The sequence below is a fragment of the Ictidomys tridecemlineatus genome, chromosome 11 (assembly GCF_052094955.1).
Source record: "Ictidomys tridecemlineatus isolate mIctTri1 chromosome 11, mIctTri1.hap1, whole genome shotgun sequence".
Classification (NCBI taxonomy): Eukaryota; Metazoa; Chordata; class Mammalia; order Rodentia; family Sciuridae; genus Ictidomys; species Ictidomys tridecemlineatus.
The window spans coordinates 99,529,268-100,543,341 of NC_135487.1; the positions used below are offsets into that span (position 1 = coordinate 99,529,268).

At 37.1% G+C, this 1,014,074-nt stretch overlaps 4 protein-coding genes, 4 long non-coding RNA genes and 10 pseudogenes across 15 annotated transcripts; 6 read left to right on the forward strand and 12 right to left on the reverse strand.

Annotated features, from left to right (window-relative positions):
* Positions 1-12,007: 12,007 nt before the first annotated feature.
* On the reverse strand, positions 12,008-201,514 carry LOC120885679 (protocadherin-15-like). Its single transcript, XM_078027797.1, is given in 23 exon segments — positions 12,008-12,877; positions 13,885-13,993; positions 27,840-27,845; positions 30,219-30,371; positions 31,416-31,424; positions 33,570-33,788; positions 40,905-41,081; positions 58,735-58,787; positions 58,790-58,825; positions 65,800-66,015; positions 70,463-70,500; positions 70,888-71,103; positions 92,982-93,122; positions 94,376-94,421; positions 94,423-94,489; positions 114,784-114,896; positions 123,750-123,890; positions 144,351-144,467; positions 152,769-152,993; positions 155,755-156,060; positions 185,128-185,256; positions 201,259-201,358; positions 201,477-201,514. Coding segments are annotated over 23 exon segments (3,525 nt in total).
* Positions 24,552-27,507, reverse strand: LOC144368181 (protocadherin-15 pseudogene; annotated as a pseudogene).
* Positions 201,515-290,204: 88,690 nt separating the features above from the next.
* On the reverse strand, positions 290,205-729,722 carry LOC120885895 (small ribosomal subunit protein uS5m-like; annotated as a pseudogene). Its single transcript, XR_013427982.1, has 23 exons — positions 729,597-729,722; positions 725,763-725,843; positions 721,545-721,682; positions 720,807-720,932; positions 718,370-718,603; positions 716,740-716,774; positions 714,665-714,755; positions 712,462-712,508; positions 712,156-712,215; positions 711,830-711,892; positions 709,987-710,123; positions 466,355-466,411; positions 412,991-413,107; positions 402,920-402,997; positions 399,506-399,586; positions 398,898-398,933; positions 359,816-359,965; positions 354,481-355,480; positions 345,440-348,622; positions 338,426-338,483; positions 337,440-337,509; positions 336,434-336,542; positions 290,205-292,415 (listed from the first exon to the last, which is right to left on the reverse strand). The product of XR_013427982.1 is annotated as a small ribosomal subunit protein uS5m-like (transcript).
* On the reverse strand, positions 378,300-391,665 carry LOC144368212 (uncharacterized). Its single transcript, XR_013427981.1, has 2 exons — positions 387,863-391,665; positions 378,300-384,463 (listed from the first exon to the last, which is right to left on the reverse strand). It is a non-coding gene; the product is annotated as an uncharacterized LOC144368212 (long non-coding RNA).
* Positions 423,966-424,554, forward strand: LOC144367758 (transmembrane protein 126A pseudogene; annotated as a pseudogene).
* Positions 570,345-608,273, reverse strand: LOC110597406 (uncharacterized). The gene is made up of 3 exons (XR_013427983.1): positions 608,083-608,273; positions 574,475-574,522; positions 570,345-570,644 (listed from the first exon to the last, which is right to left on the reverse strand). It is a non-coding gene; the product is annotated as an uncharacterized LOC110597406 (long non-coding RNA).
* LOC144368213 (mitotic checkpoint serine/threonine-protein kinase BUB1-like) lies at positions 729,691-787,996 on the forward strand. Of its 6 annotated transcripts, none has more exons than XM_078026904.1 (10): positions 729,881-729,980; positions 731,368-731,474; positions 764,157-764,255; positions 765,781-765,933; positions 766,245-766,371; positions 779,633-779,752; positions 779,992-780,153; positions 780,582-780,755; positions 786,234-786,340; positions 787,676-787,996. In XM_078026904.1, the coding sequence occupies exons 4-10, from the start codon at positions 765,893-765,895 to the stop codon at positions 787,869-787,871; spliced, it is 927 nt and encodes a 308-aa protein (XP_077883030.1). In that variant the 5' UTR covers positions 729,881-729,980; positions 731,368-731,474; positions 764,157-764,255; positions 765,781-765,892; the 3' UTR covers positions 787,872-787,996. The 6 variants fall into 6 exon arrangements, with proteins under 6 accessions (XP_077883029.1, XP_077883028.1, XP_077883030.1 ...); XM_078026906.1 differs by having other exon boundaries at positions 765,833-765,933; XM_078026905.1 differs by lacking the exon at positions 729,881-729,980 and adding an exon at positions 754,858-755,371.
* LOC144368215 (uncharacterized) lies at positions 755,258-757,932 on the reverse strand. The gene is made up of 3 exons (XR_013427984.1): positions 757,816-757,932; positions 756,629-756,743; positions 755,258-755,346 (listed from the first exon to the last, which is right to left on the reverse strand). It is a non-coding gene; the product is annotated as an uncharacterized LOC144368215 (long non-coding RNA).
* Positions 787,997-790,687: 2,691 nt separating the features above from the next.
* LOC144368625 (uncharacterized) lies at positions 790,688-806,084 on the reverse strand (annotated as a pseudogene).
* Positions 806,085-814,399: 8,315 nt separating this feature from the next.
* Positions 814,400-817,076, forward strand: LOC144368216 (uncharacterized). The gene is made up of 3 exons (XR_013427985.1): positions 814,400-814,516; positions 815,588-815,702; positions 816,988-817,076. It is a non-coding gene; the product is annotated as an uncharacterized LOC144368216 (long non-coding RNA).
* Positions 817,077-898,112: 81,036 nt separating this feature from the next.
* Positions 898,113-902,871, reverse strand: LOC101975106 (olfactory receptor 4F3/4F16/4F29). Of its 2 annotated transcripts, XM_040289097.2 has the most exons (2): positions 902,862-902,871; positions 898,113-899,041 (listed from the first exon to the last, which is right to left on the reverse strand). In XM_040289097.2, the coding sequence occupies exons 1-2, from the start codon at positions 902,869-902,871 to the stop codon at positions 898,113-898,115; spliced, it is 939 nt and encodes a 312-aa protein (XP_040145031.2). The 2 variants fall into 2 exon arrangements, with proteins under 2 accessions (XP_040145031.2, XP_005342125.2); XM_005342068.2 differs by lacking the exon at positions 902,862-902,871 and having other exon boundaries at positions 898,113-899,051.
* Positions 902,872-932,629: 29,758 nt separating this feature from the next.
* LOC101974824 (olfactory receptor 4F15-like) lies at positions 932,630-933,583 on the reverse strand (annotated as a pseudogene).
* Positions 933,584-957,408: 23,825 nt separating this feature from the next.
* Positions 957,409-958,896, reverse strand: LOC101977361 (vacuolar protein sorting-associated protein 4A pseudogene; annotated as a pseudogene).
* LOC101974540 (olfactory receptor 4F21) lies at positions 958,895-959,833 on the forward strand. The gene has a single exon (XM_005342067.2). The coding sequence runs from the start codon at positions 958,895-958,897 to the stop codon at positions 959,831-959,833; it is 939 nt and encodes a 312-aa protein (XP_005342124.2).
* Positions 959,834-967,130: 7,297 nt separating this feature from the next.
* Positions 967,131-968,083, forward strand: LOC101977081 (olfactory receptor 4F15-like; annotated as a pseudogene).
* A 12,242-nt stretch (positions 968,084-980,325) lies between these two features.
* On the forward strand, positions 980,326-981,383 carry LOC101976806 (olfactory receptor 4F3/4F16/4F29-like; annotated as a pseudogene).
* A 62-nt stretch (positions 981,384-981,445) lies between these two features.
* Positions 981,446-982,476, reverse strand: LOC101976527 (lysosomal cobalamin transport escort protein LMBD1 pseudogene; annotated as a pseudogene).
* An 8,051-nt stretch (positions 982,477-990,527) lies between these two features.
* Positions 990,528-991,372, reverse strand: LOC101976245 (ankyrin repeat domain-containing protein 33B pseudogene; annotated as a pseudogene).
* Positions 991,373-1,014,074: the final 22,702 nt, after the last annotated feature.

The following is a 1,014,074-nucleotide window of genomic DNA, read 5'->3' on the forward strand; positions in this document are numbered from 1 at the left end:
CTAGATTGTGTGGCTTTCTCTGCTAACTCAGGTCACCTCTTCTTCTCCCACACTTACATATTTATTGGAAGTCCCACTGCAAATTTTTCTTCTACCCTATTCCTCCTTGTAACACTTGAACCTTGCCATACTAACCTACTCAAGCCCTAAAGGCTGTGCTCTGCACCTTCTCATCTTTTCTGTGTCATTGCATACAATTCTTGGGTACATGTGAATCTCTTCTCTATAGTGTGCAGTTGCAGGAGCTAACCTTGGGCCTCAGACAGTCTTACAGCTGCTGATTTCACTTTGATAAGTCTGGCCATGCAAACATAAAGCATCCAGAAACAGTCTCCAAATTCTCAAACAAGGACTAGGAAAAGCTCTTGTATTCTAACTTGCTTCACCATTCAGAGACACAGGGACAGGGGTGGGCAATAAGATGCTGTATCAAATTGCAGTTGATACATGTCACTACCTTCTCCTTTTCAAAATCCAGCCACAGGTGAAATAAGCACGTTTCTTTTTTCCTCTTCCTCCCCAGAAGGGACTTATTCCTTAGCTTACCTTTCGTTTTTGTTGTTGTTGTTGTTGTTTGTTTGTTTATTTTTGTTTTTTGCAGTGTGGGGAAGGTATCAAGAATTGAACTCAGGAGCACTCAACCACTGAGCCACATCTCCAGCCCTATTTTGTATTATATTTAGAAGCAAAATCTCACTGAGTTGCTTAGCACCTCGCCATTACTGAGGTTGGCTTTGAACTTGTGATCCTCCTGTGAGCCTCTCGAGCCAGTGAGATTACAGTTGTGCATAAATGTACCTGGTTAGTTTATCCTTCTTAAAATGATTTTTCCCTCTACACACTTCCTTTTATTTCATTTATGTAGTGTGCATAATATGCAGGATGGCTCTAAACACTTAACAGAAATGATCTAATTTAATCCTCACAACAAACCACAAGATAAATACTATTATTATCCTCACATATAAAAGGTTTAGCTAGTAGTGGCACAGCCAGGATTTGGGCCCATGTGATCAAGCTTAAATTGAAGTTTAATCACAAGGCTGAACTTCTTTCTGTTAGTTGGTAAGGTGGAATGACAAAAAAAATGTGAATTATGTATAAATGGTTCATTAGTTTAATATGTTAAAAATATTATTCAACATCCTAACATCCTTTGTTATTAAGGTATTAAAATGAATGAGAGGGTCTGAGAAGACTGTATAAGTCCAGAGTGTGATGAGAAATGAAATAGAGAAAAAAGACCAAGGATAATGTTGCTAATTCAAACAGGAAAAAATAAATAAATTCAGTGAATAACATTGAGAAGTGTTCTCTGACTTTAACAAAAGAAAGGCCCAGTAGTATATTCATTAGTACACTGAAGTTTGAAAAGTTAGAATCTATGCCTTCTTATGTTTTCTCCCCTGTGTTGCTTATAACCTTTTTCTTATGAATTCTCTCTTCCATTTTACATATAAAATCTCCTAAGTGATCTCTCCTATTCAGATTTTTAAAGTGATTGCCCAGGCTGTATATATGATATAGTCACGGTCTAATCTACAGAAATAGATTCATGATTGAGTTCTTGCCTAACATTAGACCTATATTTCTATTTCCTGACTTTACTGCATTTTATGAAAATGTGAAATTACAATATGAGCAATTTTTAGAACATAATTTAATTCTCTTACATTTATGGCCTTTACACAAAGTTACTTTTTACTTGACTGGCATCTTCACCTGGGGACTCCTCTTGGCCTCTCCTCTTCCCTAATTATTCGAAAAATCTTGTCTTTTTGACCACTGACTATTATCCTTCAGTCATCTGTCACTCTATAAAGACTTTCTTGACTTACAGATTAATTTCTGCTGCACTTTTTTGGGGGGAAATAAAAGCGGGTTCTATTAATAATTTCACACAAACAGTGAGTTCACACTGGCTTGTGAGATTCAGTTACTAAATTTTAAAGTTTTGGAAGATGGTTGTTAAGCCATTTACTTGAAATTGACCACAATGTTATATCATACAAATATACAAACATAGCACATCATTTTCTTTTCTTTTCCCTTTTTCTTTTTTTTTTTTGGAGAACTATCTGTTGTTATTCAGACATGAATATAAAACATTAGTATGCTAGGTAAAGCATTAGGCAAGCATTTAAGATGATGTCATGTTTTTCAACTTTTTACCTATCTTATAGGAAACTGTTTTATTGAACTGAAAAATGTTTCCTAGTACCTAGAATTTCAAGCGGGGAAAACACCCCAATCAAATATGTATTCTGAAGAATTAAGTTTGTGCTTTGTACTCCATCATCAACAAACCTCACAGTATAGAGCTGTGAAAATTGCAGACCTTTACAACTTGGTTGTTGATTAATGATTTAATTAAAGTAGGATTAATATAAATCTATTGGCAAGAAAGAATGCTACTGAAAGTTGGAAATATTCTGGCAATCTACCCTTCTAGCAGTCACTGTAGAAGGTGATAATAATAGAGTGACAGTCACCAACTTCAACACTTGAAGATCTTCTGGAGGAAAGGCTGATGTTTGCAAGCTCTGCAAGAATAAATTGAGAAGCAAAGGAATAATTTTTTTTTAAAGAGAGAATGAGAGACAGTGAGAGAAAGGGGGAGAGAGAGAGAATTTTTTTAATATTTATTTTTTAGTTCTCGGCGGACACAACATCTTTGTTGGTATGTGGTGCTGAGGATCGAACCCGGGCCGCACGCATGCCAGGTGAGCGCGCTACCGCTTGAGCCACATCCCCAGCCCCAAAGGAATAATTTTAATGACTACAATGTATCATATAGTGTGCTTTTTTATTGGTTGTTCACAACATTACAAAGCTCTTGACATATCATACTTCGAACAATAGTTTCAAGTGAGTTATGAACTCCCATTTTTACCCCAAATACAGATTGCAGAATCACATAGGTTACACATTCACATTTTTACATAATGCCATACTAGTGACTGATGTATTCTGCTACCTTTCCTATCCTCTACTATCCCCCTCCCCCCCATCTTCTCTTTCTATCCCATCTACTGTAATTCATTTCTCTCCTTATTTTTCTTCCAATTCCCCTCACAACCTTTTTTTATGTAGTTTTTTATAACAACGAGGGTCTCTTTCCATTTCCATGAAATTCCCCTTTTCTCTCTCTTTCCCTCCCATCTCGTGCCTCTGTTTAATGTCAATCTTTTCTTCCTGCTCTTCCTCCCTACTCTATTCTTAGTTGCTCTCATTATATCAAAGAAGACATTTGGTATTTGTTTTTTAGGGATTGGATAGCTTCACTGAGCATAATCTGCTCTAATGCCATCCATTTCCCTGCAAATTCCATGATTTTGTCATTTTTTAGTGCTGCGTAATACTCCATAGTGTATAGTGTGCTTTTTTAATGTGACTCAGGAAAAAATTCTCTCAGATCTTGGCAATATACAAAGTTAAATTCTCTTAAGTAATTGCTTTTTTAACTTTATTTACTCTATGAATGTTGGACCCAATCCTATTTCATTTTTTGATCTGACAGAAGAGAGATCAGAGCTTTATTTGTGTCCTAAATAACTAATGTATGGAAGGATGTATACATAAGTCTGGGTGCTAATCTAAGCCCTCTGTTTACTCTTCTCCCATCTTCATTTCTCTTTCATCACACTCTTTTAACCTAATTTCTCCTCCTGTGGACTATGTATTTTAGTAGCATTCTTGTTTTGTAATGGGTTACAAATAAATAACACAGACAGGAAATGGCACTGACTTGGCTAAAACAGTTGCACATGGAAATCTTAATTGTTTCAAAGGAATACTATGTTCATCATTTCAGTTTCTGCTAAGAAAAGTTTTAGGACACTTATATTAAAACTAATTTTTGTAGTTATGAAAATTGAAACAGAGTTTGAAATCTCAACAGTGTAATCTAGAAACAAAGGAATTATAAAGCTAAGATTTATTCTCAAGTTTTCACTACAGTTACAAACATTAGGAAAGGAATGAATAATGACCTAGTGATGACTCAGAACCCAAATTATTTCAGCCCTGAATATTTCAGCCCTCGTCAAAATTCTTAGCAAGAATATGGTATTAACTGAATGATCCTATTTAGATACTCATTTCTAGTCTACACTTATTACTCACCAGGTAACTTATGAGAATTATATCCCATTACATGTATTGGTATAAGTAAATCTTTAAAATAATTTAAAAAGGCACTTAGTATGCTTATCTTACTTTTACAAGTCATACTTTTATGGCACCTGGAATATATAATTTTAGGTTCTTCTAACTCAAAAAATTAAAACCTGTCTTAATTTTATATTAATTTATATATGTAAATGTATATATACCTCTGAAAACAAAGCACTATCTTATGTGGGAATAGTATGAATAAAATATGTTAGTATTTACATTATGAATAAAATATGTAACTATTGTATGTAAAAACAATATTTTGAGATTGATGCTCTATTATATTCATGAATTTAATATATTACTAAAGTAATGTAAATGTATGTAGACTTTGGTTTTTATCATTCATTTAAGCCTGCCAAAATTATCCTTTTTTCTACCCTCATTATACTATAACTGCTATTTTTGTAAGATTAGAGAATTCTGAATTTCTTGTAGGATATGGCAAGGCAAAGAAATCTTAAAGGGAATAAAAAGTAAATGGGTTAAAGTCAAAAAGAGTCATGAAGATTTGATATTTCCAAAACTTCTGAATGGGCTCATTTATGCAAATGATGCTGTTGCAATTAGGGAGAAAGAACAGCTCAACATTGGCTAAAGTTTGATAAATATCTTGTCTCTTTCATACCAAACCTCAAAAAAAAAATCTTTGTTAACTTGGTACATTATCATCATCATCATCATCATCATCATCATCATCACCATTATTTTTCAGTTCCAGGGACTGAACCCAGGGGTGCCTAAACCACTGAGCCATATCCAAGCCCTTTTTATTTTGAGAGATACAGCATCACTACTTTGCATAGGGCTTTACTAAGTTGCTGTGACTATATTTGAACTTACAATCCTCCTCCTTCATCCTCCTGAGCAGCTGGCAGTACAGGCACGCACCACCACAACTTTAAAGATATATTTAAGGTGTTTAAGTTGAAATGTGTCATATCTGATGACAGGTGTCAAAGCATTCTGCTGGATCACAGATACAAAGTCCCCAAACAGTCCTCCTTGTAGCCTACCTTCTCACAGTGCTTTTTAGCAGTGCTTTTCTTATTTAAAATTGATCAGAGGCATAATGAAGGAGGAGGAGGAGGAGGAGGAGGAGGAGGAGGAGGAGGAGGAGGAGGAGGAGGGCAAGGGGAAGGGGAATGGGGAAGGGGGAGAAGGTAGAAGAGAGGGAGGAGAGGGAGGAGGAGGAAAAAACTATAGGTTCCTTTTATTTCTCTTTAAAGGCATATAACTTTATTAGTCCCATAGAAGAAAAATAATATTTTCTTATAACTTAAATTATCTATTATGTGAATTGGTTAATGAAATCTACATTAGCCATTTAGGTAAAATATAAAAATGTGGGCAAATCTGTGAAAGATAATTCACGGTAAATTTATAACCTTTTCTTTTTATATACCATCAAAGAGCCAGCAAATACATGCTTAGATTAAATATCTGTTTTATTTCTTTGCCTTGGAGATGTCTATATTGCCATTTTCCAATGAGATGAATGTTAAAATGGTTGACACAATAGGACATATTACAAAATGGTAGGGTGAGAACTCAGTCACTCTATTTAATAAAATATTTTTGTTAAATTTATTCAAGGAGGTGTGCTGGCATTGGAAATATATAGGTAAATAAAATTCTGTTCTACAATAGGTAGAACAAAACGGTAAAATGGCAAAAATTCTCTTTGTTTAAAATGATTTAAGATTATTTATTTTAAAAGACAATTGAAATTGTTGTGTCATTAACAGTATTGGGAAAATAGAGCTGCATGTATCCAGTAAGGGAGCTCACATTTCAGACAGATATATATATATATATATATCTTCATCACCTTCTTAATACAGTTATGCTCTCACTTAGAATTTCTGTGAACATAATTGACTGAATGTATGCAGTGTTTACTTGATTATAAAATGTTTCTATGGATAAATAGTGTGTTAGAAAGCACATTCTCACTCTTTCTAGAACTTGGTGGCTTAAGTACATGAGTGAAATGGAAAAAGAATAGAATAGTTAGGAGCTTTAAAATATACTTCTAAACATCATAAGGTAAGAATATACAGAGAAGGGTTTTCTTTTTATTGTGAAACTGATACACAAAACAATGTTTACTGATTTTATCCATCTGACACAATAATGAGGAATCATTTTTTTCAAATGCAAATTTATTTTAGAAACATTGTGTAATGCATTTTTAACTTAAACTTTCTAATCCATGTTCTTTATGTAATAGCATAATATTTGTTAAGGAAGAACCGGTGTTTAGATAAAGAAATTGAGGAAGCAGTGGGTAGGCTAATAATTTTTCAAACTATAGACAATGTTCAATTCTTTCATACATGTACTTAACTTACCATAAACTTAAAATCAGTTATAATGAAAAAAAGTACCAATCCAAAACAAAAGATTGTGATTATAAAGATCAAGGCCAATTAATGAAAAAACACAATTAAAAGGTAAAACAAATTCACATATCATTTGAAAATAGGGAGAAACTATCAATAAAAATAGAGGTCCTCAATACTATTTTGAACCTATCCCTCAGCCTTATCGCTGTGTTATTTGCAGGCACCTATAGGCATCTGCCCTGAGAATAGATTATTAGCACTTTCTGCCTATTTTACTAGTTAATTGAAGTGGTATATAAGACCCACTTATGGTATAAAGTGCAGACGTTGAATGAAGAAGAACAAGAGAAAAAGCAAGAATTATGAAATAACAGAAAAAAAGTATCTTCCTTCAAGAATCAATAGTCAATTATTTCTGACTCTATAATACATAAATGTCATTAACAGTTCTTTAATAGTAACTACCATGACCATCTGGAAGAACCTACTTATGGTAAGTAACATGTTTTAACATCCCTGTTACAATTTGGTTTAATAACATGAGCAATATATAACATAAAATTCAAGGGAAACTTTTTTCATGTATTCAACAAAGATGCTTTTGGCCAACCTATAGTTGCAATTCTATGACAGCTGTCAGGGATATTAATTAATAGAAAAGATAAGTCTAGAAACAAGGTCAACAAATATACTTGATGGTTATTGTGTGACAAATAACTGTGTCACTTTGATCAGATATACTCCTTCTTCCTCACCTATTCTTTAATGCCCATAAGACCTCCTGAAATCAATGGTTTTAGCAATATTGTTCTTATATCAGTCTACTCTCATCAGTGATGATCTGCTATTTCTTTTGCATTATTGAAAGCTGGGCTGATTAAAACTAAAATGAATTCCTATGCCCTTCTAGGAAAAATAACCATAAATTTCCTTATAAATATTTACATAGAAAGGTCATTTATATGAAGTATTCTTAAGATTAAACATACTTGATAATTTCCCCTGTGTTCCACAATTTTAATCCTGAGTCAAGGATTTATAAAATAGTGAGAGTTTTATAAAAGTAACTATCCAAATGGTCCAGATTTATTTAGTTAGTATTAATTTCGCTGCCTTCCATCCTTTCCCCAAAATATACTGACCAAATATTTTATTTGGTTGATCTGTGTAGATACTGCTTATTTTTGCACTATCTCCAGTAAGGTATAGATTAACTTCATGATCAATTTTACTAAAACGATCATTTCAAAAGTGCTGAAATATTTATGATTAAATAGCTTATAATATTTGCCTATTTCCTTGTAAAAAGTATGCCAGAAAATACAATGGCATCTCATTTGTCAGGATATTAGTCTTCTGCCAACATCATATTTCCAGAACAATGTCCAGATTCCAACAGTGATCAAAGAATGCTTCTGAGAATCACACAGCTTTTGCCCAAATCTACATACCTTATCCCTACATCAGACTTAATAAATTTTTAAATAACAGTAAACAAGAATAAAACACAATCTCTCCCACCAGTATATTAGAAATTGCAACTAGAAGAAAATTGTTGAGAAAGGAATAGCAACAAGTTAAATTTTATAGCCAAAATTTGAAGGAAAAAAAATATGTAAAGCTATATGGAGAGAATATTTGGAATACTGGTTGAGATGACCTTGGAACAGAAAACAAAAAATACTAAGTTATATTCAGTAATCTGATTGGGCTCATAGGGAGACAAGATATGCTTAATCTAACTTCTACATAAACTATTTTATAGTAAAAACAATTGTTTTGGTGACTGAACAAGAAAGTCCTGGAGTTCAATAGTACAGATCATTGGTTCACAAAATTCAATGTGCATTCAAATCACCTTAGGATCTTGTGAAAATGTGGATTCTTGTTTGAGAGGCCTGGGGTGGGGGCATGATTCTATATTTCTAACAAGCTTCTATTAATGTTTATAGTTTTTCTAACAAGGGTGTAAAAATGCATTGATTTCCAATTAAATTAGATAAATGAGATATTATTGTATTTGTCTTCAAATACTTTTGAAAATCTGAAATGAAAGCATACTAGTAAAATATGTTGGCACATTTATGTAATACACTTTGGAAATAAGGAAATTGTATTTTAAAGTGTGAAAAAATGTAAGAGGGGTATAAATAATAATGCATTATTCAATCCTTCAACCATACACTAAGCATGCATGAAGTAATGTAAATGAAATCTGTGCAAAATTTGAGGTGAGCTATATCTCTATCATACTAAGTCATAGTCAATAGAATTCTGAATTCTCTTAAACTATATTATTTCATCTTTCTACATCTGGAGGGTATGCAACACACAAGGCAAGTTTTTCTAAAAGAATAATTTATTGTAATTTCTATTAATGGTAAAACTCTGTGCTTTGTTCAGTGGTGAAAAATGAACAACTGTTCCTTAATTTAAAAAAATGCCCAGGCAATAATTTTCTGGCTCTGAACTACAGGCACATAAATATGTGCATCAAAATAGTCTATAAATAAACCAGAGCTGGGAAAAGTTAAATATAATAATGCATTTGAAGTTATGGATTTATAGCCTTTGTAGGCACTTCACATATTATATAAATTTGCGACTCTGCCAAATTCTTTTCTGCTGGGTTCATAAAATATTCATGTCCAGTGACATTAATGTGAGACTTTTCTGGCCTTACCATGACTTCCACACTGAAATTGTGGTTCTAGATGCAATATTGCCTATTTGACCTTTGCCACTTCTCAGTAAGCTTTTACTGAGGGTGAGAGACTGTTTTGTTGCTCCAATTATTTAATTTCCAGTAGGTAAACCAAATGATCTACAAAGTATAATATGGATAATGTATTTTTAGGGGAAACCAAGTAAAATTGTAAATTAAATTTCTTAAAAAAGACATGACCTGAAGTGTTCCATGTTTCTTCAAAGTTGTATATGTGTGTGTGTCTGTGTGTGTGTGTGTGTGTAAAAATCTGTAAAACTTTAAAATGGATAATAATAAAAGTAAACCCATGATTCAGAATAATTTACAGGTGATTTTCACCTTTACTACTTTCATTTAAAAAATAAAAACGGGATAATATAGACAACAATTGTACAAACCTGTTACCTATAAAAATCCTCTAATATTTTCCCCATTTGCCTATAGAAAATAAAATTATATGTACTGAAAAATGTGTTGTGAAGTTAGAAATGAAGCACAATTTGTGTTAATTAACAAAATATGATTCTTAGTAAATTATGTGTTTATTAAAATGAAAAATAATTCAAAAGCCAACAAAATAGCTAAATGTTTGAATGATGTGTTTTTAGTGAATCGATTCTGTCCAAAAAGATTTTCTGGGAAAAACAATTAATTGATACAAATGTGAGTGCAAATCTGTATTTTTTTTAATTTTAAAGCATATTGTTCAAAGTTTTAGCTTTTGTGCATGATGTAAATCCCATACATTGTTTTCTCAGTGACAATAAAAAGCATAGTTCATTAAAAACTGAAGTAAAAATTAAAATAACTTTTAAAAAATCAGTCACAGTTTTGTCATTGGTATATGGAGGTTGTTCCAGGGACCCATCCAAAGCTCTTCATCATCTGACTGTGTGTGGTCACTATGGAATTCCAAAGTCTCCTTGATGTTTTTATTGTCAACCTTGGACTCCTGTTCCACTGGGCTTTTCAGCCTGTTCCCCAATGACTTTGCTGCTCTACTTTCAGTTACCACAGGGCAAGGGGCAAAGGTAACCAGCGTTGGTTTTTGTTCATTTTCTCAGTAGAAAATGGCCCCCTGGACAATGTGTTCAGAGGTACACTCTCCTCGTGTGTCACTGCCAACTTCTCTAATTTCTTAAAGTGCCTCCCCTGAAGGACAGGGGAGGTAACTTTCAAATTATCAGTGAGGCAGACACGGCGGGTTCTCACCACAGAACCATTCTGTGCAATATATATATTGCCATTGATATTACTGTGGATCTTAGCATTGTGAAGACGGTTTCTCTGACATTCCGGAGCACTGTCTTCTCCAGTTGAACTAGTTTCATATTCTCGATCAACAACTAACTTGATCATTCTCTTTCTTGCCCACTGACAAAATAAAAGGAAAAAAAAAAGTGTTAGTCATTATCAAAGGAGTGAAAGAGACAAAGAACACAATGCCTGTGAAACTTTAAAAAGTGTTATGTAGAAAGTTATCAAATGTAAATAAGTCAAGAGGGGTACAAGGAAGCAACTCTTTATTCACCTCAGTTTAGTTTCACAAATGCTTGATTGGCTTCACAACATGATACATTTGAATAAAGTGTTGCTGAGCTAGGAAGCAGACATTCCAGGAAACACATGCTCTTAGATCAAATTACTATTCTACATGAAAAGAAAACTGTATTATTTATATTTAACTTAGGAACTAATCCATTTTTTGTAGTTGCCTTACTATTCAGGAAAGTTAAATTGGAAGCATTGAACAGCAGTAGATTATTCCATTCATGTTAAAGTTTCTATTCCCCATATTTGAAAAATGGTTTTTAAATCCAAAGTTGCTAATTTATTCAATGCCTGCTAATTTATTCAATGCCGTTAGCCAAAATTTTGTATGTTTAATGCATTCATTCACTTGAAATGTCCTGGTTTTCTGGGTCATTCCATTCAGATCTTTGTTAACTTAGAAAATATATTCCCAGATTACATAATTTATTTAGTATTAGTACACAAATTATTCAATAGTACATAAAACTGAAAGCCAATTATTCTAAACTTTCCTTTGGCAAGCAACGGAAACACAATGGAAATTTTCACCAATTATTTGTCTCTTTCCAATTAACATTAGAAAGGGCAAAGGGCAAAGGTTGAACTGGTCTATATCATTTTCTCAAAGAAGCCTTATTACATTTTTGGACTAGGTGAACTATCAATGCTTGGCACTGAGTCAGTCTATTTCAAAATTATTATGTTTACTTGCTCAGATAAAACAATATTATGACTCCTACAATATGGTTTTAAACAATCCAGTTCAGAATAATGATGTTAACATTCGATTTTTCATATGTTATCTTATTTAACTTCTAACATTTGAAAGTGGCAGTTACAAACCATCTCTCCATGTAGCTATTTGATCCATTCCAACAGATTATGTATCAATCTATTCTTATCTCTATATAAAATTCATTCCAACAGAGAGGTGTCACTGAAAACACATAATGCCATATTGCATAATAAAAATCCTGCTGAAAAATAGTAAGCATTGACTAGCTAATTACATGTGTTCCTATTTACTAGTACAGGAAATATTAGTGGGTTTTAATCTACTATAGTGTAATATACCAATTTCTTTGGATATCATGTATCACTTCTCTGGCAAGCTTCTGATCTTAATTCAGATCAAAATCCTGGTCAATTAAGTGCCCTTAAAGAGTCATTTCAGAGAACACACAGAAGGCATTGCACGCAAGAGCACTCATTACTGCAAAAGTCTCACCTACTGTTCTCTCTTCTAAAGGGCTGTGTTGTAACCTTCAGAGTTTGCTCCTGGAGACTTCCTTCAGTTTGCCTTTTTGCTTCTGTCATAGGCTGGCACCTGAGAGCCCCAGGGACCTCCGGACTGACTTTCACTACTACTACTGCTACTACTACTACTACTGCCTACTTCTGATTCCCCTTCACTCTCTATGCCTCCTTCCACAGAAGCTGATTCTGCACTGCCCTCCTCAGTGACATCCTGAGCGTCAAGGTCTGCAGATTCTTCCCCAGGGGCCAGGTCACTTTCTCCTCCGAGGTGTTCCTCCTCCTCTTCTACAGTGAGTTCTTCTTGCTCTTTGGGTGGCTCCTCTCTTCTACCTTTGATTTCCTTGACTTCCTCCACGACAGGCTTCCTTCTTGCAAGCACAATGTTTCTTCTAGCTTTTTCTCCTTCTGACTCTGAGGATTCGGATTCTTCTGATTCTTCAGTGGAACTCTCCTCCTCCTCAGAGGGCGTCTCAGACTCAGATTCTTCTTCTGTGGTCTCGGATTCACTGAACTCAGATTCTTCTTCACTGTACTCAGTTTAATCGCTGGAGGATTCCTCCTCTGATTCTACGGTGCTTTCTGTTGCTTCATCTTGGTCTAGAGTTAGTTTCAGATAATCTTTATCCTCTTCCTCCATGCGTCTTGGCCACTCTTCACCCTCAAGGTCAACGACGCCTCTTTTATCAGCTAGTCCTCTAACTTTCTTAAAGATCATGGGGAATATCCTGGCCCTCTTCCATGTTGTGTATGTGGGCTCCGCTGCAGGTGGCTTTTCAATAGTTACTACCACTTCCTCCTCCTCCTCACTAGGCTCTCTAATTTCAACTTTTGGTTTTGTAATTTTCTTTGGCTTTTCCTGAAAATTGTGAGAAGGCAATTGAAATGTCAGTGTGAGAATAGCTATGGTATGATCTTGTTCCATGTCATGTAGAAAGTAGTAGGAAAGAATATACAGGGAGATAACTTCACCCAAGCAAAATTTCAGAAAGCATCACAAAATTCTCTACCATGTATAGATAGAGGTAGATTAAGTGAGTATAAACTGTTTTACTTTTGGCTATCTAGGAAAATCTAGTGATATGTCATTTTTTTAATTCAAAGTTGTTTTTTTTTTTTTTTTTTTTTTTTTTTGCATTTAGATCAAGAAAGAAATAGCCACTACCTCTTTCCTTTCTATCTCTAGATTTTGGCAGTAGCTTCTTGTGTCTTCCTTTAGCTAAAGATATAAAGAGTCTTTTATAGTCATGAAAATACATTAGTTTATCTAAAAGTTTACATAAAAATTGTCTATTTTTAAAAATTTCGAACAGGTTAGGCCTACTGTGCCATTCATTTGTTATTATTGAGGGGGAGAGGATAAATCTGCCAAATTAATAGTGTAGGCAAAGAATTTGATAAAATTGGTTCATACTAGTTTATGCATGATTACATAATTTCCTCAGATATGTAGGTAGAAATAATTTATCCTTTTCCAATGATTGAAAGATGGAGACTATTTTTCATGATTTTTAGATATGTTAGGCAGTGTAGGTACAAAAGTAGCCATTGTGTTGTATATTTTTAAACACATTTGATTATATATTATGTTCATGGAGCAATATTTACAATTTTAGGAAACAAAATTATTGTAGCTTTTTCCAGATATTTAACACTTTATAGAAGGAAACAGATTAAACTATTAAAATTAATTCCCTCCATAGATAAAGCAATAAAATGACCAGCAATGTTAAATTTCTGTGGAAAACAATTGGTAAATGAATAGGATTTTTTAAAGGTGGAAATAGTCTCTATACTGGTAGTCAAATAGAATTTAAAATGTTGTTCTTCAATATTATCCCACATAATGGAATTATGGTAATTTACCGCTTCCTCCTCATATTCCTCCTCAGCTTCACCAACCACTTCATGGTATTCCTCCTGTCAAGCAGGTGGTAACAATCGATGGCGACTTCCATATTGAGGCATTTCTTACCTGTAAAAGAAACTAAAAACCTTAAGTACTTTTTTCCTGTGGTATATGTATAATCTACCATGAATGATCTCTGTTTTCTTCTTTTTCTTCACCATTCAGTCTACAGATATTGTATAGCATCTATTATGCTCCTTTTAAATTAGCTACAAAACTATAGGGTAAGAACTACTACCTGATGACCAAAGATTTTTGCAATAATGGTACCCTGGAATAACAATAAAGAGAGTTGAGTTATTTTAGATATAAGTTTTGAGAGAATAGAATGAGAACAAAAGGCATAATGCTCCTTAATGAAGTGAATAATGTAGAACACAAAATATGTTCCTTCTGAAAGTATAATAGCTGATTCAGAACGTAAAGTCTACATATTCATACTGAAGGTTTTTTCAAACATGGTTGACAATGGATATACATTCTTCTGTTGCATTCCTTTAAGCAGTGAAGTGTACATGTGGAGAAATAACCTTTGAAATACTTGTTATTGGATTCTTAAGTATGTTTTCCACCTTCTAATCATTTTTGAGCAAAACTTTACCTAGACTGGTTTAAAAAATGTTAAGCATATCACATGAAGATAAAGGTGAATTTAGGAATTGAGCAAATATGTTTGACTTTTATTTCACATTTAAATAAATATGAATAATTTTAATACATTTCTAAAATTACAATATATGCCAAATAGAAAAATGCTTAAAACTTGATTGAAATTAAAGGTAGATACATTACTCATTTTTCAAATATAAAACTAATGAAATGACTTTGAAATAATAAATGCTAGCAAGAAAATCAATAAATGGCTTCCTATTATTTATAAATACTATATAAGATTCTGAATAAAAAAATCTGAAGATGTACCTATGCTCATAACTGTAATAATCTTGTCCATATTCCTGGCCAGGATCAATTCCAGACTCCATGTATAACTCCTATTGTTCAAAAAGAGAAATTGCATTTGAAAACAAATTCTTATCACAGTTCAGCTCGAAGTAAGATTTCCACACCTAGAATTTGATGATTCTGAAAATATTCCTGCCAAAATAACTATAATTAAAAGTGTTATTTAAACACATCCCTTTTTTGTCTGTTTTCTAAGTACTCACAAAAAAATAAGATTGTATAATTAGATTTTACTTAAAGGAAGAGGAAGTAACTTTTTCCTAATTAAAAATATCTTAATATTTTCAAATGAGTATATTCACTTATTCCTGAATGACTTTTAAAATTACAAATAGACGGTTAAACTTAACTATCTTCAATTACATTATTAATAGCCTTTGGAATTGACAAAAATTATAACATTATCTGTAGCATGTTTTCATCTTTCTACCAATGGTTTTCTACTATTCTCCCATTTATTTAAACTATCTAAAATTTTTTGATAATAATAATTTATACTCTAATAGAATCTGAGACTGTGTGATGTCTCCCAAGGATGTTTACATTTTAAGGCACTTAATGCCACTTCTGGATTTAAGACTGTTTTTAAAATATTGTTTTACTTTGAGACAGGGTCTTGCTAAGTTGTCCAAGTAGGCCTCACTTTGACCTCTTCTTGTCTCAGCTTCCTGAATGGGAAGCTAGAATTGCAGGTATGCATTATTACACCTGGAGAAGGCCTTCTTTAAATGAAAGGATCCTGTCAACATTTCTACTTCTAAACTCCAGATTATACTGATTTTTTTCAACTATGTTCTTATAAAAATATTTTTTCCTGAGGAATATATATTAGAATAATTTTCAACAACAATTAAATGTTAAATGTAATTTCCTTAAATTTACTTTTTTAATTCTGTTTTGACATGTTAAGAAATGACTAATCAAATTAAATTTGCAATAGAATAAGAGGATGAAAAAGCATAGCTATCTACAGGAAAATAGGTTGATATTTACTTAAGATTATATGCTATTCCTAAGAATTAATTTCCTTAATCCAAGTGTACTAATGAGATGGGAAAAAATTGCCCTTCTCTGATGCCACAAATACATCACTTAGGAAGTGTGGAAATTAATAGCCTGCAAGATAAGTATAGATAATGACTTTTATTTTGGCTAAGATTGGCCAAACTGATTTAAAAATATTGAATTATTTGCCCTCAACCCTTAGAGAATGCCACCAAAAATATGGGTTTTTATTTTCTCTTGAAAAGCAGAAAGAGGGCAGCACAAATACCATGTTTCTACATGTCAAAGATTTAGATGGTAGTATGGTAACCATATTCTCTCTTGGTTACTATATCATGCCCAACCATATTATTCAACCACACTATGCTACAACTATACTCATTATCATCTTAAATCTGCCACCTGCCTTTGTTTTGCATCTGATAAACTACATTCTCTGGTTCCTACAGTTTTTTAAAGTTTGTGACTATTCTGATCTACTAATAATCTACATAACAACTTTACAGTTTACAAATACTTTGAACCAAATGCAGAGATATTCAATTATGATGTTAAAACTAGATCAGTTTGCCCATCAAAATTACAGAAATCACAAATAATAATAATAAGCAATACTATGTGTTGGGAGGAACATGGGATAACTGGGACCTTTATACAATTCTAGAGAGATGATAAATTGGTAAAATCCTCAGGAAAATGTCAATAATAGTAAAATATATGTATCCATCTTTCAAATAAATTCAATTTATAATTATATACCCAAGTACATATACACTTGTGCACCAAAATGCATTATTCATGACAGCAAAAAGTCAGAACCAATGCAAAAGCCCATGAGCTAAATACACCACAATACAGGTGAATCTCTCAAACAGAATGATCAGCAAAAGAAGTCACATACACATAAAAAACACTGTATTATTCAGCTTGTATGTTCAAAAACAGACTAAGATGTGTGCTACAAGCCAGTTGAGTGATTAGGAGAAGGGAAATCAGTATCTGGATGTCAACATAAAGGAGCTTCTGGAGATCTGGTAAAATGTGTTTGGGCATTCTTAATATGTAACCATATGAAAGGATTTGCACTTCTTTGTAGCTACAGTATTTACTTCAACAACAATAGCAACAAAAAATAAGAAGCAGGAAATGGGATTGGATTAAGAAAGAACAGTAAGGAATTAAAACAAAGTAATAGTGTAGATTTAAGTTGTTCAAATTAAAAAATTGAAAAAAGATAATGGTAACACAATGGTAAACTTACATTTTTGAGTCATCTAACAATGTAATACTTTCATTCTTTTAAAATGCACTAAGACTCAGAATCAATACATTTATACTTCTTGACCAATGTGTCTTTAATGTAATATACATAGATTAAGACTTTCAAGTGGTTTTAAAGTAGAATTTTAATAAATTCTGATAATAATATATGGACATGTTCTTTTTTCCTAGAGAGAGAGAGTAAGGCTCAGCTCTCCATAACAACATTATATATCCAGCATCAATTACTTTGAAAGTGTAATAAAGCAGAGATAGGACTGGCATAGGAGCCCAGGAAACTCAGCAAGAGAGTCTTGACTCAGTCAATCACTCTGCAGTGACTTAGCTGGAAAAAGAGGATAGAAATTAACAGAAAAGAATGACTTGAACTATGCCTTTTGAATGCTTATACAGCTCATGAATGAAGAGTAGAGAAACATCACTTCAAAAAAAGAAACAGAGGGCTGTGCGCTATGGTGCATTCTATTAACACCAGTGAGTCAGAAGGCTGAGGTAGGAGGATCCCAAGTACAAGCATAGACTGGGTAACTTAGCAAGACCCTGTCTTAAAATAAAAATTACAAAATACTAAAGAAGTAGTAGATGTAATAGCATTATCATGCCACTGGGTTTAATCCCTAGTACTGCAAAAACAAAAAGAAGGGGGAGGGGAAGCAAAGGGAAAGAGACAGAGAGAGGAAAAGGGAGGAAATTAAGAAACTGGGGAAGGACCTAGTGACTGGTAAGACCCCTGAATTGACCTAAAAATTCAATGGAATGCTCCTCCTCTTTATGTACCATGCAGTCTCTTTTAGCATCTCTTTAGTTGGGAAATACTGGATTTTAGAAAATCATGCAAAATAATGTACTAAAAAATGATTTTATGGGTAGATCAAACATTTAATTTTATTTTAAAAATTAATATTTGTTGCTGATCAGAGAATATAAAGTTTATTTGGATCTTATTATTATAAACATCTATGTAAACCAAAACAACTATTATAACTATCATTTATTGAATTTCATCCTGCTACATTCCAATTGCTTAACTAGATATCAATATATTGGACATTACTACCAACATTTTTTAGAATATGAAATTGATGTTCAGGAGGATGCATATCTTGCAGGGCTTTTACAGTTAATAATTGGTGTTTAGACTTTAACCTTGAGTTTACTGAGTCTATATTCTGGAAATTATTCTCTTCATGTAAATTTTTGTTAAAAATCTTTAAAACCTGGATATCCCTGCCACCCAATCTCCAGATTATGATGACTAAATTCTAAGCAAGAGATGTCTCTCTTTAGAAAAGGTAGGATTCTGTTCTAAAAGAAAAGGACTAAAATGTTTATAAATGTAGCTTATAAAAAGCTAAATTTATCACAAAGAAAAGTATTTTAAACTAGCACTACATTATTTTTAATTTTGGCAATATATAGACATGCTATTATACATAAATAATATGAATTTATTATATAAACTTGAAAATTTTTTTCAAATTTCAGAAAAAAAAAATATCACAGACACTGTGCAATACACATGTGCCCAAAGACAATATTTTGAATCAGGACAGATGTTAGCATTCTTTCTTTAGATTTTGCCTAATTTAGGTCTGACTTCAAGCATGGATCTGTTGAATCTCTATATATTTAGGTAAATACTGATCAGATTCATGAATTGCTTCATTCAATGATGGCTTATTTTTAATTTTTTTTTAGTTTTTTTATAGACCTTTATTTATTTATATGTGCTGCTGACACTCAGCCCCAGTGCCTCACTCATGCCAGGCAAGTATACTACCACTGAGCCCCAGCCCCAGCCAGATGGCTTATTTTTAATGCAATATTATTTGCCTAATTTCTAGAGAGTGATATTACCCATATGGAATTTGAGTTATCAAATATGTTTAGCATTTCTCTGGAAATGTAGCTTTTCTCTCTCTTGTAAAATTATACCATACTGGCAGCCACCCACTCTGTCTACATGTAAGATGAACATAAAAGTGCTAAAGTCACATAAATATATTGTGAAGGTTTAGTAAGGTTGAAAAGAAAACGAAAATTGATACCTCTGGTTTAAGAAGAGAAGGCCTCAGCAGTTGTTGTTGCTGCCAAAGGAAATTAAAAGAAAAATACTTAGAAAATAATTCAGATGGGAAAAGTAGGTTATGGTTGAGAAGAGAGGGGGGAAAAAAGGCGACAGCTTAAAACTGGTTACTTTGGGATTATGGTTCATTATTTATGTGACAGCTATCAAAAACATTAAATAATATTTTGGCTAATTCTCTATATTGGAACACTAAGTAATAAAGGATTCATTTGTTTAATTTCATAATTGTTTTAATTAACACCAAATTTAATAACCGTAACAAAAAAAATTCTAGAAAGATTTTTTAAGTTTCATAGCACAAAGAACTGTTTATGCTTCTAAGAGCACTTTAAGCATGATATAATTATTTTTAACAAGTTTATATTTGTTTTAAATTGTCCCTCTTTTTTCTCTCCAGTCATATTAAATATAATCAGATTCATTGGGAAGAACAGTAGAACACATAGAATGATACAGTTGTAGTGTATTTGAGATCATATTCAAGACATGATACTCATTCCTTCTGCTTTTTATCAAAAGTCAATGGAGTTTTTATACAAAGTCTTTTGTGAATAGGGAAATCATTCACAAATGGTTAGTTTCATGATAATTTAGACTTTAACAGGATGAGACCAAGACATAAAGTTTAAATTTAGGATTATCAACTCTTAGGGGCTTAATAATTATATCACACATCTTAAAGAAAGCACTGGAAAGGTGAGTAGAAGATTCTGGGAGATAATTCCATGAATGAAACATCTGTTGGACATGAACAATAAAGTAAATATTTAATTGAAGATTGGACATCTTATAATACAACTGTTAGTGAGTTAGTCTAGTTATGGTACTCATTTAAAGGTGAGGGAAGTTTTAGTTTGAGATGCTATAATCATGCCTGAAACCTGATATTCATACAGGCATTCAACTTGATTTCTATATAATATAGGATTTGTGCATCCTAAAGTATAAGCCATTTAGGTCATATACTTATTTCTCTTGACTAAGAAGCTATATGTTAAATTTAACTAGGTTCTCAATAACTTCATTGTTAACATTAATTATAATATAGTGAGCCAAATGCTATTGATCAAAGTGCCAGGTATGTTCTCTGTAGACTGAGTCACAGTAATGCAGCAGAAAACTTAAATGTACTAACAATCAGAATTTAAAATAAATAAGTCAAACTCCATTCCAATATAGTGATAAGAAAAAGTTTTAGATTGGTATAAGACCAAACATTAAGCAATCCCATAATTTCTAAATTAGATTATAATATTAGAAAGATGAATTTAAGGGAGTATGACAATACTGAGTAAGTGTAATTCAGGACAAATAAATTTATCCTTGAAAATGTAAGCAATTGATCTTTGTTTATCCATTGAACCATAGTCTTAAAACCTTAAAGAAGAGAAGCAACATATATAAAAGAAAAGAAGTAGAAAAGTTTATTTGCATGCTTTGGTTGAATTGAAGAAGAATAATCTTGCTTCAAAACAATGTATATTAGTCCTGCCTATTACACAAATAATCGCCCAGGAATCTTGATATAACACCATAAATCCCTTACCTCTGGTGCATAACCTCTCCTGAAAGGCAGAAATAAAGAAAGAAGAATTAAATACCCAGATTTTCAGATTAAATTATCCATAAGGGCCATTTAAAAGAATCTGAGTAAAATAGATAACTTTTACTAAACACTGCCTAAGTGGGAAATATATTTTGTGGCATGAACAAGAAAGGAAGACCAAAGTTTCATGCATGAATTACTAAAAACAGTTATCACCCCAAGCCCTCATTTTGTATGTACAACAGAATATACAAAAACTATTTTATCTAAATAGTGTATAGCAACACACATTTTTTACTCCGTTGTGATCAATTGGGATAATAATAATCCAATGTATCTCTGTTCTATATGAGCCTTGATCTATATAAAAAATATTCAGTGGGAGAAAGATGTGTTTTTTATATATGAAGAATATAGTGGGCACAAGATGAAAAATTATCTCCATAACTAGAGTTTCATCTTCCAAATGATGGCAAGGTATATATATATATATATATATTTGAATATGTCAACTTAGTTATAAGAATAATGAATTCAAAATATAGACTACCTTTTAAGGGTCAATTATATCATTAGCAATAAAGTCAAAATGTTAAATATAATAGCCAAATATTCACTAGTGCATAAATCTTAATAAAGTTCATGGACCACAAATTGGTGTGGTATTTGACCTTACTTGAGAAAGAAAAAAGGGCATAGCATATTCAATGTGAATGTAAGTAATTATAAGAAAGTTATATTTATTATAAACTGAATTATTAATGTAAAGTATTAAATTGATGCTGTTGAACATACTATATGAAATTAACATACTACTATAGTGAAGATTTATTAGGAATTCCAACCAAACAACCTTTGTAAAATATTTTTTAAAAACTCCAAGGTCATCATCAGATTAAAGTCTATTTATCTGAAAGCATCTTAATTTTTTAACACACTGTTTGCTGAAACTGTTGGTGATAAATTTAATTTAATATATTATAAATACTACTTTTTTAAAGAGTTCTATAGTAAATTTTATAGAGTGCCTATATTTGTTTCTGCTAATATTGTGGGAATGATCATCCTTCTAATGCTTTTAAAAATTTAGACCTTTTAAACTTCCTTTCAATTTCTTTTAGAGAAAACTTAGAGAAAACTCATAGCTTGGTTTTAATAATGATAAACGAGCCATGTGAATCACACAAAAATACACAAACAAAAGTAACTGTTATTTTCTATATATTTCAATTTCTATTCATTATCAATGTTTTCCCTAAATAACAGACATAAAAAATACTGTTTTTATTAATCTTTTTGTTGCCTTTCAGGTAGTTATTTATATTGCTTGGTTTAGCTCAAAGGGAGAAATAAAATTGTTACAAAATAAAGTCAATGTTTATAATTCCCTGAATGTTTTCAAACCATAACTATTGATAATTATAAAATCAGTAATATAATATTGATGCATTTTAATTTTAGCATATATTCAATGATATGTATTTTAAATAAGATATCTAATAGCTCCTTATGTGTTAATTGGATCTCAACAAATATAGTATAAAAATATTCCCTTTCTAGAGACTGGTTGTCAGGTCGTAGAGATTAGGTTATTGAGTTTGTATACTCAAATAATATTTATAGGTCTCATATTACAGAAGATATTTTAACTGACATTTATGAGGAACTCAGAGAACTCCAAATGCAATGTGTCAATGAAAGACTATTAAGTATAAAACATGATATGTCAAGAGCTTTGTAATGTTTTGAACAACCAATAAAAAAATAATAAAAAAATAAAACTTGCCTAAAATCTAAAAAAAAAAACAGAATGAATGTTTCATTTGAAAACTATAAAATATTAAAGAATTTAGATTACACAAATATTAAAATATTATAGAAAAGGCAATATAACAATTTAATAATGCTTAGGTCCTTACACAAAAATATTATTTGAATTTGTTATAATATTTTGTTGGTCACTAGTTAGAAATTTCAATATCAAGGAATTCTAAGTTTCACAAAAAGTTATATAAATTAGCTTAAAAATACACACACTCACATTAAATGCTCACATAATTGTGAAAAATACCTTGTCAGAGTCCGCCAACTAGCACAAGTTCTCATGCATATGACCAGCTGCCAACAAAAACTCCAACTGAAGTTTTTCAGTGAAAGAGAGAAAAAAATCAGGTTCAAGAACCCCGAGCAAGAAATTACTCTTGTTTCGGATGAAAAGAATCTGAAGCAGATGAGCTAATGAAAATAATTAAACTTACAGATTTTTTAAAAAATATAACCTTGTTAATTAGTAATGCCAGATCAAATTCTCAAAGAAATGTCACATAATATCAGGGCTGAACAAATCTTTAAGATGGCAAAATGTAGGCCCCTCAAACTATGTGAATATATTTAACTAACTATCAAGCTTAGCTTGAATGGAAGTTTCTGTTATTTCAAAGAAATAAGAGAATCTAGATAACAATCATAGATTATTTGCAATATTTCTGCTGTTTCTTGGAACATACATATAGAGCTAATTTACAAATGTACCTTTCTCTGGGCAGACATATCTTCTAAAATATTAAAATTCCAGAAATAAAAAAATAATTGTGCTTCCATTCAAAAATAGGGATTTCCACTAGATGAAATCCATTCCACATGTTTTATGGGCAAAACAAAGCAATTACTTGATGGTCACATACTATACATTATATACACATATACAGACATGCATATATATCATTATATATAATAATATGTATATGCATGTATAAATATGAAATTGGGCTAAAATATGCTCAGTGAAGAATTTAGGAAGATTTTCCTTAGTTTAACTAATATTTAGGAATTTAACAAGAATAGAGCTCTAAGATATTAACAACTATTTGAACTAAAGAAATATATTTCCATAGTATAAATTTTTATCTTCTTGCTGAAAACAAGGAGCAAAAGGCCTAGATAAAACTGGTGATAGTTCACCAAATATAATACCTCTTGATTTTGTATTTAAATTTAATATTATTTCATTTATTAAACTGCACATAAATATTTTCTTTGAAGGAGAATCTTTAAAATTATAATTAAAGAGATGATATAATAATGTGACAGAGCAAAAATTAAATAGCACTTTAAACACTTGTGGGAACAATGAAATGTCTTACAAAAGTCAACATCTCAAGATTTATTTGCATTATAAAGAAGAGAAGGGAATGCACAATGAGAAATAAATAAGATAGCAATTGAAAAAAGTAAAAGATTTATCAAATTTATGAGCATACTAGTAAGACAAAAGCAAACCAGAGTAAAGGATGTTGTTAAAAGAAAACAGATGACTACATATTATAGCACCTGGGGTTTATTTTGAAACACCTAAGCCTGTCATCCCCTACATTTCTGAGTACTTAGCATATTACTTTGGAAGTATTTCTTCCTACCAAATACATAGGCTTCAAGAGAACAAAACAAAAAAAAGAAAAACAGAATATATGGTATGACTTTTAGCTTATTTTTAATAGGCTATCTTTTCCTGGAACATTCATATGAAATAATGATCAAAAAGTAAAATGAAAGCATCAACATAATAAACAGTCCTTTTTGTGAGGTTGGGTATCTAACTTTCATGCCCATATCTCCCCATCAAAAACAGATTAAAATTACTTACTTTTCAAATAAATGTAGGACAAATAATGCTACTTTGTAGTTAAGAAAATTAAGGTAATTTTCTCTACTACATGAGTTAGTAGTGATAAAGTTAATAATCTTTTAAATTAAAACTATGGAAAAAACAGCATTGCATTGAGTTTTGGGTAAAACAGTAGAATCTTCTTTGATGTTCAAATTTGATGTTCAGCTTGAAGTTATGATCAACAAAAGATTCACAGTTAAAATAGGAAAATCAACATTACAGTGCAGTAGATTGACTGTGCGATTGTTTTTCAATTCCCTCCACGGTATTGTTTGAATTCTCCTGGTTTTGTTCAGATGTGATTCCCATATTTGTTATCTCTGAAGTGCAAGAAGTTTGAAGTTTTGAGATGTTTGTGGGTGGACAGTTCTTTTGTATTTGACTGTACATGTTAGCTATTGATTTTTCAAGTTCTGCTAAGTTTTTAATATGTCTGAGGATGCCTTTTGGTTCTTTTTGAGGGTCTGTCTTACTGATTTTGATGTGTATAGGTGCATTGTAGCAGCTTTGATTTCCTTGGCAGGAGTTATATATGTAGTGCATTTAATATCTGGTATACAAACACCCTCTGTGGATAGAGCTGAAGCTGAAGGAGGCCGTGGGCATGGAAGAGAAGGAGGTGGTGGAGGTAGAGGAGGAAAGGGGGGTAGAGAAAAAGAAGCAGGGGGAAAAACAGTAGGAACAGAAGGAGGAAGAGGGGGAAGAGGAGGAGGACTACAAGGAGGAGAAGAAGGAGGAGGAGGAAAGGAAAAAGAAAAGGGAGTTAGGACAAGAGAAGGAGCAGGGAGAGGAGGAGGAGGAAGAGGTGGAGGAGAAGGAGGGGAAGGAGACAAGTCAGAGATGTTACATGGATGGGGAAGATTTTCAAAAACGTTCCTTTCAGTTTCAATATCCAACATACACGGGGGTGTTTGTCTCTTAAAGACTGAAGAATTTGAAACGCAAGACCTTGCAGGAGAAAGTTCCAAAGAGCATTCAGTAGGAGAAGGGATAACATCAGACTCTGATTTGAGTTCCACACTTCTTGAAATAGTTGGCAAAGTGGAGAAAGAGAGGTGAGACCAAGAAGAAGAAAATGAAGAGTCTGAAGCTAGAGATTTCAATTGTTCTGTTTCTTTCATAGCCAGTGGTTCACCTTGCCTTATTTCTTCTCTCTTGGTCAGATATGTATCTTCGGTTGTAAACAATGGATTACTACTACCATTTTTGTTGGAGTAGGTTCCATTGCTTGTATTTTCAGCTTTTTGCCAGGTGTTCTGCCATTGCATCAGATCTATGGTTTCTGGTCTGTTTGGAACCTTCCGCATCAGTCTCCTAGGTAAGCTGACTGGCTGGTTCCACGTCCTCTCAATCTTTTCTCTTGGGCCCCTCAGGGACTGACTCTTGACTTTTGTTTCCACTAAAAATGGGTCTTCAAAATCTGTTCTCAAGGAAATGTCTGAATGTGTTGATACTGGACCTATCTTTTCCTTATAAAGGGGGTTACAAGCACTTAAGCCGTCCTTATCGGATAGAAATGTGAATTTTCTTGGAGACTTCTGTTGGTTGTTTTTAAGTGATCCATCTACATGAGCTGGCTTGTGAGCCTCAATGGTATTGGAAGAAAAGGGCTTCACAACTTGCTGATTTGTCCTGTCTTCTGAGAGTGAGTTATTTCCCCTGCTTTGTTGAAAATGGTAGAGAAGGAAAAGACTTGAAAGAAAAGAAGATAATGAAATGTAAGGAAACAATTTGTTACAGCTTTCATGAGAAATATGTTTTTATGGTTCTCATTACTATCTCAAAATATAAAATGCCAAACAACACTAATTTACTGAAGCAAAACATTACTTTCAGATTCCTATTCTCAAAAAGATAAGGCAGTAAAATCTTGAGAGTTGGGAGTAGCATAAAAAAATTATTTAAAAAGATGTGTCAGTCTCTAGACTGCTTTTTTCCCCCACCCCAGTTAGTTTGATACAGAAAAGTATCCAGCTCTTCACATAACAGTTCACTCATGTATAAATCATAATGATCCAAATTAAAGACAAGCAACTTGTCTTTAATTTGGAGCATTATGATTCTGTATCCTTGGCCTTGTTTGAGGATGCTCAGAGCTGACAGTTATGCATAAAAGATCCTTGGCTGTATCTGAATCAGTTTATCTCCACTATCCTTCATCTCTATAATTCTGGCCTAGAGGTAAAAGTACTCTGATCTGTGAGAAATTTTGCAAAAGAATACAGAAAGGGATATTTTATTTTTTAGATTATGAGAATTAACAGTCCACAGACACAGAGGGAGACTTCTCACAAAATTCAAAATCACATTTGAATTTATGCTATGATCCTGAAGAGAGATGATTTTCCTGTTTAAATTTTAACTTAATTTTAAAACATTATAAATAATGCCAATTGGCTGAGGAGCTGCTGGTATTTCCTTCATTTAATTTTTAGAAAAGACTTCCCTTATTGAGAATATTTACGTTAAAATTATATGGCTTTAATGTCATTGAAGATTTGCTCCTCTGTAAATGGTAGCTTTGAGATATAAACAAATTTGGAAAAGCCAAAGAACACAAATTAAGTGCCTTTATTGAAAGCTTCGGGACCTTCCTCCAGAAAGTTTGGGTAGTAGACTTTAAATTTGTCTCTAATTAGGGTTTACTCTCCAGTGCAAACAGAATACCAAATTTATCTCAGTAATTTTTTAATATTTACATTCCATTAAAAATGGAAATAAAAGGGGGGATATTTTGAATAAGAAGTAAATAGCCATGTTGAAAAATCAAGGTAATAGTTTAGGCAATAAAATGATGTATAAAGCCAAAGTTGTTAACATGTCATGTGGCAAAAATACACAAGTTCTAAAAAGAATGCTAAGTGATGGACCTAGAGTGTCGCCCCATCTGAGTGATTCAGAAAGTGCTGACCATTTGGAATAATCTGGCAGCCAACACTTTTATGTTTTCTGATATTGGAGAGATATTTTTTAAAGTATGTAAAAATTCATTTAACTGCACATTACTTGGTCATTGCTTTTGTGGACATCTGGTCTTGATTTGCTCTCTCTTGGACAAAATGATCTAAATAATGATATCACATAATTTATAATTTAAGGGAATCTATAAATATTTTTGTATTCAATTAAAAACAAAGATAACTTGAAAGCCAGGCTTGTCACATCGAATATTGGTTTTAAGCTCAGGCATTCCAAGACACCAAAAGTAAATTGGATGTGGAAGATAACGTTTTCCTTTTAAAAGAAAATGATTCTGTGGTAAAAGATGAAGATCACTGTAGTTATAGTAAAATACCATTTAATCTATTCTATCACATCTATTTTCTAATGCCCTTGTATTAGAATGATATTATTTACTTACTTATGCCTATGTATCCACAGGTGAGAAAGAGAAAACATGTGATAGAAAAAAAGAAAGTTTTAACTATAGTTAATTTAAGATGATTATAAAAATACTAACAGGAATTTCTTTAAACATTTAATACTTATATTCAAGAAAAAAATTCATGAGTTTTTAAAGATTTTCTGTGTGTTTATTAAGAATGATATTTAATAATGTCCTAAATAAAATCACATGGTACATATTTGGATGTTTTATCACAAAAAATATATCCAGCAATGTATCTATTATATATATATATTAATATATATTAATATATATATAATATATAATTGGCCTGTATGAAAAATGAATAATTATTATCCTAAAATAGAAATTTTAAATGAGACTACAAATTGCTATGCCTTAACTCTAACAAATAGATTAATGCACACTAATTTATAAAGAAGATACATTTTGTTTGGGAGAAAGTAAAGTACCATGATGTACCATAGAAGTACCATGATGACTATTATAGAACAAATTTTAAACTATGTGAAGTTATTGATTACTTATTGAAGAAATTTACAAAATGAGTTGATATTTTTTATTTTTTAAAATGATTTCAAATAATTCACTTGGAGCCAGTTTATTTTATAGTACCCTATCATTAGAATTCCTATTAAAGTTTTTGAATAGATAAGTTAAAACATTTCCTAAAGATAATTAAATACAAAGAACTTAAAATATTTGACACATATAACTACAAAATATTTTACTAAATCTATTATAATTTTTCTAGTAAATATAGTTCACAAATGTGGCTTCTTGGAAATCACCATTTTGAAACTACTTTGAATTCAGATACCTGTCTTTGTTAAAATTCTCACATACCATTCATTCTTATCATATAGAAACACACTTAACTTTACACATGCTGCTTTTTTTTTTCTTTCTAAAGTTGTTGCTGGCAGAGGTGGTTAAAGAGATTGAAGAGAATCAAATCATATTGGCTCAATTCCTACATTCACCAGTAGTTCAAAAAAAAGACCTTCATTTTCAACTTATAAAAAACAGTGAAAACATGTATTTGAAGCAAACATCCCATATTGTATTATTATTTTAGAGATAAAATGTCACATATTAAACACAATTTTAAATTTAGTTTTAGTCAAAATAGCATTAATAACAATTTTAACATACTGAAACTAGACAGAATCTAGTATAAAATTATAATATAGCAAACAAATAATAATACCTCTGCTTAAACCATTTTTCTAATTAACAGGCGAATTTCATTATTTTTAAGGCTTGCTTTACTCCTACTAGTAAATGCTACAAATTTAGAGATATGTTTCAGTCCCTCTACTTAACCAAATTCTAGTTAATAAAAGGGTTTCTGAATTTAATTTAGCTGTATGCAAACATTTATAAATATGCTTGGTAGTTTTATAGAACATTACAAAGAATTACTCTTGAATTTTAAAAATATAAACAAGTTAAACATAAACAAAAAAATCAGATTATATGAATACAATCATTTGACAGATACAGCTTTTAAGTCTTTTAACACTAAGTTGTCTTTTTTAAAGATATGACTTAATACTGTTTGGAGATTCTAAGTAGTATAGGAGAAATATTGAGCAACCATAGCAATCTATCTATATTTCACCACACATTGTCATATTTTCTGCCAAAGTTTTTGCAAAAAGTGAGATGTGACTACTATGTGAAATTTTTAAGAAAGATTGTGCCAATATTACTTATAAAATCAATATTACTAAACAATGTTTGTTGCAAGATTAGGAAGCTCAGAATACTCTTGAACTTATGTTAATGTGGACTGGTGACCATTCTACAGTTACTCAATGAAATAGAAGTAAGAATAATATAATGAAAAGTATTTTCTGTATGTAGTTGGACATTTAATACATGGATACATTTTATGCAGATCTGAAGATCTTATATAATGGCACCAAATAGTGTCCTATAAAAGGCTATGATTTTAAACTATAGAATTTAGTTTCAATTACAAATTGGGGGTTTGGATTTGATCCCAAATAAGGAATGACTGTTTTAGGATTGTTTAATTTTTCATCTCATGTGTAAAAACTTTTTCCCCAGAATTTTTTAGGGGATGATGTCTGTATGACCGTGGCATCAGAGAGAGTCCATATAATATTAATGTCCTAGGAATACATTTATGATTGTTTTCTCAAGTACTACTTTTCTCTTAGATTTTTTTCTTTTGCTATTACTTTTAAACTTTACTTCTGAACTTTTTTTTCTGTTTATATATAAAAATGAAATAAACGGTCCAATAGACTGAAAATGCATTTCTTCATCTGGTTAGAATTACACACACCACTCTGTATCCAACAAAACCCATTTACTTCTAAAAGTTTCTGAAAGGCTACTTACATTGCACTGTCTCCAAGTTCTTCATAGAGATGTGCCCCTGGAGGTGGTGGGGGTGGCGGAGGCGCTGCCATTGGAGCGGGCGCTGGTGCTGCTGGCTTTGCTGCGGGTAGTGCAGACAGAATTCGTGCTGTCTTGGTGCATTCAGCTTGCCGTCTTGGGTAAAGTAAGATTGTTTTGTAAAATTTTTTTTAGAAATCATATGCTTTTTAGCAAGCTATCTTAATAATGATGTTCAGTTATCAGAGGAGCCCACTTATAATATTTTACATAATTATTTGAACTCATAGAATGATACTGTGAGAGAAGCATCCTCATAAATATCACTGACTTATACTTGTCCTTCAGTTCTTTAAAATATTTGCTCCTTGAAGAAGGGGGAAAATTAATAGGAGTACTTGCAAGATAAATTAAGTAATAATTTTAAAGTTACAGCTAAAGGAAATAAGTTGTAGTATTGTATGATTGCATAGTAGGGTGACTATAGATAACACTAATGCTGTGTATATTTTGAAAAAGTAGAATAAAAAGGATTTTTAATGTTTTTACACAAATAAACTATATGTATTTGAAGATACAGATAAGCTTACCCCGAATTCAACATTACACAATATATGTATATATAAAAACAATAAATGGAACTCCATCAATATGTACAATTTTATATGTCCATTAAAATTTTTAAAATAATTTTAATAACTGTATTGCATAATTAAAAGTTTAATGGATACCTTCATTAAATGAGGCATATAAAAGATATTTTTCATTTATTTTTCATCTATTTTGAGAAAAGTTATTTAAAAACTGTTCAAATACTTTTGACATTACTTCACAGAGGCTGTGAGGTGTGCACATACAGAAGGGAGATTTGGTTAGATGTTGTATTTTTTTTTATTCTTAGGAATACTTGTGATTCTTGTGTTAGAGATGGATCTCTGTTTTTTTTATTATTATGGGCACATATCGCTAAAGGGTACAAATGATTAGAACACTTTATTTCATATTTACTTCAGTTATATCCAATTCTAAAATCAGCTCAATTCCATATATATCAAACCAAAGAGTGCACCACTATTACAAATGCCAGTCAAATAATTAGTACATAGTTTTGAACAGGATGACCACTTGATCAACAGGATATATGGTTTCTATTTTTCTATTACATAAAATCATGTGCAAAATATCCATAATTATACTTACACTTTAAATCTGTTTAGGAAAGCAATGAGTAAGAAAAAAGAGAAAACTACATTAGAGATATTGTGCTCATAATATTTTAACATATAACTTATTCTAAATCATGAATAATTTACTGGTTAAACTCATAGTGACCGTTAATGATATAGTAGGGAGACTAAGGATTTCAATTCAAAAAGTGAAAGTGGGAAGCACTTCATTATTACCATTATAGTTATAAAAGGGGCTAAAACATTCATTACAGGAAAATAAATAAATGAGCTAAATGGAATAGGAAAAACTGGATTAAAACACAGTGACATAAATTTCAATTCTAACAGAAATGAAAAATTGAAGATGATCTGGTCTTTCTAATTGACTTGTTGGTTCACTCAGCTTGAAGAAAATTAAAGGAATGAAGTGAGTCTTACAGGAAGCACTGATTACACTCTTGGCCTTACTTTGAAGCTGAAATTGGAAGGTAGAACTGCAGAGTATCAAATTCATTACAATTTTCATCATATTTGCTTTGTACTTTTTTATACCTAGCAAATTTCAAAGACACATCATAATATAAAAGAATAGCTAGCCATTTTAATCTTATTTACAGGCAAAATTTGAAGGTACAAACATTAGGTCTTTACATGTTAGAATTTTTCTTTGATATATGAGCAGAGCAAAACTCATTTTGTGTGATTCTGTTAATCTACAAAAAAAGTGATAACTGAAATAAATGTGTACTAAAAAGAAAATTAAATAATTATCTATAAAATATTTAAGTATAAGCATCTTATTTTTTTAAATTTCAGACTGCTGATAATACCACATGAATGCTTCACTTTTGATCACTGTATTGCATGTCAAATATAAGAACTTTTCTCACTAATTTTCTTTCCTATCAGGATATAAAATTGCTCCTTTGGGAAAAAGATGGATGAAAAAGGACAAGTAACAATACAGAATAAACTTGAAAATTAATATTGGATTAGTGGATTAATAATCTAAAATAATTTTCCCAGTATCATTTGTTCAGATTTAGTATATCATACCTCCAGATTTAGTATATTGATTGACATATTAAGGAAACATTAAGCTCAAATATATCACCCTAAATATTATGTTGGCAACTTCACATTGTTTTTGTGATGAAAATATTCCTCTAATATCTTCATGTAGATCATAATTTTCCAACTTCAGTTTGAAATCACCTTACCATACTCAATTCAGAAGGAAGTTTTCAGTGTTTGAGAGTTTACTTTTTCAGTAAACATTTTACATAATTAATAACAGCTCTACTACTATTTCTTACTACTTGTTACATCAAGTAATTTATATAATTCATGATGTCTGTTATTTATTTTCTCTTTGTAGCACCCTCAGAGTTACCTAACTTCTTGACCATCTTTCTATTTTTTTTCAGTAGAGATATATTTAAAATGTGTATGCATCAGTCACAAAGTTTCTGATACCTAATATCAAATCAAGGATATTGCTAGTGTGCCTTAACTATATACATTTAAATAGTAATAATTACTTGATTATTTTGAAGGGTCAAATAACTTTTTAAGCACAGATATTATAAATGGAAGAGTTTCACTGTAGGAAATGGAAAATTAAGGCTCTACTCAGTCAAAACATATAACCAGCTATTATAAGACAGCTTAGATCAAGGAAGGAAGAAACCACATGGAGAATTACACGTGATATGCTATTATTTTATTATGATTTTGTTAACACTATCATCATCTGCATGGAGGCAAATTTAGCCATATGGATGAAAATCTATTATGGCAATATGTGAGGTTTCATACCTTTGTTTGGAACTTTGTAAAATGGATATATGGATATAAGATTATATTGTTATATTCTCTAGGATACTTATGAGCTTCTCTCAGGAGGGATTTAATCCAAAGAATGAATAAAACCACAGGAAATAAGCTAATCCTCCTACTGAATGAGATTATATTAGGAGCACAGGGACCTTGAGCTGTACATGAGAAGCTTGTGGAAAGCTTGTAATGTTTTCCTTTTGAGGAAGGTGATTTGGTTCAAAAAAGATAAAGCAATCCCAGAATGGTTGAATTACCAATATTTTTCAACTACAAAGCCACATTACAAGAGATGATTTTCTATAGGTCTTCAAAGAACAATCCATGTTTAGTGTCCTTGAATACTTACTGTCTGTAGCTGACTAAGACCACCAAGATGGCAGGAATATAGCAGAGGATGATGATGAAGGCCAGATCCAACAGAGCTCCTTCTGTGTATCCTAAACTTTCTCCTCGCTTTTTAATGCTGGTCACTGCCTCTGGAGTCCGGATCTGCAGAATGCGCCCTCCTTCCCCAGAATATGGTTGAAAATATTTATTGATATCAAGTAGCTTGCCATCCAAAAATCTTTATGATTAGATAAATAGTAAAATTAATGACACTAGAAAAGAAAGGGCCATTTTAAAATGAAATAATACTATAAAATATTTTATTATCTTTAATTTTAAAACAAACTGAGAGTGTTATGAATAATAAAGGTATTACACTGTGGAGGAGAATCAAGGAATGGAATAATTATCACTTAATGTATAAGAAGAATCAACAATAAAGAAGAGTTAAGTATATATCTGTATAAATCAATGCTGTTAATGATAATGTCCCTTACTTTCAATATCACTAAACCTCCAACATCAAAATAATTGACATCATTAAGGTATTCAGATGGAGTATAATATAATATTCCAAAGTAGACAGCACTGTTTAAAATTATATTCATTCATTTTCTCTTGTGTCTTCAAGATGATCTTGAAGACACACAATACTGATGGACTACAGCCCAGATTCTGACACCATTATGGAAATAAGTCTAAGACTCCAACCTAAATCTTGAGATTCACAATAAACGTTTTCTACCACATCATCTTAAATGCCAACATTCTCAAACCTCAAAGTGAAACAATGTTTTATAGGAAGAACATGAACAAATATTTTTTCTGCCTGGGAAAAAAGATTAAATCAATGATACAGGTAGAAATTATTGTAGTCAGGAAGACAAGAAATAGTGGCCAAGTTAATCCAATTATTCTCGAAAATCTTTCCTCTAAATAACACTATGTTAACTATAGATATTACACTGTCGAGGAGAATCAAGGAATAATTATCACTTAATCTTATTATTTGGCTATATATTTTATACTGTGATTAGCAGGCAGTATATTTTTTCAAAATTCCTGGGTAACTTCTTTACAGTCTTTTATAAATATTAAAATCAGTACACTTATATTCTTAATACTACAGAACCACAAGATGTTTAAGTTATTCTTAATTCTTTAGGATTTTTTTTATTTAAAGTCCAATGTTTTAATATTTAAAATTGGAAAAAATGAAATATTTCAAGTAAAGGAAAATTACACATGGCTCTGTGATGCAAAGCAACTGTACTCACGGCTAAGGTCTAGGTATACTAAAAAATCATTTTTTAATTAAAAATGCTGTTATAAAATTTTGATTATAAAGCATAAAAGAGTAAAAATATTTTAAAATTGTGTTTACTAATACAAAATTACCATCCTTAAGTTGAAAACCATGGAAAACATAAAGACTTGTGAAAAAAAGCTTTAAATGGCTCTAAATTTCATCATCAAAATATAAAATGGTAGTTACCAAAGGCTAGGGAGAGCAGAAAGATGAGAAAATGAGGAAAGGTTGACCACTGAGCCATACCCCTATCCTTATTTTGTGTTACATTTAGAGACAGAGTCTCAATGAGTTGCTTAGAATCTTGCTTTTGCTCAGACTAGCTGTGAACTCTTGATCCTCCTGCCTCAGCCTCCCAAGAGGCTGGGATTATAGGAGTGGCCCCTGGCATCAGGTACAAGTAAAATATTCTAATTATTTCTTGCATAGTAGGATTACCATAAATATTATGGACTTTATATTTCAAAAAGCTTGAAGAAAGGATTCTGAATATTTTCACTATGAGGAAATGATATGTTTAAGATAGGTACGTTTAACTTGATTTAAGCAACATACCGTACATTATAGGAAAACATCCACAATTCCCCAGAACACACATAATTTTCTCTTATATCAAATTTAAAAATAGTCAAATGTCATGTTTTTGCACTTTTACAGTGTATTTATGCCTTTTTGAAACTATTTGTTCTAATTTTCAGCATGACCATGCAAATTTTAAATTTATTTAAAACCCTGTTCAGAACTTTCATATATGAAAACAAGATGCTTGGTATCAGATGAATTCCGATAGCTAGTTTATTAGTCTTCCAATTTAAGAAACCTAATGGCCCAGATAATTCAATTTTGGTTTTAAAGCTACATACTTTCTTAACTTAAATTTTCATACTGAAATATAATACAATTAGGATGCCTTTTAAAAACATATATGGTATTTATAGATGAAAAATAAACCTTGTATAACAATTTTCCTAGATGATTTTTACATGTAGAACAATATAATAAAGTTTTAATCATTTTGTTTGATATTTTTATCAGATAAAGAAATATATTCTCAATGAAGTATAGATTAAGAATTGAATCACAAGAAGTATATATTTTTTTAAACTGGGAAAGATCAGAACCAGAAGATGATCATTACTTGCAGGGATAATCTGCCCCTTTCTAATGGAATTGATTTGACAGATCTCAATTTATTGGACTCTTGTTCAAACCATGTAAGAAGAATTCTTATTCATACAGGTGTTCCCCTTTGAACTGTTATCTAGACTACTGATCTACTTTTTGTACATTTAGAGCAGTTTGACTAGTTAAATATTTTTGAGTCAAAACATTTTTTTTCTTACAACATGGTGAATTTTGTTTTATTGCTCTTTGGAATTTTATCAGGCAAATGAGATGTATTTTATAAAGCCATAAAAGAAAATGAGAAAAAAATAAGCTAATATTTTGATAAACTAGTATGTGTATATTCCTTGTAAGATTAAAGCAACAGAAACCCACAAATAAAGAGGCATTTTTACTCCCTCTGAAACTCTTTTCCATGGATGTATACAAGAGAGATTAGGAACGAGATAAGAGACAAGAGAAAAATTTCATTCATGGTGCAAGAACAGGAAAGAAAGAATCCGTTAAAGCTGTGGCATGGGCAGAAACACGAGGCCATTTCCCAGAAATGATCTCACACGCGTAAACTATCCCCTTCCCTAGAGTTCAGGTGAAGGTGTACGTTTTACTTTTGCGTAAACCAAAATTGACTATACCTAAAAGAGGAACAGTAGGTCCCCTGGGCCTCTTATCTTCTGAAACAGTGCAAAGTAGAGGTTTCATGCTGGTTGGGGAAATACAAAGGACTCACACTTGGCAAAGAAAAACAAAAAAACAAAAAAACCTTATCCAATGCAATGTGTGGCTGTCATAAGATGGAGAGGGCAAAATCTGAAAAACACCAGCCCAATGTCTGAACACAGCTACATAAGGATTAGCTAGATTAGTCTTCCAATATAAGAAATAATGATCCAGATAATTCAATTTTGGTTTTGAAAGTACATATATCCTTAACTTAAATTTTCATACTGCAACATAAGGCAATGGGGATGTCTTTTCTGAAACCTATCTGGTTTTCATAGATGATAATCAAAGGAACCCCCATCCCACACCCATCCTTGGATTAAGATTGGAACCAAGCCACATGGAAGAGAAGCATAATACTGCTAGAGAGAAAAGAGGAAGGGGAGGACTCTCTCCATAGCAGAGGACTGCAGGGACCATTAGCAGGGAAGGGTCAAGGAAGGAGTATGAGAACACCCCAGCACTTTAGTCTCTATTCTAAGAATGTGTCAACCACATTCCACCAGGAGAAAATGTGAACTTTGTAACACACTGAAATTAATGACTGTTCCAAAATATAACTCCTGAATAGATTTACTCAACAGAAAAGGGGATGTGTGCATGTACTGATGTAAACTCCCCATTAGTTCTTACTGTTTTACATATCTGGTAGTCAACCAAATAAAACACAATTAGACTATAAAAGAAAAGAAGCACACTAGTCAAGTAAGAAATAAAATAAGAGAACCAGACACAGATAACCTAGATATTGGAAATACCAGAAAGGAACTTGGATACTACTCTGAAGAATACACAATAGAATTCAGGAGAAAGTGGAAAGCATACATGAACATGGAGAGATTCTGTACAATGTTGGAAACTATAAAAAATAATCTAATGGGAATGCTAAAGATTTCTATTTAAAACAACATTAAGATGAAGAATTTCTTTAATGAACTCATCAATAGGCTTACATAGATGAATCCATAACTTAAAAATAGGGCAAGAAAAAGTATCCAAACTAACTAAAATACAAAGATAACAGTGGGAGGGGTGGAGCACCAGAATAGAGATACAAACAGCATAAGGAAAACTGGATTCTGATTGCAGTCCCAGAAAGGGAATAAAGAGGAAATGGGCTTAACAACTATGTGAAGATCCTCAGTATTACTAGCAACATTTATTGAAAACTGTTCTTTCCCCAAGTCTAAATTATTGTTGTCTTTGTCAAGAAGCAGGTGGATGTAAAGGTGTAGACCTATTTCTGACTCTGTGTTCTGTTCATTGGTCTATGTGTGTTTTGATGGCAGTAGCATGTTTTACAGTATATTTTGAAGCCAGGTAGTGTACTGAGTTTGTTCATTTTGCTTAACATTAATTTGGCTATTCAGATCTTTTCTATTTCCACATGAAATTGGACTCTTTTTTTCCCCATATCTCTGTGAAGAAGGCTATCACTATTTTGAAAGGGATTGTACTCAATCTGCAGATTGGGGTATTATAACCATTTCCACAATACTCATTCTTATCTAAGAGGAGTATTTCAAAAATGGTTCTAGACTGGGCAAATATAATACACAAAAAGTAGATGATGGTTATTTGAGTCCAGTTTGGAGAAATCAAAAATAACAAATAATTTTAATAAATTTCCCTTTTATGTGATAAAATGTTCTCAAATTGATTATGGTAATGGTTGCACAACTCTGAACACTTAAGAACTACTGGATTAAACACCACGTTAAGTGGGTAATTACATGGAATTGCATCTCAAAAATGGTTTAAAAGGTAAGTATTTGAAGAGAAAATTCTGAGGAATATTCTAGAAATAAAAACAATAAAAATACCCAAAATAAAGAAACAAACAAAAATGTGGGTACAATAAGTTCAAAACAAGATAAAAGTGATATATATTTATTACAGAGAATTAATCAACTCACATATCCACAAATACAAAAAAAATCAAAATACCAATAGACTTGCCAAGCAATACAAATCATTTACATGTCATTAAGAATCATTTCAGTCATCTCCATGTCTGTAAAGTGTTTTATTTTTTTGTTTTTGATTAACTTAAATCCATTTTATAATATTAAGGTTAACATACTAAAGTAATTATTATTGTTGATTTTATTATTATTTGTTTCTAATCATATGACCTGAGAATTCCAACATCTTCAGTTACTTAGATTTAAGGAGAAAGAAAAATTGAAAGAATAACCCTATATCCACTGCCCTGGAGATTAGATAACAATTTAATATTCTGGAATACTTGTCCAGTGTTAAAAACTAAATTTTCAGTAACTTTTATTATTAATCATTATTAATGATTATACATGTACATTAGCAGCCTTGGAAATCCTGTGTGTATAAAATTTTATTGTAAAGTATTTCAAGGAACAATTAAAATGTTAAATGAGACCAGTATTTCTCAGATACTGGGGTTCAAGATAAATACTGGTAAGGCTAAATTTTAATAATTCATGGCAACTCTACCCTCTTCTCAGCATAAACTATGTTTTTAAAATTCATCAGTATTCTCTACTGTTTTTTTCCAAATATTGTATCCCTAACGTGTTTGATGGTATAATTCAAATTATAATTCCTATTATTTTTCTTTTTAAAACCAGGCATATGTCCCCCCAAAATAGATTTTTTACACTTAGGAAAATCATTCTAAACTCAATCTATTATCAAATTTTAAGATAAAACAAGTTTACATAGAAAACAGAGAAAAAGGATGAACATTTTTAAAAGAAGAAAAATTCTAATATTTACAACAGAAAGACTTTCTGTAATTTAGCCCCATATAAATTTTTAAAATAATAAAATGCACAAAATTGGCTTTGTAGGTCTAAATGTTACTTCATTTGGAGAGTGATTATATAGCCTGAAGGAGTTACCGCTTCAGTCATCTCTATTTCCACACAGTGATAAGTGTACTGACTTGCATTAAAATCTCTTAAAATAAATTTTTAAATAACAAACTTAATAACAATGGCTTTTTAAAATTACATTGATATCAAATCATTATGTTCTTGCTAAAATAGAAGCAAAGAATTGTTGTTGATGAACAGACTTAAAACTAAACTGAGAGTTTATGGATTTTAGTAAAAATGAATAAGTAGGTACTTTCTAAATAAACAAACGTATGTAGACATATATGATACGTGTAAATTTGAACATGAACATGTTTCTAAGCTGGTTGGTATGTATAGACAAATTTAAATTCTGAAACCATGACTTTGGGAATAAATTTTGTGTAAGTATGTAAATACACAAATAAATATTTTGAATATATGTATATGATCTCATATTCAACATATATTTTAAATTAAAAATGTTTACATTGAACATTGAATTATAGTCCAAGAATCTGTTAGACACTAGATGTCACTAGAGTAAAGCAGAAAAAGATAAATTTTTTTTAAGATTCAACTGCTAGAATAAAATCCAATAGAAAATATGCAGCAGCATTTTATTAGATTCTGACCTCCATTTTTTAAGGATATTTAACTCAAATATTCAAGTTCACTCTAAGGTTACACTGGGATGAAATACACATAGGTATAGTCTTAAATGGGTGTGATTTTTACCTCTGTTCTCCACTCCCAAATCAAGGGGGGAAAATATGTAGTATAAACATGATTTTTGAGTTGTTGACTCAACAGACTTCTTAGAAAGCTAGATTTCATCTTAACAGTCAAATCTACTGAATTGTTGCAGGGAAACTGCTGCTTTAGGAATCTGTATTTTCCTCTCAAACAGGCACAGTCTTAGAGTAAGAATGAGGCCCTAACATGAAGGGAATGTGCGCTGTCTGTCTGTCTGTCTCTCTCTCTCTCTCTCTCTTTTCTTTTTCTTTCTTCTTCTTTTTTTTCTTCTTTTCTGTATTCTGAGGATCAACCCCATTACCTTACACTCTAGGCAAGCACTCTACCATTGAGTTTATGTACCCAGTCCTAAAGTGACCTCAAAGAGTTATTTCTTGCATATAATAGATCCTTTGTTACCCATATATTCTGAAGTCACTGTAGTTCATACTTGGACTTGAAAACTTACTGGTGAGGAACCTAGATTTTCTCTGTGATTTATTACTTGCACTTCACTTGCAACAACATTTTGGTGTGTTTTAAACTTTAAGTACTTATAATTAAATTACAATTACCCAGGGTGCTATCATAACCAGAATGATGAAAAATGATAATAAAATATACTTACTTAAAAAGTTCATTTCTGTCAATGGCTCTGTTGGTTTGGGGATCAATTGCATAGACAGTCAGGTCACATTTGCTGTAATCTTCTAAAGAAAAGGCATCCCCGTGCCGGCGAGCACCAATGGATTCTACCACCACCTTGGCACCAGGAATTTGATCCTGAACATAGCGATCCAAAATCCTATAAATCAAACAAAGTAAAAACATGACATTACGATGGGTTTACTAGGGGAAAAACATCACCCTCAACTTGAAATGACGTTTAGGAAATAAAAAATGATGGCAGCCTGGTTTTTGCTAATGTTTACTGAACATGAACCCTTGAAGGAAAGAACAACAACAAAATAAAAGAGTTTTTTTTTCAGCATTTAACTCCCAGTGATGCTGGAAGTCAAATAAGGTAGAAAAAGGTCATCAATCATGTCCTATTTAAGTCTAGATTTTTGAATTTATGATACCATTTAAGCTTTTATGTGGCTCATGGGAAAGGCCGATATGTTGTACAAATAAAGCTGTCTATGCGTTAAAGGAGCCAAGGGGGTCTTTGGACTCTTGACCTCACATAGTCAATGTCATAAATTACACCTCCCACCTATGTCTGAAATACCTGGAAGAGCTACATGCTATGGTATAGGATTAGAATACCTGATTTTTTTTAAGGGTACAAAGATCCTGAGGGCATTATAGCAATGAGAAAATGTTGACATATTTTGCTGGTAAGTTTACAAGGTTAAGATAAAAAATATTTCATGCAAATATCAGAAACTATTTAGATGAACACAATCAGCTAAGAAATATACCATGTCATATCAGAATAATCATAGAAAAAGCAGATATAATATTAACTAACGGGTAATTTTCTGAAAATTGAAATTCTTCCAATTGTATAACTTGATTTTAATTGAAAATACAATTTACTACTATATAAATATTTGTTTTCTATTTTTCTACATATGGCAATTTCTTGTAGATTAATACTGGAATGCACATAAATTATTTATGAACATTTCAATGTTTAGTGTTTAACTATATGTGACAAATATGTTTACATTGCCTATACATTCAATTCTCCTTGTGGAGTCCAACTGTGAAATATTTTCTTGGGTAGATAACATATTCTAAAATCCTCTAACACATCTGGAAATAACTTTTGCTTAAGATATCAAATTGACCTACTTTCTGCTCTGTTAAAAATAAATTGCCTTAAGAGTTTGGCATGTGCTTGGCTTGCCCTTATTACAGGAACAATCAGGATATTAAACTTTGGAGGAAATGGCTATGCGATTGTATGCCAGGGGACACTGCCAATGGTAGTGAAATGCACTGTCCATTTGTTTTCACATTTTATAGATGAGTTCAGTTGAAAACTGTTCATTCTCCTTTTCTCTCATCATCCCACACTCATGGCTTCTTCATCTCACAGAATTGTTTCTGATGAGATTCTTGAGAAGAATCAAGATGCAAACAGTAGTAACATAGCATTGAAGAGCACAAAGCTTGGATTCAGTTTTCACCTTTTACACATCAATGACATAATCTTAGACAAATAATTGTAAGCTCTTAAAGTCTCAGTTTCCTTAAATACAAAATGAAAACATCATTCCTTATATGAAGTTTTGTGTGCATTCAGTGAACTAAAGATTTTACAAAAATCTTTACACATTTTTCCAGATAGAAAGGAGTTCACAAATTATAATTATTGATATTATGATTGTAGCTAGAAATTTGGTTCTAGTATTTGCATTAACAGGTTTCTTCCTTGAATCTAATTAAAAATATTTAATTAATTTGTAAAACTATTAGTAAAGCATATTACTGGTACAACTGAATCACAAATCAAAATCAAACAAATTTGAGTAGATGATTTAAAAAAAATTGTAAAATGTGGGCTAGCTGTCCCATTCCTTTAGTTTAAGAATTTATATCTTCTGCAGATCCTTTTGGCATTATTTGATATCGTTGGAGGAAATTCCTCATGTATGTATGGATTAACTGTATGCTGTGCTACAATGAAGATACATTTCTGTTAAGTCTGTATTTTCAACTGTGTTTCAGTGCAATACTGCAGAATCACATTAAGAAAAAAATAGATGTAGAATGAAAAATTGCTGTACTAATTCCTTTAAGATTTCAGAGAATTATAAATCAATGAAGTCTAAAATAAATGATAACATTTAAAACATGCAATAATGCCTTCTTCCTGAACATTATTTTCTTGGAACTTTTGGGATGAAATATATCTATGATAAAAAGAATGTATCCTAATTCAAATTCTTCCTAAAGTTTTTTCTTATGGAAACCTGAATTTAATACGTTTTTTTGTACCAGGGATTGAACTCTGAGGCACTCAACCAAAGAGCCACATCCCCAGCCCTATTTTGTAGCATCTCACTGAGCTGCTAAGTGCCTTGCTATTGTTGAGGCTGGCCTTGAATTTGTGATCCTCCTGACTCAGCCTCCCAGCTGCTGGGATTACATGTGTGTGCCATAGGTCCAACTTAATACTTTTTTATAAAAGCACATTTTGTAAAATCCTATCTTCAACCTATTATCCATATTTATTTATTAGGCATTTTCTACATCTATCTTTATTACATATATTGCATATATATAATTTCATTATGTATGCATGTGTTTATTTCACATATGCACACATATCTATGTGGATATGTATATATAAATATATGTAAACATATTTAAAGAGAGATAATGTGAAATGGTCTCTATCTAATCTATAATATTTATATCTTCAGAAACAAAAGAGATGTCTATGAAGATGTTTACACAATGTTAATAATGCTTAGGTTCAGGTGGTATAACTTAAACATTTTTGTGATTTTTCTTATTATTTAGTTTGAATTACTTAGAGTACACATAATAAAAACAATATAGTCATAATTTTTAAAAAATCTTTTAATTATCCATCTCCTCCCCTTCAATTTTTTTTAGGAAAAAATATCCACATGTAAGTCTATATATTCAGAAATTAAAAAAAAATGTAAAACAATTAAGCTGGGTATACAGTTATATAACAAAATTACAGGAAAACTCAGGTAAGAGTTAAGTGGGAAGATTTTACTTATTCATTTATACATTCATTCAATATATTGTATATATATATATATATATATATATATATATATATATATATATATATCTCACATTATTTTACCCACTCATCTTTCTGTGGATGCATTTGTTGATCCTATAATGAGGTTATTGTGAATAACACTGCAATGAACGTGGACATGTAGATATTTTTTCAGCATCCTGATTTCAGCTCTTTTAGATATATACCTAGAAGTGAGGTGCTGGATCATATGGTAATTATATTTTCTAATTTGGAGGAACCTCCATTCTGTTTTCCACTGTGCTTATATGGCCTGATATTTCAGTGTGTAATTGGTCCATTTTCTCCACAACCTTACCAAAACGTTTCTTTTTTCTCTTTTGGTAACATCCATCCTAATAGTTGTAAGGTGATATCTTATTGTGGTTTCTGTTTGTATTCTAATGATAATTAGACATGTTGAGCACTTTTCACATACCTGTTGTCCATTTGCATGTATTCTTTTGAGAAATGTCTAGTCAAGTCCTATGGCCATTTTTGGCAGGGGACAGGGGATGTTGCCCTATACAAAAAGTAACTAAATATGAATTTATAATTGAATATAAGGTCTGAAACCACAAAATCTAGAAAAACACATAGAAGTAAATGTCTTGACCTTGGTTTTGGGGATGCTTTCTTTAGTATGATAACAAAGTCACAGGTAGCAGAAACACAAATATCTAAATGGGAATACTACTAGCTATAAAACTTATGTAGCACAAAAGAAAACTCAGCAAAACAAGAAGGGCACCACCACAGTGAGAGAAAATATTTGCAATCCAAATATCTGAAAAGGGACAATTTCCAAAATACATAGAAAGTTCTTCTATATCTTTTCTCTCCCTTATCATTGATTTTGCATGATAATTATTTTTGGAAGTATTCCTTAGTTTTATAAAGCTTAATTCAAAGGAACCTAGACTATTTTGGGGGGTTGGGACTGGGGATAGGGCCTATATTTTATAATTTTATAATTACTGAGTAATTTATTATCTGACTCAAAAACACACATAATTTTGGTATCTATAAAACAATGGTGTTTCCTGGACACAAAGCAAGGAATATAAATTACTCATGGCATTTTCAGGTAAATGGATGGAGTTAGAAAAGATAATGTTAAATGAAGTTAGCCAGTCCCAAAAAACCAAATGCCGAATGTTTTCTCTAATATAAGGAGGCTGATTCATAGTGGGGTAGGGAGAGGGAGCATGAGACAAATAGATGAACTCTAGATAGGGGAGAGGGGTGGGAGGGGAAGGAAGGGTCATGGGGTTAGAAATGATGGTGGAATGTGATGGACATTATTATCCACAATACGTATATGAAGACATGAATTAGTGTGAATATACTTTGTATACAACCAGAGATATGAAAAATCTCTTGTGCTCTATGGATGTAATAAGAATTGTAATCCATTCTGTTCTCATATATAAAATTTAAAAATTAATTTAAAAAATAGCATGCTTATTAATTACATTTCCTGTAAAATACCAAACTTGGATTCAGGCAAAATTTCCTCTTAGAGCTAACTAGTGAATTTTACCTGTGCCTTGTGTTCCTTGAAAACAGTGATAATTAGGAGTCCTCCTACCCTTCTTTGTTCAGAGAAACCACTGACTGCAAAGAATTCAGCCTTCCTACCATGACTTATATAAGACTCAGGGTGGTCCCTGGTTTATTTATAAGGAAGCCAAACACATTTCAATTCTGTATTTTATGAATGATTAGGTGAATTGTTTTATCACTAATGATTGATAAAATCAAATCAATTTTTTGTTAGCCATACTTTTTAAAAACTTGGTGACTCAGTAGACTTAATGGGTTACATTTTCTCTTTCCTTGATCCCCTTAGGCTGACCCCCAACCCCCACTTACCCCAATCCCCCCATTACACCAATACCTCATACAACCTCTTCTTTAGTTCCCTGATAAAATAGGCTGATGTCTGGGTAAAACATTCTCTAATATATACTTTATTTGATGGTCATCTTACTTTCCCCACACCCAATTCTTTCTAGCCTCATTTACTCCTCCCTGTAAAAGAAAATCCCTTTCTCCCTAAACTTTGAGATATTTGCAGAACTCTTGGTCAGAGAATTCACCATTACAACAGTCCTCCTTCCACTAGCACATTCTTTCACCTTTCCTACAATAATCCTTTTGAATACCATCTCTTCTTGCTTAAATCCAAATTTGTCTTTATTTGACATATAATGCAATTATAGAAATTATTACTCCAATTTTCTCTTTATTCTTCCTATATAAGTCTATGTATCAACAACTAAGACATGTGAAATGCAATGGAGTTTTAGCAAACTCAGTGTGAAGCAAAATAATATTTATTATTCCCTTTTCTGTCCCAATGTGTTATGGACTTCATGTTTGCATCCGTCTAAACTTTACTTGTGAAGGTCCTAATCTCCCACTGTGGCTGTATTTGGATATGAGCTCTCCAGAAAAACAATAAGGTTAAATGAGGTCCTAAGGGTGGAGCCTTGATCTAATGTCTTTAGAAGAAGAGACACCAGGAAGCTCCCTTCTTCCTCCAAAGGAGTACTCAATGAGAGTACTCAACCAAAAGGGAGAGCCCTCACCAGGCATTCACTTTACTGCACCTTGATATTGGACTTCCACAGATCTCTAGAACGGTGAGAAAATAAATCTCTGATGTTAAAGACACCTAGTCTGTAACATTGTCATGGCAGTCTGAGCAGACTAAGATGCAGTGTGAGCCAGCCAAGAGGTCCCCAAATCTCTGATTGTATTTGTTAAATTTCTTTCAGTTAATTTGTGTGAAATCTGGTCAACATTACTTAATTATAATTAAAAACTGTTCAAGCAAACTGTAAAATAATAAGTAATGTCTAAACCATTTCTTTTGCTGCCACTAAAAATAGCAGTAACAAACTCTCTGTATTTTCCTCTTAATTTTACTATGAACCAAAAATTACCCTAAAAACAACAAAAAATCTTTAAAAATTCAGTAAAAATAACCTGCTGATATTAGAAAATAGTAGTGCACCAAAAACATGAGATATTCAAAGTCTGAACAAGATAAATTGGAAAATTGTGTTTAATAAAATGTTCTGGGCAATGGGAGCTTTGAAATGGAAGAAAAGAGCATTTATTATTCGAAAGAATTTTTATTGGTTGTTCAAAACATTACAAAGCTCTTGACACATCATATTTCATACATTAGATTCAAGCTGGTTATGAACTCCCAATTTTACCCCAAATACAGATTGCAGAATCACATCGGTTGTGCAATGGAAGACTTCATCTTCGAAAGAATTTTTGAAGATGAAGTCTTCCATTGCACAATGTGTAGAATACATTTAATGAAATGAATTCTGTGTGAAAGAAAGAGCACGTTGGAAATATCACTCTTAAAAATATGTTTGGAAAAGCCAGGCACAGTTGGGCATGCCTGTAATCCCAGAGACTTGGGAGGCTGAGGCAGGAGCACTGCAAGTTCAAGGCTAGACTTGACAACTTGGTGAGACTGTCTCAAAATTAAAAAAAAAAAAAAGGACTTTGTACATACCTCATGGTTAAGCACCCATGGGTTCAATCCCTAATACAAAAAAAAAAAAAATTGGATATGTGAAAAACAGTTGGGTGTGGAAAATCCCTAGAAATAAATAAGTTAAAATCAGGAACAATGTCATTTAGCATTATTCATTATTTATTATATATATATATATATATATTCTAAATTATATAAGATATATATATATATATATATATATACACAATATGATACTCAGTGTTTATAAGGTACTGGTCTTTGTGGTAGGAATGTAGCAATGAACAATGGCAAAATTATCTTGACTTCAAAAATTTTGTAAGCTTTGCCAGTCGTTTGATACCATTAATTATCCAGTATGGGGTACACAGGACTTATTTTCTTAGTTCTACTGCTTTTATTTTATGCACATACAGGAAGAAACTATGGTATATATACTTTTAAAATAAATGAATTTGCTCAACATAGTAAAAAATCAACAATATTACCTTTTCATCAGCAGGTATAGAGAAAAACACAGTAGTGTGGACTGTGTATTCTACTACTTCTAGGTTATTTAAGTATTATGTAGATTCAGGTAGAAACAAAATAAATGACAACATAACCATTATATTTACTATAAAAGAATAAATTAAAGGTGGCTGACCACCAAAATAATTGCCCTGAATTTACATTGTTGATAGCAACTTATCTATTTCAAACACAAATACTATAGTCAAATATATTACAGAATAGTGTCCAAGTATGGCAAACTTCCTCAGAACAAAAGAACTGGCTTTACTTGACCTCCTAAGAAGTGAAAAACTAGCAAAATAATTAGAATAATTGCAATAATTATTGAATAAAAATCAAATTTTAATTTAGAGTTTCATCATTACACTATGATTTAGAAGATCTACAACATATCCAGAATATTTATATAATTATGTACTATTCAGAAGCATTTTAAAACTGAAAACTTCTAAGGAACTATGTCAGTATAGATAATATAAGCTGTGTTATGGGAACATATTTAGTGTGCTACCATATTCTAAATTATAGAAAATATAAAAGTTTAAGCAGCTTTTTAGAATAAACTTTGAAAAACATGTTAACTTTTTTTCCTAAGAAAATTCCTTTATTTAAAATCAGAACTAAGGTTTTGAATAAAAACTGGCTCTCTTGTTCTTGAACCAAATTATTTTAGGTACCTATCCCTGAATTTAAATTTACAGCATCAACTTAATCAGTTTCATATATACATGCATCTTCAACTGGATTCAGCCATATATTGCATTATACAAAACTAAAGTGTAAGGTCTTAATTGAAATAATTGCATAGCTGAGACAGATATTTACTTTTGGTTGATTTAACTTTCATTTTTTACCCTAAAATTATTATAACATCCATATTCTAAATTACCCATCAGTACTAATGAAAAATGAAGTGAAAGTATCATTTTCATGAGAATTTATGACCTTGCATGGTCAGCTCACTCTAAAGAAAAATAGGTTAAATTTTAAATCAGATTTACCTCCTGAGAAGTAATGCAGCAAAGAGAACTCAGTTTACTGCTGGTCTATAGATACACATTCAAATTAACTTCCACTCTTATCTATCTGCGTGTTTCTAGAAATTACACAATCTCTCAGTTTTAGGGCATACCTCTGCAGAATGGGAACACTACCCACACATAACTTAAAGAGTGTGTAGAAGGAGTTAATTAGAAAACACCTACTAAATACACATAACCCAACAAATAGAGTGCTGTGTTACATACATTTGTGTTAGCTATAGGAATTTTTAAGGTTCCATGATTGTAAACTCTAATGCTTAGACTTTTGCTGAAGTAAATGGTTTATATTTTAGTAGCACTATCTATCTCCACTCCAGGAGCTTGTCAATATTTTTCAAAAGCCTTCCTAAAAGAATCAAGTCACTGGGGACTGCTGGAGGAATACACAATACAGGTTTTACTGTGTTCCTAACTTCTTTGCTTCATTATTATAAACCTATAGGGACTTTCCTCAGATTATAACCCAATTACTACTACTCATAGTCCTTAGCATTTGGTTCATTACATTCTATGGTCAACCCCCCTACCCTAACCCATACGATAACAATATTTTCTCTTAATTTGAAATCAGACTCAGAAATAATTCTGATTTTCTAACAAAAATGGTATTGTTTTGTTACCTTTGCAAATGATTCTATTCTCTTCTTTGTGTGTGTTTGTTTGCTAGTGTCTTTCACTTTTGTCTAGATAAGGTGAAAGGCAAGTTTGTGACCAATTTGATTAGGCCTGCTTGCTTTAATTTCCTTCTTTTGTGTTTGCTTTATTTTTGTGAACTCATTTTCAATGTATTTTATCTTGTTTTACTGCTTGAATCATTGTAAGCTACTTTAGAATAAGGTAGAATATTAATTAATTAATTAATTATCTTTAGAATAAGGTAGAATATTAAGTAAATTTAGCCTCAGATACATGAGACATAAATGAAAATAACTAAAATACATTTATCAAATTAAAAAATACAAATAAAATTTTCTTATATAAACATGTGGTTGAATTTATTTCTCACATTAAAAAACAGCAGCAGTGTCTGAGGTAAATTGCAAATAAATTGGAGAAAGTTAAGAGAAGAATCATAGACATGATTAAGAAAATAGAGGATAAGCACCTTGAGGAACAGCTCAGTGGTAGACCACACTCTCAGCATGTGTGAGGCCCTGGGTTCAATTTCCAGTACCTCAAAAAGAGGGAGGGGGGTGATATGATTGAATTTTGCTGAGTGGAGTGGCAACCCTAGTAAAAGATATATTTATTTATGTTACACTGTATCTTGATTGAATTGTAAACTAATGAGATGTTCTATTGGGCAAACTTATGGATTATAAAAACAATATAATGCTGTATTACTCATTTCATTTAAAACATGGAGAAACAGAGAAAATGAGAGAGAGAGAGAGAGAGAGAGAGAGAGAGAGAGAGAGAGAGAGAGAGAGAGAGTTTCAAAAGAATTAAAGGCCCCACTGTGTTTTTTGGAAATCTCTATAAAACAACTGTTATTTTAAATGTTGTAATAAAACAATATATAAGAATGCTCTATTTTCATATTATGATTTCCAATTATTTTCTATTTGGTGAGAGACAAAGCTCTGGAAACTAACCTGAACTGAATGATGTGATATATAAAGACCATAAAACAGATAAATGTTGGTTAAGTTTACCCACTCTATATCTTTCTGCTTCTCTCCATAATTTCCAGATTTTTTATTAAAGACAAGTACAATAGAGAGCTAGAATAGGTCTTTTTTCATTGTTTTATGATTGAATTTTTCTTACAGAATATTAATAACCACTTCCCCTCAAGTCACAGAAAAAAATATTTCTGCATAATTTCTTTTGTCAATTAGTAAGATAATTTCTAATTTCTTTTAAAATATCAATTGCAAATCCACAATTTAATTGAAAATATCAGTGTCAACATATTTACACCTTTAAGTGTTATTTATGGTATTTATTTTTCTCAATCTATCTCAATCTAGCCTTCTATCTTACTGTTTTCTTAAAATATTCTCTTTACTATTTGTTAATTTTTATATGTTAATAAATATTTTTACAGGGCAAATGTGGATAATGCAAGAATATCTTCATTTTGCTTAAAACTAAAAAAACCAATGTTTTAATTGGATCTTCTATTAAAACATTATTTATATTCTATAATATAAATATATTAAACCTAGTAAAATTCTCCTTATCTTTTATTGAAAATAATAGCAATTGTTCAAAGATTTTAATTTTTGTTAGAATTAAGGGCAAAAACAGAGGGTTCTTGATATAACTATAGGAAATATTTTGTTTATTTTTTTAATTTTTTACCTGTTACTGTGTCCAAAGTTTGAATAAAAAATGAAAAATATAGAGTAGAAATAATAGTAATGCTGATAGAGTATACCATCTATGTATGCCAGTGAAGCCTCATCCTTTATTTTAATCTATTACATTTTTATGTTATTTTAAAAGCTTGGGAAAACAGCACAAATACGATTTTAATTTTTTCCATTATCATATCTTCAGATAGGAAATATTAGTTGAGAAAATTGATTTATTATTCTTCTATACTTTGTTTCTCCCAACATAAACCGGTATGGTTTTAATTATAAGCACTCGAAAATTTGTTAATTAACGGACAACGACTATTTTGGACATCAAAATAAGAAACTATCTGAAACAAATAGGACAGCCTACATGACTCTTTACTAAATGAACATACTAAGGAATCTTTGAAAAACTATTTAATGAGTCATTTGCTTTGGTTACTTCACTTATAGGAAAATATGACAAACTTGGAAAATGCAAGTGACATAAAATAAAAAAGAATTTATCTTAATGTATATAAAATATAATATTTATTAATTACTATTATAACTTTCAGCCATTTTTAACATTTGACTAATCTTTAATATAAATAATTTATTTATGTTAAATTAAAAACTTTAACTCTCAAAAATAACTACTAGAAGTGAAATGTACAGAACATCCTTATTGAAGCCTCCTTTCATTGATGCTGTTAGTTCAATACTAAAGGATCATACATAATTAAGAATACTTTCATATGATACTGAATACTAAGTAGACATTAAATCTGTATAATTTTTTACATCTCAAAGATTTAAGCATTAAAGATACTACTGCAGGGCTGGGGATATAGCTCAGTGGTAGAGTACTTGATTAGCATATGTGAGGGCTAGATTTAATTCCCAGTACCACCTTAAAAAAATACTACTGCAATGTGCATGATTATTTATATACAAATATATATTTAAAATATAATTGGATAGTGGGCTTTTTGTCTAAAAATAATTAGTGTTTCTTATAATGAATTAAAAGTCTTTCTTCTTGCAAGAAGAGATTACTTTTCCTTCTGTACCAAAATAAAACTAAAAGCTAAATATTTCAGAAAAATAAAAAATCAATTACCTTTGTGCTGAAGAATTACCAAGGGTTTAGCTAAAATCAAATTGCATTCATCTTTATAAAAAAGAATAGAGTATTTTATCTTGTATATTAAAATATAGGATTTCATTACATATTAGAATTTGTGTTCTATTTTTATGATTGGCTTTAACATATTTATAACTATTTCATTCCTATTTCAGAAAATATTATTTTTTTCACAAATTGTACTATCAAAATGGCTATATTCCATTATTTGATAAAAATTAGGCCATTTCTAGATAAATAGAATCAAAGGAAGGGAACAGGGGGAAGAAAGAGGGGAGAGAAAGATGAAATACTGGAAACTGAATTAGAGCAAATATTTCATGCTTGTATAATTATATCAAAGTGAGCCCTAATATTATGTATAAATAAAAAGAACCAATAAAACATAACAAACAAATAAATAAAAAGTAAATAGTACAGAAAAAGAGCAAAGGAAAAATAATGTTAGAGTTGTTATAAAAGATAAAATATAAGCATTCCAATATATTATGCTTAAAATCCTTCAATAAAAATATGACTGAATACTAGAAAAAGTTAGACCATTTGTAATAATTCTCTACTGATCATTTCTTTCAATTATCTTTGTGATAAGTTAACTTAGAGAAAATTTGCATGTTGCTGATAACTTACTTAGAAAACACAGCTTATAAGACAAGTTATACAACTAAAGAAACCCTTAAGGTGCCGTGGTTACCATATTGGACATACAAGGACTGTCCATATTAAGCTGAATTTGAAGCTTAATATGGAATTAAGCTTCAAATTCAGCTTAATAATGAATTTTGTCTTCCAAGTGACCTATGAGGTTCTATATAACTTATTTTCTACTTTATTATTTGTATTTTGATTTGCTGAACATACTCTACCTGAGTTTTTATATCTGCATTTCCCTCTTTCTTTGTGGTTATTTGAATCTAATTGCATAGTCATATGACTTTCTTCCTTAGTTTATTCAGTTATCTGACCAGATTTAATCTTATCAAATAGGCTTTCCTTAACTACCCTCCTTAAAGTAGTATAACCTACCTGCCACAATTTTATATTTGCAAGTTATATTTACTTGTGTTTGTTGAAATTGAAGTACCTAACATCATTTATATATTAGCTTATTAATAATGCTATTTCATTCACTGTTTTTTTGCAAGAGAAAATAAACTCCATGTAATCTTTGTTTTCTGTTTTATCTGAGTGCTTACAACTCGTAACTAACTTTTTAATGAGTAAATCACTAGCTTTATGTTATGGATATTAGCACACTTCAACTTATTATCCATGATTTCTTAGCTAATCATTAGTGGGGTGTAGCTTAAGCATAACTCCTTCTAACTCAAACAGAATTTAACATTTCTCTTCAAGACCAAGTCTTTATTATATTGATTTAAGAAAATATAAGTAATGAGATTTATCATTTACTGTTTCATGGATTTGCTTGTCAAAAGACATCTGAATTCTTATCCTAGAAATATGTGTTTTGGCTAGATTTCCAAAAATTCCAGGAACTATAAATTGATTACACAGACACATTTCAGGTGCTCTATAAATATTTCATGGAGATGAGGCTCTAGCGCATTAAATCAATAACTGCTTCAATAAAGTCCTACTAAAATTGAATTTTCATATTGTATTTAGAAAGTAAGAGAAGCACTGGAGCAACTCTGAGACCTAAATTACTGCTTCCAATTTGTATAGTATTTCCAAAATATTTTTTATATAATCTTGGGATTTAAGTTTTAGAACCCCAATCATTATTAATTATTATTAATTTTATTAATTTGGGATTTATAATGAAGAAGAAGAAATGAAGAAGTCAAGAAATAAAAATACATTTTAGTTTCTTTTCTGTATGCTTATTTTTAAGTATTTGTTGATGTTAAATTGTCCCTACTCTTATCCTCCCAGCTGTTGCCCCTATGCCTTAATCTCAAGAACGTTTAAGTAAAAAAAACACAAAGTTCCAAACAGATAAATTCTAAGATCAACCTGAGACAGTGCAGATGTGTAAGGCTATCTATAGGAAGACTAGGATAACATACTTAACACTGAAATTTGTTGAATGCATTAATTTAATTAAAAATAGATGTTTCACCAGGCATTGTGGTGCACACTTGTAATCCCAGTGACTTAAAAGCTGAGACAAGAGGATTGCACATTCAATGTCAATCTCAGCAATTTAGTGAAACCCTGTCTCAAAATAAGAGATAAAAAAGGCTGAGGAGTGCTGGGGTCATGGCTCAGTGGTAGAGCACTCCCCTAGCATGGACCGGACCTGGGTTTGATCCTCAGCACCACATAAAAATAAAAAGGCATTGTGTTGTGTCCATCTACACCAAAAATAAATATCAAAAAACAAATATATTTTTAAAAGGCTGAGGATATAGCTCAGTGGTAAAGAATTCCTGGGTTCAAGCCCCAGTACAAAAACAATAACTAAAAAAAAAAAAAAAGATGTTTTATTACCAATGGGATTTGACCAGTTGTTTAAGCATGACATAACAAAAATGATTTTAAAATTTATTGAAACAATTTAAGCCCATTTGGGGAAATGTGGAACTAATCATTATCACCATTATAGCAGCCAAGATTTACTCTAAGCATTCTAGTTTGCAGGTGCTATGCTGTTAGCTATCAAACTACAGTAGTCTTGTTTGCAAAAACTTTTTCATCACAAAGTGGATATAAGGTTATTAAGTTTTCCTTTCATCAAGTTTCCTGATTCATCATAATTTTAGACTTTCCAAGGAAACTTTGGATTATGTTTTGGCCTTAAATATGGGTCTACCTAAAGGAAAAAAAATAAAAGTGATAATCTCATGGAATTCAAAATGTCCACTTCATTTATAACAGGAGTGTCTCATGGGAAATACAGAAAGTGGCTTTGATGATGAAATGACTTGTCATCTATGAATGTCCACAGGGAATGAACATGTTAATTAGTCTGGTCACTGGAACAATAAATTTTTATATTTAATTAAACTAATTGGTACTCTGTGGTCTACATGGTTTATGTTTATATTTTATTACTCTTTAGTACTGATAGGATGAACATGTAGGGATTCACACTGCTTAATCAGGTCTAAAAGTTCTACTGTTTTCATCAACTAAGGTAACTTTCAAAAAAGTGGTCAATATATTCCTTCTTGAGAAAAATCTAAAATCTGGGGCTAGGATTGTGGCTCAGCGATAGAATGCTTACCTAATACATGCAGGGCACTGGGTTTGATCCTCAGCACCACATTAAATAAATAAATAAATAAATAAATAAATAAATAAATAAATAAAGGTATTGTGTCCAACTACAACTAAAAAAACAACAACAAAAATATTTTTAAAATATACAAAGAGAAATCAGGAATGGAAAGGACCATCCCTTTAACAATCCGTGATAGAAAAACTGAGTATCTACATATAAAAGAATATACCATATATAAAAACTAACTTTAAATAGATTAAAGACCTACAAGTAAGACCTAAAGCTATAAAACCCCAGTAAAGAACATATAAGTATAGTTACATACTATTACATTTGATAATGATTTGTTGAATGGGATACCAAAACCATAGTCCACAAAAGCAACAATAGACAAATGGGATGACATCAAATTTAAAATTTTGTGTTTATTATAGGACCCAACCAAAAGAGCAAAAAGGTAACCTATGGAACCACACAAAAAGCTGCAAATCCGATGTCTGGTGAGGAGTTTATATCAGAATATAGGAAGAATTTCCTTCCCCAGCTTAACTACAAAAAATTCAAATAACTCCTGTGAAAATAGTCAAACAACTCAGACATTGCTTCAAAGATTACACACAAACAGCTAATTGCATATAAAACTATGCTCAATTTTATTACTCACCAGAAAAATTCAAATGCAAACATAACAATGTATGACCTTGAGCCCTTTATGATGGTTACTATCAACAAAATTAAGAGAAAAAGAGATATCTTTGATAGGAATGTGAAGTACTACAAAGCTTTATGTACTTTTGGTGTAAAATGATACAAATATTATAGAACAGTATTATGTACTTTAAAAATATTAATGAAGTAGAACTCCAATATATTCCAAAAATTTCACCTTGGGCATATATACAGAAACATGAAATCAAGGTCTATACAAGATATTTGTACACCTATGTTCATAGAAGCAGTATTCACAATACCCATGAAGTAGAAGGAACCCAAATGTTTTTCAAGGGATGAATGGATAAACAAAATATAGTAGGCACATATAATAGAATAAAATTTAGCCTTAAAATAGGACTAGAACTGGTGACATAAAACACCATGGATGAATACTGATGCTATTACATTAAGTGAAATAAGCCAATTACAAAAGGAGAGATTGTATTATTCTATTTACATGATATATTTAAAGTCATCAAATTTATATATTCAGAAAGTAAAATGGTGGGATAACGAGAGAGGGAGATATGTTACTTAATGTATATAGAATTTCAGTTCCACAAGACAAAAACATTCTGGAAATCTGTTTAAGAGCAATGTATAAAAATTTAACAATAAAAAGTTATAAATTCAAAAATCACTAAAATGATAAAATTTATTACGTGAAATTTTAGCACAATGAGAAAAGGAATGAAGCAAATATGTGTCTTTTTGTTTAATATACTGGAAAAGACATATTTAATACTTTCAAGATTATTAAAAGAGAGCTGTGGGTGTACCTTAGTGCATAGTACTTGCTTAGTGTGTGCAAAGTCCTGGGTTTCATCACCAGTATTAAAAAAAAATTAGCAAAAGATAGATGTCTTTATTCCAATTTTCAAGATAAGAAAGTATAGCCACAAGTATTAACTATCTTGCCCATTTACAATAGAATATCATATGTACTTTTGAATTCATAAACTGTTATTCATTATAGAGTTAAGTTCTTTTATAAAAATGTTCAAAAACATGATATCATTCTATGTAAAGTTGAACTGTCCTTTATATAAAATCCTCTTTATGTAAAAAGTTTAAAATTCATTGTATATTCATAATATTCATTGTGAAGGTATATAATTTAGTTCTCAACAATCTTATAGGCCTTATTAGTTCTTACTGATCAAAGGTGAAACTTAGGTCTGAAACAATCAGTTGTTATAGTCTGTGTTACAAACCAGTCATATGAAGTTGAAGCTCCTTTTGCAATCATACATTTATCTGAAGTTGTAAAACAATTTTTTTCTTCTTCATATGATCACATCCACCATATCCAATAAGGTCATCATGTCTTACAAATCTCTACAAAACTGTACTTTTGTTTTGGATTTTCTATTTCAGTTTAATTAAATATAAAGAAAAGGCATCATGATTTTTTGTGCACAAGACAGTCATTGAATAGAAGTATCAAGTTCCTAATATATAACGACAGTTAGAGCAGTAAAAATAAATTTCCTACCTACATAAAGATTATATTTCAGTGGGAAAATGACATATTTGCCAAAATATTAGATAATGCTTTGAAGAGAAATAAAACAGAATAAAGGGTTAGCGTTTAAAAAGGGTACCATATGAAAGCGCAGAACACACACACAAACACACAAATAAATACAAGATATGATAATTACAAAATATGTTAGGATAGTTTAGAATGAAATAGTGAAGATATTTTAATACTGTGTGATAGTATAAAATTAGAGAATAGCAGCCTAATAAATAATGGCAACTATAACTGAGTCAACAACATATTTGACTATGTAATGTCCAATGTTAACAAAGAATAAGAACATGCTACATGTTTTATATAACTAAGAAGACATATTGTTCAAAATTAGTTTTAATATGGTTTTATAGAATAATCTCTAGAAACTGAGACATACTATTTTTAAAACTAACATTTTCTGGACTAGCTGGATTGCTAACATAATACATTTTATTTTTTATATATTCTAGGACTGCAAATGAAGCATACATTAAACTATGGATATAATTGCCTAAATATTAGCAATTTGCAGTCTTTTGAAGTTTTGTTGCTGTATCAATCAAAGCATTCAGAATAATAAAATCTTCTCAAACCTTTTGTTGATCCTTGAAGGTAGTATCAAAATATTTACATATTTCCAATGAAGCTATATAGAGAAAATAGTAATCTAACTTATCATGAAGAAACTCTTTTAAAAGATAGCTTTAATCTGAATATCATAATGATTAAAATGACTTAATAAAATTAGTCATATGAAAATAAATATATAAGTAAACAAAATCCATTACTCTGTAAGATCTTCTATCTTTTTTTCCACTAAAGTAGGTGGCACATTGGAAACAAAATGACTTGAATATCCAGCTGTTTGACCACAGAGACCTGAAAAACAGAAGAAAAAGAACTCATTTATTTTTACCCAAAAATTCAACACAATCTATAGAGAGAATAATTTTATGTTGCCATCTACTTTTTATATAGGCTCCAACTTCTTTACCATCTATGTTGCACATAGATGCCTTATCAGGGAGTCAGAGTCATATAGTTACAACAATCACTTATTAAATGTGAAGTAGCCACAAGATTATTGGGAGAAGTGCAAGTGTTGCAAATCAGAGTACATACAATTCCTTTGAAGAGCTCAGCTACCATTTAATTCTACTGAATATTACTATTTAGAAAGAAAATTCAGATTTGCTGAATATTTCAATGAAGAGAAAAAAATGCAAACTGTTATGAAAAAATGTTTGCAAACAATTAAAAACATTTCTAACCATTTTTTAGTCTAATACTTCAGGTCTGAAGACTGTATACTAAGCCAGGGATCTGTTGGCTTATCACCTATGCACAACAGTTAACATGGGCAGTGTGACCTCTGTACCTCCAACTCATTATATAACTATCTGGACCCAAATATCTAAGTTTTACTTAAACAGATCAGTCCTGATTCTTTATTTACAAAAAATCACGTAACTTCATTAGAAAAAATTGATTTTCACAGTTTTTATGTAACTTTTTCTTTTCTTATTGGTCCTGGATAAAAAGAACAAAGTTATGTAGAAACATTTTCAAATTACTTTTGAGTATTAGCAGAAAAACACATGAAAAATCTCTAGATGTACATATATAAAACTTATGAAATTCTTTCTTTCCTTCTCTTTCTCTCTCTCTTAATATTAGACCATGAAAAGTCAGAAAAAAATCTAGTGAAAAAGAAATATCCTGGAAAAATAACAATCATAAGACATTATTTAAACAAGAAATATCTTCACCAGAACCTCCTGAACCTCCCATCATATCCTATAACTGTCCTCTCACCTGGACTCAGAAGTTCTGAACTAGTGGCCTCAGGAATGAGGAGCTATCCCAGTGTATTTGAGCAGAAGTACTTCCAACTACTTAGTGGGAGGAGGTTCAGGAGTGATAACATGGTAGTTATTGACAGGCAAAGCAATGAAGAGCATAAGCAGTGTATTGAAGAGATGACAGGGATAATCATTCTTTATTTCCTTTAATGCAGGTTAACATCACTATCCATCCTGTTGGATGTGTTTCTATAGATCTGTCCCTATATCCAAGAAACATGTTTTTCCCTGTCAGCATTTGGGCCCTGCATAAAATGCATGCAAGGCATATTTGGTAAATGCATATTTGATAATATGTAATAAGCACTGGTTAACTGTTCACCCAGCTATTTCTGTTTTCCTAGTGGGATCATTGTAAAAATAGATTTCCCAGACTCCCAGATTGGTTATTACAGACATATGATCAAGTTCTTGCTAATGTAAAGACAGGAAGGGAAAGAATTAATAATATTAGAATTCTTTTATCTGTGAAATCCACCCCCATCTAAATCAAGATGAAGAAGCCATAAAGAAGGGGAGAAATACAAAAGTCTCTGAACTTTTTTGAATAACTATAAAGGACACTAGTCAAACATGTATACTCTCTTGTTATGTCATGTGAGAGAAAAAGAAAATTAGTTTTGTTAAAGTACTAAAATTTTGGACTTTTTATTATATATTTACCCCATCAGCTCAAATATCTAAGTTCTATTACCACAGTTATTGGTAGACTCTTAATAATTTTAGAGCAATAAAAATTAGACTGTTAGTTATATGTGTGTGCAAAGAAGCTATAGACTTTCTGTGCTTGTGTTATGCTATTGAGCAGCTGATTTATAAATAAATATTTAGAATTCAATCAATTTATACAGTAGGGAAGCAAAATTTGGCATTGCAGATATAAGTAACCATCATTGGCCTTTTAAGGACTGCCAATGTTTTTGCTGCATTCCAGAGAAATAACTTATTCAAAAAGATTTTAGGTTTATTAGTGAGCTTTGGAACTAAATTCTGATTGAATCAATGTAAAAAGTAAGTAATATTTTAGGTCCTCAGAAATATGTACAGATTTTTATAAATTTTCAAAAATATTCTTAGATCTTGACAAATTCTGACATGATTTGTATTCTTAGGACATAAGAGGAATATACTGAATGTGGTGGCACACTCCTATAATCCCAGTGATTCAGGGAGCCTGAGGCAAGAGGATCACAAGTTCAAGACCAACCTCAAAAACTTAGACTCTATCTGAAAAAAATAAATGAAGAGCACTTGGGGCCTTAGTGGTTAAGCACCCCTGGCTTCTATCACCAGAACCAAAAAAAGAAAAGAAAGAAAGAAATGAAAAAATATATATGTCTATTTCTGTTAAATTAATAAAAGTCAGGCTACATTTAACTACAAATATATTGTCTTAGTTTACCTCTAAAATTGTTCCTTTCCCATAATAACAATATGAAGATATTTCAGAAATTCATAAGGTTTAATTACACTATAATTTTATATTTTTATGCTTTTTTTGTGTGGTGCTGGGGATTTAGCCTAGGACCACCTTGTTCATGCTAAGCATGTGCTCCACCTCTGAACTATAACAAAATCCTATACCATAATTGTAAAAATATCCTACAAATTTCCTTAATTCAGCTCTGTAGGTTGGTTATAAGTGAAACTTTTCAAAATATAGATTTATATCATTGTAGGTATTGCTTTTGTAATAGGTTAAAATGACTAGGCACAATAAAAAAGAAAATTTATATTTTTGAATCACAGAGTTCTAAAACAGAGGTTTCTAATTTACATATTTTATTTCCAAGCCCTATTATTTCTTCCTCATGAACACACTATCTTTTTATTTCCCTTTCTTGATCCCATAAAAATTAGAGATTGCCATCTAATACAAATACAACACAACTCATAAACAACTGATATATATGGTATTTTCATTTTTATGGTATCCACATTGACAGATAAAAATTTGCAAAATTATTTCAATAATGCTTTTAACCCAATATTTTAAACTTTAATGTTATCCGAATATATATTCAATATAAAAAAATCTTATTAAGGAAATATTTTACATTTTTTTTCATCTTAAGTCTTTGCAATCCAGTGTGCATTAGATACTTACAGCACATCACATCCGATGCTGACCAGGTGAATTTCCAGTGATCAGTAGCTACATTTGACTGAAAGCTAGTGTGTTGGACAATCCAGTTACAGATACATGCATCACTTCCTGCTTGAACTGGTCATTGTTCCTTTTAAATGAACTCTGCTATACACTCACTTTTCATGAAATGAAAGTAATGGTTTTAAATCCTTTTCAAATCATCATGTATTTTATGCTTTGATATTACATTAAAACTCAAGTGATAATTTCTGCAAGGTTAGGTTTGATGTAAAATCTAAAGCCACATTTAGAAACATTTTTAGTAACACTGAAGATTCATTTATCTTTATTGTAATTTGAATTTATCTTTTACCCATGAATGAGTTTTCAATGTCTTTTTCAATCATGTGGAAAATATTAGTTCAGATTTTTGTCAGAGTTTTCAAATGGGACACACTTTGTTATATAATATCAAGAAATGAAATATTATTTACTATTATCATTGATCTCATAAGTTAATCTTTAAGTAAAGAGAAGCTGTCATTTCTTAGTGGCAGATATAAGCTTTCTAATATCCAATTTGTGCTGAAAAGCTTCAATGTTTTCATTAGCAGTAAATACTATCATTTGTTTTCTCAAAATGATGTGATTACAGCACTTACTTTTGTGTAAATATCTACCAAATAGGTTTAAATAGACATATTTTGTCTTTAAGTTAAGGAATTCATTGGAATAAAGCATAGGGAATAAACAAAACTATGAAAGGAAGCAAAGTGTTTTGAATCAGTAAGTCAATTTAGTGGTGGAGTGCTAGTTTTGGCTTTATGAAATAGAATCCTACTCCATTAAATAACAATGAGGATGCAGATAATATACTGGACTATTGGGAACAGATTTTCTAGAATATTGAGAGTGAACACTTCAAGAAATACAGAGTGAATGCTGGAAAATAAAAGTTTATTTAAAATGAAACTAATCATACTACTGTGTTTCTTTTTGGAAGATAAAATTAGCATGGGAAGAGGTATGGAGAAAGTAGAGAGTTGGAATTAACTAGAGTCACAACTTTGCTAAATGCATATATCAGTAAAGGTGGTGTGATTGGCTGTCAACTTCACTGGATTAACAGATGTTTAGATAATTGGTAAAGTGTTATTTCTAAGAGCTTCTGTGAGGATGTTTCTGGAGAAGACTGGAGTGTGGGGTAGTAAACTGAGTGGGTGAGCTGTGCTTTCACTGAAGACTGCACCACACAGTTGGTGGTGGCTCCATAAGTAACAATGTAACACAAGAAAGAAAACATCCTCTCTTTCCTTTTGGCTTTTCCTTTCTAAGTGGTCATATTTTCTCTTCTCCTTGGATATACACTCCAGGTCCTCTGACTTCTGGGAGTTCTAAGCCATCAGTCTTAAATTGCTAGCTACATCATCAGGCTTCCCAGTTGTCAGGCTTCTGGCTTCTTAGACAACCATTCTACCAAGATTCCCTGGTTCTTCAGTTTTCAGATGGATGTTGTGCAATTTTTCAGCCTTATAACTGAACCAGTCTAGTAAATCCACTAGTTCTGTTTTTCTGGAGAACCATAAATAATATAGGAAAAAAGGAAGCTAAATTTTTATATTAACATGTTTATTATAATTGAAAATATGCCATAAAGCTGATAAGCAAGAAAGGAGAACATTAGGAGGTCTCAATAGAAACATGATGGACAGAAAATATATTGTCAGCTAACTGGAATAAAGGTACTAGTGGTGACAAAGAGTGATAAATTTAGTTAGACACATTCAGCATTATAGTCAAAGAGTAAGAGGTTTGAAATGGAAATTATGGAGGTACTGGCAAAGATAATGGCTCTGAATGGTTGAAATGGTGGGGGGGAGTCATGGGAAAGAAGGCATTCAAGGAATGTGAGTTTTGATCACTGAAAAAATCATCATTGCGTATAATGAATGATGTTAAAAAATTAAGTTCAGAGAATTAGCAGAGATAGTGAACAGTAATTCAGGAGCTAAAGTTATATATATGATGGATAGTTATCCATCATATATATGAGAGATCACAGGGAGTAGTGAGTGACAGATGATGAGAATGAAGACTGGACTCTTAGGAGGAAGGTAGGGTTTAGAAGTGATGAGATTGTACACAGAAGATCCTACTCTACCAGTGGGCAATATGAAGACTGTAAGAGACAAAAATGAAAAAGAATCAAACAAAAGCCACCACTAATAAAGCAGCAGTAAAAATGGTGCCATCTCAGGGGAGAACTAGATTCGTACTAAACAAGAAGCCTTCTTCTAAGTTTAATAACCTTCTTTTATCCCAATCTTACTAAAACTTTCCAGTGGCTGCCCACTGTATTTAGGGAAAAGTACCAACATTTTTCATGTGGCTTAAGTCTTTTCTGTGGACCACTTATTTTCATCTCTAGCCTTATTAATTATTCCTGTTCCTTCTCACATTCTTGTCTGCTGAGTAAATAAATTTCTGTGACTTTTTCAAACTTGTCATCTTTTATTTCTCCTTGGTTTTGGCACATATTGTGTCTTGTGCATAGAAGTCATTCCTATTATATCTTACTTTTTTGAACTATAGGATTATGTAATTTTGCTGAGATGGCTTTCCTGATGCTCTTAGTTTGTGTCATAATATAATAATATATGATATGCACTTATACATATAATATTTGATTTATTTGAATTTTTCCTTGTAAATATATTTTAGCATATGCTAAAATTTTCATATATTATTTATAAAGTATAAATTTAAAAAAACATAAATTTCACATTATTTATATATAAATCACATATATACAATATTCACATTATATATATTTTATTTATTTATATATATTTTTTTGTATTTATTTTATCATATTTTGACTATACTTTGTGTAGTGATCTTATTATTTAGTCTTTAAGGTACCCATTATGCATAACTTAAAAAACAGAATAAGAAATGGCATTCTTTTATAACATTTATAGCTCTTAATTTGATCAAAATTCTATATCAACCTTAGTATTTTCTATGTCTAAACTTCTTGGTTGAGATTGTCCTTTCTTTATCCAATTATAGCTTTACAGTTACAATGGAGAGTGTAGCTGGGGGACAATTGGGGCCTTCGTACCCACCAGAATCATGAAAATTGGTCCTCACCATTATCTAAGAAGACAAACCTGATCATTTATGACTGCATGCATATGATGGTTAAGTTTGTCCAGATAACTTAATGAAGATAACTGTGAGAAATTAAGATTTATTATGACAAGAAGAATAATACACAAACTATGCTTTACTCCATCTTTACGTGACAAATATATTCAAGAATAATTATAATTTTTATTAGATTTATCATAAAAAAGTCCAAATAGTCCACACTTCCAACTCAGTAGCAATTGCACAGAATATGTGAATTAGCTTTAAATATATTCAATAAAAACTAATATCAAACTATTCTTGGAAATGATCTACCACTGTACTTGTGCACAGACCAAGAGAAAGTCAGAACAACAATATTACTGATTACAAATTGCTACAAAACATTTTTGTTGTTTTCTAAATAACAAAAGGCTAGATGTTAAAAATGTGGATGAAAATTAATGATATTTATGTTTTAAAAATCTGTTTTAAATTATTCCTAAAAATGTTCTGAGATGAAAATACAATCTGAATAGTATCGAATGCAATTTCTTTCTTTATTTCTTTTTTGGTGTCAGGTATTTAATCACTGAGCCACCTTTCCCAATCATTTTTATATCTTATTTTGAGATAAGGTCCAAGTTGCTTAGGGCCTTGCTAAATTGCTGAGATCATCCTGGCTCACTCTCCTAAATTCATGGGATTAAAAGAATGCACCACTTGCCCAGCTGTGTGTAATTTATACATCTGAAGTTTTCTCTACTTACAAGTACATCAGCTTTTCCACTCAGTCCCTTCCCATTGTTTTCAGTTGCAATAACTTGAAATTTGAAGTAAGATCTTCTCATATTATGGAAGAGCATAGCAGTCTTGATGAGTTCTGTGTATGTTTCCACCACAAACCCTTCTTTTCCCTCTTTAATTGGTGGTATTATGAGTCTGTATGCCATAGCACTATAATTACCAGTATCTTTATCAGTAGCCTAGGAGAGAGGAAAAAATAAGATTATAAATTGACAAGAAAAACTAATCTTTACTGAAGGGACTATTTATGTTTTTAAGGTTGTTGTAATAATACAATAAAGTTGTCCTAAAATTCTTTTTTATTCTGAATATCATGATGTGTATTTATGTACTTTGCATCCATGGTGTTGAATGGTTATTATGAGAATGATTACTGAAATGTGAATACAAAGTACATAGACAATGGAGGAAGAAATAAGTTAATTTTTAACTGATATGCCTGATAAATTTAACTCTGAGTTGTGATTCATAATTTGTTGAAGGGTGGGACTGGCTGGTTACCTGAAGATTGTTTTCATGTTTTGGGAATACTATATGAGTTTTTAAAAATCTAGCATAGAGCCAGAAGTGGATCAACTTAAAGACTGCACAAAATATTAAAATGACAGAAAGGTAAATCAAAGTTAGAGTTTTTAACAAATAAATTTAGGAATGTGTAAAATGATCTCATTGAATTAATGCTATAACCATAAATACAGAAGGTACTACTAATCTAATTTCTTTCTTAATCATTTTGTATCCTGATTTACCAGGTTTTGTTATTGGTGGCAGGTGACTTAAAAAAATCTGTTTAAGTTTCTTATCATTTATAATTTAAAAGGATTTTAATCATTTGCTTAGATTTTTTTCTATTTCTTTAAAAATATAGCTGTGACCATAATATATAAGGTTGGTTCTGTGGCTTCTACTTAATGAAAATTTTTCAGAATGTCATTTTCAAAGTTATTTAAAAGTGAAATGTTTGAAAAAATTGTGGCTAGGAGTGTCTTCAAAAAATTACATCATAAGACTATATATAAAATACTCATGATACTAGATATGTAAGTTGTGTGTTTTCACTTATAATCATCATTATCTTCTATTGTATAGCTAGTCTTATTTTTATTAATTCTATTATTATTAAATATCATAATCTGAAGAAGGTACTGCTTTAATTATATAAATTAGTATTGACTCAATGAACTCTGTTAAATAGAAATGTTCTAAATCTACCCCATGACAGTAGATATTAGCAATGTATGACTACAGCATTCTTGAAATGAGCCTAAGTGGCTAAGCAACTGAAAGTTTAATTTGATATAATTTTAATTAAATTTCAATAGCCAAGGAATAGATAATAAGTGGTAATGTTGGGATATGAATAATGAAAAATAATAATAATAATAATAATAATAGCAAATAATAGCAAAAGTTCATTAAAATACAGCATGAGTTTGACTTAACTTTCAAATTTTGTACACACACATATTTGGATCATTTAAAATATTTCAGCATTTAAAATATTTCAGGATAATCCTATTTACCTGTTAAACAAGGTAACAAATTAAGCAACTCAAATATTTCATTCCGTATCAAATATCTTATGAATTTTCTAGAGAGTTAATATTCTCAGCTTTAGAAGAGGGCTCAGATTACTGGCTTATCTCTTTTTGTTCTATGTGGTTTGCATCGTAGCAGAGTTATTTTGGCCTTGGAGTAATGGTTATTAGATTTCCAATCAGTTCACCTTCTCACTTAAAGGGAACAAAAAAGAGCATAGAGAAAAAAATTGCTAGTTTTTCTTTTTATGCCTTGACCTATAAGTTGTTTTTGTTTTCAATTTAACTATATAATAAGAAATAAAATCATATTCCCAACTAAAATTAAATTCTGATTCTAAATCAAGTCGTCCAAGACATTTCCTATACTAATGAGCGAATTTATTACTAATGCCAAAGCAGCTAAAAATTCAGTGGAATATTAACCTTTTAACCTCTGATTAACATAGGAATTATCCCTAGAGCAAACTATTGATAATGTAAATTCTGAGGTATAAAATGTACCAAAAATTCTGCAAGTTGTGAGTGTACAGCTCAATAGAATTTTACAAAATATGCATCTGTCCAGCATCTGCATCAGGAGATTGAACATCACCAATGTTCAGTATGTGCTCTGAACCATTCCAGGCCTATCCACCTCCCTTTGGTAAACTGCAAGTCTTTCCTTGGGTCATTGACTAATTATGCATATTTTTAAAATTTGTATTAATGGAACCATAGAATATGCTCTGTTTTATGTTCAAATTATTTTTTTAATTTTGTGAGATCTAAGACATTTTATTTTAAAATAAATGCTGCACAACAATGAAATCACATTTAGAAAAGAAAAGATGGTCACCATAAAATCATGGTGATTGTTTGGCACATTAGGCTACTATATACAGTTCCTACTGATTAACTTCCAGTTTCAATAAACAGATTCACTTTGATAATATCCCTAATTCATTAAATTTTGATAACTATACTATAACCATATTTTTTTTTTGGTTCAGCCTTCTTTATTGTCACTACATTTTCAGTCCTACATCTTTGCATCCATTGCATGAGAGTTCATGAAGTTCCTTTCTGCTCCATCCTAGAAGTTATAGCTGGTTAAACAGTTATCATAATTTTATCCTTCCACAAAACCAGGACCTTTATTCTCTTAGATCAATCTTATATCAATTTATTCTTGTGACTGAAGAGTGAAAAGATTAAATAATCAGGCAGACTACTAGTGTTGCTGTAGCTCCAAAAAATCTGAAGTCAACTGTGCCTTTCTTTTATTTAGAAAATCTTTGCTATATCTATATGTGGTAACTCTCCCTTCCACCCCTGCCCAATCCTAAAATTCACTCTTTTCTTTTTTTGGTACTGGAGGTTGAACCCAAGAACACATTACTGAGTCACATCCCAGCTCCTTTTATTAATTTTTTTTAATACAAGATCCTGCTGAGTTGATGAGACTGGCCTTAAATTTGCAATCTTCCTGCCACAGGCTCTGTAGTCACTGTGATTACAAGGTTGCACCACGACAGTTGGCCCTTTTCTTTAATTTTTCTTTCAGTCTCCTCTGGAGATGAGAAAGTTCTAATTTACATAAAAATTGAGGATATTAAGTGTGAAATTTCTTGAATTCTTATCATTTAACTAAAAAACCCTACATTTGTACTTACTCCCACTGCTTTCTTCAAATCCTATAGAAAGAGCTGACACTCCTCTCCTGCTAAAGGCACTTAGGCCTTGATCTGACTCACTCCTAACATGTGATGCTCTATTTATCTTTGTCCTTTTAACATTTTACTCAGAAGACTATAAATACACATGATGCCTTTTCTCATTAAAACAAAATGAAACTACTGTGTACCCTTTTCTGATGATATCCCTACAACTTTCATATCTATTTTTCACTGTTCAGTTTCTCAGAAAATCTCTCTACAATCACTATCTCCAATTCCTTTACTCAATGATCATTTTTTTTAAAAAAAGCAGCCAGACCTCTGCCTCTCCCCACTACTGAAGGCAGTCCTTGAATCTGGCCCAGTCTCAGATTAACCAGTCTTGTGCTGTTTTACAGTATGTGTATAACATTGCTGCTGCTGTTTCTGTTAACATTTATTGAAAATTTAATTTGCCAAGTATCATGTAAAAACTGCACATGCATTATATCATTATCTATTGCATCCTTTCATTTGAGTAGGTTCTATTGTAAGTATTTTACAGGTGGAAGCACATTGAGATTAGTAAATTGCTTATAATCACCCAAATGGCTTATAGCTTCCTTGGGTAGGTCTCACTGTAAACTACCACATTTGTCAGACTAAATACCAAGAATAAAAGTTCAGTGAAAATAGTATCAAATGCTTAATAAACTATTCTAAGAATTCTTCCTAGATTAAATAAGGAGATGATAAGAAAACAGTAAATATGCAGATCAAAAACCAAGTGCTTTAGATTGAATGCTTATGTTCCCCCAAAATTCATATGTTGGATTCTCATCCCAATATAATGTAAAAGGGGTCTACTGTGTGCTTTGAATATAGCCCTTGCTGCTCTGCTACTGCAATTTATTTTTAAAATGGACATGTTTCTTTCTCTTCATCTCTCTTGACTCCTTCCTAAACTTTTTCCCCTCCCTAATCTCAGGGGGAAATGTAATTACCTTTCTTCCCCATCCTAGACCAAGTTATCTGTCCTTGAGTACACACCCACCAAAGGAACAAAGTAATCCAGTCTTTGGGGATGGTACCAGAAGATCTCAGAAATGACTTCAAATTAACAACTGAACTACAATGCCAACAGAGAACACATGGAATTTAGCCTTTGAATCACCTCTTTAAAAGCCTCCTGTTCCTGCTAATGGGCAGAATCACAGCTTCTGGGAAAGGAGGCCCCTGTGTTTCTCCTTTGCTAGCAAGCAATAAACTTTCTTTTTCCTTCTTCTCAAAACTGTGTCCTTGTTATTAGATCGGTATTTAGGACAAGGATGGAGCTTTCACCAACAATGTTGTTTAGTGGTTGGCTCTTTTGGAGATGCTTAGGATATGAGTGAAGAGCTCACATGAATGGCATTAGTGGCCTTATAATTCCGTCCCATAGAGTTTCTTACCTGCTTTTTCCATGCAATGACAAAGCAGAAAGACAACCCTATGAATGAAGGAATACAGTAATCTTAATATTGATGGTGGCTTTTACTTACTTGATTTTTTGTGTGTGAATTGGATGAACTTGAAGTTGATGAACTAGAACTAGTTTTGAGGAGGATCAAGATGTAATAGTGGAAATTAATCAAATAAGATTCACTACCCAGAAAATTAAATTCTCAATATAAGGGTGAAAGAGAAACACATCTCTTTTCCTAACTACTGCTGCTATCATCACCAAACAATTGCAAAGATAGTGGTCTGGCTGAAATCATTACATTGTGTACAGTGCGAACAAAATTTGCTTGAGATTTCACTATTTGAGTCTAAAGCCTTTAATTATAATGATGAATTTGCCTAACCCAAGAAAAAAAAATCATAATATTCTGACTTTTAAAGTCCAAAGTGTTGGTAAAGATGGCGCCCAGACTGCTTCTCTTCCGGGAGCTCAGGTCCATGATGCACTGAATGGCGTGAGAACCTTCACCTCCAATCCCTGTGAATGGTGCTAACTTTGAATGGCGCATCTCCAATCCCTGAAGTGGCTCAACTCTAGGCAAATGAGGAAGTAACAGCCCAGCCCCCTCACCTTGCTCCTCCTCATCCTCTGTTAAGCCCATAAATATCAACACCTTGTTCATGTTCCCTCTCTTACTCTTGCTCTCTTACTCTCTTGCTCTCCCTCTCTCTCTCTCCCCCTCTCCTCTTCTCTCTTTCTTCCCCCCTCCTCCCTCTCTCTCTCTCTCTCTCTCTCTCTCTCTCTCTCTCTCTCTCTCTTTCTCTCTCTCTCTCTCTCTCTCTCTCTCCCCCCACTCCTTCTATTCTGCAACTGACCTCTATGGTCCTGTTGCGAGAGGTAAATGGTTGTTCTGGCTTGTTGAGTTTAAGGAGCTTTTCCATCATCCTTTACACAAAGTTTCTGTGTACTATCTGCTTTAGTCAGCTTTTTTGTTGCTCTGAAGAAAAAAACCTGAGAATAATTATTTTCGAGGAAGAAAAGTTTATTTGGGGCTCATGATTTCAGAGCCTTTAGTCCATAGATGGCCAACTCCATTGCTCTGGGCCAGAGATGAGATAGAACATCATGGCAGAAGAGTGTGGTGGAAGAAAGTGCATCAGGACAAGGCTATCAATAAGTAGAGAGAAAGACTGCCCTCACCAAGGATGAAATATACACCCTGAAGGCACACCTCCATTAACTTATCTCCTCTAGATATATCCTATGTGCCTTTTGTTGGGACCCAGTAAATCCCTAGTAGAGGATTAATGCATTGATTAAGTTAAGGCTCTCATAAGCCAATCATCTTACCTCTAAACTTTTTTGCACTGTCTCACACATGAGCTTTTGGGGGATGGCTCATAGCTAAATGATAGCACTATCTGAATAAATGAACAAACCACACTCAGAATTTAAGAAAAATGATCTTTGAATGACAATAGCCCAGTCACTGATAGTAGAAGTACTTTAAAAATAAACATGTAGACATAGATTATGAAGTAAATAAATTTAATGTTTCAGTAAATTTAATAAACATTTTAAAAACATGAATAAATAAAGAGGAAATAGTTGAGAAGCTAGAAGTGTCTTTTAGATATTAAAATAATATATTTTGAGTTAAAAATTCATAAATTGGGATTATTAGCAGATTAGGAAGAGCTGACTAAAAAATTAGTGAACTGAAACGTAGAGCAAAGGAATTATCCAGAGCCCCCCAAATGAAAACTCACTTAAAGTATTTTAGATATGGAATTGAAGTGAGAAAGTTTGGCAAACATCTGATCATAATGTCAAAAAGAGAAAGAAGAAAACAAACAGAATTTTCCAGGACTAGATTAAAAACAGCTATCTACAGATTTAAGAATGTAATAACCTTCAGGTACGACAAACAACTCACACCTAGAAACTATATAACATATAGAAAGTATAGAACATCGTATACCACAACCTAGCCCCAAAGTGAAGTTTCCAAGGGTCTTAGAAGTAGATTGATATGTTGACTTTTCCACAGCAACATTTAAGGAAGATGATATGAAAAAAAATATCTTCAACCTTCAGAGGGAAAATAACTATAAATTTAGAATTCTAATTAAAATGACTTTAAAGAATAAGGGTAAAATGAACACATTTTCACACATTTAAAGAGTTTGCTATGAAAAGAATCACATGGAGAGGTCTAAATTTTTTATCTGAAATGAAAGGAATATGATTCCAGATGGAAGAGTTTAGATTTAGAAAAAAATTGTAAAAGCAAAGGAAGTGGTATATCTGTGTAAACATGGTCACTGTAGTACAATAATTATGCTATTGTGTGTGGTCAAAAAATAAAACATTCAAATATAATAATGGGTAAATGGGAAAGTGAGTAACTAGAGTTAAATGTTCTAACACTTGTAAAGATACTCAGGATAAAAGGGACTTTAATATTATTAGGAACAACATTTATGTTAATATTTCTAAGTACCCCTTATTTACTGGGAATAGAATGTAAAGTCTTGAAACATACAAGGGAAACATGGAGTAAAAAAAATGCAAAATAATATTTTAAAGAGGAGAGAAAAAGAGATATAAAACAAATGATAAAAGAAAATCAAAATAAAATGATAGGGCATAAGATCTACTTATTATGTCTATCTTTACAAAAAATGTATCAATCCTCCCATTAAAAACCAGGTTAATCATACCTCATAGTCTATACTCTACAGTAAAATACTATCCCTAAAAAAAAAGATATTAGATATATAAAGCAAAATTCATTTATATTTTAATTTAGGATTAATTAATTTTCAGGAAAATTTCACCTCTCTGACTCTCAGAGAGAAAATAAAAATGTTACCTAAAATGTCATCAGTGAATATACTTAGGCATGAATAGAGCAAACAGCCATATTTTTTTTAAAAGTTATAGACCATTATGAATATAACCACATTGCTTTATTAAAATTGGGGAAAACTTATAGAGATAGTCTAGTAAAAGCATAGATAAATAAATATAATAAATCTCTTCTATCATTTTTTTTGATAGTGATAAAGGAGCAATTAACAAGCTTGGCTAAATTCATGCTTAAAAATTAAAACTGACTCATCAGGAAAACCAGATGAATCAAATGTACTAAAGAATCAATGCTATTTTATTTATTATATCAGTTTCTTTATAATAAAATAGTTAATACTGGGCTCATTAATATCTGGGAGAGGTGACCCCAGAATATTTGATTCACTGACTTTTGTGAGTTCCTCCTGGTTAATAAAATCAGGAAAGTTATGTCTAGAGTTGTTTAAAAAGAATAAAAATCAAAAGTGAATATTATAATTATATGTGCTGTAATTATATTTTTAAATGAAAACATATATACAGGCAACCACTTATGAGTTGCTAAGAACTCATCTGGAAATTTTAATGCATACAGGTGCCCAACATTAAGAGGAAATCACCGAATAATTGCCTCTATCATATAGAGGAGTAGGTGAGACCATTAATTTTTTAACAGCCTAAGTAACTGTTCTCCTCTGTTGCCTAAATGAATACTAAGGATGCAGAAATATTAGTGAAATAATTAGTGATGTCCTAAGAACTTCTAAATCCATTAAAACCCAATAATGCTAAGGTTAGCTTCTCAATTAGACCCATTTATTAACAGCACTGAAGTTTCACTTTTCTTCAGATAGAATGAAAATGTTTTAGAATGTAGGGGCAAAAGTGTTCAGACCTCAGACTTCCACCAACTCATGTCTGTACATCAAGCTGCGTTTGCAAGGAGCAAAAAGAAAAGAGCTCTTTGGCTTCTAAGAGCCACTTTAGCTTTACACTCATTTTTTTAAATCACAAAGATAATTTCATTTTAAAGCCTTTAATGATAATATGCCTAGTCTATGAAAAAATGAGTAAGGAAATATCAAGTAGATTTATCTATTTATAAGGTTACTCAAGATTTCTGCTAAAACAAAAGAAGAGAAGAAATCAAATAAAAAACTCCAGTGTTTGATTTTGCTTAGGAATATCAGGAAGGTTACCCCCCATGCAATATTCATACTTCTTAATTTCAGTATATCCATTTACAATTTGTAGAGTTAAGTAAAAGTCTAGTATAATTCTGAGGTATTCTAAAAAGTAAAATACAAGTCAGAGTAGAAACAAAGGGATGTACAATTTGAATTACAGATTCTTACAGGGCTATTTATTTATGGAGTTTCTCAAAATTTAAACAGTGATGCCAAAAATCACAGGACAACATGTGTTTGAAGATTAAAAAAACTGAGCTAAAGAAAAGCAAAGTGTTTGTTCTTTTAAAATATATGCATACTGCAGTATTCTATATTATATAGGCAGTGGCAGTCTAAAATATGTAAGACCTGCATTTATATAACAATGGAGACATTTTAAAGTTTTCTTTTCCATCCTTGCACAGTATTTTGGAGAATAAATATTAGCTAATTAATTATGTTTTTTTGGTTTTCTTCATTATAGCTAATATGAAGACTAATTGTAAATTCTTCCAAGATGCTTTCCAATGTACTCTAAAATCTCTTTTAAATCTAATTTTCAGTCATATCAAAATATAAATTGTGCTGCATTCAATGGATATATTAACAAAAGAAATCACACGTTGAGCGCTCTGTGAGACAGGAGACTAGTTTGAATGTAAATTTTGAATTACAAAATGTCTATTTTTATTGAAAGCTTTGTCTTTCAACTCTGTAGGCAAACTGTACTATTTGCCATAAATTCATAGTTATACATCCATCTTCGGCATCCATAGCAAGTTAAATAATATACTCATTATCTTCAATTCTCTGCTTCATAGTTACATTAAGTTCAATCATTGTAAACCAAATTCAGTTTCTCCCCTATCCTGCAATGTTCTCTTCTGTCTACTATAATTGCTCCTCTTTCTACATTTTCTTTACCTGGGAAGAGGATCACCCTCTCAGGATGGAACTGAACTAAAAATTTCAGCATTCTCTTCATTTGTTTAATCCCACCTCATCAGCAAACTTTCAGCCTTCTAACTGTACTGTATCTCTCACTTCTGATAACTTTCTGCCAAGTTTACACTGCCCAATTCTAGTTCTTCCTGTGTTTCACTAGCAATAGCTTAAAAAAATTGAGAGCTCCAACCTTCTAGAAAATTAATGCTAAGACAATCTCAGGCCAGTATACTATTTCAAATTCTTGCCCTACATTTACTGTATACATATTTCTCCAAAACTACATGATTTATTATACTTTTTCTAATAATCTATTTTCTTTTAAATTTCCAATTCTTGAACACATAGTTTCTTCTACCTTTATAATGAAATATCCCTTGTGTACTAGGCCAAAAGATGTTTGCTCCTGGATATAATATGGAGTAAATATACACACACACATACACACAAAGAAAATATATACAGTGTTGAATAAAGCAATCAAACCTCAGCTCAAATAACCACTTGAAGGTTTTACTAAAGGCTGCTTCTATTTTCATGTTTCAAGTGATATATTTTTTTGTACATAATTTTTACTGCAACATTTTCCATAACATTTTATAATATGTCTTTATTACACATTAGATTTTTTTCTTTTCATGTTTTTGTCTCTAGTATTTTGTCCAGTAAATGGTTAAATATTAATTGACTTAAATGTCTATAGATGAAAATCAAAGTGTTTTAAATATTAATATTGAAATTTGACAGATGTGTGCTCATTTCTATGAATTACTAGTCATATAAATTTGGGTAAATAACTCTCCAGGGCTTATTTCCTCATCTGTAAAATGGGGAAAGTATTGCAAGCAGAATCAATCAGGTGGCAGTGTGCACTCAGATGTTATAATGCTGAAACAAGTTATCTCAATTAAGATTGGTTATTGTGTTTACTGTGGCATTAATATCTCCATGAAGACTTTATTTCCAGTCACTTAGTATACATTGAAAAACACAGACCACTATTTAGTTTGTGCAGTTGGCGGCAAATTTTTGGACAGTACAAGTTTCTGCTTCATTTTTGTATCTCATCAGTCTCACTGGTTAGAAGATTTCAAACAAAAGGTAATTAGGAAATGATTATTGAATGAGTAAATAAGCTAATAAGAAAATATATTTATCAATGTAGTCTTAATGAATGACATATTATTTAGCAGCAGTAAAGCAAAAGTACCTACATAGGAAAACTTTATTGTGCTATTAATTGCAATATGATGCTGATTTATCAGGCATCAAATTTCTAATTTTGAAAAGTTTTATCAAGAAACTACTGCAATATTTAGAAATGCAAATCAAATAAATGTTTTGTTTGTTACATATAATACAGACTTCACAGTTCACATTTTAAAATAGATATCATAGATTTAACCCAACAGCCCAGAAATCACAAGGATTACTTTAGTATATTAAACAATATAATCATTTGACTTAAGGATAAAATTATTTAATAGTTTAAGAACACAAAATTTGTTAAGCAAGCTTGAAACTGATTTTTTTTAATTTTAATTATTCGTAATTTTTTCGTTTTGCAGTTTTTCTGTCACCAGTTGTCTTGACTGATAGGAAAAGCTATTTAAAATTTAAAATTTAAATTTAAAGTAGACTATCTGATATGTTTCAAAAATGAAGATATCTTTTAAATATTAACTCTTTTTAAAGATTAGTTTTATTTTCACTTTCTATCTTTAGATTATGTAACAGTACATTTTGCATTTGTTGCAATTGCTTCACAGAATTTGAGTTTTTTTTTATTTTAAGTACACATAGTACAAATACCTCAGTTATATTTTAAAGCACAGCTAACAATATAAGGAAGGGTAATTTTCATTACTATAAAATATTTTGAAATATGAATAGTGCATAAGAAGTCCATTTATTCTTTAGCTACAGGTATGAGAAAAATCAAAGGGAATCGACAGTAGGGAATTTGATATTAAATTTGAATGTTGAACTTCTATAAATTTTCTGAAAATATTTTATTTCCTCTCTAATAAAAAATCAACAAACACAAAAAGTTTTATTACATAAGAAAAATCTACCAATAATATATTTTTAAATTAATACATTTGCTAAGAAGAAGCAGCTATAATAATAAACAAAAATCACTATGAAATTGTATTTTGTTTTTTTTTCTTTTTTGGTTTTCCTTGGGTATTTTATTATAGCAGTGAAATGTTATTAACACAGATACTCTGTGCTATTAAATAGCCCAGTGGCAATTAAAATATGGGTTCCCAAATTTCCTAGGCAAAAACTTTATGGAAGCCTTTTTTCATAAACAATGAAATACATAACATCTCTGAAATTTAAGAACAACTTAAATTCAATAAGAAAATTTTGTACACAATGCCTGATACTTCTTTCAGTTCATTTTTGCTGGATAAGTATTTGCTGATCAACCACTATGTTCTTAGCATGTAAAACATTGTGATTTTATGATTACCGTTATTAATATTTTCTTTAGTGTGAAAACACTACCTGAAATTCTAGAAATTCTTAGCAACATATAAGATACACTGATAAAAGTTTCTTAGCTTAGGCATCAGAACATCATTGGGTATAACCAAAAATATTTATGCAAATAAATGAAGCAAACTTAAAAAATATAAGTAAGACAGATTTTTTACTTTTAATTTTTTTGTACTAGGGAGTGAATCTAGGAGAACTTAACCACTGAGCACATTCCTAACCCTTTTTCATATTTTATTTAGAGACAGAGTTGTGCTGAATTGCTTAGGTGCTCTCTAAGTTGCCAAGGCTGGGTTTGAACTGCTTCAGCCTCCCCAACTGCTGGGATTACAGGCATGCACCACTGCTCAAGGCTAGACAGTTTATCTTTTGATGTTCATATGTTATTAACTCTATTTTGTCAAATTATTGGACATCCATAACTTTTTTTTAATCTTTGGAAAAATAAGTAATGAAATATTTATGTTCTTAAGCATAATATTTCTAAAACGTGGATAATAGAGCACTTTTTCTAGATATTATATTTCTTTAAGATATAAAATATTTTTATGTGAATTGTATTCATGAAGTGCACTGGAAGCTAAACAAAATATATAAGAGGAAAATTACAGGGATATAATCAAAATGAGCTTAAAATAGTGTGGCAGCACCCATGATCAAAGGCTACAGGGATTTATCTGAAAAGCATTAAATCGGAAGCAACTTAGTATAAAGCAGAGTAATGAATGTTAAAATTAAATATTTGTATTCCCACTTGGTGGCTTGTAAGAAATATGGTCACTTCATGTGAAACATCAATGGAATTGTAACTATCTACTAATAGCAAAATTATATGAATAGCTGTTTTCTTTCCTTTTTAAATAATCCTAAATCATGTACATCTAATTCTTTTTGTTCTTCATTACTTGTGAAGATGAAATGTTGTAAAATTTTAAATAACCAACACTATTTTACAATGTATCTAACATGTAGCCTTTTATTATTTCCTGAGTAATACCATAAAATGCAATGACCTACAGTATATTATAAACTCTACAATTTTGTCAATGTAGAGACATTGTTAACATATGATATTTGGGCTTTTATACGTCTTTGATGCACCTACATATACATAACATACATATGTGTACATGTGTTCTTTTTGTAATCCAGAATCAGACATCCTGAATACTTTGCAGCCTACTATTTTTGGTCATTAACAAACTGTTAAGAATTTCACTTCAACACTTTTCTAAGTCAACCATCACACAACAGAAAGAGTAGTACAAAAATATTATAATAAAGAAAAATAATTTTTAAAAAGCATAACTTTCTGTCATCTTATTGGAATTTTTGTTAAATCTTTTGGTTATTGTTGTTACACTTGTGTGGAGGGCTGCTACTCAATAGATCTTTTTGATGGAGTCCCTCTGATATATAGGAAATCCTGATGCAGAATCAGGGCCTCTGTGAATGGTTTGCCCCAGGTTCTCTGCAAACACATGTTGCATGAAGTCCAAAAGAGATATATTCTTCAATGGACACAAAAAACCAAACAGTTGTAAAACCAACCTAGAGAATGTGAAAATTACTATAGTTTGAAAGATAATTTCTACATTACATTAAAAATAAAATGGATACATTTTTTTAAAAAAGTTTCAATGTTTTGATTTGGGTCAAAAGAAGCATTGGTCAACTTGTTTTCAACCTAATTGTCTGACCAATTTGCTCTAATTCAAACAATTCTTTAGTTCAATATTCAGGGCCTGGCATTGACAACAACTAAGGTGACCGAATGCAGGTTGAACATCGGTGATGAAAAGCAGTTAGGGACAGAAGATTCTATGTGAGGAAGATCTGGGAAAACATAAGAAATCTTAGAGTATACTTAGTGGCCTCTACTGGTCTAAATACTTCTTAATAGGGCATCATTTAATTTTTAACTCCATAGCTATTTTTCATGATGCCATTTCTGAACCACTCAGTGAACCCATACTGCTGATGAGCAGAGTATATAATTCTGACTCCAGGGTTCATCCATGGTTTGCTAATAAACTAATTGTATTGACAGGAGTGTCTGGTGGGCTAAAGATTATTACCAAGTTCTTGTTTCAGAGAGAGAAGACATCTACACTAAATTGATAGATTCCATTAGAAACTGCAATCTAATATTGCTCAATTTCCATTACCACATAGATATTATCAGAGTCCAGGAGGAATTAAAACAAAAAAATAGATTCATCTCTACATGTCTTTTTTAAACACAAAACAGAACACAAACACTGGCAGGAAACGGACCTGCTTATATCCCTATGAGTAATGCTGCTTACATTGAATGGCATATGGAAAGAAAATTCAATGTTTTAATTTCATTTAATGCTAATCAGGCTTCTGTCAATATGAGATACAGATTTTCATTGTGTTCTTTTTCTTTTCTCATTAGATATACCTCATTTTCATGGTTATAATAATAGCATTACATACCATTAATATGCTCAGGGTGTGCCAGAAAAGATTATGCCATGCCATGATTCATTAATGCCAGAGAAAGGACTATTTCATTTATCATTTTTTAAAAAATAATTTATTTTATAATCATGAAAGTCTATTTTCTGATGTTCAGAACTTTCTATTAATACTTTCACTTTAAAAATGGGCAGTTTGGACCATATCTATATATAAGGGAAGATTGAAGAAATCTTGATAAACATTCCTAAATTGGTGGATTTTTCTAGTCTAGGATTATTTTTATATGGATTTAGCTCCTTTCTCATTAAAAAAGTATTTAACAAATTTTAATGTTTTTTTAAATTTTTAATTTTACTTTAAAGAACTTTAACATATTTTTCCACTTATCAGATAAATATTAATTACTATAAAATAATCTTCCTAAATTTTATGGTATTCTATGGTATGATGTGAACAGAGCCAAAAATCTCTAACGTGCCCTTATTTTAAACATTCTTTTTAAAACTCTTCTATGAAAAACATGGTATCTATACACAATGGAATATTATTCAGCATTAAATGAGAATAAAACCATGGCATTTGCAGGTAAATGGATGGAGCTAAAGAGTGTCATGCTAAGTGAAATTAGCCAATCCCAAAAAACCAAATGCTGAATGATTTCTCTGATTTAAGGATTCGAATTCATATATGCCTGGGGCGGTGGGTTGGGTTGGGAGGATTAAATGAACTCTAGAAAGGGCAAAGGGGAAAAGGGGAGGGAGAGGAAGAGAGGGGCATAGGGGTAGGAAGGGAGATTTAATGCAATGGTCATCATTACCCTAAGTACATGTATGAAGACGTGAAGGATGTGACTCTATTTGGTGTACAACCAGAGATATGAAAAATTGTGCTCTGTGTGTGTAATGTGAATTGTAATGCATTCTGTTGTCGTATATAACAAATTAAAATTTTTTAAAATTTTAAAAATTTAATAAAAGAAAAACTCTTCTTTGCTATATTAATAAAAATCTTCCTGAAGATGAAGAGTTTTCCCAGCTATTCTGTTTCAATTTTATTTTAGAACTTTATACCTAATTCATATGGAAATAATTTTTGTACTTAAATTTACCATGGCTTCCTAAATGAAAACTATTAGGCTATGGATAACTATTAAAAAATCTATACATAAATACTTTATAACATATAGTTAAGATAATAATGATAGTCATTTGAAACATGTAAATCTTATAAATTCAAATTTCATCACTGTTCATGTAAAAGGAGCAAACATTTATAGAAAATATAAAATATTTGGAAATGTTGTATTGATTCTCCCTTAATGAATGTTATTTTAGTGAAAATAGTACATTAACGTGCATCTCAAAGATAAAGTCACCTAATCATGACACACTGGATAAAAATGTTTTTATGTTAATTTTCAGATTATAATTATTCATTGTTATCTCTTTAAGATAAAAAAAATTAACAGTCCATGTGGATGCTTACAGAGAACTCTAGAAAGATAGGCCCACTATTTGTTTTCAAGGACAATGATAAAGTACCTGAGCATTTAATAGAATTGTGTTTTTAATAACTTTTATGCTCTGTGCATGCTAAATTTAGAATATAAGATTAGTATTATAGGTAAAAAGAACTGCTTTGATATAATAGTTATTAATGACTGTGAACATTAATTGAGAAGCTTCAGGCAGCCAGGCTCTATTCTCAGAATATACATTTTTTTACTTTTATATTCATAAGAAATTCATTAGATAACATCATGATCACTTTGCAGAACTGATGCTTACAAAAATGAATAAACTTTCAAAGTTTATAAAACCTATTCATGTTAAAAGGATAAAAGTCCAAATTGTCTTCCTATTTAGGCTTGCAGGGAAGTTATGGACTTGAATATCAAAACATTATTTTTATATTCTTTATGTTTTTACTTCATCTACCTTGTTTTCATGATTTTGTGGTTTAGCATATTCTTAATAGTTGATTAAACTTTAATCAAAATTGACATAAATTTTAAAAAGTTTCCTTATTTATCCCTACCATGACTTCATGTCTTGGAGTAAAAACTAATTTTTATTGCAGGCCCACTGGTGTGCCTTTATTCTGCCATCTCTGACCCAAGACACAGTCATACCATACTCTGATCTTATCTCTAAGCCATATTCTAAACCCACAAAGACACCTCCTTCTCTAGAGATTGTTTTAGTAGAACCTGGTCTGGCCCTTTTCACATGCTATTTATCCCTCCAGTGGGTGTGTTCCCAACTCAGCCAGGACTTCCTGGATCTGGAAAGCACACTGTTTATCCTTCCCTAATACATGATCTCAGCTAAATGCATAAATCCTCCCACTCACCTATTCCCAGATTCACAGTTCCCTTTCCCTGGGTCTTCCCACCCAGTTTGAATTCTTCATCAATATGCTACACCATAAAATATCGTAAGGCCTCTGTCTGTGCTCATGCATCTTGCAATAATTTATGGGTCTGTTTCTGACCTGTGGACATCATTAAATAATTTTCAAGTCTACATGTTTACAATCCTGGATTCTGAACCCAAGAACTGGAGTAAAGCTATATCTTTTTTCATACTGACTCTCCTTCTCCCTGGCAGCCCTCATCTTCTAGATCCAATCTACTTTCTATTTATAGGCATCTATCAACCACTGCCACAAACTATAGTGCTTTATTGTCCTAACACTTGCTTTCTTGCTAGAAATCACAAAAGATACTGTGGCTTAATTTCTCCAAGAATTAAAATCGGATATCCTTAATATTAACTAAACAAAGGACAGTAATTAAAAGGAGATGGGGTAAACCATGCAAATTAAAAAAAGTCTCCTGCTTTATAAAATTCTATTGTTATATCTTCTATAAAGCTGTACTTTAAATCACTAAAAAGTTGAATAATCTTGTTTTTGTCTTTTCTGAATTTTAAACCTTTTACACAATTTTAAATTTTTATTTAAATTTTAAAATTGTGTCTCTGGAGCCTGACTCATCTTTGTTCCCACTATACTGTATTATTGTCCTATCAGAGGACCCCAAATTTCTTCTCAGAATTCCTTTGGGTTTATAAACGAAAGTTAAAAAGAGAACACAGGATCTTCAAAAATCAAAAGAGAAATCAAATTCAAGAGAGAGAGAGAGAGAGAGAGAGAGAGAGAGAGAGAGAGAGAGAGAGAGAGAGAGAAAGTCAACAGTCCTAATTTCAGATATGCTGAAATCTGAAATAGGCATTCAGAATTTACTATATAAGAGTTGAAGAAAATAAAAGAATAAATATTAAAAACCCATTCTTTTCTCTACCCCAAACTGCATTCAACCCACCCCTTGTAGTTTTTTCTTATGAAACAAAAACATTTAGCTGGATTACATAAATTCAGACAGAAATTGATCTGACTATTCAATATTGTTCAGCATCGTTCTCTCCAATTGGAACTGTTTATTCAGTTAGATTCTAACATATATATTTTAACCTGTGAAAATTGATCAGTTGATTTTAGCTTTGTATGATAATGAACATATAGGACCAAAATAAGCCAACACAATCCTATAGCCAAAAATAAAAGCAGGAGACATATACTATCAGATATTTTAAAAGCATCCAGATAATATAAGGTAAGGATAGACAAATCGATCAATGAAACAGAATAAAATGTCCACAAACAAGCTTCCATCCATGCTCATCTGATTCAAAACTCAGGGAACCAATGAGTACAGTGGAGAAAAGATGGTCTCTGCAGTAAATGTAGCTGGGCCCATTCAATAAATGATTTTTCCTAGTTCAATGACATTATTTCTAGTAAAATGTTGACTATGTGTTTTACTTTAGCTCTAATAAACAAAGATATTTCTTGATAAAAAAATATTGAAATGGAAAACTTGTTTAAACACTTGATGCTCCTACCTCCCTTTAAGCCCCAAAAGAATCTCCATATGGATTATAAATCTAAAGATAAAAGATGAAATAAAATGCTAAGAAATAAGCATAGGGAAATATATTCATACTTGTCTGTTAGTCAAAGCATTTTTAAACAGGACACAATATTGTCCAACATGAAGAAAAAAACTCTTATCCATTTTTTTTATGAAAAAATAGAGTGAAAATACAAGCTCATATGCTGGGAGAAGATATATGCAATACATCCATGAGGAAAAGATCTCCAATTCAGAGTTTATAAAGAAGTCTAACAATGTAATGAGAAAACTAAACAACAGCCATTCCAAGAAAAATCTGGAATGAGACTGAAATGAGCATTGTATATAGAAGATACAAATACTGGTAAAATATATGAAGAGGCATTAGACCTTATTAGCTGCTAGGAGTTGGTAAAAGAAACCACTAAATGTTCATTGGAATGGTTAAAACCAAAAGTAAAATACCAAATTTTTGAATAACTGGAACATTCAGATATTGCTAAGGAAGTATAAACTGGTATAAGATTTTGGAAAACTATTTGACATTATCTCTTATGTCTTAACATATGCATACCCTCTTACCAAAAATTTTTACTCTAAGTATTTACCCAACATAAATTAACGTGCATGCATGTGTGTGTATGTGTGTGTGTGTGTGTGTGTGTGTGTGTGTATTTCTTAAAAGACATGTACCAATATAGTTCAGTGGTACAGCACATACCTAGTATGCATGAGGCACTGATTTCAATTCTTAGTACCACATATAAATAAATAAAAAGTCCATCAACAATTAAAAAAACATTAAAAAGACATGTACCAATAGATTCATAGAAACAATATTTATAATATCAAAACTCCTAAACCAACCTAAATGACAGCAGTACCTAGGATGCATTAACTGTAATATATATTTGTACAGTGACATCCTAGAGAGCAATGAAAATAAATAAATATTGTTACATATAATCACATGGATGGATCTCACAAACAAATGAATAAAATCTCATAGAAACAAGGCAATCAAATAAAATCAGACAAAATACACATTTTCTAAGTCCAAACAGAAAAAAAAATAATCTAAGTTGCTAGGAGGCAGAATAATTGTTATCTGTGGGTGGGGGTAGACACTAGGCATAGGAACTGATTATGCTGCTTTTTTGAGTACTGGTTATGCTGGGGTGTTTACTATGAAGATTTACTGAATTGTGCATGTAGTATTTGTGCAAATCTATATATGCATATTATTTCCTAATATAAAGTTTATATCAAAATATTTTCTTTGAAATTGGCCTACAGCATGTTTTAGGGTCTATGAACTTTGTATAGTAGTAAAGGTTTCAAATTACTATAAACCTTATTAACTTTTGACTTTTTTTATTAGATTACTGGGATCCTGAAAGACCATGTATGTTTAGAAGGGAAAAAAAATCTGGGAATAAAATGATACACCACAAAATATAGAAATATATTTACCAAAACTAGTGTAGCCACCACATAAAATTTCAATATCTATTTGATGGGAATTCTAGTTTAGATTTTATTATTACTCTTCATAAGATTGCAATTTTGTGAATCCAGACTCTTTTTGCCCATTTAAAAAAATTGTAAAAGGTGTGCAAGTTTCAGCTCTACAGTGACTAATGAACTAATGAATGCAAATTATATTATCCTTATGTATAAAATCTCTCCCCAGGCCTGCTGAATTTCACTAGATAAATTAATTAGAACTGCTATGGAAAATCATTATTCCTTAGAACTTATTTGGAACTAAATTTTCTTCAAAACACATTTTAAGGAACTTTTATACTTTACCCATTTTATTGGAGATATTAATAGACGATTCAAATTAAGACATATTTAGAGAAGTATGAATGAAAACTTATAGTCAAAGCTCAATTTTCTAATGTTTACTAAGATTGGTGTTATAGGTCACCTGTGCAGGGTCAGTATGCCACAAACTTAAATGGAGGTTTGAAAAATAATTAGACATTTTCATACAAAAGAAATACTTCACCGGAATCACACATAGAATTGTGTCTTATAGTGAAGTCTTCAGGTTCAGAAAAAATCTGAGATTTTAAAAGGGGAGAATAAAGTGTTGAAATTCCTGATGAATCTGTGTGAGATGATGGAGGATGTGGTTCTTGAAACATAAGCTAGGAGAGCACACAATTATCATTGCACTGTAACGTAAAATCTCCTAAGAGAAAGCCAAGTTTAACTCAAAAAATAACATCCCATCCCCTTCCCCTGGGTTGTTACACATTTAATCATCTGAACAATATGCAGACATTGAATAAATTTCTCATCTCACCCACGTGCACTCAGAAACAGACAAGCTGCCCATGAGGCGGGGAAGCTAATTGACTTGGCCATTCACTGGATGAACTCCTTTCTCTTCACATATCATGTTCAGTGGCTGAAGAGTCATAAAAGGCTTTCAAACTCTCTACTTTTTAGAAATTTTCCAGTTATAAGAGCTACTTTTCCTCTACTTTCAAATATCTAAGCTTTCTTCATTTTTCAGACAAGCATAGACTGGGAAAATTAGTTTCATTTCTGAGAGAATGAAAACAAAGGCCATTCTGAGTTAAACTACTTTCAAACCAACATGCACAAATTAGGTTTCTGTGAAATGAATGATGATATTAGATTTCCCTTCTGTGGACAATAAGATGATTGACTTGTGTAGAGAGGAGTGAGAGAGCAAAAAAAAAAAGAGTAAAATACACATGCAGAATTATTTTATTGTGGACTCCTTTTCTGTCCACAATGTTAACAGACTTGGTTCTGTCCTCTTGTATTAAAAGCAACATAGCTATAATGTTTTATTTGTTCAGACCATTAAGAAAAAATGCTGTGCATGAGAAAGTGGTGATGGTTTTTCATGGTTCTTATCTTGTACATAGGCAAAATACAGACTTATAATGCCTGAACTACCAAAAGCAATGCAATATTTAAGTTATATAGCAGGAATAAGTTAAAGTGATCTGTTGTACAACATAATGACTAATGAGAACAATGTTCTTTTAAAGAATACAGTGGAGAAAGAGAATAGATTTTAGTAAATGAACTGTTCATGTAAACTCATAGTATTCTGAAATAAGTAAGATTTATTTTGTTTCTAAAATAAATAAAGTTTAACACGATCCACATAGAGAGAAAGATGATAGAAAATAAAGGAAGAATGTTCAAAGGAAAACAAAGAGAAATTAGTATGCTATCACTGGCATTGCACTCATCTTCTAAAATCGGTAAATGTACCAACTATTTTCTTTGGAGAATTTAGTTCATAAACCAACAGAAATATTATCAACTACAATATGGTCTATGGCCATGTTTTAGTCAGCTTTTTCACTACTGTGATTTGAAGACCCGACCATAACAACTGTAGAGGAGGAAAAGCTTATTTTGGGGCTCAAGATTTCAGAGGTCACAGTCCATAGACAGCAGGCTCTGTTCCTCAGGGATTGAGTTGAGGCATAAATCATGACTGAAGAGTGCAGTGAGGGGCAGCATCTCACATGATGATCAGGAAGCAGAGAGAGAGAGAGAGGGAGAGAGATCTCCACTTGCCAAATACAAATACACACCCCAAAGCTACACCCCAAATTCTCCACCTCTTCCATATACACCTTACCTGCCTTCAGTTACCACTCAATTAATCCCATCGGGAGATTATTCCACTGATTGGGTTAAGGCTCTCATAACTCAATTATTTTGCCTCTAAACTTTCTTGCATTGTCTCACATATGAGGTTTTGGGGACATCTCATACCCAAACCATAACATTCCATCCTGGTCCCCAAAAGCTTGTGAAGCTTATGACCATCTTACAATGCAAAGTACATTTGGTTCATTTCCAAAATTTCCCATAGTCTCAACAGTTAGAGGATTGCCCAAATTTCAACTATAAAGTCTCCTCTGAGACTCAGGGCAAGCCCATATCTTGAGCTCCTATAAAAATCAAAACCTATTTACAAATATCCAGTATATAATGGAATAGAGTAAGAATTTCCATTCACAAAAATAGGGTGATAGAAAAAAGGGATGGGACTTTCTTTCATAAAGACAAAAATATTAGCAAATCTAAATTCCTCATTTTTAACAAGAAGTGAAATACCAGAAAGGTCAAGGGTAATGTTACTCTTTGTGCTGTAATTTTGCTTCAAAACATTTTATGTAAAGTATATTTTGCTAACTCAAAAACCAGTAATTTATCAAAAGGAGTGACTTTAAGTAAAAATGAATGAACAAATAAAAAATCATAAACAAAAGTCAGTTTGAAGGGAGAAGCATAACACCTACCTAAATGAAATCTGAATTCTAGTAGGGAAAACAGGCACAAAGACAAGTGATGACAAAATAATGTGTTTTTAACTGCTACACCACACAAACAGTAATTCAATCACAAGGTAATAGTCAAGAAAGCAAGGTACCATTAGTTACCTATACACATTCACTTTGTTGAAAGTACAAACCGTGAAAATTCAGATGCTATGGCAAAATGTGAAGGGATACAACCTTAAGATCTCTTTAGGAAACACCTCTCTCTCTTGAAACAATGGGAGGGGTTTGAATACTTCCTTGCTTCTTCAAACATGACAAAAGTGAATTGCAATTAGTATTTTGTGAGACCCTTATTTCAGACTGGCACTGTTTATAATATATTTTGTGCATAACTAGGGAAAAAATTAGAAATCGGTTTAAAATAACCCAATACCCCACTAGCTTACAGTGACATGATCCACAAGTACTGAGAAACCCATGCTGATGAGCATTTCAGAATTAAGTGTAATGGTTGTCTTAGGGCACTTGGCATTTTAATGATAAATAGCGTACAAACAAGCAAACAATCAGAAAAAACTAAAGACTTTAATGGATACATAGTCTTAAAGCAATGTTAGTGAGAGAAGACATCTGCAGTCTAGTGGAGTGGAATATAACGCCTCAAAAAGAGAAAGGAGCAGACACAGAAAATTATTCAAGTGATTGGCTGCAGATCCTGGCTTCTCTACTGACCAGCTGTAAAATTTAGAAAGGTGACTTACTGTTTCTATAATGCAGTGTTCACATCTGTAAGTTGAAGAGAAGCTACTTGGGGGAACACACACTAACACTTACAAAGGTACAGGGAATGCTCTCCATCAGACCCAGGTGAAAAGGCACAGAGCAGGAAACCACAAGCTCTCAGAAGCCTCTGTCTAGATAGAGTGTACCTAATGTCTGCATTGCCACACTTTAACTTTTCTATAGCCTTTGCCACTGAGAAGATTTGCATCCTCTGACCATCAATGTGACTTTTTTCCTATCAACAGTGTCATTCTGCTAAAATCCCTCATCACCATTTTCTGCTTATTTAGAAAATAAACAGTTGGAATGTAAAAACTGCTTTTTCAACATACTTTCTTCTACTCTATAAATTCCTTAAATCTGACATTTTTAATAATTCACAAATGCATTATTCAAGATCTTTTTGGTTTGAATGGACATGAAATCCACACTGTAATTCATTCTTTTCTGACACTGAGTTTTTCATATTTGTGATTTATAGACAAAGGGATTCTTACTACTTTAGCTTCTAGAAAATATCTTCATAATTGAGATTTTTTAAATTAATCTTCATGATTATTTATCTTTTTCTATATTTGTGTCATATGAAGATATTGTTAAAGTTTAAATAATCTGCAACAAATGAAAAATTATTTATTTGAAAAGATATTTTTACAATCAGATCTTACTTGCTATCTGTTGTGGTTTAGATATGAGGTGTAGGACAATGAAGATTCTGAAATGACTGGGTTATGAGAACCTTAACCTAATCAGTGCATTAATCCACTTGAATGGATTAACTGTGTGGTAACCGTAGGCAATTAGGTTGTAGCTGGAGGAGACAACAGGTCACTGGCGGCATGCCTTTGGGGTCTACATTTTGTCCCTGGTGAGTGGAGCACTCTCTGCTTTCTTGTTGCCATGTCCTGACCTGCTTTTCTTCTTTTGCTGTGATATTCTGCCTCACCTTCAGTCCAAAACAGTGGAGAACTTTGGCACTAACTTTTTGGTCATCTATGGATGGAGAATTTTGAAACTGTGAGCCACAAATCAATTTTTATTCCTCTAAGATTGTTTTTGTCAGGTCTTTTGGTCACAATAGTAAAAAAGCTGACAAAATATTATCTTAATAGAAGGTCACAATTAATAAAGCTTACCTTAACTTAAAAACCAATCAGTAGGCTTGCTAATTACCTTTTGATTTTTTTTGAAGAAAATTAACACGACCTGTTACTATGTGCCAAGATTCTACTTCTCAATTCTCCTGGGAAGCAATATAATGTATAAGTTACAAGAAACTAGCTTGAACTAAGGTTGATATAATTTTGAATTCTGACAACTGGAGATTGGTTGAGGGATATTAGAAAATTTATTAAATTTTACTTATCTTTCTTTTGTTCCCTAAATGATACAATAAGGAATAATTGCACCTTACTCCTAGGTAGACATTTTCATTTATTTTAATTGTTGTATTTCAATAAATTTCATTTTATTTATTGCTTGCTTTATCTTACTTATGTATTAAAATGAATTTTATGACTAAAATAAGTAAATAGCTTTTCACAACTATCAGAAAAATAATCAAGGCAAATAAATTGTTATTATTATATACAGAATAGTTATTGTTATTATATACAGAATAGTCATCCATTAATACACAAAATAAAAGTTAATGGTCAAAGCCCTAGCTTAATCATCCCTATTTTGCACAGAAAATAATGACCAATATTTGAAAATATGATTGATTATTGACTGTGCAGTAGCATTTTTGAAATTTTTTCTATATCTAGATGTTGCTTCTTTAATTTTTTTTTCTTTTTGGTACTGGGGATTGAACTCAGGGGCACTTAATCATGGTAGAGCTAAAGACCACAGGGTAGCTAATTCTGAAGCATAGAAGAACCTTCAGAAAACTAATTAATTAACCTCAATTTACATAATGGTCTTAGTATTTGCATAGCTAATGGGCTAGGGATTGATTGCAGGCCATTAACAGTTATTAGTAAATGAAACTATGTTTGAAAAATATGAGTTTGTATTTCAAGTTTTAGGGGCAAAAGTCAGTTATGAGATGTTAACAAAATTCAGAGCATCAGGCATTAAACAAACTAACATTTAGCTTTATAGACTTCATGCATTTCTGAAAGGATAATTCTGAATGTGCTAATTGATCTCACCTCTATGCATACAGAGGCAGAAACAAATATACATGTATACGTTAGGTAAACTTTCATTAGCCTTACAATTATATTTAAATTACAGTAATGGGAGCTAGTTTTGTTATATTTAACTATAAGAACTTCCTATATCTCTATTCCTAAAAATCACAGGTTTTTCTCAAGAAATGCCACATTCTACAACCTAAATATTCAACAAAATTTTTTTCTAAAGCTTTTCAACTATTTCAAAGGAACATTACAAAATTTTCAACTAATCTTTTCCATTTATTTGTATGTGCAATGTTTTATAATTTAGAGCTACCCTAACATTTTGTCAACTTGTTTAAACAATTCAATTTACAAGCTGAAGCATCCTCTGTATTTATATTTAAAAAATACTGCATGTTAATGATTTTAAAGCTTAAAAAATGTGGTCTGTTATTTTGAAGGAATTTAATTCTGCCAGTATACATTCTGACTGAAAACAATTTGAATCCTTTAATTTCAAAGACACATTGTATATAAGCTGTTTTTTTTTCAAATGATCAGATAGTACTTTCACAAGCAACTATACAGTTCCCTCAACTTGTTCAATAAATAAGGTTTATAATAAATAAAAAAAATTACCTTTATCCAATTATTTGCAACATCTTTTAAATTTTGTGTCAGTGCCTTTCACAAATAGACTTTCACTTGGTTTACTGTGTGGGTCAACTATATTTCACTGAAATGTTGAGAAAAGATTTTAGCTTCACAAAGCAGTCTTAAACTCCAACTCTTCATTTACTGTCATTTTTTTTAAAGTTCCACTGAAACTTTCTTGTGTTTGCAAGATGGGGTTAAAATTTTTTCATTTTATAGAGATGGGTGTGGATTAAATATGATGTTACATGTAATTTGTGATTGTTGTTAGTCACCGATTTAAAAATGTTTTTCCCTTTGCTTTAAGGAAATATGTAAGTACAAGAAACCACCTGGTGGGGCTGGAGTTGTGGCTCAGTCATGGAGCTCTTCCCTAGTATGTATGAGGCACTGGGTTTGATTCTTAGCACCACATATAAGTAAATAAAAGAAAGGTTCATTGACAACTAAAAAATATTAAAACAAAAGAAGCCACATGGTTCAGGCAATGTCTAGTAAATACACATCCATTATAGTTTATGTTTTATATGCTTATCCAGGGTCTCTCCAATGAATTAAGAAAAAGGTTTATTATTTAAAATATACTGATAATAATGGTATGTTAACAATATCACATACATAATTTGACAACAGTATTTTACTGCCTTGACATTTCAAGAGTATGAAACCTCTCACAGAATTGCCATATACTAGCTATTAAAATGAATGATAATCATTTCCAGGTATTAATGATATTCCTTTGTTCTCCACTGAGAAATTTATTTACAAATATATTTAACTAGAATATCAGCAGAAACACTATAAAATTCTTGTCAAGCTCTTAAGTAATATAACTCACTTTTTGAAGGAACTCAGAGATTGGCGAAGACCACTTCCAGGGAATCGGCTTGGACTCGAAGTACATAACTTGTTCTTGTTTCGTAATCCAGGGGGGCAGTCACATAGATGACACCTGTGATGTTATTGATTCCAAACTTACCTAGAATTTAAAATACAGTTACTAGTCATTTCCTTCACATCTGCAAGGGAATAATTCTCTTTAAAAGTTAGTATGGTTTCAAAAACACTTAATTGTAGCAATTATAAAGTGTGAAGTATGAAAGTGATAAGGCACCAGCTTTGGAAACTATATTCCAGCCCTGTAAATAATAGACATCAGTATTTCCCCAAATGATACCTTAAAATTATAATTAATTATGTGTGTTGTTTTGAGATTCTTCTGGATATCAATGCTTCTGTGGTCTTTATGCTTGAAAAGTGGTGTATAATACGCTACTCACCACCACAGGTTCAGATGGTCTTCTACAATAGTAAAACATTTTAGATACGTCTTTTAAAAAGACGTATCTAAAATTTAATTTTGCTTCACCAAATATTTTCTGGTTTTCCTAATAACTATACTTTCAATAATTTAATGGATCTTACTCTATGGATTAGTGGTCTGCTAAGAACTTTAACTTAAAGAACAAATGGGTTATTTAATATGTAGGTTATATTTTCAAATTACTTATGATTCTAATTATCTTAAATATTTTCATCTGATTTCTATATTTTATAAATTTGTATATATGCAAATATATAAATATATTTTTTAAAGTGAAAAACACAGAACATTTTTCAGTTTATAATGCTGCACCTTTTGGATTCTCCACATCCTTTCCTCACTTTTCTCCATATCACTTATGACCATCTAAAATATTACATATTTATACATTTGATAATTTTTATTATCCATCACCTCTCATTGGACTGTTAAATCCTATGAGTGTAGGGATCTATTTTGTTTACTGTTCTATCCCTAGAGGCTGAAAGAAAAATTAGTCCATAATAGATGTATAATAAATATTTGTTGAATGAAATAACAAATGAATTAAATGTAAAACAGTAACTTCGAGGGATAGATGATAATAAATAGAATCACATTGCTATCTTCAAGGGAAAAAAACAGATGGAAGTTGAGAGGAAAAGTGTTGTAACCAATAGAAGGACTACAGCTTTAGTTAGATGCTGGAAGTCCAATAAATAAATGTAAAAATAAATAAATAGGAAGCTAATTTTTTATCTAGGCAGGAGGCATAATGGCATCATATTAGCAAAAAAAAAAAAAAAAGAAATGCAATGAGGAAAGTAAGATGTTGAGCACTGGCTCTAGGGGCAACAGTGTCTAGTAATAGTGAGTCACTGGCAATTTCATTGGTTTCTTGTGAAAACACAAGCTAAAAATCAACTCACCTTCTTCATTTCCTGAAACAATGGAGTACACAATACTTTGATTGATTGATGGCTGCAGCAGAAATTACACCAACTGTGGTCCCCCTGGCTGCAAGTTCACTTACTGGAGGAGGTCTGTAAATTTAGAGATAGCAATTTATTTATTTAAGATTATTTTTTAAAGTTACTTTAGGTTCACAGAAAAATTGAGGGAAACTTAAAAGATTCCACCCATATACCTTCTGCTCCTACATGTACATAGCCTCCTCCATTAACCTCATCCCATGTTACAGTGCTACTTTTGAGACAGTTGATGAAACTGGATTACATGTCATATCCACCTCAAATCAATAGTTTACTTTATGTTTTAATTTTGGTGTTACATATTCTGTGGTTTGGACAAGTGTTTAATGAACAATATACACCATTATAGTATCATACAAAGAATTTTTATTGCCCTCAATACTCTTGGCACTTCACCTATTTGTTCAGTCCCTAACAAACACTTATCTTTTTTGTAGGTCCAGTTTTGCCTTCTCCAGAAACATTATAGAGAAATGGACTCATAAAGTATGGAGACTTTACAATTGAAATCATACTATACAGCCACTATTCAGATTCATAATATGCACTTAGCCTTCTTCTTCATCTTTTCATGGCTTGCTACCTCATTTATTTTACAGCTGAATAATATTATATGAACTAGAAGCACTGAAGTTTATCTCCATATACGAAGAAGCCTTTGTTGCTTCCATGTTTTGACAATTGAGAATAAAGGTGCTATAAAAATCAGTTTACACGGTTTGTATGGCCATAAATTTTCAACCTCTTTGGGTAAACACAGAGGAGTATGACTTCTGGATCATAGGGTAAGATTTGGTTTAGTTTTTAAGAAACTGACCAAGTAGATATACAGATTTTTGTTCTTTTCATTAATGAGAGTTCCTGTTGCTCCTTATTCTTACCAACATTTGTTGTTGTCAGTGTTCAAGATTATGGCCATTCTAAGTGATGTGTAGGAGTATCTATTTATTTGGAGTGATAAGAGTTTTGATATTAATAATAGAGTGTGTGTAATATTATACATGTGCAAGTTTATTTGAGTAATACCACTATCTGGTGCTTCAGAGAAAATACCATATTAAAACTTCAAATCTAAAAATGATGTTCAAAATTATGCAAATGATCCTGGTTAGAATGCCTTATAATATATATTATATTAACTAAAATGAAACATAATATTATTCTATTATCTGCCATATTACATACAAAATTATTTTCAATTTCCAAAGTAACTTCTGGACTGAAACCAATAGTTACATGCATTTGCTAACTCAAATTTTTGAAATAAAATATTGCTCTTGTGTTCATATTTAAGCATATGGGCTTCATATAATTTTTTTCTTATCCTAATCCTGATCTACTATAAATTTTTAACTATATCAAAGTATTTGAATGGATAGCATAACAAAATTCACATTTCCTTTTAATTCACTTATTTTGCTTAACTGTAGACATATTATTTCTCTAGTAATTTGGTATCTATATGACTTCAAAAATATTCATTAATACCTTATTTCATTTTCAAAATATTATTTTATAAATTGGTAATCATAAGTAGGCTATCATAACTATCTTCATAAATTTATACCAAGCAATCATTCTCTATAATTCACAATAATTTAATGTCATCCATTTTTGATAGATTTAAAAAAGGGTTAAGTATAGGTCCTCGCAACATTTCTTCATCTTTTTTCTATCCCATCTGATTTCTGTAAGATTAACCTGTGGCCTCAATCTTTTTTTTATATATGACAGTGGAATGCATTACAATTCTTATTACACATATAAAGCACAATTTTTCATATCTCTGGTTGTATACAGTATATTCACACCAATTCATGTTTTTATACCTCTACTTTGGAAAATAATGATCATCACATTCCACCATTATTAATAACCCTATGCACCTCCCTTCCCTTCCAACCCAACTGCCCTATGCAGAGTTCCTCTATTTCCCCCATGCTCCTTCTCCCTATCCCACTATGAATCAGCCTCCTTATGTCAAAGAAAACATTAGGCATTGGTTTTTTGGGATTGGCTAACTTCACTTAGCATTATCTCTCTAACTGCATCCATTTAATTGCAAATGCTATGATTTTATTCTGTTTTATTGCTGAGTAATATTCCATTGTGTATATATACAACATTTTTTTCTATCCATTTATCTTTTGAAGGGCATCTAGTTTGGTCCCACAGTTTAGCTATTGTGAATTGTGCTGCTATAAACATTGACTCATAGTGGGATAGGGAGTGGGAGCATGGGAGGAATAGAGGAACTCTAGATAGGGCAGAGGGGTTGGAGGGGGAGGGAGGGGGCATGGGGTTATTAATGAGGGTGGAATGTGATGATCATTACTATCTAAAGTACATGTATGAAGACACGAATTGGTGTGAATATACTATGCATACAACCATAGATATTAAAATTGTGCTCTCTCTATATAATAAGAATTGTAAGGCATTATGCTGTCATATATATATATATATATATATATATATATATTAAAATTTTTATATAAAAAAGAAATTGGATGTAAGAAAACTTTTTGAAATCAGATGGGTTATAGTCATAGATTGGAAATTTTTTGAAAAACTGAATTTCTTTTTTGAGGAAGTAGATATTACTTGCTTATTTTGTTAGTGAGATGAGCTAAGTTTGATATATTCTATAGTTAACCTCTTTTTTAGTCTTAATAATATATATACAAATATTTATATATATAATATGACTGCTAATAATCTTTTATCTTTAACATAAAATTTCCATCTCATTTTTCAAATATTAAAAATAATATTTTGTGTTCATTTTTTATCGTAACTTCAAAATGAGGATGCAAATATTGTCATGGGGTGAAGAAACTGGCATAATTTAGAAGGCATTTAAATCCTATGCATACCACTAAGAGCATTTATATTTCTATTTGTTAGTGAATGTTTAAAACAGATTTACTTCTAGACAAAATATCTTCTCATTAACCCTTGTCTTAATTGTTGCAGCACACTTCTTTTTATGAGAATAAAAACATACTATAAAAACACAATTTTCTCCTAGCTAGAATTAAATGAACCTCTCTGATAATGAACATTAGATTGCAAAATCTCAATTCTTTTCTATTTATTGCCAGGAAGACCTATTTTATTATTGTTTTGTGCCCTGGAAAGTATCACTTACATTATTGGGCAAATTACATACTCTACTTGGAGTCACATATAATTTGAATGTAAAATGAAGGAGTTGGTGTAAATCAGGGCTATAAGGTCAGATGAACAGAGGAGGTAGAATCAAAACCAAATGAAATAATGTGGGCTGGGTATAAATGAATAGGGAGAATGAAACTAAGGAATGGGACACTGCATAAGTATTATGAAATAATTGAAGCCCAGTGTGATATTTCCAACTGACAAAGGATACTTAAGTATTTTATATGAATTTTATGAACTATCAAATTTTGGCAATTAATGGACATTTACTTTTTAAAGCATCATGGAACGAAATTTGTTTTATAGGCTGGTAGGTTTTTTTTTTTAAATAAATGTATATACTAACACGTTTTCAGTTCTACCATTTTTTTGACTGATAAAATGTGATTTATCATTCTTTCTTTTCTTTCCAGTGAGTATGATCAAAATCTATTATTTAATTTCAGAAGAAATAATTATGGCCAAATAAGGAGTTTCTCAGAAGACTGAAAAAACAAATATTTCACTATTAATTCATATCCCTGCAATACATTCATTTATAGCATGTAGTGTATCAGTAGCCCTCTTCTAATTTAACTGTTTTTTTTTAAATTTTAATTCATTATATATGACAGAAAATGCATTACAATTCATATTACACATATAGAACACAATTTTTCATATCTTTGGTTGTACACAAAGTAGAGTCACACCATTCATCTCTGCATATATGTACTTAAAGTGATGTCCATCTCATTCCACTGTCTTTTCCTGCCCCCATATCCTCTATTTTCCCCTCCCTCTGGGAAGATTAGATGAATTCTAATTTAACTTTCTAATGCTTGACTCAAAATGAAAAGTTACTGGGTCTCTGAAATTCAAGAATACCAATTTTCAAAACTGAATTTATTGTTGGTAAGACTCACAAAAAGTACACAAAATTAAAGAAGCACTCAAAACAGGGTTCATATGTGCTCACTGAATTGAAATAAGATTTAGTTTATGGAATGTTTTGTCTTCTATTTCTATAAGATTAAAACATCACAAAAAATAAAATAAAAAAATAAAAAATCATAAAAAATAATTTTTAATTGTGAAAAATAAGAGAACTATGGAGCCAAAGATTCAATATATCAAGTAAATGGTATACCAAAGTAAACTGTATGTCTTTAACAGATATGGACATCCAATACTAGAAAGACTAATGGGTTCAGGCCTTCAGGAAGGACCTTCATTATAAGGTCTTTCATAAGACATGCTCTAAATTGGGTGTGATGGCCATGTGCCTTGGAATATCTCGAAGAGAAACATTTCTAACTCCCTAATGGCAGTTCTGTATTTTATTGGCTATTTTAAAACAAGTTGACAGTTTTTCACAAAAATTCTGAAATCACCTTAATTAATTCTTACAGGCAAGCTTAAACAATATTTTTATTATAAAACAAACTATAATAGAAACAAATTTTAAATTTGGTTATCTTGTTCATATTACTATTTGCATTGTATCAGACTCCCTAAATTTCTATGTAAAACAGCCATATATTTTTTTTAATTAATAGGCATTATTTTTGTTTTTGTTATTGAGAAAAATATTAGATAATGATAGTTTCATAATGCCTAGCATTTAACTATTTATAGATCCTTCCAGAAAACCTTGATAGCTACTGAATTATTTTTTATTTCCTTCTTATTATCATTTATATTTTAAATGACAATTAAAAGCACAGGTATTTATGTTGTACAGCATTTGAAATATATACATTGTGTAGTGACAAAATTAAATTAGTTAATATAGGGATAATTTCACATATTTACTTCTGGTGAGAATACTTAAAATCTACTCTAAGTAATTTTCAAGCATATAATACCTTATCATAAACTATAAGTCACCATATTGTACAAAGGATCTCTTTAACTTACTTCTCCTAAGTAAAATTTTGTTATCTCTTGACTAAAATCACTCAATTCTCCCTCACCATCCAGTCCCTGATAACAATCATTCCTTTATGATCTTATGAGTTCAACGTTTTTTAGATTCCATGTATAAATGAGATTATGCCATATTTCTTTCTATGTCTGGCCTATTTCATCAAACATAACATATTCCAGGTTTATCTTTGTTGCAAATGGCAGGGTTTCTGTGTATTTTAGGGCTGAACAACATTCCACTGTATATGCCAAGTTTGATTTCTCCATTCATCCATTAATGGGAACTTAGGTTGATTCATTTCCTGGCTACTATGAATTATGCTCCAATGAAAAGGGTGTGAAGATATCCCTCAACTAACAGTCCAAGTATAAAATGGACAAAGGACTTGAATAAATATTCTAAGACAAAACATAAATGGTATGTGACAAATATCATACAATAAATAATTATAGAAAAAAATACTAACATGAACCTGGCAAAGACATGCAAATTAAAACAGCAATGAACTACCACCTCCTTCCTATTAGCATAGCTATTAACAAACAATGCTTCATATAACTTGTTACACATGGATGTGTTCTGTCTTATCAAGGTCATGCAGCCCAGGATGCAATGGAGAGAAGTCAAGGGACAACTAGGGTGGCATAGTGATGCTCTTTGCTGTCCAGACAAGGGAAGTCCTCCCTTGGGATTAGTTATTAATGAACCTGCCACAGACTAACCTAAAAATCTATTATTTTTTCTCTATTTTTTGTATTGATTTTATTTTTTAAATACATGATGGTGGAATGCATTACAATTCTTATTACATATATAGAGCACAATTTTTCATATCTCTGTATATAAAGTATGTTCACATCAATTCATGTCTTTATACATGTAGTTTGGATAAAGATGTCTATCACATTCCACGATCATTGATAACCCCCTGCCCCCTCCTTTCCCCTCCCACCTGTCTGCCCTATCTAGAGTTCTTCTATTCCTCCCATGCTCCCTGTCCCTACACCATTATGTGTCAGTCACCTTATATAAGAGAAAACATTTAGCATTTGTTTTTTGGGGAATGGCTAACTTCGCTTAGCATTATTTTCTCCAAAGCCATCCATTTACCTGAAAATGGATGGCTTTTTATTCTCTTTTATTGCTGAGTAACATTCCATTGTGTATATATGCCACATTTTTTAATCCATTCATCTACTGAGGGGCATCTAGTTTGGTTCCACAGTTTAGCTATTGTGAATTGTGCTGCTATAAACATTGATGTGGCTTTGTCCTTGTAGTATGCTGTTTTTAAGACCTTTGGGTATAGACTGAGGACAGGGAAAGCTGGGTCAAATGGTGGTTCCATTCCCAGTTTTTCAGGAAATCTCCATACTGCTTTCCATATTGTCTGTAATGCTTTATATTAGACAAAGGCGCCAAAAACATTCATTGGAGAAAAGAAATTCAACAAATGGTGCTGGGAAAACTAGAAATCCATATGCAACAAAATGAAATTAAACCCCCATCTCTCATCATGCACTAAACTCAACTCAAAGTGGATCAAGGACCTAGGAATTAAACCAGAGACTCTGCATCTAATAGAACAAAAAGTAGGTCCTAATCTTCATCATGTGGGATTAGGCCCCAACTTCCTTAATAAGACTCCTATAGTGCAAGAATTAAAACCAAGAATCAATAAATGGGATGGACTCAAACTAAAAAGTTTCTTCTCAGCAAAAGAAACAATCTGTGAGGTGAATAGAGAGCCTACATCTTGGGAGCAAATTTTTACCCCCCACACATCAGATAGAGTATTAATCTCTAGGGTATATAAATAACTCAAAAAGCTAAGTGCCAAAAACTCAAATATCCCAATCAATAAATGGGCCAAGGACATGAACAGACACTTCTCAGAAGAGGATATACAATCAATTAACAAATATATGAAAAAATGTTCATCATCTCTCGCAATTAGAGAAATGCAAATCAAAACTACTCTAAGATAGCATCTCACTCCAGTAAGAATGGCAGCTATTATGAAGACAAACAATAATAAATGTTGGTGAGGATGTGGGGAAAAAGGCACACTCATACATTGCTGGTGGGACTGCAAATTGGTGCAGCCAATATGAAAAATCTACTATTTTTCAGACTACTCCTTCTCTTTTCCTGAACCTCTTGCAATGTCTGTTCACTGTCACTATATTCTTGCATTTTCCAGGATGCCATGCATTTGGAATCACACAGTCTCTTCAGACTAACTTCTTTCCTTATCAATGTTTACATAAATTTTCTCCATGTTTTTATGACATGATATCTCATTTTGCTTTATTGCTGAATAATATTATGTTTTATGTATACATCACAAAGAGCTGGATTTTAGTAAGAAAATTGACCAAAATTAATCAAAACCTCTTGTTTTAAAATACATCTTGTCAATAAATTCATGAACCAGAAAAAATCACCTGCTTTATAATTTATAAGCAAAATATTTCAATTTTTTTTGAAGACATAAATTGCTCTTGTTTAACATTTCAAATTATTATTGAGAACACAGATTTAAAAAAAATCTCTTTCAATTAAATACACTTAACTATATCTGACTCATCTAATGACTATACTAAAATAACACAATTTACATTGTCCAAATGTTAGACCCAGATTTACAGTATAAACATAGATAAAACAATTATTATACAATTTAGAGCCTACTTTTATTATTGTGCTCAAGGAGTAAAAATAAAAGTAAATGTTATACACGTTGCATAAAGCTCCTAATTATTTTAAATGCCATGCAGTTTAGGATATAAAAGTGTTTGTAAATAGATACTATAAAATTTCACTGGGATTCGATCTGGCTCTATTGCTTTCTTTCTACAGAGAGACAAATCTAATTTATTTTGACATGTTTAAATTCAATATATTTGCAAATCAGTACCAATTAAGAAACTTTTTTATCTACTATGAGGGAATTTAATGAAAATGAGAAAAAAATAAACACCTACTGGAACTCTTATTATTTGTAACCTTGGAGTAATTGCATCAGGGTGATCTAATTCAATATATCTAACTAAAAAAAAGTTTTGTTTATATGCTGTTTTTTACATTTTTTCCCTAAGTGTGTTCACTATTAAGAGTTTCACTTTTATTCAGATCCATAAAGCATCCTCTTTTTAAAGACATGACATCAGAAATCTAAATAATTTCTTAAACCATTCTAAAAGTAAACCTCTTATCTGTGGGGGTCTGTATCTATGTTTTACTTTATTACTATTCTCATTTCTTGAGTTATTTGAATCCACCATAGTCAATGTCTCTCAAACTGTCAGAATGTGCTGAAGAAATATCTTGAAATTTTCAAAATGTAATGCTAAAAATGATCTGATTTCAGAAGCCCATTAGGTCAGGCTCAGGAATATGATCTGCACCAAGTGGCTAGATGGTAAAGAGAGTAGGGGGTTTGAAAATCATACTGGTAAAGAAAAATGGGCTTCCTTTCTCTGTTGTCTTTTCCTCCTTCCTATGTCCTCTCTAATTTTCAACTCTCTGAGTGGCTTGCTTTAGTCTTTAAGCTTATAGCCATGGATGATCTTCCAAAACCTAGAGCTAACCAGATAGTGCTGCTTCTGATTCTCATAGATTGCAGTTCTGCCATTGACTAGCTTTGTGACCTAATTGCTTGGCTTCTCTTATTTTACTTCTTTTTCTGTTAAGTGGAGACAATACTTATTTCAGAAGTTTGCTGATTGTACTAAAGGACATTATATGTACAAAAAGTAAACTTTTCCACATGCTGAACACAAATTATGGCTATTAACATCATTATTTTATAACTTCTGCTTCTGGAAGAGTAGCTTGAAGATAAAATTATATGTGTACTTTTTTCTTCTAAACAGTAGGATCACACAAAAAATAAAGTGACTATTTTAATGAGCTAATACTGTAAAATATGTCTTATTCACTGTGATTTTCCCTTTATAGATCTCAGCATACAACAATTGTACATACAAGACAAAGATAATATTTTCCTTTTCTATTTTTATAGTTTTAAATCCATAGATAATTTTTGGCTTCATTCATATACAACTATCATGGGATGATTCTGATAACTAGAGGTGGGCATTGAAAGTTACAAACAATAAAAATAAATCACCAAAATCCGATAGTTTTACTCACATAAGCTTATACTTTCATTCATAAATTCTTTACTGAACACATGCTGTGTCCCTATGATGGATGAGACAATGCAGATACAAAGACCTGAGAGAGGAAGTGGAGGGAGGTTAGAGCCTTGCCAAAAAACCAGTTACAAAAACTCTCAGGGTAAAATTTAGTAAGTGCATTAATATCAGACTCCTAATGAGAAAGATTATATGTTAAGTTCCTAAGGATCTACAAATCTAGCTGTAAATAGAATTAGGGGGCTACAACTTTTGAGGGAATGAGTAGGCCAAGGATGTTCATAACTGAATGACTGATCTACCTACTAAAACAGGCTCTTGTGGGTCTCTATATACCTAGCAGTGAACTCCGAGGAAACAATTTTGTACTTTAGTTCATTTAATTATATAGTGGGAGCTCTTTTCTCTTTTATGGATGAATTTGTATAGTTGGTCTTTTCTAAAGACAGTTAATACATTTTCAAACCAGTCACTTAATGTTTTTATTTGTTAATTTAATAAAGTTTATGCTTCTAGATAAGAAACATAAAAATCATCAATCACTATGGGATCTTAAAGTATATTAGTGTAATCATACAAATAATATTACAATATAAAAAATAAATCTAGATTTAGCATCTGATATTTCTATTCATTCTGCATAAACTACTGACTGTACTTCCTCAAAAAAACACAACAGTTGGGCTGGGGATGTGGCTCAAGTGGTAGCGTGCTCGCCTGGCATGTGTGGGGCGTCGGGTTTGATCCTCAGCACCACGTAAAAATAAAATAAAGATGTTGTGTCCACCGAAAACTAAAAAATAAATATTAAAAAGTTCTCTCTCTCTTTAAAAAAAAACAAAACACAATAGTCATTTAAGAGTCATGAGAATTTTTGAAAAATTAGAAAAAAACGTTATTTCCTAAATTGTTCATAGCCTAGGAAGATTGTGAATGTTTACAATTATGCCATTTAGGAAAAAATATATATAATATAATCAGTATATATTATATAATATAATATATATAATATAATCAGTACTCAGTACCTTAAAGTAGACGAATTCATCACTACTTGAGGAAGTTGAGGTACTAAATTTTCTTCTATATTGTTATTAATGAAGTTACAATTAACATATGATGCTTAGATGTAAATTTTATTATAATTAAGGTAACCATAAACAAATTTCTTCCCTTTTATAATCACTTGCTTTTTAAGCCAATAACAATTATGCCATGAAAGTAATAATTTTCAACATTTCTTTAAATTATTAAAATAATAAAATAACTTCAAGCTTAATTAAAATAAAGAATATGCTCTAACACATACCTGTGCACAGATTTTTGTTTTTGAAATTTTGCTACTAAATAATACATCTATATCATCTCACTTTATTCTTTCATCCACATTGTGTTCATATTTGTTAAATTTTAAAAAACATATTTAAAAATCCTGAGGAATTCTCTTTAACAAACAAGAAATCTTCCCAACAAATATGCTAATTTGTAATTTTGAAATTTTTAGGTTCCAAGTGTCCATTTACTAAAAAACAGATTCATTATTCTTAGTATGTCTGATTAATAACTCGTTTTTTTTCTTTTTCTGCCAACTACTTGGTGTACTGAGAAATTAAAATAAAGAAATAAGTTAACAATCTAAAACTTCCTCATCCCTGAAATTCATTTTAATTGTGTATACAGATGTTATAAAATTAGAAATAATGTACCAAAACTTGAGTAGATTTTTTTAAGTCCCATCATTTTTATGTCATCATTCTTAGTATACCATTTACTTCCACAGAAATTTAACACATTTTAATTTCCTGATATATTTATTCAGGTTAGAAGGTATTGGCATGGTATGTGAATTAAAAATACAAAGTTTTCTTTGCTGTTTCTCCCGTTCAGAACTGTAGTTTGTTTTTCCTTTCCTTGTATCTAATCCCTGCCATGAACTTGTCCAACAAAACAAGATGATAGTGACATTGTTGCTCTCATGAAAATAAGACCTTGTAACTTGCTTTTGCATGTTGTATAGGTGCTCTGAGATTGCATGTGAAGAATATGAGAACAGTCATTTTTTATTATTAAAAAAAAAACACGTTGGCTAAAGCTCAACTCCTCTAGTTGATCTAGCCTAAGGAGAGTGCCCAGCTGAGATTAGACCTTGCAACTCACAGGAGTATCAAAATACATAAATTGTTTTTGTCTTGAGTCACTAAGTTTTGATATAGATAACAGAAATTGTTTCCTGAGAGTGGACTGTTTCCATAGCAAAATATGAAAATATATGGCCCTTATTGTGAACTGGCTGGCAGGCAGTGGCTGGAAAATGAGCAGTAAGGCTGGAGAAAGGGAGAACCATCTGTTAGAGGAAGCTGTAAAGTTGATGAGAAAATAGATGATCAGGGCTAGAAAATGACAATTCTTGCTTAGTAGTTGTGAACCAACTGGCAAAATTGTCACAGTAACTTGGAGGAGATTGCCTTATGAACTAGTGAATTTGGAGATGTTCTTAAGGGAGTTTCTAAAAGGGTCTACTGATTCCTTGTAGTGATTTTTTTTTCTTTGGTACCAGAAATTGAGCCTAGGGATACTTAACCACTCAGCAACACTCCCTTCCCCTATTTATGTTTTATTTTAAGATGAGATCTCCCTTAGTCTCTTAGGGCCTCAGTAAGTTGCTGAGGTTGGCTTTGAACTTGTGATCCTCCTGCCCCAGTCTCCCTAGTCACTGGAATTACAGGCATGCACCACTGCACCTGAACCTTCTAGTGACTTTTGATGATATATATTAAAAATGAGAGGGGAGACAAGAACAGTATGTTATGGTTCTGCTGTTCCATCATTGTGGTTTATGTAAATATCTTGTGTAGTTCACAGATATTTGAATCAAGAGGAATAGTACCCAAAGAACCTTGCCCACATTTGGACTTGACTTAAATGTGATATGATTCTGAATTCAAGACTGATTTTTTAATGGAATAAAATTATTGGAGATCCTAAAGACCCAAATGTTTGTTTTTCTGTATATTTATTTGTTTGTTTATTTTTTTGGTACCTGGGATTGAACCAAGGGGTGCTTTTCCAATGAACCACATCCCTCGCCCTTGTTAAAAAAAAAATCTAGAGACAGTGTCTTGCTAAGTTTCTCAGGGCCTTGGTAACATGATGAGGCTGGCTTTGAACTCACAATACTCTTGCAAATGTTTCCCTAGTAGCTAGGATTACAGGCATGTGCCAAGAAGCCCAGCTGTTGCTTTGCATATGGCGGAAATGTAAATAACGGGGAACAGAAGATAGACTGTGGTGAATATTTTGAACCCATTATACAATATACACATGCATCAAAAGATCACACAGTATCCTGTAAGTATGTTTAATTTTTTATGCCAGTTAAAAACTTTGTTACAAATATTTCTGTTCATCCTATCAGGAAGGAGAATTTACTTTGCTTCTATTTGAATTTAGGGTGGTCCTGTGTGTTGCTTTGATCAAAATAATTTGGGGTATGTGTGTGGTGGGAGTTTTAGACTGGGGGAAGATTGTGTGACTTTCAGCCTTAAACTCTGAGCCCCAAGGCTTCCACTCAGTCCTGAGTAGCAGGTAAAATCACCCAGTCTACCTTTCTTATGCATGGAAGATTAAGGGTACAGAGAGAAACCCAGTCACTTTCTCAAATCGGAACCACCATCCCATCCACAAGCTAAGTATATAGGGACCAAGATAATTTTTAATGTTTTCTCAGCTCCATTACAATTTAAGCAGGTTTCTTCAGCCCCTTTGAGAGGTAAACATTAAAAAAAAAAAGTTCTTTCTAGGTTTATAATTGAGCAATGGCTTTGTCAGTAAGCTGTAGGTCATCCCTTTGGTTTCTCTGGAAGTGTAGGGAAATAACTCTGATGGATTCCTTGCTCTAAGTAGAAAAATCACCTCTAGTCATGAAGATAGGAGGTCATTTGCCTTTCCTTTGGGGTAAGAAAATTAGCAAAGGTGGATGGCCTCCTTTCTGCTCTTAATACTCCCTAGTCATTTGTTTCAGCTGAGTTAAGTTCAGAATAGCTTTGGTCTCTCTCTCTCTAATTGGAATGACCTTTAGTAAATTCTTCCTTGAGGTTTAAATCCACACCAGGAATACTTAGCCATCTCATGAAATTCTAAAAAAATAGAAATTTATTGTTTTACATCATTGGGTTTAGAAGGTAATTTATATGGCAATAAGAAACTGATACACATACAGAAAAAGAAATCTCCATTGAATAAGACACAATTCCCAAACATCAAGTCAGTAGGTCACCAAGCAGTTACAAGTTACCTGTCATGAGTCCAGTACTGTATTTAGAGACACCAATGACCATATGGTTCTGTTTATCAATGCTAGTCCTTGCCCATCACTCTAGACAGAGTGTTTACTCTCCAAATGCCTTGCTTTGGCTGATAAATCATAGAATGTTAACTATCCTAGACCATATGGATATAGTAAGAATACTAGTGCTCTCCCTTAAGAAATATACAATCCATTAGGTGAGAGAAAGCATATACATAATCAGAATTCTGTTTTTAATCATTCATTGTTTGACATTAGCATAGTAATTTCTGCTTTCTCTGCAGTTGCTTGCATGTCTTCTCCTATCATTCTTTCAATGCATGTGATTTTTGTTTCAATGTATTGTCTAATGATATAGAAAGAAAAGTTTAAAAGATATAAAATGCAGTATTAGAAGATTAATTAAATGGCATTGCAGTTTAAAATTGAGGAGATCGGAGATGAAGAACTTCACCATTGTAAACTGATGATAAAAATGTCATGAGCTGGGCATGCTGGTGCACACCTGTAATCCTAGCAGCTCAGGAGGCCGAGGCAGAAGGATCAGGAGTTCAAAACCAGCCTCAGCAAAATCAAGGTGCTAAGCAAGTCCGTGAGACTCTATCTCTAAATAAAACACAAAAGGCCTGGGAATGTGGCTGAGTGCTTGAGTGCCCCTGAGTTCAATCCCTAGTACCCCCACTCCTCCCAAAAAATCATGATTGTGAATCAACATTTAATATATATGAAAATCTGCTTTTATACAAACCATGGAAGTGCAGAGTGACCTTCCTTAAAGAGCCTCTGCATATGCATTTTGAGTGTTCACAACATTCACTGTTTCCAAATTTCTCTGTGTCAGTGAACAAAGTCCTCTGAATGGCTCATAAGTATCTTCTACAATCTGGCTTTAACTACTCCTCTAAACTCATTGCCTTAGGACTCTAACTAGTGTGCTATTTTGCCTCAAAAATATGTCTGCATTAATTAGCAATGAAATAAAATCAATGTACCTCATAATGTGTTCACTTGAAACGAAATATCCATAGATATAATGTAATGAAAGAAGAATGAAATCCTTACAACTATTTATATTAAAACACCAGTCCTAATTTTAAAATGGATTTAAAATGAATTGTTGAAAATTTGCATCCTTTGTTGCTGGAAGACTTGCTTTATTCTGAAACATAAGCAAATGTGAAACCATGCACAACCTTGAATTTGTGACGGAAAATTCAATTCCTCGTGGATTCTGAGAAAGCCTAATGAAAGCTGCAATGAGGATTGTACAGTCATTTTTTGAATAAAGAGGCTACATCTATTATGTTTGTAGAAAGAATTCAACAATGCCATGAAAAGACAGGAAAGATCATCTTCAGGTAACGTCAGCTCTTATATTGGACAATAAATCTGAATTAAAATAGAGAACAACTTTAGTAATCAAGTGATGGTCTCTGCAAATAAACTTATTTTATTTTACATTAATAATTTGCAGGTAGCTTTCTTTTCTCTTTTACAGTCTTTGCAATCACGATCAATGATTCTATGTACATATTGTCTTAGTTGGTTAAAAATTTTAAAATTTCTATGTCCAAATTTGTCATTTAATAAAAATTAATATAAATTTTATAAAAAATATAAATGTTACAATTTTTCTCAATGTAAAGTAGTTTTAATTCTTTTGAATAATGAGATGATAACTAGACCTGCTTGATTATATTTTCTTGGTGATTGTGATTACACTGTTTTTATTTTTCATACTATATTATGTAAAAATTTACCATACTATATTATACCTCTGGATTACAAATTATACTTTCCTCTGGAATGCCACAGAGGGAGGTATACTATTAATTCTTTTAAAAATCTAGTCTGATTTTATTTTTTGGTATAAGGGTTCTAAAGTCTAATTTTAAATATAAAATGCATACCATATTGAATTGTCATTACAAAGTTAATTCATATTATTACAAAATTAATTCATATTAATCAACAATATACAAATTTTGTTTTAACTGCAGTAGGGAAATTGAAATATTTTTAAAGGGTTTTTGATTTTGGAAAATGTCAAGATGTACATATGTATCATATTCTTGCTTTGGATTTGATGTATTAAATTTGAATACTAGAAATTGAAAAACAACCCAGTATTTTCTCTAGGGTTAGCAAAATATCAACTTGTTCAATAAGTTATCCAGAATGCCTCAGGAATATTTGACCTTTCTCCTATTTATATGTACAATAAAACTGTTGAACTTTTGTATTTATGGAAATTATATTTTTAGATACACGAATCTTGAAAAATGAATATAAATATGACCTTAAATGTAAGAAACGATTAATGATAAAAGTTGCTACATTCTCATTTTGAGAGGATGTCAAAGATATGCCTATATAGGTGGCATTTTTTTTCTTTTTTTTTTTTTTGGACTATTTGTAAATGATATCTTTGATTAATTTTTGGATAAATTGTGTAATTGTGGGGTTGGATATTGCATTTCCTACCCCAAATCAATATTCACATCTAGACTGCATGATGTATTTCAGACATGTTGACCTTTCCATGATATTTGCTTCTGAAGCTGATGACAAGTAAATTCCAGTGTGTATAAGACTTAGTCTATCATCCCAAGATGAAGGTCAAATGCCGTTCTTCAGAATGCTAACACATTTGACCTACAGGAGTCCATCTATTCTGAGGAAATATTATTTGTTTAAATATTATTAAAATTTTATGTATCTGTATACATTAATGAGAGATTTATTAAATAATTTACTCTTAATGATATAACTATTTCCCAGAAGATCCCAAGGGATAAAAGATTGGAGTCTCTCATCAAATACAGACATTTGTTGGCAATGAGTATATGCCTTGTAGATGTTCATCTTCAGGGAGCACAGTTGACCAATATCCTAGTTGCTGTGCTTTGAAAGCTGTTGCTGTGTTTGGATGAAACACATATTTGCTATGGGACACTAGCAATTACTAATGGAAAATAGAGATGGTAAAACAGGTTCCTTCCTAGAAGAGAAGTAATTTATCTGATGTTTGTCTATTGCTTGAAGATCACCTTACTGTCTTGTGAAACCACACTTAAATGACACAGTAGTCACTTCAATTACACAGTAGTCAAGGGTGTTTGTGCCTAGTAATTCCTCCTTCTTGGGTTCACAGTATATTCTGGTCTTAAGGTTTTCCTGGTCTTATTTTCCTTCTTTCTCAATTTTCTCAAATGGAGTATCTCCCTAAAGAAATTACTACTTGTCAAATCTCATATTAAAATAACATAGGACATTAAGGAAATTAATACAAGAATTATTTATTTTTCTGTAAAATAATATACATTCTAAAATGATATGTATGTAGTAAGTTTCTAAATATTTAGAAAGTTTCAAGAAAGATTGAAGAGAAAGAAATTTAATGAACATTAATGTAGAAATTTAACATATTATAATATCTTTATATATTTATATGTTAAAATAAACATGAATAAATTGATAAACAATGCATATTTATTCATGTATATGTTACAGAAAAATGACAGAGATGACTAGGTTTACAAAGTTCTCTTTCTTAAGCCCAGTCCTAGTCAAGATAATTGCTAATAAATGATTGGAGAGTATTATTTTCCACACTCTCTTAAGGGTTTTACTTAGTTTCAGTCAAATACTTGAAAGAAGAAGTGAATGCTAAAAATTTGGAAGCTCAGAGAAGATGCATAAAGAATACTTCAAAAGAATAAATGTAGTAATAGTAATATCAATGTAGGGAACAATTTTCCAGCATCCACATTCATCAGAAGATTGAAAGGAACAAGCTCCTCACAACTGTAAGATAAACAAAAACAACAACAACAACAAAGGAGCCCAGTCAACTTTGTGTCAAGACTATTTTCTAAATCAAATAGTAAATTATTAGGTCCACCAAAAAATCTACATGATCTGTTCCATCCATTATGTGATATGAGTTTGAAAACAGAATAAGATTAATCTATTTTTCTCAATTTTAAAGGAAAGCCAAATTGTGAAAAATGGTTTAAACAAAGATATAAGGGTAGGGCTGGGGATTTAGTTCAGTTGGTAGAGTGTTTGCCTTACATGCACAAGGCCATGGGTTCATATTCCAGCACCACAAACAACAACAACAAAAAAATATACGAGGGTAAATATTTTTAAAACTTCTTCATTATTTTAATGCTAACCCATACCTCTTGACATAGGAGTTATTGCTTGAACTTAATTACTGAAAAGATCGAAAAAAAGAAATAAAGAGGAAGAAAGATTTAAGCTGGAGGTGATGTTGAGAAGGACAAAGACAGAGATGTTTGAACAACACAGAATATAAAATGGCATTAACTCTTCAAGACATTTGTTTCAGGCAACAGTAGGAGAGGAAAAATGAAGAGTGATGACATAGGATATAAAAACTTGAAGACAATAATATTATTGACATGTCTTTGTTTGTCCAAATGAGATACTGAGCTGAGTGAAGTGTCACATGCCTGTAATCCCAGTGGTTTAGGAGACGGTGGAAGGAGGTTCTTGAGTTCAAAGTGAGCCTCAGCAAAAGGAAGGGACTAAGCAATTCAGTGAGACCCTGTCTCTAAATAGGCTGTGGCTCAGTGGTTAAGTGCCCTCGAGTTCAATCACTGGTATCCCCCCCAACACACACACACACACACACACACACACACATACACACACACACACACACACACACACAAAGGTAAGATATTAAAGAAGCATAGTTTAAAATATGGATGTCACAAATGACAGGATTTTGTTTTGGTTTATAGGTGAGAGTTATTCCATTGTGCATATGTATCGTACTTTATTTACTCATCAGTTGAGGGGCATTAAGGTTATTTCCATTCCTTGGCTATTGTGCTACAGTGAACATGGGAGGGCAGAGATCTTCAACACACCATTTCTATTTCCTATGTTTGGATGAACTGGAGATCATTATGTTGAGTGACATAACCAGGCACCGGAAGACAAGTTCCAGGTACCTCACTTATATGTGCAATCTTAAAAGCTGATTTCATAGATGCTGCTTTTAATCAGGTGTTTTTTTCATTGCTGTGCCCAAAAGACCTAAGCAGAACAATTTCAGAGGAGGAAAAGTTTGTTTGGGGTTCACAGTTTCAGAAGTCTCAGGCCATAGATGGCCAATTCCACTGCTCTGTGAGATAAGGCAGACGGTTAAGGAAGAAGGGCACAACAGAGGAGGAAAGCAGTTTGGGATGTGGCACCAGGAAGCAGAGAGAGCTAACTCTGCTCTCCAGGAACAAAATATATACTCCAAAGGCATTTTCCCAATGACCCATCTGCTCCCACCACAACCTACCTTCCTACCTGCCAAGAGTTATCACCCAGTTACTCTCTATCAGCATATAATGCACTGATTAGGTTAAATTGTCTTGCATTGTCTTACACATGAGCTTTGGTGGAGGGAGAGTAGAATGATAGTTACCAGAAGTTGGGAAGATTAGGCAGAATGAAGAGATAAATTGATGAATAGGAAATAAGTAACAAATAGGATAAGAAGTCCTGGTGTGCTATTGTCCAGTAGATTGACTATTAATACCAGTGGTGTGTACAATAGGTAGCAATATTTTACTGTACATTTCACAAAGCCAAAAAATGGTTTTGAAAGCTTTTACCATGAATAAGTGCTAAATGCTCTTGAAAATAAATGTTTTATCACTTTCCCTTTTCCTTAATGATGGAAGAAGAATTAATTTAATTATGTAGCATAGAACAACATTTCTCTGGCCTACTATACTTAAGTGTGGACCTGTGTCTGAAATTTCAGAAGAAATGTGAGCACAAATAAAATGTACAATTCCCAACTTTGTTGAAGAAATTTCTGGATGTGAGCATCTGCCTGTCTCCATCTTTCTGCTGACTAAAATCACAATGATTGACATTATTTTTTAAAGAATGTAAGAGATGATAATCCCTGAGTTGGTGTTGCATGACTGCATGGAGGACTGCATATTTCAACTACTGCCAATACCAAGTGTTAACCTTGCACTTTACTGGGAAAAAAATGCATGCTTTTGATTTAAAGAATCTAGCCACTAAAATTTACAAGTTTCCTTTTACAGTGGTCTAACCTAATGTTATAGTTTGGATATAAGTTATCCCCCAAAAGCTCCTGTGTTAATACAGAAGTATTCAGAGGTAAAATGATTTGATTATATGAGAACTCTAAGCAAATCTGACCAATCTATTTTGAATGGACTATCAGGAATGTAACTGTAGGCAGGTGGGGCATGGCTGGAGTTGCTAGGTCACCTGGGGTGTGCCCTGGAAGAGTGTACCTTGCCTGTGGCCCCTTCTTCTACCTCTCTCTGCTTCCTAGCCACCTTGAGTGGAGCAGTGCTCTTCCAACATGACCTTCTCTGAGGAAGTTCTGCCTGATTTTAGCCCAAAAGCAATGAAGTCAAGTGACAATGGACTAAACTTTGAAACAGTGAACCAACATAAATTTTTCCTCCTCTGAATTGTTCTCATCAGGTATTTTGGTTACAGTGACAAAAACCTAGTAACACATCTACCCTAACTAAATGAGTATAATTTGATTATCCTGAAATATAATGATTTGATTGGCTCTTCCAATATAAATAAGACCACAGGGTCATTGTGGGAGGTATATATCAAGAATTCAGCTCAAAATTCTAAGATAATAAATATAAAAATATTTTTTCTAAGGAATTTAAACATCAATACTGGAATGAAGATGTTTCTAAGATATGAAACCCTGAAGACTTTATATATTTAAAAATTTTATAGAAATAAGTACCTATATTCCTCTTGTGTGAACCGTGGAATTTCTCCAGGATGTAAGACAAGAATTTTCACTGTGGCACTGCTGGACATCACAGGCTCACCATCATCAAAAGCAACAACCAACAACTTAAAAAAAAATTCATGTTAAAAATTATAAACATACAATGATACACATATGATTTTAGTGATTGGGCTGCCTGCTTCTAGGAGAGAAAACTGACCCTTATCTTATGGCCATGAGATACTAGGTACTACATGGAATATGCTACATTTTCATTTTGATTTTTCACAATAATATGTCCAGGTAGATGTGATTTTTATTTGTCTGAGAAAACAATCACAAAGAAATTACTAACTCTATAGGTTAAAAAAAGTAGCTATCAGGAAAACAGGCATACAATACTCTATCTCTTTAATTATAAAATCTATTTTTCCATTCCTCTGCTGTGTATGGTAAAAGCATGTGCTTTTATAGCACCACCACAACCATTTAAAAAGTGTTAAATTCAGTCACATCAATGGCAAAAAGCTAATTAGCTTGTTTATAAAAATAAATTAATTTTTCCAGTGAATTAGTTGTCTGCAAGTTTACAGGGCAAAATATTTTACTCTAGAGAACAAAATTGGAAATCTTTATAGTTTAACTCACTTGCTATACAATACTATAAATAAAATCTATAAATTATAACCAAGTTTATACAGTATTGCAGAAATTGTTCAAATAATATGAATTAGATGAAATCATTAGTTTTGTGAATGTGATAACTATGTTATTTATTAATGCAATACTTTTATAATTGAGTATTTACTTCAATAACCTATACTGCACCAAGAAGAACTTTAATGCTTATCTTAAGACATCTTAAACACTTTCCTACTTATGTTTCCCTGGAATACATATCTCCCTGGAAGCTGCAAGTTACTAAAGTAATTCTACCTAGGTCACAGAAGACCATAACCAAGATTATCATGAGAACCACAATTTGCTTTCTGAGTTAATACTAGTTTAAAAACAGAGCGATTATTTCAAACAATGATTAAATGATATGAGACAGGGTGCTCATAGATACTCAGAAGAGTAACTGGAAAAGTCTTTTGTTAATATAGCTTTAAAGACTATATTCTAAGTGTTATTATCCTCAGTAACTATTAAAAATTGAAATTCCCAAACATTTAAGGAATTTATTACTTTTGATAATAGAAAATATATTGTTCAATATTTTCTTGACATGTAGAAACAGGCATTATTTATTGGCTATGTTATAAAAATGTGAAAAAGAAAAGAGGTAATTATATGTTCTATTTCATGAGTATTTCAAGAAGCATGAAATAGAACAAAACCCAAAGAGCTCTAGCAGACATGCAAAGATTTAAAACAATAATATATTACTAATTGGGCATTATGTAAAATTGTGGATGTGTAACCGACGTGATTCTGCAATCTGCATTTGGGGTAAAATTGGGAGTTCATAACCCACTTCAATCTAATGTATGAAATATGATATGTCAAGAGCTTTGTAATTTTGTGAACAACCAATAAAAAAAAACTTAAAAAAAACAATAATATAAAGAGTGCAGTGATCCTATGAAAACGGGTGTTCTTCTAAATGATGGAGAATGTAAAGTGAAGGTAGTTTTCTTTTCAAATTTTCCAGATGCATAAGTTATCAACAATACATGAATTTGATTTAACACTTCTGTTTATGGGTACTTATCTTAAAGAAAAAAGTTAGCAAGTGGCGAATGATTGTCACATAAGTAGTTTCTTTTTTTTTTTTTTTTTTTGCTTTTTTTTTTTATTGATTGTTCAAAACATTACAGAGCTCAAGACATATCATCTTTCATACATTCGACTCAATTGGGTTTTGAACTCCCCAAATACATAATACAGACTCACTTCTGTTACATACTCACATTTTTACATAATGGTATATTAGTGACTGTTGTATTCTGCTACCTTTCCTATCCCCTACTATCCCCCCTCCCCTCCCCTCCCCTCCCATCTTCCCTCTCTACCTCCTCTGCTGTTGTTCAATTCTCTCCCCTTTTTTCCCCCCACCCCCTTGCCCCTCATAACCTCTTATAATTTTGTGTATCACTGAAGGTCTCCTACCATTTCCATATGTTTTCCCTTCTCTCTTCCTTTCTCTCCCCCCATTCGTCTTAGTTTACTGTTAGTCTTTTCCTCATGCTCTTCCTTCCTGTTCTATTCTTAGTGGCTCTCTTTATATCAAAGAAGACATTTGACATTTGTTTTTTAGGGCTTGGCTAGCTTCACTTAGCATAATCTGCTCTAATGCCATCCATTTCCCTGCAAATTCTATGATTTTGTCGTTTCTTAGTGTTGCATAATACTCCATTGTGTATAGCTGCCACAATTTTTTTATCCACTCATCTATTGAAGGGCATCTAGGTTGGTTCCACAGTCTAGCTATTGTGAATTGTGCTGCTATAATCATTGATGTGGCCGTATCCGTATAGTGTGCTCTTTTAAGGTCCTCATGGAATAGTCCAAGAAGGGCAATAGCTGGGTCAAATGGTGGATCCATTCCCAGCTTTCCCAGGAATCTCCATACTGCTTTCCAAATTGGCCTCACCATTTTGCAGTCCCACCAGCAGTGAACAAGTGTGCCCTTTTCCCCACATCCTCGCCAACACTTATTGTTGTTTGACTTCATAATGGCTGCCAATCTTACAGGAGTGAAATGGTATCTTAGGGTGGTTTTGATTTGCATTTCTCTGATTGCTAGAGATGGTGAGCATTTTCTCATGTGCTTGTGGATTGATTGTATGTCCTCCTCTGAGAAGTGTCTGTTCAGGTCCTTGGCCCATTTGTTGATTGGATTATTTGTTATCTTATTGTTTAATTTTTTGAGTTCTTTGTACATTCTGGATATTAGGGCTCTATCTGAGGTGTGAGGGGTAAAAATTTGTTCCCAGGATGTAGGCTCTCTATTTACCTCTTTTACTGTTTCTCTTACTGAGAAAAAACTTTTTAGTTTAAGTAGGTCCCATTTATTTAATCTTGTCATTAACTCTTGGGCTACGGGCGTTCTATTAAGGAATTTGGAGCCCGACCCCACAATATGTAGATCGTAGCCAACTTTTCCTTCTATCAGACGCAGTGTCTCTGTTTTTATATCTAGCTCCTTGATCCATTTTGAGTTAACTTTTGTGGCTGGCGAGAGAAAGGGATTCAATTTCATTTTGTTGCATATGGATTTCCAATTTTCCCAGCACCATTTGTTGAAGATGCTATCCTTCCTCCATTGCATGTTTTTAGCCCCTTTATCAAATATAAGATAGTTGTAACTTTGTGGATTAGTCTCTGTGTCCTCTATTCTGTACCATTGGTCCACCTGCCTGTTTTGGTACCAGTACCATGCTGTTTTCGTTACTATTGCTTTGTAGTACAGTTTGAGCTCTGGTATCGCTATACCTCCAGATTCACACTTCCTGCTTAGAATTGCTTTTTCTATTCTGGGTCTTTTGTTTTTCCATATGAATTTCATGATTGCTTTATCTATTTCTACAAGAAATGTCTTTGGGATTCTGATTGGCATCGCATTAAACCTGTAGAGAACTTTGGGTAATATCGCCATTTTGATGATGTTAGTTCTGCCTATCCATGAACAGGGTACATTTTTCCATCTTCTGAGATCTTCTTCTATCTTTCTCTTTAAGGTTCTGTAGTTTTCATTGTATAAATCTTTCACCTCTTTTGTTAGGTTGATTCCCAAGTATCTTATTTTCTTTGAGGATATTGTGAATGGAGTGGTTTTCCTTATTTCCATTTCAGAGGCTTTGTTGCTGATATACAGGAATGCCTTTGATTTGTGCGTGTTGATTTTATATCCTGCCACTTTGCTGAATTCATTTATTAACTCTAGCAGCTTCTTTGTAGATCCTTTTGGGTCTGTTAAGTAAATTATCATGTCATCTGCAAATAGCGATAATTTAATTTCTTCTTTTCCTATTTTTATGCCTTTAATTTCTTTTGTCTGTCTAATTGCTCTGGCTAGTACTTCGAGAACTAAATTAAATAGAAGTGGTGATAGAGGACATCCCTGTCTTGTTCCAGATTTTAGAGGGAATGCCTTCAGTTTTTCTCCGTTTAGGATGATGCTAGCCTGAGGTTTAGCATATATAGCTTTTACAATGTTGAGGTAAGTTCCTGATATCCCTAGTTTTTCTAATGTTTTGAACATAAAGGGATGTTGTATTTTGTCAAATGCTTTTTCTGCATCTATCGAGATGATCATATGGTTCTTGTCTTTAAGCCTATTGATGTGGTGAATAGCATGTATTGATTTCCGTATATTGAACCAGCCTTGCATCCCAGGGATGAATCCTACTTGATCATGGTGCACAAGTTTTCTGATATGTTTTTGTATTCGATTCGCCAGAATTTTATTGAGAATTTTTGCATCCAAGTTCATTAGAGATATTGGTCTGTAGTTTTCTTTCTTTGAAGTGTCTTTGTCTGGTTTTGGGATCAGGGTGATGTTGGCCTCATAGAATGAATTTGGAAGAGCTCCTTCTTTTTCTATTTCTTGAAATAGTTTGAAAAGTATTGGTATTAGTTCTTCTTTGAAGGTTTTGTAGAACTCCGCTGTATACCCATCAGGTCCAGTGCTTTTCTTGGTTGGTAGTCTTTTGATGGCTTCTTCTATTTCTTCCTTTGTTATTGGTCTGTTTAAATTGTGTGTGTCTTCCTGTCTCAATCTGGGCAAATCATATGCCTTAAGAAATTTATCGATATCCTCGCTATCTTCTATTTTATTAGAATATAGGGTTTCAAAATACTTTCTAATTATCTTCTGTATTTCTGTAGTGTCGGTTGTGATATTGCCTTTTTCATCCCGTATATTAGTAATTTGAGTTCTCTCTCTTCTTCTTTTTGTTAGCATAGCTAAGGGCTTGTCTATCTTATTTATTTTTTCAAAGAACCAACTTTTAGTTTTATCAATTTTTTCAATGGTTTTTTTTGGTTTCAATTTCGTTTATTTCTGCTCTAATTTTAATTATTTCTTGTCTTCTACTACAATTGCTGTTGTTTTGTTCTTCCTTTTCTAGGTTTTTGAGGTGTAGTGTGAGTTCATTTATTTGTTGTTTTTTTCTTTTTTTGATGAAAGAACTCCAGGATATGAATTTCCCTCTTAAAACTGCTTTCATTGTGTCCCATAGATTCCGGTATGTTGTGTCTGTATTATCATTTGACTCTAAGAATTTTTTTATCTCTTCCTTTATGTCTTCTGTAACCCATTGATCATTCAATAACATATTGTTCATTTTCCATGTGGTGTAGGATTTCTCCTTCCTTTTTTTATCATTGATTTCCAATTTCATTCCATTATGGTCAGATATGGTGCATGGTATTATCTCCACACTTTTATATTTACTAAGATTTGCCTTATGGCATAATATATGGTCTATTTTTGAGTAGGATCCATGTGCTGCTGAGAAGAACGTGTATCCACTTGATGATGGTTGGTATATTCTATATATGTCAGTTAGGTCTAGGTTATTGATTGTGCTGTTGAGTTCTATAGTTTCTTTATTCAGTTTTTGTCTAGAGGATCTGTCTAATGGCGAGAGCGGTGTGTTGAAGTCACCCGTAATTATTGTGTTATGGTCTATTTGACTCTTGAACTTGAGGAGCGTTTGTTTTATGTAGATTGCAGCTCCATTGTTTGGTGCATACAAATTGATAATTGTTATGTCTTGTTGGTGGATGGTCCCTTTTAACAGTATATAGTGTCCTTCTTTATCCTTCTTAATTAACTTAGGTTTGAAGTTGATTTTATTTGATATGAGTATGGCCACTCCTGCTTGCTTCCGAGGGCCATGTGAGTGGTATGATTTTTCCCAACCTTTTACCTTCAGCCTGTGTATGTCTTTTCCTATCATATGAGTCTCCTGAAGGCAGCATATTGTTGGATTTGTTTTTTTGATCCAGGTTGCTAGCCTATGTCTCTTGATTGGTGAGTTTAGGCCATTAACATTTAAAGTTACAATTGAAATATGATTTGTACTTCCAGTCATGCTTCTTTATTTATTTATTTTAGTTTGGCTAGTTTTACTTTTTTTGGTTATTTTCCTCCTCCTTTACTGAGATACCTCTTGTTGTTAGTTTTGGGCACTATTTTTCAATTCCTCTTCTTGTAGTATATTGCTCAGAATGCTTTGCAGTGCTGGTTTTCTTGCTGCAAATTCTTTTAGCTTTTGTTTATCGTGAAAGATTTTAATTTCGTTGTCAAATCTGAAGCTCAATTTTGCTGGATACAGTATTCTTGGTTGAAATCCATTATTTTTCAGCGTTTGAAATACATTGTTCCAGGATCTTCTCGCTTTCAAAGTCTGGGCTGAGAAATCAGTCGTTAACCTAATTGGTTTACCCCTGAATGTAATCTGTCTCTTTTCTCTGGTAGCTTTTAATATTCTCTCCTTGTCCTGTATGTTGGCTATCTTCATAATTATGTGTCTTGGAGTTGGTCTATTATAGTTTTGAATGTTTGGGGTCCTGTAGGCTTCCAGGATTTGGCAATCCATTCCATCTTTCATCTCTGGGAAGTTTTCTACAATTATTTCATTTAATATGCTGTCCATTCCTTTGGCTTGAATCTCTGTGCCTTCTTCTATCCCGATGACTCTCAAATTTGGTTTTTTAATGACATCCCATATCTCTTGAATAGATTGCTTGTGGGATTTAAGCATCTTTTCTGTGTTGACTATACTCTTTTCAAGTTGATAAACCTTGTCTTCATTATCTGATGTTCTGACTTCTACTTGATCAAGTCTATTTGTAATATTCTCGTTTGAGTTTTTAATTTGGTTTATAGTTTCCTGCAATTCTAGGATTATAGTTTGATTCTTTTTTAAGATCTCTATCTCCTGGTAGAGCTCGTTCTTTGCCATTTGAATTTGTTTGTTTAATTCATTTTCAAAATATATTTTTATTGCTTGGACTTGCTGTCTCATGTCTTCTCTAATATTCCTTTCCATTTGAGTTAGGTATGCCTTGAGTTCTTTCCCTATCCCTGCTTCTGATGTTTCTATGTCCTCTTGTAGAATTAAGTTGTCTTGCATTGTTTGTACTCCTTTTTTCCCTTGTTTTCTCATGTTGTCCCCGTTGCTTTCCAGCTCTATTTGATTGTCGTGTTTCTACTCTCTTCTATAGATTTGTTTTGGTTCTGTTTTACTCTGATGCCTCTCCTTAGTGTTGTTAAACTATGCCTGCTGACGTGGATTCCACTGTGAAGGAAGATCCGACGTCCCAGCTCCAGTGACGACACTACTTTGCTATGACCGGCCCCAGTTCCTTGCCTGGGTGTCCTGATGAGGTGGTGTGACTGGACTGTCTCTGTTTGATTTCAGCTCCCAGTCACGGCAGGCAGGTGGTCTCTAGCCGCCCAGTATCACAGGCCGCGGGCGGGTGATCGGTCACCTGCAGCCGGGTGTTCTCCTACCGCCCAGCTATGCGGGCAGTGGGTGAACTGTCGCCGGCGGGCCTGCAATTTCCAGCTGCCCAGTCTGGAGGGCCTTGCCGCTAGCTTCCTGGTTTCTCCTGCTAGCCTTCTGTAGCCGCAGGGCAGGCCGCACGAATCAGTGGGCCTGGATCTCCGGGGTCCCACAGTTGACAATTGGGTTCCCAGGCACTCTGTCCTTTGGATTTTCCTGCTTGCCCCTCCCCCAGCTCTAGCTAGACAGGTTTCCTTTTGGCTGCAGATGGGTAGGGGGGGTTGCAGGTCAGGTGCCTCTAGTTCCCCCCTAGTCTTTATGCAGGCTCACTCTGATTCTCCCTCCCCCGGCAAGCCTAGGAGAGAATTTATGCGAGTTCCCAATGTATGGGGGATGGGCTGAGTGCCACACACCTGTTTTGTTGTTGAGATCTGTCGGAGAATGGGTGGATATATCAGCTGTTCAAGATGCTGACTGCTGATTCCCTTGGTGGAGTGTCCGCTGTGGGGGATGGGACTGTACCGCTTCCTTCCCCGTCTAAACTCCCGTACTCAGCCCGGGAGTCAGTGCGGGCTTGGCTGGTGGGATTCCACCTGGTCGCAGCCAAGCCTCTCCCTGCTTGCTAATTAATGGCTTCCCTGGAGCGCCACGCCTTCTGTAGCCGCAGGGCAGGCCGCACGAATCAGTGGGCCTGGATCTCCAGGGTCCCACAGTTGGCAATTGGGATCCCAGGCACTCTGTCCTTTGGATTTTCCTGCTTGCCCCACCCCCAGCTCTAGCCAGACAGGTTTCCTTTTGGCTGCAGATGGGTAGGGGGGTTGCAGGTCAGGTGCCTCTAGTTCCCCCCTAGTCTTTATGCAGGCTCACTCTGATTCTCCCTCCCCGGCAAGCCTAGGAGAGAATTTATGCGAGTTCCCGATGTATGGGGGATGGGCTGAGTGCCACACACCTGTTTTGTTGTTGAGATCTGTTGGAGAATGGGTGGATATATCAGCTGTTCAAGATGCTGACTGCTGATTCCCTTGGTGGAGTGTCCGCTGTGGGGGATGGGACTGTACCGCTTCCTTCCCTGTCTAAACTCCCGTACTCAGCCCCACATAAGTAGTTTCTAAACAGCAGATTTTATTGTTAGAAAATTATTCATAGAAGCCTAATTATCCAACAACACAGTATTAGATTAAAAAAACATAATGTCATTGAGCTAAAAAGCAGCATGAACAATGTAATTGTTATTTTAAAACATAGCTATGTATTTGTATTTATATAGAAAATCATTGTAAGGACAGAGATCAAAATGATAATATCTGCTTACCTCCCAAAAGTAAAATATCAAGTGATTGTTTTTATTTTTATTTGTTCCCCCCGCCCCCGCTAAGTTTCTATGAGAAAAAAAATTGTTTTTGATTAAAAAAAAAACAACTAAAATTTTTTTTGGAAAAATATTGATATCTGTTAAGCCAGACTCTTAATCAAAAGTTAAATGTCACATACACAGCGTGAAGAATATGACACACTGACCTTAAAAATTGTTGTTGGTTCTTCATTAAGATTGACTCGAGTTATTACTCTTTCAGAATCTTCCTCTACATCAAAAATACTGGCAGGGTAAGGAAACTGCAAATCATCTACTCTGTATCTCACACGACTTGCAGGTAACCCCTGAAATGAAATTACATATTATTCATTTATTGTATTAAATGAAAACACAGGATAGTGATAAAGTTAAACTGATTTCCAAAATGAATGGCCTTGTAGAAATGAAGAATTATATTTTATGATTTCATACTTTCAGGGATAAAATGTAGCAGAATCATTATTTCTTTAGGATAACTCAATCTGAATCCATGAAGTGTCTTTACTATAGGCTACTTCAGAAGGATTTTTAACACAGAAAAACATTAATTGCTGCCTCCAGCATCTTTTCTCCCACATTTATTGTAAGAATCACATTTCTCTCCCCAAATACCCAGTGTCTTCCTAATATTTTAACTTCGGAGACAATGATGTTATTTTTAATCATATATATTTTCAATTATAGGTATTGGAAATTTGTGATACTCAGAGAAAGGTGAAGTGTGGAGAACTGTGTTGAAGTGGAGGAATACGCATTGCAGGGAAAGAAACCAAACTGATTTACCATCTACTCTGTGCTAATTTTCATGATAAATATTTACATAAGTCAGACTAAATCTTGCAACAGTCCATTAAGGTAATGTTAATAAGAAATATGACAGTAATAATAGAAAAATAAATGATAGCTAACATTTGTTGAGTTTTAGATGTGCAAAGCCCATCTAAAAGATGTCCTCTACCACCCGTTCTATAGCCAATGAACTTGAGGCTTCATAGTTGATAAAGATCACAACTTTGCCCCTGAGATGAGCCAAGATAAACTAAAGACCAAACCATGCCAAACCAAAACAAAATAAAACATATTTTTTAATGAAAGAAAGTAACATTTGATCAATTTTAAAATGGTATCAAAATAGTCATAATAGGGAACACTCAATATTGTGTTTGATGTCCTTACTTCAATTAGGGCTTAGATCTTTTTTTAAATTTTTAATTATATAGGTTGATAATGGGTTGAACATTATCATCTTTCCAGTGCTTATAGCTTGGAAATCTCTTAAATACTAGAAGTGAGGTAAACAACTCAGGCACCAAATGAACATGTGGTAGAGTTTGACTTCAGACTCAGACAGAAGGGAACCATTAAGTTCCTTAGGAAGATAGACAATTAAAAAAAAATGGGGGGCTGGGTATGGCAGCACATGCTTGTAATGGCAGTAGCTCAGGAGGCTGAGGCAGGAGAACTGTGAGTTGAAATTCAGCCTCACCAACAGCGAGGCACTAAGCAACTCAGTGAGAACCTGTCTCTAAATAAAATACAAAATAAGGCTGGAGATGTGGCTCACTGGCCCCTGAGTTCAATCCCTGGTACCCATCCACCTCCCACACACACAAAAAAACTGAAAAAGTGGACTTGGCATTATGCTCACATAGAAGAAATAGGATATCACGCTCACAGGCCAATTGGACTTAATGACACTTTAGTATAAAGATGGTTTTGAGAATATTATTATTTATAATACTGATCTTCTTTGTGGCTATATTTAAAATCGAAATTGTTAGTAAGTTATGGCCTAAAGAATAGAATACATATTGGATACATATTTTAGCTTAAGGACTTATATAATCGTCCAATTGTTACTTGTTCATTCACATACTATACAGCGCAATTGATCACAATCTCCTTGGACACATACTTTAGTTTTTTAATTCTTCTGCATTTTACCTGAGTGTTCTGTTTCAAACATTTTATTTTCTCCACTTTTTAAGTTTTTCTAATTAGTTATATATGAAAGTAGAATGCATTTTGACAACATCATACATAAATGGAGTATAACTTCTCTTTCTTCTGGTTGTACATGATATAAGATCACACTGGTCATGTAGTCATATATGCACATAAGATATTAATGTTCCATTCATTCTACTATTCTTCCTACCTTCATATCCTCTCCGCTCCCTTCATTCCCCTCTGCCTTCACCAAAGTACCTCTATTCTTCCCTCGCCACCGGACCCCCTCCACCCATTGTGAATTAGCAACCACATATCTAAGAAAACATTAGGCCTTTGTTTTTGGGGGGATTGGCTTATTTCTCTCAGCATATTATCCAGACCTGTCCATTTACCTGGAAATGTGATAATTTCATTCTTCTTTAAGACTGAGTAATATTCCATTGGGTATATATACCACATTTTCTTTTCCAAGGTTCTGTCGCTATCATTTCTATTTTCTACCTCTACCCTAAGCCTCTAGCATGTCTCTCAGTCCCATGACTTTAAATATTTTCTGTTTACTAACAGTTCCCAAATTTTATTTTTCTGGATAAATTTTCAACCTTTAAAAGACATACTAGTGCATAGAATTGTCAACTATATGGTCCATGTTTAAGTGTGACATAACCAAACCAGAATCCTCATTTCCTTTTCCAAATTTGTTCCTCCTATGCTGTAGGGAAATAGTCCTACCTTTAACCAAATTGTATCATCTTAAATCTTAGAAATGATCTCTGATCCCTCTCATCCTCCATGACCAAAGCATTGCCATGTCTTTTTCAAATGCATGTATTCCCATCTTCTCTAGTTACCTGTTCCCTATAGTAGTCTGTTCATTGAGTCTCTGCTTCCACTGTACTGATATTATCTTTCATTTTTTTAAACTTTAATGTTTTCTTGCAAAGAAAATTCACATATAAACCATTCTATTTCACTATAATGATGGGTCATAAAACACTTAATTTTGCAAGAGAACTTGAAAGCCAAATGCAAAAAATCAACATAAACTTATTAATGGGTATGTCATATAAAAATAAACTGTAACATCAGTAACCTAATTCTGAAAAGATATATAAACATACCAAATTTTTATAATAAATTGAAGCTAATTTGTTGTCAGTGTAAAATATAGTGTACACTTTAAGTGATCTTTATAAAGTCTCAATATAAATGACAAAATAAATATCCATAGATTACATTAAGGGAAGTAGGAGAGGAATCAAAGCAAGTCACTATCAAAATCAATGAATAACAAATTAAACCATTAAGTGGGAAAAACAGCTATATGAAATAAAGTAGGAGTAGTGAGTTCTTCACTTTTACAATATATTTGATTAAAAATGCATTATTATAAAAAACAATCAATACAAAAAGCTTGACTAACAGAATTAAATCTTAAAAAAATATAACTGTGTGTAATCTACAGGGGACTCTAAATCTAAGGACACAAACAGACTAAAAGTAAAAGGATATGAGTGTTATACACCAAAATGGCAAAATTATTGTATGCAGAACATAGATTAGAGCAAAAAGTTATATGGATTAAAATAGATTTTAAATAAAAAACAACTTTGAAAAGGGGGCAAAGTGGAATATTATATAAAAATAAAAGGGACATTTCCTTAGGATACGGCAATAAGAGTAGATATACTTGCAACTCACATCATACTTCCCAAATATAGAAAGAAAAGATTAAGAGAATTAAATGAAGATATAGAAAGCAACACTGTAATACTAGGAGACACCAATCCCCCCTTATTCTAAAGAAAAATAAGATCAAACAAAATGGTAATCACAAAACAGAAAACTGAAAAATATTTGAAGCCAATTAGACTTATATACTCAATTTTCTCAATAGCAATACTGAATAGTATTGACTGAAGGAATAAAACAAAGGTTAATGAACATTAAAATATTTAAATTATTTTGTAAACATAGAATAAAATTTGAAGTCAGAGTGGAAGGGGATGTTCAAAAATCCATAAACTTGTGGTGCTTGATTGAATACTCTTAAACATGGTCTTGTTCAAGAATTTAAAAATAAAATTAAAAGGTGTTTATATACCTTGAAGCTATCTGGAGGCTCCATGTAATATTTTTCAAACTTCCAATCTTATTTTTCTCAGAATTATAATAATCTTATTCTAGAAATTGTATGGAATCTCAACATTGTATGAATACCTCAAAATATTCAAAATACAAACAAAATTGAAAGAATACTGTTTCCTGACTATTAGAAGCCATAGTATTCAGTTATTAATACTGATATCAAGTTAGACAAAGAGGCATATGGAATTCTGAGTGAATGTGGTAATAAGCTCTCACATATATGGCAAATTAAGAAATATTTGCACACCAATGTTTGTTATGATATTATTCAAAAGAGCCATCATAGAAGTAAACAAAAGGTCCATTGTGATGAGTGGATGGAGTAATTTGGAATACAGAAACTAGAATTTTTTAAAGTAATAAAAGTTAAGACATTTTGCAAAATGTATAATGACAAATATTAGACATTATATTAACTGAAATAAGTCACTAACAAAAAGACAAATACTGTAGAATTCTACTAATATAAGATATGTAAACTTAAAAAAACCCTTCTGAACAGAAAAGTGAATAGTGTTGATGGTGGGGAAGACAGAATTGAGCCCTATATCTTTCAATAACATGAATCATTTCATGAGTACTGCTTAAAGCCCTCCAAAGCTCTTTAATCACTCATACACAAAATGGCTTAAATTCTTATTATGCACTATCAAATTCTCAGAACATCTTGTTTCTGCTTATCTATTTAACTTTAATGGCTTGCTCATTTCTTGTTCATACATTGTTCCTGCTTCCTCATCTTTTCCTGCTGCACATTTCCAAAATTTTCAGTGACTCAAATTATTCTTTTCTTCAGGTACTCCATAGCACCTGCTTCTAAGCTATTTTTCTCCTGCAACACTACTTGAAATTCTAGTATGCATGCCATCTGTTTACTTTATTCTTTGTCTCCTATGTAATTATACAAGCTTCATAAGGTTAGGAGCTCTATTCGATGATCTTGAATGGTACTTGAACCCTGTAGACACCCAAGGAGCATTTGACTGAACAAACACATGAATTACTGAATGAATTCCCATGTATAAAGTATGCCCAGAAACTCTTAATAAAGTATTTACATATTTTAAGATTTTGAAAATGCAGAATGTTGGGGAATTCTTGATATAATTTTAAGGGACTGTCAGCTCTGAGATAATATTTGTATACAGACTCCAAATTTTACTTAGTGGTAGGTGGAGAGTTCAGACACTGAGGAAATATAGAAAAAGAAACATTTATTAAAAAAACTTTCCCTAGGTACAACAATGTTTCTGTAATAATCATTCAGATGCCATTCATAAGAAAGAAACTTTGCTTGTATTTTAATAACAATATAGACTAGATTTGTAAACTATCAATTGAAATGCTTTGCTACATACCAGAGTATGTGCATTACATGCATTCCCATATTTATACTTAAAAAGAAATCCAGGAGTTCTCATGAACACCTACATTTTACAAAAAAAAAAAAAAAAAGAAAGAAAGAAATCAAAGTTTTAAGAATTAATTCATTTCCTGAAATTTCCCTAGCTAGAAAATGAGAAAGTTATTACATAATCAGGCTTCCTTCATACTAAAACACAGGTCCTTATGTGTTAAATCAGCTTACTATTTATCTATGAAATAGTTCTTAAGTGAGAACAAAAAGGCAATATGATCGAGAAAATTTATTTGGGAAAGATGCTTTAGAATTTAATGCCCTAGTAAACCTCGCCTTAGTACATTGTCCAAGACGTTACACAGCACATACTCCATCTCACCTTTAGATGAGGAGGCAAAGTTGAAAGAGAAAAATTATGGCATAAATTGTTTTAAGAACAATTTTTCAGAGTTTCTGTTATCAGTACTTATTCAGACTGCAGTCACTAACATTACTTTTAACAATCACAAATTGACCATCAAGATATTTAAAATGTTATTTATATTTAGAATGTTGTATTTAATAAAGCCAAGGTATTCGTGAAACATTTGGAATTATGCTTTAATTGATAAAATAAAAGAAGAAAATGTGCTAGAATTGTGGAATATTCTTTCTCCAATGCCTAAAGTATTTGCTGTGAAGAAAATCCTAGAACCAACCTCTATAGCATTTTGAAATTACGATAAAATTGCATGTATACATACCTGAACGTTAAGTCACATGTTAGCTCTATCAACAAATTTTTCTTCTATGATTTTAGTTATTTTGTAGATTATCAGCACATTATCAAGGTATGGCTCTTTCAGAATATTTTTAGCTTATAAGACACATTTTAACAACATCCTCTATAACTCATCAAATCACCACACTTCATTTTATATCACACACTATGATACAAAACTCAGCATCTAAAATGATTGCTTCAAGCATATTCAAAAGTTTATTTTTTCTTTTTACTCTCCCTCTCTTACTGCTATCTGCTCTCTCATTCTTTCCTTTATGTTTTTCTTCCCTCACTTCCTTCCTTCCTTTTATTCTGGTCATAGGCTTTTGTTTTTTTTTTCAAAAAAGTCACCTTAATAATTATATGATTAGGCTATATAATAGGTAAAGGTAATTATCTTTGGGAAATAGTTTTAATTAACATTCCTAACATTGTCTCTGGGACATGTACAACATGAATCAGGTCAAAATTTTGTTTTTTGAAAGTCAAAAATATTATGATTTTATTTTTTTAATGTCATTTTGAAACCTAGAATTCCAAGCACACTTAACAAACAAGATCGTTATAAACTTGATCATGTAAAATTAACATTATCATTTTTTAAACTTCTTCTAATACTTAATTCCAATTAAAATTGTAATAGACATGATCTAAGTATTATAATGTACAAAACCCTCAATAATTATATCTTCAAAGCTAAAATAAAATGGTCCACTGAGTTTATCTATTACATATTTTAATATTTATGATATATGTGATATAAGTGGTCAAATTATCATTTAGATAAATGTTAATTTAACAAATAGTTGTTTTAATTTTAAACTGTACTAAGAACAGAGACACCCATATTTATTTCTATATATTTCCTATAATTTATATGTCTTCTAGTTGAATACATGTAATAGTTAATGATGTTTGTTTTTTAAAATGAACTAAAATATAAAAATACTTAAATTGAGATAAAATACATAATTACCATTTTCTACTTCTCTTATGATACTAGAGTTAGTATGTTACATATATCTCTCTTTGTGTATAGTTACATATATATATATATATGTATATATATATATCAATCTCAATAGAGATTTTCTACCAAAAGAAAAAGTTATCAATGTATTTTTTAAAAATTAAATCTTGTTAATATGGCAATAGACTCTTCCTCTATAGCATTTTGAAATTGTGATAAAATTATTCTACTCCTAACACTAAAATCAGCCCACAGGAATTTATTTCCTGGGGAGTACTGGGGATTAAAATCAGGGGCACTAAACCACTGAGCCACATCCCTAGCCCTATTTTGCATTTTTTTTTTTTAATTTAGACACAGGGTCTCACTGAGTTGCTTAGTGCCTGGGTTTTGCTCAGGGTGGATTTGAACTTGAGATCCTCCTGCCTCAGCCTCCTGAGCTGCTGGGATTATAATCATGCACTACCTCACCTGGTAGCCCAAAGGCGCTTTGATGAAGTTATTACTAACTGAAATAAGACCATGGTTTGATTTATAAATGACAAGTAAATGACTTCTACTGCTTTTTTCTGATGAACCAAATTTATTAGTTTTTATTTAGGTCCAGAAGCAATCTTGCAGTAGACTACAGCATTCAGGTTAAATTTTTAAAGATTTAACAAAAGTAAAACTCATGATCATTTAAGAAGCCCACTGTGTCATTTAAGGACTTTGGCACTAAGGAGACTCTTCTTGGTATCTGAACACTTTACTTGCTTGTAACCAGATCTCTCCCTAAGCAGACACAGAAAACAGCTGTCATTTCATCAGAGCACTGCAACTTTGCATAGCTATGAAGACCAGTCTTTGCCTCTGAGTCCTGCTTTATTAGGATAGCTATTTCCATCTATTTCTGTACCACCCATGGCATACTTTTCTAGTCTTTGTATCTTTTCTTCATACCCTTTTAACTTACAGTTGTTTTGAAAAATACATTCAAAATCTGGATTCAAGAAAATAAAACAGAGTATTTAATTATTCTATGTCACCATCAATGAAACAAGCAATTAGATATCAATTTTATTCTTTACGTTATGGAATCCATTTACATTTTTTTCTTTAATTAATTAGCCTAATTATAACACCTCTTTCTTGCCATGGTATTTTAATATCATGAGATACAATTTAGGTAGCCATTTCAGATAATACAAAACTTCAAATGAAGACTAAAAAATATAGTTTGATTCAACTTTATTTATGGAAAGTTAATAGGCAATCTCATAATCTCTATATATCATCATATAAAAAGGTGAGTATTATTGAAGCCACAAGGGAATTTTATTTTATTGGCATATCAATCATGAAGAACAATTATCAAAATTAAAAAAACACAGAAAGAATTAACCAAAATATAAACATTAATTTAATAGGAAAGTGGTTAAATTTGTGTGCAAGGATTCTCTTTTCAGAACACCATGTTGACTAAAATGGAGTTCATTATGATTCTGCAGCCTGGATTCTTTTGAAGAGTACTTGCAGTAAATTACTTCTTTAATTTCTATGGAAGGTGAAGAAATGTGAGAAGAGTAGCAGAACAGGTTTTTGAAGCTTATGTGACAGCTATTTCTATAACTCTAAATAAACCTATCTAATGGAGTAAATGTTCCCTCAAATAGTCATGTTTTTAAAAGACTGATGGAATGCTGGTATAGTAATCTTTCTTTAGTGTCAACTTCCATTTACCAAAACATTCTTTGACATTTTCCTGGAATTTTCAAATAAATGATACACTGTCTTTGGAACAATATATTTTCCTAAATAAAATGTTCAAAATAGAACCATGGTATTAGTGGAAGCTTAATCATTCAAGAAAGGCACTATAGATACAACAATTGAAATTAATCACTGTTTACAACAGATCCTAAAGCACAATTTGTTTACCATTATATAAAACATAATTATAGTTTAAAATTAGTAAAAAAAACTAAATAATATTATCTATTTCATGTGGCGTATACTTTTAAGATAGAAAGCTAGAACTGTATAAAACAATAGTAACTGAATTTATAAATTATTTACTTTCTACCACTTATCATGCAGCTTGTATATTCATCATATATAAAATTAATTAACTAATTAATTTGTTAATCAATTTAACCCATTTACTGACAAAAAATGGCTGTGATGTGGGAGTACATAAATGAAAAACCTAGTAGAGAAGTGCTCCGGAATAATGTTCACCAAATTATATTTCTATATTATGTCCATGTACTACTGTGTAACAACCAATCCCACCATTATGTATAGTAATAATGCACCAATGAAAATGTGGAAATAAAAAAACTCATAGCTAAATGAGCGACAAAATTAATCTCATATCCCCTCCTTCCTTATTTTTTTAGCAATAATTTACCCATGTTGTCATTATAAAATATCAAGCTCTTTCTTGCCTCAGATCTTTTACATTTGCTTTTGTCTCTGTATTCAATACTCCTGAATGATTAGTACCATCTAACATTCAGTTCTTAGTTGACACCTGTTCTGCATATACCCATCCATAATCCACTCTGAGTTAATACCTTTTATATTTTCTTTATACTATATATCTTCATATGAATTCATGTTATAGATTTACTTGTTCATGGTTTTTCATTTCATTATATCTGTCCATAGATAATTTATCCTTGTAAATTCACATGCATCTCTCAAGAAAGCAGATGTGACAGACAGGGTCTTATAGGCATCACATCTGGTCATGTTACAGAGAGAAACACAATTAGCAACAACATTTCTGATGCAAGTCATGAGGAATAAGCATGTGGTGCTAATGAAGTTCATAGAGGTTGAATTCACATCTTAGGATTTATAGTCAATTAGACTATAACCCTGTGCAGACACTCACATGTCCTGAAAGGTATTGACTTCTTTTTGATTCATAGAGATTTCAACAATAGTGAAGTAATAATGTATACAATAGAGTATACATGGAGTTTGATCTGATTAATTATTTCGCTATTAAAATCATTTCGTGTCAAGAATTTTGGATATTTTTTCTTAAACTCAGTGCTGATGAAAACATACATGTAATAGTATGAAGTGGCATAAATTAAAATATAATTTTATAATCATTATATTAATTTAAACAAAAACTTACTAATTTTTTGGCATGAACTTTGTTAAAATGTGTGCATGTTTTTTATTTGTGGAATTTCAAAGTCTTACTAGCATATTTTCATGAAAAAATCTATTCTCAGTATTATAGTTCTATGGATGACACCAGAATTCATTCATGAGACCAATGATTGATATTGTAAAGTTTAAAATTAAGGATACTATAGGCATTCCACTAAATCAGAGGCAAGTTAAGCATGTTTGTCATTACCTTAGAAATGAGAAAGAAGAGAAAACATTAACATCTTTGTACTGCAGACTAGCTAAACACTTTCATTATTCAGTAAGCACAGGAACAACCCAGCGAAATCAGTCTTATAAATTGTATATGGAAATGAAGTTTGAAGAGGACAAGTAACTGTTGTATGGTACCCTGTTTCCTAGTTAAACACAAGGGGCAACAGTGCCATTCGTCAATAGATGGGAGGGACTTTGGAGGTGTCTGACAAGGCATAATGACTCTCAGGAAGGATATGATTTATATGCCTCTTGATAAAGCAATAACTGTGCTTGTTTATGTATCCTGATTTTACTTCTGAGTATGATTTGAGATATTATGTGATTTATTTGTATACTAAAATGTGAAAGAGATTGTGATATTTTTGTGATTTCCCTTCATCAGCTAAACTTGACGCGTTTAACTTAATATGTACTAGTGCAAACATACTTCTAGAATGGCCTTTTATTTAGTATATGCAGAATGATATGTAATATGGTAAACCAGGATATTGGGGACGTGATAAAAAATGTATGATGATGGTGCTAATATTAGATTTACAAAATCAAAAAGTGATATAGCTCATAGGAATAATAAATGAAAGAGAAAATTATAAATTTGTATCAAGAAAATACAAACTTAAAATTTAATTGTTTTGTTATTTAGCATGTTTTTTACTTTCCATTTCCACTTATATTGTGTTAAACATGGTGTGTTTTGACTTAATGATGGTGAGAATATCATTAATTACTATAGAAGGTAATTTCATACCTATTTGAAAGATGTTACAAACTAGCAAAGATAGGAAATTAATTTAGAGTCAAATGCACCAAAATAATTAAGTTCTTAATATCACCGGGTATCTTGACTTAACCAGTTTTCTTAAATACATAATTATCAAAAAATTATTTACTCAGATCCACATAATTTTCTTCATATTAATGGTAATCTTATTATAGCAGGGAATATTAAATCGTGTTATTATCATTAAAACACAAACATTAAGTAATTTCTTCTCAAGTACACAAAGAGTCTTCTCCCTGACATGGTTTCTAAATTTCTTTCTTCCCACATCTTTGAAAGTAACTTTGATTTATTTTGTAACTGTATCATTCGCACGAACTCTTCCAAGTCTGATTTGGCACCAGAAATTACTTTAAAGTGGTTTGTATTGTTTTGACATTCATAATGACTTTGTCATTTTCTATTGGCTCTAGCAGGATGCTAATGTATCCTTCAAAGAGACCAGGAAGAACTGTACTGTCTAACTATCCAAGTAGCCATTGAGAAGATCTGCTGTATGGTACCCTGTTTCCTAGTTAAACACAAGGGGCAACAATAGTGACAAGTAGCCATTGAGAAGAACTGTGCTTTTCTGTCCACCCCTTCTCCTCCCCCTGTATGACACTGGAGGATATAATATTTTGGTAACTTGTGAGTCAGAACTCCTATTTATGAGTTCTGTGTGCCAGATGTCACTCAATATGTGCACTAAGTCAGTGTCTATAGACATGGTAGCAACATAGCTGTTAAAGAAACCAAGAAACATTTGTTTTAGGATTATTTGCCTATAAATTTATGAGGAAATGCATCTTTAAAAGATAAACTTAAATGTGCAAGACATCAAATAACATAATCCTCTAAAACCTCATTTAGATATGTTTCTTATCACAAAGATAACAGGGGCACACATTCGACCTTCTCTTACAAACCAACTCACATAATAAAAGGAATTTTAAAATATAGTGAACTTGCCCAGAGTTAGGAATCAGTGATCATGTGCCTGCTGCTTTAAAATCCTCCCATTTTTTTTTCTCAGAATAGGAGGACAAGAATTCTAAACACTATCATTGTGATCCACAAGACTCCACAGGATCCAACCCAAGTTTACAACTCTTACACCCTGAAAAAATGGTGTTCTTTTGTTTATTGCAATTTACTGGTCTCCCTTCAATTTTAGGACCTAATTCTCCATCTTGCCACTTTGAGTTTGCACATCTCTGAACTGTAACTCAGACACATTTCCTCCAGAAATTTCCTTGAGTCTCAAGACAAAATCAGGCTCTCTTTTATCTGGTTATATGGCACCCCAAACATTTTTTTATTAGAACTTCTTAGGGTTGTCATATTAAACTTGACACACTTCTTATAAACTTGCAAAGTTTTTAGTTTGAAATTATGAAGCTAAGATTCATAATGGTTTTAATTTAGCCCAGTATCTGTTAAGGAATAAATATTCTTCAAATAATATTGATGTACTCCCATGTATTAAATATTGAGGATTTTCCTTTTTCTTTAGACATAAGGTACAGCTGTTTAAGTTAAATGTAATCTATAGGTTTTGCAACTCTCTTATTGAAGGATCTATAAGATGACTTTATTTACCAATTTCCATATCTCCTCTTATTCTCATACCTCTGACCTATCTCCCTTTCCCACTATAGGGAATCACTCTGATGCAATTAAAGTGTATCTTTTATATAGGCTTTTGATGAATTGTATTAAAGTTCAGCCAGTGTCCACTCCCTTTTCTCCCACTTTATGTTCCATTGATTTAGGACTAGGCCTGTGGCTTGTTCAGGTTCATGGAGAATGAAGGACAGGACCAGAGGATTTACATGGGATCATGTGGTCAGACAAGATTTCCTATGATTCTATACTTTGCCACGTGAAGAGCAGGCCTGGCTAGAAATGAGTCCCTAAAAGAGAAGATAAAGGGGATAGATGTGAACCCAACCTGCATCCTGATACCAAGTTTAGCGAACCCCTAGGTGCTTTACAACCCACAAATAAAAATATCATTCTTTGTTACTGTGAATCAGAGATATTGGTGTTGTTGAACTAAACAGTATTTTAGTAGAAAAACTGGGATAATATTGGGTGCATTAAAAAAACTAAACTTTGTGTAATGGCTTTGCTCTTCTCAGCATTTTTACTGAGTACCTGGTTCTTGCATTTGGACCTTTGCTGTGTTAATCAAATCCTGCTGTGTTAGCAGGTTATAGACTATGTCATCCTAAATAATGTCCACAGCTGTATGGTGTTCTCTCCGATGTGTTATCCCTTAATAGAACAGAAAATGTTCCTGACAAAAATTCTCTTGAATGTTTAGTTTTCTTTCAGTATGCACTAAAGACAGCTGTGGTGTTGGGGAGAGAACAGGGGAGAAGGTCTCTGTGTTATCACAGTGGATGAGAGAGCTAGTTAAGAACCATAGCATATAGCTATGGGCAAATAGGGACCTCAACACAGAATACTCAGCCCTGCTACTTATACTTCAGAAACACACTGAGAATAGATCAAGCAAGGGAAAAAACTTGTTGTCATGGTGATGGTTCAGAAGCCCAGCGACTTCCTCATGCCCACAAACCTTGTACCCCACCCACAGCTCTTGCTGAGGTTAACCAATCGCTAATATTTACAGGCTTTTCAAGAATTCAGAGGAAAAACACAAAGAGAAGGATCACAAACAATAGATACATTTGGCAGATCACAAAAAATAGAAGACAGCTTTCCAGGACACATAGCATGAGAAATATCAGAATAAATATAAAAATGACTATGTGGTAGGTAACAAAGGCTCTGCATAAATGAGATAATTTAATTATTGTGGTAAGAATATGTAACATGAGATCTACCCTGTAAAAAAAGTTAAGTGTGCAAAATTTTATAATAATTTATTGTTAACTATAAACAAAATATTGTCTGTCAGATCTCTAGAATAAGAGCAAAACTCCACCCCTAAATAATTCAACTAAAAATGGGCAAAGGATTTGCATAGATGATTTCTCAAGTTGTACAAATGTTCAATAGATATATGAAAATATGCTCAACATCATACTAATCATTAGCGAAATGAAAATCAACAACAATGAGTTATAACACCTATTAGGATGATCAATGTATAAAAAATGATAATTATTAGCAAGGATATGGAAAACTTGGTAACTAGTATACCATTAGTGAACATAAAATAGTGCTACCACTATGGAATATAGTATGGAGGTTGCTTAAAAATTAAAACTTGAACTAACATTTAATATAACACAGTAATTTCAAACTTTATGAATCCATATAAAGCATCAATTTCTAAAAACAATAAATAGGTGGGGGGATTGGAAAGCCAGTGGAAAAGAGGAGGGGGAACAGTTGTGGGGATAAGGGAAAGGTGGAAAGAGGTGCTTGGCACTGAAATGAAGCAAATTATGTTCCACACATGTGTGATTAGTCAGAATGAACCCCACTATTTTGTATAGTTATAAAGCACTAAAAATAAAAAAAAATTAAAAAAAATAAAACCACTATTTGATACAGCAATGCTGTTTTTGGTAATTTATTCAAAAGATTTTAAGTTGCATCTAAAAGAGATGTTTGGACTGCCATGTAAACTGAGGTATTATCCACAATACCTAAGATGTAGATCACCCTAAAAGCACATATGATAGATGAGTAAAGAAAATGTCACACACACACACACACACACACACACACACACACATTTAATCCTTAAATAAAAAGTAAATCGTGCCATCTGCAAGAACATGGATGAACCTGGAGAGCATTATACTGAGTTAAACAAACCATCTTGGAAAGAAAAATACTGCCAAATTCTACTTATACAAGGACTACACAAGAGAATTAGAGAAGCAGAGAATAGAATATGAGCTGGTAGGGACTATGAGAGAGAGAAACTAGAAGCTGCTATTCATGACATGTATATTTCAATTGTGTGTTTTTTTTCATTTTCTAAATGCAAGAACTAAAGAGCCAAGTGACTAAGTAAATTGCCTAAATTAGGTGGTGTGGGTTTTTGGAGTTGACACCAGATTGTCTAGCTCCAAAACCCATACTCTTGAAGCCACTTAAAACTTTCTTGAGATGATTGATGAATATTTAAGTTTATATCTAAGGGGTTATCATATATCAGGTGTAATTAACATAGAAAATAAGATCTAATTATATGTTAATATTAAATGTAATTTAAAGAAGAGAATCTTTCAATTATATAAAAGCAAAATATCTAAAAGTCAAGAAAAATTAATTTGGTTTCAATCTCTATAATGTTACATAACAGAAAAGAGTGTAATATATTATGTATGGTTGTAAAGTACAAAAATTTGTATCCAAGACACTCACATTGTGTCAATTTGAATGTTATATGTGAAAGCAAACTAAAGTTTCCAATATACAATAGTCACAAATAACATCTCCTCAACAAAATAAAAAAAAAAAAAAACAGATGTGACTAAAGCAAGAGATGGAACAAAATGGAGTACACATGCCTTCTTGCCCAGCTTCTCCACCCTTTTAGTCTTGGTCCTTTAAATGAAGCCAGATCATCCTGGCCTTAAATTAAAACAACTGTGGCAAGCAGGTATCTACCTCAAGTCCTCCTTGTGACCTTGCTTACCTTTGCAAAAAAGATTGTTTCTTTATGTAGCAATTTGCTTCCAGTTTTCTCTCACAGTTAGTTATCATATATTCATTCCTTGGTTTGGGAAACCCGTTAATTCTGGGTAAGAGACAGTCTCTCTACCAGTCCTACACAGGGGTTCCTGGACAGATCTGTTAGTATTCTTTGCTAGCTATGTTCTGACTTAGGTTTCTCATTATCCATGATGAAGGACTGGGGAAGAGTGGAGGTGAGTAGAAATAAGACAATTTCTATTACTCTATAAATACATGAATTTAGATATGCTGAAGTCAATTCAAATTTAATTTGTTCCAAAATTGATGTCATTTATTTATTCTTAAATTAGGTTCTTGTTCTATATATATTATTTCTGTCAACTGTTGTTAATAACTGTCTTTATTGCTTCATATAAAAATTTTTGATTCACTTAAAAAAAACTTTCTTTTTTAGTTGTAGATGGACACAATACCTTTGTTTTATTTCTTTTTATTTTTATGTTGTGCTAAGGATAGAATCCAGTGCCTCACATGTGCTAGGTAAGTACTCCACCACTGAGCTACAAGCCCTAACAGTTTCATGGTGTACTTTCTTTCTAAGTAAGTATTTGAGACCAAAGGGACTCAGGGCTGGGGCTATATCATCTCAGTTTTCACAAGCTGACATTCACTCTGAAAACAGTTCCTGATTATTTCCCTGTTTAGCTTTGATGTGAAGGAAAAGAACCACTGAGCTGTGTACATTTCCTTCTCATGTTCCAGGGTCAGCAATCATAGTTAGTAGATGTTGGTCTTAAAACCAGAATATCTGGTACATTACTAGCAATAACCTGAATCCATACAGTATAACAACACTAGCTGGTCGATGGTGAGTGATGAAAAGTAGGTCAGTTAAGACACCAAAGGAAAAAGATGCAGACAAGCCATACTATTGAGAAATGGCAGTACAGTTTTACAACATTTTGGACCCTGGATAACATCCACTATTTCCCACAAAGCAAGCAAGCAGCAAATTGTGGATAAAGATGATTATTGCTTTTCTCGAGCTGTTGTACTCTCTGCCAATAAGTTTTGACAGGATGACTATTTGAAGGGTTAAGCATTCTTGAGATGACTATAATTAACTGACATTCACTGATGACATCATGACACTTTAATAAAACATAGGTATGCATCATAGAACAAAAACTGGCTATCTTTTTTGCTCTTGGCAAAACTATTCTTGAATGATTGAGATGGGTGTTAAAGACACCTGTGAAAACACATTGCAAATAATTCCTCGTGTAGCTTGTCTGAACTAAGAAAGGCTAAGTGTCAGTAACTCAAAAGATGGAAAGAAAATATCTCACACTTGGAATTATTTTTTTCTTTATAAACACATATTTTTAAATAGTGAGAATACTCATATTTGGGAATGATTTTAAATGCAATTACTATTGAGAACTAAGATGAACTATTTTTATGGCATATATTTACTTCATAAGTCAATATCAAAGCCTAAAAAAAGAAGTCTAAAATTCTACATAATTTTTACAATATGATATTATACAAGTAAGAAATTGAATAGCTTGCTAATATTAAACATGTTTCAATTACTGTCTTATTTAAACAAGAGTCTTAAAAGTTCTTAAAATGCTTCTATGGAAAGAACAGTCTAACAATAAGAAATACAGTCTTTGTGGTTTCAGTTCATTTCTGGTTTGTTTGTTTGTTTGTTTGTTTTTCTTTTCTTTTCTTGTATTGGTACTAGAGATTAAACCCAGGGATGCTTTATCACCATGTTCCACCTCCAGTCATTTTTATTTATTTATTTTATTTTGGGACAGAAAAAAGTAAAAGATCTTTCCAATCTTTAGAAATATACGTGTGCGTCACTGTCTGGCCTGTAGTTCCCTCCTTGAAACTGAGCGAAAAATGAACTTCATTTATTTGAGTCATTCTATGTCTACATATTCAAAAAACGACAATAATCTTCAGGGATTTCACCCTGTCCAATAAATGGAACTCCTATGTGGTAAAGTTTGACCTGAAGTTTCAGAAAAAAATTTAAGAAATTCAAATGGAAATTTCACTTGCAGTTCTGTTTTATGATAGTTTAAAGTAAGAAATCTTTTTAAAATAACTTTATTTATTATTTTTTTATGTGGTGCTGAGGATCAAACCCAAATCATATGTGCTAGGCAAGTTCTCTACCACTGAGCCACAACCCCAAGCCTTAAGAGACAACTCACATCTCATGTGAATTAATGTCCACCCTCTCAAAAAAGCAAACAAGAAAAAGGAACTCCTAACAGCTTTAGTTCAGTGGGGGAAACAAATCCCTGGAACATTTTGTTTTTCTTCTTCTAGAGCACTTTTGTTTTGTACACTATGCATTTTAAAAGGCTTAATTTATATTCAGCAGTAATGCTCTAACTTTGAGACCATACCTAGTTTTTCCATCTGATACTTCAAAAGGTTTTGTTGTTGCTATTACCTAGTTTTAAATGGGTGGTTCTCATTTTGTTCATAAGAAACAGGAGGCTTTGAAAAAAAAATGTGGTCAACCTCTAGAAATGCAAATTATTATTTATGTAGCATTGTGATACCTTAAAATACTTCTTCTGTCTTCCTGCCACAAACATAAAATGAAAAGCATAAAAGTCAATCATAATATTTTTGAAATTATATAATACAGTAGTTATCTTCTGAAAATGTTTTTGGATTTGAATTTTTATTTCAGATTGGTGGGGGTGAAGGCAAATTGTGACTATACCAATTCAAGGGATCCAATTTGCAGAAATGATTCAAAACCTCAATTTTGAATAATGCTTACACTGAAAGATTGTTATTGTTTCAGGGATCTGAACTAAATCTGAGAAATGTATACTTTGTAAGAAGTACACTCAATATTCTGATAGAATGACTTGTATCCACCTTTTATCTATTGAAAAGTCAACATCAGATATTAAGTGTAAAATCTTCCACAGTACGTGGAATGCAAGGATAAACTTTTTCCAGCTTCTTTGACACTGATGGATGTGATCTTGATGGCAAGCCAGGTACAAAAGTAACATGCACCAAAAGGAAAGTAAAGGTTTGTCATCTTTTCTGACTTTGAGATCTGTCCCAAATAGCTGTGTTCTAACTCTATGCCTCCTACTTAATAGTCTGCTATCAAACATTTGAACAATTAAATAGATGAAAAATTTGATGGTTATTTCTATGCTTTCCAGTATTGATAAAATGTTCCAGGTCATCGTAAACTTGGCTTTGTTTTATTCTCAAAACTTCTTAGTTTGGCCACTTTAGGGCTGAAAATTAAATGACATTTAATACAAAAAAAAATCATCACTTGGAGTCACCCATCAATAATGCTACTAATTTTAATTCCAACTTAAACTTTGAATTAATAGTACGTTTTGAGAAATGAGCATGTTAAAATAACATGTTTACTTATACTTGTTTTGTAATAATATGTTATATTTTTTATTTGTAGTTCTGTCTTTCCTGCAAGATTGTCAGTTTCTTGAGAACAAAAACTGGTTAGCACAGAGACAAGTATACAGTTCAAAATATGTGTCAAATAGAACTGAATGCATTTCACTAATTTCAAAGTGTTCTGCATCGATGACAGTTTGCTTTAAAAGCAGATTAAACACCAATTTCCCATTCACCATCTCTATTGGTATGTTCAAGACTATGAATTTGTGCCTATAATATTTCTCTAGATGTGATAAATCAGTTTCAAAGACATTTTAGCATTATCTAGCAAAGGAACTTCTGAGTTAAAGGTCATTGCTTTCATGTTAACATTATTTTTCAAGGCCTTATCGTCATAATAGACTATACGGCTTGTCACAATTGAAGCTGAAAAATATTATGACTGCCATTCACCTTTTATTAAATAGAAAGCATTATAGAAACACTCTTTATATTAACAATAGAAAACAAGGTTATAAGTCGTTTCAATAATTCAGGTTTTCAAATTTTTTCTTTCCAAATATGGTTAATTTGTTACGTATATTTTTAGAATCAGATATTGACTTATAGCATGAGGTAACTCAAAGGAAAAAATTAAATCTTCACCATTCTGCTCTTATGAGAACATAAAATATTTATAAAGTACCCTAGCTGTTTATAGAAATCATTCTTATGCAGGCATTATTAATACTTTTATCTTAACTGCCATAAAGAAATGTAATTGAAGAAAATTTATATCACATCTGCTAATAATTCTAATAATATTTTAGTTGAACACCTTCAGTCTTGAATAATAATTTAAAATACCTTCAAAGAGGTAAAGTTCTATATGATAAAAGAATCTATTAAACATGTTCCAAAAGCAATATTGAGATTTTAGCTTACCAAAACAAACACATTCAGTTTAAGTGTTTATGTTATACATTGATTTTAGAATTTTTTAACAGAATAGTCATGTACATATAAATGAAAAAAAATGAGTCTAAAATCTATTCATACTAAACTAAGCATGCACTGTTCTAAATAAAGGATCCAAATGACAGTGATTTCAAATACAGGCAATTATTTTCACATATATTTTTATTAGAGCAGACAAATAGACATATAATGAATTTTAAAAGTTTGCAAAAAACGCATATCCCTAATTGTCTATATTCAGTAATAATCATTTGAAATATGGTCTGAAACTGTGGATGCAATAAACAAGAGGATATAAATGAATGAGAATGAAACTCTGTTGGACTGTGTTTGCTGTATTGGGAAACAGATCACTCATGGGTGTTAAGAATTTTCTTCCTATAGCTCAGAGAAATCATTGATATCTTCTACTTACAGGAGGGTCTCCATCTTCAGCATAAACTGTAGTGATAGGTGTACCCTTGACTGCATCTGGAGCCACCATCCCTTTGTAGATTCGTTTACTAAATACAGGAGGATAATCATTCATATCCTGGAAAACAAAATTAAGAGTTTAGTGCTTCGGTAGAAATCGGGTTAGGGGCACAGTGACTAGATTGACTCCAGCTCTTCATATCACACACCTCATTTGCCACTGTCAACCTTCTATCCTCTCAAATCCATTACTCTTTTAAGACTGATACCCCAGAGGAAATAGCCAGAGTTCCTTTGCAATATTAATGTGTGTGATACCCATCCAAGGCCATTCCATTGGAGTAAACATTGTGTCACCCCCCCAAAATACATCTTTTAGAGGCTAAAATATGCTTGAAATTTTCTTTAAGATACTTTTCAAAATAGGATGTAATGTTTTAATCTTGGATAACAAGACAAAATCTTATTTCTTATAAAGTAACATCTTATGAGACAGTACAAGTAAAGGTGGTTTTATAATTTGTTTCACTGTTGATTTAAAAAATTCTTTATATGTTTCTGTAGCAACTGTAAATTATTTTATATACTTATTGTAATGTTATAATTATAGCATTTCACAAACTGTGAAATATCTTTTGATTCCCCTCATTTCATTTCTATAAATATAAAATGATATAAAGAAGGATTTTCCTGTAGCACACTCCAATAATGACATTTGAAATTACATATACTTACAGAAAGAAAACTGTTTATTAAAAATTTTCCTAACAATATATATATAAATTTTATTTTCTCAATTTGGTAACACATGGGCCATATTATTCATGTAACATTCCTCATTAAAATATTTATCAAGAGCTTCCCACTTTTATAAGCCAGTCCTTGGGATGCTGTGGTATCTCAAGAAAAATTGTCCCTGTATTTGTATCACTTAACTGACATTTGACAGGTAAACACAATGGTCCACAGATTAGGTTAGTGACTTTGCCTAAATTAATCTATTCTTACATCAGAGCTAAAATAAATAATCAACTCCCATAAATGGAGCCTGACCATTTTTTTTCAGGACCACTTTACAATTTAGAGAGGATTAAATATCATTTTTTCTCAATAAATAATGTTTATTAAAATGAGTGGTTTATTTTTAAATACTTATTATGCATGTAGTGTTTGGGGTATTTTAGGTCAAACAAATTAAGGCACAAAGCTAAAATTATTAATTATCTATTCTTCCTTTCATTTGTTTGCTATTAAATTAAAAAATAGACACTCACTCTACATTCTACATAGTCTTTGATATGTGTCCAGACACAAGGTTTTACTGTATAATATAAATTGGAAACACAAAAAAATAACCAACTGTAAACTTCTTTTTGTGCAAAAAGGTCAAGATAATTATCTCTTACAATCAAACAAGAGATTCCTTTTATGCTCACAACAGAGTCAACTTCTGAGTTGTGAATATGAATAAGCCTGCAGATATTAATAAGAAAGAGATCTTGAATGGTAAGCAAACCTAAAAAATAAGATATCATTTCCTTTTGCCGTGTGGTATTCACAACCTCTTCTATGAAAAAGAAGACTTCCTTTATAAATTATGAAGTATAGAATCTGGGAAAGTAAATGAGCTTAGGAAGCACTGGTTCTCTATAATAAGGATCATATAATGTACTGATCTTGAGTAATCCAAGCAGGGGGCAAATATGTAAAGTATTTACGTTCACACGTTTTTCTTCTTTTTCTAGAGTGCCAATTGATTTAATGAGTATATCTTTTAATTAAGGGTTTGGGAATCCTTTTGCACCCCTCAACAATCATTTTTGAAGGGTCAGAAAAGAAGGAACCCAACACTGCAAATTTTTCTACCTCAATTTCTAAAGCTCAGTAAGCTCAATAGGTTATCGTGAATTTTCTTCTTTATCACCCTCCCCCCAAGGAAATTGAAATTCTTAATGTTACAAGGTACTTTTTGTGAAATTGGATTCTTAAAGGGGAAAAGGTGCCATTTCACTTATATCAATACAGTTGTTTAAAATGTGCAGTGGAGTGGCCTCCCCCGATGGCCCACAGGGAAGTACTCACTAGCTTTACCTTCAAACTGAAAGCACTGTGAACATTTTTGCAATCTGTCGTCATAAACTTATTACACATAAACCAAAAGTTGTAAATTACTGAAAAAGATTGGATTCCCTCCCCTTTATTTTGCCTGCCATGGAAAGAATGAAGAATAAATCAATACAGTTATATTGTAGCAATATTTATTTTTATGGCACATTGTACATATTTTGGGGTTCTAATCTTTTATTGTGGCTAAGATGTGCAGGAGTTGCCCATAGTTCTTCCACAATGCATTATTTCAGATAAGAAAATTTATTGAAATGCATTGCCAACTAACATAATCAATAGTTCATTATGTTTATGCTTCAGGGACATCTAATGAAAAAAATATACATAAATCTGCTCCTGTACAAATGTTCTATTATGCAGTAAATTAAGGATGCACCCAACTCCACAAAACCATGCTCTTTTTTGTACCCCATTATTCCACTAGAGGACAGTATTGACAAAAGGAAACATTTCTTCAATCCTATAGTTAATGTACCATTCAAACACATAAAACTTTGCTTCCTATGATTATATTTGTTGATTTTAACAAAAATTAGTTTTCATGTTTCAAAAGAGTATTCTGAATGACACCATGTTTCTCAACTAGAGCAATACCAAGCTTCTCTTTAAAAAATCTTTTACCACTAAATTTTGTATTTTTTCCCAATATTTCTAGCGAATAAAACTGTATCTGAAGGTACAGTTAGCTTCCAGGAAGAAAATATGAAGTTTATTTATTTATTTTCTAAATTAAAGTCTAAAATAATCACAGAAACCATTTTCACTTTGGTAGACCACAAAGTAGATTTAAGAAATTATTTTAAGAGCAGTCTAGGAAAACAGGAACTAGCTGGTAGGTTTGCAAATTACAGACAAGTTTGAAGTTTTACAAAACAATTAAGAGAGAGAGAGAGAGATGATAAAAATTTTGATTTTCTGAAGCCATGGATAAAAATGGTTCTGCATGAGAGACAGTTTCTTAATAGAAAAGTACTAACTTTTATAGCTTGATAATATTTTTATTTTACTTTCATTTTTAGGTATCAGGGATTGAAACCAGGGTCACTGAACCACATCCCTCACTCTTTTTATTTTTATTTCGAGACAGGGTCTTGCTAAATTGCTTAAGGCCTCACTAAGTTGCTGAGACTGGCTTTGAGCTTGTGATCCTTCTGCCTCAGCCTCCCAAGTCACTAGGATGACAGGTGTGCCCCACCATGCCTGGCTTTATCAACTGTAAAATTGCAGCAAATGCCTACCTCATTTTCTGAACTCTGATGCATATCCAGGGGAGACACAAAGCTATAAAAGTTTCTCTTGCTTTTGTACTGCTGTTCAGTGTCAGCATTACCTGTGCTGGACTGTTGGCTGTCTGTCTTTCAAAATCCTGAGCAGCTAATGAAGTTGATAAGTATTCTTCTTAGGCAGGCTATGCAACTGATTCCTCTTGTGACCAGTATTATTGTCCACTACCACATATTAGCTATTTGCTGTCTCACATATAATCCACCTTCTGCTCTTGCTTTTACCCTTTTGGTTTCTTCATTTGTCTTCTTATCTTTTTTCACTTCTATCTCTTTCTTTGTGCTCCCACACATACTCTTAGAAAAAGTTGCACCTCTAGACAAAAAAAATCTTTTTCTGCTTTGCATAGGGCTTAGATATAAATCAACACCTTCTCTCACATTTTACTTTTTTTTAAAATCAAACTTTACATTGGAAGCTTCTTTCTTACTTGACTAAATTCATTTTTAAGTGCACTTTCTAATTTTTGAGTTTAGAGTCATGGATTCTTGGTGGTAGTATATATGAAATGTAGATGTAATTGAAGTTACATGTTGCTAAAAGCAGAAAAGAATATACAATCTTTCTTTACCACAAATACTGAGGAAGTTTCCACTGTGTATTAGGTAGTGTGTAAAAGTTTGAGATATAGTTGCAATCAAGAAACACAAGGTGCCTCCTGGTATTTACCTTTCAGTTTAGTGTGGAAGCAAAAACTAAACAAATGAGTGTGATGACCATTATTAAATAGGTAGTACAAGGATATGAAGGGAATATATAGCAAATAATTCAACTAAATTTAGCATAATATACATCCCAAGACACTTGAGCAATGGTGCAAGTTGCTCATGTACTGTGATTAGGTAGAATAATCCTTCAAGATTATTACACAGGGAACAGGATTTGATAAAATTTTGTACATTTTTTCCAAGTAATGATATGATTGCCAGTTGGGAAAATATGTGTTTATTTTGAGCATTACTTCAAGCAATTTCTATGTAAAAATATGAGACCATTTCAGACAAATTCTCAAATGGACATAATAGTTGTGAATGTGTGTTTCTGTGTATAGTTTATTTTTATTTTATGCCAGGCATTTTCTAGGCTTGTCAATTGTATCATATCAATAAATGCATCTAAAAGTTTGTCTAAAATACATATTGGCAATTTTTGTTTTCAGTACTGGGGATTGGACTCAGGGTTTTCCACATGCAAAGCAAGCAATCTACCACTGAGTTAAACTCTCAGGCCTTTTTTTATTTTATTTTGAGACAGGGTCTTGCTAAGTCATTCAGGTTAGTCACAAACTTGTGATCCTCCTACCAAATGGCTGATATTATTGGCCTATGCTGGCACCCAGGCCTGTTTGTATTGTTTTGATTATTATTGTTGTTGCTGATATTATTGTTATTACTATTATATTCCTGATTTAAATATATAGACATTGAAGACTAGAGATCACAGGTTGCTTATGCTTATCCAACCCACAAGGGATAGGGACCTGGTTGAATTCTGGTTAGTAGGGCATAATTCTGGTATCTGGAAGTGAGGAAAAGATGTAATGGAAAAATCACCAGAAAAATCTATGTAAGATAACTTGAATAGGATTTTAATTTAAAAACACACATATAACTCATACAATATATATTTCCAAAGGTGTCTTTAAAAGTTTTAAAGCATTCCTCCAACTAGTTACTATAATTTTATTTTGACAAACTGCTTTGCATGAAAACAATCATTTTTCCATGGAATTCCATTTTATAATGGAATTATAGTTGTTAGTGGTATAGAAAATCACATTTTCTTTTCTTGGGATTCTATAAGGCCAGATTTCACATTGTATGTTACTTTTTAAATTTTTTAGAATTGTGCTTTTATATTCCAGAAATTTTCCTGTATTATCTAATTTGTAATCATCCCCAATTCTGTTGGTATTGACATTCAATAAAAACATACAAAAAGAAAGGCCTAATAATGTTCTACAAAAACTTAGCAACAAAATATGTATAATTTATATGATCAACACTGATTTTCTTTTATATCCTTGAAACTAGACACTAAGAAAACTTTTGTAGATTTTTGTGACAAACTTATTTTATTTTTACTGTGCAAATATTCCCCCCATATCTCTTCAATTTTCTCCCAAATATCTCTTTCCAATTTTAAATTTTTGATGAGCTACAAGTTAAACACCTGATCTTTTCTTTTTCTTTTTCTTTTCTTCCTCTTCTTTACAAAAGAAATCATGTCTCTGCTCAAAGAGAAATCTTCAGGATGCTTTCCCCATGGTGACTGTTTTGGGTAAAAATATCTCTTTAGAAAATACCATGCCAATTACGTTATCAGCAAAACAGCCTTTTACAATGGTGACAGTACAGACCAATAGCAGAGAATTTACAAGCTTGGGGAAAATCTGCATTTGTGGAAAAATGAGTCTGTGCTTCATTTTTATCTTAAAAACAAATAATGATAACATTTTTATGGGATTCATTGGTATATAACAGAATTTTAAATTTCTGTTTGTTATACCTGACCTTTAGTTATCAGAGAAAAGGTAAGCAAGTTTCAATCTGCTATTGGGAAAACTTTCTGAAAACTTTATTTTGCTTAAGTCATTTGGAAAGAAACAAAAATATTATCTTAAACATGCATAGAATTGAATAGATTGTTTTGTTTAAAAGTACAATAAATAAAAATTATCTTTACATGAATTAAGCATCCTGATGATGGGAATAGTTAAATTTCTCTAAGATGAAACAACTGACACTATAAAAATCAGACTAGCTTTCTTCCCTGAAGACATGAGCCCCCTGTGAGTCACCCCTTCACAGAGGCTGAAGTAAGCCTCAAGCGATAGCCTTATGTTAAAATAAAGTGAGGGAGGAGTGCCTGGAAACCTGAAGAAATTAAGAGGCTTGAATTCCAGAGAGAACAAGGCTTATATAATGAATAGCTTATCTTTGTAGGTGATACATTTGGATCAAGTTGATTCCATTGATTTTTTTCCACCAAAAACTAATAATAATAATCCAAACAAATGAATGCAAACTGAATTTAGAGTAGCCAACTCAGAATCCAGGAATGTTTACAATTAGCCATTATCAAACATCGTTCTGAGACAGAAGACAAGGCCATTTGAATTTCCGTCTAGGGAGAAACCAAAGGGCAGTAAACACTAACTTTTCTTTGCTTTGCTCCATACCATTAATAAGTAAATATTTTGTCTACTCTTGATTTTTTAATTGTCCAATTCTACCAAACCATTTCGGTAGACAAGGATGATTTAGAGTGAGAGAGCCTTTGTTTTTTTCACCTGATTCAGAAGTTGTTTTGGTATCACTGATCTGTTTACATCACTCTTAGTTTTTTTTTTTTTCTCCCATCTGTTTGCCTATCGTGATGAATTCATCACCATGGTTAGCATCATTTCCCTAGATATTTTTTTTTTGTAAGCAGATTTCTAGATTCTATCACACAACAGTGTGACAAAATAGCATTTCAAAATACAAATTGATCCCCTCCCCACTCTAGGTTTCCTGTGATTTTTGGTGTCCCTTGGTTCTTCTGAAAAAGTTCCTAGAGCAGGAAAAAAATCATCATATAGCAAAAAGGTGCCAAAAGAAAAGCAGACAGTCCAAGGAAAGATTTTGATATTTTGAATTCCCTTTTTCCAAAGAAAACTTGGTTCTAAGTAAAATTTTAACTCTCTGAAATTGATGTTTCCTACTCCTTAAATAGATACAGTGTAAGTAGATACAAAGTGTAAGAAATAAGTATAATACTGTGAACTCCTGAGATAAAGGAAATCCAGATCTTAAGGAAACTCTCCTGACAGCTTAAGGGTATGTAAGAATTGAGGATGGCTTATGGTGTCCTTTCTAGATTATTTTAGAAGTGGCAGCAATAATTCTAGGAAGAAATGGTGTCAGTGTACCTGCCAGCAGATGAGCCTAGGTAAAGTGAAAAGAGGAAAGAGCTAATCCTTGTATCCCACTCTATTATTTCAGAATAATCCTGAAATCATCTAAAAAAAAAGAAAAAGAAAAAGAAGTTCAAACATGCAGATGTTATGGTCAAGGACATTAACCTACAGGAGTGATACACTTGTTATAATTCAGTATTGATAAAACCTTCTATGCTTTCATATTGATATTTTATTCTTTAAGTAAACTCATTGCATGTCTTCTTTTTAAAAAATCAATTCAAAAAAGCCCAAGAAGGCAATGACTTCTTCTTTCATCATATATAAATTTATAGTGCCCTATAAAAATGAAAATTATAAAAAGTTGACATTGACTGCTTACCTTAGAACTAAGATACATATGCTTTTCTATTGGAATTGCCCTTCAAGAACTGTAGTCATCCTGAGAAACTAACTTTCTTTTATTGTAGGAAAAAATGTATTTGCACATTTCTAGAGCTAGTAAGAAGTAATGAATACAAAATCCCTAGTAATGTATCATAATTAAACTCTACTAAACAGATCACCTTAAAAACTTTATGGACTGTAACTGTAGATACCAAAATAGAACAAATTAAAACCTCAATTCCATCTGACTCTGAAGCTTTCTTTATCCCAGACTCTTGAATTTCCGAATAATAGTGTAATTAGTTCTGGGACCTAAGAACACTTAAATATCCAGACTCTATTTTTTTCACTTTTTACTTTATTTTTTAATGAAAAAAATCTGAAGTAAGTTAATATCCATGGTGCTGTGGAATTTGAACTGAACTGTTTTCTAGTTAGATTAGAATTCTACTAAAGTGATACTACTAATACAGACTCAGAAACTAGTCTTTTAATGCATATTGAGTACCTCTTTCAAATTTATCTTTCAAAGATTAAAAAAAAACATGGCAATTTATCAAGTCTTCATAAATACTTTACATAAAAAATACAGCCTATATGCTTGGTTGGCAACATTATGGTTACTATGGTTTACTGACCAAAATATAATAGGTATCATATAAGAATTAGTAGTTACATGTAGAGAGAAAGTAGGCCACTGGAAGTCTCCACAATCTTTACCTTTATAACCACTGTGACAGTAGCAATACCAGGAGGCATTGTTCCATAAATATCAAAGGCCTCCACCAGAAAAGTGATACTTGCTTCCTGGTCTCGAAATGCCTCATAATCCAAACTCCTCAAAAGGGACACCTCTCCTGTAAATGGATGTAGTGCAAAAACGTGGTTCACTTCAGGGCTTCTTATCCGATATGACACATTTGCTCCAAGGTCAACATCTTTGGCCTGTAACAAGTTAAGTAAAAGAATGTTTTGTTTTGTTTAATCAGTGGTATTGCCAAAATAGAGGCAAGCAGAATTGATGATAGTCATGTGTCAGTGTCTGGGACAGCAAGAGTTTAATGATGACCAAAAGACATGTCTGCAAAGGCAGGTAATTTGTTAAGTAATTTATCATTTATCAGGAAAAGGAAGAGGTAGAGTTGGGACAGAGAGAGAGAGGGGAAAGAAGAGTTAGAGTTGGGAGAGAGAGAGAGAGAGAGAGAGAGAGAGAGAGAGAGAGAGAGAGAGAGAGAACGCTATCCATGGGGTTTTACTGTTGATTTTAAGACTATATCTATTTTATTTGGAAGACCACTTGTTAAATGAATCATAGCAAAGTAAAGAAATAAATCATGTCATAAATCATTGTTTTCTTCTGGTTTAATAATCATGAAACTATTATAAATAAAAGTAATTATTGGGTAACTTTCATAAACATAATAGAACACTCACTGTAAGAAAATGAAGGACATAAAAGGAGAAATTTGTTCTCACTGAAATCCTATAATACATTCCTGAAGATCATTCTTTTATAACTTCTTTCCTCTAACCAGTCTCTAGTGGATAGTTATTAGGTACAATGTACTATGGAAAAAAGATGAATCAACCCCCAAATCCTGCATTCTAGGTTATGGCCTCAAAGAAGAAATAATTATACAAGTACACAAATAGAAGGAAAAAAAAAACAATGTTATCTGAAAAGCACTCAGAATTGGGATTTAGATGAAAAGATAGGATTTTTGTTGAAGTGGGACAGCTATTTCATTCAGTAGAATAGACTGGGAAAAGCACCTAAGTTAGAGGAAATAAAACAGCAAGAACAAAAATCAGGATAGTTCGAGTTTGTTGAATGTACATTCATTAATACAAGCACCTTCTTTGTAAGTTTCAGTCTTGTTTTCCTCTAATTACTGGCATCACAACTATAAAGTTATTGTCAAAGCACAGATATTACCGTGTCATATTCCTGCCTACAATTCTCAATATTCATTTCAATTTGCATTAACCACTTTGTTATTTAAAGTTAGAATACTGTGACAAAGTACCTGAGAAAATCAATTTATAAAGGGGGAAAAGTTATTTTTACTCATATGGTTTCTGTCCTGGGTCACATTTCTATTACTTTGGGCCTATGGCAGCACAGTACATTATGGTGGTAACTCCTGACAGAAGAGGCCTATTTGCCTCATGGCAGCCAGGAAGCAAAGTGAGACAGAAAGGGGATGGTTTCTCAATATCCCCTTTAAGGGCACATCCTCAGTAACCTCACTTTCTCTCCCTAGGCTTCACCTCCTAAAGATTCCACATTTTCCCAACAGTGCTATAAGTTAAGGACTAAATTTAAGATACATGGGCCTTATGAGGGCATTCAACATCCAAGTTATGGGAGTGCCAATCCCCTTAACATGATGAGATGGACCACCACCTTTTCTAGTTCTATAGCCCCTCAAACTTCACCCTGTCCTCCAAGATTTTGAGAAGATTTTTTTCCATCATCTTAAATAATCTTTTTTTCTCTCTTTGTTTAGAGACTCTGACTTGCTCCTGAGTTAACAATTTAGAAATAACTTTCATGAGAAAACGTTTTTTGATGCTCAAGCACAGTTTCGGAGTTCCACCTCTGATTTTGTCAGCCACTGGTCTTAAGAATCACTATTTTAATTACCAATCTACTTGTCTTTTTAGTAAACCAGACTGAAAATACCAGAAAAGCAGGAACTCTGTCTTGTTAACTTATTCTTGTATTCTTGATGTCTTCAAGAAAAATTGGCATACAATTAGACACTGAAGATATGTGCTTATTGAATGAAAGGATGGTTGAATAGATGCATGGAGGATAAAATAGAGAGATAATGGTTTTCTATCTGTTTAGTATGTGCCTTAATTAGATTCCTTAATGTTTATTGAATAGTTAAATCTTTGTTGAGTTGAGTTATGGAAGAAATACAGATTCTTGAAAAGAATTCTATCAAAATTCAAGTTATTCTTAGCAGGAGGAATGAATGATTACAATATTTCAAAATGCACTTCATTTTGAAAGATCTCCTATATAAATTGACTGGTTGCTAAAAATGCATATTAATGGGTCAATCTGACCTACTGAACCAAAATGTTCAGTTTCTGGGAATGTTACAGTGAAGGTGTTAAAAGAAATTTGGATATAGAGATGAAATTTTAAAAAAGTAAGTTAGAGTCTTAGAAGATGCTTGTTGTACATGTAAAGTGAAAAAGAATGTACAGTATGATGGATGTAACAATATCTGAAAAATACAGGAGAAGAACACATGTATATCTGTGTATACATATATGCACATACCTACACACATGCATATTTGTGCTAGAACAAAGATTAATGTGAAAAATACACACAACAATTGAATATTGAATATTTAAGTAATAATATTTTTTCTTTATGAGATGTTTTCCAATGTTACAAAAATATACAGCTTAACTTTGTAAATTAAAAAAAATCTGTTAGAAAGTTTATTTTTTCTTACAAATTTGCCTTTTTTCCCATTAATTTTGCAGGATCTCCCAATGAGAGGTTATCACAGAAAATGCAAAATACAATATTTGATATATACTTGTAATATAATTCCTTCATTTTATGTGAAACTAAAATGTAAGTGGGTTAATTGTATTTTTGCTGCTGATTTTGGATATATCACCCTAATTGCAAATCTAATAATTCAGAATTAATAAAACTAATGCTTTTTCCATATACCTCTATTTTAAGGAAGGTGGTCCCAGCTGGCAGATTCTCTTCCACAACAACAGTGTATGTTGAATTGGTGAACACTGGACTATTGTCATCAATATCCAAAACCTTGATGGCCAGTGTTAGAGTCGAATGACGAGGGTATACTGCTCCATCAGTTGCCACCACAACAAGTTCATAGTAGTCCCTGACTTCTCTATTAAGCTTCACTGCAGTGTAAATGCTCCCATTGGATGTGATGCGGAAAAGATTGTTGAAGTTACCCAAACTGTAGTGCACTTGACCATTTATTCCAGCATCAGGGTCTGTTGCCTAAAAGAAATCAAAAACAAAGAATTCACACAGTAGCTTCTGGTATGTTCTGACATATTATGACATTTTCCTAATCAGATATTCTTTTTATATCTAATGAGAAAATTTAAAAGATAATGAAGATGAAATGCACAGTCCAAAACATGAAAAGGAATACACATAATTTAGTTAGCATACTCATTCAAAATGAGCATAACTTACACATTGATAACATCATTAGCATTACAATAAGATATTATGAAAATACATATTATAAAAATACTGAATGTTTCATGTATTATTTTTAATAGATTTTAATGCCAAAGTAAGACAAAAATTTATTTTTTAATTAAAGCAATTTCCTGAGTAATGACTTAAGTGTCTATGTGTTTGCATTCAAATTCTTTTTATATTCATTTTCATATTTAAATATATTTTAGCACTATGTGTTTTTACCTCATTAATTCTCTTGATGTTTTTAGTGAGAAAATATTGGTCCCATTTTGAGACACTTTAGGTCACAAAATCAGTCATTTATGCAATCAGTAATTTAAAATGACACTTGCTTGAGTTATTTTCTATTCATCCACATAATTGAAGGTTTATTGATAAAATATTTCAATTTAATTACTATGGCTGATGTGTGTGTATGTGTGTGTGACTGTGTGAGTGGGTGTATATTTGGAGGGGAGAGTGTTGTGTATGTGTTCCTCTATAAATATCCAGCTGATATCTCCATTAGGACTCCCAAATATAACTATACAAATTTTACTTGACTTACTATTGGATTACATCCTGATCAACCTATTGTATATTGAAAATGTTGTAAGTAAAAATTCATTTAATACATCTAACCTACTGAATTTCATAGCTTAGCAACACAGTACACAGTAGAGCATTGGTTATTTACACTCAAGAAAGCATGACTAAGTGAGAGCTGTTCCTCTCTTGATGCTGCCCAGCATCTTGAAAGAGTATTATACAACATATTGGTAGCCTTGGAAGAGATCAAAATTAAAATTTTGATGGACAGTTTTTATCGAAGAATATGAATTGCTTTTGCACTATGGCCAAATTGGAAAAAAAAAGAAAAAAGACAAATTGAACCATTATACATCAAGGGACTGCCTATATTGGTTTTCTTTTCTTTTTTTTTCCCCTGTATTGGTTTTCTAGTCTGTATCAGGTACTGTAACAAATTACCAGCTTATCAGCTTCTGCAAAACAAGTTTATTATTTTAAAGGTCTGCAGGTAAGTTAAATATGGGTCTCACCTGGTTAAAATCAAAGTATAAGAAAGACTATGTTCTATGGAGTCTCTAAGGGAAAACTAATTTCCTTACTCACTCAAGTTGTGGACAGAACTCAATTGCTTGAGGTTGTAGAACTGAAATCCTCACTGTTTTAGTGGTTGACATGTGAGGACCAATCCCATCCTTTTAGCTGCCATTCACATCCTGTGACTCCTGGCACACTGCCTCATCTATAAGAGCAGCAGTGGTGGCCAATTCCTCGGGAATTTTTTGAATTGCTCTTTTTCCATCTCATCTCTGACTCGTTCTTCAGTCACCCTATTGCATTTACTGGGCTTACATGATTCAGTAGGCTTACGTTGACAATCCAGGGTAATGTTATCATCTCAAAGTCCTTAGTTTTAATCACACTTGTTGCAAATATATAGCAATCTATACTTTCTGATAAGATGATTTTTTGAGAGAAAATATTCAAACAGATAATTGGTAGGAAGACTGAAAATAAATGTTAGATGGGTCATTCTCACAACAGGCTTTTAAAAATCTTTTTTAAATCTCTTAAATTAGCTCAAGTGTAAGTAATATGTCAAGTACACACACACACACACACACACACACACACAGGAAGACTGAGCAGATCTACTACCACTGAATTTACTGGACATCTGGTCTTCATGAAAGGAAGTATATATGATTCTTATAGAACAAAAGACCTTAAAAAATAAAAATAAAGACCTCACTAGACAAAACTTTGAATATTTTCCAGGAAAAAAATTGTCAGATCTTAAACAGTAAGGTTAAAAAGTTAGATATATCAAAAACAACTAATTATTTAAGAATGAAATAAAATAAAGTGATTATATGAGACCATTTATTAAGCAAAGGTTTTCTGAACAACTTATGTGCACCAATTTGTTCTCTTGCTGTTTGAAAGGGAACAAGATATGATATTGATTAAGAATTGAATTCATTCCCTTTCTTGCTCATTATTACTTTATAGTGATCTACTATACAATTGTTCCTAGAAGAAGGAGGAGGAGGAAGAGGAGGAGGAGAAAATGGAACCTCAACTCTGGAATTCCTATACTGTGGATTCCAAATCCTGTAGAAATCTAGAAGCATGTCTATATCAGTGAGATGAATTGGGATAAAACCCCAAACGAGAGCCAGATGCTTGTTCCTCTTCTATTAAGAGGTACCTGGGTAGATAATGTGTTCTGTTTGTCAATGTTTAGTTTCACTTTAAAATACATTTGTACTGGGGCTACAGTAGTAACTCAGTGGTAGTGCACTTGCCTAGCATATGTGAAGCACTGGGTTTGTTCCTCATCACCAGATAAAAATAAATACATAAAATAAAGGTATTGTGTCCTTTTACAACTAAAACATATAAATATTTTTGCATTATTCAGATTATTAGAGAAAAATATTTCTCTTTATTTTAACACAATTTAACTAAAAGACTTATGTAGACAAAAGGAAAATATTAAACTATTAAAAAGTTGTGAACTCTTCTGCACCTCTTAATGAATCCAAGGTGAGTTTGAGCAGGAGCTTCCTCTTATTTGTGCTTCTCCTTGACAGTAAGTAAATTAAAAGGCCATGAACTCCCATTCCCTTCTTACCTCCAAGTGGGAACCATAAAAGACATTGAGTGGAAAGGTCAGGTGAAGTTTGGTAGTGATTTTTGACATTATTAAGGGAAACATATTTTTTTTAAATTTATTATCTGCCAACATCAAAAAATATGCAATAGTTGTTGACTTTAGTTCTTTAAAGAAGTGAATTTATTCAAGCATGGTGTAAAAGGAGAGTAGCAACTAAATGACACAAAATGAGGGTAAGGTTTTCCTCTGTCCTCACAAATGTTTCATATTTAATATTGAAGAATGACAAGTAGACTTATAGACCAAAAGGTAACAAGTTTACTTGAGTTCAAGTCACCAAAACATAAGGGAGTAAATAGGTTTCCTCAAACATTTGAGTGCTCCAATAGTGATTCCCTAGGACACCAGAATATAGATATACAAACTAGTGATTTCTTAAGGGTTTAAGTTCTAATTTTGAAGCACATATCCTTCCCATACTGACTCAATGGCCTTGAGAGAGTCAATCTCTGTAAACTTTCATCCTTCATCTGAAAAAAATATGGTGGTAATGAGTATTTATGTATCTTCTAAGAGGACTACATATTAACAACATACTTGTGTCATATTAAGCTACCCATAAAAAATGGTATCCATGTTTGCCAGGCATGGTGGTTCATGCATGTAATCCCAATGATTTGAAAGGCTGATTCAGGAGAATTACAAGTTCAAGGCCAGACACTCAGCAAATGAGTGAGAGCTGTCTCAAAACAAAAAATAAAAAAAGACTTGGAATGTAGCCCAACATCCTTAGATTCAATTCCCAGTCAGCAAACAAACAACAACAACAAAAAGAAAAAAAAAAACTACCCATCTTTATGTTATTGTGGTTTTCAATATCTACTTGGAATGTATTTTAAAAAGATAAATTCTATCCTTCATTTCTGAAAGAATATTTTTGGTGGAACAAATTAGCCTGTTTTTATTAGTTTATTTATAAGTTTTTGTTTCCTCGGAGTAATTTTTAATCTTGTATAGCAAATTTCTTTGATTCTATTAATATTATTATTGTCAAGATTTTCTGAGAATACTGGTGTATGTCAATTTAAAAAACTCATATGTGAAAGTTTTGTGTCTACACAGTATTTTTAGTGTAAAAAACAAAAACATAAGAAAACTCATGATTTAATTATAAAGAATAAAAAGAGAAAATTACTTTAGTTATTACAAGAAAGATAAATATTAAAAATTCATGTATTATTAGATCAGATACATGATAGAGAAATTTCAACAAAAAAGTTTATTTGATGATTTTATAGATATTGCCATACTGAGGAATATTTGCTATGTGCTCTGAGAAAAAACAAGACCTGAAAAATGCATTCCATTTGAAAGTAGAAGAAAAGAGATAACTTTAAGTTACATTTTAAAGTAATTTCATCATGGTTTGGGAAGCAAATGTACCTGTCAGTGAGTGAGTATTTGTGGTATTGTCATAAATTGTGAGGTTCTTAAATTCATTACAATAATAACTGAAAAAAGCATTAGTGTTATTTAACAGCAAACATTCCCTTGCTTGTTGTCACTACTGCAAGCTGTCTTTCCAAATCTGAAAAAATAAATTCTGCCTACAGAAATCAGTAAATAGTATTTCCACACATAAAATTTTTGTCAGCTGCCCATATTTTTCTCCAAAGCTATGTCTTTTTAGTGTTCTTAAATTCTTTCTATTCTACCGTGGAGAAACTGCAATTAAACTGTCTCTAAGTGCTTAGATATTTCTCTGGATTATGTTCCTGGTTCCACCTCTCTGAGATACTTCCCTTCCACCAGGTTCCCTGTCATTCTGTATTTATTTGACTCTATGACATGGTGTAATTGCCTGGTTATCTGCTTGTCTCCTACACTATACTTCAAGCAACTTGAGGACAAGAAAACTGCACTTTTTAACATTGACTTTCTAATACCAAATCTTCAGAGATGTTCAATAAATTTTTGTTTAATAAATGTTTAATGAATGATTTATTTTCGCTTTATTCAAATTTGCAGATTTTACCAGTATCCAAAAAATTACTTAGTATTTATTATGTAATAAATTGCACTTTATCCTAGCATTTAATTCTGTACATGATCTTGTTGTGGCCTCTCTCTATGCATTTATATTCCACAAATAACTCGCTGACATAAACTGTTTCACTTTTTTTTCTTAAATATGTCACTTTTCAAGCAACTCCTAATCTCAGTGGTTTAAAATCATCAATGTTAATTTATTGTCTCTGCAGAATATATCATGCATTCCTTGCTGCTCTGCTCCATGTCTGCCTCACTTGAGAAAGGAGGTTAAGGGATCAGCTCTTATAGGAACATGTCACTCATGTGACAAATGAAAAATAAGCCACAACACTTAATGCTTCTTCTTGGTAGTGGAACAGATCACCTATATTTCTAGTTCATTGATCAAGGCAAATCACATGACAAGGCTGATGTGGTAGAGAAATATCATCTCAGAGTCAGACAGCAACAAGTCAGAAACAACAGTATAAGCTACCATACTCACTTCCCTTGATATTCACCATGTCCTTTCCCATCTTCCCTTAATAGGCTTCTTTGTAACCTAGACTGAATCTTTCAAAACTGGCTCCAGTTCCGCGAATCTGGGAAGTCTTTCTTTTTATTCAGCCTCTGATCCTTTTTGTACTTATCACAAACAACCTTTTACTGCTATTTTTATATGTTGGACAATGTATAAGGTTTTTGTCACTGTGATCAAAATACCTGACACAAATTACTTTAGAGAAGAAATAGTTTACATTGGGTCATGATTTTAGATGTTTAGTCCATGAACAGCCAACTTTATTGCTGGAGCCTAAGGTGATGCCGAACTTCATGGTGGAAGGGCATGGTAAAAGAAAACTTCATCTCATGAAAGCAAGGAAGCAGAGAGTGAGAGGATCCAGAAACTAAATAATTATAATTTCCAAGGCATTCCTCCATTCTTGTCCCACCCACCTCCAGTTATTACCCAGTTAGTCTAGTCAATTTACTAACCCATCAAATGGATTAATCAACTGGCAAGGTAACAACTCTCATAAGGCTGAAGTGTAATCACTTCACCTCTGAACATTCTTGCATTAACCCAGGAGCTTGTGGGGGACATCTCATATCCAAACAAAAATAGACAACTAAATATTAGCTCTAAAAAGCCACTGCTTATCCATCTATTACATAATGGGAAGTACCATTAGAGAAAAGAATCTGTAAGTAGTTTAGTGTGGTTTGGAAAGTGGGAAGTTGGAGCAAGAATGAAAATATGAAAAATAAGTAAAAGACACAGCAAGAAAATGGAAATAAACTGTCTTCTCAAAAGTAGGTGATATTTAACACATATAAACTGAGGATGTCATAATAAACAAGCACTTTTAAGTTGTTACAAGATAACCTGTATATCTCATAATAATAGAATGTAGGTTAACCTCCAATAATTAAAAAGTAAGCATTACAAAAAAGCCATGAAGTATTGTAGTAAAAGTCCTTACCTGTTCTTGTGTCATATAATGATAAACATTCTGAGATTATTACTTTGATGCTTCAGAGAAAGGGCTATCTGGTTCATATTCACGCCACAAACAAGCAAAAAAAATGTTAATTAAATATCTTTACATTGTTCTGCAGTAGTTCTTTTTTCTCTCAATCATTTTTAACAATGCTGGTAGAAGAAATGAAGACTTTTTTTCTGTGATTTTTGTATTTTCTGTTTCTTGGCATTTGATCATTCTGCACTGTTAGTTTAATGTGTGTTTTCCATTTTGTATGATGGTGGAAACTCAGAGGTTGAAATTTTAATTTGTCTTCACACGTGTTTTTACTTCCATTTCTTCAACTTGAGTCTCATCTTTTTCTTATGGGCAAACATGCTGTAATCTCTAAATCTAAGTACATTTTGCCAAACTAACCAGGCTGTCTTGTGTTTGCTTTGTTCTACCATAAAGTTCTTGTATCTCTTCGTAAGATGTGTATTCTTTAGCCCAAGTGTTATCTAAGAAGCCTCAGAGTAAGGAAAAAGAATTATCTCTGTGTTCCTGAAGCTTACTGTCTATTTCTTTACCAAATGCCTTAATACTATCTTCTGTAATTTTTTTACAACCTCCATGACATTGAATTTTTAATGGCCAGGTGGCTTATTTATGTATCTTTTCTTTTGCTTGCATTGATATATAGTAATTACATAATATTTTCTGTAAAAATTTCTTCTAAAACTGTTTCCATTTAACAATAACCTATCAATTTTCTCTCAACCACCCAATCACATGCAGAAATGAAGAATGTCATTTACTATTGGCTTTTTTTTTTCTTAAAAGTTGTTATGTATTTCCATGTATCAGAAAAAAATTAAAATGATTATATACATTTCCATTTTAGATGAAAATTAAGTGAAAAAAACATCAACAGTTATATTTTCTTCAATTTTGTATCTGTTATTATTCTATTACTTTATTATATTTCATTCGTCAACTAGAATCCTTTAAGATGATCTATTTCTTGTTCGTTTTACAATAAATATAGCACATATGCCTACTTCTTATGGTATTAACAAAACTGTAGTTTAATTTTTTTAAAACTCCTTTCTAGAGTTCTACCTTATTAACAATAATAATGTTGAACCTTATTAATAATAAGATTGAACTCTAGAAAGGAGTTCATTATTAATCTTTTTCATTATTAATCTCTCTCTCTCTCTCTCTCTCTCTCTCTCTCTCTCTCTCTCTCTCTCTCTCTCTCTCGGCAGTGCTAGGGCTTGAACTCAGGGCCTCAAACATCCTAGCAAACACGTACCACTAAGACAATGCCCCAACCCCATTATTAATCTATTCATATTCATACCACAAACAGAGGTTCCTAACACACTGTTCATAAACATCATCATATAAACATTGTTCCTTCAGTACTCCTTATAGTGGCATCACTTTATGAAATATCCACCATATTACTAGACAAGGTAACTCAGAACATGTCCGGAATTATGTTCAATACTCACCACTCTTTCATAATGATGTAAGAGGAAAATACTGTCACTATGGATTGCACTTTATGTGCTAGCACGCTTGGCCTAAGCATTTCTATTTATTTATATTGCTTTTTCTGACACAAATAAGTTTGACACAGATGTTTCACTTTAAAGCAAATATTTAGTTTACTCTATACTTATATCTGATATAATATTGTACTTATTATATGTCTCTGAGATTCTATATACTGTTTAGGTTTTCATTTTATTTTTGTGCAGTGTTCTTTGGTATAAAATATAAACATGTCCATGAATTTCCTAGAAAGCCAACAATCATCTATGCCCCACTTCTTGTCTCTTGTTTCTCACAGAGGTTTTTTGTTTCTCTGCTTTTTAAAAATATCACATTGCTTTAAAAATACTAATAAGAAAAATAATAGCTTGTGTCTGTTATAGAAAAAAATCATAACTGGAAACTTGAAATAATGTGACAGCCAGGCTGGATTCTTTGTGAAATTCTCCATAATGTAATTTCCTTAAGAATATTTATGTTTAGATTAATAAATATGTGTTTAAGACATGAGATATAAATATTATTAGCCATTTAATTAGTGAGAGAAAAAGTTTCATAATTCCTGAATACTATCAATAATCCTTTTATTAGATATATGCTCACATTCTATCCCAAATGACAACCATAAAATTAAAATGGCTTGCTAAATTTTATACATAAACTTTTTTTCACCTACCTGGATAAAACTTCTGAGCCAGAGCAGGATATAGATTAGGATCCCTTAGTTTTATGTTACCATCACTCATTCCTTGAGCAAAGCCTAAACCATGGTAATCTTCAGGTGTATTCCAATACCTTCATCTGGGATGTTGCCAAACAGGTGTTATGGTTTAGATAGGAGGTGTCCCAAAAAGCTTATTAAAGCTGTAGCCTAATCAGTGGGTTAATCCCCTGGTAGGGATTAACTGGGTGGTAACTATAGGCAGGCAGCATGTGGCTGGAGGAGGGAAGTCATTGGGGGTGTGACTTTGGGTACATAATTTATCCATGGTGAAGGGAGTTGTTTTCTGACTCCTGGTAATGTCCTTCGCTGCTTTCCTCAAACATACCTTTCTGCCATGATGTTCTGCGTCACTTCACTTCCTGAGGAAGTTCGCCATTTATAGACTGAGACCTCTGAAATCCTGAGCTCCCAAATAAACTTTTCTTTCTCTACCTTGTTCTTTTCAGGTCTTTCAGTGGGTCACAGAGGCGAAAAAGCTGACTGAAACAATGGGCTTATTTAAAACTGTGTGTTCTACATTCACAACTTTGCCAACAATTGACTGAGGTAAAGAAGGATCACATTTTCTACTATCTTCTATAACCTATCCATTGGCATTAGGGAAACAAATCATTGGAAGAAATGATTAATCTTTCCTTATTATTCTCCGGTACTGCATTCAAGGGTAGAGGAAAAGAGCTAGGATGTACGAAATTTAAATGTACCTTTTGAATCAGAAATCACAATTCAGTTCTGTTGTGCTCCTCCTTTTCTAGTCACCTTCCTTCCAACATACTTCCTCTAAGCAACTTTATTGTGCAAAAATCATAACTGATTTATGATATATATGTGTATATATACATATATATACTAATATGTGTATACTAATGTATGTGTATACTAATATATATATATATATATATATATATAATTTTTTAAGTTGTAGGATTATACAGACTCAGATATTTGATCAACATCCTGAAGCTTTTCTGTTAGAAATAAACCATGCTAAAAATTTAAAAAATGGAGGAAAAATTCAACTGGAAATACATTTTGTTTTATTTTCAGCATACAGTCAATAAGAAGAACATTTTAATGTCCACTGGGCAAATAAAAATCTTCCTTGAGCATAATGAGATTCAGTCTATGAAATGGTATGTTTATGGAACATTATTGCTCCAATGGAAGAGTCTAGTCAGTAGAATTGAATGATATAGAAGAACTGACATCTGGAATAAAAGCAAAAGATAGAAATGGTGAGATTGTTTAAAGTGCATTACTCTGAGAAACTGAAACCCTATAATCTGTGCACCAAGAATCTTTGCAGACAATAAAGAAGAAAGTTATTGACTTATTTCAGACTTAAAGTCTGAAGAATCTAAATGGAGATCCAAGCCACCACCCAACATGAAACGTGTGAGCCACTTTGATTTGGACTGCCCAGAGGAGACATTCCTCCTGCTACTTTCATAAAGACTGATTGCTTTTGACAGAAATCTGCCTGTGCAGACTTCGATGAGTATGATCCCGAGGAGTCATAAAACCATTAGAAAAGAACGTGGGCTCAGAGGAGTTGCTCATAAAAATGTTCAGATAGAAGGAAGAAGACAGTGAAAAAGAGGATGTATTTGCTACATATCCACGTTGTGAATTATGACACACATAGGGAATATTTCCGGTCCTGGGTTTCAGAAATCCCAAATGAAGTAATCTTTCTGAGATATCATAAACTAAATAGTGAGAAAACAGGTCAAAGAAATATTGCCTGTTTTATTTATTTATTTTGCAGACTGCATTTAGATTTTAAAAAAAGCCTCCCATTTTTATTCTTGTACAACTTGTAGAAAAGGATGTATTTTTGTTTTCAGGCTGGGAACTCTGAGAAGTAGTGAGACAGAAATTAATTGCAAGTGCTTCATTGGCATGTGATTTGAAATCAATACCTATGGAAGGCCAAGAGAGCTTGATTGGAGAGGAAAATGTCTGACTGCTACACAAGACCAAATACAGACTTGCATCAAAGGAGTTCTAGAATTTAAATTGCAGGACAGAATTGTTCAAATGGGACCAAAATTGCCAGACATGTAATTTTGAGTGTCTATCAGGATGTGGACTACACAAATAAGGATATGAGCCTGAGCAAGGAAGCCTGGTGACCTGAGGTAACCTTAAAATGGCTGGAAGCTGAAGGACATCTGCCTACATCACTCCCACAAGCTGAGATAATGAGCTGAGCTCTCCAAGTGGAACCTGAGTGGTGCATCTCCTCTCAGTCTTCATCATAAGTCTGCATCTGCAGTTCCTTTTCATTAGCTTATATACTACTTATTTAACAAAAGATACCAAATTCTATACATGAAAATGCACACATAATCATTAAAATATCAATTATTCATTGTTTTCCAATGAAATGACTAGGCTTCTTAGGAACCCCAAAGTTACAAACATCTAGGACTTGAATTATTTTAGTCATATTAATATTGATCTGTTTCCTTCTTTCTATCCAGAATGATGGCTTATATTTTCTTGAGGTTTTTTTTCCCCATTTGAGAATACAATCGTAGATAAGGAGAGCTTTACATATTTTTGTCTTTCAGCTCTTATAAACCCCCAGCAATATAGCTATTATTTTCTAAATTTTGCAGGCAGTGATATTATAGAAAAGCTAAGAAGCTCATACAGATCCCTAGAAATATCAAATAAGAGAACATCGATTCAGAGTTAGGACACTAATATGTTATCTATATGTGACCTTTGTGTAGGGAGGGAGGCTGTTTAACTGGAAGAGTGTTGTGACATATTCTGGCTGCGTGATAGGTGAAAGCCCAAAGATAAACAAACAAAAAAAATGAATAGAAATGATTTAAAATTCACTCTGAAATGGTTTACTTTGCTTAATTACAGAAATTAGGGGTCAAATCACAGAAATAAACACTTTGAAGATTATTATTACATAGCAACTCAGAATTTACATGTATTTATTTGAAAAGCAAAAAGCTAAATTATAGAAAATTAACAGTGTTTCCCTCATGTTTGCTCTTATTCTGTGGCAAGCTAGTCTAAAATGATGTGGTAGTAGAAAGAAAAATAAATGATTCAGAAAATTCAGTGGAAGTCATGCCATGAAATCATGGGAAATACAGTGTGTAATGTACCCAGGCCTCTGAATTTCACTGTTCACTATGAAACATGGAGGCAATCATTTCAAAATAAATTCATGAACCATCCGACATCTGTACCTATCATCTCCATTCTCCAGCTACTGAAATTCTGTAGAACTTTTATCAAAGAATTCCATTCTCTTACCATCCACAGGTAATACTCTTAGAACTATATTGCCTAAGTCATGAGCAATAAAAATTGTCACAGTGCTCTTTATTCTCAATATATGAACTGTCATTTCAGTATTGATTTTGCCAGCATGACTTAAGCATGGAATATTTTCCAGGTGCCATGATGAGTGCTAGGAATTAGAAGCATAAAATACATTCCCTCAAATATTCACCTAATTGTTCTAAAATGTCATAATTATTTACTTTAAAAAAGGAAACTAAATATGACAAATGGTGTCAATCTTTGCTAAATTTGGTTGCTAAATGGCTTCTGTAAATAAAGTTGAATGTAGAGTGCAGATGCTCGTGTAGTGCTACATGCCAATTAGACATAATTATGTGTATGTGTATATATACATAGTAACTGATATTTCTTAGTTTAAAAGCTGCTTTTATGTACATTATCTCATTTAATTATCACATCAAAACTGTAAGAAAGTTATTATGATCACTTTCATTTTACTGATGAGAAAATTGGTATTATAAGAATTTAAATAAATTGATCAGTCTGTATAGTTAGTAACTAGCAGAACTACAACTACAATCAGAACAAGCAATCTTTATGGTGGAAAAATCTGGGTTCCATCAATGCAGATAAATTTTGATAGGCTTTTGAATCTCATATATACTGAAACAGGAAGGAAATCTATTTAAAGAAGCCTTGAAGTAGAGGTACACACTTAATATCAAATATGGTTGAAATCAGAAAATCTGTGCCTAACACACCAAGTTTTTTAAAAAAGAAATCCTGTACTTAAATATATTTGTGAAGGAACAAGCACTGAATGGATAACAGTCTTTCTTTATTTTTTTTGCCTTTCCACAAAGTATGTTATAAAAAACAACATTTTCTCAATGGAGAGCTTGCATAAAACCTGGTTGTGTGAATACCACCAAATGAAACTAAATAAATAAAATTAAACTTAATACAGATATATAAATATATCTACATATCATTTAAAGGTTGAGAGTTAAAATGAATTAATTTCTGTCCTTATCCAATCCCACAACACATTGCACATGACAGCATATCAGTATTTGTGTAATAATTGACATTTATACCTTGGGTATCTATTGAAGGTTCCAAAGGGCAGAAAATGTGGCTTATATAGAACTAGGTTTGTGTCTCCACAAATATCAACTTAATTTTTTGAATAGTGTTATTTTCCCACTCTCATATTAGAAAGGATATGCCAATGCACAAAAATATATAGTACATATGTGATGAACTTGATCTGCTTCAGTTCCACAAGGTTTCATTCATTCATTTACTTATTCTCTTTGTGTTGATTTTGATCTGAACAGAATTTAAAGCTAGGGATGCAGTGAAAACCAAAAGCAATGTACTCTTAAGTCTCATACCATTTGAAATATAGTGGGAAAAGTAGATATTAAACAGTGGTTGCTTTTAAAAAAATTACTACAGCAATAACCTCAAGTAATCAGGTAAAGATGCATTGCACAATAAGGGCATACAAGAGTGCTTCTAACCTGCCCTTCCTGAAGTTATCTTCTAATGAGGAAGACAACTATTAAAAACCAAAGAAGTCACACAGACAAACAAACCTGAGTTTTAGTGAGTATTGTGGAAAACAAATAAGTTAGTGAAATGTGCTAGTATATAAATAGATATGTTTTGTGCAGTATTGTGAGGCCCAGAAGAAATAGTATTCTACTGGCATCCATCTATCATTAAGTGGTAGCATTAGTGAGGTCAGGAAGTTTGGAATCCCCATGTTGACTTCTGTTACTTATACTAAGTACAACTCATTAGGAATTCTGTTCTTTTTGTTTTAGCTATAACATTTATAAATCTGAGAAGTCACAATAGATATAGTGTATCTTGATTTCAGGAAAATTACTGAGATAATTTTTCACTAAATTTTAGTGGTTACAATAGAAAAAGTGTTTCCTGGATAATGATTTAGAGTCAACACTGACTGAAGAATCATCCTCAAGTTGAGTGGCAGACTTGGAGATGTGGATAGCTAGGATAGACTCTTAAAGGGATTAGTCAGATATTTTTATTATAGTTTGAAGGATATGATTTCAAAATATAAAGAAAAAATGAAGGTTAACAAAATGGTTCATATTATGATGAAACTGAGATATAAATAAGTCTTAACACAACTCTTCAGTATATAAAATTCAAGTATATAAAATGCTACTACTGCCACCACTATCGCACTGGCTACTGGACATCTTATTATGCTTGGAGGATTATGAATTCCATTTAAGACTTAAGGAACTCTATGAATTAAACTACTGTTGCCATTTCATAGATGAGGAAACTGAATTTTATGTGGATCAGATAGTTTGCCCAAAAACAGATTTACTAAGTTTTATACCTAAAATTTGAATGAAGATGATCTCATGCTCTTATCCAGAATTTTGAGTTACTTCTGATTAAGGCAAATACAATCCTTTAAGATTTAGCAGCTTCATGCAACTGATTATGTCACTTGCCAGTTACGTGGTCATGAGGAAGTAATTCACTTTTTAGAGCCTGCTATTGTGGAGATAATATTATTATTAAGTATATCAGATTTTGTGAGTCTTGAGAAGACTGGCATATGGAAAGCACTTGGAACAGGGTACAGTAATGACCAACATATATTAGTTAATATTACTAACAGCACTTTTAGATTTTTATAATAAATATCTTCCTACATTGATAGCCAGGACTAAATGTCCACAGACTTGTGTGGATCTAGATAATTCCTAAAAATTTAGGTCTCAGTCATTCATTGTCATTTATTCATTTTTAACAGATCATAACAGGGTCCTGATATTCTTCTATACTCATCCACTCTTATTTCAAAGGTGACAATAAGTCAAACACAGGGAAAAATCAAATTATGAAAGGCTTGATGCCAAGACTCCAAAATATTTTCTCTAGCATTGTTATCTACAACATTACTTTAAAATAAAAATTGAAAGTACCCAATGATCCACACTGTTTGTGGAAGATTTTATACAATTCTGAATATCCCTTGAGCTCATGGGATCTATTATTTTTAATTGTGGGGCAATCAAAGAGAAAATTATATAAGCAAAGCTGCTTGCAAAGTCAGCTAAATTTATGTAAGAGAGAGATATTTTGTTGAGCTATGTTAGTTCATTAAATTTTCTTTCTATGAATAATGTTATTTCAATACAGTAGTATTGATTTTTACTTTCTCCAGGACTTAGACTACCTGCAATATTCAATGAGGCCATAAAACTTATTGTAAAATTTCTAGTTATGTGTATTTCTGTCTGATACATGTCCTATCCATCACAGGATGATACAGTCAAATAATCCAGAATTTTTGGAGAGAAAGTTAGCTTTGTCTTGTTTAGGAATTTATTTTAAAATGACAAAGGAGAGTCTCCTCTTTTTAATCTTACTGACCTCTTATTATATCTGTTTTTCCTTTCTTCCTTCACTCTCAACCTTCCTCTCACCTCTGTGTTTTCTCTTATGCAATCAGCATTAAATTTTTTACTACTTAAAAGTCTTGTAAGGCAGCGGTGAGTACAATGAGTTTGATGAAGGGCTCCATTTACGGAAAGTGAAGCAATATACAAATAACCACGTTTGTGGTGATTTTATTTTACTGTTCAATGTTTAATTTTTATATCTACAATGAAATGGTAAGAAGTACCTGGTGTTGATAGATTTCTCCAAACATCTTTTTAGTAATTCCATGGTTCTGCAGTTTTCCCTTTATTTCATCATTTTTTCCTATTGATTATGTTTCTTTTATATCCCATGCAATGTTCACTGTGTAACTAAATAATAAAGAAAGTCAAAGAAAGAAAAATGTATGATACCCTCATGCGTAGTTCTAGCTACAAAAGTAATAACCAGGTGGTAAACAATCACCACAGATTCTGAACTTTCACAAAGAAAGGCTAAATTCAGAATTGAAGGAACATAAATTTGAGGCACAGTGGAGTACAAAATATAGCAATGTTTCTTTAATATTTTGGGACTGATGGCTAATTGCTATAGGACTTTAATTATTTTTAAATGAATTTAATCAGCTTAATCGCTTTAATCTATTTTTAAATTATTATATCAGCAATATTCAAACTTTTTTTTTCTTACTTAGCTCCTTTGGTTCACCTTACAGTACCATCATTTAAATGAACCCTGGTAATTATTTGGTCAATTTGTTTATACATGCTTAAACATGTTAAGCTTTTTAAAAAATAAACTTTATTAGATATCAAAACCAGGTTGGAGATCCCATGTAAATGATTATAATTTTTTTCTTTCCAAACATACTAAATTGGTGGGAAAATATATATAAGCAAAATTAGGTATTCATTTTTATGTATGAATATGATCAATGCAATACCTTATTATGATTCTTAGGTACAAAAATAGTATTATTGAAATGTAATTTCATATAATCTGGAAAGGACATAGTCAGAAATATAGAAAACAGCATAATATGATAACTCATTAAAAAATTCTTACTGAGAAATGGAATAGTGGATATATTCCTGTATATGGTGTAAGTTAAAAGGCCACTAAATTTAGAAGTCAGTTTGAGTACTTCTTGTAATATGCTATGTATGTGAGTTTTCGTTCTTAGGCTCCTAATTATTGAAATTAAATGATTATTCATGAGAAATTATTTGTATGGCATATTACATTTTTAAGATTTTATAATTTTATGATTTATTTTAGTTTCTGTATTTATATTATTCTAACCTAATGATGATAGAGTGCTGATAGGAGATTTTATGTATGAAATATACATAGAAATCAATTGTACAGCTACAATTTCTTTATCTCTAAGAATTTTTTGATTACCTTCTTTATGTCTTCTGTAACCCCTTGATCATTCAGTAACATATTGTTCATTTTCCATGTGATATAGGATTTTCCCTTCCTTATTTTATCATTGATTTCCAGTTTCATTCCGCTATGATCGGATAAAATGCATGGGATTATCTCCACCCCTTTATATTTACTGAGGGTTGCCCTGTGGCATAATATATGGTCTATTTTTGAGAAGGATCCATGTGCTGCTGAGAAAAATGTATATCCACTTGAAGATGGCTGATATATTCTATATGTCAGTTAAGTCTAGGTTATTAATTGTAATATTGAGTTCTGTAGTTTCTTTATTCAACTTTTGTTTGGAGGATCTGTCCAATGGTGAGAGAGGTGTGTTGAAGTCACCCATAATTATTGTGTTGTGGTCTATTTGATTCTTGAACTTGAGGAGAGTTTGTTTTATGATCATCGCAGCACCATTATTTGGTGCATAAATATTGATAATTGTTATGTCTTGTTGGTGAATGGTTCCTTTTAACAGTATATAATGTCCTTCCTTATCCCTTTTGATTAACTTCATCTTGAAGTCGATTTTATTTGATATGAGGATGGCCACCCCTGCTTGCTTACAAGGACCCTGTGTGTGGTATATTTTTTCCCATCCTTTCACCTTCAGCCTTTCTATGTCTTTTCCAATCAGATGTGTCTCCTGGAGGCAGCATATTGTTGGATTTGTTTTTTTAATCCATGTTACCAGCCTATGTCGCTTTATTGGAGAGTTTAAACCATTAACGTTTAGAGTTACTATTGATGTATGTTTTGTACTTCCAGCCATGTTTGATTATTTATCTCTCTTTTTTTTTTAATTTAGTTTGTTTCTCCATGGTTAGCTTTCCCCCCACTGTCTGTCTTTACTGAGGTACTTCCCACTGTTGGCTTTGGTTATTGTTTTTCATTTCTTCCTCGTGTAGTGTTTTGCTCAAGATGCGTTGCAATGCTGGTTTTCTGGCTGCAAATTCTTTTAGCTTTTGTTTAGCATGAAAGATTTTTATTTCGTTGTCATACCTGAAGCTTAATTTTGCTGGATACAGAATTCTTGGTTGGCATCCATTGTCTTTCAGTGTTTGAAATACGTTGTTCCAGGATCTTCTCGCTTTCAGCATCTGTGATGAAAAATCCGTTATTAACCTTATTGGTTTACCCCTGAATGTAATCTGCCTCCTTTCTTTTGTAGCTTTTAATATTTTCTCTTTGTTATATATATTGGATATCTTCATAACAATGTGTCTTGGCATTGGTCTACTGTGATTTTGTATGCTCGGTGTCCTGTATGCATCTACAATTTGTATATCTGTTTCCTTTTTTATTTCTGGAAAGTTTTCTGTAATTATTTCATTTAGCAGGTTACTCATTCCCTTGGTTTGATTCTCTACCCCTTCCTCTATTCCGATGACTCTTAAATTTGTTTTTTTTATGTTATCACATATCTCTTGGATGTTTCTCTCGTGATTTTTAACCAGCCTATCTGTGTTGGCTAGACTCTTTTCAAGATGATATATTTTGTCTTCATTATCTGATGTTCTGGCTTCTACTTGCTCCACTCTATTAGTGATACTCTCATTTGAGTTTTTAATTTGGTTTATAATTTCCTTCATTTCTAAGATTATTGTTTGATTCTTTTTTATAATCTCTATCTCCTGATAAAGATGTTTAACTTCTTCTTTTATCTGTTTATGTAATTCATTCTCAATGTGTTCTTTCGCTGCTTGAATTTGCTGTCTCGTATCCTCTTTAAGGTTCCATTCCATCTGTCTAAGGTGTTCCATGAGTTCTTTATATAACCATTTTTCTGGTGACACTATATCCTCCTGAATATTTAGGCTGCCCTGCATTGTTTGCACTCCTTTTCTTCCTTGCTTTTTCATGCTGCTCATGTTGCTTCTTGTTCTGTTTGACTGCTGAGTTACTGTTTACTCCTATAAATTTATTTGAAGCTTGGGAGGAAAGGTATTAGAAGGGAAGGGAAGAAGTCATTAAAGAGAATGAGAGTAAGCAGGTAGAATTCAAGGAAGGGGGAATAAGAAAATTGAAAAGAAATGTAAAGACAGAAGAAAAGAAGGAAAGAAAAAAAATAGAAAATTAAAAAGAATTTAAAGAAAAATAATAATAATAAAAATGAAAATTGAAATTAAAAAATAGAATAGAATAAAATAAAATAAAATCGATTAAGATAAAAGAAAAAAAAAGCAAAAAAAAAACAGAAAAAAAAATTTATAAATGCAGTTCTAGGGTTTGATTAACCGTTCTTCCAGTAGATGGAGGTATGCCCACCGGGTCAAGTTTCTCCTCTCAGTAGGCGGGAGCCAATCACTGTGCAGCACCTCTTAGCCACGCCCCCGAAAGCTGGTGCAAGAGACCTCAGTCATCAGCACTGGTGGGAGCTTAGCCGGGAGTTCTGCGCAGTGGGTCCCGTGCCGGGCAGGCGGGGTCGCTCGCTGGGTGGGGCTGTTTGCCGTGTGGGCGGGTCCTTTCGCAGAGCCTGTCCGGAGCTGTTCACATGAGGGGGGTTCGTTTGCAGCACCGGGTTGGCAGGAGCGGGTGGTCGTTTGCAGCTCCGAATTGCCAGAGGCGGTTCACAGAGCCGGGCCAGTGGGGGTCCGGGCAGGCAGCGCCCGTTCCCACACTCACTGCAACGTGTCGGCGGCAGTCACTTGGTGGCAGCCCCTGGCGGTTCACAGATTCAGGCGGGAGGGGGCCCAGGTGTTCAGCGCCCGTTCCTACGTTCGCTGCAACGTGTGGGCAGGCCGGCGGCGGTTCACAGAGCCGGACAGGGTGGGGGCTCAGGCAGGCAGCACCCACTCCTAAGCTCGCTACAACGTGTGGGCAGCGGCCACCCGGCAGCTGCCGGCGGGGGCCCAGGCAGGCAGCGCCCATTCCTAAGTTCGCTGCAACGTGTGCGCAGCAGCCTGCAGTGGTTCACAGAGCCGGGCTGGTGGGGGCCCCCGGCAGGCAGCGCCCGCTCCTAAGCTCGCTGCAACGTGTGGGCAGCGGCCAGCGGCCGGGCCAGAGTGGGCCCAGGCAGGCAGCACCCGTTCCTACATTCGCTGCAACTTGTGGGCAGCTGCCGCTTGGTGGCAGCTGGCGGCAGTTCCCAGAGCTGGCGGGCGGGCCCAGACAGGCAGCGCTGCTCCTATGTTCACTGCAACATGTGGGCAGCAGCCATTTGGCAGTGGCCGGCGGAACTGTGCCCCTGCTCTGCGATGCCAAGATTCAGTCCTCTGGGACAAGGTGACACCTCCAATTAAACTTACTAATTCCCGGCAGGCCTCCTTTCACTGGAATTTTGCTAGAAGTTCCTCAGCAGGTCGCATGTAGGTGTGTTAATGTGTCTCTCTGGTCCCGTTACTGCGGAGGCATTGAAAGTGCTGCCTCATTGCCGGCCGCCATGTTGGGTCCTGTACAGCTAAAATTTCTAAAAATTTTATATATGATCATATTTATATATTATTACATATAATATAGTGTATATGCATATAAAATATGCTATTATGAATGGAATTACTAAAATATGTCTTAATTACCTAGGAAAATCATTAAAGGATTTTTCTCTGAAGTAATCACAGTAAAATATGGTTAAAAAGTGTATCATAAAAAACAGAAATAAAAGTAAATTAAATTTAGTGATCTTATACATACTTATTTGACTTATAGGCGTAGCCATTTATATTTCTTAAAGATGAAAGTTTTAACCTTTAGTAATTTTTTCTTTATTTCCCAAGAATGAGATTAGAAGGTTTTCAATAAAGGCAGTACACTGTGATATAATATAATTGGCTTTAAGAGTAGCAACAACCAAGTTCAAGTAATAGCTTAAAACCAAGTTCAAGTATTAGCTTAATCAAAAAATAGATGTGTACTACTGGGAAAATCATATAAACTTTTCCCAATCCCTTATGTAAAACAGGACAATAATATTGGTGTTACTTCTCTTGCTATACTGTAAAAAATGTGCTAATATTCACTTATTAATCTGCATTAATGTTTTAAAGATTTTTGCCTATCATTATGCATGGTGCAAATAGATGATGGGTGTAGTAGAAATATAAGTATTTTTATAGTACAAATATTAATTAATTTGCAAAAGTATACCTTAAAATATGTAGAATTCTTAGTTTATATAACTAATGGAGGGGAATTATAAATTATACCCAACATTTAAAAACATATTTTCATGAAAAAAATACTAAACTATTATACAGTTGAAAGAAAAGCTATGTTTTCCTCTTTTGAGGCAAGAAAAAGAGGTAAGTGACAGAGAAGAGTCAAAAAGATGGGTTGAGAAAAGGTTTTGTGATTAATTGAGAGTAGAATGAAAAATCTTTAGTGGTAGGATGCACAACAGAATTTGAAGAGGACAGTGGAACAGTGGGAAGCTGTGTACCCTGTTGGTCCCCATCTTCTTCTCCTTTGACTAATATTGTGGACACATTCATGAACTGTTTATATAAATAATGGTAGTGGAAATCAAAAAGGAATTGTTGAGGTTGAATCACTGTGTCTAATTCTCCACTTTATTTCTGTCATTGAAATTTTATCTCTTCCCTTTGCGAGTGACTTTGAAGTAGTTTCTATGAGAGAAGACAGTATATATATATATCCCTGCAACATTAATGCTGGGTTTTACCACGCACTTGCTTAGAAAAAGAAATCAGAAGGCAAGAAATGGAAAGAGAAACTTTATATATACATGCATATTAGGTATGGAATTTTGTCTTCCTGTCCTTCATAAAGAAAACACGTTCTGGCACCAAACACAAATCACAATGATTTGAACAGTACATGCTGTATGCACATATTAAATTATCATACTGTATTTATAATTAAAATAATAAATAATTTACAATAGGTGAAAGAAACCAGGCTCTGCAATAATCACTGGTGCAAAAGGAATGGGACTTTTTGAACAGTCCTGAAGCAAAGCCACATCCTTGAGTCACACATATCTGAGTGGAATTGGAATGAGCCAAACATCAATGACCCCTTATTCTATCTAAAAACTCAAGAGTGAGAAAAAAGAATATTGATTATTATGTGCTACTAAGTTTGGATGTTGTGGTTTCACAGTGGTATTGCAGCATCTAGTGATTACTATAGGGATTAATCAGTGATCAGGATCTCTAAGGAGGAACTTAGAGATAAAAAATAAATTCACCCAACAGACCAAATGAAAGCAGAAATTTTGGGTCCCAATCAATCATTTTTATATATCAAGAAATCTTAGAATGCCAAAAGTTGAACAATTATATTTTTTAAAAAACGTATATTTATATAGAACATTATCTGTAAAAAATAAACCAGTTGTTAAAAAAAAAAGAAAAGGAAGCAAATTTGTGCTTTGTCTTTTCTCAGGGTAAGTCCAGAATTGTCAAAGCAGCAAAGCAGCGGTTTTTTGTTTTTTTAAAATAGATTAACATAGTGAACCAGAAACTTCCCTAGCAAAAAATTCAATGGATCATTTTTGTAATGCAGAGAATAAGAGTTTAATACAAGGAATGAAAGAAAGATATTATGAATTTCTTCAATTACAAATAATCTAGGTAAATTGGAATGTCATAGAGGCCCTGAAAAAGATACTAACTTCTCCAGTAAGGACTTCTGAAAGTTTTCCTGAAGGCTTAACTTCTTGTTGAGAGAGAGAGATACAAAGAGAGAGACTGATAAAGTCACTGGGCCACCAATAATAGAGATCACCTAATGTCACAAAGTAAGTTTAGAGGTTAACTACCAATAGTAGCAAGGAAGTTCTGAGACAGATTCAAATATTGGTTAAAGAACTTCTGGAAATTCATTCATGGTCCTGACACATCTCCCATGTCAACTGAGTGCTGACAGAGAAAGAGAGCGGGGAAGGGCACATCTGATTCAAAGCACCTTAAAATCTTATAGACTGGAAAATTCACCTTCTATTTATTTCTAGAGGAGAATAGCATCACAGCTGGAGATTTTGCAATAACTTTACTTAAGATAGATGCTATGTGAAATGATGCACACCTTCCGTGCATACTCCTTTCCATTGTCTCTGGATAAATAACATAGGTCAAGCTGCAGCATGGTCTAACTGTCCTTGCTATGGGAAGAAAGGAATTACTAACCTACAATGGGATATGGCTAACAAATTATGGCAGAACCTAAAGAACATACCTGAAAGTGGATCTTGATTATGCTGGAAGAAATTAGAAGGAATCAAATTCAGGCCTTAATGTAAGAGAGTTTATTGATATGGAAGTACTTTCTCATGATTGTGGCAATGACAGCTAGAGCTCATCTAGGGCTCTGCTGGGTCATTATCTGGAAAGCTTATAAAAACAATGACATGTAACAAGCAGGGAGCAGGCATTGGAAATGTCTTGACAGAACTAAAGGGATCAACAGTTCAGCAAAGTGAACATGTTAGTGTGACTTTATAATACAAGACTTGAGAAACCATCAGCTAACTGTTCCCCAGAAGCATCAGGAAACAGGCCCTTCTTTGAAACAATACAGAATGATAGAACAAGAGGTGCACTGGCAACATCAAGAAGTTCAGTCATGTCTATACTCTCTAGGGCAGGAAGGAGTATTATGAATGCTGTTTTGTCAATGTTCTGTCCATGTTAATCATAGAGTATTGGTTTCTGGAATTGGAATCCAGGTGGAAGTACTCAAGTATCAGAAGCAAAATAGATAAAATATATCACAAGACAATGATAACTTTCTAAAATTCTGGATTATTTAACTATACCATCTTCTGATTAATAGGATATGTATTTGAGAGAAATTCATATATCTATAATTTTATTGCCTCAATGAAAACTGCAGGTAGCCTAAGACTTGGAGAGAATAAAAATCTACATTGACTTATTACAGGAAGCAGTGGCCATTACATAGTGATATGTTCTTGATAAGGAAAACAGATATAAATGATAATTATGGCCTCAAGAAAAGCAACTCTGCTCTTAACATTATCCTGATAGACTCTTTGGGGAAGAGATACTTCCTGTCCTTGCAAATTTGGACTCTGCTGCAAACAGAAGTTCTGGCAGGAGTGATGCTTTCACTAAGGGGACAAAGTAAGAATCCCACTAAATCTACATTTATGGTTGATTGTTGGATATTCAGGTCAATCAATCACCAACCCAGAAAGGAGCCACAGGTTCAGAAAGGGTACAGAAAAGTGTTGATACAAACTAAAAATAACTTGTAGAAAGGGTGAGAACATATTCTATCACATAACAAGTCTTAATGTAAAATCAGTGTAATTATAATAGTATGCTAAATGGAGTAGTAATTCAATAAAACAGATGGAGAACACGAACAATTCTTCCACATTTAGATGGGCTGTGTAATTAATGTAAATGTGGGTCACTACTTGCTCTTGCATACAGTTCTTGACACAGTTCGTATGAAAAACAATTTGGCAATACAAATAAAATTAGATCTACACATATTCATAACACAGAAACCCAGTCACATGCATGTGAAAAGAAATAACCTATAAGTATTCACAACTGCCTTGCAGGTAGTATTCACAAACTGCAGACCACTCAAATACTTATCAGTGGAGTATAAAAATGAATTATGGCATAGTCATGTACAATAATAGCATGAATTAATAAACAGGCAGATATTTGGATAAATCATAAAAAAGATAAAGATGAATGAAAGATGTCAGATACTAAAACACACATAAGTTTTCATTATTTTTATATACATTTCACAAAACAGACACAACTAAACTATATTGTTTATTGATGCTTATTTGGGTTGTAAATCCATGAAAGAAAACAAGGAAGTAGCATAACAATTAACTACAGTGGAGCAGAGTGAATGTGTCTGAGAAGCAGGCTAGTTCTCCTAAAGAAGCATCATGTACCCATACATACTCTATTCACATTCATGTATGTATTTTAATAATTGTAATGCTGTGATTTATGCTTATATCACCTTCTGTGTATTACATATTGTTCTTAACACTTACAAGATAGGAGCTGGTCTTAATAGAAGCCTTCAGAAATAATTGGACTCCTTCTTATTAAACCAAATATTGCTTCCCAATGTTTTTCCCCAGTTAGGCAGTAAAGTCAATACAAGTAATTGTGGTGAGCTACTGCAATTGTAGAGAAGGAAACTGAATACAACTAAAGTGAATAGGCCATAAATTTTCATAAGTCTATAAAACAGAAGTGCAATTTGTATAAAGTGTGATCTCATAAATATGTAATGTTGCATAAAAATATATAGCAACACGAATGGAAGAGGACAATGTGAGGCAAAAACAGGTTGATATTTCTTCTTCAACAAATGTTAAATAATTTAAGTAGACTATGTATTTAAAGTAGAAAATATGATTTCAAATACATGAGCAAACAGATTGTTAGTAGGTGTTTTACACTTTTCTTCTACATAATCTTTATACCTGGGAAAATCATTATTATGGCCCTGTCCAAGAATGAACAAATAGAAATATTATTTTGTTCTCTACCAACTCTAAATTTTATTTTTTTCTTTGCATTAACACTTTCTTTAAATCAATGCTATATATATATATATATATATATATATATGCATATATATATACATATATATATATTATACATGCTAAGTTCTAGAAATAGATATATATCCAATATTAAAGCTTCTACTGTATTTGTCATGGAACTTATTTACTTATAGGTGCATTTGTACAGTTTGTCAATTATGTGCATTTAGATGTTGACACACTACTTCCACAAAGTTTATGAACTGTCAGTATGAAACTTTGCTTTTAGATAAGTTTAGTCGATTAAAGATAATTTAAGTTAGCTTCCTTTCAAGAGTGAAACACTAGGAAACATAGTGAGGTTTCTAAGATCCATATAGAAGAGTTTCTGTTTTTAAGAAGTTTGAAACAAAGAGATAACATGAATATAATTTAGTACCATCAAAAAATGTGCACAGTATAAAATGTGGTACTATGGGTAAGGGAAAGTTTTATGGAAGAGATTATGTATGACTAGGATTTTCAAGGATAAGTTATCTAAAAAAAAATAGGCAGAAAGAAGAAATTAAAGCAGGGGCATGAACAAAGATCTGGGGAGAGCTTTGAGGACCAATATTACTTGAGTGGTAAATCTGTTAAGATACAAGTTTGGATGACTGGAGATAATGTTCTCAAAGCAATAGTGGGTGGCGAAAGATGTGTCTTCTGTACTGAATGAGGAAAAGGGCCGTCTTCTGGAGATGAACGGTTTGTTAAAGACATCATGCCAGCACTTATATTGAAGATACTCAAGAGGAATCAAGACTTGTATCATGATAATGACCCAAGAGCCATAGCAACTGTTCAAGAAAAATAATAAGAGCCTGATGGAGGGTATTATGAGAAAGAAGGGGAGAAGGGGAGAATGATTGGTAACACGTAAAGTGATCAATATTGGTGATTGACTATTTACGGAGGTAAAGGAAGAAAGAGGAAACTCAGATAGTTCCAGTGCACCTGGCTTGGGGGATGATTAATTGAGATGCAGAATTGAGGAGGAGGAGGAAGCCTTCCTGGGGAGGGTGAAAATAAGAGTTCAATCTTAAACCTGTTGAAATAGAGATGCCTGTAGGGCATTCAAGTGGATTTATTTTACAGGTAAATGTCTATGTGAGATTGTAGCTTAAAGAAGCAGAGGGGCTTAAGGTATAAATGTGGGAGATATCAGCATCTCAATGTAATCATATCTGTGGGATTTAACATGAGTAGGACTTCCTAGAGGAATGCACAGAGTCACAAGGGCAATCCAGAAGATACATCCAAAAGCCAAAATTTATGGAGCAAATAGATAAATGAAGGCAGAAAGTATCAGACATGTTTAAACATAAAAACCAGAATTAAGCACAGATTTGAAATGGATCACTGTATTTGAAATGGATCACAAGAAGGAGAGTGATCCATTTCAAATAGAGCAATGAAACTATTTAGATGAAAATAATGTTTCACAATAAAGAGGCCATTAGTGATCTTGAGTTTAGGGATGGGTGTTATTCATTGTATATCTAAAACTACACAACTATGACTATACATACATACACACATACACAAATAGTTGGTATTATTGCTAAAATTGGTGACAGGGAGGCTATAAATAATTATTGTAAAAATACACTAACAAAATTTTTAAACCTATTTATAAACTGATAATATATAAAAGATCAAACTTCACAAATTATCAATGTCCATTTAAAAATATTTTCAGGCAGCAGTATTAAAAGAGACACCACCAATTTTTCAAATTGTCTGGGTTTTTTCTTTACCCAGCTGAGTTTCTGTGTTTGCCACTTCACCCCAAGCATCTGCAGCCATGCACTCTCATGATTTAGTGTATGAATTTTCCATTTCCATCACTAGTCAGGATAAATAATTCTTATGTACAAGTTTATATCTTTTCTTATATACCCTTTGATACCAAATTCTAGTTATTTTAGTAATAACTGATTTAAAGGATGCTGTTTGCATTATATTGTTTGACTTGACAAGAGAACCCATAAAATTCCCCACTTGTGGCCCACTTAAAAAAGAAGTATTATAGTTTTAGGCACTGTTGCATGTCATGCTGAGCTACAAAAAAATAAAGGAAATGCCATAAAGCTGTCCACCTTCATTTCATTTTTAGAACCCCACACAGGGAGACAACAATTATATTAATCAGAGACAGACTGTTGAGGTTTAGATTTATTTTGTTTAATACTGAATTGTATAGCTGAAGGAAACATCAATTTCTTTTTTAAATGACACCATCACTGCCCTTCTAAACACTGCAGATTACTAATGATTTTAAAATTGCCTTAAGGGTTTAGAATGGGATCACTACTACTACATCACAGCTAAGATTTAGCGTGCAGATCTCACACAGGGAATGCATTTGCTTTTCAGGTTAAATAAATTCAGCGTCTTTTATTTGAGAACTGGGAGAATATTTTGTTGATTCAGGGCTCACTGTTTGTAACCTATGGCTAAAAGAAGTCAATTTAACATGAGAACTGCTACAAGTCTTTAATGGGAAGTTTGTTGGGAAGTGCCTTACTCTATACTTCATACCATGCTAAGAACCTTATTTAAACGTACTTGTTCCCAAGTATGCCTTTTCTGATGCATTTATGCATGCACTTATGCCCAAGATTATTTTGAAAAACAGAGATGAAGTTAGTACTTATTCTGAAGAATTCTGGCACTTAAGAAATTTCTCCATGAAATGCTACTATGAAGCCTAGACACATTTTGTATGAGCTCATACCTTCCTCCTTCCACTCCCCTCCCCAAGCCTCCACTGTGACTATCCACACAAAGAAATGCACCTGAAGCTCCTAGAGCGGAACATGTGCTCAAGCAAAGGCAATCTCATTCTCCTTTATGCTCAATGTTACCTACATGACATGTGTGTATTAATCCTTCCAGTCACTACAGGAAATTCTGTTATCTAAATTCAAAATTCTATTCTACCTCAATTTGTTGATAAAGAAGTCCAGTCCCAGAGAGGCTGCATTACTTATTCACAAAAACAATAATCATTTTGATAACTTAATCTAACTCAGTATGATTCCAGAGCTTGAGATTTAAATACCTGTTGATCAAGGTCTATGTATTATAGGGCCGGACCCTTACACATGGACAATATAAGCCAAGGTGCATAAGTCACACCCTTAGTGATTTTCTTCCTTTAGTCACACCCCACCACCTATAGTTACCACCTAGTGGCCCATTCAAATTAATCCATCCAATGGACCAATACACACTTGAGGTTACAAATCTCATAGTCTAATGATTGTCATCTCTAACCATTGCTACATTGGACATCAAATTTCCAACACAAAGTTCTCAGGGGCCCTTCATATCTAAATTATATTTCCTGGAGAACAGCCTAGAAGTGAGTCTTGAGAGTGCTGGCCAAAGAACATGTATGAAATACAGGACCTTTAATCAATACTAAATATTTGTTTACATGGTCAAGTAAATTCACATGTAAATTCATGTATTTTATGCTTTGAATATTTCTATCTGAACCTAATTATACAGTTCTCTAAAAATATCTTATGTCCAAAAAATAGAAATATATTAAATAAGAATAATCTTACATTAGTCAATGTTAAATTACACAACAATCATAAAATGCAATCTACATGCTTAATAAGTTAAATCTAGATGAATAGGATAAGATTTAAAAAAAAAAACTTGTAGAGTATCCAGCAAAGTCATTTAACAGATTACATTAGCTTCATCTCTTTTCCAAAATTAAAGTGTAAGAAACCATGGATTTTTTTTAGAAACACATTTAAGATATGTACATAATTATTCCACTTACCCTTACTTGACCCACAAAGGCATTGACTTCCTCCTCCACCACAGATAAGTTTCTAGGCAGATATGGATCAAACACTGGAGCATTGTCATTGACATCTGTCACTACCACGTTTACTGTAGCAGTTGAGGTCTTAAGGGGAAAAAAAAGATGATTTGAAGTGAGAGGAGCTATTTTTATTTTACATTGAGCTAAGTTGCCACCCCGGCATTTCTCTATTTGAAAAGCGTCTGATTTCTATTCCTAGTCAGGAAGCAGCAGCCTCAGCCTGAAGTTTTCAGACATCTCAAAAACTGATGGAAAAAGCAAATGATGATATTAAAGGGCAAACATCTTGAAAATGTCAAGTATTTCCTGAAGGCTTACTTTTCAGGAAATGATTTTACCATTATCTTGCTCACATTTTATGAGTGGCAAGTATATATACACATATGTAGCTCTTTATCCCTGAAAGTACCATTCCTATGGTTTTAATCACATAATTTTCACTGTTTAAAAATAAAACCTAAGACATTATAAAATAAAGTGGTATACAAGGAGATATTCTCAAGCATGCTAATACTATTACTATATATCACCTTAGTTATTGTCATGATTTATATCTAAATCAAGAATTTGAGTACCATGTACTTGTTGTGGAATTATTCCTCTATAATCATATAGCCTATGGGAAGGTGAGGATTAGTATGTGCTACCTAGTTTAAAGGTAAATGTTTCACCTTACAACCACAAAATATTATGTTGGTCAATGACTTGGGCACAATCAAGTTTACTTTGTCATGTGTGGCTTGAGCTGGAAACTGCTGTTTAATCAAATCCTGAGTTCAGCACTTGGCCTCTACCTATCTCTACCATAGTGTGGGGTAGTTCACAGAAGGCTAAGGACAAACTCTAAATTAAAAAGTCAAGAGTCCATTATGCTGCAGTATAAAATATTTAATAACATATAAACAAAATGTAGGGAGAAAAAGCAGGTAAAACAGTCATCAGAGATTTGTTCATCTTTTGTTTAAAAACCACAGACACAATTTCTACCAATCTGTAACTGATATAAAGCTAGACTAAAAAGCTGAGTATAGATAAAACAACTAAAGGTGAATGCATCTGAAGAGGATTTGTAGTAGCCATGGGCTGAGGGGTCAAAAACTGGATTTTCTTGCTGCCAAGAAGAGTGGTAATGATAAATATTTGATGCTTTTTGTCAATATCACTGAAGTTCTGATGCATGATGATTATATGATGATTATATCAGGCCTCAGTGAGACTTATACCTCATATCAAGCTCTGAATAGACTAAGCTGAGCTGTCTCTATTTTAAAAGAAGCCAAAGAAAGATCTCTTTTTAGCAACATGGTTTATTCTGAACCTCTATATTTATAACATATAAAATGTTCAGCAGTTATTAAAAAATCACCAGGCATAGCAGGGAAGTTTAGTAATGGATTATTTCTTTATCTTGTATGTCCATGGGCATATCCATTAAAAATTCATATAGCTACTCTTTATGATTTATACATATTTAAAATTCAATAAAAATTTTATTTAAAGACACATATAAAGATGGTCAGAACAGCATTATAGATACAAAATCTGGAAACTACCCAAAATTCCATCAATAATAAATGTTTATATAGTAAGTTTTATTCAAGCAATGTCATAATACATGGTAGTAAGTATGAATAAACTACTTTGAGTAATCATTTGGATAAATTTTATGGAAATAAAGTGAAATGAAAAAAGTCAGAGAAGACTGAATATAAACTATATACTCCATTTAAATTATATAATTCTATTTATATAAATTTCAAAACAAGGAATAATCTCTACATGGTGGAAGAAGTCAAGACAGGGGTCCTTGGAGAAGAAGACAGAATAAGGACTAGTATAATCAAAAGTCTGGGCTTCTGGAGTTCTGATTAATTTCTGTTTCTTAGAATATGTAGTAGATACATAGGTGTGCTCAATATGTGAATTTATAAATCTATACAATTATCATTTGCAGGTTCTTCATTTAAGACATGCACACATACAAACATACACATGTGTTGTGAATATATGTATAAACAAGTTCAAATGTTATGACTAGATGAATTGCAGATATTTTATTGACCCCTCTAACATTTATATTTTTCCCAAGAAAGCTACATGACTTTTATAACAAAAAATATTTTGACAAATATTATTTCTTTAAAAGTTAGGTTAGAGTTGAAACCAGGGTAAGAAATGTGTGTTGTACAGTTTGTCAGAAGGTGAACAAGACGTTAAAACTCTGAGAGTCACCTTAGCAGTTTGCTGGCTTTTCTTCAAACTACCTGATCATCCTATAGGGCAGACTATCTGTACTTCCCAATCAATCTAATCTACCCTGTTCTCATCCTATTCTTTTAGAGTCTCATTCTTGATACTAAAAAGCTGTATGTTTTCAGATTGTTCTCTATCCTCCTTCAAAGACTGTGTCCTGTAGTTGGGTAATGTACAAGAGGACTAGATCACTAAGAAAACTGAAAAATTAAGTAACAACATCATTAAATTTGGGGCCAATAGGGTCTGATATTTATGGACATTTTGGTACATCTCTCCATGAGTTAAGAATTTTACTGAAAATGTAAAAAAAATAAATGTATGCATTCTAGAAATGTAAAGTCATAAACATAAATATACTTACAACTTATATATTTATTGAAAAGTCTGAAGATAGTACTTTCATTAGATTTACTTGGGTAATCAATTTAAACCAAATACTATTTCTTGGCTATACATTAGAACTATTGACTCTATTTTTTGAATCTATAAAAATTATTATAGATTGGTTAACTGTAAAACATGGGATATGAATTTTTGTAGATTGGGTCCTAAAGACAGTAACAATGTGCTTCAATATGGTTCCAAGTGGTATAGCATATTAAGGCCCTTTATTAAGGATAGATTTTTTAAAATAAGATATTAGTAAATTAACATAGAGCATTTAAATTAATGATTTAAAGATAATGTCAGTTAACTTATTTTCACAATTTTAAAAATCAATTTATATTATGCTAATTAAATTTTAAAAATACCAAGCTAATAAACCAAATTAATAATTAATTAATAATTAATTCTACAAAGAGAATATCCTTACTGATCATTTTCTCAAATGTTTTGTGAACTTATAATTCTACTAGCTGAAAATATATGTAATTTAGTATTAAACACCAAAATTGATCACTTTTGTGTTTTAAATCATAGATGTATCCTCAGTATATACATTCTGTGCTCAACAAAGTCATTTAGTTATTTCTGTTGTAGCAGAAAATTTGAATATACATTTATCTTCATAAACTAGTATGGTTATGAAATAAAGACACAGATTAGCATTATTGATTTAGTATAGCATGTCTTACATAAAGTCATGATAAAAGAAAATAATGTACATTCATCTACATTAAAGTATCTTTTCAAATCATAAAAATTTATTTTAATTAAAAATATTTTATAATTGTCCTATCTTTTATACCATATACTTAACGTAACCTACATGTTAATTTTTTAAATTATTAGAAACTAGTTTAAAAGTACAAGATACTTAAGATGTTTAAAATGTATTCATTCTGATTCCTAAGAGAAATTATGATACTTTTCTATTCATATGTATCTAAATGATAATACAATGAATAGAAATACTTATAAATTCACAGTAAGAAGAATGTGTACTTCATGTAATGGAGAAATAGAGAAAGAAATGATGTACCTTCCTTTTATTTTATTTATTTTTTTGTCATTGTTGAAGTGTATCCAGAGACACATTTATACAAATGCTTTTTGAATTTCTGTATAAATCAGTAATATTCAAAATTCAAAAGATCACATCAATTAGATTATAAATTGTGTATGATTATATTAATTGACTAGAGAAGCCTTTAGATTCCATAATATATAGTTATTCTTTTTATGAATAAATTTTAGAGCTCTTTGGAGAGTTTTATAAAATAATTATGGTGTGTACATTTTCACACAGAGCGAACACACAAAAGCACAGAAATATATGTGCATATCTGAATACCAAAGCCAAAAACATAATGTTGCCAATGTAAAATTACTGATATAAAAGAATTCATATTTAATTTAGCCAATGTCACCCATGTTAGCATTACCAAATGTTGATAAAATAATTCTATTTTGAGTAATATAATTTATATAATATTTTAAGCCCAATAAAGCAATGACCGGGCCACTTATTTAAGTGAATTTATTATATGCACCCAAAATGAAAATTTCTCTATCTCAATTACCTTATTTAGGAATCTTAGTGGTTAGCCTGTTCCTATATGGAACAGTAAAGCTGCTCCAAGGACCAGGTGAATCCACTGAAAAGACTGCACACTGGAGAAATGCTGATCTGTGGGAAGTTTAAAGTGCTAGGATGGGGCTAGCCCTTCTCTAGGAACATTGTCTTTCTTAACTTCTAACCTGTCTGTAAAACACAGAGTTTGAACTTTGTTTTTAGGATCTCTTCCATTCCTAACCTTTCACAATTATAAAATTAAAAAAATAATGTTGGTTAGTCCAAATTTAACAAACATACACAAAAGTGTGACATCTAACCCACAGAGATAATTAAAGAGGTGAAGACATCATTAGTAATTGATCATTTTGGCAAAAGTTCCTTTCAAAGCAATAGAGCACATTCTTTTTTCAAAAAAGTTTATACAATTTTGTTTCTTCATACAAATGATGTCATCATAAAATGAAAGTTACGCCTCAGATAATTTTTTCCATCTGTGTAAACAAATAAATATAAAAGAAATAAACCAGCTTCTACCAAGAAGGTCATCATAAATGTATATATATATATATGTATATATATATGTGTATATATATATATATATATATAAAATCATATTTCTTCATTTTATTTATAAAGCTATATAGAAATTCTTAGCATTTTCTTCATCTATGTATTAATCAGAAATTTTAAGGTAATCAATTTTAGCAGTAGGTTTATTTGTCTCTGAAAGTTATTTATAAATTTATAAATGACAGATACATTTTGCTGCTATTTAAGTTGAATGCATGATTGAAAAAATTCATCAAACAATTAATCATAGAATGCATTTTAAAAGTATATTCTGATTCATTTTATTTACTATAATGTTTTCTAGTTCCATCCCTATTGTTATGAACAGAATTTCCTACTCTTTTAAGGTCAGTAGTATTACATTACTATACATACATACATACCTACATTAAATACATATGCCACATCTATTTATCAGTGGATGGACCCTTAGGTTGTCAGCTATTGTGAATAATGCTACAATGAATGAACACAAGAAAGCACACGTCTCTTTGACAGATTGATTTCAGACCCTTTAGATACCTACCCAGAAACAGAATTGCTGAATTATAATGTAATTTTAGGCTTATGAGGAACTACCATACTCTTTTCCATTTAGTTGTACTAATTTACATTTTCACCAACAATGCACCAGTGTTTCTTTTTTTCCACATTCTCACCAACATCCATTATTACTCATCTTTTGGATAATAGTCATTCTAGTAAGTGTACAGTAGTATTATAGTGTTTTCCCTGATGATATGTAATGCAGAATGAACATTTTCTTTTCCATCAGGATGCTAAAAGAGTCCAATTTACAGAACAAGAATACAATCGTGTTTGCAAGGGCTAAAGGAGCTTGTGAATAAGGAAAAGGTATATGATGATTAAACACTACAATGTTTCAGTTAGACAGGAGGAAATAAAGTTTTTTTTCAAAAATTTAATGAATTATTTTTAATACTCTTTCCTTTTAGCATAATGGACATTTAAAGATAGAGTGTAATATTACAAATACAAAAATGATTTTGGAGTTTATGACAGAAAGGAAAAGAGAAGGTGTTCTCATATTATATGTCATCAGAAAAAAAATCTTTTTTATTTTATATTTTAGCTTTTTGTTTTTTATATCTATCTTTTAAAATTTGATGCTATATGAATCCTTAAGTCTATCCCAGCTATCTATATGTCTGTTTTCATGTTTCCTTTATGATTCCCTTTGAAATAGTTTTCTTTATTTAATATTAATCATAAAATGTAGCTAATTTATGATTTTGATGTCCCTGTGGGGAAACTTCAAATGGTTAGGACTTTACATTTTTAAAATAGAAACTTATTCATCTTTGGAATATAAAGTTTAAAAAATACTGTTATCGTCTTCAGTTTCCACAGCATTACTACTTTGTGGTCATAAAATCTTATTCCATGTAAGACTGCAGTTGTTCCTCAAAATACCTAGGAATTCACACATGGCTTTTTTGATTTGGCCTTATATACTGAGTGTTCTAGACACCGAAGTAGTGGCTAGATAATTTTTCAAGTTTTTATTCTCAAAATCATGGGTTAAGTTTGCAGTTCCATTCTTCCAGTAAGTAAAACACACTCAAACAAAATGCCAGAGAGATATCAAGCTCAGTTCTTTAACAAACATATAAGAAGTCAGAGCACCACCTTGATATTGCAGAAGGGAAGCAAATGATCTCTCTGGAACTCAAATAGCTTCCTTCTTTCAATGTCACATTGCTCCCAGTTTTCCCAATAGTTATGATGATAAATATCTCTGATGTTTTCAAAGTGTAAAATAAAATGATGCTTATCTAAACCTTATCTACATTAATTAGAAATTAAAGAATGAACTCATGTTTCAATTTAAGTGTGTGTGACACATGAGATTCCCTTTGAATGATCAGTTTAGTGCTAAATTACTCTTTGTAGAAATGTCCTTGTCATTATGACTAGTTGACGGCTTTAAAGGCATCTAATTAATCCCAGGCTATGCCTGTAAATGGAAATTTCCACCTCAGTGGATTTTACTTAGTAAAAATGTTTAAAATAAATAAATAGTCTCCTGAGCAAGATATCTGAGTTCAGAAATATCCTCCCAGCTCTCATTAACATTCATAGAAAAAAAGTAAAATAATACTACAAACAGCTGAAAGCATTTGATTAGAAGTCTGTTTTCTTGGTTACAGTACAATATTTAACACTAAACAAAAAAAGATTCAAGTTATAAATCATTTCATTTTGAACTTCAGTTTCTGAAAGATTAAAAACTCGCTGAGGATCTCCATTCTCAATACCATATGTTATTGAGTCTCCCTCTCGATCAGTTGCCTTCAGAAAAAAAAATTCAATTATCAACTTATTTATAGAAGATTGAAGCTAACTGCACAAAATATCCATTAGTAATTTTAAAAATAAAGATTAAATCATAGACTAAGAGCAAGATGTAGAATAAAGAATTTTATATTTGATCCTACTATTTCTAAAAGTACACACTGTTATCATTCAGGAAAATGCAGTAATGATTTTCTTAAAGTTTATGTATGTAATTCAATTTAACTAATTTATTTTATTTTAGAGTCTGTCTGTACAATTTTTGTTGAGAGAGAGAGAGAGAGAGAGAGAGAGAGAGAGAGAGAATTTTAATATTTTTATTTTTATTTTTTAGTTTTCAGCAGACACAACATCTTTGTATGTGGTGCTGAGGATCCAACCCGGGCCGCATGCATGCCAGGCGAGCGTGCTACTGCTTGAGCCACATCCCCAGCCCTATCTCTACAATTTAATAAGTGTGTTAAATGACATGTGAAGATTATAGTCTTAAAATATTTAAGCAATTTTTTTCTGCTCAAAGTATATCAAGAAAATATTTAAACCGGTAAAATTTGGGTTAAGAATCCTGAATCAGGAATCAGAGAGTCTGATTTCAAAATTAAGTTCCACTTAGGAATTTTAGGATTGTCTCCCAATTGCAACTGTAATAGAAGGTCTATAACAATAATAATGTTAATAGATTTTTGAGGGGTTTAATTGAAAAAAAAAAATATATATATATATATACACACAAACATACAAATATCAAGGCCTACAGACTAACATCTGGCACCTTGTAAACTTTCAACAAACATTGGCTTTTATTTCCTTCTCTTCCTTACTTAAGTTAAAGAAGATAAAACCTATAGCTTTTATCTTGATGTTGAATTTTGTATTTCCACAGCCAAAATATAAACAAACATCCAATTCTGTAGCAATAGAGTTTAGGGTTTGGCCTTCTAAAGCATTCAATAATTTCTTTTTCAAATAAGCCATTGAAGTCACCTTATGCAGTCATGGATGAAGGTAATCTGGATGATATATGAGGGATGTGAAAGGGATTTGTCTGAGCATGTCCCTAGAGGGAGGAGAAATATCCAATAAATTCTAAATGAATTTTACATATATGTTATTGACCAGGTGGAGATATCACCTCTCCCCTGAAAGACATTTCCCTAAACTTGGCAGGAAATTAGACAGGTTGCTGTGGGAAATTCTTTCAAATTGTTTTGTCTCTGCCCCTAACCAGCTTCAAAATGCAAAGCAGAATAACAGATAAACAAGAATTGTTGCTTTCCTTGCTTCATCATCTTGGTAAAGAGCTGCAACTCCATCCTCATATTTTCTCAGGTTTCCTATTCTCAACCTGAATGCTCCCTCTTATCATCCAATTGAACTCATCAGCAAATTCCCTTGGCTCTGTCTAAAATATGTGAATATGGTTGTATCTGAAATTCTTCCCTAATGCCATCCTCCTTGTGGGCTGTAGTAACAGCCACTCTACTAGCAGCCAAGTTTCCCTTTTCCCTTGTACCCTAACTATGCTCAGTTTTTAATCAAGCAAATAAAAAATAAAAAATAATTATTTCTTGGTATAATTAATTTTTTTCCCAAATGCTATTGCATCCTTGTAGACACACACACACGACAATTTTTTAAAAAAATTACTCAATGGACCTGATAGTAAATTCTTACTATTTCTCTCTTATTTTCTACTCTTAGCAAAAAAAGATAAAGTAGAACTACAAATAATGATACTCAACTAGATTATTTAAAAAAAACACTGGACTATGTTATGTCTAGAGACTGTATTTATCACTAAAAAGTTTAAACTGAATATTTTATGTTACTTTTCCCTTTTACATATATTTAGTTGTTCTGTTACAGTTGTTCTTTTTTGCTTGTTAGTGTATAGATATTTTTTCCCTTGAAGAAAAAATTATCATCTTACGTTTATATGAAAGTCAGAAGAAACACATTCTGAAACAAGATAGTTTTGTGTACACAATTACAAGTCCAGATTTATGTTGAATCTTTGAAAGTGTAAGATCTATTTAAATAAGAAACTTTGTAGAATAAAAGTACTGTGAATTTTATATAATTTGTGTGTGTGTGTGTGTGTGTGTGTGTGTGTGTGTTTATGTCCTTATTTTGCGCTGTTAATGGATTTCAATCCCTGAGGTAAAGTGAAGTGCTTTTTTCAGTTTACCATTTAAGTATCTCAGGCTATTAAGAGTGCATCAACATTATGCATTCTTCATTATTTTTTAAACCCTACAGTATAAATGGTCAATTTGTACTATTATTATTATTATTATTATTATTATTATTATTATTATTATTACTTGAACAGGGGATTGAATCTAGAACACTTCAATACTAAGTTGCATCCTCAGTTCTTTTATTTTTTATTTTGAGACAGGTTCTCACTAAGTTTATGAGGGTCTCATTAAATTACAGAGATAGCTTTGAACTTGTTATCTTCCTGCTTAAGTCTCCCAAGTATTTGGGATTACAGGCATGCAGAACTACACCCATCTATTTTTTAATTATCTTAATGTTTCTGTCAGTGCATTATAATTTTTACATACTAGTGAAGTTCACTTTGGCATATTCATGAATGCATGGAATATAATTTGTTCCATTCTAATTTCCAACACTTCTATTTTCCTTCTCTCCTTCTTCCACTTGTTCCTTTTATTTTCCTTTACTGATCTTCTTACTATTTATTTACTGTTTATGCATGCTTCATTCTTAAATAAAGTTGGGCCCCTAAAAAACATTTAAAAACCCAGGATTTAGAATAAGATTCTTATTTGATGATTTTCTTCCTTTGACTCTGTCAGCAAGTCCTTTATTTTTATTTCAGGGTCTGAAACAAATGATAAAGTAATTAAGAAGAATACATAATTTCTCTGTCAAAAACCTGAAAAGGAGTGGTATGATATACATCTGAGTTTGAAATCTATTATGTACATTAGGTGTTGTGTAAACAATATATATCACTATTTGCTAATATCTGAAGGGGAGAAATAATTCTTAAAAGGAATAATTGGAAGAGGCCACAGAAGCAATGATGCTTAAAGTACTAAAATTTGATTATTTGCACATATGTACCCCAAATATATTTTTCCAAATATTTCAAAATATTTTATTCAAGCTAACCAGCCATCTCAGAATAAATGCATACTATATATCAAACTATATTAAAATTTTACATGCCTTATCTCATTTGAGCCTCATGGTAACTTCATTGGTAAATAGAAAATGCAGAAGTCTTCAATTACCTCACGATTTCTGCCACCATTTCTTTATAGTTTCTGTAATTTATTTATTTGGATAATACATCTTTTGTTAAAACTACAAATAGTAGTAACTGTTTCATCTTCCTTAGTGTAAATGCATTTCCTATCTCTACTTTGCTGAGTGAAGTCAAATCTGATCCCCTTCTTCAAGAATTGAAAAGAGAATAAAAGCACTTGTGTTCTTTGGGCTTATCAGGGAATTTACTGGAGGCTCTGGAGCCAGCTACCCAGGTTCCAGACCTGGTTATACCACCTATTTTTAGGCCAAGTGCCTAACTACAAATGAGTAAAATAACAGTAATACCAAACAGTATGCAGTCATTACTTCAACAAATATTTGTGAGTATCATCCTGTGTAAAACACTGGGACTTCAGCAATGAAGGGCACATATGAAAAGTCTACCCTAGTGCAGCTCACACTGTAGTGGTGGAGAACATCGAATTAACAAATGAAAAATATAGATCCTTATGTGCTGTTAAAATATACAATGATTCAGGAAGAACATATAATGGAGGGCATGGCGATGATTTCCGTTTTATATAAAAGTAATCGGAGCAGGTTTATTGAAAATGTGAACTTTTGTTGATCTTTGAAGTAGCTGAGAGAGAAAGTGATAAGGAAAAGAATAGGCAGAGGACCTAGCAAGGGCAAAGGCCATGTAGTGGGGAAAACTACCTGTGAGTCTGAGGAATTGCAAGGCTGGGATGGCTGCAGAATACACCTACTTGATTTTATTTGTCCATTAGCCTCAGGTTAAAGAACGAGAAATGTTTACTGTGAATCCTTAGAAAGTACTGATAGAGAGCAGGAACATGGGAGGAATAGAGGAACTCTAGATAGGGCAGAGGGGTTGGAGGGGAAGGGAGGGGGCATTGGGTAACTAATGATGGTGGAATGTGATGATCATTACTATCCAATGTACATGTATGAAGGCAAGAATTGGTGTGAGTATACTATGTACACAACCAGAGATTAAAAAATTTTGCTCTATATATGTAATAAGAATTGTAATGCATTCTGTTGTCATATATAAATTAAGAAATTACATTAAAAAAGAGTACTGGAATTTGGACTTTGGTTTACTGATATATGTTTAAGAACATGATTAGGATAAGTTAGATCTTTCTTTCATTATTGCTTGAAGGTTGAAAAATAACTTTAAAAAGCAAAGCACCTTCTCTTTCTAGTCAACTCCATAAGATCATGTAACGAATGTATCTGAATTTGAGTCACCAATTTATCAGAGGAATCAATAGGGACACAAAAGTCGTTATTTAAATAAGCAAATTTCGTAGACACTTAAAGAAATTTTCAAAGGGAGCAAATCCCTAAACTAATTTTCTGTCCATGTTGAAGACAAACACAATCATCAAATGCCATCTGGTAGAGTGGACTGTATGCACACAGAATGATCCTAAGCATTTCATAGGATATTAAGAGAAAGTACTAGCCCTCAGGGATTCCAAAGTAGATGAAAACAAACAGATTCAGATTATTTTTCTTTTCTCATTTAGGCAAACAAGTTCTGTTTTATGTCAATAAATTACTAACAATCAAGAACTGAGGCTTTCAATTCAGGACAGTGTTTCCAAAATCATGTGGATGCCCACCTGGTGCTAAACTGTTGGCTCTTTAATAAAATAATAGTATTTATGAATACATATCAGTATGAATTAATACATATTTTCCATTTATGTAAAGTTGTATTATTTTTCATTATAATTCAATCAAAATTCATTTTCCCAATAAGGTTAAGTAAAACAGTTTATTTAATATTCAAAAATAGTAAATAATAAGATATGTAATATGAAAATATGAGACTTGGAAATGCAGCTAAGTAGATGGATAAAACATAAGTATGCTTCAAAATATCAGAATGTTCAGCACTGAGAAAGGCCATTACTCTCAAACACCTCTTTTCCTTTCATATTTGTACTGATTTATGATCTTTTGCTTAGGAGGTCAAATCAAATGCTTTAAGCTAGGAAAACATAGCAGAGTTTCTGCTCACTGTATTTGAAATGAAGTTTTAAAAATAAGTATATGTTTAGTTAGAAATGAATTCTGGTTAAAAGTGAATATACATTTACTTGTTCCATCCAGGGAGAGTTCTATAAATTAGGAAATTTTTAAAGGAAAAGTATCTAGATTTTGACCAGATTTGGCAGAATCTATGAAAGGTTAAATCTCAAAAATTTTTGTTGTACAAAATTGGTAATATAGAACACCAAGGAATTTAACAAACTCTAAAATGGACCTACAATTCTAATTTTGTATATGACTCCAGTAAGTTTCAACAAAATAAAATTTAAAAGTACTAGAAATATTTAAAATAACCCATTTGAATAGTAATCGTTCAAATATTTATCTCATAATATATCACAAACATTACATATCTCATCTCCATCCTCAAAATAATTTTATCCATCAAGAATTACAATCTTGCCTTTATAGATTATAAAATCTTAAAAGTTAAAGGAGTTACCAAAGTTTGCAAACTACTAAATATAGAAGCATAATCCAAATGCTATACTCTCTGGGGCTCATTTTCTATCTTTAGCAAAGACCCCTATATCCTAAACTCCTGTCAATTATTATTTTGTTTAACAAAAACCAAGCTCTTCATGAAAACATAGGTCTGCTATAATTTTTTTAAGTCTTAAGGAAATTGGAATCCAAGAGCACCTGTAAAAGTTCATTTGACATGAACAAGCAGAATTTATCACAGAGATCTCAGGGAGGCAAAGATGGTTCAACATTCACAAATTAATAAATGTAATATATCACAGCAATAGAATACATGACAAAATTATATCATCATCTAAAAAATGCACAGAAACTATTTGATGAAATTCAGCATCCTTTATGGTAAAATTCCTTAACAAATTAGGTACCAAAGGAAAGTACCTCAACATAACCAAGGCTGCATATGACACAAACCTATAACCGATATCATACCATATGTGGTAAACTGAAAGCATTTCTCATAAGATCTGGAACAAGACAGTTGTATACACTTTTATCACTCTTTTCAACATACAACTAGAAGACTTAACCAGAGCAATTTGCAAGATACAGAAATAAAAGGGATACAAATAGGAAAGTAGGAAGTCAAATTATTCTAGCTTCAATATAATATGATTTTATATAGAGAAAACTAAATATTACAACAAAAATTATTACAGCTGATTAAAAACTAAATAAAGTTGTAGTACACAAAATCTACATACACATATCAGTAGCATTTTACATTCTAGCAATGGACTAGCAAGAAAGAAATGAAAAAATAGTCCCATTCATAATGGCAACAAAACAAAACAAAAACCCCAAACAACAATGACAACAACAAATACCTAGAAATAAATTCACACAGAAGACAGAGGCCCTTTATAATGAAAATTAAAAAAAAACTGATGATATTGAGAAGACAAATAAAATGAAAGACCTCTCTTTGCAGATTGCAAAGTGAAAATGATTATATGTCCTTGCTGCCCAAAGTGATTTACAGATCAATGTGATTGCCATCAAAATAGATAGACATTTTACTCATAAATAGAAATGATAATCCTAAAATTGATATGGAAGCACAAAAGAATCCAAAGAGTCAAAGCAAAGTGAAACAAAAAGAACAAAGCTGGAGGCAATATAATACCTGATTTGAGACATTTTAGAGGGATATAGTAACTAAAACAGCCTAATATTGGCATGAAAAACCACACAGTGACCAGTGGAACAGCATAGAGAGGTTAGAAATAAAGACATAGTTCTCTAGTCAACTGTTTCTTGGTAACAGCATCGAAAATACTGAATAAACATTGAAAAAACATGAAGAAGCCTCTTCAAAAATTGGTACTGGAAAAAAACAAATTTCCAATCCACTCAAAGTGGATCCAAAACCAAAATATAAGACTGGAAACTATGAAAATACTAGTGAAAATTACAGGGTAAATATTTTATAACATTGATAGGGGAAACAATTTTTTTTTGTTTCTTCCCACCCCCATAAAACCTCAAAAGAATACACAACAAAAGTAAAAATAGACAATTGTGATTATATCAAACCAAAAAGCTTTTCACAGCAAAAGAAATAATCAGCAGAGTAGAAGATGATCTATGGAACAGAAGAAAATATTTCAAGAACTATTCATTTGATAAAATATTCATTTCCAGAATGTATAAGGATCTCAAAAAACTCAAAAATAGCTCCTTCACAATCCAATTGCTTTAGTGAGCTTTTTTTGTTCCAGTGACTAAAGGACTGACCAGAACAACTGTAAAGGAGGAAATATTTATTTAAAGGCTCACAGTTTCAGAGGTCTTAGTCCATAGAAGGCTGGCTCTGTTCACAGAGGTTCAAGGTGAGGTAGAACATCAATGAAGAAGAGTATGGCAGAGGGATGCAGCTCATATGATGACCAGAAAGCAGAAAATGATAGAGCTCCACTTGCCAAATACAAATATATACTCTAAAGCTACCCCCCAATTCCCATCTCTTCCAGCCACACCCTACCACTTCAGTTATCAGGCAATCCCTATCAGGGCATTAATTCACTGATTGGGTTGTGACTCTTATAACCCAATTATTTCTCCTCTGAACCTTCTTGCATTTTCTCACACATGAGCTTTTGGGAGATACTTCACATCCAAACCATAACAAAATTTAAAATGTGCAAATAATCTGAATAGATAGTTTTCAAAATAGCAAGCAAATGTACAATAAATATATGAAAAAATGGTGAAAATCACTAGTCATCAAGGAAATGAAAAACCAATCTCCAGTAGATAGCAACTCACTACAGTCAGAATGTCTATTATTGCAGGAGAAAAAATAGCAAATGCTGGCAAAGATTTGGAGAAAAGGTTACTCATATATTACTTGTCAAAATGTAAATTAGTACAGCTATTTTGGAGAACACTATGGAAGTTGTTTAGAAAATTAAATATAGGTCAAAATATGTTCCAGCTATTCCACCTCTTAGTATAAATTCAAAGAAAAAATATATCATAATATCAAAACAATACCTGCATTCCCATGTTTATTATAGTACCATTCACAATAGTCAAGATATGAAATAAAACTCAGTACTCATCTGTGGATAAATAGATATAGAAACCATGATCCATACACACAATAGAACATTATTAAGTCTTAAAAATCTTTGTGGTAAAATGGACAGAACTTGAGGACATTATGCTAAGTAAAATAATTTTTACATAGAAGGCAACTTCATATGTTCTCTCTTAGATATGAAAGTTAAAATTTTGGTCTCAAAGTAGGAGAAAGTGGAGTAATAATTATTAGAGAGAGGGGGGATAGAGGGAGGTTGGATAATAAGTACCAAACACAGTTAAATAAGAGGAATAAGTTCTAGTGTTTCCCAGCACAGTTAGGTGACTACACATCACAAAAGCCTACTATGTATTTATGAAGAATTAGAAGAGTTCAAGGTGTTTTTAAACTACTGGTATCTCCAAATCAAATGGAAATGTATGTCAGTTCATTCATCCACAAAACACACACTATTTCTTAAAAGTAAAAGTGTAAGCGAATAAAATGCTTTTGATTGTTTTGAGAAAAATAGATGTTTGAGCAAGAATGTGTCAGAGTCTAGGTGAGGTTTTCTCCAAATCAGCATATTCCAGTTTCACAGAGTATTTGGGAAATAGTGACCACCAGTGAAGAGGCTGCTAGTACTCACAGACTGATTGCAGCAAGCTTCATAAAGCTGGGCCCCAGCAGTCACCAGGAACAAGGGACTTGCAACACTGACAAGTAGTCTGGGAGGGTGAGGCCAGAACCTGCAGGCATGAAGCAGGTGAATATGAGAGCAGGACCATGTAGAGCAGATGCCATCTACTCTGAGTAAAGAAGGTACCTGACCCCTGACCTTGGGGCCACTGAGTAAAATTCACCCACCTTGAGCTCCCATTTCTTTCTGCAGTGAACTGCCTCATAGTACTGAGAGGAGTAATGGGCTTTGGAATCCCTGTCAGTTTGTTCTTACCAATTTGAATTTGTGTTAGCAACCTCTTTGTGGTAATGTTTACAAAATTTCAGGGTCAAAGCACATGCCATGCAAAGGATTCATATTTATATGAATATGCAGAGATGATTTTTATTTTCAGCCATTTTCATTTATTTCTAATACTTAATTCAGACTTGCTTCTCCTTTAGATGACTATTCTTCTAGGGAGTTTCATCCTTCTGCTTGTTCTGATTCTTATGTTTCTTTTGCATGAAATATTTTATTGAGTAAATGTCATAGTGCAGGCTTTCTGGTTATATGAATTATTTTATATTTAGCATGGAAGGTTTTTATTTCCTTTTCAATTCCGAAGGACAATTTTTGCTGGATTTGTTAATTTTGGTTGGTATATATGATTCCAAGCACTCCCTGCTTTAAGGGTTTGAACTGTGAAGTCATTTGAAACTCTAATTTGCAAAACCACTTGGAATATTTGCACTGCCCTCAAAACATGACTTCCTTTTTCATCCTGAGACTTTCAAAATTCTAACCTCAATCTGTATATTAGGAATTTTTCTTATAATGTGTATTGGAGAGGATCTTTATTAATCCTGTTTGTTTGATGTTCAAATCGGTTTTGTATTTGGATTTTCATCTCATTCTTAAATTTTTTGAAAATTTATTGATATTTATTGAAAAGTTTGTGCACTCCTATATATTGTATTTTGATGCCTTCTTCTATGACAATGATTCTTACCTTTGTTATCTCACATTTCTTGAATATTCTGGTTATTTAACATCATTACTGTTGACAATATTCTTTGTCTTCAAGACCCAAGAATCTGTCTTCAAAGTTGTCTCATTTATTGGTGATGTTTTCCACTTAATTTTTAATTTGATTTTCTGAATCTTTCCAGGATTTCTCTTTTGTCCTTTTTCAGAATATCTATCTCTTTCTTGAAATCATCTTTTACCTCCTGTATTTTTAAAATCCTTACATCTTCTTTTAGTTCACTGAACATTTTAACTATGAAATTTCTAAATTCTCAATATTTTCTGCACTGTGGTGTCAATGAGATCAGTTGTTGAAGTGTTGTGGGTTGTTTGGGGTAGTAGGTTTACATGCTTTTTCATATTATTTCTGTGTGTACCCATCTTCTGAGAGAATGATTACCTTTACTATTGGGTTTTTTTTTTTTTTTTTTTTAACCAAGGATTGAACCCAGGAGCTTAACCAGTGAGCCGCATCCCCAGTCTATTTATTTTTATTTTTTTTTATTTTGAGACAGAGTCTCCCTAAGTTGATTAGCACTCATTGTGTTGCTCAGGTTGGCCTTGAACTTAAGGTCCTTCTGCAAAAACCTCCTGAGCTCCTGGGATTACAGCCATGAGGTTCCAAACCTGGTTTTTACTTATACTTTTAAATAAGAGGCAATTTAGTGAGCTTCTTTGTGTAAGTGCCCTAGGCTGGGTGAATATCCAGGTATTGGTACACCCATTCAACATTTTCATCTGTTATTCCCAAACTCAGCATCACTGAAAGAAGATTCTAAAGCTTAGTACCTTCAGAGCAAACTTCACGCACTAATAAACCTTAGGTCAAGTGGGACTTGATGAAAAAATTTTCAACTCTTCTCATATTCTTGGTATCAAATTGCAGTAACACAATGGAGTAGGTTGGGAAATGAGTTATTACAGATAGTAAAATTACTGTCACATTATGTAGGACATGAAAAGAGGAGTAGAGATTAAATGGAAAGAAAAAAAGAAAGAAAGAAAGAAAGAAAGAAAGAAAGAAAGAAAGAGACAAAATAGAAATGAATAATACAAACTAAGTTAAAAAGAAAATATGGCCTGAGGAATTTGTGTTAGTAGCAGATAATGGTAGAGGGGAAAGTGGGACTAAGAGGAGCAAGTGTACATATGACCTAGGAAAACAAAAATAGAATGGTTTCCAGTGAATCTTTAGAACATTACAAGAATACAATCAAATATCGATGAGGGTATAATATTGATAAAAGATGAACATGTATTGATTCAAAATAAAAAGTAGCATGTAAGATCAAAATTGATATTAGTGCTGTATGTAACAATCCAGGCCAAAGTGGAAAAATTTCTTATTGAGTCTTGCTTGTTTGTATTTCACCAGAATTGGAGACCTTTAGAAAATGCCCACCAATCTTCAGCTTTACATCTATGTTTCTCTGGGTGTGGCAGTACTGGAAAAAAAACTGGGAGGTTCATCTTCCAAGACCTCCACCAACTTCTGGGTGGAAGGGCCCAGTGCTGACTGAGACAGATGGTGGAGCTCCAGAGGCTCTTGACTATGCTGTCCGCTCAGGTGCTGGCCATTACATAGTTGGGCGGGGGTTTCCTGATCCTGAACAGTCAGGAAGCACCTAACCTGATCGGCCAGTCCAGCCACAAGATAAATTCAGCCCTCAGCACAGGGTTCCAAGATGGGCGTGGCTCTTGGAGCTGCGTGTGCTCACTCCTGTCTCTGTTACATAGGGTTGCTTGGCAACCATTCTTCATTTATTAGCTGCTACCTGAGTATTGAGTGGCTCAGCCATGACTAGGTACCTGGTGAGACTAGGTTGGTTATTCTGTGACTGAAAAAAAGTCTTGAAAAGCCCCAGAATATAAGGCTGGGGCCTGTGAGGCCTAATCATGGCCTCTAAATCAGAACCGAGGAGCCTGAGTACAATGGGCTTTCCCTATAAAGCTAACACGAGAATCCACAGAGCGGCGTTAGAGGGAGATGTAGACAAAGTGAACCACATCTTGACTCATGGAGAAGCTGGTGTTGACGACCGAGATAAAAAAAACAGGTAATAATGTCCAGAGGACTAGGCGTCCTAGGGACAGGGTGCTGACCAGGGAAGGCAGGGCCAGTAAGGCAGAAGGCTCCACCTTTCCCACTGGGCCCAGGGCGGCAAGGGGGAAAGGAGGCCAACTCTTCTTTCACCAGGTGCTGGACTTTCCTGTGCTCACAGGCTCCTCAACACCTGGGCTCTATAGACCTTGGAGACATCTCCCATCCAGGAGGTCTTATTGAGCAGCCAAACAAAACAGTTAGCTTGCTTCCCGGCCACTTAAAATTCATCCTATAAAATGCTTGATTGACTATTTAAAAGTGATTTAAACCACAAAATTTTGTACCAGCACTTTGTTTTAATGTACACATTTTTTAAAAATGTTATGTACATTGTAGAAAAGTGCAGCATGAGACAAAATTTTCCCCATAATATAGCAACTTAAGGGCAAAAATAATTCTTTGAACACAATCTGGAATCCATTTGCATCAGTGTAGATGTATATGTATATAAGTTCTCTACCGAGGACCCTTACAAGGACATTTTGAAATCGCAAGATGGCTCCTGTGTTTGTTGCGCAGTGTTGCTTGGTAACCATTCTTCATTTGTTAGCTGCTACCTGAGTATTGAGTGGTAGCAGTGTTTTGTTTCTAATGTTATTTCACACTAGCATATTTGGGGGTACCAATTTCAGTCTTCAAAAGATTTTCCTTATTTCTTGGGTGGTCCACTTGTACCCATCCATCAACTTCTGAAGGCTCACTCGGTGTGGTTTTAAGCAGCCAACCATCTTCATAACCAGATTTGTCCAGAAGTCTGGATTTCCTGCAAGCTTGTACTAATTTTAGGTACTTCCCCTGAGAGAGGATAGCAGTCACTGGGAGATTTCACACTTACTGAAGCCGAAAACACATCATGCTTTTTTGTCACACCTCCAGTTCTGTTTCCAGTACTGCCTTTACCACCTTATATCCCAGACTTCCACCTATCTGGTCGGAGGAGTCCAGGGTTGATTGGAGAGCAGATGGCAGGACTTTCAGGAACCCTTGGCCACACTAGCCACACCGATATTGCTGTTTCGAGCAGGTGGATGGGGTTTCCTGATCATGTGCAGTCAGCACTCTGCTGGACTGGCAGCCTGGATGATCATGAGTGGAGGAGGATCACTGAAGATATCTACAGTGACTTCTTTTAGGCTTGCTGTAAATCCTGAGGTTCTCATGGGAAACAACTGAGCTTTTCAAGACCTCCCTGAATGTCATTGATTCCTGGTCCATCATGATGTATTATATCTTGGAGCTATTCATAGTGTTTACAGGAGAAAACTCCTCTCCAGAGGGCTTGAGTTTCTTTGAGAGCTCAGGTTGAGCACGCGCAGTGTCACTGTCTTTTAGGCTCTGCAAGCTCACTTGTGTTTAGCAGGGTTGTTTGTGAATGATTATTCTGTCCTTGAAGGACACCAGATTTTGGAGCTGCCTTGGTTAGTCGCTGTGGCAGACTAGGTTGGCTCACCTCTTGGATTCAATGGGTGGTGAAAAGTGCTCTATGATCTCCTAATGAATCTTCTTACTTTCCCAGGACCTCTCTCCATTATGCTTGTGCTTTTGGACATTTTTTGGTAACATGCTTATGCTGAGACCAGTGACTGAGACTCCATTTAGCTTGTTTTCTAGGAGTGAGGAAAGAGCAGCTCCCAGTCATGGTCATTGAAGCCAATCTTGTTCAGGAAAGTACATCTTCATAGGATGAAGCTTGAAAGGTCCTGCAGAAGGAGGACATGGGAGTGGAAGCACACAGGAAGGAAGATGTTGAGATATTTGAGGATACAGAAGTACAATTTATTTAAATAGTACTTAGGGAAACAGAGTCCCACGTGCAGTCCTCTACCTCAGAAGCAATCATTCCCACTGAGTGTCTGAGTGTCTTTGGATATTTTGAAGTGCTTTCATGGCCCTGAATAAGGCAGGACTTGTAATGGGAAATTAATTGAATTATATAATTTATAATGTTTTAATGTATCTAAGAAAGGAATTCCCAATAACAACATATGCATTTTTTTCTCTGTGTATCTTCATCTTTCAAACCATTAACATGTTTCAGGGAAATCCCTGTGCTGTTTTTGAGTAAAGGGATGCAATGGGTACATATTGTAAGTGGTTTCCATGCCAAAGCACCAAGGCTACAAAAGATCAAGTTAGCCAACTCTGATCCAGGCAGAGATAAGGGAGAAGGAGTAGTATATCTTTCTACCTCATGCTAGATTATCAGGTTTGTTTCAGTCCAGGCCACAAAGGTTATGTTGGTCACTGATTGGATTCTTCAGTTCAGCCTTCAGGGCAGGAGGTGGTTTCTGAAGATAAATGATTCTCAGACTTGGCTAATATATTGGCTCTCACTGTTTGAAATTGATCTAAGTATGACTCCGCTGAATGATTCATAGAATGGGAAAAGCGAAGGAAGAAAGAGGTAAACAAAAGTTTTCTTAAAATGGAGGTCATATTTTAATCCTCTCAGTCAAAAACCTGATTCTGGGGCTGGGGATGTGGCTCAAGTGATAGCGTGCTGGCCTGGCATGTGTGCTGCACTGGGTTCCATCCTCAGCACCACATGCAAATAAAGATGTTGTGTCCACCAAAAACTAAAAAATAAATATTAAAAAATTCTCTCTCTCTTAAAAAAAAAGAAAAAGAGAAAACCTGATTCAATATAGTGATATCCAAACACTCACCAGATTTTATTACTTTAAAAAACCAGACTCACCCATTTTTGTAATACATTTTGCTCTAAAGATTTGCAGAGGAACCTGGTGCTGGTGATACCAAGCCTACTTCAGAAGAGAGCAACAACAAATCTGACACCAAGGTAAATGCCCTATTGTCAAATTCATTTCTTGATGTGAATTTTGTTTGTGAAGTGTTTAGTCTTTCAATTTAGCAATGCTTTTCTTGTCATTTTATTTGGAAATGTTCCAGGAGAAATTATCTGATAACAATGTGTTGGGGTTTTATTTTTATCTTCGGAAGCATCAATGTTTCATCTGATCCTTTAGGCAAGCAGGGGCTTTTAAAAATCTATAACCACAATCCAATCTACTAATGTAATGTAACTACATTAGTAGAGATTGGGTCAAGGATTATTGGATAAATTCACTGTGACTTTTAAATAAGCTTCCATAATTTTTAATACTCAGGACAAAATAAATCTTTAATGAATAGAATAGATATTTATGAATCATGAAATTTTCCTAATTCCCTTAATTTGAACACTCTGCAGAACACTGCATATAGTTTTTTTTCTTGGCCACTTTGTTTTCATGTCATATACTTTTTATGAGAGCTTTTCCTCGATTTCTATCCTGGGTTCCATATTTACATTTAAACTGTGAGAATTTGTTAAAAAGTAGAAATTTTAAACCTGTTTGTCAATATTTCTATTGTAACGGTATTGTACTTTGGTTTTGAGTCTTTTCCATTAAGAGTATTTAAATCTCTTAATCTAATTAAAGACTAGATGTCTTCGGCAAATAATAAATAGTTCTTGAAGCAGAAAGTCTGAAAAACTATATAGTATGATTTGAACTTCTAAAAACTTTTTCATTGCAGTGTTTTAAAATATACACTCTGAATTTTTATGTCATAGTCTATAATTTCAGGTTCAGAAATTTGTGTACTTAGTTATTTAAGTATTCGTTTTAAAGCTGTGTTGTCACTCTTGAGATACTGCAAGATAGGAAACATGGGTGTGTCTTGGAAAACTGAGAACAGGGTTTGATTTAAAGTCTTTTACATACATTGTGAACCTGAATAAATGGGAAGACAAGAAGATATCTGAAAATGAAGTGTTTTAAGTAATAAGCCTGAGGTAGTTAATCATTAAGACTATTGGATTTCTGAAAATATGACTTTGGTATATATTTTTCTTTGAACTTCAAGAGATAAAAGTTCTGGTGAATTATCAGAAACTAATGTCACAAATAAGAAGCAAACAAAATGAGGAAGTGTCATGAATATAAAATTAGGTAGCAGAATACCCCTTACTTCTTCCATGTTTTAGCTAAGATTAGGAGTTTAGATCAAAATTTCTTAAAATTTTTGATATTCTATCCATATACTATCAAATACATCTTTTTCAGCTGTACCTTCTCATTAGTGTTCTGATTACCAGTTCTCTCTTTCAGAGGCATATTGGGAAAATTTATTTTATCCTACTAAGAATGTTACAAATTTTAAGCCTTTTTTTTCCCTTAGGGCAGATGAAGTAGATTGAGGCTAGTTCAGTTAGGCATTAAGCTGTTAATTAAATATTTATAGGTTTAAATATCATCCATCTAGAGAATTAAGATAGCTTTTAGCTTAATTAAAGTAATTGATTTCTATTCAGTTGATGGTGAGATAAATATTCCTGATTGTAGGAATTAAGTATTGGTACTTTCTTAGAGCTTTGAAGGCTCTTGTTCTAAATTTAACCTAAATCCCTAGCTTAAGATTGATAGCTAAGATATTAGGTGAAGGGAGAGGGTTGATGCAATTATGAGAGTTGGCATGAGAGGATTTATTTTTGTTTTTCGAATTGTCACTTTAGTGTTGTTGGATGATGGAAATAGTGATGTTGAGTAGATAATTCGTATATAGAAATATAAGTTTAATAAGGCTGTTATTGGTATTGATATAGATACATATAATGACATTGCTATTTGATATAAGTTCTTTAATAATAATTCATTTTGGGGGTGAATTTTGTTATTGGGGAAAGTTCACTTAAAGAGATATAAGTACAATAAGTATTATTGAAATTAGTAGAGGAAATATGTTTCATATGTTGGAGAGTGAAAAGGGTGTATGTGTTCCTAAGTCCCTTTGTGGTCGATGGTCACTCAGCTACCTTGTTGCGGGGTTGGGCAGGTAGAGACACGGAATCAACATACAGACTCTGGGAACTGGTGAGAGAACCAGATGAAGACTCACCTCAGGTCGACTTCCAGTAGCTCATTTTATTTTTGGAATGCACACAACTGTTATAGGGTTCAAGTGGGGTGTGGCTGTCAATCATACACAAGCAAGACAATATCCAAAGCCAATCATCTTCTGCCTAATGTAACCACACTGTTGAGGAAACTTTAAATATTGCTGTCATGGTGGAAAGCAATCTGGCCCTTAATGAGTCTGGGGTTTCATGCCATGAAGCCCCTGACTCTCAGTTTCCTAGCCTGGTAATTTGGCAATGCAAACCCAAGTACTGAGGATGTGGTTTCACCCCATCCTCAGGCGCTCCTCTCAGGCCTGAAGGAAGGTGGATATTTTAGGCACTTCCAAGCTGCTCTTAGCTGCTAGTTGTGACTAAAAGTTATTTCAACAAAAGGGTGGTGGTTTTCTTGTTATAATAGAATAATATGAACATGTTGATTGTATGTATAATGTAAATAATCAGATAAAATATATTCAATGTGGGATTCAATGCAATGATTGCTATTATTCAGCCTATGTGGGTGATTGATGAGTAGGCTAGGATTTTTTGTAGATCAGTTTGTTTGAGTCCTCCTCAGCCTCCTCATACATTAGACAGAATTGCTATTATTATCATTGCTATCATTGTCATAAGGACAAATTGATTGAGGGAGCATTTTGAAATATAATGAAGATTGGGGCAATTTTTGACATTGTAGTCAGATTACTGCTGATATAAGTGGAACTCCTAGGGTAACTTTTGGGTCTCATAGGTGAAATGGGGCTAGCCCCATTTTTACTGACAGCACTACAGAAAATATGAGGGGTGAAATTTGGTTGGGTGAGTTGATTAGAGTTCATTTTCCTGAGTGTATAAAACTGGTGATGCTAGAGACTGAATTAATAAATATTTGGATGCATTTTCTGTGTATTGGGGGTTTGCTTTGTTAATTAAAATAGGGGTAATAGCTACTATGCTTATTTCTAGTCCTACTGAGGTAAGTAGTCAGTGGAAACTAAATAGTGCTATTAAATTTCCTGAAAATGAGGTGAAATTGATGGTAGAGGCAATTAGGGGATTATTTAGTACAGGAAGCATATAAACCAACATTTTGGGGGAATAGCCTGACAGCTTATTTACCTGACCTTACTAATAGGACATTATGTGTAAGGTAGCATCAAGAAATTTAGATTCTTAAGGTTAGGTTCAAATTCTATTGTTGTAGAAATAAAAGGGTTTAAACTTCTATTACTTACTCTATGAAAGTAACTCTTTTATCAGACACATTTATTTAGGTTTGAGGGGTACACATGCCATGACAATGGGCAGGGAGATGTGTCATATGCATATAAAGCTGGTGTTATGGGTAAAAAGTGTTTTTTATAATAAGTGTATGAGTTGGTCGTATCAGAGTCATAAGTATGATGCTTGAATTCATAGAAAAGTTGAAATTAGTACAAGGGTTTTTAATGCAAAACTGAATATAAAGATTTCAGGGATTAGTGGGTTGAAGAGTACTCCTATGAAAAAGAGTTGTGGTTAAAGTGTTTATTATAATGATATGAGTGTATTCGGCCAGGAAAAATATGGCAAAGAGGCCCACAGCATATTGTAGATTAAATCCTGATACAAGTTCCTCTTTCCGTTGGTTTGTTTCTGCTACTGTTGAGATGAATCATATTATTGCTATGTTGGTGATAGTGATCCTAAAAATTGTTGAGTTGCAATAAGGGTTGATAAAGTAAATGGCCTGATTATAAGTAGAAATGACAGGAGAATGATGGCCAGAGTTACTTCCTATGAGATTATGCTGCAACTTGTACTGCTGTGATTAGGGCTGTGAATTGGATGCTCATCTCAATCATAAGATTGTACATATGGCTAAGCTTGAGGTTGCAAGGATAAAGCATACTTCCATATGTATGTTGATAAAGAGTCATGGTGTGGGTAGGGGAATTCACATTGTAAATGCCAGGGTAATGGCTAGGGAAGGTGCAATAATAAATAAAATGATAGAAAATGTTAGAGGTTTGTGTGGTTCTTTAATAAATAATTTTGTTGCATCAGCAAATGAAGAATGTTTGGGCCTTTTTGGAGTTATGTGTAACCCAGTATTTTTCATTCAACTAAAGTTAAGAAAGCTATTGCTCTAAAATTAGGACAACCAGGATTAATAATTTTACTAAGAATATGTGTTAAGAAAAGGAGTTGAACCTCAGGTAATAAAGTTTGAAGTGTTATGCAATTGCTGGGCTCTTCCATCTTAATAGACCCTGTTCTAGGGCAGGGTAAGTAATGGTTTACTAAGTTTAGATTATTTCATCCATTATTCTAAGGAAAAAGTGTAGAATTAGCCTTAATTTTGTTGTCCTTCTTAACTGGGAGAATTATTTTAATAGCTAGAAACTGACCTAGATTTCTCTAGTCTGAACTAAGATCATGCAGGACTTTAATTATTGAACAAATCAACCATTAATTGCAGTTACATTCTTTGGATGCCCTGATTCAACCCATGAAGGTCTTAAACCATACTGTTCATATGGACTCTTGAGTAGGATTGCGCTGTTATCCCTAGAGTAACTTGTTCTACTGATTAAATAGTTTGAGTCAATTAATGAGTTTGAATTTAGACAGATGTGTCTGGATTATAATCATTTTGAGGTTGGTTTATACTCTGAGGTCACTCCAGCCAAAATTTTTGGCCTACAGGCAGGATTTTATATCCCAAGTGGATAGTGTCAAGGGTTCATAACTATGGTTATATAATTCAATTTCATTTATGTTAATGAAACTAACTGATTTATTATAGACTTTTTTAGAGGAAGAAATTGTAGTGTAATCAAAATCAGTATTATCAATATTATTTGTTTGGTCCAAATTCTCTGTTTTATTTCTTTCCATGCTCTGCTCTTATTTCTTTCCTTTCTTCTTTGTCTTAAACACATGTTCAATTGACTGGCCATGTTTCCCTTTCTGTTTGTTTCTTTCTCCTCCCTTACCTTTCTAGAAATGTTTTACCCCTAGCCTCAATATTTCCCTCAGCCACCTGTGCCTCCATGGTGGCTTCTTTAATTAATCTTTCTGTTTTCTATTTGTGTGTGCACCTGTCATTCATCCATCATTGCCCTAAAGGATTCATTATTGCCTTTGTCAGATGTAGCCAAATGTATGCAATCACTTCTCTTCAGGTATCTGACATACAGGATAAAAAGACTCTATCCCATCTCAGTTGTAAATTGTCCTCAAAACTGAGCTCAAGAGGGACTTTGTGCAAACAAAAATCATAGGAACATGAGTAGTTACTTTGAATTTCTTAAATGTCAGATTTTGACAAGTATGCTGAGCTACTGATGGATCAAATTTTTACCCAGGATTATTGTGGTCAAGAAAATAATCTATTGCATATCATAGTATCTGTGTAATAACTAACTAGAGGTTAGGGGAGTAATGTTTGTAGATGTCTCTATCATCTCTAATAATTCACAATCTATGTGAAAATGTAGGTCATTAAATGGCAGAATTGTAATTGGAATGTACATCAGAATAATTCAGAAACCTTCTTTCCAATGTATCCTGTAGTAATACTGAATATTATAATTATTTTATCAAATGTTATATTCATTACACATAAAGCCTTTCTTTCTTCCCAGAATATCCCTGAAGGAAAAGGAAGTGTATGTGGAGATGTTCAGCAATCCAAGAAAGATGGTAAGATACTTGAAGTCTGCTCATTCTTGTGCTGTTTATTGACTTGAGATTATAGACATTCTCATGTTTTCATTAACATAGAAGCAAAATGTGAGTTGGAAAAAGCAACAAATGCCATAATTTGCACTTATTCAACTGGAGGGCAATTGGAGAAGTAGTATACACATCTCATAATCATGTAAATGATTCTAATGTGTTCCACAAATGGCATATCCTGTACATTCTAACAGCAGCTTTGACGTTTTACTCACAATTCCTAGGGTTGTGAATTGCTCCTCTGTCTAGGGATCATGTTGTTCTCCACTAAAGTGTGAGCCACATTGTTGTCATTGGAAACATAAACTTGATACTGGAATCTTAACTTTATGTTTCATTAAACCTGTATTTAAACCTGTAAAGGGGACATGAGATTTTTTTTAGTGCCTTAATTGCCTATCAGTAAATTAAATAATATTCACTCAAGAAGAGTCTCCATGAATGGTCCCAAAAGAATACTTTGTAATAAAATATGTCTCATATACTTTTACTATTTCATGTTTTTATACTGTTGATTAATTTTACCCTTTTCTTTAATAACAGATGAAAGTCCTAAAAATGAAACTTTAACCAGGTAGGATTTTATGGATATAAAAATTGTATTTGTTGTTAGGGCTAGGATTGTGGCTCAGCATTAGAGTGCTTGCCTAGCACGTGTGAGTCCCTGGGTTCAATACTCTGCACCACATAAAAATACGCAAATAAAATAAAGGCATTGTGTCCATCTCCACCTAAAAATTATTGAAAAAAATGTATTTGTTAAGTATTTAGAGCATACAGAAAAAAGGAAGGTGTTTTGAGTATTCTTTCCTGAGCTAGAGAACCTATCATGTGCCTGGAATTTGTTCTCATTCTCTCTCTCTCTCTCTTTCTCTCTCTCTCTCTCTCTCTCTCTCTCTCTCTCTCTCTCTCTCTCTCTCTCTCTCTCTCTCTCTCTCTGTTTTACTTTTGGTACCAGGGATTGAGCCCAGGTGTGTTTAACCACTGAGCCCTATACCCAGTTCTTTTTTATTTCTTATTTTGAGAGAGGGTCTTTCTAAGTTGTTTATGACATTGCTAAGATGCTGAGACTAATCTTGAACTTGTGATCCTCCTGCCTCACCTTCCTAGATCACTTGGATTACAGGCTCTGCCACACCCAGGCACTTTTTTTTTTCTTAATAGTAATCACAGCATCTTGAAACTGTGTCTCTCCAACCTACTGTTTACTATTTAAACAGTCATTCAGAGATGTCAACTGATTATTTTATGATTCCCAAACTAATAAGTACTTGGCCTATGATGGCAGATGGATATTTGACCATCTGCCCGCTTGGCTGACTAATCTATACTATCATCTCTGTTCATGGATTGATAGAGACTCATGGAGCATTATGATCCAGATGTAGATCCATACCAGATGAATTCAGAAATTTAACTCTGAGTTATGTGTTCATTTTGATTCAGTCTTTACCTGGGAAGCCAGGATAATACTGAAAGAGTTTGTCTTAATATTTTATAAAGTGGTTTGATAACCAATACCTTTTAACATCAGATCTTTGAGGAAAAATCTCACAATAGCAATAATTATAGGACCAAGGCAAATCTGGGAGAAAAAATATTTTATTGGAAGTGTTTGTATATTGATGTATAGGCCATGTTATATAACATTAATTACATTTGAAATTTTTTTAGAAGATATTTCAATTCATCTCTCTATTTCCTGATTTCTCAATTTGGATTTACCTTCAGGCTACAACCTCTATGTAGTTATATCTAAACACTTTTTTCTACAGAGTCTTGTAATTTTTATGTGAGTATAATAGTGTTATGAGTATTGTCCTGTGTTTTTATTGTTGTCACTTTTTACATTCTCTTTTTACTGTTCTTTGAGTTTCTTTTGCTCTATTAAGTAAATTCTGCCAGCTAAGTATTCCTGTTTCTATATACCACATCAAAAGCACAGAGAATTTCAGGGTTTCAAAGAATCTTATCAACTAGTCAAAGTAGTACTTCCAAATTTGTTTATCATCCTGGGAAAATGGTTGTCATGATCAACAACCTACAACTTAAAGAGTGATTTTCTGGATATAGTAAGTGCCACAGTAAAATCTAAACTCAGGTTCCTAACTATTAGCCCACTATTTTACAATTTTACTACTTCTGTAGGTGGTTTTTGTTGTTGTTGTTTATTTATTTTTCATTGTTTCTTTTTAGTTAAACATGACAGTAGAAATTATATCACATAATTAAAAAAGCATGGAATATATCTGGTTGTAATGCAGTCCCCAGTATGTCTTCTTCCCCTACTTTCATCGACTCCAGGCCCTCCCTTTCTCTACTGATCTTTCTGCCATTTTCCCATAGATACTTTTTAAAATTAAATGATTTCAGGTTTGCCCAATGGTTTCACTATGATATAATCATACATATAAATAGAAAAATTATGTTAGATTAATTCCAGGGTCTGTTCTTTGCTGATTTCCCCCTCCCTTCTCTTGATTCCTGTTTGTCTATTCCACTGAAATTCTATTTTTTAATGCTCCCCACCCATTTATTTTGGATTAGCTTCCACATGTCAAAGAAAATATTCAAACTTTGGTTTTATGGGAATGTCTTATTTCACTTAGCATGATAGTCTCCAGATCCATCGATTTACTAAAAATTTTCATTGTCATTCATTTCTGCTATTTCTCTATTAGGTATATATACCTCATTTTCTTTATCCATTTATCTGTAGAAAGGCACTAAGCTTGGCCCCAAAACTTGGATACTGTGAATTGTTCTTGTATAAACATTGATGTGTCTGCCTCACTATAGTATGCTGACTTTAGATCCTTTGGCCATATACCAAGAAGTTGTATAACTGGGTCAAATGGTGGTTCCATTCCTAGTTTTTAGAGGAATCTCCATACTGCTTTCCAGAGGGATTGTACCAATTTGCAGTTTCACCAACAGTGTATGAGTACACCTTTTCTACCCACATCCTTGCCAACATTTATTGTTACTTGTATTCTTGATAATTGCCATACTGGTTGGAGTGAGAAGAAATCACAGAGTAGTTTTAATTTGCACATAGCTGAGTGTTTTAACAACAGAATAGGAGAGCTTGTCTAGTGAACTCAGCTGAACCCAACTGAAGAAGGTAAAAGTGAAGGTAGTGCATGATTACCATCCTGAGGATCAGAATGGAAGCAATAGAGGAAAGACAAGTTTGAAGAGGAACATACTGAGTTTGGGAGGCATAGGTGTTGAGAAAGAGATCAGAATATTAAGTTTTGTGGCCAATTTGTTAAAAACCAAACAAACTTGAATGACAGAGGATGTTGGGAGCTACCTATAAAGTCATATTTAAAAATTGGTGCCCAAGGGAAGTTGCTGTTGCATGCTTTTCTGCTTTATTGGAGGAATGGGAAAAATCCAAATTTCTGTGGAAATATCTTAAAATTATTTGAGCCACTGGGAAGAGCAGAGAGCAATGTGAGGAAGGGTAGAGTTCCTCAAGCATCATGGGGCTCGAAGTTCCTGAACTTCAATTTTCTATGTCCCTGAACAGATATCTGCTCACATTCATCCAACTCACTGATTCCATTCCTATGTAGGGTTGGGCAAGGTTGTGATTGGGTGGCAGAGCCATCATGAACCTTCAGTTGAGAAGCTGTATAACATGTTCACACTGAGGTCAGTGACTGAAACTCATTTAGCTCGTTTTCCAGGAGCAGGAAGAGAGAGCTCCTAACTTTGTCCTTTGAGACCAACCTTGTGTCAGAAATCTTCATCTTCATAAGTAGGAGATTGCCTTTGAGTCCTGCAGGAGAGGGCCTTTGGAGTGGGAGACCATAGGAAGGAAGTTATTTAGATAGTACTTAGGGAAACAGAGGTACAGCTTCCAGAACTCTACTTTGCCAATAATCTTTCCTCTTGAGTGACTGAATGCCTACAGTATTTTGAATTACTTGGTATTTAATGTGGTACTGAATAAGGTGGGACATATATAAGATCATGAGTTGCATTTTATAATGTATAATGCCTCCATCTTGCAGGGAAAAGTATTCTCAATAACACATTACACATTTGTTTTTTTCTATTGTGAGTTCATCTTTCAAACAATTAAAATGGAACAGGTAACTCCCTATGATATTTCTGGATAAAGGGGAGCAATAGATTCTTTTCAGGAAGTCCTTTCCATGCTGAGAAACTATACATGCCATTTTCAAGTTAATGTGGCTTAGTCTTTGATTCCTGGAGATACAAGGTAGTAGAGACAGTGTATCTGAGGTAGAAGCCTCATCTGGGTTATCAGTTTTTGTTTCAGTTCATGTAATAGCAGTGATTTCTCTGATTAGTTGGATTTTCATTTCACCCTTCAGGACCATTTTTTAAACAGGTTTATTCTTAGGCTCTGTCAACCTAGCCATTATCTTTGAAACAGAACTAAGTATGTCTTCTTTTACTATTCCATTGATTAGAAAAATGGAGTCAAGGGCGGGGGATAATGTTTTTAAAAACAGAGGTCATATGTTAATTACATCAATCTAGAAAAATCATGTAATATAGTGATATCCAGATATTGACCAGCTTTTATTTCTTTGAAAACCTGGGCTCACTCAATCTTGTTTTTTATTTTTGCTCTAATGATTTTCCAGGGAATCTGGTTCTGTTGAAGATGGGCTTACATACAATGTGAGCACCAATAAATCTGATACCAAGGTAAAGTGCACCATTGTGAAATTAATGTTCTTGGTATGAATTTTGTTTTGTGAAGTGTGTACCATTATAATTAGCAGTTATCTTCTGGTTATTTTATGTTGGAATTTTGCAAAATAAACAATGTTATGTGCAGTTGAAATTTTTCTTTATTTTATTTTTATAGTTTTGTACATAGTGATGGTCAGCAAGCACTTAAGGGTGGTAGCAGCTGGAAAATATGTAGTGATACAAGAACTGGATTATGTAGAGCCTTCCAGCTGCAGATAAATAATGAGATTTGGTCAGGGATTTTTGTTTAAATTTATTTACTGTAACCTAAGTCCTACTGATGTGACTAACATGATATTTAGATGTAAATTAATTTTTTATTAATTAGTTTTGGTAATTATCATGGTGACTTTTGTTTGAAAGCTGCACAGCACATTGCCTGTAGTAGTTGTTCTCTGAGCCACTTTATATTTTAGTATCACATAATTTTTGCTAGAGATTTTTCTCCTTTTCAATCTTTGGTTCTAAATTTACACTAGATATTGTTAAGAACTGTGAAAATTGAGAAATTTTAAATCTGTTTTTCAAAATTTATATGACAATGGTATTGCCCCCATGTTTTCTGAGTACTTCCATTAAAAGAGTATTTAAATCTCTTCATCCATCTGAAGGATATATTACAAGTAATAATCAGTTCTAGAAACAAAAACTCTCACCATATTGTACAACATTAATTACAAGATTGTTTTTACATAGTTATGTTTTAACATATTCACTCCAAGACCTCATGTCACATTCTAAGATTCAAATTATAGAAGTTTCTGTACTTATTTATTTTATTTTTGTACCAGGGATTGAAGTCAAGGGCACTCAACTACTGAGCCACATCCCCAGCCCTATTTTCTATTTTATTTAGAGGCAGGGTCTCACTGAGTTGCTTAGCACTCACCATTACTGAGACTGGTTTTGAACTTTTGATCTTCATGTCTCAGCCTTCCTAGCTGTCATTGGAGGTTTGCTAGGGATTGCATAAACTCTGTACCACTTTATGTATGTGAATTTTTTCTCAATATTGTCTGTCTTTTCATGAATATTAGAGGTCTCTATTATCTTGTACAATTTCCTTTTTATAATTGTGCAATTTTCTTTGAATTGTTATGTAATCCCTTAGCTTGGTTAATTCCTATATGTAAATTTATTTCTATTGTGAGTGGAGTTGTTATTGTGATTTTATTCATTTTATTGTATACATATATCATTTATGTTTGCATGTTGATTTTGGTTTTGGCTACTTTGCTAAGTTTGTTTATCCCATCTTAACTTCTTCTGGGAGAGCCATTAAGATCTTCTAAAAGAGGATCACATAATATGTAAAAAGGGATAATTTGACTTCTTACTTTTTATTTGCTTCCCTTGTCTAATTGCTCTGACTAAAATTTCAGGTGCTATTTTGTACACGAGTAGTGAGCATGCAGAGCTTATTCTTGTTTCTCATTTTAGGAGAAATGCCATAGATTTTCACCATTCAGTAATGCCATTGGCTTTGGCTTTGCCTTTGCCATACATGACTGTTGTAATACTATAACAAGTTCTTGCTGTCCTTTGTTTCTTAGGACTTTTCTCATGAGGAATGGCAGAATTATGTCGGAGGCTTTTTTTACTTCTATTGTAACGATCATGAGATTTTTGTCCTCAATTGTGTATGTGGTGTACTGCATTGATTTGCATATGTTGAACCATTTTGCATTCTTCTAAATAATTGAATTTTATGTTGTTCTATGATGATTAAGTGTGTTGTTGAAATTGTCTTCAAGTATTCCATGAGGGTTTTTGGAAATATCTTCCTCAAGTATATAATTAAATAATTTTCTTTCCTTGTTACTTTCTTATTCAGTTTTCCTATAATTTCGCAAATATTATGTGTTTGCCAGTCTCCTTCTTTTCTACCCCATGTAATTTTGGGGGGGTGCATCATTATTAGTTGTCATTTGATGGTCTGGCAGAATTCAGCCATGACTCTCTCTGAGATATGTTTTTATTCTCCTGGTTTCTGGTGTTTTTATTTTAAACTTGTCAGATGCTTTTTCTGCTTCTATTGAGATAGTCATGGGATTCTTGTCTTTTTGTGTCATGATGTGATGAATTACATTGGTTGTTTTCCCTACGATTGGCCAACATTGCATCCCTGGAGTGAAAACCACTTGCTTGTGGTGCATTATCTTATTCATGTGTTTTGGTATGCAATTTCCCAGTATTTTATTAAAAACATTTCCTTTTATGTATATCAGATTTATTGGACTAAATTTTTCTTTCCTTGATATGTCTTTGATTTTGAAATCAGCGTGATTCTAACTTCATAGAAGGAGTTTGGAAGTGTCCCTCTACATTTTTTTCCATAGAATAATTTGGAGAGGATTGATGTTAATTCTTTATTGAAGATATGGTTGAAATAAGTTGAGATTCAATGTGTCCTTGGCTTTTCTTTGTCACTGGGCTTTTGATAATATCTTTTATTTCATTGCTTAAAATTGATCTTTAAATTTTCTATGTTGTCTAGGCTCTGTTTGGGACGGTAATCTTTATGTAGAAATTTCTCAATGTCTTTATGATTTTCTATGTGATTGGAGTATAAGTTTTCAAAATATTTTCTTATTAGCCTCTGTATTTCAATCCAATGTTTTCTGTGGTGATATTTCTGTATACATCATAAATTTAAAAAAAATTGAATTTTTTCCTTCTTTCTCTGATTAGCACAGCTTAAGGTTTATCAATTTTATCTAATTTTTTAAAAGGAACAACTTTTTGTATCATTGTTATATTAGAAACTTTTTTTTGTTTCCATTTCATTGACTTGACTCTGATTTTAATTATTTTTCATCTTGTGCTACACTTAGTGTTAATTTGCTCTTCTTTTTCCCGGGCTATGAGATGTAATCTTAGGTTATTTATTTGGAGAGTTTTTATTTTTTAATGAATGAAATCAGTGCTCTGAGTTCTCCTCATAGAATCACCTTCATAGTGTCTCAGTGTTTTGGATATGTTGAGTGACTATTCTCATTTATTTTATATATCCCTATATTTTATCCATGACATCCTCTGCTATCCTTCAGTCTCATTCAGTAGCATACTATTTAGCTTATAGTTATTAGAGAAGTTTTTATATTTTATTATGTTGTTGCTTTCTAATTTCATTCCATGATGATCTGATGGAATGCAAGGTAATTTTCTAATTTTTTGAATGACTTCGAGATGCTTTGTGGCCTCAGATGTGCTCTATTTTATAAAATGATCTGTGTGTTTCTGAGAAGAACCTGTTTGTAATGCTTGCTCCTTAGATTTATCTTTTTTTTCCCTTCCTAGACTGATTGTGAAGGAAAAGGAGAAGTTAGTAAATATTTTTGGCAATCCAAGAATGATGGTAATCTCTTTGGTGACTTTCCATTCTTGTACTGTTTATTGACTTGAAATTACAGAGAGTTTCATGTGTATTTTACTTTTTTTTTCATGAAAGCAAAACGTGACGAGGACAAGGAAGAAAATGAAGCCTCAAGTGACAACAATGATTCGGATAAAGGAGCAGAATGTATATTTTGGACTACTCCTGCCAGAAGAATCAAAGTCAAGAGCTTGCATGGTACTCCTCCTTCGTCACCTGATATGAAGGTAAGGCTCTTTGTAACAAATTTTTCCCACTCCCCCTTTTTAATATATCATCCTCTATATCATTATAATAGTGATACTGATCCTAAAAAGAAATATAAGGCCCCTAGTAGTTCACAATAGCAAATGAGTGTAGCACCAGGAAAGAATTATTTGCAGGATTGAGATTTGTAGATGTTGGTAGAAGAAAAGATTGTCATGTATGCTGTTGTGGAGGGAAAGAAATAGAAAGAAACCAAATGAATAGCTGAAAGGTGAATTTGAAGGTTAGAAGGCAGAAAAATAGGAAGTAGTCTTTAATGAAGAGCAATATTACTGTGCAGATTGAATAAGAGAGTGAACACAAAGGATGTACTGCAAACAACAGAATTAGTGAAGTTAAGGATAGCAGTAACTGTAGACAAGGGTCTTCTGAAACACTTGAAATTCATTTTAACTAATAGTTGAAAGACATATAAATCACACATATATGGAGTATTCAAATAGTTCCGACATGGAGAAGTGGGTGAGTGGAATTCTGGAATCAGTGAAGGTATTTCCATGCATGACATTTAAGTGGACCCATCAAGGAAGGGATGGGGCCAGCATCATAATGGTCTAGGAGAGGACTATGTTCTCTCCAGAGAAAATACTTGTCTACCATTCATCTCCTCATATTCTGGAGGGATTGGGAATAGAGTGTGAGATAACATCACCATGATAATTTTATGATTGGGAAATATAAGAAGACATTCAAATATATGCCTACACATTTTAGATACTTAATAAATTTCATCACTTCCATTCTTAGTAAGAGTTAAAATAATTATTTCATCTTAGTACTAATGAAAATGATTAAGATAGTTCTAGTTTTGGAACTGTGCACCTTTGTTATACAGAATAGAGGGTTTCACTGTGGCATATTTTCATATGTGTATAAGTTAATGTGAAGCATATCACTCCCAAAATATAGCCTTAGCTTCTCCTCCTCCTTCAGTTTTCTCTCTTCTCCCTTTTCACTAATTGTATTCTCTCAAATTTGGTGATGAACCTTTCCACTAATGACATGTTTCTTTCTGTGACTGGCTTATTTGGTTCAATAGGGTTTTGTCCAGTTCCATCAATTTTTCTACTACATGACACAATTCTTGGACCTGAAAACTAGTCCATTGTGTGTACACTGACTATTGTTTTTCTATAAATAGTGGGGCATGGTATTGCTGGGCCAATTGATATTTGTCTTTTTAGTTTTAGGAGTAACCTCTTGATTCTCATCGTGGGTGTCATAATATGCATCCTCACCAATAATGTTGATGAATTCCTATTCCCCAATCATTATTGGTCTTTATTTCTTGAATTCTTGAATATTGCCTTTCTGAATGGGGTAATATAGACTCTGAATTGAATTTTGATTTGCATGTCCCTGATGGATAAAGACAGTGAATAGCACTTCATATAAAAGCTGAGCAATTATACATTTTCCTTGGTGACCTCTCTGTTTATGTTGCATTGATTAAATGGGTTGTTTGCATTTCCAGTGCTGAATTTCTTACTTGTTTACATATTTAATATACCAATCCTTTATCAAAGATTAGCCAGCAAGGATTGCCCTCTATGCTATAAACTTTCTCCTCACTATATTGGTGGGTCCCTTTAGTCTTATGAAAATTTTATTTTGATGCACTTCTGTTTGTGTCTTTGTACCATTATTTCCTCTGCTTAATATTTCTGTACATAAAGCCTTAGTCTTTGGTATATAATGAGATGTTTCCTTGGATTACCTAGAAGCATTAGCAGCATTTCTATTACTCAATCTTATGTTTTGTATCCATTTTGTGTTGTCTTGTGCATGAGGAGATATAGAGATCTATATCCATTCTTCAACATATGGATATCCATTTTAACCAATACCATGTGTTTTTCTATAAAGTGCCTTATGGTTGAACATGAGTTGAGTTCATTGTGATATAATCATACATGCATTTTGTTTGCACCATTTCAGACCCGAGTTCCTCCCTTTCCTTTCTCTCCTCCCTCACCTTCCTCTCCTCAACTGGATACCCTTCCACTCCTTTATTTTTTAATTTTTTATCAGTACTTATTGAGATACACAAAGGTGGAGGTCACCATAATATACTTACACATGCACGTCGAGTAATTATGTCACATTCATTGCCTATTCCCTCCAGGAATCTAACCTTTCTTCTTCCCCATCAATCATTTTCTACCTCACTAATTTTCCCTTAACTTCGTGATATCCATTCCACTATTGTTTTTCCTAGGTTGCTTTAGCTTTTGCCTATGAGAGAAAACTTTTCTGTGCTTGGTTTTCTCATTTGACTTATTGCATTTTGTATGACATTCCCAATTCCATCTATTTATTGGCTCATATCTAAATCTCACTAGAAAAGACAGAGTAAAACATATATATATATATATATATATATATATATATATATATATATATATATATATATATATATTACATTTATATAGCATTCAGTATGTCTTGGCTACTGTGTGTTATTTTCTATAGATATTGATGTATTTGCATCTCTATTGGTCTGCTGATTTTTCCACTTTGGACATATAACTGATGAGTATATGTCTATATGGTGGTTTCAATCACAGTTTTTTGAGAAATCTCCATTCTTCCTCCAAGAGTGTTTGCACTAACTTGTGGTCCCTCCAACAATGTATGAATGTACCTTTTTCCCACATTCTCACCAACATTTATTGTCTATATTCTTGGTCTTTAACATTTTAACTGAATTCAGAGGAAAATCTCTGTGTAGTTTTGACTTGCATATCCTTGATTAATAGATACTTAGATCATTTTTTCTTACTTATTTGATCTTTTGTGTTTCTTCTTTTGAAAAATGTTTGTTTAGTTCGTATTGACTTAATTGTATGGCATTAAGTGTTTTGTATTGTTTGAATATTCTTATTGATGCCCTCTCAGATGAGTTGTAGACAGATTTTATCCTCTTCTCTAGATTTTTCTCTTTACTCTCTTTATCATTTCTTTTATTGCTTGGTTTTTTTTTTATTAAAGCTTTCTTTTCCCATGCATTTGTTGTTGGCATTTCTGTCCAGGAATAAGATGACTATATATTTGTGGATTTGTATCTGTGTCTTCAGTCAGTTCTGATTGTTTTAATTCCAGGGTCATGTGTTTTCCTATATATTACTCTGTGATATGCTTTGAAATTGTGTACTGTAGTTCATTCTGCATTGCTCTTATGTTTCAAGTTTTCATTTTCAATTTGTGGTCTTTTTTTCAATGATATGAATTTCAGGATAATTTTTCCAGTTCCATGAATATCATCAGAGGTTTGATAGAAATTGCATAAAATCTGTGAACCACTTTCTGAATATAGATATATTCCCAACATTAAATCTGCTTTTTAATAATATTAGATGTTTCTCTAATTCACAATGTCTCTTGTTTTCTTACTGAGAATTCTTCAAATTCATTTTATGATTTTGCCATTTGCCACTTTAGATTGGATTATGCCTATGTATGATTTTGCTTCTATAAATGAAGATGTTATCTTTCAGTCTCAGTGGGGTTGTTTGTATTTGTATTGTATTATGCATGCTTGTATTTTGAAGTTGTTTTCAGAGAGTTTGATAAAGTTCTATATCCCATCTTAACTTCTTCTGGTAGAGCCTTTAGGATCTTCCAAAAGAGGTTAACATGATCTGTACATAGGGAAAATTGACTTCCTTTTTATTTACTTCCCTTGTCTAATTGCTCTGACTATAATTTCAGGGGATCTGGTGAAATGTGAAATCTGGTGAACATGCACACCTAATTTTTATTTCTGATTTTAGAGGAAATGCCGTAGATATTTCTCCATTCAGTTTGCCCTTTACTTTGGATTTGGAATATAGAGAGTTTGTAATACTATAGGAAGTTCTTGCTGTACTCTGTTTGCTAAGACCTCTCATGAAGGACTGTTGAATTTTGTCAGAAGCTTCTTCTATATCTATTGAGGTCATCATGAGACTTTTGTCTTGTGTCTCTGTGGTTTTCTGCAATTATTGATTTGCATGTGTTGAACCATTTTGCATTCTTCTAATTAATCCAATTTTATGTTGTTGTATGATGCTTACAATGTGTTATTCAAATTATTTTCATTAATTCCATGAGGGTTTTGCAAATACCTTTTTCAACAATATTATTAATTTTTTTCCTTTTTTTGTTTTGTTCTTATGCAGTTTTCCTAAAAGAGTGATATTGCCTTCATGATATTGCCCTCCTAGAATGCATTTGCCAGTGTCCTTCATTTCTATCACATGTAATCGTTGGGGGAGTAGCCGTGTTAGTTCTCATCTGATGGTCTGGCAAAATTCAGCCATGAATCTCTCTTGTACTTGCATTTTCTTGAAAGGCTTTTCATAACTGTTTCAATATAATGACATATTATTGGTCTGTTTAAATTTCCAGTTATTTTCTTGAATCAATTTTTGTAAGTCATATATAGAGAGACATTTATCTACTACTTCCACATATTCTAAATTTCATAATGTAAATCATCCTAACATTCTCTGGATTTATTAGCATTTAACTTTTCAATGTAGTCCTTCATGTTCCTCAGGATTTCAGAAAGGTGTGTTGTAAGATCCACTTCTTTTGTCTTAATTTTATTTATTTATATCTTCTCTCTTTTTACTTGGTTTGGTTTGGTGCAGGCTTTATCCATCTTGTTTATCTTTTCAAAAACCAACTCTTGGTTCCATTGATCCTTTTTATTTTTTCAATCATTTTCCATGTTATTAATTTTCATACTAATATTTATCATTCCTTTGTTTCTACTGGAATTGCAGTTGAATTGTTCTTGGTTCCCTAAGTCCTGGAGATTCCACTGTAGTTTATTTAGTTGATATCCCTTGTATTTTTTATGGAATGTAGCCACATTTATAAATTTCCATCTTAGCACTGCTTTCATTGTACCCTATAGATCTGGATTGTGTTTCTCTTTTTAATTATTTTATGGGTCTTTTAATATTTCCCTGACCTGATTTGTGGATGAGCCATACATCAGGTAAAAGTGTATTGCTCATCTCTAAGAAGATGTACTGCTTCTGTGTTTTTCTTGGTCTCAGTTTGAAATATTATTTTAATATCATCAGATGATATGTGAGGAATTGATTTGTGTATATGCTACGAATAGACTTTACAGCCTACTCTGGAACCTGTTTATGAGAAAAATGAATATTATACTATTATTCTACTGAGTATATATTCTGTAGACATTGTAAAGTCCTTTTGATCAAACATACACTTGAAGTCTGTAATTTTTGTTGATTTTTTTTGTCTGGATGACATAGCTATTTGTTAGAGTGATCAATTGAAGTGACCTACACTTATTAAACTGGTATCCATCTGTTTTTTTTTTTACTTTGAGAAATATTTTCCATGAAATTAGGGGCATCGATATCTTTACAGCCATTATATCTTCTTGTTGGATTATTCCTTTTACCGGTAGGTAGTAATCTTCTTGTCATGTCTGGTTCTTTGTGGTTTGAAGTCTGCTTTTGCAAATATGAGAAGAATCAGTGCTCCTTGCATTTGGCTTCCATTTGTATAAAATGGAAATACCATTTTCTATCCTTTCATTCTGAGAGTCTCTTTGAATGTGATGTTTTTTTTTTTCTGACAGAAATGTACAATTGTGTCTTGGTATTTTCCTTCAGTGTACCACTTAATGTCTTTTAATTGAATCGTGAAACCGATTTACATTCGGTGTAAATGGTAGACAGGTATTTATTTTTTTCATGGTACTTTGCTTTCTTTTAACATTGTATTCACTCATAATTCACAGTTGTTACCTACTCTTGTGACATTTATTCTTTCACATGCTCTACTTTTTAAATCTTCTTTTATATGTAGGATTTCTTTGATTACCTTCAGCAGTGCTCGCTTAAATGGTCATGAATTGTTTTAGTTTACTCCCATGAAAGTGATTTATGGGTTTTGATTGTTTCCTGCTAATTTGCTGCATTTGTTCATGAGTTTCAGAAGTTTTCAGGTGCAGTTTCTTGGATCTTGTAAACTGAGAGTCATGTCTTTGCGAAATAGAGCATAGTGTTAGGTCTTCTTTTCCTGGATGTATGCCTCTTCTTTCTCTTCTGTGGATAATAGCTCTGGTTAGAGTGACAAAGGAGTATTTTGAACAGAAGTGGTAAGAGCAGGCATCCTTGAAATTTTCCAGTTTTTAGAAGGAATGCTTTCAGTTTGTCTCTGTATAGAATGAGGTTTGCCTTGGTTTTAGTATAAATATATTTCACAATGTTGAGGTATGTTTTTACTTTTCCTGGTTTCTTGTGTTTTAACATCTATTTTTTAAAATGCTTTTTCTGCTTCTTTTGAGATACTCATGGTATTCTTGTCTTTTTGTGTCATGATGTGGTAAATGATAAGGATTGTTTTCCCTATGTTTAGCCAACATTGCATCCCTAGAGTGCAACCCACTTGCTTGTAGTGGACTATTTTTTTATGTGTTTTACCATGCAATTTACCAGTATTTTTAAAGAACATTTCCTTTTTTAATATATTTTCTATTTAATTGATTTTATTTCTTTAAATACACAACAGCAATAGATATTACTATTCTTATTGCACATATAGAGCACAGTTTTTCATATCTTTGTATATAAAGTATGTTCATGCCAATTCCTGTCTTTATACATGTACTTTGGTTTTTTGTATTATAATTCTTATTATTCATGTATACCATAATTTTTAATATCTCTGTATTAATTGACACCCAATTTGTGTCTTCCTTCATGTACTTTAAATAATATTGTCCATCACATTCCATCATCCTTGCTAATCCCCTGCCTTCTCCCTTTTTCTCCCACCTCTCTTTCCTATCTAGAATGCATCTATTCCACCCAAGGTCCCTCTACCTACCCCACTATGAGTCAGCCTCCTTATATCAGAGAAAACATTCAGCATTTGTTTTTTGGGGATTAGCTAACTTAGTTAACATTACCTTGTCTAATGCCATCCATTTACCTGTAAATGCCATGATTTTATTCTTTAGTTGCTGAGTAATATTCCATTGTGTATGCCACATTTTTTTTTATCCATTCATCCACTGAAGGGCATCAAGGTTGGATCCACAGTTTAGCTATGGTGTATTGTGCTGCTATAAACATTGATGTGGCTGTGTCCCTGTAGTATGTGTTTAAAACAAAACAAAACAAAACAATTTTTATGTACATTAGGATTATTAGCCTGAAGTTTTGTTTCCTTGATGTGTCTTTGTCTGATTTTGGAATCAGCATAATTCTAGCTTCATAGAGGAGTTTGGATGTGTCACCACCATTTTTTTCTTCATAGAATACTTTGAAGAGGACTGATGTTAATTCTTCATTGAAGGTCTGGTTGAAATCCATTGAGATCCCATTGTGTGCTTTTGCTTTTATTTGTGGCTGGGCTTTGAATAATATCTTCTATTTCATAGTTTGAAATTGATCTTTATAATTTTCTATGTTGTCAAGGCTCAGTATGGATAGGTCATCTTTATGTAGAAATTTCTCAATGTCTTTATGATTTTCTATGTGATTGGAGTACAAGTTTTGCAAACATTTTCTGATTAGCCTCTCTATTCCAATCTAAAGTTGTCTGTTTGATATTTACTTATACACCATAAATTTTAGACAATTGTATTTTTTCTTCTTTCTCTAATAAGAATGTCTTAAGGTTTATCCATTTTATCTTATTTTTTAAAGACCAACTTTTTGTATCATTTTGTTTTAGAAACTGTTTTGTTGTTTCCATTTTATGGATCTTGCCTCTGATTTTAATTCTTTCCCATCTTGTGCTGCATTTAATGTTGATTTATTCTTCTTTTTCTATTACTTAGGTTATTTATTTGGTGAGTTTCTATTCTTTTAATGAATGAAATCAGTGTTCTGAGCTCTCCTCATTGAACACCTTCATAATGCCTCTGAGTTTTGGATATGTTGTGTCTCTATTCTCATTTACTTTTAAATGTTATATTTTGTCCATGATGTCTTCTGCTATCCTTTGGTCAATCAGTAGCATGCATTTAGTTTATATTTGTTAGAGAAGCTTTTATTTTTTTATTATGTTGTTGCTTTCTAATTTCATTCTGTGATGATCTGAAGGGATGCAAGGTAAGTTTCCAATTATTTGGATGGACTGAGTGATGCTTTGTGGCCTCAGATGTGGTGTATTTTATAAAATGATCTGTGTGATGCTGAGAAGAACCTTTATGTAATGCTTGCTCATTACACTTATCATGTTTTTTTCTTCCTAGAATGTCTGTGAAGAAAAACAAGAAGTTCATAAATATTTTTGTCAATCCAAGAATGATGGTAATCTCTTTGGTGACTTTCCATTCTTGTGCTGTTTATTCACTTGAAATTACAGAGAGTTTTACGTGTATTTTAATTTTTTTTTCATGAAAGCAAAATGTGATCAGGAGAAGCATGAAAATCAAGACTCAGGTGACAACAGTGATTCTGATAGAGTAGAGGAACATATATTTTGGACTACTCCTGCCATAAGAATCAAAGTCAAGAGCTTGCATGGTACTCCTCCTTCATCACCTGACACAAAGGTAAGGCTCCTTGTAACAAATTTTTCCTACCCCCTTTTTGAACATATCATCTTCAATATCCTCAGAATGGTGACACTGTTTCTACAAAAAAATATAAGGCCACTAGTAGTTCACAAGAGCAAGTGAGTATAGGACTAAGAAAGAATTATGTGCAGGACTGAGATTTGTAGATGTTGGTAGAAGAAAAGATTGTCATGTACGCTGTTGAGGAAGGAAAGATGTAGAAAGAAAACCAAATGAATAGCTGAAAGCTAGGTTAATCTTAAGGTTAGAAGGCAAAAAATTAGGAAGTAGTCTTTAAAGAAGAGCAAGGTAACTGTGTAGATTGAATAAGGGAGTGAAAACAAAGGGTGTACAGCAAACAACAAAATTAGAGAAGTCAAGATTAGCAGAAACTGTAGACAAGAGTCTATTGAAACACTTGAAATTCATTTTAACTAAGAAGTGAAAGAAATATAATTTGTCTTTCTAGTTTTAGGAGTAACCACCCTCCTGATTTCCATAGTGTCTGTAAGAATATTTATCCTCATAGATGAATTCTAGATAGGGCAGAGGAGTGAGAGGGAAAAGGAGAGGGCAGGGGATTAGCAAGGATGGTGGAATGTGATAGACATCATTATCCAAAGTACAAGTATGAAGGCATGAATTGGTGTCAACCTACTTTATATGCAACCAGAGATATGAATAATTGTGCTGTATATGTGTAATAAGAATTGTGATGCATTCTGCTGTCATTTATTTATTTAAAAAATCAACAAAAAATAATATTCATCCTCAACAATAACGTTGAAGAATTCCTATTCCCCATATCATCATTGGTGGAGTTTATTTCTTGTTTTCTTGAATATTGCCTCTTTGAATGGGGTAAGATAGACTCTGGATTGAATTTTGATTTGCATGTCCCTGATGGCTAAAGACAGTGAATAGCACTTCATATAAATGCTGAGCAATTATACATTTTCCTTTGTGACCTCTGTGTTCATGTGCCTTGATTAAATGGGTTGTTTGTATTTCCAGTGCTGAATTTCAGTCTTATTTTATACTTATTATACCAGTCCTTTGTCAAAGATTAACCAGCAAAGATTGTCCTCCATGCAATAAACTTTCTCCTTACTCTGTTAATAGTTTCCTTTGCTCTTCTGAAGATTTTATTTGAGTCCACTTCTGTTTGTGTATTTTTGCTATTATTTCCTTTGCTATAATATTCCTATTCATAAAGCCTTAGTCTAGTTATATGATGAGATGTTTCCCTGGATTATCTAGAAGCATTAGCAGCACATCTACTCTGAATCTATATTTTGTATCTGCTTTGAGTTGTCTTGGGAATGGGGAGATATAGAGATCTACATCATTCTTCAACATATGGATATCCAGTTTAACCAATACCATGTGTTTTTCTATAAAGTGCCTTATGGTTGAACATGAGTTGAGTTCATTGTGATATAATCATACATGCATTTTGTTGGTACCATTTCAGACCCAGGTTCCTCCCTTTCTCCTCCCTTGCCTTCCTCTCCTCTACTAGATACCTTTACACTCCTTTAATTTTTAATTTTTAATCAGTGCTTATCGAGATACATAAAAGTGGAGGTCAACATGATATACTTATGCATGGATGTCAAGTAATTATGTTACATTCATTGTACATTCCCTCTAGGAATCTAATCTTTCTCCTTCCACATCAGTCATTTTCTACTCCACTAATCTTCCCTTAACTTCATGATATCCATTCCACCATTGTTCCTCTTTGGTTGCTTTAGCTTTGCCTATGAGAGAAAATTTTTCTGTGCTTGATTTTCTCATTTCACTTATTGAATTTTGTGTGACATTCTCCAATTTCATCTATTTATTGGCTCACAGAGAAATCTCCTTCAAAAAGACAAGGTAAAACTTTTCTATGTATATATACCGCATTTATATTCCATTCAGTATGTCTTGGCTACTGTGTGTTGTTTTGCTATAGACATTGATGTATTTGTAATCCCCATTGGTCTGCTGATTTTACCACTTTGAACAAACAGAGAGGAGTATATCTCCACATGGTGGTTTCATTCCCAGTTTTTTGAGAAATCTCCATTCTCCCTCCCAGAGTGTTTGCACTAACTTGTCGTCCCACCAAAAATGTGTGAGTGTACCTTTTCTCCAAATTCTCTCCGACATTTATTGTCTATATTCTTGATGTTTAACATTCTAACTGAATTCAGAGGAAAATCTCTGAGTAGATTTGACTTGCATTTCCTTGATTACTAGATATTTTGATCATTTTTTTCTTACATATTTGATCATTTATGTTTCTTGAGAAATGTTTGCTTAGTTCTTATTCATTGACTTAATTGTGTTCATGATATTAAATGTTTTGTATTCTTTATATAATCTTATTTATTCTCTCTCAGGGGAGTTGTAGATAAGATTTCTCCTCTTCTGTATGTTCAATCTTCATTCTCTTTATCATTTCCTTTGTTGCCAGGTCCTTTTTCAAGAAACTTTCTTTTTCCATGTATTTGTTTTTGACATTTCTGTCCAGGAATCAGATGACTGCAAATTTGTGTATGTGTCTTTGTGTTTTCAGTCAGTTCTGGTTTGTTTTAATGCCAGGGTCATGCTGTTTTCCTTACTATTGCTCTGTGTTATACTTTGAAATTGTTTATTATATTGCATTCTGCATTGCTCTTATGTTTCAAGTTTTCATTTTCAATTTTTGGTCTTTTTTCAACCATATGAATTTCAGAATAATTTTTTCAGTTCCTTGAATATCATTGGAGTTTTGGTAGAAATTGCATAAAATCTGTGAATCACTTTCTGAATATAGATATGTTCCCAACATTGTCTGACTTTTCTTGCAAATTAGATGTTATCTATTTTCTGATGACTTCATTTTCTTCTTCTTTTTGCTCTTGAGACTTCTTTAATTTCATTTTATCATTCTGCCATTGCCTCTTTGAATTGTATTACTCATACATATGATTTTGCTTCTACTATAAATGGAGATGTTATCCTAATTTCAGTTTCAGTGAGGTTGTTTCTAGTGTATGGATGTATTCTTCATATTTGTATTTTGAAGTTGTTTTTATTCCTAAAAATGCTAAAATTCTATATCCCATCTTAACTTCTTCTGGTAGAGCCTTGAGAATGTTCCCAAAGAGGATTACATGATGTGTACATAATAATTTAACTTCTTAACTTTTTTTTTTTTACTTTTCCTGTCTAATTGACATCTTACTTTTTATTCACTTACTCTTTCTAATTGCTCTGAATACAATTTCATGGTATGCCTTTAAATGTGAGATCTGGTGTAGAAGCACACCTCATTCTTAGTTCTGAATCTAGAGAAAATGCCATAGATTTTCCACCATTCAATATGCCCTTTACTTTGGATTTGGAATACAAAGACTTTATAATACTATAGCAAGTTTCTGATGTCCTCTGTTTTAAAAACTTCTCATTAAAGACTGTTGAATTTTGTCAGAGGCTCCTTCTGTCCTGTATCTCTGAGGTATCCTGCAATTCTTGATTTCCATTGTTAAATCATTCATGAATTTTATTGTATATAATTATGTAAATATGTTGTTGAAATTGTTTCGCAGAATTTCATGATGGTTTTTGCAAATATCTTCAAAATGAATATTATTAAATCTATTTTTCCTTTTTGTTTTATTATCCAAGTTTCCTGTAAGTGTGATATTACCTCATTGAATGCGTTTGCCAGTTTCTTCCTTTTTATATCCCTTGTTATCTTTGGGGGAGCATCAGTGTTGGTTCTTATTGGAAGGTCTGAAAAATTCATCCATGAAACTCTGTGGTCTTGAGCTTTGTTTTGGAAGGCTGATTATTACTGGTTCAATATAATTGCATGCTGCTTGTCTGTTTAGATTTTCAGTATCCGTTTGATTCTATTTTTATACGTCATACATTTCTAGAACTCTATCCAATTCTTCTACATTTTCTACTTTTTATAATGTAAATTATCCAAATAGTGCTCTGGATTTCCCATTTATTAGCATTTAACTTTTCAGTATACTCCTTAATTGTCTTTGAATTTCAGAAACTTGTTTATTTTAAGATCCATATTTTTGCCTGTAAATTTATTTATTTGTATTTTATTTCTCTTTACTTGGGTTAGTTTGGTTCAGGGTTTATCATTTCTGTCTTTGCAAAGAACCAACTCTTTGTTTCATTGATCAATTGTATTGTTCAATTATTTTCTGTTTTATTAATTTTGGCAATAATACCCTTCATTCCCTTCCCTTTTCTTCTCTTCTCTCCTTTTTCTCCTTTCTTCTTTTTCTTCTTCTTCCTCTTCTTCTTCTCCTTCTTCTTCTCCTCCTCCTCCTCCTCCTCCTCCTCCTCCTCCTCCTCCTCCTCCTTCTCTTCTTCTTATTCTTCCTCTCTCTCTCTCCTGCTCTCTCTCTCTCTCTCTCTCTCTCTCTCTCTCTCTCTCTCTCTCCCTCTCTCTCCCTCTCTCCCCCTCTCTCCCCCTCCCACCCTCCCTCCCTCCATTTCTTTGTTCTAGATTTGGTGTTGGATTGTTCCTTTTTTCCCTAAGAACTCCTGAATCATCTATAGGCTATTTAATTGAGATCCTTCTGATTTTTTTTAAGGTTTGCAGCCACGTTTACAAATTTCCATCTTAGAACTGCTTTCATTGTTTCCCACAGATTCTGGGATTCTTTTCAATTGATTCTAAGGGTCTTTTCATACTTTCTCTGATATCTTTGATGAGCTATGCATCCTGCAAAAGAATATTTCTCATTCTCTTAGTGATGGTACTATTTCTGTAATTTTTCTTGGTGTATATTTGAAATGTTACTTTATTATGATTAGACAATATGCAAGAATTATTTTTATTGCTTTGTGTGTTTGCTAAGAATAACCTATAAGAATATTGTAAGAATGGGTTTACTACTGTTGTCTGAGGAAATATTTCATAGATATATTTAAAGTTTTCTTGATCAAAAGGGCAGTTGATCTCTATAGTAACTGTTGATTTTTTGGTCTGGATGACATAGCTCTTGGTGAGTGTGGTGTATTGAAGTAACCCACATTTATTTTACTTGGGCCCATCTGTTCCTTTTCTTTGAGTAGTTCTTGTTTCATGAAAACTTAGGCAATGATGTTCAGGGCATAACTATTTATACTCATTAGAATTTTTGTAAGCTTATTCCTGTAACCAGTAGGTAGTGATCTTCTTTTAACTAAGAATATCCTTCACCAAGTTATTCCTTTAACCAATAGGTAGTGATCCTCAAAATTGTTTCTGATTATCCTCTATATTTCAATGTTGTCCATGGTGTTATTTCCTTATACACCACGAATTTTAGAAAATTGAGTTATATCCTCCTTTGTTTGGTTAGCATGACTAAGGGTTTATCAATTTTATCATTTTCTAGAGCCAACATTTTATACTACTGTTGTATTAGAAACTTTTTTTGTTTCCATTTCATTTATCTTAGGTCTGATTTTAATTGTTTCCCATCTTGTGCTGCTTTCAGTGTTGATTTGTTCTTCGGTTTCCAGGGCTTTGAGATGTAATGTTTCATTATTTATTTTGAGACTTTCTATTCTTTTAATAAATGAGATTGGTGCTCTGAGCTTTCTGCTTAGAAGCACCTTTATAGTGTCTCAGTGTTTAGATATGTTGTGTCTTTATTCTCACTTTTAAGTATTCTTAGATATCATCCATGCCACTATTATTTACTCTAGAGGTGTTAGAATAGCTATTATTTTTTATTGTATTGTAACTTTCTAATTTCATTCCATTATCTGATGGCATGCCAGGAACCACATCTCATGTTTTTGATGTATTAACTGATGCTTTGTGGCCTCATATGTGGTCTGTTTTAGAAAATGATCTTTGCCCTTCAGAGAAAAAAGTGTATGTAAGATTTGCTCATTACAGTTACCATGTTTTTATCCTTTTTCCCTTTCTAGACTGTCCATGAAGGGAAAGGAAAAGTTCGTAAATATTTTTGGCAATCCAGGAATGATGGTAATATCTTTGAGACTGCTCATTTTTGTGCTGTTTATTAATTTGAAGTTAGAGAGAATTTCATGAGTGTTTTACTTCATTTTTTATCATAAAAGGAAAATATGATCAGAATAAGCAAGGAAATCGAACCTTGCTAGACAGCAGTGAATCTGATAATGAAGGAGAAAATGTAGTTTGGAACACTTGTGCAAAAAATATGAAAGTAAAGAGCTTGCATGGTACTCGTCCTACTTCACGTGGCAAGAAGGTAAGATGCATTGTAAGACTTTTTCCCAGGCCCTGTTAACATATCATCTCCCATATCCTCATAATGGTGACATTGATCCTAGAAAAAAAATAAGGTTCCTACTAGTTCACCATAGCAAATAAGCACAACACCAAGAAAGTCATGTGTGCCAGGACTTTGATTCGTAGAAATTTTGGCATGTAATCAGTGGTTAGGAATGCTCTTTCAGAAGGAAGTAAGTAGAGAGAAAACCAAATGAATACCTAGGTGAATCTGAATGTGAGTAAGGAGAAAAATTGGAATTATTCCTGAAAGAAGAATGGCATAACTATCTAGATTGAGTGAGAGTGTGAAGACAAAGAGTTACTGCAAACACAACATGAAGAGTGAAGTTAAGGATAGCTGGAACTGTAGACTAGATTCATCTGAAACACTTGAAATGCATTTTAATTAAGAAGAGAAAGAAATATAATTCTCACTTCTTTCAAATCTTTGAAATACTTGTGTAGTTCCAATGTGCGGAGTTGTGTGAGTGGAATACTGGAATCAGTGAAGATCTTACCATTTGTAACAATTAAGTGGACAAGTCAGGCAGGGTGAGAGCCAGCCTCATAAAAATGTAGCAGAAGAATATTGTGGACAGAGAGAACATTTGTTTATCATTCTTCTTCTCACATTGTGGAGTGGCAGGATCACAGGTCTTAGAAAACATGACCACAGTCATTTTGTGATTCTAAAGTATACAAACATATGCATAAATATAACTACACATATTAGATACTTAATAAATTTATTCACTTCCCAACTTATTGAGATTTGGAATATTTTTTTTATCTGAGCAGTAATGAATTATAGATTGAAAATGATTAAGATGGTCAAAGTTTTGAGACAGTGCACATTGGTTTTACAGAATAGAGGGTTTCATTGTGGTATACTTGCATACGTGTATATGTTAGTTTGAAGCAGGTCACTCACAAAATATTATTCTATTTGTTTTTTTTAAATATAAGACATCCTAACATGAAACTAGTGAATTTCTCATTCATTGCCAATTAACATTCCTTAGTAGTATCAAGTGGTCCTCTGGATTTCAAAAAAAAAGTTGGTTATAAGAACCACATTTTAGATAGTAAATTATTTCACTTGTATCTTCTGTCTCTCTCCTTTGGTTACTTTGGTTCAGATTTATAAAACTTGTTTCTCTTCTCAAAAACACAACTCTCTTTTTCATTCATATTCTTTTTCATTCCTTTGGTATGAATATGTATCATTTATTCATTTGTCCTGGATTTGCAGTGGGATTGTTCTTGTTTCTCTAAGACCTTGAGATTCATCTCTAGGCTATATAGTTAAGATCCCTCTGATAAGATATGTAGCCTTATAAGATATGTAGCCACGTTTATACTTTTCCTCTTTGACTGCATTCATTGTGTGTAGCAGACACTGCGATGTGTTTTTCTTTTCAGTTGATTCTAATGATCTGTTAATCTATTTGCTGATTTCTTGGAGGACCGATTCTTCATGCCAAAGTGTATATGGCTCATTGTCTTGTGATTGTGCTCTTTCTATCCCTTTTTTTGGTGTGCATTTAAAATATTATTTGACTGGCATCTGACAATATAAAAGGAATTACTTTGATTGTGGGGTGTACTTGCTAAGAATTGTCTTCATGGCCTATGTGGAGTCTGCTTTAGAGCAAATTCCATAAGAAGCCTGAGTACAGCACTTTTTTCTGAGGAAGTAGTCCATAGATACCTGTAAAGTCCTCTGGATCAAAAAGTATAGTTGAATTTTGTAGGAATGTTTGATATTTTGTCTGAGTGAAATACCTCTTAGTGAGTTTGGCAGAGTGAAGTGACCCAAACTTGTGTTACAGGGCCCCTGTGACCCTTTCCTTGGAGGAGTTTGTGGCTGATGTAATTGGGGTCATTGGTGTTCCAGGCACAGTCCTTTACCATTCTTATTGGATTACTCCTTTTTCTAGTAGGTATGATCTTCTTTGTCACCTCTGGCTAATGGAGGGTTGAAGTCTGATGTAGCAAATATGACAATAGCTATTGCTCCTTCCTGTTAGCGTCCATCAGCATGAAATGCAAATACTATTTTCCATACTTGTGATCTCTGCAACTCTGTGCATGTGAAGTACATTTTCTGCCAACAATATGCATTTGGGTCTTGATTTATTCACTTAATATTCCACACAGTGCCTTTAATTGAAGAATCAAGCTCATTTACATTCGGTATGAATGATGAGAGGTACATGTTACTTGGTGGCATTTTGCTTGATTTGAAGTGTTGGAGTCAGTCATAATTCACATTGCTTACATATATTGAAATTTATTCTTTCCCATACTCCACACTGTCTGATTTTAATGTTCTTCTTTCACATGTAGGATTGTCTGAGTACTTTCAGGATTGCTTCATTAGTGCCCCTGTATCGCTTTTAGTTTTCTCTTAGCAATTGAGTGATGGGGGTTAACTTGTATTGTGCTCCTTTTCTCAATTGCTTTCTTTCTTCTAAATTTTTCTGGTGAAGATTTAAAATCTTCTATGTACAGAATCATGTTGTAGTAAAACCACACTAGTTTTAGCTGCTTGTTACCTGTATGAATCCCTGTCTTTCTTTGCTTGGCCTAATAGCACTGGCTAGTGTGACATAGACTGCTTGGAACACAAATGATGAAAGGGGGCATCCCTGTCTCATTTCATGTCTAAGAAACATGCTTGGTGTTGTCTCCATTTCCAATGATGTTGACCTCGCATTCACTATAATAAAAAGTATTTACAAGGTTGAGGTATGTTCCTACTATCCTTTGTTTTTCTTGTGTTTAGAATCCTTATTTTGTGAAATGCTTGTGCTGCCTCTATTGAGATAAACTGGGATTCTGGTCTGTATGTGTGTTGGTATGGTGAATGGCATCTGTTATTTTGCATCTATGGAGCCCAAATTGCATCCCGAGATGAATCGCATGGGATGGTGGTGTCCTGTGTTTTTTTGTGCTTTGTTAAGTGAATTACCCATGTTTTATTAAGATCTTCTGCATTTATTTTCATGAGGATTATTGGCCTCATGTTTTGTTTCCTGATGTGTCTTTATCTGGTTTTGGAATCGGGGTTATGCACCATTCATAGAATGAGTCTGGCCGGGTTCCCTCCATTTCTCCTTAATGGAATTGTTTCAGGGGCTTCCCCATTAACTCTTTTTACAAGGTCTGGTTGAACTGGGCTCAGCTTCCATCAGGTCCTGGTCTTTCCTTTGTTGGTAGGTTTTTGAGCGTATCTTCAATTTCATTGCTTGATTTGGGTCTGTTTAAATTTGTGATGTTCATTTGGGTAGGTAATGATGGTATAAGTTTCCCAAATAGTTTCTGATTATCCTATTTTATTGTGCTCAATAGTGTTCAATAGCCCCCTTTCTTCCAAATGGCTGCATGGGAGATGGGTATATAGGGAGAGGGATTTTCCCTCTTCTAGCTCTAGTGCCCTTGTGGCAACTATGAGTTCAGCTTTTTGGTTGGTGGTATTGGGTGGGAGAGGTTTTGCCGCTATGATGGATGAGAGGGAAATGATAGCATACCCCACTACTTTAACCCCTTCATGTATAAAGGAGCTACCATCTGAGAACCAGACAAGGTCCAAAGAGGGAATGGGTCCCTCAGAAATGGTGGTAGGGCAGGGTAAAATCGTCTCTAATTCCTCCAGGCATCTGTGAATGGGATCTTGTGGGGGAGAAGATGGGAGGAGGGATGCAGGGTTTAATGGAGAGCAGGGCTGAAAAGAGATGGAGGGATTTTCAGGGAGAGACAAGGAGGGAGACAAGTTGAATCCAATGCCCCAGTCAAATAATGATGCAGATGGATTGTGTGGGTATAAAAAACTTCATGAATCAACAATACAGTCAGCCTGCAGAAAGGAAACCTGGAAGAAATGGTTCCCTGGTCAGCCACTAAGAATATGTAGGATAGAATTTGCAATGCCCTATGTCTCCAGGGCCACACATGGACTTCCAAAACTATCCTCAGCTCTACTGATTTTTTTCTCTTTTATCATTTTATTTTATTTTTTAAATTTTTATTTGGTGTTTTTAGATATACATAACAGCAGAGTGTATTTTGACATACTATACATACATGGAGTGTAACCCATTTTGTTAGGATCCAATATTTGTGGTTGTACATAATGTGGAATTACACTGGTCATGTATTCAGTTATAAAAAAAAGGAAAGTTAAGTCCAATTAACTCTATTGACTTTCTCTACTCACTCCCCTTCCTTTGTTTTTATTCCTTTTTTCTAATCCAATGATTTTCTATTCTTCTCTTCTCTACCCTCCTTTGTTGTGGATTAGCATCCACATATCAGAGAGAATATTCGAGCATTTTTTTTTGTTTATACTGATAATCTCTAGTTCTGTCCATTTCACAGAAAGTATGAAAGTTTTAATCATCATTATAGCTGAGTAATATTCAATTGTATGTATATCACATTTTTTGATCCATTCATCTGTTGAAGGGAACCTAGTTTGATTATTTAGCTTGGTGTTTGTGAATTGAGGGGCTAAACATTGATGTGGCTGTGTCACTATAGTATGCTTATTTTAACTCCCTTGGCTATATTCCAGGAAGTAGGCAAACTGGCATAATTGGTAGTTCTATTCCAATTTTTCTAAGATCCATATGGTATTCCATAGAGCTTGCACCAATTCACAGTCCTACCAGCAATGAAGGAGTGAACTTTTCTCCCACATCCTCATGAACATTTACTGTAACTTGTATTCTTGATAATTGCCATTCTGAATGGAATATGATGGATTCTCATTATAGTTTTATTTTAAATTTCTCGAAATGCTGAATATTTTTTATATATTTTTTACCATTGTATTTCTTCTTCCATGAAATATCTTTTCAGTTCCTTTGCCCCCTTATTAATTGGGTTATTGGGTTATATTTCCCCTTTTTTGGTGTTAAGTTCTTTAAGTTGTTTGTGTGTCCTGGAGTTAAATCTACTGACTTTTTTATGTCTCCCTCTCTTCTTCCATGCTGTGTTAACAGAGACAATAGCCATGAGAAGACACATTATTCTTGTTCTAGAAGTTCTCTTTGGAAAGGTTTTAGTTTTCAATAAATCCTTGTTGGCTTTTTAAATACCCTTGATTTCAGTAATGGGAATTTAGATCTCTTCTTAATAAGCAAGAAAGAAATCTTTCTGCAACTCATTATCAATGTTAATTTTACCAGAGTGTTTCTGAGCCTCTTCCTCTGAGCTGTGTTGGCAAGTTTACTGCAGCTGAAGATCAAAGAGGTGAACAGAAAATAAATAAACATAAAGAAGGTAAGAGTTACATGTTCTATACAATTTGCAGGTTGAATGTTTACTTAAAGCATGTACACTAGTATATTCTAATACATGAAGGAAGGCACCTAATAAGTAGTAAGGAAAAAGAAATGAAAGATATATGAGTGGCATATTGGATAAAGGCTCAGCAAGACATTTCATTAGGAGTATCACTAGAAGAGCTGAATTATTGATTACATCTTCAAACACCTTCAGATAGGAAAGTTGAAAAATAAAAAAAAAGAATGTGAGCATTGGGAATGAAGAATAAGAAAGGGAGAAATGACAGAATGCATAAAAGAAAAGAAGGTGGTGCATACACTGGTGGGAGTGAAATTCATGTAATACTTTAGGAAGATGATGGAGAGGCTATTCCCTGTGTGGGGAGAATTTGTGCACTTCCAGTTCTAAAACTTGTCTGAGAAGTGGAAATTCCCAACACTGCCTGTATTCCTCACTATTGGGAAGGCAGCAAGGATTAAAGTAGCTAATCATGCAGAGCTATTTTTTTTCCTTAAATGAATATGAACCTTTGAATATAGGAAGCCATACATGTGTGTAATTTGATGTTATTTTAAAATGTACTCCTAGGAGAGAGCCATGTAGTCTAGCACATGAGAATTAGGAAAAAAATTGTATGATTTTTCTGGAGACATCAGGAAAACCACAGCAGGAAAATGTCCATCAAATAGTCTGTGACTTCTCATACAGCTTCAATTTGGGGTCATGACACTGAGGGTGAGTGCCAAATAGATCAACTATGGGAATTGGAAGCTGATACAGTTCATCAGAGCTTCTGTTGCCTCAAAGAATCATCCAGTCGGCACCATGTTACAAAAGGCACATTCTGTCTGAGCAGAGGAGGTCTGGAATTCTACATTCCCAAAGGCTTCTACATGTATTTTAATTTTTGGTATCCTGACCACATTCTATTTAGCAAGGTATAGACTTCCTTTTAGAAAAATCTGAATGAAGATCTGTTGGATATAAGTTCAAGGATTAACAAGATCCAGGGATGGCTTATATTTTCTTGTTATATCCAAACATGCTTTCTGACAAATATGGAGGACCCAAAAGTTGAAGTGACAGAAAGTATAATTCTTTAATACAATTGCTAAATATGGAGGAAAGAGACAAAGTGGGACTAGTTTGTACAGAGAATGTAACATTGTAAGCATGACAACCACCAATCAAGAGGATACTTTGAAAATGCTGAAATGAAGGGAAATGAGGAAGAAAGGAAGGAAGGAAGGAAGGAAGGAAGGAAGGAAGGAAGGAAGGAAGGAAGGAAGGAAGGAAGGAAAAAAGGAAGGAATGAATGAATTAGCTTGGTAATTTAAGAAATGATGAGGAAACTTGTGAAAATGCATTTTGGAAAGCAAGTGAAACATTGCATTGGAAGCAAAGATTAGATTATTCCTCCTCCAGAGATTATGGGAAGCAGGAGGGTACGTTGGCATGGGAAGACACCTAAGTTATGCATTCTTCCTCTTCCATAATATGCAGGGAGGGGTTATATGTTGTATTGACATCAGTTATTCATAAGAGACGAGGTTTGTTACAGGAACATTGGCTGGACTTTGAAAGATAGGGACTATTTCCCCATGATTCATATTTTCCCTCTGATGTTGGTGCTGGCAACGGGTGCCATGGCCTTGGTCATATAAACAAGACACTCTGTCACTGAGCTACATGCTCAGCCCTAGATAGATAAGGTAGTCATTTCATTAAAATTCTTCAGACTAACAAGTTATACCACAGCAGAATAATGTTGGGAACCAAACACATTCTAGAGTTCAATCTTTGAATACTCAATTTGTTACTTTGAGAATCAACTACATGGATTTTGAAAAGTAAAGGATATTCATATCTAATCATTCATATATATCTGTTTATCTCTCCTTTCTTATTACCAAACTCAAATAATTTGAGTTTCTTCTCCATAATTTTTAGATGATCTTGGTACATCTTCTCACAGAAGTCGATTGAGAACAGCAAACATAGCTCAGCCAGATGATGCAAGAAATGTAGGCACACTGGTGTCCAATGCAGGTATGGAAAAAGATAACTTTTTCAAAATAAACTGTAATTCTAAAGATATATATCTCAGTTGAACAGTTCACAAAGCATTCTTTGATGAGAATTGTGTATTCCACTGGCTTTTATCATAACTTTTCACATACTAAATCACAGGAGAATCTGAGGGATAGGCTCCATCATTGTAATAAATAGGTACAAATAATTCTGGTGTGTCACTGTTAGGAGACACAATGTTACAGTCCTCCTGCAGCTATCTTCTTAGGGCCATGATTTTATCCTGTGGTAAGACTTTCTTTGCATCAATAGGAATATTGCCATTGGAAAATGAACAATGTCCTACTTGATTTCTGGTTATGGAAATCATAATCTAGTTTTGGCAATCTGACTGCATGTTTTGTGAAACCTACATTCTTGGTTGTGTTTTTCTGTGTCACAGTTGGTTTTTTAATTAATCTAATTTTTTTACACAAATGGAGCACAATTTTTCATTGCTCTGGTTGTACATGATGTAGAGTCACATCATACGTGGAATAATACCTTTACATGGGGTAATACTGTCTGTTTCATTCCACAGTCTTTTCCCCAACACACACCTTCTCTCCTTTCCTTCCTGCCTCTGCTCATCCTAAAGTTCCTCCATTCTTCCCTTTCCTCCCCCTGCTCCCATTATGGAGGAATATCCACTTATCAGAGAATACATTTGCCTTTTGGTTTTGTGGGGTAGGCTTACTTCACACAGTATGATATTCTCCAACTCCATCCATTAACCTGTAAATGCCATAATTTCATTCTTCTTTAAAGCTGATCTCTAATATTCCATTGTTTATTCCAGTTTCTTTATCCATCATCTATTGAAGGGCATCTATGTGGGTTCCACAGTTTAGCTATTGTAAATTGAGCTGCTATCTATATTGAGATGGCTTCATGACTATAGAATGCTGATTTGAAGTCTTTTGGGTATATGCTGAGGAATGGGATAGCTGGGTCAAATGGTGGTTCCATTCCAAGTTTTCTAAGGAATCTTCATATTGCTTTCCAAAGTGCTTCTACTATTTTCCAATCCCACCAGCAATGAATGGTATATATTTTCCCAAATACTTGCCAGCACTTATTGTTGCTTAAATTCTTGATAACTGCCATTCTTACTACAGTGAGAAGAAAACTTAGTTTTGATTTGCATTTCTTTAATTGCTAGAGATTTTGAATAGTTTTTCATACATTTGCTGAACAATTGTATATCTTCATCTGTGAAGTCTCTGCTCATTTCCTTAGCCCATTTATTGATTGGGTTGCTTGCTTTTAGGTGTTAAGTGTTGGTGTTAAGTTTTTGTGTTCTTTATATATCCTGATGATTACTTCTCTATTTGATGTGAATGTACTAAAAATATGTTCCTTAAATAGGTTCTTTCTTCACCTCATTGATATTTTCTTTTGCTGAGAAGCAGCATTTTAGTTTGAATACTTTCCATTTATTGATTCTTGGTTTTATTTCTTGCACTTTAGGAATCATATCCTAAGCTGACATGATGAAGATTTGAGCCTGCTTTTTCTTCTATTAGGTGCAGAGTCTGGTCTAATTCCTAGTTCCTTGATCCATTTTGAGCTGAGTCTTGTGCAGGGTGAAAGATAGAGGTTTAATTTCATTTTGCTGCATATGGATTTCTAGTTTTCCTAGCACCACTTTTCTACAATGCATGTTATTGGTGCCTTTGTCTAGTAAGAGATAACTCTATTTATTTAGATTTGTGACTGTGTCCTCTATTCTGTTCCATTGATCTACATATCTATTTTGGTGCCAATACCATGTTGTTTTCATTACTATAGCTCTGTAGTATAGTTTAAGTTCTGATACAGTGATGCCACCTTCTTCACTCTTCTTCCTAAGGTTTGCTTTGGCTATTCTGTGTCTCTTATTTTTCCAAATGAATTTCATGGTTGCTTTTTCTATTTCTATGAGGAATATCTTTGATTTAAATTGGAATTTTATTAAATCTATAAAGTGCTTTTGGTTGTTTGGTCATTTTGACAATATCAATCCTGCTTACCCAAGACTTTCAATTTTTTTCTTTTCTTTTTCCATGTTTGGTGGGAAATTTGAGAAAACTTGGCAAATGCCAATGTTTAGTATCCGTGTTTGAAAAAAAAAGCAATATACAATTACAAAAAAAAAGATCCTAATCTTGAATGTTCCTACACTTATCTTTACACCACTTGAATTCCCAGAAATTTTTAGGGATTTAGAATTTGATGTTTTTAGACTATAATATGTTAGAAAAATTCTCACTGAATTGTTGCTGGATATCAGTGCACATTACAATCTCTTATTCTTGGGGTAAAACAAAAGTTGTCCTTGATTCCATGAGTTAGAGACAAGTTTTAAAATCGAGAGAACAACTTTCCTTAAAAATCAGTCTTAGTACTAACTTGACACCAAGTCTATGCAGATAATATCATTGAACATTAGTTCAACATTGTGTATCTGTTAAGTCAATGCCCTTATTCCCTGACTTGATGGGGTTTGTACTATGAAATCACACCTATTTTATGTTTTTCTCTTTCCTGTACATTATCATCTTGTACTATTTTTTATAGAAGAAAATCAATTATTTCCAGGGTATTTCCTAAGAGCTATAAATTTACAGGTACTTACTTGTACCATTGAATTTAGTGTTCTTAATTCCTTTTGTTCTTTTTAAAGGAAAGGGTTTGAAATCAGGGCCTTTTGCATGCTAAGAAGATGCTCTACAACTGAGCCTCACCCCTACCCTTGTCTTATTCATTGTTGAGCTTGGTAGATCCAAGAATCAGGAAATTATTAACAAAACACCTAAATGAGTGTCCTGGACCTAGGAACATATAAAAGTGAAAACCAACCAAGTAAACACAAGCAACTTACACAGTCCCTGTAATTCACCTCACAAATCATTTGATACTTTTGTAGAGAATTGAGCAGAGAATCATTTACCAGGGAATCACATTTATACTGGTATTCATTGAATAAAAACTTATTTTATAATATTGTTTATATTGAATATTTTTTGTGGGAATTTCTTCATTTCAGGCAGGCAGCTTCTTAATGTTGTGTTATTCCCTTGTACTTGTTCATCTCCTTCCATCTATCCAGATGTGCCTGAAATTCACCATACACATAGCATTTAGAAAAATGTAGCTCCCATTCAATTATGTTCATGAAACACTAAAGGACATGAATGGGCAAGTATTTCAATGTTACCTCTAGTGCTTTCATAACATGACTTTTGCCCAACTCTCTATCATTAGTCCTTTCCTGTCTTCCCTTTCCTCTGTCCTTACTCCTCACTAATTCCTATATTTTGGGGCAAGCACACACCCCATTTAATACTCATCCTTCTCTCTTGCTACTTCCTGTCTTGTTTGTACCCTTTCCTGTACTCTGGCTGGGCTACCCTCACCTCTTAAGTCTCAGCTCAGGAATACCTCCAGAAAAAACATCTCTGGCACCTTTTATTCACACTAGCACTACCAGGAGCTCAATCAACACTTAGAGGGTCCAATGAATAGACAATTTACACCAGATGACCTAAAAGATTATCCTTTCCATTTGAGCAGCAAAAGAGATTGACTTTAAAAAAAAATCATTGATGTCTCTAGTGGTGAAATAATAGTAGGGAAGTTGATGACTTGGTAAAGTAGGCCCAAGGAAAGAAGCCCTCATTAATGTCATCATAAGGAATGATAGCCATAATCAAGTAGGATTTCACAGAGCAAACTGAGTCTCAGGGACAGAAAAGGAATACCACCTCAGATATGAGGAACAGGGAGTTAACTGATAAAGATGTGAGAAGTTATCAGTAATTTTTGAAGCCATTAATGATGAAAAGTAGATGATTCATATTCTCTATCAAGAGGTATAGAAGAGTGTATGGCTTAAATTTTATTTTTTATGGCACTTTCAAATTTAATTTCTGTGGATTTTTTTTCATTTGAGTAGATGAATTTGTGGATTAACATTTGAGATGTTTGTATGCATTAAAGCTGGTGTCCCACCAGGTGTTTTGATGAATTTCGGGATGAATAGAAGCATTTACTAAAGAAATAATCCTAGGTGTGCTGTGGAGCACACTGCATTTCTAGTGACTTGGGTGGCTGATGCAGACTGCTGGTAGGTTTCAGGTCAGTAGGGTGCTGGAGACAGACCCTGTCATGAAATAAACTAAAGAGACCTGTGGAATGACCTCCAAGGTAAAGCAGGTGCCAACCATGTACAAGAACCTGGGTTGAATCTCTAGCAATACACACACACACACACACACACACACACACACACACACACACAGAAACACAGACATAAAATCAAATGAGATGTAAGATAACAAAATAAGAATAAAGGAAGTACATATTTAACTAAAGATTATGGTCCATTAAAATTACTAATTGATAAACTAAAAAGATATTACTATTGTTTTATTAGACTATTGCTTTTTCTGTGCCCTCTATATTGTTTAATAACTGTTTACTTTTCTTCAGCAGCACTACATGGGGAAGTAGAATCAGAGAACCACCAGAAAAGGCTTAACGGCCCAGAAAAGAAACAGCCACATGTGTGTAATTATATAAATATTAATTGGTGGTTTCATAGTGGTTACTATGCTTTAGTAATGTAGAGTAGTTCAAATGCAATTGCCTTTCAGAATTGATTTATAAAACTATACATCATAGTTTAATTTTTAATTTAAAACACTATAAATGACTATGTATCTTAAAATGTGTTTATTTTCCATAGTAAAATGGCAAAACATTTATCCTTTGAAGTGAGGCCACTTTAAGATTATTGAATGTGCTCCCATTTGTATAATATCTATAAATGATAAAGGAAAAATTTGGGTCTTATGAATAAACAATTGAAATTATGAACAAATGTCAAGTTGATGGCAGCTTAATTATACTCATTGTGAAACAGAGTGGTCATTCCCAGTCACTCAAAACTTTTAGTTTAATATGACCAGTGATTAATTGCCATAGTTGAAGAGTTCATTCTGCTTGACTTTGGAGCATATGGAAAGGCAGATAAAAGGATTACAATACAAACACTAATGAAAATGAAGGTCATCATTCCTACCAGAATGGAATCTTTGTTATTAGAGTACAAACACCATTTGCATTCAATGTAGCAATTGGTACACTTCATTAAACACTTTTATCCATCATCTTAAGAGGACAATAAAAAATAAATCTACATATTCAGTTGTTTGGTAGTTATGAAGATTTGGAAGTGTCTTATCAATGCATTGTTCACTCATGTTGCCTTTTTTCCTATGCTGAGGTTTGTGCTTATGTCCAGATAGATTCCTCTTCCACTGTTATAGATAGGTCTTTTACTGAACCACTTTTTCCATGGGGTGGTCACAGGTTACATCCTGGTCACAGGTTACATCTCAGTGTAAAATCCCAAATTTAGTTTCCATACTCATGAATGTCTTTCTCACAGGAGATAACAACCACCAGTCAGTTTGACAACTTAACATGCAAAACATATATATGCTTTAAACAATTCTTTATTGAAAACAACCTCTTTAAACTACCATCTACAATGAAATGGAGTAAAAATAACAATCTAAAAGTAACTGGATAAAGAATTTATCATTAGTAATAAAGAAAGTGTCATTATTCAGAAATTAGAAGAAGAAAAAAGCGTGGGAGGGCAGGGACAGATAAGAACACATGAGGAACCCATCCAAACTCATTCTATGAAGCTAGTCTAGTATCATTCTGATTCCAAAACTGAACAAAGACACACCAAAGAAAGAAAACTTTGGATCAATATTCTTGGTGAACATGGACACTGAAATTCTTAATAAATACTGGCAAATCACATACAAAAATACTTTAAAAAGACAGTGCACAATGATCCAGAGGATTTTATGCAGGGCATGCAAGGCTTTTTCAACATTGGAAGTCAATAAATGTATTTATCACATAAATAGACTCACATGAGTATCACCATAAATGCAAAGAAAGTACTCAATAAAGCACAGCATTCACTCATTTTTAAAGTACTAGAAAAGTTAGGGAAATAAGGAGTATCCCTCACCATGTTATGAGTTATATATGTATGACAAATCCAAGGCCAATGTTATTTTTAATGAAGACAGCATTCCCTCTAAAAACTGGAACAAGACAGGGCTGCCCTTTCACTGTTTCTATTCAACATATTTCTAGAACAACTGGACAGAGCGTTTAGAAAAAAAGAAAGAAAGAAAAGGGATACAAAATTAAAGGGATACAAAAGAAGAGCTAGAAGTATTTATGGTTGCTAATGACATGACATGATCCTGTATTTAGAAGACACAAAATCACCACAAGAAAATATCTAGAGTTCGAAAATGAATTCAGCAAAGTAGCAGGTTACAAAATTAAGAACCAGAAATCAAATACATTCCTATATTTCAATGATGAATCAGCTGATACAGAAATTAAGAAAACTATCTCATTCATATAAGCCTCAAAAATACATGGGAATAAATCTAACAAAGAGATGAAAGACCTCCATAATAAAAACTAGAGAACACTAAAGAAAGAAATTGAAGAAGACCTTAGAAGATGGAAAGATCTCACATGTCCTTGAATAGGCACACTTAATATTATCAAAATGGACATACTGCCAAAAGCATTATACAAATTTAGTGCAATTCCTATTAAAATACAATATCATTATTTATAGAAATAGAAGAAGCAGTCATGAAATTTGTTAGGAGAAATAAGAGGCCTAGAATAGCTGAGGCAAACCTGAACAAAAAAAGTGAATCAGGAAGCATCATAACACAGACATTAAATTATATTACAGAGCTAGAGTAACAAAAAGAGCATGATATTGGCATCAAAACAGGCATGGTGATCAAAGGAATAGAATAGAAGGCACAGAGATAAACACACAAATACAGTAATTTCACACTCGACAAAGGCGCCAAAAATATACACTGAAAAAAAAAACTACTTCAACCAATCGTGCTGGGAAAACTGAAAATGCACAAGTAGAAAAATAAAATGAAACCCTTATCTCTCACACTGCACAAAAGTCAATTCAAGATGTATCAGAAACCTAGGAATTAGACCAGACACTCTTCATAATCTAGAAGAAAAAGTCTGCTTAGGAACCGATTCCTCAACAAGATTCCTAAAGCACAAGAATTAAAAACAAGAATCAATAAAGGGAATGCTATCAAACTAAAAACTTCTTCACAGCAAAGGAAACAATCAAGAATGTGATGAGAGCCTGAAGAATGGGAGAAAACTTTGTCAACCACACCTCAGACAAGGCATTAATTTCCAGGATGTATGAAGAATTAAAAAATCTCAACACCAAAAGAACAAATAACCCCATCAATAAGTGAGCAAAAGAACTAAACCGACATTATCAAAACAAGAATTAGGAAGATCAAAAAATGTATGAAAAAATGTTCAACATCTCTAGAGATTACAGAAATGCAAAATAAAACTATGTTGAGATTATATCTCCAATCAGAATGGCAACTGTCATGACTATAAGTAACAATAAATGTTGGCAAGTATGTGGGTAAAAGGGAACATTTGCACATTGTTGGCTACACTTCAAAATAGTGCAACCACTCTGGAACACAGTACAGAGATTCCTCATGAAGTATCAATTGAGCCACCATTTGACCCAGTTATCTCACTTCTTGTTATATATCCAAAAGACTTAATGTCAGCCTACTACAGTGATGCAACCACATCATTGCATGTACCAGTACAATGCACAATAGCTAAGCTATGGAACCAACCTAGATGCTAATCAATTAATGAATTGATAAAGAAATTGTGAGATATATCCATATATATGTATTTATATAACATTATATATATATATATATATACATATAAAGAAGAGTGACTTTATGATATTTGATGGTAAAGGGATAGATCTGGAGACTGTCATGTTAAGTGAAATAAGCCAATGCCCCAAAACCAAAGGTTGAATGTTCCCTCTGATATGTGAAAGGCAAGAATAAAAGTTCAATGGATTAGAAATGGGAAATGAAGGGAAGGAAGGCGGGTAGAAATAGGAAAGACAGTGGAATTAATCTGACATAGTTTTCCTATGTGCATATGAATACACTACAATGAATCTCACTAACATGTGCATCCACAAGACTGGGATCCTAATTAGAATAAGATATATTTCATGCTTATATTATATCAGTATATCAAAATAGATTCTACTGTAATGTATAACTACAAAGAGCAAAGAAAAATTTCAAAAAACAAAACCTGAGGAGAAAAGGAAATAAAAAAGTAAAAGGATAGGAGTACATTTGAGAATGAGGACAAAGGTACAAATACCAAAGAGATAATGCAAATATTACCTAAACTTAGAAATATGACACATAATGTATGAAAACTGTATCAAAATATTACAGAAAGCAAGATAAAAAAAACATAAAAGTTTAACATTGCTCCTTACTGATGTAATTAAGATACAAAAACATTTTTCTGAGTCTTGTAATTTTATAATCCACCATTGGAAGGAGATTTCATGGGAGTGATTGCATGTCAATATGTTCCTTTCTATCACCAGACTGAATAGGTTAACCCTGGTAGTAAATCAGTGGAGGCTGAGCTCCTCTCTTCCTTCCCTATAGGGCTTACTAAGGAAAAGTTGCCAGTCACAATAGTAATTTCACCTTCCTTTTTTTATAATTGCTAATTTTTATGTATTTATTTATACCTCAGTTGGAGGCATTGCTCTTGTAGGAGCTGGGTGCTCAAATGTTTTGCCTAAGGAGGCTGTGGACCATTCAGTACTACAGACCATTAGTCTTCCAGATTCTGCCTCACTGTTCCTGGACCCTTCTCCCTCAGGATCCAATATACAGTTACTTTTATCCCTGCCATGAAGTTCAAACCACATATTAGAAATGGGCATTGATTTCCTTGACCTCCAATCTACAGACTGTCCATCAAATGGATTGTATTTCCTACCAATTAGAGTTTTCAACATTTCTCTACAACACTCTCTTTTCTTGGCTCAAACTAATTTTCAGAGTGGGGGCCCACCAACCCAGTTAAGAGAGATGACCACTATGTGATGAAGATTTTTCCCCTGCACAAAGCGTCAGCCATGAACCTTTTCCCATTGTGACTACCCCTGAAAAGTCTCTCTGAATCTGTAGGGAGGTGACTAGACCCCCCTTCTTGGTGGAGGTGGCCACACTTCTCCTAATGTCTCAGAATATGGTGGAGTGTCCACATCTGGTAGATCTGGTCTCTGGTGGGGATTGCACTCACCAACATTTTTGGAGAGCTTGTTTGGACATTCTAGCAGGGAAGCAAGCTATCTATGTTGGAAGAATGGTTTTCCTACAAATGTTTAAGGTTGCCTCTTAGATCAAATTGGCACCCTTAGGAAGGACACAGAATGAGCACTTAGGAAGAAAATATGACACAGCCTAGCAAGACAGATCAGGTGAATCAACACTAGGGATCCATGAGGTGGCAGATTTTGCACACAGAAGACTCTCACATCCAAGCCCAGGGTTTCTTGTAGATACAAACTTGATACTCACAGAGCTTGAACAGCATTTAAGTGAAAGTGCCCTGGGATTTTGTCCCTTATGAAAATCACTTGACTGCTCCTCCAACTGCCCAGAGTTCTCAACAGATCTGTGTCTCAATTTCTCTATGGGGCATGATCTGACATGATCTTGAGGTGGGTCTCTGCTCATTCAGTGAATCTGTGTATTAGTTTAATGTTGGAACAATAATTATTAATAATTAGAAGGGTTTCTGATCTACTATGCAGAAGGTGTAGACAAAGGAGCCCTAGTGAGGATGTTTCTCTGTCCAAGCATTACAATCTGTCAGGAAGAACCTGAAGCGCCCCAAATTTCTAGTGCTAGCTCGTGCAGAGTCCAAGTCAGTCTTTGCCTTCATTGTTCATTTGGCCTATAGTAGATTAAATTTTGTTGATATTGATGGGTTTTTCACATTTAGAGGAGTTTCCCCTTTCTAACATCACTGTTTCCTATTCACTCCTGGGATGTTTTCTTTTTATGAGTTCGGTTATTATTCTAAAGTTGTGACCCAGTGCTTACCCACAGATGCCCATCCATGTCCTTGTGCATTTACACAAGAGTCCACTGAGATAGCTTTCAGGAGGTACTGAATGTTTCTACACTGCCTGCTTTCTACATGAGTATATATTTTTAATGTTATTTCTTTTTAAATTTTTTTTTGTAGTTGTAGATGGACAACATGCCTTTATGTTATTTATTTCTTTTTATGTGGTGCTGAGGATCAAACCCAGTGCCTCACCTGTGGTAGGTAAATGCTCCACCATTGCGCTACATACAGCCCCAGCCCTGATGTTCTTTCTTAAATGAAAAAAAAATGTACCCACGGTATCTAAAAGATAAGTACTATTATCTAAGTAAACACAAATTCTTCTCAGTAGTTTATCCATCTCTTTGACTACTTTCTGTTTTTTTAAAAAAAATAAAATGTTTTTTTTAATTCTTGATGAATGTTTATTTATTTTTCTGTGGTGCTGACAATGGAACCCAGTGCCTCACACATGCTAGGCAAGCACTCCACCACTAAGCCATGACCCAGGCCTCAACTACTTTCATTGCAAAAAAAAATTTTGCAAAAAAATATTTAAATTTTCCTAAGCCTTTTTTAACCTAAGTGAAGCAGCTGTGACATATTCTAATTTTAGTCCCACATGACATCCTCTGAAGTCTTGTCGGTTATCTTATTTTAGCACTAAAATAGTCTGTCATTGTAGTATTTTAAATGTTGAATGCTTATATAAAAAGTGTATCTATAAAATTATGGTAAACTATGTAGTTTTTAAAAGTTATTGGTGGGGAATGTAAAGTAGTTAGGCATACTGAAGTTGGTTCTTTGTTGAAACATGACACTGGTTTCTACTTTCTCTGAATATGTTTTCTGTGTTTCCTTCCATGCTCAGTGTTCAGAGCCAGTAGCCATATGAAGACAAAAGTTAGGCTTCATCTTGAGTGCTTATATGAAGTTTCTTTCTTGAAAAGATTTGGTTTTCAATAAATAGTTGTTTTTAACTTTCCTTGATTTCCAAAATGATAATTTAGATGTCTTCTTAGTATGTGAATAGGAAATCTTTATGCAACTCACTATTGACATTCATTCCACCAGAATATTTGTGAGAGTCCTTCACTGAGCTGTGATGGACATCTATCTGCACCTTCAGATCAAAGAGAAAACTGTACAGTAAGTGGTCATATAAAAGGTAAGAACAATATAGTATAACAATTTAGTTCCAAGTTCTTTGAACTAAATGTTTTCTTAAGACATGAGCACTGGCATGTTTTAATAACTGACAAAAAGTGACTATTAAATAGTAAGGAAGAAGAGAAGTGAAATATTACTAAGTGGTATAACTTATTACTTTTCAACTACAGGTTAAGTTGGGAATGTCACTAAAGGAAATTAATTATTAGTTCCTTTTCCAGACATGCTAATCCCAGAGGAAAGTTGGTAAATAAGAAAAAGAAAGAAGAGGAAATGTAGACTAAGAAAGGCAGAAGATAGAGGGAATAAATGAAGGAAAAATGAGCAGGCTGATACAATTGAATTCATTACTACTTTAGAAAGAGCATGAGCAGCATATTAAATGTGGGAAGAATTTGTGAGCTTCTAGAACCAAAACTTGTCCAAGAAGTAGAATAAAATTTTCCCATTCCTCCCATCTCCCTCACTGTTGGAAAAGCATTAGGGATTGAAATACCTGAACACACAAAGCTGTTTAATTTACCACATATAACAGCTATTTGCATCTATAGTTAGGTGTCATTTTAAAGTGTTGCTATTTCCTAGGACAGGATCATATAGTCCAGTACTAGAGAATGGTGAAGAAATTGTAAGATTATTTATGGAAAGACAAGAAAATCACAACCTGATAAAATGTTCATTAGACAGTTTGTGACTTCTTATACAGTTTCAACTTGGGGGATGTGATAGGGAGGAACATGAGGCTAGATTCCCCAAAAAAAGGGAAGTTAGAGGAAGTGAAGGCAGATTCAGTAAAGACCAGAGATTCTCAATCTTTAATGAATCATCTGTATGTGTGTGGGGGGGGACATGTTCAAATTGCACATTGTGAATAATTAGGATGGTGGTTCTACATTTTGAATACATTGTAAGTTGATTTCAGTAGTTCTGGTTTCCAGATCTCATTCTAATTAGCCCCAGTGTACCTTTAAAGAAATCTGGAGGAAGGACCTTGGAATAATAGTTCAAGATACAGTAAGATCAAGACAGAAGAAAAGCTTGCTTTTATATCTATGCATGTTCCTTGTCAAGAGGAAGGGGGAAAAAGATACAGTAGTAGAAGTTATAAGCCTCAGATTCTATTGCTAAATGTACATGGAGGAAGAAAGTAATGGGAATAATCCATAAAAAGAATGTAAAATGGAAAGTATCAAAACAACCAGTCTAGAGATTATTTTTTTAAAAGCAGAATGGCAGCATAAATAAGGAAGGAAAGAAAAAATGTAAGCTAATTAACTTGGAACTTAATTATGAGGAAATTTGATAAAATTTAATTCATATGGCTTCAGTATACTTCTTCCCTTTTAATCCAAATATTAGGTTATGGCTGCTACAGAGATTATAGGAAGCAGGAGGAATTGTTGGGATTGGAGTAATAAGGACATATATTTCATTGATATTAGTTACTCATATGAGACTTATGTTATCATAAGAGCATTGACTGTTTTTGAAATGATAGCTAATTGTTCCCCTAGTATTTTTTACCTCCTTTTTTATTGGGGCTTGGGATGGAAGCCCTGCCATTGGTCTTGATAGGAATGAACACTGTTACTGAGCTACATCCCATCCTTGGTAATATAACCTACTATTTTCTTATAACTTTTAGTTGTGATTGACAAAATATACCTTTTCTTTCTTTCTTTCTTTCTTTCTTTCTTTCTTTCTTTCTTTTTTCTTTCTTTTTTTCTTTCTTTATTTCTTTCCTTATTATTAGGTGCTAAGGATCAAATTCAGTGGCTCACATGTGCTAGGCAACTACTCTACCACTGAGCTACAACCCCAGCCCTATAACCTAATTTTTAATGGGATAGTCATTTTACTAAAATCTTTTAAAGACTGAGAAGATACACCACACCAGAGTAATGCTGGAAACAAAATAAATTAGAGAGCTTATTCTTTGAATACCAAAATTATTACTTTGAATATCAATCATGCTGATTTTGAAATATAAAGGGTATTGATATCTAATTCTATGACTGTATTTACTGCTTTCTTTTTTGATTATCATATTCTAAAATTGTAAGATTACTGTATATAATTTCTTAGGTGAAGTTCCTACATCTTCTTACATGAGTACATCAAGTGGCTTGAACATTTCCATTTATATAAGAAATGTAAATGCATCAGGATCCCCTAAGGGTAAGTAAAATCAAGAATATTTTTTAGTGAACAGTGTTTTTCTCAAAGCAAATAGCTAAACTGATCAATTGAGCAAATTTTCTTTAATGAGAAATGCATATTCATTCCATTAGGCTTTTAGCATACTTTGTACTTCTTAAATTGCAGGACAGTTTGAGGAATATGTTCCATACCTGTAATATAAGTGTATAAAAGTAAACAAATACAAAGTGAAAAAAAGCAACTTAGTCCATGTTATTCGTTTCACATGTCATTTGGTATCTTTTTATAGACTGAGCAGAGTTTCATTTACCAGGGAATCAGATTTATACATGAATTCATTCAATTAAAATGAATTTTACAAAGGACACACAAAATATTTTTATAAGAATTCCTTCATTTCAGGCATGCATCATCTGAATTTTGCACTATTCCCTCAGGCTTGTTCATCTTCTTTCATTTATCCAAATGCCCCTGACATTCACTGTATGCATAGCATTTAGAGAAATGTGTTTATGTAATCTTCTTTCCCTTGCAGTTATGCCCTTGCACTATTCCTTAAACAACATTAATGGGCAAGTGTCAGAAAGTTACCACTAATGCTGTTGTAATATGACTTTTGCCTAACTCTGTCTTTAGCCCTTTCCCCTATCTACACATTCCTCTGGCATTACTATTCACCAGTAACCTATATTTTTAAACAAGCACACAACCTGTTTAATACTTGAATGCCTCTCCTGCTATTGCCTGTCATGCTCTCACACTTTCCTGCACTCTGGCTGGCTACCCTCACCTTGTAAGTCTCAGCTCAGGTATTATCTCTAGAAAAGCCATCCCAGACACCTTTTAGTCACCCTAGCATTTATAAGGAATTCAATAAGCAATTCAATAAAGAAATAAAGACTGTTTATTCATACCAGGTGACACAAAAGATTGTCCCCACAAGTCTAGGTTCAAATAGGATTGACATGTAAATAAATAATTTTTTTCTTCAGATGGTAAAGATATAGTAGAAAAATCAATAAAAAAACCCAATTACCCCAAGGAAAGAAATACCAGTTTTTTGGTGCAAAATCCATAATAATAGAAGAATTTACTTAGCAGACTAACTCTAAAATTTAGAAAAGTAGTTTGTCAGAAAAGTCCACAAAACTATTTCAGAAATAAGGAAGGGGGTGTTTACAAATGAAAGTATAGAAAGTATCAGTAATTTTTGAAAGTATCAATGATGAAAAGTTGAAAGTTGTTAATAAGTTACTCTTATGAGATGTGAGTTAGAAAACAGAGGACAGTGTAAACGTCTATGTTTCTTTGGTATTTTTATATTTTGTCTCTCAGTATTTGATCATTTCTATTGAATGGGTGCATTTGTGGATGAGTCTTTGAAACCACTGTATGCATGGAACCTGGTGACCCCTAGAGCCTGTCCAAGTGATTTCTTTTAGATAAGTAGAATTATTTCCTGGAAAAATCCATATTTGCTTAGTGACTTGGAGCTCACCTGTAATCTCAGCTACTCAGCAGGCTGAGATAGGAAAATGGAAGGTTTGAGGCCAGCCTACACACTGTGGAAAGACAATGTCTCAAAATAAAATTAAAAGGCATGGGATGGAACTCAGTGGCAGAGTACTTGCAAAGCATGTACAAGGCCCTGGGTTCAACCCTGTAGCACATAGGCACACACACATATCAGTGAAAATCAAACCAAATGAGATGAACTGCAACAAAATAAAATAAGATAAAAAGAAGTAGATGTTCAGATAAAGATTAAGCTTCATTTGAATTATTTATTGGGAAAATAAATATAAATTTTTATTATGATGATAATGATGATGATGGTTGGCTTCTTTAATTCCAATTTGATAGAGTATTACATTTTTTGACTGTTACCAGTACATTTTTCAACAGCACCACGTTTAGAAATTACCTCAGATGAAGAGCAAAATACACTTGAAGGATCTGAAAGTAACCAGTTACTGGTATGTAAAACATGTACATTTAAATTCCTGCTCTCATATTGTTTTCTTTGCTTAGTAATTAGTATGTGCCAAATGCAATTACCATTCAGAATATTCTTTCAGAATCAATATATCATATTTTAATATTGATTTTCAAAGTCTTTTAACTTATGATTAATCTTAAAATATGTCTGGTAATGTAGCAACTTATACCTAAATTTTATCCTTAGAAAAGAGGTCAATTTGTCAGAATATTGCATATAGGAAAACATTCTTGACTCTCTGAGTCTGGCTTATTTCATTGAGCATGATATTCTGCAATTCCATCCATTTACCAGCAAATTCCATCATGTCATTATTGCTTATGACTAAGTAAAACTCCATTGTGTATATGTGCCACATTTTTTTTCTTTATCCATTCATCTGTTAATAAGCACCTGGGTGGGGTTCATATTTGGCTACTGAAAATTGTGCTGCTGTAAATTGTGCTGCTATATAACTATAGTATGCTGACTTTAGTTCTTTTGGATAATTATTGAGGGGTGAGATAGCTCGGTCATAGGGTTTTGCATTCCTAGTCTCTTGAGGAATCTCCATATTGTTTTCCAGAGTGATTGTGTTAATTTGAAGTTCCACTAACATTTATTATTGTTTGTATTCTTGATCATTTCTAGGGTTGTTGGACATATTTTCATATCCTTGTTGGCCATTTGCATTTCTTTTTTGAGAATTATAAGTTAAGTTTAGTTATTTTTCCCATTTATTACTTGTTTTTGCTTACATAAGCTTTGTAATTTGATGCTGCCCCAATTAATTGATTATTAATTTCATTCCTTGCCCTTTAGGAGTCTTGTTAAGAAAGTTGTTGCCTCTACCAATTTGTTGGAGTGTTGAGCCTATGATTTCTTCTAGCAGGTGCAAAATTTCTAGTATAATTCCTAGATCTTTGATTCATTTTGAATTGAACTGTGTGCATTGTGAAGATATGGATCTAGTTGCATTCTTCTTTATTTGGTGTGTAGTTTTCCCAATGTTCAGAGCAAATGCTCTGAGTTTTTTCTCCATTCAGTATGACATTGGCTTTGGATTTTCATATTGGCCTTTACAATGTTGAGGTTGTTCCTTTTATCCTAAGTTTCTCCAGTGTTTTAATGTGAATGGGACTTCTCTCTCTTTGATTAGTTTGGTTAAGGGTTTATCACTCTTGTTCATCTTTTTTAAGAATCAACTTTGTTGCATTTATCCTTTGTATTGTTTCTAATTCTCAATTGCATGAATTTAAGCTCCGATCTTAATTATTACCTATCTTCTACTGATTTTGGAATTATATTGTTCTTTTTGATAGTATTAAAATATAATGTTAGATTTTTTTGTTTGGTATTTTTCTTTTATTTTAATGTATAAATGCTATAAATTTTCCACTAGGACTGCCTTCATACAGTCCCAGAGGTCTTGGTATTGTTCTATTCTCATTTGTTTTTAATAATTTAATTTCTTCCCCAATGTCTTCTTTGGCCAATTCCTGATAGAAAAGTGTATTACTTCATTTCAAGGTGTTACAATGGTCTCTAATTTTTATCTGGTTCTTAACTCCTAATTTCATTCCATCATTATCTGATAGAATGCAAAGAATTATCTCTTTTTGTATTTGCTAAGACTTTCTTTGTGCTCCCAAATATTATCTGTTTTAGAGAAAGTTTCATGTACCTTTGAGAGGGTAAAATGAATTCACTTCAATAGATGAAATATTCTATAGATGTCTGTTAAGTTCATTTCATTAATTCTACTTTTTACTCTTGGTTTAGGTTTGGATGACCTATCAAATAATGACATGGTTTGTTGAAATCACCCAGTATTACTGTATTGAGTTCTATTCGATTCTTTTTTTTTTTAAAGAGAGAGTGAGAGAGGAGAGAGAGAGAGAATTTTTAATATTTATTTTTTAGTTCTCGGCGGACACAACATCTTTGTTGGTATGTGGTGCTGAGGATCCAACCCGGGCCGCACACATGCCAGGCGAGCACGCTACCGCTTGAGCCACATCCCCAGCCCCTATTCCATTCTTTATAATATTGAGAAAGGCTTTCTTTTTGTTCATCAGTACACCAATTTTTGGGGCACAAAGACAATCATTTCATCTTATTGTTGGTTGATTCCCTTAATAAGTATAAAATAACTCAGTTTGTCTTTTCTGATTAATTCTGGCTTGATGTCTACTTTGATAGGAAAGTAGCTACCTATAGGCCAGGTAGAAAATTATAGTCTCATTCTGTCTGGTAGCTCTTACTTCACTGCTTCCTTTCTGGACTTTGTAGGGGTGGAGGGCTGCTGCCTGCTCTGCCATCTTCAGTCTCTAAAGGACTTAGAATTCTTTGATTTCCACCGGAAAATTCCTGTAGCCCAGATGAAGGAGGAAGGGTGATGAGAAAGTCAAGAGTTACTCAGGAACAGCACCTTAGTAGGGAGAGTTCAGGGAGGGTATTTGAACCCTGAGGAGGGTGGCTCAGGGTCAGAGCTGGGTGTGAGGAGGGGCTGCCCAGCTGTGCTAGTAGGAGGGCCCCAACTCACTTTGACAGGCCCATGTGTGTCCCTGCCATCCAGTGGAGACCACCTGCTTTTGCTCCTCAGGTCCTTCACATCCACACACTGTCTTGCTTGGTGCATATTGATATTGGCTCTTAAAATGTGTTAACTCCAGAGGAAGAATCAATTTAAAGGAAAACACTCTTTAATTTGAGACGTTATGTACTTGATTTGAGGAAAAAGTTGCTTCTGGAGTGTCTATCCCTGTAGTAATGCAGAAATGTCTAAAACACAAAGAACCCAGTCTTCAAATTCTCTCCTTCTCATATATGCTCTGGGTCCCTAAAACATTCTCACCAGTCATTTGCTAAGATGCATCGAAGGGAAAATAAATTAAAGCCTGAACATAACAAACTAGAAAGTGAACATTCTTCTAACACCGAGGAGGAGAATTTCCATAATAATACAGAAAATTAAAAACTAGAAGTTGTTATAGTTACAATGAGAAAAGACCAAGGATTTGATCTACAAATAAAAGTAACTATGAACATAAGAACTCCTAGTTGGAATTTAAATGCTGGACCCATGCTTAGGGTCTAGTAAGTCAAAGCCATCTTGATTCATATCTTACCTAATCCCAAGAAGTGAATCAAATTACTCAAATAAAAAGGCACAGTATTTATACTGTTAATGACACTTGTAAGAAAACAAAATCAAATCAAATTTTGTCCCAGAATCCATCATGTGATGCAGTGCTATAGCTGTAAGAGCATGGGAACTGAATTAGAAAAGGTGAATTTCTCTCTACCACTTAGTGACAGAATAATAAAAGGATGTCTAAGTGAACACTTACTGCAAAACAAGGGAAGGTTTAGGAATGAGATAGGCATGTCTCAGGTAGAGGTCTTGACATTAGAGAAAGAAAAAGTTCACCTTCAAAATGGGAGAGCTATTCTCTTGTTGCTACTCTTGGTTTTTCTCAGTATCAATTGTAGTCTTATTTCCTGCTTTGAAAAAGCTCATGTATTAAATGGTGTTATCTAAATAAGAAATTCTGTCTAGAAATTTATGCTTTCTTCTTTCTCCATAAAGAGAATTTCAGGAAAATATTCTCATGATCTTTCTTTCTCATCATCTTAAGTCAATCAATCTTACAAGTGGCCTGTGAATTGGGAAAGTAATTTAGACCTATACCATATGACCTTCTGAACCAAGATAAGCATAAAGAAGTTGCTGACACAATGTAATAAGCTTGAGGTGTTTTTTTTTCTCCCTCTTGGTGTAAGATTAATTCATATTTATTTACACATAGACACACACAAACACACAACACACACACAAACACACACACACACACAAAGGAAATGTAAGGGAAAGTTATGGCTGAGATGGAATATATCCTTGTGCCTAGTTTTGAGATATGTTTTCAGACAAACTAATCTGTTTATTGTGCTTTTATCTGTATAAGTTTATCTGTTTTACCAAACCATTGAAACATAATTCTAATATGAGCACTTCAAATATCTTTTACAAGTATATATACGTCTTTTAAAGTCACTTCTGTTAAGTGTTTCTGTTTCAGTCAGCACTTTACTTTAGGTTGTTTTGAAAAATTTGTTAATCTTGGTATGTTTGATCTTATCACATAAAGAAGCATTAAATCTCAGCCCCAAATTTTGTACTTGATTTCAATGTAGAACATGGATGTCTGAAGTTCTAAGTTTTAAATATAGACAAAATCTAGACATATCATTTTAAAAATAAATGTAGTAGCATATGAACTAGGAGGCTTCCCATCTCCCAAGAAGTAATTGGTTTACTTTTTCTGGATAATTTATCTGATGCCGAATTGTGAAATTGTGGTAACTTTCCATGCTACCAAAATGCTAGGTAGTGCCAATTGGGAGTCATTAAAACTTTCTTGGTTTTACTCCCAAGTAGATAATGGGGCTAATGCAGATAACCAGTCTGGGAAGCATCTCATTTTCCAGCATTCCATAGTTACAAGGTAGCAATTTTGTCCTGCTCCTTGTGTTGCAGCAAATTTTTGTTCAAATGTTGCTTTAGTTTATATGTTGCAATGAGCACCTTCACTGTTTTGCTCTTCCTGTATCCAAATGACAAAAGAATTGAACAAGGCAAGGTTGGAGACTAGCTTAATGCAGAAAGGGGAAATCTTCCTCTTTACTGAGGCTTAACAATGACACAGTCCCTGAATTTGGGTGTTTAATGTACAATCCAGGTAGGAAAGACAGAAGAGGACTCCTTTCCTATCCTTTTCTTTTTATGTCTGCCAGAGCTACAGGGAGTGTAAATGCTAGATAGAAAAAATGGCTCAAAATAAAAGCATGGAATAAAAAATTGTTCTATTTGAAATTTTGGAAAACTCTTGTTATTTCCACTCAAACAAAAATGAAGCAGAATTGGCAAAAATTTTCAATGATATTTTATAAAATTAAAGGAAGCTCAAAATATTTTATGGGCTGAAATAATGACAATTAAACTAAAGCAGGAGGTAAAATCAAGGATAAAAGCAGAAAAAAAGAAAACTTTTTTTATTAGAAAGTAGCATGATCATCCTTATCATTCATTAAAGGTAGAAGAAAAAAAGATGAAGCACCCAATTGAAACAAAAGAATCACAAAACCTATGTGAAGGTACTGAAGATATTGATGATAATGATGAACCCATGGAAGAGAGAAAGAGCAGAAAAAATGATCATGAGCCCTTTTCTCTTACAAAGAGTCAAGAACATGATGGGTAAGCATGTGGCAGTACTCCAAAGTAGATAATTGTTATTCTCCTCTAAATCTCATTCTAATTTGGTCTAACATTCATGATTGAGAAACATTAAGCTTTACCTGGGGATATTCAACCTTGCAATGTTTCCAGAAAAAAATGAAAGTAAACAATGAGATACCATTTTAGTATGAATGTATTGATGAATTTTATTTAAAATGTAAGATAGGGAACTATGATGAAGAGAACATTCTCATACAGTGTTTATAAATTAAATTTATCAGCACTTTTGGAAGGGTAATTTAGAGGCATGTACCAAAGATTTAGAATATTATTCGTCAAACCTAACAGCCTCACTTCTATTCCTGGATCCTTCTTGGAATGGAAAATATACTTGTAAATGCATGCCTGCCCACATATATTAAGGACAAATATTATATGATATACATAATGCATATAATATATATGAATATTTCTCATATGCATAACAGGAACATTAAATGCAATATATGTGTTAAGGATACACACACACACACATATATTTATTTATTTATTTAAGGGTATTTATTATAGCACTGTTATATCATTAAGTGAGAATCTAAATTCCTATCAATAAGCAAACAGTTATATTTCCATATCTATAAACTAATGTAGTAAGCAATCATTTAAAAAATGAGGTTGGTTCTATAGCATACTGACAATTTCACATTAAAGTACACTTATGACAGTTGCATGACACCTCTTAAACAAATTTTGTTCTAATTCTTGAGAGTATCATCATGTATAGATATGATTTTGTATGGTACTCTAAAATATCAGGTGTATCAACTTGATAGGTGTTTAGATTCTCAGGAAAATGGAAAGTTTGTTGGTGCACAACAGAAAAGTGAACTATCCACAACCTACTACTAAATATTGCTTTGATATTTTAAAGTATACAAACCTTGCTTCCCCATACCAACAGTGGCATTGAAAATGGATTTTGTGCTCAAGAAGTATTTGTGAAATGCATGAATACACTGTTGGATTATCATACCTGTTGATAAATTTCTTTAGAAAAAAAATCTTTAGTTTACCAAAACTAAACTAGCTTTTAAACTATGTTTTAAAACATATTGGCACAATTCAAAAATTATTATTTATAATTATCACCAGATATGGAATAATAATGTAGATTGATCTGCTATTCTGTGTCTTAAAAACACCAGAAGAGAATTATTATTTTTCATAGTATATTGTGATATACATGTTTAGAACCTGGAATCTATATTTGGGGTTTGCTGCTGACCATTTCTATGCCTTTAAGCAAGTCACTTGGCCTTTCTTTGCCTAGTTTCTTCCTTTATATAATACATTATATGGTATCTGCCTTATGGAATTATGAAGATGATAAAAAGTTGAACCCATGTAGAGTGTTAGAAAAAATGCACAGTAATTGCATTGTAGGTTTTGAAAAATTAACTCATATCATTATACAAAAAGACTTTCCCTTATATAAGGATTTAAGCCATATTTTACTATGAGGTTTGAGTTCTTGGTAAAAATTTGTCTTTTATTTTGATTATAATAGCAGAATCTGCTGCATTTATTTCTATTAAAGAATTCAAGTAACATGATACTTTTCCTTTGGCTGTCAAATAGTGTGATCTAAATTTTATTTTTCTAATATTCTTTATGTAGTATTATTCTTTGTCCCTTAATGTTCCTCTTTCTGTTTATGATTGCAGAAAATGATTGTACTTTAAATAGCCTGTAAAATTTATGAATAGGAGAAATAATAACAAATGTAAATATTTTACATAAGAATATATTATAAATTTTATTAACATATTAATATTTACCTAAAAGGATTTTATGTGTGTGTCTTTTCTTTTATTAGGGCCAGAGAGAAAGCTTCTAACTCAAAGAGAAAGGTATTGTTAAAAATAATAAAAGGTAGTATTTTATTCAAAAACACACTGTGAAAGGTTAAGTGATATAATTTTAAAATTTATATTGTATTGTAAAATGTAACATGAACCAGGAATGGTAGTGCATCCCTGTAATCCCAGAGGCTGGGGAGGCAAAAGCAGGAGGATTGAGAGTTCAAAGCCAGCCTCAGCAAAAGCGAGGTGCTAAGCAACTCAGTGAGACCCTGTCTCTAAATAAAGTACAGAATAGGGTGGAATGTGGCTCAGTGGACAGATGCCCCTGAATTCGATCCCTAGTTCCTTCACCCTGCCCCCAGGAAAAAAAAAAAAACACCATGTAACCTGAAATAATAGAGAATCGTTTTAGGTAAAGGCTTCTACTTTGGGAAAGTGATTAAGAAATAGTCACCATTGATAAAGATATCCTTTTGACAGAAACTAGCTGTTATTTAACAAATACCTGTTTTTTGCACATAAAATAACAGACAGATGTTCCTTCTATGAATTTAGTACATGGTATAAATATTTGAGGGACATTTAGAAATCATTTTTTTTTTACAGGTCAAAACAACGGCCAATGCCATGGAAAACTTTGATAACTTAAGTAAGTCATGTCAAACAGCCTCAGAGGATTGTGAGTTGGCTTACCCTAATGATAAGAAAATTTTACAGTTGATTGAACTACATAAAACATCATGTAAAGGTAGGGCCTTTGCATAAAAATTAGGCCTTTTATGTATATTATAATAATAGATGCATAAACAAGAAATATTATTATGTTATAATAATAATACAATAACATTGCTTAGCAGTGCACCAGGGAGAGGTGATGTTTTACAGCTGTTCCTATCAGAAATATGCGTTATATTAAAATAGACGGAAAACTGGGTTTCACTCTGAGCCAAAGAGCTAGGATAATTCCCACTGCACTTTTCTTTGTGAATGGCACCCTGGCTCCTTTTGTTGGCTGTGTTGCTCTCTTGTGCCTTGATCATGATCTTTGTCTCTTGTGCCTTGATCATGATCATTGTCTCTATCTGAAGTCTGCAGTAACCTTACACCTGTTTTTCCTGCTACCCCACCTCCTAAAACCATGCCCTAGCCTGCAACCATAATTATACATTTTTAAAAATTCAGATATGATCATGTTAAGCCTACCCTTAAAACCTAGCTCTCACATATTTTTGCTATAAGGTGAAAAAGATTTCAGTCCTCTTGCTTATCCTGCATTGATGTGCCCCAACCACTGTCTTAGATGTGTGTCCTTAGAGTACAGCTTTTTTTTAAAAGTTTCAATGTGAGATATTGAAAAATATGATAAACTGCACATATGTAAATTATGCAATTTGACAAGTTTTAACATACAAGTTACACACATTTAAATACCATAATCAAGATGTTCAACATTTCTAGCAATTAGAGAAAATGCAAATTAAAACTGTACTAGAGACTTCATCTCACTCCAGTTAGAATGGCAACAATCAAGAATACAAGCAACAATAAATATTGGTTGAGGATGTGGAGAAAAGGGTACCCTCATACTCGCTGGTGGGACTGCAAATTTGTATAACCACTCTGGAAATCATCATGGAGATTTCTCAGAAAACTTAGAATGGAACCACCATTTGTTCCAGTTATCCCACTCCTTAAAATCAACCTACTGTAGTGACATAGCAAAATCTATGTTTGTAGCAGCTCAATTCACACAATAGTCAAGCTATGGAAACAATCTAATTGTCCTTCAACAGATGAATGTATAAATAAAATGTGGTATATATACAAAATATATAAAGAATGGAGTATTACTCAGCTGTAAAGAAAAAATTAAAATAATGGCACATGTTAGTAAATGGATAGATCTGGAGAATATTATGCTAATTGAAATAAGCCCATTCCCCAAAATGAAAGGTCAAAAGTTCTTTCTGATATATGCTAACCCAAAACAAGGAGGGTGGGGAGGGAAAGAATAGAAATCCATCACTAGATAAAGGGAAATGAGGGAGGGAAGGAGGGGGGGAAGGACAATAGAATTATCAGACATAACTTTCCTAGCCTCGTATTTGAATAAATGACCAGGGTAACTCTGCAGCATGTACCACCACAAGAATAGGATCCTAAATAAAATGAATTATACTCTATGTATGTTAATTTCCAAAAATACATTCTAGTGTCATGTATATTGATAAAGAACAAATTAAAAAAAACAGTTAAGAAACTTATTAATCACAAAATACTCCTCATGCCGCTATATATTCCCTAATTAAGAAATCTCAAACAGCTTTCCAACATATTTCCATATTTTTCAATGCCCATGGTATGAAAGGTCCCATTCTTTCCTATCTTCAATATCAAGTCATATGGTCAATTTTTAATAATTATAACCTTTCTAAGAGGGTGGTCTGCACACATGCACACATCAGAACGGTTTCAATATGCCTTACACTAATGACCAGTAATGTTGAGGATGTTCCATGTGCTTATTATTAATTTGGATGACATTTTTGGTCACTTATCCTTTTAATTCTCTGTTATTTTGTTTGTTATTTTAAATTATTCATTCCAGTAGGATTCATTTTGATAAATTTATACAAGCATGAAATATATTTTATTCTAATCAGGCTTCCAATCTTGTGGATGTACACAATGTTGAGATTCACTGTGGTGTATTCCTGTATTTAGATAGGAAAGTTATGTCAGATTCATTCCACTCTCTCCTCAGGATACCATTCCTTATCAGCTATTTTTTTTGCAAGAAATTTTCACCACTTTGTGTCTTGATATTTTCTCCTCTTAACAGCTATTTTTAAGAGCTTCAGTTTTAAATTTTGATGAACTCTAACTTATGTATTTATGCAAATAACATATTTTGTCATTTGTGTCATAGCATTTTAATTTCTTTTGTAATCCATTTGATTTTAAGCTGACATAGTAGGGGGACATATTGATAGGGCACACTGTGTAATAATAAGAGCAGAGTGATTGAGATATCTCATATCTCATATATCTCTTATCTCTTTTAGAATCATGCAAAATCCTTTCTAGGGAATAGCTATTAAGAAACCAACCTACATGCCCTTCAACAGATGAATGAATAAAAAAAATGGGATATATGTATGCATATACCTATACATATGAAGTAGACACACACTCAATGGAATATTAGTCAGCCAAAAAAAGAATAACTTTGTCATTTGCCAGAAATATTTTGTTGTTGATTTCTGATCATGACTTCATAATCAGGGAACATATTGTGCATGGTTAAATTATTATGACATCTTAAATTACAATTTATTGTCTGATCTTAGCATCTGTTCCATTTTGGTAGAAAATGGTGGTGTTAAGCTTTTCTACATTCTTGCTGACTTTCTGCCTACTTTTTCTACCACTTATTGAGTGAGGAGTTGGGCCACTCAAATGATAATTGTAAATTTGCTTATTACTGTTTGGAGCTCTATCAATTTTTTGCCTCAAGAATTTTGTATCTATATGGTACACAAAAACATTTGTGATCATATAGTTATATCATCTTTTTCATCAATTGAATCTTTTATCACTGTGCAATTACCATGTTTATTGCTGGTAGTGTTTTGTAATATGAAATCTCATCGGGCCTTTATGTAGCCATTCCCATGAAGCCTTCTTTTATCAAGTGTCAGTGTGTTCTATTTTTATATTTTTAACCAATGTGTGTCTAAATTAAAAAATGTATTTCCTGTAGGAGATGGGAAGCACATAGTTGTAGAAAGCACATTTCTTGTAGAAAGCATAGAGTTGAATCAGACTATTTTGATCATACTAACAACCTGCTATGTAATTTGAATTTTTAGAGCTTTTTGTTATGTACATTTGGCCCTTGAACAGTGTTGGTGTCAGGAGTGTCACCCACCTGTGCAATCAAAGAAAATCTGTGTGTATATTTGAATCTGCAAAAATCAGAGGTACTAATAGCCTGCTGTGGATCAAATCTTTCTTTCTAATAGAAACAATTAACATATTTTGTATGTTAAAGGTGTTGAATATGAGGGAAAATGATCATTTTTTACAGTCATAGCCAATTTTCTGGAGACCAACTACTCCCATGGAGATAATTAGCATCATGGGGCCTTTTATGCAGCAGTTCATAACAACTCAGTAACCATAGGAGGTGACTACATAATTATTTGAGCAGTGCAGTTATATACTATGACATCTCCTGACTTCTCTGAAATCTTTCAAATTGTTTATAATTTCCTAAAACAAATAAACAAATCTGTGTATAAGACAACTTCCAGAGTTTAATCCTGTATTGTTCAATGGTTAATGTAGTTGGACTACCCTATCATCATGCTCTTTGATTTCTATCAGTGTTCCTCCCCTCAAGTGTAGTTTGTGTTTCTTTTTTAACCATATCTTTCATCCTCCTCTTCTCCTTCTGAATTTTATTTTGGAAGTGAGTCAGGTTTCTAGTAATGAGCTTGATATCCTTCCCAGTCTTGTTTTTATGACTGTTCAGGTGATCAGCTGGTTGCGAATTCTCCACTACTGGGAGTTGCTGATGACTCTCCACTTATCCTGAGAAATATCTATTTTTCCAGATTGACTGATGGGCAGAGACACCCTTCTTGGCACTCTGTGAACAGGAGATGGTTCCTCTAACCTTAAGCAATGCTTTTTCTTTGGGTCTCAGGTTGCTTCTTGGCACTCCTTTGTCATCCATTAGTCTGCTAAAAATTCAAAGGGGGTCCTCTGCAGATGTCCAAGGTTCTTTCTCTGTAGTACTTTCTCCTCTCCTGTTCTATCCTGTGATGTCTCTGTGTCTTGGTTTTACCAGAATCTCAGCTCCATCACCTCAGCTCAGAGAGGCTGGTAGACTGTCCTTCTGCTTGTTCTTCTTGAATCACCACCTTGAAGCTCTCACAACAGGGAGATGGCACACTTACAAAGCTTACATCATTTGTTTCCTGTCTACTGGGGATCATTTTTCTCATTGTCTGAAGTGTCCATGGTCTTGGGAAATGTGGTTTAATATCTTTGGCCTGTTTTGGTTTGGGTAGTTTCTGGTGGGATCAGGAAGCAGTACCTGTTACTTCCTCTTGGCCAAAAGCAGATTGTCATAGAGCCTCAGTACATGCTGTATGTTGACTGGAATTCTCTTCTTCACCCTCTGCCTAGCTGCTTCCTGATAATTTTCATTTCTCTGGGGAGTCATATTTTCCTCAGGGAAAACTTTCTGTAGCTCTGATTCCATAATGTGATTACAGAACTCTGTTTCCCTACATTATCCATTTATTTGTCTGTCTTCTCCTCTACACTTTAAGCTAAAGAAGAACATGGATCTCATCTAGTAGGTTTTTCTACAGAATATATTATAATGTGCCAAAAGTTGTAGGCACTCTGTGTGCATTTCTTCAGTGCATGAGTGCCTGTGAAAATGTACAGTCCTTCATAATGAAAAATATTCACATATTTGACTTTTATCATGTTTGTTTTAAAATTTATTGTTGTTTGTTTTTAAAAAATAAATTTCTGACTGTTTTTTATTCATTTAAAAAATTTGCATCGCAATCATTGCTTCATGTTTTTTTCCATTATATAGATTCTTTGAGCCTATCCAAAATCAAGGATGCAGTTATTTCATCTCAAAGAACAATGGAACATAGAAAATGTCACTGTTCACAGTATTCACTATTTATAGAAAAACTTACAAAGATGGAAACTAAAGTTTGTGAGCTGAATATAAATCTCTCAGATGCAAAAAAAGTAAATGCCATGCTAGAGCATGAAAAAGCAGAGTGGAAACAGGAACTCTCTAATTTGAGGTATGATATCCTAACTTTAAAGAAATGTTTGAATGATCCATTTTTTGCTGGAAAAAAAATAATTTTGTTAGTTCTTCTTAGTTACACATGAGAGAAAAATCCATTTTGATAAAATTATACAAGCATAGGACATTTTGTATTTCCTGACTTACCTTTTGGCATTTCATAAGGGAGAAAACTTCTAATTCTTCTGGAGTGTGAAAATCTTGAAAATAAAAACAAGTTGGTAGGAATGATTACTTCCATCAAGTGAATTCATATTCTTCCCAATCACAATTCTACTGGATACATAAAAGCCCACTTTACAGGAATCTCAATATTCATTAACAAAGAAAAGTTTTCGACTGTATTTTATTCATTTTAAAAAACTGTATAGCAATCATTGCTTCAAGAAACTTCATTTATAGAAATTGTTTTCTATATATTTATTTTGACTACATCGTTCAAAATACAATTATTTATTTAGAAAAATTTTTAAAATGTATTTAATCAGTATTTCTAAATTGTACTCTAGAAAAATTATGTAAATTTACAATTCCAAGAGAGGATGAGGTGAAATGGGCATTTTCCTCAATGAAGAAACATGTTTTTAAAAATTACACATTTTTTTTCTTCTTGTGCCTGGGATGGAACCCAGGATTTTGTTCAAGAGTATAGGTCTGCTCTTGCTGAGCTATACCCCAGATGCTGTCTTATTCTTAAGACCCATGAAATAAAATATGAGTTAAAAAGTGATTACTATTTTGTTCAATTTATCTCATATATAAATAAAATAAGTTCAAATTTCTCTGGTAAAAAGACCTATACTCTTTATTATTAGATTAAATATAAGGTTCTGTCTTGTTCCAAAACTAATTTTTACATTGTTTATAAAGTACATAATAATCAACAAGATCACTTGAAAGTGTTACCCAAAAAGAAATAATAAAAAGTGTAATTCAAGGAATTATACTCCTTAGATTAGGAGTATAATATAGTAATGTGCTGTTATATGTTGTATGAAAACCTATGAAGGTACTATATTACATTTTGGATGGTTTCAAGGGATATGTTTAATGTTTCATGAAGATAAACCTTATTTCCAGTAAACGTATAAACTGGTTTTTAAACAATAATTTTTAAAAACAACTTTAAATCATATTTAGAATTCAGGAGGAATTCTTAAAGTTAAGTTTCAACTTGTGAATTTACAGAATCATCTCAAAATTTCTTTTGCATAATTTTTACCAGAGTTATTAGTAACAGAATCTTACTGAATGTTCTTTATTATCTTTATATATCTAAATATTTTATTTCTATATATAAATATATCCCCTTTGAGAGTTATTGAAGTAGGAAATAAAATGTGAAAACATGAAGGGAAGTGTATTTGAGAACACAGAATTTGTATTAGGATAATAAATTAACATATGAAGAGCAGTTCATAAAGTGAACTTTTTTCTTTCTAACAAAATAAATTTTAAGATAACTTATTTAACTGCAGATGTGAACTACAAGAAGAAGAGAAGAAAAGAAAAAATGCTGATCATCTTTTGGAAAAAATTAAGCACCAGTTAAGAGAAAAAGAAGAGGATTATAATAAAGAAATGGAAATAAAAAGACAACTTGAAATGGCTCTGAAAACAAGAGATCTGGAACTGAATACTGAAAGAAATAAGTTAAAGCAGGTAAAATGAGTGTCAAATTTCTTACTTTATTTCAACCTTAATTATATTATTTGTATAATTTAATATATGTGGTCATGTTTCACTTCATGATTGGGATAAGATCTGAGAAAGGTGTCTTTCAGTAATTCCATCATCATGCAATCATAAGCTTGAACTTGCACAAACAGAAGATGTCTACCTTGCAATATAATCTTATGAGTCCACTGTTGCATACCAGTCTGTTGTCTAACAAAGCATTGTTATGCCATGCATGACTACATTATTTAGGTTTAAAACAAAAGGCATCTTTTGGCTTTTATGGCTAAAATTTTTTATTGCAATGTTGACATCTAATAGATATTCCACATGATTTCTGAATGTAGTAATGGAAGCTGAGTGGAGTTAACTCACTAACATAATTGTTAATTTGGGCATTTTATGTTATAACACAGGCTAAATTACTTTGAATCTATCAGGAAACTTATTAAATGTTTTGTAAAATATTGTATTTTATGATGCTGTCTCACTCTACTTTTAGGAGATGTTTTTGCTCTGAGAAATTTGTCTGTTATTTATGATATTAAAATTTGAGCTATCCATATGGGATAAAGTTTCATGTGCTTTAATAGCCTCCTTCTTTTTAAAATATTTTTATCAGAGTACCATAATTATACATAGTAATTGGGTTCATTTTATGAAAATCATATGTGCAAGGAATTTGATTTCAAGCCCCATTCCCCCTCTTTTCCTCACTTTCTCCTTCATGTTATCCTCCTCTCTATTAAGCATCCTTCCTTTTCTATATGCATTAAAGTGAAATTGTCTTTGGTATCTTTATATATGAATATATAACATGATTTTGTTAAATTTGTTCCATTTATCTTCCCCTTTTCTTTCTTCCTACCTCTCATTCTCCTACATCTACTTCACTAATCTTTCCTGTATCTTTCTGCTCTCTGATCTCCTCTCCCACTGGCTTCTTTCCCATATTATGCTCTAGCTTCCACTTATGAAAGAAAACATTCAACCTTTGATTTTCAGTTGGGTTTATTTCACTTAGCATGATTTTCCCCATTTCTATCCATTTACTGGCAAATTCCCTTCTAACATTCTATTTTATGGCTGAGTAAAACTCTGTGGTGTATATTTACCACATTTTTTTAAATCTGCTCATCCATTAATGGACATCTGGCCTGGTTCCATAGCTTGGCTACTGTGAACTGTTCTGCAATAAACCTTGAAGTGTATTGCTGTGGTATGCTTATTTTAGATATTTTGGATATTCAAGGAGGAGTTGGAATAGCTGCATCACATGCTGATTCCATTCCTAGTTTTTTGAGTAATCTCCACATTGCTTTTGAGACTGGTTGTACTAGTTTGTAGTCCCAGCCTCAATGTAAAGAGAGTGCCTTTCTCCCACATCCTCATTAGCATTTATCATTATTCATGTTCCTGATCATTGGTATTCTAACTGGAGTGAGATGAAATCTTAGTGTAATTTTGATTTGCATTTCCTTAATTTCTAGAGATGCTGAAGATTTTTCATATATTCTTGTCAATTTGTGTTTCTATTTTTGAGAAGTAGAATGTGTATAGAACATTTTCAGAAATGGAGAACCAAATGAATTTTGGAAAATTTTTATCAGACAAGTATATGTACAGCTAAGGCTCTTACTATGGCTTGGTTCTATATATTAGAATGGAAACATTTTTTTTTAAAACATGGTCACAGCTATTAATCACTGATTCTATGTCTTGGGTCTGTTGTACTTCAGGAAAAGTGTTCTTTAATTCTGAGATTCTTATAAATCATCATTTCTTTTGTACTCTTATAGATTCCCTTTCTTCAGTTAACTTTTTGAACTTCTGGGAATATATGCTTTTATAAGGTGTGAAGTTTAGCTCTAATTTTTCTCCATATATATAAAGTGTTGCAATGAATGGATATCCAACTGGAGAAAAAAAAAAAATATATATATATATATATATATATATATATATATATAATTTTTGGAATTGAGTGCTAGCTAACTATTTCCTTGGTTTTTCTTAGGTCTCTACTAGAAATAAAATGGGAAAAGATCTGTTGGATAAATATCACAGGATAAAGGATATAATTGCTAGGAAAATAATAGAAATAGACACAATAAAACATGAGAACCAAGAAAAGGAAAAGAAATACCTTGATGATTTTGAAATTTTAAAAGGTAAGTATGATGACCTTCAAAAGATAATCAAGCAGAAAGAGGAAACAGCTGGAGCGAATCCATTTCAGGATAATGAACAATTTAATAAGATTAAAGGTGAGATAACAATTCTAAAATTTCAACTGGAGTATAAAAAAGAAAACAGGGAAAGACTGGAAACAGAAGTTAAATCATACCATACCACATTGGCTGCTGCACCCTTCCATCATTATGAAGGCCAGACATCAAGAGAATACCAAGAATTTGCTTTCCATTCAGCCAGAGAGGAATACTTGCGTTCACAGGCCAAAATGAAGTTTGATATCTCTCACCTCAAAGCTCATAGTGAGGTTGTTTCTGAAGAACTTGTTAAGTATGAAGAAAGATTCTGTATCCTAAAAAATAAAGTCCATCAGACAAGACATGCTGTTAAAGAAATGACTTTGAATTTAGAAACTCTACAAAGAGACCTACGGCAAGCACAGTGTCAGATAAAGAAAATTAAATGCACATATCACAATGAACAAACTAAAGTGAATAAATATGATGGGAAGCAGGATTCCATAGAGGAGAGATCACGACCACAGACTGAAAATAAATTGCTTCAACAGCAATTGCACAAACCTCACAATGAATCTGTCAATAAAGACACAGTAATAAGTATCCAACAGCAATGTCATGATATTGTAGAAAAACTTCGAGCTGAGACTAAAAACCACAATCTCGTTCTGGAAAACATAATTAATAAATTAATCAATAAATGTGATCATATTGAAGAAAGACTGAATCAATATGAAAATGAGAAAACAGAAAGAACAGTAAGTATCAAGTATAAAAACATATGAATTACCTTTAATGGAGAATTCAAAGTAATGTTTGCTTATTACTAAATGTTGAATCTAATTGTGTGGAAAAATCCATACATTATAAATGTATTTGCTCTATCAACTCCAAAACAACCTCACTTCTGCCAAATTCACATTTGACCTAATTCCCAACACAAAGAAATAATCCATGTTTGAAGTGATGTCTGCTTATTTCCCTGCTCTGGTCATTATTCATTGTATACATGCTTTGAAATATCACACTGTACCTTATAAATATGTACAATTATGTGGTGATTAAAACTAAAGATTCAGAGGTACCTAGTACTGCATTCAAAATTTACCAAAAAAAATTGAAAATGTTAAATCTGAGATATTTTTACTCAATGCTGTACATTGAGTAAAAAAGGCATTGTGTTTCCTATGAAGCTTGAAGATGTTAATTTACAAATATTTAATATACCTATACTGATATTAAAATGTAGTTATTCACTTGAATTCAAATTTAATTAAGCTTTTAGGTCTTTGGGGTATAGTCTGAGAAGAGGAATAGCTGGGTCAAATGGTGGTTCTATTCCAAGCTTTCCAAGGAATCTCCATACTGCCTTCCAAATTGGCTACACTAATTTGCAGTCCAACCATCAATGTATGAGTGTACCTTTCCCCCCACCCCTCCCCCTGCATCCTCGCCAGCACTTGTTGTTGTTTGGCTTCATAATGGGTGCCATTCTTACTGAAGTGAGATGGTATCTTAGAGTAGTTTTAATTTGCATTTCTCTGATTGCTAGAGATGGTGAGCATTTTTTCCTGTATTTGTTGATTGATTGTACATCCTCTTCTAAGAAGTTTCTATTCAGGTCCTTTGCCAATTTGTTGATTGGGTTATTTGGTTTTTTTGTTATACTCTAGAGATTAGAGCACTATTTGATGTGTGAGGGGTAAAAATTTGTTCCCAGGATGTAGGCTCCCTATTCACCTCACATATTATTTCTCTTGCTGAGAAAAAAAAAGTTAGTTTGAAAAACAGCATACTACAAGGACACAGCCACATCAATGTTTATAGCACCATAATGTACAATAGCTAGACTGTGGAACTAACCTAGATATGCCCTTCAATGGAAGAATGGATAAAAAAATTGGCATATATACACAATGGAATATTACTCAGCACTAAAAACTAACAAGATCATGGCATTTGCAGGGAAATGGATGGCATTAGAGCAGACTATGCTAAGTGAAGTTAGCCAATCCCTAAAAAACAAATGTTTTCCCTGATATAAGGGGGGGGTGTCTCAAAATGGGGTAGGGAGGAAGAGCATGAAAAGAAGATTACCTCTAGATAGGGAAGGTTGGTGGGAGGAAAGGAAGGGAGAAGGGGAACTGCATGGAAAATGTAAAGAGACCCTCATTGTTATACAGAATAGATGTATTATGAAGTGAGGGGAAAAAAAGTTGTCACATTAGATTGGGTAGAGAGAACTGATTGGAGGGGAGAAGAGAGGAAGGGAGGAAAGGAAGGACAACAGAATAAAATAGACATTATAATTGCTGTATGTATATATATGACTGCATGACCAATGTGATTCTGCAACCTGTACCTTCATAAAAATGAGAAATTATTCCCCATCTGATTCAAATATATGATATGTCAAGATCATTGTACTGCCATGTGTAACTAATTAAAACAAATAAAAAATAAAATGCATTCAGGAAAAACAATATTAAATCAAGGTATGAAATAGTTTGCAGGAACATGTCATGCAAGGAAAAACTCCAAACCAAATCAAACAAATGATCCACTTTCACACACAAATAAGCAGCACTAAGAAAAGAAATATAAACTGTTGTAGGTTAGAAGACATAGAAGGTCCACACCAATCAAATATAATGTATGGATCTCTATTGGAATGTAATTAAGCAAACCAATCATGAAAAGATATTTTGATAATCTTTCAATTTCAGACTTACAGAAAGATTGCTAGAGTACCAAGAATTCCCACATACCCTTCATGTGTTAAGGACTTACCATGTTTACTTTATCACTCTCTCTTACACTGCTGGGAATTGAACCCAAGTTCTTGCACAGTCTTAGCATATTCTCTCCCAGTGAACTATGTCCCACCCTTGAATAATATTTGTAATACCTTGATGTTTCCTTGTTTTAAGACCATGATGAAGTCGACAAAAAGAAATGCTCATATGTAGATTGAGTTAATTGGGCTATTTTGACAGATGAGCTGAAGTGTAGATGATATATTTTGTAATAATTCTCCTTCACTAGCATTTTATCTCTTCTGTTTAGTTCTTTTATTCATGGCAGTAGTAGTAGAATTGAAAATCACATCTCAATTTTTTATGACCACTCACCTCTTTCAAAGCATCTACTTTTTGTGAAATCATAATGGGATTAATGGCTGGAAAATCATAGTTGATTTAAGCTACCCATCTTTTCTGTCATTAATCATGCATATTTGCAGACAACTTGTTCAGACTTAACTGTTAGTGTCATAAAGGATACAACTTCATCCAATGCAAAGATAATTATAGCTCTCTGTGGTTCACTAATTGTGCATTGAATCCCCATTTTGAGACTAGCAAAGTGTGGCAGGACTCACGTAAACCAGGTATGGAGTGAGGAGTGGAGCAAGTTTTAGGAGCTGTAGACAGGGAAGTAGGTGGAGGCTAGGTCATCTAGGGTCTCCTTTTTATTCTTAGTTGGGAATCTTTTGGAAAGACTTGAGCAGAGGAGTGAATGTGTGAGGAACTCTGGTGTCAATTTGAGCCTCTAAGAAAAAAGAGGGTAATGTTCTCTGTAGAATTAACCAGCCCTAGTCCAATCCACATACTCAGTATGTTTGAGAATTCAGTAGGTTGTCAAGCATTGCATCAGGGTAGGAACAGATAGAGGGCTGAATCTGTTGTCTAAAGAACATAAAAGTGATCATACTTGAAGACAACACCTTCTGTATCATCAACAGAATCCAGAAATAAGAACGCATCCACAGAAGATAAATTGATGTATGTGGTGATATTTTTCAGAGAACTATGTAAGAGTTAAGTATGGTTAATATTCAGAAATCATAAGGTGATTTATAAAATCATTAATAGAAATATCTTACCAGGTAGCAGTGAGACCACTTCAACAAGAACGGGCTTCACTTGAAGTTTCATCTGATTGTCACCTCAATTTAGAAGAGGAGACACAGGAATTAAGAAGAAACTAGATCAAGTCACAAGTCAAATATGTATGAAATTGGACATTTAAAATCTAAAACCTAAAAATTTTAAACAATAAAAAGCATTTTAGGATACTAATTTCAGTGCCTAGCATTCTTTGGATTTCCATTATACTTGTTTTTTATTATGATTTTATTATTATTCTTTTGATTGAACTTATTTATTTATTTTTTTTGTTTTCAGTACTGGGGATTGAACATGTAAAGAGTGAATATTCTCATAATAATCTTATCATTCTGATGCTACCTGACCATATGAATGTTGAACTGAGGAATGAAGAATGGGGAAACTCAAAGCTCTGTTACTCAGGCACATTGATAATTAACTCAGTGTTCAACAATGGGCAAATTATATTTCAAAGTAATGTTTTAGTAAACTGTGAAATCTTTGAGAGACAGAATATAATAATAATTCATTTTGTTCCATTTGCTATAGAATTTGTACCTGGACTTAATAGAACTTCTGCAAACATTCTAGTAAAAATATCAAGTTATTTTATTATCATTTAAAAAATAGTTTGTACCTTGGGTTTTACTTTTTTTAATTCTGACCTTATATTTTTATTTTATGTTTTTATAAAGCTTCTGTATTTCTGGTTTAACATTTCAAGTTTGCTTTTATTTATGTTTCTACACATTTAGTTTTACATGTTTCTTAGTCATGTTTTTTAAATTATTTCTGCTTTTTTAACTTTATATTTAATGTACTCAGTCTGGTCAATCATTGATTAGTAAACTTATATTATTCATTTTTAGACTTTCAAAAATAAATAGAAGACTATGTTTTCTCTCAGTACAACTTTACTATATCCACTGTAAAATATTTCTTTGTAGCAAAATATGTTGTCATTATTCCAAATTCCTCTTTAATCCAGGGGCTATATAGAAAAATGAATTGTAATTTTTTCCACTCAAGTGGATTTGGAGTTAATTGTTGTTGGTGATAATGGGTATTTCCATGTATATATGGAATACACAAATTCACAAGGTTGAATAAAATTAGCATATATTAAATTTTAAAATTGAATCTTTCTTGGCTCCTACAACTAAATTTGAATTTAGTTGTAGTATGTACCCATTGAATTTTTATGTACTCTCAAACTACCCAAACTATAATATAATTTGGCCAATGTCACTAACACTCCCCGCCCATCCCTACCTCCTGCCCCTAGATCTTTTTCCTTTACTGGTCTCCCTTTTATTTTCATGATTTTGTTCCAACATTTCTTTCCCTTTTTTCTCTCTAGCTTCTGCATGTGAGAGAAAGCATACAACATTTGACCTTCTGAGTTTGATTTATTTTGCTTAACATAATCCATTTTGCTGCAAATGACATAATTTCATTTTTCTTTCTTGCTGAATAGAATTCCATTGTGTATATTCACATTTTCTTCACCTTTTCACCTTTGATGAACACCTAGGCTGTTTCCATAATTTGGCAAGTGTGGATTGTGCTGTTAAAAAGATGGAGATGCATGTGTCACTGTACAAAGATGAGGTTAATTCTTCAGGATAAACACTGGAAGATGGTATTGCTGGGTCATGTGGCAGTTCCATGCCTAGTATGTTGAGAAAACTCCACACTGAGTAGTGGTTGTACTAATTTACCATTCCACCAACAGTACAAGCATTCCTTTTTCTCCACATCCTCGTGTTATTTTATTATATATGTATTCTTGATATCTGTCATTCTGACTGGTTTGAGATGAAATCAGTGTAGTTTTAATTTTAGTTTCCTTTATTGCTAGTGATGTGTGGAACATTTTTCATAAATTTGTTGGCCTCTGTTTACTTTATTTGCCCACTTACTAATTGGGTCATTTGATTTTTTTGTATGTAAAGCATTTGAGGTTTTCATATACTTTATGTATTAATTCTCCATCAGAAGAGTAGCTACCAAAGATTTTCTCCTGTTTTATTGGCTCTGTGTTCACATACCTAGTTATTCCCTTTGCTGTGGAGAAGCTTTTTCATTGGATGTCATCCCATTTATTAATTGCTGGCATTATTTACTAAGCTTAGGGGTCCTAAAATGTTATGTTATATTTTCCCACTACAATGGAATTAGACTTTCTTTTTGGTGATGATAATGTTTCTGTGAATGTGTGCGTTTGTGTGTGTGTATGTGTGAGAGTGTGTGTGTGTGTAATACACAATTTCACAAAGTTGAATAAAGTGAGCACATATTAAGGTAAAAAAAATTAAAAACTTTCTTAGCACCTACAACTAAATTTGAAGTGCAAGTGCACATCAATTTGAGTTTTATGTACTAAAACTTCCCAAATGACAACTGATTAAACACTATCCTAACAACCAAGTGTTGTTAATAACTTTATGGAATTAAATTCACATTATTGATGGCTTACTTTTATTTCCCAATTGTTATTTCTAAATACGTATGTACCTAAGTGTTTAGACAGACATTATTTTGCCACATCAAGACTGTGGCTATAGCAATGTTTTAATGTATTATAATTATTTTAGTGGAGTCAACCTTATATACTTTTTCTAATTTTTCATTTTAAGCATTGACATGTTTTTTTTCCTGATGAGAAAGAATTCTAAAGTCTTAAAATATTTCCCTTTTTGTTTGGTTCTTCAACTTTAATTTTTTGGAAATAATTTTAAAATTAATGTTCCAGGTTCTATTAAAAAGAACTTTGTTTCTCTGAACCATTTGAGTGTAAATTTCTAAGACTTGCCATCACTCATGATTACTAAAATATTACTTCTAAGTCAGAACATGCTCCATAACTTCCATACAACTTTCACAAGAAAAAGTTAATACTAATATACTCTATCAATCACTTAATCCTCAGATTCTTTTGAAGTTTTGTGACTTGATTAATAGTGTCCTTTCTAGCCAAAGGGATTTCATTTGGATATGGAGAATGCACTTAGTATTGTATTCCTTAGATTCCTGAAGTCTCAAACATTTCTCAGTCTTTCCTTAACTTTCATGACATGGAGGGAATCTTTTAAGGACATCGCTTTTAAAATTTATCTCAAGTGGATTTTTTTTTCTGTCTTTTTTTTTATGATTACACTTAGATCACACTTTCTGTGAAGAGTATCAAATAATTTTGTGATTCTCTTCTAATCCTATCATCTATCCTATAAGTTTAATTTTCCCATTAGTGATGATGTTAACCTGGGATCACTAAAAAGGAAATCTTGAGATTTTTCTCTTGTGTAATGTTGTCTTTTCACCTCATAATTATTTCATGTTTTATGGGTATATAATTTGAGACTATATAAATGCTTGTGCTCCTCATGCAACTTTAAATTTATTCATTTATTTTACCCATGTGGATCCAAGGCTTATCTTATTCAGTGTACTATTTGTTAATATCATTTTATATTCATTTTTCTTTTTATAAATGCTCTGGTTTAATAATTTCAGACTTATAGACTTCATAATGCAAAGAATTTCTAAATACTACTTCCCAAATATTAACAGTTTATTATTGTTGCTTTATTCCTTCTCCACTATTCTCGTTTTCTAATTTTTTTTGTAGTTGTAGATGGATAGAATGCCCAGTGCCTCACACATGCGAGACAAATGCTCTGCAACTGAGCTATAATCCCAGCCCTCCATTATTCTCTTTTTGTAAATAAATATAAATGTAGGTATATAACATAGTCTAGTTTCTCTGAAACGTGTGTGTTACACATGATACTGTTTTATTCCTAAATATGAGGGTCTCCTAAAAACAAGGTATTATATAACTGTAATATAATCATCAAAACCAGGAAATTAAAATTGAACTAAGAATATCTAATATATAAACTTCATTTACATTTGCCACTTATCTCAGCAATGCCCTTAACAAACATACTAAATCCAAGATTAGGGATTTTCACAGTGTGTAATTCATTGTGTCCAGAGGTCTTATTTCTTTAGTATTCTTTAATCTGGGACAGGCACTGAGAGTTTCTGTGCTGTTCATGACATATAAAATTTTAAATGGTATAGGTCAGCAGTCTCATGGATTTTTCCTCAGTCTGGGATCAGATGATGTTTTCTGATGTTTGGATTCAGGTTCAGCCATTAAGGCAGAAATGTCCACTAGTGATGTTGAGTTCTTCCCAATGTAGCATATTCAGTCTTCACTGCAAGACCCCTGATTTGATGAAGCAAGCAGTGATGTTGAGGAAACCCACATGGCTGAGAACTATTTACAGCCTCCAGGAAAAGCAAGCATCCTCTAGGACTTAAAGGAAGCTTCTAGTCAAATGAGCAAACAGCTGGTGGCCTCAGTTACACAGTCACAATAAACTATGGAGGCAAGTACTTGGTTTTGTGCCTGGCCAATATTGACTTTGACTATTTGGTTAAGGAGTATCTGCAAGTTTGGTCCATTCTATAGTTTCTGTTTTCCCTTTGTGCTTCATAAACATCTTATGCAGAGATACTTTGAAACTCTGTAGAAATCTGGTTGGTCTCAAAATATCACCCTCTAGATTTAGCATTTCACTGATGGTTCTCGTTTGAATCAAATTATTACCATGATGATTTACCCAATGATGATGTTCTTATTCTTTTATTTAGTCAACATAGACAAATACAACAAAACACAAATGGGAGAGAAGAGTAAGCTTATTGTTTTGGTATTTTGCACACCCCACATTTGGGTAATGGTGGCCATTTCAAGGTAATTCTATATTTGTTGTGTACTCACTCATCTTTGAGTACTTTCTGACTCTCTGGCACAACAACATTTCCCCAGATCATCTTGTATTTTCTCTACTCTGGACCCAGAATTAGTAATTTTTTTTCCCAGAAGCTCTGATTCACATTCGGAGAGAAAGATTTGGGCACTATTTGTTGTAGTTGTGAATATTGCCCTTGGAGTTGTTGTGTTAAGCACATTCATTTTATATTATATATAACATACAAAGCTGAATATATGTTTCATATAGATAAAATGCATAAAGGATATGTAATATATGTGTTAGGAACATTTATACAAATCTATTTCACATATATATACATGTGTTCTAAGTGCATTTATTATAGTATTTAACATATCAAATTGGAGATAATATTATTACTACTCAATAAGAAAACCGTTCTATTTTCATATCCATAAAATAATGTAGTATGCAACCATGTTTAAAATTTTAAACTGTAGAGAATAATAATAGTGTGAAGTATAATTAAAGCACTCTAGATAGATGACACATCTTAAGCAAATTTATTTCAAATACCTGTAACAATTGCTAAATTACAAAAGAAGCTGCCTGCTACTGGCACTGTACCTTGTTACTAGAATAATTATTGGTTGTTATATTTTTGGTTTTTGTTCCCAGTGCATGAATGCTCATATTGAGGGCCATCAAATTAATCTGAATGTCACTAAGGTGCTAAGAGCCACAGCCAAGTAATATGATGCATGGCACTTTTGGTTGTAAGGTGATGCCAGCTAGCCATTGAGATGATATGATTATGTTAAGATTTGCATTCATATGGATATTGGACTCCTGCTGTTCACCTCAGCCTGCTATGGGACTCCTGGAGAGTTCCCATTGGTTGGGGAAGTACAGTAGGAGGGAATTGGGGGAGGAAATTGTTCCCAGTTCCAGGAGAACGCAACCGCGTGGGTGGACCGGTTTCTTCCCAGACATGTATGGGGTATTGGCGGCATTTTCAAAAATAAAGTTTTGTTCCTGCTTGAGTGGCTCGTGATTCTGTGCCCAGCCAGACTGCGGCACTAAGGGATTGCCCATGGGGATCCATGTCCCACTAATACTTCAGTGTATTTAGTAAAGCATATTAAATTGGTACTTTGACATACTAAACAAGGGACTTGAAGGGACTTTGATATACTAAACAAGGAGTTAACAAAAGTTTTCTGCAGAACGCCAGGTAGAAAATAGTTTATGCTGTGTGGACCAGAAGTTCCTCTGTGGGTATAGTCTGATTGTGCTATAAATGTTAAGTGAAGGTATATGAGTGTAAATCCAACACAACTTTATTTTCAGGGATAGAGGCATAGTTCAGTGGTAGAGCACTTTCCCAGAAGGCATCAGGCTCTGGGTTCACTAAAACCACTGCAAAACAAAACGAAAAAAAACAAAAAAACAAAAAACAAAAAACCTCCATTTACAAAAAAAGGCAATGAACTAGAACTAGTTTGGGTGTAGAGGCACTAATTTTCAGATCTTGTGTTAAACCCAAGGGACTGCTACTGCAGGGAATCTTTCCTTCAGTGGCACTCTGCATGCATGTCATGTTTCTTTTTATAGATGATGGTGTGGCTGTTTAAAACATATACAATTCACAAAAAGTCAGTTTATAAAATAAGATTATTTTCTGAATCTCTCCCCCTTGGTTACTGTTATTAAATGTAGTATCTCAATATGATTGCATACTTCGTATATTTGATTAGCTTAAAATATCCTCAAATTAAAGTACTTTTATCATTCAAGAAATATTGCCCTCAAATTGTTTTTTAATATGCTCTTTATTCACAAAAACTAGTAAATTAATGAAGCCAGATTTAAAGTTAGGTAGTCAGTGTAGTTAGGTAAACCGGGTCTAATACCAAGTGAAATCTAAAATGGAGGCCATACTGAGAATGACTCAGAGAAAACAGGACAACTCATGGAATGTTAATGAAGTCCTTGAAAAGGCACAAGGCCAGAGCCCATCCCAAAGAAGTGTTAATGAACAACCCCCAGCAAACTTGAAGGTGCTGACTCAGAAGTCCTTCCTGCCCAGATTACTTTTTTGGCCCACCTGTGTCCCACCCCTCGGGCCTTCCCACCTACATTACATCACCAAAACTATAAAAAGGGGAAACAACCTCACTTCCACGGATTCCACCTCTTGGGTCCCCTTCTTCCTCCGGGAGAAGTCTTTTCTGCTGTCCTTTAATAAACTTCTAATTTCTACTCTGACCTTGCCTCTGCATGCTTCTTTGGTGTTATTCTTCAACGTCAGGGAAGCAAGGACTCCTCACCGGTCAACCGCGGTATCATTAATATATTTAATAAGGAATTGGTGAGATACATTCAAGGGGGTTTTGCTTAGTTTATAATTTTATGAATTTATTACTTAAAACCTTAGTCTAGTATTTTTTGATACCCCATATATGTAATTTTAAGACTCTTTGAAGTGTTGTAAATATATTGCATAATTATTATCAGAATTGAAAGATACAGTTAAACAAGATAAAAATTAGATCACCTACAATTATGACATTTAGTTTTAATTCATTGAGAAGGAAGGTCTGTACCCCCTGACTTCATTGTGCTTTTAAATCCTTGAGTGAATTTTAGGGTATTCACTACCATTCAGCCATATCTCAGGCTCTTCACTCATTCTTGAACCTGCTAAAGATTTGTTTATAAGTACTCTAACGTTCTACTACCCAAAGTTACCATTGATTTTTCACTTTAGCAAATCTAGACAAAACTACATTCACCACATTTTACATTTATACACTGAACAATGAAAAAAGAGCATAGACTCCATGTAAATTAGCAGCTCTGCAAAATGACTTCTCTTTCACAACCACACCTAGAGGTATGGACAGCCCTCCATCTCATCCCCATAATGTTAGTACAGCTAAGACAACATCAGTACAGAGTGCAAAAGTAAGAACAGCCTTATTGAAAGTGGGGAGGAACAAGTACTCAGAACAGCCTATTCTTAAGTGGACACAATCTGGTATGATCAGGAGAAAATAACAAATTCTCAATGTTCTCCTTGGGAGTCAGAAAAGGGAACATAAATCCAACATTCTGGTGTTTCAGGTGATTGCTTTCTTTCTCCTGTGACACAGAGAGATGAAATAGGGGACCCTGAGAACAGGAGAGAATTTGGCAACTGATTGAGCACCTGAGTACTGCAGACAGACACCAATAATAGTAGATTATGTATTTGTGACAGAAGGTCACAGCTCTCTGCTTGGAAGGCTCAGAGAATTTGGATTTCCAGAAAGAATGGAGAAGTCACAAAATATCTAGCTGAGATTATTAGTGAAGGTTTCCCTGTATGGATATCCAAACAGAAATAGTCACAGGTATGTCAGTTTAAGGAGCACTACAGAATAAGTCAGATGACAGAGCAGGTATCGTACACAAACGTGACAGATTTAAAATAAGACATCTTAGTATTTATGTTAGGAAATGAGTAAGAGTGACAAAAACATTCTTATCTTAAAAGTATCAAAAATATTACTAAAATGAAAGAAATGAATGACTTTGGAAATGTAATATCAGGAATAAATTGATAAAACATTCAAATAATCATTGAATTTGTGGCTCTCAAATTTCTTTTTTTTTCTGCAGTAATGATGGAACCCAGGATGGAACCCAGGGCACCCTGCCCTTGAGAAAAGTCCCAGGCCTTATTTTTAGTTTCTTTATATTGAGATAGATTCTCAATAAGTTGCCCAGGATACTTAAATTTTGGACTTCTCCTGCCTCAGCATGGGTAATCTCTAGGATTTCATGCATGCACCACTGCACACAGCTTAACAACCTTTAATTTTTTTTCTTAGTTGTAGACAGACACAATACCTTTATTTTATCTGTTTTATTTATATATGGTGCTGAGGATGAAACCCAGAGCCTCACATGTGCTAGGCAAGCACTCTACCACTGAGCCACAACACCAGTCCCTTGTCAATCTTAATTAAGGGGGAAAAAAGGCAAGTAAAACTACAGTAATAGTAAAAAGCAATAAATAACCACAGGTCTGGAAGAGTTTTATGAATGTTTTCATTAATATCTTACACATAATAAAGGAATTTTCCTTTTACATAATCATACATACATAGAACGTAATTGCCTCCAATTCAGTCCCCAGTACTACTCATTTCCCAGCTCTCCTAGTACCCCCTTTCCCATACTTCTAATCTACAAGCCTTCCTTCAACTTATTTGAAGTTTCTTAAACTACTGATTTATAGAAAAAGGTGAAATTCATTCGTTGTACTTTATTTACATATATGTCCATAGCATTGGTCAAAATTGTTTCTTATTCTTTTTTTTTTTTTTAATCTTTTTCTTTCTTTTTTTTTTTTGGTAGTGGGATTTGAACACATGGTCACTTAGCCACTGAGGCATATTCCCAGAACATTTTTGTGTTTTACTTTGAGTCAGGGTCTCCCTAAGTGGCTTACTGATTTGCTAAATTGCCAAGGCTGGCTGTGAAATTGTGATCCTCAGCTTCCCAAGCTGCTGAGATTACAGGTGTGCACCACCAGCACCTGGCACACTGGTCAGTTTGATTCCAGCAATTCTAAATTCTCCATTTCCCTTTCCTCTTCCCTGTCCATCAATCCTTCTTGCTCTGCTTTGAGACTTTAAACACAATGTAAACTGATCAGTAAAAACAGTTTGTAATCATGTCTGGGTATACTGGAAGTTGAAAATTAGTAACTCAATGTAGCTCTTATAGGAAAGTGAGGGAGAGGGGATCAACTGTCATTGACTCCAGAAATGTGTCCAAACACAACAGTGATTTCTTGACTTTGCAGAAGACTTTAAGCAAGCCAAGTTGTATTCCTTCTACAGGGCACTAGTTTCCCGAGCTCCTCCTGAGCCTATGCTGTAAGTAGTCTCTCAAGGAGCACCCTGGATTCTAGAGCAAACAATATGTGTTCTGTTTGACATAGTGCTGTATAAAGCACCAGCTAGTTGACCCAATGCTTTCCAAAATCACTTGGGATATTTGCACTGTCCATTGCAGCCAAAAGTGTTGGGCAAAACCAGATCCTTCTGAGGTATGTCTGGCCTTCAAGCCAAGGTCCTCCCTTATCAGGGAGGCCCCTCTTCAATTTCACTGGCATAGGGGAATGGCTTTATGGATGATGGTTAATGAATCAAGTAAATTACACACACAGGAGCATGCTATCATAAAAGATGCAAATGAAACTGCAAAGCCTAACTCTACACACACTGTGAATAATCACTTCTGCAGTTTCTAGGGCTTCCTAACACTATATGTGCACTGGAATATTTACCAAAGTGTCTTTGCCCAGGGGCAAATATGTCACTAAGGAAATTCCTACAGGTTTTTGTTTTCCTACGGGGATATTCTCCATGAACTGAGGTTATAAAGAGAGGAGTTCAGAGAAAAGTTCTGTTTCTAACACCTAATACCATCTTACTAGTGTATTCTGGGCTGGAAGACATATTATATACATTTATGATACAATTATGGAAAATTCCATGCTATTTGGAAAAATGCATCAAACATCTGGCTTATTAATGAAGAAACACAAACGTTTAATTACAAACACTCAAAAGTCAAGTGTAAAAGTTGTGATCCAACCACTGTGAGAATACATCCTGTCAGATTTAAACTGTTTCATATAAGGATATTTACTTTCTTGGGTTGATTGCTCTCTTCTACATGAACAAATATCTCCAAATCAAATGGAATCATGCATTCACAAAATACACACTATTTCTTACAATTACAAGTGTAAACATGCTTTTATTATTGTTTTCTTTGAGAAAAATAGATGTTTGAACAAGGCTGTGTTAGAGTCTAGTTGAGGTTTTCTTTTTCAACTCAGCATATTCCAGTTTCACAGAGTATTTGGGAAACAGTGACCACCAGTGAAGAGGCTGCTAGTACCCACAGACTGATTGCAGCAAGCTTCATAATCCTGGGACCCAGCAGTCACCAGGAATGAGGAACTTCCAACACTGACAAGTAGTCTGGGAGAGTGAGGCCAGAACCTGTAGGCATGAAGCAGGTGAATATGAGAGCAGGACCATGTAGAGCAGATACCATCTACTCTGAGTAAGGAGGGTACCTGATCCCTGACCTTGGGGCCACTAGGGTAAAATTCACACACCTTGAACTCCCATTGTTTTCTGTAGCGTACTGCCTCATAGTACTAAGAGGAGTAATGGGGTTTGGAATCCCTGTCAATTTGTTCTTACCAATTTTGTATTTGTGTTAGCAAACTCTTAGTGGTAATGTTTGTAGGATTTCAGGGTCAAAGCACATGCCATGCAAATGATTCTTATTTACATTGATAATATAGAGATGATTTATATTTCCAGCCATTTTTATTTATTTTTTGGCCTTCAAGCCAAGACTTGATTCTCTTTTAGTTGAGTATTCTTCTAGGGAGTTTGATCCCTCTACTAGTTCTGATTCTTTCTTTTGCATAAAATATTTAATTGAGTAAATTTCATAGTGCAGGCTTTTGGTTATTTGAATTCTTTTACATTTAGTATGGAAGTTTTTTATTCCCTTTTCAATTCTGAAGGACAAATTTTGCTGGATATGTTAATCTTGGATGGTATATATGATTCCAAGCCCTCCCTGCTTTTAGGGTTTGATCTGTGAATGCATTTGAAATTCTAACTGATTTTCTTCAAAATGTGACTTCCTTCTTTATCCTGAACCTTTAAAATTTATAACCTTAGTCTGTATATTAGGCATTTTATTATACTGTGTTTTGGAGAAGATCTTTATTGATCCCTCCTATTTTGGGTTCTAAGAGGCTCTATAGTTGGATTTCCATCTCATTTTAAATGTTTTGCAAATTTTTGGTATATTGAAGTTTGTGCATTCATATATTTTGTATTTTGGTGCCTTCATCTATGCCAATGATTCTTTGTTATCTAAGAATATTTAGGTCATGGTCTCTTAACATCTTTACTGTTGACTTTATTTTTAAAATTACATACGTTGCCTTCAAGGTCTGAGAATCCATCTTCAAAGTGGTCTAATTTATTAGTGATGTTTTCACTTAATTTTTAATTTGGTTTACTGAATCTTTTCAGGATTTCTCTTTGATACCTTTTCAGAATCTTTTCATTTGAAATCATCTTTTACTTCCTGTATTTTTAAACTCCTTACATCTTTTAAGTTCACTGAATATTTTAACTATAAACTTTCTTAATTCTCAACATTTTATTCACTGTGGTGTCAATGAGATCAGTTGAAGTGTTGTGGGTTTTTTAGGGTGGTAGGTTCACTTGTTTTTTATATTTGTGTATACCCCTCCACTGAGATGATTATTACCTCTACTATTGTTTTTTTGTACCAAGGATAGAACCCAGGAGCTTAACCAGTGAACCTCACCTCCAGTCCATTTATTTTTTATTTTGAGACAGAGTCTTCCTCAGGTGCTTAGTGCCTCATTATGTTGCTCAGGCTGGCCTTGAACTTGTGATTTTCCTGCAAAAACATCCTGAGCTCCTGATATTACAGGCATGAGACTCCATGCCTAGTTATTATTTCTACTTTTAAACAAGAGACAATTGAGTGAGCTTCTTGGTGTAAGTGCCCTGGGCTGGGTGAATATCCAGGTATTGATACTCCCATTTAGCATGTATCATCTGCTATTCCCAATCTCAGCATCACTGATGCAGACCTACACCAAAAACCCCAAACCTGAAATCCAGAACCTCTGAGCACTGACATGACACCCCAAGTGGAAAATCAGACCTTATGAGACGGGTGCAGTGAGAACACAGGCACAAGCTGAGTGTGGCACACACCCATGATCCCAGCCACTGCGAGGCAGAGGCAGACAACAAACCCTAGACAGCACTTCTTCCTCCAAGTCTTCACAGTGAGGCTGCCCAAAGGGTGGCCATCTTACCTTTTCAATCTAATATAAAGCCCAGTGCCAATAATTATGACAAGCAAGCATATCAGAGTCCTGTGGAAAGAAGAAGAGAATCAAAGAAGCAGCTGGAAGCCCCAGGAGAAACCAGTACCATCCTGTGCTGCACAGAACCAGTCACCTCCGAGGGTACCCCAGCAGCCCTGCCAGGCACCGGCTCCCAGGCTTCCCTGTGCTAGGCATCTGTACACTACCTTATGGTCTTCAGGGCTGAGGGGCAGCAACCATCACTCCTGCTTTTACAGAGGGGAAGCAGGGGCGGGGGCAGGTGGATGCATTGTCAGCCCCCAGATAGGAGCAGCAGTCCTTGTATGGGCCACCAAATGCTGCAGTCTCGCTGGGCACAATTCAGGTGCCACTTATCAAGCAGGAATAAACTTTATTTTTAGAACCCACACTCCACACCACGGGGACCTCTTCAGGAATTCCGTCAGAGCCCAACTGCAACTACCGGCTTCCAGCGAGCCTCTCAACCCCCTCCCTTCCCGCTCTTGAGGCTGATTGGCTGGGTCGCGTGGGCAGAGCCAAAAGTGTACCCCAATGAGCAGCTCTGTGGTCTGAAAGGGTGGGGAAACAGCCCAATGAGCACCGAAGAGGAGCCAATCAACTAAAAGTGTGCTGGGGCCGCTAAAAAGCATTTTTCACTTTTTTTTTGTACCATGGATTGAACTCAAGGGTACTTGACCACTGAGCCACATCCCCAGCCCTATTTTGTATTTTATTGAGAGACTGGGTCTTACTGAGTTGCTTAGCACCTCATTATTGATGAGGCTGGCTTTGAACTCACCATCCTCCTACCTCAGTCTTCTGAGCCACTGGGATTACAGGTGTGCACCACTGTGCCCAGCCATCTTTCACTCTTGATAAGTGGGAGTCATGTGGATTGTGGATAGTTTGTGACCAGTATACTTAGTATCTTCAGAGCAAACTTCACACTAGTAAACTTAGGTTAAGTGGAACTTGATGAAAAAATTCTCTACTGTTCTCATATTCTGGGTATAAAATTGTAGTAACATTCTGGAATAGATTCATATTCTGGGTATGAAATTGTAGTAACATTTTGGAATAGGTTGGGAAATGAGTTATTAAAGATAGTAAAGTTACTGTTACATTATGTAGGAGATGAAAAGAAGAGATTAAATGGACAGAAAGAATGAAAGAAAAAAAATAAAAATAAAAACCAAGTTAAAAAGAAAGATGGATGGAGGAATTTGTGTTAGTGGCAGATAATGTAAGAGGGGAAAGTAGGACTAAGAGGAGCAATTCTGACCTAAGGAAACAAAAATAGAATTGTTTCCAATCTTTAAAACATTACAAGAATACAATCAAATATTGATGAGGGTGTAATATTGATAAAAGATAACATTTATTGATTCAAAATAAAAAGATCAAAACTGATATTAGTGCTCTATGTAATATCCAAGCCAAAGTGGAAAAAATTTCTTGTTGAGTCTTGCTTGTTTGGATTTCACCAGAATTGGGGACCTTTAGAAGATGTCCACCAATCTTCAGCTTTAAGTCTATGTTTCTCTGGTTGTGGCAATAGTGTGCACACCAGCTCTAAAAAAACTTCTAGGAGGCTCCCTCCATCTTTGGTATATTTGTGTCCCTATTAACTTCTTGTTGGATCAGAGGAGAGGGCACCTGATTTTCTGTGAGTAAGCAGCCTAGTTATACCATGTTAGGAGGTATAGTCTTGTGTGCTCTGCTGAAGAAAAACTCCATGTATCCAGGGCTGTCAAATCCAGGGTGTGGTACCAATGTATATTTTGGAGGGTGTAAGGTGTGGCAGTGTAAGTTAGAAGTATTTTAACTTGTTTGATATGATGCTGGGTGGCCCATGGGGCAGAATGGTACATGGCTGCACCCCTCTCTGGGGTGCACAAGTCAGTATACTTGAACCTGGGCACACTTGGAGGTAGATGGTGTTTGTGGGATGCAGTGACCAGTATGCATGTGGTTTTCTGCTGGCCACTGTGGCTTGACAACCACTGTTGGGGCACAAGAATACTTCTTGCCCCCAAAGGCCTCCCAGTCCACAGAGTGTTTGGGACAACAGAATCCACATTAATAGAGACCCTTCCAGATTTTGACAAGTTAATGGGGGGAAAATAACTTACTTATTTTTGGAACAGGCCTTTGATGTGCATCTCTTTCATTGGCTGGTACCCATCCCTAATCAGTAGGCTATGGGTAATTCTCTATCTTATGATGCTAAAGGACATCATCAAGCTGAGCTTTTTCTCCTACTTCCCAAGACTGGACATACCATACATAATGCTGATCTTACTACCTTGCTGACAGAGATAAGCTCTTGCTGTCTTTTTTTCCCAGAAAGTGGGACACTAAATTTGAAAGAATGGGAAAAAATAGATGAAACACTTCATGAGAAGCCACAAACTTCTATACCAGTCCTTCAAACTTGGTTTCTTTACAGAAATGCAATTGACAAAAACTCTTTTTCAACTTACCTGTTCTTCTCTTTCTGTGCCTAACTATGCAGCCCCTTTAAATCCCCTTCTGCTCCTCCTGCAGCTGCACAACAGTCCTGGCAACAACATTCTGCCTGGAGTTGTCCTGGAGCCTCCCATGCATACATACAACTCTTCTGACAAATTCACTGCCATTGCCTCTGTGGCTGGCTGAGGCAGACGCCCAGCCCCAGCTAGTTCCCAGTTAATTTAGTGTTTCAAACAAGCTGTGGAAGAGGGAGAATCTCATAGCTTACCTGTCTGTCCTATTAAGATAAACTCTGCTAACCAGCCAAAATATGAACAGTTACCTTTTGCTATATTGAAAGATTTACAACCATTAAATAGAAGGGGAAGTACAAGATTTGACTCTAATGTCATTGAAATTGTGTATCAGTTACTATAAGTAGACCTGAATTAACTATTTAAATGAGCAGTCAATTACAGGGTTATCAGACACAAATACTAATATCATGGTAATACTTTTATGGTATGGCTTTATGCATGGGCTCAAGAGGCCATCCTGGTCTAGGGCAAAGGAAATAAAAATAAAAAATATCCAAAGGCTCCCTGGGGCTACCAGGCTCTAGCCTTCTAATCCACAACAAATCATCACTTATATTCAACTGTATATGAAAAGTGTTACTAGATTTGCAAGATTTAAAACAAAAAAAGAAATCTCCACAAAGTATATAAATTGCAACACCATGCTTTAAGAGAATTATAAAAGAAAAATAAAATGGTTACAACAGTCTTACTTACATTTCAATTTCTGCTAGATCTCTGACATTCCTAGCCTTATATTTAAAATGTAAATTACAGGTCCTACAAGATTTACTAGACTTATAAAAAACTAGTTAAGCAAAAAGGAGAAAAGTGTCTCTCTTAAATCCAAACTACTTGGCTAGCTGTCTATGTTCAGCTGGCTTTCTTGACTAATTCTTCCCTAATGTTTCAGCACAGAAAGACAAAAGGAAAAACATTCTAAATATACAAGCTTTATTTTTGAGAAAAAGTTTTTTCTTAAAAATTTCACAGGCTTCCAACTGACTCTTATCTAAACTACAAGTACACTCTGACCTGATAAAGTCAGTATTATGGCAATATAGGTTTTTAAGTATTCTATTTAAGCTGATGTATTTTTCTGATCAGTCTTATTTCATCTAACTATACAGGTTTTTACATTCTGTCTTTATCCAAAGGCCAATTTCTCCAGAGTTAACTCTCACATACATTTGAATTTTTTTTTAATAAATCCTTAGGAAGATATGGACTTGATGATGTTGAGCATGTTTCTGATAAGTATCACAGACAAATAGCCGCCTATCTGAAACCATTGATTTCAGTATCCATCATAGCTATTAAACCTAGCATTTCCAATTACACAGGCCTATCCTATGTCTATATATTATGTACTTGATATCAAAGTTGACATTTAGACAAAGGAGCATTTATGAATAAAAATTGAAATTAAAAATGAATCCAAATAACTTAATTCAAATCAAGTCATCAAATAAAAATATAAATGTCTTTAAGGTTCTAACTTATGGGTTTTTCTAGTGACCAAAAAATAAAATTTTAATTTCTAAAAAAATGTCTATGATATAATGTCCATTACTTCTAAAATTTTTTCTTCAAGAAAACAGAGATGATTAATACTTTTCAACGTTTTTCCTATATTTTCATATTACATTTAAAATAGTAAGTTAAGTTTAACATAAAAGGGATTAATCATCATGAGTTTAGTTTCTTCAATATGTAAATTAAAAATTATAACTAATGCCAAACTGATCTCTCAGTTTTTCCAGTTGTTAAATGAACAGAATGCTACCTCATTTTTTTTTAATTTAACTCGTTCTTTAAATAGGCTTTACAGAAAATTAAGAAGGATTATAAACAATAATTATGGGTCAACTTTCAATATCTAATGTGCCATTGCATTGTTTTTACAACAGTAGTTACTATTATAACCAAAAATTATATATATATATATATATATATATATATATATATATATATTGCAAAGGCTCATATATATATATATATATATATATATATATATGTATATATATATACACACACACACAAATACTATGAAATTCAGGGTCACAAGTGAGCCTTTGCAATATATATATATATATATATATATATATATATATATATATAGTCTTCACTTTTCAGGCTATGATATTTTGCCTTTTACTGACATTATACTCAATTAATTACTAATGATAATACTGAAGTTTTATCCTTAATAGGCATAGACATTTATGTTTTATACCTTACTTATAAAAAATTTCACATCTCTACCATCGAGTTATATTAACAGATATTTTAACACCAATTAATTCTTACATGCCTCACTTACACATACTTTTTCTTCCTTGATTTCTACTGTTCCTCTTGTAGATGAAATAACAATATATACGAGTGGAGGTAAACAAAAAATAATAATATTGGTTCTTATTAATGAGAAATAGACTATTATACCCTACCTCAAATCTCTCCACAACAAGCTAAGTTAACTACCATTATCCTGGCACTAAGACTATTTTGTAATATTTTAAACATTATTACAGATTGGCTCTCTTTTGTCCATCAAGGAGGTCCACGGAACAGGGTAGAGTATGTGGCTGCAGAGTCGCTAATCAGAAAGCAGGTCTCATTTTATTGTGTAATTACTATATATACATTTAGGCAGTAGCTAAGCAGAATTCAGGCAGCCACAAATGCAATTTCTTCTAACTGTCCTTCCAGCGACCAATTCAGGAGTAAGCCATGGAGCAAGTGCAGAAACTTCAACACATGACCTCATGCCCAGGGGTGTGCCTACAGGGTAAGTCGCCTGCCACTCATGCACCTAGCATGAGCAGAGCGGCCTGCCACTCAGACGCCATTAACCTATGCCATGTATGCAGTAGTTCATGCACTTGTCCCCACAGATAACTAAACTTGTTCCTCTTATTTTTATAGCTGTGTTATGTTCTCATTTGGATTCCAACGTACTATCTCTTTTTTTAACCTTTATCTCCCTCTATTATATTAAAAAAAATGCTGGACCTTTGACTAAAGGTAACACACAGATAAAGCTGTGAAATCCCTTTGTCTTTTAAGATGGTATAAAATCCCATGGATTTTTTTTCATCAAAATACTTGAACACTAATGAATATGTTTTCAATCTTTTTACAACAGGCTCATGCTATAGTTAACAACTGTTCTCAGTGTGTACCCTTCTACACCCCTATGTGGAAATCTATAAATCCATAAGACATACATTGCAATGTACTTTGATAAATGGATGTTACCCATTTCCCTCCTTTTCATCCTTGTTCCTTTCTTTATGTTTTTATTGATACACATTCTGGGTTCAATAGGGCTAGTGCCCATAGGTCTAAAAGGGTATCTGATTACATTTCTTATTTATTAGTCTGCTTTGCCACCATGGACAACCCTGCTCATTTAAAAACAAATATGCTCCTCCATATACATCTTGTGCTTTTTCACATTTTGTGATAATACAATATAATTTTAAATTATAAAATTTCTCATAATTCTACCAGACAAACTTTGGTTAAATGATCATATCATACTCTTAATACTTGCCTTTTAGCAGTTGAAGAGAGGAAATAATTAAAATTAGAGCTGAAATCAATGAAATAGAAACAACTGAAAAAATCAACAACACGTTGGTTCTTTGAAAATATAAAGAAAATTAACAGACCTAAGCTATGCTAGCAAAGAGAAAAAGAGAGAAAACTCAAATTACTAGCAAACTTGATGAAAAAGATAATATCTCAACAGACACTACAGAAATACAGAGGATAATTAAAAATTACTTTGAAAACTTAAACTCCAATAAAATAGAAGATATTGAAGGCATCAACAAATTTCTTAAGTTATATGATTTGCCCAGATTGAATCAGGAGGATATACACAATTTAAACAGACCAATATCAAGTGATGAAATAGAAGACACCATCAGAAGTCTACCAACCAAAAACAAAAAACAAAACAAAAAAACCCAGGTCTGGATGGATACACGGCAGAGTTCTACAAGACCTTTAATGAAGAACTAATATCAGTACTCCTCAATTTATTTCATGAAATAGAAAAAGAGGCAGCACTTCCAAACTCATTCTATGAGGTCATATTATCCTGATTCCAAAACTGGGCAACAGAAATAAAACTTGAGACCAATATCTCTAATGAAACATAGATGCAAAATTTCTCAATAACATTCTGGGAAATCAAATGTAAAAACATCAAAAAGATAGTGCCCCTCGATCAAGTGGGATTCATCCTACTGATGCAAGTTTGGTTCAACATACGAAAATTAATAAATGTAAATCATCACATCAATAGACTTAAAAGATAAGAATCATATGATCACCTCAATAGATACAGAAAAAGCATTTAACAAAATACAGCACATCTACATGTTCAAAATTCTAGCAAAACTAGGGATAACAGGAAAATATCTCAACATCATAAAGGCTATCTATGCTAAGCCTCAGGCCAACATCATTCTAAATAAAGAACAATTAAAGGCATTCCCTCTAAAAACTGAAACAAGTTAGGGATGCCCTCTTTCACCACTTCTTGAAACACTAGCCAGAGCAATTAGAAAAAAGAAATTAAAGGATATGTATAAGTAAAGAAGAATTTAAATTAGCACTCTTAGCTGACAATATGATTCTATACCTATAAGACTAAAAAGCTCCACCAGAAAAATTCTAGAACAAGTAAATGATTTCAGCAAATTATCAGGATATAAAATCAACACTCATATATCAAAAACATTCCTGTATATCGGTGACAAATCTTCTGACATGAAAATGAGGAAAACTACCCCATTTACAATAGCCTCAAAAAATACTTGGGAATCAATAAAAGAGGTAAAAGATATATACAATAAAAACTACAGAATTCTAAAGAAAGAAATCAAAGAAGATCTTAGAAAATGGAAAGATCTACCTTGTTCTTGCATAGGCAGAATTAATATTATCAAAATGACCATACTTCTGAAAGCACTATACAGATTTAATTCAATTATGATCAAAATACCAATACCATTCCTCATAGAAATAGGAAAAGAAATCATGAAATTCATCTGGAAAAATGAGAGACTCAGAATAGCTAAAGTAATCCATAGCAGGAAGACTGAAGCAGGTGGCATCACTATACCAGACCTTAAACTGTACTACAAAGCAAATAGTAATAAAAACAGCATGTATTGCACCAAAACAGACTGGTAGACCAATGGTACAGAATAGAGGACACAGAGACCAACCCAAAAAACTGCAATTATCTTATATTAGACAAAGGTGCCAAGAACATGCTCTGGAGAAAAGACAGCCTCTTCAACAAATGGTGCTGGCAAAACTGGAAAACCTTATGCAACAAAGTCAAATTGAACTTCTATCTTTCACCATACACAAAAGTCAAGTCAAAATGGATCAAGGACTTAGGAATACAACCAGAGACTCTGTGTCTAATACAAGAAAAAATAGCCTCTAATCTCTATCATGTGGGATTAGGTCCCAACTTCCTTAAACAGACTCCTGTGGCACAAGAATTAGAATCAAGAATCAATAAGTGGGATAAACTCAAACTAAAAAGTTTTTTCTCAGCAAAAGAAACAATCTGTGAGGCGAATAGAGAGCCTACATCTTAGGAGCAAATCTTTACCCCTCACATATCATATAGAGCACAAATCTCTAGGTTATACAAAGAAAGAACTCAAAAAGATAATCACCAAAAAAACAAATAATGAAATTAATAAATGGGCCAAGGACCTGAACAGACACTTCTCAGAACATGACATACAATCAATCAATAGATACATAAAAAAATGTTCATCATCACTTGCAATTAGAGAAATGCAAATCAAAACCACTCTAAGATTTCATCTCACTCCAGTCCAATGGTAGCTATTATAAGTGTCGGTGAGGATGCGAGGGAAAAGATACACTCATACACTGCTGGTGGGACCACAAATTGCTGCAGCCACTATGGAAAGCAGTATGGAGATTTCTTGGAAAACTTATAATGGAACCACCATTTGACCCAGCTATCCCTGTCCTCTGTCAATATTCAATGGACTGCGTACTACAAGGACGCAGATACATCAGTGTTCATAGTAACACAATTTACAATAGCTAAACTGTGGAACCAAATTAGATGCCCCTCAGTAGATGAATGGATGAAAAAAATGTGACATATATACACAATGGAATATTATGCAGAATAAAAGAGAATAAAATTTTAGCATTTGCAGGTAAATGTATGGAATTGGAGAAGATAATGCTAAGTAAAGTTAATAAATCCCAAATTAAAAAATGCTGAATTTTTTCTCTGATATATGGTGACTGATTCATAGTGGAGTAGCAAGGGGGAGGAGCATGGGAGGAATAGACGACCTCTAGATAGGGCAGAGGGGTGGGAGGGTAATGGAGGGGGCTGGGGTTTAGCAATGATGGTGGAATGTGATAGAAATCATTACCCATTATCCAAAGTACATGTATGAAGACTTGAATTGGTGTGAACATACTTTATATACAGAGATAAATTGTGCTCTATATGTGTAATAAAAATTATAATGCATTCTACTGTCATATACTTAAAAATCCATTTTAAAAACTTGCTTTTTAAAACAAAAACAAAAAAGGAATAAAACCTCTCACATATGAATAATGCTTTAAATATTGTTTTATTTATTGTTAATGCACTCAACATGCAATACAAAGCTAATACTCAAAATGGGTCATGTGCTTTGGATAGATATTTTATTCCCAAATGGCCATTACTATAAATTTATACAAAATATATAGAACTCCACCAGACCCAGCATGACAAGACCTTATGCCTCTGATCACATGGGGAAAAGGATAGACTGCTGTGCTGACACCAACAGGTCCAGTTTGGATTCCAGCTCAGTGTGTGAGACCTATCAGTTATAAATGGACATCAGGGACTTCACTACCTGATTCCCAAGTTTTCTTTGATTTTGCATGAGGAGAATCCCACCAAACAAAAGGACAATGATCACTCTCCTCAAAAGAGAAGACACACTGAAAGAGCATGCCAAGCTACTAGACTTCCAGTAAATTGGGTAGATATAAAATCATTAATAGCATCAGTTCAACAGCTGTTGGCTCAAATGAGGTTAAAATAAACTCTGAAAAAACTTAGTTACTGCTTTGGTTGCTAAACTCACTCAAAGTATTTACATACTTTGGTCTTAAAAATAATTTTTTTCTGTTGTTGTGCCCCAGTTATGGAAAGTTAGTACAGTCAGATTCCTTGACTTCTAAAATCCATTATAATAATATCTGGGATAACTTATCTAAAATTGTTATATACCTGCAAAAATGTCTCATGGTATCCACTATTGTCTTAGCAGACTGTATTCTTACCATCCCCACAGGATTTAATAAACTACCATCCTGCACAACATATCCATAAAGTTCTAGTCCACTTGGTGAAAACTGTGATGATTCAGAAAACTCTCTCTCTAAGGAAGAATTTAACACTTTGACATATTCCTTAGTGGTATCCCTAGACTAGGTGTCGGGGTTTACAAAACCACTATATAAAACTTGCCTGTGCTGTGGTAAAAAATGTTAATCATACCTCTATGGCAATTAATATAGTTAATGAAGAACAACAACATTGTCAATCCATATTTGACAATTGGGCTGCAATTGATTGTTTGGTATTATTGCATCCTAAAAGATGTGAGGAACTTAATAATATGTGTTGTTTTAACTTAAATGATAACAGTAAATTCTATTTCAAAGGAGTTAGATTACTTTAATGATATCATTGATAAGGCCCAACAAGATGATGGAGGTTGAGACTTTTTGGATTGTTAACTTCATGGTTACCCAACTTTACTTGGGCCAAACAATTATTCATAGGTGTATGTTCATTAATATTGTGATTATTATGTTGTTCTTGCTGTTGTCAATGCCTACACTATTTTATACCTCCACCAAAATTATATATATATATATATATATATATATATATATATATATATATATATTTCATCTGATCAGAAAGGCCTTAAAAAATAAAAAGGAGAGATGTTGGGATGCTGATTGTGGAAATATACAGGGAAGCATTTCCCTGGTTAGAATACTCCCAGCGGGCAAGAAGCACCTTGTTTCCCACCCTTAGAATGCCCTGTAATCTCTCTGAGGATCAAATAATACAGATAATATATGTGCAATGTCTAGCTGGCATGGCATTGACCTGGGATTCCTCTGTGTTTAGAGCCTCATCAAGCCTTGATCTTGTTTGAAGGCACATAACTGCTGGAAATAGAAGAACTTTCTTTCTTTGCTAGATAACTACATTGTTTCACTAAGTTTCAGTGCTCTTGGGGCTGCCCACCTGACAGTAACTTCAGACAATGGACGTTCTTGAGAACTGCACAAAGCTCCTGACATTGCATATTGTAACTGTGGAATGTAACTGCAGAATAAGCAACTTTATTGATACTCTAAACAATAATGTGGTTATGGTACTAATGACCTAATGTAACCTATTGGTATAAATACTCTTGGCTGCTTGAACAAAGAGACACTCTGCAACCTTCCCTGCCTCTGCACCTTGTCTCTGTGTCTCTCCTTATTGTTGTTATTCTTTACAGTGGTTATCCTCAAAAATGACCTTTCCTGGGTCCTTGATCCTGATGAATCTTAGTGGCACCTGGTACTGGCTCTCCAGGAGCTCAGGAAGGACTTCTTGCACTTCACACATGATCCTTGGACTGCTATCAGAAGGAATTTGGTTTCATCCAGCTCTAAGTGAGCCTTCACTACAAGCCCCACTCCCTTGGTTTGGACAGCAAAGAGGAACTCTCCTTCAAAGGGACTTGGAATCTTGCACCTCCAGTTCTGCTTCTAGTGCCTTCCCTTTCACCTTCCAAATATCCACCAGCTTCTGGGCAGAAGGGCCCAGTGCTGACTGAGTACAGGCAGTGGGCCTTCCAGGATCCCTTGGCCATGCTGGCCACTCAAGTGTTGGCCATCATGCAGGTGGGTGGGGGTTTTCTGATCCTGTGAAGTCAGCAAGGACCTAACCTCCTAGGTCAAGATCTCAGCAGGATAACTGAAGTCCTCAGAACAGGGTTCCAAGACAGGTGTGGCCCTTGAAGCTGCTCATGTCCACTGTGTCTCTGTTGTGCAGGTTTGCTTGGTAATTATTCTTCATTTGTTAGCCGATACATGACCACGGAGTGGCTCAGACAGTGACTAAGTGATGAGACTAAGTTCGTTCTGGATTTCAGAAGTATTGAAAAGCTCTAGCATAGAAGGCAGGGGCCTGTGAGAGCTAATAATGGAATATAATTAATTTGGACAGATAAGTCTCTTGTCCGGAGCTTCTGGAAAAGAGTCTTCAGGTATAAAGCTCAAACCAAGATCCACATGGTTGCTTTTGAGGACAAAGTACCAAGATCCACAGGGCTGCATTTGGGGCAAAGTACTAAAATCCACAAGGCTACATTTGAGCGCAAAGTACCATGATCCACACGGCTGCAATTGGAGTCAAGGTACCAAGATCCACAGGGCTGCATTTGAAGGAAAGGTACCAGATTCCACAGGGCTGTATTTGAGGGCAAGTAACCAAGATCCAGAGGGCTGCTTTTGAGGGAAAAGTACCAAGATCCACAGGGTTGCTTTTGAGGGAAAAGTACCAAGATCCACAGGGCTACTTTTTAGGGAAAAGTACAAAGATTCACAGACCTGCATTTTAGGGCAAAGTACAGAAAATGAAGCATATCCTCATTCACGGGAAGCTGGTGTGGATGATAGAGACAAGAAAAACAGGTAATAGTGTCTGAGGGTCCTGAGGACAGGCTGCTGACCACTAAGGCAGAATCCTCCACCTTTCCCACTGGGCAAGGGTGCAGGAGGGAAAGAAAGCCAGCTCCCCTTTCACCAGGATGCTTGACTTTCCTGCGCTCACAAGCTCCTCAATACCTGGGATCTATAGACCTTGGGTGCCACAGTCTTGCTCAGAACAAATCACGAGCCACTGAATCAGGAACAAACTTTATTTCTGAACTCCCCCGAATGCCAGGCATGCAGCCTTCTCCTGGGACACACCAGAGCAACCAGAAATCCCTCCTCTGGAAATCCCTCCTCCTGCACTTTCCCAACCAATGGGAACTCTCCAGGAATCCCAGGGAGAACTCTAAAGTAGCAGCCTGAGGGAGAAAGCAGGGTTCTAATATACAATTGATTACACAGCTTAACATAACCATTATCATCTCAATGGCTTGCTGGTGTCACGTCTCAACCACTCTGTTCTGGCAAAAATGCCATGTGTCATTCCATCTCAGCTATGGCTCTCAACATCTCCTCCTCTCTGTTTAAACAACAAGTATGTGGCTTAGGGACTGTGCCTGCTTTAGGTTGTTCAATACTACATATGGTCATCACCCATCATCAGATGAGCTGACTTCAAGGCGTCAGCCTTCTATCTTAGGTTGGTACCACTGCAGTTGGATCTTACCTGTCACTGACTACTGGTACAGCATACAGCCATACTTGTAGATAGGCCTATGCACCAGTGGGGGGATTAGGTTTTTTGCTTCACCTCTGTTGGCCCCCATATTTGGCTTTTGCACCAGTGTGGGCGGTGAGTTTATTTGCCTCACCTCTGTTGTCCTCCAAATTTGGCCTTGGTGCCAGTGGGGGGGGTGAGGTTCTTTGCCTCACCTCTGTTGGCCCCCAAATTTGGCCTTGGTTTCAGTGGGGGTGAGGTTCTTTGCCTAACCTCTGTTGGCCCCCGAATTTTAGACCATCACTAGCAAAGGGGAGGAGGATACAGAAATGCCATGACACCAAGCCAATTGATGGGTTCTTTGGAAATATTGTACCACCGGTGACACCATCAGCAAAGATACTGCAGCACTATCACAATTCACTGCACCAGCAAATAGTTCACAATGTATACAAGTGATACATAGTCCAGGCAAGTTCTGCAAGCAGTTCAAAGCAGAGGAATCTCTCAGTACATCCATTTCCTCCCAAAGTAAATTGACTCCTTGATTGAGCATTACTTGTTGAGTTATTATTCATTGATTCATCAGTATATACAGTTTACTGTGATAGCTATCAAAGAATCTGTAGTTTGGTTTTATCTTTGTCTTCACTGGCACTGGGATGAAGATAGGAATTCTGGCAATGATGGCTAAAAAAAAATTATGTAACATTCCAACAGGTACTAAAAAACCAATTTTATGAACAACTTACATTATCCTGAACAGAATTATTAAATATAATGAAAAGGAAAGGTGAAAGTAAACAAACATATCTGTTAACCTTCTTATTTGTTCACATATTAAAACAATCCTCAACAGCTGTTTACCCAATTTAAATTAAACCATTTAAATCACGTGAATAATATAAATATTTGGATCCATTTTTTCATGAGAATTCCTCATATATGATATATGTATATATGCACATGCAGACATACAACACAAAACACAAGTGTGCACTCATAACATACAACACATAAGACAATAGTAAAGACCTTGTAGCTTTACACAGGTGAAATCTCCATTGCAATGTTTAAAAACTCCACAGTCAAAAAATAAAACTGATCAGAAAAACATTAACCTAGGTCTGTATGAGCTCAAAAAATAAAATAGAACTTTATGATGTGGGAAACGGCAATAATAAAATGGATATTGAAAAAAGACATCCTGGTTATGACATGGGTTTGACTCTTATTTGGATATACCATCCTTTTCCTGTAACTTGCATAATGGGTCTGAAGGTATTCCCACAAGCAAGCCCCAAGATTTTTTTACATTTGAAATAGGCTTTAATGGTGTTCATTATTCATTAGCTTCCAGATGTGGGAGAACCACTGTTGCAGATGTAAGAATAGCCAAGCTGGAGCACTGGATATCAGCTATTATGGATTTGACTCAAATCATCTTCTTTTTGGTCTGTAGAAATCGCTTTGTTTAGTCTCTCTGGAATCCAAATCGGCTACTGTTCTCCCTGTTGAAACACACAAACAGAACCCCGACTCCAGACAATAACTGGGTCAGTATCTTTCATTGTCCTGTTAAAATATCCTTCCAAAGTACCTTAGGCTTATGTACATTTTTGGATACATATGTCTTTTCACAGCACTAAGCCCTAATAAATCCAAATTTAAAAAGTTTAGAGTAAAAAGGGTTATTTTAAGTTTATCTTTGGGGGATATATACACCTTTCCAATTCCCTCTTTTTGCTTTAATAAGTACATTTTAATAGCTTGATGATCTCTTTCAACTATGCCTTGTCCTGTGGATTTTATGGGATTTCCTGTTATGTGAGTAATGTCAAATGATGAGCAAAATTGTTTAAAAGAGGTAGAAGTATAACCGGGACCATTATCTGTTTTCAACTGTTTTGGAATGCCCACAGTGGCAAAGTTTTGTAAGCAATGAGCTATAATATCTTTAGTTTTTTTCTCTGGCATGAAGGGAGCCCATCAAAAATCTGGAAGAAGAATCAACTGTAACATGCAAATATTTTAATTTTCCAAATTCTGGCAAGTGTGTGACGTCCATCTGCCAAATATGGTTAGGTATCAATCCTCTAGGATTGACTCCAAGATTAACTTGTGGTAAGAAGGTCACACAATTTTGACATTGTTTTATTATTTGTCTAGCTGGTTCCTTAGTTATTTTAAAATGCTTTTGTAAAGTATTAGCATTGACATGGAACCTTTTATGAAAATTTGTAGCTTCTTCTAGTGTAGAGAAAATATGTATGACATGTGTAGTTTTATCTGCTAAATCATTGCCCAAACTAAGGTCTCCAGGCAATCCTGTATGTGCCCTGATATTTCCTATAAAGAATGGATCTTTTCTGTCCCAGAATAGACTTTGTATAGTGGAAAGCAAAGAGAAAACCGTAGAGGAAGGCGAAATCCTACCAGCATCTTCAAGGGATATTATAGCATTAACTATATATACTGACTATCAGTAAACAAATTAAATACAGAATTTTTAAACATCACAAAAGATTGTAATACTGCATTAATCTCTACCTTTTGAGCTGATTGTTTGGGTACTAAAAATGTAAAAGTTTGATCAGGGATAACTACTGCTACTGGAGCATTATTTGACACATCAGTGAATATTTTAGGATATCAAAAAAGGTCCCAACTCTCCTATTGGTATGCCTAGATAAGGCCTTATCCAATTTATGTCTCCTAATAACTTTTGAAAGTGTTAAGTGATTTGAGTTGATCTACTCTTATTTGAATTTTTGGTGGATGGAACATAGTTGAGTATAATAGAACTCCTAAATAATTAATTGGAAAATTTAACTGTACTTTATCTATTGCTATCTCTAGATTATAATTTTTTAATAAATTTTTAAGTGTGGCATAACATTCTAGCAATGTGTTTTTATCTTTATGTGCTAATAATACATCATCCATATAGTGAAATATTTATAGTTGAGAATTTTGATTTCTAAGTGGCTGGATTGCTTTGTTAACATAAATTTGACACATAGTTGGGCTGTTCGGCATCCCTTGAGGGAGTACTTTCCATTCATATCTCTGATCAGCACCTTCATGATTCAGTGCAGGGATAGTAAATGCAAAACCTGGACTATCCTCAGGATGAATTGGAATTGAAAAAAAATAAACAATCTTTAATATCTATAGCTAAAACATACCAGGTTTTTGGCAAAGCAGAAAATTTGATATCCCCAGTTGAGCAGGTCCCATAATAACCATCTCATTATTAATGGTTCTTAAATCTTGCAATAATCTCCATTTACCAGATTTCTTTTTGATGACAAAAATGGGAGTATTATGGGAAGATACAGAAGGTTGTATATGTCCCTCTGCTAATTGTTGTTTGACCGGGTCATGGGCTACTTGTATCTTTTCTTTAGTCAGAGTCCACTGAGGAACCCATACTGGTTCTGATTTCCAAATAATTTTGATTGTCTCAGTGGCCTCTTCTGAAAACCCAACCCATATCTATTTATTCCTTGATATATTTGAAAATTGGTGCTGTTATACCTTGTTCTTATTCTCCTAATCTTTTTTCTTTCCTAAAACCTTGTCTAGCCCTAGTAGTGGGTGCATTAGAATTGATGTTATTTGTCAATGTCAAACCTAATTGATCTAGGGCATCTCATCCCCATAAATTTATAGGAAGATGATCCAATACATATGGCTGTATAGCTCCTTCACATCCTTCAGGATCCTTCCAATCTAATACCATTGCACATCTATGGGGATTAGTTGCCACTCCTAGGCCTCTACGCATTTGAGTGGCTTGTTGTAATGGCCAATGTTTTGGCCATTCTTGACAAGATATGATGCTAAGGTCTGCACCTGTATCAAGTAGCCCATTAAATTTATGTCCTTCAATATTTAGTTTTAGCATTGGATGAGAATCCAAATTTAAAGACAGCATAGCCCAATCTACACTTGTGGAGCCTAATTCCCTGGAACCTCTTTCTACAGTATGACTGAAAATTTGTCATGCAGGCTGGGTATTATTAATAACTGTGCTATTCGGTCTCCTGGTGAAATTACTGATATACCTCTTGGAGAAATAGCTATAAGTTTTATTTCACCTTCATAATCGGGATCAATTACCCTAGGACTTATCATAAGTCCTTTTAGAGTAGAAGAACTGCATCCCAATAATAAGCCTACTGTTCCTTGGGGAGAGGTCCTTTTACTCCTGTGGAAATTATTTGAACTCCCTTTTGTGGAGTTAGTACTGCTCTGGTGGAGGCACAGATGAGCAACCCTGCACTCTCTCTGGTTTGTCTGATGAGGGATCTAATGGATAATGTGTCCTGGGCCCTACCCTGATGGTGTTGCTGGGTTCCTCCATTGCCCCGTATATTTGTGGTTGTGGGCTCCAGAGCATTGGGCCCCCCTTTCTGTTTTTTGGCAATAAAACCCGATGCTTTTAACTATGATATCATGGGTAAACACCTGGTCCTTGTCCATTTTTTGATAACAGAGTACCCTCTATGGTGGTTTGAGAACAGCATTAATTATTCCAATGTCTCCATTTATGGCATCGTGGGCAAATGCCTGGTATTCTACTTTTTTGATACCTAGTTTTTTTAAACCCTCTCCCTATGAGGCAACTCCTTTTAAAATGTCCTGTTTGTTCACAATTGTAGCATGTTTTCGGCCTGGAATCTAAAGTCTGTTGTACTTAAGCCACCAGGACTTGCCCTTGTTCATTAATGTCTCTACATATTTTAATATATGTGTTTAAATCTCCATGTTTCCATGGTCTAATGGCCTCCTTGCACCATCTGTTTGCTTGCTCAAAGGCTAGCTGTTTAATGAATGCCATTGCTTGCTCTGTATCCACCAAAACTCTGGTAGGTGTTTGAATAAGCCTATCTACAAATTCAGTGTAAGGTTCATTAAATTCTTGTATTACCTTAGATAATTGACCTTGTAAATCTCCATGTCCTTGTAAAATCTTGCATGCCCTAACTGCATCAGCAGCAATTTGTGAATATGTAGCAGGATAATATGCAATTTGTTGCAGCTGACCCTCATAAGGTTCCTTTCCTAACAACATATCTAGATTTATCTGAGGGTAACCAGCTGCTGCATTTCGCCTAGCTGTCTCCATGCAAAATTCCTCATTGGCAACCTTCCATAACAGGTATTGTCCTCCATTTAGCACAGCTTTACACATATTAGCCCAATCTGCTGGCATCATTTTCAAGTTGGTAATGGATTCCACCAAGCTTATGGTGAAGGGTGCTTAAGGACCATAGTTTGTTACAGCCTCTTTTAGCTGTTTCACTGTTTTAAAATCTAAAACATGCTTAAATTTGCTGCCCTCCTGTCTGTTCAAATACAGGGCATTCTAATCTTTGAGGTACTTTCTCAGGATCCCATCTATCAACTATGGGGGTTGAGGGCCCCATAGGCGGAGCTGTTGGTTGGACACCTACACCCTCTGGTGATAGAAAGTTGTTAGTATCAGCCTCCTGTTGTAACTTTTCCCCTGATGGCTTTTTCTGCTCTAAACTTTCTTCCCCTTTCTATCTATCTTGAGAGGTCTCCTCTTTTTCCTGATCTAATATGTCTTCTACCATAATCTGAACTGAAAGGTTTGGACTAGGCAAACAAAATCGTATCATCATCCACAATGGTAATCTGCCAACTGGCAGAGTTCCTGGGTTTTTCTTTTCCCTGTCCCTTAAATATTCACAGTGATGGTCCCATTGTGATATATTCAACACCTCCTCCTTAAAAAGCCATGGGCTACATTTTTTTATTGTATCACCCTATGCCCTGACCCTTTTTGGTTTTACTGAGGTGCCTCCTTCCTCTAACAATTTACTTAACATTCTTTGGGTTTGTTTTTTGTTAATTTCTGACCCCATATTTCTGCTACAAGGATAAGGCAACTCAAATAGATAACTCAAAACAAAACTGAAGCAAAACAAAACAAAAATGGAACCAAAAATATTCGTATCAAGTTTCCTTTTTTTTTTTAAATGTATATTCATGGTCTATCTCTATCTCTTCCTCAGGGCCTAACAAATTCAAACCTTGACCCAACTATTTTTCCCAGTTTGCCTGAGAATGTTCTAGGGAAAGGCAGCTTGAAACAAAAACAAAAAAAATCAAAACAAGAAAACATTGTTTTTTGAAATGGTAACCCATTCTCTTGCCTTCCCTCAGGGGTGAGCAATTTACCTTATCACTTACCCTCAGGCGTTACCTGCACGGGCCACCAAATGCTGCAGTCTGGCTGGGCACAAATCATGAGCCAGTGAAGCAGGAACAAACTTTGTTTCTAAACTCCCAGGAACTCTCTAGGAATCCCAGGGAGAAAAAAAAAAAAAAAAAAAAAAAAAAAAAAAAAAAAACCTTAGCCTGCTTCCCACCTACTTAAAATTCTCCTAGAGAATGTTTGAGTGACTACTTAAAAGTGATTTAAATCACAAAATTTTGTACCCACACTTTGTTTTAATATACACATTTTTAAGTGTATTATGTATATTGTAGAAACATGCAGTATGAGAAAAAAAGTTTCCCATAATATAGCAACTTAATGGCAAAAATAATTCTTTGAATACCATCTGGAATCCATTTGCATTAGTGTAGACCTATGTATAGATGTCCTCTACTGAGGACAATTACAGGGACATTTTGAAATGGCATGTTGGCTCCTTGTTCTGTTTTTTGTTTCTAATGTTATTTCCCACTAGCATATTTAGGGGTGCCATTTTCACTCTTAAATAGATTTTCCTTTTTTCTTGTATACTCCACTTGTACCCATTCATTAACTTCTGCAGGCTTACTCAGTGTTGCTTTAAGCAGCCAACTATCTTCATAACCAGATTTGTTGACAAGCCTGGATTTTCTGCAAGCATTGCACTAATTGCAGTTACTTTCCGAGAGAGCATAGAGTTCATTGGAAGATTTCACACTTAATGAAGCCACGAACACATCATGCTTTTTCATTTCAGTCATGGGTCTCTGCTGTGCAAATGGTGGCAAGGCAGATGCCTTAGCCAAGCCAGGCAATGAGCCCTCCTATCAGTGTCCTTTGGCCTTAGGGATGTCCAGGCTATACCCTGGAGAGGGCACCCCTGCCTGAGTGGGGGCCACCACTAGGCGGAAATGGGCCGCAGTGCTGTCACAGCTTGTCTCGGGGACCTTGAGAACAGCACAGTGCATAAAGTGTATCCTTGGCCTCCCACAGGTAGCTCCACCTGGATGCAGCACCCCTGTGACTCTGGGCTACATAGATGCTAGAACCCAGGGACTCTGAACTTTAGTCCAGCCCAGTTGGATCCTAAGCCCTGACTACAACATTGTAGATGATAGGCTCCTGGTAAAGCCTGTCCATGACTGTGGGGTACAGCAAAGCAGCCTGGATGCTGCAGAATTTGGGAGGTGTCCAGTACTGGTCATCCACACCCCAGGAAGGACTTCTTGCACTTCCATCAGAAATACTTCGACTGGCACTGGTAGGCTTTGAGATTCCTCCAGCTCTACCTGGGCTGCCTCTGCAAGCCCTGCTTGGCTTTGTGCAGCAAGGGGAACACTCCTACAAAGGAATGGTCTAGTGGGACCTGCAGTCTTATACCTCCAGTTCTGTTTCTGGTACTGCATTTACCACCTTATATCCCAAACCTCCTCTGGCCAGAGGAGTCCAGGGTTGGTTGGAGAGCAGATGGCAGGACATCCAGGAACCGCTGGCCACACTGGCCATGCCAATACTGGCCATTCTGTGCAGGTGGGTAGGGCTTCCTGGTCAATGCAAATATGGAATTCCCAAACAAGAACACAAAACTCGATTTTATTTCCAGATTATTTGAAATACATTTATTTAAATAATGACATATGTAGGGTCTATTTTCATATTTGGAAGCTGAAGTGCTCAGTGCAGTAAAATGTGTTGAAATGAATGGACTTTTGAGACTTCACTTCAAATATCGATTCTTTAAAAGTATTAGACGGTACAGCTTTCAGGTATGCACCAATTGCAAGTATTTGTAAAAATACTGAAAATGTCCAAATTATTTTTTGCACCAAAACTTTCTTCTAAATAGTGTAAAAGAAAACAGGGAAGCAAATTGGAAATAGGGTTTATCTTAAAACTCAAACAAAACAAAGAATTTTACAATAAATGGTGATATTTTTGCTGTGGGAAAAGTTGGATAAAAGTTAATTATCTATCCATGGTAAGGCTTGATCAGGAAAAGTGGAAAAGTGAATAATTTTCCAATGAGAAAATTTAGATACATTAAGAAAAAATACCAAGAAGAGTTTAGTTTTTGTAAATTTTTCTGTTTCTGTGTATGAATGAGGTGCTATTCGATCTGGGGAACAACGACATTTAATTTAGGGAAGGAAGATGCAGAGTTGCAAACGTGTTTAAAAGGCATTTTTAGGAGGGTTCTGAGGAAACCATGTCGGCAGTGACTAGGCAGTGATTATGGAGAAGCCTTAGGGGAGAACAAATTATTAAGTGCGAGATGACACTTTTCTGCCTGAACCAACCAATTAGATAAGAGTAAAACTATGCTGTCAAATCTACACCATCTTACTGGAATGTGGGAGCTAAGGAGCTTACATATGAAACCAAGCTGCATTTTGAATTAACTGGTCCTTATTCTGCCACTGCCTAGGAAAATTACATGGAGTATTTAGTAAATTACTGTCTCTTGCCTTTTTTTTGCAACTCTCCAAATTATAAAGGGAATTGTTCATGTAAATAAGAGATGAAATTAAGAGATGATAGTCTGTTCTTCTAGTTTTCTGCTCCAATGGTATCACAAAGTGACCTGGGAAGATTTTAAAATTGACAAACCTAGGTTCTTCTCTGGAGGTTTATATTCAACAAGTCCAATAGGGCCTGGACATTGATATTTATAATATTTCCTGAGATTCTGACCCAACTCCTGGAGAAGATAAGTGTAATATACAAAATCCCAGATCCCTAAATTTGAAGAAATAACTGGAAGAACTGGAGTTTGACTAGGTACTACTGCCTTCCAATCTCTCCTTTCTGACCAAATTAGTTTAACTTATATATATATATATATATATATATATATATATATATATATATATATATATATATTTTTCAATTTCCATGGGTGGGAATTTAAAAGAAGTATGATTAGTAATAAATTTTTGGCTTACATAATACAACCTTTTTTCTTTAAACCACATTAATCATCTACTATCATTTAAAGGGTGATTAGAAACTTTCTTATGGTAGTCTTTCAGTAAGCGAGACCAACCTTTTAAGGACTTTATGTCTCTGTTATTTAGACTATTGAGTGAACAAAAGCTGACTTTAGAAAAGAGTTTCTTGGTTAGAATAACAGCAAATGTTGAATATTTTTAGCAGCATTTGGAAGCTAGTCTATGTCATTAGGTCTATAGTGTTTCAGGGACTGGCATAATCAGCCTAGCAGTTTTAAAAACTGAAAACCATGTAGTAGAAACACAAAGGGTGCTCCTCTTAATAACTTGTTGTCAATCATTCCTATGCAACTAAATTCTTATTTAAATAATTGTCCAGGAGAACAGTAAACAAATGGAGTATGAGTTCATAGGCAGTGGAAAAATTTGAAATGAAGATGTTATGAATTTTTGTATTATATTTTGAGGCCTCATTTTTGGGGCAAAATATGGTATTAAATAAAAGAAGGATTTTACATGCAAATACTTGCTTTGTGCATGAGCTTTTGGAAACATACCCATAGCAAAGTTAAAATCGAGGACTGCAGACTAAATGTAACCCACAGGATTATTTAATTTGCCTTCATTTATGGAGTCACCATTTAAAGTGCAGGTAATTTAGTGTATTTCATGATGCTAAAGTTAATCCATGTAGGTCAATGTAAATATTTTGTTGATTCAGAAAATTTCTGAATTAATAACTTTAAATTGCAATTAAAATGTAAACAAAGTAAAAGAGAATTTAAACATAGATATGGACTATGAAAATAATTATAATTATAACCCAGGATTATCATTATAAATGAGAATATATTTTGGGTTGAGCTTTCTAACAGCTAATATAAACAGCTTTTATTTTATAATATCAGCATATGCAGGGAACCAATTAAGAATGAGATCAAAGGTCATTTGAAGTGTCCTTTAATTCAAAACCCATTTTCTTAGAGATCTATTGGAGCAGGAGTGCCTGACATTGGTATCTGGAATCCTGACACTATAAATACAGTCATGTGGGTTTATACAACATGAAAAAAGCTTCATCCTCCTTTGAAAACTCTCAGTGTTGTCTCCTAGAAACTCTTAATTCCTCAAATGTAACTGTTTTATACAAAAATTTGTTCAAATTTTTATTAATTATGGCAAACACTTCTTTAATACTTGACATATAATGAACAGTTTCATAATATTTCTCTAACAAGGAATCAAGGAATCTTAATGAGGAGGCTTGGTATTTATGGAAAAGTAGATATTCCTTGGAATACAGATTGATAAACCAGGCCTTTGAAAAGAAAATTTAGCACATCAATTCAACAAAAATACCTAAATCATTTACCTTCTACATTTTGGGGTTTGGGGTTTTTGAGATAAAAGATCTAGTCCCTGTCCTCAAGAAGTTCTTGGTTTAGAAGGGAGTTGCAACCACATAGCATCAAGATGCCATGATAAATGCTATGATGGAGACCAAGATTTCTGGAATCCATTGGGTGTTTTATAAGTTTCCTGCATTAGTTGAGAAATTTTATAAATAAATTGTTTTGTTTTTTCCAAGGAGAGCCACATGCCATTTTTACTTGCTTTGAAGCACAACAAACAACAAGTTGCAGCACTTTTAATTCAGAAAAAAAAGCAAATATACATGTAGTATACAAGGAGAAAAGGTATAGTAGTGATATTTTTCAAAGTTTAAAGGAATGAAAAATAATTCAAGTAAAAATATTAAATTAATGGGAAGAAGAATATTAACTTAGAATTATTTGGATAAAGTGAAATTTAAGAACACATATCACCTTTTAGGAAAGCAATTATATGGACTGGGAAATACAAATAACATTATACAGTATGATTCTATGGCCCAGAGCAGACATTGCTCAGTTCTGCCACTTTTGCCAACTGACTAATTTTCTTCCTATGTACAGGTAGGGTAGGACAGGGGTACAATCTGGCAGAGCTATCACAGAGCTTTAGTTGGATGGTTGGTAACATGTTTATGCTGAGACCAGTAACTGAGACTCCATTTAGCTTGTTTTCTAGGAGTGAGGAAAGAGCAGCTCCCACTCATTGTCATTGAAGCCAACTTTGTTTCAGGAAAGTACATCTTTATAGGATGAAGCTTGAAAGTTCCTGTAGAAGAAGGACATGGGAGTGGAAGCCCAAGGGAAGGAAGATATTAAATATTTGAGGAAACAGAAGTACAACTTATTTAGATAGTACTTAGGGAAACAGAGTCCCACATGTAGTACTCTATCTCAGAGGCAATCATTCCTACTGAGTGTCTGAGTGTCTCTGAATATTTCCAAGTGCTTTTACGGCCCTGGAGGACTTTTACTGGAAAATTAATTGAATTGTATAATTTATAATGTTTTAATGTGTCTAAGAAAGGAATTCCCAGTAACAACATATACATTTGTTCTTTTCTCTTGTGTATCTTCATCTTTCAAAACATTTAACATGTTTCAGGGAAATCCCTGTGCCATTTTTGAGTAAAGAGAAGCAATAGGTATATTTTCATATGTGGTTTCCATGCCAAAGCACCAAGGCTACCACGTTCAAGTTAGTCAACTCTGATCCAGGGAGAGACAAGGAAGAAGGAGCAGTATATCTTTCTACCTCATGGTAGATTATCAGGTTTGTTTCAGTCCAGGCCACAAAGGTTATGTTTATGTTGGCCTCTGATTGAATTCTTCAGTTCAGACTTTAGGAAACGTGGTGTTTGAAGATAAATGATTCTCAGACTTATCCAATTTGAAATTGATCTAAGTGTGACTTCACTGAATGATTCATAGAATGGGAAAAGTGAAGGCAGAAAGAAGTAATCAAATGTTTTCTTAAAATGGAGGTCACATTTTAATCCTATCAGCAAAACCTCATTTAATATAGTGATATCCAAACACTCACCAAATTTTATTTCTTTAAAAAATTGGACTCACCCAATTTTATAATGCATTTCACTCTAAAGATTTGCAGAGGAACCTTGTGTTGTTGATATCAAGCCTACTTCAGAAGAGAGCAACAACAAATCTGATACCAAGGTGAATGCCCTATTGTCAAATTCACTTTCTTGCTGTGAAATTTTTTTGGTAAGTATTTAGTCTTACAATTTAGCAATACTTTCCTTGTTGTTTTATTTGGAAATGTTCTTTGAGGAATTATTTGATACAATATGTTGGGTTTGTTTGTTTTTTTATTTCTTATATACGTGCAATAGTGGAATGACCACATTCATTACTATCCATTCACAGCACATTTTTTAACTCCGTATATAAAGTATGTTCATGCCAAATCATGACATTATACATGAGCTATCTTTTTTTGCATTACAATTCTTAATACACCTTTATACCACACCAGTGTTTCATCTGATAATTTAGGAAAGTAGGGGCTTTTGAAAATCCATAACCACAGCAAAATTACATTAGTAGAAGCATTCTAATGTCACAGGAAATATGAGATTTGGTCAAGGATTATTTGAATAAGTTCACAGTGACTTTCAAAATCAGATAATGTAATTTATAATACTCAGGACAAAATAAATCTTTAATGAATTGAATAAGTATTTATGAATCTTGAAATTTTCCTAATGCCTTTAGTTTGAACGCTATGCAGAACACTTCACATAATTTTTCCTCTTGGCCACTTTATGGTTTTATGTCATATACATTTTATGAGAGCTTTTCCTCAATTTCTATTCTGGGTTCATATTTACATTTAAACTGAGAATTTGTGAAAAAGTAGAAACTTTAAAGCTTTTCTCAATATTTCTATTGTAAAGGTATTTTATTGTACTCTGGTTTCTGAGTCTTTTCCATTAAGAATATTTAAATCTCTTAATCTAATTGAAGACTAGATGTTTTCGGCAAATAATAACAAGTTCTTGAAGCAGAAAGTCTGAAAAAAACATGTGGTATGATTTGAACTTCCAAAAACTTTTTAATTGTAGTGTTTTAAAACATACACACGGAATTTTTATGTCCTTGTCTATAATTTCAGATTCGGAAATTTGTGTATTTAGTTATTTAACTATTCATTTTAAAGTTTTGTTGGCACTCTTGAGGTACTGCAAGGTAGGAAATGTGGGTGTGTCTTGGAAAACTGAGAATAAGGTATCATGTTAAGACTTCTACATATATGGTGAACCTGAATAAGTGGGCAGACAAGAAGATACCTGTATAATGAAGTGTTTTAAGTAATAAGCCCGAGGTAGCTAATCATTAAGGCTCTTGGATTTCTGAAAATATGGCTTTGGTTTATATTTTCCTTTGAAGTTCAAGAGGTACAAGTTCTGGTGATTTATCAGAAACTAAAGTCACAAATAAGAATCAAACAAAGTGAGGAAGTGTCACAAATAGGAAAGTGTTATGGTGTGAACTGATCAATATAATCAGTAAGTCATAGGTATAGTTTATAGGTATAAGGCAAGATAGAATACATAATCAGCAATAGACATAGATTAAAGACTATAGGATTAAAGTAAGATAACATAGATAAGTGACAGTAAGGCATAAGTTTTATCAGGAATAAGCCTAAATAATAGTAGGAAAATCATGTAAGTGTAAAACATAGGATTTAAGCTGTAGGATAAGTCAGTGTATTAGTATAGCAATACATAGCAAGTAGGTTAATATAGATATATAGATAAGGTCAGATTAACATAGCAACTTGATCTTGTATCTTGCATATAATAAAGGATTTAGGGTTTATAGATAATAGTAAATGGCCAGATGAAATGTGTGTGTTAGATATAAGAGAATTGTAGTTTTAAGCAGGCATCAAATAAGTTACTAGTACTGAATGTGTAAAGCAATTGCTTTGGTAGAGTCTCATTAGTCACTTGCAACAATTCCCACCATGATGGGATTATGGGAATAGGGTCATTGTAGTCATTTGAATAAAAAGATGTGACTATAGAAACTCCATTTTTGTTTCTATATTTGTTACTGTCTCTGTGAAGAGAGGACTGCATGTCTCATTTTTAGAAAATAAAAATGAAAGCTGTTTTCTTGTAAAAATTGCTATTCTAGTCTTTGCACCTTACAAATTGTACCTTTCTCAGGATGCAGTGGTGGTCATTGTTGAGCTATATCCTGGGTTTGAATGCCCTCATGGGTCTACATGACTTTGATGTAGATTCTTACCTCAACGACCCCCCACCCAAATTCAGGATATGACTGTCTAACACTTGCTTGAACTCGGGACTGTGGTCAACTGAACTGCAAAGTTAATGCTTTTTTTTTTAGCTTATGTTTATGGCTTGCTTGCTGGAAGGAAAATTTCAATCTTGCCTAGAGCCCACAGGTCCCATTTATTAATGTTTTAGTTTCTGTCATTGGCTTGTTTATATGATGATAAGCACGTTACTGAGTTGTGTTTTTTGTCCTTATATTCTTCTTGAATGGACCAGAAGTTGCTGTCCTCCCACAGAGCTTGAGTCTCTATGTGGGTGACAGTCCCTGGCCAGGTAAATAAAGATCATTTTAGATTTAAATTTGGACTTATAGTGCTTTTTGAGGCTTCTCCTCATATTAAAAGAAGGTAGCAGAATACTCCTCACTTCTTCCAGCTTTGAGCTAACATTAGGAGTTTAGATCAAAATTTCTTAAAATTTTTGAGGCTTCATCCATGTACTATTAAATATTAAATACCTTTTATTTAGTTACATCTACTCTTCAGTGTTTTGATTACCAGTTCTCCCTTTCAGAAGGAAATTGGGGAAAATTTATTTTTCCCTACTGACAATGTTATAGATTCCAGGTCTTTCTTTTTTTTTATGGCAGGTGAAGCAGTTCGAAGCCAAATTCAGTTAGGCAGTAAGCTGTGAACTAAATTTTTATGGGTTTAAATATCATCAGTCTATAAAATTAAGATTGTTAGTTAAGTGCTTAGCTTAATTGATTTGCATTCATTTGATGTGAGATGGATAGTCCTGATTGCAGGAATTTAAATCTTAGTACTTGCTTTAGAGATTTGAAGGCTCTTGGTCTAAATTTAACCTAATTCCTAGCTTAATATTGATAGTTAAGCCATAATGGGAAGGGAGACGGTTGATGTAATTATGAGAGTCGGCATGGAGAGGGTTTATTTTTGTGTTTTTGAACTGTCATTTTATTTTAGTGTTGTTGGATGATGTAAATAGTGTTAGGGATGTTCACTAGACAAGTTGTATATAGAAATATAGGCTTAGTAAAGCTATTATTGGTATTGATATAGGTATAATGATGTTGTTAGTTGATACAAATTACTTGATAATAATTCATTTTGGGTTGAATCCAGTTAGTGGGGGAAGTTCACTTAGAATATATAAGAATTACTGAAACTAATAGAGGAAAATCGTTTCAGATGTTGGAGAGTGAAAGGGTGGTGGTTTTCTTATTTTAATGGAATAATATGAACATGTGGATTGTATGTATAATGTAAATAATCATATTAAATGAGTCAATGTAGGATTGAATATTGCTATTATTTAGCCTATGTAGTCAATTGATGAGTGTGCTGAGATTTTTCATAATTGAGTTTGATTGTCGTCCTCAGTCTCCTCATAGATGAGACATAATTGCTATTATTATTATTAAGGACAAATTGATTGAGGGGAAAATTTGAAACATAATGAAGATTGGAGAAATTTTGGGTCATGTTAGTTGGATTGGTGCTGATATAAGTGGAACTCCTTGGGTAACTTTTGTGTCTCATAGGTGAAATGGGGAAAATATTAGGGCTGAAATTTGGTTAGGTGAATTGATTAGAGTTCATTGTCCTGAATGTATAAAACTGGTGATGCTAGAGCCTGAATTAAGAAATATTTGGATATAGGTTCTGTGGACTGAGGGTTTGCTTTGTTAATTAAAATAGGAATAATAACTAGTATGCTTATTTCTAGTCATACTGAGATAAGTAGTCAGTGGGAACTAAATAGTATAATTAAAGTTCTTGAAAATGAGGTGAAATCAATGGTAGAGGCAATTAGGGAATTAGTTAGTACAGGAAGGGTATAAACAACATTTTGGAGGGTATAAACCAAAATTTTAGCTTATTTAGCTGATCTTGCTAATAATAATAATGATGATGTGTAAGATAGCATAAAGAATTTTGGATACTTAAGGTTAGGTTCAAATCCTATGGCTCTAGAAATAAAAGGGTTTAAGCCTCTATTATTTACTCTATGAAAATAACTCTTTTGTCAGACATATGTCTTTAGGTTTGAGGGGTACATATGCTATGAAAATGGGCAGGGAGATGTGCCACATGCATAGAGCTAGTGTTAAGGGTTATAAGTATTCTTTTATAATAAATGTATGAGTTAGAAATGTTGAAATTAGTACTAGGGTTTGTAATGTTTTGAATGTAAAGATTTCAGGGATTGATAGGTTAAAGAGTGCTCCTATGAGTACTCAATGTAGGAGTGAATTTTTTCCCCACTTCTTCACAAATATTTATTATTACTTCCATTCTTGATAATTGCTATTCTGAATGGAGTGTGATGGATTCTCATTGTAGTTTTAGTTTCCATTTCTCTAATTTCTAAAGATGCTGAACTTTTTTCATATTTTTTTTTACTATTGTATTTCTTTTGTCAAGTGTCTTTTCAGTTTATTTGGGTTATTTGGTATCTTTTCTTTTTTTTGGTGTTAAGTTCTTTAGCCTGTTATGGTGTCTGATTTTCTTGAGATTTGGAAATTTATCATTTTTAATCCCAGAGAGGGCATCTTATAGTCTCCCACCTATTAGAAATTCTCTTAATATTCCAATAACCAATGTGTTCTCTGTCTCACCTGATCTCTGACTCTATACAGTTGCACTGCAATGTTTCCCCCCAGTAACTTGTGTCATCAGGGAGTTCTATGCCAGACAATTAGGTTAAATCTTAGGTCGGCTTCTGTAGTGCCATATACTTCTAGATTGACATTTCTTTCTTAGTATATGTCTTTCAAATTCTTTCTTGAAAGGAAAGAATTGCAGAGTCTACCCAAAGCCTGTGTGCTATTATTCTGTGTACATCAAGAAATGTTTTCTTACTATTTTGTCATCTTATTCAACTCCTTTTTCTATCAATCAAATGAGTACCAAAAATATGTAGGTTCAGAAGAGAGGACACAGAAACTAACCCACAAAACTACAATTATATTATATTTGACAAAGGTGCCAAAAACATGCATTGAAGAAATGATAGCCTCTTCAACAAATGGTACTGGCAAAACTGGAAATCCATATGCAACAAAATGAAATTAAACCTCTACCTCTCACCATGCACAAAACTTAACTCAAAAATGGATCAAGGACTTAGGAATAAAACCCGAGAGTCTACGTCTAATACAAGAAAAAGTAGACCCTAATCTCTATCATTTGGAATTAGGCCCCAGCTTCCTTAATCAGACACCTATAATGCAAGAATTGAAATCAAGAGTCAATAAATGGGATGGACTCAAACTAAAAAGTTTTCTTCTCAGCAAAAGAAACAATCTGTGGGCAAATAGAGAGCCTACATCTTGGGAGAAAATCTTTAACCCTCACACATCATATAGAGCACCAATCTCTAGGGTATATAAAGAACTCAAAAAACAAAACACCAAAAAAAAGAACCCAGTCAATAAATGGGCCAAGACCTGAAGAGACACTTCTCAAAACATAGCACACAATCAATCAACAAACATATGAAAAAATGTTCATCACCACTAGCAACAAATCAAAACAAACAACTATAAGTGTTGGTGAGGATTCAAGGGAAAAGGTACATTTTAAACTGTAGGTGGAACTGCAAATTGGTGCAGCCAATTTGGAAAGCAGTATGGAGATTATTTGGAAAATTGGGAAAGAAGTCACCATTTGACCCAGCTATCCCTCTCCTCTGTCTATACAGAAAGGACTATAAAAGAGTATATTACAGTGACACCGCCAAATCAATGTTTATAGCAGCCCAATTTACAATAGCTAAACTGTGGAACCAACCTAGATACCCCCAAATAGATGAATTAATACAAAAAATGTGATATATATGCACAATGGAATATTATTCAGCAATAAGAGAGAATAAAATGATGGCATTTGCAAGTAAATGGAGTTAGAGAAGATAATGCTAAGTGAAGTTAGCCAATCCCAAAAAACAAATACCAAATGTTTTCTTTGATTTAAAAATGCTTAGTCATAATGGGATAGGGAGTGGGAGCATGGAAGGAAAAGAGAAACTCTAGAAAGGGCAGAGTGGTTGGAGAGGAAGGGAGAGGGCATTGGGGTTATTAATGATGGTGGAATGTGATGATCATTATTATCCAAAGTACATGTATGAAGACATGAATTGGTGTGAATACACTGTATATACAACAAGAGATATGAAAATTGTGCTCTATATGTGTAATAAGAATTGTAATTCATTCCACAGTCATATATAAATTAAACAACAAAAACAACAAATGACAATCCTTGCCAGTTAATCTTTGACAGAGGATAGGTATATTAAATATATAAACAAGAGGGGAGAGAAGATGGCGGCGAAAGGAGTGCATCACCCCAGTGCGCTGCTTCACTGAGCCGGAGAAAGACGATGTGAAACGGCTAAAGGCTATCTTGTTGGGAATTTCCAGTGAAATTGAGGCACTCCAGAATCTAGTGGACAGATTTCCATCGTGCGAAGTTCGGCTGTGGGAGCTCCATTTCTCCGAACAGAGGGTCGCATAGCCTGATAGGCGATCGCCCCGCGGCTGGAGTCTGTGGTGCGCGCTGGGGAGCGGCAAGATGCCGGAGCGGGGGAGCAGTGATACAGATTTGGGGGGCTCCCGCCAGTGGTACATTGGCAGCACTTAGTGCTGAGTTCCAGCTTTGAGACAGAGGAGAGAAGCGGTCCAGCTTGGTTCCAGACACCGGTCAGACCACAGAGGAGGACAGCAGCCGCCATTTCAGAGAGATGATGTAATCATCCCCATGTTCTACTGATCTCAGCTCATTCAGCTACGAAACAGGTGATTTCAGGCTGGTATTTGCCTGCGTCTAGCAGACAGATTTCTTGCTCAGGATGGGGACTGGGGATCTTGTGGAGAATACTTCTAGAGGCTCGTGCCTGGCAAGGCGTGCGCATGGCACTGAGCAGCTGGATTCTGGTTCCCGGGGCTAACCTGGCCCAGGTCTGAGGAAACTGTGGAGACTGCCGGTGGAGGCCAGCTCCAAGTGGAGCATGCGCTGAGCTTGGGGCAACTGGGTTCTGACTCCCGGAACAGTTTTGGCCTGGGGCTGGGGAACCCGTGGGGGTCGCTCGCTGGAGCCAGCTCCCAGCGGAAGTGTATCGGGATCACAGAGGCGGGGTTCTGGCTACCTAAGCTGCTTTGGCCCAAGGCTAGGGAACCGGCAGTGACTGATTCTCAGCCAGGGTCCTGCTGGGTGCTGTGGGGGCAGAGTGGAGCTTCCACCTGCGCCCAGAGCAGGCCAAGTGACCCACCGGCGTGGTGTCATGACACCCCAAATGCAGCTGGGGCTGAAGAGAGTAGCCGCCCACACCTAGAATAGGACCAGCGACCCCGCGGCGCAGTAGCCAAGTAACCTCATTTGGAGTAGGGGCTGTGCAGAGCTGCCATATGAGCAAGCAGGGCAGGCAGACCTGCGGCCCACTGGCAAGACAGGCCAGGTAGCTTGCCAACGTGGTGGACACGTAACACCGAGGCAGTTGCGTCACACTGGTTGGAGTGGGGGTGAAACAGGGTCGCCGCCCGGGTCCGGAGAAGGCTCAGTGACCCGTTGGAGAGGTAGTCAGGTACCCCCACTGGGAGTGGGGGCTGTGCAGAACTGCGACCCACCGGCCTAGAGGCCTGCCAGCGTGGTAGACATGTCACATCAATTGGAGTGGAGACCCAGCAGAGCCGCCACCCACATCCAGATCAGGACCAACGACCCCAGGGCGTGGTAGTTACATTACCACAATTGGAGTGGGGGCAGAGCAGAGCCGCCACCTGTGCCCGCAGGGGGGGCAGACCTGCGACCGTTCAGCGTGGTAGACAGACCACCCTAATTAGAGGAGGAGCACAGCTACTACCCGCCCTGCAAGGGAGACTTCCCAACTAAACAAGAGCAATATAAATAAATAGGGGATAAATTTCAAAAACACAACAGTTGCACCAAGCAGAAAGAAACGCGAGCAGTATGAAGAGACAAGGAAAGAAAGGACCACAAGCAATGCAGGTCAACTCAACTTTAGAAGAGGTAATAGCTGCAACAGCTGGAATGTCAGATAAAGAGTTCAGGATATATATGCTTCAGATGATCTGGAGTCTCAAGGAAGACATGAGACAGCAAAATCAGACAATGAAAGATCACATTGACAAACAAATCCAGGAAGTAAAAGATCAATTTCACAGGGAGAGAGAGGTAATAAAAAAAAAAAAACAAATAGAAATCCTAGAAATGGAGGAAACAATAAACCAACTTAAAAACTCAATTGAGAATACTACCAGCAGAGTAGATCACTTAGAAGAGAGAACATCACACAATGAAGACAAAGTATTTCAACTGGAAAAAAACATAGACAGCTCAACAAGTCTGCTAAGAAACCATGAGCAGAACATCCAAGAATTATGGGACAATATCAAAAGACCAAATTTAAGAGTCATTGGGATACAGGAAGGCACAGAGCTCCATACCAAAGGAATAAACAGTCTATTCAGTGAAATAATACGAGAAAACTTCCCAGACTTGAAGAATGAGACAGAATCCCAAATCCTAGAATCCTACAGGACGCCGAATGTGCAAAATCATAAGAGATCCACACCTAGACACATTATAATGAAGATGCCCAACATACAGAATAAGGAGAGAATTTTAAAAGCTGCAAGAGAAAGAAAGCAGATTACATTTAGGGGCAAACCAATCAGGAGAACAGCTGATCTCTCAACACAGACTCTGAAAGCTAGAAGATCCTGGAATAACATATTTCAAACACTGAAAGAAAATGGGTTCCAACCAAGAATCGTGTATCCGGCAAAATTAAGCTTCAGGATAGAAGACGAAATTAAAACCTTCCACGATAAACAAAAGTTAAAAGAATTCGCAGCTAGAAAACCATCTCTTCAAAAAATCCTTGGCAAAACATTACAGGAAGAGGAAATGGAAAATAACATTGAAAACCAACAATGGGAGGTAGGACAGTAAAGGGGGGAAAGTAGTCAAAGAGGATAACAAATCAGGTTTAGTAACATCAATAAACAAATATGGCTAGAAGAACAAACCATATCTCAATAATAACCCTAAATGTTAATGGCTTAAACTCACCAATTAAGAGACACAGGCTAGTAGAATGTATCACAAAACAAGACCCAACAATATGCTGCCTACAGGAGATGCATCTGATAGGAAAAGATATTCATAGACTGAAGGTGAAAGGTTGGGAAAAATCATACCACTCATATGGACTGTGGAAACAAGCAGGAGTGTCCATACTCATATCTAATAAAATAGATTTCAAGCCAAAGTTAATCAAAAGGGATAATGAAGGACACTTCATACTGCTCAAGGGAACCATACACCAACAAGACATAACAATCATAAATATATATGCCCCAAATAATGGTGCAGCTGTGTTCATCAAGCAAACTCTTCTCAAGTTCAAGAGTCTAATAGACCACCATACAATAATCATGGGAGACTTCAACACACCTCTCTCACCACTGGACAGATCTTCCAAACAAAAGTTAAATAAGGAAACTATAGAACTCAATAACACAATTAACAACCTAGACTTAATTGATATATATAGACTATACCACCCAACATCAAGTAGTTACACTTTTTCCTCAGCAGCACATGGAACCTTCTCAAAAATAGACCATATATTATGTCACAGGGCAACTCTTAGAAAATATAAAGGGGTAGAGATAATACCATGCATCTTATCTGATCATAATGGAATAAAACTGAAAATCAATGATAAAAGAAGGAAGGAAAAAATCAAGCATCACTTGGAGAATGAACAATAGGTTGCTGAATGATCAATGGGTTTTAGAAGACATCAAGGAGGAAATTAAAAACTTCCTAGAGTTAAATGAAAACACAGACACAACATATCGGAATCTATGGGACACATTGAAAGCAGTTCTAAGAGGAAAATTCATGCTTGGAGTTCATTCCTCAAAAAAAGAAAAAACCAACAAATAAATGATCTCATACTTCATCTCCAAATCCTAGAAAAAGAAGAGCAAAACAACAGCAAAAGAAGTAGAAGGCAAGAAATAATTAAAATCAGAGCTGAAATTAATGAAATTGAAACAAAAGAAACAATTGAAAAAATTGACAAAACTAAAAGTTGGTTCTTCGAAAAGATAAATAAAATTGACAGACCCTTAGCCATGCTAGTGAAGAGAAGAAGAGAGAGAACTCAAATTACTAACATACGGGATGAAAAAGGCAATATCACAACAGACACTTCAGAAATACAGAAGATAATCAGAAATTATTTTGAATCCTTATACTCCAATAATATAGAAGATAGTGAAGGCATAGATAAATTCCTTAAGTCTTATGATCTGCCCAGATTGAGTCAGGAGGATATAGACAACCTAAACAGACCAATAACAATAGAGGAAATAGAAGAAACCATCAAAAGATTACCAACTAAGAAAAGCCCAGGACCGGATGGATATACAGCAGAGTTTTACAAAACCTTTAAAGAGGAACTAACACCAATACTTTTCAAGCTATTTCAGGAAATAGAAAAAGAGGGAGAACTTCCAAGTTCATTCTACGAGGCCAACATCACCCTGATTCCGAAACCAGACAAAGACACTTCAAAGAAAGAAAACTACAGACCAATATGTCTAATGAACCTTGACGCAAAAATCCTCAATAAAATTCTGGCGAATCGGATTCAAATACATATCAAAAAAATTATACACCATGTTCAAGTAGGATTCATCCCTGGGATGCAAGGCTGGTTCAATATACGGAAATCAATAAATGTTATTCACCATATCAATAGACTTAAAAATAAGAACCATATGATCATCTCGATAGATGCAGAAAAAGCATTCAACAAAGTACAGCATCCTTTTATGTTCAAAACTCTAGAAAAATTAGGGATAACTGGAACATACCTCAACATTGTAAAAGCAATCTATGATAAGCCACAGGCCAGCATCATTCTGAATGGAGAAAAATTGAAGGCATTCCCTCTAAGATCTGGTACAAGACAGGGATGCCCTCTCTCACCACTTCTGTTCAACATAGTCCTTGAAACACTGGCCAGAGCTAATTGAAAGAAATTAAAGGCATAAAAATAGGAAAAGAAAAACTTAAATTATCACTATTTGCAGATGATATGATCCTATACCTAGCAGACCCAAAAGGGTCTACAAAGAAGCTATTAGAGCTAATAAATGAATTCAGCAAAGTGGCAGGATATAAGATCAACACGCATAAATCAAAGGCATTCCTGTATATCAGTGACAAATCCTCTGAAATGGAAATGAGGACAACTACTCCATTCACAATATCCCCCCCAAAAATAAAATACTTGGGAATCAACCTAACAAAAGAGGTGAAAGATTTATATAATGAAAATTACAGAACCCTAAAGAAAGATATAGAAGAAGACCTTAGAAGATGGAAAAATATACCCTGCTCATGGATAGGCAGAACTAACATCATCAAAATGGCGATATTACCAAAAGTTCTCTATTAGTTTAATGCAATGCCAATCAAAATCCCAAAGGCATTTCTTGTAGAAATAGATAAAAGAATCATGAAATTCATATGGAATAATAAAAGACCCAGAATAGCAAAAACAATGCTAAGCAGGAAGTGTGAATCAGGCAGTATAGCGATACCAGACTTCAAACTATACTACAGAGCAATAGTAACAAAAACAGCATGGTACTGGTACCAAAACAGGCAGGTGGACCAATGGTACAGAATAGAGGACACAGTAACCAATCCACAAAACTACAACTATCTTATATTTGATAAAGGGGCTAAAAGCATGCAATGGAGGAAGGATAGCATCTTCAACAAATGGTGCTGGGAAAACTGGAAATCCATTTGCACAAAAATGAATCTGAATCCCTATCTCTCGCCATGCACAAAAGTTAACTCAAAATGGATGAAGGAGCTTGATATTAAATCAGAGACACGGCATCTGATAGAAGAAAAAGTTGGTTATGATCTACATACTGTGGGATCGGGCCCCAAATTCCTCAATAGGACACCCATAGCGCAAGAGTTAACAACTAGAATCAACAAATGGGACTTACTCAAACTAAAAAGTTTTTTCTCAGCTAAAGAAACAATAAGAGAGATAAACAGGGAGCCTACATCCTGGGAACAAATCTTTAATCCACACACTTCAGATAGAGCCCTAATAACCAGAATATACAAAGAACTCAAAAAATTAGACAATAAGATAACAAATAACCCAATCAATAAATGGGCCAAGGACCTGAACAGACACTTCTCAGAGGAGGACATACAATCAATCAATAAGTTCATGAAAAAATGCTCACCATCGCTAGCAGTCAGAGAAATGCAAATCAAAACTACCCTAAGATACCATCTCACTCCAGTAAGATTGGCAGCCATTAGGAAGTCAAACAACAATAAGTGCTGGAAAGGATGCGGGGAAAAGGGCACTCTTGTTCATTGCTGGTGGGACTGCAAATTGGTGCAGCCAATTTGGAAAGCAGTATGGAGATTTCTTGGAAAACTGGGAATGGAACCACCATTTGACCCAGCTATTCCCCTTCTCGGTCTATTCCCTAAAGACCTAATAAGAGCATGCTACAGGGACACTGCTACATCGATGTTCATGGCAGCACAATTCACGATAGCAAGATGGTGGAATCAGCCTAGATGCCCTTCAATAGATGAATGGATAAAAAAAAATGCGGCATTTATACACAATGGAGTATTACTCTGCATTAAAAAATGACAAAATCATAGAATTTGGAGGGAAATGGATGGCATTAGAGCAGATTATGCTAAGTGAAGCTAGTCAATCTTTAAAAAACAAATACCAAATGACCCCTTTGATATAAGGGGAGTAAATAAGGACAGGGTAGGGACAAAGAGCTTGAGAAGAAGATTTACATTAAACAGGGATGAGAGGTGGGAGGGAAAGGGAGTGAGAAGGGAAATCGCATGGAAATGGAAGGCGATCCTCAGGGTTATACAAAATGATATATAAGAGGAAATGAGGGGTAAGATAAGATAATACAAATGGAAGAAATGATTTACAGTAGAAGGAGTAGAGAGAGAAAAGGGGAGGGGAGGGGAGAGGAGGGGGGATAGTAGAGAATAGGACTAACAGCAGAATACATCAGACACTAGAAAGGCAATATGTCAATCAATGGAAGGGTTACTGATGTGATACAGCAATCTGTATACGGGGTAAAGTTGGGAGTTCATAACCCGCTTGAATCAAACTGTGAAATATGATGTATTAAGAACTATGTAATGTTTTGAACGACCAACAATAAAAAAAATAAATAAAAAAATATATATATATATATATAAACAAGCAAGAAATTCAGCACTGGAAATGCAAAAAACCCATTTAGTTAATGGCACATGAATTTAGAGGTCACAAATAAAAATGTATAATTGCTCAGCTCTTATATGAAGTGCTATTAACTGCTTTTAGCCATTAGGGACATGAAATAAAAATTTAATTTAATGTCCATATTACCCCATTCAGATGAGAATTCTTCAACATTTTTTTGTGATGATGCATATTATCACATGCACTATGGGAATCAGGATAGAGGTTATTCCTAAAACTAGAAAGAAAAATCAATTGGCCGAGCAATACCATACCACACTATTTACAGAAAAACGATAGTCATTCAGACACTGAAGGGGAAAGACTATTGGCAAAGTAGAGTCCTGGAAGCTGTACCTCTGTTTCCCTAAGTACAATCTAAATAACTTCCTTTCTGTGGGCTCCCACTCCAAAGGCCCTCTCCTATAGGACTCAAAGGCAATCTCCTACTTTTAAATCTTCATCCTATGAAGATGAAGATTTCTGAAACAAGGTTGAGCTCAAAGCACAAAGTTAGGAGATCTCTCTTCCTGCTCCTGGAAAACAAGCTAAATGAGTGTCAGTCACTGAACTCAGTGTGAACATGTTACCCAACTACTCAACTGAAGCTTCATGATGGCTCTGCCACCCAATCACAACCCTGTCCAACCCTACATAGGAATGGAATCACTGAGCTGGATAAATGTGAGCAGACATCTGATGTTCAGGGACATAGAAAATTGACGTTCAGGAACTTCAATCCCCATGATGCTTGAGGAATTCTAGGCCATCCTCACTGCTCTTCCCAGTGGCTCAAATAATTTTAAGATCTTTCCACAGAAACTTGGATTTTGCCCTTTCCTCCAATAAAGCAGAAAAGCACACAATAACCTCTTCAGCACCCCCTTGGCACCAATTTTAAATATGCCTTTCTAGATAGCGCCCAACATCCTCCGTCATTCATGTTTGTTTGGCATTTACCAACTTGGCCATAAAACCTAATATTCTTATCTCTTTTCTCAAAATCTATGCCTCCAAAACTCGGCATTGTTTCTCTTCAAACTTGTAAAGACTCTATTGCTTCCATTCTGGTCCTCTAGATGGCGATCATGCACTATCTTCACTCTCACCTTCTACAGTTGGGTTCACTAGACAAGTTCTATTGTTAAAACACTCAGCTATGTGCAAATTAAACTACACTGCAATTTCATCTCACTCCAACCAGAATGACAATTGTCACGAATACAAGTAATGAGGTATATATATATATATATATATATATATATATATATATATATATATATATATATATATAATGAAGAAATAGCAGAAATGAATGACTTTATAAAAATTGTTAGTAAATCCATGGATCTGGAGACTATCATGCTAAGTGAAATAAGACATTCCCATAAAAACAAAGTTTGAATATTTTGTCTGATATGTGGAAGCTAATCCAAAATAAATGGGTGGGAGCATTAAAAAATGAATAGAATTTCAGTGGAATAGACAAATAGGAGTCAAGAGAAGGGAGGGGAAATCAGCAAAGGATGGACCCTGGAATGAATCTGACCTAATTTTCCTATGTACATATGTGAATATATGATAGTGACACCATTGTGCACACCTGTAATCATTTAATTTTTTAAAATATGAGAAAATGGCAGAAAGATCAGTGGAGAAGAGGAAGAGGCTGGGATGGATGAGGGAAGGGGAAGAAGAGATACTGGGGATTGCATAATGACCAGATATGTTCCATGCTTTTGTAATTATGTGATATGATTTCTACTGTCATGTTTAACTAAAAAGAAACAATGAAAAAAAATAAATAAACAACAACAAGAAACATGTACAGAAGTAGTAAAATTGTAAAATATTGGGCTAATATTAGGAACCTGAGTTTAAATTTTACTGTGGCCACTTACTATATCCAGAAAATCACTTTAATTCTCTTTAAGTTGTAGGTTGTTGATCATAACAACCATTTGCCCAGGATAATAAGCACATTTCGAAGTACTACTTTGACTAGTTGATAAGATTCCTTGAAACCCTGAAATTGTTTGTGCTTTTGATGAAGTATATAGAAACAGGAATACTTAGCTGGCAGAATTTTCTTAATAGAGCAAAAGAAACTCAAAGAAAAGTAGAAGAGACTGTAAAAAATCACAACAATAAAAACACAGGACAATACTCATAACACGATTATACTCACATAAAGTTAAAAGACTCTGAAGAAAAAATGTGTTTAGATAGAACTACATAGTGGTTGTAGCCTGAAGATAAATCCAAACTAAGAAATCAGGAAAGAGATAAATTAATTAAAATATCTTCTAAAAAGATTTCAAATGTAATTAGTGTTTTATAGCATGGCCTATATATCAATATACAGATACTTCCAATAAAATATTTTATCTCCCAGATTTACCTGATTTTGTTCATATAAAACCCATGGTCCTATAATCATTGCTATTGTGAGATTTTTTTTCCTAAAAAAATTAATGTTAAAAGCTATTGGTTATCAAACCAATCTACAAAATATTAAGGCAAATCTTTGCAGTATTATCCCGGCTTCCCAGGTAATGTTTGAATACAAATGAACACATAACTCAGTGTAAATTTCTGAGTTCATCTGGTAAGAATCTACATCTTGATCATAATGCCCCATGAGACTCTATCAAAAGTATAGACTAGTCAGCCAAGCGGGCAGACAGTCAAATATCAATCTGCCATCATAGGCCAGGTACTTGTTAGTCTGGGAATCACAGAATAATCAGTTGAAATTTCTGAATGACTGTTTAAATAGTAAACAGTAGGTTATAGAAACACAGTTTCAAGATGCTGTTATTATTTTTAAGAAAAAAAAAGTGCCTGAGTGTGGTGGAGCCTGTAATCCAAGTGACCTGGGAAGCTGAGGCAGGAGGATCCCAAGTTCAAGACTGTCCTCAGCATCTTAGCAATGTCCTAAACAACTTAGCAAGACTCTCTCTCAAAATAAGAAATAAAAAAGAACTGGGGATAGAACTCACTGGTTAAACACACCTGGGTTCAATCCCTGGTACCAAAAGTAAGAGAGAGAGAGAGAGAGAGAGAGAGAGAGAGAGAGAGAGAGAGAGAGAGAGAGAGAGAGAGAGAGAAAACAAATGCCAGGCACATGATAGAACAGAACACTCAAAACACCCTCCTTTTTTCTGTATGCTCTAAATACTTAACAAATACATTTTTTTCAATAATTTTTAGGTGTAGATGGACACAATGCCTTTATTTTATTTGTATATTTTTATGTGGTGCAGAGTATTGAACCCAGGGCCTCACACATGCTAGGCAAGCAATCCACTGCTGAGCCACAATCCAGCCCTAACAACAAATACAATTTTTAAATCCATAAAATCCTACCTGGTTAAAGTTTCATTTTTAGAACTCTCATCTGTTATTAAATAAAGGGGTAAAATTAATCAACAGTACAAAAACATGAAATCTGGTATGAGAATGATATTTTATTTCAAAGTTTTCCTTTGGGACCATTTATGGAGATTCTTCTTGAATGGATATTATTTAATTTACTGATAGGCAATTAAGGCATTAAAAAAAATCTCATGTCCCCTTTTTATGGATTTGTCTAATGAAAGGAAAAAGATCAAGATTTATCAGTGTTGGATTCCTAAACTGATGCTCATAATCCTAAGTGAAAGCTAAAAGACTGACAGAAAAACAAGTCACTAGCAAAATCATTAGCATATAACTGACAGGGCCAAACACATAGCAGGAGCTTTCTGGAACAATGGCAAAAGAACAATTATAAGAAGTATACGTATTGTGTCCTTTTACACAACAGTGTCTCCAGATTTTCAGTCAAAACTATTTAGAATAAAGTACCTCACCATGAGGAATTTAGTAGAATGGCAAAACAGTGGAAAAAACAAGGGACAAATACTTACAAAGAAAATCCAGATTTCCATTGAGAAGTGCTTGATAGAAATCTTGTGACTTCTCACTAATCCTGTTTTGCTAATTTCTTAGTTTCAACTATTTTCTCTCTCATTGTGTGATGCAAATAAGGCTTGTGCTCCCACAGAAATGACCACTGGAAAAATAATTCCCTTATAAGTTTGATTACTCCAATTTATATATAACTGTCTTACAGAAGCTTACATGGAAGTTTTGAGGAGGTAGTAGCAAGTTTCAAGGAGAAATAGTTGATATACTAATAATACCTAAATAGAACTCTTAATAAATTCAAGGGGGGATGAAGGGAAGGGAGAGGAGAGGATAAGAAGTAGGAAAGACCATTTTTGTTCTTGGAAGGGCAAATTTAATATTGTCAAAATGGCCATGCTACAAAAAATATTACAGTTTCAATTCAATCTCATCAAAAAAAATGATATTCTTCACAAAACTGAAAAATATCAGTCCTAAAATTCATTTGGAAGAATAAAAAATTCAGAATAGTCAATACTAAGAAAGATAGAAATGCTAAAGGCATGACAATACCTGATATCAAACTGTACTCCACAGCTGTGGTAACAAAAATATCAGGGTATTGGCATCAAAATGTGCTTAGAGACCAAGGAATTGGAAAACACAGAGACAAATCCACACAATTACTTGATATTTTGTGACAAAGGTCCCAAAAACATACATGGGAGAAAAGATAACCGTTATAAATAATAGTGCTTAAATGACTATCCATATGTACCAGAAACATCTTTCAACTTGGACAAATGTCAATCAAAGTTGATCAATGTAACAGGAATTACATCAGAAATTTTGCAACTGCTAAAAGAAGAGACAGAGTCAACACTCCAACATATTGTCTCAGTTGTCAACTGCCTTGGGAAGAACCTGAGCTCAAGAAAGAAAATAGAAATAAAAAATCAAGAGTCAATAGTATGATATCATTAAATTTAAAAAGTTGTGCATGAAAAGCATACAATTGAGAGCAAGCATATAGAGCATACAGAATAGGAGACGATCTTTTCCAGCTGCTTCTCCAAAAGCAGAATGATATCTAGAATATATAAAGAACCCTATAAAGATTAACACCACAAAAGAAAGAAAGAAACCAATGAATAAATGGGCCAAAGAACAAAACAGACACTTCTTAAAAGCAAAAATACAAATAGCCAAGCAATACATGAAAGGAGTTCAACTTCCCTAGGGAAATCCAAGTCAAAAACCACACTGAGATTTCATCTCACTTAAATAACGGCAACTTGGAGGAAAATAAACAATGCTTAATGTTCAATGTTTAATGAAACATAAAGTTCATATTCAAGTATCAAGTTTATTTTTCCAATGACAATATTATAGGAGCTGTGCATGGTGGCACACACTTGTAATCCCAGTTTTCAGAGGTTCAGAGGAAAAGGTACACTCATACCTTGTGATGGAGACTTCAGACTTCAAATTAATGAAATCACTCTGGAAAACTGCATGGAGATTTCTCAAAAGCTAGGAATGGAACCATTCAGCTATCCCACTCCTCCTTCCTGTTTATCCAAAAGAAATAAAATCAGCACAATGAAGTCACATCAGTTTTTATAGCAGGGCAATTCATAAGACCAAGATACAGAACCAGCCCAAGTGCACATCAGTAGATGAATGGATGGAAAGGAGGGGATACATAGACAATGTTTTTTTACTCAGCCATAACAGTCAGTTACAGCATTTGCTTATAAATGGATTGACCTAGAGAACATCACACTGAGTGAAATAAGTCAGACACAGAAAGTCAAGGATGGAATGTTTTCTCTCTTATGCAGAACCTAGAACAAAATAAAGAAGAATGGGAAGAAGGCTATGAAAATGGAAGGGATACCAGTGGAATAGAAGAAGAGGATAGATGGGAAGACAAGAGGGACAGGAAAGGGGAGCAACTATGAAAGATGTTGATCAAATTAGGCTAGGCACACATATGAATATATCACAGAACATTTCAACTCTGTGTCCATGGACAAGCACAAATGTTAATGATTGTAAATAGAGAGAAGGAGGGCCAGTAGGATAGAGAAAGGAGAACAATAGAAGGCAGGTGGGGAGGGAAGGAGGTCCTAGAAATTATGTGGAACAAATTATATTCCATGCATATATAGTTATGTCAATAATAAACCCCAATATTATATATAGCTATAATGCCCTAATAAAAATTTTTACAAAGGCTTAAATGTGGCAACATCTAAGACAAAAGTCACCTTTGTAAACAAATTATTTTTCTAGGCTTATATATAACTTTTATTTTAATCATGGACACTCACTTTCACATTTGAATTTTTTATGTTTTAAACCCTCCCATAGAATTTGGAAACAAAACAAGAATTGGGAAGTTTGTTTACAATTCAAGAGTTTAATGTAATTCTTTCCAGAAAATTTAGTATAGCAAAATTTACCTGATTGGAATGTCCTTACATGGTTCACTTCAACTACCTCATTTGCTTTATTTTTCTCTTCAAAGGCAGCCTTGATGGGTTTGGAAACAAGATATTATATTAAAATTGTATAGTCATAAAATATATAGTTAATAATTCTAGGAAAAAATGAAAATATTTTACCCTAACATGAGGATGTTTCTTTTGAGAGACTTAAAAGCAAAAGAATCAGATAATCAATTGTACATCAAGGTATCAAAAATAATCAGAAATTCAGACAAAGTTAGTACAGAGAAGAATTCTTATGCATAATTTGATGATGAGTACTTTTAGCTTTGGACTTTTTCTTTATGTTTATGGCAAAAATTGATAAAATATACTGTAGAAAAATCAGGAATACAGGTTTAATGAAACATAAAGTTAAGATTCCAGTATCAAGTTTATGTTTCCAATGACAACTTATAAGGAGCTGTGCATGGTGGCATACACTTGTAATCCCAGTGTTCAGAAGCAGAGGCAGGAGGAGTGTGCATTAAAAGCCTGCCTCAGCAACATAGGAAAGCCCAAAACAACTCAGTGATACCTGCCTTAAACAAAATACCAAACATGACTGGGCATGTGGCTCAGTGGTTAAGTGTCTATGAGTTCAACCCTGGTACCAAAAGAAAAATTATAGGGAAGTGTGCATATAACAAAGTAAACATGCTGATTTGTGGAGAACAACATGATCCCTAGGCAGAGGAGGAATTCACAAGCCTAGGAATTGTGAGTAGAACATCAAAGCTGCTGTTAGAATGTACAGGATATGCCATTTGTGGAACAAATTAGAATCATTTACATGATTATGAGTAGTGTATATAGCTTCTCCAATTGCCCTCTAATTGAATAAGTGCAAATTATGGCATTTGATGGTTTTTCCATCTCACATTTTGCTTCTATGTTAATGAAAATGTCTATAATATCAAGTCAATAAATAGACAAGAATGAGGAGACTTCAAATATCTTACCATCTTTATTGGATTGCTGAACATCTCCACATACACTTCCTTTTCCTTCAGGGACATTCTGGGAAGAAAGAAAGATTTTATGTCTAATGAGCATTACATTTGATAAAATAGTTATAATATTCAGTATTACTACAGGATACATTGGAAAAAACACAGGTTTCTGAATTGTTCTGATGTACATTCCAACCCTAATTCTGCCATTTAATGACCTGCATTTTCACATAGGTTGAGAATTATAAGAGATGACAGAGACATCTCCAAACATTACTCCTCTCACATTAGTCAGTTATTACAAAGATACTGTGATATCTAATAGATTATCTTCTTGACCACAATAATCCTGGGTAAAGATTTGATCCATCAGTAGCTCAGTATATTTGTCAAAATGTGATATTTAAGAAATTCAAAGCAATTACTAATGAGTTTTGAATGTTCCTGTGATTTTTATTTGCACAAAGTACCTCTTGAGCTCAGTTTTGAGGACAATTTACAACTGAGATGGGATAGAGTCCTTTTATCCTGTATGTCAGATACCTGAAGACAAGTGATTGCATACATTTGGCTGCATCTGACAAAGGCAATAATGAATCTTGTAGGACAATGATGGATGAATGACAGGTGCACACAGCAAATAGAAAACAGAAAGATTAATTAAATAAGCCACCATGGAGGCACAGGTGGCTGAGGGAAATATTGAGCCTAGGGGTAAAACTTTTCTTTTTTTTTTTTTTCTTTTTTTTTTTTTTTATTGTTGGTCGTTCAAAACCTTACACAGTTCTTAATACATCATATTTCACAGTTTGATTCAAGCGGGTTATGAACTCCCAAATTTACCCCGTATACAGATTGCTGTATCACATCAGTTACCCTTCCATTGATTCACATATTGCCTTTCTAGTGTCTGATGTATTCTGCTGTCAGTCCTATTTTCTACTATCCCCCCTCCCCTCCCCTCCCCTCCCCTTTTCTCTCTACCCCTTCTACTGTAAATCATTTCTTCCATTTGTATTATCTTGTCTTACCCCTCCATTACATATTTCTTGATATATCATATTTCACATTTTGATTCAAGTGGGTTATGCACTCCCATATTGCCCCTTATACAGATTGCAGATTCACATCAGTTTCACTTCCATTGCTTTACATATTGCCATCCTAGTGTCTGTTGTATTCTGCTGCCTTTCCTATCCTCTACTATCCCCCCTCCCCTCCCCTCCCCTCCCCTCTTCTCTCTCTACCCCCACTACTGCAATTCATTCCTCCCCCTTGTATTATTTTTCCCTTTCCCCTCACTTCCTCTTGTATGTAATTTTGTATAAACCTGAGGGTCTCGTTCCATTTCCATGCTATTTCCCTTCTCTCTCCCTTTCCCTCCCACCACTCAACCCTGTTTAATGATGGTCTTCTTCTTGTGCTCTTCTTCCCTAGTCTGTTCTTAATTACTCTCCTTATATTAAAGAAGACATTTGGCATTTGTTTTTTAGGGCTTGGCTAGCTTCACTGAGCATAATCTGCTCTAATGCCATCCATTTCCCTCCAAATTCTATGATTTTGTCATTTCTTAATGCAGAGTAATACTCCATTGTGTATAAATGCCACATTTTTTTTATCCATTCGTCTATTGAAGGGCATCTAGGTTGGTTCCACAGTCTTCCTATTGTGAATTGTGCTGCTATGAACATCGATGTAGCAGTGTCCCTGTAGCATGCTCTTTTTAGGTCTTTAGGGAATAGACCCAGAAGGGGGATAGCTGGGTCAAATGGTGGTTCCATTCCCAGCTTTCCAAGAAATCTCCATACTGCTTTCCAAATTGGCTGCACCAATTTGCAGTCCCACCAACAATGTACAAGTGTACCCTTTTCCCCACATCCTCGCCAGCACTTATTGTTGTTTGACTTCGTGATGGCTGCCAATCTTACTGGAGTGAGATGGTATCTTAGGGTGGTTTTGATTTGCATTTCTCTGACTGCTAGAGATGGTGAGCATTTTTTCATGTACTTGTTGATTGATTGTATGTCCTCCTCTGAGAAGTGTCTGTTCAAGTCCTTGGCCCATTTGTTGATGGGATTATTTGTTATCTTATTGTCTAATTTTCTGAGTTCTTTATATACTCTGGATATTAGGGCTCTATCTGAAGTGTGAGGAGTAAAGATTTGTTCCCATGATGTAGGCTCCCTATTTACCTCTCTTATTGTTTCTTTTGCTGAGAAAAAACTTTTTAGTTTGAGTAAGTCCCATTTGTTGATTCTAGATGTTAACTCTTGTGCTATGGGTGTCCTATTGAGGAATTTGGAGCCCGACCCCACAGCATGTAGGTCGTAGCCAACTTTCTCTTCTATCAGATGCCGTGTCTCTGATTTGATATCAAGCTCCTTGATCCATTTTGAGTTAACTTTTGTGCATGGCGAGAGAAAGGGATTCAATTTCATTTTGTTGCATATGGATTTCCAATTTTCCCAGCACCATTTGTTGAAGATGCTATCCTTCCTCCATTGCATGCTTTTAGCCCCTTTATCAAATATAAGAAAGTTGTAGTTTTGTGGGTTGGTTTCTGTGTCCTCTATTCTGTACCATTGGTCCACCCGCCTGTTTTGGTACCAGTACCATGCTGTTTTTGTTACTATTGCTCTGTAGTATAGTTTGAAATCTGGAATCGTTATACCACCTGATTCACCTTTCCTGCTTAGTATTGTTTTTGCAATTCTGGGTCTTTTATTCTTCCATATGAATTTCATGATTGCTTTCTCCATTTCTATAAGAAATGCTGTTGGGATTTTGATTGGCATTGCATTAAACCTATAGAGAACTTTTGGTAATATCGCCATTTTGATGATGTTAGTTCTGCCTATCCATGAACAGGGTATATTTTTCCATCTTCTAAGGTCTTCTTCAATTTCTCTCTTTAGGGTTCTGTAGTTTTCATTGTATAAGTCTTTCACCTCTTTTGTTAGGTTGATTCCCAAGTATTTTATTCTTTTTGAGGATATTGTGAACGGGGTGGTTGTCCTCGTGTCCATTTCAGAGGATTTGTCGCTGATATACAGGAATGCCTTTGATTTATGCGTGTTGATTTTATAACCTGCCACTTTGCTGAATTCATTTATTAGCTCTAACAGTTTCTTTGTAGACCATATTGGGACTGCTAGGTATAGAATCATGTCATCTGCAAATAGTGATAACTTAAGTTCTTCTTTTCCTATTTTTATGCCTTTAATTTCTTTCGTCTGTCTAATTGCTCTGGCCAGTGTTTCGAGAACTATGTTGAACAGGAGTGGTGAGAGAGGGCATCCCTGTCTTGTTCCAGATTTTAGAGGGAATGCCTTCAATTTTTCTCCATTCAGAATGATGCTAGCCTGAGGCTTAGCATAAATTGCTTTTACAATGTTGAGGTATGTTCCTGTTATCCCTAGTTTTTCGAGAGTTTTGAACATAAACGGATGCTGTACTTTGTCGAATGCTTTTTCTGCATCTATCGAGATGATCATATGGTTCTTATTTTTAAGTCTATTGATGTGGTGAATAACATTTATTGATTTCCGTATATTGAACCACCCTTGCATACCAGGGATGAATCCTACTTGATCATGGTGCACAATTTTTTTGATATGTTTTTGTATCCGATTTGCCAGAATTTTATTGAGGATTTTTGCATCTAGGTTCATTAGAGATATTGGTCTGTAGTTTTCTTTCTTTGAAGTGTCTTTGTCTGGTTTCGGAATCAGGGTGATGTTGGCCTCGTAGAATGAATTTGGAAGTTCTCCCTCTTTTTCTATTTCCTGGAATAGCTTGAAAAGTATTGGTATTAGTTCCTCTTTAAAGGTTTTGTAAAACTCTGCTGTAAACCCATCAGGTCCTGGGCTTTTCTTAGATGGTAATCTTTTGATGGTTTCTTCTATTTCCTCAATTGATATTGGTCTGTTTAGGTTGTCTATATCCTCCTGACTCAATCTGGGCAGATTATATGACTTAAGAAATTTATCGATGCCTTCACTATCTTCTATTTTATTGGAGTATAAGGATTCAAAATAATTTCTGATTATCTTCTGTATTTCTGAAGTGTCTGTTGTGATCTTGCCTTTTTCATTCCTTATGCTAGTAATTTGAGTTCTCTCTCTTCTTCTCTTCACTAGCATGGCTAAGGGTCTGTCAATTTTATTTATCTTTTCGAAGAACCAACTTTTCGTTTTGTCAATTTTTTCAATTGTTTCTTTTGTTTCGATTTCATTAATTTCAGCTCTGATTTTAATTATTTCTTGCCTTCTACTTCTTTTGCTGTTGTTTTGCTCTTCTTTTTCTAGAATTTTGAGATGAAGTATGAGATCATTTATTTGTTGGTTTTTTCTTTTTTTAAGGAATGAACTCCAAGCAATGAATTTTCCTCTTAGAACTGCTTTCAATGTGTCCCATAGATTCCGATATGTTGTGTCTGTGTTTTCATTATACTCTAAGAATTTTTTAATTTCCTCCTTGATGTCTTCTAAAACCCATTGATCATTCAGTAACCTATTGTTCATTCTCCAAGTGATGCATGATTTTTCCTTGCTTCTTTTATGGTTGATTTTTAGTTTCATTCCATTATGATCAGATAAGATGCATGGTATTATCTCCGCTCCTTTATATTGTCTAAGAGTTGTCCTGTGACATAATATATGATCTATTTTTGAGAAGGATCCATGTGCTGCTGAGAAAAAAGTGTAGCTGCTTGATGTTGGGTGGTATATTCTATATATGTCAATTAAGTCTAGGTTGTTAATTGTGTTATTGAGTTCTATAGTTTCCTTATTCAACTTTTGTTTGGAAGATCTGTCCAGTGGTGAGAGAGGTGTGTTGAAGTCTCCCATGATTATTGTATGGTGGTCTATTAGACTCTTGAACTTGAGAAGAGTTTGCTTGATGAACGCAGCAGCACCGTTGTTTGGGGCATATATATTTATGATTGTTATGTCTTGTTGGTGTATGGTTCCCTTGAGCAGTATGTAGTGTCCTTCTTTATCCCTTTTGATTAACTTTGGTTTGAAATCTATTTTATTTGATATGAGTATGGATACTCCTGCTTGTTTCCGCAGTCCATATGAGTGATATGATTTTTCCCAACCTTTCACCTTCAGTCTATGTATATCCTTTCCTATCAAATGCGTCTCCTGAAGGCAGCATATTGTTGGATCTTGTTTTGTGATCCATTCAACTAGCCTGTGTCTCTTAATTGGTGAGTTTAAGCCATTAACATTTAGAGTTATTATTGAGATATGGTTTGTTCTTCCAGCCATATTTGTTTATTAATGCTGTTAAACCTGATTTGTTTTTCTCTTTGATTTTTCCCCCCCTTTACTGTCCTACCTCCCACTGTTGGTTTTCATTGTTGTTTTCCATTTCCTCTTCCTGTAGTGTTTTGCCAAGGATTTTTTGAAGAGATGGTTTTCTAGCTGCAAATTCTTTTAACTTTTGTTTATCATGGAATGTTTTAATTTCATCTTCCATCCTGAAGCTTAATTTTGCTGGATACACGATTCTTGGTTGGAACCCATTTTCTTTTAGCGTTTGAAATATGTTATTCCAGGATCTTCTAGCTTTTAGAGTCTGTGTTGAGAGATCAGCTGTTATCCTGATTGGTTTACCCCTAAATGTAATCTGCTTCCTTTCTCTTGTAGCTTTTAAAATTCTCTCCTTATTCTGTATGTTGGACATCTTCATTATAATGTGTCTAGGTGTGGATCTCTTATGATTTTGCACATTCGGCGTCCTGTAGGCTTCTAGGATTTGGGGTTCTGTCTCATTCTTCAAGTCTGGGAAGTTTTCTCGTATTATTTCACTGAATAAGTTGTCTATTCCTTTGGTTTGGAGCTCTGTGCCTTCCTGTATCCCAATGACTCTTAAGTTTGGTCTTTTGATATTATCCCATATTTCTTGGATGTTCTGCTCATGGTGTCTTAGCAGACTTGCTGAGCTGTCTATGCTCTTTTCAAGTTGAAATACTCTGTCTTCATTGTCTGATGTTCTATCTTCTAAGTGATCCACTCTGCTGGTAGTTTTCTCAATTGAGTTTTTAAGTTGGTTTATTGCTTCCTGCATTTCTAGGATTTGTATTTGTTTGTTTTTTATTTCCTCTATCTCCCTATGAAATTGATCTTTTACTTCCTGGATTTGTTTATGAAGTTCCTTGTCAATGTGATCTTTCATTGTCTGATTTTGCTGTCTCATGTCTTCCTTGAGACTCCAGATCATCTGAAGCATGTATATCCTGACCTCTCTGTCTGACATTCCATCTGTTGCAGCTATTACCTCTTCTAGAGTTGAGTTGACCTGCATTGCCTGTGGTCCTTTCTTTCCTTGTCTTTTCATACTGCTGGCGTTTCTTTATGCTTGGTGAAGCTGTTGTGTTTTTGAGATTTTCCCTCTATTTATTTATATTGCTCTTGTATAGTTGAAAAGTCTCCCTTGCAGGACAGATGGTGGCTGTGATCCTCCACCAATTGGTGCGATCTGTCTACCATGCTGGCGGGCCCTAGGTCTGCTCTGCTGGCCGGTCGAAGGTCCGCCTACCCAGCAGGCGCGAGGGGCACCTCTGTCTCTCCGTAGGTTGCTGGGCCTAACCTCCCGATGGGTCCCTGGTATGCCTACCTTGCAGGCACTGGGGGTGGCGCTGGCTCCGGCCGCAACAAGCCGCTGGGCCTGATCTGCCGCTGGTCGCAGTCCCTCCTACCTTGCAGGCACTGGGGGAGGGGACGGGCCTGCCCCACAGAAGTCCGCTGGTGGGTCGCAGGACCCTATTCCCTGCAGCCGCGTGTGTCAGCTCTGTCTCTTCGCAGATTGCTGGGCCTGACCTGCCTGTGGGTCGCCGGTTCTCCTACTTTGCAGGCACTGGGGGTGGGGCCGGCTCCGGTCCGCAACCAGCCTCTGGGCCTGATCTGCCCCTGGTCGCAGTCCCGCCTACCTTGCAGGCACTGGGGGAGGGGACTGTCCTGCCCCTCAGCAGGCCACTAAGCCTGATCTGCTAGAGGTGACAGTCCCGCCTACCTTGCAGGCTCTGGGGGAGGGGACGGGCCTGCCCCACAGAAGGCCGCTGGTGGGTCGCAGGACCCTGTTCCCTGCAGACGCGTGTGTCAGCTCTGTCTGTCCGCTGATTGCTGGGCCTGGCCTGCCCGTAGGTCGCCGGTTCTCCTACCTTGCAGGCACTGGGGGTGGGGCCGGCTCTGGCCCCAACCAGCCACTGGGCCTGCTCTGCCGGTGGTCACAGTCCCTCCTACCTTGCAGGCACTGGGGGAGGGGACGGGCCTGCCCCACAGAAGGCCGCTGGTGGGTCGCAGGACCCTGTTCCCTGCAGGCGCGTGTGTCAGCTCTGTCTCTTCGCAGATTGCTGGGCCTGACCTGCCTGTGGGTCGCCGGTTCTCCTACTTTGCAGGCACTGGGGGTGGGGCCGGCTCCGGCCCGCAACCAGCCGCTGGGCCTGATCTGCCCCTGGTCGCAGTCCCGCCTACCTTGCAGGCACTGGGGGAGGGGACTGTCCTGCCCCTCAGCAGGCCACTAAGCCTGATCTGCTAGAGGTGACAGTCCCGCCTACCTTGCAGGCTCTGGGGGAGGGGACGGGCCTGCCCCACAGAAGGCCGCTGGTGGGTCGCAGGACCCTGTTCCTTGCAGGCGCGTGAGTCAGCTCTGTCTGTCCGCAGATTGCTGGGTCTGGCCTGCCCGTAGGTCGCCGGTTCTCCTACCTTGCAGGCACTGGGGGTGGGGCCGGCTCTGGCCCCAACCAGCCGCTGGGCCTGCTCTGCCGGTGGTCACAGTCCCTCCTACCTTGCAGGCACTGGGGGAGGGGACGGGCCTGCCCCACAGAAGGCCGCTGGTGGGTCGCAGGACCCTGTTCCCTGCAGGCGCGTGTGTCAGCTCTGTCTCTTCGCAGATTGCTGGGCCTGACCTGCCTGTGGGTCGCCGGTTCTCCTACTTTGCAGGCACTGGGGGTGGGGCCGGCTCCGGCCCGCAACCAGCCGCTGGGCCTGATCTGCCGCTGTTCGCAGTCCCGCCTACCTTGCAGGCACTGGGGGAGGGGACTGTCCTGCCCCTCAGCAGGCCACTAAGCCTGATCTGCTAGAGGTGACAGTCCCGCCTACCTTGCAGGCTCTGGGGGAGGGGACGGGCCTGCCCCACAGAAGGCCGCTGGTGGGTCGCAGGACCCTGTTCCTTGCAGGCGCGTGAGTCAGCTCTGTCTGTCCGCAGATTGCTGGGTCTGGCCTGCCCGTAGGTCGCCGGTTCTCCTACCTTGCAGGCACTGGGGGTGGGGCCGGCTCTGGCCCCAACCAGCCGCTGGGCCTGCTCTGCCGGTGGTCACAGTCCCTCCTACCTTGCAGGCACTGGGGGAGGGGACGGGCCTGCCCCACAGAAGGCCGCTGGTGGGTCGCAGGACCCTGTTCCCTGCAGGCGCGTGTGTCAGCTCTGTCTCTTCGCAGATTGCTGGGCCTGACCTGCCTGTGGGTCGCCGGTTCTCCTACTTTGCAGGCACTGGGGGTGGGGCCGGCTCCGGCCCGCAACCAGCCGCTGGGCCTGATCTGCCGCTGTTCGCAGTCCCGCCTACCTTGCAGGCACTGGGGGAGGGGACTGTCCTGCCCCTCAGCAGGCCACTAAGCCTGATCTGCTAGAGGTGACAGTCCCGCCTACCTTGCAGGCTCTGGGGGAGGGGACGGGCCTGCCCCACAGAAGGCCGCTGGTGGGTCGCAGGACCCTGTTCCTTGCAGGCGCGTGAGTCAGCTCTGTCTGTCCGCAGATTGCTGGGTCTGGCCTGCCCGTAGGTCGCCGGTTCTCCTACCTTGCAGGCACTGGGGGTGGGGCCGGCTCTGGCCCCAACCAGCCGCTGGGCCTGCTCTGCCGGTGGTCACAGTCCCTCCTACCTTGCAGGCACTGGGGGAGGGGACGGGCCTGCCCCACAGAAGGCCGCTGGTGGGTCGCAGGACCCTGTTCCCTGCAGGCGCGTGTGTCAGCTCTGTCTCTTCGCAGATTGCTGGGCCTGACCTGCCTGTGGGTCGCCGGTTCTCCTACTTTGCAGGCACTGGGGGTGGGGCCGGCTCCGGCCCGCAACCAGCCGCTGGGCCTGATCTGCCGCTGTTCGCAGTCCCGCCTACCTTGCAGGCACTGGGGGAGGGGACTGTCCTGCCCCTCAGCAGGCCACTAAGCCTGATCTGCTAGAGGTGACAGTCCCGCCTACCTTGCAGGCTCTGGGGGAGGGGACGGGCCTGCCCCACAGAAGGCCGCTGGTGGGTCGCAGGACCCTGTTCCTTGCAGGCGCGTGAGTCAGCTCTGTCTGTCCGCAGATTGCTGGGTCTGGCCTGCCCGTAGGTCGCCGGTTCTCCTACCTTGCAGGCACTGGGGGTGGGGCCGGCTCTGGCCCCAACCAGCCGCTGGGCCTGCTCTGCCGGTGGTCACAGTCCCTCCTACCTTGCAGGCACTGGGGGAGGGGACGGGCCTGCCCCACAGAAGGCCGCTGGTGGGTCGCAGGACCCTGTTCCCTGCAGGCGCGTGTGTCAGCTCTGTCTCTTCGCAGATTGCTGGGCCTGACCTGCCTGTGGGTCGCCGGTTCTCCTACTTTGCAGGCACTGGGGGTGGGGCCGGCTCCGGCCCGCAACCAGCCGCTGGGCCTGATCTGCCGCTGTTCGCAGTCCCGCCTACCTTGCAGGCACTGGGGGAGGGGACTGTCCTGCCCCTCAGCAGGCCACTAAGCCTGATCTGCTAGAGGTGACAGTCCCGCCTACCTTGCAGGCTCTGGGGGAGGGGACGGGCCTGCCCCACAGAAGGCCGCTGGTGGGTCGCAGGACCCTGTTCCTTGCAGGCGCGTGAGTCAGCTCTGTCTGTCCGCAGATTGCTGGGTCTGGCCTGCCCGTAGGTCGCCGGTTCTCCTACCTTGCAGGCACTGGGGGTGGGGCCGGCTCTGGCCCCAACCAGCCGCTGGGCCTGCTCTGCCGGTGGTCACAGTCCCTCCTACCTTGCAGGCACTGGGGGAGGGGACGGGCCTGCCCCACAGAAGGCCGCTGGTGGGTCGCAGGACCCTGTTCCCTGCAGGCGCGTGTGTCAGCTCTGTCTCTTCGCAGATTGCTGGGCCTGACCTGCCTGTGGGTCGCCGGTTCTCCTACTTTGCAGGCACTGGGGGTGGGGCCGGCTCCGGCCCGCAACCAGCCGCTGGGCCTGATCTGCCGCTGTTCCAGGGGTAAAACTTTTCTAGAAAGGTAAGGGAGGAGAAAGAAACATGGAAACATGGCCAGTCAAGTGAACATGTGTTTAAGACAAAGAAGAAAGAAAAGAAATAAGAGCAGAGCATGGAAAGAAATACCACTGAATTTGGACCAAACAAATAATACTGATAATACTAATTTTGATTACACTACAATTTCTTTCTCTAAAAAATTCTAAAATAAAGCACTTAGTTTCATTACCATAAATGAAATTTAATTATATAACCATAGTTGTGAACCCTTGACACTAACCTCTTGGTATAGAAAACCCTGCTTATAGGCTAAAAATTTTGGTTGGAGTGACCTCAGAGTATAAAACAAACTTGGAATTATTATAATCCAGACACAACCTGCCTAAATACAAACTCATTAATTGAAACTATTTGATCAATAGAACCAGTTATCCTAGGGATAACAGCACAATCCTACTCAAGAGTCCATATGAACAGTGGGGTTTATGACCTTGATGTTGGATCAGGACATCGAAATAATGTAACTACTATCAATGATTCATTTGTTCAATAATTAAAGTCCTGCATGATCTCAGTTCAGACTGGAGAAATCTAGGTCGGTTTCTAGCTATTAAAATATTTCTCCCAGTTAAAAAGGACAACAGAATTAAGGCCAATTCTACACTTTTTCCTTAGAATAATGGATGAAATAATCTAAACCTAGTAAACCATTACTTACCCTGCCCTAGAACAGGGTCTGTTAGGATGGCAGAGCCCAGCAATTGCATAACACTTAAAACTTTATTACCAGAGGTCAACTCCTCTTTTTAACACTCGTTCTTAGTAAACTTACTATTCCTGGTTGTCCTAGTTATATTATCCATAGCTTTCTTAACTTTAGTTGAATGAAAAATACTGGGTTGCATACAACTACAAAAAAGCCCAAACATTCTTCAACCATTCGCTGATGCAATAAAATTATTTATTAAAGAACCACACAAACCTCTAACATCTCCCATCATTTTATTTATTATTGCACCTTCCCTAGCACTTACAATGTGAATTCCTCTACCCATACCATGACCTTTCATCAACATAAATATGGAAGTTCTCTTTATCCTTGCAACCTCAGCTTAACCATATGTACAATCCTATGATTGAGATGAGCATCCAATTTAGAGCTCCAATCACAGAAGTACAAGTTGCAGCACAATATCATATGAAGTACCTGGCCATAATTCTACTTATAAACAGATAATTTACTTTATCAAACCTTATTGCAATTCAACAATTCATAGGATTACTACCACCAACATGACCACTAGCAATAATATGATTCATCTCAACACTATCAGAATCAAATTGAGCTCCTTTTGACCTGTCAGAAGGAGAAACTTGTATCAGGATTTAACCTAGAATATGCTGTGGGCCCATTTGCCTTATTTTTCATGGCCTAATATACTAATATTATAATAAATGCTTTAACCACAACTCTTTTCATAGGACCACACTCTTCAAGCCACCAATCCCTGAAATCTTTACATTCAGTTTTGCATTAAAAAACCCTAGTACTACTTTCAACATTTTTAGCGAAATCATACCCATGATTCTGATATAACTAATACACTTAAGATGAAAATAACTTATAACCCCTAACACTAGCTCTATGTATATGACACATCTCCCTGCCCATTGTCATAGCATGTGTACCCCTCAAATGTAAAAAAAAATATGTCTGACAAAAGAGTTACTTTCATAGAGTAAATAATAGTCTTAAACCTTTTTATTTCTAGAACCATAGGTTTGAACCTAATCTTAAGAATCCAAAATTCTTATCCTACTTTACATATCATGTCCTATTAGTAAGGTCAGCTAAATAAGCTATCAGGCCATTCCCCCAAAAATGTTGGTTTATACCCTTCCTGTATTAATTAATCCCCTAATTGCCTCTACTATCGATTTCACCTCATTTTCAGGAACTTTAATTACGCTATTTAGTTCCCACTGAATACTTAACTCAGTAGGACTAGAAATAATCATACTATTATTATAGTATTATCCATATTTTAATTAACAAAGCAAACCCTCAATCCACAGAAACTACATCCAAATATTTCTTAATTCAGGCTCTAGCATCACCAATTTTATACACTCAGGACAATGAACTCTAATCAACTCACCTAACCAAATTTCACCCCTAACATTTGCTGTAGTGTTGTCGAAAAAATGGGACGAGCCCTATTTCACCTATAAGACCCAAAAGTTACCCAAGGAGTTCCACTTATATCAGGACTAATCCAACAAACATGACAAAAAGTTGCCCCAATCTTCATTATGTTTCAAATTTCCCACTCAATCAATTTGTCCATAATGATAATAATAGCAATTCTGTCTAATGTATGAGGAGACTGAGGAGGACTCAATCAAACACAATTATGAAAAATCTCAGCATACTCATCAATTGCCCACATAGGCTGAATAATAGCAATAATTATATTCAATCCCACATTTACTCATTTAATTTGATTATTTACATTATACATACAATCCACATGTTCATATTATTCCATTAAAATAAGAAAATCACCACCCTTTCACTCTCCAACATCTAAAACAGTTTTCCTCTACTAGTTTCAGTAATTTTTATATATTCAAAGTGAACTTCCCCCACTAACTGGATTCACCCCAAAATGAATTATTATCAAAGAATTTGTATCAAATAACAACATCATTATACCTATATCAATACCAATAATAGCCTTACTAAACCTATATTTCTATATACAACTTATCCAGTCAACATCCCTAACACTATTTCCATCATCCAACAATACTAAAATAAAATGACAGTTAAATAGCACAAAAATAAACCCTCTCATGCTAACTCTCATAATTACATTAACCCTCTCCCTTTCCCTTATGGCTTAACTATCAATCTTAAGCTAGGAATTTAGGTTAAATTTAGAACAAGAGCCTTCAAATATCTAAAGCAAGTACTAATATTTAAATTCCTAACCAAATTTCAGGATTATCTATCTCACATCAACTGAATGCAAATGAATTAAGCTAAGCCCTTAACTAACGATCTTAATTTTTCTACACTGATGATATTTAAACCCATAAAAATTTAGTTAACAGCTTAATGCTTAACTGCATTTGGCTTTAAACTGCTTCATCTGCTATAAGGAAAAAAAAAGGCCTAGTCGGTAACATTATTAGTAGGGAAAAATAAATTTTCCCCAATTTCCCTCTGAAAGAGAGAACTGGTAATCAGAACACTTAAGAGTAGGTGTAAGTATTTAATATTTAATAGTACATAGAAGGAGCATGAAAAAATTTGAGAAATTTTGATGTAAACTCCTAATCTTAGCTCAAAGCTGAAAGAAGTGAGGAATATTCTGCTACCTACTTTTATTACGGGGAGAAGCCTCAGAAAACACTCTAAGTCCAAATTCAAATCTAAAAAGATCTTTATTTACTTGGCCAGGGACAGTCACCTACCATAGAGACTCAAGCTCTGTGGGAGGAGAGCAACTTCCTGGTCCATTTAAGAAGAATATAAGGACAAAAAAACACAACTCAGTGACTTGCTTTTCATCATGTAAGGTAGCCAATGATAGAAAATAAAACATTAATAAATGGGACCTGTGGGCTCTAGGCAAGACTGGAATTTTCCATCAAGCAAGCAAGCCATAAACAGAAGCTAAAAAAAGCATTAGCTTTGCATTTCAGTTGACCACAGTCCTGGATTCAAGCAAGTTTTAGACAGTCATATCCTGAATTTGTGTGGGGGTCGGTGAGGTAAGAATCTACTTCAAAGTCATGTAGACCCAGGATCTAACTCAACAATGACCACCACTGCATCCTGAGAAAGGTATACTTTGTAAGGTACAAAGTCTAGAAAACAATTTTTATAAGAAAACAGCTTTCATTTCTATTTTCTAAAAATGAGGCATGCAGTCCCCTCTTCAAAGATACAGTAACAAACATAGAAAGTAAAATGGAGTTTCTATAGTTACATATTTTTACTCAAATGACTACAATGACCCTATTCCAGCAATCTTAGCATGGTGAGAATTTTTGCAAGTGACTAATGAGACTCTACCAAAGCAATTGCATTACACACTCAGTACTAGTAACTTATTTGATGCCTGCTTAAAACTACAGTTCTCTTATATCATACACACACATTTTCTTCTGGCCATTTACAATTATCTATAAACCCTAAATCCTTTATTATATGCAAGATACAAGATCAAGTTGCTATGCTAATCTGACCTTATCTATATATCTATATTAACCTACTTGCTTATTTTTTTCTATAACTATACTATCACACTGACTTATCCTATGGCTTAAATCCTATGTTTTACACTTATATGATTTTCCTACTATTACTTAGGCTTATTCCTGATAAAACTTATGCCTTACTATCACTTATCTATGATATCTTACTTTATTCCTATAGTCTTTATTCTATATCTATTGCTGATTATGTATTCTATCTTGCCTTATACTTATAAACTATACCTATGACTTACTGATTATATTGATCAGTTCACACCATAACACTTTCCTATTTGTGCACTTCATCACTTTGTTTGCTTCTTATTTGTGACTTTAGTTTCTGATAAAACACCAGAACTTGTACCTCTTGAACTTCAAAGGAAAATATAAACCAAAGCCATATTTTCAGAAATCCAAGAGCCTTAATGATTAGCTACCTCAGGCTTATTACTTAAAACACTTCATTATACAGATATCTTCTTGTCTGCCCACTTATTCAGGTTCACAATATATGTAGAAGTCTTTACATCAAACCCTATTCTCAGTTTTCCAAGACACACCCACATTTCCTACCTTGCAGTACCTCAGGAGAGACAACAGAGCTTTAAAATGAATACTTAAATAACTAAGTACACAAATTTTGAACCTTAATTATAGATGAAGACATAAAAATTCACAGTGTATGTTTTAAAACAATGCAGTTATAGTTTTTGGAAATTCAAATCATACCACTTGGTTTTTCAAACTTTCTGCTTGGAGAACTTGTTATTATTTGCTGAAAACATCTAGTCTTCAATTAGATTAAGAGATTTAAATACTCTTAATGGAAAAGACTCAAAAACCAGTGTACAATACACTACCTTTAAAATAGAAATACTGCAAAACAGCTTTAAAGTTTCTACTTTTTAACAAATTCTCACAGTTTAAATGTGAATATGAACCCAGAATAGAAATTGCGGAAAAGCTCCCATAAAAAGTATGTGACATGAAAACATAAAGTGGCCAAGAGAAAAAATTATGTGCAGTGTTCAGCATAGCATTCAAACTAAAGGCATTAGGAAAATTTCAAGATTCATAAATACCTAGTCAACTCATTAAAGACTTATTTTGTCTTGAGTGTTATAAATTATGTAAGCTGATTTTGAATGGCACAGTTAATTTATCCAAATTATCCTTGACCAAATTTCATATTTTCTGTGACATTAGAATGCTTCTACTAATGTAATTTTGCAATGGTTATAAATTTTCAAAAGCCCCTACTTTTCTCAATTATCAGATTTAACTCTGATGTGGTATAAATGTGTATTAAGAATTGTAATGCAAAAAAAAAGAGAGCTCATGTATAATGTCATTTTGGCATGAACATATATTATAAACAGAGTTACAAAAATTGTGCTATAATTGGACAACTACGAATGTAGTCATACTAGTATTGTCATGTATGTAAGAAATACGAAATACCAAACAAATCCAACATATGTATCAAATAATTTCTCAAAGAACATTTCCAAAAAAATTAACAAGGAAATCATTGTTAAATTGTAAGACTAAACAATTAAAAATAAAATTCACAGCAAGAAAATGAATTTGACAAAAGGGAATTTACCTTCGTATCAGATTTGTTGTTGCTCTCTTCTGAAGTAGGCTTAGTTTCACCAGCACCAGGTTCCTCTGCAAATCTTTGGAGTGAAATGCATTATAAAAATGGGTGAGTCCAATTTTTTAAATAATAAAATTTGGTGAGTGTTTGGATATCACTATATTAAATGAGATTTATGGCTGATAGGATTAAAATGTGACCTCCATTTTAAGAAAACATTTGATTACTTCTTTCTGCCTTCACTTTTCCCATTCTATGAATCATTCAGTGAAGTCACACTTAGATCAATTTCAAATTGCCCTAGTGTGAGAATCATTTATCTTCAAACACCGTCTGCCCTGAAGCCTGAACTAAAGAATCCAATCAGTGACCAAAATAACCTTTGTGGCCTGGACTGAAACAAACCTGATAATCTAGCATGAGGTAGAAAGATATACTGCTCCTTCTCCCTTGTCTGTTCCTGGATTAGAGTGGGCTAACTTGAACGTTGTAGCCTTGATGCTTTGGCATGGAAACCACTTACAATATATACCTATTGCCTCCCTGTACTCAAAAATGGCACAGAGATTTCCCTGAAACATGTTAATGCTTTGAAAGATGAAGATACACAAGAGAAAAGAACAAATGCATATGTTGTTACTGGGAATTCTTTTCTTAGACATATTAAAACATTATAAATTATATAATTCAATTAATTTCCCAGTACAAGTCCTGCCTTATTCAGCACCATGAAAGCACTTCAAAATATTCACAGACACTCAGACACTCAGTGGGAATGATTGTCTCTGAGGTAGTGTACTGCATGTGGGACTTCTGTTTCCCTAAGTACTATCTAAATAAGTTGTACTTTTGTATCCTCAAAATATCTCAACATCTTCCTTCCCGTGGGCTTCCACTCCCATGTCCTCCTTCTGCAGGACCTTTCAAGCTTCATCCTATAAAGATGTACTTTCCTGAACAAGGTTGGCTTCAATGACCATGAGTGGGAGCTGCTCTTTCCTCACTCCTAGAAAACAAGATAAATGGAGTCTCAGTCACTGGTCTCAGCATCAGCATGTTACCAACCATCCAACTAAAGCTCTGTGATAGCTCTGCCAGATTGTACCCCTGTCTTGCCCTACCTATACATAGGAGGAAAATTAGAAAGTGGCAAAGTGGCAGAAGTAAGCATATGCCTGCTCTGGGCCATAGAATCATACTATATAATGTTATTTGTATTTCCCAGTCATATAATTGCTTTTCTAAAAGGTGATATGTGTTCCTATATTTCACTTTATCCCAATAATTGTAAATTAATATTCTTTCTTCCCATTTATTTAATATTTTTACTTGAATTTTTTATCATTCCATTAAACTTTGAAAAATATCACTACTATACCCTTTCCCCTTGTCAACTACATGTATATTTGCTTTATTCTGAATTAAAAGTGCTGCAACTTGTTGTCTGTTGTGCTTCAAAGCAAGTAAAAGTGGTGTGTGGCTATCCTAAGAAAAAACAAAACAATTTATTCACAAAATTTCTCTACTGAAGCAAGAAACTTATAAAACACCTAATGGGTTTCAGAAATCTTGGTCTCCATCACAGCATTTATCATGGTATCTTGATGCTGTGTGGTTGCAACTCCCTTCCAAACCAAGAACTTCTTGAGGACAGGGACTAGATCTTTTATCTCAAAAACCCCAAACCCCAAAATGTAGAAGGTAAATGATTTAGGTATTTTTGTTGAATTAATGTGCTAATTTTTTTTCAAGGGCATGATTTATCCATCTGTGTTCCAAGGAATATCTATTTTCCCATAAATACCAAGCCTCCTCATTAAGATTCCTTGATTCCTTGTTAGAGAAATATTATGAAACTGTTCATTATATGTCCAGTATTAAAGAAGTCCTTTGCCATCATTAATACCAATTTGACCATATTTTTTTTGCATGTCAAATGGTTACATTTGAGGAATTAAGAGTTTCAGGGAGATAGCTATGAGAGATTTCCAATAAGGAAGAAACTTCCTTCATGTTGTATAAACCCATGCGATTCTGTTTATGGTGTCAGGATCCCAGATACCCATGTCAGGCACTCCTGCTGCAATAGATCTCTAAGGAAATGGGTTTTGAATTAAAAGACTCTTCAAATGACTTTTGATTTCTTTTTTAATAGGTCCGTGAGTTTGCTCATATTATAAAATTAAATTTTATAGCAGTATTAGCTGTTAGAAAGCTCAACACAAAATATATTCTCACTTATAATGATAATTCTGGTTTATCATTATCATCACTATCATACTACACATCTATGTTTCAAATTCTATTTTACTCTGTTTTAATTGCAATTTATTTATTAATTCAGAAATTTTGTGAATCAACAAAAGTTTTACATTGACCTACATGGATTAACTTTAGCATCATGAAAGACACTAAATTACCTGCACTTTAAATTTTGACTTGGTAAATGAAGGCAAATTAAATATATCTGTGGGTTATATTTAGTCTGCAGTCCTTGATTTTATCTTTGCTGTGGGTATGTTTCCAAATGATCAGATACAAAGCAAGTATTTGCATGTAAAATATTTCCTTTCTTTAATATCATTTTTCATCCCAAAAACGAGGCCTCAAACTATAATACAAAAAGTTCATAAATCTTCATTTTTGAAGTTTTTTCCACTGCCTATGAACTCATACTCCATGTGTTTCCTGTTCTCTCAGACTATTATCTCAATAAGAATTTAGTTGCATAGGAATGCTTGTCAACAGTTTATTAAGAGGAGCATCCTTTGTGTTCTTACTACATGGTTTTCAGTTTTTAAAACTGCTAGGCTGATTATGCCAGTCCCTGCAACACAACAGACCTAATGACATAGACTAGCTTCCATCTGCTGCTAAAAATATTCAACATTTATTATTATTCTAACCAAAAAAAATCATTTCTAAAGTCAGCTTTTGTTGACCCAATGATCTGAATGACAGAGACATAAAATCCTCAAAAACTTGGTCTCTGCTTACTGAAAGACTACAATAAGAAAGTTTCTAATCACCCTTTAAATGATAGTAGATGATTAATGTGGTTGAAAACAAAAGATTGTATTCTGTAAGCCAAAAGTTTATTACTAATCATACTTATTTTAACTTCCCACCCATGGAAATAGAGAAAAACAAATGTAAGTTAAACTAATTTGGTTAGAAATAAGAAATTGGAAGGCAGGAGTACCTAGTCAAACTCCAGTTCTCCCAGTTATTTCTTCAGTTACGAGGATCTGGGATTTTGTATATTATACTTCTCTATTTAGTGATTCTTCTCCAGGAGTTGGGTCAGAATCTCAGGAAATATTATAAATATCCATGTCCAGGCCCTATTAAATTTATTGAACATAAACCTCCAGGGAAGAGCCTAGATTTGACTATTTCTAAAATCATCACCAGGTCACTTTGTGATATCATTAGAGCAGAGAACTAGAAGACCAGACAATCATCTCTTCATCTCATCTCTCATTTGTAGAAATAATTCCCTTTATAATTTGGAGAGTTTCAAAACAAAAAAAATAAGGCAAGAGACAGTAATTTACTAAATACTCCATGTAATTTTCCTAGGCAGTGGCAGAATAAGGACCAGTAAATTCAAAATGCAGCTTGGTTTCATATATAAGATCCTTACCTACCACATTCCAGTAAGATGGTGTAGATTTGACAGCATTGTTTGGCTCTTATCTAATTGGTTGGTTCAGGCAGAAAAGCATCATCTCACACTTAATAATTTGTTCTCACCTAAGGCTTCCCCATAATCACTGCCTAGTCACTGCCAACATGGTTTTCTCAGAACCCTCCTAAAACTGCCTTTTAAACATGTTTGCAACTCTGCATCTTCCTTCCCTAAATTAAATATTGTTGTTTCCCATATAGAATAGCATCTCATCTGTACACAGAAACTGAGAAAATTACAAAAACTAAATTTTTCTTGGTATTTTTTCCTTAATTATGTAATTTCCACATTGGAAAATTATCCACTTTTCCACTTTTCCTGCTAAAGCCTTACCCCAGAAAGATAGTTAACTTTTATGCAACTTTTCCCACTGCAAAAAGATCACCATTTATAGTCAAATGCTTTGTTTTGTTTGGGTTTTAAGATTAAACCTTATTTCCAGAGCAAAATTTACTTCCTCCTTTTTTTTACACTATTTAGAAAAAATTTTTGGTGCAAAAATAATTTGGACACAGGAAATGTTTTACCTTTAAAAATTCAGTGTTTTTACAAATATTTGCAAAAAAAAAAAGCTGTACCTTCTAATACCTTTAAAGTATCAGTATTTGAAGTTAATTCATTTCAACACATTTTCCTGTAGTGAGTGCTTCAGCTTTGAAATATGGAAATGGACCCTACATATGTCATTATTTAAACAAATGTATTTCAAATAATCTGGAAATAAAATAGGGGGATCTGTTCCTTGTTTTGGAATTCCACATTTGCATTGTATGAAAGCAGCTTTTCTGCCATTGCTGTGCTGTTACAAAAGACAGCACTGTGGAGAGGAAAGTAAACATCCTTGACCTGAACATTTGGATTGGCATCATTATCTAGAAGAATATTTACATAGTCCTCATACTGATATTCTGTGGCCTATTAGTATTGTACCAAGAAATATATCATAAATTCAAGAAATTCAAGCCAAATTTTTTACAGGGATCACAAATTAGTTATATTTAAATTATATTAAGCTTTTTTTATTTATGCATTTCAATTCCTGCAGAAACCCTAGGCTCCTAACTACATACCTTAGTCACAGGTGTGTTTTAGTCATTATCCAAAAGTTCAAGATTGCATTTCTTCTCTATTAAGAGGGCCACTACTTCCAAATGTCCAAAGGCACAGACATAATGGGAGTGCCATCTTGGGAAAGTAAGAAGGTTTATTATGAGATTATAGAGCACTTTCACTACCCGGAATCCAATATGTGAGCCAACCTAGTCAGCCACAGCAACTGAACCAGGCAGCTCCAAGGTCTGATGTCCTTCAAGGACAGAATAGTTATTTATAGACAACCCTGCTAAACACAAGTGAGTTTGCAGAGCCTAAAGGACAACCTGAGCTCTCAAAGTAATTCCAGCCCTCTGGAGAGGAGTTTTCTCCTGTAAACACTATGAATAGCTCCAAGATATAATACATCATGATGCACCAGAAAACAATTCAGGGAGGTCTTGAAAACCTCAGTTGTTTCTCAGAGAACCTTAGCATTCACAGTGAGCCCCAAAGAGGTCACCATAGACCTCTTCAGTGATCCTGCTCCACTCATGATCATCCAGGGTGCCAGTCCCGGAATGTGCTGACTGTGCATGACCAGGAAGCCCCACCCACCTGAGCGAAATGGCCAGTCTTGGCGTGTCCATTGTGGCCAACGGTTCCTGGAAGTCCTGTGACCTGCTCTCCAACCAACGCTGGACTCCTCCAGCCAGAGTAGGTGGACGTTTGGGATATAAGGTGGTAAAGGCAGTACTGGAAACAGAACTGGAGGTGAGACAAAAAAAGCATGATGTGTTTGCATTTTCATTAAGTGTGAAATCTCCCACTGACTTCTGTCCTCTCTCAGGGGAAGTACCTGCAATTAGTGCAAAGCTTGCAGGAAATCCAGACTTCTCGGCACATCTGCTTATAAAGATGTTTGGATGCTTAAAACAACACTGAGTAACCCTTCAAAAGTTGAGGAGTGGATATAAGTGGAGCATACAAGAAATAAGAAAAATCCTTTGAAGAGTGAAAATGGCACCCCTAAATACTCTAGTGTGAGATAACATTAGAAACAAAACAGAGAAAGAACAAGGAGCCATCTTGCCAATTCAAAATGTCCTTGTAAGGGTCCTCAGTAGAGAACATATATACATAGGTCTACACTGATGCAAATGGATTCCAGATTGTATTCAAAGAATTATTTTTGCCCTTACGTTGTAATATTAAGGAAAACGTTGTCTCATGCTGCATTTTTCTACAATGTACATAACATTTTTAAAAAATGTGTACATTAAAGGGCTGGTACAAAATTTTGTGTTTTAAATCACATTTAAATAGTCAATCAAGCATTCTATAGGATGAATTTTAAGTGGCTGGGAAGCAGGCTAACGTTTTGTTTGGCTGCTCAATAAGACCACCTGGATGCGCAATGTCTCCAAGATCTATAGATCCCAGGTATTGAGGAGCCTGTGAGCGTAGGAAAGTCAAGCATCTGGTGAAAGGAGAGTTGGCCTCCTTTCCCTCTTGCTGCCCTGGGATCATTGGGAAAGGTGGAGGAGCCTTCTTCCTTACTGGCCCCACCTTCCCTGGTCAGCACCCTGTCCCCAGGACCCCCTAGTCCTCTGGACATTATTACATGTTTTATTTGTCTCTATTATCTACACCAGCTTCTCATAAATGATGATGTTATTCACTTTTTCTACATTGCCCGCAAATGCATCCCTATGGATCCTGGTTTGAGCCTTATACCAGAAGGCCCTTTTCCACAGGCTCTGGACAAATGACCTCTCTGTTCTAACGAATTTAGAGGTCATGACTAGGCCTCACAGGCCCCTGCCCTGTATTCTGGGGTTTTTCAAGACTTCTCAAACACAGAATAAGCAACCTAGTTTCACCAGGTACCTAGTCGTGGCTGAGGCACTCAGTGGTCAGGTAGTAACAGTCAAATGAAGAATGGTTACCCTGGGCAACAGAGATACAGTGGAAATGCACAGCTTCAAAAGCCACGCCCATCTTGGAACCCTGGGCTGAGGGCTTCAGTTATCTTGCTGCCCTCCTGGCCAGCCAGGTTAGGTGCTTGCTGACTTCACAGAATCAGGAAACCCTCATCCACCTTCATGATGGCCAGCACCTGAGCGGTAAGTCAGCATGGCCAAGGGCCCCTGGAAGGCCCACCACCTGTGCTTAGTCAGCTCTGTTCCCTTCTGCCAGGAGCTGGTGGAGGTTTTAGAAGGTGGAGGGGAAGGCACTAGAAGCAGAACTGGAGGTGCAAGACTCCAGGTCCCTTTTTAGGAGAGTTTCTCTTTGCTGTACAAGACCAAGTGAGTGGGGCTTGCAGTGGTGGCTTACTTAGAGCTGGATGAAACCAAATGCCTTCTGATAGCAGTCCAAGGATCCTGTGTGAAGTGAAAGAAGTTCTTTCTGAGCTCCTGGAGAGCCAGTAAAAGGTGCCACCAAGATTCATCAAGATCAGGGACCCAGGAAAGGTTATTTTTGAGGATAACCACAGCATCCAGCAGAAAACCTCATGAATACTGTACACTACACCCCACAAAACACCATCTACCTCCTGTGTGCCCAGGTTCAAGTATACTGACTAGAGTGACCTATGCACCCCAGAGAGGGGTGTAGCCATGTACTACCCTGCCCCATGGGCCACCCAGTATCACATCAAACAAGTTAAATACCTCTAACTTACACTGCACACCTCACAACCTCCAAAATATACACTGGTACCACACCCTGTATTTGACAGACCTGGATACATGGAGTTTCTCTGTAGCAGAGCACAAAAGACTGTACCTCCTAACATGGTATAGCCAGGCTGCTTATTCATGAAAAATCAGGTGCCTTCTCCTCTGAACCAAGAGGAAGCTCAGAGGGACCTAGATACACCAAAGATGAAGGGAGCCTCCTAGAATTGTTTTAGAGGTGAGCTGGTGTGAACACTATTGTCACACCCAGAGAAACAGACTTAAAGCTGAAGATTGGTGGGCATTTTCTAAAGGTCCCAACGTCTGGTGAAATCCAAATAAGCATGACTCAATAAGAAATTTTTACACTTTGGCTTGGATAATACATAGAGCACTAATATCAGTTTTGATCTTACATATTACTTTTTATTTTGAATCAATAAATATTCATCTTTTATTAATATTATATCCTAATCAATATTTGATTGTATTCTTGTAATGTTTTAAAGATTAATTGGAGACCATTCTATTCATATTTTCCTAGGTTAGATGTACATTTGCTCCTCTTAGTCCCTCTTTTCCCACTAACATTTTCTGCCACTATTTCCTCCATCCATCTTTTTCTTCTTTTTAACTTGGTTTGTATTATTTTTTATTTTTTATTTCGTTCTTTCTGTCCATTTTATCTCTACTATTCTTTTCATCTCCTACATAATGTAACAATAATTTTACTATCTTTAATGACTCATTTCCCAACCTAATCCAGAATGTTACTACAATTTTATACCCAGAACATGAGAACAGTAGAGAATTTTTTCATCAAGTTCCACTTGAACTAAGGTTTATTAGTGTATGAAGTTTGCTCTGAAGATACTAAGGTTTAGTATCTTCTTTCAGTGATGCTGAGATTGGGAACAGCAGATGATACATGTTGAATTGGAGTATCAATACCTGGATATTCACCCAGCCCAGGGCATTTACACAAAGAAGCTCACTAAATTGTCTCAGGTTTAAAAGTACAAGTAATAACCAGGTGTGGAGCTCATGCCTATAATCCCAGGAGCTCAGGAGGTTTTTGCAGGAGGATCACAAGTTCAAGGCCAGCCTGAGCAACGTAGTGATGTGCTAAGCAACTTAGGGAGACTCTGTCTCAAAATAAAAAATAACTGGGGATGAGGCTTGCTGGTTAAGCTCCTGGTTTTGATTCTTAGTAAAAAAAATAGTAGAGGTAATAATCATCTCAGAAGATGGGTACACACACAAAAAAATATGAAAAAACAAGTGAACCACCACTTCAAACACCCACAACACTTCAACAACTGATCCCATTGACACCACAGTAATGAAAATGTTGAGAATTTAGAAAGTTCATAGTTAAAATGTTCAGTGAACAAATAGAAGATGTAAGGAATTTAAAAATATAGGAAGTAAAAGATGATTTCATAAAAGAGATAGAAATTCTGAAAAAGAACCAAAGAGAAATGCTGTAAAGATTCAAGAAACCAAATTAAAAATTAAGTGGAAAACATCACCACTAAATTAGACCACTTTGAAGACAGATTCTCAGGCCTTGAAAGCAAAGTATGTAATTTTAAAAATAATGTCAATAGTAAAAATGTTATGAGACCATGACCAGAATATTCAAGAAATCTTAGATAACAAAGGAAGAATCATTGCCATAGACGAAGGCACCCAAATACAAAATATAGGAATGCACAAACTTCAACAAATATAAAAAAATTCAAAACATTTAAGAATGAGATGGAAATCCAAATATAAAGCCTCTTAGAACCCCAAATATGCAGGATCAATAAAGATCTTCTCCAAAACACAGTATAATTAAAATGCCTAATATACAGACTAAGGTTAGAGTTTTAAAAGTCTCAGGATAAAAAAGAAAGTCACATTTTGAAGAAAAACAGAATTTCAAATGAATTCACAGTTCAAATTGCAAAAGCAGGGAGGGCTTGGAATCATATAAACCAACCAAGATTAACATATCCAGCAAATTTTTCTTCAGAATTGAAAGTGAAATAAAAACCTTCCATGATGAAAGTGAAAGAATTCATATAAGCAAAAAGCTTACACTATAAAACTTAATGAAATAGTCCATGCAAAAAAAAAGAAGAAGAAGAAGAAGAAGAATCAGAGCCAGCAGAGGGATGAAATTCCCTAGAAGAATAGTCATCTAAAGGGGAATCAAGTCTGAATCAAGCATTAGAAATAAATGGAAATGGCTGGAAATAAAAATCATTCTCTGTATATTAACAATTAATGTAAATAAGAATCCTTTACATGGCATGTGCTTTGACCCTGAAATTCTACAATCATTACCACTAAAAGTTTGCTAAAACAAATGCAAAATTTTAAGAACAAACTGACAGGGATTTCAAACCCCATTACTCCTCTGAGTAGTATAAGGCAATACCCTACAGAAAGCAATGGGAACTCAAGGTGTGCGAACTTTAACATAGTGGCCCCAAGGTCAGGGGTCAGGTACCCTGCTTACTCATAGTAGATGGTATCTGCTCTACATGGTCCTGCTCTCATATTCACCTGCTTCATGCCTACAGGTTCTGGCCGTACCCTCTCAGACTACTTGTCAGTGTTGCAAGTTTCTCCTTCCTGGTGACTCTGGGGCCCAGGTTTATGAAGCTTGCTGCAATCAGTCTGTGGATACTAGCAGTCTCTTCTCTGGTGCTCACTGTTTCCCAAATACTTTGAAACTGGAGTTTGCTGAGTTGAAAACCTCACCTGGACTCTGACATAGCCTTGCTCAAACATCTATTTTTCTCAAAGGAAAGAAAATCATAAAATATTTTATTCATTTACACTTTTAATTGTAAGAAATAGTGTGTATTTTGTGAATGCATGTACTGACATACATTTCATTTTTTTTCTTTTTTTTTAGTTTTATCGATTTTATTTTTTTAATACATGACAGCGGAATGCATTACAATTCTTATTATACATATAGAGTACAATTTTTCATATCTTTGTATATAGAGAGTATGTTCACACCAATTCATTCCTTTATACATGTACTTTTTTTGCATTACAATTTTTATTACACATATATACCACAATTTTTCATATCTTTGTTTATATATAAAGTATATTGACACCCAATTCGTGTCTTCATACATGTATTTTGGATAATCATATCCATCACATTCCACCTTGCTAATCCCCTGCCCCCTCCCTTTCCCTCCCACCCCTCTTCCCTATCTAGAATCCATCTAATCCTCCCATGCTCCCCCTCCCTACCCCACTATGAATCAGCCTCCTTATATCAGAGAAAACATTTTGCATTTGTTTTTTGGGGATTGACTAATTTCACTTAGCATTATCTTTTCCAACGTCATCCATTTACCTGCAAATGCCATGGTTTTATTCTTTTTTAATGCTGAGTAAAATTTTATTGTATATATATGCCACAATTTTTTTATTCATGCATCCACTGAAGGGTATTTAGGTTGGCTCCAAAGTTTATATATTGTGAATTGTGCTGTTGTAAACATTGATGTGGCTGTGTCCTGTAGTATGCTAAAACATATATATCTTTTAAATTGGGAAGGGTTTAACATAATATGAATACACATTTTAAAATTTGGGAATGCATGGAGAAACCATATATATAAATATATAATTATATATGCAAATATGTCATTGATAATTAAACTCATAAGTCAAAATACACAAATATTTATAAATACATATCCATTTATGTGAAATTAGGTTTAGTTATTTGAGTTAGGGTTAAATATGAAATTATAGGTGAATTAAGGGATAGTTTTAGGGAAATAATATATTCATCAGGAAACAAATATTCATAAGAGTTTAGGCAAAAATATGTATAAAAATATATAAATATATATGTTTTGAAATAGGGAAGGATTTATTTATTTATTTTTATTTTTATTTTTTTTTATTGGTTGTTCACAACATTAAAAAGCTCTTGACATATAATATTTCAAACATTAGATTGAAGTGGGTTATGAACTCCCAATTTTACCCCAAATGCAGATTGAAGAATCACATCGGTTACACATCCACAATTTTACATAATGCCCTATTGGTAATTGTTGTATTCTGCTACATTTCCTATCCCCTACTATCCCCCCTCCCCTTCCCTCACATATTCTCTCTCTACCACATCTACTGTAATTCATTTCTCTCTTTGTTTATTTTCCCATTCCCCTCAAAACCTCTTATATGTAATTTTGTATAGCAATGAGGGTCTCCCTTCATTTCCATGCAATTTCCCTTTTCTCTCCCTTTCCCTCCCATCTCATGTCTCTGTTTAATGTGAATCTTTTCTTCCTGCTCTTCCTGCCTGCTCTGTTCATAGTTGCTCTCATTATATCAAAGAAGACATTTGGTATTTGGTTTTTAGGGATTGGCTAGCTTCACTAAGCATAATCTGCTTTAGTTCCATCCATTTCCCTGCAAATTCCATGATTTTGTCATTTTTTAGTGCTGCATAATATTCCATGGTGTATAAATGCCACATTTTTTTTTTATCCATTCATCTATTGAAGGGCATCTGGGTTGGTTCCACAGTCTAGCTATTGTGAATTGTGCTGCTATGAACATCGATGTGGCAGTATCCCTGTAGCATGCTCTTTTAAGGACTTCAGGGAATAGTCCAAGAAGGGCAATAGCAGGATCAAATAGTGGTTCCATTCCCAGCTTTCCCAGGAATCTCCATACTGCTTTCCAATTTCCCGCACCAATTTACAGTTTCACCAGCAATGTACAAGTGTACAAATTCCTCCACATCCTCGCCAGCACTTGTTGTTGGACTTCATAGTGGCTGCCAATCTTACTGGAGTGAGATGGTATCTTAGGGTGGTTTTGATTTGCATTTCTCTAACTGCTAGAGATGGAGAGCATTTTTCATGGACTTGTTGATTGATTGTATATCCTCCTCTGAGAAGTGTCTGTTCAGGTCCTTGGCCCATTTGTTGATTGGGTTATTTGTTATCTTATTGTCTAATTTTTTGAGTTATTTGTATACTCTGGATATTAGGGCTCTATCTGAAGTGTGAGGAGTAAAAATTTGTTCCCAGGACGTGGGCTCCCTATTTACCTCTCTTATTGGTTCTCTTGCTGAGAAAAACTTTTCAGTTTAAGTAAGTCCCATTTGTTGATTCTTGTTATTAACTCTTGTGCTATGGGTGTCCTATTAAGGAATTTGGAGCCCGACCCCACAATATGTAGATCGGAGCCAACTTTTTCTTCTATCAGACGCAGAGTCTCTGATTTGATATCAAGCTCTTGATCCATTTTGAGTTAACTTTTGTGCATGGTGAGAGAAAGAGATTCAGTTTCATTTTGTTGCATATGGATTTCCAGTTTTCCCAACACCATTTGTTGAAGATGCTATCCTTCCTCCATTGCATGCTTTTAGCCCCTGTATCAAATATAAGATAGTTGTAATTTTGTGGATTAGTCTCTGTGTCCTCTATTCTATACCATTGGTCCACCTGTCTGTTTTGGTACCAGTACCATGCTGTTTTGTCACTATTGCTCTGTAATATAGTTAAAAGTCTGGTATCGCTATACCGCCTGATTCACACTTCCTGCTTAGCATTGTTTTTGCTATTCTGGGTCTTTTATTTTTCCATATGAATTTCATGATTGCTTTCTCTATTTGTACAAGAAATGCCTTTGGGATTTTGATTGACATTGTATTAAACCTATAGAGAACTTTTGATAATATCGCCATTTTGATAATGTTAGTTCTGCCTATCAATAAACAGGGTATATTTTTCCATCTTCTAAGATCTTCTTCTACTTCTCTCTTTAGGGTTCTGTAGTTGTCATTGTATAAATCTTTCACCTCTTTTGTTAGGTTGATTCCCAAGTTTTTTTTTTTTTTTTTTGAGGATATTGTGAATGGAGTGTTTTTCCTCATTTCCATTTCAGAAGTTTTCTCGCTGATATACAGAAATGCCTTTGATTTATGCGTGTTGATTTTATATCCTGCCACTTTGCTGAATTCATTTATTAGTTCTAGTAGTTTCTTTGTAGACCCTTTTGGGTCTTCTAGGTATAGAATCATGTCGTCCCCAAATAGTGATAATTTAAGTTCTTCTTTTCCTATTTTTATGCCTTTAATTTCTTTTGTCTAATTGCTCTGGCTAGTATTTCAAGGACTAAATTAAATAGAAGTGGTGAGAGAGGGCATCCCTGTCTTGTTCCAGATTTTAGAGGGAATGCCTTCAACTTTTCTCCATTCAGAATGATGCTAGCCTGAGGCTTAGCATAGATAGCTTTTACAATGTCAAGGTAAGTTCCTGTTATCCCTAGTTTTTCTAATGTTTTGAACATAAAGGGATGCTTTACTTTGTCGAATGCTTTCTCTGCATCTATCGAGATGATCATATGGTTCTTATCTTTAAGTCTATTGATGTGGTGAATAACATTTATTGATTTCCGTATATTGAACCAGCCTTGCATCCCAGAAATGAATCCTACTTGATCCTGGTGCACAATTTGTTTGATGTGTTTTTGTATTCGATTCGCCAGAATTTTATTGAGGATTTTTGCATCTAGGTTCATTAGAGATATTGGTCTGTAGTTTTCTTTCTTTGAGGTGTCTTTGTCTGGTTTTGGAATCAGGGTGATGTTGGCCTCATAGAATGAATTTGGAAGAGCTCCCTCTTTTTCTATTTCCTGAAATAACTTGAAAAGTATTGGTATTAATTCTTCTTTAAAGGTTTTGTAAAACTCCGCTGTATACCCATCCAGTCCTGGGCTTTTCTTGGTTGGTAGTCTTTTGATTGCTTCTTCAATTTCATCCATTGATATTGGTCTGTTCAAATTTTGTGTATCCTCCTGACTCAGTCTGGGCAAATCATATGACTTAAGAAATTTATCGATGTCTTCACTATCTTCTATTTTATTGGAATATAGGTTTTCAAAATAATTTCTAATTGTCTTCTGTATTTCTGTAGCATGTGTTGAGATATTGCCTTTTTCATCCCGTATGTTAGTAATTTGAGTTCTCTCTCTTCTTCTCTTCGTTAGCATGGCTAAAGGTCTGTCGATCTTATTTATTTTTTCTAAGAACCAACTTTTAGTTTTGTTAATTTTTTCAATAGTTTCTTTGTTTCAATTTCATTGATTTCCCCTCTGATTTTAATTATTTCTTGCCTTCTGCCACATTTGCTGTTGTTTTGCTCTTCCTTTTCTAGGGCTTTGAGATGAAGTGTGACATCATTTATTTGTTGTTTTTTTTTTCTTTTTTTTTGAGGAATGACCTCCAGGTGATGAATTTCCCTCTTAAAACTGCTTTCATTGTGTCCCATAGATTCCGATATGTTGTGTCTGTATTTTCATTTATCTCTAAGAATTTTTTGATTCCCTCTTTTATGTCTTCTGTAACCCATTGATCATTCAGTAACATATTGTTCATTTTCCATGTGATGTAGGATTTTTCCTTCCTTCTTTTATCATTGATTTCCAGTTTCATTCCATTATGATCAGATAAAATGCATGGTATTATCTCCACCCCTTTATATTTACTGATGGTTGCCCTATGGCATAATATATGGTCTATTTTTGAGAAGGATCCATGTGCTGCTGAGAAAAAAGTATATCCATTTGATGATGGTTGATATATTCAATATATGTCAGTTAAGTCTAGGTTATTGATTGTGGTATTGAGTTCTATAGTTTCTTTATTCAACTTTTGTTTGGAGGATCTGTCCAATGGTGAGAGAGGTGGATTGAAGTCACCCATAATTATTGTGTTGCGGTCTATTTGATTCTTGAACTTGAGGAGAATTTGTTTTATGAACGTCGCAGCACCATTATTTGGTGCATAAATATTGATAATTGTTATGTCTTGTTGGTGAATGGTTCCTTTTAACAGTATATAATGTCCTTCCTTATCCCTTTTGATTAACTTCGTCTTGAAGTCGATTTTATTCGATATGAGGATGGCCACCCCTGCTTGCTTACAAGGACCCTGTGTGTGGTATATTTTTTCCCATCCTTTCACCTTCAGCCTGTGTATGTCTTTTCCAATCAGATGTGTCTCCTGGAGGCAGCATATTGTTGGATTTGTTTTTTTAATCCATAATACCAGCCTATGTCACTTTATTGGAGAGTTTAAGCCATTAACATTTAGAGTTACTATTGATATATGGTTTGTACTTCCAGCCATGTTTGATTATTTATCCTTTTTTAAAAAAATTTAGTTTGTTTCTCCATGATTATCTTTCCCCTCGCCCTCTGTCTTTACCGAGGCACTTCCCACTGATGCTTTTGGTTATTGTTTTTCATTTCTTCCTCGTGTAGTGTTTTGCTCAAAATGCTTTGCAATGCTCGTTTTCTGGCTGCAAATTCTTTTAACTTTTGTTTATCATGAAAGATTTTTATACCTGAAGCTTAATTTTGCTGGATACAGAATTATTGGTTGGCATCCATTGTCTTTCAGTGTTTGAAATACATTGTTCCATGACATTCTTGCTTTCAGCATCTGTGATGAAAAATCCGTTGTTAACCTAATTGGTTTACCCCTGAATGTAATTGCCTCCTTTCTCTTGTGGCTTTTAATATTTTCTCTTTGTTCTGTATATTGGATATCTTCATAACAATGTGTCTTGGCGTTGGTCTACTGTGATTTTGTGTGCTTGGTGTCCTGTATGCATCTTCAATTTGTATATCTGTTTCCTTTTTTATTTCTGGAAAGTTTTATGTAATTATTTCATTTAGCAGGTTACTCATTCCCTTGGTTTGAATCTCTGTACCTTCTTCTATCCCGATGACTCATAAGTTTGGATTTTTTATGTTATCCCATAACTCTTGGATGTTTTTCTTGTGATTTTTTACCAGCCTTTCTGAGTTGGCTAGACTCTTTTCAAGATGATATATTTTGTCTTCATTATCTGACGTTCTGGCTTCTACTTGCTCCAATCTGTTAGTGATACTCTCAATTGAGTTTTTAATTTGCTTTATCCTTTCATTCATTTCTAGAATTATTGTTTGATTATTTTTTATAATCTCTATTTCCTGATAAAGATGCTGAACTTCTTCTTTTATCTGTTTATGTAATTCGTTTTCAATGCGTTCTTTCACTGTTTGAATTTGCTGTCTCATATCCTCTTTAAGGTTCCATTCCATCTGTCTAAGGTTTTCCTTGAATTCTCTATATGACCATTTTTCTGATGACTCTAGGTCCTCCTGAGTATTTAGGCTGTCCTTCATTGTTTGTACTCCTTTTCTTCCTTGCTTTTTCAAGTTGCTCTTGTTGCTTCTTGTTCTGTTTGACTGCTGAGTTACTGTTTACTCCTATAAATTTATTTGATGCTTGGGAGGAAAGGTATTAGAAGGGAAGGGAAGAAGTCACTAAAGAGAGTGAGAGTAAGCAGGTAGAATTCAAGGAAGGGAGAATAAGAAAATTGAAAAGAAATGAAAAGACAAAAGAATAAAAAAAATAGGAAATAAAAAAAGAAAAAAAATTTTAAAAATAATAATAAAAAAATAAAAATTAAAGTTAGAAGAAAAAAAATTTAAAAAAAAATTTTTTAAAAATTAAAAAACAACAAGAAAAATGAAAATAAAAAAAACTCAAATCAAAAAAAAAGAAAAAAAACTAATAAATGCAGTCTTAGAGTTTGATTAACTTCTCTTCCAGTAGGTGGTGCTGTGCCCACCAGGCCAAGCTTCTCTTGTCAATACACGGGAACCAATCACTGTGCAGCAACTCCTCCTCCCAGACTGGGTAAGTCTCCAATCCTGAGTGCCTAGGGCCTCCTCTTGTGTCTAGTCACTTCCCCACTTTCCTCTAGCCAGGCCCCTCTCACGGGTGCTGCTCACCACAATACCGGCTACACGCCAGATCTGCTGCTCCCGGGAGCCCTGTTTTCATGAATGACTGGGCACACTCTCTCTGTTTGCCATTCCCTTAGACCCTAAGTTTGTAGAGCTTGGGGTTGAGAATCCTCAGCGAAGTTTACTTGCCCTCCGGTAGCCACGCCCCCGGTAGCTGGTGCAAGAGACCTCACTTGTCAGCACTGGTGGAGTGGTAGCCGGGAGTTCCGTGCCGCGGGTCCCGAGCCATGTCTGATTCCCTCAGTCTGGCTATTGCGCTCACGGGAGAGCTGGGAGGGGCCCTTAAGGTTTCCCCAATGTGTGGAGAGGGAAGTCTAGGGAATTACACACCTTTAGCCGCAGGTTTCAATGAAGTTATCTCCTCCGCCGCAGTCTGGTGACGTCAGTTCTCTGCCATGGTGGTATCTCTTGCAAATGGCGACAGTTCGTTTCCCTTTGCCGGGTGACCAATACAACAGGTGGGTCCTTACTGTCTCTCCCAAGCCCCATTTCAAACCTGTGGCCACTACCTATGAAGGCTTGGTTGGCATTTACCTCTGTAGGATCAGAAGGGCTAACCAGTTGTTTCAGCCGGATGGATTAGTGCTGAGTCACAGCTGTTAGTCTGCGGGAAGCAGGCAAACGGGAGATTGAATTCAGCTCAGTGTGTGTTCTGAGAGGCCCAGACTGATCGCCCCAGATCCATGTCAGCTCAGCATTGCCTAGTGATCCTGAGCAAACAGAATTTAGATTGTTTACAACTCCCTATGCCCGCACAGCTGAATAGGTCAGAGACTTCATCTCTCCTCGCCCGCCGCCATGTTGGAATCAAAATAGGGAACCATACATTTCATTTTATTTGGTGATATTTGTTCATGTATAAGAACAATAAATCCAAGAAAGTAAATATTTTTATATCAAACAGTTTAAGTCTGACAGGATGTATTCTCACAGTGGGTTGGATCACAACTTTTGCACTTGACATTTGAGTGCTTGTAATTAAACATTTGTTTTTCTTCATTAATAAGCCAGATGTTTAATGCATTCCAAATAGCATGGAGTTTTTCAGAATTGTATTATAAATGTACACAATATGTCTTCCAGCCCAGAATACACTAATAAGATGATATTAGGTGTTAGAACTTTTCTCTGAACTCCTCACTCTATAACCTCAGTTCATGGAGAATATCCTCGTAGGAAAACAAAAACCTGTAGGAATTTCTGTGACATATTTGCCACTGGGCAAAGACACTTTGGTAAATATTCCAGTGCACATATAGTGTTAGGAAGTCCTAGAAACTGCAGTAGTGATTATTCACAGTTTGTGTAGAGTTAGGCTTTGCATCTTTTATGATAGCATGCTCCTGTGTGTGTAATTTACTTGATTCATTAACCATCATCCATAAAGCCATTCCTCTACCCCAGTGGAACTCAAGAGTGGGCCTCCCTGATAAGGGAGGACCTTGGCTTGAAGGCCAGACTTGCCTCAGAAGGGGCTGGTTTTTCCCAACACTTTTGGCTGCAATGGGCAGTGCAAATATCCCAAGTGGTTTTGCAATGCACTGAGCCACCTGAGATGGTGCTTCATACATCATCATGTCAAACAGAACATGCATTGCTTGCTCTGGAATCTAGTGTTCTCCTTGAGAGACTAATTACTGCATAGGCTCAGGAGGAGCTCAGGAAACTAGTGCCCTGTGGAAGGAATACTCTTCACCTTGCTTAAAAACTTCTGCAAAGTCAAGAAGTCACTGTTGTGTTTGAGTGGACACATTTCTAGAGTCAATGAGAGCTGATCCCCTCTCCCTCCCTTTCCTATAAGAGCTATGAGGAAAATTATTTTGAGCTATGAATTTTCAACTGCCAATGAACCCAGAAAATGATTACAATTTTTTTTTATTGTTCAGTTTAAATTTTGTTTAAAGTCTCAAAGCAGAGCAAGAAGGATTGAGAAAGAGGGAGGAGGGATGGGAAAAAGGAGACATTAGAATTGCTGGAACCGAATTGACCAATGTGCCAGGTGTGGTGGTGCACACCTGTAATCTCAGCAGCTTGGGAAGCTGAGGCAGGAGGATCACAAGTTCATAGCCAGCCTTGGCAATTTAGCAAATCCCTAAGCAAATTAGGGAGACCCTATCTCAAAGTAAACTATTGAAAAAAGGTCTAGGGATGTGTCTCAGTGGTTAAGTGACCCTGGGTTCAAACCCCAGTACCAATAAAAAAAAAAGTGATTGATCAATTATATATATATATATATATATATATATATATACACACACACACACAATTAATGAATTTAATCTTTATCTATATCTATAAAGCAGTAGTTTAAAAACACTTCAAACAAATTGAAGGAAGACCAGAAGAGTAGGAGTATGGGACAAGGGGTAGTAGGAGAATAGGGAAAGGAATAATACTGGGGACTGAAGTGTTGTATGATTATGTAAAAGGTAAATTCCAATATTATGTATAAGACATTAATTAAAACAGTCAGAAACCTCTTCCCCACTTGTGGTTATTTCTTTCTTTTTACTACTATTGTAGTTTCATGCTGAGAGCCATTAGCCAAGTAGGTATGACAATTTCCTTGCCAGTGTACCCCATGTTGATTAGAGGAAGGACTCCTGGAAATGGACTTGCCTTGGACATTTGCAGTGACATTGCATGTATGTTTGAGAAAGGTGACCATGCTCAAGGATCAGGGTGAATCTGGGTTTAGGGAGGATCCTACTGGATTAGGGCGGTTCCAGGTTTAAGGTGTACCCTGCTGGGAATAGGACATATCCTGCTGCCTCAGGCATGCCTGTTCCTTGAGTTCCCCTTTGAGTTCTCGTGGGATTCAAAAAGTATTTGGGATTCAGAGCCTGGTGGAGTACGTGGAATTTTGCCCAGAATGTGGATTTCCCCAGAACGTGTGTGGAGTGCTGGTGTGAGTTTGGGAATAAAGAGTTGCTGTTTGAATCTACAAGACTGTGAGTGGCTCGTGATTTTGTGCCCAGCCAGACTGCGGCAGTTTCACTTGCCTTCTTTTTTTCCTTAATTAAGACTGATAAGAAACTGGGGTTGTGGCTTAGTGGTAGAGTGCTTGCCTAGCACGTGTGAGGCCCTGGGTTTCATCCTCAGCACCATATATAAATAAAACAAATAAAATAAATGCATGTGTCCATCTACAAGTAAGAAAAACATTTTTTTTTAAAGATTGATACGCTGTGTGTAGTGGTGCATGCATAAAATCCTAGGGATTACCCAGACTGAGGCAGGAGAAGTCCAAAGTATAAGTATCCTGGGCAAATTATTGAGAATCTCTATCAAAATAAAGAAACTGAAAATAAGACCTGGGACTGTTCTTGGTAGCAGGATGTCTTGGGTTTGATCATTACTGCAGAAGGAAAAAAGATTGAAAGCCACAAATTTAATAATTATTTGAATTTTTATCAATTTATTCCTGATATTACATTTCCAAAATCATTCACTTCTTTCATTGTTAGTAATATTTTTGATACTTTAAAGATGGAAATACTTTTGTCACTCTTGCTCATCTCTTAACATAAAAAATAAGATGTCTTATTTTAAATCTGTCAGGTTTTTGTACAATATCTGTCTTCTGACTCATCCTGTAGTTGTCCTTAAACTGGTATACCTGTGACTAAGAATTTATTTTTGAATATTCTCTCTGAGTGGCTTCATACAGGGGAAGACATTCACTAATAACTATAGCTAGATATTTCATGACCTCTTCATCCTTTCTGGAAATTCAAATTCTCTGAGCCTTCCAAACAGAGAGCTGTAACCTGTCACAAATGAAAATATTCCTCCTGGTGTCTGTCTGCAGCAAGCGGGTGCTCAACCATTTGCCAAATTCTCTCTTGTTCTCAGGGGCCCCTATTTCAGCTCTCTGTGTCACAGGAGACAGAAAGCAATGACCTAAAAAAACCAAAATGTTGGACTTATGTTCCCTTTTTCTGACTCCCAAGGAGAACACTGAGAATTTGATATTTTCTCCTGATCATACCAGATTGTGTCCACTTAAGAACAGGCTGTTATGGATACTTGTTCTTCCCCACTTTCAATTAGGCTGTTCTTATTTTTGCACTCTGTACTGATTTTGTCTTAGTTGTAATAACATTATTTGGATGGGATGGTGGTCTGTCCATAACTCCAGGTGTGGTTGTGAAATAGAAGACATCTGCAGAGCTTCTAATTTACATGAAGTCTATGCCCTTTTTAAGTAGTTTGGAAATCCTTGGAATTAAAAGTGTATATGTTTCATTGTTCAGTGTATAAGTGTAAAATGTGGTGAATGAAGTTATGTCTAGATTTGCTAAAGTGAAAAATCAAAGGTAACTTTGAGTAAAAGGACTTTAGAGGAGTACTTGAGGAGCAAATCTCTAGAGCGAGTTCAAGAATAAATGAAGAGCCTGAGAGGGCTGAATGGTAGTGAATGCCCTGGATTCACCCAAACACTTAAAAGGACAATGAAGTCTTGGAGTACAGACTCTCCTCTCATTGACATCAAACTAAGTCGCATAGTGGTGGGTGATCTAATTTTTATCTGGTTTAACTGTATCTTTCAATTCTTATTGAAATAATCATTCAATATATTTACAACACTTAAAAGAGTTTTAAAATTACATACATGGGGTACCAAAAATACTAGACTAAGGTTTTAAGCAATAAATTAATAAGTTGTAAGCTAAACAAAAACCCCTTGAATATTTCTCACCAATTTCTTATAAAATCTATTAATTTGATAATTTTTGTGAACAAAGAGCTCATAAAGAAAAAAACAATTTTGAGGGCAATATTTCTCAAATGATAAAAGTACTCTAATTTGGGGCTGGGGCTGTAGCTAAGTGGTGGAGCACTTGCCTCATATGTGTGAGGCACTGGGTTTGATTCTCAGCACTGCATATAAATTAAAAAAAGGTCCATTGATAAGTAAAGAAAAAAAAGTTTTACAAAAAAGTACTCTAATTTGAGGATGTTTTAAGCTAGTCAAATATACCAAGTAAACAATCATATTGAGATAATAAATTCAATAACAGTAACCAAGGGAGAGTAATTCAGAGTATCATGTTATTTTATAAGCTGAAATTTTGTGAACTGTACATGGTTTGCACATGGTTTATTTGCACACCATCATCTAAAAAAAGGAATGTGACATGCACGCAGAGTGCCACTGAAGGAAGATTCCCTGCATTAGCAGTCCCTTGGGTTTAACACAAGATCTGAAAAATTAGTGCCTCTACATCACAACTAGTCCATTTCTTGTTTTTGAAAGTGAAAGGTTATTTTTTTTCATTTTGTTTTGCAGTGGTTGTAGTGAACCCAGAGCCTGATGCCTTCTTGGCAAGTGCTCTACCACTGTGCTATGCCGCTATCCCTGAAAATAAATTTTTGTTGGATTACATTCACATACCTTCACTTATCATTTATAGCACAATCAGACTACACCCACAGAGGAACTTGTGGTCCACACTGCCTAAACTATTTTCTATCTGGCGCTCTGCAGAAAACTTTTATCAACTCCTTGTTTGGTATATCAAAGTCCCTTTGATACAATTTTAATATAGTTTACCAAATACACTGAAGTATTAGTGGGATATGGATCCCCGTGAGCAATCCCTTAGTGACATTCAGATTAATTTGATAGCCCTCTATATGAGCACTCATGCACTGGGAAAAAAAATCAAAAATATAACAACCAATAATTATTCAAGTAACAAGGTACAGTGCCAATAGTAGGCAGCTTCCTTTTGCAACTTAGCAATTGTTATAAGTATTTGAAATAAACTTGCTTAAGATGTGTCTTCTATCTAGAGTTCTTTAATTATACTTTACTTGTAAATCTATACACTACAGTTCTAAAATTTTAAACATGGTTACATACTACATTATTTTATGGATATGAAAATAGAACTGTTTTCTTATTGAGCAGGATTAAGATTATCTCCAATTTGATAAGATAATACTATAATAAATGTACTTAGAACACACATGTATATGTGAAATATATTTGTATAAATGTCTCTAACACATATATTACATATCCTTCATGCATGCTTTCTATATGAAACATATATTCAGCTTTGTATGTTATGTATAATATAAAATAAATGTGCTTAACACAACAACTCCAAAAGCGATATTCACAACCACCATAAATAGTGCCCACATCTTTCTCCCATAATGAGAATCAGAGCTTCTCAGAAAAAAGGGGCCTAGAACAGAGAAAATACAAGATGCTCTTTGAAAATACTGTCATGCCAGAAACTACTCAAAGATGAATGGGAACACATCAAATAAGACATAGAATCTCCTTGAAATAGAGATTCAACTATTGTCCAACTCCAGAGAATTTGAGTACCACTTCTCAGGGTAGAAATTTAAAACTTCTTAGACTCAAACAAGAATAGTATTACAACATTCTAGAACCTTGGGACACTCTGAAGACAGTTCTAAGAAGAAATTTTATACCTCTGAGTGTCCACACAAGAAAATCGGAAAGTTTCCAAATAAACAACCTCATGTGCACCTAAAGGCCCTTGATAAAGGAGAAGTAACCAACTTCAAAATCAGTACAGGAAAGGTCATAATTAAGACAAGAGATGAATTTTATTGAAAATTTTTACATTCAGGTTCATTAGAGATATTGGTCTGAAGTTTTCTTCTTTGATGTGTCTTTGCCTGGTTTGGAGATCAGGGTGATATTGACCTCATAGAATGAGTTTGGAAGTGCTGACTCTTTTTCTATTTCCTGAAATAAATTGTAGAAGATTGGTATTAGTTCTTCTTTAAACATCTTATAGAACTTGGCTGTGTATCCCTCCAGTCCTGGGCTTTTCTTGGTTGGTAAGCTTCTGATGGTTTCTTCTATTTCTTCATTTGATATTGTTCAGTTAAAATTGTGTATATCTTCCTGATTAAATCTGGGCAAATCGTATGACTTAAGTCTGTCAATACCTTCAGTGTCTTCTATTTTATTGGAGTATAAGTTTTCAAGATAATTTCTAATTATCCCTCTATATTTCTGTAGTGTCTGTTGTGACATTACCTTTTACATCATTTATGCTGGTAATTTGTGCTTTCTCTCTCCTCTTCATTAGCATAACTAAGGGTCTGTCAATTTTATTTATTTTTTCAAAGAACCAACTATTTGTTTTGTCAATTATTTTCAATTGTTTCTTTGATTTGGATTTCATTGATTTGAACTCTAATTTTAATTATTTCTTGCTTTCTACTGATTTTGCTGTTGATTTTTTCTTTTTCTAGAGGCTTGAGATGTAGTGTGATGTCATTTATTTGTTGACTTTTTCTTCTTTCAAGGGATGAACTCCATCCAATAAATTTTCCTCTTAGTACTGCTTTCATAGTGTCCCAGAGATTTCAATATGTTGTGTGCATGTTCTCATTTACCTCTAAGAATTTTAAATCCTCTCCTTGAGTTCTTCTGTAACCCACTGTTCATTCAGTAGCATATTGTTTAGTCTCCAGGTGATGGAGAAATTTCTATTTTTTATTTTGTCATTGATTTCCAATTTTATTCCATTATGATCTGATAAAATACATGGTAGTATCTCTACTTTTTGTATTTGCTAAGAGTTGCTTTGTGGCAAATTAAATACAAAAACATATCAAAAAGGTTGTTCACTATGATCAAGTGGTATTCATCCCAGGGATGCAAGGTTGGTTTAACATACAGAAATCAATAAATGAAATTCATTACATCAATAGACTCAAAGATAAGAATCATATGATCATCTCAATAAATGCAGAAAAAGCACTTGACAAAATAAAGCAACGTTTCATATTCAAAACACTAGAAAAACTAGGGATAATAGGAACATATCTCAACATCATAAAGGCTATCTATGCTAAGCCTCAGGCCAAAATCATTCTAAATGGAGAAAAGTTGAGGGCATTCCCTCTAAAAACTGGAAGCTGGGATGCCCTCTTTCCCTCTTTCACCACTTCTATTCAACATCCTTCTTGAAACACTGGTCAGAGCCATTAGACAAATGAAGGAAATAAAAGGGATATGTATAGGAAAAGAAGAACTTAAATTAGCACTATTTGCTGATGATATGATTCTATACCTAGAAGACCCTAAAAGCTCCACCAGAAAACTGCTATAACTGGTAAATTAATTCATTAAAGTATCAGGATATGAAATCAACACCCATAAATCAAAGGCATTTCTGTATATCAGTGACAAATCCTCTGAGAAAGTAATGAGGAAAACTACTCCCATTTATAATAGCCTCAAAAAAAAATTCTTGGGAATCAATGAAAGAGGTGAAACATCTATTCAACAAAAACTACAGGACCCTAAAGAAAGAAATCAAAGAAGACCTTAGAAGATGGAAATATCTACCTTTCTCTTGAATAGGCAGAATTAATATTATCAAAATGACCATAGTTCTGAAAGCACTATATAGATTTAATAAAATTCCAATCAAAATACCAATGGCATTCCTCATAGAAACAGAAAAGGCAATCATGAAATTCATCTGGAAAAATAAGAGACCCAGAATAGCTAAAGCAATCCTTAGCAGGAAGAGTGAAGCAGGTAGCATCACTATATCAGACCTTAAACTATACTACAGAGCAATAGTAACAAAAACAGCATGGTATTGGCACCAATGGTACAAAATAGAGGACACAGAGACTAATCCACAAAATTACAATTATCTTATATTACACAAAGGTGCCAAAAACATGCATTGGAGAAAAGATAGCTTCTTCAACAAATGGTGCTGGCAAAACTGGAAATCCATAAGCAACAAAATGAAATTAAACCCCTATCTCTCACCACACACAAAACTCAACTCAAAGTGGATCATGGATCTTGGAATTAAAACAGAGACTCTTTGTCTAATAGAAGAAAAAGTAGGCCCTAATCTTCATCAAGTCAGATTAGGCCATAACTTTCTTAATAAGAATCATTTGGTGCAAGAATTAAAACCAAGAATCAATAAATGGGATGGAATCAAACTAAAATGTTTCTTCTCAGCAAAAGAAACAATCTGTGAGGTAAACAGAGAGCCTACATCCTGGGAGCAAATTTTTACCCCTCACACATCAGATATAGCACTAATCTCTAGGGTATATAAAGAACTCAAAAGGCTAAGCACCAAAATAACAAATAACCTAATCAACAAATGGGGCAAGAACCTGAACAGACACTTCTCAGAAGAGCATAGAAGCAATCAATAAATATATGAAACAATGTTCATAATCTCTATCAATTAGAGAAATGCAAATGAAAACTACTCTAAGATACCATCTCACTCCAGTCAGAATGGCAGCTATTATGCATACAAATATCAAAAAGTGTTGGCGATGTTCAAATCTCAATTGAGTCGAATGTATGAAAGATGATATGTCTTGAGCTCTGTAATGTTTTGAACAATCAATAAAAAAAAAAAAAAAAAAAAAAAAAGTGTTGGCGAGGATGTGGGGAAAAGGTACACTCATACATTGCTGGTGGGACTGCAAATTGGTGTAGCCAATATGGAAAGCATTTTGGAGATTCCTTGGAAGTCTGGGAATGAAACCATCATTTGACCCAGCTATCCCTCTTTTCGGTCTATACCCAAAGGGCTTAAAAACAGCATATTACAAGGACACAGACACATCAATGTTTATAGCAGCACAATTCACAATAGCTAAACTTGGAACCAACCTAGATGCCCTTCAGTGGATGAATGGATTAAAAAATGTGGCATATAAACACAATGGAATTTTACTCAGCAATAAAAGATTATAAAAATCATGGCATTTGCAAGTAAATGGATGGCCCTGGAGAAGATAATGCTAAGTAAAGTTAGCCAAATCCCCAAAAAACAAATGTCAATTTTTTTCTCTGATATAAGGAGGCTGACTCATAGTAGAGTAGGGAGGGGGAGCATTGGAAAAATAGATGAATTCTAGATAGGGCAGAGGGGTGGGAGGGAAAAGAAGGGAACAGGGGGTTATCAAGAATGAAACAATGTTCATAATCTCTAGCAATTAGAGAAATGCAAATGTGATAGACATCATTATCCATAATACATTTATGAAGATACAAATTGGTGTCAAAATAATTTACATACAACCAGAGATATGAAAAATTGTGCTGAATAAGTGTAATAAGAATTGTAATGAATATCACTGTCATTTATTTTTTAAAAAATCAATACATTATTTTCTTAAGAAAGGAAAGATCAGAGCTGAAATCAATTAACTGGAGAATAAAAGCAATACAAATGATCAATGAAACAAAGATGTGGTTCTTTGAAAACATAAAGGAGAGCGATAAGCCCGTATTTTCTTTTTCAAAAGAAAAAGAAAAAACACAAATTAATACAATTAGAGATGAAAAAAGAGAAATTACCACAGACATCATAGAAATCCAGCATATCATTAGAAACTATTTTGAAAACATACATCAATAACTTGGAAAACCTAAAAAAAGGAATTCATTTCTAGACAAATACAATATGCCAAAACTGAATCAAGAGGACATCCCTTTATAGGAATTAACTGAGTAATAACTGAAGTGGTAGGTTATAGCTGGAGAAAGTGGGAATTGGGGCATGGCTTGCATCTGGCCAGTGGAAAACTATCTCTCTCTGTTTCCTGGTCATAGTGTTGTGAGATGCTTCCCTCTGCCACCCTCTCCCACCATGATGTTCAGCCTTACCTTAAGCCCTGAGGAATGAGGCTGGCCTTCTATGGACTAAGAACTCTGTAACCATGTGCCCTCAAATAAATTCTTCTTCCTTTGTAATTGTGTTGGTCTCATCTTTTAGTCACAGCAGTGAAAAAGCTGACTAAAACAACATGATAAAAGCTACATATGAAAAACCCAAACTAAACCTCACAATATGGGAAAAATTGAAAGCATTTTCTTCAAAATCTGAGACAAAACAAGGATTTCTATTTAATATGGCCCCTAAAATTCTAGCCAGAGCAATTAAGCAACAGAAGGAAATAGAGGAGATGAAAATAGGAAAGGAATAAGTCAAGTTATTACTATTGGCAGATGATAAGATCCTATACCTAGAAGACCCCCGAAAAAATCCACCAAAAGACTACTAGAGCTAATAAACAAATCTGGAAAAGTGGGTTACAAAATCCATATACAAAATCAATAGCTTTCCTAAATGCCAATAATGTATCTGCTGAGATAAAAATCAGAACAATTCCATCCACAATAGCCTCAAGATTTTTATTAAGGAATAAACCTAGTCAAGGAGGTGAGAGGGTTGAAGAGGGAAGCAGGGGTCTGTTTTTTCTGTTAACTTTCTCTGCCCACATTTGTCATAAGATTAGGATGAAGTTCTGAAAGTCAAAAGGAGGAAAGAGAAAAGGGAGAACAAATGAATGAAAGAAAAAAAAGAGGAAGACAAAAGGATTCTCAATCACTTATTTTCAATTCTCCTAGCACTGAAATATATCTCCCATCTATAAAATTTCAAGGATGCCTTAAAACCTTCACAATATACAGTTGTTTGTTAAGATTAACTATAATATTCTATATTCTAGTTAATTTTTTCACTTACTATAGGTATGGCCTTGGGGATAATACTTAAATCTTTCAACCTAACTATATAAGTTAAGTATATATGATTGTAACAGTGGAAAATGATGACACAACTGACAGAGATCAAGGACCAATCAGTTTACTCAGAAAGTGTATTGGGTTATAGAATTTGAGCATGGGAAAGAAAAGCTAATGCCAGGAAGGATGGAATCCAAGATCCAAGAGCTGGATCTTCCTCAGGGCTTTATCTTGTTTCCATTACTTTTTATTTATTGGTTCCATTCTCCTTTACTGCAGCTGGGCTTTCTCCATATGAAAGGGAACAGGACACTAATATCCTTTGACTAGCAGCTCAGAGCTCCAACACCAAAGAGAAACCAGCCATATACATATAGGATGCAGCAAGGAAAAACTTAGAGATGAATGCAGATTTTGGTTCAACTTGGCCAAACTCAGACAATGATCACTACCCACTTCATATGGTTTCTGTAAGTATTAACTAGTTATAAAAATTCAGCCAGTCTATATATAAGGAGACACGAAACTTTATAGAATGAAGTCACAAAGCAACTCTGTTTTTTCTCTCATTGTCCTTAAAACTCCACTTGGAATAGTTTATTTTCTCTTCTCTCTATACCTGAACTTAATTTAGGTAGATAGAACAATTTTTCTGGTTCATTCAAGTTATAAGAAAAATTGCATTTCTTAATAGAAATGAGTAATATAGTATTTAACTCCAAACTTAATGCATGTATGAAGATTCTATTTTCCATTTTCCCAAGATATATGGATGATCTGTTTGTCTCTTCTTCAGATTTAGTTCCTCAACCCCTAGCTAGCCATGAATTCTAATCTCTGAATTTTACCTATAAGGGATAGGTGATCCAGGTAAAATGTGGCTAGTACTATTGCAGTGTGGCTGGTCATATCATGGAGGAATATGCAATCGAATCATACAGATTTGCAAAATGTCAAAACTGAATTTTCTATAAGATCTTATTTCATATTCTTCAGGCATTTTTCTAAAAGAATTTTCATTTGGAATTCCATTGGTTCAGGGATGTTTTTTTCTGGCTTATCATCTTCAAGTACTCTCCCAGTCTTCAGTTATTGCAATTCTTCTGATGAATCCCTTGACACCTCAAAATGGACTTCTTGAATGAGGTCACTTTCAAGAGGGTCCAGACTGTGTGTTTCTTATTTGACTCCAATTTGGTTCAAAAGAAGAGTAAACTATAGGAATAGAATTTTATGAAAGTTATAAACATGACTCTCATACAATACACAGTGAACATCTGTGAAAGATTTATTTAACTCATTAGTAAGAGAACCTGCAGGGTGGTGAAGCCAGTTCAAAGAGTATTTGAGAAACTATATGTAGGTAATGAAAATGTTTGAAAATATTTGGTAGATTACATATAAAACTAATATCCTAAAGACCCATAAAATTGTAACTTCAGGATTGTCTTTTATAGTAGAGAGAAATGATTAAATCCCAAGAATCTGCAGGTAAACATGTGATTTTAAAGACTCTTTTATTGGTTATTTTTAGTTATACATAGCATTAGGATTTATTTTGACATAATTATAAAAAGTATAGAATATTGTTTGCTGTAATTCAGTCTCCGGTATGTCCCCATTCTCTTCCCTCCTCCCTCTCTCCCTTCCCTCTACCATAGTGATCTTTATTCTATTTACTTTTAGACTTTTAAGATATATAGTTAAAGTCTTTTGCATCATTTCTAAATTTTGTAAATTTTTAAATTTTGTTTATGCTGCTCTCATAGCTGGTTTTGTACTTTCCTCACATTGCGGCTCTCCTTGCCTCAGAAAATATTGCCAATCTCTGCACCTGAACCTACAGGAGCATGTATCATGTTAAAATCTTAGACCCCTCTCAAATGACCAGATGTGGAAAAAAGACTCCTTCATCTCCTGGAGGAAAGCAGAGCAATGGGAAGACACAACATCACAGACCTCTGAAGAATCCTCCAGTAGCCTCCTCAGTTCTATTAAGTAGGAGCAGGAGCACAACAATTTTTACTATCTCTTACTTTGGCCTTACTTTGCTGATGTGTTGCCTAGGATATGAGTACCTGCTATTCTTCCTTAAATGTTTCTGGTGAAACCTTTAGCCAATAAGAGGTGCATTCCATATTCCATATCTTCTTTATATGAAGCTGTCAGTAGCAGGGCCAGGTGATCCTGAGAGTGAATGCCTCCTTCAAGTCTGATTGCCTCTCCCTCACCCCGCCCCTGCTTAGTAAAGTACCTGGTACTTAACACATACTCCCTAAATGCTATAATCTGAATTTTACTACAGTTATTGTTGTTGTTACTTCATGGAGACTAAAAGGTTCTCATTTTTTAAGTTGTCCATTTACAATCACTTCAGAAACTGCCTTTTCAGATTCACCACCAGTAATTTTTTCCTATCAGTTCTGTCCCTTGTGCTATACCGGAGTAGCTATTGACATGGACATTGTGGTTGAGAGTATGCAATTTGTGGTTAGGCAGAATTGAATCTGAAACAACTATGGGAATTATCAGTTTGGACCTTGGGCAAATTACTCAACCACTGAAGGTTTCAGTTTTCTTATATCTAAAATAGAGATAATAGAAACCTCTTCATAGACTGCCATAATTTAAAAGAGAAATTGTACTTAAAATACTTAATATATAAGACATGCTCCATAAATAATGGGTGTCCTTTTCATGATTCTGAATCTACTACCTTCTGTATGATGCTAGATTTGGAAACTATTGTCAAGTCTTTCTCAAATTATCAGTGATTAATAATAAGTATACTGTAAGTAACTGGTTCCTCTAAAACACATACAATATTCATTAATTGATGCAGTGTTTTTAAAAAGCAGATATATATCATGCAGAAAATTACTCATATACTATTCTCACTTTACAAATGTGAACAGCAGGATGGAAATGTTAACTGAGTTGCTTAAAATAAATTATCTGATTCATCAGTAAAAATAAAAAAAAATCCCAGTGAGTGACTTTTTTTCCTCTTAGTTAGTAAGTGAAGCTAGTAGTAAGTATAGGGAAGATATTTAAGACCACAATAAGCTGATCATTTATAATCTTTGCTATACATTACACAGTTTGCTCCTCCCATCTTTATTATTTCTTTCACTTTTATTGAAAAGTTGTAGCATATTTTTATGAGACCATTGTTTAAGGCTCAAGATTTAATGTCTAGTCACTGTTCTGGCTGTGTGATTTTGCTATCCAGGCCTCAGGTTCTCACATGTACATATAAGGGAAATATAGTAGAGTTAACCCAGTATTTCCCAGAAAATCTGATTTTGTTACCTAGTATCTTCATTAAATAGAAGTAGCTTCTGGAAAATACATCTTTCAAAAAAGCATTTCAATGTATCAAACCAATAATTAAATCACATGAAGCAAAAGTAAGAAATAAAACTATTGGAAGGACACACAAGATGACTATTGTTTTCAGACATTATAAATTTATCCCTTAATTATCATACAGAACCAGTTAAAAGTCTTACTCCAATGAAAGGAAGTTGAAGTAACTTAGCTTTTGATTTTAATTGTTTAAAGAGTATAATACATAGGTGTCATTTACAATAGTACCACAAATTTAAAAATATTTGAAATCTTACATAATGAAAAATTTGTGGAAATGTCTGGTTCAATGTGATGACTACTAAGAAGCTGTGCAGATGACATAATTAAATAGAAAGGAAACATTATCTTGACAGATTCATATTGTAAATATATTGAGACATTTCAAACTTATAGTAGTACATCATTTCCCATCAAGTTTCAAGTGTTTTTCTCATAGGATAATTTGATGAAAAAAGTTATTATTATATCTTTCTTAAATTTAAAGAATCCATGGCAATTTTGAAACTTCTTCCAGATTGCACACAATTAGTTAATGAGGCTTCCACAATTTAAACCCAACAATCTAAATTTACTCAGATTGAACATTTCTTTGCCCAGAGCCCAGAGTGACAATGGCATAGAATTGGTGTGTGTGTGTGTGTGTGTGTGTGTGTTGGTGCTAGGGATTTAACCCAGAGGTGCTTTACCACTGAGCCACATTCCCAGCTCTTTTTGATGTTTTATTTTAAGACAGGGTCTCAATAAGTTGCTGAGGGCCTCACTAGGTTGCTGAGAGTGGCCTCAAACTTGTGACCCTCCTGCCTCAGCCTCCTGAGTCACTGGGACTATAGGCATGTGCCACTGCACCTGGCTTGCTACAATATTTTTAAAGGAATAAGAAGGAAGGAATTGCTTTATCAATTAGATAAATAAGTAGGTTTATTTCACATACCACAAATACAAACTCCAGATGGAATAAGAGTTAAATGGGCAACAATAAATAGCAATAAAATTTTCAAAAATAGAATTAATGACATCTTTTGTTTAGATAAGACCCCCTAATTCTGGATGCAATATATTAATACAGCAAATACAAATGCTGTCTGTTATTTGCCAAATGTCATCATACTAGTGTGCTATGGGTATGATGTGATGGCAAGCAACAGACAACCAGTCTTTGCTCTAGGCATTACCCAAATAATATTAAGTCAGTATTTACTTGTAATACTACTGGGTTACTCTGAAGACTATTGACAAACATACCTGACCTAGCAGTCCTGATCGACAAAGGCATTCCTGAAGAAGGGGACATCGAAAATAAGATGTGAAGATGTGCAGAAGACAGACAATTTGGAGGAGATATGAAGAGGTGAAGGGAGAAAATTGCAGAAGAGGCAACATCATATACAGAGACTGTGTGGACTGGAACTGCACCTGTTGAAAGCTATGGAAAAGAGCTAATACACAACAGCATATAATGAGGAGAGACAGGTAAATTGTGTCAGAGATGAAATTTCTGCATACATGAACATTTACAATGTTTAAACATTAAAATAACTTATTTTAAAGCAGAAATGACAAGCTGATTAAAACATTTTTTAAACATTTTTAGTTTTTAGTTGTAGTTGGACACAATACCTTTATTTTATTTATTTATATGGGTTGCTGAGGATTGAACCCAGGCCTCGCACATGTTAGGCGAGCACTTTGCCGCTGAAACACAACTCCAGCCCCTGATGAAAATATTTTTCACAACAGAATTAGTTTAACAGAGTGTGTTCACAGTGAAAATTATCCAAAAATTGTACCCAACTATATAGAAAAGTAGATCAAAGAAATGATCAATGAAAAAAGAAAAAGAAAAAGCTTCTGAGATTTTGGTAACAATATCAGCAACTTATTGAGAACCTGTCTCAAAATTTAAAAAAAAAAGATTTGGGAATGTGGCTCAGCACCTCTGTGTTAAATTCTTAGCACCAAAAAAGTCATCAAAGAAAAATGACAATTAATGAACACAGAGAATATTTTATCTCATTGTTCTCAATGAGTGGGTATATCAAATTCATAATAATTTAGTAAATATTAATCAAGGTATTTATGTCAACTGAAATGAATGCTTCACTAGTGAGAAAGATCATCTTTTAGGACACATTTTGTCAGTATATGACAAACTCTTTATGCAACCATTACTTGACTCTGTAATTCTATTTCAGTTATCATTTGATCCATGTGGCTAGTCATTCATCAGAGTCTAACCTGGCAGCATTCCACAAGAAGAAGAAAAAGAAGGAGTAGAATAATAGGTAAAATTAGACCATGAGAAGGGGCATTTAAGAAAACTATTAATTTTCACAAGTTAAAACCCACGTGCTCTCAAGCAATTTACATAGTAAATAAAATAGACCTAATGTATGTATCTTGAAAGCATGTGTGCACACACACAGGCACACGCACACATGGGGGAATAGAAAATATTTTGTAGTAACTTATTTTGTGTAGAAAATATGTACTGGAAAGAAATACTAAGAAAACAAATGAATGTTCAATTTTATCTTATCCAGGGCTCTTTTGAAAAGCATAAAATGCTTTATCTTTTTCTTTTCTTTGAAAAATATTTTGTATGTGAAGGCAAAGTCTAAGCTAGTTACTAAAGAAAAAAAGTTTCCTATTGCCTAGAGTCAATTTAATGCTTACACAGATGGAATGATATCCATGGTAGGCAATTTGTTTCACATTTCTTCTCACTAAAGAATAATGAATTTTAGTCCTTTGGATTTACAGGGTAAAACAGGAGGAAAAAACCTATCTCTAAGATATAGATAGATAGATAGATAGATAGATAGATAGATAGATAGATAGATATAGATATAGATATAGAAATATTTTTAATCTTTCAATCTAGATACACACACATACCTGCACACACACAGAGGATATATTTTTTGAAAGCTTTATCTTGACTACTTGATATCTCATAATTTATATCATCAGCATTTAAATGGCAATTTGAAATTAGGGCAAATTCATAACATATCCTACTTGCAAAACAAAATAAGAAAGTGAATTTTCCTTTAGGTTTCTCATGCCTGACCTTCCATTTCCACTTAAGCTTCCACCAGAGTCCAGACTTATATTGTTTCATAGTTAGATTATTATAGTACCATAACTGCTCTGTCTGTATTGATAATGCTTTACAGAGTTCCAGGTTAATTTTGCTATATCACACACTTTCATTATATTGCTGTCCTCTCAAAAATATATCTACCATCTATAGGATAAAATTCAAATTATTTTGAAAGACATTCATAATTTCCTCCTTTCCAGCTTCAAACTTTTTTCTTAATCTTGTTGCTTGATCTTCTAATCTATAATATTCATGTTTATCTCCTGTCCCACATTTTCTCATTTTCTATTCTTGTTGTACAGTTCCATTTTTCATGCATGGTATACTATTTCTATAGCTGTCATGATAAATTACCAAAATCTCAGAAGCTTAAAACAGCACAAATTTGTCTTACATTTTTTTAGGATAGCTGCCAACACTGGTCTGACTGGGTTAAACTCAAGTTTTAGGCAGGACTGCCTTCTGTCCAGAGTCTTTAGATGAGATCTATTTTCTTGCCTTTCCAACTTCTAGAGATTGCACTTATTGCTTGTGTCAAGGTCCCTTCCATTTTCATAGCTGGCAATGACTGGTTGAGATTTTCTCACATGGCATCTATCTGACCCTTACTTTTCTGCCTCCCTTTTCCACATTTAAGAATACTTATGTGTCCATTTAAACAATTCTATAAAGTATTTTCAGATCAACTCATAAGCAGACTTAATTCCTTATGCACCTTAAAATTATTTTTGCCTAGTAAATATAAATTCACACATACTAAGGATTATGATATGAACATCTTTGGGGGACTCTTATTCCACCTACCAAAGATGGTCTGACCATTTTTCTCTTCCTTTGGAAAATACAGGTCTTTGGTTGTTTTTCAATGATTCACTCAACTCTTTTATGAAGCTTCTCAGAATTCAGTTAAGCACATTCTCTTCCTTAGAAATTTTATGAGCAGTAGTGTCACACTTACAAAATGACAACAAATATTCCTTTTGGGTTCTGTTCCTAAAAGGTCTTTGACTTACTTGAATTTATTCTTCCACAAAACAATAAGTCCACAGGCTTATTGAAGAAATAAGAATTTTCCTCTTCCTTTGGACCATTGGAAATGGTATGGGTGAACCTACCCATGACAATAGGTAACATGATGAATTCTAGTGTAGACTCTGTGTCACTTCATGAATATATTTTTTTCTGTTTTTTTTTAACCTCTGGGGGCTCTCAGTTTTCTTATCTTTGTATGGATGTCATTAAACATAGTTCTCCAAGTTAACAACATACTGATATTGATTGTGTCTCTGAATAAACATTATAGATTTTGAATCACATTCTATGCTTCTGAATTTACTGGAATTAACATTGAATAATATCAAAGGTGCTGGATGAGCATGTACCAAATCCTAAATGTGCTTAACCAAGGAAATAATAGATAATAAGTAAAATATCTAGTAAGATCTTTATACAAAGATACTCATGGTCAAATCATTTCCTAATCAAAAGTAATTTAAATATTTAAATAAAGATATTTACTTTCTAATAGATAAATATGATAATATTATACAGCTTTTATGATGTATATTCCTAAAGATTATCAATAATAAAATGCTATGGTTTAGAATAAAGTGTCCCTCCCAAACTCCTGTGTTCATGCAGGAACATTCAGAGGTATTGCGCTTATACTATAAGATCTGTAACCTAATCAGCCCATTCTAGTTTGTATGATCTAACTAGGAGGTAACCGGAGAAATGTGACTGAAGGGGTGCCTTGGACAGGTTCCTCTTCCCTATGGTCCCTTTTCTCTTTCTTTTTTTCTCTGCTTCCTAGGTACCATGAGGTGGGCAACTTTTCATTGCACTTTCTTTCTGTCAAGATGTCCTGCCTCACCTTGGACCCTGAGCAATGGAACTGGCTGACCATGGACTGAAGATGTACAACTATGAGCCAAAATAAATTTGCTTCCTCTAAGTTGTTATACATATATATATATATATATATATATATATATATATATATATATTAACAATATAAAACTAGTTTTATATACACCATAATCACAAGTAAAAAACAAAGTTTATATTTAAAAAATACTGCAAAGAAAAATACCAAAATAGCATAAGTAGTCATGCATCAGAAGATTTTTAAATACATTTTATATACCTTTTCTTACTTTCAAAATTAAACATTTTCTAGCTTTGATAGCTTAATATGTAACTTTTACATATAACTAAATATGCAATATTTATTGTTTTTAAATTTATACCAATGTTGTTAACCTCTACTATGAATAAATTCAACAAACACTTACTGGAGATTTACTAAGCACAAAATGCCATGCTGGGCAACAAAGATAAGAGATAGTCCCTGCTAAATGGAGCTTATTTTTAATTATAACATTACACATACAAACAATCTCAAGTCCGGTCATGATGGCACTATTCGTAGTACATATCAGTATAACAGACTTTCAGAGAAAGGAACGATACATTTTTATTAATTTTTAAATTTGTTTTAATTAGTTATACATGGTAATAGAATGAATTTATGCACTTTAATATATCATATGTAGATGGGATATAATATCTTATTTTTCTAAGTCGTGTATGTTATAGAATCATATTGGTCATGCAGTCACATATATACATACAGTAATCATGTCTGTTTCATTCTACTAACTTTTCTATCCCCACATCCTCTCCCCTCTCCTCCCTTCACTTCCCTCTACCTAATCTAATGTAGTGCTATTCTTTTCTAGTACCCCCCACCTTATTGTGAATTAGCATATTAGAGAAAACATTCAGCCTTAGAACAATACATTTTTATGATGCGGTCAAGGAAGTCTTCATAGGGGAGGTGACATTTGCAGATTTATTTTAAAAATGTGAAGGACTTTGCTAGTTTCTAACTGATAGAAATGTGTAGTATGATTATTTTTTTACACAAATAGCATAAAGTGTAGAATATATATTTCTTATATAAGATCAAAGAACACAGTTAAATTTTATGTTCTGAAACATAAATTTCATGTTCGGAAATATTTCTTTCTTGAAAAAAAGAAAGTGAATTTCATTTATTGTGGTCAGGAACCCATTGCCTTTGTACACACTTGGGTCAAAGAAACTAACTACTTTGGTAACACCAACAATGTTCTTCACTTTTTTTTTTGATGAGGAATAAAATCTGAATCTGTGTTTGATCCCCAACATACACACACAAAGAATATCTGAGGAATAAAATTCCAACAAGAAGAATTTTCTGGGGAGAGGCAGCTCCTCTTAGAGCTTTCCTATCCAGGTGTAGGAAGATGAGGTTTCACAAGAGCCATAGAGCAGGGCAGTCAAAGAGTCCAGGAACTTGGATTTCTACAGAGCTCCCCAAGATGTTCTGGTGGTTGGCCAGGTTTAGAACAAACAACAGAGTAAGGCTGTGCCTTTCATCAGCTAGCAGCATGAATAAGTATGGAATGGCCTCAAGAAGATTTCCTTGGTCCTACAAAATATTTATTAGCTGGATCAATCTCTTGAACCTTGAACATCTACAGCTTAACATTAAAATTTTTTTGATATTGTTACTTCACGTGTAGATGATTTCATCACTAGGCTATAAACTTCTCAAGGTGAAAAACTAAAATGTTTGTTTTTGTTTCTTTTAAGTCCTCTAGAGTCTCTTCTGTGCTTTTCACGGTTAGTTTTAACTGGTACTCAAAGGAGGAACACATGAATGAAAAAGATCAATTGCCATTTCTCCCTCACCTGGAAATCTATACTTGAACTAGAGGATTCTATCAAAAGTTGATCCATTCCATGAAGACTGTAATGTGTGCATGTATTCAGGTAGATGTCTTTCAGAGATCCATTGCTCTTTGATAGTATTTCATACTCTCCTGATTAGGATGTCTTGTATACTTAACAGACCAAGATTTTTCATGTTTCTGTTTCTTGTGTCTGAACTTTTAACATTCTTTTAACCTACTTATCTGTTCCTTAATACCCTCAGGGAAAAATTCCTCCTGCAAATTTGCTATAATATGCCAAACTTTTGTGTGGACAAAAAATGTATATAGAGGGGCTGGGATTGTTTCTCAGTGGTGGAGCACTTGCCTGGCATGTGTAATGCCCTGGGTTTGATCTTCAGCACCACATAAACAAACAATCAAACAAACAAACAAACAAATAAAAGTCCTTTGACAACTAAAGTAAATTTATATATATGGACCAAAAAAAAAATTGAGAAGGAGTGAAGAGGTCAACTCTTGTCTGATTGACTATCCAATGAACACATTTTCACCTCAGCTATGGCATATTTTCAGTTAAAAAAGACAGTAAAGAGATTCATATAAGCAATATAACACATCCATCACATAATTATGTCAGATTTCACAAGGCAAGAATACTTTAGTATATATAATCCCAACTTATTGTGAAACCTGGCTGAATATATTTTATGTATGAATTAATTGGTTGACAATTCCAACAAATGACCTTCATTGTTTGTACAAATGTCTAACAAAGGAAAGATCTTCAGGTCAAATTTATAATAAGGAAGATCTTGGGTGGATGAACATTGCTCTGATTAATAGCTCTATAAATACTTGGAAAAACACCCAAGAGATTTTAAGTGAAATAATAATTTCAAAATATCAGATTCATTGAATTAGTTCTGCTAAAGGTCCTACCATATATCTCAGTCATTTCTGTCTCCCTTTCCCCTCTCACCCCCATTACTTTCCTTTAATCACAGAATATCAAACATTGGCATCTCTCCTTAAACTCCAAACAGTTCTAATGATTTTTCTCAGTTGGTGACCTTACCTCCCTCACTGAAACACCCACCTCCAGGTCTACCCATTCACTGGTCTGAACTTGTAGGTTCTGCATGCCTTTCTCTCACTAGGGATGAACTATCCATTTGTCAATATAATGAGAAATCTTTACCTGTTAAGAAGCTCCCAGTCTTTCTTTTTCCTTAAGTATATCACTCCAGTATATCTAACATTTCTCTGCATCATCATTTTTCAACCTCTACTAAATTATAACCATTAGCCTGGAAATTTTCAATACTTTTTGCTGAGATCCATAGCCAAATAGGAATGATGCACTACATTTTTGTTGAAAGATGACCCCAGAAAGCCATTGAGATGATAATGATTATGTTAAGATGTGCATTCAATTGGAGATTAGACCCCTGCTGTCTGCCTAGGCCTGCTACTTTGGAGCTCTCACAGGACTCCCAGAGGTTCCCATTGGTTGGGGAAGTGCGGTAGGAGAGAATTCTGGAGGAGGGATTTCCTGTTGATGTAGTGTGTCCCAGGAGAAGGCTGTGTGTGTGGCATTTTCATGGGAGTTTTGGAAATAAAGTTTGTTCCTGCTTGAGTGTCTCCTGATTTTGTGCCCAGCGAGACTGCTGCATTTGGTGGCCCATACGGGAAATGCCTGAAGCTCAGAGGTAAGTGAAATTGCTCACCCCTGAGGGAAGGTGAGAGAATGGGTGACCATTTCAAAAAACAATGTGTTCTTGTTTTGATTTATTTTGTTTTTGTTTCAAGCTGCCTATCCCTAGAACTTTCTCAGGCAAACTGGGAAAAATGTTTGGCTCAAGGTTTGAAGTTGTTCGGCCCTGAGGAAGAGAAAATTGATACAATGAATTTTTGTTCCATTTTTGTTTCATTCTGTTTTGGTTTTGTTTTGTATTATCTTATTGGGTTGCATTATCTTTATAGTAGATTAGAAATTAGTAAAAAACAAACTGAAAGGGTGTTAAGTAAATTGTTAGAGGTCCAGACTATGGTAGAAAACATGTTAGATCAAGCAAAAGAGAAGGTCTCTCGAGTTAGTCAGATAGAGGAAGAAAATTTAAAGGAAGAAAGCTTAGAGGAGAAACAACTATTGGGGGGAAGCTACAACAGGAGGCTGCTACTAACTCCATTCTATCACCAGAAGGTGTAATTTAATGAACAGCTCCACCTATAGAAACAGCTGAGTGGCCCTCAATCCCTGTAGCTGATAGATGGAATCCTGAGACAGTACCTCAAAGATTAGCATGCCTGTACTTGAACAGGCATGAGGGCAGCGAATTTGCCATGCTTTAGATTTCAAAACTGTGAAGCAGTTAAAGGAGGCTGTAACAACCTATGGTTCCTAAGCACACTTCACCATAAGTATGGTCGAATCCATTACCAACTTGGACATGACGCCAGCAGATTGGGCTAGCATGTGTAAATCTGTGCTAAATGGAGGACAATATTTGTTATGGAAGGTTTCCAATGAGGAATTTTGCACAGAGACAGCTAGGCGAAATGCAGCAGCCGGATACCCTCCAAGAAATCTAGATATGTTGTTAGGAAAAGGACCTCATGGGGGTCAACGGCAACAAATTGAATATTATCTTGCTATATATGCACAAATTGCTTCAGACGCAGTTAGAGCATGGAAGACTTTACAAGGACATGGAGATTTACAAGGTCAATTATCTAAGGTAATGTAGAGAGCTAATGAACCTTACGCTGAATTTGTAGATAGGCTTATTCAAACAGCTGCCAGAGTTTTGGGGATACAGAACAAGCAATGCCATTAACAAAACAAGTGGCTTTTGAGCAAGCAAATCGTTGGTACAGAGAGGTCATCAGAACATGGAAACATGAAGATTTAAACACTTATATCAAATTATGTAGAGACATTAATGAACAAGAGCAAGTCTTGGCAGCTGGAGTACAACAGGCTTTAGATGCCAGGCCCAAAACATGCTACAATTGTAAACAAACAGGACATTCTAAAAAGAGTTGCCCCATAGGAGAAGGGTTTAACAAAGCTTGATATCAAAGGAGTAGAATACCGGGTATTTGCCCATGATGCAGTAACGGCAGACATTGGGCTAATGAATGCCATTCTCAAAACACCATAGAGGGTACTCCATTATCAAAAAATGGACAAGGACCAGGTGTTTACCCAGAATATCATGCAGAAAAGCATCAGGCTCCATAGCCAAAAAACAGACTGGGGGGCCCAATGCTCCGGGGACCACAACCACAAATATACGGGGCAATGGAGGAACACAGCAACACCATCAGAGTAGTGCCCAAGATATATTATCCATTAAATCCCTCATCAGACAAATCAGAGGGAGTGCAGGGTTGCATATCTGTGCCTCTGCCAGAGCAGTGCTAACTCCAGAGATGGGAGTTCAAATCATTCCCACAGGGGTAAAAGGACCTCTTCCCCAAGGAACAGTAGGCTTTATTATTAGGACACAGTTCTTCTACTCTAAAAGGACTTATGATAAGTCCTGGAGTAATTGATCCTGATTATGAAGGTGAAATAAAAATTATAGCTACTTCTCCAAGAGGTATATCAGTAATTTCACCAGGAGACCGAATAGCACAGTTATTAATAATACCCAGCCTGCATCATAAATTTTCCAGTCGTACTGTAGAAAGAGGTTCCAGAGAATTAGGCTCCACAAGTGTAGATTGGGCTATGCTGTCTTTAAATTTAGATTCTCGTCCAATGCTAAAACTAAATATTGAAGGACATAAATTTAATGGGCTACTTGGTACAGGTGCAGACCTTAGCATCACATCTCGTCAAGAATGGCCAAAACATTGGCCATTACAACAAGCCACTCAAATGCGTAGAGGCCTAGGAGTAGCAACTAATCCCCATAGATGTGCAATGGTATTAGATTGGAAGGATCCTGAAGGATGTGAAGGAGCTATACAGCCATATGTATTGGATCATCTTCCTATAAATTTATGGGGATGAGATGCCCTAGATCAATTAGGTTTGACATTGACAAATAACATCAATTCTAATGCACCCACTACTAGGGCTAGACAAGGTTTTAGGAAAGAAAAAAGATTAGGAGAATAAGAACAAGGTATAACAGCACCAATTTTCAAATATATCAAGGAATAAATAGACATGGATTGGGTTTTCAGAAGAGGCCACTGAGACAATCAAAATTATTTGGAAATCAGAAAGATCAGTATTGGTTCCTCAGTGGAATCTGACTAAAGAAAAGATACAAGTAGCCCATGACCCAGTCAAACAACAATTAGCGGAGGGACATATACAACCTTCTGTATCTTCCCATAATACTCCCATTTTTGTCATCAAAAAGAAATCTGGTAAATGGAGATTATTGCAAGATTTAAGAACCATTAATAATGAGATGGTTATTATGGGACCTGCTCAACTGGGGATTCCCAATTGTCTGCTTTGCCAAAAACCTGGTATGTTTTAGCTATAGATATTAAAGATTGTTTATTTTTTTTCAATTCCAATTCATCCTGAGGATAATCCAGGTTTTGCATTTACTATCCCTGTACTGAATCATGAAGGTGCTGATCAGAGATATTAATGGAAAGTACTCCCTCAAAGGATGCCTAACAGCCCAACTATGTGTCAAATTTATGTTAACAAAGCAATCCAGCCACTTAGAAATCAAAATTCTCAACTATAAATATTTCACTATATGGATGATGTATTATTAGCACATAAAGAAAAAAAGCACATTGCTAGAATGTTATGCCACACTTACAAATTTATTAAAAAATTATAATCTAGAGATAGCAATAGATAAAGTACAATTTAATTTTTGAATTAATTATTTAGGAGTTCTATTATACTCAACTATGTTTCATCCACCAAAAATTCAAATAAGAGTAGATCAACTCAAATCACTTAACACTTTCAAAAGTTATTAGGAGACATAAATTGGATAAGGCCTTATCTAGGCATACCAATAGGAGAGCTGGGACCTTTTTTGATATCCTAAAAGGTCCATCAGATCCAAATTCACCCCACATGTTAAAACCTGAAGCAAGAAAGGCATTAAAAATTATTGAAACATATATGGAAAATATGCATTTGGATAGAATTGATATAAGTTTGCCTTTATTATTTATTGTACTACCAACAAAAAAAAAATTCCTACAGGAGTATTTTGGCAAGAAGTTCCCTTATTGTGGATACATTTATCTTATTCTCCTAACACTATTCTTACTAGGTATTCTGAGGCTGTAGGACAATTAATACTCAAAGGAATAAAAGTAGCAAAGGGAGTGTTTGGAATTTCTCCCAATAAAATTATTACTCAATATACTATGGATCAAATTGATGAGTTAGCTAATGAGTTAAATACTTGGGTGGTAATTATGTGTAAATCTAATGTTTAATTTGATAATCACTTACCATCTAATCCTTTGTTGTCTTTTTGGTCCTTGCATCCTGTAGTTTTTCCAAAAATGACAAGAAAAACACCTATCATGAATGCTCCAAATATATTCACTGATGTGTCAAAAAATGCTCCAGCAGCAATAGTTATCCCTGATTAAACTTTTACATTTTTAGTACCCAAACAATCAGCTCAAAAGGTAGAGATTAATGCAGTATTACAATCTTTTGTGATGTTTAAAAATTCTGTATTTAATTTATTTACTGATAGTCAGTATATATAGTTAATGCTATAGTGTCCCTTGAAGATGCTGGTAGGATTTCGCCTTCCTCTATGGTTTTCTCTTTGCTTTCCACTATACAAAGTCTATTCTGGGACAGAAAAGATCCATTCTTTATAGGAAATATCAGGGCACATACAGGATTGCCTGGAGACCTTAGTTTGGGCAATAATTTAGCAGATAAAACTACACATGTCATACATATTTTCTCTACACCAGAAGAAGCTACAAATTTTCATAAAAGGTTCCATGTCAATGCTAATACTTTACAAAAGCATTTTAAAATAACTAAGGAACCAGCTAGACAAATAATAAAACAATGTCAAAATTGTATGACCTTCTTACCACAAGTTAATCTTGGAGTCAATCCTAGAGGATTGATACCTAACCATATTTGGCAGATGGACGTCACACACTTGCCAGAATCTGTAAAATTAAAATATTTGCATGTTACAGTTGATTCTTCTTCCAGATTTTTGATGGTCTCCCTTCATGCTGGAGAAAAAACTAAAGATATTATAGCTCATTGCTTACAAAACTTTGCCACTGTGGGCATTCCAAAACAGTTGAAAACAAATAATGGTCCTGGTTATACTTCTACCTCTTTTAAACAATTTTGCTCATCATTTGGCATTACTCACATAACAGGAAATCAATACAATCCTCAGGGACAAGGCATAGTTGAAAGAGCTCACCAACTATTAAAATGTACTTATTAAAACAAAAAGACAGAATTGGAAACGGGTATATATCCCCCAAAGATAAACTTAAAATAACCCTTTTACTCTAAACTTTTTAAATTTGGATTCATCAGGGCTTAGTGCTGTGGAAATCATATGTATCCAAAAAATGTACATAAGCCTAAGGTTTTTTAGAAGGATATTTTAACAGGACAATGGAAAGTTTCTGACCCAGTGATTGTCTGGAGTCGGAGTTCTGTTTGTATGTTTCCACAGAGAGAACAGCAGCCGATTTGGATTCCAAAGAGACTAACCAAAGCGATTTCTACAGACCAAAAAGAAGATGATTTGACCCAAATCCATAAAAATTGATATCCAAAGCTCCAGCTTGGCTATTCTTACATCTGCGACAGTGATTAAGCAGGATGCTTTTTTCAATATTTATTTTATTATTGCATTTTTCCACATCATGAAGTTCTATTTTATTTTTTGAGCTCATGCAGACCTAGGTTAATGTTTTTTTGATCAGTTTTATTTTTTGGCTGTGGAGTTTTTAAACATTGCAATGGAGATTTCACCTTTGTAAAGCTACAAGGCCTTTACTATTGTCTTATATGTTGTATGTTTGTGCGCACACTTGTGTTTTGTGTTGTATGTCTGTTTGTGCATATGTCCATAGATCATATATGAGGAGCTCTCATGAAAAATGTATCCAAATATTTTTATTATTCACGTGATTTAAATGGTTTAATTTAAATTGGGTAAACAACTGTTGAGGATTTTTTAATATATGAACAAATAAGGAGGTTACAGATCTGTTTGTTTACTTTCACCTTTCCTTTTCATTATATTTAATAATCCTGTTCAGGATAATGTAAAATGTTCAGAAAATTGTTTTCTTAGTACTTGTTGGAATGTTACATATTTTTTTTAGCCATCATTGCCAAAATTCCTATATTCATCCCAGTGCCATTGAAGACCTAGATAAAACCAAACTACAGCTTCTTCGATAGCTAAATGAATAATAAAACTCAACAAGTAATGCTCAATCAAGGAGTTGATTTACTTTGGGAGTAAATGGACATATTGATAGATTCCTCTGCTTTGAACTGCTTGCAGAACTTGCCTGGACTATGTATCACTTGTATGCATTGTGAACTATCTGTTGGTGCAGGAAATTGTGGTAGTGCTGGCATATTTTTGCTGATGGTGTCACCAGTGATACAGTTTTTCCAAAGGAGCAGTCAATTGGCTTGGTGTTGTGGCATTTTTGTATCCTCCTCCCTTCTACTAGTGATGGTCTAAAATTTGGGGGCCAACAAAGGTGAGGCAAAGAACCTCACCACCCCACTGGCACCAAGTCCAAATTTGGGGGCCAACAGAGGTGAGGCAAAGAACCTCACCCACCCCCACCACTGGTGCAAAGGCCTATCAACAAGTATGGCTGTGTGCTGGACCGGTAGTCAGTGATGGGTATGATCCAATTGCAGTGGTACCAACCTAAGACAGGAGGCTGATGCCTAGAGGTCAGCTCATCTGATGATGGGTAAAAACCATATGTTGTATTGAACAACCTAACAGGCATGGTCCCGAAGCCACATTGCTTGTTGTTTAATTAAACATAAGGGGGGAGATGCTGAGGGCCATAGCCAAGTAGGAATGATGCATGGCATTTTGAGTTGAAAGGTGACTTCAGCAAGCCATTGAGATAATAATGATTATGTTAAGATGCACATTCAATTGGAGATTAGACCCCTGCTGTCTGCCTAGGCCTGCTACTTTGGAGCTCTTGTGGGATTCCTGGAGGGTCCCATTGGTTGGGGAAGTGCGGTAGGAGGAAATTCCAGAGGAGGGATTTCCTGTTGGTGTAGTGTCTCCCTGGAGAAAGCCACGTGCGTGGCATTTTCATGGGAGTTTTGAAAAGAAAGTTTGTTTCTGCTTGAGTGGCTCGTGATTTTGTGCCGAGCCAGACTGCGGCAACTTTTCTCATCTTAGCAAAGCAAAAACCCTCCTTTGAGTTCACATTCTACTCCACTTATCATTGTGTCCTTTATTTCTTTAACAGTGAAGCAGTGAAAGAAGTGCCCATGCCCTGTCATTTTTAATGTCCTCCCATCCTCACATGGACAAGTGCATTGAGCTGTCATTTTTAATCACTCCCTGAAAACAGCACGTGTCAACACAACTGTTGTCCTCTGTGTTGCCTCTGTGTAGATTTAATTTTCATTACTCATCTTACTTGATTTATCAGCAGCTGATAGAACTCTTTGCTAGTGTTCTACTCTTTTCATTTGGCCTCCAGCACACCTCTGCTGGCTTTCATTCCACTTCATGGCTAATCCTTCTCTACCTCTATCGGTATATTTTATCTCCCTGTACTTTAAAGCTGAATTTTCCCCAAGCCAATTCTTCCATTTCTTCTCTTTTCAAAGTGCATTCACTCCTTTGATAAATTCAGTTTCACACCTTTAAATAATACCAACATGCTGACAACTCCCAAATTTATATACCATTCATTCGACACCTATTTTTTTAATATATAAGTTATTTTAAAACTAGTAGCCCAGAAATTCATTACAAATGGAAATTAGCTAATGCCCTTTCTCTACTCAAATTCATTCATGGCCTCCCCTATCACTCAAAATAAAAACCAGAGATTTCTCAGTAGTCTATAAAGTTTCTCTGAGCTGGTTCTCCCACAGCTTCTCTACCGTGCTCCCTTCTGTTCTCCTTGTCACTCACTCCATCGATCTGGCCTGAACTGTTTCCTGTTCTTTAATCTTGGTGACTGTACTACATACTTAGTGCATTTGGACTTGTTTTTACCTCCACATCTCTCTCTCATTCTCCAACTCTTTAAGGTCTTCAGTCAAAACACTATAGCATATGACCCTCACCACTTCATCATATGCCCATTTTCTGTTTTACTCTTCATAGAAAGCATGTTTAGGATATTCCAACTAATATGCTATATATTTTAATTATTTACTCATTGTCTAGCTACTTATACCAAAACATAAGGCCTGTGAGAAGAAGAAATGTCTGTTTTGCTGTTTATTGCTAAATTCTTTACACTTACCACTTGGAAAACACAGCTTGATCAATAATGTTGGTGTTTCTCAGAGTGTGGTGCCCAGACCAGCAGCATCAAAGCTACCTGGAAGAGAGAGGTATGTGTTAGAGATCACAATTCTTGAGCCCAGTACAACAGTACTCAACCCAGAACTCAGGGAATGGGGTCCAACAATCTTTTTTTTTTTTTTTTACAAACTTCCCAGGTGTTTTTTGTTTCTGCTGATGCTGAGAATCATCATGGTGAATATTTATTGAGTGAGAATAGACATGAGGAAACTTGTGTCCTTGTTACTTTTTTTGATTAACATGCAGTCATACCTTTTGGGTTAAAGTGTCATGCAAATAAATGAGAAGAACCATTTTGTAGAATTTATTTTTTTTCTGATGTGATTCATAAATCTAATAAGAAAAAAGACTCTAGTTTATCATTTAGGGGAAAAAAAGCATATATCTTATCCTAAGCCACAAATTCAAATCTATTGAAAAGTAATAGACTTGCAAAGTCATAATTGAATTTATAGAATTAATTTATGGTTTTGATTCAATTTTAGTTGAAACTTCTGTTAAAAATTAGTTCCAATAATTTTGTCCTATGATTTAAAAAGTTATAAAGCTTTTATTAATCAATTTGCTTTCTTGGTATTTCTCTTTTTGTAGACTTTCAACTTTCACTTTATTAGGTGAAATTGCTGTGTGTTCCCTGAAATCAAACAGATCACATGTAAGCATGAACTTCACATCTGATGTCTGGAATACACTCTCTTCTAGTAAGACAGGACATAGAGTGAATTATGATTTGTGAAGTCTCTCAGATTCTGTGAATCAGAATAAAAACTTCCTCCCTTACTTTCTAAGTATGAAGTTATTAGAATCTTTTCTAGGGTGAGCAAATGTTTCTGTTAGCACAGGATAAAACATGTTTATGTTTTATGTACTGATATAAAATAGCATCCCTCAATATAGAAAGTGCCCTGGTTTCCTGAAAATTTATAAGGTCACCCTACTTATTTTGTATATTTCTATATGATATATAAAGCATTTTAAATAATATTTTATTATTACTTAATATGCATATTAAAAATGATGAGAGTGTTTTTTGGTGCTCCTAAGATATATATAAAATAAGAAATAACTCTGGAAGTTGATGTATATATTCAATTTGCTTATCTATAATAATCAATTCACTATCAAATTTTCAAATTTTCACCTTGTATGTGTAATAAAAACAAAGCAACCTTATAAAAATAAAGTAATAGACAGAGTAAAAATAAATAATATCTTGAACAAAATTTTAATTATCTCTAATATCATTTAGATGCATTGTCTTTGGAAATTCATTTAAAATATTTAGACTTTATTCGTCTAATGTAATAGTTAGGAAGGAGAAATTTGAATATAACTTATGTATAAATGAGTATTATATAGTATTATATATTTGACTATAAATTTCCACATATTAATGTAATGTTTTGCTTAGATTTAATTAGTCTTTTCCAATTCTAACACTGAACATCCACATCAATTTTCATAGTTGTTATGTTCCTCAGTGTGTAGTACCAAGATAATGTTAGGATGTCACTACAACAGAACAATGAAATTACAGGTTACTTTGCCTGATATTTTTCCTTTACTAGGCCAACCTTCTCTACCATTTATTTGACTTTATGCAGATACAACATTATGATTTTTAAAAGTGCCAGTAGATGTGTATAGCAATTAATGCTGAATATGATTCTAGTTTCTGGGTCAAGTTCTATGATTTTTGGCTTGCAGCACATCCCTAGGCCAAAATGAAGGGTACTGAAATACACATTGCAAATGCATTTATCTTACTGAATAAGTCTATCAATGAGATTAGGTGTTTTCCCTTTGAGAATTCAGATCTCACATGAATATCATACCACATTATTATGAGCAAGACTTTGACACTATTCCTTTGGAATAATTTTAAAAGTTGTCTAGCTTTTTAAAATTTTAATTGTTTGTGCACACTGATTTGCTGAGAATTTAAAATTCTTATAAGGAGTGATCTAATATCCTCTAGGCTTGGCTAGTATATATAGTTTTAACAAAAGAAAAAGTACTTGTTAGTTGACAGGAATACCCACCTGTAAAATTTGTAAGAATTACTTCAATTATATGATCAATTATGTAGCTCTTTTAGACTATCAGGATATTTGTGACAAAGATATTTGTTTACCTGTTGCATTTTCAGTACTGTTACACTTCCCTGCTTGGTCTATCTAATCAGCCCCTGTCTTGCATTCTGTTCATTACAGTTGTGCTGGCATCCCCTCTTGACCTCCATGTCCAGAACAACTGTGTGGCATTTCACATGAATAACAAAACCAGCTGGTGTCAACACATTGACCTTCTCATGACATCGATGTAGGTGGTTTGTATACATAATCATGGCCACAGCCTGCTTATGTATGTACCAAGTGTGGGTTTGGTTACAATTGGATTCCTTCAGTTTGTAGTTCACAGTTGACCTTAACAACACCAATTTGAGCTACTCTTTTCTTTCGTCAATAAATGCTATTAAGGCAGTCTCAATTTGTAAAGTGCTGAATTTTATGGGAAAAAAAATCTTGCTTCAGTCCAATGCCACTCTCTTTAATGAGTTGCTCTACAATTGGGATGTACATATAATTTTTTTGTACACATAATTTTGATAGGTACATGTTGTATGGCAAGATTGCAATAAATCTCCAAGTCGATCTTAAAACAGAAGACAGAACATTTATTCACCAAGTCGAGGTCTGGATCCACCAGCTATATGTCTGGATTCACCAGCTGGCTGGCCAAGAGGCAGACAGCAAGTCTACCCCCTTCGACTCCCTCCAGGAGGGTACACCTTTTATAGTTCAAAATCATATTAATCATAAGTGGCTGTTGCTATGATTCGAAGTCATAAACAAATGTCATGAGGAGTAGGGCAAAACATTCCTAGTTGAGTACAAATTAAAGAATGGTTACTAACATCTGGAAAATCAATCTCTGACAGGGTACATTGTCTAAGAAAACTGGGAATCAAAAAGAGAACAATTTTTACATTGTATAAGAACTGTCATTTTGTGTTGCCAAACATGCTAGATAAGAAACTGTTGATGGGCATAGAGGCAGGGATTTCCCATGGTAGAAGCATTTTTTTTACATGACATAGAGTCTTATGGTAAAATGGACTCTGGTTGGTCATTACCCATATAGACTGGCCCATAACACATGATGACACATTTTGGAGCATCAATATTTCTGTTGCTTTCTGGAAAATGCATTAAGGCAAACAATTGTTATAAGAATTGAATGAGATACAAAACCCATGAACAGTTTTAAAAATATAAGCCTTCAAAAAGTTAGTTTTAAGAGTCTGGTTTCAGGCTAAGCAGATACTTTGGAGCAGAGGTTTGTTCTATTCTGGGTACCAATTATAGCTATTTTTGTGTAAAAGTGTGAGACTGGCAAATCTCAATATCAGTGATTTTTCTGACTTATTTAGCAAGCTAAATAAATATAAATTTAAATGCTACACTTACTGTGCCAGGAAAAAAGTAGTCTTAAATAAAAATTGCTCTGTCTATATTGTAACAAATACCAATTGTATTCTGATTATTTAAATTATCCTGTTTAAATAATTTTAAAAATATTTTATAGATGTTTATTTTATAAGCATATATATATATATAAATTTTCTTATAGCTATAATATTTGGCTTATTACAGTATTTAAAAAAAATCAAAGCAAATTCTTTATCTATATACTTCTTTTATTGAACTTCTTTCAAATTTGAACTCTCTATAAACTATTATATATTTGGTTACTTAAGGATCATGTCATACATATGTATGTATATGGTGTGTGTGTGTGTGTGTGTGCATGCATGTGTGTTAAAAACAGTAAATGCTCAGTAATATTATGGAAATGGGGTGGGGGCTGGGCCTGTAACTCAGTGGTAGAGTGCTTGCCTAGCATCCACAGAGCTATGGGTTCTATCCCTAGCACTGCAAAATAAATAAATATTTTGGAAATGAATACACTGTGAATTTTATTCTTGAGAACTGATTATTAAGCTTTACTCATTGAATTATTTAAAAGCTTCTCATTGCTTTATTCTAGAGGAAATTCAGGTGAGTTTTTCCCCTTTGATCCTATAATCTTAACAGATACAGATTTGTGTGTCTGTGTATATTTGGGTTTTTTTTTTTTTAGTGCACTATGTCTATACGTAATAGTTGGGTTCATGTTGATAAAATTATACATGGACTTTTATTGACTTTATTTCGGTCCCTTGTTCCCCCCCTTCTCCTCCCTTCCTCCTTTCCCCTATGCTCTCCCTCTACTCTACTGGTCTATGTTTCACCCTTTTATTTAATTTTAATTGGTGCCTTACAGATATACATAAAGGTAGAATTTACTATGGCATATTTATACAGGCATAGAGCATAATTACGTCAAATTCATTCTGCATTTCCTCCTGTTTCCCATTCCTCTTCCCTCCTGTTCTATGTCCTTGTACTCCACTGCTCTTTCCTATATTCTTATGAAGACAGACAGATACAAATTTTTGAAACCCTAAATGCACTCCTGTTCTAATGTATATTTGTGATAGTGAACTTTAGATATACTCCCATTTGTTTACTGATTAAACAATTAGAATATAATATTCACACCCTCAAATAAGCCAAATCATTCAATAAAATTGGGTAGAACTGAAATTAAGGATATCTAAAAACAGCTACCTGAAACTTTGGGAAATTTCAGTGATAAAAATACAATGGCTGAGAGCATTTTAACCACAGAATTTTTTCCTTTTATACATAGACAGTTTCAAGGTTGTTGAGTTGCTCCTTGTGGTCCCTACTAAAATGCTTATATGTTCAGGAACTACAAAATTCACAAGCCAGATCTTTTTCTTTTTTCTTTTTCCAAAATGAACCCATATTTATAACCCACTTGTAATGTCTGGTTCAATTCCCAGCCAAACAAGCAAAGACACTTTTTGAGCAGTGATAGCAATTCTACACCTGTTTGTTTACAATTTGTCTAACAATGAGTCAGAAGCCTTCAATTTTTTTTATACAAACCTTCTCAGATTGATTTAGCAAACTGCAATAATTTCCTGGCTGTCTCTCAATCTTTATAATCTAAGAAAAGTGACTACTGTATTTTCAGTCTTCCTGTCTGATACAGAAGAGATACTATGTATTTCACAGAGAAAAATAATGTCTTTTCTATTCACTTAAGTTGTACTGACTTATCACAAAAACCTGGTTTTTGGTTACATCATTGCTCACAAGGTTGTCCTTGCCGGAGGAAACATGGCTATTCTGATCAGCAGTAAGCCATAGTTCTTTCTTTCTGATGCAACAGGACTGTGAAATTAAGCATACTTGGGTGAGCTGTTTCAACAAGCATTAGTGATTGGGCCCTGGCCTTCTACAAAGGCTGCCCCAAAGGAAACCACACCCATTTACCAAGAGACTAGGGAGGACTTCTGTGGTTTTATTCTTGATACCATTTCCAAGTAAATCAAGCTAGGAATCACTGGAAGAATTTTTGATTCCAGGGCTGAGACAGGAAATGCACAGAAAAAGCCAAGAATATTTTCTGACAACAGAAAGCAAGGAAAGATATCAGAGATGACTGGGGACATGGTCATGCCAAAATGAATCAGGGCCATCTGCATACATTTTTCAATAGTGAAAGATGAGACAAGTTGGAGATAAGATTAGAACTGTGGTGAATTAAAATAATCAAGCATTATTTTTAAAATCCTGTGAGTTTATAATTATGTTCCAAAATATACAACAAATCTGTGGATACCTTTAGACTTCAGGACACACTATCCCAAAAATATGAGTATAGGTGATGAAACTATGCCACGCTCAAAAACACTGCCTTGCCAAAATGGTATTTTGAGATCAATCACCTGTGTACTAGTGGTATTCATTACTAATGAATAACCACTGTACATTATGTCTAGAAAATTTTAGTGACAAAGCTAAGAAATGCATATTTTAAGACCATACATATTATGTACTTACGTCAATAATTTCAATTTTATTTGTAAATACAGAATGTTTTGGCTAAATTCTCAGATATTATTTGTATAAACCTTTTTATCATGAAAATCTTGATTCCTAATCATATTAACAAAATTTACATTTTTTCAACTACACTTGCTAAATATTTTAAGAATAAAAATCTGAGAAACTATAAACACAGTATTAGCTCTGAAAAGCTGCTCTTTTATAAAAAAAATTTTCATCCATAAAGAAAATCCACATTAGTATAATTATCTGTATCAGGAAGAGGGCTGCTCCAGAACACTTTTACTACCTGGGAGATTTTTCTTAAACTCTATATAATAAAGCATCTTTATTCACTGTATGTTTCCTCCTCTTGTCCTCTTGTCCTCCCATAACTTGTCTCTATCAACCCCCCACCCCAAGTTCAAAGCTAAACCATCAAAATAGCTTGAAATTCTCTATAAGCTTCAATCATATGCCCCTTCTTGGATCTTCACATGGTTTTTCTCCTATTGATACATCTCATGTCATTTTAATTCGAAGCTCAGCCAAAGAAATTTGAAGGGCAGAGGAAAACCATTTTCCTTCCCCCAAAGCTCCTTTGCTTAAGAGCCAAGTCACTATTTGAACTCACTGTTTTTTTTTTAAGAACAGCAGTAATATGCAAAAGTTAACATACTAGATGTTTATTTAACTTTTAATTTTATTATGAATTTCAATTCTAATGCAATAAAATAGTAGATGTGGAAAATTCTTCTTTATTAAATTATCTTAGTTAATAAATTATGAAATGATAGAATAAATATGTCATAATTTTTCAAGCCTTTAAGTAAATTAATAGGTAAAAGCAATACTTATCAATGGCTGATAATGGTTTTCAATAGCTGATAAGATCATAAAAAGAGATAGAACTAGATGTTGTGCCTCTCCTAGAAAAAGAAGAGTAAACACCTAGAAAACAGTCCTGCCATATCAATTCTCTATATTCTGACTTAGTAGTGTGATATGGGGTTTGAAATTGTTTATTCATAAAAAGTTTTCAGAGTGTGTGTGGCAAGGTGCGACAAAGTAAATGTAATTTTAAAATAAGAAAGGAAAAAAAAGAAGTATTCTTTATAATCACATGAAATGCATACACCTTTACTGGAGACATTCAACTAAAATGTAAAAATTTATGATATGGTAATCACTTTGTATGTGAGAAATACCAAGAAAATTATTATTAATTTTAAAAGGTATAATAATGGTACAGTTTGCTATGTTTAAGAAAGAGTCCTGATTTTTCAATACATACATAAGATAGGATTTATTTGGTGCTATGAGATTAACAGACTTTATAATCATTAAGTATGTATTAGAGCACAAGGGAGAGGGGAGCAGAGAATGACAGAGGTTATAGCTCACTGTGTTATTTTTTTCTATGTCCAAATTTCCCATAAAAATTTGTTTTTAACTGCCTCTGAAAAACTATTGAGCATATTTGGGAAAGAGTCAAATTTTTTTAGTGTTTCCATAAAATCCTCACCAATGTCTCATGTATATGTGTGTAGATTATTAACTTTTTTTTGGAAGACCAGAAGAGCTTCCATAATGTTTTCAAAGATGAGTAAATGAACAGGAATATTACTAAGATTCCTTAAATTCCAGACATGGCCTCCCTTGAAAACCAACAATTCGAACTAAACCATCAAAATAATAATTTTATTAAAAGACATTTATGCTACCCAGTAAACATCTTAAAACAGAATTCTTAGTGGCTAGTGTAATTTCTCAGTGGAAGAGCACCCTCTGCTGTCTTGACAAAGAATGTCACCACATGGGGCGATTGCCTCCTTGATTTTTTTCATGTTACCATTCATGGCAAATAATAATAAAATGAAATTAAGGTTTGACAGTATAGTCAACCAGTATTATGAGAATTAAAAGTAACATCTCTTTTGTTCTTACATATGATTTTTCTTGCTCCAGAAGTTTTTATGTAGGACCTACTATAGCTCATGCAATTATTTATTCTAATTAAAACTACTCCAAGGGGTTGGATTGTGGCTCAGTGGTAGAGTGCTTGCTTCACATGTGTGAAGCACTGGGTTTGATTCTCAGCACTACATATAAATAAATGAATAAAATAAGTCCATAAACAACTAAAATAATATTTTTTTAAAAAAACTACTTCATGATTCACAAAAATAATTATTTTTTCCACTTGAAAAAACATGTTGGAAAATATTGTTTAGATTTTTTTGTGATGAGACATTTGAATTGTAGTTCCAATTCTTTTGATAATTTACCACCTATGATCTAACACAACAAATCAAAACATATTTTTTAATGTCTGTGAAGGTCTTTACAAACAGCAAAAATTAGCAATATCAGTGATTTAAACAAAAAAAAAAGCCTATCACTACTGGTCCTAATAAATTTCAAAAGTATAATAAAGGATAACTATAAACTTTATGTCAATAAATTTGCCTAACTTGGCAAGATCAAGTAGAGAATTTTGAGTGCTCCTTATCTACCAATAAAAATGAATTTCTTATCAAAATTAGTAAAACTATCTGAAACTCTAGTCTCAGATGGTTTTACTGGTGGATTCTGTTAAAGATTAAAGAATAAATTAAATCAATCTTTTACAAATTTTTGCAGAAAAGAGGAATAAGGAACACTCCCTACTTTGTTGATGAGTCCAACATTATCATCATGTCAAATCCAGAAAATATATTACAAAAAATATTGTTCATGGATTTCTTTATTAGACAAAAATTTTAACACGCAAAATCTTGATCACTTATTCAGGAAAAGTCATTATACACACCACAACTATGGCCAACAGGCCTCTGTCCTGGTTAGCAAGAGTAACTCTTGCTTCTGTATCAACTGTGGTGGTAGCCCCTCTTTGTTCCTCCCTACCTCTAGAAAAAGTCAAGACATCCTACTGCATAACAGCATCTAGTCCAGACCAGTCTCTCACTTCCTTGAGTTTTCCTCAGAATCACAAAGCACAAACCCAAATTCCCTTCAATCCTTCTTTCAAATGGTTATGGAGAGGTTCCATGGTTCCTCCTGATGTAGGACTCTGTGATGCAATGAGTGCCCTCCCCCAAACAACAACAACAACAACAAAAAAAAAAAACAAGACAAAACAACTCTTTTTAACTATAAGTGTTGTACTGGCATTCTCATTTTTACTCTTTATCCTTCTCATAACACCCCCAAAGAAACAGCATGAGGTTAAACCTTATTTTGTGTTAGAATAAGTGGTTTGTCCTAGGGCACACAGATCTTAAAGTCTTAGTCATGAGTCAAAATCTCCTAAGTCTCTAGATCTTTCTTTAAGATGGGCAGTCAATGGTGACTGCATCTCAAAGGAAAGAGCAAAGATGATTGCAATTCAGGACAGCTGATTCAGAATGGGACACAGACTAGGCAAAACCCTGCAGGGAAAGGACAATGGGAGGAACAGAAACAAGCCAAGAGGGGAAAGAGGGGGCTATAGAAGGGGCAGAAAATTGAACAGGCCAGAGACCAACTGATTCTGCAGCCAGGAGGTGGAAGTGGATGTCTGGTAGGTATGACATGGAGAAGACAGCCCTGGGCAAGGCTGAAGGCTCTGAAAAGTCTAATGGTGGCTACATGGGTGGGGCCAGTGTGCTCAGAGCTGGCCAGGGATAATCATTTAGCACAGCTTGTTTGTGTTACCTTTTACAAGCTTAGTGCTGTGACTATTAGTCTTTATCTGACCATAGGTCAGCATTTTAATGATTTCACCATCAAAAGTCAGCATTTTCTGGCCAGGTACAGTGGCATATGCCTGTAGTGTCAGTGGCTCAGGAAGGCTGAAGCAGGAGAATTGTGAGTTCAAAGCCAGCCTCAGCAATGGTGAGGTGCTAAGCAACCCTGACCAGTGAGACCCTGTTTCTAAATAAAATACACAATAGGGATAGGGGTATGGCTCAGTGATTCAATGCCCCAAGTTCAATCCACAGTAAAAAACAAAGCAAAACAAAACAAAAAACCCCAGCATTTTCTGGAAATAAATTCATACTTGCCTCTTGAAATGTCAATTTCACAATTGCCTGATGGAGGTCTCTGGGTCAGAGGTGCTAACAAGAAGGAGAAGAGCTCTGTGCTTCTTGGCCTGTGCAGTGGAGTTGGTCTTCCCTGGCCTGAGGATGGCAGGAGGGCCGGGTCAGTGTGAGTTGAATTGGTCAAGGTGTAGGGAAATATACCTTGGAAGGCCCATTTCTTGTCTTCACCACCACAGTGCAGGGCTCCGCTCCTTTCTCCTGGCTGGGAATGAGGGAAGCACTTCCTCCAGGGAGTTTTCAGAAGTCCCACAGGATGGCCCTGGTCTTGAGAGGCTGGCAAGAGAACTGCTTCCTCAAAATAGCATTGCTAGGACAAGTTAGTCATGTTTGTCAACTAAACAGGAATTCCTTGTATGTGTGTGCTTTACTGATCCTCATGTTACCAATAAGAAAACTGAGGCTCAGATAAGTGAGGTCATTTCTGAAGACCAACCACTTAGTAAGAGCAGAGTCTCTTTTCAGGAAGGTGAAGTCACTTCCAAAAGTCTTCCATCTCAGGAGGGAGAGGACCTTGTCCTAGTCCTGAGGACTACCAAGCAGATACTGATGTAGTGGTTCCTATTATCTCCCCCAATTGGACTCCCAAGTTATCACCTTCATCTTACACTTAATCTCCCTATCTCCCATCTTTTGCCAAAATTCCCAAGCATTAGACAAACCTATGAGTCCTGTCCAGCAGTGAGCCCCAAAGGCCAGTAAGAGAACTCACATCCTGAACTTAGAGCCTGGGACTCAAGAAGCTCCTTAGCCCAGAGAATGAAGATGGAATTGACCAGTAAAAGATCCAAAGACTTAAACTACATAGGGACAGGACCTGAAACCTAGAGCTCCAACCCTAGTGCACAGAACAATGAAACAGGACAAGAAAAATGTTAGGAAGAGAAAGATTGAAGGGCTCAGTTAAACTTGTATCATCAGGGCCCTGTATATCACTGAAGGAAAAGCTCAGAGAAATAAACCAACCTCCTGGAACCCAGAGGCCAGGTGTCAATACGTCCCAGAGCCACAGGGCCAAGCAAGCCTCAAACAAAGCCAGTGACCCTTAATTAAGATCCAATTTAAAGAGCATAAAGGTGTATCTTCTCTAGAAAACCAAGATCACTGCCCAGAATCAGTTCCAGCAGCTGGAACCAAGGTCACAACTAAAGTGTAGGCATACAAACTCAGGAGACCAGAACAGAGGTAGCTGGTTCAGAGTCCCAATCCTCCTTCCAGAGTTCAGATACCAAATCACTGACAGTGTGACTTCAGCTTCAGCTGGGAGCCCAGGACCTTAAGGTTGGAGACTAGAGTCCACACCTAGGAAGACAGTGCCCTAAGGAAGGCCATTAGAAGCTGACCTGTCATCTACATGATTCTCAGTACCTGCGAAGTTCCAGGTGTGCTGGACGCACACTGGTCATCCTGAAGGTCAGGATAATATGCCTAAGCTGTTTTCTTTGCCTAGATTTCCCTTTTTCCCCTCCATGTCCCTCAGATCTCTGGCTGAATGTCAAGAATATTCTTCAAAAGCTTTCCTTCTTACACTGTGTATTCATTCCCTGTAGTTCAAAACATAACCAGCAGAGTGCAGGTCTGTCGCATGTTTTTTTCTGCTAGATGGTAGGGCCCAGGAACTTCTGCTCATCCTATAGGATCGCTCAGGGTTTAAAGTTCCCATTCCACACTTTGGCTCCAAAAGGTCATCCAAAGAAGCTTTATTTTCATATCTCTGTGAAATAAAAAGTGATCATAAGACCTTTATTTTTTTTCCAAGGAAAATGAATACCCATTTTTTTCAAAGAAACAGAGTCAAGAGTAGAGAGGAGAGTATGTGGCACTTTTATCAAACCCAAGAAACACTGGAGGATGATGATGTGATGCTGAGTCTCAGTGTCTCTGGATGTCAGTGGGAGATAATAGAGTTTATTTAGATAGTTCAAGTGCTCATGGTTATCTTGCTTTTACATCAGATTGGACAATTAAGGAGGAACTTGATCCTTCCTGGGATCTGTACTACTTAGAGATGAAGATGTTGAAGATTCAGAGAAAGACTTTCTCTACAGGGAGACAAAGAACTTTCCAGTGGCAGTTCAACAGTAGCTTTAGTAAAATGTATTGCTCTTGATCAGATTCATCCTAGTTTGGAAAGAAGATGAAAACTGAGAAGTGGCTGATGACTCAGATATTTTTCAGGCCTGTGAAGAGGAGCATCATATGTATTTTGGTAAGAAACAGGAGAAAAGAAAAATGTAGATGTCCAAAACAAGAAAAGAAGATGTCTTTGAAGGATCCAAGCTCTGGACCAAGAAAGGACAGACATCAAAACACAAGAACATGAAATGAAATCACGGTTAAAATGTTTACCAGCAACTAATAAAAGACCCAGGCTGTCCATAGTGAGCTTTATGTTCTGTATGAAGATTGAGGCTGTGTATCTACAGAAAGAGTGGTTCAAGATCACAGAAGGGAAAGGTCTCCTGGGAAGAAAGGTTCTGGGTGAGAATGTGTGATCAGGAGAACCAGAGAATGAAACTCATGGTGCTAACAAGGCCAGAGTATCTAGGAAGAAACTGAAAATTGTTTCAAAATCAAGTATGTATTTAAATATTAATGACAATGGGGAAGATTTATTCTATAATAGCATTGTCAAAGAAATGAAGAAAGCTTGCTCGAGAGGATATAGCTAAGGTGCCCCAGTCAAAGAACTTTCCATCAAGAGGGCAGATAGCTGTCTTGAGGAGGGAGAAAATGAAATGGTTGAACAGCATCACCAAAAAGAAATGGACTATTTGGGATTATTTCTGTCAATTTAAATATTTTTTTTTACAGAGAGAGAGAGAGAGAGAGAGAGAGAGAGAGAGAGAGAGAGAGAGAATTTTTTTAATATGTATTTATTTATTTATTTATTTATCTTTTTAGTTCTCGGCGGACACAACATCTTTGTTTGTATGTGGTGCTGAGGATCGAACCCAGGCCGCATGCATGCCAGGCGAGCGCACTACCGCTTGAGCCATATCCTCAGTCCCTTAAATCTTGATTTACAGTAAGAGGTGGCAAATTCTAAAGCCAATGATCTGATGAGCCATGAAAATTAAGAGTCAGAGATGCACTGAAAGTGATTCTAAGATCTCAAAGTAGAACAGAAAGGAATCATTCTGTCCTTGGAAAGGAAAGCCCTTGATGACATCTGAGACCTCAGGAGACTGAACAAAATCTCATTATTGCTAGACAAGAAGTTGCAGACCTGAGACAAAGAATAAAGGAAAGAAAAGAAGTTGCAGACCTGAGACAAAAAATAAGGGAAAGAAATTTTTTCCAGAAACTTCAATTTCTGGAAATGCATCATCATTAATTTGATAATCAAATTTTCAGTAGAGAATTTGTTCCCTGTCCTCTCTGTTCATGAGGTGGGGCTTCCTCTGAGACAGGAGGGTCCCTGAATCATCCATTGATACATACATGTATGTATATCTATATCTATATCTATATCTATATCTATATCTATATCTATATCTATATATATATCACAATTTCTTAATACATTTATCTATTGATAGGCATCTGGGTTGCTTCCATAATTTAGCTACTGTGAATTGTGCTGTATAGATATTGATGTAGTTTTTCTTTAGTATGCTTATTTTAGTTTTTCAGGGAAAATATCCAGTTGTGGAATAGCTGGATCATGTGGTGATTCCATCCCTGGTTTGGAGGAATCAACAAACTGAATCAGCATCCACATATCAGAGAAAACATTTGGCCTTTGGTTTTTGGTATTGGCTTATTTCACTTAGCATGATATTCTCCAACTCCATCCATTTATCTGCAAATGCCATAATTTCATTCTGCTTTAAGGCTGAATAATATTCCATTGTGTATATATGCCATAGTTTCTCTACCCATTCATGTATTAAAGGGCATGTGGGTTGGTTCCACAGTTTAGCTATTGTAAATTTAGTTGCTATAAACATTGATGTGGCTGTGTCACTGTAGTATGCTGATTTTAAGTCTTTGGGTATAAGCTGAGGAGTGAGATAGCTGGGTCATATGGTGGTTGCATTCAACATTTTCTAAGGAATCTCCATACTGTTTTACATAGTGGTTACACCAATTTGCAGTCCCACCAGAAATGTATAAATGTACATTTTATGATAATGGCCATTCTGACTGGAATGCATGTTCTATGTATCTTCATGTCTCTTTTTGGCCTGCTGTTCATTAACCAATACAACATTATCTATGAGCAACATAGTTTACAGAGGCATTTGAAATAGAAAAGATTTCATTAATGTGTCTATCTAACAGTGTTAAAACTAAAAGGCAAAGTTTACCTTGTGGTTTTAATAAATTATATTTTAATTAAATCTTGGCTAATAAGGGAGGAGAGTGATTTGTGGGTTGGGTTGTCCAGCAGAACTATACCCATTCATATCCAGTTTTTCTTGACTCTGCCCATCTCTGGAAGGGACCGGACTAATGGCAGACATAGTAAGAAGGAAGTAGGTCAGTCTATAATCCCTCACCTTTATCTCATATCATCTGGGCCACTTGGCCTTCAAGCTCTTCATCTAGATTGGAAGTCTCATCCCAGTGCACTGCCTCTTCACAATCTTCCATGTTGATGTCCTGGGTGGTATCTTGTACCAAGCTCTTACCAACACAGTAGATCTAATCAGCAGCTGATGTGATGAAAGATAATGGATATCCGCATATTTGGCAGTGAAGAAACTGAGTGCAGAGTAAAAGAGTAAATTCTTGGGTATTTTGGCAGAGTCTTTTGTCTGAGAACAGGAATGCCACTCCCACTATACAGCACATGATACCATTTTCTCACCTGAATCTTGGAAATACTAAGCTGAGCAAAGCATCTGCTAGAGTATTCAGAGGAATGCATGTCTAGATTCTTTGTGTCTGGGTAATCAAGGTATATAAGTGGAATATAGATCCTGCAAGAAGTTTGGTTATCCAATAGCTATGGTAGCTGCAGAGGATCCTACATCAGATTGGACCATTAAGGAGAAATTTTATCCTTCCTGGGATCTGTAATATATGGAGATGTAGATGTTGAAGAGTTGTGTGGTGAAAGTATCTGATGATGTGAGACTATGGCTTGCTGACCGTGAGCATCAGTAGGAGATGGTAGAGTATGACACTGATAGTTCAGTCTTTAAAGTTCTCTTGGTTTCATGTTGAATTTTCATATCAGCCAAAGAAAGTCTTTCTGGACAAGGAGTCAGGGAATATGCCAGTAGAAGTTCAACACTAGACTTAGCAAAATATAATGTTGTAAACATTCATTCTGCAATGGATATGATGGAAAATCGGAAGTGCTGGAAGGTCTAGGTATTTCTAAACCTGTGATTAGAAATATCCTTTGCACTACAGTGAAACAATATAGTAAGAAAACCACCAACAGTCAGAAAGAAGAAGAAATAATGTATGATGCTGAAATTAAGGTACAGACTTTGGAATAAAAGGTGGAATAGATACAAACACAAATAGAAAAAGCTAAACCATATTTATAAGTACTATAGGCAACTGAAGATTCACAGTGATTTCTGTGGTTGTACTGAGTTTCAGGTTTGAATCTCTAAGAATTCTGGCTCAAGAGTAAGGAATTGGCATCTTCTCTGAGAGAAGAGGTCATATGTGATAATGTAGAAATAGGTGGTAAAGATTTCTTTAGTTAGCTTTTAATAACTATAACAATATATCTGACACGTGTCCATATTAAGTAAAGAAAGGCTTGTTTGGTTCACATTTCTGTAGGATCAAGCCCAAGATTCAGTAATTCCACTGGTTTGGGCTTATAGCTAGAACAGTACTTTATAATGGAATTGTACAAAGCACCTCCAAAAACTGATATCATGGGGTCAAGATACACACACACACACACACACACACACACACTAGGGAAGCATTTCCAAATCATAGCAGAGATCATTTTGATGAGCAGGCAAAGAATCCTGGAGGAAACTGAAAGTTATTGCAATGTCAACCATGTGGAATTAATGATTTAAAGGAAAATCAATGTATCATCAACATTACAGAAGAAGAGAAAAGCCCATTGGCAGATTATTATTATAAATTTAACCAGATTGTGTGAGGCACTGGGTTTGATTGTCAACACCATATATAAATAAATAAAATAAAGATCCATTGACAAACAAAATAGTAAGTCAGCATCTTCTTTATAGAATAGAAAATGAAGTGGCTGAACTTTGTGAAGAGGTGGCAAGTATGTTGGATATTTAACTGTCAGGAGAGATCATGGATAACTATAATAGGCAAAGAGTTCTAAAACAAATAACCAAATGAGCAAAGAAAAATGAGAGCTGGAATTCTGCAAAAAGAGGGGATGAAAAGAGGGTTTCATGGAGACATAATTGGAGGGAGTCAATATAAAAATATGTCCTGCACCAGCATGTCCCAGAGCCTCAAGTTCACCCCTGGAGTGCATGACTTCAGGTTATGGCTGGTGGAAAGCCTTTCTCTGTGACTCTTCCTGGACAGCTCGCTTCCTTCAGGTCAAGTCTCTTGAATGGTTCCATTTCACAAACATGGAAGTCCCACACTCATCTCTGATGGAGTGATGAGAAAGGATGGACAAGACACTGAGGACACCCAAGTGCCATGAATTGATGTGTTATACCACTTTTGCTTACATTTGCAATTATTGAGCTCTATCATGTGTTCCCATCCCAACTGCAAGGGATTCTGGGAAATGCTGCTTCCTATGCACCTAAGAAAAGGAATTAGCACTGGAAACAAATCTGTTTCCTTCATATTATATCTGAAGTTATTACTCAGGGAATTTTGTTCTTTGGAGGCAGTAAGCATAGAAACAGAGGATGGCCAGAATGGGGGTGGGTCAAGGATAATTGTTTTTTTTTAACATTTTTTTGTTTGTCAATGGATCTTTATTTTATTTATTTATATATGGTGTTGACAATCAAACCCAGTGCCTCACACATGCTAGGTAAGCACTATATCAATGAGCGACAACCTCAGCCTAAGGATAGTTTTTTTAATCAGATAAAATATATTTGCATCTTGCTAAGAATGATCAAATAGAACAGGAAAACTGATATGTCAAATGACATCAGCTTTGATTAAATGTCCTTGAGTCATTAGAGGAGGTGAGATTACTTAGTACATAATTAATTTATTTACCCTTGTAAGAGAACTCACACAATTCACCTGGAGATTGACCAGAGTTTGTATATAAGTAAATTCTGAGGATTGGTTGTACAAAAATTAAGAAGTTAAATGCTGATAGTTTTGACTTTTCTGTAAACTAAATAGGAAGATTCAAGAATAAGAAGGGAAATAAAAATAGCCTTAAAAAGAGGATCAGATTTAAAGTTAGTATCTGGGAGCATCTGATAGTAAATGGAGATAAAAATGCATCTTTACTGGGTGCGGGGGTGGAAAATAGTATTCACATGGTGTGATAGGTCATGAATTTACATTGAGAGTATCTTCATGGTGGTACATTTGTCTGCACAGTTAGCTACTAGATCAGGTAAGAAGTATGTTGAGTGGAGAATTAAAATATGATTGCTAGAATTCCTTGGCAGGCCAGAGGGAGGCAGAATCCTGTGTTGCTCTGTGACCCAGGTCTCATCTAGTCAGAATATTGCAACTCAGAGAGTGTAAGAGGACCCCTATACAGATGATTTCCACATAAATCATTAGCACTGTTACCCCAGTGCAGGGCTCAGAGCCTCAGTGATCCAGTAGGACTCCAGACCCCTGCAGTGGTGGAAACCTGAAGCCCGCAATTCTAGGTCACGCAAGACTCTGAAGCGGCTAAGCAGAATCACCTATCATCACCTCTGCAGAACTCCAAACTGTGCTCTACTCCCATGCAGGTCACTTGGCTGGTACCTACCCACCACACAAAGCCATCACCTGGCTCCCCCACCTCAACAGACACTGCTGTGCTGGAAGCAGACCAACTCCAACTTGGATAACCTTTCTCACCATATCTGGTGGGGGCAGCTCTCTTCTCCCAAATTGAATCTCCATCTGGCCTGGTACCAGGTGTCCAACTGCCCCATCGCCCCAGCAAGGATTTCAGCAGAGTGACAACTCAACACAAAAAAAAGCTCCCAGTGGGGGAGGTGTGCAGTGTGACCAGGGCACCGACCACCTGGTGTGAACCTGTGTGTGAGAGGTCCCACAGGTGGGAACTGCTAAGTGATGGGGATGGGCCTAAGTTTGGAGCCCAACAGAGAGACCAGGATCTGGGAAATATCCAGGCAAGAAAGGGAGACAATACCGGGTGCATAAGTCAGAAGAGTGGTCCCAAAAAGAGACCCTTGAGGTGTAGCCTCCCTGCAAAGACTGGCAGGTGGGAATCCCCACTTCTAGATGACCTACACCAAGATCAGTCTTCCCATCCTGTTTACCTACACCATACTGAGGGCAGAGATACCAGCTTAAAAAGGACAGCCCCACCTATTGGATAAGAAGAGAAACAGAAAAGAAACAACCTCTAAAACTAGTAACAACCCTGCTTTCTTCTTTGGAATATTTTTTTCTCTTTCTCTTTTACTCCTCTCTCCTCCAGCCCTCACATCTTCAACATGTGTAAATCCATGAACTTTGCATGAAATAGGATTTTGAGGACTGAGTCATCTGAATAATATAATATAGAGGTGTTTAATATGCCATCCATTTTTCTTTTTATACTTTTTTCTTTCTCTTTTCACTTTTTTCATTTTTATTTTCCACTCCAAATTTTACTATTTTAACATCCTGTATTTTTTGTATTTTTCTAAATATATATATATGTGTGTGTGTGTGTGTGTGTGTGTGTGTGTGTGTGTTCGTTTTATGTACTCTACTATCTTCCCAGGTACTTGTCTATCCTAAATTACTTTCTGCCTAGTCTCTTGCTACTAACCCTCTTCATTAGATTTCTCTTTCACATTTCTTAAGATACATTAACTCTATACCCTCACATCTTTCCTCATCAGCATTCTGTCCTACACCCAATACCAGTTCATTGTCCACCATCAAAAGCTGTAAACTTTTTACAAAACTACTGATTATATTGTAGATGATAATTAAATCCAACATTTCTGTACATGGAGACTACACTATAAATGTTTTAATAACAACAAATTGTTCATAGGTGTTATATTGTTGATATTAGGTTCTGTTAACATTGACTTCTCCACAAAGGAAGGATCTTGGAACATTACAAGAGCACTACAAACCTACAGGGTAAAAACAATAACAACCCAGAACCACAGAGCTGGAACGGAAGACACACAAGCAACATGAAAAGACAAGGAAAGAAAATGCCACAAACAAATCAAGACACCACATCATTAGAATCATTGGCAGGTATAGCAGAAAAATTACAGAAAAAGGGTTCAGAATATATGTGGTTAAAATGTTCTCTAAACTCAAGGAAGATATAAGAGACAGACTACAAACAGTGAAAGATAACTTTGACAAGAAGCTACATAAACAAATCCAGGAAGCAAAAAATCACCTAAACAGGGAGATAGAGGTTCTTAAAAAAACACAGAAATTCTTGAAGTAAAAAAGAAACAACAAACCAAATTAAAAGCTTAATTGAAAGACCCAGCAACAGAGTAGATCACTTAGAAGATAGGACATCAGACAATGAAGATAAAATATATAATCTTGAAAATAATATAGACCACACAGTGATAATGGTAAGAAACCACAAGTAGAACATTGAAGAAATATGTATATAGCATAAAGAGACCAAGTTTAAGAGTTATTAGGATAGAGAGAAGCATAGAGGTCTGAACCAATGGAATGAACAATCTATTTAATGAAATAATATCACAAAAATTTCCAAACATGAAGAATAAACTGGAAATTGAAATTCAAGAAGCCTACAGGACACCAAAGTACAAAATCATAAAAGATCCACACCAAGGCTCATAAAAATGAATATGCACAACATACAGAATGAGGAGAGAATTTTGAAAGCCACAAGAGAAAGGAAAAAGATTACATATAGGGAAAAAACAATTAGGATAACAGCAGATTTTTCAACACAAAGCCTGAAAGCTAGAAGATCTGGAACAAAATGTTTCAAGCTCTGAAAGAAAATGGGTGCCAACCAATAATCTTGTATCCAGAAAAATTAAGATTTAGATTTGAGGATGAAATAAAAACTTTCCATGATAAACAAAAGATAAAGAAATATATAGCCAGAAAACATCCTTGGCAAAATATTCCATGAAGAGGAAAAATAGCAACAACAACAATGAAATCAGCAGAGGGAGGTCGAACCCTAAAGGAAAAAGTACTCAAAGAAGAAAATCAAGTCAAGTTAAATAACAAAAATAAATAAATAAGGATGGAAATACAAACCATGTCTCAAAAATAATCGTCAATGTTAATGGCTTAAATTCACCAATCAAAAGACGTACCCTAGCAGACTGAATTTTAAAAAAGACCCAACAATATGATGACTTCAGGAGACTCATCTGATAGGAAAAGACATCCATAGACTGAAGGTGAAAGCTTGGGAAAGAATAATACCACTCACATAGACTGTGGAAGCAAGCAGGGGTTTCCATCCTTGTATCACATAAACGAGACTTCAAGCCAAGGTTAATCAAAAGTGATAAAGATGCATATTACATACTGCTCAAGTATGTACACCAACAAGACATAACAATCCTAAATATATATGCCCCAAACAATGGTGCAGCTATGTACATCAAACAAATTCTTCTCAAGTTCAAGAGTCAAATTGACGACAACACAATAATCTTGGGTGACTTTAACACACCTCTCTCACCACTGGATAGATCTTCCCAACAAAAGTCGAATAAAGAAACTATAGGTGTCTGCCGAAGATGGCTGCACTTGGAGGAATGGAGTAAAGGTTGTATCTTAAGCCCAGGCATGTTAGAAAAACTGGGAAGGCACCTGTTGGGAGGACAGCAGCAGGGTCAATATGGAAAACCAAAAACCACATGATACTATCAAGGAAAACTCAATTTTTGATGTCATAGATCAAAAATTGAACTACTATCAGAAGCAGAAAGGAATCTTCTTGAACATGGATCCAAATATATTGGACTTAATGCTACTTTCTGTGGCCTAATAGCAGTCTTTTTTGGCATGTCTTGCATGTAACACTGGCCTGCATAGCTGCTGGCTTACCAATGGCAGTGCTCCCATTTTTGATAGCAAAAACATCTTTCAAAGGTTTTTTACGTTTACCTTCGAGTACAGGTGATTTAAATTGTGAAACCTGTACTGTGACAACAGGTGGACTTGTTGGATTAGTTTTAGGAGGTCTGTACCCTGTTTTCTTGGTTATTCCTGTAAATGGTGGCTTAGCAGCCAGGTAGTAATCAGCCTTGCTACCAGAGAAGGAAAACACCTTAACTTACTGGATTAAAATTACTAAGCCTATCTTCAGAAAAATATTATTTCCCATTTTACTTCAGACTATGTTTGCAGCATACCTTGGGGCTAGAAAATATAAATTACTTATAAAGGCCCTTCAGTTACCTGAACCTGGGCTAGAAATTCACTGATTTTGAGCAAATGTGTATACAAAATAAAATTGTAAAGGTAAAAAGAGAAGCTATAAAACTCAATAATACAATCAATAACTTAGACTTAACTGACATATATACAATATTTAAACCTGCATCAAGAGGATACACTTTCTTCTCAGTAGCACATGGATCCTTCTCTAAAATAGACCATATACTATCCCACAAAGCAACTCTTAGCAAATACAAAAAAGTAGAGATACTACCATGCATTTTATCAGATCATAATGGGATGAAATTGGAAATCAATGACAAAATAAAAACTAAAATTTCTCCATCACCTGAACATTAAACAATATGCTACTCAATGAACCATGGGTTACAGAAAACAAGGAGGATATTATAAAATTCTTAGAGGTAAATGAAAACACAGGCACAACATATCAAAATCTCTGGGACACAATGAGAGCAGTACTAAGAGGAAAATTCATTGCATGAGTTTATTTCTTAAAAGAAGAAAAAGTGAACAAATAAATGACCTCACACTACATCTCAAAGCCCTAGAAAAAGAAGAACAAACCAACAGCAAAAGCAGTACAAGGCAAGACATAATTAAAATTAGAGCTGAAATCAATGAAATTGAAACAAAAGAAACAATTGAAAAAATTGACAACAAAAAGTTGGTTCTTTGAAAAAAATAAATAAAATTGACAGACCCTTAGCTATGCTAACTAAGGGAAGGAGAGAGAGAACTCAAGTTACCAGCATGCATGATGAAAAAGGCAATATCACAACAGACACTACAGAAATACAGAGGATAATTATAAATTACTTTGAAAACTTATACTTCAATAAAATAGAAGACATTGAAGGCATTGACAAATTTCTTAAGTCATATGAATTGCCCAGATTGAATCAGAAAGATATCTACAATTTCAACAGACCAATTTCAAGTGAGAAAATAGAAGGTGCCATCAGAAGCCTACCAATCAAGAAAAGCCCAGGACCAGATGGATACATAGCCGAGTTCTACAAGACCTTTAAAGAAGAACTAATACCAACACTCTACAATTTATTTCAGGAAATAGAAAAAGAGGCAGCACTTCCAAACTCATTTTATGAGGTCAATGTCACCCTGATCCCCAACCAGACAAAGACACATCAAAGAAAGATCAATATCTCTAATGAACCTACATGCAAAAATTCCCATTAAAATTCTGGCAAATCAAATACAAAAACATATAAAAAAGATTGTGCACCATGATCAAGAGGAATTCATCCCAGAGATGCAATGTTGGTTCAGAAGCATATGGAAATCAATAAATGTAATTCATCACATCAATAAACTCAAAGATAAAAATCATACAATCATCTCAATAGATGCAGAAAAATATTTGACAAAATACAGCACCCTTTCATGTTCAAAACATTAGAAAAACTAAGGATAACAGGAACATATCTCAACATCATAAAGGTTATCTATGCTAAGCCTCAGGCCAACATCATTCTAAAAGGAGAACAATTGAAGGCATTCCCTCTAAAAACTTGAACAGGACAGGGATGCTCTCTTTCACCAATTCTTAACATAGTTCTTGGAACACTGACCAGAGCAATTAGACATATGAAAGAAATTAAAGGGATATGCATAGAAAAAGAAGAACTTAAATTAGCACTATTTGCAGATGATATGACTCTATGCCTAGAAAACGCAAAAAGTTCCACCAGAAAACTTCTAGAAATACTAAATGAATTCAGCAAAGTTGCAGGATATAAAATCAACACCTATAAACCAAAGGCATTTATGTATATTAGTGGCAAAGCCTCTGAGAGGGAAATGGGGAAAACTACCCCATTTATAATAACCTCAAAAATAAACAAGATACTTGGGAATCAACTTAATGAAAGAGGTGAAAGATCTATACAATGAAAATTACAGAACCCTAAAGAAAGAAATCAAAGAAGACCTTAGAAGATGGACAGATCTACCTTGCTATTAGATAGGCAGAATTAATATTATCAAAATGACCATACTTCCAAAAGCACTATGCAGATTTAATGTAATTCCAATTCCAATGGCATTCATCATACAAATAGAAAAAGCAATTATGAAATTTATCTGGAAAAATAAGAGAATAGCTAAAGTAATCCTTAGCAGGAAGAGTGAAGCAGGTAGCATCACTATTCCAGACTTTAAACTATACTACAGAGCAATAGTAACAAACACAGCATGGTATTGGCACCAAAACAGACTGGTAGATCAATCGTACAGAATAGAGGACACAGAGACTAACCCACAAAATTAAAATTATTTTATATTAGACAAAGGTGCCAAAAACATGCATTGGAGAAAAGATAGCATCTTCAACAAAAAAAAAAAAAGAAAGAAAGAAAGAAATTAAACCCCTATCTCAAACCATGCACAAAACTCAACTCAGAGTGGATCAAGGACTTAGGAATTAAAGAGAGACTCTGAGTCTAATAGAAGAAAAAGTAGGCCCTAATCTTCATCATGTGGGATTAAGTCCCAACTTCCTTAATAAGCCACCTATAGAACAAGAATTAGAACCAAGAATCAATAAATGGGTTGGAATCAGACTAAAATGTTTCTTCTTAGCAAAAGAAACACCCTTGAGGTGAATAGAGAGCCTACATCCTGGGAGCAAATCTTTACCCCTCACATATCAGATAAAGTACTAATCTCTAGGGTATGTAAAGAACTCAAAAAGCTAACAACCAAAAAAAAAAAAAAGATCAACAATGGGCCAAGAACCTGAACAAACACTTCTCAGAGGAGGATGTACAATCAATCAACAAATATATAAAAAAATGCTCATCATCTCTAACAAATAGAGAAATCCAAATCAAAACTACTCTAAGATATCATCTCACTCCAGTGAGATGGCAGATATTATGAAGACAAACAATAATAAGCATTGGTGAGGATGTGGGAAGAAAAGGTACATGCATACATTGTTGGTGGGACTGCAGATTAGTGCAGCCAATGTGGAAAGCATTATGGAGATTCCTTGGAAATATGGGAATAGAACCACAATTTGACCCAGCTATCCCTTTCTGTGGTCTATACCCAAAAGACTTAAAAACAGCATACCACAGAACACAGGCACATCAATGTTTATAGCAGCACAATTTATAATAGCTATACTCACCTAGATGAACCAACCTAGATGCCCTTTGGTGGATGAATGGATAAAAAAAATGTGGCATATATACACAATGGAATTTTATTCAGGAATAAAAGAGAATAAAATCATGGCCTTTGCAGGTAAATGGATGACATTGGATAAGATAATGCTAAGTGAAGTTAGCCAATTCCAAAAACACAAATGCTGAATGTTTTCTCAGATATAAGGAAGCTGACTCATAGTGGGGAATGGAGGGGGAGGATGGGAGGAATATATGAATTCTAGATAGGGTAGAGAAGGGGATTATATTAGCAAGCATGGTAGAATGTGATAGACATCACTACCCAAAGTACATGTACGAAGACAGGAATTGGTGTCCACATAGTTTATGTACAATCAGAGATATGAAAAATTGTGTTGTATACATGTAATAAGAATTGTAATGCATTCTGCTGTCATTTATTTTTTAAAAAAATCAATAAAAAAAGAAAAAAAACTGAGAACTGACAATCCATCAACAACATATCTATTTATTCAATTGCAGTATACAGGTAAAGGAATAACAAGTTTATTATTCTTTATTTCCATAGGAAATAAATATATCAACTAGATACAAAAAAAAGATTGCTGTTTTTCCCAGAACATTTAAAAGATGAAGAGCATTATTAAAGTGGAATCAGAAAATAGTGATAACAATGATTATTTCGGCCATCTTAGTATGCAGACGATGCCATGAGGACAGTAAGAACAATGAAGAGAGGATCGGCTCAAGGGTTAGAGTCCCAGGAAGTTCACAGACTGTTGGAATGTGGTTTCAGCATGGAGTGAACTGAATAGAAGAAAATTATTTATATGGATTTCTGTATGTATTTGAACTGGTTAAAAGATGTCACTTTTAACAGAAAATCCATCATTATCCTGGTCACTTTTTAGAAATTCAGCCTAGCAAATTCCACTTTCAATCTGTTGCTCAAGTAAGTTCAATGCTAAGCAACACTTAGACTGAGCTCAGTTAAATGCTAGGCAAGGATTATGACATGCCAACTCAGTGCCTGCCAGTACCTGTCTTCTTCATGATATTCATGGGGGAAACTTCAGTGACAGGTTTATATTGTGTTATATGTTTTTTTCCTGTAAATTTGGAGTTTCCTCTTTTGGTGTGTGGAATACGTGAGAACACACATTTTTGAAATGACACTGTATAAGCCAAGGGTTAACACAGCCTTTGTCTTATTTATAGAATTTGACCTTGACCTAGAGTTCACTTTCTAGATCTGTTGGCCTAGAATACTGATAAAGGTGCAATGTCAGATGTGTTACTGAACAGCTGTGCACGTGGTAGAAATGACCTTTGTGAACTGCCTCTAACTGGGTGCACAGACTAAAGTCAGGATATCAATTGGAAGCCATAGACCTATACTTTCCAAAGGGGTGGTGGTTCTTGGAACCCACATGTCCCTTAAGGAGACCTGGAAACTTCACCTGTGAAGCTGTATTCATATTAATTCCTGTCAGGGCTGAGTGGCTTTAAGCCAGGGTCACTGCTGAACTTCTGCTGCACCTACTTGTGTAATTCTAACTCTGTCACATCTGAATTCTTTCAAGAGGCACAGAAAATTGCTTCTGGATTGCTGTCTGGATCTTAACAGGCTCCTCCCACTGCAGAACAGGGCTCACAGCTTCTCTAATGACAGGCTGTGTCTCTTTTCTTATCATCCTATTCCTCTAAGTGGATTCAGTGCCAAGACAATGTATATTGAGCCTACATGCATAGTAGAGCTAAGAAGATAAAACCTAGCCATCATTTGTAAGTATTTATGTATGTCATTCAGTATTCTAAACTTTTGCTACCAAAACAAAATATTAAAAAAAAATTAATAAAATGAATCCTGAAATCAACATAAGACTATAGTTATCAAAAATAACCTTGGACTTCCAAAATATTTATATTCATCAAAACAGTCTCATACGGTATAAAACCATAAATCTGAACATTTAAGAATCTTTTCCTGATAAAATTGCTCTTGAACCTCTTGTAGGCATTCATGTTCCATGTGAGAGGTTGACCAAAAAAGACATCTTCAATTTTGTGGAGTATACACATCCCCCCTGGTCTATGGCAGTCACATATGAGGTGCTGTCATCCTTACTTGCACTCTTGGACCTGCTGCTACAGAGGCATTTGGTTGTTTCATCATAAAATAATTTGGTGGTTCCATTGTAAAATATCTCTTTTAATGTTCAGGGTCAGAGGCAGGAAGGGTAGCTTAATATTGTGCAACAAGTTTTATTTCAACTATTTGTCTGCCAGATGTGGCAAGGGAGGTTTGTATGTGTGTGGGGGGTGTGACTTGGTGTCAATTTCCACCCCACAAGTTAATGGTTTACTGGTGAGTATAATAAGTGCTTTTGTTATTCTTTTCATGACTACTCTCCAGTTGAGACCTCTGACAGAGACTGCGATGTGGACAGGGACAGAGAGGCCAGCTGAGCTGCTGGGCTAACAAATATGGAAAGTAGCAACTCCTGGGCAGGGAGGGCAGTGAAATCAATAGATTGCAGGCATGAGAGGTAAAAGTATTATCTATGGAATATAAAATTGATAAGAATTCTATTATTGAAAACCTGGAATTGAGCATGAGCATAAGCAGGCACAGAGTTTAAGGGAACACTATCAAGGAATCCACATACTAGAACAGACAGGAGTGGGTCGTAGATTGGATTGAAGGACACAGATGTGAATCAGCTTGTCTAGCGCCTTCCTTAGCTGAGGACGCCCTTCATCTCTGCCTGAGAGGGTGACCTCATAGGTCCTGAAAGAAAGTGACTGACGGGTGGTTACCTTAGAACCCACAGACAGTTTTGAGAGGGAGCTGATCCTCTAAAGGACATGCTCATGTGTCCTTCAGGAGTCTGTAGGTTCTTCATCCAGTCCTAAGGGAAAACCCTCCATGTGTACTTGGATTCATTTCTTAGGGAAGCTGTAATAAATTAACACAAGATCTGTGGATTCAAACTTTTTGTATTTCTGGCATTAAGAAATCTGAAATCAAGGTTTTAGCAGGGCTGCATTCCCTTCTGGTGCTTTGGGGAAGGAAAATCTGTTCCTTGCCTCTTTTAGCTTCTGGTGTCTGCAAACCTTTCTTGGCTTATCTCACATGGGGATGCAGATGATTGCCCTTAGAATCTGCAATGGACTGAATGCCTGGGTCCCCCAACAAATTTCATATGTTGAAATCTTAACCCCCAATATGATAGTATTAGAGTTTGGAGCCTTTTGGATATAATTAGATGATGAGAGTGAGGCCCTCCTGTGTGGAATTTATGCCCTTATTAAAGGCACACAAAAGCTCTTTTACTGTCTTCTCATATTCTAAGAATAGAAGGGAAAGTTTGCTGTCAGCAACCTAAAAGAGGGTGTCAACAGAACCTGATCATGTTGTCACTCTATCTTGGACTGTCAGCCTCTACAACTGTGGAAAATAAATTTATGGTGTTATAAGTCATGCAATCTATCATACTTTGTTACATATTATCTATGATACATTGTAATAGAAACCCAAAATGAAAATGACAAAGCTCAACCATATAAGCCCTTCTCTCAAGATCCTTCACTTAGTCACATGACAGATAATGTCCACTATTTTGCCATATAATTTACTACTAATAAGTTCAAGAGATTTGACATGAAAATAACTTCAGGGGCCGTCATTCCACACACTATAGTACTGGTCACATAAAATTGTTTAAACTGAGTGGGTCCCAAAGTACCACTAGTATTCAGCTACTGAGAGGGTGGCCTGAGAGAGAAGTCCCTGTTCAGGAACAATGTTTTCAAACTTCCTGATGAATAATGTGGTAAAGCACACAGTTTATGCCAGTCTCTTGCCCCCTGCGTTCATCTCTACACACTATGCTTTGTCCATCAGGTACATCAGGTACTTATGCTCAGTGATAGGACTTCAGCCAGTAGAGAAACTTCCCAGGTAGGGGGTCTTTTATAGGCACAGGTAGAAGGGTTAACTTTCTTCGTGAAACTTATGACGCCTGCATTCTCCTCAAGGTTCACAAGGGTGGTGATAAGTGGTAAGCCACATGGATACTTCTGTTGCTGACAAAGGCCCAATTTCCCACCATGGCTGTGAATTCCCATCAGGTCAGTGCTGGAGATCAGAAGGGCTCATGTCAGGATTTTGATCAGAGTCTCTCTGTACTTATAGGTATTTATGATATTTAGTGAATGTTTGATAATGTGGATTTATTTTATGTGTTTCTTTGCATGTTTTTTTTTATATGTGTCAGGTTGCTCAAGGTAATGCCTAAAAATCTTTGTGTGTATCATGTTGTTTTGCAGGTGAATGGATCCCTGTCCTAAGTGGTACCTATTTTCTGTCTTTGACATCTCTGAGTGATACTCTGTTCGATTATCTGTAAAACATGACATCTATGTGTCATGCTGAGTTGGGTTCAGTGTGAAGAATGTGACTCTCCAGGAAAAAGCTAGAAATGGAGGCCTGGTCACATAGCCCTGGCCAGGAACTGGGAGAAAAGAGAGTAGTCAGATAAGCCTGTTTATCCATATTTTGAAACATTCTGCTATATGGTCTTGTGATTGTTTCTGTCTGGTACTGTGGTCTCTGATAGCAAAAGAATAGCAGAAATGTCCCAGTGACCTTTTGCTTTTGGACCTGGGACTCAGAATATACAGTGTTTATTGTACTGATTATTTGGCATTGTGTGTGTGTGTGTGTGTGTGTGTGTGTGTGTGTGTGTGTGTACATGGGATTTCACCCAGGCACACTTAACCACTGAGCCACATCTCCAGCCCTTTGTATGTTTTATTTTGAGCCAGGGTCTTTCTGAGTTTCTCAGGTCTTTGCTAAGTTGCTGAGACTCTCTTTGAACTTGTGATTCTCCTGTCTCTGCTGTCATTACAGGCATGTGCCACCACACATGGCTCATTATTTGACTTCTAATTAAAGAAATAATGTGAAGTGGTTTTTTTGTTGTTGTTGTTGTTTGTTTGTTTTTTTTAAGCAAGCCTACTAGGTCAAATTCCTCCTAATATTATCTGTTGTATTTCAAATCTTTTACCCAGGAGACTCTATGCTGCCAAGATTTTAAGACTAATTAACATATTTCCAGGAACATTTTCAGAGATGTTATGATTTTCTCAAAGTTGGCAAATATTAGGCTCTGACATATGGCATTATTTGAGGCCTGGCCAAATGTTACTGAGGAATTTGCAGAGCAGGTCTTTGGTCTTGGACATTCACCTAGGCATGCAAAGAAAAATTGGAAGGGAGCTGATTTAAGCATCTAGTTGTGATGTTCTACCCCATTACAGGGGACCTACTGACAGCAAGCCCCATCAGCATGGTAAAAGATATCAGGCAGCTAGTCTTAAGAACCATCAGCCCTTCTGTAGCCCAATACCTGAAGGCTACATTCAAAGAAGCAGGAACAGAACAGAGTGATGGACATTGGGACTTTACAAGACCCTAAAGTGTAGGAAAATTGGTGGAAGGAGAAGTAAGTTTAAATAAATATGAACTTGAACTTTTTAAAAAGATAAAAAACTAAATCTTAATCATTAAAATACACAAAGGCAGACTAAGGAACTGGAAAAGAAGTGTCACCATCACTATTTCCATTCAGCACTGTACTGAAGTTGTTAACCAGTGCAATGAGGCAAGAAAAAGGGAAAAAAAGAAAAAGGAAGGGAAGAAGAAAAAAGAAAGAATGACATAACTCCTATGTTTTTAGATTACATGGTATCTAGGTAGAAAAACTAGAAGAATTTACAAACTACTAGAATTTTAAAAATAAACACCTTGAGATTACTAAATATAATAGGATCATATACAAAATTACTTATGTTTCTATGTGCAACAGTAGAAAATAATTATGAAGAATACATTATTTTTAAAAACCTTTCATCCACCAAAACAAAATATGTGAAAGTACTAAGCTAAAATCTTTAAAACATACTAATAAAATTGTAGGAAATCCTAGTTAAATGAAGAAATACACTATGATCATTGGAAATTCAGTAGTAAATTGTCAAATCTGCCTAAGTAAATTGGTAGGATTAATGCAGATATAATGAAAACATCATCATGTTTTTGCAGAAGTTGAGGAGCTACTCAAAAATTATCTTAAATTTTTTCAGCTAACAGAAGAAAAAGGCTGGGAGGCTTCCACAGCCACATGTCAGTTCCTACTACATTTGCACAGTAATTAAGATAGTGTAGTGTTTGGCAAAATAATCAACACACAGACTGGAGAAATAGAATAGAACAATAGAATAGAAAGTCCAGAAACAGACCCACACCTAATCAGCTGATGTGCAAAAATGAACTACTCCAATTAAGGGAGGGAACATGGTTTTCAAGCAAATTAGTGCTTTATCAAGTAGGTACATACTAAAGACATGTAGAAGGTTTAGCAATATAGCTTTCAAAAGAACATATAGAAGAATATCTTCATGATTTGAGAACAAGCAATGATTTCTTAAATTAAGCACAAAAAGCACAACTTTGAAAGAAAATATGAGTAGATGAGATTTTCTTAAATTTAAGAAATTATTTTCATCAAAAGTCAACAATGGAAGTAAGTAAAATACTGGAAAAATATTTGTGGTATACATAGACAAAAATATATTTTGAATGTAAAAGTAAACAATATTTTTATGAATTTAAAAAATATTGTCTAAAGAAACACACAAATGACTCTAATAGATATCTCACAAGAGAAGATGTCCAGACATCTGATTAGCATATGATAATTTTTCTACTGGGAAAAGAGATTCAAGCAAGAGGGAGGTAAAATGGAGGTAAATGGAAAAGTGAACTCATTTAATTTTTGTATCTGAACTGCCAAGGTCTCGGCTTGGCACCGAATCACGAGCCACCACACAGCTTTGTAGGTTCAAACAGCAATTCTTTATTCCCGCTCTCACACCACCTCCACACAGGTCCAGGGGCAATCCCGTTCTCCGTCTGCCCACACAATTCACCTACTCCACGAGGCTATCTCCAAATCCCATTTTAATCTCACAAAAACTCAAGCAGCAGGAACACCCTAATCCCAGCAATAATCTTCAACCTCCAACTTCCCTAAAACCCATAGTCTTAAACTGGCAATGCCTTAAACTCAAGGAGCTGGTTACTTCCTCAAACCTGATCAGCTCTAAACCCAGATCCGCCTTGGTCCTTGAGCAAGGTCACCTTATTAAAGCATGCATGCAATGTCCCATTGAATGTCCTCTAAGCAGCATGGGGTACGCTTGGCAAGGAAATTTCGATGCGTCATTCCTACTTGGTAATGGCCCTCAGCACTGAACAAGTAAGTACTTACACAAAATTATCATAACTTAATTAATTACATGAGATAATCATTGAAAGATAGAAAAATGTAGCATCTTGCTCAAAGTGAACATTTAAAATATATTATTAATATTACCATGCAACTCCTAAAACTGTCACCATTATGTTGTTGTTAGTGTTTATTATTAGTGGTTTGGACAGAAACAGAAATCTGTATTGCTCCATTATCAGCCTCTTCTCATTTCTCCCCTCCCCATCCAATCATTCAATCCTTTCTCCTTATTTTCTGCAATGCTCCAAAAAAGGAGCAACTCCCGACAAGGTGTGGGAAATTGATGTCTTCATCTTCAGAGAAGACTGTAGGTCTTTGGGGTGCAGTAAAGTCACAGGGGGAGCTGAGGGGCACGTGGCCTCAGGCAGGGAACTCGCAGACTGCCAAAAAGGAGGAGGAGCAGGTGGCATCATTCCAGATGCCACCCAACAGCATCTGCACACAGTGTTCCCCTGAGCCAGCATTGTTGGGCTCACCCTTGTTCCAGTTTCTGTAGGTCACTCTCCTTCCTGCCATATCTACAAACTGGCCTTCATTCTCCTTATCTGTTATGACTAGAAAGGCAGAATCTTTGACCAAACTCTGGATGGCCTGATTCCCTTCAGTGTTCAAGGGGGTGGCCATGGAGGCTTGGAATTGGGCACACAGAGCCTTAGCATTGTCAAAATTTCTTGTTTCACCACTGATCCAGAAGAACTTCTTTCCAGCTTTTTTGGTGACAGACAACAATAGCAACTAAAATGGGAAAAAGTAGATAAAACTAGCTTTTTTTAAACTCCTGCCCACTGTATGTTTAGGAGTAAAGGTTTCCACAGTAGACTTGTCAGATAAAATAAACTTAAATTCAAACTAAACTAGTATATTCTGTTTTTGTTAATTCTCACAACCTTAAAAGGAAGGGACACCCTGGCACACTGGATCAGAAGTCTAGAACACATATAACTTGGAATTATGAATTCTACCACACCATTAACTGGAGACTAAACAGAAACGTCTCAGCATATTTGGCCTCAGTCAGAAAGAACAAGTTTGGTCCCATTGCCAGGTCTAGAAACCAGCATAACAAAGGGGCATAGATACCATTTCCAGTGAGAAAAGATCAGAGTCCAGGATTAGAGTCTCCTAAGTTCAACTGACTTCAGTTGATAAACCAATTTTACCACTTACAAGTTCTATTGTGCATTTGAGTGAGAAATTTAAATTCCTTTTGCCTTCATGTCTACTTGAGGGGGCTTGTGAAGACTTTATAATACCAGAATAAAAGAAATGTCTACCCAGGTACTAGAAAATTATAAATATTAAATAAATATTCACTGACTTTCACCATTCCCTCACTTTAAGGAGCTTAAACAACAAGAGAGAAAACATACACTTTTTGATGCTTTCCAATTCTACTTTGAGAGCTGCTCTTTCAGAAGCAGCTCTGCTAGTGTCACATGCTAGAAAATAAAAACAGAACAAAGGGGCATTGTTGAGAAGGAGTCCCAGAACTGTACACATAAGGGGGTGGGTACCTTTTTAAAAATAGTTTATTTTACATTGATGTATAAACATTGAAGGAAGATGAAAATTATTAAGAAGTAAAAAGAAGAAAAATACCTCCATTTCCACACAGTCCAAAACATCAGTCTTCATCTGATGACTGTTCTAAAGACACCTTTATACACCCATGCACACATGCACTCCCTGGTTACCTCACATGACAGAAATCTGCAGCCAAAGCTCTGCACTACATTTTCCCCTCAATAAATTGCTAAAACAAACCTCAAAGGCAAAAAGAAACCTTTGAAGGAATTTTTATTATTTGAGTAAGGAGATTCTGAGGCAAGTTGTGTTTCATTGATGACAAAAATAGCAGCTTCTATCATAAAAAAAATAAAGGCTATTTTGACACTCTTTGAAACTAGGTCACATTTGTGACTTATTAGGACCAATACAGTGTGGCAGAAATGATAATGTATGTTTTGTGAGCGTCAGGAGGCCTTGAATATTCTATTCTTTCTACAACTTGGAAGCTCAAAATTTCTGCTATTTGAACAAGCCCTTGCTGGCCTGTCAGATAAGAGGTCCGTGGCTCAATTAATCTCATCAATCCAGCTGACACCTACATATGAATGAAACCATGGACCATCCGTCAGTTGACCACAGACTGATATCAGCTAAAACCAGAATTTCTGTGGCTGACCCACAAAATTGTATTTAAATAACTGGTTGTGTTTTGAACCCACTAAGGTTTGGTTTGATTTTTTATGAAGAGATAACTGCCATGACATGGATATACTTTCATGGGACAAAAGACATATTAAGTCCACACTCAGTTGTCCTACTTTCTCTCTCTGGGCCCATGGTATACTTGGTGAGAAAGCAGCCCTGAGAGATTAGTAAATCTATACTTAGGCATTGGTGGCAATGCCTCAAGGCTCTAAGTAACCTACAGTGGACTGAGGGGGCCTTGGGATAAGAAGCAGAGTCAGGCCTCTTCCCTTAAAGTGTCAGTAAAAGGACCCCTCCCACCTGATATTTTGGGTTCCAGAATTCTGAGCAGCTTTAATTCAATCTTCTCTAGATGGATCTTACCTGGACATGTTCTAGGGTCTCCCTTTTTACCCACTTCCCCTTTTGATCCAGGGGGACCTGTGGGGCCTGCCTGTCCTAACTTTCCAGGTGGGCCTTGCAAGCCTCTGAGCCCTTGACCTGTTGGAAGATAAAGAAAACATGACTCATTTTCTGTGTTTTTGCTTTCTTTTCCCAAGAACTTGATGTAGAATCCCTTCCCAGAGAAAGAAGCCATTGAATCAGGGCCAACCTCTGAACCCCTTATTCCAATGACTCAGAGAAGAAATAATCCTCCTGTGTTCCAAGGGGGAGCCTACCCTGAAAGATGCTTTCCTGGACAGGCAAGACAACATATGTCACAAAAATGATGGGTGGAGGTCTGGAATGGCAGAGGACAGGAGATGCATCTCTGATTTGAGTTATATTATATAATAAAGGAAAACTTAATCTGCCTAGATAGGACATTCCTACTGTTTCCCCAGCCAGATATATCTGGAAGGTAAACAGTCACACAGCTGGAAGAGCCAATGGGTACCTGGTCCTCCCTTTTCTCCCTTGGCTCCATCATGTCCATCTTTGCCTGGGAAACCATTCATGCCTGGAGGAATACAGGCCATCACAGGGCAGGTCTTTTGGATCTCCTCATGAGTTACAGTATCTGATGTCAACAGACTCAGAAGAAGGAGAAGGAATGGTAGTTGCCACGCATGCCCTTTGTCCTGAAACTTGGGCACAGAATTAGTGGGTGACCCCTTCCTGGCCTCTAGATTGAGTATTTAGAAAAGGAAACCTTCCTTGAAACATTGTTGATTAGTATTTTAACAAAAGTCAGCACAGTGACATGCAGCAGGGTCCTTTGAGGACACCACTAGAGCCCAGGCCTCTGGTGCTGCTGCTGCTAGAAGACAGGGAATATGCTTCCTGTGGCTGTGAGAGCAAAACCACTACCTATCTCCACTCACTCATGCCTGTTGGCTTAAGAGGTGGGAAGGCAGGAGAACCAGGTATCTGCAGAAGCTCCCTCTCTCCCCCCACCTCCCTTTGTGCCATCTGCAACCCAAACCCCAGTTTCATATCTGTGCAGATGATTTCCCTCCAGAGCCACTTAACTCTCATTTATTCAGTTCCAGGCACTAAGTTGCAGACAGTAATACAAAGAGGAAGAGTTAGGTCCCAGTCTCAGATCAACTCATCTGCTAGTCACTAACCTACCCCAGAAATAACTATTGATTATGCTTTTGATTGGTGTTTTGTCTCCCACAACAAAATATCCCACTAGAAACTTCTCAATACCTTTGCCCAAGCACAGTGTTAGAACCCTCTCTACTTAACGTCATGTTTCCCCTGTATTTTCTGAGTCAGAACCTTTGGCAATTATACAAACTGCCTCTCTCTCCTTTTTCAAAATCTCTGTCTTCCAAAGCTTTTTTTTCCAGTTGTTCCTTGCTGGGAAAGCTTAGCAACCCAATCCCATGGAAGTAATGCTCCATGGATCTCTTTGAAAACAGAGGCAGTCTCCTTTGCAATCGATAATTAAGGAAACTTGATGGTGTGGTTTTCCCCAATATGATTTCTGTTTGCTTGTGCCTCTGCCCATTACCTGTTGAAAGCCTCCTCCAGGTCTCTAGAGTAGAGTTGAACTCCTAGACTATTGATCAAGGAATGCATATCAACATAAAGGACTTACTATGAGGCTTCTGCACAGCAGGATTTCAGCAACAAAAAACCTGACCCTTCAGCTTGGGACTGGCAGATGCCTCAGAAAAAGGAAGGAGGCTGGGCTTAGCAACAAACCTTGTGAAAAGGGATAGCCTGGACCTGGCCTTTAACCTCAGATTAATAAACAACTCTTTCTAGGAGACATTAGACTCACCTAAAGAGCATTCCCTGGGGCCTCCAGCACAACACTAGGTGGCTCTCTGCTTTAATACAGCACAATCCTTCCTTTGTCAACTCTTTTGCCAGTTCTCACTGAAGAGTTACCACGAGCACAGTTGACAGGTTAGCCATGTCAAGGTCCTTGTCTCCAATAGAGAAAAATACAGATACCCATGAATGTGCACTCATTCTCTTGCACACCAGCTGTACACACAACTGTGCACGTATGCACATACATTATCTGTGAAGGCATGAAAGACCTCTTGCTGCCATTGGACAAAGGTTTCTGCCTCAGGCTCTACACTTGACATCTCCCTGCCTGTAAAAGCCCTCCCTTCAGTGCATGGCGGGCTGGCTCTTTCCATTCTCTTAAAATACACGTATCTCAGAGATTCCTGTCTAATATTACATAAACGAGTCCTACCCAGCCTCTCTGTCCTCTTAGCTTGTATTATTTTCTTTCATATTTACATGTAGATATACTTACATTTCATTCACACTTATACTGTGTCATATAATAGTCATTTATTTTTCTGTTTTTATGTCAAACTTTAACATTTTGTCCATTGTTAAATGTACAACTCAGTGGCAGCAAGAACATGCAGACTTTTGAGCAACCATAACTATTTTCTATCTTCAGAAAATCTCATCATCACAAACTGAAACTCTTTTCCCATTTGAATAGTAACTGTCCATTTCTAACCCCATCCAACTGCTGGTAACCACTTCCCACCTTCTGTCTACATGAATTTAAACTTTCTAGGCATCTCATATACTTGAAACCATGCAACAAGTTTCATTTTGTTCCTGACTTATTTCTTTAGCAGAATATCTTTGTTTTATCCGTGTTGCAGCATGTATTGTAATTTCATTCATTTTTGAAGCTCAATATCATTTCACCATAGGTTTATTTTGCATTTTGGAAAGTTCAGTTTCAATGACTAAAAATTCTCAAAATAACTAAATTATTTTCAACATGTAAATGGATAAAATGTGGTACATAATATGATTGAAAGCACAGGGAAAAAAGAAACAGACTATTGACTCATGTAATAACTAGGATTAATCTCAAGAATAATATGTTGAGCAAAACAAATTTAATCTCAAATGTTTACAAGGCATATGATTATTCATATAAAACATTCTTGAAAGACATATCTATAGTCATAGAGAACAAACAAGTTCTTGATAGGAATAGAAGCATAGTATAACTATAAAGATTTCTAGTGGGAAGTTTTCTTGGGGGTGATGAAACTATTCTGTATCTTGGTAGTTACAAAAGCTTATGTTTACAAAAAAGAATTTTCAGAGAGCTGAACCTGAAGAAAAAGAAAAGTATCTAGATAAATAACCGCTAAATCCAAACAGCATCTGTATCTTACTATTGTATCGATCAATTTCCTGGTTTGAATACTTGTACTATGTCAGGAAGCTGGGCAACTCTGATTGAGTATCTTAATTTTATGAGATGACTGGAGTAGAGCGAGGCAAAGCTATACTTTGTAAAGGAGCAGCTAATATTCATCTTAAGCAGGAGAAGGGCATGTTTTCCACTTTTGTGGTTCACAGAGCATCTCTTTTCTCTATATGTAGAGACATTTTGGAGTGATTTCATGTTTCATACAGAGAGGTTTTGTTTTAAGTTGGTCTTCAGTGAAATTGTTCGTGGTCGGCAGGGAATCCCACAATGTGGTCTGACCAAGAGACAAGTAATAGCAGCTGTCTCTGTCAGCAGTGCCCCTTGTGGCTAAAATGTTCTCCCTCTCATACTCTCTATCCTGTACATTCTCTATCCTGTACTGTCCTGTGTTTCCACTCATAGTATTTTTTCCTTGCTGCTCACATACCCCGAGAGAATCCAAAGACATCATGGGCCTTCTTTTCAACAAAGACAATTATACAACAATGCACATACCATTTGCAAATGTATCAGGGAATTCATCTGTTCCTATAGTCATACTGGCAGACAACCCCAACTTCCCCAGCATTTAGGGGAAGTTCAGAAATTTAAGGAGTTGGGCATAAATACCCCTGACTACCAGTTTTTGTCTCACTTTGATTGCTAAACCCAATTTCATTTAACACTTTGATTCAACCAAGAACAAGGGGACCCCTTGGAAGAAAAAATTATGAGAGTCTCAAGACAAAATCATAATATGTCTTCCCTGGTATTCTCTTAGCTCCTATGTTATCTTCCTGGGACCAGAGAGAGCAAGGTCAGCTCTTGCAATAATGAATTAATTGCACTATCAATTTAGTTGTCCAAAACCCCACTCTGTGCACTTGGGGAAAAATTCACACTCTATGTATCCAGGTATGTATGAATACATGTACTTATGTATATGTACTTGTGTCATGATTTCTGTATATGAGTCTAAGCCATTTTATAAATTGTGTGGCTCCACCTATGATCATACAGCACACCTGGGATTTTGAACTCTGAAGCGATTCAACACTCTGGAGCTATTTAGGAGACAGAGATCACAAAGTAATCTAAAGAGGGAAAATTTAAAACATAGAATTATTAAGCTATGATTAAAAAGGTAATAATAGGATATTAGAAATTTCCTGTGGTTCAGATCCCATTGGAAAAAATTGTTGTTGAACCTACTGAATGGCCAAGAACTGCACTTGTTTGCTAAGCCAGAGTAGCTCTGCAATCATGGGGTAGTCAGGAATCAGCCCTGCAGACCAGGGCAGGACAGGCAAACTGAAACTGGTGGCCCTAATGGCTGCCCAGTGAGAGTGGGGTGCAGATGCAGCAGGAGGCTTGGAACACTGCTTGGACCATGGGAGACCTGGGGGAAGGGTACCAGCAGAAGAAATCATAGGCACAGTGGTTAGGAAGCCCCAGGCTCTTTCCCTGTTTCTAGGACTGCTCTTTCCCTGTTTCTAGGAAGGTTGGGTTGAAGCCAGGTAGCTCCTCTAATCTCTCTGACTCCCCAAGGTACAGGCCCTGGCTCTCTAGGGTATTCTCAACTCACAAAGCAAACCCACTGAGGCACATCCAGAATCTACAGGAAGCCCTTGTTCTTGTGACATCTCTCTAGCACCATCTGTTGAAAAGCTTGTCACTGTGCCCACTTGAAAAAAACTTAAAGGGATTCTCTCCTTGATCAAGAGTATAAATTGAAGGGTAAATTTGTCACCCAGAGTCCCCTGATAATTGGCATATTAGGTGTGTCTGTGTCTCTTCATGTTTGTGCACCTTCAGGTCTGGGTACATAGCAAGTCTGTATACCCCGAGTGTGCCCTCTGTGTGCAGAAAGGACAACAAGGATTCCTCAAGCTAGGTTGCACAGGAGAGGATGAGCAGGCAAGGAAGGTGGAGGGGTGGGCCTGGCTGGTTCTGGGCTCAAAGGTCCCCTCTGGCCTTCCTCTTTCTTTCTTTCCTTCCAGGCACAACCAACTGGCTCCCAGCCCAGTTCAACATTAAGAGAACCACTTAGGTCTGGAAATCTCAGCCAAGCACCCACAACCACCCTCAGTAGTAGGAAGGTGAGAATTTAGGGGAGGCTTTCAAGGATGGAAAAGTAGAGATCATGCACAAGAATGACCGAATAGTAAATTTGGGAAGGATAATCTTAAGGAAGGTGTTCTCTGGCAAAAATGATGAGAGGAGGCTGGTTCCAAAGGGCTTGGATTTATATCAATTGCTCCACCCAATCAGCTGGATGCCCAGAAACCAAGTCAGTGGAGTGGTGCAGGAGGGTGTTAGGGACAAGAGAGGTGCACACATGTGATTCTTCTCCATCCCTACCTGAGCAGAGATATGTAGACAAGGGCCCTCACCTGGTAAAAACTGTTATTTACTCATAAAATGGACTTAGGAGAGTAATTAGCAACTAAATATGTATCCTAAGGCTGACTGATCCCCCTGCTCCCTCAGAAAAGAACAGTGAAAGAAAAGGATTGCTTCCTGAGACAGGATAGACACAGAGGCCTAGAAAAAGGAGGATCTGACCCAGGAACATTTGCCCCAAGTTGACTCCGCTCTTTAGAGATCCATAGAAGGATGGTGGAGGAGGATCTTGTCCTCTCCTGCGGCTCTGTATGACCTCTAAGAAACATAGCAGAGAAAGGGGACTCACTGAACTCTGAGGACCAGAAGCGCTTGAAGGAAACACATTTTGGTGTATCCACTGGGAAAGCCTGGGTCAGCCCTGCCACCTACTGGCCACAATGAGAACAGCAGAGGCTTGGATTGGTTGCACTGAGAGCCAACACATCCCCATGCCCATTCTGTTTGCTTCTTGTACAGATTACTACCCCAAATCTGCTATATGTCATTCTCTGTGACAAGATGGAGGGAGACTAAGGAGAATAATTTCCTTTGTGAGATGACAATTTGATGGGGTAAGTAAAATTTATATTAGCACAATTTCTGCTATGAAGAAAAAAATAATAATGTAGAGAACATCCAGAGATTGTGCATTTTTGGGGAAGAGAAACAGTTCTAAAGTATAGAAGTACAAGAAAGCCCATTGTAGACTGAAGGAAATGCATTTTAAATTCCAGAGGTAAGGAAGATCTTGACATTTTAGGGACCGGATCCACATCCAGATCTCTGACTCGCTCAGAGTACTGAGCATTATGCAGATGGCAGGTCTGATGGCCTCCCCACTGTATGTCATTTCCCTTTCCAGGATATTGTATGGACTCTAGGTTCTGGTAGACTTTGGTCTGTATGTTCTGGCATCTGCTCTCTGGACTGGACTCAGGATCTTGACCAAAACTTTTGCTTTGAACTCTGTTTCTAGGTGTGAGCTATGGTGCCTGCCGTGACCTGGATTCAGGTCCTCTGTCTCTGGGTCAGTTCTCTGAGATGCTGACTGAAGAATGAGATCAGATTACCTAGTCCATCTGCTCTGGTCTCTGAAATTAAGACTCAGGGATCAGGACTTCAGAATTTTTTTCAGAATTCATTCCATTGCGATGGAATTCAAGCTGCAATTGAAATTGTGGTATCTGTTGTCTGGTTATTCAAGACTCTGTTATGTATATTGAACTCTGAGCCAAGTCATGAGGAATCTCTGCTCCAGGTCTGGTGTTGTTAAGGCCCATAGGCTGGTTCTCTATTTGAAGCTACTGTTTCATGAGGTTGCTATTCTAGATTATAAAATGAGATTTTCATAGGAATCCTCATTCCAGACTAGAAACGTAGGTAAATTCTTCATCTTATAAATGGAGACTGCCAAAGAACACATTTATTTAGTTATTTGTTTATTTGCTTATACTTTAGAGATACAGTCTCACTAAGTTGTCCTGGATGACCTCAAATTTGTGATCCTCCTACCTCAACCTCCTGAGTAACTGAAATTACAGGCATGAGCTCTTCTTCTTTGAGAACTACTCTAGAAAACTGTTCTAAACAGTGGTTTGTCCTTGAAGGATCAGGGGCTCATGTATATCTTTTGAAGAGAGGTTAGAACTTTCTTGACCCTGAGGTATTGAGCCAGCCCACACACAAAAAGCAACTGGGACAGACAACTTTAGACACTAGACTACGAAGTCAGGAGAGAGGATCTGATTCACTGTGTTCCCCTGTATCTTGCAAACTGCTGTGAAGAGACCATGTTAAGCATTTTATAATGAAGAAATCAGTAATAAGAATTAATGAGAGGAAAAATTCAATTGTTTAGAAAGATTAAAGGGAGGAAGAAAGAAGAGGCATTTATTAAGCACCTGATATATGCCTCAGTGTGCTGATTACTTTGTAGGCAATATCTCATTTAATTTTCACAACACTTGTAGTTGGCACACATTATGTTACTACTCCCATCCTGTTTCCATGAGTCACTAGGAGGAGTCACCACTGGACTCAGGATATGGTAGCACTCAGCCATAGTTGAGCCTAGTGAAAGGATACAAAGCAAATCAGCAAACATTAAAAAACAAAAAAACACATGAGGTGAAGTCTGGAGAAGGCCAGGTGCAAGCTTGCAAGGGTCCTCTTCTGATGGCATCACAAAGGATGTGCTTAATGCCTCTAGTAAGAAACTGTGACAACACATGTATTATAAGGCATACTGAGGAAGTTCATTAGAAACTTAGTATTCAGGATTATTTGTTAGTATTCAGGATTATTTATTGGGTGCTGGCAAAGTAGGCAGTTTCTGTCTAGAATATACTGCAATTCCAGGCTTCTGGATGGAAAATAGATGTTTAGACTAAACAGTACTGTTTATACAATGCTTCAGGCACAGTGAGCCACTCTGAGACATTCTGGGATAATTTAATCAGCTTTTTCATGGCGGTGAGTAAAAAACTTAACAAGCAATTTCCTCCTCTACAATTTTAGAGGAGGAAAAGTATACCCAGAGGCTCACTGTTGGTTTCAGAGGTCTCAGTACATAGATAATAGGTTCCACTCTTTGTGGCTCAAGGTAAGGCAGCAAATCAGAGTGGAAGAATGTGGTGGAGAGAAATAGTTCCTATGAAAATCCAAAAGCAGAGAGAGTGACTCCATTCACCAGATACAAATGTATACCCCAAAGTTATAGCCCCAGTGCCCCAACTCCTCCAGCTACCACTCAATTAATCCCATCAGGTGATTGATTTGCTGACTGGGTTAAGACACTCATAACCCAATCCTTTCTTCTCTGAACCTTCTTGCATTTTCTCATGCGTGAGCTTTCTTTTGGGAAACACCCCACATCCAAACCATAACATGGGAATGGATGGGAACTCAAGAAATCCAAGTTCTGAGACTCCAATCAAAGGCCTGTCTTGCAGGTAAGCCTTTCTAAAGAGGGCAGGTTCTGGCTGCCCTGTTATTTGTTTCCTCCACAGTAGTTTGAGGGACACTCAGGCTCTGGACTATGACCCCAGTACCTACTCACCTGGGCATCTTTAATGATCTCAAAAAACAACTTGCAGCTTTTAGAGGGATGTTTTGGGGAAATCACAAAGCAGGATGGGACTCCATGTTTAGGTCTTTGGGAGCCTGGAAGTGAGATAAATGCCGGGAAGATTAAGACATGTTTTTTCCAGTCAACAAGCTAATTAACCAAGAGAACTTGAGACCCAGAGTATCTATAATCTTGTCATTGAGTGTCCCTATGATAAGGAGTATAGCGTCAGCTCTGATCATCTGACACACTGAATGGTATTTATTCTTTTGGGGTGACATGTGGGATGAGCCTCAAGATTCCTCCCTGTGACCTAAAGTCTGCTAGACTCCAAAGTCCTGTTACTTTTCTGTCTCCCCTCTTCACTCTTCCTTACTTCCCAGAAAACTTCCCTTGCCTCCTTCCTGGGGCACTGTTGCCCCTACATGTGCTTTTGTTTTCTCACTTCTTCAGAGTAACAAACTTTCTTTCTTCTGCCTCAGCACAAGTTGCCCCGACTTCTATCTTCTTTGTCAGGGCTTCTTTCTCCTGTGACATGACACATAACCTGGATGTTTTTTTTTGTTGTTGTTTTTGTTTTTGCCTTTAAGTAACCTAAAATGTTGAAGCTGGAAGCTGTTTCCTGCAGAGATAACTTGGCCCAGTAGGAAGCAGTCCTTGCTAGTCAGACATATCTGTATCTGGTGTGTGTCACTGTGTGCTTTATAACTTACTATTCGATTTACAGGTGGCATTATAGTCAGTTAATTTGTGGATATGTGTTTCAATTTGCTACAAATAAATTTTATATCATCACTTTCAAGTGCAAACAAATCAAGCAAATAAATTTTCAATGCTTCTGTGCTTTCAACTTTCCAAATTATTACTTTTATTTCAAAGACTGACATAGGAAATTTCAGAAGATTAAATTTGAGAAAATGCTCTAATAATTCTTAATAACAGTGGGAATGAGATGGTGAAAGCATATATAACACCTGAATACTAGCAAATCACTATGCTCTTAGAATGAGGAAAGTCTAAAAGTGAGAGGGAAAAATGTCCTAGCAGCCGATAGCATGTTATAATGCTTATCACAGGGCATAAATACAACTGCTAGAATATTATAATCAGAGAGGCATTAATGATTGTGATCAAACAAGAACACACAATCTCAGCTTCTGGCTAACTTGAGTGGCTATGGGTATTTATTTATTCATTCATTCATTCATTTGCCAATGTCAGCCCTAGCTCATCTCAATTGTATAGGCTTACATCTTTTCTTTTCTTTTCTTCCTATTTTTTTAGATCAATCTAGCTTTTCTGAGAAGTACACTTTTCTTATTTGTGTCTTAACAGGAAGAATTATTCAGTTGGTTATAAAACCAAATAGCATACATGTTTTAAAAAAATAATTAAAAACAAAATAACTTTTTCCACCTCAATGGTTTCTTGGATCTGTTCTATTCATCTGAAGAATTAGGATCCTATTGGTAATAATCTAAAGATTTCCCTGCAAGAGTGGATTTTAATTAAAAAACTAACAATATCTAAAAAATTATTTTCAGCTTAATTGAATGAATGTGATGTCCTTTTGGTATTGATACATGTATAATTCCCACAATAAACTGTTTAGTATTTACTCTGAAATGGCACACTTAATAAATATACCTTCAAAATACAAATGTGTGTTTATATAAAAGTAGAAGGTATAAAGGTAGAAGAACATATATGTTCATCAGTATTATAAATGTTTAATTACATGACAATATAATAGATTACTAGAGCTTTACCATTATTTACTTCTTAATGTTTATTTACAATTTTTTGAAGGAAAAATAAATATTAAAAGTATTACTTTGATTATTAGGCAACATTGTCAAGAATATTTTTATACTGCTTGGATGCTAAAGCTTTAAGCATGTTATTGATATATGTACCTTCAAATACACCCCACTGTGAACCTTATCCAACTGCACCTGACTACTTGTTAGCATAAGATCCAGGAGACTTTGGCAGTTCAGAAGAGGAAGCCACCCTTCTCAACAAGGGTAACCTGAATTAGACACCCTCATCAAACCTGAATGTCCTGGCAATGTCAAATTGCTGCGAATTTTCACCTGACTCCCATCTTCATTTAGGACAGGTCAGTGACAAGGAAGACTGAATTGATTACAAAGGCTTCGATATAAATCTTTCTGGAAAGCTTGATTTTTGCTCTAGTTTGAACATCCCTCTAAATTACTGCCAGGAAGTTAGTGAAAATCTGCCAAGATGCCTTTTACAAGAAAGAACCCAGAATTTAAAATTCTGTCATGCAAAAATTTCCAATTCAGCCATATTTTTCATTCCACACTCTTATTTCCTAAATTCTGTGAAGAAATGAAATAGGCTGAGTACTTATGTGCTCTTGCTCTTTTTGTTCTCAGTTGATTTTCATGATGGTATGCATCAAGTTGAATATTTCTGGTACATGAAATGTTTATGACAGTATCCTCTACTCCTCCTGGTAGTTCACAGCATGCAGTCAGAGCCCTCTTCCTGCAGCTGTGGCTCAGATTAGATAGCGCACCACCACAGAAACGCTGCAGTTACAAGGAGCTGATGATGGGCTCTTGGGGATCCACTCCTCTGCACCATCAGTTTTCTCCGGGCTCAGTCACTCTCAATGGAGGAGCAGCCAGGAATAAGCAGCGTGCCCTGGGAAAGCTCTGGGCCAGAACAGGCGCCCATTGTGTGCGCTCAGCAGTGCAGACCTGCATGTAAATCCTTAAACAAGCTTGTCTGCTCCCGGTGGAAGGGACTTTTTAACAGTTCCTTTGCTCACAAAGGGAAGAGGTTTTTCTTGCTGGAAGCCGCTTGGAGAGGGCTGCTCTTCCTGTTGTACTTTTGTTTCTGCCCACACTGGACCGGGTCCTCATCCACCTCTTGATTATAGCTTTTAAGGCAGAAGAACACGGGATTCCCCATGCTCTCTGCTTTTTCGGTGGACTCTCGAGGTTAACTCCAGGCTCACTGGAGGAGAGGTAAGCACTAGTTCCCAAATTTTGCTGGTAGCGATCGGGTGGGGTGCTGGCGGTGGCGTTTCTCTCTTTGGGTAAAAGCACACTCCGCGGGCCTTTGTCCCAGTACTGGTTCTGGTTCCTGAAAGACTTATGTGTGAGATTTCAACAACGAAGTTATCTTCTCTTCCCAGGGAAAATACACAGTTTCCTTCAACTTTCCGTTGGCACTTCCCATCCGCTCTGTCTTCCCACTTCCAATGTAGCAGCACACAGGTGGGTAATTCCCCAAGGTGTAGCGGCAGCACCCTGACAGCGCCACCGTGGGGTTCAGAAGGAACTGTTGTCGAAGGCTTCTTGAGTGACCCTTTGCAGGGGAAGAAGAGAAACCAGAATCTACCAGAAGGCATCTAACAACTATGTTTTAAACCTGTTAAAACCACAGGCCAAATTTCTTCTTCCCAGAGACTTGTGCAGTGACTAAAGTTCACTTACACTCAACACATGAAGCACGAAAGACGTTCTTTAGAACACCAAGGTCATGATGCAGCAGTTCTCCAGAGCCCCCCCCACGCCCCTTTTGCTGTGCTCTTGTAAGAGGAGACAGACACATTGTTAAGTCTGAGGGAACAACTGCATTATATTTGCTAATTATTTTAAGTTTTGATTTTTTTTCCCATATAGGCTCATCAGGAGTGTTAATAATTCCTCTAATCTCCTGAGGTTTTAGTGCCGATAGTATGTTTATTTTATAAAACAATTTGGTTTTTTTATTTTTTTAATTGAAAGGTCTTTGTAAGATTGTTATTATTTTTTTCTCTAAATGTTGCAGTTCCTAAGTAATTTTTGTTTACTCAAATATTTCTTTATAGCCTGGCTTTTAATGACAAATTTAATTTATTTAACAGAGGTTGAACTGCACAGATTTTTGTTACTCCATGGGTCCTAATCAGTAAGTTGCATTTGTCAAATAACGTGAAAAACAATCTGTCTAGTTCATCTAGGCATAAAAGTATTTATTATAGTCCTTTATTTTTTGCTAGCTATTAAATATGCTATAATGTTCCCCTTTTTGTTATTTCAACTCTCTTTCTGTTTTCATTAGTCCTGTCTGGCTAGGATGATATCAATTTTATTATTCCTTTCAAAAGACCTTATTTTAGGGGCTGGAGTTGTGGCCCATGCTAGAGCACTTGTCTATCACATGTGAGTCAGTTATAAATAATGGTGGGTTTCATGTTGACATATTCATGAATACATTTAGTTTTCTTTATTTCAAGTCTCATCAACCCCCTTTATTTCCTAAATATTTGAAATACATTTGATTTAATAGCAACATAGTTGAACAATTCTTGTTTAATAAGCAGGGTTTTTTTGATTGGAATACTAGTCAATGTTGAAACATCTTTTTTTAAGTATTTTTTAGTTGTAGATGGACACAATACCTCTGTGTATTTTTTATGTGGTGTTGAGGATCAAACCCAATGCCTCAAAGTGAGGGGCAAGCGCTCTACCACTGAGCTACAACCCCAGCCGGAAGCATGTTTTCTACTCTCATAGATATATTTAGTTCATAGAAATTGAGTCAATATTAAAATTTAAGGAGACTCATGCAGAAATCTGGATTTCAAGCTTCTCTTGAAGAACCACATGGGGTCTCCTTTAAGACCATTACTGTGTGGTGCACAGGGTGCCCCCTTCATACTGGGCATGTATGTCTCCCAGTTTTCTGCCGGTACACTGTTGCTTTCACTCAGAATCCTGTACTTTGCCTGTATAGAGGAATTTATGACTCTTGTTTTATAACTTCATGGTTTTCATGATAATTTTACTCATTTACAAGAATATGGGCTATGGAATATATTAATCTCTTTGAAATGAACTTGGATTTTAGAATTTAGAAATTGATGTTTTTCAGAGTTTTTCCTTCTGTGTACAATAAGTGATATTCCCATTAGAATTTCCATAAACTTTGTTAGTTTACTCATGGTTAGAGATGGACAGCATATACACATTGTAAGCAATATTGTATCTTTTATTTCACCATTGCCCCTTAAAATGCAAGTGATTTCTATTTTTTCATGATGCTAACATTAATCCATGTGTATCAGTATAAAATATTTGTTGAAACACAAAATTTCATGATTTTACATAAAATTATAAATAATTTTAGCAATTACAAATGGAACCATATAAAAAATAATTTGGAAAAGGAGATATGATTAGGGTTCCAGGATTATCATTTTAAGTGAGAATACATTGGTATTGAGCTTTCTAACACATATCACACGGGAAAAAACAGATACCAATTAGTAATAAGCAATCAAAGTTTATTTGAAGTCGCTGTCTTTTAACACAGAGCCCATTTCCCCAGTGTCTCATATGGTGACACCATAAATAGATTTGTGTAGCATGAAGAAAACTTGCATATTATTGGGAAGCTCCCAAAGCTATCTCCCTGCTATTCTAATTCCTCAAATGTGAATGTTTGCTATGAGAAAGTATTATCAAATAGGTGTTAGCATAGGTGAAGAGATTTAATATTGGACCATTGCTGACACATGACTATAGTTTTAAGTCTTTTGCAATATTACTTGCATTTTAAAGAAGTCAAGTCACCTTTAGCAAACAATACTGTATTACATACTTAACATTTGCTCTGTATGTATAATAAGAATTGTAATGCATTCCACTGTCATGTAGTTAAAAAATAAATCAATTTAAAAAATTTGAACATATAATGCATGGTTTTATAATATTTTTCTGACAGTGAATCAAGGAATTTTTCTGATGAGCCTTGGTATTTCTGGAAATGTTGACATTCTTTGGAATATAGATTGATAATGCCTGCTCTAGAGATGAAAGTTTAGCTCATAAATTCAATAAGATTCTTAAATCCTCTTACTACTGTGTTTTAGCTTTAGGTGTTATTGAGAATAAAGTTACAGTCCCTGTCCTCAAGAAAGTTTTAGTTTTAGTTTTAGAAAGGGGCAAAAGTTATATAACTCCAAAACACCATGATAAAGGCTATGACAGAGGCAAAGATTCCTGGGAGGAGTAAATAGTTGAAGCAAGTTTTGGAGATGACTGGAGTTCAGTGGCCACTCTAGGCAGAAGAGGGCTTTTTAAAGTGAAAGAGCAGCCCATCTGTAAGTACAGGCCAAAGAAGGAAGAGGCTGCTCTTCATCTTCTTTATGTATCATATGTTCGTGTTCATATGGTCTGTTATCAGATTTTCAGTTCAACTGAGCAATTTTGTTGATAAATTGGTTTTGTTTTCCAGAAAAGCCACATGCCACTTTTAATTGCTGTATAGAAAAACAAACAGCAGATTGCAGAATTTTGAATTCAATGAAAGCAAATATACATGCTGTTGATCAGAAGGAAAGATATCATATTTAAAAAAAGCCTTTTACAACAGTCACTAATATGCCATTATGTAAAAATGTGAGTATGTAACAGAAGTGAGTCTGCAATATGTATTTGGGGAGTTCAAAACCCAATGGAGTCAAATGTATGAAAGATAATTTATCATGAGCTCTGTAATGTTTTGAACAATCAATAAAAAAAATGGAAAAACAAAACAAAACAAAACAAAAGCCTTAATGATGTGGTGATAGTCACTCAAATCAGAAATATTAAATTAATTGGAAGAAGAATGATAACTTATAATTATTGAGTGAGAAATATAAGCACAAATCGCTTGTTAGATAGAAATGTGATTACTTGGACTGGGACATACAAAAAAAAAATATATATACATATATATATATATATGTATATATATATATATAGTATGATTTATTCCTTTACAATATTACCTGTGTTTTTTATTTTTAAGGGATTTTGTGCATCACATGATCTTGTGTTATCCAAAGGGGTTTCATGTAAGATTTTAAAGTGTGGATTTAGTTTATTTTTGATCCAATACTGAAGTCTTTAACCTTTCTATTGTGTTTTTAGCTTCAGCTTTTTATCACTTTCCCTTTGAAATTGCTATATTAAGCAAAAAATAGACATTGAAAATCATTTTTTAATTTGGGTGATTATTTGCTTTAAATTACATTCTTTGAAGTAATTTATATTATATTATTTCTAAATGAGAATTAATTGCAATTTCTAGATGCTTTACTTTTTAAAAAATATTTTGATTCTTTAGTTTTTTAATTAATTTTTACTTGTTTTAATTAGTTATTCATGAAAGTAGAATGCATTTATGCATTTTGACATATCATACTTAGATGAGATATAGTTTCACATTTTTCTGAGTGTACATGTTGCAAAATAATATTAGTCATGCAGCCATATATATATATATATATATATATATATATATATATATATATACAGAAATAATGTTTGTTTCCTTCTACTATCTTTTCTATCCCCACATCCCCTTCCTTCCCTTTCCATCACTTCCCTCTACCTAATCTAAGGTAAGGCTATTTTTCTCCAGTGCCCACTGCCTTATTGTGAATTAGCATCCACATATTGGAGAAAAATATTGGCTTTTGGTTTTGTAAGATTGGCTTATTTCACTTAGCATGATATTCTTCAACACCATCCATTTATTGGTGAATGCCATGATTCCACTCTTCTTTACAACTGAGTTATATTCCATTATGTATATATACCACATTTTCTTTATCTATTCATCTATTGAGGGACACCTAGGTTGGTTCCATAGTTTAACTATTGTTTTATTTTCATCTTCAAATCTGAAACTTAATTTTTCTGGATATAAAATTCTTGGTTGGCATCCATTTTCTTTCAGAGCTTGAAATATGTTATTCCAGGACCTCCTAGCTTTAGGGATCTGGTTTGATAAATCAGTTGAGGTCTGAATTGGTTTCCCCTTATACATAAGTATTTGATTTTTTTTTCTCACACAGCCTTTTAGATCTTATCTTTATTCTCTGTTTTAGTCATTCTCATTACATGTGTCTTAGTGTGGGGTAGCTGTAATTTTGTACATATGAGGTCCTATAAGCCTCTTGTATTTGATTTTCCATTCTATAGGTTTGGTGTAGTTTCTGCTATTATATCATTGAAAAGAGTGTGCATCCCTTTGGTTTGTATCTTTCCTCCTTCATCTATTCTGATAATTCTTAAATTTGTTTTTTTTTTTCATGTTATCCCATAATTCTTGGATGTTCTATTCATGGTTTCTTACCATTTTCTCTGCATAGTCAACTCTACATTCAAGCCTATATATTTTGTCTTCATTATCTCAGATTCTTTATTCCAAGTGGTCTAGTCTGTTGGTGATACTCTCTGTTGAATTTATAATATGGTTTACTGATTTCTTCATTTCAAGGATTTCTTCTTATTTTATTTCATGATCTCTAACTCTTTATTGAAGTGGTCTTTCACTTCTTGTATTTTTCCTTTGACTTCACTCCTTATACTATCCCTTACTTCACATTTCAATTTAACTATGTGTAATCTGAACTCCTTCATGAACATTTCTTCTACTGTGTGATCAGTGGCTTCTGTTGTTGAAGCATCTTGGTTTGTTTGGGTGCTTTATTTCCTTGTTTTTTTTTTTATGTTGTTAGTGTGTTTTTCCATCTATAAGTATGAATCTAAGGCAGCATAAATTCTACCCTGTAGACTTATAGTGTCCCTGAAGGTTTTCAGCACTTTGCCTTTAATACTGAGACCAATATCAACAGCACCCAGTGTACAGAATATAGCCTTAAACCTAATAGCATCCACTAAGGCATCTACTGCTTTCTCATATTAAACCAAAATGATGAGTTTAATAACTATAGTACAAACAGAAAATTGTTAAAACAGTTTATAATTTCAAATGATGTATGAGAGACAGAGGTAATATAATATGCAGTTTTCGGTTTTTGTGAGGCAGGAAGAGAGAAGCTAGAAGTAAAAATTCACAGGAAGAGTGGAATAGGAGCTGACAGAGATTGGCAATTAGTTGGAGAAAAGTTGTAAAGAAAATCCAAGAAAGTAGACAAGATAGAGAAAGGATATAAACAAAGAGAAAAAATTAAAGACATAAGAATACAAGAAAAATGAAAAATTCCATTCATATATTATTATTCTCCACACAGAAAGTAAAAGACCACTTCAATAAAGAGATTGTGAAAAAAACTAAGCAGAAGTCCTCAATATGAAGGAGTCAGTAAACCACATTATAAATTCAATAAAAAAACCTTGTTCCAAATATGGTTAGAGAGATTATAGAATTGAAAAATAAAATAAGGGTAGCTGGAAAGTCAAACGGTCTGTGTCAGTGTTCAACAGTTTCTCAGCCCCATCTCTGACATCTCTTGGGATCACCAAACCCAGATCAGCCCTCACAAACCTGGTCTCTATCCCATCCATCTGGGCTTCAGCTACTTCAGGCTTGGCCATGCTGCAGTCTCAAGTTCTCAATGCTGCTCCTATTGCAGACACCACGAGAGATACACTCCTCCAAAGGAGCAACCCCAAGATGCAGCAGCAAGACAAGGGCTATCAGCAGTCTCAGCAGGAAGACCCAGGTACCTCCAAACCTATAAGCACCCCCACACTGGACCTGCATGTCCTGGCTGGAATCCCCAGACTGAGGCTTTTGTGATGGTAAACCTGCTGGCGCCCAGGTCCCCAGGCCCTGGCTGGTTTCCAAAAATGGGTGTAGCCATGTGCAACTAAACCTGGAGTCTCCCACAAAGCATTCCTGAGGCCGTGGTAGCAGTGGTAGTGGCAATAGTTATTGGCAGCAGGTGAAGCTGTGGGGGTCACCACTGCAGCTGTGGGGGACACCTCACTAGGCATTCTCCCAGGGTCAGCAGCAGTGTCGGCTTCAGTTGCATCCATGGCAGAGACGTCGTCTGTGATAGCAGAACCCAGAAAGAAGACCTCTAGGCGACCCCAGGTTGCAGAATCAGAGGCACCAGCAATGGTTGTAGAGGTACAGGTGGCAGCTGATTGACAGGAAACTTTTGGTTCAGAGACAGAGACCACCAAAGTAACATTGTAAGTAACATCTGAGGTAACCAAGGCTATAGAGGCTGTCCCCAGAGAAGAGATCTCCAGTCTTGGCAGTTGTGCCTGCGACAGTAGCATCTACCTGATGCTTACTTTTTTTGTTTTTGTTTTTGTTTTTGTTTTGTTTGTTAGTTTTTTAATATTTTATTAGTTGTTGGTGAACCTTTATTTATTTTTATGAGGTGCTGAGAATTGAACCCAGTGCCTCACACATGCTAAGCAAGTGCTCTAGCACTGAGTTAAAACCCAGCCCAATGCTTTAGTTTTTAATTGGCATGGGAGAAGAAAAAAAAATAGATTTACTGGAATAAACATTGCTTGTAATGAAGAAAGGCCATGGGTGTCTGATAATGAGAAAAGAGACTTTGGATTCATGCACAACTTGGTTGTTTTTATAGATATCCATGTTGCAAAGTGTGTCAACTTGGAAACTCTAATTATCACTAAATATGTTTCCCAATATGAAAAGGGATAAATATATGCTTAATGAGTGATTGTAAGATGATACATGTAACATTGAGTTCATCATCTAGAAAATACTTGTCAGTGTTTTAACTGAAACAATGATGATGATGATGATTGTCATCATCATCATCATCATCATCATCATCATCTTAAGATACATGTAGCTCATACTTGCTTGACTAGTACATAGCTGTGAAATATATATTACATCAGACTAGGGATGAAAATGAGCATTCTTCATTGAAATTTTACCTACTTTATTTTTTATTGTTTAAATTAATAAAATTTTATTTGTTTTAATTAGTTACACATGACAGTACAATGACCTTGACATATCATACATTTTAATCAGATGGGATATAATATCTCATTTTTGTGAGTATGAAGGTTGCAGAATCACATTGGTCATGCATTCACGTATATACACACAGTAATAATAATGTCTGCTTCATTATACTATCCTTCTTATCTCCCCAAACCCTTCCCTCCCTTCCCATCACTTTTTACCTACTTTAGGTGAATAACCTCATCATTCTTATTGTCCAAAAAATAATTTTATGTTTGTAACTTCTCCCACATCGGGACAAAAAGGTTTGGTTTTTTTCTTGTTTTTTTTTTTAGTCTTAGAGATGATTTGAAAAGATGAGCACTTGATTTCTCCAAATGGTTATGTCTGTTAGTATAAATAAAGCAAGATGTTAAATTGGTAAAATATATCATATTACTGCTTAAATAACTTTATTTTATTAAAGCACCTAAGGATGAAGTTATCTTTGTTATTGTAGAATCACCCTCATGCTTGTTGCCGATATAAATCAAAAAAATATCATCAAGCTCCTTCTTCAAAGTGGTATTGATATCTTTGCTACAAATAACTCTGGAGAGAAAGCATTAGTTTATGCTGTTGGTAGTGGTCATGCTGTGTAAGTATTACATTAAAATACTAACCAACATTAAATGGAGGTTAACGATAAATACAACTATTGCTTCTTACACGTGAGGTAAGTTTCATAGTTCAGGTATGTTTAGCATAGTAGTATGCCTGCTTCATAGCCCAAAACTGCAAATGTCTATATTAGTTAGAAATAGATTTTTCTAGGTTGATGAAATTAAAATATGACCTTTGTTTTTAAAAAAAATTATTTCCCCCCCCCCTTGTCTCCACTTTTCCAATCAATGGAATAGTAAAAGAAGACATACTTTGTTCAGTGTCAAAGGTGATGGCCAGGGTAACAGAGCCTGAGAATAAACATTTTTTTTAAAAAAAATGTTCCTGAAGGCTGAACTGAAAATCTAGCTGATGAGAGAAATCACTGGTATTACCTGAACTGAAACAAAAATTGGTAACCCAGATGAGGTTTCTACCTCAGCTACATTGTCCCTCCTCCCTTGTATCTCCAGGGATCAAAGACTAAACCATATTAACTTGAAAATGGCAAGTTCAGTTCCTCAGCATGGAAATGACTTCCTGAAAAGGAAAAAAATTTTATCCAGAAATATCATAGACAGTGACATGTTCCATTTAAATTGCTTCAAAGATGAACATACAATAGTAAAAAAAAAACAAATGTGTAATGTGTTATTGAGAATACATTTCCCTGAAAGATGGAGGCATTATTCATTATAAAATGCAACTCATGATCTTATATAGGTCCTATCTTATTCAGTACCAAATAATTCAAAATTCTGAAGACATTCAGACACTCAAGGGGAAAGACTATTGGCAAAGTAGAGTACTGGAAGCTGTAACTCTGTTTCTCTAAGTACAATCTAAATAACTTCCTTCCTATGGGCTCCCACTACAAAGGCCCTCTCCTGCAGGACTCAAAGGCAATCTCCTACTTTTAAATCTTCATTCTATGAAGATGAAAATTTCTGAAAGAAGGTTGGGCTCAAAGGACAAAGTTGGGAGCTCTCTCTTCTTGCTCCTGGAAAACGAGCTAAATGAGTGTCAATCACTGATCTCAGTGTGCACATGTTACCCAACTACTCAACTGAAGCTTCCTGATGGCTGTGCCACCCAATCACAACCCTGCCCGACACTACATAGGAATGGAATCAGTCAGTTGGATAAATGTGAGCAGACATCTATTCAAGGAAATAGAAAATTGAAGTTCAGGAACTTCAAGCCCCATGATGCTTGAGGAACTCTAACCCTTCCTCACATTTCTCTCTGCTCTTCCCAGTGGCTCAAATTATTTTAAGATCTTTCCACAGAAACTTGGATTTTGCCCATTCCTCCAATAAAGCAGAAAAGCATGCAACAGCAACCTCTCTTCAGCACCAATTGTTAAATATGACTGACTTTCTACATAGCCCCCAACATCCTCTGTCATTCATGTTTGTTTGGTCTTTAACAAATTGGCCACAAAACTTAATATTCTGATCTCTTTCTCAAAACCTATGCCTCCAAAACTCAGTATGTTCCTCTTCAAACTTGTTTTTCCTCCATTGCTTCCATTCTGACCATCTGGATGGCGATCATACACTATCTTCACTTTCACCTTCTTTAGTTGAGTTCAGTTGAGTTCACTAGACAAGCTCTCCTATTCTGTTGTTAAAACACTCAGCTATGTGCAAATTAAAACTACTCTGCGATTTCATCTCGCTCCAACCAGAATGGCAATTATCAAGAATACAAGTAACAATAAATGTTGGCAATGATGTGGGGAGAAAAGGTGTACTCATTCACTGCTGGTGAAACTGCAATTTGGTACAACCCTTCTGGAAAGCAGTATGGAGATTCCTCTAAAAACTAGGAATGGAACCACCATTTGACCCAGTTATACAACTTCTTGGTATATATCCAAAGGATCTAAAATCAGCATACTATGGTGAGGCAGACACATCAATGTTTATACCAGAACAATTCACAGTATCCAAGTTATGGGGCCAAGCTTGGTGCCTTTCTACAGATAAATGGATAAAGAAAATGAGGTATATATACCTAATGTTGAAATAGCAGAAATGAATGACTGTGAAAATTTTTAGTAAATGGATGGATCTGGAGACTATCATGCTACGTGAAATAAGACATTCCCATAAAACCAAAGTTTGAATATTTTGTCTGATATGTGGAAGCTAATACAAAATAAATGGGTGGGAGCATTAAAAAAAGGATAGAATTTCAGTGGAATAGACAAATAGGAGTCAAGAGAATGGAGGGGAATTCAGCAAAGGATGGACCCTGGAATGAATCTGACATAATTTTCCTATGTACATAAATGAATATATGATAGTGAAACCATTGTGCACACCTGTAATCATTTAATTTTTATAAATATCTATGGGAAAATGGCAGAAAGATCAGTGGAGGAAAGGGAGGGACTAGAGTGGATGGGGGGAGGGGAAGAAGGAATACTGGGGACTGCATTACAAGCAGATATATTCCATGCTTTTGTAATTATGTGATATGATTTATAGTGTCATGCATAACTAAAAAGAAACAATAAAAATAAATAACAACAACAATAAGAAAAGCACCTATAGATCAGTAAAATTGTACACTATTGGGCCAATAGTTAGGAACCTGAATTAAGATTCTACTGTGGCCACTTACTATATCCAGAATATCACTTTAATATCTTTAAGTTGTAGGTTCTTATCATAACACCTATTTGCCCAGAATGATAAACACATTTGGAAGTATTACTTTGACAAGTTTATAAGATTCCTTAAAACCCTGAAATTCTCAATGCTTTTGATGTGGTTTTACTTAGCTGGCAGAATTTTCTTAATAGAGCAAAAGAAACTCAAAGAAAGGTAAAAAAGAGAATGTAAAAAAAAACAAGACTATACTCATAACATGATTATACTCACATAAAAGTCAAAAGAATATGAAGAAAAAAGTGTCTAGATAGAACTACATAGTGGTTGTAGTCTGAAGGTAAATCCAAACTGAAAATCAGGAAATAGAAAAATCAATTGAAATATCTTCTAAGAAGATTTCAAATGTAATTAATGTTATATAACATGGCCTATACATCAATATACCACACCTCCAATAAAATAATTTTTCTCCCAGACTTGCCTGATTTTGTTCATATAAAACCCATGGTCTTATAATAATTGCTATTGTGAGATTTTTCCTAAAAGATTTAATGTTAAAAGGTGTTGATTATAAAACCAATCTACAAAATATTAAGACAAACTCTTGCAGTATTATCCCAGCTTCCCAGGTAAAGTCTGAATCAAAATGAACACATAACTCAGAGTAAATTACTGAGTTCATCTGGTATGGATCTACATCTTGATCATAATGCCCCATGAGTCTCTATCAATCCATGCACAGGGGTGAAAGTATAGATTAGTCAGCCAAGTGGGCAGACAGTCAAATATCCATCTCCCATCATAGGCCAAGTACTTTAGTTTGGAAATCATGGGATAGTCAGTTCAAATCTGAAAGACAGTGGTTTAATTAGTAAACAGTAGGTTATAAAAACACAGTTCAAGCTGCTGTGATTATTAATAAGAAAAAAAAGTGCCTGGGTATGGCAGAGCCTGTAATCCCAGTGACCTGGAAAGCTGAGGCAGGAGGATCCCAAGTTCAAGACTAGCCTCAGCATCTTACAAATGTCCTAAACAACTTAGCAAGTCCTTCTCAAAATAAAAAATAAAAAAGAACTGGGGATTGGGCTCACTGGTTAAGCGCACCTGGGTTCAATCCCTGGTGTCAAAATGGAAAGAAAAAAGAGAAAAACATAAAATAAAACAAGTTTGAGGCATTTGATAGGATCTCTAGCTCAGAACACTCAAAATATCCTCCTTTTCTATGTATGTTTTAAATACTTAACAAATACAATTTTTAAATTCATAAAATCCTACCTGCTTAAAGTTTCAATTTTAGAACTCTCATCTGTTATTAAAGAAAAGGGTAAATTAATCAACAGTATAAAACATGAAATAGTAAAAGTATGAGACTAATATTTTATTACAGAGTATTCCTTTGGGACAATTCATGGAAACTCTTCTTGAATGAATATTATTTATTTTACTGATAGGCATAAGTCATTAAAAACTTTCATGCCCCCCCTTTTTGGATTTGTCAAATGAGAGGATAAAGAACAAGTTTTATCAGTGTTTGATTCCTAAACTGATTGTTCAGGCTCATAACACTAACTGAAAGCTGAAAGACTGACAGAAAAATAAGTCACTAGCAAAATCATTAGCATATAACTGACAGGGCCAAACACATAGCAGGAATTTTCTGGAACAATGGCAATAGAACAATTATAAGGAGTATACTATTGCTTCCTTGCACACAACAGTGTCTGCAGGTTTTCAGTCAAAACTAGTTAGAATAAAATACCTCACCTCGAGGAAGCTAGTTCTGTGGGCAGTATACTTAGTAGAATGATAAAATACAGGAACACACAAGGGACAAATACTTACAAGGAAAATCTAGATTTCCATTGAGAAGTGCTTGATAGAAATTGTTGTGACTGTTCTCACTAATCCTGTTTTGCTATTTTCTTAGTTTCACCTATTTTCTCTCTCTTTGTGTGATGCAAACAAGGCTTGTACTCCCATAGACAGGTCCATTGGAAAGATGACTCCCTTATAAGTTTGATTACTCTGATCCATACATAACTGTCTTACAGAAGCTTACATGGAAGCTCTGAGGAGGCAGTATCAAGTTTCAAGAAGTAATAGTTGATATACTAATAATACCTAAATAGAACTATTAATAAACTCAAGTGGAAGGAGGAGGAGGAGGAGGAGGAGGAGGAGGAAGAGGAGGAGGAGGAGAAGGAGGGAGGAGAGAACAAGGAGTAGGGAATACCTCTTTTGTTCTTGGAAGGGCAAATTTAATATTGTCAAAATGGCCATACTACACAAAATATTACACAGTTTCAATTCAATCTCACCAAAAAACCAATGACATTCTTCACAAAACTGGAAAATAGCAGTCCTGATATTCATTTGGAAGAATAAAAACTTCAGAATAGTCAATACTAAGAAAGAAGGGAAATGCTAAAGGCACGACAATACCTGATATCAAACTGTACTCCACAGCTATGCTAACAAAAATATCAGGGTATTGGCATCAAAACGTGCATAGAGACCAATGGAATAGAAAACATAGATACAAATCCACACAGTCACTTAATACTTGAGAAAGGTCCCAAAAACATACATGGGAGAAAAGATAACCTTTATAACTAATGGTACTCAGACCAATTATCCATGTGCACCAGAAACATCTTTCAACCTGAACATTTGTCAAATCAGAGTGGATCAATGTCACAGGAATTAGATCAGAAAGTTTGCAACTGCTAAAAGAAGAGACAGAGTCAACACTCCACCTCATTGTCTCAGTTTCCAATGCCTTAAGAAGACCCTAAGCTCAAGAAAGAAAATCAAGAATCAATAGTGGGATGGCATCAAATTTAAAAAGGTGTGCATGCAAAGCATACAACTGAGAGAAAGAATATAGAGCATAGGATTGGAGAAAATCTTTTCCAGCTGCTTCTCCAAAAGCAGAATGATATCTAGAATATATAAAGAACCTTATAAAGATTAACACCAAAAAATAAAGAAACCAATGAATAAATGTGCCAAAGAACAAAATAGACACTTCTTAAAAGAAAAAAAATAGCCAAGCAACACCTGAAAGGAGTTCAACATCCCTAGGGAAATCCAAGTCAAAAACCACACTGAGAATTCATCTCACTTTAATAATGGCAATTTGGGGGAATATGAACAATAATGAATTCTGGAGAGACCAAGGTGAAAAAAGGTACACTCATACTTTGTGATGGAGACTTCAAATGAATGAAATCACTCTGGAAAACTGCATGGGAATTTCTCAAAAGCTAGGAATGGAACCACCCAGCTATCCCACTCCTCCTCCCTGTTTATCTAAAAGAGCTAAAATCAGCACAATGCAGTCACATCAATTTTTATAGCAGTGCAACTCATAAGACCAAGATATAGAACCAGCCCAAGTTCACATAAGTAGATGAATGGATGGAGAAGTTGGTATATATAGAAAATGGTCTTTTACTCAGCCATAACAGTCAATTGCGGCATTTGCTTATAAATGGATTGACCTGGAGAACATTACACTGAGTGAAATAAGCCAAGGATGGAATTTTTTTCTCATATGCAGAAGCTAGAACAAAATGAAGAAATATGTGGGAAAGCCTATGGAAATGGAAGGGATACAGTGCAAGAGAAGAAGAGGACACATGAGGAGACAAGAGGGACAGGAATAGTGAACCACTATGAAAGAGGTTGATCAAATTTGTTGATCAAATTATGCTAGGCACACATATGAATGTACCACAAAACATTTAAACTCTGTATCTATGGACAAGCACAAATGTTAAAGACTATAAATAGAGAGAAGTAGGGCCAGTAGAATAGAGGAAGGAGAACAACAGAAGGCAGGTGGGGAGAGAAGGAGGTCCTAGAAATAATGTGGAGCAAATTATATTCCATGCATGTATTGTTATGTCAATAACACACCACATTATTATATATATCTATAATGCACTAATAAAAATTTTTACAAAGATTTAAATGTAGCAACACCTAAGACAAAGGTCTTTATAAAAATTATTTTTCTAGGCTTATAAATGACTTTTATTTTAATCATAGACACTGACTTTCACATTTGAATTTTTTATGTGAAACCCTTCCATAGAATTTGGAAACAAAACAAGGATTGGGAAGTTTGCTTACAATTCAAAAGTTTAATGTATCTCTTTCCAGAAAATTTGTATAGCAAAATTTAACTGATTAGATTGTCCTTACATCAATCACCTCCACTACCTCATTTGCTTTATTTTTATCTTCAAGGGCAGCCTTGATGGGTTTGTGCTGTGCCCCTCCCCTGACTCAAGCCAATGGCAAAGCCCTACTGAGGTGGATGGTGCAAGGCATCCATCCTCTGGAGGAGCGCAGTATGTTTCTGGGAATGGGCTGATTTGTTTTTGTATTCCTTTAATAAGTCTAGTTGCGATTTCTCATCTGACCATTAAGTATGAAGGAAAAATCATGACTTTCCCAATTAATGCAACTACTTCTAAAACATAGATCTGTTTGCTCTAAATACAATGATTCAGCTGTGGAGTGTAAATTGTTAATGTCTAAAGAAAAACTCCCTGTATTCCTATCAAGGAAGTTTTTGAGGAATTAAATTAAAATCTAGAGAAGAAAAATTAATGTTAAGAAGATAGATTAGTGCTTAGTACTGGGCAACTTGTTCTTGTTCCTGTGCACAATGGTTTGTGCTCTTACTTTTGTTTGATTAAAAGTAATAACAAATCAACCACTTGCCGTAACCATGGCACCGGTTCCAGTCAGTAAGTCAAGAAAGAATAGTCAAGGTATAGGCCAATAGTTTGGGACATTTGTAACTATTATTAAAAGTTAACTAACCAGAACAGCTCAAAGCAAAACGCGAACTGAAAGTACAAATGCTTGCTTATGCATAAGCCAAGATACATTCTTCTATTCTAATTGTAGCTACGTAATATTTTGTTTTGTTTGAATAATGATTCCTGTTTTGTAACCACAAAATACTGTAAGCCTGCCAAAATGAAAAGTATATATGATCAACTTCACAAGTAAAGATTGGGATCAACACCTTCACTTTGGTGTCTGTGTTGTTTCTCCACCCCCTCTTTCGCCGACTCCTCACCATCTGTTCATCTCCTGAGACCCCCTGTTGGAGCTGGTCTCTGACAGGTTTGGAAACAAGATATTATATTAAAATTGTATATGTCATACAACATATAGTTAACAATTCTAGAAAAAAATGGAAACATTTTACTCTAATATGAGAATGTTTCCCTGGAGAGACTGAAAAGCAAAAGGGATAGATAATCAATTATACAGGAATATATCAAAAATAATCATAAATTCAGACAAAGTTAGTACAGAGAAGAATTCTTATTCATAATTTGATGATGAGTACTTTTAGCTTTGGACTTTTTCTTTATGTTTACGGCAAAAACATGACAGAGCATACTGTAGAAAAATCAGGAATACAGGTTTAATGAAACCTAAAGTTAAGATTCCAGTAACAAGTTTATGTTTTCAATGAAACTATTATAGGAGCTGTGCATGATGGCACACACTTGTAATCCCAGTTTCAGAGGCTGAGCCGGGAGTATTGTGCATTCAAAGCCTTCCTCAGCAATGTAGCAAAGACCTAAACAACTCAGTGATACCCTCTCTAAACAGAATACCAAACATGGCTGGACATGTGGCTCAGTGTTTAAGTGCCTTTGAGTTCAAATCATATATATATGAATGAAAGTGTACATACAACAAAGTGAACATACTGATTAGTGGAGAACAACATGATCCCTAGTCAGAGGAGCAACTCACAACCCTAAGAGTTGTGAGTCAAATGTCAAAGCTTATGTTAGAATGTATAAAATATGTTATTGTTGGAACACATTAGAATCATTTACATGACTATAAGATGTGTATACTGCTCCTACAATTTCCCTCTAATGGAATAAGTGCAAATTATGGCATTTGTTGATTTCCCCATCTCACATTTTGCTTCTGTGTTAATGAAAATATCTATAATCTCAAGTCAGTAAACAGCACAAGAATGAGCAGACTTCAAGTATCTTACCATTTTCCTGAAATGCTGAACATCTCCATATATTCTTCCTTTTACTTCAGGAACATTCTGAAAAGGAATAAAAGCTTTATGTATAATGAGCATTACATTTGATAAAATAATTATAATATTCAGCATTACTTCATGATACATTGGAAAGAACATAGGTTTCTGAATCATTCAGACTTACATTCCAACCCCAATTCTGCCATTTAATGACCTGCATTTTCACATAGGTTGAGAATTATAAGAGATGATAAAGACATCTCTAAACATTACTCCTCTCACCTCTAGTCAGTTATTACAAAGATACTGTTATTATCTAATAGATTATTTTCTTGACCACAATAATCCTGGGTAAAGATTTGATCCATCAGTAGCTCAGTATATTTGCCAAAATATGATATTTAAGAAATTCAAAGCAATTACTAATGAGTTTTGAATGTTCCTGTGATTTTTATTTGCCCAAAGTACCTCTTGAGCTGAGTTTTGAGGACAATTTACAACTGAGATGGGATAGAGTCCTTTTATCCTGTATGTCAGATACCTGAAGACAAGTGATTGCATACATTTGTCTGCATCTGACAAAGGCAATAATGAATCCTTTAGGGCAATGATGGATGAATGACAGGTGCACACAGCAAATAGAAAACAGAAAGACTAATTAAAGAAGCCACCATGGAGGCACAGGTGGCTGAGGGAAATATTGAGCCTAGAGGTAAAACATTTCTAGAAAGTTAAGGGAGGAGAAAGAAACAAACAGAAAGAGGGAAACATGACCAGTCAAGTGAACATGTGTTTAAGCCAAAGGAGAAAGAAAACAAGTTAGAGTGGAGCATGGAAATAAATACAACAGAATTTGGACCAAACAAATAATACTGATAATACTGATTTTGATTACACTACAATTTATTTCTCTAAAAAATTCTATAATAAAGCAGTTAGTTTCATTACTATATATGAAATTGAATTATAAAATCATAGTTATGAATCCTTGACTCTAACCCATTGGGATGTAAAATCCTGTCTGTAGGTTAAAAATTTTGGTTGGGGTGACTTCAGTGTATAAACCAACCTCAGAATGATTATAATCCAGACACAACTTGTCTAAATTCAAACTCATTAATTGACTCAAACTATTTGATCAATAGAACAAGTTATTCTAGGGATAACAGTGCAATCCTACTCAAGAGTCCACATTGACAGTAGGGTTTAAGACCTCGATGTTGGATCAGGACATCCAAAGAATGTAACTGCTATCAATGGTTCATTTGTTCAATAATTAAAGTCCTGAATGATCTCAGTTCAGACTGGAGAAATCTAGGTCGGTTTCTAGCTAGTAAAATATTTCTCCCAGTTAAAAAGGACAACAGAATTAAGGCCACTTCTATACTTTTTTCTTAGAATAATGGATGAAATAATCTAAACCTAGTAAACCATTACTTACCCTGCCCTAGAATAGGGTCTGTTAAGATGGAAGAGCCCAGCAATTGCATAACACTTCAAACTTTATTACCTGAGGTTCAATTCCTCAACTTAACACATATTCTTAGTTAACTTACTATTCCTGGTTGTCCCAATTTTAGTAGTAATATCTTTCTTAAGTTTAGTTGAAGGAAAAATACAGGGTTACATACAACTCTAAAAAGGCCCAAACATTCTTCAACCATTTGCTGATGCAATTACATTATTTATTAAAGAACCACACAAACTTCTAAAAACATCTTCCATCATTTTATTTATTACTGCACTTTCCCTAGCCCTTACTCTGTCATTTACAATGTGTACTCCCCTACCCATACCACGACCCTTCATCAACACAAATATGGAAATACTCTTTATTTTTGCAACCTCAAGCTTAGCCATATATACAATCTTATGAATGAGATGAGCATCCAATTCTGAATATGCCCTAATAAGAGCATTACAAGTTGAAGCACAATCTCATATGAAGTAACTCTGGCCATCATTCTACTGTTTGTTCTACTTGTAAATGGATCATTTACCTTATCAACCCTTATTGCAACTCAACAATTCCTAGGATTATACCACCAATGTGACCTCTAGCAATAATATGATTCATCTCAACAGTAGCAGAAAAAAACTGAGCTTCTTTTGACCTGACAGAAGGAGGAACTTGTACCAGGATTTAACCTACAACATGCTGCAGGCCCCTTTGCCTTATTTTCCTGGCCTAATACACACAAATCATTATAATAAATGCTTTAACCACAACTCTTTTTTTATAGAAGTACTCTTCAACCCACCAATCCCTGAAATCTTTACATTCAGTTTTGCATTAAAAACCCTAGTACTAACTTCAACATTTCTATGAATTCAAGCATCATACCTATGATTCTGATACGACCAACTCATACAACTATTTTGAAGAAAACTTTACCCCAACACTAGCTCTATATGCATATGACACCCCCCCGTGCATTGTCATTACATGTGTACTCTAACCTAAAGAAATATGTCTGACAACAGAGTTACTTTCACAGAGTAAATAATAGAGGCTTAAACCCTTTTATTTCTTGAACCATAGGATTTGAACCTAACGTTAAGAATCCAAAATTCTTAAGGCTACCTTACACACCATGTCCTATTAATGAGGTCAGCTAAATAAGCTATCAGGCTATTCCACAAAAAAATGTTGGTTTATACCCTTTCTGTACTAATTAATCCCTTAATTGCCTCTACCATCAATTTCACCTAATTTTAAGGAAATTTAACTGCATTATTTAGTTTCCACTGACTTCTTACCTCAGTAGGACTAGAAATAAGCATACTAACTATTATCCCTATTTTAATTAACAAAGCATACCCTCAATCCACTGAAAATGCATCCAAATATTTCTTAATTCAGGGTCTAGCATCACCAGTTTTGTACACTCAGGACAATGAACTGTAATCAACTCAACCAAATTTCACCCCTAATATTTGCTGTAGTGCGCCAGTAAAAATGGGAATAACCCCATTTTACCTATGAGGCCCAAAAGTTACCCAAGGAGTTCCACTTATATCAGGACTAATCTGACTAACATGACACAAAATTGCCCCAATCTTCATTATGTTTCAAATTGCTCCCTCAATCAATTTGTCTTTATGATAATGATGGCAATTCTGTCTAATGTATGAGGAGGCTGAGGAGGACTCAATCAAACCCAACTACAAAAAATCCTAGCATAATCATCAATCCCCCACGTAGACTGAATAATAACAATCATCACATTGAATCCCACCTTAACTATATTTAATATCATTATTTACAGTATACATACAATCAACAAGTTCATATTTACCCATTATAACAAGAAAACCACCAAGCTTTCACTCTTCAATATATGACACAAATTTCTTCTACCAATTTTGATAATTCTTAATGTACTTATATCTCTAAGCAAACTTCCCCCACTAATTGAATTCACCCCAAAATGAGTTATAATTAAAGAACTTGTATCAAATAGCAATGTCATTATATCTATATCAATACCAATAACAGCCTTACTAAACCTATATTTCTATCTATATGCAACTTATCTACTCAACATCGATAACACTATTTCCATCATCCAACAATACTAAAATAAAATGACAATTCAAAACACAAAAATAAACCCTCTCATGCCAAGTCTCATAATTATATAAACCCTCTTCCTTCCCCTTATACCTTAGCTATAAATCTTTAGGTAGGTTTTAGGTTAAATTTAGACCAAATGCCTTCAAATCACTAAGCAAGTACTTATACTTAATTCCTGCAGTCGGGACTATCTATCTCACATCAACTGAATGCAAATCAATTACTTTAATTAATCTAAGACCTAAACTAACTATCTTAATTTTCTAGACTGATGGTATTTAAACCCATAAAAATTTAGTTAACAGCTTAATGCCTAACTGAACTGGCTTCAATCTACTTCACCTGCCATAAAAAAAGGCCTAAAATCTATAACATTATTAGTAGGGAAAAATAGCTCGGCCAAATTGTATCCCCTGCCCTACCTTATCTCTACATAGAAAGAAAATGAGTGAGTTGACAAAAGTGGTAGAAGTGAGCATATGCCATGACCCAGATCTCACCTAGTTGCTGAATACTGCATCTCAGAGAGTGTAAAAGGACCCCCCTATAGCTGATTTCCACAGAAATCACCAGTGCTATGACAGTATGTAGGGCTGTGAGGCTCTGTGTTCAAGTCGGACTCTGGACTTCTGGCCCCCTAAACCCAGGGGGCCCGCAGTTCTAGACCATGTACCACTCTCAACGAGCTTAGCAGAATCATCTATCAGCACCTCTGCAGAACTCCAGACTGTGCTCCGCTCCCATGCGTGTCACTCGGATGCTCCCTATCCACAGCACAAAGCAATATCCCAGTTCCCCCCACCTCACCAGACACCCTGGAACTGGAAGCAGAATTCCTCCATATTGGATAACCTTTCTCACCATATTGGGTGGAGGCAGTTCCCAGATAGGATCTTCTACTGGCCAACTACCAAATATCCAAATCAACCCCTCTCTCCTCAGAAGTGAGAACACGGTAACCATGCAACACAAAAACAGCTCTCAGTTGGGCAGGTGTGCAGTGCAACCAGGGCACAGCCCACCTGGTGTGAGCCTGTGTGTGAGAGGTCTCGCAATTGGGAACTGCTAAGTGATAAAGGGAGATAGGGTTAAATCTTGGAGCCTAACAGAAGACCACAAACTAGATATATCTAGGCAAAAGAGGGAAACAGTACTGGATGTTCAAGTCATATGAATGGTCCCCAAAAAGGACCTGTGAAGTGCAGTCTCCCTACAGGGACTGGAAGGTGGCACTCCCTGCTTCCAGACACCCTACACAAGGACCAGTCTTCCCACCCTGGTTACCTTCACCATCCTGAGGGCAGAGACACTAGCTTACAACAGACAACTCCACCGGATGAATGAGAAGAAAAGAAGAAAAGATAAAGAGTTCTAAAACTAGCCACAATTCTGGTTTCTTCCTTCCAGTATTTTTTTCTCTTTTTCTTGTACACCACTATCCTCTGGCCCTCACATCCCCCAACATTTGTGAAACCAAGAACTTTGCATGAAAAAGGATTTTGAGGACTGAGTCTTCTGAATAATATAATATAGAGGTGTTGTATATGCCTTTTTTCCTTTTTTCTTCTTTTATTTTTCTTTCCCCCTCCAAATTTTATTATTTTAATATCTTTCCACATACTTATCTACCTTAAGTTACTTCCTGTCTATTCTCTTGCTACTAACACTGTTCATTAGATTTCTCTTTCACATTTCCTAAGATATATTAATTCTATATCCTCACATCCTCCCTCCTCAGCATATCATCCAACACCCCACCCACAGTTCAGTGTCCACTGCCAGAAACTGTAAACCTTTTCACCAAACTACTGAGTATATTTTAGATAATAATTGAATCCAACATTTCTGTACAAGGAGCCTAAACTTTAAACGTCTTATTAACAACAAATTGTTCATAGGTGATATATTGTTGATATTGGGATCTGTTAACATTTCCCTTCCCCACAAAGGAGGGATCTTGGAACCCTAAAAGAACACTACAAATGAATAGAGTAAGACCAATAACACCCCAGATCTCCAGAGCTGGAAAGGAAGACACACAAGCAACATGAAAAGACAAGGAAAGAAAGTGCCACAAACAAATCAAGACACCACATCATTAGAATCATTAGCAGCCACAGCAGAAAAAAAACTACAGGGAAAGAGTTCAGGATGTACATGGTTAAAATGTTCTGTAAGCTCAAGGAAGATATAAGAGAGCAAATAGAGGCAATGAAAGATCACTTCAACAAGGAGCTACATAAACAAATCCAAGAAGCAAAAGATCACCTCAACAGGGAGATAGAGGATCTAAAAAAAAACAAAAACAACAGAAATGCTTGAAATGAAAGAAACAATAAACTAAATTTAAAGTTCAAATGAAAGAATCATCAACAGCATAGACCACTTGGAAGATAGGACTTCAGACAATGAAGATAAAATATATAATCTTGAAAAGAACATAGACCATACAGTGATAATGGTAACAAACTGCAAGCAGAACATTCAGGAAATATGGGATAGCATCAAAAGACTAAATTTAAGAGTTACTGGGATAGAGGAAGGCATAGAGATCCAAACCAAAGGAATGAACAAGTCTATTCAAGGAAATAATGTCAGAAAAATTTGCAAACATGAAGAATGAATTGGAAATTCAAATTCAAGAAGCCTACAGGATGCCAAATATACAACATCACAACAGATCCACACCAAAGCACATTATAATGAAAATGCCCAACATACAAAATAAGGAGAGAATTTTAAAAAACAACAAGAGAAAGGAATCAGATTACATATAGGGGACCAATTAGGATAATGGCAAATTTTTCAACATGGACCCTGAAAGCTAGAAGATCTGGACCAACATATATCAAACTCTGAGAGAAAATGGGTGCCAACCAAGAATCTTGTACCCAGCAAAATTAAGCTTTAGATTTGAAGATTAAATAAAAACCTTTAATGATAAACAAAAGTTAAAAGAATTTATAACTAGACTGGCACTACAAAACATCCTTGGCAAAATCTCCATGAAGATGAAACACAAAAAAACAAAGAAAATCAGCAGAGGAAGGTAGTACTATAAAGGAAGAACTAATCAAAGAAGAAAATCAAGTCACATTAAATAACAAAATAAACAAATATAGCTGGGAATACAAACCATGTCTCAATAATAAGCCTGAATGTTAATAGCTTAAACTCACCAATCAAAATAAATAGGCTATCATATTGGATTAAAAAAATACCCAATAATATGCTGCCTAGAGAAGACTCATCTGACAGGAAAAGACATCCACAGACTGAAGGTGAAAGGCTTGAAAAATCATTCCACTCACATGGACTGTGGAAGTAAGCATGGATTTCCATCCTCATATCAAATAAAGTAGAATTCAAGTCAAAGTTAATCAAAAGGGAAAAAGTTGGACATTACATACTGCTCAAGGAAACCATACACTGACAACATAAAACAATCCTAAATATATATGTCCCAAACAATGTTCATCATTGTGCAGCTATGTTCATCAAACAAATTATTCTCAAGTCCAATAGCCAAATTGACCACAACACAATAATCTTGGGTGACTTTAATGCACCTCTATCACCACTGGATAAAACTTCCCAATAAAAGTGGAATAAAGAAACTATAAAAATCAATAATACAATCAACAACTCAGCCTTAACTGACATATGTAAACTATTTCAACCTGCATCAAGCAGATATACTTTCTTCTCAGCAGCACATGGATCCTTCTCTAAAATAGACCTTATAATATGCCACAAAGCAACTCTTAACAAATACAAAATAGTTGAGATACTACCATGCATTTTATCAGATCATAATGGAATGAAATTGGAAATTAACGACAAAATAAAAAATAAAAATTTCTCCAACACCTGGAGACTAAAAACTATGCTACTCAATGAACAGTGGGTTGCAGAAGATATCAAGGAGGAGATTCAAAAATTCTTAGAGGTAAATGAGAGCATAGACACAACATATCGAAATCTCTGGGACACTATGAGAGCAGTACTAAGAGGAAAGTTAATTGCATGGAGTTCATTCCTAAAAAGAAGAAAAAGTCAACAAATAAATTACCCAAATTACTTCTCAATGCCCTAGAAAAAGAAGAACAAACCAACAGCAAAAGCAGTAAAAAGTAAGAAATAGTTAAACTTACAGCTGAAATCAATAAAATTAAAACAAAAGAAACAATTGAAAAATTAACAAAACAGAAAGTTCCCTTTGAGAAAATAAATAAAATTGACAGACCCTTAGCTACTCTAATGAAGAGAAGGAGAGAAAAAACTCAAATTACCAGCATACATGATGAAAAAGTCAATATCACAACCCACACTCCAGAAATATGGAGAATAATTAGAAATTATTCTGAAAATTTATACTCCAATAAAATAGAAGACACTGAAGGCATTGACAAATTTCTTAAGTCATACAATTTTCCCAGATTGAATCAGGAAGATATGCACAATTTAAACAGACCAATATCAAGTGATTAATGGATTTGATTTGGGAGAATTCATTAGAACACTGTGGTAGCAGGTAGCTTCAGTATTTTCTAGATGTGCTTCTCCATGTTGGCTGAACATTATAGATGAGTCTCTTGGAATCACCTAGGAATTTGGCCAGTTTGTGAACTCTGCCCTAGATGTAGTTAAAGCACTAGTGTATAGCTAGACTACCAAGATTCAAACACTAAGGCTATCTTTTTGCTGGCTCTGGGTTAAGTTGTTGCCTTATTGAAAACGTAAATAGTAATGGTTACTAATTTAATTTAAAATTTAAAATGCTCCAATATCCAAAACTTTTTGAATACCAATAGGGCACATGTAGAAAATTCCATACCTTATCATGTGATGGGTCACAGTTCAAATACTGATGCACTAAAACTATTTTATAAAATTACCTGTAGGCGGGCTGGGGATGTAGCTCAAGCGGTAGCACACTCGCCTGGCATATGTGTGGCCCAGGTTCAATCCTCAGCACCACATACAAACAAAGATGTTGTGTCCTCCGAAAACTAAAAAATAAATATTAAAAAATTCTCTCAAAAAAAACAATTTACCTGTAGGCTATGTGTATAAGGTGTATATGAAAAAAAAACCTCTCAAATTGAAAGCATCTCTGGTGCTAAGCATTACAGATTTGAGATACACAATATGTCACACCTATCTTTACTGGGTTTAGGTTGATAATAAAATGAGACAATATCCAAATGCAAGAGATTTAGCCTAATGTTTGGTATATAGTTAAGGGTCACTAATTATTATACTTAATTCCTAAGGTATCAAGGATATTATGAATGTCATATCTTATTATGGAAAATTTCTAATGTGACCGTTGTGTGGGGTGAGAACTGCAGTCACAATGCTTCTTTCCACCATCTTAGATCATGTTCAAGGCACCTAGGCTTGGCTCAGCCTGAACTTGTTCATTCTCCTCTCCTGACCATGATCCTTTTCCTTCTCCTGAGTTGCCTGGGTCCTGAGCCCAGAAGTCTCCATTTTTTATAAGCCATCTAAATAAGTCAGGTGCAAATGAACACAGACTTTTAACACTTCACCATGTTTTAAGGGATTAGTGAGGGAGAAACAATCTTGTATGCAAAATCTTACAGGGATGTGAGGCAGATGAGATCAGGAAAACAACCGCTGTATAAAAACTACCTGTGTATAATCTCTGGAACTGGGAAATTTGGCCACTTACCCAATAAGACATGAGTAACCACATGGGACACAACAAAATAGCCCTGTAACTATTCTGTCTTTGCCATCTTCTGTACTGAAATATATTCAGGGGTGTCATTCCTCCAGCTCAGACAGAAATCCAACATATTTTAATTCCTCTTTCACTATCTTGGACTTAGGCACCTTTCAAGTCAGGTCAGGTTTCCAAAACCCTCCTAAGTTGATGTTTCTTCCTCTAAGTTTTCCCCTTTCTATGTAACCTGCCTCAGTGCTTTAGTGTCTACAGTTATTATTCACTAACCCTTTGATGTGATATTCAATTATATAATATTTAAAATTATTTTTGTTACTTTTTATTATAAAACAAAATAAACAGTTAAATTCATTGACTGTGATTCCAGAAGTCCACAGCTCTTTCTACCTTATTACAAGCTTGATCATGTCAATAGCACCTTGCATGATGATGGTCTCATTTCTTTTTTTTAAATTGGTTTTATTTTTTAAATACATGACAGTGGATACATCACAATTCTTCTTACACATATAGAACAATTTTTCATATCTCTGTTTGTATATAAAGTATGTTCACATCAATTCATGTCTTCATACATGTACTGTGGATAATGATGTCTATCACATTCCACAATCCTTGCTTATCCCTGCCCTCTCCCTTCCCCTCCCATCCCTCTTCCCCATCTAGAATTCATCTATTCCTCCCATGCTCCCCCTCCCTACCTCACTATGAGTCAGCCTCCTTATATCAGAGAAAACATTTGGCATTTGTTTTTTGGGGATTAGCTAACTTCACTTAGCATTATCTTCTCCAATGACATCCATTTACCTGCAAATGCCATGATTTTATTTTCTTTTATTGCTGAGTAAAATTCAATTGAGTATATATGCCACATTTTTTTATTCATTCATCCACTTAAGGGCATATAGGTTGGCCCCACAGTTTAGTTATTTGCCAGTGATATCATGATGATCTTTCCTGACCTTCTGGAGCACATGTGACACACAGAAGTCTCTAATGTACATTTTACTTTGTATCTTGTTTGGTTAATATGATGTTGTCAATGAAGTAGGTCAATAGGAGGCTCTGCAGAATGACCAAGTGGTCTAGTCCCTTCAGACTACATTATGCAAAGATGGGAATATTAATGCAGACTTAGGACAGGAACTGTAATGTATATTACTTCTATCCCACATTGATGCAAATTGATTTCAATCCGCTTGCCTCAAAAAGTTAAAAATCTGATGTATTTCCTAGATATATGGCTACACACTATGTTTCTGTGACTGCATTCACTAATTCTAGTAGATATATCACTTTTGGTAAAGTAACTGCAATTGAAGATATTGTTTGTGCTTAGAGTAAGACAATGTTACCTGAAAGGATCCGTTTGACTTTTGTAAGGGTCAGAATGGTGAATTAAATGGGATTATTATAGGGACTACCATGTATGCAACATTTCAATCATTAAAATTGGTACTAATTTCTACTTTCTTGGTTTGTGGTATTATTTACTGATATGGCTATGAAGTGTACCCCAACAAGGGCATGTGGCAATGCAGGAAATAGAGATGAATGTAGATTATAAAAGCTATAACTCATTAATGCCTTAGTACTTTTGATCATTAATAATTTGTTTTAGCCAGCTTTTGTTAATGCTGTGACTAAAGGACCCAACCAGCACAATTATAAAAGAGCAAGAGTTTATTTGAGGGCTCACGGTTTCTGAGGTCTTAGTCCAAGGAAGGCTGGCTCCACTTCTCAGGGCTTGAGATGAGGCTGAACATCAAGGTGGAGTGTGTAGCAGAGAGAGCTGCTCACATCACAGTGATCTAGAAGCAGAGAGACTAACTCCATTTGCCAGATACAAATATGTACATATATATGCCAAAGCCATCCATGCCCCAATTCCCACCTCCTCCAGCCACACCTACCACTTCAGTTACTCAGTTAATCTCTATCAAGGGATTAACTCACTGATTGAGTTAAGACTCTTAAAACCCAATTATTTCTCCTCTGGACCTTCTTGCACTGTCTTACATGTGAGCTTTTAGGAACTCTTTACATTCAAACCATAACATAATCTGAATGAAATATTGGGTGATAATTGTAAGCAGGTGGGATGTGACTGGAGGAAATAGGTCACTGGGATTGTGGTGTTGGGGATTATATTTTGTCCCCGGATTCTTGTGTTCTCCTTTCTCTTTCTCTCTCTCCCATCCTCTTTCCCAGGTGCAACAAGCTAAGGAGTTTTCCTTTGCTACATCTTGAGTCCAAAGCAATGGATTAGCCATTCATGGACTGACCTTAAGAAACTGTGAGCCAAAATAAACTTTTCCTCCTCTAAGGTGTTTTTGTCAGGCATTTTTGGTCACAGTGATAAAAACAAAACAAAACAAAACCAAAAACTAACAAATTTTCATAATTCTTTGTTTTGACAACATTTTAAATTTACAGAAGAGATGTAAAGATAGTATGAAAAGTTTCTATTACAACTCACCCAGTTATCATAACCTTGTTAGTGTTTTACATAGTCATTTATGAAATCTAGAAAATTAATTTTGGTACAGTGTTATTAACAGTACCATTTGTACAATTGCTACAAATCTAAACTGTAGACTTAACTCCAATTTTATAACAATTACTTTTTGTTTGTTTGTTTCAGGAGTGAATTCAGCATTCCACATTGCATTTATGTATTATGTCACATTAGCTACAAAAACAAAGAAATGAGAAAATAAATCAAATAAATTAAAATATTTTTTAAGTAGAGCAAATCTTAGAGATTCACATCAGCTTTTCTAAAGAAGTAATATAAAGCTACAGTAATCAAGAATGTATGTGTTTTTTAAAGTTTATGGACACACAAATTGATGGAACACAACAAAGAAAAATAATAGAAATAGACCCATACATGTATATTCAATTAATTTTTAACATGGGTTTTAGGGTAACTCAATGGAGAATTAATAGCCCTGTTATCAAATAGTGCTATAACAATTGAACATGCATATAAAAATGCAAACCCTGGCCATTATAGCATATCATCTACAAAAATTAAATGAAACAGATCATATATCAAAATGTAAAAGATAAAATCATGTAACTTGTAGAAGAAAATACAGAACAAGAATTCTGTGACCTTCTTGGACTTGTCAAAGGCAGGTTGCCTGGAACTGAAGAAGTACAAATTATAGAAGAAAATGTAATGAATTGGTTTTAAAATGATTTAAAATGTTGGCTCTTTTAAGACACTGTTAGGAAAATAAGAAATGGTCAAAGATAGAAAATGTTTGAAAACATACATCTGGTAAAGAATTATTAGGAACATAAAATGAACTTACAAATTAAAAAAAAATTCAATTTATCTTTTAAAATGGACAAAAAGTCTCAGCAGACCTTTTGCCAAAGGAGATAAATGATAGGGAAAAGATAAAAAGATGTTCATCATCATTCATTTTTAAGAAAACACAAGTTAAAACTACAAGGCTGTGCATTTCTAAGAGAACGGCTAACATTGAATAAACTAACAAGACCCAGTGTTGACAAGGAGGCGAAGCAAGAGAACTCATGTAACACTGGTGGAAATGCAAAATGGCATGGCAACATTGAAGACAGCTTCACAGGTTCTCATTAATCCTAGAGATATGAAACATATGACAGTCAAGAGCTGGAAACAACTCAAAGGTCTATGTACTGGTTAATGGATGAACAAATAGGAACACATCCGTGAAATAAAATACTGATCAGCAATAAAAAATAATGGATTTCTAAACATGCATAAGCATAAATGAATCTGAAAAGTCTTATGCAAGGAGATTATTTTTATCTTTAAATATTTGTTAAAGATAAACTTTAACATCAGCAGGTACATTTGAGCATGGCCCTGTAGAGTGGCCAGCTTAGACAATTCCATTTAGGTGGTCGATCTGGAAAAGATCGACTACTGAAACCCATCAGAAAAGTGTTTGCTATGATCAAGGGGGTTTGGAAGGGTTTCCACTGAAAAATGGGGAAGGAAACTTTTTGGGGTGACGGAAATATTCTATATTTTTACATTGGTGGCAGTAGTGTTTTATGATTATATACACTTGTCAAAACCCATCAAATTAAACTTGAGCACAAGGGTAATTTTATTGTGCAAATTATAACATAGTAAATGTGACTACAAAATAAAAAAGAAGTGGTCATCTTCATCTGATGATCAGATCTTTATCTCTCTTAAAATTTGAATATTTCAAAGAAGGCACACTATATCTTAAGAAATTACCAGTCAACGTGGCAAAATTGATTTACCAAAAGTATAAATTCTTTATGTTTCTCTCCCTCCCTGAGAACATCCAGTCTTTTCCTTAAGGTTGCTAAGAAAGCTCATCCTCTTAGAACCATTAATTCTCATCGTTTGGCCCCAGAAAACTCAAAAGTGCCTCTTAGCACTAGCTGTTTGTCCAGCTACTCAGGTTTGTCCAGGTCTAAGAACTGTAGTCAAGGTTTGATAAGGTTAGGACTACTCCCTTGTGGTGAGCCGTTCCTGCGGACTGTGGTCACCATTACATGATGGCGCTGGCTCCGTTGTGGTCTGTGAAGGACAACTCCATATCAAAGAGAGTTGGCGTGTTCCCAGCTCCTTATCAGAGAAAGTTGGCGTGTCATTTTCTAGCACCCTGTGAGAAGGGTACACGTGGCAGCTTTGCATTGGGGTGCGAGGTGCTTTATTAAGGCTTGGAGGGGCATCCAATTATTATTCCGAGAGAGTAGTAGAAGAATTATTAGAAGAATATCAAGGGCCTGAATAAACTGCTGAAAGAAGATTCCTGAGTCGCGTCTTCCTTGCGGGCAAGGGGGTCGTGACAAGTGGTGCCGAGACCCGGGAGAAAAGAAACAAAGAAACACCCAGGAACCAGAACTTTCAGCAGTCAGGGAGGTGCACCGGTAAGTCCCAGGTAACGTGGGACCCGCTGTTAAAAAGCGGGAAGCTCCTCTGTTAAGAGAGGGTGCTACATCTTATAGCAATTGCACTCTGAATTTTTGTTCTCTTTCTGTGTATGTTCGTTTTGTTTTGTGTACTTTCACTTTCGATTTCTGTGTTTTCTTGTGTTGCGTTATGGGAGCTGTGACTTCAAGTCCACTCCTTCTAGCCCTCGATGGCCTTTTACATTCCAAGGGACTGGAGGTGAAACGCAGTACCTTAGAGAAATTTTTACAGAGAGTAGATACAGCTGCACCGTGGTTTGCATTTTCAGGCAGCCTCACTACACCCAGCTGGGATAAATTAGGCAAAGACCTTGACTTTGCTCGTGAGCAGGGCATGCTAGAGGGCGGGGTGATACCCCTCTGGAAGATGGTCCGTAGTTGCCTTACGGATGGCAGATGCCAAGAAGCACTTGTTAAAGGGCAAGAAGTTTTAGAACAATTACATGAGGAAAAATCAGAAACAACAGAGAGTGAAGTGTCTCAGGAAGAGGGGAGTGTGCGGGGCGTAGAGAACGGGAGGAGACTGTATCCAGATCTCAGTGTGCTGCGCACGCCCCCATGCGAAAGTGGGTCAGAGGCAGAAGACGCTGAGGAGGAGGAGATAAGAACGCTGTCCCGGCAGCTAGGGAGTTTAGGTACAGGGAACAGAGATAAGCAAGGGCTCAAGAACAGACAGCCTCCCGATCCGCCTCCGTATGGCGGGGGTGTTTCAGGACAAAGTTTCCACGCCCAAACAAAAAGGGCTGCCGCTGCTTTCCTCTGTTCCTCAGGGCTGGCATATCATTGCTATTGACATTAAAGACTGTTTCTTTTCTATTCCTTTGCATCCTAAGGACTCACAGCGTTTTGCCTTCACCCTTCCCTCGTGTAATCACGAGGAACCAGATCAAAGGTTTGAGTGGGTTGTTTTACCACAGGGAATGTCTAACAGTCCTACGATTTGCCAGATGTATGTAGGGAAGGCACTCACACCTCTCAGACAAAAATATCCTTCCATCAAGATTATTCATTATATGGATGATGTATTATTGGCAGCCAAATTAGAACAGTCAGTTTATGAGGCCTATAAAGACTTGGTGAAGTTGTTAGCTCAGTATGGATTACATATTGCACCTGAGAAGGTTCAAACAGGGGATTCTATTCAGTATTTGGGAGCGACGATTAAATATGACATGTTAAAACCACAAAAAGTTACTATAAAAACTCAAGATCTCCAAACTTTAAATGATTTTCAAAAACTGTTGGGAGATATTAATTGGATAAAAGGTTATTTACATATTCCTAATATCGTGCTCCAGCCTTTGTATGCTATTCTTAAGGGTGATCCAGATCTTACTTCCCCTCGTACCCTCACTAAAGAGGCCAGAGCGGTCCTTATAAAAGTAGAGGAAGCTATACAACATGCTACTCTATGCAGGCTCCAGAGTGATAAACCTTTCCAGTTATGTGTGCTTGCCACTATGCGGCAGCCTACTGGAGTACTGTGGCAAGATGGGCCTTTACTATGGATCCACCCACATGTATCCCCAGGAAAATCTTTAGAATACTATCCTGATGCTGTTGCAGCATTAGCACTTAGAGGGATTCAACAGAGCATTCAATTTTTTGGACAAGCACCTTCTTCTCTTATCATACCCTATTCTAAAGTTCAACTTAATGTTTTGTGTGCTACTCTGGACAACTGGGCCATTCTATGTTGCTCGTTTCAAGGGGATATTGATAATCATTACCCTTCTCATCCATTACTCCATTTTGTTAAAGAGCATCCTATCATTTTCCCTAAAGTAACTTCACCCACTCCAATTCCAGGGGCTGTTAATATTTTTACTGATGGCTCTAAGTCTGGAATGGGAGCTTATGTGATTAATGACTCTCCCCCTGTCCAACATCAATTTTCTCCTAAAAATCCACAATGGGTAGAACTACAAATTGTCATTAAAGTTTTTAAACAGTGTTCTTTTCCTTTCAATCTCATTTCGGACTCCATCTATGTGGTACAGGCGCTCAAAATTCTGGAGGCTGTAGGAGCTATTAGTGACACCCATAATGTATCTGCTTACTTTAATCAGCTTCAACAGCTTATCCGTAGCCGTACTGCCCCTTTCTATCCAATGCACATTCGGGCTCACACCTCTCTTCCTAGCCCGTTATCACAGGGTAATGCCTGTGCTGACTCGGCAACTAGAAGCCAGTTGGTATGCTTGGCCTCCTCCTTAGAAGAAGCTAAATTGTTTCATCACAACTTTCATGTCAATGCTATGACACTGCATAGACGTTTTTCCATCTCCAAAGCAGATGCTCGTCAGATAGTATTACAATGTCCCCATTGTGTCACATTTCTTCATCCTCCTACTTATGGTGTAAACCCACGAGGATTAAAGCCATTGGTCGTCTGGCAAATGGATGTAACTCACGTGCCTGACTTTGGTAATCTCAAATATGTACATGTTTCTATTGACACATACTCTGAAATTATTCATGCTTCTGCTTTATCGGGAGAAAAGGCACGTAATGTTATTACTCATTGCTTAGAGGCATGGGCAGCATGGGGTGCACCTACATCCCTTAAGACTGATAATGGACCTGCTTATACTGGCAGACAGTTTACATCTTTTTGTTCTACTATGGGAGTACACCTTGCTCATGGGTTGCCTTACAATCCTCAAGGGCAAGACATTGTTGAACGTGCCCACCGCACCTTTGAAAAACAAAAAGGGGGAATAGGAGTTGACCACACTCCTAAAGAACGCCTGTCCTTAGCTCTTTTTACCATTAATTTTTTGAATTTGGATATTCATGGCCGCTCTGCGGCCGATAGACATGTGTCCCCTCAGCCCTCTGTGACTGGCTATGTTAAGTGGAAGGATGTTCTTACGGGCCAATGGAATGGCCCTGACCCCGTGCTGACATGGGCACGAGGATCTGTATGTGTTTTTCCCCAGGATCGCACGGAGCCGCTGTGGATCCCTGAACGCCTGACAAGAAGAGTCTCGAGATCTACTAAGGAGGTGCCACAACAGTCCCATGATGAGGAGCTTCATTCTGATGAGTGCTCTGGCTCTGATGCTGGTGCCAACGGTACAGATGGCACCAATGCAGTGGTGGGCAGTGGCACGGGCATGGCCAATGCCAATGCCAGTTCATAGTAATTCTAGTGTCCTCCCCACTCTTTTTTCTACCTCATGTGAGATGTCTGCTCCTTGTACCTCTCCTAGAGGGGACATAAAAAATATTTTTAATCAGTCTCAAGTTAATCTCACAGGAGTTTTTTGTTTCAGTCTTGGGAACACTAATTGTATTAGCCTTAAGACCAAAAATTTGACTAACTGGGAGGACCCATTGAGGTCCAGTCGAGTCTCAGGGAGTATTCTCAGTGCTGTATTGAGCCAAGTAGTTTCAGGGAAGCAATCAGGCTCAGGGACCCCCGCAACTAGCTCTGTTTTAAACATAACTACTTTAGCTATTATCTCCGAGGTACTAATCCCAATGCCTCCTTCTTCTAATAGTACTTGCTATGCCACTCATTTCAAGGCCTCTCCTTACTGTACCCCTAATTTTGGTTTTCCCCCGACATTTACGCCTTGTCAGGATCATTCTTGGGAGAAACATCAAGTTGCTAAAGGTTTCTCCTTTTCCCCCCCTCTGAAGAGATATGTTTATAACTTTAACAACAATGCCAACTCCTCTACAGGAACAGGTTGGTCCTGGTTTCAATGACTCATTTCCAATGAGAAGGGGGCTTCAACCGATATTTCCACATTGGCTCAATTACTAGGAGCCAAAAGTTGGCTGGCTAATGTTTCTGGCACTACTAAGGAGAGTGAACGAGGTAATAGGCTTACATCTGTTTCGTTCAACTCTCTGTTACATTATGCCACATTGCCTCCTGCAATGGTCTGTATCCAATCCCCGTTCCTGTTCCTTTTAGCTAATCACACCTCATCGGGGATGCTGGATTGTTCTATTATTACCTGTTTCTTATCTGAGTGTTGGAATGGTTCTTGGACTGTAACAGTAATTATAAAAATTCCAACTTTTGTCCCAATCCCAGTCACTGCGGATCCAGATAAATTTCCTATTGTAGAGCTACTTAGAGTCCGCAGAGATTTTGAAATCACAGCAGCTATAGTGACAGCCGTGGCGGCATCTACTGCTACAGCAGTTACGCCCGGAGTAGCCATGGCCAGTCAAGTACAAACTGCTGCCACTATTAATCAAGTTGTTCAACAAACGTCCACTATACTTGAATCACAAAATGCGATTAATCAACATATTTTGTCAGGGATTTTAGCTACCAACCAAAAAATAGATTTTCTTCAAGCTCAGGTAGAAGAATTGGCTGACCTAGTACTTTTAGGCTACATTGACCAACGTACACATTTATGTATAACCTCTGTCAGATTTAATGATTCCAGAAATGCTTCCCACATCATTGGTGGATATCTGGCTGGAAATTGGTCCATGGAAGCGGAAGACATGATCCAGTCTCAACTAACCCAGATAGCTGTCTTGAATAGTACCCGTGTCAATCCCGTGACTCTGGGTCAATTCACCAATTGGATATCTTCTGCTTTTTCCTTTTTTAAGGAATGGGTGGGAGTAGGCATTTTTGGTGCACTGTGTTGTTTTGGTATGTTCCTCTGTTTGTGGTTTCTCTGTCGCCTTAAAGCTCGTAGTGCTCAAGATAAGGCTATGATCATACAAGCTCTTGCTGCTTTAGAAACTGGCAACTCGCCACAGGTCTGGCTTGCGCATCTTAAGCACTAAACTTTTGACATGATCATTGCACCCCAAGTTCTTATAACATTGCACTGGGATTGACATGTCTTTCCTCGTTATTCTCTTAGTGTCAAAAAGCCCTTGCACTCTGCCGGTCTTGCTACCATTGCACGCAGATGGGTTTCTACACTAGTGCCTTTGACATGGTCGTTGCACCCCAAGTTATTATAACATTGCACTGGGTACGACATGTCCTTCTTTTGTCTTTCTCTTAGTGCTGGAAAGCCCTTGCACTCTGCGGGTCTTGTTGCCATTGCACGCAGAAGGGTCTCCACACTGGTCTTTATCTATCACTTTAAAGTCCGTGCCTTTCTTTCAGGGTGCTGCCAACTTGTTTGTAGTTGTACTTCTACATGGCCACAGTTCAACCTCAGCTATTCCCTCTTACTCACCATCGTCACGATACAGGATGCGAGACAAGGCACTACACTTGAGTGATCCATTGAGAAGAGGGACCTCAAGGGGAGCATGTCCTATTGCATGCGGGTTTGACGTGTCTCCGCCCCGCCCCACGAAAAAAGGCGTCGGCTGATATGGTGTCAGATCTGGGGAAGGCGCCCCCTGGGGCTGGCCCATACTATGCAGCCACTTTTGCACAGTGGGATAGGACCTCTACTCTCGCCTGTATTGTCTTAGTGAAACAAAAAGGGGGAGCTGTGGTGAGCCGTTCCTGCGGACTGTGGTCGCCATTACATGATGGCGCTGGCTCCGTTGTGGTCTGTGAAGGACAACTCCATATCAAAGAGAGTTGACGTGTTCCCAGCTCCTTATCAGAGAAAGTTGGCGTGTCATTTTCTAGCACCCTGTGAGAAGGGTACACGTGGCAGCTTTGCATTGGGGTTCGAGGTGCTTTATTAAGGCTGGGAGGGGCATCCAATTATTATTCCGAGAGAGTAGTAGAAGAATTATTAGAAGAATATCAAGGGCCTGAATAAACTGCTGAAAGAAGATTCCTGAGTCGCGTCTTCCTTGCGGGCAAGGGGGTCGTGACACTCCCTTCCTACTGTTGGATGAAAGATGCCTTATGTCCCCCAAACCCACTTGTGACTCCTTGCCTGAGAACACAGAGAAAAGTAATAATTCAAACTTTCAGTGACAAAAGTCCTGAAGAAGCCAGCCTCTGTATGGGACAGTATTCAAATGTACCTTCTGATGTCGAAATTTTGTCTACCTAGTGCCTTTGACAAATATTTTAAAATAATAATAATCTCCTAGGCTAGGTTTACTCCAACTTCTGCCTGGCTTTCTTTCTAGGCTAGGGGGGCTATACTGAAAGAGGAATATCATCTGACCAGAATTAGGCAATTCAAATGTTCTCATGTGGTTCAAATGTGTCCCCTAAAGGTTCATGTGTTGAAATTAATCCCCATTGGGAGGTACTAAGAGGGTGGGTAGTTTAGCCAACTGTGGGGTTGAGAGGTGGGTCCATGGTAGAAGATGGAGGTTAGATACGGCCATCAGGTTGGGAGAATCCTGGTGGCTTTATAAGGAGAGGGAGAGAAGCAAAGAGAAACATCCAGATGTGCTCCCGGTCTCTTGCCATGTGATGTCCTACACCATCTCCAGATGTGCCTCCCAGGCTTAAACTTTCAAAACCATGAGCCCAAATAAAACTCTTCTCTATGTTTGTGGTGTTGTGTTACTGGCAACAAAAAATAAACCAATACATGGGGCATTGCTTGGTTGTATAATGCTAAACATTTTTTGATAAATTTTTTTTGATTAAAAACAGCAACAACAACAAAAAAAGGTTGTTAAAGTAAATATGAATAAAATAAAATGTGACTCCTATTTGAGGCATGAGTATTCCTGAATGGCCAGAATCGGATGCTATTGATGTGTCCTGGTGGTTGCCATATGGGGAAACTACAGACTTCTTGGCCTTTATGGAGGAGTTGGTGCCTGAAAAACCAGATGGAAATCTCTTTGTGGTAAATTTAAGCACATTGTAATTGAGTAAAATCATGCACAGTGGTAATTAAGAGTTTGCTATTGAGTATGGTAGACCTTCATTTGTAATTGTAATTCTGCCATTTTCTGGGTCAGGGACTTTGAGTGAGTCACATAAGACCTCTAAATTTTAGTCACATGCCCAGAAAACAAGGAAGAAGAACATTATTCAACAAAGTAAGTTAAAGAAACAATAAGAAAATACAGAAGGTCCTTGACTTACAAAGGTTCAACTCACAATTTTGCAACTTTATGGTAGTCTGAAAGTATTACATATTCAGTAGAAATCCTATTTCAATTTTTGAATTTGAATCTTTTTCCTAGGCTATCAATTTGTGCTAACATAGTCTCAGGAGATGCTGGACTGTGACAGTGAGTCACAGCTCTATGTCAGCCCCCTGATGATGAGGAGAAACAGCCAATATCATGCATTGTGTTGCATTGCTAAGTTGTGATGTTTGGAATATAAGGTGTAACAAATTCATTTCTGGATTTTGGTATTTTCAACTTACAATAGGTTTAATGGGTTGCAGATTCATCCTAAGTGAAGGAAAATCTGCATGTAAGGCATCTGGCACGGTATTGATTCATAGAAAATAACTATGAAGTAGAATTTAAATATTAATCATCATCATTATCATTATTAAATTCTCCCTTAAAACCAAATATGCAATTCATGCAGTTTTCAGACATACATCTGGTAGGACTAAATATTTTCTTACTTAATTAGCGTGCATATGTGTGCATACAGGTATTTGCGATTATAAGAAATGCCTATCTGGATCATCTTCTCCCAACTGAAGGATAAAGACCACATTAAAGCACAAACATATATGTGAATATTGAGACTATAGAAAATAAAATGCTTATACTATAAATATTGTACTAAATACTTTATTAAAATTGATATAAAAGAGCATGAGGATTATTTGTCACACAAAGAAATTAAGTGAAAGCAAAATAAAAATGTGAACTGTTGGCTAGACTCATTGGAGCATGCCTGCAATCCCATCAATTCCAGAGACTGAGGCAGAAGGATTACAAGTTCAAAGCCAGTTTCAGCAATTTAGTGAGATCTTCACAACATATTGAGATCCTATCTCAAAATAAAAAATAAAGCTGGGAGTGGTAGTGCACACTTGTCATCCCAGTGACAAGGGAGGCTGAGGCAGGAGGATTGTAAGTTTAAAATTGGTTTCAGCAGTTTACTGAGAACCCCAGCAGCTTCATGTGACACTGTCTCAAAATAAAAAATAACTGAAAATACAAAGGACTGGGTATATAGCACAGCAGTAAAAGGCCCTCAGGTTTAATCCCCAGTACCCACCCCCTTTTCAAAAAAATAAGTAAACTATTAGTAGGTAATAGCATTACTGAATCACGAAAACTATATTTTTTCCTTTCCCCAGTCCACTATATATTCAATCTATTAGCCCATCAGCTAGTTTAAAAAAGAACATTATATGTTATCTATACAAATTAAAGAAAATATCTGAAGAACCATTTTCTTATTTTCCTTTATTTATTTTCTTTCCTTTAGCAAAATGTAATTATGAGTGTTTAATTTTGTGTTTCCATTTGAGAGGATGCTTTGAAAATTATTTGTTTTACATGATAGCTAAAGGATGGAATTTCCCAACTAAAATTTATATTAGAGGATGAAAACATTAATAAAGCATCTAATCTGATGCCTTCCCAGCCCATCTCCATTAAACTCCACTTATACTTAAAGAGATATTTTTATATCATTGCTAAATATATTATATTGTACATGCCAAAAGTTCAAACATTTACCCACATATACCAAAGAGGTGATGGAGGCATAACTTTAACCAGGGTCTCATTTACATCTAAAATTTACCAGGAACTAAATAGAGGAGATTTTCAGGATATATTGATAGTTTTTAATCTAGAAAGAAAAGTGATAAAGGAGAGAGCAAGTGGAATAAAAAGCTCTGGAATCCTTCCCAGCATAGCTGATGGGTAACACAGGTGACCAGTGTCCTGTGGGGCAACTTATGGTTGGTGCTACAACTCAGCCACAGGAAACAGTCCTAGGATGGGCAGCAACTCACCAGTAGAGATGCTATGGTCTAAGTCAGACAAAGAAGTCAGAAATTCCTTCCCAGCTCAGAATATTTTGAAGAACAACAGAGTAGAGTCACATGCTCTATGTAGGTTGCACATACAGCTTTATCTCGGCCCATCTCTGGATGAAAGAATTCTCAAAGTAAATTTGTATCAACCATATGTGATCCAAGGGTACTATCAGAAACCAAGCAGTACTGGGGAAAAAAAATAACTAAAGAAAGGACATGAATCCACCCAATTTGTGACCAAACACCTTATTGTGCTAGGTGGAATGAATTTTACCTCATTCAGGGTGATCATATAAACAAAGGGCATAAATAAGGCCCATGGAAAATTCTATATCAATAAGAAATGAGGAACAAAAAGCAAGCAGAATCCAGAAGAAACAATAATATGTATGCATTGTCATACCCATAGTCATATCTATATTTATATGTGTATTTTCATGGCTATGTATACCTATCCATTGATCTATATGTAATTATAAAAAGTGCTTGCCTTATTCTGGTTTTATAGACTTAATGAGAGTTCTCAACCTACACTTAATGAAAGAATGGTCCGAAATGTGATTTTAAGATAACTAATAAAAGATGTATAGATATATCCATCTCAACATCAGACAAGATGCTGCTGGAGACATCCCATAGGGGGGCACATTCTTGCAGAAGAAATGCAGCCAGTGCATGTAAAGGAAGAAGAGCTCTGTGTGTTAGGGGCTATTTGTGCATGTGGGGACACATATAAAACACACTGTTTATGGCCCACAGCAGTGAATTTGTGATTGCCTGTGCGTTCTAAAAGCAGACCTTAAAACTGCTTTCTCCCTGACTTATTCCCTGTTGCAATTGAGAGGTTCTTTAGGGCCACCTGTAGTTTGGACATGTCTTGCAGAGATGAAAGAAAGCACTGCCCTTTGGGAACTTGTTTCAGTGAATTCTACAGTTTGTGTTGGAAAAAGCAGTAAAGAAAAATCTTGGCCAAACAGCTTAGCCCCTCTCCATTGTTGTGTCTACCACACAGGAATTTTCTGAAGGCAAAAAGTAAAGAGGGTCAATGCTTTAAACTGGATCAGCAAACTTTGTTTCCATCAAAGTCTAGATAATAAACATGTTAGGATTTGGGGTCCTGTACTTTCAGGCATGACTTGCAACACTGCCATTGCAGGAGAAAAGCTGCCATGGACATGGGATGAATGAATGAGCCTGACCATGTGACAAAATCAGGCTGCAATCCAGATTTGTCTCTTTACCAACCCTGATATTGAGACTCTTTGGACATGATGGTCCAAATTAAAAATAAAAAGTTAACTAAAAGACACTAGTTTGTCTTGAATTTACACTATTGATATGAGGGAAGAAGGAGGAAAATTTAGATTATTGAAAGAAATTATGCTATATTTCAACAATGAGAGTGACATAATTTTTCTTTAAAATCACTTCAGAATTGACACAGCACACACATTGTAGCGAGAAAGCCAACTAACTTCTCCTGTAAGAAAAACCTTAAAATGTGGAATAAATCCTACCCTTTTAAAGCAAAGCAAGGCCTTTCAAAACTAGAAAGACGGAAAGAGGATGGACTTTCTGGTTGTTGAAAACATAGAGAAAATAGAAAACAAAGTAGTAAGCCTATTACCTGATACTGCTGCTGGGCTTTATGTTTTTGTTTTTGTTGTTGTTTGTTTGTTTTGTGTATGTGTTATTGCTAAACACTGAAATAGTTTTATTGCTAAGTTTTGAAAAAACATAAAATATTTCAAACAAACAAATAGACAATAACAAAGTGGCACAAGGTACATCATTGTAGTGGGCACTGTAGTAGGCTACTAAGACTTGTCTTGTAGAACCAAGGTGTGTATTCATCTTCCCAACAGCTGACTGGGCTGACAATGGAGTGCTCCGACCTGAGCATGGCTCTAGGGAATGCATTTGGCAGAGGGAGGTGTCTTGCCCCCAAATTTACCTCTTTTCTCAGAGTTAACCTAAAGCTTGCTAGTAGTTAAAGCAGGGGTCCAAGATGTATCCCCTCATGACCCAATTTAGGAAATGTGTACCAGCTAAGCGTTCCCTCTGGAATCAGGTGGTACCTCTGTTATAACTGAATATCTATTTAGCTAGATTTTTTTATAGCTATAATTGTTTATTACATAGCTATAATTTTTGTGGCTTTTCCCTCTGCAAATCCTTTTTCCCTCATTCTTCTAGGAATTATTTCCAAGTGTACACACATCTCTGATTCAAATTCTATTTCCATGGAACTAGAAGACAATCATTCCCTAATTTTATAAATGTAATATTATTTCTTATTTGTTTCAGATACTATTTTTATTTTTATTGAGGAATTTAGTATTAGATGCAATTGAAGACCCTCCCCTCTCATTATATCTAGAGAAATCTTCAAACTTTCATTAAGCATTTATAATCCTCATGAACATTTTGGTGTTTTATTCTATATTTGTGAATCCATAAACATCATATAGTAATTTTTGACAGTATTTAAACTCTATATATGGCATTGTAGAATATACATTCTGCAACTTGTTTTTTGTTAGTGCTCAAAATTGTTTTTGAGATTTATATTTGGTTATAATTAGTTGTTTAAATATGATCTAAAGCAAATTTCAAAATACTAATGGCTGATAAATTTCAAATGAGGGCACAGGCCTATCCGGTGTAACATTTCTGTTTATTTCTTTATACTGAATAATGCAGGATTAAACATTCTTATAAACCAGTTTATTTAAAAGAAAAATAATAACACAGAAATCATGTTCCTCCTACACCCAGTTGATAGAGTCCAATTTCTACTATCTGAAAGTTTCCACAGTGTTACCTAAACTTACAGATCCAACTCAATTTGTAGCTACAGGCTGGACCAGTCTGTATCTGGATAGCACTTTTGAAGATATGTTCCACAGAAGGGTGAACCTAAGGGATTTTCCATAGCAAAGGTGAAATAAGCCATTAAAGCTCAAGCACAGGCCTCTCTTGGATGTACATTCTCTTTGCCGTATTAAAGACAATGAAAAACTTTGCAAACAAACATGATTTTTATTTAACTGGTATTTTTCAATTCTGTTTTTTCATGAAATATTTTGCCCACAGAACTCTTAGTAAATTACTCACAGAATAAGCAGTACTACTGTGGACACTTGACAGTTACATTTTATGTGACTGTTTATTGTCTGTCTGCAAATATGTCACGAGTAATTTTATCTCCATGTTTTGCCCATTCTGTTGCATATGTTGATTTTTTTTATTTTCACTTACAAACTCAATGTTTTCTGTTCTTCCAAATCAAATCTGTCACCTCAACCATGTGACCTCTCCTAGGCACTCCTTATCCACTAGAGAAGATCCCTAATTAATTGGAAGCTCAGCTTCCTGAATGGGAGGCCAGAATTAGCTCTATTTACTCTTAGTAACCAATGAGCACCTGACACATAGAGAGAGCTCAATAAATGTGTGTTGGGACTCAGGGTGTGGATCAGTGGTAGAGTGCTTGCCTATCATGCCCAAGGGTCTGGGTTCAAACACCAGCCCTGCAAAACAATTATTTAACTTGTTTAAAATAAATATATATTCTACATCTGAATGGACACTTGAGTGCTTAGGTAGATAAATATGTATTCCATAGAACTAATACATATTATTATATTGAAATCATTTGTTTATATATCTCTCCCATTGGACAGCAGGCTCCATAATGGCAAAGAACTATGCTTGATTTACATTTTCAGGTGCAATGTCTAACATCATGAGTGCCTTTTTCAAAGTCTATGTGTATACAGAACATCTTCAAGTCATTCATGCATTCTCCTTCTCACCCATTGCCCTCATTTGTATCTAGAGAGATTGACTTTTAAGGATAAATCAGGCATCAAAGTGCCAAGTCTTAGAAGAAATTTCAGAAAAAAAACCAAACCCAAAACAGAACAAGACAAAAAACAAAAACAAAACCTTAGCATTTACAACCTATAAGAAGCTTCCCAGGATTTGTTACACAGCTGGCCTAGCATCAGGATTTAACTTCCTTGGAGGTACCATATATTCAGGCCATGGATAACTTCTTCCAGAGAGGTGGAAGTTCCCACAGTCCAACAGTAAGTAGGAGCTAATGTGTTTTAAAAGTTTAGAATTAGATGCCCTGTAATTATTCAGATCATCGTTATTCCATTTTACTGGTCCTATTCAAAGGTATTTTGGCTCAAATTTTCTCTCCACTTACTCAGACTCAATTATTTCCTCTCACAACTATTTCAGCCATAAATTTTAAACTCCGGTGTGGCAAATCCATGCTCTTATATTTTCAGTCTCTTCATGTGATCTCCCTCTGACTTTATGCTTCTAGAAAAGACAGTGTATGAACATGTCATTCCACTTCTGCCCTCTCAGATAGAGCACATGAACATGTCACACCAAGAGTAACTCAAGAGTAGAGAGGTGAGTTTGATACCTTCTCTCACTGTGCCATGTGTCGGTTCCTTTCTGCACATTACACACACTCTCCTGCATGGGGCTCATGTCAGCCCACCAGAGAGCAATGGCTCTTCCATACTGCAGCCATCTATTCACTTCCAGTTCACTTCTCTGGCTCATTTCTGCCCTTTCCCAGAGGCTACAGTGGAAGCCCTTACAATGTGTTCTCACAGATCCCTGCATTTTCCAAGAACCAATCAACATAGGATTCTAAGTCTACTTGTAGTAGAGTGTGGCTCCCTGAGAATAATTATTATATTTGGCACAATGCTTGCCCCCCAATTTTAGTCTATTAAATATTTGTTGAAGAACACAATGATTACAGGGTGCTACAGGGCAATTAGATCCAGGGCTCCATCTCAAACACATCATTAATGTTGTTGGTATTTTTCACTAGTGATCCTTGGGTCTCCTTAAGGCTCCCTAATTACCGCTGACTGCTGTGTTTGCTGAGCTTTTGATCATTTAAATTTCTCAGACAGCTCATCAAAATATACCACTTTTTTTTTTTACTAATTCTGTAGCTTCTGTTTAACATTTTATGCTCTATCTAAAGTGAATTATCAGTAGGTAAGATAAAGAAGAATATTTAGTGGATAACTGTTAATCCAGCTTAGAGGGGGCAGAGAATCAAGTAGTCCAGAAATGTTTGCAGCCTCAGGCCTCCATGAAGAGACTTTCAAAATCGCTACCTCCTAACCTCAACAACCTGAGGTCTATCATCACAATTCAGTACCAATACCTGAACTCATATACCACCAGTGCACTGTGACCTTTCACCTTTACTTAGGGGAGGTTTGTGCTCTAATTTGGTACTGGACCAAATGGTCCTGTATGATGAGTTTGGTTCATGAAGACGGTTGGATATATTCCCCAAACTGATGACTGCTATGAGGACCTCCTCAGTCCACATAACTTCTAAGATCCCCTAGGCTACATTCTACAAACTAAAACTTCTTATTCTGACTCCTAATTTGTCCCCCTTCCATTTTAACATCTGATTCTCCAATGCTGTCAGTCCTCAGAGTTCCCATCAAAGCTGTTGATAGCCCACTGAAATATCCTTTCTTCCCAAAGGCCCATTGATCCCAAACTACCTTCTTATTACCTAACTCTTATCTTGATTCTAATGGCCTAGATTTGGCTGGATTTCAGCTAAAATCCTATAGTTCAACATTGAATCATTTATGCTTCCTAAGCTGCTCTAAGTCCATTTAAATTAATGAAATTAAGTCAAATCAAATACTACTGATCTGAAGCTGTTCAAGTAAAGAATAATGTTTAAGACACAAGGAGCCTTATTTACTTTCTAGTCCTGACTCTCCAAATGAGATAATTGCACTGTCAGCCCTTGTCTTCTCTAATGATGTGGCAGGAAGTGTTTCAATTCTTATGACTTATCCCTGACCACACTGCATCTATCTAGTCATTTGTCCTGGAGACAACTAAGGAGGAAAAAAAGGACTTGGATTCCTTTTCAAAGGAGAAGTTTTCACACACACCCATCTTGATATTGCACCTTACCATGGGCAGCTGCCCAGTCAGGCACTGGCCATTCATTGCCCATATTCACTCTGCAAGATGGAGCTGATGGTTTCAATTATGTAGCTCAAAAGAAAGAGCCCATTGCTCCTCTGTTGCAATATCTGCCTTTGTTTTCCAACTCTGGCAGGCAGGATCTATAGCCTCTTTGGCTTAGTTCCTTTGCCTTCCTTTTAGCAAGGCGTGTATGAATGGCAGCCTCATTTGTCATCAGCTGACTGAAATGTTTTGTTTAAAAAGCCATCTGTACATGACCCACTTTTGCTTTTTGCAAAATAATTGTTAATGTGGAATATTGCGGTATATATCTTTCTATATATTTCACAGAAGATAACAATGAGAAACCATACTGAAAAACCACACTAGCTAATAAAATCATCTCCTTATATACTCCCCAACCTGCATATCACATGTTCCCCAATCCCTCCCTAAATCATTTCAATTTTTGCATTTTAATGAACACTCCTCTGCAACTAGGTGGACTTAGTCACATATTGACACTTTGTACTATCCTCAGAAATACCTCTTGTAGTGTAACATTCCTTTTTCAGGAAGTATTTTCTGAGTCCCAGAACACCAACACAGTAATTAATAAGTAGTCAAATGTTTGACACTCCTGTAGTACTTTCATACTTTTTCTTTCTCCAAATAAAGCAATTGTTATTCAGAAGCTCCATACAATCACTTCCATAAAGAACTAGTGATATTGCTTTCTTATTACAATCTACTGTTTGCTGTTGATTTGAGTGTTAATAAAAGAACAATCAGGGAACAGAGCAAGTTTGGTCATGTGTAGCCCCTATTTATCTCCTAAAGGGCAACTCTATAAAGCTTGTATTTGTTTCAGTGATGTATATAAGACCATATACACATTCTGCTAATGGTATCTGGAGATCTTTTCATCTCCACGATTTCCCTTGTCAAAGAAAGCAGCAGATATATAATGAAATGAAAGAACACAGGGACAACATCTGCAACAAAACTACATCCCAGATATCCATATCCACTGCAAAATACAACCCTAGCCACATGGTAGGCAGGTTGATTATGTGGGAGGGCAAAGGAAGTAACAAGAGTGATGCCTTTTGGAACTGAGGACAGAAGACACTCAAAGAACTCACAGATGTCCTCTATCAATTCTCAGGACCAGCTTGAGAGCAGCAGCCCTCCAGGACACCAGAAGAGTGAGGACCCATGGTAGGAAGGACTAGGGAACTGGAGCTCTCCAGATAGACTCTCGGGGGCTCCCTTTTAGGATGAGTCTCTCATTGAACAGAAACTTTTAGGGGTTGAGCCAAAATTGTATCAGATGGAACAAGACAATGGAAAACAAGAGGAAGTCTATGGAAAATGGGGAAAAAGACCAGGAAATTAACAACACACACACACACACACACACACACACACACACACACACACACATCCCAAAGAGGAAGATCTGTGCAGTTAGAAAATATTCCTAAACTGTGGTTCATTCTAAACAATCAGAAAAAAATTGATTTCACAGAAAAATAGAAAAGCTTAACATTATAATCAGCAGTCTATTTCTCTTTTGTCTAAGGAAAAAGATAATAGAAGATCGACTTACATTTGAAAAAACAAGGAAGAGCCAAGTTTAAATCTGAATTCAAGCTATTATAAGGTGGAAAAGATACATTTAACAGATTCAGAAGTCAGTTAACTTCCTTATAGACCACAGGGGCACACTACAAAGTGTACACACAAAACAAACCAAAACTAAGACCTTCTATTTCTAAATGAGCTAAATAGGAAATTGAGAAAAGTGAAAATATGAAAGAAATAAATCAATGTAAGCAAAATTCATACATGAGGCCATGAACTCAGGGAATAATAATACATAAACAAATTCAAGCATCAGAAATCAAGACTCAACTTGAAAGAATAAAAAGGCAAATAGATTAAGTAATGGAAGACTAAAAAGGAAAATAATTAAATAGAAATGAAGCTTTAAAAAGGAATTGAGACAGTGACAAGTACTGACAGTGAGCAAAAGAAATTGCCATAGGAAAAACAAAAATCAAAGGAAAGGATTGAGAGACCTTGCTGGAAATGAAAGTAAGAAAGAAAGAGAAAGAAAGGTAGGGAAAGTGGGAGAAAGAAAGGAAGATTTGAAACTACATATTAAAAATCTAGAGAACATGCTTATGACTCAGTATCCAGTATCAAGATACACAGTCTCAAGTTGCATGACAACCATTGGGTCCAGAATGGACACATATTTGATGGTGGCCCCATGAGATCATGGGTGATTCAAGAAATCCCTATCACCTGAGGATGAAGTAGCCATGGCAATATGGAAACATAAGGCATTACTCACATGACTATAATAACCCTGATAAAATCAAACCCACTGTGCATGCAAGTCATATAAAAGTCTACACACTTAATTATAGCAGTGCATGGTGCTGGACAGTGATGACAGGTGATTATGTTCCTTGTTTATGCACTTACTGCACTATAACTTTGAATCATTATTTAAGTGTATTCCATATACTTGTAGAAAAACACTTAACTCTAAATAGTCTCAGACAGGTCCCTCAGGAGGGATTTCAGAAGGCAGCATTGCTGTCGTAAGTGATGAGGCTCCATGTGTCATTCCCCTGAAGACCTTCCAGGGGGAGAAGATGTGGAGATGGAAACCAGCCATATAGGCCTAGGTTCATGTGTGTGTTGGGTTTTGATTTTTCACAAAAAGTTTGAAAATCAAACCAAGATATTTTAAATAGAAAAAACTTATAAAATTGAAATATTAAAAATATTAAAAAAGGAAATTTTTTTTGTACCACTATACAATGTGTTTTAAGATAAGTGTCATTACAAAAGAATTGAAAAGTTAAAAACATTAAAAGTTTATAAAGTAAAAAGGGACTAGTAAGCTAAGATCAATGCATTATTAAAGAAGGAAATTTTTCTCAAACAAATGTAACATTACTTAAGTATATTGTTTTGGTGAAGTCTACTGGAGCAGACAGTAATGTCCTAGTCCTTCAGATTCACTTAGCACCCACCAGTCACCCATAGTAACTTCTAGGTTTGAAAGTCCCATTCACAATTTGTGTCCTAGATAGGTATACCATTTTAAACTCTTATTCCATGCCATGTTTTTACCGTACCCTTCTGTGTTTGGGTACATTTAGATAACACAAATGCTTGTCATTGTGTTACCGTTGCCTACAGTATTCCATATAGGGACATGATGTAGTCTAACAGACATAGGCTATACCATATAGTCTAGGTGCATAGAACATATCATGTAGGCTTGTGAAGTACACCCAGTGATGTTTACCCAACAAATCACCTAAAGACACACTTCTTATCACTTAGTGACACATGCCTAGCCTAATAAAATTACCAGACTTTAGAGAAGAAAATGTCTTTGAGCATATAGGAAACAAAGCTATGACATACAAGTGAAATAAAATTAGATAATCAATGGAATCTTCAATACTTTTACCATAAAAAAATAAAGTGGCTTAAAATACATAGGATGGCAAGTGTATCGTTCAGTTTATAAAAGGCAGAAACTGTCATCATTAAAAAACTCAAGAGACTCTGGTTGCCATCAGTCCTTCCTTAAGAAACTTCACACAATCAATCTGTCCAGAGAAATATCATCGCAAGAATTGATGGTGAGCATTAAATATTATAGTTTCCCATAAAGGTAAGAAAAAATCAGTTATTCCAGGTGCCCTGGGAGGACTCATGTTTCTTAATATGTGAATATGAAAAATTACCAGTAGCCTTATTCTCCACCTGACCCTCAGAATTCCAAAAATCTAAATGACCTCCAGTCATCTCCCGTCCACCCACATCACCACTGTCTTTCTATAGACAGTTTATGTTAACCTTTGCAGTTATTTGCTGAACTCTCCAGTATTCAGGATGAAAAGAGAAATTGAAACAAAATAATATTTAAAACAAACACAGCCACAGCTGGCTGAAGCTGTAGCCAAAAATTTTCACTCAAGGTCCTCCCATTGCAAAGGGGAATGTCAGATTCAATTACTTTTGCCCCTGGTCCCCTGGATCTTATTAAAAACAGTCCATGAGTTTTGTTTTCTAGCATTTACTAAGACCTTTCAGAGAACATCAGAACTTAAATACACATTTATTACGTTATAGGCACTGGGAAGTTTTCTGCTCTCAACTTTTTAGTACTAAGGAAAGATCATATGTAAAAATCCCACAATTCAGAGGTTAAAATTTACCAACTACCCTGGTTGGCCTCAAAAATAAAACAGAAAATATGAATCTAGGAAGAATAAAAGATGATAAAACTGGCTATCCCCAACTAAATGTTAGTGAAAAACTTCATTTTGACATATAAGTAAAGTAAGAGTTGATTTTACTTTTTGCATTTTATATAAGTAGTTCCAGAACCAGAAACTCAGAAAAGGTGTTCTGCCCTCTGCTTTTATAACTTTGCTGTTTAATAAATATTTCAAGGTCTCTCCTGAGTGGAACAGACTAACAATTTGATTTCTTGAAGGAATTGAGTTCCTGCCTCTTTTCACAAATTTGAGGCATACCTGTAATCCCAGTGGCAAGGAAGGCTCACAAGAGGGAGGAGGATCACAAGTTCAAAGCCAGCCTCAGCGATTTAGTGAGGCCTTAAGCAATTTAGTGGGATCCTGTCTCAAAATAAAAGGGATGGGAATTGGGGTCAATCCCACAGTAATCCCCCAGAAAGAAATTATTTCTCAGTGGTCTTTATTATGAGAACATCAGGAAGGCCATGGCCACCATCATTCTGTCTCTGGAAGGGACAAGCAGAGCCTTGTATATGTTAAGCCTCAGCTTACTTTGCTACAGCAATGTCTCAGTGAGTGAGCCAGCCATTAACAGTAACTCGTTTGGATGTGAGGTGTCCCCTAAAGCTCATGTGTGAGACAACTAGAGAAGGTTTAGAGGAGGAATTATTGGGTTATGAGAACCTTACTATAATCAGTGAATTAATCCCCTGATGGGATTCGTTGAGTGGTGACTGAAGGTGGGTAGGGTGTGGCTGGAGGTGGCTCCCCTGGGGCAGGCCTTAGAGGTTTATGACTTGTTCTTGCTGAGCAGAACTCTCTGTCTCTTTGCTTCCTGGTGTGATGAGCCTCACTTCAGCCCCTAGGAACGGAGCTGCTCATCTATGGACTGAGACCTCTGAAACCGTGAGCCCCCAAATAAACTTGTCTTCTTTGAAATTGTTCTTGTCAGTTATGTTAGTCACAACAGAGAGTCAGCTGACTATAACAGTGACCCTCAACTCCAAGTGCACAAAATAGGAAAGAGAAAACACAAAGGAAGGAGAATTGCACCCATATTTATCTGCAATTCCATTTTGACTTTGGTGACTACAGTTTTCTTCTGGTATGTATTGTTTTTTTATAAACTCATTGCATTAACATCTATAAAATTTCAGTGATAAGCACTATGGTGCTAAGAGTACAGAAGGGAAAAAACTGGTATTTGTAATGAACAATAATGTACAAAGGGGAGGGGCCAAATAAAATAAATGCAATAAAAGTAAAGATGCAAAAAATATAATTATAGTAAAGGTTCTCATGGAAACATCTTGACATATTTTGAGGATTTAATGAAGTAATAACTTAACTCAGGCTGATAGAGGTACTTTACAGAGAAGATAATATTAGAGGTGAGAATTGAAGCAATGAGATAACCTTTAGGATTAAATTTGAAGGTAACAGGAAAAACCTCAAATCACAATAAGTGAGACAGAAGTTTATTTTTCTGTCTTATAAAATAACACAGATAACAAAAATTTAAAATACCACAATTTGTCTTTCTATGATCGAGGAAGTGTTCTAGCACTAATTAATATTCAGGTCAACCTTTGAAGCTTGGTCCAATTTTAAAGATGAGGACATTGAGGAACAGAGAAGTGGAGTAATTTGTGGAAGGTCACACAGTAAACAGTGGAGATGGGATTTAAACTCTGGTAGTCTGGTATTAGAGTTTGTAGTTCACCCTCTGTTTCTTGTGCAAGATGTGGTTTTGAGGCAGTAAGATAAAAAAAAAACATGACTTTTTTATTGAAGCCTCATAAATTCTACTGCAACACATAGAACATACTCAGAAATGTGTGATTGATATCATCTCTGACAGAAACAAAAGGTCATCTCTTTTCAGAGTGAAGAACACAGCAAGATGGAGGTCATGGCTTTTGTGTCTGACTGCCTCCTTGCACCATTGAATTAAGGGGAAAATACAACATATGAGTAACATGAATAAAATGACTTTTTCCTTAAATATATACTTTGTCCTTCACACGGATTCCATGGGAAATAAAGAGATGTCAAGTCCTACAACATGGCAAGAGTTGGCAAAATTTTTAAAATTTCAATTACTAAAAACAAAAAGTTAATAGAGAGAAAGAAGGAAGGAAAGAAGGAGAGAGGGAGGTAAAAAGAGAATGGGAAAGAGAGGAAGAAAAATAGGAAGGTTAAAAAGCTAATCTTCTCAAATAAGTCTCCTGAAAGCTAAATGCCCTTAAATATGAACTCTTAAACACAAGAGACATTCCATATCCTGCTCAGCTAATTGGTCACCACCTGTCCATCTCCCAGTTAAGTCCGTTTCCTTTCTCATTTGATTGTATTCTCTTGGTGTAAGTTCACTGAGACCATGACATTTCAATTAAGTAGAGATTCATACTTAATAAAAATACCTTCTGGCAAAAAGGCCCTGTATTTATATTTAAAATGTTATTTAAATATAAGCCAAAAAAGAGTACACAAATACCCAGAGATATTATTTTTGCAAAGTAAAGGCTTGCCATGATATTTTCTACATTTTATATTTCTTGTAAGTAAATCCAAGACAGATGTTTTCTTTAGAGAAAGTTGTGGCTGACCTTTAACTCCTGAGGCAGGAGCAGGAAGAGATACAGGAAAATCCTCCCAAGGTTTTAATGCAAATTGCTACAGTATGAAGATTTCTCTGAGGCTGAACCTTTGAGATAGGCAAAGTTTGCACACCTGCTATTTTCTTAACCTTATTCTCATGTAAACTCTGGAGAATTGGGAATAGAGTTCCTGGTGTGCAGCAAATCAGAACAGTGAGAGAGAAAGAGGTGGAGTAAGGCAATTTATACTACTGGTCCATAAAAGAACCTGTCAATCTACCTGGTTTGAGTCATTTTACAGGTGAGAAACTGAGCTACAGAAGGGCAAAGAGAATTACAGATTGTAGGCTTAGATGAAAAACAGCAGGTTTCTCTGGTTGTTTTATGATGGTGCCGGATGTATATTTATTAATGCAAAACTGATTTAATAGTTTAATAGATATAAGTGTTATATACACTAATTGTAATTCTAGAAAGATAAATATTAAAATATTTTTCAGCATCCTCTTTTTTTTCTGATTGTAGTTTTCAGGGAACCTTTTTACCATTTAGTTTTCAAATTTGTCATTAATTTAGATTGTTAATAAAAAATTATGTATTTCCTATGTAGTGAGAGAGGAAAAAGTATATTCAGACACTGGTATCCTTTTTATATATAACATTAGTAAAGCTTAAAATCAGTTTAGATGGGCCAACCTGATGAGGCTGAATCGTGAAATTTTTGAAAATCAATTTACATGGTGAATGTTTCATAAGCCTTTTTGCTTATAGCCAAAATGTTCCACTGAGAGAGAAGGCACTGGCGCTTCACAACTCAAGTGTGGTTCATGGAGTAGCAGAGGTATATTGCCCAGAAGCTTGCACTGAACAGAATATCTGAAGTCCGACCTACAAATCAGAATCTGTATTTTAACAAGGTCTTTGGACGATTCCTAAGCATATTACAATTTGTGAATCACAATCCAAGATAAATTCATAAATGCTAAGTGTATCAAATCACTAATTGAGTTTAAGGAGGCCTGTGGAGGAGATATATGAGAAAAGACCGTATAAATATATAGAACTAAGTAAATCAGTGGACACTTCAGGGCTATGGGCTACACTTCTATCCCAAATTAAATCACTTCTTCGACACTCTCCTTGTTTGAAAGTGGGATTAATAGCCCCTATATTTTATGAATATTTTGAACATATTTTGACTGAGGTAATATATGTTAAATATGACAGAAGGTACACAACATGTAAGCGATTGGCTCTGTTTTTTTTTTCAAATTGGGACATTATATGTAATAATGGGATTTGTAGTCACACATTCATACAACCATATTCTTTTTCTTGCTGTGAAAATTTAGTAGATATTTGGTGGATTCATAGTCCTGCTATAAGGTAAGGATATTAAATTGCAACTAAGACATATGATGTTGTTTTGGGCTGAAAATCTTCAGATTTTATTAAGTCTGAGATGGTAGAATACAAAGTCGTGTAGAATGCAGACTCTGGCGAGAAGGATTCGGACCCTTCCCTTTCTAAAAAGCTGTTAACTACTAACATGCTATTAGAAAGACTTGTTTCTTATAATTTCCTTTCAATCTTATATGTATGAGTACTTATAAGTCATCTAATTTTATAAATATAGCCCTGTCCAGGTAACTACAAATCTTTAGATATTATTCAGCAGCAATGAATGAAATGTGTCATCTTTATTCTTTTAACTATTTAATTGAATACTGTTTTATTTTTATTTATTTATTTATTTATTTTTGTTTGAGTTAACCAGTCATCTAGGGATAAAAATAAATGCAGTTTGGTTTTCTATTACAAATGATGCTTCACTGATGGGCCTGTGTATGTGCCATGTTGGACACACACAAATGTAATTGGCATGTAAAATTCATCATGTAGCAAGGATGAGCCAAATGATTTAAAAATTTGTCTTAGGATTTAAATTTCAATGGATCCTATGGAGATTACATCAGTTTCATGCTCCTTACCAAAAATGTATTGAGATTTCTATTTTCCCACACAGTGAACAACACTGTTATAAAAAAAAATTGGTTCTTTGTCAGTATTATGAGTAAAAATCAGGATTTCTAGTATTTTTAATAAACAACTTTTATTTTTAAAAGATTTTAAAAATTGTTGTAAAAATTACTGGGAATTTGAATCACCAAGAATTACTGGGGATACTCATCACCAATGTCCCTTCAATATCCACGTTTTACATGATACAGGACATTAACCAACATCATTAAAATAACATGGGTACAAACTTTTAACTTACACACTTATTCACATTTCTCCAATTATTTTACAGATGTCCTTTTCACAAACATTACATTGAGTTTTCACAAGTCATTAGATACTTTTAATCTGGATGAGCTCTCTATATTTTCCTTATCCTTGTATAACTTTGACACTTTTAAAGAGAACTGGCCTGTTCTTTTGTATAACATCGCTATTGTTGTCTTGCCTTATGTTTCTTCTTGACTAGATTCTGTGGCAAGAATACCACAAAAGTAAAGGCCTATCCTTTACAGTATTATGGGGAATATGATGTGGATTTGATTCATTTCTGATGACCAAATTTGATCCAGTTTGAAAAGTTCCTGGTAGTTTTCCATGGTGTTGCATTTTGCTCTTTGTAATTATTGAGTATCTTCTGAGAAATCATTTGAGGCTTCACTAATATTCTTTTATCATCCACTCATCCACTAATTTTATCATCTATCAAAAAAATTGGTGAAAATTTTTTTTATCATTCCTTCTACATTGATTCCATGAAATTCTATGGTAAAGAATTTTCCCCACCAACATGTTAACTGATTGCTTATTGATACATGGACTTATTCATTTATGTGACTTTTAATCCAAGAAATCTTATAGTGTTCTATGGTTAATAACTCATGTCTTATCCATCTATCTATTTATCTACCTAGTTATTTATTTGGTACTGGGGATTGAACACAGGGCACTTAACCACTGAGCCACATCCACAGCTCCCATTTAAAAAAATTTTTAAATTTATATATGACAGTAGAATGCATTGCAATTCTTATTACACATATGAAGCACAATTTTTTAATATCTTTGGTTGTATACATAATATATTCACACCAATTTATGTATTTATACCTGTACTTTGGATGATAATGATCATCACATTCCATCATCATTAATAACCCCATACTCCCTCCCTTCTCCTCCAACTCCTCTACCCTATCTAGAATTCATCTATTCCTCCCATGCTCCTGCTCCACTCCCTATCCCACTATGAATCAGCCTCCTTATATCAAAGAAAACATTCGGCATTTGTTTTTTGAGGATTGGCTAACTTTACTTAGCAATTATCTTCTCTAACTCCATCCATTTAATTGCAAATGCCATGATTTTATTCTCTTTTATTGCTGAGTAATATTCCATTGTTTATGTATGCCACATTTTTTAATCCATTCATCTATTGAAGGGCATCTAGGTTGGTTCTACAGTTTAGCTATTGTGAATTGTGCTGCTATAAACATTGATGTGCCCAGTATTTTTTTTAATTTAGAGACAGAATTTCACTGAGTTGATAAGTGCCTTGCCAAATTGTTGGGGCTGGCTTTGAACTCTCAATCCTCCTGCCTCAGCCTCCCATGTCACTGGGATTATAGGCATGCACCACCATACCCAGCTCAATTTTTATTTTTTTCTAATAGTTCTATATTTTGCAATTGGGGGTTTCTTCTTGCTAGTCCTAAGCATGTTCTTTGTTTTTCTTGTATTACAATGAGATGAAGCAATATAAATTTGCTTGAAATGAAACTTTAACTTTTGTCCATTTTTCATTTAGTTGTTCATTTTTCTTATTGATTAGTGGAAGCATTTTTCATTATTAGACTATGAATTATTTTCAATAGGATTTGTAAATTGTTTTGTGGTTGGACATTTATATTTTAATTTTCTTGTTTATTAAATTCATAAATATTTTAATGTAATAAGATTTAGCATTTTTAAGACTTCTGGATTTTTCATCACCATAAGGCAGGGATTTCCCACTTCTTTATTATAAAATGGTTTTACTTGTCCATGTATTTTCCTTTAATTACCCTTAGTTTATTTTAAAAGATATTAATATCTTTGATTCATTTTAGTTTACTTTAGTGTAAGAAGTAAGGTATGTGTAATGTGTTTTCTTTTAAATGACTATATACAAAACATCACATTTACTATATAATTCATTATTTCCCAATTTATTTATTTTATGTGTCTAATAGCAACATTTTGTATCTATTCATATATACTTCTACAAATTCATTTCTTTTTCTAATTTATACCATGCTCTTTTTATTTTTCAAGTTTTATTATACACTTAAATCAAAGAGGTTACTCCTTTCTTTAACTATTTTTCAGATTTTTCTTATTTAATTTTATGCATGAACTCATATTTGGTTAAGAAATCATCAGGGATCTAGGAATAATTGGCATCTGAAAAAAACAATTCTTTTTTTTGCAGATGACAATATTTGGTTTTCATATTTTTAAGTCTTCCTTTTAGATTTTCAAAAATGTCTTAAATTATTTCTTATAATCAGTATGTTTTGTTAAGTTTATAAAGAGGTACTTTAACTTTTTTTTCTGTTTTTCAATGGAAAGCTATTGATTTCTGGACCATACTTTATGCTTTGGTGATGGGAGTATAGCTCAATATGGGAGTGCCTGCCTAGCATATACAATCCTCAGAGAATGATCAAATTAATAAATTAATTACTTAAATTTTATGTCTATCTGATGCTGTTATTATAATTGCTTTTATCACTTTAGTCTTTGATTTTTGAAGTACACACTAGTATCGGTGACAAATAGTGAAAATTAAGATTGTCTTTCTTATTTTCCTATGCTTACTTTTTTTATTTATTTAACTACAGTGAAATAAGAAAATACCTGGATTTGTTGATTTGGGAGGTGGAGATAGCATTCTTACAACTATTTCTTTCCATAGCACATTCCCCATAGTTATTCTGTTTGTATTGGAGTGAATTAACGTTATTAAGAATTTCTAGAATTTTTCTTTTTTTTCCCTTAGTTTTCCAACTTGTTTTGCAAAGTCAAAACAAGTATCCTTGATAGTCACAGCAGTGCAAGCCTGTAATCCCAGCTGCTTTGGGAGGCTGAAGCAGGAGGATTGCAAGTTCAAAGCCAGGGTCAGCAAAAGCAAGGTGCTAAGCAACTCAGTGAGACTCTGTCTCTAAATAAAATACAAAATATGGCTGGGATGTGGCTCAGTGGTTGACTCTCCCTGAGTACAATCCATGGTACCCCCTCAAAAGAAATCAAAGTATTTTATTAATCTTTTAAATTTCTCCATTTATAGTGATTTCCCTTTGCTCATTTTTAAAATTTTATATATCTGTTCTTTCTTACTCCTGCAATATCTAGATTATTGGTTTGCTCAAGAATTCAGTGTTTGGCTTATTTATTGGTTTTGCTGTTTATGTTATTTCTAATTGATTGCATTCTTCCAGCTTTCCCATGGCTGTTCATTGTTTTCTCTTTTCCTGTTTTCAGTTAAAACTTTAGACTTTTATCTCATAGTTTCTGATATGAATAGCTATTATGATTAATATTTTTAGGGATTCTACAATTTGAGTTTGGGTTTTTGTTAAATTGTTTCAGAAAGTTTTTTTTAAGCTAGGAAAATTTTAATATTCTGTTTTATTATTACATTCTTGTCCCAGTTCTGTATGATCAGATAATACTATTAGCACTATTTCAATGTTGAAATATACTGAGCCTTTATATGTGGTTTCATATTTGCTCACATTTATGACTATTCTGTATCCATTTTATTAAAAGTTACATTCACTATTGTTGAGGAACAAAGATTAAATGTTGATGTTAAATGTTTGTTATTTTAAGACTTTAAAGTAAATTTTTCAACTGAATTTGTTAAATTCAAAAACCTACTTATTGTGAATTTTCTTTTGGGGGGAGAGATTATATGACAGAGAATGGCAAGATTACTTTACAGATAAATTACTTTTTATAAAGTTGAATTTTTAAAAATTCATGAGCATTATCCATCTTTCTTTATTCAAAATTTGTTTCACATTTTTAATGAAAGCTTCTTTTGTGGGACTAAGTATATTTATTCAGTCCCTGTTTATTCTCTTTAAATCTGAGCCTCCCAATATTATGTATATATACAAATATATTAAAAATTCTTAAAGTGGAAAAATGGAGGACAAACTGCAATCATAGCATGATATAATTCAGTCTTTTCCAAATTTTTATGCACTCAGATACAAATACATATGTACAATTATTTTCATTTGTTACCCAGAATTCCTTTGTATGGTTTTATGATAAATGTGTTTAATTGATCCCCAGTTAATTGCCACTTAGGATGTTTGGAACATTTTGCTATTATGAACAATGTAGCCAGAGAGAAATATTTGCACATATGGTTAGGTAAATGTGTGCACTTATGCATGTGCATTCACACCCCAAATAATAATTTAAATCCAAGTACTCATTTCTATTTAAACCCGTTGCTTGTCAGGATACATGTATCAAATTGATAGCATTTAGAATATCATGACCAAGTGTCACATCGTCTCCAGGAAACATTGCATTTTGAAGAACTACAAAACGCAGGCCTGTTTATGCTAGTCCTATTTCCTTTCCATCCATCTGCTTAATCAGTTGGAAAGAGGGTGAGTGAGGGAAGATCATGCATCCATGTGGCACTATCTTATGACGCACATGACTTGTATTTTAAGGGAGTCATTTTTGTGAGGAATTGCACTAAGAGCACTTCCTCAAAATGTCTCCTGCAGTGAAGTCCCGCAAAAGTGAATGCATTGAATCAGCTACATCAAAATGTCTTAATTTGTCAATATAAATAGTCATTATTTTGGATGTTGTCATTATTATTATGGATGAGCTGTATTTTGTAGTTTTTCTGCTTTCTTTAATGTATTACTGTAATTAGACAAATGTCAGATTACAGACAACAAACATGTCAGATTATAAATTCAGAGCCTAGAAATATCAGTGGGTTACCACAGCTCAGCTCTGAACTCTGCACCTTTCCTCATACCAGATTCTGAAGGATGATCTGCTTGAAAAATGGGTCATATCTGCCCATGCTCTTCCTCAATATCTCTACAGGGTAAAGCTGCCTTTGAGGCAAGAGGATCGTAAAGACTTCAAGTTGACTAACCTGGAGCACACAGATAGTATTTGTTACTCTCAATTCAAAATATCAGCAAGCAAGTGAAATATAAACTTTGGAGCTTGGTGTAATCTATGATTCATGGAATTTTTCTGCCTTCTCTCACACTGGACAGGAAGCTATTGCTCAGAAATAAAGACAGAGTTACAGGTCAGCTTCTCTTATAATGGCTTATTCAGGTTCCACAGAGAGATCCTAAGAGATTTTAGAAGTGGATGTAAGCAGCTCACATCCATCTCAGCGAGCAGGGAGCATTGCAGGCAACTTGCAAGTGCAAGACATTTAAGAAATGGTTTAATGAGAGTCAGAGGGTCTTAGATATTTTATAGGGCTTACTATTTACATCTTAAGGAATAACCTCCTGTTTTATATTTAATCAAGCAGCGTGGACTGACTGGTATCATGGGCTGGTGGGTTCATGTTACTCAGGGATCTGGGCAAGTGGCAAATGAAAGAAATTTGTTGGTTTTGAGTTGTACAAGTAAAAGGAAGCAAAAGACTCCTTAAGCCTTAGGGCATCATAATGTCACCCTGTAATACCTGTGACTGCTGCAGTTACTCACTGAAACCCGCACACAGAAGAAGGCAAAGCCCAGGGATTCACTGAGAAGGGAGAATTTAGACCTGATATAGTACACTTGGATTCACTACAACTCAGGGCTCCAGCACAAGCCTAGGGGAAATGAGGCATTGATAACCTTTAGAAGCTGGAGGAATCCATCTTACAGTCTAGCCTCTCACCAGGACTCCACTTCCTGCCTTCCTCCCACTTGACAATGTGTACTTTCCTTAGCATGGTTGTCTCAGGCTTTTGCAATTTGTTCTTATTGTTGCTTCCACATTGATGCTTATTCGAATCCTCTACACATCATTGTCTTTCCCCCTTGTTATTGAAATATCTAATGATTTGGAAGATATGTCAAACTCTGGCTCCATAGAAACAGAAGGAGATGGGTTGCCAAGAATTCATTAAAGGAGTACTCTCTTAGCGAATATACATAAGGAAGTGAGGAAAGCAGAGAGTGGAGGGAAAAGGTTCAAGCAAACAATTGTCTCAAATAGTCTAGAATGTCCTGATCCATTGGGACCTCTGGGTCAGGTGTTCCCACTTGATGTGAGAGGTTTGGTGTATTGCATCCTTAGAAAAGCCCACCTTTAGCTAAGGAATGACTCTCTGGTAAGGTGGATCCTATAGCAGTGGGAAGTGCTCCTGGCAACAGGTTCTGAGCTCCAAGCAAAAAAAATACTGAAAGCAGCTGGCAGATGCTTGAATCAGCTAGGTTGGTTGACAGGCTCTGGGTAGGATACCAACAGCATTTTCCATGTTTGCTCTGATCTCTCACCTCTGTAGTGCTACCACAAGCAGATACAAGAACAGAATGAATGCAAAAAGAGAAGGGGACCAAAAAAAAAAATCTTGAAAACAGTTTAGTTTTCTTGTTTTTTGAATAATGAGCATCAAGGAAGTTTTTTTGCTGTTCCTTCTATGTACTGATTTATTTAAGGATAAGCATGCTTTTTATTTACATTTTAGGAAAAAAACACATATTTTCTCAATGAATACCCGGAAACAAAACCAAATTCTGCTTTTTTGGAGGTTTATATACATTACATCTTTGTTACCAACCAAAAATAAATAACTGCTTCACGGAATTTTTTAAAGAAATAACTACTTGTATTTTCACCAGATATCTCCAAGCAGTCACTGATGAAATTGAACCAAGATATAATAGGACAAAAGTAATTCCAATTTCACTGGATGGTAGGACTTTTTAAAGACAGACCTAAGGCACTAAACTAAGAGGAGATGAATCATCTACCTCAAATGTCTCTTGGTTGATGAAAACAAAACTCATATGGATTTTCCTGGAACCTGTCCTGAGGTTTCATAACTGCTGAGAGGTTGAGAGAAATGGTTCAATATCTACACATTCAGTATTTGTTGCCACATTTTCAAGAAAATCTTTAGGAGCTTGCTGAATATTCTCTTTGGGTAATAAAGGAACAATATCCTAAAGCAAAGTAACATCATAACTTTGTCACTATCCCCTGAGGACAAAGTCTGTGTGTTCAGTGCTAATGCAACTTGAATCTAGGGGTTAAAAAGGAGGAATTTCAGTATCAGGTAACAGAATTCTTAAGTGCCATTCGTTTAAATCATCAACTGCTGAATATAATTTTCACATAGAGCTCTTCCCTTTTGACTTTTCTAAGCAATCTAATAATGAATCGATACTAGGTACAGAAATGTCTGTTTGCCAAACTCTTAACAGTCACTTGTCAGAGAGGAGGAAGAGCAGTAACCTCTGCTCTTAGTGAATTTTCCACCATTTAGGGATGAAATAACTTTAAATTAAGTGCCTTAAGCATGGCTTAGAACACTCCCCACAACACACACATCCCACTGAAGAAATAGAAATTAGCTTTTAACCATTATGTCTTCACAATATCTGATGTCTTCACAATATCTGAAAATGCCTTGGAATCTAATAGTGTCACTAAACTTTGCAGAATCCCCCTGTTTGGGGGTTCATCATTCATCGCTGGAAACTCTTGAAGTGGATTTTGTTCTACTATGGATGTCTTTAGCACTACTGGCTGGACCCTTTCTGAACCGTATTTGTGTCACAGGACACTTTGAGGAGACCTTGTCTCCTGCATCTTAGGTCCTCATCCCCTTGATCATTGTGCATCGATTGTCTCTGAGGTCTTGCCATTTTAAGGAAGACCTGTTACCACTGAGCATGACAGTTTTCCCCTGCAGTTTGAATACCCCAGTGGTTTCTTCTCCTAAGCACTGAGAGGGCCACCTACTCCTTTTTTCACTTGGGAGGGCCCATTGATCATGTTTGTCAATCTCCTCAACATGGTTTTTATAAAGATAGAAATGTGTATTGACTTTTGAAGTGCTCTTTCTTCTGCCTCGAAAAAGAAGGGGGGTGAAGTAAAAATAATTAAAATTGCAAAACATGCTTTAAAATCTGTAAGTAGAGGGAATGAGTAGAAAGGGGTGGAGGAAAATATAGAGGGAAGGCACAAATTGATCTTTTCTAACTCTTACCTTAATGGAACACAAAACACAACAGGCAATTCTGAAAAATATCCATCTTTATCCAAGTATTACAAACAGAACATGCATAAGAGTAATTTGTTTTATATCTGTTCAACCACTTTTCTTCGTTTCGATTACTGATGTGAGTACATATTGATGAAACCCCAAATTGAAAGTGATACGGCAAATATCTGTCTAAATAATAAATACTCATAATTTTTACCCAGATATTCTACTTCTAACAAATTTATTCTGCATTTAAACTAAGTGCAAGTAGAAATAATATAATGATATATATTGTACATTTTAATAACAAAAGATAGAAATAAAATCAGTAGAGGACCAATTTTATAAATTACAGTACATCCAGGCAATACAATACCTTGTAGCTATAGTATGGTGTAAAACACTTACCTGGTAGTACAGGATGGTATTAACACATTAAAGAATCATTTTTTAAAAATCTTGACTTTGAAATATGGATATGAAATAAGAGAAAATTTAAATTTCACAACTTTTTATTATATGAAAAAAGAAGTATTGCCTTCCTCTTAGGATAATTGTGAGGTATTACGTGAATAAATATTTGAAAAATAGTTAGAACAGGACACAAAGGTCGGTACTGTGTTTTAGCTGTTGTTGTTCCTGAGAAAAACTATTAAGTGGAAGAAAAAAGTTCAATACAGTGTGGGGAGCCACTCTGCATGATTCGTGTCTTCCTTCTCAGAGCGGAGAGGCTTTGACCATCACTGCGTCTAGTAGTGACTTCGATATTGCCCCCTGGAAGTTTGAGGATGCATCTTGAGATGCAGGTGTCGCCCTGCAGCCATTGGGTCCAATTACACTCACATGTCCTTTGTAACTCTGCCCCTTCTTAACTTTTTTTGGATGGAACTTTCTAAAAATGAAGGTCCCCCAATAAAAGCCTACTTCTAAATGTGCTCACTTTCTCTCTCCAGCCTCACTTTCCCATTTGGGGAGCTTGAGACCATGAGCAGAGGAGCCTTCCTGAAGCTTGTTTAAAGGTGAAGTGTGTGTCTGTGTTTTATTTGGTGTCCCTAGAAATTCACAGGAGCGACCTTAAGTTCATCTGCCTGCCCCCACCACCAGGATGGTAAAACCATGTGAAGAGATGCATCTATTTATATAAAAAAGGGGAAATAGAAGTGCACATTTTGCTTATGTTGGCACATTTACAAGGTCATAGAGAAAATTATTAGCTTAATTACTTACAGGGATGAGAGTGTGGGATGAGTAAAATGGAAAAAGAAACTTTCCACTGTATATCCTCTTTATGGTTTTAAAATCAGGAATATTGTTAACTTAATATCAAGTTAAATAAGTAAAGGTTTCTAAGAAGGCCCTCCCTGAAGCCAAAATTATAGAAAAATTATTATCTATTTCTGCTTCTAGTTCTTTGCAATATATTTTTACATTAATTTGTCTATAATTTACTTATAAGTATAGTTTATGTTAGAGAATATATCTTTTATATTTTGTATCTTTTACATTTTCTACTATTATCAACTTGCTCTATTCCTTTATTGAGTGCCTCATATTAACATATAATTTTATTTCTGGTTATAGAAGCAAATGCTAAGAGGTGAAACAAAACTTCCGCATCCACATATAACGATTTAATAGATAAAAGAACAATTAAATAAAAAACAAAAAGTAGAAATTTTAAACTTTGTTATAGCTTTAAAACATTTAAAAACGTCTGACACAATTCGAAATCACATTCAGATCTCAACTTAAAAAAAAAGTATGCTCTGTAATAAAAAAATACTACATCCCATATGAAATGAAAACCCATGCTGGACTCTTTTGACGTGGGTCTGTTGGTTTTTCTGATTCCAGCACCTGCTGCTGCCCATGGAGCTGCTGTGTGAATGCCATCCTGGGTGGGACCTTCACCCACTGGCACGGGACACATCCCAAGCTTGAGAACCAGAATCCCAATTTACAGGATCCCACTGCTTTTAAAAACACTGCTTATTATTTAAATGAAGTATTTAACTTATCTAAACATTCACACATAACTTAATTTCCAAAATTTTTGTTTGACTGATTTTTTTCTTGTCTCATTGCTATAAATTATTCCAGTATCTTAATTTCAAAAAATATACTGATGATCAGTAGTACTATTTTTTTTCAATATGTTCCTAAATTTTCTATAATTATTAAATACTTTAATGTTGAAATAATTTTCCCCAGTAAAATATTTTTTATATTTAATGTTTCTTATCATTAAATATTCAGGTACAACTAACACTTTATAATTAGACATTATATCAAGAAAAAAGATTAGATAAATGATAGGATTGACAGAGGATAGATGCATTCAGGTACATGTTATCTATCTCTAAACATTTTAATATTTTCATAAGTTTGAAACAATCATAGATTCAAATGAAATTGGAAGAATCCAGTGTACACTTTACCAGTTTCCCAAAATGATAACATATTCAGAAAAATCTTTATCTACAGGTTGGTGCATAACGTCACCAATAGGATGTTGACATTGATGCAGTTATTCCCAGATATTTCTTTCAGTCAAGAATTCTTCATATTCTGCTTGTATTTATCATACACACCTACTTCTTTCTAATCTCCATCCCTCCTTAAACCTTGGAAACCATTAATTTGTTCTAAATTTCTACAAATTTCTCATATCAAAACACTATAAACTGGGTGTGGTAGTATGTGCCTGTAATTCCAGTAACTCTGGAGGCTGAGACAAGAGGATTGTAAGTTTGAGGACAGTTTCAGTAACTTAGCAAAATCCCTGTCTTGAAATAAAAATTAAAAGGATTGGGAATGCAGCTCAGTGCTGAAATGCCCTTGGGATCAATCTCGAATACTAAAAAAGAAAAAGGAATATTATGAAAGTGGAATCATATAGTATTAGCATTTTAGGATTGCTTTCTAAAAAAATTAGAATCATTCTTTGAGATCCATTGAGTCTGTTTTTCTACATAAATGATTAGTTCATATGTGTTCAGTATTAATAGTAAGGATATTCTCAAATTAATTTTACAATTCATCCACAGAAGTACATGGGGTTGCTTCCAGTATTTGGCTAGTGCAAATAAAGCTGCTATAAATATTCATGTAGAGGTTTTATGTAAACAAACTCTCCATTCTGCTGGAATAAATCCTCAGGAGTGTGATTTCTGGATCAGGTTGTAGATATAAGTTAGTTTTTAAAGAAATTTCCAAGCTAAACATCTTTTTATCCTGCAAACTTGCTGAATTCATCTATAAGTTCTGATAGAATTTTGTTTGACTTTTGTTTTTATGTATGCCTACATGGATATATGTATCAAAGACTATTTGTGATTTCTTATGCAGACAATTCTATAGTCTATAAGTATGAACATTTACTTCTTGCTTTCTAAACTGTGTGCTTTTAATTCATTTTCTTGCCTTGCTGCATAGGCTACAACTACTATCACTCTGTTGATAAAGAGTGGCGAGAGCAAATATCCTTGCCTTGATCCCAATTTTAGTTGAAAAATATTCACTCTTCCCCATTACCAATAATTTTATGTATAATCTTTGTACATGTTTTAATCAAGTTGAAAAAAATCCCTCTATTCCTATATTTCTGAATATTTTTGTCATGAATGTGAGTTGAATTTTGTCAAGTGTTTTTTTCCTGCATAAATTGATTTGATTTTGCAATTTTAGTATTTTGGGCTGTTGATTTTATGGATTACTTGGATTAGCAAATATTGAACTATGCTTGAAACAGATCCTACTTGGTCATACTTTATAATTCTTGTTGTGTGTTGCTAAATTCTATTTTCTAATATTTTGTTAAAGAGTGGTCTGTAGATTTGTTTTGTTTTCATTTTTATTTGTGCCGATTTGGTCTCATTTTAAGGTGGAAAAATGTGAAACAATTTAGGGTGTGAGATTTTATGGAATGAATGTATGACAGACTTCTCCAGTGAAGTCATCTGCTTCTGAAGGTTTTTTTTTCCCTTGAGAACTTTTGAACCTGTTCCATAATAGTGGTAAATGTATTCTAATTATCCATTTCGTATTATGTGAATTATAGTAGTTTATAGTTTTTGAAGCTTACTTATCTTTTGTCCAAATTTTTGAATTTACATGTGCAGAGTTTTGATTATCCCTTTATTGTCTTTTTTTGGCAGGGAAGTGTACCAGGGTTTGAACTTAGAGACACGCAACCACTGATCCACATACTTATTTATTTAGAGAAAGGTCTCATTGACTTGCTTAGCACCTCATCATTGCTGAAGTTAGTTTTGAACTCTTTTTTTAAAAATTTTTATTGTTGGTTGTTCAAAACATTACATAGTTCTTGACATATCATATTTTACACTTTGATTCAAGTGGGTTATGAACTCCCATTTTTACCCCATATACAGATTGCAGAATCACATCGGTTACACATCCACTGGTTTACATATTGCCATACTAGTGTCTGTTGTATTCTACTGCCTTTCCTAGCCTCTACTATCCCCCTCACCTTCCCTCCCCTTCCATCTTCTCTCTCTACCCCATCTACTGTAATTCATTTCTCCCGTTGCTTTTTTTCCCTTTCCCCCTCACTTCCTCTTGTATGTAACTTTGAATAACCATGAGGGTCTCCTTCCATTTCCATGCAATTTCCCTTCTCTCTCCCTTTCCCTCCTACCTCTCCTCCCTGTTTAATGTTAATCTTCTTCTAATGCTCTTCTTCCCTACTCTGTTCTTAGTTACTCTCCTTATATCAAAGAAGACATTTAGCATTTGTTTTTTAGGGATTGGCTAGCTTCACTTAGCATAATCTGCTCTAATGCTATCCATTTCCCTGCAAATTCCATGATTTTGTCATTTTTTAATGCAGAGTAATACTCCATTGTGCATAAATACCACATTTTTTTATCCATTCATATATTGAAGGGCATCTAGGTTGGTTCCACAGTCTTGCTATTGTGAATTGTGCTGCTATGAACATCGATGTAGCAGTATCCCTGTAGTATGCTCTTTTTAGGTCTTTAGGGAATAGACCAAGAAGGGGAATAGCTGGGTCAAATGGTGGTTCCATTCCCAGCTTTCCAAGAAATCTCCATACTGCTTTCCAATTTGCAGTCCTACCAGCAATGAACAAGTGCACCCTTTTCCCCACATCCTCGCCAGCACTTGTTGTTGTTTGACTTCATAATGGCTGCCAATCTTACTGGAGTGAGATGGTATCTTAGGGTCGTTTTGATTTGCATTTCTCTGACTGCTAGAGATGGTGAGCATTTTTTCATGTACTTATTGATTGATTGTATGTCCTCCTCTGAGAAGTGTCTGTTCAGGTCCTTGGCCCATTTGTTGATTGGGTTATTTGTTTTCTTATTGTTTAATTTTTTGAGTTCTTTGTATATGCTGGATATTAGGGCTCTATCTGAAGTGTGAGGAGTAAAGATTTGTTCCCAGGATTTAGGCTCCCTGCTTACCTCTCTTATTGTTTCTTTTGCTGAGAAAAATTTAGTTTGAGTAAGTCCCATTTGTTGATTCTAGTTATTAACTCTTGTGCTATGGGTGTCCTATTGAGGAATTTGGAGCCTGACCCCACAATATGTAGATCGGAGCCAACTTTTTCTTCTATCAGACACAGTGTCTCTGATTTGATATCAAGCTCCTTGATCCATTTTGAGTTAACTTTTGTGCATGGCGAGAGAAAGGGATTCAGTTTCATTTTGTTGCATATGGATTTCCAGTTTTCCCAGCACCAGGAGGAAGATGTTATCCTTCCTCCATTGCATGCTTTTAGCCCCTTTATCAAATATAAGATAGTTGTAATTTTGTGGATTGGTTTCTGTGTCCTCTATTCTGTACCATTGGTCCACCTGCCTGTTTTGGTACCAGTACCATGCTGTTTTTGTACTATTGCTTTGTAGTATGGTTTGAAGTCTGGTATCGCTATACCGCCTGATTCACACTTCCTGCTTAGAGTTGTTTTTGCTATTCTGGGTCTTTTATTATTCCATATGAATTTCATGATTGCTTTATCTATTTCTACAAGAAATGCTGTTGGGATTTTGATTGGCATTGCATTAAACCTATAGAGAACTTTTGGTAATATCGCCATTTGATGATGTTAGTTCTGCCTATCCATGAACAGGGTATATTTTTCCATCTTCTAAGATCTTCTTCTATTTCTCTCTTTAGGGTTCTGTAGTTTTCATTGTATAAGTCTTTCACCTCTTTTGTTAGGTTGATTCCCAAGTATTTTATTTTTTTGAGGATATTGGGAATGGAGTGGTTGTCCTCATTTCCATTTCAGAGGATTTGTCGCTGATATACAGGAATGCCTTTGATTTATGCGTGTTGATTTTATATCCTGCCACTTTGCTGAATTCATTTATTAGCTCTAATAGTTTCTTTGTAGACCCTTTTGGATCTGCTAGGTATAGAATCATGTCATCTTCAAATAGTGATAATTTAAGTTCTTCTTTTCCTATTTTTATGCCTTAAACTTCTTTCATCTGTCTAATTGCTCTGGCCAGTGTTTTGAGAACTATATTGAATAGAAGTGGTGAGAGAGGGCATCCCTGTCTTTTTCCAGATTTTAGAGGGAATGCCTTCAATTTTTCTCCATTCAGAATGATGCTAGCCTGAGGCTTAACATAGATAACTTTTACAATATTGAGGTATGTTCCTGTTATCCCTAGTTTTTCTAGAGTTTTGAACATAAAGGGATGCTGTACTTTGTTGAATGCTTTCTCTGCATCTATCGAGATGATCATATGGTTCTTATCTTTAAGTCTATTGATGTGGTGAATAACATTTATTGATTTCCGTATATTGAACCAGCCTTGCATCCCAGGGATGAATCCTACTTGATCCTGGTGCACAATTTTTTTTGATATGTTTTTGTATCTGATTTGCCAGAATTTTATTGAGGAGTTTTGCATCTAGGTTCATTAGAGATATTGGTCTGTAGTTTTCTTTCTTTAAAGTGTCTTTGTCTGGTTTAGGAATCAGGGTGATGTTGGCCTCGTAGAATGAATTTGGAAGTTCTCCCTCTTTTTCTATTTCCTGAAATAGCTTGAAAAGTATTGGTATTAGTTCTTCTTTAAAGGTTTTGTAAAACTCTGCTGTATACCCATCGGGTCCTGGGCTTTTCTTAGTTGGTAGTCTTTTGATGGCTTCTTCTATTTCCTCAATTGATATTGGTCTGTTTAGGTTGTCTATATCCTCCTGACTCAATCTGGGCATATCATATGACTTAAGAAATTTATTGATGCCTTCACTATCTTCTATTTTATTGGAGTATAAGGATTCAAAATAATTTCTAATTATCTTCTGTATTTCTGAAGTGTCTGTTGTGATATTGCCTTTTTCATCCCATATGCTAGTAATTTGAGTTCTCTCCCTTCTTCTCTTCGTTAGCATGGCTAAGGGTCTGTTGATCTTATTTATTTTTTCAAAGAACCAACTTTTAGTTTTGTCAATTTTTTCAATTGTTTCTTTTGTTTTTATTTCATTAATTTCAGCTCTGATTTTAATTATTTCTTGCCTTCTACTTCTTTTGCTGTAGTTTTGCTCTTCTTTTTCTAGGATTTTGAGATGAAGTGTGAGATCGTTTATTTGTTGTTTTTTTTTTTTTAAGGAATGAACTCCAAGAAATGAATTTTCCTCTTAGAACTGCTTTCATTGTGTCCCATAGATTCCGATATGTTGTGTCTGTGTTTTCATTTATCTCTAAGAACAACGTGTTACTGAATGATCAATGGGTTATAGAAGACATCAAGGAGGAAATTAAAAAATTCTTAGAGATAAACGTTTTGAACTCTTGATCCTTCTGTTTCAGCCTTTGGAGCTTCTGGTACTACAGGCCTGTGGCATCACACCTGGATCCCCTATTGTCTTTTTATGCTTTATTCTTTCCTGATATTGGAAGTTTCTTGAGTTCTTTCTCTCTCTCTCTCTGTCTCTCTGTCTCTGTCTCTCTGTCTCTCTCTCTCTCTCTCTCTCTCTATCTATCTCTCTCTCTGTCTCTGCAGCTCTGTCTCTCTCCATTTCTCTCTCTCTCTCTCTCTCTCTCTCTCTCTCTCTCTCTCTCTCTCTGCAGCTCTGTCTCTCTCCATTTCTCTCTCTCTCTCTTTATTTCTCTATTTCTCCATTTCTCTCTCTCTCTTTTGTCTAGAGGACTCTGGATTTTATTTAATTTTTAAACAATAACTCTTTGTGTTATTGATTTTCTCCCTGTCTTCAATTTCATTCCTTTCTGTTCTTATCTTTGTTAATTTCCAACTTCTGCTTGCTTTTGAGTCTGCATTCTTTATTTATTTTTTAGAGAGAGAGAGAGAGAGAGAGAGAGAGAGAGAGAGAGAGAAAGAAAAAAATTTTTTAATGTTTGTTTTTTAGTTTTCAATGGACACAACATCTTTATTTTTTATTTGGTGCTGAGGATCGAACCCAGAGCCCCGTGCATGCCAGGCGAGCACGCTACTGCTTGAGCCACATCCCCAGCCCTGAGTCTACTTTCTTTATATTATTTTTCTAAGTTCTTGATAAGGAAGCTTAAATTTAATTTTTCTGTTTGTTTGTGATTTCGATTCTATGTTTGTTGGTAGTTTGAGGGATGAAACCCAGGTCCTCATGAATGTGAGGCAAGTGCTCTACCACTGAGCAAGACCACCCGATAAGTGCTTACATTATTAAGTAGAGGCTTTTCTACATTTCTGATAAATAACTTTAGAGCTATGAACTTCACTCTCTTTTGCCCAACATATTTTGATGTGTTGTAGTTTTGGTTTTCCTCAGTTCATGGTGCTTTTTAAAATTTCCTTGTGATCTCCTTCTTGACCCATGGTATATTTAGAATAATGTTGGTTTCAAATGTCTTGAGTATTTTCTTTTTTTCTGTTATTCATTTCTAGTTTACTTCTCTTGTGTTTAGAGAACACAATTATTTCCAGTTTGTCAAGGTTTGTTTGATGGCTCAGAATATGGCCTATCTTGGTATATTTTTTGATGAACACTTAGATATAAAGTTAAGTTTTTCCATTGTTGAATAATATTCAATGAATATTGATGAGAAACTTTTGATCAAAAGTATTGATATTTTTACTCTTTCCTTGCTGATTTTTCAGTGTAGTTGTTCTACGGTTACTGAGGGAAGCACATTGAAGTTTCTAGCTATAGGTACAAATTTATCTATTTCTTTTTTAATTCTTTCTGATTTTTCTTCATATATTTTGCTGTTCCAATATTTAGTGCATACACATTTAGGATTGACTTGTTTTCTGGGTGAACTAACCCTTTTATCATTACATAATGCCCCATACTGTCTCTAGCAAATGTCTTTCAAGTGAAATATAGTTCCATGTAAACCTCACTGCACTATTATATATCTAAGTTCCTAGCAAATAGCATATATTTGGTTCATGAATTTTTATCCCACATTGACTATGTTTGTCTTCTAATTTATGTATGTAGGTCCTTCATATTTCATGTAACTGCTGATATATTTTAACTAATGTCTGTTTGACATTTTATTTATTTATTTTTTTTGTTTGCTCTTCTAGCTATTTGTCTCTCTGTTGTCTTTTTTGTGACTCTGAGTGTATTTGCATGCCTGTCTTCCTGTAGATTTTTGGTGGTTGCACTAAGTATCATGCTACCTGTGCACCAGGGTTTATTGATGTCATCATTTTGTCAGTTGGAAGACTATAAAACTTATTGCTCTTTAAGACTTTTTTTGCCTATTTTTGATACTATATCCTTAAATTTTTCATATGCACATATTTAGAATTATATTGAACATTTTTTTTCCTTACCTGTCAAACATAATTCAGAAACTCAAGGAAAGAAAAGCTAATTTTTACCTGTCCATATTTTTGCTTATCATGTTCCTCCCTCCTTTATAATGTTCCAGGTTCATTATTGATTTTTTTTTCTCTGACACCATCCCAGTTGAAACGGGCAGAGAGAAGGCACTTTATTACTGCCAGGTCTGGTAGAAGTATAACATCCCCAGAGAGCCTCTATGGACACTGTGCAGAGATCAGCTTTTAACAAGTGGTGTCCTCCTTTGACATGACCCTGGTGAGTCTCTTGAGATATCTCTTTATAGCTTCCTTATGGTGGAAATGTTCCCAATTTGGCCTTGGTTAGCATGGTATGGGAGGGAAAATGTTGGTGAGATTTGGTTGGATTAGAGGAATCACTATCTATAAAGGAATATACCATTGCTTTCCTATATCTTTAGTTAAAGGGAGCAGGGCGTTTTTATTTCCTATGTGCATTGCATTTCTGGAATACTTGTTTTTCAGCTCCAAATCTGGGATATATATATATCCCAGATTTGGGATATATATATATCCCAGATTTTGCATATATATATATATATATATATATATATATGCAAAAAAGAAATCACTGGGAATTCAGCAGCATATTATTCCTCAGGTCCCAAAGTCTTTACAGACCTTCATTGTTAAACTTCCTTTGGAGCTTTCTCACTCTTTGTTTTATGCATAATGATAATGTTCAGGGTCTTAATTATATTTATCAGGCAGAATATGGAAAACTATGTCTATCCCATCTTCTTAAAAGCAGAAGTCATTTATTACATATTTTAGAAATTTATTCACTTATCTGTCTCTTATCATAAATCTTGAGTGATTTCTGTTTATGATGATATTTTGATAAGGGCTAATTTTCCATTGTATTACATAACAAATTATCTTGGTGAGTAGGAAAATGATTGGCACATATTACATGGAATGAATGTTCAATCAGTTTGGCCAAACAGATTGACCTGTATTCTGAATGTCATTTTAAATATTTCTAAGAAAACAGGAGACTTTAGGTCTCTTTCCTGTCATCTGGAGAATTTATAAGGCTAGCAGGCTGACATCAACTCACTTCAGTAGGAACATCTATTTAAAATAGATGTGTTTTCAGGATTGGTAGCTGCTCTAGGTGGTGTATTCAGAGCTGTGGTGAAACAGCAGGGACGTACTAGCATTTAGTCCCAGCTCAGAACCTTTATAGAGTTCCACCACCCTCTTCCTCCAGCAGTCTTACACACAGCCTCCAGCCTTAGCAAAGGTTGGATGGATATTGTTGCCCTGTCCTTGGTGAAAATAAGCAACAAGTATGAGAAGAGGTAGACTGTGCTAGGAGGCGGGACCCACACTGCTTGTGGAGACACAAATGGAACTCAAATGACTAAAGAACCATAATCACAACAATGACCCAAGGAATGGCAGCACCTCTCACATCCATGAATACATTTTCCCTTTTCTGTATTTTCTATTTTAATTTCCCAAGTCAAAAAAAAGAGAATTTTCTCTGTCATTTACTTTTTTCTTAGTATCAAGACTACCTCACTGTATTGTGGCTTAGATATGAGATGTTTCAAAAAACAAAACAAAACTCCTGTGTGAGACAATGCAAGAAATTAAGAGGTGAAATGATTGATTTATGAGAGTCCTTACCTAATCCGCACACTGATCCACTTGAATGAATTAACTGGGTGGTAATGGTAGGCAGAGGGGCATGACTAGAGGAGGTAGGACATTGAGGTTTGCCTCTGAAGTATATATATTTGTTCCTGAATAGTGGAGCTGTCTCTCCTTCCCCCCACCACCTCTCTCTCTCCTTCCTGGTTGTCAAGTCATGATCTGCTTTCCTCTACCACACTCTTCTGCCATGATGTTTTGTCACACCTGGGCCCAGAACAATGGAACCTGCTGTCTGTGGACTGAGACCTCTGAAACTGTGGGCAACAAATAAACTTTCCCTCTTCTAAAATTTTTCTTCTTAGGTCTTTTGGTCACAGCTGCAAAATAACTGACTAAAACATATCTATTATTCACTAATAAGTTATTAGTGTTTAACTTAGGAATGGATTTTCCCATTGTGTAAAATGAAAATGACATGTGTAGTGTAAAACTGAGTTACATTTTTAAGTTCTGGAATCTTAAGGAGAAATTCCATGAAATCATAGGAAGGTGCATGCATGCCTGTTATCCCAGCAACTTGGAAAGACTGAGATAGGAGGATGTTTGAGATCAGTCTGGGCCACTTATCAAGACACTGTCTTAAAATTAAAAAAAAATAAAAAGAAGAAGAAGTTGGGATTTAACTCAGTGATGGAGCACCTCTGGCTTTAATCCCCAGTACAATAAAAAGAAACAAAAAATTAAAAAAATTAAAAGAAGATACTTAGATTTATTAATCTTTAGAAAGATGAAAATGTAAACATAATGAAATATTATTTTGCTTTTAAAAGTTATTTAAAAATTACAATGCTGGATACTGTCAAATATTGATCAGGATACAGGGACAAAAGAACCTCTGTATATGATTGACAGTCATGAGGGCTGGTGCAGCATTTCAGAGACATAATCAAGTTACATATTTAACTCAAAGAAAATGGTGTATAGTCACTGTGAACCTAGAATTCTGCTTCTAGATACAGGTCTATTAGTGAACATGGATGAAGGTTTTGAAGATTTTATGTTTTGGGTGAAGAAATTTCTTGACCATCTAGGGTTCTTACCAAACCTCATATTTTCCTGGCCTCTTTATTCTATTTCACTGATCTGCCTTTGATTGTCAGGAGATCCTTCCTCTCTTCCTTATTCCTCCCTAGTTTCCAAATGTGAATGAAAACATAGGACCCTTTACTTTCTAAGTTTGCCTTATTTGGCTTAGCATAATGTTGTCAAGTTCGATCATTTTTTTATGTAAATGACAATTTCATTTTTCTTTATGCCTAGATGAAATGACATTGTTTACATATATCACATTTTCTTTATTCATTCATCCACCAATAGACACTTAGGCTTGTTCCATTATTCAGCTCTTATAAATGGTGTTGCTATAAACATGAGTATGCATATATAACTATAGTATGCAGACATTTAATTCTTTAGAAGTGGTACAGAGGCAGCACAAAGATCCCTCTTTAGACCCCGATTCTTGTGATCAAGACAGAAAGATTTTAGATGTCTCACTCAAGTAACAGAAATGAATTTATTGAAGAGTTATGGAAAAAGAGACACTCATGGGAGAGAGTGGGTCCTCTCAGAGAGGAGAGGAACAATGTAAAACTCCACTTTGATTAAGGATCCCAAAGAAGTTTACAAAGAGACACATCCAGGTCTACCTCTTGACTTTTGACTGACATCAAGATGACATCAGACTTTCAAGTCCTCACTGCACGACAATTGTAGGTCACCTTGGCCCATGCTGACCGGTTTTAATTGGCTTCTTAGCCATTAATTTCTATAGATTTTATAGTTAGTAGAAATTAACTTGGTCTTCCTGAGTTTCAGAATCTGGTCTATGAAAAGGGTCACAAAAGTCTCCCCGTTCAAGGTAACTTGGTTTCTTCTTATCAACATTATTTCATGCCTGTATTTCTCTTGCAAATAAAGAGAGTTTGCTGGAGAATGTGACATATCCTCTCTACTTAGGCCAGCCAGAGCTTCAGATAAATGGCTTCTTGGAAAAGAAAGAATGTGGGGGGTCAGCACAGTGATCCCATTTTATAGAATTATTCTCTGAACCTTGGGTTAGGAACATTCACATCTGTCTGTTCCCTAAAACTATAGTGATTTCATTCCTAGTCTTTTGAGGAACTTCCAAACTGATTTCCATAGGGGTTGTACTAATTTATAACCCCACCAACAGTGTAGAACAGTGTTCTTTTTCTCCACATTCTCTCTAGTGTTTACTATTGCTAAACATAAATATTTATAATCGTTTAATTTATAATTTAGACACAGAAAAAGATTAGCAAAATAACTGATAATATAATAATTATAACTATAAAATATATTGTAATAAAAGTCCTATGAATATTCTTCCTCTCAAAATATTATATAGTACTATTATGGTTTAGCAAGGAGGTGTCTCCCAAAAGCTCCTGTGTAAGATAATGCAAGAAAGTTTAGAGGTGAAATGATTAGGTAATGAGAGCCTTAACTTAATCAATGTGTTAATCCACTGATAGGGATTAAGTGGATGGTAACTATAGGGGGGTAGGGTATGGCTAGAGAAGGTGGGTAATTGGGGGTGTGCCTCAGGGTTATATATTTTGTCTATAGTGAGGGAGATTTCAATTTCTCTGCTTTATGGTCCTAAGCCACTTTTCTTTACCACACTCTTTCACCATGATTTTCTGCCTCACCTCAGGCCCCTAAAAATGGAGTCAGTTATCTGTGTACTAAAATCATGAACCCAAATAATCTTTTCCTCTTAAAATTGTTCTTGTCAGGTCTTTGGGGCACAACAGTGAAAAATCTGCCTAAAATAAGTACTTTATTCACTTTTTAAATGTGATAATATAAGAGATACAAGGCCTATGTGATAAGATGAAGTACAGTGAATGAATGTCATAGGCATAGTGCTGTAGCATTAGGCTGCTAAATAAGGTTCACTTGAACACAAGAGCTATGATATCATAACAATCAATATGATCATCAAAACTACTAATAAGTGATTAATGGTTAAACAATGTATGGCTGGGTGTGTAGCACATACAGTATGGATACACTGAATGAAGGGATGATAAATTTCCCAGGTGTCATGGGACAAGACAGCATGAGATTTCAACACAGTGCTCAGTTTTAACAATTTAAAACTTATAATATTTTTCATTTCTGGAATTTTCCATTTAATATTTTCATACCATAGCTGATGTCCAGTAATAAAACCTGTGGAAAGTGAAACTGCACATAACAGGGAACTTAATAACACCCAAATAAAAATGGACTCAATCAATAGAAGGTTTTAATGTTACCAAATATCTGCTTAAAGGTGGACAGTTTGGTGTCTGGTTAAATTTTCCTCCTATTCCCAGCCTTCAAAGCCCTGTTTTTTAAACCTTGTCTTTGTTGGTGTGGTCATAACAGATGCCATATCTCAAAGTCCAAACAGTAGGGGAAAACTAGGAGAACTCAATTAGCAAATTTCTGCCTTTTAAATTAAGAGGACAACTTTGCTAGAATTTCCACTACCAGCAGCCATACCATTGCCTCAGGCCAACCCCATCTGTTATGGTGGATCAGTGGCTTTTGGCAAAGCTGTGTGGAAAAGGAAAACTCTTATCTGGCATTAGAAGCACCTGTTATGGAAGAATTTCTTTTTCTTCCTCCTCCTCCTCCTCCTCCTCCTCTTTTTCTTCTTATTTTTTTTTCTATGAGGCAGAAAGCACTGGGAATGGCTACAGTGTAGGTCACCAAGAGTGTCTGCCATAGAAAGTATGAAGTGTACACAGAATGAGTTGACCCTATACTGTCTGATTAAAATCATATTTTACTTACAGGCTTTCACCCTTAGGGAAATGAGTTAATCTTTCTCTGCTTTTCTTCTTTAACTTTACATGAAAAAGGAATAAGGATATATATATATATATATATATATATATATATATATATATGGCAAGAAAGAGTATTAATGTATCAAATTAGTGAAACCTTATAAAACTTATGTAGGAAAAATGGCATCTTCTTTGAACTTGGTTCATAGAATTAGAAATGTCATACATTAAGGAACTTGCAGAATTTAAAACTATGGGTACTCAGTAAATTATAGATGTTTGAACCATTTGTATGTAAAAATGGAATTTGGCCACTGATTACATATTGGAAACAATAAAAGAACTAAGAATCTAGGAAAAAAAAGTATTAGCATCTGTGTGTGTATGTATAAATATAAATATATATATATCCATGTATATATGTATGGATACATATGTATACATATGTGTGTATATATATATCCATATATATGCATACATATGTATACATATATATACATACATATATATGTATGTATACACTAAGTAAATGTTAGTTATAAATGCTACTTAACAGTAATCATTAAGAAGAGCAAGGGATGTGCAGTCTCTAGAATCTTCATTAAATTCTAGGATTGTCACTTACTTTTTGTTCTTATCTGGGGTGATTTGCTTCTTGGGGGATATGTGCCAATGTCTGGAGATATTGCTGTTATCATAATTATTGGGGACTGGGGAAAGTATGCTTCAGGTATTTAGTGCCAAGTAAAGGGTGGGAATGCTAATAAATCCTCTATAATGCATAGAATAACCCCCTGCCCCCAATAAAAAGACCTACTCGGTCCAAAATATTAATAGTATCAAGTTCCAAAACCTTTAGGTTTAAAACTGAAACTCAAATAGGTCCAAGATGAACATCTTTAACTACTCATATCAACCACTTCTTTTGACCATGAAATGGAGATGATGACCCCCTCCATATAAACATTGCTGAGAAGATTGCAAATTCTACACGTGCCCAGCATGCCAAGCACAGAATAAACAGTTCACATCACCAGGGCTCAGTTTGGCAACTATCAAATGTAATAATGGTGCTTCATTGTAATGTCACTGTGAATATTAAACAAAATATGCTCAAGGTTCTCAGTATGTAGTAAGTGATGTTAACTATCTATTGCTTTCCTTTTTCCCTTGTAATTTATCTTATTTAAAAATAAAACTTTTGATCTTCTCAGGTGATTAGGTGATGAGGGAGCTACCGAAAAGTTAAATAAAGAAAGAAAGAAAGTGACTTGGCTCCTCAGAGTAAAGGATGTCTTTTAGTATTCAAGTGTCACAAAGTATCACTCATGAATTGCATTAGACCAATCAGGCTGGAGGAAAAAAAGAAGTGTGCATCCAGCTCCAAAGTCAGAAGCATGAACTTGGAACAGGAAAAAAAATTAGTATTCTATTTTCCTTTTGAATTTTACAAGACCATTACTTCTTCATCGGCATTTACAACAATTTGTAACACAGAAGTTCCACATGCTTACAGGTCAACTCACTGTAAACACCATTGTGCATATGTATTGTAAAACCTCATATTATTCATGTAATGAGTCTTGGTGATAAAACTGCAACCAGTGATTCATTTCTCTGTATTATTTCATGCAGGGCACTTTTGAGGTTTGAAATATGGAAAGCATCTTCTTTCAAAAGGAGATATCACCGAGAAGAAAGGCGCTCTCATTGCGCAGGTTGAGACCAAATGAGACCTGAAGCTAAAAAAAGCTGTGAAGCCTGACCTTGCAAGACATCCCCACACCTTGCACAGTGTCTAGCTCAGACAAGGCATAATGGCCAACATAAACCATGCTCAAATCCCATCACCACTTAAAGATTTCACAATTGCTGACCAATAAAAAGGAAGACAACCTGTGCATTCACATGTAGGAAATAAAGAAGAAAATTGGGTAAAGAATGTGGTGGTTAGCACTGGGAGGGGGGGGCAGGGGCTCACAAGACAAAGCACCAGAACCAGCAGTAAAATGGAAAAGAAAAGCAAGAAAAGCTCACTGTGGCAAATCCAATTGCCATGGAATCAAACCAGCAGGGTAATGACATCAGCCTGGGCTATCAGAGATTTTGTCTTTTGCTGTTTGCACTATGTTTTGTTTATTTTTTATCTTCTGTAATGATTTTAAATCAGACATCCAGTGACGAGGGGACCATGAAAAACACAGTGAAATATTTGCCCCATATTAGTTGACAAAAATAAATGCTAATGGATTTCTTCCCCCTTTCCTCTTCTGTGTTAGAGAATATTTAGAACAGCTATAAATATTCACATACATTTCCTCTCTCTGCTTTATATTGAACTAAAACACATTTTTTTGTGTGTACATGTTTTGTTTTTATTGATGGCTTTATTTTTAACAGGTTTACATGAGGCCTTTGAGGAATTTGAAGAGAAAAACTTTTCTATGGGAGTTATTCTATCTCTTAGTGGAATCTTTTCTATTTTTATAATATTTGTAGTTTTCTCAGCATTCTGACTATATTCCCCTCAATGTTTTCTGAGGGGTTTCAACTTTTTCTTAACCATAATGCTCATAAGTGAAAGTAAAATGTCAAGTGTGAAGTGTGGTCCTCGGGGGATGGGGGTGGGGGTGGAGGTGGTTCATAACTCTAATGTGTGTCCCAGTCACCTGGAGATCTCATGAGCTGCAGATTCTAATTCAGTAGGTAAGGGGTAGCTCTAGATCCTTCACATTTAGGGATTTCCCCTGCTATGCAAAAGCTGCTAGTTTGTCAACAAGTCCTTGGGTAACAAGGGCAGAAAGTAGAATAGAATATACTGAGTTATTTATTTTCAGTTTTACCCATCTGTCAATTCTTTGTAAGAAAAAATTGTATTTATGCATGTAAAACATCCCCCTCTTTTTTCTCTACTCTCTGAGGAAAAAAAAGCTTTAGATTCATTTCTTCATTTTGATTTAGCCATACTATCTATTCTCAGGAATATAAACCCTTGTAGTTCAATGGAAGAGTGCTTTCCTACCATGTGTGAGTCACTGGGTTCAATTCTCAGCACCACATATAAATAAATAAATAAGATATAGGTTCATGGACAACTGAAGAATAAAAATAAAAAATTTAAAAATATATAAACTCTACTGCCCTGATAAACAGATCTCAACATCCTTTATTACTCAGAGCAACCCTTAAAAACAATTTTTTTTTCTTTTTGTTTGGGGCTGAGAATAGAACCCAGAGCTTCACACATACTAAGCAAATGCTCTACCACTGAGTTCATCTCCTTAAATCTATTTTTGCAGGTACCTTGTGGCCTGCATCCTTTCCATTGGTGTCAATTAGTACCTAGGTGAATTACATTTTGAATCTAAATTCATTATGATCTTTCACTCACCTGCCATCTCCAAGGAATGCCAAAATTATACAATTTGGTGCCCAAGACTGAACCTTGGAAGTTATTTATTTCCCTCCATATCAAACCTTAGTCAATCAATCTATTGCCAAGACCTGGTAATATACCTCTTAAATAACTGGTAGTATTACATGTGTTGAAGATTGGAGCTTAAACATTGCTTTCTCCAGGAAGCCTTCCATTTTCTCCCTACCACCCACATCCACAACCACATCTATATGCTACCAGTTGCTCTTGCTCAATTCTTTAGTTTCCCCACACTTCTCTTCATCTTAGTGACTTTAGAATTGCAGAGGCTTTTATGTTTTTATTTTCTATTATCCCCAAGCCCAAATGAGAATCCAGAAAGATAAAAGGGTTAACAAGAATATTTTGAACATTTTTAAAATATTAAAACAAAAACTAAACCCCTGCTTGACATAGAACTCTCTATCTGTACCTAGGTGAATTGCAATGACTTGGATGTGAAATAAAACTCTGCTTCAATTGCTTATCACAATAACTTTGTTTTGCAATTCTAAATGTTTTTTTTTGTATCAGTGGAAATAATTAGAAATGACTTTTTCTATTAACATGTAAAATCATTTCTGAAATGGTGATTTAACCTATTTAGGTTTAACTATTCAATGTTAGTAGATAGCATTCATATACAAAATCTTGTGACTATTTTACTTATTCTTAACTCCAAAAATAAAACCATAATCACAGTCTAGCACATCCTAGATTTTAAAAGATTATACTGATGCTGTTTTTACTGATGTATGTATGACTGATGTTCCCTTATAGAAATCTATTTTTGCTCTCTCTCTCTCTCTCTAAAAAAAAACCCTAAATAATGCTGACACAAGCACAGCCTTTGGCAAATTGGGTTGGTTGATTACAATATTACAATAGCCAATTTTGGCTGAATCTGAGACTTATCATCTTTTTACCCCACTCCAAAACTCATATCAGTCAGGGCTGTTAAAGGGAGTTACAAGAATACCTGTTGTCTAGATTCAGAGGAGAATCTGGCTTAGAAGGCTTTGGAGGCAATCTGGACCTTCCAAGAGATTGATGCCTTGTTACTTTATGTTGAGACCATTGCCACCAAAGACCAGTTATAGCTGTATAGCTGAAGGTCATGCTGTTTTTAGTTGAATTCTGATTCTCTTTTACCAAGAACCAGATTCTCTCCTTTTCAGTAGCATCAGCCATGGAAGCCATCTGATAATAATAATTTAACCATCTGCAACTGCAATCATTTAGTAAACTGTTTGCAAAAAATAAACCATAAAATGAAATGCAAATTGGATGAATTTAGAGGCACATATTTCTCTAATTAGTATTGCTTCCTTAGGGAATTATAGGTTCCTTTTGGTAACCTTCATCTTACTGAAAACCTTTCTGGAAATGCCATTAAAACACTGGGACATTAAATTTTTGGAAGGAAATAACATGATCTCCTTGGAAATGTCTTCACCTAAAGTCTAATTTAGTAAACAAGGCTCAAGTAATTTAGTAAACTAGTAGAAAGAATAGTTTAGGTAAAGAATCTATTCCCAACACAGAGAAAAGATACACATAATAACTTCCTAAAGTCTAGTAGATGGCATTCAATGTCCCTTGTTCGGTTTACAAAGATCTTTTAAGGTGGCCTGAAAAAAAAAAAAACATCTTGAGTCTTTTCATGCTCTTCCTGAAAACAACCTCCATTTGCACCTGGCAAGTTCACAGTGATTTTCAGACACTACTCGCACCATCTTGCACAAAGTAGGCTTGCAAGAAATATATGTTGAATGAATTAATAAATAATGAAGAAATAAACGGAGTCACACTTTTAGTCACTACTTCCTCTCTATGTAGAAGGTGTTCCTTATTTATTTTTCCAAAAGCACACACATCTGTTTCACTGAATAATTTCTGGTGTGTTTTAGTTCTAACATCTAATAATTTAATACATATCATTAATCCCCACTTATCCTAAAATATATGTTGCAAGGCATAAAACCAGAGAATACTGAACCCTGTATATACTACAGTTGTTTCTTATACGTCCTTCAGAAATGCCATGTAACACTAGAATTATTCTTTCCATATTTTATGCCCAGATATCTCCTTTCATCACCATTTTTCACTTTAGGGCCATTGTTAAGTGAAATGAGGGTTACTTAAATATGAGAATTGTGATACTGTGACAGTCAACTTGATAACCAAGATAGCTACTAGTTGTCTGATTAACCAGAAGGTAGTAGATACAGCATGGATTTGTCAGACAAAGGGATGATTCACATTATAGGAGGGATGGAATGGGATGGTGAAATATTTCAATGTAGTGCTCAGAACAGTGTGTAATTCCAAACTTAAGAATTGGTTATTTGTGAAATTTTCTGTTCAATGTTATTGCATTGCAATTGACCACAGATAAGAAAGGACTATCATGATATATAAAATGTTCAACTGTATGTTTCAGGCTGTGTGCTTCTCTATATATGACATTTTAGTTGACCTTCTAGACTTTCAGCCTCTTTAGGGAAGTGTTTTCAGTGACTGCTGCACTCAATATTTAGGTACTTTATTCCAGAATTTGCCCAAGATATTTTGATTCTTCCCCTCTTAAATTCTGTTCTGACTCTTGTTCCTCCTCTTTCTCCTAACTTAAAGATGCCCAAATTGGATCTCATGTTCAAAAGACAATATCTGAAACTCAACTCTCTCTACTTCTTTCTTACTCCCAAACATAAATCCCTTATCTAATTTCTATGGAAAAAAAGTAGAAGTAAATATTTTGAGTGAACATGGTTCCATGTCATACGTACAAGTATTTTTAGTTTTTCAGTAGCCCATTGTTAAACTAGATATCTTGTAAAATTTCAGTACTAGGAACTGACAGTGTTCAAATAGTTTGATAAGGTGGATGAATGAATGTGTATATGCATGTAAGCAGGACACTATACATGCTATGAAGACAGATATTGCTCTTTTGTCATTAGCATTGTCTAAAGCATGAATTATAAGGATGAAGAAATAGTTTGAGAGCATAGACTAATAATGACCAGAAATAGAAAGAAATCTTAATTGAGCATTCAATTAAGTGAATTGATGGTGGTGAGGGGTAAGGTTTGCTATTCTTGCTTTTATTAAACAGTGAAAAATTGAAGAAAAGAAAATAATGACAGAAGGCTTCTTTTTAGATTACTCAAAGTGCTTTACAGAGGTCAGAATAACTTCACTTACTTGAATACATTTTATATTTCCCATGTTCTGAAAATTGGAATTGATGTCCTTAATGATGACCCAAAGTCCTAAATGGGCTATAATAATGAGGCAATGAGATAATATGGATGAAAGCATTTTGTGAATTACAGTGCACTGTGCAGGGAAAACCTTTTAATGTGTCTCTAGAAATTAATATTTCTTTGTACCATTGTGAGTCCTCCTTTGTGGAATTATCTAATGAAAGTAGATAGTTATGTTTTGAAAATGCTATAGAAAACGTTCTACACAGGGTCAGAGGTCCAACTAAATCATTTCCATTATTTCTTTTACCTTTTATATGTATTAATACATTGTAATATGAGTGGGGAAGTACTGCCAACAATTACACACTTGAACATGAAACAAATAAAATATCTTTATATTAGTATTGCACCTGCCTTCTGGAAAACAACTTAGTCTTGAAACTACAATATAATATAGTCTAATGATCTAATGAATTTCCATCAATTTGGTAAGTATACATTGAAGTCAGTTCAATGTTTCTTCATACCTGATCTGTCTCACTCACCATGCATCCCTCCTGGTCATCAAATGGCTATTCCTTTTAGTCATACAATGGAAGTGAGGGGTGGATGGTTAGCTTCTGGAACAGATTGTTCTTGAGTTAGTTATTCACTGAAGGTTGACACCAGGTACAACCCTGATTCACAGCTGACGTAGTTGGTATTGGTAGAAATGAATAGTTAATGGTAGGTTCTTCGAGAGAAGTTTTGTTTCCTACACAACCGTCTTCTCTGGGGATCCCCTGAGAGTTGGAGATAGAAATGACTTATGGTCACCCATCACTGAGTCCTTTAAGGAACCTCATCTTGCCCTATTTCCAGACTGATATTTAAGAAGTTACTTCAACTGATATGGTGCAGCTATGGACAATCAGAACAGTCACTGGCTAGAGTAGTGAAATTGGGTTTTAGAGGCCCTTGCTGTGTCAGATTTAGCCCTCCCTTTCCCTGATCATGGGAGATCAATCAGAGTTTGTCAGGGGGTGGGATAGGGAGCTACTGGGATGGATAAGCACTCAGAGGCAAGGGTAGCTGCTAGCTGGATTTCCATTTTAACAGACAGTGAAATCATACTGTGGCATATAAGCTATATATCAGTCATGACAAAACCCCAGTGGTTTTCAGAAAGACCATAGATGCCCAATTCAGCCATCATCTACAAGTGAAACCCATAAGAACTTTTGGTGTTCCCTTCCACAGAACTATGGAGAAAACGGAGGTTGTCTGGGTTTGACTTCTATAGATGATAATATGGAGGAATTCTAGCAATGGCCTGATTATAAATCCCAAATTCTCCATTTTCTATCTGTATAATATTGAGTGAGTGACTTAAAACTTGTCTCTGGATTTAATTATTAATACCAGAATAATTATTCTGCATGTAGGTTGTTGTTAAATTAGTATGTATAAAAGACTTAGAAGAGTAACTAATATAGTATAAACACTGATAGTTGTCATTATATCATCACCCTTGCCTAAAGTATCTGTAAAACCATTAATTGCAAAGTTTATCTAGTAACCAGTACTCCAGATTCTCTCCATACAAACATATGCTCCCAGACTTGAATGGATCCTTCCTTGTTTCTTTATTTAAATATCCATTATTGGCACTTAATGCAATGAGAAAAGAGATAAGAATCTATACTCTCATTATCTTATGACTTCTATAATTCATGTTTTATAAATTCATATGGATTCTTTTTAGAAGTTTGAACCAGTCTCTTTCTTTCTTCAGGGAGTAGGAGTAGAAACATTGCCAATGTGACAATCTAGAGAGCCTCCTTCCCAGGTAAGGCCAAATTAGCCTCTCAGTGTAGTGGGACATTGTACTGGGTGCTACTCTATATCCATCAGAAGGAACCTTCCTTCAAGCAGCATGGATGGCAAGTGCCAGCAACAAAACAGTGTTGTGTGTAAAATGAAGAATTAATTAATATCCATGTGAATGGACACTGAGGTTCTATAGTCCTCTGCAGCATGCTCAAGCAATTTTCTCAACAGCTTTAAAAATTCAGTTGTTTGGGTTTATAATGCCCTTCCATCTTCTGCCACCACAATTATAGAATTTTTCTTTTCCAGTTTCTTATATAATTGAAAAATTATGAACATTATTTTTCCATGCTTAAATATATATATTCCACTGTACAAAAACATAGGGTATATGTTCTATCTACTATTGGGCCAGATGTTTACCTTGATGTTTATAATGGATGTGATTTACAAGGTTTCCTTGTTCTTTAATCCAGCCTCCAAATAGACCAATAGCTGTGATTTCTTTTTCTGCTGCTAATTAAAAAATCTGGGAGAGTAAACCAGCACCTAAATAGTTTTAAGGATATAACTTGTAGAGATGTTCAATTAGATAATGGATGACTTGGAGAGAAATTATGGAGAAATGATGTGCTTTGGAGTTCCCATCATTTAAATGTTACTAGAGTTCAAATATGTATTATTGACTCCATCATATTCTGTGTTTGAGTGAGAGACCATCAAAAGTATTCCAGGAATCTAACTTCCTTGTTAAGGCTAAGGAATTTGCAGGGGAGTACCTTTAACTCAAGATCACGAACATTCTTTTTCCATGCTTAAATGTATTTATTCCACTACACAAAAATATAGGGTATATGTTCCATGTACTATTGGACCAGGTGTTTACCTTGATGCTCATAATGTATGTAATTTTTTAAATCAAGCCCCTAAATAGACCAATAGCTGCAATCTCTTCTGCTGCTGTTCTGAGAGAGAGAGAGAGAGAGAGAGAGAGAGAGAGAGAGAGAGAGAGAGAGAGAGCATGATACCTACATTCAGACAGGGGTTTAATCTTCAATCTCCTTGGTATCCTTGGTATCTATATAGTGACCTCCTGATCCTGGATTTTGCTAGAAGAGTCATCCTCTTACAAAAAAAAAACTAGAATTAAAGTTATTAAAAAGTACAGGAGGGGAAAAAAACATTGACTTTTTCATACAATAACAGATTCTTGTGGTATTTTTCTAGATTTTTTCCCAGACAAGAAAATGGCAGTCACTCTAATTCTAACCATTAAACACTGGATCTATATTATGTGGGACTTGGATCACTTATATTGCTAATAACCTACAGCTCTATCTGTTCTATTGTTCTATGCATATGGAAAATATTAATTTTATTTGGCCCCAGGGAAATAACTTTTCATATAGTTCAGTGCCTTGTAAGAAACTTGGAGATGCCTTATTTCTCTCCTTACACCATATGGTAAATGTAAATATTTTAGGAAAACTTCTAATTGTTCAAGAGGCAATTCATTTTGAAAATTAATTAGCATTATTTGCTCAGTATAATATAATTCAGTGTTTTATATTGCTCAAGCCAAAACTTTTGTTGCTATGATATTTTGATATGGCCTTATGGTATATTATACTATTTTTGTTCCAAAAATATATTAGAAGATTCAAGGGCTCATTGTTTAGGAACCTGTACAGAATGGACTGGCAGCTCCCTTTATAAGTAGTATATTAACTTAGCATATTAATGTTCAGTTTATAGATTTTTACCTCTCTCTCCATTTTATTTATGTTCCTGAATGTCTAGTTCAGATTATAATTATGTCTCTAAATCTCAGTATCATAATGCTTGCCAATTTCTTCACCATAAATCAAATCTACAAAACTTAGTTTTATTTAAAGAGGATTATTGTAGTTTGAAAAACACTTTTCTGGGAGTATTTAGGCTGTACAAAATGGGAAAATTGGCAATGGCTGGTTTCCAAAGGTTTTTGAATTTTTCTGCTATGATTTAAGTTGTTGACATAATACCCCATAATAACCATCTCCATAACTGAGAGCAAAGAGGAAGAAGGAAGGGGCAACGCAGAAAAGGAGAACAAGTTTTATCTTCATAAGAGTCCCTTTAACTAGATGACAGCTTCAGTGAAAGTGGTGAGGGATTCTAGAACGTTGAAGGAGCTCTGTATTCCAGGATCCTACCATTTCACACAAAGCTAAGTTATCAAGGTAAGAGTGGCTGGGTGGGTGGGTGGGGGGACAAAGTGTAATATGTGATCACCATGCACATTAACACATCTTTGCTTCACTGAGTGTTTACATATTCATTTCACAAATACGTGCTATTAAAAAAAATCTGCTGGTCTCTTTATCCACCTTTATGTTTGTCACTTGTGATGCATTTCAGAAACCTGGGCAACCTTGAAACTGGACCGAAGATTAGTGCTAAAATGCCTTACCACATTGAGTTCATGTTATGTTTCTTTTTTAAAAAAACCAAAAAGACAAACATACTAATATTATTAATAAAATTCATTGAACAAATATTTATTGAGCACCTCCTACATACCTGGCATCATGAAGGAATACAGAGATTTGTAAAACTTTATTCCTAATTTAAGAATTACAGTGTCAATGGAGGTAATAAGTAATTTTATGTTTTAATTTAATTGGGACCTGGCTACCCAGATCTTTATTGAAACACTATTCTGGATGTGAGCAAAAGGGTGATTCTAGAAAGAATAAACATTTGAATTGGTGAACTTAATAAAGCAGATTGTTCTACCTCATGTGGGTGGGCCTTACCCAATCTCTTGGAGGCCTCAATAGAATGTAAGGCTGAATAAGAAAAAATTCTCTATCTTTCTGTCTCCGAGTTGTGTGGAGGATTTTTTTTCTTTTTCTTGCACTCTGCCTGGAACTTTATTACCAGCTTTCCTGAGTCTTCTGCTTGCAAATGGCAGATCATCAGGCTTTTCAGACTTCATGATCAAGTGAGCCAATTTATTATAATTTTCTATTTCTCTATCTTATTGGTTCTGTTTCTCTGGAGAAACCTCAATAATACAATGAGGAAGAACAGATAAACACCATCCTAACCCTATGTCAACTGTTATTTGTGAGTCATCTGATAATAATATGAGCAGAATGCCTTGGGAGCCCATAAATGGAAATGAATGCATTAATTTGAGGATCATTATCATTTCATTTTATCTATTTTTAAGAAATGGTCAGAGGTTCAGAATGACCAGACTGCACAATATAACTGCCCATACCAGAATGATACAAAGAGATAATAAGGAAAGCAAGATGTGCTTGAATCTTGTCAAATCAGGCCTGTTTCTTTGGAAATTGGACACATTGCTTGGTTGCTTAGTTTACCTGTAGAATCAATCTTGTTGCAAATTCCAAGAGTTCTATATTCTGTAAAATAGGCTTCAATTTTCCCCTGTTCCTATATTAGCTTGAATTACTATCATATTTTGCCTGGATAATTGTAAACATCTTCTAACTCTCTTAGCACCTTGATTTCAGCCACAAGATAACTTAAGAAGAGCACCTAGCTGGGCTCTTTTAGACTTCTAAACCTACCAAAACTCCACAATAATAAATCTGTGTCATTTTAAGGCACTAAATTCATGGTAATTTGTTACAACAGCAATACAGAATGAATATGCTACTGTCAGGTGTTACACAGAGGAGAAAACTGTTGAATTGTGTCTTTTAAAGATAATGGAATTCTCAATGGGGACACATTAGGGAATACAGCAGAATCTGGCCAATGGCAATGGCATTTTGTAATTATATTTTCTTTATCTTTACTGCCTTGTGGCAGTAGAGATATAAAAAAGTGGTTGGATTTGAACATTGGGCAGATATGCTAGGCTGGTAATGGATTAGATACCCAGAGGGGAAAAATGTGATATGTCCACAATTAGTCTTTTTTATAGAGAGAGTGAGAGAGAGAATTTATAATATTTATATTTTAGTTCTCAGCAGACACAACATCTTTGTTGGTATGTGGTGCTGAGGATCGAACCTGGGCATGCCAGGTGAGCGTGCTACCGCTTGAGCCACATCCCCAGCCCACAAAATTAGTCTTAAATGTCAGGCTTATGAAAAAGTGAGTGCTGTTTTTATCCAAGAAGGAAACATTGTAGGGGAACAGCTGAGAAGGAACTGTCAGTCCTTTATTTGTATGAATGTGTGTGTGTGTATAATTTTTTTCTTTCAAGAAATGCTGTCCTTGAGGGGGAAAATTACCTGTTTATCTTTGCAAGTATACTTCTGAACTATCCATCCAACATTCTTTATTTTGAGCTATTAAAATGATCCAATTCCTGTTATATTTTGACCTCAGTACATAACAGATTTGCCCTTGGTTCTCCACAAAAATTAGCAAAACTCTTTAAACTCATTTACTCACTCAGTCCTGAAATACACATCTGCAGGCTAATTACTAGAAGAGATTAAATGTAGTTTTTAAATATGCAGAATGGCATATTTATTCAAAGAAATTCCTCCAAGTACCTTTACCTATGGGAAATGTAATGAAAATCAACCCCCTGGTGTTGTTCATCATCCATCCTCCAATTTTCTGAGCTGAACAGTTCAGTACCCTATCAAAACATGAGAATATTTCACTTGGCTTGGATGCTAATATGATATACATGTGATGCATATACTATGTACAATGTTTTGCTGTCCTCAGAGACTCTGTTGGCTTTTGGCTTTTGCCCCTTTCCACATAGGAGAGTGCTGCAGAGGTGGGACAGTGCAAAGATAAGAGGATTCACGTGGGCTTTAGTTTTCATCTGAATCATGCACTCAGTCAGTGTCCTTGTGATTTGGGAAAGTAATCTCTCTCTGCTTGAGTTTGTGCATACATATGATAAGGAATAAAAAAAAAATTGTTTGTCCTTTTTTTTTTTTGGTATTTAATGTGTTACCAAATGCAAACACTTAGCACAGGACGTATCACCTAAACATGTATTTGTAGCCCTTGTAAAGATTATCTAAGTGAACCCATTTATTTGAGAGGTAAAGAAATTAAAATTCAGATAGGAAAACTGTCTTACATATAGGCCAGGGATCATGAATCTTAATCAAGGAAAATGGGATACCATCCTACTCAACTTTTCTGTGCTGTGCTTGAGGATAACATGAGTCAGAATCACCTGGAGGGCTTATAAAACTCAGATAACCATGTCTGACCCTCAGAGTTTCTGATTCCATAGATCTCTAAGAAATTTTCAGGTGAAGCTAACATTGCTGGTACAGGGAATACATTTTGATCATTGAAGATCCAGAAATTCAGGAGACAATAAATTGAAAAGGAGACAGAAGAAGAAGAAGATCTATGTTGAATAGGGGCTTAAGGGACTAGCAACAATGAAAGAGACTAAGAAATATTTATCAGAGAGGAGAATCAGGTGAAAGCAATAGGTCAGTGAGAAGAGAATTTCAGGAAGAGTGTGGCCTTCTTTAGCATAAATTGCATACTTAGATTATAAGGGGAAATATAGAAGTTTTAGTAGAATAATGGAGTGGAATGGAAGGCAGACAGTAGATGATCTGTCTCTCCTGAAGGGTTTGCTAGTAAATGAATAGGAGATAATTTAAAAGCAAATTAGTCTATGATCAGCCCTGTATTTACTAAAAAATCTAGTCACATTCTCACTTTCCTACAGAACATTGCTTCCTGAATGACTTTCACTTAAGTAACTGTTGAAACTTTCAGGTTGAAAAATTAAAATAGCCATAGTTAAATTGATTATCATGGCTCACTCAAGCTGACAAGAGCCTAAATCCTCCAAAACAGAAATCTGAAATCACTTGTTGACCTTTTTCTATCATTGTCAATCACAATTTCTGATGACTGTCATATTGATACTGTCATCCTAACAGTTGTCACCCTCATCTTCACACCTTCCCTCATACTTCTAGCTTAGGTGATATATAAGTACATGCCTGTATATGCATAGCTGTCACCAACTTATACTTCTTCTGATGTCAGGCCTTTCCAGTCTGTCAGTTATAGGACTATCAGGATGATCTTTCATCCTGCCATACTCCCGCTCAAAACCACTAGCTTTAGGTAAATTCTAAAAGTCTTGGCCTATTCTTTCTCTGCCAACTTCAGCTTCCATTTTGACACCTTTCACACTGTAAGCAAAAAGCTGATTACTTAAACTCTCTAAATATTCTACATAGATTATAAATTTTAATATTTGACTTATCCTACTATGCCCCATGTTTTCTCCTCACCCAAAGCTTACAACTAAATTGGGGTCTCAGATACAGTCTCTGAAACAGACCCAATTTAAATAGGTCCACACACAATAAAAGATATCCAAGTCTTAGAAACTTAGACTCCAAAGTTTCTTTTTTGATTGTGACTTAACAGAAGACTGAATTGGGGGAGATTAGTGTTTGTGCCCATGATTAAATGTCTTTGATCACTCTAAAAGGAATTATTATCTGTTAATGATATACCAGTTGGAGGAGAACCAGAAGAGGATCTGCATTTTCAATTCTGGGAATAAACTTCAACAACAACTTTTGTTGGATTACAATTCTTATCTCTGATTATAAAATAAACTTCAGGATATTTAGGTAAATACCAACTATACACATTAAACAAGATACAGACATATATACATACACACCTATACATGCCCATACACACACACACACACACACACACACACACACACACATATATATATATATATTTTATAATTTACCTTTTATAACATTTGGCCTTTTATTATTGAGACAAAAACCTAATAGTGCACACACATCTAACATGTACAATACAGTGAGTTTGATGCATGTCATTCACACCTAATCTTGATTAATATAGCTTTAGAGTAAGTCCTGAAGTCAGGTAATACAAGCCTTTGCTTTACTTCAAATCCATTTTGTTAGTGATTTGTATTTTCATAAAAATTTTAAAATGAATTTGAAGATTTCTACAAAAAAAATCCTGCTAGGACTTAAATTGATCTTTAATTTAATCAAATTAATTAATTAATAAAATATGGAGTTCTTTGTTGAGCTAGATTTTCCTTAATTTATCTCAGAAAAATTCTATAGTATTAGGAACAGAGTTCTTGGGTGAGGTTTGTTAGATTTACTCTTAAGTATTAGATATTTAGAATGTTGTACTTTTAAATATCCTTTTTACAAAATGGTTATTCCTGATCTATGGTAATACATTTGATTTTTGTATACACTATATCCTTTAATACTTATCCTGTTGTATTGCTAACTACTCTAATTTTTTTTTTAATTTCCTCTTAGATTCCTTGGGATTTTCTAACATATAAAACCATGTAATCTACAAATACAAACAATTTTGTTTCTTCCCTTTGGATATAATTTCAATTTGGATTTATTTTTCCTGCCTTATTGAACTAGCTGGAACCTTTGGTACATTGTTGCATAAAACTGTTAGCAGTGAATATCGTCTTGTCATTATTGATCTTATAAGGAGTGCCTTCAACATTTCACCACTAAGTAAAGCATTAGCTGCAGGCTTTCATATAAGCACTGAAGAAATTTCACTTCAATTCTTAGTCTTCTGAGAGATTTTATTTTGAAAGGGTGATGAATTTTGTTTTCTTAAAAGGGAAAAATTCTTTAAACCAACTACCTCAAATACCTTACCTGTACAAAATAAAGTAAAGCAAGATAAAAACAATTTGCAAATTAGATGACCCTTAGAACAAGTTCAGAGAACTTCAAACTAGCATTGTGATCTGACAGCCTTTATTGAAAAAACATAAGTGGGGCATAGAAAACAACTTTATTGGTATAGCTTAGTCAATCAACCAGTCAACTGGTTACAGCTTAACTTGTTAAAATTGTTTACAGCTTAGTTGGCTACAGGATCTCCTGCAACCAAATCTCTGTTACTGTGATTAAATACTATATTGGTTTGGTCTGCTGAACTCAGGAGAGGCATCGTTCAATGCAAATTCATGGCCTTTCACAAACTTTAGTCAACATGTCAAATGCTTTTTTTCTGCATCTAGTTAGATTATACAATATTTTAAACCAGTTAATGTGGTTCTATATTTTGTATCCTTTGTGATTAATTTTCAATTTTTAAAAATTGGTGGTCAAGGGTGGTATGTCTGTAGTTTTTTGTTTTTATAGTGTATGGCTTAGTATCATAGTTTTATTGACATAGAATGAATTGGCAAGTATAGTTATTCCTCTTTTCTAAGTTTGTGTAGGATAGGCATTGCTTTTTTATTTATCCTTTAACAATTCACCAATGAAACCAGCTGATCCTGATGATTTTTTTGCATATCAAAGTTATCTTAATTACAATTCAATTTATCTGAAAAATATGAAGCTATTCCTATTTCCACTTGTATCAGTTTTGATAAGTTGTTGTCTTCAAAAATCTCTTTCATTTAACTTTAAAAATGTGTTATCATAAAGCTACTCATACTATCCAATGATCATTAATTCTATTTCTGAGGTAAAATATCTTCATTTCTAATATTCACAATTTATCTTTTTCCTTTTTTTATCTGTCTTACTCAAGGTTTATCATTTTAAACTCTTCCAACAATAAGCTGTGATTTGTCTTCTCTACTGTTTGTATATGTACTCTGTTGGTTTCTGTTCCTGTTTTATCATTTCCTTACAGATACTTACAGTATATTTGCTTTGCTCTTATTTTTCTACCTTGTTAAGGTGGCAGCATACATCACTACATTCCATTCTGCTTTTCTACCACAGCATTGAAAACTAGAAACTTCCCTGTGGACACTACCTTATAGGCATTTTCAACTTTGTATTTTATCAGTCTGTTCATAATATTTGTAAACTCCTGTTGAATATTTTTAACAAAATATTTTTAGCTCCTTTGAATTATGTGGTACTCCTGAGTAATAGACAATCTGTAGTTGGTTGTGACAGATTAGAAAACGGCTCCCTAAAGGTGTCACAGAGATATCCAGTGGCTGTGAATACATTACCTTGCAGGAATCGAAGGCTCTTATTTCAGTGCCCTTTAAGGATATCCAGATGGGGTGAGTATCCTGGATTATCCAGGTGAATCAGATGTAATCATCAAAGATTTTATAAGGGAATGATAAAGAAGAACTGTGAAGACAGAAGTAAGTGTGGGTGTAGGGAAGGCCGCTAAAGAAGGTGGGCAACTTCTGGGAGCTGGAAAGTCAAGGACACAGGTTCTCTCCCCGGCCCTCCAGAAGGAACGCTTCCCAGCAGATGCCTCAGCCCTCTGACCTCCAGAACCCTGAGTTAACAGTGCTATTTACCTGTCCTTAAGGTTGTAGTACATTGCGACGGTAGCAGTAGTTCCCTAAAGCAGTTGGTTCTTACTTTCTATCCAGTCTTGTAGTTAAGGTTGATTTATTTACATTTGTGTGACTATTATAATATTTGCTTTTATTTCTGCCAACTTGGTGTTTGACTAATGTTTGTTCCATCTACTCTCTCTGTCCTGCATTGGTTGGATAAATCAAATTTGCTCCCCCCACTTCCATGTCCTTTATTGCTTTTTAAATTATACAGTGTACATCTTTAATCTCCATGATTTCCCTTCAAAATACTTTAGTAATTCATAAACAACATAAGACATTTATAACAGTATACATTCAAATATCAGACTCCTTTCTACCTTTGTCAGTGCAATATTTTACTTCCACTTTCACTATAAGCCAAACAATGTTTAATTGTTTATAACTTTTAACCTTCAATAATATTTGAAAGAAATAAGAAAATTTTTAAATGACATTTTTTATAAAGGGGGTTCTAAATTGTTAAACTCCTTTGAAATTGAGCTGTTGTTGTCTTCCTGAGTCACTGGTGGTTGCCTGTTCTCTGTACTCCCAAGGGCTAATGAAGCTATAGGCTTGTTTATCCTGCTAGCAGGTGTTTGATATTACTTTGAATTTCACTTAACTCAATTGATTTGTGCAACCTGGATTCAGTCAGGTGTTTTAAGAATTGTAATTTTGAAGGATATTTGCCTTTTTAATGTGGGAGAAGTGATGTTTTTTTGGGTCTTTCTACATCTAAGTTTGGTTATTTAATTTTGTAAGATAGTGCTCAAGTATTTTTTCACTTTCCAGCTTGGCAGCTACCAATCATTTGGAACTGGTCACTTTAGATGGCATGACATTTTTGTCTTAATTTGCATTTCTCTCATGTCATTGATGGTGAGCTGCTTTTCATGTGCTTATTGGTCATTCTTCCAGAATCTCCTGGAATGTCTTTTCAAGTCAATTCTGTTATACATTGGGTCCTCTGCCTCTAAGTTACTACTGATTTGTAGTTCACTGCATACTACTCATAAAGTCCTTTATTAGGTTTATGTGTTGTGCTATTTTATACTCATCTGGATTAATTGTGTCATTTGTTCCAAGTTTTAAATTTTGGTGATTTCCAAATTTGTGTGTGTGTGTGTGTACTTACATTTTAGCTGTAATTAACTAAAAATTCCCTTTCTCAGGAACATTAGCCACATTTCAAGAGCTCAATGGCATAACTGGTTGGTAGTAACCATCTGGAACCTGCAGATTCAGAACATCTCGGTGTCTTCACAGGAAGTTCTGTCATATAGAACATCATGTTCATAGTGTTTATAGTGTTTGCTTTTTTTGTATGTGGATCTATCTTGAATTTATTTGGGTGATAAAGTTAGCAAGGTAAGGTTCATATTTTTAAGTCGGCTATTTCAGCACTATTTATTGAAAAGACTTTTTTATTGAATTAATTTGGTAACTTTCTAGAAATTATTCATTTATATACAGGATTATTTTGTCTTAATGTAGTTTTATAGCCTCAGGCTAATATCAGGTGGTCTTAATCACTATAAATTGTACTGAATCTTGAATTTGGATGATCTGAGTCCCTACTATTTTTCAGTATCATTTTGGCTCTTGTTGGACCTCTATGTTCCTGCCTACCATACCTGCAATGGTTTCTTAAAAAAGAAAACTAAACGAAAAGAAAACTTTTCAGGTTATGATTGCTTTTAATATATCTGGAGAGAAATTATATCTTAACAATAGTGTATCTCTTAGTTCAAGAATATTACTTCATTTGTTTAGGCCATCTTTGTATAGTAGTGTGTATTCTAAATAGATTTTTTAAATTAAACTTTTCCCTATCTTTTGATATTTTCCCACTATGTACTGGTACTTTGTTCAACACACTTTCAATTTCTGGTGGTTCGTATGTATACATAAAATTGAACTAGTACTGTAAGATTTGTAAATTAACTTAATTTTAGTAATTATGGTGCGGGTTCCTTAGGATATTCTGCATCACAATTACGCATTCTGCAAATTATAAAGTTTTAGTTTGTCCTTTTCCATTTTTATAAAGTTTAAAATATTTTCTTGACTCTTAGACTAATTGATACCAGCAATACAAAATATAGAGATAATGGGAATGTGTAGGTTTTTCATGGCAACTTAATCAGATGGAGAGTTCCTTGCTGTTTTTAGTTCATTGAGAATTATTTTTTCTTCACACTTTTAGTGTATGCTACAATTGATTTTGTATATTCTAGAATATAACCCGTGTGTGTGTGTGTGTGTGTGTGTGTGTGTGTGTGTGTGAGCATGCATGTGTGCATGCATTTGGGGGTTTTGATTTTATTATTTGTCAAGTTCTATTTGTAGTTTTATAAAGGATCTTTCATTTTTCTTCACCTGGTACTTGTCAAATTTTGTGTCAGTGTTTTTACATTGTTTGGTTTCCTATCAAATGTGTTAGAAACATTCCTCACATGTTTTAGTCAGCTTTTATACTGCTGTTGTCAAAGCAACAATTTTAAGGAGGAAAAGTTTATTTGGGGGTTCATGGTTTCAGAGGTCTAAGTCAAAAAAACTGAGACAGCATTCCTCCCAGCCCAAGATAAGTCAGAACATCAAGGCAGATATGTGTGGCAGAGGAAAGCAGCTGGGAAGAGGACACCAGGGCACAGAGTGTTCCTCTATGAACAAAGTATAAACCTTTAGGACACTCTCCCAGGACTCGCCTCCAGTCACACCTTACCTGCCTACAGTCACCACTCAGTCAATCCCTATAGGAATTAATGCACTGATTAGGTTAAGGCTTTCACAACCCAGTCATTTCACCACTAAACTTTCTTACATTGTCTCACACCTGAGTTTTTGGGGAACCTCTTATCTCTAAATTATAATACCATATTATTTTCTCCAAACATTTATAAAAATACCAATATTATTTATTGCTTAAATATTTGATACATTTAAGAGTTATGATTTCTGGGTTTAGTATTTTCTTTGTATTAAAAATTCAGAGACAAATTCATTTTCTTAACATTTAGAATGAATTAATACATTTTATTTCCTCAACAGTTTATAAACAATCTGCCATTGCTGCCCCCACCCCAAACACTCTAAACTTCTCTCAGCTGTCAAGACTACTTCTATCAATAATACAGAAAAATTGTAACTAAGGAAACTAAATTTAGAGTCCGGGATTGAATTAGAATTCAGATTCTGATATACTAGAATCACCAGGTTTAAAGATACTATTCTTATTTATGCAAATTAAGAGATTCTATGAGTTGACAAGGGAATGTAATCATTATATAACACTGATTTTTAAAAGAGAATGCACCCAACTTTCCTAGAAATATCTTACTGCACATGACATGTCTACTCACAACTGGAGTATGACTGCAATAAAAATCTCTTCATAAGAATGTATATTATAGAAAAGAAATCTATATTTTAAATGGCATAAAAAAGTTTGAAAGAAAAAAATAATCTTAGGACATTGATTGTACTATCAAAAAGTATCTTCAATACCCAGTGATTTGGAGCTGAGAAAGTAGCTTAGATCACTTGCTTCACATGCATGAGGCCCTGAGTTATATTCCAGAGCCTGAAATTAACAACCACCACCACCACAGCAGCAACAACAGCAGCAACAACAACAACAACAACAAAGTTTCCCAGATCAAAAAAAAATCCTGTGGTTATATTTTAAAAATATATCTTTAAAAGTAAAATATCTGAATTTTAAAGTCTTCAATATCTGAATTTTTTGTCTCATATTAAGAATGAAACCCACATTTTTGAAACTTAATATATTACAGGATAACTGTACCAAAATTCACTCAGAATTTTACTATACCTGAGGAAATCAATTTCTAAAATTAAACAAAATAGGCTTGATTTATATATGTAGTTCCCACTTATGTCAAATTAAATTTAAAATTAAACTGCCAGGTTGAAGTTCCTTGAGGGTATTTTTCCTTGTTCATTCATAAATGTCAGTCCTAGCTGAATTATCTTTAACAAGTCTACATTATATTGCAATAGCTGGTACTGATAGCATCACTCCTGAATTCTCCAATAGGTCTTGCAACCTCACCTGGAAACTTGGTGTCCATAGAAACCTAATTACATTTTCAGATAACCTGACGAATTTTCTTCATTTCTTCATCCAGGTTACAAGCCCAAACTTCATAAATTCTTTGGCTATGATCTACAGTTGCTGCTGGCATAATGAGGGCAGAAGGGAGACTAGATGTCAAGCATCAAAATGTCATATTTGATTGAAGATCTGTTTCATAAAATACTTTGTCCTTTATTTGTGTATTTGTGTCTTTGAGCTGGCGCTCATCCTCCTTGCCATAGAAGTAGCACCCAGAGGCAGGGTGGTGGCCTTATTGGAGGCTGCAGCATGTGCCCCATAGACACCTCTCTTCCAGCAAATGGGAAAGGGGAGCCGGAGCTGTGCCGCACCATGCTGCTTAGTAGCTTCTCCCAAATTCATTTTTCCCCAATAGAAATATGCTTATCCAGATTATCTACTACTTTGTTTTGGCAAACTGTATTTTCCAAAAGATTAGGTCAGAGAATTTGTTGCATTTATTGGTATAAAGTGGATATTTCTATTAATGTCTACTTTCTGCAGTAACATCCTCTTTAATTCCTTGTGTTGTGGGTAATTTGTGTAGGTTTCTTTTTATCAGGTTTATCAATTGTATTAATCTTTTCAAAGAATGTCTTTTAGTATTCATTATTCTGTTTCTATGATATAGATTGCATTTCTATCATTTTTGTTCTATATACTTCATATTACTCTTTATTTTCTAGCTTCTGAAGTTAGCTACTCTTGACATTTTAGTAGTTATTATTTCTAAATATAGGTTTTTAAAGAAATTAGCTGACTACTACATGCCCTAAAATTTAATGTGTTATATTTTTACTTGATTTCTTTTTCTTTAATATGTGAGTTGCTTGGCAGCATGACCTTTTAAATTCTTTAAAAAATATTTGCGGTTATCTACATATAATTTTCCTTTGTTTTAGTTTCGGGTACCATACCCAGCGGAGCTATACCACTGAGCTATATCCCAGTCCTTATTATTTGAGACAGGGTTTCACTAAGTTGCTTAGGATCTTGCTAACTTCTTGAAGGTGGCCTGAAACTTTTGTTCCTCCTGCCTTAACCTCCTGAGTTGCTATTATAGGTGTATACCATTGTACCTGGCTATAAATTTTAATGATTTAATTCCATTGTATTCAGAACACCTATAAAATTCAAATTTTGGTCATGTAATACTACCTTTCTTTTGGCTGTAGTTGCACACATTACAACTGCTTAACATCCTAAGCTCCTTTCGAAAACATTATCTCTACAGAGAAGTTACATTGATATGTCACAAAGTTCACAGATTCTATCTCATCATGTAGTGAATTTTCTATTAAAACTCTCCATTCTAGAATTTTTTAGCTTTCATTTACAGAGATCCTCTGCCTTCTCACTCTTTATGACAATGTCTTGCTATAAATTCTACAACATATTCATAATGGTTGCTTTTTTCCCCTGCTAAATTAAACTTTGAAATCATCTAGCGATTGGATTCACCTGATTCTTTTTCTTGATTATGAATCACATTTTTCTACACCCTGTATTTCTATATGTATATCTAACAGTGTTTTAGGATAAATTTTATAGATATTCTGAATCATTTGTTTCCATTAAAAATCATTGTTATATTCTGGGAAGCATTTGAAACCCTGGCTGATTCTTTTGGTCCTCACAGGTTTTTTGTTGCTTTTCTTAGTCATTAGCATTATGAGGGGCTCTGCTTAGGAATCGTTTTCTTGTCCTTGAGCTTCTCCAACTTCTGCCACAGCAGAGGGAATGTTCCCCCAGAAAAGCAAGGCAAGCAAGGCTAAAGAGCTGAGTTTCCTTTTATAAGTTCAAAGAATATACTTCATGTACTCTGCTTTTTCAATGCATGAAAATAGATTTGTCCAGTTTTATAGTGTTTGGGCAGTCACTCTGCCATGGCTGGGGGTGGAGGTATTTTTCAAGTAAAGGTATATGGTTTTTGTTTTCCAAGCACTACCATTATCTGAGTCTTTCTAACATGGTTGTTGTATCTGTAATACCTGATTTTCCTATAAAATTCATAAACATTCCTTAGGGTAATTTTAAATGTTATCTTCCAAATGAAAGTTATATATATTATATATGACACATTATATAACTATGTATAAATATTATATATATGATATCATAGTTATATATATTATATAATATATAACTATATCATGATATATAATACAATATTTTATAAATATACTATAAAATAATAAGATAATATAAATATATATAATACTATAAATATAATATATATTTATGATATATATTTATAATATGTTATATATAACACATATGAACACACATTTATATATAATATAAATGTTTATATGTTTATGTGTTTATATATTCACACATATGGCAAATATGGCCCATCATTAATCTTTCTTCTACTGTAGACCAAATTAAGGCATTTCATTTTCCAGATCCCATGCTCATATAAGATTTTAGACTCCATTATTGGGTTATAAATCAGATTAAAGGACAGGATGGATGAATTTATTTTAATTTAGAGAAAGCCAAAAAATTTTGCTAACTTCTAGTGACCCTATAATTACCACAACATGAAGGCTTAAAACTACAAAAAAAAAAATTATTACCTTATAGTTTTGGAAGTCACATCCAAAATGGGCTTTACTGGACTAATATCAAGGAAACAGTAAGGCACCTTCCTCTTGAAGGCTCTAGGGGAAACTGTTTCCTTTCCTGCTTCTGGACGCCTCCTGCTTTCTGGGGCTTATGGCCTCTTGCCACAAAGCGAGCAGTGGAGCATCTTCAACTGTTTATCACATCCTTCAATACTATATTTGTATCTTCTATCTTGGACCCTTCTACTCTGTACTTAAGGTTCCTTGTGATTTATGTTGAGCCCGAATAGGCAATTCAAGACAATCCCCCTGTCTCAAGATCTTTAATCATATAAAAAAGTACAATGTTTGCCTTTTTTCTGTGCAAGGTAACATTCACAGGTTCTGGGGATCAGGGCATGGAAACTTTGGGTGTCATTTGTAAGGGTTCTGGCTGTGAAAATGTACAGGGCAGCTTTCTTCTGGTGAGCAAACCCCCAGGAGATAACAGGTGCCTTGTTTACCACAATTGGAATATTCTTAAGTTTCTCCCAGGAACTAGTAAGATGACTAATTCATGTTCAATGCCTAGCTGTTATGGTAATGTTCTTCATGAGGAGGCTCTGTGCTATTGTCTTATCAGCCTCAACCTTAATCTTAGACACTTAGCTTTTGAGAATAAAAAAACTCTCTGGTTAGACAACATGATTATGTCACTGCACCTTAACCTGCAAAAAGTTACTGTATACAATGAACAGTATGCATATATGATGCCAATGACCTATTGTAAATTATGGATATAAATAAAGCTGGCAGCTCAGAGGAGAAGCCTCTTTTACTTTGCCCCTGTACCTTGCTTCTGTCTCCTTTTGCTTTCCTTGCAGTCATTAGTCTGGATACCACATGAGTTACAAAAATCTTTGAATTTCTACTTTGGTAATACCAGCATTATGGCAGGTGCAGATAGGATGACAAAGTCAATAGTCATGTTCCTTTGAATGACTTGGGCACTCTGTGGTTATGAATTAAACTAAAACATTCATTATTTGAACCTATGAACATATTTTTCTTTCCTTTGACATAGTCCTAATTCAGAGATTACTAACATGCATGTATGTTAGTATACATTTCACATCATACACTAACTAAAGACATATGATGTGTTTTATTATATGTATGTAGAGGTATGTCCTATGTAGTGTAATGAAAGAGATGAATAGGTTTATTCACTCACTTTTTTTTCTTCAAGGAAGTCCATATTAATATTTTTTTTGGTTGGGGACTTGGAGGATAAACACATTTAGATTTTTAATTGAAATAGTGTTAAGATTATTGAGATAATGGTAATAAAACATATTCCTGTGTCTACCTGTTCATGTGGCAATTCTTATGAAGAAACTTATGTTCTCATTCTTAAAAATTTAATGCTATAATAGCTTCCACCAATATTATAGTATAGATGCTAAACAGTTTTACAAATGTTTTAATAGGACTAGTTCAAGTATAACAGGCATAAAGCTATAGATTGATTCACTAATTTCTAAGTATTGCCTATAATATCAACCTCATTGTGCAGATGTTAAAGTTGTTCAATTATGGTGCCCTGTAATTGCATATTTTTTAAGCCTAATGATGTGCAGATTACTAAGGTAATCCATTTTCTAGATGAAAATAATGTGAATTAATATTTATTTTGGCAACAGTTGTCTACTTCAAGTAGTCATAATTCTCATGGTTTCAAATCTATTGTGGAAACAATGAATCAGTTTAAATGTTCATAATCTGTAGTGATAGCTTCAGTATCATTGATGGCCTATAGTTTTTACAATTAAAGATAGGTCATTAATTTCATCTCTCACATAAGATTTGTAAAGATGCTAAAGCAATTAGAATTAAAGTAGCTGGTAGAATTGTTCACTTTTTTTTACTTCTTGGTCAACTATTGTGCTCGTATGACTTAAGCAAGTTGAGAGAGCTAATTAAAAATATACTTATTAAGCTATTAGGAAAATGAAAGACTTCTTCTATTGCATGGGATGTTGTATCTTGAATCCTAATGGAAAAGAGTGTGCCATAAAGTTGTGTCTGTTTTTCATCATAAATTCATTTTATGTTAGAACACTGCAGGTGACATACACACAGTTGGTTATTCTTAGCAGGTAAAATTAGTTATAATTAATTTTCTTAGTTCAGTGTATAAGTGGTTATGTGGAGATTGCCTCTTCTAATATTTTCTCAGCTGTAATCTTTTGGTATCATATCTCACATGGTTGCATATGGCTAAGTTGGTATATCTGGTTTAAACCCATAAATTAAATTTGACAAAGTTATGTGATCATCTTACTAATATTTCTTCTGTTGAGAAAGTAATAGTGGTTATGGAGGTGGCTTGAATGTAGTTATAGGAGTTCAATTCCTTTCTTTTACAAAAGTAGGTATTTCCTGTGTGTGTAGAGGAAGGATTAAGGTGGAGACCACAGTGAAGTCACTCTAGGCTCACTCAGAAGTTCTATGGAAACCTCATTTTGAAGCAAAGGCTTATGAAATTATGGAAAAGATTATCACAGCTGTTACTGAGATGAATGAGCCTATACATGGTACTATACTTACTATGTACGTGTATCTGGATGATCAGACTATCTTTGTACTATTCTTGATAATCCAAGGAAATTTATAGGAAGAATTTTAAATTTACTTCAAGTATAATTTTACTACAAATAAAACTGTAAAGTCAATTTTTTCTAATGTAGAATCAAGTGTATAGCCTGATAATAGTGGGACTCAACACACAAATACAACTATAACTGTGAAAATTACTCCCAATTGATAAATGTGGTGGAAATGTGTAACAACATATGTCATGTAGGATAATGTTTAATGACAACTGAGTTTGAATGATTCCTGTGAAACTCCTGCTATAAATTTTAAAAAAATGGAACCTAAGACTTATAATATGCTTGGAGATCATTTATAATTACCTTTGTGTAAGGCTGATAACCAGTGAAATGCTTTTACTCCTGTGGCAATAGCAAATTTTGGAGCTGATGTAAAATAGGCTTGGGTATCTACCATCTATACCTACCACATATAGAGTAAGTTTATACAATAGATAATGAAAAGCCAGCTAATACAATGGCTTATACTATTCCTGTGTAGCCAAGTGGTTCTATTTTCCCTGGAATAATAAGTGAAAATCTGTAGAATTATATTGTATGTGCATGTGCACACACCCTTGAAAATTTTATTGAGGAACTAGTTCTGTGCATACGGCTATATATCTGGGTAAGTGGCTCCATCCTCATGATTTCTATGCATGACATGGGCTGAGGTGCCTACTGCTTGCCTTGGTCTCACTTAACAGCTCTTGTCAGTTCTATATCTTCTTACAGTTGAGGAAGGCATCCTCCTGCATGTGCAAAGACTCTGCCAGTATGAGGTTTGTTTTAGTCAGCTTTTTCACTGCTATAACTAAAAGTTCTAACCAATTTTAAAGGAGGAAAATGTTGAGGTCTTACAGTTTCAGAGGTCTTAGTCCATAGAAGGCCAGCTCCATTCCTTGGGGCTCGAGGTAAGGCAGAACATCATAGCAGAAGAATGTGGCAGAGGGAAGCAGCTCATAGGATGATCAGAAAGCAAAGAGAGGTCTCCCCTTGCCTGATACAAATACATACCCCAAAGCCAAGCCTCAATTCCCAGCTCCTCTAGTCACAACCCAACCCTTCAGTTACCAGTCAATTAATACCTCTCAGGGGATTCATTGGGTTTGTGAGTGTCTTATTGCAATCATTCCTCCTCCGAATCTTCTTTCATTGTCTCACATGTGAGTTTTGGGGGAACATTTTATATCCAAACCATAACAGGTTTGGTGCACATAAGTACCATGTTATTGGGCATCCAGGTCACCTGCACTGAGATTTTTTCCCCCATCTCTTCCCATGGTTTTTTTTTAGAAGTGTCTATTCAGGTCTTATTTATTCTTAGCATGTAGCAGATTCTTTCCCTATGATCAGAATCATTTATCTCAGACCAGGAAGGCAATTATTTGGGTCCATTCCATTTCCTGTGCCTCCAGAGGCAGAAGGTGGGTCCTCCAGATTAAATTTTTCTACAGGATTTGAAATAAACTTCTGGATAACCAAAGAGTTAGAATATATATTGTTATAAACCTAGATCCTCTCCTCTGAGAGGACAAAGCAATATTATATAGTATTAATGCTATAGTCAGTTAATTATATAGTAATACCTTCTGCTAATGCTGGAGCACATAATAGTAAAGCAGTTATAATAATACTGGTCAAATAATGATGTTTAATATTGTGTTGTTGTAGGTGGTATCATGTTAATGATGGTTGTAATAAAGTCAGTGGATCCAATCAATATGTATATGTATCAATGTCTTTTTAGAAGACCCAGTTCTGATTTTCATTTATATCTTATGCAGAAGTCGATGTGTATATCAAATGTGCATGCTTTTGCATAAAGGAAAAGTAAGAACTGGGCTTTTAATAAAGACAGGGTTATATATAGCTCCCAAGAAAAATTACATCTTATAGCATGCTGATTTCTGGGTGAGGTTAGGGAATGATCTATCAAACAGGGAAAGTAGTGTACAGCAGTGTTGAATCTGTATGGAGATGATCTTGGGGGGTGTCATATTTGTCATAGGGGATGACTGGAAGAGACGGATGAGAAATGGAAAGAACAACATTTTTAGTTAGGGATGTAAGAACCATTTAGGATTGCCAAAAACGGAGTTTTGAGTTACTTTACCAATGTTGTTTAACCATTTTTATAGTACATCCAAAGAAAAATTATCGCTGAGTATGGGAGCCATGACTTATATGTCTTCTTCCCTTGCCTCCGTAGCTCCTGAAACAGATAGTGAGTTCACAAGTATATACTTTAATCCTTAGTGCATCGTGCATTGTTTTAGGGCTATCCATTGTGTTTTAGTCCATAGTTTGTTTTTTCCAGGTATTGGTTCAATGGAAAAAAATCAACTCCAGAGGCTGAGAAGGATCATCTTACTAAAATTTGATTCATAGTAATTTCAAATCATATTTAAAGTCCATGTGATATTTTCCACATGTTCCAGTATCTGTGTAAACATGCAATGTTACTTATGTTCACTTATTTTTTTTAAATTTTTTTTTGGTACCAGGGATTGAATTCAGGGGGCTTAACCATTGAGCCACATCCCCAGCTCTTTTCTATATTTTATCAGAGACAGGGTCTCGCTGAATTGCTTTACGCCTGGCTAAGTTGCTGAGGCTGGTTTGAACTCGGGATCTTCCTACCTTAGACTCCCAAGTCACTGGGATTCCAGGTATATGTCACCGTGCCCTGCCTTATTATTTTTATTTTTGTTTTAAGTTTTTTTAATTATTTTTTAATTTTTTTTATTTTTATTTTTTGCCACTTTCTACTGGCAGTCTTTTCTCCCAAAGTACAAATCAAACATTAGAAGATGTTTTAAATAGGAGAGCAGGAATTGATAAGTATAGGTTTTCACATCTAGTGACAAGAGGTCAATATTTTACTAATGTTGTTTAATCATTTTTACAGTGCACCCAAAAAATAATTATTGCTGAGTATGGGAGCCATGACCTATGTATTTTCTTCTCTTGCCTCTGTAGCTCCTTAAATATAAAGTGAATTCACAAGAACATACTTTAATAGATGTGTTTTGAATACCAGCTTCTTTATTTAGTATGTGATCTTTAGCATATTATTTCATCTTACTGTACTTCAATTTATCCATTTCCAAAGACAGGACAATAACGTCTCTTGTTTACGTTTCTTCGGAATGCAAATAAACTATGGATTCCACATAACATTAAGTAAGATTTAATAACTTCTAGTTGTCATTATCATTATGGTCATTTCCCACATTGAATAATATACTTTTTATCTTAAAAATATATTTATCTCTAATCCCAGCTATAAAGTATTCCCAAAAACTTAAAGGAGTTGGCAGTCACTGAAATAATTACATTCACACACTTTCCCTTCTGCCAGAATTTCCAACTGATTAAATACATTTGCAAATGCAAATTAAAATTCTGTGTACTAATTACTTTAAATATGTTTTTCATTAGGTAAATGAAATGCTTATTGAAGATGATATAAGGCTGAAAGCAGAATATTGTCAAAACAAGTTTCAGAATAGATTTTAAACATTTATTTAAATATGGCAATACTATCATTACTTTTAACCATATAGTGTGCTTATAGTCACTTTATTCAGTGTTTCTGTCAATACCACTCTATAACAAAATTCCACTAACAATTATTTCGTTAAATAGCTGCACTACAGGTGTGTCAGTCTTTAAATGTCATTTTAATTATGCTTGGATAAATCAGCTGTTTTCTATTTCATACACTGTGATAGACTAATACAGAAATAAAGGTAATATCATAAAATTCTCCTTTGAAAACTGAAGTCAGTAAAAATCTATTTTTAAACAGAAGGGGCCTACATATTATTTATCTGCAGAGACTCTACATCAAAGAAACTTGAAAATCTCTCTGCTGTGATTAAAATGCTTAAACTAGCTGATTTTCCTCCCATTTCTTCCCACATTTCATTAAACGTTTACTGATTTTTATCTTGGCCTATGCATACCTTAAAATCATGACAGATTTACTCTTTAGTTCCCTTCTTTCCCCCACATGACTGCTCCAGCTCTTTCCTCTTGATCTCCTAGATATTGTTTGCATGTGCAGTCTGTCTAAATGTTCCTGCTTTCTACCATCTCAAGTTTTTCAAAAAAGTGTGTATTTGCAGCTTCCAATTTCTCACTTCTTATTCAATGAGTTCTTAGTTTCTCTGTGCTGCCTGAAACTTCTAGTTCCCCACAGCAATGAATGAGTCTTCCCGTGGCTCCACATCTCTCTAGTCTTTGGTAATATCATTATTCTGCATTTGGACTGTTTTATTCTTAGAGCCTAATGCAGGTGGCATGGATTCTATGTGCTCTATCAAGAGAGGACATAGACGCCATGGATTATTATTAATCCTGAATCATATTTGCTGATGTCAGAGGCTCATAAAGGCTTTGGGGAGGGAGATTAAAGATATCTTTGGGGACCTGGGGGTGCAGCCCCATGGTAGAATGCCTCCTTAGTATTCATAAGGGCCTATGTTTGATCCCATCACCATGCACACACAATATTTCTTTTAATTTTTTGTGCAAATATCCTAGGAGTACAAATATATATGAACTGTTTATCTCTAATTTTCTAGTGTTGGTATGAATAACAGTCTAGGTATTCTGTAGTCTCTATTCTGGAAATATATATAATTTTAAGAATGTTAATCCTACCAAGGCTTGGAACCCCTCAAAAATATTGGCTGATAACATTTTTCTCATGGGAGTCTTTTCATTTTTATTGTCCAAGTATCATCATATTCTCTAACTTCCAAAAATCTGGTAAAGACACAAACCAGATTATATCTACTATCCTCTACATTAGTAGGGTTTTATGTACTATTCCTGAGCTCCATAATATAAAGGATAGAAACATGGAAGTTTTACATATTTTAGAATGAAAATCACATCTGTGAAGTTGTATTTAGTGAACTTTCTGAAATTCAGGTAATGTTGTTGGCAATTTTTCAGTAGGACTGTAGCTACAGAGAGAAAGTATCTTTAAGAAAATTGGTATACCCTGAAGGGGTGATGGGGATGCTGCCCAGAGCTCCAGATGATAAACTTCTAGTCCTGTATTTTTAATTCTTCTACCAACACAGATCGTAAATGTCTTTGGATGATTTTTTTCATGTCTTTCTTTCACTTATTCAATAATCTTTTTAAAGGCAAACTTCACACAAAAAGACATAAGAATAGCATTACTTTCTATAAAACTTATAGTCAGGGGAATCAATCAGCCACATTATAAAACGCATAGAGCAGAAAGCTGAATAAGCCAATTACCAACAGAAAACAAATTGCACACAATTTAGAGTAATTTGAGGAGGTTAACATACAAAGGGACCATTTACAGAAGAGCAGTGAGGAGGAGAAAACAAGGATAATTCAGTGTCTGCAGCTGATAATGGCAGTGCTCTTATCCCGAGGATGGGGGGAGGGAGTAGTTGATAGAATTTTGAAGGTAAAAATGCATAGAGCGCAGATGTGTCTTCAGCATACCGATTTCATTTCCTGTAGATACATACCCAATAGCTGGATTACTAGGTCATATGGTAATTCTACTTTTAATTTTTCTGAAAACCTTCATACTTTTTTCCATAATGGTTGCACTAATTTACATTTCTACCAACAGTGTGCAAAGGTTCCCTTTTCTCCAAATCCTTACCAACTCTTATCAAAAAGACTAAAGATAATAGCCATTTTTGCTGAGGAAAAGGGATAGCTTATTGTAGCTTTGATTTGTATTTTCCAGATGATTACCAATATTGGGTGTTTTATTTTTTGTATACCTATTTGCCACTGTATATCTTCTTTTGAGAAATGTCTATTAAGATCTATTGTCCATTTCTAAATAAGGTTATTTATTTTGCTATTGAGTTTTTGGACTTCCTTATAAATTCTGGACATCAACCCTTCATTAGATGTTAAGTTTGAATCTGTAGGTTTGTCTCTTCACTGTTGAGTGTTTCTTTGCTGTGCAGAAGTTTGTTGTAATCCATTTATTTTGGCTTTGGTTTCCTGTGCCTTTAAAGTCTTGTCCAAAAATATGCTTGCCCATTCCAATGTCCCAAAACATTTTCCCTATGTTTTCTTCTAGTACTTTCATAGTTTCATTTGCATATTAATTTATTTTTTATTTTTTATTTTTTTTAAAGAGAGCAAGTGAGGGGCGGACAGAGAGAGAGAGAGAATTTTAACATTTATTATTTTTTTTTCCTTAGTTCTCGGCGGACACAACATCTTCGATTGTATGTGGTGCTGAGGATCGAACCTGGGCCGCACGCATGGCAGGCGAGCGTGCTACCACTTGAGCCACATCCCCAGCCCTATTAATTTATTTTGAATTGATGTTTGTAACTGGAGAGAGAGAGAGAGTGGTCTGGGTATGTATTTCTACACATAGACATCTAGTTTTCCCCAAACTTTTTTTTTTTGAAAAGACTCTTTTCTCCAATGCATGTTCTTAACACATTTGTCAAAAATCATTTGCCTGTAGATGTAAGGGTTTATTTCTAGGCTGTGTTCTGTTCCATTCATCTATGTGTCTGCTTTTATGCTATTACCATGGTGTTTTGATTGCCACAGCTTAATAGTATTTTCTTAAGTCTGGTACTGTATGAAGTTAGTATGTTGAAGAGACATTTATACTTCATGTTGATGACAGTGTTCTGTAAAACACTCATGAAATGAAAACAACCTAACTGTCCAACTGATGAATGGTTAGAGAAAACATCTATATATATACTATGGAATACTATTCAACTTTAAAGAAGGAAATCCTTGCAGCAGTAAAAATGAAACTGAACATCATTATGTGAAGGGAAATAATCCAGACACAGAAAGATGAGTACCACATTATTTCACTCGTGTAATTTTAAAGAATTCTCATAGAAGTTGAAAGTAGAATGGTGGTTACAGTGACAGGGCGAGTTGGGGGTAGGGAAAAGGCTGATCAATCTGTACTAAGTTTAGTTTGAAGTTCTGATGTGCTGTTTGTACAGTAGAATAGAGATAACAGAAATGCACAATACATTCAAAAATCTAGAAGAAAGGATTTTCAAAATTTTTTCCTGTAAACATATTTGAGGACAAAGGACTGTTTATCCCAATATAAGCATTGTACAATCTATTTATTGAAATATGTTACCCAGTTAATATTTATATCTTTATGTACTAGCTAAAATATTTTTTTCAATTGCATAGTGAATAAAGCCTTGAAGTCAATTGAAACAACAATTCAATATGACTTTGAAAAGAGGAAGCCAGGAAAATAAAAAAGGTCTAATGCTTCTCCTTCCTCAATTCCCTGAGATGACTTTATATTGCTTGAAGGCAACTAGAAGACAGAATTAGAAACATTTATAGTCCTTATAATTATCCTTAGGTATCTTCAGGGCACTGGTGTCAGGACCCTGAAGAATCAAAATGCATGGATGAATGCCCAAGTTCCTTGTACAAAATGGTTTTTTTGTATATATCCTATGCACATAATCCTGAATACTTTAAATACTCTTAGTGTACTTATAATCCTATTACAATGTAAGTGGTTATAATATAGTAATGTTCAGGAAACAATCACATCAACATTCTGTACATGTTTAGTATAGTTGCAGTTGCATTTAAAAAAATATTTATTTTGTTCCATAGTTGAATCCATGAGTGTGGGACTTGCAAATGCAAAGAGCCATATTCAGCTGCCCCAGCAGTAAGCTGAACAAAGAAGGGTAGAGGACAGATCCAGAGGGGCACCAAGAAAATACCTTTTATAGTTTCTCTTTTATGGCTCAACATCCATCTTTCATTCCTCTGGGGAACAAGCTAAGGTCCCTAAAACATAAGAGCACAAAGTTTCATTACCTTCTATGTTAAAAAGATGAACAATTTTGGTCCTCCTTATACTTGAAATCTAAAGCAAATTTTCCTTGATCTTTCCACATAAAATAGTGAGAATGAGGATAAAGAAAAGTGAAATAGAAACATTAAGTAACAATGCATCTGCTATTTTTAGTCCATGATCTTGTAAAAACATACTAGGATCCTATATACAGGTATATAGAAGAAACACCTGCTATGTTGCTGCCAGATATGAAGACCCACTCTTCATGGCATACAGATCAGGATATGGCCACTTGTCTTTCAAAGAAGTATTCCATCATTTCCTAGACCTTTGAGCCCTTGAGGTACTGCCTTGCCTATAACATTTCTAACTTTCTCTGGGTCTATCACATACCCACAGACTATACACCAGTCAAATGTCACTTAGATACTTATTGATTTTTTTGTTGAGATGCTATTTCTTACAGTTTATAGATCAGCTGAGGCCATGGCAGCTTAGGTTGCTCCACTTCATTTTATGGGTATCTTGTTTTCCTTCCTGTATATATAGTAGGCACATGCCCTCCCCTTGGTGACTAGGGTAATGTAATAAGCAAAAGCAAGAAGTGTTCCTAGTCTTCAGATCAGAACAGTCATGCTGATATTGCTTCCCCATGCCATTGGCCAGAGTAAAATACATGGCTGAACAGATGGCAAAAGAAAAAAAAAACTTCCATGGGAGAAACACAAGTCAAATGAAAAGGGGCTTAGAAAAAGGAAGAGGTAAATATTTGGACCAATAATGTAATCTATAACAAGAATCTATAACAAGGATCTAAATGGATCTTAGTGACATGGAATAACATTAAATTTCATGGGATATTGTGATTAAAGCCATTTCAGGTTACGTTATGACATAGAGGCTACAACTTTGAAATGATGGTAGATGAGAAAAATGGTATGCTATCATCTTTCTTTGAAACCAAAACTACTTTTGAATGTTTTTCAGGTATGATCTCATAACTCTTCTGTTACATGTACTCTCTGTTCCTGTACTAATCCATCCTGCCCATGTTGGGATCTAACCCTCTTTATAAGTATCATAAAGCATGGAAATGTGATACAGATAAGCTTCTGAGGCCACTTTCAATTTGCAAACTTTGAAAGGCCATGGCTACTCTCACCAAGAGAATAAGGCAAAAATAGCAATATTCTAGTTCTGGGTTGCTATTTCTACCCTGGCAGCTCTAAACATAAGACCCCACCATGCTATAGTTTAGATAAGTAGTCCCTGAAGGTCTCCAGAGTGGTGCTGTTGAGCAGTGTTGAGGACCTTTAGGAGGTGGGTCTCTGTGGGAGGTCCTTAGGTCATTGCAAGTATGCTGTGCAATGATATTGCAGCACTCCAATCTCTCCCCAGTTTGTAATGTAAGCAGCTTGATCTCTCGTGCACTCATGTTGTGATGTGCCACCCAATCTTGGACTAGAACCTCTGAACAATAAGCTAAAAGAAACATTTTCCTTTTATAACTTAATATGCTGGGATATTTCACTACAGTAATGTGAAGCTGACTAATACAATAAGTAAGTTGTAGGAAATAAAATCTCCAGATGATACCCTGAATGGCAAAGAGCCTCCTTCATCCTAGTTTTCTAATGATTTCACAGTTGCCACCAATTTGTGCCACTGGAACAGAACACTTGAGACTAGATGATTTATAAACAACAGAAATTTGTCTCTTGAATTCTACAGCCTAGAAAGTTATAAGAGGCCCACATCTAGTAAAGAGCATCTTCCTTCATCATCCCATGGCAAAATGGCAAGAGAACACGTGATAGAGTAATGGTAAGTGTAAAAGATGGTGACTTTTCTAGATAATTCATTTCTACAATAATCACATCAATCCATTCATTAGAGTAGAGTCCTCATGGTCCAATTATCTCTTAATGGTCCCACTTTTAACATCACAATGGCAATTAAGTTTTAACATGAGTTTTGGAGGGGACATTAAAACTACAGTACCCACCAAAGTGCCCAGAATATTAGTGAAATCATTTAGGCATTCCACACCAGAATTCACTACCAGATTTGTGATTCTGGTTTAATGCCAGAATAATGGGGTAGGACAATAGGAAACCATGCTCTGTCTAGATTTGTGACCCATAAAAGTGTGGCATAAATTGTTTGACTCGATTAATTATGTGCATAGTTTAATATGGAGCAACATATAAGTGGGACAGAATTTATTACCAGGAGATAGGATGATGTTCTCATACACCTAACTCTGACTTTGGTTTGGGGATAAGTTGAGAATGGAAGCTAAAAGGCACTTAAGGAGATCAATTGCCTGTTGGAGACCTTTTGGAGACTACTAGTGAAGGTTCAGAGGACATTATTGGAAACTGGAGGAGGAAAATACTATTTTATCACACTAAGCAATATGTTGCCTATGGGAACATGGAAGATATATAAGGTGCTTCACATACATGTGCAGGATGATGGAAAAATTTCCAGGCAACATGTAGAGTCTGCACTCATTCTATGTACCTTTGAGCAAAGAAATGCATGCAGAAAGGAAGTGACTAAATAAAATGTATTAGTCTGTTTTCTGTTACCAAGAGCAGAATACCACAGACTGGCTAAGTTGTAAGAAAAGAGCCTTTAACATGCTTATATTTGTAGAGATATACAGGCTTGGCTCTCTATCTGGTGATGGCCTTTTTGGTGGCAGAGTTCCAAGGCAGCACACGGTATCACATGGCACAAGACAGGGAGCACATGTATGTATATGTGCATTGGGGGCTGTATCAGTCTATTTGATCTCTTCCTCTCTTACAAAGCCACCCCCATGACATTGTCTAATTCTGTCAACCTCCCAAAGACCCTTCCTATACAAACCATAGTTAGGTAAAATTTCCACCCTGTTAATAACTCAGGATGGGGATTAAATTTTGACATGAAAAATCTTGTGGGGTAACTAAAACCATAGAAGAAGAATATTTAGTTTTTGAGGAGAAGTTAGAATATAGAAAACCTGGAGTGAAATAGTCTTTTAGCTTGAAAAATGCTCTCGGGTAAGAATTGACCTCAAGACAATATTCAAATCCAGGGGAAATAAAGTGACCTTGGGCAAGGAATAATTCAGGGGCATGGATCCTGAATTAAGACCTAGGAAGGAATTTTAGGATACGCTTTACAGCTGGCTTCATTTATAAAGAAGGTTTCTAAGACACAGTACCTGTACAAGTCCTAACTCCTAGTTCTGAATTTAATTTTATGTGGAGATAAACTCTTTTCCAAGTTAAAATTACATCATGCTGGTGAGTTCTAATCTCCATCATGACTTGTTTTTTGTTTTGTTTCGGTACTGGAAAATGAACCAAGTGTCTTCTACCACTAAGCTATACCCCAGCAATTTATTTCCTTCTTCCTTTATTTCTTTTAATTTTTTTGATTATAGACAGGGTCTTGGTAAATTGCCAAGGTTGGCCTAGAACTGGTAATTCTCTTGCATCAGCTGCTTAAATCATTGGGATTATAGGTACCACCACTCCCACTCTACACTTTGAAAAATATTGAAATACATATTAGTACCTGTGTAGTTGAGCATTGGATATAGGCTATGAGTATATCAAGGTGGAAAAGAGAAATTCTTAGCTGCCTTGAACAGCCTCTTAAGAAATATTAAAATTGGGAGTACAGCTAGTAAAAGTTGAAGGAAATGAACAGCATCTTGGAGAGGATTTTTGGAGACTATCGGTGAAGGTTCAGAGGACATGAAGACAATATTATTTGAAACTGAGAGAAAAAGACTATTTTATCACACTCAGCAATATTGTTGCCTATGGGAACGTGGAAAATATAAATGGTGCTTCACGTATGTGTGCAGGATGATGGAAAAATTTCCAGGCAAAGTGTAGAAAGATTGAACTCATTCTTACTGAACACAGAAGGGAAAGGAGTGCTTCTTTAAGTTCAGAAAGTTTAGAAGAATTATGTCCTGCAGCAATGTTGACTGCAGGATTAATAAGTGAATATAAATTCAGTGATATACTGCTTGGGATTATCTATTATATAAACATATAGTTCAGGTGTTAAAAATGTGTTAAAGGTTCTGCCTGGTTTATTTATTGCTCATGTAAAATTTGAGAGGTGGGATCAATTGTTTAAAAGGAAATAGAACTTGATTGTTTTGAAAATTCTCATCCTCTCCCAACAGGAAAAATACTGAAAGTGAGGGTGGGGGAAAACCTGCCACAACTAAGACCTAAAGAGAAGGCTGGATATCATCTAATCTTTTATGTGATGTCATTCAGATACAGCCATAAAAGGGACAGGAGAGACTCAGGCAAAGATAGGTTTATTATATCCACTGGCTCTTAGAGTGGGTCACCATATGCATTGTATGGCCATTTTTGTCAGGAGTCAAGAGAGCAATGAGGAGAGCCTAGGTAAGGGCCTTTACTGAGTTTTTGTGGGAAAGACCAGATATGTCTGATAAACCATTTGGGATTGGGTAATTTGAATTGCTTTGGTGAATTCTGGGCTGTACTGTCATCCTCTACTTGCCTGGATCCTGACCCTAAATGAGGCAGAGTGATATTGCCTCATGAGGGAGGGACCAAATAGAAGAGATACAGCTCTTGACTGGTTAACTAAGGCTTGCACCTGGCTGAGCCCCTCATACCTAAGAATTGGGTAGCCCCATGAAGAAGTCTTTACACAACCAGAAAACCTTTTAATGTATTAAAAATATTTTATTTGTCTTATTAATTATAAACATTACAGTTAAAGTGAAACTCTACAACCTTTTACTGAGTCCTCAGAAAGATAAAAAAGACTAGTGAGGATAGTTTTTGCCTAATGGAGTAAAACCCAGTATAATGAATGCAAGACCCCCCATGCTCTTGACAATTTTTTTTTCCAACAGAAATATTTCTAGCTTGGAATGAAAAGTTCAGAGGGAATATAAAATGAAAAGCTTTCAGATGACCAAAATTCTATTGGCAGCAGCCAGATTAATAAAGCAACTTGGTTTCAAACACTTGCTTATATATCATGCAAAAGAAAAGATGACTGAGAAAGTGGAAATGGTGCCACTGAGGGAAGAGCCTAGAAGCCCAGAGACTAAAACTAAGTCAAGAAAAATGTCATTATTTGCCTAGTTTTATTACTAACTTCCAGGAGCCAGTTATTCCTTTTAACCTTCTGTTTTTACTCCTGAACCAAAATATCTATAATAGTTATCCCATATTTCTCTCACCAGTTTTCTGCCACTGTGACAAAATACCTGAGAAAATCAACTTATAAGGAGGAAAGATTTATTGTGCCTTGTGTTTCCAGAGGTTTCTGTCCATGGTTGCTTGACCATTTTGCTTTTGGGTCTGTGGCAGCCCAGTAGAGGATGGTGGGAGTACATAGCTAGAGGAAGAAAGCTGATCACCTCATAATAGCCAGGAAGCAGAGAGGAAAGAGCAGCATTCTAATATCTCTTTCAAGGACAAACCCAAGTACCTTAACTTCCTCCCACTAGGCCCCACCTCCCAAGGGTTCTACAATCTCCCTATAGTGCCAATAAAGACTGGTGATCAAGCCTTTATCACACAGGAATTTTGAAAGACATTCCAATTCCAAATTTCAGCTTCCTAATATACTGAAACAGGGAAAATAAATCATTTCTTTAGTTTTCTCAAATCCATAGATGGAGAGATCTTCTTCTTTAGAACTTGAACAATATGGATTATATCCAGGTATTTTGTTTTCACCTGATTGAAAAGATTTGGATGGCGAGTTCTTGGACTTTGCATGGATACTTCAAATGTTTTCATATGCTTGAGAACCATTGTGGGGTGAACGTATTTCTCATTTTGGAGGAATATGAATGTTTCAAGACAACATAAAGTCTGACTAGCAAACTTGTAAGGTGGCCCACATGATTGTTACCACCTAGTGAGCATCCCTGAGATTTGGAAATCTGATGGGATATTTGTTATGTTGCAATAGAAAATTCATACAGTCAGATAAGCCAGATAAAAGCCTAGTTTAAGAGGACTAGCACCTTCCATCTTGTTCTACTTAAGCCCTATGAGAGAGGATATTTTCAAGCTATATAAGATTCACCATGTAAAAGTGACTATCCTGCTGCAAAGAGAAGATGGAGATGTCCTGCAAGGACATTGAAAACAGTAGGGCCCATCAGATCCTGTCTTCCAGCTGTTTCTACCAATGCTCCAAGGATACTGCTGAATATACCTCTTGAATATTCCTGTCCATCTTCTAAATTAATGCCACCAAATGAACATAGTAAGCAGAAGAATTGATCAACCAGGTCTTCTTAAACTTCCTAACACTAAAGAGTATGAGGAAAAATAAAATGGTTCTCAATAAAATCAACAGGTTTGAAAATTTGTTATGCAGCTCCTTGAAAAGAGGATATTTACAGAAATGAGTGTAGTACAATGATTAACAAATCCAAAGCTATGGAGCAGCAGGCCTGTAAACTCATCATGTTGAAGAAATAAGGAGAGAAAGAGTTTGTATAACCATGGGGCAGGTAGTCATTCATGGAAGACCACCTTGAAAGTAATCCTTGACTTGAGGCTCAGGAACATGATTAGTCTAAGGAGTAATCTATTGGAATGAAAATGCTGATTTCATTCTTTCTCTGAGCTGCACAGCTTCCAACTGGTCAAAATTTTCCAGAAATCACAGATTATTAAAACCCCTTGTTTATACACATTGGCTTTCTGGGGCAAAAAGAATAATGGAGATGAACGGAGCATAGAACTTGTGGAGCATAGGAAGACTTTCAGCCCAGTTGTCCTCTCTGATGATGGTATACACAGGGTTTGTAAGACACCCAAGGCCAACAAGTGCATCTTGGCCATTGAGAATTCAGTTGGCTTTCTTAAGGATTTGTTGCTTGGATGTTAGGCAAGGGTTTTATTAAGCAAGAGTTAAAGAGGAGCCAAGTGAGAATAGCAGGAAAAGTCACAGGGAAAAAAAACATAAACAATAAACTTATTATAGCTTTCTATCAGGATAATTAGAGGACAACAATTAGCAATGACATTTACCGTAACACATTATTATTGCTTTTCTTGTTTATTTTCAAAGATTGAGCTTCAGCAAATGGAATCATAGGTGACACACTCTTGCTTTGGCTATGATATGTGCATGTTATGTCCCCCTGACTTGTTTTTTAGAGAGAAAACTTTTTAATATTTATTTTTCAGTTTTTGGTGGAAACATCTTTATTTTTATGTGATGCTGAGGATCGAACCCAACGCCCCACGCATACCAGGCGAGTGTGTTACCACTTATACCTTTTTATAAGTAGGTATAAGTCAACATCTGAAAACTGAAAAGAAAGAACACCGTAGGTTATGGTGGAGAGGTGGCACAGTGTTAGAGATCCAGATAAAAGATAGGAAACAATTTATCTTTCTGGACCTTTCTAGCAGAAGAGCACCCATAACGGCATTCTAGGTTTCACTGGTGATATTCATCAATGCCCCTTTTCCTGAGTGGCATGTCAGGCCCATTGTCACAACCACTGAGCTCATGAAGTGAAACGGGTATCTATCTACCAAATGAGTGCAGCAATCACAAGTTAGATTTATTTCAAAAAATAAAAGTTGAAAAAAATTCTGATGTGGCAGGAACACAACAGGAGACCAACTACGTTGTTAAACCACAGGTACGACGAAGTGAGTCTATGATTGCAAATACTTCATTCTATGTGCAATTTCTATTAAAATCCAGTTAAGCCATTACAGCCTTCCGGATTTAATAAGCATTTCTCTCTGGTGTTTGTGGTCAGATGCACAAAAGCGTTGACTTCCTTTTCTGCATAGAGGCTATTTTCTGTCATCTTCTCAGATGCTTCAAGTCTCCACTGGAAAAAAGCCAAATATTCAGCATAAATTTATTTCTAGGACAAAGCAGTTACAAAAGGCCTGGACTATTAACACAATAACTGTGATTGCTCTTTTAAAGAAGCAAATTGGGGTTGTTGTAAGCTTTTTTGCTGAGTGACTTCTGCTGAAACCACCAAAAGAACTCATGTACAGTGCCCAGAGGAAATCTTTTTATTATTTATGCACGTCCTCAGATTTAAGCATTCCTTATCTATCCAGGCATTTATAGAGTACCTTTGAATGCATGTCCTTTATTATTGGAAAGAATTGAATACTTCCATCCCTCCCACCACTTTTAGGCAAAAGCAATATCTATTTTAAATGAAAGGGAATGGGAATAAGTGATAAGTTGATTTTTTTTCTGTTAAATTCAACCATAGAGTCTTTACAACAAAATGCAAGTACAACCATGGAGCATTTACAACAAAGTGGAAGTTCATCTTCACATACTTCCTCACATTACCCCTTTTGCCAGATGGGAGCACCATTATCACTTTGGTGTGAGTAGAGACAAATTTGGGAAGCCACAATTTGGGTATGCTTGTTTTCCTCACCCTTGAGATGTTGTTTATTTAGCATAGTTAGTATCTGGTCACCCAAAATAAGTGGATATTTACATCAAGCAATGAGCTCTAGAAATTCCCTGTATTAATAAGTTCAATGATTCCACAGGGCAACTCGTGATCTCTTATTTGACTAGATTTTTCCATGCATGCACTTTCAACTTTCCTACAAATTTATAAAAGTATGGGAGACAAGTTCCCTGTCCTGGATCCCTGTCCTTCGGGCATCAATGACAAGCCTACATACACTGCTTCTTGGGGTTTTTGCCTCCTAGTTTTCCCCAGTAAACCTCAATTTAGATTGTGTAGCTCTAGCTATGTATGCATCTGCATGAAGTCTGTATTTTATCAAACAACTTTCATACTGTTTATGCTCATATATACATATGTGGACATATATACCATTATGGTTTTAAAAATCTGGAATGAATATAACTTATACTCCTACCAACTGTGTATTGAGAGGGGGGTATGTGTGTGTAATGTTGATTTAAGTACATATGTAGAACAACTGTGTAAAATTAGAAATGAAGAAACATAATTTCTCATATGATCAAAAAATAAAGGAGATAAGTATAAATTGAAACAAACTTAGCAGGCAAAAAAGGCCACAAAGGAAGAGAATGTATGGTAAGAAATGTGGAAAAACAACATCGGAAATGAGAACAAATACATCAGTAGTCACAATAATATGTGGAGGTCATACACACTACAAATGAGAGCCCCAGAAGCTCTGATTGGGTTTCTAACATCAAACTACTGTATGTGCCATTTGTAAGAGTCATGGTGAAAAGCCAAATAACACATACAGACTAAAGATAAAAGAATAGAAAAATTATGCATGGTAAATACAGACTAAAGAAATAAGGAGACAATGTTAATATCACAAAAACTAAATTAAATCAAAAGAACATTAAGAGGGAGAGAGAAAAACATTGGGCTGATGAAAGTTTACAGTCCTCCAGAAAGATGCCTTGGAAAAGGTGCTTGAAAGATATAAATCAGGAACTTGGAGACATAAAGGAAAAAAATTGACAAGAGGTTTTATATTCATTCTAACCAGCACTGATATTACATATTTTTTTCCATGAAACGTGTTTTTATTTCCATTAGTCATTTCATAATTTTACTCATTCCTAAGTGTGTTGTCATTGAAAATATGGCTGACAAAATTTTAATTTTTTTTCACTACAGTATTTTATATATAGAATTAAACTATTGATGTGACCATATATCTCTTTCTATGTCAGGAGGTACTTTTTCCACACTATATTAAGTACTACTCATTATACATTCATGTGCTAACTCCTAACATAGTTTCTAACAGAAATACTCATGTCATGTCATTGTTCTTAATTATTATAGCATCTATAGCATTTCATATGGAGTATGTTTGACATTTAACTTTGTAAACTATGTTATAGAGATTTTGATTAAAATTGAAGTAATTCTTCACTATAAGTATAGAGTTCCCTCTATGAAAGTTTTATTTAGTTCTTGTTAGTATGCTGCTAACTAAACTATTTTATAAATATACTATTTTTATATTTTCAAATTAGTCATTGCTGGATACATCAAAATACTGATTATATATAAATATATATATTTATATTGATATATATAACATATATATATATATAAACATATATTTACATATAGGGTGCATCAAATAGTTTCACATTTATGTCAAGAGATTTACACACATCTAGCACCCAGAAAGCTTATTCTAGCAATCTGAATTTTCTATGATGGTCATCACTTCCTCTCTGATTTTCTCTTAACTTTTTGAGATTTATTCTTATTTTCTTTCTTTATTGAATTTGCTAGGTACCCAACACTAAAATTAATGTCATCCCAGTTTTTCCCTCATCTTAATATTTTGATAGATTTTTAACTTTTAATTTTTGCAGTACTGGAGATTGAACACTGGGCCTCACACATAACAGGCAAGTTCTCAAATTTTTTTCAACTTGAATGCTTATTAGGTTTACAGTGAACTTATTAAATGATTTGGAGTATTTATCATCTTTAACATACTAATTCACTCCATTCAAGAGTATACATTTTATTTATCTGTTTATTTAAAATTTTTTACATTTATGATAATCAGTTGTATTTTCTTACATCGTCATTACCCAAGAATGCTGGTGAGGGTAATTGTATAGGTGGAGGTATTTGTATAGGTAAATATAAAATATAGAATAGGTGAAACTTTTTAACTCTTTTCCATCTGATATTTTAAAATATTCATGAAGAAATTATTACAAATTGAGATGATTGATGCACATGGACAATGATATAATCTCTGAAAATGACAGTATGGAGATGGAGGAAAGAAATGTACAGGACACTTAATCACTGAGCTACAACATTAGTCTTTTTGTATATTTTGATACAGGGGCTTGGTAAGTTGAAAGTTTTAATATAATAAGAAAACTATTTATTCAAATTAGATTATTGTAATGTAAAATGCTAATGTATCTTCAAGGCAACCATAAAGAATGTTACTAAAAAATCTGTATAGAAGAGAGAAAGGAGTGATCATGCACAGGTATGTGAGTGTGATACAACAGGAATAAAATATTATACTAGAAAATTTGCATTTAATACTAAAAATAGCAGTAATTAAACTATTTTAACCAAAAAATATCAGTCACATAAAGTACAAATGGAAACATAACAGAAGTTCATCATTATCAGTAATTAGCTTAAATTTAAAGGGATTATACTTTCCAACTACAAGATGTATATTGGCATAATGAATGAAAAACCATGATCCTACTACATATTGCCTACAAGAGACTCACTTTACATTAAAAGATATTAATAGATTGAATTCAAGGATAGGAAAGGATATTCCATGTACATAGTGCTGAGATCTAGAGTACCAATATATTGTCAGACAAATATACTTAATGGAAAAACAGGCACTCAATATAAAGAAATATTTATAATATATAAATGCAAGGTTATACGTATTATATAACAATAAGACTCAATCCATAAATAAAATGCTTATAAATAAAACACTTATAAATAAAATAAATTGAAAATAAATCACAAGGGAAGTAAGATAGTAGTTTACACAGAATGAATACAAACATAAAGCATACTAAAACCTCAACCAAATACTGGTTACATCATTGCCAATTGTGATTTATACAAGAAATGAAAGGTTGGCCGAAGGTGTAAAATAATACATTATGCTTTGTCAATATAGGAAATGAAAGTAAGCAGGAGTTTACCTCAGTGGTTACCTAGTATGCATGAGTCCCTGGTTTTGATTCGCAACACTGTGAAAAGATAAAAGATAAAGCAAGCTTATGACCACTTTGGTAGATGCAAAATATTTGGTAAAACCTACTTTTTTCATAATAAAAAAAGTTCGACAAACTAGGAAGAGGAGGGAATTTTCTCAATCTCATAAATGTCATCTATGAAAAACTGACAGCTACCTTGACACTTAATGGTTAGAGCTTGAAAGCTTCCCACTGAAAATCGGAAACAACACAAAGATATCTCCTCTCACCACTACTACTTAATATTATACTGCATATTTAGCTAAGGCAACTAAGTAAGAAAATGATACAAAAACATTCATGAAAGTCAAAACAGTAGCAGAAGATATTTGCAAACCTATCTGCTTAAGAACTTGTATCCAAAATATCCAAAGACTCAACAGCAAAAAACTATCAACTTCACTAAAAATGGGCAAAGAGCTATAGATATATCTATATGAATAAATACTTATTTACATGTCATAAATAAGGCATAAATGATATTATAGCTTATCATTTAGGCAATTACAAATTAAAGTAATGATATAAAGCCTCAGAGCATGACTAAATTTCAAAATCCTTACAATTCCAATTTTTAGCAAGGACATTAAGTGCTATTGGCTTGTTTAGTTGAAGCAGAAAATCCCCATTCCCATTTTGTGTTGTCCTGACTTTGTAGTCTAGAGGCCACAATTTGTTTCACATCCTGAAGCAAAAATTGCTCATCCCGAGTTGGATAAGAAGAAAAGTCAACTCCTGTCTTTCTTTTCTTTTTTCTTTTTGTGGTGCTGGGGATTGAACCTAGGGCTTTGTGCTTGTGAGGCAGGCACTCTACCAACTGAGCTATATCTCCAGCCCCTGTCTTCTTTATATTAATATTTTAGACCAAAGTTTTGAATGTTGCCAACCTGAAATGTTCGTCATCTGGTAACTGGCAGGTATTCATACCATATACATGTTTTAGTTGTTGTTCTTTCCTACAAAAAGAATACATAGATTTTATATTCCAGGAGTTCTTCATATTTTTATAATCATGTCATATTTTATTTTCCATGACATTTTTGACTTGGTTTTTGATGTTTATACATAGAATATAGAGACATCCCCATGTCTGATAAATTTTAGGAATTTGTGAGATAAGTTTTAGAATTCAACTCCAACAAAACATTGATAACATTTTACTGGAAAATAAACTGTAATGTATTGTTAATTTTCTTGTACATAAAATAGTATCTGAGGTACTATGTGATGTTTCAATACATGTTTATATTGTATAATATTTAAATCGGGGTAAACATAACTGGTTCCCCAAACATTTATAATATCCTTGTGTTGAAAACGTTCAAAATTATTTCTTCTAGTTCATTTTTAAAAATGTATAAGTACATTTTCATTATCTATAGTCACTCTATTGTGCAATAGAACAACAGAATTTATTTTTTCTAAAATTGGTTTCCATGGAAAATCTTTCTATGGATTCCCTCCTGCCAGCTACTCTTAGTTCCCAGGAACCACTCTTCTTCTCTCAACTTCTATGAGATCAGCTTTTAGATGTCACAGATTCTTATGTAATATTTCTGTTTCTTTGCCTTGGCTTGTTTCACTTAACATGCTATTCTCCAGTTCCATTAATATTGCTGCAAATGATGGGATTAAATTCTTTCTTTAATTGCCAAACAATATTCCACTATATATATGTACTACATTTTCTTCATCCATTAATCAGTTAGATGCTTAAGTTGTTTCTTGGTTGTTGTGACTAGTGGTGTAGTAAACATGAGGGTACAGATATCTCTTCAACATACTTTTATTTCTTTTGGATGTGTGCCAGGTGGTGTTTTTGCTGGATCATATGGTAGTTTTAAATTTTTTGAAGAATGTCTGCATATTTTTTTAAATTTATTTTTTAATTGTAGATGGACACAATATCTTTATTTTTATGTGGTGCTGAGAATGAAACCCAGTGCCTTGCATGTGTGAGGCAAGCCCTCTACCTCTGAGCTATAGTCCCAGCCCTAAGGGAATGTCTGTTATTTTCCATAATAGATGCACTACTTTACCCTCCTACCAACCAACAGTGTGCCAAGTTGCCCTTTTTCCATATCCTTGATAGCACCTATTCTTTGTCTCTTTGATAATAGCCATTCTTACTGGAGTGAGGTGATGTTACACTGTGGTTTTGATTTGTATTTCCTGATGATCAGTGAAATTGAGCATTTTTAAATATACCTTTTAGTCATTTTTCTGTCTTTTGAGAAATGTCTAGTTGGGTGTATTGCATGGTTTTAATTAAGAGTGTTTGGCTGTTTGCTATAGAATTATTTGAGTTGAATAACTTTTAATGGTGGCTTTGCAAAAAGAAATAGACACAAAGAAGAATTTTGTCTTGTAAATATTGCTACGTGGGGCTGGGGTTGTGGTTCAGTGGTAGAGTGCTCAGCTCATCTACTGCCTGAGAGGCCCTGGTTTGATCCTCAGGACCACATAAAAATAAATAAATAAAAACAAATGTATTGTGTCCAACTACAACTAAAAAAATAAATAAATATTTTTAAAAATTGCTATGTCGAAGTATAAATATGAAAGTTATCCATTCTTGTAAGAATTTTCCCAATTCCATTTATTCCTATAATTTAAAAAATAGCATTTTAGAATATTTATAAATAAGTTACTCATAACAATGTAATTATACTTAACATTTAAGAATAATATAAGTATTTCAAAAAGCTTTCAAACGAAAATATTAGTGAATACAAAAAGTAACATACTTCCAATAAGACTTTTTTTTCCAAAATAAGACTACATTTGAGGTTAAAATTTGAAAGAGACAACCAACGGAATTTCTACTAAGATTAATCATAAAATTTTCAAAATCAGTATAATTTAATGTTATTGAAAACAATTTTAATTAGATGAAATTACAGTTATTGCTAGTCAGCCAAAAAATTCATCATTTATTCATTACATGCAAAAATGGCCAATTTCATTACTTGCTGATTATGTAATTATATACAAAAAAGGATTAATTAAGAACATTATAGTATTAATGAAATTTAGGGTCCAGTTATAAGATAAATATGGAAATAGTTATTTTCCTGGCATAACCAGTCAGAAAATAAATGAAAGAAAATTTAGGAGTCATGATATAAATAAATATTCTGTGAAATAAATAATATATATAGCCTGAGGAATAGGTATTGCCTAAAAAGAAAAATCCTTGCAAATTCACTAAGGTAGTAAAATAAAAAAGCATAACAAAAAAAGAACATAGTTGTAGTGCCAAATTGCCCAAGTTCAAATCTCAACTCTACCAGGTACCAGCTCTATGAACTTGAAGTACTTAATAATTTATAATTCATACCTCATAATACTTGTTAGTTGTACAAAGTGTGAATGAGTTAAAAGCTGCCAATAATAATTCCAAAAATATTCTTATTGTGGGTAAAACTTGGATTTTATGATTATTTTGTGTGTGGAAATACTGTAGAGCTCAAGCATAGTACCAATACTAACAAACTCAAAAGATTTTTTCTTGAAATTCATAACAATAAATTAAAAAACAATTACAAACAGGACTGAGAAATAAGGACAATCTGAAATAAATGGCCAGGTGTATCTCTGATTTTTAGGTTAGTTAATGAAACATTACATAGAACTAAGATACTGTGAACTTTAATAGAAGCATAGTCCTGAATCTGTCATGACTCATTAAAATAATACTCAGTTCCATACACTTAAAGATTATTACATGTTATAAATGCCTGCAGACTTGTATCTACAACACAAGACTAGTGCTGTCATGTGCTGCATAAAGATGACTCAGCCCTTGACAGATCATACATACACAGTGGGCTACCCCACATAGCCTAGAGGTGTAGTAGGTTATGCCACTTAGGTTTGTGCAGATGTGCTCTATGATCTTCACACTGATAAAATTGCTTAACACTGTGATTCCAGAATATATTCTCATTCTAAACAATGCATGGTTGACTGATCAAAACAAAACGGGAGCATCACATAGTTTGTTCTTTAATAAAGGACAAGAAAATATTCTTAAGTATGCAATAATAAACTCAATCATACATTAAACCTTGCATTATTTATCTCATGAAATATTTTTAAAGTAATACAAAGAAAAATAGGTGCCTTTTGAATCAGGCTGAAACCACATATAGAACCAAATAGACAGCAAATCATCCCTTTAAAACTTGGTCACTGTCAATTTTCTTCCAGCTTAAGATGTCAAAATACAATGGAGGACATCTTAAACCATCTTTCTCCTTGCTTCTCTTACAGCCTTTCTCCTGTCAATCTCCGCGTTTCCACATATTCTCTACATAAACTTTACTATTTTTCCTAGCATTCCTGGGCTCACCACATCGAGTAAAAAGGTACAACCTCTCAGCTTCCTGTTGGCTCAATTTCTATTCCCAATTCTGGGAATTGATACCATAGTCTATTTCTTTTCATCACATGTCCATTTAAATTCTTATTTATTGCATAAAGATTGTAAATGTATATTAATGTCTGTCGCTCACAATACATGTTAATGATCTGGTAGTCATCCATTGTATGAATGTTTATTACTACATCTAATAAATCCTCAGTTGTTGCAATTTTTATTCTTTTCAAAATTTTCACTACTGAAAACAGCTGCAAACCAAACAGCCTTGCAGTTAATTATGCAAAAACTTTGACCATATGCTTAATTATTTCCTTAGGATAAATTTCTAGTAATTGAATTTTTGGTTAATTGTTTATATAGAAAACCTTAACAATATGTATAGATTATCACATTTCCCTGTAGGTAGTTTGTACACATTTAAATTGACTCCAGCAGAATCTGGGTTTTAATTTTTTTAAAGTATCTCATTGTTATTTTAATTGGCATTTCACAGTAAGGTGTGAAATTGAAACTTTACTTTTACCAAAAATTCAGTTGGTTGTCTTTCTAGAAATTCTTTTTTTAATTATTGTTCAAAACATTACAAAGTTCTTGACACATCATATTTCATACATTTGATTCAAGCGGATTATGAACTCCCATTTTTACCCTATATACATATTGCAGATTCACATCGGTTACACATCCACTTTTTTAAACACATCCACTACTGCCTTACTATTGTATGTTGTATTATGCTGCCTTTCCTATCCTCTACTATCCTCTTGCTGAGAAAAAACTTTTTAGTTTAAGTCAGTCCCATTTGTTAATTCTTGTTATTAACTTCTGTGGTATGGGTGTCCTATTAAGAAATTTGGAGCCCGACCCCACAATATGTTGATCAGAGCCAACTTTTTCTTCTATCAGATGCAGAGTCTCTGATTTAATATCAAGCTCCTTGATCCATTTTGAGTTAACTTTTATGCATGGCGAGAGAAGGGGATTCAGTTTCATTTTGTTGAATATAAATTTCCAGTTTTCCCAGCACCATTTGTTGAAGATGCTATCCTTCCTCTATTGCAAGCTTTTAACCCCTTTATCAAAAATAAGATAGTTGTAACTTTGTGAATTAGTCTGTGTCCTCTATTCTGTACCATTGGTCCACCTGCCTGTTTGGTACCAGTACCATGCTGTTTTTGTTAGTATTGCTTTGTAGTATAGTTTGAAATCTGGTGTTGCTATACCTCCTGATTCACACTTCCTGCTTAGAGTTGCTTTTGCTATTCTGGGTCTTTTATTTTTCTATATGAATTTCATGATTGTGTTATCTATTTCTACAAGAAATGTCATTGGGATTTTGATTGGCATTGCATTGAACCTATAGAGAACTTTTAGTAATATCGCCATTTGGTGATGTTAGTTCTGCCTCTCCATGAACAGGGTATATTTTTCCATCTTCTAAGATCTTTTATTTCTCTATTTAGGGTTCTATAGTTTTCATTGTATAAATCTTTCACCTCTTTTGTTAGGTTGATTCCCAAGTATTTTACTTTTTTTTGAGGATATTGTGAATATCCTCAAAAAAAAATGTGTTTTTTCCTCATTTCCATTTCAGAAGTTTTGTTGCTGATATACAGGAGTGCCTTTGATGTATGTGTGTTGATTTTATATCCTGCCACTTTGCTGAATTCATTTATTAATTCTAGTAGTTTCTTTGTAGACCCTTTTGGGTCTTCTAGGTATAGAATCATGTTGTTTGCAAATAGTGATAATTTAAGTTGTTCTTTTCCTTTTTATGCCTTTAATTTCTTTTGTTTCTCTAATTGCTCTGGCCAGTGTTTCAAGGACTATATTGAATACAAGTGGTGATAGAGGGCATCCCTGTCTTGTTCCAGATTTTAGAGGGAATGCCTTCAATTTTTCTCTATTCAGAATGATGCTAGCCTGAAGCTTAGCATTGATAACTTTTACAATGTTGAGGTAAGTTCCTGTTATCCCTAGTTTTTCTAGTGTTTTGAACATAATGGGATGCTGTACTTTTTTGAATGCTTTTTCTACATCTATGAGATGATCATATGGTCCTTATCTTTAAGTCTATTGATATGGTGAATAACATTTATTGCTTTTTGTATATTGAACCATCCTTGCATCCCAGGGATGAATCCTACTTGATCATGGTGCACAATTTTTTTGATGTGTTTTTGTATCCAATTTGCCAGAATTTTACTGAGGATTTTTGCATCTAGGTTCATTAGAGATATTGGTATGCAGTTTTCTTTCTTTGAGGTGTCTTTGTCTGGTTTCGGAATCAGGGTGATGTTGGCCTCATAGAATGAATTTGGAACAGCTCCCTCTTTTTCTATTCCATGAAATAACTTGAAAAGTATTGGTTTTAATTCTTCTTTAAAGGTTTTGTAAAACTCCACTGTATATCCATCCGGTCCTGGGCTTTTCTTGGTTGGTAGTCCTTTGATTGCTTCTTCTATTTCATCCATTGATATTGGTCTGTTCAAATTGTGTGTATCCTTCTGATTCAGTCTGGGCAAATGATATGACTTAAGAAATTTATTGATGTCTTCACTGTCTTCTATTTTATTGGTATATATGGTTTCAAAATAATTTCTAATTATCTACTGTATTTCTGTAGCATCTGTTGTGATATTTCTTTTTTCATCCCGTATGTTGGTAATTTGAGTTCTCTCTCTTCTCTTTGTTAGCATGGCTAAGGGTCTGTCGATCTTATTTGTTTTTTCAAAGAACCAACTTTTAGTTTTGTCAATTTTTTCAATAGTTTCTTTTGTTTCAATTTCATTGATTTCTGCTCTGATTTTAATTATTTCTTGCCTTCTGCTACATTTGCTGTTGTTTTGCTCTTCCTTTTCTAGGGCTTTGAGATAAAGTGTGATCTCATTTATTTGTTGTTTTTTTTTCTTTTTTTGAGGAATGACCTCCAGTCAATGAATTTCCCTCTTAAAATTGTGCTTTCATTGTGTCCCATAGATTCCGATATGTTGTGTCTGTATTTTCATTTGTCTCTAAGAATTTTTTTATTTCCTCCTTTATGTCTTCTATAACCCATTGATTATTCCATAACATATTGTTCATTTTCCATGATATGTATGATTTTTCCTTCCTTCTTTTATCATTGATTTCCAGTTTCATTCCATTATGATCAGATAAAATGCATGGTATTGTCTCCACCCCTTTATATTTACTGAGGGTTGCCCTATGGCATAATATATGGTCTATTTTTGAGAAGGATCCATGTGCTACTGAGAAAAAAGTGTATCCACTTGATGATGGTTGATATATTGTATATATGTCCGTTAAGTCTAGGTTATTGATTGTGATATTGAGTTCTATAGTTTTTTTATTCAACTTTTGTTTGGAGGATCTGTCCAATGGTAAGAGAGGAGTGTTGAAGTCACCAATAATTATTGTGTTGTGGTCTATTTGATTCTTGAACTTGAGGAGAGTTTGTTTTATGAATGTCACAGCACCATTATTTGATACATAAATATTGATAATTGTTATGTCTTGTTGGTGAATGGTTCCTTTTAACAGAATATAATGTCCTTCCTTATCCCTTTTGATTAACTTAATCTTGAATTAGATTTTATTCGATATGAGGATGGACACCCCTGCTTGCTTGTGAGGACCATGTGCATGGCATGTTTTTTTCCCAACCTTTCACCTTCAGCCTGTGTATGTCTTTTCCAATCAAATGTGTCTCCTAGAAGCAGCATATTGTTGGATTTGTTTTTTTAGTCCATGTTACCAGAATATGTCGCTTTATTGGTGAGGTTAAGCCATTTATGTTTAGAGTTACTATTGATATATGGTTTGTACTTCCAGCCATGTTTGATTATTTATCTTTTTAAAAAAAGTTGGTTTGATTCTTCATGATTAGCTTTCCCCCTGCTCTCTGGCTTTACTGAGGTACCTCCCATTGTTGGTTTTGGTTATTGTTTTTCATTTATTCCTCAGGTAGTGTTTTGCTCAAGATGCTTTGCAATGCTGGTTTTCTGGCTGCAATTTCTTTTAGCTTTTGTTTATCATGAAAGATTTTTATTTTGTTGTTGTACCTGAAGCTTAATTTTGCTGGATACAAAATTCTTGGTTGGCATCCATTGTCTTTCAGAGTTTGAAATACCTTGTTCCAGGATCTTCTGGCTTTCAGCATCTGTGATGAAAAATCCATTGTTAACTTTATTGGTTTACCCTTGAATGTAATCTGCCTCCTTTCTCTTGTAGCTTTTAATATTTTCTCTTTGTTCTGTGTATTGAATATCTTCATAACAATGTGTCTTGGCATTGGTCTACTGTGATTTTGTATGCTCGGTGTCCTGTATGCATCTACAATTTGTACATCCATTTCCTATTTTATATCTGGAAAGTTTTCTATAATTATTTCATTCAACAGGTTGTTCATTCCCTTGGTTTGAACCTCTATACCTTCCTCTATCCCGATGACTCTTAAGTTTGGTTTCTTTTTATGTTATCCCATATCTCTTGGATGTTTATCTCGTAACTTTTTACCAGCCTTCCTGAGTTGGCTAGACTCTTTTCAAGATGATATATTTTTTCTTCATTATCTGACGTTCTGGCTTCTACTTGCTCCACTCTGTTAGTGATACTCTCATTTGAGTTTTTAATTTGGTTTATAGTTTCCTTTATTTCTAAAATTGTTTGTTTTTTTATAATCTCTATCTCCTAATAAAGATGCTTATTTGCTTCTTTTATTTGCTTGTGTATTTCATTTTCAATGAGTTCTTTCATTGTTTGAATTTGCTGTCTCATATCCTCTTTAAGATTCCATTCCATCTGTCTAAGGTATTTCTTGTTCTTTATTTGAACATTTTTCTGATGCCTCTAGGTCCTCCTGTATATTTAGGCTGTCCTGCATTGTTTGTAGTCCTTTTCTTCCTTTCTTTTTCATGCTGCTTATGTCACTTCTTGCTCTGTTTGATGCTGAGTTACTGTTTACTCCTATAAATTTATTTGGTTTTGTGTGTCTCTGGAGTCTCTCTTTTGTGATGGGAGACTATGACTATAGATGATGAGTTTTGTTGCACTTTAGTGTAGATTCATTCGTTTCCTAAACTATGTACGAATTCTGATGGCATATAGCGGTCTACGGTTTGGTCTTGGGACTTGTATTTAGGTCGAATGATGTGATGGTATTGAGGTTGGTATCTCTTGGCAACCTTGGAATTTTGCTCTAATGACGAGGGATATTAACAGGAGAAAGGTCTGGAGTATTTGGGGGAAGTTACAGTCTTGGTAGGACTATATAATATCTCAGAACATTGACCTATACATATTTAGTAAATTACACAAACAGTGTCGTATTGCTTGGGAAGAAAGGTATTAGAAGGGAAGAGAAGAAGTCACTAAAGAGAATGAGACTAAACAGATATAATTCAAGGAAAGGAGAATAAGGAAATTGAAAAGAAATGAAAACACAAAAAAATAGAAAATAAGAAAAGAAAAAAAATTTTAAAAATAATCAATAAAGGTGAAAATAAAAATAAAGTAATACAAAAATATTAAAAATTTTTAAAAAATTAAAATAAAAAAATTTAAAAATGCAGTCTTAGAGTTCGATTAACTTCTCTTCCAGTAGGTGGAGCTGTGCCCACCGGGCCAAGCTTCTCTGTTCAATGTGTGGGAACCATTCACTGTGCAGCAGCTCCTCCTCCCTGACTGGGTGAGTCTCCACTCCTGAGTGCCTCGGGCCATTTCTTGTGTCTAGTCACCTTGCCACTGGCCCCGTTCACAGGTGACGCTCACCACAATACTGGTTACGTGCCAGGTCTGCTGCTCACTGGAGCCCTATTTTCTTGAACAACTGGGCACACTCTCTCTGCTTGCCAGTCCCTCAGCTCCTAAGGTTGTGGTGCTTGGGGCAGAGAGCCCTTGGCATATTTTGCTTGCCATTTGGTAGCCACGCCCCCAGGGAGCTGGTGCAAGAGACCTCAGTTGTCTGCACTGGTGGGAGCAGTAGCTGGAGGGTCCCATGCCGTGGGTCCCGTGTGCCACTCCTGAATCCCTGGGTCTGACTATCGCGCTCACGGGAGAGCTGGGAGGGGCCCTTGAGGTTTCCCCTGTGTGTGGAGGTGGGGGTTAGGGGGTTAAACACCTGCCACCGCTGTTTTCAATTAAGTTTTCTCCTCCGCCGCCGCATTCTGGTGACGTCAGTTCTTTGCCATGTTGGTATCCCATGCGAATGGCAGCATTTAGTTCCCTTTGCCGGGTGACCAAAGCAACGGGTGGGTCCTGACCGGCCCTCCAAAGCCCTGTCTCAATCCTGTTGCCACTGCCTATGAAGCCTCAGTTGGTATTTACCTCCACAGGATTCGGTGGGACAGGGACCGAGAAGCAGTTTCCGTGGGTTCCTTTAGCACTGAGCCAGAGCAGTTTGTCTGCGAGATGCAGGCAAACGGGAGCCTGAATTGGGCCGCTATGGGCTCCGTGTGTGTTCTGAGAGGAGCAGGCTATTCTCCCCAGATCCATGTTAGCCCAGCAATGCCTAGTGATGTTGAGCAAACAGCATTTAGATGATTTAAGACTCCCTATGCCCACGCAGCTAGAGAGGTCAGAGACTTGATACCTCCATGCCTGCTGCTGTGTTCTAGAAATTCTTATTTAAAGTAGTTGAGCTTGAATCTATAGCAATTGACATAGAATGGTATATAAACAGAAACACAATACACAGTTATTTCTTAAGTGTTGAATGCATGTATGCAAACTTCTAACCATTATCTGATCACTTGAGCAGTCAATTGGGTAGATACCTGCATCCTAAGTACCTAATTTATCATCTAACGACATGTTTTTCATTCCATTTTTTCCCTCTTTGGTGTGTGAAATAATTTTGGAAGATCAAGAACACCATTTTCCCAATCAAAATAGAACAATTTCTATGTGTGTCTTTAATATCATATATAATGGGAGCTATGGTCAAAACTTTTTTGGAAGCCATCCATAAAGAGAGTTTGGAGAATTAAATGTGATGATACATGTAGATAGCTTTGTCTGATACTTGATATATAAGTATTCAGTATCTATTTTTATAAGTATGATTATAACATGTTTTGGTGTATATATTTTAATTAGGACAAGGTAATATTTTTAAATTAAAATATGTATTCTGATAAATGTTACAAACTTCTATCAAGGGCTTCAGACTTGTCCACTGCTCCTGGAAATACATGATCTGTACTTATGAAGTCTAGCTTTATACCTAGTAGAATTTACTTTTTTTTAGGATAATGTTTTTTTTTATTATTAGTTGTTCAAAACATTACAAAGCTCTTGATATATCTATTTCATACATTTGATTCAAGCAGATTATGAACTCCCATTTTTACCCCGTATACATATTGCAGATTCACATTGGTTCCACATCCACTTTTTTACATATTGCCATACTAGTGTCTGTTGTATAGGAAGGGCAGCAGAATACCTAGTAGAATTTACAAGGCTAGGCTTGTGCAGTTCGTAACATCCAACAGCTCATGGTCATAAATTGAAGCTGGCTAGTATCTTTTGTACTAATGACCTTCCATGTAGGACACATCTATTCATAAGAAGCACAGTATCAGAATTCTCATCACTAAATTCAAGGCTTTTTACTTTTTTCCTAGCAGAAAATTCATACATGAAAAAAGGATAAAAGGGCAGGTGTCTTTTTTTGTTCAAGATACTTGAATGCATAAAAGTCATATAAATATTCTATATTTTACAGAAAATATTCTCAGTATTTAACTAATTTCCCTGGCAAATACAGTACTTTAAAAACACCTATTCTTAATTAATTTAGGAGTAACTTTTTGAGCTTTTTGCCCTTGAAGAGGATGTCTTCCTATTGGTATTCCTAATTTGGATTTAAATGAGACCACTCATTTTTCAATGATTTGATCCTTAATGCTTCTTTGCCTAGGAACAGGCTTAAAATACATTAATTCTGCATACTTGAGCACCCACCACAAGATAAATGGATTACAAAAGTTATCCATTAATCCATGCTCATTAATCAAAGTCCCATGGCATGACCAAAGCAAGTACTGACTGTGGTGATTGACACATTAAGACACACTGGAAAAATGTTCCCTATTCCAAGCCAAACCATCTTCTTAGCCAGATATGTGCTGCTCTCTGCCCTACTAATCCACCAGAAAGCCTTGCATCATCAGACTTCTTTTTTGCATCTTTATTTTCAGTGCTGTCATTTTGTCCCGTAACAGTCACATTCAGGCTATAACCGTTTTCTTCTATCCTTCCTCTGGATCCTCACTTCTGCTGTGTTCTATGCTCACATTGTGCTTCCATAGTTGTGAAACAGGTATCCACATGGTGTAAAAAAACAATTGTAGAATGATGTTCAGAACTTTGAATATCACTGTCTCATAGTATCTGAGTTCATCTTCTAGTCATTCAGAATATATTAGTCTCAGTTCCATACTAAGTGAGTTTGTGTGCTTCACTAAGATTACTAATGTCCCCTTTTAACTGGGAGAAATTCCGAGGCTCCTAGCCTTCTTCAGAAGGCAACAATTAGCTAAGATTGGTTCAGATGCTTGTGTAAATGTATCTACTTTCAAAAATATCTCCTGCTTTTGATATGGGATTTTCATTTTCTTAGGGAATGATATAAACTTTAAAAAATAACTTCAATTTAAATTTTAATAATGGATTGATCAACTATTCAGTAAATGATATTATTAGATGCAGTTGGATATAGAAAAAATCTCATGAGCTTGGTGATCATTTAAGTACAGATTTGGAAATAAATCCTCACCTAGAGCATTCACCACACTATCTTTGGTTCTCATTTTGAATGTCACTTTTATCAGAAAGACATCTTTGACTACCTCTATAATTTGAGTGCCTTTTTTTTTACTTTCTACTCTTATCTCCTCCTAATCCAACAAAAAATTATCACCTTTTATTAATGATTTCTATTGTCTTTATCCTATTTCAAACTCTGTGAAACCACATGCATTCAAAGTGACATGTGATAAATACATATTTGTTGAATCAATAAGTCTAGAATTTGGATGAAGATGCACCATGAAGCTCAAATCATAAGTAGTTCTGTAAAAATGGACGTAAATCTTTTTTTTTCATGTTTCCCTTCCCAATACTTGGTTCTCTCTTGTACTCTTATACTCTTGTTCTCCTTTTAAATTTTAAATCCATTGATCATTAGACAAAGTGGTCTAACTCTAGACCTGCAGTGGGTATAAAATGACAAACACCTCCAGACTTTACTCAGAAACTGTGAGGAGGTTGCAGACAATCAATCAGCCAGGGAGCATACCAGTTAAAGGTTTGGTGGGGGCTGCCTCACCAGGAAGGAAGCCTCTAACCCTGTATGTGTGGTTGAAATGGAGACAGAAAAGCAGCTCCTCCATTGACAATTAGTTCTAGAATATTTGCAGTTGTGGATGGCACCTTTGTGACACATCAGGCATTTACACATCTACAAAATGTGACCTGGTCTTTTGTGGGTGTGATGGTGAGCAGAAACATAAAAATGGGAGCTATGAATAGAAATGCATGGCAGAGATGTAAGAAAGTGTGATGCTTGCTGAGGAGTCCAACCTTGGCAATTGCATTTGAAGAATATCTGTTATTGAGAACATGACAACTTATCAGCCACTAATTGAGAATTTGATTAGCCAATCTATAATTTGCTACCTTAACTGTCTATAAAATATTTCACTATAAGATTTAAATGAATTTTGAAATTACTCATGTTAATTAAATTTCTTAGGCAGTACCTGTGAAATCATAATATTCTTTTATTATAGCAAACTGAAAGTTATTTAAAGAGAAAGGCCACTGCACATAGAAAACTGATGTACATTGTATGCTTAATTCATGTGATAGTACACCATATAAATCAAATTGTTATTACATTTTGCAATATAATAGATTTCTTAATGAAGAAACAGATAACCCTTGCAAATATGTGTTTTTATTCTCATATTTTAAGTTTTAAAAAGGTATGCAGGATATGTTATTTAAACAAGTCTAAATTGTCACCCATGGAAAGTACTATATTGTGTGGACATACTGAATTTATACTTTATAATAAATTCATGTATCCATTGTCTAATTCATGTAAACATATAACGTGGACACTAAAATAAACAAAGGGCAAAAATAGAAATAAAAGATGAGCCTATATTACTTTATAAATAGAGAAGGATGCATCCCTTCATTCATTTAGCAAATATGCATTGATAAATTTTGTGATATTGCTGCTGTCTCCTTGTAGATTATACTTTTTTTATTGGTGGGAATCAACTTATTTTACACTCATTTCGAAAAATAGGAATCTCAGTAGAGACAACTGTAATAGAGTCTGATAGTTTTCACCCTCCTGCAGTACACATCTAGACTATACTTCCAATCACCCCAACTCAAGAGGTAGAGGTGCCCAGATCACTGAGATCTGGATAGTGGAATGAGAGTATCTATCAGTGAATAAATATGTCTGATCCATTAAAATTTCCTCACTTTTGTGCATTTTCCCCCTTTTTACCAAATTCTCAGATTATGGTAAGTCCTAGGAGATGAATAATAATGGATCTTTTTGTCTTTGAGACACATGGAGTCTTTCACCTATAAGACAAACCTTGCCTTGGTTACATTAAAAAATACCTTGGCGTGTTTGTAATTATATGATTAGATGTTCACCTACCACTAGCCACCAAAAGTCTGTTTGAGAGGTAGTAAAATGCAGTCATTGTATACATAGACTCATAGACCACATGGCTTTGACATGATTCTTCCAGTTATTTTGTTTATGAACTTGTCTAATATTCCTCATTAGAAAATGGGGTAATAATAATAACCTCCCTTTAGGGTGGTCATACAAAATGAAAAAAAAGTTTCTACATACATACACATACATACACACATACACACACACACACACACACACACACACACACACACACACACACACACACACACTCTCTCTCTCTCTCTCTTAACTAGACCCAGGTAAAATATGTGTTCGGTTCAGGATATCGGCTATTTATTTTTTTTAATCATTCTTCAGAGGATCCTTTGCAATCTGGGTAGAAAGCTTAGGTGGGATCATGGTGGAAAAAAACTTAAAACTGAAAACTTCCATAGACTCAAGCAGGCTGTCTGGCAGAGGTGGAGCATAGACTACAAGTGTAGGTCAGAAATTTGCCACCAGGTGGGAAAATTAACAATTCTACTGACTTCTTCATTAGATGCTCTGCGGTCTTCTACTCACTGAGGATCCCTATACTTCAAAAATTCTCTGATATATACCTTGTAATAGGGAATAAACTCACAACTGAACTTGGTGAGATACAAGTTTTTCTGAAAAAGATGATGCAAATAGCATGAAAGGCGCACACATACACACACACACACACACACACACACACACACACACACACACACACACCTTTGGCAAAGGGAAAGATGGACTCCTCGGTACCAGAACCATGAAGAGAAAATATGAAACCCAGAATCTCCCAGGAAAGGGTCAGGGTTTGGCAGCTTTAGGAGTCACAGCAACCAGCAGGAACAATACCAACAACCCTGTCATTTCTTCCCCTGCTCTATCAAAATAAAGAGATGGAGACGTCTTCAGGAAAGGCACCAACAGTGTGAACAATATTGCATCATTTTTACTAGTCAGAATTGTGTGCTCATGGGTACATTATCCATTCCTGGTGCATCAGGTATAATTACAAGGAAGGGGGACATTTCGAATCCATCTTGAGATAAATGGTGGACTGCCTTATAATAATTATAGCAATGTATTTAACACATTTCTTTGAAAGTAACCCTTGGTCCATAAAATATAAATGTTCCTATTGTGTTCTCACTTATTAATTTTTCTACAAGGAAGCAAAGCACTTTAATATCATTTCTATTAACTACTTTGACAGCATTTATCTGTACCATCCTGGTTCTGGAAAGTTGAATGAATTTTTTATATTCCTTATTTTAATTTGACTAAAATTATTTAAAGTGTTTCTAATGAATGTCTTTCTATTTAGATCTTATTATGACGGATTTCTCTCGTGAAATATTTGAACTCTTTCGGACTCATTTAGGAAAAAAAAAAACGGGGGGCGGGGGAGTAAGTGAAAAATGGTAGGAAGCTCTGGGCTGGGAAAAAGAACTCAGTTGAAGCTACCAGTAACATACATGGTAAGGACTGTAGCCCCACACAGTGCCTTTGAGCTCAATTTCAAAAGATGGGCAAAGGATAAATTTTGTCCAACAGCATTTAATTTTCTAGTGAAGTACTGCTGTTTCATCTAACTGAGATTCAATCACATGGTGTGGCTACATTATCTGAGCATAAAAAATCAGAATCATTCCTAGGATTTAGCTTAAACCTTTATCAAGGAGACCTCCTTCTCCTCTGAGATGCATACCTATAAAGATTGTACGAGCTGAGCTGCTTCCAGCGGTCTTTGCCTGAAGAGAAGTTTACTGCAGAGGAAAGCAAAGTTAAAAGATAAAAGGAAGCAAAATTGTGTTTTCATGAAATAATATGACCTCCTGGATCCAGATGTCCTTGTATCTAACTCATCTGTGGATGCTCTGATTACATCAGTGATTCTCACACTGTGGTCTTCAGAACAGCAGCAGCTGCTGCACCTGGAGACCTGCTAGAAATATAAATTGCCAACCTCCCCCAAAATCTACTAGCAAGGGTTTGAAGAAGCCCTCAATAAGGGTAACCCAGATGCCTGCTTAGTAAGTAATAGAATCAGGGTTCTACAGTTTGAGCACCTCAAGATTACATTAATTCTGCTTCATTTGCTTGTTTAATTTCATATATAACCAAGAAAATAATTCCTGATTACAAGAGGCACTCTTACTGATTTGCCATGCTATTCATCTATCCTATTTAATCATCCATTCAACCGAACATACCAAGCAGTCAGAACCCACACTATGTGGCCTCCAGATGCTGAGAGTAGAACATAAAAGACTTTCTAATTTCAAAGAATTTACAAAATAAAAGATAACTAGGGACAACAAACATTCAAAATGTCGCTCTTCTACATCCTTGATGTTCACTGCTAAAACACTATCACAGTCCTTCAAATAAAGCAGGTCAATAAGGCAGTACTGATCTAATGGAACTGACCCAAGGTGATATACCAGCCCTCCCCAGAAGTACTAGTGAAGCACTAGTGAAATTGAAACAAATTTATTATTAAATATAACATAGAAATTATATTGTGATATAATATAGGTTGAGACACATAAAGAACCTGTTAACTATGAGATAATATATATTTTTATATTCTTGGAATCAATATCCTTTATACTATATTATGTATGTGTTTGTATATACATCTCCATAGTATTTGGATAGGTCTTCATTTGGAATTGCATTTCATTTACTTTGGATAAGTTTTATGTAGAATAATATGGCAACTTTGTTTTAATCCAATAATTATACATGTTAATGGGATTCAGGTAATATTTCCATTCATTCATAAGGCATGAACTGACTTCCAGTTCCATCATTTTTCTTGTAAATAATGGAATTATATTCTTATGGCTGGATAGTACTCCATTGTATACATGTATTTTTTAATCCCTTCATCTGTTGATAGGCACCTAGGCTTATTCCATATCTTAATTATTGTGAATGTGTTGAAATAAACACACAGGTGCACATTTCTCTTCTGTATGCCGATTTCATTTCCTTTGGATATGTATGTAGAAGTGGGAATAGCTGACTCATATAGTAATTCTATTTTTAGTTGAGTATGATGTTGGTTATGGTTTTGCCATATATACCCTTTATTATGCTGAGATGTGATTCTTTTATACCAAATTTATTGAGGGCCTTTAAAATGAAGGAATGATGAAATTTATCAAATGGTTTTTCTGCCTCTATTGACATGATCATATGATTTTTGTTTTCATTGCATTTATGTGATGTATTACACTTATTGATTTACATATGTTAAAGGATCCTTGCATCCCTGGAATGAAATACCAATTTGATTATTGTGTGTACTATTTTTGATATATGGTTAAATATGATTTTCTAATATTTTGTTGAAGAATTTTGCATGTTTATCAGGGATATTGCTTTCTTATTTTCTTTTTTCTGTACTTGTCTTATTTTGGTAATAATGTAATTTTGGCTTCACAGAATGAGTTTGGAATGGTTCTGTGACTTCCAATTCTATGGAATAGTGTGAAAACATTTGGCTTTAGTACATTAAATATTTGGTAAAACGTAGCAACAAAGCCATCCAGTCCTAAGCTCTTTCTTTGTTGGAAGATTTTTATTACTACTGTTCCAGTCTCATATTTTTGTTTCAATTATGGTAGGTCTCATGCATGTAGAAAATTATCCATTTCTTCTAGGTTTGAAAATTCGTTGCCATAAATATTTTCATCATAATCCCTACAGGTACTTTGTGTTTCTGTTGTGTGATTTGTAGTGTTTCCTGTTTCAACTCTGGTTTTATTTGGGTATTTCCCCCCTTGAATAGTTTAGCTAACAGTTTGAGAGTTTTACATATTCAATGAATCAATTCTTTATTTCATTGATCTTTTGCATTATTTTGGTCTCTATTTTATTTTTTTCTGCCTTATTTTTGTTTCTTTTACTAATTTGGAGTTTGGTTTGTTCTTGATTTTTATATACCCTGAGATGTATCATTAGGTTTTTTAATTTGAAATATGTTTTATTGTTGTTATTGTTGTTGTAGACACTCAGTGTTATGAACTTCCCTTTTAGAAGAGCTATTAGTGCATTCCACAGGTTTTAGTAGGTTTCCTTTTTTAATATTTATTTTTTTGTGGTTGTACACAATAATTTTTATGTGGTGCTGAGGATCGAACCTAGGGCCTTGCACATGCAAGATGAGCGAGCACTCTACTACTGAGTCATAACTCCAGACCCATAGTTTCCATTTTTTAATTTTTTTGTGTGTGTGGTACTGGGGATTGAACCCATGGCCTTGTGCATACGAGGTAATCACTCTACCAACTGAGCTATATCGCCAGCCCCTGCATTCTCATTTGTTTCAGATGTTTTAATTTTTCTTCTGACAACCTCACTGGACTACTGCTCATTCAAAATTGTGTTTTACAGTGTCCATATATTTGTATAATTTCTGAAATTTCTCTTGTTGACTTCTAGTTTGATTCCATTTTTATCAGTAAAAAAAATATGAGAGTTTAGTTTTTTTCAGTTTTTTCAGACATTTTTTATGGGCTAATTATGGGGTATCTAGAGGAATTTCCATATATTGATGAAATGATTGTGTTTTGTAGCTCTTGGATGGAATATTCTGTAAATTTCTATTAACTCTATTTAATCTGTTGCATAGTTTGACTCTGATTTTCTTTTTCTTTTTTTTTTCTTTTTGGTCTTGATATGTCCATTGTGGACAGTAGGTATTGAAACCATCTACTATTAAGGTTTGAATCCTAAATGTCCCTCAAAGCTATGTGTTTAAGGCTTAGTCACCAGATTATGACACAATTGAAAGATCATGCATGCCTCCATCAGAGGTGGAGGCTGGTGGAAAGAAGTTAGATTGTTGATATGTGCCCCTGAAGAGAATACTGGGACCCTCGTCCCTTCCTTCTCTCTGCTTCCTGGCCACCATAAAGTGTGTAGTTTTGCCCTCACCACGGGCCAAGAAACAATGGAACCAACTTACCAGGGATCTGAAATCACCATCTAAAATCAACTGTTCCTCCTTTATAAACTTTTTTATCTCAGATTTTTTTATTGTCTTAGAGTCTGTCTCTCCCTTTAGGTCTAATAGGGTTTTTTATACAAACTTGTGTGCTCTGCCATTATGTACCTACATATTATTTATTTTGCCTCTTCTTAGTTTTTATCTTAAAATCTACTATTTTTTTAGAAATAAATAAGTATAGCTACTCCTGCTTCCATTTGCCTGGCATACCATTTCATATCCCCTGAATTTGGTCTCTGGGTGTTTACTAATGAAGCCAGTTTCTTGTTGATGGCATGTTTGTGGGTCTTTTTTAATTTTAAAAAAAGTTTTAATCCTTTCAGCTGGTCTGTGGCTTTTAATTGGAGAATGTATTTTATTTACATTCATAGTTATTATCATTGACTTTCTTAGTCATTTTGAATATCTTATTCTTTCCTTTTTATTCATCTTTGTGGTTTGATGGTTTACTGTATTGATAATATTTCCTTTTCTATTTCTCTTTGATGTACCTACTCTTATAGTTGGGTTTATTCACATGCTATCATAGTGGTAGTTAACATTTTTCCACTTGAGTGTAGGAGTCACTAAAGTATCTTCCATAAGATTGGTCATGATGGCTTATCTTAGAATGTCTTTATTTCATTTTCATTTCTGAAGGATAACTGTAGTGGGAATAGTATTCATGGTCACATATGTTTTCTTTTAGCACTTGAAATACATCGGTCCATTACATCCTGGCCTGTAGAGTTTTGTCTGAGAAATCTGCCATCATTCAAATGGCATTGCCCTTAAACTTCATGCTTGCTTTCTCTTGCAGATTTTAGAAGTGTTGTTGTTGTTGTTCTATGCTTATGAAATTTGGATATAATATGCAGTGGTGAAAGTCTTTTCTGGTCTTCTCTATTTGAAGTTTAACAAGCTTTCTGTACATGGATGTCCTTGTCTTTCCTAAAATTAGAGATATTTTCTGATATTATTTCATTGAATAGGTTTTCCATGCCTTTAACCTTTACCTCCTCACCTTTATATATTCCAATTATGTGGATATTTGTTCATTAAGTTGTACCCTAAAGATTCTGAAGTTTCTCTTCTTTGTCTTTTATTCTTTGAGAATGGAATATTTCAAAAGACCAATTTTCTTATTGAAATATTTTTACTACTTCATTTAGTCTGTTCTTGATGTTTTCAACTGAATGTTTTGATTGACATATTAAATTATTCACTTTCAAAATTTGTTTAGTTCTTTTTCAAAAATTTTTTGGTTAAATTTCTCATTCATATCTTGCATTGTTTTCCTAATTAATTTAGTATTCATCTGTATACTCTTCAATCTTACTGACCTTTAAAAAAGATAATTCATTTGGAATTCTTTGTCAAATATTTCATCAATCTTGATTTTTAAAAAATCTCTTACTAGAAAATTTTGAGTTTTTTGAGATATCAAATCTCATAAAATTTTGGATTTTTTGTAATGTCACTTCTCATACAATTTTGAATTTTTTGAGATGTCATATCTCAGATGTCTTGTGTGACTACTTTGAGATTTGCTCATCTGGTGGATCAGAGAGCTCTACCACTTTTATGGGATAACCTTCTTAATGAGTTGTTTCTCCAGAAGATGTGTCTTGGAATATTGGGCTACATGCAATATTCACTTTATTACCAGATGAACACCATAATATAATCTCCTTATAAGTTCTTTGGACACAGTGTATAATGTGTGAGAATTGAAGAGGTCCACTGTCTGCAAGAGTGAGGACATTCTAGCAGTTCAGGTAGGTGTGGTATAGGTAGCAGAGTGTGTGGGTTGTATATTGTGTGGCTACTCTCTCAGTGGGAGCATTGCTTCCCTCCTTGCAGTTTCCTCAGACACTGTTGATGTTGGGTTTGTTACTTGTAAAGATTTCTAGTACTGGTTACATTAATGGTGGTGAGAAGCCTGAAGCCCTTGTCCTCTAAACAAATAATGGTGCAGGATCCAGAGCTTTTCAGGGAGAAGTGATGGCAAAAACCACAGCACCCACTCTGTGGCATTCACACCCAGTTCTGACAGCAGAGCATGGTCAGACAAGGTAAACAGTGGGACCCAGGTAGGTGTAGTGACAGGAGAAACTGTGACATTCCTTCTTCCTATTACTGTGAGAGTGCCTTTCAAGAAGTAGGATCTTGGATTTGCAGCTGTGGGAACCTAGATATAGTGTGACAGCTGATGCTTTTCTCCCCACAACTCTCTGAGCTATAGGGCTTTCCAAGAAGGAAGAAAGAGCTGGACACAGACAAAACCAGACAAAGTTTCTCTCTGGACTGAATTAGGTCATACGCTCTTGGATTGGGGGCAACAGCTGGGGATCATGGGGTTGCACACCCCTACAGGTGGAGAAATGGAACTAGAATTTTCCCCCATCTTGTTAGTGACAGTCACCTGTGTGTGGCACTGATGTGGAGGAGTAGCAGGAACATGTGGGAGAATGCCTTCAGTTCTGGCATTGGAGTAAATCTATACATGACTGGCCATGCCCTAGACTTAGAGAGCAAACTCCCTGATATCTCAATTACTGAGGTCAGTGCCCTCCATTCCCCTTTTTATTACAACCCCTACCCTCCACAGGGCTCCCATCATGTTACACCACTGAGCCAACTTTGGTTTCTGAGGTAGCTAAAGCTGAGCTAGTGAAATAGAATGCATCCCAGACATGCAACATGCAAGGGTTTTCACCCACTAGAGCAATCTGAGTTCAAGTAATAGTTCCCTTCTCAAGATGGCTCCCAGCTATAGCACTTGGTAGTTTGCTGAGGGATAATGTAAAATCATTTCTGAAGCAAGGCTGCTGTGTGGAGTTACTTATTTAAGTGGGCTGCAAACCAATGAGAATTGTGGAACTTCCCAATAGCTAGGATTGCCAACATCCACACTTGAACTCTCACCCTTACCTCTATAGAGGGAAGACTTCCTCTCCCCAGGTTTTGGATTCAGATGGAAAGTGTCAAGATATTTTGTTTCTGATTATGTTAATGTCCCAGCTTTCTGGATGTTTCGAGGTTCCAGTTTCTATCTTACCGATTTCCAGGGTTCTGATGGTCACTTATCTCAAAATGCAGCCACATATCTGTTGTTTTAGCTCTTTGTGGAGGAACAGGTGAGCACTGGATGCCTCTATTTAGCCATTAGACACCTACAATGTCAACTTTCTGGATATTTATAACAAAGAATAATTCTTCTCACATGCATCCTCTGCAACCATGTGACATTCTAAATAAGCACTGAGTTTGTAATTTGACAAAAGTTCCAATGTAAATTTGCTTGGAAGTACCTGAATGAGAGGACAGATTTTCAGTTTTATAGATCCTGTTAAGAGGATAACTATTAGGTGTTTTTCACCAAGTGAAAAATGTTCATGGGACCTAATGGAAAAAACACGAGACTATTTATAGTTGGAAAATAAAACTCTGGCAACAGTATAGATGGGTTTAAATGTATCACAGCACTATGCCTGTAATCCCAGGTACTCAGGAGACTGAGGGAGAAAATTGCAAGTTTGAGGTTTATCTGGGCAGCTTAACAAGACCTTTTTTCTCAAAATAATAGGGGGCTGGAGATGTAGTTCATTGGTGAAATGCTTGTTTAGTATGCACAAGGCCATGGGTTCAATCATCAGGACTGTTTTAAAAAAGGAGAAGGAAAAAGACTTGGTGAACAGGACAGTTAACTGCCTTTGGTTGCTAATGGAAAGAATAAGATAAATGAGTGAGTGAAAAATCAAGTACTGTGTGCTTTTTTAGAGTTCTTTTCATTCACATGTGTATATAGAGCTGTATATACTCCATAATCTTTTAGAACATTCAGGACTCCTTTCACCATTGTGCAAGATCAAGGTGATGGTGATTTCAGGTTCCCAGGATGTATTTGATTTTTAATATATTTTACTTGTCAGTGGACCTTTATTTTATTTATTTATATGTAGTGCTAGGAATTGAACCCAGTGCCTCACACATGCTAGCCAAATGCTTTACCACTGAGCTACAACCCAAGACCCACCAGGAGGTGCTTTTAATTCAGTGGTTCTTGAGGGTACAGAATGGAGACCAAAAGTAAAGATGCAAGGGGATGGCAGAAGAGGATATAAAGGGTCCTTTAATCTCTTATGATTTTTCCATTCGGGCTTCTCTGACCTAAAAGACTGACAGGAGAAGGTAATTTAAAGATGACCTATTATAAAAAAATACAAAATAACTTCCCCAGAAAGAATGTTATAGTCGAAATTTTAGATAACAAAGCTTCCTTTGAAAGTTAGAATAATATGACAGTATTCCAGTTACAGAAGAAGGCACAGGAGTCAAACAAGGGCTAACTACACAGTAAATTTGACTTGTATTTTTTTTCTGGAAATGATATAACGTAGCATTGATCAGGTAATCTTATTTAAGATTGCTAGCTGACCCATGGGCATCATGTTTGATACTGTGACCTTTAATATATAGTGATGGTTTATGGGGTGTGGGGGTTTTGGGGGTGATAAAAAATGTTCTACTTTCTGGAACTATGTAGTGTGATGGTTGCAAAACATTGTGAACATATTCAATGTATGGAACTGCACACTGAAAATGGTTGAAATGGTAAATTTTATTTGTATTTTACTGTACATACAAATAGTTGTATAAAATAAAGCCATCCAGTTTTAGACCTAAACTTTAAAGGGTCTAAGATATTGCCCTATGGGCATGATCACAAAGTAAACTCAAACTGTGTTATATATTTATAGAAATGTGTTATGTATTTATATAAATACTATAAGTACTAGATACCTTATCTACCATGGCGCAATGTACTGAGAGATCCAGATGTTACCTTTACATGCAGGGGCGGGTCACACCACAGAAGAGAAACTCCAAAATTTAAAGGTTTCAGAATGTAGAGAGGAGTCACTGGCATACCTGCAGTGACTCACCCTGACCCTGTGGAAAGAGACCTTATCTTTCACTCTGACTTGTCAACACATCCTCTAATCCTCTCTTGAGGAAAAGTTCTCCCCCTAAGAAGTAAGCAAGTGTCCAGAGGGATGAGGGAGGTGCTCTAGACTCTAATATCTAGGCTCTGAGCAAATGGCCTTTGGGGAGAAAATCTTCTATAGGTTTATATATTCTCTATCTTTACATCCTTCTGATTCCCATGGTTCAGAAGAAATATAGGGGAAAAAAATCAGCATCAACGCTAACCAAAAAGAAGGAAAAAAAATCTATAGTACCAATTTTGTTTCTATCTCTATCAAAGTCTGAAAATGATAATGAGGGGAATTGAGAAAGGGCGTTATGTTGCTTACACATAGGAAAGATAAATTTGGAGCAAAGAGGCTATGAAGTAGCCATAGGAGGCTGAGGGATACTTCAAATTGATGAAACAGGCAAATGATAAACTGACACCTTCACCAAAAACCTGCTGGACAGTGCAACATAAGAATTTAAACTGCAAAATGAAGTGAGGTCTGGATTTAGAAAAATTAGTGCATTGAGGTAAATTTATAAAGTCAGCAAAATATTTTAAGGTAATACTAAATGCAAACAGAAGCTTAAAAATCATAATCCAAGAAAAATGGGAGTAGTATTAACATGGAAAAGTAACCAAAAATTACAGAAAAATGAGCATACTAACATAAAAAAAATCTCAGAATATAGTGGTAAAAACTATACTTAAGAACAATAATAAAAGAAATTCTATTAATAGTAATTGAGGATAGTTTATTCATGAAGCAAAACTTTTGGTGGTTGTGCAGATGTACCCACTGGAAATCTTGCAAATGAAAAATATAATAAGCAGTAAAAAATAAAATCTGTATAGTTATGTGAGGCAGAAAACATTGCGTTGAATTCTTTCAAAGGCTAAAATAAGAGAAAATAGGGCAGATAAAACAGAAGGCAGCATAATCCTGGCATTCTTCTAATAGATTCCAAAAATGACTCAGTTGTATTGACTATGGCCTTTGGGGAGAAAATCTTCTATAGGTTTATATATTCTCTATCTTTACATCCTTCTGATCCCCATGGTTCAGAAGAAATATAGGGAAAAAAACCAGCATCAATGCTAACCAAAAAAATAATGAGTCCTAGTATTCAGTGACATATAATATTTTTTAAGTATTTTTGCAGAGGTACTTTGTGACTATATAAATAGATTGATTTTCAATGTTTTAAATTTTTTTAAAATTGCTCTTATTCTTCACATGTACTAAAATTTTTTTAATTTGTTTTGATGTTATAGCTGGAAAAATTGATACAAAGCTAAATTGAAGCAAGATAAGACTCCTCTTCTTTTACCATATTATCTGTTCTCTAATGTGGAACCACAGAGAAAGATTAAAAGAAAGGTCACCTTATATTTAGCAGAAAGAAATGTATGCAGACAGTTGATAGCCTGAAATGCTTAATAAAATGAAATTGAGTCTGGAACCATAAACATTCAGAGACCACTCATTTCTTATAATACATAGATAAAAGCCAATGGATGGCAGAGGATACTTAACCAAGCTGTGTTTTCTATCCTGCATGTCATTGATATAATTTCAAGTGTTCAAAGGGGTATTGATATAAAGAAGCAATTTCAATAGATTAAGAAAAAGTTCAAGGTATGCACTTAAGTTTAAGAGGAGTTTATCTAGATGGCTTGCTAGACAAGCCTGGAGAACAATAATTTGGAGGCTCAGATTCTGCTGGAAGCAGATAAGAGATATCTGAGTTACAAATGTGCGGAGAGATAATCATAGAGCATTTCTACTCTAAGGGCAAACGTGAAGAGAAGGGAAAGTAAATGAATAGCTAACGTGTGTTTAAAAATCTAAGAGATGCCAGACACTATCATGTATTTATTTCATTTCATCCTCACAGTGATATGACAGTTTATAGATGAAAGAGCTGAGCCTTATAATAAATAATTTGTTCATATTAGAAAACAGTAATTGATAAATCAAGTTTCTAACTTGTTCATATATGTGTCATCAACTCTTCGAAGAAGAACAGTTCTGTTCTTTTCTCCTCCTATTCAAAGTGCTCTATAATTTCAGTTGTTATCCTCATCACTCACCTTACTATTCTCAAAAGCCATCCTGCCCTTCATGTATTCTTGAGTACTCTCATCTCCATCCACTGAGTTTTTCAATCTCTTCAAGTTCAATCTTGTCAGTCCCTCTCTAATGTAGTTCTACAGGGCTCTGCTGCCTCTGCCAAATCCCCCTGCTCTTGGTCCCTGTATGGTGCTTTTTGGTAATCCTTGCATATGCTGATCAGAGTACTCAAATTTAGTCATGGGGATTCCCTTTCAATGCTACTTTCTATTTTCTAAATCCATCATTGCACTGGATGCTAAGTATATAAGCTCACAACGATGTCTTAACAAAACTATATTTGTCCTATAGAACTCAGCCCTGGACCTAGAATAAAATACATTTAATTATTAGGATAAACAGCAAAAGTTATAACACTTGCTTTAAGGTTTGCAAAATTCCTTTGCTTAGGTTGTCTCATCAATTAAATCACCTCATTAAGTACTCATAAGAACCTTGGATAAATATTATATTTTACTGTAATTATTATACTATAATAGATAATGTTTCCTTCATTTTACCCCTAAGGGGATGAAGGATCAGAAAGGATAGAATCATTGGCACAAGGTTACATTGTACCTACATTATACTTGGCATTCGTGCCTCTCTTGGGATCAGCACTCAATATGATCTGATGAAAGAGTAAAATGAATAAGCTGGTATGCTTCAAACATGACAGATCTTAAAAACTTTGAGTATGAATGATCCCGATTACAAAACATTCCTTATGCTCCTTAAAACATTTATGAAGGTATTATGATGATGAGTTAGGATTTCAAATAATCATTGAATTATATCTAGTTTTGTTTTCCAAGTAAATAGCATGTGGTTAGAACAGGACAATGCAAAGCAGGAATCAAATTTCAGAAAAAAGCTGCATAAACAATCAGATTTGTTCCATATGTAGAGCCCCAAGTATGTCGGAGAGAACTTTGATTTTATAAATGGCAAGTGGGTCAGGGCAAGTTTGGATGAGGTGGGGTGGGATAGAGAGTAGATGATGTTATGTGGTTGCTTCTACCTTGATGAGAAGCAGCAACCCAGGGGTAACTCAGATCTGTCTGACCCATGAACTTGCACATAAGTAGAGTTTAAGGATTTTAATTTGGAGCTTTATGCAGAGAAAATAACTCAAAGTCTTCCTATAAAATACAAGACATACATAAAAGATACATGAAAATTCAAGGAGAGATTTAAAGTAAGATTCTGGCCTTTCTTAAACAGAAGCTATGGAACAGCCATGGCCCACATATCCTAAAGACTGCAACAGGGTCCATCCCTTCCCATCTGGCTTCTACTACACAGGCCTCCTGTCTGCCTCTTGTGAAGTAAGCTTATCTCTTTCACAATCCAATCATTCCTCATAAGTACCCCTTGCTCATTGCATGTTAACCAGCTCTATCTTCCTAACCTGACCAATCTGGGGCTGTAAGGATCAGCTATGTTCCACTTCCAGCAGAGCACCCTCTGGAAGCTGCTATAGAGAAAAGGTAAGGGGATTGATTTAAAGATCCTTCAATGGAGATGGAAAGTCAGTTCATGCTTGAAGCACAAGTGAAACAGCCTCCTTGAGTGATGGTGCACTGGACTCCTTGTGTGCCATCATGACCAACCTCCTTACCAAGAGTACTCTTTTCATCATTTAACGCATTTTAGCTGGTGGTATGGGTCATCCATCTTCATTCTTCTTAAGGACAAGCTGAGTACAGATTTAATTGAATCGAACTTGGAACAATTTGAAAATCATTTTCAGGAATAAAGTTAAAAGAGGGGGAAATTTTCTATAGTAAAGATGAAAAACTAATGACTCAAGCATCAAAAAGAAAAAAAGGGCAGAAAAATAAGAAATGAACATTTATATATTTCAGAATTAAAATATAGGAAAAAACTACTTTATCATGGATTTAGTCTCTAGCTCAGTGTTAGTGGGGCTTTACTCCTAGTTCAAACACCACTTGATTTCCAAAAAAATTATTAAATATTGTTTGGTTTCTTTTTTCTCAGCTATTAAATGGTAATTTTGCTTATTGAAATTTGTAGCTTGGGACAGATCCAATAAGAGGAGAAAACAGAAAAAAATCTAGGAAACAAATGTTCTAAGGACCTTCATGATCCAGGAGTGTCTATTACTTAGAAGAACTTTAGAATTGTTAAATTAAAGGGAAGATAAACATACACAATGCAAGACCCAGAATGGTGTAATTTTTCATCAGTGTAGAAAATGACACTTTTTATTTAAAACCCAAACTTATAAATCTCTTTTGTTTAGTAGAGAAGTATATTTTCACTTAGGAAAACACTAATTGTTCAATAGAATTCTCACTGAAGACAGTTCCTAGCTATGTGGCAACACAATATAGAAATTCTCAGAACTGGTAACAAAGATACTACATGGGTCTACATGTTTCTAGAAGAATGGTGAGATTTGGGGGTAAAGGGAATGGAGTCCTCAAGCTTGACATCAGAAAAGGAAAGAATAGAGTTCTAGCCTCATAGGAACAAGTATAAAACCCAAAAGATGAGGAAGGAAGAAGTTTTAATTAGTGCCTTAGAGATGTACATGATAGTGAGAGTCACTGTGGTAATATTTATATAGTAATCTCTAGAAATTAGGGAAATGCAAATTAAAACTACATTCTGATCTCATCTCTTTCCAGTCAGAATAGCAATTATCAAGAATAAGAATAACAAGAGATGTTGGCAAAGATTTGGGGAAAAGAGGTACCCTTATACATTATTGGTGGGACTTCAAATAAGAACAACCATTCTGAAAAGCATATGAAGATTCCTGCAAAAACTAGGAATTGGACCACCACATGGCCCAGGTACCCAACTCCTTGGTATATATGCAAAACGTTTAAAACCAGCATACTATAATGATGCAGCCATGTCAATGTTTATAGCAGCACAATTCACAATAGCCAAGCTATGGAGCCAATCTAGGTGTCCTTCAAAAGATGAATAAAGAAAAATATATACAGAAAAAAATATGCCAAGGACAATATGACATAACCCAAGATCAAGGTGGGCTTTGCAAGATGTTTAATTAACCATGGGAATATTGTTAACTACAACACCTAACTTCAGAGCAATGTTGATAAAAATATTTTTATACAAACAGATGAGTAGGGTGGGTTTGGGCATTCATTCCAGCACTTATTAACTCTGTGATCTCTAGGAATTTATATAAGTCTTTTGTGCCACATTTTCTTCCTCTTCCAGACCCCACACCACAAGTTATGAAGATGAACTTCACAAAGTGCTGAGCACACTGTCAGCTATGAAGATGTTCAACAGTGTTCTGCATGATCAAAATCTTATTGCTGAGAATGATATGGGGTGATATAACAAAGCTCTTGGTAAACCATAAAGAAATATATGTGCACTATTTTTAATATGAATTGAAAATTGAAAAAAATATGCTCCATGTGGTTTCTGGGTTTTAGAATGAATATGATCACTTACTAATAATGATAGTAATTAATATCATTTATGTTGCCTCCTAGACAAATCTCTATATGCTTTTTTCGACCTCTTTAATATGGATTAATGATTGTCTATATTTTTTCTGTATTTTAGTATAAGTGGAGTCCATTAGTCTATGAATTAGTACGTTTATCAAAGTTAATATCACAATATAGACGAATAGTGGTCAATGAAAAGACCTGTTTGTAATGTTGTGCATTGATTTAATTGAATACTACTTAGTTATGAGTCATAGTGCCGAAAGAGTTTTCCTCTATTGCAATTCAGTTATTCTACACATTATATCAAAAGAGATCCTGATTAGCTCCTACAGATGATGGGGACAATGACTGGTAACATAAAGAAGAGCATTCCTAGGAGTAAACACTGCCAACAGCACAACATACCTGTTGCCTCTAAGCAGTAGCCCTGCCACTGTGTGTCTTGGGTGAGGAGTCATCTATCAGGCTAGCTGAGATTTTTTTTCATCCGTCTCAAGCTCTATTTTTTAACAAAATTTGTGGGTATCCACATTCCAATTCATGTTTCAAATATACCATTAAGCCCCTATATCCAGAGTGGCTTTCAAAATTTAATTTGATTTGGAAAAAGATAGTTTCAATATAGAATCTCTAAATTTGATTTGTTAGTGATGTTTATGGTCTCTTCCACAAAAGTTCACAATATGATCAAGTACAGAAAGCAGGAGAATGGATGGAAATTTTATAGTAACACACATATGCATGCACACACACAAACCCACAAAATAACAAATACTTTCAGAACATATACCAGATAATGCAAATAAATATGTAGAAGTGTTTCTTAAAACCCTAGAATAACAAAAGATCTTTGCCCTCAAGATTACCATGCTATGGTTGGAAGTTCTCACATGCCAGCAAGGGTAACACCATAAGGCAATGTACTGAGACTTATAAAAGAGGTATGAATAATATGCTTGGTGTTTTTATTAATCTCTGTAAATAATGGAGCAAAATCCTCCAGGGTTTCATTTCCAGGAGCCTGCACTATGCCTTTAGTATTATGAGCTCAGGGCTCAGTGACTGATGTCTGCTGATAAATTTCTTGAGTCTCTGCATAGCTGAAAATGTCTTTCTCTTGCTATTGCACTTAAGAACAACATGTCAAGATGTAAAATTTGGTTCACATTTGATTTTTCTAACAGTTTTATGCATGTTTACATATATTGTTGCTTTCTGGTTTTGAGTATTTCAGAAGAGAAATTTACCCTGAAAGTTCTCTTCTAGAAGAAACCATTTTTGTATTGGCAGCATTAAACTCCTTAGTTTTGCTTTCAGGCTTAAACCTCATCAGGGAAAGGCTCCATGTTAATTTCTACCAAGGAATTTTTCGTGACTAGGGTAAGCCTTCTTTCTCTAAGAATCTTTGAGAGTTCTGAAAGATTTTCTTCAGTTATGATTATCTGGTGATTCTAACTCATTCATCTTTGCCTGGATCAGTTTTTGCCATACAGAAGCTCTTCAACTTATATTCAGCTCACATTCCATTAGGACAATCATAAATTGAATGTATCATAAATCAAAAATACATTTAATTCATCTACCCTAGTGAATATCACAGCATAACCATATAGAACACACTAGAGCATAGATTGTTCAACACATGACAGAGTCACCCTGAACTGAGGCTCATTGCCTCCACTTGGCATCTCCAGAGTATCACAGCATATCACTAGCTCAAGAAAGATCCAAGTTTAAAATTCAAAGCTCAAAGCATGTTTTCCACTGAATGTGTATTGTGTTTGTAACACTGTAACACTACAAAAAAAAAAAAAGATCACAAGTTGAACTACTGTCAGGATCATCCATATTTCCTTGAGTTTTTTTTTTGTCATTCATACTTCTGGTGCTTTCTCTTCTGACTGGTCACTTCTACATACTGGGTATGTTTTTAAAATTTATATTTTGTTTCACTGATTTGATTTTTAGCAATGCTCAGTCTTCATACAAGATAAAGATCTTATTTTTACTTTATACATATTTTTCTACAATTACGTCTATTTGGTCGAAGCACTACCACTAACTTTCCATCTTGTAGAATTTAAAAAAATGCAAGAGTTTATAATTTTCTGTAAAACGTTTATTCCAAAATATGTATTGTTTTCTTTACTCAAGCCTCTTCGTTATTTAATTTGTTCTTTAAATTTGCTTTAAGAAACAAAGCAAACAAAAAAACCCCTCACTCATCTTTAAATTTGGGTTGTTAATTTTCAATAGTTTGGCCAAAGGTTTAGATACCTTGATTCTAAAAGACTGGTGAAGGGTCAGGAATATCAGTATCATTTGGGAGCTTATGAAAACTGATGACTCAGATTCTCCTGCTCAGACCTGATGATTCAGAATCTGCATTTCAGTAAGACCCCCAGATAATGCATATATAAGTTAACATTTGAAAAAGCCTGGTCTACAGGAGCTATGTAATTGTTGGGGGGGGGGATGCATCTCAATCAGCTAGGGCAGGGCAGATAAAGATAGAAGTAATGATGTCTCTTCATCTTTCTAAGGTGTGGGTGGGGAAATCTTGCTTCTCAAGCTTCTCTGTGGCCAAAGACTGTAGAATTCAGTCTAAAAAGTGTTTTTCTAAATGTGTATTTAATAAATCGTCATGGTTTTCTCCCTAAAGTAAAGATGAAGTCAGACAAAAGCAACCTAACTGAGAATTTCAAAGCCAGTCCAGTGGAAGACTACAGAGGAGTGCAACCCTTGGCAGGGGAGGCAGGGGATGAAAGAGCTTGGTTCTGTTTTAGTTGTCTTTTTCATTGCTATGACTAGTCCCACAACAAGAACAATGTAGCAGAAGAAAAACTTATTTTAGCTCATGGCTTCAGGGGTCTCAGTTCATAGATGGTCAACTTACCAACTCTAGTTCAGGGCCTGAGGTGGGGCAGATAATCATGGAAGCAGGGTGTGGAAGAGGAAGGCAGCTCATCACATGGCAATCAGGAAGCATAGAAAACTCCCCTGACTAGGAACAAAATATAAATCCCAGAGGCAAGCTCCCAGTGACCTATTTCCTGCAGCCACATCTTACCAGCTTATAGTGACTGCTCAGTTAATCCATCAATGGATAATCCACTGATTGGGTCACAGCTCTCATAATCTGATCATCTACCTATGAACTTTATTGCACTGTCTCATACACAAGCTTTGTGCGGAGAACTCATAACTGAGTCATAATATCATCCATGAAAGAACTAATATCTATATCATATGGATATCATAAAATTACAAGATTATATATATGTTCAATGATTAATGTCAGGGTGATCACTAAAAAATCAAGTAATCTGTAATGACAAAGTAGAAAGTCAACTTGTTTAATGAATTTAAATAAACTGGAAATTTATTTTCCAGAAAAGCTATTAAAACAACTTTAATTTATCATTGTGTTATTCAGGTGTAAATGTGTGATACTCATTGTAAAAGAAAATGAGTGTTGTAAGTTAGAAATCACTCAAATGAAAAAGGATTTCTAAGACATTCACAATATCTGCCTGAATGCTGTGCTTTTTAAAAAGAGCTACATATGCACAAATAACCATGCTCCAGGGGCCTATATGAAAAAAATTACTTAAAATACATGAAAATGAAATAGCAATATGTGAAGAATCTATAAATCAACCATAAATATTCCTTCTTCACAACAAAACAGGGTAACACCAGATATTCATGTCATTTTATGATAAAAGGAGTCTTTTTGCTGGAGAAAATTGTTTCAGATGTTGGCAGATAAAGAGGAGAAAGAAACTGAGAGGAGACTAAGTGAAAAAGTTTAAAGTATTTGAGAAGCAGTCTTATTCGACTCTGTTTTGTGAGAAAATAAGAAACAAACATTTTAAATATGCCACATGACTATCTTTGCTGTCAGCTAAGGGGGAAGAAAAAACAGGTTATAGGAAAGGGAAAAAAATACCTTTGAAAGTGTCTTGTACAAATCAATATTTCTTAGTCTTTAATGTGTATAGGATTTATCAGGGGATCTTATTAAAATAAAGATTCTGATTGAGCTTGGTCTGGGGTGACATTTCAATTTCTGCATCTCTAACAAGCAAGCTCCCAGGTGATGCTGATGTTGCTAGTCTTGGATGACATGATAAATTCCAAGGATTCAGAAAATTCCACAGATTTGTGCTCCAATATTGAATCTAACATCTCATCTATATCTACAAATCACAAATCCATATCTATAATTGTGTAACTTAGACTCCTGGAGGTCTCTGAGCCTTAATTAGGTGGATATGGATAATACTTTGCTGATCCTGTTGATACAGGTAATAAGATAAATATTAATCAATCTCCAGGCACATAGTAGATATTCAGTGACCATCACTTTCTTTTACTGAGTGCTTGAAACTTTATATGTTCAAACTGACGTTATCAAAGACATCATTATTACATCTTAAATATAATGAAAATAAATAGGTCATGATACCACCTAAATAAGTCAAAATATGTCATTTCATTTTTATAGCATTTCTCTTTTCATGTAGTTTGGCAAACATCTCATTTATAAGCAGAACATGATTAGAGGGAAAGAAATTGTTGGAAAAATGTTGCAAACATTTGGAAAAGCAAGAGGCTGAAATTCAGATTGCGATGATGACTTCCTCCCATGACACTTTTGTCCAACAATCATTTAGGGCCTTGGCAGCAGACAATGTTGTAGTGAACCATAATTTCACCAATTTAAAGCTGAAAGGAGTTTAAATCAAATGAAAGTGGGAGTCTTCCAAGTGTATGTAGAAAATGAACAGACATGTTGTAAAAATAAAATGACCAGCACACATGTCAAATAGAAACAGAATATGAGGAAATAAGATCTTAAAGTGTATCTACCTGATGTGTTAAACCTTCTTACAACAGCCTATAACAATCACCAAAGGGACTAAAGAGGAAGCTGGGTTTTCCTAAATTTTGTGTCCTCATTTCAGAACCCCAGTAGACTGACATTTATGTCATTCACCTCTAGATGTCCACTTGCTATTTCTCAATTATCCACTTGTCTCTCATTTAGTTACTCTGGGTTTATGTATTAGTGATACATGGCAACTCTCAAATGCATCTCAGAAGTATGAAGCAACATCTTAAATAACTAATGCTTTTTCTAGAAAACACTTTGAAAAGTCCTAAACATCTAGTTTAGACACAAATATGTAATCCTTTAGCTTTATTTCTTATAGTAGCTCCAGGTCACACAGGTGAAACCTAGTTCTCTGTCCACTATCTTGAACATTCTCTACTAAAATGTGATGTGGGAATGAGGTTGGTATTTTGTCTTTAATGTGAATTTAAAAAAACAGCAGAAATGTAATAAAAGTCAAACTCATAAATTGATTATAAATTCAAAAAATTAAAAATATAATGTCCTATATGTATTCAAACCACTGGCATGACTTCAGGCCTCAACTGTCATCATGTAGTCAGAAATACTTATAAGCCATGTTTATAAAAAGAAGTGGCAATGAGCCCTCAGCAGAGGGCCAAATCTCATGCTGTGCTTGGAAGCCATAGGTGATGTTCTCCTGTGATGCCACTTGTCTTCTGACATGACAGGAGCTACACAGTCTCTCTGCAAAACAAGTTTTCTCTAACAGTGGAATAGAATGGGGAAAATTCTATTTTCAAAGGGCTTTTAAGATACCATCAAAAAAGTTACTATTAATAAGATTAAAACAAAATTCCTCTCATTTTCTGTGGATATCTCAGAATAAACTTTCAGGCAAAAAAGAACTGAAAATAAAATCTCCATCATAGTAACATATAGTTTAAAAGTTTGATCTAAACTGAGAAATCCTTGGAGGAGGCCTGTACTCACCTGCATATGATCTGCTGAATTCAAACTCTTCGGACTAAAAGAGAATCTAAAGATGACAGGCAGGGGCTTCTCTAATTTTAAAGATCCTGAAACTCAGGTTGCTTAACCAATTTGCCTAAGTCATAAGGTCATCAGAAAGATATCCTTGGAGACAAAATGGGTTCAATACCATATCAAGTCTTTAATATACTTAAAAATCAGTCTCTTAACTAGTGTTTCTACATCCACGGCCCATACAACTCTCCACCTTCCAACAAATTCAACAAATTTCTCCTCAAGTTCTGCATTATTTGTCAATGGCATATCTCTCTTTCAAACCAATTTACTTTTCATTCATTACCGTTTACATTCATTGCCCTCCAACCCATTCCCAGGACAGACTTATATCATCCTACAATGGTGCAGGTAGACTTATTTCTCTACTGCTCCATTTCCCCAAGTTCCCCATGTGGTTGGTCATTTTTATGCTCTATTTTCAGTTTATACATATTATTGTACATTGTTATCCCTTTCTGTGGCTTATTTTGCCCATGGTACTAATGGATCTCAGTAAATATTCTACATATAACTTATTGGTGGATCACTTTTCCATTTACACGGTAGTAATTTCATTAAGTCAAGGGTCTTTATGTTCTCCTGGGACTCACCAATCTGTGATTAAGCTACAAAGCAACAGTGTGCACTGTGTCTTCACAAAGCCTATGGGTAGGGACTTAGTCATCTAGACTTGGTTGAGTAATATTATATCATCGCTATCCTCTCTGTTGTTTATGAAAGAAGGAACAATGCTTGAACAGATGCTACTGATAACTCCAGAATTGAACAGTGGACCACTAGGGGATGAAGCTCTGACCTTCCTCAGAAATTCCAACTTCATCAATAAGGACCCATAATAAGCCATCTACTGATTGATACAGATTATCATATAGACTTTGAAAATTGTCATTATCCTCATGTTAGACACAAAATGGCTAACTTTGAGAGTGAGGATGAGGCCTCAGCCTCCTACCTTAGGAAGAAGTTTAAATAGGACACTCTTAACACTTGCATTTACAAGTTCATCTGCTTCACAATAGTAAGCTGATTTAAACAGAAGTTGAATTTTCAAGTAACTCAGGAGTGATTTTCCAAAAATCACTAATTATCCATTTATAAAGAAACCGAGTTGCAAACTAAGAAAAGCATCCTGAAAAAGATAAAGTTTCAAAGGATAATTTTGATAAAATTATCAGTATCAGTTTTTTTCCCAATCATTAAAATGACTTTTTTGTTGAAAAGAGTTGTCAATTAAAAATAACTTTATCAAAAATATAAAGGCAGGGACTGGGGATGTGGCTCAGCAGTAGAGTGCTCGCCTAGCACGTGTGATGCACTGGGTTCAATTCTCAGCACTATGTAAAAATAAATAAGTAAAATAAAGATATTAAAAAAAGTATATATATATATATATATATATATATATGTATACATATATATATAAAATAAATAAGTAAAATAAAGATATTAAAAAAAGTATATATATATATATATATGTATACATATATATATAATAAATAAGTAAAATAAAGATATTTTAAAAAGTATATATATATATATATATATATATCCTAAAGAAGAAACCATATTAAATGAAAATATTGTAAGCTTTTCAACTTGGACCAACAATGTCATTATAAATATTAGAAAAAGATATTAATACCAAATTAAAATAAATGCATTTAACAAATCTTAGAAGTACTAAAGTGCATAAATGGTAGCAAGATTTATCAGGCCAATATTAGATAAACAAGATTACATTAATGGTAAAAAGAACAGTGAAGTCACTTCTGCCCTTTTTCATCAATCAATGCAAAACCAAACTTTATCTTGAATGACCAAGCTGAAGACCCTTAAGTGCAGTGTTTCCATCTATATTTTAGACTTGAAAAGAGCTAAGAATCTGTAGGTTAATCATAAAAACAAAACAAAAACTATCATTCCCCACCCTCAGAAAATAGCAAGAAAAATTGCAATTGTATTGATTAATAAAAGAGGAAATAGAAACCCTTAAATAGTCATAATGCATAATCATTTTCTTGCATGTACACAGCTCAAGAGTCCAGGGAATCTCAAGACAAAAATTTATGAACTTCTAAGCATTAGGACTTCCATGCACTAAGAGAGGAAAATGCAAATGATTGAAGAAGAAAATAATTTTCTTTCAAGAACTTAAAAAGGTTCACACACATAATTTTTAAAGAATATTAGCAGCAAAAAAATTAAACAATGAAGTACATGAGAAAACAAGTTTCTATGAACATGAACCAATACCAAAAACTAAAACAAAACAAGAAAACAACCATCCAACCAACAGAAAAAACCCTTCCCCCATTAGACATGGTTTTAATGCAGATTACTGTTTTTTTAAAAGTCAATTTAGAATATATCTGTGTTTAAAATGGGATAATAAAATATGACATAGTCAATTTAGAAAAAGGATAATTGCTTGAGTGAATAGCTACCAAGATGCATCGTAAACTAGAAAAATTTACAGGATTCATCTAGAATTCAGCAGAGACAAAGTAATGTGTGTGTGGGGGGGAATAAAAACATACCAAAGAGACATGGAAGATTAAAAAAAAATTTATTCAAAGACTCGAAAAGAAGGGAATAAAATAAAGATAATATTTAGAGACAAAATGTATTAGAAATTCTACAAAGGATAAAACGATTACACATTCAGAAAGACCAAGAATTCAAAGTAGTAAATAAATAGATTCAGAATTTATTATTGTATAAACTCCAGATACAATATATTTAAATTGGGCATATCAGACGGGAAAGGAAGCGGTACAGTCCCATCCCCCACAGCAGACACTCCATCAAGGCAATCAGCGGCCACCATCTTGGAAAGCTGAAGTATACACCGCCACTCTCCGACAGATTGCAACATCAAAACAGGTGTGTGTCACTCAGCTCACCCCCCAGACATCGGGGAATTCGCATAAAATCTCTCCTAGGCTTTCCAGGGGAGGGAGTTTCAGAGTGAGCCTGCATAAAGACTAGGGGAAAACTAGAGACACCTGACCTTCAACCCCTTCTCCCATCAGCAGCCAAAACGAAACCTGTCTATCCAGCACTGGGGGAGGGGCAAGCAGAAAAAATCAAAGTGATAGAGTGCCGGGGATCCCAAAAACCAACAGTGGGACCCCAGAGATCCAGGCCGACTGATTCGTGCGGCCTGCTCAGCGGCTACAGAAGGTGTGGTGCCGCAGAGAAGTGATTAATTAGCAAGCAGGGAGAAAAGTGGCTGTGAGTTGGTGGAATCCCGCCAGGCAAGCCAGCACTGACCCCCGGACTGAGTACAGGATTTCAGAGGGGGAAGGAAGCGGTACAGTTCTATCCCCCACAACGGAAACAAAACAATAGAGTGCCGGGGTTCCCAATAGTCACCCTCCACACCCAACAAACGGCAGGCCCAGAGTACAGTTTGAACTGCTGAGAGCCATCACTCAGGGGAAATCTGGTCTAGCAGGAGAAACCAAGACTAGCAGGAGAAACCAGGAGACTAGAGGCAAGGCCCTCGCGACTGGGCGGCTGGAAACTGCCTGCCTGCCGTGACAGGGAGCTGAAACCAAACAGAGATAGTCCAGTCACACCCCCCCCCATTAGGACACCCCAGCAAGGAGCCTAGGGCCCGCCATAGCAGAGTAGTGTCCTCACTGGAGATCGGATGTCGGAATTCCTTCCCAGCGGAATCCACATTAGCAGGCATAGTTTAACAACACAAAGGAGAGACATCAGAGTAATACAGAACCAAAACAAAGCTATAGAAGAGAGCAGAAACACGACAATCAAAAAGAGCTGGAAAGTAACATGGACAACATGAAAAAACAAGGGAAAAAAGGAGTACAAACAATGCAAGACAACTTAATTCTACAGGAGGACATAGAAACATCAGAAGCAGGGATAGGGAAAGAACTCAAGGCATACCTAACTCAAATGGAAAGGTATATTAGAGAAGACATGAGACAGCAAGTCCAAGAAATAAAAGTATATTTTGAAATTGAATTAAACAAACAAATTCAAATGGCAAAGAACGAGCTCTACCAGGAGATAGAGATCTTAAAAAAAATCAAACAATAATCCTAGAATTGCAGGAAACTATAAACCAAATTAAAAACTCAAACGAAAATATTACAAATAGACTTGATCAAGTAGAAGTCAGAACATCAGATAATGAAGACAAGGTTTATCAACTTGAAAAGAGTATAGTCAACACAGAAAAGATGCTTAAATCCCACAAGCAATCTATTCAAGAGATATGGGATGTCATAAAAAAACTAAATTTGAGAGTCATCGGGATAGAAGAAGGCACAGAGTTTCAAACCAAAGGAATGGACAGCATATTAAATGAAATAATTGTAGAAAACTTCTCAGAGATGAAAGATAGAATGGATTGCCAAATCCTGGAAGCCTACAGAACCCCAAACATTCAAAACCATAATAGACCAACTCCAAGACACATAATAATGAAGATAGCCAACATACAGAACAAGGAGAGAATATTAAAAGCTACGAGAGAAAAGAGGCAGATTACATTCAGGGGTAAACCAATTAGGTTAACGACAGATTTCTCATCACAGACTTTGAAAGCAAGAAGATCCTGGAACAATGTATTTCAAACGCTGAAAAATAATGGATTCCAACCACGAATACTGAATCCAGCAAAATTGAGCTTCAGATTTGACAATGAAATTAAAATCTTTCACGATAAACAAAAGCTAAAAGAATTCACAGCAAGAAAACCAGCACTGCAAAGTATTTTGAGCAAAATACTACAAGAAGAGGAATTGAAAAATAGCACCCAAAACCAATAGCAGGAGATATCTCAGTAAAGGGGGGGGGAATAACCAAAAAGTAAAACTAGCCAAACTAAAATAAATAAATAAAGAAGCATGACTGGAAGTACAAATCATATCTCAATTGTAACCTTAAATGTTAATGGCCTAAACTCACCAATCAAGAGACATAGGCTGGTAACTTGGATCAAAAAAACAAATCCAACAATATGCTGCCTTCAGGAGACTCATATGATAGAAAAAGACATACACAGGCTGAAGGTAAAAGGTTGGAAAAAATCATACCACTCACATGGCCCTCAGAAGCAAGCAGGAGTGGCCATACTCATATCGAATAAAATCAACTTCAAACCTAAGGTAATCAAGAAGGATAAAGAAGGGCACTATATACTGTTAAAAGGAACCATCCACCAACAAGACATAACAATTATCAATTTGTATGCACCAAACAATGGAGCTGCAACGTTCATAAAACAAACCCTCCTCAAGTTCAAGAATCAAATAGACCACAACACAATAATTATGGGTGACTTCAACACACCGCTCTCGCCATTAGACAGATCCTCTAGACAAAAACTGAATAAAGAAACTATAGAACTCAACAGCACAATCAACAACCTAGACTTAACCGACATTTATAGAATATATCAACCATCATCAAGTGGATACACGTTCTTCTCAGCAGCACATGGATCCTACTCAAAGATAGACCATATATTATGCCATAAGACAAATCTTAGTAAATATAAAGGCGTGGAGATAATACCATGCACCTTATCTGACCATAATGGAATGAAATTGGAAATCAATGATAAAAGAAGGAAGGAAAAACCCTACACCACATGGAAAATGAACAATATGTTATTGAATGATCAATGGGTTACAGAAGACATAAAGGAGGAGATGAAAAAATTCTTAGAGTCAAATGATAATACAGACACAACATACCGGAGTCTATGGGACACAATGAAAGCAGTTTTAAGAGTGAAATTCATTTCTTGGAGTTCTTTCCTCAAAAAAAGAAAAAACCAACAAATAAATGAACTCACATTACGCCTCAAAAATCTAGAAAAGGAAGGGCAAAGCAACAGCAAATGTAGTAGAAGACAAGAAATAATCAAAATTAGAGCAGAAATCAATAAAATTGAAACAAAAAAAAATCGAAAAAACTGATAAAACTAAAAGTTAGTTCTTTGAAAAAATAAGTAAGATAGACAAGCCCTTAGCCATGCTAACGAAAAAAAGAAGAGATGGAACTCAAATTACTAACATACGGGATGAAAAAGGCAATATCACAACAGATGCTACAGAAATACAGAAGACAATTAGAAATTATTTTGAAAACTTATATTCCAATAAAATAGAAGATAGTGAAAACATCGATAAATTTCTTAAGTCATATGATTTGCCCAGACTGAGTCAGGAGGATACACACAATTTGAACAGACCAATATCAATGGATGAAATTGAAGAAGCCATCAAAAGACTACCAACCAAGAAAAGCCCAGGACCGGATGGGTATACAGTGGAGTTTTACAAAACCTTTAAAGAAGAATTAATACCAATACTTTTCAAGTTATTTCAGGAAATAGAAAAAGAGGGAGCTCTTCCAAATTCATTCTATGAGGCCAACATCACCCTGATTCCGAAACCAGACAAAGACACCTCAAAGAAAGAAAACTACAGACCAATATCTCTAATGAACCTAGATGCAAAAATCCTCAATAAAATTCTGGCAAATCGAATACAAAAACACATCAAAAAAATTGTGCACCATGATCAAGTAGGATTCATCCCTGGTATGCAAGGCTGGTTCAATATACGGAAATCAATAAATGTTATTCACCACATCAATAGACTTAAAGATAAGAACCATATGATCATCTCAATAGACATAGAGAAAGCATTCGACAAAGTACAGCATCCCTTTATGTTCAAAACACTTGAAAAACTAGGGATAACAGGAGCGTACCTTGACATTGTAAAAGCTATCTATGCTAAGCCTCAGGCTAGCATCATTCTGAATGGACAAAAGTTGAAGGCATTCCCTCTAAAATCTGGAACAAGACAGGGATGCCCTCTATCACCACTTCTATTCAATATAGTTCTCGAAACACTGGCCAGAGCAATTAGACAGACGAAAGAAATTAAAGGCATAAAAATAGGAAAAGAAGAATTTAAATTATCACTATTTGCAGATGACATGATTCTATACTTAGAAGACCCAAAAGGGTCTACAAAGAAACTACTAGAACTAATAAATGAATTCAGCAAAGTGGCAGGATATAAAATCAACACGCATAAATCAAAGGCATTTTTATATATCAGCGACAAAACTTCTGAAACGGAAATGAGGAAAAACACTCCATTCACAATATCCTCAAAAAAAAATAAAATACTTGGGAATCAACCTAACAAAAGAGGTGAAAGATTTATACAATGAAAACTACAGAACCCTAAAAAGAGAAGTAGAAGAAGATCTTAGAAGATGGAAAAATATACCCTGTTCATGGATAGGCAGAACTAACATTATCAAAATGGCGATATTACCAAAAGTTCTCTATAGGTTTAATGCAATGCCAATCAAAATCCCAATGGCATTTCTTGAAGAAATAGATAAAGCAATCATGAAATTCATATGGAAAAATAAAAGACCCAGAATAGCAAAAGCAATTTTAAGCAGGAAGTGTGAATCAGGCGGTATAGCGATACCAGATTTCAAACTATATTACAGAGCAATAGTGACAAAAACAGCATGGTACTGGTACCAAAACAGGCGAGTGGACCAATGGTATAGAATAGAGGACACAGAGACTAATCCACAAAGTTACAACTATCTTATATTTGATAAAGGGGCTAAAAGCATGCAATGGAGGAAGGATAGCATCTTCAACAAATGGTGTTGGGAAAACTGGAAATCCATATGCAAAAAAATGAAACTGAATCCCTTCCTCTCGCCATGCACAAAAGTTAACTCTAAATGGATCAAGGAGCTTGATATCAAATCAGAGACTCTGCGTCTGATAGAAGAAAAAGTTGGCTCCGATCTACATATTGTGGGGTCGGGCTCCAAATTCCTTAATAGGACACCCATAGCACAAGAGTTAATAACAAGAATTAACAAATGGGACTTACTTAAACTAAAAAGTTTTTTCTCAGCAAGAGAAACAATAAGAGAGGTAAATAGGGAGCCTACATCCTGGGAACAAATTTTTACTCCTCACACTTCAGATAGAGCCCTAATATCCAGAGTATACAAAGAACTCAAAAAATTAGACAATAAGATAACAAATAACCCAATCAAAAAATGGGCCAAGGATCTGAACAGACACTTCTCAGAGGAGGACATACAATCAATCAACAAGTACATGAAAAAATGCTCACCATCTCTAGCAGTCAGAGAAATGCAAATCAAAACCACCCTAAGATACCATCTCACTCCAGTAAGATTGGCAGCCACTATGAAGTCAAACAACAACAAGTGCTGGCGAGGATGTGGAGAAAAGGGTACTCTTGTACATTGCTGGTGGGACTGCAAATTGGTGCGGCTAATTTGGAAAGCAGTTTGGAGATTCCTGGGAAAGCTGGGAATGGAACCACCATTTGACCCTGCTATTGCCCTTCTAGGACTATTCCCTGAAGACCTTAAAAGAGCATGCTACAGGGATGCTGCCATATCGATGTTCATAGCAGCACAATTCACAATAGCTAGACTGTGGAACCAACCCAGATGCCCTTCAATAGATGAATGGATAAAAAAAATGTGGCATCTTTACACAATGGAGTACTATGCAGCAATAAAAAATGACAAAATCATAGAATTTGCAGGGAAATGGATGGCACTAGAGCAGATTATGCTTAGTGAAGCTAGTCAATCCCTAAAAAACAAATACCAAATGTCTTCTTTGATATAATGAGAGCAACTATGAACAGAGCAAGGAGGAAGAGCAGGAAGAAAAGACTAACATTTAACAGAGTCATGAGATGGGAGGGAAAGGGAGAGAAAAGGGAAATTGCATGGAAATGAAGGGAGACCCTCATTGCTATACAAAATTACATATAAGAAGTTGTGAGGGGAATGGGAAAATAAACAAGGAGAGTAATGAATTACAGTAGATGGGGTAGAGAGAGAAGAAGGGAGGGGAGGGGAGGGGGGATAGTACGGGATAGGAAAGGTAGCAGAATACAACAATTACTAATTGGGCATTATGTAAAATTGTGGATGTATAACCGACGTGATTCTGCAATCTGCATTTGGGGTAAAATTGGGAGTTCATAACCCACTTCAATCTAATGTATGAAATATGATATGTCAAGAGCTTTGTAATGTTGTGAACAACCAATAAAAAAAAATAAAAGAAAAAAAGAAAAAAAAAGAAAAAAAAAAGAAAAAAAAAGAAAACTACAGAACCCTAAAGAGAGAGATAGAAGAAGATCTCAGAAGATGGAAAAATGTACCCTGTTCATGGATAGGCAGAACTAACATCATCAAAATGGCGATATTACCCAAAGTTCTCTACAGGTTTAATGTGATGCCAATCAAAATCCCAATGGCATTTCTTGTAGAAATAGATAAAACAATCATGAAATTCATATGGAAAAACAAAAGACCCAGGATAGCAAAAGCAATTCTAAGCAGGAAGTGTGAATCTGGAGGTATAGCGATACCAGAGTTCAAACTGTACTACAAAGCAATATTACCAAAACAGCATGGTACTGGTACCAAAACAGGCGGGTGGACCAATGGTACAGAATAGAGGACACAGAGACTAATTCACAAAGTTACAACTATATTATATTTGATAAAGGGGCTAAAATCATGCAATGGAGGAAGGATAGCATCTTCAACAAATGGTGCTGGGAAAATTGGAAATCCATATGCAACAAAATAAAATTGAATCCCTTTCTCTCGCCAGCCACAAAAGTTAACTCAAAATGGATCAAGGAGCTAGATATCAAATCAGAGACACTGCTTCTGATAGAAGAAAAAGTTGGCTCCGATCTACATATTGGGGAGTCGGGCTCCAAATTCCTTAATAGGACTCTCATAGCCCAAGAGTTAACAACAAGAATAAACAAATGGGACTTACTTAAACTAAAAAGTTCTTTCTCAGCAAGAGAAACAATAAAAGAGGTAAATAGAGAGCCTACATCCTGGGAACAAATTTTTACCCCTCACACCTCAGATAGGCCCTAATATCCAGAATGTACAAATAACTAAAAAAATTAAACAATAAGATAACAAATAATCCAATCAACAAATGGGCCAAGGACCTGAACAGACATTTCTCAGAGGAGGACATACAATCAATCAACAAGTACATGAAAAAATGCTCACCATCTCTAGCAATCAGAGAAATGCAAATCAAAACCACCCTAAGATACCATCTCACTCCAGTAAGATTGGCAGCCATTATGAAGTCAAATAACAATAAGTGTTGGCGAGGATGTGGGGAAAAGGGTACACTTGTACATTGCTGGTGGGACTGCAAAATGGTGAGGCCAATTTGGAACGCAGTATAGAGATTCCTGGGAAAGCTGGGAATGTATCCACCATTTGATCCAGCTATCACCCTTCTCGGACTATTACCTGAGGACCTTAAAAGAGCGCACTATAGGGATACGGCCACATCAATGACTATAGCGGCACAATTCACAATAGCTAGTCTGTGGAACCAACCTAGATACCCCTCAATAGATGAATGGATAAAAAAAACGTGGCATCTATATACAATGGAGTATTATGCAGCACTAAGAAATGACAAAATCATAGAATTTGGAGGGAAATGGATGGCATTAGAGCAGATTATGCTAAGTGAAGCTAGCCAAGCCCTAAAAAACAAATGCCAAATGTCTTCTTTGATATAAAGAGAGCAACTAAGAACAGAACAGGAAGGAAGAGCATGAGAAAAAGACTAACAGTAAACAAAGACGAATGGGGGGAGAGAAAGGGAGAGAGAAGGGAAAGCATATGGAAATGGTAGGAGACCTTCAATGATACACAAAATTATAAGAGGTTATGAGGGGCAAGGGGGAGGGGGAAAAAAGGGAGAGAATTGAACAACAGCAGAGGAGGCAGAGAGGGAAGATGGGAGGGAAGGGGAGGGGGGATAGTAGGGGATAGGAAAGGTAGCAGAATACAACAGTCACTAATATGCCATTATGTAAAAGTGTGAGTATGTAACAGATGTGATTCTGCAATCTGTATTTGGGGCAGAAATGGGAGTTCAAACCCAATTGAGTCAAATGTATGAAAGATGATATATCATGAGCTCTGTAATGTTTTGAACAATCAATTATATATATATATATATATATATATATATATATATATATATATATATATATTTAAATCAGTTAAAAAGGATGGTTACCTACTGCATAGCAAAATTAATAGCAGTAGTGGAATTCAGAAGAAAAAAGGACAGTATCTTCACTATGCTGAAAAAAGTAAATAAATAAATTAATTAAAGTCCTTAACATTGTTTTACTCTCTGGAATTCAATATCCAGAGAAACTCTTAAAAGCCAGACAAATATAAAGACATATCTGAATCTCAATTAAGCACACTGTAAACATTACACTTTTTTTTAAAAAAAATTAGTTGTAGTTAGACACAATACCTTTTTTAAAAATTTGCTTTTATTTTTATGAGATGCTGAGAATTGAACTTAGCACCTTGCACTTGCTAGGCAAGCACTCCACCGCTGAACCACAACCTCAGCCTCAACATAACACTTTGAATAAAAATAAAAATGTCATAAAATATAAGCCAAGAAATGTCACCCAAAGAAGAACACTGCAATTTAATTATTAGAAGAACAAACATTGACAAAAAACAGACAATCATTTAACATTTTCTCTTTTTTTTCTCTTAGCTATGTTAGATTCCCTGGAAACTGAACCCCTTCCCACCTGTATACAACTGTAAAACAAGACCCCAGGCTTTGCAAGGTGCTCTCGCTAAACAGGGGAAATGGAGATGGAAGTTTGAGAGACTGAAGCAACTCCAATGGCAGCTTCCTGTTGGAATCCAGTCTGCTTGCTTTCCGTTCCTGTGAGCATCACTGTGGCTGAGGCAGACTGCCCGGTGGCCAGCAGTGATATCCAGTTTGTAGTTTTCCCAGCACCTGCAGAGCCTCACCACACCCCATTCTGAGGAACAGATCCAAACTGGCCAGGGATCTCCTTTCAACTCAGGAACACCAGAACCATCTGAGCAGCCAGCGTTCTCCTTCTAAGATGCCTGAGGTTTCAAAATGTGGGTTCTTTCCACTAAACTAACCTATATTCTTAATACCAAACTTTACCTTCACTTAGCCCATCATTTCATAATATACAAGTGATGCTAACTGCATAACAGTTCATGGTTCTTTGTTTGTTTTGCCTTTCTGGTTACTTTGTTACTATTATATACATTTGACAATTTTTGTATTAATTACTGCACAAACACTACTGAGATCCCTGTCCCTTATTGGAGTAGACTGATTCAATTGGTTCCAAAAGAAAATCAAATTTAAGGGATATGAAAGACATAACGGGAAAGGCAAAGCTACAAAACTGTTTGAAGGTAATATAGAAGTATGTGTTCAGATATTTCTGGTAGGGAAGAATTTTTTATACAAGACATGAAAAGCATAAACAATCAAGGAAGGGCAGGTAGAATTTACCTTAAAATCCAGAATTAAATTCTGTTTATCAAACAGCAGTGAAAGCAGAAACCAGTGAAAACAGAAATCGCAGACTAAGATGACATTTCCAATACACACACACACACACACACACACACACACACACAAATATTTGAATACACAAAAGAATATTATAAGTTATTATGGTAAAGGTTGTCAAACAAAGGGAAAAATGTCAAAGGACTAGAGAAAGTACTTCAAAAATCACGAGACACAAATAATTATAATACATGAGAAAATATGGTGAGAGAAAAGCAAATTTAGTCCCAAACAAGATACAACTACATGTATAGACATGTGGCAAAGGTACAAAGCCCTACATACCACCTATTGTGAGGGATAAACAATTAAATATCAACTGCTTGACCATGTTGTGGCATTGCCTAGCACCTAAGCCTACAGAACTTTCTTCAATTTAGCCAATTCATTTGCAAGTATGCAATCTAGAGAATTCTGCTTGTATGGTAAAACAAGTGCATAGGATTTCTTGGAATTACAATGGAATTCTACACGGCAATGAAAATTCCAGCTATATATCAAAACATTAATGACTCAAAATCTGATGTCCAATAAAAGAAGACAGAGTAAGATTTAATTTATATAACATTAAGGGGAAGGATGGGATGTACAGTGGTAGAGTTCATAGTGAGCATGCATGAGTCCCTGGTGTTATCCCCAGCACTTAAAGAGAGTCAGAACTGAACATTTAATGTGATTTTAAAGAGCAACACACCAGTAGTTGGTTAAAAAAATATACCAAGGAAGGAAGAAAATAGAGAGGAATGGCATAACTATCAAAGCATTCAGGACAGCCATCATCTCTAGGAGTAAGAAAAAGGTGCACAACAGTGGAGCATGCCTAGGTCTGGGGTTTCAGGATCATCTTTGGTGGTTCACTCGATGTTCTTGACATAGACACTTGATATTCATTCATTAAAAATTATGTGCATGCTTTTAAAAAGTTATCAATAGTAAATAGTATTTTAATTGACACATAATAATTAAATATATTTATGGGGTATATGTGGTGTTTTGATATAGTTAAATAATAATTCAGCTGAGCTAGTTAACATATTAATCACCTTACCTACATTTTTTAGGGTAGGAATTTTGATGCTTATTCTTATAATAATAATGTATTCTCTTGAAATATATAATACATTATTCACCTTAGTCACTCTCCTTTGCAATAGATATCAAAACCTATGTCATGCTTGTATAATATTAAAATGGTGCCAATACCAGGCTGTTTTTGTTACTATTGCTCTGTAGTATAGTTTAAGTTCTGTTATAGTGATGCCACCTGATTCACTCTTCCTGCTAAGGATTGCTTTAACTATTGTGGGACTCTTATTTTTCCAGACGAATTTCATGACTGCCTTTTCTATTTCTATGAGGAATGCCACTGGGATTTTGATTGGCATTGCATTAAATCTGCATAATGCTTTTGGTAGTATGGTCATTTTGATAATATTAATTATATTATTTTTATTATTATTGTGTATTAATTCTGCCTATCCAAGAGCAAGGGAGATCTATCCATCTTCTAAAGACTTCTTTGATTCATTCTTTCTTTAGGGTTCTGTAGTTTTCATTATATAAATACTTCACCTTTTTCATTAAGTTGATTCCCAAGTATTTTATTTATTTTTTATTGAAGCTATTGTAAATGGGGTAGTTTTTCTCATTTCCCTTTCTGAGTATTTGTCACTGATATACTGAAATGCATTTGATTTATGCATGTTGATTTTATATCCTCTATATTGCTGAATTCATTTATTAGTTCTAGAAGTTTTCTGGTGGAACTTTTTAGGTTTTCTAGGTATAGAGTCATATCATCAGCAAATTGTTCCAATTTGAGTTCTTCTTTTTCTATCAGTATCCTTTTAATTTCTTCCATCTGTCTAATTGCTCTGGCCAGTGTTTCAAGAACTATGTTAAATAGAAGTGGTGAAAGAGGCCATCCCTGTCATGTTCCACATTTTAGAGGAAATGCCTTCAATTTTTCTCCATTTAGAATGATGCTGCTTTGGGACTTAGCATAGATAGCCTTTATGATGTTGAGATACATACATATTATCACTAATTTTTCAAATGCTTTTTCTGCATCTATTGAGATGATTATATGCTTCTCTAAGTCTATTGATGCCATAAATGACATACTACAGGGACACAGCCACATCAATGTTTATAGCAGCAGAATTCACAATAGCTAAACTGTGGAACCAAACTAGATGCCCTTCAGTAGATGTATGGAAAAAAAGTGGCATATATACACAATGGAATATTGCTCAACAATAAAAGAGAATAAAATAATGGCATTTGCAGGTAAATGGACAGAGTTAGAGAAGATAATGCTAAATGAATTTAGCCAATCCCAAAAACGAAATGCGGAATATTCTGATACAAAGAAGCTGATTTATAGTGGGGTAGGGAGGGGGAACAAGAGAGGAATACACAAACTCTAGATAGGGCAGAGGGGTGGGAGGGAAAAGGAGAGGGCATGGGGTTAGAAATAATGGTAGAATGTCATAGACATCATTATCCAAAGTACCGTATGAAGACACGAATTGGTATGAATATACTTTGTATACAACCAAAGATATGAACAATTGTGCTCTATATGTGTAATATGAATTGGAATACATTCTGTTGTCATATGTAAATTAAAAAATAAAATATTGACAATAAAAAATGGATTCTACTATCTTGTATGACTAAGAAGAACCAATAAGATAAAAAATTTTAAAATAAAGATTTTTTTAATTACCATAAAAATCCTTTGCCTTCTATTTGATGCTTTGAACCTTTGATCAATAATTCCCAAATCCCTCCTTTCCCACCCTGAGCCTGATAGATATTATTCTACTTCTAAGAGTTGTAGATTTTTTTATTTCACTTAGAAGTGATATCATTTCATACTTGTCTTTCTGTGCATGGTTTATTTCATTTAGCAAAACTTCAGGTTCTTCCATTGTTGCAAATGACCATATTTCCTTTTTTTTATGAATGAATAGTATTCTATGATATTTATATAACACATTCTCTTTATTTATTCAACCACTGATGGACACTTGGGTTGATTCCACATGTTGATAATGTTGCAGCAAACATGGGAAAGCAGACAGCCCTTAGCATATTGATTTTAGTTTCTCTGGACAAATATGTAGAACTAGAATTATTGGATCATAAAATAGCTCTACTGTTAAGTTTTTATTTTCAGAGCCTGCATACATTTTTTTTATAATGGCTCTACTAATTTCTATTCCCACTGACAATGTGGAAGGTTGCCCTACTCTGAGAATTTTCACCAATACTTGCTTTCCTCATCCCCCCCAACAGGTGTAAAATCATATCTCATTGTGGTCTTGATTTGCATTTCCCAAATGATTAGTGATGTGGAGAATTTTTTCATATGCCGGTATGGTTTTCTTTATGCAGCTTTCTCTACTGTACATCTAAAAATAGGGTTATCTACAGTATGCCTGAAGTACACAAAAATGTTTGTTATGATATTGACTTTTAGAGTGCCAGTGAGTTCACTGGCTATCATGATACTAAGCTCCACAATTACCATGATTTCTAGCCTGTTAAGAGGGAACTAAGGTTCAGAGGTAGGAAGATCTGCCTCAAATACATAATTGGTAATACTCATGTAGGCAATCTTTTGTCTCCAACCAAGGAACCCACTCCTGAAATTTAAAGCTCTTGAGGACATTGAAAAAATAAAGCTAAAATGAGGTCTTTTTCCATCCTTTTAAGGGGACAAAGAAGAAAGTAGAGAAGGGACAGGGTGCGGGCAGATAAAGAAGAGGGGTAAGAACACAGACTGGTATTTCTTTAAAGCTCTTTATTCCTGCCTGATAGCTGACATCTAACAGAAAATGTTTCTTTCCCTTTCTAGTGCTTATATAGCCATCATCTCCAAACGCTGTGTAAATTGTTGAAAATAAAGCCCGAAACCTCCCTGTAAACATACAGGAAATCAATGGAAGATTCATTAAAGCACAGTATCCAAGGTAATCATAATTTATTTTCTAAAGTATTTTGAGTAAGAGGAAACTTTTCAATAATCTTTGCTGTGCTTCAGCTAATAATGCCATTAATTAGTTTCCTTGAGAGACTTCCTGGGTATTTTATAAATGATTTCTTTTTGACACTCCTGGGGAAGAAGTTGTCATGCATTCAAACTGCAATTAATGTAGGCAACTCTATGGAACATGTCTGTCTCCTCCACTTGATGTGTTTCAATCTTTTCATTTTCTTAATCTGTTATCTCTATTGCAAGGAGGAAGACACAAGGAGGGATGGAACGTCCCAGACAACTCCTTGGTCAAATGTATCAGAGAGGATTTGGGCATAGTAACAGTGGTGAGAATGAACACCAGAGACTGCAAAATATGCATCTCAATTTGTACATTAAATACAATAGAAAACAGTGGACCTTGGGAATGCCAATTACTCTCTCATAAAGTCACTTTAATTCATGTGTGAAGTAATACTCCAAGGGAATTTTCACAAGACTTATTCAAAAACATCTTTGAAGGGTCTAATATGTGACAATCATTTGTATATCTTTTTAATTTTTGTAGTACTGGGAATCAAACTCAGGGCCTTAGGCATGCTAGGCAAGTGCTCTACCACTGAGCTATTTCCCAAAATCTGTTTCTCTATTTAGATAGTTCTTCTGTGAAAATTAACATTTTAACTTTTTTTAAAAAAGTATATGGTATAATCCTATAATAAAATAATTAAGTCATTGACTCAAGTGGATAGAGAAGAAACACAACTTAATATTTATTTATGTTCGTTGAGGTTGTTTTCACAACAATCCAATAATACTAGTAATAATATTAAGCCATCATACTAACATTTATTGGCTATTCCCACATGTACTAGGGCTAAATGAAACACAGATATTATTTTTTCTTAATCCTCACAGCCACCTTAGAGAATAAAGCAAAATAATTTTTACAGAGAAGGAAACAGAGGTCAATTGAGGCTAAGCTACCAATTTAATGTGGGACTGATCATGGTGAGAGAGGTTAAGAATTCAAACCCATTCCTGTAAGTCTCCAGAAGACTCTTTTCCTATATTACCTACAGGTTTCTAAGTGTTTTGAGCACTGAGGCTCCACAAATAGCTTTCAAATCTGGGAACAGAATCAGAATTTCTTGTATAAAGCTCATTTCATCAAAAAAAAAAAACCCAGATTTATGAAATTAAAAAAATAAAGAATAATTGCTGAACTTATGTAAGTACACCAAAGAGAAGATGTATATGTCTGCCTGGCATCATCCAGGAAAATGTAACAGAGGAGGAGAGATCTGGAGGAAGGAGCAGTACCTCGCAACACTAAGAATGAAGTAGGATACTAAAAAGAAAACTCAAATCCAAATCACAGATGGATAAAAGCAGTGCAGTCAAGACTGAAAGAGCTTCCTAGAGAAGGAGCAACAAGAGTTTTTACCTAACATGCATTTTCATTTAAAGGGAGAAGTTAAAAAGAGAGAGAGAGAGAGAGAGAGAGAGAGAGAGAGAGAGAGAGAGAGACAAGGTGTGGTGATGTTTACCTATAATCCCAGTAGCTTGGCAGGCCGAGGCAAGAGGATTACAAGTTCAAAGCCAGCCTTATAAATTTAGCAAGGCCCTATCTCAAAATAAAAATAAAAAGGACTGGGGATGTGGCTCAGTGGTTAAGAGCCCCTGGGTTCAATCTCTCCCCCACAAAAAAAGAAAGATAGAGACACAACAGGAAAGTAGAAGACCTGACTTGAAAACAACATCTGATGAAATCTGCTAGCCAAAGCTACATTCCACAGAAGGTGGAGGCTCATTAACTATCCAGCACAAAAGGAGCCAGGATTTGAGGGTCCACAGTAGTCTCACAAAAGCATCATCATCACCAAGACCTGATACTCCTGGGGAAATTCAGAAACTGCAGCCTCTGCCCAACGCCTGAAACTGAAGTTTCATTTTTATAAGAACATCAAAGGATTTTTGTGCCCATTAGATTATGAGCAACACTAACTAAATCAAGATAACAAGTTTCAAGAACTCATGAAATTGATATGATTGTGTTCAAAAGACGCAATAGTCTAATCTGAGGAATGTAGCACATTTCCTATTGTGGGAAGCTAAGGGATAGCTGGTTAGATGAAGAATGGGTCAAAGTTCACACATTTTGTGACTCCTCTGGTCAGCGAATGTAAATTTAAGAATGTACACATTCCCAGAAGATAGAATGCAAAGTGAAATGCATGGACTCTGAAAACAGCAACAGTTTTGACTGAATACTTTTCCATTATTCATTCATGTTTTTGTTGTGGCAAAAACTTCACACACACTTTCTCACCTAAGTCTCACTTCAAAACTTTAGAATCTGGAACTGGGAGAGGAAAAAATTATTTTCCCAATAATAGTAATAATACTGGTGTTGATTTTGTAGTTAACATTGACTGTGCCTTCATTGTGTTCACATTACAAAGCTAAGCATTTTTGTAATTATCTTATTTTTCACAACCTTGTGAGACAGTATTATTATTGCCTCCATTTTACTGTTCAAGGAATGGAGGAGTGGATAGTTTGTAGTACTTTCCCAGGGTCACATAACTAAAAAGTATTTTTGCTCAAATATAGGTACATCTAACTGGAACCAATCACCACTCTTCTCTTTATCTACAGTCTTTTTCCAAAAGTGCCCAGAAGCTTATGATTCTCTCGTAGACACTAAGAAAAGAAAATCTTTAAGGTTAATAATTATATACCACAAGATTTCTAAGATTTATAAATGAGATTACCAAACATTTGGTTTTAAAGATGTGCCCTTTAGCAAAGATAAAAGAAGCATACTTTAGTTGATACAGTTGTTTTCATTGATTTATCAGGAGATGGATGGGTAATTAGATTTCCTTTACTGTGGTGCTGTTTAGAGTTCCACACGACGAATGGCAAAAATATTTATATGTGATTTATGAGGATATTGACTATACATTTCCAAAATAAACTTCTAAACCAACATGTACAACCAGATATCTAGTCTTTCCATTCTCCCATCACACTGCAACAAAAGAAAAAGTTTGTTTTACATTCACTCAACACAGATACCTTTATGGGAAGTTAAAAAGATTTAAAGGAAGTGTAGGGGTTTGGGTCTTTATAGAGCTGTGTTTGAATTCCAAATCTCCACATATGTCACACAGCCCCAGACATGATCTTTCATACTCTTTCAACCATAGCTTTCTTCACTTCAAAAGTTTGTGTTAGCTCAGAGGATTGGTGTAAGGATTCAGAAAAATCACAGTTAAGAAGTCTAGTAAACTGAACTGCTCTGTAGCTGGACCTTCTCTCTCACATTAACCCAGGTGCTTCATGGATTCAGGAACTAAAGGTTCTGTGTTTCTGCTTTGAGATCAATATAGGCAAGTAAATCAGCAGGGTTATCAAGACTCAAGGCAATTGTTGTAATCTTTATTTTTTTTTCTTTTTTAATGTTTTAGTCCATTAAATCTGGGTTTACTATTTTAATCACCTTGAAAAGCATATTTGTTTTTATAGCAAATTGATCATGCAGAATAGCTGCAAGCTGATTTATAAAGGATGAAATAGTTTCAAATCCTTTTGCATAACCACTTTGTTTTACTACACACCTCTCCTGAATTTCTATATTCTGCCTCATTTTCCTAAGACCTAAACATTCTTTAAATGCATATGATCTCAGTAAGGTATAAAAGGGACTTGCTTTAAGGAAAATAAATAAAAAAAAATTCCTTAGCAACTCATGAGGCTGAGGAAGGAGGATCACAAGTACAAAGCCAACCTCAGCAACTTAGTGAGGCCCTTTCTCAAAAAAATAAAAATGGCTTGGGATGTGGTATTCAGTATTTGAGCACCCCTGGGTACCAAAACAAACCAAAATCTAAATAAAAAACAATAAAATTCTCTATTGGGTTTAACCATTTTTTAAACCCATACCATTGTTCCTTTTCATATGTTATTCAAAGCATAACAAATTTATGTCTATTAGTGGAATTTCCTAGCTTTTTTGAATGGTGGAAATTTCCTAGCTTTTGGTAACAGATACTTTCTAATAATTGTTCAACACAGCCTACAAATAAGAGTCTTCGGTAATTTGAAGGAACAGAAGAAAGCAAAGCATGGACTCGTAATGAATCATGTTGAGTGTTAGATTGCACATGTCTATTGGAACAGATAATGTGCATTCACCATCACATCATAACAGACATGACATGGAGAAAACAGATGCAACAAAGGCATGTGATCATATCCATCCTCCAGAATATCCCTCTCCCATGAAATTCTATATACTCATCAAGCAATATTCAATAAGATAAGGCCTGTTTGCTCCAGATAAACGGGCTTTTCCAAAGTAATATATCTGTCATGTTTAAATCTGTGCTGCCACTCAGTAGCTTGGCAAAAGGCAGCTGAAGATCACAATTTTCCATTTGTACAAAGCCTAAAATTATGAACTCTGTGGACACTGGTGACATAAAGATTAACCCCCTCTTCTATAATGTCTAGCTTGACACTTGTAATTCATCATCAGAAAGCTTGGCAATTTACTAATGGCTTTCTTCCATCTAAAATGTGTCAGGTCATTTTTTGAAGATACAAAGAAAAAACAAAGACAGTTTTCTAGCATCGTCTTCTCAATGAGTAAAGCTGATGGAATCACCTCTTCAACTACAAATTTTTATATCCATTTGAGTCCTATGTTCTAATTGCTGATATATATGTTGATCCCAAAATCATGGATAATTTTGTACAGATTCCTGAGATTAAGCACAGTGGCAAGATTGACACATTTTAGTGTTTTAAAATTCATTCATCCACCCAGTTGTCACATCTTTGGGAAGCAACTTTTCTATAGCAGAGCACACTGATTTCTGTGTAATAGGCAGGTTCTAGCACATTCTTCATATTTCAGAATTTGGGCTCTTAAAATAGCTTCATTGTGCTTATTTACATTTATATCTTTGTTTTTACTCTTTTGCAAAAATAATTCAAGTCTTTCCCCCTTCTCAGCTTCCCCAAATTTCTTCCTTTATGCTATGTTCTCTAAGGATCTCTCAATGACAGCCTTACTCTACCCAGTTTCCGTATATACCAGCTTCCAATCCACCCCACCCATCCCCCTGAAGTCCAACGATTTGTATTCTGTACTTCAGGTCACTCTTAAACAGAATGAAAATTTAAAAAGGTTAACTCCTAGTCACATTTAAAAACCTCTGCTTCACTGATATTTGGGATTATTTGAAATCTCCCTTTTGATATATCTTGTCTGGTGCTTTTAGTCTTGATGCTAATCTCCTATAACTTGAAAATGTTAAGATACAAAAGAGAGAATTTATCAGTGGTTTGTATGCTGCTTACATAATTTCTGTCTACAAGAGTACTAACATTAATTGAACATTTGTTAAATTTCAGGCAATCACCTCAACATGCAGTATGCACTCCCTCATTTTCCATAAAACCCAGCACAGTGACTTACCATAAAACAGAGTTCAATATTTGTTAAGGGAATTAATGGTGCTAGTTATTGGAATGCATCAAAATCAAGCCAACTCAATGTTAGTGGTCAAGTATATTTTCCTCTCCTGCTCAAATATAAAATTTATTAAGTTGTAATAATTACCCTTAGGCTTGTTTATTCATCAAAACCAAAATCACACGGGAAACAGAAAAAAAATCCTAGCAAGATATACCCCCATATTCTTAGGAAAGTAAAACCATGGACAATTAGAGTATTAGTAAAAGATTTATAGTATGGTTATGTTAATTTGATTTTTTAATAAATGGTGAATGCAGCATTTTAGTTGTTAGTAATGGACAGGGAGACACAGCTGTGCAGAGGAGGGGCTGATATGAACAGGAGATGAAAATTAGATCCAAGCTCAAGAAAACAGCTGGAATGAGAAAGGAGAAGCCAAGAATACTAAAGGCAGAAACCTCAAGGAAGGCATGGAAATGAGGATCCAATGCAGACATGCCCAAGAAGTCCAGTGTGTGTAATGGAGGACCCAGCACCTCTATCCTTGGGTAGCAGCCTCTACCTGGAGCCAGGACCATATGGAAAGATGGAAAGTTAAAACACTTGCCTAGCTGCACTGTTGCTAAAGAATGATACTTGCATCATAGGATGTGAGACTTCAAGTAGTTCACGGAAATACCCAGGTTTCACTGCCTCTTTCTCTGTTCCTTTAAACCAGTTATCTGCATGGAGACACTGCTAAGCTATCTCACTTGGCTTCTTGGACTAGATATACCCTAGGGAACACTGTTCAACCTGGTACATGGATTCTCCATCAGCACTGCGGATACATTCTCCCAGTCATCTTCTTGAACTTCTGAAAAGACTATCTCCCAATGTTTCCTTTGGTAAAAATCTTTCGACCTTCCTTACTCTCTGAACACTGGAGCTCTTCTCAAGAAATGCTAGCTACCAATGAAGTCTAAGCATCTTTGCTAGAACTCTCTGATACTGATGAAGTCTGTCCTTGGCACTTACCTACACCCTGAAATAGAGTAGGCCCTCAATAAATGATTGGTGAATTTGTCAGCTACATCGACTGCTTGATCCACTTCTGTATCATTTAATTCCACTAAAAGAATGATGGCAGACATAGAGTTGTCCTATGAATCTTGGGTATCTCCCAGTCACTGGCACAGCCTCTGTGTGACCCGCCATTTCCTGAATTCTAGAGGAAATCAGGGAAGTTAGCACTTTTCTGTGTCGTGAGGGGAAATGGCTAAGGATGCAAGAATGAAAAAGGACTAAAATTAAACTTGGTGCTACATTTTAAAACATATTAAATTCCACAATTTAAAGTTTGACTATATCCCTGTAGGCCAGTGATTCTTGTTGATACGTGGTTGCCTGTAGAGGTTTTGAGAAACTTTATACATCTGCTTTCAGTTTCTGATAAATATGGGTTTTGTTTTTGTTATGAGAGATTCATCTTAAAAATACATGAGGTGTTCCTTGAGGAGAGGAATGGTTTCTTACCCTTCCCTCTTGTAAGGTGTTTCCTTGAAAACATGGTAGGTAGGAACAAAAGGAAGATGGACCTTAACACACATGTTGTTTGGCCTTCTGACCCATGGAACTGTAAACCTACAAACTAGCCCACGGGTATCTCAAAAGTATATAGCAACAATGTAACAAGCTGCATCCATTTCTCTTTCAAGAAGATGTTTTTGTTGTTCCTTTTTTGACTATAAACAGGAATCTCCCTTTATCCACAGGGGATATATCCCAAGATCCTCAGTGGACATTTAAAACCCAAGATAGTATAGAATCTTATAATACTATGTTTTTGTCATCTATATGTATTTAACATACATACAATTTTAATTTATAAAGTACACACAGTAGGATATTAATAAAAATAAAACAATTACAGCAGTACACTTTAATATACATTACACGAATGTAGTCTCCCTCTCTCTGCTTTATGATGGATATATATTCATTTCTCCACATCTGTATGTTTTACATCTATAGATTTAAACAATATCATATGGAAAATATTCAGTTTTTTATCACATCTGTACTAAATCTGTACATATTTTTCTCTTGCCATTATTCCCTGAATAATATGGTATTTAACAACTACTCACATAGCTTTTACATTGTATTAGGTATTATAAATAATCTAGAAATGATTTAAAGTTCATAAGAGGATATGCCCAGGTTATAAGCAAATATTGCAACATTTTATATAATAGACTGGAGCATTCTAAGATTCTGGTATCTGTAGGATGTCCTAGAACTAATCCCCCACAGAAATGGAGGAATAAATCTACAGAGTGGAAGTGGTAGATAAAGGGTTGATTCTCATCCTGGGTGGGCTGCACTAATACAGCATGAGTTTGCATCACACTACTTGAGAATGGCATGCACAACTTAAAATGTGGTGTGAATTGTTCTATAATTTTCCATTTAATGCTTTCAAATTAGGCTACAGAAAGGAACCTGCAGACCATGAGAGACTACCGCATATACTACGCACATTATATAGTCTCTTGTGTGCTACCTCATACACACATCAATTTGATAATCTTTCCTCATACCTGTGTTCTCCCTCAAACCCCACACCTCTCTTTGCCTTCTTTCTGTCTTCATCTTCCTGCCTATTGATATGGAGGGATTGTTGCTGCAGGATTGTTTCATTTACCCAAGATTGCATTTACTAGGTATGCTTTTCAGTACAGAGCCAGGTGGGTTTTGTGATAGTCCAATTGTCAGGCTGAAATGATATTACACATTTTCTTCCAAGCAGGTTGTCAAAGATATTGCTTTATAAATATAAGATAATTAAAGGGTCAGTAAACAGCAATCTAATTCTAGAGAGTGACACTTTGAGCAATTTTGGGATATTTTGAGATATTTTAATGTAGTCATAATTATTTCACTAGTTATGGCATTATAATTTCTGCCAGATCTTGCCACTTCAAATGTTTAATTCTTTCAGCTATGCTAAGAACCAAACCCGGTAAAGAATCCCCTGCCTGCAAAGAAGGCAGATCCAGGACAGAAGTAACATTTCAGAGGGCAATCTTTTAGTGACTGTAAGTATGAATTTCCCAAGAGCCAATCATCACTTGTAGGTGAGACAGAATGAAGTCAATGGCAGCAGACAAGTTACAGCAAGAGCCCATTTAAGAGCTGAGGATGGTGTTCAAACAGTGGTACTGGTGAGCTAAAGGAGAGAGTAAATTTCAACAATACTTTGAAGACAATGGTGAATATTCAGTGTGGAGATTAAGAAGCATGAGGATGAAAACTGCTTTTGGAGTTTTCAAACTGAGTGAGAAAAAAAAGAACAGAACATATTCTAAGTTATGGAATTTTAAACGAGGATTAGATTTAAGCACCACGTAGGTGACTTTGGATACAATCCACTGCAGATGGTCATAAAATATTCCAAAGGCAGTTAAATAGTCATATATGGAATAGGCTAAGAATAAAGTTGAATATTTGCAATGCAGTCACATTTAAGTTTTTTTTTTAATTTGCAACTTGCTGTATCCACTGGGAAAAGTAAACTGAAAGAAGCTGCCAAGAGAGCGGGCAATAGGAAATGTTCCCAATCTAGCAGCAATGAAGAGAAGCCCATGAATAAGAACAGGAAGCAGCAGCTGGAAGAGAATTAGGACTGTCACCTCCTGGAATCCACAGAAGGAGGGAGTCCCAGAAGATCAACAGTATCAAATGCAATGGAATAAAAATGAAAACTGATTTTTTAAAAATTCATTTTTGTTTCTAATTTTAGCCTATTATTTCTCTCTTTAGATCTAAATGTCTCTTACTGCCTCTTTTCAGTTTCCCTAATTTTGGTACAAATTTTTTTATAGCTTAATTTTAGCTATTTGAAAAAAATTAGGTTATAGTTTTCATTGGGAGGGTATCAGCTTTACTGTATAATTTTATTGTCAGAATCATTCCGCTTTGTTTTCTTGTCTCTTCATAATTAAAAAATTTTACATGGCAATTCACAAAGATCTGTTTTTCTTCTTGCCATTCTTTCTCCTCATTCTCTACCTTTCTTTCTTTGTACTTCTGTGCCTCGAGGGAGGAAGGGGCGGACATTTTTTCTAGTGTTACAGTTCTAGAGCTCCCTCTTCTGTCATTTTTGTAAAATAATCAATGAGAAAATAATCTTTTTGAAATGACATTGTGGTAATGCTGCTTCTTAAATTCCCTTCCTACATGTTTACACAGGAGTTCTACTCCCCCTTTCTCAGTGATGACTGTAGAGAGAAAATTAATTTGAATTGACATGATGGTGTGCCTAGTGAGATGTGAACTTTTGATGGGGAGAGAAGTTAGAGGTTGGGTCCCTTTTGCCTAGAACCAATGATACCTTTGGCTCACATCTCTGCATCTGGATCATATGCCTAGAGGAAGAGAATATATTAAATGTAAAGGTTGATGGGAGAGAAGTGGACCATTAAGTCCCACTGACCCACTCTGGTAAAACAGGATATTACTCTGTATTGTGTTTGTCTGAACCCAGGGTTATATTATGACAGCGTGAAGCCTAAGTTCAAGGGCAATTTGATTGGTTCTACCTAAAAACCATTCACTCTGCTGCAGCCAAGTCCACCTGTAGGAAGACTGCAGTGAGGTGGTGCTTACAGTTAATTTCCTTTCTTCTGTTTATTAAGCATTGTATTCAGTCACAAAAACTTGAGCCTTTTGGGAGTAAACAGAGTAAACAAATGAACAGATTGGGCTTTTATTAAACCAAAAATTGCCAGGCTCAGCTGAAAAAAAACACCAGTTTATACTTACTAATGAGAAAATGTTTCAGGCCAAGGAATGTATTTTAATTACAAAGAAATTCTACCTGATAAATTAACATTAATGCCTTGGAAAATATAAAGAAATATAAAGATTACACCATCATTCCAGACTCTAGAGATGTTAATTCTGCATTCTGAAACTAACATTGATCCTAAAGAGTAATTTGTCAGAGAAGGGGAGGGCGTGGGGGTCATAGAGTTTGATTTTTTTTCTAGAAGCCCCTGAATTTCTTCAAGAATGTCATTCCGCATAAGGTGTCATACTGAATTTATTATTTGAGGCACTCTGCTCTAGACTCCAACCACACAATGAGATACAAAAGAAAAAAAAATGCAAAACTGAAAGATGCTAGGGCTGACATTAAGAAAACAAGCCCATAGGATAGAAGCATAGAGGAGTTCATAGCAAAAGCCACAATCCAGGAAATTCGGGAAGAGAACTATGGCAGAAAGTGGTAGCTGAGAGTTGAGGTACAATAGGAAGAAAAATAAAAATAAATAGAAGGGATAGACCTTATTATATTGTAACAAAATATTCACTAATCTTCTTTGGAGAAGAACTATTTTGTCATGCCGTTAGTGTTAATCTTGGCCTCAGGACTTGCTCACACCAATGAAATGTGAGCAAAACCTCATGGAAGAAGCTTTAGGAGCCACTGACCAGTTTCCCCATCTGCTCTTAATCCAGAAAGAGAAAAATCCCATCTGCTCTCCTCTTGAACCATAAAAAGTAGCCAGAGAACCCACAGCAAACATTAAAAAGAGAGAAACTAGATTATTTTTTCTTCCACAGAGATAGACATTGGGTCATTTTTCCACTGAACAAAAACTGCCTTAATTTGAAATATGTCTGGACTTGAAAAAGCTTAACATTAAATCTCTTCCCCAGGAAAAATAAGTTTAGAAGTTGACAGATATCACTGCATACTTTCCAGGGTTCTAACTCCTAGGGACTCCTAGGACGTAGACTCAATGAAATGCTGAGACATGCTGCCTCCTGGCTGCCTGAGCAAATCTACCTGGTCCCTTATAGTATCTTAACACATACACTTCCAATTACAGGGCAATGATTCTTTATGTATTGTGGGCTAAGAAAACTCAGGCAGGAAAAAGTGAGCATAAACAAAGGAAAAGTGAAAATGAAACAAAGCAATCTTCCACCCAAAACCCCAAACTCCCAAATTCCTTATAAAATCTAATACTAAAAATATAACTATCACAACCAATACCCACAATAGATGTTGATTCTAGGTGGAATGGAATTGATTCCTGATGGAACAACCTGTATATATTTTATAAAGAGTTACAAAAGAATATGGCAAGAGAGGCCTTCTGAGAAATGGTGGAACAGAAGAAGTCACTTTCCATGGCAAGAAACCAAGAAAGCAGACAGGCAGCTTCTCAGCAAAGTGGGTGAAAGAAACAAAAAGATGGGGAATGTGAGGGGGGAGGCTTTACTGGGAATTAATATTGGACTTTTGAAGTAGACTGGAGACTCAGGAGGTTAGATAAAATAAGGAAGAAATCCCCAGTACTGCTGCCTTATCCTAGCTGGAGCTGTTCCTCCACAAGCAAAGCAAAAAAGGATAAGGGAAATGAAAGGAACTCACGTTTTTAGGAGTTCTGAGGTATGTCTGGGTATGGAGAAATCAGAGATCAAGGACACTATATGACTAAACTAAAATGCATGCTCCCTAATATGCTTGTGCCAGAAAGAAGCCTTCTACTGGCTGCCCATTAAGGACAGAGGGGGAACCCTTTTGCAGCTGCAGCATGATGGCTGGCAGCTGGAGGAACTCATTCCTGACAAATCCAAGCTTGGCTCCAAATACAGGCCTGACAAACCCACACCACATGACATAGAATGTGCCTAAGTGACTAGGAGAAAAATCAAATGTGGAGAGGGGTTTACATAGGACAATAGAGGTCATGGAAACCCATCTGGCACCCTTTCCCCTTCAGTCTGCCTGCCTATAAAACAGGCTAGGACAGACACACCCAGCTGGGAATTTGAAAGGGGGAACTGAGGGTGATTGAATTTGGAGACTGCACCCAAGAGACCAGCAAACTGGGTCCACTGGTAACAGAAGGGACTGAGGATTGACTCCTCCCCTGCATGAAGGAAAGCCTGGGGAGATCCTTGGGATTCAGTCTCCCACTATGGACTGGCAACAGCTGGGCCCCAGACTTGAGCCTATTTAAATCTTCAGACCAATCACCTTTATGGATACTTACACATGTTCATATTTGTTTCTCATTTCTAGCATTTTTATGAAGGCAGTTATTTTTAATGGGTCAGTATTTTGAGGACTTGGACTTTTTATTATAATGTTTTGGGTTGGTTTTGTATTCTTTTATTTTTATTTTTTAAAATATGTTTCCCTTGATTCTCTTCCTCTCTTCTGCAAGCAGACAATCTTTATTATTTTCTCTTTCACTCTTCAATTTTTAGCTTCTCTTTCTCTCCTCCTCCCTCATAAATCATCACATTCCATATTACTTCTATTCTCTCCCAGTTCACCATTCAATTGTAAACCCTTTTGCAAACTGTTTTTACAATGGGCAATAATTGATCATATCATTTCTGTTTATTGTGACAATTAGCATTGTAGATATAGCATAAACTATTTGGTTTAAGGTTGTATATTGTTTGCATATTTGTCTCTCCCTAAATGGTGAAATACTGCAAACCTTCAGGGACACTATAAGTCCACAGGGTAGAAACTCTGCCTTAGATCCATACTATTATATTTTAGAAACACAAACAACATAAAAACAAAACAACAGCAACAACAACAACAAACAGAACAAATCACTCCAAACAAACCAAAATACTTGAATAATAAATCTATGAACACCAGTGTCAAAAAAAATGTCAGAGAAGGAGATTAGAAATGTTAATTTATAAACTGATCTTTAAGGTAAAAAAACAATGTAAGGAGTGAAATCAGAGAAAAAACACAGGAACTTAAATATCACTTCAATTAAGAGATAGAGGTTCTGAAAAAAATCAAACAAATGCTCAAAATTAAGGAATCAATAAACCAAATTAAAAATTCAATGGAAAGCATCCAAGCAGACTAGACCACTTAGAATACAGTTAGTTGCAGGCAATTTAGACAAAATATATGATCTAGAAAATAAAGATGACCACGTAGAAAATATGTAAATTGACCATGAACAGAACTTCCAAGAAATATGGAATAACCTTAAAAGGACAAATTTAAAATTTATCAGGATAGATGAAGGCTTAGATATACAAAACAAAGGAATGCGCATTTTTTTCAATTAAATAATATCAGAAAACTTCCCAAATCCAAAGAATGAAATAGAAAATGAAATACAGGAGGCTTAGAGGACCTCAAATATACAAAATTAAACCAATCATTCAGAGATGTCTTCATGCTGAGTCATAATACCCTTCTTGCTTTTGTACAGAAGGATACGTATATATCTGTGCAAACATATACACATATCATGTGTGTATATTTACATATATACACAGATATACATGTATATGTTTATATAATAAATGTTATATACACATATACATGTACATATATAACATTCTTATATATATACACGTATACACACATATGTATATATATATACATATCTCTGTGTACATATAGACATATGTAACATATTGTATATATGATTAATGTTGCCTCCATTATAAACTTACCTGAATGCTTAAATCTAAAATATTCTCTTCAGCTTGAGATCTTCCTGAAATTGTTCTCTATATAATGATCCTATTAGTTAAGTTCTTGTATTATTTCTATAAAATTGCACATGTATCAAAACAGTCTCAAGTTCACTTATTGTATATGTTTTGGACTATTTGTATCTCCTTAAATTCAAATGATAAAACTCTTTCTCAATATGATGTATGTGAGAGTGGAGTCACTAGGAATAAATTAGATGATGAGAGCAGAGCCTTCAAAATTATATCAATGTCCCTATAACAGGTGGCCAGGGATAGCTGCTCTTTTTCTGCCATGTGAGGGCAAGAAATCAGCAGTCTGCAACATGGAGGAGGGAACAACACAAACCAAACTGTGTTGGCAACCTCATCTCAGACTTTTGGGGCTCCAGAATTTTTGAGAAATAAATACAGTTGTTGATAAGTCACCCAGTCTATGAATCTTGCTACAGCATCTTGAATTGGCTAAGAGAGTGCTCACATCTTAAACTTCCAAGGATGTTGTGTCTGCTTCAAGGAAAAGATTTGATGAAATTCTTAAAAGATAGTTCTAATAACAACTAGCATGACTGATATTTTTGTACAGTATCAATGCTACTTAGTTTTCATTTTATTTATATTCTTTTACATCTCTTCCCTATTTCTATTTTGAGTACCATTTATTAGTTTAAGAAACTAAGACTCAAAAAATTATTGGCACACACCTGTAATCCTATTGACTTGAGAGACTGAGGCAGGGGATCACAAATTCAAAGCCAGCCTCAGCAACTTAGGAAGGTCCTAAGCAACCTAGCATAAACCTGACTCAAAATGAAACTTAAGAATGGCATAGGATGTGACTTGGTGGTTAAGCACCCCAGAGTTAGATCCTCAATACAAAAAAAATGCAATATGTATATGGAGTAACAGGGAGAAATCACAAGGTCAACTGGATCACAATGGCAGGACATGCATTTTCTGTCACTGAAGCACTCAAAAAGAATGGATGACAAGTTTTCAGAGATACCAAAGAACAGTCTTGAGATTCATACCAGGCCTAAACTCCTAAATTGGTCCTCTTTTTTATGAGCCCAACTCAAAAAATAGTCTATTCTGAAATGAAATTTTGGTGATGATGGTGAGAGGAAACACCAAACAAGCTTCTCCTGACTATGTAATTATTTAGAAAGTAATGGTCAGTGTTTTTAACAAAATCACTGTATTTTTTATTTTTAATGATATATAGCAAGAAATACTAAAAAACATAAGTAATTTTAATAACACATTTTAATAATTTAATATTATTAATATTAAAACATTTTTTAATAATCAAGGTGTGTGGGCATATTTTTGTGTCATGGCTTATTTGCGAGTTACTGAATTGGTTGGTAGGGAAAGAAAACCTCATTCAACTATACTTGAGTTAGTAATTAAATAAGAATTATATACAATGGGGCTGGGGTTGTGGCTCATCGGTAGAGCGCTCGCTCGTGCGAGATCCTGGGTTCAATCCTCAGCACCACATAAAAATAAATAAGTGAAATAAAGGTATTGTGTCCAACTACAACTAAAACTTAAACATTTATAAAAAGAATTATATACAATGCACCATTTGACCCAGCTATCCCACTCCTTGGTCTTAAAATCAGCATACTATAGAAATGCAGTCACATCAATGTTTATAGCAGCTCAATTCACAATAACTAAACTATAGAAATAATCTAGATGCCGGTTACCAGTTTCTTTATCCATGGTTCACTCTCCCTTATCCTCCACATTGTGTGTGTGTATATATATATATATATTTATATACACACACACACACAACAGAATATTACTAAGCACTAAAAGAGAACAAAATCACAGCATTTGCAGGTAAATGGATGGAGTTGGAGAATATCGTGCTAAGTGAAGTAAGCTAATCCCCAAAATCAAAGGCCAAATGTCCTCTCTGATAAGTGGATGCTGATCCATAATGGGAGGGGTGGGGAGGCGGTGGGGCATGTATTGGAAAAGTGGAGGAACTTTGTTTAATTGGACAAAGAGGAGGAAGGAGAGGGAAGCGGGTATGGGGACAGGAAAGATTGTGGAATGACATGAATGAACATTATTAGCTAAGGTACATGTATGACTGCACATATGGTGCAATCAGTGTACAACCAGAGAAATAAAAAGTTGTGCTGCAATTGTGTATAATAAATAAAAATGCATTCTGCTATCATATCTACATAATTAAAATAAATTTTAAAAAGACTGAATATCAAATACATTTTGTCATAATTTCAAAATATCTGATTTCAGAATAAAAGAAAAAGAAAACCCTCTTGTCTCTGCTATACAATGATACTTTTCCTGTTGGATTATCAACAAAAGATATCAATTCTTATTTAAGATTTGCAACTTCTGTCTTTTATGAAAATCTGATCTTTTAATTATGGCATAATCTATTCCATATCCATGGAGAATCAAAGGTAATCAGAGTTAAACTGAAAAAGGGAAGACACATCTTTATATAAGATAAATATTTTATATAAATCAGAAGCAGAAAAAGTTGTTCTTGTCTCTTTAGGAATAAGTAAATGCCTAGGAAAATGACAAAGCAGCATATGGTGTAGTAGTTCCATAAGACATTTTTTTTTGCCCCTGAAACAGAGCTGCAGCTGCAGCTGTTCACCACAGGCATCTTGGTGTGAGAAGGAAAGTTCACTTTGTTGGGGGAACATCCATCCATGTTATCAAGGGAAAAAAATGGTGAGAGTGGAAATGACTACTGTTTTTCAGAGGCACGAATTAGAGGCAGAATTATAAACAAATCTCTAGCACAGCAAACCTTAGTATTCCCATATGTATTTCAGTAATTGAGAGATATTGTTGGCACTGTGTAGAGAATCAGGTCTAACATTAGACTGTCTCAAAATATAATCTTTCCCATAAGGAAGTACAAAAGTGGTCCTCAATGTTTTAATAACCTTTAATTAAAAACACCAGCCCCCAACTGGGCGCAGTAGCACACACCTGTAATCCCAGTAGCTCTGGAGGCTGAGACAGGAGGATCACAAGTTCAAAGCCAGCTCTAGCAACTTAGTGAGAAATAAAATGGGGTGAGAATGTGGCTCAGTGAGTGTCCCTGGTTTCAAGCCCTTGTATCAAAACAAAACAAAACAATGAGCACAAAATACCATCCTCTATCTTTTCACATCCAGTGCACTGGGACAGAGTTTGGATTCTTCATATAGGTCTTCTCATACACAAAGGGAAAAAAAAGAAACTCAGATTCAAGACTGTTGTTCCCTTAAATAGCCATTCAACATCCTTTCATTGCTTAGGTCAAGAGCTTTGGAGTCAACTGTGCCTCCTCTCTTCCTTTCACACCCCTCATCAAAGGGCAGGAATGGAAACCTGATAACTTCTCCCCATGGCCACTGCTATAATCCTTTTCTGGATGACTGAAATAAGCCCTTTCTTGGTCTCCAGGTTTCTGTACTTGCTCTTTGATAATCTCAACACAATGATTAGATGATCCTTAGGAAACTTAAGTCAAATTATCTTCTCAGAAAGTCCCCCACTGCAAATGAAATGAGTCCTCATGATGACCTTCTACAGCTCTCCTTCTGGCCTCCTGTCACTCCTCCAACCTCCCTCTTAGGATTGCTCCTTGACCACAATACTCCCATCACCATAGCTTTCTTAAAGTTTCTAAAACACAGCAGGATGCCGCTCATGTCCTGCCTGCCTGGGAAGCTTAGTCTAGGCATCTTCATGGCTCACTCTCCCTTATCCTCCACACTGCTCAGATGGCAACTTCTCCGTGAGCCCTGGCCACACCAGGCAGCATGTTTAACTCAGCAACCTGTCTCCAACTCTCAGTACCCAGGCTCTCTCATCAAGTATCTTTCTTGCCAGAAGCAATAGCATCTCCAGAGAACTTCTTCTGGGATATAAATTATCTTACCCAGCCCAGATTTGTTGATTTAGAAACTTGGAGGCATGGGAAGGAACAGCACTGGCTAAACAAGCCCTCTCTGTGTTTCTGATGCATCCTAAAGTTTGAGATTCTCTGTCCTATGTAGCACACTGCATAATAGGAAAATGTAAAAATATTTCTGTTTCAAGTCAGAGACAAATCAAAAACACCTTTACTCAAAAATTGCGTTAATTTCCTGGTGGTTTTACCCCACAAAATAATGAAAGACATGAATTTGTTACATTTCAATGTTAGTATAATCTATATGAAAACTCAGACTCTTAAAATAATGAACTTATTTAACCTTGGGAAAAAAATTACATAGTATACCTGCTTCTCTATGTCCCAAGAGTAAATATTTAGAAAAGAAAAAGGTTTTAACAATATAAATATCATTCAAAATGGCAACCCAAATTACAAACTACAGTGAAATAAACCTAGCCAATTGCACATAAGATATTTTTGGACAAAATCATAATTCTACAAAGGAACTAATAATATTATATAAATGGATAAATAGGTATATGAATTTCATGAGTAAAAAGAGGATTATAAAATGAAAATTCTCTCAAATTTATCTACACATTAAATTTAATTTCCCTGTGTTTGTATGCACATGAATTTGTGTGATTAAAAATGTTAGAACATTGAAGTGTGAAAGTAGTACATTAGTAAACAAATGAAAGTTTGAAGACATACATAGTGGAGGTCCAAGAAGACCTTTCCAAAAAAACAAGAACTGGTATTAAAGGTAGTATAAAATGGGGCATGTGATAAACAGACCAATGGTAAAGAACAGTGGGAAGAGAAATGGACCTACATGGGACTAGTCTAATGCATAGGAAGCACAGAAGTCAGAGGGAGAGAAGACCCATATGCAAAGCATCATAGAACCCCATCATTCATGTGGGAGGAAGAATTAAAACATGGGCCCACAACACACCTACGTGCACACTTAAATTCAGATATATATTTAAATGGGAAAAACAAAAATTTAAGAGTGTAGGAGAACAGAGGAAAGTAATATCTCTATGAATGTAGGCTAAAATAATTTACTGTGTAAGACAAAGAAAAATCAACCATAATTTAAAAAAATGAATACATTGGATTTTCAATACAAAAACAACAAACACTTGTGCACAATTAAGTCCCAGAAATAAGATTTTTAAAAAATCAAAGGTAGTAAGATCATTATAAAACATAACCACAAATTTCTACTTTCATGAGTGTTTTATGAAAGTCAATAAGGGAAAAACAAGCATGAGTGAAGGATATTAACATATAAACACCAAAAACCTTAAACAATTCACTCCTCAAGTATAAGAAAACCAAGAAGGAAAAAAAATAAAACCAAAAATATTATTTAATGACCAATACAAATTGACATAAAATAGCATTTTACACCTATTATGTACAAAAGTCAACTCTTAATCTTGGTAAAGTTTGGGGAGTGGTGTGTAAATTGTTGCAACAGTTTTGAAAAACAATATAAAACAATGTCCAGTGTGCATGTCCCCTCTAACCCAGCAGTTCCTTTTCTTGCCATATGCTCGCAAAGGAACTTCCACACTTAGGCAGAAGATAAGTTCAGGAATGTTAATTGCAGCATTATTGTGAAAACTGGAAGTCTCCAAAATGGCCATAAAATGTGTATGTGTAAAAATAACAGATTGTTCTAAATTATAATGGAATAAGAAGTCTGCAATAAAAGTAAATGCATTATTTACTTATTAGTTGAAATGCATAGACTTCTTTCTTTTTTTAGTGTTGATGGACATTTATTTATTTAGTTACTTATATGTGGTGCTGAGAATCAAAGCTAGTGCCTCACACATGCTAGGCAAGCGTTCTAATACTGAATGACAATCCCAGCTCAGGAGATGACAGAATTCTTGCCCCAGAATTCCCTCTACTCCAAATAATTATTTATGATCATTAAATTATAAAAGCACCTCCTGATTTAAAGACCAGAGAAGAAAACAGAAAAACAAAGCAGTTCCATCACTATAGATTTATAAACTTTGGGCTTATATTGGGAGCCAAGATTATATTCGGTATCCTCAGGAAAACTAGTACAAAAGTGATCCATGGCACAAAGGAACAGACTGAGTATCTTTGCTTGAAACTGGGAGACCAGAGTATATGGCTAACGTATTCCAAATAATGTCATCCTAAAACACTGCAGAAGGGAAGGGGAGATGTCTGGAATGGAAGCTCTGGGGCAGCACTAGCCAACAAAACTTCCTGCAATGATAAAGTGCTGTCCATTAAGACAAATGCTTGGACACAAGGGGCTAGTATGATGAAAATATGTACTTTTAAATTGAATTGGTTAAATGTAAATATCTGTAAATGGCTAGTGGCTACTTAATTGAATAATGCTTCTCTGAGTAACCTAAAGACCTAGGGATAAGAGACTTCATGAATAAAGAATTAATGAGCCAAGCACAGACTTCTCCTGGTTCTCGGACAGGATCTGCTTTCCCCAGAGTCAACACTTTTTGAAAATGTGGTCTGATTGATGACTCAGGGGATCTGAGAGACAACTGCCAACTGCAATTCAAAGTGGGCTGAGTATGAAGGAATTCAAGCAGGGAAAGAGAAGAAACATAAAAAAAAAAGAGTTTCATCAAATGAGACTAAAATTGTGGTAACACATGAAGAAATCAAATCTTATAAAAAAATCAATAAAATTTACTCTGTATAAAGTTAATTTTGTGGAACAAATACTTTAGAAAATGTTTAATATGCTTGAAAAGTTAAATATTAACTTAGGAGAAAAGTAACCCCTTTAAAAATCCTTTGTATTATGAAAAAGAGTTAATTAGAAATTATGGAAATAAAAATGTAATTATTATATCAATTAAAAGTTCATTAGATGAAATAATCATAACTAGATATAGTTAAACAGCAAATTAGTGGATTGAAATATGGTCATGCAAAAATGACCCACAATGAAAGCCTGAGGGACCACAGAATAAATTCTACAACAAAACAGGCTGGAAGAAAAGGTTGTGTGTCAGTAATCCCAGAGGGAGGGGACAAAAAAAAGGGGGAGAAATGACAGAAGAACAATATTGAATAAACCAACAACTAAGGATTATAAAGATTTAAAACAAAGATATAAGCTCTCCAACCCAAAAAGCAGAGTAACATATAGCTTTCCAGATAAAATAAGTCAATCCATAGCTAGATATATTATAACTAAACAGAAGATAAAGGATAAGAGAGAAATCTCAAAATCAGCCAGAGGTAGAAAGTGAAATCTTGAATTTATCACAATATCTTTCTTAAGAATAAAAGAGATTTTTTTAAAAAAAATACTCTATTGTTTCTTTTTACTGTTAAAAAAAACTTGAAAGTAATATGCAAATAAGTATATGAAGAAACTGGGGTTTAAAATGGTATTCATTCTGTTATATAAAGTAGCTGTATTCAAATTTATATTTCTACTTTTTGAATGATTATTCGAAATAATGAATCTGATATATGCATTATAGGTGAATGTTTAGATTTGTAAAGCATGCTATTGTATAAAAATTATTTTTAGAAAGTTTATGCTATGGTATTATATAAATATCAGCTCTGAATATAGGTCAAAATACAAATACTGACTCTATATAGACAGTCACATGGAAGGAAAGTGGTTTATACAATGAAGGAAGAAAATGTTCAAGGGCCCTTAGCTTCTCCTATATAATTTAAGGCATAATGAGATTTGAAACAAACATCTTGATATTTGTAAAGAATGACTCCAATCTGGAGATATAATTAACAAGGGCATGGAAATAATGTATGCAAAGATTTCAAATCCCCAAATGGTAACTAGTTAATCCTCTTGGAAGCTTTTTTGAACTTGCCATCTCCCTGGAGATCTGAATGTGTCATTCCTGAGAGGCATGCCTTCTGCTGCCCTAACCAGCCACCAGCAGCAGCATTTAACATCACAATTCTAATGTGCTACTACTGCTGAAGAGATTGTCACAGATCCGTGAGATGCACCTACTTGCAAAATGTTGACATCAATTGTTATAGATTGAGAAAAAGAAAAATAAAGAAAGTGGGTGATTGCCCAGGATTGAAGGCCTTGAGGATAGGTTCTGGCTGTTTTTATGTTTCCAGAAATGGAACTTCAAAGAATCTGAAATGCTAAATATGACTCTGGTCCTATTTAAAATAGGTCAATAAATATTTCATCACACAGATTTTAGCTTAAATATTTTTTAAACCCTTTAATAAAAGGCTCTCCTGGTCCAATCCCTGAAAATATTGGGAGTAAAACTAAATACAGGTTCCACATTATTGTTGGTGCAAGTTGTCAAATGGCAGTTCGATGCCAGGACAGGTGAGTGGGATATTGGCAGGCAAGCTTGACAGCCTATCATGTGAATGCCAAAAGAAAAAATTGCTTCATCCTGGAGTGGATCACTGGGATAGATATTTTTCTGTCCGGGAAGAGCTGCTTTTTCTTTTGTTCACTTTTCATGTAGATGATAAGATAAAGGTTATCTCCCAGTTTGCTTTGTTCTGTTTCAGATAACAAGTCAACACTGTAAACTCTCCTGAGCAGCATTGATTTATTCCCCTTGAGGGGAAAATGAAGGAGGGTTTTAAACTGGGGAGAAAAACCTTGGGGAGCCTGAAACTTGGAAGGGGAGGAGCATAGAAATGGTGGTAAAGGCAGAGTAATAGGCTAGCTGAACAGAATTAACCTTAGATTGCCTGAACTCCTAGAGTACCACTTTTCAGCATGTATCAGAATGCCTTGGATGGTTTATTAAAGACATTGCTGGGCCTTGCCACAGACAGCCTCTCATCAGGACCCTTAAATATTCAAAGCGGTGTCCCAGGTCCAGCAGTATTATTAGTACCACCTGGAAAGAAAAACAGTCCCTTGCCCATCGGCTGTGTTTTTCTTTTCTTTTTTTTTTTTTTTATTGGTTGTTCACAACATTACAAAGCTCTTGACATATCATACTTCGAACAATAGTTTCAAGTGAGTTATGAACTCCCATTTTTACCCCAAATACAGATTGCAGAATCACATAAGTTACACATTCACATTTTTACATAATGTCATACTAGTGATCGGCTGTGTTTTTCTAATCAGATTGCATTTTAACATGTTTCCCAGGTGAGATGACATTGAAGTTTGAGAAGTCCTAGCACTACTCACTTGTATCTGTTGATTACAAATTCAAACAGCATAAAACCGGTCTCTTTTCTACAGTTCCCTCCCATACGTGAATTATACTTTCCTCTTGTTTTTCTGACAAATTTCATAGGCAGTAGATTTTTAGGATTTTCTGTTCAATGATCACTGCCCTCTAATCATCTGTGCATACTATTATCAATTTATTCTTATTTTCTTCATGATTCTGACCATTCATGATCATGAGTGGGACAAGTGCTAGATACAGAATCGTGTGTTGAACCTGCCTCCTGATGTAGTATTCTGAGCACATTAGTTTATAAAGATGATTTTAAGCAATGATACAAATGAATTGTGAGTCGAATCCGACCACAAATACAAATAGTTTAAAATATTTTGGATGAGCAATCCTTTACAAATGAACAATCTGCAAATACCATTGAGAAAAAACATGAATATTTGCAAAACTGGAGATGAGAGAGATACCAAAAGACAGGAGGTGGTCAGAAATTCTTACTTCAATGAGATGAAAAATATAGACTTGCATAAATGAAATCAGGAATATTATAAAATGATAAAGATTTATGACAGTTCCCTAATGGATTGGAATAACAAGATAAGCCAAACTAAGACAATTTTTCTCCTTTAGTAGCATTATTAGACTAGCAAACTGAAAGCATGATAGAGTATTCTTTGATTTTTTTTTTTTTTGAGCACAGCAGATTATGTCCTTGTAGGCAAGATAGGGGAATCTGATGTAGTCTGCTAGATTTACAGTTTGACCACCAAGTGCTCTTTAAAAGTGCTGACTAATAGCAAATTGGACAGAAACCTTGAGCAGCATGCTGTAGGTTTTGCCTTTGTACTGCCTTTCCCAATACTTCAGTGACTGGAATAAGGTCCTGGATGATGATGATGATGATGATGATGATGTGTGTGTGTGTGTGTGTGTGTGTGTGTGTGTGTATGTGTGTGTCTGTATGTGTTTTGGGGGAGGGGATTCCACAAAAGCAGAGAAAGAGCTAACAGGATAGAGGTTCAAATATGTTCATGGAAGCAAAGAATTTGCAAGTAAGGATTCAAAGGGATAGAAGTAGAAATTTCAAATGATTAGATTTTTTTTCTGCCACCACATTGAGGAAAAATTAGTTATGCAGAAGCAAGAGATAGAAGTGTATTTTACAAAGCCTTTTCATTTAATAGCATATGACAAAAATCATAGAAGTTTTAAAACAATTTTCAAAAGGCAGTTTAGCTGGCGTTTAGACAAATAGACTTTGTTGGTGTTTAGATAGATATGCTGTCCTGGTTAATAACTGTGTGAATAAAGTCATCATAAATTGATGGAGAAGCTATAGGAGGCCCATACAGAAATATGCTGTTCAGATCCTAACCAGGACAAATGAAGGTCTCTGGTGGTCCTAATTTCTTTATGATAATTCAGTGTGACACATATTTTTCTCCAGAACAATTAGGCATTGTTTTGAGATCATCCTTGCCTAAGCAGAGGGCAAAATAAACAAGAACTTAAGTAACAAGAGTCTGAAAACAATAAGATTCTATAAAAGTGCTCATTAAAGAAGTTGAAACTAAGAAAAAGGTAGCCATGAGATAATACGGTCATAATTATTATTCAGAGCTCCTGAAAAGAAACAAAACATGCTCACAAATATTATGGTCAGAGCTATCATGCCATTAACTTCAGGGAATAATGGAATGGAATAACCATCATTTTCCCAATAGTAATTTTAAGAACTCTAGTTCCGTGAGTTCTATCTGTATTACCCAAGTTGGAGTCATTGAATATAAATTTGCAAACAAATAAAAACTTAGTCAAAAAAAACTGAAGAGCTATCTCAATTACAAAACATCTCAGTTGTCACGACCCCCAGCCGGCAAAGGAAGACACAACACAGGATTCTTCTTTCAGCAGTTTATTCAGGCCTTTATTCAAAATGTATCTTCAAGCTTCTCCTCCTCCACCCGTGCCTCCTAGCCATAATAAAGCATCCTAAGCCCCAATGCAAAGCTGCCACCTGGATCTTTCTCATAGGGTGTTATCTCAAAACGCGCCAACTCTCCCTAATAAGGAGTTGTTTATCACTGACCACAGTGGCAGCCAGTGCCATATTGTAATGGTAGCTATGGTCCACAGAAACGGCTCACCACACTCAGTGGCTTTAATTTGCCAATTTATATGGTCACTTTCTAAAAGCAAATATAAAATGCCATCTATCTTTATGTGGTCATGAAATCCCTTCTTTCAAATCTTGTGCAACCAATTTATTATAAAATGTGCTTTAGATAACATGTAACTAGAACATTTCAAGTTCCCTTCCCTGGTGAATTTCTATACACCATATTGTCTTTCCACTCCTTTATACATCAGTAAATTAATGAACACAAAACTGGAAAAATAACACAAAAACACTGAGTCTCAATGTAAGCAGAATGAACTCTAAGCAAAACATTACTGTACTACTTAACTTGATATGGATATATTTAAGAACTTGACTACTTGTAAAACAGTTATATAGGATGTAGAAATTATTTGTACAAAAAATTCACTCTTGCAAAAAGATCCCCAGCTCAGTTTCTTTGGATCTCTCAAGGAATCTCAATAAACTCACATCTTCTATCATTTTTCAACTAGAGATCAAACAAGGAAATACCTCTGTTGGTTGGTGTCCTCTGCTTGCTGATAGTTTTAACATCTGATCCTATGCTGAAACTCTCAGGATCTGCTCATTGATAATCGTGTTAAACTCACCCCTCATCACTCCCTTACCTGCAGCATTAGTAACCATCTCATCAAGTTCTTGTTTTTCAGTCACATGATGTATGTGCACACATAATTCCTAAAATATCTTCATATATATTAGGCATCACTGTTTTGCTGGAAAATATTTTAGGTTATTGGAAAATTTCTTTGAATATTATTTTTTGTGTTCATAGTTTCAAAACTAGTTGCTCTGGACTTTGATATTGCAGAGGTAAAATTTAAAATCAATGTTTCCAGAAACTGTTTTTCAAAACCTTTTCTTCCACACTTTCAATTGATTGTCTCCATCTGACTCACTTTCATAAAGTGAATGCAGCTGTTAGTCAGCATGTGACCAGGGAACGTGTTAGAATCCACGAAGCAACTGCTAAGTATTCATTATCTTTTACAAGATGAGATACATCACAACCTGGAGATGTGATGTGACCCTCTGTTCAGCACAACACTGGTTTCTATACTACTGTTTCTCTTTATCCTCCCTTTCCATGTGCACACAGGATCGATTTCACAGAATGACCCAGGGTGCAAATATGGCCAGCAATCAGGCTGACAAAATAGGTCAGAAGTGTCAGGTTCAAATCATATCTCCATCAGGAATCAACACAGTGGCAAAGTTCCTGAGTCTCTTGAATTATGTTTACAAATGAAGACAATAACATATCCTATGAAATGTTACATCATAAAATAATCAGAAAGTTCTCCATGTAGTAGACTCAAAAAGTGTAAGCTTAACTTGGGTATCTAGTTGTTTTCTGCCATCATTTTTAAACTTAATACCTGAAAAATGGGGATGAATTGGGTAGAACTATAAATTGTGAGATAATCTGTTTTAAAGCACTTAGAAAAGTATAGAGTTCTAAACAAATATGAGCAAATAAATCAACACTACTACGATTACTACCAATAAATTGGATATCCAAACAAGAATGCTATTTTTATTTTTTTATGATTTTTTAAAATTTTATTTATTTTGCATTACAATTATTAATACATATCATCCTTTAAAATTTTCATAATTCAGAGTTTACTGAACTGTTTTTAAGAGTATAAAATTGTGCTTATTACCAGTGCATCTTGCTTGATCTTTTGGCTCTATCTATACATTCTTGAACTGATAATAATGCTCTTGAACTTGTGATTGCTTCTGACATATAAATATGCAGCCAGACTCTTGGCTTTCTCAAGAGAACTCAGGCACAGCCATCTAGTTCTGATCAACTGACAAGTGGGAGCAAATGAGGGACAGATACGTGCTGGGGATTTATGTTAAAGTTTAAACAAAGGAAAAACACTCTAGTTATCTTCTGCTCCTTAACCCTACTAGCTTGTTGATGTATGCATGTATTCAACAAATGCATATGAAAAAAAAATAGGGAAGAATTTTGAGAATCACCAATAGCCAAAAATTGTTTACTGACTCATGCTAGCCAGCTTTGAGCCATTAGTAACTGTTGAGGACAGTGATAAAAATGTATATGACTGTTGCAAATGCTCTTTCACATTTACTTTATAAAATTGTGAGATATATATATATATATATATATCATGTATATAATTTATTATAACGTAGTTTGTTTTCATTATTCTTTTGTATTTAACTCCTTACAAAATTTCTTAGGTTTATTTTCCTGTTTTTAAATAGGGGATTTGAAGCTTAGAAGGCAACATGACCTAAGGCTTCATGATTTTAAAAACTGTTCCTTTCACATAACAGAATCAAAGATGTATTCACCAGTGAATGAGACCACTGATGCCCATATATATCTTCAATCAATTTATTCTTCTTACTTGCCAAACATTTATTTCTTATTCCAGGCTCTCTACCTTCTCCTCAAACAGTTTAAAATTACCATTCAGGCCACAGGATATAGAAATAAAGAACACAGAAGATAACTTTGAAAAAAAAAAGAACAAACGCTTTGCCTGCATATGGCTTATAAAGAAACTTTTATGAAAAAACAGATAGTTTATAAAATAGAAATGATTCTCAAACCCAGTTGACATTATACTAATTAGATGATCAGAAGGCACCTACCAAAAAATGATCTCATTGCAATACCAACATTTATAAAACATCATGCTTGCCTCTACTTCCCAACAGGCTCTGTCAAAACCTCACTGCAATTCTTTTCTTCAAGTTGAAATTCATTATTCTTAAAATTAAAAAAAAAAACTGTGCTCTTTCCTCCTCAGACTATTGAAGACATCCTCCCCTGTGGGGAAAAATGGAAATTCTTAGCTCATCAAAGTGATGCATTAATAATCTTGGCAATAGTTCCGTTTAGTATGGGTCCTTTCCAAATTTCTACTTCAGACTACTTTCATATAAAGTCTCCTGGAGTGACAAGCCTCACATGATTTTCAAGCTGGTTTTCTCAGGCAGAAACTTCCAATGTATTTCTCTATCCGCAATGTAACCTAGATGAATCAATTTCCAGTGTGTGATCTAACTTGGAACTTGGAGCAAAATGATTTTCACTTTCAATGTCTGTCAATACCTGAAAGCAGGTTCACATGGTCTGTGACTAGCTGGGCCTCTAAAGGTGAAATACCATAGCCCTGATGAAATTATCATGCTTCACCTTGCATAAATTTTTCCCATATTGTCTTTTTATATATGAGTCAATGTTTGGAACAACCTACACACTTTTAGCGTATGTGTTAAATCATGCTAAGAACTTGTAGTGTATAAACACACACACACACACACACACACACACACACACACTCCCCCATGCATAGGTGCATAAATATTTTAAGTCAGCAAATATAATATTGTGTGCTGGGGAAAATTAATGTGTGGGTATCGATTTCTTATGGAGCCACAAGGGTTAGGAAAGAGTACATAAAAATTATTAATTACAAAAGGGTAAAATAAGTTGAACAGACAGACCTTTTGCATCAGGGATTCAGGTAGGTGCACCAAGGAGGAATTGTGTGTCCAGGGCTGGTAGAGATGTATATAATTTAATAGGCACATATTCACATAAAATTAGAACTGGCCAAGAGGTTAGATGGGATGGATAATGTCTTAATGCCAGCTTGATAATAAGCAAGTAGCCACAATTTTGGAAATAAAGAGGGGAATGAAGATGATCTTTGGCTGTAACTGGATTAAGAAACTGGAAAACAATTTGAGCATAAAGGTCTGCCATGTTATAATTAATTTCTCTCCTCCTTTCCTTCTTCCCCTCCTCACTACATAAGTATATAACAATAGTTCCCTGACAGTCACTTCAAGTTCAACGTAAATTCATTCTAATGTCATGTCAGTACTTCTGGGTGAAGCTTTTGTGGATGCCCTTCAGTTTCAGACATCAATGCTGTCTATAAGTTATACTTCAGAAAAGTTTAGTACTTGGAAAATACACTTCTTAATAAGACAAGATGCTACAAGGTTTGTGTTGTCCAAGTTCAAAATTTATATGGTGAGTTAGCCAAAAGAATGTCTATGAGATCAAACTTTGCTTTTTTAAAACTATTGCAAAATGCAACTTGTATAGTAGAATGAGTATGGACCGTTGAGTGAAATGGGTTTGAGCATACAGTAGAACCTGGAACAAGGTACTGAATACCGTCATAAACACTGGTAGTGGGCATGACACTGTACTTTCTATGAACCAGGTATTTTTTTTGTGAATTATCATGTGTCCCTCACAACTACCAGTGTGTTAGGTATTTATTCGGCCCCCATTGTACGGATATTGAAACTCTTGGAGATTCAGTAACTTGTTTGAAAGGAGACAAGAATGTTATATAATTAAGACTTGAATCTGAGTTTCATGTCCAAATCCATTTACTTACCCACTATACTATAGTTCCAAAAAATGACTTATATAACAGTCTTATGGTGATCTTAAAAAAGTGAAAATGTTATTTTATTCTGCATTTTTCCACTTTTAAAAATGAAAATTTAAAACTAAGTTAATTTTTCTCATGCTATTATTTAAATTTTCTGGATATTTAAAGAATCTCTTAATAAGTAAACATTTTCCCCTCTTACATTCTCAGGTGTGGTATTTATATCATCGTGTGGAGGCTTCCTGCTTCCCTAAGTAGCTCTTCTTAAACTAACCAGTTTTATGATAACATTAAGTTACTCTCATTTTTTTTTCTCATGATTAAACCAGCAATTCACATCCCTTGAACTGGCTTTATTCTGGTATTGTGCAGCAAATAGTATATTTAAGGGAATATTTCCGAAATAAGCAAATATTCCTTAGATCAAAATGCTTTGATTCATTTGGTTCTCTTTTGTTACACATTTTTTATAAAAGTAGAAAGAAATATTCAAGAGGGTATGGAAAAGTATTTTTAAAATAACTACAGAAGTGCAGTGCTGTTTGGCAGAAAAATATATTGTTGTTGATAAATTTGTCTACTCATAATATGTCAGGTGGATTTTCTTTGCCAATCTCCCACCTTTCATAAGAAGGGCAGGCATACTTCACTCCAACCCACTCAGAGCTAGGCTACTACAGCCCCACAAAATTGTTCACTGATCCAAAATGCCGAATGATGGTTCCTGGGAATGTCCTCCAACTACAGAGTGCCAGTGATACATTACTAGTGACTTTCTGAAATTAGGTCTGAAGGTCCCTTTTCCTCCCTGACCTCTTCCCAACCACTATCAAGAGTCTTTTCTACCACCTCTTCCCACATGCTTAAGCTGCTAAACCAAGGCTCATTAAAATCATGTTGAAAAATAAAATATTCCAATAATTGCTGGAATGCCCATAAGTTCCATAATTTGTAGGTAATATGACATTTTATCCATCTAGTACTTCAATATTTTAGACAATCCATTAACATAAAATTGAGTGTGGTTTTGTTTGAATCTGTCATATCTGATAGTGAAAATGAGTATGCATAATCCTCCCCTCTCTGGGAAGAATGAACTCATGAATGAACTTGGGAATCACAACACAATGGTAGTTGCTGGTTTTCCTAGATAAGAACCAGATTACCTTGGGAACATGGGTTTGTTACAATTTTTATAAAACCCTTCTTCAATCTGAAAGTCCTTTCCTTTCCATTCTTTTTTCTTTTTCTTTTTTAAAAAATATTTATTTTTTAGTTGTAGTTGAACACAACATCTTTATTTCACTTATTTATTTTTATGTGGTGCTGAGGATCGAACCACCCAGGGTCTCGCACATGTGAGGCAGTACTCTACCACTGAGCCACAACTCCAGACTTCCTTTCCATTCATTAGGCAGGCTTTGGTTAGCTTTTCTAATTCAGGATTTGACAATTTCAACCATATTAAAATTAGTGTGAATATTTTATGCCAATTGGATTTAACAAAGAAATCAGTGTTAGTGCTATCATTTTAGACCCACTGAGTTCAGGAAAATATAAATTAGTCCAGTTTATAATTTCTCTAATTTTTATAATTTATATAAAAATTCATAATTTTATAATTTTTAAATTTTTTGCATGCCTCTTAAAATGGGATTCACTATGTAAGATTAAAACACAAGAGAGTTTTTGTTTCTTTATTCAATTTTTTGAGTATTCATTATATATCAGCACCTGATAATGGGCTATCACCTTTGGAAATCTCAACTGAGAAGAGAAAATGTAAACAAGCAAAATAAGATGTTGTGATGGAGGATCCTACCACATGCAGTGGTGCAGGAGGGTAAATTCATCACAGATTGAGCTATAGATAATGACCTGTAAGTATGGTAAGTGGTGACACTTTGGAAACTAAATCAAATGCTGTGCTATAGCCAAATTCTGTACTACCATTTGAAAATTGAGAACTTCACTGACAAAAGTTCTGCTCGCTAGCTTTCTTACTCAGGCAAAGAAAATTCTTCTAAACGTTGTCAACATTCTTGGCCTTATGCTTAGTTCTCAGATTTGTTTCTTCACTTAATTGAGAGTTCCCTGAAGGAGGCATGTGCCCAGCCAGCACCCCAAAATAAGCTCCAATTACTAGTACATCCCCTGGCCATTTGGTGGGAATCAAATTTTATTTATTTATTTATTGCCTGAGCATGGCTAGCTCTAAGGAATATAGGACCCAGGAGAGAAAGACATTATTTATCATTCTCTAACAGGCTTTCACTGTGTTTTTCATCGCTTCTAGTTTATTCCCCCATCGTCAGCCTACTTCCTAGTTCACTTAATTTCCTTTCAGCCACATTAATTAATTCAAAAAATATAAATTATATAATCATAATAATCATCTTAAGTATATTGTAAATACATACACATATATTCTCATGGATCTTTTGTGCATGGTGAGAAACATTTTCCTCCCATGCTAGTCTCTGAGGAAAATATTTCTGAGCAAGACCTGGTCTCCTTTCTTGGGAGTCCTATCCCTGTTTAAGATACAATAATAATCTTCTGCAGAAATTTGGGAAAGGTATCTCAAATGCCAGGGTAACATTTTTTAGCAAAGAAAAGGGATTCTCCATTCTACCTGACAATGTGTGCACTTGGGAGAGGCAAATAATGGATTCGAAGAATTACGTCAGCACAGGAGTTGATGATCTAATATAAATGGTTCCTCACCTTGGCCACAGATTCAAGTGCTCACTCACAAAGACTCTGCAGGAAACTTGCAGGTGAAAGATTTAAGGGAGAGCTTTTCCCCCCTCTAAATATTTCACCTCAAAAATATGTAGATAGTATTGTCATCTCCTATGCTAAATAAAATGTTGACCACATGATTCAGAATGCTCAGAACAAAGATATCTACTTTAGTGATCTTGTCAATGGAAAAAGCAACATAAAATAGTCCTTAAAAATGAATATATATCACCCTGTGAGAAAAGCAACCTCAATGTCAATGCTGACTTCTTTTATGTTCCTTTGAAGTGCTGAGGAAGGAACTCAGGGCCTCATGCATTCTACCCCCAAGTGCTCTGCCACTGAGATACATCCCCTATCCTTTTATTTTTGTTTGAGATAGGGTCTCCCTAAATTGCCTATGCCTGCCTTGAATTTGCAATCTTGCCTGAGCCTCCTGAGTATCTGGGATTACAGGCATGTGTCACCATTTCTGGCTCAATAGACCTTAATAACTAGTCCACCTTTTCCGCTACTTCCCCCATACATTTCCTTACTTTATATTAAAAACTAGTTAAAAAAAAGTTCCCCCAAAATTAAAGATCTAATTGGCTTTTTCTAGAATTATTTCCAAGTTTTCTTCTAGGGTTAACACAAGGACACTTTTCTACAATGGTTCTGGAAAATGGGGCTCCTTCTATAATTGGGGACTGTGAATATACATTTTTTTTTGAAAACTAGCAAATCTCCAAGCTTTGTTACATGGCACCTGGCTTGAGTAACTCCATTCTGCTTTGGTCAGTCCAAAGAATAAATAAACTAGTTATCAAGTCTAAGCCCTCTTATTTGCTTTACATGCAAAGCCCCCGAGTCTGACTTGTTTTCTGGAAACTCCAATACATGAAAATATTAATAAGGTATGTGATTTTCTCCTAAAAATGTGTATGTTTAGTGAAGTATATTTTCCTATTAAGTTAGGCTATATCACAGCAGAAAATTCAAGAAATGAAGAATAAAAAGAAAAACAAAAACATCTCTTCTCCAAAAATTACTACTAAAACTTACAAAATTTTCTTATATCCACTCATCTAGTCATGATTCAAACATGTTTCATTCTATATCTACATGTACTCACATCATACCTGTGTCCAGCTTTTTTTTTTCATGACATGCATTTCTTCATTAAATCACTACTTCTATCATTTAACCATTCCATGAATATTGCTTGTTTGTGTTTCAAACTTTTGGTCTTACATGAGATGCTAAAATTTAATTGTAGTATGTAATTTTGCTTTATTATTTTTTTAAATTAGAATATCAGAAATGAAATTCATCAATTGTGATGAATTAGCATCTAAATCACTATGAATGAGGTCATATGGGGCCAGGGTTGTGGCTCAGTGGTAAAGTGCTTGCCTAGCATGTATGAGGCACAGGGTTCAATCCCTGGCACCACATAAAAATAAAAACAAATAAAATAAAGGCATAAAAAAGAAAATAAAAATGAATGAGGTCATATGTTGGAACCATTTTAAATATGTATTTTAAATATATACATATATTCTGATTACATATATCAAATGCAGAAAATTTGGAAAGAAAACATAAGATATTCATATTTCTACCCCTTAAATATAACCATTGATAATATTTCAATATTTATCCAATGTACATACGTGTCTCATTTAATGGTAAAATTTTGTTTAATTGGAATTGAAAAATTTTTACAATTTGTGTTTCCTAAATAGTATAAAATATCTTATTAATGAAAGTCATAATTGATATTACAATGGTTAATTACTGCTTTAAAATCCTATTGATGTAAAATATATTACTGATTTAAATCCCTATTTTGAAGACAGTTATTAAGTAAGGCAGTGTGTGTTTTCTTAAGAAATATATCTTAGTTTTTGGTTTTTATAACTACTTATAATAAATATAAATTAATTCACTCTAACAGTTTTGGCATTTATAATTTATACATACACACACACACACATTAAGTTACATAGCAATAAGGAAAAAATACCTTTTAGTTAATTGTAAAGATTCAACCTTGACATGACTACAACCACCTTGGTTGCTCACCATTATACCCACCAAGTGATTCTGGTACACATTCCAAACACTACTGAAGAAGTTCCAAGATGTCTACTGAAAATATTTTGCTGGCCACTAATACACTTTTTTCCTCCTGTATGGAAGAGTGAATATGAGGGAAGTTCTATCACTGAGTTACATTCCCAGGTCTTTTTGTTTTTAGGTAGGCTCTCACTAAGTTGCCCAGGCTAGCCTCAAATTTACAATCTCCTGATTCAAACCCCAAAATAGCTGGAATGATAAATGCATGCCACTGAACTTGGCTTCCCAGCTGTTTCGTTACCATCTACTAAAACTCTAAGAAGTTCTCTATACTATTTTCTTTACACATAACCATAATCATATGATATTTGGAATATTGTCCTTGTTTTGTAGTAGGAAATGAATGCACAGAGTGATTTACCAACTTCCCATGATCTAAAAACTATGTTTCTTGTCTTATATCCTTGAAATCTATGAACCTGCTTCCAGGATCATTAATATTATAGTGAAGGAGATAGCTCTGCTTACAGTGTAACATAGGTACACACATTCATATGTGTGTGTATACACATGTGTGTGATATTTGAAACATTGTGATTTAACTGAAAAATTGATCAACTAGGAGTTTGAAAGTTTTAATTTCTCATCCTAGGTCTTCTTTTTATTGAGGTGGTACACAAAGTGCATATATTGTCTATAACCAGTTTCATCATTATTAAAATTAAGTCATTATTTGTTTTAGTTAGTTTTTTTATGCTGTGACTTAAAGACTGCTCCAGTACAACTGTAGAGGAGGAAAAGTTTATTTGTAAGCTTACAGTTTCAGAGGTCTTAGTCCATAGAAGGACAGCTCTACTCCTTGGGGCTCGATATAAGGCAGAACATCATGGTGGAAGAACGTGGCAGAGGGAAACAGCTCACATAAGGATCAGAGAGCAGAGAGTGGTCTCCACTTGCCAGATACAAATATGTACCCCAAAGCCAAGGTCAAATGCCACACTCCACTTACCTCCAATTACCACTCAGTTAATCCCATGAGGGATCAATTCACTGATTATGTTAAGGCTAAACCCAAACATTTCTTCTCCAAATCTTCTTGGATTGTCTTGCACATGAGCTTTTGGGGGACACCTCACATCCAAACCAGAACATCATTTATTCCTGCTGCATTGGGATAAGCATATATATCCCAGGAAATAGTATGTACTTAACAAATCTTATTTCAGGGAGAAATAATAGCACATGGCATACAGCATGATTGTACTTGTATGACCTGGTTTGGTTTCTGCTCTGCCATGTGACCATGAACCTTTGCAAGCTACTCAATGTCTCTGGGTTTGACTCTTTTATTGGTTTATTTAACAATTAAATAGAACAGTGCATATAACATGATTGAAGCTATGTTTGACACTTACTATAGGGACACTAAGTTCTATCCTCTTATATAACAGGTACTGGAAGAGAGATGAAAATGTACAGATCACACAAGTCACAGATATACTAAGGTACTGCTTTGTACCCACTAATTTTTCTGGTCTGCTTATAACATCTCAAAATATTAGTTTGGTCTCATAATTCTAGGGAGGGTCTACACTTACAGTGAGATCTGGAAATCACCATCCAGAATTTGAACTTGAAACTCATAAACAAATGTAGAGGTTGGGAAGGCCTTGAGGGTGCAGTGCTAGATAAATCCAAACAAAGGTGATGTGCAGTTTTAGAACAAGAGGAGAGTTAAATGGGGGATGGCCAACAGGCAGCAGTTAATATCAAAACCCAAAAGCCCATAATGAGAATTGCTAAATCTTCGCCTGGCCTTGCATCATTAAACTGTGTTTGCAGGCATGGCAGGGTAAAATTGGCAAGCAAGGAACATTTTTGTCAAAACTATCTACTTTCATTGAGCTCTATTTCCACCTCATTTTTTCAAATAACTTTTTTCCATGGGAAAAAAATACAATAACATGAAGAAGCTAACAAAATGTTTAAGTAAAGTGAATCATTTTGTTTTATACATATCTAAAGCTTCCCAAATGGCTTAATGAACTGGAAAGGAAGAGGAGAGCTATGCAAAGATGGTGAGATGGAACACTGTCAGTTTTGTTTTAGCAAAAAATTTCTTTAAGTTTTCTGGTTTTATAACTCAATGAAAGTTTTCTTCTTTTGCACTATAAACAAAATTACAGTTTCTAATATATAATTTATATTTTCTTTCATGTTTTTGATAGTAAAGCACTTATCTCTGTGAAATATTTATTGGGGGAGGGGATAACCTGCAAACTAGAAAGGTGCTACACTTCCCTCTGCAGGTGGTGAGACTTTCTCCATTGGATCAGGCTTGTGTCACTCAGGGAACTGAAATTGTTTACCCAGGGCAGAAAGGGTGCCAACTGCTTTTGGAGTCAAGATTTCCCTATGTTCCTGGGAAAAGAAAATCAATGTGCCCAATGTCATATTTAAGAGAAAACACTTTATTAAAATTTAAAATTTCCTCAGATATACTCTTCATGAAGTGTCATGCATCACACTGGCCAGTCCACTTTATGCCTGGGGATTTCTGTCAGTAATCATGGCCCATTCCATATGGAGCTGAGTTATGAAATTGAAGACAAAAGACAAGGCAAATCCTGCTACATGGACTTATGCCTCGAGTGTAAAAAGGAATTAGAGGAATGGATCATGGAATAGTTTCAAGAAAAGGCAACCTCTTGGTGTCATATTTCCATCTACATTTTTTCCAGTTTTGTGATATGTTATGGGAAAATACTGACAACGAGGAATAATAAATAATAAAAACAAATTCTACAAATAAATAACAAAAACAAATTCTACTAAAACTATGGGAGAAAAGTCTAGCACTAACACGTATCTGGTTTTCCCCTCTCTCTTCATTCTGCTTCCATTTTCTTATTAAACCACAGTTCTAGTCAATGAAATGCGACTGGAAGTTACATGTGTCATTTCAGTTTGAGGCGATGAAAAGTCTATAAATGCTTCATTATTTTCCTCCAACACTCTGTCCTTAAGAGTCATGAACAACATGTCAAAATTGTAAGTATCACATAAACATTGTGTTAGGCTTCTAAGATTGTGAGTTTGTAACTGAAGTATAGCCTAGAATACTGAGTATTATAGGTGACTAATCAAGGCTTTGTTATTCCTGAGCATGTAGCAGACTGATAGTCATCACCAATATCAACCATAAGTTTTTGAGTTTTCCAATTATTCCAAATGAAATCAGACTTTCATACAATAAAACTGACTCATTAACAGAAATTGGTATGATTTTATTCCACCAATATGTCCAGAATCTAGGATTATGCTGCCTTGTTATTCCACATTAATTTGTATGAGCACATGTTTATAAAAGCATTCACATTATAGTTTTTCTTAGCTATCTTTTGGGATTGCTAGAAGATATTTTTACTTTTCATATTCTTCCCAAAGAATCAAGCTGTAAATATTAGGATGAACTATATAAAATTACCAATATTGACATTTTTTTATCAACAATTTTATAAGGTGCCAACTAATGTTTTGCTTGTTTTAAAAAATAAAGTAATTTACTTCATAAAAGCTGGTTTGATTTCTTCTGGACAATCAAACATTCTTTCTGCTAAAGAGTGAACTGAGAGAGTTTTAAAAGATCAGGGATTCAGATCTGCAAATTATAGTGTTGTGTTTAGTGGGCTTTCTCTCTCCATCTATCTGTGGGAAATTAAATTGAGGCTTTTATGTGCTTAAACAACTTCAAAGTCTATCAGGAGCAGAAATAAATCTATAATATCCAACAACAAAAAGTGTATGGAAATTACATTTAAAATTATTGAGGCACTGTTTTCATTTATTGCTAAAAAAGATTTATGGATTAGTTCTAGGTGAATGCCATTCTAAACCACTTGATTTATAAACCTTCTACTTAATAAAACTCTAGTTTATATGCAGAAATTTGTTTATTTCTAGGGAAATAAAAATTATTATGATTTAGGAATCCGAAACTAGCTCATTAATTGGAAATGTTGAGTAAACCCTTTCTAAATGAATGACCAACAACCACAGAGGTAATTTTCTATAAATAATTTTGGCCATTAAGATTCTCAGAAATATTTGTTAACCCATGAAATCATGAAGACTGATTTAAGTGCACTCTTGAGTAGAACACATTATTAATAAACAATAATCAGTCTGATTAAACTACCAGTTCTCAGGATTTTTCAGAATAGGAAATTACAGTGATGCCCCATTCAAAGCTCTTTGACAACATTGATTGAGCACCTACCATCTGCCAGGCACCATGAGAAAATTTAAAGGGAATATAGATAAATAACTTTGCCAAGCTCAACTTTAGGTAGCTAGTTAGACTTGTAAGTACATCCATATAATAGGATGTAATAAGTGTTCTAATACAGATATGTTCAAGGACATTTGGATACACATGTGGGGAAGTGAATAATCATGCCTAGGGATGGATACAGGCCATGAGCTATATTTTACTCACATCTTAGTGTGTAGGAGTTGGTAAGTTCACTCAAGGTATAACATTAGAGGTGGAGAGTATGTGGGTGGTGATGTGGGAGATAATGTATGCATGGCAAGTCCAAGTATTTACATGTTGATTGGCTAAACCTTGAGGTGCATGGCAGAAGAGGAAGAAAAGAAGATTAGTTTAGAAAAGCCACTTGTGCTGTTTCCAACAGAATGAAAGGAAAAATAAGGTAAAATTTAACTGAAGGTACTAGAGACTTCTTGAAAGATCCAGAGTAATGAAATAAAAAGATTGGCTGGAGAGGGCTACTCTTCCTGATGAGTGGTTGGTGATATGAGTTACAGATGTGGAGACCTGCTTCCTAGGACCATTCTTATTGTAACATTTGTGTTAAACTTCTCTACTCCATATTTATGCCTTGGGAAGTGTTATGATTTAATTATGAGGTGTTCCCCAAAGCTCAAGTGTGAGATAATGGAAGAAAGTTCAGAGGTGAAATAATTAGTTTTTGACAGTCTTACCATAACCAGTTAATTAATCCACTGATATGGATTAACTAGCCAGTGATTGTAGGCAGGAAGAATGTGGCCAGAGGAGGCAGGTCACTAGGAGTATGGTATTGTGGTTTATGTTTTGTCCCTAGTGAGGAGAGCTCTTTACTTCCTGATCATTTCTGACTTTCCTCTACCACACCCCTCTGCCATAATGCTGTATCTCACTTTGGGCTTAAAGCAATGAAATCGATTTTGGATGGACTGAGACCTCCCAAACTGTGAGAGTCAGAAAAACTTTTTCTCCTCCAAAATTGTTCTTGTCAGGTCTTTTGATTTTAGCGGCAAAAAAAAAAAAAAAAAAAAAAAAGCTGACTAACATTGGAGAGAATACATAGAATACTCAACCTGATTCCGGCCTTCTTGTCTGTTCTATGGACAACTCCACCCTTTGCCTTAAACACCTCTCCTCTATCTTTCCAAATCATAAACTCTCTTCAGAATGTTGTCCAGTTTCTACTTCAAGTAACTCAACAGCAACAACAACAACAACAAAAATAATACAGTGAAAGAACAGATTTTGTTACCTGTAAAGCAAACCCCATCATCATAAAGCAGAGAAGAACAAAGTCAGAATTACTAAAATGATGTGACTTATTTCTGAATGTTGAGGAAATAAAGACGGCAAAAAGAATAATTGCAAGCAGAAATACAGTGATAAGGAATTGTTAATTAGGCATCTAGAAGCCACTATAAGAACTCCTTGCCTCCTAGAGAAAAATGTAAAACCTCACAATCAAAATGGCAGCCTGCTGAGTAAAAGCACAGGGCTTGGTAAGACTCGACATGAAGCAGGGCAAAGTACTTTCTGAAGCCCATTAAGCCTTGGGAAGACTATAAATAAGAAAGTCCTGAGATGAATCCAAAGTGGTTAATGAGGCCAAATGTCTTGATTGACCTAAGATAGCTGCTCCGGAGGGCATGATGGCTTATGTGCTGAGACTGGAAGCCTCCCAGCAGGAATGTCAAATTGATTCTCCCTGTGTGGCTTTAACACAATGTGATCTGGGCCCAAGTGTCTGGATCTCCGGGAAATCCAAGAATATTCATCACATCTTATCACCCATTAGTCAGTGACATTTATGTCTCCCAGCCAAACTTACTTATTTTTCTCTTCAGAGTTAAAATATTTACTTCATTTTTAGACCTAGAACATATACGTATTGATCAGCTTTCAATGATTTTGTCAGGCCAGATTGAAAGGCATTCTTCTGATTTTTAGGAAAATGAATCAAGAGAAGACACATCAAAAGAAAGGACTACTGAGATGATTGTGTTGAGTTAAAGATGTATCATTATCATTATTTATTTTATAAATCAAAATAGCTAAGTTTTTGGAAAAGTCTCACGCACTAAAACTGGTTATGACTTATATTCATAACAAGAATATGTTTAATTTTAACATGAACTATGTGATAGTCTCTTTACCCCATGTTATATGCAGTTGAAGATAATACTATTATCTGTCTTAAAGGATTATTGTAAAGGTTAGATGAAAAATTGCTCCTTGACTAACAGAAAATGAGTGTTAATAAGTGTAAGCAATTATGCTTGTGATCATTTCCAGACCTATGAGTAGAGGTACTCACCTCCAGAACTCTTAGGTCTTGGAAGGGAGTATTCACAGGCATGTGCAACCACATTTGAACAGTGGTAGAAGCACATTCAACTCACAGTAGTGTTACAAAACAGGACTAGATAGCTAATAGGGAAGCAATGAAATAACTGTCAAATACTTTTAATGGCACTTGCTAGATTGCCATCCATTCAAGCAAGAGTATAACTAGTATGGGATGAGAGGGGCTCAAGAAAGGCTTCATGGAAATATGCTTTGGCTGGCGTCTCATCAAGAGTGGCTAGGTGATGAGAAGGGAGGTTATGAGCAGGAGACACTGTATGTGCATGATCCATTTTAAGTCAGCAAGTCTCTTTTCTGTTGGGTGGCACTCAGCTACTAGGCTGGAGAGCTTAGGAGGCAGTGGGTCTGTAATTGCCATCAAAAAGAGTCAGAATTCAATTCTAAGGAAGGGAAGAGGGTCTATCAGAGGTTTATAAGGAGAAGAAAATACCATTTCAGAGGCAAGAGTTAGAGAGTCTAAATTCTATGGAGAATGGCGATTAGCCAATAAGGCCATTGCTTTCCTTGTCCCTTTTGGCATCTTTGTACCACAGCTTTCCAAGATCCTGTTCAGGCATCAAGACTAAGAGCACTGACTTCCTTATTATTAAAGAGGGCTGAGTTTGAACTTGTTGAGAAAATCATGAGGCCAGCTTCTTTCAATAATTCCTTTCCTTTTTCTTACTGCAGTGCTCTTGCTATAATTTATTCATCCCAGAGTGCACTTACCGAGTGCATCTACTTCATCATGATTTTATTATTCTTTCTTGCTTTAAACTTCCATGAACCACTGAGCAGCAGAGATGATAAATGGGAAAAACATCTGGACTATTACTAGATGACAGGGTGGTTAGGTTTGGTGTGGGGACTTTGTCGATTTAGTCATCTCTATAGACTTGCCCATTCATTTCCTAAATATTAATTTGCTCACTTATTTTTCAATATTCAAAATGAAGCCTTCCTCATTTCCTAGATGATCTGCTTTCCTTTTACTATATTTATTTTCATAACTCATTCCCATCAAGTCGCTCCCTGCAGAAAAATCCTCTAAATGTTCAAAGTCTACTTTCTTATTAAGGAATTAAGGGCCTTCAGAATCTGCCCAAATTGTATTCCCTTGACACATTGTACAAATTCCAATTTATTCAAATTGTTTCTCAAACAATTTGCTGTACTTCTGCTGTAAGCTTTGTTTTAAAAGCCTCCCTTTCTCTTTTGCACAGGACCCAAAATTGACCTCACATTCTCTGTAGACCATCTCCTATGCTCTAGCTTCTTTTAGAATTCTTCTGAAAGCCATATGGTTTTCTTGATTATATTACTTAGGTGATACATGTGACCTTCATTCTAGAATTTTAGGGTTTCTTTTGTGTAGATGATGTTATACAAAATAAAGGTTAATTATCAAAGCAAAAGTAAAAATAGTAATATTGACCAAAATATGTCATTTCCTCTGCTTCATCAATAGTAGTGGTTATGGGCTTACATCTAACCTTAATTTTAAAATTTGGTGTTTAATAGCAATTGAATAAAAGGTTTAGGAAGCTATATTCCACTAAAACATCACCTAACACATATACTTACACACTGGTTCATAATAATATTTTTCAGATACTAGAAAACAATGTATAAATATGTGTTAAATTGCCTTAGTTTGGAATAGTGCTGCCATTACTTTTGGGAGAAATAAAAATGTGAATTTCTTCCATTGTGATATAATAAAGACTTCTCATTTATTTGCTTGATGCAAGAGAATGATCACATTACCCATTACCCCTGAGGGAACAGGCTGCTTCCTCAATCTTTCTTCTTTAATCTCTGTATCTGTACTTATTAAAATGTATCCTTGTATCTAAATATAATAGGATTACCTATCTATTGGGAGCTAATGCTACTTTATTGCTTGGTGAGATCTATAACCCAATACTTAAAACAATGAACACAAAGCACACTGAAGCTATTTAAAAGGCACATTTGCAGGAGTATCCCAGTTGCAAAGATGTGAATCCAATTCAACAGTATGCAGATAAATTGTACCTCGGAGCTTTCATCCATAAGCTAGCTTTTTTTTTTACAAATACCTATTTGCCTGTGTTTAGTTTAAGAAAAAGCAAAGAAAAATGAGATAAGAAAGTGATTTTCTAGTTTAAGCCCTTAAGAGTTTTGGACTAAGATAACCAGACCTAATTCTGTTCCAAAAGCATACCAATTTCACCACAAAATACAACTATTATGAAAACTACATATGAGAAAACATATTTTAAAAGAATGGGTCAGAAAACAAACCAATTTATAGTGTCTTTTCTTACTATTGGAATAGGTAGAGTGCTAGGTTAGATCAACTAGTTATAGTTGTTCAATTTATGGAACTTTGCTAAAAATCTTAAGTCTCTGATTAGAGACAGCAATTTACTTTGAATCTCTAGAAACATAATAATACATAGAAATATGTCAACAATATTGACATGGTGATAACATTTTATTGAATATTATCTGTATTTTTATCAATATTGTAGGCAATTTTATCCATTATCAATTTACTCCTCTGTTTGATAAAGCTATATAAAATTCTGTGGTAGTCACTGTGACCAAGGAGTGGAGAGGAAGGGAGAGCGGCGTGATATAAAATTAAAATCCAATTAAAACATACTCTATACTTTCACATAGCTAGCTATTTGGGAGGGAGTTTGATACACATCTTTCAAACTGAAAGAAACTTAAGTTGGAAAATACAGACTGTATAGATTACACATGAGAATGATTTTTTGTAAGAAATGCAAATAGTAGACCAATGCTTAAGGAAAGCCTGTGATTTGCATCAAGATTGGCAAATAAATTGATACATTTGCAATTAACAAAATATTTTTAAAAGATATGAGTTTTTAGGATTTCTTTTCATTCCATTTCAAAAAACAGTTTAACACCTAATCAGCAGTCTATGTATTCATACATGCCATTCCACTCTACATATCCCTTTTTTATCCAAGTGAAAAATGTGAGATGTCCACAGATACTACACAAGCTCTAGAGAGAAGGAAATTAGTGTTGGCATGTATGGAGATTTGTGATGACACAGTCTTGCTTAATCTCCAACTGAGGGTACCTGATAAATAGTAAATACTGAGAGGACAAAGCACTTCAAATGAGAGTACTTCAAAGTCCTTTTGTTTCCCTCCTCCTATTTCAGTCACCCTTTTAAACCTTTTATTTTCCAACATTTCTTTTGAATCTGTGGCTCTCAGCATTTGGTAGAAATATCAGCATCTTGAGAGTTATCAGCACCTTTAAATTTCCTTGTCCTTGTTTCTGGTATTCTCTTGGGTAAGTTAGTCACTGAGAACTGAGGTCATGCCACAGCCTAGGCTGGGTGCTGGAAAAGAGAATGGAAGGGATTTGCATCCTCTCCTGAGGGCCCTACCAAGCACTGGTGTGTAGAGGAAATCTGAACAAAGGAAAGTCCTGTTCTCCAGGAGGGGACTTGCACATTGGCAGATTTTGATTTTGTGCCTGCTCTAGGTCAGGAATTGTTCTAGAGATCCTATGAGATATACAGAAGATTCACTTGTGTTATGTTAGTTCATAAATCAGTTCACTACTGAATATATCATTAAATACCAAAGACAGCAATAGTAACTCCTTCCTTTTAGAATCTGTCATTTCATTGACAAATGATATTAGTAAATGCATTGAAATTTTTATCAATATCAACATTTATTGATTTCAAAAGAATATTATGTCCAAAAAGAAAAATAAAAGCATAAAAAGTGCTGGTATTTATACTAGTTCCTGTAGAAATTTTCACCAGCATACAGCAAAAAATATTGGCCTAAGATTTCCAACAAGACAGATGCATTCTGAAAGTGTTTCTTTGTTATATTTTAATTTTTATAGCTTATAAAATTGTGTTGATAGCTAAAATTTATTGATAATTTCAACATCCTAAGTAATTCCACTGATCATCCATTTTACATCATTACGGTTTTATGGATAGGTAGATACTATTATCATCTTCACTTTACAAATGTGAAATCAGTCTCAGAGTCCAGAAAATTGCCCAGTATCAGTTAATTAGTCAGTTAATAAGTACTAGTAACAGGTCTCAAATCAGATAATTTTAATCCTAACAGAAGGTCTTAATTATTATACTGGAATTCTTAGCCCAAAAGCATTTACTCTCACATCTACTTATCACCTGTCAAACTTAACAACAGGAATTGTTTCCCAATTATAGTTCCATTTTACACTCTTCTTTGGCATATAAAATCTGGAAATGCCTAGTCTAGAGTCTGGGCTTCAAGTCCTAGGGATTACAGCCTGCGTGTTGGGAAAGACATTAACTTTCCCTGTGGCCAGCATTTAAACACTTGTCTAGAACAGATTAGCTTCCTATCAGCAGCCATCATGGCCATGTGGCCAATATCCCTGAGCAAGGAGATTCTAGGATGCTAAGACACTAACCAGTGTTAAACTGACTTATAATTAACTGCATGATTTTTAGATTTCAAATTGAATTTCATTGAAACTGACTAGAGAAAACTAAGGGATTTATTATGTGTTTCTAGCAAAAGAATTTACCACATTTCATTAAAGCTTTACCACATTGATGTTCAGACAGAACTACTCTGAATACTCAAATATCTACCTTGTTGGCTAATTCCATGATCCACAGCAATTCATAAACACTGAGCACCTTTGAATATCTTGGTTATTACTGCCATAGTCCAGAGAATGAAATTAAAATTATGACAAAAGAAGGGATAATGATCTGGGAAAGAGTTTAGGAAATGCTTTCCTTAGAATATCTTATCAGCATTTTAAAACAGGTATGTATTTATATATTACTTGCATAATTAAAATTTTAATTTTCAAGGATTCAATCCCTTCATTACTTCATCAAATATTAATGGGATATCTAATATGTCAGACCTGCTGCCGGTCCCAGATGATTCAGAAGTGGATGAAATTAAAAAGATGGTGTATCTCATGCCTCACACAGTTTGGAGACAGAGGGTGGTTCTTAGAGACCCAGATCAGCCTACCTGGGTTCATATTTCATCTCAGCAGTGATTAACTGTATGTCAGTGCTCAAAGTATATACCTTCATCTCTCAATGTTCTCATATAAAATATCATGATAGTGCTATTAGCATCTCCATTATAGAGTGGTATTGAACATTATATGATGTTTATGTATATATAATATGATATATATATATATTATATACATGTATGAGAAAGGCTGATACAGATGGTCATGTCAACATGGAGATTCTTCATAGCTCTGAAATAAATGGCATAGAAATGTGATTTATAAAATAAAAGTTACTATACAAAGAAGAAAAAAATAATAAAGTGTTTTGTTTAAATGGACAAAGACACAGATTCTGGACACAAATTGCCTGGGTAAAATCCCAGTCCACAACATCCGATCACTGTAGCTTTGAGTGAGTTGGCATTTCCGAGTTTTTAGATCCATCTATAATGAATAATGGTACATATTCCGTGGGGTGATATGATGACTAGGACAGCCTAGGCAATTGTATATGATCCCATAATTAGAAAAGCCCCATGCTTGCCCTAATGCTCTGAAACCACCATCTTCAAACTTTTAATTTTTGAATAAGGTGTTCAGCAGGATTTTTTTTCCCACCATACCTCCAGAAATTGTACATAGACAATTCCGGTGATAATCAAATGAATTCTTATACGTAAATGTTTAAGAAGAGTTCCTGACACAAAGTGCTATGTAAGTAATGACTATTATTACAAGTCTTTTTATTTATATATTCGAAATTCTTATTTCCAAGTTACTGTGTAGATGTTTGCTTTCAGTAGAATAAGATTACCATTTGTTTTTGTTCAGAACTTAAGTTAACTTCCGATATAGCATATCAGCTGATATGAAATGTTTATGCAGAACATGCTGTTATATGACAGAACTTGACCTCAAAGTTTTTAATGATGACTCACAGCAGTCCAGAGTGAGATGAGGTAGCAGTGGAGTGGATCATCTTAAAAAGAGTCCCACCACTTATGGAACATCTACTAAGTGTAAGGCACTACTATGGTCATCTCTTCTGGGCCTTGCTGTTCTCCTATGATTTATCATCCCAATATCATAGATTATGAATCTAATGCTCAAGGCATCAAACAAAGTATCCAAATTTAAATCCAGGTCTAACTTCAAGGATTAAATTTTCATCTTTATCTACTTCAAATATTAAGTATGTGGGTGGCATATTTGTGAATTCATCACACACATAAATACATAGTGCCTGGAAAATGGTCAGGGAAAATGTACTTCCATGATTTTTTCCATCCCATCAAAATCCTGAGGATAGGAGCTTCCTGGAATACAGGAGGATCTCAAAGTCCCTCATCCGAGAGGCAGAATGATCTCCTACACCAAAATCTCTGAGACTGTCCAAAGTTGCTCTGTTATTCTAAGAAATGATGAACTTTTTGAAAATAAAATTTACAAAAGAAAAAAAAAGCAAGGGAAAGAAAATATTTCTGGGGTGAATCAAAGCCAGACAAAAATGAGAAGCAGAAGTTTTATTTTCTTATTTGTCCATTTTTGCATGGGAGACTGTTGCATATAAAGGTTTCAGTAGCAAAAACTACAGTCAATGGATTTTAAAAAATGAAACAACAAACATTTTAACCACTACACGTAAGCTCAAATAAAAATAATTATGGAGAAAAGTTTTCAAAAGTTAAAAGATGCATCAACTAGAGACATCCTTGAGCCAAAACAACACATAAATTTGAATTCAAATATCTAAGAAAACAAAGAAACCTGATGGAAGCTCCCTCTGTCCTGGTGTGACCTGGAGATCAACATGTGCCTTAACTTCCCCTAAAAGCAGCTCTAAACTACAAAAGGAACAATGTTCAAAGGCAAAATAAAACCCAGGGATTCCTACCAGAGAACCACAAATGTGAATGGCAGAGAATTTTCACCTCTATCTGTGGTCTAGGGTCATGAGTATAGGAAAATTCTCTGATGTCATCTCACCTTTAGGATAACAAGGAAGATGAACATCCTTAGATGAAAGGTAAAATAGGACAGTCTCCTTTAAGACAATCCAAATCGCTCTAACTTTCTATTAAAGTTGTACATTGCAGGTTATTATTACAAATCCTCCAAGTGAAGAGGCAAGTTCAATTTTCTCAGTGCAATAATTTAAAAATGTTAAGAAAAAGGCAGGGAATTCTTTCTGTTGGTTTTAAGCAAAACAAAGAAATTTGAAACTTATTATTGAAAATAGCATGCCTAATTCTTATATTAGTTTTTATCTCAACTCTGAAAGTGTTGCTTAACACATATGGAGGTAGAATTCTATAAGTGTCATGTGGGTATTTCTGTATTTTTACAGCTCCTGGTAGTCTCATCTGGTCTACACTCCTCTCCTGAGTTCTGGTCTTTTTCCTTCCAATAGGCTAAGTTCCCTATCACCATGGCTGTTTGTACTTTTTGATCACACTGCCGAAAATATTGTTTCCTAACCACCTCGACTGCTTTATTTCTGGCTCAGCTCATTCTTCACCATCTCAGTAAAATCTTAATTTCCCTGATTTTGGCATTTATCCACGTTGTACAAGTTCATGGCACCATTTTAATGGTTCTTAACGCAGGGGATGGGAAGGCACACCATATGGAGATGCAGACTAAAGCCTGAAACACTAGTCTTCTCTGGAAATAAATATCTGTAAGTGATTTGGCTACTGAGAAAACTGAATTTTTGCTGAACTTACAGTAAGAACAAAACAAAAACAAAAACAACAAAAAAACAGATTTCTAGCCTGAAATTTGGGAAACATACCTATTTGGATATGGGACCAGGAGAAACTATAGAAATTAGGAGTAAGCAAAAGTAGAAAGGGATTCTACTCACTGGATTAAACTAAGGAAAGTTTACCTATAATAAATGGATAAACATACCTGAGTTATTTTTCATTGCTTTCTAATTATATTCTACCTTATCTTGTGGCATGATCACACATGTGCCCTGGAACTGTCCCTTAGCTGATTTTAACTTTTGAATAGGTTTATTCCAACAGCTGAGGTGGTAAAGTGTCATTTACCCTGTCTCACAAAGGATGATCCAGAAAAGAGAGATTAAGTCCTAAACTCAAGACCATGCTGCCAGGGAGCAACAGGGCCAGGATTAGAAGTCAGAACCCAGACCTTTGAAACTTCGGATCCAATCTTTGCACATTGCTCTGTGGATCCCCTAAAGGATGACAATAAATAGTCCTCAGAGTGTCAACATAAAACAATCAGGCAAGATCAAAATTTCTCAAGAGCAATCTGCAACTAAATTGAAGATCAAGTATACTTGCTTTGGGCAAGATCTGAAAACAATTTACTTTCTACGTAGCTAAAAACTGACCAGAACACTCTGAGTTTTTCCACTCATATTAACATAGTGCAACAAATGGAACAGACACCATCCAGCACACAGTCCCTCCCAGAGGTTCATTCTCCTACAACTAAGGCTCACTAAGAGTCACCAAGAGAAACACAAGAACCACAAACACTGCAGATGCTTTGAGGTTGCATTGCACTTATGCTTGAAAGGTTTTTCAAGTCTCTGGTAAGAACCTCAGGGCAGAGAGGAGGGGCTATGTGTATGGACTGGGAATAAGCCAGCCTGAACATTAAAAATTGAGACATGCCCCAAACATTATCATGGTCACTTTCCACCTAACAAGGAAACTTAGAGCTTTGGCATATTGTCTTACATGTGTGGTGAGCAGAGAACAGAGTCTGAGCATCAGGGCCCATCTCTTGCATGATCTCCTGATAGGAGTTCATGGAAAGAGTTGATAGGAAATTCAGGATGTTCCAGGTTGAGAGGGAAAGCAAGACTGCAATCAGGAAAGATCTTAAAAAAGCATATTTTAAACATTGTGTAATAAGAATTCAGAAAGAGGACCTGGATCTCCCAGTCTTTAGTAACTTGTAAATTCTTTTGTTTGCAAATTTGTATTATCTTTCCTAAAGAGGGTCACAAAATGTAAGCATTAGGATCCACAGAAGACTTTTTTTGTGGGTCCTGGAGGTTTTGACTTTAGATTCCTCATCAATTTCATTTCAAATTTGCCCTTCTAGACAAGTATGCAGAGGAGGAGAGAATGAAGTCGAATTACTTAGTGGATGTGGGGAAATCTTTCTAGAGGTTTTTTATTTATTTTTTTTATGTGTGTGTGTGTGTGTATATATATATATATATATATATATATATATATATACATACATACATTTTTTTTATTGTTGGTCATTCAAAAAATTACATCTTTCTTGATATATCATATTTCACAATTTGATTCAAAAGGGTTATGAACTTCCATTTTTACCCCGTATACAGATTGCTGAATCACATCAGTTACATCAGTTACATTTCCATTGATTTACACATTGCCATTCTAGTGTCTGATGAATTCTGCTCTCTATCCTATCCTCTACTATCCCCCCTCCCCTCCCCTCCCCTCCCCTCTTCTCTCTTGACCACCTCTACTGTAAAACATTTATTCCACTTGTATTATTCTTCCCTTACCCCTCACTTCCTCTTGTATGTAATTTTGTATAACCCTGAAAATCACCTTCCCTTTCCCTGCAATTTCCCATGTATTCTGTCCCTGAATCTCCACAACCATATTATTTATTTGGATACAGAAAAATGCCATATAATTAGATATGAACACTATGAAGCTAACTAATAATTACAAGCATTACCAGAATCTCTTAATAATTTCTATGAAATCCAGAAAAAGTTTGTGTGTGATGTGAATACATTTGTGTTGAGTGTGCACATAGGTTTGATTTGTGTATTTGTGTGTTTATGTATATTTATGCTGAGTGTGTGTTGAGTTTGTATGTACACATATAGCTTTGAGCTGAATTTGTGTTTGCGTATATATACCTTGTGTGCTGTGTTTGCATTGACTGTGTGAGCTGGGTGTCCATTTGTATTGAGTATGTGTGTGACTTTGTTTGCTATGTGTGTATTTGTGTTTGTGTGTTCATGTAGTTTTGAGTTGTACGTATATTTGCATGTGTTGACTGTGTGTTTGAGCTGAGTGTCTGTTTATGTTGAATATATATGTATGTGTGTATATTTGACCTGTGTGTATTGAGTATGTGTACCTATTTGTGCTGAGTGTGTGTGTGTTTATGTGTGTTTTTGAGTGAAGTATTTGTGCTCAGTGTGGATGTATGTTTGAACTGGATATTTGTGTAGAGTATGTGCGTTTGACCTGTGCGTATTGAATATGTGCATTTGACCTGGGTGTGTTGAGTATGTGTGTTTGACCTGGTATGTGTTAAGTATGTGTGTTTGACCTGGGTGTGTTTGTGTTTGAATTGGGTGTTTCTGTTGGATATTTGTGTGTCTTAGCTGTGTATGTTTATAGAGATTCTGTGTGTGTTTGACCTCTGTGTATTGAGTATGTTTGATCTGTGTTTATGTGTTTGAGCTATGTGTTTGTGTTGAGTGTATGCGTGTTTGAGCCAGCTTTATGTATGTGAGCTATGTGTTTGTGTTGAGTGTATGTGTGTTTGAGTCAGCTGTGTATGTTTGACCTGTATATGTTGAATGTGAGTGTGTGTTTAAGCTGCATGTGTGTGTTGAGTATGTGTGTTTGAGGTGTGTATTTGTTTTCTACACCTTGGGCTTGGCACTAAGAAGCATGTATTGATTTTTATGAGGGAAGGAGAACATAAACAGAGGGGTAAAAAAAATAAACCAGCAAGACAGAGGGAGGAGATGTAGAAAAGAGTGAGAAGCAAGTGTGGGGAGAAATTATGGCTGGATAGAGTAGCAGGGAAGCAAGGAGAATGCATGGCACCAGGTTTCTTCAATCATCAGAATCAAGGTTGTCTTGACCTATTCAGAAAATAAAGATATTAAAAAAAAAGCCTCCAAGCCATCTAGACAAAGTGACTCTCAGAGAAGTATTCTTTAATTGAGAAAGTCTCCTCTTGTCACCTGGGCTCCAAAGCCAGGCAGGGGAAAGAAGCCATATGTTCCAACCTTTTGATTCTCATTTCACATTTTTGATGAATGTGTCTCTGAGGGGCCGTTGCTGCCAATGGCAAACTTTATGTTTTGGAATTTGCCTTCCAGCAGTCACATAAAATCTCCTCACTGCAAATTGCTAAGAAGATCTTGAGTTCTGAAGCAAATAAGCCATAATTGGTAGGGAGTTTGAATAGCAAATTTAAAATGCAAAACCACAAATTAAAGTACTAAAAGTTTACTAAAAAAAATCATTATTTTTATAAAACGGTTCCTTGCCCCAAAATGGCACAAAGTACTGGGGCTAGGTTCCAAATTTTTCCATATCTTAACTTCAAGTTTTTATTTTTTATTAATATAATTATTATCATTATCATAAATGGTTAACTACAGTTACTGACCTTCATATTTTGTTCATTACTGAAACTCCATAATTGCTTCTTTTTATATTTACATGATATTGGGCTTTCAATCTTGCAATGTGTCAATATTTGGGTAAAAGAGACACGTCACTGATTCTAGAAACACATCAAAATCTGAGGGGTGAAGATACAAAATAAAGAAGGGAAAGGAGCTCTGACCAACTTTGTGAGCAACTGACTTATTTTAGCAACAGTTCCCACATGGAAAGCAGCATACCCTCACTTTAAATTCATGACCTTTGGTTCTGTGCACCTCACCAGCACCATGATGCTCAATTCCCATTTGAACATAGAAGCAGTCTATGATGTGAAGACAGGCACAGTTCTCCAACTTCTACTCCCTTCCCTCTACTTGCAAGAGTGTAATTTTGTTTTCCTAACATTAGGTCTCTGGGGTCTCTGAGGTCACCTGGCACATAGAAAGTTCTCAGTATTTATTTACTGTATTAATTATTCAGCGGGTAGGACATCTTCTGATGGGACATTATCATTCCTCAGAATCTACACAAAAGATCCATGTCTCACTGACTGGAAAACACAAATCAATAATCTAAAATCCAAGAATAATAGAATCAAATTTCCAACCAATGGTGCCTAAGAGCCACATCCAGATTATTCAAGAGTAGTTGCTCTTACCTCCTTATACTGCTGATAAAGCCAACTGTACCATAGTGATTCTAGTTTTCTAGATAATCTTGCTGCTCTTAGTCATTTGGCCACAAGTTCATTTCTTTTGCACAGTGCCTTGTAAAGAAAAGTAAAAGGCAGACAGGCAAATAAAAGTTATAAAGGAGTAGGGAGAGAGAAAGGGGAAGAGAGATAGAACCTACGTTCATATGGGTGTTTACTGGTTTTCCACTTCTGATTTCTATGGAAAAACAACAATGGTTAGCTAGAAATAAATATAAATTTAGCTGCCAGATTATCAATATATATTTTTTTTGACTACTAAGTGTCAACATTTAATAAGTTTCCAATAAAAAGGTTGGAACATTGTCAGTTTTGCCTCTAAAACACCCTATATCTGAGCTGGGCTGGACATCCTATATGTAAATGTTAAATTATCTTGGATGTTTCAGTCCTAAGGCATCTTGAAATTCATTCTTGTGAGTGGATACTGACTAGTAGAACTACAAAACTTGCACACATTGGTGTTCTGAAGCCCTTTGCAAGGTGTGAGACTTGATTCTGCCTGGCTCATGGTGCCACAGGCCAGGAGATGTATTTTCACCTCCTCTCACATCTCCTCCAATCTCCTTTTAACATTCTCGTAGACCTGTGGCTTAGACAAAAACAAGTCTTGCCTCTCAGCCAGTACTGCTTAGTGTTAACGCATTTTGAGAGCTGATAGAATTCGTAGACACTGTGGGCTGACTTTTCCACTCTTGAGAAATCTAAGTCATAGCTGAAAGGGGACTTTGGCATTAGATCAGAAAGCCCTGCCCCTTGTGGTGGGGACATCATTCTTCATGTCTGCCACAGACCTGAGGCATTGAAGAACCATTTCTGTCAGCATTTGCATTCAAACCATGATACTGCCCTGGGGCTGGTGCATGCTTTTATAGAAAGACAGAAATCTCAATGTGCCACAAAAGAAGGGCTCAGCACTGAGAAACTCCTCACAAGATTGGCAGCTTCTGTTGAGCCTGGGGTTATGCTTTGACCACTCCTGAGTTTACAGAACTATAGTCCCTCATTTTTGTGTCTATGTTGGAACTCGAGGTAAGAAGAGTGAGTAGAGAGGCAGGGATATTTTGCTGTGGACACAAGTCAGAAGTATAGGATTCTGTCTCTTTTCATTCAAGTCTTTTGCTATTGAAACACAGAATTTTTTAAAAAAAATTCTGTTTATGATGTGCATAAGAGTTCTTATGTGATGTGCACATGCCCCACTAAACCCTGCATTTATTATACCATGTATCTGTTAAGTCATTCCACAAATATGTACTAGCATACCAAGTAAAAGGAAGAATAGATGCATGGTTAGGATATTAGGAATTAGGGTCCATGGTATTTTGCCTCTGTGGAAAACAGGCTGTACCACAGGAAGCCAAGGATAGATTCTAATGGTGGAGATGGAAGGCTAAATGCCTTCAATACAAATCAGATCTGCAATTGAAAATAATCTTTTCTACACTGTAGATAAAATTCAAGGGGTTAAAGGTATGGCAGTACAAGATTGGAAATTATTAAGCAGTAATCCAGAAAATTATAAATAGTGACTTTGACAGTTATGGTAGAAATGAGGATGAAAGGAAATGGGGTGGATCTGAGAGATGGCAAGTCACATTTTTAAAATGGCAAATAAGAGAAAGTAGTATCAGAGAAGAGGCTGAGGCCATTAGCCGGTGAAACTTGATAGGAACAAGGTGTTCTCTTTAAAGAACACCCTGGAAAATAACCAGGTTAAGCAGAATGATTGGCACCGCAGCTGTGGCCAAGTTGTACTCACTGGTCCTTTGAGACAGTGAAGGAGAGAAGTTATAGAAGTCCACAGCTCACTATAGAGTTTTAAGTGGTAATAAGAATTTGGAAGTCCCGTGCACACAAATAGCCAAAAAATATCAGCAAGGAAGTGAGAATAAAGTACAGTGATCACCCTTCTCTGTGGGGTTACATTCCAAGACTCCCAGTGAATGTCAGAAAACATGTAGAGTAATGGACTCTATAAAATATTTCTTCAACTGCATATAAGGCAATGTTAAAGTTTAAGTTATAATAAAATAGAAAATTTATCATATACTGTAACAAAAGCTAGTTGAATGTAGTGTCTCTCAAATGCCACGAGGTAGGTAAATGCCATGGATATTCTGGACACAAAGATGATCCACATGCTGGGCATAAAGGAGTAAAAAAGCACAAGGTGTTAGTTATCATACTACTCAGAACAGCAAAACAAAACAAATTATTTTAGGCATTTCCCATTAAAAGCTTGGGACCACAGTTAATGGTGCTAATTAAACCACAGAAAGTGAAATCATAGATATGTAGGAACTACTGATCTGAGAGAGTAAATGGAAGCACTCTATCATTTCATGGCGGAGCAAGAGAGAACAAGTTTGCAAATGAAATTGTAAAGTAGCAGTCAGAGAGTAAGAAGAAAGCTAGCAGAACACAATAGGATGAATACCTGGTGGGGAAATACGTAGGTCACCTCAGAGAAGGCACATTCAACAGGGTACAATGATCTTGAGATTTCAAGTGAGATAAAGACTCAAAAATGTCCTTTATGCTTGGTGGGGAGGTACACTGAAGTTATTGAACTGGGACCCAAGGAATATAATCAGAATAAGGAAAGAAATGAAAATATTAAGGTTGTTGGTCTGATGTTAAAAAAAAAGTAGAGACCAAAAGACTAAGAATGCTTATGAAGTTAGTAGGAGGAGATCTAGGTAGGTCAAACTGTGCAAGCCAACCAGGAAGAGAGAAGGTTTTCTGAGTGCAGAGCCATGGACATAATACAGAGCTCAGGTCCAAGGGGTAATCTCAGAAGTGGGTGGGAAATTTAAAGTGTAAGAAAAAGTTATTGGTGATGAGGCTGTGAGTGTCCTGATGTCGAACTGGAGTATGGCCACATTTTAATAATAAAAAATGAAGTGTGAAAAACTTTATAGATAATTGACAGAAGAGGATGAACTGTGGTATAATTTGTCTCAAAGAATAATATTTATTTTTAAGAACTGAAGGAGCAATTACTAGGAGAAGTGCAGTGGGTAATCAGTGGGATACCAAACCCATTTTTTAATATAAGCATGGAAATCACAGAAATCCCAGCCTTCTCTGAAGAAGGTTCACAGCAACTGTCAGGCATCAGTAAGGGGATGCTGCAAACACTACCAAGATGGTCGAAAATGGGAATAGAAGGATATGTCTTTAATGTGGAACCATATTCTAGATGTCCTAGTTAAAGTCTATGAGAAAGTGAAGAAGTGGAACTTATAGTGAGCAACCAGAATATATGGATTAGGAGCTATAGATAGAAGATTGATGAAGGAAGGATGAACACTCAGAAATAATTACAATAAGAGACCTGGTTGAGTTTTCAGCAGTCTCTTCAACTGAGGCCTTTGGTTCTCTTATCAATAGATTCTGGCCTTTGTAATGACAGATACTTGTGCCACCATGGGGGTGAGCTCAGGTGCAGTGGATGCTAAGGGTGCACGTTGTGGGGCCTAGGATGACATAGACGTCAGACTCTTGCTTGTCTCTGACCATCAGAAAGTTATAGAAGGCATTGTATCAAATTATATGAGTTTATGAACCCACAGATAACATCCAGCCAGACATTCCAACTTAATTACCATGGACCACATTATTATGACTAAACCCCAAGCTGCTTAACTTTGTTGCTAATATGATCACTTTAAATAGCTTGTGCCTACTGGGCTTGGGACACATTCCAAGCAATAATTAATCTGGATGAAACCAATCCTCCTCTCCATTAACTAAGGAATGCCTTTTTTTTTACCAATAAATTAAAGAAAATCTTCATTAGCAAATTGATACTAACCCACCATATTAATGATGAAAAAACAATCTCAGGAATGTGGTTCTCAAATGTTTTATAGCCTTCTCTATATAGATATAGATCTATCAATCATTTTATACTAGAGAAGAGGAGTGGACAGGATGAAACTGCATAAAGGAAAGAAGGTGGTTCAGAGAACAGTAAAAGAAATTGTATGGTGGTCTTATTGCAAGCACTTACTAGTTCAAAAATTAAAGCAGTCATGAAACTAACATAGTACTATGATATATATGATGACCTAATGAACAACATTTTAGGAAGGCAATAAAAATGTGAGAGAAATGTAGACTTGAACACATACAAGTATCAGGCAGTAAGCCTAGAGCTATCCCGACCTCTTATGTGCAAAGCATCCCCAAGAGTTGGGGACATAATAACAGAGGTCTTTATATGGTGATCCAAACTTCAGATGGAATCTTATATCAACTGAGACCAGTAGCCTAATAGGTCAGTTTGCTTGGATGTGTTCTCTGGTCTAGGAAATCCCTCTTTACATTTATATTTTTTAAAAGCCCAAAGATGATTTGGGCATAGAAGGATCATTATAACCTTGATTATTACTAGTGACCAATTTGAAGCACACAGAAGTTAGCTGCAGCTCCAGGCATCTTCCCACAAACCATATATTTCTATTGTTCATGCTAGTATCATTTTCTAGTGTTTGTGATGAAGCTAATATCCTCCCCAGGCAAGAACACATCTTCCCAAAGCTACAAACTCTTGTTGAATTATTGGCCTCCTTGAAGATCTGAGTCCAAGGAGCACTATGTTTTCATTAAGATCAGTGGGTGCTTTCTATCTCCCTCCATGTTGAGCGAAGCCAACAGCTTAGGGCATCTAGAAATCCCCCTTTATCTTTTAATAATTCCCCTTCTCATATGAGGCTATGTAGACCTTTTCAGGAAAAGATACCCAGATGAATTATGGTTCTCCTCACAGTCCTTCTCACTGCCATGTTCTCAGCACACATGGGCTACTTTGTATTTTATCCTCATATCAAAATTTAAATTTTAATTAATTTATGCACTGTAGCTCCTAACAACCTCAGCCCTTGCTTATTCTCCATCTCGGATTCCTGTGGTCAACAAAATGACAGTTTCTTTGAGGAAGATGTTCACCATTAACTGGTAATGACCTTGGTTTGGTCCATTTATCATTTTAAGATTCAGGTTTTAGTTGGGGTAATTAATTCTTTCTGCTCAGAAACTGCTTGTTACTCCCAATATAATTTCATCTTCTTGCTTGATAAAAGAACACAATTTATTTGGAATGCCAACAAATACTGTAAGATATTACAGATGGAAGTCTTAAAATGGGGCTTTAAGACAAACACTTTACTCCATATAGTCCTTTCTACCTCGAATGGAGATTTGTTAGCTGTGTTTTAGTAACTATCTTGTGACCCTCAGGATGGAAGTCACATGCTTCAGAAGGCAAGAAGTAAAGTATTAAATGACCTGCATCTCTGATAGCTTTGTGGAGCCTTTATACCTACTTTGGACTATTACCTCAGGTCCTAATTTGGTGGGTGAGGGTGATATATCATGATCCTAAGTCTCTTGGTTAAATCCTGGAAATATAAAAGCTACACTCCCTTCCAGTGATGGTATTAATTTTAAACCTAGAAGTTCACATGAAAATACGAAGGCAGTAGCTAGGATGCTGTCAATGGATATATGTCAGTTTCCTGGCTGTGTAGCATCAGCTGGCTTTTTTGAAATGCCATGTAGTTATTTGAACGGTGACTGACTCCGTCTCTGGCACTGAGAGCTGAAGATATTTTCTGAATGGTTTTGAGACAAATGCCTTGATAATTTCAAGGACTAGCTTTGTGTCTAAGCATCTATTAGAGGTTAGGATACCCAAGGCCTTCTATTAACTACAAATACAATCTGTGAAGTGGCTCATGTGTATTCATGATAAAATAAAAATAGCCTTTTCAAGCTCTGCTAGTGGCTTTGAAAGTCTTCTGAAACAGAATGTGATTATATCCGATGGACAAACAGTCAGCAGCCTGCAGGGCACTCCTTCCCCTCCCTTTCACATGTTCCTTTGCATTCAAACAAAGTCTCTTCAAAAAATAATAATGCAAGACATCCATGACAGCAGATCAGGTAAGTCCATTACCTTAGAAACAGGACTTTGCTGATGCAGCCACTGTGACATCTATATTGTCAATAATATCAGCAACATTTTTTTTACCTTTCAGGAGCTTGTTTTAACAAGGTCATGGGAAAAGGGCACTTGTCTGCCAAACTCTCTGTGAGAACCTGCTCCCCTTTCGCCAGATGATGGAAACTTTTTCCTAACTGATAAGGAATCTGAGGGTATTTGTTCAAAGGTACAAAGCTGTAATGACCTAAGGAACCCTGTTTAATGCATTTATTTGGAACTTCTGTTCTTGATCCTTACTTCAGAAAAAATTTGATTAGTGCTTGCTTTTGTAGGGGTGGAGCAAATTATTTATTTTTATACCAAGTTAGCAGACTACTGTGATTTTTACATAAACACACCGTGTTATGGTTTGGATGATAAATGTCCCCCCAAACTCTGTCTGTTAAGGCCTGTTCATGAAGGTGGTAATTCTGGGAGGTAGTAAAAACTTCAGAAGTTGAATCCTATATAGAGACCCTTATATAATCAAGGTTGTGACCCAAAGGGGACTATAGGACCTTAGCTTCTTTCTTCTGTGGTTCAAGATGTGACAAATTTTCCTACATATGATTCTGCCAAGCTATTCTATTTTCCAAAGAGGCCAAATCAAGGGAGCCACCCAATCTTTAACTCTGAAAGTTCAAAACTGTCAGTTAAATAAACCTTTATCTTAATAAAAGTTAGTTGTCTAACACAAAGCTTGAAGTATCAAAAAGCTGGCAAATATATAATACAGAGTCTTAGCTCTGGCCAGAGTGTTACATTGAACCCCTGCCCAATGCTACACACATACATATATCCACACAAAGACATCTATGTGTATACAAAAATTATTGATATATGTGTGTTCACATACAAATTATCAAAATAATAGAAGAGCTTATAAAAATTTTAGTACCTACCCTGAAGGAGTGGCATATTAGTAGACAAACCAATGAAAGAAAACATCCCAAACCTTATGTTTATCTTTCCATATATTTACACAGGTGTGTATTTAATACTATATGTTTTATAATCTTTCATCAATTATGATGCATATTATTTTGGTATGTTCAATACCACTTACAGCTATTTATATATATGATGTTCGGGGGCTGGGAGAAGTCTGATGCTCTCTATAGAATAAAAACTCCATGAAAGAGGACTTCATTTGTTTCAACTACTATATCCTAGCTCCTGCAATGAGGCCTCGGATATATTAAGAGCTCAATAAATAATACTTGGATAAAGAATGAGTAAATATTCAACTAAGAATCTTCAACAATTAGCACATCATCTGGAATACAGGACATAGAAACTATTTGCTTCAAGAATTAATGTGTGCATAAACAATACAGGAAAAGTAAGCCCTTTTCTCTCAGTGTGTACAGATTAATATATTAATGCAAACCAATCAGACTTTAAAAATTAACCTAGAAGAAATTAGGATAAATGTGAACTACAATGGAGAGAGAGAGAGAGAGCATTTAAAACTAAAAAAAAAAAAAAAAATCATAGTAACACAGACCAGTTTTCACACAAAGAAGACTGCAAACCATTGTTTGTCAAAGTAAAATAAAATGAAACTGACCAGGCAGGGAGTGAGCTAGAAAGTTATTATTAATAGGTTGACAGATGAATAGTGGAGAGCTCTATATAAGGAACCCAAGCAAATTGAAAAAAATGATTAGGACTTGGAAGTTAATTAGATAAAGAGCCTGAGCAGAAATCTCAGTAGTTATCCATGTAACATTTCTTTCCTTTTCTGGTTTGGCCATGAATAGAAGCTTGATAGAATAAATTTCAGAGGTAATTTTGGCTAACGCTGCAATTATCTTGCTATTAGCATTGACACTTGTACATGAGTGTCTTAAATTCCATTTGCAAAGGCAATTTTAAAGTCCACTGAAGTTTCACGAGAAAATTTGGGATTTTACCAAATCTATGAATTAGACACTTGAAAGGAGAAGTCAGTCACTGAAAGAACATGATTAGAGAGTCACATTTAATGGTGTTTTCCAGTGAATTTTGTTTTGAGAGGGTTATATTCTGTAATATTTTAGAGAAAACAATAACAGTAATCAAAAAGTGAACATGGAAAGAGTTGACTAATTTATTAGTGTCTATTACAGTAATGACTCCTCCCCCGCCTGCATCAACAGAGATAGGTACCTTATATGATCAGTGCTTACTGAACTAGTACCAATGACCCAGTAATAATGGCAGAAAAGGCAAATGAGGGTAACCGGAGGAGTGGATAGCATCTCCATAATACAAGGAAAAATAAGATGTGGCAAATTTAACTTTGGGCTAATTCAAAGCCATTGACCTAGGTCATTGTTTTTTCTTTAGAATGCTTTAATATTTGTATAAGTCACATGTTTTTGGAGAGCTATCCATACTACTATAATTGCATTTGGGATTATCACATTGAATGTCAAGAGAACTATTTCTCTAGTCTTTTGTTAATTTTTGTAGAAAGCTTTCAGTGATGGAAGAAAACAGTGTGCAAACAATAATATAACCATTGTTTGGCGAAGACTCAAATACAACCGTGAAAAAATACTTTTATCATTGGGCACATTTATTGTCTTTCTTCACTTATGTCTTTGATAGTAAGCCTACTCTTAGATTTCAAAATTCTTATGAGTTAAGAATAATGAAGTCAGTGAATCTGAACTGTCTGGGACAAGGCAGAACGAACAAACTATTAGAGCCTCATCATTCCCACTTAGCATTTTCTAGCTTTATTAAATAATAAAAAGCTGTAAATACCTTTCATTCTCTCTGCTCTTCAAAAGTGGCACAGTTAACAAATTTCCCATGTGAAGAATCTTTGGATAAAAAAATTATCTTTTTACAGTTTTATGTAGGTTTAATTGACATGCAATAAACTGCATATATTTAAAATGGAAAATAATTTTGACAAATATATGTATTCATAAAACAATATACCGATGAAAAGGGTAATTTTGCACTTCCCTGTGATTTGGGGAATGAGTTTTTTCACTTTTATAAACAAAAGCCCACTGATATTTTAACGTACATTACATTTAACCTAAGGATCAATTTTAGGAAAAGTACAATCTTGAGTTTTCCAACCCACAAAAAGGTTATATAAATTTACTTAGGTTATCGTTAATTTTTCTCACAATATTTTATAATTCTGAAGGTGCAGGTCTTATCTACATTTTGTCAAAATTATCCCTAATATTTTATTTTTATACTATTTTAAATAGTACTTTCAGGTTTATTTTGTTTATTTATTTATTTTTTTGGTACACATGAAAGTAGAGTGTATTTGGACATATTGTACATACATGGAGTATTACTTATCCTTGTTAGGATTCCATTTTTGTAGTTGTATGTAATGTAGAGTTTCACTGTTAGTAAATTCACATATGAACATAGGAGAGTTACATCTGATTCATTTAACTCTTTCCTATTACTGTTTTGATTTCCAGTTGTTGCTAGTATGGAGAAACAAAAGAATTTTCATTTAGATCTTGCAATATGCAACTTTATTAAACTCACTGTTTCTAGTAGATTTAATTTTGCTTTATTTATTTTTGTATATTGCATCTAGTTTTCTACATAGATGATGATCCTGTCTGTAGATGATGATTTTATTTCTTCCTTTCCTCTCTAGGTCCCTATTTTTTGTGTCATAGCTGGTTACATTATCTAGAGACGACAATACAATTCTGAATAGAAGCGGTAAGAGAAGAAATTCTTGTCTTAGTTCTAACTGAAGGAGGACCACATCTAATATTTTGTCAATGAATATGATGTTAATTATAGTTTTTTATGGATGCCATTTATTTAAAAAATTCCCTTCCATTCCTAAGTTGCTGAGAATTTTTTATCAGGCCTAGATATTGGATTTTGTCAAATGAGCTTCCCTTATACTCTGAAAGGACTATTTTGGTCTTATTTTAATTAGTTGATATAGTGATATATAATAATGATATATATAATTATCAATTTTCAAATGTTAAATCAGTCTCTCAACAAAACAACTTGGTCATGATGTACTATTTTTAATAAAATATGGCTATATTCAATCTTCTAAAAAGTATTTTAAGGGTCATTGCAGTTATTTTCATGAGAAATATGGGTTCATGATTTTTTTATTGTAAAATTTTTTTTCTGATTTTGGTGTCAGGGTAATGCTGATTGCAAAGAATAGTTAATTTTTTTTTCATTCCTTTAAATATTCTAGAAGAATACAGAATCAGTTTGTTCTTTGCAATTGAATGTTAGATAGATTAACAATGAACCTCCTGAGTTCAATTTTACTTTGTGTAAAATACTTAGTACAATAGCAATAAAATAAATTAAAATGTAATTATTTACATTATCCATTATTTCTTTAATGAACTCTAGTACATTGTGTATTTTCAGGTATTCGTTCATTTCATTTAGCTTGTCATATTCATTGGTGTGACATTTTTCACATATTTTTGGCTTTTTAATACCTCTAGAGTATGTAGTGTTTTTATATCCTTCATTTCTGATATTGACAAAGTGTTTTATTTTATTCAGATATCATTTTATAGATCTACAAATCTTTTTTTCTTCAATATTCTCTATACACTTTGTCTTCTTTCATTTATGTGACCTTTAACCTTTATTCTTTATTCTCTTTAGTTTTGTTGGTTATTGTTTAGAGGTTTGTTGCATAGGCCTAAGTTACTTGTGATTTTTCTTTTCTGATACAGGTATTTGGTATTTTCCATTTCTCAATCATTGCTTAAGTGACATCCCACATAGTTTAAGACATTTTACTAATTACAAAACACTTCCAACTTAAAAAATTGACCAGTATATTATATAAAGGTGTGTTTGCTTCCAAATATTTGAGTTTTTTCCCCAAGATCTGTTAGTGACTTATAATTTAATTCTATTGTGTTCCAAGGGCAAATCTTGTACTTTTACTTACTCAAAATATGAGGTTTGTTTTATGGTGTAGGTCATAATTTATTTGGTAAGTGTTCTGTTAGTACTTGAAAAAAAAATGTGAGTTTTGCTCTTGTTGAGTGAAGTGTTACAATGAGTTCAAGTTGACAATATCATTTAAATCTTTTGTATTTTTCTATTTGTTTCATCAATTATTTAGATAAGATAGTGAAATCTTCTACTATGAATAGAAATGTGACCACTCTTGCTGTTTTAACAGTGTTTGATTCCATTTTGAAGTTTTATTTTTGAGATATACAAACATTTGGATTGTATGTGCTTTTAGTGAGTTGACCACTGTTATTCTGTAGACTTTTTTTTTATCCTTGGTGATATTCTTTTACAGTTTAGTTTGTCAGATATTAATATCACCTCTATTCTTTCTTTTAATATTTCCATTGAAAATAAAAAGAATGAAAAATTATACAAACTATTTCTGTCTTTATGTCTTAAGTATGATGCTTTTCTGCAGTATATGGTTGGATTTTTAAAAATATTCAATCTGATATTCTTCACCTTTTACTTGAGAATATTAGAGCATGTACATTTAGTTAGTCAGATGATTAGGTTTAAATCTATCCTGATACTATGCTTTCTATTTGTCCCACTTATTTTTTAATCAATTTTATTTTGTTTTATTTCTTTTGTATGATGTTATTTTTTGTATGACTACTTTTTTTTTAGTTTTTGAACTTTAACTCTGTGATGTTGTCCTATTGGTTGTTTTACTGTTTATGGTATATTTCTTTAATGTAGCCATCTATCATCAAGTGATATTTTACCACTATACCTGTTGTTCTAGAAATGTGTTTTATGCTATTTTTCATACATCTTACATTCATTTATTATAGATATTACAATGTTATTTATTTCAATAAACTATCAAGAGATTTAAATGATTTTTTTAAAAATATATTAAATATATAATTAGCATATTCAATGTTCATTTTTTTGTGCAGATACATATTTACATCTGAAATCATGTCCTTCTACCCCAAAAGTTTACTTAATCATTTCTTATTGTGCAGGTCTGATGGTGATGAAATGTTCTGTTTAGGTCTGAAAATTTTTGTGTTTGTCTTTTAATTTTGAAAATTACTTTTTCAAAATTAGAGGGTGACAGTTTTGATAATGATCTTGAAGTCTTCTCCTGCTAATTACTGTATCTGTCCAATTGGTAGATTCTGTTTTATTTCTTCATATGGGTCATAGTTTCCAGCATGTCTGCATGCTTAGCAATTCTACTTCTTTTTAGTTATACAGGATAGTAGAATGTGTTTTAATATATCATACATACATGGACTATTATTTCCCCTTCTTGTGGTTGTACATTATATGGAGGTACACTAGTCATGTATTTATATATGAAACCAGACAGTTATGTCCGATTCATCCTACTATCTTTCCCATTTCCAATCCCCTACTTTCCCCACTGTCCTACTGGTGAACCTCCACTCCTCCCTCTCCCCCATAATGCCCTGCTTATTATGAGTCAGTATTCTGGGTATCACAGAGACCATTCCACCTTTGGTTTGGGGAGACTGGCTTACTTCACTTAGCATGATAGTCTTCAGTTCCATCCATTTACTGGCAAATGCTGTAATTTCATTCTTCTTTATGGTTGATTAGTAGTCTGTTATGTACCACATTTTCTTTGTTCATTAATCTGTTAAAGGTCATGTAGGTTGGTTCCATAGGTTAGCTATGTGACTTTAGCTGCTTGAATATTGATGTGGCCATGTCACTATAGTATGCTGATTTTAAGTCCTTTGATTATATGTTGAATTGGTTCAAATGGTGGTTCCATTCCAAGTTTTCTGACAAATCTCCATACTGCTTTCCAGAGTAGTTGCATCAATTTTCAGTCCTACCAGCAATGTATAAGTGTACCTTTTTTCCCCCATCCTCGCCAACATTTATTATTACTTATATTCTTGATAATAGCCATTCTAACTGAAGACAAAAATCTCAGTGTCGTTTAAATCTGCATTTCTCTAATTGCTAGTGATGAAATTTTTTTTCATGTTTTTGTTGAACAATTATATTTCTTCTTCTGTGAAGTGTCTGTTCAGTTCACCATTTAATTGAGCTGTTTTTTGATGTTAAGTTTTTTGAGTTCTTTATATATCCTAGAGATTAATGCTCTGAGGTGCAGGTGTGCATGACTAGTGATTCTTTATTACATGCCAGATATTGTGAATTCTTATGATATATTTTATTCTTGCAATATTCTTGAGCTACATTCTTTATTATGCTTGTTACTTGGAAATTGTTCCATCCTTTTTGGTCTTTAGTATTTATGAGACAGAAACAGAGTAGTTTAGTTTGGGACTAATCTCTACCATTAAATTAAGATTAGGTACACTCTCCTCAGTTTTCTATGAATCATGAAATTTTCATGGGAACGATCACTGCTCCCTTGTATGTGTGCTCACACAAACACACACATGTGTGCTATTTTCCCCAATAGTTCTGGATGGTTCTCTTCCTGGTCTTGGATAGTTTCCTCACAAATATGTGCTCATTAGTAACAAGTTAGTTACTCAAGGGACACCCTTTGCTGATCTCTGAAGTTCTCTGTATTGCTCTCTTTTTTGAGGCTCTGTCCTGCAAACTATAACCAACTACTCTCCCCATGTTACCAACATGCTTTGTGAGTTTATGATGTCTTCCAGGTTCTGTGTCAATTCTTCCTGAGCCATGACCAGGAGCTTGATCAGAGCAGTAGATTGGGGGTGATCCTAGAGTTTACATAGTCAGTTTGCTATCTTTTAGGATTATGGATATTTGTTGCCTTATTCTCAAATTTATACAAACATCTTATTGTTTTTTCATGATTTTTCTGTATCTTGTTTCAGGAGGTCCCTGTTAAACAGTTTTGAATAGAACTGAAATTATCGAATTTTATAATTTTTACTATATTAAAAATAAGATATATACTTTATATGTATATGCTTATAAGTGCTATCATTTTATTTTTACTTAATCCTTGTATTTACAGTCTGTTACCAGACTGTTTTTTTTTTTTTTTCTGTACAAGTGCCTCCCCACCCCAGGGAGGATACAGGCTAATATCCAAGTCATGCTCAGTCAAGCAAGTTAAAAAATTTGAAGCTTTGTTTTTCCAGAGGGGTACCATTTTATAATTTATACAAAGGTACCATCATAGGCTACCAAAAAAAAAAAAAAACTCATGCCTTTCATATATCAGATTAAAATACAATTTTTTTTCATAATTACTTGGAAACCATATTAACATCTAAAAAAAGATAAGAAAAGGAGAAAACAGGAAATCAGCCACCCAAAGTAAGATACTTGACAATTTAGGAAAATTTCCTTTCCAAAAAAAGGTTTTCTGCTTTGGATGGGTCATTGATTAGTCCTTTTCTAGGTCTCAGAAAAAACAAAGGCCAGATAAAAAGGATCTGTTTTTATCTGCTTTTACTTTGAGCAGGCTTAAAGGGCTGCCTACTGTTTTCAAGGCTCCTAGGAAATTACATGCAATAAAACATGTCCAAATGGAGGAGGAAGATCTTTCTTGAATTATTTTCATTTCATCATTCTCTCCTTCCTCCCTTTCCTCATTGCTTCTTCTCTCCCTATGCAGAAAATTTTTATTGAGCACTCCTGCTGTCCTAAACCCTTATCTCAATTTCTTGAGATCAAAGTAAAAAAATAAAATCTTACTTGGTATGGTAACCTTCTAGAAGGGGCTGAGATATTTGATTAATGGCATGCATAAAGTAAATTTTATGGTTTGTAGACTCATTAAAACCAGAGAGACTAGAGAGCATTAGGAGTTCAAAGTAGGCATTAAAAGTGTTAAAGTGTTTTATTTTTTTTTAAACTGGTTACATAAGGCTTACTGAGAAGGTGGCATCTGAACTGAAACCTGAAAGAGGTGAGCAAGTAGGGATTAAAACACACAGGTTTGTAGGGGAGCATGCCTAGTGTAGGAACCAGAGCTTGAGGGTCAGTGTAATAGGAAAAGAGCACCCAGGAAGGAGATTCTGTCATAAAATTGGTATGTGGTATAAATATAGCAGATAAAATGTGAGATTGTCTTAATATTTTCAGTCTCCCCTACCTTCATAACTGCTAAAGGAAGCAGTTGGTCTCCAGGCCCTTGCTGAATAGGTACAAGTGATTAGTTGGGAGAGACTTAAACCTGGGCAAATGTCCCACAGACATTGAAAGAATGAAGAGAAAATCATGGTAAAAATAAAGATGTAAGGGTTGAAGAACTAAGAATTTGAAAAGGAAAAGAAGAGGGTCCTTTGGTGTGGGGAAAGGTATTGAGAAAACCATCTTATAAAGTCTTTTGGATATAACCATATTAAAACCTGCTTTGAGATATTTCAGTATGGGAAGATTACCATGAGAGAGAGAAAAAAATACAACAAATAAAGAAAAATCACAATAGTTCTTGTATTCATCATCACTAATAATGGGGATTAGTGAAGACTTTGAAATACAATTTTTTGGTGTTTTTGTTTTTTGGTAATATGGTTATCTACTTGAATTTTTTTTAATTGCACACTTTTTTAGCTGAAAATACTCCATGAACTTGTTTAAAAGCTTACAGGCATACCTAACTTCTTCATTAGAATCTCTTTGTACCCAGAAGCAAATGGTTTAACAGTTTCCTAAATAATTTTCAAAAAATGACTTTTACCTATGAGGTGGAACTCAGATGCCATTTCTACAGATCAAAAAAAGTTAAATATCAATCACTTCATGGATTTGAAATCAACACAAGTTCATATATATACAATTTCTTTTAGCATTAATGAGGTAATTTTATAAAGGTATTAGGACATTTTGTATATATGTGTAGCTTAATCAACTGTCTACATTTTTTACATAATTCTAAATTAGTGTATATAGATTCACCTCACATTTCAATATTTGCAAAATATTGTTTTATGTGCACATAATATTTCCATTCTCTGTTGATAGGCTTTTAGATTGCTTGAAATAATAAAAACTTGGAAGCAATGTTGTAATAAGCATTATTACTCTCAACAGGTATGCATAAATACATAGGACAAATTATCAGAAGTAAAATTGCTGGGTTAACAGTTTTTGTAGTTTTTATTTATTTCATCTTAAAAAGATGTCACTCCTTCCCCTTCAGTGAATCCTGACATTACTGGGAATATACTATGTTCATGTCATTAAGGAGAATCCAAATCTAATTGGTCTTGAACCACACTTGGAAAAAACATTTTTACATTTGTTATGTGTATTTACAATTTTATATGTATTTTTTCTCCATATTTTTTTAGATCTTATTTTATCCTTACTATCTGATTTCTTATTTCAAGTGTATATTTTATGACTTAAGAAACCTGGTACTTATTTTCACAGATGTTTTTTCTTCAATTATAAATGTTATTTACTATGGGTTTTTTAAATTATGTACTTATTTTATCATTATTTCTCCCTTTTCTTCCTTAGACATTCCTTCTTTAGTTAGAAAGTTTATGAATGATCCTATTTTCTTTTCAACCTTTCATTGTATTTTTTAACATTTAAGTCATTGATCTTTTGGATTTTACTCTTCTACATAAGAAAATATTGCGGTACATAATTTCAAGTGCCAATAACTAATTTATTTAGTAAGTTTTATATCATAGTTAAAGCAAATGTGCTTTTTAGAGTACATTAAATTCCATACTACTAATTTAGACAATAACTTGTTTTCAGAGTCAATATCTAATTGTTTGTATCTTTCAAATACTTCAAAATTTGCACCAATAACATTTTCAGGGGGCGATACATATAATTTTTTTATTAATAGATAAACTTCTGTTATTGAAGAATTTAGCCACTCAAGAAGGTTTCCTCCCATGTAAAGAAGTTATTTCCTATTGTGTTTATCTTTAACATACCATTTATAACATTGCTCAGTAAAGTTTCCTGGCTTTCACATTAGGAGATTGTGCATTCTTTGAGAAAGAAACTATTTTATTTACCCAAGGATCAACAGAAAAAAATGTACACAACTCAGAAAACCAATCAAAATAGAATGAAAGAATGAATGATGGAAATTTCTCATAGGCACCATTAAAGAAATGCATTTGCTCATTATTTTTGTTCTGCACACATTAGTAGAAATCTAAGATGAATACAGGTAAAGTACTATAATTTCTTTATACCTTAAATATGTTTGTTTGGAATGATTTCTTTTTCACATATTATGCATTGCGTGCTGTAGGGATGGAACAACTGCTACTTCTCAGTTCTCTGTACCCCAGGCTCTGCCATCATCATTCTTGCTCATTTTATTGGGAAATGACATCCAGCTATATTCAGAAGCCTGCACACTGCACAGCCAGTGAGCACACAAACTCTTTATTTTAAAATGACTTGCATGGAGTCTTAACTACCTGCCAAAAAGCCTGCAATGGGAGATAAAATGCTTGAGAACAATAAAAAAATGCATTTTAAACCATCATATTTAACATAACTCCTCCAACCTCCCCTTAAGAGAGAAAGGAATCATGTCCAACCTGTCACCATGATGTACTGTCACCTAAAATCACATCCCGTGAAATCCTGGAAAAAATGTATTTGTAGTTCCATTTCATGAGCCCTAAAATCTGCACAAATAATGTAGTCCACTTGTCTGTGTTCTATGTGGCATACTTTCCAGCTGAAAATTTTGGCTGCCGTGGTATCTCTTTGAAATAAAAAAGAACACAATAGTAACTAATCTCTGGAATGCATCTAATGATGCACTTAAAGTATGTTTGTGTGTGTGTGTGTGTGTGTGTGTGTGTGTGTGTGTGTGTGTGTATGTGTGGTATTCATAAAAGTCAGAACTTTCAGTCTTCTTTGATATTGTGACTGGTGTGGCCCAAAGAAATCCTGTTTATCCAAATTTGGAGAGACCCTTATTGTTATGGAATAGTTTTTAACCACATTATAGGTATTTCAAATCTTTTCCCTCCTCAAACTACTTTTTATTTTTCATCCCCTTTTCCTATCATCTTCATTCTTTTTAAGTATTTTAATAAAAACTGTTCCACCAATTTTTTTATTTACTTTTGTTCTTTGTGTACCTTTTTTACTCTCCAAATAGCCTTAATATGCCCAGCCTTATGCAGTTCTTTAAGATAGCTACTCTGCCTAGAGAAACAATTTGAGGGGTCTTACAGGTCATATGAGAATGGATCCATTTTGTATCTTTCATACATCTGTCTTATCAACATAACTACTTGGTATTCCTGAGGTCTCACAAGAAGAAATACACCCCTACAGAATTAAGTCCTTCCACCTTCTTTTAGGACTTATTACTGAAATGCAGACTATTTGACCCCAGGTTAGACCTTCTGAATTAAAATCTGCATTTTCACAGCAAACCACAGAACTGATACGCAATCATATTTGCAAAACACTGGCCTGGACCTCATCTCTTACTTGCATCTTCACTCCTCTTTGAACCTTCCGCTGAAGTTTACAAAGATTATCTCTAAAGTATCTTTCTTCCTTAGCAGAGACCCTCACCTTCCAAGATGGCAAGCTTCTCTTTAGCACAGACCCATTTCACTGATCCATTTGTGAACACAGTCTCTGTTCCTCTTTCCCGATTCCATAATACCCTGCAGCCTCCTTCAGCCCCACCCCAATATCATCCTGATAATCTTGAGAGTCACCAATTCCTTTCTGCCAAAATCTATTAAACATAAGTTTCATTTCTAACAAACCCATTGCTATATTTATCACTAATTGAGCATTTGGTAAGTCTCATGAACTCTGATGATAAACTCTACATTATGCCAAACCTGATATTTTGCAGAATTATTTACTCATGTTCTTCATGTGCCTTCTGTGCCCTTCGAATACCCTTAATATGCCCAGACTGATTCAATTCCTTAAAATATCCACTCCTGCATAGAGAAACATTTTGAGGGCTGTATTAGTTATCTACCACTGCATAAATCTAAAACTGAACAATTTCACACAACACATATTTATTATCTAACACACTTTTGGAGGGTCAGAATTCCAGGAGCAACTTAGCTCAGTGATTCTGGCTCAGAGCCTCTCCTGACATTGCAAACAGAATTATCAATCAGGCTGAAGTTTTCTGAAGACTTGGGACCAGAGCAAGTTTTCTCAGCCTTGAAAGTATAAATTATATGTATTTGAGGATTGATAATCCTTTCTGTGGGGAGCTTTCTTACACATCAAAAGAGGTTCAGCAGCCTCCCTGAACTCTTACTCACTAAATGCTAGTAGTATGTCACTCTTTTCAGTTATGCCTATATATATATATATATCTCCAGAAGTTGATAAGACTGTGGAGAGAAAAATCACTTTCAGATGAAAACTATGGGACCATAGATGGACACTGAATATTATCAAGGCTCTGCTTCCAAGATGGCACCCCCTGGCAGAAGGTGTAAGCTCCTTTATTGCTACTTACTAGGAGGCCTTTAGTGGGCTTTTCCATAAGTCTGCTTGAATGACAGGGCGACTAGATTTCCCCAGAATGAGTGATCCAAGAGAGAGCAAAGCAGCAGCTATACTTTCTTTTATGACAAAGCCTTAGAAATAGAAGTCGCATTCTTTCACTTTTGCAATATTTTCTTTGTTAGTAGTTAGTCAATAACATAAGCTCACAATCAAAAGAAAGAGTAAACTCCATTTCTTGAAGGAAGAAGTAATAAATAATTTTTAAAAATATCTTCCAAGTACAACAGGGTCCTATATATTAAAAATGACTTTTCACATTTAAAATGTTCAGGAATATAAACCAATACAAAGATATCTGGTTTCTCACTCATACACCACATGTTGGTATATCTTTTTTTCCCCTATTTTTACCTTTTCTTTTCCTCCAGTATTTCTACTTAGTTTTACTTTATGATTTTCTAATTATAAAATATGAAAATCTGTATTTAATTAGGCATCCATATGTCACAAAGTCATCTCCCTTTTTCTGAGTCTACTTCCACCTCCCCCCACCTTCCAGACCTCCACAGCCTAGAGGAGTCTCCCCTTCCTCAGCTCCCAAGGCTTGTATGTACTCTTGCTCCATGTTCTTATCTTCTAAATAATCTAAAGAAAATATTTAAAAAGGACTCCAGAAATCATTGGCCTAATCTCCTTATCGTCTTCCCTAGTTCCAGTATGGCCTCCTGCTGTTTTCTGCCTTTCTTAACTAACATGCTAATTATAGCCTTCCATAAGCTGTAGATCTTTGTATGAAGATTTACACTAAATCTTCTCTGGTTAAATGCATTAAGCATCTGAAAAAAAGTGTTCCTACATGTGTGGAACTGAAATTTATCAGGATCACTTGAGGAAATCCAGGCCGTATCTGGATATATGAACTTTGTCGTATTTCTGTAGGTGTGGTCCTAGCATCTGTTCCTTTGACAAAAACGCCGGATGATCTGGACACTGTGGTGCACACCTGCAATCCCAGCAGCTTGGAAGGCTGAGACAGAAGGGTCTCTAGTTCAAAGCCAGCCATAGCAATGAGGAGGCACTACACAACTCAGTGAGACCCTGTCTCTAAATAAAATACAAAATAGGCAAAATAGGACTGAATGTGGCTTAGTGTTTGAATGCCTCCTAGTTCAATCCTGGCACCAGAAAAAAAAAAAAAAAAAAAAGATGCTGAGTATTACTTATTCTTTTGTAAAAAAAAAAAAAAAGTCTATAACAATATCAAGTAAAGAGTGATGTGATTATGAGGCCTTCTTCTGCTTTACTAAGAGGAATATTCAACATCAGTCTATCTTTGAAAGCGACTTAACTAATTAACCTGTTATATAAACTAACACAAATGCATGATACAGCAATCTGAACAACCTTCTGAAACTTATTGTATTTGATACTTAAGTCAGAATCACTGGAGATTACCCAACTCTCAAATCATTTTTTTTCTCCAAAATTTAGGCATCACTCTTGTGACTCGTTTTCTGGCTAGTGAGACAGAGTCCTTCATGCTGACATAGTAGAGATCAGACAATAGTGTTTTTTGTTTCTGCTGTTTTCTTAATCAGGTGCTATAAATTAACAGACAGCATCTGGAGTATCCGATTTTTTTTTCTTTTTTAAGAGCAAACAATTCTCTGGAAGGAGTTAGCAGCTGAAAGCATAGTTCAGGGTCCATATCCAGGTCAATGAATAGGAACCTAAGCAAAGTCCTAAGTAAATGTTGTTACAACAGTTACAAAATACCAAAGTTGGGAAACAGACTACAGGTCCTATAAAAGACATATACACCAAAAAGTTGGGGAAGTGAGGTCACAATAATTTTCCTTATTCATATTGGGGGGAGAAGTTAAAATGTTGTCACTGCATTCCAAGTAATCTCTGGGGACCACCTGGCCCCATGCTTATCTGGTCTAATTGACTGAAGAGGGTTAATTTCCTGAAAATTCTTGGATTTAACTAAACCTTTGAGAAGCTTACAGAGGTATAATCTGCTACTAATATATTCTTTCACAGAAAATGTTCACCATTCCAGTGATAAGGTCATCTGTGGGTTATTTTAAGAAAGTGTTTCTTTTGAAAATTATAAAAAGCTCTTAGCAATAGTCTATCCATCCAAACTTGAGTACTTCTAAGACTTGACCAAAACTTACAATAGCTTCTAGAAGCCTAAGGAGGCAATTATAAATATTTTCTCTGCCTTTTGAAATATAAAATCTTCTGCCACTCAAACTGTCTTCTCAAGGTCTGTTGGGAGGAGGGGGAGGAATCTGTCTCTTTGAAATGCAAACATTCAATGAGATAACTGTCTCTCAGTCCCAGTTGGAAGGAAAGGGCTCAACTTCTTGGGTACTTTGCTCCAATTTGCATTATCACTTACTGAAGTAATGAAAGGAAAGGTGTATTTCTCCCCTGGATAGGTACCAATTAGCAAAGCCAAGATGGCCCACTCATAGGGACCAACACCTGCCCACATGCTTATAGGACCACATGTGCACATTTTCCTCCTTTTAGTGCTTTTTCTCAGCTATATCCCAGCATTTAAAAGGTTTCTTGCCTTTTTTTCTGGAAAACTCATGCACAGTTTACACTGGACTCTCCCCCTATTGCAAAAGTTAATACTGAATAAAATCGACCATCCCTAACTTTAATCACCATTCAGTTTTATTTACCTTTGGCACTATGATTCCCTCTAATTGAAAGTTAAACCACATTTATCACATGTGAGGAACATTCTATGATGTACTTGTAGAGAGAACATGAATATAAATATCTTCTGATGATGACAACATTGAACTTTACATGGCCCTATAATCCTAGAAATTAGAACACAGCCAAGGTTGAGAAGCCCACCATTGTTTTGTACTCTAAGAAATGAGAAATGGGTTGACAGCTCTGCCCTTGAATATTCCAAGATAAGACCCATCTCCACATTTCCACATATTTCCACAGACTACTGATGACTCCCTTATCTAGCTGCCCATGTCCCATTACCTTTTCAAAAATTGTTCTTTGAAGGGCAAAGGGGTATATCAGAGTAGCTGGCATAGGAAGAGTTAAGTAGGACACATCCTGATCATCAGTAAAGAACTACTGGGTTCTTTTCCTTTCCTTTTCATGGACAATTAAAATTATCAATTTTATATGAAGTGTAATGTGAACAGTTTCAATATTCTCCATGCCTTGTTCCAACCCGACTGCTGACCTTAAGCCCTAATTTTATAGAAATGTTCTAGTTGTCACTAACATATGTTAAAACTATATTTTGATGTTATATAACAGATTTTATCTTCAGGTATTACAGCTGAAGTAAGAGGAGTCACTCATGAGACAGGAAAAAATATCAGAGAAAAAAAAGTGCTTTGGAAAAATGGAAAAGATTTCAAGGCAGGTATCAATACAAACTCTTATTTTTTTTCCACGAATAACCATGAAGGACTACAAATCTACTGCAGTCTTAGCAGAAAATATAAGTCTTGTAAAAAAGCATAAGCACTCAAAAAGAGTCTATATTCATATTCATATAACCTCAAGGGCTTATATTGCCATGAATTTGTGCACTGGCAATCAGAAACAGAAATAGAACAAGAAATAGAAATATATTTGTTCAATGAGTAATGGTTGAGACACAGTTCACACATTGTAACTTTGGACAATTATGGATGAATAACATCAAAAAGGCACTGGTGCACTAGGGCAGGCTGAGCTGTAGCAACAGGTAACAGAGGTGAGAAAACCATGTAGGTAAGGCACTTCTAAGGCAAATAATGATTCTGATTAGGCCTGAACAGTGACCTGCACAGGATGCTCCAAGAATAAAAAATTCTCTGATGCTCTTGATCTGATATTTTGATCTGGTGCTCAAATAAAATGATCTTACACTTTGTAGAGGATGCTAGAAAATAGAATATTTTCTGCAGGTAACAGACCTTGGGTGCTTTTCAATTATCATTTAAATGTTGGTAAAAATCACAAAGAAGAGATACTTCTAATAGCACCTGTGTTATATACATCTGTTTTATTCATTTTCTTATATGGCTTTTCTGACTTATAAGAAAGAAAAAAAATATGAAAACACACAGGAGCAAAATTAAAAATTCAGGCAACATATCATGATATCAATAGTCTCCCCAAAATTTTAAATTATTTTAGATTGAAAGAAATATGGGCTTACTTTTATGTAATACCGTCTACTAGAAAATTAAAATAGGTGGAAGTAGGCCCATTTAAACTTGGATGGCCCATATAAGCATGGCTTCATCCATTCTTTGGCCAGGTGAGTGTATGTGTGATGTTGCAGGGAGGTCCGTGGAAATCTGTGGAATGCCTTAGAACACTCTTCTGTGATATCTGATTCTGTGAGAGTTATTTCATAAATCTGTAAACTGCAGAATAATACTAGGAGTGCAAAATAATCCCTGTCTGCAGACACATAGCTATATTCCATCCAGTCTGGTAGAGGTTTAGTTGATTTTCTTCCTCCACTGTGGAAGAAATCAGATATGCCTATATTTGGAAATGTATTTTAATATTCCTAATTATTAATATATCTTTTCCTTAGAGTCTTCTTCAAACTGCTTCCAAGTTTTTACCATTACTAAGTTTCCTCAATACTAAGTTAAATAAAATCTTTAAAATGATGAAAGCCATGACTTTAGCTTTTCTAAAGATTATCTCTAGCAGCCCAAAGCCTCACTTAAAGTAAGAAAAAAATGGAAGAAAAAAATGGAGGAAAACAAATCATCAACCCTCAAGAATAAAAAAAAATGAAGAGATATCAACAGTCATTTGGAACATTCAATGTTCCTAATCATGGGTGATTTAAGAAGTGAATATCTTAGAAACTTAGCACCCATGCAGTTAGAGAGGAAAGTCAAAAAGCAACAAGCCATTCCCATATGTGTACCCTAGACATTCTGGAGAGCATCAGAGATTGGAATCAGGGACCTCTAACCATGGGGTGGGGCTGAAAACATGGGATCCTGAAGTTTGTAAAAAGAGCACTGAATACACATATTCCCACACCCCCAGGAAAGCTTTTCTGTTTGCTTCTAGAAAACTGGCAGTTGAGTACACAAAGTAGAAGACTAAAGATTTACTGTTGTAGACACTGAGCAGCTGGATATGAAGAACTTATCAGTGCTTGTGCATCCCAACTGACCCTATACCCTGGGTTACCAATCTGCTTTCTTAATGCTTTTAAAATACAAGAGATTAATTAAGAGTCAGAAATTTGGGGATTCCTTCAGTGTATATGTGGGGATGGGGGAGAGAGTGTACACATGCAGGTGAGAGATGGGGATGACAAGGAAAGGGAATTAAAGAGGAACAGAATAGCAATGAGCCAAATGACAAATAAGGAAGACCCAAGATGAGCTCAGGGACTTGCTAGAGAACTGGAGCATAAACACAGTGGATCCAAATGTATCAATAGGGTAATTTCATCCTAATGGGAAAAGGGTAGGCTAATAATCAGTGAATGGAAAGATAGTTCGGGGATGGGGGAGGAATGTAGTAAAATTAGAACAGAGAAACTCTAAATAGAGCTAAATCTTTTCCAAGACATTACAGATTAAATGGGTCACAGGATCTAAGTCCTTTAATGAGAAATAATTGCTCTTCAGGCCTTAAGCTACTTATCTCCAAAAATAAATTTGCTATAAGAAAAAAAATTGTTATATACATGTCTAAATATATAAAGGTTGAAAAAAGAAGATAATGAACCTCAACATCCATTTCAATAAAGATTAATTTGTGATTAATTAGTCTTAATTTCTTCCCTTTATTTGTTTTAAAGCAACTTCCTAAAACTTCATATTTTTCAGGATCTATTTCTACCTGACAAATATCATTTTAAATATATATTCTTTGTGTGTGTGTGCATGTATATTAAAGAATTATCTTATCTAAAAAATAATTATTTCTTAAGCCAAACCCAGAAAGTCAAAGGTCGATTGTCTTATATGTTATGCGGAAACTAGTTGAAAGTAAGAGGGAAAAAAAGGAAATGGGATTCCATCAAAATAGAATAGAGATCAGTGGAGTAGAGAAAGGAGATTGAGGAGGAGGGGGGAGGAAGAAGAAAAAGAATAAATCTGACCAAACTATCCTATGCACATATACACATACAGCATAGTGAATCTCACCTCAATGTACATCCACAAGGCACAATTAAAAAAAAAATCCTATAAATACCAGAAAGATCGGTTGAATGAGGAGAAAAGGCGGAGAGGAGAGGAAGAAAAGGGGAAGTACTGGGGACTGAATTTAAAGAAAACTACATACTACACTTTTATAACTGTCAAAATGAATATCAATACGTATAATTAAAAAGAATAAAAATTAAAAATTAACTATTTAAAATAATATTCAGTGTTCACAATTCTAATTCCATAAATGTTAAATATATTTTTACAGCTTTAAAAAAATATTTAAATGAAGTCCTCACATTGCAGTTGGTTGGTATTTTACTCTCCGTTTCTTTTACCCCATAGCCTTTTCTTTCTTTTCCATGTGTTCCTTAGAGAAGGCCAATACTCACCCATGTAGAGTTCCCCATAGTCATGTTTTGTACCCATGATGTCATCTCCTTAGTTTTTATTTTCCACAAATTAGTAGAGTTTGAGATTTGATCACAAATAGGTTCATATTTTCTTCCTCAACATGAATTCATTGGTAGTGTGTTTTCTTCCATCTTGAAGCATGTGCTTATGGTTGGTAGTCTCCTTCATTGATATAAATAGCTGTTAAATAATGTCACTCTATTCCTTCACTGGGGAATTTAGAATATAGTCATATTCAATCAGTTCTTCCTTACTTGCCAATTGAAATATTTCTATGAAACCATTCTTCCAACTATAATTTAGTTAGCTATAAGTAGATGAGTTAAAAGAAAAACCAAGATAAAGATTTGATTCTTGCCCTCTATTCACTAGATTTTCTGAAACAAGTTCATTTTAAAGTATCCTTCAGTGCTGAATATCCAGTTTTGTTTTATCTGGTATTATTATGATTTCATAGATTTTAAAATGCCTTTGGTGTATTTGAATCCATTAAAGTTTTCATCATTATCAATGCTTGAATTGCTCCAATATTGGCTACTTGGCCTCTGACTGCTGAGGTTTTGACTCTAAGTTGACTCCTAAGAACTCTTGATGGGACCCAGCTTTCTTACTGTTATTTTTTTTAAACATGAAAGAATGTATTAATAACCTGCAAATACTAGCTGATATTAAAATGTTCCAGACTTTTCTTATACATCTGATATATGCATCCTGTACAACAGATCTAGAATTAACCATTTATTCAAAGCACCATACATTTTTTTTGGTTTACTTATTTTTATTGGAAGATAATTATTTCATGACCATAAACCATGTTGCAAGGGCACTTTGATATTTTCAAGTGAAAATGGAATATATAAAAACATTATATAAAATATTGACTTTGTTAAAAAAATACAAACATGTACATATACACACAGAGGTACACATTAACACATGAGTTCACAAATATAAGCCTGAAAGACGCAACGTAAAATTTTTATAATAAATATATTTTATTTGGGTAGTTTAATGATAGAAATTATTTTTATTTTCATATTTATATTTATTTATATTTTAAAACAAGCATATATTATCTTGAGGGGAAAAAGTCTGAAATTTTTAAAGAGTTCAGGTTTTATAGTAAGGGATTTATATCATGAGAAACACTAACAATTCCTGTTAAATCATACAATCTGTCTTTAAAAGACTAGTGTGTATTAGTTAATATTTGCAAAGCACTTTAAAAGTAATAGGTCTATGTGGCATTATCCCATTTAGTTTATGACATTAATAATGCATTCATATTTCTGGCATTTGAAGTGGAGCTTAATGAACTAATAAATATAACATCCAATAGTGTTTAATGAAGAGCTTTGAAATTTGTCATCTAAATGATTCTGTTATTATTTTATAATAATTATATTTAGCACTTTCATTGCATTTTTTCCTTGGAAGTGTTTTGCAAACACTTAGTTAGTTAATACTTAATACATCCATCTTCAGGTAAAATGGATAAGAAGTGTCCTTGCTATATTTCTATTAATAGTAGATGAGCTAAAACATCCACTTCTATCTAGTCCCTGAAGAAAAACTGTTACCTGATTCTGAATTTGAGTTTAGAATAGGATATTGGTAGGGCCTTGAAGGTGATCCTAAGAAACATTACCATGGAGTTCAGTTTTTTTAATTAATCCTTACAAATGATTCCAAATGCTCTAAACGACTACAGCTCTGATTTAGTAATTGCAAATGTGTCATCAACCGAACAAAATAACCAGGCTGCTTTCAGCCATTTTCATGAATCTTTTACAGCTGAGACAAATCTTAAAGGAATGGGGAAGGCACTTTGATTCAGACCTCAACATGAGCATAGCTGCTCTGGTTTTTAATGGAAATGTTAAAAAGTGAATGACTTCTGGCAGCTTTGAGAAATTTCAAGTAACATTGAAAAAGATGTGTCATATGAACATCCTTCCTGCAAATACCCTCTCAGCTTTATAAAGTGGCTGCAACTAGAGAAGTCTGGGGATGGCTGGCTTCACAAAACCAGGTTAGCTCTTTGAATTAGTAAATAGTTGCTACATTTATTAGTAAATGTTAGTGTCTCATTATCAAATTCAGTTGAAACCTGAACCCTGAAATGATAGAATTAACAGGTGGGGCTTATGTGGGATGATGAGGTGATAAGGGCTCTGCCCTCAGGAAGGGGATTGGTGCCTGTACAAAAACAGGCCCAAAGGGGATTGGTGCCTGTACAAAAACAGGCCCAAAGTGCAGTACCCAACAGAGAGCTTGGGGGAAAGAGCAGTGCCAGCTGATTCTGGGTGGTTAAACCACAGTGGCTGTCCCAGGGAGATGCCTCAGCCCACCTTCCCACCCCAAACTGGGGCACGCCAGGCCTCGCCTTCCAAACTCCCTAAGCACGTGCCTGCTGGGCCAAGCACCAAGCCTGAACCTGGTGGAGCCCTGAGATCTAACAACCAAATCACAGGAGGTCCAGGGGGGAAAGGACATCAAGGACCCCACGGGTGCTCAACCCTGGAAACACTATGGGACAAAACACCTGACTTCTTCAACACAACAGCAGCAAGGGGGGAAGAGAGAGGGACAGACCAAGAGAGACTTAAAAGACACAGGAGAAACTTTAGAAGTGCTGACATCTTCTCAACTGGATTGAATCAAATCAACGGGATTGAATCAAACTGTGTAAAAAAAAAATGTTTTAAAATCGGACGAATGGATAGATTTGAATGAACAGATTCGATACTTGATAATACTGAGTCATGATATTTAGGAATGGTAAGGGTACCATGACATTTTTTTTCCCCAGTGCTGGGGATCAAACCTGGGCCTTATTGTTCCTAGCAAGCGCTCTACCATAGAAGTAAATGGATCCTTTAGATCCTCAAAAGGATCAGAATCAGAAACCTGAGAAGTGGTTTCTGATTCTGATCCTTTAGAAATACACTGAAATATTTACGAATGAAATAAAATGGGACCTGAGATTTGGTTCAAAACGACTCGGTGAGGTGATGTTGAGAAATGAGATTAGCTCTGGTTGGGCAGCAGAGCCCTGGGGTCACTGCAGCAGGTGGCCGTGGGAGCCCCTAGGAGACCCTCAGCACCTTGGTCTGCAGCACAGCCAGACCTGCTCAAACCCCAGGGAAGGTTACCTGGCGGGAGAGCCCATGGAAGAGGCCTCGGGTGAGGTTGAACATGTTGACGGACCCAGAGACCTTGGCATACATGTCCTTGATGCCAATGAGCCGGCAGATGGTAATGATGGCCCTGTGGCAGCGCAGGCCGTATCCTAGGAGACAGGAAATGGACTGAGCACCTGCCAGCATGCTGTCTTTCGTGTGGCTCTGGGTTTAGGGAATGACATTTTGGCTTCACCACCCCCAGCTGGTGTGACTTCTAGGACGACATTTATTCAATGGTATGTACAAAAATTAAACAGAACATCTACCTTAAACGTAGTGGGGGGGAAACCAGGATATTACTTACATTAAAACTTAAGTGCCTGAAAACTCTTGGCCCTCTGCCCAGGCCAGCTCCCGAGTCCATGCCTCGTTACCATCAAGGGAGACGCCTGTCCTCACCATCCTAGACCACTCAGCTGCCCTGGCAGCGACACCACTTCCCTCTCCTGGGAACACCTTCTGGCCTAAGTGACAGCGTCTCCTGAATTGGTGGCTCCTGGAGTGCTTTCTCACCTCCCTGATGGCCTTCAGTGCTGGGGTGTTCTCCTCCCCTCTAGCCATGTGCCCTGCTCTTGGCCACCGGCAATCCATCCTCCAGAAGAGCTTCAAAAACACAAGCCAGGGCTAGGGCTCTAGAGCAGAGCGCTTGCCCGGCATGTGTGAGGCACTGGGTTTGATCCTCAGCAAATCAAGGCTCCGGGGCACAACCTCTCACTGGCCATTGCTCTCTGAATTAAACAAAGACATCTGCAGGATCTTCCCCCCACAATATCATTATCTCACACACACACACACACACACACACACACACACACACACACACACACACCGTGCCTGACCCCACTTACTGCACTGTCCTCACATGGCCTGTGCACAAGGGCACACTGCACCTGGGGCACGCACCAGCCTGGAATGTTCTCCCAGACCTGCCCCTCTGCTCCTCTTCCTTCAGGATCTCACTCACACTGCCCCTGCTCAGAGGCCACCTCTGGCCACCCTGATGAAGGTGGCCCTCCTCCTCCTCTTGACAGCACTGAGGAAGGCACAAGGCAGTAGCTCAGTTGCTTAGGGCCTCACTAAGTTGCTGAGGCTGGCCTGGAACTTGCAATCCTCCTATCTCAGCCTTCTGAGTGTCACTGGGATTACAGGTGTGCATCACTGCGCCCAGCTCCTGACCTGAACTCCTGAGATTTAAAAAACTACAGTCAAATGAAACAGGTTCTTACTACAGAACTGCAAGCAAAATGCAAATCCAAATGTTTAAGAATTCTGCACCAAGAGTGCACTGGGTGTGACGGTCCCCATAACCAACACTGCCTGTGGCCTGTCCACAAGACAAGAAAGGCCATTTCTGCTCACCCAGTGCCTCAATGAATGTTCAACAGTACTCAATGGTGAGGGGCTGGAGGAGCTCCGTGACAGCGCGTGCTTCACAGGTGTGGGGCTCTGCTTTAATCCCCAGCATCAAATAACAAGCCTAACACCATGACACTTGTAGAGGAACAGCACGTGACTGGCAGGAAGGAACACCGTCCAGCTGGGTGAAGGCTCCAGGAGGAACCATGTGCCCACTCATCCAACCCCACCACCACCACCTGCTCCACCCGCCTCAGCCACTCCGGGAACAGGCCTGGGCCTGTGTAGCCCGACCTTGGCTTCTTCCCCAGGAGCCTCACCTTCCTCAGCCTAATTCAGGCCTTCCATCTGTCACTCTCAGGATGAGTTCAAGGAGAGGCGAACAACCCCAGGGGGGAGGGTGGGACTGTGGTGGTTTCTCTGCTTTATGTTCAGAGAGTCAGAGCTTTCCAGTTACCTCTGGGCTGTTTCTTCATCTTGATGTGTGTCCTCTTATATCTCAACGAGATGTCATGGAATACTGGGGGGTAAAGCAGACACAGGAGGGTCAGGCATGTGGCTTTAATGTCTGCAAAAGCCACAGAGCACTGGGTGCTTGCCCTAAGCAGCCAGCCCACAGGACACACAGACGCTGACCCCACTCATTCTCCTGCCACCCCCCCAGGCCAGGCTGTTTCCTCATTTTGCACATTTGTAAGAATGCAGTCAGAGCAACACAAAGACACCCACTGGGCATGTCACAGACACACCACGACACAGTGGCAAGGAAAGACCCACACTCACTTGTATGGTCTTCATACCGCGCTCTATGTAATGCAAATAGTGGATGGCTTTGTTCTTTGCCTGAAGAAAAGAAGGAACAAATTCTCCTAAATCTCTCGCTGGGTTTCAAAACTATTTTATAAAGTATTTTATTATAAAAAATTCCACCTATGCACCTTAAAAGATAAGGACTTAGCCACAATATCATTATCACACGTACACTGACGATTCCTTCGTGATACGTGACTGTGTGCCCGCAGTGCCCCCATGTGAACACAGAGCTTTTCATCTTCTACTAAATGTTAACAAACAAAAACATGCACTTACTTTCCTGAAAGCATCCACCCGCTCAGTGGCCTTCCCAATGGCAAAACCTTCAAAAGAAAAAGCAAAACTTATGAAAAGGAAAGCTACTCTGACCCAGCCTGTGCCTCTCCCCAGCTCCCAGTTTGGGCTCTACAGCATTTCACGCCCTTCTTTCAACTGCCCACAGAACACCTGCTCTGCACAACCAGCCATGAAGAAAGCCAGAGATGTGCTCATCTGTTCTGAGGCATTCTACAGACTTGACATTTAGATACATAACATTACCTTTTATAAATCTCTAATAAAATGAAATATACTCAATTTTTAAAATTAAGTATGCTCTATATTTATAAAAGGCAAATGTTTTGGGGCACTTGTGCAAAGACATTAAAATGACCAGAAGGGATAGGGGAAAAATACATTGTTATAGAGTAAAACTATGATTTCAGTAGAATTTCAATTTTAATTAACCAGAAAAATAAACCTAATAGTTTCCAATTTGTAAATGCTTTACCCTAAGAAATGAGGTTTATCACAAGTTGCAGAAATGCTTCCATTATTTGCTGCCACCATTTATTATTTAATTTGAAAAAAGTACTTTGTTTTAAAATTATACACAGGAAAATAAAATAGGCAAGACATCTGAGGCCTGGGATGAAAAGGGCTTGAATTTCAGTTCCTAGTTTAAACAGAACAAAGTAAACCATGGAAGTCCTAGAGGGAAATATGAGTGGACTTACTTATAATCTTCAAAAGGAGACTTTCTAAGCAAAACACAAACCAGAAGTGACTTACGACTGATAAATTTGCTATGTTAAGGTTTAAAACGTCTGTGGATTTTAAAGCTTCGATGTGGAAAAAAATTCAAAACTAAGTCAAAATATGATAGACAAAAAAGGCTCATGTCCTTAACTTACAAGAAGCTAATCCCAATCAATAAAGACAAGAAAACCACCCAATTAAAAAAACAGGCAAAGCACCTGAACTGACAGATGTCCAAAGTGAAAGCGCAACGGCCAATGAACACGCAAAATGGTGTCGGCACTCTCCTAACTTAGAAAGTACAGGTCTAAACTAGGAGAGACGTTTCAGGGATCATACTGACAATCAGTAAAGTCTGATACTACTCAGGGCAAGGATGGGTGGTACAGAGGGACATAAAATGATGCAACCTTTGAGGAGGAGATCTGGCAATACTTGACATTTACACCCAGTGCGGCAGCAATTTCAAGACATTTCTCCTATTTCTATATTTCCAAAAGTTCAACAAACTCCATGTACAAAAAGGTCAATGTTATTGTTGTTGTTTTTAATAAATGATACAAATTTGGAAACAATAGGGATTGGGTCAAAAATCATGTCTATGCACACACTGGAACACTATGAAACCAATACCAGAAATCTGCTTATGCTAACAGAAGACCTCTGAGGGCAAAACCAAGCAAGAAGAGCAAGGTGCAAATTCATGGCTATAATAAGATCTCTGCTAAGCTTTTTATAAAAAGGTAAAGAGAGGTAACATGGACACAAAATTTCAGAAAAGATATTTTTGAAAAGAGACAACAGTAACTGCTAACCATGGTCTCTTACAGCAACACACTATCATATATTTTGCTTTTGCTTTGAAATTTTCAAAAGGAAGCAACTAACAGTTTTTCAGTTCTATGTGAACACATTTCAAAAACAAGATGTTCAGTAGGGAAACTTTAAAAGTCTAAAGAAGAAAATTTAAATGATTGACAAACCTGCTAACCCAAGTGAACACTTATCAGTCAGTGTACAGTCTTCTAGTTTTTTTCCTTGCATATAAATGACTTTAAAAAAAATCATGATTACATGACAAATTTTTAACAAAAATTACTTATTGTGTAAGTAATTTTTCACAATTCTTCAATGGCTATAGAATATTACTTTGGAGGCCTGTGGTTGTGGCTCGGAGGGACAGCACTCGCCTGGCATGCATGAGGCACTGGGTTTGATCCTTAGCACCACATAAAAAAATAAAGATATTGTGTCCACCTATAACTAAAAATAAATATTAAAAAAAAGATGTAGGCCTTAAGAGCTTTTCTTTCTTTCTCTGAGAAGCTTCATGGTTTACCACCAGGTTTGTGAGCCCAGACCTCTAGATGGCTCTATTAGTAGAAAAAGTGAGACTGGCAGCAGGGCCCTGGCTTCCAGCCGGGCAGCCAGGCCTCTTTGTGTCCATCGTCACCCCACTCACCTGCAGCTCCCTGCCCATTCCCCACAGCCACCAGGACACGGACTGATCTCTTCCTTCCCTCTTTGGCTGTCATATTGAAAACATTTCTGACCTAAAAGACAAAATGCTTCATCAATAGGACAGCTGAAGAAAACTCTGAGGTAGAGGATGAGGACCTGCTGGCTCAGCCACACAAGGCTTGGTGCAGGACCCAGCACCTCCTCCAGTCTGTAGGCACAAAAGCAAACTTCCCAAACAAACCCTCCCTCTGGAGCATTTTGGGAACACAATGGAAATAAGACTTTCTCTTCCTATTTCATTGGGTTATTAGGAGAGTTAACTAAGATAATCTTTAAAGGAATTTACAACTACACAACTCAATATACCCCATCTTAATAAATATACACAGGAAAGAAAACACTATGGATTAAACTTTGAAATAGTTTAACATTGATTATAAGACAAATTCCAGTATCAAAGGTACTAAAATATCTTAGAAATGATGAAATGCAACATAAGGAAAAAACTTCGCAGGACTGGATTGCTATGTTAAGGATCAGGCTTAAACAAGAATACAGAATTTGGAAACACCTATTTATTATAAACTCAGGAAAATCTCCCATTTTTTTCAGCCTATTTTAAAGGCCAGGAATTATGAAACTATTAACTAAACTGCTTAAATGACAGTTGTCACCTTTCCTTCCTAGGAAGAAGTTTAAAGAAAAGGGAGGCTGAGGCCACACTTTTGAATGATCTTATAGGAAACAACCTACATATGAAAGACTCTTTCAGTGGGATTAACTTTCAAAAGCTATGAACTGGGGTGTGTGTAGGGGCACAAGCCTGTAATCCATGTGACTCAGGAGACTGAAGCAGGAAGAAGGCAAAGTCAAGGCCAGCCTGGGCAACTTAGCGAGACCCTTCTCAAAATGAAAAGTAAAAAGGGGGCTGGGGATGTGGCTCAAGTGGTAGCGCGCTCGCCTGGCATGCGTGCAGCCCGGGTTCGATCCTCAGCACCACATACCAACAAAGATGTTGTGTCCGCCGAGAACTAAAAAATAAATATTAAAAATTCTCTCTCTCTCTCTCTCCTCTCTCACTCTCTTAAAAAAAAAAAAAAAAAAAAAAGTAAAAAGGGCTGGGGATGTGGTTTGGTGGCAGAGTGCTTGCCTAGCAATGCACAAAGCCCTGGGTTCAATCTCTAGAATTGGGGTGGGGGGAATAACACACAATGGGATACCAACACAAAATACTTGTAAACATATTTTAAAAATTCCATAATATAACTGATATTGAAGAAATAATGTACATATTCAGAGAGGCTTTGTCACAAATTTGATATATAAATTATTCCACAATTTGGGGAGGTACTGGGAATTGAACTCAGGGCACTTGACCACTGAGCCACATCCCCATCCCTTTTTTGTATTTTATTTAGAGACAGGGTCTCACTGAGTTGCTTAGGGCCTTGCTTTTGCTGAGGCTGTGGAACTCACCATCCTCCCTCCTTAGCCTCCCAAACTACTGGGATTTCAGCTGTGCACCATCGCGCCCGGCTCTGTTCCACATTATTAAACACTGATTAAATGCACAGTGCCAGCTCAAAGGAACACTGGCCATTAGAGAACCACCTTGGAAGGGTGGTTCAAGTACACCTGATACCGGATCTGTGAGCAGCCCAGAGACCACTGCCCTAGTCAAACTGGACACTGGCCATAACCTGAGGCTTTCTGCCCCTGCCCCTGCTCCTCCCAACCTGTTCTCTGATTGTGTCCTAGATACAACTGGTGTACAGCTCCACAAGAGGCCACCAGATAGCACACTCTAGCTCCAGGAAGAAGGAACTTAACATAATCTCCAAATTCTGCTCCTGAATTTGCCCCTCACAAACCTCAATTTCATAGTCCCCACAAACCAAGGCAGCAGTGGGGACCATCAACATGAAGGAACTGAACTTCAAATTGTGTTAATTCCTCCCTGAACTTGAGTCTGTGTCCGAGAGATCACTGTGACCACAGCTTTGCTCAGCTCCTCCTGCCCGCCCGACCCCGGCAACCTCTCCAGAGGACCCTGGGAGTTGAGCTCGGCAGGCCTACCTCGAGTATCCTGGTATCAAAGTCCTCATAGGTCTCTACAAGGAGAGAAGAAAAAGCACACAGATAAGAGCATCCAAGCTGCTCACGTGTGACAGCCTTTCCCAGGTGCCATCAGACTTCTAATGGGAAGAACCTGAGCTCTATGGTGCCGCTCTCCAGGCTGCGCCCCAGTTCCCATCATCCACGGGGACTGCCTGGCCTGACTTCAGGAGCTCAGCCACGGCTCTATGACCGCAGCCTCCCCCTCTCCAGCTCCCTGCTGCCGGCTCCCGAGGCACAGGTTCCTGGAGCGCCGACACCTCCAGAGCCTTCATCGCTGCTTTCCCATCTGGTCTCCTGGGCTCTTCACAGCCTCTCTCACCAAAGTCCCTCAAAGACACCAAGATACCAAAGTCCCTCACTCCTCATAGATCTCGCCAACGTCCTCAATCCCTACAATTTTGTCTCTACCGCCCTCTCCAGGCCAGAACCCAGGCAGCTGACTGGTCACAAGTGGCCTGCTGCTGCTGCCCGGAGAGATCAGAGCCTGGCCTATGCTCACCACTCTCAACTGCGGATCTGACCCGCTCGGGAACTCCCGGCTCCTCAGCTTTCAGTTCTCTTAATTCAGCCTCTGCTCACCACCAGAGCTGTTTCAAACACTCCCCAATTCTCTTGCTTTTACTTATTACAGAAAATCTCAATTACATAATAAAATAGGAGAGCACAATAAAAGCTTCTGTACCCAGCAGTCAGCTTTGAAAGCGGTCAGCTCAAGAGTCAATCTTCTTTCCTGGACACTGCCAGGGTCCCACCCACTGGGTGATAGTGAAGCCAGTGCCAAGTGCCACCTTCTCATCAAGAAATATTCTGGTGGCCATGTTCACCAATGCCACTATCTGGCTTGATGACTCCTGACCAAAGCTACCAGATACCAGGTGACCTCCCCGCCGTTCCACCCCCATTGCACAGGCTCACCCAAACCTGCACCCTGCCCCTGCTGGCTAACAGCAGCCTGTCGGTCTAAACTCTGGATCTGGTTACTGGGGACTTGGCTCGTGGGCAGGTCCTCTCCCTCCCAGACCTCCACCCTCCTGCACGCTTGCCCCATCCTCTCCAGCCCAACCGTTCCTCTACTTTGAGCCAAACTCCTGTTTGCTTCCTCCTCTCCCTCTCACTGGCAAGAGCAAGAGTTTCAGGTGAATTTGCCTTTTGGGGGAGGGGGAGGCTTTGTTTTCTAATTCAGCCTAAGTGTCGTCAGTTTTTGTTTCATGTTTGCTTTTACGAAGGCTTAGTGACAGCTCTCTGGGGTCTCTCAACTCTGCTGTTAAACAGTCTCCAAGCCTGAGGCCATGTGTTTGGGAAACGCTGTGCCCTACAGATCTATAATGCACACCACCATGTCTAAGGCACCTGCTAAGGCACTGGGACCCAGGGCTTTCCATCCTGTTGGAGGAACACTTCCTGGTTACAGGCCCCTAGTGTCCCACAAATGCAACTGGGATAACAATGTGGAAAGTTAGTCAAAGAGGTCAAATTCTTTTTTCAAAAAGGGTAATCTAAACAGACAAGTAAACAATAAAATTATTTTCAGAAACACCATAGGACGATAAGTCCTCTACCAAAGGCAAGCAAACCAGGCCTCCATTACCTCCATTGGGACCAGGGTCCGGGGGACCGAGACTGAGGCCACCCCATGTATTCCCGCTCCAGCCTCGCTCCCCCTTCACTTTCATCCTCCGCTTCCGGTCCCACTCTTCCCTCTGCTGGAGCATGTCAGCCGCCACCTGCTCCTGCTCCTCCTTGCTCCTCTGGGCAATGGTCTGCACGGCTCCATTTCTCATGAGAGGGGCATTCAGACCCGGCCACAAGAAGCCGGAGCGTCCTGAAGGGTTAAGATTATAGGTAAGTGACAACTTCTAAAACGTGCTCACTCTCCATGTTGCTAAGATGCCAGGGAACGTGTGTACAGACACCAGCACAGTATTGTGGAGTTGGAGCCGATGCGATCACTTGGCAGGTGACCTTGCACTGTCACAGTTTTATGCACATCTACCCTACAGGCATGTGACCGCATTTTCACTTTTACCAAGAGAAACACTCCTGAGGCTTGTGAGTGCTAAGATGTCTGCTGAAACACGACCTGTAACGCACGTAAGCCGAGTCGGCAACAGAGGAACGGCTGAACGCACAGCCAGCAGGTGCCATATCCTGCACAAAATCAAAAGCCGTTGCTCTCGGGCTGGGGATGTGGCTCTTAAGCAGTAGTGTGCTTGCCTGGCATGCGAGCAGCATGGGGTTTAATCCTCAGCACCACATACAAATAAAGATGTTGTGTCCACCAAAAACTAAAAAATAAAATATTAAATTCTCTCTCTCTCTCTCTTAAAAAGACAAAAAAAAAAAAAAAGTTGCTCTCCAGGTTCTGATGTGGAATGATTTCTAAGACATGTTATTATTATTACTTTTGGTTCTGGAAATTGAACCCAGTGGCGTTCTACCACTGAGCCACATCCCCAACCCTTTTTATTTATTTTGAGACAGGGTCTCACTAAATTCTTGAGGCGGGCCTTGAAACTTGTCATCCTCCTGCCTCAGCTTCCCCAGTCGCTGGGGTTAAGGGGTTTGCCACCATGTCCAGCCCTGAGACCTCTTATTGGGTTAAAAAAAAAAAAAAGCAGATTATACAATTGCATGTACCGTATAGTATAATTATCTTTTCCTTTTCTTTTCTTTTTAAAGACGATATCTATTTCTTTTAGGGAATTGATACAAAAGCGCGCACCAGCACACACAAAAACAACTGAAGGAAATACCAATATGAGACCAGTGGCCCCTCAAGGGAGACAATGGGAATGTAGACAGCAGGAAGGACATCAGGGGCTTGTAGTTTTCCCTACAATCTGCGTTTTTACTGAGAAGGTATGCATATGATTTTTATAATTTGAAAAAATAAATTATAGCCAGACACCGTGGTGCATGTGAGCAGTCCCAGCTAGGTGGGACGCTGAGACAGGAGGGAGGTTTTAACCTGCAAGTTCAAGACCAGCCTGGCAAGACCAGATGGCAAGACCTGTCTCAAAAATAATAATAATAGGGGCTGGGGATGTGGCTCAAGCGGTAGCGCACTCGCCTGGCAGGCGTGCGGCCCGGGTTCGATCCTCAGCACCACATACCAACAAAGATGTTGTGTCCGCCGAGAACTAAGAAAAAAAATAAATATTAAAAATTCTCTCTCTCTCTATCTCTCTCTCCTCTCTCTCTCTTTAAAAAAAAAAATAATTATTATTATTATTAACATTATTAAAAATAAATAACAAATGCTTAAAAACTAAAACAAGATACAAGTAATAAAAGCACCCAAGCAGATGTGCAATCTTAGAAGTGCAGCACAAGGTGCTTCCTTTATTTCCGAAAGGTTGTTAGTATCAAAAGCGATGAGTCTGCACAACAGTAAAAATAAGCCAATTCAAGTTCACCTATCCTATTTTTGCTTTCAAAAGCACAAGTATAAACAATCACATCAGCACGTGAAGGACCAAGGCCAAGTGCGGCCCACCAGCTGATTTGTAAATAAAGTTTTACTGGAACACAGCTGGGCCTGTCCAACCATGCGCCGTCCAGGGCAGTTTCTGTGTGACAGCAGCCCAGTTGAGTAGCTGCAACAGGCCCGGTGACTACAGATCTGCTCTTGGTCACTGTCATCTCTGGGCAGGGGAAGCCTGCCAGCTCTCTGCGAGCTCCACCTGCCTGCACGGGGCTGTGTGCAGCACAGGACCTATCACAGCTGTGCCCCATGGAGTACATGACACTCTGGGGCAGCTGGTAAGCCCCTTGGTTGGACTCTAAACCATGGATTCTTATGCACTTAATGAGAATGTTTCCAGTTTGCCAAATATCCATAAAATCTGGGGAAAACACTTTAAAAGTACATAGACTCTTTTTAGAACAAAGTTTGCCATTGGGCCCTCCCAGGCCTCCCTCAGACCCAGCTTGCTTCCTATTTCTCCCCTTCCCAAGATCATCAGTTTCCCACGCCAAGTTCAGGACCAAATCTGAAAACTGTCAAAACAACCAAACACGTTTACCTTCACCAATGACCTGACCCCTGTTCAGATCCTTCCTTCTCTTTTTTTTGCTTCTTTTGCCTCTTCCTTTTCTTGCCCCAGCACCAGTCTCTGCTAAAGCACCTTTCCAGAGCTCATCTGCTGTCACTGTAAGGAAACGGGATTTTTAAAAACTCTGTAGTTGTACAGCAAAGATCTACACTCTCCTAAGAATAAGAAAGGCCAGAAAGCCCAGCTTCATCCATGTCACTGAGGTAATGAAAATAAAATAAAATCATACAGTGAACATAAAACATGATTACATTTGGAAAACACAAGAGGAGACAATTCCACTTTTTTTCCACAAAAGATGGCTAACATTAAATCCCAGTAAGTCCCTGACCAGTAAGTAGACTTGCTTCCCTGATGTCTGCCAATCACAACTCAGGTCTCAGTAGTGACGTCTCTTGAACTTCTCCAAATGATATGTCCTAGCAAAGGCCCAGCTAAAAACAGTAAGGGCCTTCTTGGTGTGACTCTAAATCAGCAGGGTATCTGGGGCACAATTCAATACTTTTAGGCCTTGGGTGCCCCAAATGAGGGGCTCAGATAAACTAGCGCTCTCCGAATACAGCAGTAGCACATGAGATAATTCTAGTTGCATTTTTAGTTGAATAATCACTAAAATGTTAATCTGTTTATGACAGAAGAAAAATTAAGATAGGAAAGCACCCCTACTTTCCTGTTGCAGGAGGTGGAAGTGTGTGCCAGTCTACCTACATTTAGTGAAGAAGCTGTAGGGTCTGCACTGCTGGCCTGACCGGCTGGTGGGAGGAGAGATACAGCACTGTGTCTGTAGCGCATGGCTCAAGCTGGTGAAGTGTCAGCTGTCTCTGGTTCCCTGCAGTGACAAAGGGCCTACAGAGAGATGAAACAAAACCAAGTTAGATGCTCCCTGGCTGTGGAGCTGCCAGCACCAAATAACTGTGACTTGATAAAAATAAGTCACTAAAAATTCTAATCTTTTAAGAATCATATTTTGAGGACAATTGTTATTTAAAAAATAAAACCAAACTTTTAGGAATGAAAGCCACCTAAATGCCCATCCTAGAGAGGTCACGGTTCATTTCCACAGTGGATGTCCCAGTCTCAAGAAAGCTCTGTACAGCCAGGGTTTCTGCCCTGCATTATCCAGCCCAAGCTCCTGGGCTGCTCTGGGCAAATGGCGCCCTCTGCTGTATGCAGCTGGGCAGTGGACAGATGAGGAAAGACCTTCAAGTGAAACTGTTCAGAAGAACAAGACTCAATGTGTAGAGGGTACCCTGCCCTTTATGTTCAAAACACAGGGAAGCAGGGAAGGCATGCTGTAGACAACTCCAGAAGATCATGCAAGAAACTGAGGAGCGGCTGCCTCTGTGGAAGAAAACAGGGGCATTTAAGGCTGGATGTGAAAGACCCGCATTTTTGTATTTTGAGGGATTTTTTTTTTTTTAACCACATGCATCTATTACTTGAGAAAAGGTTTTAGAACAGCCATGTCTGAGAGGAAGCCATCTGACCAGTCCCAGGGATGGCGGTTTCACGTGAGGAAGAAGGCAGAGGTGACAGGAACAGGTGGTGATGAAGGAGTGGGACAGTGCTGGCAAGATCAGTGCATGCACAGATTCTTGAGCTCTGTGCTTCACTAGAGAAGTGACAGGATTCAAACAGCCCTGGAGGAAAAGTGGCCTTTAGGGTATTGGCTTGATAAACACAAAACAAAAATCTGACAACAGCTGTTTTCAAGTCTGAGTGAAGCCATGCAGAGGACAGTAACTGCAGATTCATCAGCAGCATCAACCATGACTCACAGGACCAGAGAAAGAAAGCGGATAAGGACAGGGAGAGTGACATCTAAGGGTGGTAGGAAGCCATCGAAATAGTTCCACTGAATACAGAGACCCAAACACAAAGGGATAATCTTTGATTACCGGACAGCACTTAATACGACCATTTTGTTTCAAATGTAGGCCTATGAGATAGATTTGCCAATGCCACAAGGTACTGGATGACTGGATGAGATTTCAACATTAATTTCGATTCCAGATGATTTGCTCACCTGTGGGGAGGGAGATCGCACCTAGCACACAGATGTCCTCTAGACCTGTAGCCCACCTGATGAACTACCAAATAAAATGTAGCCAGAAAACATTGGGTCTTCATTTTTTTTTAAGTTGTTGATGGATCTTATTTATTTATATGTGGTGCTGAGGATCAAACCTAGTGCCTCACATGCTAGGCAAGCACTCTGCTACTGAGTTACAACCCCAGCCCTGGGTCTTCATTGTTTAACAAACCAGAACTTTATCATTACAAATCTCATTCTGCTATACACAGCCTTTCTTGTAAACACCTTCATCTTCAACACATATCTAATATTAAAACATTTCATCTTGCTCTGTTCAGCAATATAATCTTTAATGTAGTTCAAGAAGTGTAAAAATTATTAACAGATTTTTTTTGAAAGACTGAAATATCACTCATAGCTAATAATGTACCCAGCCTAAAAGAAACCAAATGTCAAAAATAAAAAGAAAATCAACTTTAGAATTTAGAAATAGCCACTTGTTTTTTGTTTGTTTGTTTTAATGGGAGGCAGGGAAGAACTGGGGGGATTGAACCCAGGGCTTTGTACACATTAGAAATAGTCACTTTTTCTGGGTGCATGGCACATGGCTGTAATCCCAGTGACTCAGGAGACTGAGGCAAAGGATTGCAAGTTCGAAGCCAGCCTTAGCAACTCAGCAAGAACCTGTTTCAAAATAAAACATAGGTCTGGGGATATAGCTCAGTTGGTAGAGTGCTTGCCTTGCATGCACAAGGCCCTGGATTCAATCCCCAGCACCATCAAAACAAATAAACAAAGAAAAAATATATCAAAAGGGCTGGTTATGTGGCTTAGTGATAGGGTGCCCCTCAGTTCAATTCTCAGTACCACCAAAACAACAGTCAATTTTCATGCACACTTGTATAAATGGTTTTGCTTACATTGTGTTACGATTTTTTTTTAATATTTTATTTACATTTTAGTTTTCGGCAGACACAACATCTTTGTTTGTATGTGATGCTGAGGATTGAACCCAGGCCGCACCCATGCCAGGGGAGTGCGCTACTGCTTGAGCCACATCCCCAGCCCCGTGTTATGATTTTTTAAAGAAGAAAGTTCAGTAGTTCAGGCTGAGTCACGTTCTGAAGCTCAGTTACAGATCACAATCCACCTCACTTATCAACTCTGTTCCGATGCTTTGAGTTCTTATTAAGTTTAGGTCATGAGACCCCAGACTCAGGAAGCAACAACCCTGCAGCCTAAAGTGGGATAGGCCACAGCCCCTCAGGTGGGGACAGAGAGGCCCCCAGGGTTCTACCTCAGCACACATCACGTTCTACACCAAGAACTCCTTCCTTCTCACTTAGGTCTCTTCTAGGAAAACTGGTTGGTGAGAGATTTTAGAAAATTTATTACTATGTTTCTGACTGATTTGTTGCAGCATTTAGAAAAATAGAGTGATAAGGAAAGCAATCAACTTCTTAAAAGTCAGGCAATTATGAATTTCAGGAAAAAATGTAAGAGTAGAATACTACCTAGCTCAGCTCTGAATGTGCACATAATTTAATAACAAAAACAAAGCCCAGAGATTCAGTCCAAACTGTGCTTCTACCTATACTGGAAGAAAGTAAGGGTAAAGATAGACTGTTACATCTCCAATTAGCATAACAATGTTGTTTAAAGAAGACTCAACGTATTTAGAAATATAACCAGAGGAAGGTGAAAGAATTAGTGTCCCTAGATGATGGGAAGGAGCAGAAAAGGACTAGGAATGAAAGCTCTGAGCCTTTTACGACCTTTTGGAAACTCAATTTTTTTTTTTTTTTTTTACTTCCGGTGTGGAGCTGGGGATTCAATTTCGGGCCTTGGGCACCCTAGGCAAGGCTCAACCTCTGAGCCGCACCCCCAGCCTGAAAGTTAATATTTTAATGAATAGCACAGCAACCTGCAGTGAGGACAGCTATCCCTATCAGGCCCTACACCAGCTCAGGTCAGGGCAGTGCCTGGCACATGTTAAGGGGTAAATAAACTGTTTATAAATCAGTGAGTGAATCAACCAAGCAACAAATCAAACTGGTTGATTCACAGTGGGTGTGACAGGTCGTAGGAAATCTGCCATTAGGGAGAAAGCCCTGTCAGCTGGACTTCTCCCAGGATCTCCAAGGCATCTCACAGGTGGGTCTCCAAGAGGAAAAGGCACGAGACCCCCAGGGAAGCCCAGCACTCAGGAGTCCCAGAAGCTCAAGGTGAAAGGGCCAGGCTTCTTTGCACAGCAAGGTTGGCCTGGACTTCCCAGAAGGCAGCTGAAGAGAGGCCCTGCACTATGTCAAGGAAGTCTGTGTCCACAGGAGGGGGCATCACAGCAGCCAGAAAGCTCTGGGACCAGCCCTGCTTCACTGGCTGTGTGATTTCTTTCATTCTTTTTTGGGGGAAGGTACTGGGCATTGAATTCAGGGGTATTTAACCACTGAGCCCCATCCCTAGTCCTTTTTATTTTTATTTTAAGACAGAGCTGGCCTTGAACTTGCAACCTCCTGCCTCAGCCTCCGAAGTCACTGGGATTACAAGTGTGCACTACTGTGCCTGGCCTGGCTGCATGATCTCGAACAAGTCACTTGGCTTCTCAGAGATTCAGCTTATCATCTCTAAAATGCGAATAAGCTCATGAAAGCCAGTGTGAGGGCTGAACAAGGTGATATGTTTCAAGCCTAGTGCACAATACCTACTCAAAAATGGCAACCATTATTTTTTAAAGCCTTGAACTACAACAACTGCAGTCATAAAAAATTTGAAAAATACTCAAGACGGTACAATACCATCATCAAGGACATGCCTTGTCCATTCACATTTTCAAATCTACAGAAACTCTTATTAAATCTTATGAGAACAGATACTTCCCAAATGAATCTCACCATTGCTGAGAGTGGTCTTCAGCGCCCAAACAGAAGCTGTTGGAAAGGTGTTCAGGGAAAGCTGCCTGCACCAGAAATGACCTGTCAATTAAAAATAAGTAAATAAATATTTTTTGGTTCCAGTGCTGGGTTGAACCCAGGGCCTAGAGCCTACAGGCACGTGCTTCACCACTGAGCCACATCCCCTCTTCGTTTTTTGAGAAAGGGTCTCCCTAAGTTGCCCAGACTGGTTTCCAACTTGCAATTCTCCTGTCTCAGGCTCCCAAGTTGCTGGGATTACAGATGAAGGCCTCTGCACTCAGCAAAAAGTGGAGTTGTTTTATGGTGTGGGCAATAGAACCCAGAGCCTCACATATGCTGGGCAAGTGCTTTACCACTGAGCTATGTCCACAGGCCTCCAACAAGAATAAATAAATAAATAAAATTTAAAGATACATTCCTACATGAAGAGGGACATTTAAAATAATAAGGTGAGCCACCTACTGTGGCACAAACCCACAACCACAGATACCAAGGAGGCTAAGGCAGGGGAAGTGCAAATTCAGGTCTCGAGATATAAAGGGTTGAGGATGTGGCTCTGTAAAGCACAATAGGGTGCAATGCCCAGTACCCCAAAAATAAATAAAACAGTAACATTCACAGAATAATACCATCCACAGAATTAAAGAACTAAGAGAAGTGGACGAGTGAGTTCCAGGCTTAGTGACCACTGGCCAAGTAGCTGCCACCATGCTGCACCTTCTCTTCACCCTCCCATCAACCAGGCTTCATGCTTGGCAGTCACCTTAAAAATCCCTCTGCCGTGGGCCACACCTCTGCTGTGGTCCTGCTGCCACTTCTTTGTTCAGGCCTTAGCATCACTCAGACACAGGTTAAAGGTTTCTTAATGGGTCTCCCACCTCTCCCCTTGTATTTACCACCTTTCTACAGTAAGAGGCTTCATCAATTAACAGCCCTGACATGTCCTTCCCTGGCTTCCTGCTGCCAAGTTACAAATTCTGGGCACAGCCTGCAGGACTGCCACATGGCCCCAGGCTTCCACACCAGCCTCCTGCTGCCTCTGCCCCACCCTCCCCATAGCCATCCAAACACAGTTAGTCTTGAATTCGCTCTCATACACTTTTGTATATGAGATCCTGGATCCACCAGATCCTGGAGGCTCAGCAGCTCTTGTGAAACCTCCACCCTCTGGAGCCCCCACAGCACCAGGCTGACTGTACCTCCCTGTGCAACCCTTCATACAGTGTGGTTCTCCAGAACACACTTAGACAGCATTTATGGGCAACTGGTTTTTGGCAGAGGGACTATGACCATTCAATAGGGGAAAAGGAATGTGTTCAATAAATGGTGTTGGAATAACAGGGTGTCAACCCATAGAAGAATGAAGTTGGAGCCCTACCTCACACCTTATGTACAACTTAATTCAAAATGGACTAAAGACCTGAAGGTAAGAGCTAAAACTATAAAACTCCTAGAAGAAAAACAGAGGTAAATTATCATGACCTCGGGTCTAGCAATGTTTCTTAAACATAACTCCAAAAGTACAAGTGATAAAAAGAAAAAAAAAGAAAAAACCCATAAACCAGACTTCACCAAAATTTAAAACCTGTGTTTCGGGGATGGGGATAAAGCTCAGCTCAGCGGTAGAAGAACCAGCATGCCTGGGTTCAGTCTCTGGCACTACAAAAACAAATAAACAAAAACTTTGTATGCCTCAAAAAAACATTATCAAGCCAGGCTTGGTGGTGCATGCCTATATTCCCAGCAGCTCTAGGGGCTGAGGCAGGAGGATTGTTGAGTTCAAAGCCAGCCTTAGCAAAGCCCTAAGCAACTCAGTGAGACCCTGTCTCTAAAAATATATATATAAACAAGGGTTGGGGATGTGTCTCAGTGATTAGGCACCCCTGGGTTCAATCCTCAGTACAAAAAAAAAAAAAAACAAAAAAAAAACAAAAAACCCACAAAATATTAAGAAAGTTAAAAAACAACATATGGAATAAAATTCTGCAAATCATACATCTGATTAGACACCTTTAGAACTCCTTACAATTCAATAATAAAATGAAAACCCAATTTTAAAAGAGCCAAAACACTTGAACAGACATTTCTCAAAAAAACATGTAAAAATGGCTAATAAGCACATGAAAATACATTCATTATCCATCAGGGAAATGCAAATCAAAATTTCAAATTAATACCATTTCATACTCACTAGGATGGCTATAATCAAAAGAACAGATAATAAGAAATGTTGCTAAAGAAAAATCAAAACCCTCACTGTACCCTCAGGTACTTTGAAAACATTCTGGCCATCCCTCAAGTGTGGAATTACCATTTTATCCAGCAACTCCATTCCCAGGCACATACTCAAGAGAAAAGAAAATAGACACACATGTAAAAACATGGCATGCTGATGTTTACAGCAACATTAGGCATAATAGCCAAAAGACAGAAAACAACCCAAGTGTCCCTCAACTGATGAGCAGATAAAGTGTGGTGATGGACACGTTACAATTCGGCCCTAAGAAATTCAGGATGATACATGTTACAATGTGGATGAATCTTGATGACCTGGCACTAAATAAGCCAGCCATGTATGTGGTTCTACTTATATGAAATGTCTAGAACAGGAGAGCTAAGAAGAGTGGAAAATAGATCAGTGGTGGCTACAGCTAAAAAGCGTCCTTCTTGGAGTGATAAAAATGTTCTAATTAGATTATAATGATAAATGCACAGGTTTGTGCAAATATTGTGCACTTCAAATAGATGAACTGTATGGTATGTGAATTATAGTTCAAGAAAGCTGAAAAAAAAACAAAAAAAAATAGTTATACACAAGAAGACAAAAAAGGGGGTGCGGGGAAACACACTTTGGTGTCAGGAATTTTGGGTGCAAAAACCTATGTCCCTTGCTCAATCTGTGTGGCTCCCTCCACCACCTGTATAAAGAGTGTAATAACAGAATCTACTCCATAAAGGGATTGGGAAGGCAGTGAGGGAAAACGCATGAACAGAGGAAGACAGTGGCTGGCACACAGTTTAGACTCATGAAGGAAGACAGCCTTGAAATAGTAGGAGATGGGGGAAGAAAAATAAAAGGGAAGAGACAATCATAAAGACAAAAGAAAAGAATATTAAGGTCAGATTTTCTGCCAAGATTGCTGGTGAAATTTTTTGCTGCAAAATGAGTTACCAAAAAAAAAAAAAATGAACTTTGAGGGTTTTAGGGGGCTCTGAGTTCCAGAATTAGAAATGCTGAACTGTGGACTTAACAAAATAGGGCAGAGAAGGCAGGCGGCGGCCACGCAGCGGCCCTGGAGCCAACGTTAGGCAACACAGCAGCAGGGCGCCTTCCTAGGGCGCACACAACCCACCAGGGCCCGGGGGAGACAGGAAAGGCGACACTGCGGGCTGACGTCCGAGTCATCCGTCTCTGCACTGAGGCCACCGGCAGCTGGAATTAAGCTGACGGAGGCCAGTGCTCTCCGACTCCACCTGGAGAACCACCATCACCTTCAGAGCCCCGCGGGCGCCTCTCAGCCCCGAACCCGGTGGGCATCACCATGTGACCCCGGGGGTCGCGCCTGCCCGCCGGGAAAGCAAGGCTCGCCAGTTCCCTCCTCTTCACCAAAACGAACCGTGAAGAACCGACTACACTTCACGGTCACTTTACAGCCAAGCGCCCCGACGCCCAGAGAGGCAAGGAACCCGCGCAAGGTCACCCAGCGGTCCCGGGCTGGATGGGAGAGCCCCGGGACGTTGCTCACTTCCCTCCGCCCGGACTCCCGCATGCCCTGGCGACCCCCGGCTCCCGCGCCCCCTCCCCGCGCTCACCGGTCCACACACCGAGCAGCGCAGGCAGGCGACCCTCAGCCCGCACCGCCGCCGCCATGCTGAAGCGCGAGCCGCGCCTCCTCCCTCCGGGGCAGCCGGTCCGTCGCCTGCCGCGAGGCTCCTCGTCAAACGGCGGGCCCCAGCCCTCGGCTGGAGGTGCGAGACCTGAGGACCACGCTGTAGCCCATATCGGGTTGGAAGGATTATCCGGATGGGCCACAGGGTAGGTTGGGTCAGGCGTAGCCGCGGACAGCTCCGCGGGGTCCTCGCGCTAGGGCCCGGGGGCGGGGCTGGGGCGGGCCATCCCGGGGCGCGGGTCGGCGAGTTGTAGGTGGCCGCTTGTGAGTGCCCGGGAGGCCGGGCTGGCCCAGCGAGCTCTCCAAGGTACCCATGGCCGGGACCCACGAAGTGTAGGGAGGATCCACAGGGTGGATAAGACAGGGTGGAGAAATTGAAACCCGCTCCAGGAAAGCCCTGGAGTTTTGGAGATGAAGTACTTTGCTCGAGTTTCACAGGCATTTCTGCATTTATTCTGATTCCAACGTGTGGTCGTCACACACGAGTATCCCAGGGTTTTCCCGTTCATCTCAGGCTCCGCTTTATGCAGTCTGTTCTTGCACAAATGATGCACAAACCTGCCACAAAGGACGGCAGGAATGTGTTGTGAGAAACGGACTCCTGCTCAGATAGTCTTTAACGATCGATCGGATCAGGGTTAGAATGTTGAGATATACAGAAAAGTAAAAATCGTGGCAGAGCCTACCAAGACTGACATAGTTGGGTTGGGGTTGTGGCTCAGCGGTAGAGCACATGCAAGGCCCTGGGTTCGATCTTCAGCACCACGTAAAAATGAATAAATGAAACAAAGGTATTGTGCCCAACCACAACTAAAAAATAAATATTACAAAAAAAAAGTGACATAGTTGTTGTGCATTGCTGACCTTTGTGGCTAAGTGAGACAAAAGCCAGTTCAGTATGGACAGCCCAGGTCAGATCAGTGGCAACTTTCTGGTCTGTGTTGTGGTCAAGCCTTCAAATGCTGTAAGGTCACTAGCAAGTTTGTTTTTTATTTTGGTTGGCATGTTGTTTATACCTAAATAATTATACATTTGAAATAATTATACATTCACAGGAAGTTGCAAAATTAGTACAAAACGATACCCATGCACCATTCACCCAGTTTCCTGAAATGGTAATATTTTACAGAACTATAATGTGAAAACCAGGAAGTTGGCATTGATGTAACCCACTGAGTTTGTTCAGATTAATCAGTTTTGCGTGGACTCATCTGTGAAAGTGTGTGTGTGGAGTTCTATGCAATTGTAGCATAAGTAGACTTAGGTAACCACCACCACCATCAATGTACAAAACTTCTGTCTCCACAAAGATCCCTCCTTTCACCTGTAGAGACATTCATCCACCCTCCCACCATCTGGAAGATGGCAACCACCAATCTATTCTTCATATCTATAATTTTGTAAACTTGAGAACATTTAGTTATTACCATCCTACTCACAAAAGAAGAAATTCATGTGTTGACATAAGATGAATAAAATTTATTTATAGGTACCATTCAAATGTAGAGAGAAGAAATTGAATAAAATATGTATTTCATTAAAGATTAAACTGAAACAAATACAAAAATAAAAAAATAATAAATGGAGTCACATAGTGTGTGATGTTTTTTTTTGTTTGTTTTTTTAAAGAGAGAGTGAGGGGGGGGATAGAGAGAGAGAGAGAATTTTTTTAATATTTATTTATTTTTTCTTAGTTCTCGGCGGACACAACATCTTTGTTTGTATGTGGTGCTGAGGATCGAACCTGGGCCGCATGCACGCCAGGCGAGCATACTACCCCTTGAGCCACATCCCCAGCCCCGTGAGTGATGTTTTGAGTTGGCTTTTAGACTGTTGATGTCTATTCAAGTTGTTTTATACTTTCTCACTTTTATTACTAAGTACTTATTATTACTGCCATTTGTTTTATCATTTGCCCTTTCTAGCATATTTGGCTTGTTCCCAGTTTGGGGCTATTCCAACCAAAGCTATCATAAACAATCATGTACATATTTTAGACATTTAAACTTTAAAAATTGTAGCAAATACATGTAAACTTTACCATCTTAACCATTTTAAGTGTGCAGAACAGTGGCATTAAATAAATTCATATTGTTGTGCTATCATAATCACCTTCTGTTCATAGTATTCATTTCATCTGTGCTGGGTGTGGTGGTGCACACCTGTAATCCCAGCTGCTTAGGAAGCTAAGGCAGGAGCATCACTAATTCAAGGCCAGCCTTAGCAACTTAGTGAGACCCCATCTTGAAATAAAAACAATAAAAAGAGCTAGTGATACAGCTCAGTGGTAGATCACCCCTGGTTCAATCCCTAGCACTGAGGGAAAAATTCTTTACATTTTGAAAAACTGAAACTGTACTTACCAAATGCTAACTCCCCCTTCCTGTCTCTCAGCCCTACCTTTCCCCTTTATGTCTCATAACGTATGTCTACTCTGAGTACCTCATACAAGTAGAGTCGCACAGTATTTTTCCTTTTTCTCGTTGATTTCACTTCAGTAGCATTTGGCAGAATCGTCCTTTAGAGATCAATAACATTTGCATGCACATGCGTGTGCACACACATATAACTCCATATATATGTCATGTATACAGCTGTTGCCTATATATACCTCCATCCCTGTGGTGTTTATATAGTCACTTGTCAAGGGACAATTGGGTTATTTCCACCTTTTGTCGATTGTGAATAATGCTGCCATGAACATGGGTGTATGAGCATGTCTTTGAGTCCCTGCTTTCAATTCTCTGAAGTGTATACCAACCCCATACCTATTTCTGCATGGGCATAAGATTTCATTTCTCTGGAATATGCCAAGTTCTAAGATTCCTAGATGTATGGTCAGTATATGCTCTGTTTTTAAAGAAATTGCCAGCTGGGTGCCGTGACACATGCCTGTTATCCCAGTGGCTTGGGAGGCTGAGGCAGGACGATTATGAGTTCAAAGCCAGCTCAGCAACTTAGCAAGGCCCTAAGCAACTCGGTGAGATCCTAGCTCTAAATAAAATATAAAAAAGGGCTGGGGATATGACTCAGTGGTTAAATACTGAGTTCAATCCCTGGTACCAAACAACAAACAAAAAAACTGCCAAACTGTTTTTTCAAAGTGGTCTTAGCATTTTATATTCCCATCAGCAATGTGTAAGAGATAGATGCTCTCTGCATGCTCACTAGCATGTGGTATTATCACCATTTTAAAAGCTGTTCTAGCGGGTATATAGTGATATCTCCTTAAGGCTTTAATTTATATTTCCCTAATAGTTAATAACACTGAACTCCTTCCATGTGTGTGTGTTTTTTTCTTAACCATCTATCTGCATATCCTTTTTGGTGAAATGTCTGTTTGTATGTTTTGCTCAGTTTCTAGTTGGATTATTTGTTTGTTTGTTTGTTTTTCTCTTTTTCCCCCCAGTACTGGGGATTGAACTCAGGACCACACACATGCTAGGCAAGAGCTTAACCACTGAGCTACAGCTCCAACCCTGATGATTTCTTTTACTGTTCAGTTACTGTTCATTTCTTTCTTTATTCTAGGCGATTCCATTTTCAAATAGATAATTTGCGAATATTTTCTCACAATCCACAGTTTGTCCTTTCATTCTTTTAGCAAGGCCACTTGGCCATTCACCAAGCAACAGGTTTTTATTTTGATAGTCCAGTTTATTAATTTCCCTTCATGCATTGTGCTTCTGGTGTCGTGTCTAAGAACCATATCCCTAATTCATGGTCTAAAGCTTGTCTCCTGTTAATTTATAAAAGTTTTGTAGTTTGGGGCTTTACACTTAAGTCTTTAATCCATTTTATTTTGTTTTGTTTTATTTTTGTAAGATGTGTGAGGTTGAAGTCGGCTTGCAGAAGTGTTCAGAGAAGCTAGTCACTTCCTCCCCCAGGAGCCAGGGGTCCCCTTATCCTCATTTCTACAAAACTGCCTCCCACAGCCACTGCTAGTCCACTCTGCACCCACATGCATCCCCATGTTGCCCAGTGGGACATTCTGTATCTTCCTTTTATAAACTGCTGTTGAGCTCATCTGTCATTGTGTGGTCAGCCATCCACATGGCCCTGGAGCCATTTTTAGTGTATTCCCAGAGCTGTGCAACATCATCACTGTCAATTTTAGATCACATTCATCACTCCAAAGAGAAACCTCCATACCCTCTGCCACTCCCCTGATCCCCATCTGCTACCCCAGCCTGAAGCAATAGCTAGTCTACTTTCTGTCTCTATAGATTTGCCTCTTCTAGAAAATTCCTATCAATGCAGTCACACATGGTCCATTGTGGCTGGCTTCTTTCACTTAGTATAACATTGTTGCGGTTTACCCATGTTGTCGCAGGTATCTGTACTTCCTTACATTTTATGGCTGAGTAACATTCTGCTTGCTTGGATATACTACATCTTATCCATTCGTCAGTTGATGTACATTTGGGTTACTTTTGCATTTTGTCCATTATAAATAATGCTGCCATAAACATGCATGTACAACTTTTGTGTAAACATGCTTTTGTTCTTTTAGATATGTACCTAAGAGCAGAATTGCTAGGTCACATGGTAACTCTGCCAGACTGTTTTTCAAAGTGGCTGCAATATTTTACAGTCCTACCAGCAGTGCTTAGGATTCTGATTTCTCGCCAATAGTTTTGGAGTTCAAGCATTGCTGTTTTAATCTGGTTGTCTTTTATTATCCAGTTTTATTGGTTCTTTGAATATTTTGGATATAAGCCCCTTATTGGTACATGATTTGTAATTATTTTCTTCCATTCTGTAGGTTTTATTTCCATTTCTTAATAAGTATCCTTTGAAGCACAAAGACTTGAGTTTCAATTGTGTTTTTCTATTTTATTGCCATTGCTTATGCATTTGGTGTCATGTCTAAGAATTTACTGTCAAATCTGAGGTCGTGAAGATTTGATCCATGTTTTCTTCTAAGAGTTCTTACATTTAGGTCTTTAATCTATTTTGTGTTCATATTGGTGAGATGTGGTCCAACTTTATTCTTGTGCATAGGCCCTCCAAGTGTTACATCATCATTGGTTAAGGGAAGGGAATGAAAGAAAAAGATAAGGAGAAGAAAGGAAAGACTATTTTTTCCCTATTGAATGGTCTTGTCACACTTGTTGAAAATTAGCCATCCATAGACATGTAGGTTTACTTCTGAGCTCTCGATTCTATTCCATTGATCTACAACATCTGTACCACACTATCTTAACTGCTGTTGCTTTGTAGTAGGTTTCAAAGTTGTAAAGTATGGGGTTTTCTACTGTGTTCTTCTTTTTAAAAGTTATTTCGGCTATTCTTGATATCTAGCAATTCCATGTAAATATTAGAATCAACATGTCAATTTCCGCAAATAATACAGCTGGGATTCTGATAGAGAGTGCTTTACTGTATAGATCAGTCATCTTGACAATAGCATGTCTTCTGACCATGAACATGGGATGTTTTTCCACTTCTTTTTTATAACTTCTTTAATTTCTTTCAACCAGTGTGTTTAGCTTTCAGAATATAAATGTTGCACTTCCTTTTTTATTTTATTCCTAAGTATTTTGTTCTTTTTGGTGACATTATACATGGAATTGTTTTCTCAATGTCATTTTTGGATTGCCCGTTGTGCATGTACAGAAGTAGTAGTGATTTTTGTATATTGATCTTGATTCTAGCAATGTTGTGCGACTCTTGTATTCTAATAGGTTTTAGTGGATGCTTAGGATTTTCTGTGTACAAAATCATGTCATCTGAACAAAGAGGTTTTCACTTTCAGCTAGCTAATTAGCCTCTTAGGGCATGTGTTGTTCTCTCCCTCTCACATTTCTTTTTACCACTCTAGTGCTCTGGATCCTGACATTCTCTAGCTTTTAACAGAAGGGGACACTCACAGTTGTCTTTCCTTAATCACAGAATATCTGTAGCTCACTTGGATTTATTAGAAGTTCCAATTAAGAAACCTGTCTTATTATTTGTTGATGAATCCTCTCAGAACTGAAACTGGAGGTTATCAAGCAGAATACGTGATCACTAATTTGAATTCTCTTTAGAATATAGTCGACCTGAGAGAATGTCAGACCAGATGGCAAAATGTACTGCATTTACTACACAAGAGTTTGTCAACTCATGTGCACTGAGAGTAGGTTTGCGTGGCAGCATCATGTGACTTTAGGATGCTTTGAAAACAAGGAGGGTTTCCTAACCTCTGCTAGAACCCCCATAAAAATGAACAAATTAAGGAACATGTAGATGCAGCTTCCTTCTTCTTAGAGGAGCGGCTGTCATCAGGGCTGTGGCCCATGCAAAGTCAGAATGAGAAATGGCACCATGGATGTGAAAGGAAATGCTCTAGCAAGCAGTTATGCCAAAGTAGCAGCCTCAGCCAAAGTTATGCTCCTAAATGGACCCCAAAGAGTAAATCTAGATTGATTCAAAGAGAGTATTACACATTATCAACGTGAAGACCCTGGTTCTGAAAAAAGAATAATATTAAAAATTATAACCTTCACTTGGATAATCTCTAGTGCTCCCAAAATGGCTGCTTTATGGTATCAGATTATTTCAGATGGATATTATCTAAATTTCTCCATGTAGTTGCCCATCATAATACAGACAACTTGGTCACTATCTTAAATTAGTATTGGAGAAGGAACTTTTAAAAGGGAGATTTTTAACAGGTTATTTTCAGGATATGGATCACCTGTCAGCATAATTCTGGAAATCCTGTAAAGGTGGGGCATAGCCAGGAGCCAAAGCCTCCGGGGCCACCCTGCACACCTTCAGGTGGGTCTTACCCAGCTTCCATTCTTAAAGAGTTGGAATATGTATGCATCAATGTATATCTGTTTTCAGGATGAGCTGAAGCATTTCCTTGCAAAACATGCACAGTCCTTACAACCACTAGCAGCTGCTTGGTTTTTTTCCCCAACCTAAGGCTCCTAACTTTCATATCAAGTGATCAAGGCACATATTTTACAGGAATCATTAGAACTCCATAAGGCATTACCCCACATTTAACAATGACACTGTTTTTACCATACATAATCTCCCAGAAAGCTTGAAAGAACCAACATTATTCTTAAATTAAAATGAGCAAATTTTTCAGAAACCCTTGAACTCCTAGCTAAAGGTTTTACTCACAGAATTCCTATGGCCATAAGATTCACTCACTTGGGACACATCAGTTCTTCCCCTGAGATCTGGTACAGTAAGGCCCACTTACTTAGGGGTTTTGCCTCCAATGATAAATCTACCCTGCTATTCTCAGGCATGGAAAAGTACTGCAAAGGACTTGGGTCTAGATCCTTCCCACAGCATCTTCCTAAAGATCCTCTTTGTTACATTAAACCACAAGATTTTGTCTATTAAGAGTCACAGGGGAAAGGTTGAACCTCCTTGCAAAGGACCTTTCAAGGAACCACTAACAAAAGTATCACTAACTCTGGAATAAGTTATTGACAGCAGCTCTCCCTGGGATACAGATCTGTGTCTGTGCGTTGGCACAGGAAGTGATGGGCTGCTGCATTGCTCTGGATTTCTCATTGGCTTGATGTGGTGGCATCTGCGCTTCTTTCTGAACTTGGATCAATGAACGGGCTAGACGTCACATTAAAGAGAACAATTTACTCCATTCTTCTGCATGGCTACCATTTCTTATCAGATATTATGAAGATGATATAACAAGATCATGTGCTACGGTGTACATGAACAATGGAACATTCCCCACGTGGTGAAGATAGCATCTCTAGTGGTCCCTGAATTGGCCAGCCTCTCTCCAGCAAGAGAATGAGCAGAAGGGGGATCCATAAGCACACAAGCGGAAGATGGCCACACCACTGAGCCACAGGTCTGGCTCACACTTCTTCAGCAACCATCCTGGAAGTCAGAAGGTGACCTGTGCAGCAGTCATCTCAGACATGGCCTGAACGTGGTCAATCACTGCAGCTCCTCTGTCTTTTGCCCCCACTACCAACTCAGGACCAACCATGGAAAGTCACATATCTCCCTGAAGCAGCCACATGAGATGTCCTGCTCCCAGCTAGGTCAGCCCAGTTTTCCACGCCCACAGCTCTCAACCTGGGGCACACCTGAGCTTCCTTTTATCATTTTTTTTTTCCATTGTAAAGGTGTCTCACTCCCTGCATGCATTTGGATGTCTGATGCAGGTGGAGGTGGCTGATGACTTGGTTATAGGAACCTCTGAATCATCTCTGACTGCTCTTATTTGAAAGGCCTTTATTTCCACATGGGCAAAGCCCTTCCTCTTCTAGAGAAGAAAACCAAGTCCCAGAGAAGGTCATTGAGGTGACCTCCAAATGTCTTGGAATATTTGGCACAGATTCCTGTCCCCCTCTTCTTCCTTAGTAATTGTAGCTGAGCTCACTCCTGCTGTGTTAGACAAAGACTTTGGTTTCCAGTCCTCCTCAACAGGGAGTCTATAAGCAGGAGTGATACACTGCAGTTGTTTATTGAGGAATGTCTGTAATCTTCATGTTTGTTACATGTTTGTTGGGGACCACAAATCAAGATGGCGCCTGGCAGTTTGCCAGGAGGAGTGGTTTGTAAGACAATGCCACCGAGCCATTAAGTTGGTGGGGATTCCTTATTGGCTGACTGTTGTATCTAGATAATGCTAATTGAGTCGAGCTGTGTGTAATCAGTTAGGTATGTATACCTCTGCTGTTCTGCAATAAAGAGGTTCTTACTACCTTGGGTGCCCACTACCTTGAGTTCCCGCTCAATTCCCGCTGAGTTTTCCCAAAATGAAGCAGTTCCCGCTTCAACCTTCAAGTTGCTTGTCACCTCCCAGTTATTTGGCCCAGACAGACTGTGGTACATGTTTAATTGAATAATAAGTGAAGAAGGATTTTTGACTGATTTGTTTTAAGGTGGGTGCTATGTAATAAAGTATTTGGCCGATCCTTGTTGCTGGTTCCTTGGAATTTCCTGAGCAACAAGAGAGCCCTTGGACCATGCATGATATGCAGAGTGGCAGCCTGGCCTTGCCAGAATTACCAACCAAATGATTAGAGGGTTGAGGCTTTGAGCCATGTGGTATCAGTCCATCCTCTAGGGAAAGGAAGGGGGCTGGTGACTGGGTTCAACTGAGGGGTCAAAGATAGAATCCACTATATCTCTGTAATGAAAGTCCAATTAAAACCTTGGACACTGATGCTCAAGTGAGCCTCCCTGGTTGGCAGTACTCTGTGTATTGTCACACATAAGTGTGCAGGTAGCCTAATGTGCTCCTGGGAAATGACAGGAGCTTTGCATTTGGAAGTTCCTAGACCTTGCCCAATCTACATCTCTTCCTTAGGCTGGTTCTACTGGGTCTCTTTTAGCTATCATTAAATTTATGATGACAATGTAATATTGTATGGTGATGCATATCCATGATCCAGTGACTCCAGAGGCTGAGGAAGGAGGTTCTCAAGTTCAAAGGCAGACTCAGCATCTTAGAAAGGCCCTAAGCTTAGAGAGATCCTGTCTCTGATAAAAAATAAAAAAGGGTTGGGTTGGGGATGTGACTCAGTGGTTAAGCACACCTGGGTTCAATCCCTGGTACCAAAAACAAGCAACAAAAACATAGCCCTTTGTCCTGAGTTCTGAGAATCATTCTAGTGAGTTTTCTAACATACAGGGGTAGTGGGGACCCCTGAATTTGTAGCCAGCTCTCAGAAGTGAAGGTGGTCTGGGGACTCCTCAATCTGTGAGGGCAGCCTTGTAAACTACCATGTTTTTAACCCATGAAGTTTATCCCAATTCTGAGCAGTTGGCATCAGAAACTATTACAGTGCAAACTCTAAAAGCACTCAATTTCTATTACACACACACAAAAACACACCACACTATCCTAAAGATGAAACTATGCTAATCTATTTCTGAATTTGAAAAACAGGAGGCACCATTACATTTTTCTAAGGAAATGTTTAATTGGCAGTTTTCTAGAAGGAAAGCTTTTCAACTAGTACAAAAATATGAAATCAGCCAGGTGCACTGAGAAAACGTGGGAAAGTCAAATTCTTTTTTCAAAGTAACTCCCAACTGGTGAGAACCCACTGGAAGCTCCCTTCTCAGAGGAAGCATGAGACATGACCTTCAGCAACTGATAAGAGTGGTGAGATGATGAACAGAAAATTACTTAAATGGTTATCACAAGACCAGAGAACCTCTGGAAGGTGTGGTCATTCATTGTAGCTCTCCACACTTTAGAGATTTAGTAATTTACCAAAACATTGAATCATCTCCGTAATTCAGTTTTAGAATCCCCCCCTCCCTGTCCCCATAATATTGTGGTTACTCTCATTTACCATTCTCAGGACACCACTAAATCTCATTTGTCTCTGAAAAATGTCCTTTTCTGGACATTTCCTAAGGATAAAACCATATAATATGGACTCTGATATCTGCCGTCTTTCATTTAGAATAATGTTTTTGAGGTTTTTATTTTTTATGACAGCCATATTTTAGTGGTTTTAATCTTAAAAGAAGATTTCATTCCAAAAATTCCAAATCTAGTGGCATGCAGTTGCAATGGGAATTGCTTCTTGCTCAGATACAGACTACTTGTGGCCTCACAGAGAAGGTAATGTGCTACAGAGAAACAAGGACACAGGGTGTCCTATATCAAGGGCCTTCAGTCTCATCCCCAAACTACAGCTGAACCCACGGGAGGAGGCCAGCCCAGGAAGGTCTGCAGGGCAATGCTCTCTAAAGATCCATCTCCTTAGCCTAATCATGGCTGGGCTAGGTCACTGATGGCTGTCCACCTGCTCAGCCTTGTCACTCTGGCACCTGTGACACCCCTCCCCGTGATCCACAGGATGTGGTGACCAAGGACAGGCACAGTTAAACACTGGCCTCCGCAGGTAGAAGGCACTGGGCAGGCCATTTTCAGCTTCCTTACAGCTCATGTGGTAGATTTGAAAGGAATTTTCCTCACATTCCTTCAGCTCCCAGGGTTTTTCTCTGGCGTGAAGAATTGATGTATGCCAAGTTCTGAGTTATACTAGTGGGTTTTCTCAGTTTTACCAAATTCAAAGAGTTGCTCTAGAGGTAGGCACAATGGCATGCACCTGTAGTCCCACACACTGAGGCAGGAGGATTGCTGGAATTCAAGACCAGCATGGGCAAAACAGCAGGATCCCATCTCAAAACAAAAATCTTAATAATACTAACTTCTAGCATGGTAGACTAGGAGCTTGATAGACCCACTTGCCTAAATGGTGACTGTTCTACAAATTATCCAGTATAACAAAGAGCAGAAGAGCCAGCAGAGGCTCCCCACATAGTCCACATTCCAGGGTTGTAACCAGCAGGGGGAGCTCTCCGGCTTCTGAAGGGATGGCTCTACCCCCAACACACACACCCCAAGGTTCTCTCCAGTATGAATTCTCTGATGTGTAATAAGGGGTGAGCCCTGATGACAGCTTGCCACATCCACACCTCCATCTTTCAAAGGGTATATGGCTTTGGGATTTTTATTTTATTTGTTTTGATACTGGGGATGGAACCTAGGGCCTCACACATGCTTCATGAACTTTAGTATATTTTAAATATAAGATTTAAAGGGGGCTGGGGATGTGGCTCAAGCAGTAGCACGCTCGCCTAGCAAGTGTGCGGCCCGGGTTTGATCCTCAGCACCACATACCAACAAAGATGTTGTGTCCGCCGAGAACTAAGAAAAAATAAATAAATGTTAAAATTCTCTCTCTCTCTCTCTGTCTCCCTCTCTCTCTCACTCTCTCTTTAAAAAAAAAAAAGATTTAAAGGGACTTTTTTAGATGGGAATTTTAGATTAGAAATAAAGTACAAGTGTACTTTAGGTTAATGATTGGTTAGGAGACTTAGAGTCTGGTTACGTAGCTTGGCATTAGTTAATAAGAATATAACATATCTCGGGAAAAATAGTAAATCTTGGGAAAATCTGGAAAATGTAAATTAGTGACGTATTTTATTAATGATTCTGTACTTTTAATAATTACATAACTGAAGGTCATATCCTTATAAAATGTAAATTAATGTTACATATTTTGTACCCCCAATCATGGTTAAGGAAATGTCATGTCTCGGCAAAGTTTTAAATTATATAATCAATGATGTATTCTGAATCTATAATGATGAGAAAAATTGTAATAAAAGATGACCCAGAGAAAGCTGCATCTCTCTCTGGAGATTTTTCACCAATGCCACTCATCCTTCAGGACTCCCTGGACCCCGCTAGGGCAGGACCCCGGCAAGAATGCATTTGGATTCACTGTACACTATTGCAACACAACTTTTCATTTACCTAATTGGACACGATGTAGCATTGCACCCTATGTTACTCATCCATGTACCTGGGGGAATAATGTCCATCTCATTCCACCATCTATCCTGCCCCATACATCCTTCCCTCTTCTCTCTCCCATTTGATCAAAATTTCTCCATTTCTCACATTTCCCCCATTTTGGATCAGCATCTAGTTCTTAAGAGAGAACATTCAGCCTCTGGGTTTATGGGATTGGCTTACTTCACTTAGCATGATAGTCTCCAACTCCATTCATTTACCTGCAAATGGTATCATTATATTTTCTTTTAATGCTGAGCATTAGTCCATTGTGTTTATATAGGACAATGTTTTTGAATCCACAGCAGAACATCTAGGTTGCTTCCACAGTTTAGCTATAGTGAATTGAGTTGCTATAAACATTGGTGTGGCTGCCTTTCTACAGTATGCTGATATTAAGTCCTTTGGGTATAGACCGAGAGTGGGGTTGTTGGGCCAAATGATGGTTCTAATCCAAGTTTTCTAAGGAGCAATAGAGTTTTGAACTGGCTGTTGGTCACCTGGTGGTACTCCATGGGGTCCTCCAAGCCTGGCTTGCATCTGCCTCCCCCCATCCTCTGGGATGAGCCAGATGCCCAATCGTGTCATCTGCAGTAAATGGCTTTCCTATGTCCTGTTCCTCATCAGCTTGCAGTGCTGGGTCTGCCCCCAAGATGGAACTGAGCAGTGGATGCACAGGCATTGCTCCAATGTCCTGCTACCTCCTGACATGGAAAGAACATCTCAGAGGCTTGTTGTATATCCACCCTCACCCCTGCTTTTCTTTTTAATAACTTTATTTATTTATTTATTTATGTGGTGCTGAGGATCGAACCCAGGTCCTTGCACATGTGAGGTGAGTGCTGTACCTCTGAGCCATAACCCCATCCCCTACCCCTGCTTTTGCTATCTCTCATTGAAGTCTTAAGTGACCTCATTCCACTCATTCTAACAAGCCTTTAGACATTCCCCATCTCCAAAACAAGAACTGTTCTCCTCTGATGGATACCCCTCATTCAACACCCACATCTGCAAGTTCCTGCAAAGATAAAAAAAATTAGGTGCTATACTAAAATTCTCAGAACAGATGCTCTAGCATTGAAAATGCTGCAGAGACAACTTGGCTACACCACGAACAAGCTCTGCCATTGACTTCAGGTCCTTCCCTGCTAGGAAAGGAGGCCAAGTGCTATCCAGATGCAGCTAATAGAATTATCTCTGTTCTCTGGCTTTGATTCTTCAGAATCAAACACACACACATTCTCTCTCTCTCTCTCTCTCTCTCTCTCTCTCTCTCTCTCTCTCTCTCTCTCTCTCTCTCTGAAATACAATTTGGACCACGGCACACATATCAATATGATAAATACTAATTATTTACAGAAGAAGGTTCTAGACCATGTGTTTGCTTGATGTTATTGTTTTTATTATTTTCTCAAGAGGCTAGGAGCAAAGAGGATCCTGTGGCTGTCCTCCTTAAAATCTTCCATGGCTCTTCCTTTCTGGCAAGTCTCATGGTTTGTACAGCCAGGAAGGGGAATGAATTTGGAGGCCAGAGCTAAGGACAGCCCAGTCTGTGAAATCAGATTTGGTGTTTTCTGGCACAGTTTGGAACAGTGACACCTGAGCCCAAAGATCTGTCCAGAGAGTCAATTTTGAAAACACTTGTTTTTACACATGAAAGGCACATCTTCATGGAAAGATTAAAGGAAGGAAATGTGACTTATAATTACTGCTAAGCATCTGTTAGCAGTTGTGTATACTAATATGGCCCATGAAGAAGGCCAAATTTATGCCCTGTTTCCAAACTTCATACACACACACACACACACACACACACACACACACACACACATTCTAACAATTAAAACATTCATGACACCTATCAAATAATTGTGAAAATGGGTAAAATTATATGTATACAAAAAAATTTCAGAATACACTGCTGTTAAGAGCTTGTCAGAAACGCTGCCACTCAGAGGTGCTGGAGTTTTGCACTGACAGAAGCCACATTTGAAACAAGCCCCAAGGCCATACCTGAACACACCCAAGCTCATGTGCTTGTACTCCACACTGGGTTCCTCACCTTGGTGCCCTTGGCCCATCAGGCCACATCCTTCTTAGTCTGTAGAGGTCTTCCCCGTGCAGTGTAGACATTCAGCAGCACCCATGGCCTCTACCTGAGTTTTGTACCAGCACCCCTGACTTTTGATAACTCAAAAGGTCTCTAGGCATTGTCAAATGACCCGAGGGGAGGGGGAAAGTCACCTGTGTTGAGGGAGCCTGTCCTGGACCATGCTCTCAATGAACATCAGTGGAGAAAGGCATTGCAGTGCCCATGAGGACATGAGGACAACAGCAGAAGCCCTCTGTCTCAGGGGCTTGAATTTGCTGTGGATCCTGTATGTTCTGCAAAGAGACCCCAGCTTCCTAGATCCGATTCTATTAGAAGGTGTCCTTGCAAATGTGGCAACTGGGCAAAATTAGACGGGACCTCAGGTAGATCTACAGGCATGCTGTAACCAACAGTCAATCAACACACACTTAGAAAATCATGGAAAGACTAAAGGTGGGGGCGGGGTGCTTCACACATGCTGTGTGTTTTCTTCCTCTACTTCTAGGATTCTCTCTACCCACCTCCTGAAGTCAGTCATACAACTATCTCCATTTCAGATATGCAAACACTGACGTCCCAAGAGGTTACAGAACATGTCCAAGGTCATTGTCCAGTAAGCAGTGAAAGTGTTCTTCTCATGCTGGTCTCTGATTCCAAACCCATACCTGCCTTTCTTCCCAGGGCACTTCCTGGTCTGCACACAGGGATGACATGCCTTAAGATTGAAAGGACAATCCTAATTTCAAACCTTCTACCTCACGTTATGCTGAAGACCATCCTTGGCAGCAGAGCACGTGTCTTATTTGGCTTAAAAACTCCATCTCTGGTAGTAATGAGATCTCTCTGCCACAGCCCCACCACACAGCCATTTGGGACCACAGGAGTGTGGAGAAAGAGTGACCACAGGAGTGTGGAGAAAGAGTGACCACCGGAGTGTGGAGAAAGAGTGACCACCGGAGTGTGGAGAAAGAGGACACAATTCAGGAAAGCAAAATACGAAGAAGCAAGAGCTGAATATACTAGAACAGACAGGACCAGCAGAGAGAGCCCAGCTGAGAGGCCTAGAGAAGGGCTGGGGCAAGCCAGAGCATTCCACGGGTATTGATGAAGTTCTGCTGTGTGCCTGGCACTATGCTGAGAAGTAGACGCTGCACTGAGCACAGTCTCTGACCTTTCCCTGCTAAAGATCCCAGTCTGGGGATGCAAAGCTGGATGACATTGTCCAGCACTATGCCATTTCTTCACACCCCAGCTGACCTCCAGCCCCCAACACCATGGCCCATTTGCCTACAGTGAAGGCCAGCAGCATTTTCCCGTCATGGCTGGCAGGAGTGGGTGGAGAACACCCCAGCTCTCTCACCCTGTAGGAGGGCTTCTATTAGTAGCATGATCTACATGGACCCCCATCACTCCTTATCAGGACTGTGCTTAGTCACTCAGTGACAACAACTGACTGGTACACCCTGTCTTCCAGTTCCTAATCACTTCCTGTTCCCACCTGGAGTTTTCTAGCATCACCTCCCAAGAAAACTACTTGCTAACAAATCTGGATCACAGAGTCTCCACACTTTACCTCAGGGAAGCCAGAGCATGAAAGAAGGTTCTAGAAAGATATACAATGATCCCAGTCTATCTGGCCATTTTGTGCCTGAATTTATAGTACTCCTTGGCTGCTCTGATTGCCCTGATAGGTTTAGGAGAAAAGACAAGCCATATTTTGGGATGTAAAATGCATTCAGGCCGAGTCACTTTCACCAACCTACCAAGTAGGAGTAGAATCTCATGAAATTTTAAGTACAACAGAATGCCAAATGACTACTCATTCCAGTGAAGACATGCTGCAAATAAGACTTAGAACACGTGCTGCAAACAAGACTTAGAAAAGTGTCCTCAGAGAAGATTCTGTCATTCTGCGTTTGTTTCTGAAAGTTGAAGCACACAGTTCTAATGAGCCCAGGAAGAGGTTGATACCCAGTTGAGTTGGCATATGATGTGCCAGAGCTCAGGACTTCAGGGCTGCTGTCAGGTGGTTCCCGGGCTCTTCTGGTCCTCACCTTCACTCAGTGTCTTTTTGTTGGTGATGTCATTCAGCAATGGATTACTGGCCCAGAGACTTGTTCAGTATTGCTCAGTAGGAGCAAAACACTGTCACCAGTTGTAGGTAGCCAACTCCAGGTGAGAAACTTGATAGATGTTAATACTCACGGCTTCACACCAGCAACCTGCCCCTCAGTGATCATGCTCTCTAAAATATACACCATGCTAAATTGTGTGGAAGCATTCTAGGTCTAGCCAAACCACACGATCTTTCCAAAACAGCCCAATGACATTTAGAGGATTCACTCTCCAAAGCAAGCTTGCCAATGCCTGAGCGCCCACACACTCTATTGGCGCCAACCTCACCTCCTTTTAGAATGCACACATCCACCAAGATACCACTGCCTGTGGTGGTTGAGCGGCCTTTCCAATGGACGAGGTGGATGTGAATGTAACACGTGAATGAATTAGCATTTACCAACAACTGGAAGAAAAAATCCATTCTCTAAGATATGATGATGACGGAGCTGCTCTGTGATCTAGACCATCCCCCTCTCCTGCATCCTCTCTATTTTCCTCTGCCTCGATGGACCTCCAACTGAGCCCAGAAAGATGTGTCCTTTCTAGTCAGAAGCCCTGTCATGGCTTCCATTTCCAGGCCCTGATTCCTGGTTAACTGCAGCCAGAGCTCGCTTTCAAGGTAGTCTCTTCAGATCCCTTCCCTACCCTAACCACAGTGTGGGCTCTGGCCCCACCCTTACTCTCTATACCACCATTCCACATTATGGTCTTCCTGTCCCTCTCTGTGACCCAGGACTGCCCATGACGGACCCCACCCAAGAACAAGCTGTTGAACCAGGTGCCATCAAAGGGAAGAAATGACCAGAGATGGCTAACTTGAAGATTTCACAGAATAGTTCATGAGACAAGGAATATCCTGAACCAGTGAAATGACATAAGAGGAAGTCAATGAATTCTAACCTCAACGGGAAATCCTACAGTACACTGGCTCTCAAATTCAGCTACACACTGGAGCCACCTGGGAGCTGTGCATAGTACTGACCGCTGGACCACCCACTGGCCCTGGGCTGATGGAATGGCTCTGGGCTAAGATGGGACACTGGGGTTTGTAAATTACCAGTTGAGTATAATATAAAGCAAACTTTGAGAACATTGCTTTTTTCCCCACATGAAGAACTGTGTGCATAAAGATGCAGAAGTACACAAATCTGCAGCATAAAGCTCCTTGAGGGCCATAGATTAAATGCACTGCAGTCACCAGCATGCTGGCTAGGAGCACCACCAGCCTCCTATTTCCACCTTCCAGGTGATTGCAGCCCTGCCATCCAAGCATGGAGGAGTCCTCCCTGGTGAGAAATTTCAGTGTGCAGAATGGAGAGCCCGCTCTTTTGGGAGTCTCTGCTTTGACAATAAGTGCACTGGAGAAGTTTAAATCAAGTGGGAGGCACATGGGCAGGCTTCCTGGATGAGGCCCTATTGAAAGGAGAATGGGATCTGAGTAGTGGACCAGAGAGAGGAAAGATGGGAAGTACAGCAAGTACATTCAGAGCCGAGGTCAGGCCCAAAATACAATGTTGGCTGACAAGAGAGCCCTTGCACCAGGATCAACAATTTTGAGAAGGCAATGAGGACTGCCTGAAAAGATCAATTCCACAAAATTCCATGGAAACCCACTCATCACACCTTTCTGAAAACACTGGAAATGTAGGTTTTATGCAAGGAACTCTGGGTGACAGATGGCAAAGTTTGCCAAATGCAAACATGCCTACCCCTCTGAAAAGCCATTCTCATTCACACTGCTTCAACCAGGGAAAATCCCCATGTGCTCACTGAGAACAAGTTAGCTTGTGCCACTTGAAGCTGCTTCAACAAACAGCTTCACTTCTGCACTTCTAAGCTGTTCTCCTCAAGAACTTTCAGAGCACAGTTCAGGCATGAAACACGAAGGGTGTCAGAAAGAGTTCTCTTGAATCTAGCATCACCAACTTTCTGGGGAAAAGAGGACCAGCTGATAAGATCAGTTCTCCAAAGTCTCACTGACATCCATTTGTCACACTTGTTTACAACATTCACTTGAAGTGCAGGTGCCCACATGAGTGAACTGTTTTTTTTATCAATGGCACAGAGGCTTCAATGTGTAAGCATGCCTGTCACCTGTAAGAAGCAGTTTTGAATTCTTCTAGGTCCACAGGAAAAAAAAATAGCATGTGCTAACTTACAACAAAGTTAAACAACAAAGCAAATTGAAACTGCTTGCAGCAAACAGCTTCCATTCTCCCATTCCCCAGCTATTTTCAGCAATCGCATCCAGAGTCCAATTCCAGCTCAATATAAAATGTGTGCTCCCAAGGAAGCCTGTATAATTGACATCACCCAACTTGGGGAGGCAAGGGGAATGCTGAGAAGATCAGTTCTTCAAAACTCCTACTTTTTCAGAAAACTATTGAAAGGCAGGGTACCCACTTGCAGCCATCAGTGGTTGACAGATGGCACAGAGGCTCCAATGTGAAACCGTGAATGCCAATCATTACAAGTGCTTCTGACACTCTAGTTCAACCAGGGACAGCCTAAAGTGCTCAACGAGAACACACTTTGTTCCTGCAAGTGGAAGCAGCATGCACGAACTGCTTCAGTTAGAAAATTCCAAGTTCTCAGCAACCACATTCAGAGCACAGTTCTGGCCCCATAGAAAACGGGTCCTACCAAGAGGATCCCATACCTATAATCACCTTCATAAGGTAGCTTCCCAACTTCTGTGTGGAAGTGTGTTTCTCCTTGGCCCTTACATTGTTGTGGAGACCACTAGGAGTTCAGCTTTGTGCAGGATCATCTTACCTGGACTTTTTGCAAGACCTGTACAGCCCTCACACTTGCTCAGATGCTACAGGACTTTTCAGACCAGTCCAGGCAACTTAGGCATCCATTCATTGTCTGCAGTCTACAGATTCCTAGATGCATGGCATTCATTACCATCAAATGCAGAATTTTCATCAAAAACTATATATATATCATTCCAATCTGAATCAAGAAAATCGGAAATATCCCCAAATCCAAAGAGTGGATCCCCATTGTGATGCTACCAGTGGAAAATTCCACAGCTGACCTCATGGTATGGTTCACAGTCAAAACACAGCTGCATGAAAAATATTACATGACATGACCTTCCTGCTATGTGAAAAGTGGCATGTGAAGTACACATGTATGTCTTCCTCAGACATGGGTTCATTTGCAAGATACCTTGTGCAATTGAAAATACCCCAAAATGGGAGAAATCAGAACCATGTCTCCAAAGTATTTCAGCAGGGACCAACTCCATCTGTCTATCTATCTCTCAGTGAGTGTGTGCGCTCTTGTGTGTGTTTGTGTGTCTTTGTTTGTGTTTGTACCATGATAGCTGATACTTCATTGCCCCCATTGGAAAACTGACTCAGATAATGCCATCTGCCAAACTCCTAAAACTGAAGTTCTTGCTGATAGAATGAAACATTCCTTCCTGTTGGTTTGGATGTGTCCATTAGGAAACACTGCTACATTTAGTATACTCAAATCATCAGAGTAGATCAGGTAACAAAAACATATATATTTTAAAATAATAATATATTAATGGAAACAGCAAATACAGGATAGAGTAACAACTGTGTTACTAACAAGCTCAAAGACAATGGCAAACTATAGATTCAAACTTTGAAGCAAATAGTAATCAATGTAAATATTCCTGGGCTGCCTCAGCCCCGCCCAGGCACACAGCAGCAGATTTTTGCAAGCATCCTCAGGAGGGCTGGAGCCTTCTTTGCAGGACGAGAGGGAGGTTGAGGCTGGATCCATTCATCATTCTTTTGGGAGAGGCTCCTTTTCCTCAGCACGAAGTTGGATTTTTTGTGAGGATTCTTGGCATAAAATACGTTGGCCTGCGCTGGAATCCTCAGCTCTGGGGAGAGAGGGGTGTACAAAAAGAAGGTGGCACTCAGGAGGTGCTCCCTAGGACAGCCCAACATCTGAGAGCCTGTGCCAGAAAAGGCCAGAGCCACACACCTGAGAGCTCTCCAATTCAGCACCAATACCAACAAGACAGCCTCCACAGTCCTCCCTGAGGAAAAACTAAGCAGAGCACTTCAACACACCTAATGTCTGTCCTACCAAAGGCTTTGGAATCCAGAACATCTCAGGTCCTCTTGCATCTGCCAAAGCACACCACTAGGGTTTACATCTGAAATCTCCCACAAAAGGCTCCTGTGCCGAAGATTCAGTCCCCACATGAGCCATCTTCATAGGTGGGTTTGGAGGGAAGCATTGGATGGTGAGTGCTCTGATGTCAACATGAAATTCTCATTCAAGATGAATACACTACTGGGAGGTGGGAGGGACTGGAAGAAAGGTTGAGCATGGTTGGAGGAAGACCTAAACAGGGGTGCGCCCTGGGCAACAGTACCTTGTTCCTGTTGGCTCCACTGAATCCTCATTCTCCAAGTAGAGGTCCTCCTTCTTTTCTCCGTCTTTCTCTCTCTCCCTCTCTCCCAGCCTTGTTCTCTCTCTCCCAGTCTATGCCTTTGTGGCAAGGGCTGAGGAGCTCTCCACTGCCACACACTAGAGCTTTATGGACAGCCTCAGTGCACAACCAAAGAGAAAGTTGTGAAACCCAGAGAAAAGGCCTAGGATTCCTCAAGTATGGCCACAGTGAGGACAGGCTGACCAGCACGGATACCACATTAGAGCCACGCTTCTGCGTTGGTGGAGCCTGCCTCCATGTGAACCAGGCTTCTGAGAATGGAGGCCACATTCCAAATGCTGCCCTACTGAGAACAATGGTTCCAAAGACCAGCAAAGGGACTGCTTCCCTCCAACATGGTGTATGGCCCAGTGGTGCCATGACCCCGAGTGGGGGAATACAACAGCCTGCTTCTCCTTCCTCTGAACACCTGTTTCCTGTCACCCTCCTCTAACCTAGAGCCTGTTCTCCATCCCTTCTGGGTTGGATGTGGGGATCTCTGCTATGAATTTCTTAGGCTACCAAGGCCCCACACAGACTTCCACTTCCATAGACTCTACTAACCTAACAGAAGGTTAAGATAGGAGGCAAGTGATCCTAGAACTCATTGGGATGGTGGTCTTCAGTGTACATAGGCTGGGATAATGGCTGCTGTGGTGTTTGGCTCACAAAAACCAACCAACCAACCAACGAAAAAGCACTGGCATTATTATCAGATGAGCTCTGTGGCTACGTGCTCAGGAAGCCCTCATCTGACTTTAGTTAGGGATCACAACCTGGCTATTGTGATCACTCCTTGGCAAGTGGACTCAGGTGCGGAAGACCATGGAATTTATGCAAAAACAAATGATTCAGGATGTCTCCCAGGCTGTGTTTTCTTCCCAATTTCATCCTGTTACTGCTTGCTAGAATCCTGGCAATGCTCTGCCCAGGCAGTGAATTTCTGGTCACACAGAAGGCTTTCAATAGTACTGCTTCAGTCCACAAAATGCCAGTTCCATTGTTAGCCCATGTATTCCCACGTTTCTTTGAAACCACTCCTATCCCAGACCATGAAAGCATACTGCTCCTGGAAAGAGGCTTTCCTCCTCACTCCTCAATGATGTCATCTTTGTATGCCTGTTCATGTCCTGGGCAGGGCACCTGGTGGGAAGCCGCAATATCCACTGGGATACACTATTGGACCTCAAGAACTTCCACCAGCAGAAGTGCAGTTGTCTTTGTGCAAGAACCCAACACACCCTGTTGGAGTGTTCTTGGGGGTCAGAGACTACTCTTTGGTGCTAAGAGTTGACCTGAGTACACATCCTGACCCTTGCTCTCTGCCATCTGATTGTCTCACTTACTCTGACGGTGAGAGATGATTTGGCCCAACTCATAATCCTCCGGTTTCTCCTGAGTAAGCAAGTGTAGGTCGAGGGCGCTGCGGATGACGACAGGAACCCTATCCTGACAGGTCACCTGGAGCAGCATGGGAGACAGGCCTTCAGGAAATGGGCCTTGAAGTGACTACTCAAGGACAGTGGGCAGGGGCATTCTGGAGGCACCTCCACTCTAAATACAAGGGCAACATCCATGACCCTACTACCTGAGGGTGACCTCCTGCGCATCGTGTAGGCTCTTCCCATAGGCTACTAGCCCAATCCTTGTACATAGGACTTCCTGGGCTTGCCATTGCTCTTTGTGGAGCTGCACTTCTCTCAAAGTGAAAGGACTCAACTACGTGCATACAGATGCAATCTCATCCCACAAGTTGGGAGGAATGGGACAATAGCCTCCAAGATCCCAGGTCTGCCCGAGGATGCAGGTGGCATTGGGAATGGCCTAGTCACAAAACCTAGAGGCTTTGGTCTGGATTGACAGGGCCAAAAACAGACCCAGGAACATGACCACACACAGGAGTGCTGAAACATAGCCACAAGAGCTCCTGGCCTCCAGAGGCTCAGTGCTGGCTGGGATGTAGGAGGGCACCTCATCCGGCAAGGGTGGTCATTGGGTTACCTGGACATTTAGTGTGCTTGCTCCACATCCATACTGACTCTGCAGAGAGACTCTCTCAGCTCCTTGTTTAAGGAACATGCAGAACCTCACACTGCTGTCCTCCTCCATAGACATCAGCATCTTATACAAGGGAACCTGCAACCTAGGTCCTATCCTATTCTCATCTGTCACCCATACCTGCCCCTGCCCTTCTGGACTGCATGCTGCCACCTGACACACAGACTCCCTCAGACACGGCAGTGGACAAGCTGCTGCTCTCCCTCATCTCAGCACCAGCCCTTCACACTGACCTCTCCCTTCTTGATTCCCCTCTATCCTCCTGATCATCCAGAAGCTCCAAATTCAAGAGGGCATGAGTAGTCCATGGTATTGGACCAGTGTCTGCTCCCCACCCAGGTGTAAGCACCAGGGGACACCCCTGCTCCCAGGCTTACCAAAACAGTCTTGGCCATCTTTGGACTTTGTGTTTCTAAGTGGACACGAATTAAGCAGGTGTCTCCCACCTGCTTGTGGGAAAGCGGCCTGGAGGACTTGCAGGTTGATTCTGAGAACTGTGGGGGATGGAACATCAGCAAACTCAGAAAGAGAAAGCCACCCCAGCCTGTCAAGTGGCTCTATGGGCTTCTAGCACATATTTCCAGGTGCTGAGGCTTCTTATTTCCTCAGGTGGGAGTGGAATGGCAGCACAAGTACAGCTTGAATAAGGTAGGTGTTTACCTCCTTTCCCTTGACCTGGGGGCGTTTCCTCACGATGAAATATTTTATTCCCGGATTCATGGACAGACACACCAGTGAGTGGTCAGAGACCTTGATTTCTGCAGAGCGAAGTGAAGAGAATTGTTAGGTGGCACTCAAGGATTATACCACAAAACACCCACACCCCCTGAGAGTCTCTGCCAGGCCCACCACACTTTGGTATTTTGGGGCCAAGGCCCACTTTCTCTTGGCTGTGAGTTATCCTGAGCCCACTGTGGATCATGTCTCCCCACTGTCTGATTGTCCTACTTACTCTCATCCTCAGAAATCATACTCAGCAGCTCAAAGTTGTCCACATCCTCATGCTGCAACAAATTTTGGTCCAAGGCCCTGCGGATGAGGCTTGTCACCGTCTCCTGACAGGTCACCTGGATCAGGGTGGGACAAATGTCATCAGAGAATGGCTTTTAGAGGAGCTACCCAGAAGACTGTGGTCAAACATTCAGGAGAAATCTCAGCTACATATACAAGGGCACAATCTTGTTATCCTGCTACCCGAGTGTGTCCTCCATATACCCCCTGGGTTCTTGCAATGTGCTACTAGAACAATCCTGGTACAAATATCTGCCTGTACCTGCCATCTCCCCTCCCCCTGGGGAGCCACATTCCACTCAGGTCAAAGGACCAAACTGCCTATGCACAGACACACTCTCATCACACTGAGATGAGAGCAATGGGTTAGGGATCTGCGCACCAAGTGTGCTCTGGGATGCAGGCTGCCTTTGTGGGTGGAAGAGGCAGATGCACTGAAAATTTTGGTCCTGACTGCCACTACACAAAACAGACTCAGATACAAGAGTGTGCACTTGAGTGCTTCATGACAGCTTTGAGAGGCCCTGGCCTCTGGAAGCTCGGTGCGGGTCTGGTTGTAATGATGTACTTGACTCAGCACTGGCAGTCACTGAACATGTCTCCTCTGCAGCTGGACACCTGCAGCATTAGCGTGTCTACTGCACATCCATAGAAATTCTGCCAAGAACCCCTTTAGCTCCATATTTACATACATGCAAAGGCTAACATTCCGAAGCTTTGGCATGACCCCCCAGGTGATCCTGACCCCAAATTCCTACACCTAGTCATGCTAAGGAGGTTCTCTTCCCTGCCACCAGGAACACATCCCCTCCTACACATGTGACAAATCACTGCCAGCTCCTCTGCTCCAACCTAACTCATTGAGAATACCAAGTTCTAGGCACTGCAGCCTACACCCTAGACATATCTCTGCCTTCATCTGTCCACAGCACTTCCGTCTGCACTTCTGGCCTGCAAATGCAAAACCCACAATACACAGGCCCACTCACCACTGGAGCTGGGCATGCTGAGGCTCTCCCTCCTCAGGTCAAGCCCTTAAGACAGACCTCTCTCTTCTTTATTTCCCGCCATAGCCCCAGGGTTGGCTGTGTCTCCTGCCTTCCACTGTGTGGACACCCAGGAGGCAGCCCTGCTGTCGGGCTTACCAGGATGCACTTTGTCTCCCTCAGGCTCTGTCCCTCTAGGAGGACGTGAACAAAGTGGCTGTCTTCCACCTGCTCGCTGGAGTGAAGCAGTGAGGAGCTGCTACTGGTGACTTTTCTCATGCAGCACTCATTGCTTTGGGTGGCCTGGGGCAATGATCCTGCAGCCACTGCAGAACTGCTGCTCACAGCTGCTGGGGTCCTGGATGCCACTGCCACAGAAGGCTCCAAGAACTGTGGGGGATGACAACATCAGCAAAGCCCAGCAACTGCACCCCACCCAGCCTGGCAGTTGGTTCTGTGGGCATTCTACAACATCCATCCAGAACCTGAGGTTCTTGTCCCCTTGGAGGATGTGGAGTGGCACCAGGAGTAAAGAGTGAAGAAGGTGGCTGTTTACCTCCTTTGGCTTGACCTTCAATGACTTGCTGGCAGCTGTTTCCTGAAGAAGAAAGTTATAATCCACTCCTCCATCCAGGTCGTAATATACTTTCCCATCAGCAGGGATCCTCAGCTCTGGAGAGGCAGGGGCAGAGGCATGGTAGGTGACAATCAAGGAATATACTACCCAACATCCCCCAAAACTGAGAACCTCTGCCAGCTCAGGTCTCACACACAGACCTGAGAGCCCCCAAATCCAGCTACTGTTCCACCATAGACTCCCCACTGATTCCTCCCTGAGGACCCTCTATGCACAGGAGGTCCGCTACAGGAACACCTTTCAAGGAAATAGCCCCTTGTACCCCAGAACCTCTTAGTTCACGTTGGACCCACCAAAGAGAAACAGCTAGACTTTGTATCTGGATTGGTCCCCAAAGACTCATGTGTTCAAGGTTTCCTTTCCACTGCAGCAATGATCACAGGTGGGTTTGGGGAAAAGCACTTGATGGTGGGTGCCTCCACCTTGCCAGTGGATTCATCCACTCATACAAAGCTACACTAATTTGAGGGTGTGGTTTGGAGGTGTGTTGAGCATGGGTGGAGGATGTCCACAGCAGGGCTGTGCCACCCAGAGCAATATATTTCTCTTGAGTTCCCCACTTCTGCATTTCCTCCTCATGAGTATAATTCTCATTCACATTTTTAATCAATTTATTGTTATACTTCTTGTTCGGCTTGTGTTTCTCCTTCTTGTTCTTGTTCTTCTTCATCTTCTCCTCATGCTTCTTCTAATAGTCATCTTGACCTTCTTATTCATGGTCTCTTCCTTCAACTTATTTTCATTTTTCTATTCCTCCTTCTCCCCCTCTTCCTCCCCCTCCTCTTCCTCCTCCTCCTCCTCCTTCTTCCCTCCCTCCCTCCCCCCCTCTCTCTCCAAGAAGGGTTTACAAGCTGTGAAAGGTTCTATTCTACCACATACTTCTCTCTAGAAATGGCCTCTGGTCCTAAGTGGACTCAGTTTGCAAGGAATAGAAAGATTGGAAGCCAGAAATGATTGTTCATTGAACTGCTTTTCTCATGTACTCGTCTAGGTCAGGAAAGGCTGCCAAAGTAGGCATCCTGTGGTTGTCTGTCTTCTTTAACACAAGACAAAGAAGCCTGTGTTCTTGGCCCCTTGTGGATAATAGCTTTGCAATGCCTCCTCAGGCCAAGGAAAGAACACATGATAGGCAGGTCCACAGCCCCTGGAGAACATGAAGAACCTGCAGATTTATGCCCCATCATTACACTTTGTTTTGTGCACAAGTCCCACCATACTCTTCCTGGGCATTGGGTCAATGCACACTGTGTTTTGTCTCCCAGTTATCCTGAGCCCACTGTGACTCACTGCTCCCTACCCTCTGATGGTTCCACTTACTCTGATGGTTCGAGACAATTTGCAGAAGTTCGTAGTTTTCTGGATCCTCCTGCTGGAGCAAGTGTGCATCTAAGGCCCTGCGGATGATGACTGTAGTGCTGTCCTGGCAGGTCACCTGAGCAGGGTTGGAGAAAGCTCATCAGAGAGGGAATTTGGGAGTAGCTACCCAGAGGACAGTGCTCAAGGACAATCAGAGACAAGAGAGCTCTCAACACAAGGGCACCATCTTGTTACCCTGCTACCTGAGGCCTTCATGTGATCATGTGGGGTCTTCCTATGAGCCTCTAGCCCAATATTGGGACAAGAGTTTGCTTCAACCTGCTATGCCCTACAGGGACAGGGGAATAAGGACCAAAAGGCTTTGTACAGACACACTCTAGTCCCATCAAGATGGGAGAAATGGTCCAGTGGACTTCCATATCCCTGCTCTGGTCTGGGATGCAGCTGCATTTTTGTGTGGACCAGGCACAAACCCTAGGTGCTTTGGTCCTGACAGCCAGGGCACAACACACACTAGGACTCTTTAATGATAGGCATGGAAGTTGCTGGGCTCGAGAATGTCAGTGCTTGCTAGGGTGTCAGGAGGTTTGGACCCAGCAGGTGCAGTGGTTCAACATGGCTCCCCTGGAGGTGGACATTAGAGTCTCATGATGGATACTCCACACCCAGGAAAATTCTGCAGAGAGACCCGCTAATTTGCTATTCACACACATGCAAAGTAGGACACTAATGGGCCCTCCAAGGCCCCCAGTTGTCTGTGACCCACACCTATCCACCCTAGTCATTCTACAATGGCTCCCTTCCCTTCAACCAGCAACATATCCCCTCCCACACACAAGAAAATGACTACCAACTCCTCTGCTTCAACCTCCACGGTTCAATATACTCCTCCTCAATACCAAGGTCAGTAGAGGATGGCCTGTACCCTTGATTTTTCTCTGACCTCCTCTGAACCCAGCACTCACTCCTGCACTTCTGACCTGCACACCCCAAAACACGCAGGCCCACTCGCACCCAGACGTGGCATGCTGCTGCTCTCCCGCCTCTCTCTTCCTCATTTTATGCTCTCCTTCCTGACCTTCCAGAAGCTCTAGTTCAAGAAGACAGGCCTAGTCCAAGGTGTTTGCTGTGGACTCGGGGCTTCCCCAGTGTGGGCTCCCAGGAGACCCCCCTGCTCGAAGACTCACCAGGATGCTCCTATACTGTGTTGTCATTTCATTTTCAAGGTACACGTGAATGAGGCACCTGCCTCTCACCCGCCTGTTGTACTGGGGCCGTGGGGAGTACCCAGAGGAGACCCCTGATGTCCTGGACTCTGGCTCTGCCCCTTCCCAGGGAGAAGGCTCTGGCTCTGGGGTTGGCTGAGGAGCCGTGACAGGAACTGAGCTTGTAGCTAGAGGAGAAAAGATCCCAACATGACTGCCTTGCCCTGACCTTCACACAGACAGACAATACCCCTGTTGCCAGGAAGAACTCAGGCCCTTAGCCCACACAGGACCTCTTTGCAGACTGGGGTCACTTCCTGAATGGACAAAGGCTTATCCTAATTTCCAGCCCAACACCAGGCATACAGACTCCCTGCAGTGGGACAAGAGTCGGACCTCTCCTCATATACCCTTAGGTACTCACCCCGGTCCGCCTGGCTCTCATGCGCTGCCTGGCTTGATATGCCATCTTCAGTTGCAGCCAGGAGGTGGTATGCTTGATGCTCCAGGTACAAACCAACCAGCAAGAGCCCCATATATGGCAGCAGCTGCTGCAGACTCAGAGAGCCTGAAGGCTGATGGGAAGCCTCGGTGTAGAAGTTAATCCAGGTCCCCAGGAAGGAAGGTGAGGCACTGTGGGGAGGCATGTGTGGAGTCAGCAAAACCCTGGCCTTGCCTTCTCCATGGCCTCCAGAGAAAACCTCTGACCCTACACTTCTGAACCGTCCCTGGTTCTGAACACACAAGTCCACCTCAGACCAGACACAGTGGCTGTACAGGCAGGGACAGGACAGGTTGCCACAGGCAAAGAACCTTCAACGAAGGAGCGTTAGATCCATGGTATGACCAGCTCTCCCCTCCTCTGGGCAGGCCTGACACTCTTCTTCCTCTTGGCTACGTGCTCTCCAACCTGGAATGCACCTTCCAGGAGTGTCTGTCCTCCTGCCCACTCTTCTCAGGGCTCAAGAGACACCTCCTCCCCTGGCGTGGGCTGCAATGCCACCTCATTCTCTGTGAGCTCTCACTGAGTGCCCCTGAGTAGCGGTGGACCTCTCTTTTCCCATGAGTGCAAACCACATCTCTGTGGCCCTGGGGGAGGACAGGGAGGTGTGGTGTGGGGGGATCCATTGTCCCAGGGGCTTCCTCAGTGGACCATGACTACCTACAACTCCCCGCCTTACCCCTCCTACTGTTGAAGCCCCACACCTTACACTGCAGGCAGAACACAGAATTGGGGAGAGCAGTCTTTCCTCAGCCTTCCCAAGTCAAATCACCTTGCAGGTCCCTATTCTGGAAACAGGAGCCCACCCTCTTGACCCCAAGCCCATTCTATGTTGAAGTTGGTCCAGGGGTCCACCATAGTCACTGAAGAGGACAACGTGCAGTTATGCCTCATGGAGTCAGGGATGCAGTCACATGTAGGATATGTACTCATGGCACCTGCGGTTTTAGGCTGACCCCCATGAAAAGGGACACAATGGCGGTCATTTGCACCCCATTTTTCACTGAATTATGAAATGTGACTGGAAACGTGTCTTCACACAGTGGGTGCTTTCTCCATGTTCATCAGTGAATGAGCCCAAACTGCTGATTCCCACATCTCTCTGGGTGTGGGAGCTGTCATGTCCAAAGCCCCTGTCCAGCTATGTCCCAGCTAGGACGCTCTGTCCCACTATGTATACTAACATGTCTTTATTAACCCAAAAGTGCTTTTCCCAAGGCCCGAGTTTTGAGATGCCTCTGGCACAGATCTACGTTCTTCACGAAGCCAATATCACACCAGAAAGACCACCTGGCCTCGCTGAGTCCACCTGGGAATGAGCTCAGTGCACACTATTGAGCTGTGGTGCCAGGTGTGTGGGGACTGCTCCACGGACCTCTGTGGATCAGCTGGAGTCAGGATGGTTTCTCTGCCTGAGAGGGAAAGTTCACTCCCCTTGCAAGGCTGTGGCAGGCACCTCCAGGACTCGTCCCATTCGGGGCTGACATTCCACTATGAGTGTGGTCCTCTATCTATTAGGTATCACAAACCTTTGGGTCCCTGAGAGGTACATGGCAGCCCCAAGACCCAGGCATGAGGGGGCTACACACTTGGGCTTGGTGGTCTGGTGCTTACCTTGGGAACAAGAGATCAAGCACCTGCTGGGTGGGGATGGAATCCCAGGAGATTAACCCCATGTTGCTGCTGAAATGTAGGTTCCTCCCACAAATGACAGGCAGGAGCTCATTCCTAAGCTGGTCCTGCCTGTAAGGTTCAAGGCTCTGTACCCTGAAGGGCTCCTCCGTGTTCTGATTATTTTCACCCTGGGTTGGGACCAAGAATGGTGGGTTCAAAATGGAAATGGTGACAAACAGAAAAATGACTTGTGCCAATACACTAGAGTCAAAGCACAATGGGACAGTTCCCATCAGTACAAACACACACACACACACACACACACACACACACACACACACACACAGTCAGAATAGGAGTCCTGGGCCATTCATCAGGGATCAGACTAGAGGGCCTGCTGGGCTCACCTGCCCTGTGCTACTCACTGTTACTCTTGAGCTCCTCTGCGACAATCGCAAGAGGCTCTGGCGTCTAAGTTGAAGCCTCACCCAGTGTATCCACAAAAGGGCTAGTTGGCCCCCCTGAGATTCCTGGGAGCCTGAGGCTCGGCATTGTTTGCAAGGACAGGGAAACATCCTTCTCACTCCAGTTTCTCCAACCAAATGAGCTCAGTCAGTTAAGTGGGTGCCTGGATACCAGGGTTCCATGTTCTGTTTGATCCATTGTCAAGGCAATGATGTCATTTCCTGTGCCCATACCTGAGCCCTATGGGCTGCTGATTTCTCCTCCATGCCTACTCATCTCAGGTGCGCAGGTGTTCACCAACAAGTACCCAAATACCCCCACCAGTATCTGCCCTGCTTGGTGCCACTAGAGTTCCAGCTTGGAGCCTTCAAAAATGCATTCACAACCAGTCCTTCCCTCTCAGCAGCCTTTGGACCCTGGTCCCATCATTGTGCAACTCATGGTGTGCCCAGTCTTTTCTGGAAAGTAGGGTAGCATCTAATCAAGGATTGGTGTCTCTGATTCATACATAACATATGGTTTCTATGAAATCCAGTGAGGGAGCAGGAGTAACGAAGCTGATTGCACAGATGACCTCAGGGAATACTGACAGGCCAAATGAAAAATATGTTCCAACTAACCATTGGTATTTGGGCTTCTCAGCCCAGTCCTGTTTTTAAAAAAGGTGCAGACAGGCAGTGTTCATTAAAAAAATGTCTACCATTTAAAAGTGGGTAATTTAAATGGCATCTAGTTACACATCTGCTAGAATGGTCTGGCAACATATGAATTTCATTCTAACAACAACAACAAAACACAGAAAAAACATAGACATAAAGATAAAACCTTGTCTTCACCAGGATGCCTAGAAATAGGTTTTATTTGGCTCATGCAAATATCTTTCAATAGAACTTCTAATTTCTGAATGAACTCATTCAATTTTATAATGTCTGAAACCCTCTGTGAGCATGGGAAGCACTGCTGACAAGACACCAGAGGGCCAGAGCACTTGTGCCCCCTACAGGGCTGTCTCTTGGCTATCACCAAAGACCGTTCCCCTCCCGAGGCATCTGAGAGCAAGCTGGGCCTTGGAGCAAGGATTAGTGTTTAGGTATAGACTATGCAAGCAAGGGACAATGTCTTTAATAAAACTAAAATTAAAAAGTCACATTGAAAAATTTTTAAAAAGAAGAAGAAAATAAGGTCAAGTAGAGGAATGGGCAGAGGCATCCAGAGGAAGCCCATTTTCACAGGAGAAAATCCCCCAGTGAAAAGCATCAGAATAGATACCAAGAAAAATACCAACAAAAACAGTGTGCTCCCACTATGTATCTACTCCACATGCAAAAGTTAGAAAGCTAGATAATACAATCCTGGCCACAGGTAGAGCTATTCAGAAGAGCCACCTGGCAGTGCTTAGTCAAAGAAGGAAACATGCACACTTTGACCTAGAAATTCCACCTGTGTGTAAACCAAGTAGTGCTTAAGCAGTTTCACAAGGGGATATGCACAGGGAAATTTATCCTCAGGTTCCTTATAGAGTTGTCTGTGCTTACAGAAGGTTGAAGGCTGTCAGGGTGCCCACAGCTGGGAAAGTCAAAAGCTAAAAACGAAATGGATGCCAACCTGGATATATTAATAGAAATCAATGAAAAACAATAGATTTACATGACAGTAAAATCCCTGAGTTCAAGTTCTTGCTAGCCTACCTACCAACAATCATGCTTGGTTAAGACACTGACATACTTCAAGGCAAAAAAAGGAGAAAATATAATGTCATTATTACTTTTCTTAAAAGCAAATAAGGAAATGGTAATATTTACCCAGCCATGACCTGTTATGCATAATATGTGAGATTATTGTGGACATGTTGGTAAATGATGATCTACTCAGATACGTTCCGTGACTCACCAAATGCAAACAAAGGTCCATGAAGAATTACCGTCTCCACACATGAATTCATCGTCAAAAGCCTTGAGACAACAGGGGCTTCACAAAATGGCTTCTTGGCCAACTTGATGAGTGTGTCCTCGGACAATGCTTCCACCTGAAAGATGTCACCAACTTGTTCTCATTCACATTTCCACAGTGCCACAAAAAAGAAACAAAGTCTGATACTCTATTGAGTGAATCCTCAAGTGGACCAAACACCATACTTCCTTCCATATTTTAGAATTAACAAATGCAACTTCAACTCAATAACTTGCACTGGGCAACATGCAACCACAACCTCTTACACGTACTCTTTTACACACTCACGTGTCCTAGGTTCTGATCTAACTGTCCATTGAGCAGTCAGAACACGTGCTACTTCACATTCCTTATAGGCGACCATCCCATTCTCTGCCAAGCTGAATACAAATCCCTGGTCACGGGAGAATGGAAGCATATCTCCCACAACAACATGCATCAGGAAACATCGGGGTTTTCAATAAAAACTCCGGGGACACCCTTTTGAAAATCACTTAACCCCTGAAAAGGCGCCTGCCATTCTCCTTGCTGTGGGGGGCGGCATATTTGAGTCGATTTTCAAACACCTCTTCACAGTTGAGAACATCACTGCACACACACAAAATAACAACAATTATAATAATTATTATATTATTATTATTATTTTAATAAAATCACTGCAGAATGGCACGGAGTAGGGAAGCAGCTCAGGACAGGACACCCTGGAAGCTGAGAGAGTGCTCCCCTCACCAGGACAGAGTAGCAACCCCAGGGGCAGTCCCCAGAGACCTACCTCCTCCAGCCACACCCTACTGCCTACATTACCACCCAGTTAGTCCCCACCAAGGGACTAATGCACTAATTAGGTTAAGGCTCTCATAACTTGCACTGTATCACAGGGGAACTTTTGAGGGACAGTAACAGACCATCACATCTGTGAGCTGCAAACATCTGTACCCTCACCCTTTCTCATAGGATGTATTTCTGAGCTGTCAGCCTCAGGCCTTCTGTAGTTTCATGGATTGGAAATCTCACTTATAAATGGTGCATCCAACTGAACACACTGCTCTACAGGGAGTCAGGTATTTCTGGTCCTATATACACTGGACAGAGAGATGTTGAGGTCCTACTAGGTGTCAGGTACTGTTCAACATTCCGGGATACAGCACAGACCTGGCCTTGGCCTCCCAGAGTCTGTCATTTAGCTACTTGTTTATGTGTAGCCTGGGATTAAGCAAGCTTTGAGGGGAAGGTAGGTGTGTGTGTGTGTGTGTGTGTGTGTGTGTGTGTGTGTGTGTGTGTGAAGATTGTCACCATTCACAGATTACATTTAACTAATTAGTGTTGGGAGCATCAAAGGCAAATGAAACAAAACCTCTTCCCCAGGGCAAAAGAGGGGAGATAGGGTGCATACTCAAAATTTAGTAATTTTATAGGTTACTTCCGATACACTGTTATAATTTTCCTCGGGTCTCTATGGTTCTACCCCTCATAAAAGAAGTCTGTATTTGTTGTAGAGGAATCTTTAAATAATATATTATGGAAAACATCAAAAGAAAATGCCTTGCTTAAGAAAACAGCAGGCATACTAATGACCATTATAAAACATTGGGGTTTTTAAAGTCAGCATCCTGTTTTATACACAGCCTACTGCTAAGAATTACGCTTCACACCTGGTGTGGTGGTGCAAAAAATATGTGGTTGGCCATTATTTTTCACATCCAATGGACTGTTTTTTTTAGTGTATTGATGTTATATTTTTATGAACAAAACTTCAGTTTTCATGAAGTCCAATATTTCTATTTTTTCCTAGTTGCCTGTGCTTTTGGCATCTTATCAAAAAAAAAATCATTGTCAACTCCGGTGTCCTGAATCTACTGCCCTATGTTTTCTTTTGTAGGTGTTGTATTAGGTAAGAGTTCAACTTCATTCTTTTGCATGTGTATGTCCAGTTTTCCCCAAAATGATGTGCTGAAAAGACTGTTCTTTTCCTCACTGAATGGTTTTGTGTCCCTTATCAAGAGTCATTTGGCCACATACACCAGGGCTTACTTCTGGGCATTCTATTCTGTCCCTTTGGTCTCGGTTTGGCTTCCTGTCAACTCCGCCCAAGGAGCTGAGGCCACACAGTGGACACTGCGGGCCAGCCTTGTGACTGGAGCATGATGTGAGCTCTGAGGCACAGGCCAGCATTCTGTCAGGTTTCCACCCTTAACACACTGAGGAGACTGAAGTACTTTCTCACACAGCCTGTATTGCCAGAGGTCCATGAGGCGAGGCCGCATCCTCTGAGTGGGGTCTCACAGGCACCCATAAATGCACAGGCTGAGCCTTGCTCCTTCCTGGAGGTCTGGGGCTGCCCCTGCAGGAGGAGGTAACAGCTTTCCAACCTGCCCAGGGTCCTTGGTGGGCTTGGAGCGGATCACCTCCTCTTCTGTCCTCTGCTGACATTAAGAGCCCTTGGGATTCCATGGGGCCAACCCAGGTCATCTAAGGTGACCTCCCTATTTTTAAAGTCACTTGATTAGGAACCTGAATTACATCTGTAAACTCCTCATTTGTCTGAAAAGAAATAGATTATACACTTCCAGGGATAAGGGATAGAATCCTTGGGGCTGTAATTCTGCCCATCTTTCTCTCTCTGACCTTGACCTTGCCAGCCATCAGGACCTAGCAGATTGCTGCTGAACCATCCAGAAGGACAGTATGTGCCTACAAACCAACCAGCAGACAGACAGACAGATGAAGCAGCTGTCTCCTGACAGAGCATCACTCAGAGAGGGAAAAGACAGACTTGCTGTTTAATCATATTTATTGTACAAGCATTGAAGGATATAAAATTTGACAGTAATGGTAGCCTAAATTTAGATGGGTTCTTTTAAAATGGAAAGCTACTAGAGGTATTTCTAGATATTCTGCTCTTAAGTATTGGAACCCACTTTCTATTCTGGAATCTTCTCTGATGCTTGATTTAAGGGCCTGCTCTGTCTTTGGGGGGGGAGCCGTGGTGGGTTCTCCCAAGCAGCTTGTCGTCCTTTGGTAGCAGGAAACAGGAGAGGCAGGTGAACAGCAGTTGGCATCGCCATACCCTCCACGTGCCAGTTCTCCTCCTGTGTGGATGCTGCAGGGGAGGAAAACCAGTGTTTCCTTCTGGCGTCCTGTTTGTTATGGATCTGCCTGGTTCCTGGGGCTGAAGTGATGGAGCCATGCTGCTCTGAGCAGAAAGCCCTTCCAGAGTGTGGGCGGGGCTCTCCCTGCACAAGTCCCTGAAGTGCGTGGGGAAGGGGAAGGCATCTGTCATGGAGTGATGGGCAGGACCCTCAGTGTGGCTCTCGCTCCTTCTGGGGCTGGCCCTGGTGAAAACATAAGCCAGGGAAGTCCCTGTCCTGCTGTGTTCTCGTGGGTCTTTTCTTCCAGCCCTCCAATCCCTCCTGTAGGAAATCCAGTTTCCATGGAAGTGGTTTAACTGTCACGTCTCCTCCTGGCCAGTCGTTCACAGTGCCCCTTTCATTCTTGCTGACGTCGGAGAATCTATCTGCGCCTCCCGCCATGCAGCGTGACCACGCTTCCGGTTCCCTCCATCACTCGAGGCAGGTGGCTCTCCTCCTAGGTCTCCATAACTGCATGCGAGGGAGAGAGTTGGACAGCGACATGGCTCAGGTCCTGTCCATGTTGAATGCTGGCGCCTTCCTAAGGCACCGAGAATGTCAAAAGGGCAGGTTTGGAGCGAGCTTCAGCATTAGGGACGGGGATGGCTCTGAGGACCCTTGGCAGCCCACAGGGGAGAGGGAGAGTGGGCAGGCTTTCCAGGGCCTGTGGGAGGGGGGATGTCGCCTGAGGCCAGCCTGAAAGGCCACAGAACCAGGATGGGCACCTGGGAAACATGACCGAATCCTCCTAGGATGCCTGCCTACACCTTGCATTGGTTGTTCTCTTCGTACTTCATGAACTGCATCATCATCAACAGCCACATCTTCATGTCCATCTTCCTGGCCATGGTCTACAACAACGACCACAAGCACCTGCAGGTAAGTGCCTGAACCTGGACCTGGGGGCTGGGAGGTGGGAGCGCCTCTGCTGACCCTTTGGAGGCGTCCCCTATTGTTTACTTGGGTGGAGCTGAGGGCTCCTTTGACGTCTTGCTCCTTTCTGCTCCACGGAAGTCTCTTACCAGTCTTCCTGGTGGGGCTCAGGATGTATCCGAGGAGATCCGAAGAACAGTGGTTAGCCAGGATACCCACCCTTGTGTGGCAAAGCTCTTGGCTCTGCTTGTTGCTTTTAATGCCTCCCGAAGCTCATGGCTCTTTGCAGTGTGCATGTGCAATGGGACTGGGGATGTTCTCCAAGCTTCCACCCCTTCCCCCTCAAACGGAAGGGAACACTCTAGAGCCAGCCCTGTGTGCTCTGCTTGTGACCACTGGCCTCCTGGGGGCAGAGGCTGGGCAGAGGTTTCTGAGTGCCCCGGTGGTAGGGAGCTGCCCAACGCCCAGCCGTCCCACTCCCTCGCTGCACGGACCTTCTTTTACTGTAAAACTTACTGCACAGAGAAACCTTTCCTGAAAGGTCAGTTTTCCTTCTGGCTCTTGACATTTTGGTCCTGTTTTGAATTTCCTATTGCTGAGGGGTGTCCCCACTGGGGGCAGGTAGAAAGCTGGGGAGAAGGACAGGGCTTGCGGTAGAGGGCAAGAGAGCAGTGGAACTGAGTCTCAGAGCTGGACTTTGAAGACATTTGGCTCTATCAGGGTCCCAAGGAACCTCGGGGCCTCCTGGCGCCAAGGCCAGGCCTCCCCTGGTGGAAGAGGCTGCTCCTCAAGGTCTGAGTCTCTCTTCTCTTGAACTGCTGGACAAACAGTTGATGTGCCTCCTACGCCTCGAAACCAGCCTTCCTTGACATGCATCATCCAGCACACATGTCTTAGATGTGCTTTTTGTGCCTGGAACCACCCAAGGTTCTGCGGAGTCCACAGTGACTGAGACCCTTTAAGCTGGTACCGTCCAGCTGTGGGAGCCCATCACCTGGTTGCCGTGTTGCGGGACAGCCTCAGGGAGCAGTAGGACTGAGCGCGGAAGCTGGACGGCTGGTTCTAACCTCAGGGGCGTTGTTGAGTTTCCTCCCCTTCTGGAAAGTTCCCTGTGGTCAGACCAGATGGCAGCTGTAGGAGTCTAGCTCCCACAGGGAGTGAGGATAGTGAGGAGTCGTCGAAAGGGGGTGGAGAAACAACACAGACACCAAGATGAAGGTGCTGAACCCAATCTTTACTTGTGAAGTTAATCATATATACTTTTCATTTTGGCAGGCTCACAGTACTTTGTGGTTACAAAACAGAAATCATTATTCAAAGAAACAAAGTATTACATAGCTACAATTAGAATAGAAGAATGTATCTTGGCTTATGCATAAGCAAGCATTTTTACTTTCAGTTTACTTTGCTTTGAGCTGTTTCCACTTAGTTTTTAATAATAGTTAGAAATGTCCCAGACTACTGGCCTATACCTTGACTATTTTTTCTTGACTAGAATTGGTGCCACGGTTATGGCAAGCGGTTAACTTGAAAAGAGAGGCTACTAATTTTAATCAAACAAGAGCAAGAGCACAAACCATTGTGCACAGGAACAAGAACAAGTTGCCCAGTACTAAGCACTAATCTGTCTTATTAACATTAATTCTTCTTCTTTAGATTTTAATTTAATTTCTCAAAAACTTCCTCCACTGTTTTTCCTACAGGGGGTTTCTCATTAAACATTAACAATTTACATTCCACAGTTAAATCATTGCATTTAGAGCAAACAGATCTATTCTTTAGAAGTAGTTGCATTAATTGGGAAATTCATGTTTTTTCCTTCATACTTAATGGTCATATGAGAAGTCGCAACTAGACTTATTAAAGGAATACAAAAACAAACCAGCCCATTCCCAGAAACACTGCGCTCCTCCAGAGGATGGACGCCTTGCACCATCCACCTCAGTAGGGCCTTGCCATTGCCTGAGTCGGGGGGCGGGGGGGGGGGACAGCAGGCAGCCTTGGCTGTCTCCTCATCTCTCTGGCTGTCTTAATGGAGCCCTGTGTCCCTCTCCCTGTGTCTCTCTCCCCTCAGTGGTGCCCCAGCCCCTTCCTTTCTGGAATCCTTCCTCTGGAGCGGAGAGGAGTCTGGAGCCTTCTGCTGTCGGTCTGTTTCTCACCACAGATTGTCCTCCACAGGTTCCCTCATTGACACTTGGTAAGATGAGTCTGTGACCGCAGGCGTGGTCAGCAAAATTGACGTGGAGCAGGGAGGGTGACGTCCTGGTCATTGGCTGACCCGTCAGTGACTCTCCCTGAACTCCTCCTTGACCTCCACGTGTTTGGTGTTGAAGAAGCGGACATCTTCTTGGATCTTCTCTTAAAATACCCAACTCTGCTTTTCTAAGAACGGGGTTCGAAAACTGGCCTCCCTGAAATGTCCCCAGGTGCTGGAGGCATTCTGCCTTCTGAAGGTCAAGGTGGGCACCGAGGTTGTGGTGAAGGAGGCTGCGTGGAAGCAGCTGGTGAAGGTGGTGGTGCCCGACATTAGCACCTCCCACCTGGAGCTACTTCTGAGGACCTCAGAGGAGGGACAGAGGGACACGTGGGTAAGGAGCCATCACCTCTGATGGCCCTCTTCACTGTGCTTCCCAAAGCGAAGGGAAGCTGGGGATGTGGCTCAGTGGTCGAGCGCCTGCCGAGCGTGGGTGAGATGCTGGGTTCGAGTCTCAGCACCACATAAAAATAAATAAATAAAATAGGGGTATTGTGTCCATCTACAACTTAAAAAATAAAATTAAAAAGGCAATAGAAAAAGCAGCAGCGCTGTGCAGTCACTCAGGATCTGAGGTGTTGGTCCCAGGATCCCTGTAGACACCAAATCCCAGGATGTCAAGCCCCATGGGGGGTATGGCAGAGCAACTGCACAGAACCCAACACATCTTCCTGTACCCTCAGATCATCTCTAGATTTCTTCTAGTAGTTAATGCTGCGAAAATCCTTGTTACACTAGTAGTGACAGGAGAAAAAGTCTGCACGTGTTCAGTGCAGACACTTTGTTTTTTCCATGAATATTTTTGACTTGAGGTTGGTTGAGTCTGGGAATGTGGAACCCACAAGACCGAGGGATGACTGTTATTTTAATTAAAAAAAATTTATAAAAAAAATGGTAGCAAGGATTGAACCCTGGGGTACTTAATCACTGAGCCACATCCTCAGCCCTTTATCTTTTTTATTTTAAGATGAGATCGGCAGAGTTGCTGGAGCTTCACCATGATGCTGACCCTGGCCTCGGCCTTGTGATCCTCCTGAGTAACTGGGATCACAGGTGTGAGTCGGCAAGACAGGTCCTCAGCATTTAGCCGGCTCTATTTTGTCACTTGAATCATTATTATTAGTTAAATGAGACCAAGGTTCATCTGATTTGCAAAAGGAATTAGTCATGGCCTTTTTTATAAAGATCCATCCATGTGGTGAGGAGAAGATGCCAGCAAGCCGCTGGGATGAACAGACTCCCCAGAATTTTGCCTTTAACAAACAGCTGCCTCAATTTAAACATCACTCCTGGGCCAACCTGTTTTTGAGGAAGATAACCAGTCAAATTTGCTGGCTTGCAGGTGGTTGATTATGTTTTTCAGGATACAGCAGAGCTTTCTGCTGACTGGTGGCTCCTTCCTTAAGTGCTACTTTCAAAAGACAGTTTTAATAATACAGGTCTTCAATTACACACCTCACGCGGTCTCACCTCGGAACAGGTGAAGGAGGGAAAGGGTGCTGTGGAGCATCCCACGTCCCCACTGGGTCAGCAGATGTGAGGACTTGTGGATTCCAAGGCTGACACAGGAATCCTGTTAGCACCCAGAGTGTTGGAACTTGAATCCAGTGTTAAACAGAGAAGCATAAAATATAAGGGCAGAAAAAAACAGGTGGAGTAGAATTATATTTTTTTTCCTTAGTGATATCTACTTTTTGTGGTCTCAAATGTTTTCTTAATCTTTCCTTTTTCTCAAAAAAATTGATTTTTTTAGTTATAGGTGGACATAGTAGCTTTATTTTATTTTCATGTGGTGCTGAGGATCCGACCCAGTGCCTCATGCATGGGCTCTACCTCTGAGCCACACCCTCAGCCGGCTTAATCTTTACTTTTTAACTGATACATAATAACATAAAATTGTGTATATTTATGGGGTACCCTGTGATGTTTTGACACATGTGTACATTGTGTAATGTCTTATACTTGTTAATAAAGAGAGTATGAGGCAGGCAGTGTGGTCTACACTAAGGATGGGCCAGCCACAGTCCACTGGCCAAGTGGGGCTCCCTGTTTTTATAAATGCAGTTCTATTGGAACACAGCCATGCACATCCATTCATGTGCTTTCTATGGCCTCTTTCATGCCCTAATGGCAGAATCAAGTAGTTCTGACAGAGATGATGGCCTGAAAAGCCTAATGTAGCTACTATTGGACCTTTTAATGAGAGCTTTCTGATGCCTAACTATGACATTACATGGCAGATGGGTACAAATTCCTTCTTAACAAAAAATTACTAAGGTCTTGATTTTCTTTGGTCTGTCCTATCTGCTGAGTCTTCTGGATTAACACATACACATTCAATTCCATCCACTGAGGACATTTCTTTAAGTTATATGCTGTCACTGGACATGCATTCTTTAACTGCTTTGGGAACTGGCCAAGTGGGAGAGAGGTGACAGGGTGGTGGGGACATAGGACCCCAGGCATTCAGCAGCTCTTGGGACCATTGGCTCATCAGTCAAGTGGGTCCAAGTGGTTTGAGAAAGCACACCTGCATTTCAGCCTGGGCTGGAGGGTGAGTGTGACGAGGCCATGGGTTTGAGAGTTCGTGGGAAAGGACAAGGCATTCAGGTGGGTGGAGAAGAAAGTCGGGGCCCAGGTAGAAGTACATGTGTTTCACCAGCTGCCATGGTGCATGCCTGTAATCCCAGCACTCAGGAGGCTGAGGCAGAAGATGGAAAGGTTAAGGCCAGCCTCAGCAATTTAGCGAGGCCCTAAGCAACTTAGCAAGACCCTGTCTCAAAATAAAAAAATAAAAAGGGCTGGGGATGTGGATCAGTGCTTAAGTGCCCCTGGGTTCAATCCCTGGTACTAAAAAAAGAAGAAGTATATGGGCTTCATACGCTTTGGAGGTGGGGAGAAGGACCGGCAGGACACATCAACATGGGCAGCGAACCTAGGTGGAAAGGAATGAAGGGACAAGAGACAGGAGGGATGACAGCAAGACAGGAGTTTTGATCAAGCTGCAAACTTTTATTGTTCACACAGGGGTATTTATATGCTGGGGATAGGGAAGCTCTCTAATCAGCAATTGCTGGATGTGGGTGGTAAAACTGCCAGCTGCAAGATGTCTGATGATCCTGATAACCGAAGGATGTTCCAGGGAGATAGGTAGCTTCAGGATGTCTCCCAGGCAGGATGTCTCCCAGGGAGCTGTTTCTTGTAAATGTCAGGCTATTCTTTGAAGGAGAATTTCCTTCTAGCCCCTGACAGGTCAGGGGATGGCCTGAGGGCAGAGTGAAGGGCGATGAGTGAGTGGGTAACATGCAAATGAGCAGAATACTGTCCTGCTGCCTTAAGTGGGTGGAGGGTCTGAACAAGGACAAGCAGGTGGGATGCTGGGGGACAGCAATATGGCTTCTTGCCCTCGGGCTCCCCCTTGTGGGGGCTTCAGGTCTTCCTCTGTGAAATGCAGAGCTCAGGTCTACACCAAATTGACTTCACCCTGGACCTTAGTGAAACACGGATTTGGTGTCATTTTTATGTTGCACACAAAACGAACTTTCTCCGCTTGGCTTACCTCCTCAATGTCCAGGTGGTCACCGTCAACATCAGGAGACATCTGCTAGAAGCCTGGGTGCCATGGGTGTACCAGTCGTCTGCAAGCCTCTTGGTCTAGAGGATGGTCTGGCAAGGTGAATGACACAGGGACAGTTTTGCTTTAACAGAAGTCCCTGCCACAGCGCCTGCGCTGAGCGTGCTGCATTGCTGAAAGGACAAACCTATAGCCTGTCACTGCTTTGGCTTCTCAGGGAGGCCTGGAAAGGGGTCAGGACACATTGTGTGGGCTCTCCTGGGAGAATAGGCTTCTAGAATGTGCTTCTTCGGGTGATGTCTCCCAGGACACTCAAGGACCATGGAGAGGTGTGCTCCCTGAGCCAGGGAAGCTGACCCCTCTCTGAATTCAGGAGGTCCTTGCCCCACCAGCGTAAACACAAAGTTGACACAAATCTGGCTCTTTGATTCTGTGAATTATGGTCAGGACTGATGAGTCAGCTTTGTTGGGATAACTGCTAACGGAGGACTGTGGATCCCTTAATTTTCTAGCCGGTGGCCTCCGGAAAGAGCCATTTATCCTGGTTTAAGGCTTTACTTTTAACATGTGCGGCCTTCTCAGCCATAGTGGCCTCTTGTTTTCTTTACATTTAATGTTTCATAAAAGCAAATGGCTCCGAAGCCCCTGAGACAGGTGAATGTCCCTGTTAGCTGCCTGCATTTGGAATTTATCAAAGATCTTTACACGGAGACTCTTTTCTGTCAATTCCAATCTTGAATCACAGAAGTGCTCCTCACAGGGGAGGACACTAGGGTGCCCTCTCCATGCTGTCCCCTACCTGTGCATATGGCAGGCTCCATGGGGCACCTGAACACCTGGGGCAGCTGTGCAGGAGCTGGAAGGGGGAGCTGAAGCCGGGCTGGCAGGCTGGCTTGTTCACTCACTTTGTCTCCAAACTTAGGAAGCTAGACCTGGACGGTGTGCATGGGGAGTAGGTTTTCTGAAGCTCTCTTATTTAAGGCTGCGATTTTTCCTGGGGACATCCCGGACCGAACCCTAACCACCTCCTTGCCCCCTGATTCTGCCTCAGCTTTCATCTGACCCAGGTGCTGCCCCCTAGGGGAGCCTGGGGAAGCTTCACCTCTCTCCCTCCTGGGTTCCTCTTGGGAAAGGAAGGCTGCACCAGGGTAGCAGAGGCAGATGAATTCCAGCTCTGCTAGAACCTTCCTGGCTGAGGAGTGGTGTGTGTTGGGGATGCTGAGAAATAAAGTCTCTCCGGTAGGGCCCTAAAGAGGATTGCACTCGTTTCGCTGAAATGCGGGGTGGCAGGGTCTCTCTCTCCCCCCAAGGCAGGATCTTTGTCTGGGTTTATGATGTCGTCATTCTAATCAACGCCATGTTAATTGCCCTGGATGAGAAGAACCCCTTCATCTCCTAGCCGAGTGGCTTTCCCTTTCTCTGTAGTTCTTGAGATCCTCCTGAAGTTCTACACGCATGAGCCCAGAGCCTATTTTGAAAGGAAGCAGTTCTGGAACTGGTGAGTGTGTGTCCTAGGGAGGGGACAGGGGACTTCCTGTCACAGTTCAGAGACATGGCTGCAGGTCTCCAAGCTCCACCTGTGTAGAGGCATCTTATAATGAGCTCTTGGAGGGGAACCCTCTGTGTGGGTAAAGGCCGAACTTCCCAAAGTCAATTTGAACTGTCTAATTAAAATGAGAACCACAGACCTTGACATCCTGGAGTTGGGAAGGATCTTTAAAAGAAGGAAGCCCAATGTTTTTCTCTACTTTCTCACAATACTTCTTTTTAAAAAAAATATTTTTGTTCTTTTTAGTTATAAATGACAGTACAGTGTATTTGGACCTATCATACATACATGGAGCATAATCTCCCATTCTTGTGGTTGAACTTGGTGGTATGGAGTTCCACTGGTCGTGTATGCATATATGAACTTAGGAAAGTTACGTCCGATTCCTTCTACTGTCTTTCCCATTCCCAGCCCCTCCCTTCCCCCCACTCTGCGCTGTCCAACCTGGTGATCCACCCCTATCCCACCTATGGTCACTCACAATACTTCTGACACCAAGTGTGTGTTATTTTTTCTCACACCTACCAACTGTCCAACTCTCTGGTCATCAATTTTGTGGCCTGCAATTCAATTAAATTTGGACACAATTTGTCCACAGTTAGCATCAAATACCACAGGCTGAGGGCTGAGCCAAGACTGAGGACAGTCCCCAAGACTGTCCTCTCTCCAGACACCAATTGCATGTCCAGATTAACACCTGTGCTGCTGACTGATCGCCTATAAATCAGAGGTGACCAGAAAAACACTTCGGTTACTAGATTTCTGGTTGTTGTACAAGGGTACAGCTCAGGTCAGCCAGACTGAGAGGTGCAGGGTGCAGGAAAAGGGGTGCACAGCTCCCATACCCTCTCCAGGTGCACCCTTCCCTGCCCCTCAGTAACCCATAAGCTCCCCCAACACTATTGTTTTTTTGTGGAGGCTTCGTTATGTGTGCATGACGGATTACACATTGGCCATTGGTCATCGACCCAATCTTCAGCCCCTCTGCCCTCCCCAGAGGTAGGGGGCAAGGATGGGGGTGGGGCTGGAAGTTCTAGCTCTCTGATCCCCTGGTAGGTTCCCCTGTTGATTCACATCCTCATCCTGAGGGGCTTTCCCAGGGCGACCTCATTAAGCTCAGGTGGGGTTGAAAAAGGGCTTGTGATGAATAGCGAAGGATGCTCCTTCCACCTCTGTCACTTATCGCTGGAGGGACAGGGCTCTTAGGCGTTCAGGTCTTGAGACTAGGGATGAAGGCCAGGCATCCTAGAACATCATGGCCAAGGAGGCCATTCCTTTGGCAGCTTCCTTGGCCTGCTCCCTAACCTCACTGTCAGAAAATCAGCCTGTGTGGCTGGCCAGTGGGCTGTTGGCCAGCCCTCCCCTGGGCGGTGGACATGTCTCCCACGAGCCTTCCCTTCTCCAAGCCGCTGGTCTCCACCCTCGGCCCTGGTGCTGTGCGCCAGCCGGTGCATCTTGAGCTGCTGTGTGTCAAGCCCTGCAGGGCGCAGAGATGCAAGCCACAGGCTGACTTTGGTGGTGCACAGTTAGGCGGGGTCTGACCCCTGTGACCACTGCTCTTAGTGCCAGGAAGCTTCTCCCGAAGTGCACGTGGCTAGGGGGACCTGGTCGGTGTTTTCTTCTCCTTTAGCACCACTGTCAGGAAAGTCATGGCACGATGAATTCTACTTCCATTAAGTCGTAATGCACATAGTAAAATTAATACCAGGAAAGACCTACTGTGCATTCTGCAAGTATTCTTCACCGGATGGGCACAGTGGTGCACGCCTGTGGTCCCAGTGACTTGGGAAGCCGAGGCAGGAGGATGGTGAGTTCAAAGCCAACCTCAGCAAATTAGCAAGGCCCTAAGAAACTCAGAGAGACCCTGTCTCTAAATAAAATATGGAGAGAAAAAAAAAAGAGGCTGAGGATGTGGCTCAGTGGTAAAGCACCCCGTGGTTCAATTTCTGGTGCCCAAAAAATAGAAAAATAAAAATGTTCTTCACCAGTATAGACTTTTGTGGAAGGCAAAGTGATGTGGGTTAGTGATTCCTGCATCTCTGCGGGTGACTCAGAGCAGCCAATGGATGATCATGGGATGGTTCAAGCCTAGTGTTTCTTGCTTCCCATGCAGTGACCTAAAAGTTTCAGAAATGAATTTCAGCACTGGCTAGTTATCTCACATAAGCTGTTGGTTCAGGTTTCTGGGGACCCATCAGAGCCTGAGCTTGACATGCCTCTCACTTGATTCTTAATGGACTTTGCTTTTGCCATTAGGTTTGACATTCTGATCGTCATCACAGCCTCATGGCCACGGTGGCTGATGCCACCATTCAGTCAGGTCAGTGCCTCCAGCTCTAGGCTTCACGGAGGATCAGGTGCTCACTCAGCTCTCTGTTGAAAATCCACCCTGCACTGTGGAGATTTGGGGGCCAGGAGGGGGGACACCAGAAAATTATTAAAAGTGTTCCATATTCAGGTTGGAGGTATGGTTCAGTGATAGAGCACTAATCTGGTGTGTGGAGCCCTGGGTTCAATCCCCAACACTGGGAGGAAATATATGTCTCTATGTGTACACACACACACACACACACACACACACACACACACACACACTTATATCCAATGCTCTTGAGAGGGATGGTGCCTTTGTGTGTGTCTAGCCATGCAGTATTTTAGGGATTTCGCTTGTAGAAGTCCATCACACCAGATTCTTACCTGGTCATCTCTCCAACACTGGGCCGTGTCTCGGGGCTGCCCTCTACCCTTCCATCTCCTGCCTGCCTTGGTCTCCCACCCAAGTCCTCCCCACAGCAGGAGCCTGCACCCACCCTGCCCCCGCCTCTTCCTACCACACCTACCTCCACCTTGGGTGGGATTATTTAAGACTTCTTAAGGGAACTTGATGAAAAGAATTCTGGGGGAGGAAGGCTGGCTTGCAATGTGCTCTGTGGAACTGGAGCCACTTCCTGAGGACAGTCCATATTTGCTCGCACAGCTCTGGGGCTGGGGGCTGGGGGCTGGGGGCTGGGGACAGGGAAGCCTAGTCTCCACACTCACCTTGGCTCTGACTTGTAGGGATGGTTCCGGATTCAAGGCAGCACTTCTTCGTTGGTGCTCAGACCATTGCTCTCTTCTCTTTTCAGTCCCTTATCCACTGGTATGCCACCACTAGGTGGACACTATTGTTTTGAACAAATGGGTTTTTGTTAGATAATTTAGAATAAGAAACATCAAGTATTTTACTTAACACTCTTTGAGTCTAAGTTTCTGGCCTATATTATCTTCCTTCTCTCTGAAGAACAGTGCACGTTTACCAGTGACAGATTCCCTCCATTTTTGTGTAAGAAAGTCTTTATCCTTCACTTTTGAAGGATAGTTTCATGAAGTAGAGCATTCTAGCTGGTGGTTTTTCTCTTTCAACCCTTTAAATGTTGTACTGCACACTCTTGCTTGTGTGGTTTCTAAGGAGAAATCTGATGTACTTATCCTTGTTCTTCTGGAAGTAAGCTCTTTTTATAGCTATTTCTATTTTGTAGCATTTTTCAAATTTTTCTTTGTCTTTGATTTTCTGCATTTTCTTTGTGATGTGCCTAGGTGTAGGTTTTTCTATCTGTCCTGCCTGGTATTCTCTGAGATTCCAGGATCTGTGGTTTGGTGTTGGTCTTGAATTTTTGAAAACTCACACTTTTTTCTTTTCATTTTACATTTCAGTTTTCCTCTTCGGGTGTCCTGGAGCTCACTGATTCTTTCCCTGGCCGTGTACAGTCTACTAAAAGACATTCTTGGTTTCTGTCACCGAGTGGGTTTTTTATTTCTAGCATTTCTTTTTGCTTCTTTCTGCTTATTTGACCGATTTGTTCTTGAAAATTGTCTCCTTTTTTGTTAGAATCCTTAGCACATTGATAACAATTTTAAAAACTATCCTGGTCTGATAATGCTGAAATCTCTGCCCATTTCCAGTGCTTGCTCTGCCTCCTCAAGCTGTGTTTTGTCTTTTAATATGCCTTGTCAATTTTGTTGCTGGCCAGACCTGATGGACTGTGTAAATGGAACTGAGATAGTTAGGCTTTGGTGTAACCTTTATCTGGCTAGAAGTTAAGCTGTGTTGTCTTCCCTGTTGCCTTTAAGGTTCCCTAGAGACTTTCTTTTTATACTAGGGATTAAACTCAGGGGCATTTTATCACTGAGCACATCCCAGTCCTTTTAATTTTTTATTTTGAGACAGGGTCTCACTAAGTTGCCTCCTTAGTCACTGAGATTGCAGGCGTGCACCAAACAACCGAGAGTCATCTTCTTAGATAATCTGAGGAGTACTGTCCTTCCCATTGCTAATTCCAGCATGGTGTCTGCTGTGAATCTCTGTGTCTTCCTCTCCGTCTCCCCACTTTGGGTGCAGCAGTTTTCCCTCTGATCTCAGTTTTTTAATAGTTCAAGAAGAGCTGTTGAATTTCAGTTGTTCAGTTACTTTCTTGCCATAAAAGTGGAGTGACAGCTTTCAAGCTGCTTATGTGCTAGACTGGAAATCACAGATCTTTTTTTTAATATATATTTGATTTTGAATGGGAGGATTATTTTTAGAATTTTTAAGAATCAAATGCAACATCACCATGGTCTTTTTCTCCAAAATCAATAACCCCAGTGTAACCACAAGGAAAATATAAACAAGCCCAATTTGAAGGACATCTGACTAGTACTCTTTGGAACTATCAAGGTCAATTAAAAAAAAAGACAAGAAAAGTCTGAGACATGTCACAGGCTAGGAGTAGCCATGGAGATAGAATGACTAAATATAATGTATCCTGAAACACAGAAAAACTAGTGAGTCTGGGAGTGTGGATTTCAGTCAGCAGCAGCATTCCTTGGTTGGTTCCTTGTCTGTGACATAAGAGCCATGTGGGCTAGGGGATGCAGAAACTCCGCTTTCTTGGCCACTTTTCTATCAATCAAAAACTATGTAAAATTAAAAGTTGAATTAAGTATTTTAAATTGTCTATTACAAATGTTGCTATCATTTTATTTTGCCCTTTTTATTTTAATTTTTTTGTTTTGTTTTAATAAAGTTTTATTTTTCCAAATGCACAGTTGCTTGGACCTGCTAGTGCATCTGCACAGCAACAGGGGCATCTCCATCTCGGTATTTCTGGTGTAAATTACTTGAGCTCTGTGCTTTGACACCAGTTTGAAAAGTCCTTTACTGAGGAGCTCCTGAAGGGCTGCCCTGGCCAAGGAACCACAAGTCCTTATCCCTCGAAGACCCCAGCTGTGCTTAGAAGCTCGGAGTTGGGAACGTCCTTACAGAGTTTGTCATAAGTAGCTTTGTCAGACAAGACTAGATGTTGAGCTTGCCCTGATCTTTGCCTTCGGACCACTTCTTCTTTTCAGCGTTGCCCCAGATTTGTTCACTGGGCCCTTGCCTTTCTTGGCTGACCTTCTGGTATCTCTCTTCTTGTCACCCTTGAGCAGCGCTGCAAAGCCTGGAGAGCAGCACCAGCTATTGGAGCCTCGTCAAGATGTCCTTTTTATTTTTATCCTATTGTAAAACGTGTTTATTTCAAAAAGCTTTATGTATCACTTCAGGGAGGATTTCTCCTGTCATCTGCCTGCAAGATGGGCAGCACAGGTGCTGCTCATTTTAAAATGCGAGAACCTTGATGGGGAGGCACTGAGTGCTCAAACCCACGCACCTTAGTGACCCCCGCAGGCTGCCCTGAACTTGGTAAGGGGGCTCTTGTTGCAGGTATTTACTTCCTTTCATCTAAGCCTGTAAAACATTTCTTAAGCAACTGTGGCCATTTTTTATTTATGAAAGCAATTCAAGTACAAAGAAAATTTTACAAATTCTTCATTTGGATAAAGTCCTTAATATTTTGAGCCCATTTGTCATTTTGACACATTTATCTCTTCCCAGGTTCTTCACTGGTCTACGTCAGTCAATCACCTTGTTGGAGAAGGGGCCTTCGCCCAAGTCTATGAAGCTACCCAGGGAGATGTGAATGAGACCAAAAATAAACAGAAATGTGTCTTAAAGGTAAATGGTGCAAATACATTTTTGAACTGTAGAGAAATGATTTTCAGCCTCTTTTTTTTTCTTTAAGACAGTGATGTTTTTATTGAGCAATTAAGAAATAAAACAATACTATGAGGATCTGGAATTGCTTTCTGCAGAACAAATCATAATGTCATTGCTTTCTCATGTCCCTTATTAGGATACTATTTTCCAGAATGTGACTCTGGATATAAATAACACATACCTGGTTTTGCTTGTAGGTCCAGAAGTCTGCCAACCTCTGGGAATTCTACATTGGTACCCAGCTGATGGAGAGACTAAAGCCAGCTGTGCACCACATGTTTATTAAATTCTATTCTGCCCACTTATTCCAGAATAAGAGCATCTTGGTCAGAGATCTCTACAGCTATGGGACACTATTAGTAAGTGTTCTGTTTTTATAATATGGATATGAATTTAAGTGCATTTCTGGTTTGTGCCTTACCCATATATTTTCTGGTCAGAGCTTTAGTTGGGGTGCTAAACAGGGGCAAAGTCCTTGACTTGAAATTTCATTAATCCTCATCCAACTCAGGATACCATTTGCATTGTTTCTAGAATGCCATTAACCTCTACAAAAATACCCCCAAAAAAGTGATGCCCCAGGCTCTCGTCATCTCTTTCGCTATCAGGATGCTCTGCATGATTGAACACGTCCACAGCTGTGAGATCATTCACAGAGACATTAAGCCAGACAATTTCATACTGGGAAACAGGCAAGTGTGGACCTCTGAACAGGGTTCTTTCCTGAACATCTAGCAGCCCTTTGTCATTTGTGCTCATTTCCTGTCCTCGATTGTATTTAATCTAGGTTTTGGAACAGAACGATGAAGATGGCGATTTGTCTACTGGTTTGGCACTTGTTGACCTGGGTCAGAGTATAGATATGAAACTTTTTCCAAAAGGAACTGCCTTTACAGCAAAATGTCAAACATCTGGCTTCCAGTGTACTGAGATGCTCAGTAACAAACCATGGAACTACCAGGTACGGACCTAAAGTAAGAGGTTTGGAAAATTTTCCTCTGTTGAACCTACCAGATTAGTAAAGGAGAGATGGGACTTAAGGCTCAGGGGAAGGGAGGGATGAAATTCTGTTGCTGAAGAGTACACTTTTCTTATTATTCACAAGAAGGAAAGCAGATATGTTCTGAGTTTGACCCTAGGAAAGGTATTTAATGATCTGTGAACCCTTCAGAACGAAAGTCTGCCACATGGAGCCAGCTTGGATTGGGAGATAAAAACAGAGCAAATGGTTTTCTTTATGGCCATGGTTAATAGAGAGACCCACCCCACTACCCCCAGGGGAATCAGCCGCATGTCTTGCAAGTGGGCAGGTGGTTCTGACAGTGAGAGTGGCACAGAAACTCAGGTGCAGGACCTGATTCAAACAGTGTTAGAAATGGATCATTATTATCCTAAAAGGCTTCAGAAATTTCACCAAATTAGGATACAGATGACAAATATAAAGAATACTTAATAGGATAAATGTAAAGTTTTGAACTTGGATTAATAAAATCAGATACCTGGTTACCAAGTGAGGACTGTGGCTTCCAGAAGTGATAGAGGGGAAAGGTCGGGAGTCAGGTCTAGTATATCAGACCACATGCTGTTCTGGCATCTCCTGGAGTGCAGGGGAAGGGGAGGAGTTCAGTCTGTTCTTTTCAGCCATCCAAAGGTCTTACAGTATATTCAGAGAGTAGCCATGGACTCCCCATGGAAGGATTAGCACTTTTCTTTCCTTGATGTGTCTTTATCTGGTTTTGGTATGAATGTGATACTGGCTTTATAGAATGAATTTGGAAATGTTCTGTCCCTTTCTGTTTCATAGAATAATTTGAGGAGCATTGGCATTAGTTCTTTAAAGGTCTGGTAGAATTGAGCTGAGAATCTGTCTGGTCCTGGACTTTTGTTTGTTGAAAGACTTTATTACTGCTCTTTGTCATCACAAGTTATTGGCGGGTTTAGGTTTTCTATATTCTCTTGATTCAGTTTTAGCAGATCATATTTGTCTAGAAATGTATCCATTTCTTCTAGGTTTTACAATTTATTGGAGTAGAAGTTTTCAAAATAGTCCCTAATGATCCACTGGATTTCTTGACATGTGTGGTGATTTCTCTTTTTTTATCTTTAATTTTGTGAATTTGTGTCCTCTCTCTTTTTTCTTTTGGTTCATTTGGCTAAGGGCTTATCAATTTTGTTTATCTTTTCAAAGGACCAAATTTTTGTTTCATGGATCCTTTCTAAATTTTTTTTTAATTCTCAAGTTAATTGATTTGGCTCTGATTTTAATTGTTTTCTCCTACACATTTTGGAATTGGTTCATTCTTATTTTTCAAGGGCTTTAAGATATATCATTAGGCTGGTTTTAAATTTTCCTCTTAGAACTGCCTTCATAGTATTCCACAGGTTGTTGTTTTATCACTATTCTTATTTAAGAATTTTTAATTCTTTTTTTTTTTTTGGTATTTTCTAAGAGGTGCTTTGTGACCTAAAATATGATCTACTTTGGAGGAGGTTCCATGAACCATGGTCAAAAATATTCATCTGATGTTGGATGAAATACTCTATAGATCTCTGTTCGGTGCATTTGATTTATAATATCTTTCAGGTCCTAAGAGTCTATACTGAGTCTATATCTTGATGACCTATCTAATGGTGAGAGAATTGTGTTGAGATCACCCAGTGTTACTGTACTGGGGTCTTACTAAGGCTTTGAGTAGTATCTCTTTATGTAATTAGTTGCACCCAATTTGGAGCATAAATATTTGTTACTGTTATATCTTCTTTACCAATATGAACCTTCTTTGTCTCTTCTGATTAATTTTGGTTTGAAGTCTGTTTGGTCAGATATAGAGTAGCTACTCCTATTTATTTTCAGGCTCCATGCACATGGTATATCAATTTTGTTGTTTACTTTCAGCCTGTCTTTGCCTATAAGGTGTGTCTCTTCCAAACAACATATAATTGAGTCTTGCTCTTTAATCCATTCTGCCAGCTATGTCTTTTAATTGAAGAGTTAAGACCATTTACATTCAATATTATTATAAAGAGATGTTTATTAATTCCTGCCATTTTGATTTGTTTATAATGTTTAATTTGATCCTGTTTCTCATTTGCTTAGAGCTACCCTTCCAATGAGATTTGTTTAATTGTGAGCTCTGGGGTTTGGTTATTCTGTGGAGTATTTGTATTACCCGTTTAGTAGTATTGAATTCTTGTAGTTTCTGCTTATCTTGGAAGGTTTTTATTTCTGTTTCAATTTTGATGGATAGTATTGCTGGTTCTAGCAATCTTGTTGACATTTAATTTCTTTCAGAACTTAGACCACATCATTCCAAGACCTTATGGCTTTTAGAGTTTGTTAAAAAATTAGAAGTGATTCTGATTGGCTTACCTCTAAATATGACCTGATTTTTTTTTTCTTGAGACTTTTACAATTTTATCCTTGTTCTCTGTGTTAGTCATTTTAATTATATTATGGCATGGATAGGTTCTTTTTCAGTCATGTCTATTTGGGTTCTGAATGTCTCCTATATCTAGATGTCCATCTCAATCTCAAGGTTTGGAAATTTTTCTGTTATAATAATTTCCAAATTATTATATTAATAATAATATAATGATTTCCCTGAAAAGATTATCCATCCTATTAGCCTGATTCTCACAACCCTCTTCAATTCCAGTGATTCTTAATTTGGTCTCTTAATGTTTTCTATTCTGAATGTCAGTATGTATTTTCTTTAACACTATCTGAATGTTCAAGACTAGCCACTTTGTCTTCCAGCTCTAAGAGTCTATCCTTAGAATTTTCTACTCTGTTAGAGAGAGATTTTTAGCTGGACAGTTTATTTGATTTATTATGTCTTTATTTCTAAGATTTCTGTTTAATTCTTTTTTATTATCTCTCTTTGTTGAATTTCTCATTCATATCCTGTACTGATTTCCTTAATTCATTCTGTTTTTTCTGTGTTCTCTTGGAAGTCATTGGTCATTTTTATAATCATTCTTTTGAATTCTTTATCTGATATTTCATCCACTTCAGTATCTTTGGAGTAAGTTGCTGGTGAATTATGAACTTTAGGATGTATCATGTTATCTTGTTTTTTTCATTTTTCTTGTATTCCTGAGTTGGGTTTTTTACATCTGTTGGGGTGGATTTCTCTGCCACTCTTACATGTAGGCCTTTTTAGGGCTTAGTCTTTACTTGCCAAAGTGTCCTCAAGTTATCTAGACTGAGACACCCTTGTAGATGTGGTATCCACAGACTCTGTGTTAATTCTCTTTTCTGGTATAACAGTGGATGTCTGTAGTGGGACCTGAAGGACAACCCCTAGCCATTTCTATTCGGAGCCTGATCATTAGTTTGAGTTTTTATTTCTTCTATTCTTTGTGTTAAAGTATAGCTGATGTTTGTCATGTGCATGGAGCAAGATGTGCTGTCTTGTCACCGAGTTGAGTTCAGCAGCAGAATCTCCACCCTGTGAACTTGTAGTGCCTTGTAGATTCCCAGAATCTCTCAGAATAGGGTAAAACAAACAATAGTAACAACTGATGCAAACAACAGAAAGCATTAAAGTAGATATCTGCTTCTGTTAAAATAAATATCTACTATGACATTTAATGTCAATTACCACAAAAAACAATGGCGTGATCTATTGCCAAACAAATAAGTAGCCATGAACTATATCTGGCAATAAAGCAAACAACAGGTGCCAATTATGTCATCCACAGCAGTAATCATTACAACAGCATTAATGGTGGGGAAGGAGTTATATAACCAATTAGTGCTAAATTTGGTAAAATACAGTTAATTAAGAGAAAAGAAAACATGATAGGAAGGTCAAAGTGTTTATAATTCAAAAAAGTGAACACAGGAAGAAGACGAGATGTAGCAGGTGATAATTTTAAGGAAGGAAGAGAAAGAAAACAAGAGAATTTGACTGTCAGCAGAAGAGAGAAAGAAACCAATGAAAAGAAAACAAAACCAAAATATACGAACCCCAAGCCCTAATCCTCAAAAGGCAAGGAAAAATAACATTAAAAACATGCTAAAAATGAGAAGAAAACAGAAAGAAAGAAATATGTGTGTATGTCCATGAACCAATCAGAACTCTCTCACATCAAGAACTCTCCCACACACACTCCCCAAAAAGAGAAAAGATTCTTAAAAAAAAAAAAGAAGAAGAAGAAGGAATCATCTCCACTGAGGTGATCAAAATAGTCAACAAGAATGTGTGGTCACTGCTGTGCCCACGCGTGTTTGTTTCTTCTTGGGCTATGACACAGGGGGCCAGCAGCGCCTGGGATTGTTAAATCCTTATACCTTTGGTGTTGCTCCTGAGTGGCTGGTTGGAGTGGCCTAGACTAAAGCTGGCTGAAGCCGTTCTCAGCTCCCTTCTCCCCAGCTGGAGTCTGTCTGCACAGGCCCAGTACTCCAGGGGTGCTGCCGCACAGTTCTATGAGGGACCCAGTGGCTTAGATCTAACAGGGCCTCGGGGACTTTGTTTGGTAGTATTTGCTAATGCATGGCAGTTGCCCAGCTCTGTCAAGGGATCTGAATCTCAGGAGCCTCACAAAAATCCTACTCTTGAGGAAGGGGAGCCACCCCTCCTCCACACACACACCCCACATACGGACCCCACACACACACACATTCTCTCTCTCTCTCTCTCTCTCTCTCTCTCTCTCTCTCTCTCTCTCTCTTTCTCTCTCTTTCTCTTTCTCGCCCGTGAACGTGCCTGCCCAGGCTTAGACCCTCGGCGTCTTCACATACATCCGTTCTGAGTCCCGACCCTCCTCAGCTGGTCATGTGAGCACCAGAGGCACAGAGAAGATGAGTTCAGCTCTCCTTCACTTTTCTGATGTGGATCCCCCTGGGTACAATCCTGGTGTCCCTTTCCCTCACGTTCTGCTAGGAAGACCCTAGGCCTAGACCCTAGGTGGGCGCTCACCTGAGAGCGTGGCAGTGTTGGCGCTGCTCTCCCTGTTCAGCAGCAGGAACTGCCGCTGGAGGCTCAAGGCTCCCGCCTCAGCTCCCCGTGGCTGTTTGAGAAACACAGAGCACTTTCCATAACCTCCGCATCAGCTCAGTGCAGGCTGCTTTTCTGATTTCAGGTTTTCTCACAGCACACCTCCCTGTTGTATTTCTCTGTGTTCTCCCTCCATCTGGTGAACCATCACCACTGCTGCAACCAGCTCAGCTCCAGTGCTGTCTCTGTTTGGTGTACCTGAATTTCTGAGTCTCTTAGTCACTAGGACTGTCTGGCATTGAATTTTAGTGAAATCCCTCTTGCTCACCTCATTGAGAAGCAGCATTCCTGCTGCTTGAATCCCCAGCCACCAGAAATCAACTTCCAGAATTCTTCAAAGATAAACTCCTGTGACTTAGCTTGCTGCCTATGTTAGCACATGGTGATGGGATCATGTGTGCATCGCCATGAGTCATGGGACCTCACTTTCTTGCCAGGTGGATTACTTTGGAGTGGCAGCCACGGTGTACTGCATGCTGCTGGGGACCTACATGAGGGTGAAGAACGAGGGAGGAGTCTGGAAGCCTGAAGGTCTTTTCAGAAGGTAGGTATCGGCATCGGGCTACAGCGGGAAGAGAATAACTAGGGTAGTAACAGGTTCCATCTGGCAGAAGGGGATCCTTTAGGCAGTGTGGGCACAGCACAAGGCTGGACCAGGGCAGGGAGTGGTCACAGGGCTTCCCACTTAGCCAGTAGCCCACAGAACCCCTGGGAGCTCCTGGGTGGTGACAGGCATCCTGCCCAGGCAGGTGTCCCAGAGCCTCAGGGCTGTGGTTGCTTGTTTTCTTGTGTGTGGAGATGCAAATAATACTCATCCTGCCTTCCTCAGATCTTTCCTGTAAGAAGCCAAGGAAATGTGTAGGAAGTATTTGTTACGTGTTTGTTCCTTGTCCAGTTACACTTTCTTCTCTTAACTTTTTTGAGGTATATTTAAAACATACAGAAAAGTGAACTCATCTTCTGTGCGCAGCCAAATGGAATCTTATGTGCATATATACCTTCTGGGAATAATTTCAACTGCGATTCCCCTGGCCTTCCCTACTCACTTCCAAAACAGAAAAAGAAAATTGGCAGTAATTTTATAAAATGCCTGTGCCATACATAGTGAAGCTTAGGTTCAGTCCCTGGAGAAAACTTGGTAACTGTTATGTCTTATTCTGCATAATGAGCCATTATATCTGACAAGTGCTTTATGCTTCCTCTTGCTCATAATGGAAGGACCAGATGGTCATCCAGAAGGTCTCCACCTCTGGCCGCTTGTGTAAAGGAAAGCCTGAAGCCAGCCCTCTGCATGGCCCTGCTGCCATCTTTCTGTGCTCTGTAGCTCCTCTAGTTGACTTTAACCACCAGAGTAGCCGGAGCTCTTCAGTCAGCTCTCTCCTGAGTAGGACTGCCTGTCCACCTGGTCTGGCACATGTGCAGTTGGGCTCCTTAGAACTACGTGTCCAGATCACAAGATGCTGACAGTATGGTAGACACAGGAGCCAAAAGCAAATGGATATTTTTTTTAATGAGAAGAGGTAGCACTATGTTACCCAGACCACCCTCTAACTCATGATCCTCTTGCCTTAGGCTTCCCAGCCCCTGGGGTTCCATGCACTCACAACACCCAGCACAGATAGATTTCCTTTAAAAACTAAAATAGATTTTTTTTCACTGAAGAGTTATTGCTAAGACTGCTTATCTTAAATCCTGTTTTGGGAGCCAGGTGTGTTGAGACAATTAATTGGAACTTTAATTTCTCTAATGTGGGATAGATTGGATGTGTCCACTCCTGATGGCCAAGTGCTCTTAGGTGAGAGTTCTGTTTCACTACCCACCTGCAGTCAGGGCCAGAGCAGGCTGCGTTCCATCCGTGGCCGGTACTTTCTCTCTGCAGGCTTCCTCATCTGGACGTGTGGGATGAGTTTTTTCACACCATGTTTAATATCCCAGACTGCCATCACCTTCCACCTTTGGATTTGCTAAGGCAAAAGCTGAAGAGTCTGTTTCAACAGCACTGTTCCAACAAAATCAAGACCCTGCGAAACAGGCTCATTGTGCTGCTCTTGGAATATAAGCGTTTGAGAAAATAAAATTAACTGTGGACACTTTCCCAGAAATCATTTTGTAAATACTATTCTCTTTCTTTGAACCTTGATGTTCTTCCAGATGTATTGTTGATATAAATGTTTGTTAAAAATAAAGTTCACGAAATACATCCATGTGACTTAATTTTTATTAAATTATCCAGCAGAATAGACAAAGTGGCAAGTCCTATGGGGCAGACCTGCCGGCCCTCTTGGCAGACAGACATTCATGTCCTTTATGGTGCATTTTTGTTTGCTATCTATGAATTATGCATTCTAATCCTATTACTTCAAAGTACCATCAATGGAAAAAATCTCAGATCTTGAAAAGATTTCTCATGAGCTGTATAGACCACTGGACCAACTTAGCCTTTTCTGGCCAGGACCTGGGAGGGCCTTTAACCCCGCTGGGCTTCCTCCACCCTCCCTTTATGTCCTTAGCACCATGAAAAACAAATCTGAGGTGACACCATCCAGGAGCACAGGGGAATTGCTTCCTCCTACCCTTCTCAGCTCCCATGTCCCCGACTCTGGAGGCAACCATGGCCCATTTTTTGTATGTGTGAATCTCTAAAATTGGTTCTATAAACTGCATTTTTTTAATAGAACTAGCATCATTTTGCTTTTTTCACTTAATATCTGATCAGGAATGTAACTGTAGAATGGCCTCATACTTTTTAGTGGCTGTGTGATATTTGATTGTGGCATATCTGTAGTATGGATTCCTAGAAGTAAAATTGCTGGGTCAAAGGTGACTGCACTTAAAATTTTGAATCTGTGTCTGCTGGTAGCCCCCCAGGGTTTTCCCCAGACTGTGAATGTCCTTTTCCCACCTTCCCTGACAGCACAGATGGGGCTCTGGCCTTTGCCAGTTGGCAGGTGAGAGACCATACCTGCTGGCACTCTCCTTGGCATTTCTCTGATGGGTAGACCAAGTGCGTGTACATGTGTTATAGCACATGTGTGCTCTTCTGTGTTCTCTGTCCTCCACCCACTTTGCGCTCCGCTTGTTCATTTATCTGAGTCCTTTGTATATGAGGCACACATATTTGTCCCAATGTGTCATCTCTCTGGACTAGTAAATATTTCTCCTGCTGTGAAGAATTTTTTAAAAAGTTTTGCTTTATACTCGGACTCATAGTCTTAAATGGCTTTTGACTTTGTCTTAAATGTTGTACTCAACTGAAAAACACAAAAATGTTCCTTTTTTTTTTTAATTAGTACTAATTTGAGCATTTGGGACTAAACTTTTCTGGTTACTATTTAAGTCATATCATTTTCCCCCTATTTTTTCCAATTGGTAATTTGACTATATGAAGCCTACTGATTTCTACAAACAGGATTTTCAATTAATTCTTTTGAAGTATTCAAATAATCATCCTCATGAAAACAATTCTTATTTTATATTGTTCTAATTTTTGTTTGTGGTTTTCCTTGTCATTGATGATACCTTGAGAAAGAGGTCACTGGTGACACACACATCCTTGTCCCCTGTTCTAAGGGCAGCTTTTCCAGTGCATATCCTTTCACTTCATGATACTGGCTTGAGGTAAGATGCTTTTGAGGTGCTGGGTAACTATCTGTTCTTTTTATAAGCAAATATGAAGTATATCATTACTTCACAGTTTTGTCCATTTCCATCTATATTGACCCAGCTATACCTCATTCCCCTGCTGGAACGGGTTGTTATGTATTTAACCAATCTCCAATTTAGAGACACTTAGTTGGTTTCACAGTTTTTTACTACAAAACAGTGAGTGTGAGTGCCACTATATCTGTAGGATAAATTGCTAGGTTAGGGACCCCAAAATGCAATTATATTTTGAAAATAAAGATTGTAACCTACATGACCAGTTACACACATACACATACCAAACTTGGAAACTGAAAATGATCCAGGGTCAGACCTCAGCAGGGAAACCAATACCAAACTTCCTCTTGAAGTGTCTAAACAACTGAGCATCCATAAAGCCAGACTGACAGGATTTTGTTCCTTTTGAAAATGGCTGCTTTCAAAGGAAACCAAGACTGAACAGCTAGAAACTGCAGGTGTTCATCTGTGGGAGACAGCTGCAGGGGCCTTAGGCCCTGGGTGGCATGGCCAGTGTCATTGCCAGCCCATATTCTATTCCTGGCTCTTTAACTTGGATCACACTCAGAAACATCCCCATGTGACACCGACAGGGTGTCTGCTGTTGCCTGTCTTGTCTGTGATCTAATCCAAGGGCTTCCTTTAAATTAAACTTCTCAATCTGATTTCCTAGCAATGGCTTGTCCCCAGGGTGGGACAAATCTCAACAGAGCTAGTTATTTTAATCATTTCAGTTAGTAGGTATTGTTTTGCTTTTTGTACATATGCCTGGTACAACAAAAAACCTTCCTTTAGTTGTAATCAGTGGTCTGATTTCATGTAGCTAATCAGCACCAGGGAAGAAGCCCTGAGTCCAGAGGGCACCTGAGAGGAAAGTGACAGGTTCGTGCAGGGAGGGCACAGAGTTCTGGCTCACTCCACTGCAGGTAACCCTGCAGGACAGAGCTGGCTGGGGTGCGTTCACCTGAGTCTCGGCCCCAGCTCCTCCTGAGTGTGCAAACCTTGGCTGGACCCAGTTCCTGGTCCAGAGTGAGACCTTTCTCGGGCCCAGGCAATTCCTAGTCATTCTTGAGCCCTGCTCCACATTCGAGTTCCAGCTAAGAAACTAGACTCTTTACTCAGGGGATACAGAGACTCCTGCTTGAGCACCTTCCTGGCTGGCTTTAATCTGATCTAAGGCAATGGTCCTAACATTCATTCTCCCCAAAGAAAAGCCCAAGGGTGGCCTGTGACTCTCGAAAGTAGAACTGCTGGATAGCCAGGCATGGTTACACGACACGGCAAACCTGGAAGGCCTCCGTGCAACCTTCTCTGCGCTGATCCAAGGAGCCCGCGTCCTTGGTCCTCCTCTCCCGTCCTTCAAGTCTGTGCATCTCTCCCATTTGTTTCATTCTGGAATGTTCAGACTAACCCATCTCTGGGTTAGTTAGGCTATGGCAGGCTAAGCTGCTGTAACACAGGGAACCCTGTGGGGACACTCACTTGATGATGAGGATGACCACCACGACATGGAACAGGATGCAGTACAGTTTCACCACCTGATGGGTCACCAGGGCAAAGCCGCCTGCAATGAGCAGGCGGCTAAGGAAGCAGTGCTCGAAAACTGCGGGTGCCCCAGCTCAGGGTGCCCTCCTGCACCCCAAGGTCACTAAGCAGGACACACCACCCTGGGGGCAGGCGCCCAGACCACCAGCTCCCCAGAAAGGCGATCGTGCCACTGGTTCACCACCATGAGCTCCTCCAGCAGCATGGAGGAAGCGGCCAGATCACTGAAGCTGTTCTTGCAGTGCCTGTCCCAGCCAATGCCACCCCTTCAAGGGCAGGTCGCCACACACCAGTGCATCAGTGAAACTTGGGTTAAAGGACCGGATTCTGTCACAGAACAATTCCATCCTGATGACAGCAAACGCATAGTAGACCACCTAGGGTGGGAGGCGCGGGACACCAGGGGCCGCCCAAAGTCGCAGAAGCAAGGGGCATGGAGCGCTAGACGTGCCCAAGGTCCCACAGAAGGGCAGCAGTGTTCACAAGGATGGTGGCCACTCCAGCCCAGAGCCACGCAGCTTAGGGGAGTGAGTGGGAAGGGATCGCTGCTCGGCCGGTCCCCCAGAGAAGCTTGGGTAGTTGGTGGAGAGATTAAGGCACAGCTAGGTGGACCCCCCTGGACCTCCCAGGACAATTACCAAGTCAGAAACTAAGCTTCTGGCAAGGCAGCAGGGGGATAAATACCCACTAAACAGAGGTTACTCCCCTAGTGAAGGAGAACTGAAGTTGGATCTTTACCTGTTCTTTACGCCAAAATTAACTGCAAAGGTACCAAAACAAACAAAAACCAACCCATAAAGGTAACAAGGCGGAAAGTGGGGCAGCAAAAGGGCTTCCTAAGCATGCTGTGAAACCTAGAAACTATAAAAAGATCAACAAGTCTGACTATATAATAAATTTAAACTTGTGTATAGCCGCAGACCGCCTCCCCCCCAAAAAAAGACTGTGGGGAGAGGGGAAAGTGACAAATAAGGAAAAGTCATTGTCTTATGCATAGATTACCACAGACCTGTCTCCTTAATAGGCCAAAGAGTCCTACAAATCATATCAAAAGTAAAAGTACCAGCTGGGCCTGCGGGCACATGACTAAAATCCCAGAAGCTCAGGTGGCTGAAGCAGGAAGATTCCAAGTTCAAAGCCAGTCTCAGCAATTTAGCGAGGCCTGAGCAACTTAGCAAGACCCTGTCTCAAAATAAAATATGAAAAGGCTGAGGATGTGGCTCCATTATTAAGCACCCCTGGGATCCCTGGTACCAAAAACAATAACGCTAATAATAAAAGTGAAGGTAACAGAGAAATAGAACCACGGATGTTACTGGAAATATGCATAAATGGCCAAAATCACATGGAAAAGATGCTCAGTCTCATGAGCAACTAAAGCAATGCATTTCAAGACAGCATGGTGCTATTTTCTCATCTATCAGATCTAGGGAGAATGGAAACAGTGAATAAATCCATCTGTGAGCAGAGAAACATACATCACACATGTCACTTGGAATCCATGCTAGAGCATGTTTGTGAAAGCAAGTTGTCACTATCAATCCAAATCATGAACCCATTTACCTTTGCTCACCTCTAGAAGAGCACCCAACACTCATACTCGTGTAAAAACACAAAGATGCATGCCCAAGGATGGCCTTACCACATGGTCTGTGAAGGCGAAAGGCAAGCCCACCCACTGGTCAGTGGTGTTCTAGAGTCTTCTATTTTGGGGACACTTCTCTCTCTCTTTCTCTCTCTCTCTTTCTCTTTTTTTTTTTTTTTTGGTACTAGGGATTGAACCCAGGGGCACTTAACCACTGAGCCACATCCCTAGCCCTTTTATTTATTTATTTATTTTCAAGACAGGGCTCGCTAAATTGCTTAGGGCCTTGCAAAATTGCTGAAGCTGGCCTTGAACTTGCAATCATCCTGTCTTAGCCTCCCAAACTCCTGGGATTACAGGTGTGGACCACCACATCCCATTAGGGCACTTTCCATCATGGTGGCCTTCCCTGGATGCAGGTACCTCCAAAGCATATGACAAATATGTGCTGTAGAATGAAGTCGGGCAAGGCCGTTGTGCATGGATCACCCCACTGGACTGAACAATGAACTGGGGGTGTGCACCACACACCAGCACACGTGGAAGGGTTTAGGAAGAGCGACAAGAGCTTTGATGGCTGCCTCTGGGAAGCGGCATCCCAGAGCTGGGAATGGGGGACCTACAGCTGACTTTCCATTCTCCTAGGCTAATGTACCTGCCGTTAGACAGAAAAAGAAAAGCAAATGCCCTTCTTCTGCAGTGTGCACCCCTTCAGGCTCCCTCAACAGCTCTAAGCAAGAGGCCCCCAGTCCCAAATGGCCTCTTATGACCTTGTTCTCACCAGCACCAAACAAGAGAAGTAGGAGGGGGCTGGGGATGTGGCTCAAGCAGTATCGTGCTCACCTGGCATGCACGAGGCGCTGGGTTCAATCCTTAGCACCACATAAAATTAAAATAAAAGATATTGTGTCTGCTGAAAACTAAAAAATAAATATTAAAAAATTATCTCTCTCTCAAGAAAAAAAAAGAGAGAGAGAGAAGTAGGGGGCTCCCTCCACAAGCAGAACACAGGGTCTCAGGCCTGGGGCGGGGGCAGAGCCATGAGCTGGAAGGACCCCATGTCCCTGTGAGCCCTCTGCTGGCTAAGAATATCCCCCTGGGCCTAAGAATATCCCCTGGGCCAGGGATGAGGAAGACACTGCCTGGGTCAGCCCGATGGATGGCTGGCATTCCACATGGCAGCCAGGAAGTGCACCCAGTGCTTCTAGAAACTTGGTATTCCGTAAGACTGGCCGCTGGAGACCCATACCACTCACTGACTTATTCTCCCTACTGGAGTCTAATACTCCCATGCCTTGAGGTTTAGAGTGATTTCACATCGAATAGCAAAGGAGGGCACGAAGGCAAGTCTACCAAATGTGATCATCGTGGGCCAGTGCTGATCAGAGTGGTCACCGTCACCCGGAACCTAGGAGCAAACCGAGTTCCTGGCAGGTGGCAAAGGAGAAGGAGGAGAACAAAACTGACGCCAGGCCAGCCCGTTTTCCGTAAAGCCCCTCCCTAGTCCTGCAGCTGTCCACACGGTGGCCCTGGCCAGTAGCAGAAGCCAGCCTCACAGAATGGGTGTCACGAGCAGCTTCCCGCAGCAATAATAACCTAGAACTCCAGTGAAACTCAGGTGGACGAGGAATAGAGAGCTGCTTGGCCTCATCTGCTTTTCTCCACCAAAGTTGACCCCATTTAAAGCTGTCCTGGAGGACAGGCCAGTCCTGGACAGAGGTGGCTGCCAGGCATCCCCGGAAGGGCAGCTGCCCTAAATCAAAAAGTGAGGCTGGGCCAGGTGTGCTGGTGCAGGCCTGGAATCCCAGCTACCCAAGAGGCTGAGGCAGGAGGATCACAAGTTTGAGGCCAGCCTGGGCAATTTAGAAAGCCCCTTACTGAAATGTTATTAAAAATCGCATTTTAGGGCTGGGGTTGGGGCTCAGTGGTAGAGTGTTTGCCTAGCACACATGAGGCACTGGGTTCGTTCCCAGCACCAGATAAAAAATACTAAATATTGTCCTTCTACAACTAAGAAAAAGTTTTTAAAAATAGCATTTTTAAAAAGAGGGTGTGGATTTAACTCAGTCTAACATGTGTAGGGCTCTGGGTTCCACCCCCAGTATAAAAAATAATAATAATAACTGAGGTTGGGGTTTATCTAGGGCTTTGGGGTCCAACTCCTGGGTATGCACCTTGGTTGTGCATCACTGGAAGAGTGAGTTAACTTCTCTATGCTTCAACTCACCACCTATAAAGTAGGGATAGAGAAAGTTCCTACATCAAGGATTGTGGGTGGGATTTAATAAGGAATGGTTAACACACTTGGGTTAGCATTAGCCACCAGCAGGACGACTCTCACGCTGTCACATGCAGGGCTAGGCTCAGGGATGAAAGTGGCTCACACGTCCACAGACAGCCGAGTGCTCTTAACCCAGCCTCTGGCTCCTCTGTGCTTCCCTCCTCCTCAGTTCCCAGAGAACCCCACACCCTTCACATTAGTTATATCCCTGGTTCCAGGTTGGGAGTGTTTGTAGCTCCCACGTAAGACGGCTTTCCATCGGCTTGACCTGGGGAACCACCCAAGTGCAGCCACCTCATGCCACGGCCCCCTTACCTCTGAATGCTGACGATGAACCTTAGGAGCCAGAGGATGCTCGGTATCAAGACAATATCCAGGATCTGCTGACTGTTGTATTTTCTTGCTGGTAAGAGACACAACCCTTTAATAATGCGCTTCCTCAGTCTCTGCCCTGGGGGGACTGGGACTGTGGGTCCCTGGGCAGTGATGCAACTTCCTGTCAAGATGGGAAAGGGGGCTGGGAGTGGGGCCTAGTGGTGAGCGCTTGCCTAGCATGTGGGTGGCCCTGGGTTCTAGTCCCAGGACTGAAAAGAGAAGAGAGCAATGGTCTGAGCACCAACGAAGAAGTGCTGCCTTGAATCCGGAACCATCCCTACAAGTCAGAGCCAAGGTGAGTGTGGAGACCAGGCTTCCCTGTCCCCAGCCCCCAGCCCCCAGCCCCAGAGCTGTGCGAGCAAATATGGACTGTCCTCAGGAAGTGGCTCCAGTTCCACAGAGCACATTTTGCAAGCGAGCCTTCCTCCCCCAGAATTCTTTTCATCAAGTTCCCTTAAGAAGTCTTAAATAATCCCACCCAAGGTGGAGGTAGGTGTGGTAGGAAGAGGCGGGGGCAGGGTGGGTGCAGGCTCCTGCTGTGGGGAGGACTTGGGTGGGAGACCAAGGCAGGCAGGAGATGGAAGGGTAGAGGGCAGCCCCGAGACACGGCCCAGTGTTGGAGAGATGACCAGGTAAGAATCTGGTGTGATGGACTTCTACAAGCGAAATCCCTAAAATACTGCATGGCTAGACACACACAAAGGCACCATCCCTCTCAAGAGCATTGGATATAAGTGTGTGTGTGTGTGTGTGTGTGTGTGTGTGTGTGTGTGTGTACACATAGAGACATATATTTCCTCCCAGTGTTGGGGATTGAACCCAGGGCTCCACACACCAGATTAGTGCTCTATCACTGAACCATACCTCCAACCTGAATATGGAACACTTTTAATAATTTTCTGGTGTCCCCCCTCCTGGCCCCCAAATCTCCACAGTGCAGGGTGGATTTTCAACAGAGAGCTGAGTGAGCACCTGATCCTCCGTGAAGCCTAGAGCTGGAGGCACTGACCTGACTGAATGGTGGCATCAGCCACCGTGGCCATGAGGCTGCGATGACGATCAGAATGTCAAACCTAATGGCAAAAGCAAAGTCCATTAAGAATCAAGTGAGAGGCATGTCAAGCTCAGGCTCTGATGGGTCCCCAGAAACCTGAACCAACAGCTTATGTGAGATAACTAGCCAGTGCTGAAATTCATTTCTGAAACTTTTAGGTCACTGCATGGGAAGCAAGAAACACTAGGCTTGAACCATCCCATGATCATCCATTGGCTGCTCTGAGTCACCCGCAGAGATGCAGGAATCACTAACCCACATCACTTTGCCTTCCACAAAAGTCTATACTGGTGAAGAACATTTTTATTTTTCTATTTTTTGGGCACCAGAAATTGAACCACGGGGTGCTTTACCACTGAGCCACATCCTCAGCCTCTTTTTTTTTCTCTCCATATTTTATTTAGAGACAGGGTCTCTCTGAGTTTCTTAGGGCCTTGCTAATTTGCTGAGGTTGGCTTTGAACTCACCATCCTCCTGCCTCGGCTTCCCAAGTCACTGGGACCACAGGCGTGCACCACTGTGCCCATCCGGTGAAGAATACTTGCAGAATGCACAGTAGGTCTTTCCTGGTATTAATTTTACTATGTGCATTACGACTTAATGGAAGTAGAATTCATCGTGCCATGACTTTCCTGACAGTGGTGCTAAAGGAGAAGAAAACACCGACCAGGTCCCCCTAGCCACGTGCACTTCGGGAGAAGCTTCCTGGCACTAAGAGCAGTGGTCACAGGGGTCAGACCCCGCCTAACTGTGCACCACCAAAGTCAGCCTGTGGCTTGCATCTCTGCGCCCTGCAGGGCTTGACACACAGCAGCTCAAGATGCACCGGCTGGCGCACAGCACCAGGGCCGAGGGTGGAGACCAGCGGCTTGGAGAAGGGAAGGCTCGTGGGAGACATGTCCACCGCCCAGGGGAGGGCTGGCCAACAGCCCACTGGCCAGCCACACAGGCTGATTTTCTGACAGTGAGGTTAGGGAGCAGGCCAAGGAAGCTGCCAAAGGAATGGCCTCCTTGGCCATGATGTTCTAGGATGCCTGGCCTTCATCCCTAGTCTCAAGACCTGAACGCCTAAGAGCCCTGTCCCTCCAGCGATAAGTGACAGAGGTGGAAGGAGCATCCTTCGCTATTCATCACAAGCCCTTTTTCAACCCCACCTGAGCTTAATGAGGTCGCCCTGGGAAAGCCCCTCAGGATGAGGATGTGAATCAACAGGGGAACCTACCAGGGGATCAGAGAGCTAGAACTTCCAGCCCCACCCCCATCCTTGCCCCCTACCTCTGGGGAGGGCAGAGGGGCTGAAGATTGGGTCGATGACCAATGGCCAATGTGTAATCCGTCATGCACACATAACGAAGCCTCCACAAAAAAACAATAGTGTTGGGGGAGCTTATGGGTTACTGAGGGGCAGGGAAGGGTGCACCTGGAGAGGGTATGGGAGCTGTGCACCCCTTTTCCTGCACCCTGCACCTCTCAGTCTGGCTGACCTGAGCTGTACCCTTGTACAACAACCAGAAATCTAGTAACCGAAGTGTTTTTCTGGTCACCTCTGATTTATAGGCGATCAGTCAGCAGCACAGGTGTTAATCTGGACATGCAATTGGTGTCTGGAGAGAGGACAGTCTTGGGGACTGTCCTCAGTCTTGGCTCAGCCCTCAGCCTGTGGTATTTGATGCTAACTGTGGACAAATTGTGTCCAAATTTAATTGAATTGCAGGCCACAAAATTGATGACCAGAGAGTTGGACAGTTGGTAGGTGTGAGAAAAAATAACACACACTTGGTGTCAGAAGTATTGTGAGTGACCATAGGTGGGATAGGGGTGGATCACCAGGTTGGACAGCGCAGAGTGGGGGGAAGGGAGGGGCTGGGAATGGGAAAGACAGTAGAAGGAATCGGACGTAACTTTCCTAAGTTCATATATGCATACACGACCAGTGGAACTCCATACCACCAAGTTCAACCACAAGAATGGGAGATTATGCTCCATGTATGTATGATAGGTCCAAATACACTGTACTGTCATTTATAACTAAAAAGAACAAAAATATTTTTTTTAAAAAGAAGTATTGTGAGAAAGTAGAGAAAAACATTGGGCTTCCTTCTTTTAAAGATCCTTCCCAACTCCAGGATGTCAAGGTCTGTGGTTCTCATTTTAATTAGACAGTTCAAATTGACTTTGGGAAGTTCGGCCTTTACCCACACAGAGGGTTCCCCTCCAAGAGCTCATTATAAGATGCCTCTACACAGGTGGAGCTTGGAGACCTGCAGCCATGTCTCTGAACTGTGACAGGAAGTCCCCTGTCCCCTCCCTAGGACACACACTCACCAGTTCCAGAACTGCTTCCTTTCAAAATAGGCTCTGGGCTCATGCGTGTAGAACTTCAGGAGGATCTCAAGAACTACAGAGAAAGGGAAAGCCACTCGGCTAGGAGATGAAGGGGTTCTTCTCATCCAGGGCAATTAACATGGCGTTGATTAGAATGACGACATCATAAACCCAGACAAAGATCCTGCCTTGGGGGGAGAGAGAGACCCTGCCACCCCGCATTTCAGCGAAACGAGTGCAATCCTCTTTAGGGCCCTACCGGAGAGACTTTATTTCTCAGCATCCCCAACACACACCACTCCTCAGCCAGGAAGGTTCTAGCAGAGCTGGAATTCATCTGCCTCTGCTACCCTGGTGCAGCCTTCCTTTCCCAAGAGGAACCCAGGAGGGAGAGAGGTGAAGCTTCCCCAGGCTCCCCTAGGGGGCAGCACCTGGGTCAGATGAAAGCTGAGGCAGAATCAGGGGGCAAGGAGGTGGTTAGGGTTCGGTCCGGGATGTCCCCAGGAAAAATCGCAGCCTTAAATAAGAGAGCTTCAGAAAACCTACTCCCCATGCACACCGTCCAGGTCTAGCTTCCTAAGTTTGGAGACAAAGTGAGTGAACAAGCCAGCCTGCCAGCCCGGCTTCAGCTCCCCCTTCCAGCTCCTGCACAGCTGCCCCAGGTGTTCAGGTGCCCCATGGAGCCTGCCATATGCACAGGTAGGGGACAGCATGGAGAGGGCACCCTAGTGTCCTCCCCTGTGAGGAGCACTTCTGTGATTCAAGATTGGAATTGACAGAAAAGAGTCTCCGTGTAAAGATCTTTGATAAATTCCAAATGCAGGCAGCTAACAGGGACATTCACCTGTCTCAGGGGCTTCGGAGCCATTTGCTTTTATGAAACATTAAATGTAAAGAAAACAAGAGGCCACTATGGCTGAGAAGGCCGCACATGTTAAAAGTAAAGCCTTAAACCAGGATAAATGGCTCTTTCCGGAGGCCACCGGCTAGAAAATTAAGGGATCCACAGTCCTCCGTTAGCAGTTATCCCAACAAAGCTGACTCATCAGTCCTGACCATAATTCACAGAATCAAAGAGCCAGATTTGTGTCAACTTTGTGTTTACGCTGGTGGGGCAAGGACCTCCTGAATTCAGAGAGGGGTCAGCTTCCCTGGCTCAGGGAGCACACCTCTCCATGGTCCTTGAGTGTCCTGGGAGACATCACCCGAAGAAGCACATTCTAGAAGCCTATTCTCCCAGGAGAGCCCACACAATGTGTCCTGACCCCTTTCCAGGCCTCCCTGAGAAGCCAAAGCAGTGACAGGCTATAGGTTTGTCCTTTCAGCAATGCAGCACGCTCAGCGCAGGCGCTGTGGCAGGGACTTCTGTTAAAGCAAAACTGTCCCTGTGTCATTCACCTTGCCAGACCATCCTCTAGACCAAGAGGCTTGCAGACGACTGGTACACCCATGGCACCCAGGCTTCTAGCAGATGTCTCCTGATGTTGACGGTGACCACCTGGACATTGAGGAGGTAAGCCAAGCGGAGAAAGTTCGTTTTGTGTGCAACATAAAAATGACACCAAATCCGTGTTTCACTAAGGTCCAGGGTGAAGTCAATTTGGTGTAGACCTGAGCTCTGCATTTCACAGAGGAAGACCTGAAGCCCCCACAAGGGGGAGCCCGAGGGCAAGAAGCCATATTGCTGTCCCCCAGCATCCCACCTGCTTGTCCTTGTTCAGACCCTCCACCCACTTAAGGCAGCAGGACAGTATTCTGCTCATTTGCATGTTACCCACTCACTCATCGCCCTTCACTCTGCCCTCAGGCCATCCCCTGACCTGTCAGGGGCTAGAAGGAAATTCTCCTTCAAAGAATAGCCTGACATTTACAAGAAACAGCTCCCTGGGAGACATCCTGCCTGGGAGACATCCTGAAGCTACCTATCTCCCTGGAACATCCTTCGGTTATCAGGATCATCAGACATCTTGCAGCTGGCAGTTTTACCACCCACATCCAGCAATTGCTGATTAGAGAGCTTCCCTATCCCCAGCATATAAATACCCCTGTGTGAACAATAAAAGTTTGCAGCTTGATCAAAACTCCTGTCTTGCTGTCATCCCTCCTGTCTCTTGTCCCTTCATTCCTTTCCACCTAGGTTCGCTGCCCATGTTGATGTGTCCTGCCGGTCCTTCTCCCCACCTCCAAAGCGTATGAAGCCCATATACTTCTTCTTTTTTTAGTACCAGGGATTGAACCCAGGGGCACTTAAGCACTGATCCACATCCCCAGCCCTTTTTATTTTTTTATTTTGAGACAGGGTCTTGCTAAGTTGCTTAGGGCCTCGCTAAATTGCTGAGGCTGGCCTTAACCTTTCCATCTTCTGCCTCAGCCTCCTGAGTGCTGGGATTACAGGCATGCACCATGGCAGCTGGTGAAACACATGTACTTCTACCTGGGCCCCGACTTTCTTCTCCACCCACCTGAATGCCTTGTCCTTTCCCACGAACTCTCAAACCCATGGCCTCGTCACACTCACCCTCCAGCCCAGGCTGAAATGCAGGTGTGCTTTCTCAAACCACTTGGACCCACTTGACTGATGAGCCAATGGTCCCAAGAGCTGCTGAATGCCTGGGGTCCTATGTCCCCACCACCCTGTCACCTCTCTCCCACTTGGCCAGTTCCCAAAGCAGTTAAAGAATGCATGTCCAGTGACAGCATATAACTTAAAGAAATGTCCTCAGTGGATGGAATTGAATGTGTATGTGTTAATCCAGAAGACTCAGCAGATAGGACAGACCAAAGAAAATCAAGACCTTAGTAATTTTTTGTTAAGAAGGAATTTGTACCCATCTGCCATGTAATGTCATAGTTAGGCATCAGAAAGCTCTCATTAAAAGGTCCAATAGTAGCTACATTAGGCTTTTCAGGCCATCATCTCTGTCAGAACTACTTGATTCTGCCATTAGGGCATGAAAGAGGCCATAGAAAGCACATGAATGGATGCGCATGGCTGTGTTCCAATAGAACTGCATTTATAAAAACAGGGAGCCCCACTTGGCCAGTGGACTGTGGCTGGCCCATCCTTAGTGTAGACCACACTGCCTGCCTCATACTCTCTTTATTAACAAGTATAAGACATTACACAATGTACACATGTGTCAAAACATCACAGGGTACCCCATAAATATACACAATTTTATGTTATTATGTATCAGTTAAAAAGTAAAGATTAAGCCGGCTGAGGGTGTGGCTCAGAGGTAGAGCCCATGCATGAGGCACTGGGTCGGATCCTCAGCACCACATGAAAATAAAATAAAGCTACTGTGTCCACCTATAACTAAAAAAATCATTTTTTTTTGAGAAAAAGGAAAGATTAAGAAAACATTTGAGACCACAAAAAGTAGATATCACTAAGGAAAAAAAATATAATTCTACTCCACCTGTTTTTTTCTGCCCTTATATTTTATGCTTCTCTGTTTAACACTGGATTCAAGTTCCAACACTCTGGGTGCTAACAGGATTCCTGTGTCAGCCTTGGAATCCACAAGTCCTCACATCTGCTGACCCAGTGGGGACGTGGGATGCTCCACAGCACCCTTTCCCTCCTTCACCTGTTCTGAGGTGAGACCGCGTGAGGTGTGTAATTGAAGACCTGTATTATTAAAACTGTCTTTTGAAAGTAGCACTTAAGGAAGGAGCCACCAGTCAGCAGAAAGCTCTGCTGTATCCTGAGAAACATAATCAACCACCTGCAAGCCAGCAAATTTGACTGGTTATCTTCCTCAAAAACAGGTTGGCCCAGGAGTGATGTTTAAATTGAGGCAGCTGTTTGTTAAAGGCAAAATTCTGGGGAGTCTGTTCATCCCAGCGGCTTGCTGGCATCTTCTCCTCACCACATGGATGGATCTTTATAAAAAAGGCCATGACTAATTCCTTTTGCAAATCAGATGAACCTTGGTCTCATTTAACTTATAATCATGATTCAAGTGACAAAATATAGCCGGCTAAATGCTGAGGACCTGTCTTGCCGACTCACACCTGTGATCCCAGTTACTCAGGAGGATCACAAGGCCGAGGCCAGGGTCAGCATCATGGTGAAGCTCCAGCAACTCTGCCGATCTCATCTTAAAATAAAAAAGATAAAGGGCTGAGGATGTGGCTCAGTGATTAAGTACCCCAGGGTTCAATCCTTGCTACCATTTTTTTATAAATTTTTTTTAATTAAAATAACAGTCATCCCTCGGTCTTGTGGGTTCCACATTCCCAGACTCAACCAACCTCAAGTCAAAAATATTCAGGGAAAAAAAAAGTGTCTGCACTGAACACGTGCAGACTTTTTCTCCTGTCACTACTAGTGTAACAAGGATTTTCGCAGCATTAACTACTAGAAGAAATCTAGAGATGATCTGAGGGTACAGGAAGATGTGTTGGGTTCTGTGCAGTTGCTCTGCCATACCCCCCATGGGGCTTGACATCCCGGGATTTGGTGTCTACAGGGATCCTGGGACCAACACCTCAGATCCTGAGTGACTGCACAGCGCTGCTGCTTTTTCTATTGCCTTTTTAATTTTATTTTTTAAGTTGTAGATGGACACAATACCCCTATTTTATTTATTTATTTTTATGTGGTGCTGAGACTCGAACCCAGCATCTCACCCACGCTCGGCAGGCGCTCGACCACTGAGCCACATCCCCAGCTTCCCTTCGCTTTGGGAAGCACAGTGAAGAGGGCCATCAGAGGTGATGGCTCCTTACCCACGTGTCCCTCTGTCCCTCGTCTGAGGTCCTCAGAAGTAGCTCCAGGTGGGAGGTGCTGATGTCGGGCACCACCACCTTCACCAGCTGTTTCCACGCAGCCTCCTTCACCACAACCTCGGTGCCCACCTTGACCTTCAGAAGGCAGAATGCTTCCAGCACCTGGGGACATTTCAGGGAGGCCAGTTTTCGAACCCCGTTCTTAGAAAAGCAGAGTTGGGTATTTTAAGAGAAGATTCAAGAAGATGTCCGCTTCTTCAACACCAAACACGTGGAGGTCCAGGAGGAGTTCAGGGAGAGTCACTGACGAGTCAGCCAATGACCAGGACGTCACCCTCCCTGCTCCACGTCAATTTTGCTGACCACGCCTGCGGTCACAGACTCATCTTACCAAGTGTCAATGAGGGAACCCGTGGAGGACAATCTGTGGTGAGAAACAGACCGACAGCAGAAGGCTCCAGACTCCACTCTGCCCCAGAGGAAGGATTCCAGAAAGGAAGGGGCTGGGGCACCACTGAGGGGAGAGAGACACAGGGAGAGGGACACAGGGCTCCATTAAGACAGCCAGAGAGATGAGGAGACAGCCGAGGCTGCCTGCTGTCCCCCCCCCCCCGGCCCCCCGACTCAGGCAATGGCAAGGCCCTACTGAGGTGGATGGTGCAAGGCGTCCATCCTCTGGAGGAGCGCAGTGTTTCTGGGAATGGGCTGGTTTGTTTTTGTATTCCTTTAATAAGTCTAGTTGCGACTTCTCATATGACCATTAAGTATGAAGGAAAAAACATGAATTTCCCAATTAATGCAACTACTTCTAAAGAATAGATCTGTTTGCTCTAAATGCAATGATTTAACTGTGGAACGTAAATTGTTAATGTTTAATGAGAAACCCCCTGTAGGAAAAACAGTGGAGGAAGTTTTTGAGAAATTAAATTAAAATCTAAAGAAGAAGAATTAATGTTAAGAAGACAGATTAGTGCTTAGTACTGGGCAACTTGTTCTTGTTCCTGTGCACAATGGTTTGTGCTCTTGCTCTTGTTTGATTAAAATTAGTAGCCTCTCTTTTCAAGTTAACCGCTTGCCATAACCGTGGCACCAATTCTAGTCAAGAAAGAATAGTCAAGGTATAGGCCAGTAGTCTGGGACATTTCTAACTATTATTAAAAACTAAGTGGAAACAGCTCAAAGCAAAGTAAACTGAAAGTAAAAATGCTTGCTTATGCATAAGCCAAGATACATTCTTCTATTCTAATTGTAGCTATGTAATACTTTGTTTCTTTGAATAATGATTTCTGTTTTGTAACCACAAAGTACTGTGAGCCTGCCAAAATGAAAAGTATATATGATTAACTTCACAAGTAAATATTGGGTTCAGCACCTTCATCTTGGTGTCTGTGTTGTTTCTCCACCCCCTTTCGACGACTCCTCACTATCCTCACTCCATGTGGGAGCTAGACTCCTACAGTTGCCATCTGGTCTGACCACAGGGAACTTTCCAGAAGGGGAGGAAACTCAACAACGCCCCTGAGGTTAGAACCAGCCGTCCAGCTTCCGCGCTCAGTCCTACTACTCCCTGAGGCTGTCCCGCAACACGGCAACCAGGTGATGGGCTCCCACAGCTGGACGGTAGCAGCTTAAAGGGTCTCAGTCACTGTGGACTCCGCAGAACCTTGGGTGGTTCCAGGCACAAAAAGCACATCTAAGACATGTGTGCTGGATGATGCATGTCAAGGAAGGCTGGTTTCGAGGCGTAGGAGGCACATCAACTGTTTGTCCAGCAGTTCAAGAGAAGAGAGACCCAGACCTTGAGGAGCAGCCTCTTCCACCAGGGGAGGCCTGGCCTTGACGCCAGGAGGCCCCGAGGTTCCTTGGGACCCTGATAGAGCCAAATGTCTTCAAAGTCCAGCTCTGAGACTCAGTTCCACTGCTCTCTTGCCCTCTACCGCAAGCCCTGTCCTTCTCCCCAGCTTTCTACCTGCCCCCAGTGGGGACACCCCTCAGCAATAGGAAATTCAAAACAGGACCAAAATGTCAAGAGCCAGAAGGAAAACTGACCTTTCAGGAAAGGTTTCTCTGTGCAGTAAGTTTTACAGTAAAAGAAGGTCCGTGCAGCGAGGGAGTGGGACGGCTGGGCGTTGGGCAGCTCCAGGCAAATGCAGCTCCCTACCACCCGGGCACTCAGAAACCTCTGCCCAGCCTCTGCCCCCAGGAGGCCAGTGGTCACAAGCAGAGCACACAGGGCTGGCTCTAGAGTGTTCCCTTCCGTTTGAGGGGGAAGGGGTGGAAGCTTGGAGAACATCCCCAGTCCCATTGCACATGCACACTGCAAAGAGCCATGAGCTTCGGGAGGCATTAAAAGCAACAAGCAGAGCCAAGAGCTTTGCCACACAAGGGTGGGTATCCTGGCTAACCACTGTCCTTCAGATCTCCTCGGATACATCCTGAGCCCCACCAGGAAGACTGGTAAGAGACTTCCGTGGAGCAGAAAGGAGCAAGACGTCAAAGGAGCCCTCAGCTCCACCCAAGTAAACAATAGGGGACGCCTCCAAAGGGTCAGCAGAGGCGCTCCCACCTCCCAGCCCCCAGCTCCAGGTTCAGGCACTTACCTGCAGGTGCTTGCGGTCGTTGTTGTAGACCATGGCCAGGAAGATGGACATGAAGATGTGGCTGTTGATGATGATGCAGGTCATGAAGTACGAAGAGAACAACCAATGCAAGGTGTAGGCAGGCATCCTAGGAGGATTCGGTCACGTTTCCCAGGTGCCCATCCTGGTTCTGTGGCCTTTCAGGCTGGCCTCAGGCGACATCCCCCCTCCCACAGGCCCTGGAAAACCTGCCCACTCTCCCTCTCCCCTGTGGGCTGCGAAGGGTCCTCAGAGCCATCCCCGTCCCTAATGCTGAAGCTCGCTCCAAACCTGCCCTTTTGACATTCTCGGTGCCTTAGGAAGGCGCCAGCATTCAACAGGGACAGGAACTGAGCCATGTCGCTGTCCAACTCTCTCCCTCGCATGCAGTTATGGAGACCTAGGAGGAGAGCCACCTGCCCCGAGTGATGGAGGGAACCGGAAGCGTGGTCACGCTGCATGTCGGGAGGCGCAGATAGATTCTCCGACGTCAGCAAGAATGAAAGGGGCACCGTGAACGACTGGCCAGGAGGAGACGCGACAGTTAAACCACTTCCATGGAAACTGGATTTCCTACAGGAGGGATTGGAGGGCTGGAAGAAAAGACCCACGAGAACACAGCAGGACAGGGACTTCCCTGGCTTATGTTTTCACCAGGGCCAGCCCCAGAAGGAGCGAGAGCCACACTGACGGTCCTGCCCATCACTCCATGACAGATGCCTTGCCCTTCCCCACGCACTTCAGGGACTTGTGCAGGGAGAGCCCCGCCCACACTCTGGAAGGGCTTTCTGCTCAGAGCAGCATGGCTCCATCACTTCAGCCCCAGGAACCAGGCAGATCCATAACAAACAGGACGCCAGAAAGAAACACAGGTTTTCCTCCCCTGCAGCATCCACACAGGCGGATAACTGGCACGTGGAGGGTATGGCGATGCCAACTGCTGTTCACCTGCCTCTCCTGTTTCCTGCGGCCAAACGACGACAAGCTGCTTCGGAGAACCCACCACGGCTCCCCCCCCAAAGACAGAGCAGGCCCTTAAATCAAGACTCAGAGAAGATTCCAGAATAGAAAGTGGGTTCCAATACTTAAGAGCAGAATATCTAGAAATACCTCTCGTAGCTTTCCATTTTAAAAGAACCCATCTAAATTTAGGCTACCATTACTGTCAAATTTTATATCCTTCAATGCTTGTACAATAAATATGATTAAACAGCAAGTCTGTCTTTTCCCTCTCTTGAGTGATGCTCTGTCAGGAGACAGCTGATTCATCTGTCTGTCTGTCTGCTGGTTGGTTTGTAGGCACATACTGTCCTTCTGGATGGTTCAGCAGGAATCTGCTAGGTCCTGATGGCTGGCAAGGTCAAGGTCAGAGAGAGAAAGATGGGCAGAATTACAGCCCCAAGGATTCTATCCCTTATCCCTGGAAGTGTATAATCTATTTCTTTTCAGACAAATGAGGAGTTTACAGATGTAATTCAGGTTCCTAATCAAGTGACTTTAAAAATAGGGAGGTCACCCTAGATGACCTGGGTTGGCCCCATGGAATCCCAAGGGCTCTTAATGTCAGCAGAGGACAGAAGAGGAGGTGATCCGCTCCAAGCCCACCAAGGACCCTGGGCAGGTTCGAAAGCTGTTACCTCCTCCTGCAGGGGCAGCCCCAGACCTCCAGGAAGGAGCAAGGCTCAGCCCGTGCATTTATGGGTGCCTGTGAGACCCCACTCAGAGGATGCGGCCTCGCCTCACGGACCTCTGGCAATACAGGCTGTGTGAGAAAGTACTTCAGTCTCCTCAGTGTGTTAAGGGTGGAAACCTGACAGAATGTTTGCCTGTGCCTCAGAGCTCACATCATGCTCCAGTCACAAGGCTGGCCCGCAGTGTCCACTGTGTGGCCTCAGCTCCTTGGGCGGAGTTAACAGGAAGCCAAACTGAGACCAAAGGGACAGAATAGAATGCCCAGAAGTAAGCCCTGGTGTATGTGGTCAAATGACTCTTGATAAGGGACACAAAACCATTCAGTGAGGAAAAGAACAGTCTTTTCAGCACATCATTTTGGGGAAAACTGGACATACACATGCAAAAGAATGAAGTTGAACTCTTACCTAATACAACACCTACAAAAGAAAACATAGGGCAGTAGATTCAGGACACCGGAGTTGACAATGATTTTTTTTTTGATAAGATGCCAAAAGCACAGGCAACTAGAAAAAAATAGAAATATTGGACTTCATGAAAACTGAAGTTTTGTTCATAAAAATATAACATCAATACACTAAAAAAAAAACAGTCCATTGGATGTGAAAAATAATGGCCACATATTTTTTGCACCACCACACCAGGTGTGAAGCATAATTCTTAGCAGTAGGCTGTGTATAAAACAGGATGCAGACTTTAAAAACCCCAATGTTTTATAATGGTCATTAGTATGCCTGCTGTTTTCTTAAGCAAAGCATTTTCTTTTGATGTTTTCCATAATATATTATTTAAAGATCCCTCTACAACAAATACAGACTTCTTTTATGAGGGGTAGAACCATAGAGACCCGAGGAAAATTATAACAGTGTATCGGAAGTAACCTATAAAATTACTAAAATTTGAGTATGCACCCTATCTCCCCTCTTTTGCCCTGGGGAAGAGGTTTTGTTTCATTTGCCTTTGATGCTCCCAACACTAATTAGTTAAATGTAATCTGTGAATGGTGACAATCTTCACACACACACACACACACACACACACACACACACACCTACCTTCCCCTCAAAGCTTGCTTAATCCCAGGCTACACATAAACAAGTAGCTAAATGACAGACTCTGGGAGGCCAAGGCCAGGTCTGTGCTGTATCCCGGAATGTTGAACAGTACCTGACACCTAGTAGGACCTCAACATCTCTCTGTCCAGTGTATATAGGACCAGAAATACCTGACTCCCTGTAGAGCAGTGTGTTCAGTTGGATGCACCATTTATAAGTGAGATTTCCAATCCATGAAACTACAGAAGGCCTGAGGCTGACAGCTCAGAAATACATCCTATGAGAAAGGGTGAGGGTACAGATGTTTGCAGCTCACAGATGTGATGGTCTGTTACTGTCCCTCAAAAGTTCCCCTGTGATACAGTGCAAGTTATGAGAGCCTTAACCTAATTAGTGCATTAGTCCCTTGGTGGGGACTAACTGGGTGGTAATGTAGGCAGTAGGGTGTGGCTGGAGGAGGTAGGTCTCTGGGGACTGCCCCTGGGGTTGCTACTCTGTCCTGGTGAGGGGAGCACTCTCTCAGCTTCCAGGGTGTCCTGTCCTGAGCTGCTTCCCTACTCCGTGCCATTCTGCAGTGATTTTATTAAAATAATAATAATATAATAATTATTATTATAATTGTTGTTATTTTGTGTGTGTGCAGTGATGTTCTCAACTGTGAAGAGGTGTTTGAAAATCGACTCAAATATGCCGCCCCCCACAGCAAGGAGAATGGCAGGCGCCTTTTCAGGGGTTAAGTGATTTTCAAAAGGGTGTCCCCGGAGTTTTTATTGAAAACCCCGATGTTTCCTGATGCATGTTGTTGTGGGAGATATGCTTCCATTCTCCCGTAACCAGGGATTTGTATTCAGCTTGGCAGAGAATGGGATGGTCGCCTATAAGGAATGTGAAGTAGCACGTGTTCTGACTGCTCAATGGACAGTTAGATCAGAACCTAGGACACGTGAGTGTGTAAAAGAGTACCTGTAAGAGGTTGTGGTTGCATGTTGCCCAGTTCAAGTTATTGAGTTGAAGTTGCATTTGTTAATTCTAAAATATGGAAGGAAGTATGGTGTTTGGTCCACTTGAGGATTCACTCAATAGAGTATCAGACTTTGTTTCTTTTTTGTGGCACTGTGGAAATGTGAATGAGAACAAGTTGGTGACATCTTTCAGGTGGAAGCATTGTCCGAGGACACACTCATCAAGTTGGCCAAGAAGCCATTTTGTGAAGCCCCTGTTGTCTCAAGGCTTTTGACGATGAATTCATGTGTGGAGACGGTAATTCTTCATGGACCTTTGCATTTGGTGAGTCACGGAACGTATCTGAGTAGATCATCATTTACCAACATGTCCACAATAATCTCACATATTATGCATAACAGGTCATGGCTGGGTAAATATTACCATTTCCTTATTTGCTTTTAAGAAAAGTAATAATGACATTATATTTTCTCCTTTTTTTGCCTTGAAGTATGTCAGTGTCTTAACCAAGCATGATTGTTGGTAGGTAGGCTAGCAAGAACTTGAACTCAGGGATTTTACTGTCATGTAAATCTATTGTTTTTCATTGATTTCTATTAATATATCCAGGTTGGCATCCATTTCGTTTTTAGCTTTTGACTTTCCCAGCTGTGGGCACCCTGACAGCCTTCAACCTTCTGTAAGCACAGACAACTCTATAAGGAACCTGAGGATAAATTTCCCTGTGCATATCCCCTTGTGAAACTGCTTAAGCACTACTTGGTTTACACACAGGTGGAATTTCTAGGTCAAAGTGTGCATGTTTCCTTCTTTGACTAAGCACTGCCAGGTGGCTCTTCTGAATAGCTCTACCTGTGGCCAGGATTGTATTATCTAGCTTTCTAACTTTTGCATGTGGAGTAGATACATAGTGGGAGCACACTGTTTTTGTTGGTATTTTTCTTGGTATCTATTCTGATGCTTTTCACTGGGGGATTTTCTCCTGTGAAAATGGGCTTCCTCTGGATGCCTCTGCCCATTCCTCTACTTGACCTTATTTTCTTCTTCTTTTTAAAAATTTTTCAATGTGACTTTTTAATTTTAGTTTTATTAAAGACATTGTCCCTTGCTTGCATAGTCTATACCTAAACACTAATCCTTGCTCCAAGGCCCAGCTTGCTCTCAGCTGCCCCAGGAGGGGAACGGTCTTTGGTGATAGCCAAGAGACACCCCTGTAGGGGGCACAAGTGCTCTGGCCCTCTGGTGTCTTGTCAGCAGTGCTTCCCATGCTCACAGAGGGTTTCAGACATTATAAAATTGAATGAGTTCATTCAGAAATTAGAAGTTCTATTGAAAGATATTTGCATGAGCCAAATAAAACCTATTTCTAGGCATCCTGGTGAAGACAAGGTTTTATCTTTATGTCTATGGTTTTTTCTATGTTTTGTTGTTGTTGTTAGAATGAAATTCATATGTTGCCAGACCATTCTAGCAGATGTGTAACTAGATGCCATTTAAATTACCCACTTTTAAATGGTAGACATTTTTTTAATGAACACTGCCTGTCTGCACCTTTTTTAAAAACAGGACTGGGCTGAGAAGCCCAAATACCAATGGTTAGCTGGAACATATTTTTCATTTGGCCTGTCAGTATTCCCTGAGGTCATCTGTGCAATCAGCTTCGTTACTCCTGCTCCCTCACTGGATTTCATAGAAACCATATGTTATGTATGAATCAGAGACACCAATCCCTGATTAGATGCTACCCTACTTTCCAGAAAAGACTGGGCACACCATGAGTTGCACAATGATGGGACCAGGGTCCAAAGGCTGCTGAGAGGGAAGGACTGGTTGTGAATGCATTTTTGAAGGCTCCAAGCTGGAACTCTAGTGGCACCAAGCAGGGCAGATGCTGGTGGGGGTATTTGGGTACTTGTTGGTGAACACCTGCGCACCTGAGATGAGTAGGCATGGAGGAGAAATCAGCAGCCCATAGGGCTCAGGTATGGGCACAGGAAATGACATCATTGCCTTGACAATGGATCAAACAGAACATGGAACCCTGGTATCCAGGCACCCACTTAACTGACCGAGTTCATTTGGTTGGAGAAACTGGAGTGAGAAGGATGTTTCCCTGTCCTTGCAAACAATGCCGAGCCTCAGGCTCCCAGGAATCTCAGGGGGGCCAACTAGCCCTTTTGTGGATACACTGGGTGAGGCTTCAACTTAGACGCCAGAGCCTCTGGCAATTGTCGCAGAGGAGCTCAAGAGTAACAGTGAGTAGCACAGGGCAGGTGAGCCCAGCAGGCCCTCTAGTCTGATCCCTGATGAATGGCCCAGGACTCCTATTCTGACTGTGTGTGTGTGTGTGTGTGTGTGTGTGTGTGTGTGTGTGTGTATGTGTGTGTGTGTGTGTTTGTACTGATGGGAACTGTCCCATTGTGCTTTGACTCTAGTGTATTGGCACAAGTCATTTTTCTGTTTGTCACCATTTCCATTTTGAACCCACCATTCTTGGTCCCAACCCAGGGTGAAAATAATCAGAACACGGAGGAGCCCTTTAGGGTACAGAGCCTTGAACCTTACAGGCAGGACCAGCTTAGGAATGAGCTCCTGCCTGTCATTTGTGGGAGGAACCTACATTTCAGCAGCAACATGGGGTTAATCTCCTGGGATTCCATCCCCACCCAGCAGGTGCTTGATCTCTTGTTCCCAAGGTAAGCACCAGACCACCAAGCCCAAGTGTGTAGCCCCCTCATGCCTGGGTCTTGGGGCTGCCATGTACCTCTCAGGGACCCAAAGGTTTGTGATACCTAATAGATAGAGGACCACACTCATAGTGGAATGTCAGCCCCGAATGGGACGAGTCCTGGAGGTGCCTGCCACAGCCTTGCAAGGGGAGTGAACTTTCCCTCTCAGGCAGAGAAACCATCCTGACTCCAGCTGATCCACAGAGGTCCGTGGAGCAGTCCCCACACACCTGGCACCACAGCTCAATAGTGTGCACTGAGCTCATTCCCAGGTGGACTCAGCGAGGCCAGGTGGTCTTTCTGGTGTGATATTGGCTTCGTGAAGAACGTAGATCTGTGCCAGAGGCATCTCAAAACTCGGGCCTTGGGAAAAGCACTTTTGGGTTAATAAAGACATGTTAGTATACATAGTGGGACAGAGTGTCCTAGCTGGGACATAGCTGGACAGGGGCTTTGGACATGGCAGCTGCCACACCCAGAGAGATGTGGGAATCAGCAGTTTGGGCTCATTCACTGATGAACATGGAGAAAGCACCCACTGTGTGAAGACACGTTTCCAGTCACATTTCATAATTCAGTGAAAAATGGGGTGCAAATGACCGCCATTGTGTCCCTTTTCATGGGGGTCAGCCTAAAACCGCAGGTGCCATGAGTACATATCCTACATGTGACTGCATCCCTGACTCCATGAGGCATAACTGCACGTTGTCCTCTTCAGTGACTATGGTGGACCCCTGGACCAACTTCAACATAGAATGGGCTTGGGGTCAAGAGGGTGGGCTCCTGTTTCCAGAATAGGGACCTGCAAGGTGATTTGACTTGGGAAGGCTGAGGAAAGACTGCTCTCCCCAATTCTGTGTTCTGCCTGCAGTGTAAGGTGTGGGGCTTCAACAGTAGGAGGGGTAAGGCGGGGAGTTGTAGGTAGTCATGGTCTACTGGGGAAGCCCCTGGGACAATGGATCCCCCCACACCACACCTCCCTGTCCTCCCCCAGGGCCACAGAGATGTGGTCTGCACTCATGGGAAAAGAGAGGTCCACCGCTACTCAGGGGCACTCAGTGAGAGCTCACAGAGAATGAGGTGGCATTGCAGCCCACGCCAGGGGAGGAGGTGTCTCTTGAGCCCTGAGAAGAGTGGGCAGGAGGACAGACACTCCTGGAAGGTGCATTCCAGGTTGGAGAGCACGTAGCCAAGAGGAAGAAGAGTGTCAGGCCTGCCCAGAGGAGGGGAGAGCTGGTCATACCATGGATCTAACGCTCCTTCGTTGAAGGTTCTTTGCCTGTGGCAACCTGTCCTGTCCCTGCCTGTACAGCCACTGTGTCTGGTCTGAGGTGGACTGGTGTGTTCAGAACCAGAGACAGTTCAGAAGTGTAGGGTCAGAGGTTTTCTCTGGAGGCCATGGAGAAGGCAAGGCCAGGGTTTTGCTGACTCCACACATGCCTCCCCACAGTGCCTCACCTTCCTTCCTGGGGACCTGGATTAACTTCTACACCGAGGCTTCCCATCAGCCTTCAGGCTCTCTGAGTCTGCAGCAGCTGCTGCCATATATGGGGCTCTTGCTGGTTGGTTTGTACCTGGAGCATCAAGCATACCACCTCCTGGCTGCAACTGAAGATGGCATATCAAGCCAGGCAGCGCATGAGAGCCAGGCGGACCGGGGTGAGTACCTAAGGGTATATGAGGAGAGGTCCGACTCTTGTCCCACTGCAGGGAGTCTGTATGCCTGGTGTTGGGCTGGAAATTAGGATAAGCCTTTGTCCATTCAGGAAGTGACCCCAGTCTGCAAAGAGGTCCTGTGTGGGCTAAGGGCCTGAGTTCTTCCTGGCAGCAGGGGTATTGTCTGTCTGTGTGAAGGTCAGGGCAAGGCAGTCATGTTGGGATCTTTTCTCCTCTAGCTACAAGCTCAGTTCCTGTCACGGCTCCTCAGCCAACCCCAGAGCCAGAGCCTTCTCCCTGGGAAGGGGCAGAGCCAGAGTCCAGGACATCAGGGGTCTCCTCTGGGTACTCCCCACGGCCCCAGTACAACAGGCGGGTGAGAGGCAGGTGCCTCATTCACGTGTACCTTGAAAATGAAATGACAACACAGTATAGGAGCATCCTGGTGAGTCTTCGAGCAGGGGGGTCTCCTGGGAGCCCACACTGGGGAAGACCGAGTCCACAGCAAACACCTTGGACTAGGCCTGTCTTCTTGAACTAGAGCTTCTGGAAGGTCAGGAAGGAGAGCATAAAATGAGGAAGAGAGAGGCGGGAGAGCAGCAGCATGCCACGTCTGGGTGCGAGTGGGCCTGCGTGTTTTGGGGTGTGCAGGTCAGAAGTGCAGGAGTGAGTGCTGGGTTCAGAGGAGGTCAGAGAAAAATCAAGGGTACAGGCCATCCTCTACTGACCTTGGTATTGAGGAGGAGTATATTGAACCGTGGAGGTTGAAGCAGAGGAGTTGGTAGTCATTTTCTTGTGTGTGGGAGGGGATATGTTGCTGGTTGAAGGGAAGGGAGCCATTGTAGAATGACTAGGGTGGATAGGTGTGGGTCACAGACAACTGGGGGCCTTGGAGGGCCCATTAGTGTCCTACTTTGCATGTGTGTGAATAGCAACTTAGCGGGTCTCTCTGCAGAATTTTCCTGGGTGTGGAGTATCCATCATGAGACTCTAATGTCCACCTCCAGGGGAGCCATGTTGAACCACTGCACCTGCTGGGTCCAAACCTCCTGACACCCTAGCAAGCACTGACACTCTCGAGCCCAGCAACTTCCATGCCTATCATTAAAGAGTCCTAGTGTGTGTTGTGCCCTGGCTGTCAGGACCAAAGCACCTAGGGTTTGTGCCTGGTCCACACAAAAATGCAGCTGCATCCCAGACCAGAGCAGGGATATGGAAGTCCACTGGACCATTTCTCCCATCTTGATGGGACTAGAGTGTGTCTGTACAAAGCCTTTTGGTCCTTATTCCCCTGTCCCTGTAGGGCATAGCAGGTTGAAGCAAACTCTTGTCCCAATATTGGGCTAGAGGCTCATAGGAAGACCCCACATGATCACATGAAGGCCTCAGGTAGCAGGGTAACAAGATGGTGCCCTTGTGTTGAGAGCTCTCTTGTCTCTGATTGTCCTTGAGCACTGTCCTCTGGGTAGCTACTCCCAAATTCCCTCTCTGATGAGCTTTCTCCAACCCTGCTCAGGTGACCTGCCAGGACAGCACTACAGTCATCATCCGCAGGGCCTTAGATGCACACTTGCTCCAGCAGGAGGATCCAGAAAACTACGAACTTCTGCAAATTGTCTCGAACCATCAGAGTAAGTGGAACCATCAGAGGGTAGGGAGCAGTGAGTCACAGTGGGCTCAGGATAACTGGGAGACAAAACACAGTGTGCATTGACCCAATGCCCAGGAAGAGTATGGTGGGACTTGTGCACAAAACAAAGTGTAATGATGGGGCATAAATCTGCAGGTTCTTCATGTTCTCCAGGGGCTGTGGACCTGCCTATCATGTGTTCTTTCCTTGGCCTGAGGAGGCATTGCAAAGCTATTATCCACAAGGGGCCAAGAACACAGGCTTCTTTGTCTTGTGTTAAAGAAGACAGACAACCACAGGATGCCTACTTTGGCAGCCTTTCCTGACCTAGACGAGTACATGAGAAAAGCAGTTCAATGAACAATCATTTCTGGCTTCCAATCTTTCTATTCCTTGCAAACTGAGTCCACTTAGGGCCAGAGGCCATTTCTAGAGAGAAGTATGTGGTAGAATAGAACCCTTCACAGCTTGTAAACCCTTCTTGGAGAGAGAGGGGGGGAGGGAGGGAGGGAAGAAGGAGGAGGAGGAGGAGGAAGAGGAGGGGGAGGAAGAGGAGGAGGAGAAGGAGGAATAGAAAAATGAAAATAAGTTGAAGGAAGAGACCATGAATAAGAAGGTCAAGATGACTATTAGAAGAAGCATGAGGAGAAGATGAAGAAGAACAAGAACAAGAAGGAGAAACACAAGCCGAACAAGAAGTATAACAATAAATTGATTAAAAATGTGAATGAGAATTATACTCATGAGGAGGAAATGCAGAAGTGGGGAACTCAAGAGAAATATATTGCTCTGGATGGCACAGCCCTGCTGTGGACATCCTCCACCCATGCTCAACACACCTCCAAACCACACCCTCAAATTAGTGTAGCTTTGTATGAGTGGATGAATCCACTGGCAAGGTGGAGGCACCCACCATCAAGTGCTTTTCCCCAAACCCACCTGTGATCATTGCTGCAGTGGAAAGGAAACCTTGAACACATGAGTCTTTGGGGACCAATCCAGATACAAAGTCTAGCTGTTTCTCTTTGGTGGGTCCAACGTGAACTAAGAGGTTCTGGGGTACAAGGGGCTATTTCCTTGAAAGGTGTTCCTGTAGTGGACCTCCTGTGCATAGAGGGTCCTCAGGGAGGAATCAGTGGGGAGTCTTTGGTGGAACAGTAGCTGGATTTGGGGGCTCTCAGGTCTGTGTGTGAGACCTGAGCTGGCAGAGGTTCTCAGTTGTGGGGGATGTTGGGTAGTATATTCCTTGATTGTCACCTACCACGCCTCTGCCCCTGCCTCTCCAGAGCTGAGGATCCCTGCTGATGGGAAAGTATATTACGACCTGGATGGAGGAGTGGATTATAACTTTCTTCTTCAGGAAACAGCTGCCAGCAAGTCATTGAAGGTCAAGCCAAAGGAGGTAAACAGCCACCTTCTTCACTCTTTACTCCTGGTGCCACTCCACATCCTCCAAGGGGACAAGAACCTCAGGTTCTGGATGGATGTTGTAGAATGCCCACAGAACCAACTGCCAGGCTGGGTGGGGTGCAGTTGCTGGGCTTTGCTGATGTTGTCATCCCCCACAGTTCTTGGAGCCTTCTGTGGCAGTGGCATCCAGGACCCCAGCAGCTGTGAGCAGCAGTTCTGCAGTGGCTGCAGGATCATTGCCCCAGGCCACCCAAAGCAATGAGTGCTGCATGAGAAAAGTCACCAGTAGCAGCTCCTCACTGCTTCACTCCAGCGAGCAGGTGGAAGACAGCCACTTTGTTCACGTCCTCCTAGAGGGACAGAGCCTGAGGGAGACAAAGTGCATCCTGGTAAGCCCGACAGCAGGGCTGCCTCCTGGGTGTCCACACAGTGGAAGGCAGGAGACACAGCCAACCCTGGGGCTATGGCGGGAAATAAAGAAGAGAGAGGTCTGTCTTAAGGGCTTGACCTGAGGAGGGAGAGCCTCAGCATGCCCAGCTCCAGTGGTGAGTGGGCCTGTGTATTGTGGGTTTTGCATTTGCAGGCCAGAAGTGCAGACGGAAGTGCTGTGGACAGATGAAGGCAGAGATATGTCTAGGGTGTAGGCTGCAGTGCCTAGAACTTGGTATTCTCAATGAGTTAGGTTGGAGCAGAGGAGCTGGCAGTGATTTGTCACATGTGTAGGAGGGGATGTGTTCCTGGTGGCAGGGAAGAGAACCTCCTTAGCATGACTAGGTGTAGGAATTTGGGGTCAGGATCACCTGGGGGGTCATGCCAAAGCTTCGGAATGTTAGCCTTTGCATGTATGTAAATATGGAGCTAAAGGGGTTCTTGGCAGAATTTCTATGGATGTGCAGTAGACACGCTAATGCTGCAGGTGTCCAGCTGCAGAGGAGACATGTTCAGTGACTGCCAGTGCTGAGTCAAGTACATCATTACAACCAGACCCGCACCGAGCTTCCAGAGGCCAGGGCCTCTCAAAGCTGTCATGAAGCACTCAAGTGCACACTCTTGTATCTGAGTCTGTTTTGTGTAGTGGCAGTCAGGACCAAAATTTTCAGTGCATCTGCCTCTTCCACCCACAAAGGCAGCCTGCATCCCAGAGCACACTTGGTGCGCAGATCCCTAACCCATTGCTCTCATCTCAGTGTGATGAGAGTGTGTCTGTGCATAGGCAGTTTGGTCCTTTGACCTGAGTGGAATGTGGCTCCCCAGGGGGAGGGGAGATGGCAGGTACAGGCAGATATTTGTACCAGGATTGTTCTAGTAGCACATTGCAAGAACCCAGGGGGTATATGGAGGACACACTCGGGTAGCAGGATAACAAGATTGTGCCCTTGTATATGTAGCTGAGATTTCTCCTGAATGTTTGACCACAGTCTTCTGGGTAGCTCCTCTAAAAGCCATTCTCTGATGACATTTGTCCCACCCTGATCCAGGTGACCTGTCAGGAGACGGTGACAAGCCTCATCCGCAGGGCCTTGGACCAAAATTTGTTGCAGCATGAGGATGTGGACAACTTTGAGCTGCTGAGTATGATTTCTGAGGATGAGAGTAAGTAGGACAATCAGACAGTGGGGAGACATGATCCACAGTGGGCTCAGGATAACTCACAGCCAAGAGAAAGTGGGCCTTGGCCCCAAAATACCAAAGTGTGGTGGGCCTGGCAGAGACTCTCAGGGGGTGTGGGTGTTTTGTGGTATAATCCTTGAGTGCCACCTAACAATTCTCTTCACTTCGCTCTGCAGAAATCAAGGTCTCTGACCACTCACTGGTGTGTCTGTCCATGAATCCGGGAATAAAATATTTCATCGTGAGGAAACGCCCCCAGGTCAAGGGAAAGGAGGTAAACACCTACCTTATTCAAGCTGTACTTGTGCTGCCATTCCACTCCCACCTGAGGAAATAAGAAGCCTCAGCACCTGGACATATGTGCTAGAAGCCCATAGAGCCACTTGACAGGCTGGGGTGGCTTTCTCTTTCTGAGTTTGCTGATGTTCCATCCCCCACAGTTCTCAGAATCAACCTGCAAGTCCTCCAGGCCGCTTTCCCACAAGCAGGTGGGAGACACCTGCTTAATTCGTGTCCACTTAGAAACACAAAGTCCAAAGATGGCCAAGACTGTTTTGGTAAGCCTGGGAGCAGGGGTGTCCCCTGGTGCTTACACCTGGGTGGGGAGCAGACACTGGTCCAATACCATGGACTACTCATGCCCTCTTGAATTTGGAGCTTCTGGATGATCAGGAGGATAGAGGGGAATCAAGAAGGGAGAGGTCAGTGTGAAGGGCTGGTGCTGAGATGAGGGAGAGCAGCAGCTTGTCCACTGCCGTGTCTGAGGGAGTCTGTGTGTCAGGTGGCAGCATGCAGTCCAGAAGGGCAGGGGCAGGTATGGGTGACAGATGAGAATAGGATAGGACCTAGGTTGCAGGTTCCCTTGTATAAGATGCTGATGTCTATGGAGGAGGACAGCAGTGTGAGGTTCTGCATGTTCCTTAAACAAGGAGCTGAGAGAGTCTCTCTGCAGAGTCAGTATGGATGTGGAGCAAGCACACTAAATGTCCAGGTAATCCAATGACCACCCTTGCCGGATGAGGTGCCCTCCTACATCCCAGCCAGCACTGAGCCTCTGGAGGCCAGGAGCTCTTGTGGCTATGTTTCAGCACTCCTGTGTGTGGTCATGTTCCTGGGTCTGTTTTTGGCCCTGTCAATCCAGACCAAAGCCTCTAGGTTTTGTGACTAGGCCATTCCCAATGCCACCTGCATCCTCGGGCAGACCTGGGATCTTGGAGGCTATTGTCCCATTCCTCCCAACTTGTGGAATGAGATTGCATCTGTATGCACGTAGTTGAGTCCTTTCACTTTGAGAGAAGTGCAGCTCCACAAAGAGCAATGGCAAGCCCAGGAAGTCCTATGTACAAGGATTGGGCTAGTAGCCTATGGGAAGAGCCTACACGATGCGCAGGAGGTCACCCTCAGGTAGTAGGGTCATGGATGTTGCCCTTGTATTTAGAGTGGAGGTGCCTCCAGAATGCCCCTGCCCACTGTCCTTGAGTAGTCACTTCAAGGCCCATTTCCTGAAGGCCTGTCTCCCATGCTGCTCCAGGTGACCTGTCAGGATAGGGTTCCTGTCGTCATCCGCAGCGCCCTCGACCTACACTTGCTTACTCAGGAGAAACCGGAGGATTATGAGCTGGGCCAAATCATCTCTCACCGTCAGAGTAAGTGAGACAATCAGATGGCAGAGAGCAAGGGTCAGGATGTGTACTCAGGTCAACTCTTAGCACCAAAGAGTAGTCTCTGACCCCCAAGAACACTCCAACAGGGTGTGTTGGGTTCTTGCACAAAGACAACTGCACTTCTGCTGGTGGAAGTTCTTGAGGTCCAATAGTGTATCCCAGTGGATATTGCGGCTTCCCACCAGGTGCCCTGCCCAGGACATGAACAGGCATACAAAGATGACATCATTGAGGAGTGAGGAGGAAAGCCTCTTTCCAGGAGCAGTATGCTTTCATGGTCTGGGATAGGAGTGGTTTCAAAGAAACGTGGGAATACATGGGCTAACAATGGAACTGGCATTTTGTGGACTGAAGCAGTACTATTGAAAGCCTTCTGTGTGACCAGAAATTCACTGCCTGGGCAGAGCATTGCCAGGATTCTAGCAAGCAGTAACAGGATGAAATTGGGAAGAAAACACAGCCTGGGAGACAGCCTGAATCATTTGTTTTTGCATAAATTCCATGGTCTTCCGCACCTGAGTCCACTTGCCAAGGAGTGATCACAATAGCCAGGTTGTGATCCCTAACTAAAGTCAGATAAGGGCTTCCTGAGCACGTAGCCACAGAGCTCATCTGATAATAATGCCAGTGCTTTTTCGTTGGTTGGTTGGTTGGTTTTTGTGAGCCAAACACCACAGCAGCCATTATCCCAGCCTATGTACACTGAAGACCACTATCCCAATGAGTTCTAGGATCACTTGCCTCCTATCTTAACCTTCTGTTAGGTTAGTAGAGTCTATGGAAGTGGAAGTCTGTGTGGGGCCTTGGTAGCCTAAGAAATTCATAGCAGAGATCCCCACATCCAACCCAGAAGGGATGGAGAACAACAGGCTCTAGGTTAGAGGAGGGTGACAGGAAACAGGTGTTCAGAGGAAGGAGAAGCAGGCTGTTGTATTCCCCCACTCGGGGTCATGGCACCACTGGGCCATACACCATGTTGGAGGGAAGCAGTCCCTTTGCTGGTCTTTGGAACCATTGTTCTCAGTAGGGCAGCATTTGGAATGTGGCCTCCATTCTCAGAAGCCTGGTTCACATGGAGGCAGGCTCCACCAACGCAGAAGCGTGGCTCTAATGTGGTATCCGTGCTGGTCAGCCTGTCCTCACTGTGGCCATACTTGAGGAATCCTAGGCCTTTTCTCTGGGTTTCACAACTTTCTCTTTGGTTGTGCACTGAGGCTGTCCATAAAGCTCTAGTGTGTGGCAGTGGAGAGCTCCTCAGCCCTTGCCACAAAGGCATAGACTGGGAGAGAGAGAACAAGGCTGGGAGAGAGGGAGAGAGAGAAAGACGGAGAAAAGAAGGAGGACCTCTACTTGGAGAATGAGGATTCAGTGGAGCCAACAGGAACAAGGTACTGTTGTCCAGGGCGCACCCCTGTTTAGGTCTTCCTCCAACCATGCTCAACCTTTCTTCCAGTCCCTCCCACCTCCCAGTAGTGTATTCATCTTGAATGAGAATTTCATGTTGACATCAGAGCACTCACCATCCAATGCTTCCCTCCAAACCCACCTATGAAGATGGCTCATGTGGGGACTGAATCTTCGGCACAGGAGCCTTTTGTGGGAGATTTCAGATGTAAACCCTAGTGGTGTGCTTTGGCAGATGCAAGAGGACCTGAGATGTTCTGGATTCCAAAGCCTTTGGTAGGACAGACATTAGGTGTGTTGAAGTGCTCTGCTTAGTTTTTCCTCAGGGAGGACTGTGGAGGCTGTCTTGTTGGTATTGGTGCTGAATTGGAGAGCTCTCAGGTGTGTGGCTCTGGCCTTTTCTGGCACAGGCTCTCAGATGTTGGGCTGTCCTAGGGAGCACCTCCTGAGTGCCACCTTCTTTTTGTACACCCCTCTCTCCCCAGAGCTGAGGATTCCAGCGCAGGCCAACGTATTTTATGCCAAGAATCCTCACAAAAAATCCAACTTCGTGCTGAGGAAAAGGAGCCTCTCCCAAAAGAATGATGAATGGATCCAGCCTCAACCTCCCTCTCGTCCTGCAAAGAAGGCTCCAGCCCTCCTGAGGATGCTTGCAAAAATCTGCTGCTGTGTGCCTGGGCGGGGCTGAGGCAGCCCAGGAATATTTACATTGATTACTATTTGCCTCAAAGTTTGAATCTATAGTTTGCCATTGTCTTTGACCTTGTTAGTAACACAGTTGTTACTCTATCCTGTATTTGTTGTTTCCATTAATATATTATTATTTTAAAATATATATGTTTTTGTTACCTGATCTACTCTGATGATTTGAGTATACTAAATGTAGCAGTGTTTCCTAATGGACACATCCAAACCAACAGGAAGGAATGTTTCATTCTATCAGCAAGAACTTCAGTTTTAGGAGTTTGGCAGATGGCATTATCTGAGTCAGTTTTCCAATGGGGGCAATGAAGTATCAGCTATCATGGTACAAACACAAACAAAGACACACAAACACACACAAGAGCGCACACACTCACTGAGAGATAGATAGACAGATGGAGTTGGTCCCTGCTGAAATACTTTGGAGACGTGGTTCTGATTTCTCCCATTTTGGGGTATTTTCAATTGCACAAGGTATCTTGCAAATGAACCCATGTCTGAGGAAGACATACATGTGTACTTCACATGCCACTTTTCACATAGCAGGAAGGTCATGTCATGTAATATTTTTCATGCAGCTGTGTTTTGACTGTGAACCATACCATGAGGTCAGCTGTGGAATTTTCCACTGGTAGCATCACAATGGGGATCCACTCTTTGGATTTGGGGATATTTCGATTTTCTTGATTCAGATTGGAATGATATATATATATAGTTTTTGATGAAAATTCTGCATTTGATGGTAATGAATGCCATGCATCTAGGAATCTGTAGACTGCAGACAATGAATGGATGCCTAAGTTGCCTGGACTGGTCTGAAAAGTCCTGTAGCATCTGAGCAAGTGTGAGGGCTGTACAGGTCTTGCAAAAAGTCCAGGTAAGATGATCCTGCACAAAGCTGAACTCCTAGTGGTCTCCACAACAATGTAAGGGCCAAGGAGAAACACACTTCCACACAGAAGTTGGGAAGTTACCTTATGAAGGTGATTATAGGTACGGGATCCTCTTGGTAGGACCCATTTTCTATGGGGCCAGAACTGTGCTCTGAATGTGGTTGCTGAGAACTTGGAATTTTGTAACTGAAGCAGTTCGTGCATGCTGCTTCCACTTGCAGGAACAAAGTGTGTTCTCGTTGAGCACTTTAGGCTGTCCCTGGTTGAACTAGAGTGTCAGAAGCACTTGTAATGATTGGCATTCACGGTTTCACATTGAAGCCTCTGTGCCATCTGTCAACCACTGATGGCTGCAAGTGGGGAATGAAAGCCATTTGCTGCAAGCAGTTTCAACTTGCAGGACTAACTTTGTTGTAAGTGGGCACATGGTGTTTTTCCTGTGTGAGCTAGAAGAAAGCAAAACTGCTTCTTACAGGTGACAGGCATGCTTTCACATTGAAGCTTTTGTGCCGTTGATCCAAAACAGTTCACTCATGTGGGCACCTGCACTTCAACTGTATGTGGTAAACAAGTGTGACAAATGGATGTCAGTGAGACTTTGGAGAACGGACCTTCTCAGCTGGTCCTCTTTCCTCCTGCAAGTTGGTGATCTCTTTCTGTCACACTTTGTGTTTCATGCCTGAACTGTGCTCTGAATGTGCTTGATGAGAACAGTTTAGAAGTGCAGAAGTGAAGCTGTTTGCAGAAGCAGCTTCAAGTAGCACAAGCTAACTTGTTCTCAGTGAGAACATGGAGATTTTTCCCTGGTTGAAGCAGTGTGAATGAGAATGGCTTCTCAGAGCTGGTAGGCATGTTTGCATTTGGCAAACATTGCTATCTATCACCAAGAGTTCCTTGCATGTAGAAACCTTCTTTTTAAGTGTTCTCAGAAAGGTCCGATGAGTGGATTTCCATGGAATTCCATGGAATTGATCTTTTCAGCAGCCCTCATTGGCTTCTCAAAATTGGTGATCCTGGGCGCAAGGACTCTCTTGCTAGCCAACATTGTATTTTGGGCCTGACCTCCGCTCTGAATGTGCTTGCTGAGAGTAGTTTGGGAGTGCAAAAGTAAAGCAGTCTCTCAGCAGCTTCAACATTCAGGAGCTCATTTTGTTCTTAGTGAGCACATTGGGGTTTGTCACTACTTAAACTAGCATGAAGAACCACCGCTTCTCAGAGGTGGCAGTTTCCCTCTGAACCATCTGTACAGTTGGTCAATGCAAGTTCAATGCAGGCAGGCACTTGGATTTCAAGTGAATTCTGTGACAAACAATTGAGCAATGGATTTCAATCAACCTTGGGCAATTGCTCTTCCCAGTGGGCCCACAGTTCTCCTCCAGTTGCTGAACCTAGGTCCAAGGGCTCTCTTGCTAGCACTCTTTGCATATGGGCTGAAACTGTGCTCTGAGTGTGCTTCCTGAAAATATTTTGGAAGTGCAAAACAGAAGAATTTTGGCAAGCAGCTTTCATACTAGGAAATGACTTTTTTCTCTTCGTGCCCATTGAGCTTTGTACCTGGCTGGAGTAGCCTTAAATCCAATGGCTTCTGAGAGCTGGCAGGCCCAGTTTCCACTGGAAGCAACTGTGCTCTTGGTCAATGGCAAGTTGGTTACTGTCAGGTACCTGCAGTTTCAATGAGTTTTTAGAAGAAGGAGACCAAGGGGATAAGATGAAACTAGTGCAATTCATTTCCTAATCAATGTTGGTGATGCTAGAACAGAGTGGACTTTTGCAATGATACTTTCTCATGTTTTTTGCAGGAAATGTGTTCTGAATGTGCATCCTGAGATGCATTTGTAGGGGGCAAACAGAAAAAGTTTGTGCACAAAGTAGATTTGTTCTCAGTGAACACGTGGCGGGTTTTCCTTGGTTGAACATGCAGGAAGCAGAACCTCTTGTCAGAGCTGATGGCACCATTTCACTTGGAACCATCTATGCACTCAATATTAAGCAGAGATCATTGCAGACAGGCTTATGCAACTTCAAGATAGTTTTCAGAATCCGTTTGAGGAATGGATTCCAAAGAATCTTTGAGGTATTGACCCACCCATCAGTCCTATCACTTCCTCTCTGAGCAAGTGCTCCAAGGTACAAGGGCTCTCCTGCTAGCACACTTTGGATATTGAGCCTGAACTGTTCTCTGAATGTGCTCAATGAGAAGATTGTGAAGTGCAGAATAGAAGCAGGGTATACAAACAGCTTCAATTGCAGGATGTAAATGTGTTTCTAGAGAGCATATTGGGATTTGGGCTTGGTTGAACTAGTAGGAATTGGAATCCTTCTTAGAGCCAGCAGTTACGGGCTTTACTTAGAAGTTTCTGTGTCTTCTATAAAGCAGAGTTTGTTGCTCATGGGTACCTTCGTTTCCAGTGAGTTTTCAAAAAATTTGAGAAAAATATTTCAATGAAACTCTGGGCCATTAATCTTGTCAACCGTCCAATGTTCCACGTGAATATTGGTGATGTCCCAAGGGATCTCTGGGTAGCACAATTTGCACTTTCACGTCGTCTGAACGTGCTGGCTGAGAAAAGCTTGGAAGTGCAGAACAGAAGCATTTTATGCAGGCAGCTTCCAATTGAAGGAACGGTCTTGTTCTCTGTAATCACATTGAGGTTTGTTTCTGGTGGAAGCTGCATGAAGTGGAACCGCTTCTCAGAGTCGGCACTCTCAGTTTTTCTCTGAAGCATCTGTTCCGTTGGAAATGTAGATTCCCTTCAATAGGGCCTCATCTAGGGAGCCTGCCCATGTGCCTCCCACTTGATTCAAATTTCTCCAGTGCACTTGTTGTCAAAGCAGGGACTCCAAGGAGAGAGGGGCTCTCCATTCTCCACACTGAAATCTCTCAGCAGGGAAGACTCCTCCATGCTTGGATGGCAGGGCTGTGATCACCTGGAAGGTGGAAATAGGAGGCTTCCAGGGGGCTGGTTGTGTTCCTAGCCAGGGTGCTGGTCACTGCAGTGCATTTAATCTATGGATCTCAAGGAGACTTATGCTGCAGATTTGTGTAATTCTGCATCTGTTTGCACACAGTTCTTCATGTGGGGAAAAAGCAGTGTTTTCAAAGTTTGCTTTATATTATACTCAACTGGTAATTTACAAACCCCAGTGTCCCATCTTAGCCCAGAGCCATTCCATCAGCCCAGGGCCAGTGGGTAGTCCAGCGGTCAGTAATATGCACAGCTCCCAGGTGGCTCCAGTGTGTAGCTGAATTTGACAGCCAGTGTACTGTAGGATTTGCCCTTGAGGTTAGAATTCATTGACTTCCTCTTATGTCATTTGACTAGTCAGGATGTCTCATTAACTATCTGTGAAATCTTCAAGTTAGAAATCTCTGGTCATTTGTACCCTCTGAGGCATTGGTTCAACAGTTGGTCATGGTCATGGGTAGTCCTGTGTCACAATGAGGGAGAAGAAGACAATAATGTAGAATGGTGGTGTAGAGAGTCAGGGTTGGGCCAGAACCCACACTGTGGTTAGGGTAGGGAAGGGATCTGAAGAGACTACCTTGAAAGTGAGCTCTGGCTGCAGTTAACCAGGAATCAGGGCCTGGAATTGGAAGCCATGACAGGGCTTCTGACTAGAAAGGACACATCCTTCTGGGCTGAGTTGGAGGTCCATCCAGGCAGAGGCAAACAGAGAGGATGCAGGAGAGGGGAATGGTCTAGATCACAGAGCAGCTCCATCATCACATAACAGAGAGTGAATTTGTTTCTTCCAGTTGTTGGTAAATGCTGATTTATTCATGTGATACATTCACATCTACCTTGTCCATTGGAAAGGCCGCTCAACCACCACAGGCGATGATATCTTGCTGGATGTGTGCATTCTAAAAGGAGGTGAGGTTGGCGCCAATAGAGTGTGTGGGCACTCAGGCATTGGCAAGCTTACTTTGGAGAGTGAATCCTCTAAATGTTATTGGGCTGGCTTTTGAGAGCTCCTGTGGTTTGGCTAGATGTAGAATTCTTCCACACAATTTAGCATGGTGTATATTTTAGAAAGCATGATCACTGAGGGGCAGCTTGCCGGTTTGAAGCCATGAGCATTAACATCTATCAAGTTTCTCACCTGGAGTTGGCTACCTACAACTGGTGACAGTGTTTTGCTACTGCTGAGCAATACTGAACAAGTCTCTGGGCCAGTAATCCATTGCTGAATGACATCACCAACAAAAAGACACTGAGTGAAGGTGAGGACCAGAAGAGCCCGGGAACCACCTGACAGCAGCCCTGAAGTCCTGAGCTCTGGCACATCATATGCCAACTCAACTGGGTATCAACCTCTTCCTGGGCTCATTAGAACTGTGTGCTTCAACTTTCAGAAACAAACGCAGAATGACAGAATCTTCTCTGAGGACACTTTTCTAAGTCTTGTTTGCAGCACGTGTTCTAAGTCTTATTTGCAGCATGTCTTCACTGGAATGAGTAGTCATTTGGCATTCTGTTGTACTTAAAATTTCATGAGATTCTACTCCTACTTGGTAGGTTGGTGAAAGTGACTCGGCCTGAATGCATTTTACATGCCAAAATATGGCTTGTCTTTTCTCCTAAACTTATCAGGGCAATCAGAGCAGCCAAGGAGTACTATAAATTCAGGCATACAATGGCCAGATAGACTTGGATCACTGTACATCTTTCTAGAACCTTCTTTCATGCTCTGGCTTCCCTGAGGTAAAGTGTGGGGACTCTGGGATCCAGATTTGTTAGCAAGTAGTTTTCTTGGAAGGCGATGCTAGAAAACTCCAGGTGGGAACAGGAAGTGATTAGGAACTGGAAGACAGGGTGTACCAGTCAGTTGTTGTCACTGAGTGACTAAGCACAGTCTTGCTAAGGAGTGCTGGGGGTCCATGTAGATCATGCTACTAATAGAAGCCTTCCTACAGAGTGAGAGAGCTGGGGTTCTCCACCCACTCCTGCCAGCCATGGCAGGATTCTGCTGCTGGCCTTCACTGTAGGCAAATGGGCCATGGTGCTGGGGGCTCTAGGTCAGCTGGGGTGTGAAGAAATGGCATAGTGCTGGACAATGTCATCCAGCTTTAAATTCCCAGACTGGGATCTTTAGCAGGGCAAGGTCAGAGACTGTACTCAATGCAGCGTCTACTTCTCAGCATAGTGCCAGGCACACAGCAGAACTTCATCAATACCCGTGGAATGCGCTGGCTCGCCCCAGCCCTGCTCCAGGCCTCTCTCAGCTGGGCTCTCTCTGCTGGTCCTGTCTGTTTTAGTATATTCAGCTCTTGCTTCTTTGTATTTCGCTTTCCTGAATTATGTCCTCTTTTTCCACACTCCTGTGGTCACTCTTTCTCCACACTCCTGTGGTTCCAAATGGCTGTCTGGCGGGGCTGTGGCAGAGAGATCTCATTACTACCAGAGATGGAGTTTTTAAACCAAATAAGACACGTGCTCTGCTGCTTAGGATTGTCTTCAGCATAACATGAGGTAGAAGGTTTGAAATTAGGATTGTCCTCCCAATCTTAAGGCATGTCATCTCTGTGTGCACACCAGGAAGTGCCCTGGGAAGAAAGGCAGGTGTGGGTTTGGAATCAGAGACCAGCATGAGAAGAACCCTTTCACTGCTTACTAGACAATGAGCTTGGGCTTGTTCTGTAACCTCTTGGGACCTCAGTGTTTGCATATCTGAAATGGGGATAGTTGTATGACTGACTTCAGGAGGTGGGTAGAGAGAATCCTAGAAGTAGAGGAAGAAAACACACAACATCTGTGAAGCACCCCGCCCCCATCTTTAGTTTTTCCATGATTTTCTAAGCATGTGTTGATTGACTGTTGGTTACAGCATGCCTGCAGATCTACCTGACGTCCCATCTAATCCACATGGATGGAGAAGCTCACTTTTGCCCAATTGCCACTTTTGCAAGGACACCTTCTAATAGAATCGGATCTAGGAAGCTGGGGTCCCTTTGCAGAACATACAGGATCCACAGCAAAGTTCAAACCCCTGAGACAGAGGGCTTCTGCTGATATCCTCATGTCCTCATGGGCACTGCAATGCCTTTCTCCACCGATGTTCATTGAGAGCCTGGTCCAGGCCAGGCCAGGGCTCCCTGCTGAGGATGTGGCAGAGAATGAAGCACCTGCCTGGCTGGCTTATAGGGGACTCAACAATCGGGGGCAAGACAGGTTTGTGATGGTGAAGAGAAGACCAGTTAGTTGACTTGTCCAAAGGTCTTGGAGCCAGGCACTCTTCTAAGCACCTTATCATAAAAGCTTCCTCATCCCTGAATAGTTGCAAGAGGAACAGTGCTTTGGTTGTCCCCATTTTCCATAGGTGACAACTGAGGCACTGAAAGATCAAGTCACTTGGCCAAGGTCATGGAGAGAGCATAGGAGGAATTGTTGGCTGCAAAACCCTCCCAGGTGGCTACTGCTTTGGGCTCTTTATCATCCACGCCCTGCAACCTCTTGGTCATGCTGTGGCCCCTGTGACTGGTCTGTCACCAAATAGTGATTCACTGCAGGGCCTTTCCCAAGTCCTCTTCCACCTCAGAGAGCCTGTGTCTCACAGAGAGTTAACCAATTTCCTGGGCCCTACTAGAGTTCCTGGTTTTGCCAGTCTGGTGCAGAGTCTGAGAATGTGTGTTTGTAACATGGTCTCAGGTGACCCTGAAGGTGATGGGTCTCAACACAGGTGACTTTCCCCCTCCCCTTGGGTCATTTGACAATGCCTGGAGACCTTTTATGTTATCACAAGTCAGGGGTGCTGGTGTAAAACTCAGGTAGAGGCCATGGGTGCTGCTGAATGTCTACACTACACGAGGAAGACCTCTACAGACTAAGAAGGATATGGCCTGATGGGCCAAGGGCGCCAAGGTGAGGAACCCAGTGTGGAGTACAAGCACATGAACTTGGATGTGTGAAGGTATGGCCTTGGGGCTTGTTTCAAAGGTGGCTTCTGTCAGTGCAAAACTCCAGCACCTCTGAGTGGCAGCGTTTCTGACAAACTCTGAGCAGGGATGCTGGTGCTACTGGCCAAGAGACCCCACTTTGAGTAGCCAAAGTGAAGTGGAGTTCTTAGGACACCATAAACTTCTCAGAAACGAAAAGTGGACATCTCCTGTGTTAGATCAGAAGAAAAGAAACTCTGAGTTGGAATAATCCCCTTTCAACTCACCTAGTTGCAAGTTTGCCCTTAAAGCAGCGCTGAGACAGCGGGGCCAGGTGGGGGACAGAGCTCCACTCCTCTCCTAGCCGCAGGCAGAGGCCTGCTGAAAATGAGGAGGGAGAAGAGGTGGGTGAGAACTGCCTTGCTTCAGTCCCCAAGCATCCAGTCAAGTCTATTGTCACCTTGAGTGGTGGCTTCTTTTCCAGGGCCCACGCTAGCATTGGGGTTTGCATCTGCCTGACTTTCAGTTCTGTGAATGGAAGGTGGGAACTGGCTGCTTGAGACATGGTTGCTCTCTTGGGAGAGGGTATGGGAGAAATGACAGGACGCCCAGCCCTCCAGAGCCTGCACCCCTGCCCCTGTGATAAATGGCAGCATTAACAAGGTTTGGTTGAGAGGGTCCCCCAGATTTGTGACTTCCCATGTCCGCCAGCAGATGTCACTATGACTGGCAGAACAGAAGGCCTTTCAAGAGTGAGCTGGGGGGAGCAGAGAGGGGAAAATATCATCAAATAGAAGGCAGAAGCCAAAAGTACCCTTGGCCTAGCGGGATATGGTCCATACTATCATTTTAGGAATGGAGGACATTCTGCAATAAACCCACTATCAGATCGTGTCATTGAGGTCCAGCTTCTGAGATTTAGGCAGAAACTCTCCAATGAAACACAAAGTTCCTGGCTTCTCTCAACTGAGAAAGTCTCCAGGTTTTGGCTCCTGGCCTATATGTATCAGGAAACATTTTCTTGAAGGAAACAAACATGTTGCACGGAATAAACATATATTTGATGTACCTTACCCAGAGACATCATATTGATGGGTTTTAAAAATTGATTCATTTTACAAATTCAGCAGCTTATTCTGAAGTTCCATTGTCCTCAAAATCCCTTATGACTGGCACATTAGCCAACAAGCAGAATTCTCTGAAGCCCCAGCAAGAAAAAAATAAAGTCAAATTCCTATTTGCTGACATTTGAGGAAAACAAGGGAGAAGCAAGGGGCCCCACTCACTGGTGACAAGGTCTGGTTGAACATCTTTTATCTAATTCTTACCAAGAATGGTAGCAGAAACAGCACTAGTTCCTCAAACAGGGCAAGAGAGAGGTTGACACAGATGAAGAAGTATGTGGCCATCCGCATGGCCCAGTGATTATGAAAATGGTAAAGTCTGGAGAGGAAAAACAGTAAATGTGGTTCTAACCACTGAGCAGGAGTTATATAACACTCAAACTTCTGTGCTAAGATGAACAGGGGCCGGGGATGGGACGGCAGCTCAGTGGTAGAGCAGTACCCAGCACGCACCAGGTCCTGGGTCCCATCCCCAGCACTGCCAAATAAATGGGTAAATAAACAAATAAATAAATAAGACTCATGATGGGTTACATGCCCTTTAGGTTCTCAGGAGCAGGGTGTTATTACTTGAGCTCAAACTTTAAAACACTAACAGAAAACATCAAGACGATGATCATATCTCAAAGCACACTTGGTGGACAGACTCGAGCCAGCTTCAGCACCTTCTTCACGGAGTTGTTGTGACAGTAATAAGAGAACACTCTGAACCAGAGACTGACAAGGTGAACCCTCAGTTAAAGTGACCTAATGCCATGTGGGCGTAGCTGAGACCAATGTGAAAATGTGCACAGCCCGTCTCAACGTTGTATACTCAGGACAGATGTGGCTGCCACACGCCAGATCCCTGCAGGGTGGGACAGTCCCCCACTCCTGCTTGGCAGTCTGGGCATATGAGGTGTTTGTTGCTTTTGGAGACCCTGACACCGAGCGCTGATGTAAGAGAGAGTTTTTCCTTGCTCTAGCCAAGGGCTTGGTCTTAGTTGAAACTTTAGGGGGAGATAGAAAAGGCTGGATTCCCAGGAAAGGAGTGAATGTGTGAGTAGCATTAGAAGGTGACAGAAGGGAAAAGAGAAGCCCTCCCTTGCACTCCAGGTAACGCTGGCTAGGAAGAAAGGTGGCCATGTGCGTCCAGCTTGGGTACTCCATCTCCTGGCCCTGGTGGTGTTCATTACCCCCGATCTGCTCTTAACTGACCAGATGCTCCCTGCACGTGGGACACTGTGCTCTTAGAACTTAACCCAAACCACCAGGCTCAGGGGCTGGGCTGCAGCTCCGTGGTGGAGCGCTTGCCTAGCACAGGCCCGTCTCTGGATCGGCTCCCAGCACCACAGAACAAAACACTCTTGGGTTTTACCCAAATTATGTGCCGTACCTAGACCCCTCTGAAAAGTTTCTGTAGAAAGAATGCCTCCAGGTTTGTCTCAACCTCTAGAACTTAAGGTGGACAAGTGGACAGCTAGATGATTAAATTACCTGATAGCCTGAGGGGAAGTTTGGAATGGAACGTTCCTGTTGTACTGGGCATCAGAAACATAGGCAGCTCCAAGAGAAAGTTCTGGAAGGGAGAAAACGTCAGCACAGGAACTAAACTGCTTTTTCCTTGTGGGAATGCATCAGGCACGGAGGGGAGCCCTGCCCCTCCACCTCCAGCCCGGCTCCCTAGAGGTTGCCACCAACAGCAGAGCCATAGGTGCCTTTCCTGGTGGGTCCCCTGGGACCAAGGATTCTGTAGCAGAGCTGGCCACGTGCACACTGCATTTTCTAGAACTCAAATACAGGTTCTCATTTGAGGAAGGAAAATAAGAAAGCACTGAACAGAATATGTACATGGCTTAAGTGGCATATTTACACATAAATAAAGGTTGTGTCTGTCCAAATATACATATGAGTATATGCACACAAACCCAAGTATAGAAACCCCAAATTATATTTAAGCCACCTGGTGGGTGATTGAAGGGATTTTTGAGGTGAAATCTGACAAGTGAATTATCCATGTCTTCCAAATCTACTTAAGGTAGATCTCTATACATACATGGAACTGAAAACCAGTCACAAGGCTTTCATGTAACTCATGGTGGACACATTTCAGCCAATATATTCTGGACTTTATCCCCCTGTCAGGACACAGAGTTGCATTCTTCTTAACAAGCAACTTATCATTCTGATAGTACTCATTTATTTTCTATTCAAACATAGTTGCATTACATATTCTTATGGAGGTGGGTACGACGGAACTCAGGGAGCTTAACCACTCAGCAACATCCCCAGTCCCCCCTCCCCCCACCCCCCGCCTTGAGACAGGGGCTTGCTAAATTGCTGAGGCTGGCTTTGAACTTGCAATCCTCCTACCCCAGCCTCCAAGTGCTGGGATTACAGGCGTGTGCCAATGTGCTCAGCTCAACATTATTTTGTATATTATACACACACACACACACACACACACACACACACACAAGAATATCACACATGCACACATAAATATCTTGGGGCCCTATGAGTGTTTTTGTAGGATTAAAAAAGTGCATTACTTCTTGATGAAAGAAGACATAGATATCCCACAGGCTTCCAAAGGTTATGGGAAAGAAGACTTGTGCAGGTAAGCATGCGCGTGCGCCCAAACACATACACACGTGCGTGCACGTTCTCCTGCTTGTCACTAAGGGTGATGTGATTTTAAACAGTGTCTAATACCGACCACCCAAAGGGGCTTCTAGAGACTTTGTTTGCCTTTCCTTAGGACCAGGACTGCTGCCTCCCTGTGTGATGATTCACATTCTGATTCTGCATCTATGAGATAAGAACATATACACACTGACCAGCTATTTAGCCTTTTCCATAGACTTCAGAAAGAAAAATAGTCTGATAAGCTAATTGACTGCCTGAGCTATCCACTGTAAACAGAAGCCATCTTCCTGCCTGTTTTGAATGGGTGTCTCTTACTGGTCAGGCAAGTTAATCTTAAAAATGCATCACGTATTCATAGGGTCAAAAGATTCCCAACTGTATGCAGATGGTCAATCATAGTTCTATAAAGCTGTTAAAAATTATCCAAACAGAAAAGAAATGCTTGAATTAAAAGTTGATGCAGAACCATATCCTTAGAGATGGATTCACTGCTGTAAGAATGGATCGCTTTTGGAGTCTCACGCATTCCAGGGCAGGAGGACACTTCACCAGGGCACATTACCAAAACCTAAGATGTACTATATATGTTTTTGACACATTATACATTTTTCTTTAACATATCTAATAAAATATTAATAGAAAAACTATTAATATCAATTATTTTTCCATCAAGCATCTTTAATATTGAGCTATAAAGAGTTTCCCAGTATACTCTTAGAATTCTGTTTTAGGTAAAAACATCTTGTATCAATAAGAGTTGATTTGTTTCTAGCTTTTTCAGTGCATGCACATCAACTTTAAGAAAATTCTTTACCTTATATAAATGTTAAAATAGATTCTACTTTTATTCCTAAAAAAGAAAAAGAAAAAAATAAATATATGTTTAAAAAAATAAAGTCCTATTAAACCTCAGAAAGGTCATACTGGGGCAGCAAAGAATTCTGACTTTTTAAAAAAGTATTCACAGCTATATCTTTTTAAAGTTGCTGCTGTTCCTGGTTTGAGAAGATGACACAGGGTTTGGTGTAGCGTGTCTGCTCAGCATGTACAAAGCCTGGATTTGATTGACACCCAGGAAAAGAAATTTAAATAATGAAGCTGTTAACATCCTTATGACTGGACCCTGAAACAGGAGCCCTTTGACACTCACAAGCTTGAGATAGACCATTCACAGGCCCTCCAGAGGGAGGATGTGGAAAACCACTCCCACCATCCCTGGGAGCCAGGCCAGGGGGTTATCTCCCTGAGACATTGTCCAGACACAGACCTTAATGAGACCAGCACAGGTTTCCCTCCAGTGCCCCTGGCCATGCGGACAGCCCTGGTTGTCAAGATCTGCTCAGGCTCTGTAACACCAAGCCTGCTCCAGGACAGCCCACAGAAGTGCTCTCGAGGCTTTCCCTGCCTTAAGAGGAGGCACATTTCTGACATCTGTCTCCACTTGCAATCTCCTCTACTCTGCCTTCTGGGCCTACTTCCCTCCTTCCCGTTACTGTGCAACTTCTTTCTCCTGCCCATTTCACTTGGGAAATGTTGTTCTCAGCAGATGAACTGTAGTAAGCACGCTTACTTGTACTAAAGCCATTTGTGTCTTCCCAGAAAACAAATTCTTTTCATCCAACCCAAGAATGTGACCTATCTTAGACACCCCATTCCAACATTTTATACTTTTCAAGTTCATATGGTGTATTAGTTGGCTTTCTGCCACTCTAAGACCTGAGGTTGCTCATTTATAAAGAGAAAAAAGTTTATTTGGCTCACAGTTTCCATATCCAGTTCACATTTGATTGACCCTGTTGCTTTAGACCTGTAGTGAGGCAGCACAATATGGCAGGCAATGCATGGCAGAGTTACCCACTCACCTCACGGCAGCTGGGAAGCAGAAAGAGAAAGCCAGGAAGGGACCAGGGTCCCAACATGCCCTTCAGAGGCACACCCTTAATGACCTAAGATCCCCCACTGGACCCCACCTCTTAGACATTCCACTACCTCCCAAGAGAGTCACAGGCTGAGGATGGAGCCTTTAATATATGGGACTTTGGGGAACATTCTAGATCCAAATGATAGCCTTTGGGAACCACTGTCAGTATCTACCATGAAAATGGCAACCACCAAATACAGATGCTCCCCTGGAGGCACCTCCTACAGGCTGCACCAGCCCACAGAGGGCCCTGGTGGACACAGAGGTTCTCAGTCCCCACGGCAGGGGTCCACTCCCTGGGGAGCTCTCAAAGACCCTGGTGCCAAGAACACCCCACACCAGCCATGTCAGAACCCACAGGAGGCGGGACCTGGGATCCACTTTTTAAAGTTCAAATGTGACTTGACAGTCTAGTGACAGTGGGAAGCAGGGTCTACACTGGCCTTTCCCTGCAGCTTCCCTCCTGAGGTTGGTTCTCACTGCACCGTGAGGGATGCACCTCCCCGACTCCCTTGTCTCCTCTTCTCATAGCTGTGACGTTTCCTCTTCTCCTCGAGATTGAAAACTGGATTTTAAACAGTTGTGTTTCCTCCCTCCCCTCCTGACCCAACTTTGTAAGCCTTAGAAGGGAGGGGAGAGCACAGAAAGAAGGCACAGATGATTCCAGAGGTTCTCAGGGGAGAGCAAGGACGTTCCTTCCAAATGCCCAGCAGACACCCTCTTCCGTCTCCCCTGCCCTAGGAGTGACCACCTCGAGCCCCAGATTCAGTCAGGCAGGCAGGCGACAGGAGCCGAGAATCTGAAGCTGCTGATGGAAGTGCTTTGAAAACACACCAACATGTCTTGATGATATAGATAAGAAAATCAGCAAAACTAGCCCTATCTCAAGGTCAAGAGAAGTCCCCACACGTCTTAACTTACATTCTTCCACTTGGGTTTTTCCTCCCAATGCCAACACTCCGTCTGTCACTACAAACAGTCTTGCCCCCGTCTTGCCTGACTCCACTCCTTCTATAAACTCATCCTGCACGTGGATAAACAGAGCAGGCCCCTGTTTCCCAGGGCCCCCTGTGCGAAAGCTGCCAGTGACTTCTCTTCCCTTAGAGTTACTCTTCTTTGCCCAGATAACCAAGTGGGAAATCCTTGGCTTGGCCTTTAGGGGCCCCACAATCCCCTCTCTCCAACGTTCTCTCCCTGGCTTTCCCTCCAGGAACAACATTCTCTGGAAAAAACAGATGGGATTCCTTGTCCACTGCCCTCCACGGGCCCCCCCTCCATGCCTGATCTCATGCTCAGGCGCTACCCTCGCACTGTCCTTCCTTGGACTCCATTTCACACTGCAGTCTCTCCAGGAGGATGAGCGATCCCACATTTCCACATGGAAAGACCACCCGGAGAAGCTGGGGCAGTGCCCGCACAGTGCGCATCCCGTACAGACAGCAGCCACAGGTGGAGGGCACCGGCCACTCTGGCAAGAAGGGTGAGTGAGTGAGTGACTGCAAACAGGCATTAGGACAAACATCTCGTGTCCCTCAGCATAGCCACTTGCAAACCAACAACCCACAGGCCAAGTGCAGTCTAAAGGTATGTTTTGTTTGGCCTGTAGAATGTGTTTAGGATGTTGGCTACTAATTCAATTTTTTTCAAAACTGGAACTTACACAAAAATTTGAAATTATGATTTTTCTTTAAAAGATGGATAACATCTGGCAAGGTGGGGCTGTGTTACGGTTAGTTATTGCTGTTCGCCCCAATACTTCATCATCTGAACTTCATATTTTCCCGTGTTCTGCGGGTCAGCTGGGCAGTCCTTTTGGAGTCCACTTAGATGATCCTGAAGGTCATGAGCACTGGGTGTTCTAGGAGGATCTTGTTCACATCTCTTGGCTATGTGCATCCAGAGCATCAAGAGAGCAAGCACCAACACTCATGGGCTTCGCACACCTCTGCTTGTGGACATCTGCTAATGTCCCATTGGCCAACTGCAGGTTCAAGGGCTGCAGAAATGGACCCTAATTGTATGGAAAGAAATTGCAAAGTCATCTTTCAAAGGGGCCTGCATTCAAGGATCAGAAGACTTGGTGAGCATTTTTGCAATCTATGATCAACCTCATGACACAGCTGGAGGTGGGTCACTGTGGTTTTCTTTGGGCAAGGGACATGCCCTCCAGATCATCAGAAGCCCTGTCCCCTCTGTCACTGAATCATTCCCACCTAGCTGGCTGGTTTTATGTTGCTCTTGAGGGCACTGCAGATTAAACCCACACTGCTCTCTGGTGAGCCCAGGGAGCCCTGGCCAGCCCTCTGCAGGCTTCTGGTAACTGCCATCTTCCCCTGACAAGAACTTCTCTGCAAATGGCTATAAGGTAACACCAGGGACCCAAGAGCTTGAAGACAGAGTAATCACAGACCTGCATGAAAAAGTTGAAGAGTGAGAACATTCAAATAGAAGCACACAAAATATCAAGAGGTGACCACAGAGGACAGTTGACAAGAAACAGCATGGGGCACAGGCTCTCAGCCCTGGCTGCACCTCTGAATCCTCCAGTATCCTTGAAGTCACTGGTGGCATGAGCCACATCCTGACCAGTAAAATCAGAATCTCAGGGGCAAAGCTGAACAAAGTACCTTCCTAAAATCTTCCCAATGAGTCTGACCAACAGTGAGGTTGGGAATCCCTAGCATTGGGATATTTCTATTTCAACTCTGAAAGTGAGGGATGCTGATGCATTTTTCATTCACCCACTCACTCACAGAGAGGACTTAGTAGAATCCACCTGTTGGAAGGGGCCTGACTTCTGTGGGAGAACAGTAGGCCAGATGGGAAGCCCAATGTTCCACCCCACACATAAGGGCCCTGTGGACTCTCTCCAGCAGGCTACTAGCCCACTGGGAAGCAAGGGAGCAGAGGATGCCATTCAGCCCAGAGTTGAATGACAGGACCAGCCCAGGAAAGATGGGAAGCAGGACTAAAACACTCTGACCTCCTACTTGCATGGCCTGAAGGAAATGACCAGCGTCACTGTGTGCCAGACACTGGGCTGGACCCAACCTGCGTGGTCATCCCACAAGGTGACTGCAATTTACCAATCCCACGTTACAGAGGCTCAAGGAGGAGACCAGTCCTTTATCTGGAAACTGCTCCATCAGAACAGGGGTTCTTGCCTCTCTCTCCACCCTCTGTTTCTTATCCCTCCAAAGGACGCAGCCTAAGAGCAGCTGCTTGGAAGCTCCAAGTCATCCAGAGGAGCCTGTCTGTCACAGGAAACACACAGGTCCCACAGGCTCAGGAAAAGCCAGGGCTGCAAATCCCATCCTGCCCTGGGACCCTTGGTTGTTTTCCTTCTGGTACAGAGCGCAGTGTGCGGCTCTGGAGCCAGGCCAGCAAGACCTGGAATCAGGTCTCCACGCAATCCAGCTCAGTCCCCGCGGATGGGAGGCCTCTCCTGTGGCACAGGCTTGACAGCTCCAAGTGACCCCCAACTCGCAGGGCTGCCTTCCAGCCCACTGTGCGCTTCTTGGCTTCGCAGCTCTCCAGAGCAGCCTGGGTTCTCAGGGCGCAGAGGACAGAGAAAGCGCCCGGTACAGAGGGGCTCCCCGCCCCATATCCCTACAGGGGCCCTGCTTCGCAGCAGCCGGTGCTGGCTTTTAGCCGGTTCGTTTTCTCCCGGGGCTTTTCTCTGGGGAGGCGTCTGGCGCGGGGAGGGCGACTGGACGCGCTGCGATCTGGGCGCCCTCAGGCACCGGGGACCGTGTCCCTTAACTCTTGGGCGAGAGGCTCATCGCGGGGCTCCAGACGTAAGCGACTCACCCCCGCGGCTAGGCGGGTCCCGGGCATTGAGGCTGTGGCGCACCAGAAAGGGATGCTCCAGCCCCCATTGGCCGGCGGGAGGCCCCAGTTGCGCTGCGCCCTCCAAGTGACACAGCTGATGGGCCGGGGCCAAGGACCTGCTCTGGCCAGCGGAGAGAGCTCCGGAAGCCCCTTCCAGGCCGCGCTGGCCGGGTCGGGGCGGGGTGGACCCTGTGCGGGGCTGCGGGGACCGTGAGGGTGGCCTGGTCAGCAGCCCTTGGCCCAGCGCGCAGACTGTGCACCCCAGTGTGACACTGTGTGTGCCCTGCTTTCCGATCAGCAGAATAGGAAGAGAACCTTCCTCCAGAGCTTCTTTGGAGAATTAAATGAGCTAATATATGCGCAAGGGCGGCTGCTGCTGGGCGCTGGTAAATATTGGTTCCCTCTTGCCCTGGTGGAGTCCCCCAGAGACAGGGTGTGGACTTTAACTCGGCCTCCTGTGGAGGATACCCCCAGGGAAAGAGATGTGGGTCCTCCTTTCTTCTCCTGGGGCTTCCCAGTACCAGCCTGACCTGGAACTCTGGGTTGCCAGAAATGCTAAATTTTCAAGAGAAAATGGAAATGTGAATTTATTTATTTATTTATTTTGTGTACTAGGGATTGACCTCAGGGGCACTCAGCCACTGAGCCACATCCCCAGCCCTGTTTTGTATTTTATTTAGAGACAGGGTCTCACTGAGTTGCTTTGAACTTGCGATTCTCCTACCTCAACCTTTGGAGCTGCTGGGATTATAGGCATGTGCCACCAACACCAGGGGAAATCTGAATTTTCATGATCCTGTCCCTGAGTTTTTTTTCTTTTAATGTTGGCTATGAATTTAAAATAATGATAAATCCTTCCATGCCACCAAGGGCCAGCAAGGGCACCCATACCAATCAAATCCCTGGTCACCTCCAACGGAAGGCTCTGTCACCTTTAGGCACATACTGTCCTTCTGGATGGTTCAGCAGGAATCTGCTAGGTCCTGATGGCTGGCAAGGTCAAGGTCAGAGAGAGAAAGATGGGCAGAATTACAGCCCCAAGGATTCTATCCCTTATCCCTGGAAGTGTATAATCTATTTCTTTTCAGACAAATGAGAAGTTTACAGATGTAATTCAGGTTCCTAATCAAGTGACTTTAAAAATAGGGAGGTCACCCTAGATGACCTGTGTTGGCCCCATGGAATCCCAAGGGCTCTTAATGTCAGCAGAGGACGGAAGGGAAGGTGAACCGTTCCAAGCCCACCAAGGACCCTGGGCAGGTTGGAAAGCTGTTACCTCCTCCTGCAGGGGCAGCCCCAGGCCTCCATGAAGGAGCAAGGCTCAGCCCGTGCATTTATGGGCGCCTGTGAGACCCCACTCAGAGGATGTGGCCTCGCCTCACGGACCTCTGGCAATATAGGCTGTGTGAGAAAGTACTTCAGTCTCCTCAGTGTGTTAAGGTGGAAACCTGGCAGAACGCTGGCCTGCGCCTCAGAGCTCACATCATGCTCCAGTCACAAGGCTGGCCCACAGAGCCCACTGTGTGGCCTCAGCTCCTTGGGGGCGGCCAAATCCCACATCTGCAGCCCCACCTTTGATTGTTCCCACCCAGGCCTCACCTCACATCCCCTCTGAGCCCTTCCTCAACTTCTCAAGGCCAGCGGATCATGTCCTCTCTGGTCCTGACTCTTCATGAAGACAGCCACGTGGCACTTTGCAGATGTAGTGCCCCCACCCCTCAGGCCACAGCATCTGTCAGAGGAAGAAGACAGGCAGGCTCTATCTTTGAATTCCCAGCACCCGACCTAGAATGGTAAAGAAAATTCACACTGGCTGCTGGCCACGGAGCTGTCTACAGGATGTATCCAAGACTCACCTTCGCAACTGTTGATTGAATGGATTATATAAAACTGCCTGCCTGCTCTTGAGAAAGGCCAAATATTCCATTTCTATCTTAAGTGACAACTTATAGAATGGTTGTTTTATGGTAGTGTCTTTTAAAATGGCCTTTTTTTTTTTTTGTAAATGTGTTCAGTGTGAAGAGTTAAAACAACTAATCAAAGATCGAGTCCACTGTGAGCACATTTTGATGGACAGCCTTCCCTACAGCTCCCTATCTGCACGTACACAAGTAGGCACACATGCTTCTGTAAAACAAATATCCTACCTGCACCCACTGTGGATGGCCTTCTACCCTGCATCCCAGGCTCAGGTCAGACTTTTGCCCCTCTGTGTGGGAGGCCAACCTTACAGGTGACTGAGTTACACTCCCCAGCTGGGTGCTGAGGCACTTAGTCACAGAAATGGGTGTGTCTTGCTACAGCCCCATGGGTGAAGCTATGCTCACCTGTTCCTTTGTAATATAAACCCTTGCTTGCCCTGTTTAGGATAGAATCTTCCATGGAAGTGCCTAGTGTGTGTCCCCTCCTCTTACTGTGCCCTTGGGTATGGCCTACCCAGGTGTCAGTCAACCTGCTGACAGTGGACATCATGAAGATACTCAGCCTCCTGAAACCTGACCCCTTGCCTCACTTGAATAGCTTCTCCTCAATAAAAGGGGTCAGCGCGTGCTCTCTCTCTCTCTCTCTTTTTGCGGATCCTTAAGGTCAGAGGAGCTGTCACAGCAACCCCAAAGAAATAGGTATTTGTGTCTCTTGTGTGGTTGTTTCTTGCAGCCCAGTTAGCCCAGTTTAACTAGAGTGACCCCTGAGCCTTTTAGTCACGAGAACAGAAACTCAGCACCTCTGTCCACAGGAGGTTCCTCCTTGATCTTGGTTAGTCTTCACAGGGAACTTTCTATAAGGCAAGTACAGGACTGAAGTTTGCTCAAACTGACTAAAAAGAAGCAGCGGGTTGAAAGGGAGGGATGTCCTTCTCTCTTCCTCTCTTGCGCCTATGAAAGTAGACTTTAAAAGCATGTGTTCCTGGCTGGGTGCAGTGGTGCATGCCTGTAATCCCAGTGGCTCGGGAGCCTGAGGCAGGAGGATCATTGGTCAAGGCCAGCCTTAACAGTTTAGCAAAGTCCTAAGCAACTCAGCAAGACCCTGCATCAAGGAGGTTTACCCAAGGCTTCAGTGCCCAGAGGTTTTCTTGGGACTTGGTCACAGCCTGCGTGGCTAACCTGTAGACTGCCGCCTATCTCTGGGCTAATACCTTTGGTTTGGTTTCTCTAGAGGTTGAAACTAATACTCCATAGCCCAGAGCCCCCAGGCAAACTCCATGTTTCTGCCCAGCAGGATGTTCCCAGTCCAGAGGACCTCCCGGTGACTGAGGGCAGAGGCTAGATCTCTCTTTGGCCAGGGTTAGTTCTTCACTACATACTTGTACTTATATTTGTTTTCTTTTTGCAAATTCTCTTCTTTTACTATTTATTCTCAAAAGGATAAAACAATCTAAATATTCACTAAGAGGGGACTAGTAGAATACGCCAGCTAGAAAAAAAAATGGGGGATATACCTATAGACCATGAGGCGATGGCCAGTATGTTACTCAGCTGTCCATCCCTATAACAAAATACATGAGATAATTAACTTATAAAGAGAAAATGGTTATTTGGGGCACAGTTTTGGAGGATCTAGTTCATGTTTAAGAAGACCCAGTATATTTAGGCTTCTTAGTGGGATTGCTGGGTGGCAATGATGGGGAGCACGTGGCCAAGAAAAACTGCTCACCTTGTGTCCAAGAAGCAAAAGAGAAAATGAGGGGGCACGGTTCCCAAATCCCCCCCAAGTGTGTGCCCCCAGAGACCCAAAGACCTCTATTAATTCTCCCTCTGAAATCCTCTACCACATCCCAATTGTGCTACCCTGAGGACCAAACCTTCAATACACAGGTTGCTAGGACACTTAGCCAAACTGCTGAAAGGAACTACTTAGTGAAAAGAGAAAGACGATGTTCATAGCAGCACAATTCACAATAGCTAGACTGTGGAACCAACCCAGATGCCCTTCAATAGATGAATGGATAAAATAATGTGGCATTTGTACACAATAGAGTATTACTCTGCACTAAAAAATGACAAAATCATGGAATTTGCAGGGAAATGGATGGCACTAGAGCAGATATTATGCTAAGTGAAGCTAGCCAATCCCTAAAAAAGAAATGCCAAATATCATCTTCCATATAAGGAGAGCAACTAAGAATAGAGCAGGGAGGAAGAGCATGAGAAGCAGATCACCATTAAACAAGGACAAGAGCGGAGAGAGAAAGAGAGAAGGGAAATTGCATGGTAAAGGAAGGAGACCCTCATTGTTATACAAAATTATATATAAGAGGAAGTGAGGGGAAAGGGAAAAAAACAAGAGAGAGAAATGAATTATAGTAGATGGGGTGGAGAGAGAAGATGGGAGGGAAGGGGAGGGGAGGGGAGGGGGATAGTAGAGGATAGGAAGGGCAGCAGAATACAACAGACACTAGTATGGCAGTATGTAAAAACGTGGATGTGGAACCGATGTGAATCTGCAATATGTATACAGGGTAAAAATGGGAGTTCATAATCTGCTTAAATCAAATGAATGAAATATGATATGTCAAGAGCTTTGTAAAGTTTTAAACAACTAATAATAAAAAAAGAAGAAAAATTAAAAAAAAGAATAGAGAAAGTTGGAAAAGACCTGTACATGTCATATTTCCGTTTATCTGGAGGGGCTTGAATATGTAAACAGTCACTCATAATAAAGACACGAAGGAAGGTGATTCTAGAAACCTTTTTAAAGGTCATCTCGGGGGGGAAAAAAATAAGGTCATCTTGGGGAATAAGAGAATGAGACATCTCCCATGTGCAGATGCAGTTTTTAAATAGTCCGTATTACTAAAAGGAGAAATGGCTTATTCCAGAGAAGGAAATACTCTACTCCTTGACTTGCAATGGGGTCACAGCCTAATAAATCCATCAGAAGTGGAAAATGTGGGGCTGGGGTATGACTCAGTGATACAGCACTCACCCTGCATACATGAGGCCTTGGGTTTGTTCCACACACACGCGTGCACACACACACACACACACACACACACACACTCACACATTTTTAAGTCAAAAGTGCATTTAATAACCTCACCTATGGAATATCATAGCCTAGCCTTGCCTACCTTAAGAATGTTCAGAGGACTTACATTAGTCTACCACTGGGAAAAGTAATCTAATGCGAAGTCTGTTTTATAATGAAGTGTCAGGTATGTCACATAATTTATTGAATACTGTACAGAAAATGAAAAGCAGAGTGGCTATGTGGGTATACACTCACATCATCCCACAGTCAAAAGATTGTTAGCCTGGAGTGGTGACTGCCTATAATTCCAGCAGCTATGGAGGCTGAGGCAGGAGGATTGCAAAGTCAAGGCCAGCCAGACTCAGCAACTTAATGAGGCCCTAAGCAACTTAATGAGACCCTGTCTCAAAATTAAACATTTTTTTTAAAGGGCTGGGTGTATTGCTCAGTGGTTAAGCAGAGAAAAAAAATTGTTAATTCACAGCATCATTAAGTCAGGGACCCACTGTACACAAATGAGCCTGGGACATCTTGTCATGCCAGAGAGCAAGGGGACTGACCCGAGAGGACTGGTCATGTATGGAAGGATTCAGGGACCAGCTTCACTGGCCAGAGATGACATCGTTGGAGCACCAACAAGGGCAGTCATAGCCACAGGCTGAAACATGAAGTAAGCTGAACTCTGTGAGTTCCTAATGACATAAAGAGTTCAGCCAGAGGGGGCCTGGAAACCAATTTATTACTTGGAGAACTGGTAAATGAGGAGACCCAACGTCTACCCCAACTTTAATCTCATTTAATCAAACTGTATTCGGGATACCCCCGGGTGGATGGCAGGAAGTTTCTCCTTACTGCCGTATTCCAGGTGAGAAGTGAAGAAGAAATGAAGCAGTAGAGCCTGACCAGGTGCAGTTCCTGCTGAGCTCAGGGGTGAGGGCCAGGGCCACTGCGACTCCTGACATCATTAGGAAGAAAAAATCACGTGCCTCTGCCTCCCCGTAGCACCTATGATGTATCCAGGCCGAAACTGAACTTGACAAGGTCTCTACACCTAAACAATCACTGTAAAGAAGAGAGAAAGAAAAAAAGAAAGTGAGGGAGGGAGGGAAGGAGATGGAGTGAGAGAAGGAAGGAAAAGTGGGAAGGAGGGAAACAGAAGAAAAAGAAGAGGGAAGCCAGGTGCAGTGGCACAGACCTGTAACCTCTTCAGCTCGGGAGGCTGAGGCAGGAGGATCGCGAGTTCAAAGCCAGCCTCAGCTACACTAGGGCGCTAAGCAACTCTGTGAGACCCTGTCTCTAAATAAAATACAAAATAGGGCTGGGGATGTGGCTCAAGGGTCAAGTGCCCCTGAGTTCAATCCCCAGTAATAAAACAAAAAAGGCGTGAAAAATTCCTCTAGGCATGGATTTTATTATTACATGCAAGTGTGTGGAGTGGTGATCATACACACACCACGTACAACGTGATTAGCATCGCCCTCCTCTTAAACATTCACCACTTCTTAGTGTCAGGAAGCTCTAATCTCCTCTCTTCTAGTTCCTTGTAAATTTGTGATACGCTGTTGTAAACCACGATCACCCCACTGTGATCTAACTGCACTTGAAACCATTATTCTCCCCAGAATGTAGATTTGAAGAAGAGTTTTGATTCTCAAAAAGTCGGAGTACTGTTGATGCTTGGTATTCTTGTCCTAGAGTCCCTGGCCACTGAATTAGCCATGTTGACTGCTGCCCCTCTGGATAGGTTCCTATGGGCTATGATCACATTTTCACCCACTGGTCAGGCTGCAGCCCTGTTCAAAGTGCACTTCTGTTTCCCTCACTTAACTCACAGCTGACAGCACTGTATCTCCTGCCCCAGTGAAGCTTACCTAGCATATTTTCCCCACAGGTAAGTCCCAGATCTTGCTCTTAGGAACACAACACAGCACTTCAGTGCTTGCTTGGGGCCACTTGAAACAGCAAAATCTCCAAGAAAAAAAAATGCAAATATGCAAAAAAAAAAAAAAATCGTGGACTCAATAGAAAAGGACACTTGTTTGTAACAAGTGAGAACTGAAGCAAAAAGTCAGAGTACCACTTTGAATGACTTCAGCTGGGGGTGTGCATGTGAAAGGACCCAAGGCTTGGCAGTTCTGCAGATGTCTGCAAATTCCTGCAAAAGCGCTATGAGAATTGAGTACTGTGGGTATTGGTTTTGGAGTTGCACATACGTTTTAGCAGGTTGTCAAATTCACAGACTCTGGAGGAATGAGGAGTAATTGTATTTCATAGACCCAGGATTGTAGCTAGGTGAACGGACTTGCTCCAGCTAGGCCATTTTTGAAAGAGCCATGGTGGTTTTCCAGTGATAAAGACCTTTGATGCAGTCATAAGAAGTTTGTGCAAGCTTCTCTGCCCACCCGAGAATCTTCCTCCACAGTGTGGAACAACCCCCGCCCCAGTGCTGTCTCTGGACAGCGGATGGTCCTGTAGCCATCGGGTTAGTGCTGCCCACCTCATCCACAGGTCCCACACAGTACCCAGATCCATCAATATCTGGTGCCTTACTCTTTCCCAGCCACTTACTTGTCTGTCAGTCTCCTGGATGTGCCTTGGGTGCTCAGAAAAGGTGTGTCAACTGACAGACACCAGGCTCTAAGCTGGACCACTGAACTCCAAGTGAAATACAGGAGAAAGACCAGGTGTTTGGGGATGGAGGTGGAAGGATGTGTCACTCTGGGCCGGTAGGGGAAAAGTAAACAATTAAACTAGGAGGATCTGAGGCGGGTTTAATTAAAGGATGACTTATAAAAGGACAGGGGCTCTAGAATAATCTTTAGGGCTAGCCAGGCTGATCTGGCACCCTCCTCAGCCCCCTCCCCAGGCCAAAGGGAGAGGGAGATGCAGCTGCTTCCGCCAGGAGGAGCAGGGAGGATGGAGACATGTCTGCCTTCAGAGGGGCCAGAGTAGAGTAAGAAGGCAAAGCCCTCTGTCCAAAAGCCAAGGTCACTGAGAGGTATTACAGTGTCTTCAGGGGGTCCTCCTCCTCCCCTCTTCCTCTCTCGCATTTTCCATTCTCCTTCTCTCTCTCTGTCATGTTGCTTTTCATTGACTATTTAGAGTCGCACTCCCTCCAGAGAGGTTACAGACCCTCGCAGGCATCTGCTCTGGATCTTAGCAGACCCTTCCTCCCCACTGCAGGGTTCTGCTGCCTCCAGCCACAGGACTGGGTGGATGTGTCACGCCCCAGCAGGAGGCGAGCAAGTGGAGCCAGGCATCCTCCATTCCCAAGAGCTGCCACCCCAGCCAACATGGCAGGAAAAGCAACCCCCCAGAAATTAAAACCTTCACCCCAGGATGCACCAGGCACCCGCTAGGTGAGCGTTGGGTCTAGGGATACGGTTAGTTTTTGTGTTAGGTTAAGGGTTATTGTTAGGGCTAGTTCAAGGTTTTTGTTTAGGGCTAGGTCTAGATTTATGACTCTATGTAGGATTAGGTTTGATCTTGTGCTAGTGTTACTGTTAGGTTTAGGTATAGGTTTAATGGTAGGGGTAGAGTTAGGGTCTGGTTTAGGGTTAGTGTCAGGTTTAGATCTAGGGTTAGTGTTAGGGTCAGAATAAGGGTCAGGGTTTGGGTTAGGGCTAGAGCTAGAATGAGGCCTAGGGTTAAAACTAGTAATAGTGTTAGGGTTTGGGATAGGCTAAGGATTAGTGTTAGGACTAGGGTAGCATTAGGGTGAGAGTTTGGTTTAGAGTAAGGGATAGGATTAGAGGTAGATTTAGGATTAGGGATAGGGTTAGGGTTAGGGTTAGTCTTAAGAGTTAAACCTAGGGTTAGGGCTTGGATTAGCGCTAGGATATGTGTTAGCTTTAGGGCTACGGGTAATGAAAGAACTTGGTTTCTGATTAGGGCTACTTCTTGGCTTAGCATTAAGGCAAAGTTTAGAGCTAGGGTTAGTGTTAGGATCCGAGTCAGGGTCAGGGTTACTTTTAGGATTAAGTTTTGCACTCAAATTATGGCAAGGTTTAGGGCTAGGTTTAGAGTTAGTGTTTGGTTTAGGTTAAGGGTTATGGTTAAGTTTATGGCTCAATTTTGTTTTAGGGCTAGGTTAGGGTTAGGGCTAGTTTTCCAATTAGCATTGCTGTTAGGGCTAGAGTTAGAGTGAGATTTAGGCTTAAGGTTAGGGTTTGATTCAGGTTTAGGGGTAGGGCAAAGGTTACAGCTAAGGTTGGGACTAGGGATAGGGCTATGTTTTGGGTTATGGTAAGGGATAAGTTTAGAACTAGGGATAGGGCTCAGCCGAGTGTTAGAGTTAGTATTAGGGATAGGGATAGGGTTAGGTTTAGTGTTAGGCCTAAATTAGGGCTAGCATTAGTGCTAGGGTTAGTGTTAGGTTTAGGCCTACATTTAGGGCTAGGGTTAAGGTTAGCGTTAGAGTTAGGGTAAGGCATGATGTTACATCCATGTTTAGTGCTAGGACAAGGGATAAAATTAGGGATATGGCTAGGGTTAAGAGCAGGGTTAGGATTAAGGCTGGACTTAGAACTAGGATTAGGGCTAGGGATAGGGATAGGCAAATGTCAGGTCTAGGGTTAAGGTTAGGTAGGGTTAGGGATAGGGCTATGACTCAGTTTTGTTTTAGAACTAGACCTAGGGTTAAGGCTAGTTTTATGATTAGCAATAGTTTTAGAGCTAATGGTAGGGTGAAATTTAGGCTTAGATTTATTGTTATGGTTAGATCTAGGTTTAGGGTTATGGCTAGGGTTAGGGCTAAGTTTAGAGCTAGTGTTAGGGTTATGGTAACAGATAGGGTTAGTATTAGAAATAGGGCTAAGTTGAGAGTTTAAATTAGTCTTGGGCTAGAGTTAGGGGTAGGTTTAGGATTAGGGCTAAATTGGGGCTAGGATTAGTGCTAGGGTTAAGAGTTAAGCCTAGGGTTAGTGTTAGTGTTAGTGTTAGTGTTAGGGTTAGGATTTGGTTTAGGGGAAGGGATAGGGTTATAGCTAGGTTTAGGGCTAGGGTGAGGGTTAGAATTAGGGTTAGGTCTAAGGTTATCATTTGGGTTAGAATTAAGACTAGGTTTAGGGCTAGGCTGAGGGTTTGTGGTAGGGCTAGGGCTAGGATTAGGGCTAGGGCTCATGTCAGGTCTAGGTTTATGAATAGTATTAGTTTTAGTGTTAGGTTATGACTATGTCTATTGTAAGGTTTAGGTGTAGGGTAAGGGTCAAGTTTAGAGCTAGGTGTATTATTAGGGTCAGGGTCCAGGTAGGGTTTAGTTTATGTTAAGATTTAGGGTTAATTTTTTGAGTTCTTTGTAAACTCTGGATATTAAGGCTCTATCTGAAGTGTGAGGGGTAAAAATTTGTTCCCATGATGTAGGCTCCCGATTTACTTCTCTTATTGTTTCTCTTGCTGTGAAAAAACTTTTTAGTTTAAGTAAGTCCCATTTTTTGATTCTTGCTATTAACTCTTGTGCTATGGGTGTCCTGTTAAGGAATTTGGAGCCTGATCCCACAATATGTAGATCGTAGCCAACTTTTTCTTCTATCATACGCAGAGTCTCTGATTTGATATCAAGGTCCTTGATCCATTTTGAGCTAATTTTTGTGCATGGTGAGAGGAGGGGATTCAGTTTCATTTTGTTGCATATGGATTTCCAGTTTTCCCAACACCATTTGTTGAAAATGCTATCCTTCCTCCATTGCATGCTTTTAGCCCCTTTATCGAATATAAGATAGTTGTAACTTTGTGGATTAGTCTCTGTATCCTCTATTCTGTACCATTGGTCCACCCGCCTGTTTTGGTACCAGTACCATGCTGTTTTTGTTACTATTGCTCTATAGTATAGTTTGAAATCTGGTATTGCTATACCACCTGATTCACACTTCCTGCTTAGAATTGCTTTTGCTATTCTGGGTCTTTTATTTTTCCATATGAATTTCATGATTGCTTTATCTATTTCTACAAGCAATGCCATTGGAATTTTGATTGGCATTGCATTAAACCTATAGAGGACTTTTGGTAATATCGCCATTTTGATGATGTTAGTTCTGCCTATCCATGAACAGGGTATATCTTTCCATCTTCCAAGATCTTCTTCTACTTCTCTTTTTAGGGATCTATAGTTTTCATTGTATAAATCTTTCAGCTCTTTTGTTAGGTTGATTCCCAAGTATTTTATTTTTTTTGAGGATATTGTGAATGGAGTGGTTTTCCTTATTTCCATTTCAGAGGTTTTGTTGCTGATATACAGAAATGCCTTTGATTTGTGCGTGTTGGTTTTATATCCTGCCACTTTGCTGAATTCATTTATTAGTTCTAGTAGTTTTTTTGTAGACCCTTTTGGGTCTTCTAGGTATAGAATCATGTCATCTGCAAATAGTGATAATTTAAGTTCTTCCTTTCCACTTTTTATGCCTTTAATTTCTTTCGTTTGTCTAATTGCTCTGGCCAGTGTTTCGAGAACTATATTGAATAGAAGTGGTGATAGAGGGCAACAAATAACCCAATCAACAAATGGGCCAAGGACCTGAACAGACACTTCTCAGAGGAGGACATACAATCAATCAACAAATACATGAAAAAATGCTCACCATCTCTAGCAGTCAGAGAAATGCAAATCAAAACTACCCTAAGATACCATCTCACTCCAGTAAGATTGGCAGCCATTATGAAGTCAAATAATAACAAGTGCTGGCGAGGATGTGGGGAAAAGGGTACTCTTATACATTGCTGGTGGGACTGCAAATTGGTTCGGCCAATTTGGAAAGCAGTATGGAGATTCCTGGGAAAGCTAGGAATGGAACCACCATTTGACCCAGTTATTGCCCTTCTTGGTCTATTCCCTGAAGACCTTAAAAGAGCGTAGTACAGGGATACTGCCACATCGATGTTCACAGCAGCACAATTCACAATAGCTAGACTGTGGAACCAACCCAGATGCCCTTCAATGGATGAATGGATTAAAAAAATGTGGCATTTATACACTATGGAGTATTACGCAGCACTAAAAAATGACAAAATCATGGAATTTGCAGGGAAATGGATGGCATTAGAGCAGATTATGCTCAGTGAAGCTAGCCAATCCCTAAAAAACAAATACCAAATGTCTTCTTTGATATAATGAGAGCAACTAAGAATAGAGTAGGGAGGAAGAGCAGGAAGAAAAGATTGACATTAAACAGAGGCACGAGATGGGAGGGAATGAGAGAGAAAAGGGGAATTGCATGGAAACGGAAAGAGACCCTCATTGTTATAAAAAACTACATAAAAGAGGTTGTGAGGGGAATTGGAAGAAAAATAAGGAGAGAAATGAATTACAGTAGATGGGATAGAAAGAGAAGATGGGGGGAGGGGGATAGTAGAGGATAGGAAAGGTAGCATAATACATCAGTCACTAGTATGGCATTATGTAAAAATGTGAATGTGTAACCTATGTGATTCTGCAATCTGTATTTGGGGTAAAAATGGGAGTTCATAACTCACTTGAAACTATTGTTCGAAGTATGATATGTCAAGAGCTTTGTAATGTTGTGAACAACCAATAAAAAAAAAAGATTTAGGGTTAATGCTTGAATTAGTGGTGGGTTCGGTTTAGGGTCAGGGTAGAATTAAGTTAATGCTTCCAGTTAGGTTTAGAGTAATGGATAGGGTTAGTTTTAACAATAGGGTTATTGTTAGGACAAGGGTTAGCATTAGCATTTTGGTTAGGCTTTTCTTTAGGGTAATGTATAGGGTTAGAGCTAAGGTTAGGGCTAGGATTAATGTTAGGGTTAGGGTTAGGGTAAGTGTAGGCATTCGAGCTATGGTTAGGGCTAGGGTGAGGGTTAGGTTTTGAGTCAGGGCTAGTGTTAGGTTTAGGGTTAGGGTTATCTTTAGGCTAAGGATTAGAGTTTGAGCCTGGGTTAGGGCTAGGGCGAGGGTTAGCATTAGGGTTAGGTCTAAGGTTATGGTTAGGGTTATGATTAGGGCTATGTTTAGGACTAGGATAAGGGGTAGGTTTTGTGTGATGTTTAGAGCTAACAGTTAGGGCTTTGGGTAATGTAAGAGTAAGGTATATGTTTATAGCTACTTTTAGGGTCAGGATTATGAATAAGTCTAGTGTCAGGGTTAGGTTTTGGTTTAGGATAAGGTTTAGATCTATGGTTGCTATTAGATTAAGTATCATTGTGGGGTTAGTGTTAGTTTTAGCTATAGGGCCACAATTAGGACTAGTGTTGGGTCTAGTGATAGGTTTAGTCTTTACGTTAGGTTAAGGGTTAATGTTAGGGCTAGTGCCAGGTTTTTGTTTAAGGCTAGGGCTAGATTTATGACTCTATTTAGGATTAGGTTTGGTCTAGGGATAGTTATAATGTTAGGTTTAGGTAAAGGTTTACCAGTAGAAATAGTGTTAGGTTCGGTTTAGGGATATGGTAAGGTTTAGATCTAGGGTTAGTGTTAGGGTTACAATAAGGGTCAGGGTTAGGGTTAAGGTTAGAGCAAGAATGAGGGCTAGATTTAAGACTAGTAATATAGTTAGGGTTTGGGATAGGCTAAGAATTATAGTTAGGACTAGGGTAGCATTAGGGTGAGGGTTTGGCTTAGGGTAAGGGTAGACTTAGAGGTAGGGTTAGGGTTAGGGTTAGAGTCAGTGTTAGACTTAGGGGTAGGGGTAGCATTAGTGTTTGGGTTGGGGTTATAGTTAGGTTAAGGATTAGTGTTAGGGTTAGGTATAGGGTTAGTCTTAGGTTTAGGGTTAGGATTAGGTGAGTGTTAGGGTTAGGATTAGTGCTAGAGTTAGGGTTAGGGATATAAACAGGGTTAGGTTTAGGGTTAGGTTATGGCTTCTGTTAGGGTTAGGTTTACAGTTATGGTTAGGATTAGAGATAGGGTTAGGGTTAGGGTTAGTGTTAGGGTTAGGGTTACTGTTAGGGTTAGGGTTAGTGTTCAGGTTAGTGTTAGGGTTTGGGTAAATTTTAGGGTTAGGGTTAGTGTTAGTGTTAGGGTTAGGTTTATTGTTAGGGTTAAGGTTAGGGTTAGGATTAGGGTTAGGTTTAGACATAGGGTTAGGTTTAGTGTTAGGGTTTGTGTTAGGGTTAGGATTTGGGTTAGGGTTAGGGTTACAGTTAAGATGAGGGCTACAGTTAGGATTGGGTTTAGTGTTAGGGTTAGGCTTAGGATTAGGGATATTGTTAGGTTTAGGGTAAGTGTTTGTGATATGGTTAGGGTTAGTGTTACGGTTAGGGTTAGGGTTTGTGTTACGAATAGGGTTCGGGTTAGTGTTAGGGTTCAGTTTAGGTTTAGGGTTAGTGTTAGAGTTAGGGTTAAGGTTAGGGTTAATGTTAGTGTTACGGTTAGATTTAGGGTTAGGTTTAGGGTTAGTGTTAGGTTGAGGCTTAGGTTTAGGTTTAGTGTTAGTTATAGAGTTATGGTTGGGGTTAGGGTTGTGGTTAGGTTTAGGGTTAAAGTTAGTGTTAGGGTTAGAGTTAGGGTTAGGATTAGGTAAAGTTTAGGGTTAGGGTTAGTTTAGGGTTAGGGTTATGGTTTGGGTTAGGGTTTGTGTTAGGGTTATTGTTAGGATGTGGGTTCGTGTTAGGGTTATGGTTACAGTTAGGGTTAGGTTCGTGTTAGGGTTAGTGTTAGTGTTAGTGTAAGCTGTAGGTTTACTGTTAAGGTTAGGGTTAATGTTATGGCTATGGTTATGGTTAGGAATAGAATTAGTGTTTGGGTTAGAGTTAGAGTTAGGTTTAGGGTTAGTGTTAGGGTTAGGGTTAGATTTAGTGTTAGTGTTAGGGTTAGGTTTATGGTGAGGTTTATTGTTAGTGTTAGTGTTAGGGTTAGGGTTAGAATTAGTGTTTGGGTTAGGGTTAGAGTTAGGTTTAGGGTTAGTGTTAGGGTTAGAGTTAGATTTAGTGTTAGAGTTAGGGTTGGGTATATGGTGAGGTTTAGTGTTAGTGTTAGGGTTAGGTTTAGGGTTAGGTTTAGTGTTAGGGTAAGGGTTAGGGTTAGGGTTAGGGGTTAGTGTTTGGGTTGTGATTTGTGTTAGGGTTAGCTTTAGGGTTAGGGTTAGGGTTAAGTTTAGGGTTAGGTTTACTGTTAGGATTAGGTTTAGGGTTAGCGTTGCAGTTTGGGTTAGTGTTAGGTTTAGGGGTAAGGTTAGGGTTAGCGTTAGTGTTTGGATTAGGGCTATAAATAGGTTTACGGTTAGTGTTAGGTTTAGGGTTAGGGTTAAAGTTAGGTTTAGAATTATGATTAGGTGAGTGTTAGGGTTAGGGTAAGGTTTAGGGTTAGGGTTAGAGTTAGAGAAAGGTTTATGGTTAGAGTTAGGGACAGGTTAGGTTTAGGGTTAGGTTAGGTTTTGTGTTAGGGTTAGGGTTCGGGTTACGGTTAGGATTAGGATTAGGTTTAGGGTTAGTGTAAGGGTTAGTGTTAGGTTTAGAGTTATTTCTTATGTTAGGTTTAGGGTTATTATTAGTGTTAGTTTTAGGGTTAGGGTTAGGGTTACTGTTATGGAAAGGTTTAGGTTTTGTGTTAGGTTTAGGGTTAGGGTTACAATTAGGATTACTGTTTGTGTTAGGAATAGGGTTAGGATTAGTGTTAGGGTTAAGGTTAGGGTTAGGAGTAGCGTAAAACTTAGAGTTAGGTTTAGGGTGCAGGTTTGTGTTAGGGTTAGAATTGGTGTTTTGGTTATTTTTAGTGTTAGGTTTAGGGTTAATGTTACAGTTAGAATTAGGGTTAGGTTTAGGGTTAGTGTTAGCATTAGGGTTAGGGTTAGTTTTAGTGTTTGGGTTATGATTAGGGTTAGGTTTAATGTTAGGTTTAGTGTTAGGTTTAGGGTTAGGGTTAGAGTTTGGTTTACGGATACAGTTAGGACTAGCTTTAGGGTTGCTGTTAGGGTTAGGGTTAGAATTAGGATTAGGTTTAGTGTTAGGGTTAGGGTTAAGCTTTGGGTTAGGGTTAGTGTTAAGGTTAGGGTTATGCTTAGGTTTAGGTTTAGTGTTAGGTTTAGTGTTAGGTTTTGTGTTATGGTTGGGTTTGGATTAGAGTTAGGGTTACAGTCAAGTTTAGGGTTAGGGTTAGTATTAGGGTTAGCACTAGGGTTACAGTCAAGTTTAGGGTTAGGGTTAGTATTAGGGTTAGCATTAGGGTTAGGTTTAGTGTTAGGGTTAAGGTTAGTGTTTGTGATAGGGTTAGGGTTCAAGATAGGGTTAGGGTTATTTTTAGAGTTAGCGTTAGGGTTGGGTTTAGGGTTAGTGTTAGGGTTATTGTTAGGGTTAGGGTTTGTGTTAGGTTTAGGAAAGGTTATCCTTAGGGTTATGGTTAAGATTAGAGTTAGATTTAGGGTTAGGCATAGGATTATTGTTAGGGTTAGGATTAGTTTTAGGTTTAGGGTTAGGGTTAGTTATAGGGTTAAAGTTGAGGTTAGGGTTAGTGTTAAGGTTAAGTTAAGGGTTAGTGTTAGGGTTAGTGTAAGGGTTAGGGTTAGGTAAGAGTTAGGGCTAAAGTTAGGTTAGGCTTGGAGTTATGGGTTTTTAGGGTTTGTGTTAGGGTTAGGGTTAGGGTTAGGTAAGGTTAGGGTTAAAGTTAGGTTAGGGTTAGGGTTAGGGTTTTCTATGGTTTGTTCTATGTTTAGGGTTAGGGTTGGGGTTTGTGTTAGGGTTAGGTTTAGGGTGTGGGTTAGAATTAGGGTTACGGTTAGGTTTAGGTTTAGGGTTTGTGTTATTGTTATAGTTAGGGTTAGTTTTAGTGTTAGTTGTAGGTTTACAGTTAGGGCTAGGGTTAGTGTTATGGTTAGAATTAGGATTAGGGTTAGGATTAGTGTTTGGCTTAGTGTTAGAGTTAGGTTGAGGATTAGTGTTAGAGTTAGGGTTAGATTAAGTGTTAGGGTTAGTGTTATGTTTATGGTGAGGTTTAGGGTGGATGTTAGTGTTAGGAATAGGGTTAGTTATAAAGTTAGTGTTAGGTTTAGGGTTAGGATTAGGCTTAGGGTTATTGTTAGGTTTAGGTTTAGGCTTAGTGTTACGGTTAAAGTTAGGGTTACAGTTAGGGTTAGTGTTAGGGTTAGTGTTAAGATTAGGGTTTGTGTTAGGCTTAGGTTTATGGTTAGAGTTAGGATTGCTCTTTGGGTTAGTTTTAGGGTTATGGTTAGCATTAGGTTTAATGTTAGGGTTAAGGCTAGAGTTTGGGTTAGGGTTAGGGTTAGTGGTAGGTTTAGGTTTAGGGTTAAGGTTCATGTTAGGGTTAGGTTTAGGATTATGGTTAGTGTTAGAGTTAGTGATAGTGTTAGTGTTAGTATTAGGGTTTAAGTTTAGTGATAGATTTAGAATTAGGTTTAGTGTTGGAGTTAGGGTTAGTTTTAGGGTTAGTGTTCTGGTTAGGGTTAGGGTTAGGTTTAGGTACAGAGTTAGGTTAAGTTTAGGATTAGGTTTGGTGTTATTAAGAGTTAGGATTAGGGTTAGGTTTCTGGTTAGGGTTATGGTTACTTTTATAGTTAGGGTTAGGGTTAGGGTTAGGTTAGGTTTAGGGTTATTGAAAAGTTTAGGTTAGTGTTAGTGTAAGGGTTAGGGATAGTGTTAGGTTTAGGGATAGTTTTAGTGTTAGTTTTAATGTTGGGCTAGGATTAGGGTAGGGTCAGTATTACGGTTAGAGTTAGGGTTAGTGTTAAGGTAAGGTTTAGGGTTCGTGTGATGGTTAGGTTTAGGTTTAGGGTTAGGGTTAGTGTTAGGGTTAGTTTATGGATAGTGTTAAGTTTAGGGATAGGTTTAGTGCTAGGGTTAGTGTTAGGGTTAGGGTTAGGTTTAGGTTTAGTGTTACAGTTAGAGTTAGGGTTAGGTTTAGGGTTATTGATAGGGTTAGTGTTAGGGTTAGCTTCAGTGTTAGGGTAAGGGATAGGATTAGGGTTAAGATACTGGTTAGGCTTAGGTTTAGTTTTAGAGTTAGGTTTAGGGTTAGGGTTAGGGTTAGTTGTTAGTGTTAGGGTTAGGGTTTGTTTAGGGACAGTGTTATTGTTACAGTTTATGTTAAGATTAGGGTTAGCTTAGTGTTAGTGTTAGGGTTTGGGTTAGTGTTACGGTTAGGGTTAGTTTTAGTGTTACATTTAGGGTTAGAGTTAGGGTTAAAGTTAGTGTTAGAGTTAGGGTTAGGATTAGCATTAGTGTTAGATTTAGTGTTAGGGTTAGGCTTAAGGTTAGTGATAGGGTTAGGGTTTTGATTAAGTTTAGTGTTAGTGTTAGGGTTAGGGTTAGGTAAGGGTTAGGGGTAGGTTTAGTTTAGGGTTAGGGTTATGGTTTGTGTTAGGGTTAGGATTAGGGTTAGGGTTAGGGTTAGTTGTAGGGTTAGGGTTAAGTTTAGGGTTAGTGTTAGGGTTAGGTTTAGAATTAGTTTTATGGTTAGTGTTAGGGTTAGGGTCAGGGTTAGGGGTAGGTTAAGGTAGGTCAGGGTAGTGTTAGGGTTAGAGTTAATGTTAGGGATAGGGTTAGGGATAGGGTTAGTGCTAAGTTTAGGGTTCAGTTTAGGTAAGGTTTAGGGTTAGTTTGATAAGGTTTAAGGTTTAAGGTTAGGGTTAGTTCCACAGATCTCCAAGCAAATATTTTTACACCCCATCCTTTTGATAATTTGAAGGAATTATCAGTAATCCAGTCGCACTTGGCCCCCAAATTTCATTATTCTAGGTTGAAGCATTCCTTTGCAGGAACACTTTGAATATTCAGGTTTCACTTCGTTTTCCCCTATAGGGATAGAGGCAGTTGGAACTCTAAATTAAACACAGTTTGTGCTAGCTGCTTGAAACTTGACACACTCAATTAGTTGTCAGTGTGATTTCTATGCTTTGTTCCCTGTTGAAGTATCCCTAACAGAGGCATGGAAAAGACGCTCTCTTTTGAAAGCGTTTTCCAAGGTTCCTCTGAACTCCGAGTTTACTGGAATCTCAGCAAATATTTTTTCACCCGATCTTGTTGATACTTTGAAGGAAGAATCAGTACTCCAGTCATACTTGGGCCTCCAAATTTCATTGTGCTAGAGTGAAGAGTCGTTTGCAGGAACATTTTCAATTTTTAGGTTTCACTTTGTTTTCCCCTGTATGGATAGAGACATTTGGAACTCTAAATCAAACATGGTTTGTGCTAGCTGCTTGAAACATGACACACTCAATTCTCAGTGCGCTCTGTAAGCTTTGTTCCCTGTTGAAGTAGCCCTAACAGAGGCAAGGGAAAAACACTGCATTTGCACACATTTGCCTACCTTCCACAGAACTCCGAGCAAATATTTTTTCACCGAACTTGTTGATACTTTGAAGGAATGATCAATACTCCAGTCGCACTTGCCCCCCAAATTTCATTATTCTAGGTTGAAGCATTCCTTTGCAGGAACACTTTGTTTTTTTTTTTTTGTTTGTTTGTTTTTTTTAAGAGAGTGAGAGAGGAGAGAGATTGAGAGAGAGAATTTTTAATATTTATTTTTTAGTTCTCGGCAGACACAAAATCTTTGTTGGTATGTGGTTCTGAGGATCGAACCTGGGCCGCCCGCATGCCAGGCAAGCGCGCTACCGCTTGAGCCACATCCCCAGCCCCTGCATGTGTGAAGCACTGGGTTTGATCCTCAGAACCATATAAAAATAAATAAATAAAATGAAAAACAAACAAACAAAAAAAACCACTTTGAATATTTAGGTTTCACTTTGTTTTCCCCTATAGGGATAGAGGCTGTTGGAACTCTAAATCAAACACGGTTTGTGCTAGCTGCTTGAAACTTGACACTCAATTAGTTGTCAATGCGCTCTCTATGCTTTGTTCCCTGTTGAAATAGCCCTAACAGAGTCAAGGAAAAAACACTTGGCATTTGAAAACATTTGCCAAGCTTCCACAGAACTCCGAGCAAATATTTTTTCACCTGATCTTGTTGATACTTTGAAGGAATAATCGGTACTCCTGTCGTACTTGGCCCCCCAAATTTCATTCTTCTAGGTTGAAGCATCGTTTGCAGGAACACTTTGAATTTTTTGGTGTCACTTCGTTTTCCCCTATAGGGATAGATGTAGTTGGAGCTCTAAATTAAACACAGTTTGTGCTAGCTGCTTGAAACTTGACACACTAATTAGTTCTCAGTGTGCTCTCTATGCTTTGTTTCCTGTTGAAATAGCGCTAACAGGGGGAAGGACAAAACACTTGCACTTGACACATTTGCCGAGCTTCCACTGAATTCAGAGCAAATATTTTTTCACCCCATCTTGTTGATACTTTGAAGGAATAATCGGTACTCCAGTAGTACTTGGGCCCCCAAATTTCATTCTAGGTTGAAGAATCCTTTGCAGGAACACTTTAAATTTTTAGGTTTCACTTTGCTTTCCCCTATATGGATAGAGGCATTTGAAACTCTAAATCTAACATGGTTTGTGCTAGCTGCTTGAAATTTGACACACTCAATTAGTTCTTAGTGTGCTCTCTATGCTTTGTTCCCTGTTGAAGTAGCCTAACAGAGGCAAGGACAAAACACTTGCATTTGAATACATTTTCCGAGTTTCGAGTTTCCTCAGATCCCAACAGGACATCCAGGGTGGATTTCCCCCCCTTCTAGTGGGGAGGCACCTCTAACCTGGGTGGTGAGGGAGCTGGGATCCCACCACTGCATCTAGGTTGGAGGGCAATCCCCCCTCTCTAGGGGTGAGGCAACTCTAACATAGGTGTCTGGGGGAGCTCCCATGGCCCCTCTAACTTGGGTGTCAGGGGGAGTCTGAATCCCACCATGGCACCCAGATGGAAGGTACTTTCCCCTCTTGGGGGGAGGTTCCTCTAACCTGGGTTTTGGGGGAAGCTCGGATCCCACCACAGCACCCAGGGTAGAGGGCATGCACCCCCTCTAAGGGGGAGTTGACTCTAACTTGGGTGTCAGAGGGAGCTCGGATCCCATCATGGCACCCAGGGTGGAGGACACGCCCCCCTTCTAGGGGGGAAGCACCTCTAACCTGGGTGTCTGCAGGAGCTCCCTTGGCCCTTCTAACCTGGGTGTTGGGGGGAGTCCGTATCCCACCATGGCACCAAGGTGGAGGGCACTTTCCCCTCTAGGGGGGAGTCCCCTGTAGCCTGGGTGTCGGGGGAGCTTCCAAAGCCCCTCTAACCTGGCTTTAGGGGGGAGCTCGGATCCCAGTAAGGCACCCAGGCTGGAGGGAACACCCTTCCTCTAGAGTGGAGACACCTCTAACCTGGGAGTCAGGGGGAGGCTGGAACCCACCACAGCACCCAGGGTTCAGGGCTTGCCTCCCCTCTAGTGGGGAGGCCCCTCTAATCTGGGGGTTTGTGGGAGCCAAGATCCCACTACGGCACCCAGGTGGAGGGCACTGCACCCTCTAGGGGGAAGGTGCCTCTAACCTGGGTTTCAGGGGGAGCTGGGATTCCACCACGGCACTCAGGGTGTAGGGCACCCTCTCCCTTCTTGTGGGAAGGCCCCATCTAACCCGGGTGTCAGGGGGAGCCGGTATCCTACCACGGCACACAGGGTGGCGGACACGCCACCCCGTTGTGGGGGGAGGCGCCTCTAACCTGGGTGTGGAGGGAGCTCGGATCCCACCATGGCCCCCAGGGTGAAGGGCATGTCCCCCCCCTAGGGTGGATGCCTCCTCTAACCTGGGTGTCAGGGGGAGATAGGATACCACCTGGTGTCCAGGGTGGAGGGCACTTTCCCTCTAGGGGGGAGGCCCCTCTAACCTGGGTGTCGGTGAGAGCTCAGAACCCACCATGGCACCCAGGGTGGAGGGCATTCCCTCTCTAGGGGGGAGACCCCCTCTAATCTGGGTGTCGGGAGGAGCTCGGATCCCACCACGGCACCTAGGTTGGAGGGCATGCCACCCCTCTAGGGGGGAGACACCTCTAACCTGGGTGTCTGGGGGCCTCAGGTGTCGGGGGGAGCTCGGATCCCACCAGGGCTCCCAGAGTGGAGGGCACCCCACCCCCCGCTAGGGGGAACTCCCCTCTAACCTGGGTGTCTGAGGGGAGCTCCCATGGCCCCTCTATCCTGGGTGTTGGGGGAAGCCCAGATCCCACTATGGCACCCAGGGTGGAGGGCACTTCCTCTCTTTGGGGGAGGCCCCCTCTAACCTGGTGTCGGGAGGAGCTCGTATCCTACCATGGCACCTAGGTTGGAGAGCATGCCACCCCTCTAGGGGGGAGGCCCCCCTCTAACCTGGGTGTCAGTGGGAGCTCGTATACCACCAAGGAGCTCAGGGTGGAGGGCAAGCCCCCCCTCTGGGGGGAGGCCACTTCTAACCTGGATGCCGGGGAGAGCTCAGATCTCACCATGGCAACCAGGGTGGAGGGCACGCCCCCCCCTCTAAGGGGGAGGCGCCTCTAACTTGGTTTTCAGGTGGAGCTCAGATCCCAACAGGGCCCCCAGGTTGGAGAGCATTCACCCCTAACCTGAATGTCGTGGGGGGAGCCCAGATCCACCACGGCACACAGGGTGGGGGGCATGCCTGCCCTCTACGGGAGAGGCACCTCTAACCTGGGTTTTGGGCGGAGCTCGGATCCCACCACAGAACCTGGGCTGGAGGGCACTCCCCCCTCTAGAGAGGAGGCCCCTCTAACCTGGGTGTTGGGAGAAGCCCGGATCCCACCATGGCACCCAGTGTGGAGGACACTTTACCCTCTAGGGTGGAGGCCCCTCTAACTCTGGTGTCGGGGACAGGTCAGATCCCACCAGGGCACCCAGGATGCAGGCCCGCCCTCCTCTAGGAGTGAGGCGCCTCTAACCTGGGTGTTGGGGGAGCTGGGATCCTACACAGCAACCAGGTGGAGGGTACACCCCCCCCAGGGGAGGCGCCTCTAATCTGGTTTTCTGATGGAGCTCGGATCCCACCACGGCGCCCAGGTTGGAGGGTACGCCTCCCTCTAGGGGTGAGGCACCTGTAAACTGGGTGTCTCTGGGAACTCCCATGGACCCTCTAACCTGGGTGTGGGGGGAAGCCCAGATCCCACCATAGCACCCAGGTGTAGGGCACTCCCCCCTCTAGGGGGGAGACACATCTATCCTGGGTGTCAGGGGGAAGTCGGATCCCACCAAAGCACCCAGAGTGGAGGGCACCCCCCCCTAGGGGGGAGGCGCCACTAACCTGGTTTTCCGGTGGAGCTCTGATACCAACAAGGCACCCAGGTTGGAGGTCACGCCCCACCCTCTAGTGGGGAGGCGCCTCTAATCTGGATGTCTGATGGAGCTCCAATCCCACCCCGGCACCCAGGTTGGAGGGTATACCCGCCCTCTACAGGGGAGGTGACTCTAACATGGGTGTCCAGGGAGCTGGGATCCCACCAAGGCACCCAGGTTGGAGGGCACGCCCCCCCCCAGGAAGGAGGAGCCTCTAACCTGAGTGTCCTGGGAAGCTGGGATCCAACCATGGCACCCTGTGTGGAGGGCATGCCCCTCCTCTAATGGGGAGGCACCTCTAACCTGGGTGTCTGCTGGAGCTCCCATGGCCCCTCTAACCTGGATGTCCGGGGGAGCCCCATCCCACCATGGCACCCAGGGTGGAAGGCACTTTCCCCTCTGGGGGGAAGCCCCTCTAACCTAGGTGTTGGGTTGAGCTCCCACGCCCCCAGGGCAGAGAGCACTCCCTCCTCAATGGGAGAGGCCCCTCTAACCTGGGTGTCGAGGGAGCTCCCATGGCCCACTGGGCAGAGGGCACTCCCTCCTCTAGCCGGGAGGCCCCTCTAGGGGTCTGGGGGAGCTGGGATACCACCAGGGCCGCCAGGGCAGAGTGTACACCCCCGTCTACGGGAGAGGCCCCTCTAACCTGGGTGTCAAGAAAGATCCCACGGCCCCCAGGGCAGAAGGCACTCCCCTTTCTAGGGGGGAGGCCCCTCTAACCTGGGTGTCTAAGGGAGCTCAAATGGCACCCAGAGCAAACGGCACTCCCCCCTCTAGGGGGAGGCCCCTCAAACCTGGGAATTGGGGGGAGCTCCCACGGCTCCCAAAGCAGAGAACACTCCACTCCCTAAGGGGAAGCCCCTCTAAAGTGGGTGTTGGGGTTAACTCCAACGGACCCCAGGGCAGAAGGCACAGGCCCCTCTAACCTGGATCTAGGGAAGAGCTCCCAGGGCCCCCAGGGCAGAGGGCACAGGCCCCTCTAACCTGAGTGTCAAGGGGAGTTCCCACAGCTCCCAGGTCAGAGGCACTGCCCCTCTAAGGGGGAGGCTCCTCTAACCTGGGTTTTGGGGCAGCTCCAACGGCCCCAAGGTCAGAGGGCACTCGCCTTCTAGGGAGAAAGGCCCCTTGAACCTGGGTGTCCAGGGAAGCTCCCACGGCCCCTAGGTCAAAGGGCACTCGCCTTCTAGGGGGTAGGCCCCAGTAACCTGGGTGTCTGGGGTAGCTCAGGTACCACAATGGCTGCAGGTCAGAAGGCAATACCCCCTCTATGGGAGAGGCTCCTCTATCCTGGGTGTGGGGGGAAAGCTCAGATATCACCATGGCCCCCAGGGCAGAGGGCACTTCCCCCTCTATTTGGGAGGCCCCCCTATCCTGGGTGTCGGGGGGAGCTCGGATACCACCACTGCCCCCAGGGAAGAGGGCACTCCACACTCTAGCAGGACGCCCCTTTCTCCTGGGTGTCCGAAGGAGCTCGGATCACCACAGCCCCCAGGGCAGAGGACACTACCCCTTTTAGGGGGAGGCCCCTCTAACCCTGGTGTCCGGGGGAGTTCCCACGGCTCCTAGGGCAGAGGGCACTCCCCATTCTAGAGTGGAGGCCCTGTAACCTGGTTGTCGGGGGAGCTCCCACGGCCAGGGCAGAGGGCACAGGCCCCTCTAACTTGGGTGTCAGGGGGAGCACCAACATCCCACATGGCAGAGGGCACAGGACCCTCTATCCTGGGTGTCGGGGAGAGCTCCCACGGACCCCAGAGCAGAGGGCACAGGCCCCTCTAACCTGTGTGTCGGGGGGAGCTCCCACGGACCCCAGAGCAGAGGGCACAGGCCCCTCTAACCTGTGTGTTGGGGGGAGCTCCCACGGACCCCAGAGCAGAGGGCACAGGCCCCTCTAACCTGTGTGACGGGGGGAGCTCCCACGGCCCCCAGGACAGAGGGCACACGCCCCTCTAACCTGTGTGTCAGGGAGAGCTCCCACGAACCTCAGGGCAGATGGCAGAGGACCCTCTAACTTGGGTGTCGGGGAGCTCCCACGGCCCCTCTTGAGGGAGACCCCTCGAACCTGGGAGTCAGGGGGAGTTCCCACGGGCCCCAGGGCACAGGGCACTTCCCTTGTAGATGGGAGGCCCCTGGAACCTGGGTTTTGGGGGAGCACGCATACCACCCCGATTTGCAGATTTGAAGGCAATCCCACGTCTAGGTGGGAGGCCCCTGGGACCTGGTTGTAGTGGGAGGCTAGATACTACCCTGACCCCAGGGCAGAGGCCACTCCCCCCTCTAAGGGGGAGGACCCTCGAACCTGGATGTCGGGGTAGCTCGGGTACCAACCTGGCTCCCAGGGCAGAGGGCACTCCGGGCCCTGGAACCTGGGTGTCCTGGGGAGCTTGGATACCAACCCGGAAACCAGGGCTGAGGGCACACCCCCTGGAGGCCCCTGGAACCTGGATATTGGGGAGCTCAGATACCACAACGGACCCGATGGCAGACGGCACTCCCCTGTCCAGGGGGGAGGCCCCCGAACCTGGATGTCTGGGGGAACTCAGATACCATCCTGGCCCCCAGGGCAGAGGGCACTCCTTCTCAAGTGCGGAGGCCCCCCGAAACCTGGTGTTGGGGGGAGCGTGGATAGGGCAGAGGACACTCCCCCCTCTAGGGAGGAGGCCCCTCTAACCTGGTTTCGGGGGGAGCACGCATAAAACCACGGACCCCAGTGCATTGGAAACTTCTCCCTCTAGGGAGGTGGCCCCTCATACCTGGATGTCAGGAGTGCCCCCACGGACCCTTGGGCAGAGGGAACTCCCCCCTCTAGTGGGGATGCCCCTCTAACCTGGGTGTCAGGGGGAGCTCAGATACAACCCGGCCCCCAGGGCAGAGGACACTTCACCATCTAGGGGGGAGGACCCTCGAAACCGGGTGTCAGGGGGAGTTCGGATACCAGCTTGGCCTCTAGGGCAGAGAGCACTCCCCCCTGTAGGGAGGAAGCCCCTTGAAACTGTGTGTGGGGGAGCTCGGATACCAACCCAGCCCCCAGGGCAGAGGGTACTCCCCCCTCTAGTGGGAAGGCTCCCCAACCTGGGTGTCTGGGGAATCTCAGATACCAGTCCGGGCTCCAGGGCAGAGGGCACTCCCTCTCTATGGGGGAGGCCTCCCGAACCTGTGTGTCGGGGGGAGCTTGGATACCAACCCAAGCCGAGGGCACTACCCCTTCTAGTGGGGAGGCCCCTCTAATCTGGGTGTCGGGGGGAGCTCAGATACCACCAAGGCCCCCAGGGTAGAGGGCACTCCACCCTCTAGGGGGGGAGGCCCCTCGAACCTGGGTGTGTGGGGGAGCTCGCATACCACCAGGGCCCCCAGAGTAGTGGGTACTCCCTCCTCTACGGGGGAGGCTCTTCAAACCTGGGTGTCAGGGGGAGATACTGTGGCCCCCAGGGCAGAGGGCAATCCCCTCTCTAGGGGAGAGGGCCCTCAAACCTGGGATTCTTGGGGGGAGCTCTCGTGGCCCACAGGGTAGTGGGCATTCCCCCTTCTAGATGGGTGGGCCCTCTAACCTGGGTGTCAGGGGGAGGTCCCGCAGCCCCCAGGGAAGAGGGCACTCCCCACACTAGGGTGGAGGCCCCTCGAACCTGGGTGTAGGGGGAGCTCGGATACCACCACGGCCCCCAAGTTAGAGGGCACTCCACCCTGTAGGTGAGAGGCCCCTCTAACCTGGGTGTCTGGGGGGGGGCTAGCATACCACCATGACCCCCAGGGCAGAGAGCACTCCCCTCTCTAGGTGGGTGGGCCCTCTAACCTGGGTGTCCTCGGGAGCTCCTGTGACCCCCAGGGCAGAGGCCACTCCCCCATCTAGGGTGGAGGGCCCTGGAACCTGGGTGTCTGGGGGAGCTGGGATAACACCCTGGCCCCCAGGGCAGAGTGCACTCCCCCCTCTAGTGAGGAGGCCCTTGGAACCTTGGTGTCCGCGGGGGTGGGGGTGGGGGTGGGGGTGGAGCTCGGATACCACCCCAGTCCCCAGAAGAGAGGGCACTCCCCCAACTAGATGGGAGGCCCCGAGAACCTGGGTTTTGGGGGGAGCTCTCACAGACCCCAAGGTAGAGGGCACTCCCCCGTCTAGGGGGGAGGCACTTTGAACCTGGGTGACGCGTGGAGCTCACTTGACCCCCAGAGCAGAGGGCACTCCCCCCTCTAGGTGGGTGGGCCTTCTAACCTGGACGTCGCAGGGATGTCCCGTAGCCCCCAGGGTAGAGAGCACTACCCCTCTAGAGGGGAGCCCCTCGAACTTGAGTGTCCAGGGAGCTCGGATACCACCCCGGCCTCCAGGTCAGAGGGTACTCCCCCACTCTAGGGGGAAGGCCCCTTGAACCTGGGTGTCAGGAAGAGCTCCTGCAGCCCCCAGGTAAGAGGGCATTCGTCTTCTAAGGGGGAGACCCCCAAACCTGGGTGTCTGGGGGAGTTCGGATACCACCCCAGCACCAGGGCAGCTGGCACTCCCCTCTCTAGGGTGGATGCCCCTCGAACCTGATTGTCAGAGGGAGCTCGTTTACCACCCCGGCCCCCAGGGCACAGGACACTCTCCCCTCTAGCCGGAGGCCCCTGGAACCTGGGTGTCCAGGGGAGCTCTGATACCAGCCCTGACACCAGGGCAGAGGGCACTCCCCCCTCTAGGGAGGAGGCCCTCCGAACCTGGGTGTAGGGGGGAGTTCCAATACCACCCCAGCTCCCAAGGTAGCGGGCAATCCCCCCTCTAGAGGGGAGGCCCCTCTAATCTGGGCGTAGGGGGGAGCTCCCATACCACCACGGCCCCCAGGGTAGAGGGCATTCCCCCCTCTAGGGGGAAACCCCTCGAACCTGGGTTTCTGGGGGAGCTCGCATGCCACCAAGGACCCAGGGCAGACAGCACTCCTCGCTCTAGGGGGGAGGCCCCTGGAACTGGGTTTCTATGGGAACACGCATAACACCACAGCCCCCAGGGCAGAGGGCACTCCCTGCTCTAGGAGGGAGGCCCCTCATATCTGGGTGTCAGGGGAAGATTGGATACCACCTTGGGCCGCAGGGCCAAGGGCACTCCCCTCTAGGGGGGAGGCCCATCGAACCTGGGTGTCTGGGGGAGCTCGCATACCACCAAGGACCCATGGCAGAGGGCACTCCTCCCTCTAGGGGGGAGGCCCCTCGAATCTGTATGTCAGGGGGAGCATATGTGGTCCCCAGGGCAAATGGCACTCTCCCCTCTAGGGGTGAGGCCCCTTGAACCTGTGTGTTGAGGGGAGCTCTTACAGCCCCCAGGGCAGAGGGCATTCCCCAATCTACAGGGAAGGCCCATAGAACCTGTGTTTTCGGGGGAGCTCCCGCAGCCCCCAGGGCAGAGGGAACAGGATCCTATAACCTGGGTGTTGGGGGGAGCTCCCACAGCCCCCAGGGCAGAGGGCACAGGCCTCTCAAACCTGGGTGTTGGGAGGAGCTTGGATACCATGGCACCCAGGGCAGAGGGCAGTCCCCCTTCTAGGGAGGAGGCCCCTGGGTGTCAGGGGGAGATCCCACGGCCCCCAGGGAAGAGGGCACTCCACCCTCAATGGGGAGGCCCCTCGATCCTGGGTGTCGGGGGAAGCTCCCACCGCCCCCAGGGCAGAGGTAACTCCCCCCTCTCCGGAGAAGGCCCCTCTAACCTGGGTGTTGTGGGGAGCTCTGATACCACCATGACCCCCAGTATAGAGAGCACTCTCCCCTCTATGAGGGAGGCCCCTCTAGCCTGGATTTCTGGGGGGGGGAATTGGATATCAACACAGCCCCCAGGGTAGAGGGCACTCCCCCCTCTAAGGGGGAGGCCCTTCTAACCTGGGTGTCTGGGGGATAGCTCAGACATCACTCGGGCCCCCAGGGCAGAGGGCACTCCCCGCTCTAGGGGGGAGGACCCTGGATCCTGGATGTTGGGGGGAGCTCCCATGGACCCAGGGCAGAGGGCACTCCCCGCTCTAGGGGGGAGGCCCCCGCGAACCTGGGTGTGGGGGGGGAGCACGGATACCTCCACAGCCCCCAGGGCACCCTCTAGTGGGGATGCCCCTCTAACCTGGGTTTCCGGGGAAGCTCATATACCACCACCACCCCCAGGGCAGAGGGCACTCCCCATCTAGGGAGGATGCTCCTTGAACCTCCGTATCCGGTGTCCGCCAGAGGTCACTCCCCCCTCTACGGGGGAGGCTCCTGGAACCTAAGTGTCAGGAGGAGCTCCCAGGGCCCCCAGGGCAGAGGGCACCCCCTCCTTCTAGGGGGAGTGGCCTCTGAACCTGGCTGTTGGGAGGAACTCGGGTGGCCCCCAGAAAAGAGGGCTCTCCCTCCTCTAGGGTGAAGGCTCCCAACGATATCCCGCTCTAGGGAGAGGCCCGTCTAACCTGGGTGACAGGTGAGCTCCTGCGGCCCTCAAGGCAGAGGGCGCAAGCCCCTCTAACCTGGGTTTCAGAGGGAGCTCCCATGGCCCTCAGGACAGAGGGTGCAGGCCCCTCTATCCAGGGTGTCGGGGGAGCTCCCGCGGCCCTGAGGGCAGAGGGCATAGGCCCCTCTAACTTGGGTGTCAGGGGAAGCTCGCACGGCCCCCAGGACACAAGGCACAGACCCCTGTAACCTGGGTGTCTTGGGGAGCTCCCACAGTCCCAAGGGCAGAGGGCACAAGCCCCTCTAACCTGGGTGTCAGAGGGAGCTCCCATGGCCCACAGGGCAGAGAGCACAGGCCCCTCTAACCTGGGTGTCGGTGGTTTCTCCAAGGGCTCCCAGGGCAGAGGGCCACCCCACTTCTAGGGGGGAGTCCCCTCGAACCTGGATGTGAAGGGGAGCTCCACGTCACCCAGGGCAGATGGCAGAGGACTCTCTAACTTGGGTGTCGGGGGGAGCTCCCACGGCCCCTAGGGCAGAGAACACATGCCCCTCTAACCTGGGAGTTGGGAAGAGCTCCCCTGCCCCCTGAGCACAAGGTATAGGTCCCTCTAACCTGGCTGTCGGGGGAACTCCCTCCGCCCACAGGGCATAGGGCACAGGTCCCTCTAACCTGGGTGTCGGGGGGAGCTCAGAAGGCCACCAGGGCAGAGGGCCACCCCCCTTCTAGGGAGGAGGCCATTCGAACCTGGGTGTCGGGGGAGCTCCCACAGCCCCCAGGGCAGAGGGCACAGGCCCCTCAAACCTGGGTTTTCCAGGGGAGCTCCCATGGCCCCCAGGGCCAGGGCACAGGCCCCTCCGACCTGGGTGGCGTGGGGAGCTCGGATACCAACCCGGTGCCCAGGGCAGAGGGAACTCACACTCTAAAGGAGAGACCCCTCACACCTGGGTGTCGGGGGAGCTCCCAGAGCACCCAGGGCAGAGAGCACAGGGTCCTCTAACTTGGCTGTCAGGGGGAGATCTCAAGGCACCCAGGTCAGAGAGCACATGCCCCTCTAACCTGGATTTCAGGAGGAGCTACCACAGCCCCCAGGGCAGAGGGCACAAGTCATCTCTAACCTGGGTATCCAGGGGGAGCTCCCAGGGCCCCCAGGGCAGAGGGCAATCCCCTATCTAGGGGAGAGGCCCCTAGAACCTGGGTGTCGTGGGGAGCAGGGATACCACCCCAGGCCCAAGGGCAGAGGGCACTCCCCCTTCTATACGGAGGCCCCTTGAACCCAGGGGTCCAAAAATTCTCCCTTGGCCCCCAGGGCAGAGGGCACTTCCCACTCTAGGGGGAGGTCCCTCTAAACTGGGTGTCAGGGGGAGCTCCCACGGCCCCAAGGGCAGTGGGCACAGGCCCCTCCAACCTGCATGTCAGGGGAGCTCCCACGGGCCCCAGGGCAGAAGGCACAAGCCCTTCTAAGCTGGGTGTTGATTGAGCTCCCAAGGTGCCCAGGGCCGAGGGCACAGCCCCTCTAACCTGGGTGTCAAGGGGAGCTCCCATGGCCCCCAGGGCAGATGGCACAGTCCCCTCTAACTTAGGTGTTGGGAGGAGCTTCCACAGCCCTCAGGGCAAAGGGAACAGTCCCCTTTAACTTAGGTGTCGCGGGAGATCCCGGGCCTGAGAGTAGAGGGCACAGGCCCCTCTAACCTCGGTGTGGGGGGAGCTCCCACGGCCCCCAGGGCAGAGGGCACAGGCCCCTCTAACCTGGGTGTATGGGGGAGCTCCCAAGGCCTCCAGGGCAGGGCACAGGCCTCTCTAACCTGCGTGTGTGTGTGGGGGGGGGGAGGGAAGCTCCCACAGCCCCCAGGGCAGAGGGCATATGCTCCTCTAACCTGGGTGTCAGGGGGAACTCTCACGGCCCCCAGGGCAGAGGTCGCAGGCCCCTCTAACCTGGGTATTGGCAGGAGCTCCCTCGGCCCTCAGAGGAGAGGGCACAGGCCCCTCTAACCTGGGTGTCCTGGGGAGCTCACAGGGTCCCAAGGGCAGAGGGCACCGGCCCCTCTAACCTGGATGTCGGGAGGGATCTCCCCAGCCCCCTGGGCAGAGGGCACAGGCCCCTCTAACTTGGGTGTAGAGGAAGCTCCCAGAGCCCCCAGGGCAGAGGGGACCCCCCTCTAGGGTGGAGGCCCCTGGAACCTGGGTGTATGGGGGAGCTCCCATGGCCCCCAGGGCCAGGGGCACAGGACTCTATAACCTGGGTGTTGGGGGGGGAGCTCCAAGGGCCCCCAGGGCAGAGGGCTCTTTCCCCTCTAAGGGGGAGGCCCCTTGAACCTCTGTGTTGGAAGGGAACTCCCCCCTCTATGGGGGAGGCTCCTTAACCTGGGTATCGGGGGGAGCTCCCACGAACCCAAGGGCAGAGGGCACAGGCCTCTCTGACCTGGGGGTCGGTGGAGCTCCCGTGATCCCCAGGGCATAGGGCACAGGACCCTATAAACTGGGTGTCGAGGTGAGCTCCCAAGGCCTCCAGGGCAGAGGGCACAGGCCCCTCTAACCTGGGTGTCCTGGTGCTCTCAGGGCCCCAAGGGCAGAGGGCACAGACCCCTCTGACCTGGGTGTAGGGGGAGCTTCCACAACCCTCAGGGCAGAGGGCACAGGCCCCTCTAACCTGGGTGTCCGGAGGAGCTCATAGGGCTGCCAGGGCAGAGGGCAGAGGCCCCTCTAACCTGGGTGTGTGTGTGTGGGGAGCTCCCTAGGTCCCCAGGGCAGAGGGCACTCCCTCCTCTAGGGGGGAGACCCCTCGAACCTGGCTGTCAGAGGGAGCTCCCTAGGCCCCCAGGGCAGAGGACACAGGCCCCTCTAACCTGGGTGTGTGTAGGGGAGCTCACATGGCCCCCAGGGCAGAGGGCACTCCCTTCTGTAGGGGTGAGGCCCTTGTAACCTGGGTGTCAGGGGGAGCTACCACCGCCCACAGGGAAGAGGGTTAGGGGGAGGACCCTCGAACCTGGGTGTCGGGTAGAGGTCCATACCACGTCGGCCCCCAGGGTAGCGGGCAATACCCCGTTTACGGGGGTGGGCCCTCGAATCTGGGTGTGAGGGGAGCTCACATACAACCACGGCCCCCAGGGAAGGGGGCAATCTCCCCTCTAGGGGGAGGACCCTGTATCCTGGGTATCTAGGGGAGCTCCGCCGGCCCCCAGGGCAGAGGGCACACCCCCTCTAGAGGGGCGGTCCCTCTAACCTTAGGGTCAGAGGGAGCTCCCACCGCTCTCGGGGCAGAGGGCACAGGCCCCTCTAACCTGGGTGTGTGTGTGGGGGGGAGTCCCACGGCCTCCAGTGCAGAGGGCACAGGCCTCTCTAACCTGGGTGTCAGGAGAGGTCACACGGCCCCCAGGGCAGAGGGCACTCCCTTCTGTAAGGGGGAGGCCTCTCTAACCTGGGTGTCTGTGGGAGCTCCCATGGCCCCCAGGGCAGGGGGCACTCCCCCCTCTATTGGGGAGGCCCCTCTAACCTGGGTGTCCAGGGAAGCTCCCACAGCCCCCAGGCAGACAGCACTCCCACTCTAGTGGGGAGGCCCCTCTAACCTGAGTGTGGGGGGGAGGAGATCCCTAGGCCTTCAGGGCAGAGGGCACTTACCCCTCTAACCTGGGTGTCTTGGGGGAACTCCTACGTACCCCAGGGTAGAGGTCACTCACCCCTCCTGGGGGAAGCCCCTCAAACCAGGTTGTCGGGGGTAGCTCTCATACCACCATGGCCTCCAGGGCAGATGGCACTCCCCCCTTAAGGAGGGAGGCCCCTGGAACCTGGGCTTCGGAGGGAGCACGCATATCACCACGGCTCCCAGGAAAGAGGGCATTCCCCCCTCTAGGGGTAGGCCCTTTGTTTCTGGGTTTCAGGGCAAGCATGGATACCACCACGGCCCCCAGGCTAAAGGGCACCCCCCCTCTATGGGGGAGGCCCCTCTTACCTGGGTGTCCGGGGGAGCTCGCATACCACCACAGCCCAGAGGGCAGATGGCACTCCCCCCTCTAAGGGGGAGGCCCCTTGAATCATGGTGTTGGTGGGAGCTCTCATACCATCACAGCCCCCCGAGGAGAGGGCACCACCTGCCTAGGGGGGAGGGCCCTCAAACCTGGGTTTCGGGAGGAGCATGCATACCACCACGGCCCCCAGGGCAGAGGGCATTGCCGCCTCGAAATGGGAGGCTCCTGTAATCTGGGTGTTGGGGGGAGATCGCAAAACACGATGGTCCCCAGGAAACAGGGCATTCCCCCCTCTAGGGGTGAGGCCCCTCGAACCTGGGTGTCCGGGGAGCTCAGATACCACACCGGTCCCCAGGGCAGAGGGCACTCCCTCTTCTAAGGGGGATGCCCCTCCAACCTGGGTGTCGGGGGAAGCTCGGATACCAACCTGGCCCCTAGGGCTGAGGGCACTCCCCCTCTAGGGGGGAGGCCTCTCGAACCTGGGTTTCGGTGGGTGCTCATATACCACCCCAGCCCCTATGGCAGAGGGCACTCCCACCTCTGGGGGGAGGCCCTCGAACCTGGGTGTTGGGGGGAGCTCCCATGGTCCCCAGTGCAGAGGGCACTCCCTCCTCTAGGGGGGAGGCCCCTCAAAGCTGGGTGTGTGGGGAGCTTCCATGGCCCCAAGGGCATAGGGCACAGACCCCTCTAACCTGGGTGTGGGGGGGGCGGGGGGGGGAGCTCACACGGCCCCCAGGGCAGAGGGTACTCCCTTCTCTAGGGGGAGGCCCCTCAAACCCGGGTGTTGGGGGAGCTTGCATACCACAACAGCCCCCAGGGTAGAGGGCAATCCCAGCTCTAGGGAGGCAGCCACTGGAACCTGGTTGTTTGGGGAGCGCGCATACAACCACCGCCCCCAGGGTAGAGGGCATTCCCCCCTCTAAGGGGGAGGCCCCTCTAACCTGGGTGTAGGGGGGAACTCCTGTGGCCTCCAGGGCAATGGGCACAGGCCCCTCTAACCTGGGTGTGGGGAGGGAGCTCCCACTGTCCCCAGGGCAGAGGGCACTCCCCCCTCTAGGGCAGGAGGCCTCTCGAACCTGGGTGTTGGGGGCAGCTCCCACGGCCCCTAGGGCAGAGGGCATTTAGGATTAAGTGTAGTTTTAAGGCTAGGATTAGGGATATTTTTTGTGTTAGGTTTAGGGCTAGAATTAGTGCTAGGGCTAATGTCAGATCTAGGGTTAGAGTTAGGGATAGTTTTAGGTTTTGGTTTACTTCTAGGTCTACTTTAAGGTTTAGGTTTAGTGAAAGGTTCAAGTTTAGAGCTAGGGGTATTGTTAGGGTCAGGTTCAGGTTTCAGGTTAGGGTTAGATTAAGTTTTAGGGTTAGGGCTCAAATTAGCATTAAAATGAGAACTATGGCTAGGTTAATGGATAGGGTTAGGTTTAGCGTTCAGTTTAGCTTTAGGGTCATGGATATGGTTAGGGTTTGCGATAGGTTTAGGGTCAAACCTAGGGTTAGCATTAGGGTTATGATTATTGTTAGGGTAATTTATAAGGTTAGAATTAGATTTAGGGTTAGGGTTATGGTTAGGTTAAGTACTAGACTTAGGGTTAGGGTCAGATTAGGGCTAGGGTTAGGGTTAGGATTAAGTTTATGGTACAGTTTTTGCGTTTGAGCTAGGGTTAGTGCTAGTGCTAGGGTTAGGTTAGGGTTTGGTCTAGGGTTATGGTTATGGTTAGTGTTAAGCTTAGTGTTAGGGTTATGGCTAGGGTTGTCATTAGGATTAGGGGAATTTATAGGGTTAGATGTCAGTTTAGAGTTAAGTTTAGGTTTATGGTTAGGGTTAGGTTTAGGATAAGGGTTAGGGTTTGAGCTAGGGCTAGAGTTAGGTTTAGGTTTATGGTTAGTTCTAGAGTTAGGTTTATGTTTAGGGTTAGGGTAGGTTTAGGTTTAAGTCTAGGGTTACATTAGGGTTAAGTTTAGGGTCAGGGTAATGGGTAGGGTTCTAGCTAGGGTTAGGGCTGGGTTAAGATTAGGATTAGGGCTAGGGTTAGGATTCAGGTTATGGTTAAGCCTTGGGTTAGTATTATGGTTAGGTTAAGGGTAAGGATTAGGGATTGAGCTAGGGATAATCCTAGGGCAAGTGTTATGGTTAGAATCAGGTCTAGGGTAGGGTTAGGGTTAAGGCTAGGGCTAGGGTTAACATTAGGTTCAGGGTTATGGTTAGGGTAATGGCTAGAGTTAAAGCTAGAGTTTGTGCTATGGTTAGAGTTATGATTAGGGCTAGGGTTAGGGTGAATTTAGATTTTGGGCTAGGGTTACGTTTAGGGTAAGGTTTGATTTGAGCTATTTTGGCGTAGGCTAAGTAGTAGGGTTAGGGCTAGGGAGAGGGTTAGGTTTAGGGTTAGGGTTATGCATAGGTTAAGTTTAGGGCTAGGTTTAGGGCTAGGTTTTGTGTGAGCTTTAGGGCTAGTGTTAGGTGTATGGGTAATGCAAGAGCTAGGGTTATGGTTATGGCTAGTTTTAGGATTAGTCTAGTGTTAGGGTTAGTTTTGAGGTGAGCATAAGGCTTAGAGTTAGGGTTTGTGTTAAGGTAAGGGTTAGTGTTCGGGTTAGGTTTAGGGTTAGAACCAGAATTAGAACTAGGGTTAAGTCTAGGGGTAGGTTTAGTGTTTGGATAAGTTAAGGGTTATTGTTAGGGCTAGGGCTAGGGTTATGGCTAGATTTAGGATTAAGTTTATGTCCAGGGCTAGCGTTAGTGTTAGGTTTATGATTAGGGTTACCTGTAGGGCTAGTGTTAGGTTTTGGAAATGGGTTAGGGTCAGGGTTAAACTAGGGTTAGTGTTAGGTCAGAATAAGGGTCAGGGTTAGGTTAGTGTTTTGGTTAAATTTAGAGTTAGGATGAGGGCTAGGATTAGGACTAGTAATAGAATCAGGGTTTGGGGTAGGCTAAGGAGTAGGGTTAGGACTAGGGTAGCAATAGGGTGAGGGTTTGACTTAGTGTAAGGGATAGGGTTAGGAGTCAGGATAGGGTTAGGGTTAGGGTTAGAGGTAGGGTTAAAGCTAGGGTTAGGGCTTGGATTAAAGCTAAGTTTTGTGTTAGGGTAAGGGCTATGGCTAATTTAAGAATGGGCATTATGTTTAAGGCTAGTTTTAGGGTTAGCTTTAGGGTGAGGTCTACTGTTAGGATTAGGTTTAGGGTTAGGGTGATGTGTACAGCTAGGGTTAGTATGAGAGAATCTGGATCAGTATTAGTTCTAGGGTTAGGGTTAGGACTCAGATTAGGGCTAGGGTTAGGGCTAGGTGTAGGGTTAGGTTTGGTTTAGGTTAAGGGTCAGGGTCACTGCTATGACTTGGTTTTGTTTGAGAGCTAGAGGTAGGGTTGGGGCTAGTTTTCAAATAAGCATTAGGGTTAGAGCTAGTGTTAGGGTATGATTTAGGCTTAGGTTTAGGTTTAGATTTAGAGTTAGGGTTAGATTTAGGTTTAGAGCTAGGGCAAAGGTTAGGGCTAGGGTTAGGGCTAGGATTTGGGTTATCTTAATGGATAGGGTTAGAACTAGGGATAGGGCTAGATTGAGAGTTAGACTTAGTCTTAGGGTTAGAGTTAGGTTTAAGGTTAGGGTTAGGGCTTAATTATGGCTAGAATTAGAGCTAGGTTTAGTAATAGGGCTAGGCCTAGGTTTTGGTCTATGGTTATGATTATGATTAGGTTTAGGTATGATGTTATAGCTAGGTTTAGGTCTAGGGAGAGGGTTAAAATGAGGGTTGGGCTAGCGTAAGGGTTAGGTTTAGGATTAAGGATAAATTTAGGGCTAGGATTAGGGCTAGTGTTTGTGTTAGGTTTACAGCTAGTATTAGGGCTAGGGTTATGTTAGGGATAGTTTTAGGATTAGGATTATGGCTAGGTATAGTATAAGGGCTGGGTTAAAGTTTAGGGTAAGTTTTAGATCTAGGGTTATTATTAGAGTCAGGTTCAGGTTTATGGTTTGGGTTTGGTTAAAGTTTAATGTTAGGGCTCAAATTAGCATTAGGGTTAGGGTTAGGGTTAGGATTAAGGCTATGGTTAGGTTTAGAGTTCAGGTTAGGTTTAGGGTAATGGATAAGTTTAGGGTTAGGAATAGGGTTATGGTTATCCTAGGATTAGCATTAGGGTTAGGCTTAGGGTTAGGGTAATGGATAGGGTTACAGCTAGGGTTAGGGCTAGGGTTATGGTTAGAATTAGGGCTAAGGTTAGTGTTAGTTTTTGGGTTATGGCAAGGATTAAGTTTAGGGTTAAGTTAAGGGTAAGAGTTAGGGCTAGGATTAGGGTTATGATTAGGGTTAAATCTAGTGTTAGGTCTCTGATTAGGGCTAGCTTCTGGGTTAGGTTAGGGCTAGGGTTAGGGCTACAGCTAATGTAAGAACTAGGGTTATGCTTAGGGCTAGTTTTAGGCCTAGGGTTAGGAGTAAGTCTATTGTTAGGGTTAGGTTTAGGTTTTAGGTAATGTTTAGAGCTAGGGTTAGTGTTAGGTTGAGAGTCAGGTTCAGGGTTAGATGTAGAATGAGGGTTAAGCCTCAAATTAGTGCTAGGTTTAGGGCTAGGTATAGGTTTAGGGTTTTGTTTAGGTTCAGGGTTAGGGTTAGGGTTATGGCGCAGTTTTGTTGTAGGACTAAGGCTAGGTTTGTGCTAGTTTTAGGGTTAGCCTTAGTGTTATGGCTTGTGTTAGTGAGAGTTTTAGGGTTAGGGTTAGACTTAGGGTTAGGTTTAGATGTAGGATTAGGGCTATGGCTAGGGTTATGGCTAAGGTTATGGCAAGCAGTAGGGTTTGGTAAATGATAGGTTTAGAACTAGGAATAGGCCTAGGGCGAGATTTAGTCTTAGGGCTAGGGTTATGTTAGGTTTTGGGCTAAATTAGGGCTAAGATTATGTCTAGGGTTTGTGTTAGAATTAGGCCTAGTGTTAGGCATAGGTTTAAGATTAGGGATAGGGTTAGATTTAGGGGAAATGTCTTATAGAAGTCACAAACAAGTCACCTGGGAAACATTTGCTGAATGAATGAATTAGATGAACAAAGAGGAATGATTCCTAAATTCTAAGATCCCTGGTATTCAAAGCCAATCCCCAAAAACCAAAAGTAAGAATTCCCTATGTAAAATTTAAGAAGAATGGTAACAAAGTAAGAAGATAGAAGACATTTTATTTTCCTCAAATGCTCTCTCTGATGCTGAGATTACTTGATGTCAGCACTGCCAAGCGTAAAATAATTATCCAGAAACCAAAAGCTGAATGTTCCAATACGTGGATGCTAACACATAAGGAGGATCAGGGAGGGGAAGAATAGAAATTTAGTGGGTTAGACAAAGGAGACTGAAGGGAAGGGAGGGGAGATAGGAATAGGAAAGACAGTGGAATGAATCAGACATAACTTTTCTATGTTCATATATGAATAAATGACAAATAATACTCCACATCACATACAACCACAAGAATGGGATCTTAATTAGAGTAAGTTTTACTCCGTGTATGTATGTCAAAATACACTCTACTGTCACGTGTATCTAAAAAGAACAAATTAAAAAATTAAAAAGAGGAGCTATCAGGGTGTTGTTATGCAAATTATAGTCATCAAAGCCATGGCTATAGAATCTTAGATTGAAGATATAATTTAAGAAATACTCATCTAGTTATCTCAAATACATAAGATATAATTTAATAAATCTCATCTACTTATCTCAAATATGTAAAAGAAATTTGGGAAGAATAAATATACTGAAAATGACTGACACTGCCATAAACAATTAATACCTAGGTGTGTTGTGATTCTGAAGCACATATTCAGGATGTAATAGCTCATAGAAACCACTGCCCACTCTTGATTGAACTAATACTATCAGAAGAAGTTAGGGATACAAATCTGAGAAATAGTTTAAAGTATCCAGTCACACTCATAAGAAATAATAAATTTGGGAAAGAATCAGAAAAATAGATATTTATAATCTCGGATCCCTGTATATCAATGAACTGAGCATGGAAGAATAAAATGAGGGCTGGGGATGTGGCTCAAGCAGTAGCGCGCTTGCCTGGCATGCGTGCGACCCGGGTTCGATCCTCAGCACCACATACCAACAAAGATGTTGTGTCCGCCAAGAACTGAAAAATAAATATTAAAAATTCTCTCTCTCTCTCTCTCTCTCTCTCTCTCTCTCTCTCTCTCTCCTCTCTCACTCTCTCTTTAAAAAAAAAGAATAAAATGAATTTTAGATTCATAAAATAGGGTAAAAATGCAGATTAAGTTCTTAGGATAAAACTTAAAATTTATATAATATATATACATTATTGAGTAGGGACAGAATTTGGGAGAAAGAAAGAAAAAGAAGTTGATCATACAAAATGTCTATGTTCTATCTTATCATCTTAAAATATGTGAAATAAATTATTCTAAACACTTATTAGGTGAATAATATTTAACAAATAAGTAAAAGATGAGTTGCACATGGTGACATATGTCTATAATCCCAGCAACTCAAGAGGCTGAGGTAAAAGGAGGATAAACTGGCAACTAGTGGGACTCTGTCTCAAAGTAAAAACAAAAAAGGGCTGGGGACATGGCTCAGTAGTGGCTCAACCTGGGTTCAATCACTAGTTCTGAAAAAAAAAATTAGAGAAAAATAATAAAACAAGTGAAATTTCAAAATAAATAGAAGAACCAGCTAAAGAAAAATAGACAAATGAAATTCAGTAGTTTCAAATTTGCTAAATGAGAAAATTTGACAAAAGTGACAAAACATTGAAAGTCAAAGTAACTGGATACTAAAGAGAAAATGGCACTTTAAGACATATATATTGTGATATAATAAATCATAAAGTGTGGTGAGCCGTTTCAGCGGACCGTGGTCGCCATTACAAGATGGCGCCGGTTTCTGAGACAAACAACTCCTTATTAGGGAGAGTTGGCGCGTCATTGTTTAACACCCTATGAGAAAGGTCCACGTGGTGGCTTTGCATTGGGGCTTGGTGTGCTTTATTAAGTGTGGGAGGCGCGAGCGGAGAGAGAATGCTTGAAGACATGTCTGAGTAAAGGCCTGAATAAACTGCTGAGAGAAGATTCCTGAGTCGTGTCTTCCTTGCGGGCAAGGGGCCACGACAATAAAGAAGAAAGTAAAATAAATTTTAAAATATAGGCTAATTAAAATTAAGAATGTAATACAGGACAGGAAAAAATATCTAGGCACAGACAAGTCATGTGGGTCCACAAGGAGTTTCCAGGGACAGTCAAGCTTCCTGGACTGATAGTTTCCATCTGAGGCAGCTGGCATGCATTCTTCCATGGTAGGGAGCAATGCAGGAAAGATCCATGTGTTATCCTTATGCTCTCCAACTTTATATTTGAGCACAAAGTCTCACATCCCATTTGCCATATCTCCTGTGACTTTATCATCCTAGAATCATTGCAGAAGGCAAGGCTGTTCTTAATTCCTAAGCTTTCATGCCTAAATAGGACAGTTGAGCCACCACTACCACTGCACCATCACGATGACTGTCACAGCATGTCCCAGATCCGCAAACAATTAAAACAAACTAAACATTCACAATCAGGGAAGGTGAAGCATCCAGGAGATCATTAAATATAAAGAAACAATAGAAATGATACATACTCTGACCCCATGAAGAACAGAGGCTACCTTTGCTGTACTGTAGTAGGTATAGAGCTCAAAATTAGTATGGAGGAAAGTCCAGCAGAAATGGAGAATTACAACTCAAGATACTAAGCTGTAACTAGTGTATGTACTCGACAGGTTATTTTAATGTTTTCGCTTCCTTCCCAAAGAAGACACATGAATTAATAATGATGCTGCTGCATAAAATGAAACATGTTTTTAAGCTGGTGAGAAAGTGACATGCTGGATGGAAGCATGACCAGAATGGGGGAGAATGAAGGTAGATTGTATCACAAAAATTTTGAAGGAAAAAATCAGCATAACTCTATACCTGAAAAGAAAGACAACTTGAATAGAGTTTAGAATCTTTACAATGCAATACTAAATTATCTGCAAGAGAAAGTAATCAGAGGTGCCAAAGGAAAATACAATCTCACAAAATAAGTTTATAACCCAGCATGCATGAGATGGTTTGGGAGGATGAGGCAAGAGCATCTCAAGTTCAAAGCCAGCCTCAGCAACTTAGTGAAACCATGTTTCTAAGTAAAATATTAAGGGAAGGGGGCTAGTATGTTGCTTAGTGGTTAAGCACCCCTGGGTTCAATCCCCAGTACCAATAAATAAATAAGTAAAGTAAAAGCAATGCAAAATTATGAAAGGGATTATTCATTTTCAAGAAGAAACCACCCTAACTGATGATGATCTGCAAATGGAATTGCTGACTTGAATGTGGTTTAGGAAAGTAAATATGGAATGTGATTGTGAGTAAGAAATATTTATACCTAATCAACTATGTGCACTCTGGAGAAAAGAATTCATTAACAGAAGGAGATGGTTAGTTAGCATAGAGCCTATAATGTATGGATTTCGATACCATGTGGTGTAATACCTCCCATTATCCTATTAAAAGTTCTTGCTCAGATCCAAGCATTCTACATTAGATTTCATCATTCATTTCCAAACTCTGCTGACCAGTCTACAAGTTCTTATTCTGCTAAAAACCAACTTTGTGTCCTGACGGTAATTTACTTAAACTTAATAAAGGTTGTGATTAGCAAATGAAAGCACATGTCTGAAACTCATTGAAAACTATAAAATGTTTCAAAGATGTCAAGCATTATTACTTTCATCTTTGTCATTTTCTGATTTGGGTATCTATTGCTTTTAGGGATTTGTTGTTAGCCTTCTGTAAATGAAGTAACTCAGAAGTTTCCTCCTGTGGTATAAGAAAGCCCCACAATGTGAAATGTGAGTTCTGCCAACCTGAATCGAAATAGTTGTGGTCCATGGCTGCTGTGACAAAATGCTTTTGTACTTGTTACTAAAAGGAACCCACCTGCAACAAATGTTTGTCTTTTTCCAAAACACTTTTCCTCTGAAAGGTAGCACAAGCTGCTGAAATGGCTCTTGTGTTGTGAGAGCTATGCACCACATGGGTTTACCTAATTAATAATTTTTAGAGTTATTTTCCCCATCTTTGTAGCTCCTGAGCAGAGGTTCTGAGGAAACCATTCCACATGGTGAGAAACGCCACTTTGCAAGGGTGCTACATTCTGTATTTCTCCCCCAACTTTGATCCCTGTTCATTGGCCCCTTTGATCTCTGAACAGATGTACAAGGTTCACTAATCAATGTGTTCCCTCATTTTTGGCTCCTTGTTAAGTGTTTACATTTAAATCATTGACTAGATTAGATGAATACATATGACTTGAATCTTTTTCCACTGCTCTTTATATTTTCAGCAAATGGAAGGAAAAGAAGGGCCTTCTAATTTTCAACCAAGATTTTATTTAGGAGAGTTAAGCATCAAAGTATAAATTGGGGACTGCAAATATAGTGCTTATTTTTACTTTTAAAATGTGGATTCCTTTTAAGGGAGAATGAGATGATGATAGAAGGGAAAATCCAGACACATTGTCACCCATCCCAAACCCAAGGCAATGTAGAACACAAGTCCTTTTAATCTCAGGTGCTAAGGGAGAAATGGACCTGCAGCAAGCTTAGTCCCATCTCATCTAAATATGAAGAGTCTTCCCTCTCAAGGACTCACAATGTGTCTGGACAGGCAAGAAGCCTATTACTGAGAAAAGAACCTACAAGACAAAAATTAATATGTGCTATTTAAAAGGGGAGAGGACCTTTGAGAGCTGGATAATTTAGAGAAACTTCTTACATAGGTAGAGTCAAGTTTATTCCAGACACTAGGAACTATGTGCCAAGTTTTAAAGATGGAAATGCCTGAGCAGAAAATTCTGGACCTGGTTAGTCAAAGTAACGAAGGATTTGGGGAAAGATTGGCATTGCCAAGCAGATACTCTAGGAAGTATTTAAGCTAAATAGTTTGGCAGGACTAGTTTGGGTTCTGAAATTTCATTTTATTTTACTGTTAACTATTTATAGCAAAAGAAGTCACTTATTTTAGCAGCTGAGAATTGCAATCTTATTATGTCTAAGAATGGACTTAATATTCTAGGCCTCTCAAAATTATATATAATAAATAAAATAACATATGCTCTTCCTTCTTCGTCTCTTTTATTTATGAACTTGAGATTTCAATAGTAACTCTCCAGACAACTGCCAAAGGAAGTTCTCTAATATATGCCTATATTTTTATATTCCTACTCTTTATGAACATGTTGTTCTAAGGTGTATATTTGCTCTGATCCATTGATACCCCATCCTCCAATTTTTTTGAAAGAGAAAATAAGAGTATATTTTAGCATATTTTAAATCATCCTATAGTTTTGCATACTAGTCTGTGTCCATAGTTTATCAGATACACTTGCAAGTGGCTAATCTTAGAGACTTTCTCTCTAATACAAAATAGCCTCTTCTACGGCAGTGTGCATCTTTAAGCCTCAACCAAAGGAAAAAGAAAGAACATCCAAATATCATAGTTCAACAAAGAATTATAGCAAAAACTACTTAAAACTTTCACGTTCATAGAATCATAAAAATCATATATTGTTAGATCTTGGAGTATGAGATGACAAATGACACTTGGAATTCAATATGGTCACTTATATCAGTTTTCCGATAAACAGACTAGCTCTCATGGTTTGTCCAGAACTTCCTGACTAGTGGAATCCTGGGTTTTCTGTCCTCTGCTTTCTCCTAAATCAGCACAGCACCAAGAAAGTCATGTGTGCCAGGACTGTAATGCGTAGAAATTTTGGCGTGTAATCAGTGGTTAGGAATGCTCTTTCAGAAGGAAGTAAGTAGAGAGAAAACCAAATGAATACCTAGGTGAATCTGAATGTGAGAAAGGAGAAAAATTGGAATTATTCCTGAAAGAAGAATGGCATAACTATCTAGATTGAGTGAGAGTGTGAAGACAAAGAGGTACTGCAAACACAACAAGAAGAGTGAAGTTAAGGACAGCTGGAAAGATTCATCTGAAACACTTGAAATGCATTTTAATTAAGAAGAGAAAGAAATATAATTCTCACTTCTTTCAAATCTTTGAAATACTTGTGTAGTTCCAATGTGCAGAGTTGTGTGAGTGGAATACTGGAATCAGTGAAGATCTTACCATTTGTAACAATTAAGTGGACAAGTCAGGCAGGGTGAGAGCCAGCCTCATAAAAATGTAGCAGAAGAATATTGTGGACAGAGAGAACATTTGTTTATCATTCTTCTTCTCACATTGTGGAGTGGCAGGATCACAGGTCTTAGAAAACATGACCACAGTCATTTTGTGATTCTAAAATATACAAACATATGCATAAATATAACTACACATATTAGATACTTAATAAATTTATTCACTTCCCAACTTATTGAGATTTGGAATATTTTTTATCTGAGCAGTAATGAATTATAGATTGAAAATGATTAAAATGGTCAAAGTTTAGAGACAGTGCACATTGGTTTACAGAATAGAGGTTTTCACTGTGGTATACTTGCATACGTGTATATGTTAGTTTGAAGCAGGTCACTCAGAAAATATTATTCTATTTGTTTTTTTTTTTAAATATAAGACATCCTAACATGAAACTAGTGAATTTCTCATTCATTGCCAATTAACGTTCCTTAGTAGTATCAAGTGGTCCTCTGGATTTCAAAAAAAAGTTGGTTATAAGAACCACATTTTAAATAGTAAATTATTTCACTTGTATCTTCTGTCTCTCTCCTTTGGTTACTTTGGTTCAGATTTATAAAACTTGTTTCTCTTCTCAAAAACACAACTCTCTTTTTCATTCATATTCTTTTTCGTTCCTTTGGCATGAATATGTATCATTTATTCATTTGTCCTGGATTTGCAGTGGGATTGTTCTTGTTTCTCTAAGACCTTGAGATTCATCTCTAGGCTATATAGTTGAGATCCCTCTGATAAGGTATGTAGCCTTATAAGATATGTAGCCTTATAACTTATATAATTGAGATCCCTCTGATAAGGTATGTAGCCTTATAAGGTATGTAGCCACGTTTATACTTTTCCTCTTTGACTGCATTCATTGTGTGTGTTTTTCTTTTCAGTCATTCATTGTGACACTGCGATGTGTTTTTCTTTTCAGTTGATTCTAATGATCTGTTAATCTATTTGCTGATTTCTTGGAGGACCGATTCTTCATGCCAAAGTGTATATGGCTCGTTGTCTTGTGATTGTGCTCTTTCTATCCCTTTTTTGGTGTGCATTTGAAATATTATTTGACTGGCATCTGACAATATAAAAGGAATTACTTTGATTGTGGGGTGTACTTGCTAAGAATTGTCTTCATGGCCTATGTGGAGTCTGTTTTAGAGCAAATTTCATAAGAAGCCTGAGTACAGCACTTTTTTCTGAGGAAGTAGTCCATAGATACCTGTAAAGTCCTCTGGATCAAAAAGTACAGTTGAATTTTGTAGGAATGTTTGATATTTTGTCTGAGTGAAATACCTCTTAGTGAGTTTGGCAGAGTGAAGTGACCCAAACTTGTGTTACAGGGCCCCTGTGTCCCTTTCCTTGGAGGAGTTTGTGGCTGATGTAATTGGGGTCATTGGTGTTCCAGGCACAGTCCTTTACCATTCTTATTGGATTACTCCTTTTTCTAGTAGGTATGATCTTCTTTGTCACCTCTGGCTAATGGAGGGTTGAAGTCTGATGTAGCAAATATGACAATAGCTATTGCTCCTTGCTGTTAGTGTCCATCAGCATGAAATGCAAATACTATATTCCATACTTGTGATCTCTGCAACTCTGAGCATGTGAAGTACATTTTCTGCCAACAATACGCATTTGGGTCTTGATTTATTCACTTAATATTCCACACAGTGCCTTTAATTGAAGAATCAAGCTCCTTTACATTCGGTATGAATGATGAGAGGTACATGTTACTTGGTGGCATTTTGCTTGATTTGAAGTGTTGGAGTCAGTCATAATTCACATTGCTTACATATATTGAAATTTATTCTTTCCCATACTCCACACTGTCTGATTTTAATGTTCTTCTTCCACATGTAAGATTGTCTGAGTACTTTCAGGATTGCTTCATTAGTGCCCCTGTATCGCTTTTAGTCTTCTCTTAGCAATTGAGTGATGGGGGTTAACTTGTATTGTGCTCCTTTTCTCAATTGTTTTCTTTCTTCTAAATTTTTCTGCTGAAGATTTAAAATCTTCTATGTACAGAATCATGTTGTAGTAAAACCACACTAGTTTTAGCTGCTTGTTACCTGTATGAATCCCTGTCTTTCTTTGCTTGGCCTAATAGCACTGGCTAGTGTGACATAGACTGCTTGGAACACAAATGATAAAAGGGGGCATCCCTGTCTCGTTTCATGTCTAAGAAACATGCTTGGTGTTGTCTCCATTTCCAATGATGTTGACCTCGTGTTTACCATAAAAAATATTTACAAGGTTGAGGTATGTTCCTACTATCCTTTGTTTTTCTTGTGTTTAGAATCCTTATTTTGTGAAATGCTTGTGCTGCCTCTATTGAGATAAACTGGGATTCTGGTCTGTATGTGTGTTGGTATGGTGAATGGCATCTGTTGTTTTGCATTTATGGAGCCCAAATTGCATCCCAAGATGAATCGCATGGGATCATGGTGTCCTATGTTTTTTTGTGCTTTGGAAAGTGAATTACCCATGTTTTATTAAGATCTTCTGCATTTATTTTCATGAGGATTATTGGCCTCATGTTTTGTTTCCTGATGTGTCTTTATCTGGTTTTAGAATCGGGGTTATGCGCCATTCATAGAATGAGTCTGGCCGGGTTCCCTCCATTTCTCCTTAATGGAATTGTTTCAGGGGCTTCCCCATTAACTCTTTTTACAAGGTCTGGTTGAACTGGGCTCAGCTTCCATCAGGTCCTGGTCTTTCCTTTGTTGGTAGGTTTTTGAGCGTATCTTCAATTTCATTGCTTGATTTGGGTCTGTTTAAATTCTATCTCTAGGGCTTTGGCATGTAATTTCAGGTCTTTTTATTTGTTGACTTTTTCTTCTTTTATTAAATGAGCTTAATGCAATGAACTTTCCTCTTAGTACTGCCTTCATAGTGTCTCAGAGATTTTGATATTTTGTATAGGAGCTCTCATTTACCTCTAATAATTTTTTAAATCTCCTCCCTGATGCCTTTTGTTACCCATGCGTCATTCAATAGTGCATTATTTAGTCTCCAAGTGTTAGTGTAGCTTCTATTTTTAATTTTATTATTGATTTCTAATCTCACTTCATTATGGTTAGAAAGAATGCAGGGTAGTATCTCTATTTTTTATATTTGCTAAGACTTGGTGTGTGGCATAACATATGGTCTAGGGGAGGATCCATGTGGGGGAGGATCCATATGGGGAGGATCCATGTGCTGGTAAGAAAAAAGTGTATTTGCTCATGGATGGATGAAATTTTCTAATATGTCTGTTAAGTCTAAATCATTGATTGTTTTATTGAGTTCTATAGTTTTCTTTTTTTACTTTTTGTTTGGAAGCTCTGTCCAGTGGTGAGAGAGGCGTGTTAAAGTCACCAGGATTATTGTGTTCTATTCAATTCTTGAAGTTGAGAAGGGTTTATTGATATACATTGTTGCCCCATTGTTTGGGGTATAGATATTTATAATTTTTATGTCTTATTGATGTATGAAATGTCCTTCTTTGTCTCTGTTCACTAACTTTTGTTTCAAGTCCACTTTATCTGATATGAAGCTGGAAACCTTGCTTGTTTACATGGTCCATGTGAGTGGTGCGTTTTCCCCCCTCCTTTCACCTTCAATCTTTGTATGTCTTTTCCTGTGAGATGAGTCTCTTGAAGGCAGCATATTGTTGGGTCTTTTTTTTTTCTTAAGTCCAATCTGCCAGTCTCTGTCTTAATTGATGAGTTTAGGACATTCACATTCAGGGTTATTATTAAGATATGTTTAGCATTCCTGGGCATTTTGGTTTATTATTTTTTTTAACTTGACTTTGTTTCTTCTTTGACTATTCCTTTAGTGTAGTTCCTCCCTTTGCATAGTTCTATTTATTTATTTATTTAAATTTCCTCCTCATGGAATTTCTTGCCAAGAATATTCTGTAGTGCAGGCTTTCTCAATGTGAATTCTTTTGACTTTTGTTTATCATGGAAGGTTTGCATTTCATCATCAAATCTGAAGCTTAATTCTTGGTTGGCATCCACTTTCTTTCAGAGCTTGATATATGTTGTTCCAGAATCTCCTAATTTTTTTTAATTTTTAAAATTGCTTTTATTTTTTAAATACATGACAGCAAAATGCACCCCAATTCTTATTACTCATATAGAACACAATTTTTTCATATCTCTGTTTGTATATAAGTATGTTCACACCAATTCACATCTTCATTCATTTCCTTTGGATACATTCCACCATCATTACTAACTCCTTGCCCCCTCCTTTTCCCTCCTACCCCTCTACCCTATCTAGAGTTCCTCTATTCCTCCCATGCTCCCTCTCCATACCCCACTAGGAGTCACTCACCTTATATCAGAGAAAATATTCACCATTGCTTTTTGGGGATTGGCTAACATCACTGAGCATTACCTTCTCCAACTGCATCCATTTACATGCAATGATTTTATTCTCTTTTATTGCTGAGCAATATTCCATTGTGTATATATACAACATTTTTTAATCCAATCATCTAATGAAAGGCAGATAGTTTGGTTCTACAGTTTAGCTATTATAAATTGTGCTGCTATAAACACTGATGTGGCTGTGTCCCTGTAGTATGCTGATTTTAATACCTTTGGGTATAGACTGAGGAGAGGAATAGCTGGGTCAAATGGTGGTTCCACTCCAAGTTTTTCAAGGAATCTTCAGACTGTTTTCCATATTGGCTGCACCAATTTGAAGTTCCACCAGCAATGTATGAGTGTGCCTTTTCCCTCACAATCTCTCCAACATTTATTGTTGTTTGTATTCTTGATAACGGCCATTCTGACTGGAGTCAGATGATATCTTAGAGTAGTTTTTATTTGCATTTCATTAATTTCTAGAGGTGATGAACATTGTTTCATATATTTGTTGATTGATTGAATATCCTCTTCTGAGAAGTGTCTGTTCATGTCCCTTGCCCATTTATTGATTGTTTTTTTTTTTGGTGTTTAGCTTTATGAGTTCTTTATATACTCTAGAGATTAGTGCTCTATCTGATGTATGAGGGGTAAAAATTTGCTCCCAAGATGTAGGCTCTCTATTCACCTCACAGATTGTTTCTTTTGCTGAGAAGAAACTTTTTAGTTTGAGCAGGATCACCTGGTTTTGAGATTCTGGGTTGAAAAATATGCTGAGATCTGAATTAGTCTCCTCCTATATGTAATCTGGTTCTTCTCTCTTGTGGCCTTTACAATTCTATCCTTATTCTGTATGCTAGGTGTTTTCATTATAGTATGTCTTGGTGTAGATGTGTTGTAATCTTGTACATTTGGTGTCCTGTAAACCTCCTGTGTTTGATTTTCCAATTCATTATTCATGTTTGGAATTTTTTAAAAAAATATTTATTTTTAAGTTGTAGTTGGACACAATACCTTTATTTCACTTATTTATGTTTATATGGTTCTGTGGATCAAACCCAAGGTTTGTGCATGTGAGGCAAGTGCTGTACTGCTGAGCCACCACCCCAGCCCTGAAAAATTTTTTTATATTATTTCATTGTGCATTCCTTTGGTTTGAGTCTCTGTGCTTCCTTCTATTCTGATAGAGCATACATTTGGTCTTTTGATGCTATCACATAATTATTAGATGTTCTATTCATGGTTTTTTACCATCTTCACTATGTGCTCAACTTTTTTTAAAATTAGGATTGTATATTTTGTGAAAGGGGAATCAAAAGAAGTTGGCTGTTAGCAGGAGAAAAAAATAGAGAGAGGTGACTCATACAAGGCTTCCTATTGCCTCTGCAACAGGATGGTGACTTTTATCACACCTATTAGGGATACCTCTGGTGCAACCTGGCCCACAGGGATCTTAGTGACTGTCTTCCAGGTCGTGGTTGTTTTCCATAGATGGAAGCGACCATGTTCCTAGTTGGCAGTGGAAGTAGTGTCAAGATGATAGGTATCTTGATGTTAGGCTTCCAGGCCCCAGTTGGTGGCTCAATATGGAAATTGCCTCCAACTAAAGATAGCAGAGGTGGCAGTAGAGGTAACCCAAGATGGTGGTGGATGTGTCCCAAGATAGAAGTAACCACTTTCAGGGGTGGTGCTAGAAGGACAGAATGTATGATAGAGCTTGGTGGCCTGTTGAATCATGCCATACTATGCATCTTCTCCCATGGTGGAGATAACCATGAAGGGAGGGATATGGCAGTGGCTGCAATGTCCCAAGATGGAGGTGGTTTGGGTGGAGCCACCCTTTGGTGGATAGGTATTCCTGTCTACACAGTGTTCCTCCTAAACCACCCATTTTCAATAGTTGAGTGTTAAATAATTTTTGTCTATTATTTTTTTAATTATTTTAAATTTATATATGACAGTGGAATGCATTTCAATTCTCATTACGCATATAGAGCACAATTTTTCATGTCTCTGGTTGTATACATAGTATATTCACACCAATTCGTGTCTTCATACCTGTACTTTGGATAATAATGATCATCACATTTCACTATCATTAATAACCCCATGCCCCCTCTCTTCACCTCTAACCCCTCTGCCATATCTAGAGTTTGTCTATTCCTCCCTAACCCTATCCCTATCCCACTATGAATCAGCCTTCTTATATCAAAGAAAACACTCAGCATTTGGTTTTGGGGGATTGGCTAACTTCACTTAGCATTATCTTCTCTAACTCCATCCATTTATCTGAAAATGCCATGATTTTATTCTCTTTTATTGCTAAGTAATATTCCATTGTGTATATATGCTACATTTTTTATCCATTCATCTACTGAAGGGAATCTAGTTTGGTTTCACAGTTTAGCTATTGTAAATTGTGCTGCTATAAACATGGATGTGGCTGTGTCCCTGTAGTATGCTGTTTTTAAGTCCTTTGAGTATAGACTGAGGAGAGGAATAGCTGGGTCAAATGGTGATTTCATTCTCAATTTTCTAAGAAATCTCCATACTCGCTGCATCAATTTGCAGTCCCACCAGCGGTGTATGAGTGTGCCTTTTCCCCTACATCCTTGCCAACACTTATTGTTGTTTGTATGCAGAATGGCTGCCATTCTGACTGGAGTGAGATGAAATCTTAGAGTGGTTTTGATTTGCATTTCTTTAATTGCTAGTGATGATAGAAGAGCATTTTCATTAGAGGTCCTCTGAGAGTCATTTCAACAGAAACTATGTGGAAGGAAAAGCAGCAATAAAGCCTGCTTAGCTATTCAGCCAAATTTACATGGATCAGATCTATCACGTGAAATAAATAAAGATACTGTGAAGGAAAACAAGGCATGAGTTGTGAAGAATAATTTACTCAAATATAAGATCTCCTTTTGCTATTTAACTAATAACTACCTTGTAGGAGTATATTATTAAGGATCAGAGGTGGGGATCAGAGACAAATATATCTATTATACATCCCTGCGTACACACTTTTACTTTAGGACATATCACAATGCAGGAAGCATATGTCCTTTTAAGCCTCTCTTATTAATTTAGTGCTTCTCAATCAAGGACATCACACCCTTCAAGAAATATTTGGTAATCTGGAAATGTTTTGAGCTGTCACAATGACACAAGGAAACAGGAGAGTGCACAAGGTAGCTTCCACAACAAGGAATTACCCAGCCCCAATGTCAGTGTTACCAAGGTTATACATTAAACTATGAGCTTCTCTGGGGAAAATTAGTCTTTTATATCACTTTATTCTTCAAACTACCCTACCCACTTGCCTCTAATTAGTATCTGTTAGAGGAATTAATAAGAGGATGGGTGAATGCAAGGATAGATAAATATGAATATGGATGGATGATGAAGAAATGGATAGATAAATAGATGGAGGGAAAGTCCAACTGCAACTTAAAGGGAAAAAAATGTTTCTAAACATCTGCTAACTATTGCTAGGAACACTGGGAACCTACAATGACCAAACTTTATACAAATGCAAAATTTTGGAAGAATGCACATCTTTTAAACAAAAATTTCTCTAATTTGATTAACAAAACTCAGAAATTTCCCAGATATCCAAGCAATAAATCTTGGGAATAACATGGTGATATCTGCAAGGTTTCAGATAACAAGAAATGATGAGTCACCTGAGCTGGTTCTAAAAGGGCATTTCAATCTTCTGTTCTCTAGCAAAAGACACACACACACACACACACACACACACACACACACACACACTTTGCTTTGACCATTATTTTCTATCCTTCTCTCTTCTTAACTAAATGCCATTGAAGTTACAAATTATAATTCATTAATATTTGCTTTCTAAATGCCATCCCTTGTTTTATAAATTTACATGGATTTGATCAGCCTCCCGGAAGAGATCCTTACCATTTTAAAGATCATATTGTAGAATATGGAGAAAATGAGTACCCTACCAGGAATGAAATGTATGAAAAGAATTTCAATCCAGTGCATATCAAAGGCATATCCAAATTACTTAAGATATACTGCTTTAGAGCTCAACCCCCAACCCCTCTCTCTCTCTTTGCCATTCCTATGTTTTATATAATTCTGATAGTCCAAACTTCTTCCCTGCTCCCAGCTAACTTTTCGGTTCCTTGTTTGAAGCTTATGTCCCCTTGCCTTTTTCTCTGTCAAAATAAAAATGTTATCAGGACCTCTCTCAATAAATCTTTATTCTACTTAAATTAAGCAACCAATTAATTTACCCCTTTCTTTCACTTTGCCTCTTGAGACTCTGTCAATGCTCCTGGATTTCTGAATCTGTTATTTTCACTGAACTTCATTTACATCTACTTTGCATTGTGGTAGCCAAAATTAGAGAAGAATAAAAACACCTACTGTCCAACAAACATAGGTAAAAACAGAATGGTTAATCCCCCCCCCAATACCACTGTAAGTGTTGTTTTTATGTCACAGTTGAAAATGATTGCTTCATGAGTAAATAGGCTTTCAGGAAAGGCTGGTTGCCTGTGAATCTCAAAAAAGACAGCTTACTTGTCAATCCTTCTCCAAAATTCTGTGTATACCATTTGGTTTTAGTTCCGTTAAAAGCCACAGGATACTAGACTGTAGTGAACTCTAACCTTTTCTGACAAGACAGAAATAAAACAAAGCGAGTATTCCTATCTTGCACTTCTATGGGTTATTGATCTTCTTTCATTCTTGTTGAAATGATTAAAGATGTAAAATAAATAAATCATTTACTAAGTTATCTCTTGAACTCCCAAATGCACTGTTTATGTTAAAGATGTCACATTTGCTGATCCTGGGTCTCTTAGCTTTAGTATCACCCTTGAAACCAAGACACATTTTTACTGTAAAGTGAGAGTCAAAGTTTATTTATTTACTTTTTCCCCCAATCTATACTCCCTAGTATGATCTGTTCCTTCTTCTTGACATTGATACTTAGCTGACTGTAACCCAAAAGGTATTTGACATCTGAAATGGGAGATTTTATCACTAGACTATTTTTCTATAACTGAATTTAATATATCAAGTCCAATTTTTTCTGTAGTTATCTTTATTTTCTGTCTTTGCACCTACCTGTTCCCAGACCACAGCATCTTCAAGTAATTAGGCTTCCTGAGTAGCTGAGCTTTTGGCTTGTGTGATTGCTATTATATAAAAACTAAAATAATCAAATAAAGTGCTTAATTATCAGCATTGGAGAATAATGACCAAGTACTTCTGCAGAAACCTAGATTTGCCAGTTTTTCTCATGTGGTCAGGGGAATTGTCCCTGGACCCCAATTTTTCTGGTCAGAATAACCAGAAGAAAAACTTTGTAATGAGTCACTGGAGAGGAAACAAAACTGAAACTGGATATTTTTAAGGTATTGCCTTGTGAGTGGTATATGTCTGTAATCTCAGCAAATCAGGAGGCTGAGGCAGGAGGATCACAAATTTGAGGCTAGCCTTAGCATCTTAGTGAGACTCTTTCTCAAAATTAAAAAAGAAATGGAGATATAGCTCAGTGGTAAAGTGCCACTGGGTTCAATCCCCAACACTAAAAAAACTTATCACTTTCGGAAATTATATCTGTCAATTATGACTTGCTCATTTGTTGCTTAAAGTGAGTCCTTTTGGTAAGGATGAACACATTGGTCAAATTCACGTGATTTCACTATGAACTTCATCATTATGTACCCATCATGCAAAAGAGGATATTTTACTTGAATTTATTTGGCATCAAAAATAGTAGCCCACAATGTGGAATCTATAAAGTGAAATCAAAATTCTTTTTTAAAAAATTCCAATTATATTGCAAGTCTCTTAATAGCTAGGACTAGACATGGAGTTTATTTATTCAGCCCATTTTCTATGCATATGGTAGTCCCTGCCCAAGGAGCTTGAAGCCCCACAAGCAAAGTGTCTTAATCCATTTCTGGGTAATAGTTCCACTGAAGACATCATCCATGCAGTGAGTAGGAACACAGAAGCAAGAATCCTTAAATCTGCCTGTGAGGAAGTAGGAAGACCTCCCAGGGGAAGTAACATCTGAGTGGAGACTTAGGATTGGAGACAGGAATGAGGGTGGCTGGATGAATTCCAAGAATAGTAAGAGGTTGCAGAATGAAGTATGGCAAGTTCAGCATGTCCCAGAAACTAAGTGGTTTAGAACTAACAGGACAGTAAGTGCAGGTGGAGAGTGTTAGGAGAGTTTTTACAAAATAACACACCTGATCCAGACTATTTGAATCGAACTCTCTGAAGTTGGGCTAAGACTCTCAATATTTTTAAAAAGTGCCTGAGGTAATGCCTCAGCCAGGGTAGAGGGGACTCGCTATTATATAAAAACTAAAATAATCAAAAAAGTGCTTAATTATCAGCATTGGAGAATAATGACCAATGAGCTGCTGCTCAGCTCTCAATCCTCTTTATAGTCCCATAGTCCCCCCTCCACACTACAGCAACCTGGTGACATTGAAACTCTGTTGCTCTCTGTGCCCTGAAGTGTGAAAGATTCTTAAAGGCAGGAATATTGCCTTATTTTTCTCTTTCCAGTGCCTTGTGTATTTTTTGTCATATATTAGGCACTTTATAAATAATTGTTTAGTTGAGCAAAACTGAAATATGATGAATAAATTAATCCAAAACAAAAATGTAAAAAAAGAATAAAAATAATTTTAAAATAAAATCATAAAAGATGATTAAAATAGAAGAAGTCATGATACAATGGTCTAAGAAACTATCAATTTTTAGAAAATATATTAAAAATAATGAACAATAAGCAAATAACTGAATTTTTATCACTGCCTATATTAAAACTGCTTCCCACAAAAAACTTCCCATGTCAACAAAGTAGGAGGAAACACTGATATCCTTCAGTGTTTCTCCAAAGCTGCTCATTTTATGGCCCACAACCCCCTTTTTAAATGCCTAGGAAACCAAAGAGAAAATGCTTTATGATGCGGCATGGGATCTGGCAGCTCAGAGGTACTTTGCTCTTAAAGAAGTCTAAAACACAGCTAATTCAAACAGTGTAGTCAAGCTTCATTTTATCTGGGATAAAAGAGAACATATCTGGTATATTAGAGATAAGAAAATCCCAACTTCAATATTAACTCATGATAACTTTGAAAACTCAAAATCCAGTTTAATGAATCACAGATTGACTTGATAGCAGCAAAGATCACTACTTTAAAATTTTAAATAATTTTTAATTGCACCCAGAGTAGGCATCTCTTCTCATTTCAACATTCCAATATCACAAATAAAACCAAAGACCCTTTGACAATGACCCTTAATCTAGGCCCCCTTCCTTCATCTCTAGGATAAAAACAGATGGTCACATTTTTTCCAAAAAATCTGTCAGTTCCTTGTAAGTGGTGGGGCATGTTGGTGGACTAATGAGTTCCATGTGTTGAAACCTCATTATTATAACTCATTTGCTATAATATGTGTCCCTTATTCAGACACAATGTTGCATAGATATCACATGAATTGAAAAGTTTTTCTATAATATAAATCCACAGATGATTAGACCGAGAGAAGTGTTGAGTATTTATCACTCAGGGTTTTATCAAAGAAATAGTATCACTACAGTGTTATAGAATAAGGTATGACTTATTGGGATTAGGCTTTGTGCAATGGTGGAAACCATTAAGCAGTCCATATAGGTCTGGTACCACTCAACCTCATGCCAGCCTGAGGCCAGTGATGCCAATATTGTAGAAGATGTGCCATCCTTAAAGACCAGGATGTTGAGATGTCCGTTTCAGTTCCCAAGAACATAACAAAGCCAAGTGAGTAGAGTGTCTGGGGCAGGATGAGTAGGTAAATGTTATCTTGAAGGATACTTTCTCTTATGCAAACTGACAACTAGGGACAGCTACTGTAAAAAGTTGCTTTTACATGTCCACCAGGAGGGTTGCTTCGTGGGTGGCTGGTCATACAAGTAAACTAAGCAAACTAATGCTGGTGATGTCACTGCTTCTGTAACCTATCGTATAAAACCCCTCTCCAAGTGTGACAGGTGTGGAACTGAAGGTATTGCAGAAAGGATATGTGTTACTCATCTAGCCAGTCAACACTGAATAAAATGCTGTGAGGCAGACAAGGTACTTCCTGACAAACTCCATAAGGGACAGAGGTGCTATGTGTTCAGTCTATCACCACTGACCCTTCCCCATGAGCATTTTCTCAATAAAACTTATGACTCATATACTGTCTCTAGGTTTTTTGTTTGTTTTTGTTTTGTTTTGGTCTCTCAATACCCTATCTCACTGGCCCAAGTGTACCTTTGGCCTGACAGAAGGACAAATGGACATGAAGCAGAGACCAAAGTTAAACCAGTAGTTTCTTAGGAACTTTCTAAGTTGCTGAGGCTGGCTTTGAACCCTGTATCCTCTTGCCTCAGCCTCTGGAGCTGCTGAGATTATAGGCGTACACCATTGTGCCTAAGTCAATACTTCCAATTTTAATAATGCAGGTAACTGTGTAACCTGAGACTTTCATCATAATCGTGTCCTTGAATCTGGCTCAGGATTTGGAGGAACTGCAGGGAGAGAGCCAGTAGGAGGTAGGAACTGCAGACCTAGGTGCTGTCCCCACACCATAGAGTGAGCAAGCATACCAGAAGCAACATGGGGGAAGTACACCCATCTTCATACCAAGGTGAATGTTTCATCAATTCTACTATCCAAAAACCACACAAACTTTTCATGTGGTGAAATTCAGACAGAAATATACTAAGCAAAATGAGAGCTAAGGAAGTAGGATAAAATGGTAATGAAAATTGAATTAGCATAATGCTAATCAAGAAAAGTCATGATGTTTTCTTAGTTCCTTATTAAAATAGCTCACACAACTTTGACCTTTCTATCAAAACACCATGCAGCCATTAGACTAGGTGAGTGCTCTTGAGAGTCTAACCTCCTTGCACAGCCTTGCAGAGTACCAAGAAGGAGTAGAGTGTTTGCAAGTTGCAAGAAAGCAAAAGAAACCCATTTTAATGTCCTCTCTTTGAATACAGCCAGAAATTCCTGTATGTGGAGAATATTGCTGTTTTTAAAAGAAAAAAAATGAGAAATTTTTCCCTGTTCTAAAGGCTTTAAAGTAGCCTGCCCTCTTCCATATGTTTACAAATTTACTTTATTTAAATATTATTCCTTAGGAATTTAGGTTCAGGATTATTATAATCTATGCCTTTCAAATAATTTTCTATGTGTTTTCTTCTGTTTTCAGAAGAGGTTTTTCCCTTCCTTCTAATTAGAAGACAAAATGGCCTCAATGTCAGCATGCATAAACAAATCAGAGTAGGCAAAGAAAGGCTTATCTCTGAGTTTTATCATAGACAAGGAATGTGTGTGTTCAGAGAAGATTATTCTAAATACAATCATTTAAGAGATCTTCCGGTAACTCACTAACTGTCTGCATATTCTCCTCATTGCCACCTTCATTTCTTGGTTCCGTAGTGTGTAGATGACAGGATTTAGAAAAGGAGTCAGAACTGCATCAAACAAGGCCAGGAACTTATCCAGGTGTGTGGAGGGAGATGGCCACGTGTAGAAGAATATCAAAGGACCAAAGAACAAGACCACCACAGTGATGTGAGCTGACAGTGTGGACAGAGCCTTGGAGGAACCAGCAGAAGAGTGTTTCTGAACAGTGAGAATGATGACCACATAGGAAATGATCAGTGTGAAGAAGGAGCCTACAGATATGAAACCACTGTTGGCTGTGACCATGAATTCCAGTCGGTAGGTGTCTGTGCAGGCAAGTCTGATGAACTGAGGGAGGTCACAGTAAAAGCTGTCCAACACATTAGGGCCACAGAAGGGCAACTTTACTACAAAAGCCAATTGAACCAGTGAGTGCATAAGGCCAACCACCCAGGCAGCCACTAAAAAGAAGATGCACATCCTTGGGCTCATGATGGTCAGGTAGTGCAGAGGCTTACATATGGCCACATATCTGTCAAAGGCCATGGCTATGAGCAGCACCATCTCCACACCACCAATGAGATGGATGAAGAAGATCTGGGTGATGCAGCCTCTAAAGGAGATGACTTTGTGCTTCCTGAAGAGGTCATAAATCATCTTTGGGGAAGTAACAGAAGACACACCCAGGTCAATGAAGGAGAGGTTCGCCAACAGAAAGTACATGGGAGAGTGTAAGTGAGGCTCAGAAGCCACCGTGAACACAATGAGGGAGTTTCCCATGATGCTTGCCACATAAAACATGGAAGAGAAAACAAAGAGGAGTAGTTGGATACCCCAGGAGTTGGTGAGTCCCAGGAACATGAACTCCGACACCACAGAGTGATTTGCTCCATCCATTGGCTTTGTAGGAGGTGCTGCCTGAAGGAGAACAACAGGAGAAAATGAAAATTATGACAACTCTATGAATAGACCAGGAGGGGATACGTCTAAGTTATAAAAACCTAGTTTTCATTTAGCATTAAACCAACCTAAATGTCCATAAGTATATGAACAAAGGCTTAAACATCACTAACATATCGAGGAAGTATAAACTAAAATTGCAGTGAAATATCAATTTACTTGTTAAAAGTGTTATTATTATAGAGACAAAATATAACAAGTTTAGGGTGGATGTCAAGTAAGTACCCTGTGGATTGGACAGTTAGCATAGCCATTAAGGGATAGTACAGCAACTCATTAAAAAAAATTAAACATAGTGGCTGGGTATGCAACTCAGCGGTAGAGCACTTGCTTAGCTTGTAGAAGGCCATGGATTATATCTCCAGTATCACAAGAAAAAAAAATTACAGTAGAACTTCCATATAATCCACAATTCCACTTGTAGGCATATATCTGAAGGTTAGTGACATTATTATACCCAAAAGACATCTTCCCATTTTCATTATCACCTTATTTCCAATATGCTGGGAGAGTACAGAGTACAATATATGGAAACAGCCTAACGTGTCCATTGACAGTTGTGTCGATCACACACACACACACACACACACACACACACACACACACACATAGGCACACACTCAAACTCTTCACCTTATAAAAGGATATTCTGTGTTTTGTGACAATAGGAATGAGAATGGAAGTTATTGTGCCAAGGAAATTAAGGAGACATGGAAAGAAAATTACTGAAAGATTTCACTTTTATGTATAATATAAAAGAAGTCACATTCATAGAAGCAGAGATTATTATGATGGGCAAGAGGTGAATGGGGTGTGGTGGGGAGATGTAATGGGAAGATATTCGTCAAATATTCAGTTTGGAACCTTAGTTGTGGATATCTGTAATATGGTATGGTGACTATGGTTTATAATAAATGTGTACTGCATCCTTGAGAATTCCTAAGAAGTAAATCTTGAATGTTCTTCTCATCACAAATAAGCATAGCTTGATTCAATCATTTTACAATGTGTATACACATATCAAAATCTAACAGTGTTCACCATAAATATATTTAAAATTTATTCTCAATTGTACCTTAATGAAACTGAAAGGAGGGAATCCACTTATTATGCCCACAGATTTTGAAATTGTGACCACACAGAGAAGTTGGTGGCTGTCATAAAGATTGTTCTGTTCCATGTAGTGTTATCTCTGAATTTAATATCCTTCTGCTTTGTCCAGAGAAGTTGCAGTGTGGTTCCTCGTGAGATATAGAAGGTTGATCAATATGGGAAACTGTGACTCAACCCCAAGTTCTTTCAATTTTTCCTTCAAAACACATAGCCTGTTTCAGTCAGAGAAAACTCTTCACCTTTTCTCAACTCATGCCTCCACCAAGACCACAAGATTATTCTGATAAATGAGCACTTCCTTCCTACTCCCCACCTCTGGAAAACATTTATCTTCAAAGTTTATGAAATGTGTACCGTAGCTAGAAGGTCTTACTTTATGTTATTTTGATTCTCTGATGCAATGAAAAAGTGGTCTACAGAGAGATGCAGGTCCATGAACTGTCAATTACCAGTTTGCATCACCTTAGCAACTGAAATGATGAGTAAGTGTGAGAAGTTTCTCCAACAATTTGACATTATGATGAAAAATAAATGTCTAAATTTTTAATCTACTGAAGTATCAGTTCATGCAGCACTGGGGGAGAAAAATAAGATAATGTGGAATCACTGCCCTCAAGTAGCACGGGATCTGAAAGCTAAACCTATAAAGTTCCTGTGGTGTAGTAGTAAACAACATTTTGTTAAAACATCTGTGAAAGGACTGAAGACAGTACATTGTACTTTTGACTGCATTTAGGGAAGCAACATAGTAGAACAAAAAAGGACTTTGGATTCAAAAAACCAAAATGTATACTATAGTTCAGCTCCTGACAAGCTAATATTAATTAATATTAATGTTTACTCCACAGTTTATTTATCAGATGAACAAAATTAAATACTGACTTCTTACAGTGAGTTGTAGGTATAAAATAATTAAAAATTGTAATCATGCATTCCAGATGTTTGTATTCCATATGTAGATATTCAGTAAATATTAGTATTACTTTCCTTTCTTTCACTTACCCATCATAGTTCTTAGTGCATGAGATAAATAAGTAAATAAAAACAAGAGATTGTATTGACAAGTAGAGAAAACACCATATCTAAAAGATACTTCAAAATATAGTGCCTTCTTCTACTCAATAATAGATTATAATAGTCATTCTTTTAGGGAGCAAAAGTAAAAATTCAAATGTAAATTAAATGTATTTGTAATGCTTAGTACAAACACAATTCACTGTGAAGTTCTCCTTAATTAGATCAGAATCACCATAAAGTTTAGGACTACATCTGTCTTCTCTCCAATGTTCCCCAAAACTTAGAATCACAGCAGGTACATGCTGGGAACAAGTAAGTGTTTTCTGAAAGATATTAAAAGATGTATTTGGATGATTTAAAAGCATATTAATTTATACCTAATTATATAATTAAAGAAGTTTATAAGACTGCAGTTGTGAAGTGATCGAGAAAATAGAAAATAAAACATTATAAAAGGGAGCAGGTATTGCAGCAAACATGAAATAAAAAGATTAGAGGAAAATCCAAAAAGGATTATGAAATTTGAAAAGTATGCATGTAATGAAAAGGGAAGAGGAAAAAATTTCATTTCAAATTAATAATAGAGTCTCTAAGATGTGATCTACACTGCTCTTTTAAGCTATTCTTTAGAAATAGTATAATTATAAACAAATTATATCTCCAGGAGCCTTTTCAGCACTAAGGCTCTTAGAAAATTTTCTCCATTAGTTTTCATGATCTGTAAATGCACATGTCTTTTTGGATCTCTGCTCTTATGAAGTAGACAGGAACCCAAGTTTTTCTTTAAAGTGAGTTTAAAATAAAATGAGATGCAGCTATGGAATGTAGATGAGATTGTATACCTATAAATATCAGGGAATATAAATTCTCATAAAGTTAGAGCCATTACAGCTTTAAAGTCACTTGACATAGGGTCAGGATTCAAATCTCATTCTAGAGAAAAAGTCCTGGAAAGGTTTTGAGATGAAGAATCAAGGACATGATGCTTTTTTACCTAAAAGTCATCAATATCCTCAGGGAACCTCCTGAAGGAGCACTTTTCAAATCATCTTCTCATATCAATCAGCTGTCCTTGAAATAATTTTTCTTAAATGCTTTAATTAGGTTCATTTGAACTAATTATATATCCATGATGCAAAATCAAGAACTCTTTACCCTGTGTTGCCATGGATTCCTTTTTCTCTTATATAAAATTTAGAAATCCTCCAAATCAGATGCCCAGATATTTAATTTTTATAAATGAAGGAAATATTTGGCAAAATGGGGTTCCAAATACAGAGTCATCAAGTTAAACGGGGCCTATAGAAAATATAGGTCTCATCTACACCTTTATCCATGTATGTTTCCTCTGTCCTGTAGAAATATTCCAAGTTGATGATGTCCCTCAGCTCAAACTTACTGTGTTTTTACTCTACAACGTGTCACAAAACATTTTTTATACCCAAGTAAAATCTAACACCCTCTAATTTGAGATCATCTCTACTCCTACTTATTACTATGGGAACATATCCTTTTCAAATAAATGCCTGTTTAGTTAAATGAAACAAAGTCACCCTGTAGCTTTCGTTTGCAAAACTCAAAGATATACAATTTTCCCTTTAAGAACACTTTGTAAACTCTTCCCCATTCTTCTTACAATTCAGAGATTAAACTGGTATAAACACTCTGATTATAAACTATGGGGAAAACACAAATATATTAACTCTTGGTATTTTAAAATATTATTTAACTTTGAAATTTTTGTCATCTGCAGGCTTTCTCTTCATGCTATTGATTGCACATTACAAAATTACATTACCTTGGAAATTATTCAGCTTTGGGTCATTGGTCTCCATGTCAAATTTTTATTTCTATTCAGGTGTCTATAAGACTCTTCCATCTGGCAAACTTGATAAATTCCTAGTAAATTTGCTTCTATTTTATAGATGATCAATTTATACCCATCTTTTGAAAAGTCAATGGAGAGAAAATATATAACTTTTTTGTTGTTTTTAATTTTTCATGAGTCTTTTTTTTTTGCCTATCACCAAGTTGCAGAAGGTGAGATCATGAATGGAATTATCACAACAGAATGATTAATTGCAACCTATGAAGAATCCAAAATATTATAAAACTGTGGCTTTTTCTAATGTTGTTCACATTTTCCTAGGCAAAATGTCGTTCAGTTCTAGGTAAAAGTATGTCTGTAGGCTTTTTCACTATGATTCTGTGTTATTCAATTCATTCTCCAGGAAACTTTCTATTTCACTTTAGGATACACTCAAGCCCTTTAGGATCTGATTCGAGTTCATAGCAATTCCAAGAACAGCATCATGTCTCAAACTAAAGCAATGCTTCCTATTTTTAAATTTATTCCCCCAAATAAATTTTACCTATATAAAGAGAAGAGCATCTTCCGGGACTCAGATTTTCTTGTGCTCTCTAATGTAAAGGTCCATATCATATCCTGCAATAGGAAGATATGAAGCTAATTTTATATACCACAGAAGCATTGACCAAATGATACTACAAAAACATGATACCTCATAGTTTAGGGACTTTTTCTCTAGGGAAAATTTTCAGCATGTTTGTGCTATTTTGTTGCACATTTGATAATTGTACATCACAATTCCAATAAATAAGTAAATTTTAACTTAAAATTTAATATAAACACATCAATTCTAAAAATGAGAGAATGCTACATTTTTAGAGTATTATTGACTTCATATTTATACATTAATATATCATGTAATTAAGTATGTGCAAATGGATTTAGCCATACAAAAGTTCAATCAATAAAGCTTAAAAGTGAATAAAACAACTAAAAATATCTGTTGATTGATTTTTTTTATTAGTTGCTCATGACAATACAATGATCTTGAAATATCATACATTTGAATCAAATGGGGTATAATTTCTCATTTTTCCAAGTGTACAGGTTGCAGAATCACATTGGGGAGGAGAGGGGAAGGGGGGATAGGAAGAGCAGCAGAATAAAATAGACACTAGTATTGCTGTATGTATATACATGGCCATATAACCAATGTTGATTGATTTTTAAGTCAGTTATGTTACACCTATAAAGTTAAATTCTGTGCAGGCACTAAAAAACAAGTTCAATTTTGTGTGGTTAAATACAACCACAACACACTGTTAACAAAGTGGATAGTAAAATAGTATGTAGTATGTTGTACTTATATTCTTATAGGAAGCTGGACAAGTGCACAATAATTCTTTCAGTGCATGTATGAATATGTAGTAAGAAATCCACCACTCTGTACAACTGCAATGCATTAATTTAAAAAAAATGTGAAGGAAAAAAAAGAAGTGAAAACTTTCCAGAATAGAGGGAAAGTTTTAAAATAAAAAAGGTTGACTGAGTACCTGTAGTAAATGTGGTTTATATCACAATGGAGGATTACTCAGCCATAAAAAAGAATGAGATTATGTTCCATGATTTTTCTTCTTTTGCATAAATACCAACCAAATTCCTTAATAAAATAGACCTCCATGAAACTGTTTGAAATTCATTTCTGGTTATTTTTTTTTGGTCTTGGGTTCATATTGGGTATATATAACATTAGGACTCACTTTGACACAATTATATATCTGTGGAACATAATTTGCTCCAATTCAGTCTTCAATACTTGTCATTCCGCTTCTTTCATCCATCCTCCACTCCTTATCTTTTACTCTATTGATCTTTCTGATATTTACTTACATTTATTTTTTAAATTAGTTTCTTATGGATATATAAATATACATAATGGTGAGATTTCACTGTGGTATATTCATGTAGGTACATAGGAAAGTTAGGCCAGATTCATTCCACTCTTCTTCCCTTATCCTGTCCATCCTCCCCTCAATTCCCTTCTACTTCCCTGATCTTTCTTTTATTTTAAGAAAACATTTGACTTTAGACTCTCTGGGTGTGGCATATTTCACGGAACATAATAGTTTCCACTTCCATCTATTTACCAGCAAATGACGTAATCTCATTCTTGTTTATGGCTTGTTTATAATCCACCATTGTGTATATATACCACATTTTCTTTATCCATTCATCTGTTGCAGGGTATCTAGGTTGATTCCATAGTTTGGCTATTGTGTACTGTGCTGGTATAAACATTGATGTGTCTGTATCACCTTAGTGTGCTGATTTTAAGTTCTTTGGGTATATGCTGAGGAATGGGATAACTGGGTCAAATGGTGATTCCATTCTAGGTTTTCTAAGGAATCCCCATACTGCTTTCCACAATGGTTGCACCAATTTGCAGTCCCACTAGCAATATATGAGTGTACCTTTCCCCCCACATTCTTGCCAACATTTATTGTTACTTGTATTCCTGATAATTCCTGAGTGAGTTGGAATTTCAGTGTAGTTTTAATTTGCATTTCTCTAATTACTAGAGATGTTGAACTGTTTTATATATTTTTAACCATGATTTTTGTTCTTTTGGATGACTACCAACCAAATATCTTAATAAGATTCTTAAAATCAATAAATAAAACCAAGAATCAATGAGTGGGATGGTGTAAATTAAAATTCTGAAGAGCAAAGGAATCAAGAGCATGAAAAGAGATCCTATAGAATGGGAGAAAATCTTTGCCAGATACTCTTCTGACAGGGGTTTAATATTCAGAATATATAAAGAACTAAAAGAAAAAAAATGCCCAAATTAACCCAGCCCATAAATGGGTAAATGAACTAAACAGATATTTTTCAAAAGAAGAAGCACAAATGACCAACAAATATATGAGAAAATGGTAAGCATCCTTAGCAATCAGGGAAATCCAAATCTAAACTATACTGAATTCATCTCAGTCTAGTTACAATGAGAATCATTAAGAATGCAATAATAAGTGCTGGCAAGGATATGGGGAAGAGGCAAACTAATCTGCATTGTTGGTGGGACTGCAAATCAGTACAACCACTGAAGAAAGCAGTATGGAGGTTTCTCAAGAGATTTGGAATGGAATCACCCTATGACCCAGCTATCCCATCCCTTATATGTTCATTTCTGATTCTGTTCTGTCATAGGCAAGTATAAGACTGTTCTAGCAGCAGTTAAGCCAAGAGTGAGGAAAAGGAGAAAGATGGATTACCAAACAAAGAATTCACTTCTCTAAATGGGAGAAGAAAAGGCACTAAGGCACTATAAACATTTATGTACCAACCTTTTCTTGAAAAATTTCATCAAAATAGGTAGTAGTAAAATACCACCTTAGAGTTTGTTTGCTTGTTTGTTTGTTTGTTTTACTGGGATTTGAACCAAGGACAATTAACCATTGAGTCACATTCCCAGCCCTTTTTATTTTCCATTTTGAGACAGGTCACTAAGTTTCTTAGGGCTTAATTAAACTGCAGAGACTAGTTTTGAACTCACCAACCTCCGGCCTCAGTCTCCAGAGTCATAGGGATTATAAGCATTCATCACCAAACCTGGCTCCACCTGAGAATTTTGATAATAGTCATTCCAACCAGAAAAGTTAGATATCTCATTGTGGTTTTAATTTGCGTTTAAATGATTAGTTTATGTTGAACATTTTTTTAGGTATCTCTCTTCTATTTTATGTCTTTTATGAAAAAATAACTATTTAAATTTATCACCCACTTAAAAATTGTTTTTATTGTTTTATTTGGTTTCAAAAATTTTGGCTCATCATCTCACAGTGAAGTAAACTAGAACAAAAATTAGAAACACCAATTTCCAAAATTAAAGAATCTTGCAAAGTTCTAATATTCTAAGTATTATTCTAGCTTTCATCTAGTGAAGATTAATGAAAACTCCTTTGCACTTTTCTCTGTTTAGAAAAAACCCTAAAATGTTTTCAATTGAAAAATCAATTACAAATATTTGTGTGGTAAGATGTGATAATTCCATACATGTATACAATTTATAAAGATCACATCAGGGTAATTAGCATTTCACATACTTAGCATCATGCCCTTCATTCATTTGAGGCAAATGAGATTTTATTCTTATGCATGTCTGAATTACATTTTATATATTCATCAACTGATAGATTTTTTTTTGCTTTCTAGTTGCTTGAGTTGCATCACTAGGTTGCTTATTTGAAAAATATTTTTTTGTGTGTGTGGGCCTTTATTGCTATGAAAAATCCTTTGTATTATTAGCACTACTATTGCTGTATCCTACAAATTTTAGTATGATGAATTTCCAGTTTCATTTGTTTTTAGAAGTTTTTAAATTTCCCTTTGATTTCTTTGATGACTCACTGTTCAAAAGTGTGTTGTTTGGTTTGTGTGTATTTGTAAGATTTCTGCAGTTTCTTTTTTGGGGTTGATTTGTAGTTTTATTCCATTGTGGTCAGAAAAGATACATGGTCTGATTTCATTTTTTTTTATTTATTGATACTTGTTTTATGACCTAAGACATGGTATAATCTAGAGAATGTTTCATGGTGATGAAAAGAATGTAGACAGGTGAAGTGGCACATGGCTGTAATCCTAGCAACTCTGAAGACTGAGGCAAGAGGATCACAACTTCAAGGCCAGCCTGGGCAATTTAGCAAGACCTTGTCTCAAAAGAAAACATAAAAAGGGTGATGGGTGTTAACTCCTGGTAGAGTGCCCCTGGGTTTTATCCCCAGTGCTTAAAAAGAAATAATGTATATTCTTCTGCTATTGGATAAATGTTGTGTAAATGTTGGCTAGGTCCATTAGATCGATAGTATAGTGTTGAAGTTCTTCATTATTATTGTATTGGATTTCTTAACTCTAATGGTATTTGTTGTATAAAATTGTATGTTCCAGCATTAGGTACATGCACATTTTCAATCATTGCTTCTTCTTGTTGAATTGATATTTTTATCAGTATTTAATGATTGTCTTTGTCTCTTTTTATAGTTTTTGACTTAATATCTACTTTATCTGATATAAGCATAGCTGCTCCTGCTCACTTCTTTTTTTTCCCACATAATGTCTTTTTCTATCCTTTTACTTTCAGTTCGTGTTTCTTTACTGGTAAAACAAGTTTATTGTAGGCAGCATAATGCTTTTTTTTCCTTTTATTTGTTTTTAACCCACTCAACCAGTCTGTTTCTTTTAATTAAGAAATTTAGTTCATCTATATCCAAGGTTATTACTGATGAAGAAGGACATACTCCCGTCATTTTGTTCAATTTTATTTTGTTTTATTAGAATATTATTTGTTCTTTTCTTCCTCTTTTGTTCCTCTTTGTGCTTTGGTGGTTTACTGCATTGATAAAGTTCCATACTTTTCTGTTTCTCTCTCTTACATCTATTTTAGTGGGATTTATACTTTGATTTTTTTTTTAAAGAGAGAGTGAGAGAGGAGAGAGAGAGTGAGAGAGGAGAGAGAGAGAGAATTCTTAATATTTATTTTTTAGTTCTCGGCGGACACAACATCTTTGTTGGTATGTGGTGCTGAGGATCGAACCCGGGCCGCACGCATGCCAGGCGAGCACGCTACCACTTGAGCCACATCCCCAGCCCTATACTTTGATATGTTTTCATGATATCTTTTTCACTTCTGAATGTAGGAAGAATCTTTTGTTTGACTGGCGGTGATAAAATCCCTCAGTGTTTGTTTTTCTTGTAACATCTTTATTTTTATTTAATTTCTGAAAGGCTTTGTTGGATACCATATTCTTTTTTGGGGGAGGTGGTTATTTTTTAATAAATATTTTTAATTGATTTTTTAAAAATAAATTACATCAGAATTCATTACAATTCTTATTACACATATACAGTATTCTTGGTTGGAAGTTATTTTATTTCAGAACATGAAATAAGACATTCTATGCCTTTTTGATATATAAGATTTCAGCTATGAAATCTGTCATTTAAAAAAATTAAATTGATTTTTAAAAAATAAATGACAGCAGAATGCATTACAATTCTTATCACACATATACAGCACAATTTTTCATAGGTTGTATATAAAGTATGTTCACACCATTCATGTCTTCATACATACACTTTGGATAATGATGACCACCATCCTTCCTTCCCCTCCCACCCCTCTGCCCTATCTGGAGTTCGTCTATTCCTCCCATGTTTCCCACCTCCCTAACCCACTATGAGTCAGCCTCCTTGTATCAGAGAAAACATCTGCCATTTGTGTTTTTGGGATTGGCTAACTTCACTTAGAATTGTCTTCTTCAACATCATCCATTTACCTGAAAATTCCATAATTTTATTCTTTTTTATTGTTGAGTAATTTTTGATTGTGTATATATGCCACATTTTTTATCCATTCATCTACTGAAGGGCATCTGGTTTGGTTCCACAGTTTATCTATTGTGAATTGAGCTGCTATAAACATTGAGGTGGCTGTGTCCCTGTGATATGCTGTTTTTAAGTCCTTTGAGTGTAGACCAAAGAGAGGGATAGCTGGGTCAAAGAGAGGGATAGCTGGTTCCATTCCAAGTTTTCCAAGGAATTTCCATATTGCTTTCCTTATTGGCTGACCAATTTGCAGTCCCACCGGCAATGTATGAGTGTACCTTTTTCCCTGCATCCTCACCAACACTTATTGTTGTTTGTCTTCATATTAGCTGCCATTCTGACTGGAGTGAGATGATATCTTAAAGTGGTTTTCATTTGCATTTCTCTAATTGCTAGAGATGATGAACATTTTTTCATATATTTGTTGATTGATTGTATATCCTCTACTGAGAAGTATCTGTTCATGTCCTTGGCCCATTTATTGATTGGGTTATTTTTTTTGGTACTTAGCTTTTTGAGTTCTTTATGTACTCTAGAGATTAGTACTCTATCTGATGTGTGAGGAGTAAAAATTTGCTCCTAGGATGTAGGCTCTCTGTTCACCTCACAGATTGTTTCTTTTGCTGAGAAGAAACTTTTTAATTTGAGCCCACCCCATTTATTGATTTTTGGTTTTAATTCTTGTGCTATAGGAGTATTATTAAGGAAGTTGGGGCCTAATCTCACATGATGAAGGCTAGGGCCAAATTTTTCTTCTGTTAGATGCAGGGTCTTTGGTTGTATTCCTAAGTTCTTGTTCCACTTGGAGTTGAGTTTTATACATGGTAAGAGATAGGGATTTAATTTCATTTGGTTGCATATGGATTTCCAGTTTTCCCAGCACCATTTGTTGAAGAGGCTATCTTTTCCCCAATGCATGTTTTTGGCATCTTTGTCTAAGATAAGATCATTGTTATTTGTGGGTTAGTCTCTGTGTCCTCTGTTCTGTATCATTGGTCTACCAGTCTGTTTTGGTGCCAATAAGATGCTGTTTTTGTTACTATTGCTCTGTAGAATAGTTTAAGATCTGGTAGATAGTGATGCCACCTCTTCACTCTTCCTGCTTAGGATTGCTTAGCTATTCTGGGTCTCTTATTTTTTTCAGATGATTTTCATGATTGCTTTTTCTATTTCTTTGAGGAATGACATTGGGATTTTGATCAGAATTGCTTTAAATCTATATAGTGCTTTTGGTAATATGGTCATTTTGATAATATTAATTCTGCCTATACAAGAACAAGGTAGACCTTTCCATCTTCTAAGGTATTTTTTTATTTCTTTCTTTAGGCTTCTGTAGTTTTCATTGTATAGATTTTTTGCCTCTTTCATTAAGTTGATTCCCAAGTATTTTATTCATTTTTTTAGGATATTGTAAATGGGGTAGTTTTTCTCATTTCCCTCTCAGAGGCTTTGTCACTGATATACAGAAATGCCTTTGACTTATTGGTGTTGATTTTCTATTCTGTACCCTGCTGAATTCATTTACTAGTTCTAGAAGTTTTCTGGTGGAGCTTTTTGAGTCTTCTTGGTGTTAGAATCATATTGTCAGCAAATAGTGCTAATTTAAATTCTTCAATTCTTCTTTTCCTGTATGTATTCCTTTAATTTCTTTTGTCTGTCTGATTGCTCTGGCCAGTGTTTCAAGAAATATGTTAAATAGAAGTGGTGAAAGAGGGCATCCCTGTTTTGTTTTAGGAAACCTGTCCTTTTTAATGGGGGTTTCCTTAAATGTGATTTGCCACTTTTCCTTCTTTGTCTTGCAGTTTTGACAGTATGACTATCATATGTTGTGGCTCTTTTCAGGATCTTTCCCATTCTATCTATTTCAGTCCTCTGTACTTCCTGTACCTGAATATCTGTATTTTTTCCCAAGATTAGGACAGTTAGAATTCTACTATTTTCCATTTTATTCATTCAAGTGCCCTCCAAGTTCAAAGATGTGTTTGTTTAATAATTTCCCAGAGCTTTTGAGGTTGGTCTCTCTCTCTCTCTTTCATCTTTCTTTATTTCCTTCTTCCCTCCCCACTTTAACCAAATGAAATATTTCAAAGGCCTGTCTTTAAGTCGCAAATATAATCTTTTGTTAAAGTTTTAGACTACATTTTTTATTTGATTTCTTCTTCAAGATTTCTGCTTTTTTCTTTTTCAAGAGCTCTGTTGTGCCACTGAATTACTCACTCATACCTTAAATTGTGTTCCTAATTCCTTTCAATTGTCTGTTTTCCTATTTCACTCAGTTTCCTTATAATCATTTTTTGAATTTGATTAGTTTTATATTAATAATCTTTTCTTCGAGGTATGTTGCTAGAGAGGTGTTTCTTTGATAGTATCACATTATCTTGTTTTGTCATATTTTGGGGGATCCTATATTGAGATTTTTGCATTTGGTGGATAATTTTTTGTAGCTCTTTCATAATTTTTTTTTGTAGTAAATGATTTTCTCCTGAAGATGTGTCTTTGGGTATTGGTTTGGTGTGCTACAATGGTTTGATACCAGTACAGCTCCTTAATATTGTCTCCCTATAGCCTTTTCAGCTATAATCAATGAATTGTGGTGTAGTACTTATAATGGCATGGTGAGAGAGCTCTCCTGTTTTCAGGGATAAGAGGGGAAAGTGAGTAGTCCAGTGGTCCAGGCATGTGTGGTGCACCCAATACCAGGAGTGTGGTGACCACTTTGTGGCCATCCCAGAAATATTGGCACTGGAAATGTGAAGCATAGTGGGTGTTTTCCCAGTAGTGGTGGAAGAAAAGTATTTATTATATGTTGTACAAAATATGTATTGTTATATTTAACCAGTATTCAAATGCTACTACCTATTAACAGTAAATTGTGAACATGGGTTTTAAACTTCCAAATAGCATAATTAAATGTTGAGAAACTATTTTGAAATGTTTATGTAATGGCAATGACTCTGAGGATAATATTGATGTGGATAATATTAATATTGCTGTGATAGTTTCTGAGCTCATTTATATAAGTAAATGATAAATAATTTAGAATTTATTAAATGTATGTTACATGACATCAGTGAGTTTGGACTTTAAGGATTATTCTGGAGTAGGGGGGAAATCACATTTAATCAATGCTATAACATTACAGAATAAGACCTTCATATTTAGCAGTGGTTTGGGTGTCTGACTATGGAATGCATTCATAGATTCACAGGTGGCCCAGCCAAGTACATGGCACAGGCCAACTAGGGAATCATGTTGGGCTGATAAGGACAGCAGTTTGGACCAACTATATGGCTTGAATGGAATATGGCAGTAGCTCAGGCCCAGCTGCACATGGGGTCAGTCATAGTCAGCAGAGTGGCTCCACCTCGCTATGTCTCCTGCACTGCTATAGCCTGGGCTCTATGGGTTGCAGAAGAGACAATATTAAGTCCCTTTTCTAGAACAGAGCAATGGTGCATACTTCAGGATACTCCCCTAACTGGGCTTTAGTCCTAGGGTTGCCAGCATCTGCAGTGAGGTTGTAAGTGTCCACAAATGTGAGGCCCAATGGGACTCTCCCATTCATCCTTGCCCCTGCAGTGGGGAATCCTTCTGGCCAGTGAATTGTGTTCATGGTTGCTGGTGTACTTTATTCTACTCTCTAAGTTCTCCATGAATTGCAAGATTATTATCTTGCCCTTGTTGACCTCCACAGAATGTCTCAATTTCATACTTCTTAAATTTGTTCCTTCATTCATTCCTTTTCTCTTACTCATTGCTCTCTTTGCTTTTCTCATCTCTCTTTCCCATTTTAAACTCTTTTTAAAAAGCTCTGTGTCTTGGTCTTCTTCTATTTTTTTGTACATTATTTTTTAATATTTATTCTTTAGTTGTAGTTGGACACAATACCTTTATTTTATTTATTTATTTTTATGTGGTGCTGAGGTGTAAACCCAGGGCCTTGCACAAGCTAGGCAAGCATTCTACTGCTGAGCCACAACCCCAGCCCTGTACATTATTTTTAATAGATGGTACAGGGAGAGCTGAGAGGCAACAAATAGTTTCAAGTTATATTCATCCCAGCATTGCCAACCTCAGAGAAAGAGGTCAGTTTCCTAGCCTCCAGGTTAAAACTTAATGAAAGGATTCTAATTGGCATTGATTTTGTTCTTTAATGGGTCAGGTCTGGATCTCATTATCAATTTTGTGGGGAGGGGCCAAGGTCAAGTGGTTGATAGCCCATAAATTAGAAATAATTTGAGGAGGGTAATTTCCCAAGTAAAGGAAGTGGGGTATAACCATCAGTGACAGGGGAAAAATGATTAAAGACAGGCAAAAAATAGTCACATATTTTTACTTGAAATACAAATTAATATTCTTGGATGAAGTATCACCCTTCACAGATGAAATATTAGTGCTCCTCATGTTGAATTGAATACCCATTTATTTGTTAAAGACATTCACTCTTTGTTCTTAGCATTTTTCAAAGTGTTTCCCAAAATGTGTTGTTTTCTTATTGATTTTACCTTTTGATACATTAACATTAAAATTTTTGAGTTTAATTCTATAGAGATTTTTAATCATGGCTTCCCTATTTGTATTCTTAGAAAATTCATTTTCATGTCAATACCTAATGAATATTAATAAACATGTATTTATCAAATAATTGATTTACATAAAATTATGTTTGGTGAAAATATAGGAAAGTCATTATTGAATGACATTGTTAAGCTTTATTAAACTCTCTCCAGTTTTTTAACTTGACAGTGCCATTTCTTATCCTGGTGGGATCTTGACTGATACAAGTATACCAAATTGAAATTCAAAATTCTTTTTTGCCCTCTTAATAATGACACTGTACTGAATTATTTATCAAACAATTTATTCTCTATTTGTCCAGAAAAGTAAATATTTATATGTTTATTATTCAGTAAGAATAAATAAATATTTATTTATTATTATTCAGCCCAGGGCCTCATGCATGATAGAGAGCCACTAAGCCACTCACTTTTTAAGAAAGTCTATTTTGTGTCAAAGTCTTTCTAAATTACTCAAGCTAGCCTTAAACTATTGATTCTCCTTCCTTAGCTTCATGAGTATCTCAGATTATAGGTATACACTATGGTGCCTGACTCAGAGGAGTAAATATTTATATGCATAGCAACATATTATACATGCAAGTTTACTCTCTACTGTTCTACATAGTAGTGTGTGTGGCTGAGTTTTATAGAGTCTGAACTTTTTTTTCAATGACTATTTTAGGAGCTGCTTCTAATAAGCTATTACCTATATATTACCTATATTGGTAAAATGTTCAAGAAAATAATACAGATGTATTAAGAAGGCAATATTCTACTCTTATTTTCTCTTCTCTAGTGTCTCATTACAAGCTGTTAGGATGTTTGTTTTTTCTGGTAAAACAAAATAGGTCTCTGGGGACAAAGTCCTTTGACCCATAAGGAGAGTCCACACTCATGTCTATGCAGTATCGCCTGGCCACTGTCCTTGAGCCATAATCAGCTTCATTTCCACCCATGACTCAGTGTTGTGGACTGTGGTGAGCCGTTCCTGCGGACTGTGGTCGCCATTACATGATGGCGCTGGCTCCGTTGTGGTCTGTGAAGGACAACTCTGTATCAGAGAGAGTTGGCGTGTTGTCAACTCCTTATCAGAGAGAGTTGGCGTGTTGTTTTCTAGCACCCTGTGAGAAGGGTCCACGTGGCAGCTTCGCATTGGGGTTTGCGGTGCTTTATTAAGGCTGGGAGGGGCATCCGAGAATTATTAGAAGAATTATTAGAAAATATCAAGGGCCTGAATAAACTGCTGAAAGAAGATTCCTGAGTTGCGTCTTCCTTGCGGGCAAGGGGGTCGTGACAAGTGGTGCCGAGACCCGGGAGAAGAAAAAAAAAAAAGAAAGAAAAACCCAGGAACCAGAACTTTCAGCAGCCAGGGAGGCGCGCCGGTAAGTCCCAGGTAAGGTGGGACCCGCTGTTAAAAAGTGGAGGCTCCTCTATAAATAAAGAGGGACCGTTAAAAGGTAATTGCTCCTCTGTAAATAAAGAGAGGGCGTTATATTTCATAGCAATTGCACTCTGTATTTTCGTTTTGTTTTTGTGTATTTTCACTTTCGTTTTCTGTGTTTTCTTGTGTTGCGTCATGGGTGCCGTGACTTCAAGTCCACTTCTTCTGGCCCTAGATGGCCTTTTATTTTTACAGAGGGTGGATACTGCCGCACCGTGGTTCACATTTTCGGGCAGTCTCACTACACCCAGCTGGGATAAATTAGGCAAAGATCTTGATTTTGCTCGTGAGCAGGGCATGTTAGAGGGCGGGGTGATACCCCTCTGGAAGATGGTCTGTAGTTGCCTTACAGATGGCAGATGCCAAGAAGCGCTTGCTAAGGGGCAGGAAGTTTTAGAACAATTGCATGAAGAAAAGTCAGAAACGACAGAGAGCGAAGTGTCTCAGGAAGAGGGGAGTGTGCGGGGCGTGGAGAACGGGAAGAGACGACTGTATCCAGATCTCAGTGTTCTGCGCACGCCCCCATGCGAAAGTGGGTCAGAGGTAGAAGACAATGAGGAGGAGGAGCTAAGGACGCTGTCCCGGCAGCTAGGGAGTCTAGCTAAAGGGAACAGAGATAAGCAAGGGCTCAAGAAAGGACGACCTCCCGATCCGCCTCCGTATGGCGGGGGTGTTTCGGGACGAAGTTTCCACGCCCAAACATGGAGGGCTGTTAACGTTGAGATGGGTCTTGCTTATCCAGTTTTTCAGGATGATAATAGGGGAAGATTTCATGAGCCTTTGGATTTCAAAATGGTAAAGACCCTGGCGGAGTCTGTGCGCACTTATGGGGTTGATGCCGCTTTTACACTAACTCAGGTGGAGAATCTGTCCAGATACTGCATGACTCCCTCTGATTGGGCTAGCCTCGTTCGGGCTTGCGTCTCCCCAGGCAAATATTTGGACTGGAGAGCATTTGTGCTAGAGGGCGCAGCAGAGCAGGCCGCCCAAAATCATGCAGCGGGACACCCCCATTGGGACAAAGACATGCTTTTGGGACAAGGGAGATTTGCTAATCAACAGACAGGATTTCCTCTTGAAGCATATGACCAGATTAATAATATTTGCATTCGGGCATGGAAATCACTTCCAAATAGAGGAGAGGTGTCTGGTAACCTGACTAAAATTATACAAGGCCCTACAGAACCCTTTTCAGATTTTGTAGCAAGGATGGTGGATGCCGCTGGAAAGATTTTTGGAGATCCTGATAGAGCCATGCCCCTTATCAAGCAATTGGTTTTTGAGCAATGCACCAAAGAATGTAAAACAGCGATTACTCCTTATAAAAATAAAGGCATAGAAGCATGGATGAAGGTGTGTAGAGAGCTTGGAGGACCTTTAACTAATGCAGGTCTTGCAGCTGCTGTCCTTCAGATTACAAAACGGGGCGGTTCTGGTGCCGGAACATGCTTCCGTTGTGATCAGCCTGGTCATCTCAAGCGTGAATGTCCCAAAAAAGACAATTTCAATGGACCTCCCCGTGGTGGCTTTTCCAATGGCCCTCGTTTACCGGGGTTGTGTCCAAGATGTAAAAAGGGGAAGCATTGGGCAAAAGAGTGTAGATCAGTGAGGGACATCCATGGGCAGCCTATTTTAACTGGGTCAAAAAATGGCCGAAGGGGCCCTCGACCCCAGGGCCCACAAATATATGGGGCAATGGAGAATGTCACACCCGAACCTGAGACATGGCCATCTCTACGCCATCCCATGAGACGCGGAGAGCCACTACAGGTGCAGCGGGATTGGACCTCTGTTCCACCTCCAGACTCGTATTAACACCTAAGGTGGGAGTCCAGTTGGTAGAAACTGAGTTCAAAGGGCCTTTACCACGTGGCACTGTGGGCTTATTGATTGGACATGCTTCCTCTATTTTACAAGGTCTTCATGTTTTTCCCAGAGTCATAAGCCCTGATACTGTGGGGACAGTAAAAGTCATGGTGGAAGCTCCAAGAGGCATTGTGTCTATCTCCCCAGGGGATCGGATTGCTCAATTACTAATTTTGCCTAGTTTACATAACCACTTCCCAGCTGACTCACGGTCACGGATGGGAAGTGAGATTGGTAGCACTGGAGGGAATTGTCTCTATTTGTCACTGGGTATGAGCAACCTCCCCACTTTGTCAATGCTATGACACTACGCAGACGTTTTTCCATCTCAAGAGCAGATGCTCGTCAGATAGTGTTACAATGTCCCCATTGTGTCACATTTCTTCATCCTCCTACTTATGGTGTAAACCCACGAGGATTGAAGCCATTGGTTGTCTGGCAAATGGACGTAACTCACGTGCCTGACTTTGGTAACCTCAAATATGTACATGTTTCTATTGACACATACTCTGGAATTATTCATGCTTCTGCTTTATCGGGAGAAAAGGCACGTAATGTCATTACTCATTGCTTAGAGGCATGGGCAGCATGGGGTGCACCTGCATCCCTTAAGACTGATGATGGACCTGCTTATACTGGCAGACAGTTTACATCTTTTTGTTCTACTATGGGAGTACAACTTGCTCATGGGTTGCCTTACAATCCTCAAGGGCAAGGCATTGTTGAACGTGCCCACCGCACCTTAAAAGAAACCTTAGAAAAACAAAAAGGGGGAATAGGAGTTGACCACACTCCTAAAGAACGCCTGTCCTTAGCTCTTTTTACCATTAATTTTTTGAATTTGGATATTCATGGCCGCTCTGCGGCTGATAGACATGTGTCCCCTCAGCCCTCTGTGACTGGCTATGTTAAGTGGAAGGATGTTCTTACGGGCCAATGGAACGGCCCTGACCCCGTGCTGACATGGGCACGAGGATCTGTATGTGTTTTCCCCCAGGATCGCACGGAGCCGCTGTGGATCCCTGAAAGCCTGACAAGAAGAGTCTCGAGATCTACTAACCAGCAGCAGGAGGTGCCACAACAGTCCCATGATGAGGAGCTTCATTCTGATGAGTGCTCTGGCTCTGATGCTGGTGCCAACGGTACAGATGACACCAATGCAGTGGTGGGCAGTGGCACGGGCATGGCCAATGCCAATGCCAGTTCATAGTAATTCTAGTGTCCTCCCCACTCTTTTTTCTACCTCATGTGAGATGTCTGCTCCTTGTACCTCTCCTAGAGGGGACATGGAAAATATTTTTAATCAGTCTCAAGTTAATCTCACAGGAGTTTTTTGTTTAAGCCTTGGGAACACTAATTGTATTAGCCTTAAGACCAAAAATTTGACTAACTGGGAGGACCCATTGCGGTCCAGTCGAGTCTCAGGGAGCATTCTCAGTGCTGTATTGAGCCAAGTAATTTCAGGGAAAAAATCAGGCTCAGGGTCTCCCGCAAATAGCTCTGTTTTAAACATAACTACTTTAGCTATTATCTCCGAGGTACTAATCCCAATGCCTCCTTCTTCTAATAGTACTTGCAATGCCACTCATTTCAAGGCCTCTCCTTACTGTACCCCTAATTTTGGTTTTCCCCCAACATTTACGCCTTGTCAGGATCATTCTTGGGAGAAACATCAAGTTGCTAAAGGTTTCTCCTTTTCCCCCCCTCTTAAGAGATATGTTTATAATTTTAACAACAATGCCAACTCCTCTACAGGAACAGGTTGGTCCTGGTTTCAATGGCTCATTTCCAATGAGAAGGGGGCTTCAGCCGATATTTCTGCATTGGCTCAATTACTAGGAGCCAAAAGTTGGCTGGCTAATGTTTCTGGCACTACTAAGGAGAGTGAACGAGGTAATAGGCTTACATCTGTTTCGTTCAACTCTCTGTTACATTATGCCACATTGCCTCCTGCAATGGTCTGTATCCAATCCCCGTTCCTATTCCTTTTAGCTAATGACACCTCATCGGGGATGCTGGATTGTTCTAATATTACCTGTTTCTTATCTGAGTGTTGGAATCGTTCTTGGACTGTAGCAGTGATTATGAAAATTCCAACTTTTGTCCCAATCCCAGTCACTGCGTATCCAGATAAATTTCCTATTGTAGAGCTACTTAGAGTCCGCAGAGATTTTGGAATCACAGCAGCTATAGTGACAGCCGTGGCGGCATCTGCTGCTGCAGCAGTTACGGCCGGAGTAGCCATGGCCAGTCAAGTACAAACTGCTGCCACCATTAATCAAGTTGTTCAACAAACGTCCACTATACTTGAATCGCAAAATGCGATTAATCAACATAGTTTGTCAGGGATTTTAGCTACCAACCAAAGAATAGATTTTCTTCAAGCTCAGGTAGAGGAATTGGCTGACCTAGTACTTTTAGGCTGCATTGACCAACGTGCACATTTATGTATAACCTCTGTCAGATTTAATGATTCCAGGAATGCTTCCCACATCATTGGTGGATATTTGGCCGGGAATTGGTCCATGGAAGCGGAAGACATGATCCAGTCTCAACTAACCCAGATAGCTGTCTTGAATAGTACCTGTGTCAATCCCAAGACTCTGGGTCAATTCACCAATTGGATATCTTCTGCCTTTTCCTTTTTTAAGGAGTGGGTGGGAGTAGGCATTTTTGGTGCACTGTGTTGTTTTGGTATGTTCCTCTGTTTGTGGTTTCTCTGTCGCCTTAAAGCTCGTAGTGCTCAAGATAAGGCTATGATCATACAAGCTCTTGCAGCTTTAGAAAATGGTAACTCGCCACAGGTCTGGCTTGCGCATCTTAAGCAATAAACTTTTGTCATGTCTTTCCTCGTTATTCTCTTAGTGTTGGAAAGCCCTTGCACTTTGCAGGCCTTGCTGCCATTGCACGCAGATGGGTTTCCGCACTAGTGCCTTTGACATGGTCGTTGCACCCCAAGTTATTATAACATTGCACTGGGTTCAACATGTCCTTCTTTTGTCATCCTTCTAGTGTTGGAAAGCCTTTGCACTCTGCCGGTCTTGCTGCCATTGCACGCAGATGGGTTTCCACGCTAGTGCTTCTCTATCGCCTTAAAGTTCGTGCCTTTCTTTCAGGGTGCTGCCAACTTGTTTGTAGTTTTACTTCTAGACAGCCACAGTTCAACCTCAGCTATTCCCTCTTACTCACCATCGTCATGATACAGGATGCGAGGCAAGGCACTGCACTTGAGTGATCCATTGAGAAGAGGGACCTCAAGGGGAGCATGTCCTATTGCATGCGGGTTTGACGTGTCTCTGCCCCGCCCCACGAAAAAAGGCGTCGGCTGATATGGTGTCAGATCTGGGGAAGGCGCCCCCTAGGGCTGGGCCATACTATGCAGCCACTTCTGCACAGTGGGATAGGACCTCTACTCTGGCCTGTATTGTCTTAGTGAAACAAAAAGGGGGAGCTGTGGTGAGCCGTTCCTGCGGACTGTGGTCGCCATTACATGATGGCGCTGGCTCCATTGTGGTCTGTGAAGGACAACTCCGTATCAGAGAGAGTTGGCGTGTTGTCAACTCCTTATCAGAGAGAGTTGGCGTGTTGTTTTCTAGCACCCTGTGAGAAGGATCCACGTGGCAGCTTCGCATTGGGGTTTGCGGTGCTTTATTAAGGCTGGGAGGGGCATCCGAGGTTTATTAGAAGAATTATTAGAAAATATCAAGGGCCTGAATAAACTGCTGAAAGAAGATTCCTGAGCCGCGTCTTCCTTGCGGGCAAGGGGGTCATGACAGTGGACCTTAGTGTTAGAGAACACAGGAAGACCTCAGACTCCATGATGATTCCCTTTTCTTTCTGTAGGTTAGTTAGAGGATTGGAGATACATTTAACAATAAGGAGAGCAGCTTTAGCTTTTTAGTCATGCTCCTGTTATAGATGTTCCTGTGGACATGCATCATCCAGTGCACAACTGTTATATTAAAACAGTGGAGATAGTGTCTAGCATGAAATATTGAGAATAATTGTGACAAAATGAAATGATTGTGAAAATTAGAAATGATTAAATGAGCTGGAATTACTACTAAATCCAGTGTTATAATGTGTGGGGGTAATTTGAACAATATAGATAATGTAAAAAAAGTCAAGTAATTTTATGATGTTTTGAATTCATCTTGCTGTTAATTGCTCTGATTTCAGTGATGATTTTATGAATGATGCTCATCCTCTGTAATTTCCTAAACAGGTAAGAAAAGTTTTGTAGCACATGAAACTAAGAAAACAAGGGTTGGTATAACTTTGTCTTTATTACAGCTTTATAGATGAGATAGAGGTTTATTGTGTAACTTGAATGTGGAATACAGAAAAGTTGAACTGAAAGATCCTGAGAGTAAAATGGTGGTTCTGGAAGTCGAAGAGTTGGTGAGATGTTGGTCAAAGAACATGAAATTAGACCAAAGAAATAAGTTTAAGAGATGTATTGCACATCAGGATGACTAGAGTTAACAATGATATGTTGTATGTTGGAAACTGTCATGAGAGCTGGGCACTAGGGTGCATGCCTGCAATCCTATCAACACATTCAAGACCAGTCTGGGCAACTTAGCAAGTCACTGGCTCATAATAAAAATAAAAAGGACTCTCATCACTGCTCAGGTAAAACATCCCTGGGTTCAGTCCCCAGAAACAAAACAAAACAAGACAAAGAGAAAAATTGCTATAAGTATAGATTTTTAAACATTCTTCAAAAAAATTTGTGTCTGGGAATTCACATTTCAAATATTTTGAGTTAGCTATTTCACAATATTTATATTGGTCAAAACATTGTTTTGTACATTATAAGTATATAAAATTTGTATTTGTCAACTAGTACTTTAAAAAAGAGATTGGATATAAACTGATTTCCTTCTGTGAAAGGAGAACTAAATTTATTAGGAACTTGTCAATTTTGCAGGATGGAAGAGTTATCCAAAGAACAGAAGAGTCTACAGAAGCTTAAAGGTGAATAAGCTGCTTGCAGTATAAATTCTGTTTTATATTCTGATGTGGATAATTTAAAATATTTCAAAACAAGAACTATAGCAGATTGGATTAGTTTTTCTGTTCTCTTATGTGCTTATGCCTCTCAGTGTTTTGTATTAATTTTGTCTCTAAACTTTAAGTAAAATAAAGAAACATTTGGAGAATGTTGATGAGTTCTGGGGTGGAGAGGAAGTGGTAAGGAGATGTGGGTTATAAAGAGACCTTGAAGAAATTGAGTTTTGGATTCTTGGAACCAGAAAGCCAGGGGTTGATTTTATGGAGACTGTGTGCATAAATGGTCATTTGAAAGGGAGACTGAAAAATATTTATGTTGTACATAGTTATAAAATGTAACAGCAGAAATATTCTTAAATTAGGGAAGGCAGAACTTTACATGGGTATGAAGAAGAAATTTGTCACAATGACAATTTGATCTGTGTGTGCGCGCGCGCATGTGTGTACATGTGTGCTGGGGATTAAAGTCATGGAGTGAAGTTTAATTGGCTTGAAAGTGGATCAACTAGTTTCATGTTACTATTAGTTTTGAACCCAAATCAGAAGGGTTTTGATTTGAGTTCTATTATTTATGTTGATCGTCTTGTATCTCATGAGGACTACCATATCATCTAGATGGGAGGAAGCAGAGGGTTATATTAAATACAGACAGAACATAAGTGGTAGAGAGGAGATCCACATAACAGTGATCAAATTTACATTTCAGAGACTATAAGCATGTGAAGTCAGTTTGAATGCTAATATAAACTTTCATAAATTTAACTTATCCCCTTCTTTACTATTAATATAAGTAAGATAGTTTACATTTTCTCATACTATCCTGCTTCAGGGAGCATTTCCAACAAAGTGAATGGATGGAGCAAATCACTCTGTGGTGTTGGAGTTTGTGTCCCGGGGATTCATCAATCATTCTCACGGTTCAAAAACACGCTTCTGCTGATTCCTCCAAGGCTCTGTCCACACTGTCAGCTCACATCACTGTGGTGGTCTTGTTCTTTGGTCCTTCAATATTTATCTATGCATGACCATCTTTCTTCATACACCTGGATAAGTTCCTGGCCTTCTTTGATATACTTCTGACTCCTTCTTTGAATCCTGTCTACACACCAAAAAGTCAAGAAATGAAGGTGGCAATGAGGAGAATATGCAGACATTTAGTGAGTTACAGAAAGGTCTCCTAAGTGATTGGTGGTGTGAAGTGTACTCATAGACTATTTAAGTTCACTGTGATGGTCAAACTCAGATAAAAGCTTCTCTATTTCCTATCTTGATTTGATAATCCATACTGTATTAAGTCCATTTTATCTTTCACTTAAGAAGGAGGATCATTAACTTCTGAAAGAAGAGGAGGAATTACATACAAAATATTTGGAGACTAAAGATTACGATAATTTTGAGGCTTAATTCCAAATAGATGATATTTTATGAAGTAATTATTTAAAATGCACAATAGGAAACTCTAAGGCCTTCAGAACAGGGAGAAGTTTCTTTTAGTCCTCTGTAATCCAGTATGGCTTTATCTTTTTTCTTTTATTGGTAACAAATGTTTATAAAGGCTTTATTCATAATCACCAAAGCCATCAAACACCCAAAGCTCCTTTGCAGGTAAACACATAAATAAACTGGTTCACTAAAAAATGAAATACAACTCATCCAAAAGAAAAAGAAAAAATACTAATGTATACATTTTAGATGAATATCAAATGTATGATGATGCTAAGTGATAAAACCCTAGACTCAAAAGATCATATAATCTATTATTATATTTATGTGATATTTTTATGTCAAATCTAGGAACAGAAAAAACAGATCAGTGGTGGTCAGGACATGGAGGTGTGGGAAAAAGTTGACTTTAAAGGGCGTGACATAATTTCTTGTGGTGACACAAATGTTCTATATCTTTATTGCATCGGCATTTGTTAAAATATTAAAGTTTGAATTGAATACATAGACATTTTACCTCAATAAACCAGACTTTAAAATACACCCGAGCAACTCCTGAAGGAGACCACATCCAGTCCGTTGGATGGGAAGTTTTTCCTTATAGGGGTTCCAAGTGGTACACCTCCATGGTTACCATCATCCAGCCCTTTGGCACATAGTTTTTTTTCCATATGTGTTCAGAGAGTGCTTCAGTCAGTCTTTTGATGAGTCTGTCTTCTCAAGAGGATGTTTAGAAGAGAGAGGGAGTGGGATAAATCACAAACTTTGTTGCTCAGCTTGCTGTGAAGGTTGTAATCGGCATGCCTTAGCTCCCTTCTATACTATCCAATACAAATTATTTTTGCCCCCTAATCAACTTTCTTGCTCATTAGAATCCATTACTAGGCAATGACTTGCTTCTCACTACTGATTTCTGGATCCAGGCCACCCACAGAATCCATACAGCATCCATAATTTTTACTTCATTTGAACCATGCTGGTGAAACATGTTTCTGGGAGAACACAACTTCTAACCCTGCAGAGCTCAGGGTTGCACATGGGAAGCACAAACTCTTCCAGTTAGTCTTCAGCAATGATGTCAACAAGGACCTGTCCTGCTGGCACCTTCTGTTTTTCAGACTTACATATTGTTCCTATTGAAATTGCATCATTACACAAAAGTTTCTGTTTTAATGCATATACCACTTTCTAAAGGATGGCTCCCCATCATTGCAAGGTATTTCTCTTGAACTGCCATTTCAACTGTGCCTTCAGCAAGTCAGTCCAACAATCAGGCTGGCAGGTTCTGAATGGCAATATGCCTGATACTCCTAGTGCATCACGTGGTCATGGGTCCACACCCATACTTCTTTCACCATAAAGATGGCTCTCTGATCATATGCTATGTTATGTGGGATTCCATGAATAACTAGCCAAGATGCATTATCAGAAAGACAAACCCATGATCAGAATAGGTTTCATTCCTAGAAGAATATAAAGTTCTGGCTCTTTTAGAATAAAAGGAACCAATTTATTCAACTTGCTACTGAGTGGACTATTGACCTTCTCAAGGAACAGTGTCATCCCAAGTGCAAGCATGGGTCTTCATTGCTGGCAGGTTGGACATTCAGAGGCAGTAACTGGATTGGTCATGTGAGATTTGCATAAGACCATCTCTGCTATGTGTCCATTGTGTCAGTACTATGGTGGCTGTAAGTAAAACTAACTTCAGCTGGCTGGATAATGTTTTTCTAAATGATGCCTTAATGCCTCTTCTGTAGTGGTTGCTCCTATTCTAAAAGAAACTATGATGAGATTTTGGATCTTGAGGTATCAATTTTAACTTAAGCCCCTGATTCAGAATTATTCAAAATTCCTGGGTGTTTCACTTTTCCAGTGTCTAGTCACTAGAGGAAATAGCTATAGCCCCTTTGGGAAGGACATAGGTCGTTTACAGTGCCTATTTGTAGTGTTTTACTGTCTTCCTGGTGTTCTGGTCAGTCCTTCAATTAAAAAAAAAAAGGTCTTAGGTTGAAAAATTGACTCAAGAACAGAAAAAACCTAGAAATAATAATAATAATTATTATTATTATTATTATTAAATCAGAGAAACCACCCTCAGGCTCCTGCTTCTCCAGTCTTGACTTCTTCTGATTATAGAGGTGAGGCAGTAGCCTCTTTGGTTGCCCAACTCTTTTGACCTTGGAGGTGTAATGTTCTACTAACCCACAAGTTTAGCCAGGTCAGGTTATTTAGCTCCTCTCCCAAACTTGCAGCTCTTACACCACCCCCACCCACCTGCTGCTGATGGTTAAACTCCATCATCGGGCATCTGTTGCTTTGTGGGGAGGGGAAGGGTTCTCATTACCATGGCTATTTATTTATATTTATTTATTTTTCTGAAAAGAAAAGGTTTATTTAGATCACAGTTCTGAAGGTTTAAGGATATGGTGCTTGCATTAGTGTAGTTTTAGTGAGGATCTCATGGTGAATGAAGAAAGGTGGATGCCAATGGCCGGAACATGTGTTGAATGGAACAGTCACATCTCACATGAGGAAGCAGAGAGAGGAGGAAGGGGCTAGGCTTGTTCCTTTTATATAACAGCTCTCTCTTATGAACTCAAGGGTTGCATAAAAACTACCAACAGATTCCATGCAAGCTATTTATGCTCTCTCTCTTTTTAAAAATGTTATTAAAGTTTATTCATGATAACAAAAACAGATACAAACAACATTGATTCTTACCCAAAAATACAAGACTCATGAAAATTACAAACTTTCTTGGAAGGCATAAAAATAACAATTAGATTTTTCAAAAAGTGGCCATCTTTGTCTCTTCTGATTAACTCTGGCTTGAAGTCTACTATGTCAGTGTGAGAGTAGCTTCCCTTGCTGGCTTTCAGTCTCCATTTGCATGATATATCTTTTTCCATCCTTTTACCTTCAGGCTATGGCTGTCTTTGCCTATAGGGTGAGTGTCTTGTGAACAACATATCATTGATTTTGTTTTTAAAATCTATTTTGCCAGTCTTTATCTTTGAATTGGAGAGGAATCACATTTATCTAAAACAATAATGCAATAATAATAAAAAAAGAAAATTAAGAAAAGGTAAAGAAACATTACCATCAGGAAAAGCAACATCCAAAGGATGATTCTTGAATAATGATAGGAATTTTAAAAATTGCAGAAAATCTGAAAGCTGTCTTTATACACATACACATTACCCTAAATTTACAGAATTCTTTTTTAAAGGGTATAAAACATCTGTGAATTAAAAACTACTAAATTTTTAGTGAGAGAAATTAAATAATATGAAAATAAATTTAGGAAGGATACACCATATTTTTAAGATTTGAATGTCTCAATATTGTTCAGATGCCAGATTTCCCATAGTGAAATACCAATACCATGCTAATCTCAATACCATGCTAATCTCAAAAGACTCATGAAGAAACTGACAAACAATTACTAAAATTCATAAGGCACTTCAAGTAACCTATAATAGACCAAAAAAATTTGAAAAAGAACTGCAAAGTTGGAAATCTAATACCACATCAACAAGATTTACTAGAAAGCTACAATGATCAAGCAATATGATGTTGGTACAAAGATGAATATATCAATGAAACATTATAATACAGAAGTCAACCCACACAAATACACTCAACCAATTTTTAAAATAATACAAAGACAATATTTGGTTATGAGATTTTCTTTTCAGCAAATGCTAAAATAACTATAAATTCAAATACTAAACATAAAACAAGATCAAAAAGAACTTCAAATCATTTTTCTAACTACATATAAAAATTTACTCAAAATTATTCATAGGCCTGAAAATAAAGCCTGAAACAATAAAATATCCAGAAGTAGATGAAAAAGGAAAGCTTTGTAACCTATGATTGGGAGAATGTTAGAAAGAACACTGAAAACTTAATCCATTAAAAAAAGATGATGGTATTTTCTTCATTAAAATTTAAAACTTCTGCTCTTTGAAAGACACTAATAAAAGAATGAATATACAAAGCAAATCATCTGAGAAAATATTTGCAAATTTCATATCTTGTAAAGGATATTTTAAAAGAATGAAAGAATCTCAAAGCAAGCCAAGAAAATAAAAGAAAAACACCATAAATAAACAAAAAAGGGAAAATATTTGAAAAATCATGTTAGTTAGCCAAGAAGATAAATAGAAGAAAGCAAATAAAGAGATTATTGAAGCCATTCATTAATAAGGAAATACAAATTAAAAATATGAGGATCCATTGTACATATTTTAGAATCACTAAAATTAAAAAAAAAATGTTGATACCAAGTGATGATGAGACAGAAGAAATGGAACTTCCTTATTGTACTGTTGAGAATTTAAGAGTTGCTTTATGACATAAGATATGGTCTATTTTGGAGAAGAACCCATGTGCTGAGAAGAAAGTGTATTTGCTCATTGATGGATGAAATATTCTATACATGTCTGTTAAGTCTGAATTGTTGGTTGTATTATTTAGTTTTATAGTTTAGTTGGTTAGTTTTTGTTTGGAAGATCTATCCAATAGTGAAAGAGTGGTGTAAAGTTACCCAGTATTATTGTGTTGTGGTCTATTTAATTCTTGGAGTTGAGAAGGGTTTGTTTGATGTGTATAGGTGTTTCATTTTGGAGGACATAAATATTTATGATTGGTATGTCTTGTTGATGTATAATTCCCTTAATCAGTATGAACTGTAATTCCTTTGTCCCATCTGACTAATTTTGGCTTGAAGGCCACTTTATCTGATATGAGTATAGAAACCCCTGCTTGCTTACATGATCCACGTGAGTGGTATATTTTTTCCCATCCTTTCATCTTCAGTCTGTGAATATCTTTGTCAATGAGGTGAGTCTGTTGGAGACAGAATATCTTTGGGTCTTTTTTTAAAAAAAATCCAATCTGTCGGTCTAGCTTTTGATTGTTGAGTTTAGGCCATTAACATTCAGGGTTATTATTGAGATATGATTTGTGTTCCTGGTCATTTTTGTTTACTTCAGTTTTTAATTTGAATTAGTTTCTCCTTTGATTGACTATTCCTTTAGTGTAGTTCTTCCCTTTGTTGGACTAATCCTCATGTTTTGATTACAATCCAACCTTCTGCATCCACTGTCCTTTAAGAGAGAGAATGGGCTAACTAGAGGCTCCATCTAGGCTACCCTCTGGCAGTCGATTCCAGCTGTGAACCCCAAACACTCATGAAAATGGGCTCATTCTCTGCCACTGATGAGTGAACTAATATAAATTCTGATTCTATGAGAATGAGGGAACCCCATGAAGTGTCCAGTTAAGCTTCAACCTTTTCTTCAAATGGTATGACTCTATCTTGGACTAAGGGTCTCCAAGGAGTAGACAGTGCACTACCTCCATAATGATGCATAATGATATGCAGGTGAAGGGACCCACCATTCTTTGAGGTAGATGAGAAAAAAGTTATGAGTGTTTCAATTAGGTTTGTAAAATGAAACAGCTAAAAGCAAGAAGAATGATGATAAAACTGATATGAAATTTATTTGCAATGATTCCACATCTAAATAATTTCATAAGCCTATAAAATTATTTTATTATATAAATTACTTCTAAACCTTACCCCTTTTGAATAATAAATACATGGATATTTTAATGATATATTAAAATGACAGAACATAAATTTCAAATAGCATATTTTGGAGCCCAGCACAGGGGCACATGCCTGTAATCTCAGCAACTTAAGAGGCTGAGGCAAGGGGATCACACATGTAAAGCCAGCTTTAGCAATTTAGTGGGGCCCTAAGCAACTTAGTGAGACCCTGTCTCAAAATAAGTAAAATAAAATAAAAAGGTTTGGGAATGTGGCTCAGTGATTAATTGACCCTGGGTTCAATACTTGGTACCTTCTCAACCCCTAAATCAAATAGCATATTGTATTCTGTTGATGCATATTTTATTTTTACCATTATAAGCTGTTAAGTAAAGAGAAAAATATTTAGATTTTAAAACTTCAGGTGAAGGGACCCACCATTCTTCGAGGTAGTATAATATGGTGATTTGGAAGCGGGATGCTGAAGCAGAAGCCGCCTAGATTTATATCTTTGCTCTATCGCTTAGCCACTGTGTGTCCCTAAACTACTTGCTAAATATTTCTGTGCCTACTAGTTACCTAATCTGTGGAATAAGAATGAAAATATTATTTAGCTGACAGTTGTTGACATTAAATTAGTTAATGTGTGTAAGCAACCTAGGATGTTTCTGCCACATCATAGGTTTTCAATAAATGTTGGTGGTGGTTGTGTTGATGGTGGTGGTAGTGGTGGTATTTATGAGAACAATAAATGCACTTTAAATATCTTGTGAGAATATCAATAGATGAGAAAAAAGTTATCACTGTTTCAATTAGGTTTGTAAATGAAATAGCTGAAGGCAAGAAGAATGATGATAAAACTGATCTGAATTTTGTTTGCAATTATTCCATATCTAAGTTCCCATTTTCCATATAAAATATCAGAGAATCACATAACTTTTATTAGACTGATAATCAAAGAGATGTATCAGGAGATCATAAGAGAAACAGAAATATAAAAAGTTTACCAAAAGGGAAGAGAAACAATTTCATATATATATATATATATATATATATATATATAACCATCACCCAGCAGCTATTTTACCAAAAAGAAATATTTCTCACCTGGTTAAGTTAAAATATAAGCCTATATTTGTCCTCATATAAATATAATTTACAAGTGAATTAACAATATTTTAAAGTCAAAAATAAGATAAGAAAAAAAGTATATATAGAAGAATAAATTAAATTCCCAAAAGAAGTCTGAGACCTGCCAATACTTTAACAGATAATTCATTACAAGGACCTATTAAAAAATCACAAACCTTGCTGGTTGTGGTGAGATTTACCTGTAATTTCAAGGGCTTGGGAGGCTGAGGCAGGAGGATTATAAGTTCAAGGCCCTCACTAAGCAATTTAGGGAGACCCTGTATCAAAATAGAAAATAAAAAGGGTTGGGAATATAGCTTAGTGGTAAAGCACTGCTGAGTTCAATCCCCAGCACCAAAAAAGAACGAAAAGAAAAAAATCACAAGCCTTCAGAGAAATGGATGCAAATGTAACATATATTTCTAGATTCCTTAAAATGTTATTTCTATAATAACATTGATGTTAGTTTATAAAACAATAAATTAGTTTGTTAACAAATCCAAAAGATTTTCTCTTTATCTTGTATTATCTTTAGGCCCCCAAGTTTCTAAAGTGCCCTGGCTGTTCAGTCATGGAAGCCATGATCCACTATCAGAAGCATAGGAAGGCATGCAGTAACATACATACCCCAAATTCTTGAACCTTATATCAGAAAACAGACAGATCTTCGTAGCAATGAGAAAAGTGATGGTGAATGCCCTTTAGAGGATTTACTCAGTAGAAAAGCATATGGACAGAGGAATACTGTTTAATTGTGGAGTTTTTTTTGTAAGTGACATTAAAAAAAAACATTGATAAAGTATAATCATGTAGTTATAAAATAACCAAAACTTAGTCTCAGATATTTATTGTTGAACTGCAAATAAAGAAGAAACTGGAAATGACAAATGATCACCTGAAACCAATAACAATGAAAAGATCAATGACCTCATTCGTGTAACTTCTCACTGGGGTGAGAAACAGAAAATCAATAGAAGCCAGAGGAGCAGTCCATTAGCAGAAAGCTCAGGAATTCAAATCAACAAGTGGGCTTATATATATTTTTGATTTCTTAAATCTAAAAGTAAGGAAAATACAATTTTATTATATAACAAAAGAGTTTTATAAGTGTCCAAAGGATGAGGTAGGAAGGCAGATACTAAAGAAGGGAGAGAAGAAAAAAAAAGGAAAACCAAGTACTTAGTTATTATGGCAATTTGCTAAGTAGTTTGAATAAAGAACATAAACAAATTCCAAACAGGGAAAGCATACAGTGAAAAGGAGTAATATACTAATTTCCAACTCTAAATAATTTAATGCACTGCTTGGCATCTTTTGAGGTTTAAGAATATTGGAAGTAGTGGATTAAGGTGAAAATCGGCTTTGGTTTGAGACATTTTACATTGTAGTTAAAAGAGAATGAGCAGAAAGCATCTCTTAGTTATGTTTAAAATTTATCAAAGTAAAAGTACTCATTGTTTAGTTATCATAAATATTAAATGATTTATATTAATTATCCAATGCAGGGTCTGAAGCATGGGAAGCTCCATTGCTAGATCCCTGTCTCCTTATTTGGTGAGGGTACTAGAGATACACAATAGCAAGTTTGCTGAGGGCCATTACCAAGTAGGAATGACGCATAGAAATTTCCTTGCCAAGCGCACCCCATGCTGCTTAGAGGACATTCGATGGGACATTTCATGCATGCTTTAATAAGGTGACCTTGCTCAAGGACCAAGGCGGATCCAGGTTTAGAGCTGATCAGGTTTGAGGAAGTAACCGGCTCCTTGAGTTTAAGGCGTTGCCAGTTTAAGATAATGGGTTTTAGGGAAGTTGGAGATTGAAGATTATTGCTGGGATTAGGGTGTTCCTGCTGCTTGTTCCCGTTGAGTTCTCGTGAGATTGAAATGGGATTTGGAGATAGCCTCGTGGAGTAGGTGAATTGTGGGGCAGACGGCAGAATGTGATTGTCCCTGGACCTGTGTGGAGGCGGTGTGAGAGCTGGAATAAAGAATTGCTGTTTGAACATACAAAGGTGTGTGGTGGCTCGTGATTCTGGTGCCAAGCCGAGACCTTGGCACAAGGTAACATACTTAAATGTAACCTAGTGCACTAGATCAAAAATTTTAATGACTTCACTTTTTCCCATTGTCATTGAGTATAGAGTTGCATTTTGGTTTATCTTTAGAGTGTTTAGGATAGCTTCCTGTAACCCACAGGCCGATAGAAAAGTTTCCTCATTGCTGCTTTCATCTCCTTGTTCCTAAATGTATAGGTCACTGGATTCAGAAAAGGGGTGAGAACTGCATCAAAGATAGCAAGAAATTTGTCCAAGTGTGATGAAGGGAAAGGCCAAGTATAGAAGAAGATCAATGGCCCAAAGAATAGAATTACCACAGTGACATGAGCTGATAAAGTAGAGAGGGCTTTGGATAAACCACCCGAGGAGTGTTTTCGAACAGTAACCAGAATGAAGATGTAAGAAATGATCAGTATGAAGAAGGACCCCACAGAGATGAGTCCGCTATTGGCGGTGACCATGAACTCCAGTCTGTCAGTCTTTGTGCAAGCATGTTTAATAAGCTGAGGGGAGATCACAGTAAAAGCTGTCCAGTACATTTGGGCCACAGAAGGGCAGTTCTACAACAAAAGCCAATTGGGCCACTGAGTGGATGAGGCCAAGGATCCAGGCAACAACCAAAATGAAAATGCACATTCGTGGGCTCATGATGGTCAGTTAGTGCAGAGGCTTACATATGGCCACATATCTATCAAAGGCCATGGTTATGAGCAGCACCATTTCTTTGCCCCCATTAGTATAAATAAAGAAGATTTGAGCTATGCAACCCCCAAAAGAGATTGCTTTGTGTTCTAAAAAGGTCATATATCATTTTGGGGGCTGCAATGGAACAAACTCCAAGGTCAAGAAATGAGAGATTGGCCAGCAGGGAGTATATGGGGGAATGTAGTTTAGAGTCAAAAGTCACAGAGAACACAATGGGGGGGGGGGTTTCTCATTAGACTTGCCAAGTAGAACACAGAACAAAAGAGGAAAAGTAGAAGCTGGATCTCCCACGAGTTGGAAAGTCCCAGGAACACAAACTCAGACACCACAGAGTGCTTGGCTCCCTCCATTGTCTTGGAGAGCAGAATTGTCTCAAGCATTACCTGATAAAGGAAAGTAACCAAAAAAAAAAAAAAAACCTCTAGCTTTGTAGGGACTCACTGACTACATGATTTTCAACTTGTAAGGAAAAAATACTGCCTGACCAACGCCAAAACCTTTCTGCCATTCAACTATAGCTGCAAAAACAAGCAACTGTTTCTAATTCCCAGACCCCCTAAAATTTTCCAGGTTTGAAAAAGAGATTAGGCAAAAACAAACAAACAAACCAATAAACAAATAAAAATTTAAAAATTAGTGAGCAGAAGATTACTGGAGGACTGGGAATTCTCTGGAATATTTTGACGAGGGGGGGAAAGGGCATGGAAATGAACTCTGATTTCTCCCTCACAGTTTATTACTCCTGCTCATGGATTCTCAAACTTCAAGCAATTTCTCATGACCTTTTTTTTTTATCTCTTACTCCTGTATGCAATACTATCACTCTCATTAATACTTTCTCGTGTTTAGCTTCATGCTATTCCTATTTTGTCACATCATATTCACTTTTTTTCTCCCTGAAGAGAGGAGATAATACAGAAACTCTAAAATTCCCACTTAGGTAGCTCAGTCCAGGGTGTAGAGGATTAACACAGCCTGGGCTGTTTCAGCATTCTGGTAAAGTACAAGGTCAGAAAAGAGATTCATGATGCAGAACCTAAAGATAGATGGAGTAAAAACAGGGTAGCAAAAAAAAAATTACACAAGAATGATACTTGCAGATCACCATCCATGCCATTTTAATTTTCCATGGTTTCTGGAATGGAAAAAACATCATACTTCAAATCAGAAGTGTGTGAACAAGTCTTAGCCCTGCCCTGAGGGAACTTGAGTACTCAGTCCTTTCTCCTATCCCTCCAAACTCAACTTACTTCCTGAACCCAGTTTCATCATCTGTAAAATAAAGTGGCTGAGGCAGGTGACATTAAGGAATCCTTTCAAGCGTAATGTTTCAATTATTTTATCATTCAGTGCTGGTCTGCTCTGTAATGAAGCTCACCACAGTGTTGATATTCTCTTCATTGAATGGCTAGCATCTTGCATCTTTTTCCTTATTTGCAGTGAGGTGTATCTTCATATTCCATAGAAGACCCTTTCTTCAAACTAATCTCCCTCTTTTCTAATTCATTCTGTGACTTCATGAACAGTATTGCAAATCTGCTATATCATTTATTTTTTCACTTATCACAATCATCAACAAATAATCAACAAACATCTATTAGATGCCTATCATCCCCAGTGGACACTCTGAATTTCCTGAAGTATATTTAAGGCTTTTGCGCTTTAGTGCACACATTCAAAATATAAAAATCAGTAAAAAAGTAAACTATTTTAAAATGTTAAAATGTCAAATAAGGCCAGGCTTGGTGTCACACACCTATAATCCCACCAATTTGGGAGGTTGAAGCAGGAGTGTCACAAGTTCAAAGAGTTTTCAGCAATTTAGCAAGGTCCTGAGCAACTATAGAGACCCTGTCTCAGAATAAAAAATAAAAAGGTGTGGGGATGTAGCTCAGTGGTTGAGCACTGCTGGGTTACATCCTCAGTACAAAAAAAGTCAAATATATAACATGATCATATGATTTTTGAAACAGAAAAGACACCCATAAATGAATCAGGGTGATTAGGGCTGTCTTTAGAACAAAATCATAATCCGTGCTGCAGATTAAATGAGGGATCTAATCTAGTTCAATATACAGCATCATAAATAAGCTAAAGGAATTACTGAATGATTCCCCCAGGCTGGAGCAGGGGTGATTACTTAAAGAGTTGCTGAATCATCCTCCAGTCTGCAACAGTGGTTGGTGTGCTCTCTATGGAAATAGTGATAACTCACAAAATTGAAAACAGTGACCACCATGTGCAAAACACCATAATTACTCCTTTACAGACATGGTCCTGTTTGACATGATCCTGTTTGAAAACCATGAAAATTGGTATTATTGGCTCTTTTTTACAGGTAGAGAAATGAAGACCAAGGAGGAGAAGTAAGGTGCCAGGCTAGGAGTGGAAGAACTGATACTGACGCTCTCGCTGCTGTCATCCCAGATGTACAACACACAGCTTTTTCTCATGACTTCACAGTCGTGTCAATACCTAGTCCCTTTCTGGATGCCCCGTGTTCTACTCTCAGCACACTGGGCAAATCTAAGTGGAAAAAAAAGACAGATTTGTCCTCAAGAGTTCACAGCATGTGGGTTTCTTAAGCCACTTCAAATGCATCTATAATATATTCTGGCTTTTTAAATAAACATGGTAGGAGAATGCAAATCTATATAAAACCTGCTGTGCTTTCAGACTCCCCAATGTCTTGGTCCCCACAGAATCCCTTATCTTTTCACAGAAGAGACTTAATTCTTACCTTCTCTAGTGAACGGACAAAGAAGCAAAGGCACTCTGTCTCCATATCCCATACAATGCCCTCTCCTCACATTGATCACGCCTTCTCCCTCTTCTATAATTCATTTTGTGACTCAACTAACATATCATTGCAAATTTGCTGGGCCATGTATTCTGTATTTATCATAGTAATTTGTACTCAACCAACAAACATTTACTAGATGCCCATCATGCCCGATGGACACATTGAAATATTGAAGTATTAAAATATCCACTTCCCTTAAGGCTTTCACATTTTTAGCACACCTACAATATGTCTCTGTGTCAAAAATTAACTCCATAACTAATGCAAGTATATTTTGTTCAAACTTCCAAGACTTTCTCCTTAATGTTCTTGTTCCCTTTCTCTGACTTCAACTTTTAATTGATGTGGATTTTTAAAAGACAAGAAAGAAATTTCATTTTCTGTGTCCTTTTCCTTCTCATTTTATTGATGCTTGCTCATTAAACTCTGCTAAAGCTGCTTCCCTGCTGCAGGTAATATTTAATTTATTTCTTTACAAAATAATACTAAAAACAACTATTTAGTAATACTTGCCTTTGGGGACTTCAACACTGTACTCCAAAATCCCTATTTCTGTATTTGCCACCAATCTACTCATTTAAAGACGAATGGTGTAACTCTTTCCAAAACATAACCACACATTCCCCTCGTCAGATCCAGCATTACTTTATGCACAAACATCTTTAAAAATGCTATTATTGTGGGAGATAGAACTAATTGGAACACAGGGGAATACTGACCAAATGATTTAGCAGAGACGAGATCACCAACATGAAACTTGGGATCACCAATATCTATCTAAGGGAATTGTCAACCAGAACCTGACAAGTCAATGTAGAAGCTATAAGTGAGTCACAAAAGAGGGAGTAGAGGCAGAGATAAAAATATTAGGATATAAAAGACAAAAACTATATAAATTATAAGGTGAACCTAAATGGCATCATACTCTAAAACCTAAAGCAGAGGTACATGTTTGCATCTCTAGGGGTACTTGTTTTCAAGTACTCATAAAGAATACACAAAGGAACATATATTAAACCACAAAAATTCTTCAAAAATGGAAATAGTACATTCTTTAACACGTTCTAATCACAATCTAAGAAAATTGAATTGATAATAATGTTAAAAATAAATTTAAATTTCAAAAATTTAAATTCCTCCTAATAATAACAAACAAGTAGGGGGGGGGAAATATTCTTGTGAAAATTGAGAAAACTTGAAAATGGATTGTAAGCGAGATGACATTAGTTATTTGATATGTGTCCTGTTAGACAAAATAGTTATGATTCAAAAATATTTACCACTTGCTACTCAGGGCATTAGTATCCAAAATATACAAAGAACTCAGAAACTTGACACCAGAAAACAAATAATCCAATTAATAAATGAGCAAAAGAACTAAACAGACACCCCTCAAAAGAAAAAATACAATTGACCAACAAATATGTGAAAAATGTACATCGCTAGCAATCAGAAAAACTCAAATCAAAACTACACTGATTTCACCTCACTCCAATCCGAATGGCAATTGTCAAGAATACAAATAATAGTAAGTGTTGGTGAGGATGTGAGGGAAAACATACACTCATACGTTGTTGGTGGAACTACAGATGAGTGTAACCACTCTGGAAAGCAGTAGGAAATTTTCTCAAAATCGAGAAATAGAGCCACCATAGGACCCAGCTAACCCACTGCTCAATAATATATGCACAAGATCTAAAATCAGCATACATGGTGACACGGTCATGTCAATGTTTATAACAGCACAATTCACAATAGCCAAGCTATGGAACCAATCAAGGTGACTTTCAAAACAGATGAATGCAAGGTGCATAAAATGTGGTGTGTGTGTATGTGTGTGTGTGTGTGTGTGTGTGTGTGTGTGTGTGTGTGTATTACTCAGCCAGAAAAAAAAGGAATGGAAAGTTTGGTGTTTGCTGGTGAATTGATGGAATGGGAAATTATCATGCTAAGTGAAACAGACTAGACACAGGAAGTCAAAGGTGTAATATTTTCTCTGACATGTGGAAGCTAGTCCAAAATAAGGATGAACAAGAAAAGAGCTAAAGGGAAAAGGTGGGGAGGGATTCCATCAAAAGAGAAGAAAGACGAGTGGATGAGATGAAGAAGACTGAAGGGAAGGGAGGAAAGGAAGGGAGAAAGGAAAGGAGAAAGGACAGGATAACAAAAGAACCGTGGAATTAGTCTGACCTAACCTTCCTATGCACACATATGAATATCCCACAGTGAACCTCACCATCATATATCCACAAGACACTAACAAAAAAGAAAAAAAGTAAATAGCAGAAAAATCTGTAGAGTAGAGGGAAGGGAACAGGGAGAAGAAAGAGGGGAGGCAAAGGAGAAATACTGGGGACAAAATTTGAGCAAATTATATTGAATGCATGTTTAATTATATCAAAATGAATTATAATGTTCTGTTTTACTAAAAAGCATTAATAAAAATGAAAAAAACTGAGAGAAAAATTATTTGTAATCCAAACAGTATTGAAGGAAATGTTCACAATACATTAATAGCCAAATAATTACAGGACATAGCAAAATAGTTTGAAGCCAGAAGAAAGGAGTGGGGAAGCTCTATTTGCAAGGGCATGAAATGCCCCAGAGTGACCCTAGTATAAACTAGGGATTTGGGGAAATAACAGAGTGTCAATATAGATCCACTCTGGTGGGAAATATTGGTAATGGGGAGGTCATGCATACAGGCCTGGGTATGTGGGAAATCTCTGCCTTCTGCTCCATTGTTTGTAAATCTAAAATTGCTCTTTAACATACTCTTCTATCTGGGCACAGTGGCGCACACCTGTAATCCCAGAAACTTGGGGAGCTGAGGAAGGAGGATGCCAAGTTCAAAGCCAGCCTCAGAAACTTAGTAAGACCCTATCTCAAAATTTTAAAAAAAAATTAAAAAGGAGGAATGAGGCTTAATGGTTAAATGTCCCCGGAAACTTGAAGCTTTCCAACTAAGCTCAGAAATGAGGCAAGAATTTCATTCCTTACTATGCCTTTTTCTACAGTGTCCTCAAAGTCCTGGTGAATACAATTAGATAAGAAAATAAAACATATAGAAATTGGGAAATAAAAATGGTCTTTGTTCATAGAAATGAAAGAAAAACATGATCCTCTGTGCAGAAAATCTGAAATTTTATGATAAGAAAGAAACTCTCAGTTTAAAAAATCTATAAACAAAAACCCCTGGAATGAATAAGTGGTTATAAAAAAGCTAATATTAAAAAGTCAATCAATTACTTTTCTATACACAAGTAATGAACAAGTAGAATTTGGAATTAAAAACATAATACCATTTTCATTCCAAAAATTGAACAACTGGGCTGGCGCTGTAGCTCAGTGACCAAGCACTTGCAGGGCATGTGAAAGGTCATGGGTTTGATCTTTAGCACTACACCTAAAAACAAAACAAAAAAACTACTTAGTCATAGATCTAATAAAATATATGCAAGATCTGTATAAGGAAAAGACAAAACTCTGATGAAAGAAATCAAAGGATAGCTAAATAAACGGAGAGATATTCCATGTTCATGAATAAGAAAACGCCATATTGTCAAGATGTCAGTTCTTCCCAACTTCATCTATATATTCAAGATTAACTGAATCAAAATCCAAGTCAGTTATTTTGTGGATATCAACAAACTGACTCTAAAGTATACATGGAGAGTCAAATGACTCAGAATAGCCAATAATCAATGAATATTGATTAATCAGAAGAAACAAAGTTGAAAGACTGAAATTACCTGACTCCAGAAATTACTATGAAACCACAGTAATCAAGACAATGTGGTATTTGCAAAAGAATAAAAAAATAGACTAAAGGAATACAATATGCCTATTTCCCCCCAAAATAGATCCATGTAAACATAATCAACTGATCTTCTACAGAAGAACAAAGACAATACAAAAAGATAATCTTTTCAGTAAGTGGTGTTAGAACAATTGAACATCCACATGAAAAAAAAGAATCTAGACACACACCTTGCATTCACAAAAAATAATTCAAAATGGATCACAGACCTAAATGCAAAACACAAAACTATAGATTAAACTTTCAGAAGGTAACATAAAAGAAAACCTAGATGACTTTACGTTTGTAATGACTTTTAAAATGCAACACCAAAGGCATAATTAATGAAAAAAATATTAAAAACCTAAAAAATAAAAATTATGCCAGGTGTAGTGGTGCATGTCTATAATTCTGAGACTTGGGAAGCTGAGGCAGAAGTATTAGCCTCAGCAACTTATCAGTACCCTAAGCAACTTTAGAGAGACGTTGTTTCAGAAAATAAAAAAGGTCTGTGATATTGCTCAATGGTTAAGCATTCCTTGGTTCAATCCTCAGTACCAACAACAACAATAATGGAAAATAAGAGAGGTAAACAGGGAGCCTACATCACGGGAACAAATTTTTACTCCTCACACTTCAGATAGAGCCCTAATATCCAGAGTATACAAAGAACTCAAAAAATTCAACAATAAGATAACAAATAACCCAATCAACAAATGGGCCAAGGACCTGAACAGACACTTCTCAGAGGAGGACATACAATCAATCAATAAATACATGGAAAAATGCTCACCATCTCTAGCAGTCAGAGAAATGCAAATCAAAACCACCCTAAGATACCATCTCACTCCAGTAAGATTGGCAGCCATTATGAACTCAAACAACAAGTGCTGGCGAGGATGTGGGGAAAAGGGTACACTTGTACATTGCTGGTGGGACTGCAAATTGGTGAGGCCAATTTGGAAAGCAGTATGGAGATTCCTGGGAAAGCTGGGAATGGAACCACCATTTGACCCAGCTATTGCCCTTCTCGGACTATTCCCTGAAGATCTTAAAAGAGGATACTATAGGGATACTGCTACATTGATGTTCATAGAAGCACAATTCACATTAGCTAGACTGTGGAACCAACCTAGATGCCCTTCAATAGATGAATGGATAAAAAAGTGTGGCATTTATACACAATGGAGTATTACTCTGCAATAAAAAATGACAAAATTATGGAATTTGCAGGGAAATGGATGGCACTAGAGCAGATTATGCTAAGTGAAGCTAGCCAATCCCTAAAAAACAAATGCCAAATATCATCTTTTATATAAGGAGAGCAACTAAGAACAGAATAGGGAGGAAGAGCATGAGAAGAAGATCACCATTAAACAGGGTTGAGAGGGGGGAGGGAGAGCAAGAGAGAGAAGGGAAATTGCATGGTAAAGGAAGGAGACCTTCATTGTTATACAAAATTACATATAAGAGGAAGTGAGGGGAAAGGGGAAATAAAGAAGAGAGAGAAATGAATTACAGTAGATGGGGTAGAGAGAGAAGATGGGAGGGGAGGGGAGGGGGATAGTAGAGGATAGGAAGGGCAGCAGAATACAATAGACACTAGTATGACAGTATGTAAAAAAGTGGATGTGGAACTGATGTGAATCTGCAATATGTATACGGGGTAAAAATGGGAGTTCATAATCTGCTTGAATCAACTGTATGAAATATGATATGTCAAGAGCTTTTTAATGTTTTGAACAACTAATAATAAAAAAGTATAAAAAAATTAAAAAATTTTTAAAAAAGAAAAAAAATAAATAAAAAATAAATGAAAAAATAATAATAAATTTAAAAATAAATAAATAATATTTTCTTATGCTCTGCAAAAGACATTATGAAGAGAATGAAAAGCCATAGACTCAAAGAAAATGTTTGCAAAAGAAACATGTGGTAATGGGCTGTCATCTAAAATGTAAAAATAACTCTTAAAGTCATCAATTTCAACTGTTTGATTTCAAGATTCCTTCAGCATGTACAGTTGGATAGTTTTCATTCTTCTCTCTCAAATTTAAAACACAATGGTAGATTTGTTAAGTATTGTTGGAATAACTTGAGTTATTCAATAGAAAAGTACCTACACATCTGTGAAATTTATACATATAATGCTATTGGTGTTTGAAGTAAACTATAACTCCAATACAATATTCTTATTTATTGCTTCATGATTAAATGATTAAACAAAAGCTGTCTTAAGAATATGATTGTTTTTAAGGAATCAAACTTACAATCAAAGTTGCTATGAGAGGCCAGGAAGGTAGCTCAGTGGTAGAGTGCTAGCTTGGGTGAGGCCCTGGATTTGATCCCAGGTACTACAAGAAACAAAGTTGCTATGAGTAAAGAGCTTAAAACAGCCTTTGAGCTGGGTATGGTGGCACATGCCCATAAACTCAATGACTCTGCAGGCTGAGACAGAAGGATCACAAATTCTAGGCCAGCCTCAGAAACTTAGCAAGATCCTCAGCAACTTAGCAAGACCCTGTCTTAAAATGAAGGAAAGCTGGGGATGTGACTCAGTTAGAGCATCTCTGGGTTCAATCTCCAATGCTGAAAATTCAACCCAACCCAATCCAACCCAACCCAACCCCACATAATGACAATAACAACAGGAGAACAAAACAAAACAGTATTTGATATAGTAAGAACTCAATAGATGTTAGCTATAATGATACATTATATACATGAAATCAGAAGAAAGAAGGATGAAGATTATGCTATTTATATTGTCAATCAGTTTCACTAAACTTTCCTGGTATATCTAGTTCCCAAATTCCTCCTTTTGGCATGTTCTGGCTTTTCAACCTTCATGAGAATATTATTGAAGATCTTGCCTTCTTCTCTTACCCTAGGGGACTTTCTATTTTGTCTTTTTATTCCTGTGGGAAGGGAATATGTATATGGAAGGGTATAATGATATCCTTAGTGTATTAATGCTAATTGAATCTGCATGAGTATTCAGTTTTCCCCCTAATTATTTCTTAAACAACATTCTTATTTACTACAGTGCACTAAGCATTATTACCTAGGGGCTTGTATCTTAATCATATTCATGTAAAGTTTTATATAACTACAACAACACTCAGTCATACCTCTACTGTCCTACACAATGTTCCTTCAGATATATGATTATAAGTGTCTCATCTATTATGCTTCTTTCAAATCTCTCATTTGCTTTCCCAAATGATTACTGAAATCCTACAATTCAGGAAAGTTTACTTTTCCTCATTTAGCATGCGTATGACCATAAGATTACTCTTTTACTCTTCCTAAGCAGTACTTTAATTATATAACTAGCACCCATCAAAAAGATATTTATTAGTTCTTATTGTTTTGAAACGGGAAATTTCATAATCTAGAATGTGCTGCTCTAATTTGGCTATATACTGTATTTCTAGAGTTATCTTCCTGTATATTCCTATTTTAATAAGTACTTATTCAACTTTAATACTGTCAGCTACACTGCCCACCCATGACCTCCTTCTTAACTCCTGGCAGTCTGACAGCCTCCTCCATGTTTCTGAAACCAGCCTTATGAGGATCAGTAAATACAAATAGCATAATCTTCATCCTTATGATCTCTCTGCATCATTTTTGACTGTTCAGTATTTCCTACTTCCTGAGCAATACTGTAAATAGAAGGATGTGCACAGATTGTCATCTTTCTCCATGGTAATATCTACTTCTATAGACTGGAATTAAAGAAGACATCTCTTCAAATAAAAATTCTAACTAGTGTCATTAACACAGGGAAGGGCATAAATCATCAATGCCTGGAGGTTAGAGTACAGATTAGGCCTAAATGTCCAACTTAACTCTATATGCAGAAGTCGGATAGAAAAAAACCTGTTTTGGCATTCTGTTGCCTGTTTCATAAATGGTTTTCTTCACTCCACTTTACACCTTCAGACATAATTTACTTAGGACTATTTTTAGGACCATTTAACTTGCTAAATCCTACTGTTTATACACCAGATATTAAAATTTTCTAATATGAAGTAATTCCAAAGGAATCAGGAACTAAATCTCTTGGTTACTGACACAGCCATCTAATTAAAAAACTATTTCCAGTTCTCTAATCTTATCATATACAAAATTTAAAAAAATTATTTTTACCATTAGTATCATTTCATTCTTAGTACTTTTTAACATGTTAGTAGTTCTCTGATCATCTTCAGTATCTACACCTCATTTTCTTAATTAATATTGATTAAAACACTTTAATAAGGGCTTGTTTGATTATAATCAATTTCCTGAACCTGCAGTTTGTATTTCTGTTAATTCTTATATTGGTTTAGGAAACATTGGTTCTATAATGTAGTGGTACCATATCTTCTGGAGATCAAGGGAGTGCATCTCAGAATATCATTATTCCTGGTGATTAGCTCTGGCAGATATGAACTTATCTCAACTGAGAATGTTCTTATTCTCCCTCATAACTGCAATAAAGACAAATTTTTTCAACATCTGTCCTACCATAAATCCTGCTTTTTATATTTTGATCTTTTTTTAGTAATAATTTCTTTCAGGATAAAAATATTAAAAGTATAACATTAATTTGCTTTGTTCCTAAACATTTATAGACTCCAAAAATCTTTCGTATCTTTTATTGCAAAATAGCCAACGAGGAAGGATCTAAATTTCACATACTAAAAAATAAGGGCTCAAGGATTCACCCAAGGGTTAAATTCAAGCCCAATTTTATCAATTAAAAAAATGGAAGTGAATAAAAAAGTTTCTGAGGGAAATGTAAAAATTCTTAACAGTTGTTATCTCCTACTTTAAAATTTTTCTAACATGCATATGTACTTCTACAGTTGCTTCTTTCTACTTTTATGAATTTTCTAATATGTATATGTATTCCCTTTAAAGAAAAATATTCAAGAACAAGTTGACTTCAGTTTCCAGGTGTTTTTCATTATACTACTCTATGTCACTGACAGCCTAAAGTCAAAGATAGTTTTCAGGTGCCTGAGAAAGTATCTTTTACTATTAGAGTACTTGATAAAATCTCATAGGTGGCAAAGTGGGGTTTTGTTATCTAAAATATACATCTCCAACTCCCCTACCTGCCTTTTACCGGCCACCTACTCCTGTTTAGCTATTTTCTGTCTTCCCATGGCTGTCCAAAGACCTCACACTGTCATTTCCTCAGAGATATGGTCTCCAGTGGATCTCTACCTTTCCAGATCCTTTTCAGTGAAAACATTCACAGGCTGAGCCACTTCTACATGAAGTGTTAAGAGGAAATCAGTGCAGTTACTTAGACTTATGCAAGTTCAACTCTCATCATATTTAAATTTAGTTATGTATGTTCCTAACTGTGCGGTTTCCTGACTATTCTGAGTTGCCATGTCTCTCACCTAGCCCCCATTGCCCATCAAATTAACACTCCACTTCTGCAACATTACCTGTGTTCTATCCTAATTTCCTATGGCAATTTCTTATGAGAACTGAGGCTTACTATTTACTATCAGCTTTGCCTGGTTTGCATAAAAAAGAAGAAAAAAAACCCAGATGAATCTAAACTATTCACACTCCAATATAAAAAGTTCAATTCAGTTTGCAAAGATAGGCATGAGAACCATAATCTCACCTGCGTCAGACCAAAGAACCTCATCTATTCTCCTCAGATGGTAGATCAGTTCTTTCAAAAATCTGGATGAGGTTAAAAACTTTATCTATACAAGAGCTATAATTCCTAAAAAAAAAAAGAAAAATAGGAATTAGTTTAGTGATGCTGAGAACTAAACAATAGAAATTGGGAATGTTAGAATACACAGAAATGGAAAATATAACTTAAGAATTTATCTACCATGAAAAACTCAAAGGAAATGCAAGAGAGGGAACTAGAAATGAATATGGAATAGAAAACATGAAAATATCAAGGGGATTCCTCCTCCTGGAACAGCTTTTTTTTTGGTTTAAATTTTATCCTTCATTCAAAATCCAGCATATTGTCTTTTCAAAAACCAAACCCAAGACCAACAACCAACAACAAACTTCTCCAATACCATGAGCAAAAGGCATAGTACATCATCTTGACATTCTTATCCATGCCCTTCTGAGGAAAACATGAAGCAAACCTACCAAATAAGAATTAAATTGTGGGTTAAATTAAGAAGGGGGATGATCACTGAGCAATTGTTGAAGGTGGATCCACTCTTCAAAGACAGGTTGACTTAATGCCTAGAAATGGTGAAGCATTTGATTCACGTACATTTTACATGGAGAACTCTAGAATTAGAGGAGGATAACTTCACTTTATGACAGATCATAAGCTTTTATACAAAGAGCCTATGTTTTTTTTCTCAAGTAAAAACATATTTTAATTAGCAACCTTGATTATTGGTGACCAAATAATAGCACCAAGTCTGGGGAATAGGTAGTCATCCCTTGATTGGTTTTTCCTTGGAATTATAACTTAGAGTCCACACTGTTTTTTTCCACTCAGGGAATAAGAAGGACAAAATAACAGAAGGGGAAAAAAAGGAACTTAGGGCACCAAATGTAGTTGTGTTCTGGATGGACAGAAATATTTTTGTTTCAAAATATGTCATCAGAAGTAGTTGGTGAGAAATCCAACACTTTAGAATACTTGAGAAATAGAACTGGAAGGAGAAAGGGTATCCATTCTAGAAATAACTAGAGATTTCATGACCAAAAAAAACACTGTTTTCAATGAGGATTTGGGAAATGAGAAACCAGAGAACATACCGCTATCTTCCACATTGACAATTTTGGTTTTGAAGATGCTTTGTAGTCTACAAGACTCCAAACTCAGAACCTCAGACCAAAGAAGTTTTCCGTCAGAGAATTTCAGGATTGTTTGCCTCATGTTAGCAATTTATCATGCTAATTACCAGAGTAGAAGAGAAATTGCCAGGTCATACAATTTTCCAATAAATATACCTTTTCCAGAACACCTTCATTGACCATATTTAATAAAGAGTCTTAACCTTTTATTTCACAGTCCTGTGGTCTTTCCTCTGATTCTGTTATGGCCATCCTTCCTCATGTTAACACTTAGAAAGAGCTACCGCTGATCAACTGGAAGACCTTCCCACACACGCTCATAACCTGACCAGTAAAGGCAAGAAGGCAGTGGCTCACTGTGCAGAACACATAGTCAATACTTAACAGTCATTTAAAAAATATGGGGCTCTGTTAGAACGGCTATCGTCACAAAGACAAACAAGGAACAAATGCAGATGAGGACGTGGAGAAAAGGGAACCCTTACTCAGTGTTGGTTGGAATGTAAAATTAGTACAATCTCTGTGCAGAACTGTAAACTACTAAAAAGGATCTACCATATGATCCAGCTATCCCCTTCTGGGTAAAAATCTAAAGGAAATGAAATCAGCATATTAAAGAGATACCTGAGCACTCATGTTTATTGCCGCACTATTTACTAAAGCTAAGGTGTAGAATCAGTCTAGATGTTCATCAGTGGATGAATAAATGAAGAAAATTTGATTTATATACACAGTGGACTACAAGTCAACCATAAAGAAGAATGAAATTTTGTCATTTTCAAGAAAATGGATTGAACTAGAGGGTGTTAATTGAAATAAGTCTGACACAGAAAGATAAACACTGCATACTTGCTTTCGTATGTAGGTTCTAAAAAATTTGATTTGAATGTAGAATAGAGGTTGTTAGAGACTAGAAAGGGTGAAGTGGAGTGACAGAGTTGGATAAGTGATAACACAACATAGTTAGATAGCAGTAATAAGCTCTAGTGTTCTACAGCTCAATGGGGTAACTATATTTCACAATAACCTATTATATATTTCATAAATAACCAGAAGAGAGGAGTTTGATGTCTCCAAACACAAAGTGATGATAAGGAGATAAAAATGTTAATAACCATTATTTGATCAGTCCCTATTTTATATAGGTATCGAACTATTATTCCATCATACCTCATAAATAAGTACACTTATCTTGTGTTAATCTAAATTAAAAACATAACATTGAAGGAGATGGAAATGTTAATAACCCAGGTCTGATCATTAGACAACATTTAGAGGTGTTGAATTATCACATTGCAACTCATTAATTTGTATAACTGAAATGAAAACTCATTAAAATCTGTACTGTTATTTTTTTCTGGTATAGTTTAGAATAATTTTACAACCAATACCTGTATGAAAATGGTTGATCCTTTATAGATGTAGCCTCTACCAATGGGAAGCTGTCATAATATCTTCCATGAGTAAGTTTGGGCATTATATATTTATAGATAATGTTAAAATTGACTTTAAAAATCCATATATATGCCAAGCTTGGTGGTGCATGCCTGTAATTCTAGTGGCTCTAGAGGCTGAGAAGGATCGCAAGTTCAAAGGCAGCCTCAGTAACTTAGTTGAGGCCCTAAGAACTTAGTCAGACCCTGTCTCAAAATAAAAAATAAAAGGGGCTTGGGATGTGGCTGAATGGTTAAGTGCCCTTGGGTTCAATATCAGCACCCATTCCCTGCCCCCAAATCACTCTGTGTGCTGTTAACAAGAGACATACCTAAAGACAAAGTTAGACAAAGTTGAAACAAATAATATATCAAAAAGAAAATTAGCATAGCTATATTCATAGCAGGCAATAAATAATTAAAATCAAAAACCACTAGGAGAAGAGAGTATACTACACGATAAAAAGTTCTATTTCCCAGGAACATTCTAAACTCATATGTAATTCATATAAAAATCTCAAAACATATGAAGAAAACTTGCTCAAAGGCGACATTTTTACATCATGGATGGAATACAACATAACAGAAAACTTTAATACATTTCTTACGCCATTTGTAAGTCAAACAGACAAAAATAGTAATGTTATGAAGTAGAATAATCATGGACAAAATTAATGACTGAACAGCAATCAAGATATAATTGAAATACACAGAACTCATATACTCAACAATGAGAGAATACACAGTTTTCTCAAACACACAAGGAACAATTACAAAATCTGACAGAGTAAAAGAACAAAGTAAGTCCAACATATTCAACGAATCAGGTTCAGGTAGACCTCAGTCTCTGACTAATATATTAACAAGCCAAAGGTTTATAAAAGGGACATGTAACTTTAATTCCTATATATTTGAAGTGTTTTTATGTGTGTGTGAGAGAGAGAGAAAGTGTGTGTGTGTGTGTGTGTGAGAGAGAGAGAGAGAGAAAGAGAGAGAGAAAGAGAGAGAGAGAGAGAGAGAGAGAGAGAGAGAGAGAGAGAGAGAGAGAGAGAGAGAGAAAGTGTGTCCTGGGGATTAAACCAAGGGTTTCACACATGTGAGGCAAGCACTCAATCTCTAAGGTACATCCACAGCCCTTTTGACACAGGGTCTTGCTCAATTGCCTACACTGGCCTTGAAGTTGTGGTCCTTTGGCATCATCTTCCTGAGTCACTGGGATTACAAGCCTGTGTTACCATGCCCAGCCCAAAGGGACATTTTAGAATTTCTTAAATAATTTGTTTCAATGAAGTATTTGTGATTATTTTAAAATACTTTGACCTTGTGGGGTATAAAACTTATATTTACTTCAATGGAAAATGCACATATGTGAAAATAGGAAACCAAAAAAAATTAAATATCCAACTTTCCAAGATGAGGAGCTAGAAAAAGAACAAAATAAGTTAAAAGGAAGAGACAGATTAGAGTAAAATTTAAACCACTGGGGGAAAAACTAGTGAAATAGAGAAGCCCAACAGAGTCAGAAGTTGGGTTTTTGAAAAGACTAATTACTAGGCAATTCTCTGGTTAACTTGATCAATGAAAATAAAATTTTATACCCCTACAAGATAGATAGAGAGAGAGAGAGAGAGAGAGAGAGAGAGAGAGAGAGAGAGAGAGAGAGAGAGAGAGAGAGAGAGAGAATCAAGAAAGGAATACATATCTACTTGATAAAGCAGAGTTTTTTTTAAAAAGGGGGCTATAATAATTTTTATGCCAATGAATTTTAAAATTTAGAAGAGAGAGAAATTTTTATAAACAGTAAAATATCTCAAAATTTATTCAAGAAAAAGAATAGTAAGCCTAAAATAATCTTATAAATTTGAGAAACTGAATAATTAGAATATTTCCCCAAGTTCTGATAGTTGTGCTAAATCAAGTAGTTCCATCAAACTTTGAAGAAATTCTAGTTTTATGCAAACTAGTCCTGATGAAGAAAAGGGAATATACTCCTAATTTATTATCTGAGATCCCATAACCTTCATACCCAAACCAGTAAAAAGCAGTATAAGAGCCAGATTCAGTGGTTCATGTCTGTAATTATGTTTGTACATAATTATGGGACTTGTTACTACTTATTCATACATGCACACAATGTAACAATATAATTTGGCTAATATCAGTCCCCAGCTCTTCTCCCTTTCTTCCCTGTCCATAGCATCCACAAGTCAATGAGTTCCCTTTCTTAATACTGTTGATTAGTCTGCCCAACTTATCCCTTACTTACAGTAATTTTTTTTTTGCTTAAGAGACCTATTGTCCACTCCTATGATTGGGTGTGTTCTTGTTTTTTCCTTTCACTTAGTGTGGTTCTTCAGTTCCATACATATCTAATTGATTTGGCATATGCCAGAATATCTCTTTTAAAGTTTCTGTACTTTGTAATGTCTAATACAGGGAAAGAGGCCCAATTATTTGTGGATTTCTCTTTTTTTTTTTTTTTGTAAACTGTATACCACTGGGAAATTTATAAGACCACAAGTTTTGAGGTGGCTCTGGAGCAGTAAAGACTTTGGAGATTGTGGAGGACAGATTAACTTGCACGTGAAGTGAACTCAGGCTTCGATGGTTTTCCACATAACAAACATATAATATTACTATGCAATTGTATAATAACTATTCCATGATGTGAAATTTCTTCTGCTTTCATTTTATTTGTCCAGCCTTAACTTCCCAAGGACAAAGGACAACAACAGATGCAAAGAGTAAAGGAATGACTTTTATTTGTCCTTCTAATTCCACTGACAATGCTTTTGTGTCCTACTTTGTGCCTTCATTAAGCTCTTCTCTTGAACCTAACTTGAGTGTGGCATTTCTGATCCTGGAAAGGGCCCTGATTGATACAAGGATTCAAAATCCAAAGTCAATCAATCGACTTGATTTTTTTTTTGCCTAAAAATCTCATTATGAGCTTCTGTACAGCAACATGCACATCCTTAATTACACAATATATTATTGTATAAAAATTAAGTATGTATAAATATACTTTTATTACTTAAATTATACTAAAAATTTAGCACATTTGGGGGTTTTTTGGAGTTGATTATAGTTTTTTCTGAGTTAATATTTTCCTATTTTTGGAGATTGTGGTGTGAAATTATCAATATTTACAACAAAGTAGCAAAAATTCCCATGTTTGTTTCTCTCTTTAACTCTAATAGCATTTTATGAGTTTTTACATCCTTTGATTGCATTGGACAAAAAAAAGAAAAAAGTTTCTCTAGGGAAAAACTCCCTGAACCATGAGCTATTGTGTTTTTGCAGTATCACTGGGTCACTGCCTCTTTTGGTATATAAAATAGATTTATATCTTCCCATGGCAGGATAATATATAACCCTTTATGTTAGACAGAAGAGGAAAAATCTTAGACCCAGAAGATGCTGTTCTTTTTATACAGGTAAAATGAATGTATGGAAACAAATTTAACAATAGGAAGTGAAGCTTTACTTTGAGACATGATTCTGTTGTAGGAATTTCTGTGAACACCAGTCAGATCCTGGTGAGTCTAAAGCTAAGTCTTGTCCAGGAAAGGAAACTGAATAGCACAGGAGAATAGTTGTGAAACAAGCCATGGACATATTGGAAAAGGCTAACTGAAGTTGCACTAGAACTGAACCACATTGTACCTAGGGAAATGAAAAAGATTAGGAAAAGTTACAGAGTTTTTAAAGATATTTAATATTTTGGATTCTGCGTAGGTTTTAATTAATCCTTCTGTTATAAGTCATGATTACCTCAATGATCTCATCCTTTACTATTTGATAAATATGCAAAAAATAGCACATGATGACACATGAAAACTAAAACAAACAACAATTCCCCCCCAAACCGAAAAACAAAGGTAATTTTTTCTTTACATTGATTTTTAAAAAGAGATGGGAATAAACTGATTATCTTTTGTAGCTAGAAGCAAATTCACTAGGAACTTTTCAAGTTTGCCCTGTGGAAAAGACTCTCAGAGACACCTGAATAGATATAAAATTTGACATGAAGAAAAAGACACAAAGCTGAATAAGTATTTTCCAATGCAACATAATTTTGAAATGTGATGTTGAAAGTTTGAAAACAAAAGTAACAGGCTAATTTTTCTTGGTTGCTTTTGTGGTTTAGAATTAGTTTTTGTATCAAAAAAAATTTTTTTTTGGTTCTAGGGATTGAACACAGAGGTGCTTAATCACTGAGCCACATCTTCAGTCCTTTCTAATATTTCTATTTACATTCAGGATCTTGCTCAGTTGCTTAGAGCCTTGCTAAATTGCTGAGGTTGGCTTTGAACTCACAATCCTCCTGCCTCAGCCTCTTGAGGTGCTGAGATTATAGGCATGTGTCATGGAGCCTGGCTTTTGTATCAATTTTATCTCTGAACTATAAGAAGAATGGAAAATTTTAAAGAGTATTGACAGATAGGAATTTTTCTCTTTTATGAGAGTGAGAAAGAAAATCAATGAGTAAAAGGTATTGTTTGTTTTCTTGCAAACTGAAAGCTCTAGGGTGACTTTGTTTATTCATGTATATAGCACTCATTTGGAAAGGATACAGAGTTACAAATATTTTCCACATTAATAAACAAAAATAGTTCTTAAATCGAAGGGGGTAGATTTTACTTGACTTTAAAGATGATTCTGTGGCAATTTTAAGAGGAAAAACATAGACATTTGAACTGAGGAAAACAATGAATTTGCAGTATTTCTAGATGGTGGAAGAAATATACATGAATGAAGCACCTTGTTTAAATCTGAGAGATGTATTTCAGTCCCATTATCTTGATAACTCTATATTTAAAACCATAATACTCATTTTTCCCCCTTTATCTTTAAGGATTAGATGTCTGGGAATCTGTTTTGGAGAATTACTAAATTCTAAATAGTTCAGGGAAAGGGATTAATTACAACACAGGGTAAAGAGGTCTTGTCTTTTGCATTATGGATATATAATTAGTTAAATGTGAATGCAATTAATACATTTTAGAAAAATTATTTCAAAGTTTAGTCAATCTATAAGAGAAGATAATTGTAGCTTATTTTCTTTAGGTGTTTCCCCTCAGTCTTTTAATGACTTCTTTGTGAATAAATGCTATGTCCTTGGATCTCCATCTAGAAACCTTTGCATGACTTTTTCTCTGGATTGAGATTTGGATCCTGACCCTGTGTCAAGTGACTTTTAAACTGTAAAGACTCTAACTTTGTGAGTTTTTAATATTCCCTAATATTTGGATGGATAAAGTTTAATTCATTTGGCACATTCAAATTCCATAGTTATGTCTCACTTTGTTTTAAATGTATTTTAAAAAAAATTCTTGGTTCTTAGTTAATAGGATCAGAGATCCAAAGATAAGTAAACTTACAGCTGATGAAGAAACTCTTCTAAGAACCATAGTACTTAAAAAAATCCTGGATTTATAGTACTGCAATTTGTTTATAATCATACAATTTCTGAAGAATATATCCAAAAAGCAGCGTAGATCATATCTTAGAAACTGACTTAAAGTGAGCTTTTTCTTTCGTGTTTTCAGAATTATACACATAATTTCTAATTTTCAAAGTCCTTCTTGAATTTTCTTTTTAATCTTTTTTATTTCTTATTTTTATGTAATTCTTGCTCATTTTTATAATGCTTTATTTTTTATTTTTCTCTGTCACTTCAGAATTCTGCATGGTCTTGTTGCCTATCTTCTTTGATTATATAATTAGATATATTTTCTTGTGTTTTTAAAGAAATCAAATACATATCTTTCTGTCTTTCAGCAAATATTTATTTGTCCCTATTGTGTACCTGTTGTGATTCTAAGTTTTGGGAAACATTTTAGAGAAGACAGATGCAGTCTTTAACTTTGTGGGAATTGTAGCCTAGTTAAGAAGGAGAACTTAACAATGGATTACATTTGTAGTCAGAACTAAAAATAAATACCATGTTCTTTGAGAGAAAAATTAATTTACATTTAAGAGTTTATGGTTGGTCACTAAAAGAATGAATGTTATAATCTATTACTAAGAGAATAAGACAGTTAATATTTAGATATGGTATTTTAATGCTATCTGCTTATCGATATCATTTCTTTTTTATTTGTTCATTTATTCCATGCATAAAACCCTATAAGGGGCAAATGAAAGAAAAGAAAGTAATGTTAATATTTACTGAAAACTACATGGAATACCTACATACTGAATGTATGAGTATGATCTTTAATTATTTCTTCCCTACAATAAAAAGTCAATATTTTTAATTTGTTCAACAGCTAAATAAACTGCAGCTCAAAACTTTAATACCCTGCCTAATAGTAACTTGTCAGTGGCTGAATCATGAAATAAATCTTGTTTTTCAGAATCCAAGGTCAATATTCTGTCTACTATGTTATGCTGTTTCTCTAAATAAAATCAAAATTACAATATAATGTGGTAAGTACTTTCATAGAGGTTTAAACAAAATTCTGTCTACTATACCATAGTGTCCCTAATAGGGTGAAGTTTTCAGATCCTGCGCTAAGTACACCCAGGCAATGACTGTCAGATTATCTTAGATTTTCCCCCAGTGCTTCATACTTTAGTAGAAAGCAAAATCAGACATTTGTTCTTCAGTGTAATCAAATTGCTAGAAAAGCTTCTAAACACTTATTTACCATCTCTATATCTAGGGTGGTGCAAACTGGTAATGGACAGTTCATGGACCTGCACCTCTCTGTGGACCACTTTTTCATGGCCTCAGAGAATCTAAACATGAATAGGTCATTATCCCTTTGAGAAGTTTACTGGTGAGCTAGTCTTGTAAGCAGTCCACTAACTTAAAAGGATGTAAAACAAATGCTAATAATATAAAAAGCAAGACCTTCTAGCTATGGTAGATATTTAATAAGATTTGAAGATAGTGGTTTCCAGAGGTGGGAAATAGGAAGGAAGGGCTTATTTGTAAGAATAATCCTGTGGTCTTGGTGGGTATACTTGCTGAGAAAACGAGAGTAGTCTCATGTGACTGAATGAGGCTATGTGTTTTGATGGAAAAATTAAAAGAATTTGGCTTGAATCACAGCTTCCTCTATCTCATAAGGAACATAACTACAACCACTCTGGGAGAAAGCAGAAAGATATTAAATTCAGAGTCAACACTGCATGGAACTCTGTATGGCAACCACCAACTTCTCTGTGTGATCAAAATTTAAAAATCTATAGGCACAATAGTGATTTTTTCCCCTTCTAGTTTCATTTAGATGTAAAAAAAAATGACAAATTTTTAATTTTTACTTTTTATTGGTTATTTTTAATTATACATGACAGTAGAATTCATTTTTATATAATTGTACAAGCATAGAATATATCTTATTCTAATTAGGACCCTCTTCTTGTGTGTATGTACACATGGTGGAATTCACTCTGGTGTATTCATATAGGTACATAGAAAAATTATTTTGGATTCATTCCACTGCCTTTCTTTTTACCTCCCTTCTTTTCATCCCCCATTGTCCAATCTACTGAATAATATCTATTCTTCTTCTCTTTCCCCTCATTGTGGATTAGTTTCCACATAACCTAAAAAAAAACATTTTAGGACTGGCTTATTTCACTTAGCAGGATAGTTTGTAGATCCATTCATATACTGGCAAATGACATAAAGGTATTCTTCTTAATGGCTGAATAATACTCCATTGTGGATGTATGCCACATTTCCTTTATCCATTCATCTGTTGAAGGGCCCCTAGGTTGGCTTACAGCTTAGCTATTGTGAATTGAGTGTTATAAACATTGATGTGGCTGGATCACTGTAGTATGCTCATTTTAACTCCTTTGGATGTATGCCACGAGTGAGATAGCTGGGTCAAATGGTGGTACCATTCCAAGTTCTTCAAGGAAACTCTATACTGCTTTCCAGAGTGGTGCACCAATTTACAGTCCCACCAGCAATGTATGAATGTGCATTTTACCCACATCCTTGCCAACCCCAAATGACAAATGTTATGTATATTTATGGTGTACTGTGTGCTGTTTTGATATACATATGCAGTGAAATTATTGATTCAAACTAACACATTTACCACCTCATATACTTACTTGTGGTGACAACATTCAAGATCTACTCTCTTAGGGATTTTAAAGGACACAGTACCATATTATTATTAACCATAGTCACCATACTACACAATAGATATTCAGAAATCAACCATCCTAACTGAATATTTCTACCTTTTGATCAGTATCTTCCCATTTCCTCTCCTCAGCCCACCTATGACTTATTTTCCACATACAAAATGAGATCTTTCAGTATTTGCCTTTCTATGTGTCTTTAATTTCACTTGGCACAATAACCTCCAGATTCATTCATATTGTCACAAACACAGATTTCCATTTTTTTAATAAGGCTGAAGAATATTCCAGTGTGTGCGTGTGTATATGCACGGGTGTGAGGTCCACTCAACTGTCAGTGGACAGTCAGGTTGTTTCCATACATTGGATGTTGCTAATATTGCTGCAGTGACTATGGGAAGATATTTTGGGGGATATAATGATGTCATTTCATTTGGATATTTATGTAGAAATGATATTGTGGATTATGTAATAGTTCTATTTTTAATTTTTCTTATTCATTTCTTTCATTATGGTGTAATACTTCTCTGATAATTATTGATGTTGAATACTTGTTGGTCTTTAGTTTTTTTTTTTAATTTCAAGAAGGGAAAAGGATTTATTAGACCATTTCCAGGACAGGGACACAAAGCAGTGGCTGGGTCCAGTGTTCTTATACTTGGGGTGGGGGGAATGGCAGTAATGAAGATGTGCCTATCTTCTCTTCTGATAAAAACCGCTTTGTGCTCACAGAAACCATCTCCTCCTTTTGCAAGAAGGCACAGGGCTCTGGATGTAATCCTATGAGGGTGGGGATGGCTTTTCTTACTCTACATCAGTCTGTTCTCAAGGAACCAAACTCGGGCATTAAGGGAGCAGGGGGCGGGGTCTACTCCCATTCCTTGACACTTCAAGGGGATTTTATCTTTATAAACAAGACAAATCAAGCCAGCATTGATTTAGGGGAACAAAAATAAAAAATAAAAACCTGGAGAGGCAGGGAATGGAACTGGTCGGCATCCAGGAGAGAGAAGTAGAAAGAGCCAGTACCCACGGTGTGCCAGACCGCAAAAAGAGCATCTGCAACTGTGGAAGCCCTTTTCTTCCTGCTCCCTGGCTGGCAGCCAGATGGCAGAGGAGACACCGTAGTGACTTTAAGAGGAGCCTTGGAACCTGTCTGGCCACCAGTGTAGGGAGTGCTGTAGATGTGCCCCAATCAACCTCACACCTTCACCTTCACCCACGATAAAGAGGCTTTTAACTCTCCTATCCAAAGTCCTCTGAGAGTCTCTTCACTTTCGGGAGGTCATCTGCATTCATGTCCCACATGCAAACCACAGGGTCTAAGAGTTTTTCACCTGAGACATCCATTCAAGTCATCTCTAAGGCCCGTGAGCCCCCTGGAAAGCATGGAGTCAGGAGGTCATCAACCACAGTGCTAGAATTGGTGTGGGAAGGATCACAAACCTTTTTTGAGGTGTGTTGCTGACTGCATTTTTCTGACAGGCTGCCTAAAGGGGCCCTCACAATGATGCTGATGTCTGCACCTGCGTAGCATTCTGTCTTCCGGGCCAGCTTGTGGATGCTCCTATCTGTGAGGTTGGGGGAAGTGCTCCCACTAGATGAAACCAAAGCATTTGGGCCTGGGCAGCTTCTTCTGGCAGTGGGATATAAATGCACTTGTCAAACCTCCTTCTAAGACCAGAATCCAGCACCCCAGAGGTATTTGTGACACCAAGAACCAGTGTCCCAGTATTGTTATTCACCACCCTCTGCACCTGGACCAAGAACTCTCTTTCGATCCTTTGGGTGGTCTTGCTCTCCTTATCATTCGGGGACCCACAGAGGGAATCCACCTCATGGATGAAGACAATGGGGCTTGTGCTGGCTGTCCAGCTGGGACAGATTCTCAACCAGCTTCTCACTCTCCCCCAAACACTTAGAAATCAAATCCAAGGAGGGCACAGAGAAGGTAGAGTTGTTGGCCCCTGTTGCCACAGCCTTGGCCACATAGGATTTCCCTGTGCCAGGGGATCCAAAGAGCAGTATCGCCCACCAAGGGGTACAGCTGCCTTTGAACAGGTGTGGGAATTTAATTGGCAAAATGACAGCTTCCTTGAGAGCCTGCTTGGCCCCCTCCCGCTCATCAATATCATGGCATCCTAGGTTGGGCTTCTGCATCACAACCGCAGCCCTCAGCTCTTCTTGCCATTACTTTTTCTCTTGGTTCTCCCCTTCACTGTCACCGTCACTGCCCTTGCCCTCACTCTGATTTCTTGGACTGGCTTCTTCACACTCAGCTCGAATGCTCTTCTTGGCCTTGTCCCTGTGGGCCTCAGACTTGATAGTGTGGAGGAAGCCTGTGCAGCATGCTGGAGATTTGGAAGTGATTCCTGGTGTAATTGGCTTTATTCTCTTCTGTGGCTTTTGTCACCAGATCAATGGCTTTCTCCTGGGTCTGCCTCACACTCTGTGACTCTGCTTGCAACCTTGGCCAGACCCCTGTAACCAAGGTGCTGGGATCCAGCGCAGGGAGCCTGACAGGACACACTGTGTGTGAGGAGGGCAGTCTCTCTGCCGGAGACTAGTCTGAGGGCCAACAACGAGCCTTGTCTTTCAGGTTGGTTTTCATGCTAAAGTAAAAGAAGGTTTTCATGATTTTGACCTCTCTCCTCCTGGTCTATTAATAGAGTTGTCATAATTTGCATTTTCTCCTGTTGTTCTCCTTCAGGCAGCACCTCCTACAAAGTCCATGGATGGAGCAAATCACTCTGTGGTGTCGGAGTTCATGTTCCTGGGACTCACCAACTCCTGGGGTATCCAACTACTCCTCTTTGTTTTCTCCTCCATGTTTTATGTGGCAAGCATCATGGGAAACTCCATTATTGTGTTCACGGTGGCTTCTGAGCCTCACTTACATTCTCCCATGTACTTTCTGTTGGCCAACCTCTCCTTCATTGACCTGGGTGTGTCTTCTGTTACTTCCCCAAAGATGATTTATGACCTCTTCAGGAAGCACAAAGTCATCTCCTTTAGAGGCTGCATCACCCAGATCTTCTTCATCCATCTCATTGGTGGTGTGGAGATGGTGCTGCTCATAGCCATGGCCTTTGACAGATATGTGGCCATATGTAAGCCTCTGCACTACCTGACCATCATGAGCCCAAGGATGTGCATCTTCTTTTTAGTGGCTGCCTGGGTGGTTGGCCTTATGCACTCACTGGTTCAATTGGCTTTTGTAGTAAAGTTGCCCTTCTGTGGCCCTAATGTGTTGGACAGCTTTTACTGTGACCTCCCTCAGTTCATCAGACTTGCCTGCACAGACACCTACCGACTGGAATTCTTGGTCACAGCCATCAGTGGTTTCATCTCTGTGGGCTCCTTCTTCACACTGATCACTTCCTATGTGGTCATCATTCTCACTGTTCAGAAACACTCTTCTGCTGGGTCCTCCAAGGCTCTGTCCACACTGTCAGCTCACATCACTGTGGTGGTCTTGTTCTTTGGCCCTTTGATATTCATCTATGTACAGCCATCTCCCTCCACACACCTGGATAAGTTCCTGGCCTTGTTTGATGCACTTGTCACACCTTTTCTGAATCCTGTCATCTACACACTAAGAAATCAAGAAATGAAGGTGGCAATGAAGAAAGTATGCAGACAGCTAGTGAGTTATGGGAAGATCTCTTAAGTGACTGCATTGTGAACACTGTGCAACAACAAAGTGTTTTTGTTGAACAAAGCAAGCTCATTTTTTATGATAAGATTCAGAGAAAAGTCTTTCTTTCTTTGCCTACTCTGATATCTACAGTAATATTGAAACCACTCCGTCTTCTAGTTAGAATGGAGAAAAATCACTTATGAAAACAGAGAAAGAATTACATGTAAATTACTTATGAAAGATTATAATAATTATAATAATCCTGAACCTCAATTCCAAAGGAATAATATTTATTACTATTTAATAATAATACAATAATATAAATGATCTTTTTTTTAGGAAGAATCTCTCCTAAATACAGAAATTTCTGGTAGCACTCCACGGGGGGATAAGGGATATTGAACTGGATCTTCTTTCTCTCTCCTATCACTTGCAAACACTCTTCGCCATTTGGGGACTCTGCTAGTCTGTGCAAGGAGGTCAGAATCTTGAGAGCACACATAGAAGAGTCTGTTAAATAAATGTTTTGGAGTTGAAAAGCAAAAACTGTGTGAGCTATCAAATGATATGTTTGCAATATTGTGTCTGACCAGGGGGTACATTATGTAGGAAATGAAATATAATAATGAGGTCACAACACATGGAACTTATTCATCTACCCACATGCCCCTTCACTTAAAAGCAACCGACTTCATAGATTAGTGGAATCTATGAAGATTAGTCTGCTAACTTAGTCTGCTAAGTTTCAGTGACAATACTACTTGGGGCTCAACACTTTGAGATGATGAGTAGTTTCTTTGGATTCGGGAAAAGCCTATAATAAGCTACAGAAGCAAGCTGTTATTCTCTACTTGTATGGATCCTATGGGGGACATCCTTTTCTGCAGTTTTAGCTTACTTATGATTGTAGAACCCCTTCCTACCCAGAGCCCTGTTACCCTACAGATGCTAAGAGCTCTTTTCCTTTGCTAGCCCTGGATTCCTTTTCCATGTCTTATTGGTTCTAATAACTCTGCCCAAACTCCTGTATATAATCCCTTCAATAAGTTCTCTTCAGTTGGCCATTTGAGTGTTGTGTCACACTTAAAGAAAATAGGGTGAATAAACAAGATGATCCTGAAAGCCCCTTTTCTTTTCTCAAAAATCTAGCCAAGTTAAGGAAACACTGAGAACAAACCTGGGCTGCAATGTCCAGACGCATATTACTTTAAAGGAATGTCTTTCTATCATGCACACTTGGACTAGGGCAAACTAACTTTATCTGTGGAAAATTGCTTATTATTATTTGCATGCACATCACAACATGGCCCCTTGGGATGCTGTGCATACAAGCAAATTAAGCAAGTTAATGATGTCACTGCTCCTGCAGCCTAACATATAGATCCCCTCTTAGTTGTGACCGCGGTAGAACTGAGAGTACTGTGCAAAGGTTATGTGTCACTCATTCGGCCAGCCACCACTGGACAAAATGCCATGGGGGAGAGAGGGCACTGCTTGGCAAAGCACTGCTGTGGACGGAGGTGCTACTCGTTCACCTGTCACCACTGGACCTTCCCTGTAGGCACTTCTCTAATGAAGCCTTATGTCTCACATGCAATCTCTAAGCACTCTACTTCCCCCCCACCTTTCCCTGGCACAACTGGCTGTGGGCATGGCAATTGTGACATCTCTTCTTCTATGGGCCTTGATTAATTCTTGGCAGTAATCTATAAAACAGTGAAAAGAAACTAGAGTCATCTGTGTCTGTAATGTTAAGTACACATAAATGTAAAGCTAAGAAAGGTCTGGAAAAATGTGACCATCTGTTGTTATCCCCAGAGATTAAGGAAGGGGACCTGGATTAGGGGTCATTGTCAAAGGGTCTTTGGTTTTATTTGTGATGTTCTAATTTTAAAAATGAAATTAGACTCATATATTCTCTATTCAATTAAAATAATTTAAAAATGAAAAGTAGTGACCTTTGCTGCTCTCAAGTCATTCTGTGATACTTTAAACTGGATTTTGAGTTTTCTTAACTCAAATGGGTTAGATATATTCTCTTTTTTTCCAGCTAAAATGAAGCTTGATTACACTGTTTGAATTTACTGTGCTTTAGACTACTCTGGGATTAAGAGGCATGTACTTCTGAGCTGCCAGATCACAGGCCTGAATCACAAAGCATTTTCTCATTGTTTTCCTAGGCATGTGGAAAGGGGTTTGTGGGCCATAGACATGAGTGGCTTTGGAGAGACACTGAAGGGAATCAGGGACTCTTTCTGCTTTGCTGCCAGGGGAAGTCTTTCTTAGGAAGCAGTTTCGACATAGGCAGTGTTAAGAATTCAGTCATTTGCTTATACTTCAACCTATTTTATAGTGTCTTCTCTCTAAAATTTATAATTCTATCATGATTTGTTCCTGTTTTAATCACTTGTTATGATTTTATTTTAAAATTCCATTTTTAAGTCTGGATTGATTTTATTCTTCATATTTTAGTTTTGCTCAACTGAACAAATATTTGTAGAGTGCCTAACATATGGTAGAAAATGCACAAGGCAGTGGAGAGAGAAAGAGAGAAAGAGGAGGAAGAGAGAGGGGGGGATATGAATTAGGCAGGGTAGAGAGAAACAGTTTCAATGTGATGAAGTTGGTACAGTTAAAAAGGTATAGTATGGGACTGCAAAGAGAAGCATAGAGCAGAACAGCAGCTTTCAATGAGAATTGTTCATGAGGCATTACCTCTGGCACTTTCAAAAAATATTGACAGTCTTGGCCCACCTCTCAGTTTGATTCAAATAGTCTGGATCGGGTGTGTTATTTTGTAACAACTCTCCTCCCCACTCTTCACCTCCACTTACTGTCCTGTTAGTTCTAAACCACTTAGTTTCTCTGACATATTGAACTTGCCATACTTCATTCTGCAAGCTTGGAATTCATCTTTCCACCCTCATTCCTGTCTCCAGCTCTCCAGTCTCCACTCAGGTGTTACTTCCCCTGAGAGGTCTACCCACTTCCTCACAGACAGATTTAAGGATTCTTGCTTCTGTGTTTCTACCTACTGTGTGGATGATGTCTTCAGTGGAACTATTACCCAGGATGGGTTAAGGTGCTTTGCTTGTGGGGCTTCAAGCTCTTTGGGAAGGGACTTACATATGGGTAGAAGAATGAGCTGAATGAAAAAACTCCATGCTTTTAAGAGAGTTTCAATCTCGTGGACTTTAAAAAAAAATGGCTGTTGTTATTTTGGAGATTGTACATTGTAGCTGAAGTTTAAGGTTAAATCCCCATGAATTTGATTAGCTGTGTTCATATTTCACAATCTGCCTCATTTAGGCAATAAAACAGCAAATGAGAATTGGAAGATATAATTGCCAAAAGTAATAATTTTTCTTTCTCTTTTTTGCAGTAGTGGGGATTGAACCCAGGGGCCACTTTACCACTGAGCTACATTCCCAGCCATTTTTTGAGATTGGGTCACACTAAATAGCTAAGGCTAGCCTCAATTTTGTGATCCTCTTGCCTCTGCCTCCAGATTTGCTAGGATTATAGGCATGCTCTGCTGTTCCCACAAGGTGATACTTTAAAATACCCAGTTTCTGTTTGTGTTCTATCGTTTAAATAAAACTTGTTCTCTAAAAAAAAAGAAGAATACAACAGACACTAGTATGGCAGTATGTATAAACATGTCTGTATAACCAGTGTGATCCTACAAGCTGAGGTAAAAATAAGAATTCACACCCCATTTGATTCAAATGTATGATATATGATATACATTGTAATGTCAATATCATTGTAATGTTTTGAGCAACCAATAAAAAATAAAATAAAATACCCAGTTTCAGTTTTGTTTCCTCTCCAGTGACTCATTACAAAGTTTTTCTTCTGGTTATTTTTCCTAAACCAATTGGTTTCTGCAGAATTACTTGGCTATTCTCCAATACTGGTAATTACTCATCTTCTTGATTATTTTAGTTTTTTATATAATAGCAGTCACCTAAGCTGAAAACTCAGGTACTCAGGGAGCCTGATTACCTGAAGATGCTGTGGTCTGGGAACAGGTAGGCACAAAGACGGAAAGTGAAAATAACAACAACAAAAAAAATGGACTTAATATATTCAATTCAGTTACAGAAAAATAGCCTAGTAGTGGAATCTCCTTTTGCAGATGTCAAATAACTTTTTGGTTATGGTCAGGTTAGTAATAATGTCAGGAAAAAGGAACCGATTATACTAGGGAGTACATACCGTAGAAAAAGTAAATAACTGACTTTGACTTTTACCCTGTACTAAAAATGTGTCTTGGTTTCAAGGGTGATATCAAGGCTATAGGGAAACTTGAGGTCAGCAAATGTGACATCTTCAGCATAAACAGGGCATCTGGGACTTCCAGAAATGCTTTAGTAAAGAATTTACTTATTTTACATCATTAACCATTTCAACAAGTTAATGAAGGAAAATTAATAACCTACAGAAGTTCAAAGTTAGGACTACTTGCTTTGTTTTATTTCCGTCTTTTCAGAAAAGTTGAAAAGGGAGAAGTTCACTACAGTTTAGTACCTTTACTGGAACTAAAACGAAATGATACACACAGAATTTAGAGAAGGATTGACTGGTAAGCTGTTTTATTTTCAGACACCTCATCCCGCCACCACCTACCTTTCCTGAATGCCTATTTACAGATCCAAAGGATTATTTTCAACTGTGACATAGAAAAATTGTTATAATGGTGTTATTGGGCGGGGTGGGTGGGTGGGTAATCATTCTGCTATGACCTTTGTCTGTTGGGAACTTAGATGTTTTTATTCTTCCCTCTAATTTTGGTCACCCTGATGTAAGGTAAATGTAAATGAACTTCAGGAAAAATAATAAATTCAGGTACATGGAAATTAGACTTCAGAGGCAAAGTGAAAGGAAGGCTAGCAGAATTGGTTACTTGATTCAAGTACAGTAAAGATTTATTGAGACAGTCCCTGATAATATTTTTATTTTGATTGTTAATGAAGCAAGTGAACAAGGTTTAAAACAAAGAACCAGAAAGTCCAGCTGGGAGCAAGGAAGAAGATTTGGACTATCAGAAATATAAAAAGCATAGGAATGGCAAAAAAAAAAGGAGAGATGTTGAGTTTTCAAGTAGTATGGCTGAAATAATTTGGATATGCCTCTGATATGAACCAGATTGGAAATTTGTTTTCATACATTTCATTCCTGGTAGGGTACTCATTTTCTCCATATTCTATAAATATGAGCTTTAAAATGGATAAGAATCTCCTCTGGGAGGCTGACCAAATCCATGTAAATTTATAAAACAAAGGATGGTATTGTTATAGTTAAAACTTCATAAACTGACTTCCAGACCACTCATGTATAATTGAATCAAGCCTTTATTGAAGCACACCAGTGGCAGATGACCAGAGCATAAAACTGTTCCCCTGATCAGCACCGAACAATTGCAAGGGCAGACCTTATAAGCCTGAAAACTGCAAAAGGGATGTTCGGGGGTCTAGCCAATGCAAGCAAGCCAGGTTACAGAAGCGAGAGAGTGCAGTCAAGCGGAGGGAAGCCTAACTAATCATAGTTAGCCCAGTCACCCCAGTTACAGAAACAGAGCCCTGTTACCCTAGTTACAGAAACAATACCCCATTAGGTAGTCCCGTATTCTTAAAGGTTTCTATAGCAAAAGGAAAAGAACATTTTGCCCCAGTCATGACCCTTCTACTTGGCAAGGTTGTTTTACAGGATGAAGTCATAAAACAAAAATGAAGTCACATTTGCTTCTACTATAACAGTATTTAGAGAGCAAATATTAAATAATTATAGTTTGTAACTTCAATGGCCTTTAGTTAAGAAGAGAGATGGGAAGAAAATAAGTCAAGGAAAGCAAAGCGTGTTTACCTCAGTTTCCCCCCTTTTATGGAGGGTGAGGTGCTGGGGTGGAAGCCAGGGCCTTGTGCATGTTCAGTGGTCTACCACTGAGCCACAACCCCAGGTTCCTTCTTAAAGCTTCAAACATCTCCTTATTCCAGAATCCTCATTAGATTTGTAACTGAATGTGCATTTATCAGTACTATGCATGTTTTATTGTAGGTTTGGGGATTTTTGTTTATTTTCAGGTGAAAATTCTCCAGTGAAATGCAGTGTTTCATTGTCTCCAAAAGTCCAGTTTCCTATGTATCATCTCAATATATCCAGGATATACTTACTTTTAACTGCCACTACCTCTGCCACCACATTCTGAGTAACATCATCTCTTGTATCATTGCTTGCTCAAGATAAAAAAATTTGTTTTTAGCCTATCTTCCTGTTGCTATCTTTGAGACTTTGAAGTGTATTCACAATGTAGCAGTCAGACTAATCCCTTAATGTGAAGTGGACTTTTTTCATTTCTCTGTTCAAAATCTGGTTGTTGGGTAATTCTTCAGAGTAATAACAAAAGCCCATGTGACGACCTATAACGACCTATATGGCCTGTGTTCCCCTGGCTTCTCAACCCTATCCACACTCCTTCCTCACACACTCTGGCCCAGCCTCTTTAATCTCCTTACGGTTCTTTGAACATGGCACGTGAGCTCCATCTCAGGGTTTTTGCTATTGTTGTCTCTGTCTAAAGTGCTCTTTCCCCACACACCTTCATGTCTTTTTAATTCAGTGTAATACATTAATAGAAACTATTTCATTCCAATCATTTGTGAACTCAAAATATCTTTTTTGATCACTTGATATTTGCAAGACACTGTATGGGAAACTATGGAAATAAAAACTTGAAGGGATGATGATTTTATTATTGATCAGTTTATTTATCATATGGGAAGAACAAATACATGACCAACAAGTAACGTAAGTAAATTTGGGTACATAAGAGGGTCATGAGGAAGGTGTGGCAGAGGAGTTGCCATTCAATTTGAGTGTGAAAGAATGAGTGACATCTTCAAAGGTCTAAATGAGAGAAATATAATTTCTGGTTTGAGCAACAAAATCGGTCACAGAAACCTACAAATCTCTGTCATGTAATAGTCTTTGTCTGGAATACAAAATTGGCTATTACTCCTCCAGCAAGAGAATGGTTAGCATTGATCATACCATCACAGCAAGTTAATGTCAAAGCTCTATGTGGTTCTATCAGGTGCCACAGGTGTACCAGTCCACTGAACTGCTCACATTCCTGGTGTTAGCAAGCCCTGACAAAGCACATTTACTGACATATGTAACAACAGTAATTAGTGGTCAAGAGAATATTAGATTTTTGTGAAATGCTCAGGTAATATTTCACTTCAATAATTTATACACTTTTCCATAGAGGAAAATAATATAATACTAATAATTTGAATATTCTCATTTTTTCCCTTTAGGAAACATGAAAGTAAATCTACCAAATGAGCCAGTGAATAGACCAAACCACTCTCTAGTGTCTGAATTTGTGTTCCTGGTACTCTCCAATTCCTGGGAGATCCAAATTTTTCTTTTTTTCTTTTCCTGTCTCTTCTATATGTCCAGTTTGAAAGGGAACCTCCTCATAGTTTTCACCATGACATCTGACCTTTACTTGCATTCTCCCGTGTACTTTTTGCTGGCCAACCTCTCTGTCATTGATCTGATATTTTGCTCTATTGCAGCACCCAAGATGATCTGTGATATCTTCAGAAAGCATAAAGTCATCTTCTTTGGGGGCTGTATAGCTCAGATCTTCTTTAGCCATGCTGTTTTGGGCACTGAGATGGTGCTGCTCATATCCATGGCCTTTGACAGATACGTAGCCATATGCAAGCCTCTGCACTACTGGATCATCATGAGTCCATGACTGTGCATTTTTATTTTAGTGGGTCCCTGGACCACTGGTCTCATTGACTCATCAACCCAGTTGGCTTTTGTTGTTAACTCGCTCTTCTGCGGTCTCAATGTACTCAACAGCTTTTACTGTGACATACCTCGGCTCATCAAACTTGCCTGCACAGACACCCATAAACTGGAGTCCATGGTCACTGCTATCAGTGGGTTCATTTCCTTGGGGACATTCTTCCTGCTCATCCACTCTTACATCTTCCTCCTGGCTACTCTTCAGAAACACTCCTCAGGAGGTTCATCCAAGGCTCTTTCCACTCTGTCAGCTCATAGTAGTGTGGTGGTTTTATTCTTTGGTCCACTGATCTTTTTCTATGTGTGCCCCTCTCCTTCAACACCTGTGGACAATTTGATGCAGTTTTGACTCTGTTTATAAATCTAGTCATTTATACATTCAGGAACAGAGACATTAAGATAGCAATGAGGAGAGTGTTCAGCCTGCTCCTGGGTGTTAGAAAAGCCACTTAAATGGCTTGGTTGAAATAAAATTTCCAAGTGACTCTTGAAAGTTTATAAAAGGGAATCTTCTTGAAAAAGAGTCTTTCTTCTAGGCATTATTGTAGTGTTCCCAAGCATTCATCAACTATCTGGTGGGAATGGAAGTATGGGTACCATTCCTCTTGAAGAAAAAGATGGATTTTATATACAGCATAGAAAACAAAGATTATATTAAATATCAAGGATTATATTTAATCCCTAAAGAACTGGGTCGATAATAGCTTTCACATATATTAATGGTATAAATGAGTTTGTTTCTCAGGACATCTGAAGTACTGTTTTCTATTGTCCTGCCATATAATTGGTGTACTTGTTAACACCAGGCTTTATTATCTCTGTATCCGAAATCTCCATTTCACTTGTTTTGCTCTGTTGTCTTTTAGTCATGAGCAAATTGTAGCCATCATTTTTAGGATTTGTGATGACTTACACATTCTAATCCACAAATCTTGCTCCCACCCTTTGTTCTATATATTGAAGAGTGTGATCTATTTTTTTCTTTACTCCAATAGATCAGGTATTGGCAAATGCTCTGCAAAGTATTAGATTGTTAGTTGTTTTTACTTTGTGGTCTACCTAACCTGTTTCACTCACTCAATTTTGTTGTTGTAATGTGCAAATATACACACACAACTTAAAATTAATGGCTGAAGTCCAATAAAACTCTTCAGAAAAACATCAACAGGCCAGATTCAACCCAAATGTTATGGTCTACCAACTCCTGAAGTAGATTGTGCCCAACATGTAGGTTTAATCATTCTCTAAGATATGACAGTCTTGATTTCAGCAAGAGTCTAAAATGAAAGGCAGTGTTTTATCACACAAAATTAGCAGTTAAAATACAGAGTTTTTGGTCATTATAATATCAAATAAACTTGTGTTAACTAAATTAACCTTTCTGAAATTCAAGTCTTTAAATGTGGCAATAGAACTCACAGTTTTATGGTGATAATGAATTCAGACAGTTTTTGAAAAGCTTTTATCAACTTAAAAATTAGTCTGGTTTCCTTCCCTGGGCTATAATTATTTGCTTGGAGTCCATCAACCTGGAATTAAAAAGTTCATTCTATCTTCTAATTTATGTATCACACATTACCTTTATCTTCTAGTTTATACTCTTTCTGTCTCACACACATACCAAAGTATCCTGTGACATATATCTCCATGATATTGGCTTTCATTTCATTCTAGTGTACACTTTCACTGTTTTGTGTCACCTGCAGAATTGAAGATTGAATATTTCCTTTCTTCTTTAGTTCATTGGTAAGAATAATAAGGTTAATATTTCCAGAGCCTATATCAAACATCAGTATACTTCAGTTTCATCTGTCAACTCATTTAATTTTCACTACAGTCTTTGAGATTAAAAACTATCATCATGCTCATTTTATAGACCATAGATTGAAGCACAAAAAGGCCAAATAATTGTCAAAGATTAGAAAGTGGTAGATTTGTAATTGAACCCAGGCAGTCTGGCTCCAGAGCCTGGAATCTTAATCATTATGTGATTTTTTCCCTCAAAAAATTGGTTTAATATCCATGCTGGTGAGCCCAAGGTTACATTTATTCTAGGGTCAATTTGTCTATATACCCCGTTTCTCCCTATATTTATGTCAATACCTTGTTCAATATGGTAAAATAATGCCAAATAAAATAAATTATTTTATGGGTACACTGTAAAATCATGTGCATACAGTGTAGGTTTTATAGAATAATATTTAATAACATGGAGAATTGCTCAGGATAGATTAATAAGAAAAAACATGGGAATAAAAGATTTAAAATTGGCCTTATTTTAATACAATGTATGGGTATAAACTAAAATGTTAATAGAAACATTTCTCCAGTGGGAAGAATATATATGGTTTTTACTATCGTATTTTTGTTTTGCTACCTGTGTTTTGGGGTTTATATAAGAAAATCATTGCCCAGGCCAATGTCATGGAGGTTTTTTCCTATGTTTATATCTAGTAGTTTTAAAGTTTTGTGCCTTACTTTTAAATCTTTAATGAATTTTGAGTTTATTTGCTGTATACAACATGAGAGTCTGATTTCATTTTCTGCTATGGCTATCTACTTGTACTAATGTCATTTACAAAAGAGACTGTCTTTTATACATTGTTTGTTATTGGCAACTTCGTAAGAAATCAATTGATCCCAAACACATGGAATTATTTCTGGGCTTTCTATTCTGTTCTCTATGAGTTTGTTTTTATATCAGTAACATGTTAATTGCTATTGATGTGTAGTAGATTTTGATGTTAGGAAGTATGACACATTCAACTTTGTTCTTTTTTCTGAACACTGCTTTGGATATTTGAAGTCTTTTGTGGTACATATGGATTTCATGTGAAAAATGTCATTGGAATTTTGATAAGGATGGCATTGAATCTCTATGTTACATCGGGTAGTATGCACATTTGGAGAATTAATTCTTCCAATCCATGAACATGGGATATCTTGACATTTATTTTTGTCATCTATATTTTTTTGTTTGCATGATTTCTTGAAGTTTGATATTGTTTTTAGTTGACATACAATAATTGTTTCTATTTATGGGATAGAATGTGATGTTTTGATAATTATATACATTCTCATTAAAATTGATGTTATGATCAAAGCATTATAGTTAACACATATATTACCTCAAATGTCTATCATTTCTTTGTGGTTAAAACATTCCAAATATGGTCTTCTAGATATTTTGAAGTATGCATTACAATATGGTTATCTATACTGATCCTACTTTCCTAATGTACAAATACTATTCCATTGTGCATGTATACTAAATTTCTTTATCCATTTATCCACTGATGGGAACATAAGTTGATTCTTTACCTTCACTCGTGTGAATTATTACTGCAGTAAACTTGGGAGTCCAAATATCTTTTCAACATGGTGATTTGGTATTATTTGGATAATATCCAGTAGTAGAATTGTGGGATCATATAGTAGTTTTATTTTTAATTATTTTTTGAGGAAACTTCATATTGTTTTCCATAATGGCTATACCAAGTTATTCTCCCAACAATAGCATATGAAAATTTTCATTTCTCCATAACCACACCACCATTATTTTTTAGTCTTTTTTATAATATACTCATTTTAATGGGAGTAAAGTGATATCTCACGGTGATTTTGATTTTTTGTTTCCCTGATGAATAGTTGCTTTGAGCATTTTTCATAACTGTTGGCTGTTTGTATGTCTTATTTTGAGAAATGCCTATTGAGGTCCTTTGTCCATTTTTAAATTCAGATTATTTACTTTTTTTCTATTTGTTTGTTTGAGTTTCACATATATCCTGAATATTAACCTCTTTTCAAATGCACAGTTTGCAAATATTTTTTTCCCATTATGTATGTTGTCTTTTCACTGTTGTTTTATTCTTGTGCATCTTTTTGTTTCTTGAAATTTAATTTGTATTTACAATTTCTGTCATTAATATTTCTTTAACAGTTTTTTGACTGATTCTTCTTTCTACTTACTAATTTGAATATTCTTACTCTAACCTGCTTTCACTCCATGTTTGTGTGTCCATTATTATAAATCTTTCATATTAGCATATGCTTGCACCTCTGAACTTCTGTTTTGACTTTTGAAAACACCAGGGGTTTAGTTGAAGAATGTTGAGATTTCTAACTTTTAAACATATATATCTGATAAGGAGTTAATATCTAAAACATACAAGGAACTTGTGCAACTCAATAGCAAAACCCCCAAATAATCCTATTTAAAAGTGTGTAAAATATGTGAAGAACCCAAATTTCTAAATCAGCTTTTGGGAAGAGAAGTCTGGAAGCTAGCTTGCATATTAAACTCACAAAAACTTTTATACTTTTTCTGTAAATACTTCTTTTTAAAGAAAACTATGGATCAGAATAGCCACGTTTGGAACACTTTTTGTTATCAGTCAATATTTTTAGGTAGTTAGAACCTGATTCTAAACTTAAAAGCGGTCTTGATCCTGTAAATCTTTACAACTACCTTGATACACATAAACCTTTTAAAAAATAGAAACTCCCTGAAATCTTTTGTATCTAGGCCACTATAGTCTTGATAACCCAAATCATTTTTTCTCATCTTTAGAAAGCTAAACGGGAACAACCAGATCAAACAGATCTAAAGCTACTGTGTGTGAATGAACATACCCTTTTGCTTCATACCTGAATTCTGTACATCTATTTGCATTGTATATTGTGTTTGTGTATTTATGCTTATTTATATATAATATAAATGTATATATTTTCATATATATAATCTTTACTTTGTTGTTTGTTTTATTTTTATGTGGTGCTTAGGATTGAACCCAGTGCCGCGAATGTGTGAGGCAAGTACTCTGCCACTGAGCCACAACCCCAGCCCTGTATTTATGCTTTGATTCATATAAACCTTTCATGTTATGGAATTTATTTACATTGAACACAAACTGTAAATAAAAATAAACATATGGCTGAAAGAACAACAACAAAAAAAGTGAGTGAAAGAACCCAATAAATATTTTTTTCAAAGATGGACTAGATATGGCCAGTGGGCATATGAAAGGGTGTTCGATAATAATAGTTACTAGAGAAATACAAACTAAACCACAAATGAGATGTCACCTCACAACTCTTAAGACTGGCTATTATCAAAAAGAAGAGTGTTGGAAAGGTTGTGGAAAAAGGAAACACTTGTACACTGCTGGTAGGAATGTACATGGTACAGCCATTATGGAAAACTGATGAAAGTCCTTCAAAAAATTAAAATAAGAACTACTATTGTGGTTTGGATAAGAGGGTATTTCCCAAAAGCTCATGTATGAGACAATGCAAGAATGTTCAAGGGTGAAGTGATTAGATTACAAGAGCTGTAGCCTAATCACTGGATTGCAGATTAATAATTTGAATGAATTCCTGGGTAACTATAGGAAGGTAGGGCATGGCCAGAAGGTAGGTCACTGGGGGCATGCCTTAGGTTTATATTTTGTTCCTGGTGCCTCACCCTTTCTCTCTCTGCTTTCTGGCTGCATGAGCTATTGTCTGTCATGCCCTTTATACCATGATATTTTGCTTCACCTTGAGCCCAGAGCAATGGAGCCAGCCAACAATGGATTGAATTTCTGAAACCATGAACCCAAATAAACTTTTCCTCCTCTAAGTTGTTCTCGTCAGATATTTTGGTCTCAGAAATGAAAAACCAAGTAATGCTGCCATGTGATCCAGCAGTACCACCTCTGGGATGTGAAGGAAAAAAGTGAATTGTTTTTGCTTGTGCTTTCACACTCAACACAGAAACTTCTGTGGCCAGAGGTGCATAGGTTTTAAAAGCAATTTAGTGAATACCAACAGAAAGTCTTATAATTCAATTCAGTTCGGACAGTGTCTACCTGAGATGACATCAGATCCTGTAATGAACAACTACAAATCTGCCCTTTCACTTCTGATGCTAATCACAAGTATCACCTATATTTCTGACTGACCAGAATTGGATTCCCACAATCCTTGGGTTCCATTATTTGCTAGAGTGCTCCTAGAATTCAGGGAAACACTTTGCATATATTTACCCAGTTATTCTAAAGGATATTACAAAGCATAGTGATGAGCAGCTAGAAGAACAACAAAAAAAAACATACTGTAAGGTATGGGGGAGAGAATGCATAACTTCTATGCCTTCTCTAGGTATTCCACCCTCCAGGCACCTCCACAGATTCAACAATTTGGACTTTATCCAACTCTTTCTTTCCCTTTGAGTTTCCATGGAGGATTCATCATGTAGGTCATTGGTATCAACTCAACTTTCCCCCTTTTTTCATTCCCAGAGGTTAGATATCTGTGGTTGCAAGTTTGAACCTTCTAATCATATCTTTTTTTTCTTTCCATCAACAAAAAAATTATTATATTTTTTGTTTTATTTTATTTTATTTTTTTATTAGCTACACATGACAGTACAATGATCTTGACAATTCATACATTTGAATCATGTGGGGTATAATTTCTCAGTTTTCTGATTGTTCAGGTTGCAGAATCACATTGGTCATACAGTCACCTATATACATACAGCAATAATAATGTCTATTTTATTCTGCTGTCCTTCCTATCCCCCTCCCCTCTCCTCCCCTCCCATCACTTCTCTCTACCCAATCTAATGTGACACACTTATTTTTTTTCTCCTCACAACATCATACATGTATTCTGTATAATGATGAGGGTCTCCTTCCATCTTCCATGCAATTCCCCTTCTCCCTCCTTTTCCCTCTCACCTCTCTTTCCTATTTAGTGGTAATCTTCTTCTCATGCTTTTCCTCCCTATCCCATTTTGAGTCACCCCCCCTTATATCAGACAAGACATTTGGCATTTGTTTTTTTAGGGACTGGCTAACTTCACTTAGCATAATCTGCTCTAATGCCATCCATTTCCCTGAAAATGCCATGATCTTGTTATTTTTTAGTGCTGAGTAATATTCCATTGTGTATAAATGCCACATTTTTTAATCCATTCATCTATTGAAGGGCATCTAGGTTGGTTCCATAGTCTAGCTATTGTGAATTGTGCTGCTATGAATATTGATGTAGCTGTAGTATGCTCTTTTTATGTCTTTTGGGTATAGTTCGAGAAGGAGAATAGCTAGGACAGATGGTGGTTCCATTCCCAGCTTTCCAAGGAATCTCCATACTGCTTTACAAATTGGCTGCACAATCATATCTTAGTCTTTCTGGTGATCACCCTCATCCTGAAGCTATCAAGGGGCCCTCAGCTTCCATCATCTCATTAGCACATGAAAGACATCACTCTGAAGATCCTAAGTGTTTTTTTTTAATGGCCAATGCATATTACTTGTACAAGTTAAAGGGTTTCACTGTGATATTTCCATACATACATGTGTCATGTTTTTATTCAACCTCTCCCTCTCTCCCCTGTCCTTTCTAGTCCCCTTTCCTGCCTTTTCCTTTTCTAATAGCTACTCTTCTACTTTCTCTTAATTTTAATTTTTTTGTTGTTTTTAGTTTTCACATGTGAGATAAAATGTGATATTTGTCTCTCTGTGTCTGGCTTATTTTCCTGAAAAATGACATAATTTTATTCTTTATGCATGAATAATAATCTATTGTGTATATGAATGACATTTTCTTTATCCATTAATCTGTTGATGGACATAGGCTGATTATATATGTAGACTGTTGTAAATATTGCTGCAATAAACATGGATATGTAGGTCTTTCATTTTTCTGCTGACTTCATTTCTTTTAGATATAATCCCAGGAGTGGTTTTACTGGACCATATGATAGTTCTATTTTTATATTTTTGAGTGTTTCGAGGCACCTTCAAATCATTTTCCATAGTGACTGTACTAATTCACATCCATTTATTTTTGTTCCAGTCTTTATTATTTCTTTCTTTTTACTAATTTTGGGTTTAGTTTCTTTTCTTTTTTTTTCCCTAAAATCTTGAGATGTATGCCATTTATCTGAGCTCTCTCTAATATAGCCATCACTCATCTCTCTAAACTTCCCTCTTAATACTGCTTTTACTGTATCCCCCAAGTTCTGGCATATTGTATTTGCATTTTCATTTGATTCTAGGAATTTTTAAACTTCCCCTTTGATTTATTCAATGATTCACTGATCCTTCGAAAGTGCATTGTTCAATCCCCATGTGTTTGTATAATTTCTACACTTGCTGTTGATTTCTATATGGATTCTGTTATAATCTAATAAGATAGTAGGGCTGTTTTTCAGTATTGTTCTGAAATTCACCTTTAGTCATCATAATATATTGAGTCGTAGAAAATGGCAAAAAGGTCTCTTTGTCATAAAAAATATTAATATCTGTTACTTCCATTAATTAAGACTATAACTGCTTGGCTGCTTTGGGAAAACCACAAATAAATACGTGACAATTCCCCAGGCCAAGGGATCTCAGTCAGACAATTCCAGATTTCTGTAGCATCATTTGGTCAGTACCCTCAGGGGCTGGTATGAGTTGCTGCTTTAACTGTTTATATAGCTGTTGGTGTGTGTTTGTAGTGATTTTGTTTTGGATCTCTTTGATATTGCAAAACTATCTCCAGTGGAAATCTCCAATGGAAACATTTTTTTAAAAAATATTTATTTATTTGTTTGTTCTAACTTGTTATACATGACAGCAGAACGCATTTCAACTTATAGTACACATATACAGCAAAATTTTTCATTTCTCTGATTTTATACAAAGTAGAGTCACACTATTCATGTCTTCAAACGTGTAACTAGGATAATGATGATTTCCATCTCATTCCAACAACTTTTCTACCCCCATGCCCTCCTCCCTTCCCCTCCCTCTCCTTTGCCGTATCCAAAGTGTCTTCTTCATTTCTCCCATGCTCCCTCCCCACCCCTATTATGTATCAGCATCCACTTATTAGAGAATATATTTTGCCTTTTTTCCCCTTGGGATTGGCTTACTTCGCTTAGCATGATGTTCTCCAACTCCATCCTCCAATGGAAACTTTTAATGTATTCATTCTTTGATAATTTTATCATGTTCCTTATACTTCTCACTCTTTAATTAATTCATTTGACACTTATATCTGCCCACAATACACCAGGCCCAAACTGCCCATTTACAATGTAGAAAATTTTATGTAAATATATTGTAAATCTTAATTTTCTTATATGTATTCTCCTGTACCCTAGGATCCTTCTTTACTGATTGTACCAAATCTTTCTCCTCCCCTTTTTTGTTCTCCCTTATACTCTTTAATTCTTGATATGCTCTTTTTTTTGCCTTATTTTTAGCCCACCACTGGTTATCCTTCTACTTCTGTAATTGTTCTTCCTATTACCTTTGCCTCTTTACCTCCTTTCACATTATTAATGTAGATCTTTTTCAGACTTGTATCTTTGCTTTTTGAATTTTTCCTCCATATAATTTCATTCAGGGATCTTATTCACTCTTAATCATTCTATTACTTTTATATTGAATTATAAACAGTTTTATCTTGTATCTCGATTTCTTTCAATATATCCTATCTCAGACATCCATCAATTTATTTCAGCAGTACCTAAAGTTCAATTGGCTTATAATACACATGCATCTATTTTCTCCCATTCCACATATTTCTTATTCAACTTTCATATTTTTAGAGAGAAATCTACTATTGTTCTATCTATTCATGCTCAATTGTTGGTGTCATTTTCTGACTTTGCTCTCCTCTGTGTTCACTCCAACTTTAATCTGCCACCAATTCCTTTGGGCTTTTACTTCTCATTATTTCTATTTTCTGCATCTACAGTCATATGGCTAAACCCATGGTCCTGGTGCATCTGCATAATCTTTTAAATCTGTTCAAATTCTGCATTCTTTTAAGGTCTCCCTAGCTCTATGGTCTCTTTCTTTCATTTGATTCATCACTTGTAGATGGAAGATTTCCCCTAGTTACTGGTCTCATTACCAATTCCGTGCACTCATGCCTTCATTGGCCTCCTAAATTTATTTCATAATTCTTAACTAGGTTAGAGATATTCCAAATGTTAGGCAAAATGAATCTCAACCATCTTACTCATCTTATTTCCTTCTGTTCTTAGACACAATTTCTATGATGTAGACAGTCTGTATGCTTCATCATTAACCTAGCGTACACTGAATTTACCAATATTTAAAATATTTTACTCAACTCTTGAAATTATTTCTTTATCTCTTATATTTGTGAATTGTAATTTTATCATCTTTTTTGACTATAAATCAAGTGCCACGTCACTACACTGCTTTCTGTCATCACTGTAGTTCTCTCTTTCAGTTCTACTTACGGCAAACAATCTGTTCCACTTCTATGACATGCATCACACAGCTCTGAGGTATAGTCACATGTGTGCTGGATAAGGATTGGCTTTGGGCAACATTTTAATATAATAAACATATCCACCTTAAATTAATAAACATAATAAACAAATCCACCTTAAATTAACAAAATAAGTTAATGAGAAGGTAAGGATGGAAATGAGACATAACTGAGATAGAGAATTAGGTCTTGAGAAGCAATCTGATTTTCTTATGGGCATAAGCTGCCTATTTTCTGCACATTTGAAATTTAACTTGAGATTGAAAATGAAGAACTCCATGTCACACCAAAAGGGCAGAAGGTTTCTTTTCATGAGCAGATGAAATATAGTTGGTTTCCTTGCCTTCCTATAGTTTGGTTTCCTTGCCTTGGAAGGCCGACAAAAATTTACATCTGCATAGTCATAGCTTCAGAAATCTCTTGAGGCACCTATTCTGGTCCTTGTACTTTTTTCCCTGTTTTTTTCTAATGACAAAAATAAATAGCCAATGTTAGTTGAAGTGGTCAGGAAAGACAGCTGTTTTTTCTTTTCATATGGGGAAATTGAAATTTCTGACTTTAGATTGTGGACGTGGCACAACTTAGAGGACAAATCTTCTTTGTATGCCTGAGGCAGTCTTTGATTAGTGTCTCCACATAGGAACAAAATCATCTTGTGGGAAATGTACATAAGTGATTAGCAGCAAGTGCAGACATCAAAAGCTTGCCCAAAGCTGGGACTAGTTTCCATACCTTAGAATAATCAAGAAGTCAGAATAGGAGGATAATTTTCTACACTTGAACATCATTCATGTACCTAGTATTCAATATTGGATGCCAATTACTGTATTATGTGCTAGGTACTAAATTTGATGTTTATGTATTTTATATCATTTAGTCCACACACACTTTTCAGGGATATATTATCTCCATTTCAATAATGAGAAGTCCCAAGAGGTCTAATGACTTTGTTGTGTTCTTCTTGACATTGAGTAGTGGAGTCTGGACTTAAAACAGATCTGATTGATCTCAAGGACTACATTATTAGCCTTTCCATGAAAGTCTCCTGAAAGTCTCCCCAGGGTTTCTTTTCCTTGTTTTCCACCACACCAGGAGAACTCTCTGTCTAGTCAGTTTGTTTTCCTAAGGGTCACAGTAGTTATAATGTATGAAAGTCATCTATAAATTTTTATATTTTTAGGACTGAAGAGGAAAGAGATGAAAATCTGGAAATTATTTCTGGATTTCTGAATGGGAGCAGACAGCTGTGTGACAAGCACACAGTGTATAAGGGCCAAAGTCTTTAAAAATAACTACTGTGACATAAAGTCAATAAGAAAGTTCGTGGAACCTTCTCAAAAGTGACATATGAATATTTGAGATTCATCTCGCTTTATAATCATGAAGTTTAAAGTGTAAACTCCCAATTTTCTTAAAGAGAAAACACCTGTATCTGCATAAATTTAGGCAATATAACCAGAATACTATCAAGTGTCACTTACTATGTGGAGGTGCTGAATACTTCACAAGGTGAAGAATGCCAAGGGGCCTAAAAGTTGATATCAAGAAGAGGCCGAGACACAGAGGAATTAACACTAATGGCTATTTCAAGAGCTAGTTCCCAATACCTTCATGAAGATCTATCCTACATCCTCTTTAGGCTTTTTAAACATGTTTCTTAGTAGAAACTCAGGTGAAATTCTCCAGGTGCACATTTATTAGGTCTAGAGAAAGACATGATGAGCAGAACAGGTTTCCTGTGAAATCTTAGAGGATATGAAGCCATTGAGGGTTATATCATAATGAAAGATCATGTTGAAACATGAGACACCAGATAGCAGTGAACATGAGAAAATATGTTTTTAAGAAAGTGAATGTGCACATATTTCCCGTGTTGTCCTATAGTTGAAGGCTAATTTATCACATCCTGGTCTCTCGATACTCTCCATCTACAGCTTATCTTAATTCAGTCTCAATTCATGACTCAGGCACCTCTGTTAATCATGATATTTTCCTCTTATCCAAACATTCTGTTAGAGAATTGTGTCAACTGGAGAGGGAAGGCAACTATGAGAATATGCATAAATGCAGCGTGGAATATGTTGGAAATGAGAAAAAGTCAACACTACAGTGTTTTAAATACCTGGTGAACATCATGTGTAGTCATGAATCTTGTTTTGCCCAATTTGTTAATTTCAGAGAGAACATTACAATGAGTTGGTGACATGTTTATATCCTGTTGCAGCCTACACATTATGATGTTATTATATTGCTTTTATTATTTTGGTACATTTGAATAACTAGCTCATGCTACACTGTTCATTCCCAATGAGAACTCTGCAATGATTTTAGCACATTGTTATCCCCATAATCATAATTTCCTTCTCATTTTCTCAAGTCTTACAAATTTAGCCACAGCCCAGTTGGCTGGATCAATGGATGGAGGGAATCACTTGGTGGTGTCTGAGTTTGTGTTTCTGGGACTAGCTCGTTCGTGGGAGATCCAGCTTCTCTTGGTGTTCTCCTCTGTGCTTTATGAGGCAAGCATGACTGGCAACATCCTCATTGTGTTTTCTGTGACCACTGATCCTCACTTACACTCCCCTAAGCTCTTCTTACTAGCACGTCTCTCCTTCATTGACTTGGGAGCCTGCTCTGTCACTACTCCCAAGATGATTTATGATCTTTTCAGAAAGCACAAAGTCATCTCCTTTGGAGGCTGCATCACTCAGATCTTCTTCATCCATCTCATTGGTGGTGTGGAGATGCTGCTGCTCATGGCCATGGCCTTTGACAGACATGTGGCCATATGCAAGCCTCTGCCCTACCTGACCATCATGAGTCCACGGATGTGCATTTTGTTTCTGGCTGCTGCCCTGGGCCTTGGCATTATTCACTCACTGTTCCAACTGGCATTTCTTATTAACAGACCCTTTTCTGGCCCTAATATATTGGACAGCTTTTATTGTGACCTCCCTCTGCTTCTCAGATTGGCCTGTGCAGACACCTACAAATTGCAGTTCATGGTCACTGTCAACAGTGGGTTTATCTGCGTTGGCTCTTTATGCTTCTCATCTCCCGTGTCTTCATCCTGTTCACTGTCTGGAAACATTCCTCAGGTGGTGCCTCCAAGGCCCTCTCTACTCTCTCAGCTCACATTTCTGTAGTCATTTTGTTCTTTGGTCCAACTCTGTTTGTTTACACAAGGCCACACTCTAATTCACAGACACAGGACATAGTAGTAATTACCCACTGTACATATTTTTTTAACATTACAAGTGATTTGTTATTATTTTAAAAAATCAACAAAAGGGAATATTAATTCTGGAAGATTTTTAAGTCGATTTAACACTATTATACATTTAAAGAAAAAAATTGTCCCACAAACCTTCCCTCACAAAGCCAGTGGTTTCATATTTACACACTATTATTTTAGCAATTTTAAATGTTAATCTGTGATTCAAGGATGATACTTCAGAAACATAAAAAATAGAGCTCCTTTTCATGGACATGCTTTCATTTTTTATGGAAGCCAGATAATCCTAATGTATAACTTTAAATCTGTAAAAACATCAGCTTTATAAAACCTTTTAGAAGACTGTCAAACAAAAAAGAGGGCTTCTCATCACTTAGGTCTGAATCTTCATCTACTCCTTCCCTTTACAACTGTATACAGTTAATGCAATCAAAAATATCCCAAGAAAGACCCAATTACTGAAATAGTATGCAGCACTGAAAATCCAGAACTTGTGAAGGAATAGGTATGTCTGGATAACAGTACACTGATCTTCAGGGCATCTGCATCACCTCTCTTTGGCACAGAGGGTCGTTAGAAGTTGCATTGCTCTCTGTTTAGTACTTTGGCTTCCCTACACAACATACTGGGGGACAAGATTATACATCAAGTATCTAGTATGAAGGACAATAAGTAGAAGTATAATACCAAGAAATACGAGTGCTTGAGGTCCACTTTTATTTCTTCTGATTTTATATAATGTAATTTTAAAAGGCCATCTGGAGAATTTCTAATTCCTGCCATTAAAGTAAACATAAAGTGCATAATAATAATCGTTATAAGAATATCTACAAGAGAGAATATGAGTAAAGGCAAAAACATAGTCAGTGGATTACTTGGGTGAGCTGCAAAAATTATAAAACCAGAATCTATTCCAATTTAAATTTGACAGGAAGAGAAAAGTTACAAAGAGCAATGCAACCAAGATGAAAAATATTTCCCAGATGATCTTCAGGGAACACAGAGCACCACAAAATTTTGTTGACCAGCTGTTTTCAATGAATTCTTCTCCTACCTGTTCATAAACTTTCTTCAAATTGCTTTTGACTCCTGTGCTGGTAAAGGTCTACCAACTTTACTTTTTGAATTAATGTTCTGAATATTTTGCTCCACTTCTTTATCATCTTCTGAAGGTTCATGAGCACCACAATTCCAGCACCTGTTATCAGATTTAAGGTAGTGCTGACATGCCATAGGCTGTGTGAATCATAGCTGCCAACATTCCAATTCGGATCAGAGAACTAATGGGAAAATACAGTGCAGCTAACCTACAACTGCTTACCTTAGTCATATATGCACATAGGGTAATAATGTCTGATTCAGTCTACTATCCTTCCTACCCTCATGCTCCTCCCCCTCCCTTCACTCCCCTCTGCCTAATCCAAAGTCTCCTGATACTTAGTGATGATGAACATTTTTTCATATATCTGTTGTCCATTTGTATGTTTTCTTTTGAGAACTATCTAAGTTCTTTGCCCAGTTTTGCATTGGATTATTTGTTTCCTTCGCTAGGTGAACACTCTACTGCTGAGCCACAACCCCAGTCCCTGTATGTTACTTTTGAATTCTGCAGCCTTAATGAAGAGTGTTTCTTTATATTTTTAGGTATTAGCCTCTTTTCAGATGCAAATATTTGCAAATAATTTCTTTAGGCACTGGGTTGGATCTTCATCCTCTTGTTTCTTTTGCTGTGAAAATATTTTAGTTTGATAAAATTTTGTTTTTGTTTTCATTGCTGATGCTTTTTGGTTCATATTCAGGAAAGCATCATCCCAAAAATATTGCGGTGCTTACCCTATGTTTTCATCTAGAAGCTTTATAGTTTCAGGGCTTGCATTTACGTCTTTAATCCATTTTGAGTTTATTTCCATATCTAGTATGAGTTAAGTATCAAATTTTATTCTTATACATCTGCATTTCCAGCTATTCCAATACCATTTGCGGGTGAGACTATCTTTTCTATATATATTCTTGCTATCATTGTCCAGAATCAAAAGTGTTAACTCAAGTCTGAGATTTCTGTTTGTTTTTTTCTTTCATTCATTGACTTTTATGTTTTCATAACAGTATGGAGCTATTTTGATTTGTATATTTTTGTAATAAGTTTGACGTCATTCTTCTTTTGTTCTCTTTGCTTGAGATTCCTTTGGTTCATTGGGCTCTTTTGTTGAAGAATGACATTGAAAATTTCATATCTATCTCACTGACACTGTATATTTGGTAACATGGGCATTCTAAGACTATTGATTCTTCTTAATCATGATCATGGAATATATTACTATTTATTTATGTTGTCTATAATTTCTTTAATCACCTATTTTGTAGTTTTCAGTATATAGATCTTTCACTACTTTGATTAAATTTGCTCCTAGTTAATTTTTTTATGTTATTGTGAAAGACAATAATTTCTTAAATTATTTTTCAGATAGTTCATTGTTAGTGTAAAGAAACGCTAATTTTTTTGTATGTTGTTTTTTTCTAATTTTAATTTTATTTTTCTTTAGTTGTAGTTGGACACAATACTTTTGTTTTTATTTATTTTTATGTGTTGCTGAGGATCGAACCCAGGGCCTCACATGTGCTAGGTGAGCACTCTACCACTGAGCCACAATCCCAGCCCCTCTATGTTGCTTTTGAATTCTGTGGCCTGAGTGAATTTGGTTATGAGTTCTAACAATTTTTTTTGTTGGAGATTTAGAAGTTTTCTACACTTAAGATCATCCTATCAGCAAGCTGACACTGTCTTACTTCATGCTTTATGATTGGAAGTCCTTTATCTATTTCTCTTATTTACTTGCTGTAGTACTATGTTGAATAGAAATGGGGAGAGTGGGTGCCCTCGTCTTGTTCCTGATTTAGAGGACAAACTTTCAGCTTTTCACCAATGGTTATGATGTTAGCCATGGGCTTGTCATATGTGGCCTTTATCATATTATAGTACATTAACTCTATGCCTAATTTGTTGACAGGATGTTGAATTTTGTCAAATGCTTTTTCTGCATTTATTGAAATAAGCATATGTTTTTGTCTTTCACTCTGCTAATGTGGTGAATAACATTTATTCATTTATCAATTTGCATATATTGAACTTTATACCCCAGGGATAATAGACTGCAACACAAAAATAATAGGAAATTTTCTTTTTTCTTTTTGTCCTGGGGAATGAACCCAGGGCCACTTAACCACTGAGCCACATCTCCAGACCTTTTTTGTGTGTTTTATTTAGGTTTCACTGAGTTTCCTAGGGCCTTGGTAAGTTGCTGAGGCTGGCTTTGAACTCATAATCCTCCCTCAGCCTCCCAAGCTGCTGGGGTTATTGGTGTGTGCCCCTGCGCCTGGCTCAATAATAGGGAATTTTAATATCCCATTTTCAATAATGGCATGTCATCCAGACAGAAAATCAGTTAGGAAAACACTAGATTTCAAACTAGACCTATCAGACCTGTACAGAACCCTTCTTCCAACATCAACAGAATGCACATATTTTTTTTTTTCATAAGAGCACAGAGGACATTTTCCAGGCTGGATCACAAGTTGTGACACAAACAAGTCTAAACTAATATAAGAAGCTTGAAATCACACTGATAACTCTTCCAACCATAATAATATACAACTAGAGATCGACAATTGAAGAAATTATGAAATATTTACAAATATGCTCCTGGACAACTATTACATAAAAAAAAGAAGTTAGAAGGAAAATTTTTTAAAAAATGATGTAAATGAAAGTGAATAAACAAGATATAAAAATATATGGGATGCAACAAAAGAAGCTTCAGTGTTTTTTATCTACAAAAATGCTCACTCAGGGGCTGGGGTTATAGCTCAGTTAGTAGAGTGATATCTTGCATGCATGAGGCCATTTATTCAAACCTAAGCATCACACACACACACACACACACACACACACACACACAATGTTTACTTAGACATAATAACTGATACAATACATTTCAAGGCTAAAAGCATTACTGCTGATAGTCTCCAAACCACGTGGTAGTGATACAAACTGTATAAGCCCCTAGGTACCCCTTTATTTTTTTCTCCCTTGCATGTGCTCAAGTTCTTTCTTTTTGTTTGAAAAGCTCACACAATTCAATTCTTTTTCTCACTTTCAAGATTCACCTTAGACCATCATTGCCTTTGGAAGACTTCCAAGAACCCATTCCTCTGTGGTCTTCAATAAGTTTTATCTCTTTATTTAGTTTTCCACTTACTAGATTTTTTTACCCTCTTTACATGTCTAACCTCCATTAGGTAGAGTTTCCAGAGCCAAGAGACTCCTTACTCATCTTTGTATCTTTAGCACCCAGCACAGTTTCTAGTTCCCTTTAGCCACTCAGTAAATATTTGTCAAATTAATCTCTATCAGAGGGGCACTGATTTGATACACAATATCCTTAGGTTTATTCTTTTTTATATAGATGGTTGAGAAAAACCTGTTTTAATTACATAATTATTCTGGAGTATAAATGAACTCCATAAATCTTTAGGCATTTTTATCTGCAGTCCTGTCTCTGTCTGGTTCACTGGGTCTCTGTCTCTCTATGAATATGTAAGTACACAAAAATGCACAGGGGGCAAGTATGAACAAAACTGGTTACATGTGCAGGCTCCAGATCAGATTTTCTGCTGTCAAATGCTGGTTCACCAATTTTAGGGTTAGGGCAAATATTAAGTGGAAAATATACTGCTTTTCACAGTCAATGAATATTAAACACCATATTTGCTTTTATTTTAAACCACAGGCTTAAATAATTATCCAGTCATCTCCCCTTGTTGGGTATGTCTGAATATTAGATATTTGTTACCTTTTAATTTATATTTACACTCAGTGTTTTTTCACTCATTATATTCTCATGAACCATTTTAAGTTTTTCTGAATCCAACATTTTCCTTTAAAACTGTAACTACAGAAAGTTAATATTTGGATGGCTCTGCTCAGACTAAAACTAACATTTCTAAGACATTGATATTCATGCTTTATATCATTGCCAATTAATATTTTTGTGGACAAACTGATCATGAATAGTTCTTCCATCTAGAATTTTGTGACTTTGATTTATTTATCCCATTGCGTTTTTCTTATTTGCCATGAAATAGTTGATAAGTAGGTACACAAAGCAACAGATTGTTTTGACAGCAGCTTCAACTTAAGTGTTTGAATTGAGGCTGTGGTTTCTATTCTTAATGTAGAGCTAGTTTCAAAAGCATAAAATTGTTCAGTCAATTTTTTCTTCCTATTTTTTTCCAGTTATAATTTGCTTTCCTTATTATTTGGCTTCATGACAAAAAAAAATTCTGAGGAGTAAGAAATGATAATTTGCAGAAATAGATGTCATCCCCAAGTGACCCATTAGCTACCTTTCTCCTTAGTTACCTCGGGAAAACCAGCAAGACTCTAGAAGACAATTGCCAAAACACAGTGATTTCTATCTGGCAGTATCAGGTTTCTGAAGTTCCTCTTGATCACTACCCAAGCTCAATTAGTGCTCTTAATTAACTACCTTTACAATAGCAGCATCTTGTGTAATTCTTTACACAGGAGAATATTATGCAACAGAGTAAAACTTTCCAAGTTCTGACTCCCTGAAGATAAAGTTGCCTATGCCCTGTGTCAGAGAACAAATTTTCTCCTTTTTATTGTTTCAGTGTTAACAATGTGAGAGCACTGATGGGATCTGATTCTGGCAGTGAGAGTGAATGCTGGCCTGTAGACAAATGGTGGTTAGAGGTTTTGTGCCACTTTTTTTTAACCAGGTTTCTATTTTTATTTATTTATTTATTATTTTAAAGTTGCAAAATAAAACATAGTACAGAGACAGCATAAAAATGAATATTTTTAATAAAGTAAGCACCCCTGTAATCATTACTCAAGTCAAGAGAGAATTTACTAGCCATTCCCAAAAATCCTCAATGTTTCTCTTTCCAGTTCCAATCTAACTGCTCTTCCCCTTAAAAGTAACTATGATCCTGATTATACAATTAAAATATCTTTTCAATTTTTCAGCTTATTCTTCTTAGTGTGCATTCTAAAACATTCTTATTTAGTTTGTTCATTTTTTTCATCTGATTCATTTTAAAAATCTCTTCCTATATATGGGATTCTTTCCATTTTTCTTTCCCTTAATTTTTTTGTTGAAAACATTTATCCAAAAGGCACTTGGCTCCAGAGGTTTGACTATACACGTTTGTTTCTGTTTATAGGGGGTTTTTGTTCATGCATCAGGAAGCATATTTATGACTTTCCTCTGTTATTAGCACTCTTAATGTTCAATATAAATATATATGTATATAAATGTATATACCTATGTATATAATATATGTAGTATGTTATATAGGTAACATATATATTATATAAATACTATGAAAGAGAGAGAGTTTGATTTGAACACCAATGCTAATTCAACCCAGTGAGCATCTTGCCTTCTATTCCATATCAGTATCTCTCTCCTTTCATAGTGATAACCTGGGTTATATTAATATAACCATATAATTAATCCAATAAATAAATATATTTATTTATTGGATTAATTATATGATTCACATGCATTTGTTTCAGAATTGCTATGTTAGTACCACTGTAAAAGAAAAAAAATCATAATACGAAGACAATTTTTTTGTAGTTATTTTATTTTTTTAATGAAATTGTGTTAACCTGAATGCCCAGATTAAACTCATGTATTGGAAGTATGGCCCCGAATATAGCAAGATCAGAGCTGGGGCTTTTATGAAGGGATTAATTTGTTCATTTAATTTGTAACCTCAACAGTGTATTAATTGATTTTGATGGATTAATGATTTAGACTACTGGGTAGGTAGGTAATGTTGGTGGAGGTAGGTTTCTGGCGGTGTGACCTTGGATTGTATCTGTCCCTTCCCTGGCCCCAGCTTGCCCTCTCTCTCTCTTGCCAGTGCCCATGTACCATGTTGCTTAACAGGCAGGATTATTGAACAATATGCTGGCAGCCAGATGCCAAATTAGCCAGAGCAGAAGCTGCCTAACACTGGCTGTTCCAATGGCAATTAGATATTCTTACAAAGTTGGAGCTTTTTGTGGGATCTCAGAATGGGTGTCCAGGAAGATCAATCTCCAAGTCAGTGAGAGGAGAAGCTGCAGATCTCAACAGAGGCTGAACTGTAGTCTCCTGGGAACTCAAACACTGAGGTTCAGCTCCCCTAGACCAACACAGAAGCAGTCTCTGCATTAGAGGTAAGGGTGAGAAATGTTGACAACCTTCCAGGTGGGCCATTTGGCACTTTGTGGCTGGGCCCTCGGCTGATGAGGAGGGGGCTTGTGGCAAGCTAGGTGAAGCTACAGATTTCACAGACATGGTATGAAGATGCCACAATGCCAGGGACACAGAAAAGTCAACCTCCAAAGATAACAGAGGTCCTCTGCAGCCCTCTTCTCCAAGGAGATGTGGCCAAACTCAACTTTTAACCCATAGAAGTGTTCCACAACTAACAAACATCAGTAGTTCTAAAGGTGGGTCTAGGATTCTGTGGTATTCATCTTGGTGCCTTTCTTGGATTAAGGAGAATTGTGCTAAAATCTGATTTTGCAACATAGTATTTTTTTATCTCAGCAGTCTCTCCATCAGCCTGGGTGCAGCCTTATGATCTGTTAAGTGGAGAGGGGATAGTGGGAGATCCCTGGGAGCTCCACATCCAAAGGTGCCAGTAGGAAACAGCAAAGAGAACAGAGCACCAGCCCCTGCCTGCATTATGAGACAGACAGGTACAGGTCAGCACGAATCCAGGGTTATTGTAAAGAGATTCCAAACAGTGTACACTAGTTTAAACCCATGGTTCCTAGTATTGAAATTAATATTAAATAAAGTGCATATGTGACAGATACTTTAAAATCCAGTAAGAATTTCTCATGCTTTGGAGATAATCGCATAGATAGAAAACTTCACTGAGAGCTCAGGACCAGGCAAATCTACATCTGGGTCCTGCCAAAGACCCCACATCCTGGAAATTTTATAAAGCATGAGGATGAACTGAACATCAGGGACAATCATCAAAGGAAAAATGGAAGCAAACTCCACTTGAGCCTGGGAGAGAGGGCTGCCCTGAAAGTGCCGAATACTCCTAGAAATTTGCCTAAAACAGCTTACTTAATACTCAATTCTAACCACTTGCTTCTAAAAATCACCCTTCTACCCACTTCAGCAACTTCATCACTCTGGTTTTCTCATCCTTTTTGCATCATTTTTACATTTTAAAGATATACAGATTTGCTTTATCTAAGGGCATATGACTTAATTTCATATTTCTACTAATCATTTTTTTAAATTATTCCTCTTATTAAAACAAAATTTTGTCTTATGGTTAAAGATTTCTTTCCTAGGTAGTTTATCCAAAGCCCCTGTTTAAAATTAGTGTAGCATGAAATGCATGTTTATTTAAGCATTATTTCATAATAACTTGATAACGTTTTTATTAGTAGTACTGTATGGCCAAGGGAGATTTAAAATAAGTCACACTGATGGGCTGGGGTTGTGGCTTAGTGGTAGAGCATTAACCTAGCATGCATGAGGCCCTGGGTTCAATCCTCAGCACCACATAAAAATAAATAAATAAAAATAAAGGTATTAAAAAAAACCTTTAAAATAAGACAGACCAAAATCTGAACTCCTTACTTGATCGTTTTGTTGTAAAAGTCAATGCCTCCATCAAATAAAAACAAATACACAGCATCAATTAATGAAATTAATAGGAAAAATATAGTGCAAATGTGCACCCACAATGAGATGGAAAGGTAAAAGCCAAAAACAATGGCAAAACGAGAGAGAATCCCATGAATTCTGTGTGTATTCAATAGCCACCAAAAATATTCTAACCCAAGGGTCTTGGGGCACACATGTATTAAAACATCCTTAAATACAAAGAGCCATATAGCCTGTAAAATGATGCAGATTGGTAAATAATGATAAAATATACAAAATTATGTAAAAAAACTAATTTTTTTAAAATTTCTTAATTGAGGTTCTATAAATGGTGACATTTTGGTAAATTGCCCTCTAGGTTTATTTGATTGCTAGGGGAAATGGGTGTTAGACAAATCAGTTTGTGTCATTCCCAGCTAGGAACAGCTTCATCACCTCCTAGGTTCTGGGAGGAAGTCATAGGAGAGGCTGTCCAGCACTGGCTGAGTGCACTGCAGGAGCCCTGTGCATCCTCTGTGCACCCATCCTGAGGCCCCCTCCCCTGTGTATCTCCCCTCCCCGTGTGTCTCAACTTCTTCCGTGGTGACCCCACCCACCTCCTAGTTGGGGCTCTGCACCATGTCCACAGCTGCTACCCTGACACAGGACCTCTGCTCAACAGACCTCCTCACGTTCTTTTCCTCCAGCGTGGTGCCCACCTTTCCTTCTGTGCTTCTGCCTGGTGCTTCCTCTCTGCCTCTTCTGCCTTCCTCTTTTCTTCCTTGGCCTCCTTCTACTGCCACTTGGTGATCTGCAGATGGTTTCTCTCCTTGGTGCTGCCCTTGAGGACTATTCTCTCCCCCTGGAAGGTGGGTACCTGCACCTTGCTGATGTGGATGCTGAGGACCACCACACCTGGTCACTTGCTTCTCTGATGCAGGAGTTTCAGGGGCAGGAGGCTGGCCTTCCACTAGGCAGAGGTTGACCCCTGGGGCCCTGGCAAGTAGGGAGATGGGGGGCTGACTCTTGCAACCTCCTTCATGGCCTCAGAAGTCCAATATTGTTCAGCACCTTCCTCCTCATCCCTCTTGGGTAAGGGTATCTTGATCCCCCCTAGCTGCCAGGATTTCCTTACTGCCTGCTGCCTTTTTCCCCACACAGGAAATGTCCTCAGGGCACACAGTTTGGCAGATGATGGTCATAAATGGACTATAAAAGCTGGTGGTCATCCTATCCAGCTGGTCAAGGATGCCCCCCATCCTCCAGGCCCAGGCTGGAGTATGAGGTCATCATGGACCACACAAACTCAGTGACCCTCTGCAAGCATTTTTTGGAGGTTGCAGGCTTCAGAACTGCCTCAGAAGCCAGGAGCAGTTCTAGCCTGTACTTTTTCCAAAACTGTGCAGAGGAGGGTCTCGGCCTCCACCCAGCCAGGGTAAGCAGCCCACTTCTGAGGGGACATCCCATCACATCTGCTCCTTCCAGCATCAGGGCTCTGACACTCTCTGTTCAGCCCTGCATTGTGGCTTTCATCAGGGGGGTGAAGCTGAACACATTCCTCCTTTCAAGATCAAGACCAGAGAAATAGTTCAACAGGTAGTTGGTGATGGTGGGGTGTCCTGCCAGTGCAGCCATGTTCTCCTCCTTGTCTTTGCCAATTAACGTCAGTATGGGGGCACTCTGCTAAGGCCACCAGAGTGTCCACAAAGCCGTGATAGCAGGCAACAAAAGTCCGGTCAGGCCACTGCGGTCTGTCTCTGCACCTGCGTATCCCATGGACCCTGCTGCACAAGCGACCGCAGGAGGCCTGCGTCCTTGGCACAGGTGCACAGAAAGGTGGCCTCCTCCAGGACGTCCTCCGGGGCGCTGTCCATGCTCGCCATGCTGCATTTCTCCTTGCCTTCAGGAGAGTAGAAGTAATCATCAGTAGCGCTTCTACGGGTGTCTGCCAGACTATTCTTTTCTGCACATTTTATCTTGTCTGAAATTGGGATGTATCTCATTACCATCAACCAGTTGATAGTCACAGAATTATCCCAGCTTGTGCCCATGTGAATTATACCTTATAGCGGCATCCCCTTAACTGACCTGCATATCATTAATGTAAAAAAAATGCCAGGTTTGAAAAATATTACCCTCTGACTCAAGTTTATCTTATATGTAGAAAAGCATGGAAACAGTAGCAGGGAAGAAATGAGTATTAGTAAAACAAATACTCATTGTTGGAGAACTTATCACAATTTCATATTTTATTGAAAAGAACTCACAACCCACAAATAGATGAAGTTGAGCTAGATTTTGTCAGTGAGGTATTTGCAAAAGATTGCCTATCACATGTCAATTAATGAAGTTGAAGGCAAAGAAAATCACCCAAACCCATGGAATTTATGAAATAATAGTAAAAACTATAAGAGGCTTGCATGATGGATTCATGGGCAGAGGCATCAGATATTGTTTTGTCTAAAGCTTCCCACCAGCATCAACAGAAAACAGGGATGGAGCCCTCTTTCATGATAAGAAAACACCAGATCTCTAGAAGACAGCTAGGACACTGTTCTGTGGGGCAAATGCAGGCAGCGATGACAGTGAGGTAAGAAGTGACTTAAAAGGGTCGGGTTCAGAATATGAAGTTATAGTCATAATTTAACCAGATTATTTCTTTTTTGCTTTGGATGTGAGGTGTCCCCCAAAGCTCATGTGTGAGACAGTGCAAGAAGCTTCAGAGGAGAAATGACTGAGTCATTGTCTTGATCTAATCAGTGAATTAATCCCTGATGGGATTAATTGGAGGCTAGAGGCAGGTGGGGTATGGCTTAAGGAAGTGGCTCATTGGGGCATGGCTATGGGGTATATATTTTATATCTGGAGAGCAGAGTTTCTCTCTGCTTCCTGATCATCATCTAAGCTGCCTCCCTATGCCACACTCTTTCCAATTGATAATTAACTATATTTCTAATTACAGATGAATATTCATATTACTTTATATGCTTTTATATTAATGTAGTTTTATGTATAGAACTAGATTTAGGGTTACTATTAAATTTTGTGTAGGGTTAGAAATAGAGTTAGGGAATAAATATATATATCAAAAACATGAATATACATAAGAATGTACATGTGAAAATGTGTATGAAAATATATGTTTTGAAATAGGAAAGGGTCTAATTTGAATTGTATAAATACACATTTTTCATTTTCAAATGCAGAGGTAAATTATATATAAAAATATATATTGATATGTATGCAAAAATATTGTTGAAAATTGAATATAGAAGTCAAAATACACATAAACACTCATATTATTACATATGCATTTATGTAAAATTAAGTATAGAGATATTTTGAGAGTTAGTATTAAATTATGGCTTGGATTAAAGTTAGGGAATGAAAATGTAAATCAAAAACAAAACTATAACAATGTACACTTGAAAATATATGTAATTATATATCTTTGAAATAGGGAAGGGTTTAATGAGAGACATAAATACACATTTTTTAAATTGCAAACACAGATAAATATGTATATTAATATATAATAGTACTTATGCAAATGTACATCTAATTATACATGAATATACATGAATATTCATATTATTACACATGAAGTTATATTAATACGTTTAGATATATTGGTAAATGTAGGGTTACTATTAAATTGTTTTTAAGGTTAGGAATTAATATATATAACAAAAGACATGAATATTTATAAGAATGTACATGTGTATATATGTATGACAATATATATCACTATATATGGGTTTGGGTTTTTTGGGTGGATAGATACCAGGGATTGAACTCAGGGGCACCTGACCACTGATCCACATCCTCAGCCCTATTTCATACTTTAATTAGAGACAGGGTCTCACTGATTTGCTTATTGCCTTGCTTTGCTGAGGCTGGTTTTGAACTCTGGATCATCCTGCCTTAGCCTCCGGAGCCACTGGGATTACAGGTGTGTGCCACAATGCCCAGTGGTATATATTTTGAAATAGGGAAGTAAGTCTTATAAATACACATTTTTTAAATTATGGTTGCAGAAATAAATTTTATATATGCATATATAATAATAAGTATTTAAATGTACCATTGATAATTGAATATATAAGTTGAAATACACATACACATTCATATTACTATACATACATTTATGTAAAATTAGGTTTGGGTATAAGATTATTGTGAGAGTTAGTATTAAATTATGGCTTGTGTTAGTGTTGATATTAGAGAATGAATATATTTATCAGAAAACATGAATGTTCATGAGCATATACTTGTGAAAATATCTATGAAAATATATATTTTTTCAAAATATGTTTTGAAATAGGGAAGGGTTTAATTTTAATGTGAGATATATATATATATATATATATATATATATATACACACACACACACTTTTAAATTTGTGAAAGCACAGATAAATTATATATTCAAATATAATGATATATATGCAAATGTATTTTTGATTATTGAATATATATGTCTCATTACACATGTATATTCACAATTTTATGTAAGCTTCTATATTAATATAGATTCAGGTATGGGGTATATTTAGCGTTAGTATTAAATTCTGTGTAGGATAAGGGTTAGGGTTAGTGAAAGAAAATACATATCAAATACCAAGAATATTCATTATAATAACTCATGAATACATACATGTATGAAAATATAAATAAATCTATCTATATGTTTTGAACTAGGGAAGGCTTTATTTTTTATTATTTTTTTAAAAAATTTTTAGTTGTTGATAGACCTTTATTTTATTTATTTATACACTGTGCTGAGAATTGAACCCAGTGCCTCACACATTCCAGGCAAATGCACTACCACTGAGCAAAGCCCAAGGCCCAAAATAAGGAAGATTTTAATGTGACACAAATACTGATTTTTTTTAAAAAGGACTGCAAGATAAATTATATATATGAATATATACTTATACATATTCAAATATATCTTTGATAATTGAATACATACTCTTTTTACAAATGAATATTAAAATTATATATGCATTTATTTTAAGGTAAGTTTAGGTATACAAGTAAATATAGGGTTAATATTAATTTCATATTTTTGTGTACATTTAGGTTTAGGGTTAGGGAATGAATATATACATTGAAAACATGATTATACCTAAGAATGTACATGGTGATATTTGCATAAAAATTAATATAAATATATGTTTTTATATAGGGAAGTGTTAATCTGAGACATATTAGTACATATTTTTAATATGAAAATGCATAGATAATTTTATATATGAATATATAATAACACATCTGCAAATATAACATTGATAATTGTGTACATAAGTATAAACACACATGAGTATTTATATAAATATATATGCTTTTATATGAATGTAGGGTAGTTATAGGGTTAAAACTATGGTTAGTACTAAATTTTGTATATAGTTAGGGTAGGGAATGAATATGTATATTGAAAAAGTATAAATATTTTAAGAATGTACATGTGCAATTTTGATGTTTTGAGATTGGGAACAGTTTAATATGAGATGTAGGAAGACACATTTTTAATTTGCAAAAGCAGACATTAATATTATATATAATATTAATATGTAAATATATAATATATATGCAAATATACAAGAGATATTTGAATGTAAGTCAAAATACACATAGACATTGGGAAATGAATAGGTATATTGAAAAACATGAATAATCATAAGAATATACATGTAAAAATGTGCATTAAGATACACAGAAATATATGTTTTGAAATAAGGAAAGGTGTGAGATGTATAAATACACATTTATTAATTTCCAAATGCACAGATAAATTACATATGAACATATATAAATACATATGTATAGAATTATCAATTTCATATTTGAATGTCTATGCAATAATTTTCATATTACTATATATGCTTTTGTATTAATGTAGTTTAGGAATGAGGTAAATTTAGGGTTAGTATTAAATATTGTGTAGCATAAGGATTAGAGTAAGGATATGAATATATAAAAAAAGTAAATCTTCAAAGATGTGCATGTGAAAATATGTATAAAAAGATAAAAAATAAACAGAAACCTAATAAAAATATTATATGGAGAAAAAATGACAATAACTAAGGGAAATCAACTGACATATACACAGTCGAAAACACTGTCTATATTTAATAGAAAAAGTACAAGAAAAAAAAAGTTGATCTCAGATATTTTGAAACAGTAAAGGCAAGATAACAAATGCAATCATAAAGCAAGACTCAAAATTTCCTTAAGGGTTTATTGAGAATAGATGATTTGACCATAGAATTAAATTATGAGTCAACAATCAAAAATATGTCAAAGCTCACCAAAAGTTCCAAATAAAGCAAAGAATTTTTACAAAAAATACATGTGGGGTAATGAAAAACATTACAAGGAAAATTGGAAATACTTTTGAGCTGACGGATAACAAAGATTCAACAAATTAAAAGCAATAAAGAAGTGCTTCCAGGGCTGGGTTGTGGCTCAGTGGCAGAGTGCTTGCCAAGCATGTGTGAGGCACTGGGTTTGATTCTCAGCACCACATACAAATAAATGAACAAAATAAAGGTCCATCAACATCTAAAAAAAAAAATTTTTTTTTTAATTTTCTAATTCCACCTTCTTACATTAGAAAAAGACACAGGGATAAAATCAGTGTTGACTCTGATCATGCAACTTGAGAAGCACTAATAATAATTTATTTCTAGTAATAATTAAGAATTTGCCTAGAATAGATATGTACATGGAGTCCAGGGCCAGTGGATGTAGCATATACCTACACGGGATCTCAAAAGAGTGCAACACCATAGTAGGCAATGTTCATGTGGCCAGGAGCTGAATGGTGTCTTGAAGATGTGGCAGGTCAGCTGAAGATTTTGAATTTTTTCTCACTGAGAAGCAGGCAGAATGGGGTGGGAAGAGAACGGAAGGGAAAGGACTACTTTGCAGTTACTTTTGCTGCTGAATCCTGGGCACATTGACCACAACCATATAACCTTTTTTTCTCTCTGATATGCAGTTTGGTGTTTGGAGCATTTTTCTTCTAGGCCTACTTTCTGTGACACAGGCCACATTACATAAGGTGCTCCTGGAAACTTTGGTACGATTCAGATTTTTCTTCAATGAATTATCTGTCAAGATCATGGGGGAAAGCAATTACTTAGACATAGACCTGAAATGAATCCTTTGTACTTGGAAGCACCATCTTCTCTCTTTTGCATATATTGTAGTTTTTAATTTTAGGCAGATTACTGGAAGTATACTAATATAGTCTTGCATAATTAAATTCCTGTTAAGAAATTATTTTCAAAGCCTCTCTTTTTATTTAAATGGGGACTCCACACTGTTTGGAATAGAACCTGATATTACATTATACATAGGTGTAGCTTTTTAAATTTTACATCTCTTTGATTTGGTTTTACTTTCACCTTGGGTATCTTTTTTAGTTTTCACCATGGGGTGTCTTTTTTTATTTTCTTATCTTTACATATTGAAAATATTTTCCTATTCTTACCCTGAAAAATACAAGGATTGCAGACAACAGCAAGAGAAAGAAAGCAATAAAAGAAAGAAGGACACATGCTCTTTCTTGTCCACTGTGGATACTTCCTGCAAATGCCTGCTCCCCACAGAAAGGAGGACACAGTCAATAAAATGGTGGCAGGATTTTTCACTTGTTGAAAATGTCTTGGCAGTTGCCCTTCTCAGGCCAACTGATAATTTAGAGCTCTGACTTCAACTCATCCCCAACACATATCAAGTCTACTACAAGAAGCCCTACTCCCCACATGCCCAAATCTGGAAATCCACAGGCTGTCAAGGACTCATGATACTCTGCCCCAGCACAGAACAGTTTTCTTCTTTACAGTAACATGACCAGGCATGTCAGGATTGACCTAGACATTGACACACCACATCCTTCCATCTAAAGTATTTTCAGTTTTACACATAAGAAAGCAAAAGGCATGGGTTGAATGAACCTCCAGGTAGCTGACCATGGGGAGGTTCCTGGAGGGAGGCATTCCTGGAGAGAGCACGGAAGTGCTGGACCTCTTCTCCCTTACCTGTGCTCTCTTTCATCTGGGTTCTCATCAGTCTCCTCTGTAATATCTTTTACTAATAGATCAATAAATTTATAAACACAGGTGTTTCCTAAGTTCTGTGAGCTGCTCTAGAAAATTAACCAAACCTAAGGAAGGGATTAGGAACCCCAATTTATAACCTACCATATATAAAAACATTTTTCTTATGAATATTTCTTATGAATATTTATGAGTATTTATTTATAAAACAAAAAATAAATGGGGCTGGGATTGTGGCTCAGCGGTAGAGTGTTCACCTAGCATGGGTGGGACCCGGGTTTGATTCAATAAATGTACACACAAATAACACATACACACATATCACACACAGAGAAGCACAGGTCACTGCCTATGCTTGCATTTGGCATCCAAAGTGGAATGCAGCCTCGTAAGATTCATCCTCAAACTGTGGGATCTAATCCTATTCTCTAGGAATTGCTAGGATGAAATTGAATTACAGGGCTCCCACAGGGTATCTACTGGAGAACTGATTGACTATTAGACAATCGAAGCTCTACACACATTTTGGTGACCAAAGGTAATTCTGTGTTGAATATAAGGAAAGAGAAAACATGCTTTTTTTCTATATTTTAGAGATGTTGGTCTGTATACATACAGCCTCTGAGCCTCTGCCTCTGCCAACTCAGATCTTAGGGACCAGCCATGAAAATAGTAACATAAATAAACAGCAATAGTGAAATGTGCCAGTTGGTGATTTCTCAATTTGATACATGGTGAAAAGAACAGTTCGAGTCTTGAAACTCTAAGTTTGGCCAGTTCATATTTCCCTTTTACATGGGTTTGGAATGATTTTGGGGTAGTGAATATTGCCTTGGGTAACACAGTTTTCCTACACAAGGATTTCTTTGTGACCATTTTCTCCAACCTCTTGCAATTTTTTGTTGGCATCACCTGCAACTTTTTTAGGAGATTAGTAATAACATAATTTACCTCATGCATCTACTTTATGCACATCCCCAGCCCCACACACTTCACTTTTGTCAGCTGTGAAATGCAGATAATAATAACTTTCTAAAATGATTGCTCTGAAACAAACAAACAAAAAAAAGAATTAGCATTTTTATGTACTGAGAACAGAGCCTAGTAAGTATTCAATAGATATTTCTGTTCTTAGTATCATGACTATGCTGAACTTCTGTTGATTTTTTTTTATTTGTTTGTTTGTTTTGACCCAACTGTGGATCAAATTCAGGGCCTTGGGCATTCTAGGAAGTGCATTACCGCTGAGCTACACCCCTAGTCCTGAACTTTTGTTTCAATACTGTATTTGACATCTGATTGCTTCTTTTTCATAGCAGACTGTTCTAATTGGATTAGTGTAATTATTGTTCAAATCTCTATTAGAATATTAATTATACCAATTTTTAAATTACCTTCTAGTTTCTGCATTAAACATAAAAGCTGCTCTAGCCTTGGAGAAGAAAACTAAGAATAAAACAATTTCTGGCCTTGAATTTTTGTATTGGCAAGAATTATTTTATATTTGACACAAAAGGACACAATATTAAGGTAAAAAAATAAAAAAAAACACATTAGGATCTTAAAACCTCTTCTGCTTGAACAATTCCATCAAGAAAATGAAAAGACAAGTCACATATTGACAATATTTTATAGATTAACAGTATTCAGGTATCTGATGAGACTTAAGGTCATATAAAATCTTCAAACTTGACAATAGTAAGACCAGCAACTTAAAGAGGGATTAAATATTTCAACAGATACTACACAAAGAAGAGAATTTGAACATCATTGAGCACCCGAGAAGATGCACAAAAGCATGAGTCATCAGGGAAACAAAAATGAAGAGAAACTCACATCCGTTTCAAAGTCTAAAATTTAAAATACATGCCAAGTGTTGGCAAGTCTTTAGAACAACTGCAGCTCCATTCTCTGTTGTTGTAAGGGATATATGTTACAATCATTTTGAAAAATAGTTTGGTAATTGCTTATAAAGATGAGAATACACTTATCATGTGACCTATCAATGCTGTCACCAGACAAAAACACAAAGCTACAAAAGTACATGTTATATGAACTTCAGAACTGCTGTACTCAGAACAGTTCTCAAATAGAAGCAAGTGCCTGGATAGAGTTGCAGTTGTGGCTCAGAGGTATAGTGCTTTCCTCACACATGTGAGGCCCTGGGTTTGATCCTGGGTTTGATCCTTGGCACCACATAAAAATACACAAATAAATAAATAAAACAAAGGTATTCTGTCCGGCTACAACTGGACATTTTTCATATAAGTATGAAAAAAAAAGTGCCTGGACAAAATGAGTCATCATAATCTTTGAAATGGAATAGTACTCAGCAATAAAAACATAAACTACTAATACTAGTAATAACATGGAAGAATCTCAAAAATGTTATGCTGAGCAAAAGGAGTCAGATAGCAAAGAATGTATGAAATTTTTTTTTTATTTCTATTTAGCTGCACTTGCACTTTCTTTCCTCTAAGTTGTTCTTGTTCACAGTGACAAAAAGCTGACTAAAACAATTCTATTTCATGAACTTGAAAAATACAATGATATTGTCATATAAACAAATATGCTAATGATATATCAAATCAGTGGAGGAAATAATAACTTTTTAAAAAATAATCTCTTCTGGCACAATTAGGTGTCCATCTGGAAGGAAGTAATGCTGGAGAACTGACTCATCAGGCTAAAAAATAAATTCTAAATGACTGTAAGCCTAAAATGTAAAAATAATTAACTTGAATATTAATTTCAAGATAATTAAAGTGGGGTAGGGAGGGGGAACAAGGGAGGAATAGACAAACTCTAGATAGGGCAGAGGGGTGGGAGGAGTGGGAGGGGCATGGAGTTAGAAATGATGGTGGAACAAGATGGACATCATTATCCAAAGTACATGTATGAATATATGTTGTATATAACTAGAGATATGAACAATTGTGCTCTATATGTATTATATGGATTGAAATGCATTCCGCTGTCATATATAAAGTAATAAATAAATATTGTGTTAATAATAAAAAAGGAAGTATTTGTTGTATAACACTGGCATTGGGGAGAAGTTTGTCAACTATGGAAACTCAACAAATGTAAAAAAAGAATAACTTTATTTGATAACATTAAAGTCTTCCAATTCTTCTCCATGTGATGTCTCTTCCTTTGCAAGCACTTTTGGGTGTTGTTCATTAACTCTGAATCCTATGACTGTCAAAATCGAAAATTAATACCAATAATTATAATTTCTTAGGATTTTCAACATACTTTTTTTAACAAATAAAAGTATTTTCTCATTTTTATTTCCACACTTTATTCCTCTTGGCTTGTCTTTTATTTTTCCTAATTTTGTGGGCTAAGATGTCCATCATGATAGCGAGTAAAGATGGTGAGATAAGATATCCTCATCTTGCTCCTTAGGGTAGGTGAGAAAGCATTTCACTACAAACTGTATCAATTGTTTGTTCTTCATAGATGCATTTCGTCAGGTGAGAAAAATTCCTTTATATTCTTAGTTTGCCAAATTAAAAAAAATTAGGAATGAGTTTCAATTTTGTGAAATACTTTTTTAAAATTTATTGAAATTATTGTATATTATCCTTGTTCTGTTATTGAAGTCAATAACACTCATTAATTTTCAAATATTGAACAATCTTTATAACCCTAAACTACACTTGGTTGGGTTGTATTGTTCCTGTTACATATATCTGGATTTGGCTTATTTTTATAGAGGCTTGTCTGCACATATGTTTATGAGAAATGTTTATGCATGGTTTTTTTGTTATCAGATCTTTTGATATCAGGTATGTTCCATTTGGTTTTGGTATCAGGATTATGCATACCTAATATATGAGTTGGGTATCTTTTTTTCTTTTATTTTCTGAAATAACTCTTGAATATTTGTATAACTTGTTTCTTCAAGAAATAAAAGAATTTAACCTGAAATCATTAAGATTTAGAATTTTCTTTGTGCCACATTTTCAAATTATAAATGCAATTTTTTCATATAATTTTTGTAACAAATTATAAATTCATTTTTTTCTCTTGCTCTCTGTTTTTTTCCTTGTCAGTTTTGGAGAATTCTATTTTTCAAGAGATTTTTCCACTTCACCTAAGTTATTGTATTTGTGGACATAATGTAGTTCATTATAGTCTTTGATTATCTTACTTTTAATGTTTGTAAAATCTACGCAAATCACCTAAAGATAATTTGTATTTTTTGTCAATTTTCTCAATTAGCCTTGCTTAGTATTTATCAGTTTTATTAATATTTTCCAAAATTTGATTATTTTTCTATCGTTTATCTGTTTTCTATTTCATTGATTCCTGCTCTTTATGACTTCTTTGTCCTATTTACTTTGGATTTAATTTGCTTGTTGTTTTCTAGATTCTTAAGATAGAAATTAAGTTCATTAGTTTTTTTTAATTCATTTTAGTTTTTAAAAAACACAGCAGCAGAATGCATTACAATTCTTATTACACAAATAGAGCACAATTTTTCATATTTTGTATATAAAGTGTGTTCACGGAAATTCATGTCTTTATACATGTACTTTTTTGCATTACAATTCTTTTTTATTGGTTGTTCAAAACATTACAAAGCTCTTGACATATCATATTTCATACATTAGATTCAAGTGGGTTATGAACTCCCATTTTTACCCCAAATACAGATTGCAGAATCACATCGGTTACACATCCACATTTTTTACATAAAATGCCATATTAGTAACTGTTGTATTCTGCTACAATTCTTATTATACATATATTCCACAATTTTTATATCTCTATTTGTATATAAAGTAGGTTGACACCCAACTCATGTCTTCAAACATGTATTTTGGATAATAATATCCATCACATTCCACCATTCTTGCTAATCCCCGGCCTCCTCACTTCCCCTCCCACCCATCTTTACTATCTATAATTCATCTATTCCTCTCATGCTCCCCCTCCCTACCCGACTATGAGTTAGCTTCCCTATACAAAGAAAACATTCAGCATTTGTTTTTTTGGGGGGGTTGTCTAACTTCACTTAGCATTATGTTCTCCAGCACCATCCATTTACCTGCAAATGCCATGATTTTGTTCTTTTCTATTGCTAAGTAAAATTCCATTGTGTATATATGCCACAATTTTTATCCATTAATCTACTAAAGGGCATCTAGATTGGCTCCACAGTTTAGCTACTGTGAATTGTGCTGCTATAAACATTGATGTGGCTGTGTCATTGTAGTATGCTGTTTTTAAGTCATTTGGGTATAGTCCGAGGAGACAGATAGCTGGGTCAAATGGTGATTCCATTCCCAGATTTCTAAGGAATCTCCATACTGCTTTCCATATTGGCTGTACCAATTTGCTGTCCCAACAGCAATGTATGAGTGTGCCTTTTCCCCCACATCCTCACCAACACTTATTGTTGTTTGTCTTCAAAATAACTGCCATTCTGACTGGAGATGATATTTTAGAGTGGTTTTAATAGCTTTTCTCAGATTGCTAGAGATGATGAGCATTTTTTCATACATTTGTTGATTGATTTTATATCCTCTTCTGAGAAATGTCTGGTCAGGTCTTTAGCCCATTTATTGATTGGGTTAGTGTGTGTGTGTGTGTGTGTGTGTGTGTGTCTAGTTTTTGAGTTCTTTATATACCCTAGAGATTAGTGCTCTATCTGATGTGTGAGGGGTAGAAATTTGCTCCCAGGATGTAGGCTCTCTGTTCACCACACATATTGTTTCTTTTGCTGAGAAGAGGCTTTTTAGTTTGATTCCACCCCATTTATTAATTCTTGGATTTAATTCTTGTGCTATAGGAGTCTTATTGAGGAAGTTGAGGCCTGGTTCCACATGATGAAGATTAGGGCCTAATTTTTCTTCTATTAGATGCAGAGTCTCTGGTTTAATTCCTTGGTCCTTAATACATTTTGAGTTAAGGTTTATGCATGGTGAGAGATAGGGTGTTTAATTTCCTTTTGTTGCATATGGATTTTCAGTTTTCCCAGCACTATTTGTTGAAGATGCCATTCTTTCTCTAGTGCATGTTTTTGGCACCTGTGTCTAATATAAGATAATTGTAATTTTGTGTGTTAGTCTCTGTGTCCTCTATTCTGTACCATTGGTCTATCTGTCTGTTTTGGTGCCAATACCATGCTGTTTTTGTTACTATTGCTCCATAGTATAGTTTAAGGTCTGGGATAGCTATGCAAAAATCTGCTTCACTCTTCCTGCTAAGGATTTCTGCTTTAGCTATTCTGATTCTCTTATTTTTACAGATGAATTTTATGATTGCTTTTTCTATGTCTATGAGGAATGCCATTGGGATTTTGATCAGAATTGCATTAAATCCGTATAGTGCTTTTTTTGTAGATTAGTCACTTTGATAATATTAATTCTGCCTACCCGAGAGCAAGGTAGATCTTTCCATCTTCTAAGGTCTTGTTTGATTTCTCTCTTTAGGGTTCTGTGGTTTTCATTGTATAGATCTTTCACCCCTTTCATAAGTTGATTTCCAAGTATCTTTTTTTTTTTTTTGAGGTTATTGTGAATGGGGTCGTTTTCCTCATTTCCTTCTCAGAGGATTAGTCACTGATATACAAAAATGCCTTTGATTTCTAGGGGTTGATTTTATATCATACTACTTTGGTGAATTCATTTACTAGTACTAGAAGTTTTCTGGTGGTGCTTTTTGGTTCTTCTAGGTATAGAATCATATCATCAGCAAATAGTGCTAATTAAGTTATTATTTTTTCTATACACAACCCTTAAATTTCTATCATCTATCTAAATTGCTATGGCCAGTGTTTCAAGAACTATGTTGAATAGAAGTGATAACAGAGGGCATCCTTGGCTTGTTCCAGTTTTTAGAGGGAATGCCTTCAATTTTTCTCCATTTAGAATGATGTCGTCCTGAGGCTTAGTGTAGATAGCCTTTATAATATTGAGATATGTTCCTATTATTCCTAGTTTTTCTAGTGTTTTGAACATAAAGGAATGCTGTATTTTGTCAAATGCTTTTACTGTATCTATGGAGATGATCATATGATTTTTATCTTTCAGTCTATTGATGTGATGAATTACATTTATTGATTTCCAAATGTTGAACCAACCTTGTATCCTTGGGATGAATTAAACTTAATCAGTTGCACAATCTTTTTGATATGTTTTTGTATTTGATCTTCCAGAATTTTATTGAGAATTTTTGCATCTATGTTTGTTTGTTTATTTTATTTATTTATAATTTAGTATTTTCATGCTATCCCATATTTCTTGAATTTTTTGCTCATGGCTTCTTATCATTTTTTTTCTGTGTGGTCTTTGCTCTTTTCATGATGATTTATTTGATCTTCATTGTCAGATGTCCTACCTTCTAAGTGGTCTACTCTGTTGGTGATGCTTTTGTTTGAGTTTTAATTTGGCTTATTACTCTTATTTCATTTCAAGGATTTGTTTTGTTGTTGTTGTTGTTGTTGTTTGGTAGAACCTCTATCTCCCTGTTGAGGTGATCTTTTGCTTCTTGGATTTGTTTATGTAGCTCATTGTTGAAGTGATCTTTCACTGTATTTGCTGTATGATGTCTTCTTTGAGATCCCAAAACATTTTAACCATGAATATCCTGAAATATTTCTCTGTATTTTTTCTGCTGAAGTTTCCAATGCTTCTAATGATGTGTTGCCTTTCTCTGTTTGTGCTACTTTCTTCCCTTGTCTTTTCATGTTGCTCATGTGTCTTCCTTTCCAGCTCTGTGAATCTGGTGTGTTATTGTTTTTACCCTATAGATTTGTAGTGCTTTTGTAGGGTTCCAAGATCCCTTTTGTGGGGAAGGAGAATGTTAACAGATCCCTATATCAACAATACATCACCTACAAACAAATTGTTTTTATTAAGACATTTACAGTTTAGTATCATTGTCCAGAAATATTGGATTAAATTATTATTTAAAATATAGTCAGTAGTGTCATAAAAAGGTTTACACTTTCTGGCAGTGGATAATGAACTGGGGGTCAGGTGTAAAACAATATGCTGAGGGGAAAAGATGTGAGGGTATAGAGTTAATATATCTTAGGAAATGTAAAAGTGAAATCTAGTGAAGAAGGTTTGTAGTAGGAGAATAGAGAGGAAGCAATTTGGAGTAGACAATTACAGGGGAAGACAGAGTACGTAAAATAAGCACACATGTGTATCTAGAATAAAGGATGTAAAAATAGTACAATTTGGAGGGTGATGGAAGAAGAAAGAGAAAAACAGAGGGGAAAAAAGAGAGGAAAAAAGGAAAAAAAGGGGCTCATGCAATTTCTCTATATTATATTATTCAGGTGACTCAATCCTCGAAGTCCTATTTAATGCAAAGTTCTTGGCTTTACATATGTTGGGGATGTGAGGGCCGGAGGATAGAAAAGTAGAAAAGGAATAAGGAAAAAATACTCTTAGAGATCCATTTCTTTCTCTTCTCATCCAGTAGGTGTCTGTGCCCTCAGGATGGTGTAGGTAACCATGATGTGAAGACTGGACCTGGTGTGGAGCATCTGGAAGCAGGGAGTGCTGCCCACCAGTCCCAGCAGGGAAATAGTGCCTCACAGGTCTTTATTTGCAACCACTCGTCTCACGTGAGCCCCCTGTATCATCTCCCTCTCTTGGCCAAAGATTTCCCAGGTCCTGGTCTCTCTGTTATGCTCCAGACATTAGTCCTCTCCCCTTTCTTACTTATCAGGTCCCAACTGTGGGAACTCTCACCCCCAGGCTCACTCCAGGTGGGCATCTCCCTGTTCACACTGCACTCCTGTCCAGCTAAGAGCTGTTTTTGTGTTGGGTGGTCACTGTTTCAGGTTACGGATATGGGGGGGGGCTGGAAATCTTATACCTGCTTAAATGGGGATCCAATCTGATAGTCACACTCACCAAAAAATGGCAAGGAAGGTTTTCCAAGATGGAGTTGTTCTGCCTCCAGTGCTGGGGTGTCTGGTGATGTTGGGGGAGCTGGGCAATGGCCTTGTGCTGTGGATAGGCAGCAGCCGAGTGACCTGCGTGGGAGCAGAGCGCAGTCTGGAGATCTGCAGAGGTGCCAATTGGTAGTTCCGCTAAGCCGCTTGTGAGCCACATGTGAGCTAGAACTGCTGGCTTTGCATCAGAAGTCCAGGGACCTACTCATGCCCAGAGGCTCTGATTTCTGCGGGGGTGGTCGCAGCATTGGTGATTTCCTTGAATATCCACTGCATCGGGGTCTTTGCATACTCACTGAGATGCTGTACTCCGTCTAGGTGAGACCCTGTGGAGAAGCTGCCTGTCTGCTCTCCCCGCTTCATGTCACAGAGCAGCCAGAAACAGGACTTTAAAACTTTGGTTTTAAACTATCTTCTCTGATATTGACATGAAGTTCTGTAAGTAACACTTTGGCTGCAAATTTTAGTATACATTATTTTCATTAAGTTTGAAGTATTTTCCAATTTCTTTATGATTGTTTTCTTTGATTTTTATTATTTAAGAGGATATTATTTGACTTTCTAATATATGGGAATTTCACAGATATCTGTTTGTTTTTAATTATAATTTTGAGGTCAGAAACATAATTAGTATTTTCAAAAATTGTTGAATGTATTAGGGGATAGAAATGGTAATAGACCTGATTTTGATCATTACACTTTGTATAAATGTGCTAAATTATCATTATGTGCCTCATGAATAATTATAAAATATTATCTGATGATTTAAAAATGCAAAGATGATGAACTTTTCCCACTTGTTTGGTTGGATTCTTAACCTTTTTCCTTGATTATACACCAAGGGGAGGAAATCTAGGTTTAAGTTGTGTAACAGTCCGAAACTTTCAAAGACAAATGCTATACAACAGTGCATGAAAGTTATACCATATTCCATGAATAAAATGTGCATGTGTGCATGCAGATTCAGGGCTATTTCTCATATGGTGGGTTGTCTGGGCATATCCTTCCTTGTCCATACTAGTAGTATTTCAGGGCCATTTGTTTCTTTTCCTCACAGAACAAAAATGAAGATTCAGGAAAAAAGATGCTAGCTAACATAAGGAATAGGAAGATGAGGTTTTTGCTGTTTGATTCAAAGATAAAGTTGGTCACATTAAAATTTTAAATAGTTATTTGCAGAAGCATTGATTCATCAGTTAATCAGTTGGCAAGAAATCTGGGCTCCACATAATGGGTGGCAGGGAGATAACTATTAAGGTGTAATAGTTATTAATATTTTGCAAGAAGACAAAATATTTAGTTGGTTCAAGTGCAAAGCTCTTAGTTGCAAGTTAATTGTTGGTGTCTAATGATTAATCTTGACTTTCCTTTTTCTGTTTTCATTGAGCTGTGGGTTTGTTTTGTTTCAAAAGGAACCGCAGTACTGGAGCTGTCTCAGTCTAATAACCTTCAAATTAATTTTTTAACAATTTGAATAGTGAATTTTTTTCTAAGTTCAGAACTAAATAAGAAGACTTATTGGTGAAGCAGCCAGCAATAAAGAAAAAATGCAGAATTGTAATTTCACAGCAGAGAGCACAGGATGGTTGGACTTAGCTCATGAAGGGCTGCCATTGTTTTGAGAAAGGCGATGACTATATTCATTAGAATCATGGAGGGGTCTGGAAGGAAATGGAGCCCCTGGCAGATTTCCAAGGACAAGGCACACCTTCCTTTCTTCATTCCTTCTCCTTTTCTCTCCTCCTCTTTTTTTTCTTCTTCTTCCCTCTCCTTCTCCTTTCCCTCCTCCTCCTTCTTCTCCAATTTCTTCTACTTCACCATTAGAAACATAGTATTATTTCATAAATGTATAACATTATCATTTGTCAGTTTGAAAGAATAAGAGAAAGAAATCTATAGGAAAAGAATACAAATGGAGTCAGCTGATGTAGCCTGACACAGACTGTGTTAAGAGAATTTTAATGGGTCAAAGCATCACTGGGGTAAAAGAGAAAAAAGCTATGAAAACAAAGAGGAATGAGAAAAATGAACTAAATAAACTGAGGTAGAATGGAATTTTAAACAGTTTATTATAGGAAACTGTGACTCATGGATTAGGCAGCTTCAAACTGAAGCTGCTTCAGGGGGCTGTGTCTAGGGGATGCAAAAAGGTGGCTTTCCCAGGGAAACATGGAGGCTAAGCAGAAGTATTTTTGAATTCTTTCAGTTACTCAGCTGTCTTCTTACTTGGTCTATCTCTCTTGACAGTCCCTAGATATATGTTAATTGGGAGCTTCTGGTGGGTCAGGATGAAGTTTCAATTTTACTTCAATAGAGTCATTTATAGAAATCAAGTTAAGATTAAGGTAATTTCTGAGACCCAGGGTCTTTATACACTTAAATATTTTTCAGGCCTCCCTGCATTTGAATTGACGTTGACAAAGTCCAATCAAATAGAGACACAGACAATCCAGCTTCCTCTGGAAAGGACAGAGGTGAACGAATAGGTGACACAACTGGCCCTGGACACTAGACACCACCAATGCCACCATGACATCGACTGCCATGGTTAAATTAAGGACCTTGAGACTGGGACCTGAGCTTCAGGGATCAGGTTGCATTTCCTATGTCTGCCCCTTGAATCTCCCAGCTCACATCAAAACCTGGAGGAGATGTTTATGGTGATATTTCCAAAGCCCCCAGGAAGTATTTATTTCTTAAAGTTTCAGAAAGTGGGGAATTCCTCCTACAAGGCAGAAGGTTCAGATTCTGGATGACATGGATGTGATAAAGGACCTTCATTTGCCCAACACTCTGCAATAGCCTTATAGAAAACATTACAGTCAGTGTGTAAACTTCCCTAAGCACATCCCAAGTACACACCTCCACACAACCTCTTGGCAGGACTAGACATTTGTAAAAAATGAGAAAATAAGGGGAAGGCTTAGATTTACTGTGAGATGATGGTTGTTACAATATCCAGTGTCAATTCAACTGTCTACAACAAGAATTGGAAACTTAATCATTTTACAGAAAAAATAATTGTTCTGAATTTGTGGAAAAACATAGCCACCATAAGTGGTTTTAAAATATTTTAATCTATCCGTAAGCACTGCATGCGTTTCCTGTTGCTACTGTAACAGGTCACCCAAAACTTAATATCTTACAAATTATTACCTTATAGTTCTGAAGATCTGAAGTCTAAAATGAATTTCACTGCACTATATTGATGTTCTGTGAGCAAGTTTACATTCCTTTCTATAGGCTATGGGGGCCACTGTGTCCTTGCCTTTTCCAACTTTTAAAGGCTACCCCACTGTCCTTGGTCTGTAGTCCCCAACCTTCTTCAAAGCCAGTCCTGGGTGATCAAGTAATTCCCATGTCACATCATTCTGATACTTCATTCAACCCTTGGTGGAACTGAAAATTTCTGAAGAGGCTGACTCTTTATATTAAAGATCATGCACACTGTTTGGACTTGACTGAGTAGAACATCATGATTGTGGAGAGATGGAATATTGTGAATTGAGTCAAATTTATCTTGGGCTATTGCAGTTTCTTTAATAACCATTTACTTTCAACCTCTGTATGTGGCCTAACATCCTATGACTCTTATTCTCAGAATGTTTCACTAATATTAGCAGATCTCTAGCTTCCACCAATGCTAAAACTAACAATGCCTTTAGAAGACATGTCTGTGCTTTGATGTAGCCCACCTATCTAATGTCAAAATCAACATACAGGGTAACATGAATCCATGATCCTAAACCATGGTCAGGATGTTGGCCCAGAATCAATTATTTTCTCATTTCATTTAAAACAGAATTGTTATTTTACATTGATGTCTTTTTCACTTACATAGACAGTTGTGAATAAATGGACTCTCTAGGATCATCCATCTCCCTATCTGAACATCCTTAACTAGATCACAAGCATTCTTTTTTGCTATGTAAAGTAACATATTAACAAGCTCCAGATACTGGGATATGGATATGCTAGGTTGAGTTTACCTTGTCTACTGTGGTCACTTGATGCAGTTAGTACACTTCTCCATACCCATCAGTCACTGTTTGTCCCTCACTTCTGAAAGTCAGTCAGCTGAAACAGCACAGTCCAAAGAACAGCTGTTGAGAACCAATCAACAGCCGAGTTCCAGAGATACTGGGTGCCATTCTGGGACTGAGAACAGAACACGGAGACTTCAAGTTTCTCCACACACTGAGTCCCCATTCCTGTACTCCTCCTGGTCCTCATTGCCAGCCTTGTTGTTTCCACTCCTCATTCCTATTCTTGCTACTCCTGTCCCCATAGCCTGTGCACCCCCCCACATACTCACCATGCAGGCCAACACAGAAGGGGTTGTCCACATCTCAGATCAAGATGAAGTAATATTTTGCCCCTGGAGGAGAAGCATAACTACATTTTTCTCTGGTCAAGCACCTGCTTTTGAGGAGACCAAGGAAGATGACTGCAGCTGAGAGCTAAGCTGCCACAACAGCCCCAAGGACTGGCAGGTGCTCTAGGGATGCAGGGACCAGTAGTCAGGAATCTCCAGTTCCTTCTGGCTAGAATCCTGCCTTCACACCCAGGAACTTGACACCCACAAACCCTTCCCTAGGAGACACTCTTGATGTCCAGAGGGCTTACCTGTTTTCAATGGTTAAAGAAATTGCAAACAGCAGGAAAGACAGACCAGGGTAAGCTCAAAGAAAACCAGCCACCTGCTCCATTTAGAACTCTCCATGTACCGAGCGAAAATCCACAGGCTTCCAGGTCCACCAAAGCTTCCTCTACCTCCCCACTTCACTGTGTGTTCTTTGTCTCAGATGAGATTTCTGCACCCAAAGCCACACTTTTAGGAAATAAGGGCCACATCTAAAATAAATCAGATACTTAGGAAATCCTGAAGTCATCAGAACTCACTGTTGAGTTGCTTTTGAAGACTATGCTTTGTGGTAGTGATCTTAATTTTACTAACTTGGATTAAGGTTAGAGATTTTTGGTTTTGTTTTTAATTCCAATATTACTTTGCACATGAATCAGGAGTATATGGCAGGCAGAATAATGTCGTCCCCAGGAGATCCTCTTCCTCCTTGGAACCTGTGAACATGCCTCATTATCTAGCAAGGGACTTTGCAGATAGTATTATGTTAAGGATTCTGAGAAGGGGAGACCATCCTGGATGGCACAGGGTAATCTACAAAATCCACATAATCCCCTGGGTCTTTAAAAAGAGGCAGATAAAGAACTCATGATGATGGATCAGGCACTCTTCCAGATATTGCTGGTTTGGGAGGTGGAGGAAGCAGCCACCAGACCAGTGGGTGGCTTCTAGAGCCAGAAAAAGCAAGGAAGCAGGATGTGCCCGAGATCCTCCATTGGGTGATAGAGCCCTGTTCCCTAGTGATTTTAGGCCAGTGGGACCTTCTATGAACTCCTAACCTACAACTCCAGCATAATAGGTTGTGTTCTTCTCAGCCATGATGTTTGTTGAGATTTTTATGGCAGCAATGGAAAATCATCACTAGTGCCTCTCTCACCTCAGTCATGAGGAGATCTGAGGGACATGAGGAATTCTCTGTAAATTTAGAAGGTCTGAGGTCAGCAGGTGAGACACTATTACGTATTTTAAGTGTTACAATAGGTACCTGTCCTCTCTTTTCTGTTCCCCTTTATGGACTTTCACTCTATTTTCCTCACAGGATTCTCCATGGAATTATTGGAATTGAGAAAATTGGAAGACAGTGGTAGTCATATATGACTGAGGTTTTCCCCTTTCCTTTTCTTCCCCCTTGGTGCTGAGGATAGAATCCAGAGCCTTATGCATGTGAGGTAAACACTCTACTAACTGAGCTATATCCTCAGCCCCTTTCTTTGACTGGTTACAGAATGAGTTCTGTTTCTGCCACACACAGAGAAATAATATATTTATAAAAAAATATACACTGGAGAACCTGCCTCAAGGATATTTTGCGGTCACTTTTTAAAAAATTATTAGTTCAAACAGTTATTTTGCTACAATCATAAAAGGGGAAATACAATAGCTTTCAAAGTTTTCTCCAAAAGTAGCTGGGGACTGTATCCACCAGTTCTCAGACTTTCAAGAGATAATATGTTGTTGTTGTGATCCTTAAGTTGCTACTTATTAAGCTGACTTACTAAGTATAAATATTTGAGTTTTCCTGTGATCACTGATCATTTTCTTAAGGCTATCAATCCTTGAAGCACAGAGAAATTTGCAGGCTGCTGCAATAACCTCAGGATTAGAGGTCCTTACCATTGGCTGCTTTATCTTTAGATTCAGTAATGGATCTGAGGAGTTTCCAACCATTTAGCTAATACTGCCAGTAAATTCCTCTGTATTTCAAAAGCCAAAAGCACTCATGCAAATACTTGAAACCCCTGAGTGTAAAGCACAGGTTGACTTCATATCTCCTCACAGGGAGTTCTATTGAAGAGTCTTTTGTAATTGCTGCTGGTAATGATGGTGGTTTTGTTGATAATGATTACAGTTTTTGTTCTGTCTTTGTCTTGTTCACTTTTAACTATTTTTAGGATATAATTGTAGACTAATAGCTTTATTTTAATTCTGGAAGGTGAAAGGGCACAAGAATTTTCTGAAGGATTATTTTAAGACTTTTATTTAAAAATTTATGGAATGATGATTATCAATTAAGGTTCTTAAATAAATTCATTGTTGTGAGTCAATGACATGCACATGCACACGTGTGTTAAACTGTGGTTTGCAGCCCACCTGTATCAGAATCATCAGTGTGTCAAATTGTGTCTGCATCAGTATCACCTGGGATATTTACATAAAGAGGCAGATCCTAGATTAGAGTCCCACACTCACTGAAGTGCTTGATATTGCAGCCCAGGGAGTCACTGCCACAATCCCCACAGCTGATTGTGCAAAAGACCCCCTTTGAAATGAAAATCTTCAAATTCTTTTTAACTTTTGTTCTTCTTTATACTGAGGATGGAGGCTGATGGACTGCCTGGCCCTGATGGCCACTGCAAAGGGGAACATGCACTGAGACACGTTTCTGGCTAACACAGCCTAGCTAAATATACACTTGGGTATTTCTTGCCTTTTTCCCCACTGTGCTCTCTGTTCTTATAAAAGTTTTCCATGCCTCTCAGTCTCCAAAGATGTAGACTTGTGAAAGAAAATGTTGTTCTCTATCTTGCTCAAACCCAGAATGGAGAGAAACCTAATTTTCCATTGTCATCCTGACTCCTGAGTTTTAATGCTGCAGA

What these genes read in the sequence shown, in the direction of transcription:
- LOC101974540 (XM_005342067.2), top strand. Translation starts at nt 958,895, where the DNA reads ATGGATGGAGCAAATCACTCTGTGGTGTCGGAGTTCATGTTCCTGGGA.
- LOC144368213 (XM_078026903.1), top strand. Translation starts at nt 731,427, where the DNA reads ATGCACGCCAGGCGAGCATACTACCCCTTGAGCCACATCCCCAGCCCC. An exon ending in ACAGCTATGGGACACTATTA is followed by an intron (nt 780,154 to 780,581) that starts GTAAGTGTTCTG and finishes TATTTAATCTAG; the next exon opens with GTTTTGGAACAGAACGATGA. An exon ending in CCTGAAGGTCTTTTCAGAAG is followed by an intron (nt 786,341 to 787,675) that starts GTAGGTATCGGC and finishes TTCTCTCTGCAG; the next exon opens with GCTTCCTCATCTGGACGTGT.